At 47.8% G+C, this 1,080,842-nt stretch overlaps 374 protein-coding genes across 374 annotated transcripts; 184 read left to right on the top strand and 190 right to left on the bottom strand.

Moving 5' to 3' along the window:
• Positions 1-24,854: 24,854 nt before the first annotated feature.
• Positions 24,855-26,225, top strand: N7503_006521 (uncharacterized protein; the record flags this gene model as incomplete). The annotated part of the gene is made up of 1 exon (XM_057066068.1): positions 24,855-26,225. One exon carries the CDS (start codon positions 24,855-24,857, stop codon positions 26,223-26,225), a length of 1,371 nt encoding a protein of 456 aa, XP_056921537.1.
• Positions 26,226-26,782: 557 nt separating this feature from the next.
• On the bottom strand, positions 26,783-27,152 carry N7503_006520 (uncharacterized protein; the record flags this gene model as incomplete). Its single annotated transcript, XM_057066067.1, has 2 exons — positions 26,783-26,960; positions 27,016-27,152. 2 exons carry the CDS (start codon positions 27,150-27,152, stop codon positions 26,783-26,785), a joined length of 315 nt encoding a protein of 104 aa, XP_056921536.1.
• Positions 27,153-27,625: 473 nt separating this feature from the next.
• On the top strand, positions 27,626-29,001 carry N7503_006519 (uncharacterized protein; the record flags this gene model as incomplete). Its single annotated transcript, XM_057066066.1, has 4 exons — positions 27,626-27,825; positions 27,885-28,207; positions 28,261-28,601; positions 28,660-29,001. The coding sequence occupies 4 exons, from the start codon at positions 27,626-27,628 to the stop codon at positions 28,999-29,001; spliced, it is 1,206 nt and encodes a 401-aa protein (XP_056921535.1).
• A 29,413-nt stretch (positions 29,002-58,414) lies between these two features.
• On the bottom strand, positions 58,415-58,788 carry N7503_006518 (uncharacterized protein; the record flags this gene model as incomplete). Its single annotated transcript, XM_057066065.1, has 2 exons — positions 58,415-58,700; positions 58,724-58,788. The coding sequence occupies 2 exons, from the start codon at positions 58,786-58,788 to the stop codon at positions 58,415-58,417; spliced, it is 351 nt and encodes a 116-aa protein (XP_056921534.1).
• A 311-nt stretch (positions 58,789-59,099) lies between these two features.
• Positions 59,100-59,563, bottom strand: N7503_006517 (uncharacterized protein; the record flags this gene model as incomplete). Its single annotated transcript, XM_057066064.1, is given in 2 exon segments — positions 59,100-59,208; positions 59,226-59,563. 2 exon segments carry the CDS (start codon positions 59,561-59,563, stop codon positions 59,100-59,102), a joined length of 447 nt encoding a protein of 148 aa, XP_056921533.1.
• A 15-nt stretch (positions 59,564-59,578) lies between these two features.
• Positions 59,579-59,890, bottom strand: N7503_006516 (uncharacterized protein; the record flags this gene model as incomplete). The annotated part of the gene is made up of 2 exons (XM_057066063.1): positions 59,579-59,725; positions 59,753-59,890. 2 exons carry the CDS (start codon positions 59,888-59,890, stop codon positions 59,579-59,581), a joined length of 285 nt encoding a protein of 94 aa, XP_056921532.1.
• A 2,211-nt stretch (positions 59,891-62,101) lies between these two features.
• On the bottom strand, positions 62,102-62,328 carry N7503_006515 (uncharacterized protein; the record flags this gene model as incomplete). The annotated part of the gene is made up of 2 exons (XM_057066062.1): positions 62,102-62,249; positions 62,288-62,328. The coding sequence occupies 2 exons, from the start codon at positions 62,326-62,328 to the stop codon at positions 62,102-62,104; spliced, it is 189 nt and encodes a 62-aa protein (XP_056921531.1).
• Positions 62,329-62,786: 458 nt separating this feature from the next.
• Positions 62,787-63,497, bottom strand: N7503_006514 (uncharacterized protein; the record flags this gene model as incomplete). The annotated part of the gene is made up of 1 exon (XM_057066061.1): positions 62,787-63,497. The coding sequence occupies one exon, from the start codon at positions 63,495-63,497 to the stop codon at positions 62,787-62,789; it is 711 nt and encodes a 236-aa protein (XP_056921530.1).
• Positions 63,498-65,111: 1,614 nt separating this feature from the next.
• On the top strand, positions 65,112-65,630 carry N7503_006513 (uncharacterized protein; the record flags this gene model as incomplete). The annotated part of the gene is made up of 1 exon (XM_057066060.1): positions 65,112-65,630. The coding sequence occupies one exon, from the start codon at positions 65,112-65,114 to the stop codon at positions 65,628-65,630; it is 519 nt and encodes a 172-aa protein (XP_056921529.1).
• A 1,905-nt stretch (positions 65,631-67,535) lies between these two features.
• Positions 67,536-68,958, top strand: N7503_006512 (uncharacterized protein; the record flags this gene model as incomplete). Its single annotated transcript, XM_057066059.1, has 5 exons — positions 67,536-67,745; positions 68,075-68,141; positions 68,192-68,469; positions 68,521-68,763; positions 68,824-68,958. The coding sequence occupies 5 exons, from the start codon at positions 67,536-67,538 to the stop codon at positions 68,956-68,958; spliced, it is 933 nt and encodes a 310-aa protein (XP_056921528.1).
• Positions 68,959-69,542: 584 nt separating this feature from the next.
• N7503_006511 (uncharacterized protein) lies at positions 69,543-70,554 on the top strand (the record flags this gene model as incomplete). Its single annotated transcript, XM_057066058.1, has 3 exons — positions 69,543-69,942; positions 70,306-70,325; positions 70,378-70,554. The coding sequence occupies 3 exons, from the start codon at positions 69,543-69,545 to the stop codon at positions 70,552-70,554; spliced, it is 597 nt and encodes a 198-aa protein (XP_056921527.1).
• Positions 70,555-73,124: 2,570 nt separating this feature from the next.
• Positions 73,125-75,360, top strand: N7503_006510 (uncharacterized protein; the record flags this gene model as incomplete). The annotated part of the gene is made up of 4 exons (XM_057066057.1): positions 73,125-73,160; positions 73,219-73,938; positions 73,988-74,735; positions 74,789-75,360. 4 exons carry the CDS (start codon positions 73,125-73,127, stop codon positions 75,358-75,360), a joined length of 2,076 nt encoding a protein of 691 aa, XP_056921526.1.
• Positions 75,361-77,877: 2,517 nt separating this feature from the next.
• Positions 77,878-78,926, top strand: N7503_006509 (uncharacterized protein; the record flags this gene model as incomplete). The annotated part of the gene is made up of 2 exons (XM_057066056.1): positions 77,878-78,225; positions 78,258-78,926. The coding sequence occupies 2 exons, from the start codon at positions 77,878-77,880 to the stop codon at positions 78,924-78,926; spliced, it is 1,017 nt and encodes a 338-aa protein (XP_056921525.1).
• Positions 78,927-80,114: 1,188 nt separating this feature from the next.
• Positions 80,115-80,531, bottom strand: N7503_006508 (uncharacterized protein; the record flags this gene model as incomplete). The annotated part of the gene is made up of 1 exon (XM_057066055.1): positions 80,115-80,531. One exon carries the CDS (start codon positions 80,529-80,531, stop codon positions 80,115-80,117), a length of 417 nt encoding a protein of 138 aa, XP_056921524.1.
• A 1,347-nt stretch (positions 80,532-81,878) lies between these two features.
• Positions 81,879-82,595, top strand: N7503_006507 (uncharacterized protein; the record flags this gene model as incomplete). The annotated part of the gene is made up of 1 exon (XM_057066054.1): positions 81,879-82,595. One exon carries the CDS (start codon positions 81,879-81,881, stop codon positions 82,593-82,595), a length of 717 nt encoding a protein of 238 aa, XP_056921523.1.
• Positions 82,596-83,077: 482 nt separating this feature from the next.
• N7503_006506 (cytochrome P450) lies at positions 83,078-84,628 on the bottom strand (the record flags this gene model as incomplete). Its single annotated transcript, XM_057066053.1, has 2 exons — positions 83,078-83,499; positions 83,551-84,628. 2 exons carry the CDS (start codon positions 84,626-84,628, stop codon positions 83,078-83,080), a joined length of 1,500 nt encoding a protein of 499 aa, XP_056921522.1.
• A 358-nt stretch (positions 84,629-84,986) lies between these two features.
• N7503_006505 (uncharacterized protein) lies at positions 84,987-85,515 on the bottom strand (the record flags this gene model as incomplete). The annotated part of the gene is made up of 2 exons (XM_057066052.1): positions 84,987-85,179; positions 85,310-85,515. The coding sequence occupies 2 exons, from the start codon at positions 85,513-85,515 to the stop codon at positions 84,987-84,989; spliced, it is 399 nt and encodes a 132-aa protein (XP_056921521.1).
• A 437-nt stretch (positions 85,516-85,952) lies between these two features.
• N7503_006504 (uncharacterized protein) lies at positions 85,953-87,247 on the top strand (the record flags this gene model as incomplete). The annotated part of the gene is made up of 6 exons (XM_057066051.1): positions 85,953-85,986; positions 86,060-86,350; positions 86,410-86,649; positions 86,671-86,729; positions 86,780-86,904; positions 86,962-87,247. 6 exons carry the CDS (start codon positions 85,953-85,955, stop codon positions 87,245-87,247), a joined length of 1,035 nt encoding a protein of 344 aa, XP_056921520.1.
• Positions 87,248-91,032: 3,785 nt separating this feature from the next.
• On the bottom strand, positions 91,033-91,392 carry N7503_006503 (uncharacterized protein; the record flags this gene model as incomplete). Its single annotated transcript, XM_057066050.1, is given in 2 exon segments — positions 91,033-91,288; positions 91,301-91,392. The coding sequence occupies 2 exon segments, from the start codon at positions 91,390-91,392 to the stop codon at positions 91,033-91,035; spliced, it is 348 nt and encodes a 115-aa protein (XP_056921519.1).
• A 99-nt stretch (positions 91,393-91,491) lies between these two features.
• Positions 91,492-91,835, bottom strand: N7503_006502 (uncharacterized protein; the record flags this gene model as incomplete). Its single annotated transcript, XM_057066049.1, has 2 exons — positions 91,492-91,676; positions 91,790-91,835. The coding sequence occupies 2 exons, from the start codon at positions 91,833-91,835 to the stop codon at positions 91,492-91,494; spliced, it is 231 nt and encodes a 76-aa protein (XP_056921518.1).
• A 289-nt stretch (positions 91,836-92,124) lies between these two features.
• On the bottom strand, positions 92,125-92,913 carry N7503_006501 (uncharacterized protein; the record flags this gene model as incomplete). The annotated part of the gene is made up of 4 exons (XM_057066048.1): positions 92,125-92,262; positions 92,329-92,421; positions 92,478-92,809; positions 92,898-92,913. 4 exons carry the CDS (start codon positions 92,911-92,913, stop codon positions 92,125-92,127), a joined length of 579 nt encoding a protein of 192 aa, XP_056921517.1.
• Positions 92,914-98,815: 5,902 nt separating this feature from the next.
• Positions 98,816-99,313, top strand: N7503_006500 (uncharacterized protein; the record flags this gene model as incomplete). Its single annotated transcript, XM_057066047.1, has 2 exons — positions 98,816-98,863; positions 98,924-99,313. The coding sequence occupies 2 exons, from the start codon at positions 98,816-98,818 to the stop codon at positions 99,311-99,313; spliced, it is 438 nt and encodes a 145-aa protein (XP_056921516.1).
• A 4,403-nt stretch (positions 99,314-103,716) lies between these two features.
• N7503_006499 (uncharacterized protein) lies at positions 103,717-104,136 on the bottom strand (the record flags this gene model as incomplete). Its single annotated transcript, XM_057066046.1, has 1 exon — positions 103,717-104,136. One exon carries the CDS (start codon positions 104,134-104,136, stop codon positions 103,717-103,719), a length of 420 nt encoding a protein of 139 aa, XP_056921515.1.
• A 288-nt stretch (positions 104,137-104,424) lies between these two features.
• N7503_006498 (uncharacterized protein) lies at positions 104,425-106,861 on the top strand (the record flags this gene model as incomplete). Its single annotated transcript, XM_057066045.1, has 3 exons — positions 104,425-104,730; positions 104,790-105,469; positions 105,523-106,861. 3 exons carry the CDS (start codon positions 104,425-104,427, stop codon positions 106,859-106,861), a joined length of 2,325 nt encoding a protein of 774 aa, XP_056921514.1.
• An 8,760-nt stretch (positions 106,862-115,621) lies between these two features.
• N7503_006497 (uncharacterized protein) lies at positions 115,622-119,102 on the bottom strand (the record flags this gene model as incomplete). Its single annotated transcript, XM_057066044.1, has 3 exons — positions 115,622-117,342; positions 117,406-118,038; positions 118,118-119,102. The coding sequence occupies 3 exons, from the start codon at positions 119,100-119,102 to the stop codon at positions 115,622-115,624; spliced, it is 3,339 nt and encodes a 1,112-aa protein (XP_056921513.1).
• A 2,018-nt stretch (positions 119,103-121,120) lies between these two features.
• On the bottom strand, positions 121,121-122,275 carry N7503_006496 (uncharacterized protein; the record flags this gene model as incomplete). Its single annotated transcript, XM_057066043.1, has 1 exon — positions 121,121-122,275. The coding sequence occupies one exon, from the start codon at positions 122,273-122,275 to the stop codon at positions 121,121-121,123; it is 1,155 nt and encodes a 384-aa protein (XP_056921512.1).
• A 5,236-nt stretch (positions 122,276-127,511) lies between these two features.
• On the top strand, positions 127,512-127,976 carry N7503_006495 (uncharacterized protein; the record flags this gene model as incomplete). Its single annotated transcript, XM_057066042.1, has 3 exons — positions 127,512-127,577; positions 127,629-127,696; positions 127,748-127,976. The coding sequence occupies 3 exons, from the start codon at positions 127,512-127,514 to the stop codon at positions 127,974-127,976; spliced, it is 363 nt and encodes a 120-aa protein (XP_056921511.1).
• Positions 127,977-137,351: 9,375 nt separating this feature from the next.
• On the bottom strand, positions 137,352-138,430 carry N7503_006494 (uncharacterized protein; the record flags this gene model as incomplete). The annotated part of the gene is made up of 4 exons (XM_057066041.1): positions 137,352-137,372; positions 137,397-137,573; positions 138,015-138,247; positions 138,415-138,430. The coding sequence occupies 4 exons, from the start codon at positions 138,428-138,430 to the stop codon at positions 137,352-137,354; spliced, it is 447 nt and encodes a 148-aa protein (XP_056921510.1).
• A 9,042-nt stretch (positions 138,431-147,472) lies between these two features.
• N7503_006493 (uncharacterized protein) lies at positions 147,473-147,685 on the bottom strand (the record flags this gene model as incomplete). Its single annotated transcript, XM_057066040.1, has 1 exon — positions 147,473-147,685. One exon carries the CDS (start codon positions 147,683-147,685, stop codon positions 147,473-147,475), a length of 213 nt encoding a protein of 70 aa, XP_056921509.1.
• Positions 147,686-150,396: 2,711 nt separating this feature from the next.
• Positions 150,397-151,233, bottom strand: N7503_006492 (uncharacterized protein; the record flags this gene model as incomplete). Its single annotated transcript, XM_057066039.1, has 3 exons — positions 150,397-150,641; positions 150,691-151,149; positions 151,197-151,233. The coding sequence occupies 3 exons, from the start codon at positions 151,231-151,233 to the stop codon at positions 150,397-150,399; spliced, it is 741 nt and encodes a 246-aa protein (XP_056921508.1).
• Positions 151,234-153,730: 2,497 nt separating this feature from the next.
• On the top strand, positions 153,731-154,936 carry N7503_006491 (uncharacterized protein; the record flags this gene model as incomplete). The annotated part of the gene is made up of 1 exon (XM_057066038.1): positions 153,731-154,936. One exon carries the CDS (start codon positions 153,731-153,733, stop codon positions 154,934-154,936), a length of 1,206 nt encoding a protein of 401 aa, XP_056921507.1.
• A 73-nt stretch (positions 154,937-155,009) lies between these two features.
• On the bottom strand, positions 155,010-155,312 carry N7503_006490 (uncharacterized protein; the record flags this gene model as incomplete). Its single annotated transcript, XM_057066037.1, has 2 exons — positions 155,010-155,065; positions 155,120-155,312. 2 exons carry the CDS (start codon positions 155,310-155,312, stop codon positions 155,010-155,012), a joined length of 249 nt encoding a protein of 82 aa, XP_056921506.1.
• A 3,037-nt stretch (positions 155,313-158,349) lies between these two features.
• On the top strand, positions 158,350-159,705 carry N7503_006489 (fungal specific transcription factor domain-containing protein; the record flags this gene model as incomplete). Its single annotated transcript, XM_057066036.1, has 1 exon — positions 158,350-159,705. One exon carries the CDS (start codon positions 158,350-158,352, stop codon positions 159,703-159,705), a length of 1,356 nt encoding a protein of 451 aa, XP_056921505.1.
• A 999-nt stretch (positions 159,706-160,704) lies between these two features.
• On the top strand, positions 160,705-161,090 carry N7503_006488 (uncharacterized protein; the record flags this gene model as incomplete). Its single annotated transcript, XM_057066035.1, has 2 exons — positions 160,705-160,748; positions 160,871-161,090. 2 exons carry the CDS (start codon positions 160,705-160,707, stop codon positions 161,088-161,090), a joined length of 264 nt encoding a protein of 87 aa, XP_056921504.1.
• A 75-nt stretch (positions 161,091-161,165) lies between these two features.
• N7503_006487 (uncharacterized protein) lies at positions 161,166-161,486 on the bottom strand (the record flags this gene model as incomplete). Its single annotated transcript, XM_057066034.1, has 1 exon — positions 161,166-161,486. The coding sequence occupies one exon, from the start codon at positions 161,484-161,486 to the stop codon at positions 161,166-161,168; it is 321 nt and encodes a 106-aa protein (XP_056921503.1).
• A 1,973-nt stretch (positions 161,487-163,459) lies between these two features.
• On the top strand, positions 163,460-164,587 carry N7503_006486 (NAD(P)-binding protein; the record flags this gene model as incomplete). Its single annotated transcript, XM_057066033.1, has 1 exon — positions 163,460-164,587. The coding sequence occupies one exon, from the start codon at positions 163,460-163,462 to the stop codon at positions 164,585-164,587; it is 1,128 nt and encodes a 375-aa protein (XP_056921502.1).
• A 101-nt stretch (positions 164,588-164,688) lies between these two features.
• Positions 164,689-165,660, bottom strand: N7503_006485 (uncharacterized protein; the record flags this gene model as incomplete). Its single annotated transcript, XM_057066032.1, is given in 4 exon segments — positions 164,689-164,941; positions 164,975-165,038; positions 165,056-165,559; positions 165,612-165,660. The coding sequence occupies 4 exon segments, from the start codon at positions 165,658-165,660 to the stop codon at positions 164,689-164,691; spliced, it is 870 nt and encodes a 289-aa protein (XP_056921501.1).
• A 7-nt stretch (positions 165,661-165,667) lies between these two features.
• N7503_006484 (uncharacterized protein) lies at positions 165,668-166,066 on the bottom strand (the record flags this gene model as incomplete). The annotated part of the gene is given in 2 exon segments (XM_057066031.1): positions 165,668-166,002; positions 166,018-166,066. The coding sequence occupies 2 exon segments, from the start codon at positions 166,064-166,066 to the stop codon at positions 165,668-165,670; spliced, it is 384 nt and encodes a 127-aa protein (XP_056921500.1).
• A 64-nt stretch (positions 166,067-166,130) lies between these two features.
• On the bottom strand, positions 166,131-167,229 carry N7503_006483 (uncharacterized protein; the record flags this gene model as incomplete). The annotated part of the gene is made up of 3 exons (XM_057066030.1): positions 166,131-166,412; positions 166,441-167,137; positions 167,186-167,229. 3 exons carry the CDS (start codon positions 167,227-167,229, stop codon positions 166,131-166,133), a joined length of 1,023 nt encoding a protein of 340 aa, XP_056921499.1.
• Positions 167,230-167,703: 474 nt separating this feature from the next.
• On the bottom strand, positions 167,704-167,952 carry N7503_006482 (uncharacterized protein; the record flags this gene model as incomplete). Its single annotated transcript, XM_057066029.1, has 1 exon — positions 167,704-167,952. The coding sequence occupies one exon, from the start codon at positions 167,950-167,952 to the stop codon at positions 167,704-167,706; it is 249 nt and encodes an 82-aa protein (XP_056921498.1).
• A 124-nt stretch (positions 167,953-168,076) lies between these two features.
• N7503_006481 (zinc-binding alcohol dehydrogenase family protein) lies at positions 168,077-169,030 on the bottom strand (the record flags this gene model as incomplete). Its single annotated transcript, XM_057066028.1, has 1 exon — positions 168,077-169,030. One exon carries the CDS (start codon positions 169,028-169,030, stop codon positions 168,077-168,079), a length of 954 nt encoding a protein of 317 aa, XP_056921497.1.
• Positions 169,031-172,665: 3,635 nt separating this feature from the next.
• N7503_006480 (uncharacterized protein) lies at positions 172,666-173,004 on the bottom strand (the record flags this gene model as incomplete). Its single annotated transcript, XM_057066027.1, has 2 exons — positions 172,666-172,821; positions 172,957-173,004. 2 exons carry the CDS (start codon positions 173,002-173,004, stop codon positions 172,666-172,668), a joined length of 204 nt encoding a protein of 67 aa, XP_056921496.1.
• A 3,246-nt stretch (positions 173,005-176,250) lies between these two features.
• On the bottom strand, positions 176,251-177,108 carry N7503_006479 (uncharacterized protein; the record flags this gene model as incomplete). The annotated part of the gene is made up of 2 exons (XM_057066026.1): positions 176,251-176,794; positions 177,089-177,108. 2 exons carry the CDS (start codon positions 177,106-177,108, stop codon positions 176,251-176,253), a joined length of 564 nt encoding a protein of 187 aa, XP_056921495.1.
• A 2,955-nt stretch (positions 177,109-180,063) lies between these two features.
• N7503_006478 (RING finger protein) lies at positions 180,064-180,557 on the bottom strand (the record flags this gene model as incomplete). Its single annotated transcript, XM_057066025.1, has 2 exons — positions 180,064-180,407; positions 180,461-180,557. 2 exons carry the CDS (start codon positions 180,555-180,557, stop codon positions 180,064-180,066), a joined length of 441 nt encoding a protein of 146 aa, XP_056921494.1.
• A 1,056-nt stretch (positions 180,558-181,613) lies between these two features.
• N7503_006477 (chlorogenic acid esterase precursor) lies at positions 181,614-182,150 on the top strand (the record flags this gene model as incomplete). The annotated part of the gene is made up of 2 exons (XM_057066024.1): positions 181,614-181,913; positions 181,974-182,150. 2 exons carry the CDS (start codon positions 181,614-181,616, stop codon positions 182,148-182,150), a joined length of 477 nt encoding a protein of 158 aa, XP_056921493.1.
• A 7,974-nt stretch (positions 182,151-190,124) lies between these two features.
• N7503_006476 (plasma-membrane proton-efflux P-type ATPase) lies at positions 190,125-193,418 on the top strand (the record flags this gene model as incomplete). Its single annotated transcript, XM_057066023.1, has 6 exons — positions 190,125-190,566; positions 190,630-190,853; positions 190,901-191,122; positions 191,186-191,605; positions 191,661-192,261; positions 192,313-193,418. Coding segments are annotated over 6 exons (3,015 nt in total), but the record flags the coding sequence as incomplete, so codon positions are not given.
• Positions 193,419-198,474: 5,056 nt separating this feature from the next.
• N7503_006475 (uncharacterized protein) lies at positions 198,475-199,389 on the top strand (the record flags this gene model as incomplete). Its single annotated transcript, XM_057066022.1, has 1 exon — positions 198,475-199,389. The coding sequence occupies one exon, from the start codon at positions 198,475-198,477 to the stop codon at positions 199,387-199,389; it is 915 nt and encodes a 304-aa protein (XP_056921491.1).
• A 238-nt stretch (positions 199,390-199,627) lies between these two features.
• On the bottom strand, positions 199,628-200,065 carry N7503_006474 (uncharacterized protein; the record flags this gene model as incomplete). Its single annotated transcript, XM_057066021.1, has 1 exon — positions 199,628-200,065. The coding sequence occupies one exon, from the start codon at positions 200,063-200,065 to the stop codon at positions 199,628-199,630; it is 438 nt and encodes a 145-aa protein (XP_056921490.1).
• A 1,781-nt stretch (positions 200,066-201,846) lies between these two features.
• N7503_006473 (Proton-exporting ATPase) lies at positions 201,847-205,004 on the top strand (the record flags this gene model as incomplete). The annotated part of the gene is made up of 4 exons (XM_057066020.1): positions 201,847-202,249; positions 202,305-202,528; positions 202,587-202,814; positions 202,872-205,004. 4 exons carry the CDS (start codon positions 201,847-201,849, stop codon positions 205,002-205,004), a joined length of 2,988 nt encoding a protein of 995 aa, XP_056921489.1.
• A 3,837-nt stretch (positions 205,005-208,841) lies between these two features.
• N7503_006472 (enolase) lies at positions 208,842-210,365 on the bottom strand (the record flags this gene model as incomplete). Its single annotated transcript, XM_057066019.1, has 5 exons — positions 208,842-209,088; positions 209,141-209,591; positions 209,653-209,887; positions 209,934-210,244; positions 210,284-210,365. 5 exons carry the CDS (start codon positions 210,363-210,365, stop codon positions 208,842-208,844), a joined length of 1,326 nt encoding a protein of 441 aa, XP_056921488.1.
• Positions 210,366-211,571: 1,206 nt separating this feature from the next.
• Positions 211,572-212,345, top strand: N7503_006471 (inorganic pyrophosphatase; the record flags this gene model as incomplete). Its single annotated transcript, XM_057066018.1, has 3 exons — positions 211,572-211,754; positions 211,813-211,932; positions 211,998-212,345. The coding sequence occupies 3 exons, from the start codon at positions 211,572-211,574 to the stop codon at positions 212,343-212,345; spliced, it is 651 nt and encodes a 216-aa protein (XP_056921487.1).
• Positions 212,346-212,899: 554 nt separating this feature from the next.
• N7503_006470 (cation diffusion facilitator family transporter) lies at positions 212,900-214,445 on the bottom strand (the record flags this gene model as incomplete). Its single annotated transcript, XM_057066017.1, has 4 exons — positions 212,900-212,982; positions 213,046-213,399; positions 213,461-213,881; positions 213,942-214,445. 4 exons carry the CDS (start codon positions 214,443-214,445, stop codon positions 212,900-212,902), a joined length of 1,362 nt encoding a protein of 453 aa, XP_056921486.1.
• A 4,292-nt stretch (positions 214,446-218,737) lies between these two features.
• On the bottom strand, positions 218,738-219,136 carry N7503_006469 (uncharacterized protein; the record flags this gene model as incomplete). The annotated part of the gene is made up of 1 exon (XM_057066016.1): positions 218,738-219,136. One exon carries the CDS (start codon positions 219,134-219,136, stop codon positions 218,738-218,740), a length of 399 nt encoding a protein of 132 aa, XP_056921485.1.
• A 715-nt stretch (positions 219,137-219,851) lies between these two features.
• N7503_006468 (uncharacterized protein) lies at positions 219,852-220,397 on the top strand (the record flags this gene model as incomplete). Its single annotated transcript, XM_057066015.1, has 1 exon — positions 219,852-220,397. The coding sequence occupies one exon, from the start codon at positions 219,852-219,854 to the stop codon at positions 220,395-220,397; it is 546 nt and encodes a 181-aa protein (XP_056921484.1).
• A 13,139-nt stretch (positions 220,398-233,536) lies between these two features.
• On the bottom strand, positions 233,537-235,006 carry N7503_006467 (FluC/FEX family fluoride channel; the record flags this gene model as incomplete). The annotated part of the gene is made up of 1 exon (XM_057066014.1): positions 233,537-235,006. The coding sequence occupies one exon, from the start codon at positions 235,004-235,006 to the stop codon at positions 233,537-233,539; it is 1,470 nt and encodes a 489-aa protein (XP_056921483.1).
• Positions 235,007-235,550: 544 nt separating this feature from the next.
• On the top strand, positions 235,551-236,275 carry N7503_006466 (fungal specific transcription factor domain-containing protein; the record flags this gene model as incomplete). Its single annotated transcript, XM_057066013.1, has 2 exons — positions 235,551-235,597; positions 235,648-236,275. The coding sequence occupies 2 exons, from the start codon at positions 235,551-235,553 to the stop codon at positions 236,273-236,275; spliced, it is 675 nt and encodes a 224-aa protein (XP_056921482.1).
• Positions 236,276-236,783: 508 nt separating this feature from the next.
• On the top strand, positions 236,784-237,703 carry N7503_006465 (fungal specific transcription factor domain-containing protein; the record flags this gene model as incomplete). The annotated part of the gene is made up of 3 exons (XM_057066012.1): positions 236,784-237,122; positions 237,279-237,645; positions 237,687-237,703. The coding sequence occupies 3 exons, from the start codon at positions 236,784-236,786 to the stop codon at positions 237,701-237,703; spliced, it is 723 nt and encodes a 240-aa protein (XP_056921481.1).
• Positions 237,704-244,516: 6,813 nt separating this feature from the next.
• On the top strand, positions 244,517-244,912 carry N7503_006464 (uncharacterized protein; the record flags this gene model as incomplete). Its single annotated transcript, XM_057066011.1, has 1 exon — positions 244,517-244,912. One exon carries the CDS (start codon positions 244,517-244,519, stop codon positions 244,910-244,912), a length of 396 nt encoding a protein of 131 aa, XP_056921480.1.
• Positions 244,913-246,116: 1,204 nt separating this feature from the next.
• Positions 246,117-246,602, top strand: N7503_006463 (eukaryotic translation initiation factor 3 subunit J; the record flags this gene model as incomplete). The annotated part of the gene is made up of 1 exon (XM_057066010.1): positions 246,117-246,602. The coding sequence occupies one exon, from the start codon at positions 246,117-246,119 to the stop codon at positions 246,600-246,602; it is 486 nt and encodes a 161-aa protein (XP_056921479.1).
• Positions 246,603-247,492: 890 nt separating this feature from the next.
• Positions 247,493-248,561, bottom strand: N7503_006462 (HPP family protein; the record flags this gene model as incomplete). Its single annotated transcript, XM_057066009.1, has 2 exons — positions 247,493-247,856; positions 247,978-248,561. The coding sequence occupies 2 exons, from the start codon at positions 248,559-248,561 to the stop codon at positions 247,493-247,495; spliced, it is 948 nt and encodes a 315-aa protein (XP_056921478.1).
• Positions 248,562-251,672: 3,111 nt separating this feature from the next.
• N7503_006461 (uncharacterized protein) lies at positions 251,673-252,011 on the bottom strand (the record flags this gene model as incomplete). Its single annotated transcript, XM_057066008.1, has 1 exon — positions 251,673-252,011. One exon carries the CDS (start codon positions 252,009-252,011, stop codon positions 251,673-251,675), a length of 339 nt encoding a protein of 112 aa, XP_056921477.1.
• Positions 252,012-252,672: 661 nt separating this feature from the next.
• Positions 252,673-253,392, top strand: N7503_006460 (Plasma membrane ATPase; the record flags this gene model as incomplete). Its single annotated transcript, XM_057066007.1, has 3 exons — positions 252,673-252,771; positions 252,854-252,913; positions 252,970-253,392. The coding sequence occupies 3 exons, from the start codon at positions 252,673-252,675 to the stop codon at positions 253,390-253,392; spliced, it is 582 nt and encodes a 193-aa protein (XP_056921476.1).
• Positions 253,393-254,325: 933 nt separating this feature from the next.
• On the bottom strand, positions 254,326-255,058 carry N7503_006459 (phosphoglycerate mutase family protein; the record flags this gene model as incomplete). The annotated part of the gene is made up of 2 exons (XM_057066006.1): positions 254,326-254,438; positions 254,527-255,058. The coding sequence occupies 2 exons, from the start codon at positions 255,056-255,058 to the stop codon at positions 254,326-254,328; spliced, it is 645 nt and encodes a 214-aa protein (XP_056921475.1).
• A 1,330-nt stretch (positions 255,059-256,388) lies between these two features.
• Positions 256,389-257,313, top strand: N7503_006458 (uncharacterized protein; the record flags this gene model as incomplete). Its single annotated transcript, XM_057066005.1, has 3 exons — positions 256,389-256,548; positions 256,696-257,142; positions 257,177-257,313. 3 exons carry the CDS (start codon positions 256,389-256,391, stop codon positions 257,311-257,313), a joined length of 744 nt encoding a protein of 247 aa, XP_056921474.1.
• A 1,103-nt stretch (positions 257,314-258,416) lies between these two features.
• N7503_006457 (uncharacterized protein) lies at positions 258,417-258,812 on the bottom strand (the record flags this gene model as incomplete). Its single annotated transcript, XM_057066004.1, has 1 exon — positions 258,417-258,812. One exon carries the CDS (start codon positions 258,810-258,812, stop codon positions 258,417-258,419), a length of 396 nt encoding a protein of 131 aa, XP_056921473.1.
• Positions 258,813-259,576: 764 nt separating this feature from the next.
• On the top strand, positions 259,577-260,647 carry N7503_006456 (opsin family protein; the record flags this gene model as incomplete). Its single annotated transcript, XM_057066003.1, has 3 exons — positions 259,577-259,911; positions 259,982-260,127; positions 260,181-260,647. The coding sequence occupies 3 exons, from the start codon at positions 259,577-259,579 to the stop codon at positions 260,645-260,647; spliced, it is 948 nt and encodes a 315-aa protein (XP_056921472.1).
• Positions 260,648-261,359: 712 nt separating this feature from the next.
• Positions 261,360-262,242, bottom strand: N7503_006455 (acetate uptake transporter family protein; the record flags this gene model as incomplete). The annotated part of the gene is made up of 2 exons (XM_057066002.1): positions 261,360-261,915; positions 261,974-262,242. 2 exons carry the CDS (start codon positions 262,240-262,242, stop codon positions 261,360-261,362), a joined length of 825 nt encoding a protein of 274 aa, XP_056921471.1.
• A 1,165-nt stretch (positions 262,243-263,407) lies between these two features.
• N7503_006454 (uncharacterized protein) lies at positions 263,408-263,824 on the top strand (the record flags this gene model as incomplete). The annotated part of the gene is made up of 1 exon (XM_057066001.1): positions 263,408-263,824. One exon carries the CDS (start codon positions 263,408-263,410, stop codon positions 263,822-263,824), a length of 417 nt encoding a protein of 138 aa, XP_056921470.1.
• Positions 263,825-267,163: 3,339 nt separating this feature from the next.
• On the bottom strand, positions 267,164-267,589 carry N7503_006453 (uncharacterized protein; the record flags this gene model as incomplete). The annotated part of the gene is made up of 2 exons (XM_057066000.1): positions 267,164-267,486; positions 267,544-267,589. The coding sequence occupies 2 exons, from the start codon at positions 267,587-267,589 to the stop codon at positions 267,164-267,166; spliced, it is 369 nt and encodes a 122-aa protein (XP_056921469.1).
• A 10,344-nt stretch (positions 267,590-277,933) lies between these two features.
• Positions 277,934-278,211, top strand: N7503_006452 (uncharacterized protein; the record flags this gene model as incomplete). Its single annotated transcript, XM_057065999.1, has 2 exons — positions 277,934-278,105; positions 278,159-278,211. 2 exons carry the CDS (start codon positions 277,934-277,936, stop codon positions 278,209-278,211), a joined length of 225 nt encoding a protein of 74 aa, XP_056921468.1.
• An 805-nt stretch (positions 278,212-279,016) lies between these two features.
• On the bottom strand, positions 279,017-279,436 carry N7503_006451 (uncharacterized protein; the record flags this gene model as incomplete). The annotated part of the gene is made up of 2 exons (XM_057065998.1): positions 279,017-279,157; positions 279,209-279,436. 2 exons carry the CDS (start codon positions 279,434-279,436, stop codon positions 279,017-279,019), a joined length of 369 nt encoding a protein of 122 aa, XP_056921467.1.
• A 2,599-nt stretch (positions 279,437-282,035) lies between these two features.
• N7503_006450 (uncharacterized protein) lies at positions 282,036-283,313 on the bottom strand (the record flags this gene model as incomplete). Its single annotated transcript, XM_057065997.1, has 2 exons — positions 282,036-283,060; positions 283,145-283,313. 2 exons carry the CDS (start codon positions 283,311-283,313, stop codon positions 282,036-282,038), a joined length of 1,194 nt encoding a protein of 397 aa, XP_056921466.1.
• Positions 283,314-285,315: 2,002 nt separating this feature from the next.
• N7503_006449 (uncharacterized protein) lies at positions 285,316-287,055 on the bottom strand (the record flags this gene model as incomplete). The annotated part of the gene is made up of 2 exons (XM_057065996.1): positions 285,316-286,115; positions 286,167-287,055. 2 exons carry the CDS (start codon positions 287,053-287,055, stop codon positions 285,316-285,318), a joined length of 1,689 nt encoding a protein of 562 aa, XP_056921465.1.
• Positions 287,056-288,143: 1,088 nt separating this feature from the next.
• Positions 288,144-288,823, top strand: N7503_006448 (uncharacterized protein; the record flags this gene model as incomplete). Its single annotated transcript, XM_057065995.1, has 3 exons — positions 288,144-288,288; positions 288,355-288,405; positions 288,489-288,823. The coding sequence occupies 3 exons, from the start codon at positions 288,144-288,146 to the stop codon at positions 288,821-288,823; spliced, it is 531 nt and encodes a 176-aa protein (XP_056921464.1).
• A 2,946-nt stretch (positions 288,824-291,769) lies between these two features.
• N7503_006447 (GTP cyclohydrolase II) lies at positions 291,770-293,200 on the top strand. The gene is made up of 2 exons (XM_057065994.1): positions 291,770-292,961; positions 293,020-293,200. Exons 1-2 carry the CDS (start codon positions 291,849-291,851, stop codon positions 293,047-293,049), a joined length of 1,143 nt encoding a protein of 380 aa, XP_056921463.1. The 5' UTR covers positions 291,770-291,848; the 3' UTR covers positions 293,050-293,200.
• Positions 293,201-293,687: 487 nt separating this feature from the next.
• On the top strand, positions 293,688-295,359 carry N7503_006446 (bZIP transcription factor; the record flags this gene model as incomplete). The annotated part of the gene is made up of 2 exons (XM_057065993.1): positions 293,688-294,189; positions 294,239-295,359. 2 exons carry the CDS (start codon positions 293,688-293,690, stop codon positions 295,357-295,359), a joined length of 1,623 nt encoding a protein of 540 aa, XP_056921462.1.
• Positions 295,360-296,075: 716 nt separating this feature from the next.
• On the top strand, positions 296,076-297,466 carry N7503_006445 (uncharacterized protein; the record flags this gene model as incomplete). The annotated part of the gene is made up of 7 exons (XM_057065992.1): positions 296,076-296,100; positions 296,154-296,354; positions 296,412-296,524; positions 296,573-296,689; positions 296,758-296,934; positions 296,993-297,270; positions 297,328-297,466. Coding segments are annotated over 7 exons (1,050 nt in total), but the record flags the coding sequence as incomplete, so codon positions are not given.
• A 107-nt stretch (positions 297,467-297,573) lies between these two features.
• On the bottom strand, positions 297,574-298,743 carry N7503_006444 (NAD(P)-dependent oxidoreductase; the record flags this gene model as incomplete). The annotated part of the gene is made up of 5 exons (XM_057065991.1): positions 297,574-297,832; positions 297,880-298,017; positions 298,071-298,402; positions 298,482-298,670; positions 298,726-298,743. The coding sequence occupies 5 exons, from the start codon at positions 298,741-298,743 to the stop codon at positions 297,574-297,576; spliced, it is 936 nt and encodes a 311-aa protein (XP_056921460.1).
• Positions 298,744-299,903: 1,160 nt separating this feature from the next.
• On the top strand, positions 299,904-301,414 carry N7503_006443 (actin-related protein 2; the record flags this gene model as incomplete). Its single annotated transcript, XM_057065990.1, has 6 exons — positions 299,904-299,922; positions 299,989-300,035; positions 300,094-300,237; positions 300,341-301,132; positions 301,191-301,268; positions 301,328-301,414. The coding sequence occupies 6 exons, from the start codon at positions 299,904-299,906 to the stop codon at positions 301,412-301,414; spliced, it is 1,167 nt and encodes a 388-aa protein (XP_056921459.1).
• A 595-nt stretch (positions 301,415-302,009) lies between these two features.
• Positions 302,010-303,012, bottom strand: N7503_006442 (uncharacterized protein; the record flags this gene model as incomplete). Its single annotated transcript, XM_057065989.1, has 2 exons — positions 302,010-302,449; positions 302,526-303,012. The coding sequence occupies 2 exons, from the start codon at positions 303,010-303,012 to the stop codon at positions 302,010-302,012; spliced, it is 927 nt and encodes a 308-aa protein (XP_056921458.1).
• Positions 303,013-303,504: 492 nt separating this feature from the next.
• N7503_006441 (serine/threonine-protein phosphatase 2A activator) lies at positions 303,505-304,761 on the top strand (the record flags this gene model as incomplete). Its single annotated transcript, XM_057065988.1, has 1 exon — positions 303,505-304,761. The coding sequence occupies one exon, from the start codon at positions 303,505-303,507 to the stop codon at positions 304,759-304,761; it is 1,257 nt and encodes a 418-aa protein (XP_056921457.1).
• Positions 304,762-305,376: 615 nt separating this feature from the next.
• On the top strand, positions 305,377-305,896 carry N7503_006440 (uncharacterized protein; the record flags this gene model as incomplete). The annotated part of the gene is made up of 3 exons (XM_057065987.1): positions 305,377-305,658; positions 305,726-305,823; positions 305,875-305,896. 3 exons carry the CDS (start codon positions 305,377-305,379, stop codon positions 305,894-305,896), a joined length of 402 nt encoding a protein of 133 aa, XP_056921456.1.
• A 593-nt stretch (positions 305,897-306,489) lies between these two features.
• N7503_006439 (AN1-type zinc finger protein TMC1) lies at positions 306,490-306,708 on the bottom strand (the record flags this gene model as incomplete). The annotated part of the gene is made up of 1 exon (XM_057065986.1): positions 306,490-306,708. One exon carries the CDS (start codon positions 306,706-306,708, stop codon positions 306,490-306,492), a length of 219 nt encoding a protein of 72 aa, XP_056921455.1.
• A 1,996-nt stretch (positions 306,709-308,704) lies between these two features.
• N7503_006438 (gamma-tubulin mipA) lies at positions 308,705-310,584 on the bottom strand (the record flags this gene model as incomplete). The annotated part of the gene is made up of 8 exons (XM_057065985.1): positions 308,705-309,382; positions 309,436-309,522; positions 309,574-309,771; positions 309,830-310,012; positions 310,094-310,147; positions 310,230-310,342; positions 310,469-310,509; positions 310,577-310,584. 8 exons carry the CDS (start codon positions 310,582-310,584, stop codon positions 308,705-308,707), a joined length of 1,362 nt encoding a protein of 453 aa, XP_056921454.1.
• Positions 310,585-310,889: 305 nt separating this feature from the next.
• N7503_006437 (aspartate/glutamate racemase family protein) lies at positions 310,890-311,741 on the bottom strand (the record flags this gene model as incomplete). Its single annotated transcript, XM_057065984.1, has 1 exon — positions 310,890-311,741. The coding sequence occupies one exon, from the start codon at positions 311,739-311,741 to the stop codon at positions 310,890-310,892; it is 852 nt and encodes a 283-aa protein (XP_056921453.1).
• A 227-nt stretch (positions 311,742-311,968) lies between these two features.
• N7503_006436 (aldo/keto reductase family protein) lies at positions 311,969-313,071 on the top strand (the record flags this gene model as incomplete). The annotated part of the gene is made up of 2 exons (XM_057065983.1): positions 311,969-312,503; positions 312,560-313,071. 2 exons carry the CDS (start codon positions 311,969-311,971, stop codon positions 313,069-313,071), a joined length of 1,047 nt encoding a protein of 348 aa, XP_056921452.1.
• Positions 313,072-314,030: 959 nt separating this feature from the next.
• N7503_006435 (DMT family transporter) lies at positions 314,031-315,500 on the top strand (the record flags this gene model as incomplete). Its single annotated transcript, XM_057065982.1, has 3 exons — positions 314,031-314,341; positions 314,438-315,189; positions 315,241-315,500. 3 exons carry the CDS (start codon positions 314,031-314,033, stop codon positions 315,498-315,500), a joined length of 1,323 nt encoding a protein of 440 aa, XP_056921451.1.
• A 1,483-nt stretch (positions 315,501-316,983) lies between these two features.
• N7503_006434 (uncharacterized protein) lies at positions 316,984-317,565 on the bottom strand (the record flags this gene model as incomplete). Its single annotated transcript, XM_057065981.1, has 5 exons — positions 316,984-317,116; positions 317,184-317,297; positions 317,369-317,427; positions 317,494-317,502; positions 317,563-317,565. 5 exons carry the CDS (start codon positions 317,563-317,565, stop codon positions 316,984-316,986), a joined length of 318 nt encoding a protein of 105 aa, XP_056921450.1.
• Positions 317,566-319,059: 1,494 nt separating this feature from the next.
• Positions 319,060-320,085, bottom strand: N7503_006433 (zinc-binding alcohol dehydrogenase family protein; the record flags this gene model as incomplete). The annotated part of the gene is made up of 1 exon (XM_057065980.1): positions 319,060-320,085. The coding sequence occupies one exon, from the start codon at positions 320,083-320,085 to the stop codon at positions 319,060-319,062; it is 1,026 nt and encodes a 341-aa protein (XP_056921449.1).
• A 478-nt stretch (positions 320,086-320,563) lies between these two features.
• On the bottom strand, positions 320,564-321,529 carry N7503_006432 (amidohydrolase family protein; the record flags this gene model as incomplete). The annotated part of the gene is made up of 2 exons (XM_057065979.1): positions 320,564-321,057; positions 321,181-321,529. 2 exons carry the CDS (start codon positions 321,527-321,529, stop codon positions 320,564-320,566), a joined length of 843 nt encoding a protein of 280 aa, XP_056921448.1.
• Positions 321,530-325,772: 4,243 nt separating this feature from the next.
• On the top strand, positions 325,773-328,463 carry N7503_006431 (putative cell wall proline rich protein; the record flags this gene model as incomplete). Its single annotated transcript, XM_057065978.1, has 1 exon — positions 325,773-328,463. The coding sequence occupies one exon, from the start codon at positions 325,773-325,775 to the stop codon at positions 328,461-328,463; it is 2,691 nt and encodes an 896-aa protein (XP_056921447.1).
• A 649-nt stretch (positions 328,464-329,112) lies between these two features.
• On the top strand, positions 329,113-330,381 carry N7503_006430 (25S rRNA (uracil2843-N3)-methyltransferase; the record flags this gene model as incomplete). Its single annotated transcript, XM_057065977.1, has 1 exon — positions 329,113-330,381. One exon carries the CDS (start codon positions 329,113-329,115, stop codon positions 330,379-330,381), a length of 1,269 nt encoding a protein of 422 aa, XP_056921446.1.
• A 167-nt stretch (positions 330,382-330,548) lies between these two features.
• On the bottom strand, positions 330,549-331,610 carry phb1 (prohibitin subunit PHB1). The gene is made up of 2 exons (XM_057065976.1): positions 331,258-331,610; positions 330,549-331,190 (listed from the first exon to the last, which is right to left on the bottom strand). Exons 1-2 carry the CDS (start codon positions 331,576-331,578, stop codon positions 330,672-330,674), a joined length of 840 nt encoding a protein of 279 aa, XP_056921445.1. The 5' UTR covers positions 331,579-331,610; the 3' UTR covers positions 330,549-330,671.
• Positions 331,611-331,790: 180 nt separating this feature from the next.
• N7503_006428 (ubiquinol--cytochrome-c reductase subunit 8) lies at positions 331,791-332,466 on the top strand (the record flags this gene model as incomplete). The annotated part of the gene is made up of 4 exons (XM_057065975.1): positions 331,791-331,822; positions 331,976-332,001; positions 332,160-332,337; positions 332,406-332,466. The coding sequence occupies 4 exons, from the start codon at positions 331,791-331,793 to the stop codon at positions 332,464-332,466; spliced, it is 297 nt and encodes a 98-aa protein (XP_056921444.1).
• A 468-nt stretch (positions 332,467-332,934) lies between these two features.
• Positions 332,935-334,429, top strand: N7503_006427 (spermidine synthase). The gene is made up of 3 exons (XM_057065974.1): positions 332,935-333,105; positions 333,213-333,782; positions 334,045-334,429. The coding sequence occupies exons 1-3, from the start codon at positions 332,994-332,996 to the stop codon at positions 334,323-334,325; spliced, it is 963 nt and encodes a 320-aa protein (XP_056921443.1). The 5' UTR covers positions 332,935-332,993; the 3' UTR covers positions 334,326-334,429.
• Positions 334,430-335,092: 663 nt separating this feature from the next.
• N7503_006426 (uncharacterized protein) lies at positions 335,093-336,109 on the top strand (the record flags this gene model as incomplete). The annotated part of the gene is made up of 1 exon (XM_057065973.1): positions 335,093-336,109. The coding sequence occupies one exon, from the start codon at positions 335,093-335,095 to the stop codon at positions 336,107-336,109; it is 1,017 nt and encodes a 338-aa protein (XP_056921442.1).
• A 151-nt stretch (positions 336,110-336,260) lies between these two features.
• Positions 336,261-338,714, bottom strand: tktA (transketolase tktA; the record flags this gene model as incomplete). The annotated part of the gene is made up of 6 exons (XM_057065972.1): positions 336,261-336,374; positions 336,425-337,788; positions 337,843-338,137; positions 338,191-338,275; positions 338,385-338,527; positions 338,661-338,714. The coding sequence occupies 6 exons, from the start codon at positions 338,712-338,714 to the stop codon at positions 336,261-336,263; spliced, it is 2,055 nt and encodes a 684-aa protein (XP_056921441.1).
• A 1,388-nt stretch (positions 338,715-340,102) lies between these two features.
• On the bottom strand, positions 340,103-341,622 carry N7503_006424 (SNG1 family protein; the record flags this gene model as incomplete). Its single annotated transcript, XM_057065971.1, has 2 exons — positions 340,103-341,117; positions 341,144-341,622. The coding sequence occupies 2 exons, from the start codon at positions 341,620-341,622 to the stop codon at positions 340,103-340,105; spliced, it is 1,494 nt and encodes a 497-aa protein (XP_056921440.1).
• Positions 341,623-342,181: 559 nt separating this feature from the next.
• N7503_006423 (Cytochrome P450 61) lies at positions 342,182-343,979 on the bottom strand (the record flags this gene model as incomplete). The annotated part of the gene is made up of 4 exons (XM_057065970.1): positions 342,182-342,217; positions 342,292-343,540; positions 343,612-343,762; positions 343,814-343,979. 4 exons carry the CDS (start codon positions 343,977-343,979, stop codon positions 342,182-342,184), a joined length of 1,602 nt encoding a protein of 533 aa, XP_056921439.1.
• Positions 343,980-344,860: 881 nt separating this feature from the next.
• Positions 344,861-346,465, top strand: N7503_006422 (Zn(II)2Cys6 transcription factor; the record flags this gene model as incomplete). Its single annotated transcript, XM_057065969.1, has 4 exons — positions 344,861-345,146; positions 345,199-345,482; positions 345,547-345,671; positions 345,721-346,465. 4 exons carry the CDS (start codon positions 344,861-344,863, stop codon positions 346,463-346,465), a joined length of 1,440 nt encoding a protein of 479 aa, XP_056921438.1.
• Positions 346,466-346,852: 387 nt separating this feature from the next.
• Positions 346,853-347,827, bottom strand: N7503_006421 (alpha/beta hydrolase; the record flags this gene model as incomplete). Its single annotated transcript, XM_057065968.1, has 1 exon — positions 346,853-347,827. The coding sequence occupies one exon, from the start codon at positions 347,825-347,827 to the stop codon at positions 346,853-346,855; it is 975 nt and encodes a 324-aa protein (XP_056921437.1).
• Positions 347,828-348,226: 399 nt separating this feature from the next.
• On the bottom strand, positions 348,227-349,482 carry N7503_006420 (Gfo/Idh/MocA family protein; the record flags this gene model as incomplete). The annotated part of the gene is made up of 3 exons (XM_057065967.1): positions 348,227-348,615; positions 348,670-348,828; positions 348,882-349,482. The coding sequence occupies 3 exons, from the start codon at positions 349,480-349,482 to the stop codon at positions 348,227-348,229; spliced, it is 1,149 nt and encodes a 382-aa protein (XP_056921436.1).
• A 709-nt stretch (positions 349,483-350,191) lies between these two features.
• On the bottom strand, positions 350,192-351,601 carry N7503_006419 (uncharacterized protein; the record flags this gene model as incomplete). Its single annotated transcript, XM_057065966.1, has 3 exons — positions 350,192-350,938; positions 351,012-351,425; positions 351,482-351,601. The coding sequence occupies 3 exons, from the start codon at positions 351,599-351,601 to the stop codon at positions 350,192-350,194; spliced, it is 1,281 nt and encodes a 426-aa protein (XP_056921435.1).
• A 464-nt stretch (positions 351,602-352,065) lies between these two features.
• Positions 352,066-354,832, top strand: N7503_006418 (uncharacterized protein; the record flags this gene model as incomplete). Its single annotated transcript, XM_057065965.1, has 6 exons — positions 352,066-352,214; positions 352,274-352,442; positions 352,495-353,622; positions 353,690-354,306; positions 354,378-354,427; positions 354,489-354,832. 6 exons carry the CDS (start codon positions 352,066-352,068, stop codon positions 354,830-354,832), a joined length of 2,457 nt encoding a protein of 818 aa, XP_056921434.1.
• A 324-nt stretch (positions 354,833-355,156) lies between these two features.
• Positions 355,157-356,269, bottom strand: N7503_006417 (putative short chain dehydrogenase/reductase; the record flags this gene model as incomplete). Its single annotated transcript, XM_057065964.1, has 5 exons — positions 355,157-355,433; positions 355,485-355,925; positions 355,980-356,045; positions 356,102-356,150; positions 356,218-356,269. The coding sequence occupies 5 exons, from the start codon at positions 356,267-356,269 to the stop codon at positions 355,157-355,159; spliced, it is 885 nt and encodes a 294-aa protein (XP_056921433.1).
• Positions 356,270-356,915: 646 nt separating this feature from the next.
• N7503_006416 (bZIP transcription factor) lies at positions 356,916-358,615 on the bottom strand (the record flags this gene model as incomplete). The annotated part of the gene is made up of 3 exons (XM_057065963.1): positions 356,916-357,307; positions 357,763-358,431; positions 358,486-358,615. 3 exons carry the CDS (start codon positions 358,613-358,615, stop codon positions 356,916-356,918), a joined length of 1,191 nt encoding a protein of 396 aa, XP_056921432.1.
• Positions 358,616-359,257: 642 nt separating this feature from the next.
• On the bottom strand, positions 359,258-360,286 carry N7503_006415 (alpha/beta hydrolase; the record flags this gene model as incomplete). Its single annotated transcript, XM_057065962.1, has 1 exon — positions 359,258-360,286. The coding sequence occupies one exon, from the start codon at positions 360,284-360,286 to the stop codon at positions 359,258-359,260; it is 1,029 nt and encodes a 342-aa protein (XP_056921431.1).
• A 2,744-nt stretch (positions 360,287-363,030) lies between these two features.
• On the top strand, positions 363,031-365,472 carry N7503_006414 (phosphoketolase family protein; the record flags this gene model as incomplete). Its single annotated transcript, XM_057065961.1, has 1 exon — positions 363,031-365,472. The coding sequence occupies one exon, from the start codon at positions 363,031-363,033 to the stop codon at positions 365,470-365,472; it is 2,442 nt and encodes an 813-aa protein (XP_056921430.1).
• A 200-nt stretch (positions 365,473-365,672) lies between these two features.
• N7503_006413 (putative zinc metallopeptidase) lies at positions 365,673-367,058 on the top strand (the record flags this gene model as incomplete). Its single annotated transcript, XM_057065960.1, has 1 exon — positions 365,673-367,058. One exon carries the CDS (start codon positions 365,673-365,675, stop codon positions 367,056-367,058), a length of 1,386 nt encoding a protein of 461 aa, XP_056921429.1.
• A 732-nt stretch (positions 367,059-367,790) lies between these two features.
• kin1 (putative serine/threonine protein kinase Kin1) lies at positions 367,791-371,080 on the top strand (the record flags this gene model as incomplete). The annotated part of the gene is made up of 3 exons (XM_057065959.1): positions 367,791-368,378; positions 368,451-369,078; positions 369,135-371,080. The coding sequence occupies 3 exons, from the start codon at positions 367,791-367,793 to the stop codon at positions 371,078-371,080; spliced, it is 3,162 nt and encodes a 1,053-aa protein (XP_056921428.1).
• Positions 371,081-371,964: 884 nt separating this feature from the next.
• On the bottom strand, positions 371,965-372,414 carry N7503_006411 (uncharacterized protein; the record flags this gene model as incomplete). The annotated part of the gene is made up of 1 exon (XM_057065958.1): positions 371,965-372,414. The coding sequence occupies one exon, from the start codon at positions 372,412-372,414 to the stop codon at positions 371,965-371,967; it is 450 nt and encodes a 149-aa protein (XP_056921427.1).
• Positions 372,415-375,664: 3,250 nt separating this feature from the next.
• Positions 375,665-377,443, top strand: clrD (uncharacterized protein; the record flags this gene model as incomplete). The annotated part of the gene is made up of 2 exons (XM_057065957.1): positions 375,665-376,787; positions 376,842-377,443. 2 exons carry the CDS (start codon positions 375,665-375,667, stop codon positions 377,441-377,443), a joined length of 1,725 nt encoding a protein of 574 aa, XP_056921426.1.
• Positions 377,444-377,809: 366 nt separating this feature from the next.
• On the bottom strand, positions 377,810-378,418 carry N7503_006409 (uncharacterized protein; the record flags this gene model as incomplete). Its single annotated transcript, XM_057065956.1, has 1 exon — positions 377,810-378,418. The coding sequence occupies one exon, from the start codon at positions 378,416-378,418 to the stop codon at positions 377,810-377,812; it is 609 nt and encodes a 202-aa protein (XP_056921425.1).
• An 820-nt stretch (positions 378,419-379,238) lies between these two features.
• cch1 (calcium channel protein CCH1) lies at positions 379,239-385,720 on the bottom strand (the record flags this gene model as incomplete). The annotated part of the gene is made up of 2 exons (XM_057065955.1): positions 379,239-381,064; positions 381,118-385,720. The coding sequence occupies 2 exons, from the start codon at positions 385,718-385,720 to the stop codon at positions 379,239-379,241; spliced, it is 6,429 nt and encodes a 2,142-aa protein (XP_056921424.1).
• A 617-nt stretch (positions 385,721-386,337) lies between these two features.
• On the bottom strand, positions 386,338-387,870 carry N7503_006407 (uncharacterized protein). The gene is made up of 3 exons (XM_057065954.1): positions 387,682-387,870; positions 387,046-387,593; positions 386,338-386,968 (listed from the first exon to the last, which is right to left on the bottom strand). Exons 1-3 carry the CDS (start codon positions 387,730-387,732, stop codon positions 386,425-386,427), a joined length of 1,143 nt encoding a protein of 380 aa, XP_056921423.1. The 5' UTR covers positions 387,733-387,870; the 3' UTR covers positions 386,338-386,424.
• A 452-nt stretch (positions 387,871-388,322) lies between these two features.
• On the top strand, positions 388,323-389,555 carry N7503_006406 (uncharacterized protein; the record flags this gene model as incomplete). Its single annotated transcript, XM_057065953.1, has 1 exon — positions 388,323-389,555. One exon carries the CDS (start codon positions 388,323-388,325, stop codon positions 389,553-389,555), a length of 1,233 nt encoding a protein of 410 aa, XP_056921422.1.
• A 392-nt stretch (positions 389,556-389,947) lies between these two features.
• N7503_006405 (60S ribosomal protein eL6) lies at positions 389,948-390,934 on the top strand (the record flags this gene model as incomplete). Its single annotated transcript, XM_057065952.1, has 3 exons — positions 389,948-390,067; positions 390,379-390,714; positions 390,782-390,934. The coding sequence occupies 3 exons, from the start codon at positions 389,948-389,950 to the stop codon at positions 390,932-390,934; spliced, it is 609 nt and encodes a 202-aa protein (XP_056921421.1).
• An 883-nt stretch (positions 390,935-391,817) lies between these two features.
• Positions 391,818-392,846, bottom strand: N7503_006404 (sterol desaturase family protein; the record flags this gene model as incomplete). The annotated part of the gene is made up of 2 exons (XM_057065951.1): positions 391,818-392,348; positions 392,418-392,846. 2 exons carry the CDS (start codon positions 392,844-392,846, stop codon positions 391,818-391,820), a joined length of 960 nt encoding a protein of 319 aa, XP_056921420.1.
• Positions 392,847-393,338: 492 nt separating this feature from the next.
• On the bottom strand, positions 393,339-394,648 carry ksrA (3-dehydrosphinganine reductase; the record flags this gene model as incomplete). Its single annotated transcript, XM_057065950.1, has 3 exons — positions 393,339-394,255; positions 394,315-394,446; positions 394,502-394,648. The coding sequence occupies 3 exons, from the start codon at positions 394,646-394,648 to the stop codon at positions 393,422-393,424; spliced, it is 1,113 nt and encodes a 370-aa protein (XP_056921419.1). The 3' UTR covers positions 393,339-393,421.
• A 326-nt stretch (positions 394,649-394,974) lies between these two features.
• Positions 394,975-396,931, top strand: N7503_006402 (something about silencing 10 family protein; the record flags this gene model as incomplete). Its single annotated transcript, XM_057065949.1, has 2 exons — positions 394,975-395,152; positions 395,214-396,931. The coding sequence occupies 2 exons, from the start codon at positions 394,975-394,977 to the stop codon at positions 396,929-396,931; spliced, it is 1,896 nt and encodes a 631-aa protein (XP_056921418.1).
• A 497-nt stretch (positions 396,932-397,428) lies between these two features.
• On the top strand, positions 397,429-397,680 carry N7503_006401 (uncharacterized protein; the record flags this gene model as incomplete). The annotated part of the gene is made up of 1 exon (XM_057065948.1): positions 397,429-397,680. The coding sequence occupies one exon, from the start codon at positions 397,429-397,431 to the stop codon at positions 397,678-397,680; it is 252 nt and encodes an 83-aa protein (XP_056921417.1).
• A 786-nt stretch (positions 397,681-398,466) lies between these two features.
• Positions 398,467-402,139, bottom strand: N7503_006400 (MutS family protein MSH5; the record flags this gene model as incomplete). Its single annotated transcript, XM_057065947.1, has 17 exons — positions 398,467-398,595; positions 398,658-398,796; positions 398,864-398,902; positions 398,951-399,152; positions 399,214-399,325; positions 399,379-399,460; positions 399,509-399,543; positions 399,594-399,747; positions 399,801-399,890; positions 399,939-400,035; positions 400,099-400,453; positions 400,500-400,559; positions 400,609-400,686; positions 400,734-401,133; positions 401,192-401,567; positions 401,625-401,720; positions 401,776-402,139. The coding sequence occupies 17 exons, from the start codon at positions 402,137-402,139 to the stop codon at positions 398,467-398,469; spliced, it is 2,808 nt and encodes a 935-aa protein (XP_056921416.1).
• Positions 402,140-402,458: 319 nt separating this feature from the next.
• hsp78 (chaperone ATPase HSP78) lies at positions 402,459-404,828 on the bottom strand (the record flags this gene model as incomplete). Its single annotated transcript, XM_057065946.1, has 1 exon — positions 402,459-404,828. One exon carries the CDS (start codon positions 404,826-404,828, stop codon positions 402,459-402,461), a length of 2,370 nt encoding a protein of 789 aa, XP_056921415.1.
• A 214-nt stretch (positions 404,829-405,042) lies between these two features.
• On the top strand, positions 405,043-406,333 carry N7503_006398 (translation elongation factor 1 subunit beta). Its single transcript, XM_057065945.1, has 4 exons — positions 405,043-405,161; positions 405,223-405,262; positions 405,518-405,891; positions 405,952-406,333. The coding sequence occupies exons 1-4, from the start codon at positions 405,122-405,124 to the stop codon at positions 406,179-406,181; spliced, it is 684 nt and encodes a 227-aa protein (XP_056921414.1). The 5' UTR covers positions 405,043-405,121; the 3' UTR covers positions 406,182-406,333.
• A 794-nt stretch (positions 406,334-407,127) lies between these two features.
• Positions 407,128-407,692, top strand: N7503_006397 (membrane magnesium transporter family protein; the record flags this gene model as incomplete). The annotated part of the gene is made up of 3 exons (XM_057065944.1): positions 407,128-407,183; positions 407,262-407,511; positions 407,636-407,692. The coding sequence occupies 3 exons, from the start codon at positions 407,128-407,130 to the stop codon at positions 407,690-407,692; spliced, it is 363 nt and encodes a 120-aa protein (XP_056921413.1).
• A 2,034-nt stretch (positions 407,693-409,726) lies between these two features.
• N7503_006396 (putative GPI anchored protein) lies at positions 409,727-410,239 on the top strand (the record flags this gene model as incomplete). The annotated part of the gene is made up of 2 exons (XM_057065943.1): positions 409,727-409,810; positions 409,871-410,239. 2 exons carry the CDS (start codon positions 409,727-409,729, stop codon positions 410,237-410,239), a joined length of 453 nt encoding a protein of 150 aa, XP_056921412.1.
• Positions 410,240-411,015: 776 nt separating this feature from the next.
• Positions 411,016-412,555, top strand: N7503_006395 (putative ubiquitin conjugating enzyme E2; the record flags this gene model as incomplete). The annotated part of the gene is made up of 3 exons (XM_057065942.1): positions 411,016-411,018; positions 411,094-411,429; positions 411,494-412,555. The coding sequence occupies 3 exons, from the start codon at positions 411,016-411,018 to the stop codon at positions 412,553-412,555; spliced, it is 1,401 nt and encodes a 466-aa protein (XP_056921411.1).
• A 1,019-nt stretch (positions 412,556-413,574) lies between these two features.
• On the bottom strand, positions 413,575-417,940 carry ssdA (mRNA-binding translational repressor SSD1; the record flags this gene model as incomplete). The annotated part of the gene is made up of 5 exons (XM_057065941.1): positions 413,575-413,614; positions 413,676-414,676; positions 414,740-415,099; positions 415,157-417,771; positions 417,844-417,940. The coding sequence occupies 5 exons, from the start codon at positions 417,938-417,940 to the stop codon at positions 413,575-413,577; spliced, it is 4,113 nt and encodes a 1,370-aa protein (XP_056921410.1).
• A 2,402-nt stretch (positions 417,941-420,342) lies between these two features.
• N7503_006393 (putative RNA export mediator Gle1) lies at positions 420,343-421,985 on the top strand (the record flags this gene model as incomplete). Its single annotated transcript, XM_057065940.1, has 2 exons — positions 420,343-421,152; positions 421,218-421,985. Coding segments are annotated over 2 exons (1,578 nt in total), but the record flags the coding sequence as incomplete, so codon positions are not given.
• Positions 421,986-423,947: 1,962 nt separating this feature from the next.
• Positions 423,948-425,052, top strand: bgt1 (1,3-beta-glucanosyltransferase Bgt1; the record flags this gene model as incomplete). The annotated part of the gene is made up of 3 exons (XM_057065939.1): positions 423,948-424,210; positions 424,293-424,756; positions 424,817-425,052. 3 exons carry the CDS (start codon positions 423,948-423,950, stop codon positions 425,050-425,052), a joined length of 963 nt encoding a protein of 320 aa, XP_056921408.1.
• A 1,411-nt stretch (positions 425,053-426,463) lies between these two features.
• On the top strand, positions 426,464-433,123 carry N7503_006391 (putative myosin class II heavy chain (MHC); the record flags this gene model as incomplete). Its single annotated transcript, XM_057065938.1, has 1 exon — positions 426,464-433,123. The coding sequence occupies one exon, from the start codon at positions 426,464-426,466 to the stop codon at positions 433,121-433,123; it is 6,660 nt and encodes a 2,219-aa protein (XP_056921407.1).
• A 1,293-nt stretch (positions 433,124-434,416) lies between these two features.
• N7503_006390 (uncharacterized protein) lies at positions 434,417-435,953 on the bottom strand (the record flags this gene model as incomplete). Its single annotated transcript, XM_057065937.1, has 2 exons — positions 434,417-434,578; positions 435,858-435,953. 2 exons carry the CDS (start codon positions 435,951-435,953, stop codon positions 434,417-434,419), a joined length of 258 nt encoding a protein of 85 aa, XP_056921406.1.
• Positions 435,954-438,408: 2,455 nt separating this feature from the next.
• On the bottom strand, positions 438,409-440,136 carry N7503_006389 (NAD(P)/FAD-dependent oxidoreductase; the record flags this gene model as incomplete). Its single annotated transcript, XM_057065936.1, has 7 exons — positions 438,409-438,595; positions 438,678-438,986; positions 439,048-439,154; positions 439,243-439,402; positions 439,458-439,567; positions 439,635-439,790; positions 439,855-440,136. 7 exons carry the CDS (start codon positions 440,134-440,136, stop codon positions 438,409-438,411), a joined length of 1,311 nt encoding a protein of 436 aa, XP_056921405.1.
• Positions 440,137-440,945: 809 nt separating this feature from the next.
• N7503_006388 (uncharacterized protein) lies at positions 440,946-442,915 on the top strand (the record flags this gene model as incomplete). Its single annotated transcript, XM_057065935.1, has 10 exons — positions 440,946-441,153; positions 441,219-441,296; positions 441,355-441,479; positions 441,566-441,729; positions 441,786-441,869; positions 441,927-442,103; positions 442,158-442,241; positions 442,296-442,579; positions 442,634-442,733; positions 442,786-442,915. 10 exons carry the CDS (start codon positions 440,946-440,948, stop codon positions 442,913-442,915), a joined length of 1,434 nt encoding a protein of 477 aa, XP_056921404.1.
• A 609-nt stretch (positions 442,916-443,524) lies between these two features.
• N7503_006387 (p24 family protein) lies at positions 443,525-444,471 on the top strand (the record flags this gene model as incomplete). Its single annotated transcript, XM_057065934.1, has 4 exons — positions 443,525-443,722; positions 443,910-444,117; positions 444,203-444,390; positions 444,454-444,471. The coding sequence occupies 4 exons, from the start codon at positions 443,525-443,527 to the stop codon at positions 444,469-444,471; spliced, it is 612 nt and encodes a 203-aa protein (XP_056921403.1).
• A 452-nt stretch (positions 444,472-444,923) lies between these two features.
• Positions 444,924-445,915, top strand: N7503_006386 (uncharacterized protein; the record flags this gene model as incomplete). Its single annotated transcript, XM_057065933.1, has 2 exons — positions 444,924-445,188; positions 445,481-445,915. Exons 1-2 carry the CDS (start codon positions 445,054-445,056, stop codon positions 445,913-445,915), a joined length of 570 nt encoding a protein of 189 aa, XP_056921402.1. The 5' UTR covers positions 444,924-445,053.
• Positions 445,916-446,066: 151 nt separating this feature from the next.
• Positions 446,067-446,931, bottom strand: N7503_006385 (uncharacterized protein; the record flags this gene model as incomplete). Its single annotated transcript, XM_057065932.1, has 3 exons — positions 446,067-446,746; positions 446,808-446,826; positions 446,890-446,931. 3 exons carry the CDS (start codon positions 446,929-446,931, stop codon positions 446,067-446,069), a joined length of 741 nt encoding a protein of 246 aa, XP_056921401.1.
• A 747-nt stretch (positions 446,932-447,678) lies between these two features.
• On the top strand, positions 447,679-455,622 carry N7503_006384 (type I polyketide synthase; the record flags this gene model as incomplete). Its single annotated transcript, XM_057065931.1, has 6 exons — positions 447,679-448,415; positions 448,474-448,999; positions 449,051-449,588; positions 449,642-454,284; positions 454,345-454,665; positions 454,717-455,622. 6 exons carry the CDS (start codon positions 447,679-447,681, stop codon positions 455,620-455,622), a joined length of 7,671 nt encoding a protein of 2,556 aa, XP_056921400.1.
• Positions 455,623-455,776: 154 nt separating this feature from the next.
• N7503_006383 (uncharacterized protein) lies at positions 455,777-456,271 on the bottom strand (the record flags this gene model as incomplete). Its single annotated transcript, XM_057065930.1, has 1 exon — positions 455,777-456,271. One exon carries the CDS (start codon positions 456,269-456,271, stop codon positions 455,777-455,779), a length of 495 nt encoding a protein of 164 aa, XP_056921399.1.
• A 2,358-nt stretch (positions 456,272-458,629) lies between these two features.
• N7503_006382 (uncharacterized protein) lies at positions 458,630-459,757 on the bottom strand (the record flags this gene model as incomplete). The annotated part of the gene is made up of 1 exon (XM_057065929.1): positions 458,630-459,757. One exon carries the CDS (start codon positions 459,755-459,757, stop codon positions 458,630-458,632), a length of 1,128 nt encoding a protein of 375 aa, XP_056921398.1.
• A 1,512-nt stretch (positions 459,758-461,269) lies between these two features.
• On the bottom strand, positions 461,270-462,667 carry N7503_006381 (pyridoxal phosphate-dependent decarboxylase family protein; the record flags this gene model as incomplete). Its single annotated transcript, XM_057065928.1, has 1 exon — positions 461,270-462,667. The coding sequence occupies one exon, from the start codon at positions 462,665-462,667 to the stop codon at positions 461,270-461,272; it is 1,398 nt and encodes a 465-aa protein (XP_056921397.1).
• A 779-nt stretch (positions 462,668-463,446) lies between these two features.
• Positions 463,447-465,179, bottom strand: N7503_006380 (cytochrome P450; the record flags this gene model as incomplete). The annotated part of the gene is made up of 4 exons (XM_057065927.1): positions 463,447-463,621; positions 463,680-463,846; positions 463,903-464,013; positions 464,064-465,179. 4 exons carry the CDS (start codon positions 465,177-465,179, stop codon positions 463,447-463,449), a joined length of 1,569 nt encoding a protein of 522 aa, XP_056921396.1.
• A 634-nt stretch (positions 465,180-465,813) lies between these two features.
• On the top strand, positions 465,814-467,430 carry N7503_006379 (class I SAM-dependent methyltransferase; the record flags this gene model as incomplete). Its single annotated transcript, XM_057065926.1, has 1 exon — positions 465,814-467,430. One exon carries the CDS (start codon positions 465,814-465,816, stop codon positions 467,428-467,430), a length of 1,617 nt encoding a protein of 538 aa, XP_056921395.1.
• An 886-nt stretch (positions 467,431-468,316) lies between these two features.
• N7503_006378 (MFS transporter) lies at positions 468,317-470,044 on the top strand (the record flags this gene model as incomplete). The annotated part of the gene is made up of 5 exons (XM_057065925.1): positions 468,317-468,401; positions 468,489-468,734; positions 468,800-469,606; positions 469,663-469,836; positions 470,010-470,044. 5 exons carry the CDS (start codon positions 468,317-468,319, stop codon positions 470,042-470,044), a joined length of 1,347 nt encoding a protein of 448 aa, XP_056921394.1.
• A 707-nt stretch (positions 470,045-470,751) lies between these two features.
• On the bottom strand, positions 470,752-472,896 carry N7503_006377 (aromatic amino acid ammonia-lyase; the record flags this gene model as incomplete). Its single annotated transcript, XM_057065924.1, has 1 exon — positions 470,752-472,896. One exon carries the CDS (start codon positions 472,894-472,896, stop codon positions 470,752-470,754), a length of 2,145 nt encoding a protein of 714 aa, XP_056921393.1.
• Positions 472,897-474,753: 1,857 nt separating this feature from the next.
• On the top strand, positions 474,754-476,126 carry N7503_006376 (uncharacterized protein; the record flags this gene model as incomplete). Its single annotated transcript, XM_057065923.1, has 4 exons — positions 474,754-475,002; positions 475,106-475,481; positions 475,545-475,662; positions 475,733-476,126. Exons 1-4 carry the CDS (start codon positions 474,832-474,834, stop codon positions 476,124-476,126), a joined length of 1,059 nt encoding a protein of 352 aa, XP_056921392.1. The 5' UTR covers positions 474,754-474,831.
• Positions 476,127-477,325: 1,199 nt separating this feature from the next.
• N7503_006375 (sugar porter family MFS transporter) lies at positions 477,326-478,994 on the top strand (the record flags this gene model as incomplete). Its single annotated transcript, XM_057065922.1, has 3 exons — positions 477,326-477,401; positions 477,455-478,593; positions 478,644-478,994. The coding sequence occupies 3 exons, from the start codon at positions 477,326-477,328 to the stop codon at positions 478,992-478,994; spliced, it is 1,566 nt and encodes a 521-aa protein (XP_056921391.1).
• Positions 478,995-479,246: 252 nt separating this feature from the next.
• Positions 479,247-479,888, bottom strand: N7503_006374 (uncharacterized protein; the record flags this gene model as incomplete). Its single annotated transcript, XM_057065921.1, has 1 exon — positions 479,247-479,888. One exon carries the CDS (start codon positions 479,886-479,888, stop codon positions 479,247-479,249), a length of 642 nt encoding a protein of 213 aa, XP_056921390.1.
• A 394-nt stretch (positions 479,889-480,282) lies between these two features.
• N7503_006373 (RlpA-like double-psi beta-barrel domain-containing protein) lies at positions 480,283-481,015 on the bottom strand (the record flags this gene model as incomplete). The annotated part of the gene is made up of 2 exons (XM_057065920.1): positions 480,283-480,655; positions 480,708-481,015. The coding sequence occupies 2 exons, from the start codon at positions 481,013-481,015 to the stop codon at positions 480,283-480,285; spliced, it is 681 nt and encodes a 226-aa protein (XP_056921389.1).
• Positions 481,016-481,672: 657 nt separating this feature from the next.
• N7503_006372 (uncharacterized protein) lies at positions 481,673-485,082 on the top strand (the record flags this gene model as incomplete). The annotated part of the gene is made up of 5 exons (XM_057065919.1): positions 481,673-481,836; positions 481,889-481,921; positions 481,972-484,446; positions 484,506-484,871; positions 484,929-485,082. 5 exons carry the CDS (start codon positions 481,673-481,675, stop codon positions 485,080-485,082), a joined length of 3,192 nt encoding a protein of 1,063 aa, XP_056921388.1.
• Positions 485,083-486,405: 1,323 nt separating this feature from the next.
• On the bottom strand, positions 486,406-487,467 carry erg27 (the record flags this gene model as incomplete). Its single annotated transcript, XM_057065918.1, has 1 exon — positions 486,406-487,467. The coding sequence occupies one exon, from the start codon at positions 487,465-487,467 to the stop codon at positions 486,406-486,408; it is 1,062 nt and encodes a 353-aa protein (XP_056921387.1).
• A 1,558-nt stretch (positions 487,468-489,025) lies between these two features.
• On the bottom strand, positions 489,026-490,971 carry N7503_006370 (endopolyphosphatase; the record flags this gene model as incomplete). Its single annotated transcript, XM_057065917.1, has 2 exons — positions 490,774-490,971; positions 489,026-490,704 (listed from the first exon to the last, which is right to left on the bottom strand). Exons 1-2 carry the CDS (start codon positions 490,940-490,942, stop codon positions 489,026-489,028), a joined length of 1,848 nt encoding a protein of 615 aa, XP_056921386.1. The 5' UTR covers positions 490,943-490,971.
• An 803-nt stretch (positions 490,972-491,774) lies between these two features.
• On the bottom strand, positions 491,775-494,168 carry N7503_006369 (uncharacterized protein; the record flags this gene model as incomplete). The annotated part of the gene is made up of 10 exons (XM_057065916.1): positions 491,775-491,916; positions 491,985-492,324; positions 492,392-492,566; positions 492,826-492,848; positions 492,950-493,270; positions 493,327-493,568; positions 493,629-493,731; positions 493,809-493,856; positions 493,921-493,990; positions 494,043-494,168. The coding sequence occupies 10 exons, from the start codon at positions 494,166-494,168 to the stop codon at positions 491,775-491,777; spliced, it is 1,590 nt and encodes a 529-aa protein (XP_056921385.1).
• Positions 494,169-496,965: 2,797 nt separating this feature from the next.
• On the top strand, positions 496,966-498,336 carry N7503_006368 (uncharacterized protein; the record flags this gene model as incomplete). Its single annotated transcript, XM_057065915.1, has 1 exon — positions 496,966-498,336. The coding sequence occupies one exon, from the start codon at positions 496,966-496,968 to the stop codon at positions 498,334-498,336; it is 1,371 nt and encodes a 456-aa protein (XP_056921384.1).
• A 3,963-nt stretch (positions 498,337-502,299) lies between these two features.
• Positions 502,300-503,121, bottom strand: N7503_006367 (EGFR-like transmembrane domain-containing protein; the record flags this gene model as incomplete). Its single annotated transcript, XM_057065914.1, has 1 exon — positions 502,300-503,121. The coding sequence occupies one exon, from the start codon at positions 503,119-503,121 to the stop codon at positions 502,300-502,302; it is 822 nt and encodes a 273-aa protein (XP_056921383.1).
• Positions 503,122-504,296: 1,175 nt separating this feature from the next.
• N7503_006366 (uncharacterized protein) lies at positions 504,297-506,542 on the top strand (the record flags this gene model as incomplete). The annotated part of the gene is made up of 3 exons (XM_057065913.1): positions 504,297-504,594; positions 504,641-505,940; positions 506,005-506,542. The coding sequence occupies 3 exons, from the start codon at positions 504,297-504,299 to the stop codon at positions 506,540-506,542; spliced, it is 2,136 nt and encodes a 711-aa protein (XP_056921382.1).
• Positions 506,543-508,675: 2,133 nt separating this feature from the next.
• Positions 508,676-510,518, bottom strand: N7503_006365 (NCS2 family permease; the record flags this gene model as incomplete). Its single annotated transcript, XM_057065912.1, has 3 exons — positions 508,676-509,293; positions 509,349-510,365; positions 510,429-510,518. 3 exons carry the CDS (start codon positions 510,516-510,518, stop codon positions 508,676-508,678), a joined length of 1,725 nt encoding a protein of 574 aa, XP_056921381.1.
• Positions 510,519-513,123: 2,605 nt separating this feature from the next.
• On the bottom strand, positions 513,124-514,956 carry N7503_006364 (MFS transporter; the record flags this gene model as incomplete). The annotated part of the gene is made up of 3 exons (XM_057065911.1): positions 513,124-513,373; positions 513,424-513,830; positions 513,883-514,956. The coding sequence occupies 3 exons, from the start codon at positions 514,954-514,956 to the stop codon at positions 513,124-513,126; spliced, it is 1,731 nt and encodes a 576-aa protein (XP_056921380.1).
• Positions 514,957-516,503: 1,547 nt separating this feature from the next.
• N7503_006363 (uncharacterized protein) lies at positions 516,504-517,940 on the top strand (the record flags this gene model as incomplete). Its single annotated transcript, XM_057065910.1, has 2 exons — positions 516,504-516,686; positions 516,741-517,940. The coding sequence occupies 2 exons, from the start codon at positions 516,504-516,506 to the stop codon at positions 517,938-517,940; spliced, it is 1,383 nt and encodes a 460-aa protein (XP_056921379.1).
• A 294-nt stretch (positions 517,941-518,234) lies between these two features.
• N7503_006362 (histidine phosphatase family protein) lies at positions 518,235-519,893 on the bottom strand (the record flags this gene model as incomplete). Its single annotated transcript, XM_057065909.1, has 1 exon — positions 518,235-519,893. The coding sequence occupies one exon, from the start codon at positions 519,891-519,893 to the stop codon at positions 518,235-518,237; it is 1,659 nt and encodes a 552-aa protein (XP_056921378.1).
• Positions 519,894-520,408: 515 nt separating this feature from the next.
• N7503_006361 (dihydrodipicolinate synthase family protein) lies at positions 520,409-521,797 on the bottom strand (the record flags this gene model as incomplete). The annotated part of the gene is made up of 8 exons (XM_057065908.1): positions 520,409-520,563; positions 520,618-520,931; positions 520,991-521,103; positions 521,164-521,266; positions 521,317-521,465; positions 521,517-521,551; positions 521,610-521,630; positions 521,686-521,797. 8 exons carry the CDS (start codon positions 521,795-521,797, stop codon positions 520,409-520,411), a joined length of 1,002 nt encoding a protein of 333 aa, XP_056921377.1.
• Positions 521,798-525,697: 3,900 nt separating this feature from the next.
• N7503_006360 (DNA excision repair protein (Rad26L)) lies at positions 525,698-526,658 on the bottom strand (the record flags this gene model as incomplete). The annotated part of the gene is made up of 3 exons (XM_057065907.1): positions 525,698-526,373; positions 526,457-526,537; positions 526,642-526,658. The coding sequence occupies 3 exons, from the start codon at positions 526,656-526,658 to the stop codon at positions 525,698-525,700; spliced, it is 774 nt and encodes a 257-aa protein (XP_056921376.1).
• A 692-nt stretch (positions 526,659-527,350) lies between these two features.
• N7503_006359 (uncharacterized protein) lies at positions 527,351-527,767 on the bottom strand (the record flags this gene model as incomplete). The annotated part of the gene is made up of 1 exon (XM_057065906.1): positions 527,351-527,767. The coding sequence occupies one exon, from the start codon at positions 527,765-527,767 to the stop codon at positions 527,351-527,353; it is 417 nt and encodes a 138-aa protein (XP_056921375.1).
• Positions 527,768-527,835: 68 nt separating this feature from the next.
• Positions 527,836-529,641, bottom strand: N7503_006358 (uncharacterized protein; the record flags this gene model as incomplete). The annotated part of the gene is made up of 4 exons (XM_057065905.1): positions 527,836-528,382; positions 528,434-528,498; positions 528,560-528,683; positions 529,154-529,641. 4 exons carry the CDS (start codon positions 529,639-529,641, stop codon positions 527,836-527,838), a joined length of 1,224 nt encoding a protein of 407 aa, XP_056921374.1.
• Positions 529,642-532,370: 2,729 nt separating this feature from the next.
• N7503_006357 (uncharacterized protein) lies at positions 532,371-532,619 on the top strand (the record flags this gene model as incomplete). The annotated part of the gene is made up of 1 exon (XM_057065904.1): positions 532,371-532,619. One exon carries the CDS (start codon positions 532,371-532,373, stop codon positions 532,617-532,619), a length of 249 nt encoding a protein of 82 aa, XP_056921373.1.
• A 269-nt stretch (positions 532,620-532,888) lies between these two features.
• On the bottom strand, positions 532,889-533,239 carry N7503_006356 (uncharacterized protein; the record flags this gene model as incomplete). Its single annotated transcript, XM_057065903.1, has 1 exon — positions 532,889-533,239. One exon carries the CDS (start codon positions 533,237-533,239, stop codon positions 532,889-532,891), a length of 351 nt encoding a protein of 116 aa, XP_056921372.1.
• A 537-nt stretch (positions 533,240-533,776) lies between these two features.
• N7503_006355 (uncharacterized protein) lies at positions 533,777-536,518 on the bottom strand (the record flags this gene model as incomplete). Its single annotated transcript, XM_057065902.1, has 1 exon — positions 533,777-536,518. One exon carries the CDS (start codon positions 536,516-536,518, stop codon positions 533,777-533,779), a length of 2,742 nt encoding a protein of 913 aa, XP_056921371.1.
• A 2,612-nt stretch (positions 536,519-539,130) lies between these two features.
• Positions 539,131-539,601, top strand: N7503_006354 (uncharacterized protein; the record flags this gene model as incomplete). Its single annotated transcript, XM_057065901.1, has 1 exon — positions 539,131-539,601. One exon carries the CDS (start codon positions 539,131-539,133, stop codon positions 539,599-539,601), a length of 471 nt encoding a protein of 156 aa, XP_056921370.1.
• Positions 539,602-540,162: 561 nt separating this feature from the next.
• N7503_006353 (DNA polymerase family B domain-containing protein) lies at positions 540,163-540,429 on the top strand (the record flags this gene model as incomplete). The annotated part of the gene is made up of 1 exon (XM_057065900.1): positions 540,163-540,429. One exon carries the CDS (start codon positions 540,163-540,165, stop codon positions 540,427-540,429), a length of 267 nt encoding a protein of 88 aa, XP_056921369.1.
• A 34-nt stretch (positions 540,430-540,463) lies between these two features.
• On the bottom strand, positions 540,464-542,598 carry N7503_006352 (uncharacterized protein; the record flags this gene model as incomplete). Its single annotated transcript, XM_057065899.1, has 5 exons — positions 540,464-540,751; positions 540,794-540,967; positions 541,020-541,064; positions 541,501-542,036; positions 542,493-542,598. 5 exons carry the CDS (start codon positions 542,596-542,598, stop codon positions 540,464-540,466), a joined length of 1,149 nt encoding a protein of 382 aa, XP_056921368.1.
• Positions 542,599-542,913: 315 nt separating this feature from the next.
• N7503_006351 (uncharacterized protein) lies at positions 542,914-543,210 on the top strand (the record flags this gene model as incomplete). Its single annotated transcript, XM_057065898.1, has 1 exon — positions 542,914-543,210. One exon carries the CDS (start codon positions 542,914-542,916, stop codon positions 543,208-543,210), a length of 297 nt encoding a protein of 98 aa, XP_056921367.1.
• Positions 543,211-543,436: 226 nt separating this feature from the next.
• N7503_006350 (uncharacterized protein) lies at positions 543,437-543,985 on the top strand (the record flags this gene model as incomplete). The annotated part of the gene is made up of 2 exons (XM_057065897.1): positions 543,437-543,709; positions 543,818-543,985. 2 exons carry the CDS (start codon positions 543,437-543,439, stop codon positions 543,983-543,985), a joined length of 441 nt encoding a protein of 146 aa, XP_056921366.1.
• A 7,927-nt stretch (positions 543,986-551,912) lies between these two features.
• Positions 551,913-552,491, top strand: N7503_006349 (uncharacterized protein; the record flags this gene model as incomplete). Its single annotated transcript, XM_057065896.1, has 1 exon — positions 551,913-552,491. The coding sequence occupies one exon, from the start codon at positions 551,913-551,915 to the stop codon at positions 552,489-552,491; it is 579 nt and encodes a 192-aa protein (XP_056921365.1).
• A 4,236-nt stretch (positions 552,492-556,727) lies between these two features.
• N7503_006348 (uncharacterized protein) lies at positions 556,728-558,213 on the top strand (the record flags this gene model as incomplete). The annotated part of the gene is made up of 4 exons (XM_057065895.1): positions 556,728-556,761; positions 556,821-557,236; positions 557,287-557,828; positions 557,901-558,213. 4 exons carry the CDS (start codon positions 556,728-556,730, stop codon positions 558,211-558,213), a joined length of 1,305 nt encoding a protein of 434 aa, XP_056921364.1.
• A 1,565-nt stretch (positions 558,214-559,778) lies between these two features.
• N7503_006347 (uncharacterized protein) lies at positions 559,779-560,111 on the bottom strand (the record flags this gene model as incomplete). Its single annotated transcript, XM_057065894.1, has 1 exon — positions 559,779-560,111. The coding sequence occupies one exon, from the start codon at positions 560,109-560,111 to the stop codon at positions 559,779-559,781; it is 333 nt and encodes a 110-aa protein (XP_056921363.1).
• A 1,239-nt stretch (positions 560,112-561,350) lies between these two features.
• Positions 561,351-562,031, top strand: N7503_006346 (GNAT family N-acetyltransferase; the record flags this gene model as incomplete). Its single annotated transcript, XM_057065893.1, has 1 exon — positions 561,351-562,031. The coding sequence occupies one exon, from the start codon at positions 561,351-561,353 to the stop codon at positions 562,029-562,031; it is 681 nt and encodes a 226-aa protein (XP_056921362.1).
• Positions 562,032-562,737: 706 nt separating this feature from the next.
• On the bottom strand, positions 562,738-564,852 carry N7503_006345 (uncharacterized protein; the record flags this gene model as incomplete). The annotated part of the gene is made up of 5 exons (XM_057065892.1): positions 562,738-563,279; positions 563,328-563,442; positions 563,490-563,617; positions 563,668-563,852; positions 563,900-564,852. The coding sequence occupies 5 exons, from the start codon at positions 564,850-564,852 to the stop codon at positions 562,768-562,770; spliced, it is 1,893 nt and encodes a 630-aa protein (XP_056921361.1). The 3' UTR covers positions 562,738-562,767.
• Positions 564,853-567,986: 3,134 nt separating this feature from the next.
• N7503_006344 (uncharacterized protein) lies at positions 567,987-568,721 on the top strand (the record flags this gene model as incomplete). Its single annotated transcript, XM_057065891.1, has 3 exons — positions 567,987-568,186; positions 568,236-568,663; positions 568,708-568,721. 3 exons carry the CDS (start codon positions 567,987-567,989, stop codon positions 568,719-568,721), a joined length of 642 nt encoding a protein of 213 aa, XP_056921360.1.
• A 352-nt stretch (positions 568,722-569,073) lies between these two features.
• On the top strand, positions 569,074-570,135 carry N7503_006343 (uncharacterized protein; the record flags this gene model as incomplete). The annotated part of the gene is made up of 1 exon (XM_057065890.1): positions 569,074-570,135. One exon carries the CDS (start codon positions 569,074-569,076, stop codon positions 570,133-570,135), a length of 1,062 nt encoding a protein of 353 aa, XP_056921359.1.
• Positions 570,136-570,507: 372 nt separating this feature from the next.
• Positions 570,508-571,601, top strand: N7503_006342 (uncharacterized protein; the record flags this gene model as incomplete). Its single annotated transcript, XM_057065889.1, has 3 exons — positions 570,508-570,510; positions 570,680-571,420; positions 571,473-571,601. 3 exons carry the CDS (start codon positions 570,508-570,510, stop codon positions 571,599-571,601), a joined length of 873 nt encoding a protein of 290 aa, XP_056921358.1.
• A 968-nt stretch (positions 571,602-572,569) lies between these two features.
• N7503_006341 (uncharacterized protein) lies at positions 572,570-573,547 on the bottom strand (the record flags this gene model as incomplete). Its single annotated transcript, XM_057065888.1, has 1 exon — positions 572,570-573,547. The coding sequence occupies one exon, from the start codon at positions 573,545-573,547 to the stop codon at positions 572,570-572,572; it is 978 nt and encodes a 325-aa protein (XP_056921357.1).
• Positions 573,548-574,365: 818 nt separating this feature from the next.
• On the top strand, positions 574,366-575,362 carry N7503_006340 (uncharacterized protein; the record flags this gene model as incomplete). Its single annotated transcript, XM_057065887.1, has 2 exons — positions 574,366-574,978; positions 575,031-575,362. 2 exons carry the CDS (start codon positions 574,366-574,368, stop codon positions 575,360-575,362), a joined length of 945 nt encoding a protein of 314 aa, XP_056921356.1.
• A 1,292-nt stretch (positions 575,363-576,654) lies between these two features.
• On the top strand, positions 576,655-577,872 carry N7503_006339 (uncharacterized protein; the record flags this gene model as incomplete). The annotated part of the gene is made up of 1 exon (XM_057065886.1): positions 576,655-577,872. One exon carries the CDS (start codon positions 576,655-576,657, stop codon positions 577,870-577,872), a length of 1,218 nt encoding a protein of 405 aa, XP_056921355.1.
• Positions 577,873-577,956: 84 nt separating this feature from the next.
• On the bottom strand, positions 577,957-582,844 carry N7503_006338 (uncharacterized protein; the record flags this gene model as incomplete). The annotated part of the gene is made up of 8 exons (XM_057065885.1): positions 577,957-578,180; positions 578,228-579,254; positions 579,304-580,734; positions 580,780-581,113; positions 581,179-581,746; positions 581,797-581,813; positions 581,868-581,919; positions 581,968-582,844. The coding sequence occupies 8 exons, from the start codon at positions 582,842-582,844 to the stop codon at positions 577,957-577,959; spliced, it is 4,530 nt and encodes a 1,509-aa protein (XP_056921354.1).
• A 572-nt stretch (positions 582,845-583,416) lies between these two features.
• Positions 583,417-584,571, top strand: N7503_006337 (ribosomal RNA processing 1 family protein). The gene is made up of 3 exons (XM_057065884.1): positions 583,417-583,482; positions 583,553-583,660; positions 583,732-584,571. The coding sequence occupies exons 1-3, from the start codon at positions 583,434-583,436 to the stop codon at positions 584,505-584,507; spliced, it is 933 nt and encodes a 310-aa protein (XP_056921353.1). The 5' UTR covers positions 583,417-583,433; the 3' UTR covers positions 584,508-584,571.
• A 251-nt stretch (positions 584,572-584,822) lies between these two features.
• Positions 584,823-586,482, bottom strand: N7503_006336 (uncharacterized protein; the record flags this gene model as incomplete). The annotated part of the gene is made up of 3 exons (XM_057065883.1): positions 584,823-586,147; positions 586,245-586,295; positions 586,374-586,482. The coding sequence occupies 3 exons, from the start codon at positions 586,480-586,482 to the stop codon at positions 584,823-584,825; spliced, it is 1,485 nt and encodes a 494-aa protein (XP_056921352.1).
• A 520-nt stretch (positions 586,483-587,002) lies between these two features.
• N7503_006335 (uncharacterized protein) lies at positions 587,003-587,384 on the top strand. Its single transcript, XM_057065882.1, has 2 exons — positions 587,003-587,174; positions 587,226-587,384. The coding sequence occupies exons 1-2, from the start codon at positions 587,081-587,083 to the stop codon at positions 587,327-587,329; spliced, it is 198 nt and encodes a 65-aa protein (XP_056921351.1). The 5' UTR covers positions 587,003-587,080; the 3' UTR covers positions 587,330-587,384.
• Positions 587,385-587,874: 490 nt separating this feature from the next.
• On the bottom strand, positions 587,875-590,957 carry N7503_006334 (coatomer subunit beta; the record flags this gene model as incomplete). Its single annotated transcript, XM_057065881.1, has 5 exons — positions 587,875-588,017; positions 588,070-589,681; positions 589,730-590,119; positions 590,181-590,601; positions 590,653-590,957. The coding sequence occupies 5 exons, from the start codon at positions 590,955-590,957 to the stop codon at positions 587,875-587,877; spliced, it is 2,871 nt and encodes a 956-aa protein (XP_056921350.1).
• A 228-nt stretch (positions 590,958-591,185) lies between these two features.
• On the top strand, positions 591,186-592,090 carry N7503_006333 (mago nashi family protein; the record flags this gene model as incomplete). The annotated part of the gene is made up of 7 exons (XM_057065880.1): positions 591,186-591,349; positions 591,403-591,440; positions 591,497-591,592; positions 591,646-591,709; positions 591,760-591,847; positions 591,898-592,023; positions 592,076-592,090. 7 exons carry the CDS (start codon positions 591,186-591,188, stop codon positions 592,088-592,090), a joined length of 591 nt encoding a protein of 196 aa, XP_056921349.1.
• Positions 592,091-592,537: 447 nt separating this feature from the next.
• N7503_006332 (GID4/VID24 family protein) lies at positions 592,538-593,610 on the top strand (the record flags this gene model as incomplete). The annotated part of the gene is made up of 3 exons (XM_057065879.1): positions 592,538-592,900; positions 592,975-593,483; positions 593,544-593,610. The coding sequence occupies 3 exons, from the start codon at positions 592,538-592,540 to the stop codon at positions 593,608-593,610; spliced, it is 939 nt and encodes a 312-aa protein (XP_056921348.1).
• A 929-nt stretch (positions 593,611-594,539) lies between these two features.
• On the bottom strand, positions 594,540-598,642 carry sskB (uncharacterized protein; the record flags this gene model as incomplete). Its single annotated transcript, XM_057065878.1, has 2 exons — positions 594,540-596,826; positions 596,877-598,642. 2 exons carry the CDS (start codon positions 598,640-598,642, stop codon positions 594,540-594,542), a joined length of 4,053 nt encoding a protein of 1,350 aa, XP_056921347.1.
• A 3,581-nt stretch (positions 598,643-602,223) lies between these two features.
• Positions 602,224-604,034, top strand: N7503_006330 (ammonium permease MEP2). The gene is made up of 4 exons (XM_057065877.1): positions 602,224-602,326; positions 602,376-602,440; positions 602,491-602,745; positions 602,805-604,034. Exons 1-4 carry the CDS (start codon positions 602,243-602,245, stop codon positions 603,829-603,831), a joined length of 1,431 nt encoding a protein of 476 aa, XP_056921346.1. The 5' UTR covers positions 602,224-602,242; the 3' UTR covers positions 603,832-604,034.
• Positions 604,035-604,205: 171 nt separating this feature from the next.
• N7503_006329 (U2 snRNP complex subunit CUS2) lies at positions 604,206-605,760 on the top strand (the record flags this gene model as incomplete). Its single annotated transcript, XM_057065876.1, has 5 exons — positions 604,206-604,454; positions 604,556-604,663; positions 604,758-605,155; positions 605,205-605,313; positions 605,371-605,760. Exons 1-5 carry the CDS (start codon positions 604,281-604,283, stop codon positions 605,758-605,760), a joined length of 1,179 nt encoding a protein of 392 aa, XP_056921345.1. The 5' UTR covers positions 604,206-604,280.
• A 328-nt stretch (positions 605,761-606,088) lies between these two features.
• On the top strand, positions 606,089-607,853 carry N7503_006328 (beta-tubulin; the record flags this gene model as incomplete). The annotated part of the gene is made up of 7 exons (XM_057065875.1): positions 606,089-606,100; positions 606,208-606,231; positions 606,312-606,337; positions 606,403-606,444; positions 606,502-606,556; positions 606,611-607,066; positions 607,122-607,853. The coding sequence occupies 7 exons, from the start codon at positions 606,089-606,091 to the stop codon at positions 607,851-607,853; spliced, it is 1,347 nt and encodes a 448-aa protein (XP_056921344.1).
• A 357-nt stretch (positions 607,854-608,210) lies between these two features.
• N7503_006327 (uncharacterized protein) lies at positions 608,211-609,657 on the bottom strand (the record flags this gene model as incomplete). Its single annotated transcript, XM_057065874.1, has 3 exons — positions 608,211-608,610; positions 608,660-609,246; positions 609,361-609,657. 3 exons carry the CDS (start codon positions 609,655-609,657, stop codon positions 608,211-608,213), a joined length of 1,284 nt encoding a protein of 427 aa, XP_056921343.1.
• A 469-nt stretch (positions 609,658-610,126) lies between these two features.
• Positions 610,127-611,816, bottom strand: N7503_006326 (purine-cytosine permease family protein; the record flags this gene model as incomplete). Its single annotated transcript, XM_057065873.1, has 4 exons — positions 610,127-610,261; positions 610,317-611,079; positions 611,129-611,352; positions 611,403-611,816. 4 exons carry the CDS (start codon positions 611,814-611,816, stop codon positions 610,127-610,129), a joined length of 1,536 nt encoding a protein of 511 aa, XP_056921342.1.
• Positions 611,817-613,657: 1,841 nt separating this feature from the next.
• N7503_006325 (SDR family oxidoreductase) lies at positions 613,658-614,605 on the top strand (the record flags this gene model as incomplete). Its single annotated transcript, XM_057065872.1, has 1 exon — positions 613,658-614,605. The coding sequence occupies one exon, from the start codon at positions 613,658-613,660 to the stop codon at positions 614,603-614,605; it is 948 nt and encodes a 315-aa protein (XP_056921341.1).
• Positions 614,606-615,521: 916 nt separating this feature from the next.
• Positions 615,522-616,604, top strand: N7503_006324 (uncharacterized protein; the record flags this gene model as incomplete). The annotated part of the gene is made up of 1 exon (XM_057065871.1): positions 615,522-616,604. One exon carries the CDS (start codon positions 615,522-615,524, stop codon positions 616,602-616,604), a length of 1,083 nt encoding a protein of 360 aa, XP_056921340.1.
• A 787-nt stretch (positions 616,605-617,391) lies between these two features.
• N7503_006323 (putative phenol 2-monooxygenase) lies at positions 617,392-619,528 on the top strand (the record flags this gene model as incomplete). Its single annotated transcript, XM_057065870.1, has 5 exons — positions 617,392-617,432; positions 617,488-617,701; positions 617,756-618,192; positions 618,243-618,277; positions 618,324-619,528. 5 exons carry the CDS (start codon positions 617,392-617,394, stop codon positions 619,526-619,528), a joined length of 1,932 nt encoding a protein of 643 aa, XP_056921339.1.
• A 219-nt stretch (positions 619,529-619,747) lies between these two features.
• On the bottom strand, positions 619,748-621,542 carry N7503_006322 (sugar porter family MFS transporter; the record flags this gene model as incomplete). The annotated part of the gene is made up of 2 exons (XM_057065869.1): positions 619,748-621,175; positions 621,228-621,542. 2 exons carry the CDS (start codon positions 621,540-621,542, stop codon positions 619,748-619,750), a joined length of 1,743 nt encoding a protein of 580 aa, XP_056921338.1.
• A 909-nt stretch (positions 621,543-622,451) lies between these two features.
• Positions 622,452-625,153, bottom strand: facB (C6 transcription factor FacB/Cat8; the record flags this gene model as incomplete). The annotated part of the gene is made up of 3 exons (XM_057065868.1): positions 622,452-624,239; positions 624,298-624,611; positions 624,667-625,153. 3 exons carry the CDS (start codon positions 625,151-625,153, stop codon positions 622,452-622,454), a joined length of 2,589 nt encoding a protein of 862 aa, XP_056921337.1.
• Positions 625,154-626,999: 1,846 nt separating this feature from the next.
• On the bottom strand, positions 627,000-628,688 carry N7503_006320 (SET domain-containing protein; the record flags this gene model as incomplete). The annotated part of the gene is made up of 4 exons (XM_057065867.1): positions 627,000-627,080; positions 627,156-627,768; positions 627,830-628,347; positions 628,401-628,688. The coding sequence occupies 4 exons, from the start codon at positions 628,686-628,688 to the stop codon at positions 627,000-627,002; spliced, it is 1,500 nt and encodes a 499-aa protein (XP_056921336.1).
• Positions 628,689-629,239: 551 nt separating this feature from the next.
• Positions 629,240-629,678, top strand: N7503_006319 (uncharacterized protein; the record flags this gene model as incomplete). The annotated part of the gene is made up of 2 exons (XM_057065866.1): positions 629,240-629,599; positions 629,667-629,678. The coding sequence occupies 2 exons, from the start codon at positions 629,240-629,242 to the stop codon at positions 629,676-629,678; spliced, it is 372 nt and encodes a 123-aa protein (XP_056921335.1).
• Positions 629,679-629,818: 140 nt separating this feature from the next.
• N7503_006318 (Ygr210 GTPase family protein) lies at positions 629,819-631,595 on the bottom strand (the record flags this gene model as incomplete). The annotated part of the gene is made up of 10 exons (XM_057065865.1): positions 631,524-631,595; positions 631,411-631,468; positions 631,351-631,360; positions 630,927-631,289; positions 630,829-630,860; positions 630,566-630,777; positions 630,311-630,516; positions 630,068-630,247; positions 629,899-630,019; positions 629,819-629,845 (listed from the first exon to the last, which is right to left on the bottom strand). Exons 1-10 carry the CDS (start codon positions 631,557-631,559, stop codon positions 629,819-629,821), a joined length of 1,245 nt encoding a protein of 414 aa, XP_056921334.1. The 5' UTR covers positions 631,560-631,595.
• Positions 631,596-632,585: 990 nt separating this feature from the next.
• On the top strand, positions 632,586-633,081 carry N7503_006317 (uncharacterized protein; the record flags this gene model as incomplete). The annotated part of the gene is made up of 2 exons (XM_057065864.1): positions 632,586-632,709; positions 632,770-633,081. Exons 1-2 carry the CDS (start codon positions 632,596-632,598, stop codon positions 633,079-633,081), a joined length of 426 nt encoding a protein of 141 aa, XP_056921333.1. The 5' UTR covers positions 632,586-632,595.
• A 908-nt stretch (positions 633,082-633,989) lies between these two features.
• N7503_006316 (uncharacterized protein) lies at positions 633,990-634,712 on the top strand (the record flags this gene model as incomplete). Its single annotated transcript, XM_057065863.1, has 1 exon — positions 633,990-634,712. One exon carries the CDS (start codon positions 633,990-633,992, stop codon positions 634,710-634,712), a length of 723 nt encoding a protein of 240 aa, XP_056921332.1.
• A 479-nt stretch (positions 634,713-635,191) lies between these two features.
• On the bottom strand, positions 635,192-635,976 carry N7503_006315 (uncharacterized protein; the record flags this gene model as incomplete). Its single annotated transcript, XM_057065862.1, has 2 exons — positions 635,192-635,698; positions 635,773-635,976. The coding sequence occupies 2 exons, from the start codon at positions 635,974-635,976 to the stop codon at positions 635,192-635,194; spliced, it is 711 nt and encodes a 236-aa protein (XP_056921331.1).
• A 1,081-nt stretch (positions 635,977-637,057) lies between these two features.
• N7503_006314 (40S ribosomal eS12 domain-containing protein) lies at positions 637,058-637,954 on the bottom strand (the record flags this gene model as incomplete). The annotated part of the gene is made up of 2 exons (XM_057065861.1): positions 637,058-637,443; positions 637,645-637,954. 2 exons carry the CDS (start codon positions 637,952-637,954, stop codon positions 637,058-637,060), a joined length of 696 nt encoding a protein of 231 aa, XP_056921330.1.
• Positions 637,955-638,280: 326 nt separating this feature from the next.
• Positions 638,281-640,658, top strand: N7503_006313 (coiled-coil domain-containing protein MAD1; the record flags this gene model as incomplete). Its single annotated transcript, XM_057065860.1, has 3 exons — positions 638,281-638,464; positions 638,523-638,674; positions 638,733-640,658. 3 exons carry the CDS (start codon positions 638,281-638,283, stop codon positions 640,656-640,658), a joined length of 2,262 nt encoding a protein of 753 aa, XP_056921329.1.
• A 604-nt stretch (positions 640,659-641,262) lies between these two features.
• On the bottom strand, positions 641,263-642,572 carry N7503_006312 (carbon-nitrogen hydrolase family protein; the record flags this gene model as incomplete). The annotated part of the gene is made up of 5 exons (XM_057065859.1): positions 641,263-641,439; positions 641,492-641,536; positions 641,592-641,804; positions 641,881-642,371; positions 642,425-642,572. The coding sequence occupies 5 exons, from the start codon at positions 642,570-642,572 to the stop codon at positions 641,263-641,265; spliced, it is 1,074 nt and encodes a 357-aa protein (XP_056921328.1).
• Positions 642,573-644,782: 2,210 nt separating this feature from the next.
• Positions 644,783-646,309, bottom strand: N7503_006311 (ERG4/ERG24 ergosterol biosynthesis protein; the record flags this gene model as incomplete). Its single annotated transcript, XM_057065858.1, has 2 exons — positions 644,783-644,794; positions 644,846-646,309. The coding sequence occupies 2 exons, from the start codon at positions 646,307-646,309 to the stop codon at positions 644,783-644,785; spliced, it is 1,476 nt and encodes a 491-aa protein (XP_056921327.1).
• A 479-nt stretch (positions 646,310-646,788) lies between these two features.
• N7503_006310 (OPT family oligopeptide transporter) lies at positions 646,789-649,206 on the top strand (the record flags this gene model as incomplete). The annotated part of the gene is made up of 2 exons (XM_057065857.1): positions 646,789-647,628; positions 647,683-649,206. The coding sequence occupies 2 exons, from the start codon at positions 646,789-646,791 to the stop codon at positions 649,204-649,206; spliced, it is 2,364 nt and encodes a 787-aa protein (XP_056921326.1).
• Positions 649,207-649,812: 606 nt separating this feature from the next.
• On the bottom strand, positions 649,813-651,986 carry N7503_006309 (SH3 domain protein; the record flags this gene model as incomplete). The annotated part of the gene is made up of 2 exons (XM_057065856.1): positions 649,813-650,496; positions 650,559-651,986. 2 exons carry the CDS (start codon positions 651,984-651,986, stop codon positions 649,813-649,815), a joined length of 2,112 nt encoding a protein of 703 aa, XP_056921325.1.
• Positions 651,987-653,034: 1,048 nt separating this feature from the next.
• Positions 653,035-654,453, bottom strand: N7503_006308 (putative cell division protein kinase (Ctk1); the record flags this gene model as incomplete). The annotated part of the gene is made up of 6 exons (XM_057065855.1): positions 653,035-653,067; positions 653,123-653,278; positions 653,334-653,738; positions 653,888-654,175; positions 654,243-654,345; positions 654,398-654,453. The coding sequence occupies 6 exons, from the start codon at positions 654,451-654,453 to the stop codon at positions 653,035-653,037; spliced, it is 1,041 nt and encodes a 346-aa protein (XP_056921324.1).
• Positions 654,454-655,169: 716 nt separating this feature from the next.
• On the top strand, positions 655,170-658,081 carry N7503_006307 (uncharacterized protein; the record flags this gene model as incomplete). The annotated part of the gene is made up of 5 exons (XM_057065854.1): positions 655,170-655,205; positions 655,286-655,378; positions 655,467-655,552; positions 655,624-656,315; positions 656,370-658,081. The coding sequence occupies 5 exons, from the start codon at positions 655,170-655,172 to the stop codon at positions 658,079-658,081; spliced, it is 2,619 nt and encodes an 872-aa protein (XP_056921323.1).
• Positions 658,082-658,710: 629 nt separating this feature from the next.
• N7503_006306 (alkyl/aryl-sulfatase) lies at positions 658,711-660,552 on the bottom strand (the record flags this gene model as incomplete). Its single annotated transcript, XM_057065853.1, has 1 exon — positions 658,711-660,552. One exon carries the CDS (start codon positions 660,550-660,552, stop codon positions 658,711-658,713), a length of 1,842 nt encoding a protein of 613 aa, XP_056921322.1.
• Positions 660,553-661,850: 1,298 nt separating this feature from the next.
• On the bottom strand, positions 661,851-662,632 carry N7503_006305 (uncharacterized protein; the record flags this gene model as incomplete). The annotated part of the gene is made up of 3 exons (XM_057065852.1): positions 661,851-662,146; positions 662,196-662,456; positions 662,506-662,632. The coding sequence occupies 3 exons, from the start codon at positions 662,630-662,632 to the stop codon at positions 661,851-661,853; spliced, it is 684 nt and encodes a 227-aa protein (XP_056921321.1).
• A 320-nt stretch (positions 662,633-662,952) lies between these two features.
• On the top strand, positions 662,953-664,103 carry N7503_006304 (uncharacterized protein; the record flags this gene model as incomplete). The annotated part of the gene is made up of 4 exons (XM_057065851.1): positions 662,953-663,498; positions 663,560-663,737; positions 663,794-663,910; positions 663,970-664,103. 4 exons carry the CDS (start codon positions 662,953-662,955, stop codon positions 664,101-664,103), a joined length of 975 nt encoding a protein of 324 aa, XP_056921320.1.
• Positions 664,104-666,160: 2,057 nt separating this feature from the next.
• N7503_006303 (uncharacterized protein) lies at positions 666,161-666,852 on the top strand. The gene is made up of 2 exons (XM_057065850.1): positions 666,161-666,262; positions 666,312-666,852. Exons 1-2 carry the CDS (start codon positions 666,248-666,250, stop codon positions 666,777-666,779), a joined length of 483 nt encoding a protein of 160 aa, XP_056921319.1. The 5' UTR covers positions 666,161-666,247; the 3' UTR covers positions 666,780-666,852.
• Positions 666,853-667,080: 228 nt separating this feature from the next.
• On the top strand, positions 667,081-669,162 carry N7503_006302 (lysophospholipid acyltransferase family protein; the record flags this gene model as incomplete). Its single annotated transcript, XM_057065849.1, has 1 exon — positions 667,081-669,162. The coding sequence occupies one exon, from the start codon at positions 667,081-667,083 to the stop codon at positions 669,160-669,162; it is 2,082 nt and encodes a 693-aa protein (XP_056921318.1).
• A 680-nt stretch (positions 669,163-669,842) lies between these two features.
• On the top strand, positions 669,843-670,715 carry N7503_006301 (uncharacterized protein; the record flags this gene model as incomplete). The annotated part of the gene is made up of 1 exon (XM_057065848.1): positions 669,843-670,715. One exon carries the CDS (start codon positions 669,843-669,845, stop codon positions 670,713-670,715), a length of 873 nt encoding a protein of 290 aa, XP_056921317.1.
• A 316-nt stretch (positions 670,716-671,031) lies between these two features.
• Positions 671,032-675,706, bottom strand: N7503_006300 (uncharacterized protein; the record flags this gene model as incomplete). Its single annotated transcript, XM_057065847.1, has 8 exons — positions 675,386-675,706; positions 675,109-675,297; positions 672,729-675,008; positions 672,607-672,681; positions 672,234-672,515; positions 671,934-672,180; positions 671,632-671,882; positions 671,032-671,583 (listed from the first exon to the last, which is right to left on the bottom strand). The coding sequence occupies exons 1-8, from the start codon at positions 675,464-675,466 to the stop codon at positions 671,032-671,034; spliced, it is 3,957 nt and encodes a 1,318-aa protein (XP_056921316.1). The 5' UTR covers positions 675,467-675,706.
• A 496-nt stretch (positions 675,707-676,202) lies between these two features.
• On the bottom strand, positions 676,203-679,546 carry N7503_006299 (Sfi1 family protein; the record flags this gene model as incomplete). Its single annotated transcript, XM_057065846.1, has 2 exons — positions 676,203-679,414; positions 679,483-679,546. 2 exons carry the CDS (start codon positions 679,544-679,546, stop codon positions 676,203-676,205), a joined length of 3,276 nt encoding a protein of 1,091 aa, XP_056921315.1.
• A 352-nt stretch (positions 679,547-679,898) lies between these two features.
• N7503_006298 (uncharacterized protein) lies at positions 679,899-680,187 on the top strand (the record flags this gene model as incomplete). Its single annotated transcript, XM_057065845.1, has 3 exons — positions 679,899-679,961; positions 680,015-680,110; positions 680,167-680,187. 3 exons carry the CDS (start codon positions 679,899-679,901, stop codon positions 680,185-680,187), a joined length of 180 nt encoding a protein of 59 aa, XP_056921314.1.
• A 266-nt stretch (positions 680,188-680,453) lies between these two features.
• N7503_006297 (uncharacterized protein) lies at positions 680,454-681,826 on the bottom strand (the record flags this gene model as incomplete). The annotated part of the gene is made up of 3 exons (XM_057065844.1): positions 680,454-680,542; positions 680,596-681,128; positions 681,183-681,826. 3 exons carry the CDS (start codon positions 681,824-681,826, stop codon positions 680,454-680,456), a joined length of 1,266 nt encoding a protein of 421 aa, XP_056921313.1.
• A 387-nt stretch (positions 681,827-682,213) lies between these two features.
• Positions 682,214-685,580, bottom strand: N7503_006296 (isoleucine--tRNA ligase ILS1; the record flags this gene model as incomplete). Its single annotated transcript, XM_057065843.1, has 3 exons — positions 682,214-683,752; positions 683,811-685,073; positions 685,152-685,580. The coding sequence occupies 3 exons, from the start codon at positions 685,578-685,580 to the stop codon at positions 682,214-682,216; spliced, it is 3,231 nt and encodes a 1,076-aa protein (XP_056921312.1).
• A 281-nt stretch (positions 685,581-685,861) lies between these two features.
• N7503_006295 (uncharacterized protein) lies at positions 685,862-689,406 on the bottom strand (the record flags this gene model as incomplete). Its single annotated transcript, XM_057065842.1, has 5 exons — positions 685,862-685,933; positions 685,993-688,688; positions 688,768-688,963; positions 689,025-689,075; positions 689,131-689,406. The coding sequence occupies 5 exons, from the start codon at positions 689,404-689,406 to the stop codon at positions 685,862-685,864; spliced, it is 3,291 nt and encodes a 1,096-aa protein (XP_056921311.1).
• Positions 689,407-690,057: 651 nt separating this feature from the next.
• rat1 (5'-3' exoribonculease Dhp1) lies at positions 690,058-693,373 on the top strand (the record flags this gene model as incomplete). The annotated part of the gene is made up of 5 exons (XM_057065841.1): positions 690,058-690,364; positions 690,466-690,746; positions 690,805-690,930; positions 690,986-692,751; positions 692,806-693,373. The coding sequence occupies 5 exons, from the start codon at positions 690,058-690,060 to the stop codon at positions 693,371-693,373; spliced, it is 3,048 nt and encodes a 1,015-aa protein (XP_056921310.1).
• A 264-nt stretch (positions 693,374-693,637) lies between these two features.
• N7503_006293 (pentafunctional protein ARO1) lies at positions 693,638-698,969 on the top strand (the record flags this gene model as incomplete). Its single annotated transcript, XM_057065840.1, has 5 exons — positions 693,638-693,662; positions 693,916-693,923; positions 694,073-698,791; positions 698,842-698,886; positions 698,937-698,969. 5 exons carry the CDS (start codon positions 693,638-693,640, stop codon positions 698,967-698,969), a joined length of 4,830 nt encoding a protein of 1,609 aa, XP_056921309.1.
• A 2,850-nt stretch (positions 698,970-701,819) lies between these two features.
• Positions 701,820-702,968, bottom strand: N7503_006292 (Mpv17/PMP22 family protein; the record flags this gene model as incomplete). The annotated part of the gene is made up of 2 exons (XM_057065839.1): positions 701,820-702,237; positions 702,322-702,968. 2 exons carry the CDS (start codon positions 702,966-702,968, stop codon positions 701,820-701,822), a joined length of 1,065 nt encoding a protein of 354 aa, XP_056921308.1.
• Positions 702,969-703,640: 672 nt separating this feature from the next.
• N7503_006291 (MFS transporter) lies at positions 703,641-705,434 on the bottom strand (the record flags this gene model as incomplete). The annotated part of the gene is made up of 1 exon (XM_057065838.1): positions 703,641-705,434. The coding sequence occupies one exon, from the start codon at positions 705,432-705,434 to the stop codon at positions 703,641-703,643; it is 1,794 nt and encodes a 597-aa protein (XP_056921307.1).
• A 2,260-nt stretch (positions 705,435-707,694) lies between these two features.
• N7503_006290 (Disease resistance protein) lies at positions 707,695-709,210 on the top strand (the record flags this gene model as incomplete). Its single annotated transcript, XM_057065837.1, has 2 exons — positions 707,695-708,440; positions 708,637-709,210. The coding sequence occupies 2 exons, from the start codon at positions 707,695-707,697 to the stop codon at positions 709,208-709,210; spliced, it is 1,320 nt and encodes a 439-aa protein (XP_056921306.1).
• Positions 709,211-712,229: 3,019 nt separating this feature from the next.
• On the bottom strand, positions 712,230-713,078 carry hhtA (histone H3). Its single transcript, XM_057065836.1, has 3 exons — positions 712,849-713,078; positions 712,581-712,688; positions 712,230-712,518 (listed from the first exon to the last, which is right to left on the bottom strand). Exons 1-3 carry the CDS (start codon positions 712,871-712,873, stop codon positions 712,241-712,243), a joined length of 411 nt encoding a protein of 136 aa, XP_056921305.1. The 5' UTR covers positions 712,874-713,078; the 3' UTR covers positions 712,230-712,240.
• Positions 713,079-713,607: 529 nt separating this feature from the next.
• N7503_006288 (histone H4) lies at positions 713,608-714,061 on the top strand (the record flags this gene model as incomplete). Its single annotated transcript, XM_057065835.1, has 3 exons — positions 713,608-713,617; positions 713,703-713,978; positions 714,036-714,061. The coding sequence occupies 3 exons, from the start codon at positions 713,608-713,610 to the stop codon at positions 714,059-714,061; spliced, it is 312 nt and encodes a 103-aa protein (XP_056921304.1).
• A 2,131-nt stretch (positions 714,062-716,192) lies between these two features.
• N7503_006287 (uncharacterized protein) lies at positions 716,193-716,587 on the bottom strand (the record flags this gene model as incomplete). The annotated part of the gene is made up of 2 exons (XM_057065834.1): positions 716,193-716,496; positions 716,553-716,587. 2 exons carry the CDS (start codon positions 716,585-716,587, stop codon positions 716,193-716,195), a joined length of 339 nt encoding a protein of 112 aa, XP_056921303.1.
• Positions 716,588-717,088: 501 nt separating this feature from the next.
• N7503_006286 (uncharacterized protein) lies at positions 717,089-717,741 on the bottom strand (the record flags this gene model as incomplete). The annotated part of the gene is made up of 2 exons (XM_057065833.1): positions 717,089-717,510; positions 717,576-717,741. The coding sequence occupies 2 exons, from the start codon at positions 717,739-717,741 to the stop codon at positions 717,089-717,091; spliced, it is 588 nt and encodes a 195-aa protein (XP_056921302.1).
• Positions 717,742-722,098: 4,357 nt separating this feature from the next.
• N7503_006285 (stress-regulated transcription factor RPN4) lies at positions 722,099-724,135 on the top strand (the record flags this gene model as incomplete). The annotated part of the gene is made up of 1 exon (XM_057065832.1): positions 722,099-724,135. The coding sequence occupies one exon, from the start codon at positions 722,099-722,101 to the stop codon at positions 724,133-724,135; it is 2,037 nt and encodes a 678-aa protein (XP_056921301.1).
• Positions 724,136-727,062: 2,927 nt separating this feature from the next.
• On the bottom strand, positions 727,063-728,133 carry N7503_006284 (ankyrin repeat domain-containing protein; the record flags this gene model as incomplete). The annotated part of the gene is made up of 1 exon (XM_057065831.1): positions 727,063-728,133. The coding sequence occupies one exon, from the start codon at positions 728,131-728,133 to the stop codon at positions 727,063-727,065; it is 1,071 nt and encodes a 356-aa protein (XP_056921300.1).
• A 3,445-nt stretch (positions 728,134-731,578) lies between these two features.
• Positions 731,579-733,587, top strand: N7503_006283 (exonuclease V; the record flags this gene model as incomplete). Its single annotated transcript, XM_057065830.1, has 2 exons — positions 731,579-732,020; positions 732,089-733,587. The coding sequence occupies 2 exons, from the start codon at positions 731,579-731,581 to the stop codon at positions 733,585-733,587; spliced, it is 1,941 nt and encodes a 646-aa protein (XP_056921299.1).
• A 128-nt stretch (positions 733,588-733,715) lies between these two features.
• On the bottom strand, positions 733,716-735,203 carry N7503_006282 (heme-dependent oxidative N-demethylase family protein; the record flags this gene model as incomplete). The annotated part of the gene is made up of 5 exons (XM_057065829.1): positions 733,716-734,481; positions 734,538-734,685; positions 734,726-734,778; positions 734,827-734,929; positions 734,984-735,203. The coding sequence occupies 5 exons, from the start codon at positions 735,201-735,203 to the stop codon at positions 733,716-733,718; spliced, it is 1,290 nt and encodes a 429-aa protein (XP_056921298.1).
• Positions 735,204-735,758: 555 nt separating this feature from the next.
• On the bottom strand, positions 735,759-737,706 carry N7503_006281 (dolichyl-P-Man:Man(6)GlcNAc(2)-PP-dolichol alpha-1,2-mannosyltransferase; the record flags this gene model as incomplete). Its single annotated transcript, XM_057065828.1, has 4 exons — positions 735,759-736,013; positions 736,068-736,862; positions 736,923-737,595; positions 737,651-737,706. 4 exons carry the CDS (start codon positions 737,704-737,706, stop codon positions 735,759-735,761), a joined length of 1,779 nt encoding a protein of 592 aa, XP_056921297.1.
• A 181-nt stretch (positions 737,707-737,887) lies between these two features.
• N7503_006280 (RNA-binding snoRNP assembly protein NAF1) lies at positions 737,888-739,885 on the top strand (the record flags this gene model as incomplete). The annotated part of the gene is made up of 1 exon (XM_057065827.1): positions 737,888-739,885. One exon carries the CDS (start codon positions 737,888-737,890, stop codon positions 739,883-739,885), a length of 1,998 nt encoding a protein of 665 aa, XP_056921296.1.
• A 251-nt stretch (positions 739,886-740,136) lies between these two features.
• Positions 740,137-741,861, bottom strand: N7503_006279 (U4/U6-U5 snRNP complex subunit PRP3; the record flags this gene model as incomplete). Its single annotated transcript, XM_057065826.1, has 1 exon — positions 740,137-741,861. The coding sequence occupies one exon, from the start codon at positions 741,859-741,861 to the stop codon at positions 740,137-740,139; it is 1,725 nt and encodes a 574-aa protein (XP_056921295.1).
• Positions 741,862-742,151: 290 nt separating this feature from the next.
• Positions 742,152-747,375, top strand: N7503_006278 (DNA-directed RNA polymerase I core subunit RPA190; the record flags this gene model as incomplete). The annotated part of the gene is made up of 4 exons (XM_057065825.1): positions 742,152-742,336; positions 742,407-742,892; positions 742,952-745,682; positions 745,753-747,375. The coding sequence occupies 4 exons, from the start codon at positions 742,152-742,154 to the stop codon at positions 747,373-747,375; spliced, it is 5,025 nt and encodes a 1,674-aa protein (XP_056921294.1).
• A 463-nt stretch (positions 747,376-747,838) lies between these two features.
• On the bottom strand, positions 747,839-750,398 carry N7503_006277 (TFIIH/NER complex ATP-dependent 5'-3' DNA helicase subunit RAD3; the record flags this gene model as incomplete). Its single annotated transcript, XM_057065824.1, has 4 exons — positions 747,839-749,635; positions 749,691-749,807; positions 749,860-750,316; positions 750,382-750,398. 4 exons carry the CDS (start codon positions 750,396-750,398, stop codon positions 747,839-747,841), a joined length of 2,388 nt encoding a protein of 795 aa, XP_056921293.1.
• A 333-nt stretch (positions 750,399-750,731) lies between these two features.
• Positions 750,732-755,926, top strand: N7503_006276 (ubiquitin-protein ligase RKR1; the record flags this gene model as incomplete). The annotated part of the gene is made up of 7 exons (XM_057065823.1): positions 750,732-751,031; positions 751,086-751,479; positions 751,539-754,109; positions 754,159-754,572; positions 754,627-755,000; positions 755,050-755,349; positions 755,405-755,926. 7 exons carry the CDS (start codon positions 750,732-750,734, stop codon positions 755,924-755,926), a joined length of 4,875 nt encoding a protein of 1,624 aa, XP_056921292.1.
• Positions 755,927-756,779: 853 nt separating this feature from the next.
• Positions 756,780-757,949, top strand: ppm1 (protein C-terminal leucine carboxyl O-methyltransferase ppm1; the record flags this gene model as incomplete). Its single annotated transcript, XM_057065822.1, has 2 exons — positions 756,780-757,029; positions 757,090-757,949. 2 exons carry the CDS (start codon positions 756,780-756,782, stop codon positions 757,947-757,949), a joined length of 1,110 nt encoding a protein of 369 aa, XP_056921291.1.
• Positions 757,950-760,857: 2,908 nt separating this feature from the next.
• Positions 760,858-762,367, top strand: N7503_006274 (SUN domain-containing protein; the record flags this gene model as incomplete). Its single annotated transcript, XM_057065821.1, has 2 exons — positions 760,858-761,190; positions 761,249-762,367. The coding sequence occupies 2 exons, from the start codon at positions 760,858-760,860 to the stop codon at positions 762,365-762,367; spliced, it is 1,452 nt and encodes a 483-aa protein (XP_056921290.1).
• Positions 762,368-762,938: 571 nt separating this feature from the next.
• Positions 762,939-763,238, bottom strand: N7503_006273 (uncharacterized protein; the record flags this gene model as incomplete). The annotated part of the gene is made up of 1 exon (XM_057065820.1): positions 762,939-763,238. One exon carries the CDS (start codon positions 763,236-763,238, stop codon positions 762,939-762,941), a length of 300 nt encoding a protein of 99 aa, XP_056921289.1.
• A 1,045-nt stretch (positions 763,239-764,283) lies between these two features.
• Positions 764,284-765,498, bottom strand: N7503_006272 (putative proline racemase; the record flags this gene model as incomplete). The annotated part of the gene is made up of 1 exon (XM_057065819.1): positions 764,284-765,498. The coding sequence occupies one exon, from the start codon at positions 765,496-765,498 to the stop codon at positions 764,284-764,286; it is 1,215 nt and encodes a 404-aa protein (XP_056921288.1).
• A 1,162-nt stretch (positions 765,499-766,660) lies between these two features.
• Positions 766,661-768,389, top strand: N7503_006271 (Zn(II)2Cys6 transcription factor; the record flags this gene model as incomplete). Its single annotated transcript, XM_057065818.1, has 4 exons — positions 766,661-766,934; positions 767,016-767,111; positions 767,165-767,639; positions 767,684-768,389. The coding sequence occupies 4 exons, from the start codon at positions 766,661-766,663 to the stop codon at positions 768,387-768,389; spliced, it is 1,551 nt and encodes a 516-aa protein (XP_056921287.1).
• A 45-nt stretch (positions 768,390-768,434) lies between these two features.
• On the bottom strand, positions 768,435-769,667 carry N7503_006270 (putative transsulfuration enzyme family protein; the record flags this gene model as incomplete). Its single annotated transcript, XM_057065817.1, has 2 exons — positions 768,435-769,460; positions 769,515-769,667. 2 exons carry the CDS (start codon positions 769,665-769,667, stop codon positions 768,435-768,437), a joined length of 1,179 nt encoding a protein of 392 aa, XP_056921286.1.
• Positions 769,668-771,232: 1,565 nt separating this feature from the next.
• Positions 771,233-772,664, top strand: N7503_006269 (IST1 family protein; the record flags this gene model as incomplete). The annotated part of the gene is given in 3 exon segments (XM_057065816.1): positions 771,233-771,323; positions 771,511-772,158; positions 772,170-772,664. 3 exon segments carry the CDS (start codon positions 771,303-771,305, stop codon positions 772,662-772,664), a joined length of 1,164 nt encoding a protein of 387 aa, XP_056921285.1. The 5' UTR covers positions 771,233-771,302.
• A 684-nt stretch (positions 772,665-773,348) lies between these two features.
• N7503_006268 (uncharacterized protein) lies at positions 773,349-774,053 on the top strand (the record flags this gene model as incomplete). The annotated part of the gene is made up of 2 exons (XM_057065815.1): positions 773,349-773,936; positions 774,012-774,053. The coding sequence occupies 2 exons, from the start codon at positions 773,349-773,351 to the stop codon at positions 774,051-774,053; spliced, it is 630 nt and encodes a 209-aa protein (XP_056921284.1).
• A 444-nt stretch (positions 774,054-774,497) lies between these two features.
• Positions 774,498-775,172, top strand: N7503_006267 (AP-2 complex subunit sigma; the record flags this gene model as incomplete). Its single annotated transcript, XM_057065814.1, has 5 exons — positions 774,498-774,532; positions 774,585-774,624; positions 774,679-774,708; positions 774,774-775,004; positions 775,071-775,172. The coding sequence occupies 5 exons, from the start codon at positions 774,498-774,500 to the stop codon at positions 775,170-775,172; spliced, it is 438 nt and encodes a 145-aa protein (XP_056921283.1).
• Positions 775,173-778,308: 3,136 nt separating this feature from the next.
• On the top strand, positions 778,309-779,289 carry N7503_006266 (sulfotransferase family protein; the record flags this gene model as incomplete). Its single annotated transcript, XM_057065813.1, has 3 exons — positions 778,309-778,453; positions 778,514-778,790; positions 778,854-779,289. The coding sequence occupies 3 exons, from the start codon at positions 778,309-778,311 to the stop codon at positions 779,287-779,289; spliced, it is 858 nt and encodes a 285-aa protein (XP_056921282.1).
• A 2,207-nt stretch (positions 779,290-781,496) lies between these two features.
• Positions 781,497-783,650, top strand: N7503_006265 (arylsulfotransferase family protein; the record flags this gene model as incomplete). Its single annotated transcript, XM_057065812.1, has 3 exons — positions 781,497-781,610; positions 781,686-781,814; positions 781,887-783,650. 3 exons carry the CDS (start codon positions 781,497-781,499, stop codon positions 783,648-783,650), a joined length of 2,007 nt encoding a protein of 668 aa, XP_056921281.1.
• Positions 783,651-785,626: 1,976 nt separating this feature from the next.
• On the top strand, positions 785,627-787,658 carry N7503_006264 (putative MFS transporter; the record flags this gene model as incomplete). Its single annotated transcript, XM_057065811.1, has 2 exons — positions 785,627-786,452; positions 786,505-787,658. The coding sequence occupies 2 exons, from the start codon at positions 785,627-785,629 to the stop codon at positions 787,656-787,658; spliced, it is 1,980 nt and encodes a 659-aa protein (XP_056921280.1).
• A 572-nt stretch (positions 787,659-788,230) lies between these two features.
• On the bottom strand, positions 788,231-789,222 carry dph5 (diphthine synthase; the record flags this gene model as incomplete). The annotated part of the gene is made up of 3 exons (XM_057065810.1): positions 788,231-788,828; positions 788,879-789,003; positions 789,088-789,222. The coding sequence occupies 3 exons, from the start codon at positions 789,220-789,222 to the stop codon at positions 788,231-788,233; spliced, it is 858 nt and encodes a 285-aa protein (XP_056921279.1).
• A 1,097-nt stretch (positions 789,223-790,319) lies between these two features.
• On the top strand, positions 790,320-791,969 carry N7503_006262 (transcriptional regulator SPT3; the record flags this gene model as incomplete). The annotated part of the gene is made up of 3 exons (XM_057065809.1): positions 790,320-791,030; positions 791,083-791,910; positions 791,964-791,969. The coding sequence occupies 3 exons, from the start codon at positions 790,320-790,322 to the stop codon at positions 791,967-791,969; spliced, it is 1,545 nt and encodes a 514-aa protein (XP_056921278.1).
• Positions 791,970-792,619: 650 nt separating this feature from the next.
• N7503_006261 (blue light-inducible protein Bli-3) lies at positions 792,620-793,371 on the bottom strand (the record flags this gene model as incomplete). Its single annotated transcript, XM_057065808.1, has 3 exons — positions 792,620-792,642; positions 792,698-793,106; positions 793,168-793,371. 3 exons carry the CDS (start codon positions 793,369-793,371, stop codon positions 792,620-792,622), a joined length of 636 nt encoding a protein of 211 aa, XP_056921277.1.
• Positions 793,372-794,637: 1,266 nt separating this feature from the next.
• On the bottom strand, positions 794,638-795,114 carry N7503_006260 (uncharacterized protein; the record flags this gene model as incomplete). The annotated part of the gene is made up of 1 exon (XM_057065807.1): positions 794,638-795,114. One exon carries the CDS (start codon positions 795,112-795,114, stop codon positions 794,638-794,640), a length of 477 nt encoding a protein of 158 aa, XP_056921276.1.
• Positions 795,115-795,450: 336 nt separating this feature from the next.
• N7503_006259 (U4/U6-U5 snRNP complex subunit SNU23) lies at positions 795,451-796,231 on the top strand (the record flags this gene model as incomplete). The annotated part of the gene is made up of 2 exons (XM_057065806.1): positions 795,451-795,458; positions 795,535-796,231. 2 exons carry the CDS (start codon positions 795,451-795,453, stop codon positions 796,229-796,231), a joined length of 705 nt encoding a protein of 234 aa, XP_056921275.1.
• Positions 796,232-796,473: 242 nt separating this feature from the next.
• On the bottom strand, positions 796,474-799,300 carry N7503_006258 (baculoviral IAP repeat-containing protein; the record flags this gene model as incomplete). The annotated part of the gene is made up of 5 exons (XM_057065805.1): positions 799,146-799,300; positions 798,792-799,088; positions 798,626-798,735; positions 797,241-798,567; positions 796,474-797,220 (listed from the first exon to the last, which is right to left on the bottom strand). Exons 1-5 carry the CDS (start codon positions 799,281-799,283, stop codon positions 796,474-796,476), a joined length of 2,619 nt encoding a protein of 872 aa, XP_056921274.1. The 5' UTR covers positions 799,284-799,300.
• A 339-nt stretch (positions 799,301-799,639) lies between these two features.
• N7503_006257 (phosphatidate cytidylyltransferase) lies at positions 799,640-801,228 on the top strand (the record flags this gene model as incomplete). The annotated part of the gene is made up of 2 exons (XM_057065804.1): positions 799,640-799,651; positions 799,726-801,228. 2 exons carry the CDS (start codon positions 799,640-799,642, stop codon positions 801,226-801,228), a joined length of 1,515 nt encoding a protein of 504 aa, XP_056921273.1.
• A 1,224-nt stretch (positions 801,229-802,452) lies between these two features.
• On the top strand, positions 802,453-803,055 carry N7503_006256 (uncharacterized protein; the record flags this gene model as incomplete). The annotated part of the gene is made up of 2 exons (XM_057065803.1): positions 802,453-802,461; positions 802,516-803,055. 2 exons carry the CDS (start codon positions 802,453-802,455, stop codon positions 803,053-803,055), a joined length of 549 nt encoding a protein of 182 aa, XP_056921272.1.
• A 2,894-nt stretch (positions 803,056-805,949) lies between these two features.
• Positions 805,950-806,983, top strand: N7503_006255 (S1/P1 nuclease; the record flags this gene model as incomplete). Its single annotated transcript, XM_057065802.1, has 3 exons — positions 805,950-806,199; positions 806,264-806,361; positions 806,414-806,983. The coding sequence occupies 3 exons, from the start codon at positions 805,950-805,952 to the stop codon at positions 806,981-806,983; spliced, it is 918 nt and encodes a 305-aa protein (XP_056921271.1).
• A 1,014-nt stretch (positions 806,984-807,997) lies between these two features.
• N7503_006254 (esterase-like activity of phytase family protein) lies at positions 807,998-809,741 on the top strand (the record flags this gene model as incomplete). Its single annotated transcript, XM_057065801.1, has 3 exons — positions 807,998-808,335; positions 808,395-809,551; positions 809,617-809,741. 3 exons carry the CDS (start codon positions 807,998-808,000, stop codon positions 809,739-809,741), a joined length of 1,620 nt encoding a protein of 539 aa, XP_056921270.1.
• A 366-nt stretch (positions 809,742-810,107) lies between these two features.
• N7503_006253 (uncharacterized protein) lies at positions 810,108-811,199 on the bottom strand (the record flags this gene model as incomplete). Its single annotated transcript, XM_057065800.1, has 1 exon — positions 810,108-811,199. The coding sequence occupies one exon, from the start codon at positions 811,197-811,199 to the stop codon at positions 810,108-810,110; it is 1,092 nt and encodes a 363-aa protein (XP_056921269.1).
• A 4,779-nt stretch (positions 811,200-815,978) lies between these two features.
• On the bottom strand, positions 815,979-816,322 carry N7503_006252 (uncharacterized protein; the record flags this gene model as incomplete). The annotated part of the gene is made up of 2 exons (XM_057065799.1): positions 815,979-816,112; positions 816,172-816,322. The coding sequence occupies 2 exons, from the start codon at positions 816,320-816,322 to the stop codon at positions 815,979-815,981; spliced, it is 285 nt and encodes a 94-aa protein (XP_056921268.1).
• A 2,661-nt stretch (positions 816,323-818,983) lies between these two features.
• N7503_006251 (histidinol-phosphate transaminase) lies at positions 818,984-820,473 on the top strand (the record flags this gene model as incomplete). The annotated part of the gene is made up of 3 exons (XM_057065798.1): positions 818,984-819,164; positions 819,216-819,359; positions 819,423-820,473. Exons 1-3 carry the CDS (start codon positions 818,998-819,000, stop codon positions 820,471-820,473), a joined length of 1,362 nt encoding a protein of 453 aa, XP_056921267.1. The 5' UTR covers positions 818,984-818,997.
• A 1,238-nt stretch (positions 820,474-821,711) lies between these two features.
• N7503_006250 (putative integral membrane protein Pth11-like) lies at positions 821,712-823,391 on the top strand (the record flags this gene model as incomplete). The annotated part of the gene is made up of 2 exons (XM_057065797.1): positions 821,712-822,064; positions 822,128-823,391. The coding sequence occupies 2 exons, from the start codon at positions 821,712-821,714 to the stop codon at positions 823,389-823,391; spliced, it is 1,617 nt and encodes a 538-aa protein (XP_056921266.1).
• A 761-nt stretch (positions 823,392-824,152) lies between these two features.
• Positions 824,153-825,056, bottom strand: N7503_006249 (DNA-directed RNA polymerase core subunit RPB5; the record flags this gene model as incomplete). Its single annotated transcript, XM_057065796.1, has 3 exons — positions 824,153-824,678; positions 824,780-824,862; positions 824,955-825,056. The coding sequence occupies 3 exons, from the start codon at positions 825,054-825,056 to the stop codon at positions 824,153-824,155; spliced, it is 711 nt and encodes a 236-aa protein (XP_056921265.1).
• A 97-nt stretch (positions 825,057-825,153) lies between these two features.
• On the top strand, positions 825,154-827,299 carry bfr1 (putative nuclear segregation protein (Bfr1)). Its single transcript, XM_057065795.1, has 3 exons — positions 825,154-825,468; positions 825,677-826,837; positions 826,893-827,299. Exons 1-3 carry the CDS (start codon positions 825,355-825,357, stop codon positions 827,103-827,105), a joined length of 1,488 nt encoding a protein of 495 aa, XP_056921264.1. The 5' UTR covers positions 825,154-825,354; the 3' UTR covers positions 827,106-827,299.
• Positions 827,300-827,420: 121 nt separating this feature from the next.
• Positions 827,421-828,247, top strand: N7503_006247 (uncharacterized protein). The gene is made up of 2 exons (XM_057065794.1): positions 827,421-827,692; positions 827,773-828,247. The coding sequence occupies exons 1-2, from the start codon at positions 827,675-827,677 to the stop codon at positions 828,124-828,126; spliced, it is 372 nt and encodes a 123-aa protein (XP_056921263.1). The 5' UTR covers positions 827,421-827,674; the 3' UTR covers positions 828,127-828,247.
• A 376-nt stretch (positions 828,248-828,623) lies between these two features.
• On the bottom strand, positions 828,624-829,253 carry N7503_006246 (uncharacterized protein; the record flags this gene model as incomplete). The annotated part of the gene is made up of 1 exon (XM_057065793.1): positions 828,624-829,253. One exon carries the CDS (start codon positions 829,251-829,253, stop codon positions 828,624-828,626), a length of 630 nt encoding a protein of 209 aa, XP_056921262.1.
• Positions 829,254-830,206: 953 nt separating this feature from the next.
• Positions 830,207-831,350, bottom strand: N7503_006245 (Gfo/Idh/MocA family protein; the record flags this gene model as incomplete). The annotated part of the gene is made up of 2 exons (XM_057065792.1): positions 830,207-831,258; positions 831,314-831,350. The coding sequence occupies 2 exons, from the start codon at positions 831,348-831,350 to the stop codon at positions 830,207-830,209; spliced, it is 1,089 nt and encodes a 362-aa protein (XP_056921261.1).
• Positions 831,351-831,957: 607 nt separating this feature from the next.
• Positions 831,958-835,312, bottom strand: N7503_006244 (glycoside hydrolase family 35 protein; the record flags this gene model as incomplete). Its single annotated transcript, XM_057065791.1, has 7 exons — positions 831,958-833,288; positions 833,340-834,012; positions 834,063-834,197; positions 834,248-834,629; positions 834,681-834,983; positions 835,045-835,121; positions 835,178-835,312. The coding sequence occupies 7 exons, from the start codon at positions 835,310-835,312 to the stop codon at positions 831,958-831,960; spliced, it is 3,036 nt and encodes a 1,011-aa protein (XP_056921260.1).
• Positions 835,313-836,326: 1,014 nt separating this feature from the next.
• Positions 836,327-839,272, bottom strand: N7503_006243 (tRNA (cytosine-C5-)-methyltransferase; the record flags this gene model as incomplete). Its single annotated transcript, XM_057065790.1, has 4 exons — positions 839,138-839,272; positions 838,881-839,071; positions 836,709-838,808; positions 836,327-836,657 (listed from the first exon to the last, which is right to left on the bottom strand). Exons 1-4 carry the CDS (start codon positions 839,264-839,266, stop codon positions 836,327-836,329), a joined length of 2,751 nt encoding a protein of 916 aa, XP_056921259.1. The 5' UTR covers positions 839,267-839,272.
• Positions 839,273-839,608: 336 nt separating this feature from the next.
• On the bottom strand, positions 839,609-841,278 carry N7503_006242 (mitochondrial processing peptidase; the record flags this gene model as incomplete). The annotated part of the gene is made up of 5 exons (XM_057065789.1): positions 839,609-839,999; positions 840,067-840,761; positions 840,820-840,897; positions 840,951-841,076; positions 841,129-841,278. The coding sequence occupies 5 exons, from the start codon at positions 841,276-841,278 to the stop codon at positions 839,609-839,611; spliced, it is 1,440 nt and encodes a 479-aa protein (XP_056921258.1).
• Positions 841,279-841,627: 349 nt separating this feature from the next.
• On the bottom strand, positions 841,628-842,596 carry N7503_006241 (SDR family oxidoreductase; the record flags this gene model as incomplete). Its single annotated transcript, XM_057065788.1, has 1 exon — positions 841,628-842,596. The coding sequence occupies one exon, from the start codon at positions 842,594-842,596 to the stop codon at positions 841,628-841,630; it is 969 nt and encodes a 322-aa protein (XP_056921257.1).
• A 599-nt stretch (positions 842,597-843,195) lies between these two features.
• N7503_006240 (rRNA 2'-O-methyltransferase fibrillarin family protein) lies at positions 843,196-844,892 on the bottom strand. The gene is made up of 3 exons (XM_057065787.1): positions 844,537-844,892; positions 844,262-844,401; positions 843,196-844,190 (listed from the first exon to the last, which is right to left on the bottom strand). The coding sequence occupies exons 1-3, from the start codon at positions 844,643-844,645 to the stop codon at positions 843,480-843,482; spliced, it is 960 nt and encodes a 319-aa protein (XP_056921256.1). The 5' UTR covers positions 844,646-844,892; the 3' UTR covers positions 843,196-843,479.
• Positions 844,893-845,236: 344 nt separating this feature from the next.
• On the bottom strand, positions 845,237-846,048 carry N7503_006239 (uncharacterized protein; the record flags this gene model as incomplete). Its single annotated transcript, XM_057065786.1, has 2 exons — positions 845,237-845,728; positions 845,782-846,048. The coding sequence occupies 2 exons, from the start codon at positions 846,046-846,048 to the stop codon at positions 845,237-845,239; spliced, it is 759 nt and encodes a 252-aa protein (XP_056921255.1).
• Positions 846,049-849,884: 3,836 nt separating this feature from the next.
• N7503_006238 (Zn(II)2Cys6 transcription factor domain-containing protein) lies at positions 849,885-851,796 on the bottom strand (the record flags this gene model as incomplete). The annotated part of the gene is made up of 2 exons (XM_057065785.1): positions 849,885-851,125; positions 851,184-851,796. The coding sequence occupies 2 exons, from the start codon at positions 851,794-851,796 to the stop codon at positions 849,885-849,887; spliced, it is 1,854 nt and encodes a 617-aa protein (XP_056921254.1).
• A 949-nt stretch (positions 851,797-852,745) lies between these two features.
• N7503_006237 (U6 snRNA-associated Sm-like protein LSm7) lies at positions 852,746-853,594 on the top strand. Its single transcript, XM_057065784.1, has 3 exons — positions 852,746-852,953; positions 853,036-853,107; positions 853,163-853,594. The coding sequence occupies exons 1-3, from the start codon at positions 852,761-852,763 to the stop codon at positions 853,288-853,290; spliced, it is 393 nt and encodes a 130-aa protein (XP_056921253.1). The 5' UTR covers positions 852,746-852,760; the 3' UTR covers positions 853,291-853,594.
• Positions 853,595-853,722: 128 nt separating this feature from the next.
• On the bottom strand, positions 853,723-857,528 carry N7503_006236 (uncharacterized protein; the record flags this gene model as incomplete). Its single annotated transcript, XM_057065783.1, has 3 exons — positions 853,723-854,637; positions 854,692-857,321; positions 857,378-857,528. 3 exons carry the CDS (start codon positions 857,526-857,528, stop codon positions 853,723-853,725), a joined length of 3,696 nt encoding a protein of 1,231 aa, XP_056921252.1.
• Positions 857,529-857,680: 152 nt separating this feature from the next.
• N7503_006235 (CCAAT displacement transcription factor COY1) lies at positions 857,681-860,226 on the top strand (the record flags this gene model as incomplete). The annotated part of the gene is made up of 2 exons (XM_057065782.1): positions 857,681-858,012; positions 858,071-860,226. Exons 1-2 carry the CDS (start codon positions 857,889-857,891, stop codon positions 860,224-860,226), a joined length of 2,280 nt encoding a protein of 759 aa, XP_056921251.1. The 5' UTR covers positions 857,681-857,888.
• A 973-nt stretch (positions 860,227-861,199) lies between these two features.
• Positions 861,200-862,245, top strand: N7503_006234 (intradiol ring-cleavage dioxygenase; the record flags this gene model as incomplete). Its single annotated transcript, XM_057065781.1, has 2 exons — positions 861,200-861,918; positions 861,975-862,245. 2 exons carry the CDS (start codon positions 861,200-861,202, stop codon positions 862,243-862,245), a joined length of 990 nt encoding a protein of 329 aa, XP_056921250.1.
• A 1,105-nt stretch (positions 862,246-863,350) lies between these two features.
• On the bottom strand, positions 863,351-866,213 carry N7503_006233 (PAN-complex poly(A)-binding subunit PAN3; the record flags this gene model as incomplete). The annotated part of the gene is made up of 8 exons (XM_057065780.1): positions 865,930-866,213; positions 865,751-865,816; positions 865,630-865,684; positions 865,274-865,568; positions 864,843-865,028; positions 864,642-864,786; positions 864,430-864,585; positions 863,351-864,378 (listed from the first exon to the last, which is right to left on the bottom strand). The coding sequence occupies exons 1-8, from the start codon at positions 866,000-866,002 to the stop codon at positions 863,351-863,353; spliced, it is 2,004 nt and encodes a 667-aa protein (XP_056921249.1). The 5' UTR covers positions 866,003-866,213.
• A 760-nt stretch (positions 866,214-866,973) lies between these two features.
• On the top strand, positions 866,974-868,657 carry N7503_006232 (clathrin-mediated endocytosis regulator UBX3; the record flags this gene model as incomplete). Its single annotated transcript, XM_057065779.1, has 2 exons — positions 866,974-867,193; positions 867,251-868,657. The coding sequence occupies exons 1-2, from the start codon at positions 866,978-866,980 to the stop codon at positions 868,655-868,657; spliced, it is 1,623 nt and encodes a 540-aa protein (XP_056921248.1). The 5' UTR covers positions 866,974-866,977.
• A 1,024-nt stretch (positions 868,658-869,681) lies between these two features.
• N7503_006231 (pleiotropic drug resistance family ABC transporter) lies at positions 869,682-874,412 on the top strand (the record flags this gene model as incomplete). Its single annotated transcript, XM_057065778.1, has 2 exons — positions 869,682-871,583; positions 871,638-874,412. The coding sequence occupies exons 1-2, from the start codon at positions 869,904-869,906 to the stop codon at positions 874,410-874,412; spliced, it is 4,455 nt and encodes a 1,484-aa protein (XP_056921247.1). The 5' UTR covers positions 869,682-869,903.
• A 437-nt stretch (positions 874,413-874,849) lies between these two features.
• N7503_006230 (ferric reductase family protein) lies at positions 874,850-876,727 on the bottom strand (the record flags this gene model as incomplete). Its single annotated transcript, XM_057065777.1, has 1 exon — positions 874,850-876,727. The coding sequence occupies one exon, from the start codon at positions 876,725-876,727 to the stop codon at positions 874,850-874,852; it is 1,878 nt and encodes a 625-aa protein (XP_056921246.1).
• A 1,770-nt stretch (positions 876,728-878,497) lies between these two features.
• N7503_006229 (Zn(II)2Cys6 transcription factor) lies at positions 878,498-880,834 on the top strand (the record flags this gene model as incomplete). The annotated part of the gene is made up of 4 exons (XM_057065776.1): positions 878,498-878,598; positions 878,672-879,969; positions 880,020-880,305; positions 880,354-880,834. 4 exons carry the CDS (start codon positions 878,498-878,500, stop codon positions 880,832-880,834), a joined length of 2,166 nt encoding a protein of 721 aa, XP_056921245.1.
• A 210-nt stretch (positions 880,835-881,044) lies between these two features.
• On the top strand, positions 881,045-881,938 carry N7503_006228 (SDR family NAD(P)-dependent oxidoreductase; the record flags this gene model as incomplete). Its single annotated transcript, XM_057065775.1, has 3 exons — positions 881,045-881,103; positions 881,170-881,600; positions 881,667-881,938. The coding sequence occupies 3 exons, from the start codon at positions 881,045-881,047 to the stop codon at positions 881,936-881,938; spliced, it is 762 nt and encodes a 253-aa protein (XP_056921244.1).
• A 550-nt stretch (positions 881,939-882,488) lies between these two features.
• Positions 882,489-883,782, bottom strand: N7503_006227 (NAD(P)-dependent alcohol dehydrogenase; the record flags this gene model as incomplete). The annotated part of the gene is made up of 2 exons (XM_057065774.1): positions 882,489-883,670; positions 883,726-883,782. 2 exons carry the CDS (start codon positions 883,780-883,782, stop codon positions 882,489-882,491), a joined length of 1,239 nt encoding a protein of 412 aa, XP_056921243.1.
• A 623-nt stretch (positions 883,783-884,405) lies between these two features.
• On the top strand, positions 884,406-885,691 carry N7503_006226 (D-mandelate dehydrogenase-like dehydrogenase; the record flags this gene model as incomplete). The annotated part of the gene is made up of 6 exons (XM_057065773.1): positions 884,406-884,492; positions 884,539-884,637; positions 884,694-884,925; positions 884,993-885,075; positions 885,130-885,411; positions 885,482-885,691. 6 exons carry the CDS (start codon positions 884,406-884,408, stop codon positions 885,689-885,691), a joined length of 993 nt encoding a protein of 330 aa, XP_056921242.1.
• Positions 885,692-886,043: 352 nt separating this feature from the next.
• rpl17 (60S ribosomal protein uL22) lies at positions 886,044-887,093 on the top strand (the record flags this gene model as incomplete). Its single annotated transcript, XM_057065772.1, has 4 exons — positions 886,044-886,046; positions 886,225-886,438; positions 886,700-886,887; positions 886,944-887,093. The coding sequence occupies 4 exons, from the start codon at positions 886,044-886,046 to the stop codon at positions 887,091-887,093; spliced, it is 555 nt and encodes a 184-aa protein (XP_056921241.1).
• Positions 887,094-887,536: 443 nt separating this feature from the next.
• On the top strand, positions 887,537-888,253 carry N7503_006224 (putative haloalkanoic acid dehalogenase; the record flags this gene model as incomplete). Its single annotated transcript, XM_057065771.1, has 1 exon — positions 887,537-888,253. One exon carries the CDS (start codon positions 887,537-887,539, stop codon positions 888,251-888,253), a length of 717 nt encoding a protein of 238 aa, XP_056921240.1.
• Positions 888,254-888,895: 642 nt separating this feature from the next.
• N7503_006223 (VHS and GAT domain-containing protein) lies at positions 888,896-890,355 on the top strand (the record flags this gene model as incomplete). The annotated part of the gene is made up of 5 exons (XM_057065770.1): positions 888,896-888,932; positions 888,982-889,058; positions 889,116-889,154; positions 889,213-889,587; positions 889,651-890,355. The coding sequence occupies 5 exons, from the start codon at positions 888,896-888,898 to the stop codon at positions 890,353-890,355; spliced, it is 1,233 nt and encodes a 410-aa protein (XP_056921239.1).
• Positions 890,356-891,612: 1,257 nt separating this feature from the next.
• Positions 891,613-892,626, top strand: N7503_006222 (lytic polysaccharide monooxygenase; the record flags this gene model as incomplete). The annotated part of the gene is made up of 1 exon (XM_057065769.1): positions 891,613-892,626. The coding sequence occupies one exon, from the start codon at positions 891,613-891,615 to the stop codon at positions 892,624-892,626; it is 1,014 nt and encodes a 337-aa protein (XP_056921238.1).
• Positions 892,627-893,860: 1,234 nt separating this feature from the next.
• On the top strand, positions 893,861-895,317 carry N7503_006221 (cation diffusion facilitator family transporter; the record flags this gene model as incomplete). Its single annotated transcript, XM_057065768.1, has 2 exons — positions 893,861-894,986; positions 895,039-895,317. The coding sequence occupies 2 exons, from the start codon at positions 893,861-893,863 to the stop codon at positions 895,278-895,280; spliced, it is 1,368 nt and encodes a 455-aa protein (XP_056921237.1). The 3' UTR covers positions 895,281-895,317.
• A 269-nt stretch (positions 895,318-895,586) lies between these two features.
• N7503_006220 (Zn(II)2Cys6 transcription factor) lies at positions 895,587-897,227 on the top strand (the record flags this gene model as incomplete). Its single annotated transcript, XM_057065767.1, has 2 exons — positions 895,587-895,684; positions 895,735-897,227. Exons 1-2 carry the CDS (start codon positions 895,651-895,653, stop codon positions 897,225-897,227), a joined length of 1,527 nt encoding a protein of 508 aa, XP_056921236.1. The 5' UTR covers positions 895,587-895,650.
• A 683-nt stretch (positions 897,228-897,910) lies between these two features.
• N7503_006219 (glycoside hydrolase family 55 protein) lies at positions 897,911-900,825 on the bottom strand (the record flags this gene model as incomplete). The annotated part of the gene is made up of 2 exons (XM_057065766.1): positions 897,911-900,564; positions 900,621-900,825. The coding sequence occupies 2 exons, from the start codon at positions 900,823-900,825 to the stop codon at positions 897,911-897,913; spliced, it is 2,859 nt and encodes a 952-aa protein (XP_056921235.1).
• Positions 900,826-902,646: 1,821 nt separating this feature from the next.
• On the bottom strand, positions 902,647-904,146 carry N7503_006218 (aminotransferase-like domain-containing protein). Its single transcript, XM_057065765.1, has 3 exons — positions 903,639-904,146; positions 903,183-903,568; positions 902,647-903,101 (listed from the first exon to the last, which is right to left on the bottom strand). Exons 1-3 carry the CDS (start codon positions 904,110-904,112, stop codon positions 902,654-902,656), a joined length of 1,308 nt encoding a protein of 435 aa, XP_056921234.1. The 5' UTR covers positions 904,113-904,146; the 3' UTR covers positions 902,647-902,653.
• Positions 904,147-905,345: 1,199 nt separating this feature from the next.
• On the top strand, positions 905,346-908,085 carry N7503_006217 (uncharacterized protein; the record flags this gene model as incomplete). Its single annotated transcript, XM_057065764.1, has 2 exons — positions 905,346-905,918; positions 905,989-908,085. The coding sequence occupies 2 exons, from the start codon at positions 905,346-905,348 to the stop codon at positions 908,083-908,085; spliced, it is 2,670 nt and encodes an 889-aa protein (XP_056921233.1).
• Positions 908,086-909,091: 1,006 nt separating this feature from the next.
• On the top strand, positions 909,092-912,469 carry N7503_006216 (ankyrin repeat protein; the record flags this gene model as incomplete). Its single annotated transcript, XM_057065763.1, has 1 exon — positions 909,092-912,469. The coding sequence occupies one exon, from the start codon at positions 909,092-909,094 to the stop codon at positions 912,467-912,469; it is 3,378 nt and encodes a 1,125-aa protein (XP_056921232.1).
• Positions 912,470-912,660: 191 nt separating this feature from the next.
• Positions 912,661-913,613, bottom strand: N7503_006215 (RTA1 domain-containing protein; the record flags this gene model as incomplete). Its single annotated transcript, XM_057065762.1, has 3 exons — positions 912,661-913,112; positions 913,167-913,409; positions 913,463-913,613. 3 exons carry the CDS (start codon positions 913,611-913,613, stop codon positions 912,661-912,663), a joined length of 846 nt encoding a protein of 281 aa, XP_056921231.1.
• Positions 913,614-914,031: 418 nt separating this feature from the next.
• Positions 914,032-915,518, top strand: N7503_006214 (Zn(II)2Cys6 transcription factor domain-containing protein; the record flags this gene model as incomplete). The annotated part of the gene is made up of 3 exons (XM_057065761.1): positions 914,032-914,100; positions 914,152-914,981; positions 915,038-915,518. Coding segments are annotated over 3 exons (1,380 nt in total), but the record flags the coding sequence as incomplete, so codon positions are not given.
• A 274-nt stretch (positions 915,519-915,792) lies between these two features.
• On the bottom strand, positions 915,793-917,158 carry N7503_006213 (Hsp20/alpha crystallin family protein; the record flags this gene model as incomplete). Its single annotated transcript, XM_057065760.1, has 2 exons — positions 915,793-916,674; positions 916,784-917,158. 2 exons carry the CDS (start codon positions 917,156-917,158, stop codon positions 915,793-915,795), a joined length of 1,257 nt encoding a protein of 418 aa, XP_056921229.1.
• Positions 917,159-920,238: 3,080 nt separating this feature from the next.
• N7503_006212 (uncharacterized protein) lies at positions 920,239-920,757 on the top strand (the record flags this gene model as incomplete). Its single annotated transcript, XM_057065759.1, has 1 exon — positions 920,239-920,757. One exon carries the CDS (start codon positions 920,239-920,241, stop codon positions 920,755-920,757), a length of 519 nt encoding a protein of 172 aa, XP_056921228.1.
• A 4,278-nt stretch (positions 920,758-925,035) lies between these two features.
• Positions 925,036-925,872, bottom strand: N7503_006211 (uncharacterized protein; the record flags this gene model as incomplete). The annotated part of the gene is made up of 1 exon (XM_057065758.1): positions 925,036-925,872. The coding sequence occupies one exon, from the start codon at positions 925,870-925,872 to the stop codon at positions 925,036-925,038; it is 837 nt and encodes a 278-aa protein (XP_056921227.1).
• A 497-nt stretch (positions 925,873-926,369) lies between these two features.
• Positions 926,370-927,920, bottom strand: N7503_006210 (putative nucleoside transporter; the record flags this gene model as incomplete). Its single annotated transcript, XM_057065757.1, has 1 exon — positions 926,370-927,920. One exon carries the CDS (start codon positions 927,918-927,920, stop codon positions 926,370-926,372), a length of 1,551 nt encoding a protein of 516 aa, XP_056921226.1.
• Positions 927,921-929,458: 1,538 nt separating this feature from the next.
• On the top strand, positions 929,459-931,153 carry N7503_006209 (putative pyridine nucleotide-disulfide oxidoreductase; the record flags this gene model as incomplete). The annotated part of the gene is made up of 1 exon (XM_057065756.1): positions 929,459-931,153. The coding sequence occupies one exon, from the start codon at positions 929,459-929,461 to the stop codon at positions 931,151-931,153; it is 1,695 nt and encodes a 564-aa protein (XP_056921225.1).
• Positions 931,154-931,295: 142 nt separating this feature from the next.
• On the bottom strand, positions 931,296-933,112 carry N7503_006208 (uncharacterized protein; the record flags this gene model as incomplete). Its single annotated transcript, XM_057065755.1, has 7 exons — positions 931,296-931,493; positions 931,549-931,956; positions 932,011-932,380; positions 932,437-932,595; positions 932,657-932,781; positions 932,830-932,923; positions 932,973-933,112. The coding sequence occupies 7 exons, from the start codon at positions 933,110-933,112 to the stop codon at positions 931,296-931,298; spliced, it is 1,494 nt and encodes a 497-aa protein (XP_056921224.1).
• A 946-nt stretch (positions 933,113-934,058) lies between these two features.
• On the top strand, positions 934,059-935,514 carry N7503_006207 (M20 family metallopeptidase; the record flags this gene model as incomplete). The annotated part of the gene is made up of 5 exons (XM_057065754.1): positions 934,059-934,160; positions 934,220-934,602; positions 934,658-935,044; positions 935,097-935,224; positions 935,279-935,514. 5 exons carry the CDS (start codon positions 934,059-934,061, stop codon positions 935,512-935,514), a joined length of 1,236 nt encoding a protein of 411 aa, XP_056921223.1.
• A 225-nt stretch (positions 935,515-935,739) lies between these two features.
• Positions 935,740-937,604, top strand: N7503_006206 (putative general amidase; the record flags this gene model as incomplete). The annotated part of the gene is made up of 3 exons (XM_057065753.1): positions 935,740-936,048; positions 936,111-937,401; positions 937,453-937,604. The coding sequence occupies 3 exons, from the start codon at positions 935,740-935,742 to the stop codon at positions 937,602-937,604; spliced, it is 1,752 nt and encodes a 583-aa protein (XP_056921222.1).
• An 859-nt stretch (positions 937,605-938,463) lies between these two features.
• Positions 938,464-939,447, bottom strand: N7503_006205 (oxidoreductase, short-chain dehydrogenase/reductase family; the record flags this gene model as incomplete). The annotated part of the gene is made up of 3 exons (XM_057065752.1): positions 938,464-938,878; positions 938,932-939,246; positions 939,332-939,447. The coding sequence occupies 3 exons, from the start codon at positions 939,445-939,447 to the stop codon at positions 938,464-938,466; spliced, it is 846 nt and encodes a 281-aa protein (XP_056921221.1).
• A 674-nt stretch (positions 939,448-940,121) lies between these two features.
• Positions 940,122-940,856, top strand: N7503_006204 (superoxide dismutase; the record flags this gene model as incomplete). Its single annotated transcript, XM_057065751.1, has 3 exons — positions 940,122-940,163; positions 940,212-940,691; positions 940,749-940,856. The coding sequence occupies 3 exons, from the start codon at positions 940,122-940,124 to the stop codon at positions 940,854-940,856; spliced, it is 630 nt and encodes a 209-aa protein (XP_056921220.1).
• Positions 940,857-941,039: 183 nt separating this feature from the next.
• N7503_006203 (uncharacterized protein) lies at positions 941,040-941,591 on the bottom strand (the record flags this gene model as incomplete). Its single annotated transcript, XM_057065750.1, has 2 exons — positions 941,040-941,262; positions 941,317-941,591. 2 exons carry the CDS (start codon positions 941,589-941,591, stop codon positions 941,040-941,042), a joined length of 498 nt encoding a protein of 165 aa, XP_056921219.1.
• A 291-nt stretch (positions 941,592-941,882) lies between these two features.
• N7503_006202 (uncharacterized protein) lies at positions 941,883-942,244 on the bottom strand (the record flags this gene model as incomplete). Its single annotated transcript, XM_057065749.1, has 2 exons — positions 941,883-942,102; positions 942,150-942,244. The coding sequence occupies 2 exons, from the start codon at positions 942,242-942,244 to the stop codon at positions 941,883-941,885; spliced, it is 315 nt and encodes a 104-aa protein (XP_056921218.1).
• Positions 942,245-942,617: 373 nt separating this feature from the next.
• Positions 942,618-944,327, top strand: N7503_006201 (TPR domain protein; the record flags this gene model as incomplete). Its single annotated transcript, XM_057065748.1, has 1 exon — positions 942,618-944,327. The coding sequence occupies one exon, from the start codon at positions 942,618-942,620 to the stop codon at positions 944,325-944,327; it is 1,710 nt and encodes a 569-aa protein (XP_056921217.1).
• Positions 944,328-944,630: 303 nt separating this feature from the next.
• Positions 944,631-946,342, bottom strand: N7503_006200 (glycoside hydrolase family 47 protein; the record flags this gene model as incomplete). The annotated part of the gene is made up of 4 exons (XM_057065747.1): positions 944,631-944,720; positions 944,771-944,945; positions 944,998-946,045; positions 946,110-946,342. 4 exons carry the CDS (start codon positions 946,340-946,342, stop codon positions 944,635-944,637), a joined length of 1,542 nt encoding a protein of 513 aa, XP_056921216.1. The 3' UTR covers positions 944,631-944,634.
• A 1,968-nt stretch (positions 946,343-948,310) lies between these two features.
• On the top strand, positions 948,311-951,184 carry N7503_006199 (histidine biosynthesis protein HIS4). Its single transcript, XM_057065746.1, has 3 exons — positions 948,311-949,177; positions 949,243-950,808; positions 950,866-951,184. Exons 1-3 carry the CDS (start codon positions 948,331-948,333, stop codon positions 951,063-951,065), a joined length of 2,613 nt encoding a protein of 870 aa, XP_056921215.1. The 5' UTR covers positions 948,311-948,330; the 3' UTR covers positions 951,066-951,184.
• A 434-nt stretch (positions 951,185-951,618) lies between these two features.
• On the bottom strand, positions 951,619-952,475 carry N7503_006198 (uncharacterized protein; the record flags this gene model as incomplete). Its single annotated transcript, XM_057065745.1, has 2 exons — positions 951,619-951,929; positions 951,995-952,475. 2 exons carry the CDS (start codon positions 952,473-952,475, stop codon positions 951,619-951,621), a joined length of 792 nt encoding a protein of 263 aa, XP_056921214.1.
• A 547-nt stretch (positions 952,476-953,022) lies between these two features.
• On the bottom strand, positions 953,023-954,173 carry N7503_006197 (rRNA-processing protein UTP11). Its single transcript, XM_057065744.1, has 2 exons — positions 954,047-954,173; positions 953,023-953,967 (listed from the first exon to the last, which is right to left on the bottom strand). Exons 1-2 carry the CDS (start codon positions 954,140-954,142, stop codon positions 953,194-953,196), a joined length of 870 nt encoding a protein of 289 aa, XP_056921213.1. The 5' UTR covers positions 954,143-954,173; the 3' UTR covers positions 953,023-953,193.
• Positions 954,174-954,553: 380 nt separating this feature from the next.
• N7503_006196 (uncharacterized protein) lies at positions 954,554-955,127 on the top strand (the record flags this gene model as incomplete). Its single annotated transcript, XM_057065743.1, has 2 exons — positions 954,554-954,710; positions 954,865-955,127. The coding sequence occupies 2 exons, from the start codon at positions 954,554-954,556 to the stop codon at positions 955,125-955,127; spliced, it is 420 nt and encodes a 139-aa protein (XP_056921212.1).
• Positions 955,128-955,884: 757 nt separating this feature from the next.
• N7503_006195 (putative transcription initiation factor TFIID, 31kD subunit) lies at positions 955,885-956,763 on the bottom strand (the record flags this gene model as incomplete). The annotated part of the gene is made up of 1 exon (XM_057065742.1): positions 955,885-956,763. One exon carries the CDS (start codon positions 956,761-956,763, stop codon positions 955,885-955,887), a length of 879 nt encoding a protein of 292 aa, XP_056921211.1.
• Positions 956,764-957,466: 703 nt separating this feature from the next.
• On the bottom strand, positions 957,467-959,844 carry N7503_006194 (putative lipin Smp2; the record flags this gene model as incomplete). The annotated part of the gene is made up of 3 exons (XM_057065741.1): positions 957,467-958,385; positions 958,440-959,673; positions 959,736-959,844. The coding sequence occupies 3 exons, from the start codon at positions 959,842-959,844 to the stop codon at positions 957,467-957,469; spliced, it is 2,262 nt and encodes a 753-aa protein (XP_056921210.1).
• A 543-nt stretch (positions 959,845-960,387) lies between these two features.
• On the top strand, positions 960,388-963,869 carry N7503_006193 (Fibronectin type III domain protein; the record flags this gene model as incomplete). Its single annotated transcript, XM_057065740.1, has 3 exons — positions 960,388-960,626; positions 960,676-960,869; positions 960,934-963,869. Coding segments are annotated over 3 exons (3,369 nt in total), but the record flags the coding sequence as incomplete, so codon positions are not given.
• A 324-nt stretch (positions 963,870-964,193) lies between these two features.
• N7503_006192 (tRNA guanylyltransferase) lies at positions 964,194-965,465 on the top strand (the record flags this gene model as incomplete). The annotated part of the gene is made up of 8 exons (XM_057065739.1): positions 964,194-964,207; positions 964,258-964,347; positions 964,422-964,553; positions 964,608-964,652; positions 964,718-964,893; positions 964,950-965,038; positions 965,095-965,199; positions 965,253-965,465. The coding sequence occupies 8 exons, from the start codon at positions 964,194-964,196 to the stop codon at positions 965,463-965,465; spliced, it is 864 nt and encodes a 287-aa protein (XP_056921208.1).
• A 131-nt stretch (positions 965,466-965,596) lies between these two features.
• On the bottom strand, positions 965,597-966,403 carry N7503_006191 (uncharacterized protein; the record flags this gene model as incomplete). Its single annotated transcript, XM_057065738.1, has 1 exon — positions 965,597-966,403. The coding sequence occupies one exon, from the start codon at positions 966,401-966,403 to the stop codon at positions 965,597-965,599; it is 807 nt and encodes a 268-aa protein (XP_056921207.1).
• Positions 966,404-969,163: 2,760 nt separating this feature from the next.
• Positions 969,164-970,480, top strand: N7503_006190 (class I SAM-dependent methyltransferase; the record flags this gene model as incomplete). Its single annotated transcript, XM_057065737.1, has 2 exons — positions 969,164-969,534; positions 969,589-970,480. The coding sequence occupies 2 exons, from the start codon at positions 969,164-969,166 to the stop codon at positions 970,478-970,480; spliced, it is 1,263 nt and encodes a 420-aa protein (XP_056921206.1).
• Positions 970,481-971,377: 897 nt separating this feature from the next.
• Positions 971,378-973,061, bottom strand: N7503_006189 (Set1-mediated histone H3-K4 methylation subunit Swd1; the record flags this gene model as incomplete). The annotated part of the gene is made up of 5 exons (XM_057065736.1): positions 971,378-972,443; positions 972,517-972,657; positions 972,715-972,803; positions 972,874-972,935; positions 972,992-973,061. 5 exons carry the CDS (start codon positions 973,059-973,061, stop codon positions 971,378-971,380), a joined length of 1,428 nt encoding a protein of 475 aa, XP_056921205.1.
• Positions 973,062-974,382: 1,321 nt separating this feature from the next.
• On the top strand, positions 974,383-979,864 carry N7503_006188 (DNA-directed RNA polymerase II subunit RPB1; the record flags this gene model as incomplete). The annotated part of the gene is made up of 5 exons (XM_057065735.1): positions 974,383-974,511; positions 974,595-974,751; positions 974,825-974,895; positions 974,959-979,790; positions 979,849-979,864. The coding sequence occupies 5 exons, from the start codon at positions 974,383-974,385 to the stop codon at positions 979,862-979,864; spliced, it is 5,205 nt and encodes a 1,734-aa protein (XP_056921204.1).
• A 766-nt stretch (positions 979,865-980,630) lies between these two features.
• Positions 980,631-983,341, top strand: N7503_006187 (ubiquitin ligase complex subunit HRD3; the record flags this gene model as incomplete). The annotated part of the gene is made up of 4 exons (XM_057065734.1): positions 980,631-980,667; positions 980,717-980,851; positions 980,929-982,857; positions 982,908-983,341. 4 exons carry the CDS (start codon positions 980,631-980,633, stop codon positions 983,339-983,341), a joined length of 2,535 nt encoding a protein of 844 aa, XP_056921203.1.
• Positions 983,342-983,422: 81 nt separating this feature from the next.
• Positions 983,423-986,542, top strand: N7503_006186 (putative DNA repair protein Dds20/Mei5; the record flags this gene model as incomplete). Its single annotated transcript, XM_057065733.1, has 4 exons — positions 983,423-984,034; positions 984,092-984,164; positions 984,508-986,096; positions 986,147-986,542. The coding sequence occupies 4 exons, from the start codon at positions 983,423-983,425 to the stop codon at positions 986,540-986,542; spliced, it is 2,670 nt and encodes an 889-aa protein (XP_056921202.1).
• A 70-nt stretch (positions 986,543-986,612) lies between these two features.
• N7503_006185 (amidase family protein) lies at positions 986,613-988,643 on the bottom strand (the record flags this gene model as incomplete). Its single annotated transcript, XM_057065732.1, has 1 exon — positions 986,613-988,643. The coding sequence occupies one exon, from the start codon at positions 988,641-988,643 to the stop codon at positions 986,613-986,615; it is 2,031 nt and encodes a 676-aa protein (XP_056921201.1).
• Positions 988,644-988,941: 298 nt separating this feature from the next.
• N7503_006184 (putative MFS allantoate transporter) lies at positions 988,942-990,643 on the top strand (the record flags this gene model as incomplete). The annotated part of the gene is made up of 4 exons (XM_057065731.1): positions 988,942-989,142; positions 989,190-989,220; positions 989,270-989,554; positions 989,613-990,643. 4 exons carry the CDS (start codon positions 988,942-988,944, stop codon positions 990,641-990,643), a joined length of 1,548 nt encoding a protein of 515 aa, XP_056921200.1.
• Positions 990,644-991,789: 1,146 nt separating this feature from the next.
• Positions 991,790-992,582, top strand: N7503_006183 (uncharacterized protein; the record flags this gene model as incomplete). The annotated part of the gene is made up of 2 exons (XM_057065730.1): positions 991,790-991,868; positions 991,966-992,582. The coding sequence occupies 2 exons, from the start codon at positions 991,790-991,792 to the stop codon at positions 992,580-992,582; spliced, it is 696 nt and encodes a 231-aa protein (XP_056921199.1).
• A 1,315-nt stretch (positions 992,583-993,897) lies between these two features.
• On the bottom strand, positions 993,898-994,368 carry N7503_006182 (uncharacterized protein; the record flags this gene model as incomplete). Its single annotated transcript, XM_057065729.1, has 1 exon — positions 993,898-994,368. One exon carries the CDS (start codon positions 994,366-994,368, stop codon positions 993,898-993,900), a length of 471 nt encoding a protein of 156 aa, XP_056921198.1.
• A 2,641-nt stretch (positions 994,369-997,009) lies between these two features.
• Positions 997,010-997,985, bottom strand: N7503_006181 (uncharacterized protein; the record flags this gene model as incomplete). Its single annotated transcript, XM_057065728.1, has 2 exons — positions 997,010-997,602; positions 997,955-997,985. The coding sequence occupies 2 exons, from the start codon at positions 997,983-997,985 to the stop codon at positions 997,010-997,012; spliced, it is 624 nt and encodes a 207-aa protein (XP_056921197.1).
• A 546-nt stretch (positions 997,986-998,531) lies between these two features.
• N7503_006180 (oxidase ustYa family protein) lies at positions 998,532-999,620 on the top strand (the record flags this gene model as incomplete). Its single annotated transcript, XM_057065727.1, has 5 exons — positions 998,532-998,724; positions 998,789-998,929; positions 998,984-999,159; positions 999,232-999,310; positions 999,391-999,620. 5 exons carry the CDS (start codon positions 998,532-998,534, stop codon positions 999,618-999,620), a joined length of 819 nt encoding a protein of 272 aa, XP_056921196.1.
• Positions 999,621-999,836: 216 nt separating this feature from the next.
• On the top strand, positions 999,837-1,001,015 carry N7503_006179 (fasciclin domain-containing protein; the record flags this gene model as incomplete). Its single annotated transcript, XM_057065726.1, has 1 exon — positions 999,837-1,001,015. The coding sequence occupies one exon, from the start codon at positions 999,837-999,839 to the stop codon at positions 1,001,013-1,001,015; it is 1,179 nt and encodes a 392-aa protein (XP_056921195.1).
• A 329-nt stretch (positions 1,001,016-1,001,344) lies between these two features.
• On the bottom strand, positions 1,001,345-1,003,855 carry N7503_006178 (OPT family oligopeptide transporter; the record flags this gene model as incomplete). Its single annotated transcript, XM_057065725.1, has 4 exons — positions 1,001,345-1,001,788; positions 1,001,837-1,002,070; positions 1,002,126-1,003,540; positions 1,003,603-1,003,855. 4 exons carry the CDS (start codon positions 1,003,853-1,003,855, stop codon positions 1,001,345-1,001,347), a joined length of 2,346 nt encoding a protein of 781 aa, XP_056921194.1.
• A 918-nt stretch (positions 1,003,856-1,004,773) lies between these two features.
• N7503_006177 (uncharacterized protein) lies at positions 1,004,774-1,005,289 on the bottom strand (the record flags this gene model as incomplete). Its single annotated transcript, XM_057065724.1, has 1 exon — positions 1,004,774-1,005,289. The coding sequence occupies one exon, from the start codon at positions 1,005,287-1,005,289 to the stop codon at positions 1,004,774-1,004,776; it is 516 nt and encodes a 171-aa protein (XP_056921193.1).
• A 536-nt stretch (positions 1,005,290-1,005,825) lies between these two features.
• Positions 1,005,826-1,007,127, bottom strand: N7503_006176 (uncharacterized protein; the record flags this gene model as incomplete). The annotated part of the gene is made up of 1 exon (XM_057065723.1): positions 1,005,826-1,007,127. The coding sequence occupies one exon, from the start codon at positions 1,007,125-1,007,127 to the stop codon at positions 1,005,826-1,005,828; it is 1,302 nt and encodes a 433-aa protein (XP_056921192.1).
• Positions 1,007,128-1,008,866: 1,739 nt separating this feature from the next.
• Positions 1,008,867-1,012,041, bottom strand: N7503_006175 (putative serine/threonine protein kinase (Kin4); the record flags this gene model as incomplete). The annotated part of the gene is made up of 2 exons (XM_057065722.1): positions 1,008,867-1,010,732; positions 1,010,788-1,012,041. 2 exons carry the CDS (start codon positions 1,012,039-1,012,041, stop codon positions 1,008,867-1,008,869), a joined length of 3,120 nt encoding a protein of 1,039 aa, XP_056921191.1.
• Positions 1,012,042-1,014,496: 2,455 nt separating this feature from the next.
• Positions 1,014,497-1,016,060, bottom strand: N7503_006174 (senescence-associated domain-containing protein; the record flags this gene model as incomplete). Its single annotated transcript, XM_057065721.1, has 2 exons — positions 1,014,497-1,015,353; positions 1,015,415-1,016,060. 2 exons carry the CDS (start codon positions 1,016,058-1,016,060, stop codon positions 1,014,497-1,014,499), a joined length of 1,503 nt encoding a protein of 500 aa, XP_056921190.1.
• A 371-nt stretch (positions 1,016,061-1,016,431) lies between these two features.
• N7503_006173 (Ser/Thr protein phosphatase superfamily) lies at positions 1,016,432-1,017,265 on the top strand (the record flags this gene model as incomplete). The annotated part of the gene is made up of 1 exon (XM_057065720.1): positions 1,016,432-1,017,265. The coding sequence occupies one exon, from the start codon at positions 1,016,432-1,016,434 to the stop codon at positions 1,017,263-1,017,265; it is 834 nt and encodes a 277-aa protein (XP_056921189.1).
• Positions 1,017,266-1,017,488: 223 nt separating this feature from the next.
• dus3 (tRNA dihydrouridine synthase DUS3) lies at positions 1,017,489-1,019,885 on the top strand (the record flags this gene model as incomplete). The annotated part of the gene is made up of 3 exons (XM_057065719.1): positions 1,017,489-1,017,691; positions 1,017,747-1,019,708; positions 1,019,801-1,019,885. The coding sequence occupies 3 exons, from the start codon at positions 1,017,489-1,017,491 to the stop codon at positions 1,019,883-1,019,885; spliced, it is 2,250 nt and encodes a 749-aa protein (XP_056921188.1).
• A 1,172-nt stretch (positions 1,019,886-1,021,057) lies between these two features.
• On the top strand, positions 1,021,058-1,022,267 carry N7503_006171 (Peptidase S10 serine carboxypeptidase; the record flags this gene model as incomplete). The annotated part of the gene is made up of 3 exons (XM_057065718.1): positions 1,021,058-1,021,226; positions 1,021,369-1,021,581; positions 1,021,777-1,022,267. The coding sequence occupies 3 exons, from the start codon at positions 1,021,058-1,021,060 to the stop codon at positions 1,022,265-1,022,267; spliced, it is 873 nt and encodes a 290-aa protein (XP_056921187.1).
• Positions 1,022,268-1,023,070: 803 nt separating this feature from the next.
• On the bottom strand, positions 1,023,071-1,024,636 carry N7503_006170 (carboxylesterase; the record flags this gene model as incomplete). Its single annotated transcript, XM_057065717.1, has 1 exon — positions 1,023,071-1,024,636. One exon carries the CDS (start codon positions 1,024,634-1,024,636, stop codon positions 1,023,071-1,023,073), a length of 1,566 nt encoding a protein of 521 aa, XP_056921186.1.
• A 1,129-nt stretch (positions 1,024,637-1,025,765) lies between these two features.
• Positions 1,025,766-1,027,463, top strand: N7503_006169 (putative tannase; the record flags this gene model as incomplete). Its single annotated transcript, XM_057065716.1, has 1 exon — positions 1,025,766-1,027,463. The coding sequence occupies one exon, from the start codon at positions 1,025,766-1,025,768 to the stop codon at positions 1,027,461-1,027,463; it is 1,698 nt and encodes a 565-aa protein (XP_056921185.1).
• Positions 1,027,464-1,028,248: 785 nt separating this feature from the next.
• On the bottom strand, positions 1,028,249-1,030,086 carry N7503_006168 (uncharacterized protein; the record flags this gene model as incomplete). Its single annotated transcript, XM_057065715.1, has 5 exons — positions 1,028,249-1,029,230; positions 1,029,294-1,029,353; positions 1,029,402-1,029,780; positions 1,029,854-1,029,915; positions 1,029,962-1,030,086. The coding sequence occupies 5 exons, from the start codon at positions 1,030,084-1,030,086 to the stop codon at positions 1,028,249-1,028,251; spliced, it is 1,608 nt and encodes a 535-aa protein (XP_056921184.1).
• Positions 1,030,087-1,030,476: 390 nt separating this feature from the next.
• Positions 1,030,477-1,033,065, top strand: N7503_006167 (uncharacterized protein; the record flags this gene model as incomplete). Its single annotated transcript, XM_057065714.1, has 7 exons — positions 1,030,477-1,030,562; positions 1,030,595-1,031,402; positions 1,031,452-1,031,652; positions 1,031,701-1,031,790; positions 1,031,843-1,031,893; positions 1,031,940-1,032,064; positions 1,032,117-1,033,065. 7 exons carry the CDS (start codon positions 1,030,477-1,030,479, stop codon positions 1,033,063-1,033,065), a joined length of 2,310 nt encoding a protein of 769 aa, XP_056921183.1.
• Positions 1,033,066-1,033,328: 263 nt separating this feature from the next.
• N7503_006166 (Monooxygenase FAD-binding) lies at positions 1,033,329-1,033,697 on the bottom strand (the record flags this gene model as incomplete). Its single annotated transcript, XM_057065713.1, has 1 exon — positions 1,033,329-1,033,697. One exon carries the CDS (start codon positions 1,033,695-1,033,697, stop codon positions 1,033,329-1,033,331), a length of 369 nt encoding a protein of 122 aa, XP_056921182.1.
• A 1,857-nt stretch (positions 1,033,698-1,035,554) lies between these two features.
• N7503_006165 (trihydroxytoluene oxygenase) lies at positions 1,035,555-1,036,831 on the top strand (the record flags this gene model as incomplete). The annotated part of the gene is made up of 5 exons (XM_057065712.1): positions 1,035,555-1,035,557; positions 1,035,611-1,035,794; positions 1,035,844-1,035,991; positions 1,036,067-1,036,298; positions 1,036,352-1,036,831. The coding sequence occupies 5 exons, from the start codon at positions 1,035,555-1,035,557 to the stop codon at positions 1,036,829-1,036,831; spliced, it is 1,047 nt and encodes a 348-aa protein (XP_056921181.1).
• Positions 1,036,832-1,037,422: 591 nt separating this feature from the next.
• Positions 1,037,423-1,038,408, bottom strand: N7503_006164 (fumarylacetoacetate hydrolase family protein; the record flags this gene model as incomplete). The annotated part of the gene is made up of 3 exons (XM_057065711.1): positions 1,037,423-1,037,727; positions 1,037,784-1,038,153; positions 1,038,220-1,038,408. The coding sequence occupies 3 exons, from the start codon at positions 1,038,406-1,038,408 to the stop codon at positions 1,037,423-1,037,425; spliced, it is 864 nt and encodes a 287-aa protein (XP_056921180.1).
• A 963-nt stretch (positions 1,038,409-1,039,371) lies between these two features.
• Positions 1,039,372-1,039,698, top strand: N7503_006163 (uncharacterized protein; the record flags this gene model as incomplete). The annotated part of the gene is made up of 1 exon (XM_057065710.1): positions 1,039,372-1,039,698. One exon carries the CDS (start codon positions 1,039,372-1,039,374, stop codon positions 1,039,696-1,039,698), a length of 327 nt encoding a protein of 108 aa, XP_056921179.1.
• Positions 1,039,699-1,043,243: 3,545 nt separating this feature from the next.
• Positions 1,043,244-1,045,671, top strand: N7503_006162 (uncharacterized protein; the record flags this gene model as incomplete). The annotated part of the gene is made up of 2 exons (XM_057065709.1): positions 1,043,244-1,044,933; positions 1,045,007-1,045,671. 2 exons carry the CDS (start codon positions 1,043,244-1,043,246, stop codon positions 1,045,669-1,045,671), a joined length of 2,355 nt encoding a protein of 784 aa, XP_056921178.1.
• A 1,349-nt stretch (positions 1,045,672-1,047,020) lies between these two features.
• Positions 1,047,021-1,048,595, bottom strand: N7503_006161 (carboxylesterase/lipase family protein; the record flags this gene model as incomplete). The annotated part of the gene is made up of 1 exon (XM_057065708.1): positions 1,047,021-1,048,595. The coding sequence occupies one exon, from the start codon at positions 1,048,593-1,048,595 to the stop codon at positions 1,047,021-1,047,023; it is 1,575 nt and encodes a 524-aa protein (XP_056921177.1).
• Positions 1,048,596-1,049,244: 649 nt separating this feature from the next.
• On the bottom strand, positions 1,049,245-1,049,996 carry N7503_006160 (uncharacterized protein; the record flags this gene model as incomplete). Its single annotated transcript, XM_057065707.1, has 2 exons — positions 1,049,245-1,049,880; positions 1,049,925-1,049,996. The coding sequence occupies 2 exons, from the start codon at positions 1,049,994-1,049,996 to the stop codon at positions 1,049,245-1,049,247; spliced, it is 708 nt and encodes a 235-aa protein (XP_056921176.1).
• A 145-nt stretch (positions 1,049,997-1,050,141) lies between these two features.
• N7503_006159 (uncharacterized protein) lies at positions 1,050,142-1,050,776 on the top strand (the record flags this gene model as incomplete). Its single annotated transcript, XM_057065706.1, has 3 exons — positions 1,050,142-1,050,228; positions 1,050,280-1,050,393; positions 1,050,474-1,050,776. 3 exons carry the CDS (start codon positions 1,050,142-1,050,144, stop codon positions 1,050,774-1,050,776), a joined length of 504 nt encoding a protein of 167 aa, XP_056921175.1.
• Positions 1,050,777-1,052,129: 1,353 nt separating this feature from the next.
• N7503_006158 (uncharacterized protein) lies at positions 1,052,130-1,053,026 on the bottom strand (the record flags this gene model as incomplete). Its single annotated transcript, XM_057065705.1, has 1 exon — positions 1,052,130-1,053,026. The coding sequence occupies one exon, from the start codon at positions 1,053,024-1,053,026 to the stop codon at positions 1,052,130-1,052,132; it is 897 nt and encodes a 298-aa protein (XP_056921174.1).
• A 2,567-nt stretch (positions 1,053,027-1,055,593) lies between these two features.
• On the top strand, positions 1,055,594-1,056,241 carry N7503_006157 (concanavalin A-like lectin/glucanase; the record flags this gene model as incomplete). The annotated part of the gene is made up of 1 exon (XM_057065704.1): positions 1,055,594-1,056,241. The coding sequence occupies one exon, from the start codon at positions 1,055,594-1,055,596 to the stop codon at positions 1,056,239-1,056,241; it is 648 nt and encodes a 215-aa protein (XP_056921173.1).
• An 846-nt stretch (positions 1,056,242-1,057,087) lies between these two features.
• N7503_006156 (uncharacterized protein) lies at positions 1,057,088-1,057,607 on the bottom strand (the record flags this gene model as incomplete). Its single annotated transcript, XM_057065703.1, has 2 exons — positions 1,057,088-1,057,414; positions 1,057,509-1,057,607. 2 exons carry the CDS (start codon positions 1,057,605-1,057,607, stop codon positions 1,057,088-1,057,090), a joined length of 426 nt encoding a protein of 141 aa, XP_056921172.1.
• Positions 1,057,608-1,058,474: 867 nt separating this feature from the next.
• On the top strand, positions 1,058,475-1,059,988 carry N7503_006155 (MFS transporter; the record flags this gene model as incomplete). The annotated part of the gene is made up of 2 exons (XM_057065702.1): positions 1,058,475-1,059,446; positions 1,059,500-1,059,988. The coding sequence occupies 2 exons, from the start codon at positions 1,058,475-1,058,477 to the stop codon at positions 1,059,986-1,059,988; spliced, it is 1,461 nt and encodes a 486-aa protein (XP_056921171.1).
• Positions 1,059,989-1,061,099: 1,111 nt separating this feature from the next.
• Positions 1,061,100-1,061,594, bottom strand: N7503_006154 (uncharacterized protein; the record flags this gene model as incomplete). The annotated part of the gene is made up of 1 exon (XM_057065701.1): positions 1,061,100-1,061,594. One exon carries the CDS (start codon positions 1,061,592-1,061,594, stop codon positions 1,061,100-1,061,102), a length of 495 nt encoding a protein of 164 aa, XP_056921170.1.
• A 459-nt stretch (positions 1,061,595-1,062,053) lies between these two features.
• On the bottom strand, positions 1,062,054-1,062,839 carry N7503_006153 (uncharacterized protein; the record flags this gene model as incomplete). The annotated part of the gene is made up of 1 exon (XM_057065700.1): positions 1,062,054-1,062,839. The coding sequence occupies one exon, from the start codon at positions 1,062,837-1,062,839 to the stop codon at positions 1,062,054-1,062,056; it is 786 nt and encodes a 261-aa protein (XP_056921169.1).
• Positions 1,062,840-1,064,285: 1,446 nt separating this feature from the next.
• Positions 1,064,286-1,065,041, top strand: N7503_006152 (uncharacterized protein; the record flags this gene model as incomplete). The annotated part of the gene is made up of 1 exon (XM_057065699.1): positions 1,064,286-1,065,041. The coding sequence occupies one exon, from the start codon at positions 1,064,286-1,064,288 to the stop codon at positions 1,065,039-1,065,041; it is 756 nt and encodes a 251-aa protein (XP_056921168.1).
• A 365-nt stretch (positions 1,065,042-1,065,406) lies between these two features.
• Positions 1,065,407-1,066,473, bottom strand: N7503_006151 (glycoside hydrolase family 16 protein; the record flags this gene model as incomplete). Its single annotated transcript, XM_057065698.1, has 2 exons — positions 1,065,407-1,066,042; positions 1,066,102-1,066,473. 2 exons carry the CDS (start codon positions 1,066,471-1,066,473, stop codon positions 1,065,407-1,065,409), a joined length of 1,008 nt encoding a protein of 335 aa, XP_056921167.1.
• Positions 1,066,474-1,069,944: 3,471 nt separating this feature from the next.
• N7503_006150 (uncharacterized protein) lies at positions 1,069,945-1,070,834 on the bottom strand (the record flags this gene model as incomplete). The annotated part of the gene is made up of 3 exons (XM_057065697.1): positions 1,069,945-1,070,239; positions 1,070,305-1,070,693; positions 1,070,754-1,070,834. The coding sequence occupies 3 exons, from the start codon at positions 1,070,832-1,070,834 to the stop codon at positions 1,069,945-1,069,947; spliced, it is 765 nt and encodes a 254-aa protein (XP_056921166.1).
• A 1,152-nt stretch (positions 1,070,835-1,071,986) lies between these two features.
• On the top strand, positions 1,071,987-1,072,511 carry N7503_006149 (uncharacterized protein; the record flags this gene model as incomplete). The annotated part of the gene is made up of 1 exon (XM_057065696.1): positions 1,071,987-1,072,511. The coding sequence occupies one exon, from the start codon at positions 1,071,987-1,071,989 to the stop codon at positions 1,072,509-1,072,511; it is 525 nt and encodes a 174-aa protein (XP_056921165.1).
• A 426-nt stretch (positions 1,072,512-1,072,937) lies between these two features.
• On the bottom strand, positions 1,072,938-1,073,281 carry N7503_006148 (uncharacterized protein; the record flags this gene model as incomplete). The annotated part of the gene is made up of 3 exons (XM_057065695.1): positions 1,072,938-1,073,016; positions 1,073,071-1,073,114; positions 1,073,189-1,073,281. 3 exons carry the CDS (start codon positions 1,073,279-1,073,281, stop codon positions 1,072,938-1,072,940), a joined length of 216 nt encoding a protein of 71 aa, XP_056921164.1.
• Between the last annotated feature and the right edge of the window lie 7,561 nt (positions 1,073,282-1,080,842).

Raw genomic sequence — 1,080,842 nt, 5'->3', positions numbered from 1 at the left:
CAGATTGTATGTGCTGGTGATAGCTCAGTAATGAGGGCGGGGTAGACGCTTGTCCCAGGTATATCCTGGACAACTCCTTAATGTTTGCAGTAGTCACGTGCTAGAAACACGTGTAGGTCACTTTACAACAGAGAAATTTCTATCGTCTTTTTCTAATTGTTCCTTAACCAACACCATCCTAACACTGTCGGATATCACCATTCTTCTGGCAACCTCCCGAGACCCCCTCAAGATTGCTGCTATTCTCCTGAGCTATCTGAAGCTGCCTTATACGGTTGCTTCTTATTCTCGATGCATGGTTACGAAACCCTTGGGTTGAATGCACTCAATTATTCCCTTCTTGACAGTCATAGAATAGCTCGGGATTCCCAGTTATCTGAACCGCTTATTGCATAGCTGGGAAATTTCGGCGCTAGGCCGAATTTGTAACACTCATTGAGTGTTCCTATTTGAGATTAGTGGTTCCGTTCACATCTTGATTTGTGGTGTCAGAATGTGCGAAGAGCTTAGGACGCTCACCAATGCAGGTCTAAAATTAGCTACGGTCAGCTTCCTTTTCTCCATCTTGATGATGTGGAGTAAACGCTAAGAACGCGCTAGTATCCAGCAAGTCTGAAGTATGTAGACTTGGACTTCCAAGGGTTAGAGTGCGACGGTATTTGATTGGGCACCCTTAATAGGGTTGATTCGCCATTCAGTATACGAGCTATTCCTCGTCCGAACCATGGGAAATGTTTAGGAATAAGTTTGGGTAAGGCAAGCAGTCAAACACGATATTTGCTTTTTGCGTTAAGATTAGTATCAATCATTGGACGCTTAGAACGTACCTCATTACCGACTTCGCCACAATGTCGCAGGACTCTAAAGTGGATATACAAAGGCTCCTCATGAAATGCTACTCAACGATCTCGGTCCAATCGCTTTTTCTGGGCTTGGGCTTGGACCATATACCCCTGGATATTTCCCCAATCATGTCAGAAGAATGAGAGAAGGGGAATGAGCCAGAAAGGAGCTCCAAGCGAGTGAATCTTGACGTCACGCCTACTTGACCGTATTGAATTCGTCTGAAATGACACATAAAACATACTCATTTTGTGGCAGTGTCTACCTCTGAAATTCGTCCCAACGAAGTGCTTGTCTTTGCATGGTACGTCCCTTGTTTTATTCGTATACACCAAGTCAGCCTGTTCCTCTCTGGTACAAGACCACGTTCTCCCCAATCTAAACCGAAGGCTCCGCCAAGGGCGAACGAGATATTAAGAACAAGCAAAAGCTTAGAGAGCAGATGCCTAAGATAGACTATATCAATTATACGGCACCGGCTGAAATATTGTAAGCTATTATGGGGTAAATTTCCTGTTGGAATTCTATGAATGCTAACGATATAGAGCGATGGCCCGGATCCAGAGAGCAAAGATATTGAACCTAGAAGTTGTCAGAACAATCGAAAGGTTCGAAAAATAGGAGGGTACCATTTATAGTGTATAATACGTCCATATCTGCTTCTTCGTTAAATACGAGGATGAATCGGAAGGCTATGTCCTTAGCGGTCAATCCATCACCGGAAAAACGTCGGGTGAGGATCAGCTACTAAAGCTCTAGGGCAAGTTATAGGCAGCGAAGGCTCTCCTAGGGAACGAAGAGTGTATGCGTCTAAAATAGAAATACGGCATTGAAAGGGATAAGATCATAGAGCTTAGTCGTCGTATAAATCTCGAAAGGCGATACTGAATATAGGTCTTTCGCTATTTCTTAAATAACGCAATAGATGATGTTCACCATGTTCCTTACCAAATCTTGTTTGTATAGCAACCTCTAATAATGCTGTTTACACTATCATGTTGGTAGAAATTAATGTATTTTTCATGAGGCTATACATAGTACATCATAAAAATACTTAAGGCTATACCATCCTTTCACCATAGCATCGCCTAACTTATCCTTAACTGCCACAAAATATGACTAAGCTAAAATACTGGCTACCCCGGGAGGCTTTTTAAGGTTTCTATTTCCCCTCTCCATCCCCTCGAAATGGAGTTTAAATTTATTGATTAAAGTAAAGTTGGCGTTTTAAGCGTGGTGAAACATGAGAAAGGATGCCTAGTATACCTAGAGGGCAATATCTTTCTTTAATACCAAGATACCTTCAAATCTTCACGCCCTAAGTTCACACCCTAGTAGGTTTTTCTCGTGATTATAAAGGAGGTAAGCGAGAAAGGTGACTTTAATAGAGAGCTTTAGTTCCTTCTAGGCGCCATGCAAACGAGATTGCGTTCCCCTAGTGTATATAACTTAGATAAAGGTAAATTGATTCGGCTTGCCATCGTATTTAACCGAAAGTCCTTAATCTCTCTTAGCGCGGAAGTAAAGTATGGAGGCTATTTAAAGGATTTCTACTATATCGAGCCAGGTATTTGGCAGATGAAGTTTTTCCTATCAGATAGCGGGTTGATTATATTAGAAAAGGGCAGTTTAGTAGAATTAGTGAAGTTGATCTTATAGGTGGATTCTGCCTCTCTACCTAAGCCAAGGCTATTAGAATTTAATGACTAAAAGCTAAATATGATGGCGGGGGCCAAATATATTTTAAAGATAGTAGAAGGCTTTAAAACATTATAGAATAGTACTGAGTTTTTATTATAGGTAAGCCGCCCTATAATTACTAAAATCTCGCCTTCGACTTCGGCAGTAAAGTATAATATATGACTATGAATTCATGACTCGGCCATTAGCATCTATTTTCTATAACCCTCGGGTTCTATATATAGTAGTCATCACTTATGGATCTATCTAGTCTTATCGGTAGCTTCCAGGAACCCTTTTACTAGTCTCGGCGAAGTCAAAAGGAGGATAGGTATCTACTAACAACAATAGGTTATAAAAAGCCCTAACGTCCCTAAAGTAGTCTCAACTTCTTAAAACAATAACTAGCCTTCTATCTATTCTATTCGCTTTATTATTGGCCATTTGAAACCCTCTAATCTTGTCAGAACGATAAGACTACATATTTCTAAAGAGAGGAAATATCATAATTGATGAAAATCACGAGTAAGTGATCTACTTAGGCTAGGCATGATAGTTTCTAATAGCTCGTAGAGAACATAGCCATTAGGCTATATGACAAAATATTTATCGGTATTCCATAATAAATGATTGAAGCTTGGCAAAAGGTATACAGGAATAGTGACGCGGTAATCACACTCGCTCAAATCTAAAATGTCATTCGCGTCACTGAACTCACTAGGGATATTGATCCCATATGGTTTATACCTGAAACTCTTCGCTGGAGTGTTAGCAATGAAAACTTTCTAGTAAGCGAACTTAGGAAATTCATTTAAATTACAATGTTGATAGGTCGCGAGATCAAGCTAAAGTACTTTTTTACTAGAACTAATACCTGGTGAGATGAAGAGTCACTCCTGCTAGTGAAAGGAATCCAGGAATGCTGGTGGAAGGTAGGTGCTTTATAGTTGAATTTGTAGGTTGTCTACCAAAAATATGTGTTCTATGTCATGAAAGAAGTTAGAGACTTAATAGTATTACTGTATGGCTTATCATGATTTGCAACGAGTTAGAAGAATTGATAATCCCTTAATTTGCGCTTTCATTCTAGCTGCTTGCTCTACGCGTAATTTGATATACTTCCATAGCTTTATTGAAACATCCGAATGCCATAGAGGCGCTACTAAGGCCCGATATTAAGGGATTATTGCCTTAAACGAGTTGCATATAGAAAATATAACGAAGAAACCTGGTGATCCTTAGACAATTCTAGTTGGCCGCAGCCTTGCGCATGTATAAAAACCGTAGGGATCTTTACTATTATCCATGTTTAGCTGCGAAGAGATATATAAAGTTGCTAATGCTCTCCAAAAATCCTAACCAGCTCGACAGATCATTAAAAAAGTTTTTTTACTCGGTCTCTATCACACATCAATTCCTTATATCTTGCTCTCTATCTCAATCAATCAAAGTTGTCTTACTCTGTTCCCCTATGTCTGATATTGAGAGGTTTCGATTGCTTAAGATCATAATGGGCAAATCGAAAATTAAGGTTGTTTGCCCTAAATGCCTTTATCTATTTCTAGATATAAAACCACTCTACCAGCATTTCCAAAGTGAAGAGGGGGATGTCTATTAGGGTCTTGCGTAGAGGAGAGTAGACTTTTTGATATTTCGGCTAAGCTATGAAGATGCTATTAGGCATGAAGTGGACCCTGAGTTACTCAGGCCCCATTAGCCAATATTTAAAGTTTTTAATGTGATCGAATAAAAGATTATAAAGATCGGGAATAAAGCATATAAAGAGAGATATGATTTACTGTTGGAAGTTGTGCGACTGTCGAAAGTATAGGTTGTTTGCCCTTAGTGTCTTTGCCCATATCCTCGACTAGACGTTTTGAAGAAAGAACATTTTAGTTAAATGGATGATGATGTTCATAAAGGGCTAGCATTGAGGAAATACGATCCAGTGGCTTTCCGTGTAAGCTACCAAATCGCGGTTGGAAAAACGATCCCTCGTGATCTGCTTTCCTGGAACCAGCTGTTGTTTAGCGTAGAGTTTATGATTGATTGTATAGTGTTAAAGTACGTGGCTAAGGTGAGATCATAGTTTGCGTTTATAAGAAGTCATAGCTGATAAGTGAGGAAATAAACATATACATGGAACCTTGAACCCGAATTGTCTAAGTTGGCATTTAGTAATGATTGAGGATCCGCCTATGAATGTCCTTTTTTGTGGCTTTTATCTTAGCCCCACCCTTCGCCAGTTTCTGGCGTAATGAAATTTCGAGACGGAGCCCCCTATCGCTTTTAGAGTTTAGATCAGATGACATGCTAAATCGGGCTCATTCATTGGTATAAAGTGGAGGTATGACGCGAAATACTAGCTGTTTAAATTAACATCTTCTCAACACCAACCTGTACCTTTAACATGGCTTTGGCCTGGCCTTCATTTGAATTTCGATAAAAATGATGCCCGTAATTTCGAGCACTGAACTAAGGGAGAATGAGTTGCTAAATTGTGCCTTATCAACTCCTGGCTGTTAGAGAACCTATGATATATAAGAGATTCTGGAGGGAGACGATAAGGTGACTAAGCTCTAATTATTGAGGTTTCGTCCGTTTAATAACCGATTTGCCTCACTTATGAAGATAGACCTATCTCCGCCATTAAACACACACTATTGCCTAGGCATTCTAGAGCCAAATCTCATAAATATGCTCCGTTCATAGGCCAACACGATTATGATTGCTAGCGATCTTTCAACAACTAGCCGTCTGAATTTCCTTAACCTTTTCGAAGACTTTGTCCTAGAAGCGCTAGGACTTTCGCCGTAACGTTTGCAGAATTTTCAATAGCAATATAAGAGCTTAAGTAACTTATTATATAACGAGTTACTAAGGAAATCGAGTACTATAGAACAGGTAAAACAATTAATAGTGGTGCGCCTCTTCCCGCTTCTTAACAATTCTGAATCCTCCGTGTAGCCCTAACGCGTAATAGGATTTATAAAATAGCGAGTCAGATCCGTTTATATGCCTCGTAGTCGAGAGCGCATTAAAAAGCTATATAGATGAAAGATGCTCTATATTATAGCTAGATTTCAAGTTTATCATTAAGCCGTTACGGTAAGTATTGTTCGGCGCGGAGCCTATTACTTATATATTGTTGCAATTATAAGTGCTTACTATCCGCTTTAAAAAATACTACTGGGGCGCCTATGTCAATTAGAGTAGCCATTTCGACGTGCAAACGGAATTCCTATAGGAGGTCTATTAGAAGGAACCTTCCTATATCGCCATATCGCTGTCTTAGGACAATCAAAATCTCTTTAGGTAACTTACCGATCAAGCGTTGAAGGATAGCGATAATGATGTTGTGCGCAATCTGTTCGAAAGGTGGGATTTTCTTACTAGCTTGGTGGAGGAATGCATAGCTACTACTGCTGGGATGAGAAATAGGATTAGATAAATTGCTAAGGTAAGTGCTATGCTGGATACTTATATTGCGCCCTCCTAAAAGATTTGCGATAGAGTCTTTACTTATCGAAGAATTACCATTCGTTAGTAGTAGTAGTCCGTGGTATTGAGTTAAGCGGTCACGCTGTTAACAAGCGATACCGATTTATTGCAAACCAGGACGGAAACTATAAAGTGTATAGGCGAATGGTCAAGACTCAAAGATATCAGGTCGCGATTCACTATCTATTTCCCATTATGAGAGAAATCTAGTTAAGGGAAGATCGCAAGCAAAGGACCTAGAAAAGACTCTAAGAAGCCGGGGATCTAGAGCGCTAGTGGAAGCTCTACATGGAGCTAGTTAATCTTGAAGAGGACGATATCGCTAGCTTAGTGGTGCTAGCGTCTAAATCGTACGTCGCGAAATACTAGTCTTTATGGCTACCATCATTCGCTTCCTTTTTACTGGCTTATATGGGATATTGAAAGTGTTTTATAGAAGCTGTGTGGGCACTATAAGATATCTAGCCTCGGAAATGGTAGAATTCCTCAAATTAATTTCAGATTTATTTTTAATTAAGCAATGATTCTCGATTAGTCCAAAACAATAGCACCATAATTCTAAGTGCTTATAGGCCACCTTTCTAAATGCCCGAATGGATTACCTAGGTCAATAGCGTAGGCAGATGTTGATTCTCTTGGTCTCTAATTGCTGAAAATCGGAAACACTACGGTAAAGAAACACTACGGCAAAGAAACACTGCGGCAAAAGCTTCTCATGATATAGATCGATCGTATATCGACCTTAAGGTGGATAAGATAACTAGATCGAAGTTGCTGAAGCGTCCAAGGGTCCTCATAAGATTATGGTCGATATCTTGTATAGGAATCATGGGTTGTGGAGGAGTGAACAGCGGTTAGTAGGGCACGGGCGGCACGGTGCGTGACCAATAGAAAGTCCTAATGCTGGGACGGTTGCCATCTGAAGAAAAACATTAGCACTCAGTATCAACGTAATAAGCTCCCGGCTGACCGTTATATTCAAAGCACTAAGCAAACGCAAGCTTAGAACTCCTGTTCGTAGTGTATGTGGGCCTGAACTTAATAGACTATAAGGAGAGTAGTTCATTAAGTGCGCTAGGACATTCATGAATTCATGTGAGCCCCATAGGTCGCCAGAAATCGGCGACCTGTAATTTTGGTATCAACGCGAAATATTACACACACCTTTACTTCAGTAATTTAGATTTTGGTCAGTTTCTGCAATTTTCAGGGCTTGGTCCCTTAAGTCCTTGAACTAAAACCATTAGTCTCGGTCATTTGGCCCACTAATGTTAGGGCCTGATTTACATAGGCTTCTCCCAAAGCACAATTGGAGGTACCGAGGGAAGTCTTGGCGTAAATGTTTCAGCGGGTTTCTAATCTCGAATGCCGTTAGGTGGAAATCCGTCCTCAGAATTCTGTTGAACATTTGCCTATTTCAGCAGCCTAAGTATAAGTTATATAATAGAAAGGGCGATAACTATGTGAAATATAAGGCATTTCTGTTCAATTCACTTTTCATATATTATATTTTGGATCCCCGTGAGTGGAGACTTCCTAAGTATATATATAGTCCGAAAAGCGGCCCTCTTTACTAAGAATGACGGCGAAAGAAGGATAATGAAAATGAAAACCGTCTGTCTCTTATAGACCCCGATTTAGTTTGATACCCGTATCATAGGACCAGAAATTGCTTAGTGGACCCTCCTAAAGGAATACACCCTGTGATCGGGTAAGCAGACGGAAGAGCTGGCGTTAGAATCTGGAAGAGAACCGGGGCCCTCTTCATATTAATTTCTAGCTTTCTAATCCCAATGAAACTTAGAATATGGCATAAATCTGACCACTGTCCCTGATAGCGCCTATTTTTATGAGATTAAGTCTAAGTCTATCTCTTCTTCATTCTATAGTCACGAATTGATTCTAGGAGATCATTTTTGCATACAGTAAGACCCAAAATTGGATGGATCAGTGACCAGCCTCTAAATTTAGTTAACAAGCAGAAAGACGAAAGTATGTTCAGTTAGCCTCAGCCATCACTGCAGAGCAATAAAGGCTTTGACGCTGCCGTGCGGCCTTGTTAGGAAGTCGATTATCTTCCAAATAGACTCATGTCCCAAGTCTATGTTCCTTCAAGCATCTTACATCAGTAATCGCTATAGGAAGCCGAGAATCATCCTCCTGCTCCTCCTATGGCTTCGTCCTCCTTCCGTCCAATCTTACCGAAGTCAGATCCGCTGCCATCCTCAAGACATCCTACTCAAGACGAACACACCGTACCACAGATTCGCAGGAGCGATTCGAAGTGGGAAGGAGATAAAGCGGGTACTTTATTACAGAGCATTACGGACGGGAGCTACTATACCGCCGAGTATAATCCATGGATCTTTGAACACTTGATCTCGCTATGACTAACTTAAGTGTTACCTAGTGCCGCTAGTTTCGATCCCGCCCTATACCCCCTTGATCAACCTTCGATCTATGCCGCGCAAACTAGACTAATCACTCTACTACCGCAAAACTACCTGGTCATTAATATGCATAAGTCTTCACCGTTAATTTAGGAGAATGTTCCTAGGCTAGCGTTTCCCCTTATGGGTCAAACTGGAAGTATTGTTAGCATGAATCCAACTACGGTCGCGTCTTAGCAGCGATGTATGAAAGCTGTGTCTCTATTGCGCCAGCTACAAAGCATTGCCTTAGAGTTATATGCGCCACAAGAGGAGATTAAGGAAATTGCCTCCTGGGTGTAGGCTTTGCAAATAGAATTTAGGCCCTTTTAAGTCTCACTAGCCATTAGGTTTACATCGGCTAAGCTTTATGGCCTCTAAGATAGGATTACTTAATATAGTGGATCTTCCTTAGAAGCTTCTCGAGACGCTAGAGTGAGAGATCTAGCATTTTGGCTGCTGCCTTCTTTAGAGCATTATCTAGTTATACTTAATGCGTTTCAGGATAGAATAGTGTACTTAGAGCTTAGGAGATTATTAGAAAGACTTAAAAAAGCTATAGGCTTAGTAGAGCATTAGTCCTACGCGCTTATACTAGGTCCGTTATGACATATGGCTAATTCTAAATGCAGAGTTCCTCATGACTAATACGTCTATGAAAAGTGTATGAATATCTCTAAGATAAGATGGCCGTTCCTTTAGATGAATCGGTATATAGTTACCTTTATTAGTGACTACCTATTTATCGCTAAGGTCTCGATTTCAAAGCTTATGATATCGTTCAGCTTCCTAGGCTTATATATTGCTTTATAAAGAATTAAAGTTACTACTTTTTAAAACCAAGTATAACTTAATCAAAGGGCGGCTATATAAATACAAATCATTTTTACGTTCCAACATAAGGCCGTAAGAAAAGAAAGTAGAGTATAGGTTCAATAGTGGTCCCAATAAAGAGCAGGTTCTATATGAAATGACTTTGAGTATGACATAATTATTACTAGTAGCAGTAGTCAGGGTATTAGCATAAATAGACCTTAAGTGGCTGCATCAGCGTCCTTGGCCGCCTGAAAGAGCATATAATATTCATCCGATCTGGGACACCAGGTTTAAAGCTGGAAATATCACACGCTATTTAAGAATAAATCAAAGTTTTATAAATAGTTCAATCTAGGAATAAGATATTCAATCTTCAAATTGCGCTAAAATGTGATGGGAGGAAGACGTGCTCAGATGGACTACACTAGTAGATAGACAGTGCCAGGAATGAAAGCGGATTGATTAAATCCACTCCATTCTCTTATCTTGGCGTAGCTCCTAACAGCCTACGATACGTAATTAACTAACGATCCTGCTATTGTGCTCAGTAATGCAGGTATAGTATTAATATAGGTTTAGATACGCCCCTAATATACTAAACATGGAATCAATCGTACTCCGCTTATAAGTTATCTTTCCGCGAAATTATATAGGCCTAGACTAGTATCCACTATTAAGAAGGCGGAGCTATATAACCAAGTGCGTAAGTGAGGGCTTAGGCCAAAGCGCCAGGCGGCTGCGATAGAGCTAGCCTAGTTAAATAATACAAATGAGAGATTATTATTATCTACTTAACCAGTCAACGTGCAGCAGCTAGAGGGCCAAGGAATAGCTTCCATGCATTTTTGGAAACTCCAGCGAGGATCGACCTCAGCCGACTCGCTCCACTCCACAGGCTAATGAAGCGTCCAAGATGCCTCCAGAAAAGGTTTTCAGGTGTTACCGGACTTAACAGTTCCAAGGCTGGGCGCTCCATTGTCAACTAAACGGAATCCATGTCTCATTTTTCCTTTCATTCCTTAATCACACAGTCCTTTGCCGTTCTAGCATTCCAATACGCTGCTATCAGAGCCTAACGATCAGGTGATGCCCGCCCTATGGATAGAGCATCGCTTCTTCCATTTATTCTTCTCTTGACATTCACGATTTATCTCCTTCTTTCTACATCACTACAACAATCGAATTGTCTTCTCTGTTTATTCTAATCTCTTATAGCAGTGAGCTATTTCAATTTGTGCTTCTATCTCCTTTCCTCTGATCCTCGACCTACCCCGTGCTAACAGCGTTTTCTGAACCTTTCAGTCATAAGTCAGAAGACTTTATACCTATTTATTATCGTCACTTGACCATAGATCACTACAGCCAGCTCTCACTCATACCAATAAATAGCATTGTTGCTACCCATTCAACCGAGCTCAGAAACAACGGCAAAACATCCAGTGCATCTCCATATACCATTACTCATCTACAATCAAGCTTCTATGCTCCGAATAGCCAGCAAAATTCGAGAGGCTCAGCTTTGGGCCACTTTCGTGAATATGGAATTGACTAGAATATAATAAGTAGAGAACCCTAAAATGTTTCCCCTGAGCTTAGGTGCTAATTAGGCCAACGGTCGAATGAACTATAGGCAATTATCCTTACGAAACCTCTCGAACGCAATATCACCGTGTACCGATGTTCAATCCCACTGCCTCACATCCTTCCAACGAGTGCGCACCTGCAGACATGGATTTAGGATCTTCAACACTTAATCAAAGGTAGGCGAAACAGGTCTGTGCTACGCGAGTAGCATCATTGATGAGAATACGAAGGGATTATTTGTGGAGCAAATCAATGGCGACCAAGGAACTTGGCGAGTCGGATCCTGGGCAGGATGCGAATATTGCGGATGGTAAGAAATCACAAGACTTGGAAGAACGTTGCTGACTATCCGTCTCTACCAAAATACTAGACACCGCTAAGAATGTTACTTCATGTCTGAACCGTGCTATTGGCATTCTCTCATCCTGGGTATACCTCAGACCAAATTGCAGCACTTTCAACTTGAGACATCTTTACCAAAACGCATTCCATGCTCTCCATCCACAGACTTGTTTACAAGTCCTTGTCAGTTGGACCGGAGACGGAGAGGGAAACCAGGGACTGAGGCTCCACGGCAAGCATGTTCAATTGCTTATCATTGTTCGTCCACTTACTTTGCACAGATGTCAAAAATCGTCTTTTCTTGTTTTTCTACGAGCCCCACGGGGACCAATACGCCGTTCATTTGGAAAGGCTTCACCGGCCGTTAAAGGGCATGGGAATCAACAACACAGATCTTCAAAGGCTCATGTGGAGTATATTTGTCAGAAAGCTGGAGACTGATCCTTCATGGATACTTGAAGCTTTATCCAAGGGCGAAGAGCACATGTTCCCTGATCTTGAGTTGCATTTATGCTAGCTCAGTCGGTCTGAGGAAACGACTTCAAGCTTCTTTGGTAACTTCAGGTCTTCTGCGCCTCAAATTCACTTCTTTTGTGTTATATCTATAAGTCTTCATCCATAAGAATATACTCAGTGGCTAAATTCAAGAAACAGTCCCAGGGTAGCAAAATAAAATACAGATCATGAAGTGAAAAGTCCAACATATAACCCCTGTCTATGTTACGCTCTCTTCATCAGCATTGCCTCATTTTAGGAGAACCTCCCAGTATCACGCAATTTGTGCTTCAATGTATGTCAAATTGGAGAGCGCAGTCAGACATAAGGTAAGCTCTTCTACTCAAGTCATCCATATCCCCTATGCAATCGCAGGAAATTCCAGGTGCTAGAAATTGTTCGGGAACTTGGGAATATGACAATGATGAAGAGTTACATACACATTCCACCTGCTCATCGGAGGTATTCCAAAACGCACAGTCAGCCAAGAAAGACGTGTCGTGTACTTCAGTTATTGATTTGTCTCAGTGATAATGATTAGGCCATTGAGCAAATCCGTGCAAGCAGGACGTCATTGGAGTGGAAGCAACCTCCATCTGCGGGTGCGACGGTAACAGTGGTATGCAATGTCCCACGCAAAGTCTTTCTCTATCATTCGTTCCATTGGGGGCTACTGGAAGTGGGTCAACATTGGAGTATTTTGGTGACGAGTCTTTCCCCATACTGACCGGTCCAGTTAACTCTCTATCTTACAATATTGTTAGGTATGAAGCATAGCTGGCTTTTGGTGTCCCCGATTCCTGTTTTCTGTTGGCAAAAACGTCTCAATAAGAATTCTAACCAAGTTTTTATTACATAACATTATGTACCTGAGAAGTATCTTCGGACTCCCCCAGTAGCCCTTCTTCATTCATCTTCTTGCAGCCGTTCTCTATTAGAAGAAGAGTATCGAGTGAACTAGGCTTCCCAGATTATACCACATTTAACGCAAAGGATAAGCACCTCTAGTAATTTGAAGCGATATACTTGAGAAGCGTAGGACCTAGCTCTAGGATCGAATTTCGTCTTTAGTCTAGCATTAAATCTCGGAAAGGTACCGAGACTTGCAATGTACCTACCAGTTCCTTCCCCTAATAGATCGGTTATGGTTTCGGTTGTGGAGCACAGGGAGTTCGTTTGTTAAATGCGGCGGCGCAGAGCTCGGTTTCATCCATTTGGTTTAAGGACAATCTGTACGCGCCAGAGAGCCATTAGACAAAGAACGCAGAGCGAAGGAAACATATTTAACTGTACTTTAACCTCTCATAACGAGAAGCCAGGAGCTGCTTTGCTACCACCTAAGCTAGTCGGCTAAGGCGAGAAGCTTTCGAATGGCGAGGTATCGGTGCCAAAAGGCAAGGTGGGTAGGTAGAGAAGGCCTATCTACTTCTGGGCGGCTGAGATTGATGGAAAAAGTAAAGAATCTGAAATGAAAGCGTGGCAATGAGAGAAGTAGAAAAAGGGCTTGGGTAACTAGAAACTAGAGCGAGAATAATCGCTTAGGTGCTCGGGTGAACCTTTCCTCCCGGGACTGCTACTTTGTGGGAGTTACTCCCTCCCCCGATCACCTAAGGTTGCTTCGCCAATGTCTTCACACTCCATAAAGAAAAAAGAAAAAGAAAAGAAAAGATAGGCATTATTTGTACCATTAACTAATATGTTTTCTAAATGATCTTGTATGTCCATTCCAGACACGGCCAGGCTCCGACGCGGCTGTGCTCCTGTTAGCTATAGCCAGGTGGCCCTTCTGGCTTTTTTTCTTGTTTTTCTAATTAACGGCCCAGCTCATCCAATTTCTATCATGCTATAGAAAGCTCCAGTAAGCTTTAAATGAGCTCGAAGGCGAGGGGCTCTAAGCCTGGCAATACGCCAACCCTTATTTCACGACTTCGAGAACTTAGTCCACTTCTGCGGCAATCCCATCTTTAGTGACAATAAGAGGCGGCCTTTTAAATAATATCTCGATAAGAATCATCTAAGCCCTACAGAGTTGAGCTTATATTAGTGGCAACAGGCGCCTTATCATCGATTTCACCCTTGGCTCTGGTACACTTAACCCAACAACGCTCTCTTCGTCCTCCATCTCTACGTTCTCTTCATAAAGCGTAGTTAATCTATAGGCCAAGTATATGGCACATCATCGATCAAATAAGCAAGGGCTGTGCTCTTATCTCAAGGTTGGCGTATCTTATACCATCATTTTAAACATCTCGAGCACTAACTATGTCGTTCTACAAATTAGTGACCCAATATGTTCTCTAATTAAAACCCATTCGAATTCCTCCTTAAAATCCCATACCCACCTTTGGATCATATCACATACCGTGTGAGACGTACTACTTATGTCAGAGACTCAGCTTGTCAATTTGGTCGCTCTGTCAGAACGACTAGTCTATGAGGCTGGCATATTCAGAGGCTTTAGAGAAAGACTTTGCCTCTTCATTTCGCTATAAGAGGGATGTTGAACAATACTTCGACCTTTCCTGCAGTAGGGAGTAGGAGGCTTAAAAAATGGGTGTCTATGATAGAGTTTGAAAGTTCTGATCATCCCATATAGTTTGTTGCGGACATCATTCTTGTGTGGTCTCGGTGCTATCGTTCTCATCTCACTTATACAGATGGCAGGGCGGAAGGGTGGATGTATGCTAGCTAGAAGCACTATTAAGACCGATAGTTTGCCTTTGCCGTAAGACTTATATGCATTTTAGGATAAATACAGCCACTAGCCTATTATCTCTAATACATAGCTTTCTAACTCAAGTCAATCGGTGTCACTAGTGGCAAGTCAAAGACCTCACAAGGCGAAGAGATAAGTCGAAGCAAATTTTCCACTGCTTAATTTTGGATATTTGACGAGGAAAAAGACTCTTCTTATTGCCTACATATACATTCACACTATGTAAATCTCTATTAATAGAATCGATGTAAAAGAAGAGATTAAGCGACAGAAATTATTAAGTATGATTAAGACCTCAATATCAATCCAATCGACTACTATGCCATCACCTCTAGCCAATCATAATATTTCTCTATATTCAGCTATAAGTATGATTCACTAGCGTCATTCTGAGGGGAAGGGAGTGGGGGTGGGCTATTGTCTTTTTTGGATAGTCGCTAGCATCATCAAATCCAAGGCGAGGGCTCTAAGCATATTATAGCGGTACAATTAATATAGGCGTACGTAATTTACGTTCGATATTATTTCGTAGTGCTTTTATACATACATATAGATTCTCCACTTCCAAAAAGGGCCGAACCCATGTCTATACTTAAGAATAAGGCCCGTCCCTATCTCTTAAATTAAGTGTCTCTAGTATTCATCGCTTACACTAACAAATTATTTTTTCCCAAGTAAGTACACTTAACATATATCTATAATACCTGACTTTGCTCTTAATAAGGCCAAGAGCACATTCCTAACTCTCGTGACTTACCCTATATATTCAACGCTTATTCCCCTAACAAAGAAAGGTATAGACGCTAATGCCACAGTTTTACATTAGTAACTAACCTTTTTAGAAGCCCAGCGATCCTACAGCGAGTATAGAAAACGAAAAATCCAATATAGTGCCACTAAGTCAAATCAGTGGCCCTGCTTTCAGTGCGTAATCTATAAACGCGCTTATATTAACCCATATAAAGGATTCCTCGACTCAAAGGAAAATCGGCATAATCAACCCGTAACAAAGGCTTAAGATACGCAGGCTTCAAAATTTAAAGCCGCCCCTATTCCTATCCGAGGGATCTTGATCCAAAGTGATAAGAGCCCAGAAGAGCATATGCGTGACCCGTACACAATTTCGTCCTGCATTAGAAACTTAGGAGACAGCCATAACTCAGCGTTATCTAAAACGGAAGACATATTTGATCGAATTTCACGATCAAAAGAGATTAGGAACCTTTCTATCGAAACAGGTTTTCTTTCGGAAACAAGTCTTCTAAATAGATTAGTAACCTCGGCGCAATCGACTAATTCTTCTAATATCCTATTACATCTACCACAAAAACGTGAAGAGCCACTAAGCGCGTTGCATATTATGCCGCAAGCTAGTTACAGGCAAACAGCTAATCTACTAAACTAACCCGATATAGAAGGCATCTTGGCTCATTTTAATAACTATAATAAACAACACCATACCTATATTTAGTGTCAAACGATTAAAGCCGAATATGATGCAAATACCAATAGCCAGTATCCTTACTTCAATTACTACAATTAGGGTCGAATATATGTTCCCTCTCTATACTTTAGAGCACGAGGAAATATGGTTCCTGAAAACCTTGTAAATTCTGCAAGCTAGCCAATCTGGCAAATTAACTAACAGAACATCTTGGTGCAAGATCTTTCGTGAGACCACTCCACTTAAGATTGGACCTACACATGTTCTTACTAACATTTACTTATATTTCAAGTAATAGGACTTAAGATACACGATCTCTCTTTGCGTAGCATGAAGAGTTATCCACTAACGATGAAAGTTTGGTTCCTTCTAATAAAACTCTGCAGAAAGGTACCTAGGAAAGACATTTCGATGTCGCGGTACCGACTATTGAACCAACTAGACTTCTTTATAGTGAATATCCCAGAAATAGATGGTACCCCGATTCTATCGCGCTTTATGAGTCTAATCAAGTCATACCCACGATACCAACATGACAAGCCCTACTAGCAGAGCTCAGTGCACCTACTTTTATGAATTCCTAACACTTCTATAAATACCATAAAGCTTTGAGTTTCTGTTCGCCGGCTTCTAGGGTCATATCAGTGATATCTATAACACTCTCTATTTCCCCCTAATACCTCTCTAAACTATCTACTTAGCACATAAGTTTAATAACAGAAATGGCTTTTCAATATCTTTACTAGCTTCATACGCACTATAAGAACCTTTCTAGTAGTACTATATGGGGCCTGCTCTATCATCACTTCGTGAATCAATAGATTCTGAATCCACCCTACTTATACCTATAGGTCCAGCATGATCTCTTTTATATATCTCTTTAAGGTGGCCACGAGATAATCTTTAATATACTTAACACATTCCACGAACAACGCGTGAACCCATGCACTCCGCGGGAAACTACGTCATATCTATCGCGATCCTTAAGCGTGCCCAACAGATTCTGTTAAGTCGCCCAGGCCTTTGGTTGAGTACGTGGAAGTGAAGAATTCAGCTTACGAACTTTTAAAACTTTCAGGATACGCCATACGTGGTATTTATAACTAGTCAACAACATCGATAAGGCATAGGCCGTAGTCATCGCATCCATTCTTATCGCATAGTTTCCCGCTCAGTGGCCTACTATTGCTACTTTCTCTAGATTCGCATACTAGTATTTTTCCGGACTTACGCGTAGTGGAAGTCTTCCTTAAGCCAGAATCGAATAATAGTCTTTGCTCGGCCCGGGCGTGGCGAAGGCATAGTGTTTTTTAGAATTTTCTACTTAAGGTAGACTCTAGATAGATCGTCTAGCATTAGTGTGGCGTCTAATGACTTTCGCGTTCTTCGTCGCATTAGCCTATGAGGAAAGTAGGCCACTACAATATACTATATCGAAGTGGGTTTAAGCGACGGGATCGATCTATTTATGTTGTAAGATCAGCTCACGAACCAGTAGAGTTAGAACATCGAGTATGCAGTAATATTGGCGGGGCCTCCTACCCAAGACCAAATACGATGGCATCAAGTCCTTAACTCCCACCATCTATGATGGCAGAATAAGCGAGGCTTTCCCCTCTTCCCTATAATAATGAAGCCTTATACTTTTTACTCCACTAGGTGATCGTGATCTTCTAACCGAGCTCCCAATAGTAGGGTTATCCTGATACTTGAGGTCGCCGCTAGAAAATTGATGGTGAAACATCCTTGGATTACTAAACCTAGTCTCCCACTATATCCTAATAGAAGCTTTTATATTTATCTTAAATACCTGAGGGGATCAAAAAGTTGCGCAGTATAGGTAGCGATCGTGTGTTAAGCGCCAAGTCTAGCCAAGTCAATATATTTACTAAGTGATCCATATCTTTCAAACCGATTATTAATATACATTACGTTTAATATATTTAAAAATAATCAAGCAGCTAGTAATAAGTCTTCTAATGTGGTGTGCCCCGTTAGCTTACTTAGCTAATCAGCAGCGTGGCAACATTATCCTATATAACCACTATAGTTTTCCTCTATATATCGAAGGAGTGGCAGATGTCACCTATCTGGATACCGAGCTAGCACCAAAAAAAAGTTTTTCCCATCCATATCGCCTTACAGTTAATAGTATCGGCAGCTCTCTCAAAGTCTCCACACGGTAGAGAAGCCTCTAGGTCACGCAGATAGAGTATAGTGCTTATTCTAGGAACGAAGGCAGCACGGACTATCGCCCTATAAATATGATCTACTATGATCTTTCGAAGATCAATAACCCAAGCAATACTAAGTATAGGGTCCGCATTAAGGCTAACTCTACCACGTGTCCAACCATCAACTACCTAGCGCATATATACCGATGCGGATATACATATTATCGACCTAACGACAGTCTTGCAACTAAGGCTTACGACGTTAGTATAGATCTAAAGGTTTTCTTTTATCCATAATCAAGCTCTTGACTTAAAGTTTATAATTCCTATTTAACCATCATAGGTCTTTTGTTTACATAACGGGTTTGCTAGAATTCAGCATTTATCCAACTTTTCGCTCCGCGTGAAATTTAGTAAGGCAAGGCATCTCTAGAAGTCCCAGATAATTCATAGGCCGCATCTTTTATATATCGAATCCTAAAAGAGCCTTCTATTAATTAACTAAACCAGTCCAGCAAAAACCCTAGTAATACCCTCAACGTAGCCAGTATCCCAATCTAATACCTTAATAAAGGGGTTCAGTCTTTATAAGGAGATCCTCGTTTGGCACTTCCAAATATATACCCTCGATTAGAAATGCCTTGTTAAAATCACCAGATATTTTCATATCGCGTAATAACGACAAAAATGGGAAATTAATTTACAGATCAAAGCTAATCAAGACTAAGGCTTAATAGGCCGCGGGTAGACTTAGATACTTTATAGAGCAGATAAGAGACCGTTCATCTAAGATAGCACGCATAGTGTCGATATGTGCGCCTAGGCAGAGAAGTCGGCAGATTTCCGCTAGGGCATTATCTAGGGGCCACATATAAACGCCACAGGTGACGAATCGCTTTTCTGAGCCTTCTATGGGGTAGCCATCTTCACTATTTTACGTAGGACGGAAGAGTAGGCCTTCTTTGCCTTCTATACCCTCTTTATCGATAGGATATTTAGGCTTTCGGGAGATAGTCCAAACGCGAAGACAGCCTAGAGATCGGAGGCCGTCTAGTTACAATACTCGGTCATCAATAAGGTCGATAAAGGTAGAGCTTACGAGGTCGTAGGTATAATATCTAGTCGACATATACTTAAACTCTTTTCGATTACCATTAGTTAATGCAAACTCCGCGTGGAATTCATAAGGTAGCCGCGGTTTCGGTTAGTGCTTATTGTCGTTATATTCTGAATCTTGATGCTCACGAAGGCCGTTCCATACTAGGTAGGTCGTGTCTCTTTCGCCGTGTTAGATAAGACATTCCTCTAGTAGTGGGACGGGCTAAACGTAGTAGGTGCGGTGGTTTTCGCTTCCACCACTAGAATACTCCCGGCGGCATTCCAGGATAACTAGCCAACCTATGGTTTCGTCAATTCAGATAGAAAGGTCGGTCCACAAGTCAATAATAGGGCCTTCGTCGTCGTCCTAGCGGCGCCACAGATATCTATCCCAGTAACGACGCTTATCACGCGGGGCACAACAGAAGATATAGTAGAACGAAGTATATAGTATTACATCGCTTAACGTAGTCTAGGTCGATACCGCATAGAGATGCTCGTTATACATCTTAAAACAAATTAATTAACCGAGATCGCTATCCACAGCTTCAACACGAAAGAATTCAACTAAATTTTGCGTCTTAAGATCAACCCCATAAATAGTCCATTCCTCGATATACTCTCTAAATATCCCGTACTAAAGATAGGTACGGCTATGCTAGACAAAGACCTAGGCCCCTAAAGGGATCCGCTTCGTGAAGCTATTTAGAGGGCGAGTTATATTAAATACCGACAATAAATCGGCCTAATCATCGTTGGTCTAATCATAGGCTAAATTACTACCGGCATTAACCCAAAGCACGAGAATATCATCTAAATATTATAGTAACGACACGCGATCCACCATATCCTTGCCGGGCGGTTCCAAAAAAGAAGTTAGAAAGCGGTGAATAAGTTTAAGACACGTTCTTATTTACTACCAGAATGCACGTCCAGCAAACGTATCTCGTGCCTCGCTCGATAATATAGAATCCCTTAATTATAGAGGAAACTATTTACATATACTAAGACTAAAACTAAATATAGCGCGGCTATAGCGACCGCTTAATTAATATCAAAATGACGCCCAATAGCCTTCCAATAGCCACTCTAGGATTTCATGGCTAATAATCCTTCCTTACTAAATTATAGATGGTTCTATGTGTACGATCAGCTTTAAATCCTAGACAAGGGCTACGAAGTTCTTACCTTAACGATTTTATAGGTCACGAAGTCATTATACTTGATCTTATAATAAAGAGCCCGGTTAGTATAACTCAAATTAATCAAGTCACGGTCATCTAACAATATAGAAACACCATAGAAAAGTTCACTGGGAAGAGAGACAAGTGTGCTAGTAGAAGCTTTATTTACGAATGCCATTCTCTTCAAGATAAGAATAGGATAAGAATGGGGTATATTAACAGGAACGAATTCGAAAGCAAAACTAAACCCATAGAAGGTCATATTAGGACTATAGAAGTATTACTAAGGGTGGTGTTGATTAGAAAGTGTTAGCACAAGCCTTACCCAAAACACAACAGACGGAAAGTGAATTACCGAGGGATGCTCACCTAGTTATCGCCTTTTTTTCTATTAAAAATCTTGTGTTTGGGATGCTGAAATAGGCAAAGATCCAACAGATCTACGAGGACCATTTCTCATCTAAAGAAATTCGGAATTAGTAGGTCGATTAACCAAAACCAATAGTATTCACTCAAGAACTTAAGGGGCTAAGCCATGAACATAAGAGACACAGCCCAAAATCTAAATAACCGAAAGTAAAAGTGTCTATAATATTTCGCGTTGATACCGAAATTACAGGTCGCCGATTTCTAGCGACGTGTGGGGCTATCTTAATATATAATATACATGAAGTGTCCTAGCGGACCTAATATAATAATAAAGCCATAGATTCGCTCCTTACAGTCTATGAAGTTCAGACCCATTACAAATAAGAGTCTTATTCCAGAAATTCAGAATAGTGCAGAGAACCTAGCCTCACACTTAGCCGAAGGTTAAAGATAGTGTAAGCCCTAACGTGAAGTGCGTGAACTACGAGCTCTAAAGGACTTCTATATATTTCTACGAAAGACATGATTAATTAGGTGTTCTGATTCTTGAATTTTCGCGGTGCCTCTACAGATCGGATAAACATCGAGTACTTTTGGTGATAGGGGAAGATCAAGCTTTTCCAAGGTGTATTCGGAAACCAGGCGTGGCTACTAAAGCAAGTTAGCTTAATCGCTTTTACATAACTTATTATAAGAACGAAGTATACTATATAGGCGACTAGTCTATACTTCATATTGCAAGTTAAGATTATTCTTTAAACTATCCTACTAGAGACAAACCTAGGTTTTTCAAGCAGCATAAGAAAGGATTCCCTACGTCTTTCCAAACAATATTTATCAGATAAATAATATTACTTAATATACTTTTCTATAGTGCTATAGTGATTTCCGTGCGAAGGGAACAAGCGTATTATGCGATAAGAAGCCCGTCTCATAAATAAGCTGGTTATTTTATTTGATACAGATTTGGCAAGAAATAGAAATAGAATTACCAAAACTCCGCCATAATCGCACGTTTACTACGGCAAGCGAAGGCAACTTACATACAGGGTGGATCCGCATATAGGCGCTTTGCGAAACCCCAAAAAAGTAATGTTTTATCGCCAAGAGCGGGGAAGAGGTTATATTTAGGCCTCATAGTAACAGAGAGTCGTTAAAGGAAGTTTTCTCTATCTTACGGGTCTAATTCATAATAAGCAATCTCAAAACGATGGATTTTATTAGAGTGAAATGATCTATAATAACGGTATATATAAGATAGCCTCCTAAGACTAAATTATGGAGCCCTTAATTCCCAGGACGTGATTAATTATGGTCGGAATATCGAGCCCCGAGATTAGGCATTGTCTAATACGTGCACGGAGGACGTGACCTCTTTTCACGCCTATAAGGCGTACAATTTCGCTCCATTACCAAAATTACAGTACTCCAAAAAATGGCGACGGGTGGGGCCAGCGTGATATAACTACTACATATCACAACATACTTCCCCGTTCATTCCAGCTATATAAAGAACATCACCTAGCCAGAACGTATCATAAATATTATCTTAGTTGCTAGTATTTATTCCATACTAAGATGACGGTTAGTAAACGCCTTCTTTTAATGGTAGAAAATACTAAATAAATCCATATAGATCCCTTTAGTCTTTCTCGATATAGCGGTTATCTCGGCCTTAAAGGCTTTCCGCGCTTCACGCTCTATACCCTAGACATTCCGCCGTGCATAAGAAGCCCCTACCGCCAAAGACCTTATAAGCGTCGAAAAAAATACCGACAAATATCTAGAGAGGATTTTGTGTCGCTTAAGTAACTTCGATAAAATTATCCTATCGCTTCTTAGGTGGGAGTTTAACCAATCCATATCATAGGAGGCTTCTAAAGGATTAGTGCGGGCTTTCATATCGTCTTAGGCGAAGGAGGTCTCCACACGCGAGCAATTCTGGTCAGCGTACTCCAAACAGACTTGTTCGAATCTAACATACAAGGCATTTTTAGAAGAAATCCACTTTCTTTAGGCTTATTTAGGGTCACTATTCATCATATCAGAAAGAGGGGATTAGTGATTCTTACAATAGATAAGCAGGAACGAAACATATTCTCTAAGCCCAATATCCCATATAAGTTAACATCAAAGACGTGAAGAGAGCCAATAATACTAGTCTTACACAATATATTATGGCCATCCCAGCACCACTAGAAAAGCAATATTACCTTCGTTGATTTCTGCTAGATATTCCCCAAACTCGCATTCATGCTCACATCCACCAAGATCATTATCCTGAATTTTTAACTAGGCTGGTCGTGTCGTCGATGCGTGCCGCATATATAGATATGCCTTCGCCATAACATAGCCTAGAGCCTCTATAAGGAACCGACTTAAGTCATAGCTTGGATTTAAGTTTATCTATATAATCGCTCTAATTAAATAATAATTTTAGTTTATTACAGCAGCTTGACTCACAAATATGGAGTGCTGTATAAGTGGTATGTGATTCCTATAATACTTATCAGGGATATAGATAAGGCATACACGCTAAGCCTAGAACGCGGACCCACATAGTGCATCTAGGTTCCCCTAAACGCGAGGAAGCTAATATTCTTTTGCTTCCTCGCGCTATATCTTATATCTAGAGTCGACTATTCCTGTTATTAATATTAAGCCTTTATTAAAAAAGACACGCTCCTCGTAAACAGATACGTGATACCCTCACATTACTATCTATATTTCTCAGGAATATCTTTTACGTATACCTAGTTAACGCGCAATTAAAAAAGAGATTGCTTCTTCCATTTGCATTTTTAGAGTCTTATTAGCTTAAGATATACTATAGGAACCCTCCTAGCTTGTACTCTTTAGGACCTACTCTATCTTTATGGATCCACTAGTTAGGTTTTCTTCTTCCAGCGTACTTACCTCCAAGATTAGACATTACCTCTTTTAGGTATCCCTTTAAGATGGCCTCTAGGTAATCGACAACTTATCCCGCAAATTCCACTAAGCGCCTTAATCTACCCACCTTACGGGGAACTACCTCACACCTATCCCGAGTCTTATATATACTCAGCAAGTTCTATCGAGCCTAGTCCAAGACGTGGTCAAATATATAGAAGTGAGTAATCCACCTTACGAACGATTAAAACTTTCAGGACGCGTCGTTTATAGCATTCACAACCCGTCAACAACGACGATAAGGCATAGGCCGTAGTCGTTACATCCATTACTATCGCACAGTTTCACGCTCAGTGGCCTACAGCTTCCGCTTTCTCCAGGTTGACATTTTCGCAGGTCTCCAGACTTATAGATACTAGAGATTCTCTTAAAGTCGGAAACGAAGCAGGGCCTTGTCTCTCCTATAGCGTGATAGAGGCATGGTTTATTTTAGATTTTTCTACTTAAGGCATACCCTAGGTGCATCGTCTAGCAGTGTTATAGCATCTGATGTTTTTCGCGTCCTTCGAGGCATCAGCCCGCGAGGAAAATAGGACATTACTAGTGTACTATATGCAACTGGATTTGAGTATCGGAAATGGTCTATTTATATTAGATCCAGCTCACTAACTAGCCAAGTTAGGATATCGGGTCTGCAGGGTAACATTAGCCGGGCTTCCTACAAGAAGTTAATTAAAATGGCATCAAGTTCCTGTTTCTCATCACCTTGCAGTATGAACTACAGTAGTTTTCGAAATCAGTTATACCTCAAAACTCTTGCGACTACATTCCCGGAGAATAAATCCGAAATGCGCTAATCCTATTTAGTGCCACCGCTCTAATAGTTAGGCAGAAAAATGAGGGTAATGACTATACCACGTTTTAGCACGTATTGTAATGAATATGTAATGTACATCGAATCCTCTAGAAGCGCTTGATAGATCTAGCGATCTGGCAGGATCGTTTGCTCTCTTTCAGCCCTCCCACCAGTCCCGGATTGCCACTTCCCCTCTGTCTTCCTGCATGCAGCGTAGCCTTTCGTGTATCGCTGTACGCCAGCCAGTCATCACACAGAAGGCTGTGCTTACGCTGTATAGAGCTAATCCTGGTAGGGAAGGATATTTACTTTTTCTCCGTGGATCCTGTCATCTGCGGCGCGTCTCATTCGTGCATTCGTTGCCACTCGAATTTCATGTGGCTCATCCCGAAAGCTAACATGGACGTTCCAAGGATCCTGATTATTTAAGAATGAGCTATCATGTCGATCATGCATCTCAATATATTGAACATGAAACGTGCGAACACAACTCCGATTACGCGCCGACCCCTGGGTATTGTGTCAGCCCCTACGCCACGCTGTCTGCCTCGAGCCCATCCCCGTCCTGTGTACTTGAGAATAGCGTCGACCCCAAGAGTAAACGTGGCCCACGTCCTCTCCGATTCCTTTCATTGCACCAGTGGGAAGAGGGCAGGGCATATGATGAGGACACGCCAACTTTTATCCATTACCGTATAGAGTGGCGAGTGACAATCAACAATCGGGAGGTCTCACAGGACACGGAAGAAGACCTTACCTTAGCCCCTAGCTCCTTCTGGCAATTATCTCTGGAGAAAAAGCTCGAGAAAGTTCTTCGACGGAAGACTGCCCGCCACCGTCGGGTGACAGCTGATGATACTGTCATCACCGTATTGACAAGCGATCGTACCAAACGAAAACTGACGAAACGATTTGATGATACCGACATTATTTGGACCGCGATCGAGAAACAGCTTATGATGTGGTCAGATGTTTTGTGCCGGGGTAAGGAGCTCACGCTGAAGATCAGTTTCAACTACGTAGACGATCATCACTCTTCTCCACCCGCTGGTCGGAAAGGAGAGAAAAGAGCAAAGTCATCTGTTACACAAAGGATGCTAAGCGAACGAGATGCACAACTTGATGCAGAGGAAAATGCTTCTGGTGAAAAGCCAATCTGGCGTAGCGTCTATAATTTGATGCGATGCGACTCGTCGACATGTCAGCATGGCCCTCATTGCTGGGTAGACCCAATAGGGAAAAAACACTATCCAATCAGATCTCATCATATAAAACGTCTTATCACCCACGTTGAGAAGGGAGGGGTTTTGGAGGGTCATACGGACGTGCCCGAAGCCGTACGCGACGAATTATACAGGGAAGAGCAAGAGAGACTCGCCAAAGGCAAGCGCAAAGGAGGTCATGTCGATGGAACTGGAGTGCCATATCCTCCCATCAATATTAATGTCCTGCCCTCACAGTCTACCGTTCATGGGCTAGATGGTTCTACTTCTAAAGCGGCGGTTGACTTGACGCCTCTGAGCCCCCTCGAGATCCCGGGTTCCACGGACAGAGCCGTGGAGGAGTATACTGAATGGTTGGTGTCGACCGTCGATAGGGATACCCTCAAAGCTTCATTCCGACAAACTTGCGAGGTGATGCTCGAGAACGGCCTTGACCTCGAGCAAGTGTACAAGGACCAAGACCCAAATTTTTTCATCGAGAGAGGAATAAAAATAGGCATTGCACGTCGATTTGTAGAGAATATCGCAAAGTGGGTCAAGAAAGTGAAGATAGAGGTGCCTATTCATGAGATTCTTTAAACAGGATAGGTGGTCATTGAAGCATCACGGCGTTTGGGGCTTTGCAACATCGATTGAATTACACAGAATAATTTCGTATTGTTATATAGCCGAATTTACATTGTATCAGTCTACGTATTCATGTACTCGCTGTGGAGCTACGTAAATCTTCCTAGACGCCTGCCTCTTCATGCCCGCAATTCCTGACAACATAAGCTAGGAGTCCCCATATGAGGACCACAATTTGAGTTCTTTGCCGCAAAATTTTTCACCATAGTCAACTGTCCGAGCCAAGAGATATACTCAACGATTTTTGATAAATGATCCTCAAAATGTTAGATGCCTAGTTCACTTGACAATGTCCGTACATCCATCGGTACTGTAGCATAATTTGGGCAAAATTTCTCAAACAAGCTGAAAGCATGACCAAGTGGCAACACCTCTACGCACTAAAAAATTACGACCAAAAAAATATTTGTATTGGCAAATGGACAAGAATCAGCGTCAGCCAATGGAGATCTTCATTGCGTTCTGAACATGATATGGAGAATAATGTTCGAAACCTCATCGTAGTGGCTTTATTCATCCGACGGTTTCATATCTCTTTCAGCATACAGAACATGGCCGGTATAGCGCCCCTCTTCATCATGGTAGATATGAACTGGCTGGACTTTCTTGTTCTTGTATTGTTCCTCGGTTGCTAATAATGCTGTGGCGTGCGCCTTGAGGTCGGTATGACTCGTGTGCGACGGGTTCCTGCAATTGTAAGTCCTTGGAAACAATGTCCTTATGCTATTGACATTTTGCTTACTTAAGGGTGGCGATGGTGAAATGCGCGAGGTCGGGCTTCACCGTAGCGGTTTCGATGAGCGTTAGGGTGCGGTTACGCAGAACAGCGTTGCGGATTCTCTGAGTGAACTTAACAGCATGCCGAGGAATGGGAGACATGGTGATATCTGAGCTTCTAGTGGTTCTGTTGGTATCAATTCAATGAGTGTCAAATTCCGTGTTGTATCTCCCAAGAGCAGAAAGGCACCAATATATATATTCTTCCCTCGGATTGCATAAGCTTGGTTAGCGCCGCCATCTTGCGCCTTTTTGCCTCTGATATGGTGCTCCAATGGCCAAAATAGCTTCTTTTAATTGTGCATAGGCGCCCGTCTCATACTGACACGTTTAACATGATTAGTTATTTTACAGGTTCGCTGATGACCAATCAATTGCCGCTTGAAAGTTTGAGGCCGCTTTTCAGATCATGTGATTGGCTATTGTTGCCACGTCATCTGCCTCACGGCACGTAGGACTCCTGACGATATTAACATAATCCACACCGACGATATCGGTACAGCGTGATGAACATCGTCTGCGTTGCACCGAGACGTATTGTTACCTCTAGAATTTTTTCAACTTTCCTCAAGTCCATGTCTACCTATGCCGACAAGAGTCTGATGGACCAGCCCACGTATATTTGTCCTATTGATGCCGAGCCACTTCACCGCTACCGACAAGGCGGTTACCACCCAGTCACCTTAGGAGAATGCCTTAAAGCTGGAAGGTATAAGGTTTTGCATAAATTAGGATGGGGTGGCTACTCGACAGTTTGGGCCGCGAGAGATCAAAGGTTATACATACCTAATGTAACGCACGGTAGTCTTAGCTAATTGAAATTTGCCCTTGCAGGACAGAGAGCTACGTCGCTGTGAAGATTTCTACTGCAGAAAAGAATGATGACAAGGAGACACGAGAACTCCAAACTCTGAAGGAATTGGCATCTTATCAACCGAGTCTGACGCATGTGGTGCAGTTGCTCGATGATTTCGATCTAATGGGTCCAAATGGATTTCATAAATGCCTCGTTTATGAACTTCTGGGACCAAACATTCCGGACGTAATTGAGGCACACTTCTCCAGTGGGAGACTCCCCGGAAGGCTTGCTAAAACCATTGCCAAGCAAAGTCTTGCCGGGCTTCATGATTTGCACCAACGAAATATTGGACATGGAGGTACTGTATTTCACTCACTTGGGAGAAATCCGGATAAGTCTCACATTAAATAGATTTGCACACTCGCAATTTGGCCTTCAACATGCCTTGCTTCGACAAGATAACCGAGGAGACTTTTTTTGAGATAGTGGGAAAACCTGAAATAGGTCGTGTCCAAAGGCGCGATGGGAAAGACCATGAGCTCGGCGTGCCGGAATATATTGTGAAGCCTACCTCATACCGAACCTGTCTTTGGAACTCGGCTCAGTCAATCAAAATAATTGACTTCGGAGAATCATTTTCATGTCCTACTGTTCCTCACACGCTACACACACCTTTGCCTGTTCGAGCACCCGAAGTTATATTCCAGGATAAAATTGATCATCATGTTGACTTGTGGAGTATGGGCTGCATGGTTCGTGAAATGATACAAGTCTAAACGCTATATACGACTGAGCTGATAACCATGATAGCTCTTCGAACTTTTCACAGGCCAGCCACCTTTTGACACCTTCTTAATAACAACCCCAATTCTCATCAGTCAAATGCACGAGATGGCAAGTGACGATCTACCTAAACGATGGCAAAAGATATGGGATAAGATGGATAAAGAGGACGGCGTGACCGCGGAAAGCCCCGGACCGAATTTGCAAGAATGGCTGGAAGAATTGTATTTTGATGGACGCCAGATCCCTGATCTCCCAAGAGAGGATATAGTGAGGCTTGGAAAAATCATTGGAAGGTTGTTGTGTTTTGAACCGTCGGCAAGGGCATCGGCGAGAGAGATCCTGGATGACCCTTGGTTTAATGAGTAAGCTACGCTGTGAGTGTTCGTGAGGAGCTCGTCTCCAGCTAGGATCTAACAACTTCCTGGGACATGTTCGATCTTCAACCCTGCATGCCGAAAATGGCCTCTGGCGCTCTCTTCTTTTGCACCCACCACGTTAATACACCATTCAAGGAAGGCATCAAATCCTCTCTCGCGGTCTTTTTCGTAGTAGTTCCAGTTACGCCGAATGAAACTTTTAAGTTCAGCAAAAAATTCTTCGATTGGGTTCAGGTCCGGCGAGTACGGTGGCAAATAGATCAGCTTCACACCTGCGTCTTCACACATTTTTACAAGTCGCTCCGACCGATGAAAAGATGCATTGTCCATAACGAGAACAGATTTAGGTTCTGGCCAGTCCGCAATGCTGAAGTAATTGGGCTATAAAGTCTTCAAATACGGTGGCATCCGTAGAACCGCGGAAGACACGTGAGAAAACAATTCCATCCTGCGCATAAGCGGGCAATATCTGGTATCTCTGGTCACGATGGAATTGCGTCACTTGCAAAGGGGCCTTGCCAAGTGGTGCCCAACCTGTCCGTCTGAATCCAACGCGTTTGTCACATCCAGATTCATCAACGTATACGAGGTGGTACGATTTGAAGTCTGACAAATTGTGCAGATAATAATCTCGCAAATCAGCATTTTGCTCTCTAGCACGTTGCCGTGCAGACTTTTTCGACCAACCCTTAGCGACAAGGGCTCTCCTGATGCTAGAAGTTGTAACCATGGACTGAAACTCGTCCCAGAGGAACACAGCCATCTCATCGAGATACAGACCAGGTTTCTCGCATAGATGATCACAGAGGGCTTCAATCATCAGTGGTGTCACAGTTCGTTTGCGACCTACTCGGGTTTGAGGGGCGTAAATGCTTCCAAATTGTCGTAAGTTTCTGCGGATGTTGATGATGGTCAGCTTGTTACATTCAGCCTGTTCCGCCATTTCAGATGTGGTAAAGGACTGGCTCTCTATCATATCACGAATGAGAACAAGCTTTGCAGGAGAGAGTCTTGGAGCCATTTCACTTCGCTTTGGAGTGATTGGGAGCTAGAGTGGGAAGACTGCGATGTTTCGGGAAGTTGTTGAGTGACGGGGGGAAAACGGGCCAGGGAAGTAGCGTGTGTATGAGCAATTTCGTGTAAAATACATCCCTTCTGGTCCGAAGATTGTATTGTAAAATACATAGACTATTATAGAAAGCGGTCTGAAATGAGGGCATAGGAAACCCTATCCAATCATAGCTCACATAGGACGGATTTATTCTCCGGGAATGAAGTCCCAAGAGTTTTGAGGTATAACTGATTTCGAAAACTACTGTAGAAGAGAAGTTCCTTATTTCTTTCTTTTGAAGTTGAAGCCCTTTGGTTGGCGTCAAAAACTGTGGAATAAGAGTCGATGAAGTCTTTAACGGCCCGGTAGTCCGCCATGTTACCGGATCGCCTCACCCCAAAATCATCGGACTATTAGTCAAACAATGTGGCAAGTAGTGTAACCCTAAAGCATTTGAAAGTGGAAAATTGTTAAATCAAAATCACCCTATTACTTCTTTGCCATCCTTTACTATCCTTCACCATTCCTAACCATCTCTTAGTGGAGTCTAAGCCTAACAACGATTTTAACGAGCTCTCTTATCGGATACTTCCAACCATATGCACCAGTGCTAGAATGAACTAATGAGAACGTGACATGGTACTTTAGAATTGCATCTTTATATATTTCCGCAATCGAGAATATGGAGCTCATTGAAGCTGATTCTGTATAGGGATCAATCGGTACGTGAATAAACTTTATAGCGTTAGGAGATTCATCCAATATTCTCCTCGACGTGTTTGGTTGTAGGATATTACTTTCGCCGGGAGCTGGTCGACATCAGCAAGTAGACCAGACCACTAGCGGGGGTATATCATATCATAGATTTCTGGGGCGCAATACTCTCTCTTATCTATTCCATCTATAGAAGCCAATGAACGCTCCCAGCACCTAAATTATCAAGTTCGTTATCTATAGGCGGAAGAAGGCGAAAACAGGAAGTAGAATAGAGGCGCTAGCGCAACCAATAGACCACTTTCATAGAGCTCGTTTAGCACTACTAACTTAGTGCTTCCATGCTTTCTCGCACCACAACAATATTATTGTTCATGATAGGACCCCCGGGCATGCAGGGGCCGCAACATTTAGATCAACACGCCTAGTGATTTATGAGCCAGGTTACTATATACTTAGTATAGATTCGTGTATTAGTCTAGTCACATAATTGATTACGGTGAGGGGCCAGAATCCATGATATCTACCTACCATCCACCAACTATCTTAAAGAATTAATCTCACAGGCACACAAATAAGTCTTAGAAAATACGAACCGCAAATTTGCTTCACCCCCCGTTATTACAGTTCTCATCGAATCAACCAGTTTTCCTAACTAGCCATCTATAACTGGATATTTTCTTTGAATTCAGTCGGCTCTATCTATCCAAGGCTTAAGGTAATATCCTAAATCAGCTTAGTGGCTATTCTCTAAGTTCTAGTAAGAGACATACTATAGGATGGTCTAAGGGAAATATAGATTGGATAAGACGAAGATCTCCTTAACACGATCGACGAATAACAATGACATATACCACCTCCAGACCAAACCATTTTACTACTTTTAAGAATATTCCAGGCATAACCCAACAAGTTACCTACTATGATTTCTAGACGTAATATGGGGAGGCTAGCGGACAATATTTGAAATTTTTTCTAATCCAATCCGTCTCATAGCGTGCAATATAAGATCTTTATGTCTTAGGAATGTCAGGACCGCTTCTATGTCTACTTCTAGCCTCTTAATAAAGGAGCTTTAGCTAAAGAAAAATAATCAACTAGAAATTGGTATCTTATGCGGTGTGCCATCTACAAGGGAGGAAGACGAGACTATTAGCAATCTTAGCATATTGGCGTTTGAACAGACCTTACTTTCCAACGAATGTTTCTGATTTCTCTAGACCCCTACCAGTGCGTGAGAGCAAATCTTTCATTGACCGCCACATACTAAGTTGAGGATCATTCAAGATTGCACATTGAATAGCACTACGTTTGACTCCATGATCACAACCATAGCTTTGGATGTTGGGCAATTTGATTTAATAGTCATAACAGAGCGGTTATGATAGATAGCAATCGACCATAGTAGAGACACCCACTAGAATAAAATTCATTACGATTTACTTAAGGTCGCTAGTGTGGCTAGAGAGCGTTAAGTTTACTTTATTATGGTTAGTGTGTAGAAGACGACTACTATAGCGGACAGCTTCAACGGACTACCTAACCGGCATTTAACTAGATATTCAAGTCAACTATAATATATAACGAACCATACTTTTTCTGGCTAACTCTCAGGTTATACGTGAATTTCTTTCTCTCGCCGGGCTTTTGTGGAGGGGTTACAAGGAATATAAAAGCATCAAGCAGGAACATGGCATCGCTAACTAGAGCAAAATTGCGAAAACTAGTAATGATAAGCGCTCATCATAGGAGTAAGAATATCGAAAAGACCTAGCCACCCATATTCATTAGTCGTTATTCTTCTAGCTATACTCTCGACCTTGACTTTCCCAAACGATTAACTTTCGCTCCCGCCCTAGTCCGCGTCCCCCTAGAAAACAAGCCAGAGCCCTCGAAACCAAGATAATAGCCTATAGCAAACTACCACGATACTCTATACATATTACATATGTATTAGGTATATTTAATAGCTTACATTTTATAGTATATACTTTCGGTCAGTTTATAGCAAGGTCAGATCGGCTTTAAGGTTCCGAACTTAGTACAGTTCTTCTTAAGGTCTATATAGTCATACATACAGAGTATTCATAAGCGAAAGGCTATTAGGAATAAGTATACACGTAGGGCATCGTAGGTAAAAATCATAGATCACGCTATATAAGACCATAAACTATCTAAAGTAGCCATCTTCCAATTGATTAGTACATTCCCTAACACTAGGACGATAAGACATAACCTAGTGATAGCAGTCTTCTACCAAACTTAGGCGCTTAAACATTATAATCAATAATAACAGACAAACGGACAGGTCCAGCGGAAAGGCTACCACCAATACCACCCTTAGTGCTAAGAGTAGTGGTGTAAGCGTTAGTAACGGTACTAGCACTAGTAGTAATAGAGGAGCAAGTGCCATAAGTGTTATAAACATCATAGATCCTCATACCTTAGACAGGCATATTAGCTTCCTAGGCAGTGATGGCCGAAACGTCAAACCCAGACCAGCCAGAGTTAATAGTGGAACCGAAATCGAACTCTCCCCAGGTAGAAGCGTAAGAGCTATATGCGTTAGTAGGGATAGTAGAGCCCTTAGTAGCGGCCCAACCGCCCTACGAATTAGTATCGAAAGCCTAGTACTTGGTCTCACCAGCGGTAAGGGTAAAAGAGTAGTAAGCCTTTCCATACCAACCGTCCATAGTACCGTCAGAGCTATATTTATTCTAGATCACGACTTACTAGTCTTCAGTATTAGAACCATTAAACTAGATAACATACTTATACGAGCTAGCGTTAGAGGGAGAAATAGTGATAATGTTACTACTATAAGGGCTGCCGACGTTACCAATATAGGTATCGCCCGAGCCAGAGGGATTAGTAGAAGCACCAAATCCAGAGGTGGAGTAGACGCCGTTTACGGGTATCTCGGTCTAGCTAGCGCTAGAGGAAGCGATGGCGCTAGAGGAAGCGATAGCGGCGGGAGTAGATAAAGCCCTAGTAGAGGTAGAAACAATAATAGAGGAAGTAGTCTTCGTGGAGGACGTAGTCGATATAGCTAAAGCCGTCGGCTTAGGAGTTAATATCTACTTAGGTGTTAGGGTAGGAGTCACCATAGTAGAAGTAGTCCACATAAGGGTGGAAGTTTTATTATAAAGATAGGTAGTGATATTTATAAGCTTAGTCACGGTCGTAGTTGGAATAGCTTAGCGACGAGCATGACCATATAGGCGAGCAGCGAAAGCGCTGATAGTAAGAGGCGCCAGTAGTAAACACTTAAAGAAGAGCATTTTTAGAGACGGAATATATACCCAGGCTCTCAATAAAGGCGATTCACTATGAATAAATAAATAGTGTTATTCACAAAAAGGAAGGATAGAAGTATAGAAATTCCCCGGAATTTAGAAAAGAGTGTGGTGATATCAGAATAAAAGTATAAGGACGGGAATCAATCTTATTATATAGGCTACATAAGACTAGCTCTTTGCCTCTTAGCTAAAACGCTAAACTTACTAACGCATTTCACTAGCGAGCTGGACATCCCAACTAAAATGCGTCAATACTATATAGGACCAATATAAAGATCAATATATCAGCCATTTTACTAAATCTAGACAATACGTTTAGATAAACGTCGAAAGAGCCCCGATACAGTAAAGGTGCACACTAATAGATTGCTAGTCCTGCTGCCCCTAGCACAAAGCCATCTAGCAATATTTTCGAATGAAATCAAGTGATATTATACTATAATTTCTCGCCCTGCGTGAGAGCCGGAAGGCGCAGGATCGAAGTGTCACTTATAATCAAAGAGTTTTAGGCAAATAGGAGCCTATAAGGAAGAAAGAAGGTAGGGGAGGGAGGGGGGGGGGGGGGGGGGGGGGGGTTTAACGCCAACTTAAACACGGGCTAACTCTCCCCTCTGCCTTAAGGAGGTTATCGTTTCTATGATAAACCAGGTATATCCGTCCTTAGGGGGCTAGAAGCGGATCTAGCCGCGAGCGACGACGAGGCTAAGTCAATCGTCTGGGAATATTAGCCTCGAGCGTAAGCATAGCCAGAGGATTTACGACTCATAAATATAGGCGACCAGAGCTTATCGGCATTTTTCTTCAACAATGCGCGCTTCTTATTGCTATTTTTAGCCATTTTGCTTTTATATCTTTTGTAACCTTCCACCAAAGCCCGGCGAGAAAGCTTAGTTTCTTAAATTGCCTCTAACTTAATAATTGCTTAGATAAAGTACGCTCTGTGGTACGTTACAAATGATTTAACCATCTATCCAAATACTGGTTAAGCAGTCCGTTGAACCCCTCCATTGCTGCCGTCCGTTGAAGTAGCCGTCTTCTACACACTAATGATAGCAAAGTAAACTAAAGGATATTAGCCACACTAATGGCCTTAGGTAAATTGTCATAAAAAGGGTCCTTATAGCTACGTAAACGGTGATCAGCTATCTTATATTCAGGATAAACCAAAGGAGCGTATAGAGCTCGAAATCGTTAGATATACTCTAAGACCTAGCTATCATGATTCCAATTCTAAGAATGACCCTATTCTAATAGATAAATTAGCTTTCATTAGGCAAATGACTAATAGCATTTAGGAAATGCTGATCTTCGTTCCATGAATCATTTTTTGGCCCCCTTATAGCTAGCGAAATTCGACCGCAATTCCATCCAGGACTTTTCGATAGTGCTACAATGTAATACCATATCCATTAATTCCGAAAATAATGCGTTCTATAGCCTTTTCTACGAGGCGATGTGCAATATGACTATTATTTACTTCGATAATTAAGCAGGGAGCTCTCTTTCGCCAGTTTTAAGTCCCACTCTTCATAGGCTATCCCAGTCCCCCTATTATTAGAGACTATACAGCGTATGGCTATGAGCAAAGGTCTCCCCACCCTTACTTCAAAAAAAAAGCCAACTTAGTGTTCTACAGTATACAATAAACTTTAAGGGTCACTATACTTAATGTCGTGCCTTTAAGAAAAAGTCGACTTAATGATTAACCCACAATATACCCAGATTTCAATCCAGAAACTACGCGTATAGGGTTTCCCTTCCTAAGTAGAATCTAACGGGATAAGTCTATTCAATTCCGAACTAAAGGGTTTCTCATTCAGCCCATTCCCTATGGAGTCTCCAGTATACTCCCCCTCCCCCCCCCCATTATTTCCATCGGCTCAGCATACTCCCACTCTTAGTAATCTTTCCTTCTTAAAGAGCAATAATTTGGTCCACTTTATTGGCAGTAGATAGACAATTCGCGGGCATCAATACTATGTAATTCAGGCTCTAAAGCATATCAAAAACCATCGCTTCATTCTCACTACTAAGGTGGCTAGTCGATCAAGGACAAGTATACGTGGCTTCCTAATCAAAGCTCTCGCAATAGCAATACGCTGCTTCTGTCCTATAGATAGACTTCCCAAAGTACTCTCGTATTTCTAGCTATTTAAGCCCATTTTTAATATTAAGGTACTTAGAAGCGTTATAATTGAGCTGATTTTGGCTTTTTTCTAACGCGTCGACGCCTCCAAACGATGTGATTACCTACATTCACCTATTAGTATCAGCAGGGGCTTAGTGGGCTTATTTCGCACATATAGAACTGATTAAGCTATTAGGGCCTATCTTGTCGCTGCTGCTCTCCCACCACATTCCCCCGCCGAGGCCTTTTACCATGATATACTATGCCTTTTTTTGAGCTACTTAGGGTGTATTGAAGCTGACCATCATGCGTTGGATAGGGTCATAACTATAGCTAGAGACTATTTGCTCCATGTAGTTGATGATAGAGCCTTTCAGAGGCAAAGCTTTATAATCCTAAACGCCGCTTTCCCAGCTACTAGTCCCTATCCCATTGTAACTTTTACCTAGCCCGTTAGTGTCTAGAAAAGACCTGCCATATAGTGGCATTCCCAGCACGAGCCTTCTGGCATCTACACCGTTAGTTATATAAAAATTGATGGCCTCGTCCGTATTGAACGGGGTACTAGGAGAATTATGAATAGATATATAAATATTAGCATCATATGCGGAGACGTTATCCCAGCTTCCAGAATAATCGTAGGCCATCAGGTTCCAAAAATCAATATACTAATCCATGTCCGTGACATAGAGCTTCTAGTATTTACTCGGACCTAAAGTCTAGGTCAATATTGGGGAATGGCAACGGATATATAACTAGACTAACCAGCTAGGCATGCCACTATTATCAAAAAATGGTACCCATCCGCATAGGCCATACCGTAACTATCAAGGGCCTAGGGCGAGTGAGTCACAAGGAAGCACACATCAAATCATATAAAGCCTACTATACGCAGTTCTTTAAGCAAAGCCACCATATTTTCTGCCTAGGTGTTACTAGCAGGATACTATGGTTAGTTTAGCCAAATTTCCATTCATTCCAGAATCCACGGTCAACCTACTTCCCAATCAATATCGAGTCCATCAAATCCCAGATTTCTAATAAGATTCACGGCGGAATAGATAAAAGCTACTCTACTAGCATCGGTACCGAGCGAGGCCCCGAGATTTTTGGAATAAGACCAGCCCCCAATAGAAAGCAGCACTTTCAAATTACGATTCCTCTGCTTAAGTAAGAACAGCTACTTTATATATCCATAAGCATTCTTTCCGTTCTTATTCCAAGAATCTCTAGGATAGTGCTTTTCAATATCAGCCCAGGAGTCTAATAGGTATACTTCTCTTGTCTCCACATGCACGTTAGCAAATGCATAGAGAACATATATGAGCTGCTTGGCTAGAAGGTCCTGGGGGTTGAACTTTCGGCCGTAAATAGCCTATTTATTCGATTTCTATCAGCAATAGTATATGTATTTGCCATATAGATAGAGTATGACTTAACCTAATTAACGAAATATACTACTAAGCGATATCTAGTCGTATAACCTCGAGCGGTAGGGGAAGTAGAATTATTTCCTAAAGGGATCTTAGCGATAATAGAAGCAAAGGCCGCACTTCTTAGCCAGAAAAGCATAAGAAGTAGAAAAACATTCCCTCGCATAATAGCTAATAATAAAATATTGGTTGCAAGCTAAAAAGCAGCATAAGGGGAGTAAAGGGCTACTTTTAGTATTTCTTACCGGAATACTACATACCTAGTTTATAAGGATTCGTATCATCGCACTAGAGTTATGTCTTTACATAACCAGTCAATATTTACGGGAGCCTTTCAGAGCTTAAACGGACATCCACTCTTACTATAGGAATACACACTAAGCCTCGCGAGTTTCAGGTCTTCCCAAGTGCAGGAATAGTATCTATGCCGAGGGACCCTAAGTCGCTTAAACGTTTAAGCGTGTTCATTCTCCATTTCCTTCCATACCTTACCAAGTTTAGGCAGATGCCCAAATAGGACGAGAGGTACCTTAAAGGTAGCTAAACTATATACACAATCTCAGCTTTATAGGATTAAGCACCTTAGAAGGTTAAACAGGTATATATGAATCATAGAGTATTCATCAAAAACGGTATAAATAAACGGTTATATGTTAACACATAGCGAAAGATGATTATTCCCTAGAAAAGCTCACATATTCTAAAGCGTACAGTATTGTTTTCCAGGTGCCATTTGTCCTCTCAATAAAGCCCTAGCTTACTTACTCTATAGAATTAAGGGTCAGAACGCCCTTTTGCATTATAGCCTTATTTCCTTACGCTCTCTTATTAGTTTAGCGGGTACGGGCTTTAGAGCAAAAGAGCAACCTTAGCAAAGTGATCGTGGGACAGCCGTGAGGTAGCGTTGATTATAAGTCTCTCTTAAGATCTCCATTTCCAGACAAATACACTCCATAAGCACGGCTAGTACTACATCAATAGTCATCTATACTATAATTTCTCGGTTTATTAAAAGTGCCTTTTCTCTTTAGGTCCTTTAAGGGGGTTTTATTAATCTTGCACAACTCTCGCTTACATATTATTAAGCTATATCTCGTTTCTTTTCTAGGAATCTGCTGGTTACGGGACGTACGCATAGTGGCATATAAGAGTCTATGACTTTCCAATATACACACGCATTAAGGACTTTTCCGCCGAACTCTAGCAGGCCTTCTAGCAAAATTCGAGCCCCTGGGATGGACAATATAGAAAGAAAAAGAAAATGCGTCGTTAAACATTCGGGTCGCGTCCCTAAGATCGCTAGATCAGTCAAATCGGAGATCCCTTCTAACGCCTTTTACTATTTCCGATTTTCAAGCCCTTTGCCTAAAAGTCCTCTGGCTCGAATACATAAGCATTTTCTACGTTCAGGAGTGCTATATTAACGGCAGTTTCATGTTCACCCTGGTCGACGGCCTACCAAGGGCACTTACCAATATAACCTCTTATCCAATCTCTACCCTAGCGAGGTTAAACTAGGCTCGATCCACTATAAGTATGCTGTCTAAGCCTCTTCTTGGCACACTATTTATTAGATTTCCATATTTAAGACGGCGCTTAGTGTTTAAGGAGCTAGACTATTACTCATTAGAGACACGTGGCTGCCACAGTTATCAACCAGCACTATTAGAAGCATCATCTAATAGAGATTGAGTAGTAGACCTCTATTCTACGCTAAATCACTAAAACTAATGATCTATTTTAAAGCGTAGAAGCAGGGATAAGTAGATTTCTAGTGGGTGCTTTAACGGTAGGGGGTTATTATCCACCACCCCTCTTTCCTGAGGTCGGTGAAACCAATTACTCTATATGGGTCTTAGTGGGTCGCCAAGTAGACCTGCCTCTAGCAGGCGACGCAGCCAGCTTAACCGCGTTGCCTTAACGCTAGGGGCGGCCATTAATATCATAACTAAAGGCGTATCATAGTTCCTAGCTCAATTACCTAAAGCAAATTAGCAGGCCACCATAGATTACTAGTTAATCTCTTCTCGCCTTCTATCTTATTATAAGTCTCTATAGAAATTAACTAGGGCTAAAACATGCCACGCCAATTAAGGTAAGGTCCAGTGCCCTTCACAATACCTAAAGTCTTTAGAGCCCCCTTAAGATACATATGCCCCTCACTATATACTTTAATTGATAGCAAAAATTCAATATAGTACGTATCTTTTACTATACATCTATAAGCTACGCCTATCCCCTTATTTAACACCTTAGTTAGCCTTCTAGTCGACCGACGATCTTAACCTTTGCTAGCTTTTTGCTAGCCTTTTTCTATCGCTCTTAGGTGACTTTAGCGCGCTTCTTACTACTCTTGGCCATTTTACTCTAGCTGGCGATGCCATGTTCCTACTAAGTGCTTTTATCTTATTTGTGGAGAGGCCATGAACGAGAACCCGACTATAGAAGGCTGGTTTATGATAATAGCGCCTAGCTTAAAGGTCGGTTAAAAGATCGCATTTAGTGGCAGATACAGATAGAGTAGAGTCGATGGTACGCTAAGGTTAATGGCCAGCCAGATACCATTAAAGTAGTCCGTTATAGTAATGTAGCCATATCTACACTAAATGCCCTAAAGTGGCGATATAAACTAAAGCGCCGAGTTTTAGCTATATCGATGGCTTCTTGGAAGCTACAATATAGGCTTCTAATGCTTCAACGATAGTGGGTTGTTGTCTATATAATCATTCTTATTTAAGGTGGTAAAATCAATATATTCTATATAGGTCCTAGTGGGTCGCTATCAGCGGTGAACATAACTCTAGACCGCGTTGCTTTAACGCTAGAGGCGGCGACTAAGATTAATCTAAGGGCTCATTAATAGACCGCGGTTCAGGAATCTCGATTAAACTCACTAGGAAATAAGTGACATGATCTTAGAGGCATAGAACGTCGCGAGGACATATTAAGTAAGAGAGGTAAAGGGTGGCGGTATAGAGGATCGATCCACGTTAATCGGGGAGAGAGAGCTAGACTTAAACACGCTACTAGTTGGCACCGCGCAAAGGTCACAGTAGGGTAGATAGCGGTAGCCTATAACATTTAAAGCGACGGCCATTAACCAGTTCGCATAGAAGAGTAGAGCACCAGTACCTATGAGCGGGGCCTTATTGCAACTTAGAATCTAATATTAAGTGCTATGACTAACGTATAATCTTTGCCCTATAAGTGCAACTCTATCTATTGCTCTAGGGTAGTCCCACTCATAATTCTGGCGACAAGACCTTAAAGGAGTAGAGACCGCCCTAGATTACTAGAATATCAACCCATTATAGACGGCCCAAACGAACCAGCATCGGCAGGCCCGACGGTAGAGCAAGGAACGCGGACCGCTATACTAAATCCGACCAAGCAACACGCGGCGCATAGTTCTCCCGTTCCCTCGCTAGTAAGTCTATCCCGAAACCATAAAACTTCCGCTAACTCATCTTCATCCCCATAGGCTATTCCGGGCGACACGCAAGCCCTGGCCGCAGACCCTTTCGAACCAGTTCTAGAGACATTATAGCGTTTAGAACGAGAAGACCCCAAGCTTGCTTCCTAGGGCGCGCGTCTTTTAGGCCTTTTTTAACGCGTGTGGGAGTCCTATCTCTCTAAACACGTCAATATCCAGCGCCTTAAGGAAGCGAACCAGATCCTGCGGGCCGGCAATACTCAGCATAGCGGCGAGGCGGACCACCTAAAGCACCAGCAAGACGACCAGCTTACTCAGTTACACGCATTTAAGTCTGCTTTAGAGAGGACTCGACAGAATTTACTAGGCGTGCTTAAAGATTAGAACAGCTATGCAGCAGCGGACTTAGCCGTTATACCAGATGATTTCCCGTGAAGTGGGTGATATTAAAGTATTAGTGATCCATAGGAGAAGGACATAAGAGGACTAGGTAGGAGGGGTATAGCGTAATCTTAAGGCTTTAATTATACACACTTTCCCATAACCAGAGTAACTATCTACTTTACGAAAATTCGCCTTAAATAGCTATAGAACGCTTCGATATGACTTCTATACTAAGGCACTATTATTTACTAAGAGCTAGTCTATCTACCCTTCAGCACGAAAAAGCCAAGCACCATAAAGACGAAAATATACGGTGGGGTTTATTATTGGATGCAGTTTACTAAAGCTAGGTTTTAGTGCTCTTTTCGGCAATTTAGTAAAAACATAGGTTGATTTTATTACTATATATCATATGGTCAACCAGGCAAGCACGGTGTTTTGGTATTAGACATAGTCTTTCTCCTATGCGAGAGTTAGGTAAGGATGCCCTCATAAGATATTATACCTATACCAATAACGGACCGATCGCATTTGGTCAATTTATAAATCAAATTCCCTACTAAGAATAAAGGATAGGAATGAGTCGAAATAATCTATAAACAAGATACCATTCTAGGTAAGAGGCCAATCTCGGAAGCGAAACGTTAAGCTATAAAGTGCCAAAAAGCAAATTATAGACTCCTCGAAGATAGGCATAGATCGCTAGCGATTCCACTCCTAACTCTCCCTAATATCAAAACGAAGCGGGCTCAAAGCTACCCTAAATCAAAGTTCCTCCTCCTATTTATCATGGCTCTTTTCATGCACCATGTCTACTTCTTTTACTTTAAGAGAAATCATTATTTCTCAATACACAACCTAATTAGCTAGAGCAATAGTCTTCTAACGTTCCCTCTCCTTATTAGATAAAGTGTTCCACTTCTCCTCCTTCTCCTTTTTAGCGAGATATATATTCTGGTTAAATTCAACGTGGCTCAAATCAACTGGTTTAATCGGCATTTTTCCAACAGCGCCATTCATACAAGGGGGATTTTTAGCAGCCAGCACAAAGAGCTCGGGATCGTCGATCTCCTCCGTCTTTATATGGACAGTCCCGGCTGATTTAGGACCGTCTATAGCAATTGTTCTTAGGGGTGAAATATTTACCCGTGCTAGAAATTAATTACGAAGTCCAGGCGTTACTAAACGTGAGCTAGCTCTATGCTCTCTTTCTAATTTCTCCTTCTTAAACACATCTAACAAGAAAGGCGTGGGTAAACGGCTATCTCTTTCGGTTTCGCCTTAATAACGACAGTATCTTTCCTCCTATCTATCCTAGGCGGCGCCAATCTTATTTTCTATGGATTTCTTATCGGTTAGTCTAATTAAATCAGACTTAGGAATCCAGGAATAGTTCCTCGATAGCAGCTTTTTATGCTCCTTCTTGATATTGCGCTATTTGATTTTGATCCACGTCTACGGGGCTTTTTTATATTCCCGCAACGACTCCTCCCTTTCCTCGATAGCGACGCCAATAATACCTAAAACGTTTTCCCTTATATATTACTAGTGTTCCTCGCCTTTTTCGTCCTCGTACTTAATCTACGAGATCTAGTATTTATAGATAGAGAGGTTAATAAACCCCTTAGTCGTATACCCATTAGTTCTTTCGAATACAAATCTTGGTGCTCGGCGTGGTCCGACTTAAAAGATAAAAAAACGAGATCTGTCTTTGCCGCTAAAGCCGTCCACCTTTCCAGTCTAACCTCCACCAACCAATAGGGTTTGGAAATCCGCCAGAAGCTCATCCTCGGTTAAATCATTAGTGCCCCCCGTTAAGTACGATTTATACCTACTAGAGGTATCCAATCCATATTAAGAGCTAGAATCCGACATCGGTATATCTTCTAGCTCCACGGGTTCCTTTTAAGTGGAACTTAGTAGAGCTTTTTCTCCTTCCTACCCGTCGTATGGAGGCTTAGACTACGCTTGGACTAGCTGGTCGGCGGCAGGATCTCGATCCTCGCGCGGCTTAGCGGGTGGAATAAAATTCGCTTACGTATTAGCACTTTGGCTCTTTACTTAGGACACTTCGCTATTTTAAGACCCCTCGTAAAGCTTTTCCAGCTTTTAGCCCTTCTTCGATAGAAGAGTTTTGCCGACCTTAGCTAGGGTTAATATAGCGAAGAGGCGCTATTTTCTAATAATAAAAGAAGTAGTTATGAGCCAGGGCTAGAGAAACTAATTTATAATATGTTAAAGCTACCGTAATCGATAGTAGGTGCACCTCATCGTCCATTATTAGTCTTTTTTTGAGGGCTTATAGAAACGTTAAACGATAGTGGTTCTATCTATATTATAATGATTTAAGCACATACAGTACTAGTGCTTTATTTTATTTCGTATATCATAAGCCTACGGTTATCGTGCTAAGAGGATACTAAGCTCCTAAGGTAGTCACTTTATTATAGGCCAGTTAGGCGATCTATTAAATTAATGCTGATTTCGCCCGTTTCGTGTCCTACCGTCAGGCCAGCTCTAGCATGCCATTAAGAACACGTTTAGACTAAGGTATAGGTTAGAGGTGATTCTTAAAAAAGGATTTCAACTAAGGGTTCACTCCCCTAGTTGCCCTCATAATAATATTCGGGCCAAACGAGCCTCTAACGAAGAATCTTAGTACTTAAGCTCGAAAAGTCTACACTTTATGTCTTCACTCCTCGTCTTCTTCATATTTTTCCGGAAGTATAGGAGAAGACGATATATTCTTAATTACCCTTTTAGTTATCGCCTATGCGCGCTCCTCATTTAGTAGTGCCCTTGAAGTCATCGATTATAATAGCTAATACGTGATATGGTCTAATGATAACTATAGCTGCACGGGATATTCTATATCGTTTAGCCTACTCGATGGGGATGATTACTTAAGTAGGCAACTTATTACGCTTTTAAAGAATGGTTGAATTAGAATTGACGAAACCTAGAGTTCAGCGAAGTTATTAATAGTACCCATTAAGATTTCTCTATACTAAGCGTTAACGTATATGGTACCAAAAATGGAGAGCCTATAACTTAGATTCAAGTAAACAAGACTAGCCTTGTCACCTTTTCCAATCAAAATGGAGACGAATCGACTTATACACTCAATAATGGTTTTAAAGTCGGCAGCTAGTGTAGTGCGTCTGGTTCGGGGGTTGTTTCCTCCACGAACTCCGGCTTAGGTACCGCTATACTAATAAGTATAATATCGGTTCCTAATACTTCCTTGACTACCATATCGAGAAGTACAATATCGCTTATTAACACATTCTCGACTAGCACGTCAAAAAGTGCACCATCGGTTCCTACCACATTCTCAACTATTATATCAATAACTATAACTTCCGTTATTAGCTCACCCTTAACTACTACTACACCTACTAGCACTCTTAGCACGCCCGTAAATGGCTATTCCGTGGTCAAATAAAAGTATTAACGATGCCGATAATTAGCATAGGTTCCAGCCAACCAATGAGTATATACGCTATTCCATATCCTATAGCTCCTGACTTTACTCCCTTTCGTTCTTTATTAAACACTATTTATTAGATTTGACTCTCACCTCTATCGGCACTATACCCTAGTAAATAAAGCATAGCTCTATCTACTAAACCACTATATAACTTAGACTGCTCGTCAGATACTTTCTGGCGAAGGTTTCTAGTAATCTTAAGCGGGGATAAATCGCCAGGCTAGCTATTTACTTAATGCAATACTGCAAGACTTTGAAAGACTTCCTTTAAAAGAAAATAGGTCATCTTATAAGTTGGCGATTCCGAAGACATTCCTCAACGCACTAAAACATCGAGTCATTAAAGCGGATTCGAGACGGGACTATGGAAAGGTTCAATTGCTATGGATACATAAATCTATTATAGTAGAGGGTGATATAAAAGGACCGTCACTCATGCTAACATACTCTTCTTACTATCACTTCCACCCAATAGGAATTTCTCGATAGGTACCCATAGTTATATATACATAAACGTCATGATATATGGATCCGAAAAGTGAAGTGTCTGCTTCTAATGGGCGCTATTAACGTTTGGGAGAACATATAGGCAATCATGATTGTCATAGAATCTCTTAATAGATAGAAGGAGATAGCTCGAAGTAGCATTGCTGCAAAAATGGCCACGAGAAATATATAATATAGTTTGCGGAAGTACTAGAAGATAATTAGCTAAAAACTCTAGTTAGGTTGCCTATCACGTACCTTTTCTAATCGTGTAAAATGGGATGACCTTGAGGGCTCATTTCCCGAACCTCCTAGATGGTCGATGAAGAGTCTTGTAATAGAGTCGTGAAAGGTAAGCATGGCAACGTGATAGGCGGTTGCTCCGTTCTTGTTTATTGCAAAGGAATATAGATTATGGTACTAAAAGAGTTGTCAGATAGAGGACTCCTGCCAATATTATGCCGCGTAATATAATGGTGTATTTCCTTCTCGATCGCAACTATTGATGTCCGCACCGAGACCAACTAAGGTACATATTGCGCTTTGCATACCGTGCGCTGCAGCAACACTAAGTGGGCTAGTCTAGTGGTGGTCTCGCTAGCTAATGGCCACTCGGGAATCAGAAACTAGTAGTCGTACCATATCTATATCTCGGGCGGCGATAGCTCTAAAAAGTGGTATACGTCCAACAACGTCCGTGGGATTGGCTAGGATACAGGGATGGCGTAGAAGGCGCTTCGTCAGATCTTTTTGACCATATCCTACGGCCCATATCAGAGCTAAGCTGCCTTGATATAGCGCGTTAAACTCGTACAATGAATACTAAAAGATTTCACATAAGCGCGCATAAGTAAGAACAAGCGAGAGCGTATCATGTGAAGTCTTAATATTTTTCGCAATCAAATATAACATTTCAGTAGGTAGATTAAGAAGAGACATGGTTCTATCGAGCTTTAGGGGAAGTGAAGACAATAGAACGTTCAGAGATTCATTAAAAGAACCAGAATTGATAAGTTGAGGTTTCTTTAATGTTTTATATTACAGGCGTGGAGCTTTGTTCGCTGCCTGGAATGCTGTATCGGCTCCCCAACCCTAATTAGCGGCCCCCGGGAGCCTGTCACGGCATCTCTAGGAATGCATTTATAGGAGCTAGGAACTCTACATCCCCAACTATCATGATCTGGGAATGGCATTGTTTCGTTCTAGGGCCCGCGCCTTCCTTGGCGAAAAGGCCTTCAACAATACTCAGCCACCCGGTCTCGATGCTATCTATATCAATTGTGGCTTCACTAACGATACCGAGCTTGGCGAACCAGTGGTAGATTGGTGTTAAAATGTCTACCTTGAAGAGAGTATGTCTGGGTATCCCATCCCACGTGGTACGATGGAAAAAACAATGAAAGCTATACCATCCTCGAAAGTATCTATAGATTGTGGGAGCCAAAGAATATATGCATCGTTGAGTCTGATGCTACGTTTCGGCCTTTGGCCTGTACCACCTGCATATAATAATATAGGCTGCTGCGAAGTAAAATATTCTAGCATTTCTTACTAAGTCTACTACCTTGCCAATATATAGATATGAACCTCCCTAAAAGAACATTAGATATATAGTCATGGTTTTCAATAATTAAACTATAACTTGCCTTCCACATTCTAAACGTCATTAGACCCCCGATATCATTCAATTTGTCTACGTGTTTTGAATATGGCCTCATTTAATAGCCTATCCTCTTATATCACTCGCTTTAACTTGATCCACTTATAGATCACCAATAAAGTCGAGAACACCACTAAGGTCAAGCCTATAACAATGGTTATTGTTATGGCTATTACGGACCAATGCCCTCCACAGGAGGTATAAATATTGATAAGAGTAGTAAGCAGTCCGGCCGCCGCATTCATGGATACTAGCCTAGATTAATATCAGTATCACGTTTTATGTAGAGCTAGCTGAATGACCTTATAAGAATACCTTATTAATAAGCCATACATAGTTACCTCGTAGCCTTAGTAAATAGAGTAGCTAGGCCAAAGCTCCAATTCCACCAGTAAGGAGCAAACATATAATGATAATCAATGGAGGGTTTTATATAGTATATAATATAGCGCGACCTACACTGTTGGTTTCTAATGCGCTTTGAACTTGAGTCGAATTTTGCAAAGAGGTGAATATTCCCGGGACTACTAGATATCCAGCAAGGAGAATCTAATTTGCTGCACTTACCGTGATATTATATTCCACGTCTATCTATGCCTCTTCCTTAAGCATTTTCATATAGCTCCTCTCCTCCATATGGCTTCTAAGCGTGTCCATGCTAGGGGCGCGAGCTATATATTTGATCGGGCCGTAGTGTATATGCTGACTTGAAGTCCGACCCGGGGCGTTGGGCTCAGACATCCTTGATGGGGTACTGTAATGAATAGAAGATGATTCCAAAGCTCCCCAGAGGGTTTCCGCTAGACTCGCCAACTACTTAGGTCAATCTGCATTACTGGCACGTGTGGCTTTATTTATCAAAAGCGGGCTTAAATTGCCATAATCAATTCCACTCAAGTTAAGCGATAAGAAAATTGAGGCTTTGCCCCACTAACAATACGGCTGACGAAACATTGATCTATCTAAAATAAAGTGTGTATAGCTTCAACGGACTCGAGAAATATAGGATACTTTATTAAGGATCAACCCGGCCGTTTAAAGTGGCCGTAAGATACTATATACTTTCTAAGGGCTCTGAAACTAGGCCATAGATACGAACCATAGCTTTGGTCTGGCTCTAGGTCGAATATATAAATACCTATATAGCTCAAACCTAGCACCTAAATTTCGATGCTTCCATAGCGGCATGGCTCGATCTCGTCGCCGAGGATATAGGCTAGTCTCTCCTAGACACTAGCCAACTAGAAGAGCTTACGCAGGGCATAAGCCACCCTAGAATATAGTATCCATTTCTGATTCACTTTGCCGGCAATTTCAACCGGATCAAAGCTATTTAAGCTTTATTTCCTTGTAATAATATCACACGCAAAGGCCTAGCAGGCCTGGTGCAGCTCCACCTCAGTATAACGACCGCTCATATATCCAGCCCTATCGTATTTAGTGAGAGCGGGATTGCCACCAAGAGCGGTCATAGTGATTTCAAGTAGCCGAAATATTCAGTTAAGAAGCACCGAAAGTACCCTCTTCCTAATAGAAATATATCACCATTGTCTTTGGCGGAGCGCTAGCATAAAGTAATCAGGATAATGGTTTTGCCTTAGACCTAGATCCTCTGTCTATTTATAGACTCCGAACTAGAGAGGGAAGCTATATAGAGACTCCTCCGGGAGCCACGTCCGAAGTTAGCGGTTAGAGAGGATGTCATTCCTAATTCCCTACGCGTTATGATTGTCCAAACTGAATTAACACATAGCGATCAATATAACAAGCCTAAAGGACCATATCACTTCTTAGATATATCCATAGAAACCGAAGTACTCGACCTTCGTGATCGCACTAGTCTCTCTAACGCTATCGCCTTTAAACCGCTACGTCGTCTCCTTTTAGATCAGATTCACGCCATACGCGTCAAATAAAACCCAAGCTATCCGCCATTTTCTGCATACCATCTTAACGCTCTTTAGAAATAGAGTTTGAATCTTTATGGACAGCGCTTAGGGGGCTCCTATTTTGATTGTCTATTAGTGGCACGAAGAAATTTCCCTCAAGATTCATCACTAGGGGACCACCTCCTAGAGTTTGGGCACTAAGCATCAACAGCCAGATCTTTAGAGAGCGACGTATATAGGTTTGTTACGTCGGCGCTTTTAATAGATGCTTATCCCCCTAGGATATATAGTAAGCTCTACTCTCCACGCTTTAGATTAGATATCTCTAACACTAATAATAATAGGGTTTCCGCCCGTAATAGTATTCACGGCGGTATATCAGAAGCACTACCAGAAAGCCTAGGGTGGAATCCCGTCTTTCCTAAACCACTCGGGCATTATAGCCGATTTCGTATAGAAGTTCACTGAAATGAGTTTAAAGCGGCCAGCTACGACGATTCGACGGGACACACTAGTATATTATCACCGCCGGTGGGGTGGCCTGCGCTCACTCACTACCTACTTTATATGCTTATGCCGACCGCCAGAGTATATAATACCATATAAACATACCATCTACGATAACTACGTAATACTGTTCGGGAGCGCGAGTTCCTACGCGGAATATCATACTGACCTCTCTGAATGCCCCATCTATGGCGAGGTTTTCAAAATCATAATTCGTCACTTACCCCTAACGAAACGCCCCATTATATTCAGTATGGATAGCGGGGGGACTCATAGTATCATCTAGCTCGGTCTTCTTAGAGCGTTGGAGAAGCGCCTTCGCACACCAATTACCTAGATTCCAGACCTATATACTAGGACCAGTATTAGTAAGTGTGATTACCAGCGACAATATAGGCGGTCGAATATAGTGAGAATAAAATAAAGCTAATTAAGTCATCTCTCTTAGGTGCTCTTTCAGCTATAGATATTATTTTTAATAAGTCATCGGCGGAGGCAAGCTTTATAAGGTTTCCGGCTCTTACTCAAAAGATCTTTTAATCGCCCCGCGATGATTTCACTCTCCTAATACGTCGCTACATCTAATGGCTTAGGTCAGCGTTCAATCTGACTATGACTAGTTAATATGACTCTAAGAACCTGGCAGAAACTCTCTAAGTAGTAATAGGCCCATCTCGCCGAATATTTAATGTTACTACCACCAGCTCTACCGGTTGCCGGGTTGCAATCATCGCCAGTCACACCTTAGATAGGAAGTCATGCGTACTAGTAAACTACCATAGCGTAGGCTTTCGCAATCCAAATACAGCCTACCAGTTTTTAACCCCCCGAAATTATCGCGAAAACCCGAAAGCATGGGAAGCGTAAGCCATATCTCGAATTGCCCCATAGTATAGATTAAGGCTTCCATAGTAGAAAGAGCTAATACCTGTCTCCGCTAGGGCTTTATACAGTGTTGCCGTACTATTATAGGTTTTTTGAATCATATTCACTCACAAAACTATAACTAATTATTTAGTATAAGAGCGCTAATATTAGCTAAGCTACTTCTAAACGAAAACCCTTCCTAGCTTCGGTCCTCTATAGGATAGTGGGGTGCGCGCTAATAACCCACTTACCATCGCTATAAAGGAATCGGGCATCATCTAGCCTAGGGCTAGGAGACCTAACCTCCTTCTCTTAGTTAGAACAGGGTTCTCGTCATCTCCCCTCAATAGCCCACGGAGCTCGCTAGATGCTATATAAGAGGGGGCTCTCTTTCGGTTATTTCAAGCCACCATATCTTCCCCCTCCATGGACGGCGAGCAGGGGTTCTATGAAGCTCTTAACTACATCCCTAACCACTTAAGACCTGGCGTTTTCCGGCTTAACCACGAAATCGATGGCCCACTTCTATAATTAGATAATATAAAGTAGCTAGGGAAAATATCCACACTGGACTTCACTATTTCGGATACCTTAGTCAGGGCCGTCCTAGCTTCGGCATTTTTTTTTCTTCGAACTAGACGAGACACCAGTACCGAGTCACGGGGTCTTCCATTACCAGGGATCGATACTATGCTCACGACCTAAAGCTAGCGATATTCTGGAACGGGTGCTGGTGGAGTTTCCTAGAGCATGGTTTTAGGCGGCTAGCGGCCTTTATCTAGGCGGTATAAACCATGCTGATTGCTACCAGTCATGCGGGCACTACCGGAAATAAGTTAGGTTTTCTGTCAATAGTCTTGAAGAGATGATTTCGATCGAAATTGCCACTAATGGCCATAGTCAACGGGTCGGCGGCTTCCCAAAGTCAGTATAAGAATTACTCGACGATCAATAGGCGCATGCCCACTTCGGTCGTGCGGACCACCACGCCTGGGGCTGGCCCCCAAATAGATCCTGTTATTGCACTCGTGGGACTAAACGATGGATCGAATTTTTAGAGCCTCCGCTAGAGCAAAAAAGGCCTCGCTTATAAATCGCGATCTAATTTTCGTCGTTTTCTGTAACTGGCGTCTATATTATGTATGAACTTCCAACAGGCTCGTAGCTATCCAACAAACCACTACCACGCACAGTAGTAGCTAGTATAGATGATCCAATGGTCAGAGGATAACGTTCTCCACCATCAATGTCTACTAAGCCCTATAGTTACTATAGGTAGCGCCTTTGGCATTATGTGACATGCGTAGGAAGGTCAGATCCTCGGCAAACGGGTAGAGTATTTACTCTATGCAGCACCCCTGGACTTTAAATACCAAATACAGCTTTATTTCACGAGCCATTTAACAAAATTGCCAGATCTTCATCACAGGGGCTACAAGAGTAATACCGCACTCAAGAGTTGAACAACTGCTGAGTATCCTTGTAAGATTGAACTAGCATAGTCGGAATTTTGTGGTCGGTGAATAACCACGGTAGCTAGCATGCATTGACAAAGCACCTCTAAGCTCAACCACAGCAAACACTGTGGTGATAACTTCTCGTGATAATGGGTGTATTCTACCTGGAAATACGGATTTATATGGTGGCGTATCCAAATACAGCCATCAGCCGAAATTTGCACTAGAGATCAACTACCAGTACAAAATTGAGTCATCTCAACGTTGAATTACCTCTTATATACGACCGCTTTAGATACCGCTTTAGACGTCTTACGTAGATAACCAGCTATTTAAGTACTACTCAGTCCGGCCCAGTATATCATCACGAATCGGTCATATAGATCTTACAGACTTCGATAAGTTCAAAGTATGGATCCCTTTGAAGAACCATTCTCAGGCTATTCCCCAGACGATGCGTCAAGCGTCTATAGTCGATCTCCAGAGTCACCAAAACCCGTTTTACCGTTAACCCTAATGCCCGTCATCCTCCCAATTAGGCACGATCTCCCAGAGATCAACGCACTAGATCACCAAATTACTTTAGCTCGGGGGTCTACAATGGCATTAGAAACTACTCGGTCTCGTCTCTAGGGCACGAAGGCACGACATCGGTTATCACTATCCAAGTTAAAGGAGGAAAAGACCCGTTAACGAGACCAGCAGGAACATAAGAATGACTTCTATTATATATGCTTTAAGAATCTTCATCAGCTTATGACTGTGGTGATCGACTCCATATAAGAATTGGCATTATAGTATCATTTTAAGCCAGAAGCAACACCTAGTGGAAATCCACGCCTGCTCTAGACGATCCAATTATTGCGTTTAGCCGTGGAAAATTCCAGGGCATAGGAAGCCCAAGCTGAATAGGAGTGGACACGACAATAGAATATCTCTCGATTTGGACGGCCTACAACGCGATGGATATAACGACGCATGGTCGACCTACCCACGAATGGGTAGACGTTATGCGGAGCCTATTGGCAAAACTTGCCACCCTATGATTATATAATATATGCTGTAGTGATGGACGCTTAAGGCAAGTGAGGTATCTGCGAAATATGCGAAATAAGGGCCACGATTAGGATCATCCACTAGGGGCAATGGGAAACAAAAGTTTGAAGAAGGAAAGATAATCTGAGTTGCTTATCTCTGCGCGTGAGCGCTTATGTATAATGCATATTGCCCATGAAAACATCCAGTAGAATTCTCTATATCCACTTCCAATCTGCGCACTTGCCATAGCGAACATTATCTTCTTCGACGAAGAGTCATGCCGCATACGTAGCATTATGAATGATATGATGCTTCGTTCAAAAGGCTGTTCAGGGTGTATTTACGGAAACATACCCGGATTCATATGCCAAGGAACGCGTGGATAGCCAAGCAGCTTGTAACCATGGCCACCAGAGCCCTCATAAAGCAGCTGCGGTGTACCCAGTATGAGCCATCATGTTTTGTAGGTAATTATAAAATCTGACATGACCTGTGGACGTATCACGGATCGCGAGCCTCTATAATGCTCTATGCTTACTAAATGTGAATAAAGCCATCAATTACCTATCTTATAAATAGAGAATGTATGCCGTCAAAACTGCGTGGGAATCATTAAATTCATTTTTTTTTCTATTAATACAGCTTGAAACGACTACATCCGCAAAGAGGAAATGCTCGGCCTGAAGGTAGTCATTGGGGTCGTTTTGGTCTTAGTCATTATGGCGGTAAATAAAGCATTTAATTTCAATTTGAAGTCCAAATGGTAATCTATTAGTTCTCCTATCCCCTACCCAAAGAGCGTATCTCAGAGGAAGCTATGGTTAGTGAACCCTTTTAATAAGGTGTGGGGCTACCTCTTGCTGACCGTCCTCAAGATATCTTCCCCAAGGCCAGTCTATGGCTCCACGGCTCGTACCGGCTAGCAAACCAGACACCACGGTACTAAAATAAGAAGTACACCGCGCTTCAAATTTTACTAAGGATCTTAGAAACTAGGCTCGTCGCAGTTTGCCAGTCACCGGTAAGCGCATTCTCATGACCACCATCTTCACCTCGGTCGGTCCTAGAATTCGAGAGTAAGGGTTCTATGCCGTAGAGAATGGCAGTAAGAAGATTTCAAAGCTACTTGGCACCCGAAAATCGCCCTCTTTTCCCCAACGTAGATAGTTTTAGCATGATAATAGTTTAAATATCCTATACTATAGACGGTTCCTGAATCTTTATATTCAAATCATCCAGTCACTATATATCAACTAGTGGGAACCGAGTTGCTCATCCCAGTTCTGCGTTTACTACGGAAGCCTTATATGGCATAGCCTCATTCATTAGACTCTACAATACTAACTCTAGTTACGTGACTTTTGATTTTACCTAAGCGATTGAGTTATTTTTTGATTAACTATGTTATTGCCAAATGCTTATCTGTTTTTTTTTCGCCCTGCATTAATCATAATTCCTGCCCTCTAAATACGATGTTGGCTCCACCATCTATAGCGTGGTCAAAATATTGATCTGTCACGCGGGTATAGGGACTCCTCTATGAAGTTCATCTATTATACCTTTCGAGGTGTTACGATAACTATGTCCATACTACATCTCGACGACTGCCTACGGAAAGGATAGGCAATTTTCTTTTGTCCGCCGGCTGAGTCAACCCCTCACGAATGTAATCGGACAGGGATCTATGCATAGTGCGCTAGGAGCGTTGGGCCTGGAGCTATTAATATCCTAAAGCTTTATAATCAAGAAAAAAACCTTACCATTTCCTCTTTTGTCGGCGCAGCCATGTTAGGGTGTGAATAATATATAAAGATGCGCCCATCTAGTATTTCCATTACCAGCCAACTTTTGATGCTGTATAAACGCCAAAAGTCATTATAGCGGCGGAGGAGATTGTTACGGCGCTTTTGAAGTTGCTCCTGCTTAACACGGCTTATGGTATTAGCCATCGACAACACGTTATGTCGGAGCAGAAGGAATCCGTGGTCTACCACAAAAAGGTTCGGAAACCTAGAGTGTGCTAAGTATTTATTAGCAATTCCAGCCGATATAGGCTAGTAAGAGGCCATGACCTACCACCAAGGGCGACCAACAGTCTAATTATTTCTAACGAGCCGTTGGAATCAGTAGTAGAATAAAATTGATAGTATATTAAAAGCCATAGCGTTAAGAGAACTGCCAGAATTAGAGCCAGGTAGATAAACGCCTAGCTCTCCCGGGGCCATTTTTAGATAGGCTTTGTCGTATACGAGTTAAAAGGGGCCAATTACAATCTATGTGCGTCTATGTAGATATATAATCCTGATCAAGGAACTATGAGACCCTTAGGGGTTGATATCGTACTATACTATATTTCACGGAATATAGTGATCTCTCTAGACTAACATATCCGCAAGTCTTCCCCATAGGGGTCTGTTAATGCGGTTAGTAATCACTCGTCTAATCGATATATCATTTCTAATAGGTTCTTAAATAGGCATCCTACATCGATAACCTTAGTCCCTATGTATCCTTAGCTTAATAGTGCTAAAACGATACCAACGCGCGCCAGGGTAAAACATACCAGTTAGGCAATGCCCGTTATTCTATCGTTATTCCCTCCGATCCGAACAGTAGATAATGAATCACCTATTAATACACCAGTCGTGACATCTCTAGATGGTCACTGGAGTGGTGAGTCGACCACGAGTGCTACTTTTAAATACTCTCTTTCTGGTGGAGGGATATTAGAAAGCTATTCTCTAAGCCACAAGCTTGGTGACCAATAGCCATCGTAAATAGAAGTCTTTAGAAGTGATACTATGAGGCTCGATACAGCGTTCAAAGTCACACTAGTGCTATCTCTGCCTAGCCAAAGCTAGTATGATACCTTAGAGACACTCGACCTATATATTTCGTCGGATCCGTACTAGAGTACCTTAGGTGATTCGTCCTCCAAGGCTACTATAAGTGACGCCGTTTTTATATAGGGAGCTGGAAGTAAACATAGTACCAATAATCTACCTAAGAAGGTGGTTGTAGCATCAATATCAGAAAGTGTTCACTCCCACGATCGTGAAAGCCGTCAATCGATTATATAACAGGAGACAGAGCTCGATACCAGAACCAATCTTGCTTATGCTTCTACACACGCGACTAGCAGATCACCCGTAACCCAAGAAATGAACGAACAGACTTCCTCTTTTTCTGCACCCGCTACTCCAACTTCTCAATAAATACGAGGGAACAGAACAATAGAAAGTTCTCTATCATCGCGGAGACTTTCTAGGCAAAGAGTGGGATTAATATTGGGAACTATTTTTGGCGGCAGTGTAGCCTTTTTCTGTATCATTTTTTTACATCGCTTTTTTTGCCAGTCGGTTCGAAAACCTAGCAAGAACCCGGTAATAAAACCGCGTTAATTGCTAGTAGATGATATCACTGTCGCGAATTCAGGACTACAAGAGGTCTCTCGGTTCTCCATCGATTCCTAGGATAGAATCAAGTATAGTCTAGCTGGATTCTATGGTGTGTATCTAGCTGTTGACCGTCGATCACTGCCATCATAGTCATAATAATGAGGGGAAATGCTGCACCGCGCTAAAAACCCGACACTAGGTTGTAATGCTCATGCTGGAAAAAGATTTATCTCGATCACAGTCTTGACAAGTAATAGAAATTGGGAAATGAGGTAGACAGAGGATGGTTAATGGAGGGTGGTTAATGGAGGGTGGTTAATGGAGGGTGTGTTGGTTTCTTAAGTGATGCTTCAATGGTCGTATTATTTAGGGGAGTTAATTGTGTGTTGTATTGGGTGTATTGTCTAAGATATAAGTGAAATGTTGAGGTAGGTGAATGTATGCACGTGATCCCAGCCTTTTATCATCTCAGCGACCGGGATAATATGGTTAATGGAGGGTGGTTAATGGGTGGTTAAATGGTGGTCAAGTGGGTGGTCAATGGATGTTTAATGGAGGGTGGTCATAAGCGGAAGAAGTCATTATGCCCGTCATTAGAACGAGACGCGACCTTCCAAGCTCTATCCATTCTGCAACATCAATCTTGGTCTAAGGTTTTCGTAGTATATTTCGTAGTTTTACTGAAGGTCCGATACTCAATATTCAGTGGAATCGGGTTAATACTCAGTAACCCATAATTCTTGCCCGAGCTTGATTACCCAAATGGTGAGCCTACCTCGATTGGACAGCAAGTGAGCTTCATTTTGAGGCATGGACTTGATCTGCCCAGCCTCACATTATTGATAATCAAGGAATACCTCATATTTGTGATTCGTTAAAATAGAATATTTTGTTCCTCTAAGTATTGGGGATTACTGATAGCTATTAAAAGACTCGTCGCCATAGGCAAAGAAATTAAACTTAATAGAAGAAAGTGTTACTTAACCTTGCCGAGGGTTTCTTGAAAGATTGAATTAGAGCCATCTAAATCTTCTCTAGCCAGTCCGGGCTTAGTCCCCCGCGAGTCTCTATCTAGAACGGCTGGCTGTTGTGAAGGGCTTATCAATCACTCAATCAAACAGACTCCGTGTGTAAGCCGCGAAAGATCACCACTAACCGATACTGGTATTGCGTTATCCCCAAGATCAAATATGCCTTTCTTATTTCTGAGGACGCCTTTGAACGAGGAACCTAGAATAACTTCCTAAGAACCAATCAAGCCGGGAGGTCTGTCCAGCGAGATTCACTTGGAAAAGGCCTAATATACTTAAGCTTTGTTACCCCCTAAGCACGTCACGACGAACTCGAAAGTAAAGCTGTCAGCTTAAAGTGAACTGAAAGCTACTATGTAGGTGCATATAACAATACCAAAGCGCTAATTTATCTCGCGATGTGTAGGTTTGGTGAAGAAAGTGCAGGTCTTAACCAAAGCATTAAGAAGAAAGGCCTTGGCTGGGGACAAAGTGACGAAGCTAGGCTAAATTATGTATCGCGGCGGAAGAAAAGTCGCCTAAGAGCTTTTAAGAGAGTAATTCGCATCATTAAATAGTGATAGTGATGGTGAGGCAGAAAGATGTCCACTCGATAGTCAGAAAGAGCTCTTTTGTTAGGACCTCGTAAGAAGGTACCCTGAATATAGACGAATCTTCATAGCGATACCCCTTTTGGTTGAATTGTCCCTGGAAACGATCAAACTTTCTAGCGAGCAAGTGGAGCTAGTGAAATTCGTTACCTCGGCGATCAGATACTGGGCTTCTTAGCTGCATGATCGTTAAACACCCCTCTGTATGCCTTATTACAAACAAACAAATAAACAAACAATTCATTAACGCCCGGCGGCTGAGCCGAAAGGGCAACTATTACTGATCTACTATATATGTCCATCTGTGTGTGCTGTGTCTCCTGAAAGCCTATACATAAAACCTGATAACATATAATAGTTCTAGAAAGTAGTGTCGTAGCGAGTTTCTCGTGGGTTAGTAAGTGGGTTAGTAGGCTGGCTTAAAGGTGCTTCTCCAAGTGTTCAACATCCTATCTTCAGTAGTTGAAGCGCGTCTACCATGTGTAGCATGAGGTGGTGGGTAAGTAGGGTTAGAAGAAGGGGGTGGGGGTTATGTTAGTCGATATGTTTAAGTGGCCTCGAGTCGGCCCGTCGCAATGGCGAAACGTATGGAGGCCTGTACTGCCTCTAGGTTTAGCGTCCACTTCTGATCATTAGAAGGCTGTTTTCCGCCCAGGAAGAAGGATATGTTTCCTCGGTGAGTCTGCGTGCATTGTAATATTTCCGTCCAGTGCGCCGTCCACTTCCGATATTGGAAGAGGAAGTGCTCTACGGTCTCTCTTGCTTGTCCGCAATCGCATTCATCCGTCTCTGCTACATTGATTTGATTGAGATACCCATTGAGCCTAGCTATGCTGGTTTGGAGCTGGGCTAGTACGCTCGCTTCTTTCCACGTGAGGCGATCATACAACTACTGGGTGTGTTTGCCTGGTAGTGCGGCATCTACTCGTTTTGCATGTCTTCCTATTTTCTCTGGTAGCTCACTACTGGGGACTGCTTAGGACCGTGCGATGTTTAATGTTGTTGACTTCATCCTCGAGACGTGTTCTTATGGGAGAGTATCTTCTTGTGTTGTAGTTCTGGCCTGTTCTTTAGCCAGCCCTAATAGCTTGTTGTCTTTAGTAGTAGGGATCTAGTGGAATTTAATACGGTTTCCATTCCTCCGTAACCTTCTTATCAACTTGTACATCTAATAAATAAACTCCTAGCTAGACTATCGTCGGGGGTTCCTTAGCGTGAGCACCGCCGCCTTGTTACTTGTGAGCAACATAGTCCTGTAGTCCTTGATTCCTACTATCATTTTCAATATATGTGCCATGGCTGCCAGCTCCGCAGAGAACGGGTTCTACTCTGCCCTCGCGCCTAATGTAATGGAAAACGTTTTAAGCTTCAATTTTCGATTTCGAGGTGGCCATTTCTCGATTGTGACTCTAAATCCCACCAGCTCGTTCTGTGCCGAGCTGCTGATCGCGATCTGCATCAACCCGCCCGCTTTAGTCTGAGGTTCATATTGTCCATTAATGTTAGCCTGTACGCGTTCGTCCCATGGGGCTAACGTGAACGGGTCAATTATTTCTAGTGTCTCCATATCGATGTGCCTAAGCGCATCTGCCACTTGGTATAGCGGCGAGCGATGATATCGTCTGAACTTTCTGATCTGGTCTGTACCTCTATGGAGTGGGTTTGTTTCAGGAAGGGTATGTATGTCCGTCCACATCTTCACGGCCTGTCTCTAGAAGCGGTTCCGCGCGGTGGTAATATGGGCCTCCGCCTCCGCTACACTGGTCGCGACTATAAGGAATATCCCCATAATGGCTTGTGCTCTAACTCTTTGGGCTCGATTGATCGGCCCCATGGCCTTGTCCTTACACGCGTGTATCTAGATATTAGAGGCGTAGTCTATAACTAGCGCCACCGTTGATGTAAATAACTGCCGCGCCGTTGCTAAGGAAAGGCCGCGAAGTCGCCGAAGCTCCATCGCTACCTCCAGGCCCTTGGACGCGGCCCTCGCCATATATTCCTTATATTTCAGTCTCGTGTCCATCAAGACACCCAGGATCTTAACGTGGCTTTTAGGTACAACCGTCTATCCCTTAATAATGAATGACTTATAGTCCGATTTACGCATCTTGGGAGCAAAGTGTATAATAGCTATCTTTTCCGCCTTAAAAGTTGCTCCACTTCTCCTTTCCCAATCGAGCGCCTCATTGATAATTACCTCAATTCCTTGCCGGTTACTCTACGCGGTTGGCCCGGTCACCCATGCGGTAAAATCATCCATAAAAGCGACCGCTCCTCCTTGGCTATCGATCTGTCGTTGCACGAGGTCTACGTTGAAGAAAAGGAATAGGATCGGAGATAGGGGTGAGCCCTGGGGTAGGCTAGCTTAGGGCAATCTTCGGGCCTTAGAAAGCTGCCCGTTGATCTGGATAGTGGCCGTTCGCTCTGAGCAGAATGCCTCGACCCACTAGAGTAAGTCATCTGGTATGCCTCGCGCTTTTATCCTCTAGAGTAGTCGTTCTTTGCACACACCGTTGTAGGCGCCTTTGATATCGAAGCTAATCAAACTTAATACCCGTCGGCCACGCCACGCGGTGTAGATCTACTCTTGTAATAGCATAAGCGCCTACTCCATGGACCGTTGCTTTCGGGCTCCAAAATGGCTGGTCGGGAGTAAGCCGTGTGTCTCTATAGCGTGCGAGATCCTTTCCGTAACCACCGATTCCAGTATCTTACCTAGCGTCGCGAGGAGCGAGATTGGCCTCCATGCCTTTGCAATAGTGTAATTTTCTTTATTCGGCTTCTTGAGCGGTATAATCTTCGCGTGTCTCTATTGTGTCGGTAACGCGCCTTCTCCTAGTGACGCCTGGAATAAATCGAGAACCCTGTGCTTGACAGTCAGCCATGTCATCTTCCAGACTATCGCTGGTAGACCGTCTTCATCTGGTGCCTTCCATGATTTAGCAGCAAAAAGCTATCTTTCGATCTCTTCTATGCTAACTGTAGGCATCCTCACTGGCTCTCTCTGTGGTCTCGTCCCTTCGTCTTCAATCACGTCCGGTAGAGGGGGAAAGAATTTAGATAATAGCTCTTCTGCTTGCTTCTTATGGTTAGCGGTGGTAGTCCCATCTGCTCTAACGAGTTATAGTAGCTTCCCGAATGCCGCGTCTTCTCCCGATTCCAGGTACTTAGCGGCTTTCTAGATATTGTCGTTGTCTGCGAGAAACTCATTCTAGTGCTTCTTCTTTTGCTTGCGGATAGCATTATGGTATTGTTTTGCCGCATCCTGGGCTATCTTTTCGAGCTAAGGTATTTTTCGCCCCGCCCGTCGCTCCAAGTGAGCGCGATTGCGCTAGTGTGTGTATATGTAGCGGAGTTATGTCAGGTCGGTTATCCACCACCACTTCGCGTGTAGCGATGGTTTCGCTCTTGGAGTTAAAGTATGCACTGTATCCAAGACTACGGACATTAGTTGGTCGGTTTTCTGCTGCACTGTGCCTTCCGACGGAGTAGTGGCTAGGGTGCTCGCGATTCTAGCATTAATCTCTTTCCATGGCGCGTTCTTCAGAAGAAGTCGTTCCTGATGTTTCGGGGCTAGCCATAGTGCATTGAACACCGTCTCAATCGTCCAGTGATCCGAACCGTGCTCAGTCCCGTGTATTACGCATTTAGTCATTAGGTCTGTCAAATTGTCGGAGGCCAGGACGAGGTCAATTATGGACTCGTAGTCCCCATACTATCCTTCGCCATACCATGTTTTCATGCCTCGTTTGAGCAAGCTACTTAGAGCAAATTTACTCATGAGGTCAATGATTGGATCCGCTTCACCTTGTCTTCCTAAGGATACCTCGTCTCCGCCCTAGAGTTGATTATGGCGGTTGAAATCTCCCATAATCATGATGTTCACCACCGCGCCCGTATCTCGCCGCACCATCGCAATTGCCCTTCTCAGGTGACCACACGCGTCATCCAGAGCCGAGGAATCTCCCCCTTCGACGTAGACCGATGCTATAAAGATCAGCCGTTTGGGTAGTCGGATGACCGCTACCGTCAGATCCGGGGACTTAATGGCTACTTACTCCGCTTCTATATCTTTGTTGACCCAAAGCATGCTCCGGATCGCCCATCTGCCTTCCCTCCAGGTGGAGGGAACCATCTTCGTCCATTTATGGTGTCCCATCGGGGTGGTTAAGAGTCGTCCCTGAATCCTCCTCGCCTAGGGTTCCTAAATCGCTAACGCCACTACGTCCTTGGTTTATTCGTCGTTTATTAAGCTTTCATGCACGGCACCCTGCTTCCTTATATTCAATTGGATTATTCGAAGTGTCTTATTCATAACGTAGTGGGTAGAGCTTCCAGCAATTCTTGCTAAACGACTTATATGGCCCACCGCATAGGACACACTTTAGAACCTCTTAATCGCAGCGACTATGGTGATGACCCTCCAAGGCGCACTTTACGCACTTCTGGGTCTTCCAGCATTAGAATGCCTTGTGACTAATCTCCTAGTAGTTATAACATTGCATCGGTCGTGGCCGATATTCAAAGACGCTGGTTGTCCTGGATTCCCCTCCAACGTGGAAGTCTCCATCAGCTAGGAGCCTCCGCGCGTCGGAGCCTTTAGTGAGGTACACGACCATCGAGCCATATGGCTTCGCGGCTTCCTTGCTGCTAAGCCACGTTATCTTAGCAACTATACTTTCGTTTTCTTCACTCAGTGCTACGGTTACTCCAGCCAGAATAGCATGGTTGTCATCCAGCACCGCAGCCCTCTTAACGCCATCGACCTTAATCGGGTAGAGCTCGTCCCGGAGCACCCGGGATCCTATTCCAATCTTTTCTTCCACCACTTTCTTGACCAGCTGGTGCTCGGCTTCATCACGACACGTAATCCTAATCCGATTGGGGTCTCTTAGACTCACGGTGACCGCGCGGCAGCGCTAGTGGGTGTGATCATCCATCGTTCGGATCTCTTTCTCGATTGCGGCCCTGATTGAGCCCGCGGATATCTTTTTATTTTCATTTTCGGTCATCTTCGAGGTGTCTATCGTACAGTACAAAGTTTCGGTAAAGGTGGTCGGTGTCGTGCCTAGCGTTGACAGTGTCCGTATGTTACTTGGGTAACTGGTTGGAGGAGTGCGCGCGACATCTACATAGGATGGGGCACTCGTGGGAGCGGGGACGCTGATTTCTTCGCGTAAGGATTGAATCTCGCGGAGAATCGCATCATGGTTGTTCTGAGAGCATGCCTCGGAGTGGCATTGCGGTGTCAAGGGTCCACCAGTCAGGTTCTGTAGCTCGTGTCGGACCTCGGCGAGAGCGGCACCAACCTCTGCTTGGGCTTTTAGTAGTTCTTCCTTATGTATCTCATCGCGGAGTCTGATCTCCCTCCTGAGTTTGGCGATCTCTTGCAGCAGATTGCTGACATCGAGGTCGTCGCTCTCGGTCGCGGAGTCGTCCGAAGTTGCCACGTCAGGCTGGTTTTCGGGTTCGATTCTCTTCTTTGGTAGCGGTCGCGTCTTCCTCTGCTCGTTGTCGATCTCTTGCTCTCGAGCATAGTTTTTCGGTGGTTTGGTGGTGCGCTTCGGTCTCGACAGTCGCGGTGGCGAATCCTCGCGTTCATCGCGGTCGGGCGGATCAGGGGTTCGCATCGCGGCCCGTCCCGTCATTACTCACTCGATACGGGAAATCGGTATTTTCGCCACGTGGCACAAAAAGGCTATCACTTCCGCACGTAATACAGTAGTCGATCTACCACAAATACCTATCTGTCGTGGCCAAGGGCTGTACAGTCCCGTTGTGATAACAATGCCCCAGGTTTTCAGTATTCTACCAGTATAACCGCCGATCTTTTTCAACATTAGCCGTGGCACCTGAATGGCTGCTTACTGTTCATGCCTTATTACAGTATGTCCCGAAACCGGTGCAACTGCCTACACTCTTAGAGTGATTTTCCAGCCCCACCGCCAAGAGACACTAGAGCACATTAGGGATAGACCCGGAATATTAATATTCCTGTACCAGCCTTGATACCGTGATTTACTTCCATTACAATACGACGTCTCGTCTCGTAACTGTATTGGAGATCCAAGGGAACTAGAATTTTCCATAGAAACGCAAACTAGTCAAACACCAGAGCTAGGAGAGCCCCGAGAATCTGGCGACCTTTCACTTCCCTCCCGCTTCTATGTCCAAGGGACTGTGTGACGGGCTTACTCGGCACCAGACCTTGTAGATAGTGACTTACATTACTTGCTTACTGTACCTACAGACTACTCATGAACCTGCTTATCATAATACTTAGCCTATCAGCCACAGTCCTCTCTTCTTTACGCCCTATAAATACTTGGTGGAAGCTAACACACAATCATATTAATAGACTCCTTAGTGGCATCCTCTGCCTTAGGGGGATGACTTACACTCCTTTCAACGATTACAATAATGCTTACTGACCTGGACTACCCAATCAATAGGAACGGACTCCCTCGCATGTCCCCACCCCCGGTTATCTAGATCGCGAATAGACGCCATCAGTAAATTGCCCTTCACCCAATATCGAGGACATAGGTAGTGAATATTCACCTTTCTTGCATTAACATCCGTCCGACCAGCAGAGTTATGATCCTATGGTTGAACGTGCGGCTAGATGCGCATGGGATGAACAATCTCCAGACCGCATTCACTACCAGATCGAGTAGAGGGTTAAATTAAACAATAGAGTTATGGTGAAGGATACAAAGCAAGACCTGACTCAACCGCCTAGTTCCTACTAGGAAGAGATAAAAGAGGACGCTTATAATATTCTACGATGGAAAAAAGCCCGTGGCCAACGGGTGAGACTAGATGATACAGATATGGTCTTATTGGTAAACTCCCAGCGGGACATTGACAAACACTTTGAAGGTACTAGTGTTGACTAGGCAGTGGTAGAGAAACAGCTACTAGCGTGGGCCTATCTATTCCGTCGAGGCAAGAAGATCCGGCTTCAGATATCAATCAACTACATAGAAGACAGTAGTCCACTTTCTTCTAGCTCGGACAAGAGAGGAAAGTCCTTAGTGACTACGCGGATGCTCGCTAACCGAGACGCTCAAATTGACGCCAAGCAGGTCTCCGGCCAACATTCCGTCTGGCGCGATATATATCGTGTCATGCGATATCCCGGGCCTCTATGTCGCCACGAAGGACAATATTACTAGCAAGACCCAGAGGGAAAAAGGCACTATAGATTAAAGACACACCATCTAAAGGCCCTCGTCAAATATATGGAGCAAAGTGGGGTTCTCGAGACCCACGCTGATGTCCCTGACAGTGTTCGCGAGCAGCTCTATGCCGAGGAGAATCAGCGACTAGACAAAAAAAAGAAAGCCGCGGAGAATTCTACAATGGGTTCAATGTGTCCTTCAATCAACATCACTGTCCTCCCGGCAGGATCATCTCAGCATTCGATACATCCTCCTGCTAATAACGCCATGCCCACCGGGCCCGGCTGTACTGAATCAATCGTGGTTGACGGCCTGCTAGATGTCGCTGTGGACGAATATACTGAATGGCAGCAATCGCGGGTGAGCAACGAGACTTTCAGGGAGAACATCAACAAAGCACGCGATGTGACCCTCGAACATTGTCTTGACCTCATGCAGATTTTTGAGGATCAAGACTCAGGTTTCTTTGTTAAGCACGGCGTGAAAGTAGGTGCCGCCCGGCGCTTCGTTTGTGATATCGGCCTTTGGGTCAAACTACGCAAAGAAATGACTTGCAACGAAAATATTCATTTAGTCTAGGTGTATTTGTGTGCCTTATTTAGAGAACAGCCTACACTGGCATGCTGCATTTATCCTTTTGCATAGGTCCGGAATGAAATGTAATTTCTTTCGGCGATCATAATACCATAACGAAAATTGTAAGCTCACTCTAAAGACCTTTCACAACACGCAAGTATAGTAGAATTCGAAAACAATTTACCCCTCAGACACACACACTTCGTTTCTCAGCCCGTACCCGAAACCGCATTAAGCCATATTTGGCTTAGCCACAAATAACTCTTTTTCTCATAACAGGGCTGATCTTTACGATATAGGATTATCTCAGTGTTCTAGCGAAGCATTTTTACGACACACCTTCATACCCTACCATGCCCAACGATCTTGTTCTACGCAAAGAACGTGTAATCCGTATCTAGATGATTGCTCGTGGTACATTTTCATTCATATTCTGCAGATATTGAGCACAACTGCCATCGTGTCAAAAGATTCAAGGAGCTTTAAACGTGCAACAACACTGGACAAGCATCAGTAACCCGTGTAGAGACTATCTGTCGAGGCACTCTGCACAACTCATGTCGCAATTCGAGAGGAGTTATTCCCTTTGAGAACGCCATTCACCTCGAGCTGTATTTCGCTAGTTGATGATCTCGATCGCACTATGTTGATGATGTGATCGACGTCATCATCCTTGGAAACCCGACATCGTTCATATTTTGTAAGATTCCAAGTATTAGCAGTAGAATTGGCACCACGGCGAGCTTCTGGAACCCAAGTAGTGTTGCTTTTTTTTTTGTAAGTCCTTGTCTCCAGTGGTATTCTGTTGTGTTGTCAGAACCAGGGGAGGATCAGCCGTGCTATTAGCCACTAGCTATTGAGACCATTCATTCTTTCCAAATCGGGATGATTCACCCGCATGATCGGACCAATAAAACGTGAGCTTGAAAGTACCAGATCGGGTTCTTTCATCGTACGCCCCACTCGCGGATGTCGGCACACGTCTGGTTTTTCTCCTCATAAGATAGCCTTGCGCTGCGAGCTTAACCTCATTTCTGGTTCCCGCTGAGAAGCAGCGAGAATGCAGATCCATACTCAACACATTGTCACTCGGATACAAATGCCCTCTCTACATGTGTGGATAACGAACATTCGCATCGCACTCTCTTGATCAAGATTTTGCGTTCTCCTACTGTCGCTCTGGAGACATGGCCCTTTCCCCAACAGTTCCCACAGCTGATGGTGTTAGCCGAGAGGACTTACCGATACGACCATTGCCATCTATTCAAGATTTGTTTGGAAACTCTCACTCCGTCCTATCAAAATCCGTCCCAGCAAACGCACTGTTACCGAAGCCAAGTCTTCCTACGCCGCCAGTCTCTTGTGCTTCCGACCAATTCATCGCAAATTCTTGCCCCAGCGAGCAGGTCTTCCAATTTCATGCCTCAAAACTTGAGTCGTGCCAGCAGAACACTTTAGCAGATACTTATGTTAGACATCAAGCAAGGGCGTCAGTTCTCCCACCGGAACTGGCACAGCAGGGATGCTCTCATCTTCCGATTGATTCCACCCAATCATCCACAGAGGTAAATGCATGGAATTTCATAAGCCAGATTCCGCCGGCTCTGCGCAATCCCGGTCGGTCGATGGATCGGGATCCTCGCCTCGTTCATATGCATATGTCTCTCAACGTGGTAAGGGAATCCTTCTTCACCCCGGTCCGCAATCGAATATGGACCCAATGGCTAAAAACCAATATGCCTTTCTATTTCGGTCACGTCTAATTAATGAGAACTCTTCGCACAGGTCGAAACCATGAGCATACGATCCCTATCATTTGCGCAAAATAAATCCGCAATGAATCGACCAAATCAACCCCACATATCTGCCTCGAGGCCATCTGTGTCCGAGATAGACGCTTTGTTGAGCATGGAACAACAGAAACATAATGCATTGAATCACATCCGGGACGAGATCATACGATTGAACAGGGAACAGGCTCTTTTCCAGCAAAATTCCCAGAGAACTGCAAATGTGTCAAAGGGGGCGGATGAGGCCGTCTCTTCGACGGCAATTACACGCACTGAAGAGAACAAGACAGCTTTTGGCGTTTCTGGGAGACGACAAAAGCGGCACAGAGTAAGTCGATTTTCTTCCTCCCATGAGATTTTTAAGCCTATCCCGACATTCAATTTACACCTATCCTGCAGAGCAATCTTAGTTGTCAGATGTGCAATCGCGGGCACACACCAGAATGGCGCCGTGGCCCCCACGGTCCCCGAACTCTATGTAACGCGTGTGGTTTACATTATGCTAAATCATCACGACAAACTGGCCAAGCTACGATGCCGACTACGCATTCTAATACTGAGCTTAGGAAATGAATTTTCATATGGGTGGCGATCTAAAAAGTCCTTGGCATGGATGGAGAATAGGACAATTTGTGCCTAGTCAACTTGATGGTTTAGGTCCTCATGGATATGCGACCCGAAATTGAGCGCTATTCACGCACCATCACAGGGCCTACACTGTCTTGTGCACGCGACGCAGGCAGCCCTTTCTGCCATTCGTGACTCTTACTGCAGCAGCCCTCAACACGCTGGAGGCAACCATGACACGCCGGCACACAGCCTACCCCGGCGCACAACCCTATTCGGAGTCACATGCGCGCTTCTGGCTTGACTATTTTACTCCTGATTCATCTTCATCTCGGCTGAACAAAGCTTCCCGGGCAGCGTGGGGCCCCAATGGCTTTGGGATATTGGTTGCGCAGGGAAAGTGTGATATACATGGGTTGGAAGCAGCGTACCTCGCACAGCAATCGGAGGGGGTGGTTGCCGAGGGAGATGGCGAGTCGGAGCAGGTGATGTGGTGCGGGTTGCCCAATGGAGGGATTGGACAGCAGGCGCGGTAGAGGGGTTGGGAGGCAGAGGTCGGAAGTGAGGAGGAGGTGGAGTTCCTAGCCGCTGTTGCGGTGGAGGAGACATTGGAACTAGGACTGGAAGATATGGAAATGGATGATTTGGACTTGTCCATCCGGTCACATATACCACGAGCGGCCATGCAGGCTGCCGTGAAGGACAGGCTGGAGAGGGAACGTTTCATAGGGGAGCTGAAGAGGCAGATGGCGCAGAAGGGGAGAATTGGCGAGGAGGAGGTATGGAGGTGGGCAAAGGAGGCATTGGGGACCATTGGGCCGTATGTACGCATATAGCAGGGCGTGTGGCCTGGTGCAGAGGAGAGGGGCGAGATGCTGCAGCGGATCTTGGTGGAGAATGCGCAGCTCTTTGCACGCTGGAGGGTGTCACCTCTCTCGAAGCAGTTCGCTTTTGTGCTGGGGCCTAGGGAGTAAGGGATTCAGGCTACCAGTACAACCACTGTACAGCCATTAGACATGTTGGTAGGTATGTATATACATACAGAGCAAAGCATACAAGACCCCCATCCAACCCCATTTGGACTGTAATTTATACTGCGGCTCCTTCTTTACCTGATTGGCTATATATGGGTTAGCGTGGTTTCGGGTACGTATCGAGAAACAAAGCATGCGTGTTTGAATGCTAAACTAATTACAAATCCTACTGTACTGTATAAAATGAATTACACACACACACACATACTGTACAGTAGGGAAGATATTGTCGGATGTTTACTTGACATAATCCATGTCACTATTGTGAGAAGACTTTTACCCGCCATTAAATAATGTCAGTATTGTTTCACTTCAAGTCCTCACTGGATGTGAGACCTGCTAAGTGGGGCCAACGTAGACCTGTTATCGATCCTATTGGTGCACCCGTATGATGCACTTCGCTGCGTCTCCGTTACTGTGGGAGATTTTGTCGGGCCGACGTTAAAGCCGATATGAGTCAGCTCATCACATGCCTCCTCCACCATCTTCCTCGCCCTCACCCCAAGGCTCGCAGGTTCCCAACGATGGCGACTCACCGCCACCAGTCCTCTCTAGAGGGGGTTTTGGACTTTTCAATACCCTTAGCATTAACGCTACCACAGCACGAGTCGGCAAGGAACCTGGTGATAAGGTTTGTACGGCATTATGGCCCCGAGAAGACCGTTCGGAAAGGCTATCGGCCTGCGGCTCTTATCCAGGCTACTCTCGAGCACGTTACATCACCGGATACCTTTATGACTTTCTTCCTCTCATACATCTATGAGGACCTGTGTTCGGATGAAGGACATGCCGTTGATTCTGATATTACTCACGCCTTGGTATTCTTCGAGGGATTTTCCTCATGGGAACCAGAACAAATAAACAAGCTTCACCAAGGCTTAGAAAAGTTTGCTGAATATGTCGTTGATAATTTCCTCCTCCCCCGTTCGTGAATCCCCTATACATACGCTTAGTCTCCGGTTAGTATATACTAATTCGCAATTGCAGTTAGAGCATCATCAGTCAAGACACCACAACCAACGCCCACGTCATTATTATCGCTGTAGAGCTCAACACTGACTGGAACGAGACAGCGTGTATCTGTCTTACGATAGAAATGTCTTTTACGCGACCGCCACCGCTGTGTATTGTCTCGAAAATTCGATAGAGCAGTAGCCAGAAAGCGTTTCGCGGAAAATGCGGAATCTTGTGCAGACGATGACGGGAACCTGTTGAAGGATGAGTCTAGCGATTAATTTTAATACTTGGAGGTTGCCCATATTCTCCCTCATTATCTGACGACAATAGCTTCTGGTGAAACCGATTTGGTATGTCCGTTTATTGTGATTGGTATTTTGAAGATGCTAATGTGCTGCCTAGAGCGATTCAAAGAAAAATGCTCTTTGGATCTTGGACATGTTCGATCCCGGAATAATCTATCTTCTTGATGGACCAAAAATCGACAGTCCCATGAACGCCCTCACTCTTACGCTGGACTACTACTGGTTATTCGGCGAATTTCAGGTCTATTTCGAACGCACTGGCACACGATACTAGTATAAGATTGACTCGATAGAAAGCAGCCCTTTCTTACGTGACCCCTTGTTTCCCGTTACACGATCGCTGACCCTAAGTCCTCAACGCATGGTAGATCCGCCATCGCCCCGGCTTCTTGATGTCCACTGTGCCATTGCTCTCATTATGAAACTTAGCGGCGCTAGAGAATATATTAAGAGGGTCCTTCGTGATATAGAGGAGCTAGATGTCAGAGAAGATGGATCGACACATTTGGGATATCTTGCAGACTTACAACTTGGCGGGTGGTTAGATACCCTATCAGTTCATTAGAAATTAGTACGATGACATTATAATGTCGAAGAAATTATGTATTACGAATCTTGAATGTCGCCGAATTACAAAATATAATGTGGTTCGCAATAATGCCCGAAAATGAATCTGTTCTAGTCAGCCGGTGAGGTTAGTCCCGAACTTTGCTTCTGCAGTAGCGCTATATCTCTACAGCTAGGCCAGCGTGCCGAAAATGTCCCTCCGCGCTTTTCTCCCTCGCACCAACAATATTAACATACCATTCGAGGAAGTTATTGAATCCTTACTCTAGATTTTCTTCGTAGGATTGCTAATTGCGCCTAATAAAGGCCTTCAGCTTAGTAAAATACTCCTCAATAGGATTCAAATCAGGAGAATATGGAGGCAAGTATACTAGCTTTACGCTAGCTTCTGAGCATATCTATTCTATCCTGCCCGAGTAATAAAAGGATGCGTTATCCATCACTAGCACAGACTTCGGCTCGGGCTATTTCCCATAGTGCTAAAGAAGCTGTTTGACGAAACCCTTAAAGACAGAAGCGTCAGTTAAACCCTAGAACACTCGAGACAAAATAATGCCGTCTTACGCATACGCAGGCAGAATGTGATAACGCTGATCACGATGAAATTTCGATACTTAAACTAGTGCGGTACCAAGGGGGGACCAACCCGTTCGCTGGAAGCTAATCCTTTTATCACATCCAGATTTATTAACATAGACAAGGTGGTAGGACTTGAAGTCTAAGATAAAATGATGGTACTCGTCCCGAAGGTTAAGGTTACGTTCTCGTGCCCTGACCCGAGTAGTCTTTTTTGACCAGCCTTTAGATTTAAGGGCGCGACTAACACTCGATTTCGTTGCTTAAAGAGCGAACTCGTCCCACAGAAAAACCAGCATCTCGTCCAGATATAGTATAGGCTTTTTAGTAAGATAGTCGCACAAAGCCTCGAGCATAAATGGTGTGATACTATGGTGTCGCCCGCCTTTGACTAGCGGTGCTTTGACGCTGCCAAACATTCTTATATTAGAAGAGATTCTCGAGATGGTGCTCTTGTTGTAACCAGCGGCCTGTGCCATCTGAGTTATAGATAGTTCGCCACTATGGATCATATCATAGATAAGCTCATGCTTGGATGGAGCTAGGTTTGGAGCCATCTTTGGCTGAACCACTCGTGATTGATTGTCAATTGCGCCTGCCGAGGAAAGCTGTGTCGGGGGAGGGGCATGGAGGTGTCAGATGTATTTAAAATACAAACCAATACATGCCTTAAATTACTACGTGACCCGCGTACGAGAAAATACACATGCAATTACCGAAATATCACCCAATATAGACTAGTGCGACTTGGCGTAAGGGGCAGGAAAGTCAATCGAAGAGTGTAGTGGTTGCATTCTTTGACTGGTTATCTAGGCCCACCGCCAAGAGCCGCTAGACTGTGTTAGGAATAGCGGCGGAATATCTATATTCCTGTATCAGTCTCCATACCGTAGTTTATATTGTTAAAAATACGGTACCTTATCTCATAACTGTATTGGCGGCCCAAGGGAGCTGGAATTTTTCATGGATATGCAAACATGTCAAACACGTGAGCTTGTGAGTGCCTCGTGAACCTGGCGATATATCACTTCCCTCTGTCACTCCTATGTCCAAGTGACGGTCTAGGGGCTTACTCGGCACCAGACCTTGCAAATAGTGACTTATATTACTTGCTTACTGTACCTGCAGACTACTCATGAACCTGTTTATCCTAATACTCAGCCTGTCAGCCATAGTCCTCTCTTCTTGACTCTTGGTACCACGTTTGGTGGAAGCTAACAGACAACCATATTAACAGACTCCTCAGTGGCATCTTCTGCCTTAGGGGGATGACTTACACTCCTTTTAACGATGATGATGATGCATACCGACCTAAGCTGCCTGATCAATGGGAACGGACCCCCTCATATGCCCCCACCCCTGGTTACCTAGACCGTGAATAGACACCATCAGTAATCTGCCCTTCACCCGATCCCGAGGACATAGTTGGTGAATGTTCACCTCCCTTGCATCAACATCTATCCGACCAGCAAAGATTTGATCCTATGGTTGAACGTGCAGATAGAAGTGCATGGGATGAACAATCTCCGGAGCGTATCCACTACCAGATCGAGTGGAGGGTTAAATTGAACAATCGTGTTGTGGTTAAGGATACAAAATAAGACCTGACTCATCCACCTAGATCCTACTGGGAATAGATAAAAGAGGACGCTTGTAATATTCTACGACGGAAGACAGCCCGTGGCCGACGGGTGAGACTAGATGACACTAGGGATCAAGGACTTTATGCAACCACAGGTACGATAGTATGAGATTAACAACTCAAAACACGCACTAACTGCATGACTACATGTAGGGATCGTCCTCTTCGGGTTTGGCAGCAATCTCGCAGGATTCCTGGGAAGCAGCGCAAATTCGCTTTCTCACCGAATCTCAACTGCCATTTCGATTACTGGGCCATCCTGGATTTTGCGAGTTGATTACGATGGCTCAGCGTATGACTTCTAGACTAGAGCTTCTCAGTCCAAAGACTGCACGGCGTCGAATTAGTGCGAGCGTCGCTACTCGTCAGCGTGAAGCTCTGTCTAGGCTGCCAAAAGGGGCCAAGATATCACTTGCTCTAGATTGTTGGACTTCTCCGTTCCAGCAGGCATTTATGGCGGTCACTGGCTACTTTATTGATGACAACTGGGACTATCGGGAGATGCTTCTTGGATTTGAGCCTCTGACCGGGACACATACAGGTATGAACCTTAGTGTTGTTGTCATGGATCTCCTCAAACAGCATAGGATTGCCGATCAAGTGCTGGCAATCACCACGGATAATGCATCCAACAACAATACCTTGATGGAAAGCATCCAAGACGCTATCCAATCGCTCAACCTTGGTGAGGGGATCACAGTCATTCGAGTCCCTTGCCTTGCCCATGTAATTCAGCTTAGTCTAAAGCAGCTTCTTGGGCACATGAAAGCGGACCCAAAAAATGACCTTGCGCAGAAAGACTGGTACGACCCTCAAGAACAGTCTCCCCGCAACAGACCGCAGCAAGCAGCGATCATTGATACCCTGAATAAAGTACGTCAACCCCACGTTACTGGTGCTCAGCTAACTAAACATTTACAAGGTTCGGCGCTTAGCGATCTTTGTCAACGCCAGCCCGCAGCGCCGAGAACAATTTTGCGAGCTCCAGACTGAAGCGCCTAAGCTTGTACCGATCCAAGATGTTCGGATACGTTGGAATTCAACATTTTTAATGCTTCGACGTGCTAAGCGGCTACGTTTCATCTTTGATCAGTACTGCTTAAAGTATGGACAGTCACATTTGATGTTGGATCAGGAGCAATGGCGTCAGATTGACTACCTCCTGTGGATTACTCGGCCATTTTTCAGGTTCACCACCGCACTGTCGAAGACAAAGGATAGGACTCTTCATCTAGTGTTCGGCATCTTCAACATGCTTTTTGACCATCTGGAAAAGTCGATTGGGCAGCTCCAACGAAAGAAGGTGCCGTGGAAGAAGGTCATGCTCGCTGCCCTTTATGCGGCCAAGGATAAGCTTGCATACTACTATAGCAAGACAGACGATATCCACGGTGATCTTTTGGCAATTGGAACGATCCTTGCCCCACAGCACAAGCTCCAGTTCTTCAAGGACTGGGCAGAAGAGGATGTAGACTGGGCTTCGCGGTATCGGGAGAGCTGCGTAGGATACTTTGAGCCTTACAGCCAACGATATCAAAATAGTCGTGGGAAGACCCCGGATCCGGACAGTGAAGATGAGGGAAGCGAGATCAACCTCGACATGATGATTCAGCCAAGCGCGTCAACACAAGCACATCAGCAAGATGAGCTGAGTAAATATCTTGACGCAGGTCGGTACTGTACATTCTAAATACTGATGCATCTTTACTGACCTCCAGTATAGGCACAATTACTCCAAAGTCGATCCGAGCTTGGTGGAAAGAGCATCAGTACGAGTATCCAGCCCTTGCAAGCCTCGCGCGGGATATTCTCTCGATCCCGGCGACTGGTGCTGGCGTTGAACGTCTCTTTAACTCTGCCCGTGATATATGCCACTACCGTCGAGGGTCACTACGCGCAACAACAATCCAGGAACTTATGATGTATAAATTCACAACAAAGTTCGATATAGAATCCGAAGATCTGGCTCTACAGGAGGAATATCTCTCGCATCAAGAGATTGAAGCGATCCAGGAAGAGAAGGATGCAGGTCTCCTTAAGGACACTCTTGACCCTATCAGCGACGATGAAGAAGATGACACAATGGAATCTCAAGGTCAAGCTCTCGCTCAGACTGCCACGCAGTGTGTTGGAGGAAAGCGGCAGCAAAGTAGAGTGTCTGATACCATAGAAGCTCAAGGAAATATGGAGTCTGATGATGAGGCAAATTTTCCCCTTCCAGACACCCAAACGCGAGTTTCAGGGAGGATTCGAAAGCGTCCAAGATGTGATGATGATCAGTTTATAGAATACTAGGCTAATAAGCGATGGAAATGAATTTTGATTCCTCGCAACCTTGCAGCTTTGCCCGTAATTAGAATACTCAAAGATACAGCTTGATATTGCACAAATTATGCACGCCACGAGATCCAGCTTGTTTGCACTGTTTATAAACCCGCGGGTTCGGGTAAAACCCGGACGGGTTGACGCTTAGGACCCGAACCCAACCCGCGGGTTCAAGACGCAGACCCGAACCCGACCCATTACGGGTTTTGGGTAGACCCGTGATGGGTAACCCGCGGGTTGTGTCAAGGTCTAGAAATAACCCCCCACCCCAAATATTAACTGGCCCGCTCTGAGGAATCTGTCGTATTTAAGCAAACCATATCCTTATACCTGCGACATAAAGCTCGATAGGTACTTACTACACTAAGCCATAAATATGTGCCTAAATGTAGAGAGGCCAATGAAGCCCTACCTATCTCCTTCACGATGAGCCTGACCCGACTCTACTCCAAATTCGACAATAGGTCTGAGAGATGATCCATCATGTTCTTGAGTAGTTGCATGAACTAACTATTGAGTCATTCTACCCTATCTAGGTAATTAAAGTGCGCTCAGAATTAGCTGCATATGATGAGCTTTGAGGACGAATAAGTTGTCTATCTTGTGTTGATCTATAGCTACGAGCAAGAACCATGGCATAAACGATTCACAATTGGCATTTGAAGGTGATACGAGAAAGAATTTTTTTCAAGTCGTTTGATCTGGATTCAAATCAAGATCAAAGTTGATTTGTACCGTATACCACCTCTCATTGGACATACAGCCAACTTTCCTTTGTCCTTTCTGCAAAACTGAAAAATTTTGTAATCCCCACTGCCGCCTCTATATTACCTTCGGGATCTTTTACTTGCTCTGGAAAAGCAATTCCATTCCCATAAAGCCCTGGAACTCTTGCGGATTTGTCCGTAAAGTGAAAGCCGGATGTTTGCATGTCGAATTCAAGCTCTTCTTGTCTCTGGCGCCCTTCGACGTAAATTTTCGGCCAAGGCGACGAAATATATCCGATTGCATATACAATGTGTGTGCATTGAGGGAGATATTTCCGAAAGACCGAGTCTTGATCTTTGCCAGAATCGATCTCTTCAAGCATGTCTGGGTCTGGTTCACTTTCCATGACGGTTTTAGCCCATTCTGCCGTTCTTCCCTTGAGACCTGAATTATCAAAAACAATACCGCGTTTAGTATACTTGGCATATCTGATGGGTCGACGCCGAAAATTAAAGACTTTCAGAATTCGTTTATTGCACTGCGAGAATTCATACAAGTTCTGGCAGCACAAAATACCCGAGTGGGAATTTCCTATGACCGCCACAACTGATTTCGAATCCCTGGGAAACATAGTTGGAATGTGAGAACGTCGCATACACTCATCCAGATCGAGCACCTTAAGCTTTGGGTTGAAAGGCAGATGTAAGGTGGCAGGCTTCGGATGAGAGCCGGTACAGAGGAAAACACGTCTGGTCGTGACCCGTCCACAGGATGCTGAGACGGTCCACAAGTCCCCCTTGAGTTGTCGTTAAAATTTCCCATAGTTATTCATAGATGGGGCAATGTGTCAACTACTTACATCAAGAGACATTGTGTCTACCATGCCTTTTATGTGTTCTACCTCGGGACGTCGGAAGAACCCATCCCTCAGCATACAGATCATGTCTCCGGCCAGACTGAGCTGGCACGTTGAGTCTCTATCCATGGTTTCAAGCCTAGTTATCGCATTTGGAGCAGGCGTGGAAGCAATGACCGACCGACAAGCGCCAGAGGAGTAGACTGCATCTAGATAGATGCCGGTTTTCGTGTTACTGGATCGTTCAGTAAGATTTTGCTAAAAGGACCAAGAAAACGTACGATGATATTTCCCGGTATAGCTGATTGAGCCTTCCACCTTCGAAAGTGACATCAACCCATAATATTTTGCTGAGGCCAGCATCAAGCAATGCTGCAAGAGTGGCTAGTCCGCCGGGACCCGCTCCAACAATAACTCCATCGTAAAAAGAATCCCCCATAATAAGAGGCAGGCTGTGAGTGAGAGATATTGTGAAACACAAGTCGGCGTTTGCTCTACTGGGGTCGGTGATTAAAGGAGTACAATATAGCGTTAACTTGGATCTCATGGAATGGAAAACGTCATAAGCAGAATGCTCAGAATACGTAAAACTTACGTCACTAGTTACGTGATCAAACGATCATATCGGACCCTGAACTGGACCGTAATCTAAGCAACCAATAGAATCTCGCAGGCGTAACAGTCTGGTATTTCTCTCTCTGCGCTACGGCAGGCTAAATATGTGGGATTACTATTACAGCTTGCCTCGGGGTACCAATGGTATGGGTCACGTATGTGTACTTGTCTGGTATTCTTTAGTCTCACCACAGCCAGTTCCTGTGGTCCGCTGACTAATATAGCTGATTATAACATGGTTCCCGGTCGCCCGAGCGACAGTCTCAAAAAATCGCTTCTATAACAATCTTTACCTTTAAACATTAACCATGCCACCAATACGCTCTCAAAAATCTCAAAAATTGGTACAGCAAGAGGGGCCCCTCTTATTAGCTATCAAAGCTATAAAGGATGGTCAATATGCGTCTGCCGCTGCTGCTGCACGTGCTTTTAACGTGCCAGTTTCTACCTTGAAGCACAGGATCAAAGGGCGACAATTCTGGAATGAATCTCGCCCCTCCGGCCATAAATTTACAGTGTTGGAGGAAAAGTCCATGGAAAATTGGCTGCTGTCTATGGACTCTCGAGGAGCGGCTCTCACGCATGCTATGTTGAGCGATATGGCCAATTTGTTGCTCCGATCGCGTGAACTGACACCCTCCGATCCCGCTCCAAAAGTTGGCAAAATTGGACCACAGAATTTGTCAAGAGACATGAAACTCTCTCGTCTCGCCTTTCTCGTAAATACAACTATGAGAGAGCCCTTTCTGAGGACCCGCGGGTGATCGGATCCTGGTTTTACCTTGTTGAAACCACAATCCAAAAATATGGTATTACATCTGATGATATCTATAATTTTGATGAGTCTGGCTTTGCAATGGGAATCAATTCGACTCAAAGAGTCATCACCTCAGCTGAATATCATGGTAGAAGAGGCGTTTTACAGCCTGGGAATCGAGAATGGGTCACTGTGATTGAGTGTATAGGTGCTAAAGGTGTTGCGCTTCCGCCATATCTCATCTTCAAAGGAAAGGACTTTTTAGAGCGCTGGCTCTCAAAACCACCGCTTTGGAGTCTGAATAAAAGCGTGAATGGATGGACAAGTGATGAGATTGGTATCGATTGGCTCAAAAAGCACTTTTTATCCTATCTTCCTAAACGGAAAGGGAAGTATGTGTTGTTGATATTGGATGGACATTCATCTCATTTGACACCTACATTCGACAAAATATGTGAAGAGAATGACATTATCTCGCTTTGTATGCCTGCTCATGCCTCTCATCTTCTGCAGCCTGTTGATGTTGGGTGTTTCTCAGTCTTGAAAAGAGTATATAGAGCGCTTGTCATGGAAGAGATGCGTCTAAGACTTTCCTCTTAATAGCATTAGCCATCGCATAGTCTCCGCGTTCAGACGGTGCCTTCGGAGGCCCAAGACATCTCGAGCATTGCTGAACTCGCGTTTAATCCCGACCTCTACCGAAGGGATGGGTAGGTAATCGCGAGCGGCTTTTGCCATGAGTGGAAAATTAAAGGCGTTAGCCTTCCACCACTTTAGGACCTATTCTACGTCCGCATCGCCGATCATGTGGTGGGACTAGTTGACCGGCGGGGAATCCAAGTACTTATCAATATCCGATAAAGAGGCCTCTTTGGATGGCTAGACTTTGCGCAGAGTTCTCTATATTGTTTCCGACATCCCCGCTGGACGTGGATGGTCAACTTCACACGATATAAATAGCTCTAGAGGGTATTCTTTCTTAAGAAATTCCCGCACTTGCGAGACGATAAGCCCCGAATCTTGCTCGCTCATTTAAGACACAATCAGAGACGATTTGATACGCGGATCCAATATGGAAGCCACATAGTAAAGAAGGTTGTCGTCCATTTTTCTAGCAAACTTATTCATCTTCCGAATGCCTCTTTCCACCGCACCGCGTATTTCAATATTCACGTCTTCAAAATCTCCCTCCGCATTTCGAACGTCATTTAATAAATTGTCCAAGCTCTAGTAAATTGGTAGACTTTCCACAATTATTGGGCATGCCTTTAAAACGGAGTTTGTGTGGTCCTAGAACGGCTTAAGGATCTTGGCTACTTACTAAAGTGTCGACCATTCGTCATCGGTAAGCTAGAGGGCCTGGAGTTCTAGATATATCCGCACAAACTGCCCCTTCTCAGTTTGTAGCCGAAGGGTATCTTAAATCATGATATACGTCGAGTTCCATCGGGTGTCAACATCATAACTGACTTGTTTTCCAGGTAATACTTCTTTCCAATCTTGGCGGCGCTATGGGCTACGGGCGATCCATAGCGTCAGAAGTCGTATTTTCATGATTACTCCTTTCGTGCTGTGAATAGAGTTAAATACTAGGCTAGTATAAATGGCTATATCGTCCAGGATCGCCTTTGCTTCTCGAGCCGAACCAGCCCTCAGAGAAGCTAACACATCTTTGCAAATCAGATTAAGGATATAGGCAAGGCAAGGAATAAAGCTCGGTCGTCCGCGGAATCGCATTAGAGGCCTAATGCGAAAGCGGTCATCGTCATTATCATACTTCTTGAGGAGCTAGTCATGCAGGCTATCACAGAGCGTCCCGTTATTGCCCGCATTATCTCCTATAATGGTCAGGAGCTTTGGCGCGATGTCCAGTTCGGCGAGCATCTTCAATACAACTTCCGCTAGATTCTCTCCAGAATACAGCCCATTGATCTCGGTGAACTCGAGAAGTTCATCTCGCTTTTCAAAATCGGGGGTGATCCAATAGCCAAGGATAACCATTATCGCAATCTGATTTTCCGACGTCCAAACGTCAAGAGACAAAGCGAGTATGCGGCTACTCCTAGCAAGCTCCTCTTTCACGTAAGCCCTACTTAAATAGAATTCCTCTTTGATTCGGTTAAAAAGAGTATCAGCAGTCTTAATGGGCAAAGAAGCCCCTGTTACTTCAATAAGGGCCCTAAAAGTCGGATACTCCACCACCATAAAAGGTTATCTTGTTCGAATGACCCATCGGACTAGCATTTCTTCAACGCCAACCTTCTTTCTCGGCGACTCCAAGAACCAGTCAAGGCCTCCTTCGACCGCGGGTAAGAAGATAGAGTCGGCCCCAGACTTAATACGATGCTTAGTCTAGAGATACACCAACAAATTCGAAGTGGAACCATAGCGCGACGAATCTCTAGAGGACCAGCTACAATATTTGCAAATCAGCAGTCGGTCTTTTTTCAGTGGGCCACCCTGCCGACACCAAGTGCTATCCAGATCTATAGTCCAAAAGTGCTCAATGGTCCAACTAGAATACGACTTGGTTTTTCGTCTTTTATACGGGTGCGGACTACTAGTATTGCTCCTGCTTTCCGAAAACGCAGGATCAAGCGGGGAGGGCGAAGAGCTAAGCAAAGAATAAGACTGCTTCGTCCGAGGCGTGTCTTCGGTGTTCCTAGGTGGGGAAGGCTCAGGAGAGTAAGGGCGTCCGGTTTCAAAGGTAGATTCCTCAGACTACTCCGAAGGTGACGAAACCAGGCCATTATATAGAGCATTATAATCTCGACGTGGAAGGCCACGCGTTCTCCGCATGGACGGATTAGGTATAGATACCATGCTACTGTTTCCTGGTATCAGTATATCAAAAGGGTATCGATGGTGATGCAAAACATACCTTGAGCTACCTAGGCTAGGGTTAGAAACTGATAGGGGACTTGAGGATAGGATGATGGTTGACAAGCCCAGTCATGTTCGCGCTTTATATGCCCTTATTGACGTGGAAAGTTGATAGATCTCTTTTCTGTTTTCTGCAACGCGATATTGACGATTCTGAACGTAAACAAATGCAGCCAGGGTCATTGGAGGCTCTGGGTCGTGGAGCAAACGCGTTTTTACGTGCCATTTCTCAAGGCTACTTTGTGCACCAAGTTTGAAATGGATTGGAATAAAATCAGGGAACTAAGAAGATCTATTCGGTTAATTGCCTAAGATGATTTGCAATTAGGTTGACAGATATATATAATTTTAACGGATCTTCGTGGCTGGTGTCAAGTTTCTATGGACAGGCCCACGTAAACGAGTATCATGTCTCAAAAATATCCACTATGGTACATCAAGCTGGTCAACTCTACATAGGCAGGTTATACCTCCCAACGGGGCATTGACAAACACTTTGAAGGCACTAGCGTTGATTGGGCAGCGGTGGAGAAATAGCTACTAGCGTGGGGCCATCTGTTCCATCGAGGCAAGAAGACCCGGCTTCAGATATCGATTAACTACATAGAAGATATTAGGCCTCGTCCTCCTAGAACCGATAAGAGAGGGAAGTCATCGGTTACCACACGGATGCTCACTAACCGAGAAGCTCAGATTGACGCGGAGCAGGTCTCCAGCCAACATTCGGTCTGGCGCGATGTGTACCGTATTATGCGTTGCCCTAGGCCTCCATGTCGCCATAAAGGACAATACTGTTGGCAAGATCCAGAGGGGAAGAGGCACCATAGGTTGAAGACACACCATCTTAAGGCCCTTATTAAATACGTGGAGCAAGGTGGAGTTCTCGAGACGCACGATGACGTTCCTAACAGTGTTCGCGAGCAGCTCTATGCCGAGGAGAACCAGCGAGTGGACAAAAATAAGAAGGCCGCGGATAACTCTGCAATTGCTTCAATGTGCCCTCCCATCAATATCAACAATTTCCTTCCAGCTAGAACATCTCAGCAGTCGACACCTCCTCTTTCAGCAAATGAGGCTACGCCAGCCAAGTCCAGCTATCCTAAACCAATCATAATCCACGGGCCGCTTGATGTCGCTGTGGAAGAATATGCCGAATGGCAGCTATCACGGGCGAGCAACGAGATGTTTCGAGATAGTATCAACAAAGCACGGGATGTGACTCTCGAGAATTGTCTCGATCTCATGCAAGTACACGAGGATCAAGACCCGGATTTCTTCGTCAAGCACGGCGTGAAAGTAGGTGCTGCACGACGGTTTGTCCGTGACATTGGCCTCTGGGTGAAACGACGCAAAGAAGTCACTTTCCATAGCAGCCTCTCGGACTAGGTATAACAATGAATAGAGAAGAACCAACAGCAGTATTCTACATTTATCCCTCCGCAAAATATTCCAGAATGTGTGTCGTACTGTATCTTCCATGAACTTCTGCAATGTGGCGGGGCAAAAGTGAAGACCACCCGTGATGTCCTGCACCATCAATAGTTAGAGTGCAAACATGACAATCTGAGCTGCCTACCAACCCTTTTTAGGTGTAGTACTAGCGGCACACTTTCATTAGGCCCACCGAAATTCTGTTGCACGGAGGCCCGTGCCGAAACGGGAGTTTACTGTAATAGTAACAAGGTGAGAGTAGTAGGTTAAATGGGTAATATATTCTTTGTTCGCCGCACAGGGTAATCTTGCTGCGAAAGAAGCAACGAAAGAGGCTGCGGTTATCAAAGGAAAGTGTGATTGAAAGAGTAAACAGAAACGAAAGAGCGAAATATCAAGGTAGCTTTTATGCAACGAGACAAGGAGAAAAAAATGACTCATAATGGGCAGTCCTCGGGTCCCTCTTTCCGCCGAATCTCCAGTCGAACTTTGGGATCAACACTCGCATAAACCCCAAATTTCACAGGACTCGAACAGTAACCTGGCTCTAACCGAAAATCGTATTTGAACAAGATGTGGACCAAGCACAGTTTCAACTCAGTGTTGGCAAAAAAGCGGCCGGGGCATATGTGCCTACCACCACCAAACACATTATGCTCCCGACTCGATTGAACAAATTGACTTGCTTTGTCTCCCGCATGACGTCGCTTCATGAAACGGTACCCGTCGTATACCTCGGGATTTTCATGAACATTTGGATTCCACATGTCGCTGGAGTCAACCATAATTTGGGTACCCTTAGGTAATTTTGTCCCGTTCGGAAGGGATGTCTCGCGAATAACTTTGCGCTCCAATCCCACTGTAGCCAACATTAGAGTTACCCCTGGACAATATTGTGATGAAAACTTACCCGAGATAGGAATCTGCCTCTGTGATTCTTTCATCACGCTATCGAGTAGTTCCATCTTTGCCAGCGCAGCTAGTCCCAGGCCGTGCTCCGATAACGCATTTTTAATTTCGTGTCGGAGTGGCTCCACAAGTTCTGGATGTCTGGCAATGTCGATGAGGATTTGTCTGAAAATCTCTGTAGTTGTAAAAAGTGCTGCCATAGCCAAGGCGAGCTGGATGTCGCCCGCTTGGTGCTTGTTATTGGGCAGTTGCATGGTCCAGGCAACAACATCATTGTACCGAGGCGCTGCTGGGCCCTGAACCTCTGCAACTTCTGCTTCATGTTTCCTCTTTTGAACCAAATCCTGCATTATTATGCGAGCTCGACGCATAAGGTCTCGGCATGCTGAAGTGTGAGGCAAAACCCATTGCACAATCGGTCGTAGTGGCGCCTTCCAGCCGTGAAGCTCACCCACGGCAGCGAAAAACTCGCGCACATAGCTCTGGACTACCGTTTGCCACTCGGCGTCTGTTGCCTTTTCTGGACCAACGAAAATTGAGGCTGCTACCCGCGAAATAATCCCCGTAGTATCCTTCTCCCAATCTATCGTATGCCAGGCCTTGCTATCGCCCCAGTAATATTGCAGAGCTGGCCCAATATGCTTGTTGACAGTTGGCATTATCTCTTCGTTTTGAGAGAGTTTCGTCCGCAACAAGTCAATCAATATTCTGTCGGTGCTATGGAGTGTATATTGAGCCTCGAATCCCGGGAAGTGAGCAAAGTACTCTTCCCTGACGAGTTCTTGGTGATCGAGGTCTCTGTTCGTCTTGACCCAGTCGCTCAGAGCAGACGGCAGTACAATTTTCATGCCGCCGGGAACAAGTATCGTGATAGGGCCGCGGTATTTGGCGAGACCGTCGACGATTAGCTTTGTAGCATTCTCGTTATATACACGATATGCTTTTCGACGAAAGAAATCCAGAGGGTAATCGTTGACAATGGGAAAAATTGGCCGCGGTTTTTTGATAAAGTGATATAAGACAGCGACGATTGCAACGAGCGTCCAGGCGAGCCCGTTGGAAAAGACCCCGGCCAACATTGCAATGATTTGATTAGAAAGGCCGAAAGTTGGAACTCACAACAGAGACGGTTCGTATGGAACAGCTCGATCTTTAAGTACCAAGATATTATTAATCCGCAATGGCACATCGTGCGTCACAATGAGTCAAGTAACTAAATCCCTAGTGCCCCACTTCCCGTCGCTACACTAGTCCGTTTCCGTCGGGACCCTCACATGATGGGACTTAGCCGCGATCGCTGTTTACCAATATGTATTTTGAAGGGGAAAAGCCAAGACTCGATGCTGCAAAATCCTAACAAGGCCTTTTAGGACAGGAATGAAACTAGGGTAAATGCCGGTGCGGGCTACTCTCTATTCGCTGTATCTATCATATCCGCTACTTATTCATATCATACGAAGCGGCCTCTCCCCGTTGTTTCACCCAAAGACTAATATCACGAACAAATCGCCGGGCCGCACCTAACTTCATGCCATGCTGGACGAAAAAATCAGGGTTCTGATCCTCATAAAGTTGCGAAAGATCAAGGCAATATTCGAGGGTCACCTCGCGTGCTCTTTTGATATTTTCCCTGAAAGACTAATTCTGCACTCGTGACAGCTGCTATTCCGTATATTCATCGACAGCTATATCGAGCAGACCATGTATTACGATTGGCTCGGCACTGCTAGTCCTAACTTGTGTAGCTTCATTTGGCACACGAGAGAGGCATGGGCAGTTGAGATGATCCAGCATAGAGGAAATTATTGATAATTGTCAGTGGGCTCATTGATCCAGTTTTTTTTGAGCTGTCCCGGCCTTCTTTCTGTTTTCCAAGCCGCTGCTTCTCTTCGGCATATAATTGCTCCCGGATGCTATCAGGGACATCATCATGGTCTCGTCTCGTATATATATCTTCTACGTTCATCAGCCACACATCCGCTGCGCCTCAAGAGTAGTGTTGCGTAATCGAGTGTTCTCAGACCCAGTATTCTTTTAGATTTTCACGTTTCACGTCGTTTCAGGGCCATGGGGTGCGATAGCGCGCGTCACTAGTGCTTTAACACTTGGTTTATCCATTTAGGCCAAAAGTAGGAATCCGCACCAAGTCTAGTTAGTGGGTTGTGGTTAGTAATCCAACTTTCACAACGAAAAGTCAGCCAGCCGACCAACCAGCGTGGAGGAACGGGAAGGATAATCATTTATTCCGTTCCAGCTTTATGAAATGCAACAACGTGTGAGAGGAGCTTAGGCACAGGCCTCTGCGGACTATAGTATTCCCGTCCTCCGCTCTGCCTCAGGCTGAGAAAGTCCTGGGTCTTTTGGTGTTCTCACGACTCTCCAGGAATTACGACAATTACGATCATGGCGATGCACCGTCATCAGTCCTCTCTTGAGGGTATTTTCCATTTCTCAATACCCTTATCACTAACCCCACAGCAGCTTGAGTTGGCAAAGAACCTTGTGATCAGGCTTGTGGCATTATGACCCCGAACAGACCGTTCGGAAGGGCTATAAGCCTGCTGCGCTTATACAGGCTACCCTCCAATACGTTGCGTCTCCAGATACTTTCTTGACTTTCTTCCTCTCTTACATCTATGAGGCCCTCTTCTCAAACGAACAATACGCGGTTGATTTCTATATTAATCACACTATATCCTACCTCGATGGGTTTGCCTCTTCGGATTCTGAACGAATACAGAATCTCAACGAAGCTCTAGAAAAGTTCGCTGAATACATTGTTGATAACTTCCTTCTTCCCCGTATGTCAAATCCTCCTCTTCCCATCTACAATCGGCGAATATTCATTTGTGAAATCCAGTCAGAGCCTCTTCTGTCAAGACACCACAACCGACACCCACCTTATTATCATCCCTACAGAGCTCTACCCCGACTGGTACAAGCCAGCGTATATCTGTCCTACGACAGAGCTGTCTCGTGCGTGATCGCCACCGTTGTGTTATTTCTTCGAAATTCGATCGAGCATCGACTAGGAAACGTTTCGCAGAAAATGGGGAATCTTATGAAGACGATGACGGGAAGCTGCTGAAGGATCAGTCCAGTGACTAATTTAAATACTTAGAGGTTGCCCATATTCTGCCCCACTGTCTGACGACAGTAGCTTCAGGAGACACGGATTTGGTATGTCCGATATACGAAGTCCTATTTTGCCCTTCTAACGTCCTGCCTAGAGCGACTTGAAGAAAAATGTTCTTCGGATCTTGGATATGTTCGATCCTGGCATTGGCCATTTAATTAATGGTCTAAAAATTGACAGCCCCTTAAACGCCCTCACATTAACGTTGGATTACCACCGGTTATTCGGCGAATTCTAGATATATTTCCAACACACTGGCATACCATACCAGTATAGGATTGACTTGATAGAGCAGCGCCCTTTTCTACGTGACCCTTTATTCCCCGTCACTCGCTCATTAACCCTTAGCCCTCATCGCACAATAGATCTGCTATCCGCCCGGCTTCTTGATGTCCACCGTGCTATTGCGCATATCATAAATATGAGCGGCGCAGGCGAATATATCGATAAGGTCCTTTGGGATATGGAGGAATTAGATGTCAGAGAAGATGGATTAACGCGTTTGGGATATCTTGCGGGTCTACGACTTAATGGGTGGTTTACAACCCTATCTGTGTATTAATGTCAAAACACTGCATTGATATTATCGATGCGATGATCTTGATGTGCCCCAAAATTTGTGTGTTACACCTCTATTGATACCCTGAAAAATCTGAAATATTGCGCGGTCTGCAATATGGCCCAACAAAAAACCTGGTTGGGCTAACCACGGGTAGTAAGTTCGAGCTTTGCCCGTAGTAGCTGCGCTACAACTCCTCCAATGTCAAACCTGAGTGCTGGAAGTGTCCCTCGGCACTCTTCCCTCTTGCGCTAACCACGTCAACGCACTACTTAAGGAAGTTATCGAAGCCTTGATCGGGATTTTCCTCATAAGACTACCAATTTCTCCAGATGAAGGCTTTGAGCTTAGTAAAGAATTCTTTAATAGGATTTAAGTCTAGTGAATATGGGGGCAAATACACCAGCTTCACACCGGCTTTAGAACATAACTATTCTATTCGCTCAGAGTGGTGGAAGGATGCATTATCCATGACTAGCATAGACTTTGGTTCAGGCCACCTCCCATAATGCTGGAGAAGTTACTTAATAAAATCCTTAAAGACGGACGCATTAGTTAAGCCCCGGAATACTCAAGACAAAACAATGCCGTCTTAGGCATATACAGGAAGTATCTGATATCGCTGATCGCGGTGGAACTTAGATACTTGAACTGGTGTGGTGCCTAGTGGGGACTAACCCGTTCGCCTGAAGCCTATCCTTCTATCACATCCAGATTCATCCATATAGACAAGATGGTACGAACAGAATTCTGACATAAAGTAGAAGTATTCATCACGTAGGTCTAGATTGCGCTCTCTAGCTTTGACCTGGGTAGTCTTTTTGGACCATCCTTTATATGCAAGAGCGCGGCTGATGCTAGATTTTGTTGCATGAATATTGAATTCGTCCCACAGAAAAATCGCCATCTCGTTAAGATACAAGCCAGGCTTTTCGAATAAGTGATCATAAAGAGCCTCTAACATAACAGGAGTGATGCTTCGTGGTCAACCACCTTTATTAGGTGGTGCTTTGACGCTGCCAAACATCTGTATATTGGAAGAGATTCTTAGGATGGTACTCTTGTTATAACCAGCCGCCTCTGCCATCTCCAATATCGATAGTTCTCCACTGCGGATCATATCATGGATAAACTCATGCTTAGAAGGAGCTAGGTTTAGAGCCATTCTCGTAGTAGCCAACCACGGGTGACTGATTTTCAAGATCTTCTATACCAAGGAAGAGGAGAGTTTTCATGGTGGGGTACGGAGGTATGAGGTATAACTGTAATATTACAGGTGAATACGGCCCCGCTATAGTATCAGGTATTTCATATAAAAAATAGTACAATACCCAGAGGCAGGGCTCTACGGAAAAACTCTAAATACGTACTAGCGTAGTATTAGATAGGATTTAGATGGTTATCCTATCAAGCCAGGTAGGATCGGTCATCCAAATGAAATACTGTTCCTAGGTTTTTGCCTATCATTTAGTCTATAGTGATTTAGGACGCTACTTCTACCGAGGGCACTAAAGCTATCTATAAAGCTTCACGGTTGAGGGTTGAACAACCGTCTTTTTGACAGGCGAAATTAGACATTGCGAATGAGGTGTTTCCTAGTTAGTATATGCGGTTATTATCGGAGACCTTTCGGTTGATTAGACGTTAAACAGATATCTATTATGAAACTATGTGTTTAACGCAATCTAACAGACGACAATGTGGGCTCTATAAGTTAGTGTGGTACTCAGCCACTAAATAACTTGCTTGCATTATATACCACGTACTTGGTACTTAAGTGGATGCAACGTTCTAACCCGCTATGGATCTATCTACACTCTGGAAGTGATATTGTAAGTAGTATTTGGGCAATCACTTTATCGCCACTAAGATATAGGACCTATTAACCATCGAAGGTCAGTATCCCTTCGTGTTCCCCTAGTCTCTTAAGATATTGAATGAGACCCCATATGCCACTCCCAACCCTAAGCCCATGCCAATAGCCTCTAACGAAATCATTCAAGAAGCCGGTCAGTGAGTCGGAGATTCGTGGATGGTGTTTTCTCAAGGTCTCAATAAGCAAGATATCACTATGAAGCTTCTCCACGACAGCCGTTACCTACTAAAACAGCTTTATTTGGATAACTGGGTAGAGCAGGCCATAGGAAAGGCTTCTATATCCCTTGCTATTTTCCAGGCCTATTATAAGAAACTTAGCTTTTCTCTTTATAACTTCTTGGCCTATTTCCCCTTTGAAGCTAGAAAATATAGGGCGATCTTAGAGGTACGTCATATCGCAAACAAAAATCGAGAGCCATTTTTAACAGAGAGCAGATCATGAAGAGCAATGACTGCTTCTTGCATCAAGCACTCGCATATACTATCACTCTCTATGAGAGAGGGGGGTAGTTCGAACCACTCCAGATAGATGCAAAGTTCATTATCGATCCACTAGAGAGACTGCTTTCGGCGCCTGACCGTAACATTCTTCTTAAACTCACGGTGCTCAAATCTCGGTACCAACGCTATTAGATAAGCCCTGATATGGTCTAAGGGCGGGTCTTTAGCGTCGAGATAGGCTTTATAGATCTCCTTATTAGCCACTCGGCCATAGTAGTCGCCTTACAACTAAGCAGAAAAGCGCTAGCGCGATTTCATCACATTTATCTCAACAGTATTCGCACCCATGATCAGCATCTTTAACTACTAGGCGCTGAGTGGAATAAGCTATACCATGATGTAGAAGAGGTTACAGCGGTCAGCGACCTAGGCGGGAAATTGGAAGAAGTAGTAAAGGTACGATAAAAAGCTAATTATTCGCCTGTCGTTACTAACGTTAGAATAGGAATTGCTTCACTACCGAAATTTCTATAGCTTATACGCTATTCTTTATAGGATATCGTTAGCGGGTGCCCAGATCCCGATCGTATTTACGGGGTTCGTCGACTATAGTACAAATTATCGGCTATATAGAACAAAACTATATATAGAGCCATCGCTTCCGTTTCTTTATCCTCTTATTACTGATTATAAGAGGGGAAATGACGCGGTGCTCCCAAAGATCTTTAGCTTCCTGACGTACAGTCGATGCCTTAGCCGAGCTTTCAAGACCAAGGCGGTAAGTGGATAACCAGGCCCGCCTTTATGGTTTAGATAAGGTATTAGAAGGGGTAGAAGAGTAAGAATAATCGAGAAAGTAAGAAAAGATAAAATGCATATTTGAATCTAAGGTCTCCACCTAAAGCGGTACTTATATCTTAATATGATTTCAGATCTAATTTTCATGACCCTACCAGACAAGCCGCATGCTATGACATATTTGTTACACTACCGTGTTGATATAGCCCACAGGAAGCTAAGTCGTATTCTAATGTAGTTATGCGAGCTCTCTTTAAAAACAACTATACATGCAAACACAGTCAAATCCTTAGTGGAAACTAGATACTAACCACTCTGATTATTTAGATAGACATTAATTTGCCTCCCAATCCCAGAAGAAAATTGTCATGTTTGGAACAAAAATCTGATTTAGACTTTAAGGAGGCCTTAGTAGCTGGTTCCCAGAGATAATCAGGAACGAAGCGAACATATCCTGTATTGCTTAAGAGTGATGAATGATATTATGCATGTTTACAATCAAGATCAACGTAGCCCTAAACGCATTATTTTCCTATAGCATATGATTAGATAGATCATGCAGGTTTCCATATCAAGTTCCAGCAATCTTAAAAAATATTTATCTCTTAAGGCACATGAAACGAGGATAGTTAAGGGACTTCTTATTCTAGCCACCGCTTAGCTTCACTAAGCTAAGGTGTAAAGTCCATCCGTATTCTCTTTCGGCTTCTTTGTTCTGTAGTGGAAGAATAGTATATAACAAATGAATCTACTACCGTGAATTTAGCGTGCAGCCTGGTAGACGGGTTCCAGATATAGTGCGTGTAGCATATACTTAGCTTAATCGATCGTCCATTTTCTCCGTTTTCCTCTAGGATGTAAATATAAAAATAATGGCTAGATAGTCCCTCGAGAAAGGGATTTAATACCGCTAGGTCATTAGGTAGCCTTAACGTTTACCTATTCCCGGGTAAAGATATATCCATCATGAAATAGGCCGCTTGAAAATCGGCCACAGGAGCCGCACGCAGAATAAGGTCGGGATCAAACATTTAATAGGACGGTGGAGGTAGTGCTACGTCTATAGTGTTCCCTAGCATAACGAAATTTGCTTGCGAAGATGAATTCATGTTCATACCCCTAGTTTCCTCCTAGCCAGAGGCCCCACCGTCTATATCGTCGGTATTGCTAGCATATAGGCGGCCGTCGCCGTTTTCTATGAGATAACGAAAAAAGGCTAGGAAGATAGATCTTCGGATAAACCCCGCTATCACTCGCGGCGTTATCCATTCTTGCTGTAATAACTCTACGGCTAGGGCATATCGATCCGCTTTTACTAAGTCTAAAAATGGCTTTCCGCACCTCTATGTAGTTTGGATCTCCTCTAAACTATCCTCTAGGAAGTCGCATAGAGCTAGTAAAGGGAGATAGTGGGGATCCATTAGTAACTCTCCCTTAAACGGCACTTTGAATCCTCTTGCCCTCGCAATGCCATAGTAATATTACTAAAGAGCGGTCGGATCTAGGGTCGGGGGTCTCTAGGAAAAGGTTAGATAGGACGGCTATTAGGTAGCGGCTTTCATTCGCGGTATATAGCGTCGATGCTTAGTCATCTTAAAGCTATATTAGAAGCTAAACCGCCAAAGTTCCCATAGGTCCGACTTAAGTATTTCCTGCCGATGTGCTATCAATATAGGAACCGCTATATTATATTGCTCGTAGACGCCTTCGTTAATAGTGGTCCTTCGATCTAGATTAGGTGTGAATAGTTGCCGTATTATAGTTTAGCTAACTTCAAGGTATAGTCGGTCCCTAAAGAACGTAGCCAGAGTCGGAATCGGGAAGTCAATTCCCTTCAATTGCTCCCAGATCTTAAGTCGCTGCTTATCTAGAATACCGCAAAAAAGCTTACCGCTTATTATCTACTTCTCTAAAAATTTAAGGTCCCGCTAGGAAACCTTTAGCGCACGGGATTAAAGCAAATATACTGTGCCCCTATTAATCAAAGGCAGAAGCTCGTGCCTTCCTCTAACTAGCCTAAGGAATATACTTAGGATAAACTCCCAGTAGCATCCGATTAGCTAATGGTACGTCTAAGATTAGTGTGTAAAGTCAGTTTTAGAGTGAAAACACTCACCTCATCATAGCGCATAGCAACCACTTTATGTAGTAGCCCGATTCGCATATCCTCCCAAAGACCGGTGATAATAAGCAGCGAGTCTAGTTTTCGAGGGAGTGTGGGGTGCTTCAAAAACAGCCGCAAGTATTTTCGCTTTTTGCTCCTAGGAACCGTCTCCAGCGCGGCCCACCAATCATTAGCGGCTATTCGATTTAAAACCCCGTTAGGAAGCCCCTTATAGTGACGGATGCGTTCGTATATAAGCCCGTTAGGTGGTCGATTGTCATTTAGAAACCGTTCTTTTAGTGCCCGGATAAGCTTTTCCTGCATCGTTCTACCATCGCGACTCTCTTTAATCGAGTTAGATCAGCTGAAATTGGGATTGCTATAGAGGACGATTAGATCATGTGTAAAGACCAAATAAACGCACTACCTTACTTAGTGAGATAGACATCCATAATCCACCACTAACTAGTTGGCCCTAGGATTTTGCGGGCGGTGGCAATCAAATTCTTATGGTCTTAAGCCTATAGACGGTAATCAAAGTCTATATCTAAGCTAGGAATCAAATCGTCTCCTAGCCGTTACCGCACACGGCGCCCCTAGTCAGCCGCAGGAACTAGCACCAGGACGTAGCAGTCCTTCATAAGGCGCTGGCATCCTTATATTTCTATGATGCGTTCTAATCGGCGAATATTCTGACGATCGTTCATTCTTTCTCTAAATCCATCTTCGAAGGTGAGATAGGAAAGATGCACACGTGCGGCTAGTTTAAATTAACATTAACGATACGTAAACAGCTTATCCTTAAGGGCTTCTACTTAGGCCTGGCTAAGGACCATTACAGCGGGTAAAACGAGAAAGGCGATACTAGAGTCAAAGGATAATTGAGTTTACGGACCTCGTGCTTTATACCAAAACTACACCAAGAACTATATTTTACAGCTTTAGCTACCGGATTCTTTCTAGGGCAGCTTTAGTTATCCTTAATGACTAACGATGGAAAAGTGACGTTAAAATTCTGTACCTAAGTCAAAGTCTCTATCATTTTTTTAATGCCTAGAGCGACATATCACTAGACGTTAGATGCATCCCTCTAAAAGATAGCTAATATAGCTTAAACCACGGTATGAGGTCCCAAACTCATAAATAGTAGTACAGCAGACTCGATATTCAATAGCCGCGGTTTTATACCCCTTTAAACCCGTTAACGCACTCACCACTCGGCTCCAGGGATAACATAAGCAACCCTCATAAATAAAATCAAGCTTTTGTGCTATTCCATATCCTAGTAGTTCTCTTCCTAGCCAATCTTATAAGTAGCTTATGCTTTATTTAGAAAATCTACTCCGTGATCGATTATTTCCACCATAGTAAGACATAGTAAGACGTGGTCACATTCTACTATAAAATAAGACCGCATATAGGAAGCAGACTAGACTAGATTATCTTTATTAGGGCCCTAGCACTATCAATCGCTATCTTAATATATCTCGCTATTGTCTTTACCAGATGTACTTCATCCTCTACTCCGGCTGATTTATATTTTATAAAGGTAAGATACGTCCTTTATTTACCTAATCCCACTAATTGAGAAACAAGTGAACTTAACAGACTTTCCCAATTTAGATGATTTATCTATCCGCCGTTCACTCAGCCTTAGCAACCTAGATGGGTCCAGTGTTGCCATAGAAGCGAGTGCTACTATGAATAGCGTGGGGCATAGTGCGGGGACTACTATAGCTAAGGCGTCTATAGCGGCGAGTACTATAGCTAGCCACGTCAGCAGCGAATTAGAAAGCCTAATAGATAAACTAAAGCCGCATTTACCCAAGTATTACTTGGTTAGTCTATGGGGCTACTATAAAGGCTAAAATGGCTTAGTCACGAATTACTCTAATCTAAGCATAAGTTTCTCTTTTGACTTAGTGAATATATTTGATTCGGTGTCTATAGAGATAAATGATTTCATTCCGGGCCTGAATCAGACAGTTTTTACAGGTTATCGGGATGTTTCCCAAGCAATCATCTAGCTATACATTTTGGGCTTCATCTTAATGGTCCTAGTGGTCATCCTTAGCGTGCGAAAGGTGGCTTTTTCCGGGGGGAACAAATTACTAGCGATTTTTGCCATAGTATGTGAACCTAGAAACAACGAATCCAAGAGTCTTACTGACGATTCTAGCTCTCGATACTCTTAGTTACCACTACCATAATTAGAGTGACAATCATTTACGGGCTTTAGACTACTAGAATTAAAAGTGTTTTGTAGTCTTTTGGTGCTTCGGCCAGCCTTAGGGGACACATATTTGCTACAACATGGTTAGCAGTGGCGTTCTCCATCAGTGCGCTTCTTGTATAGCTAATCTAACTCTTTTATTGCTGTATTTAAGGTATCTAAAGAACGAGGTATACCATAAATAGTAACACGATGCATAAAAACAAAGAGCATTTCGCACTAGCTTTCCTTTTAAAGAGAGTCCAGCGAGTGGCAGGCTAGAAGAAGCCATCCAGCGAATCAGACTTCCCCGATGGTATTAGAATACTTACTCGTATCTATATTGTACTTAGGTCCACGTCGACAAAATATATTTACTCGGTTACAGCTTCCATCCAAGGCCTTTTTGTTTCAGACAAATTATATCTTCACACTTTATACATAAACAGAATCCACAGCCTGAACCTTTAGCAGAGGAAGTAAAATAGTACATCCCCTACGTCTTAGCTCAGAGTCAAGCAAATAATTAAGGCTACGAGTCCAGTTTTTCCTTGTTTCAGAGCGATAAATAGTGATCATCTTTTGGCTTACATCTTCCGCACGGGCTCGAAGACATAGTGCGCGGTAAATAATAGATCCACTAGACATAGCTCTTCACAGGCTGACTGGGCATTACAAGCCTAGTCAGTTAAGGCAAAAACAGCGGTCTGGAGCTCGCATAAGGTGTGGTAGACAGGAGCAAATGCCTCATCAGAAGAGCCAACGAATGGTGACTAGTAAAGACGACGAAGATCATCGGACGTTTGCTCAGTCAATTCCTGCAGTCGTTTAAGAATAGCGTAGCAAGCCCGAAAGTACATATTCTCGCCCTACTACTAGCCAATGTCACGGACGATTTACGCAATCTTATCCATATCGTGAATTTGAATCAAATGCAGCCTATGACTATACCAGACTAGGGAGATAGATATATAAGTGCAACAAGGACAACTAGAGCGATTTCTTGTCTTAATCAGAATGGCGCTAGTTATAGTTCAACGACGCAAACATTATTTATGAGGAAGATACTAATTTAAATAAAATACCCTACTTATTGGTTATGACGGTAAGTCCAGCCTAGCTCAAGAAAGTATATCGGCTTAACGACGCCCCTTCAGTTCTTAAGGAAAATCAATTTTTGCGGCTGGAGGGGATGCTTACCTCTCTAGACACGACTTATCCAGCTATAAAAGCCCAACCTAATCCAGACGATAGGCTATACCAAGAAAAGACTAACGACTTCGATATTCTCATAATACTTAGCTTCGATAGTCAGAACCGGCGTGATTATGCCATAGGGGCTATCACCAGCACTTTTAGTCTTTCATACTTCTGCCTCTTTGTGCTACAATTTCTTCTCTTCCATTTCCCCTCATCGCAAGACGCCATCATCGGCGCACTAGCGGTGATCTTTTTTGGTGCAGGTGTCATCCTATAGTGCCTTTCTAGCTTATTCTCTTATATCTTTAGCACATTCCAGAGCGGAAATAGAGCAGAGTGGCAGAGGATAGAATTCGGAGGGGGTCTATTCCTCATCTAGACCGCAACTCTGCCCACGATCGTGTTCCTGTTCCTAAACCAACCCTACCTCCAGCTTAGATATCTATGTGCCTTTATAGTATTTGCGGTCGGGAATATGCTCGACTTCCTGTTTAGTGATCCCTTACTATCCGCGTTGAGCATTAAATTCCCGTATTATTACGCGTCACTAGGCCTACTATCGCTAGTGCCGACCATACATGCGCTGGTAGCGCCAACTCAAAGCGTATTACCCTTAGCGGTGGAGTTTAGTCAAATGGTTATGGCTAACATTCTTAGTGCTACCCTCTACCTCCTTCGGCCGTTAGAGCGGCTAGTAGTGGTTTAAGGCTAGCGGCCCAGCGTCTATATAATGCGCCTTGTCGTTATCTACAGTCTTGTGGCATACTCGAAAGCCATTATGCAGGCCGCACTCAGATATTGAGGTGTGTTCGATTCATCAAATACCGGCATAGATAGGTCGCACTACTTACGCGCCGCGGCAATAGTAGATTAGAATGCTGGTCGATTACGGTCCACATGTGGAATTTTATATACATAGTATTCTATTATGAAAGTGACTTTTCTTCAATATCCACCTAATCATCGGCCTAGGCTTTAGTTAAATCTCATCCATCACTATACGCCTAATCTTCTAGCACCTATATACATTTTAGAGGTGCAATAGCTAATTCTCATAAACCACTATTTGATTTTTGCTCGGCCCGTTACATAGCATAAAGTTTGCCGGTAAGATTAGAGATCCGCATTTTCTTAGCCATTATGGTGCCCAGGGTAGGTCGGCCACGAACGACAATCTAGTGCGGATCGCGGGAAATCACCACTTTTCACCACCCGTGAATTAATGGATATTAACTCCACGCGGTGAACCAACACGGTTAAGGGTCCTCCATAGCCCAGAGCAAAGCTAAGTTATATACCTACGGGTCATCGCATAGAGCCACTCCTCTATTAGTGAAAGGCTTACTACCAAAAATCTCCAAGACAAACATCACCGGCCGCTTACTTAATCCACTTAAGCAAACGGATAGTGATTACAGTACGCGTGACATCTTTCGGATTTCTTACTTACGTCAGTCTAGATTTATATTAAGTCTCTAGTACCAGCACGTATTCATCAGCATACCGTGCTATCATTAAAAGGGTGGAGCTACGTATCCATAGTAGTCCGCATTATGCTTAATAGATTACTATGCGAAATTTTGATCCTAATCGCGCATAAGATAAGTTCTATATTCGTAATAATATATTCATTCAGGGGACTCACTATAACAAGTTACCTACCGCTAGCCGGTGCGCCCTTAGCCAAGCGTCCTTCAGACTACACTCAGTGCTAATCCCACTAATCTATCGGAGTGTGACATTTCGTGCCGCGAGTAAGTAGGCCCTAAATGTTCTCGATATTAAGTCTTTCTTTCTCTACCACAGCCAATCCCCGGCAACTAGCTATCTTTAGCATATATAATATCTAGACATCTAGGCGCCCATATACCTTGCCCGCTTTAACCGATGTGCTTACTACAGTATCTTCCACGCCGCGGGTTTATTAGGCTATTCATTAACGCTAGGGTCCACTAATAACGCGACGGCGCATACGCAGTTCCTAGAAGATATTACGGATCAGTTTCAGCGGGTAATTATGCACCTCAAGCCAGATAGCTTACGAACATTTCAGTTTATATTAGCCCACAATCTCCTATCGACACCAAGACTAACAACCTATAGGTGGCGACTAGGCACCTACGTGCCAGCGGGACTTTTAGATCGAAAAGGTTATCTAACCCAGAACCAAAGGTACTTACGACGTCTTTCACTTATGACCAATAGAACCTATCCCTCCGCCTAAAATGGTCTAGAAGGCCTCTCTAACCTACCCTACTTAACAACGTTAGAGTGGGAGGGACTTCAACATCTAATAGAGGTCCGCTCGTTATAACGGTGTATTAATCGAAATAAGCAACACCTCCGCACACTATCTATTAGGTTTGTCTTTTCGGCCGTGGCGCAATCTCTGCACTAGGAGGCCCTTAGGCTATAGGGAAATGCGGAGGAGGCTTATATAGGGGACGAAAAGGAGTCCTCGAGCGTGGTGGACGCTCCACACCTTAGAACGTTATCGCTTTCCAAAGTCTCTTTACCTACAGGCCTTACCTTAACAGGATCTACGATATTCTGCTCACTACGAGCGCTAACGTTACGAGATTGCCCAAATTAGCTACGCCTCTTACGTTCACTTTCGCGCTCTCTAACTCCAATGCAACTAAAGTTTTTTAAAGTATATTTTGATTGCCTACTTAATGAGCCTAGCGAGGACGGTGGCTTTACTATTATTTCGCAGTTCCTTTGCTCTTTCCGCGGGCTAGAACACCTGCATCTACGACTATCAAATTATTTAGTCACAGATGTGTATATCTAAGATGCCATTCAAGGCCATTCGCCTACTCTAAAAAGCGTTCTCTACCACGAACGATAGCTCCTATCGATCAACGACAATGGTCTATTCGCGAGAGATCGAGATATATTACTAGGCTAGATTGCGAACCTAGTCTCCGTCGTGAATATGCAGCAGTTAACAGCCCTCGCGCTCTATGCGGACCCTTATATAGCAGTAAGTAATCGGATCTAAAGGTTAGACGTATGCTGACCGAAACAGCGATAATACCTATAGCCAATGGCCCGAAGGTCACGGCTGCAGATCCTACATCTACGATTTAGTGGACCTAAGCGGATCTATCGGGACATGCGACAAGAGATCTTAAGTGTGCTACGCAAGAGAAGGGTGCATCTAAGTCCTATGGATATGAGCATCGAGCTTTCTCGCCTCTCTTTAGATACCGGACTAGGCTACTCTCATATCCTTAACGACCAAGATTCCCCACTCTTAGGGTTATATGACGCTCGGGAGGATATCGATCAAGGTGCGGTAACTACCGCAATGGTGACTAAGGCGGAAGATTTTATCTTATTCGCCGAATGGGCCTTTGGCAGCGATGGGCTTCCGGATTTACAAGTCCTTGCGATTAGAGACTTTTCTCATAGGGATCGGTACCACTACTAGTAGTTTTTAGTGCGTCGCGTAAGCACTACCGCAGACTACCAACGACTAGGTCCACGAAATCCGAATTGCCAGGACTCGAGCCACCTTGATTTTTGCCCTAGAGAAATCTCTGATCCTAACATTTAGCGAGGTGTCTTTATAGATAGAGTTGGGTTTCTCTCTTCATATCCAGAGGGTGGCCTAATAGAATCACCATACGAATTTTAGTGTCGTCAGTCGCTACTCCATATGCGAGATTAGTGGTCTAAATAAATTAATTTTGAATTTTCTAGTTCATAGAACTCTCTTTCATGATTCATCTTAGTAAGGCATTTAGTTAAAACTTTTAGGACTACATTTGGGGTCGTCAGAGTAGCAGGGATCAGGTAAACATCGCATGCTTAGTCCCCATACAGTCCACTAAATAGGTATACAGCAGTGCAAAGATGATTCGCTCATAGCCACCAATCCTAGTAACCGTTACAGCATAGGTCTTACTCTAGATTTCTACACCGATTAAAACTACTCAATAGACCAACATAGACAGTCCCCTTAACGTAGTCCTTAAAAGGCTTAGATAGGGAAACCGCAGGAAAGTTTGGTTAAACCATCGGTAGAGAAAATCAGCCCGCCTCACCCAGCTCGACAGGATAAGCTTATCAACGATTTCTCGTAAGGCCTATAAAAAGCGTGTTCACATCCATCTTTAACGACTCTTATAAATCCGCTATCTTACCCTCTGGCTATAGTGCGTGTTGCTTAGTGTGATGGAATCGCCTAGTATTAACTTATTTTCTAGGAGACCTTCGAAGCGAAGACGCTATTCTTTACTTTCCTATGGACACCACTCTTCTATTAGGTCGAAAATGGGCGGCATATCAACTAGGACTATGGATTAGAACAAGTACAAGGTCAGAATTCCAATGCAATGATAGTAAACTAGCTCTCACAAGTTATCTAGCCGACCGCGGTCGCAGCAACTCATTCCCTCACGGAGGAGATGAATCAGATCCTACAAACATCTCCATCACTTACCTCATCGGCTATTAAGCTTCTTAACCTATATATATATCTATAGGAATGCTACGTGATCAACTCGGCGCGGAAGATCCGTTTGGAAGAAGAGCACCATCTACTTCAAGACACAAACAACTGGCTACTTTCAGAAAACGAACAACTTCGCCAGGTTTGCAACGGTCATGAGCTACTATTATAGGATCGCCAGCAGGCTTTTCACGCTTTACGGCAGGGTGTGATCAGGACCCTATAGAGTAGCGAACGACAAGCCTACCAGATTAAGAATTATACAGAGAGGCCGTTTCAAATAATATCTGCGGCAAATTCACTTATATAAGTCTGGCCAGCGTCCTTTTTATAGCTCTCGTTGGGATAAGCCACACTTTGAGGATGATGATATGATCGGCGGGGCAATATGTCGTCATTACGGTTCAGAGTAGGGGAGAATATCATCGGTACTGTGGATCAACTAGGCAAGTTACGTCCTCAGTATACAGATGAGAAGACGAATCTTTTATTTTCCAAGACGAGCTATTTAGAAATCAGCTCCTGCTTCTCTATACTGACTCACAAATGAGGAATGTTTCCCAGCTCCGTAGTCAGTTTCCAAGCGGCGCAAATGGACCGCAACTCACCTTCTCCTTCGGTAGCGAGATTTTATCTTCAAGAACAAGTCAGTAGAAGCGATTAAGCTTTAATAACGTCGGTGGTGGATGCGCTACGGTGTCCAGATACAACACCCAGCTGAGCTTGTTGAAGTAAGGCAGCAGTTTATATTCCATTGGCCTTCTTCCACCACACTGGCACAGGATTCAATGAAATACAGGGTCAATCTGTGGTTTGAATCATTTCGACGCCAAGGTCCAAGCGGTCTTCACCGAGCCCCGCCGATCCGACTCGCAATTTCGAAGGCCAAGAAGGTAAGAAGTAGGATGCGATCTACACAAATTACTCACAACATTTAGATGCATTTAACGGTGAAGCTGCAAAACCCCCCTGTCCAGGTAGCTGCTCCAGGAGCCAGCTAGAGGATCCTGGGAGCAGAGCGCCCATTCTGAGTACTTGCGTATGCATAAATGAAGATTGCTCCGATACTGAAGAACGCTATACTAGACTCCAAATTCAGAACGTAGCACGAGGGACCAAAGAAGGGGCTTCCTCGCATTCAGGGAATCCCAGATGCACCATGTGGGTCCACCCATCGTTTATCCTCCACTAACCCTTTTTGCCTCATGTATATCTGACCCGGTGAAACTTAACCCAGCCTTTTTGTTGGTTATTTCTTTAAATTGAGTGTTCTCGGCCATGTCTTGCGCAGCAAATGACAGCAGCATCGTCGCATCCAGATTCCTTTTGTAGCCGGAAAAAAGAGAATTGGATTAGCTCGTTTCTAGGTAACGTCGAATCTTACAGCATGGAGACCCAGCTCGGATCCAACTAATGCGATTTTGCCATAGACAATGCCTACTGATGACGATGTTGCCTTTGAGCCATGGACAATATTTTCGGCTGCGTCAGTGAAGCAGTGTTGCTTGGCCTTTGCAGAGGTGATCAAGGGACTGCCGCACAATCAAGTGGCAAGGGTCAACTTCGACTTCCGCGGCATTTGCAATTTACATAGCACTCGGGCAGTGAAGGAAGGAGATAAATCTATAAAATGTTCCGTCTTGACTTAGTCCCACTTTGTCTCATGGACTGGATATTCACACTATTCCATATAGCCCTAGTATGCTTATTGGAGGGCCTTAGTTTGAAAACAAAGATTTAGCCACTTTTTTCTATGCGGCCCTGGGTAGCACGATCTACTCGCTGTTTACTTCCACGAAATCGGGTTAACGATACAGTAGAATTCGAAAACAGATTACCCCTCAGACACAGACGCTTTCTTTCCCAACGCCCCACTCAGATCGCGCTAAACCGCATTCGGTCAGGAAAAGTCCCCACCATTTCATTTCGATGTATCTCTGGTAGATCCCCAATGTTACCGTAATTACGGTTTCCGGCATTGGACAGATCATATTTGCCGAAAGACCATTAGCCATAACTTAGTAATCAATGGATGTAACGTAGTTAATTCCCGACCGAGCCGTACACCCCAACCCATTAGAAAATTGAAATCGATATATATCGGCCAACACCCATTAATTTAGCTAAGTAAAGCGATTTTTCCATAAATTGATCTTGTGGCCAATCTCTCTACACCCACTACACCAAGGCAGAGCCCTTTTGGTTGGCTGGCCTGGCTGAATAGGTGCTTCGCCCTGTGTATGCGAACCTACTAGAGTGGCTTCATCTAGCAAATTCAGCTGTGTAGCTAGCTGTAGGCCCTCTTCAACTATTAGGCTACCATCGCAAGGTATCTGCCTAATAGACCGGTTGCTCTTTTGGCGCTTCTTGATATTTGCTATATGTAGATTTGCGTTTACTTGCGCTAGTAGCGCTATATGGTATAGCGATATATAGTGGCCTTTGATGATTTGATCTAGTACAGCTTTCAATAGGCTTGGCGGGCTATTTGACCATTGTTTTAGTAAGTCTTTAAGCATAGAAGCTTGCTTTTGTAGCTGAACGACGGTTCTAGGCGTTTTTGGTATAAATTGGCTAGATCTACTACTTAGCCAGCTTCCTGGGGGTATTGGCGTTCATAGAGAAATATTAAGCTTTGGAAGCACTCTTTCTGGATCAATAGGTACTAGGCCAGTAGCTACGAAGCTATTTTTAACTATAACTGGCTTTTTGAACACTTCTAGCCGTGCGCGTTGTTAGTCATCCAAGAAGTCAAACTTGTCGATATGGTTATAGCCTACACGCGCAAGATCGCTTATAAAGCGACCGTACGCGCGCTTAAGCACTACAAAGCACCCAACATCAAGCGATTGTAGTAGATGCGAAGAATGCGCAGGCATACAAAGAGGTATAATATTGTTTTCTGCGCAGATCCGGTCAAATTATGGTGTAAGGTGGCTACCAAGAATCAATAGCCGAAACTGGCCGTGTGCGCGCGAATTTATAGAGGGGATAAATAGATTTTGTAGCCAACGTAGGCCAATCTTATCAGTAGTCCAGCCATTATTCAAGACCTTAAATCGCTAGTCTTTTGGAAGGTTATCAAACCAACCCACAATAGCAACCTTGCCTTTGAAAATCACGCATGGCGGTAGCGAATAGCCATCTACGCAGATAGTTTCAATAGTAGTGACCCATTCGCGATCTCCTGGCTGTAACATAGATCTCCGACCGTAGTTTCCAGCCCCTGTGACCACTTTCTACGCCGAAATAAGGCCTATTGCAAACCCTGTCTTATTAAAGTTATAGATATCCTTCGTTTGTATACCGTTTTCGTCAACAACGCGCTGTACGGTCGCAAACCACTCTCGTAGCGATTTTAGGTCTTCATTTAATGCGCGCTAATAGTCGTAACGCCTAGAGAAGCGTAATCGAATCTCTTCGCGTCGGTTTATAAAGGCTAATAGCCAATTTTTGCCAACCGTAGGTAGAGGGTGGCTACCGCGCGCAGCCAGTAGAATATTAGCCATCTTTCGTGCAGTAGCCAGCCTAGGTGCTGCTCCACGCGAATCCATAGAGATTATCCATTCAACAAGCGAATCCTCTTCTAATTTTGTCAATTTATAGCCATTTGGGCGTATATTGACGCGTGCTTGTATGCCATTGACGCGATCGGCCAGGGTTATGTGGGGGATTTCGTATAGCTTCGCTGCTGCGCGGAGAGATTTGACACGGCCATTTTTAATATCGTCAAGGGCTAATAAGACCTTTCCCTCTTTATTGGCAGATTCTTGCCGAGATTTAGAGCGGATTGGTGGCATGATAGGTGGCTGAAGTTGGTATGTAGGTAGGAAGACGCGATTTTGGATGGGGTGTACGGCTCGGCCGGGTGTACGACTCGACCAGGAATTACGTTAACTACCCTTGAATACGACTTCGCAGTCCCTTCTGATTCGCGGAACTCTCTCCGGAGAGCCCCGCATGCTTCATGAAGTTTCGTGAGGCTCCTAGTACGTGCAAAACTGAACTCTTTTAGTTACTTCGTGAACGACGCGGTGAAATGTCGACGAGGGCATCGCGAGTCTGGGCTTAGCACGAGCACAGCTCAGATGACAGCCAAGCTTTCTATTCCGCGCCTGCGAAGCGCAAGAAAGGAGAATGCCGGCGGCCGCACCAGCCGGGCTTGTGAAACCTGTCGAGAGCGCAAGCACAAGTGTGATGGGGCCAGACCGACCTGCTCCCAATGCCTTGGTCAAGGCCTTGGAAATTGCTTCTACCCGGAAAGAACAATCGTTCAACAGCAGAAGGCTATCGTTTCGATGCGAGGAGAAATCCAGAATTATCGAGAACTGCTCCAAGAGATTTCTCCGGAACTTAGAGGACCTACTGCTGATCGAGTAGCTAGGGCACTCAAGGTACGTGCAGTCCTATTGAGGAATGTTTTTCATAGGCAACATGTTAAAAAGTCCATCAGAGACCAAACCAGGAGAAAACTACGAATCGTGACTGTGAGATATCCAGCTCCTCATCCTTAGCTTCTTCGGAGCAAATTGATGTCGCAAACGAAGATTTCAATCGAAATCAGGACAGCAGAGCGACTGGATTCATGGGGAATAATTCTGAAATTGCATGGATGCAGCGTCTGGACTTGCAAACCTCAAGGCACGATATAAAAACTAAACTCTGTTTGAAACCAGGTTTCCAGCCTCTAATTGGAAATACAATGGCATCATTGAATTACCACCTAGATCATCAATCTATATCAAACAAGAGTGTGACGAACTCTTTTGCTTTGCCACAAAAGGTACTAGCGGATAGCTTATTCCAGCTTTATATGGAACACATTCAGGAGTTCTTGCCAATCATACGAAAAGACCTTTTTGTGGCCCAGTACCGTCAATGCTTCTCGAGAGAAGGGAATTTTCCTGGTAGGAAATGGTTGGCCGTCTTGAACATGGTCTTGGCGATCGCCTGCGCTTTCAGTCGACTTTCTGGTCGGGAATTATCACCAGAAGCCGATGAGAACGTTTTCTCTGCGAGAGCTAGGTCTCTTAGTATTTCGGATAATGTTATCTACGACCATGGAGATTTGCAACAAGTACAGGCTGAGGCACTCATGGCTTTCCTCTTTTTAATTCAATCGCAGATAAACAGGTGTGTGATTTTGAAATGTTCGTTCAACAATCTGGATTTTGACAAATCATCAGGTCGTGGAAGATGATCGGTATCGCCACACGTTCGGGCATCACTTTAGGGCTCAATTTAGAGAAAAGGATCATTGGGCTTGACGTGAAATCAGGAGAGGCGCGAAAGCAGCTGTGGTGGTCAATTTTTCGCTTGGAAAGCCTTCTCTCAACCATGACTGGGAGAGTATCTTGCCTTGGAAATGCCTCTAAGTCTGCAAGTCCTCCGTTTCTCAACCCAAATTTGGATTTTGCAGTTCCTGACATGAATCAACCTACCAACGAGCTCCAATGGACAATCAACTTGAGTGAGGAAACCGCAAATTCTCAAAGTTCGTTTCTCAAATCTTTGGAGCCCACCAATCTCCTCTACTGTTTCTATATGGCGGATCTAGCTTTGATCACTCATACTATCACCAATGAAGTATATGCTTTAGAGCCCTTTCGGATAGGCTGGAGCCGCATTGAAAGCCGTATAGCTTTCTACCGCAAAAAGTTGGATTTCTGGGCGTCGACCATACACACCTCTTTCGGCTTCCAGAATGGTCAAGTCATCTCAAACCCGAGAGGATCACCATTGCAATTTTCTCTTGCTTTGAATTACTACAGCGCTCATATATTGCTAAATCGGCCGTGTCTGAATGGCCCTGCCTTTGAAAAGAAACATGACTCGCGTGATTCTGGCTTACGATTTGCCAATAAGGTCGCATTCAACTGTCTCCAGGCTTCTTTGGGAGCCATTGCACAATTGCCAGATCAACCAGATTTGCCTTGGTGCTACCAACTCCCACAATGGTGGGATATCCTACACATTCTCACACAGTCAATTGCCATTCTGCTTCTCGATATCTCAATAGGTCCGGCAGCCAGCACCCAAGAAATTCAGCACCCTGCGCAATCGGTTGTTTGGGCTGGTGTGACAAAAGGTCTTTACTGGCTGCATTGCTTGAGGAGAACTTCAGAGTCCGCTAGCCGAGGTTTCGAATTTTTCAATAGTTGCGTTCAGCGCTTGGACCCAGATAAAACCCTTGATTTTGAATGCATATCTTTGGTGTTCGATCCTTCTCGGACTCCTTGCGATCCAAAAGCATCAGGGCTTCAAGATATACTTGAAACAAACACAATTACTCCTCCAGAAGAATATGGGCGTATAGATTATACAGAACATTCAGGGCGGTATTTTTCTGCTACTGCGGATGAAGATGCCGTGCCATTCCAAGACTTGTCGGGAGTACAGCGCCCATCGGCCCCAAGCGCTTTGGCGGTGCTTGATACTGGTGAAAAAGTTCTCGACCTTGTCTCAAACCCTGACATTCCTCTTGAAGATGTTATACTGTCCCTGGTGGATGGGTTTTATTCTTAAATTCACAACTTAATTGAATTGTCGCAGAGAAGCGACCTCTTTTTATGGTCCGTTCCTCATGCACATAAAGGCTTTAAATAAAGTGTGGATAAATTTGAAATGCACATGTTTGTCCTCTAGGAGAGGCATTGAGAACTGGCTAGCGACTGGCTTTGTATCACATCACTGATGAGAAGAACTTTTGGAAGAAAAGTGTATTTACGGCCGATGGGGGTCTCTGCAAGTATGATCTGTTCGATGCTAGACACCGTAATTACGGTAACATTGGGGATCTACCAGAGATACATCGAAATAAAATGGTGGGGACTTTCCTGACCGAATACGGTTTAGCGCGATCTGAGTGGGGCGCTGGGAAAGAAAGCGTCTGTGTCTGAGGGGTAATCTGTTTTCGAATTCTACTGTATCTTGAGAAATAGCTGAATTTTTGACCGTCTGGCAGAGACGACGTAATGTTAATCAAGCTTGAAAAGCTACACTCCATGCCCTTACGCTTATGTTCATCCTTTCTCCTACTCTGCGACATGGTAATAATAGGCGTATCGATAATTGCCCTTGCTTTCATTTGCATACTCGTCATTTGGCAGCGTCCTCAAAGCCATCGTGAAAAAAGATATAGATGCATCAATATCTTGATATGAACTCAAGTACTGTACTGCTCTAAACAAACACGAATAAAAGCAATGGTTCGCTAGCTAACGTTGACTAATCATCCAACGTCGCTGATGTGCAACGCGAAATGAACCCCCTGAATCCACCGCTTCACTCCGTATATTCCCCAGAACGGTTGTGTATCTCTCGCGGAGGTGCTATTTGGTCTGTTGGTGGGGTTTCCACGTTTCGAGACGCCACTTCAACCTCTAAGGTATTAACGCGCTCTTTAAGCCTCTAAGCTCGCTGCTTAGCTGCTTAAAGACAACAAATCAGGTATTGCATATGGGCTTCGAGTTCGGCCTTCTCTTCTTTCTCTTTATAGTTTATGCTAAGTAGCTTTATGCATTCGGTGGAGATTTCATTAATGATTATCTCCGCTCTTATCCTCGCATTTTTCACGCTCTACTATGCGGAATGAGGACTTGTCGCACCCTATAGAAGTCTCGGGGTGTTTTAGATGGATGGAGTTGAGCGATTATATGGTGCGGGAATGATAGCCGAAAAATGCACTCGCTTTGTTCTCTTTGGAGGCATATCGACGTTAGATTTGGAGCGTATGCTCTAAGCTTACGAGTTAGAGGGGTACTAGGATTCACTATATTTATATACCCACTAAAAGAAAGCATGATTATATTAAGGCCTTTCCACCGAATTCTCGCAGACCTTCTAGCAAAATTCGGGCCCCTAGGATGAATAGTGTAGTTCCTAGATCATAGTGGTTAGTTCCTAGGGGATATGAAGCTCCTAGGTCCTATAAGAGCATTCCTGGGGTGTCGTGATAGGTTCCTAGAGGCCGTCACTTAGGTTCTAGGAGCTCAGGATGGTTTCCCAGGGGCCATTATCTTTCGTAAAAGGTCAAAAATTAGCCCGTCATCTGGCTAGCGCGAATTATATCTTCCCGTGATGTATTTAAGTAACCAGTAAGAAGGACTATAAATATCTATTCTACCGTAATGACCGATGACTAGTTCTATACTATTAAGTCCGACACTTGTATTTCTCCTTTCATCCAATTTAAACATACTTTGGCCTTCCCAAAAATGGACCATCCTTCGTGGTTATAGAACCCGCTCTTGATCTATAAGATAGGTAGTGGGCCCTTTAAGCACGGGAATGCCTGCTATGGCATCACGCAAAAAGGCGACCAGTGCAAAAACGCGGTAAGAAAAGAGGTTCTTAAGAGCGGTCGCTAGAAGCTAGACGCCCTCGCCAAGAAACCCTTTAGTATTAACAATCTCTAGCTTAAGTTACGCGACATTGCAGCAGAATTCCTCTACACAAGATAGTACTAGCTGCGCCAGGCCGATCTGATTGGGCAGCGATGGTACGAAGCCGCGATTCGGAATCAGCCCTAGACGCGCTGGTCGCAACCCACGACTCGCCGCCCTCTAAGGCTAGTTAGATCAATAAGACACTCCGCCATCGATCCTAAAAGGCGGACTAAAAGGCGGAGTCAGTCGCGATCCCACATAATGGACGGCGTTGAATTTACTAGCCCATCCATCTTGGTGCCTTCGTAACTCAGTCCATCATCTAGAGACTAACAGGTCACGCCAGCTATGCTTCGGGCGAACCAGGTGACCTAGTCGGTATTAGACGAGGCTCTCGCCGACTTAATGATTGTGAATGATTAGGCGGGACCGTAGACTCTAAAGCTTAAACGTTTCACCTATAGATTACCCCAAAGCTCCAATTCAGGCCGCGAGAAATGCTATATCTACCACGGAGAGTATAAGAACGAGGTAACTCTATATTATGGAGGATATAGGTTTATGGCTCACTTAGACTATATAGAACTATAGCTTGGGATATAGCGGCCTAGATATCATACGTTATGCCTATAATAGTAAGTAATATCTAGCGCGATTAACCAATATAGGCCGAACATCACTAACTAGAGAATAGTATATACGACGGAGCTTTCGTCGCGAAATATTAGCCACGAGGGGCTTATTTACTAAGCGCCGCCAATACCAAACAGACGAACTCATTAGAACACGATACCAGCGCTTCAACTACTATAGCTACGCCGCGGCTAGCGGCGGAAGGGTTACGTCTTCCTAACCGGTCTAACACGCCCGGTCCGCGCCGATCTACCCAATTAGCCGGGCGTTTAGGTCCTTCTACTAAATCCCAGCCATTAGGCCCTTAGCGCTATTCACTACGACTATCGAGTAGCTAATGACTCTCACTCAGGAGACTAATAGACTAAGTAGAAACTGATCGTGGATAAGTCCATAGGCGCTAATGCACAGGGAGGGCGGTTTTAAAGCACTCATAGTAACAGAGATTAATTACGAATATACGACCAATGGATATAGGGAATTCTACTATCATATGGTACTTCTTTTTCTATAGTATTAAATTTGCCAGCGGCGGTGACCATACGGCCAATACTTTCCTAAGCGGGAACCAATAGCAGTACATTAGCAAATAAATCTAGCGATCCAAGCTAGCCGGCTCTCGAGATCAACCTCTATGTCTCCAGACCTAGTTCAAAAGGGTCTATAGCAGGGGTCTCGCGAGCCGTCCAGAGCAGCCCATGGGAGGAAAGAAGGCGATGATAAGTCAGCGGAAGACTTAACGGTCACCGGCGGGACGGGGGAGTTATACACTACGTTCTACTCGGTTTAATTAGGGCGGCTATCTACCATACTGGTTCACTTGCTGTCCATGAAGCATTAATATTCAGGCCATATATATAGGGCGGCTTCTCTACCCTTCAAAATCTAACGTGGTCACCAGAAATATCGGTGGGACTACTCTAGCACAAAGAGATGCCCCTCTCATAGCAAAGGTCATTAAAGTTTGTGTCAACTAACAGCGAGTAAAAGGCTAGCTCTCCCTAAGAAAGTTAAAAAACCCTCTTCACCACCCTCTCTTCACCACCCTCTCTTCACCACCCTCTCTTCACCACCCTCTCTTCACCACCCTCTCTTCACCACCCTCTCTTCACCACCCTCTCTTCACCACCCTCTCTTCACCACCCTCTCTTCACCACCCTCTCTTCACCACCCTCTCTTCACCACCCTCTCTTCACCACCCTCTCTTCACCACCCTCTCTTCACCACCCTCTCTTCACCACCCTCTCTTCACCACCCTCTCTTCACCACCCTCTCTTCACCACCCTCTCTTCACCACCCTCTCTTCACCACCCTCTCTTCACCACCCTCTCTTCACCGCTCGTACTTCACCATATCCTCATATTCTATACCTCTAAACTCATATCAGTTACTTGATAGAGATCTTATTATAGATAATTTAACCATAAATACGCCCTCAAAAATGACAGCGGTGGCTGTTTCCAGCGTTAAAGCAATGCGGTGGAGAGTTAAGTTCGTCATAAGGTAGGTCTAACTAGTGACCCACCAAGACCCGCATAGGACCGACTTTAAGAAAGAGTGATTATGGTAGACAATAAATGACTGCCATTGTAATACCCACTTGAATTCTGTTTATTATAGTTTACTTAAGGCCATCAGTGTGGCCAGAATCTAGCGTTTCAGTTTATATTATCATTACTAGATTTTGAGGTAAAGACCGGCTTCAACGGACAGCTTTAACGGACGACTCAACTATTATTTAAATAGATAGGTAAGCCAACCATAATATACCACGAACCATACTTAATCTAACCGACATTTAAGTTAGAGGCGATTTTAACGGGCTCTCCTCGCCGGGCTTTAGTAGAGGGGCCGCAAATAAAAGCATCAAGCAGGAACATAGCATCGCCAACTAAAGCAAAATAGCTAAAAGTAGCAACGAGAAGCGCGCATTATTAAAATAACAATATCGAGAAGCTCTAGCCGCCCATATTCGTTAGTCACTCATTCGCCGCCATGCTCTCGACGCTAACTTCCCTAGACGATCGACTTAGCCTCGTTATCGCTCCCGCCTAGGTCCGCCTATAGCCGCCTCCTAAGGACGGATATACCTAGTCCGTTATGGAGCCGATGGCCTTTTTATTACAGTCGAACCTAAGTAGCGGAATAGTGGGTCTATTACAGACGATCTATAAAGAGCTCGGTCGCTCGCTCGAGGCTATCTCGCCGTAGGTCCTACAGGGGCCCTAGTCTAGTCCCAAAACCGAAGGAAGAGTTACAGCAAAGGTGAGTTACGTGGCTCTTTTCGAAATCCAACTATTCATCTAACGCTAAAGGTATTCAGAAGCAGCAAACAAACCGTGATGGCGAGTCAGATAGGTCTTTCACCGCCAAGCTACACAGTCTCGAATGCGCCAATCACAGCTTAAGCCTCGAGTTAGATCGCACGCGCACCCACTTAGAGGCATCCAATAGTAAAGGGCGCAGTCTTCGCGCACAAATCTACGCACTTCAGACTAAAATAGAGACTATGGTATCTCAGTCGAACCACCAGGAAAGGGAGCTAGTCCAGGCAAGAACAGGCATTACGGAGGCAATACAACTATTACAGGCATATTTGTTACAGAATCAGGATACCGCATCCAAAGATAACACACCAGAGACCTTAACCAGTCCCGTTGCGATCGAGATCGTGGACACGACTTAAGGAATACCAGAGATCATAGAGCGATAGCCACTCAAATAGGACTCGACCACCCCTGGAGCGTGTAGGGATGCCTATATCACGTGGATACTCGACACTCAAATCAAGTAAGCAGTACGGCGCGAGATGATGACTCCTGCATAGAAGTTTTTGTTATTATAGCTTGGTTAGCTATGGTTATTGACCAGTAAGCGTTCTATGGTCGGGTTCCACCTCCAGTTACACCCCCAAAACAAGAAATCACATAAAGCCTCTCTACCATACCTTTCTATTCTTTAACACGCGTTTTTACGCGTTTCGAAGGATTCTTACTACTCTACCATGCTTTATTGCCTTAGTAGATCAAAAAAAAATAGCGCGTCTATGTTATATTATTACTAGTGAAGGAACCATAGGCGGACGACTTCAAGCAGGCAGTATATTATGTACGTACAGTATATATATATATATATATACTTAGAGAGAAGCACCTCACCACACCGCCAATCAGGAACATCAGGAATAATACAAGTACGAGTACAGTGCACAAAATAGGATTGCCACATCAAACCCTATCAACTTTAGCCAAACAATTTCGCCTTAGAACAATTCCATCTCCAGAGTCAAGATTTAAGTCTAATTATTTAAGCCTCAGGTGGCTAGAGACCGACTAGAGTGACCCGAGGGGTCCATCCCAAATAATAACTAGTAGTAACGTTTCTACCGGCCCCACCCACCCCTTTTCAGGCGTCTAACAGTCCACCATAATCTCGCTAAAATAAATCGAGGATCTGCGCTGCCACAGCGCAAACTGTGGCGTTCTTCACGAACGGTCAGAAAAGGACTTAACTCGGTAATAGGCGGTCTTATTAGCCACGCACATAAGCAACTTCAACTCCCCGTCATGCCGCGATTGCCCCCTAATGATGTTGCTCTATTTAGTCAGTCGCGAACACCAGACATAGAAAGGTAAGACTAACCTACAAGAGCTCCTCTATAGACTTGCTCTTTAATTAATTCGGCAGACTCGTGATCTCGGCACTCTATTAATGGGGCGGTGGATTTTTTTGTATCAGCTTCGTCACAACCTCCACCAGGGCGAATAGCTTAGACATAGCGGCGTCTATCTCCAGAAGACTAATCTTACAACTATACTCGGCCCCCGCTATGCGATAGACCGCCGTTAGCATTATGGCCTATGCCTTCGTCTCTAAGGGTCTTACCGATCCGCACCCCTCCAGAATCCGTAAGCAAAATGGTATCGGCGCTCAGGGTGGCGAGCACTCTCCCCTAGTCGCGTAGATGCCTAATTCCCTTGAGGACCTGCTACACGTTAGTTTAGATCGTCCGGGATAAATAACGATACTATATATAGGCCGAACGATCGCTAGAATCTCACTCTCCGTGACGAGGCACTTAGATGCCAGGACCAGGCTCATAGAGAGTGCCACTAGTTCCCACACTAGGAATGCATGGTTCGCGTGATGATAAGTCTCGAGGAGTGTACAGAAGCTCAGATGCGATAGCTAGCTTATAGTCTCGCGTAAGGCAGCCACCGAAGGGGATTACTCCAGGCGTTGGACGTGGATAAGCTCCGCTTTATTCCTTCGATAGCGGGCAAGAAAAACCCGTTCGGTCTAGAAAATCTTAATGATCGCCTCGTAAGTTTACTAAGGGTCTTCCGCGATATGTCGAATCGCCAAAGCCGAACTCTCGTTCATTAACGGCTGCGCAGAGGGGTCTGAGGCGGGCCTCGCCGCTAATATGACGGGTGCAGGCTCGGAAAATGGCGAAGGGGAAAGAAGCGGCGATTGAATTTTGTTGGGGGCTTCTTTTAGCCATATAGTGGGCGGCCAATGCTTAGGTCGACTAGCGTGTATGGCTAGCAGCCAACGTAGCTCGGTAGTCTATGACAACGGCTACTCTTATAGTCTATAAGCACCAGACTCTATCCTCCAGGCACGTTTATCACTAGTCCTATGATAGGAAGGATGCCGTAGACGATGTCTAGTCTAATGTGGAGGTGTCATTTATTATCGAAAATCGTACCCGTAGACCTAATGGTCTCATTAAACGACGCTTACTATCCGGGTAACGGTGATGTATCTAAGTTGAGGATTGCGCGTACGTTGACCAACGGGACGTAAATCGCCCGTGGGTCCTATGAACGCTTTTACCGTCAACCGCTAGACGCGACGGACAGCGTACACACTCCAAAATCCTAAATAACTCTTATATAACCGATGGCTCGTTCAGTGCTGCTTTCGCCAGCTGGCGTGGGGTCACCCAAGGCACCAGCACTTTAATGCCCGTTTAACTTGCCGTCTGTCTGAGGTTGTCGGACCAACAACCTTATAACTTTCAGATTAATACGCTCTTAGTTAGCGTTGCAGACCTAGTCCTCCTAGGAGTAGGTGATCCTCCTTACGTCTAATAAATCTCTATCTTCACTATAAAGCTATGGGTCATATTATTCCACGGTGAAATCCTCACATAGTATCTTCCCACTCGTCTACGCTCCCATTTTCCAACATGAACATCTTTGATTACCATAGTCTTAGTCGACTACCAAGAGATCCTTACCACCATAAAGGATGTATCTGGAGGGACGATAATGGCAGAGAGTGCCAGAATATCGTGTCTAAAGAATCCCGCGTTAACGCAGCGATCTATCTCATGCTGTTTCAGAGCTATCCAGCCAACACATCTCCCAATCAGCGTTTATTGACCACGGCCCGATACATGCTATATCGTAGATGCCAATTACATCGCGAACGACCAAAACTTTGCGTTTAGCGCTAGACGCAATCGCTAGACACAATCACTAAATGCATAGAGTCAAATCAGTCCAACACAGGATGTCTTGTTACCTAGGCAGCTTCGCGAGCCGCTACCGTCTCATAAGGCCGTGCGACAGGCTTTCAGGATGGGTCCCAGCAGAGCTTAAGGGTAAAGGGCGGAATATATAAAGGATAGAGATAGAGCGTTGCTACTTTCGCCAAGGCCATCAGGACAACGAACACCTTTGCCATTGATGTTTTTTTCGAAGCGTTATCCAAAACATGAACTATACAGTGCCGACCGCTATCGCCTTCCATATTGAACAACACATAGAAGCTCTTTTGAACCCTAATCACATGATACGCTAATCCATATCTGGTTGAATTATATTTCAATATCTGTTTCAAGTGTGAATCGTATGACTCGGAACCAGTAAATTACCAACTTGGATATCTGTACATCTAGGAGTACAGATCTAAAACATACCAGGCCAACCATTAAATAGGTATTATGTACCGCACGGGACTCTGAGTAAATTAATCGTATCTTTCGTGCATCGTCCGTCCACAGGATAGATATATTCAGGCTTCGTTTATACTAAAGATTTCGACGTAGCCTTCTTTACGTTGACGCTATGATATTATGATCCTATTTAAGTCATACAGAAGATAAACTGCAGTGATGTAGCATTTTTCCGAGTTCCATTACAGGCATGTAATTCTTGCAGTCTTATTATTTAAACAATCTAGAGAATTTCTTAATAGCCCGCCGTGCCGTACTAGCATTGAGATGTGCGACCTTCTCATTGTTTGGCAGTTCTCCCTAGTACATCTCCTCTGCGTCTTTCCGCTTGCCTTGATTTTTGTAGAGACTGCCAAGGTTATTGACTGTATCTAGAGTGGATATATGATCTCGGCCGAGGGCCTTGTCATAGCCTGCCAGAGCTCGCTCGTACATCTCCTCGGCCTCCTTTAGCTTTCCTTGGTTAGAGTAGAGAAGACCAAGGTTGTTCACAGTGTCGAGGGTGGATGTATGATCTGGACCAAGGGCCTTCTCCTTACCGGCCAGAGCTCGCTCGTACATCTCCTCGGCCTCCTTCAGCTTTCCTTGGTCAGAGTAGAGATTGCCAAGGTTGTTCACAATTTGGAGGGTGGATGTATGATCTGGACCAAGGGCCTTCTCATAGCCGGCCAGAGCTCGCTCGTACATCTCCTCGGCCTCCTTCAGCTTTCCTTGGTCAGAGTAGAGATTGCCAAGGTTGTTCACAGTTTGGAAGGTGGATGTATGATCTGGACCAAGGGCCTTCTCATAGCCGGCCAGAGCTCGCTCGTACATCTCCTCGGCCTCCTTCAGCTTTCCTTGGTCAGAGTAGAGATTGCCAAGGTTGTTCACAATTTGGAGGGTGGATGTATGATCTGGACCAAGGGCCTTCTCATAGCCGGCCAGAGCTCGCTCATACATCTCCTCGGCCTCCTTCAGCTTTCCTCGATTAGAGTAGAGAAGTCCAAGGTTGTTCACAATATCAAGGGTGGATGTATGATCTGGACCAAGGGCCTTCTCATAGCCGGCCAGAGCTCGCTGGTACATCTCCTCGGCCTCCTTTAGCTTTCCTTGGTCAGAGTAGAGATTGCCAAGGTTGTTCACAGTGTCGAGGGTGGATGTATGATCTGGACCTAGGGCCTTCTCCGTGCCGGTCAGAGCTCGCTGGTACATCTCCTCGGCCTCCTTCAGCTTTCCTTGGTTAGAGTAGAGAAGACCAAGGTTGTTCACAGTGTCGAGGGTGGATGTATGATCTGGACCAAGGGCCTTCTCCTTACCGGCCAGAGCTCGCTCGTACATCTCCTCGGCCTCCTTTAGCTTTCCTTGGTTAGAGTAGAGGTTCCCTAACCGATGAAATGCTCCCCATCCTGCAATATCATTACCAGAGATTTCCCCAAGACGTACATAATTCGCGTGGGGAATAAGCCGCTGCTGAAGCTCTGAATAATTCCGTTCGCTTGCGCTAGGGACAGTCCATCCAACCGATATTAGCGCTAGTTCACAAAGCTGGCCGGGATTCACAAGCCTATTCGTGCGCGCAACATGATGGCACCAGGACTGTACTACTGGGTGCATCGAATAGCTTCCCTCTTGTTGTTTAGTCTCAAGAAGAGAAAATCCGATGAGATGTTTCACCTGAATTCTGAATGAGAATCCACTTGATATGATCCCTTCAAGCCAACTAGGGACATCGCTGCTATGAGAAGCACCTTTTACCAACTCATACCAAATGTCTCGGTTATCAAAGCGAGCAAGCAGCAGGAGCAGCTCGGCTGCGCTCGGGTCCCGCTTTTGTATCTCATGGTATGAGATTAGCCACGTTTGTAATATGTTGCCCTGCTGATATTGCCGTCCAGGAGTAGATTGTGACTGTAAATCAGACCAGGATTCTTGGTAATATTGCAGATATTCGGTGATACTGGTTCCGGTTTGACGCATAAAGGCTGCTGCGATCACAACCGCCAATGGCAGTCCATCGAGGCGATTAATGAGGACAACGGTATCTAGATATCTTAGTATTACGGATACCATAACTCATAAGGTCTGTATCTAGAATATCATCATACCTGGACTGTCCTGAAGGCTCTTAATGGCATTCGCTGGTAGGCCACTATTTTGCAAGAGTAGTTGAGTTGCGTCCGTTGTTTCAAGCCGATGCACAGGAAAGGACTTTCCCAGCTCACTTAAGTCTGGCAACCGAGAGGTAATAAGAATAGACCCGTGATCTGCTGAAGGGAAGAATCTTCCAATGTCATATTCATCACCATTGCCGCTGGTGATGGGAGAGTATTGATCGATATTATCAAAAATCAGTAGCCAGCGTGAGTTGCCATTTTTCGCCAGCCAGTTCAACACATACTTCGCTCGTTGCTCCAGCTCCTCGTCATCGATCGCCCCGATTTCCTGGGAGTGTCCAGGTAAGCGTGGCAAGACAGAACTAAGAGATTGCAAAAGTGTGCTTCGGTCCTTGCCATTCAACCACAATACAGCAGTAAATTCGTGTTTGTGGTCTCGTACAAAACGAATCGCGAGCTGTGTTTTTCCTATGCCCCCAAGCCCATGGAGGATCGCGACTTTGCGTGACTGGGCATTTGTCGGCTGTAAATATTGCCAAAGGCGGTCTAGCTCGGCTTGCCGGCCCACAAAGCTTTCAATCACAGGGACGGCAGTGAGGTCTAATGGGATGATAAAGCGATCCACTAAATACAGAAAGGCCTATTTAGTATAATATTCGGACTACACAAGATAGCCCAGAGATAAAGTATTAGAGCCTCTCACCGGAGTTTGCGAGAGTGTCTTGTGCGGTGGGGGTCTCATCAACCTGATTGACTGGAACCACCAAAAGCAGCTCTTTAGCATAGGCTACTGCGACTGCCGCCGCATATCCTTGCCATTCCTTATTTTTATGAGAGTCAGCATAGTCACAGATGCCTCGAATGACCACACATGGAAAGTCATTCATCAGCCCCGCCGCTTCCATCTCCACACAGTATACCCCCAAGTCCTGCGCTAGTTGGTCTCGCCGTCTGCCATTTTTCACCACCTGGTTTGCGGATGCGATTAGTCCATAGTGAATCACTGGTTCTTCATGATCTCGCGAAGGTCGGTGAGCCAGTTTCGATCGGTCGCAATTCGCACATGTGTCAGCTGCATAATGATCATATTCTGCTTGGTATAGGCAGCCCTCTTGGGCGGGACGAGCGAAGTTGGCAGCTTTACGAGATGTTGTTTTGGTATGGATGTTGGAAAGGAACTCAATCACTTGACTATCTTCCGTAAGATGATGGGCTTGCAGTGTAGCGAGAGCGGTCAGCAGAACCTTCGGGGGCCGGTTCAACATCCCGGTCCGCTGGAATCGACCGTCGTGTAACACTTTCCCTAGATCGTATTGAACCACGCCTCCAGATGTATCTCTTGGCTGGCTCACCACAACATCGCCTAGTCGAATATCTGCGTTGCTGCTCGGTACACCGCCACCGATACCGACCATCAGACCGAAGCGGATAGAGTGGAAGCTCGACAGTAAATGCATCGCCACTGTTGCAGCTGATACGATGCCATATGCGCCGCCTGGCAGACAGGCAATGACGATGTTATGCGCTCTGATATTTCCAAGGATATAGGTATTATGATCGGTTGATGGACTTGGCAGACTGGGATGGATTGTGTCCAACATCAACTTCGCAGCCGCCATCTCTAGCGGCAGGGCGCATATCCACCCGACCGTGTAATCGTCACGAGATAGGGGAGTCCTAGCAGCCATGCTGGATGATATATTGATAAGTTCACTCGAGACTGGAAGACTGTCTTCTCATATGAGTGTTATCGATGTCTACTGTATAATCGCGACACCGCGGAACTCAATCTTGGAATGCAAAGTTCGAGAGTAGCGGGGTTGGAAAGTGAGGCTAAGGCATCATGGTCTCACAGCCAATCATCTTTCGTATAGTGCAGATCGAAGCTTCTGGTCGCCTAGGCCTTGTATCTTCCGTACTAGTGTCATTTATCACATCACTATAAATAGACGGACTATCCCTATCTGGATTAGTGCATCCTATAAGTAGGAATTGGAAGGGCCTCTCCATGTTCTAAACTCAAGTGACATTCGTGAAACCCTTCATCACATGATACACTAAACTCGATCTGATTATAGCTGTATTTAAGGGGCTTGTTCCAGGGCCGAACGGCATGTACTGTAAGAAGCCACGTGAGAAGAAACAAGATGGAAGATCCCCCCCCCGCCCTACGATAATATTCGCAGGTGTTCCAGCTTCAGCCCATCGCCATCCCAGGCTGTTACACAATGGCACGAAACCTCCAGGCCTGGCAGCGGAAAGTCATTGCTCATATGACACTCAGCCAAAAGGAACTTACCATCTCACAGATGGCGAAGGTGGCTAAGTGTAGTGAGCGTTCGGTCACTAACATTCGCAGAAACATGCGGGTCTTTGGCGACTCCAGATCCCCCACCGTCCCTGCCGGTCAGCCGTCAATCGTCACCCCTGTGATGCTAGACGCCCTTTGTGACCACCTCGCCGAAAAGCCCGGCCTATACGTTGAAGAGATGGCCCTCTTTCTTTGGGATGAGTTCAAGGTGTTGCCAGCCATCACCATCAAGCGTCAAACGTGCCCTTGCGCGGGCTGGCTGGACAAAAAGAAAGCCCAGCAGAGAGTAAAGGAACAGAACCCTCAACTACGGGATTTCTACCAGCATAAATTATCGGAATTTAGTTCGTACCACCTGGTCTTTGTTGATGAATCGGGATGTGATAAACGGGCGGGATACCGACGGACTGGTTGGTCACCACTAGGGGTGACGCCAGTGCAAGTATCTAAATTTCACCGGGGTCAACGCTACCAGATCCTACCAGCCTATACACAGGATGGTGTCATCTTGTCTCGTATCTTCAAAGGATCAACTGATGCTAGCTTCTTTGAATCTTTTGTTGAGCAACTTCTGCAGCATTGTGGAAGATGGCCGGAACCAAAGTCCGTGCTTGTTATGGATAATGCCTCTTTTCACCATTCCGACCGAATAAAGCAATTATGCTCTAACGCGGGGGTCAAACTATTATACTTGCCGCCTTATTCGCCTGATTTCAATCCCATCGAAGAATTCTTTGCCGAGTTGAAAGCATACATTAAGCGGGCTTGGTCGACGTATGAACAGAATCCTCACCAGGGCTTTGATGTCTTCCTCCGCCGGTGTGTGCATGACGTTGGTGCAAAACAGCAGAGCGCCGAGGGCCATTTTCGACATGCCGGTATAACCGTCGAAAAGGCATGAGCGGTTACGGTTTCGAACAAGGATGTTCGACGTCAGCGAGACCCGGGCGATCTGGCAATACCCTTGATTGAGTGATTTACCTACTCTTATAGGCCGAATGGTCTCCTTTAGGAGGATGGATTATTGTTTTTTCGATGCGCCATAACATTAGACCAGTATTTGTATTGTGAACAGCATATTTATGATCATTTTATGTTCTAGTTTAAACAGATTCCTAACTATCCAAAAAAAAAAGCCAACGCCAATATTCATTAGACGACTTCGACGCATAGATAATCCATTTCGTTGAACCCTTATGGAGCCAGCCACAGTGGGTAAGACAACATTTCATTCGGCATCGTAACCGCTTCCAACGGTAGTCTGGTCAAGTTTGTTTGATTTCATCACAGTTGCCCATTCGTTTATGTCGCGCAGGAAACGACGGGCTGTTCCAATTTGGATTCCTCGCTGAACAAAGAAGCTAGAGTCCGGGTCCTCAAGAATCAGTTCAAGATCTAGGTGATTTTCCGGAAACCAGCTTTGTACGCCTCGTCGGTGGCGCGTGATTCTAACCATTCGCAGTATTCCCTCACAGCCACTTCACGAGGCCCAGGAATAATGACGTGCTCATCAGATGAAGCCTTGTGTAGAGAGGAACTGACTAGGGGGGTACTGCCGTTTTGTGCCGGTAGAACATTAATGATGGTCGGGGGATATGATGGTCCGTTTGTCACCACGTTAGTCTTGGTTGATTTCCTTCCTTTCTGACTCTCCAGAACGAGGTCCCGACGAATATCATTAGAGACGTCATCATGGGTGTCTAGGCAGCCACCACCGTCAACAAAGTCAATCAGACGTTCTAGATGTGGGGCCCGTAGCTTATAGTGTTTCTTATCCGTAGGGTCCTCCCAGCACCAACCGCACTTGTGTGGGCATGACCGGACATCACACCTCATCAAGTCATAAACAAGATCCCAAGTTGCAGGTCGTTCATTCATATCTTCTTCAATATCAATCCGTCTCTTACGCTCTGCCAACATTCTGCTAGTTGCTGACACACGGCCCCTTTTTTCGACTTTCTGCGGCACTTCATCATCGCCCCTGTAGTGAAACACAATATCAATTGTAAGTTGTTTGCCCATCCGGACTAAATTGCTCCATTTACGTAACTGCTTTTCCACCGACTTCCAGTCAATGGTAGCTGCACAAAATAGTTCCAGATTTTGCTGAGACCGGTCGCCTGCTTTAACAGTGACAGCCGTACCTTCAGATCGAACTCGCTGGCCATTTTTCTTTTTCATTTGCAGCATTTCTTCAACCGCTGGTTTCAAAGCCTTGGCCCAGTAATCCTGAGGAGCTATGACTAACCCTTTTTCGGACACGCTGCCTACCTTCTTACGGTTAAGCATAAGCTTCCAAGCAATCGTGTAGCGGATATATTCTGGAGATGGCTCATCATAGTCGACATCTTCATCCCATTCGTCAAGCGGGAGAAAGCCAAGCTGGTCTGATTGGACCGGATCGGTCGCACGAACCAGGGTAGGGCTAGGAGAGAATACGGATGGCGTACGACCGAAGTAACCAGGAGTGGGGGCATACTGTGAATCTTCGTCCCATGTGCGACCCGTCTGGGGTTGATAAGCATCGTCGCTACAAATGCTATTGGCCATCGTTGAAGTGGGGGAGGGAAGCCTAAGCAGATTGAACCGGAAGCGATTAGCAAACATCTCTGCGTCCAATAAGATCCGAAAGGATGGCATGATGACAGTGGCGGGGATTACAAATAAGCCTTACTGTCGATCGAGCCTCACACAGCAACCTGATCCCGGGCAGACACGCAGAAAAGCACCAGGTGCTTTGCAGTAATGAAACCGCAAGATACAAAGAGGGACTGTTGGCAGATTGCCTATTCAACCACTGCTCTGTTTGCATGGTTTGCATGGAATCTTCCAGCCTGGAAAGTCAGGAGTAAATAACTGTATATTTCATACTTGTATTTTAGTATTAAGGTATATATTACTTGGTCAGCTACAAAACGGGTTAATTACATACTACCTATATCTAGATTAGCGGATCACATGATTAGGGTTTGAACCAGCTTCTCTATGTATTCGATATGGAAGGCGAAAGCGGTCGGCACTGTATTTACACTGCCAGTCCCCCCTAGAATGCAATGTTGCCAATGGGATGTCTTCCAGTCTATTTGTCCTTTCTTACGCTCAGTAACAGAACCTGTCCTAATGGAATCGGCCCCATGCTGTGCATTCCCAGGCGATGGGCTTCACGTTCTGCCCTCCTCGTCAAGGCTCCTGCACCAATGTCAGCTTAGGCATGGGTATTTCGCTTCATGTGGCGCGGATTACCAAATGAGAGACTGCCCTTTACGGCGTGAGCCTTTGATCAAAAGATGCTTCCGGCGAGGGAGCGGCTGACCGTCGCCAGCGGTCATTCTCGGCGGCGTCGGGAATGGACGCACTTTGCGATTTGGTTTTTGAAAAGTTAGGCCGATATGCTTCCAGTGCAGATTCCAGGGCCCGTATAAGTATCCGGGCCCAAGAGTAGTGCTTCTGATAGTTCATTAGGCTTGTCGAGATAAGCGGTACTATTTGGAAGACATTCAATTCCCTATGTATCTTTTAAGACCAGTGTACTACATACTCCTAGCTATATATAGACTATCTCTCTTGTAACGTCGTATTTCCTAGTAGCGTACTGTAGTATACACGGTGAATGGGTATAGTAACGTATTATTTGACTATTCTACCACGAACTTACTTAGTCGGTAGGCTGTGTGGCCTTAGAGCCACCGTTCTCGTTCTCGTTATTATATCTTTTGGTGGCTTTTGAATCGCCTTCTAGCTCCTTTAACACCTCCTTGAGTATCTTCTTGACCGACTCTGGCTTATGGACCGACTCTAGCTCATGATCCCTCTCTCTAATACCCCGCTTCTTTAATAAATGGTCCACCACCAGGCCTATTCTCTGACTGACCTCGTAAAATATCTCTACCAGCTTGCTGACTTAATCTAATTCGGCGGCTATTTGCTTGGCATTCGCTTCAGTAGCACTCAACTCTTGCTCGAGCTTGGCTTGGGCTCGCTCTGCCCGAAGCGCCCGAGCATCGAGCCTTAAAAGAATCCGAAGGAAATTCTAATCCAGGTTAATATATAGCCTATAGGGGAAGAGGGGGTTGTGAATATACCAAATTGTCTATCTCGCTGTTCGTGTTGCATAGAGGTATGGTGTTTGCCATTGGTAGATGTTTTCGTTTGTATTGGTTGTAATAATATCTATGGACTTGTGATAGGTATAATGTGGACAAAGTGGTAGATTTATATTATTTTCCTATAGACTTATGCGCTGAGAATTCACTCTAGAGATCGTGCTCGCTTCTATGGTCTAGTCGAAGTAGAACGATATTCCTAAAGCATATTATAGACACTTTTAAGACCCCAAAGTAAATTTGCGGTAATGTACCGAGTGCTTACAAAGAAACTCATGGCGAGAAATTTGCTAGAGTTGCAATATCACCAGAAGTACGGGTTTCTGTGAGCCTGGTGATCTATAACCTGGTTTTGGGTGTTGGTCGACCGGCCTGACCACATTCAACGGATTGTCTTCGGGCACGGCATGTTACTATGGAGCACCGGTGGAGGCAACAGTTTAACGAGGAAGTCGACTGAAGAATAGCATGGATCCTTAGAGTATCAATGGTTACACATGGGCTTGACTCGCGAATTAACCTGATAGAATCCCTTATCTATGGAGCAGTAAATAATTTCAGTTTACGGCCGTTCAATATACTGGAGGGCGTTGCCCACGCCACCAGTCTGCCTGGCCTACGCTAGTTCCCCTTTAATGGCTGAGAAATTATTTCCCGAGGTAGCTGTGCGGCTTTAAATTATCTTTAGTATACGATGTAGATTGCGGATTTCCATCTATCTATAGAGCTATGTTCATGTTACTTGCTAAGTCACGTTGAGTAATACGCAGGATGAAGCCCAATAAGATTGATATTTGATATAAGAATACGTAGGGCTATGAAGATTTCCGGCCAGGGCTTAGTAGATCTTAAAAGGTCTTAAATAAATTCATGTACACTATGGTATGATAAGGTTAGGTAGGTCTTGGCTTCCTGGCTCTAGTATATAAAGCTTGGGTACTAGTCCCTAGTACCACGTAGAGGTGCCTACCTGTCGCGGAGGTGTCTCTTTTTAGTGAGGTTGACACCCTCAATGTACCCTGAGAATGAACCCAATGACGGTTAAATTTAGATAGTAGTATCACCAGGAGACGAACCCTCGTCTCTAAGAATGGTCTCAGAGGCTGTCAAATTTGGATAGTAGTATCACCAGGAGACGAACCCTCGTCTCTAAGAATGATCTCAGAGGCTATCACATTTAGATAGTAGTATCACTAGGAGACGAACCCTCGTCTCTGAGAATGGTCTTAGAGGCTGTTAAATTTGGATAGTAGTATCACTAGGAGACGAACCCTCGTCTCTAAGAATGATCTTAGAGGCTGTTAAATTTAGATAGTAGTATCACTAGGAGACGAACCCTCGTCTCTAAGAATGGTCTTAGAGGCTGTTAAATTTGGATAGTGGTATTACCGGGAGACGAGTCCTCAATGTCTTTATACTTCATGGGCATTACGTCACGAAGGGGATCCGTGGTTAGTCGATTGAGCAGGCAGGAGGGCTTTGGGCCGACCATTCGAACAAGACTAGAAGCTAGATCTACTTTCTTGAAAGGTAGGAAGGGCCCAAGGCTCTTTTATGATTTTCTAGTACGGGAGACCATAAGAGCCCGCAGTGTCACGCTAAGTCCCCAGCCCCCCACTCATAGTTACCATAGCATACATCCAAGCGTGCCATTATTGTGTAGTCGCTAGTCTTTCCACCGATACCCGTTAAAAGGTCTTCTAGGAAGAGCCCACTTTTAAAGCAGGTGCTTGCGAGTTTTCAATAAGGGATGCAAAATATTTACCTAAACCCTATAAACTTAGACAGACTATGATAGGCTAGTGGGATATTTCCTAAATTAAACTAGGGTCCAAGCATTTTCACCACTAAGCAAGTTTTATAGTACATAACATATATTCAATGGCAGATTCTGCAGAGGATAGCCTTAATCTCGGGGAGAACACATATCGACCGCGTATAGTAAACTAGCGTATTTCACGAGAAGACTATCTCATGCTTTGAATTTTGTTCAGAACGCACCCTATATCCTAGAGTATATCTTAGAATACTATGCATCAAGCTCCACGCGACTTATTGGGTTGGAGCGCATAAGCTATGGAAACCAGCTTGGTATGGATTCCCTACAACGACCCTAGAATGTATTTATCTTTATCTCTGTTTGCCACCAAAATTATTTAATGCTATTGCTGTAGTTCTTGAAGCCTGGCCTCTAGGTCGTCCTTCTCACTCTTTAGTTAACGATTCTCACTACTTAGTTAATAAGTTTGACTACGTAGCTGATGATTTTCCCTCCTTAGTTAATGCTTCCTGTGGCAGAGTCTACGAGCCCTAGCTTCGGTTTTTGGTCGCTCTTATTCCGCCCTTAGAAAGCTCTCCCTCCACTAGATATTGCCCCGTTTGAAAGCCTTACTGCTACTTAAGGCTTGATCTATCTTAGACGTGGGTTCAATGGCGGGGGAGCCTTCTGAGTCTCCATGTTCATATTCAACGTGGGAGTGGCTACGCAGGGAGTTCGATATCTATAAGTGGAACGAGTGAGCTAGAAGGCCTTCCAATTATGTGAGCTCACTCTATGAGGTAGAATCTCATGACTTACTAGTGATTCAGAAATATGCCGAGCGGGGTAATATTGCTCACTCCGTTTGATTTTCGGATCCAGATAGGAAAAGCTCCTAGAGGTATGCGGACTAGAGGTACTTACGCTATTATACTAAGCAGAAAAAGGTTTCAATCTTTCCTTTTTAGCATCAGAAAGGTAAGGAGTAACGGGAGACTGGTGTCTTTTTGGTCATGCCATTTATACAACCGTTGAAGGATATGGCCGAAGAGAGGGTAGAAAAGAAGGGTGGGCTTCTAATCTAGAGCTACCCCAACGCGCGGGGACCTAATAGTATCCTTGACCACCGCGATATCTAAGTGGCATATCCCCACCGTCCCGGTTTTTTGGACGTGAAATATTTCTTAGAGCTGCCGCCACCAAAAAAATACGAAGAGACGGGAATCAAACGAAGGCGAATGCACCAGGGCCAAACTCGCCATAGTTCCCTGCCAAGCCAATTAGATCTCAATAACGTTCCTTGAAATCGTAGTACCCACCGGCCATGTTACGTTGCGATGAAGCGGCTGGGCTTTAGAGTTTAGGCGAAGACCTCAGTTATGAGCAGCAGGAAATTAATATAATAGGCTGTTCATGGATAACACGGAAAGCTCAGTATGGCCGATCAGTGAGGTGAAAAAATGATCTGTTTGGTTGTGCATGTTGGCGCTAAGGCCCTTAATCAAAGAGGTGGCCGTTAAAGCCATCGCCAGTCTTATAGTGGTCGAAAGTCGAAACCTTCCGAGAAGCCCCTGCTTTCCCCCCTAATACGACCCGCTGTGGGTCAGATTGTCTATAGGGGCCGGTGAAAGCTCACGCTGCCCACTAGCCTCATAATTGCGGGGCTGGTGGCAGTGCTATAGCGCGCTTATACTGGACTATAGACTTCAAAGGTTTAAAAGCCCTTAGTATGCTCCAATCCAACTTTGTAGATAAAGTCCGCCTCGCCAGTATATACATTTTCTACATTAAGTGGTTCCTTACCTAGTGATTTAACATACCAAAGGTTTCTACCTTATCCCGCAACTCGAAAGGGAAGACCTCCAGCAAGCCTAGCCAACGAGCTTTAGGCTCTAGTGATTCATCCCATCGAACTCTCCAAGCCATGGCTACGGGGATAGAGGCTAGATCACACCCTACCATCCAGGATAACAGGCTACGAGAGACTCTAGTGAGTGTCTTCAATGTCTAAGCCAATCTATTCCTATCTAACGTTTATTAGGCGTCAAAGTCAAAGACGGCCCAAAATGGTATTGCAGCTGACGATGATTGGGAGGTGGTGCACCGCGAGTGCTTAAGAGTCTAGGATCAGGCTATTGAAGATAAACAAAAGCTTCAAAGTAAGATGAGTCAGGAGAGAAAACGTGCCGCGCAGTCGATACAGCAGCTTCGTGCCGATACTACCAGCACAATGGACAAAATCCGCGAATTAGAAGACGAAAAGGACCAACTAACGCGCAAGAGCCAAGAGCTAGAGAATGAGGCTCGACGGCTAAGACAAGAGATTAAGGCCACAGCCGGGACTCAGGACCAGACGGCATGGAATGATATCCAGCCCGTGCTTCAATAGACGCATGTCAACCTCCTCTCCGCGGCGCATAGGGTCTAGAGCACGATGGAAAGTCTTGAGAATAGACATCTAGCGTCCCTGTTGCCTGGACCCAGGGTGTTCTAAGGGCCTTAGTCAGATCCAACTGCACCGCTAGGGATATTCGGCCCCAGCTCGCTGCCAGGCCAATCTTTACCGCAGCCAGCAGATGTGCCACCAAGTGCTCCACAGCCGGTTCAGTGAGATCAACCTTAGCTACTTACCTATAAAGAGGAAGCCCCATGGCGTGCTGCCGATACATCATGTATAATATGACGATATTCAGCAACTTTTTTAGGATTTAGCTACTCACTTCTATCAAAGATAGCCACCAACCATAGCTACTTTATAGGATTGTAATCGACGTATCTCTAGGGACATAGCCTCTACATAAGCTTTATAGGTTGCTAGTTTCCCACCTAGAACGATTGTGCTATTCTCGTGCTTAGACCTTAGCTAATAAGAGGATGATCGCTACCCCACACTGCGCGTTTTAGTAAATGGTTAATACTTCTTAGTAGAACACGAATAGGATATTTCCTAGTGGCTTATTAATGGATCTTAAGACTAGTCTCGTCGTGGGTTTCCCCACCGTCTCTTACTATATTTTGTTAGGTTCTTTCCATCCCGCGTGTGCGCCAGAGTTTCAGCTCTATTATAGTGTACCAGGCTCGTTAGCGCTACCACGCGAGTCGAAAACCCCGTAATTAAATCTTGGCCTTGCTACGCGTTTAGTGTCGTGTAGCGATCTATAAATTTCCGGTTCCGCCCGATCCGGCCGTATAAGTGGAGCATCTGTAAATCCGATTACCGCTTAACCTTTCTAGATGATCTCTAGCTCTAGGTGAATCGCTTTAGTGCATAAGGGCCTAACTATTCGTACATCGGCCCCCCGGACTAGTATTCCACGATCCACAAATGCTAGAGCAATAGATCCACTTAAAGGGGATGGAACCCGAGCCGCCGAGGATAGAGACAGGAGGATATCTTAGCTATTGGAATAGGGCTGATCCGTCGGCGACGCCTTTATATAGAAATATAGATAGGAGATGGCCTTTAGGCGATTCTCTTAGCGAGGACAGGTATGCCGTCGCGCGCTTCCTACTATGTCTAAACTCGTGCGAACCGTGGTATGTCCTCGGATATGGCCCGTGCCGCCTATGCCACTATGCTCTAGAATGATTGGAGGCCATGATCTACATAGGCGAGTGGTGGGGCTCATTTTAGGAAAGAGAATCCTTATATCATCCCATTCTTGGTAAGGATCTTCGTAGTCCTCTTATCATTAGTGGTACTATCTTATTACCCCTAAGATCAGTTACCCTCTTCTAGCTTCGTGCGTAAGTCGTAGCCTAGCCTAGTATGATTTATAATAAGGACGGTAAAAAACATGTTTTTCTCGTCTAGTGGACAGATTGTGTCTTATCTTTCTGGGAGGCTACCACCAGCCGCAGAGGTTAGGAAGCTGCGGTGGATCCAGCCCCCTTTTATTTTAGTAAGTGCAATTTACTAGAGGGGCAGGCGATGTACTATCATGTGGGTGAAGGTATCGAATATGATCGTCGCGGACTACTCATGCACTAATTATAACTTAAGGCTGCATTTATGGCACCAAACTATCCATCGTATACTATCTAGACAGGACCTAGCGACGGCCGTTGCGCGTCTACTGGTTAGACGGCGCCACTTTCGGATTCTCACTTGCATTACCCTGATTTCGTCCCAGCCAGAGAACCCTTATATTTTCTTCCAAGAGGCTTATCTTTTCTTCTAAGAGGTTTATCTTTTCTTCCAAAGTGGCCACTATCGACTTCAAATCCTGGATAGTCTCTTGCGCGCTCTCTATGTCTTACTATATACCTTTATTCTAGGATTGTTGGTTCTAAAGCGAGCACTTAGTTGACCTATATAATGGGTTAGACGAATTCCCCGTGTATATATCGTCGGGAATAAACTTACTTTACCCGTTTATCTAAACTAGGAGTAGTCAGCATGTGCCACTAAATCAACCTTATAAATGCGGGACTAGGAACATACTCTGCTATATATATCATGACCATACTAAGATCGACGAGCTACTTAGGGGCCGTGGTACCTATATCCTGCGGTTCTCCCGCGTTACTATAGCTATCCATAGAAGCATCCTCTTCCTCGCTTAACTAGCTATCGTCTTGATTAGGGTCATCTTTCACTAAGCTAGTACTAGAGCCCGGTAGGCTCTAGATACTTCTTCGTTTAGACGACGTGATCGTTAGGAGTTGCCGTAATTAATCCCGATAGCTATAGGTTGCCTCGTCGGACTTATTCGTATGGTCTATAGGTTTCTTCATCGAGAGTCTACTAGAATAGGGTAGAAAGTAACCGTGATATAGGTGACTTCTTATAATAGTGGAAAAGAAAACACCTGACAGGAACTCGAGTAGGGCATTAGTGCTACTTTTATATATATAGGGCGAATTTATGGACGGTCTATTCTTACTAAGACAGCTCCCCACCCTCCCCTTGAATTTTCTTTCTGTTTCAATTTCTCTTTTGTTTTTTACTTTTAGAATTTTATAAATGCTTTTCTTTTTTGGCCTTTCCTTTTTTGTTTTTGTTTTTTATTTCTATTATTTTTTTGTTTTTCATTTTGATTTTCAACTTTTTGTTTTATTTTTATTTGTACTCCTTTTTTTTAAATCTTTATTTCTATTTTTCGTTTTTCTATTCTATATCTTTTATTTTCTTTTTATGCTAGCCCTTAGCTTTAGATAAACTCTACCGAACATTCTAGTAAAACTCTTTTTATACCGAGACCTAGACAGAGATAATTAGTATCTAATAGCTAATGACTAAAGCGGTAGACTAAAATCTAAAGACTAGGGAAGGCGAAAAATCGAGACCGTTGAATAACCGATGTTTCCTATAACAGTTATAGGATTATGGAAAATCATTAGCCTAGCCCTCAAAGAATACACAGATCACTGGTCAAAACGTGGTGAGGTGATCCGTTTCCCTAGGTGGGTCTTTAGCTAGTCCATAACCGCCAACCAATCCAAGAACGTTCTAGGGCCAGTAAACGACAGTACTATATCAAAGTGATATCATCATAGAAGAATGGTTACCTACCAAGTAAGGCTCTTTAACCACGAGTTTATTTTTAAACGTGGTGACCTACCTCTAAGGAGCCGTGCATATTAAAGCCTTAGACTTCCCCGTTTAATAACCTAATGGTATATTCTCTACGCCTAGCTCCGTTTACCACCATATAATTTGCCATCCTATCGCCTTTATTCACTTTAAAGCATCATAGCACGAGGCGACGCCATCACGTGGCCCTAATAGGAAGAAAAGAACCTTCCGCATTAGCTATTCTAGCATAGAAGATTATCTTAGAAAGCACGCTCGAAAGCCTATTTCAGATAGTACCGCATTAGGAGGTCTGGTGAATCTCTCCGAGGCAAACAGAATAACCTCCGACGGCGCTCTAGGATACAAAACGAGCCAGTGACTCCGCAGCCTTAGATAACTCCACGCCGGACCTTATTGCCACACCAGCATACCGCGGCATCTCTTCTATCGTCCACACTACATAACTCTAGTCTAAAAGTATATCGGTTGCTAGAAGCGATTCGTGAAGCCAGGGCCATACGGTGGTCCCCTCTCTTAAAAATCTCTCCAAGACGTCGGAAGCAGAGTGAGAGACAGATCTATCATGAGTTCTTTCTAGATCACGAGACTAATGCTTCGCAGGCTTAAAGGTTCATTTTCCACGCCTAACCGCTGTCCCTCCGCCATAAGTCATGTCGTATTATTAGGGATTCGTACATCGCCGTGCTTTAGATATAAGGCCACAAAATCAAACATCCGCGAGTTAAATAAGGTATAATTTATATATGGCTAGATTTTCCCAAAACATTGTCGTAAAAGATATAGGGTGTAATATACTGCTAGTAGTATGTTCTAAATATTAAATACCATAGGAGACAGCATACTTATAGGAATAAATTTAGATACTATCGTGTAGAAATATATAGTTGTTTCCAAAGACCCCTCTCTATCTAATTCCCTCTATCTATCGCTTCTCTATAATCCTAGTAGCTCATAATTGCCGATTTGCTAATAGCTCGTCGGTTATTTAGAAGAGGCCTCCCTAACCTTCTTATTGGAGCGGAACATGCCCATTAGCTCGTCAAAATAGATACTAAGCTCTATAGATACCTATCGAAGGAAACTTTAATTAGCGAAGACTAGAGACGGCATATGGGTCAGGAACCGACCCTTCCAGCCACAGTTTAAGTTCCAGTTCATCCTAAGCCTACTTCGTCGGCGATCGGCATAGGACTAGGCACGATGGGACTAGCGATACCCCTGCATTCTAACTCCATGAATAGAAAGACAACTATGCTAGTTAATCCATTAGAGAGTCAAGTGGGCTCGCGGATATACCATAAGTTCCCCGACTAATCTCAACTATGGATAAGGCTTTAGATCTCACCTAGGAAAGATTAGTCGGTCTACTAACCGCGTTTCAACGCGGCAGCGAAGGATCTACTCTACTTTGCTATAATAGAGGAATATTAACGGTGTCTCGCGATAAATACCTAATCACTTAGCGGGACCATCCCGCCCCAAATAATCTAGGATACTATATCACATACCGTCGGGCTTAGGGCCAAAATATATGAACTAGGATCATCGGAACCGGTTATGAGAGAATTCTTTTTTTTTAAAGCGCTAGACCGAGTTAAGGAATCCTGCTAGTTCAAAGAGGCTAGTTATATAACCCATACAGACGCTTAGAGCCGCGTTATATACAAAAACAGAAGTCTAGGTTCATAGCACGCTAGATCATCAATTTAGGTGGGAGAGAAGGTAACATTCCCCTGCGAAGTGCGACACTAATATATGCATGATCATGAATGGGCTTAACCATACACAAATTGCCACTATCGTAGGACCTTAAGGAGTGAGAGACTCGCAAAGTGAAAATAGGGCACACTGCGGTCAGTGCGCCGTGGCTGGGCTAGCGGATCTGCCTACAAAGGACCGGACCGCGGATTTCTATTATTTCCCCCCGGGGATATCGCGGAAATTAAACCGCAATTGGCGAATAAGAAAACCAAACAAGAACATTTTTTGTTACTTTAAATCAAGTTTCGGTTAAATAATAGTGTCGTCTATTTCCCCGCTAGGCCCACTTAGATAGCGGTCGCAAAGAACCGTTAAGCTCAAGTGGGTAGGTGGGTCGGCGGTTATTAACCAATTTACAAAGTTATTAATCATAAAGCATTACTGGATTACGTTATACTTGGACTCCGCTAGGATTGCGAGATTGATCGACCAAAATATAGATCCAGACTTAGGACTCCACTAGTAGTCGACCTAATCTAGACTAGTTATTAAATCAGTAAGCTGGTGAAACCTCTCTTTTCTTGAGTGACAAAGAAAAAAAAAAAAAAAAAAAAAAAGGGAAAAAAAAAACATAACCAACGGTTTATTAGAATTAGCTCTAGTTCACGGTATAACTCGAAAAGTGAGCTACCTCGCCGTTTATTCTAGGTATTTTAGGATCGGAGTTACCCGCTTTGGCTACAATATATACTATCTTTCCGAGCTTTGTTATTTACAGTAGAATCGGTTCTTGCCCAGTTGCACGAGATACCTACTCCACCCCCCCTCCCTCCTCAAGCGTTGGCTAGAAAGGCTTCCTCTAAGCCTCGTGGGAACATTTTGTAGTCTAGCGGGCCTCCCACTCGCGTGACGAAAGCCCCACGAGGATCCAAATCCCAGCTACGAGTAGAAATCCCACCCTCAAGCAATAGATATCATATTCCGCTGACTACCAGCCAGGATTTATAGTCAACGAAAAGGTTTCAAGAGGAAGTCAACTAGGAGGCTAAGCACCATGACTGCTTAATGTATCTTAAGTAGGCTGATGTAGAGGTCCAGAAGCTCAAGGGGGAGATCAATAGTACACAATCGGAGGATTCGCAGTCAATACAACAACTATAGGGTAAGAACACCCAAGCAACAGCGAATTTACACCAAATCACCTCCGACCATACATAGATGCAGCAAAAGTGCAGCGATCTTACGGAGGAAATCGCCTAGCTAAAGCAACAACTCAAGACGGCGGTTCTCACTTCCCAAAACCAAGTAGCGTGGGGCGACATCCAGCCTATACTCCAGGAGACGCATACCAATCTTCTCTCCACGGCATATAGCATCTAGAGTACAATAGAGTCACTCCAGAATAAACAGCTAGCTACGTTCCTACCAGGGCCCGGTATATATCGAGCGCCCTAGGTGGATGAAATCGCACCGCTCGACGTGCTAGGCTCTAGCGTAGCTCAGCCAGATCAATATCCGTCCCTTGCCTAAGTAGTGGCATGAGACACGATCTACTACGGCTCTTATAAAGAACCAAGTATCGTTATATTAGCGGTGATATCGATCTTTATTGAAATTGTTCGGGAGAATCGGCTTAAAGTATCAAACAAGTGGCATTAAACCCGATTCTCGCGCGGTAGATATCCACGTTAACAAGTGGCTCTATCATCCTGAAATTTTGAAGTATACCCTCTCAATCCTAATGTACTGCTTCTCTTATGCGATTCCTAAATATAATTACACCTAATATATGATGTATTGTACTTTATGGATGATGATTATCCAATCAGATTATTAGATTAAGAATACACTCCTAGATCATCACGCTTTCCTGACGTTGTCCTTGACATAAGAATACCGACCGTTCCTAAAACTTCACGATAAACGTCAGGTGAATCGAAAATAATTAGCAAAAGTCGGTGCCGTACTTCCGACTTCCACATTATTAGGGGTTTTTATGTTAAAGAATTTATCCATATAGGATACAAGCAAGCCACAGTCGACTAGGGGAGACTACGCATCCCGTTATCACTTAATACTAGAATAGAAGGGATTAATCGGATTCCTAAGCCAATGGATGGGTCAGAAGGACCCCTAGCAGACCGACTAGTCGTTCTCACTAGACACTAGATAATCTTATTCATTAATACGCGCGGGAGTCGAAACCGTCCTTAGCGGTTTAAAAGTTGCGTTTAAATGCACCTTATTTATTAATAGCTCCAATAGTCATAGACGGCGGCGAACCCGCGAGGGAATACTAGAGTGTTCACTAGAAGCAAGGGCTCCTTGCGCTCGGGGTGCATAAACCTAGGGGGATATACAGGGCAGTAGATACAATAAGATAGCCCGCTATCATGCAAAAAGCGTGGACGCTGACGTGGCGACTAGCTAGGAAGGTAGACAGAGTGATCTACAAGCCAGACGTGAAGATCAAAGAGGTTGCCATAGACTATAGATAGTGCCCCAAGATCACTATGTGTTCCACGGTCCTAAGCTACATAGATACACCCAAGATAATAGCGCATATTCGGTAACCGGTTTGAGTGATCATATCTCGGCTACATCGATTCACAAGGCATCTACGGCTTTGCCACCAGAGCCATAAGTTGAAATATTTCATAAATACCAATTTATGACTTATCTCTAAGCTTCCGCTTCCGCTATAGCGTAAATACGGCGACTGTTACGCTATACAAAGGAAGGAAACCCTAGGATATATGAATTTTATTTCTATGGCTTTCGGGATATGATTTTAACACCAGACCTTACGCGGAGAATATCCATGTACGTCACGCTAGTATTATTGGCTTTAAAGAATTGCTGTCCTATTAAGTTATTTTGCAAGGTTGGCGTGGCCCGACTTATCAAGGTCCCATATACCAATAATACTTACTAAGGCCGCGGAGGAGCATATCAATATTAACTGGTTTAACGTCCCCCGGAGCTCCCGAGCGATAGGGGTTCTCACGTTTATTATAAGGCACTGATTGAGGTGTGGGATGATCATAAATGATCATGATTTCATTGTGTCCGGTCTTTCGGCTTGTTAACCAGCAATTTAAACAGGGCGACACGAGCACATAGATATAGATTATGAAGTTGGTATGGTAAGGCTATCGCCATAAAAAGTAATCTCGAGATGTTTATATGTTTTGGAGAGGGTTATTTATTTGCTACTCACTTACTTTATTGGTCTTCTAATGCTTACTAAAATGTGTCGAAGATGCGATTGGCAAATCACTATATCCACGAGAAAGAAGACATTTTAACGGATCAGCTTGGGACTAGAGCAGTCTGGCATTAGGTTTTATCATAGGAAGATATACCGAGTAAAGAAGTAATACGCATCGTTTATCATTGGGAAGCCCTAAGGGCGTCAATATCGTATTCAGAGATAGACTAAAGTAGCCTTATTCTTGAGGAGTTCATAGGTCGTAAGACCTACCCGGCGGCCTAGTAATAGTAGATGACTCGATTCGCCAGTTTTAGACCTAGTCTGGCTCTCTAGAAGGAGCTAACGAATCTTTCTCCCACCCTAGGGTTGCGAGGCAAAGTCGACCGGTTTAACCGGCAATATTACAGCGCAACTACGAGATCGAAGGCGCACGTGTCTAGTATCTCTAGGTTGGGATTAACGGGGTAATGGATTATTCGCTCAGCTTGCGGGTTAGAACATATCCCACCCACTTAGTGAGAGGATTCATAAGGCCACTTACGGGTGCCGAGCTTTAGTCCAAGTTTGCAGGCCATTCTTGTGTATTCTATTGTTCGTACAGCCGGGCCCTACGAGATACCATACGGGATATTAAGCAAGTCCTCTAGTGTCCGACAGTAGCTAATACAAGTAGTTACTATCTCGGTTAGAGGAATATAGCATTAAGTAACGATCTTCTTCAAACGGAGCCTTCCAGGAAGCCATTAAGGGGGAAAAATCAAGGCACTCGGCGATTTCGTAGATAGTGCCAGAAGGCCGCACATACCGGCGCGGGTCATGGGCTAGCACGGCAAGACATAAAAAGATAAGGGAATCAATCGCCTAAAACAGTCAAGAGATAAAGATTAGCTATGAAGAGAGACGGAAAACTACGTAATGAGGTTAGTGCAGATCAGGAACAAAGCCGGGGTATCGGAACTGATTCCTTACACACTCTATAAAGAAGTTGGCTGGTTAGAAAACCACTAGGACTACACATTGATTATATAGGCTTTTGGGCCTCAGAAACCAAAAGAACAATAATTCCTAAGCACACAGCCCACCCGTTCAGGGACAACGCAGCGCGTGTCTCAGGCGACCATAAGGGCGGTGAGACACATACCAACCGCGTCCACTAGTAGGACGCAACGTGGACAAAACTCCTAGCGAAAGTGATGGAGCAGGCTAAGCCAGGTTATGGTTTATACATAGGCTTTGGCCGGAAAGCAGGACCGCCCTTACAAGGATAATAAGATTAACAGCTAAGCGGGTTTTGAATCGACGAGAGGTTACTAGTCACGGCTAGCCACATTCTAGAGTCTTATTAGTTTATGCACCTCCTTCAGGGGTGCGATCGACACTACCATCGCGGTAGCGGACAAGAACCGCACTACATCTAAATCGATCGGCCAGCGACAGAGGATAGTGACTCCGGCAACCCCTTCCTCCTTATCATATTTTTGCATAAGCCGCATCGCGATCGACGGCAGGGCGGCGAGGTATACGGTTTCTGCCTAACCTAGTGTACAATCAGTAGTCCCAGCACGCTATCAGATGTCAGCGCTCTCGTTGCATTTTTGATTCATCACTAAACAATCTTGACAATTCCATCCAGGCCAAGCAATATCTCACGACATAAAAATAACTAGTGAGTAAGGCCAGAAGCCGCCAAATACCAGGCGCCGTCCAGAACCTATAAAGCCAATAAATAGCGTGCTAAGCAAAGGACTAAGATGGCATACCTACATCAGGATCGAACCCAATTCGGTCTTAGTGGGGTAGAAATTCGGACAAGAAACGACATAAGCAAGTGTCAATGGTAGGTCATTGACGAGAGCGAACATAGAATTACCATCAATTTAGCATTCACGAACGGAGAGAAGGTTTATATGTTCGAGTCGCCCGAATTTATCAAGCAAACCTTTAGCGTCTTGTCTTTGATACTTTCGGATTACCACCACGCGTAACAGGCGGGTGCGGCGAGCGGCAATAACCACCAGACCTACGATATTATAGGTGATGGCTAGTAGATATATATCCCACGGGGACTCCCTTCTCACGATCAATGCGGCTAAGATATCGTCCAGCTTATACAGGTGGGGAAGATAGAGACTCGGGGGACTAGTGACAATCTTAGATAAGTGGGTTCGTGGCCTCGCTCGTTTCGCGACAGAAGTATAGAGTTTCCCTGGACAATACTATTTTGTGAAGGAATTTGTTGAGCCTTGATAGCATAAAATGGAAATTGAACTGGCTAGACATGGCTAGCGTCAGACACCTAGAGCAGAGGCAACGAGAAGCTATAAATAGGATCGCAGGAGGTATTTAAAGACAGATACCGCATTAATCACATACCATCCTTACTCGGCATCGCTTTTAGGCGGTTCGCCAACTAATAGTGAAGATTAATATATAATCGTAGTAAGTAGAATCATAAGGTTAAAAGGTGTTTGCTCGCCATCGCCCTCTATTCGTGCGGTGACTCGGGCTCCAAATTCTGAATGATGCACGTCGGCCCTTATTAATATTTCATTATTATTCTTGACACCGTCGAAATCCAAGGACCGAAAATCGTTATATAGAAATCTAGGTTATGTCAAATCTACGGCAGCGGGCACCGAATGGCATAGCTTAATAAGGGTATATTCTTCATGATGGTGGCGGACTATTATCTAGTGCGCTCAAAATGATAGTTCTCACTTCACCACTTCACCACTTCACCACGCTTCTTTCAATGCATCTTACGTCTTAAGTAACAACGTCGGTTTAATCTCTAACGTATAAGCAAATAAAGTTTAAAATATCCATGAACGTAGTTCGTTAAACGCGGTCCTCCATAGAGGAATAGGTGTGGTGGTGAAGCAATGATCCTAGTTATAGCGCTAAATAGAGCTTCATTTCCCCGACCAACGGAGAATGAGCTACATATTAGACATGCTGGTTAGAGATTAGACGTGTCAATTAAATAAGACATCTGGACTGGGTCAAAAGTGACTACCTAATCGGAAGAAGAAGATAGCTAGGATGGGACTCGTTCATGATTCTTCCCGATTTTTCTATTCACTGAAGCAATCGTTGATCAACATTCCGCCGGACCTTCTACTACGGAAGAGCTCCACTACCGGAGATTCTAACTTTCTTATCTAAGCATTCAAAGGGGAATACGACGAGGATAAAACCATTAAAACCATCACATACACAGAATTCGGCATATTCAGCCTCATCAAACTAATGCTAACTCGCACCACCCAAAGAGAAGCAAGATAAATAAAGAGAGCGCAATAATGGGTATTTAGAGCTTTTCGAATCAGTGTACGCCGCTATTTAAGTAGGAGTAGCGACTTACCTCTAGCGATAGCAACCAACGTTTTATAATAGAGCCCACGATGGCGATGATTAAGAGAGTTATAGATAGGACGGACAGTTAATATACAAAAAATATTACGTGAAATCGAGTCTGGTATCTAGGTATAGTCCGCCCACGTAGCCACTAGTAGAAAAACGCCATGACCAAATAATCTAGTGAAAGAAGGAAGGTCACCGCAGACCACATTAGCGGATACTAGAAGACTCCATATATGGCAGCAGATATCTTTACCAAGTAGGAGAAATAAACGAAAAGTGGAAAACATATTTTCGGTCAATAAGACACGCCTCCTAAGCCGGCCATATAAACCTTAATACCAAGATACTAACGCATAATCAGCATTTTCCGACGACATAGGAGGATTGCACACTACCCCTAGTAATATTATAAGTACTACGATAACTCCTCTTAGTATTCCTATACTAATATTGGCCTTCTTAATATAGCTTAATCCTAGACTCATAGCTAAGCACATAAAAGTTAAAATCAACACCGTTAGATTGAGCCTATATAACGGGCTATCTAGAAGACTTAAGTGCGATAACGCTAGTTATATACCCCTTATAACTAACTAAAATATAGTCACTACTAAGTATAAAATAGTGGCCAACCTTATTATAAACATAGAATAAGTAAAAAAGAAGAGGTGGGACGAGGCGTGCGCTTAATGTATGCTTTCTAATTATTTATATACATTTTCGCTATAGGCGTCTTTAGGTCTAAAATATAATTAATGAACCTAGGAAGCTACTATGCTACCCTGAATCTTAGCTAACCCCACTTACATATGGGACTGAATCGGCGCCTAGGAATTAGCTCATTCGCCCTAGGAATATAATTTATGTCCCCAGGAATACTACTATATATTCCTAGAAGCAGTCAAGCTCCTAGACCTTAACCTAAAGGCCCTAGGAATACGTATTCCGCTCCTAAAATCATTCAGCTAGCCCCTAGAGCTGCCAACAACAAGCAAGTTATATAGCTTTAGCATTTCTGGTTAAACGGGTCCTTAAGGTATTAGACATAGTGAGTAACCTTGGTAGATCATCATATTTCAACAAATTAGAGGTTAAATTAGCATCTAGGAAGGCAGAAAATCTCTAAACGAACTCAAATAGATACTAGTGAAAAGGGCTATGGAGTATTTACCTTATCATGCACGGGATACACGGGATAAATGTCCACATGGCCGGTTTATAGCCCTGGGATTAGAGGGAAAGCCAAATATTGGCTAATTAACGTCTAGCCAAGCATAATGCTGAAATATAACCTATACTATGTTTATTCTATATATTTTGTGAATTTTGACTTTTCTCCACCAATGTACTTCTCAGCTCACACTATGGCTTAAGTAACGTCGCAGAGGCTTTGGTCAATATCCAGAAAAAAGCCCCTCTTAAGGGCAAAAGTATATATGCGGTATACATGAATTATTCTGAAGTTACTTCAAGATGCCCGGGGCTCCTAGGGTACACAGCTGTGTTCCTGGGGCCTTGACTATATCGCTTTGTGTGTCAGCATACAATTAGCATACAAGGTAAGGCTTAGCTGGCAGCCAAATATCCACCCATCCACCGTTTATAATACTTAAAAGCTTCTCATATCCTCATCATCCCAATTTGTTAGAAAATTCTAATCCTAAATCGCTCAACATTATAGTTACATTAGTTCTATCGCTCTACATTAACTACCTTCGTCACCTTAGAACAAAGCAACATCATTCACGAATAAAATGGACGTTGGCGATACCTTAATTCTTTGTCTTCCTATAGAGGTTCTTTAGATCATAGCCAGTACCTTATCAGGAGGCGACATTTCTGCTTTTACTCGGGCCTACCCAGAACTTTACCCTAAGCTACGCCTAGCCCTGATAAAATACAATATTAAGCACCAAAACAGCTCTACGCTGCATTAGGCCGCTAAAACCAATAATTACGCCTTTATAAAGACTTTACTTGCTTACCGAGCTAACGTGAATGCGCTAATCCATGATTCCTCTCCTCTTATGATAGCCGTAGAATACAGCTTAGAGCTAGTCATCAATCTCTTACTGCGTGAGAAAAAGCTACGCGTGAATTTGAAAAACGCAAGGGGGCAGAGTGCTCTATGGCACGGCATGGCGAAGAAGTCATCTACCATCGTGAATCAGCTCCTTTAACACCCTCGTGTCAAAATCGATCGCCCAAATTACGAAGGTCAAACAGTGCTTTGGCTTGCTATCTTCTAAGGCGACAGACACTCGGCGTGTCTGCTACTCTTAAGAGGCGCCAATCCTGACACTAAGGATCGGGATGGGATTTCGCTATGGATCCAGGCATGCATCAGCAACAGGAGCTCCATTAAGGACCTATTTCTAAATCACTAGAAGGCTACGTCCTCTATAACTAGTTCGAACGGTACCACGATTACTGGAAGTGAAGAAATAGTGTTCTTAGCTACCAACAGCGGAAATATTCCCATATTGCAAATGATACGCCGCTAAGGAGAAAAGTTAGACATAGTGGATCAAGAAGGGAGGATACCTCTCCACATAGCTATAAGGGGTAGGCATCTTATAGCGGTAGATTTTCTGCTACATCATGCAAACACTCTCCTAAACTACAAGGACACTTACGGCCAGACTGCGCTATGGTGGTCTACCTTTGCATTTCATAACAGTGTCACGAAGAGGCTTCTAAAAGAGGAGGGAGTCGAGGTCAATACGCTTAGAAGGAGTGGGAGATACAATGACCCCTCTACTTCGCTTCACCATCTAGCCTTTAGAAGAGATATAATTGCCCTTCGGTGGTTTTTAGGCCTACCAGCCCTTAACCCAAACCTCCGCGGTGGCTCTCAATCCCCTCTTTGCCTAGCTATATAGGAAGGAAACACTATAGTTATAAAACTACTACTCGCTCACAAAAAGACACAAATCAACACTATAACCCCGCACAGTGATTCGCCACTGCTTTTAGCAACCCAGAAGGGCCATATTAACATAATAAAATTGCTGATCTAGCAAGGCGATCGTCTACAAATCAACCAGTTACACAGCCCTAATAAAGAGACGGCGCTATTTATGGCTATTCGTCACAGAAGACTAGATATCCTAGACATCTTACTCGAGCATCCTCACATCGACCTCGATTCGATCAATCATTAGGGCGAGACGGCACTCCTATTAGCCATAAGACAAGAAGACTCTACAATGGTCAGTAGACTACTCCAAGGTCCGAAAGTACCTAACAATTTAGCATTACCAGCCGAGGTTACCAAATCCCGCAAGAATCGTGATTTAGGAAATCTCATCGAAGAGGCAGTAAAGCAAAAGACTCACAGTCAATATATACCAAGGCAGAGGCAACTTCAGATTCAAACAAGCCGTGTGGGGTCTACTATCTAACAAATCTTTGGTCTAGAACATCTTATTTTCACTTTCTATATTACCTTATTAATTCTTAACCAAAAATAAAAGTCATTTCAAAGAGACAAAGCCATTACCCATTTTAACTCAATAGTATTATCTTAATAGGATAAGCCAGGCACACCAATAGTGCGACGTAAGCTATAACTATAATCATTAAGCCACCAGCGACTCATCAAGCCACCAACAGGGAGGCAAGTCGAGTACTAAATCACTCAATCCCAGCAGAACCATATACTATAGTAACGGTGTCCAAACTAAAGGTTTAAAATACATAATAGGGTAAATCCAATATTTCCGATTATCTAGAAACTTTACAAGGCCGTAGGCTCAACAGACGACGGTCAAATAGTAATTACAAGCTTTAAGTCAAGAGCTTAAGTATAGGCAAAAAGAGACCTTCAGATCTATACCGACATCGCAACCCTTAGTTACAAAGTTATCGTCAGGTTCGTAGTAGGTAGAATCGCATCGGTACACATTTACCAGATAGTAGATCGTTACGCAATTAGCAAAGGTCGGCTCAATACAGACCCCATACTCAGTATTACTTAGGTCATTGATCTTCGAAAGATCATAGTAGATCATGTTCATAGGGCGACAGTCCGTGCTACCTTCGTTCCCAAAACAAGCACTATACTCTATCTACGTGACCTAGAGGCTTCTCCACCACGTAGAGACTTTAAGAGAGCTACCGACACCATCAACTATAAGGCGATATAGATAGGAAAGACTATCCTTTGGTGCCAGCTCGGTATCCAGATAGGTGACATCTACCACTCCTTCGATATATAGAGGAAAACTACAGTGGTTATACAGGATAATATTGCCACGCTACTAATTAGCCAAGCAAGCCAACGGGGCACACCACAGAAGACTTATTACCAGCTACTTAATCATTTTCAAATACATCAAACGTAATATATGTTAACAATCGGTTTAAAAGATATAGATCACTTAGTAAATATATTAACTCAGCTAGACTTAGCGCTTAACACACGATCGCTACCCACACTACGCAACTTTTTGATCCCCTCAGGTATTCGAGAAAAATTTAAAAGCTCCCATCAGGATATAGTGGTAGATTAGGTTTAGTAATCCAAGGATATTTCACCATCAACTTTCTAGCGGCGACCTCAAGAATCAGGGCAGCCTTACTATTAGGAGCTCGGTCGGAAGGTCACGATCACCCAGTAGAGCAAATAGTATAAGGCTTCAATATTACAGGGAAGAGGGGAAAGCCTCTTTTCCAGCCCATTCTACCGTCACAGACAGTGGGAATCAAGAACTTAATGCCATCGCATTAGTCTTAGGCAGGAGGCCCCACCAATATCACCGCATACTCAATGTTCCAACTCTACTAGTTCGTGAGCTAATCCTATAACATAAATAGATCGATTCCGTCGCTCAAACCCACTTCGATACAGTACATTACAGTGGCCTACTTTCCTCACGGGCCGATACGACGAAGAACGCGAACGTCATCAGACGCCACACCAATACTAGACAATCCACCTAGAGTCTACCTCAAGCAGAAAATTCCAAAAAGCACCATGCCTCCGCCACGCCCGGGGCGAGCAAAGACCATTATTCGATTCCAGCTCAAGGAAGACTTCCACTATGCGCAAGTCTAGAAAAATACCAAAATGCCAATCCAGAGAAAGCAGCAACTACAGGCCACTAAGCGTGAAGCTATGCGACAAGAATAGATGCAACGACTACGGCCCATGCCTCATCGATATTATTGACCAGTCATGAATATCACGCATGGCGCATCCTGACAGTTTCAAAAGGTCGCAAGCTAAATTATTCACTTCCACGTATTCGATCAAAGGCCTAGGCGACTTAACAGAATCTGTTAGGCATGCTCAAGGATCGGGATAGATGTGACGCAATTTCCCGCAGAGTGCATGGATTGATGCATCATTCAGTGAATATACTAAACTGGCTGCAGGCTATCCAGTGGCCACCTTGAAGGGGCACATAAAAGAGGTTATGCTGAATTTATAGGTACAAGCAGGGTGGATTCAGAATTCACAGCCAATTGATTCACGAAGTAATAACAGAGCAGGCCCCATAGAGTACCACCAGGGAGGCTCCCATAGCGCGTCTAAAGCCAGTAAAGTCTCCTGGAAAAATATTAAAAAGGCATTTCTGCTGATGAACTTATGCGCTAAGTAGGTAGTTCAGAGAGGTATCAGGTAAGAATAGAGAGTGTCACAGATATCAATGATATGATCTCTTAAATCAGGCCAAGGGTAGATATAGGCAAGCGTGGAATAGTTCTATCTACCCTTTCCGCATAACACGGTACATATCCTACCTACTATCATTAAAGAACCGCTCGCTGATATCGTCACGCATAAGGTCTACAGATAGCCAGAAGGCAGAGTTACCGCAGCGGTCCGGATAATTCACGTCAATCCGTCCGCTAGATAGAAGCAGATTGACTACTCCTAGCTAGCCATCACTAGTAGCAATATGCAACGCCGTGTATCCATACCCATTTTTCGCGCAAAGATCGACATTTTCTTGCCCGAAATGCACTGCCTGCATCAAGAGCATTTCGCAGCCTGAGTTATGGGCGTTGACATCCGACCTAACTTCAGGGGGAACCTCAAAGCGTTGATTGTCCTGGCTTAGTCTAGAAACAAATTGATCCACGCTCTGGCCGCCCTAGAGGATCTCGGATATCGACATTGTCGACCGGGAACGCAGCAAAATTCTCGCTATGATTTCGTCGACGAATTCGCCCTACATCAAAGCGACATAAAGAGGTATCACGCCCTCAGAGCCTGCAACACCAGAGTCTGCGCCACATTCAATTAAAATCTTCACTCTTATATGGTCACGCGTCTTGACAGCGTACCATAGCATTGTTCGCCCTAGAGTATCCAGTAAATCTATTTAGGGATAGATCGCCGTACCCACCCATCAACATCAATGTTTACTCGCCACATCCCACTAAACGGGCCAATAGCTCGCGTGATGCCTCCGCGGGGCTAAGAGATATGGGTCCATTGAAGATTCCGGGTTCAAAGACGTAGCTATCAAAGAATACAGTGAGTGGCTTGCATCGAATATAACCGATGATACCCTCAAAGCTAGACTTCGACAAGCGTGACACATAACGCTGTCCGATAGGGTTCCGAAAGGAATATGATTATTCATGAATATTCACAAATTTTTGTGAATATGAATAATATGAATTGAATAATATGAATATGAATAAAGAGCTTATTCATATTCGCAATATTCATGAATATATGAATAATTCATATTTATTCATATAATAAAATACCTTACCTGACCTTTCGTTTCATTACGTTCGAGTACATCATCAACGCGTATACTCTATTCCATAGTGAAATACAGGTTAATTTTCTTTCCGAAGCATCGAAAATGACATGCATACATAACAAAGATGAGATTTGATTTTAAGACTTTTCTCTCAACCACATCAACCATCGCATAGTCTCCGCGTTCAGGCGATGTCTTCGGAGGCCCAAGATATTTCGAGCATTGCTAAACTCGCGTTCCACCCCAACCTCTGCCGAAGGGATAGATAGATAATCGCGAGCGGCTTTTGCCATAAGTGGAAAATTAAACGCGTTCGCCTTCCACCACTTTAGGACCCATTCTGCGTCCACATCACCAATCATATAGTGGGACCAGTTGACCGGCGGAGAATCCAAATACTTATCAACATCCAACAAAGACGCCTCTTTGGATGGCTGAACTTTGCACAGGGTTCTCCACATAGTTTCCGACATCCCCGGTGGGCGTGTATAATTAGCTTCACGGGAGACGAATAGCTCTAGAGGGTATTCTTTCTTTAAAAATTCCCGCACTTACGAAACGATAAGGGCCGAATCTTACTCGCTCATTTAAGACACAATCAAAGATGACTTAATGCGTGGATCTAATACAGAAGCCACATAGTAAAGAAGGTTATCGTCCATCTTTCTAGCGAACTTATTCATCTTCTAAATACCTCTCTCCACCGCATTACGAATTTTAAGGCTTACGTCTTCAAAATCCCCCTCCGCGTTTTAAACATCATTCAACAGATCGTCCAAACTCCAGTAAATCGGAAGACTTTCCACAATCATCAGGCATGTCTTTGAAACAGAGTTTATATAGTCCCAGAACGGCTTAAGAATCTTCGCTACTTACTAAAGTGTCGACCAGTCACTATCGGTAAGCTAGAGAGCCTGAACCTCTAGATATATTCGCACGAATTGCCCCAGCTCAGTCTACAGCCATAGGGCATCTTGAATCATAATATACGTTGAGTTCCATCGGGTGTCCACATCATAACCGACTTATTTGCTCGGGGATATTTCTTTCCAATTTTGGCGGCGTTATAGGCTTCGAGCAATCCATAGTGTCAGAAGCCTGATTTTCATAATTGCTCCTTTCGTGCTATGAAGGGAGTTGAACGCTAGACTAACATAGATGGCCATATCGTCTAGTATCGCCTTTGCTTCCCGAGCCGAGCCAGCCTTTAAAGAGGCTAACACATTTTTGCAAATCAGGTTAAGGATATAGGCAAGGCATAGAATAAAGCTCTACCGTCCACGGAACCGCATAAGAGGTCTAATGCGAAAGCGGTCATCATCATTATCATACTTCTTAAGGAGCTAGTGATGTAGGCTATCACAGAGTGTTCCATTATTGCCTACATTATCCCCGGTGATAGTCAGGAGTTTGGGCGCGATGTCTAGTTCGTCGAGCATCTTTAGCACAACCTCCGCTAGGTTCTCTCCAGAATACGGTCCGTTAATTTCGGTGAACTCAAGGAGTTCGTCTCGCTTTTCAAACTCGGGAGATATCCAGTGACCGATGATACCCATGATTAGAATTTGATTTTCCGACGTCCACACGTCAAGAGACAATGCAAGTGTCCAGCTGCTCCTTTTAAGTTCGTCTTTCACGTAAGCCCTATGTGAGTGGAATTCCTCCTTAATTCGGTTGCTCAGAGTATCAGCGGTCTTAATGGGCAAAGAAGCCCCTGTTGCTTCAATAAGTGCCTTGAAAGCCGGGTGCTCCACTATTGTAAAGGGCTATCTTGTTTGAATAACCCATCGAATTAGCATCTCTTCAACGCCAGCCTTCCTTCTTGGCGTCTCCAAGAATCGGTCGATGTTTCCTTCGGCCGCGGGTAAGAAAATGGAGCCGGTCTCAGACTTAATATGATGCTTGGTTTGGAGGTGCACCAGCAAGTTTGAAGTGGAACCATAGCGCGCCGAATCCCTAGAGGACCAGTTGCAGTGCTTGCACACCAGCAGTCGATCTTTCTTTGGCGGGCCATCCCGCCGACACCAAGTGCTATCGAGATCTGTGGTCCAAAAGTGCTCGACGGTCCAACTAGAATACGACTTGGTCTTTCGTCTTTTTGATGGGAGCGGACTCGCCGTATCTCCGCTACTCTCCAAAAATGCGGAATCAAGTGGGGAGGGTGAAGAGCTCACTAAAGAGTAACACCGTTTTGACTGAAGTGTTTCGTCGGTGTGCACAGGTAGGGAGGGCTCGGGAGAGAAAGGGCTTTCTACTTCACCGATCGATTCCTCGGATTGCTCCGAAGATGAGGGAACGAGGCCATTATGTAGGGCATTATAGTCCCGACGAGGAAGACCGCGAGTCCTCCGCAAGATCGGATGAGATTCAGACGCCATGCAACTGTTTCTTGGGGTCAGTATCTCAGAGAGGTATCAGCAGTAAGGTATAACATATCTTGGGCTGCCTGAATTGGCTCTCCTCCGGTAGAACAACAAGGAGCCGGCTGGCAAGGGACTTGAGAATGATTCCGGGCGAACTCAATCATGCTCGCGCTTTTTATTCCCTTCTTGATGTGGAAAATTGATAGGTCTCTTCCCAGCTTCCAGCGACGCGATCTTGATGGGGTTGAATGTAAACAAAATGTAGTTAGGGCTACTGAGAGCTCGGCGTCGTGCGGCAAACGCGTTTTTACGTGTCATTTATCGAGTTGCTTATATAGACAGAGTTTACAGTGAACTGAAGGTATATAGCGGGGCTGAGCAGGTCTATTCGATAATTTGACCCAAGATAGTATGAAACTGGGCATGTAGATACATATTATTCCGAGGATCTCTGTGGCCGGTGTGAAGGTTTCCAATGTGAGCACCCGCAAATGGGGAAAACAGCTTGCGTTACTTGCTTACGGAATAACAGGCTTCTAAGAAGCCAATAAAAGCGATTTTAACATCTCAGCATATGCCTGCAAGTGATATTACACCGTCCAGCATCGCCGATGAAGTGATGGCAATATGAAACAGACCTCTAAGGGTATTTCAGTAATGCGATAACCGCCGTATCGGACAAAGTATTATTCCGGATAAAATACACAATATGAATAATATGAATGCGAATATGAATAATGCGTTTATTCGCGTGAATAAAAAATTCATATATTCATATTCGCGGAGTGCGAATATGAATAAGGCGTTTATTCGCATTCCTTTATTCCTTTCGGAACCCTACTGTCCGACGGCTTTGAACTTGAACACATTTACAAGGATCAAAATCCAGAATTCTTCGTCGGCAAAGGGATCAAGCCCGGAATTGCCCGGATCTTGTGGAGAATATTCGTGACTGGGTTGAAAACGCGTGAATAAAGGGACACCTGTTACAGTAGAATTCGAAAACAGATTACCCCCGAAGACACACACGCTTTCTTTCCCAGTGCCCCACTTGTCGTGCGCTAAGCCGACTATGGCTAGATGAGTCTCTTTCCCGCGGTCATAAACTTGTTTCATTGGCTAAAAGGAAGTCTAGAACGGGGGCCATGCGGACTAAACACTAAAGTGGGTCTCTGGGACAGTAAACTTGCATGTCTCGGGGGGTAATCTGTTTTCGAATTTTACTGTATTGAAATGGTATAGACAAAAGTGTTGGCGTTAGGTATTAGCGTTTCTTTGTGCTGGGTGATTTGCGGTATTGGATGACGCGGCTCTTCAAGTTAGACGACCCGATAATCCAAACTGTCCGTGGAAATCATCAACGTTCTGAGTTCTGGCCACATTGATGACCCCAAGCAAGTTGGAACAAGCAAAATCATAGAGGGTGCTTCTACGGTGGTCGGTCATTGTCCACCATAACCGCTCTTTTCTGAGGCCGCTTAAATCGATAAATTCATGCGGACCTTGGTGGATCACCAGTTGGACCCACAAAACGACGAGACTGAGATCACGTGCATACATATCCACATGATTATCACATCTTCAGTGTTGGATAGGTTCTTTTTGGGTTCCGTTCGTTCATTACTCTGGTGCGAATTTTGATTTTGGTGCCTCGCTCCTCATTTACTTTCTGCTGGGAAATCGCCAGATAGGCTGCCGTGTAATCGGTCCAAATATTACCGTCTTCCTTTTCTCACTTCCGTACGGTGGTAGCGGAAAAGCATAGGCATGAAATGTACGAAGGAAATGCGGATTTCGCCGCTTTGAATTTGTGTCGAGGATATTATTGAGGCTTGGTATTTGATAATTTAGCGTGTATATACTATATCTCTACAGTATCCGTTGATCACAACGATGGTGATCCACTAGGTTCTAGCTTTTTCTTCCAACCTCTTTGATCGCCTGAGCTTGGAATGGCCACCCTCCTGTAGAGAATTGCGCTTCAACGAAGACACACTACTGGAAGCACATGCGTCGGTGGATGAACGAGCCTTGAGCTTTTCCCCTGCAGCTGTAGCGTCACTGAAGGGTTTTTCGACAAGACAGTCAATAATCTTTCGCTTTTTGGAGGAATGAACGTCTTCAACTGGGCTTTTATCGCCTTCGGATTCTGCATCTCGTCATTATACTAGTTCAATAGGCTTGTCTGACCAACATACCCATTTGATTACCTCCTACGTCCTTGTCCCCTCCAGCGACATTGTGAGACAAGATTTGGCGCTTGTCTGGAGGCATCCTCACAACGTCGAAATCATTCAGACTCGAGTACGGATTATTTGATGATGACTGCCCAGGATGGTAGTTCCCTTGGCCCTCGGAGACTACTGATCCAATGAGCGCGTACACAGAATTCGAAGAGAAAGCCTCACTCTCGTCTGGCGGGGGTGGTCGGCTTTCTTCCAAAGCGTCCCAGAACTCTGGAGTTGTCATGGCCTCGGTGCTAACATCACTTGTCTCATCAGAGCAAACATCACGAATCTTGACAAGACTCGGAGCGGAGCCAGATGGCGCGATAGCGTGTTCGAAATCTAGTACATTCGGGTGTGTTCTTGACTCGGGCTTAATCGAGTGGCGCAGATTCTGATCAGCCCGGTTTTCAAGCGTTACCCCAACCTCTTCTTTTCTCAATTAGCAGTTGAAGCAAAACGCGAACAAGTGTCTTTACCATAGAACTGACGCCTGTCAACAGTGAAAGTATCCATACTGACGTGACATAAGTAATATACTGAAGGAAAAGGCTGAGGACAGCAAGCAAGCAGGATTCACGGAAACCAGACTGGGTCTGGCTTCTGGCCACATTTAGGGAAGCGGAAGGGCTCTCTCGCTTTATACTTCTCATCACAAGTACGATCATTAGTAAACTGAACTTGACGCTAGTGAACTATCGGCTGAATCTCTGTCCTGTGCGCATAATAATTTTGCTCGTTAAAATTCGCGTCTTCTGGGAATTTGCACGGTTCCAGGATCAAGCCACCGTTTTTGGGTGTAGTGTAATCGTAAGTTTCTCTACCTTGGGTCTGATTGGTAACAAACCTATGGTTCGATTTTCAGAGCCACCATGTTGCCATTCGGCCATTTAGTCATTCAACAGCCAAATAAGATACAAAGACAATCTAGCCATTCTAGCCATTCTCTTGGATTACGGTAATTCTTTTTTCGGGCCTTACTGAGCAGCTGTTGGAAATAGCAGCGGTTCCAGCACTAACCGGACGCTGGTTATGACGTATCCACCAATTCACCGAATGAACGGTGCTAGGAATCCATTGCCGGGCACATTTGCAAACTGAGCAGTAGTAGGGGTATTTGGAAGCCTGGGACCTTCTTGTCCGACTCCTAGGATCTGGGATTGAGAACCAGGAAGCAATGCGCTATTCTCGCCACCATATTCTAAAACTTGTGTGATAAGTCTAGTGAGCCTACGAAACTAGAGTACAGCTCAGACTCGTCAAGTTTCAAAATTATGATAGAAGATCCACGCACAATGACATGGTGCGACTGGAACCTAGATCGCTGCGATATTTCTGCTCCCGGGAACGACTGCCAAGCCTGGTTTCTATCCAGACATCAGCCAATCTGATCCGTGAATCAAATTCCGATGATTTCTCAGAGGCTACAATGAGTGTGGCTCTATGCAATTCCATAAGTATATGTGGGAAGATAAAGGTGTACAGTAAGCTGCTATACGAAGCCGCCATCTCTCTTTCTATGATAATATGATTTAGTGAGAAATATCACAATGAACAGCCCGTGGTGGCGCTGACGGATCTGTCTAGTTTCTACAACTCAATGGACCGTTTGTCCGCTCGAGAATGGCTTTTCGACAATTAAGATATTCTCCAGATACGACTCAGAGAGACATCTTTCAATCTAGGCTCTATGAATTGGCTTATGATTGACGTGGGTGGACAACGCTCCGAGAGAAGGAAGTGGATTCAGTGCTTTGAGGATGTCACTTGTTTGATCTTTGTAGCCGCGCTATCCGGCTATGATCAGCGTTTAGTTGAAGACCATGATTCTGTACGCCTTCTTCTTCGCATGATGAAGGCTCCTATTGTGGGTTGCTAACATATTCTAGAAACAACTACAAGAATCAATGAGGATTCTCGACTCCTTGGTCAATAGCAAATGGTTCAACCGCAAGCCTATCATTCGCTTCCTGAACAAATTTGATCTATTTGAGCAAAGACTTTCCATTTCACCTTTCAGTCAGGCTCCGACAAAGACTTGTATGCTGCTGCCAAATATGTGAACGACCGTTTCCTAGACATGGATCGAGTTCAGGGTCGTGAAATATATACTCATCACACTACCGCCACGAACACTAATCTGCTAAAGGAAACCATGAAATCGGTGGGAAGTGCCATAGTGTTGCAAAATCTGAGATCTTTCGGCATTGAAGCGGGGTGCTTTAGTGGGGGAGGGGGGGTTCTGCTATCTGTCACAATCTCGTCTCATATAGAAGGACAAGTTCTGACAAGAGTGTCACATTGCTGTATTGAACGCTCATTCTTATGGCCTAGATATGGGAACCAGGAAGGGGGCTAGCCCACTAGGCTCAGCTTCCAATCCTATTATGATCCATAACAATAAAGATTGTAGTACGAATCAGGATACTTCCGAAGCAGGTATGTACTCAGATCACGCCGACTAACTCAGCCTCCTTTACCGTTCCGAACTTATCTTTCCTGGTAGCGTGGTATGCAGCACATCATTTTGCAATCACAACCATGCATGTGAACATGTGAGCGTGGGGGCTTAGGACTAAAAGGGCCGGCGGTTACTGTACATACTTATTGCTATTGGATATAGAGAACGGTCAGGCCCCTAGCGACGATACACAAGGGGCTCCACAGGCAAAGCGGGCAATATGGCTTGACAGCCACGTAAAATGCTACTTGCAGATTAAAGCGATGCGTGCTTTCAAAAGGCTCAGCTGAGAATGTCTGTTTGCTGACGTTGCACCAAGCGGTGGATCCTCACGCGGCATATGCTGACCAATAAGAGCGAAAGTCAAAAATAACGCTCAGCGGGTGGTAAAGGGCCGCAGCCCAACATTCAACAATTGCCATTGCGTTATCACGTGATAAAGGGGATGAGACTTTCACCTGGTCTAAAAGAAACCCCCGTCTTCACCTATGAGCAACTCCGCGATCCGAAAAGACGAAGCTATTACTCGCCCATCGAATACTATATAAGAGAATGCCAACCACAACAGATCCACATGTGCTTCCTGGGCTAGAATTCAAGGCCTACTGTGAAGACAGGGACTTCAGGGCTCAAGGGAAGCCTGAGCCTAACAGTCGCTCCCAGACAGTCATCTACCGTTTACACGACAAAAAGTGGTGGATCAAAATCACATTAGAAGGCGCAATCCCATGCTCTTCCTGTGATGTCAGGCCAGGGCAAATTAAGTCAAAACGCGAACGACGTAATGAATTGCAAGAATTTGTCACAAAGATTGACTTCCAATCGCTGGCCCTGCTGAATGATACTGTAACTGAAATTGTTTTGAAGGGGGAAACGAAAAATCTTGACAGCGCCAACCTGTGTCTCGAGCCGGAACTTATCGATCAGCCTACTTGGCTCATCGGCAATATGCGATACCATATTCGCGAGGATCCTTTGAGAGTGAAATACCCGTCATCCGTTCAATTTCCGTCATTCCGAGCCGTCGAAATCTCAGAATTGATACAAGAGGCTGAAATAACCAATGGAGTGTTTCGCGTTTTCCACAAAGGTGACAGGACACCGTATATTCTCAAGGTAGTCAACCGCCCTTTTTACCACCCACGAGATACGGACGTTTTACAACAAGAACTGGAAAACCTCGAACTGTTCAGGGGGGCGAGCGGTATAGTCCAGGCCGCTGGCATTGCAGTGTTCACCAATCCCTATGCCACCTGCCAGGAAGGCAGTCAACAGATGGTCATCAATGGTATTTTGTTAGACTTCTATTGTGGTGGCTCTTTACAACAAGTCCTGAAAGAACAATGTTTCAATGATATCAGCTCTGAGAGCTGGGCTATTCAAATTGGGAATGCGTTGGATACTATTCACCGCGTGAAGAAAACCCACATGGACTTGAAGCCATCAAATATTGTTTTGGACAAAGATGGCAATGCCATTATCATTGACATCAGCGGTATTGGTGGAGTAACGCATGAATGGCAAGCTCCAGAGATACGGGATGAAATATCACCCTTTGATCTCCCGTTTCAGACGCGTCAGTTGAATGATATTTGGGCTTACGGAAAGGTTCTGCAAGAAATCGCATCAAAAGTCAAAGATTGTTCTTTTAGGAAGACTCTGAGCATGGTTGCAGATCATTTAACTGAAGATGTTACTACTCGGTGGACTTTATCTGAAGCAATTTCTCAGTTGAGAATTCGTCATCATAGTGATTGATTCTAATAAACAAGTCTGTTTGAAATCATGTTGGAGCATGGCTTTGGCGATTTCCTAATCCTCGATGGCATTTTTAAACATAATCCCATTCCACATCATCCTCGTCAAAATCACCATTCGTCCTGGAACCTGTAAACTTTGTGAGCTACTTGTTTCAGTGGAGGATAAAAAACTTCTCCCTACCTGGCCCATCTCGCCGTAAGCCAGCCTTCTTATCGCACCCATGGATTCCACACCAAGCTAAACCGCTGGTTGAAGCATCTTCGAGATTTCCGGGTGTACACACCTTCTTTGCTTTCTTTGCAGGTTTGCATGCGGTCTTCAGTGTCTTGTCGTAGTGACCACAGTTATGGACTCTGACTCGGTATTGGCACATTGTGAAAAGGCAACTTTGTAGAGCGGATAGCTGATGGTAGTGTTGCACTCGAAGGAGAATCTTTGGATAATGTTGGTTTGGATGAAGCAAATACTATTAAATATGAGAGGATTCAAAACTTCCTCTACCGCGAATGATTGAAGCGATCGAACCGCAACTAGATTGGCTGATAACCCGGCTTTTCCCCTCGTTTTGGCGCCTTTCTATGCAGACTTATCACGCGCTAAACCAGTGTTCCGCAAAAAATGCTGCTGGCAGGGCCCGTACAAGCTTGGGGGCCAATGAGTGATGTGCACGGTCGACAAATTTCAGCCAGTCCGGTTTGGCTTCACATTTTATCCCTCGGAGCTGTCAAGCTGTTCGCATATCAATAAGAAGAAGGCTCTAAAAATAGATGGCCGGCCGTCCTAGACCCATGCCCGACCAAAATAACCATTATTTGCATGGCTGTTATGATTCGTGGCTAGAGACAGCGGAAGGGGCTTGTTCCGACAGCAATATTACTATAGTCGGCCATCGATTATCAGTACATACTTAGTCATGGTTCATGATGTGAATATGTATGGCTGAAGCTATCAGCGTTCAATAGATCTGTCAAGCATAGGTCGATACCATGCGGAGACACCAAAGAGCATCTGCATTATGATCATCGCTTGATAGATTCTGCGTATAACTTATAGTCTATCACTTGTATTAATTGGCATAAGTACCGCGTCAACACATTGTTTGGGGATAAAATGCATTTATTGTAGCTTTATTAGTGATTAAAAATCGAAGGGTCCTCAAGATATGGGGGTCGCTTGCGCGACCGTGGATTCCTCTCCTCCTAGCTGAATCATCATAGCCGATCCATTGGATCTTGGCAATATATCACGTGACACGATTTTTCTTTTGCGACAGCGCTCTCACCTATACAGTACGTTGCGAAACTGGCGCAACGAAAACTCTGTTTGACACTCTTTCTGGCCCTACCGCCAAGACGTTAGCGTGGAAATTATACCAATTAACATTTGCTGTATCAGCGAAATATTACAGTGGTGTTCCACCAGTCTCCGACAACCCTGATGATGACAGAGTATTCTGCCTAGCAAAATCTTTCTCTATTTCCAGTACCACGCTGTTATGTTTCGTTTCTTGAGCTTGCGAATACAGAACTACCTATATTTCATTCAAGGTGGATTTAGAAGATCATTAAAGGGAGTGGTTTTATTGAGGTTGCCTCACCATGTCTGTAGCCTCACGTGATATCTACACCGACATTTCCGAGGGCCTCTTCCTCCTACAACTGCCTCACGAGAGTCAGTTGATGGCCTCTGCGGGTAGCTCGTCATCTCTCACGCAGTCAAGTGTCAATTTTGTCCCTCCCACCTTCCCTCTGTATATAGAATCCACTACAATACAGACACATTGCCTCCCTTCAAGGGAGCGCGGACGGGGCCTATCTGACGCCACGGTCTACGACCGCAGCGACAGGTAACCCGTTGCGGCCAAACTAAACTCCTCTTGCTCCTCTTGACTGCGTGAGGTCACCAATAAAATTCTATTTTGTGGCCCTGGGGCACTGTCAGCAGAAACCTCAGATAATATGTCATATAAAACTTTCTCCGTACAGTAGTTTTCGAACAAGCTATACCGTCGCCATACTCTTTTCTTCTCTCTCTCACAATGCCCTACCTAAACTGCGTTATACCCAATCCGAGCAGATTAGGACCCGCCCACTTAAGGCCGATGTACAGTGGCGTCTCACCAGTACATCCGCCCCTGACCGCTCTTTCTATACCGCCTGCCTGTTACCACTATGACCGCTGGTGAGCGCTGCGCGCAGCGCACAGTAGCATGAAAATTATCAAGTTTACCACCTTTTCCAACCTCATCATGCGGAGGAGTCATTCTATATGAAGGATGGCACACTATTTATTAGATGGTTTTGTATGAAAACGCAAATTTTGAAGATCTCCCGGCAGAAAAACAGTGGGCCCCCGGCTCGTCCGAAGTACTGGCCCAGAAACGGCTATATCGGGCGTATCGGGATATTCTGCCTTAGGCCCGAATCGACCGACAGGCCTTTCACTCTATTTTGACCACTTTCCGCCACTCCGCGTGGTACCAACTCCTCCGCATGTACTGATCATACGTGGTCATACGTGCAAATACATCTTCCAATTTTGTTGCCTATTCATCTCGGTCGTATCGGAGCAACCGCAGCTATCGGTTACATCCCGTCCCGGTAATTGCTTCGTCAGTCAATCCCTTACGTGTGATACCAGGCACCGGGGAGCAGCAGAAAGTCGGAATGGATTCCAATTCTCCTTCTGGTGTCCGAAAGCGCCGTCGTCCCGCCTATTCTTGCATTGAATGCCGGCGGCGCAAAGTCCGTTGTGACCGGGCAAACCCCTGTGGGCAGTGCACAGCTCACAACTCACCTTCGTGTACATATGCGGAGCGTCATCCACGTGCTTCACACCATGCAGAATCACTCCCAGTAGAGACTGAGCGAAGGTACAGAACCCCAGAACGAGCACTTCGGCCAGATTATGTCCGGCCTTCTACTTCCGCCGCCCCGACTCGGATTCGTGGCGCCTTAAATAAAACTCGGGTTTTTGGCTACGGGCATTGGATGAACTCGATATCTAAGGTTTGTCCAATATACAGGTATAATTGAATAGGTTTGTCATGCTAACAGTTCAAACAGTTAGATGGGCTGCCTACACTAGAGTCTCTCTTGAAGTGCTATCAATCGATCTTTCACGAGGATAGCCACCGCGCACAAGATTCTGCAACGAAGGTCGTGGCTGAATGCAAGCAATTGGCACGAGAAGCAAAAAAGCAGCGCCCTAGTCGAGAATGTCTTCCTCCTGACCTATACAGTTCGTTCCCTGACGGGCCGGTGATGGATGATCTGGTACGGCTATACTTTGCGACTTTTGAATCCTGCTATCGCATTTTATACTATCCCTCCTTCATCGAAGAATATACGAGATATAGGAATAACCCAGAAAACACAAGGAGTTCGTTCTTCATTGAATTGATTTTGATCATGTCTGTGATGGGTATATTGCACGCTAATACTACCACCCGTGACGAATTTGCCGCCAAATCGCGGGACTGGATTCATATTGCACAAACATGGCTCTCTGCTCCTTTGGAAAAAGATCGTCTCACTTGCAATGGAATCCAGATTCACTGTTTGCTACTTCTTGCGCGGCAAGTCACTCGGCTGGGGGCGGATCTGGTTTGGATCTCAGCGGGATCTTTGATGCGCATGGCGATGCAGATGGGCTTACATCAAGATCCGAACTGTATGGAGGAGATGAGCCTACATGAAAAGGAAATTCGAAGACGGTTGTGGTATACTATCCTCGAGATGAACGTCCAGGCGGCGCTGGACTCCGGGATGTCACCCATGATCTCAGCAGGAGACTTCAATACTTTGCCACCATCCAGAATGAGCGACGAAGAGCTTGAGTTGGGAGGAACACAGGTGGAAAATCAGAGCGGAACGCACGGCCCATCATTCCAGAAGCATCTGCTCCCTTTACTAGCAGACTCTCTTCCTCTCAGACTAAATATAACCAAGATTATCAACAGCCTACAGGAGGAACCGTCATACGAAGAAGTCCTCCGTTTAGAAAAGGACTTAGCAATAGCCTGTTGCACTGCAACGAGTGCCCTTGACAGCACTACGCCGCTTAATCCTATGTCGGACCCCTCCCGATTTGCACTCAGTCACTTCACCCATCTTCTCCGTCGCTTCACACTTTGCTTTCACTTCCCCTATGCCGTCCAAGCCAAGAAGAATCCACTCTACACCTATTCGCAAAAGAATTGCCTCGACGCTACCCAAGATATAGTTTCTATTCTCGATGACGAACTGTACGCCCGCCTCCTCCTCACCGGAGGCGGTATGTTCCGCGACCTGATTACCCGTGGCTCTTTCATCCTCTACCTAGAATTAACATCCGACATCAACGCAGACACGTCTCTGGTCTCACGGGGCCGAAGCCGCTCCAGACACGAGCCGATCCTTCGTGACGCTCGTCGTGTAGCGCAATATGCGAAGGAGAGGATGTTCCATGGTGAGACCAATGTGAAAGGGTACGTGTATATTAGCATGGCAACGGCGCAGATCGAGGCCTTGTTTGATGGGTCGTTTCCGGAGGAGGCAGCGATGGATGCTGCGAGGGATAGTTTGGAAACGTGCCGTAGGATTTTGGAAGTGATGGCTGCGAAAGGGTCGGCTTCGGTTGTTGAAGCTCAGTCTGATGTTACGGATGGGGTTACGTCTCCGTTGGGGGATCCAGAAGGACAGTTTGACTTTCTGGATGATGGAAGTTGGGACTTTGATTTTGGGCAGTGGATTTTCTCTCATCACGGTGGAGATGTTTCGTTGTAGTAATACTTCCCTTCAATTGGAAGGGTACCCCATCTACTTGGTTATAGGGCTTCGTAACTGTTAAGAGTTGATATATTCTGATATTACAGATCCTATATTACGAGCTCAGAATATTTCCTCAAGCGACGCAGACTTGATGGTCATTATGCACCAATTCTTCAAAGGGGATAATTATTTATTTGATCTACATTTACCAGCGGGCTAACGAAAGGCAATCACAACCAATGTAGCCACAAACCCGGGCAACGAACTCAAACTCATGGTCGTTTCCACACGTTGGAAGGTACGACCACCTTTTTTCCAACGTGAGTTGACACTCTCCAATACCTGCTTTCTCATCCCATTCCTTAGCAGTATCGAATATATACCGAAGCGCTGCCCGGCATTCCACCTGCGTTCCAGCACGTCGCAGATAGTTCTTGGACTCAGGTGGCCACTCGCTCCGATGGTTACAACACCGTTTAAGATTTTGTGTACTTGGAACCATTTTTCTCCTCAAGACACTCCACGGCAATCCGACAAATATTCACAAAGCCTCTTCGTATTGAGTCATTACTTTTGAGGTTCTGTCGTCCATCGGAATCGAGGTGCACGATGATGTAGTCGTTGTCTTCTGTCCAAAATCTGCCATCCTCAATTTCAAGCCCCAAAATATCCCATCTAAACATTAGTGAAAGACATGACACTGCAGCTTCGGGGTTTCCTTCAAAGCGATCCGATATGTTGAGTATCCTGAAAAAGCCATACATATTGATTTTTGTGTCCTCATTTTCTCTAACTTCTCCTGTAATGTTTCGAGCGAGGTGTACCCGTCAATGTCATGAGCAGCCTTCCAGGGGTCGGCGTGGGGGATATTGCCATCTCCAGGTGGACGTGCGCTAGCTATTTTTGAGCGAAGTGGAAGAGTGGGCAAAGATTGCTCTGCCTTCTCTGCAAACAAGACTGTAGCTGGTGTGTGGCTCTCATACAATCCCTTTGGGCAGGACTTTACCTACAACAATGTGTCACAAACGAGCAGCTTCACGCAATCTAGATATGGACCAGTCAGCTGCGACTCAGTTCACTCGTCTCAGTCACAGATGACTCGTCGCACTTTGCCTTTGTGGGTACCAGCGTCACAATCAAAGCACCCGTGAAGAACCACAAGTCTAACCCCCAGTTCCAGAGACACTCGCATCGGCTCCTACCAACCAGTCAAGCTCACTAAAACCTTCAGTGAGGAGCTCAATACCAGCCGTGGTATGGTGGCGCTCAGCCAGGATGAACCTCCTCGAAACATCTACGGCCCTGGCGGCGCGCAGAAATCGGCCGATCTCTACGGCAGCATCGAATCATCCATGAAAGGCTTTAATTCCACAGAGTCCGAGTTCTATGATTCTCCCTAGCCTAATAACCCTTTGCCCCTTTCTGGTAAAGGGTCGTCGGTACTGTACCCCAGTACATGATGAACCAGTTTAGATTCAAGTAACGGGGTCATCTATGACGTTTATCGGTATATAATCCGGGTACTTTTGTCCAAAAGTAATTGGTGTGGGTGTGGCAGGAGTACCTAAAGGTGTCTGGTCTCGGATAGACGCATTGTATTCCTTTCGTTCATCCTTAGTTTTTCGATCATTTGCAAAACGAACAGCATCTTTGGTAGTCAGAGCACCAAATTTGCCTAATTGCTGTTGGGATTTGCGTGCAATTGTAGGTTTCTTAGGCAGTTGGTTCTCTAATGTGTCGTATAAGAGATCAATATCCTCAATTAACCGAGCCTGCGTTCTTGCCACACGTTGCATTTGGCGACGTATATCGGCTGGAATATCATTACGGTTAAGTAAACCCCTTACTTTATCGCATGTTCGATGTACATCAGCTGATAAATTAGGTGCTGAGCTTGGAATACTAGATACAACCTATAGTTGTGGTGTTTCGTTGCTATTGAATATCTGAAGCTCTGGCTCAGGGGTTTGCGAATCCACTAAAGGCTTGATGACTAGGTCTAGATTATAGGATAATATACCACATGAAGCAAATGCGTTGCGAATAGTACATGGTTGTAATGTATGTTCACGAATTTGTGTAATTTCCTCAAAAAAAAACACCAATATCGCGTGTATCTCCACCCCATTGAGTAATCTGGTTATTCTTAGTTCGATATGCCTGTTTCAATGCGCAGAATAGAGACCCATCAAGTGGTTGAAAAAGATGGGTTGTATAAGCTGGGCAACAATATAGAATGATATTATAGGCGTCACAGCGATCCAAAAACTCGTAGGTTAGATGGCTACGGTGTCCACCCATAATCAGAAGCCTGGGCTCTATTCTCTTTTTTGGGAGGCGTTCCCTAGTATTAATGTGGAAAAAGTCCAGCCAATCGAGCGCCAATATATCATTTGAATACCCAGTTTCCGAAACTGCGATCCTGGTAGCTTCTGAAAGTTTACCACCTTCGTACCATCGCATCAAATGAACTAACCCTGGAGCCACAAAATAGGGCTCCATCTTCCATCCATCGGCCGCAATACATTCAATTCCAGTTAATAACTGGCCTCGTTCAAATAAATGGGTTCGGGTTCGCTTTGGATTAGCTGAAATAACGTTTTGTGGCCGGCCTTGGCCTAGGGTAAAGCCAGTTTCATCAAAATTATACACATGCTTTGGTGGAAGACGCTTTATAAGAGGATCTAGGCGTTCATACCATGCAGTCAAAGCCCCTACATCCTCTCCAGTAACTCGGTTTTGATCTGCGAACTTTTGATGAACCCAATTGAGGTCATTTGGCAAGCGGTTGTTGACGAATTCATATACTCAGTCTTTGCCAAGCGGACGAACGGTAGGATTATCCCTGCGTAGTAACGCATTTGCGCTCACAACCACCATTCCAGCCGTAGGTGGAATATGTAGGCTATCGCATTATATTGACTAGGCATTGTGGTGGTGGTGTTGGTAGTCGAAATAGTAATAGTGTGATTGTTGAGAGCAGAATTTTGTTGACCCCCGGCTGACCTACACGCGGCGCGTGTGGGTCAGCCTTAGGCTTCAGGCATCCCAGTATGCCACCCGAGATGACTGTTAGTGTAAATCAGGAGCAAAGCCGCACGATTAAAAGATAATTCTCGAGGTGTCTATACGAAGAGACAAGCTGATTGAAAGCCGGCTTGTTCTTCTCGTAGTACGCAAAAAGCCTCTCTGGGCCTCTCTGAAATAACAATCAATCTTCGTTTAAATTATAACAGGGAATATTACTAAATTTGCCGAAGCTCATTCGTATCGCTTCACTCAACCTGACCAAGCCGACAGGCCCGACAACCCCGACAACCCCGATAATGCACACCAGCTAATCTCGTAGCACTGTAGAGTTATAAGATCAAGTGACCGATTTCTGGAATTTGCCTTTAATGCCAGCGACTCAATAAAAGATTCCGACTTGCTAAACGGACCTTAAGGGCAGTAAAAGTCAGCACGTCGGTGATCCTAAGGAAGGCGGAGATGATGTATAATAGACTTATTTGTCTACATTAGAATTTTACCTAGTCATGTAACTAGCACTTCAAGTTCTTTTTTACGTCACGACAGAAGCAGGTCTTAAGACCGAAAGCTTCGGCCAGCGGGTTCGGACATACGCTTACCTTCCTCTAATCTCCGGAGGGAGAGTTCATATAAATAACTCTATCTGCCTCGCACCAGTGCACCAAGCGTTGTTCGAGCCACCAAATATTCACTTTCTAACGCCTATATTCTATTTGTCTCCTGCACCTAGATATAAAAAATGGCCAGTGACATTCCGTCTCGACACCGTGGCCTTGTCTTTGAATCAGTTTCAAAGGATCTGAGTGGCCTCCAAATTCAATCACTACCGACCCCAAAAGTTGAGGCGGGCAGCGCCATTGTTCACGTCCTTGGTGCCAGCGTGCTGTCCTATCAACGCGATATTTACAATGGGGAGCGCGAATACTATCTTCCTAAGCCGCTGATTGGCGGATTTAGCGCCATTGGGCGCGTTGTGGCCGTTGGATCTGATGCGGTGGCCTTGCAGCCAGGAAAGTTGGTGTACATCGACTCTGTTATCCGTGGACGTGACGATTTCAATGCTGTGATTCTATCTGGAGTTTCGGACGGATTCAATGAAGGCAGTGAAAAGCTGATGAAAGACGTCTGGCGCAACGGAACATTTGCCGAATTCACCAAGTTCCCTCTGGAAAATTGTATCCCTCTCAATGAATCCAAACTACATCAGGGCCTGGGTTACGAAATCCTTGACCTGGCGTATATCAGCTATCTCCTCGTGCCTTATGGCGGTCTACGGGATATCAGAGTTGAACCTGGCGAGACTGTCATTGTTTCCCCTGCAACTGGCGGATTCGGAGGTGCTGGCGTTCAAGTTGCCATTGCTATGGGTGCCAACGTCATTGCAATGGGCCGGGATGAGCAGGAACTGGCGAGACTAAAAGTCATTGTTATGGAGGGCAACCCCGGTGCCAATATCAAGACAGTCAAGATTACAGGGGATGAGGAGAAGGATATGAAAGCACTTCAAGCCCTTGGAACTATTGATGCTGTGTTGGATCTTTCGCCACCTGCTGCCAGCAAGTCGCCGCACTTAAACAGTGCTATTAGGGCAATTCGACGCAAGGGCCGCGTCAGCCTGATGGGAGGCTTCATGGAGGGCCCTATACCGAGTTTCGAGCTCATTGCGAAGGAAATTACTGTGAAAGGTAAGTTCATGTATGAGAGAGAGGACATACAACAGTTCGTGAAAATGCTGGAAACTGGCCGATTTCCACGTGGCAAAAACTTTGTCAATATGAAGAGCTTTCCTCTAGATGAGTGGAGGACCGCACTTGACGTGGCAGCTGAGTATACTGGGATTGGAAGATCTGTGGTTATTGTCCCATAGCTGCGATCCAAAAAGGCAAAGCTTGATTCAGCGGCCTTGCGGATACGTTATACCAAGAAGCAAACTCTTACCATCATTCACTGCCTATTACAGGTTATGGTTCAGCCAATTTGCTCTCCTGCTGAAGTTGTACATGCTGCATTTCCACCGATATTAAATTCAACATTGTCTTGTAGACGTTTGATTGAAGAAGCTTGCTTAGCAAGCTGCTTAGCTGTATGCGGTGTTTTTGGTGTAAAAATGCTAGATCTGCTGCTAGGCCTGCTTGCTGGTGGTGTTGGTTCGCAAAGCGATATATTGAGTTTGGACAGGACTCGCTCGGCGTTGATTGGAACTAGGCCTGCGGCAGCGAAGCTTGATTGAATCGTAGCTGGTTTGAATGCTTACTGGCGAGCCTGAGGATAGGATTCTAGGAAATCACGTTTGTTGATATGATTGTATCCTAGACGCGCTGGGATTCAATCGAACGATAATATGATCGTTTCAACATAGCAAAACAACCAATATCAAGCGGCTGTAGAAGATGAGACGATTGTGCTGGCATGCAAATTGGGATAATATTGTTCTCTTTGCAATTTTGATCGAACCGTGGTGTTAGATGACTACCATGCCCATCTAATATCAGCAATCGATATCTTCCGCGCGTACGTGTAGTAGTTGCTGGAATAAAGAGTTTTTCTAGCCATCGAAGACTGATCTTATCAGTAGTCCAGCCATTTTTGGATACTTCAAATCGCCAGTCGTCAGGAAGACCAGTAGCCCACTGTATATCATATATTGAACCTTGAAAAATATTACATGACGGAGGCGAGAAACCGGTTGCCGAGATGGATTCGATTGCTGTAACCCACTCACGATTTCCAGGCTGTAAAAAAGGTTTCCGACCGTAGAAATCTCTTCGTACAACGATTCTAGCAGTAGATATCAAGCCCATCGCGAAGCCAGTCTCGTCAAAATTGTAGATATCGTCATCTAGGATCCCGTTTTCGTCGATTCGTCGATAACAGATTGAACCAATCTAAACCATTCGCGTAGGCTCTTTGGGTCTTCATTTTGAGCACGCTGATAGTCATAATGCTTTTAATATCGTGTATGAAGCTCAGATCGCCGCTGAATATATCGTGTGGCCCAATTAACGCCGACAGTCAGTGGAGGCATATCCTCACGCGCTGCTAGTAGAAGATTCACCATATCGACGATCGCAGAAGGCCTAGGAGACGCTCCTCTCTTATCAAGAGATAGTATCCACTGGCAAAGCGAATCCTCTTCTTGTGTTAATTTAAGACGTGTTGGTCGTGTCTCCTGGCGATTACGGACTCCATTGATTTGGTGACGAAGCGTAGAACGTGGCACGTTATAAATCGCCGCTGCTTGACGTATAGATAGCTTTGATTGATCTTGAATAACTTTGGTAGCTAGTAGAATTCAACCCTCCCTATCCGGCGATTTTGAACATTTTTCAGAGCGTATTGGAGGCATGTTGGACAGTTGAAAGTGGTAGGTGACGCGTGGGAACGCGTTCTTTGACGGGGTGGGCCACTCACTAGTGAGATACGTTATCGATAGTATAAAGTGGCTGGTTGTCATCTCCAGTGACCCAGTCAAACTCTGCATCTCTTCTCTGGTTCTCCTGGTCCCTAGTTTCGGCACGGCGTAGCATTTCAGCTCCCAACTCTTTAGCTTCACGTTCATACTTCCGCCTTTGTTGCTCAGCCTCCACGATATCCCGGTTCCAGATGAGGGTATTCGAGTCCCTGACTTGTAGAGCACCCCCTTTAGATGACTGACGCTTAGGGCTTTTGGCATTTGGCTTGCACCCGGTTCTCTTGGTAGTGAATGAGGTCGGCAGATACCTGGGCCGCTGGTTGGGCCTGTAGAAGACTTCCCTGACAAATCCGCTCAGCCCGACGCTTCAATTTATTAGATTCGGGACTGTCATTGTTTGGAAAGCTTTCTCTTGCCGTTGTGATGTTTTTTTTGGCAATTTTGCGACTGTCGTTGGTGGTGAATTGAGTGATCGTAGAACTTGAAGCGGGAGGCGGTGTTTCTCGATCCTCTTCCCCCCTTTCTTCCACTGGGACTGGGCGGCTATGGTGGAAATTCCACTCTGGAAGCTCGTATTCTTTGCCTCTATCATAGACGACTAGGTCTGGCCCGTCATATGGTTGAAGATCTTGGCAAATCACTTCAGGATTAAAGGGCCAAAGCCCACAGTGTTTGAAGGCATGTCGAACGGTTGAAGTTGAAAGTCTGCATTCGAACCGTATTCTTCTTATCTGTAACTGATCCACCCCATCGTCTAGTCCAATTGTTCTCCCTCCGATAGTAGTGCTAATATGCTTGGAAGGGCTTAGAATCGGAGGGTTAAGACGGTGAGTAAGTTTAGAAGGGAAACAGTACATAAGAATCCGATTCTGTTGGCAATAGCTGATAAAATCGTACTTCATATGGGGCTCATGGCCATCAAGAAACAGAAGTCGATAACCATTCGCCCTTGAACGTGGTCTTTTGTATGCTCGTCTAAGTATTGTAACATTGATATGCGCGGACCTAAATAATTAATTAATTAATCAATGAATCAAATGCATAAGCGTTTACCTCATTATTCCAGCCCATTGGCGATGTCGCAATGACATAGTCATCTGGTAAATCTATCTGGTCTCGATACCAATTCTCAAGGTGAACAGTCGAGCTGTGCCAGCAAATAAAATCATTGGGGGCATCATCCAACCGTCCGTTGCGATACTTTCGATTACTGTCACCGTCTCCGCTATACCACCAGTTGGGACATGCTTTATCCTATCTAGAAACTCAGTCACAACTTTCTGGGATTGTCCTTGACCGCGTTGGAAGCCTGTTTCGTCGACGTGGTAGATATTGCTCGGTCCGACTTTAAGGGCTTCTATCTCACCACCCAATTTGTGAAACCACTCAATTGTTGTCGGTAATTTCTCAGCGTCTACCCTCTTCGCTTCTATAGGTTTTTGGGTCTGAAATTTGACGGTTTCGGGGAGGCGTTTCATAAAACGATGTACCCAACTTTTGCTAGCGCGTCGGTCGGAACAACTTCGTGACAAAATGTCATTTGCAGCGCCTTCAATCTCGTAGGGAAGAGGTTAGAGATTGGCACGGTCAAGGACACGCATCCAGGCTTTAATTGAAGCCTCCTCTTGGCCCTTATCAAGTGCTTCATTTGACGGAATTTTCGCTGAACGACTTGGACGGCCCAGAACACGCGCCCTCAACCGCTGGTATGAAACGTCGAATGTCCGGGCCAGGGGCGCGATTTTTGGCTCACCACGATCATAGTACGCGTGTAAGGCATCAGAAATCCGTTTCTCGATGTCAGTATTCGATTTAGACATCGTGGTGGTTGGTAAATAGCTTCGACTTATCGATGGGTGGGAGCAAAATTATCGTTACGCTAAATTATCGTTGTGGTGTGGTAGGCCTCACCAGCGAGTAGATCTAGATAAAGTACTGTACATACTATCGTCGTATGCCAGGAGTATCCTGTATCCTCACCACAAATTTGGCGTTGCTGTCACGCTTGCCATTCCTTAACTGCATCAGAGCGTCTAAGACACCATCCAGACCACAATCAACTCTTTGGTACGGATGTCCGCGCAACGATCCATCAGCCAGCTTTTCCTCGAATACATGACGCATAATAGCTCCAAACAAGCGACCACCTGATTTAGCCTTAAAGCGTGACTGGCCCATTAACGACTGGCCGTGTACGTCCCCGACAAAAGTAACCTCGTACCACGCCTGCACACCTTGTAAAGCCTTCTCCATTCTATCATCAACTCCTAAAGCGGGGTCTGCGTAAAGTTTGGATGTGCAGGTGTATTGAGAATATGGTTCCATAACGGACGTCAAACATTGTATGGATTTGAGCGAGTTCGTCGCGTCGAATACATGTATGGGACGGGCCTGTCCTAAAGCGCTCCGAAGAGCTTCAACGACGGTGGGTGAACGATAGTCGACAATTGCATCCGGACCGAGCGAGCGTACAAAGTCGGCGGATGAACCAGCTGTTGTAATGATCGGTCCGATGAGTGGGTTCATTTTGGCCAATTTGACAGCAAACCCCCCAACAGCGGATCCGGCACCGTTAATTATCAGCGGTACTCTGTTTCGTGGGCCGTGATCGTCACTTCTATCCCAAGGTGTGGGAAGTTGTAAGTTCCGATACAAGCCGACCGCTGCTGTAAACGCGGCGAGAGGAATAGTCGCCGCTTCTTCGTAGGACATGCTTTTCGGGACTCTTATTACCGTACTCTCCGGACAGATCGTAAATTCAGCGTACGTCCCATGAGGGGTGTCCATCATGTGGAAACCGGCGACCTTCTCTCCGATTTGAAAAGACTTGACCGCGCTTCCAATTGCTGCGACAGTGCCAGAGCAGTCATCACCTTGATTGATAGAATTGTTGTACATATTCGGCAGCGGATGTTGTAGTCTTTTACGTTGACACCCGCAACCTCAACCTTGATGAGGATCTCCGACGGTCCAGGAACGGGGACTGGTAGGTACTCCAACTTTGTCTGGAGGATGTCATTTTCGTAATAAACGATAAGATTCTTCATAGCGAAGAAACAGTGTGGACTTTTTTGCTTTCGAGTATAAAGAGCTCGCGTTTCTGGGTAAATTAAATTAGAGGCATTTTGTTTTTGTACACGGAATGTACCTTTTATTATTATTATTATTATTATTTATTCCTCAGGCTTTTCCCGACCTTGGGTCGTATGTAGCCCCCTAGCTAGTGTGCGCTGCACCATTGACTATGTACATTTGATAGTAAACCCTATACTCATTCTAGTTCCTGTTTTTACCCTTCTGGGGCCAATCGGCCGGTTTTCAATGCAAACGCGATGACAGCTCGGACAACCTTGACGTCTGGTTTCCATGCCTTTTCTTTCAGCTCACCTAATTCTCCTGTAGACTCAGGCTTACCTCCTAGCATCTTTGACAAACTACTGAGACTCGGTCCCGCGGCCTCAGCCAGTACGCAACGTTGTTCGTTCCACCGTGTACATCGAAGCAGGAAGTGTGAAACGGTTTCGCGCTCGACGCCACACTCGCACAAATCACTGTCAGCCTTGCCGATTCGGTGGAGATATCCATTCAGTCTGGCATGGCCCGTGCGGAGTTGAGCTAGAATTGACGCTTTCTCCCGATCCAAGCTATCGTAGAGCAACCTGGTGTGGAGTCCCGGCAGAGCGGAATCCAGCTGGCGTGTAAACCGACCAGTGGTTGACTGCCGGAAGTGGTTCTTCCGGTGCTGTTTTGTATTCACACGAGCCCATCGCAACGCATACATATACTGTACGTACATAATATACTGCCTGCTTGAAGTCGTCCGCTTATGGTTCCTTCACCAGTAACAATATAACATAGACGCGCTATCCTTTCGATCTACCAAGCCAACAAAGCATGATAGAGCATCAAGAATATTCGAAACGCGTAAAGACGCGTGTCAAAGAACAGAAAGGCATGGTAGAGAGGCTTCATGTGATTTCTATTTTGAGGGTGCAACTGGAGGTGGAACCCGACCATAGAACTCTTACTGGTCAATAACCACAGCCAACCAAGCTACAATAGCAAAAACTTCCATGCAGGAATCATCATCTCGCGCTATACTGCTTACCTGATTCGAGTGTTGAGTATTAACGTGATATAGGCATCCCTACACGCTCCGGGAGTGGTCTAGTCCTATTTGAGTGGCCATCGCTCTATAATCTCTGGTATTCCTTAAGTTGTGTCCGCGATCTCGATTGTAATGGGACCGGTTAAGGTCTCTGGTGTGTCATCTTTGGATGCGGTATCCTGATTCTGTAATAAATGTGCCTACAACAGTTACATTGCCTCCGCAATGCCTGTTCTTGCCCGGACCAGCTCCCTTTCCTGGTGGTTTGACTGAGATACGACAGTCTCCATTTCAGTCTCAAGTGCGCAGATTTGGGCGCGAAGACTGCGCCCTTCACTATTGGATTCCTCTAAATGGGTGCGTGTGCGATCTAACTCGAGGCTCAAGCTATAATTAGCGCATTCGAGACTATACAGCTTAGCGATGAAGGACCAATCTAACTCGCCATCACGGTTTGTCCGCTACTTCTGAATACCTTCAGCGTCAAATGAATAGATTTGAATTTCGAAAAGAGCCACGTAACTTACCTTTGCTACAACTCTTCCTTCGGTTTTAGGACTAGACTAGGGCCCCTACAGGACCTATGGCGAGACTACCTCGATCGAGCGACTAAGCTCTTTGCAGATCGTCTGTAACAGACCTACCGTTCCGCTACTTAGGTTCGACTACAACAAGAAGGCCATCGGCTCCATAACGGACTAGGCATATCCATCCTCAGGAGGCGGCTATAGGCGGACCTAGGCGGGAGCGATAACGAGGCCAAGTCGATCGTCTAGGGAAGTTAGCGTTAAGAGCATAGCGGCGAATAAGCGACTAATAAATATAGGCGGCCAGAGCTTCTCGACATTATTGTTTCAACAATGCGCGCTTCTCGTTGCTACTTTTAGCCATTTTACTTTAGTTAGCGATGCCATATTCCTACTTAATGCTTTATTTACAGCCCCTCCACCAAAGCCCGGCGAGGAGAGCCCGTCAAAATCGCCTCCATCAATTAGATTAAGCATAATTCATAGTACATTATGGTTGGCTTACCCATCTATTCAAATAATGGTCGAGTCGTCCGTTGAAGCTGTCTATTGAAGCTATCCGTTGAAGCTGTCCGTTGAAGCTGTCCGTTGAAGCTGTCCGTTAAAGCTGTCCGTTGAAGCTGTCCGTTGAAGCTGTCCGTTGAAGCCGTCCGTTGAAGCCGGTCTTCACCTCAAAAATCCAGCAATGACAATGTTAACTGAAACGCCAGATTCTGGCCACACTGATAGCCTCAAATAAACTATAATCAACAGAATTCAGGTAGGTACTTCAATAGCGGTCATTTATTATCCACCACAATCACTCTTTCTTAAAGTCAGTCTAAATTAACCCATGCGGGTCTTAGTGGGTCACCAGTTAGACCCACCTTGCGACGAACTAAACTCTCCACCGCATTGCTTCAACGCTGGAAACGGCCACCACTGTCATTTTTGAGGGCGCATTTATGGGTAAATTATCTAGATTAAGATCTCTATCAAGTAACTGAATTGAGTTTAGAGGTACAAAATGTGAGGGGATGGTGAAGCACGAGCGGTGAAGAGAGGGTGGTAAAGAGAGGGTAGTGAAGAGGGTTCTTCAACTTTCGAGAGCTAGCCTGTTACTCGCTGTTAGTTAACACAAACTTCAACGGTCAATGCGATAGCCACTTCTCAGCCCAGACAAAAGGGTAGAGAACTAGTGCCCGTGAGTGAGGATCATATACAAAATCAAGTTCAAGTTTATAACCGAACCGGTAACCTTTACTATAAGAGGGGCATCTCTTTCTATTATGCCACTCCCACCAATATTTCTGGTAACCAAATCAGACTTTAAAGCGGTAGAGAAGCCGCCCTACATACATAGCCTGAATATTAATGCTTCATAGACAGCAAGCGAACCAGCATAGCAGATAGCCGCCCCAATTAAACCAAGCAGAACGCAGTGTACAACTCCCCCGTCCCACCGGTGACTATCAAGTCTTTTGCTAACTCATCATCGCCTTCTTTCCTCCCATAGGCTACTCTAGATAGCTCGCGAGACCCCTACCACGGACCCTTTTAAACCAGGTCTAGAGACATAGAGGTTAATCTCGAGAGCCGGCTAGCTTAGATCGCCAGATTTATTTACTAATATACTACTATTAGTTCCCGCTTAGGAAAGCATTAGCCGCATAGTCACCACCGCTAGCAAATTTAATACTACAGAAAAAGAAGTACCATATAACAGTAGAATTCCCTATATCCATTAGTCGTACATTCGTAATTAATCTCTATTACTATAAGTGCTTCAAAACCGCCCTCCCCATACACTAGCGCCTACAGACTTATCCACGATCAGTTTCTACTCAGTCCATCAGTCTCCCGAGTAAGAGTCATTGGCTACTCAACAGTCATAGTAAACGGCGCTAAGGGCCCAATGGCTAGGATTCAGTAGAAGGACCCAAACGCCCAGCCAATCGGGCAGATCGGCGCGGACCGGGCGTATCAGACCGGTCAGGAAGACGCAACCCTTCCGCCGCTAGCCGCGGCGCAGCTACAGCAGTTAAAGCGCTAGTATCGTGTTCTAACGAGTTCGTCTATTCGGCATTAGCGGCGCTTAGTAAATAAGCCCCTCGTGGCTAATATTTCGCGACGAAAGCTCCATCGTATATACTATTCTCTAGTCAGTAATATTCGGCCTACATCAGTTAATCGCGCTAGATATTACTTACCATTATAGGCATAACGTATAATATCCAGGCCGCCATATCCCAAGCCATAGTTCCATACAGTCCAAATAAGCCACAAACCTACATCCTCCACAATACAGAGTCACCTCGTTCTCATACTCTCCGTGGCAGATATAGCATTTCTCGCGGCCTGAATTAGAGCTTTAGGGTGATCTACAGATAAAACGTTTAAGCTTCAGAGCCTGCGGCCCCGCCTTATCATTCACAATCATCAAGTGGGTAGGAGCCTCGTCTAATACCGACCAGGTCACCTAGTTCTCCCGAAGCATAGCTAGCGTGACCTATCGGTCTCTAGATAACGGACCGAGTTGCGAAGGCACCGAGATGGATAGGCCAGTAAATTCAACGCCATCCATTGCGCGGGAGCGCGACTAACTCCGCCTTTCAGTCCGCCTTTCAGGATCAATAGCGGAGTATCTTATTAATCTAACTAGCCTCAGAGGGCGGCGAGTCGCGGGTTGCGACCAGCGCGTCTAGGGCTGATTCCAAATCGCGGCTTCGTACCATCGCTACCCAACCAGATCGGCCTAGCGTAGCTAGTGCCATCTCGTGCAGAGGAATTCTACGGCAATATCGCGCAATTTAAGCTAGAGATTATAGACTATAAAGGGTCTCTCGGCGAGGGCGTCTAGCTTCTAGCGACCGCTCTTAAGAACCTCTTTTCTCACTACGTTTTTACACTAGTCGCCTTTTTACGTGATACCACAGCAGGCATTCCCATACTCAAAGGGCCCACTACCCATCTCACAGATCAAGAGCGGGTTCCACAACCAAGAAGGATAGTCCATTTTCGGGAAGGCCAAAGTGTGTTCAAATTAGATAAAAGGAGAAATACAAGTATCGGACTCAATAGTGTAGAACTAGTCATCGGTCATTACGGTGGAACAGACATTTATAGTCCTTCTCACCAGTTACTTAAATACATCACGGGAAGGTGTAATAGGCTAGTGACGGTAGCCGGATGACAGGCCAATTATTTACCTTTTACGGAAGATAATAGCCCCTGGGAAACCATCCTAAGCTCCCAGAACCTGAGTGACGGCCTCTAGGTACCTATCACGATACCCCAGGAGCTTCATGTCCCCTAGGAACCAACCACCATGATCCAGGAACTGCACTATTCATCCCAGGGCCCGCATTTAGCTAGAAGGTCTACTAGAATTCGGCGGAAAGGCCTCAATACAATCATGCTTTCTTTTAGTGGGTATATAAATATAGTGAATCCCAGTACCCCTCCAACTCGCAAGCTCAGAGCATACGCTCCAAATCCAATATCGATATACCTCCAAAGAGAACAAAGCGAGTGCATTTTTCGGCTATCATTCCCACACCATACAATTATTCAACTCCATCCATCCAAAACACCCCGAGACTTCCATAGAGTGCGACAAGTCCTCATTCCGCACAGCAGAGCGTGAAAAATGCGAGAACAAGAGCGGAGATAATCATCACTGAAATCTCCGCCGAATGCACAAAGCTACTTAGCATAAACTACAAAGAGAAAGAAGAGAAGGCCGAACTCGAAGCCCATATGCAACACCTGATTTGTTGTCTTCAAGCAGCTAAGCAGCGAGCTTAGAGGCTTAAAGAGCGCGTCAACACCTTGGAGGTTGAAGTGGTGTCTCGAATATACAACCTTTCTGGGGAATATACGGAGTTATGAGTTCATATCAATATATTAATGCATCTATATATTATTTTCACAATGGCTTTGAGGACGCTGCCAAATGACGAGTATGCAAATGACAAAGAGGGCAATCATCGATACGCCGATTCTTACCATGTCGTAGAGTAAAAGAAAGGATGAAGATAAGCGTAAGGGCATGCAGTGCAGCTTTTCAAGCTTGAATAGTATTACCCCGTCTCTGCAAGGAGTCAATACTTCGGCTATTTCTCAAAATATCGTTGACCCGATTTCGTGGGGGTAAATAGCGAGTAAAACGTGCTACCCAGGGCCGCATAGCCTCTACCTTTAAATCCGCAAACGCCGCCACTTCACCCGTGACACCTACCCCACGCTTTCCTCCCCCGAGAAAAACACTTCACCGCGACCCCCTTTTATACCATCGAAGCACGAGCTCGGTCATTCGAGGGGCAAATGCTCAATGGCGTCACTCCGCTCCAACTGGCGCGAAACGGTTTCCTACTATGAACCGAACGGACCTTTCAGTGACTTGCGTGCTGCTTTGCTTGTCAGGCATTCTTGCGCCTGGGGAGCTTCCAGCGCCAAACTCTCCAAGGAAGACAGAAACTACATGCCAATGACTGCGTGTGGGAGGTCATCTACGACGAACTGGAACGAACTCTCGAATTTACCGATATACTCCGTCCTCCAACCAACGCATTCCCTTCCCCTCCACCTATCCAGCCAATTTCCAGCCACCATCCTTCTATAGAAATGAATCATCCAACAAGACAACACACAGACACTAGCTCAATCAACTACAGTACACAAATCTTCGAGCACCAATGCTGAACCCCGCACTCAAGCTACACCCGCCACGATCGACCCAGAGCCTCAACAACCTCCAACAGCCCACTCTCCCCAGCCTCATAAAACGATAACGTCCATCACTTCGTCGCCGCAAAACCAACAAACAAACTATGCTTCTGTCCTCCAGCGGCCTATCACATCCATACCGCAACCGACTCCTCCAGTGCAAGAACCTTTTCTTCCCGCCAAACCAATACTCACAATTGAAGATCTTCATCTCCGTTGGTCACAATAAACCGTCAACGTTCCAGCTCGAGAATACAGTAAGACAAGTTAACGCCCACTCAAACGAACTCAGAACAAAACTGCATCTGTCACACAGTCACTGTCCAGGTTCTTAGCTTCTACTTTGCCGCGTTCTCACGGTTCCTAACAGAGATGCAGCCAAACTCGGATACTTCATATCCATCTCATCCTCAATTCCACTATAGCCGCGCCATGAGGGCAGCCTAATAATGGAAACGGCAATTGGCCACGATAGGCCGGGACGAGGCTCTAAATTCATGTCAGAAAGTAGATCAATCTATATGTACATACTCGGATATGTAGTCGTCGTATACTGCATATCGCTTTGCGAGGGGTCAGTGTAAATGAAATCTACTACTGTATTTTCAGCGTCTAGAATGGAACTTCAGCTAGATTTATGTCGATACATCACTCGTGAAATTCAGCCGCGTTGTAAAAATGTCATCGAAACGTAGTGCGGAATCAAGTGCTATTTAGTTTTGAGCGAGCACAGTAGTCTCAATAATCAAGACTGCTTCTCATTTCATGTTTTCCCATTATAGAGATGAACAGCTAGTGGTCATGGTAGATGATGGATACACTATAACATGACAAAGAACAGTGTTAAGTTCATTTTGGGTAGTGGCAGTAGATGGAGTGGCAGTAGATGGAGTGGCAGTAGATGGAGTGGCAGTAGATGGAGTGGCAGTAGATGGAGTGGCAGTAGATGGAGTGGCAGTAGATGGAGTGGCAGTAGATGGAGTGGCAGTAGATGGAGTGGCAATAGATGGAGTGGCAGTAGATGGAGTGGCAGTAGATGGAGTGGCAGTAGATGGAGTGGCAGTGGCGGACAGTGACGTATTGGTGATAGAATCTGCAGTCGACAATGCGGAAGATGAGAAGAACTTCGTTGTGAATACTTCTGATTCATTTGCAGTACACCAGCTACCAGCCTTAAGTCCCTGGTTGAGTACGCAGGTCGAGCTGTTTCCGTTCTTATTGAAAAAAGTAACCTCCCCGGTGTGGTTTACCCGTATCCAAGCAGCCGGCGAACCATCCTCTGTGCCGCATACGTCAACACTGAGGGCAGAATATTGCTCACTGAGCTCTATCAAGCTGTTAGCAACAACATTATATTTGCCACAGGCAATTGATAAGTACTTGAACAATCATCTCCATCTAGTATCGCAAAGGGTGCAGAGTAACCTGTGCAACCATAGTTGCCATTGGACCATATCAAACACCGGCGATCGTAATCTATGACCTCAAATATTCCGGCTCTAGACGAGCAGGCGTGGATGATGACTAGAATTGCGACTGATAGAGGATGCATGTCTGAAATATCTGGAAAAGAGATCCAAACGCGACGAGCTTGTGATTAGTGATCAAACGTACTTAAGATGCCGAAAGACCATGAGGAAAGGAAAGAATGATCCTGGAGGACGGAGGATATGCTTACTTTATAAGAAGCTCCAGCTGCTGGACGTGACCGTAACAACAAACGAATCTCTCTTCTGTCTGGTCCACGTACCTCAAATCATTGAGTGGTTGCTATATTGTTATCCGGTGATAATCTTCCTGTATACTCCCCTATGCCGTACATTAATTGCGATCACACCCTGCCGTTCCCGACCAAAAAGTCGCTAAGCACCGTATTGAACCTGCCACACTTTTCATGTCAAGATGAAAAGTAAATTGATAGGCCGCCATAAATTACTGGCCAGTCCCGCCTTTCATTCTTATTGTAAGTCTCTACAGAAACTGGCCGAGGCTTAAACATGTCACGCCGATTGACGGCCAGCCAGATACCGTTGAAGCAGTCCGTTGTAGTAATGCAGCCATATCTACACCAAATGCCCCGAAGTGGCGATGTAAACTAAAGCGCCGAGTTTTGGCTACATCGATGGCTTCTTGGAAGCTACAACATAAACTTCTAATGCTTAACGATAGTTGGTTGTTGTCCACACAACCGCTCTTTCTTTGAGGTCGGTGTGGGTCCCGGTGGGTCGCCATCGGCGGTGAACACTACTCTGGACCGCGTTGCTTCAACGCTGGAGGCGGCGACCAAGATCAATCTGAGGGCTTATTGATAGACCGCGGTTCAGTAATCTCGATTGAACCGGAAAATGAGTGACATGATCTCAGAGGCATAGAAGGTCGCGAGGACACATCAAGTAAGAGAGGTGAAGGGTGGCGGTGCAGAGGATCGATCCACGTTGATCGGGGAGAGAGAGCCAGATTTAGCGCGCTGTCAGTTGGCACCGCGCAAAGGTTACGGTAGGCAGACGCGGCGATAGCCTTCAACGTTTAATGCGATGGCCGCTCACCAGTCCGGAAAGGAGAGTGAAGCACCGTTGCCTGTGAGCGAAGGCCTGGTGCAATGAACTTGGAATCTAACGTCAGGTGCTGTGATCGACGTAAAATCTTTGCCCTGAAAGTGCAATTCCGTCTATTGCTCTAGGGTAGTTCCACTCATAATTCTGGCGACCAAACGAGTCCTTAAAAGAGTAGAGACCACCCTAGATTGCCAGAATACCAATCCATTATGGACGGCCCAAACGAACCAGCATCGGCAGGCCCGACGGCAGAGCAAGGAACGCGGACCGCTGTGCAGAGATCCGACCGAGCAACACGCGGCGCATAGTTCTCCCGTTCCCTCGCTGGTAAGTCTGTCCCGAAACCATGAAACTTCCGCTGACTCATCTTCATCCCCATAGGCTGTTCCGGGCGACACGCAAGCCCTGGCCGCAGACCCTTTCGAACCAGTTCTGGAGACATTACAGCGCTTAGAACAAGAAGACCCCAAGCTTGCTTCCCAGGGCGCGCGTCTTTTGGGCCTTTTTCGACGCGTGTGGGAGTCCTGTCTCATCAAATGCGTCGACATCCAGCGCCTTGAGGAAGCGAACCAGATCCTGCGGGCCGGCAATGCTCAGCACAGCGGCGAGGCGGACCACCTGAAGCACCGGCAAGACGACCAGCTTGCTCGGTTGCACGCATTTGAGTCTGCTTTGGAGAGGACTCGACAGAATTTGCTAGGCGTGCTTGAAGATTAGAACAGCTGTGCAGCAGCGGACTTGGCCGTTGCGTCGGATGATTTCCCGTGAAGTGGGTGACATCGAAGTGTTGGTGATCCATAGGAGAAGGACATGGAAGAGGACTAGGTGCGAGGGGTGCAGCGTAATCTTGAGGCTTTGATTATACACACTTTCACATGAATAGATCAACTGTCTACTCTAATTGAAAATACGCCTTTAATGGCTGTAGAACGCTCCCGATGTGACCGTTGCAAATTCACTTCCATGCCGAGGCACTGCTATTTGCTAAGAGTCGGTCTGTCTGCCCTTCAGCACGAAAAAGCCGAGCACCACAAAGACGAGAATACGCGATGGGGTTTATTATTGGATGCAGTCTACTAAAGCCAGGTTTTAGTGCTCTTTTGGCAATTCAGTAAAAACATGGGTTGGTTTTCTTCCTGTATGTCATGGGGTTAACTAGGCAAACAAGGTACTTTGGTATTAGACATAGGAGAAAGACTATGTGAGAGCCAGGTAAGGATTTCCTCATTGAATATTCTAATTGAAACGATAACGGACGGATCACGTTTGGTTTAACTGTAAATCAAACTACCTGCTGAGAATAAAGGACAGGAACGAATCAAAACAACATATAAACAAGATATCATTCTGGGCAAGAGGCCAACTTTTGGAAATGAAATGTCAGGCTATGAAGTGCCAAAAAACAAACTATGGACTCCTCGAAGATAGGCATGGGTCGCCAGCGATTCCACTCCTACTTCTCCCCGTTGCCAAAACAAAGCAGGCTCAAAGCTGCCCCAGATCAAAGTTCCTCCTCCTGTTCATCATGGCTCTTTTCATGCACTTTGCGGTCCAATAAGACTTCCGATCATTTTACCCGCCATTAGATGGACGTGCGCCGCGTTCTGCTTGATCGGTCGGACGGATTGGAGAAAGTCCAGATGCCTTGATGTCTGGTCCGCTGATTCGCGCGAGCTACCCATTTGGGATTGAGATCTAGGCTACGTCAAGCGGCTTTACTGCCACGCCTCTTCCGGTGGGGCAATAGCTCGTATCTTGAAAGATAAAAGTTTTCCAATTCGCCAGGCAATTGATTGGCACTGCGAAAACTCACGAAAACTCTAGCGTTTAGTTGGGTTTGCGATGTTCAGCTGAGCATATATTCAAAGATATATCTTATGTAGTCTACCGAGACCTAGGAGCTCGCTATATATGAGCAGCTAGCGATATGCAAGTACTTTTGTCATGATTTCGTCAATTTAGTTCATAAAGTCGTTACTACCATACAATCATATCTCTCAACAACAAATGCACATCGTGAGCCCAATTATATGGTTATACGGGGTTCACAGTCGTTGTCACACCATGTCCACGAAGCTTCTTCTTGCACCAAATTTTTATAGAAATGATTCTTTCAAAACTGACATCATTGTCGCGGCGATTGCGGGATATCTCCTCGCGACTCAATGACTTTCTTGGCGTATTTCCTTTGTTTCGAAGATGTCTTAAGTGATAAAATGTTTCGCGGCAAATAGGGCACTTTGTGTCTCGGTTGCAGATCCAGTCATCGATGCAAGGCTGATGGAAAAGGTGTTTGCATGGGAGTTGCCGGTACATAGACGTCTGTCCCAGTACCTCCAAGCAGATGACACAAGTTTCCGGCACAGGAGGGACTTGCTCTGTGGATATATCAGTCTAACGAGGCCTTCAGTAATTCTAGTTGTCCACTCACCTGGTAGGAATTCTGGTGGCCCTTCATAGACAAGCATCTGCGTCAAGTCTACCTCGTATCGTGAAGAATAGGAAGTCTGCATGGGGACGGTAGCCATCAGGTGTAAGAAGTTTTTATGTCAAGTAGTTGATGAAAATCACAATAACAAGGTACCCCTTCGCTATCAAAGAACTGGCTTTATACAGCGGACTTCCCTGATATGAAGTCAGTTTACGTAGGGATCAGCGACCATCAGATTCCCGGTGAACTGATGACAAGGAATGACCGGTGATCTAGCACGGCACGAAGTGGGGCTATTAATTACCTTATTTGCCAGGCAATCACTGGAGGCCAGCACTGGCTACCACGCTATTGGTGATTAGAACGGGTCCCGACTGCCGTCCTGATCCGGATAACACGGAAATGGCGGAAGCATGCAGTCTTACGTCACTGAATGTAGAAAATCTGGAGTAGGAGAATATGGTACGAGTGAGGAGCAAGTTTTTGCTACTGGGGCACTCGTCCGAGAAGTTAAGAGTCACAAAGGGCAGTGCCGTGAGTGGGTGACGACAGATCATAACCGCAGCGACACGTCTATCCAATCGATCTGCGGGATCGCTTATCTCAGGTACCGATACCCTTCCAAAAAGGCAAACTTCGTTGCAATGACATCTATTTCAAAAATCGCGCCGAGGGGTTGCCATGAAGGTCATATTTTGCAACCTCGTGTGATTATTATGGGCCGACTTTTGGCTGAAGAGATTTCATGAAATTGAATTTGTTGTAACGAAGCCAAAAGGCCAGGATGAGGATGTCACCGCTTGGAAGAGAAGAAACAGGATCGTTGCGCAGAAACAGGGGTTCGCTTGACCATTGGTGGTAGTCATCGTAATTTTTGAGAGCTCATTAATGGTGGATAGTTTCATAACGATGAACTTGTAGAATTGGACGCCGGGTCGAATCGAAATCAATTTAGAAAAGTCAGTACGGGGGGTAAAAGATGTAAAAAAACCCCACACGCTCTGCCGGAACTTTTCGATACTAAGCGATACCACAGTGTCGAATGGGTTCACGCCAACGTCGGAAACTTTGGTGGTGATCCGGAGGTAACCATCCCTTGGGGCCAATTGGCTGGAGAAATTTAGCGTCAGCACCTACCCATACGGATATCCCGATGATCCTATCGTTGCCGGTCTTATCGCGAACTCTGGCGGGCCCGACCATCATCACGAACAACGACACAGCGCATACCAATTTTACCTTCATCGCTGGATTGGTACGCTGCGGTAATCTCAGTGTCGACAAGGAGCTCAGATGTGTGCGAACGGTTTTCGCCCAAACTCTGGAGAACGCTTTATCGTATTACAATAGCAACAGCACCAAGCCATCTAGCTCTTTTACACCCATCCTGGACAACATGACTGTCTTCGAAAATTACAAACAACGTAATTTGGATGGCAAGACTGCAAAGACGGTTAGTACCTATCGCAAATCTCAATATTTCAAGCCACATACTAACCCTCTCTCTCTCCAGCCCATGATTATCAGTAGCAACACAAATGAACAAGCAGGCTTTGTTTCGTTCATCCCCAATGGCCCTAGAGCTGCCGCACTAGCATCCGAAACAAAGAGCATTTCATATCCCATCGCGATAGAAGTAAAGAATCACAATCTGGGAGGCTTGCCAATATATCGCTACCAGTACGCCTGAAACTTCTCCAATATCTCCCCTCTGCCTTGGTTTGGAGCCTACCAAAACTCAGAGCTGCCACTGCTTTTTGGTACACACGACGAATACTGGATCGCTCTACCAAACTTGAGTAGGAGGTCAGCTATGTGATGGAGGCACTGTGGTTATCGTTTGCGGAAGACCCTCTCCAGGGACGTGGCCGTATTGCTGTTAGAGATGCTCCAGCTAATCCCAATAAAGAGAGGTACTTTGCTTGGCCAGAGTTCAAGCATGGCGGTGAGGATACGTTGCTTATTGCGAATGATAGTGAGCTTATGCAGCTTGTTTCTTCGGATATTATTGATGAAACCCGTGGAAATAAGTCTAAAAGAAATATGGGATTAATTCCATAAATGGGACAAAGCAAGATGGAGACAGAGGGAGAGACGATTCTGTAGTGGTTTGTCCGTAGCTAACGAATTTTATGATTCTATATCTAACGCCTTTTTAGCGAACACCCTGCTAGTTCATATAGGCGTTGTGGCTTTGATGACAGCGTTGATACTGCGACCAGTGTGATCGATGTTAAATTTGTTGAGCCCACTAAAGGCAAGAGGTGTCAGCTCGGCGCATGTTCCCAAAATTATCTCATTCAACATACGCAATAGATATCCTCCCGGAGTCCTGAAGATAAACATGGTGCTCCTTTTGGAGGAGAGTGACTTGTTTCACAGAGAGTCCATCATATCTAAGAAAGGTCAGTAAGACAAACTTCGGTGATTTCAAGCTTGATGACTCTCAAGAGAACATCCCGTTCTGATCCGTGATATGCCGCCAGTCTCCTGGTGTGTTCAATTCCTCCAGCCTCTCCCGAAGCGTAGTTCGACGATGCTTAAGCTGGTTGGCTATATCGCACACTTCTTGCCGCCATTAGCGCTCCAAGGCCTCATCTGACAGAACAGTCTCAATAATCTTGGACCCAAAGTCGGGCGGGGTGCCAGATTCCGCCCGTGCTAGGATGCTCTTAAAGAAGCAACGAGAAGAGCGCTTGTGAAAAGATCTGTCTCAAACTCTCAGGCCAGTTGATCATCGATCAGGCCAAATGCAGAGACGAGAAAACATGGCTGATATTTACGGACAAGTTTGTGAATAGCTTCATATTAGGATTCTTCGCACCCAATCAGCGATGATACTATGTATAGAAAACCTGTGTGACTCGGTAGACACCTGATAAACCAACTCGAATGCTCTTTTTCCTCGCCCATCCAAAAATCATACTCTATATACGTCATCAATGGTTGGTGCTAGAATATAGATATGTACATCATTTATGGTTTTCCGATTTTAAACATATGCAGAGTCAAACACTGCAATATTTTTCATCCGCCGAGTGACCAGAGCGAGTCCAAAGTCAGCCTGCCACTGAGACTCGAAAGCAACTTGCCATCGTTCCACTTCGCAATAATCTCTTTTTGAGATTTACGTGCTGTGGTGTAAAGCCAATTCGTTTGCTCTTGGATTGAAAGACCCACTGGTGGTGATGGCGCACTGATGGGTAGTTACGATCAATTATTTTTGATGTTCCGTGTGACGCGGCGCACGGGCAAATGAGGGAATGGGTTAGCGTTGCGCGACCGGGGTGGGCATCATGGACAGCTAGTAGGCAATGACGCACAGGTAAGCTAGAAGCGAAGAGCTTCCTCGAACCTGGTGTCCCAGGGCAATTTACAGCGGTGCAAAATCTTAGAACCAAGCAACGATGGGATAGATCTCAGAGGCGAGAAGCATCTTCCTGTCCAATTCCGCGCTGATAATGCCATCTTATCTCCAGAGCCAAAACCGAATAAATAAGAATCTCGAGACATTTGGATATTGAGGTCTCACAACTCTCTTTGGAGTGTTCTTAAACTATAAAAATATAGGAGAACATTCAACACAGTTGCCTATTTGATAGAGATTAAAATCGACACCTCGGAAGCATAAAGCCGTTGCGTACACTCCTAGCATGTAAGCATCTGTGTTGATATGTAGGATTGGCGTCCGAGTAAATTTGAGTGGAGTACAGATCTTTGTCCCCTTCAAAATAGTTTGCAAGTTCTGCCAGCTCGTACTTCAGGCTTTGACGCCTAAAGCACCAATTCTGCGTTTTTTATTGAAACAGGGTGCCATAAATGCCAAATAGTGATTTTTGTATCCAGGGCCAATTGGAATGTAGGGGATCAAAGGGACAACCTTCTTCTGTATTCGCCCAGAAATCCACTCAAAAATGGAGCTATTTGTGTAGAAGTTATTACACGCATTATATGGCATTTATGATATATGGGAGTGGTTACAAAATCTCGCCAAGGGAGTATTGTGATTTCGCCATTATAATCTAGATTCTAGAGGCCCATATGCTGTCCAAGCCTCGAGCCCCGCGCAATACATACGGCACACCTTCAGCCTATCAATGTGCAAAGACCTACCTAAGGAAAGTGATCGACGATTTGCTAAAACCTTCCCATTCGCTATAATGCATCGATGCCCACTGATCAACTTGGTCAAGGTCGTAGCCACCATCGCTATCCTGCTCCAACATGCCATGAAAACTTGAACGTACTTGACCATTAACAATAAGCCTAACCCGCTTTTGACTTGTGTTCCCGAGATAAGATTCCATGCCGACATGACCGAGATATGGCGCGAGAATCGAAGTTTTCCATGCTCGACTTGCATCGATATCGTCAATATTGGGTTGCCAACCCTTTTCATAATTTACACCAAGCAGACAGCAAAGGTAAAGAACTTCTTCGCGATGTGTGAACGCCACCCGCAAGGGCAACTTAGAATTAGAGGCGCCGGATCCCTCAAAGTCGTCAAACAAGCTTTTAACCACGGAATGGCATAGAACCCTGGATAGGCCCTGCCGTAGCCTTCACTGAAGTGATATTTGGTGTCTCTGAGGTACTCAAAGCCTTCCCAATCGGCCGAGGTAAAGCATGTTTCGAATGGGGATGGTCTTTCAGACACAAGATCATAGTAATGGAGCAATTGCATGGCGTAAATGTCAGTGGGTTGAAGTGCGTCTGGTGCATTCCAGTCCCATTTTAGCCTTTCTAGGGCTGCTTGAGTTGTGATTTCCATCAATTGTGCAAATTGATCAGACCCCACCCTTTTGGTCGACAGAAAAAGCTGTATGCCAGGACAAACTATCACACGACCGAGATCCCCTTTCAGAATGTAGCACTCGAACCGGACCTTGAGCTTGATGAATTCGTTCATTGTTCATCATTGAATCTGCATAACTGTGTCAGATTTGCAATCAGACGGTGGTAAACAGGGTGAAATATACCTCTAATACCCGCGAATGCATTAGCAAAGGCCATTGCGGAAATGCGGCAACGCGTTGCCTGGTCGGTCCAGACATGTAAAATAGGCTTTTGATGAGGTGCCTTTGTGGAATGCTGAGAATACCTGTGATGGAACTCCTTGCCCAGCTTTACAGATTCTCTGAAACCCTGGTCGGAAAGCATGCCAACGTGGGCATCAGTGATCCAACTTTGGTACGATGATAGAAATGACAGGCCCCCGGAAGCGATTGGGTGGCTTCTCATCTGCAAAAAATGCAGCTTACGCAGAAATGGGGCTATCCAGCTCGTGTAGTCGTGATAAGACACTTCAAGTATTACATGTCTACACAAGTAGACAGCACTGCTGACCTGTCCGAACCGGGGAGGATAAGGATGTCGAAAAACGTCGCTGTATGGTGAAATCGCAGCTAAATGGCGTCGAAGCAAGGATTGATGCCTAACAGAAAACATTTGAGTTTCGAGACATGTCTTTAGCACCGAATGCTTTTGATTTCCTTGAAAGAGGATGCCGTATATGAGCTTCCACTTTCCGAGCTGTTGCAAGATTGCTTCACAAGTCTGGATAAATTGCGGTTACGCAGGCTCAAATCCAGGTTAAGCCATAAGATTATGTAACGTAATCAGTAAGCGATGTAAGCCAGCCAGCTGCGCAGCTGGAACACCATAGTATAACTGGGTTCCCAGGATCAGGTGATGAAAAAATTACGCAAGCGGATAAAACGGAAAAAAAAAAAAAAAACTGAAAGTTGGGTTGGAAATACAGGTATTTCCCTCGTGGGAGTTTAGTAGAAAAGTAAAATGTGCCTTTTGGTAGGCATTTAAGGTGTCTCGGAAAGGACGGCAAGCCCGGAGATTCCGAATGACACACAATTTTTGGGTTACTGCAGCTTAGAAAAGTTTCACTGGTGAGATCTCACGTCATTGTACCTGCGCATGAGGATACATTTTAAAGCCCACGGAAATCGGTTGACCGCATAGCCCACGCCTAACATGCAGTCTCATCCCATTACTTTTCTTGATACAATTAATGACCCTTTTTCTTCCAGCAAACCAATTGAGATGGCGGGATCAATCAATATAAATAACGCGGATTTTTGCCGAGACCATCATAAAGAACTGGTATGGTGGGTGCTGTGTGTTAAGAATGAGCAAACACTAACGGCCTTTCTTACAGTGCAACGATTGTGATCTAGAATTCCGTCAGAAAAATGACAAAGTATATCATGTGTGTCGCCCTTTTGCCACCTCCGTTTATTTCTTATCGTTGACTTTTATACCAGTTTGAACCGGCGGCCCGCGAGGGTTTGGCAGCATCTGCAGTTTTGAAAAGGAATGATCGATATGCTTGTGAAAAACACAAAATCTCTAGTTCGTTGCTCTATCCAGCTTATTCTCTATCTTTGCGTAGGACTGACTCACTTTCCAGCATTCGACCAATGCTTTGGATGGACGAAGCAGATAAGACAACCTAGAGCCACGGCCAACACCTCAAATGATTAGGGGGAAATGTGGAGTTTATCAATAAATTCTATGGCTTATCAAAAATCTTTTGAAAAAAAAAACATGTCGCATTGGTAGGGAGGGTGGATGACAAAGCCATATTGTATGTATGTTCTAGGTTTTAAAGACGGTTCAAAGTCAATGAAGTGTCAAAAGTAGGTGTCAATTCCTCTGTCTGGATATTGGATAACTCCAGAGTGCCCATAATGTAGAGTGGACTTATGGTCAAAACCCCTCACACCGCCAGTTGGTGCCATTGAATGTCCAGGTCAAGTTGGAGCCTTCTACAGCTGAGACTACTAAAGAAAAATTTTAGTCACAGGCTTAGACAGCTCTTTTTTCGCGCCCCACAGGCTGGGGGACTATTGGGAACGACCCTTCGCTCTTTACCCAATTGATGACTAGACCCTAAAAATACTCTTCGGCACCTTACGTCATTTTCTGCATAGCAGCATAGTTCTTGTTAGCAAGGAGGTTAATACCATGTCTGGTGTTCCCATTGCACTGCGCTCTGACCCGACCCAACCGCCACAGAACTTATCAAAGCTGAACCAAACCCTGTCTCTCTGGACGATTTTGAAATATCCCCGTTTGTTTTGAGAATCACGTCAATTTCCCCTCTCATTTTTTCCTCTTCCACATAAAACGAGCATCGTAAACATGTTTGTAAAGATTGTTGCAATGAAGAACACGGAGATAAGCATCATATCGTAGCGTGAATGCTTGGTAACAAGTGCATGATAGATAGGAAGCGCAATATACAGGAGACATAAATAATAAAGCAGCTGTTCAACTAGTGGGAGGTAAATGGTGAGAAATCTTCGAAAGGCGGTTTTTCAACGAAGGGTGGCGTGTCATCTCCTCTTCTGTGAGCCTCTCCACAGGCTCAGGGGCCGCTACTTCGCTGAAATTCCCGTAAAGTCACCCATGGAGTTCGCATATCCTTGTTCTAGAGAAGGACATCATGCCAGTTCTACCGCTGTAGACCTTTTCGACCTTTCGACTGGTTTAGGGGCGGCAATCTCACTGAGTGCTGCATATGGATCAACATTTGAGTCTTCTTGCTCTTGTTGGATAGATGAACCTGTATTAGGGTGAACAGGTTCGTATTTATCTCCGGCACTATGAAGTGGTTTTATCTACTCACATTGTGATCGTTGGTGTGTAAGAATGGCAAAGCATGATCGGAGTTTCTGTAAGAAAGCTATTTTGTCACTGGTAAGAAGCTAGAAGTGAGATGTATGCAACTAACCAGTGCTTTTTCGCCATGGTCTTACTCCATGCTCAGTCGATCATCGATACACGGGAAAAGTTGGTTTGCCTTCGACGATCAACAGTAAGAACAAGGAAAATATATCGAAAAGATAATGGATTGGAACTGGCATATTTTAGCGACTACATCCACGAGATACCAAGCAACCATCACTATAGTCTGCTTCAGCAGTCCCCAACCACCATATCTAACGCGTATTCATCCAAATACGAGGTGGATACGACGCAAGCGCCCCGTGTCGAAACATTCCCCCCCCATCATTTTCAGGTGAGTGAGAAACCAAAAGCAGAAAGAATTGAAAAATGACTCACATACCTAAAGGCCATTATCCAGTGCCAGATGTGTGCATAATATGCCTAAAGGATTTGCCAACGGCTTGCTCTCTACAAAGACTGCCATACGATCATCTCTTTCACCGACCTTGTATAGACACCTAGGTCTGTGATAGAGACACGCGATGCCCTCTCTGTAACGAGACATTTTACTATCTTCGTCACCTTCGAGAAAATACTGCAGCCTCTACTAATCAGCCCAATCTCGTGAGGACACGCGATCGACGTTGGAGTGAAGCTATGCGAGGAAAATTTGAATTATTGACAATTTGGTGTGTAAAAAAATTCACCGCCAAACCATGAACGCTTCCAGCTACTCCCGATCGCAGTCGCAAGTAGTGGAGGCCTTGGGTCGCGTCTCAGCTAATTCATATTATTCACGAAGCGAATGAGCGCTCTTTGATTTACGTGACATAGTCAGCTTATCAAATAAGTCTATACCAGCTTTTTCATCAATCAATAATTTCACCGACGTGTAAATCTCAAGGAACTCGAAAATAACATCATGACAGACATTGCGTTATATCATTACCCCAAACTTGAAGTGTCAGTTCGCGCGGGCCGGCTACTGAGGTCCTAGATAATCGAAATAAGTTTTAACAAGCTGGCTCCCATAAAATGACTATAGGTATGGCTTCATACATCTACTATCTTGATCGAGATTGAAGACCGATTTCCTTAGAGTTTAGTTGCGACAGTGAAATTTGGCCGAGCCTACTCCAATGCATGACAGGTCTCCCTTGATTCGCCCTTGGCCTTCTGGTGAACCTATATTACTAGCGGATTACTTTTCTTGGCTGCCTCGATCAGATCAGAACTGCCTGAAAATGCTATTTGATTTAAAAACAAATGGAGTTTCACATTTTCATAACTAGATGAGAGTGATTCCGCTCCCATTCTAGCATGATTCTGCCTAATTGGTTCCGAGGGTTACATTGGTTTCGCACGAAAACGACAGAGTTAGATAAAAGTGCAGATTCATCATCAGGTCACGATTCTTCTTGGAATCCACTATACATCTTGTTATGCGAGGTGAAACCCCCAAGACGGATATAATGGAACATCTTGGCACTGGAAGCTAAACGGGGGGCTGGGGTACAGGTCGACAGTTCTAGTTTGAATGAAAATATGATCAACCGGAGTATTTCAGCATTGTCTCGTCGGCAGCTGCCATTTAGTGACCTATTCTATATGAAAGCGCTATGGTCTGGTCAGTGCAGATACTGAAATTCTCAGCTACATCCCAACTCTGCCGCACCAGGCAACATCGGCGAGCAATGATGAAACAAGGCGCAGATCTGGCGTGCACCCATGCGTTTACAATAGACGATGTCATCTCAACGCCAGAGCCTCCCCGCACCGGGCCGCCCGTGCCGACTCTGACTACAATTTCCGACTTAATTGAATGGACCAAGGTTCAGCAGACCGCCGCCCTTAGTTGCAAAGTAGGAAGTGAACAATATTTAAAGGAAAATGAAGGCCCGTATTTCGCTGTGGTCACAAGCTGCTTCTTTTCTCTACTGCTTATTTAAACTGCCTCTTGGACAATCCGACGCTCGCCATGTCAGAACGAACATCTGCCCATGCTGATGACATTGAAAGCGGCACTTTGGAAGGAAACGGCCAAAACCCGAGCGATACGTCAAATATCGACGAATACATAGGTCTAGACCGTTACATCTCATCCCTTCGTGATTCACGTCGCCTTTCTGCGCCCAGCGGAAGCAATGGTGAAGCTGCTGAGGAGAATCATGTTCCATGGTGGGCACCCTGGCGACGCTTTCGAAGGACTTCGAGCAAAAAAAATGATAGCACTGAGAGCACAAACGGAGAAGAGTCATTCACCATTCCAGATGAATGGCTAGACACCAACTTGCACAATGGCCTTAGTGAAAATGACATTGAGTTTCGCCGAAAGAAAGTTGGGTGGAATGAGTTGACTGCGGAGAAAGAAAATATGTTTCTCAAATTTTTGAGTTACTTTCAGGGCCCCATTTTATATGGTACGTTTTCAATCAATCTACCAACGGCAATGTTGTATTCACTGACAAATCTTCACCTCACAGTCATGGAAATGGCCGCTGTGCTTGCTGCCGGTCTGCGTGATTGGATAGATTTTGGCGTCATCATTGGTATTCTTATGCTGAATGCCACGGTGGGCTGGTACCAAGAGAAGCAGGCCGCAGATGTTGTGGCAAGTCTGAAGGGTGATATTGCGATGAAAGCCTTCGTGGTACGTGATGGACAAGAGAAAGAGATACGAGCACGGGAGATTGTCCCAGGTGATATTGTACGTCTAAACGGACATTAAATTTCCCCCTCACTCACCGATGGCAGATCATTCTAGAAGAGGGCTGCACCGTTCCCGGAGAAGCTCGTCTGATATGTGCCTACGCCGACCCAGAGGGTTTTGAGAGATATAAAGAGCAGCAAAGCTCTTTAAACGACGACATATCGACGGAGAAAAGTGAGGAAGATTCGACCCATCGAAAGGAAGAAGCCTGGGGGTCCTCCATCGTGGCGATTGACCAATCTGCAATGACAGGAGAATCTTTGGCGGTATGTTATCTCGAATCTGCTCAATTTTAGATTGCATGCATAAACTAACAATATTCTTAACAGGTTGATAAGTACATGGGCGAGGTGTGCTATTACACGACGGGCTGCAAACGAGGAAAAGCATATGCAATCGTGGTTACCAGCGCAAAGAATTCCTTTGTCGGCAAAACAGCCACGCTGGTTCAGGGCGCTCAGGACCAGGGTCATTTTAAAGCCATCATGAATCAAATCGGGACAACCCTATTGGTCTTGGTTATTTTTTGGATACTGTGCGTGTGGATTGGAGGATTCTTCCACCATTTAAAACTCGCGACACCTGAAGACAGCTCTCAAAATCTGCTGCATTATGCTCTGATCCTCTTCATTATTGGAGTGCCCGTTGGTTTGCCCGTTGTGACCACCACAACTCTAGCAGTCGGAGCAGCATACTTGGCAAAGGAAAAGGCCATAGTACAGAAGCTGACAGCGATTGAAAGTTTGGCGGTACGTACAATCATACACTGAGAAGGTTGTGATGAATCTGACGTGGGCCATGTAGGGTGTTGATGTACTGTGTTCCGACAAAACAGGTACATTAACAGCCAACCAGCTCAGTATCCGCGAACCGTTTGTCATTGAAGGTGTTGATGTTAACTGGATGATGGCGGTAGCGGCATTAGCTTCGTCACATAACGTCAGGAACCTCGACCCCATTGACAAAGTGACAATCTCGACGCTCCAGCGCTACCCAAAAGCCAGGGAGATTCTTCGGCAAGGTTGGAAAACAGAGAAGTATTCCCCTTTCGATCCGGTATCTAAACGCATCACCACGGTGGCGACGTTAAATGGCGTCCGCTACACTGCGGCAAAGGGTGCGCCGAAGGCAATCATTAAACTCACCAACCCATTAGAAGAAGTGACCAGGCTGTACCAGGAAAAGTCCACCGAGTTTGCCCGGAGGGGATTCCGCTCGCTTGGTGTCGCAGTCCAAAAGGAAGGACAGGACTGGGAGCTTCTTGGCATGTATCCTATGTTTGATCCGCCCCGGGAGGACACAGCCCGTACAATTACCGATGCACAAAATTTGGGGCTCAGTGTGAAGATGCTCACCGGCGACGCTATTGCTATCGCCAAAGAGACATGCAAGATGCTTGCTCTAGGTAAGGTATCTTAACACCAAGCTCGACTGAACTCTAATAAAACCTATCTAGGTACCAGAGTTTACAATTCCGAGAGATTGATTCATGGAGGCCTGACTGGGTCAGCACAGCACGACATGGTGGAAAAGGCAGATGGGTTTGCAGAAGTCTTCCCTGAGCATAAATATCAAGTGGTTGAAATGCTTCAGCAACGGGGACATCTTACAGCGATGACTGGCGATGGTGTCAACGATGCTCCTTCTCTCAAAAAGGCTGATTGCGGTATCGCTGTTGAAGGGGCAACCGAGGCTGCGCAATCTGCAGCTGACATCGTGTTCTTGGCCCCCGGATTGAGTACTATTATCAAGTCTATCAAGGTTTCCCGGCAGATCTTCCAGCGCATGAAGGCTTACATACAATATCGAATTGCCTTATGCCTCCATCTCGAGATTTACCTCAGTACCTCCATGATTATCATCAACGAAACTGTGCGGTCCGAGCTCATCGTTTTCCTTGCCCTCTTTGCGGATTTAGCCACCATCGCCGTTGCCTACGACCGTGCTCATATCGAGCTTCGTCCAGTTGAATGGCAATTACCGAAAATTTGGGTTGTCAGTGTTCTTCTGGGTGTTTTGTTAGCCCTGGGAACCTGGGTGATCCGCGGAACTCTTTACCTTCCAAACGGCGGTATTATTCAAAACTTTGGCTCCGTTCAAGAGATCTTATTTTTGGAGATCTCTTTGACGGAAAATTGGCTCATCTTTGTCACGAGGGGAGGTAAAACGTGGCCATCATGGCAATTAGTCGGTGCGATCTTTGGCGTTGACGTTATTGCAACATTGTTTTGTCTTTTTGGCTGGATTTCTGGGCCTGGAGAGACCAGCGATCCGGCAGATCATGCTAAATTCAGATCTGATGGATGGGTAGACGTGGTCACTGTGGTCGTGATCTGGGCTTACTCAATCGGTGTTACCATTGTCATCGCGCTGGTATATTATGTATTGACAAATGTATCCTGGCTGGATAACTTGGGTCGGAAGTCCAGGAGCAAGGCAGACACCAAGATTGAAAATATCCTTGGGCATCTATCAAAATTGGCTTTGGAACATGAAACAGAGCCCAGTGGCAATGATGTTTATCGCCTTACCACAAAGACAGCAGTGTCCGAGGAAGAAGAAGTATGACAGCGCAATCAATTTCTTCACTTCATTCAAAGGAGCTTCTGTCTTTCTGATTCAAACAAATGCAATGAGCCCAGCTGTGTCGTAGGCAATATAATATCGTCCTCAAGAGGTACGTGGATCGAGTCGCTTTGGCCAGGTAGCATTGTACTAGATATTAAACGACGGCCCCATCCAGTGCTGTCATTTAGCAAAGGTTGCGTCTATTTAACATTGACCTACTCGAGAAACTAAATCCATCTGTCATGTGTGTCACTTCACCGTCATCAGGAATGGACGTTCAAGCATGAGTCATACACAGAAGAGTCGTGAAGAATTCCGGGTGAGTTAGAAATAGCGAATGCAATTACTGGCCTGGTTTTCGGCGCACCCTCCGAGCTTGTTCTAGGGTCAATCACGAATCCAGTCTCAATCAAATTATAGATCTCTTCTGCATGGAAGCAATTTCTCTTAAGATCTTGGTTTCCTCATGTGCACGTTGATGATTATACAAGTATTGTCGGAGTTGGACTCGACAATTTTTCGTTTGGGAACTGGAATTAACCCATTTTCAATGTTCCACTCACACCTGCCTCATAATGAGAGGGTTCAACTCGTGCGAATTGATATTTTCAATACTCGCGTCGTAACAAGCCATATAGTGAGCCAAAGATACGCCAGGAAGAGAGAAATGGCGCTTAGGGAGAATGTTTCGAAGGCCAAGTTCAACGTTGCAGTCATTGGTCCCCGTTATTCAGATGAGAGGTTCTGGGGCAAATAAAGACCATATATTAATTGGACCGAATGCATGGACCGAATGCATGGACCGAATGCATAGACCGAATGCATGGACCGAATGCATAGACCTCAACAATTCTATTGCGATCGCATAAGGAACGAGTGCCCGAGGGTAAAGATTCGATGGAGATCATTGAGCAAGGAGGTATGGTCACCGTTCAAGTCATGGCAAGTCTACTTAGGCACATGATCGAGAATAACCTGGACTGCGCCAACGGGTAAGGTGCCATTTCATTATCACAGACGCTGTAGGCTAATGATATCTACTGCGAATAGCTTTATGTGAGATGGAATACCTCGAAGTCTGTCCGAGGCTGAAGATGTTGATCGAATGCTATAGGCACGCCAGGAAAGATTGGATGTAGTAATTGAGCTATCAGCTAATGAGGCGTTGCTAAAATCCCGGGAATCGGGATGCCTCATTCATTTATTATCTGGACGACACTACCATGAGAATTTTAATCCCTCCCCCAAAAATACATGAAAGATGATATCATTTGAGAGCATTTCCCGAGGTATGAAGAAAACAAGCCTGAAACTCTGGAAAAGCAGCTACACGTTTTTCAAATCTCAAGGTCACAGGTGATTGACTATTACAAAGGTTCGGGAATATGAAAGAACATTAAAAGAATTCAAGAAACCCCCGGGGTTTGGCGAAAGTTGGCAGCTTCGCTAAATGAGCTTGTTGATCGGAAGAAAATCCAAAACAGCAACTTATAAAACCGGTTTTGGGATGTTTCTGTTCTTTCCAGTGGTTCTATTATGAGCTATCAAACGCTGTATATATGAACCATGAACCAGTGTGGCTGTAGGCTCTCACCCGGCTTCGATCCAGAGATGGTTGGAAATAGCCCGTCTCCAGCTTACTGCTAGGCCGATCAATATAGCATGACATGGGCTTTCGGAACTTCGTATCAGCAGTTAGTTCTTCCTTTTGTTCATTCCGTCAGACTTCAAATGCAAAATGCGGAATAAGAATGAATTCGAAGTAGTCGTTTTATCTCATGTTCCTTTATACTTGACATTTGTTAATACCTTAAGAACAATACGATTTCTACTGTGTCTCCCCTGCAAAAATATTCCAACGCCCCTTCCTTAAATAAAAATTGAGCCGTTGTAGCGGCCTCGCATCTTGGTCTGGGCCAACCGCCTCTCGTGGAGAGGCACGTGAGTGAGGTTCCTGACAAAGGAGCAACACCCCGGTTCTGGTTTCATTTCCAGTCGAATAAATAGAAAATACGCGGTACTTATCCTTTAATATAGTTAAACTTTGCCCTGCCGACAGATTCCATTGCTTTCTGTCAATTGTCTGCAAGTTAGATTGGATATGTAATCAACAATAAATATATCCTATCTTCCAACGTTTAGGGAAGCAGGTTCAAGTAACCATTTTGCTCCACAACGCATCATCTACTTATTGTGTATGGAAAAGAAGCGTAGTTTATCTCTAATAATACATAATAACAGGTCATCGAATCTGAAAAATTAAATCTCTGTCACCCGGACCCGTTGCAGTTATCCTAATCACGCCAGCCCCAGCGCTTCATCCAATCCTCGCTCCCAATTTCTGACAGTCGAGATGACGCACGCATATATGCCAGACGTTCTTCTTCTCCACTGAACCTTGGTGTTGAGTTTAGCTCTGCACGAGAAAGCCCGAAGAATAATCTGCTTGGTGGGACTGCTGTGGTGAGAACTAAAATGGCCTAAATAAATCAACTTATTGTGAGTTTCAACAAATACGTCCGCGGTGTAATTGCTTACCTTTTTATCATAAACTGCATCAATAAAAGTGATAAACCTTTTTGCCTGATCCTGACTGCTCCATCTGAACTGCGGGACATCAGTGACTATTAAATATTTATAGTCCTGCACGAGCTCCATGTACTCCGCCGCTCCAAAAGAACTGTCTACCAATTCTTTGAAGCTGTGATGAACAGCTTTGCCGCTAGCCAGAGGCACTTGAAACCTGCGACCCCAAATTCTTTTGGTAGTATGATGTGGAGGATCATTTTTCTCCCCCAGATAAGAGAACCATTTCTGCGCATGTTCCTGCGCTTCGGTGCCTAGCGGATAGTGATAAGTACCCGATGGCGAGCGAGCAACTTGGCGATAATCGTTACCAGAACCCAGCTCGACCACTTTGGGGGAAGCTTTCAGAAGTTCAATACATGGAATAAATGACTCACGTGGAATACCGTTCATATACAAATTATCAGGATGCGTGTTTGAAGTCACAACGAGCACGACTCCATAGGATATGAGGAGCTCCAAAAAGCCTTGGGGTGATTTGATTAGATCTAAATATGCAGGACCAGAAAAAGTGAAACTTGCCTTCTCAGAATCATCGCATCAGCAACGTCTGTGCACTGGAACTCATCGAAACACAAGACAATTGACTGCTCGGCGATGTCAGCAGCCACCAAGGATAGAGTATCACAGTCAGTACTGTTCTCCATTTTTATCTTGTGGAGACGTTTATGTACTCCCTGCATGAAGTCGTGAAAGTGAGTTCTTGACTTGGAGATGTTCGCCGGCAATGTCTCATAGAACATATCCATGAGCATTGTGTTCCCACATCCGACCCCCCCAAACATGAAGAAGCCCTCTGGAATATCTTTTTTGTTGGCTTTGCGTTGAGATTTAGTGTCGTAGCCGAACAAAGCCCCCAAGACCGATCCTAAGTGACTGTGGCCCAAATCTTGGAACGTCGGATCGACCACTTGAGGTGGGTCATAGGCATGCAGGTCTTCGTGGAGACTTTGGAGTTGATGAACAATCCCTGTATTTATGTACGAGCGAGGTCATTTTTTAGGTTCTCAGGGTTGCCCGCTAACTTGAGAATCATACCGCGCTGGTAATGATCTTCCTGCAGCCTGCCCTGCCGGACTCTGGCGCCGTATTCTATCAAGGGGCCACCCACGCTATCGCTACTGTTGCGTTGCGTCCTCTTGCCACTCGCTGGAAAGCCCGAAAATGTCCTCTGAGATTGGAATTTTGTTTGCTGGCCAGGATAGCATCTATGTGAAATCCTTTGGCATTTTATTTGCCAAAGGTCGCCCCCGGGCGGGTTTCTGGCACTTTGCGTAATTTTGATGGAAATTGAATATAAGTTCAGTCGGTTTAAAGCACTTGATAGGTGCTTCGAAGAATGCCAGATTTGTAGCATCGCGTTCTGACTGAGATTTTTTCCGTCTGTTTGTAATGTAACAATCTGCAGCGTTACGGAATTTTGGAACAGCGGAGATTTGCGAAGAGACTCCTTTCTGACTAAAACTTGTGCTATGTGGCTGGCGCCTTGCTCGTGCACCTTGAACGTCATTCCATATGCTCTGCCGCTACAGCCGGTATATCCAGCATACATAGCTACTACGTCATTAAACAGTAATTACACGTTCTGTACTTTAGAGAGATGCATGGATATGGTAGTCGAAACCCTCATGGGGATTCCAACGCCTTCCCACCTTTTTGAATTATTGTAAGCCTTATACTTCAAAGACCTATCTTCATGCTGTACATGACGAATAGGGCTGCATGGACTCTCAGCTCGGCCGAACACGTATATTTGTGGTCTTGGTCTTGATTAACCATGTATTTGCGGTTCTTGACGTAGTCTCACGCTGAGTAATAATAGCCTGTGACGTACCTATATTAGATTAAATTAGGACCTTCACCGTCATCGATCTATAGTAATCTCGTTAAGCTGTACGCTCCGATACCCACGGTTGTAGAGTTTGACTATTGTCTTCAATTCCTCTTATCGGCATAATTTGAATCCTTGATTGGTGATGACCTCAACTATAATGAAATATTGATGAGGGCCGATGTGGACTATTTCAAACTTGATGTCTGGGTCGCTGGAGAAATCTAGGGCCATGGCGAACAAGTAATGTTCGACCTAATAATTCTGCCTACTGCTAAGCTACGAGAATAATTGTACCCAAGAAATAAGCGTTTTCGGAATTTTGACGTCATTTGAAAATTGTGTATGTGCCACTAGATATATATTATCGCACATCTCATTAAACCTGTTTTTTTATATATAGTATATAAAGAAGAGTTTCCCCATTCAGGAACATATGGTTCTTTGTGAAGAGGCCTGGAGGTTACCGATTGCAATCGGTATATAGAGATCAACCCACCGTGCATCGCATCTATCAATTATTTTGATAGATTTGTATCCTTGCAGCCATTGTAACCTCGTGACCTATATCCGGATTGTCCAGCTTCTTATCCTATTTTCACCAATTCATTATCGGAGCACATTCCTTCCACCATGTCATCTGAAAAAAAGACTACAACTTCCCAGGTATCGCCTGCCATCGCCTTTATATCAGGTGCCATGGCCGGAGGAGCCGAGTCTATCATCACTTATCCATTTGAGTTCGCAAAAACAAGGGTACAACTACGTCGCGACTTGCGAAATCCCCAAGTCATGAAGTATCCTGTGAGGATCATTCACCATGTATTCCAACAAGAAGGCACTCGTGCCGTGTACAAGGGATGCTCGGCAATGATCGCCGGCTCTGTTGCGAAGGACGGCGTACGCTTTCTTTTCTTCGACGAAGTCAAAAATAAATTCAAAGATCCAGAGACTGGGACTATGACACCAGTCCAAAATATCATGGCGGGCATGTGTGCGGGTATGGTGTCAAGTACCTTAGCAAGCACTCCGGCTGAGCGAATGAAAATTGCTATGATTGATGACGCAAGAAGCAAACGGCGCTTCTCTTCACCATTGCACGCGCTACGTACTATCTTTCGAGAAAGCGGATTTGCTGGCTTATACCGCGGGTATATGGGAACCACCTTGCGACAATCGTCTGCCACGGCGCTTCGAATGGGAACATACAATATCCTGAAAGATTATGAAACCCAGAGTCATATTTCGCAAGGCACGATGGTAAACTTCGGCAACGGCGCCATTGCTGGCTTTATTGCGACTATTGGCACACAGCCAGTTGATGTGATTAAAACCCGTTGTCAGAGTGTACAAGGATCTGGCCTATCAGATGCGTTCGTCTCTATATTGAAGGAAGATGGATTTAAAGGATTTTGGTACGGGACATCAATGAGGCTGTCAAGAACGGTTTGCAGCGGCGGTATCTTATTCATGGTCAACGAACAGGTTACAAAGGTCTTACAATTTCTTTGTCGAGGTTCCATCCAAGCTGACACATTAGAAAGATGAATATAAAACAAAACTATTGTATAATTCGATATCCCTTTCATCCTAATTCAAGTTTGCGCAGGTTACATAAACCAGGGGCGGCTAAGACGGGTAGGAAATTTACCCCTCAACTGAGGCATGAGAATTTTGGTAGGATAAATGAGGTGATTGACTTTGAGTAGTGTAATTTCCAATGATTCTCATGAGATGGAAGTACTGATAGGGAGATAAGGTGCTTGATGTTGAATTAAGAAGGATATCACTGTCTGGCAGCTTTCGTATTCATGTTTTCATACGCAGGATGTGAGAGAATGGCCGGTTGGAAAGCAGCGGCCAAATTCTCTGCTGTCATTCGAGTGTAGTCGGATTTAGAACAAAATTTGGCCAGGAGGTCCAGAATGTAAATGAACAAATCTTGGTTGATAGAAGGCAGTGCCCGGATAAGCTCCCAGTACGTGCTGACAAACTGTTTTGTCGTATCGCCAATATCTGCTTGCTTAGGAGACTTTTTCTCATCATTGAATTTGATCATTGGTCCCTTAAACCTCTCATACATGCTTAGAGGAACGACAGGCTCTGATAATTGGTTCAAGTATCGACGAAGAATACCCGCAGCATCATGGACGGTGAAACCAGCCCAATCCAATCCTTCGCCGTATTCACTGGAATCTTCAAATATTGCTTGTAGATGCTTCATTCTTTTGAAGGACCCATTTAACCGAAATATTCCTTCAACTTCAGTTGCTCCATAATTGTAAGCATGGGGCCCGGTAGATAAGATTGGAGTATTACCGTTTTTTCTTAAGAAATCTCCGCATTCAGCAACAACCACAGGCACTCTTCCGCATGGTGACAGCTGTCCGTCAGCGCCAATCTTGTAAAATGCAGTTCCCGCATGCTCCACGGCAACTTGTAGAGGAGAGCCAAATATGAGCGATGACCTGTCTGTCAAAGAAAAGTCAATGCGCTGCCTTACACTAACGCACATCCAAGGTATGGAATGTACGCAAAGTAGGCATCATCGGTGCTGTCAACCAACAAGTTTTGAACCAGAAAACCGACTTCATCCCCATATTGGAGGGCCGACCTACTTTCATTTTCTCTCTTTCTATGATTTAAAGCATTCAACAAGCATGGAGGAGCGCAGATCGCATGGGCTTCTTCATCCTGGCAAGGCATTTCAAAAAATATATGTATCATTCAAGAATTTCGTGCAGTGAAAAATGTTTATAGGAATGAATCTTCCGACAATGTGTGAAGGTTCACAATCGTCTATAGAGTGATTCTTGGCATCAACCAGTTACTTAGTCCGTCATGCTGATGTAATGACGCCGATCTTTAGTTGAGTGTTTGGAAGAGGCAAATGGAAGTTTTGGTTTCAGATTAAGGAAACGTCGATGCCGGACCGCCCGTTCCGTCAAAGCACAAAATTGTGTAAAAAATGGAACCAACAACGGTGACGATTACGCGGGACAGTTCCTCCTATTGGCATGATCGTATCCTCTGCACGGCAGCAGTTAATTGGCGTAGGGTTTTGATCACTTCCATCAACAACCACAGTCCCAGGTAGATGAAAACTGAGACATGGAAAGGAGTATAGATGGTGGAATTCTCAATCCATTTCGATTGGGGCTACCATTCCCCTTTCTGGTGTCAAGTCGAGGCCAGATCGATTTGTAAAGCCTCGGCGCGTTTTGGGCGCAGCCTGCCGAAACAGAGCGGATTACTTTTTCTGGAAGCCCCATGAGGGCCTCTTGAAACATAGTGCAAAGTTCACGTCGATCATCTATGACCTCAGCATGGCCTGGTAGCTAATACAACCAAACGATTGTCATGATGCTTTTAGATTCCCTTGAGATTTACACGTCGGTGAAATTATTTAAGTGATGAAAAAGCTGGCATAGACTCATTTGATAAGCTGACTTTTGTCACGTAGTTCAAAGAGCGCTCATTCGCTTAGTGAATAATATGAATCAGTTGAGACGCGACCCAAGGACTCCACTACTTGCGACTGCGCTAAAAAGTTGTTGCTCAGATATGAAATTTTGACCTCTCGCATTTGTTATGGTGTTTCTGGCCAGTTCGCTTGGGTGCACCCTTTCAAGGACCCCAATTGACTTTCCATGGCGTTGTGGTTGGGCCGCATACTTTCGAATTAGTGAATGACATCAATGGGTCTGTGCCGTCTGGAAAGCCAGGAACGGCGATGCCAAGAGGCCAGTAGAATCCGCTTAGGACGGGTAAGCCGGAAGCCCTGGATCACATTTCAGCACATCAGCACTCAGACAATCAGTTTGCTAAGCTGATTGAAAACAAGCCCATGACTTGATAAACAAGGATTCCAATGCCAAGAAATGACGACAATGAAGAAGATGGTATTCTTAAGCCGTTCATCCACTTTCAGGCTACGAAACAAAATTCCTGGCTGTCTTCACAGTACAGCTTTTCAACTTGTTTCCTTGGGACATACGCTAAACTATGTCTGAACAGAACCCTACCCGGTCGGTTTCCTTTCACCAAGAGGAAGACAATTCAAGGCCCAGGGAAGGAATGGAGGCAAGCGAGTACGTGGCTTTGAATCGCTATATATCTTCTGCTAGTGAGAAACCCAGCGGTGCAGTCTCGGAGACCGAAGATGCAGATGCGGATGATAAGAGGCCATGGTGGAAATTCTGGCACCGCTCTAGGGGCAAATCAGACACAACCTCCGACGGCCAAGTTAGCATTCCTCATGATTGGGCGGAAACGGATTTACACTCGGGTCTTTCAACCAACGAGGTTGAGATTCGTCGACGGAAATGCGGCTGGAATGAGCTGGGAAGCAAACGTCAAAATATGTTTCTGCAATTCCTCAGTTACTTCCAAGGTCCAATTCTATATGGTGAGCAGCGAACCTTCTCTATGCAGAAAAATGTGGCCCACTAACGATCTGACAGTGATGGAGATGGCTGCTCTCCTCGCCGCTGGACTACGCGATTGGATTGACTTGGGTGTCATCATTGGGATTCTGATGCTTAATGCGATCGTTGGCTGGTATCAGGAGAAACAGGCCGCAGATGTAGTGGCCAGTCTCAAAGGTGACATTGCCATGAAAGCCTGGGTGGTTCGGGATGGCCAGGAGCAGGAGATCTTGGCGCGTGATCTCGTCGTTGGAGACATTGTAGGGGTCGTCCATGGAAAAGAACATTGCTCAGTTGCTAATTCTCCCTCTCCGCTAGGTCATTCTCGAGGAAGGAAGCGTGATACCCGCAGATGCACGTTTGATATGCGATTACAACCAACCGGAACTGTTTGAAGTATACAAAGAGCAACGTGCCCAAGATACCGATGATGCTTTACAAGAGAAAGACGACGAAGATGACAGTGACAACGAACGTGATAAACACGATCATGAAAATAGTATCGTTGCGGCCGACCAGTCAGCCATAACGGGCGAATCACTTGCAGTAAGTGATTGTGCCGCTTTTGAACAAGTTAGAGGGTGATGTCTAACCTTCTTCTAGGTGGACAAGCATATGGGCGATATCTGTTATTACACTACCGGATGCAAGCGAGGCAAGGGATACGCTATCGTTGTGGCATCTGCACAGCAGTCCTTCGTCGGAAAGACCGCTCTTTTGGTACAGGGTGCGAAGGATCAAGGGCATTTCAAAGCCATCATGGACTCCATCGGCACTACTCTCTTGGTTCTGGTGATGTTTTGGATCCTCGCAGCGTGGATTGGTGGTTTCTTCCGTCACCTGCAAATCGCGACTCCGGAGAACGGCGACGATAATTTACTACATTGGACTCTTATCCTGCTGATTGTTGGAGTTCCAGTGGGTTTGCCTGTTGTTACTACTACCACTTTAGCTGTGGGTGCCGCGTATTTGGCGGAGGAGAAAGCTATTGTGCAAAAGCTCACAGCGATTGAATCGCTCGCGGGTGTTGATGTCCTGTGCTCCGACAAAACGGGGACGCTTACTGCAAACAAACTCTCTGTTCGGGAACCCTTTGTATGCGCTGGTGTTGACGTAAATTGGATGTTTGCGGTGGCCGCCATCGCATCATCTCACAACGTGAAAAATCTCGATCCGATCGACAAAATCACAATCCGCACTCTCCGGAAGTACCCCAAAGCACGCGAGATTCTTTCAAAGGACTGGATAACTCAGAAATATACTCCGTTTGATCCTGTTTCCAAGCGGATCACCACCGTTTGTACCTGCGAGGGAGTTCGCTACACGTGTGCCAAGGGCGCTCCCAAAGCGGTGCTGAAGCTTGCAGAGTGCTCTGTGGAGGAGGCAGAACTTTTCAGAAACAAAGCCAATGAATTTGCTCTTCGTGGCTTTCGATCCCTGGGAGTGGCAGTGCAAAGGGAAAATGAACCATGGCAAATCCTTGGCATATATCCAATGTTTGATCCCCCCCGCGAGGATACGGCTCAGACCATCAAGGAAGCTCAGAGTCTCGGTCTTTCAGTGAAGATGCTAACGGGAGATGCCATTGCAATTGCCAAAGAGACGTGCAAGATGCTCGCCCTTGGCACCAGAGTCTATAACTCTGAGCGGCTAATCCATGGCGGACTTACGGGAAGTCGTCAATACGACTTAGTGGAGAAAGCAGACGGATTCGCTGAGGTTTTCCCTGAGCATAAATACCAAGTTGTGGAAATGCTACAGAGCCGGGGACATCTGACAGCTATGACTGGTGATGGCGTGAATGACGCACCGTCCTTGAAAAAATCAGACTGTGGCATTGCTGTAGAAGGAGCTACAGAAGCGGCACAAGCGGCGGCTGACATCGTTTTCTTGGCACCTGGCTTAAGTACGATTGTTGAAGCCATAAGGGTTGCACGGCAGATCTTCCAGCGTATGAAAGCATATATCCAATATCGGATTGCACTATGTCTACATCTGGAGATATATCTTGTGACCTCTATGCTCATCATCAACGAGACTATTCGGTCGGAGTTGATTGTGTTTATTGCGCTCTTTGCAGACCTGGCCACGATCGCTGTCGCATATGATAATGCTCACTACGAACAGCGCCCGGTGGAATGGCAGCTTCCAAAGATCTGGATCATCTCGGTAGTCCTGGGTGTACTGTTGGCGGTGGCTACATGGATAATGCGAGGCACAATGTTTCTTGAAAATGGAGGCATCATCGAGAACTGGGGTTCTCCGCAACCAATTCTCTTCTTGGAAGTGTCTCTGACAGAAAATTGGCTTATATTCGTGACGCGTGGCGGAAAAACCTGGCCTTCATGGCAGTTAGTGGGGGCTATCCTGGGGGTTGACATCATAGCCACCTTGTTTTGCGTTTTTGGATGGTTATCTGGAGGGTCGTTTGAACAAACGAGCCCTCCCGATTCCGCAAAATTTTCCGACGGTACGACAAGCATCGTGACAGTTGTGGTGATCTGGGGTTACTCTCTGGGGGTAACAATCGTGATAGCGACCGTGTACTACCTCATGACGAAAATTACGTGGCTCGATAACCTGGGCCGCGCCTCTCGCACCAAGGCCGAAGAGCACATGGATAGCTTCCTTGGGCAGCTGTCAAAGCTGGCAATCGAAAAGGAGCCGGGTAACGACTCTGGAACCACCCGGTTCGTACTTTCCACTCGCACTGTCGATATCGAAGCAGATGACTAGTTCAGTACATCTTTGATAACAAATCGAAGCTCTGGTGTGCTTCTGTTCTACCTGGTTTAGTGGATTCCGGTTCTGAACCTGCCAGATGAAGAACTTGGATTCGTGTACTGTTTTGATCGAAAGTCGACCGAAGCACTGAGATAATCAATTTGAGATATTTGTTGACTATAGATGGATAGATAGAACAAACATCCAATTGGAGGTAATAGAAAAAGATCACCGTGCGATTGGCCTGTCATAGTCTATTTGCTTTGCCTGCTAGGTGTTTAAAATGTCGATTCTAGTTAAACGCATCTTCTATAGGTTTCCATGAACAAGTCCTATTGTTAGCCATTCCAACGCGAGAGCCTTCAGCTTGATTGCCATTTGAGCGTAATTCGCCTACCCGCCATGGTTTTGTGTCTGTCAAATCTGTTATCATTGAGAAATTTGAGTGCATGCTGAGAGATGGTTTCAAAGATTTAAACTTCCTGTGGTTTTCACCAATCATTGACAGGTGGGGACAGCTGGCAGCCTGGAGTCGCAACCAACGACAGGAACATATGGCCACGTGCTGCTGGATTATGCGAAGCAGATGATTCTGAAATATCCAGATATATTTTGAGGCGCCTGGTCATTCTTTCGCCTCATATTGAGTCTTGTCGGCTGCCTGACGCATTTTTCAGTATCAGTTAGACCACCAAATATCTTACTTCCCACTGGGCACGTTCGTGGTTCGTAATGCATGCAGACGAAAGCCCTTGGCATGGTGGTCTCCCTTCAGCATGCCAGGGAATTGAGTCCTCGATTGTTTCGGAACGGTATATCAAAGCGACAAAAACGGAAATCCGGTAAAGACGGCAAGCACGGAGATCCAGTCAGGTACCAAGGCAGGCGGCAATGATGTCACGACGGCCATCGAAAGTCATCTTTGGTTTCGACTTGTTTGACCGCTAACTAGCCTTATACATCTTTTGCTGCAAAAGTATTATCTCGCCATTACATTTTAGTCAAATTCTTTCTGTTTGGGATTAGGTTACAATTAGATTAGCTTGAGCAATCCACTTCAAAAATTTCCCATCGAGAAGTTCATTGTTCATTTATAAGAATTTTCAATTTCGAGCCCGTACGACATAATTCAGTCGTAGTTACCAGGATTAGAAGCGAAGTGATTTTTTTGACGGGGTACGATCGGCCGCGCAGTCATCCGCATCACCACCAGTCGCACCAATAACACAATTCAACATAGATAAGCAGGGGCTTCCCACTGGAAACTAAGCCGTAGTGTTCAGGGGTTTCAGCAGTGTCCGTTTCAATTCTCGCATCATTCCAGCAATGCCCAGCGAGTGATTTCCACCCACGCAGCGAACATTAATTGGAAGCCAAGTTGGGGCGGCGGGTCGCCCGGTCCGCCCGGTCCGTTAAGCCAGATTCACGTTCTCTCCGCATCATCGAAACAGGACACGTTCCAACGAGCATGATTCCAACGTTTCAATGAGCGGATTCCTCAAGTCTTGTCACTAATTACTGCCTCTTCTCTCTTTTCTTTTTTTATTCTTACAGAAAATTCGCTTGTGCTGGATTACAGCTGTATCCCAGTCCTTCATATCCGAATGCTCTGCGGGTGATCTGAAGCAGGGAGTGCCAAATGTTGCTTACGCAATGACGGCTTCTGCAGTACGAGGAAGTCCGGATTTCCAGGGTCCGGTACGCAGGGATACAAAATGTTACAGCGATGCTTGCTCTCTTGCAGCAAGATCAGATAGAAGGCCACCTTCACCTTATGAGCTTTCGGTCAGCTCGCCAGCACCTTCGACCGTCACACACAAATCAGTCTTCCGATGCAAACCAAATCAACCACAGAACAGACCCAAGCAGGATGGCGTGGTTACTAAGAAGATGCATTTTGATGACCTGTCACAGAAAACCCACCTCTTCTTCCCGGCAGATGCTCCGTTATCTTTGACTTCAGAGTCACTCTCATCCGCCGAAAGAGTGAGTGAAGCTGGCAAACCGGCACGTGGTTCTCACTTTCAACTTCGTCGCGGAGGGGGTTTTTGTACGGTGAATTCTACCTTCAGCCCGCCATCGACATGGCAGCCAACTCGACTAGAGAGTCTGTGGCTTTCACCATCAGGTCGCAGCATTAGAGGGACGGTAGCCGTCCTCGATATTGATTTTCAAAAAGAGGTATCTGGTCGTTTCACCTTTTACGATTGGAAAACTGTCTCAGATGTTGCTGCGGAGCATTGCCATTCTGTCTACTTGAAAAATTCAATCGTATCTGACCTTTTCAATTTCATTATCGACAAAGAAAGTCTACCTTTGGAGACTGGGGGGCACTTGCAAATCTGCGCTTGTTACACAGTGATTGATTCTGAATTCTCGGATAATAACGGCGGGGAGGACTATCGAGTTGCCGGGGGGATATAAGGTTGCATTGTCAAAAGTCACATGTATCTGTCAGCTGAAATCAATATCTTGAGAGTGGAATACCGGCGAAAGCAACTAGCAACCACAAGGACCAAAAGCGCCGGGAGGCCCCAGCTCACTCACAACATTGGGACTGCCTTACTACTTATTAGGCTCATATAAAGCCAACAAAGGATTCATTAGTTCGGCTGGAACATGCCCAGTGCGTGTTTTTGGCCTATATCTTCATATTTCTGGAATTTGCCATAAATTTAGTCCAAACCCGGCAAGATCGACAAACGTTTGGGAGAGTTGCTGAACCCCAGGACGTTGAATGGAGTGATGGGAAATGTGACCAAGTTGTACGCAAACTGCGCAATAACTCTCCCTATAAACCTTTTCCTCTTCTAAAAAGTCCAGAATTTCAATGCAATTATTTTACAACATGAAGGCGCTAAGGTTTCCCCGAGATAAAGCGCCAGAGCTCGGCCTATGGAGGACCTCGCTCAGGGTCGGGAGGTTGTGTGGTACGTGATCGTTCATCTGTGGTCGCCGACTTGTCCCGATAATCTTTCTATCCACCACACCACCCATCGCATACGGCCCGCTCACTCCGAGTGGGCCCGCCCATCACCCACCACTATATTTTTCTTACGCGTTGCTATCTGGTCACAGTGAGTGAGTACGCGAAGGTCGTACTGTACAAACCGACTCATTTTTTTCTGGGAATATGAGGACCTGTAAAATTGACGCCGAAAATGACCGCTTCATCGCTTCTGAGGCCAGAAACGGCGGCCTTTCCACCCGCACTTCACCGCCACTTGGCCTGCGTTGCACCACTATTCTGCAGCGATGCGTATTATCGTCGAGACTGTTGTGACTCATGGTATTCAGGGCATTGGGCCTGCACGAGTATAATTCAATTATAGGCAGACCAAAAAATCGGGACTGGCGCATCCCATATGTCAAGAGGTGCTTCCATCCTTTTAGTCCTTCCTCTTTTTCTCCATTTTTGCTTTGGACCACCTCTGTGTCTTTCGAGGCTGTTAGTAATACAAGTAAAGAGCTCGGATGATGGCCATAATCGCTGGCTATCTCTCGATCGACCTGTGAGGCCCCTTATCCTTCGTGCTACACTCAGCGAGTTTACGAGTATGGGCCTGCAGGACAGGGGACCGCGATTCGCAGTACCATCGAAGAAGGTCGTGACAATTATACTGCTTTTTTGTGAATGCGCATTATCTTTTTCCATACTACCGTGTGTTGCCTGCCACAAGCGAAACGCATCCATGATCTGTGCATTGTTCTCTTCTATCTGATAGTGCAGTTCATGATCGACATGCCCTTCTCGCGTTTCAATAATAAATGGATATATATTACTGACAAACACACTGTTAGTGGGACCCCATAGAGCCTACTAGAGCACCGATAGGCATCCTGCGTGGCCTAGATTTGGTAGGCGGAGCGGAACATTTCACCGGCATACACAAACTTCTCTCCTTTGGCCAGAAGCGTGTCTTCAATTTCCATCAGGCGATTATATTTAGCAACTCTCTCCCCGCGACAAGGTGCCCCGGACTTGATATGACCAGTCCGCAATCCAACAACCACGTCCGCGATAAAGTCGTCAGTGGTTTCGCCGGACCGATGAGACACGAAGACGCTCCAACCATAGCTAAATGCCAGGTTAGCCCTGTTAAATGTTAGTAATGTCAGATTATGTTTCAAATGCGAGTGGATCTCACGATTCAATAGATTCAGAGATCGTGCCTATCTGGTTGATCTTGAGCAACATGGAATTGCACGCGTTTTTCTCGTGGGCTTCTTGGACGTAGGTTTTGTTTGTCACAAGCAGGTCATCGCCAACTAGTTCAACTGGGCAATCTTTGCAGAATTCCGTCCAGCTGGACCAATCATTCTCCGCGAATGGATCTTCCAGTAACACAATTGGATACTTTTTGAGGAGTGAATGGTATAAATCCTTGAGTTGCTTTGGGCTTTGAGGATTTGGCTTGCCATCTTTGAAACCGACGTCGTATTTTCCATCCTCGAAAAACTCGCTCGAGGCAGGATCAATGGCGAATTTGACTTTTCCTTCGTGTCCAGCATCCGAAACTGCCTGAACCAACAAGTCGAGAGCCTCATGAGGTTGTGAAATAGGTGGGGCAAAGCCACCTTCATCGCCGATGCCGATGGCTGAATTGAAACTGTCAGTGCCGTTTTTTGTGGATGCTTAGAATTCTGTTTCCAAACTGACCCGAGGCTCCAAACTTCTTCGTGATGACCTTCTTCAGATGTTGGTAAACTTCACTGCCGATTCGCACGGCTTCAGCGATAGAAGTGGCCCCGACTGGAGCAATCATAGTCTCTTGGAATGCCATTTTGTTTCCGGAATGCACACCTCCATTAAGGACGTTGAAGAACGGAACAGGCAATACATAGGGCGTTTTCGCACCGGATTCACGCCGCAGATATTCGTATAGTTGCAACCCCTGCATCCATTAGTTCCGCAAATTGTATCTCTCTGGTCTTACTAACCGAAGCAGCTGCACCAGCTCGTGCACAAGCCATACTGACTCCTAGAATAGCGTTGGCACCAAGTTTGGCTTTGTTTTTCGTGCCATCCAAGGAGTTGAGAAGTCCATCGATCTTTTTCTGGTCCGTATCCACTCGGAGGCCGCTCTTGATTAGAGCGGGGGCAATGATGTTCTCGACATTCGATACGGCCTTCTCCACACTTTTGCCGCCATATTTGGATGAGTCGCCATCCCGGAGCTCAACGGCTTCATTGGCACCTGTCGAGGCACCAGAGGGGACGATGGCGTGGAAATTGCCAAAGTCAGAATTAGCTTTATCCAGTCATTGATGTATCTGTTTTCGTGGCTTACCTTGGTCGGTGGTCAAGTCGACTTGGATTGTGGGATTGCCTCTTGAATCCAAGCGTTGAGCTGCCTTGATTGATTTAATCATTGTGGTAGGATAGCGAAGTACTTAGAGCGACTGCGTGAGAAAAGAGAAGTCGAGAAACAGCAGCACTGAATTAAATATTGAAATTTAGCCCGGAAGTATGTCCTAATGATCGTTGATCATGATGATATCATTCCCGCAGGTAGTTCCGCTATAGCCGGCACTCATGCTATCGGGAGTCTAGACCTTCCAGGTTACTTGGATTGCATTCAGCTAGATAATTCACAGCTTATAAAAGTATTAACCAATATTGAAATGCGCTCGATACAGTGAAGCCGTATCGCTTCTGCACAGAGAAGCAATGATCCGCAGTCGGTAGTAACTTCACCGGAAGAATTTCTTCATTGCACGCAACTACTTCACAAAAGAGACTAGACCGAGATATCAATTTGGGCCTCGCCGTTCCTTGGAGAGCGATTGTTCGAGACAAGATTGATTCGCCATTTGCGTCTCCGTCCGTCGTTCCACCGGCTGTGGTCCCGCGACCTCACTCAAAACACCTTGTTGGCCTTCACCATCCTCAGCACTGTTTGAAGCACTTGATAGCTGTTGCTCGAGGGACTTGTGGCGTGAGAGTTCTTGATGAGAAGATCGTTCTACTGGTTCGGGGGCTGCAACTTCGGTGAGCCCGGAATACGGTTCATGGCCTGAATGTGCCGGATGTGATTGATTTGCGTGGCGGCTGTCTTGGCTTCCTTTTTATTTTCTGTCGCAGGCTTGTCATTCTGGAGGAGCCCCATCTCAAATGACAACGTGTTCGGGACGTTCAAAGGATAGTCGACGTAGATATAAAATATTAACTCGCAAGAGTATATTGCAGGGATTCAGGGAAGCAATGCAACGGAAATCTCAAACTTATCCTTCTGTCTGAAAAAGGACTGGGTTGTTTGATTGTCCACCTTTTATCCGCCTTTACCGGTCTTGCCGGTCTTGCCCGACGCAGGTCTGAATGACACAATCAATGTCGCATCGCCTAGTTAGGAATAAACATCTGCCTCGGCCAATAATACCTGTTCTCCGTACCAGTTGAACTTGCTTTTCCCCCGCCTTTATCCGCCCACCAAGCCATCTTGACAGATGGCTGATTTCATTTGTGACGTCACGTTTTAGTCTTCCCCTGACTCTCAAGTTCACCAGCTGAGCTCCCTTCAGCTATCTTCTTAACTCCGCACATCTCTGACCAATTTGGTTATACTATTAGCCTTGCATATGACTTCCAACATCACTATTGAGGAGACTTCGATCTCTCAACCAGGAGAGACACGCCTGTATTTTCAGCAAAATGGTCAAATGATCTCTCCTTGGCACGACATCCCCTTGTTCGCGGATCGAGAGTATGGAATTCTAAATATGGTTGTGGAGATTCCGCGAGAGACGAACGCAAAGATGGAGGTAAGTATTTGAGTATTCATTCTAGGATATCGAACTCTGCTAAGTCGCCGGTGGCCAGATCACGAAGGAAATTAGCCTCAACCCGATCAAGCAGGACATTATAAAAGGAAAGCCGCGAGAGCTCGCCGATGTACCTCCGTTCCGTGGCTATCCTTGCAACTACGGTGCCATTCCACAGGTGAATAAATTAGTTCCCGTTCCGTTGATTGCGTCATTCGAATCCTCTTTCTTATCAAGAAATAGACCTGGGAAGACCCCAATGCTATTGACTCTCACACCGGCGTCGCAGGAGACGATGACCCACTGGACGTTTGCGAAATTGGCAATCACGTTGCCAAATGTGGTGACATTAAGAAGGTGAACCCGCTAGGGGCTTTTGCTGTACTAGACGAAGGGGAAACAGATTGGAAAATCGTCGCCATCGATGTCAGCAATCCTCTTTCTGAGAAGATGACAGATATTGGAGACGTGGAAAAACACCTGCCTGGATATTTGGAGTCCCTGAAAACTTGGTATTGCAACTACAAGGTGTCGGATGGAAAGGAACCAAATACCATTGCGCTTGATGGGAAGCTTATGGATCGGCAGTAGGTAATACCCAGTGGCCTTGGGTGAATAAACTAACACGCAGTATAGATTTGCACTGAGTCTTATAGACGATTGCCATAAAGCATGGGGACCAAGGAGGGGCTTTCCCGATCAATGATCAAACAAGGTAATCGATCAGTCGTAACATTCTCAAATATATAAAAAATCCAAAACATAACAATATTTCCCTTTGCTCTCAATAAAACACCGCCGCAAGTTAATATACTTAAGAACTGAATAGCATTCTGGAAGCCAATTAAGCTGTGACATCACTCGTACGCTTATCCAATCTGTTCAATCTAGTGAATCAGTTCCAGTATTGATGCTACGTCTTAAAATATTCTCACATGGTACAGTAAATAATTTTATTTGATTACGCAAAGAGTTCTCGTATCATGCCATAATGTCGGCAGACCCAAGTGGGAATTTTAGGGTAAGAAATGTAGAATGAATCTCTAGACTCGCATGATTTTTTTTCGAAAGCATCGACCCAGCTCGGTATAATTAGAAGGTTATCCAATAATATACAACGATGGAGCCCATGTTTTCTGCACGGTTCATCCCGAGCGTGCGGCATGACCTCGGAGGCCAAGAGGACTGTAGTCGACTGTCACAAAGCTTCGATCTATTTCGGCCAGTCCTGTTGGATGTTTAGCGTGGAATTCTCTGATATATATATAGAATGAAAACTTGAGTTGATTACCTTCGAAGCAATATTGCATGGTTTGCGAAATATCATGTGCTTTAGCAAGCGAAGTGCTCTCATCCAGCGCAATTTCAACTTCGACCACAATACCATCGCCAACATGATAGGCCGTCATTGACTTGTATGCATCAACTACTGGAGAAAACCGCCACGCCAGATACATCAACTTTTTGTCCATTTGCGGTGAAACTGCTGCGCCGGTAAGCCTGACGATAGTTGAGAATGCTGTATTCGCCCAGTCGTATACGACGTAAAGCGACAGCAATGCTGCCCCTAAAGGATCCAAATACCAGATGCCACATTTAGATCCGATAAGAGGGAAAATGAGAGACGCCGTGTTGAAATACACATCTGTTTTGCAATCTTGATAACAGTCAACAAACAACCCTGCGGACTCTGAGACTCCATTTACCTTGAACTAATGTCTGCACCTGCGAGGACTTTACTTGCGAGTAGAAGATGCCGACCATGCCCTTGATGATGGCATTTCCTGCCATTGACCAGATTGCAACCAACGGCAATGGGAGAGTAACACGGCCCCCTGGCGAAAAAAGCCTCTTGACTGACTCCTGTAGGATTTGCAGAAATGAAATTATCATCAGGATGGAGAATACAAGGATTCCAAGAGGTTCCAGCCGACGTCGACCAACAGGAAACGCCGAATTCAAGGAACTCATTTTTTGCTTGGCGAGGCGGCTCGTTACCCAGATAATCATGGTGCACAAAAAGTCCAAAATTGAATCCGTCAGAGACGCGATCAATGAGAGCGAGCGCGTGGATGTCACTGCGACCACCTTTGCTATTAGAAGCAAGATGTTGGCGGACACATTCACCTGAGTCAAGTTTTTGAAATGTTAGCGCAGCAAATGGAAAACAAGGCACAAAGTGTTTACATTGAGAGCCCTTTGTGAAACACGACTGTTGTGATGTCGCTTGGACCGCTCTTCACTGGGAAGGAATGCTTCCAGATCATGGTCCACGGAATAGAGCGGTGCATTGCTATCGATGATTCCATCATGATCTGCGTCCGGATTTGTGCTATCAATTATGTCGTCTGCTAGTGACCACACCAAGCTATCAACTTCTGCCCAGTCGTTCAATTTTTGATTTTGAGCTTCGTAGTATGCCCGAACCTGAGTATTGCGAATTGACTTGAGCTCGTCGTCACTTTTGCGATATTGTTCGACGTTGAAATCCTTAACCCCAGCCAAAATTTTGCCCTTCAGCTCGTTGCGTCGTTGCTCTGCTTTGATGGCAGAGTCATTGTCCTTGAATCCATATCTTCCGGGGAACCATGTCTTGTTGAGACGTGTGGCATTGCTGTTTCCTCTTTTGCTCAATCCAGTGTTTAGCGGACTGCTGGGGTCTTGTACACTCCATTGACGGTGTCTGGTCATGGCGTGAGATCAGATTGAAAATGAAGGATTGGTGGGTGGTCATTGCTTCTAAAGATAAATTACCTGTCCGTAATGACAAGGCGGGCCTAGCGACGTCATCACCACTCGCATGTGAGCGCGCTTATTCATCTGACATCATACGGGTGAAAACATGGCCCCTACTTAGGGCGAAAAAGGATAATTCATTATCACGGTCAATCCCCAACCTAAACGTATGGTGCTATCGTTAACAACACCCATCCCTGCAAATTCCCGTTGGGATTCAAGGAGGAGAACCTGTTTCCCCCTTCAAAAAAAAAAAAAAAAAAACTTGAATCCATCATTTCTTTCTCGGAAGAACCGGAACTCCCGGAAATAACGGGAGACGCCTGACATTCGCATTCCAGAGTCCGGCCACTCCAACCGGACATTCTCTCCCAAGCTTTTCCAGGTAAGCACGTGACTTACCAAGCCCCGAGGCTCACTAAAGTGACTGGCGTTCCAGAGACACATCTTTTCCCTTTAGTGGATGTCGGCCTTCCGCCTTATCCGTCCTCTCCGGGCCGGTTTCGATTGTCCGTGGCGGTCTTACTGATGAGCTTAACTTCGAAGAAGCTCGAGCTCGGATAGTATAGAGTCATGGTTATATCATTCCTCGAGCAAGACTTTCAGCTCCAAAACAACATATATGCCCAAACGGATCAGCCACAATCCGTCGTATCTACAACTGCCGTGATCGAGCATATTTACTTCTCCTCTCTTATTATTTTGAAAAGAGTCCAGTAACCATGCCTCCCACTCATGCCCATATTAAGAAAAACCAAGGCCGACAAGGCCCAGTGGTAGCACGGTCTGAACCCCAGACGAAGAATGTCAGTCATGGCCAAGAGTACCTCACAATTTTGCACAAGCTGATAATCCTATGAAGGGGAATTCTGTATCTAAGGCCAAGCTTGCTGAGCATGTACGCGCGGAAAACTCTGGGCCGGAAAGCCGTCGATATGAAGACAATATAAACAGGACTGAACAGGTTCCCGATGGAGGCGCCCACGCAAGGGAGCATACTGGGGATAGATAGTTCCTGTTGGCAGGGCAAAGTTCAAACTATATCAAAGGATATATGCAGGGTATTTTCCATTCATTCGACTGGAAATGAAACCTGAACTGACGCGTTGTTCCCTTAACAGAACCTCATTCAAATGTGCCTCTGGGAGAGGCGGTTGGCCCAGACCAAGAGAGGGCCGCTCCAACGTATGAATTTCGTTTATGAAGGCACTGGATTATTTCTGCCGGGGAGATACAATAAAAAATTGTATTGTTCTCGAGGTATCAACAAAATTCATTTGTATGAAACATGAGGTAAAATGACCCCTTTGTATTTCATTCTGATCCTGCATTTTGGATATTAAGTCTGGCGGAATGAATATATGCGAAGCTTCGAAAGTCCATGCCATGCTACCTTAGTCTAACAGTAAGCTGGAGACGGGCCATTCCCAACCATCTCTGGATTGAAGCCGAATGAGAGCCGACAATCACACTGTTTCATCCTTCATATATGTAGCATTTGAAGAAACATCCCAAGCCCAATTTCAGAAGCTGCTGTTCTGGTTCTTCTTCCGATCAACAAGTTCGTTTAGCAAAATCGCCAATTTTCGCCAAACCTCGGGAGGTTCTTGACTGCCGTCAATATTCTTCCAGATTCCCGAGCTTCTGTAATAGTCAATCACCGGTGACCTTTGGGATTGGAAAATGTGCAGATGCTTTTCCAGAGTTTCAGGCTTGTTTTCTTTGCACCCCACAAGATGCTCTCCAGTGATATCATCTTTCATGTATTTTTTGGGGAGTTTAAACTTTTCATGGTAGGATCGTCCAGATAATAAATGAATGAGGCATCCCGATTCCCGGGATTTTAGCAACGCCTCATCAGCTGATAGCTCAATGACTACGTCCAATTTTTGTTGGCGTGCCTTGAGCATTCGATCAACATCTTCAGCCTCGGACAGACTTCGAGGTATTCCATCTCACATAAAGCTATTTGCAGTAGGTATCATTAGCCTACAGCGTCTGTGATAATAAAATGGCACCTTACCCGTTGGCGCAGTCCGGGTTATTCTCGATCGTGTGTCCAAGTAGACTGGCCATGACTTGAGCGGTGACCATACCTCCTTGCTCAATGATCTTTATCGAATCTTTACTTTCAGGTACTCGTTCCTTACCCGATCGCAATAAAATGCTTGAGGTCTATACGCTCGGCCTAATTAATGTACGGTCTTTATATGCCCTAAAACCACCCACCAGATGACAGAGACAAAATCGCTCACTGATTTTAGCCGCCTGGCTTGTTTTCCCTATAAAGATGACGGATTAATTGCTGTTTATATAGACTCGCTGAACCGGCGCTCATAATTGAGTTCTCTCACCTGAATAAGGGGGACCAATAATTGCAACGTTGAACTTGGCGTTCGAAACGTTCTTGCTAGGCGCCATTTCTCAATGCCTGACGTATGTCTGTTGATAACAAGAATTCAATAGAGTAGGGGGAAGCGAAATTATGGTTATTTCTATCTTCAAATAGATGTGTAAGTGTTGAAGAGGAACGTAGAGAGCATGTCCTCGTTGTTTTTAAACTCTTTATCCAGCCAAGAGACCGGGCCCCAATTTCAAATTTGATGACTTCATTTCTAAACAAGAAAAGCCTGATTCATGGCCAATACCCACCATTTCCGAAAAAGGCCAGGCAGCGATAATGCGGCCAATCTGGCTGTCATACATTTTACAATGATAGATAATTTTGCCAGCGTATTGGTTAATATTTGACTTTTTTTTCCTACATTCTCTCAATTTATCCTCAAGCTCAAAGTCTCCTTAAGAGACTCCTTAAGCCGCTATAAAAGCATCAGGTCTACTAAATTCCACGGAAAAAGAGCTTTTTCAATCCGACTTTCCGTTCTTTCCGGTTGATCCGCTCGCGTGTATATCTTTTTCACTTGATCCGGTTCCAAAGTCTTGTCTCTTAAGTAGTGAAGCTAGAACTGTAGGTTCTTAGCCTTTCTCCCTTAGCAGAACACTTATGAAGCACGAATCTTGTCGCCTTTTTACTGCAAGGGTCTTTTGGATTTACCGCAAGAAACTCTACTCCAAATATGCGACCAATTGGTTATACAAGGTGACATATATTCCTTAATAAGAACCTGCGTGAAGTTCCATCGAGTATTTCTTACACGTCTTTATAAGCACAATGTTGATCACTTCCATGGATCTGCTTTGCCATGGTGCGTTTCCGAAGAAAACTTCGTGGGTGTGAGAATATCTCTGGAGCAAGGCGCGAGAGTCAAATATTGTACGGCGGCTCTACCCACTCATTGGGATTTCGACGAGGATAACGGAGGAGTTTTACATATGGCGAGAAGCCTGAAAATGGCAAAGGTTTTTCTTGATCAAGGGGCTGATGTGAATGAGATGTCATATATTGGGAAAACTCCTTTGCATGTTGCTGTTGAAAAAGGTGATCTGGCAATGGCGACATTTTTGCTTAGCCGCGGAGCAGATGTTAATGCTCATGGTCACGAAAATCGTGGGCCATCATACTTCCATTCTACCCCACTCCAGTGTGCCTTGGAGCATGAGAACCATGAATTTCGGCCTGCTATGATAAAGCTCCTCATCGACCACGGGGCCCGCTTGGCGATAATTGACTACTATACGTCTTACTTTCCCTTGTCGCCGGGACCCGACGAAGGTATTGCAATATCCATATGTCGTGACGTCATACGTTGTTTGATAAAAATCACCTGACAATAATCTAACACACTCTGGACTCATCTGGATTCCACTTAGGACCAACACCGCTAACACGATATCGGCTGGCAACGAGACTATAGACAGGCTGAAGAAGAATTTAGGATAACTAAAAGCCAATGATGAACTGTCGTGCGGAGGCCCCAAGCCTGACTTCCACTAGGTTCTTCCCAATTCCCTGACAAATCGCGTAAGTGTACTACCTTGCAATACCATACATAGATCATGTTACAACGGGCCTCAAATCACAGCGGCCCGCCAAATTTATGATCTGCGCTAGGGTCTTGGCGGTGGGGCTAGAAGAGAAAGATTGAGTGTGTATCGGTCAAGGCGATTTCGAGAATGACTATGAGTTGAAGTACTGTTCTAAACGTATACGAATAAAACCAATGGTTCGCTGAACGTTGATTAATCATCCAACGTAGTTGACATGTAACGCGAAATGACCCCCCTGAATCCCACCGCTTCACAAAAACCATATAAACTCACAACTCCGTATATTCCCCAGAAAGGTTTTATATCTCTCGCGGAGGTGCTGTTTGGTCTGTTGGTGGGGTTTCCACGTTTCGAGACGCCACTTCAACCTCCAAGGTGTTGACGCGCTCTTCAAGCCTCCAAGCTCGCTGCTCAGCTGCTTGAAGACAACAAATCAGGTATTGCATATGGGCTTCAAGTTCGGCCTTCTCTTCTTTTTCTTTGTAGTTCATGCCAAGCAGCTTTGTGCATTCGGTGGAGATTTCATTGATGATTATCTCCGCTCTTGTTCTCGCATTTTTCACGCTCTGCTGTGCGGAATAAGGGCTTGTCGCACCCCATAGAAGTCTCGGGGTGTTTTGGATGGATGGCGCTGAACGATTATATGGTGAGGGGACGGCAGCCGAAAAGTGCACTGAATTTGTTCTCTTTGGAGGCATATTGATATTGGATTTAGAGCGTATGCTCTAAGCTTGCGAGTTGGAGGGGATACCGGGATTCACCACATTTATATACCCACAAAAAAAATGCATGATTGTATTGAGGCTTTTTTCGCCGAATTCTAGCAGATCATCTAGCAAAATGCTGGCCCCTGGGATGAACAGTGCAGTTCCCGGATCACGGTGGTTGGTTCCCAGAGAACATAAGGTCCCTGGGTCCTACAAGGGAATTCCTGGAGTATCGTGACAGATTTCCAGAGGCCGTCACTCAGGTTATGTCAGGGATATACATGAATCATACAGGACGAATGGAGATATGATCTGCGGGACCCCCACATGGTGTATATGGGTTCCCCTAAACGCGAGGAAGCTACCTTTCTTTTGCTTCCTCGCGCTACGTCTTGTATCTAGAATAGACAATAGCTTCCTCAATATTGATCATTCAACTACGCATACGTGAGATCCTCACAGGTTGTGAGAGCTCAGGATGGTTTCCCAGGGGATATTATTCTCCGTAAAAGGCCAGAAATTAGCCGCCATCCGGCTGCCGTCACCAGCCCATTGCACCTTCCCGTGATGCATTCAAGCAACCGGTGAGAAGGATTATAAATGCTTGTTCCATCGCAATGACCGATTACCTGTTCTTCACTATTGAGTTCGACACTTGCATTTCTCCTTTCATACAGTTTGAACACACACTTTCGACTTCCCGAAAATGGATCATCCTTCTTGGTTGTGGAACCCGCTGTTAATCCTTGAGATGGGCAGTGGGCCCTTCGAGCACGGGAATGCCTACTGTGGCATCACGCAAAAAGGCGACCAGCGCAAAAACGCTGTGAGAAAACAGGGTCTCAAAAGCGGTCGCCAGAAGCTAGACGCCCTCGCCGAGAGACCCTTCACAGTCTGCAATCTCCAGCTCAAATTGCGCGACATTACCGCAGAATTCCTCTACACGAGATGGCACCAGCTGCGCCAGGCCGATCTGGTCGGGCAGCGATGGTACGAAGCCGCGATTCGAAATCAGCCCCAGATGCGCCGGTCTCAACCCGCGAGTCGCCGCCCTCTAAGGCCAGTCAGATCAACAAGACACTCCGCCATCGATCCTGGAAGGCGGACTGAAAGGCGGAGTCAGTCGCGATCCTGCGCAATGGACGGCGTTGAATTCACTGGCCCATCCGTCTCGGTGCCTTCACAACTCGGTCCGTCATCCAGAGACCGACAGGTCACGCCAGCTATGCTTCGGGAGAACCAGGTGACCTAGTCGGTATCAGACGAGGCTCCCGCCGACTTAATGATTGCAAATAATCAGACGGGACCGCAGACTCTAAAGCTCAACCGTTTCACCTGCAGATCACCCCAAAGCTCCGATTCACGCCGCGAGCAATGCTACATCTGTCACGGAGAGGATGAGAACGAGCCGGTGACTCTGCATTTCGGAGGATGCAGGTTTGTGGCTCATTTGGACTATATAGAACTATGGCTTAGGACATGGCGGCCTGGAAATCATACTTATGCCCACAATGGTAAGCAACATCTAGCGCGATCAACCGATGCAGGCCGAACATCACTGACTGGAAAATAGTATATCCGATGGAGCTTTCGTTACGAAATATCAGCCACGAGGGGCTCATACACCAAGCGCCGCCAATACCGAACAGACGAACGCAGAAGAACACGATACTAGCGCTGTAACTACTGCAGCTGCGCCGCGTCCAGCGGCAGAAGGGGTGCGTCTTCCTAACCAATCTAACACGCCCGGTCCACGCCGGTCTACCCAATTAGCTAGGCGCTTAGGTCCTTCCGCTGAATCCTCAACGCCGTTCATTACAACTATCGAGTAGCCAATGACTCACTCGGGAGACTAATGGACTAAGTAGAAACGGACCGCGGATAAGACCGCCAGCGCCAGTGCACGGGGAGGGCGGGTCTAAAGCATTCACTATCTAATAGATTGGTTACGAATGTACAACCAATGAATGCGGAGACTTCTACTGTCATATAGTTTTTCTTCTTCTATAGTATTAAATTTGCCAACGGCGGTGACCATACGACCAATACTTTTCTAAGCGGGAACTAATAGCCGTACATTGGCAATTACATCTAGCGATCCAAGCTAACTGCTAGCCTGCTCTCGAGATCAACCTCTATGTCTCCAGAGCTGGTTCGAAATGATCCGTGGCCGGGGCTCGTGTGTCGCTCAGAGCAGCCTATGGGAGAGAGGACGATAATTAGTCAGCGGAAGATTCCGCGGTCACGGGATAGACTTACCGGCGGGGAGGGGGGAACTGTAGGCCGCGTTCTGCTCGGTCGGATTGGGGCGGCAGTCTGCCATGCTGGTTCGCTTGCTGTCCGTGAAGCATTAATATTCAGGCCATATATGTAGGGCGCCTTCTCTACCCCTTCAAAATCTGATGTGGTCACCGAAAATATCGGTGGGACTGCTCTGGCACAAAGAAATGCCCATTTTATAGCAAAGGCCACCGGTCGGTCATAGATCTTGGCTCACGGGCACTAGTTCTTCGCCCTTTTGTCTGGGCTAGGAAGCGGCCATCGCATTAACCGTTGAAGCCTGCGTGAACTAATAGCGAGTAAAAGGCTAGCTCTCTATAAGAAAGTTGAAGAACCCTCTTCACCACCCTCTCTTCACCACCCTCTCTTCACCACCCTCTCTTCACGGCTCGTACCTCACCACTCCTCACATTCTATTCCTCTAAATTCATTTCAGTTACTTGACGGAGGTCTTATTGTAGATAATCTAACCATAAATGCGCCCTCAAAAATGACAGCGGTGGCCGCTTCCAGCGTTGAAGCAACGCGGTGGAGAGTTTAGTTCGTCGCCTTGTGGGTCTAACTGGTGACCCACCGAGACCCGCATGGGTTTATCGACCAAAGCCGACATTAGGAAAATGCGGTTGTGGTGAACAATAAGTGACCGCCGTTGAAGTACCCACTAGAATTCTTATTATTATAAATTTATTTGAGGCCATCAGTGTGGCCAGAATCCAGCGCTTCAATTTACATTGTCATTGCTGGGGGTTTGGTGCGTGCGTAGAAGACGACGGCTTCAACGGACGGCTTTTAACGGCTTAACTGGTGTCTGGCTGAATGGTTAAGCCAACCATAGCGTACCACGGACCCCACTTTATCTATATCTGCCACCGCATATGCGGTATTATAACATAATGTTATGAGCTGGGACGCCCATGACGGCCGCTCAAACGGGACTAGACTATTTCCGAAGCGTGTAGGAATGCCTAAATTACGTGAATACTCGACACTCGGATCAAGTCCACAGTACAGCACGTGATGATAGCTGCTGCATTGAGTCTTTTTCTGTCGTAGCTTGGTCAGCTATGGGTGCTGACCAATGAAAAATCTGCGGGTCGGGATCCACCCTCCCCCCGCCCCCCAGGTTCAACCTTCAAAATAGGAATTCATTTAAAGCGGCCTTCTACCATGCCATTCCGTTCTTTAGCACGCGTTGTCACGCGTTTCTATGGGTTCTTCATGCTCTGACATGTTGCATTGGCTTGATGGATCACAAAAAACGATATGGCGTCAAAGTTAATTGTTGCTGTTGTGATATGAGGCTGGTGCAGATCAGGAACCAAGCAGAACCATCGAAATTAATCCCGAAGTATGTATACGAAGAACCAAGTTGATTGGAAATCAACTTGATCTTCTCGTTGTATATATAGCCTCATGTTTCCCTCTGAATAAATAATCAATCTTCCTTTGAACTACAACAGTTGCTGCAATGAGGAATCGTGGATGGGCGGCAACAGGTGAGCGGTATGTATATATATTGTGTGTATTTACAGTGAAGCATCTCTACAAAACCCTAATCAGGAACATCAGGAATGCAAGTGCGATTACACAGTGCACAAAATAGGATTGCCATATCGGGCCCTATCAAACTTAGCCCAATAAGTTCGCCATAGAAGAATCGAATCTCCAGAGTCAAAAATCAAGTATGGTTGTCTGAGCTTCGGGTGGCTGGAGAGCTCGACCACTGTAAGCCGATAAGGGGTTATTGGTGCAGCGGCCCAACTGATAACTGGTAACAACGTTTCTGCCGGCCCAATCCGGCCCTTTTTCAGGCGCCTGACAGCCCACCATGATCTCGCTGAGATAATTTGAGCGTCTGCTGTGTCACGATAGGCTATGTAGAACAATCTCTCGATCACCGCAGACCTTGAGAACAATACAATTCCTACTGTGTCTTCCCGGCCAAAGTATTCCGATGCCTTCATTAAACGAGTTTTGATCCGCTGGAGCGGCCCTAGCATTTTGGTCTAAGCCAACCGCCTCTCGCGGATAGGCACATTGAGTGAGGTTTCTGACGAGGCAATAACGCTTCAGTTCTGTTTAATTTTCTAGTCGAATGAAAAATGCTCGGTATGTCCTTGAACTATGCCCTGCCTACAGGAATATCTATCTCTACTATGCTCCCTTGCGCGGGCGTCTCCATCGAGATCTTGTTCAATCCTGTTTGTATTGTCTTCAAATCCACGGCTCTCCGGGCCAGGGTTTTCTGCTCGTGCATGCTCAGCAAGCTTGGCCTTAGATACAGAAAGTTCCTTCATAGAGTTATCAGTTTGTGCAAAACTGTGAGGCACTCTTAACATTGACTAACATTCTTCGTCTGCGGTTCAGACCGTGCTACGACTGGACCCTGTCGACCTTGGTTTTCTTTAATACGCGCATATGTAGGAGGCATGGTTGTTGGACTGTTTTTCAAATTGGCTGGGTGAGGATTTGTAAATATGCTCGATCACGGCAGTTGTAGACACATCGGATTGTGACTGATCAATTTGGGCATATATGTTGTTTTAGAGCTGAAAACCTTGCTCGAAGAATAATATCACCAAGACTACTCTCTATACTACACAAGCTTCTTCGAAGTGAAGATCATGCATTACATCACCAAACCGCAGTCCCGAGTAAGACCGTCATGGAAAATCAAAACCGGCCCTGACAGGACGGATAAGACGGACAAGACGGAAGGAAGACCTTTGTATACACTTCAGCCCTATTGCGGTGGGTTATCGTGGAACATGACGACTACCCTGACTATCCTTGCCAATTGAGGCCTTGGATACTTACCGCTTTAACGTACATGACACGGAGAGCGAAGACCATCTCCATCGACTGAAGCCCAAAATCTGTCAGCCCATCAAGGGAAAATGATTTGCTAAAGGCCTATTGAGTTGGCGGCCTGGGCGATGACGCAGTTCAACTATAGGGCCGTCGATGCTTGTACCATGTGTCTGTCTGACCAAGGAACAGTGTGAAATCAATTTACTATCTATCACCAGTGCAGATTGGTGAGATTGCGAAAAAAAGCAAGTTTCATCTCATTCCCGATGGACTACCACTTCTACACCAGGGATCGTGTTCAAATTTTCAAGCTCAGATTCACTTAAATCCCGTCCCCTGTTTTAGGTTGAGTCAGTAATTGGAACTGAAATGATTAAACGGCAAGGTAGCGCGCACGAGATGAATGTCGGAGGAGACGATGGAAAGGGAATTGGCGGTGTTGTATTTTCACCGCTCAGAATTCTTCGCTATGTTAGTATTCGTACTAACATTGCTTGGATAATACTCACTCCTGTACCAATTCTATAGCATCTTCGTATGCAGATTGATCATTGAAGTACACGGTGACTTTCTGTTGTATTCAATAGTCATTACTCGCAGATAAAGCACTATAAGGCACTTACCGGCATTATGAAGATCGTAGTTAGGGACCAGTTAAATAAATGCTGTGGAGGAGAGAAAAATGTTCAGGCAAAACTTGAGCTCTTATATGGGAACCGAATGACATCAGAGGTTTGGCTCGACTACCTAGAAATGTCGATTCCGTGTCAACACCTGAGGACCTACGGGGGCCAGCTAATTGAGATCGACGTCTTGATACGTTGCACGTGCGCGTGATTTCAGCGCAGAAGCAAAGATGTTTGAATAACGTGGATTGTCAGCCCCACCCAGCACCGTCACTCCCGTTGGCAGCACAGTGGCAAAACGCTTGATAGTGATCCATTCCACTGGCAAACGGATATTATGGACATTCGACTTTGCTCGTTTGCCCGCAAATATGTTCTCTGAGCGCTAACGTTGATTACCAGGACTTCCATTTCTCGGCAGTTTCGGAATGGTCAAAGGCAGCGAGCCCGGCACGGGCGGGCCGGTGTGGAGAGACTCTGACATTGAGATGACATCGTCCATTGTAACTCATGGGTGCAGGCCAGATCTGCGCCTTGTTTCATCATTGCTCACCGATTTTGACTGGAGCGGCAAAGTTGGGATGTAGCTGAGAATTTCAGTATCTGCACTGACCAGACCATACTGTAGCGCTTTCATATAGAATGGGTCGCTAAATGCCAGCTGTCGACAAGACTGCTGAAATCCTCCAGTTGAACTTGAACCCCAATCGTTTATTCCTAACAATGTGCACATTCGCTTCAAGATCTAGTTCACGTGCGCTCGGTGAATCCATTTCAAGACTTTGTAAGATTCAGCAGCTCTATTTTCATCCAAACTAGAACTGTCGACCTGTACCCCAGCCCCCCGTTTAGTTTCCAGTGTCAAGATGTTCCATTATATCCATCTTGGGGTTTTCACCTCGCATAACAAGATGTATAGTGGATTCCAATAAGAATCGTGCCCTGATGATAAATCTGCACTTTTATCTAGCGCTGTCGTTTTCGTGCGAAACCAATCAGGCAGAATCATGCAGGAATGGGAGCGGAATCACACTCATCTAGTTATGGAAATGTGAAACTCCATTTGTTCTTAAATTAAATAGCGTTTTCAAGCAGTTCTGATCTGATCGAGGCAGCTAAGAAAGGTAATCCGCTAGTAATATAGGTCCACCAGAAGGCCAAGGGCGAATCAAGGGTCCAAGGGAGGCATGTCATGCATTGAGTAGGCTCGGCCAAATTCCACTGTCGCAACTACCGCTGAGGAAATCGGTCTTTAACCTCAATCAGATACTAGATGTATGAAGCCATCCCTACAGTCACTTTATGGCAGCCAGCTTGTTGAACTTATTTGTGAATTTGCTTCGTCAAAGAAACCTTCGTATTCGCTTTCCGAATATTGATTGATTCCGGAACGCTCGGTCCGGCGGTGGGAAGGAATTATCATTTGTCCACATCATAGAAGAAAGAAGGGTAGTCGACGAGCATCCAATTATGGCCATCGCTACTCATGTATATTTCTAAATTTTCCAACAGCCCCTCCAAAAAAAAGCCAGATATCCATTCTCTTTTTCGCATCTCAACTCGCCGATTCTGCATATGCGGCGGGTGCTCGGGATCATTACTCTGCATGACAAATGGCAGCCACTGCATCATTCAGAAGCCCGGACCTGAGTGGTTTTATTGGTTGCAAAGCCGAATTTTCCAACAACATACTATCTCATCTTGATGACGAGTCACCTGCTAGAAAACCACCCCTTGACCCTTCGCCTACCTCGGCGAGGGTTTGGACCACTCCACGCCGCAAATCTGCACTAAAAATTAAACCGAGTCAGTCGCAACGCACTATGAAACAAGACATTGAAGGACCAAAGAAGGTGCATTTCGATTGTCGATCTCAGCAAATGTGCTTTTTTTCACCCGTTGATGCACCGGCATCTTTGGAATCGAAATTGCGTTCAGATGTCAGTATCGCGGCGAATGCTGGGTTCGCAAGCTTTCGCAATTTCCAGCTTAGTTGGGAATACCCTTATTGTACCCTGAACTCGATATTGAGTCCACCGTCTTCATGGCAGCCCATTCAAATTCAGAATTTGCAGCTGCTGTCCACTGGTTGCAAGATTAGGGGAACAATCGCGGTTCTAAATCTTGCTTTTCAGAAATGTGTCAGCGTCCGCTTCACCTTTGATGATTGGAAAACGGTATCAGATGTTGCTGCGCGATATTATCAGTCACTATATTTGAAGGATCAAATTGTATCTGATATCTTCGGTTTCATAATTGACGAGGAAAGTCTACCATTGGAAACTGATGGTAGATTACAAATTTGCGCATCCTACCGGGTGCTTGAGGAAGAATTTTGGGATAATAATGCCGGGGGGAACTACGTGATTTTTTTGAACAGTTAGGCTGAGGATCAAAAGGTCGTGGCATTAACCACTTCAAAGAATATCATTACGAGGGTAATAATATCATGTCAGTTCACACAACAACTTGACCGCCAAGATATTCGGATTTTCACCCCGATCGCCGCTTCATTTTGCACGAAGTGAGACTATCGTAGCTTCAAGAAAATATTTGCAGTTATATTCCCCTCCCCAATGGCAAGATTCCATGGTCCATGACTGATCATCACCAAGAGTCAACACCTGGTAGCATGATACTATTGCGTTAGTAAATATCTCTTGTACGGGAAAGCTTCAGGTTCATACGCTAACAGAATTAAAATAATGAATTCTTCTGACCCTCAGTCACATAGCAGTGGTAGACGAGGCCCACTGCAGTGAATCAGACCCGGTCAACATGAATGTGCAATATGACATTTCCATCCTATCATTCATTCTAATCAGATCAGTTTAAATGATATGGAGGAACCAGAATATTGGAGTCATTCAAATGGCAAGATCTCAATAAAAATGGGACTTCATCGACCAAGGTCCTATGATACCTGCGGCCGCATTCAGAGCATAGAGTGCATTTAATCCTGAACTGATTTACTTTAGCCCGGGAAATGACATGCGGAAAGGATCTGAAAAAAACTTACCTCCATTCGATGTTTTATCTCCAAATCTTCGTTGCGTACATCGAAGTGCATGGGCGCATTGTGATGACTGTGATTATGGACTCCACATGACGGCATGCGAATAGAAAACTCTAGTACTTTATACCATTCATGTGGATTGTCGATGAGTCGATCGAAAGGGCTCGCGTTCCTCTGAAATTCCATTCCTCTCCCAGTCTCATTCGCTGCCCTCAGGGAATGTTGCAGTAAGTCCTCAGTCGGACGGTCAACTTTGCCGGTTGTTATGGGAAATTTGGAAGGTGGCCCCGTCCGGTCAAAAAGCAATTGCCTGCTCTCATCCGCAATGGAAGTTGATCCGGCATTCTTTAGAAGGTAAATAATTTCAACCAGACTCACTTTTACTTCAAGGAGTTCCATTTCGACCGTTGAAGTGATGTCTAGATTGAGGGCCACATATCCGTCCAGTGGCGCTGACCTCGAACCTATGAAGACTTGGAGGCAAATTTCACTCGCATTCCGCCCCGTAACACGTGTTGGATCCATGCTACCTAGTAACCAAGGATTCGGAGAGTTGACTATTGTGATCCCTCTGCTCTTCTCGACGCTGCATCCGGTACCCTTGCGTGGCTCAATCAAAGCCTTCAAGAAATAAGACGTTTGTTTGCGTGCAATGTGAAGGGTCTCAGGAAGAGACCTCCCCAAGAAAAGCTCGAAATCAAGCAGATACAAACCGAGGGAAATGAGGGAAGGTTCCGTCTTCAACCCTAGTCCCTCTAGTAAAAGCCGTTCATTTGGCGAATGCCGTTTGATAAGAGCGGCCTTTTCTTTATTCACACACTGACTGTGAGTGAAACAGCCTGGGAAACTCATTTCCCATGTTTCATCAACAATGACCTTTTTTTGAGAATGCCCTATGGCAATCAGTCAAATGATCAACACCAAGCCATCTCAAAACTCCCGTCTCCTGTTCACTCACACTTACGATGTTGCTTCTGCAATATGCCTCTTAGACTTATCGAAAAACGAGAAATATAAAATAATGTGGGTACATCAAGTTGAAGCTGGCCTCGAAGTACGATAGGGGGTTTGGTGTCTTTGTTCTGGAAAATAACCGAGTCCAACCAGCTGAAAGAAACGGAGATAGGTTGAAGCATAGATGGGGCTTCTTTCATGCGAATGATTCGATTTAATTGCTATGGCTTCCTCATATTTTGGTCTCGGCTGTCTGTAGCCGACTTGGACATCGAGCCAGGGCTTTCGAATGCATAGGGGGGTTGAGGTTTTCTTGGTAACATAATGACTTGTATGGGAAGAAGAGACAGACCGCAAACGTGAAATCCCTTGCTCCTTAGAACTTATCGGCAATTCCCGCGCCGGCAGGGGCGATAGTGCAGGATTTAGTTGAAAAATGGAAATTTTTGCTATCACGTGTCCAGGGATACCCGGTCGGTAGGCGTCCGTTTTGATGGAAACTTTCGTCAAGAGTGGAAGCACAAGGATTAGCCTTTTTTTTTTCTCCAAATCAGCATAAAACGGACCAAACAATATAGCTGTGGGGCTGCTGACTTTCATTAATTTGGCGCTCTGGTGGCACCGTGGCAGTAACCCTCTTATAGAACCTGGGCCGTCATTTCCAGCGAGACTTCCCTTTTTTCGGGGCAATATAGTAGGCCTCAACGGCTAGACCGAAAATGCGTCACCAGATTCAACCGCTTACGGTATTTCTCTTTCCGGGGTTTCCGTGTGTTCCGAGTAAAGCTTACTTTTGAAAGTTGCGGTTTTTGTTTGAGTAAGCTTTCCATCAGAACTGGAACGCCAGTTTGGTTATATGGTCGCTGACGTCTTTGCCGTTTAGCGGGCGCGGCCTAGAAGTTACCGCCCAAAAGTTCAGGCAATGTCACTGCTTTCTGAGCATCAAACCATCACCAATCATTTTACCCCAGGACTAGATTTACCGTTGTGAGGGCTTTGAACCAACGCCTTGATGTTCTTCATGTGCTGAGATCAATGCACGTTCTGGCGCTTTTAACTGTTCAAAGCAAGCTCACTGGAATGATATCTTTCACCCTCCTGAACGTACCTACCTACCTGATGTACGGGGTAAGAGGCATGAGTCCGTATGACAGCACATGAGCACGTGACAATAACAATCACTCGAAAACCGACATAACTCCCAATCAATTTTGAGAGTACATGAACATTTCACGAGAAGACTTTTTTTTCATTCGCTAAAACCCTGGGGGATCTCGCAAAAAAAATACATCAATCTTCCATGAGAGCCTTCGAGTAGCTGAGCTGCTTTGATATTAACCTATTCTTGACTATTTCACTCTCCTTCTTGTGTGGCTTAATCTTCGTCAGAGCTGATTGACCTGCCATTGTAGATACCGGATTTTGCCACGTTTGAGTGAAGAGAACATTTGAACGTGCACGACGCACTCTGAATTATATTCCCATGCGATCCGACGAAATTGTGCGGCGAAATGCTCCCATGCAATAGAACCAAAATTTTCGAAGATGGAGAAGCGAAGAAATACCTGAAACTCCGCTTGCCGGTCTTGCCGTTCCCGCCAACCATTCTCAGTTCGGGCTTATAAGCTCAACCACGGATATGTGCAAGAATCTAGTCCACGCATGATCGAAACAAGGTGCAACGTTCTACCCAAACTTAGACCCCATCCAATACTCTTACTGAGCTTCTGGTTTATAGGAGCCGCATATGGCTGAAAGAACCTGCGTAGAAGGTATTTCACAGGGAAAGAAACTATAAATCTGATTTCCCTTGGGTATCCGATAAACAAATCGCAAAAGAGGGCAACATCAACACGTCATTTATTATGCTTGTGGCATTGAAAAGCATTCATTTTCTGTTTCTTGGCGAAGCAGACATAAAAGCTCAAGCATGGTCGGAAACAGTCTGCTTTATTTAACGTTTCAAGTTGTCGTCTTTCCATCACGAAACTTCAGGTGATTCAAAATGTCCGATCATGAGCTGCCGGATTTCCCGACCTTGAGCGACGTCCTCCACAGATCAGTCCCTGGTTCATATTCTCTTGAAAATCTTCGCACATTCATGCAACAGAATCGTTGCGTAGAGATTTTGGACTTCTTACAAGAGGCTGAGGGCTATAAAGAAAGCTATTACGCAGTTTTCATTCAACTTGGTCCTATCACTCGTCACTCCGTACAGCGCCCTGAGGTTCAAGAGTTACGGATCCTTTGGCGACATTTAGCCTTGACATACCTTTCCCTAGGCTCTTCACGGGAAGTTATTGTCACAGATGGTGAATGGGATCAATTCTCAACTATGAGCTGGATCCTTCCCCCTCCTCCATGTATAATGAACTCAACAGTGGAGAGATCTCGCCACATACTCGCACATACTATATTTCCTGCATTTTTGAACTATCGATGGCAGGAAATCGAAGGTAGATGAGGGAAAGAGTCCTAAAGATAACAAGAAAGTTACATTAATTGTCATGGTATCTAAATTTGGTCCGAGTATAGTAACAAGTGGAGAGGAACGCCTGTTTCTTTCAAATGTTAGCTGTAGCGTGGTGACAGGGTTCAATGCTAACCCCAAATTTAGGCCTTAACTATGCCACAATTCATCTTCGGAAAGTTTCATTCTTTTTATAGACCTATTTAAAATAAATTTATACTTAGATTGGTGGCTGAATTAATGTTAACGACGATCCTCTGAGACCAAGTCTAGTTTACAAACTTAGCGGCTTGTGACTGACTAAGCTGGTCGTTTGCAAAGTAGGTTTTATATGATTATGACAAGAGGAGAGTGCAGCGTCTGTCTTTTCCAAATAGTACTTAAAGCCATAGCACTGACTAAATCAGCTGGATCGTCGACCTCCTTGCCTATCTTTTTCTTTACAATACATGAAAACATATGATAAACATTGTAATCGAGCATCCTGGATAGAATCCCCTCTTTCCAGGGATATAATGGAAACAAGTGAAGGGAGAGGAGCGATGATTCGGTAGAATACAGGTGACACAGAAAATCAACAGTTCCATGTTCAGTAGTACCCGGGTCAGAGAAGGGATGTTGCAAAAAAAGACGGGGAAAGACCCGAAGAATTTATCTATGTCGCAGAATGTAGCGGAATCTGATTGGATAGAGAAAATTCAAATTTGACCATACCTCAATATGAATTAGAAAGCTATAGCATAAGAGCCATTGCACTTCGGTGGTGCGATCAGCTCGTTGGGGGGTGTCATACCATCCCAAAATTTTGAGAAATCATGTATCCGTCCGCATTGATCTGCTCACCGATTAAGAATTTCCAAGCTCCTCGTCGCCAATGATACAGATGTGACGTCTCTTAAACAAGTAGTTCTCTTGTAGATCATCTCCACATTCTCGTGTTCCCTTATATCCCTTCTCACAGGTTTCAAATGTAAAATTCACTACTACGGCATCTTACCCTTGCTGCAAAGTGGTACCAAGAAGACAATTTTGAGAAGGCTTTGATCTCCTCTTAGCAACCTCTTGTATAACCTACTCACGCCAGGTCGAATAAGGGACATAAGAGAGCAGGGCTGGTCGAGTATCAATGGAAGGTCAATATGCAGTCCGAGAAATGTGAGCCTTGTCGACGGCATTCGACAAGGCTCACCTCCATGTTTCCCAGTGTCGTTTTTGTCCACCCCGACAATCCACAACCCGTAAAATACGTACCTGGGGATCCTACTCTCAACTAACAGGACATGACAGCTGCAACAGCTTGAATAGACGCGTGATGTGGCCGTTGACAGAGCACACTGACCATTTTGAAACCGATTTTGAGCCGACTGGGGGACCCAGTGATGATCAAGAAATGCTCTTTATTTGGTATCACCGAATAAAACTTGGCCACCCATGGTGTTGTATTTGTGAGAGCTTCCATTGCCAGTTTCCCAAGTACGAGGAGTGCAAAATCCGAGGGCTCCAATATAAACTATACACGATTCCTGAGATGGCATAATTGCCCGAGCATACGCGAGCAGCGCCGGATGATTGATAAAAATACCGCTTTTGCAAAGTCTGGTCCATCCCTTCGAATGATTGAATGGACTGGATCATTTTATTCTTGGAATAGGAGTCGAATCAGAAACCTCATCGATCAACTGCGCCCTAGTAAATGCATTGGTATTCCTCCTTTGATTGCATTTAAATGAGAAAGGTCCTGCCAGCAAACCAAGACGCATACACCGAGTTGAGGTGGAAAAGGTGCCAAATGGAACGATTTCCTGTAAACTCGTAGCCTTGGCTATTCTTAAAAAAGCGGGTGGAGGGGGAAGTAATCCAACTAATGTTATCTCCTGAGTCTGGCTTCATGAGTTTTAGTTTACCACAAGGAATGCGGTCGATGATGCGTTACTTTTCATGCCAATAAATCGATATGCTCATTTAATGCAAACGTTTACCAACCAATGTCCCTCGGATCGGCATCCGGCTGAAGATGCAAGTCTCGCATGAAACAATGATTTCGGACTATAAAGCTAGCCTATGCGTAATAGACAACAAACGAAAAATAATCAGCTAAGGTAGCGACCATGGGTGTCAATCCACCATCTCTCACAGTGTAACCCAAAAGATCATCTAGCACTGGCTTGGCGTTGGCCCCTCATTGAGAACGCCGCACTTCTGTCACTTCCAGTCCCATATTGCCAGCGAGGAATTCAACGGAAGCACGATGGAGTTACCAGACCGCGAGTCCACTGTAAGCTCCCGATTTCGACCACTAGCGCACAAAGGGCGATCATAACACTTATACCGCCGTACAAATACGCGTGACGTCTGCGGAGATCCGAAAGTTCTAGCACCCACGTGCTGACAGTTGTGAGACATCCGCAGAATCCGTCCATGATCCCTTGTAAGACCTGGCAACCAATGACGCTGCCACCGCCAAGACTAGATCCTCCGATCGGGGCATGCTGAATTGAGTATGCCATTCCCAGTAACATTGTGCCACACACATTCACTGTAAAGGTTCCAAGAGGAAAAGACCGGATTCGGCTGTTGAGTTTGAGGGAAATGAAAAATCGGGCTAGGCACCCGACCGGAGCGAAGACTAGAGCAAATAAGACCGGCCCTCTCCATAACTCTGCGCTCCATAGAGTGCTCTGTTGTGAATTTTCCGGCAATAAAATCACCAAGAGAATCACTGCAACCCATGAAAGGCATGCGAAGATAACTGCGGCGGGATCTAGTACTTTGCGCAGCCAGTGCTGGGGAAGGCTTGGTGTCCAAGGAGATACGCCAATCGCGAGGTGTGCCCCGAGAAAAAGGCCTGCCAGAGACAGACCAATTTCTGTAAACAGCACAGCAACTAGAGCCATAAAACTAAAACCACCATTCGGAGTTCTGGCCACAGCCGGAGCCGAAGCAAACAAGGAGATATCTGCATAATGGCCGATCGGCACGGGAAGTCGGTCGGCTAATGCCAGATATACATCTCGAATGAAGGTGGAGAAGGATGTTAGACTCCCGCAAAAACCCGTCGTTAACCCGATGTAGAGCGGTATCGTTTTCTTGTGTGCCTTCAAATGTGCAGCCCTCCGCGTGCCGTCTTGCCTCTCCTCTTCCGGGATTTTAGCCACAACCTCTTCAAATCTAAATATCTCCTGATCTTCGCTCAAAAACCCCATGATAAAGCTGCCTCCGACATTGGCCCAGAGAACGCTTGTGTTCACCGGCGACCCAGGGTAAAATGTCAGGCATTCTATGGCGATTCGGAGAAGCGTGCCAATAAATGAGAACAGAATCAGGTACCCCACAATGCATGTAGTCCTGGCTACCTTAGATAGCCAATGACCAGCTGGACTCTCGGTTTTAGTTCCCAAGCTGGCACCAGAAGCCTGGACGCCGTTGTTATCAACCTGAGCCGGCTCTGTCTTCAGTTCCTGGACGGTTGACTCTGAGTCTTCTGTACTGCGGTTTTCTAGGTATTCTTTGCGTTGGACTGGTTTTTCAGACGGGTCATAGACGGGACGCGGGGCGGCGACTTCATTCAAGTTAGTCTCAGATGCCGAAGACTGCGCTGTCGGTGATGGTGCCGCGTCATCGTGGCGAGGCGAAATAGTGGAGCTAGAATCGTCGCCCTGCGATCGGGCGCGGCTGTGATTGCAAGAATTTGTCGAAGGTGACATTTGGTGCAAAGAACGGCATAGGTGAACGATTAAGAAAACCAGCAATATTCGAAATGCAGGAATGTGACCCGAAGAGGATCGATTAGAAATGAAATGAAATTTTTATCCACCGGCTCGGGCGGCCCGTTCGTACGTATTGTCAACATTCATGGATGCCTATTCACTGTCCAGTTCAAAGAATCGATAGTCAATTCACTGACCTGTTCACTCGCAATGCTATGCCGCAGCATTACAGTTATCAACATAATTGCTTTCATGTCGGTTTCATTCCCCATGGGTGGCTGACCATGGGTGGCTGAAATGCCGGGCCAAAGTCAAGCTCGTCACGATGACATAATCCGATCAGCCGACGGACGAGCCATTCCATTTAATTACCGGCTATCCGTTCCGGGTCCCACTGAACTCCTCCTACCCCGGAACTCATGGATCCGTCCTTCTAAAACGACCATAACAATGAAACGCCAACGAGTCGGAATTGCCTGCGATAAATGCCGCGAGTTGAAGGCCAAGGTATGATTGTTACAGTTCTTTCTCTTTCTATTCGATGGCCGAACCAACTTTGGACTGCCACAGTGTGACGGACGACAACCGGTATGTTCCAGGTGCGAGGGCTATAGTTTCAACTGTTGCTGGTCCGGAAGGAAGCGTCCAGCACCCCGGACTCGCGCAACAGCCACAAATTCCGTCTTTGCCAATGGCCGGCAGTGCCAGTCGCAACTTTTAGTCTTGCAAGATCATCTGCCAGCGTACTCAAGAGCGGTCAAATCGTACGAAGCACTGATCGAAGAGATCCGCGCCAGATTGGATAGCTCCCAACAGGCCGGTCTGGATCTTAGCCTCCAGGATATTCGAAGTCTCGTGCCACAGGAACCGAGAGAGGTTGAGCAGGTGCCTAGCAGTGCAAATATCAGCGCACAAGTTGGAACCCCAGCGGCTTCTCCAACGACGTATGTAGGCAAGGCAAGCGACATCCATTTCATTCAGAGCGTACACCATTGTGTTCATGGGCATGAGTCTGGTAAGGATGTGTCTGCTCAGAATTACAGCCAAACCTACGTTTCACAGAGTTTGACGGCTCTGACGCACCCATTGCTATTTCCGTCACAGGCAGAGTCGGATCAATTTCTAGATGTCTATTTGTCGACAATCCACATTGCGTATCCTTTTTTCTCCAGATCAATTCTGCTTGACGCATTCGAGCGCTTTCGGAATGGGGAAGTTCAAGAGCCAGAATTTCGCCCTTGGCTCGCAATTCTCAGTAAAGCCTAGGCCCCTCTCCTTTATTCCTATTATCCTCTCTGCCAAAAGATGGCTCGTGTCACTCGCTGACCTGATTTAGATTTCATATTCGCTATCGGATCGTATTATACTTCTTTTCCACACGGGAAGCACTCTTGCGAGCGACATCACTTGCGATATTATGACCAGGGTCTCTACTTTTCACGAGAGCTGAGTGCAGACTGTTCCTTGCTCAGCGTCTGGATTTTACTAGTGCAGTGCTTTTTTCTTTTGGCCGTTTGCCATACGGACCGGTAAGGATAACGGGCCAAGGCCTCTCTGTTTGTAAACATTCGGGAGCGCTGAGACTTCCTCATTTAGGTGCTGGAACACGTTGGGTTTCGCGATTCGAATGGGGCAAAGTATCGGACTCCATGTCGGGTCTCCTTTAACCCCTAGCTCTGATCAGTCCTGGATGGTGAATGGCGATCACAGACGACGGACTTGGTATTCCATGTATGTCTTAGATCGACTACTCGCTCTTCAATTAGGCAGGCCCATGGCTATTCATGAAGCCGAATTTCAGGTGGAGCTGCCCTCGTTGAAGGACGAGTCGCCGTTTATCTCCTCTCATGACGAAGATTGCCGCTCAAGTGGTCCTTCAGGGCACGGATGCCTGATGGCGTATTTCCTTGAAGTGATTCAATTCTCGCACATTGTCGGCTTGGTCATCCACGGTCTATACCGGCCATCTCAGGTTGACCTGTCTCCAGACCAGATGCTTGAAAGTGCCTCAACACTTGACCAACATCTATTGAAGTGGAAGACGAGGCTGCCACGGCAGCTGCGCTTTGACCTGGGCCACACTTTCGAAAAGTCTTTGTCGTTCAAACGCCAGGTATGTCTTTTTTTGGCTCCTGATTTATCAATCCCTCATTGCATCGCATTTGCTGAAAACCATTAGCGTAATATGCTTGCTGTGAAGTACCATCATCTGCGTGCACTCATACACCGGCCTTTCTTGTGTCTTCCACTTCTACAAATGAATAATCAGTCCTTCATGAACCTGCTTTTGCGTCATAAAGAACGAATTGCTGAAGCGGAGTGGAATTGCGTGTATGAAGCTCAGCAGACTGCGCATTTGCTGCACAACATAGTAGACGAACAAAGTTTGGTTCATGATTTTCCTTGGTGGCAAATGATATCCTGCTTGATCTGCGCGAGCTCCATTTTGTTTGTTGCGGAAAGTTATTACCACGATAACAATTCCACGGATGGCAAAGCCTCGACTCAAAGTCTTCGAGAAGATGCAGAGACCTGTCTCAAGGTTTTTGAAGCTCTCAGTGTCAACTCGGCTGCGGCACAGAAAGCAGCGGACATTTTGGGATCACTTTCGAGGATGCATCGATCAGTGGAAGATGGTAGGTTCTACTTTGTTGTCGACCGTGTATTATATTATCAGCTGTCAACTTGCATTGACCAACCTCTAACACAATCAGATAATGTCACCTCTAATTTGCTGCCTACCGATTATTCTCCACTCGAAACTATACAATCCCGTCCTTACCATGCGCCAGTTCTTCCTCCATTTTCCCCGTCGCCACAGTTGCCAGTGGACATATCAGCTTTATGTGAATGGCCGAGTGAAATTTCCAATGCAATGGAATGGTCGGTCAGGTTCTTAGATTATCCTCACTTCCATCCACCATCCACCTGAGCTCCCTCTGTTGGCCTCGCATTAGCCAGGCTGTCTGGTGTGACTTCCGGCTCTCTCCCTGATTCTTGAATTTCTTGCTTGGAATAAAGTTGATGTTCCCAATCTCCGTTCCTTCACTATGTAACATTTTCCGTCAGTTTTAGCCATCTAATTTTCTTGGATGAGCTACCAAATCATTCGCAGCTCTTGATCTACAATCGTCTCTCGGGCACTCTTGCGTGCTAGGTCTTTCTTATCTCTGAGCTTGGTGCAGTTGGACAGCTCGTTTGCGGATCTGAGGACGGTGTTTGGTTTACAAGTTGATCATTCCTCTGATTAGTTCGTAGCGCCTTTCACATGGCATACTTGCTATACACATTCGGTCCCATTATTTCGGCGATCCAAAGGCCGATGGCAGAGAGGACATGTAAAAGGAAAGTCAAATGCCACCTTTCCAAACAAAATTTGTGAAAAACATGCAAGCATTCCAGATCGTAGACTATATCATTGGGCTGCACATCCTTTAGGCTTACAGAACTGTAGATACTTGTTAATACCTCGGTTGGATGGTGGGTCCATACTTACCAGTGATCAAGTTTCGTCTTGCCATTAAGCAGGTGTTCTTGCCGACACTGCTGTAGCTCCGTCAAGGTCCGCAAAGGTAGAGTGTTGAATCCCAGGTATGTCGGAAGATGATAAAGAAAAGATGGGTCACTTGACCGGTCCGAATGTGCCCTCGTGGGTTGACTGGATCGCACAGACACAGCAAATTTGCGAATCATTGCCCTACGTGCTGACTGATAAGCCCATTTTCGGGCAATCCCATCTTAATAGGGTTTGGCTTACATGACGACAAGGGTGGAGATGACGTACGTCACGATCGGCAAGACAAGAGCCAGGACTAGCTGCGACGTTGACATATGCCGGATGTTGTTTCGAGCCTTGAATGTAGTTTTCCTAGGTTTGCGACACCGCTAAAGGGCTAGTTCCTTCTAACATGAGAAAAAGAGAACTGCAGCTCTCATATTGCGCTGGTGGCAGCTATAAGTCCCTCGCCTTCCCCGCCCTACCCGGCCGACTATCCGGGGCATAATGGTTGCGCCTGCGTAGCCTCCTTTTGGCATGAAAATCAAGCCCATACCCGCGAGAATCAATGAGACAAGGAACTTGAGATCGTTTGTGGTTAAACAGTGATTACGAAATGACGTGTTGAGCAACATGTGCAAAAGCGGATCCACCGGTCGCAACTCATTGTTACGATTCCCCAGGGCTGAAGCATCATATGTAGCAAAGATGGATACCAAGCTCATTATTGAATTATCAATTAAATCGTCACCATTTAAATTCAAGTTAGGTAGGTGTGCACAAAGGTGCCGGGTTGATCACTATTCCCTGAACCACGAGTTCTGATGTCGGTCGACCTCATCAGAACAAAACGGTGACGATTGCGCGGGACAGTTCCTCCTCTTGGCATGACCTCTGCAAGGCGGAAGTTAATTGGCGTAGGGTTTTGATCACTTCCATTTCGTATTTGCGATCGGATCGTATTACACCTCTTTCCCGCATGGAAAAAACACTGGTACTCGCCATCACTATCGATACTATAACCAGGGCCTCTACTACTCACGAGAACTTAGCGCGGGTTGCTCCCTGATGAGTATCTGGGCTCTGCTAGCGCAGTGTTTTTTTACTCGCAGTTTGTCACACCGACCGGTGTGCATGCTTGCCCCCTCCTGTGCGCTACCCAAAAAATGTTTCTGGTACTAATATTTTCCGTAGATGCTGGAATACTTTATGGTTCGCTATTCGAATAGGACAGAGTATCGGTCTTCACGTGGAATCTTCTCCCGGCTGCAAATCCGAGAAGGATGTCGCCGACTGGCGACGAACGTGGTATTTTTTGTATGTCTTGGACCAGTTGCTTGCCCTTCAGCTAGGACGATCGATGGCGATTCACGAGGGCGATTTTCACGTGGAACTACCCTCTGCGGTCGATCAAGCCCCTTAGAGTTCTGATGATAAGGGGTCTGTCGCAAGCACGCTCCCAGAGCAAGGATGCATGATGGAATAATTTTTTGGAAGTGATCCGATTCTCGCACATTGTCGGTTCTGTCATACGAGGTTTATATCAGCCTTCCCAAGTTGAATTATCTCCGGATACAATGCTGCAAAGTGCCTCCGATCATCGTCAGCGGTTAGATGAATGGAAGGCTAGTTTGCCACGTAACTTACGGTTTGATCTGGGACACACCTTTGAGAAGTCTATATCGTTCAAACGCCAGGTTGGTCTCCTTGCCAGCAAGAACATTGCCGTTCTTCAGAAACTTCCATATTTGCTGAAAAACAAATCAAATAGCGCAATATGCTTGCGGTGAAGTTTCATCATCTGGATGCACTCATTCACCGGCCTTTCCTGAGTCTTCTCGTCTTGCAGATGAACAACAAGCCATTCATGAACCTGCTTACACGGGACAAGGAGCCAATTTGAGAAGGGGAATCCAATTATATCCATGAAGCCCAGCAGACAGCCCGCCTACTCCCCCATGGTGGTAGATGATCTCATGCTTGATCCGCGCCAGCTCTATATTGTTTGTCGCTGAAAGTTTTCACAATAATAGCAATATTCTTGGTGACAGAAGCTCGGCTCAGACGTTGCGAGAAGACGTGGAGACGTGCCTCAAAGTCTTCGAAGCTCTCAGTACCAACTCTGCTGCAGCGCAGAAGGCAGCCAATATGTTAGAGAGTCTTACGCGAATTTGTCAGACAACCGAAGAAGGTGGGATTTTCTTGGCTTTCTTTCTCCCTGTGCTTTTGAAATGAGGGACTTGCGAATTTTCGTCAAATTTACAGTGGGCTCGTTCAATACCCCATAGTTGATGTCGTCCGCCTTGTGTTTGCCTGGTATCGATCTACCACATCCCCACTTCCAGCATGGCGGTGATTCAGCTCCGTTTCTCCCGTCATCGCAAATACCTGCCGACATACTGTCTTCATTGTAGTGGCCAAGTAAAATATCAAGCGCCATGGAGTGGTCAGTTCGATTTTTGGATTATCCTCACTTTCAGGAACCTGGGGCCCCCACCTCGACGAATTCTTTTCATTAACAAGCTTATTACGCTTTGTTGCCGAACGCGTAAGTCTGTCTTCTTTAAATGGAGATATATACACTGGCTTCTGGATCGATTGCTATTTACAATATCTTGACCGGAAAAGGCGGGACCAGGTCGCAATGGCGAATATATTTACCGCTTCGACTTTTGTCAGTATGCACGCTGGCCGAATCGAGGTCAGAGAGGAAACAAACAGAAGAAATTAAAGATGCGGAAGTTGATACAGCTTGCCACCACAAGAAAGAACGAACACAAAGATCAATATGGTAATTTTAGTGTGATATGGAGAGAAGCAGAAGAGAACAAGAGAAAGAAGCGCTGGTCTATACTACGGGACCTGGTGGTCACCTGATCTCCAGGCTCTCACAGCCTTCTACAGACAAAAAATACACCAGCCGGCCCCTATTTCAAGGATGAACTCTCTCAAATTGGTTTTCCTGAGACCTGGGGAAGCAATCACAAATATAGACACATCAGTTCTCTTGGGCTCAAGGCTAAGCAATGACTGGAAGAAAACTTTCCCCAGAGAATCCATGTCTTCGCATGAGCGCCGCCCTGATTGAAAGTTTATATCACACCCGCTCGGAGCCAGGCCTGTTTGATGTCAAGGGACGGTGGCAAAGGGGGCAAGTGAAATGGAAAGTTGAATGCCACCGTTCCGAGCATCTTTTGTGGAACACATGTGAACAGCACAAGTCATATACAAAATCACCATATTTTACTTTTTCCAAACAGATGCAGCTACAACATTTGAAAATGATCGTCAATATGATGCGAGGTATCCTAGAAAGAGTAGAGAGACAAATGCTTACCAAGAATCCATGTCGGATAGACCACCAGGAAAAGGTTCTTCGCGGGACTGACACAATTCCGCCAGCGTCCGGAACGGTAGAGATCGAACATTTGCAACCCTCCCCGACATGCAAAATGAATCATCGGATTGGCGCGTATTCGCCCTCACAATTCGATTAGACCGGATTGAAATAGACAGTCTGCGAATCATCGTTCTGGATTGAGAATGATAGCATAAGCAGGTTTCCAGAGTAGCCAGTGCCATGAGGCAAACTTACATGACAATAACTATGAGGACAAAGAAAGCCACAATGGGAAGAACTAGGGCCAAAACTAGCTGCACACCCTTATTGGAGCTTGGAGAGGGTCTGGAAGCATCCCTGATCGCAGACATGGACCTGGGGGACATTGCTGCGTTATCTTTGGCCTCCGTACATCTAGACTGAGAGGGCAGCGAGGCTTCTCATACATGTAGGTTTGCAATGGATGCCTTTAAATTTCCGTCATAGCCGGGCGGGTATCAGTGACTCAAGCACTACCGTTCGCAGGTAGGCAATAGCAGGATCATGTCACGAAGATAATTAACTAATTAAGTAGAGGTTTCATAGTATTAGAATATCGTACCCTGGCACGCAAAACAGGCAAAGCCCGTCACCAGATGTTGCCGCCAAAATTCGTCTATGCTTCGGCGTCTAGACCGGAGAAATTGAATCTGAGGTGAAAAAAAGTGTTCGATTTTCATAGAACGAGAATATTAGGGTGTACAGACTCAGTAAAAGTCGGCAAAAAGAGTGCACTGAAACAAAAACCAATACCAAAAAATCATCATGCGTGTGAGAAATGTCCAAAATCATGAGTTACGATCAAGATGTCATAAGAGCATCCTGCCGAACACAAGAGATTGCTCCTCCCCGTGGTTTGACAACATCTTCTGCAAGGTGAGGAGTGATTGTTGCAGAATGCAGAGAATTTCGATTAACATAAACAATGCTAAGTAGGCGAAAAAGGACACCCGAATGGAGATAAGAATCGGCTGTGGAATATTCAAATCCCAGTAGCTGTTCAAAGCTCGTATAGCTTGGTGAAATCGTCTAGAGTACCGGCGCAGCTTGGTGGAGAGAAAAGGCTTCCTTTGAGAGTCACTGACTAAGGAGCGAGTTTTCGGACTCGATTTCTCGACCATTCTTGCTCTTGAAAAATAAAAGAGCAAATTTGATCTTTCGTTTGCCGAGTATAGATGAAAGAGATACTGTGAGATCTGACTTGAAGATAAGGCACTAGGACATGTCATGGTAATGCCAATTTTTACATACTCTGGTCAGTTAGCCTCGCTCATTTTAGTAGACTTGACAACACGACATAATCTAACCTGAATCCTATCGTTCCCGCCTACTTGACTGATGTGATGTCATTAAGAAATTGGGCCCGCGCGTGCCGGAACTCCAGTAGATTCACTAAATTGCAACCCTGACATTTTAAACTAAGGTTTTGAGCCCGGTGAAGCGTGGTGACGGCTCTTTGATAAGTATTCTCATAGAAAAAATGCCCTGAAAGCTATAATTTTGTATCAGATTGTTGATAGATATCCGAGAATTAACTTGCTTTGTACGGCGGTTTTCCCGGTATGGAGTTATTTTATGTAATTAATTGACCGCTCACAATCAGCTGACAGCAAACAATGACTATCTATGCAGCACGGAAAGTTATGTACTTACTCAGCGGGTAAACGTCGTTAGTGTACCGCATCTATAATGGAGGCCACCATTGGCATAGCACCTACCACGCAATAACCATGGTTCGATTTCGAATAAACGCGAAATTAACTTCTCAGGATAGATCGACTAGTTTCCTAGACCGGGTAACACGGAAAATGCGGAGAAGGCTGATCACGTCATCCAACTGAACTTCGGGGGGGGGGATAGAATCTACGATCAGACACAGATTACAAACTATTTAAATAGGATTTTGGCTGATTCGAAAGGGATTCGGAAGGGATGGTTTGCATATTACAGTTATCATGGCTGGCTATTACATCTATACACCATCCCTTACGGAACGTGGAGGGCTGACTGCCAAGGAGCTTTTGTATGCTCAAATGCCATGTTATTTCGGATGATGTCTTGTTTCAGAAATGTGAGGATGTGGCTAGCCAGAAAGCTATTTACAGAATAGTATTTTGCTGTAATACTAGTTTTACTTTGCATGCAGTAGTACTACATCGAACCACTATTTGCAAACAAGACTCCAGTCGATGGTGAATTTTAAAACTCATGAAATTTTTCATTAGTTAGTATAAGACTCAGCAGATCCGGTGCGACGTAGGAGTACGAAGCCAAGAATCAAGGGTGGGTGGGATGAGGAGACGGGAGAGGCATGGAATACCGATCCGCGCTTCCTCGATTAGAGAGTCCGTTCGCATCTCCAAGTATTCTATTTTACATGATCTTTGAGCATCAAGTGGTTTGACGATGCCGGTGGACCCAACAGTTCACCATTTACGCAACTTCTTTATTTGAAGTTACATCATTGAAATGCATAGGTACTTTCTGTTAATCGATTCAAGCTTTCCACCGGTCCGTGATTTCCGGGTCTTATGAGGGCCGCATTTGGAAGCATTTTCAAAACGGGGAGAATACATATAAGAAAGAAAGAGCCCCACTTGAGTGTTCAGCTCCGCATACGGCTGAACTTACCATGTTTCACTTTCAGAAATTTCGAGAAGTTTTCGCTACCCTTACCCACCGAAAGGCCGATGCCGAGCCCACAGAACAGAAACCGAAGAACGCAGATAATCGCTATAGCGAAGGGGTCTCTCCGGGTACAAAAAAACCACATTTACCCCACAAACATGAAAACTCCGACAACGACTACTACGGGGCCCTCTCCGAGGTAGCAGCCCCCGCGCCTGTTGAGAGACTGTCAGAAGCGGAACTGGCGCGCCATCCTTCCTTGGAGACAGGCTACGAAAATCCCAGGGACGATCCATATGGCTCATTGAGCGAAGTTGCAGCGCCCCAACCTGTTGAGAGGTTCTCAGAAGCGGAGAGGGCACGCCATCCGTCCTTGGAGCAGAGCCTTTCAGGGCATTGATGTGGATCTTACTTCACTTGCATTTCTTTTTCTTCTTCTTTTCTTTTGTCCTTTTTCGGTTCTTTATTTTTTGTCTACTTTTTCATGCTTTCATCGCTTTATTCTTTGACCTTTGATCAACACTTTTGACGTGTAATTTAGGTTCTTGCCGCTGTAAATTATTTCCCACCGTAAATAGTTTCTACGAGCTTTTACGAGAATGATGAATTAAAGATTAGTAGAATGCAAAGTTCCTACAACAAGGCCTTTCCATACATGTTCCCTTGCCTTTTGCCGACATAAAATCTGGTATACTTATCAGATTTCTTTTATCATGATAAGAGGCAAAATAGTTGCTCTTTGGCAGAGACGGCAAAGACGGCATTTTCAGTGCCTTCGAGTGTTGGCGGTCTCTCTACAGTATGGCGTGAAAGGTTCTGGCCGTTTTGATGAGCTAATAAGCATTATTGATGACTTCATTTCCAACCAGTCTTTACTTGCGGTTACCACTAATATGTATTCCCTTTCCGCAAAACCACCCGTACTCCCGACGATACGATCCCAACACCACTGTCATAAACAGAGCTCGAAGTCAGTGGCCTGCTAATATCCAGTAGTTGAGTTGATCTGTCTTAATATCATGCTCCTAAATATCTGGTCGAGAACTATTTTCATAGCATATCTTCCTTTCCGCAAATATTAGTCAGGGCCGTCAAGGTCGCACCGCCTCGAAAGCTCACGGCCAATCTAGCCGACAATTTAATGTGACGTAGGTGGCTATTTGTTATCACATAGTTCGGGCCAAGGAAAATATGATTGGTGGATGGTGTCTGCCGAGCGTTCCGACCGGGCTTGGTGGACGAAAGCGAAAGGCGCATGGCTTTCTAATTTGAAACGTCAAACATCATCTTTCTTTGAGTCCAACATTAGCAAGCTCTTCACGAACTAACCTCGGAAAAGTATCCAAACGATCGGTATATCATCGAATGTGATAAACTTTCCATGGCGTACTACGCAATCAATAGGAAATGGATCCACCCACACCGTTAGCTTGACTTTTTCAACACAAACAAGCACTCGCTGGGTTTCCAAGTATGATAAATTCCGAGTTCAAACGACTTTTGTAAGCTGATAATCTTCTCACAGTTTAACTATATCGGATTTTCTACCGTCCAAAACATATCTTGCAAAAACGCTGTCTCAAGGCGATAATAATTTTCATATCATGATTTCAAACGCCCAGGCGCATGCGAAATGCCACAAGGCCCAAAAAGCACTCCAAGAGCTAAGCGACGAACAAATGAAAATTCGGAGTACAGAGAGCCCTCTAGGTCTTCGTCCAGCAAATCTGCAGCAACTTGAAGAGAAAGCCGATTTGAAACTAGCACAGGACCTGCTTGGCTTCGATCATAGCCCGATAACATCATCAGATACCGAATCTCATCCATCGCCTCTCGTTGGCCTTTGTTCCAACCCAGTATTTACTCCAAAGACAATGCAGGACTTTGATCTTCTTCGTGAAATACTTGTGCCTATCATCAGCCAGAATTGTCAGAGAGACGACTATCCTGCGTTCATTCGGGATCTTACCAACCAGTTAGTAGCAGATCTTCCTATCAAGGAAATCAGAAGGATTGGGAGCTCATTGGTCAGTCTTTCTGATGAAAAGCCCAAGTCTTTTGGTGGAAGCGAGCGAAGGCCCCAGTTCTGACTCTGTGTTTGGACCTTCAATTTTCTTCACATGCCACACTTTTGAGATTTCCGGACAACTTTGCTCAACAAAAAGCAATTCCTTCAGATTGACAACCACCACATATGACTTGACTCCCATAAGGTACTCATTTGTCAAGGAGATAATTTGTAATTACCAAAATAAGCATAGAGCTAGTATCACGCTTCAATCGGGACTAGTGATATCTGCATCGTGATATTCTGGGGTCTAAATCGCTTTGGGTGATATTCCTATAATATACAAACGATGAATTTGTCTAGATGCTGTAGCTTATCTTACGTACACTAGAATCCCTACATGTCAGCGGCGTTGAACAACTGATTTGCGGATGTACAGATGCCCATATGGCTACAACTTGTTCAGCGGCCATTCAATGCTCCTCTATCTTGAAATAAGATGAGTGAATGGAGTTGATCAAGCTCAAGTTCGCGTTACCAACCGATGGCACTTGAAAGTCCAAGTTGAAGCATTGTTGATAGTCCTTGTGAGACGCACGAAAGAGGCCTAATACCCAAACAAAAGACGATCGTTGTAGCTATATTATACATTGATACTTGTTCAAGTCAGCATTGGAAACTGAAATATAAGTACACGTGCGAATTTGATCATATATCCATAAAAGTGGTTGATTATTCAAGACAGATGAAAGCGTGCGGTAGACCTCGGGAGACAGACGAGAACCGGTCATTTTATTTTCCACAATGAGCAGCCTCGGCCGTAGGTATGTCTGCAAGCCCATAACACCATGTTTTCATAGCTTTATCGAAGGAGTGATTTTCCAATAAAAAATTATTCTTGAGAGACTTCAGGTCGCATGTACGGCGGCTAAACCTGCCGAAGCCTCGGAAACTGATCGAATTGTTGCCAGGCTATCCGTCGTGAGGCCGCTCACGTGCATCATCTGCATTAGAATCTGTATGAGAGATAGGTTGCTCTAGCTCAGGGACCGATTCGTCACTTTCAACTGCGAGATCACCCTCTTCAGATTCCTCCCTTTCGACTTCAGCTTCCTCGACCTCACGAAGAGACTCATCGTGCTCCTCCACAGGGTCACAAACAAAGGTAGGTCCCGGGGCCCACCAGTGGAGTGGGTAGCGACGACGTCCCAAGTTGTTAATGATCAGAGCCCACCCGAGCATGATCAAAGATGACGCGATGACAGTTGGGAGATACCGCCATGAGAGGTAAACCACGTCCGCCAGAACAGCCGCATTTAATCCTGTTGCTCCAGCCCTGGAAAACGAATATTAGCCTTTAAATATCGGAGGGATATTCACTGAAGAAAGGGCTGCCAATATCGCATCATATCCGTCTCTGCTTTGGAAACAATAATGAAAAATGAATATACACCTACGGTGGATGAGCGGTTCCTGTTATGAGCATCACAAGCAGCGATGTCGCCATTGACAAACCTCCATTAATGAACGTAGAAGGATGGAAATGCGTGTTATCCAAATATCCTCTATACTGTCCATTCAGGACAAACAAGCGCGTGATGCATGTTCCTACCAGAGCGGAGAGGAAATGGCCAAGAACAAAGTTACGCGGTTGTGCGACTGGAGACTCGATCACCCCATAAAGAAGGACCGCGGAAGCACCGAAGGACGTGATGATGATCGGCGCACTGTAGACATCCCGAAACGCGGTACTAGTGGACATGATCGCTTCGATCAACAAAATTCCCCCAAAAGCTCCAATCCAGGCGAACAGCCATGTTTCATATTTCAACGGAATTTTGCTGAGCCACGAAAAGGGTGGAAACGGCAGAGGAGAATATGGTGGACTGGCGTCGGGGGCTCGATAACCAGTGAACCGCGAGATGATCTCGGGCAGCTGGCTTCGGTAGTCACGACGGAACTTGAACTGCTGCGACCAAGATCTTCGTCTACCCTGAAAGCCGCCATTCTGGTGACCTGCTTTTTCCCGGAAGGGACTCATTCTGTGTTCTCGATTATTACAGTCAAGATGTCTAGACAAAGAAAGCGAAAGTTGTGAACAGAACCATGAATATTGAGTCTACTTGACTTTTTATTTATAATAATAGCTCTCCTCTCAGCTGAAACGGGATAGATGAAGGGTATGAAGTCATCAGTCACGCCCACCGAGCCAGTGAAGGGGCCATTTCATCGGAACGGACGATCCGGAAGCAGGCTGGTCTTTAAGCTCAATGAGCGGTGTCATAGACACTTGCCGGCATGCAATACGTCAAACTTGGTTGTCGTGACAAGGCACACGGCTGAATCCTTTCTCTCCTCACAAGGAGGGGTTTGAGTTTATAGAAGCTGTTGATCATAGGTAGACCTTCCGGCTCGGAAATAATGTTGCCTCCCTTTCTTGTTTTTGACGGTCGAGAAATGCAGCTCCGACCACTCTGTACTAGACTGGGGTGTGGAGATGAGGGTAAAGCAGTAAAACGCGAGTTTGCCATTGGTGCTATCTGAGTCCACAAGGCTGCTCTAATAAATTATCACCTATATCTGCCTGTTGATTGGGCTCGCCAGTCTATGGAACAGCAAAGCCTCTTTCGTACACCGTTGTCAAAAGCGATGGACGTGATTAGTGATGAAAAAGCGAAGGATTCACAAGGCGACGCGATCAACGGAGAGAACGAGTGGCGAGCACCTCATGTTGGCCTTACAAAAACTGTGGGGGTGTTGCCCCCCGCGCGGTCATCATGAGGACGATAATAAAAGACCAACCAAAATTTAAATGCTTCTTATTCCTTTGATTATCGTAGCAAATCATGACATGGATTTATCTTAATACGCAAATCATTACACGGAATTATCTTGAATAAACGATGATCAGGTCTATCAACGCTGCTCAGAGATTGGATTCGCGGGGAAATCCAACTGTTCAACAGAACTAGCCGCGACGTTGACGCATGCCGGATGTTGTTTGCAGACATGAATGTAGTTTCCTAGTCTTGCGACAGCGCTAAAGGGCCAGTTCCTTCTAAAATGAGAAAAGGAGAATTGCAGCTTTCATATTGCGCTGGTGGCAGTTCTTACTTCGACCCACCCTAGTCCAGTCCCTCGCATTTTCCCGCCATAACCGGCCGGCTGTCCGGAGCATAATGATTGCGCCTGCTTAGCCTCCCTTTGTGTGAACCTCATGCCCATACCCGCCAGAATCAATAAGACAGCGAACTCGAGATTGTGCGTGGTTAAACAGTGATTACGAAATGACGTGTTGAGCAACATGTGCAAAAGCGGATTCACCGGTTGCAACTCATTGTTACGATTCCCCAGGGCTGAAGCATCTTATGTAGCTTAGATGGATACCAAGCTCATTATTGAATTATCAATTAAACCGTTATCATTTAAATTCAAGTTGGATAGGTGTGCACAAAGGCGCCGGGTTGATCGCTATTCCCTGAACCACGAGTTCTGATGTCGGTCGACCCCATCAGAACAAAACGGTGACGATTACGCAGGACAGCTCCTCTTGGCATGAACTCTGCAAGGCGGAAATCAATTGGCGTAGGGTTTTGATCACTTCCATCAACACGAACAGTCCCAGGTAGAGGAAAATTGACACATGGATGGAAAGGAGTATAGACGGTGAATTTCTCAATCCCTTTCGATTGGGGCTATCATGCCTCTTCCTGGTGTCAAGTCGAGGCCAGACCAACTTGGAAAGCCTCGGGGTATTTTGCCGTAGCCTGCCGAAATAGAGCGGGTTACTTTTTCTGGAAACCCCCACGAGGATCTCAAGGCCTCTTGAAACAATGATTGGAGCCGAGCTTCCACAGAAGGTGCTAAAGCTGGCGGTTCCAAAGTTTTGATGAGGTTACAATGGTATATGTTTTCAAGGTGCTGAGACAATTTACATATGCGAACTTTTAGCGAATCCCTGGAAGACCCAGGAATCTACATTGAATATATAATGTTCAACCTAGTGCTAAGTTCTCATCGATCATCAATGACCTCAGCATGGCCTGGTAGCCGACCCGCGCGAACCGACACTTCAAGTTTGGGGTAATGATACAACGCAACGATTATCATAATGCTATTTTAAGTGTTCCTTGATATTTACATGTCGATGACAATTACTTAATTAATGAGAAAGCTAGCATAGACTTATTTGATAAGCTGACTTTATTAATCGCTTAGTAAATAATACCCAAGGACTCCACTACTTATGACTGCGTTCGGCAGTAGCTAGAAGCGTTCATGTTTAGCCGTGGATTTTACTTACACACCAAATTTTCAATACCTCAAATTTCCCTCGCATAATTTCATTCCCACGTCGATCGCGTGTTCTCACACGATCGGGCTGATCAACAGAGGCTGCAGTCTTTCCCCGAAGGTGACGAAGATAGTAAAATGTCTCGTTACAGAGAGGGCATCGCGTGTCTCTATCACAAACCCAGGCGTCTATACAAGGTCGGTGAAAGAGATGATCGCATGGCAGTCTTCGTAGAGAGCAAGCCGTTGGCAAATCCTCTAGGCATATTATGCACACATCTGGCACTGGATATCGGCCTTGAGGTATGTGAGTCGTTTTTCAATTCTTTCTGCTTTTGGTTTCTCACTCACCTGAAAATGATGGGGGGGAATGTTTCGACACGGGGCGCTTGCGTCGTATCCACCTCGTATTTGGATGAATACGCGTTAGACATGGTGGTTGGGGACTGCTGAAGCAGACTATAGTGATGATTGTTTGGTATCTCGTGGATGTATAAAAGATGGTGGTAGGTGGCTGACGTGAAATTTGGGGTTGGTAAATTTGAACGCTTTTGCGGAATTGATGTCATAGCTCAGCCACTTTCCCGCACGGCCTTAGATCAGCCAACGGAAGGGAGATCAATCGGCACAAAATGCGTAACGTAGAAGGAATATTGATGCTAATTGATAAACCACCCTGATCATCTGACGGCGAAATGGCTTTTCGTGTTCGCGAGTGGCGCTTGACAATCCGGGAAGAACGGGAAGTACGGAAGAGAAAGATGATTTAAAAGCTAGCGGAAGATCGGAGTCTCCCATCCAGTCTAGGAAACGCTTGTACCTCTAGTTTTCAACCAGCTAGTTTGCTTAGGTTCATTTTCTATGGCCGACTATTACGTACATGCGCCATCCCCGACTGAGCCGGGGGGCTTGACGGCGAAAGAGCTCTTGTACGCTCAAATGCCATGCTATTTTGGTATCCAGGACTGTACAACTGGTAGGCATCCTCAAGGATAATAACTGCAAAATCGGCTCTCTTATTTTTTCTAATATCGGGCAGACCCGGGTACTCTTCCAGATAGCTGTGCGTTATGCTGGGACACTCTTGGTATCGAGTCTTCCTACCGCTGCCTTCCATGCGGTCACATTTTTCATTTGCCTTGTATCGACCTTTGGCTTCGGTTTCAAGACGCCAGCTGTCCGTATTGTCGACGCACATTTTATCATTTGAGGCGACCACGGGTGGTCTATACCTTTGAAACAAGTTGGTTTCACGATCAAGAAGTCTCTGTGCGTTGGAGGCGTTTCAAGTCATGGATATCCAGGAAATTACTTGCGGACTGATCCAATTCTCTTATAACAACCTACACATCTCAGGAGATATTCTATTGGGTAGGACAAGGATATCATTTATTTGTAACGGGCATCAGCTCTTTAACATGAATAACGCTTCTTAGGAGACAGGTGATGCTCTGATTTGTCGAGTCTCTTTAAATTCAGGAAAGTTGGATACCAGCCTCGCTGGTAGTGTTCGACTAAGGCGCTAAGCCAATTATCATTAGAAATTATTCATGATGAATGAATTGTCGCCTTCAGTAGCAATCTAACTTGATTCAAATTTTTCGAGATAGTTGGTCTTGTTGCTCGTTGTTTCCGCTTCTCAACAATTGCGGTAGCTGATGGAGAATTTGGGGGAATAAATAGTTCACGCTGGGGCAAAGATTGACAAAGATTTGTCAAAATCATTCCAACCCTGAGATAATTGTCAGCCAAAATCGTTCCTTTTTTTTCCTTTCTCTTTTTCGGCGACTAAGCCGATTTCTGGGATGGGCTACACGAAACGGGATGTGATAGAAATACTCTTTGGCTTTTTATCTCACATGCATCTACTCAACCCCATCCTAGCGCTCATTTTCGCTCTTTATTTCGGTTATGGAGCCCTCGGTATAATCAGTAATATCCTGCCGTTGAACGTCTTAGTCGGTCGGTACTAGGAGAAGCAGGCTGCTGACGTCCTTGCTTGATTTTGCGTTGCGTGCTATGGTTGTTCGTAATGATTAGGACGAGATCTTGGCCCGTAAGCTGGCTGCCAGTGATGCCGTGGTCACTGAGGAAGGCTCAGTTAGTCCAGCTGACGTCCGTTTGATCGTGGCTACTCCAAGCCCGCAAACTTCAAGATCTACAAGGAGTCTCTGAAAAAACCAAGCAACGATACTTTTGAGGAGAAGAATGATGCCCATGAGGCTCATTCCGGTGTATGTCTCCTTGTTTGTGATCAGTCTACCGTCTCTAGTAGATCTTTCGCTATTGACAAGCATATGACCGATGTCTGCTACTCTACCACCGGTTGCAAGCGTGGCAAGGCCTACGATATTGTCACTACTACCGCCCGCCAATCCTTTGTTGGTAAAATGGCTATTATTGTTCAAGGCGCCAATAGCCAAGGTTATTTTGCAGCTATCATGGATAACATCGGCGCCACACTGCTTGTTGTCGTTATATTTGGATCCTCGCTGGTGGGCCGGTGGTTTCTACCGTCACCTGGAGGTCGCTACGCCCGAAGATTCCAACAAACGTACCAAAGCCGTCGAGGACGATGAGTAAGGTACTTCTTATACACTTTTCCATGCTCTGAACCGGATACTACCCGAAGCTAGTTGGTTCACTTTTCTTATGTATCCCTTCATATATAATACAACGCACAGTAAATGTGCGTGACTGACAACCAGTCGATCATCTGAATAATCATTCATCCTGAGATACTAATACCGTGGTGGGAAACCCCCCTCTCCCCCAGGACCTTTTTATTCAGACCTTTTCACCGCATAATGTAATTTTACGCGTGACAGTGATGACCTTTCCACGTTGTCTATTTCCTCGGCGAATAAGTGATTTGAGTTTATTTGCATTAAGTCGTATCCTACAGTGGTTTTACAACTCATGCGCCTCTGTAGCATCGTATCCCTACCACCGACCTAACCGCAAGTAATATCCTCTGCCTTTCAAAACTCTGCCTGGTTCCCAGCCATGACTTCTAAATAAAAGCTGCTTTCTGTCATGAATTTTGTTATCATCTGTGCCAATCTCGGGGGACACGAGCTCTATGAAATGGGCTTCTTGACAAGGGAGAATCTTCTAAAGTTGACATCGAAATGAAACGGTGGTTGAAAGGCTCCACTCTTTGAAGGATTGGTGCAGGAAGAAACTTCATAGTCAGAGCGAGGCAATGGGTTGCTCGCGCTCTCATAACGAATAACAGCTATGGGGAAAATTGATATTCCCTAATGGACGATTGTCTGAGGTTGTTAACCGCGTAGCAACGTAGATAAAGTGCGGATAGATATTTGAGCCTCTCCAATCTGGTGTGGACAGCAGCGTCATCGGGTTGAATCCAGTCCGCCAAGCTGCATTCCTAGTATACTGAGAACAACACAGTAGAAATTGTTTACCACATCAAACTCATATCGAAAAATATGTCAACCTCTCCGCCTTTGCCTTCGAATGAGATGGAAATGTGGGTCTGCAAGTAACTTTCAATTGTCGGTATGTCTGTTTATGGACTCATCTGTTTCGAGCAGTTTTGCATCCCCATCGTCACCAGAACTGAAACTGTAAGTTCGCCACATGACGTTGCGCCAATATTCGCCTATTCGAATCAGAAAGCGTCAGAATAATTGGACTATGAAGAACCTCAACAGAGAATAATCAACGTATAAGAACGAGATTTTTTTTACCGGTTTGGTGTCCCTGTGGATCCACATGCTCTGTAATGTAATGCGCAAAAGTACCGTGTGAGACAAGCACAATATTCTTCTCGGGTCTTTCTCGCAGTAGCCTCCTCAATCGGATTGCACGTGCCCGGAGCGCCTCTACGCTGGTATTGTTTAAACTTTTCTTCTCATACCACCTCTCGCGAAGGAGAGAAACATCCAATGTAGTTCCAAACTCTGAGACCAGCTTGAATACATCGCTCCCTGTGTCGCACGGTGCGTCGGACGACTCTTGGGCGTCTGCAAGAGCGAGAATTTTCAATCCTTTCCGAATCTCAGGTTCAAATGCGAGGTTTGTGGTTTGAATCGTCCGACGAAGTGGAGATGCGCAGAGCAAGTCGGTACAGGCGTGATAGGAAAAGCGCTGGTTGAATTGCCGGCTTTGTACAATGCCTTTAGGTGTCAAAGACGGGTCCCGAACTAAGGCATTCGGATGATCACGGGGGAGCTGGTGAAAGCCTTCTGCATGGCGGATGATATGGATAATCTTCGCCATCGTGATTTCTGTGATAAAGAATAAGCAGTAAAAGAGTGTATAATTGGAGGTGCTGCAAACTTTTCGGTAATATTTGTGCATCTATTTGTCGTTCGTAGAAAAGGCAATCCATGTTTATTTGGATAACGTTTGTCCATTGATATGATATATTCACACCAAGTAACGTCATTGCTCAAATTGAACTACCGACGTGGTCTCTGAAATTGGAGAGTTACCCCTTCCCGAGCAAGCAGGCCCACGAAGAAGTTCTCGTTCGACCCAGTTTCCCCGCCAAGAGACCGGTTAGGACGGGAAAACCGGAATAGACAGGAATGTCCGAGCAACTGTTAATTCCCCGCTGAATGCCTCCTCTAGTCCGCCTGAAGGAATTGCACATTACGTCATAAACCAAGATAGCTTGCCAAATTGTCTAAAAACAGATCCATGATGACCTGGCAGAAGAGCAAAGTTAGATACTGATGGATGAAGATAAGAGCAAGCGCTTAGTTACATTGGCAGTGCATGAATTTGGAGCTACAGTACCATGCGTTTCAACTATCCCCTGATGGGTCATATTATTAGTTCTTTTGAAACCACTTGCTCACACAAATACGGTCTAGTGGTGGCACTGGACAGTGCCAAAATCAGTGTCCAAATACACCCAGACCGACTGCTTACTCGACTGGCGAGGATTTTATGTACCATGACAAATATGCTACGTATCATTGATAAATTTCCAAGACGTGCTCTCAATAGCAACTAATGCTTATTGATAGCTCTGGCTCTGCACGTTTTCTAACAATTCGTCCTCACAATTCCCGTTCATGTAAGCTTGGATTGTAAGTGACCCATGGGGATTTCCGTGTTTTCCGGGCCCAAACCGCTTTTCTCAGCACCCAGGGTTTGCCGACCTGAGCCGACCCGTGGGGCAGGTTCTTTTGTGGGTGGGTCGAGCATTGGGCGGGCTGGCGAAGTCAAGCCACGAACGCAGCACTTGGCGTGACGTCAATGATGTCAAGATCAACAGTTCCACGTTGTTGCCCTCATTGTGCATTACCGTCTATTCAGCTCCTACGATTCCAATACAAGCGTGATTTCATGTGTACCCTTGAGATTACTCTGACGTAGTTGATGGCTCAGGGAGCCATCGGCTCGGAGCTTTCCTATAAGTAACTATCATTGCTTCTTTCACCCGTTCAGTACGACATTATCTTGACCGGATCCTCCTACCTGCCCTCTGATCTTGTAGTTATCGATTCGCTCTCCCCTGCCCTGCTCTTTAGCTTGTTCATCATAGCATACCTTACCCTTTACCAGTACATACCGTCGACGACCTGGTACTCCAGAAAACATGGAAGCAGTCAACAAGGTGATCAACATGGCCTCGCACTCCATTCGGGATGACACTGATGTCCAACCACAGAATGCCGAACAATCACAGGACGAACGTATCTCCGGCGTGCAGAGTCAAGGCGCCGCAAATGACTCGTACGACGCCGGCAACCGAGACGGTAAGTGCATCTTGGATTCATGTTCCGTGGAGAGCCTACTATCTCAGATGGCCTGCAATACATGGAAAAGCACCCGGTTTCTAGGCCCCAGGCTTTCATTCAGCCCACACCATGACCGCAGTAAGCTGACTATCTTCGAAAACCCAGAACAACCCGACGCCTCTACCTCGAATGCCAACACCGCACCACAGGAACCTAAGCCGGACGGCCAGTCCTTGACGAGTGTTCCTCAACAAGCCGCTAGCTCTACTTCCGATAGGCCCTCTGCTACCCCCACTACGGATATGGGTTCCACTACCGCCACGGGCTCGCCGAACACCGCTGCCGCCGGCTTATCCAATTCTACCGTAGATACTAATACCGGCACCAAGGCTGACGATGGTAAGAAGCAACGCGATACTGATAACACCCACGTCGATGAGAATGCCCAAAAACAGGTACACCAGGGCCGTCGCGGGACAGCTGCGATCATGGAAGATCACGGCGTTAGCAGAGAGACGCTGAAGGGGCCTCAAGGTCCGGCGCCGCACCCAGCCGCCGATTTTGAGAAGGAAGGCCGGAAGGAAACAAAGGATGAACAGCCTGCTGGGTCGAGTAGGTCACTGGCTTTCTTGGTATGAAATTATAGGCAGCGCTGATGATAACGTAGAAAGCGAGGATTCAAAGAATGGCGGGGGATTTTCTGGAAGCAATGAAAAGCAGGGCGTAATGTCGAAGATGAAGGAAGGTTTGACGAAGGTTGCTCATCCGCATCATGGTAAATAGCCTAGGCAGTAAGGATATCCCTGGATATTGCATGGCTGCATTGTTTCGTATCAAGATGGCTTCTGTGATTTAATTGATGATTGATGTTCAGTACTTCCTCGGCTTAAACCGCAATGTATTGCTTGGCTCCCAACTAACTGGTGGGAGTTCATACTTTGTGTACTGTATCGTCAGTGCTAGAGATAAGAAGCGAGCTAGAGACAAGAAGGCGAAATTTATGTCAACCCGTCCTGTAGTGGAAATACTCTTGGAGCCGGGTTCTAGAAATGAGGCCTGGATTGCCCGGGCGAGATGAAGGTATGGTATCTTTTGTGATGAATTTCCGCTCGAGGCAGACTATAGGTGGACTATCTAGCAAACATCGTGGCGTCTGACGTTTTTCCACGTTTTCCGAGGCACTCGCTGGCGATAAAAATAAGGCATTGCTAGTGCACTGTCTGTGCTGAGAGTACATCGTTTCAAGCGTGCCGATGCTCACCAGTTTTCAGAACGTGTTCGACTCAAGATCAAAACAAAAGAAACACAAGCAAACCCTTCTTCATTCCCTGTTCAACTCTTTTCTCATGTCGCGCGGTTCATACACCAAGCGACCTTTGCCTTTCGAGGTTTCAATTACAGGCTTAGATAGCTGTTTTTCAATACCACAAGCTGGGGGACTATTGGGAACGACCCTCCCGCTCTTTACCCAATTGATGACTAGACCCTGAAATCACTCTTCGAAACTCTACGTCATTTTCTGTATAGCAGCATAGTCCTTGCTAGCAAGGAGATCAAAATTCATGACTGGTGTTCCATTGCGCTGCGCTCTAACCCGACCCGACCGCCACAGACCTTATAAAACCTGAACCAAACCCTGACTCTCTGCACGATTTTGAAATGTTCCCATTTGTTTCGAGAACCGCGTCAAATTTCCCTCTCATTTCTTCCTCTTCCGTATAAAAGGAGTGGTAACCATGTTTGTAAAGACCGTTGCACTGAAGAACACGAAGACGAACATAAGCATCGTATCGCAGCGTGAATGCTTGGTAACAAATGCATGATAGATGAGAAGCGCACTATACAGGAGACATAAACAACAAAGCAGTTGCTCAACCGGTGGGAAATCAATGTTGGGAAATCCCCGAGAGGCGGTCTTCCAACGAAGGGTGGCGTGCCATTTCTTCTTCTGTGAGCCTCTCCACAGGCTCAGGGGCAGCTATTTCACTGAGGTTCCCGTAAACGTCACCCCTGGGGTTTGCATATCCTTGTTCCAGAGAAGGACGACGTGCCAATTCTGCCGCCGTAAGCCTTTCGACGGGTTCAGGGGCGGCAATCTCACTAAGTGCTGCGTATGGATCAACGTCCGAATCCTCTTGGTTTTGTTGGATGGTTGAATCTGTATTAGGGTGGACAGGTTTGTCTTTATCTCGGGCGCTGCGAAGTGGTTTTACCTGCTCGCATTGTGATCGTCGGTGCGTAAGAAGGGCAAAGCATGATCGGAGCTTCTGCAAGAAGGCCATTTTGTCACTGATAAAAGGTAAGAAGTGAGATGTGTGCAATTAACCAGTGCTATTTCGCGCCTTTCACGCTTTCCACGCCCTGCCTGTCTAGTGAATTAGGCCGGTTAATTTCACACCTTCCGGGTTTGCCGATTATTCATGTCAGAAAGTCATGCTTTCACCAAAAGCTTGTTACTGGCTGTTGAAAAGTAAGGGACGTCTAAAATTCCCATGAACAGTTGAAAAGTACAATATGGTTATTTGAGCCTCCCGTCTTAGCCGCTTTGCTCGGACCACATGCTCCGCCTGCGCCGGCGTCATTCTGATTCGATTTGGCCGTCTGTCAAAGCTAATCGTGCCGTTGCTTGGGATTCAATTCCCGTGTCCCCGTATTCGTACCCGGGAAAGGGGAAAGGTTGATTTGTCTTTGACGATCAACAGTGTGAATGATACAAATAGGCCGAAAGAAACCGACAAATTTCTCGATATTTCTAATCTCCCATTCATGTTCATACAAATTTCCTCGTTCGCTACAACAATGAAATTAACTTCAACAAGTTTATTGTGCCCTTCAACTCTCGGGTACGCGATTCTTGGTTGTGTAAACTTGGATTGTACATATGTAACCAACGGGGATTTCCGTGTTTTCCGGCCCTAAACCGCTTTCATCGGCTTCTAAATAATATTGTGCCTACCCGAAGGTGAGATCGCACAGTGTTCATGCAAACACCTGTAACCCATCCCCTGGGAACTACATTGAGAACATCCATCAGCACATACGAAATATGGGGGGCAACCAAGCTACTCAAGTAGATCGATTCATCGTGAGTGACCGACATGTCGACATCCACATTACTGCGAGGGTATCCGATTGGTACTGGGCAGTCATGTCGATTATGGGTTTCACAACGTTAGCGATCCTGGCGCTGGGCTTCTTGAGGCCCGCAAACAGTCGAGTGTTTTTCTATATTCTTTCTGCTATGGCCTTCATGGCGACCATTGAATACTACAGCATGGCATCCAATCTTGGCTGGGTTCCCATTGATGTACAGTGGCAGCGCAGCAGCGGATTAGTCTCTGGCGCAAATCGTCAAATCTGGTGGGTCCGCTATTGTGGCTGGTCAGTATTCCTTATCCGCAACGGTTCTGGCTATATTTCCCTTACGAATATATAAATTAAACCAAAATAGGTTCTTAATCTGGCCATTACTATCATTGGCCTTACTCTTGACGTGTGCTGCTCCAACTGTTCATATCCTTTGGGCATGCTTTCTGAGTTGCGTGATGGCGGCCATGGCTCTCATTGGAGCCGTAGTGCGCAGCATTTACAAATGGGGTGAGTGATCGTATGCTGATCAAGTGCGCACTGCTGACCATCTCCATCGTTAGGTTACTTCGGCTTCTGGGTTTTTTCATGGTTGATGCTAGGTTATTGTCTTGTGTGGGGACCTCGCCCTTACGCACGAGCCCTAGGCCGAAAGGTCTGGCGAGTCCACACGATTTGTAGCATCTGGATCTGGTTTCTGTGGATGTTTTATCCTGTATGCTGGGGTCTCAGTGAAGGTGGCAATGTGATTACGCCGGACTCCGAGTTTATCTTCTATGGCATTCTGGACTGCTGCTTGATACCATTAACATGTGGAATTTTTCTTGGTCTCCACTGGAAAATCGATCCACTCAACCTTGGACTCTATATACGCGGTTTTTATGACCCGATTGGCGGTTATGAACCGGTCACTGGAAGCGGGGCCCTCCAGGAGAAAGCGGACGAGTCAGCCAACCGACGAAGCATTCGGAATAAATATCACGGAAGCAAATCAGGAGGCAATTGGAACGTGCCCTCAGATGCACGTTGAATGGTATTTGAGCGGACTGGTAGTATCGGAAATATAGTCGTGCTAGGGTCAGAGAAAAACCAGTGGCATCAAACACTCAGTATTTTTTATCCCCCAGGCGATTGGGGAGTATAATATGAACCGAGACATTCGGATGATCACGGGGAAGCTGAAGCACTGGATGTAATATTACGAAGGGAACTGCAGTATATTTTGATGTGACTCGTGGTAGAAACTCCATGAGTAGTAGCGCGAATTTTCGTATCGAAGCCGCTATGAAGGCTGGAGCGGAAATAAGTCTTGGGCTAGGACAAACTAGATGATATCATGTGATTAATTTCATGGGTGCCATTGATGGCTTTCAGTTCGTGCCGTATTGAGGAATGGTACCTGCCATTTTGAACATAAACGCGATCCGAGGCCCGGTGACAACGTTCGACGAGGGTTTATGAGAGCAATTTTATAATTTTCGTCGAAGAGAGAACAATGATAACTACTCAAATCACTGGTACTTCCAAAAAGTGCACAACACTACTCTTATTTTCTCCATTCAAGACCACAAGTCTCCGCTGTTAATAAGTAAAGTTGGTGAGATAACTAATTCATCAAAAATTGGTTTAGAACTTCCGTCATATGATCCCCTTTAGTGGTCGGGTACAAAACCCCTCAAATGGAATGCCTAAATCCGTACTGAAGATTCATGCATTCCAGGCTGGCCTCATCGATGTAATTCTCAAGCTATGGTTTCCGGAATGGGGATTTCACCGAGTGGGAAGCGTACCCAAGTTGTTTGAGGCATCATGAGGCCAGACGCTCCAGCGTAGAAGGCACAAAATGCGCAAATAACAGCAAATGCTCCACCTGCCTTGTTCGCCCGAACGCTGGGAACAGGATGCTCAGTAGAGATGAAGTTTGCGATGCTGAGGAATAGATACGCAAGAACAAGAAAGAAAAACACCAGCAGGATTGCTATGTTCGTACGAAGCGCTGCAATCAGAAATATCAGGGTCAGAAAACCCCACAGGATTAGATAGATTCCGACAGCAAAGGTGTATGAACGCGTCGTCTCGCCACCATAGGCCGATTGAATGCCCAGGTATGGAAGCAAATACATTGCGTAGCTAAGCCAGAATGCCCCATATGAACAGTGCACCGTTGTGCCAAATGTATTGCCGACTCGAAACTCCATGATTCCAGCGATGAACTGAGCAGTGCCCCCCATGAAAGTGATGAGACCGAATGCAGCCTGGTTCGGGCCAGTTTTTCCTTCGGGATTCTCGTTTGGTAGCCTGCCAAATGTCTCGGTCAGAAGTTGTACGAAATATGTGAACAGGAAATCAAACTTACCCGGCCCCGCATTCATATAAACCGACGACAAAGGTTGTGATGGCAAAAGCAAGCAAGCCCAGTGGACCAGGATTTGCTAGCTTCGTGTACTGAGGCTGAAGGACTTGCGATACCATTGCGCCCTGCCGAGTCGCAGCAGCTGGATGAACATTTTTCACTGCTCCATTCACCGGTGGATTGTCCAAGTCCGCGGTATGGCCGGACATGCTGTATATCCTATCTTCATGAGGGTGGTGGTTTTCTGACGAGCTACCTTGATTTTCGACCATAGTGGTAATATAGATTCGCTGCTCTTTGTCCTCTCCGCACTTGCGATGAATAAAATTTGATGCGACGCTTGCCTTGGACCAAGTAACATGGATGTATTATACTCCGTCCGGATTGACCATGATGTCATTCATTGTGCTCCGAATCAACCTCCTCCCATTTATCCATCATTGACTTTACACTAAAGCCCGCAACGAAACTTCAAATCGAGTTTTGACTTCGAGAACCCCGCAGATGGGCCATGGAAGATATATGCATTGGAGCAGCAGGTAGAGCGAAGCCTCTTTGGCGGGTTCCCACAAAGTATTCACTTCGATTGTTAACTTAATTAGCTAGGTTCATGAGCGCGTTTCAATTGTGCTTGCCAACCGGAATTTACTCGCATTTTCCATTACGGGGTATATTATTTAACTTTTCAAGGAGAAAGTAATGCTTGTATCACAACGTACTAATAATGATCGTAGGATAGGTTTGAGTAGAAAAAGACCAAGAGCTGCGTTTGGTTGCCGAATTGTTTCCGGGAAAATCATTCCGTGTTTGCCGTGAGTGCCGGGATGGGGAAAAGCGATGAATATTCAGGATGACATAGTTGCCAGATCGAGTCACTCTTTCGGGGATTGTATGTCTCTTCCATAATTATTACCTCTAGAAGTTTTTATACTGTGTTGTTCTTAGCATACTAGGAATGCAGCTTGGCGGACTGGATTCAGTCCGCTGACGCTGCTGTCCACGCCATATTGGAGAGGCTCAAATATCTATCCGCACTTTATCTACATTGCTACGCCCCTAACGAGCTCAGACAATAGTCCATTTGGGAATATCAATTTTTCTCATAACTGTTATTGGTTATACGAGCGCGAGCAACCCATTCCATCGCTCTGACTATTTTCCTGCACCAGCCCTTCAAAGATTTAGCCTTTCAACCACCGTAGGATACGACTTAATGCAAATAAACTCAAATCACTTTTTCGCCGAGGAAATAGACAACGTGGAGAGGTCATCACTGCCACGCGTAAAATTACATTATGCGGTGAAAATACCCAAGTGGCTTCGAACGGACCATCAAATTCTGGGAAGTCCCGGATATAGCGGTAACGCGAAATTAAATCGTGATTAGAAGATAAAAGCATTTTTTAAAATCTCCACACTTTCCAGTCGGTCGAAAAAATGGGACTGCTGAAGCAACTCCACACTACCTTCAATTCTTGCTTCGGTCGGAAGAAACATCCCAACTCGCCAGAACCACCTCCCTATTCGAGCGGTCATTCCTCTGACAATAACTTTCGGTCGAATACGAATGCGAATCAAGATACCGAACAATCTGGCGGTGACAACTTCGGAGCTCTCACTGAGGTTGCAGCCCCAGCGCCAGTTGAGCTCGTTCCAGAGGCAGAATTCGAGCAACGTCCTTCATTGGAACAACGATTATCCGATTCCGCGAAGCGGCTTCATGACGATGACCAAGGTGAATACGGTTCTTTAAGTGAGGTAGCAGCCCCGGAGGTTGTGGGCAGGCGATCAGATAAGGGGACCGCCCGGCACAGGTTCCTTGAGCAATCGCTGTATCAAGGTGCAAGTGGATAAGGCCTGCTCTCATACAAGCAGTGTTTGGTCGTCTGTGTGTTTGCAGCATGTCGATATTGATGGTTTCTCTCAAGTCAGAGCTCTTTGTTGACATTTGCAATTTGGGTGGGTAGAACATGTCGCTTGGAATGTTGTAAGGATTTGTTGATTTCAGATACCCTCCTAGGTAGAAATCACTAGTACCACGTTCAACAAACTCATGGGACAAACTTGGAAACAAATAGCAAAACGAATGGAGCAAAATTGAAACAGGTGTAATCCAGAAAGACGTATGTGAGGCTTGTATGGGGGCATAAGACGAATGGAAAAACTGCATACCTCATGAGGCTCTTCCAAGCTTGAAGGTAAGCAACATGGCGTAGCCGATGCGACATCAACTTCTCAATCTTGGACGTGCGGGTACCTCCAAGCCTCTACGCGCGACACTTGTAACACATACGAGCACGGTATCGCACCGCATCCTTGTTGGTTCGGGGATACTAAAATCTCTCAGGTTCTCCGACCAAATTGACTGTGTTGCCTCCATGGCCCACTGCGCTCGACCTGCCCGAACAACATGCTACCCCCTTCCTCGCTCCGAGCCAACAACGACGCTCACAAAGTCCACTTGCCACGTACTGAAAAGATCGAGCAAAATGGTGCTTGCTGCGGTAACTTATACTCCCTCACCGTTACCCACAGTGGATTTTTGAGTGATCCCCTGCACCCGGCGCTCAATCTCTGCATAGCCCACCGCTCACGCTACAACTAATTTTCATACAAGGCGTACGCTTAGAGATGAGGGCGAACGCTCATAAATGTCACTACTGCAGCCATGTGGCGCTCACACTCAACAAGTTGTCCCAGACCCATGAAGACCTATCCCATTGACCGCAAGGCCGGTTTTAGGATCATTTTGACCGGTCCGGGAGCTGAAGTGCTCCTAGAATTCTTATTCAAGATCCCAGGATTAAATTTGTACTTTCGGGGATCCATTTGCGGTATCCTTGGATCAGGTACTTTGGTTTCGCGTGCAGGCTTCTGGACCGAGCGGGTTACGAGACGACAGATCCTGGGACCTCAACCAGTGATTGCTTGATTGATTGATTGATTGATTCATAGGCTGTCCCAGCCGCCCTAAGGCAGCTATGCAGCGTCCATCTATAAGTACAGGTGTCGCCGCCCTTGCTTTCCGACAAGAAGCCGTCCCTCCCAGAACCGCTTCCTTCATCCGCTACGGCTGCTCGCCCATCACTCATAATCTAATGGTTATTCTGTGTCTGTGTACTTGTCAGGCCTTTCCTGGCCCTCCTCTTCTTCTATATACCAAAAATCACACGTCTTCGCTATGTCTATTTTAGTACCGTGGATGGCACTGCTCGAAATTGTCCCAGCAGTCCAGTCCTCAAGACCATCTTTGCTGCTTGTACTGCCATTTACGGGCTACACAGCATGCGTTTGATGTCGATGCATGGAGCCCTGCCTGCCCACATTTGATGCCGTTCGTCTGCCCAGTCCCGGCACTCAAGCAGGACGTGCCGTACGGTTAGCGGCCCGTGGCCGCGTTCGCATTGGTCGGAGTCGGCCTTGTTGATGGCGTGGAGGTATGCACGTAGGCCAATCTTGCACGTGCGCGTCTGTGTGATGGCGGAGCTGATCGCTCTGTGTGTGCCAATGTGCGTGTCGAGTATCGCCTTCCCTGGCCTCACCCCGAGCCTAAAGAGCTCTCTCCCGTGCTTGGCATTCTCCCAGGCCGTATCCCACTCATCCGTGCTCGCTCCAGCGCTTGGATTGGATCCGGTGGCCGACCTCAACCAGTGATCCCGCGAATGCCTGAACCGAATTTGGGAATGCAACCACTGGCCCCGGGGCCTTGTTTGCTCCTGGGGCTCTTAAGCCGAATTCTGAAATCGTTATCTCGACCCGGGGCCATCTTCTCGATAGTCTGCTGGCTACTCAGCTAGGACGCTATAAGAATGCATTTTCCCACTGGCTTCACAATTGGCTTATGAACCAAGGGGCATCGCCGCTTCATTCTACAGCTTTCATCATTTTCTGCTTCCGCGAAGACAGACCCAACCATGGATACATTCATGGCTCATCTACCGTCAGGGGTAGGAGCAGCCCTCAAGGAAAGCTTCTCAACCGTCGTAACCGTGCCCATGTTCTAAATCGGCGCATACAGTGCTTTGGAAACGGTGTTCATCACGTTCGACGTTATCAAAGACCACCGCGCACTATATTTCTGGAGCATCTATATTTCTGGAGCATGCACGTCGCATCGTCGGGCACTCTTGTGCATGCCCTTTCTGCTATCGTTTGCTCTGTATCTCAAGCGTCCACACAGCCAATCTCAATTCCTTTCATGATTGGATGGTATTGCTTCTCCTTACGGAGTATAAGCTGCATTTCATTCAAGTCAGTTCTAGAGCCGTGATTTACAGCATCAAGTTGAAACTGGAATTCACGCTGCTCTATCATCTTCGCTCACCGCCACAGAGCGATTCGGTCCTCCATATCATCCGTGCGTGGGCTGGTGTTCCAACCCATACAAAGCTTGGTCGACAAATCAACCTGCGTATTGACGAGCATGCCTTCAAAGTCCGCTCCGAATGCTCGGTATTGGATCTGTTGAGATCTGGGAATCGGTTCTCACCTCGTCCAGATCATGTTGAACGGTATATGTGACAGACAGCTGGGTAGATGCGACCTGTGTCGACGGCTCTCGATCACCAGAGAGACCTCAGAGCATCGCTAGGTCGCTTAATATGTGCTGTTCTCACATTTTTTAAAACCCTTGTTGGATTTCCATCGATTCTTTTCCCTTTATATCGCCGAAACCTATCGAGCGGTCATCATTTATCCCCACCTCGCACCATGACTTTTCTTGCCTACACCTATATCTTATTAGCTACTCTACCGCTTGAGACATCCTTTGCCCACATCGTGTGAAGCTATGACTTTGTCAAAGGTACAGTAAGGAACAATAGTCTTTTCAGTTATTTCTTGGTGACCACAGCTTGGGTCACAAGAGAGTTGCTTAGATACATGAGACCACACTTTCTCCTTCAGTCATTGTAATCAAAAGCCCACAATAAGAGATATGATGAGCACTTCAATCGTATAGACGGTCATCCTCTTCCGCTGCGCATTTTCCATGCTTTGTGTCATGCTGCAGCTGCGCGGAAGTACCATGTATCACATCATCGGGGTCTTCTGCGCTGGCCGCTGCCGCAATCTCTTCGTATCTATGCTGTAGCAGCTGTGTCCCCAATTGCAATGCTGTCCCACCCCCCGTAGAAAATATATTTGATCTAGTGAGATCTGTGACCGTCTGTAGATATTGGACCGTGTCATGGATCAGTCCGGTACTGATAGTCGACGTGCTTGAAGATTTTTTGGAAGTATCTCTTGTGTTGCCGCTTGAAGATCATCAGAGCCTTGGGAGATGGGGTCCGAGTTGCATTTTCGCTTTTCCACGCCACCTAAATCTTTGGCAGGCCTTCTCCCCGGACTGGCATCCACTTCTGCGAAACCCTTTGAGACAACTCTGAGGCCAGCCGCAGAAGTAGCCTGAGAGGTTGCTCCCGAGTGACTATCGAGAGGGCGTGAGAGATGGGTGGTGGATCCTGACCTTCCACGAACCGCCGAGCCAGTGAACTCATCATGGTCGGGTCGGAAATCTTCGGATAAATCAAAGGGTTAGCGGAGGATCCTGCAAATAAACAGATGTAAATTACCGGCCCATCTTGTATGACCCTGTTGATCATCCTGCTGGTTCTCCATAATTTATCGCAGCAACACTCGACGCTGTCTGTTCTTCCGAGCCAATGGGGAGTTTGTGTTCTCGTTGACTTTGTGCTCATCACCGGACAAACTTTATGGGTGCTGCATGCGGGGCACACGTGTCTCCATTCTGGGTAAATATCTTCGATCGCCTGCGTAGTCGCCCTTATCAGGCCATTATGAGATGCCTTTGTTCCCCGTAGACCGCTGACCGTGCTGCAGTGAGACAAGCGCCGGTATATCATGTCGTTGGAAGTCAATAAGTCAGTAATTAAGTTAGCCTCATCCGTGCGTTGGGCACGCGTAAGTGGAAGCTCACAGCAAGGGCATCAATCACATACTGATTTTCAGTGCCAAGTTTTATTCATCTAAGACTAATGCCGCATGTTTGGATTCAACATGGACTTATACATGGGAAGAGTGGAGTTGCTGGATGTTCAATTGGTCCTTTGATTTTACATAGTATGTGGCCTTGATTGACCTTGGAATCATTTAAACCAGGATCTATCTCACAATGCTATATCAGTCATACTTCAGAGAAATGTATCCTCTGCACTCATCGTAAAACTGGGTAGCCACTAGAGAAATTGATGCCAAGGGTACGCCGTATATTACAATTTATGAGCTCCAGAGCCATTTCCCAACGAAGAATCTTTGATTGCAAAATGCCAAAGGAGCCCCGATGGTCAAACGAGGAGGTGATAATCGCGGCCTATTTTTCTTCCCGGCAAATCTGTTCCAGAGCGATACACTGTTTGCTTTTTCGTCGCGGCTTCCGCCGTACCCATCGCGCCATTGAACGGAAAATCTACTCCATAGTCAAGGGGAATACACATTTGAGGCTCCCAAAAGGCTACTGGCATTTGGACATCGTGGACAGATGGATAGATGGTTTATTACAAGACCAAAAAGCAGTTAATGAGTGGATTGATTTTTCGGCGGATGATGCAGATGATGTTATTCAAGTAAGTTGCCCTGCCAAATCGAAATCAGTGAATCTTACCGTGTTTCGTATAGAACCAACCGATTCATGAAATTATGACAGTACTTAACCTATTCCGCTTTCCGGGGTCGAGCCTAGGGAACTCTTAATATGCGCCCTTTCATGAAACAAGACAGTAAGGTCGGTGAATATTACGGTAAACAACCATGATCGGGTTACGTTAGTTAATGGACCTTATGCACAATATATCACTTCAAAACCACTCGCGTGTTCATGCACTATATATCTATTTATAGGCTAAAAGGCTTATCATACCATCCAGCCACACTAAGTGCGCTTACCACGTCTATCATTTAGAAGCTTATTTATAGCGACAAAGCATAGCTAGCGTAGAATGCAAGGAAAGTCATCATATATAAATCTACTTGAGTCGTGATCAAGTCTATTCTTTCCGACGTGATTCTAGACTAAATGCCATAATCTAAGTGCGGTCATGTGATCTATAAGATTGTTATTTTCTCAACAACCATCAGGCTACGCAAAATCTAGAGCGTCTACTTTAGGATAGGGACTCACCTACTAGAAGTAGGAGGATTTAAAGTATTTAGCGCGCAACGAATAATTAACGCTTCGACGTCTGGTTCGATAGCGCGCATTAACCCGCAAAAAAATGGAAGACACGTGGCCTCTCTTTTCTAGGCTTTTCAAAGTTTTTCGGTACCCTTACAGTGCGGCAACTTAAAATTTCAGACACTCCTACTCAACGGGCGTTGACTTAAAATAAGCGAAACTTACGCAATATGCTACATTCTACCACCTTGTCTATCAACTTCAACTATAAAAGGCAGCCATTTTTCCGATAGATCTAAGCTCTCTATAGTCATGGATAAGTCTAATATGGTGGAGTTACCAGCATAGACATAAGTGCCCAGCAGGACGTCTAACACGCCGCTAGCTACGCCATGTCCGGCTGAGAGTGGAATGCCACTACGGGAATACTTACTAGTAGAATAAACCGGTAATCATAAATTTACTTTCTGACTTAATCTTCTAGATTACTCGAGACGAGACAGGCATCGTGCCTCGGGCTACGAAGCTATTTCGGACCAGTTATTGAAACCCTACAGCGGTTAGAAAAAGAAGACCTAAAGCTTGCTTCCTAGGGCGCACGCCTACTTAGGATTTTTCGACGTATGTGGGAATCATATAGCACCCCTAGCTATCCTAGCCAATACGATTTCATATAGCAGGTGATTAACGAGCTCGATTAGAAATGCGAAACGAAGTAGGCCGTCTAAGATTTTATCCCTTATAAAGTGGTAGTCAGAGGTTGCGAATGCGGCATAGGCTCGGTAAGGATAAAATTTGTCTAATTAGTGGCAGCTAATACTTCAACTCAAACCTAAGTATTAGATTACTAAGTCATGCTTCATATTGCCTGGTTAGGAAATAGAATGGCTATCTATATAAATAGCATGCCTAGTATGGTCAATCTATCTAGGTATTAGGGGCTTCTTCGGAGGGCCATAAAACTTTTGGTATATTAGATTGGGATCATGTCTATCACTTATACCTAGATATTAAACATCATTTCTAAATAATAGGAGAAGGCAGTTAAGGAATACTTTGAAGCATTACAGCGGTGTTGACCGAAAGTCGTAAGCAAAGACCTGCTTTACTCCAGCTCGACCTCAACAGTGCGTAGTTGGAAAACTACGAATATAGACCGTATACTGTAGCATTCCAGGAGTAACAGCAAGGTTTTTAATGATGAATGTAATATGTACACATACCATACATAGTTAAAGGAAGATACTATACTAATTAGCCTTATATTAAAGGGCTTAAAGCCACCAATTCCTAGGGACCGACTACAATATAAAGTTCGTACCAGTCAATAAGGCTATATGATATAGCTATATAAACAACCAGCTAAACTATTTTGCTCTAATGACAGCCTCTATTCTTATCATATAAAAGGTGCCTATATCTCTTTGGTTCCGCGCCTAGAGATATTTCCTTCAGCTTTTCGGAAGCATTCAGAATAAAAGTTTAAACACCATCTACCGCTCCAAAATCTCACCCGACCGCTTCAGGTCGATGTCATCCAGCAGGATAACCATTTTGATCTTAACGAGGCAGTTTCAAGGACTTCAGCAAGTAACAAAATACTTAGGCCCGCCTTTATATATAAGAGCAGGGCACAGTGCATACCACAGCAGACAGACATGGTTTCTAGTAGGCTAATAACACATGCACGGAATTACCGGTGGTATTCGGTATTCGACCAAAAAAAAAAATCTTTTAAGTCTGTAATTATACTGTTTGTGATATAGCATTAAAATACAAGATTGGAATAGCGAACATCTTAGGTAGAGCTGAAACGCTAGTAATGACTAGAAAGTGATTAGCGGTGGTTATCGTGCTGTTTTATGGCAATAGAACGACCTTTAAGAATAAAAAGACACCCGGTTTAGGGCAAATCAACGACTTGCATCTATGAGTCGCACTTTATCTTGAGTATTTTTTATATAGTATATCATCATAAGTGCCCGAGAAAGACTAAAAGAAATTCGCACTTATAGTAGAAGGGACCTTTACTCTTGCTCTAACCGTAACACAAAGCAACATAGATTCAGGAGCAAGCATTTGGTCGCTAGGAGAGTTCTAAAATTGGTCTAACGTTCTTCTTATAATGGGAGACTTATACGAAGAGTCATCTTTTATATAGTCATAGGCCCTAGTAATGGGTGTGCGAGTAAGCAAGGTGTCCAAAAGTTCCCAAAATTGTGAGGGCTGGTAGTGAAATTTCCCTAACCTAGGATAAGCCTTAATAGTACTCAGGAACGTATTACTATTAGATAAAATTAGTTAGAGTTTGGGAATCAGGCCGTTAGCTTATAATCGTGTGCCTGCTAACTTCTATCTTCAAAGAGGCTTTAAAAAATGTCCTTAAATCGACGACTTTCGAAATTCTGGCTTAAACCCCCGAGTTATGTCCTTATGATTGTGATTTGATTGGCTCGTAGCTCGCTTATGCTTAGAAATCATTGTTGAGAATGACTAACAACTAACACTAGGTCTAGCCACAAGAGGATGACCGTTATAGAGTCTCGGCTACTTAACATTAAAAAGTTACGACTATGACTCGATACATCCATCACTTTAATGAGGAAATAACCCGGTCTCAAACATTCGGAGCGGAATATGCACTTTAAACCCTCAAAAATATTCATCTACCGCACCAGTCTTTCCAAAAATTCAATCATCTAACCGATATAAGGACCTTAAATAGATTACTAGGTAGCACTTCATGTCATTTAGTACAATATTTCGGCTCACCCGCCGTTGCTAGATACCATGTTGCAAAATCTATTAAGGCTTTCATAGCAACTCTCTAGACTTTCCATACCTAAGCTATATGGCCTTATTACTACTTTTTTGGTTGTAATCTAGTTGCTCTATACGTTTGGAAGATATGCCTAGCTCTAGGCCTAGAAGAGACGATACTCAATCTCCTTGTATTCCATTAGCTTAACCTTACCAAAGGCTTAGAGATCTTTTTTATATATCCACCTGCCTAGAGTACTTCGATATCTCAATATAGCGGACTTTCACTAGACCTCTATTATAGCCATCCTATTCATAGCGAACATGGTTATTTTAACGTATGAAGTAGAATCCTAGATGATAGTATAGAGAAGAGCCGGATCTCTGGCCGTTATCCACGTCATCCCCTTATGCCTTAGAATCAACTTTGGCTTCCTAGCTAATTTGCTCCACCTTGATCGATAGACAATGGCGTGGTTTTATCGGTGGATTAGACGCATTTACGTTCTCCACTCGCTCTTTTATGGGTCGCTTATAGTGTCTATTTCTAGAACTTCGACCCTCATAATTCTAATCTATATTATCCCGATAATAGTACGTAAACGCATAAATAGAGTAATGCATTCCCCTAATCTAGATATCGCCGCTGATCTTTCTAGGGTGAAAGCGCACTTATCCTAGTTATGCTAGTGACCTACGTGGTAATGCGGCGACGTTATAGGTAATTCGCCTTAAAGTATTATTATGTCCTACTTATCATTGCTATCGCTAGTATTGCGTACTACCTTATGCAGCGGCACTTATTGTACCGCTAGGTACTTCTGGGAGCCACTAGCCTCTAGTTAATCTATAGTGTGGTAGTCTGCACAAGAACCGTATTTGCCCAGAAACAGTCTTAGGTAGTCATTTCATTATGGAATAGAAATCTTTAGCTTAATATTACGCTACCTATTAATTAGACTATTCGACCTAGTCAGTATATGCAACTATAGATGCTAAGCGCCGGCTTTCGGGCTTTTATACAGTTACCCCTATTTTACGTGGTTATATGTGAATTTGACGAATCATCTAGTGACCTAAAAGTGCGTATGATAGCACGACCATAACGGGGCATTATATGCGATCTCTACCACATTACCAAGGGCTCATAAAATTCCTAGTCGGTCAAGTTACTCGGGCCGTATAGACGACCCCTTAATCTCTCGCGTTTTAGGACTATTGTCTTTATTTTAGAGGACATTAGGATTTTCCGCGCTCTTACTTATATCAAGATATTAGTAGAGGCCAGTCACAAGCGAGAGGTTATAGTGCGGAGACTTAATATATTATGGCAACGTGACGAGATATTTAGTGGGTATAGTGCCTCGTAAAACTAAAATCATTATAGGGGTAATTAGCTAACTTAAAAGTTCAGAAGATCCGCCATGGTTCGAGATATAGAGATAGCAGCTCCTTAACCATAACTTTCAAGGGTTCGACGTAAGTATATGCAAATTAGCTATAAGGACCGTGTTGACTGTGTGATAGATTCTACTATTTAGGATCTATACCTCTCGTGCTAAAGCAGGCCATATACCACTTCCCCCTAACAAGCGAGGCAAGCGCCTCTAGTACTATAATAGAGCCGTCAATTTTAAGGAGGAGGTCACGTAATACTTAGGTAACCAGCATAGGGAAATAGCCGTCGCAGGTGTGTTATATTCATCCTTAATTTCCATCTTGATTTTGCAGTTTCAAAACCTATGGCACTATTACTGAATTCTAACCGCACGAAAAGTTTGCGTAGGCCCACTTATATAGGAAACCGTGAGAAAGACAGTTCAGGCTCATTCTTATAAAAGTCTAAAACTATTTAACTTAGACCTTAGACCATATTACACATAGGATGATCAGATGTTGCCCAAGAGGCCCATATCATAAGATCAAGATTTAACCAACTCCCATAGGGCTTGCTTTTTCACTCTTACGATCCTTCCTAAATCTCCAAGGAGTCAATAGCGGCAGTTTCAAAAATTCCGTTACAGGATACAGTGGTATGACTGGACAAACAAAAGGACTATAAAGGGAGTTATTTAATTAATAAGCAGCAGTGCCTCCCAGGCCATTAGTAATATATAAAAGTCAGACCTAACGTCCAGCCACCAAAACACCAAAATAGCCCTCATGCCTTATAAAGCCTCCCTCTTCACTCCATCCTATCCCATAGACCTATACTTTCGTAGGGCGGTAGTAGCCTATAAATCCCATTATAAGTCGACAGATGACCTCGCAAAGCCAGAACTTAACAGTAAACGCACCCTCTATCTACTATTATATCAGCCGCTAATTCGTGAATTACTAGCAAAGTATTACAAGAAGTGCGTGATCTATCTTTACTCGCAGCGCAGAGAGTTCGACGTCGTAAGCAGATACCAATTACTAGAAATTCGGCCGGATTCTCCAAATACTAGCGGTAGTAAAAGGGCGATCGGCGGCCACAGCAGCGTGCACATATAAGCCTATCCACCTACGACCTAGAATATTATGATTGATTAGGGGGTTGGGCTATCATAGTAGACATACATAGGACGACATCACGCTTTCTATCATTATCCCAACCAGGCTAGAATAAGTTCAGAGATTCCTTTACTCTATCAAACCCTTCGTATAAGTCACGCTAGAAAATTTCGTAAAAGGTGACTATTCTACTCTTACCGGGCATTAACCCAAATTCTGGTACCAAGAAACTAATGCATTTTCAGAGAGGGCGGTGACTCGAGAGTATAAATCTTAGAGACCTTCTATAGCGAAATCAAATACCCAATTTTGAATAATAAAATCGAACTAATAAAGATTCCTTACTAGTGAAATACAGCAAATAACGATAAAATATGCTTTACCCAATAACCTATAGACTCTCCCTCAACACCAGCTCACATTACGTTACTACAAATAACAACTACGAAGCATAACTTCACTATCTTCACCAGATTTCACCAAACTAGGTATTCAGGCACGTAGATATATTAAAAAGGGGAAGAGTTAAAATACCGACTAAACTAGATAGTTACGGATCGAGAGCTCAGTGAAGACCCTCTAATACCTAGGATTAAAATCGTTTAACCTTAACATTTCTTTCAAACTTGCGTTTAAAGGAGGCCACTAGACGGAAAAAGCCAGTTGCTTAAGAATATCGATGATTACCTTCAACGAACTCAGTCGGGCATCTTAGGTCCTACAGTGCTGGTCATCTCGTTTCTGGCATCGCAGCGAACGCTCATTCTTAACGCCTAGGCAGCAGCCCACATTGCCAACATTAGACTTTTTATTGCTTCTAGTGATCGGCGGTTAATTATTTTGCCCCGTTACTTCAAGGAAAAAGTGACGTAGCATACAGTTCGCGGCCTAGAAGCTTTCACCATAAAGGTCAACATTAAATCCCCAAAAATTATAAGGTATATTAGAGCGCTATTTCTAGGTACATTAGTGGATTGCAGTAGCTTATTCACCGCAACCGCTCTTTCCAGAGGTTAGTGAAGTCGATAAATCGACAAATTCATGTGGGTCTCAGTAGATCTCCAATTAGACCCACCAGACGATAAACCCAAATCTCAATAACTACTTCAACATTAGAAGCGGTAACCAACATCATCTCTAAGGGCGCATATATAGGACACGATTCAAATATCAGGGGTAGTCTCATAATCAACTTACTAATAGGATTCAAAGGCTATAGAGGGTTACGAGAGGCGAAGAGGGTGGTGAAGAGGGATTTCTAAACTACACTATAGACAACCAGGCTTTTACTCGCTGCCAATTATTACAGCACCGTATCTATGGCCAAATTCAAATTAGACCAAGGAGGCCACTCTATAGAGGCGTAGTAGCTCATTAAACAGGCCTTCGGTCTCACACAAGATCACCAGCAAGATCACCAGCAAGATCACCAGCAAGATCACTAGAATAATCGATATGAACTTAGAGTTTCTGCCTTAGATACACCAATAGATTCATAAAGGTTATGGATACTAGAATGCTATAGTAGGTATTACTTCAGTGATAATTAGTTCTTATTCACCACAACCGTTCTATTACATATCCAGTCACTAAGATGCTCATCAGGACTAGGTTCACATATATACATATAATGGTTTACTAGCCAGCCTATATCTAGCAACACACAATTCATTCCCATCAACAGTACGAATACCGAAGCGTCACTTCTTAACACGCTCTTTCACAATATTAGTGACCTGGTCGACCGACGAAAAGTGGGTCAGTACGGGTCGTCTAAGTCTATAGCCGCTTTTCCTTAATAAAGGCCTCGCGATAAACGATGGTTATAGCATTTCCATAGCTAATGTTCAATAATCGAGTATAGGATTATTTTTGCCTATCTACGATCTATCCAAATAGAACTTCTATTATAGTAGCATTAAAAGGTGGTAAAGGGTGAGTATAATATTCCAAACCCCAATATTCGTACATATATTAAAAGGATGACTTTACTTTATTAAGGGTTTAGCATCCTTTGCGATGGGATGATGAACGGCTACTAGTAAATCGCTAGTCTTATGGAGCGGTCCGTTAAAACTCATTTACTATATCCAAAGCCAACCCTCCTTATATAGCGTGTTACTGCAATTCTTATCGATTTACTCTCTTTCAGTACAGACTAAGTCGTTTAATATTATCTTTATTCATGCATTGATTAGGAACAATAAGAGCCTAAGTATAGTATCGTTTCCACGCTCTTTCGTAGGGGGTGTTGACTATATCCTAATATTATTATAACAACGGCTAATGATAAATATTCTTTTAAGCTTTCGGAGAAATTAGGTTACATTTTCTAATAATACTTTTAAATAGTACGTGAGACAGCAGCTAGTTTATTAAGAGTCACAAGATAGAATAGGAAGTATTAAGGCCATTTCACCATATCAGTGCTCTACCATCGAGACTCCAGTATTAGTTTTATGACTTCCATGAGGAAGCATACCACGCTATGAAACAATAACTATTATCCTATTAACATTTAGCTTCGAGTAAGATCTACTAGATAGTGAATACATACGCCCTCTAAGATTCCACCAAACCTTTAATTGAATTTTCTTTAAGCTTACACTTTTGCCACAGAAGGAAAGCGATTTTATTCTAGTCATATTCAAAAGGGGATCCAAGCATGCCTAGAATACGCAAGGTAATATCGTTCAAATTTATCGGTTTTTACTCCAGAGCTCTTTAAAGTACTTACGTGAGCTTTTAGGCTAGTGTAGGTGGCTAAATTTTCATTTTGCAAAGAGGAATAAAGGACACCTAAATAGCATCACATAGGAAGTCTACCAAGGAGCAAGATAATCAATAACTTTTATAGAATTTCGGGATAACGTATGTCGCGATACCATACGTGCGGTTTTGTGGTATTAAATCAAGAAGTAGCGGCTACCAGGGTATTTCTATCACCATTATAAAAGCTCAACGTAGTGAATAAACTCTAGCGCAGTATAACTGGTGGAGAAGTTAAGTTCTCTCCGCGGTTCCACTTAAAAAATCTAAAGGATTAAATACTTTCGCCGCTATTAGCATCACCACCCTATTAGCCAGCCTTCGAGACTCGGTGGAACTCAGGCAGCAGAGTGGTGAGAGCAGTTACCGTTACATAGCAAGAACAACATGCAATTCCAAGACCTTAACATTTTTCGGAGCTCGCCGGAGCAGATGGCAATCCCTTGGCAGACATAATATAAATAAGAGCTCACTCAAACGGCGCCGCCTCTAATTCAGCCTTCTCGGTTACCAAAGCTATTCTATCCTTCCTACCTAATTAATCTCACTAAAGATTAGAACGCTGATCCAGAGACAAAAAGAAATAAAGAAACAAAGCTCATATTGAGAAATAAGCGTGAGCGACCAAAATGGTACACATCTACCACCTGGTTATAGACACGGTAGGTACACTGATACACTAACTAAGAATTTCAGAATTGCCGAGCTAATGAGTGGTAGATTGGAAGAGCGCTAAGAGTTTTTGGGACTCTAAGTCGAGAAGATCTCTCCCGGAAAGACTCAGGGATACCTACCACCATATGATAATGCACTTCAAATCGCGTCGCGATCCACGTGGCGACGGTGTTGTCGCTGCAGTGAAAGCATTCCGTCGAGATGTCAGGAAAGACGTGTTTAGCCCACAGGAACAGGATATGAAAGCAAGAATTGCCTATGGTCGCTATGCCATAGCTATGAATGAAATCGAGCGCCTGACAGGTAAGTACTGTATGCAGTAATTCCAAAGTATAATGTTTGCTAATATATCTAAGATTATCGATTTCCAATTCCTACAACAACGGTCATGAGTAATTTGTCTACTTGATGAGGTAGATAGCCTACGATTAGAGTCACACTAGATATAATTACTTTAACCGATAATATCTGGTACAGTATCTCAAGCCTTTGACCATAACACTATCATCTATAGGGACATAGCAACAAAAGGACCGCAGAAAGAAGTAGTCTATTGCCTTTCCTCTTGTTGTAGTGGCACCAATTTGTGGCGAGACACTATTAAAACCGAGGATAAACTTCTCCGCGTGCTGCACAGTAATGAATCATCGCAGTGCATGTATATGACGACGATAATTTCCCATAAAACAGTACCTTTCAAGTTAAAAAACACAATCATCATAAAACAATATCGATAATTTTATGATGAAGGTGCGCTTCTGTATACCTAGCTTTGATTCAACAGCGCCAGTCTGTACTCTTGTTCAGTTCATAGACCATTGAAGAAGGGAAGTAGGATTCAGCATACAGACGATGGCTTGCAGTTCAGCTTGCAGTTTAGGGAGATGAAAAGACAGTCGGATGCTATCTTATAGACGGAAAAATATCTGAATTGAATTTCCGCAGAAGGGATAGCAAATGACAGGACCAGGCATAATGCTATGAACGAGCTCAAAGTCGACATTTGTGAGGGTATCACGTATCTGTTGATGAGGAGCGTGTCTTTTCAATGAAGGATCAATATTCACAAAAGGTATAGTCGACTCTAGATACAAGACGTAGCGCGAGGAAGCAAAAGAGAGTTAGCTTCCTCGCGTTCAGGGGAACCCAGATGCACCATGTGGGTCCACGTTTTTGGCTTAGCGTGTATGCCTCATCTATATCCCTGACAACATTCACGAATTCTCCAAGCCTTCATATTGGAAAGGATCGTTGGTTTCCCAGGAGTACCATAAGACAAGATATTGAACAACGCGACGCCCATTCCGGTCCACTGATCGTCGAGTGATAGTCTTAATTGGTTTTTTCAGTCCCTTCTATATATCGCTCAGTCAAAGGTCCAAGAGGAAAGGTATTGACCAACTCACTTCCTTGAGAGACGCATTGGATAGATTGGAGGAACTAGGGGAAGCATATGACAGTTGATCGGTATCGGATATGACAAAGTCGCGGTCTTCACTTGTCTCCGACTGGATCGTCTCTGAAGCTGTTTCAGACGGATTGGAATATGTATCGTCGGACTCCCATGGCAGCAACTGGTTGTCCTCGTGGATGGATGACTCCTGACCAGAGGATTGATCAAATAAAAATTCCATTATTGTAACCCCTGAAATCTCGTGAACTTTGGTATATGAGAGGGAGCTTCCGAACAAAGCCAAAGAAATATATTAGGAAAGGATAATAGAATATAGAAGGTAGACTTCCAAATGGACATAAAGGCACGGCATATTTAAATATTGACATGGAACAGTTTCTACGACTTACGTTGACTAGGCGGAGCTGAAATCCTGTGGTAGCGCCCACAAGAATCCTTCAAGAATATTAGCGTTGCGTTGATGCAACGAATTGAGAAATGTTGCTAATTCATCAAAAATGGCCACCGTGACTCAACGTCTTTGAAGATCAAACACAAACTTGACCCGCCCTTGATACTCATTTTTGTCTGCGTTATTCAAATATTGGGCATTCTGGGCCATTTGATCACAAGAACCTAGTCAGCCCCGATCTACTGACACCTGTTTGCAATCAATTATTGAGCACAACAGCATGGCCTGCGGTAATACAAGAATTTCCAAGCACGACAAAGACCTGAATCAAGTTCGCCGGTGGATAGAAAGCTTATCGTTGGACTAATGTAACTAAGCACCTTTAGGCTCTATGCTATTAATCATACTCTTTGCACTTGTTCTCGTTCTGCTAATTTTATTATGTTCAATATACTCAAAGCAGTCTGGGGCGTTCGAAATTCACCGAAACCTGGCTTTGGAAAGAAATCGTTATCAGAGACCATGAGTATCATACATATCAATTCTACACTGTCTCTTCGCCGAATTTACTTGCCCGAATACCGTAACACGATAAAAGATGCTTTCTTATCTAGAGTACAGCGGAAATTCACAAGGTCATAAGTCTTATTCAGGCCTCCGAGATACAGTACATTATGCAGAGGATGTTCGTCTTTCTTTTCATAATACCCTAACACCATAATGGCAACATGCGCGGCAACTTTTTCTGCATCTCAAGCTGTTATCATCCGTTATTTTCCTTCAATTTCTTGACTTCATCAACTTTTTCCTTAGCACATTTGGCCGACATATCGTTGATAGTCTTTCGAATCGGCAATGGGTGGTTTGACTCCTTAATTTGTCAGCCTGTCTGATGTTCTTGAGACAGGAAACAAACATCCACCTACCAGCTGCTCTTCTGAGAGGGGCCAATGATTAGAGTCAGATGTCAGGACAAAAATTTGACCCGTCTTTCTCATTCGGATAACAATTTGTATATCGGCGTTGCATTCTGTACAATATTCAAAAGCCTTTTTCAGAAGTGTTTCTCTTCTCTTCTGTGCTTTCTGGTTGCCTCTTCTTCCAGTGCTATTTCCTAGGGGGTGATCTGGTCTGGAGGTTGGCGTCATTTCTTTGAATCCTGTAGAGGCTCTCATTATCGTAGTGCGCGGGGCTGAGATAAGTCAAATATATTCTCAATCAATGACACCGATTTATTGAGGGTCACATTAGAGCGTCTCTTGACATTCTTTCCCTACTATAATATAAGGCGATGCAGTTCGGTTTGACGTTTCGAAATTGGTGAGCGTTGAACGTGGTTTTCACATGCGCTTTCGTTCTTCGAAATGCCTCGCCTCAACGTTCTTTGACGTGTATATTTAAGACTAGACCGAAAAGAATAGACCAATTGGCTGAAATCATCGTTTGCTGGTGGGCAACCGACACCTTCAGACTAAAGCTGAACGGTGCCCTGATGTCTATGAACAGATGAAAAGAGGCCAAAAAGCACACTTGTGGGCTTCACATAATCACGAGATTAAGAGACTAAAAGTAAAGTAAATAAAATACCCGAACGAGCTTACCCACTCGTTAAGTAAAACGTAACCGACTCAATGTATTGATATGACGTACCAGTCTGTTTTCATTTGTATCGAAACGTAAGGAGCCGTCAAATACGGGCTACATAGCCACAGAGTCTCTGGCACAGCCACACTGTATTTATCAATCACGCATCATTACATGAAAATACCAAGAAAATATTTCAACTCCGTACCTCGACATTTAAACTTTGCATGTACAAGAGCCAGGCCATACAAGATAGTCTGTTGGGTTCTCTTTAGGGTCTTGACGTCGACTGTGAGGGTATGGTATTCATCAAACCAATCAATTTTGATCTATTCTACAATCGGTCATTGTTGTCTGGTCGGGGTGGACCGAGATTTCTAGAAATAGCAGTTCCTGGGGCCGTGCGGTTAGCTTTGAGGATCAGAGAATCTATCCCCAGGAGCTTTCGGGATCCTGGGAAGGCGAAGTAGATTCCCAGATCTGCATATTTCTGAGATTGAGGAACATGACTGCTTCGTATCGTTGGAAGGCGGAGTCTATGATTAAATATCGAGCAAATATGAGCCTTGAAGCAATCAGACCAACGTCGCACTCAGTCTCCAAAGTCATTCTATTTGCCTTTTCTTTTATAGAATTTCTGGAGGCTTGCGGGGCTACTATAGGAGTACCTCCGAGTAATGGAAGGGGTAGCAAAAACCACATATGTTATTCTAGTTGAACAGGATCGAGTCCATTTGGACGCAACAAGATTGATGTTTCATCATCTGTGTACACTACTTGAGCCAGGGATAGAGCACAAAGAGATACACTCGGTTTTCCGCCATATGATCTCGAAAGAATTGAGCTATAAATTGCCGTATGACCGAAGTCGTGGATCAATAGCTTCCTGGTTTGATACAGTCGATTTTTTGGAGCACCGCACATCATGTGAATGAGATTTTCGACCACGTCCCGTGTTACTTACTGCAATCGAGGCATTACTGGCTCGATTTAGCCTCGGACTTCTTCGCATAGTTGGTGTACGATTCCTCTGCTGGCTGTGAACGGAGTGATTTTCCTTGCTGGAAGAAGAATCAGACTGCCTAGCAGACTTCAAAAAGTATCGGGTTTTGACTGCACCCATAGTTCTTTCAGGAAACGATTTATGAATTTGCCGCCACGATAACTTTTGAGCATCTCTCAACTTCAATAATCGGCGTTCGTCGTTCATGGTCCATTTGTGGCGCGTTACAGTCGACCTCGGTTGCACAGTCACCTCCTCTCGCACTGGAACATCAATTGCTGTGGTACTTGTAGCGATGATGCCGTATGCATGCTGTAGAGTCTTTGTTGCAACTTGAAGCACTGCGAGATTCTCTTTAGCAATTTCATTCATGTTCGGAAAGTCGTTCGAAAACCTAGCCTCAGCACTCGTCACATTTGAAGCGCGCTTGAGGTAGGTGATCGTTTTTCTTAGCAGGAGAAGGTTGCCGGCTGAGAGGGCCTCGGGGGTATAATTTGAAGAGTCTTCAGCTGACAAGTGACTCACTCGTCCTGCAAGTGACTTATTCGCGTTCGCGACTCTGGGCGTTTGATAGTGGCGTCTTCTGAATGTGGGAACGCACGGATCTTCCGGAGTTTGCTTGCTTCTATTCGAGGAAGAGTTTCGGTGAAGGTGTTCACTTGGCCTATCACTCTCATCTTCAAAGACATCGAAAATCCTTGTCGTCCCAGGGCCCTCTAAACCGGTAACGGAGGGAGTATCACTACCCCGAGAGGAAGGATAAAGAGCTACTTCTTCCGGGTATTCAGGATATGTTCCAGTAGCTGGTGTGTCATTGAGATACAATTCAGGGGAAACTGCCCGAGAAGGATCGCGGGACTCGGAAACTGAGAGAAATCACATTAATATAAAAAGATTGAAAGATAACGATTTTGGCTTCGCCATACCGAGGCGTCCTGTCCCGCACTTACCTTCTGGTACATGAGTATCCAAAGTGTAGCTTTCTGCTTCGCATCTCTCATCCAGAGTTGCCAGCCGGGTCAGTGCCTCAGCAGTTCTTTTCTCTGTGTTTGTGGAAGGGGACACTGCCGAAATCGAAGGCGCTGGCTGCCAAAAATTTTGGTGGTTCAGCGTGACCATGTTGAAATTCGATTGTATGAAAAGAAAGACAATGGAGATTAGAAGTAGAAGGTTCCTAATAAGGTTGACTGATGCTTCGCGAAAGCTGCAAATGGGCGACAGTTGAGTCTTTAAATGCCACCCTTCCTTCAGTTATTTGACGATCCCGTCGGGCCTGAGATCACAGTTGACGTAGCATCGGCATGAATTCTGAGTCCATAAACAAGGGAAATGCGGCAATGAATATTTTTACCGATCTTGCATCTTGTCCGTTCTTTGCTTCGGCCAATCGCTGTGTCGTGTGCGCTCGTGGAGGACCGGCCGTGGAGTGAGTTCCCGGGAGCTTTCTTGTCGAATAGCTGACGTCGTCGCCCTTCGCAATACGGCATGGCAATGCGTGAGGATCGCGATCCTGGCGTGGCTGGTTGCTCCCAGGATCAAACGTCACTGATCAAGCACGACGGCATGAAAACATATTGTATTATCTTGGCCTATTAATGTTGGCCGACAGAGTTGTAAGAAAGAAAGCTAGCCTTTCATCCATTGGCGAGAAGCGAAAAGGACTGAATGTAGTGGCCAGTATGTGTTCCAAGTTGCGACAAGGTGGATCGAGGCGACGGGAACGCAGAACGGGTAGAACACTGTAGCGACACGAATATACGTCATCTTACCGAGCTCCCAGGAATACCAAGTGTAGCCCGGTTAGCATCGGAGCAGGCAAGGATCTAGAAGCAGGATGACAGACCGAAAGGGCTGGCTCGGGATAGACACTCAAGGTGTGCTCAGGGTGTGCTCAGGGAGTACTCAGGTTCGCTCCGGGTGTGTGCTCAGGGTCGCTCAGGATCGCTCAGGGCGTGCTCAGGGTCTGCTCAGGGAGTGCTCAGGGTCGCTCAGGGTCGCTCAGGGCGTGCTCAGGGAGTGCTCCGGATAGCTCAGGGCGTACTCAGGGAGCGCTCAGGGCGGCACCCGGACTAACTCAGGCTGTGCTCCTGGAGCCGATCTCTACCCGAACCGGAAGCCTTACCGTCAACAATATTACGGACCCAAATTTTATGTACCTTGTTCAAAAAACTACGGGCCAATCATTTCCTAGGCGATTAATCATGGGATCAGGAGCATGTGCGATGAGGATAGAACCAGTCGCCTAGGCGTATAGGACGAAACACACCAAATCTAAAGCAATCATGAAACACATGAGCAGTCGCTGATGCTCACTAGCCAGGCACTAAGTGCTTAGATAGTAAGTTGGCTCAATGGGAACTTTGGGAGGAAATCTAGTATGTAAATTGGTAAATCTACATGATAAGACACAGCCCGAAATAAGAAGCAGGATGCAGTAGAAATAATATCATTGTTGAAAAGGGTAGGCAATGCATCAGCTTGATACTTTTTTGATCATTGGAAACTGACAAAGCCCATAATTCCATGATGAGACGGGCATCGACGAGGGAAATGCTATATTGCTCAAGCAGGTATATTTTGACGGTCCTGTTATCAGCATTCAATCAAGACAGGAGATTAAGGATCAAATTCCATATTCTGATTTCCTGAATGATTCTAATTTCCCGCTTTCGCGCGTAGATTCCTGACATAGCCTCGGTTAAATCAAATTAAGTTACTATGCAAGATAACGCTTAAATTGAACCTTTACTCCAGGCCAATAGCGTTCTAGGTTGACTCCTCACGCCCAGCAATTGCTTTGAATTGCGAAGGAAACCGGGCAGCATGTCATTTAAACTGCCATTACGCTTCTAGGCTTCATATAGTCTCAGGAAAGTGTCGCAATAATATGCCGTGATGTGGCTTTAATGGATCTCTTGAAGAATCGCGAAGAGTGTATACAATTTCTGGATGTAAAGTAAGATATTGTCAATTAATTTTGCGCGAAAAGTAACAAGGTCATGCATAACATTAATTAATATGTCCACCAAGTCGTCATGTCATTAGCTTCAAAAAAGATAAGAAAACAAGATGCCCAATCATGCAAGTGCTCAGATGCTCTGAAGGTATTCACACATTAAAATTAAATTCCAGAGTCCTCCTGCTCAACACCAAAAGCTTTGTCATATTTGTTCCAAGCTTGACAGTTTTGCTGGAGCGACGAGTAATCAATGAGATTAGGAATTTTGTCATACTGCTCAACAAACTGCAATGCAAATCCCTCCGATGTATGCCAACCAATATGGCAATGCATAAGCCAAGCGCCGGGGTTATCAGTCTCAAAAGCAAGGAGCAGATACCCAGAACTCTCCAACATAGCCGTGTCACGTCGCGGTGGATTACTTGTAAGTGTAGTTCCATCCCAAGGATTGGTTCCCTGTGCAAGAATGAAGAAGTCATGTCCGTGGAGATGAATAGGGTGTGCAATTGGCATAGTAGTGTTGATCATTAGGTAAACCCATTCACCCGCATTCGGCACCTCAATAACACCGCTCGAGTTTGAGAAGTGGGTTACGCGGTTGTGGACCTGTAGCAGGGTGGGATTATTCCACTCAATCTCCATCGTGGTGCTGTTGAGGTACCAACGAAAGAGGTTGTCCGAGTTAAAAGCAACAACCACGTCTTCCAAGCCCTCCCAATTTGCGGGTGAAACGGACTTTTGGACGATTGGGACGAGATTGCTCATGTCTTCGTCGACACAGCCGTCGACGAAGCTATAGGCGCTGGTTTTTGGGGTTCCAGCTTTCTTGTTGTAGTGAAAAATGCCTTTGATATTGTCGACGTTGTCGTTCTCGGAGCATGAGGTCTGAGGAATTGCTCGGATCCAGAAGTCGCTGGCAATCTTCGCCTGGTTGGCTGTTACGATCACGTCGTAGCGTTGACCTGTTGAAGAAATTAGCTTGGTCAATTTCCAAGTGAGCGGTTCCGACTAACCCATTCCAAGGTTGATAAAGTTTGTGGTATAAGGCTTGATGGGCACAAGATCCATGGAAATGACGGTCAACGTATGGTTATCGATCATGAATTTAAAGTGAGTGTCAATTGCAGCATTCACAATTCTGAGCCGGTATGACTCGCCCTTGTTGACTTGCATTTTATAGCGAGAACCAAGGTCACCATATACATTTGTTCCGTTGATTAAGCCATTATCAAGAGTTGGTGGGCCTACTACTTGAGCTGAGTGGTAAAGCTCATCTGCGGTCTGATGACACCAATCAGAAAGTATCATTGTGCCTGTGTCGTGATCATAGTTGGCACTAGCCGGCCCGTTAATGACGATTCCACCATGAACACCCTCCCATGCCTGTAGCCCAATGTGGGAATGGTACCATGAAGAACCGTACTGGGTGGCACGCCATCTGTAGGTCATGGATGATCCGGGTGCCGTAGGACACTGAGTGATTGAGACAACACCATCGTTCTGATTCGTGTTCAACTGACGCATGCCATGCCAATGGATACTAGTCCCATTCTCGGAAGTGGTCATATGGTTGTTTACATGGATAACAACCTCATCACCCCAGTCTGCATAGACAGTAGGGCCGGGAATCTGGCCATTGATAGCCATAGCAGGACGAGAGAATCCATCTGGAGCAACAGTGACATCGTCAATGTTGAACGTATATTCCCGCGTGACGCCAGTGTAGGGCACAACGGAATCATAGTCGGTATGGATGTCGTAGTCGCACCATTTTGATCTGGTCTTGGCGGTGTTTCCAGAGCATCCTTTGGACTTGCTCGAAGGCTGACGCTCGACTAAAGGGATGTGAAGCGCAGCCGCGCCTAAGGCATAGGCCAAGCAAAGTAACGATTGAAACTTCATGGTAGATTATTCACTCAGATTACAACAAGACTTGATCTGAGGGTCTCTCTCCCATAAAGATAGGACTTCAGACAGAAATAGCGAGTGAGAATGGGGCATATAACTCCAAGTCCGTCTCTTGGACTATATATACATCCTACAACAAGCTTTACGGAAATTCGAGGTGTCTCGCACCCCCGAAGTCCGCCTCTTCTATCATTAGGCCCGCATAAACCCCGTATTCATGTCAGATGGACCCGAAGGATACAAGCCAGCCAAAGCGACAAATGCATGCCTTAGTGGGGGTCTGGACGCCCCAGAGTCGGTTTTAACCGATCTTGGAGCAATCGCGATTGAAGGATTGGTCGATTCGCTTCCGTCGCAGGGTCCTAGCATATACAAACCCGAAGAGCCGTACAGACCCCATATCTCACCGCTAGCCCTACCTCCACCAAAGCATCGTGGGGCATCTTGGCATGACTGCAATATCTGCATGTCTCACCTCGGCCTGGAGTAAAACCTGCTTTTGTCCAAAAGAGGAAACACATTGCTTCAGCTGCAGTTAAACATGTGTGAGTTTTCACTCTTCTTCGGATATTTTCCGACAGATACAAGGTCAGTAGCAGCGCCACGCGACAACATGCAATCCAAGCTGATGCTTTAGCGGCTCTTGGATGAGCCATAGCTTGAGTGGCGCCGGCATTCTACGACATTTTTGCCTCTCTAACCCTGCTCCGACTGGTAAGAGATGGACCGTGAATTCGGAATACCAAATGTCTCATGCAGAACGTTCAACGAGGGGAATTGAAGCGCGGGTCATTTGGACTTTCCGGAGTTTGAAAATTTGAATTAACTTTCGTATCTATACGCGAATCCGTCCAGGGCAGCTGCCTGGGCAGGGGAAAGCGTACGTACATCTCCTGCGAGGTACAATGTTTACGAAAACCTTGGAAGTTATTCCCAGGATATAACCTCAGCTCAGCACCGCTGTCCAGCTTATAGACATACAGATTTCCCTATACACAGACAACAGCCTTTCCGCTTGAACATCTTCATTGACTTTTTCCATTTGAATTCACTCCCAACTCCAACATCTCTGGTCCCGAACAATGCGGTGGTTTTCTTCCATACTACCTTTAGCCTTTGCGGCATTTGGTCTTGTCTCAGCTCACCCATTAGAGCAACGAGGCATTGAATACAAAATTTACGCCTATGGAGCCAACATCGGCGGCCTTGAAGTTTACTACTCAGATGGTAAGGGATACTTGATTTTTGACCCCATTTGTTTTTGATTCAGAACTAAAACGGGCATTCCTACAGGTGTCGCCATGATCAGTGAATCGACTGAGTCGGATGAGACCTTTATCTACCGTAAGCAAAATTTCCCAACTTCAAAATTTTCACAGTCGCGAAGAGCTACCCGCATCCAGACTAACACAATCGCACCATCCTAGTGACGACTTCTGACTCAGATGTCGATACTTGGGTCGCGCATCCAGATTCCAGTGCCGCTTGGACCACCAAGCTATTGTACATGGCTAACAGCGGCACGAATGAAGTTGGCTTCACGTCATCTGACAGTACCTCTGGGAAGCTCACTGATGTGTGGTGGACCTATGGAAACTATGTCATGGTTAATGTAGAAAACGCCATCTTCTACGCTGAGCCAGTTTCGGGAAGCAGTGGGGTATATACCCTGAGCTGGAGCAATGTCGATCAATCGGGGACTGAAAAGGTGCTTGTGACCCTGAGGACGATTGCGCCGTCCACTGACAGTGTTTTGAGCTAGCCAATTGGGGGCGGAGCTGTAATGAGGTGCTTGAGACTGGAAGATTGGACTGAACGAGAAGTGTTCGTGCCCAGACTCACTATCTGGCTATATTTGTTTGCTGCGCGTAATCAGCTCCTGGCATGTGCTTGTCTTTTCCTGGTACTTGGTTGACTATCAATAATAATATTCTTGCTTTCGTGATGCTTGTTGCACTTTTCAGAGAAGCTCTTATCAACGTACTGTATTTACACAACTCGGTATCAGAACATTTGGCTGATCAGAAGGCCAAGGAAGTACCGGTGTACACGTCATTGTGAACTGCACGCCAAGGCGGCAAACAAGGGACGTGCCCTAAGAACTTGAGCAACGCCCGACATAATACAGCCTTGCTCGAGCTCATAAGCAGGTGGCTTTTATGATCCCATATGCATAGTGTACATAGTGGGTACCGGTCGATCGATCAGATCCAGTGCCACGTCAATCACCCCACCCATCCTCGCCCGCATTAATCCATCATGTCTGGCCGAACCTAGCGAGCTCTCCATTGCCCTTCGGCATTTGTAACCCCATTATCCACGTATCCGCATTCTTTCTACCATCATCGGAGATAGATCGCTGACGGCCTTATCGATTAGCTCGGTTATAATGCCCGAAGAGAGAGCTTAAATGACTCTATTTCAAAACAAAAAGTGGTCTGTGTGCTCGGACATTCGGGTTATAGGTTTTTTTTAACCCCAGTATCTCCAGATCGTACAGGGGCTTTTACGGCCTCGTATTTCGGACCCTGTCATGACGGCCCCATGAACAGGATTCGCATTACCCACAACAGGACGCCCTAAATTGATGCACTACAGTGTTTACAGTAAGACAGACATGTGTTATATTTTTAGTGTACAACAAATAATGAATCCTCCTATTGGTGGCTTTGTGGTGCTCAGTTGGTTCTGAACTAAATGGCCGGGCTTATTTCTACCTCATAAGTAGAAACCCGATTCTTGGCAGGTTCTTTCCTACCCGAGAGCCAGCGGAAATTCCGACTGGTTATGAACGACTCATGCCCAATACATGAACATGCTTAATACATGAACTTGCTTAGTGAGGCTCGGGGAATCCGAATACGGACGCTGGTCAAATCTATAATAATTTTTCTTTGAGTGTACTAATCCATCTTATCCTTACCCTTCTCCACATGATCAATCGCTTTCTTTTCAAAGACAGGCCAGTATGATCAAGAATGTCGGTTGTAATCTGCGACAGCTTGCCATCCCGAGGGAAATGGACTGGCGATATATTTTTTTTTTTTTACCTGGAATGAGTTGAAGCCAGAAATCGGGGCAGTAGCAAAAGCTCCCAGGTTCAATGCTATTCGAGCTATTACTCCTTACTATAGGCCGCTGGAGCATCGATTTTCGTCCATAAGCCGCCAACAAGCTCCACATTTGAAATGTGATAGAAAGACCTTGGAAACTGGCGCGTTCTTAAGCGAGATGAATAAAAGTGTGACCTCGGGATACTACAATAGTATATATAGTGCGATTTCTCAATTTCACCCGTTTCCAGAAATACATTATGTCCGCATCCAAACACGAACTTTAGATAGATACCTATAATCCTTTGAATGGCATGACATCGGGAATAAGATGCCGGAAACTTTACTTGTAATTATAGATATGTAGATGCTAAACGGCTAAAGATCAACAGTCTTTCCAAAGCGTATTATGAATCCCAGCTTCATCGAATGTACAGCAATATATGTACAACATAAGCACTACTGCCCGTTCTATGCCAACAAATTCAAGTGCTTATTTGCTCTGGACCTAGCTACCTTGTCAGCCTGTTTTTCAAATAACAATGCGGACTTCATATTTATGTTTATTCAGAAGGCCCCCCTTGTCTCTAAGACTGTCCCAATAAACGCATTCCGAGGTCACATATGACGTCTATAGCACGGAAAGACCGGCTGCACTGCAACACAGAACCCACCAACATCTCTCTACATCGCAAGATACTCCCGCGGCTGAAAACAGATAGGTGATTCCGAAAACCCAGGTCTTCAATATTTTGACTACGTCCTCTCCAAGTGACCCTGGAAACAAAGATTGATACCTCCATTATGGGCTAGGTATCGATGGTCTTGATACTTTCATGCTGGGTTTTGGACAGCTTCCACCCGTGGACCTCCAAGGTGTCACATGACATCAAAGGCGGAGCCGTAAGTGACTTGGGAGTTTTACATACTTATCAATTGCGATCATCACAAACATCGACGTGAGTAATCTTGATGAGAACCCCTCTAAGCGAACGAAGGCGCATGGCGATAGGCCTGCCCCACTCTGTGATGAACAAGGCGAGGATCACCGCACCAATTCTCGAGAGATTCTGCTTCTGCTTGCACGATAAGCAGAGATTTGCGAGGATAGCTTGAAGCCCTTTGTGAAGTATATCTCTGGCCCCATCGGACTGGGAAGTCTTTTTCAACCAACGCGCTATGATGTTCCATTGCAGGCATTAAACCCTAGTAACATTCCGGTTAAGAAAGTCTGGGGTGCGGATGATGCCTGGTAAGTGATGGATTGGGCTTATCGACTTCATCAGGCCATCCCGGGGTCACAATCGGAGATCAGCGACAATTTTGGCCGTTTTCCATCAGAAGATCAGCTTGAATGCTTAGCGCAGTATCGTTTTCCTTCGTCAACATGAAGAAGCGGATGTATAGAAATTTGAAGATATAACCGAACCAACCGATGAGCCCATACTATATGAAAATGATCTCAAACATGGGACTAGATGAAAAATGTGGAGAAAGTCGAGATGGAAGCTGCTAGAGTAAGCACTGACAGAGATGAGTCAGCCCCCCTCATGCCGAGGGCCCCGGTCTGATAATCGACGCCATTATCCGCCGCTTTTGATTCCGTCAAGAGGAAAAAAAAAAAAAGGAGGAAGAAACCAATTGTATAGGTGCTTTTTTGTGTTCTGTTTCTTTTGAACCCTGCAAAAGCAGATTCGCCAAGCTCCTTTCCCTTTATTCCTCCCCACCGTCGCAATGGCAAATCTACCGGCCCACGCCTCACCCAAACTCGCCCCGCATCCGACCCCTCCAACCAGCCGACCAGAGGGACTCTTCGCCGACGATGCCAGTCAATCAAGCAGCACAGCGGCCGGTGAACAGACACCAGCGCTACCAGAATCGCTTTTATCACCCGCATTCACCCCGCCCGCAACCCCCGGTGGCACATTAAACTTGGACCTGAACCCTACACAAATACTTCATCACAACCAAGCCGCGAACCTCCAACACCCAGGTGAACATGCGAAAGCGCCGAAGCTTCTTCAACAACTCCCGAAGGTAGAATGCATTGTCCGGGCACGAATCCCGACAACCAACGGCGCAGAGATGTTCTTGCACCTCTACCTTAATGACATGGATAATAAAGAGCACTTGGCCATTGTGTTTGGAAACAATATTCGCAGCCGCAGCCTAGATCGCGTTCGACCAGGAGAGACTGAGATGGATCGCATGATTCGCGGCGCATACGTGGGCAAACTGCACCCGGGTCGCGTGAGCAGTTGGGTTGACGATGCAAAGCCCGAGTCCCAATCAACGAGTCAGAATGTTGAGCCCCCACTGGTGCGCATCCACTCGGAATGCTATACAGGAGAGACTGCGTGGTCGGCTCGCTGCGATTGCGGCGAACAGCTGGACGAAGCCGCACGACTTATGTCTTTCCCTGTGGAAGACCTAGCGTCTGACGCGCCACCGGAGGCACAATCGCTGAGGTCGCAATCTGCTGGAGGTGTCATTATCTACCTACGACAGGAGGGTCGAGGAATTGGCCTCGGCGAGAAGTTGAAGGCTTATAATTTGCAAGATCTGGGATCCGACACTGTCGAGGCCAATCTCCTCCTGAGACACCCGGCGGATGCTCGGAGCTATGGCTTGGCGACAGCCATGCTGATGGATCTTGGCTGTGGCGCGGATGTGAACCCGGAGGGTGTTCGGTTGCTCACCAACAACCCCGATAAAGTGCGTGCCATTGAAGGACCTAACCGTGAAGTCCTGGTTAAAGAGAGAGTACCAATGGTTCCCCTGGCTTGGCGGACTGGCGGAGAACGGGGAATCAAGAGTTCAGAGATTGAGGGCTATTTGAGGACTAAGGTTCGTTCATGCATAAACGTTGCAGCCATGTTCCGCGCTAACAAAGCCATGATGATAGATCTCAAAAATGGGTCATATGATCCAATAATCGTTCGACTTTAACGCTCAGCCCTCCTTTGTTTCTTTGTTATTTTTACTCGATTATTTTCTTCGTCCTGCTGGACAAGAGGGTGGCTCGGTTATCTAGAACTAATGCACCCTTGTACATGATCGACACGACCTATTCTTTCAGAGTTTTTTTCCTTTTTCTTACATATTCCCTACTTGACCTTGGACATGATTTTCTTCAATACTGTGCGCTGGGATCGATGTCTCGGTATCTTTATGATCAGAAAATGCTGCATGACTATGTACAGTCTATCTATTTTGGGATTAATGGAGTTTGGATTTGTTTTAGAATGGAGTGGAGCATTTGTCGCGCCTTTTATACTCGTAAATCCGAATGCCTTGACTTTACTTGTGATCCACCCGCATGAACCAGGCTTGAAAAGGACCTTTATGGGTTTAAGCCATAAAATAAGAACACTATTTCAATCAATTCAATAGTTGGGAAATGTTTGACGGGCCTCCCCGCTCTTCCCGAACCCAAAGAATGCTCGCGGCCGTGATGGGATTCTCTCCTTGACCCACTCATTCCCCAATGCCGGCTGACCAGATCCCGATCTTAGCCCCCAAATTTCTCTCCTCCTGAATGGCTTTCATTGTTGTATAGCGTGAATGTGAGGCATGTCCGGCCGCGCTCCGCCTGGGTTGAGCGACTATGCCGCGCCTTCGCCACCAATTGAAATGGGCATAGAGGGTCGCTCACATCCCACCCTCATCGCAAAGTCAGAAGACTCACCAGTTCCATCCCGCCCGGCTTCGCTTGGCCCGGACTCCTTGTTAATGGAAGAACATGATAACAATGGCCCTCCGACGACTGCTGGGCGAAAACGCAAGCTGAACAGCGCTTCCGCACGCGGTGTCGCCAATCTTACCCCAGATCAATTGGCCAAGAAGCGGGCGAATGATCGCCAGGCTCAGCGGGCGATCCGCGAGCGCACAAAAACAACCATCGAAGCATTGGAGCAGCAGGTTCGGGACCTCTCATCGCAGAAGCCCTTCCTCGACCTCCAGGCCGCCTTGCAACACAATGAGCGAATCAAGGTGGAGAACAGGGAGCTTCGTCAGGGACTCAAAGCAGCAATGGAGATCATCCAGCCTCTGCTTGCAAGGCCAGAGATACCGGGTATGTTTCAATCAATCTTTAAGTAGTGGATTTGAGTTGACATATACAGATTTACCCGCTTGCCTGGCTCAACCGCGATCCGTCCCTCTATCTCATACACCTCCCATCCTCGAGCCAGACAACCTGACCCCAACTCCCCACGCTGGGGTCCCCTCCGAAAAGCCATATGCGGAATCACTGGCCAGCCTCGATACACCCTCTCCTACCCATTCTGCGCCAATTCTGGGGAGCCGTCGTAACAGTAACAATGGAATCCACCAGCCTGCGTCATACCGAGCGGCACTCTCCCAGAGTATTGCCCATGGACTAGATTTTGGCATGGAAGAACGACTCGGCTTCAATTTCCTTTTGGATCCTACACACAATGTTCCTAAGGTCGACCGTCTCCGGCGCAGCAGCTCAGAGAACCTGCGAACCTCGCATCCCATTGCTCCACCATTCTACTTACAGCCATTGAATTACCCTCCCGAGCAAACATCGATCGCATTCTCCACACCCATCAAGAATACGGCACCGACTTGCACCCTGGACAGCATTTTAATGGACTTCCTTGACAACCGACAACGCGAGGCCGCACAAGGAATCCCCCGACAGAAACTTGCCGGACCGCCATACCCAAGTGTCTCCTCCCTACTAAACCCGGAAAAGAGTGCCAATTCGCATCCCGTCTCAAAGGTCTTCACGGACATCCTCCGCACATTCCCAGACATCTCCTCCTTGCCAGAGCAGGTGGCCGTTCTATTCACCATGTTCCTCCTCATGCGCTGGCAAATTTACCCTACGCAGGAGAACTACGACCGGCTTCCCGAATGGCTCACTCCACGACCAACTCAATTATTTACACCACATCCTGTATGGATAGACTATATTCCTTGGCCACGTATGCGCGACCGCCTTGCTACCTCTCATCGAGACTACCCGTTTGAAAATTGGTTCATCCCTTTCACCCGAGGCATGTCCCTGAACTGGCCATACGAAGCCACGGACTGTCTTTTATCGGCTGGTGATTCGGACGAGCTGCTCATAAACCCGGTGTTTGAGCGACATATGCGCAATCTCAACAACTGGACACTCGGCACATTGTTCGCGGAGACATATCCTGGTCTGGTCGACACTACAAGTATCAAACCAGAGTTAAAAAAGGCCGGCTCTCCTTCTCAGTCAATATAGGCGCAAGCCTCTCGGTGGTGCCTCACCAAGCTGGACTTGGTTAAGTCCCAGCAATTTTGTTTTCATGCTCGTAATTTAAGCGTGGGCGGTGGGTGGTGGTGTTTGATTTCGTCAATTCTTGACATGTTTGGTTTTTTCTTTGCTCTTTAGAACTCATATATTGGTGAACATCTATCTACATTTAGGTCCTGATGCATACAACTACTTCGCGTTGCTTTTTTGACTGCCCTTACACTTGGCCTCAGCTTGGACAAAAGAGAACGTTTTTTTAGAGATATATGTTCTTGCTTGCAATGGTCATCTCTATTCAAAACGAGTCCCTGATCATATTTAAAAGCGGTTAGACAATTTAATTGTATGCGTTACTTGACTTATGATGTTGGGGTACAGTAGAAAGCAGACCCCACTTTATAGCCTGATGGCGTCGTTACATTTGGGGCCAAATCATTTTTTTTAGCGATTTCAGCCAAAGCAAGCTGGTGACGTTAGACCTTTTTTCCCAAGCAGTTAATTCAACTCAATATTGATTGCAAGTGCTGTTCAGAGGTCTACTTAACGTGTAGGTATTGGGTATCCGGAGCTGAGCCTTAATCCCCGTTAACACCGACCGATCAGAACTCAACAACGTCACCTACAGTGTAGTCTACTGGTGATGAAGCCTACTAACTTATCTTTTTTATCTTGACCTATTAAAGCCCAGGCTCTGTCATATCACAATGCCACCAAATATCCTTATCACCGGTGCCGGGGGCTACATGTTCGTTGATCGACATTTGACTCGAGTCGGTTCAAAGCACGACTAACATTATTTAGAGGGGGATCCATCGTCACAGAATTCCTGTGTCAGAAACAAGGCTTACTTGGGTCCGCAAGAATCCATGCAGCCGTGCGTTCGAAAGATCAGGCTTTGAGCCTGGCTGATCACAATGTCGCCGTGATACAGATGGATCTCCAGGATGAGAAAGCCGTGGCAAGCTATATCATTTCAAAGGAGAGTGAGTTCTGTCTTCTCAATTATTTGGACTGAGATACAGAGTTCTAATTATTCATAGTCGACATTATCATCAACACCGCAACTTCTATTGACAAATATGCCGTGCTGAGCCTTATAACGGGACTTTCGAAACGTCGTCTAGTCACCGGGAAGGAGACATACCTTATCCATGTAAAGCTTTCTCCCTGACAAAACCTGATTCTAGACTAACTCCAGTAGACGTCAGGCTTATCTGCACTCGATGAGATTACAGGCTGGCCGTTTGGTGCTATCAAAGATACTGACTCGGTCTACGATATGGAGAAACAGACTGCAAACTCATATATTGTCAGACATGTAAGGAATATTGTTCCAGAGGTCCAGAATATGAGTGGGTATCATCCCGGGATACTAATTGTTAATAGGTTGATACCTTCATCATCGATGAATTGGAGAAAGCCGGTATTAACGGGTTCATCGTCATGCCACCAACTATCCACGGTCGTGGGGGCGGTACATGGAACCAACTTTCGCCTCAACTGCCCGCTCTAATCAGAGCCATCATCGAGCGCAAGAAAGTGTACAAGTTCGCCGAAAACAGGGTGAGTCTATTACCAGTGAGTAATTCCTTGCGCCCACCATTACTAAAACATACGCTAGGATCTCCCCGTCACGCACATATCAGATCTAATAACGTTCTACACAAAGTTGGTCGAAGCAATTCTGCAAGGAAAGAAGCTACCAACAGATAAAGACGCTTATTTCTTTGTTGTCTCCCAAGCGCTTCCCTGGTGGGATATCCTCAGTCGACTAGCAGAAAGACTATATGCTCGTGGTCTTGTAACCACGGCAGAGACGGAGGTCTGGCCTAGTGATGAGGTTCTTTCTGAAGCAGTGGGAGTCCCAGCGAAATGGGCTTATAGTATGTGGAATGCCGGGTAAGTTAATGCGGGTGATAGGAGGCACGAGGGATGATGCTAATGGCGAAATCAAAGGACCGATGTGATTTGCGTAAACAAAGACATTGTAGGATGGCAGCCAGTCTGGTATAAAGAGAAGTTTTTGGCGAGTCTAGATGATGAGATTGATGATTTCTTGGAGTTGGGTTTGCCAAAGAGCAGTCTTCTGTCTAGCGTAAGACCAGGGGCCGGGAAATGAGTGAACGTATTGAGCATTTATATGTTGATCTGAACAAGGTTTCTATGGATATAGTAGCGTACAGTCTTCTATGAGTCATTAGTCTATTGCTTTCGGCTCTTCTCATTCCAGAATGTAAGGCCGGCCTTTTGTCGCAGTACTCCATACATAGAACTGCTATCGAGGCATTCACCACCATAGTTTCTAGCAGCCTCCATGTTGGCACGAGCCAGCTCGAGACCAGGAAGTTTGACACCTTCTGCCTGTGCCATGGAAATAGCATGATTCGCATCTTTGATGGCCAAGGATACGCCGAATCCAGGGCGCGAGTCCAGGGGCGGTGCGTAGGCTCCAGTAGTCAATCTAAAAGAGTTAGAAATGGCACTACGATACGGAGGAAAGAATCATACCTCTTAGAGTAGCCGCCGGCCACAGGACCAAAAGCTTCACCGATCAACTCTTCCATAGGACCCGTACCAAGTCCAGTCTTCTCAGCAAAGACCTGTGCCTCACCAACAGCCTCCATCATATTAACAGTCACGATGTTACTAGCACCAAAGTCAGCAATCAAGCTGCGAATCATTACCACGAAAGCACATACCCAGCAATCTTCAACAAAGAAGACTTGGTAGCATCCTCACCACATTCAATGACCTTACGACCCATGACATCTTGAATAAGCGGCTTCACGGCATCGGTCGCGCTCTTAGGGCCACCAATTGCGAATACAAGCTTGCCATCAACGGCAATAGGATTCCCGCCGAAAACAGGCGCAGAAACAAACGAAGCACCGGGTACTTTCAGCTGCGCAATAGCTGAACTCACCATATCGGGGTGAACGGTCGAACAATCAACAAAGATCTTATCCTTGAGTGAATCGCCCGATTGGACAGCTGAAGAGATGAGGCCCTGTAGAACAGAGTCATTTGCGACCTGACCGACATCGTTAGCTTATGTCCGCGCCAGTACATGGTGGGTTTGCATGGTTCTGGTGGCAGGCTAGTCTACATACCATAGTGAAAATGATTCCACAGCGCGATACCAGCTTCTCAAAGCTGGGTTCGGCGACGGCGCCAAGGGCCTGCAGTGGTGTACCACGCGACATTGTGCGGTTGGTGTAGAGCAGGTTTAGGGACTTTTTGGTGACGAGGTGTCGCTGCAGGTTGCTCGCCATGGCGAGACCCATGGATCCAAGGCCATACTGGTTTATCGGTTAATTTTGACCTGCTCTGGATTTGACTGGAGAAACCACTTACCCAGCCGATTTGAGTCATTGTGTTTGTTGGTGTGTCGGAGTTGACCGTGATTGGCCTTGTTGCTGTCAATCTCTGCAGACACCACTGACAATCAAACTGGGGGGCTGTGTAAGAGCTTGATGCTTGGGTTCGAGACTTGAAGATGTGTGGGGAGCAAGTACGCTATGATATATCGGTTGAAGAGGCCTATCTGGTGGAGCGCGTTCGGGTGGTTTCCCGAGGGAATCGGAATCGGCCGATAGGGGATGAATTTGACTATGAAAGAGGTTAAATGTTGCTAATAAAGAACTCGGCCCGACTATATCTTCCAATTTTGTCGGGAGGGAGATCCGACATTTATTACACTTTGAATAAGAGTCATAATGGGGATCAATGGCTCCAATGGTCTACGGCCAAAGTTGTGTTCTGCCTAGATGGTGATGAAACTAACACCTCTGGAAACTACTATCCACCGGTCGGAATTACTTGATTGTTGGTCTAAGTATGTTCAATTTCTATAAAGGGAAAAGTAGTGAAGATAGCGGTGACTAGGTGATGTTTAATATACTCTTGGTAAGTCACAAATTGAGACCGAGATGCTCAGGATGGAACTACACAAATACCCTTCTTTTAACTGACTTCTCGCAGAATTATAGTTCGTGGTATTGTAGTTTACCTTTTCTACGAAACGACCGTGATATCAAGATAACTAACACTATACATATAGTCATATTCATTACATCCTCACAATATGATTCTTGGTGTATGAAGCCAGCAACCAGTTGACCCTTGAATCTATGACTTTTCGACCCAATCGCTTAGCCAGTGTCCATTTCTCTGCCTCTTCAAGATCGTGAGTCTTTCGTAACTTAATTATGTTTTAATTCGAATTAATTTCGCCCAAGTCTCATTTCATGGCATAGCTACTTACTCAGATTGAATACATAGTGGCTGATGCAATTACGGAGTGGTAATGGGGAGCGGCTGGTGCCCGCAATTTATAGTGTTTTGCGGGGAGTACTGACGTATTGTAATGTCACGTAAATAACGATGATGATGATGGCGCAGCAGCCAACTTCAATGTGTACCTCGACTCCCCATCATCTCACCCTCCCCACCTCCACACCTCCAATTCCCCTCTCCCGGGAGCTCCGCGCATAGAACTCACCCGGAATCTGATATCTCCATCTGCCTCCATAATGGCGGATACGCCCATTGGTATGTGCGCCCTCTCCTTAGGCGACCGTGTTGTCCCCCCAGCTCCACCTAGCTAACATCCCGCAGTCCTCGATGGAGGAACGGGTTTCCTCAAGGTCGGCTATGCCGGTCAGGTATGTCACAAGACACTATCTAACAATTGGACCACCCACTGACTCGTCCGTGTGCCAGAATTTCCCAGAGCACCAGTTCCCATCGATAGTGGGGCGGCCCATCCTGCGAACGGAGGAGCAGGCTGGCGACATTGTTGTGAAGGATATCATGTGCGGAGAGGAAGCTGCCGCTGCTCGATCAATGCTCCAGATCAGCTACCCGGTACGTCGCAGTTGCATGAGGCTCCGGCCCTCACCGTTCCTTACCCCGCCCCTCTCTCCGCAGAAGGCAGCAAAGGCATGCATTTGTTAATCGGTACCTACAGATGGAAAATGGTATCGTCAAGAAGTGGGATGATATGCAACATCTCTGGAACTACACCTTTTACGACAAGTTGAAGATCGACCCTACAGGCCGCAAGATCCTCCTCACCGAGCCGCCGATGAACCCGCTCAAGAACCGCGAACAGATGGCCGAGGTTATGCTGGAGGGATACAACTTTGGAGGTGTCTATGTGGCGATCCAGGCGGTGCTGGCACTGTATGCCCAGGGTCTAAGCAGCGGTGTGGTCGTGGACTCCGGTGACGGTGTGACCCACATCATCCCCGTCTACGAGTCGACCGTGCTGAACCACCACATCAAGCGGTTGGACGTTGCTGGTCGTGATGTCACCCGCAACCTAATTGCTCTTCTCCTGCGCCGTGGATACGCGCTAAACCGTACCGCCGATTTCGAGACCGTTCGCCAGATTAAGGAGAAGCTGTGCTACGTTTCGTACGACCTTGAGCTTGACAAACAGCTGTCGGAGGATACCACCGTTTTGGTCGAGTCTTACACCCTTCCTGATGGCCGTGTGATCCGCGTTGGTAGCGAACGATTCGAGGCCGCCGAGTGTCTCTTCCAGCCTCACTTGGTCGACGTGGACCAGCCCGGTATGGCCGAGCTGCTCTTCAACACAATTCAAGGCACCGATGTCGACATCCGATCCAGCTTATACAAGGCCGTCGTGCTCAGCGGTGGTAGCAGCATGTACCCCGGCTTGCCTTCTCGATTGGAGAAGGAGCTGAAGCAGCTCTGGCTGACCCGTGTTCTGGGCGGAGACCCAGAGCGTCTGAACGTACGTCCAAGAAAAAGCTACTGCAACCCCAGAAATTTGAGACTAACAGAGCCTACAGAAATTTAAGGTCCGCATCGAGGATCCCCCACGACGGAGACACATGGTCTTCCTGGGTGGTGCTGTGCTAGCCAACCTGGTAAGTCGTCTGCATTCCCTTCTCATCTCGTTTCACATCAAACTAACATCAAATTTCAGATCGCCGACAAGGACGACATGTGGGTCTCCAAGCAGGAGTGGGAGGAGCAGGGAGCGCGTGCCCTGGCAAAACTTGGCCCACGATAAGCGTTTTATTTAGGCGGTTGTTTACCTTGGTCTTTATTTCCCCGTTTCTTTTGCTTCGCACTCCGCATGATCTGCAAGCCGTGCCTTGTCTCCTTTTCTTTCCTCCGGCTATCTATCCTGTTGATATCCTTCCCATCAATCTTGTTTCCCTCACTGCCTCTTCTATATTGTGCCTAGACTGGTCTGGTGCGGGTGGATCTGGGGCTGTTGACCGAAAAGAAAGAAACATTCTATCGATATTTTTCTTAAGTAGTTGGTCTATACATGGCGATAATACCAATGCCGTAGCGTATGCTTTGCAATGATCTATTATTTCGGGGTCGAAATAGGAAGAAGATCGAAGCCCATGGGACCAGACTATATTCACCAACTCAAACCCCGCTGTTAGAAGACTATAAGAAGGCAACAACATCATTGGAATATTTCTAATATTTCTGTAACATCGACCAGTCTAGTATTTTTTTTTCCCTACTTCCAAAGCTTAATGGTATCAAGTCAAAATAAAAATCCCGAAAACTATGCATAAGACCCATAGCTGAAAAGAAAAGAAGTACAAGGAAAAACCCTAGAAACGCTATAACCCATGCAAGAAGACTTAAGACTCATATGCATTCGGCGACACAGCCAATATCACCGCAAATGCCGCAATAATCAATGCAATTGCCACGAAAGCCGTAAGTGCCACACTGCCCCTGCTGGCAGGGAACTTTCCACGGACAATCCAGTACTGGCTCTCAAAGTAACGGTGGAATCCGATGATTAGAATTAAGATAGCAACGCCAATAAAAGTCGAGCCGAGGGGTTTTCCTACACTGCGTAGTCTGGATGTATCCTGGGACGAAGGGGTCATTGCGAAGGTGTCGAGAATGGACGCAGGACCGGAAGGGGGTTGAATTCCGGGATGATTGTTGTACGAGCCATGATAGTTGGCATTTGAAGACGCAGTGGCGCTGTTTAATCGGAATAGTTGGGTAACGGCGATGCCGATGGAGGCAAATGCCAGAGAGGTGCGCATCCATGCTAGGAATGTTCGTTCTGGTAGGCGCGGTTAGCGAGGATATTCCCAAATAATAATTTTTTTATTTTAAGAAAAAAGACGAGGTATTCCTACCCAAGGCCAAGTGATCTCGTGCCACACTACCCTTGTTCTCCAGTTCTAGGGCACCGAACCGGTCCACAAGCCGGCCTAACCAGGATCGGTGGAGTTCCTCGTCCTCTGGCTCGGGCTGATTAGTCTGGGGCTTTTGGTTGGAGGAACCGGCAGCATTGCTAGATTCAGGGGCAATGATTTGATCATTCCTATTCGGATCATAATTCCCGCGAGTCGGGTTTGGCGGCTCAGTGGCCTGATAGCCACGCGATGAGCTAGCGCCGTTAATGGGGGTGCTCTCAGTGAGACGCTTTTGCGATTGCGGGGACTGATGAGCGCCGGAATGTTTTCGGGACGTAACGCTTGAGCGGGATCGACTACTGCTTATCGACGAGGATAGATCCGACTCGACGTGAGTGGGTGAGCGGGACGAAGATGAGTCTATATCTCTGGCTTTGCTGGTGTGGGCACCTGTCGGAAACGACGCCGATGGCTCAGTTGCATTCATGATGGCGCGCTCAGGCCGTGACTGTTGATTAGGGGGTTTGTCCAATCAGGAAGGGCTATAAAGCAGGTGGTATGCAGCCAGAGAGGCGCCAGGCACTGTCGACGGGCTACCGGGGGCCCGTGGTGAGGTGAAACGGGCGTTGCGTATAAGGTCGAGGATAGTTGATATTTTTGATCTGGAATGCTTTGCAACTGGTATGTCCCGGGGGTGTAATACTAGGATGGCTTATTACTCCATTGAAGTACCCATCATGTGGCCTCCTTCCAGTGTGACTGCACTGCACATGAGAATAAGATCGGTCGATCACTGTTTTCCGGGGAAGATCACATGCTCCACTGCGCTAACTTGATATGGCGTCATCTCTAGTATACTTCTAGTAGGCGGTATATATATTCTGCCACTGATCCCGCTAGATAATTATGATTGTGTTATCGTTTCCCAGGGTCCCTCAGCTCACTATTCTTCATTCCTCAGCTCAGCTCCTCAGACAACATGGCGCAGACACTGCCACCCCGAGCTGGTAAGGTGGACCTCTCCAAGAAACTTTCAGAGTTGCGGTCAGGCAACGCCCGATCCCGGACCGCCTCATCGCGTGATTCAACTCCAACCACCCCTCCTTTGCCTTCGCCGCCAGACCTCTCCGCCCAACAATACACCCGACCCGTCCGCCGCATTCTTTCCCCAAAGGACCATGACATTTTCCTTTCTTCCCCCACCTATAAGCTGGTCCTAGCGTTTGTGCTCGGTCTTTCTGATTCTGTCAGAGGCCGCCCAATCCCAGAACAGAGCAACCCAGATTCCGATGCCATCTCCAAGATCCTCCGTGTTGTTGGACAACTCCGATCCCTTGTAGAGAAACATCCTGCTTTGGACCAGGGTGGATCGCGATTTGGCAATCCTGCATTCCGCACCCTCTTCGACGATGTCGCCACTCAGAGCCCAACATGGCACGCCGATATCCTCGGGATGGCAGACACTACCGCGATCGACGAAGCATCCACATACCTGGTCCACTCTTTAGGCTCCCGAGATCGGATTGACTACGGATCAGGTCATGAACTGAATTTCATGATGTGGCTGCTCAGCCTTTACCAGCTTGGCCTGCTACCCAAAACCGATTTCCCCGCCGTGGTCTTCAAAGTCTACCTCGAGTATGTGCATCTCATGCGGGATATTCAATCTACATACTACTTGGAACCGGCTGGGTCACATGGTGTTTGGGGTCTTGATGATTACCACTTCCTGCCGTTCTTGTTCGGTGCTAGCCAGCTAGTGGATCACCCTTATATCACACCATTGGGCATCCACAATAACGCATTACTGGATGAGGAAGGGGACAAGTACCTGTATCTGGATCAGGTGCGGTGGGTGGATAGTGTTAAGACGGTGAAGGGTTTACGCTGGCACAGTCCTATGCTAGATGATATTTCGGGTGCGAAGAATTGGTTCAAGGTGGAGAGTGGTATGAAGAAAATGTTTGTCAAGGAGGTTCTGGGAAAGCTGCCCATCATGCAGCACTTCCTGTTTGGAAGCCTTCTCCCTGCTGCAGAAGGTATGGGTGAGCTCTCTCAGGATGGGGCCGATGAACACGATCATGATCATGCTGGGCATGACCACCCTCCTGGACAGGAGCATTCAGACTGGTTCGGTGACTGTTGTGGTATCAAGGTCCCTAGTACAATCGCTGCAGGCGCGGAGATGCGCAAGCGGATGGGCGGGTCTGGGTTGCGCCCGATTCCTTTTGATTAAACATGACATTCATGGTTAAAAACTTTCCAGTTTGAAAATAATGAGAAAATAATGACCTCTACAAAGAATCCGTTGATTATAGATGCCATTACGGCGTATATTGAAAGTGACCACCAGTTGCAGTATGCATTCTTCATCGACTAGCTACTTCTTCCGTATAACCAAGTACCACGTGATGAAGATTTGAGATAATAATGAAACGAAATAATCAGCTGAGTAACATATCTGTTTTAAAGCACTATCAAGATCAACAATCCATTTACCTTTGACGGCAAAAAAGCCAAGGGACCTCAAATCCTTATCGCGAACCAACGATCATCCCCACCCGGCGCACCTAATTGGTCCACCGCCCAAACCCAACTTCACATCTCCAACGCAATCACCTCTTCCATTAGTGGCTTCAGTGGCACACCCAAACCGAGGGAATAAGAAAACAAGGACAATCAAGGCCACCCAAAAATAAGAAAGAGGTGGCAAAGTACCCGAACACCAGGTACTACATTAAAATTCTTTCTTGAAAGTCGCGCCGAAAAGCTGGTTTCCCAACCCAACCTTGGGAGGTAAACCCACTCCGCACGCAATCTTGAATCCCCTCCTTTCCGCATAAGGCCCACTATGGCGCCAGACGAGTACGCCACTGGCGGGGGCGGGAAGCTCAAGTTGAAGGGGAGCAAAGTGAGTGATGGGCGGGTGGAGAAGAAGAAGAAGAAGAAGGGGAGCAAGAAGAAGGATGATGTGAAGCCTACAGAGGGAGAGGAATCGGGGTCCGGGGTTCCAGATGATCGGAGTGAGGACCGAGCCAAGAGCGAAGATAAGGATTCTTTGAGTGATGCGAGGTCCGGGTCTGTGGGCAAGACGGAGACGGAGAGGAAGCACGAGGAGCTGCGCAAGAAGAGGGTATGTACATTCTTTCTTTCATTTCTTTGCCTACTTGGTTTGGACTGGGAAGGCTAATGGGTTCTAGATGCATGAGCGACTCCAGCGAGAGGGTGTTAAGACACATAAAGAGCGTGTGGAGGAGCTCAATAAGTATCTCAGCCGACTGAGTGAGCATCACGATATGTATGTCTTTCTTTTCTTTGTCGGACTGAGCCGAAGCTAACTATCAAATAGGCCAAAGATTGGACCAGGCTAGACCGTTTCACAAGGATGTTTGCTACGTTATATCCCTACATGTATTATAAGACCGAATCAAAACTGGAAGGTTGAAATGTGGTATATTCACGTAAATCCAAAAAGGACGGCTAAACAGATGATAGTTAATGCCCATGCGAGTCCCTTAGGATCTCAATGTAGCGGCCCCGAAAAATCAAGGCAGATTAAAACCATCATGCCAGGCGAATGCAAATCCCCAGTAGAGAGGAAAATATAGATCAGAAAAGAACGCCATGTAGATGAAGCCCACCCCCCAGAAACGAAGACAAAAGAAAAACCAAAGAATCAGTCCGGCCGTAGCCACAACAAAGTCATTTACAAACACCCCCAACAAGAAGCGAAAAGAAGTAGCAGGAAACGGAGTGCAGGGTCGAAAGAAATATGACAAGGAAACAAATTAACACCGCGCTAAAGATTAAACCGGCTGAATTGATCACCGGAAACCCTTTCTCCTCTCTTTGGTAGAAACGAATCGAACCAGATTCCTAGATGCCGTTTGTGCTTGCACATCTAGGATCGAATCCCGGAAAGAAATTAGGTGTGAGTGATAGTGTCAGCCTGTAGGCTGCACTCTCATACACCCTTAACAACGACCGTTCGCTCACTATTCAGCTTATCGGCGTTCCGCGCATGTGACTCCTTCTTGCAGTCCTCCAGCCCGGAGCAGGAGTGTGCCTCGAGCATGCGGTGCTTTGAGCAGAAGTGTCCGTGGCAAAAGCTACAATCACCCACGATACGCTGGGCGGCCTCCTTGCACTCCTTGAAGTTGCACCTGGGCTTGCGGGGGGCCATTATGGATGGTTGTGGTTGTGGTGTGGTTGGTGAGGAGAAGGTTTGTTGGGGCGGAGGCGCGAGCAGGGAGGGTGGGTTCAGCTGAGGTGACGGCAGCTGACTAGGTTCGAGATAAGCGCCGGGTTCGAGTTGAGAAATGGGCGGTTATGAGCGAGAGCTGCTAGACAATGCTAACGCTGAGGACGCTGGATGGAGAGTAGGAGACGATTCCGAGATGATTCCCTGGTAAAGTTGAGGGAAACTGGGGGAATGCGTCAGTTGGAGATGAGGAGAGAGTGGTGTTGGAGACGGGGATGTTGAGTTGCACGGGAGGTGGAAAAGTGATACAAGAAAGGGGGAAAGAAGAATACCTGGGCGGCCACGTATTATATATTCGGAACAGACGGGAGAAGAAGAGAGAAAGTCAGTTCTTTATGGCTGAGTCAGTCTGAGGCGTGGAGAGTGACGGAATCAGTCTGGAGGCGAGCGGGTCCCGAGAAGGTTCGATAGGCTCCATTCCCTTTATGTAGTATGGGACTAATACTTTAACCCCCATTAATTAATCACTTCAACCCCCTTTTACCGGCACCGAATCTCGGCGTGGCGTGGTGTCCACCCCCTAACTTAGGTAGGTAATAGTATCCCCTTAGGTATGGCCTATCTCCATTGCACCCCTTTTTGCGCTTCCTGCGCCTTTCCAGTCCGCACGCGACCCGAATAGTTGCCCTTCAAGGCTGAGGTCCAATGATCGGAATGAGTCCGTGCGAATTCGGAGCGGCTAACACATATTCACGTACTCCGTCTCCTCCGTCATCTAGCATTGACCCTGTGAACCAGGAGATGTATGTAGACCCGTTTCTGCACATACAAATCGACAACTCAAGCAGCTAAACTGGTTTGAGTCTAGTATGTAATTCCAAGAATCAGGCTATTGCCCAGGTGTGCGCCGTATAGTAAGTACTACGTAAGGTCTAGCTCAATAGCCGGTGTTCACCTGACTTAAGTCACGACTCAACATCACGTGGATTCATGTCCAGCTGCGGCAACGCTGGGAACTCGATTCGAAACACAGGGAAACCCGAGAACCAGGAATGCGAACTTGGAACGATCGGGAATTATTAATCGAGATCGACTGGGTAGAATACCCGATTCCTTATCCAACTGCCAATTTCTGCCCTGTCACCCGAGGAAATGCCCCCAAGGTTTTTAGTTCCACCACGGGCACACCGCGCCACCCACGGGCCCAGTAATGAGTGGCGAAAGGAATGGAGTTCGTTAAAAAACCTTGTAGTGGTTAAATCATGGCCTTGGAGCCCGACGGTAAATGAACGGTAAGTGATGCAACTTGGCCCACAGGCCTCTTAGAGACATGCAAGAGCTATGGCCCGCCATGAGGTGTCCATGTCGAAATTGGATCAGTCTCCTTGGTCAATGCGCTTCTAAATGAGGCACGATGATCTGCGGGGAGCTAATAAATGGAACTAGAGACGACCACGTACTTGAAATGTGAAATCGATATGGTCGATCAATTCTCCTCCCCAACAGCATTGACTTTTTCTTTTGTTTTCAATTCAATTAGATTTTTTTTCTTTTTTTCTTGACTCATACCCAACTAACACTACGGAGTACTGCTCGTATACTTCTCCCTTCTCCACTAATTGCCCACTTAATCCATTCACAACCCAACCAACTTAAATACTCTTTCTCTTTTTTGGGACCGGCCTGCAGATTGCATACCTCCACCGCTGCAGCATCCGGCCCGTTGCAACTGTGCGGATCATCCGGAATCCACACCGGTTTCGTCTACGTGTCTACGGCGTATTTCAAATGTGTTGGCATGGCCGAGGTGTAGGCTTTCATGAAAGTATCGGTGTATGGACTAAGACGAAGAAAAAGAAAAAATAAGAGACAAGAAAGGGAAGAAACGCCCGCCCTGCGCCCGAATATGCGCCCAAAACCCCCTGCCCGTGCCAAAGCAATGAATCATGTAGTAAACGGCAATCCTCTACCCCGGTTTTCATGCTCCGGGATGGGTCTCTTTGCCTGCAACTGGGTCTAGATAGTCCTCGCGTTCGGCGGCCTCGTACTCGTGGATGAGATCCATTACCACCGCTCGGGCTTCGTCGAACTCGCCCAGTCCGTCGGCGAAGGGCGCAGATTTCTCATACTGTTGAATGAATGCATTGCGTTTGCGCAGGGGGTCGTATTGCTGAATGATTCGCTTGAACAGAGTTGCCACAGAGGTGTGGTTAGCTAACATCAGACCGCTGACTCGGTTCGTGTGTTGTAAATATGGCGATTTCTTGGTGAGCGCGACTTGGATGCTAGCAGGACCCCAGGGAATAAATGATGCCAGGCGACGTTCACGAATACGCAAGAGGGACTTGTGCACGTCTGTGGGATCGGCCTCACCCTGGATGATGTTGAGAATACTCATATAGCAGCTGGTTTTGCTTGGGTTGATGGAGACCATGCGATTTTTTGGTTGGAGCAAACGGCGCATCACATCTAGAACGGTGGTCTTGCGGACAGTCTTGGCCTGTTCGATGTTGTCACCTGTAAACGGTGTGTATGAGGTGACCAGGAAGTGGGTGCGCGGTGTCGGGATTAGCGAGGCGATGATTCCTGCGAGGTCATTGTGCATGTAGCCTGGGTACCGTAGAGGAGTTGTAGATGCCGACATGACCGTTGACACCTGCGAATGTTAGCTCAACCCTAACCTTGATCTTGATGTTGATTGAAACTTACAAGCTGATTAGTTTGATCGAAATTGGGTTTTTGCACATGCAACCGGTCGGCAACAATGCTCGCCAATGCGAGATTATCCAGGACAACCTACTAGCGATTTAGTGATTTGAGCAGATGCATTCCAGCAGGCATACATACCACAGAGTCAGCATCTTGAGTCAATCGGCGCAGAGTGAGCAGACTGTTGTAGGGATTGACAACCACATCATTGGAATCCGAGAAGACGGAGTATGTCTGAATCAGCTTTTTGGGGAAGCGATCATTCATGCGCTCCAGGAGGAAACTTCCTAGACCGGAGCCTGTACCTCCTGCAATCGAGTGTAACATCATGAAGCCCTGGCGGTGACGAGTCAGCTTACTATACTTGCATCTGAAGTATGGTTATAAGACGAACCTCTAGAGAGTCACTTCCATCTGCCTCTCGATCAATCATGTCGAAGATTTCCTCCTGCACACCCTCGCCTGCGGCGTAACCAGCACCCCAATTATTACCAGCTCCAACTCCATTTTCTCCCATAAAGAAATTCTCGGGATTGTAGATGTTCTTGTAGGGGCCCGATTGGATGCTGTGCAGAACCTATTGCCGCATCAGTCGTAATCCTATTGCGTATAGTCGACACGGATTTGATTCCATGTCAATATGAAGCAAGTATCATACCCGAGGCTCTAAATCGAGAAGGATCGCGCGGGGAATGTATCTGGTGTCGTCACTCTGTGGAGCCCGGTTAGCCTCGATGATGGAACAAAGCAGCGAAAACTAAACAAGAAAAACAATGAATATCTCCATAACGCACCTGGTAGAAAAACACGTCCTTGCGGTCTCCGCCTTCAGTCGCAAACTCCTCCAAATTACCATCCTGGCTAATTCCGTGCTCCAGGCACAGTTGCTGCCAGAACTGGCTACCGACTATGAAGGTGATCAGCTATTGTGGTCATAAAACAGTATCGTTTATCTGCTTTCTTCTCGTGATATTTAAGCGGTGAGGGGGCCGTAGCGCTGGGAATCGGTCGAGGGTTGCGGAGAGGCACGTACCGTTGTTGCCGCACTGGCCGGCTTGGATCGTGATAATTTCCCTATTTCACACAGTCAAGTCAGTTTAAATGCTCTGCAGGAGCTTCGTGCCATCTTTCAAGTTCTCACCTAGGCATCGTGGTCCAATAGTGCCGTCGGGAGAAAGATGGTTCACGCGTAAACGCGTTGTTGCGGGGAACTTTTTGGCTGAGATCATAATCTGTAGCCTCAGGCACCAAGCGAATTGGACATCAACATCAACATCAACATCACCACCCAACGAGTCAATATGAACCTTAGAATAACTTTTGTAGGTAATTTATTTTGTTCGATGATTGGATATGATAGATGTAGTAAGTAGTGCTATACAATGCAATCTTTATACATCAAATATTGAAACTCGCTGTGCTTTGAGAGATCACCTTGTTTCGTCTGCAGAATATCAGAATCCTGCTTTGCACGAGTTCACCAGTGTTCCCGCTCCTGCAACCACCCCATCGACAATTCTGACTTGGTGCCCCTTAATATCACCATAGACACGTACGCATCCCTCTCGCACGGCCTCTTCCATTCCTGCCATGCCTGCACATCCCATGCAAATAGCACCAACGGGAACTGCTGACTCCCGAAGGAGCTTCTGAGTAGCATCAATGATTCTCTGCTTCACTGCCTCAGGTGGTGTTGTGTGGAGCTGGCCGGCCGTCAATCCAGTGGTCTCAACACCCGCGAAACGAGAAGAGCCGTGGCCGGTGCCGAGCGTCTGCGTAACCGCCTTGGTAAGCTCCGCCTTCCAGGCACTGCCAGTGGTCACGATTCCGAATGATTCTTCAACTTCTTTCTTATCCAGCTCTCCCATAGTCACAAAGTCGAAGGCGCTGATCAATGATAGCGAGGCAGTGACACTCGCCTCGAAAATGCCGGTCACATACTTCTTGCGACTTGAGGGGTGGGTATTCTCAAAGTCCCGAATATGCTTTCGCAATACACCAACTAATGGGTGAGCCGAGTAGCATGCCACAAGGAATGCATCATATTGCGAGATTCGGTCCAAGACTGACCAGCAGTTGAGGGCCGATTGGGCCGATTCTTCCCCGGAGTTGATGCTGGAGATGGGTTCGTAGGTGCGTCCGTCAACCGTAACCGGTTCATTCGGCGCCGTGAAGTATTCGAATTGTACATCGGAGTAGTTGAGGCGCTCCAATATTGGCTTGAGGCCATCTGTCATATGGGTGGAGGTATTGGGGTTGATAACCAAAATCCGGACAGCGCGCTCGGCGTTGGTTGACATGGTCATTGTAGCTTCGCTAGCAGGAAGATTTGGAGACGATTTCTCCAGATAATACAGCATCGCCGGTCTTCAATAAAGGAGTGCACTTTGAAGCTGCGGTGGGTTCCGAAGTGAGAAGCATTGCGCAATGGGTCCCGCCGTTATCGACAATCGGCTCACTCCGCAACCCCTCCCCCGCTCCGAGTCATCGTTCTCCAACGCACCAAAGAAGAAAACATCCCTGTCAAGCCACCATGCCTCTCATTGCACAAAACCCATTGCCCCGGGTGATCCTCGGGCTTATGACCTTTGGTCCTAACCCGGATAAAGGTGCTCGTATCACCTCTCTGGACGAATTCAAGAAATCCTTGGACTACTTCCAGCAACAAGGATTCACTGAGATCGACACTGCCCGCATCTATGTCGGCGGAGAACAAGAAGCTTTCACAGCTCAGGCTGGCTGGAAAGAGCGTGGCCTGACCATTGCGACGAAATGGTATCCCAATTCCCCCGGCTTCCACAAGCCTGCCGTCCTGCGTGAGAACTTCGAGAAGTCCCTGAAGGAGTTGAACACCGATCAGGTTGACATCTTTTACTTGCATGCGCCGGATCGTTCGGTTCCTTTCACGGAGACTCTGGAGGAGGTCAACAAGCTGCACAAGGAGGGCAAGTTCGTCAACTTGGGTCTGAGCAACTTCACAGCTTTTGAGGTAGCCGAGATTGTTACTACCTGTGCCGCGAGAGGCTGGGTTCGCCCAACCATTTTCCAAGCCATGTACAATGCCATCAGTATGTGATGAAACTTCAGTCAAAAACATAGAGATAGACTGACACTCTCCCCCTAGCTCGCAACATCGAGGTCGAATTGGTCCATGCTTGCCGTCGCTACGGCCTCGATATTGTTATATATAACCCACTTGCTGGTGGCCTTCTCTCTGGAAAGTACAAGACTATCGATGTCCCCGCAGAAGGACGCTTCGGAGAAAACACCTCCACGGGAGCCAACTACCGCAAACGCTACTTTAAGGACTCGAACTTCGAGGCCCTCAGCATCATCGAGCCCGTTGTTGAGAAGCACGGATTGACACTAATTGAGACTGCCCTTCGATGGGTGCACCACCACTCGGCTCTGAAAATGGGCAACGGTGGCCGCGACGGCATTCTCATTGGCGTGAGCAGTTTTTCTCAGCTGGAGACTAATCTTGCGGATGTTCAGAAGGGGCCTCTCCCGCAGGAGGTTGTTGATGCTCTTGATAAGGCCTGGCTCGTTGCGAAGCCATACTCCCCACCGTACTGGCATCTGGACCTGAAGTACACATATAACACCCAAGAGGCCCTATTTAAGCCCAAGCCTTAAAAGAGTGCTCCGTATATGGTAGGAAAAGTACATGGACTCAAATTGAGGGCCTAATTGAATCAAATGTAAGCCTAAAGCTTTCATACACTCTGCACCCAAAGTCCTCTTGTTGTACCTTCGCTCCCTGTCCTGGACAAACAGGGCAGTAAGGTATACGTTGAGTCAGGTGAATATATATTTCAGTCATTCATCATATAATGAGGCTTGTTTTTGGACTAAGCCAAAGTGCATGCCCATATCCCCAGAATGCCAGGTATATGCTAGTCAGGCGATGCTATTTTGGTCACTTGCAATGGACGCCTGAGACTTATAAACAGCGCTAGACTCCATATGGACTAGTGTCTGCGTTCAGGGCGAGCGTCACATGATCCACTTATTACCCAAAGCGGTCTAGAGCCAAGATGACGAAGGCGTCCAATTCCACGGGGCATCATATTTCCCCAGTTTATAATTCGTAAAATTCCCCATTTTTGTCTTTTCTGGAGGTGTCGGACAACCTTGGAAGTTCAATCTAACCTTGAAGACCCTTCGAACCCATTTTATCCGGATACCCTTCAACGTGGTCGCAACCCCTGTACCCTACTCCATCTACGTGGCTACAACGTACAGCTGCATCCTGACATCTCCTCGATCGCATGCAGCCTCAGCCCCGACTTGTGATCGATCGTTTTCACAAGCAGCAAGTTTGTTTGACTTTGCAGTCTCATTTAGCAGCAGTCAGCTCTCCCTGAATGGGTTGAACATCGCTACTAAATCCTTATCTGTTATCTTTGCGCCGAAAGGGTGACAGGTGGACCCAGTGACCTTGTCTTGACTCTTCAGTCACTCACTCAGTATTGGGATAACCCCCAGCCAGAACACAGGCCAACGCAATTGTGGCTTCTAATAATATCGAGCTCGGAGAGTCTCGGGTAAACCCAATTCCACCCCCGGGCCGTGATTCCCAGGATTCAGACGACATGAATCGCCCCCCAATGCACCCACCAATGGATGGCCGTTCGGAACAACCATTACTCAAGGACGATGAACCCCGTCTTTCGAGATCCAGCTTCGACAATGGTGATGCAGAAGGCCGGCCTATGTTACACCACACCCGTCGGCCTACCATTCGGAGTAATAACTCGGAGCATGATGCCGCTCAAGCCACCCGCAAAAAGTATATGATTGCTCTTGGCTTTTTGCTGCTGAGCTTGGCTAGTTTTGTGGTCCAAACCGAAACTGCCGTGTATATTCAACATGAATTGCATTGGGATAAACCGTATTGCATGCTGTAAGTTCTGAGGCGACCTTCCTACACACGTAGAGTTCTTCTATATCTGTCTTTCCGGTCTCGTAATGGCTTACAATTTTCGTTTCCCAAACGCAGTTATATTACCCACGGCTCCTGGATCTTGCTCTGGCCCTTCCAGCTGCTTATTCTTCGAATTCAAAAACGAAAACTATCATGGGAAGCATTCTGGCGCCGCCACGTCTCCCTCCTCCGAAGTACCGCCCAAATGGTAGAAACCCAAGAAGTCCACCTCTCTTCTCGTCACACCAGCCGGTCCCCGATCCCATATATGTTGAAGACGACTGCCTTCGTCACCAGTGCCCTCACTATTGCTGGCGGCTCTTGGTACGTAGCAGTCAATATGACCACAGCCAGTGACTTGACCGCAATCTATAACTGCTCAGCTTTCTTCGCATACGCCTTCTCGATCCCTCTTCTGAAAGAGAAACTGCGTTTAGACAAGGTCCTCGCAGTGGGCGTTGCTATCATCGGCGTGCTTGTCGTGGCATATGGAGACCGACCGGACAAGAAAGTCTCCAAGGGTGGAGCGACCAAAGAAGACGGTGAAGCGCAAAGCCGTCTGTTGGGTAACATCGTTATTGGCGTCGGTAGTATTCTCTATGGTCTCTACGAAGTCTTGTATAAACGATTTGCCTGTCCTCCAGAAGGCACTAGCCCCGGCCGCGGCACCATTTTCGCCAACACATTTGGCAGTATGATTGGTGCGTTCACACTTGCCGTCTTATGGATTCCACTGCCAATCCTTCACTACCTTGGCTGGGAGACATTCCGGTTCCCTACCGGTGAGGCAGGCCGTATGCTCCTCATCTCTATCTGTGCCAATGCCAGTAAGTTCACCCCAACTGTACACATAAAGTCTGATACTTACCTTAATTCAGCATTCTCTGGATCCTTCCTTGTCCTCATCTCTCTCACATCGCCCGTCCTCTCCTCGGTTGCTGCGCTCCTGACGATCTTCCTTGTCGCAATTGTCGACTGGTTCCGCACAGGGCAACCCCTCTCTTTTGCAGCCATCATTGGTGGTATTTTCATAATGTTCGCTTTCTTCCTCTTGAGTTGGAGCACCTATCGCGAACTCAGCGAGGAACGGAGGAAACGTCTTGAGAACGACGAAGTTGAGTCAGAAAGTGACGAATAGACCACAATGTCTGGTGACACAACACCTTATATTGTTACGCTTTGAGATTGCGCATTCCTTTTGATCCTGTCTTGTACAGCTCTAGCATTCATCTAGGAACCTTTCAACATTTTATTGGAGTTTAGACATTTTAGACGCGCGAGTCCTTTCCGCCATCCTTGTCGCCGCTGGACGGCGTCCTTACGCTTTACCATTGGAAAAGGCAGAGCATGCCTTGCAGCTTTGGCAACAGCTCAGAAGCATACAAAATCAAGCACGGCACAGCCTTTTATTTGTCATATCATATGGGGTTTTCTAGCAAAGAAGTACCTAGTCACCACCGCTGTCATCGTGGATGATTTATCTTCAACATGCATGCAGGCTCATTCGATTAGAATCAGAGGCATATCCTATGTAACAGAGCATGACAAACATGGGAAGTCAAAATAGATTCTTTGATCTAAGCCCGAGCAGAGCCGGTTCACCACTTTGATGTCTGGGCTCGGGTCATGATCGGTCATAACTACTAGTGTGCTGTGAACGCCGACTCAAAATCTGGAATCAACCAATGGGGAGTAGATCAATCAAGCTAGGTCCTATAAAGGTACCTGTTATGGTAGTATTGGTCTAGCTTGCATTTGGATTTATTTTTGTTCTGCTGGATTGGAGCTTGAATTGGCAGTCTTTGGATCTGAGTTCTTATTACTTCATGACTTGTTATAAACATCCAGTTCATTCATCAGAACATGTATATTGCCTTCCAGATTGGATAGTTAAATGAAATTCAAAGTCATGGGAGACTGTGTGTTTCGAGATTTGAATTGATTAGGAAGATCCCAGAGAAATAAAATAAGTCATTGAAGAATAACCGTACAGATTCTCTCTTACATTGGGAGCATGTTCTCTGTAAGTTCGCCAGCACGGAGAATTCTAATCTAAGTATGCTTGGATCTGCTATTGGCGTTTCAGTGCGCTAGTAGACAATACGAGTCACATCTATTGTTGCTACGGCTAAATTAGCGTATGCTACCAGCACAGCAGCCAACCACTACCTTTTCTCAGGTCCGCAGCTTTAAGATATGGCATTAGACCTCCAGGAACTGCAAAGTTCGCGGAGTGACATACAGACTCTTATATCTGGCACACCCCAGATTTCTCACCGAAAACCATGTCACCTACTCAATGAGCAGAGGGGTGAGAAGATGGTATCGCTCGTCCCATCCCCTCTCAGCGGTCTCCCATCACTCCTTGCCAGTACTATCATACACCAACGTCCCTTGTTTTCGCAGCTTGGTTGCAGAACTAAGTCTCTCGAAGCTCGAAAAAATACGACATGGAATAGTAAACATCATATTTACCCCACACTCCAAGATCTTGTTCCACTTAGGGCGCAAAACTTCAAAACACATCAGGATTGGGCACAATTGGCGATCACCATGCTTTTCTAATAGTCAAACACAACTATATATTTATTGTCCTTGCTGGACGCTTCACTCTGAACATTCTAGGCCGCCCAAACTCTAACTTCCTCCGCTTGAGGAAATGGCTTCTTTTCGTCCTCTGTCTTCGAGGCGTTCCAAACTGCCTCAAGTTTCTCTTTGAAGTCTTTTTCGTCAAGAGGCCCAGTCGTTGTTACCCTAAGTAGTAGACCGAGAGTATTAGCCAGGTCTATATCAAACACAAGCAAATACCGGGTTAACATACTGATAGTAGTAGGGTGTTGGATAAATCCTTGGGGTTGGGGAATTTGAAACTTTGGTAGCAACGGCACCAAGTTGTGATACAGTGTCTTTCACTGCTCTCACTCCATCACCTTCCCTGAGTCACGACGATGATCAGCCCTAATCCTTGACCGAAAAAAATTCGAGGACATCGATAGAGAAACTCACTCTGTGTTGTAATTTCCGCCAACATCTGGTCCCGACCCTTTGGGCATAATGTGAACGATCTTTGGGTGGTTAGTTAGCTTTGAGATGTTTCCGTCAATCGGGTTTTCAAGATACTTCAAACATACGTATGTAGTCTGGTTAAGAATGAATTAGTCATGCCGAAGCGGTACAATATCTTGAAAATCTTGACTCACCATGATGTCTTAAGAAGAGCTGAGTGTTTGGTATGGCTGTCAAGGTGGTCCAATGGTCTCAACCAAGCAGAAAGTCGGGAATCTGCCAGATTTATATAGCAGGCCTTGACAACAGTGCCTCAAGGAATCACCCCTGTTTTCTATTCGTCATAGCAAATCCCGCTCCTTCTCCTGAGGTTTAGGAAGGCTGATGTCACGGTGCATATCTCATGTATGAGATTTCTTCACTGGTGGGTCGAGTTTAGCCGCATATGTATGCGCAGCCAACGCAGCACCTCAATTCAGTCAACATAGCGCGGATTGTCGTCATCGTTTGTGAGAAATCAAGTACCTAGGTATAATGCAGAAATCACTTATATCAGATCGCTCGATACAGTGTTTGACACCTCTTCTGAAAGGGAATACATACAAAGGATTGTTCCAACCGGCTAACTCATCTGATCGTACAATATATCAGTACACAAATAGGATCATAGTAGAATGACTTAAGATGATACTTGTGGTGGTGTAGAGATTATATATAAGAGGCTGTTATGAGCCCCATGAAAGCCGAGCCGATAATTTCTAATGTTCAAATCACCGTGTTACACCCGGGGCCTCATCTAAGGACACTGTGGAGCCGTGGAAGATACGCGCGAAATCGAAACCATCCTGTGCATATGCAGTGCTCGCACCTCATTTTTGACCGCTGTTTGCCCAAATTCTCCTCCTGAGCATTATTGGTGGACCCAAGAACAGCATAGACCCCACATGCCGATTGATATGCCATTGTGGCTAGCTAAAGTGGCAAGATCGGAGGACCGATCGACAAGGTCCATTCATTTACCCTACTCCTTATGCAGGCATGTGGTACAATTTGCATGGTGTACATTGGCGCTTCAAAAGGGCACTGATATCTTTAGACCGCTATTTGCCCTTGTGCATGAAAAGATCCACTGAAGAAGAGATATCAGATAGTGTTGTGATCAGAAAAGAAACTTGCAGGAGGTCGTGAAGGATCTAGAGGATTTGCAACGACGCTTTGATCCCTCGTAGTTCTTATCATTCGGATCGCCGAACCTTAAGATGGATCGCGAATCAGAGAGCTAGACAAATGCAAATAACCAAGATTCCTCCGCTTCGAGACTAGCAGGAATCAGAACTACCGTAGGGTAATCCTTGTCACAATAAAGTGAAACCGCAGGCTCCATTTCCATCAGCCCCGATACGATAGAGGTAAACACCGAGAGAATCCCTGTGACAAATACTTATCTATCGTGGTACAGAATCAACAGTCGGCGAATTCTGTTAGACAGCACAAATTTTGAATTGACGACATGTCATACGATAGTGTTTAGGAAATCGGTTCCTACTCACTTGGATACATATATTCATATATTGGAGAATATGGCAAGCCCTAGTTAAGGGGAGCTTAGAGAAGTTGTTGTCAAAAGATCAGAACTTGATTGTAAATTCCTTTTAGTCAAAGATTGCAGCCTATGCATAGTGATTCATGCATCACTCCCGTGGGTCTACAGCCAATTTCACCCCACTGACACCTTTCTGAAGCCTGTCAAGAGCAGTTTCAACTCCACTCAATCCACCAGGGATTTTCTCGATAGGCAGCGGGATGATTTTACCCAGGGCGACCCCTTCCGGAAGATAGGTGTCTATGGCCCAACGCAGCAACTGAGCATTCTTTTCGTCGGAAAGGACTGCACCCCAGGATGAAAATTCGCGATTAACCCCACTCGGGAGATTTTCTGGGCCCAACGGGGGAAGCACAGTATATAGCTTTCCACCGCCTTGTCTGGAAAGAACTTGTGCGTTGACGGCAATAGTGTTCGGCAGTGAGATGCAGTCGACAGCAAGGTCGTACGGTCCGGCGGCAGAGATTTCATCGATAAGGTTGCTTGAATCCTGTCGGTGGTTGATGACTTGCGTCGCGCCTAGCTTCGAGACAAAAGCATCGTGCTGCGGTGACGATGTTGTGATTACTTGATACCCCGCTTGCGCGACGTATTGAACAGAAAGGCTGCCGAGGCTTGAAGACCCTCCATAAATCAAGACTTTCTTCTTCTGAGATGGAGGAGCTGTATCCAAAGTAGGCTTGTCCAATCCAGCAATTCCACTGAAAAGGCCGACAACGGTTTTTAGGTTTCCAACCAAGCTTGCAGGAATAGTGACGTCTATACCCGGCGATATTTTGCTGGCTGCATCCTCTGGGGTGACAACATATTGCTGGTAAGCACCGTATTTGTTGTCAGCTGCGCCCATAGCTTTGGCTACAGCGACTTTGTCGCCGACCTTGAAGCCTGTAACATCTGCACCGACTGCTTGAACTGTCCCACCGTATGATACGCCAAGGATGGAGGGGTACTGGATCGGAAACAACCCGAGTTTGGCAATCTTGTATTCTATCGGGTTGAACGCAATGACTTCATTCTTCACTAGAAGCTCTCGTCTATCGGGTTGGTAAAAGTCGACTGAATGAATCTCCAAGGGGGCTTTGGCCGCTGGGATGATGGCGGCTTTGTTGGCCATGGTGGTGCAAGTAATGTGTTAAATGGACGTGACAACGGTGTCGGTTTACAAGATTCGTGCGGCAAGTGTATTATTAAATAATCCCACATACAAACAAAATCAATTATGGGCATCGATCACTAATTTAAACCTACTCAGAGTATGCTTTACAGCGCGATCTCGGGTTTGAACAACGGAGATAGCGGCTGTGGACTCGTTGTAGAGCATCTAGACCCACAGGACGGAGCTTTCTCCTACCGACCTCCGATGGTGACCCCGCGGTGACATATCATCATACGTGAGGTCCTTCGGTTCCGGTCGATTCAAGTTCCGCGGAAGCTTAGTCGGCATCCTTACTTACCTCATAGTCTAACTGAAATTGCAGGTGACGCTATTGTATCACTCTCAGGTCTCATCGGAACTGAAAAGACGGAACACAATCATTCAAGCTTAACTTGTCGTACCTTTCCGTCCCCAACTGCAAAATCCTTGAAGTATTTTACAAAACTTTATCCGCCTTGACACCGAGCAATCCTTCGGCATTGCGGTATGCAAACTTCTCCAAGTCGTCATCCGAAAGCAAGCCGCTGCTCCGAACTTTCTCAAAGAATTCGAGACCTTTCTCGTTCGATGAGAAAGGATAGTCCACGCTATATAGTACGTGACTGATATCGGTAGTCTGCAACAAACACGCCAATGGAGCAATAGCAAACATGCCGCTTGTCGAAACCCAGATGTTTTGCGTCCACACCTCTCTGAATCCTCCCTTTAAACCCCAAGTCTCGGATATAGTGATGACCCTCTCGAGCTGGAATGGGATCATTTCTCCCATATGTCCGACCACTATTTTGGATTTGGGGAAGTGGTCGAAGAAGCCACTGGCGAATAATTTCAAAAGGCTCAAGGCAGTCTCCGAGTGCCATCCCCAACCACCTCCACCAAGGACAAATCCAATTCTGTCATCGTAGTTTCCCTTATAATGCTTCGATAGATCTGGTTCAGGGAAAGCGGGATGAATATACATCACCACACCTAGTTCCTCTGCCTTTTGGAAGACCGGCCAAAATCATTCATTGTCGTAGAAGTCTCTGTTGACATGGTTGTCGACTAGCGCACCCACAAATCGTAGGTCCTTGACACAACGCTCAAGCTCCTTGACAGCAGCAGTAGGGTTATCCATTGGAAGCATAGCAAACCCCATCATTCGGGCGGGCTTTTCAGAAGATATAGCCGCGGCAAGCTCATCATTTGCTGCGCAACAGACAGCTGGATCTCTAATGCCAGGGCAGTGAGAAATGATATGAAGCGATATTTTCCCGTTGTCTAGGTCTTGCACTCGGCCATCACCAAGAGTCTTCAATTTAGTCTGCATGTGAGGAGGAAAATTGGCATAACGGTCAACTTTTTGGGATTGGAGAACTGCCGACGAGAGATAATGCTCCTCGAGAGCGATGAGCGGTATCATGACGACAAATATGCACAAAGTAACCGAAAAGAGTAGCAGGGGGATGATAAGTTCAAATTGAATTGATCGGGTCTATAAAAATAGAAATTGACGTTCGATGATCGTAAAGTCCAAATTGATCAACATCTGTTTGTGATCGGTGGTCAGGAGTACCGACATGCCGACAGGTTGATCCATCTCAGTAATGATCGAGACTTTCAAACCGGTTGTACTTTAGAATGGCACAATAATCCTCCGCAAAAAAGGCCAGACTTGGCTTGTGGGGAAATGCGCTCATGGCATGTAGTAATCTGCAGAGTGTTATCTAGTATCCCCGCAAATGCACACGACCAGAGGTACTCCAAGAAGTGAAGAGCAAGGGCCTACGTTTTATTGTTGGAGATGCAGCTTATAGACAGGACGACCCTATCCATTGATGCCTGCCATCGTTGAGGTCGACCCGGCAACGAAATCTATAGCAACTGGTCCACAAGGAGGTGTCAAAGGCAGCGGTTGGGGCAGGCAGAATGCTATTTGGGGATTGGAGGAATTTCTGGAGAAAGAATCTATTACCTGGCAGGGGGAAGTAATCTGGTCCAGAAGCTATTAGGACTAGCAATGACAAAGCCATACCTCAACACACAATAGCCTACGAGGAAGTAAGAGGTCACCCGTTAGGATCATATGAGAGAAATGGAGAGTTTGCATTCTAAGTATACTCTTGTCTAGTATGTATATATGGTGTATCGGCAAGTGAAACGCGATCCGGTATATACATGTAAGGCGTAAGCATTGAGTATGTTTTCTCCCCCTGAGATCTTATAGTAGTGCGAAGGGAACGCTAGAAAGACACATAGACCAAGATACCCAGTTGCAGCTCGTTTCCAAGAGACCCAAGAGTCTGGATGCACCAAAGACGCTACCAACCTTTTTAGTAGAGAAGCTAGACTGTTCACTAAGCAATCACGTTCAACTTTCCAAGCAATTTGCTCGATTAGTGATGTTCGCCCGAACAAGCGGGATCTGGCACGTTCACAAAGAGTTTCGACCCAAGGCTGTCGTCATCTCCTTGCAGGAAAATCAGGACATGAGCCCATCGTTTCTCATTAGAATTGAACAGATCCGATGCGCAGAAGCTCAAACTAGTTCCGGGCGATTTGAAATGGGAAAGGAACTTCTATCGTCATCCCGTTCGACAGGGATTGTGATATAAAGAGGCAATCACGATGTAACGTAATATATATATGTTCTTGGCGTGTGTTTCTTCGGTATTGCAGTTTGGAGCTCTTTTGTGTTTCTGGGGAGTGATTTCATCACACTTGGTCGGAGCTAAATATAGTAGGTTCGGCTATTTTGATAAGGTTGCCAAGAGAGGGGCATTCGCTATTGAGAGGCGGCTTACTGCGTTCGCGAAAGCACGATTACCTATTATGGTTGAAGATGGATATACTAGTTTGGTTCCTGTCTGTTTATGCTGCCTCGATAGCGGTAGTGATAATATTATCAACATGCAAGGTGTTGATATCAAAGATGAGCATGGTATTGTAATAGGTGTTCGATATATTTAGAAGTTGAGCACGATTAAGGGGGGGGGGCTTGGCGAGGTTTACTTGTGACTTTTTATAGATACTCCTGAAGATCAGGAAGTGCTCGTTAGAATGCGTCACCACAGCTCTAACTACGTATGCGCAGAGGTGGTTGATTTAATTATTTGATTAATAAATTGAGAAATTAGCGCTAGTCAATAAGAAGGGAAAGGAGGTCAACAATTGATCTACGCTGTCACCGAGTATCAATAGAACACATGGACACCTGAGCATGAGTGGATTTATAAGTTGTACCAAGGACGGAGATCCGCGGAAGTCGGAATTCCCCTACGGATTTAGGCTACAACATTTCACAGAAATACAACCACGTGGTTAAAGATATATGAGATGGACATATCAATTGATTCAAGGTATGGGAATTTTGAAGTTCAATGGTTCGTGCGACCTAGGGTACATGTGTAGGGCAACCTCTTAACTTTCAAAGTCTATTTGGCAATGGCTGAAATCCGATATTAATTGAAAGGTAACCAAGGAACCACTGGCGAAATTATCCGACGTATGGCCGATCAGCTGCGTTCCTAGGTACTGTAGAAGCCTTCGGGCAGCCCGAGAGTCTAACAAAGAAATGACACCCAAGATTTGGCATAATTACCCGATTGGGGATGGCAGCATCCGATCTGATATCATGGCCTCAATCTTGGTTAGCGGTTGCGACCGGTAAATCCAAGACAGGGTCACTCTCCACACCCCCAGATGAGCCAAACATACCGCATTTAGGGTCGGCATCTAACAAAAGCCGGGCACGGAAGAAGTCGCATCCGTATAGGCACAAATACTGTAAAATCTCCATAGTAGGAATTACTGCTTCATTTTACGGGCTAGACCTGTCTACGCCTATGTATGACGAGGCCTATGGTTGATGGGAAGTGGCGATTGCATTATTGTCCGCGAATCAGATCCACTGAACTCATACAGTACGCGTACGATGTGACAGTTTCAGGCTACTGCTTGTCTTATCTTGATTTGAGATTAAACAGTTTACCCATACATTTTCCAAGGTCAAGATGCGGAGTACTGTATATATCATTTTGGCACCGGTCAACAAACCTTGGAACCTTGGAAGCCTTACCCTGTAACTTGAAAACAGGCAGGTTAATGAATTCCCCCGTTGCCGCCCCAATTGGCTGCCGATCACAGCCCCACGCGTGCACTTCGGACAAACCCACTCGCAATTTTGCATGAAAAGCGGGTCGTTGATTGGTGCTCGATATGACCTCGACGCTAGGGGGGAGCAACATGAGGAGGTGTTTCAATTTCTCATGTCAGGAGCCTTGAACTAGTGCTTTCGGTCCGTTCAGCTGGGGCTTCCGGTTAAGGCCCCTGGTCAACTGGTCCAATAGGCGCTTCGGCCTCGCGCTACACTATTTATATCCGATCTCACTTGCCAAGACCCACGGATGGACCAGCCAATCTCCCGGGCAATGGTGTCCTCCACATGGGCTCCATGGTATTTCTGTCATTCAGTAGCTATTTGAGATAAATCAATAGCTGGTAGATGGTGTGACCAGGAATGAAGAAACGGAAGAAGGGTTCCTTATCAGGGACAGGGGGAGGTATCACTGCAGAACCATAGATTTAGTTCACCGATGCATTGTCCCTTTTCACCCCTTTGACTTGCATCCCCAGCGTGGCGTCGGTGGACCCACTCTGTCAAGCGAGATTTGCCCACCCAGTGATTGGCCCTGGCTTTAGACTCATTGGTGCCTGCAACCCACTTTTTCTCCGGATGCGTGCGCGCAGTCATTGGTGCACGCGGCCTAGGACCCCAGGATCCTTTCGATGTGATGCCCGTAACAGGCAGCGTTCCGGCCCCATCAGGGAATTGGACGAACTACTCGTAACCTGGTGGCAACCAGAGTCATGACGTCCTCTATTCCTTGAAGAGGCTAAGCCACTGACCTCGTATTGGGGCATCGTTTGGAATGATGATCAAACAGTTTGAGATCTTCCTGTGAACCTTGAAAGGATGTGATTTCATGCACAATGCCTTTTTATCGATGTAAACTCAAAACGATATCTAAAATCTAAAATCCTTTCCTTTTCAGCCGAGTCAAGGGCGCAGGGATCTTTGCCTTGTTTAGTATACAGCAAACCTTGACTTCACATTCATAAATCAAATCATACCTGTACTCCGTAGCCATGCGACTAGTAAAGCAATTAAAGCAGTAAAGTAGAATTAGACAAGAAAAAAAAACCACTGTATGCAAATTCACAGCTAAAATTACAAGCTAATCTCTTTTTTCCCCATCGTTTTTCCCTAAAACCATTGGCTCGCGGGTCGGATGCAACGGGTAATACGGTTGTATGGATACGCCCGTAAACCTCCCCTCTCCTGTGTTGTTCTCCTCTTCATCTCCCTCAACGACAATCTTCCCTTTGGCCCCCCCCCTCCTTTGGCCTTCGTCGTGGCCGTCCGTTCCTTTTACACTCAATCTGTCGTCACTTTATTATTTCCCACTTCTCTGCCTGGTGCGGAAGATTCAAATGACCTTTGTTCGAGGTTGTTAGACTGACCTCCAGATTCCTTTGCGACTTTCTCTTATCGCCAGGGAAGTCGAATGGTCTGGAGGTCTCTTTGTCCATCTGGATCTGTTCGACCATTGTTTTTCTTGTACTGCGTTTCTTGTTGAATCTATTTCAGTTCTTGCACAGCATTGATGGCTTCAATTTCTCTGCCCCCGCAGTCTCGATCGGCCTTCTCTCAGCACTTCGATTCACCTCCCTCCAACACCGAGTCCAGTCGTCGCCTCACAATGCCTCCAATGCCTAATCCACCGTTCGTCTTTCCGGCTCAGGCCTCGGACGCTCCGGTCTCTTCGCAGGACTCCGAGCGCCAAACGCCGCCGGCTCTGCCAGCGTTCTCATTCAACCCCGGATCGGAGTCTACTTTACAGCCAGCACATGTACCATACCGGCCGAATGGGCACCGACGACGACCAAGTGAGTTTGTTGGGGATAATCAGTTGGTTACACCGGGTTTAGTGGATGCCGACAAACGGGAAGAGCCGTCCGCGCAAACACAGCCGAGCCTTCCAGCACCCGGTCCGCCACGAGGCCCAGGACGACGCGGCCATGCCCATCGCCGCTCTCAAGCGGTGTCAGGAGTCGACCTGATGGCCATTCAAAAAGCACTTGCAACCCCAGGCGGTAGCGCACCAAATACCCCTGGCGATCCGTTAGATAAGGGACATGAAGATATTTCCAGGCCGCTTTCATATTCAGCTGGAAGTCTTGGACGCCCGACACCTCCTGCGTCGCCTCAGTTTCCGCCTTCTGATATCCCGCCAATCCCACCCATCCCGGCCGCCATTCGGATCGAACCGGCCCCGAGTCACGAAGATTTGACTGTCGCACGCCCTGTCTCTGCAGTCTTCCACCAAACCCCGGAGATTCCTGCGACGATTAAGCATACACCGCCGGAGATCCCAACACCTCCAGCAGAAAGGCGGACACCGAATCGCAACTCGAAGCCACGGCCGAAAACTGCCGATGCGTCTTTAGCCTTTGATTTCATGCAAGCCCAAAATGTGCCGGATGTGCCTAGCGTGAAACGCTCTAAATCGACTGGGCATCCTCGTAAAGACAAGAGCCGGTCAACACATCTCAATGCAACTGTTCCGAATCACGCCAGTGATGACGCTCATTCGACTGACACATCCCGACCTTCATACTCTGACGATGGATCCGAATCTTCCAGCGACAACGACAACCACGATGACTCCTCTCCCAAGAAATCGAAATCTAAGAAAAAGCAGAAGGGTGTTCGCTCATGGGCTGGCGCCATTTTGGGCAAAGGCAAGCGACATGGGAAGCATGAGACTGAAATCGAGGCCTCGCCTGAGAAGGAGAAAGAGAAAGCCAAGGGCAAACAAAAGAAACCGCCTGCCTTGACGCCTCCTACCCTTACCCGCACTAATTCTGCGGCCGGCTCCGTCATGGAAGTCGATTTCGATAACGATGATGTTTTGATCATTCGGACTCCTACCAATCCCGAAGGCCCTGTTCCACAGACCGAGCGGTCTCTGGATGAGCGCCCTGCGCCTTCCCTAGAGACAGCGTGGAAGCCGAGAAGCTTCTACGAACAAACGGCACAGGATGAAATGATCAGCAGCCCAATTATTGATCTTGATGCTGCCCTAGGTCCATTCAATACTCCTGACATGCGGCAAACTCAGAGAAACCTGAGCCAGTTTTCTGTGGCAACACAGCGCATGTACAGCGGTGGCCGACGAGGCGAATTTGTTGGTCCTGAGATGCGATATCATCGTCGTACTGAAAGTGCTCCGGTGATGCAGCCCTTTGACCGCAGCGCGCTAGGTCCTATCCGCTTGGGTGGAAAAGGCGCCGAAACTCCAGATGTTTTCTATGAAGAGGAAGAAGATGCATTCCTGGCTGAGAACCAGTCGCCTAGGAATGGACGAGAGCGCTCTATTCCAGTTCCTGTTGCCGTGCCTCCAAAATCTGCCGAAGATGATAAGAAGCCTGCCGAGTCTGTTAAGAGCACCGACAGCGCTGATACCTTGACTCGGGCACCTGTATCTAGCTCTCCTCAGCCCGAGCCTCAGTCCGAGCCTCAGACTGAGGGCCTTGGTATTCAGGCTACTGAAGAACCTGTTAGCCCTAAGAAGGTTCTTGCTCCCGTTCAGCAAGATACTCCTGAATCTTTTGACAATGCTGGCAGCCCATTTGCCCGACAGGCCCGCACTCCCGTTGAGTCTCTTAGGTCAGAAGAGATTGACCCGAAACAAATAGCGCCTCCTAGTCCTGATGTCTCTCCTGGCTTCCTGGCTGTTGACAAGCGACCAGCTACGTCTCCTAACCAGCTGCCACTCAACATCCCGCCCTTCTCCTTGTCTGCTGGAGTCTCGCCTTCCGACTCGTCTTTCCCGTCTCCCGATGTGCTACGCTTTACTGATCGCAACTTTTCGAGCCATTCCTACCACCACCTTCCGTCAGAGTACCCATATCCATATGGTTCCGCTGAGGATGTCCCATCCCTGACGAGTAGTGCATCCACCACTACCAACACTCGGAACCGCTTCTCTGCCACATTCTTCCCTCGCGGTCGTCTTTCGACGGATCGCGCTGCATCCTTCTCGGCCGCTGTTCACCGACGCAGCAGCCAAGCTAATTCGTCCAAGAGGTCTAGTCTGGCCAGTTTGTCCAAGCTGGTCGGTGCTCCGCAATCGGAACGAAGCAAACTCTACTACGAAGAAAAGCCTCCTGGCGATGCAGCCGATAAATCCAAGAAGAAGAACCATCGGATCAGTCGACTGATGCATTTCTGGAAAGTGAAAGACAAAGAGAAGTCCGCACCTGAACCAACCATTCCGGAGCGGCCGGTATGAAATCCGACTCTTTGATCTGGATGCATTTTATTTTGATTTCATGGCGCAACAAATCTCGGCATAGCGATATCCTCAGTCATCTGTTTTCCGCATATCTTCTTCTCGCCCCTGCTGGCATCTCCTTGATCGGACTGTACATATTTGACTCCGGTTTCATCATCCTTTTTCCTTGTGGATTCTTCTTCTGCTCCTCTTCGGCGGTTATTTTACCTTTTTTCGTCTGACTTCAGACTTCCCTTACGAATTTCTTTACTCCCAGACTACGGTTAGTCCGTGTTTGAGTACGATACACTCTCGTTCTTCTTGTCCATCGTTTATGTACCGGTGACGCCGGATTGATTGACTTTCTCCACGATCGTTGTCCTATGATGGACCTTAACCTTTGTTATCTTCTTCTATCTTCTTTTCCTGTGGCGTATAGCCCAGAATTCTATTCATACTCTTCCATCTTGGACAGAGTTTTTTTTCCTTAAAGTCATCCAGTTATTATATTTGGCGTGGGCGTGTATTTATTTAGTGGTAGTGGCAATTTAACTCGATAAGCTAAGATAAGCCAAAAAAAAAGTCATCCATCCCAACTTCCCCGAGCACTTCGCAAAATTAGACACCAACATCTTGAGTAATTCAATTACTCATACATATATAAAGAATGCCAGGTCCTCGACAAGGAAACCGCAGGGCAGACCGCGACACCTTACAAGCAAAACCCAAACCCAAACCCAAGCAAAAGCCCCAACAACGACCCCGCCAAACCAAACCCGAGCGCAAAGAGCCCGAAGAAGAAGCAAATCTCAGCGATGAAGATCCCAGCGCAATCAACCTCTCGACACCAATCCCACTCTCCCTCCAACAACTCCTACTAGACGTCTTCAAAACCGCTCTCCTCAATTCATCACCCGGAGCTGACGGATCTGAGCGCGAATTCGAGTCCCTGGATATTAAATCTCTGATCCAAACTATCAAGTCCCACCTTTATCAGCGTGATTTCGATTCCGCATTCACAGAGGCTGGCGAGGATCATTTGCGCGCTTATGCTTTGCGCTGGAGTGCGTCTAGAGCTTTGGGATATGCAGGTTTATTCAAGGGCGTGTTGAGTTGGATGCGACGCGATGCCGAGGGATCCGACTCGAACGGCACCCGCGTTGTCTGTCTTGGAGGTGGTGCCGGTGCGGAAATTGTTGCGCTTGCTGCTGCCTGGCGGGATCTTGATAACGGGGTGGACTCGTTAAGTGGACAAGCGGAGGGATTATCTCTGGAAGACAAGGAAGGAGAGGCGGAAGCAGAGAAGTCTTCTGCTCCGTCTTCGAACCGGAATCTCGCCATTGCTGCTGCTGATATTGCGGATTGGTCTAGCGTTGTGGAGCGGTTAGCTGCGACGCTTACATCTCCTGATGTACCTGCTCCTTCGACATCGAAGCATAAGGCTCCGCTTGTGCCTGCGGGTGATAATGTGGATGTCACTTTCCACCGGGCTGATTTGCTGGGTCTTCCGGAAAAAGAGTTGAAAGATTTCGTTTTGGGTGGGGAGACGTCTCATTCCTCGCTTCTTGTTACTTTGATGTTCACGCTGAATGAGCTTTTCACTACGTCTATGCCTAAGACTACGGCTTTTATGCTTCGGTTGACGGAGATCCTTAAGCCTGGTGCTATCCTTTTGGTTGTTGATAGTCCTGGTAGCTATTCGACGCTGAAAATGGGTAAGCCTGGTCCGGACGGTGAACAGCAGGAGAGGAACTATCCTATGAAGTTCCTTTTGGATCACACGCTCATTTCCGTGGCGAAGGGTCAATGGGAGCAGGTGTATTCTCAGGATTCGAGGTGGTGGAGACGTGAGGCGGCGCGGTTGAGGTATGAAGTTGGCGAGGGTGCTGGATTGGAGGATATGCGTTTCCAGGTGCATATTTATCGGCGGATATAAAACGGATCCCGGGTCTAGGGGATTATATATACCATTAAAATGTTCGCGGTTATTTTATAGATATCAATCAAGCACATGAAAGCAAGATCAATTTGGGAGCAAGGATTCTGATAAGAGTAGAGGTATTGGTATTGCTACAGGTCAGAAAAAAGAACCGAATGGCGCGCTTTCGCCAATCCAGTTCGCGCGCACAGGATCAAGCACGGCCGAGCAGGCGCATCAAACACGGCGTGCAATTAAATGATACAAAATGAGATCAAATCCAGACTCTCATGACTTTAAACCCCCTTTTAAGACCGCAGTCCAAGCAAGAGGCTAGTGCCCTTACCACCATCCTTACCCTCACCACCAGGCAGGTATGTGACATTGGGGTTATTGGCGAGGATCTGAGCAATCTCACGGGAAGCCTCGATACGGCGAATATCAATCAATCCACTACCGGCCTTGGCAACAGCCTTGGAAATGATATCGGCAGACTCGGCTTCTCCCTCAGCGCGGATAACGTTAGCCTGGCGCTCCTGCTCGGCGCGCTCGACGATGAATCGTGCCCGCTCGGCATCCTGCTGGGCGATCTGCTTCTGCTCGACGGCTTTGGTGAACTCCTTTCCGAAGGTCATGTGGGTGATGGAAACGTCCTCCAGGGCGATGTTGAACTGGGAAGCACGCTTGAGGAGATCTGTACGGATGCGGTTGGAGACGGCTTCACGCTGGGTGATGAGCTCGGCGGCGTCGAATTGGGCGACGATAGCCTTCAGGACTTCGTTTCCGATGGAGGGGAGGACGCGCTCGTCGTAATCGGTACCGTACGACTAATTAAAACGTGGGTTGTTAGCATAGAGTTACTTGGGTCTATAGTCGTTGCTGGTAGCTTCTCACCTGGTAAATCTGCGGCAGTTTCGGCACATCCGGACGGTGCATCACTCGGAGCGTCAAGCTGACCATTTGCAGATCCTTACTTCCAGTCGTAGTGGAGATGTTGCGCGGCTTTGTTCGCACATCGTAGACGATTGCCCGCTGCAACCAGGGGATGAGGAAGTGTGTGCCTTCGTTGACGACCTGCTCCTGCACACCGGACATACGGTCGAAGATGACAGCTCGTGATCCACCCTTGACATCGTAGATGGACGCGTTGAACAGCAGCACACCAGCTGCGGCGGGGCCTGCCAGCCGGTAGAGATTATAGAGGGCGTTGGCCATGGTTGTGGGTGAGAGGATGAAATGACCAGAAGTAGATGTGAGGTTCGTTCTTAGTTGATGGATGATGTCGGGGTTTTCCCGCCCAATCGGGTTTAGCGTGGTTCGAGCCAACTTCGTTCCCGAACTTGAACGTCTTTTCCTCCTCGCCCTGTAATCCGTCTCCAGTTTCTCCTCTCTTCCTCCACTCTTTCTACCGTCTTTCTTCCTTCACAATGGGTGGACACGCTGACGCTAAGACTGGCCAGTGAGTACTTCCTTTTGGTGCCCCTGTAGCTGGGGTGGGAGTCCGGTCGCACCCGCTCGATCGATTACCCGAGGAGTGCATGCAATGGACTCCATCCAGCTTCAATTGGGATGATACGTTGATTGGGATTGTTTACTGACTATGTGATCGCAGCTACATCGGCACCTGGGGTAAATTCGGTACGTGAACGATATGCCTTGACCTTCCGAACGCGCAAGCCACAAGCCGGAGACACCACGATCGCTAGATTCGACATCCCTCGACCCGACTAGCGACTGTGGACAACGACAGACAAAATCGCAATTGGAACAGTACACTAATACGCACACCTTTACAGGCTGCCCTACCCCCCAGCGCATTGCCACCTACGCCCTCTCGCCTAACCGCCAGCGCCCCTTCGCCGGTGCCTTCAACGCCGCTATCTTCAACAGCTTCCGTCGTTTCCGCAACCAGGTCCTCTACGTTGTTCCTCCCTTCGTCATTGCCTACGCTGCCATGAACTGGGCCGTTGAGCGGTAAGATCAACCACACCCCTTGGGAGACCATCAGCCAATGGAGCCCCATGCTGACAATATCTGTATAGCAACGACTACCTCAACTCCAAGCCCGGCCGCCTGCTTGAGGGTGGTGGTGATGAGGAGTAAATGGAGTTCCATTGAGTGGAAATGATGCCAATTTTTAATCTTTTGAGTTTGAGTTATACCGGAGTGCACACGCGAAAGTGCTGCGCGGCTGTATCAATTGTACAGTAAACTAGAAAGCAATCCACCGTTTGAGGTTTTCCTATGTCTGGCATGTTATTTTTAAGTGATCTGCCACGTTTGTTTAGCTTGTCAAAGAGCATATGGTGTAGATGTAGTGTTTTGTGAGGTGTATACTAGGGTCATCGTGATTTGGGCCGTCATCATTGGCTCAGCAGAGCTCAAGACCCTGACCGCCCCTCTCTTGACTTGTTTCCCCTCCAAAGTCCATCCGAACACCACCCAACTCCGATAAAGTCAATTGGACAATTTCTGTTACATGATAAGATATGATGTAGAATCTTGGCTTGCGTGAAATTTCCCTAAATAAGTGCCAACTTGCATGCCCGTAACTTTCGTCCCCACTGTAACCGGCAAAGTAAAAAATTCGCCCAAAACGACCAAACTTCCGCCGGTTTCTTTTTATTCGCATGCTTCGCTCCCTCCGTCTTCCTTTTCGCTCACTCAACCCTTTATATTTTTCAAGCCGTCGCTTTTCTTCTACCTTCATAATGAGCGAGATCACTCACCCCACCATTCAGGGTATGTTATTCCTTCTGCTAGTCTACCCCGCCATTCTAGTACCACCATCCCACCTTGCCCCTCAATTGCCCGCTGTCGCGCTCATAGCTAACCCCACCAATCTCCAGATGGATGGTTCTCCGAGCAGTCCGGCATGTGGCCCGGTCAGGCCATGAACCTCAAGGTTAAGGAGGTCCTGCACCACGAGAAGTCCAAGTACCAGGATGTCCTCGTCTTCGAGTCCACCGACTACGGCCGCGTCCTTGTCCTGGACAACGTTATCCAGTGCACCGAGCGTGATGAGTTCTCCTACCAGGAGATGATCACCCACCTGGCCATGAACGCCCACCCCAACCCCAAGAAGGTCCTCGTCATCGGTGGTGGTGACGGTGGTGTCCTCCGTGAGGTCGTCAAGCACGAGTCTGTTGAGGAGGCCATCCTGTGTGACATCGATGAGGCTGTCATCCGTGTCTCCAAGAAGTACCTCCCCGGCATGAGCATTGGCTTCCAGCACCCCAACGCTAAGACTCACGTCGGTGACGGCTTCGAGTTCCTCAAGGCCCGCAAGAACGAGTTCGATGTTATCATCACTGACAGCTCCGACCCCGAGGGTCCCGCTGAGAGCCTCTTCCAGAAGCCTTACTTCGAGCTCCTGAACGACGCCCTCCGTGAAGGCGGTGTTATCACTACCCAAGGTTGTTGTTCCCGTTCCTTTGTCTCTGTTGTCTTGCCTCACCTCCCACCATATTTACCCCATCGTGTCTCGATTTCAATTTTTTTCTTCTTATGTTATATTTATTTACGTGGCATTTCTTTCCAATTGGGACACTGGATCCATATCTTTATGGATATCTTAATGGACAAAAGCCCAAGAGAACATAGGCTAACATTTCCTGCACTATCCCGCACCTAACCCACTTTATGGGTTCGGTTCGATGGACTGTGCTTTTCTGATCATAGCCGAGAACCAATGGTTGCACCTTCCCCTGATCGCCGACCTGAAGAAGTCTTGCGGTGAGGTCTTCCCCGTCGCCGAGTACGCCTACACCACCATCCCCACCTACCCCTCCGGCCAGATCGGTTTCATGGTCTGCTGCAAGGACGCCAACCGCAACGTCAAGGAGCCCCTCCGCTCCTGGTCCCGCGAGGAGGAGGAGCGTCTCTGCCGCTACTACAACGCGGACATCCACCGTGCTGCTTTCGTGCTGCCCAACTTTGCTCGCAAGGCCCTTAACCAGTAAATCATTTCGTCTGATTTGAATTTCTTGGGCTGGCATTAGCAATATAGGATGATAAAAGTATGGAGAGGTTATGATACCTCATGATGAATGAAATAATTTCGGGATTAATATGTCTTCAGCTATTGTAGTCAAGTTCAATGCTTGAAATGTATTTTTCGTAAAAATGTCTAGGGCGCGGGCAGGTCAAGAGAGAGCCACTTAAGTACAACTTTGGCTGTATATCAGACGAACAACTAATTGACCGACTATCTACAGACTGTATTCTGAACGTCGACCAGATATAATGATGAATGCACTGAAATCTATATTGTACAGAAGTACATCCCATGTCATAATGTATGTGGGCCCGTTAACGTCGATGTATCCTGTTTACGCTAATCCTTTTTAAGGTAATATTTGCGTCAAACCAGTTCAGCCATCTCTCTAGCTCCCGCTTATAGCTCATTTATTCGTGCTATCAGATCAATCGGAAGATCCATACTGATATCGGATAGAAAGCCGATGCTGGCAGAGAACCCCCAAACATGGCTCAAGTGACGATGCAATTATGAAGTCCAGAGCCCCATAGCAAGTAATGATCATTTGTCAAGCAGATCCTAAGAGCGCTATAGTATGATTAGCAAAGTGGGACTCAAGGGCCTACGCAGTTAATGTAGTACTGTGCCTCGGTCTGTAGAAAACCACCCCGCAATAACAGAACCACTTCTCCCCACAATCATAACCTCCTTCAACCACAACCCAAAGTGCACAGAATCCAAACCCCAAACATGCCATACAAACACCACATCGCCATCTTAGGCGGCGGCACAATCGGCCTCTCAATGACAGCCCTCCACCTCCGCCGCCCAGACACAACTGTAACAATCTACGATCCACGCCCAGACTTCGAAGCCCAACTCCGAAGCACTCTACCGACCTTCCTAGATCCTCCTACCCAAAACCAAACCAAAGAAGAAATACTATCCGACCTTCTCTCAACTCGTCTGACCCTCGCAAAAACAATCCAAGAAGCTGTCCAAAACGCAACAATCATCCAAGAACAATCACCAGAACAAACAGCCTCGAAACAGGCTCTCTGGCAAGAAGTTACGCGGTATACGCAACCAGACGCACATCTATGGAGTAGTTCATCTGGGATCGCAGCCTCAGCCCAAAGCGCGCTTTGTACACCTGATGTCGTGGAACGGCTACTTGTTGCGCACCCGTTCAACCCGCCACATATAATGCCGCTTGTGGAGATTGTTCCTGGGCCTGGGACTAAAAGTGAGAGGGTCGAATATGCTAAGAGGTATTTTGAGCAGGTTCCGGGGCCGGGTTCATCTGGGTCTGAATTGCAGGAGCAGTACTACAGACCCATTGTGCTTCATAAAGAGATAGTCGGGTTCGTGGGGAATAGACTTGCGTTTGCGTTGTTGCGAGAAGCTTGTTATCTTGTTGGGGAGGGGGTTGTTTCAGTGAAGGATTTGGATGCGCTTGTTATGGCTAGTTTGGGACCTAGGTGGGCGGGGAGTGGAGTTTTTGAAAGCTACCATGCTGGTGGTGGGGAGGGTGGAATTGGGGCGTTTTTGGAGAAGTTGGCGCCGACTTTGAAGGATGTTTGGGGGCGGTTGGGGGATGTTGATATTGATGGGGAGCAGGGGGATGAAGCTGGAGCTGGGTTGTGGAGGGAGGCTGTTGTGAGACAGGCTGAGGAGGCCTATGGACCTTCTACTACGGCGGAGGAGCGTCGAAAGAAGGAGGTTATGACGAAGGGTATAGTTGAGATGCAAAACAAACTTCTTTGAGAGCTACTAGTTAGGTATACTTATAGGCCTACAAGGTTCTGAAGCTGTGGTTGGCAGACATCGCTCTATTTCATTCTTAAATATTGTGTATAAGGGCTGTCGCCTCTTAACTAAAAAACAATCATAACATTTTGACTCGTTTCGTCGTTCCTTACAGGATCTGCTGGAAGGCACGGTTGATGGGGGAGCGGACGTTGTGGCCCTTGTAGAAGTCGATGGTGGCAATAGCGCGCTTGCTGATGCCCTCGGGGGTGAACTCGAATTTCTGCAAAATGTAAGTAAAGAGCGGGAAAAGAGAGGATCAGAGAAACTTACGGCGTACACCTCCTTGTAGGGACCAGAAGCACCGAAGCGGTTAAGACCGAACTGCTCGTGAGCGTAACGCTCCCAACCCATGGTGGAGCAAGCCTCAACGGACAGAACGGGGATACCGTCGGGCAGGACAGACAGGCGGTACTCCTTGTCCTGAGCATCGAAGACCTCGAAGCAAGGAACGGAGACAACGCGGGCAGCGACACCGTGCTTCTCCTGGAGGTAGGTGGCAGCATCGATACAGATGCCGACCTCGGAACCGGTGGAGATAATGGTGACGGCAGCGTTGGGGGTATCAACAGCAACGTAGGCACCCTTGAGGGCACGCTCGATGGTGGAGTTCTCGAGCTGGGGCAGGTTCTGGCGGGTCAGGGCCAGGATGGAGGGAGTGTGCTTGGCAGTCAGAGCCGAGTAGTAGGCAGCGCTGGTCTCGTTGCCGTCAGCGGGACGCCAGACCATGCAGTTGGGCATGGCACGGAAGTGAGCCAGAGTCTCAATGGGCTGGTGAGTAGGACCGTCCTCACCCAGACCGATGGAGTCGTGGGTAGCGACGTGGATGACACGGACGCGGGACAGGGCCGACAGACGGAGGGCACCGGCAGCGTAGGAGACGAAGTTCAGGAAGGTACCACCGGCGGGGATGACGGTACCGTAGGCAGCCAGACCGTTCATGACGGCAGCCATGGCGTGCTCACGGACACCGTAGCGGAGGTAGCGGCCAGACCACTCACCAATGCCAAGCTGAGGGGGCTGGAAGTCGACGGCGTTCTTCCAGCGGGTGTTGTTAGAGCCAGTCAGATCAGCAGATCCGGAGAGCAGCTCGGGGACAACACTGTGAATCTTCTCAAGGACAGCCTCGGACAGCTTGCGGGAGGCGACAGCAGGGTCAGTGGACTTGTAGGTGGGGAGGCTCTTCTCCCAGCCCTCGGGCAGCTTGCCAGAAAGACGGCGCTTGAGGTCAGCGGCCTCGGTAGGGAAAGACTGCTCGTACTTCTGGAAGAGCTGGTTCCACTCCTGCTCCTTAGCGGCACCCTCAGCAGAGTGCTTGTGGTACAGGTCGTAGACCTCCTGGGGAACGACGAAGCTCTGCTCGGGGTCGAAGCCGAAGGAACGCTTGACCTGCTGGGCATCGTCAGCCTTGAGAGGGTTGCCGTGGACACCGCCGGTACCAGCCAGCTTGGAGCCGTAGCCAATGGTGGTGGTCAGCTTGATGACGGAGGGCTTGTCAGTGACCTGCTGACACTTGCGGATAGCGTCCTCAATTCCCTGGAGGTCGTTGTCACCGTCCTTGACCCACTCGGTGTGCCAGCCGTAGGCCTCGAAGCGCTGCATAACGTCCTCGGTGAAGGCGCACTTGGTGTCACCGTCTGGAAAGCGTTAGTCTGGATAGAGCTGCATTCAGGTGAAATTTGGTCACTCACCAATGGAAATGTGGTTGTCGTCGTAGATGGCAATCAGGTTGCCGAGCTTCAAGTGACCGGCCATGGAGGCGGCCTCACTGGCAATTCCCTCCATAGCACAACCATCACCGAAGAAGCAGTAGGTGTAGTTGTTGAAGAGCTCGAATTCGGGCTTGTTGAAGACACCACCGGAGTGAGCCTGGGCAATGGCCAGACCAACAGCGTTGGCGAAACCCTGACCGAGGGGACCGGTGGTCACCTCAATACCGGGAGTGTCGTGGGCCTCGGGGTGGCCGGGGGTGATGCTGTCGAGTTGCTAAAGGAAATCAGCACAAGCTTCTTCTGGGTATGGAATTCTTGAAAACTTACACGGAAAGCCTTCAGGTCATCCAGAGTGAGCTGGTAACCGAAGAGGTGGAGCAAAGAGTACTGCAACAAGCAGCCGTGGCCGTTACTGTTCGATCGTCGTGGTTAGAGGGGCTGGTCTTAATTGAGGGGTATTCTGCCGCGCGGGCAAGGAAAATGTGCTTCCGGGGAAGACGGAGGTGGCGGGTAGCACATACGACAGAACGAAACGATCACGGTTGGCCCAGTCAGGGTTCTTAGGGTTGAAGTTCATGAACTTGTTCCACAGGACGTGAGCCACGGGGGCCATGCCCATAGGGGCACCGGGGTGACCCGAGTTAGCCTTAGCAGCGGCATCAACCTAGAAGCGCAATCAGTATGGCTAATATAGGGAAATTATCGCGATGCAGTCAATTGTCTATGGGCGAAGCTCAATCGGAGCTTCGCTTTCCCATTGAGACCCTTGATTATGCTAGCGCCAGGTAGTAACGTACCGCGAGAAGGCGGATGGTGTTGACAGCCAACACGTCCAGATCAGAATAACCCATGATGGCAGATTCTGGTAGAATTGTCAGTAATTGGAAAGTGTAGGGAGGATCACAGCAACATACTCTTTCAAAATGGCTTAAGAAAGGATGAGGAAGGGAAAGGGAAGAAGGGGAGAGGAGGGGACGTATTTGTTGGTGGGGTATGATGTCTGTGGTGGGGCAACCGCCGCTGCAGTCCGGGCTTGGGATCTCACGGCGGTGCGAGCTACAATAACCCCCGGGACAATCTCCCTGCGGCCAATGGAGAAACTATCGATACGGTATAAAACCTCCCATTCTAGTCTAGAGCTACGCCATGCATCAACTAGCCTTACTTTCCACTATCTTCCGGGATTCTTTCCAGTATAAAGGGAGCTTTGGACACCTTCTACGGCTGAGTCAGCCAATGGCCAACGCGATCATGCAGCCAAGGTCGGCTCGAATGGTATTAAGATATTACATAGCAAAACAATACATGAAACGCAGGCAAATCATAAGCAAAAGAAAATTCCCACCGGACTACTCCCAACCGTTGGCCCTGTGATGTCCACCTCTACACCGGGAACCGCTCGGAGGACCCTGCTCCGGTCTCAGCAGAAATTAGCCGGGCCATATTCATTTCCCCTTCTCGACGGGTATAGACCAGGAGCTTAGGAGTTATGGATCTCGGCCTGGATGCAATAGATTATCAACCCAACATCAAAGGTCATGAGGTACAATCCTGCAGGTCGGCTTTCCCCAATCAGGTCAACCCGATTCGGTACGCAATCTTTACCAGAAAAACTGAAAACAGTGGAGGTTCCACCTCCACGTACGACTCGGTGTGCCAGATGGGAGGACTATTGCTGAGTCAGTCAATAGTACTCCGCTTTGCGGGCGATAGTATTCCGGTAGATTCTTATCGACATACATGCTACTCCAGGGCTAAGTAGATTTTGCTATTCTCTAAGCGGTGACCGCTGAACTCGATATGCCACCGTCCCATCAGCTTGACTCAGCGGTGCTATGCCGGCTGTTTAAGCGACATAGATGCTTATTATGCATATTATGGTGGGGTGTTCATGGACATGACTGCAGGGGTCTAAAGACAAACGGAGGCCGATGTCCTTATTGGCAATCTCACTACTATAACCCCCATATCCCCCCACACCAATGAAGCATATATTTTAAGCCCGTGCTCGAATTATAGTTGTTCGGGCTTTGAATATGCCAAATTTGGCAAGTCCCCGTAAGTGGATCTTTCGCGGAGTATTTCTTCCGTGAGCCCTATATGAGCTAGACCTATCCATACTTGTCCATACTCCGCGGGTAAATTGCTCTGAAAAATTATGGATATATTCGATTAATACCGAGATATGCTTTTTACAACCAAATTTCGACAAACAGTAGATCCCACATGGTTCAAAACATCACTGCTTGAATGGCAGGTAAAAGGAGGGACCAGTATTCTCGCGACTAGTTTCCGCCCTCTCAGCAGGACGCGACAATTCTCGTCGGATGATATCAACCAATTCCTCCTTCTCTTCCATGGTACTCGCAGTTCCACGTCGTTGCATAGCAGCACCTTCCTCCGGCTCATTGAGAGGCGTTTCGCCCTCCAGGGCATCCGGTCTAGTTTCTTGCGCCTGTTTCTCAGCAACAGCCGCCTCAATACGCTGCTGTAATGAGATCTCCTCCGCCTCCTGTTTGATAGTGCTATAATGAGCCCGTCGATAAACGCCTATCGAGCTGAGAGCGATGCTAACGATCTCATAAGCGAACATCACAGGAAGCGCATAATTGAGTTGGGGGTTGCAGCCACCAGACCAGATATCGATTAGAACCTGGAATACGCTATGCGCTGGGAGCGCGTATCCGACTTTGTAGAATCCCGGCGAAAGTTCAAATGGGAGGAGGATGGATGTGACGTTCAGTACAACCCAGGATATGAGTGCCATAGGGACGAGTGGAGGCGGGAGCCAGATAGTAAAGACGTCGAGCACGAGAAAATTCAAGTGAGCGAAGAGCCAGAGTGCCATCCAGGTAAGCACGAATTGGTTGCCGTTTACATGCCAGCCATGTCGGAAAGCCCAGATAGCGCCTGCTGTAGATAGAGACCCGGCGAACGTGTAGAGACCAGAGATAATTTGACGCACTATCACAATCCGGTGGGGTGAGACCGCGGTGTAAAGTTTGAATTGCTGGTAGAGACCGTTGATGAATCCCAGGTAGAAGAATTCTTGGATCAGTATCAGAATTATGACAAGAGTGTTGTAGATCAGCCGCGATCCTTGCTCGGTTGTCTGGATATCTATCGAGGCTAAAGTCCACGGATTGACATAAACAGCGATTGCTGCGGGATCCGAGCTGTTTACGGTCTGGAGCAATTGTTTCCCGCCTTCTTCGAAGTAAACCACCCGTGCAGCTTGTGATAATGTTTTCAGGCTTTGAGAGACAGAAGAATCAACTACAGTCGGGTAGCGCGCTTCATTCCACACCATTGTAAGGACATTGCTTGAGTTGTATGAGGAGGCGGCTGAGCCTCCCCTAGCGCGGCGAGTAAGTGGTCCGTTGCATTGGCTGTGGTGTAAAGTGCTGCCCAGTATTTGATATTGCAGATAGCCTCGATGGTGAGATCAGGCTGGGGGAATGCAAGAGTGGATTGCTCAATCAGTGTTGGAAACCCCGGGCCTTTGAGTTTCTGATAGGCATCACGAACAGCTGTGCCAATTGCGGCACCATCATAATCGACGAAAAGGATGTTGATGTTATCAACATGTGTCGTCTGTTGAAATAGCGATCCGAAAATATAGCAAAAGAGCCCCAGGAACAGAAGCTGCAAGATCAGGAGGTTGATGCTTGCACCTTTTAGTACGGCCAGTCGAATAGGCCGAACCGACGGGTGGTTGATCCCGAGTCGCGGCTGCCGAGCTTTCGGATAAAATCCCATGGGGCTAGTGATCCGATCGGAAATGATTTGCAAATATCTGCAGAAGCTTCTTTAAGCGCCAACAGCTTGATTAAATACTCTTAGTGAGGTGAGGTTATAAACTATAAGTGAGGCATCAATGTTTTCAGACCCCGAGTCAAGGCGTTTGAAGAAGTGAGATCTGGCGGGGTCGGTCGGCGCTATATATCCTATTTCAAGGTTTGTGGCGGAAGCATAGCTCGTGTCAGATTTGAATAAAGCACGGCCAGGATCACCTTCGAGTTTCGAGAATGCACCAAGTCTCCTATGTACTTTGGCCTCCTGGCATCATCGATGAACAGTATCGTGGCATCAAATAAGAAAGCAGTATCTAGTCTCATTGATTATGAAGATCGCGAAAATTTAAACGCGCTGAAGTGAATAATAAAGTTGGGCGCGACCCTACATTCCAAGCCCCGGACCCAGAAAAAGGGGGCATTATTACGCATCCCGTTCGTGTGCATGCTTCCCTTCCCCCCAAATCGAACGCCGAATAATCAAACACCGAAAATCGAGACCATTGCACGCTATCAATACTCTTTTACGGGCGCTTCGTGAAAACTAACTGAGCTCCATCCTAGACCATGAATTAGCACAACCTTTCGAGGGCCACGAGACCAAACATTGATAGAATGTGCGAACAGAACATACCATTGGGAACAGGGTCGCAAACACTCTGATTTCTTCGGATTTATCCGTAGCATGGTGCGTCCAGTCAAGTTCCATCGATGCTTTACCAATCATCGCCGCCATGGATAGGGGTACATATCTCCTCGCAAGGCAATCGTGTGCCCCCGCTCCGAAGACAAGCCAATTTTTCGTTTTGGACTCGGCATCCCCTGTGATCCAGCGCTCAGGATCAAAAACTTCCGGCTCTGGATATGCCTCCGGATCATGCAGAGCCGGGTAGCAAGATGGAATGACCATGGATCCCTTCGGAACGGTATAGTCTGGCGTAATGGGGAAGTTCTTCTTGGCCAGATAAGGAACGAAGATAACCGGTGGTCGGTGACGGAGGAGTTCCTTGATGACAGCGCTGGTATAGGTAAGAGATTCTAACATAGCGAGATCACATGGCTTTGTTTTGTCACCATTGCGTGCAGCAAGGTTCTCCTCGCGAAGTCGATTGAGTACATCGGGTCGCTGAGCGAGGATCTGGAAAAGCCAAGTTGTGGCACTGCTCGAGGCATCTTGTGAGGCGAAGAGGAAGCTGAACAAGGTCTCACTGATCTCTTCGTTTGTGAACTCACGGACCAAATTTGTGGGCTTCGCAGCGTCTTTTTCACCAGCGGCAATCTTCTCATAATATTTCTTCGACTCCATCATATGCAATACCCAATGATCCACGATACAGGTTGGAGTCGCTCCGGCTGCCATGTTTTCCTTGCATTTTGCCGCGCACTTGGCGAACTCGACACGAACTGCATCGGAAATTCGTTTTCCTTTCCATGGCTTTGTGAAGGGAATGTAAATCGACAGAGGGACGTTTACCAACTCAAGGGCAGCGGTGGCGTGGTAAAAGTCATCGGCAATCTTTTTGACCGCGTCTTGGGATATATAATCTCCGAAGAAAGTACGACATGAGATCGCGCAGTTGATCTCACGAAACATTGTCATGAAAGCCATTGGCTTGTTGTCATTTTCCTTGCTAGCGGTGATGAACTTGTCAAAGTAGTGGGTGAATACTCTCTCTTGAATAGGAAAGTAGGTTGCCAGGGCCCTGTTGGTGAACAGAGGTGTCAAACCCCTGCGATACTCGGTGTGGGCCTTACCTTGAAGAAAGACCCAATTTGTGCGTCCCAGGATGTCTTTAGCAAGAGGCACGATACAGGGCTCGGCGTATGAAGGGGACTTGAACACCTTGTGTGCGATGTCTCGGTCGGAGGCAAGGACAACAAATCTGCGGATATGTGAGTAAGAGCTCTGGTGAGACGTAATCAGGTCGAAGACGGTTGGTGCGAAGATACATACTTGTGAAATACCGAAACGCAGCTGAGGGGCCCACTCGCCCATTGTGCAAGGTACTCTTCAAACTTTGGGTCGAGAGCCTGAAGAAATGGGCCAATAAGAGGAATTTTGAATGAGGGCCCAGCAATTGAGCCTTTGCGCTTGATATACATGACTTTGGTATTATTAGCCACAGGAATATTGGCCGGTATCCGGAATTGCATACCTTGGTCATAGATTACTACTCCCAGCAGAAAAGTCACAATATATTGCCAAGTGGACCAACCGACAAGAGCATTAGGTAAAAGGCTTCCAGTAGTGGAGGGCCCAGCAAGCCATGTTGGTGGGAGCTCATGTTGAGCGCTGGAGTTGCTGATGAACTCAACAGACATGGCGGTAATTTGATGGCTAGTAGCCTTGCAACGTCTAACACGTTTAGAAGGGATACTCCAGCGCCTTCTTATAAGGAGAGCCTTTTATGTGGGTCACGTTAGAAAGACAAATATTAGATTTAAGGTAGACAGGAGTCGTCGGCACTCTGCATACTAGCACGAATTAGATGGACGGACTTCGGGGCAAGTCGACCCCTGGCGGGTCCGTGAATTTACAAGTTATGAATTTTTGCGGGAACTGAATCATGATTGCCCAATTAACAATCAAATTATACCGTACGATCTCCAGGCTATCCAATTGAGCCATTTTGATACTATCAAGATCCTTGATGCCGTAAGCATAGTTCAACGGCATCGGCATAGATTGACCACGGGGTCTAGTCCTGTTCGGGTTAGCGCTGAAAATGGCATCCGGGGTCTAGTCCTGATGAGGAAATCCACATTCAATTGTAAGCGGGGGATCTACTCATCTAAGAGCATTGTATGATCGATCGGAATTGCCGGGCTTGAGAAAATTAGTAGCCCCTTAACGCCGGATGAGCCCATATTAATAGGCCATATCGCCACCCGGAATGGTGGAATTCACTTTCCTACATAGTGCAACCTTTCCTCTTTATGCGACGTGGTGAAGAAGTAAGGGATTCTTCCAGAGATCAGGATCAACCTCATATTTCCCCTAAGTTCATTCTGCATGCATATATGCGACATCACCCGACAATAATGGCAATACTGTAGTTAGATAGGGCTATTTGTAGTCTATAAGCCCCCAAGGCGGTGTGGGGCATGGGTAACAAAGACTAGACTGTCTCCACCAACCCTCTTCCTCCTGGAATTAATTATTCAACTTTCACAAACGCGCCGGGCCTTGTTCCCTCCCCAAAATGCGCCAAACGCTACGTCGGTCCTGCGCTGCCTGTTTTAAGTCTAAAATTAGCTGTGATCTTCGTACGCCCCGCTGCTCTCGTTGCAACAAGCGTCAAATACAATGCGTCTATGCCAATGAACCCTGGGCGGCGCCGGCTGCCCCCGGCAGAGAAGAGAGCGCTCTAACAAAACGGGACGTGTCCGTTTCATTGACCGACTGCACATTTGGATCGCTCGATCCATTCGATTCTTATCCTCAGACACGATTTCCGCGGGAACAAGTCCAACGTCTCATATATGGCTGTACGTATGCGCTGCGTCGAGGAATTGAGCGAAGCCTTGCTTACATGTTTAGTCCTTCATAAAATCGCTTTTCAATATTACCCTCTTGATATGAGCACCACATCAAATCCATTCCTTATCTCTTGGTGGCCGCTTGCTCTCGGCGATCCGGCTTTATTCCATGTTTCCTTACAAACGGCATGCCTTGATGAAGAGTTGTTGGCGCAAAAAGGGTTCCAATCCTCAGAACTTCTTATGGCGGATTCTGTCGCTTTATTAAGGCGCAAAGTTGAGAATATGTCACTGGCTGTACAAGACGGTACTATGAACTCCGTTATCACCTTGGCAGCCATCGAGGTAAGACACTCAACATTTACTACTCTTGCATCCAGGCCAATCACTGACAATGCAATTCATGAAGTTTGGCAAAGGGAATATCGAAGTCAGCCAAATGCACGTTGATGGAGTGAAGAAATTGGTCAACATGAGAGGTGGCATCAATTCAGTGAGACAGACCAGTCCGCTTACTGCGCGAATGGTCAGCTGGTGAGTAACCCATGGAAATATGAGGAAGTTAGAGGCTGATTTATTAAAGGGTGTCAATGCTCATCATGGGCCATCCTCAGTTCGACACTCAAGACGACGTCGGTCTTGGAGATGGTATACCTTGCATCCCGGAATGGCAGCTGGACCCAACCGCCCTTAATGAATTGTCCGGATTCAATAATATCGACGTCGACTATGATGTTTGGAATGTTTTCATACGTCTCCGCAGCGTGCTAGAACGATCACAGCGAATGCCTTTCTCACCAACACAACTTCACGACCTCACCTGCTTTGTCGTACATCGACTTCTTCTTTCTACCCCGAACACGGAAAACCCCCAGCCGTCACCAATCACTGAGTCTCTTCGCTACGCAATTATAATATATATGCTCATCATCCAGGGGCCAACGTACTACTCACATGCAGTCATTATGAATTCAATGGTCACCCGGTTTGTGGAATGTTTCAAACAACTCGAATCAGCACCTCGCGTGTATGATCCACTTGATGTTTGGTTTATTTCAATTGGACTGTTGACTTCCACGGGCACACCCAACTACGAATGGTTTATTGAGAAAGCACAGGTTGTCTCAGCATCTTTGCAGTTGAATGATTTCGAAGATGCCCTCGTCCAAATTAAGAGCGTCCTGTGGTTGGAAACACCACAGGGTGACGAAAACTTTCGATCACATTGGGATCATGTTCTCAATGTTGAGAATACACCGCAGTCTCTGCAATCTTTGCAACTCACTTTCAGTGTCTCCCCGAGAAGCAACAGTCCAGGAATTCTATAACAATTTCATCTACCGAATTAATATATCACAGAGCAGAACTACCCGGGGAATGATGAGGCTGGTCCTCTTGGATACCGTAAGGGTATCAAACCTAAATGAACAAACTATTTTTAGGGAATCGCTTTTCATTAGAATTATACTTCAATGATACCATTTCTATAATAATTTCCCGATCAGAATTTGCGATCTTTGCTCTAACAAGCCTAGTTTACTCCGGATTTAGTGAATGACTGGTACTGCGCATGATTTTAGAGTATTAAACAAAATTGAAATTCTATGACTTTGTACAAGCGAAGCTTCTTTGCAACCTCTTAGGTTGCTTCTGAAATTCATGAATCCGTCGCACTCAGGCTATGCAAACAAAAAAAAATCAACAAAAGACACCAACTACAGCTGAAGCATCTCAACAGCCAAATCATAAGCCACAGTCTTCAACTCCCACTCACGCGTACCCGGAACAGCCTTCTTATCGAAATTATGATTGCACCTCGGCATCCTCTGATAAACAACATTCCTCTCCGGATCCTTCTTCAACTGCGTCGCCAACCTTTCACCCTCATCAGCAAGAAGATCATAACCAGCCGTTATAACAAGAACATTTTTCGGAAACCGCGCCGGATCAGCAAACGCAGGCAGAAGCCTAGGATCCCGTCTATCAACCTCAGCCTGAACATAACACCTCGCAAAAAGCCTCATAGTGGATACAGGAATCGTACGTCCACCCGCCTCCGGCGCAACCAACGTAGCCGGATCATTGTGCCCCTCTGTACTGGGGTAGAAAGTGATAACAGAATGGAAAGTATCTTTCGGGAATAAAGTTGATGCGGCGACCAGTGCGAGATTGCCTCCGGCACTAAAGCCTGACACTGCTACGCGTGTGAGATCATAGGTTGCGGGTTGCTGCAGGACCCATTTGATGACATCTTCGACATCGTGCACTGCAGCTGGAAAGGGATTCTCGGGTGAGAGTCTGTATTGAACATCTAGGACTGTGTAATCTGTGCGTTGGCTGATTTCTCGACAGAATGCATCGTCGCTACCGTGCGCTGGGATGACAAAACCGCTTCCGTGGAAGTTGATCAAGACAGGGCCTGGACCTGGGTCCTTTTTTTGTAAGGGTTTGTAGATATGGACTTTGATATTGCGTCGTGGATCCCGAGATGGGAGGTTATGGATTGCATCTGGGTTAAAAGTGAAGGTTCCCTCAACTAGTCTGACTAGGATTCTCAGGATTAGGGCCATAATTTTAAGCCTTAGATAGGCTAGATAAGTTATGAGCCACATCTTGAAGTCAGTGGGAATGAATTGATCGTCGGAATTGTGGGAATCTGGGCGTTTGGCCACTTTTATAGGCTCCACCATCGTGAACTTTGGTCGCGTGCAAAATTTCCTCGTCAGAATTTTTTTTCTTTGGTCTGTGCGACTTATGCGAGGTCCGCCTATTATGCACAGAATTTGGGGGCGCAAGCAGGTTTTTAAGGATCGGGTGATGCGGCAGGAACCTGGTTTAAACTTTTCCGTCATCGAATGTGCATCAGATTACGTAGTGTGGTCTGGTACCTTACTGCCAACTGGTCACTATTATGAAGAGATTTCCAATTAGGAAAAGTGGGTCCAGGTACTAGATCTCCTCTACAGACGACGAAATGACATCATAGCACAGTTGGGTTCCACGCTACCTTAATTTACACAAGTCTCTCATTCTTGGTTTCAGTAAATGTTAATAGCAGTAGTTATCGCTCCATCAATTTACGTAATATCTCACCAGTCCTTTAACCAACCCTCAATCTGCTCGGCTCTCCTCGCTGCGTCCTCCAGAGATACATACCCCGACTCATCCTTATTGCCAAAACTAATTAAGGAATGCAGTACTGATCGCGCTGGAACAGGCACTTGCACCTGCCTTTCTGACCAATCCCACGAGACCTGATCCAACTTGTCCGTGTCAAACTGGTGCACTGCGATAGTCACCGGCTCGGCGTATGCGTCGGCTTGCAGCGAGATACCAGCAGGCGCGGTCAATCGAATCGTGCCCGTTTCTCCGGTCAAGGTCCACGACAATGACGGATCACCAGGGTAAGGCTGACCACGATGGAAATACGCGATCAGACTAGCGTTAGCACGTACATGAGAGGATTCAGGTAGGGATCCTGTTTTGTAATTAGCGCTGTGGTACAAGTTATCATCCTCTCGTTCCGACTTACCATGCAGACTCAGTAAGTCAGGGACGTCGGAGCGAATCGAGTCAATAATTGCGTTCGTTTGGGGATCTCGAACGCGGATGTCTGGACGCTGGATCTGGAGGTGCACATGGTCCGTTCCGGGGATGATATCACCCACGACGGATTGGACATAGTCGATGACTGAGTATGATTAGAACCAACCTCACGGAGCATTGCAGGAAAACTGTTCTCACCATGTCCGAATCCAATCGTAATGGGATTCCCGCCGATATTCCTCTCGGCAAAATACTTTAATCCCACCGGCAAGATTTCTCGATCTCTTGTGCCTCCAAAAATTCTTACTTCACTACTAAGAAGCTTGCCAATTCTTCCCGATGCGAGTATCTCTTTGACTCGTACTACCGGCGGCGCAAATCGTCCTTGTAATCCTACTGCCACGCGGGCCCCACCTTGTGTGGCGGCAGCAATCAACTCATCTATCTCACTTTTGTTCGATGCGATTGGCCACTCGATGTATACATCTTTTCCAGCCAGGAGGCTAGGTAGGACTGTTTCGTGGTGCTTATCGACCCGGGTGTTGCAAAGGACGAGGTCAATGGCAGGGTCCGCTGCGAGGGAGGCAGGATCGCCGTATGGTTTTACGGTTGAGAAATCAAGATTGTAAGTTTCGATGGCATTGGATGCTGCGGTGGCGCTGCTGTTACATAAAGCGTTGATGGTGAAGACAGCCTTACCGCTTGGGGAGAGGAGGGAAGGGAGGTGGGCGGCTGCGGCCCAGTTGGTTGTTGCTCCTGAGGAGAGGCCAATTATGGCAGTGCGGAGGGGAGGGGACATTTCACTTTCCAGATAGAGGATTATCAATCGAAGCAAGGTTTAATAAGTGACTTGAAATGTGCTTTACGGGTTTCTCAGAGGTGAAGATTGAGGGCTTTTATATGGTCATCTCTCTTTGCAGGATTCAAACTAAAATAGCGACTTCTTTACTCTGATGGTACTATCCTCGTATCAGTTGCTTTACCCCTCCTTTCTCCTTCTATTACCAATCCTGAACTGACTGAATTTAGTGCTGAGTCTCTGACTAATTGTCTATCTACAGGTCAATCCCGAATCACATACAAGGTGTGGGGCCGTGACGTTCTATGGATTACAAATAGGATATGTGGACCTGTGAAATCGACGCCGAAAATGACCGCTTTCGACGCCAGAAACGGCCGCCTTTCCACCCGTAATTTTTGGAGCGGAGTTGGCGCTTCACCACCGCCCAGCACCTCACTATTTTGCACCTAGCTAGCGCCGTTAGTCATCATCAACTGGCTCTGATCAGTGAAGCCAGAAGACCATTTTGCAAACGCTAGTCCCATTCCCAAAACAAGAACTTCATTTTCCACGTATAGAGGCCAAGGGGCTTGGCCTCTTCTTTTAAAAAGTGATGAACAGTCATACTCTCAACATCGACGTAGACTGGCGTCTGTCCTTGCAGCCGAGCCTGTATTTCGACCAAAGCTTGAAAGTCTAGCAGGCTGTAGATTAGTCTTACAGTCTTTTAAGGGCAAGGCGCAAGGGGATACGTACTTTGGAGATCTCTAAGACTTTCTCCATTGAAGACCTGTGTAGGCTTTAAATCGATTCCTGGCGTGTCCGGATCGACCAAGCTGCCCCGCAGGAGACCCAGTTCCCCTGCCTGCTTCTGTAGATAGTCCACGATGCTATCGATCTCTGGTGGATAGTTGACTACTGGGAACTGGCCAGTCTCAATTGTCTTCAGCAGAAGTAATTTGTCTCCCAGCACGGAGAGCCAAGTTCGCAATGACTCTGTCCCAGGCTGGTCCTCCAGATTTATAAAGCGCGACAACCAGTGTTCACGGAAGGACACAGAGCGTAGTTCTTTCTCAATATAGTCGAATGTAGCCCTAGGGTTTTCCAATGCCGGGCGCCAGGTTGACTCGGGACGGAGACATACATACGCGATGGAGTAGCACCGGCGCAAGCAATCTCGATACCGGCGACCCTGATCAGTGTCTGCTGTCGTCAACCCCTGAAAAAAGGATTCAACGCGGTCCTGGCACTGGCTCGAAAATTCTTGGTCGAGCCACTTGGCGTTGCGTAGTGATCGGCAAAGCAGATGCATACCTGCCTGATAGAACATCTCCTGGTTGTCTCGCTTAACGGACGCCATCTTCATGTACTCGAACCGGTCGGCTAAAGACATTGATCCTAGATGAGATCCTGGTGTCTCACGGCCTTGGAAGAAATAGTTCTTCCCTCTTTCGGACTGACAGTCGATGACCAACTAGGAATAGTGAGTATGAACCGGCGACGTGGAAGGATAATATGGTGTCACCATATTCGAGATTGGAACATACTTGTTGGAAGAGTCTCGATGCTGCCGCCGACACCTCATCTTCATGGGACTGATTGAAGGGGGTCAGGTGGACCAGCTCCGCTATCTCAGGCTTGATGGCACGGGGACCATCTCGGATAATCTCCATGTCTGTAGGACGGAAGCAAATAAATAAACCTTTCCACTGCCTTCTTACAGCCTGGCTTTCGGGTTGCACGGAGTGATCTGTAATATATCCAGTGAAAGACGCGGCTCCCTCATTGATACCATCAGACAGACCGTTGATGGTGATTTCAAACTCAATAGATGGCCCCTCGTTCTTCGCAGAACTGCTCCGACGCAGCAGATACGTATTGTGGCCTTCTTTTTCCTGAACTTCAATCTGGACAGATTCACTAATTTCGAACACACCGCCAGATCGATCGCGATAAACAATCTGTACACAATGAAAAACCGCGATTGTGAATATATGCAACCTTGGGAAATGCTTACCACCTTACTCAAAGTGCCATTTGCCGTCGAAATGCCAACATGCAGAGCACCACCTGCCATCCATTTGTTCTCACTAACCTCAACATCCGTTTGGAAAACGGCAAGGGATACTGTGACCATCGTTATTTCCAGAGCAATGAGTATATGGGATCGAATAGAAAAGCAGTAACAAAGAAGTGAGTAGATCCAAAAATTATACTTATGTTATTATTCTTGCGAGGAAGCTGACAATATCTTCTGATCGCTTATAGTTTCCAGGACTATGCTAAGCGGGTTGGTGTTCAGCTGCGCGGTCTGGGCCCAGCTAGCGCCACTGGAAGAAGTGGAATTTTGAGCGAGAAAGACCACAATAACCTGAAATAATCAGTGATAGGAAATATGATTACTAAACCTCTTCTTCAGCTCGTCTTTTATTACCGACATACTGGGACAGTTTGTCGGCCTCGCCACTCAAGGTTAGTGCAGCCGATCGATTTGACTTCCTGAAGCAGATAAATAATCCAAGCCATTGCCAATCTTTCTTTTCTCAGTTCCACACTATTTGTATAAGTCGCCTGAGTAAAATATTGATAAAGAATCCTGTCATGGCGACCACCACAGCAGCCACTGGCACCACCGCCAGCGCCAACTTAAAACATCTAGAGGCCTGGATGCAGTCAGACATTGGGGATTATGAGCCTGAAGCCTCACCTGAATACTCCAAAGAGCCCCGTCAGGGAGAAACAACTGTTAAGTACGCATTCAACCGGACCTACTATGATCTTGAATTCATCACTTATTCTCACGTATTAGAGTACCCACCGAGCTTGAAAGCAACCATGAAACGGTTGAGGAGAAGACAATCGAGGTTGTCTACTACATGGTCAACAGTCGAGCAGCGGGGAAGACCGATGACAAATGGACAAGTTGTGGCAGCCTTCAGATCGGCCGAGTGAAGCACTTTGGACAGATGGAGAATGCGGTCAGTGCGACCGCACAGATGGTCATCCATATCCTAATACTAACGAAACTAGGTGTGGTACAAACCCTCCGGCTCTGATGCTATAGAATCTGACATCTCAAGCGATGTGATCGTGGTGCACGATACGGACCCTAGCGATGAGACGATCCATTACCTCAAGAAACCCAATGCTAAAACCGCTAACTGGGGCTTTGACATTCGTGTCAAGCTGCCAGGTACGGACAGTAGTTCTTTTACTGGTACAATCAGTGCCGGTAATCTGACTGAGGATGTTGAAGGCAGTGCTGTGTGCGTCAAACCCAAGAAGGCCAAGTCGCACGACTTTGCCGAACCAGTTCCAGCGGACTCAAAGGGGACGCCCACTGGCTTGCGCGGTCTCTCTCCATACTCGACCATACAGACCGAGGCTGTCAAGTTTCGCCAGGATTTGGCGCAAGTTTACGGGCAGAAGCTCATGCAACGACTCATGTTCTATGCCATGAACGAGAAGACCCGTAAAACCCTCTTGCCCAGCATGGCCGAATTGTCTGCGGAGGAACGCCGCGTTTTGGATGATCATCGGGACTTCTTCCACCGCATGGGAACACACAACCTGGCGGACCATATCAAGGAGATGCCTGAGATAGATAGCAAAATTCGGGATGGAATCAAGCCGCAGTTCACGAACTTTCTCGATATGTTGTCGGCCTCGGATCCCAGTGAGAACCAGGGGGGCAAGGAAGATGTCAAGAGCGATGCGAAAGGAGATCCAGTGGCTGCGTACGGCTGGAATTGGAAGGACGATGGTGAGAAAATTAGAAGCCTGCGAAATCATTTCACAAGTGCGTCGATGAGATCTTACGAGCTTGGCTACATCCAAGCCTGCCCAGCCTGGAAGGATTACACATCTCACGCTGCATACTGGTTCCGCTATCTCTCTAGTTACCTCCTGTCAGAGCCTTTCTTGGCCAAATGGCGTTTAAACTCCACTGATCGAGTTGATGTCCCAGGCGCGATGTCGGTCACTGAGGAAGTCAACTTCTGGACCAATAAGCTGTCACTGCTCAAACATGCGGCTTCAGATAAAGAGGCCCTGGAATTAGATCTCACTAAGGTCACCACTCGTTTGGAGGCAGAGGCCAATGAAGCGGCAGCATTTACCCGCAAGTTAAACAGTCAGTTGGCTAAAGAGTTGTCAACAGTAAGTCAACCAGGAGCTGATGACAGGTTCACTTGGGAACCACAGAAAACTGACAGCAAGATGATAGATTTATTCCGAGATGGAACTCGAGTCAAAGACTCAGGAGACCAAGAAGCGTTTTCACCATATTTCCGAAGAGGCAAAAGAAATCCATATGATCAATGTGACAGAGGCTCAGCAGATGATCCATCACCTAACCGATCCTCACTCCTATCTCAGTACCAAAATGAACGACTATATCAATCGCCGCATTCCAGATATTGCAATTCGTGTTAATGAGCCGAACGTGGGTCAGGCCGCACACGCTCTAGGAGATGGAGTACTACTAGATGCCCTGGAAGAGGCAGAAGAGTTACCCTTGTTCCAGAGATTGAAGAACAAGATGAAAAATGTGATGCAGGGAATTTCGTGGAAAAATGCCATGGTGGGACTGGTGAAAGGAGTTTTGAGAGCCGCAGGTATCATGGCCTTGATCAACTCTTTGTCGGCCGTGTACACAGGGCAGAAGATGCCCAAACTGCAGCTGTATATGATTATCAGCATGACAACAGCAGAGTCGATTCGATTCTTCAGCTGGGGGTTCTCGAAGCTGCTAAATCGGCCGTTCGTACAAAACCAGATCCGCCAGAGACTCAACGGGTGGATCTCGTTGGCAGTAAGGAAAGTAAAAGACTGGGCCATAATGTGAGCAAGCCTCTACTTGTATACCCTGTGATACAACCCTGTGTGGAATAACTAACCAGTCTGGGATTCAGCGCGGGCAACTGGTTCGTCAAGCATGCGGAAAAGATGATTCGTATTGTCGGTAGGTCCTCCAGATCCTGATCTCCTTGGAAGAACTCAAATTTTGACCTGCGAATTTATAGGAATCATTGGTTGTTTTCTCAATGTCGCCGGGAGCTACGACGAGCTCTTTAATAACTCAGAGGAAGTTGACCCAATGTCTCAAACCGCTTTCCGGTGGTATCATGGAATTCAGCTCACTCTCGGAATTGTTGAATGTATTCTTCTTTCCGTAGATCTGGTGGCTTTCCTGGGGTCTATGGAAACTTTAGCGGCTTTTGCTGGGCCAGCAGCGTTCTTCGTTGGGTTGGCTAGCTTAGCAGTGACATTGGTTTACATGCGATGGTTTGCCCCTGATCCTCATGGTGATGTCAAAGAATTCCTCCGAGGAGAAGGCAGGGAAATGAAGAGCTACAATGGTGAGTAGCATCGAGCAGGATCTCGCAACAAAGGAAGTTCAAAAACATTTGAATGTTTTCACAGCTACTAGTAGTCCATGCTCCGGCATAATATATTTATTCAACTTGAAGTTCAAGTATAGTCTAGTCTTCTCGCTCATTGGGTTTTATATCAGGATGACATTAAAGACAAAAACCTTCGAAGAACAGAAGAAACTATTGGTAGATGTAGTTGAAGCCACCCGGTTAACGATCACTCCCCACAGGTATTTGGGCACTAAACTTAAAGAGGCAATATTAACCAGATATGGTAATTCACAGATCCGCCGTTTCGAATACTAGAGGCTGTGAAGCTAGACAAAGAGGCCCATCTCAACGGGGGCTGACTTGACTTGGTCCTCCTGTATACTTTCAAGCAAAGAGTTCCCTTGATAGTCCTCAAGACCAAGATCCATATATCCCGTCGGAGACCACTTCTTGCCAGAAACAAAGTAGGAACGTCCGTTAATGGCGCTATCATTAAGGATGTGCAGAAGACATTGGCTCGCATCGGAAGTTTCGGCGAATTGAACACCTACACTAGTGACATGCGCAAAATCCTCATCCGAGAGGATGTTTGTCTTCACATACCTGAGTTTGTTAGTATCAGATTCGTGATTGACAAGAGCGGAAATCACTTACCATGGTGAGATAATGTTCACGCGACTCCCATAAAAAAAGGCGGTCCTTCGCAGTGAATGCATTATACCTCGCATAGCCCATTTTGTGGCACAGTATTGAGGAGCGCGGGGGCAATCCAGGAATGCTGCTCCTGACCCGATCAAAACCAGGCAGGTGTCTTCCTGTGAATCGGACGGCTGTTGTCCATTCTGCTTGATGAAGTAATGCGATGCAAGCTTCGAGGTATAGAGTGTCCCGATGAGATTGACATCGATAGTGGCAAGGTCCGGCTTTTCGGGTGCTTTGCCATCGCCGGCATATGCAAAGACTTCATCCTTGCGGTGAATGCCCGCATTCGCAATGACAAAGGTTACTTTGCCATTGGGAGAAAAAGAGGCTGCCGCTTCAAACAGTCGGACTTGGTCATCCCAGTTGGTAGTATCACACTCGATGAATTTAGCGCTTTGAAGTGGTTAGTGAAGGCTACGGTGCTGACTTCGTCTTGGGAACACATACCCTGTAAGCTCTTTTTCAAGTTCCTGTCCCTTGGGAACATCACGGTCCGCGATTACCACCAACGCTCTGTATGAGTGTAAGCTACTATAAGCCACAACGGGATATCTTGTTTGCTGTCTTACCCTGCTGCGACAAGAGCACGAACGTATGCCTCTCCTAGGCCGTTCGCGCCTATTTGGTTTGTTCTGGCTCAGCTCGGCCTTTGGAGTACACAGAGGGGCTTCCAGAGAACACTCACCACCCGTGACAATAGTGGTCTTGTTTTTCAGAATTTGGGTTTCCATGTCCATGTTGTTCTTGGCGGTAGAAGCGTAGTCTCCCGGAAACAGTGTAAGATTGAACAGAGTTAAGTCAAGAAAAAGGTCAGATATCTTCAGGAAGGGGGCAACTTTATGGTGATCTCGGCTATCTGTACATGATCGTAATGTGGAGACGCTTCAGAAAATACGCTAATGCAAGTTGCTTACGCTAAGATTTGGGTCTCCCTTGGAATAAGGGACTAGACCCACTGACAGAACCTATTCCTATCTACGTCACATCTCACGCAATCGTCTACAATACGAATAAGGTGACTGTGCTAGTCGTGGGCACTCCAGATGAGAATATTCTCTTATATCGCCTTTCCTAGTGGAATTTCGCGCAGAAGTGATAGACTGCATTCTATTACGGTAGCTCGCCAATAACCTTCTACAGATTGCGCTTAGTGAGCGAACCATAACCTTCAGGGTTCAGTAACCGAATTACTGCAGGTCCGCTCAGGGAGCAAAAGCGGCGGAAGGAGCGCTAATATGGAAAGAAAAGACAGGAACCGTCAATCGAACGTAGGTAGAGACCCAGATACTTGAGAATTGACTTCCCCATCAAGCAAGGCTTTATAATCATCTTTTTCTGTGACATGAAGGCATAATGAGATCAAATAATTGACCCCTACAGAAGTCATTCCGCTTTTTCGATCGCCGCCCGACAACCAGACGTAAAGCCGGCCTCGCAAAACGCAACAAGTTTCTCATAGTCATCAGCCCCGCGAAATGTGCGATCTGAGTCCATCTGGTCGTGCATAATCTTCATATCGGAGTGCAGGTATTTGTTCATTGAAGGAACATCGAGAGGTTCGATTGGGTTCGAGTGCGAGAGTGAGTTTCCAGTGGTGGGCAGAATCTCGGGCGGATTGGAGGTCGGAATAGCGATTGCCCCAGCACTGAGCAATGAAATAAAGAGAATGAAACTCATGATCTTGAGGGGAATGCAGGAATGGCGGGTGTTCTTGAGGTCGCCCTCTCGGGTGGAGAACTTGGGTTCGAAGCAATTGTGTAGGGCGGAAAGTAGAACTGGCTCTCGAATAAGTATACACTGAATATAATTATATGGGCTGATCTACAATTATCTCTGTCGGAGTTAAGGCACGGCGATCAATTAAGGCTGACGGAATAGTTCCATGGTCTTGATGTAATCAAGTGCTTGGCGATTTCTTGGCCTTGCTGCGCCGCCCTGAGGAAAATTGCCTAACGCATCTCGAGGGCTTTTGTTTGTAAGCAACTGAGACCCCTGGTTCAAGCTTCAACTGTATGCTGCCTATCCTGGTGGGCCTTGCAATAGAGTCTTGGGATTCACCTCGCATACGTGCATTCGACTGGCCAGACGGCAGTAAACCCTATTTGAATACACAATCGTTACGCAACTAAAAAGAGACTCTTGAATCTAATTTTTGGAATTCGTCACTTTTATGCTTCTGACAAGATGTTTTTCCAGACGAGGGGCTTTTCCCCTCTTATTCTCCTCCAACGATTTGTTGAAGCTAGTAGCTCCGGGGATCCACGGAGCAACCATTTCCATTTATGTAAAAATCCCTCTGTAACTTCCCAATTCGCTGCTTCCCAAGAGTCTCCCCACACAAGTAAAGTGGCAGCGGTATTCCTCGTGTCCCAGAATGCCATGAGATCATGACACAAGTCATCGTCGTTAAAGGAGTCCCCAGCAAGAATCATGCAGTCACGCATGTTCGGAAACGGGAAAAAGTCTAACCAAGGATGATGAGGAATATGCAACTGAATGGAGGTTGGACGCAAGCATAATGGTATCTTCTCGACCGAAAAGCTAGGCTGTTTCAGGTTGAATATTGATATCGAATCATCGCTTTGCATCCATGTGGTCGTCATTCCAATTGAAGTAATGTTCTCGTTGATGGCTCGATGGACATTGAGTCGACTTAGACCAATCAGATGATCTCTGTTTGGTGAGCCATTGATATAGCTTTGGTACGCTTTCCTTTCAAACCAGTCACGGAATTCCAAGGCATGTGGTGGTGCATGCGCGCATTCCAAAATGTCGCGTCGATCCACCTGAGATTCAAGGGGAGGCATGCTAGAGTCCCCTGCTGGGCCGGGAAGGGCCGATGAGGCTCTAGCTTCGATGATAGCCTGTGACCCTGCTTGATTGTCTTGTCTTCTCGACCCTGGACCATCATAAGCCACCATTATTGCCATGATTTAGGTTCAATAAGACTTACGGTAGCGCCGCTGATTAAGTCGGTTCTGTAGTTTCCTTCGTTCTTTTCGATTTATGATTCCGGTCCAATCCTCTTGGGCTTTCTGAACGCCGACTTGTTGGGGCATCTTTGCCAGCGGAATGATCGGCATTTCTGGCGCGATATCTGCCATTGGTATCTAATGCAATGTGATGACAAGCTAGAAATGCAGTAGATGTCTAACAAATAATAGGTGGGGTTGGCAACGCATGTCGCTGACCAGCGCCTCCACTAAAAACTTATACTTAAATCGAGATTTCCATCTGACTAATGGATGGGCACTTGGCAAGTCTCGGATGGTTGCTCCAATTGGTCGATCAGTGGGTTCAGGTAGCAGATCCATGTACGGGGTGTGGATCCATGGCTGGACCCATGTAAGCAAAAGTCCCCGGTTTGATTGGCCCATCACTTAGTTCTGGATTCCTACTGTATAATGCCCCATAACAGGGTTAGGCAGAAGCACCTGCCGAGCTTGCAAGAAAGATGGAGATCAGAGATTCAGGTTTTGTTACTAAGTTCAGTCGACAGACCCACAGGTAAATTGTCTCATCGATTCACTCAAGGTAGCATACTACCAAATATCTGATATTGAAACACAAGTTACACATAGATCTCGATTTCCTTGCTGAACCAGCCAGATGCACCTCTCTACCTCTCGGGATTCCAGCGCGAAGACCCTTTAATTTCCGGAATGGGGCCGAGATTGTAATCAGTCGGATGTGGACCCGCTGATTCGTGCCGATAATTGCTCCCTTCACACTAGACTTGTACGAAAGAAGTCGGTGAGTCTTTGGAATGGGATAAGCTCGGTGCGATCGTAAAGGTCGACGTGGCCAGCACCCGGCACCCAGAAAAGCTCCTTTGGCTCCCCAGCACGCGAAAAGGCATCTTCACTAAACTCGCGGGAGTGTGCCTGGTCACCCGAGATGAACAACATCGGTCGTGGTGAGATCGTCTCGATGCCGCTAAACGGGTAGAAGTTCACAAACTTGGTGAATGTGGAGAGCGTGGGGTGGGTAGTGAGCTCTGGTGTAGAGCCAACAGGCGTGAATTCGCCGCGCTTGGTGCGGTAGTAATCATAGAACTCTCGCTGGATCGCAGTAGAATTGGCCGTGAGGTGGTTCTGGGTGCCACTGGTGTACTGGACCTCGCCGCCGTCGACTTTCGTCCAGCGCTGCTGAGCCGCCTCGGCAATTATTGCCTTGAGCTGGTCGACACTTTGCGAATGTTGTAGCCCATTGCGGGACAGTGCTCCCATGTTGTACATGCTCGACGTGGCGATGGCTTTTAGGCGCGGGTCGAGCTTCGCCGCGCTGATTACGAAGGAACCACTGCCACAGATACCGAGGCCGCCGATCCGCTCGCGATCGACGAAGTTTTGAGTACCGAGAAAATTGACAGCAGCGCTAAATGCCTCTGCGTAGAGGTCGGGAGACACCCCATTGCGCGGCTCACCTTCGCTGGCGCCCCAGAATGGAATGTCGATTGAGACTGTGACGAAACCCTGCTCGGCCAACTTTGTGGCGTAGAGATTTGCGCTCTGTTCTTTCACGGCACCCATGGGGTGGCCGATGACAATAGCTGGACAATCTGAACTACAATTGAGGTCTTTGAGAAAGAAAAGGTTGCCCGCGACAGTCGTCTGATATTGGCTCGGGAAGCTAATTGGCTGAATAGTCACGTTGTTGCTGCGGTAGAAATTGTCGGCCCCGAACGACATATTCTGCGCCGTAGCGGAAGTTGCCATGAAGAGTGCGACGATACTGCGTGCCATTGTCTTCATGGTGAGGCTGTAGATTGTTGCTCACAACTGCACAAGGAGATCAGAATAAAGGATTGAAGATGATGCTGCTCTTCCTCGGGCATCATGTCAGTTCTTATAGCTGACGATGGGAGCAACAAGACTCACAATGCTGTCATCTTGCCAAGATCCAATGTCGTTACCAAAACACTCCTGAGTTCCATTGGTCCCGAGAATACAGGATGGGCCAAGGGCGTCAAATCCGCCTTGAGCCTGAGAGAGAAGTCGTCACTTGCGCTGCTGCCGAGGATCAACCGAGCGTTTACTACGAAAATATTTCCCGATGATTCCAGGAGCTTTCTGTGCCAAGATCTCGGCCCGGCACTAATGCATGTTGATTACTTTCTTAAAGTTTGAGACCAACCAGTGGGTTCCACTCAGGACGATCATTCCTTAGCGTCAGGGCGCATCTCTACCCCCGGAATTCTCGAATCAACATGCGGCTATGCCGTTCAGAAATCCTGTTTTTATCAAAATTTTCAGTGACTGTTGGCACAGGCACCAACATTCCAAGATAGCATATCTTTGGCAAATTATCATCGCACAAGAACTTTGGCTGGGGTTCAGTGAGCGGGAACGGGATGTTTGGAGAAAATGACCGACAAATATTTGGTCTTACTCTTTGTTAGACTAGCATTAAACATTATCTTATGTCTTGGCTTAGTGAGCCTAAGTTCAGACTGAAAGATATTCAGGCCATGCAGGGCTTAACTATGAACTTAATATAAGAAATCATAAGTAAAGCATACAAACAGCGACTCCATATCCATAGGGCATAACTCGCACCATGAAACCTAAAGTTTCTCCGCTAGCAAGAAGCTTCAGGTGATTCAACATCTTATCCTGGTTTAGAATGAAAATTACACGACTTGTCATCTTGTTTTCTGTTTATGAGATAGACGTAGAGAGGTTCACCCTCGCCCTCAGTATCTTCCCCGATTTCCGCCATGAAATTCACATAGGATGCAAGCTCATCATAGGTAGCTTGGGCAATATTCACTATCTCCTAAAGTGTGCATGAGGCTAAATTGAGCCACAATCGGCATTGGGCCCTGCATACTAACTGCAAAAACCTTGCACAGTCACTGGAACAGCTTTGCCTCCGAACATCCCTGAGTAGGAATCACAGGCTGAGCAAGCCACTGTGGCAATCTGTCAGAGGCTTACACCAAGTCCCAGAAAGGTCTTTCGCATCAATTTGTGCCCCTCGATCCAGGTTACGAGCCCATCCAGGCCCTGTACGACCGCAGTGCAACTTCAATCTTCTCACAGTGGCAAGAAAATACCAAGCAAAGGCTCTTGATCCAGCCTCTTAGTGTTATAGAGTATCTATAGGCCCGATGTTTTCTAGCTTCGATCGCTGATACGCATTTCATTTAGGCCCAGTGGCGCTTCTGTTCGCCCGAATACTAGATCCCAGCAGTAGCTCGTAAGCACTTTTAAAGGGTTTCCTGTTCATTCATATGTATTTCTGTGAGTTTGTTTCCCGAGGCCTTTCAATGTTGGGGTTCATTTATTGACTCAAATATTGTGTAGCAAATATTCTTGCCAGCTCATCTCATTCTGATCTACGAATTTAAGGATTATTACTCTTTACAAGCCCGAAAATAGATGACAGTACAAAGTACGTATTTCGTCCTTTTGTTGAAGTAAAGCACCGACTGACAATAGTTGAAGAGCTGGATACAAAGACTAACGCCCTTATGGGCAGCATGGGGCAACGTTTCACTAAGAATGAATAATTTTGGTGGCAACTGAGACCCGTTGAATGGGGAGATACACCCTATCACGGTTTATGCGCTGTCTTATAGGATTGATTAAGCGACGTGGTATGAAAGGATTGCCAATGAATCACTCCAGGTTGTGGGAGTCGTACAACCTAGCTTATCTAGCATGCTTAGGCTCGGGAATTGATGTGGCTTGGGGTGGCGTTCTAGCCGAATGGGCCCAGGAGTATGGCCTAGAGCTAGCCGTATGAGACAACACGGTACATGATCGCACGATTGCAGATGCATGTGGTGCCTCGTGGCAATATCAGATTCATTATCTGATATTGTGTACCCATAACCTTAGCAAGGGGTATTGCCGACAGTCTTTTGGTACCCCGCACCCCTCGTTCCTATCACTCAACTACGATCACAGTCTCACAAATGAATTTCCTATCGAACTACGAATAGTTGATAACTTGCTCAATCATAAGCTGGCTGACTCTATCTGTTTGAATGTGGTGTCTTCTAAAGCTTTCCCCGCAATTGGAATTCGGATGTCGGCGGAGGTGGTTCAGGCCCCAGGGTAGTCGGTGACCAAGAGGAACTTAGCCCAATTTATTGACCAACAGAAGATCGACTACTTTAAGCGACCCGTCGAAGGATTCAAATCTCATATCAGTTCTTAGCATATGGGGACGCATGCATGAATCAAGAAATCATAGTGGTGCGTTCATCAACGGCCTACACGTCATTGACTGCTCTTCCCGGCCGGGCCATGACAAAGTACAATGCAGGAATCAGGCCACTCATCAATCGACTACTAATTCAATTTTAATTGTAAAACAAGATTTTGATGAGATTACCCATAAAAAGGGTTCTTTATATCAATCTTGCATTCCCCTCTCCCCACTTTGAATCGTCCTCGCTATTGCCTCTCTACCTCCTTCACCAACCCTGTACTTCCATTTTCCCATCAATTCCATCTTTACATCGGTTGAACTTACACAATCAATCATCATGGCCTCTCATTCCAATGATGCCCAATCCAAAAGCATCTCAGCTTACGGAGATGCACGCTCAACGGTATCCGGGAAATGCCTAGACCCCGAAGAGGTCCGCAAGATGAACAAGTATTTCCACGCCAGCTTGTACCTCTGTCTCGGCATGCTCTACCTCCGTGAGAATCCTCTTCTCAAAGAGCCCTTGAAAGTGGAGCATCTCAAAGCTCGACTTCTGGGACACTGGGGATCCGATGCAGGCCAGTCTTTTACGTGGATCCACATGAACCGCCTGATCAAGAAATATGACCTGGATGTGCTTTTCGTTTCTGGCCCTGGTCATGGCGCCCCTGGAATCATCTCTCAGTCTTATCTTGAAGGTGTCTACACCGAGGTGTTTCCTGACAAGACTGAGGATGTAGAGGGCATGCAGAAGTTTTTCAAGCAGTTCTCGTTCCCAGGTGGTATTGGAAGTCATGCGACACCTGAGACCCCCGGTAGTATCCATGAAGGTGGTGAACTTGGATACTCTATTTCACATGCCTTTGGGACTGTCTTTGATCATCCGGACCTCATCACTTTGACCATGGTTGGTGACGGAGAGTCCGAGACCGGTCCTCTTGCGACGAGTTGGCACAGCACCAAATTTCTCAACCCGATCACTGATGGAGCGGTCCTCCCTGTTCTTCATCTAAACGGATACAAGATCAACAACCCGACGGTCCTTGCACGTATCAGTCACGAGGAATTGACTGCATTGATGGTCGGTTATGGCTGGAAGCCCTATTTCGTGGAGGGAAGCGATCTGGATAGCATGCACCAGGCCATGGCTGTCACTCTTGAGCAGTGTGTGAAAGAGATCAGAGAGTATCAGCAACAAGCCCGATCATCGAACAAGCCATTCCGTCCCCGTTGGCCCATGATTGTGCTTCGCACGCCAAAGGGCTGGACTGCCCCGCGGGAAATCGATGGAAAACTACTCGAAGGTTTCTGGCGCGCACACCAAATTCCCATCACCGACGTCCTTACCAACCCTGCCCATCTCAAGGTCCTTGAAGATTGGATGAAGGGATATAAGCCCGAGACGCTCTTCGATGAGAGTGGCAAGCTTCTTCCAGAACTCAGGGAGCTTGCGCCTGCTGGTAATTCTCGTATGAGTGCCAATCCGGTCGGCAATGGTGGCCTTCTGCGCAAACCATTGAGGTTGAATGACTTCCGTGATTATGCGATTCAAGACATTGTCCCCGGTAAATCCAGCGCAGGGGGTATGGCCAACATGGCTAAATTCCTTCGTGATGTAGTCGCGAAGAACATGACTAATTTCCGCCTCTTCGGCCCTGATGAAACCGAGTCGAACAAGTTGGCCGAGGTCTACAAGGCAGGCAAGAAAGTTTGGATGGCAGATTACTTCGAAGAGGACAGCGATGGAGGCAATTTGTCTCCGAATGGCCGTGTTATGGAAATCCTTAGTGAACACACTTGCGAAGGCTGGCTCGAAGGCTATATCCTGTCTGGACGTCATGGTCTCATCAACAGCTACGAGCCTTTTGTGCACGTCATCGACTCGATGGTCAATCAGCACTGCAAGTGGATTGAAAAGTGTCTTGAGGTCGAATGGCGCGCCAAGGTCGCCTCTCTCAACATCTTGATCACAGCCACTGTCTGGCGACAAGATCACAATGGTTTCACTCATCAAGACCCCGGATTCCTCGATGTGGTGGCCAATAAGAGCCCCGAGGTGGTCCGTATCTACCTCCCGCCCGACGGGAACACCCTACTGTCCGTTATGGACCACTGCCTCCGCAGTGTGAACTACGTGAATGTCATCGTGGCAGATAAGCAGGAGCATATCCAGTTCCTGAATATGGAAGATGCCATCGCACACTGTACAAAGGGTCTCGGAATCTGGGACTGGGCCAGTAACGACCAGGGCGAAGAGCCAGATATTGTGATGGCATCTTGCGGCGATGTCTCGACACACGAAGCTTTAGCTGCGACTGCACTTCTGCGCGAGCATGTTCCCACTCTCAAAATTCGCTTCGTGAATGTCGTGGACCTCTTCCGACTTATCTCGGGGATCCATCACCCGCATGGCATGCCTGATCGCCAGTGGAAGGCTATATTCACCGACGACAAGCCAATCATCTTTAACTTCCACTCTTACCCTTGGCTTATCCACCGATTGACCTACAAGCGGCCTGGTCAGCACAACCTGCATGTTCGGGGATACCGCGAGAAGGGTAACATCGATACTCCGTTCGAGCTGGCGATGCGCAATGGAACCGATCGATTCAGTTTGGCCATTGATGCAATTGACTTGATCCCATCTCTCGGTAACACTGGGGCGAGCGCCAGGGAGAAGCTGGCTAATGCACGTCTCGCTGGTAAAGCGGAGGCTTTCGAAAATGGTCTGGATCCTGAGTATATTCGCAACTGGACCTGGCCATACGCGAAGCAATGATTGGGTTATTGGGCGCGGCTCGAACAGGAAACATGTAATTGATTTAAAGTTCTATTATTAATAGTTTATGTATCTAATGCATGAATAATTGAGAATGAGACGGCGTTCTGCGGCTCAATAGCGGATTTCCCCGGGAGTGGAGCATCATAAAGACAGGGCTCTAGGCGCTGGTACAACATCTTTCTCACCCCAAGTACACCATGCCGCCACCTAAATTAAGTAAGAATATTAAATCAATCCAGGGAGTCAGACTCGTCGGTTCATCATCCACTTGGGATATCAAACTCGAGTACCCCTCAGACTCTCACGGCACAATCACATCAATCACCCCGCACGAGTCTTCCGGAGATGACATCCCACCTCCCTTCGCTTTACCGGCCCTGACTCACCCACATATTCATTTGGACAAAGCGTTTATTCATAATGCACGTGAATATTCCCATCTTCTACCTTGCACGGGCACTTTCCAAGAAGCCTTGTCTTTTACCACCAAGGCCAAAGAGAGCTTTACCGAAGCCGACCTTCTGAAAAGAGGGGAGTGGTTATTAGCCGAGTCTGTTTCCTCGGGAGTCACGGCGATGAGAGCTTTTGTGGAGGTCGATCATACGGTCCAGTTGACCTGCTTAAGTGCAGCAATTACGCTTAAGAGCCAATGGAGCGAGGCCTGTCACATTCAAATTGCTTGCTTCGCCCAAGACCCCATTTTCTCCAGCGAATACGGAGAAGAAAACCGCACCCTGATCGAAAAGGCTCTGGAAACCTATCTGGAGATCGACGTCCTGGGAACCACGCCCTACGTGGAATCCAGCGTGGAGGCTTCAAAGAAGAATATCGAATGGGCGATCGATCGCGCTTTACTCCTCGACAAACATGTCGATTTCCATCTGGACTATAATCTGGATCCCGGCAAGGAGGCACTCATCTGGCATGTGTTGCAGACACTGCAACAACGAGGCTGGACTGGTCGAACCACGCGGAGACGCGTGATGCTAGGACATTGTACGCGCTTAACCCTTTTGGCCGACGAAGAATGGAACAAAATATCTCGCGTCATCCATGAGAACAATCTCCCGGTGAGCTTCGTCGGCTTACCCACTAGCGATCTATATATGGCCGCGCCGCCGGGCCAAGGAGGTCCCCACCAACGGCCCAGGGGTACCCTTAGAGTTCCCGAACTGATCCGCAAACACAATCTGGATGCAGTGATCGGTGTCAACAATGTCGGCAATGCGTTTACGCCATGGGGCTCTGCCGATCCCTTATTATTGGCCTGTGTTGGGGTGGGGGTTTATCAGGCAGGGGCACAGGATGATGCCAGACTTTTATATGAATGCGTGTCCACTCGTGCCCGGGCTGCGATTGGTCTTTCGGCTGAAACTAGTCTTATTTTGCAACCGGGTATTTGCCCGGATCTTGTCCTCTTCCATGATCGAGACGACACCGGGTGTGGAATATCCCGCCCACGTACGAGCGTGGCTGAAGTGGTTTGGGATCCACCGGTGCGAACTAGCAGAAGTTTTATTACCAGCGGAAGACTGCAGGTTAGGCTTTCGGGTTTTGATGATGTGAAGTTTGAATATACATGATATAGGAGGGACCTCGGAAGGTTTGTAGAGTTTCAATCTAAATTTGGGATACTTATAGTGTGGGTCATGTGATTACGTATGCATTTACTGGAAGACTGCAATTTCGCATGTGATTCGTCTCATAGATTTGATTAAATCTTAGTCAATAAATGATAAAAGTACGTACGTCTCTACTGGGTCGAGCTCTCAAGGGATCAAGTACGTACTTATTGACATGTGGATGAAAACCCTGATCTGGTATATACCTCAGGTCTAGATCTCCACTAAACTCAGTGCCTGAATGATGGAACCGGGAACGCGGACAACGTCATGGGGCGTAGAAGTGTACCCAAGGGGCCCAAAAGGATTAAATGAACTCAGGGGAATAGACCTGGTGCAACAATCGAATCCCACTGGGTCACACCCAGCTCGAATCCAAATAAGAAATTAGATGAGTTCTAGCGACACGAGTACAGGGCTTTGGGCTTTGGGCGTGAGAGTCTGAGAGACCCCTGTCAAACCTACACCTCTTTCCTTCTCCCCCTCTCCCCTCCATCGCTTCTATCATCATCCTCCCCCCTTGGTTATAGGGATCCTCAAGTCATCTCACTTTCTCCCCTGTTTCCTTCTTCATCCAACGGGTGGATGCACCAGCCCGTGGGGCTCGTGTCTACCGTTCGTCAGCCTCTCCCCGCTCGCGCCCTTTGACCGCTCCAACTTCATCTATTACAACCCAGACTTGTCCTAGTCGTTATGTCGGCACCGGCGCCTGCCTCGAAGTCGCCTACGGTGGTTCGCAGTCAATCCACATCCTCTCGCCCCGCCCATTGGGCCCCCTCGTCTGATTTGCCCCATCGGACTCGAAGCGTGGCGGTCCGATCGTCAAACACGTCCCAGCCCCCTCCACAGGCACAATACTCACACTCCAAAACCCCCTCCTATGACCGTCGTCCGCCGACAAACCACGCTGCGCTAGAGAGCGTCGCCCGCCGGGATTTCGAGGCATCCAATGTCCAAAAGATGCCGTCTCGCCGTGAACCTTCCTCTGAGCGCTCGCAAGAGCGCCCGGCCACGGCAACTCGTACCGAGTCCACCCGACGACACCATCGCACTTCCTCCACGCAGACTCATCAACGAGATAGCGTCGACATGACAGGCAGCGCTACTGCAGACCGCGCAACTGATTCCTCTCAAAATGCGACCGCCCCAACCGCCCCCGCACAGCCGCGGCGTCGGACGACGATCACTACACCAACGGGCCAATGGGCCCTGGGGAAGACCATTGGTGCGGGCAGCATGGGTAAAGTAAAGCTTGCAAAGAATATGGAAACTGGTGAACAGGTACATTTTCCCCTTCATTCCTAGTCGAGATCTGCCATTTCACAAGCTCGATCTAACAATGCCACGTTCCAGGTCGCTGTCAAGATCGTCCCCAGACTTTCAACCGAGGAGCATCGCAACGGTCGAGAAACGGAGAGAGCAGATCGGTCTAAAGAAATTCGAACGGCTCGAGAGGCTGCTATTGTGAGTCTTGTCAGCCATCCATACATCTGCGGAATGCGAGATGTGGTGCGCACAACATATCACTGGTATATGCTCTTCGAGTATGTCAACGGCGGTCAAATGTTAGATTATATCATCTCTCACGGAAAGTTGAAGGAGAAGCAAGCCCGCAAATTCGCTCGCCAGATCGCCAGTGCTTTGGATTACTGTCATCGCAACAGCATCGTCCACCGTGATTTGAAGATCGAGAACATCCTGATCAGCAAGACAGGTGATATTAAAATCATCGACTTTGGTCTGAGCAACCTCTTCTCTCCCAGAAGTCTTTTGAAGACCTTCTGTGGCAGTCTTTATTTTGCTGCTCCGGAGCTGCTCCAAGCAAGACAATACACTGGGCCGGAAGTCGATGTCTGGAGTTTTGGCATTGTTCTTTACGTTTTGGTATGCGGCAAGGTACCTTTTGATGACCAGAGCATGCCTCAGCTCCATGCAAAGATTAAGAAGGGTGTCGTGGAATACCCACCTGGTCTAACAACTGGCATGTCTTTTCTTACACCAGCTTTCCGGTACTTTTTTACTAACCTCATCTCACAGAGTGCCGACACATTATCTCTCGTATGCTTGTCACCGATCCGAAGCAGCGTGCGAGCTTGGCCGAGATTATGAACCACCCATGGATGAATAAAGGCTTTAATGCACCTCCCGAAAACTACCTCCCCCAGCGAGAGCCCATCCAGCTTCCATTGGACCAGGAGGTCATCGAGAAAATGACAGGCTTTGATTTCGGCTCACCAGATTATATCACATCTCAGTTAACAAAGGTGTTGGAATCAGATGAATACCAACACGCTGTACGACTCAATTACCGGGAACACCCAGTGAATAGCCAAGCGGAGCGAAAGCGCGGCGTCTTCGACTTTTATAAGCGACGCAACTCTGCTGCTAGCCGTGATACTCTATCAGCACCTTCAGCTGAGGCAATTCAATTAGGCAATGATCCTCTGAACGCTTACAGCCCGCTGGTGTCTGTTTACCATCTTGTCAAGGAGAAACTCGACCGAGAAAGAATAGAGAGTCGCCCTGGTGCTCTAAGCATTCGTCCGACCCCGGTCGATACGGGTATGCCCGAGTTAGCCCCTCCGGAGGCCGCCCACACCAATCAATATTCGGTCCCAGGCGAAAAGGACGCCGGCAGACGGTCTCGCCCTCGAGCCAGGACCCATGGCGAGGAGGAAGTTGTGGAGGGCATGAAGAATCTCCATACTTCCTCGCCGTCTGGACACGCAACCCCCGACACACCTGCCAAGAAAGAGAGCGCCGCTGCTGGTATTTTGCGACGTTTCAGCACCCGCAAAACTAAGGAGCGCAGCCGCGATGTCGAACGGGAGCGTATCAGCACCCCCAATACCCCGACACTGAACGTTCAACCCCCTGTCGATTCCGCGTCCCCATTGCACCGTGGATTCAGTGTGCGAAGAACTCGACGCCCTGAGCAAGAGCCCCCTCTTCCCTCTGCAGGAAGCCAGCCTCAACATCGAGACTTGCTCGCAGCACCAGGCTCGGCCTCGGGCGACCAAAGTTCGCAGACTAACAAGTTTTTGGGACGGTCTACCAGCGTCAACTCCGCCGATTACCGACCTCGAAGAGCCGCTCGGAGGGGTGAAGCTGAGACTTTGGATGTTGAACGCCAGCCTCCCTCAACGAGTGGCTCGGATCAAGTTGGTCCCGCCGGTCCCAATAACCAGAAGGATCAGGCCGCCGTGAAAACCGGCAGAGGCACACATACTACACGTACCATGTCTCTGGGCCATGCCCGCCGTGAAAGCATCCAAGCCCGACGTGCTCGGCGGGAGGCTGCCCTCGAGGCCAATGTGCCCGAAGAGACTGATGAAGACATCACCGGTGCAGGCACCGCATTGGAGAGTGCCAATGAAGGCGAAGATCTGTCTAAGCCAGTCTTCCTTAAGGGTCTCTTCAGCGTGTCAACTACGAGCAGCAAGCCCTTGCCCGTCATCCGGGCTGATATCATCCGCGTATTGAAACAGCTGGCTGTGGACTACGTTGAGATCAAGGGTGGCTTCCGCTGTCGACACGCCCCTAGCATCGACCTTGAAAAGGTGGTCGACGTCAGCCCTCCTAGTCCGGACCGCCAGGGCCAAGTCTCACACCGCCGCCGTATCAGCTTTGGCGGTCTTCTTAGCCACGACGACAGCCGCGATGACAGCCGTTCAGGTTCTAACAAGGCACACCGTCGGCCCCAGACGCAACCAGACCGTAGTTTCGTCTCGAACTCGGACGCTTCTGATGAATACGCTGAACGCGATACCCAGCAGAGCGGTACCGTGGGCGAACGTGTGGTCGGAGAGACCACCACCCGCGTCCAAAGCGACACTGGCGAGAATTTGGTGCTTCGCTTTGAGATTCTCATCGTGAAGGTGCCTCTGTTCTCTCTACATGGTATCCAGTTCAAGAAGGTCTCGGGTGGTATGTGGCAATACAGAGAGATGGCGAAGAAGATTCTTGATGCTTTGCGACTTTGATTCAGCCCGATGGGCTAGATATCTATCAAACACCATGCATAATCGCTTGGGTGGGAAACATAGAAGCCTGGCCTAGATGGCACATATTTGTTATTATCTTTCATCTCACGTTCCCCACTAGGAACCAGTACAGGTACATTGATCAACGACATCGCATGAGAGCGTTTCCTATATCAGTGTTTTATCCTTGCATTCCAGGGCCCAGTTGTCTTTTTCCTCCCCCGCCCTATTCAGCTCGCTTTTAGCCTATCATTCCGGTTTGCATCTACCTATACGGGCTTGTCCTGTCTGTTTCCCACACTGTCGTTCTAGAAAAGTGTGTCAGTCTTCTTGTACATTAAAGCAGAAGACAGTCCTGGCTTCTACTGATTTGTCATCTGCATCCCTGAAGTTCTCTTTTAGCGTGGGGAGGCAGTGAATTGGCGCTGTATAGCCTTTGATGGGTCTCTGTGCACGAGTCTCTTACGTCTATAAAACTGCTATCTGTTTATTATCGTATTTGGTTTTCATGCTACGTAGAGCTAAGGTGCACACTTGGATTTAGTGATGGTAGGGAAATTAGGAACACCTCCTAAGCGTATAGTCAAGCATGGGTAGAGAAAGACCCATGGAAATAATTGGCCGGCGGCGATGATAAGACTAGTAGCTCTTTAATCAACTTTATTCTTTGTCTACCTGCCAATGTGGAGTGGACGGACATGCAGGGGAAAGATGGCCCAAAAAAAGGTTTTTTTTAAAAACTGAAGCAAAGCAAGCCAGGGTCATGTTAGCATCAATTGCGATATCCTGATCCGAAAATTCAAGTCTTTATGAATTTAAAGGAAGATCATTTAGGTGCGGCTAAATATGCCAAAGAGTCATTCATGCCCATAATCTGGGTTTATTCACCCGGACCTCAAGTCTCTGAGCAAATAAGTGTAGATGCTCTGCTGCGCCAATATTCGGGGATCTGATCCTGGATGTTGGACATAGTCCTTCCGGACCAAAAGCCGTGGTCGATTCCCAATCACGCCCTGTGGGCTGGAGAAGTCGTAGCCGTTGATTTTGGGGGGTTTTAGAGACCAGAATGGCCCTTCGCCCTGTAGCATTTGAACAAGCCATCGAAAAGATGCGGAGTATGGGGTTCCACCGATCTCATCGGTGAGGACGTAGGAGGGTTCGCAGGTGAGCTCACATAGCTCGAGGGCGCCTTCAACCCAAAACGTACTTGAAATCGGTGTAACGAGGTTAGTGTTTATCTCAGTCATGGGTTTTGGGTGCTCCGCGGCCGATTGGTCCACCAAGGCGACGCGCTCTGTTGATTGCCATTTGCCAGTAAAGAAGGTCGACGACATGACGTGCGTGTCATGTTGGGCTGGGTCAGGACTTTCGAAATGATGCCTAGTGCCGAGTGAATGCACTGGATTAGGCGGAGTGAGGGTTATGTGCGTGAATTGGAAATGATAGGCCGTAGGAGCATCTTGTGGATATGCAGATTGCAGCTTGAAAATGAGGATTTTGCAGCAAAATGTTCACCTGTCTGGTGGTGAAGCTTTAGTGAGATATCATATATGCCCCGAAACGTTGGATGTCACAGTTTTTCCAAGCCAAGCGAAGATAGCGATGCAGGATAGGGCCATAGAATTGTAAGATTTGGGTGAGGTATCAAGTTAGATGATAGGGCTGAGTCGAGGATGTGCAGCAAATGAACATTTTGGCAGATGTGAATTTGTGTGTGCTGGTCAGAAAGATTGTGACACGAAATTGCCGATAATAATGAGTTGGAGGCCATGATAAGAGATCAACATGAAAAAGAAAGGCAGGAGATTTTCGTAAAAATGTTCGCAGAGAACAATTGGCCTTCAGTTCAGCTCTGTGAACAACTTCATTCTTTGCCCATTTGTGCACAGACCGACGCGTATTCCATTATGGAAAGTATTATGGGGATGTCTGGCTCCTTTGATTTATATCACTCTCGCAGTAATCCTTTATGGTAATACCAGGCGGTGATGCCTCGCGGTAGTCGTTGACTCGTGTAGTGTTGTGGTGATTCGTCGCGCCCGGGTCGCGCGGTTCGCATCTTCCAAGGTTGGAGAAAATCGAGCTGGAACTTCGCGATTCCCAAGGTCATGCGGAATTAATTATATTGATAAGCCTTCCATTTCCCCACGTACCTATATAAAGGTTAGAGAGCAGAGCGTCTTTAAGGGAATCTGGATGCAGGCCCCAAAAATGGGTATGCTCGGTCAGCCCATATATATATCAGCACATTATGATCCATTCGACCTGACACAAAACCTTGGAGATGACTGCTGGTGGACCGTACGTGGCCTTCCAATCATGTATGTATGAGGTCTCCCCTAGGTTAAGAAAGTCTATAATATTGCAAGTAATGCACATTGATCAAGGATTCCACGTACCGCGCACCGTACGAGCGATCATCGATGTAGCGTATGTAAATAGTAAGTACTAAAGAAGTTGAAGGAACCTAAAAATATTCATAGATTGCAATGCTAAATTTAAGATTCCAGCTTCAAAAAAAATGCTGGAAGAGCAGACCCATGAATGTTGATTTAATGTAAGGGCGCATTACGAGCATCAAGATTCAAGACCTCCGCAGGGACTACCGCTGGGCCTGATAACTACCGCCGTGGAGCACCGCGGAGGAACACCGTAAAGGATTACCGCGAGTGTCAGGAAATTCCAAGATTCATGCGCATGCGACCACTCAGAATTTATATGTCAACCGAGAAAAGACTTAATGGGAATTCGGGAGATCTCGAATCCTGCCCAGGTGATAAGGACCCCGCGGCAGCGTTCCAGTTATAGATGTATCCTGTGCGGGCATTTGTGGGTGCGACCAACCCGCAACTCTAGGGGCGGACCCGGTCAGTCGCGCCCGCGGTCGGGGGCCGACCCCCTACGATTCTTGTTCTACACTTCGCAAGACTGCTTATCATCGCTCTCCTGTCATCACGTGACACAGCAGAATACTTAAATTATCATATATTTCATGAGAGAAGCTTGTTTAAACGGATATAATAAACGATTTCCATATGATCTAGCGAGTTTAAAATAAAAATCAACTATAAACGATGAAGTAATTGCAGGCCAATTTTCGAACAGCGACTTTATTTAGGGATTTATCGTTATCTCTCGACGCTTATCAGTGATTAGCTAAAACAGGACAAACTACTTCGATATTTAAAACTTTCTATTGACTCTCCTACTTTAAATCCCCCTAAAATCTAGATTATGGATATATTAATATAATAACAGGCCCTTTCTATTTATCACAAAGTGATTAATAGATAAATATATCTAGAAGGATCAGAAGTTGCTTAGTCATAAAGATCATCCTTAGCCAATCAGAGATCATCAATCTCAGGACTATGGCGCAAAGCGGCAAACGGCAAGCTATAATCCGCTGTCACCCTCGCTAATGGCATTTCTTTCAGTGAAATCTGGTTATCTCATATGAGTAAATGTAGCCCGAATTTATATATGCTAGCTATTGATTTCCACGAAGGATAGGGGAAAGCGTAAACTGCACTTAAGCAAAGCCAAGGCGGGCGACAGTCCAAGGCTTTCACTTTCAGCGCGCGCTTTTAATAGGCCCTAATCCTTGTCTGAACCTTGCTGATTTCTACCCGTTTATCACACCGCTATTTTCAGCCATTGATATATGCGGACCGGAATACCTTTCTTTGAGCCCGAGACACTACTGCGAGATCCCGTCACATATTGACCCACTCAGTGCCCGAGTTCTTTGTTTGCTTGATGAGTGCCAGGGATCTCTCGAACGCCTCAAACTACAAAATAGATAGTTTACAAGGATAAAATCAGCTATTCATTAAGCGAGATATATAAATATGCTGACTAAGGTAGAGAAGCTCGGGCCACCCATGGGGCCCCTTTGATGCCGAATGTCTTCCATCTTCCTTAAGGCTCTCCGGGCTGCCTCTCCCTGCGCAACTCCGTTGACTTATTTCCCACATTTTCCCGCGCCTTGATCCACTCCCGCTACCTCATTCAGCTTCTTTGATGTTATTCCCACCACCCATATCAACTGGCAACCTCTCTTCGGATTTCTCTAAAATCTTTTCGCCTTTCAACTCCAGATTCATTTGTTGTTTATCTTAGTCTATCGCTTGGTTTTCCACCTCGATGTGTCTCTAAGAGACGCGCTCCTCGTCCTAAACGCCACTACCATCGCTTGCCCTCGTGTGTAGCCGATGGTAGTGATGCCGTTTGCCGCGACCGCCGAGAATGTCTTAAAGAAGGTGATGCATGGAGTCATTGACCTAACTGGCGATAGTGACGAGGATGATTCCGAGGTGAGTTTTCAGATGTTGACGCGTTATGGCGGTTATTCCTACGATATATAAATCACTCTTCATCTTCTTTCCCAAAGAGGTTAGCGCGCTATACATATGTATGACATATATAGCACCTTCCTCACATTCCTCTCTTGCAAATCGCATTCTTGGGGCTGATTTTGCCCCAAATTCCCCCTTGGCTTGCGTCTATTTGGAGACTCATTGGATATGTCCATTTCCGATACACGTCCTCGATCTTGCATCGGGGTGGCCTGACCTGCATATCATGCACCACTATAACATACCAATCAACACCGGGGTTGCGACCAAAAACACTAACTTCGGGTATTTACTACTCCAGACCAACTTTACAAACGGGAACAACGTAGCAATTGTGACTACGTTGACTCACAATCAACTGGGATCCTCTTCGTCCGGTCCTAACAAACGCAAGGCTCAGAACTCTGATATTCCGACCACGTCAATTGAAATTGATTTCGGTACAAATGGTGCAGCTTCAACGGCGGTGCAGCCAAAGGTGGAGCCCAGCCGGTCGCTCTCGAGAAAGTCAAGCCTGAGGCCGTCTCGGTCAAAGGAGCCAAGGGAACCAAATGGGAATGTGAGCGCGTCGCCTTCCTCGAGCCGGTCAAGCTTAAGACTGTCCAGGACAAAGGACACAACCACAAAGACTGATCGGCTATCCACTCCGAGCGCAGCAATTAGAGCAACGCCTCAGATTGTTATCCCGTCGTCCGCGAAACGGACAAAGCAACTGCTGGAGCTTCCCATCTCTGGTGAAGAACCCAAATTAAAGGGAGTGTCAGAGGAATACTTTCCTATTAGCCGAGTGGAGAAACAGAAGGCTTTGAAAAGAGCTTATCCCAAGCGTGACAAGGTCGACCGGAGCATAATTCCATTCTGCACCTCATCTGAGTCCGCTCCGTCAATCCCTCAGCCTGACCCGATAGCCTTCTTGCGGGCTAACCTCGATGAAAGGCTACGGCAAATTGACGGGCCAGCGGTCACATTTGACATCGACGATGAGAGACTTGCGATGCTTTCTACCACTTTTGGCTTTGTGAATGACTACCTTCTTCTTGACGGTGTGACGCGTGTCCCGGAAGGCTTCCATTATGGTTGTAATTGCTCCGGCTCTGGCCCCTGCGACCTCACAACCTGTGACTGTCTTTTTGAAGAGGAGGAATCGAATCAGAAGATTTCCACATATCACCCACTGGAGAACGGACAATTTGTGCTTAACCCCAGCTTTTTGGAGCGTCGTTCGAAAATCGCCGAGTGCTGTTCACTGTGCAGTTGTAAGGGCCTCGAAAGCGGCTGTTGGAATACGGTTGTTCAGCGTGGTCGTCAGGTCCGATTCGAAATCTTTGATACGGGACCTCGTGGTAATGGTACGTAGCCACTCTCTTGGTATGAAGAAGATCCCTCTGATTGTTTCGCTTCAGGTCTTCGCTCCCCAGACCCTATCATAGCCGGTCAATTCATCGACCGGTACCTCGGTGAAGTTCTCACGCAAGAAGCCGCGGATGCCCGCGAAGCCACTAATAACATGGGCCAATCTTACCTCTTTGTCCTCGACTGGAAGCAGGAAGATCAGGACGAGGATGACGACGAGGGTGACGAACATAAGCCCGATCAAAAATTTTACGTTGTTGATGGTCAAAAGTTCGGCTCACCCACCCGCTTCATTAATCACTCCTGCAACCCTAATTGCAAAATCATCCCCGTGTCCACTACAGAGCCGGGTGATGATAGCCTTTACCACCTCGCCTTTTTCGCCCTGTGCGATATTCCCCCGGGCACCGAGTTGACCTTTGACTACAATCCCTTCTGGGTTGATACAGATACAGATACAGATGAGGAGAAGGATAAGGATAAGGAAAAGGAAAAGGTCGACCCGAACGCCGTTACTTGCCTTTGTGGCGAGGACAACTGTCGTGGCCAGCTATGGCCTAACGCGCGTAAGCAAGGCCCGGGCGTTAAGTCTAGCCCTAATGCTAAGGCTAAGACGGCCAAAAAAAGCCACGGCAAGAATTCAAAGAAATAAGGGTGGCTAGCAGGCCTGCTTTTGCCCTAGAGATTCTTCGCCTTGTTGTTCTGGCTTATTCACATAGCGTTCATTTCTTGCATCTTGCATCTACAGGCGCAATTGATTTGCCAGCGAACCTTTATGATACCCCTGTCACAGTTTTAATGTTATCTATGGAGCATGGAAGTAATGAAAAACATTTTAGAATAACCCCTAGATTAGACATAAGTGGCTATACTTCTGTTTGATAACCACTAAAAACCAATACCTAGAGCAGAAAGAAGATAAAAAGGTCAAAATGGGTATTTCCTAACGCCGGCAACTATACATCCAAGTCACTTGCACGAAGATGAACAAAAAAAAAAAACAAAAACCAAAACAAAATCAAGCCCGGCCCTCCATAACCTCAAAAATGCCCCCCATAACAAAACGTGGCGAATGCTGCGGTCGCAAGATACTTCCACGCTTCTCCTCATTCGAAGAAGTCGAAGCACCACTTCCATTAGATGCCGCACGCGCGCCCATATTCACACCCATACCCGCATTCATATTCATAGCCATCATAGTCTCCCTCTCCATCTCAACAGGTCTAGGCTCCATAAGATCCAATCCCGCCCTTTCAATGGCATCCCCGTCGCATCTCGAGCGCTCCTCGCTAAGCGCCATATCAACGGCAGAAGGTCTCCGTCTCACAACCATAAGTGATGAGCGGCCGCGAAGGACGGCACAAGGTAGAATGCTAACCACGTGGTGCTCACATGTAGATGAATTCGAGTGGTGGTCCTGACTTTGCGAGGAGTGGTGTGGTTGGAATGAGAGGTTGAAGAGGTGGTGCGGTGATGTTAAGCTTCTGCTTGTTGTTCGGGACCGGTGGCGGAATGTTGAGGTTGGTGAGGAGGGTGGAGAAGTTGTTCGGGAGCTGGGTGGGCTTGAAGATTCGCTTGTTGGGCGGATTGTTTGAATTGGAGAGATTGGAGTTGGAAATTGGTTCATCTTGACTGATTTCCGTTTTTTATGTGGTTTGGTGGTTTTTGTTGTTCGTGTTTTAGGTTGGTGATGATGTATGTGGAATGCGAGGTGTATAAATCAATGTGGGTGAGTGGACATGTTATGGTGTTGTGGTGGGGGATGAGGGGTGTTAAAAATGAATTGAAGAGAAGAATTCGAGGATGAGGTTTGGTTTATGATCAAATATCAAGCTCATACTGCAAGGATGTCGCTGCAGGGAGTTTGAGACAAATGGATATCGGATGCGGTGGCCGCATCCGGATGAATGGGATTGTGCCTGGATTTACTGTTTTCATCAATCCTTATTGTGTCGATCTTCCGAGAACATCTATTTACTTAGTACATCGTCATGATTGTAAATCTTTATTTTCATTTTATCTCAATGTTCCAGCCTCATCCTAATTCCGGCTATACGTCGATCCAATAGTTCGTACTTTGGACCCACTTCAGCCACCCCATATTGAAAACGTTTATATCAATTAGATGTACACGCCACATTCTATTGAAGGGGAATAGGATAGGATCAATAAAGGAGAAAAAGACCCATAATATAAGGAAATGGCAGAATCTCACGCCGCTGCTATGCAAGATGCTTCCAAGAATGCCAGGACTGAGGGTATTGTACAGCAAAAATGGATGCAAAGTCAAAACAGGAAACTCCTCCGGTAATCACTCAAAAACCCAAAGAGAAAAAAGGAAAGAGAAGGTGGAAAGTAGAAGAATGTTCAGGTAATGAAACGAAGCAGATAGGCTCTACCATCTGTCGTTCGTACATCCGTACTCGTCTCTCGTGGAGACATCAACATCATGCATTAGGAGAGGGTGAACCCCTTTCGGTAGATTGGGTTGACCGATTGGAGCGCTCGCCTGGCCGGTCCTCACCAGATCGTCGTTGTGTAAAACTTCGCCGAATACTTTCGCCCCAGGCGGAGTTATCTAACGAGTTCATCACGTCCTGCACGCTCATGGCGCTATTTTGTCGGGAATGATCAGCGCCCGAAGCCGAGTCGCGGCGTTCACCAGAATCGAATGACGCCCGGTCGCCATACATATGGCGCGGCGTGCGTGACGGACTGATACTGGCCCAGTCCGTCGGGGTACTGGCACCCGATGATCGACCGGCCATAGTAGTGTCCAGCCGAGGGAGGTCATGCCGGTGGGCCGTGGGGCTGGATTCGGCGCGGCGATGCAAGGTAGAGGAAGGTGAGAGCATAGGCGCAAAGGCTCCTTCGAGGTCAGGCTGATGTTGCGGCGTCATCGTGCCGGGGGCTGGTTCATCGTGCTCTTCGGAATCGTCCACGGGGTCATCGACATAGATCTCGGGTACCGTAAATTGAGGTACGGCAGTCATGCGCGCGTTTTTCTTGCGGTCAATAGCCTTGCGGAATTGGCGGGACCAGTACAGAGTGTCAAAGAAACCAATCACTGTGTTGCGACGAACGGCTTCCTCCACGCGCTGGAGGCGTGCGCGGCGACGAAGGAATTCCTCTAGACGTAGACTCTTGCTATCGCTGATAACATTGTAATGGGCGAGAATCATCAGGCATTGGTGGAATGAGATACCACGATCCGGGTCTGCCGACACAAGAACTTCTTCGTAAAAGATATTGAGCCGCTGCCGCCGCTCTTGAATCGTATTGACCGGGATGCGGTTGAGAATGCGATTAAGCTCTGTCAGGTTCACCTCGTCCACAATATCTTCCGCACGGGGATGCATCATGGGATTCAAGGACTCTTGCGAGCGCGTATGCAGGGACGAATGGAAAGAGACAACAGAGTCCCGCGCGTTGGTTCGACATTGATCTAGAATGGCACCGACAGTAAATTCCCCGTCATAGATCCGCATGCTGAAAATTCCGGAAAGTTCCCCAAGTAACCGGGGGAACTGCTCTTTAGTGATGAAACCGGTTCCATCTGGATCGTAAGTCGCCCAGGCATGTTTGAAGCGGCGGATCTCTTCACGGCTCACCGCATATAGCCCGCTGCTGCGTTGGTAGACGTAAGAGAAACTTTCGAAGATAAGCGAGACAAACAGCGAGACAAAGATGTACATGCTGATAATGTTCCACGCAATGAACAGGGTTCGGGCCCAGCCGGGACTGCCGCAGTCATCATCAAGGAAGTCGGAATTATATGTACAGAAAGGGGGTTCCATGGTGGCAAAGTCTTCCATGACTTCATTCCATCCCTCTCCACAACTGGAGCGAAATAGCAGGATGAGGGACTTTGGAACGTCGCGGAAGTTGAGATTATGGGTCCCTTGGCTCCCAAATTTCGTGAGACCGAAGGCTTGGTTCATGGCGATACCGAATACTAGAAACAACACGAACCAGGTGGCAAGAAGATTGCCGATGACTGGAAGACTAGCTGCCGCAGTCTTGAACAGCTGATCCAGCTGGTTATTCCGCGGAATAAGAAGTAAAGCAATCGCGACAAGAAACAGCTTGTTCAACTCGAGAACCACTTGTGTCGAGTACGCGATATGCAAGATAGTCGTGATCCATGCTCCAGGTACAACTAGGAGGGCGTACAAGTCCCATGAACTTCGACTGAAGCGGTGCCACCCAAGGCCGATAAATCGGATTGCAACATTGGCCACGTAGACAAACATGAAAATGAAGAACAGGATGGCTAGATGAAATTAGCCAAGGCTTCATATCGGACGGACGTAGGGTTAGACTTACATCGAGCTAGTTCCCACATCTCGGGCTCCGGATAGAACTCCAGTACCAAAAGAACCAAGTGTATACAGAGCGTGAAAGTGACGAAATGTGCCCATCGACCGTGTTTCTTGACTGCAATTCGATAACACCATTGCTGCCACTGTGCACTCTTTTCATTAAGAGACCGTTTGGATGGCGAAATTTGCCGAAGAAGTTTTCGCAATTCCAACCAGGATCGTTGTTCAGCAGTTAAGAAGGCAACCCCAGTCTGTTCCGTGTAGTTGCGCATGAAGACAGACACAAACAGCGTCAAGACAAACACGGCTCCAAGCAAGTTGAAGACGACGAAGAAGAAGCCGTTGGCGGGAGCAACATTATCCTGTGGCTGTATACCAGGCCCGACAATGCTCATCACGCTCTCCTGGACATCGATCCAGCCTTCCTGTGAGACAATTTGAAAGAGGATGAAAAGGGAGTCCCCGAAGTTGTCAAAGTCGTAGTAGGTGTTGGTCACGGTTCGGGGACCAACAACATCCCAATTGTAGGGCGAGCTATAGTACTCATTGACACAGGAGGTCAGGTTGCCCGAGAAGTTGCCATCGTTGCAGGACATCAATTGTCCGTTGAACAAATTGACGGCATAAATGGCGAAGGGAATCAGGAAACTCAACGACACCGCCGCCGCGGCAATGATCTTCATGCCTCCTAGGATAATGACAGAGTGGAAAGTGTCCTTCGCGCTGTCGCTGACATTCAACAGACGCAGAGCTCTCAGTGCTTTGAAAGCACCAATAGGTCTGGAGATACTGAAATCTTGGTAAAGAGAGCTGCCGACGTTGACCCAAAGAGTGACCAGCACAATTCCATCGATGAAACCCCAAGAGCTGCGGAAGTATGCATTGGGTGTCCAGAAGAAGCCGTCAGCAATCACCTTGATGGTTGCCTCGATGGTGAAGATGACTGCGAATCCCATGTCGGTGTACACGAACCAGTTGCGGTCGGTACGGAAATATTGTCTTTGGTACAATGGAGTCGTGATGCAGGCAAGAACGACCATGGCCACGATAGCAGCATAGATGATAGCTGAGAACGTAAACCACACTGGCTTATATGGATCTACGCCTTCAACTCGTTGGTTACCGCGCCCAGGCCCAACGATCCGCTGACACAGCTTTCGGATTGGGTGGTGTGGTCCAAACATGTAAAGCGATTTGTTATACTTTGGATGTTTGATAAGATACTCTCGCTGTGCCCGTTTCCTCGCCTCGGCCGCCGACACCACTTCTCTGGCCATGGTCCTAGGGTCCAACTCTTCGTAAGCCCGTGAAAATTTGAGCTTGGAGTAGAATGGGTTTGGTTCTCGGCCCATGACGAGAGCGTTTGCCTTGGCCAAGGCCTGTGAAATGAAACCGGGATCAGTAGTCTCAGCAGCCGCACTGTCCGGAATCGCCTCCTCTCGGCGCCGGTTCTCTGCCTCCAGCTCCTCCTCTCCTTCTTCATCGAGGAATTCGCGGACAACGGCATCCTTCAACAGCATCTCCAAAGCAGCGGGTCCATGATCAAGCGGGTCCTTGTAGCGACCCGAATCACGGCCCAGGCGAAGGATCTTTGAAAGCGCAAGATTTCCTTGAGTAGCTTGCCCGATGTGCTTCTGTTCCAAAAACGCGCGAACCTGTTGAAGACGCTTTTCATCCTCTGACACATCAAAGCTCTCTTGAATGACCGCAATAAACATGTTCAGAATGATGAAGTTGGCCACAATGAACCACAAGATAATGAATGAGGCAGAAATCCAGGCGGTATTGAAGTGGGTTGTATATGTGGTGACATTATACAAGATGGTTGTCCAGTTTTCGCTTGACAATATCTGGTACATACCCAGAAATGAGTTGTAGATATCGGCAAACGTGATGCCGATGGAATTTCCCGCTGGGTCTTCGGAAGGGATCTGGCTGCGAAAGAGTTGGACTGCAAATATAGAAGCGAGGAAAGTCATCAAGAAAAGGAAAAATATCAGGTTGAGCAGACCAACAGTGTTTCGGAAGACAACCATGATAAGCTTCCTGGTGACGGGGATTGCCAACACAACTCGGTAGACCCGAAGGATTTGAAAGAGAGTGAGGACGGTATAAGGACGTCCCGAATTCTTGATGGGAGGTATCTGAATGACGCAAGTGACGATGACAAGGAGGAGGTCGAACCAATTTCGGCGTCTCCGATGGAATATACGCCAATCCGACGCGAACCGCGCGACAATTTCAAGGAGGAAGATGAGCGTGACTACCAACTCTGTATTCGAAATGAAGCGAGCTCGTTCATCTCCCATAGTCGAACTTGTCAATGCTTGAATGATAAGATCGTAGATTATGATGACCACCCAAAAGTATTCAGTTTTATCGTAAAATCGTTTAAGTGTGCTTACTTTTTGAGTCGTGGTATCATCGTTTTCAACGTTGTCGAGTTTTTGGACAGCAAAAGCACTGCGTTTGCTTTCCTCCCGAATGACTTGGAAAGAGTGGGTGATGACTGCAACGAGCAAGTTCACCAACCACAGACTCAGGATGACAAGACCGAAGGCAAAGAACAGCGCTGCTGCAAGATAATCGCTGTCGGTGGTGTAGTAAAGCAAATCGGTGAACGTGTTGGAGCTCATGATCACAAAAACCGCCTCTAATGACTGAAAGATGTTGTCGAAACTCAACGTTCCATTGTAAGGATTCGTGCCTTCAACGCAGAGGGAACCCATGGGACACATATAGCCCTTGGCGGTAGAACTGGCCAACCGATTCCCAGAGGCCTCAAGCCAAGGCATACGCTCCCCTGTTGTGCTATTGAGATACCCGCCACAAAATTGGATTGTGCCGTATGGATCATTCGAGGTGAAATTTGCTATGCCCTCGGGATCAACCCAGACACACGTTCTCCGAAGACTGGACTTGAAACTCTGTATGCCGACAATGGCGAACAAAAGCCAAAAGAATCCAATGAGGAATGCAACATGCACAAGCAGAGGCGCAGCCCGTTTAAGACTTCGAAGAATTACAGAAGTACCATTGGTGAGGAGAAGGAGACGCAGAATCCGAAGACAACTCAGCATGCGAAAGATATAAAGCTGGTGGGCTGCTTCTAGGCCCTGTAGTGAAAGGAAAAAGGAGATCCAGTAAGAGACGACTGCCACAAAGTCCAGTCGATTGAAAGAGTGACGAAGGAACGCCCGGTGGGCGAGTAGAATGCGGCGTTTTTGAAGAGGATCATCATAGGTTTCAGCATCCAGTGCATTCATCCCAGTGAACGTCCGCAAAATTGAGGCTTGAGGTTCGGGTTGTAAGAATGAGACTTTTTTCTTGGTCATCTGCCGATGGGGAGTAATCAGATTCTTGCCCTTCTCTGCTATCGCTTTCCTAATTCCGAGGTTTCGATTTAGCGTGCTATACTCCCTCGGGTTGAATATGAAACCAGAGACCAGTATCTTCGCGCCAATCTCAAGGGTATAGATGATGAAAATGACAAAGAAGACATAATCTAACGGGGTGTTGCCCCATCGCACCGCTACAGGTCGGTTGAACACCGATCGTGAGGACTCCACGATCAGCAAGATAGTCTGAACCAGAATGAATACCAGAATGAAAGGTTCCATGTATGAATGAACAAGGATATCGCAAAGCCAGAGTCGAAGGGGGTTGTTTGGTCCGAAGATGCCCAGTGACCTGCCTCGAAAAGGATTATTTCGGTGTTTCCACATCGTGCTTGTAACCCGGCTCTCCCTCGGCGGTAGTCCAGGGGTGGTATCATGGGCGAAATCCGGCATCGCAGGTAAGACTGGAGGCCCTTCCAGCCGTGAGTTTTTATTGGACTCTTCTCGTTCGATTGACTGTTGCACGACTTCCGGCTCATTGCTCAAGTTGACCACTCGTTGTGACATCGATTTCACCATTGAACTGGCACGCTGCAGCGCCCCGCCGGAAGCTGATGGGGATAGAGAACGAGACCGGGCACTACTGCCTCGACGTCGGCCCAATCCGTCCTCCACGTGGGGGAGGTCATCGCCCAAACGCGACCCATCACCGGAGTACATGGAGTGGCCGCCAGCATCGCTGCTTAACCGACCTTCTGATGCAGGGGCGCCACTAATCGGCTGGAGAAATCGGGGATCGGTCAAGCGTGCAGTGTCATCTTCGGCATCGTCTCGGGGCGCGTAATCGTCGGGCTCGTGGGAATGATAATTGTCCAAGGGCACGTTATCAAGATCGGAGGCATCATCGTTAAATCCATGCCTAGCTGAAGGGTCTGATAATGATAGTCGCGGCGCGTCAAATGTAATGCCGAACGACATGGCCTGTGCGAGGGCACCTAGATCGTTCTCCTCGTCCGCGTGCGATTCTTCGAATGGATCCTTGCTTGCATTTCCCAGGTCGACCGGCGACTCCTCTGCAACACTCTGGTATTGCTTGCGCGACCCTCTTCCCATTAATGATCGTCGTGAAAAGACACCACCCCCCACACTATTGGTGCGGCCTCTGCTATGGCCCTCTGCGGGGACATTGATCTCAGATCGGGACAGATCCTGAAGCGGGATCTGGTTGGAGCTATCATTCTCGCCAGGGCTTCGACTATTCGACGCCATCGTCAGGCAAGGGTATGTATTAACGAACTGTAGACATCGCAGGCTGTACGTGGCCAAACCGCGATAGGTTGGGAGGGGAAGTCGTCAGGGGACTCGAGGGTTACGCGTAGTGGGTAAGAAGGAAAGTATCAATAGACAAGAGTTCTGCTCATACCAGCTGCTCGGCTCGGAACATTGCAAGAGCCAAGAGTTGAAATGGGGCCAAGCCGGTGGTTTAGCAGCTGAACAAGTGTTTAGACCAAAAAAGTTGCCGGTCGCAAACCCACTAAACGGGAACAGCGCCAAAACACTTTATGGTGATTGGCTGATTTGCAGATTACAACGTTTCCGTGGCTGAGGAATCGGCGTGCACCGCCCGATTTGTCTCATAGTTCACGTTACAGATGTTGACTAGTTTAGCCTGGACAAAGTCAATGAATTTATATCACATAGCTTAAATAGATAGCTAGACGACCTACATAACCACACATCAAACCAAAGACCTGCATTTCAGGAGTTTCTTCATAATTAACATGACGTCTCCGGAGTCCTCCGGGAAATTACGCCTTTCCCCCTTACGGCTCGCGCTATCTTAGTTGATTACGAGGCCTTAGTCAAGAATTAGAGAGAAAAACGTTGCCTGGTGGGGTTACCCTGCTACCAAAAATAGTATATGGTTTCGAACATTTTCCTGCATAAATGAGATGTGTAAGAGCATATTCATATCAATCCGTCTCCATCTGCGATTCATCCTTCTTGACATGTTGCCGAACGCCATCTAGAAACGCCTCCACTGCATCACCCCCACCCAGAGGTACACCGCCTCGACGCATGAACCCTCCATTGGCCACTGGAATCTGCAGGGCTTCGCTGATACTAGGCAGTCCACCATCGCGAAGAGCCACAGTAAGACTAGCTAAGCTTTGCGTAAACTGGGGGGATCGGAGCACCTTGCGGAGGATGTCTTTTTTCTGAGTGAGGTCGAGAGAAAGAAGAGCCGCCTGGGCCAACTCGGGGTCCGTGTCCGCTTCCGAGGCCTCCGCATTGCCCTGGGCCAGCAGAAGCAGTGCGGGCGGCAAGAAGCTTAGAAGGTGATCGGCAGTAGATTCATCCGCGGTCTCAATGTATGGCAGGGTGGTGGGAGGTGGCAATAGGTCCTGGAGAGTTGTAGAAGGTCGTTCGGGGTCCTGGGATTGAGACTGACGTTGACCACCCAGAGATCGCAAGAAGTCCTGGACAACCAAAGATGGATCGGACTCATCATTTGCTCTAAAAAAAAAGAAGAAAAACATAACATGTCAGACTTTCATAAGCTCTAATTGTGACGGGCAGAGATATGTACCTACGCTCGTCCACCATCGGCACCACCCTCACGCGACTCCTGGCCCTCCTCGCGGATATCCCCTCCAGTCGCATCTGCACCAGCTCCACCACTGCCTGCACCGTGGTGGGTCGCATCATGGTCTGTTCCCTCCACATCTTCCATGGTCTCATCATCATCCCCGCCAGATGGCCGTTGGGGTAGATTGGCAATCTCATGTTCCACGTCCACGTCTTCACCCTGCAAAAGAACATCGACAATCTCTCCAAGCTTCAGATCGCGGGGACTGAACCAGCTCGCGTCACCACTCTCGTGCTGGGACTGAGACTGCAGCCAGAATAGATACCGCTGGGAGCTGGACGAGAACTTCAAGACAAACACCCGGCCGTTTGTAACATCCTTTCTGTATGGGGTAAAGCTTCCATCTGTAGGGATCATCACTAGGTCCACATCAGGCTCGTCAATGGGCGAGCTACGGGGCCGCCAGCAGAAGTGCACCAGGTCATCTTCGGAGTAGAGGTAGATATAGCCCGGGGTGGGCTTGGGTTTCACAGTAGCAGGGGTTGTGGAGCTCTAAGGTTCATTTGTTAGCTTTAATCTAGCAGAGTTAAGCACTTGACCCATAGCTGAAGGTCTAATTGATGAAGGCTGGAGCACGTACATCCAAGTCGCAGATACCTGCTTTGAAGGTGATGATGGGAGCTATCGACATAATGGAAGAGTGTCGCTATGCAAACCAGCAATTGTGAAAGATCGGTCTGTTAGATGAACTCCACGCCAGGTGGATGAAAGGTGGTCTTTGGAAGGAAGAGTGAAGGTCTAGGGAAGCTTCAGGATACGTCAGTTCGTGTTTGTGGTTGAGCAGCTGACTTGCACCGAGTGGGCGTCCGGGCTGCCGTTGTGACCGCCTTGGTGATGAGGCAATAAGGCACTACTTGTTATCGGCCCTTATCAACCCGATCAGGAAATCGCATCATGATCTCCGTGGTGATGCTCTATAGTCCTGAAGATCAATCGATCCGAGTGATCTCATAGGCATGAAAGGATATAGCACTCTAAGGCCTTTTTATTTTAATTCTTCATAGGTGCATCATTGCCGGCTGCCAGCTTAGAATGTACAGTGCACCTGCTTACCATCTTTCGAGGTTCGGGGTTTAGCAAAATACCGTAAATGCCCGAAGAGACCCCGTTTCCTCGCAAAGTGTACATATATGACGCACCAGTCTGCCATAATCATATGCAATTACTGAGAATATTCACAACGATTTTCATTTCCTATAGCACTATACTACGCCACCATCCATGGCTCTCAAAATCCTAATTTGCGGTGGAGGCTGTGCTGGTCCAGCACTAGCCTTCTGGCTCGCCCGCAGTGGTCACCAAGTGGTTGTGGTGGAGCGCTATCCTGTCTTAAGAGCTACAGGTGCTCAAATCGATCTACGAGGGCAAGGCATTGAAGTCGCCAAACGAATGGGTCTCATAGACGCCATACGCAGCAAGCTTGTCGATGAAGATGGGGTGGCCTTTGTAGATTCTGATGGGAAGATCCACGCAACCATTATGGCCAACAAGACCGGAAAAGGCGCACAGTCTCTGACATCAGAGTATGAGATCATGCGCGGCGACCTCGTCCGCATCTTACACGATGCTACAAAAGACAACGTGAAATACATTTTCGGCCAAATGGTTGAACATTTCGAACAAGATGAGAAAGAAGTGATCGCCCATTTCTCCGACGGGTCATCTGATACATTTGATATCCTTGTCGGTGCGGATGGACAAGGATCTCGCATTCGCAAAGCGATCCTGTCTCCGGATTCAGATCCTTACCTCAGATTGGGTGTTCACATGGCCTACTGGTTCATTCCACGTGCTGAGGGAGACAACAATATCCGCAAGACCTATAGCTGCTCGGGTGGTCGAATGATCATGCGCCGAACGCATAATCCGACAGAGAGCCAAGTCTACTTTACACTCCGAGACTCTACTCCAAATATCTCGAGTATTCACAGAGCTTCGATAGAACGCCAGAAAGAGTTTTGGACTCAGCGATATCACGGTTCTGGATGGCAAACTGATCGATTTCTGGAAGGCATGAAGACTACCCAAAACTGGTATTGTCAGGAGGTCGTTCAAATTCGAACCAACACATGGTCCAAGGGCCGTGTGGTGCTGCTTGGGGATGCCGCTCACTGCCCTTCGCCGTTTAGTGGCATGGGAACCAGTGTATCTCTCGTCGGTGCTTACATTTTGGCGGGCGAGATCTGTCGGAGCCCGAAGAATCTTTCGCAGGCATTCTCTGAGTATGACAAGACTTTGCGGCCATTCGTGGACGAGATCCAGAAGATGAACCCTCGTCTTCTGAGATATGCTTTGCCTGAATCGGATTATGGAGTTGCAATTATACGTTGGATTGTGTGGTTGATCTGTTTACTTCATATCCCCCAGCTGGTTGCAAGGTATTCCAGTGAGAACCGGGGTGGATGGCTTGTTCCAAATTATCCAGAGCTTCAGCGAAACGAAGCAATGAGATAGGTCAATTTTGTGATTAAGATGTGTACAATAGTATGACCGGTGTTAAAGAAGTAGATTGACATTGAAATGGGCATGTTTGATAATCAACCCTTCACAATTTCCTTATGGCATAGCAACAATAAGTAGTGGATCTCTCATATCGTTGAATGAGATGTTAGGGCAGTGTTGGCCCCACTTAAACCTTGGAAGCCGAGACCCGCTCCAATGAGTCACGTGTACCTGAAGGATGACTCATCGTGTTCCCCCATGCTACTCGGCTAACCCTGCATCACGTGAGGTAGGGCTTGCGCTTCCCACAAACCCTCATACCAGACTCCACTTGCAAGTCCGCACATCAACCTCCAACACCAACCACCAACCCGACAACCACCTACACCGTCCCAGCAGCCACGATGTCGGACGCTACTGTTGGCCAGACGAAGCAGTTTGGAAAGGGTCAGCGGACTGTGCCGCACCCGGCCCTCCAGGCTCAGAAGTGGTACCCCGTGGACGATGAGTCGAAGCCCAAGAAGGTCCGTATACCACAAATCAACCGAAGCAATCGAAAGCAACAACGCGGAGGACATGAGCAAGGGATTGGTTGCTGGGATGAATGCGATAAAGGCGCCCGAGACGTTCGAATCGTCTACACGACAAACCGACACATTTGTTGATGCAACCGGGTAGAATCCCGCCACAAGTGTGAAGTCTCTTTGAGACTTCCTTCCCAGGCGTATCGCATATCGCATTCATTCCGGCACACCAACTCGAACCATCCAGGCGCAATTCATTCGATTGCACGACATTTTTCAAGGTTCAATATTCTGACATGTTATGCACATAGGTTCGCAAGACTCTGCGTCCCGCCAAGGTCCGCGAGTCCCTCCAGCCCGGTACCGTCCTGATTCTCCTCGCTGGTCGCTTCCGCGGCAAGCGTGTCATCCTGCTCAAGCACCTCGAGCAGGGTGTTCTCCTCGTCACCGGCCCCTTCAAGATCAACGGTGTTCCCCTCCGCCGTGTCAACGCCCGCTACGTTATCGCCACCTCCAAGCGCGTTGACGTCTCCGCTGTTGACCAGAAGATCATCGAGAAGGTCTCCGCTTCCGGCTACTTCACCAAGGAGAAGGCTGCTGAGAAGAAGACCGAGGAGGCTTTCTTCAAGCAGGGCGAGAAGGCCCAGGTGCGTACCCATTATTATGATCCAGACCTGAGATTGATCATAGACTAACGTGAATTCCGCTCTACAGAAGAAGGTTGTCGCCAGTGCCCGTGCCACCGACCAGAAGGCTATCGACCAGTCCATCCTTGCCGGTATCAAGAAGGAGGACTTCCTCGGCAGCTACCTTGCCACCACCTTCAGCCTGCGCAACGGTGACAAGCCCCACGAGATGAAGTGGTAAAAAAGTGCGATGCGGCGGCCGCGGGTTCGGTAGATAGTTGAGGAGGACTCATCTTTCAACGAGGGGCGGCTCGATTGCAAATCGGCGCCCTTTTGCGTCACGGAGGGAGCGGTTATGATTCATGTAACTCCAAGTGGAATCCGTTTTATACATGCTTTCGCTGGTTTCTAGGATTCTGCGTTTAATTCGGATATCCGGCTGTTGTTTGCCTCGTTTCAACCATTTTCCCCCTCTCGGCGCGGCCGATTCAGCATGACCTCCTTTCTCTTCTCTCTTCGGGGAATGGAGGGAAAGAGCCGTGGTGTGAAGAAAGACTTCAAACAAAAAAAGATTAAAAAATACCTCGCTCCAGCAGCCCCGCTGGATTCTCTTTCATGTTCAGTATGACATACATCTCCAATTCCCAGGTACAGACGGCAATCCAAAAATTGGGTCATTTTATTTTTATTGGATACATGTAAACATGGGCACTGTAAACACTATCTTGACGTAGATTAAATCAGCCACAGAGCAGATCGATATTGAAAGTGGACATTGAGGCTCTATTGTGCGATGACGACGTAATTGATCAATATCCGGGGGTGACCAAAATATATATCTCCGCAAACTGCAACTAACCGAACTATACGAACTATATACCGAGACAATCCCAACATATGCACTAAACACTCACCTGAGTATGACATATATCCATATACAAATCAGTCCACAGGTCACCGGGCATCAGACTCCTGGGCATTGAATATTTCAATCGTTTTGAGACAACTTAGATAGATCCAACCAATCCTTTCGGGTTTCAAATTCTCTGTGGCACTGGAACTGATAACCTTTCCATATCCAAAGTCGAACCCAAAAAAGGCCCAAATGCTTTAGTCTAGTTCATCTAGCTCCGAGGCCGTGTATGCCTCCTCAATGTGCCTTCCCTAATCTTCCTCTTAGAAGCTTCCATGGCTTTTCGAACCTGTTTCTCAACCTCGAGCTCATCCAATTCTGCCATGGCATCATCCTCAATAGAGTCTCCAATGCTTGTTCCAAAGACCCAATCCAAAATACCCCAAGGACCAAAATTGCCCTCGCCATCCTCAAGCAGATGCTCATCAGTCCGACGTGCCATACCCCCCAAGAAAAAGCTTGTTGGCATAACAGTGTATCCAGAATACGCAAACGTCTCCTCAAGAGACACAGTGGACAGGAAGAGCACGTAGGTGAGCATATGGAGACGAAGAAGCAAGGCTGGCAAATACGTAGGAAGGAAGCGAACAAGGAGGTAAACCAGCGGGTGGTCGTAGTGCGCAGTGAGTGGGAACGGTGTCCTCAGACTGTGGTACCATGACTGATGGGCCCGAGTCATGTATCTCGTGAAGACTGATTTCGAATTGTGCAAGACATAACGGTGAACATAGTAAGTCAAAACCTGATGAGCCCGAAAAATTGTCAGTAAGTTGTTTTGTCGTAGAAGAATTTCGCAAAAAAGAATGCTTACCTCGCGAATCAGTAAGCCAAGTATGAGGCCCTTGCCCATCTCCCACGGCATGGGGAGCCTCATAGACACCTTCACCGCACTGCGGATGGCAAGACCCTGGACCAGCAAGGTCTCGACCGCAGCTTGGAGGACGGTCCCAAGAAGCACATTGAAAAGCGACCAGGCTGCAACCTTGAATTCTCGCGTGCGAACCTTGCCCTTCTTCCTGCCGCTGGGTAGACCGGCCTCACCCTGCGCCTTCACGAGCACGGCTGCAGACGGGGTGAGGATGTCGAACAAGAAAAAAAGAATGGAAGGTAGCACGAAGAATAGTACGCGCACTGCTGCTGAGCTGACCAGCTCGACACGCAGTGGAGAGTGCGACAGCACTAGGGTCGACCATGTCATATAGAAGAAAATGAAGTTGAGACTGGTCGCGTAGGAGGTCATGGTGGGGACGAGGAGGAGGGATATAACGGGAAGTGAGAATAAGGCGCCCATTGTGTTTATATTATGGCAGCAATAGCTCTTAGATGTCCGGGCAAAATTTGTGGTTGTAGCTGATTTGGGTGCCAATCGAATCTCACGAAGCGGAGGGGGATTGCTGCAACCCTCAAGAGACTGACGGATTTAAGACATAAACTAGACTGAAAGGATATTTCAGAAACACATTTCGAGTCAAAGACCTTTATAAAGTCGAGATTCTTTGTAGCTCGTTGGTGGGGAAGTTGTTAGAAAGAAAGAAACTGGGGTGGCAGGGGACTGAGATCTGCACTACGTCACCGCCGCCCGCATACCACGTGTGGCCCTACAATTTGAGATCTACTACACACCGATTTCTTGAGAAGAAAAAAATCAAAGCAAAGATTACATCGTTGAGCCCATCAATAAGAATGTAGAGTCCCTAGGTAAATCAGGATACAAACGGTTGGACGCCGATCAGGCCAAACGAGCGCACAGCCAGAAGGGCAATGCAAAAAGGGTATAATACAGTCGCCAAATCATAAACCATGAGACCGATCTCATTACTCAACACAACCCTGTTGAGGGAGACCATTGGTCTTTCCCCAGTTGAATGCCTTGTTGCGAAGATCGGGAATGACCTGAAGGAAAATCAAGTTGCTCAGCCAGCCGAGGAAGGTATCACCGACAATGTTGTTGCGAGGGCTGGGTCCAAGTGCTGTTCCCTTCATGACATTTCCGACAAACATGGTTGTAATGAGGTACTCGCCACGTTCCAGAGCTTGGATGGCGATCTGTCCAACCTCTTCAGGAGTCTGGGGCTTGTCGGATTCCTCGAGCTTTTTGGTCAGCTCGGGCTTGATCTTCTGCTCGTTGTCAAATCCTGGGCTCAGAATGCCCATGGGGAAAACAGTGTGGATTTTGACATCAGCAGCTGGGGCTGTGTTGCGGTGTCGTTGAGAGTAAGCGCCATTGTACATCTCAATCTCTTGGCTGAGAGTGTCAGACAAGGAGCGAATGGCAGCCTTGGCAGGAGAGTAGGGTCCGTAGCCAGCAATGGGAACAAATGCGAGAGTAGAACAAGTGAAGATGAGGTGACGACGCGGGTTCCGCATCTGGCCACTTGGAGGAACAGGAGCCAACCAGTTTCGGAGAGTGGCATGAGCCATGTTTGCAGCAGTCCAGTAGACTGTGTCCATCTGTTGACGCTGAAGCTCGATCGGAATATCAATGAAGAAACCAGGGTGGCAGAAGCCAGCACAGCACCAAACAACATCAGGAGCAGAGCCGTCATTCCAGGCTGTGACCTCAGCAATCACTCGATCGCACTCGGAGGCAACAGTGAGGTCGGCACAGATGTAGGTGAATCGCTGCTTGAGCGAGTTCAAGGCCTTGGACTGGAAGAATTGGTAAGATAAATGACAGAAGCAAACTGAAGGGGTCAGAGATATCAAACCTTGAGTTCTTCCACGGTCTGCTCAAGCTTGGAGGCAGTACGAGCAACGACGACGACATGTGCACCCTTTCCAGCAAGTTGGCCTGCAACAGCTCGGCCCATGCCATCAGATCCACCAGTGATGATCACAGTCTGGATGAAAGAGTCAGTGCATAGGTTGAGGAAAAAAGGAGGGAATTGTACTTACTCGACCCTCAACCGGGAACTCGTTCTTGCGGTTGAATCCGAACATCTTTGCAATCGTATAGGCAATGACAGAGCAGACAAGTACAGATATACCAAGGGCTGGCGTGGAAATATTAAATGAATGGATAAAGGATGGTAGCTGAGGCATAAGGAAGAGACAGAGAACAAAAGGGAAGGAGTGAGAGGTTGACTGCGTGTGACTGCCTATTTCAAATGTTTTGCTGATATGGATATCGAGGCAGGAGCGATGCAGAGGTCGCCCGGATACAACCAGGAACATCAATACAATACACAATGTGGGGCTTTGTGTAAGTAAATTCGTATTGATATTTCGATTTGTGCAAACCACACAAAATATCCATTTTGGGCGTAGTGTATCACAGGCGGTGAAAGCAGCCCCAAAAAATTATTTTGTCCGCGCAGTCGAGACCACCGGTTAATCAGATCAACGAACAAATCCACAAGCATTTAATCATGGGCAAGAAAAGAAAGGCCGGCGGTCGCCCCTCAAAGGCTGAAGCTCCCGTGCGCACAAAGTTTGATATTGAAGAACGCTTTGACGACTCTGAGGACGAGTTCCAGGCGGGCCGCGACCAAATCCTGCTGGATGAAGCCCCCGAGGCCAAGCGCCGGCGGAGAGTTGCTCAAGATGGTATGTCAATTGTTAAAAACCCGAACTGAAGTATACGAGTTGATCTGACTTATTGTTACAGAGGAGGCGATTCAAGACTCCGAAGAGGAGGTTCTAGGCTACGATGAACTCGACGAGGACGAAGACGATCTTGAAGACGAAGTTTCCGAGGATGAATACGATGATATGGGCGAGCCTAAGAATGCACAGGAAGACGATGAAGACGAGGAAGGAATTGCGGCATGGGGTACATCGAAGAAGGACCTTTACAATGCAGACCAGATCGAGACCGAAGTCGATGCCCTAGAGGAAGAGCAGGAAGCAAAGCGACTGCAACAGAAGCAATTAGAGGCTATGAATGAGGCAGACTTTGGCTTTGACGAGTCCGAATGGGCGGAAGCTGGCAAGGATGCGGAGGACGAGGCAGAGAACGCTGGAATTGTTACCGAAGTGCTCCCGCAGCTGGAAATTACCGAGGACATGAGCAGCGACGAGAAGCTCAAGATTCTGAAATCGAGGTATCCTGAGTTCGAGCCTCTGGCCAAGGATTATGTCGACCTTCAATCAACCTACCAGACTTTGCAAGAGCAGGCGGCAAAGGCTTCAAAACCTACAGATGAGACCGCAGATGAACCCCAGCCTGCACCCGTGGCCGTTGTGAAATTGCGTGCTTTATCAACATATCTGGGTACAATCAACATGTATTTCCTGCTCCTTGCATCTTCTTCCGACGGCACCAAGAGTCACTCTCCGATGTCCCCTGCCGAGCTCCGCCAACATCCTGTCATGCGCTCTCTGGTCAAATTCCGCAAAATCTGGGAGAAGGTTAAGGACCTCGAAGTCTCGGAGATCACCGAGGTTGTCAAGAAGTCTCCATCCACGACCGAGTCAATCAAGGTCGAGACAACCAAATCTAAGGAGACCAAGAGGGCCAAGGCAACAAAGAATCTTAGCAAGGCCGAGCGTAAAGCCTTGGCAGCACAGGCTGAGGCCGACGCCCTTCGGGCAGACCGACTCCGTGAGACAGAGGCCGGTCTGGCCGATCTGGATGATTTGGTTACAGAGCCTACTCAGAAGCGCAAGACTAAGAAGACCAAGACCCTCGCCAAGGATGATGATTCCGACTTCGGTGACGAGGATGCTCTCACAGCTCGCGAAGCCGAGGAGAAACTTAAGCAGAAGCGCTCTCTCCGCTTCTACACTTCTCAACTGGCTCAGAAGGCTAATAAGCGTCACGCTGCTGGCCGTGATGCCGGTGGTGATGCCGATATCCCTCACCGCGAGCGTCTGAAGGACCGACAGGCTCGCCTGAACGCTGAAGCCGAGAAGCGCGGTCGCCAAAACCCTGATATCGGCCAAGAGCTTGGCGGAGACAGTGACGAGGAAGACAACCGGGTCCGAAAGGAACTCCGCGGTGAGGGCAAGGGCTCCGGCGCAGACGATGACGATTACTACGACATGCTTGCGGCACGGGGCAAGCAACGCAAGGACGATAAGCAGGCCCGTGCTGATGCACACGCGGAAGCAGCTCGCCAAGGCGGTCATGTTGCGGTACAGGAGACCATCGGGCCGGATGGCAAGCGTGCTATCACCTACCAGATTGAGAAGAACAAGGGTCTTATGGCGAAGCGGAACAAGGATGCGCGCAACCCGCGTGTCAAGAAGCGCAAGAAGTATGAGGAGAAGAAGAAGAAGCTCGGTAGTGTTCGGCAGATCTACAAGGGTGGTGAGGGCCGTGGTGGCTACGGTGGTGAGCTTACAGGTATCAAAAAGAACCTGGTCAAGAGTGTCAAACTCTGAGATAAGAGCGAGGTTTAAAATCATGGATATGTGTTTTGTCTTTTCGCAAGGCGTCTACTGTGGTTCATGGCAGATACAGGATTTGTTTGATGTGTATATACAAATTCAATTTCATATTCTCACGTTCAACGTCTCGGCTTACAGTAATGTAATTGTAAGATACCCAGGTAACTACTTGGTGTCGTACAATAACTTCCAGATTTCTATGCCTTCTTAGAGCGCATAGGAAACAAAGGTAAACTCTCCGCAAATTGTGGACGACCAGGAATCTCCACGATCTGGATATTAACCAGGCGTGTTCTAAAGCTTCTTTAGCAGTGAGGTGATCGGATGGTGCAGGCGCAAGCATATTTCTCAAGAAGTAGGATGCTTCGACAATGTCTAATGGTTTGGATGGTAGGTCCAATTCCCTTTTGTAGTATGAAAGGAGCTCGCGTTGTGCTGAAAATGGGAGTTTTCCGGGTAGAAGATAGTAGGAAATCACCCCCATTGACCAGATGTCGGCCTCTGGACTGAAATTCGAGCTGGTAGTCCGCCTGTCTGCGACTGGCTCCCACATTGTCGTATACACCTCTGGCGCAGTACATGCTGGTGCGCCATTGAATGTCTGTACACCCGCCAAGCCCTCCATCACTCGCTTGCTGATTCCCAAGTCGCCAATTTTGACCCACCACTCTGGACCTGTCGATAAATATTCTTTGGGTAATCAGAAAGGAAACGCAACAATGTCGGTGGAGAAGATACCTTAGGCTTCAAGTTGCGATGAGCAAACCCGTTGCTATGCGTGAAATCCAGACCCTCGAGTAGCTGGAGGGTAATGAGTTGAGCTTCGCCATCTGGAAAGGGCTGGGTGATATTTTTTGGAAGATCTCCAAGAGGAAAGTATTCCATGCATATGATAACCGACTCATCGTTCTCGAACCAAACTGTACCTAATATTCCGATACCAAATTGTCGCACTCCCATCTATTCTTCCTCTCGCTGTCGGCGTCTGGGGTGCCTACCTGCTACTAAAAATGATTCGAGGAAGGTATGTGTGGTACACTCCAAACCAAGCCTGGTGGACAGCTTGGCGTCTTGAACGAGATCGGAGACATGCGACATGTGGAGTAGGAGAAGGCCAAGAGGGAACGTTCATTTGTTCGTACTAGAAGCTTACTTAGAGGAGCTGTAGAAAAGGGAATAAAAAGTTTGAAGATATTCGACTTCGGTCAGAATTATCATAGCACTGGAAGAGTTGCATCAAGAGTCAATGAAAGCCAGCAAGAAGCCGCAGCCGCATCCCGCCCGGGGTGGCGCATCGTATTTGAGTCCATCATTTTGTCCAACCGGGGTAAGGCTGGGGTAAACTCGTCCATGCGGGGCCCGGGGGCGCGAGTATGGGGGCTCTGAGTGGACGAAACTCGGGAAGCCATATAATCTTTGTTGTTAATAGTATGGATCGACGTTTTGTAATGGGGCATAATAAACCAAATAAGACTAGGCGAAACGAGCAAACAAAGACTAGGACTGAGTAAGGCGTACTATCCGGCTGGTTAGGCTGATAATCCTTTGTTCTCTTGATCTGTAGTGTCAAATAGGCCTTCTAGAATTGCTTTCGCGTCCTGTTGCGACTCGCTTTCATCCGTGAGGTCTATCGCGAGAAATTTTCTTGCTAGAGAGTCCTGGAAATTGGGTCAGTGACTGGGCACCATTGAATTCATGCCCCTGCATCGTGCATATATACCGCAATCTGAAGTGCTTGCATCTCTTCTGCGGATATGGCGGCACATGCGGCGATTAGATTCTCGCCTCGGGCAGCAAGAGAGCCGATCTCATTGGCGCGGGAGATAATAGATGCATCGATACCATTGATTGCTGCACAACTATAAGTTGAAGTTAATCATCGTGATATGTCCAGCGCGACGGCATTTGGGCCGAAGGATTACGCACATGGTACCGAAACTTTTGTTGCTTCGTCCCTCGCGAAAGCTTTCGAATGTCAGCATATTGTGCCGAAAATAAACGAGAGAAACAAACTTGTAAAGGTACGTGACTTGGTCTTCCACCTGTTGAGACTCTTCACAGACTTTGACTTCCATGTGTCCTAGTTGTAGTTTTGGCCGCAAAGCAAGGAAGTCATTCTCGAAAATCTCATGATAGTGGGTGGCAGCAAGGACCTTCGGAGAATCCTCAAGGCCCAGCAAATGCTCAAATACCCCACATGCCAGGCCGATGCCGTCTATATTGATCAGCTTAGTACTCAAAAGCTTCCACGTAAGCGTGGCAAGTCTAAGACGGACCACTTTCATTGGTCCCTTTACCGAACTCGTCGATAAGTACCAGACTCCTGCTAGTAGCTTGCCTCAGACAAAGAGAAATTTGCTGTAGGTCGCTCATAAAGGTGCTCTGAATCTGATTATCGGGTCAGAATCTTCATAAAAAAACCAGGGTTACTGTTGCCATGCCTTTGAAACGCTTTCTTGGGTATTGATTTTCGTCAGGATTTTGTCCGTTATCCCCAACTCTGCACTGTCTGCAGGGACAAAGCTAGAAGACTTAGACATTGGCTCTCGCTTTGCATCAAAGGTAACTTACCTTCCTATCTGGGCGAGATACACGATAAGAGCGACCTATACCTTTTAAGTAAAGAATAGGTTGATGCTTTATAAGAGCGGCTCACCTGCTTCATGTAGACGCTCTTCCCCGAGTAATTTGGCCCAGTCAGCAACAACATACTAGGAACGTCATTATCCTCTCCCTGTTGTTGCATTCCTCCTGCGAGGAGTGTATCGTTTGGAACGTAAGAAGAAACAGTCATCTCTTGCAACATATGTCTGGTTCTCGTTAGAGGGAAGCTACAAATATGGCAGCCAGGTGTATCTTCTACCGGCCGCCTTTGATTTTGATAACATTTTCCGATACCATTCTCGGTCGAGTCAATCTGTAAAAGCTGGCTGCCTGGGTGAGAGCTAGCTCGCTAATAAACTGTTATTTTTACCTCTGTATACCGATCTAAGGTACGAACCAGTCGATTTCTCCACAAATATCTGACGCCTCCACCAGCACATTTTCGTATTGAAGTACTTTTTGAGCCAGATCATAGACGATCTCAATTTCTTTCTCTGCAGAATATTAACTCAATCAGAAGTAGATCGCATTTTTGTGAAGGAAAGAAAAAGACGTACCACAGATGAGTCCGTAAATATCTCCCAGTTTTTCATCCAATTCTCTCATGCGAAAGTCTTTGAAGTAGGCCCGGGTTTCTGTGATGAAAACCAGTTCCCAATCTCCATGGGGTCCGCAATATGCAGACTCGCTATTGTCATTAAGTGGGATAGCGATGTTGAACCCAAGTTGAGGAAAGTAAATTACGTTCACATCAACCCCCATATCTTCTGGAATCGTCGTTGCAATATCGATAGCCACATGCTTAAGGAGACTGTCCAGCCCATCATATCGGTCTTTCATTCGATCAAGCTCCCGGTCGAGACCCTGCTTGACCACAGTTCTTCCTTGCTCGTCAGAATTGTCAATGTCAACCTGGATAAGTTAGCTCCTAATCCAACCTTTCTCAGTACAGACTGACTATCTCTTGGATCATCCGCCCCACCCTGTGAAGCTGTGCTGCTTCGAATACTCGAAATGCCTGCTACCTATTAGCATCAGGTCTCATAATTCATGTTCGAAACTTCAACCTTTGTTCTGAGAAGCAGCGTATCAGCTCCTGAGGTCTCCTGCAGAGCGACATGAATGTCAATTGCGTAAAAAGCAAACTATGAAAAACATGAGCCTGATTCAGCTACACAGTCAAAATACATACAGCCAGTAAGCTCTCCCACACTGTTGCCTTGAATCCAGTGGTTTTCCCACTTCCCGTACTGATCCCTTTGTGAAGATTAATCATTGCGGGCCGGAGATTCTTAATATGCTTCAGTGCCTTTGTCATCTTCTCCAAAGCAGCCATGTTATCCGGTCGTGAAAGCACGCCGATAAAGTCCTGTCTTTCCCTGATGACACTAAGGCTCAAGGTTGGGCGAAAGAAAAGCTGCTTGAGCCTAGCTTTGCCTTGAGGTGTGTAAGCAAAGCGCCGAAATATCCCATAAACTGAAAGGCCTTCTTTTCCGGATGTCGACTTGTTTCCTGGACCTTGATTGAACATGTTGGGATGTGACTCAGATTGTAAGACTTGAAGAGATAGTAAAGCGTTGCTTCCAATCCACCTATCGTATCTCTGTCATGTTCCATTCGGCATGTATGACTAGATTCCGTGAGACTTACATTGTATCCTTTAAACTGAACATCTCCAAGAATCGCACTCGGAATGCACAGCTATTGATGATTTCCATGCCAGTGCTTGCGGCTTTGCGTTTCTGTAGGTATGTGAGGAGTGCTCCAGCACATCCAATTGTTACGGGGTTCTCCATGTCGATGGTGCTGGATATGTGAAGGAGTCGTCCTTCATGGAGGGTGAATCCCAAGTCCTCGGGGCTCATTTCGTCAGGCCCAGTAAGGCCACTGTGGGGCACAAAGAAACGGAGTCGATCCTCGTGGGATGATGATGCTTCTAGGGCGACCAGTCTGTTTTTTGCGTTGGAGTAACTAAAGTCTTGTGTGGGACGAACGTCCACCTGGTAGGGTAAATAGGATGATGAATCTAGATTTGAATGGTTGAGTGAACATTGACTTTGAATAGAAAGGCTATAGTACGTACCATTCTCGTGTGCCAGACTCTGACTTTGACCCTGGATGGTTGATAGGTCAACTCGAGGGGGTATCAATATCACAGTGGGCTTTATCTGGGCGATCACTTTCCACGAGTCAGTGCCCTTGAATGTCATATGAATTAATGGGTCTCAACAGACAAGTATCGATTGTTTCCATTCCACCCGATCGACTGTCGCCAAGCAGATACATCTTCTCACATTCCGCGGAGTAATAAGCACAGCCTACCGTCCCATAGTCCTTGATGTCGATGGCGACGATGACATGACCAAGATCATCGTCAATGGAACTTTCCGAATAATTTGCTTCATATTGTGTCTCAGTGCGGAACGGAGTTCGCAGTTGTTTTGCTGCTGAAGATGATGGATAAACTGGACTTCGCTGGAAGGGGGATGGTGCACTTGTCGTCCGAGGTTCGAAAGCAGGTCTCGATTTTGTAGTGCGGGGTGTGATGAGAGGTGGGCGCAAGGCCGCCGGCGAGCGTTTTCTTTTTGTAGAGGACATTTTTAGGGTTCAAATGAATGCGCAGTTGGTTGATTGAGTATCAGCTGGAAGGGAATAATGAAAGAACCAAAGGTGTATGTAGGTCACGTTGCTTGACTTCCACTTCGGTTTGACCTTGAAATCACTTACGCAATGGTATAGTTTTCCTATGGAACTACGGGGCCAAGTGTTTGAGAAATGCATTACAATAATGTACATTAAATATGCTGAACTAATATACAAGTCATGAGTGAGGATACATCCTTAATGCCAATGGTGATGTACAATCTCAATCTAGAAGAACCGTCATAAATGCCGCGTAAAACGTAATGATTTTTTTTTACGCTTTTTCTTCCATCTCCTTGGGAGTGACCACCAAAGCAGTCTTGTCATCCGTGAGAGAAACCTGAGCAGTTTGGCCAGAGACAATCTCGCCACGAATGATCTTGTCGGCCAGCCGGTTTCCAATTTCTTTCGCGATGAGGCGATTCAAGGGACGAGCACCGAACTTAGGGTCATAGCCTCGCTCGCACAACCAATCCTTGATCTCACCGTCCACCTGGAGAGTCATCCGGCGGCTATCAAGCCGGCCCTGCAGTTCCTTGATTCTGATATCGACGATATCCCGCAAGGCTTCCCGTGAGAGGCGCTTGAAGATGATGAACTCGTCGACCCGGTTCAAGAACTCTGGCGGGTATGCATGCTGGACAACATCCATGACAGCCTTCTTTATGTCTGCGGGCACCTCGGATTCACCACTATCCTTGTAGGCATGCAGGGGATCGCCTCCAACTAGGATTTCAGCACCAAGGTTAGAAGTCAAGACAATCAGTGTGTTTCGGAAGTCAACCTTGTGGCCCTGAGCATCTGTGAGGAAGCCCTCATCCAGAACCTGCAGAAGCAAAGCTGAGATATCCCGATGAGCTTTTTCAAACTCGTCAAACAGAAGCACAGCATATGGCTTTCGTCGGACAGCCTCAGTAAGTTGACCGGCATCATCGTAGCCAATGTATCCAGCTGGAGAGCCAATCAAGCGACTGATGGTGTGCTTCTCCTGGAATTCACTCATATCGAATCGCACAACAGCACTTTCGGTGGAGAAAAGGAATTCAGCCATCTTCTTGCAGAGCTCTGTCTTACCCACACCAGTCGGGCCAAGGAACATGAATGATGCCAGCGGGCGGTTTTCACCACTCAAGCCCGCTCTTTGCATTCGAACGGCATTGGCAACTGCAGATAAAGCTTCATCCTGTCCACGAACCGACTTGCGAAGCGTATCTTCCATATGAATCAACTTCTCGACATCTCCTGCCATAAGTTTGTTGACAGGGATGCCCGTGGTCCGGGAAACCACATTTCCGATATCATCAGCTGTGACAGAGTCATGAATGAGGGCCTCGCCCGCATCCTTCTCCGCACCCTCCTTAGGCAGCTTGCTTTCTAAGGCAGGGATTGTTGAGTAGCGGAGTTCTCCGGCCTTGGCGAAGTCGCCTTCACGTTGTGCTTGTTCCAATTGGAATCGCGCTTGTTCCAAATCTTCTTTCGTGCGCTTGATGCCATCGATCTCGAGTTTCTCTTTTTCCCAGACCTCGGTCAATTTACCAGCTTCCTCTTGCTTAATCTTGAGCTCTTCCTGCAGCTTGTCTCTCCGCTCACGGCTGCTAACATCCGTTTCTTTACGCAAAGACTCGAGCTCAATTTGAATGGTGGTAATATCACGCTCCAGCTCTCGAATTGAGTCAGGTTTGGATTCTTGCTGCAAGCGAAGTGCCGAAGCTGCTTCATCTACTAGGTCAATCGCCTTGTCGGGAAGAAAGCGATCGGTAATATAGCGGTTGCTGTAGGTGGCGGCAGCTACGAGAGCACCATCCGTGATTCGGACGCCGTGGTGAACCTCGTATTTATTCTTGATACCACGCAGGATGGATATTGTGGAGGCGACGGAGGGCTCGTCAACTAGGATGGGTTGGAAACGTCGCGCCAGCGCAACATCCTTTTCGATCAGACGGTATTCATTTAAGGTAGTAGCACCACAGCATTGAAGATCGCCGCGGGACAAAGCTGGCTTCAGCAGATTACTCGCATCGATGCTACCCTCGGCCTTGCCCAGACCGAGCAATGTATGGAGTTCGTCAATAAATAGGATGACCCCACCTTGGGCGTCTTCGACTTCCTTGAGCACAGACTTCAGACGCTCCTCGAAGTCACCGCGAAACTTGGCACCCGCAATGAGTGAGCCCAAGTCCAGTGAGATCACGCGCTTGTTCTTGATACTCTCGGGCACGTCGCCTTGGACAATGCGCTGCGCAAGGCCTTCTAACACTGCGGTTTTACCAGTACCCGCTGCACCAATCAACACAGGATTATTCTTGGTGCGACGAGATAGCACCTGGATCGTTCGGTGAATCTCTGCATCTCTTCCGATAACCGGATCCAGCTTTCCTGCCTTTGCCTTTGCTGTCAAATCAACACCGAACTGTTCCAGAGCAGCCTTTTCTGGCTCTCCGCTCATATTCATGCGGTGAGTACCACCGGGCGGATGGGGGCGGCCATTGGCATAATGACGGATCGACGAAATCGAGGTAGGTCTAGCATATGGCGCAAGTAGCGACGCGGTCCTCGGAAGAAGTGGGGTTGCACGCGAGATAGTCGAGAGTAAAGGTGCTCGTAGTAAGCGACTACGGGTGTTGAGAGACAGTCTCGCCGCCATGATGGATACTATGTAATTTGGGGAGGGGGATATCGCGGTCAGTTATAGCTTAAATAGCTCAACGGCAAGCATTGTCGCGATTCTTCTGGAAAGCTCCACCGTCGCGAGTGGCGGAAGCTCCACTATCAATTGGACCAAGCTCCGTCACCACTCGAGTCACGTGGGAGCCAATTTAAACGGGAGAAAAAAAAACCTTTTACCCCTCGGTCTCCCACTTTGTTTTCTTCTCCCCTCCCATTTTACTCTCTCCCCCTTTTTTAATACCACCTTTAAAAGTCTCCCTACATTTCACAATGGGTTTCACCGACTTCGTCTCTGAGGCTGGCCTGACCTGTAGGCAATCCCTTGGTTTTATGTGATTGTCTGAACTATTTGGACTGACTGTGTCCCTCAGTGGCCAACAACTACCTGGCCACCCGCAGCTACATCGTTGGGTAAGTGACTTCTACTTTTCACATCTGCTCGCTCTACCAGTCTATCTGCTGTGGCCTTCTTTTGGTTTAAACCATCCTGCTTTTTTATGATGAGAAACATTGGTCCGTGTTGATGAGGCGGCTTAAGACCCCGCTGCTTGACTAAAACCCATTTGCGAGCAATCGCGTCTCTGATCTTTTTGACTTTTCAATTGCATATCTTGCTGCTTGAATGTATGTCTTTGTCGAACACTCAATACTGACTGTTCTCAATAGCAACGAGCCCAGCCAGGCCGATGCTGTGACCTTCAAGGCCTTCAGCGCCGCCCCTGACGCTGCCAAGTACCCCCACGCTGCTCGCTGGTACAAGCACATTGCCTCCTACGAGGCTGAGTTCTCCACTCTCCCTGGTGATGCCTCCAAGGGTTACACTGCCTACGGCCCCGAGTCTGTCGAGCTCCCCGTCAACCCCAAGGACAAGCCTGAGGATGATGAGGATGAGGACCTCTTCGGTTCCGACTCTGAGGAGGAGGATGCCGCCGTTGTCGAGGAGCGCAACAAGCGTCTCGAGGAGTACAAGGCCAAGAAGGCCGCTAAGGGCCCCAAGCCCGCCGCCAAGTCTCTGGTCACCCTGGAGGTGAAGCCCTGGGGTATGTGTCTTCTATGTTCAATATTGTTATGAATCTCTGATTACTAACTCCCTGCTACAGACGATGAGACCGACCTTGCTGAGATGGAGGCCAACGTCCGCGCCATTGAGATGGACGGTCTCGTCTGGGGTGCCTCCAAGCTTGTTGCTGTTGGTTTCGGTATTAAGAAGCTCCAGATCAACCTGGTTGTCGAGGACGAGAAGGTCTCCACCGACGAGCTCCAGGCCCAGATCGAGGAGGACGAGGACCACGTCCAGTCTACCGACATTGCTGCCATGCAGAAGCTGTAAATGATGCCTTTTTATGAAGAAGAAATGGCGTGATGATGGAATATTTGATGTCTAAGGAACCCCAATAGTAACGAATTTAGATTCCGAGTCCATAAGTGGGCCGGTACGATGAAAAAATTAAAATTTTCACGACCATTTTTTTTTTTTACAAATGATCCCCAGTGCAGTTGTAAAGTCTTAGATGCAATTTTATTCCTCGATAATTACCCGGGTAATCGCTAGCCACTTAGCTTTTTCAAGGTGCTTCTCCAGGCTGATTGTGTTTGTTTGGCCTGCTTCCATCCTTTGCGGCTGCCCAGGTGATTCCAAGGTTGGTTGCTCTTCTCGCAATCCCAATTTCTCTTCGGCTTCCATAGAATGTAGCATTCGAAATGAAAACTTCCAATTTAACCTTCTAATGAACACTTCAATTTTAACGAACCTAGCCTTTCAATGCCAGGTGTAAGGTACCGGGCCCTGGTTCCAAGTTGGTTGTGACCCAATGCATATATATATTCTAGACCTTGGAACCAGTCTTCCCCACAACCATCAAATGCCCTTCTTATATTGTTTGACATCGAGCACCTGGACAGTCAAAAAGAGGACCTTGGATGAACTTCAATGTCTATATTGAATATTCAGACCCAAACATGTAAATTTGAAGCAAATAAGACTACGAAGTACATTGAGAGCGCTAGAGAGCAACAAAAAACCGGGGTTTCTTGCCCGCCAACCGCCGCTTAGCTAATACAAACTGCGGGAACTGTGGCCGCAGATCGAAGTCAAGTTCCCCCATGAGGATACGATCCAACGTCTGTCCCCGGATCCTGGTCTCTCAGCATCTAGCGAACACAATAAGATATTCTCCTTCTGATTTATCTGCAACAGCTCCAATCGCCACCAAGCTCACCCGGGTTCACCAGCAATCACCACTCCCCCATACCCCCAATTGAACATCTCATCCACCATGAGCTTCCTTTCGCGTGTGGTCACATTATTTGGCCTTGCTCTACTAGTTCACGCGTATGTCCAGGCCTCCAACAAATCCTGGAATCCAGCGAAATCGGGTAATTTCGGACTAGCTAACGATTTCAACTACAGAGGCTACTCCGCCCACGAACACACCGTCCTTTTTAGCAACACCAACATCGCCGCCATCGCGACGCTACCGAGTGACATCGTCGTCGAGACTCTGGCCGCGGTCCTAGCCGTCTCAATTGGGCTGGTGCTGGGCGCAGAGAAACTGAAGCCCATTAGCTGGCGCGACTGGGCGGGCGAGATCGAGCGGGACGGTGGTGCGCGGAACCCGTACATGGGATTGGAGGAGCGGTTTGGATTCTGGGATATTCGGGTGAGTAATTCAAATTACTATCCAACATGGGTGTCAGAGTTCAGAGGCCTAGGTCTTATTCTCATGTGTCCACTGGATGGCTGTCGTCAGTCGAAGTGATTATGTGAGCTAACTTTTGATATAGGCCAAGCGGAAGGAGTTTGCAGACTGGGTCCGGGGTCCGGATGTGCTAAAGGAGTAATTTGATATCCTTTCCTGGAATCTCTGAAAAAGAACTCATTTCCCAGTCCAGTGCTGCAGTGATTTGTTTTTGTGTATAATGCACCGCGAGGGAGTTTTGCAATCAAAATCAATATACCTAATTTGATCGTGTGGTTGATGATCATTCTGGTCTTTTTTCCTCACGTCCTGCCCCTTTTATTTGCTTCTCATCTAGATTAAGCCTCCAGTGCCAAGCCAGCCCTGCATGTAATGGGCATGCATTGGGACTTTTTACAAACCAAAAGCAGAGGCCAGCCCTCTCCCTTGGACCTGGATTGGTGTGCCTGGACTCGACTGTTTGCCGCAGAGATCAACAGCGCGCCACGGCACGTCCAGAGAAGGATATTGTCCGGTCGATCGCGGGCTCGACCAACCCAAGAAAAAAGAAAAATTAATATACGGCACGCCTCTTAATTGAAGGAGCAAGGATGCCATGCCACGTACAGGACCCGAGCTCCAGGGCTATGTACCTTGTTTTGAATCGTTCGATGTGTTTGATTTGTTTACTGTCAACATTGATATGAGATAACCCCTACTCACCACTACGTACACGCATGTACGTTGTATACACGGTCTCCACATTGAACAAGTAGTCCACTGATACCATCGTGGTCATGATAGCATCCTCTCCAGGCGTGCTCAGCGTACGTGTCGCCCGTGGTACAGGAGTCAGACTGGGCTGGAACACCGTTACCCGCCATGCATCCAACTTAAAATGATCAGTCTGGATGGGCATTCCCTGCAGGGTCTTGCTCAGATGTCAATATTCGGGAGGGATACATAACATGAGATGTCATATCCAGGGGGCTGAGACCCTGTGCTTTCGTGGCTGTGAAACCTGCCATTGTCATTTATGGTGGCAAAACTATCCTGAATACGGGCCTCGAGAAAAGGGAGGGGCTTGCGATATCCTATCGACATATCATACTATGAAATTGAGGTGAAAGAAGTAAATGAGCTGAGACGTGGTTACCGATTTACGAGGACCCACTCTCCAGTCCTTGAAGCGCAGTCTAATGTGATTGTCCCGTTCCCATTAATGGATTTCACTTCTGTCTCGGAGAAGTTGTCCATTGAGTAATGCTTTACCCCAAAAACAAAACAAATAAGCGAGTTGGAGCTCCATAAAAAAACTATAGTTGGCTCTTATTACTGCAAGTACCGGCGCCTGATCAAGTGATGTCTCACCTTTTCCAAGGTGATCTATGGTATTTCTGGGTTTAGTTCCGCGCCGCTTGTCTCACCCGAGGACGCCACATCCACCAACCCCCTCTGAGGGTCTTTCACAACAGAACATTACCAACAGCATGACTTCAAATACGATCCCAATGGATCGACAAAGAGGGATGACAGGATGGCAATGAAGGGGATTCGTAGGCTTCCACGCGGTCTGCCAAGACCGGTCTCAGGTAAGCATTTGGGACTTCTGGCCCGAAATTGGGTCTTATTGCCACCAGCCAGTGCCTGAACAAAAGGACCAAATTGGCGTGATTGGACACGGTTTGCCACTAGTCGATCTCCTAGCGGGGGGTTATGGTAGCATTTCGCCTGCATGGGGTCATGTTTACATGTACAAGTAGGTGCGTCGCAATACCATGTGGGCCCTGCTACTAATCTAGGAAACTCTAGGTGTTTCTCGCAGCATCTGGGCACTGCTCTAAGCTTACGAAGTGGTGCTGCACAGGCAGGCAGCCGGTACGACAAGCCGCGAACCAAAATAGATTCGACCTTGCAGATCGAGAGGCGCGCTAGTGTTTCCCCGTGTATGACTGGACCACGGGTCCCGTAGTTGCTTTCACGGTGTTCGTTGCGAGTTTATAAAACAAGCCGAGCAGCCTCCCCGTTTGCCATTAGTACAAAAACAAAAAAAAGGTCAATCCTGGTTTAGGCAGTAATAAATACTCTCCCACCCCCCGACTTTCGCTACTTCGCTTTCTCATCTCCACACTACTCTTCTATTCTCCACATACCAGCCCTATCGACTATAATCCACTCCCCCACACTATCGTTCAATATGCGTACCTCCATTCTTTTCGCTACCCTCTCGGCTTTTGCCCTGACCTCCGGTGTCGTCGCCGAGACCTCTTCTGAGTCCACTGTAAGCTAGAACACCCATTGATGGCCAAGAAGAACAGCCAGCTAACACTGATGTTAACAGGTCAACTACCTCACGGAGACCAACTCCCTCGGTGTTGTTACTGGCCAGCCCTCGGTCGTCACCAGCCAGCCCTCTGCTGCCACTTCTCAGGAGGCTGCTGCCTCAATCCCTGCTGGCTTGACTGCACCAGTGGTCACTGCTGCGACTGGCAGCTTCACCAGCTCCGTCCGTAGCAGCACTCCTCTCACCTCTACCAGCTCTGGCTCCACCGCCACTGGCACTTCCACCAAGTCCTCTACCTCCAGTGACTCCAGCGACTCCAGCTCGTCCGCCACTGGCTCCTCCACCTCCACCTCCACTGGCGGCGCTGCTTTCGCCACCGCCGGCATGGGTCTCGCTGCTGGTGCTGCTATCCTTGCTTTCCTGTAAAGCAGTTCATACAACACTAGCTCCATGGCATTGTGGATTTGCCATTGAGCCTACCATTTCTACTGCAAATATCTTGATGGAAACTCAGGACATCATAGTGGTCATTGGATGTGGACCTGGATGACTCTTGGGAGTATCTAGGCCCACAGGATGAGGGACGTGAAAATGCTATCAAAGGTCACTATTTCCTTTCTTGACTTTCCTTTTTAATTGAACATTTTAATATTGGGGGGCTTGTAATTCTTGCAGCCTGGCTTTGTTTGCTTGTTTTTGTGTGTATTGAACAGCATATTCATGGCGCAGACCCCGTTTTTCATACCTAATATTTTCCCAGTTGATACAGTATTGATTATTAGCATAATACTATTTGGTAAATACATGAGGAATCTTTAATTCATTACTATTGTTCCAAACTTCTAGATGGTTCCAACTTTACTGTATACCCAAGTTGAACATTATAATTTTGCTGGAGTTGAAATTCATTGGGATTAGATCCATTGAGACTCAAATTCCATTTTTTGATCCATTAGTATAACGGCTCAGACAATGCAGTGGTGGTTCTGCAGGAACAGTGTGATGTGTAGTATGGAACCCACGCTATACCCAAATAGGAAACGTAATAGGCAGCGCGTCATGTGCCGCACATCACGAAAACGCGCACACGTCACCCTTATATGGTCTAGCGTCCCCAAACACTTCAAACTGTCTACACCACCCCGTTGTTGAAGTAACCGATTGTTTTGATTGCTGCTCTGACAACCCACATCCCCACCACCATGGTAAGTGCCATTTAGGTCAAAAATCGAAAAAGAGGCTAGAACTACTTTCCAGAGCTAAGCGCTAATGCCATCTAGGTTTTAAATCTACGCCGGCTGGCGGCAGACCATGCCGCTCTGCACTCTAAGCTCCCGCCGTACTACCTCATGCAGCCGGAGGATGGCCACTTCGCCGCAGCAGATGACCTGTCGCAGGTGACCATTCTGCTTACCGGCCCACCAGGGACTCCCTACTCTGAAGGCCTGTGGCGACTGCAGTTGAAGATACCGGAGGACTATCCCAATAGTCCGCCCAAGGCGACATTTCGGACCCGGATATGGCATCCCAATGTCGAGGAGATGACAGGCGCGGTCTGTGTGGATACACTTAAGAGAGACTGGCAGTCCAGGTTGACCCTCCGAGATGTTCTTATTGTAAGTAAAGACAAGAATCTTCCGGCATTGCTACCAGGCGACCGAGCTAACTTGATATCTGTAGACAATCTCCTGTCTTCTCATCAACCCCAACCCGGACTCGGCTCTCAATTCTTCCGCAGGAAACCTGCTCCGCGAAGACTACGATGTTTTCGCGCACCAGGCTAAACTGATGACCTCCATCCACGCTCCCATCCAGTCCGCCCTCCAAGGCGCCGTCCAAGAAGCAAAACACCGTGGCGAAGATCCCGGCTCTGTGCACCGGGAAACAGATACCCACCACCAGCGCCCACGAAAACAACAGCGCATACAGACAGGCACAACCATGAAAAGCAATCGCCCACCATCCGAATACATTCCACACCCACCCCGCGATATCACTATCCACCCACAGCCAGTTCCCGAAGATGACCCCATGCAAATGAGTGACGTCGACGACGAAAACGACGACCCCGCAAGCGCAAGCAAAGAAAACAATCCCTCTCTCTCCCCAACTCCCGTTCGCCTTGCACCACCCTCAAGCCCTCGCAAGAATGCCTTCGGCAAACGCCCACTCTCCGTCCTCTCACTGGCATACCCCGAAGACCCAGACACAGAGATGATGCTAGTGGACTCGGATTCCGAATCCGAAAATGACACCGATACACCCCAAACAAGCCTGAGCTTCAGCTCCTCCGACAAGAACATCGCCGCAAACACCTCATCTTCCTCCACATTCTCTCGCTACGCACGTCACTCCCCCTCCATGTCCCCACAGCGCAAAACCCCCAAACTCGCCCTGAGCAGAAGGGGCAACACACCCACCCGTCTTCGCGAAGATGTCCAGATCTACGAGGACGTCCCAGATCGCACATTAACCGATATCTCGCGCCGATTCGGCGGCGACGGGAAGGAGAACCGCGATTCCGTATCTGTGCCTCGTGCCTTGAAAGATATCCGTGGTGTACATGCTGAGAAGGTGGCACACCCTGCGAACACACAGGCAATGCAATCAGGCCACCCGCCGAACGCTACTGCATCTTTGGTATCGAAGCAATCCCCTTCGAAGCTCTCGAAAAAAGTCCCCGGTCTACGGAAGGGAGCTATGGCGAAGGTCAAGCCCCGGATTGGTCTGCGACGACTTTGAACTGCGATTTCGTCCGCGGATTCTCTAAAATTTGGTTTACTGCATGGTATTGGATTGTTCATCGAGGGCACGATACCCCATTTCGCTCTTTACATTTGTTTACTCCCGGTAATATGCCGGGCTTATCTGCATGGGGATGGTGAAAATATATGCATTGATTATGCGTTAAGGTTGCATAAGATGGATGACGGCGTTTTTCTTGCTTTTGTCTTGTGGTCCTATTTGCATCATTTAGATTCAATCTACACAGTAATTTATTGTGCGATTTAATCAATGAAGCTGTGTTGAACCTACTTCTTTTCTCTATCTCAATGATATCATATCAGGCTATACCAGTTGAAGTACGATCATGTCCACGGGTATCTGGCATTTAATGTGGACATCATTACTGATGTACTTAAATGATGTCCTCCGATAGGCCCGCTTTGCCAGTAATCGTCAATGAAAAGGTTATTTGGTCTCTGTACAAGTAGTCTAAGACTTTCATGCTACACGAATTCAGACTACTAGAAAAAGATGACTATGTAAATACCTGAATTAATGGAAATACTCTCCGGAACTATCGAGCTGTAATCAATATTCCCCTCCAATCTCCAATCATGGCGAAATATCTCCAATCTCAGGTACCACAAGGACGGGAGACCGGTCAAGAAAGGGACCGAGAAAAGGTTCTGAGCACAGAAAAAACTCTCTCCGGAAGAGGACTCAAAATCCTCCAAACTCAAAAAACAATCGCTGCGACTAATAACAACAAAGGGTTAAAGTATGATAGCCTCAAAGAACTGCGGGAAGATATTGATCGAATGAAGGCGGACTTGGAAAGCCACCAAAGAAGGAGGAAAGAGGATATCAGGTTCAACCCGATAACAATATGCTCGATCCGCATGTTGAGGAAAGATTATGTCCGTAGGAGCGTGGAAACAGGATCATAGGCCATGCTCCCCAACGCCCAAGAATCTGCAGGATAGACATGCAATAATATATCCCAAGGAAGGAGAAAAGTAGTACCGTGGAGCTCCTTACAGAGCGTAAGGGTTCACGGACCGAACGGTGAGACATCTAGAAAGAATAAAGTGGTTAATTCAGGTCATCTACTTCCAGAAAAGCATTTTGTACTTACGGTGGGCTCTTGCTCAGGTCGGTCTTGAGAATGATGGGAACACGGGACATCTCGGTGACATCCTGGATGAAGTCGCCGTCTTCCTCTCTCAGCTTGAAAAGCTTCAAATACTTCTCCTTGTTGGTCATCTTGCTCTCTGGTGCATCGCTGGTGCTCGAAGCAATCTTCGGGTCGGAGCGAGTACGGTGGGGGGCCTGCGGGAGGTGACCGTTGCGAGTCGGCGAAGGGGGCATGCTCTGAGTCGACCGGTCAGCCGAGTTCAGAGACACGCCTGCAGCTAATTCAGTCACCTCGTCCACATCATCGTCATCGTCGAAGAGCGCATCGACGTCATCCGCTGACATAGTACCGGTCTCTGTTTGCTTCCGCATCGCCTCGTCACGCTCACGAGCACGCTCTCTGGCAGCCTCAGCCTCACGGGCAGCAGCGGCCGCCTGGGCAGCACGAGAGTTGCCAGGCTTGGGACGCTCATCTTCGGGGACGTAGGCGGAAGAAGGAACACCCTTTTCCCAGTAGAGCTCAAGCACGCGGCTATCTTTGCGGTACTCAGCCTTCTTGAGAGGCAACTGGTCACAGTGAACACGCTTCTCGAAGCCGTATTCGGGAATGAGGACATCGAAGGCAGACTCGTAGACACAAAGCACAATGCCCTCACTGATGAGATCGCCGCCAATCTCGTGCACCTTGCGATCCATGTTGCGGCAGGCTTCGATGTGAACACTCTGTTCCTGCGCATTGTGAGCCGAATCCTTCTTGTTGTTGGCAAGATCGGCAGTCTTGGTCAAGGATTCAATATCATCAGTGAATTCGATAGCACCGTCCGAGAGGATCGATTCAAGCTGACGGTGCACGATGATATCGGTGTAGCGCCGCGATGGGTTGGTGAAGTGAGTGTAAACGGGCACGTTGAAAGTGTAGTGAAGACGCTGCTCATCAGCCACACTGGACCCAACAAAGTACTTCGCGCGCTGCATGGCCTTCGCAAGCAAAGTTTCCATTCCCTGTGGTCAATCAAGAATTAGCAAATGTAAGATTACTTGAAAATTGGATACAACCCCACTTACCTTGCGGAGGTCAACGTCTTCCACCTTGCAGAGTGTGCTCTGCAAAGTACCACTGCTAGAAGCATCTATACCGAAACCAAGACGGTTCATTCTTTCCACAAACAGCGTCAGGCGACGAGGGTTGGGGGAAGGCTGGCGACGCAGGAATGCCTTCTCAGGCATAGCACTGGAGATTTTACGGGCAACGAAGAAGTTAGCCTGGCGGCTCAGCTCTTCCACGAGCTCGTGAGCTGGAGTAGAGTCGAAAATGTTGTACTCCACGGGCACATTCTCGTCATCAAGCTGCTGCAGGATACGCAGAGGAGGAACATTGGTCGCCCGGTTACCGAATCTAGCGTCACGGAACTTGTGTGCAATGGTCTTGGGGAAAATTAGTCAACATAACTTAGAGGAGTTAAAAGGAATGGAAAGACTCACGTTCATCAGTTGGATGTTGTCCGAGGTGATGCCAGCAGTGGTCTTATCAGACTTGCCGTTAATCACTGCGTTAACCTCTTCATAGCTGAGACGGCCGGCGCTCTTGACGACACCCTTTCCGATCCAAACGTCATCGTCAATGGCTCCAGTCTCAAGGCTTGCCTTGAACACAACGCTGACAGTCAGGCGGTCCTCGCCGGGAACAAGGGAGCAAAGCTCGTTAGAGACTCGAGAAGGCAGCATGTTCATGACTCGATCGACCAGGTACACTGCAGTACCGCGTTTCTTGGCCTCGCGATCAACGAGGGAGTTGCCCTTGACGAAGTGAGCGATGTCAGCCACGTGCACACCAATCTCGATCTTTCCATCGGTCAGCGTCTTGACATGGAAAGCATCTTCCAATGCCTTGGTGTTCTCCGGGTCAATCGTGAAGATGGTCTCTTCACGGAAGTCGCGGCGCGAGGCCAGGGCATCACCCTCATTAGCAACGGACCAATCCTCGTAGCCGATGCTCTTGGTGACAGCGTCAGAGAACTCATCAGATCCAAAGTTGTTGTCACGAAGCAAAGCATCTGTCTCAACCCGCAAGTCACCCATCTCACCGAGCTGTTCAACCAAGGTACCGAAGGGGTGTAGAGAGGTGATGGGCCATCGCTTGATGGATGCAACGAAGATACGGTTGGCATAATCTTGGTGTTTCTCAACGAAGTCTCGCGGGGCCTGCTCAGTTGGAATAGCGATCAAAGGAACACGCTTATCCGTGGGCTTAAACCAAACAATCTTAGGCTTGTCCTGGTGACGGTCTTGGTGACGTCCATGGGCACCATCTCTGGCCTGGCGCTCAGCCTCCTGCTTCTCCTTTGTTGCCTGGCTACTAGGGCGAAGAAGACCCAGAGTTCCAGAGAACATCTGACCAGCAATGCGTTCAATGACTGCAACCACGTGTCCAGCGTAGAGGGGCTTCTGCTCATCGCTAATCTCATCCTCCTCAACCAGCAGTAGGCTCTGGCCTTCAACTTCGACGTCATCGTTCTTCTTTTGCGTGGGTCGCTGGCGAAGACTGCCACGGCGACGGATGCTTCCGTCCGGACCAATCTCTTGTCTGTCGCCGTTGGAGTCAGACCGACCCAACTTGTCATTGCCAGCGTTGCTGCCAGAACGGGCATCGGTGATATCCTTGCGCTTCTTCTTTTCCTCCTTCTCCTTCTTCTGGGTCCAAACCTCGTCAACGTCCAGGAGCTCGATGGCAACGAAGTCACCCTCCAGAGCACGGTTCCGGTCCTTGCTACCACAGATGAAGATATCTGCATCAAGATCGGTGGAGGTCACATAGGCATCAGAGCGGTTCTTCTTGTTAACACGGAGAACACCAGCCACCAATTGACCATTGCTGATAAGGGCAGGCAGGTTGGCCTGGGGCAAGTAAGGGGTGAAAAGAGTCTTGCGTTGCTGCTGCTGCTGCTGCTGCTGCTGAACAGACAGCTGCGGCGGAGCGTGTTGGCTCGCACCAAGGCCACCCATGCCTTGGCCATTCTGCTGCTGCTGGAGCGCTTGCAGTTGAGCAAGCTGAAGGGGGTTCAGCTGTTGGCCGCCAAACATCTGAGGCGGCGCCATCATGACCTGTCCCTGGGGCAACTGGATCAATTGAGGTTGACCAGGGTACTGGAATTGGCCAATGGCGCCCATCGACTGGTTCATAGAAGGCCGCGAACGGTGTCCAGGTTGGAATCCGCTACCTTGCTGCTGGTTGAATGGTTTTTGTTGATCCTGGTTCTGGTTCTGGTTATTGGGCTGACGCCAGTTGCCGTCAAAGTTCCGGGATCCTGTGCGGGCATGGCCAGGCTGACTGCCTCGGCGTTGATTGTCCGGTTGACCAGCATCGCTGGTCGCAGGGAACTGGAAGCCACCGGCACCACGGCCAGAGATAGATCCTCGACTACCGCCAATGGCCATCGATTGGCTTCGGCCATGGCCGCCACCGGAACGGATGTTACCGGCCCGTTGGAGACCAAGTCCCTGAGGCGCAGGAGATGTGCTGGGCTGAGGCTTGTCATCAGATCCCGACTGGTTCTCCGATCCACTGGCACCTGGGGCAGGAGCCGGGAACTGGAAGCCCGAAGCCGTTCTCTTCTGTTGCGCAAGCTCAGCAGCCTTTTTCGCTTCAGGTAGTGCCAGAGAGTGGCGACGCTGGTGACCACCACCTGGCGGGCCTCCGCGACCGCGACCGTGGTTGGCGTTCTCGTTCTTCTGATTATTTTGGCCTTGCTGGTTATAATCGGCGTATCCAGAAGCACCCGACGACGGAGCAGGGGGTGGGCCCATTGCGAGGCCGGGTAGGGCAGATTGGTTGCGACGGTGGGAGTGTTGGTTTGGTGCGTTCATGGGGACTCCAAGCTGCTGCTGCCCTTGCTGCGGGTTCTGCTGCTGAGGAAATTGGAAGGCGTTGACCTGAGGCGAGACACCACCCATGGAACCACCGGGAGAGAATGCGTTGACCTGGCCCAATTGTTGAGGTTGGAGCAGGCCCATGTTCACGTACTGTTGGTGTGTAGCAGCGATTTGCTGTTGCTGCTGCTGAAGCAGCTCGATCTGTTGCTGAATGGCAAGTTGTTCCACTGTGTCACCTGCATTAGTTCCAACTTATTTTGACGGGCAGAAAGCTCAAGGGGATGAAAATCAAGACATACTCATCAGAGGGGTCAGCTCAGATGGACTTCTCCGATGGGCGATATGGAGCTTGCGACCAGCGGGGCCAGGGACCCCGGATTGGTTTTGTTGATCCATGATATCTGAGGAAGATGAATATCACTGTAGAGTGTAAAATGCGGGATGACGGAGGGGATCCGACGACAAGAGAGACTGGTTTTGCCTCCAAAGACAATCGAACCTAGTTATGCAGATCACCGACCGACCGCGAATGTGGTGGTAATATGTGCGGACGATAGTCTTTAACAGGACAGGTTGGGAACTATACTGCAAGAGAAAGAAAGTGATGATCAGTATAAGGTGAATGGAGGGTCGAGTACAGGAAAGCAAAGTAAAAGCCAAGGGAATAAGGGAGATCAAAAACGTGAAGGAACGACGATGGGGAAGGAGGGGACAGCATGCAGTTGACGTGTAAATGGAAGTTGCGATGGTTCGCTTGGACCCATGGGCGGCAGAAAGCCCCAGGAGACTCGGAGTATCTCCAGGATAGGGAGGAGATGCAGCCAAAGCTTCTCCGGACCATAGGCAAACAAATCATGGTGACCACACGCACGCCTGTCAGAAGGAAACCAAATATTTTGACACCCTTACCTGCAGGAGAGACTAATGACAAGCTCCGAGCCCTAGCATTCCAAAATGACGTCTATGCTGTCAACGTGGGATGAGATTTGCTAGAAGCCAACAAAGCAATAGCGGTCTGTACACGATCAGATCGCAGGAACCGAGAGGAGTGGCGAGTCAAGTCAATTGCACGCTCAATGCACTTGGTATCGAGAACGGCAAGGACCGACTGAAAGGGACGACGCTCGCTCGATTCGAAAGTAGGGAGTTGGAAGGACCGATTTGGCGGTAGAAAGCTTGGTGAATTGCACCGTAGCCAACTACGACAGCCGGAAAGAGTTGTTGGATAGAGGAATCAAAGAAGATCCTCGGTCGAGAGACGGTGAAATCAGACTCGATGTCCGGGAAGAACGGTGGCTAAGAAAAGCTGCTTCTGTATGCCAACGAATTTCGAGCCAGAAAATAGGCGGAGTGGGTTGCACGTCCTCGAAGAGAATGACAACAAGTAAATTATGGGGTAGGATGAAATCGAGACGATGTAGACATCGACCGATTCAATCAGAAGGAGCGATGGGGGAAGAGAGAGAAAAGGGGAGAGATTGGGGGAAGAAGAAGAGTAGAAGGTGAGGAGGGGGAAAGGAGAAGAAAGAAGGTGATGATGATGGATCCATACACGGCGGGTGTGGGGAGAAGGGCCATGTAATTAACGTTTGTTCTGGTATTTACACCATTACCAGCATCCATTCCCACTGATTACACATACTGAATGCATTCGTTCGATGTCACGCACTCGTATTGTAAGGGTTTATACAGAAATCTTTCCCCAGCTGATTCCGTGGATGATCTCCATTGCTCCCGACAACCTCATCACTATGCTCAAGGCCTTCTCACAAGCCACTAAAATCCACAACCTGGATCATATACATTCTGGGTAGGACAAGCTGCATCAGGTGTGGGGGAGCCGAGTCCGGTCGGTCTGGGAGACCGGGATCGACGCCCCCCTCCGATAAATACTATAATACTGACTAGTAGCTTTCTGGAGGGTGAAAAGTGAACTAACTTAATCAATTGGCTCTGACATTGATATGCCTGTCCACATAGGGCGCATCTCACTCCAGAGTTTAATGGCGCTTTATATCCATAGATTTTTTCGTTTAAGTCACTTGAAGAGACTCTACTTGGGTCGATGGTGCTTATATATCATCAGCATACCTGAAGCATTAAATGAGTGATGCTCATGATGATGCAAATGAACCACACTTTGGTCCGATACGAGTCTGCATGACTAAGCGTAATTTTCGTATCTTATTTTCTACCTATTCCTCCCTTGGACGTCGAATCACGATAAACATTGCTGCATTGGTTGGCTGCACTGGGACCAATTACCAATAATCAGGAGGTAAGATCCAATTCGTCAGATATTAGCATTGCTGCCCAGCCATGCAAGAAGTGGGCGCCAATGAAGCCTTTCTGCAGTGAGACCAATTGAGAGAAGTGTTGACCTGGGTCTACTTTATTCAACAGGTTCAGATCGAACACCACCGACTTTCTAGCTCTCAAATCCTCGCATTCTCTTCCACGATCGTTCGAACCACCAATACTGTCACTTCGGAAACCTCAGGGCCAGCCCCAAATCAAATCCCAACTTCCTTCCCCACCGCGACTCTCCTGTCGGGCCAATTTGACAAGAGCGGCTTTTTGTGATAGAACCTCGTGATCTCAGCGCTACTACACTCTTTTCTCTGTTGATAAGCTGTGAGAGGATGGCTCTCGATCATATCGCCAATTTCTCGTGACTCAATAATCTTTCCCTCGTGCTTTGAACGTCTTGTTTGCGTTCAACACTCCTTGCGACGTTTGTCCACTCGCCCTTCATCGCCGCACTCACCTTCGGTCCCTACATTTCCGGCAATCTAGAATTCTACGCCATGGTTAAAATTCATGTTCCCCCGCTGGACAGCCCGTCCAAGCAACTCATGCTCGACCTTACGCGGGACTTGGAACAAGTCAAACTCTTCGACATAGAACTCAAGAAGGTCCATGCCTACGAGCGGAAAGTCTTCTACGAAAACCTCGACCGCATTGACCGTGAGCGAGAAGCAGTACACACCGCAGCCCTCGACGAGGCCGCGGCCTTCCATGACCAAGTTCGCGAGGAAGCGGAGGAGATTTTAAGAGAACATAACCGTGCTGAGGAGGAAGAGCGCCGTCGCAAGGAGGAAGAAGCTCGCAAAGAGCGAGAGCGCATTGAACGTGAGAAAGCAGAGAGACTCAGACGCGAACAGGAGGAAGCGGCGCGTCTTGAGGCTGCGCGCGAGGCCGAGCGTAAGGCCAAGGAGGAGCAAAGAAGAAAGGCTGAGGAGGATGCCGAGCGAGCGCGGCGGGCCGCGCAAGAGCAGAAGCAGCGGGAGGAGCGCGAACAACGGGAGAAATTAGAGGCCGAGAAACGCGCAAAAGAAGAAGAGGCCAAGAAAACCCAGGAAGCAGAAGAGGAGAAGGCCCGCAGCCAACGACAACAAAAGGCCGGTGGCAGCGGTCTTACTCCCGAAGAGATCAACATCCAGGAGCGGTATGTTGCGCTACACAAAACCTTGAAAGATATGCGTACGTGGTTGAAGGATTTTGGCAAGAAAGAGCCTGCCATCAAGCAAGCAATGGGTGATATGCGACGCTCAATCAAGAAGTCGGTAGGCCAGCTGCGAGATGGAAAGGGCACCAATAAACAGCAGGTAAGGCTGAAAAGTACCTCAGCTATCATTTTGATCCAATGCTAACACATTTGCTCCCAATATAGACACAACAAATCCGTGCTGAGCTAGAAAAGGCTCTGAAGATTGCAGAGCCCTCTGTGGATATTCGCCAGTTCCTGGCGTTCCCTCCAGATGAAATCGCCAACTCAGAGAACAAGGTCCCTGCCCTGCTCATCTATGGTCTTAATATTTTCGCCAAGTGTTTGGTCTCCGCTCTTGTTACTGAAGCCTCTATCCAACCCGCGCATGCTGAACCCGTGGGCATTCTTGCCGCTCAGATCTTCTCAACCGAAACATTCATGTATAAGGGTGTCCACATGTCAGACATCCTGTGGGCCAAGTACCGTGTGGTCTGTCCGGCTCTCTGGGGCTTTACTGGCCGCGAAGATACAGAGTCTGGCCGACGTGCCATTGGCTGGTGGCGAACTGAATCTGCAGGTCCATTTGTCACTGAGCAAACACACTTGGATCGGATGACAGCCCTCGGTGCCGGGTTTGCAGCATTGACCCTGCGAAATTTCGGCAAGACTACACGGCGGAATCCCTTCCCCAACACCATCTTCTGGCACTCTCTACAGAAAATCCTTTCGCTCCCCCCATCCGAAATATTGGATACCCAGATCACCCTCTTACAATCTATGCTTCGAAACTCTGGGGACCGAATTCTGGGCTTTTTCGGGCAAATTGGCCTTGTCCTCGTCCACAAGGCTGTTGTTACATTGCCCCCAACTCTGAACCGCACCACAATGCCTGTGAATCAACTGAAATTGGTGAAAGAGCTCTATTATAGGGAACATAACATCCTTCTGTGAAATGTCGTTTTTGCGGGCAAACGGAGTCTACGGGGCTCTTCTGGAATTTTTGGCATCTACCATCAGCGAGTGTATTGGAAATAGATGCAGATATCGAACATCTCAATGTGACCATGAAATATAAAACTTTCGTTTCACCTAAAATTCTGAAAGGTATGAAAGTCAAAACAATACCATATCCATAGGTACGTGAGTGAATACCCAGACGGCTTTACCGAATGCACAAGTAGGTCCATGGGCATTGTACCGGCGAAGCCACGTTCAATTTGCCTACTTCATTCCGATCCAACCAGCAGATTCAGACACACATGCAGCTGATTGCGTAGAACCTCCAATTTAATACAAATAATCACGATGCTCTGCATCTACATGTGATTGATCTGATAGAAATTCAGGCAGCCATGAGTTGCCTTATCTGGTTTCTCATTATTTTCCTCAGATCTCACCCCAACTAGTTGACCATTAAGCGCTTTGGGTAGTGGAAAGCCACAAGACAAACCATCAACCACTCTCCTTGGCCTAAAACTCCCCACTTGAGTCCAGATCCAATCTCCACCCATCCGCACCGCGGTTCTGCATCCCTTTGCGCGACCCAAGTTAAGCTACTCGCCACTTTGATGTCAGCCAGTCTCCACAATAACTACATGGCTCAGTGGGGGTGGATCATTACGCCTAAGAATCTGGGAATTAGCAATGATTCCCAGCGCCTCCGGTATTCCGGATTGAGTGAAATATGAAGCCATGTCGGTTTCCTAGGTATAATCTACGTGTTCCTTGCAAACATATACTGTATACCTATCTCATCATTGTCACTGAGGCTGACTACCTTTACAAATCTCAGGCTTCTTTATTGGAAAGTATTTTGAAAATTGAAGCAGGACCTCGGAGCTTACTCGCCCCAAGGTCGAACTATAATTGTGTAGGTAGGTAGTATGAACACGTCCTCTCTGCTCGGCTCCGAGGCCTATACCCAGATGCTTATTTGTCCCGGTCAATTGATGATTCCCGAACAATGAACGACCTCGGGAATCCTCCTTTCCGTTCTGTGCATATCAACACCCGAACTTCCTATACAAGTAAGAACACCCAGTGGTGAGATAATCAAGGTCAACCCTCAAATCTCAAGAAGGCCTAGATCAGGCAGACATGCCAAAGTGCCGACTTGGGCAGGTGGGACTCATCCGGAGTCTCCGCCTTGATTGAGAGGCAAATGCCCTTCACCGAGAACAATGCCTTGGCCAGCCTTGACTCGGGTGAACCAGGACACTCAGTCCCCGGGAACTACGCCCGGTGGCTCCTTTGTCCGCATACCACCATGAACACAATTGGTCAACTGAGTCGGAATCGCCGGCCCACGAGCTTTTGTTGCCATCCGAGCGATCCCCCGGTATGACTCCACTGCTACTCCATTATCCAGGGTTGGTTGGGATCTGGACAATGGATAATGGTGGAGTGACATCATGACTCAATTGGGGCTTGGCCGGTTCTTGGCATTGGTCAAAATCGGATTGGCGATGTCGAGGAGGACAAACGGATCAGAAGAAAGACGAAGATTTATAGTTAAAGAGAATGTATATAGAGAATAGAGTAAAAGCTTCATAGGTATGTTCTGGAAAAGGCGAAAGCCACTAAAAGTGGACCCAGAGACCCTGAGGAATGTTTCACCCACGCTGGTCCCAGAATAGTAGGCTGCAGTGTCTGATGATTGGCCAACCCCTTGATCAGGGACCCGGCCCACCCAGGACCCTGCGCAATGGTACCAATGTTCGTTTTCCCCCGGTCCAAGTTCTCCTCCACCTTACTGACGTTTTCTCTTTATAAAAGAGTCCATTCATTTCCACCCACTGGGTAATCCATTCCTTTTTCCAAAACACTCCTTCGATCTTTCTCTAGTTCGTTTTTGCATCTTTTATCCCGGTCGTCTCTCGCTCTTACGACCAATTCCACACCCCCGTTTTTACAATGCGTGTTTCTGGCCTCGCCTCCCTCGCCTTGGCCGTCGCCCCGGCCCTGGCCACCTCTACACGCGGTACCCTGGGTTTCTCGCTCGGTGACAAGAATGCCGATGGCACCTGCAAGTCTACTAGTGACTATGAGGCCGATTTCGACAACTTGAAGGACTTGACAACTCTCGTCCGCACCTATTCTGGAACCGAGTGTGACACCCCTCAAAACATTCTTCCCGCCGCGAAGAGCAAGGGTTTCAAGGTTGTTCTTGGTATCTGGTAAGAAACCCAATTACTCCAGCTACATATGCTTTTTTAGCACCATTGCTCTGTGGGTGTCTGACATATTTCTATTTACCAGGGTTGGCGCACAGGATAGTGGTGATTTGAGCACTAACGATGCCTCCTTCACCAAGGACTTCGCCGCCTTGAAGGAGGCTGTCCCTGGATACGAGGACTACGTCGAGGCCATCACCGTCGGCTCGGAGACTCTCTACCGTGGCGACCAGACCGGCCCCTCGCTGCACAACTACATTGGTCTGGTTGCCAACCAGTTCAAGTCCATCTCTGTCGGTACTGCCGATAGCTGGAACAAGTTCGCTGATGGAACTGCGGATGACCTGTTCACTCGCGATACCACCGATGCCCCGCTTGTCACCTATGTGCTTGCCAATGCCTTTGCTTACTGGCAGGGAACTGCTGCCGATCAGGCCTACAAGACCTACTTCGATGATATGTCTGGTGCCATGGAGCACATCCAGAAGGTTGCTGGTAGCAATGCTGATAAGATTCACATTCTTAATGGCGAGACTGGCTGGCCCACCGGTAAGATCCAATCTTGAATAAACCCGCGCATGGGATATCAAAGCTAACGAACTCCCTTAGACGGCGGCTCTGATTATGAGGCTGCCAAGGCTGGTACCGCTAATGCCGAGACCTTCTGGCAGACCGGTGTGTGTGGCATGCTCGCCTGGGGTGTTGACCTGTTCTACTTCGAGGCCTTTGATGAGTCCTGGAAGCCCGACAGCGTTGGTGACAACGGCCAGGCCATGGACGAGAAGCACTGGGGCCTCCGCACTGCTTCCCGCCAGGACAAGTTCAACACCACTTGTTCCAACTGAGCGACTTCACTCTTTTCTTGAAATATTTTTTCGATTTTTAGAACTGGTTAAATGAGAGGACCGAGTAGATACTTTTTCTTCGGGGTGTATTTCTTATTATTGATCTATTTGTCTCCCTTTTGAATGGAAATACGGAATTAATTGTTTGCTTGTTTGCTTGCTTGCCTGGACTGGGACCACGTAGAGATGCAGTAGTATGTCGTGGTGTGACATGCACGGCCTTGTTTCTTTAGACCCACGGTCTTCAAGCCGATGGCTCCTCGGAAATTCATTGACGAAAGCGTGGTGGGATTTTATCTTAGGTCTACCCAACTTCAGGATGCTCGATATGTACAACGTAGCATATATATGCAGGACGAAGTTTGTGTGTCTCTGATCTCCCGAACAGCACACACTTCCTGTGACACTATGATTTGATTGGTAGATGGTAAACTCATTATGTCATCGCGCTGCAGCTCGAACTTACGGTACGATTACAGGAGAAACCATGGTTCATTTACCCCTGAATCCATCTCCACGAACCAATGTTTGTTTACATAGAATCGCGAAGTAGATAAATCTGCATGTAAACCAGTATATTACACGTAGGTCTTCCAGTAAGGGGAGGCAAGACTGCAGATGTACACCGTACTCCGTATACCCGACCTCGGTCCCCAGTTGGTCTTAGTGGCGGTCAGGGCCAATCCTTTCCTAGAATTGATCTCCGGGGTACCTGCGCGACCGCAAGGGTATAGTGGTCCTGCTCCATTAGCCAACCACTAAAAGTGCATGTGCCGGAAATTGGTTCAAAAACGGTTGAATTAGTTGTCAATGGTCCAATGAATTAAACTAGTTCCCTCTGGTACTAGGTACACCGCCGGTGCCCCCATTCATAATAGTCTAGCCAAGTAGCAGGTACCTGCGTGACGTGACATAAGCTCATTATTTTAATTTTCGTTCCCCTTTCTGTCTCTTTAAGCTCCTTGCAGTTCTTTGGTTCGCGGTCTCGCTTTCTTCTACTTTTTGGTTTTCGAATCTTTGATCCTTGGCGGAGGAAACACTAGCGCGTTCGAATCGATTCCCTAACAAAAAAAAAGGGGAAAGCAGAGACATCCAGCACACGTACTTTTTCGCCAATCAACGGTTTGTTCTGCCAGGTGGTTAACAATTTCGGTTGGATTTCCATGCGTCAACATTCTGGACGATAAGCGGAGCGGCAAGCAAGTGCTTGCTGCAGGAGTCGACACGGAAGGTGTGTGATTTGATTTCTATATTTCCATTGGCTTTATTATAATTGTTCGGTGGCTTTTGGGTTCTTGTTGCATTCATCGTTGGGCCTCCCTACAAACCCGCGTCAACCACGCGGTTTCTCTCCCCTTCCGAGATTGTTCTTCCCCAGACCACCCCTCCCGAAAAATATGCTTACCATTCCATGGTTGATGGATCCCCAGATCTAGATTTCCCCGTATCTTCCGCCATTTCGGCCTCTCCTTCATTGTCCCCGACAAACACGCGCAACCTGCGTGCCAAATCGCGTCTGGCCCCGGCGGTGTTCTTATCCTCTCCTTCAGGAGACTCGAGCTCCAGCTCTTCCGCTGGTTCTCCCTCCCAGAGCGTGACACTCGAACCCCCGCCGCTTCCATTCTTGTCGGCCAACCTTCGACCAGGCGACTCCCTGACCTCGTCGCCGGACAATCGCAGAGCGGAAAGCAGTGTCTACTATACCACTGCCTGGGGATCTCCGTATGCAGCACCCAGCACCCGGAGATTATCGCTGACTCTGAGCCAATACGCCGGCATCGACAACGGAGCATCGAGAGATAGCTCACCCACCCCGTCTATAGTCAATCCCCCCGAGTTTCGGAGAGCTAGTGTCGCCGTCAATTCCGAGGATCTTCTTGGCCATCGCGAAGGAAAATCAATTCGGGATTTTACTCAGGATTGGATCAATCAATATTTGTCAGGCCAGCCTAGGACCGAACGCAGTAATTGGCTGAGCGACGATTCGGGAAGTGAGGCACCCTCGTTTTTCACGGCCAAGAATCACCTTGCCGACGATCTTTCGGACGACTGGCTTGGTCTGGAGGACGATACCCGGGAAAGTGAGCTTCTGAAGACACCGACACTTTCCGATTTTGTTGGAAAGAGGGCTGCAAGCCGCGCAAAAGGAAAGAAGAACGCTCACAAGCGTACGGAGACGTTGCGCCAGGAGGATTTTTGGGGTTTCGCATACGACAAGGAATCCCCGAACAATAACATGTCAGATTCTAAGGAGCTGCAGGGCATAACTATGGAGGTAACTTCGCCAGTGGAGAAGCCATTGCCAGCACCCCCAACAAATACAAACGATGAGCCTGAGACACAAGAAAGCGCAGAGGGGTCCGCAATGCCCGATATTTCAAAGAGGCAGGCGGCCGACGTCAACAGTACACCCAAGCAAATCCCACAGAGACGGAAGAAGAAGATTATATGGAAAGGCAAGGCATGCTTTATTGATCTGCCGGTTGATGACGCTCGCGGGTCCGAAGCGTCTGGTCACCATATTTTGAAACCCGCAGAGGTCCAGGCCCGGTTGAAAAAATGGGAGGATGAGGGTTATGACGTTAAAGGATTCACTGTTGGCGATATGCACGACTCTGCCGAGCCAACCGAGCTTGGTGGCTTGACTCGTCCTTTATACCCCGATCCAGCTGAGATGCACGACGAGGGCAAGGCTCAACCCACCTCCATTCGTTTCCCGGACAAGGCCGTATGGGATTCCTATGTGGCCCACTTGCAAGAGGAGAAGCTGCGGGCTCTCGGTGTGTCCTTCGGCGACGATGAACCGGGTCCCTCAATTTCTCCCGCTTCTGGCTCGATTAACCCGTCGCAAACGCCATTCCCCGGGATGGGACTATCACCACCAATCCCAAGTGCATCCGCTGCTAGCAATCCACTGGGCGGGATCCATCCTTTCTCCCCGCAGTTCGGGCAATCAGCCGGGGCTGCAAGTGGAGGTATTGGATCCTTGGCCTCACCAGCTTCACAATTCAGCGTGCAAACTCCGTTCCTGGGCATGAATGGTATGGAGCAGAACATGATTTCTGGATTCCCATTCCAATTCCAACCTACACCACCTGCACAGGGAGCTATGACCCCGCAGAGTCTGATCAACCTACGACAAGGCAACGGCTCTGTTGGTCCAGCTGCACTTCACAACTTCAGCTCCATGCTGTCGCCCGTATCCCCATTGCATGACCAAGGTCCCTTCCACCATGGATTCAACGATGGCTTCCAAGAGAAGGAGGTATATGATGACCGCTTTGGAAACCCTGGTTATGAGGACGGGCCTCCGTTTCCCACTCCCCAGACTCCCGTCAACGATCCGAGTCAGTTCCATGCTTCGAATGTGGAAATTGCCCACCCGACACCTCGTGGCCATGGTCACAACTTGAGCGAGACTCTCCAGAGAGGTCTTGACAATATGGCACACCCCGAATACCACTTGACTCACGCTGCCGACCACCACATGGAAACAGATGAGCATGACGCGAATCACCATGAAAACATTCTCAAGCCTCACTGGGCCTTGCCAGAGAATGATCCTCATCACCAGATTCAAAATGTTCCCCCACAACCATCGCATTTCGCCCATCACCCCAACCAGTTCTACAATGAGCAGTATGCGCATGAAAATGCGCATGAAGGTTCTGACTTTGATACCAACCCAAGCATCACTGGAACTCCTCAGACTCGGGGTGCGCAGCCAAACCAAGGGTCATGGCACGAGGCAAAGCCAAGTGCTGGCTCTTTCCGCGGTCACCATAGCAGGCTATCTACTTCATCTTTCAACGTTGAAGCCAAGGAGTTCGACCCAACGGCTTCTTTCGGATCTCAGCAAGCACCCTTTGTCAACAATGGATTCCAATTTGGGGGAGTCGATCAGCCTGGTTATGGATTTGCCCCGGCAGCTCCTTTTGCTGCAGGCATGATGCAGGCCCCCATTGATTCCAACCCTCAGCCCAAGCCCAAGTCCAGCAGTTTCAAGTTTTCGGCTGCTTCCTTCAACGTGGATGCGCCTGTCTTCAACCCGTCTGCCAGCATCACCTCTAACCATACTGCCCAACAGCCATCTGAGAGTGGATCAAAGATTTTCGGGGATATTGATCTCTCTGAGATCTCGAAGCCAGCCAAGAAGTCAAAGGCTGTTCCAATTGTGCGACCAGATGACGAAGTTGAACCCCAAGAGGATGAACAAGAGACTCATGACGACCATGAGGGACGGCCAGTGCCCACTGATCGTCACAAGCGGGCTCGCCGAGGCGTCGGCCATGCTGAAGGCGAGGCTCGCTACAGCATCTCGACCCATCCGTTGGGCGAGTCTGGCAACGCTCAAGCACCTAACCCGCTCCAAAGTGTTGCTGAGGGCAAGGAGAATGCCTCCCCTAATGAGAACGACAAAAAGCGAGTCGAGCGCCAGGACACCCCTCACAGTGAGGCAGAAACATGGACTTTGTTCGATGCCCAACGTGATGCTGATGCACGATCTCACATTGAATCATCTGTTCATGAAGATCAGACCAGAGATCTGGACGAACCTGCTGAGGAGACTCAGCTGGAACAGTCCACTCAGAACAACGGTCCTGAATGTGATGTCAAGCCCGCAGGCCATTCCTCCCAAGAATCCAAGGACCAGAACACAATGCTCTCTGCCACAGCTAAGCCTTTCGAGTTCAAGCCTGCTGTTTCCTCCTTCGCGCCTACTTCCGTTGAGCCGTCCAACTTTGGGGAGCAAAGCCCTTCATTGCGGAAGTCAGAAGCTCAGCAAACCGAGAAGAAAACCGTCGACAAGAAACAGGGTGGTCTTATGGCTTCTCGCTTCGCGACTAACAGCCCACCGAAGTCGCATGTCCCACCTCTCTCACATACCATTGCGCCATTCCAGGAGCCGGAGACGCTTACTGCTCAACAGAAGCTTGAGTATTACCGCGAATCCGCTGAAGAGTCGCCTGATGACGATGAACTTAACGCGATCATGGATCAGCTTAACGAGGACTCGGATGTTGGCATCGAGCGCCACACTACACCTCTTCCTCGCCAGTTCATCTCAGAGTCTGTTGGTGGGCCAACTAAAGAACGACCCTTTGGTTCTGCAGAGGGCCGAAGCGAGGCACCGAGCCCCAGCCCTGGTGGCGGCCACAAGACCTACAAGCTCGATATTCCCAAGCTCGGCTCCGACATTGATGCTCAGAGCAATGCTACCTTCTCTCCTGTCAAGAGTCTCATCTCTCGTATCCAGTCTCCTGTGCGCCAGCTTATCACCGAGAACGACCATGTCAGCGATTGGGATGACATGATCTCCTCTGGAGAGGACGAGAAGTTCTTCAACCGCAACCGCTTCTTCGATCGCCGCATTAATGATATCGTTGGTGCTGCCATCGATGATCGTTTAAGCCCCATGGAGCGTGCTCTGGCTGTTATTCAGCAGTCTGTTGCTTCTATCGCTACTGGGGCTGCCACTCGGAGGGTGCTGCGCAGCACATCCGCTGAACTTGAGGACAGCGATGCAGATGATGAGGATGATGGTGAGGAAGCGCACGAGAGTTCGTCTAGAGATCGCTCGCCTCATCACATGCGTGACCGTAAGGTGGAGATGCTGAAGAGCATCGTCATGGAGGCTCTTGTTACTCATGACATGCCACACCGCTCGGCTCCTCACTCTAGCCATAGCGAAATGGCTCTGCTCAAAGAGAGCATTGCTGAGCTTCAGGCTATGACCATTAAGAAGCTTGCACAGGATCCTGTTGGTGACATGCGCGAGATTCTTGAGGAGACTCTTGCTAGGCAATTGGCCCAGCAAACTCCGCGGTTGTCGGAAGCCGAAGAGATTGGTGCGGATAGCCTCATGCTCCAGATCGACGGTCTCAAGAGCATGTTGCGACTCGCCGATGAGCGTTCTGAGCAAGAATACAAGGCACGCCGGGAGGCACAGGAGTCGATCGGCGAACTCCAGACTCTTCTGAAGCTTGCTGAAGATGACGCCGCGCGCCACAGTGCTGCTGCCGAAGATGCGGAGGCTCGCTTCCTTCACTTTAAGGAGGAGAAAATTCCTCACCTGGAGAAGATGCAGTTCCGATCCGAGTCTCTCGCGGAGGAGAACGAGACCCTCAAGGTCACTCTTGCCGAGCTTTCTTCAAAGAACATCGCTCTCGAAGGTACTCTAGACGAGTACCGCGTTTCCAGCGACCACTTCCGTCGTCAACTGGAGACCGCTAAGGGCGAGAACAAGTCCCTTCATGAGACCGTTGATCATCTACGTACTCGTATCGAGGACAGCATGTTCGCTCGCCAGAACCTCACCGAGAAGTTTGACCGTCTGCAAGCTGACATGGTTACTGTCACTTCCGAGATCACCCAGGACCAAGCTGCTGCCCGCCGCAGGGAAGAGCAACAGACAGCCAAGCACAACGAGCTTCTCGCATCGCATGCTCGTGAAAGCAAGCTCCGTGAGCAACTCGAGCAGGATGTGCGCGAGTTCGAGGTCCGCGAGCGTGAAGCTGCCAAGATCAAGTTCGTCCACGAGCAATCGGTACAGGAGAACGCTCGCTTGGAAGAAACTATTGCCACACTGCGTGCCGAGAACCATGACTTGCAGCTGAAGTCGGCTCGCTTCGAGCGTGAGTTCAACGACGCCCGTGAGAGCAGCCGCATCGAGGTCCAGCGTACCCGTACTTCTATGGAGGCAGACCTTGAGGCAGCCAATAGCCAAGTCAACATTGTGCGCGCGGAGCTTGAGGCCCAGATTATCCGTCTCCAGAGCCAAATCGATCATGTTCGCATGGATGCTGATACGTCTCGGGAGCGCTATGAGATGCTCCTCGAGGACGCTAATGACTCAAAGGTCGCTGCCCTCACCATCGCTAAAGAGTCCCGGGAGACTGCCCTTGAGGACCAGCGCAAAACACACGAGCGGGTTCTCAATGACCTCCGCGAGCGTCACGCCCGTGCCCTGCACAACTCTTCTGAGGATCGCCAACGTGGTGAAGCTCATACAGAGGAGCGCCTGGCTCTCGCAGCTGAGAAGGTCAGCCACCTTCAGGAACGTGTGCAACACCTTGAGGAGAAGCTTGAGATTGCCCAGTCTGCTGCCCGTGCCGCTGCTGAGGCGGCCCAAAAGGCTGGCTCCGGCCCCATTCCTGCCCCTGTTCCTGCCCCTGGCCATTCGTCGTCGCCTTCCATGTCTTTCACCAAGGGATCAAACGAGCCTGATAAGATCTCCCCGCAGGCTCTTCGTGAGTCTATCTTCGTGTTGCAAGACCAACTTCAGCAGCGTGAGACCCGTATTGAGGAGCTTGAGCAAGAGATTGCTTCGGTAGACAAGGATGCCCCTAACAAGATCAAGGAGCGAGACAGCGAGATCACCTGGCTTCGCGAGGTGCTCGGTGTTCGCATCGATGATCTGCAAGACATAATCAAGACTCTCTCGCAGCCTTCCTTCAACCAGCATGCCGTCCGTGATGCAGCTATCCGCCTGAAGGCGAACTTGCAAATGCAACAGCAGGAACGAGAGCGCGCTATGTCCGGAGCAACTCTGCCGTCGCTTCAGTCCATTGCAGCGTCTCCCCGGTCTCTTCCTCTTGCTGCCGCTGCAGCCTGGGGGAATTGGCGCAAGGGTAGAGAAAACGGCAATGTCAGCGGGAGCCCGTCTGAACAGACACCGTCCAAGTCTAGTAATGCTAGTGCCTTCCTGTCTGGACTCTTGACTCCTCCAAGCTCGCACGCCCGTCAGAATGCCCCCCACTATTCTGCCCCGGGACGCTCCTATGCCGAAAGCAGGCCTCTTAGAGGATTCAACTCTCCCCGCCGTGGCTCAGTTCGCTCTGAAGCACCTATCCCGGAGCCACCCAAGACCCCTCCACTTCTCCGTCGCTCCAGCTATGATCACGATGCGGAGCCAGCAAACTATGAGCAAGACAACTTTGCTCCCGACGATATCGAGAGCACCGTTGGCGGTATGGTCTCGGCGTCTCCAAAGGAGACTGGCGAAGAAGGCCCCTTCGGACCGCAGATCTCATCTGATACCGAAGATACTCCCGAAGAGACTGAAGAGTGATTGAAGTCTTTTCCATCCCTGTTTTCTGTTTATCAGCTTTGATTCCATCTTTCCCTAGATTGCCTTGAAAAATCATGCCCTGTTCCCGTTCCTGCTCTGAAAATTTCCATCAATGTCTGCTGATATTTTGGATCTGTTTCTCTTGCTGTTTATGTCCCTAGCGTTCTTCCCTTCTCCCTCTACCTAACTTCACCATACTCACTCCCTGCCACTCGTTGAACCGCCTCATACATATTCTCTTCGACTCAGATCTGTGATTTTTTTACGTCCTTTCGGATTTGATACCACCCTGTGTTTTACTTTACATTTTCCTTTTCCTCTTTCTTTTGATCGCCCTGCTCGCAGTGGCACTTTGGTATCCCTGTACATTGGTTCGCATCTTAAATAACCGTTCGCTTACCCTTACGCTACGCTACACTACTCTTCATGTCTCATCGTTACCTACATAATAATAGCTAAACACACTCTCTTTCACAATGTTCTATATTATACACTTTTTGTTTTTTTTTTTTACTTATCCTCGATCAAATCTTATACACAGGGTGGCTAGTCCACCTTCATTCCATGGAGGTTATTTTCATGATAAAGGTTTAGCTTAGAATATCAAGACTTGCGAAATTAACTCCAAAAAAGAACGCCTTAGAGCCGAGAAGGGCCGCTTTTCCACCTACCGCAAGATAGACTACGGTTTCCCCTCTCTCTCTAGCTACATTTTGCAGGTGAATGCACTCGGTAGTGACAGCCGGATCTTTTCCGGTTCTCTCTAAGTCATGGTGTATGATCAAACTTAGTGTTGAGTACGCGAAGCTTAACACGTCAGTTTCTTTTACTAGCCGCTGACCACGTCTCAGATGGCTACAGAAGCTAAATGCAGCGTATAGACGATCAAAACTTCACTTGGAAAACGCTACAATCTCCGAGATCGAAAAGATAAGGAGATGGGCCACGGCACCATCGATGTTAGAGGACTTTGCAATCACTTACAAGGAAAAACCCTCTATTTAGATGAGATGGCCTTATCTCTGGAATCAATTTCAGGTGCTATTAATAACAATGGATAGTATTGGAGGAGCTAAATCCCTAGGAATTAAGAAGGGCATCCAGACAGAAAGCCGGAGGGTGAAACGCTTACTCGGATTTCTTGGCGACAAACAATAACACCATCAATGCCATGAGCGATCATTAAAACACATACTCTACGGTATCATTTTGGTTATATCGGCGAAATTTGAAGTGGTAGTCCCCATTGATGCTAACTAGAGCCTTTGCATTCGCATAAAGATGTAGGAAAACCTAAGATTTATAGGGAAAAACCAACACCAAGGCCGAGCGGAGGAGGATCCACACCGGGGTCATGGCCGGTGAGAGTTGGATGTTTTGAACCGCAGGGTTCGAACCTCTAACTTTCCATGTCCCAGAAGAAGCCTCCACAGGCGATTGGCGTTTACTAGTGGACTGTTAGACCTAGGCTTTCAAGGTTTCGGTGGTTGTCCTTTCAGATTGCTTACAGACTGTCCATCGACACCCATTAGCTCTGGCAATATAACCAATGTTCTTCCTGAGGGGACATTCACTTACATTCTATCCATTATATTAGCCTTGTCATACAGTCAAAATCCTTCCAGAGAAATCATCACTTACTTGCTATCCATCATCATCCATTAGCTCTAGCCATATACTTAATATTCTTCCCGAGAGACCGTCACTTACATCCTATCCATCATCATCTATTAGCCCTATCCAACATAAATGAAGCTCAGCGAGAGATGCTCACTTACAATCTATCTGTCATATCAGCCATATATGTTCGGTTAATATCTTCCGGCGAGGGGGTCATCATTCACATGCTATTGATCAAAGGTTACTCATTAGCATGCCCATATACGAATATTCTTCAACAACGAACAATCACTTACTTCCTTTTTACAATATTAACCCTACCCATATAGTCAATATGTCTCAGCGACGGGGCCATCACTCACATACTATTCATCGTTACTCATTAGCCATAACCATACAATATCAATCTTCGGTGAGGGATGATCACTTACAGGCTATCCATGATATCAGCCCTATCCATTAGGTCAACACGCGTTTAGCGAGGGATGATCACTTACATCCTACGCATCGTGGTTCATTAGCCATGCCCATATATGATTATTCTTTAGAATCTTCTTTAGTAATGAACAATCACTTACAGACTTTTCACAATATTAGCCCTACCCATATAGTCAATATGTCTCAGCGACGGGGTCATCACTCACATACTATCCATCGTTACTCATTAGCCATACCTATAGATTAATATCTTTCGGCGAGGGCGTCATCACTCACATGCTATTGATCATCACTCGTTAGCCATGCCCGTATGCGAATATTCTTTAGCAACGAACAACCTTGGAATGACTTACATCCTTTTCACAGTATTAGCCCTACCGATATATTCAATATGTCTCAGCGATGGGGTCATCACTCACATGCTATTGATCGTTACTCATTAGCCATGCCCATATACGAATGTTAGCAACGAACAATCACTTACTTCCTTTTTACAATATTAGCCCTACCCATATAGTCAATATGTCTCAAGCAAGGGATGATAACTTACATCCTACGCATCGCTATTCATTAGCCATACCCATATAAAAACATTACTCGGCGAGGAATGATCACTTACCTCCTACGCATCGTTACTCGTTAGCTCCTAATCCTCTGGATGAGAGTATACTCTTACCTGACGCTTGGTTAGCTTTTCGGATGGCTGTCCAATGATTGGCGCCGCCATCACAGTAGCGGCAAGGAAAGCGAATAGAATATAAAAGGAGCGCATCTTGACGATGAGGTAAGAATAGGTTGACTGAGTTGTGTTCAAAGGTATGTAAATATGATTACGGGCAACCTGGGTGCAGACTTCACTCATTTATAGAGTGTGACTATCAGTCCATCGGGGTTAACAGGATTTTCTCCCAACCAGATCACTGCATCTTTGATGATATGATCTCTAACCAAGCCTATCCATGACGCACTATATGATCCCACTTTGTGACAGGTCTGCCCGATAATTCGTTAGCTGGACCGCAGGGATGTCCCAAGCGGGACTGTATACTGCCATTCAAGCAATGTTGATCAATGTACATGTAGTGGGTCTTCCCAAGCAAGGCTCTAGGCACTGCTCACCATTTACTGCAGGTCAGCTTTGTCTTCAGTTCTGAATGGATCATATCCCACCCTGCAGGTTCCTAAGCCTGGAAGATCGACGACCAATATATCATTGTTTTCTTATCTGACGCAATTTTGGAAGCAGTCGGACATTGTAATTTGAGAATCTGTAGATATTCACCCCCCCCACCCCTCCTTCTTTATCTTGTATTAAGCTGAATCCCTATTTCAAGATGGCAGGAAGTTGGCAAGATGGAAAACTTTCAAATGTAAATGGCAAAGGAGAGGGATAGCTATTGGCCACAGCATGCAGGAGATCATTCTTCATGCAAAAGCAAACAAAAAGGGTGGTAACACCAAATCCACAGTTCTCGATATTTAACGTTGGGATATTCAATATACAGGCGGAGGAGGCAACCCATTTTGTATCACGAATATGGCTATCGATGATCATCCCCACTTGAAGCAGCCTTATACAGAGGTGCGTAAATTTTGCATCAGCAATGCAACCCATTTGGAGTGGTAAAATATCCTAAATTTTGGTGCGCTCCACCCGGATTCATGCCCACCTGGCTTGGTGTTCCTTTTAAGTAAATAGTACCCAGGTGTAATCATTGCATCAGCAACCAATTCAGAGTGGTAAAATTGTATAGTTTGTTCATCTAGAAAATAGATAATTTCGGCCTAACTTATCTTCTACAATGACATAATTCACGTCAAATCTGGCCTATTAACGGCCACTGCTTCCGACATTATGACTGGTATGTACCACGGTACTGATGCAGTATGTGCACTATCAAGCAAGGTAGAAAGATCTACATGGGATTTTACCAAACCAAGACCCTATTTGAAAGGATTTTTGCTATTCACATTAACAAATCATATGTGGATTGAACCCCTCGCCTGACAATCCCTAGCTGCAAATGCGCTCAACAGTCACTGTACAGTATATAACACAACAGACCCCTGCGTCGGTCACCACTGAAACAATAAAGCCACGTAACAGCAAACCACAAAAAATGATCAAAGTTAAAATCACTTTGTCGAACACAACACACACACACACAATTTAATTATAAATTCAAATCTTAGAAGGGAAATTGATGGAGATACAGTTGTGAAGGCAGTTGGGTTTGATTGAAGGAGCGATATCAAGAGGAGAAGGAGCGATATCAAGATGAGAAATCACTGGAAGTCCTCATGCAGCGGCCGCTGACCACATTCGCAACTGGCAACTGATAGGTAGCGATTTTGAAAACCAGTTGTAATCAATACTGGCGTCATTCAAAGTATAAATACAAAGAGCACATGATTGGACTTCGGGATCTTTTTCAATAGGCAGAGTGGTTCATTAGGTACTTCAGTACGAAACGCAAGGCTGATCGAAGATGAATGTAGAACTTTGAGTTTAGACATTCCTTGCATTATTGTTGCATAAACCGCTGATGTCGCAATTCGGTACCGCCTGACGTTATCATAATGGACAATAATGTCTCGATCTACCGAGTACATTTTCTTGCCCTTGATACCTGGTTATGTCATGCCAAGATATACGTCTTTCGTATGATGGGCGCGGGTCCTGGCTCATCAATTGGGGCACTGCCTATCCTGCCCACTGCAATAACTCGCTGACATTCCATCGTGTACGCGTCCACTCATCAAGAATTTCGCGGGATCAGCCCCAGCGTCATTGAAAAAGCACCCGGTACCCCGCAACGCCGCGAGTGCGACCAGTCAACTGGCCCATTTTGCTCGTTTCACTTGAAATGCTCTTTAAGGTTGCACTATTGCGCACATGATCCCCTAGCCAAACATGTCCCCATAGCCCTAGGGAGGCCTCGGGGATGGGGTAGAGTCCTGTTCTCTTGGACGTAAATCATTAGACAAAAGGCACCGTAGGGAAGGAGATTTGACTTTCTTCCGCCTAGATACTATATTCCTTGTTCTGCCAGCCATGTTCTCGACCAATTCCTGCTCTTGATACTTCTACATTTGAGTTGCTTTGTCTCTAGGGTGCATGAGCGAGTTGGACAGTCTAATCTTGCAGTCGCACACACATGATCCACATGGTGAAGTGCTGATCTGTCCATTTATTTTTCTTATAGTAAACCGTCCTGAGATCAAGCTCATAACTGCGCATCGTGTCTCCACCCCGGCATATCAGCAAGGTCTTTCGCCGGCGCACCCCGTCTAGATTTCAACGCATCACCTCCAGGTCTCCATCGCCACTCATAAGCTAGCTCATCTGACAAAGATCCTTCAATGAGCTCTACCACATGGTTCCCAATATTCGGCAGAAGCTTGAAGCTGTGACTATTACACCCGAAACAAATTAGCAAGTCAAGCTCATTCACAACGTTCTCTTTCAAGGGTTATATCAGTCGGATTTACTTACCCGCTATCCCCTGTGGCCAAAATAAAGTTCTTCCACTGTGGATGCTCACAGATCAACAGATTAGCGTCTGCTGTATCAGTACACCAGCACATAGCCCGATTGAACAGCTCCTTATCCTTAAACTGCGGTATGAACCTCGCGATCGCTTTCCGGATCGTCACCTCCGAAGCATCGGGATACGTGTCTGTCGGATGTTTGGCGTGCGATCGAGGGACAGAGATAAGTTTTGGAGACGACGCGCCATATGGTTGGTGTTGCTTGAAGCGAGAGAAACCCGGAAATTCATCACAGACTTTGATTACGCCATATCTGTTGAATTTTAGCATTCTAAGTTCTTTAGCTTGTTTCAGGGTGGAGGATTGCTGCGCACTCATTCGGCTCGAAAAAGAACCCGTATTCGCCGTCGTAAATGACTGGGATATTTTTGTACTCGGATACCTCTTCTGGTGTAAGTTGGATGTGAGCATAGACCCAGGCCTGGATTCGGTTAGTGTTGGTGGCAGGACAAGTGGGTGATAGAAAGAAAAAAAAAAATTGGGAAGCTGGCCATTCGCTTGTCACTTACTTTCGAAACGCACTGGTCATCTAGATCTACCAGTGTTGAGCTCCAGGCACCTGCAGCTAGAACAATTTTGTCGCCGTGATACTTTGTTCCGTCTACCGTTTCTACTCCAGTGCATGTTGTTCCATCGGCGGCGAACAAGGGTCGTTTGAATGTTCCGGCTCTGGCTTTCCTGTTAGCAGAAGAAAGAACAGAAAACCCTTGATTCTAGGTCCTACCTTCCGAACCCGAAATTGACTCCCTGGCTTTTCAGAAATTCTCCGATCGCATTAATGGCTTTGGCAGCCGCAAGCCAGCCACCTTCACCACAGAATAGGCCTTTCCATCCCTGTTGTTTACTTGGGTAAGCAAGGATGTCTAGAAATAGAATGAAATATAGACCAAGTTCTACTTACCTTGGTTTGTTCTTCTGTGAATGGTGGCACTCGCGCTGCAATCTCCGCCCCATCCAGCAAGAAATTCGTCTTTTCAAGCCCGATACCCGTATCAATGAGTGCTTGATACTTCCGCTTAAGACTTTGAATACCTTCCTCCGAGGAAGAGCAGTCAATCTAGTAATGTTTTAGCATAAAGGTCTAAACTCAGACATATCCACCATGCGATACGCCTACTTACCATGCCGACCTGATGGAAAAAAGGCTTGAACAATGGGTCATTCCTCCACATATCAAGTGCTTCCAGGGAAAGCTGTAAGTCAGGTGCATTTCGAAGAGCGATACCCATGATCTTATTCAGATCGTGTCCTGCAGATTGAGCCGAGGGAATTGGATATACGTCAAGCACGGTAATGTTCGATGGTGTGTATCCTGAGCGAAGGAGGTGTAGAGCTGTTGACGATCCCATTGTGCCCCCTCCGCCGATAATAATGATCTTGGTGTTTTCGCGTGAAAGGACCATTTTGGATGACTGTTTTGAAGGTTGGTTGGTCGAAGGTATAGTACGTGATAAGTTGGATCGGTATCCGAGTACGATGGTAACATCAATTAATGGCCAGAAAAGCAATGGTGACAATGTTGTGCGATAGTCTTTACCCAGTCATGTAAGCTTACAGCTTCGATTGAACAGACGAAAGCTTTGTCAATCGCATCAATGCATGGCGCCATGTTGATAAAGCTTGGGAGATTAAGACCCTAGATACGGATGAGTCAAGCGAATGGCCGCTATTGGTGGGAATTTGCTAGCGTATCGGCATAGATTCGGAGGTGAGGGCAGTGAGGGGACACTAGCGCAATCCATTTCGCGTGGACCTTCTATGGCCTAGAGGAGAACCTTGGCAGGAGCCTTGGAGAGAATCACAGGCTGTTGATCGCGACACGCTAAGCTTATCTCTTTATCTGTGTTGGAGTCCAAGTGAGTGGGGTATTTTCCCCAGCTTTTGCCTCCAATTATGAGACACATCTCTCTGTTGATAAAGATGGCACTGATACCAGTGGTTTGCTTGGCCAATCAATGCCAATGTCGTCCGTCCATATCGTCGCATTTGTTTAGTATAGGCTATTCAACGTATCTCCTTCGCCTGGACCTTCAACTGGTTCGGAAGAAGCCCGTGCACCTCTATGGCGGAACAGCCTAGTTCTCCGACTGGAGGAGCGGTCCAACCTTGTTTGATTTTAGCGTGGGGTCTCCGAGAAGAACAAGTATAAGTAACGACGCATGCGACTCAATAATTCATGTTGCTGTACTCGTTCAAGTCATACATCTTCATCATGGCCGACTCTAAGACTGCGGTTGCTACCCCCAGTCCATACGATGAGACTACTCCCGACTTTATTCAAAATGGCACTCATATCGACATGGAGCGATACAGAGCGACCGTCCCACTCTGGAAGCGAGTTTGGCAGCACAGTTTAACACAAATGATGCTTCTGAGTGTGCAGGCCTTCTGTGGGCCGGCTATGTCTGACGCGATTACCGGTATGTACACCATAACATTCATGCGTGACCCAGTCTTCACTCTGAATGCAACTAATATTTCCAAGGACTCGGTGGTGGTGGTCTCGCAACTCCTCAAGTGTCGAATATCTGCACCGCCATCACATACGCCCTTCTTGCCGTTGGTATGTGTCTGGCAGCCCCCGACAGCATGGTATATTCAATAAGCTAATGAAGATTCAGTTTGCTTCATGGGCGGTCCTATCGTGAATAAGATCGGTGTTAAGTGGGCTCTGGTGATCGGTGCGATGTCCTTTCCCATTCAAGGGTCTGCATATTACTGCAACAGCAAGTTCGGGAACCAATGGGTATGTTTAATTCTCCAGCAACAGCATCGCCTCGGCAAATTATGACCCTGGAGTATGCGATTTCTGACAAAAATCTCGTCATACAGTATCTCATTCTCAGTGGTGCTATAAGTGGCATAGGAACCGCTTGCTGGTATGTTGCTGAAGCCGGAGCCATCATGACCCTCGCTCCTTCTGGTGCGCGCGGCAAATACCTAGCTTTGTGGATTGTGTCACGAAACCTGGGACAACTGGTTGGAGGTGCGATCAAGTAAGTCTACAAAAATCTAACTGATGAGCATCAGCTAACGGCCCTGGTCCGTGAAGCTTGTCCAAAAATCACAATGAAGGGGATAGCGGCGGTATCACCCCCAATACTTACTTGGCTTTCGTTATCATTGAGTCTCTTGCGTGAGTGCAGTTTCACACTGAAGCTACTAAAAATCTTTGTATTCTGACAACATTCAGACTACCATTTGCGTTGTTAATTATGCCTTTTCAACACGTCGTCCGATCTGATGGTACGAAAATCATTACTGCGGAGACTCTGTCCACCAAGCAGGAGTTCAAGCGCATTTGGAAGACTATTACCTCAAAGCTTATTGTGCTATCTGCACTCTGGGCACTATGGTCATTTTTCTACAGGTAAGATGGAAGTTGAAGACATCATTGGGAAGGGAAAGTATTAACAAATTCCAGCGGTACCTGGTCCACCTACTTAGGAACTTATTTCTCCGTCCGCGCTCGCGCTCTTTCATCTCTCATCTCGCCTTTCTTCTGCATGTAAGTCTACGTTATTTCTTGATGAAATTATATGCACTAACGTGATCATCTCAGTGTCGGCTGCTTCGGCCTTGGATTCATCCTCGATATGAAGAGCGTTAGCCAACGTCGACGCGCTCAGATCGGACTTTATACCGTTGTAGTTCTCAACGTTGGTGTCTATATCTGGTCTATCATCATGCAAAGGAAGTTCGACCGCAATAATCCTGGTGATATCGATTGGAGCGACAGTCTATACCCTTCAGCCTTCCTGCCATACTTCTTTGTGCAGACTACCGGTCCTTTGTCGCAATCCTACATGTATTGGCTTATTTCATCTTTTGCGACCGACGCGCAAGGTGAGTCTACTAGTCTTATCTGCTGTCGTAAGTGCTTGCTAATTGGAATGATAGAAAATGTTCGCAATGGCGCTGCATTTAGATGCATCGAAGCTGTCGGTCAAGCTATTGCCTACAGTATGAACACTGAAACGAGTAATATTCTCGTTGGATTGTGAGTTTGACTGTTCAGCTTCTATACTTGCTTTGACTGACTAAGATAATAGCTCCGTGACTTTTGGCTTACTTGGGGCTGCTTTGTTACCCATGCATATGCTCGTGAACACTACACCCGACCGCATCCCTGCCGATGTGGTTGCCGAGCAGCAGGCGGCTCATGAGAAGATCGAGGTCTGATTATTTCAGGCCTGATGATAAACTGTTACATGATCATTTCGAAGCATTGACACCTGCCTGACCCCGATAACTCATTGGATCTACTATAGACGAACAATATATGAACGAAGTCAACCAATCGACTACAATTAAAGAAGTGTGTCCTGGGAGTTGTAATAGAATGCACACATGCTCAGTAGAATGCTTCTAGTGTTCGGGATTTGATCAAGCCCAAAGAGTTGGGGTCAATGGCCCTGGTGCGCAGCGAGCATATAATGGTGATCGCGAGGGTGCACTAGGGTACCAAAATATATGACTAGGCTGGAGAAGACATCAGTATCACCTGCACATTGCGCCTTTTCTGAGATGATGAAACATTCATCGAGATTCAATTAAATCAAAACACCCTGTTAGACTTAAATTCCCTTCCAAATTGATGATGATACTCTGGACATTAGATGTGACGACCATATGTGGTTGCTCCACTCCAAGTGTTTACCAAAGTGGTCCGAGCGTCTCGAATTGACACCTTTCGCGTTGGCCGAGACCGACTCCCTCCAACCTCCGATTCCCCCTCAGCCCACCAATTCGAACGAAGTTTTCTAGCAGGTGAACGGAACAGACAACAAGATGCGATTCTCAGCAGCAAGCGTCCTGGCCACCGCGCTGGGGTTGTTCTCCGTCGCGACCGCACACACCATCCAGCTCAAGGCTCACTCCCGGGAATGCTTCCACGAGGTCCTACACAAGGATGATTTGATGACCGTTACTTTCCAAGTTGGCGACCGGGAATTTGGCGGAAGCGGTAATCTTGAGATTGATTTCTGGGTACGTCTGTCCGGCACCTACACCGATCCCTGGTCTTGTGGTTTGAGATGGATTAGGAGAGCAGACTGCTGTTCAGAGGGGAAGAGAGCGAGCCACAAGACGACAGGAAGCGGAGCTACAATCCAAACCAGAACATATCGGTCATCACTTTGAGCAAACTTGGATACTGATGTACTGTGAATTTTAGGTCGAGGACCCCCTGAGGAACCGCCTGTACTACAAGCAAGCCATCTCGAATGAAGACTACTCATTCACCGCGCAAGCCGACGGCAAATACAACTACTGCTTCAGCAACGAGGGCTGGACTTCGAACTCGAAGGAGGTCTCATTCAACGTCCACGGTATCGTCTATGTGCCGGAATCGGAGATGGCGCAGGACCCCTTGGAGGCCGAAGGTAAGACCAAGACACCCATGCCCCTATACACAGGGTCAGACAATTGCGGGAAAAAGGGCGCGTGAGCTGATCATTTGGAATTTAGTCCGTCGATTGTCCGAGGCTGTTTCACAAGTTAGAGATGAGCAGGGATACATTGTCGTCCGTGAGCGCGTGCACCGGAACACAGCAGAGAGCACCAACGGCCGAGTCAAGTGGTGGAGTACCTTCCAGTTGGCTGTAGTTATTGGAGAGGGTGTGTTCCAGGTGTGGTGGCTGAAGAGATTCTTTGAGGTAAGTTGCTTTTCCGCATGAGAATGGAAGACTGAATACTAATACGTTTTCATTTATTTACAGGTCAAGCGCGTTGTCTAAACCTTCCCCATTTCTTTCCATCTTGAACTCGAAAAAAAGAATATGATATGAAATACGGTGTGGACGGCGATTACGGTTTCCATGTAGATGTTGGAATAGCTGCATTTTTGGCGATCGATTTTTTCTTCATATTCTCCTACATCACGGTGTCATGCAAACTTGCTTTTGATAGTTTAATATATCTGTACTACCAGAAACGCTTCGGGTCGCTACCATGGGATTTATGCTTATGTTCTGCATGGAAGACGTATGCATTGCAGCATTACCTAACGCATCGGAAAGCAACGACACGTCGGTTTCTCTGAACCGTTGAACCCATTTCAAACTGGCCTAGTAAGACCGTCAATAATTGGGTCCAGATTGAGGAGGATGGTCTGATCTGGATGTTCCATTGACGCCCCATAATCGTCGTAAGTGCCCAAGGTTGCTGCTATATGACCCCGCAATCCCAACCACATCTCTGCCATTTTGCTTTTTCTTGGTACTTTTGATACTCTGTAAGGGGCACTAAACCTCCCTTTAAGTGCGATGTTCCTTCTCGATCACTCTGAAGTGTACCTTACATGAAGAGAACAGAGGATCATGGCCTTTGAACAACCCAACAACATCAGCCTAACGGAATCCGATGGCAGCGATCCCCTTTTCCACCTCTGCTGGAGACTACAATCCTGCTCGCAATGTCTGACAGAAGGCGTGAGCTGCAGTTGGTGCGCAATAGTATGTGACACCTACCACATGCGTTGAACAAGAATGATGCCTCTCTATTTTACTTTGTGCTTTTGCTTTGCTTCTTGTCTTGAGGCCATTTTTTCTCATTGTTCAAGCCTTTCGGTTCTCCTTTCCTTCCAGCAAGTCGACTTGATCTGATTTCCATTGCGCCACTGCATTCCTTTGTTCTGTAACCCCTCTTTCCCCTTGCATTCCAATCGCGGAATGGTGTTTCACGACCCCTAGAGGACCTTGTTGGACACATCAGATCGCAATCGTACCATAACTGACCTGCGAATAGTCATCTACCTGTGTTCCAAATCCAGGACGATTCCCAATACTGGCTCCTATCGGGTCCGATCAGATCTGCCCGCTTGGATCGAAAGAACGATGGGAGCTGCGTGCGCGTCCGCTGGGATGTAACGCGAGCACTTTGAATGTTCTTTCGGTTATTATATCTATATCGGGGACTTTGGCTTTGTTTGCTATTGTTGTACTGATTGTCTGGTTGGTGAAGCGGCTTCGGCGGCGATTGAAACAGACGGAGTATGAGCGCTTGGGCGATGGCCCTTCGGATTCCTCTTGGCTTGGTTGGCTCGATATGGCATCTTTACTTTCATTGGTTGGTCTTTCTAGCCAGGGGGAATCGCAAACTGGGACGCAGGGGCAAGGGGCAAATCAAGCTTTGGCGGAGGAAGGGCAGGAGGATCCCGAGACGCGGCCGTTGCTCGCATAGGCAATTGGTGGTGTATGGGATTATGGAATTCTTTAAAAATAGATAGACAAAAGTGAATTTTAGTTTTATAAACAAAGCCAGAAATTGAAATGCGATCAAAGACACAAACTAGACATACAATAGAAAGAAATAAGGAGGCCGGGACGCGGATCTATGCCACGGAGACAATCATATCTCGGATGACCCCACTGAGATCCGTCAGAGTCTCCTTAGTCCGAGGAATAACGTGGCCACCACCATGATCAAACAGATCAGCGGTATCCGGATCACAGATATTGTAGAGCGCCATCGATCCATCAAGGAACGGATCCGCTGCACCCACAACATGACATGTAGGAATCTTAATCACTTCGCCATCATTTTCATCCGCCAAAACAATACAGCCAGTGACCGGATCCTTAGGAGGCCAGCCGCAGATAAAAACCGCGCATTTGAGTCGAGGAATGCGCCCAAATTCCTGGCTCAACCGCTCCTCCTCCAGGATGAGCGACGCCGCAATTTCAGCACCCTCAGAGTAGCCAATGACCCCTTCAATCTCATCATCGTTGTCCACCATGTCGATTAGGCGACTCATAGCAGCCCGGATCATAGAGAAGCTTGGATTACCGGCCTTTTCGACTGCATATTTCATTGTTGCTTCGGGCGTTTCGCGCCTTGGGAAATCGCGCATATTGAACTTCACCAGCTCTGGGAAGTCGACGGTCGTAAACGTAAAATTCGGTGGTGGTCCGAAAAAGCCTTGAAATTCAGGAGGAGGATTGACTGGAGTTGTCCCCTGAGTAAAAAAGAAGTTGGCGTCTCCATTTGATTTGAGAGCATCACAAAACGGGCCTAAAGCATCCCGAGTTACTATGACGGGTACCACGAGTTGTTGATGGATTGAGCAGCTTACCCAGCTGTGTCGCTAGCGCCTAGAATTGCAATTCTATCGTTAGCCTAACGCGATCGTCAGATTGTATGATGTCAGAATATACCTTCGAGTTGGAGTAGCCTCCGGGCAAACATAGGAATTTCATGTTGGCGATATTGGGGACAAGATCATGGAGTGGTCACACGAGTTGAAGCAAGAAATTTAAAATCGCCGGGCCTTTTATTGAAAGATTTGCACATGAAAGCTTATACAATACAATTAATCCCTTGCCAGAGTCCCGATGCGCCCCTTCGTGTTGGAATGCTTCATCCACCCTCACGTTAGCAAGGGCTGCGGACCTCGACGACGGCTGTTATGCGGGAGGAACGCCCCCCCCAGCAAAATAAAAGTGCGATCAAGGTGATCAGATCTTGTGAGTCAGATCGGCAAGTATTAGTGGCGATCCACTAAATGAATCAGGATCTGGGAGGAGGTATTTGAGGTCCTGCAGGGTGAACCCCGTGGAAGCTGGGTGGTACTGTACGTATATTTACTGTTATTGGATTCGTCATCTAAGAAGGCACAAACTATATCATCCCTGCGAATTGATGGAAAGCCCCCGGTATGGAAGTGACTATTGAAAGACGGGATCGACAGTCACAGACCTGGAAAGCAAGGGCGTCCTTCAACCCCATATCCTTTCTTTAATCTCCCAAAACGTGTGAAAAAAAACTTCTAATCTTTCTCACAGCTCATTCGTGAACATACCTTGGGATTCCTTCTTTTCTTCGGAATCAATCTCGGACATTTCCTGTCATTCCTTTTGTTTGAACATTTCTCGAATTCTACGGTCATTTCAGAGAGAGGTATAGTATTGGGTTCTTGCACAGTCAGACGTGATCGTACTCTAAATATGCATCTTCAACCACCTTTTGGGTCTGGCACTCCAGTACCCGACAACAAACCGATGGAGGAAACCGAAGCGAGCGTGGGCGATGTTCCGGAGCGCATGGCCATCATCGGCATGTCCTGTCGTCTTCCGGGACAAGTAACCACGGCCGATGAACTTTGGGGATTGTGCTCGAGAGCCAAAAGCACCTGGTCAGAGGTGCCAAAGGCCCGATTCAATGCAGAATCATTCCAACATCCGAACCCAGACCGACCCGGCTCATACAACGCTGAAGGCGCACATTTCTTAAAGGAAGATGTTGGATTATTCGACGCGCCATTTTTCAACATCACCCTTCAAGAAGCACTTGCGCTCGATCCACAACAGCGCATTCTCCTTGAATGCACATACGAAGCGCTCGAGAACGCAGGTATATCGGCAACCTCAATCGCCGGCACGAATGTGGGTGTGTTTACAGGCGCATCTTACCCGGATTATGAATCCAACAACTCTATGGACATCGACTCGATCCCGATGTATTCAGGAACTGGATGTGCCTGTGCTTTGCAGTCAAACCGCATTTCATACTACTTTGATCTCCATGGCCCCAGCTTGACCATCGACACTGCTTGCTCATCGAGCTTGGTTGCCTTGCATATGGCCAGTCAAAGTATTCGGAATGGAGAATGTACCATGGCAATTGTCACAGGTTGTCATTTGAATTTATTCCCGCAGGCATTTGTCACCATGAGCCGTCAGAGGTGAGACACTTTTTCAGGAAAAATGGTAGTCAAATAACTAACGAGGATCTCTTGACAGATTGCTCGGCGAATCTGGAAAGTCATATGCGTTTGATCAGAGAGCGACTGGATTTGGACGGGGAGAAGGTGCAGGTTGTATTATATTGAAATCTTTGGAGGATGCTGAAGCTGCCGGTGACGCCATTCGTTCGGTCATTGTAAACAGTGGTACCAACCAAGATGGTCGCACCAGGGGAATTACCATGCCAAACAGTGAGGCACAAGAGAAATTGATGCGTGAAGTCTACAAAGCAGCACGGATCGATCCATCTTCGACCGGATATGTGGAAGCACACGGAACCGGCACCAAAGTTGGAGACCCCCTCGAAGCCAAGGCATTGAATGCAGTGTTTGGCAAAGGGCGGACACCAAAACAGCCGTTGTTTGTTGGCTCTCTCAAGTCTAACGTGGGGCACCTGGAAGGCGCCAGCGGTATCGTGTCCGTGATTAAGACCACATTGATGCTGGAACGTGGCTTTGTGCTTCCTAATGCCAATTTCGAGAAGCCAAACGAAGAGATCCCCATGGATAAGTGGAACATGAAGGTAAGGGGTGTGACCCACTCCAAAGGGAATTAAATTAATTAAAGTTTATAGGTTCCCAAGAAGCTCGTTCCGTGGCCTAGAGGCAAGACATACGCTAGCGTGAACAACTTTGGCTTTGGCGGGTCCAATGCCCATGTTATTCTTGAGCGCGGCCCAGTGCATGGAGGTGAAGGATCTACTAATGAAGATCCCCTGACTCGGAGGGTGTATGTAGTGTCTGGTTATGACAAACAAGCGGCCGCAAAGCTGGGTGATGAAATTATCTCATACTTGCACCGCCACCCTCCGGTTTTCACAGACAGCTTGATGGACAACATGGCCTATACATTAGGCCAGCGTCGAACTCATTTGAATTGGCGCATTGCCATCTCTGCCTCCGTGCATACAGAGTTGATTGAGGGCCTGGCAAGCACCAAGGAACCAACTCGGTCCACTGGGGAGCCTACAGTTGGGTTTGTGTTTACTGGCCAAGGTGCCCAGTGGCATGGCATGGGTAAAGAACTTCTCCAACGTTACCCGGTCTTCCAAAAAACCATGAACGATTTCGATGCTTGCTTGAAAGCCCTTGGTGCCACATTTTCTATAATTGGTATGTTCACAAGCTTATAATATTCGCTAGATAATGCTAACATTAATCCTAAGACGAACTCCAGTTGGAGGACGCAAATGCAAGCTCGATTTCCGCAGCATATATGAGTCAGCCAGCCTGCACTGCGGTTCAACTGGGTCTTGTCGATTTGTTATCATCCTGGGGCATTCATCCGAAGGCCGTCGTTGGTCACTCCAGTGGTGAAATCGCCGCCGCATATGCCGCGCAGATTTTGACATTGGAAGAGTGTGTACGGATTGCATACAGTCGAGGTGTTGCGGCAGATATAGTCGCAAAGGATAAGACTATTCAGGGTGCCATGTTAGCAGTCGGAGCGAATGCAGGGGAGATCCAGCAGATTTTAGATGCAATGCGAGGGCAGCGGGCTGTCATCGCCTGTGTCAACAGCGACTCGAGTGTTACTTTGTCCGGGGACAGAGATGTCATTACTGATTTGCAGACTGCCCTCGATAAGGAAGGCATTTTCACCCGCAAGTTGCATGTCGATGTGGCCTACCATTCTCACCATATGCAGAGGGTTTCGCAGCAGTATCGCTCGCTGCTTGGAAAGATTGCACCTCGCCTATCCAGTATTCCTTTCCACTCAACTGTTCATGGCAAACTAGTCCCAGGAAGCACACTTGATGCTTCCTACTGGGTTGACAACTTGGTTTCCCGAGTTGACTTTGTGAAGGGAGTGCAGAGCCTTCTGACAACAACTGACTTGAACGGGAAAATCGATACCCTCATAGAAGTCGGCCCGCACCCTGCTCTTCAGAACCCTGTGAAGGACATCGTCAAATCATATGATGCGAAGCGCACAATGCACTTTGCCCATACCCTTCAGCGGAAGATGGATGGTATCCAAGCGGTTCAGCAGCTTGCAGTCACAATGTTCAACCGAGGCATGAACCTGAACTTCGAGGCGATCAACTTTCCCAATTCATCAACAAGACAGCGCCAAGTTCTTACGAACCTTCCAACATACCCCTGGAATCATAGCGAGAGGTACTGGTTTACCTCTCGAGTGGCGAAGAATATCCTTCATAACCCGTTTCCACGACACGATATTCTTGGCACGATCACTCGGGACAACATCGAGCTTGAGCCGCGATGGAGGAACATCATTCGCGCAGACGATCATCCGTGGGTCAAGCAACACCGAGTTCAGGATAATAATGTTTACCCCATGACTGGGTTTTTGGCAATGGCAATGGAGGCTATGTCGCAACAGGCACAAGTACATCACTTGGTGCCCGGAAAAATCGAACTTCGGGACGTCTCCATCACTAGCATGCTTGTCATTCCTGACAATGCATCTGTGGAGACCATGTTCACTCTGCGACCATCCCGGGTGGATTCCGGAAGATCAATCCTCGGCTGGCATGAGTTCAAAGTCTTTTCCTGGGCCGAGAGCCGGGGCTGGGACCAGCATTGTAGCGGTCTGATCATGGTTCACGAAAAGAAGGAAGCAAACCCAGTCAACGGTTCTCATCAAAATAGTCTCACGGAACGCGGCATGATTCAAATGCTAGCAGAGCTACAGGCCATCTGCACCAAGCCAATTGATTCAAAGGCCCTCTATGAGGATATCAGCAGCGGCCACGTCCACTATGGCCCGCTGTTCCAAGGGTTGTCCAACGTTTTCGTCGGCCCTAAGCACCAAGCAATGGCCAGCTTACACGTCCCAGACACAAAGTCCTACATGCCTAACGAACGTGAGACCGACTGCATTGCCCATCCAGCTACTATTGATCTCTGCTGTCAGTTGATGTGGGCGATGACAGGTTATGGTCAACCAGGCCAAAAGCAGACTTACGTTCCCTCTCATCTTGATAGTCTCACGCTATCGTTGGATCATAGGCTTAGCGCTGGTACTCCCTTGCAACTTTTTGGATCTCGTTCCGGAATGGACATGGTTAGCATGCCCGAGAATAACCGCATTATTGCTACCAGTGCGAACAGCAATGATGTTATTTTGGACCTAAATGGAATGACCCTTGTACCCATCTCCAACGACAATCGAGGAAACAAGGACAATGCTCCAGAATCTATGTGCTACAAGATACACTGGGAACCGTGCTTTGAGTTCCTATCGGCTGAGGGTTACCAACGGCTGCCTCGTGGCCAGGTAGATGACGGGAAGGGAGGACAGAGAGCGCAGAGCTTGCAAACAGCATCAGTTCATTGGCTTCGGGAGGTACTTAAAGCCGTCCCCGAAGAAGAATTCTCAACACTTCAAAGTCACCACCAGAAGTTTTATCGCTGGGCGCAGAAGACATGCCAAGAGGCTCCTATGTGTGAGATGTCACCTGAGGCAATTGAGGAGGTACGAAATTGTAATGGTGCTGGGAGGCTGACATGCTATGTTGGCGAGCGGCTTCCCGATATCCTTCGTGGAAAGCTCGACGCGCTCACGCTCATGCTTGAGGATGACCTGCTCGAAGAGAACTACAAAGACCTGGACAATCTTCGCGAGTCTTATGTTCATGCATCTGTCTGCGTTGACAAAATGGCCCATCAGAACCCAAATCTAAATATCCTTGAAATCGGTGCTGGAACTGGAGGTGCTACTCTACCTATCTTGGAAAGCCTGGGTGGCCGCGAGCCAGGATCTACGCCAAGATTCAGCAACTACACCTATACCGACATTTCACCCGGTTTTTTTGAGAAGGCCAAGAGCAAGTTCGAAGCCTGGAGCCATCTCATGACCTACCAAACTCTCGATGTATCGACCGACCCTATGGCTCAGGGATGCAAGCCTGGTACTTACGACCTGGTTGTAGCCTGCAATGTTCTACATGCGACTTCTAACATCAATCAAACTATGGCGAACATCCGCTCTGTCATGAAGCCTGGCGGCAAGATCCTACTGATTGAAGAGACTAAGTCCTCAGCCGTGCACTTCCCATTCGCTCTTCTAACCGGATGGTGGCTTGCGAATGACAAGATCCGGCCGGATGGACCACTTCTTACGGAGGAGGGATGGTCTGATGTCATGAAAGCAAATGACTTTACTGGCGTCGAGCTTTCTATCCAAGCATACCCAGGCGCTTCCTACCAGACTGGGTCCGTCATGCTGTCGACAGCTAATGTCACGCAAACAGGCCCCACAAACCCCGGAGACATTGTCATCATAGGCAGTGATTCTCTCGGCAGTCTGTCATCTTTGAGTCTTGAAGCTGGCCTCGAAGAGATTACGAATGTGGTGCCAACTAGTGCCCCAGATTTGAGCACAGCCGATGTAACAGATAAATGGTGCATCTTCTTGGGTGGCATGGACAGGAGCATTCTCTCTCATCTTTCCCCAGAGAGCTTTCAGGAATTCCAGCGCCTTACAAGTCGCGCAAGAGGTATACTCTGGGTCGTTCGTCACACAAAATCAGACCCCCAATCTCTTGGTTCCAACATGGCTATTGGATTGGCGCGAACTGTTCGCTCTGAGACCGGCCTCCAGTTTGCGACTCTGGACTTGGGAGAGAGGGAGAGTATCCCCGATGCAGAGGCTGTGAACCACATGCTCAAGGTGTTCGACAGTATCTTCTGTCATAAATCGAAGCTCAACCAAGGCGATATGGAATTTGTCATTCGCGACGGGCATGTTTGCCTGCCACGACTCCTTGACAACCATGTTCTCAACTCGAGCGTCCAACTCGAGACGGCCGATGCTCCTCCACAGATGCAGCTATTTAAGCAAGATAGAGCACTCCGACTTACTGCTGGACAGGGTCGAGTGCTGGATGAGCTGCATTTCACTGATGACGCCTCGCGAGATACGCCGCTCCCTGAGGACTATATCGAAATTCGAATCCATGCTACTGGACTCAACTTCCGAGATGTCTTGATGGCTATGGGCCAGCTGCGCGGCGATAAGCTTGGCCAAGAGTGCAGTGGAATTGTGTCCAAGGTCGGAGCTGCTGTAAGAGACTTCAGCGTTGGAGACCGCGTGAGTGCCATGGCTCCAGGATCACTCTCGACGTTCACACGCTGTCATTCCTCATCGGCGTGGGTCATCCCGTACGATATGTCCTGGCAGGTTGCAGCATCTATTCCTGCTGTATTCACAACGGCGTTCTATTCTCTCATTGAACTGGGTCGATTGGCCGAAAATGAGAGTGTTCTTATTCATGCGGCCGCTGGTGGAGTCGGACAAGCATCCATCATCATCGCCCAGAAGATTGGTGCCAAGATCTTCGCAACTGTTGGCAGTGTTGAGAAGAAGAACTTCCTGATGAAGACCTATGGTCTGAAGGAGGAGCAAATATTCTATAGTCGTGACACTTCTTTCTCTCGAGGTATCCTGAATGCTACTGGTGGAGAGGGCGTTGATGTTGCCTTAAACTCGCTCAGTGGAGATGCTTTGCAAGCCACGTTTGAATGTGTCGCTCCATTTGGACGATTCATTGAACTGGGCAAGCGAGATATTAGCCAAAACTCGCGACTGGAAATGGCTCACTTCAACCAAAATCTAACCTTTTCCTCAGTGGATTTGGGTGTTGTGAGGGAGAAGAACCACAGACTGACAAGGAAATTGATGCGCGAGGCGTTTTACACATTTGCCAGTACGAATGCTCAGTCGCGCTGGCCTATCACCGTCATGCCAATCTCTGAGGTTGAGAGTGGATTACGAGCTTTGCAGGGTGGCCAAGTCATTGGAAAGTTGGTTGTGGAAATGACCAACGATGCCAAGGTCAAGGTACGAGATAATTTTGCTTTTTGCTTGCAATATGAGAGAGTAATACTAATTATGTTTTAGGTCCACCCGGCAAGGAAGGAAGAGAAGCTACTTCGCCCTGACGGTACCTATATTGTTGTGGGAGGTACTAGCGGAATTGGACTCGATCTCGCCAGTTGGATGCCCCAAAAAGGAGCAAAACACATTGTCCTTGCCTCCAGGAGTGGTGCTTCCACTGAGGCCGCTCAGCAAGCTATTCATGATCTCACCCGTCAGGGCGTTATCGTGGAAGTTTGCCGATGTGACATTTCTAACCCGCAAAGTGTCGAACAAAACATGGTTCCACTACTAAGCCGACTGCCACCCGTTCGTGGTGTTGTCTACGGTGCGATGGTTCTTAGAGTAAGCATTCATTCTTAATATCTGACGCACATCAACTAATCATTCAAATAGGACACACTATTCGAAAAGCTCACGCACGAGGACTACGAGGCTGTCATGAAGCCAAGAATCCACGGAATTTGGAACTTGCAAAACATCTTGCAGAGCGCCAGCGTGAAATCGAGCTTAGATTTCTTTATCACATTGTCGTCTGCTGCCAGTTTTGTTGGTAATCTCGGTCAGTCACCGTACGCCGCCAGTGGAACCTACATGGCTGCGTTAGCCGCCTACCCCCAGGTCGCAGGCATCCCATGCACAACAATCGACCTCCCAGTCGTGCGTGGTGTCGGGTATCTGTCAGATGATGCCAAGCGCGAGCTTATCACCGCTTCACTGGGAACAGAATCCATAGACGCAACCAACATCCGTGGCCTCGTCGCTGCAGCAATGCGAAACGAGATGCTGGAGACCTGCGAAGGTCACTGCGTCGTTGGCTTCGACGGCGTCAAGAGGACACCAGTCTCCGAACAGCCATTCTGGATCCACGATACCAAGCTTTCCCAACTCCTCCGTTTATCCACATTGGCAGGATCTGGTGGCCCAGCTGACGCAGGTGCATCCAACGACCAGACATCACCAGCAATGGCCATCCGCCAATGTCAAAGCCGTGAAGCTGCCGAGGCTATTGTGGTCACTGCATTAGCAGAGAAGATCTCCAGTATTCTCATGCGGCCCCTGGAGGAATTGGACCCCGCAGCTCCGGTTACGGTTTACGGTTTGGACTCGCTTGTGGCGATTGAGATCAGAAACTGGATTACGCGAGAGTTCGAGTCGAGTATGCAGGTACTTGAGATTCTTGCTGGTGACTCCCTGCCTGCTCTTGCCGAGCATATTCTGAGGAAGTCGGGAACAATCACTCCCAAGGTGAAGACGGAGTGGGGGCTTGATGTTCCAGAATCACGGGCCATTAAAGTTTGAAGGGCTTGATGTGGGCTACTGAAGAGGTTCTACTGTGAGCCTAATTCCGCTCTTTGACATTTTCATTTGTAATTGATTATTTGTAGCACAAAGATTGAATTTCACAGTATAGATTTTGAATTTTCCCGCTGTAGCTGTTCTAACCTTATCCACCTTAAGACAAGATAGAAGGTGAAGTCCGTTGAGTGCAATCAAACGGCTCATCGATAAACCAAGTATCATGCTGCTTATCATAAACAATCGGATACTTCTGATTCGGGTCACAGAGCTGATCAATCTGGGACTGGTTTCCAGAGCTAATAGTGAACCAGTACATATTGGTATCATGACTGATTTTCTCGCACTTGTAGAAGAACCCAATAACACCAGGTCCGAAAACGTCACTGCGGAAGTTGGTAGCCAACTTCCGATTCAAATTGATATTTTCGCAGTCTTCAAACAGACCCTGCACGTCTGCGACATCGGCTTTTTCGGTGGTGTATCCCTTTGCGTTGTGGGTGCCGTTGGCAGACCAAGTGTATATTGGCAGTGCGAGTGATTGGGCAACGCTGTTCAGGAGTAGACTTTCGGGGACTTGCATTGCAGAGCATGTGCTGCCCATGAACATGAGGCTGAGGGCCCCTAGGGCGATTGAACGTGGAGAGAACATGGTATTTGAATGGAGGTGTGGATGGTTGAGCAGGGAATTTTAGAGGATGCGACTGGGGTGCTTTATAGACTCCCAGATTCCCCAGAATCCTTTCTCCACTCCATTTCGTATCGCAATCTTACCAAAAGCGATCTAGAATGAGGGCTTTAAGGTGATGTAACGGCCGCTTCTGATTCTGGAAATGGATGCCATAGGCGCGGCTATGAGCCCTGGAAACGGATGATCGGCATTTTTGCCAAGAGGGGAGACCTGCTTCCCCAGATTTTGAATAAGTGAGGCATTGGAAGATCAAGTGAGACTACATTGCAGCGAATCTTGTTTTGAGTCTGAATAGAGCTGTTTCGGTCGTTATCGCGTGATTTGTTTACTGACTGATATTATCTATGTGTGCCTTAAGGCACCAATATTTTCCACCAAGCTTTGCTGACAAAGCAGAAAACGAACAGCAACTGGCAAACGGTCTAACAAATATCAAGGCATATCATGTCTATCATCCTAAATGTAGAATAGCACTATAAGTAACTGATCAATACGCCCAATTTGTGTACTCAGAAGTCTTGTTCCGTAAGCGGCGTTGGCAAAAGTGTCTCTCGTGAGATGTCAGCTATATGTTTCAGCAAGGATAGTTGCGCAGGCTTCGGCTTCAATGAAATCTAATAAAGTGAACCCTTGGGCAAAAAGTAAGATCCTTCGTGTCACTGAAGCTGAAATGCAAAAGTGGAACCGAGAGAGAGGCGAGACGATCGGTAATCATATACCCCTCATTTCTTTGTATCCGCCCGATTCTAAATTTGGGGGCTATCAAGAAGTCACGGATGTGAAGGAGACCTCGGGATACTTTGACCGGCTGGGCTGATGACTTTTACCCAAGCTGAGAGATTAATTATGCATAATGGTCAATAAATAATCCCTGAGCGTTACTTCGCTTATGTACAAGGTACTATTGACATGGGATCTTATGCCCAGCTAAGATACCGCATGTGCCAAGTGGCCGATCGGGGCAGTTATCTTCCCCACATTCCCCATCTCCTCTGCATTCTAGCCACAGTTTGTTCCAGTTCCCGAGCATCTGAAGCGAGATTCCCAGTTATCAATTTAGGACTCGCAAAGCCTCATAAGCCGAAAACAAACAATGGGATTGCCAATTTATGGTGCAGAGATAGAGAATGATCCAAAGCCATCCGAGGGTGAGAGTGGTATCTTTACCTAGCTTGGATACGACGCTAATGAACCTTGGAAATCAGAACCAAATCCCACGCCTATTTTAAACCACAGACCAAGAGATAATCCAGGTGGCTTCACTCAATTCTTGTTGATGGTGATGGGCTATGAGGTGCTGCTTCAACATCGCACTATGGGTGAGATGGGGACGAAGGGAAATAGTTATTAAGGAATTCTTTTGCATGACGAATTAAATGTGCCGATGGCTTTTGGATTACGAGCGATGAATTGACTTCGATACTTTTGAGTTATGCGGTAGCTCACTTGATAGGCTATCATAGAATGATGAACCCTGATTTTCCGATATACAATTGTCAATATTCTATAGCTTCGAAACAATTTGAGAGGCTATGTTTACCCATATAGGCTGTAAAACTTGAAGATTGGAAGGCAATTTCCTGACTATCATGCTTCCTTGAAACGTTAGACAACCAAGTTCAATCAACCAGTACGTTCATTTAGTCTATTGCGAATACTTGAGCTAACGCCTTTAGGTACCTCTAATACCAGGGCTCCTCGGACTCTTCGGTTATGCTCATGTATAATACTAGTGTAGTAGGGTCAACTATCATCTAGTGAAAGGCTAAGCTAGAACCAAGGTACAGCGGCAAGGGACGTTCATAGTGCACGTCTGATACAGCCAATGGCCCAATGAGAAGCATATATGTGGGTTGGCTATAGAGAGTATATGTACAGTTTTATAGCCTTTCATTGACATGTATTCAAATGAGATCAGAATCTACCTAGTTAACTTGCGAGTGTGTTCGGGGACTACGGAATGGCCCGTGTACACAGGAACGTCCTAAATTTGTAGCAGTAGATACATATCCTCATATACATATCTCTGTTCCTTGTTCCTCGGATCCAATGCCAAAAGGCATTCTAGAAAATGCACCCAGCAAGACTGTACAGTTTAAGCATTTGGTTCACGAGAACCAGGCCAGGGATACACAAATGACGAATGATAGTACACAGACATATAGGGACCTTTCGCCTCCGAGTAAGCGAATGAGATCGAGGAAATCAACCGGTCTGAAATTTCCATATCGATGTGGGAGCTGATGCTACGATTAGCCTTCAATGTGCTAGCAAAATTACTGTCCATCTGCATAGATGACCAGAAAAAAAGGGTACAACTCACAAAGCCGAAGAAATCTTGGTCTCATAAGAGCCAGCAAGGTCGGACCAGCCTAGATCGTTGAAGTATGTTGACAGGCCCCGGGCAAGCTCGCCATCATTCTCTCCCATGCAGGGAACATACAATTTCGGATCTGGCTCAGACGAGCCTGCTTTGAACTCCCAGTTGAAGGTCAATCCGCTCCTTCCATCGCTTTGCTCGGGTTGGCCAAGTTCATAGGTTGAACGTGATCCCTCGGGAATGTTGAGGCGGCTCCAGAATCGTTTCAAATGCGCCAGGCCTTGCTGATTGCACTTACTAGAGCTCAGTCGACCGCCCAATGTCCACATGTCGACGATACGCTCGAGGGTCACCTCAGGGTCGGCGATGTAGAGTTTGAGACGGGAAGATGCCACATCGTCGCAGTCCCAGCTGAGGATACAAACATTTTCCATCAGGCTCCGCTCCGTCAGATATTCCTCAAGCATTGAAAACGCAGGCGAGTCCTTTATCTGAGGACTACCAGTTGCCACTGCATCCATGACGAGTCGACCCGCAGGGACACCGGTAGCGCATGCTTTGAGCATGGGAAATAAATACATTTTCAGCATGTTATTGGACGCCTGCTTAAGATCCCACGCAACCATATATTGGGTGGTGGCGTGTCCAGTCTTCAGGTCTTTTAGGGCAGCCTTATCCCGACTCGTGAGACCCAACGTATTGATGAAATGATGATACCAAAACAAATCGATAGTAGCGCCTCCCAACTCCAGCTTTGACATCAATTCAGCGGTCATTAGCTGGTTGTAGGGATCGCGAGAAGTGCCTGCCAGTGAGCTGCTGGGCTCAAAGTCATATCGCAGTGTTGATTTTCCATTTTGATAGTTGACACTCAGTTCAAATGAGCGACCACCGGGGACTGCAGTAGTGATTTGGCTTAGTCCCGGGCGAGGGTATAGGCCCAGGGCGGGGAGGACAAATCGGTATATATAACAAAGATGTTCGTACTGATCGTGCGTAGAGTACCCCACCAAGTCGAGCAAACGGTTGGTTAGAGGGGCTATATCATGCCACCATAATTGTTGGTCCTCGGTCCTAAAGTCTAGGGACCTAGAGAGAACCTTTTCAGGCATAAAAATTGACTCCATGGCTTGTATTAGTGTCGAAGTCGACAGAATCGCTTTGTCAACCAAGGGTACGGTATTTATGCCCAGATCATATACTTTTCGGATCCATTTTTCCCTTTAAAGTAAAACATTCAGAGTCCACAGCAATTTTACCGCAGAGGTTTACGCGATACACGGATCTGTACAGAGCACGGCGCACCAAAAGCTCATGTATTGCACTAGTACTTACGAAGTGGGCCTTTTGCTTAGCGCAATCCAGAGCTAGATGGAGCTACTCCGAGACCTTGAGGCTTCTGGAAACTGAGTGCCGATCACTATCCCGATTCATTTGTTTTTCCCTTGCCCTTTTTCTTCTTCACGACACCACACCCACTCAATCATCACTTTTCACGCCACAATGAATAGCTAAGTGTACGACAGTGCCACAGTAACCGGATCGCAGTGGGGCGAGTCGCTCCACCAGCTGAAATTTCCCGCCTTTGTGGAGGCGTTCGTTTTAAGAAGAGCTACAGTACAGTACACACCCTGTTCGCCAATTTGCAGTGGGGCAGATCGTTCTCCTACATATGCATAGAAACAGGATTTTAGACTCACAGATACCTTTGATTCAAGGCGATACACTCCATTCCTTACACATCTTGTCATGTCAGTAACATTTTGTACATCTTGAAATTGTGGAAAAGGGGTGTCATTATGAGAAAGGGGTGGGATTTACAGCAAATCCTCCCAATCGTGAATCGCCAAGATAGGGTCCTTCGATCCCGCATGCATATGCACGCTAGTTAATTAAAACCACGGTCAGCACATGGATGACAGATCTACACTGCCCATAATGGACGGAAACCACGTGAGGCAATTCCGTCCTTGGTGTCTGCGCTGCGGGGCCGAAGCTAAGGTTGCCAATTTGGTTTGTCTTTTCCGTAACTTGGATCCACTCAACCCATCGCTTGGCTACTGCAGGCTCGTCTTGATTCGATGCAAGCTACACTAGCGAGACTGAATAAAAAACGATAGACAGAGATGCTATAAACCCTTGCCGGACTAGTATAAAATCACGCTTGTATGGAACTAAACTCATATGTTAATAAAGCCTCCAGACTCTCCTTTCCTGAACCGAAATCTCCACTGTGGCTGTCTGTCTCAGGTTTACACATAGACCGCTTTTCTGCAGATCCCAAAAAATGGCGTAGACTAGGTCTAATTGGTGACCCCATTCCGAGTCACCATCGAGATCGTTTTCCCGATCGGTCGGAAATGCGGCAGCTAAGTACTTCAGCCCCATAGAGACTTCAAAATTGGATGCTTTGCGTTGCACCGAGCTCCGATTCCGTATATCGGCGTAAAATATCGAAGTTGTATTATCGCTGCTCTGCAGGACACCGCTGGCGTAACATTATATGTTGACCCTTATGATCCGTCGACTGTAACTATATAGCGATAGAAACTATAAGTATAACTTTCGGGCTAATCACACCAAAACAAACAAAGGTCCATAAACTCCGCCATGTAAATATTATGGTTACACTTTTCAAATCAATTCATTCCAATTTGAGTGAGGATCTCCCTGGCAGTACCGTCGAGTGCACTGATGACGTCCGCAATATCATCTCGAGTCGTTTCGGGGTTGATGGTGCACATGCGCAAAGACACCATCCCTTTGAGCTTTGTTGTGAAAATAGCGGCCACATTACGGGCCATTATTTTCGAGGATATTTCACTGTTGATAGTATCCAATGTTGGCTCTTTTAAGCCCTTAGGTGCGAACCGGAAATTGATGATGGCCAAGGAGCTTGGAGATAGAATCTCCCAGCCACTGCGTTTTCTAATCTCCTCTTCCGTGTATTCGGAGATTTCGAATCCATGCGAGATCATGCAGTCGATCTGTTCCATGCCCATCACCTGTAAGGAGAACCATAGTCGCATATGCCGCGCCGGTCGAGTCAATTCAATTCCATAGTTCCACGGATTTTGATCTGCGCACTCGTCAACATCTTGCACGTAGGTAGCCGTCGTGGCGAAGCTCTTCAGTGCCTTGGACTTTTGTCGGAAAATGACTGCACCACAGCCGTGTGTTTGGAAAAGCCATTTATGAGCATCCCATGCAATACTGTCCGCCAGACCAATTTCTGACAGCACACTTCGTCGGGAATATGAAAAGACCACAGAGCCACCGTAGGCAGCATCGACATGCAACCACATGCCATGTTTCTTGGTGATGGCCGAAATCTTGGTCAATGGATCGATACTCCCCGTATTGGTGGTTCCACAGGTTCCAATAACGACGAATGGCTTGAGACCAGCTTGAAGATCACTCTGAATTGCTTCTTCGAGGTGTTGGACATTCATGCGAAAGTCGTCGTCGACTTCAATGGTCCTGACCTGTTCATCTGAGAATCCCAGTATATTAAGCGCCTTTTTGATGCAAAAGTGAGTCTGGCTCGATATGTAGGCAACGCCCCTGAGTCGCGCCTGGCCATCCTCTAGAAGCTGGTCTCGAGCGACTGCCAAAGCAGTCATATTCGCTATTGAGCCCCCCGATACAAATTGACCTCCTGCCGTGGAGGGCAATCCAAACTTCTCTGCAATCCAGGCCATGAGTGTTTCTTCCACCTGGCAAACACCTGATGCAGCCTCGAAACATCCACCAAATGGATTGTATGCGGAAGTCAAACTGTCTCCCACCCAGGACCATGGTGAAGCCGGAGATGGAACAAAGGAGAAGAATCTAGGGTTGCCAACTCTAAAGCCAAGTGAAAAGATTTCCTGTGCATCTTTGAGAACGTCTTCAAGTGGCCTAGGGGCACCCGGGGTGGATATTTTGCGTATTTGGGCCAATTTGTCGTCTCCGGCTGGATTGATGATTTTGTGGCTTTCAAGGAGCATCTGCTCCTTGTTTAAGAAACCTTGAAGGTCAGGCCAGCTCGAATTCATGTTTTTTGATAGCGCCGAGTGGTTCGTCCGGAAGTAAAGAGTTCTGTGCCAGAGCTCGACTTCTGGGTCAATCCAGCCGCTTAAACTCAATTCAAGTGCTGATCGGACCTGCAAGGTACGAGAATAATGGACACAACGGAAATCCCCGGTCCGAGACCCACCTGCGCCGTAAATAACGAAGTAGGCCCAAAATGATCGATCCACACCTGTGAGAAAAATCACGTGCGATTCCTAGTACCCTAGCACCACCCAGACAGTAAGGGAAAGAGAAACAGAGAGCTCGCTTTTTTGACAGGAGAGGTATCCACTTTGAAGAGTCTGACTAGCTCGGCATTATCTGATGTGCCCGTGTGCACATCTATATGTAGATCACACCTTTGAAGGTGGCGCGTTCTATCAATATACAGGAAAAAATTCAGATGGTCATAAATACATGAAAGAGATCAATGACTGAACACCTCAATTAGCCCACATCAGGGATAGCGCAGTATTGGTAACTCAGAGTAGTGATCCTATCGAGTACATACCAGGAACGTGAAGGTTTTTAGGAGTGAAGTCTTCATAGGCGGCACCTTCTCTTAGCTATACCGTCGCCTGGATAAATTGTCTTATGCGATTTTGATTGAAAGAGCATCGCGACTGATTTGAAACATCCATGGAGACTTAACAAAGAAGTTCATGGAGACGAAGCAGCATTCGAGATGGCTGAGAGACATCGACGTACATACCATCATACTCTATGTAAGCCATGCTTCTAATTCAGCATGAGCCCACCCCCTTCACTCTTGCACCACATCTGAGAACTTCACCTTTATATTACCTACGCCATCAGTCGGGAATGGCGAAACGTAGTCACGCCCAACCATGGTATCAAAAACTGTAGTTTCATAAAGCTCCATATCAAATTGGCGTGCAATTGCCGCGATAGTCAGGTACATTTGGCAGTAGGCGAGACTATGCAGAAGTTAGTTGACACATACCTAAGGTTTATGCTTGTCTAGACATTACGTACTTCATGCCAACACACTGCCGACTACCAGCAGAAAATGACACCAGGTATCGATGTAGCTTCTCCCCACGCTCGATGGCTCGTAACCACCGCTCAGGCTCGAAGCTTTCTGGCTCAGGGAAGATATTGGGGTTCATGTGAATGAAGTATGCTGAACAGCTCATAGGAGTCTGTATTGTTGTGTTAGTGGCAGAAATACTCATCATGATTCAAGTCTAACCCATACATTCGGAGGTATGCTATGTTGCTTATAATGGAGTGTTTCATCCGGGGCAACTCGTGCAAGTCGACCAACTGCTCCAAACGATAGTCGAAGAGATTCCTTTACCACCGCGGACTAGGAGCATAATTAGTAAAGCACAGTGAGAGGGTGAGCAGATTACTTACTAGATACGGGAGGCGTTCTAGCTGTGCCCAGCTCGGATGGGAATCCGGTGAAGGCATCACATCCTTCAGCTCTGATCGTAATGTTTGCATAAGTGTCTTGTTTGCCGCTAAATGGAACGCACAAACGGCTAACGCTCTAGCTGTGGTCTCGGTTCCAGCCGCAAGAAGAATGAGGCCTTCATCTTGCAGCCTAGACAAGGTACGTTCGCGAGGTGGAACAGACGGATGACTAAGAGAGTCGAAGATATTGCCTCGCAATTCACTACCTGAAGAAGGGTTTGATGCCTTTTGCAGCGTTGCCACGGACTGATCATGTATGGTCTTTTGTACCAGTAGGAGGCTATTGGCACTGGGTTGTAAATACCGAACAACGCTATCGGGGAGGAGTTGGGATAGTTTGAGAAGCCAGGGGAAGAACTTGAAAATATGACAGAGCATGTCTGCTTCGAGAGATGCCTCTTGGAAGTCATTTTTGAACTCAGGCTCGTCGAGAAAGTCGAGGTCAATGCCCAGCGCATATACAGCAATGACATCAGCTGTAAGAGCAGAAAATGCATCGCTCGTATTTACCGCGGCAAAACTCTTATATGCGCAGTGGAACAGCTGGATCATTTTGTCCAATTTTGCCTGGACTATAGGTTCGATGTTGGCAATAGCTTTGCGAGAAAAGTGTCCGCGGACAAGGCCTCGACGCATTTTGTGCTGTTCATGGCCTACAGTAGCGATCATTGAGCCCGGTGCTCCAAACAACGACACTTGTCGGGGATCCTTTTCACGCCGGCGTGAGCCCGAGGCGCAGATTTCGTCATAAAAGTCCGGATCAATGACGTGCACTTCATAGGGATTGATGCGCACAATAGGGCCATGCTGACGATGCATTTTTTCCACCTCCCAAATATACATACCTCCCTTGACCATGTCATAGTAAAATTCATAGAAAGAACTGATGGCTGCGAGTTTGGGCCCGGGAATTTTGCTCAGTGGATGGAAGTAGAGGCGATATATCGTTCTCACAATGATACATCCTGCCACCAATAAGACCAGCCGCCAATGGAGTTCTACTTCAAGGCATGACGGAGGTTTCCATTGGTGCTCTAACCACCTCATGGCTGACATTGTGAGTTTCGGAATTCAAGCCAAATAACGATGTCTTTAGGAACTCGAATGTTTTTTTTCTTTTTTACAGATTAATCCGTATTTGGATTTCAAATCCCGGCATGGATCGGCACATCGGGGATCTAAAAAAGCCATGCGCTCACCGATCCGCAGTGGAGCGCTCCTGTTCAGCTGAACACGCGCCAAGACCTTCACTTCAAGGAAACCTGCCGCGCACCCCAGCGACCTTCATTACAGAGCGATTTGCCCCACTGTGGATCAGGACTTTCCAGTATGAGAAAACATGCCAAAATACCGATACCACTCTTAGACGATGATTGGAGGGTCAAGACGCCATTAAGCTGTCCCGATCAAACTCATCAACACGAGCTTTTAGTACGCGAACTACTCCGTAAGTGATCAAATTCTAAACTATGGAGCTTTGCCTTCGGTATCGTCCCAAAGCGTCCCGCTCGATAGGAAAACAATTCAGCCGTGCAGAAGCCACCTCCACTTCTTTAGCGTTTTTATTAAAAGAGAAAGTCCTTCGCTGGATGGGTTTGGGAAAACTCCGATTAAAAGAAGTACTCAGAAGGTATTTGCAATCCAGCTATTGCACCAATCCCTTGACTTCAACTTGCATCAAATACTGAAAATGAGAATCTGTGTTTTGCACTCCGCGGAGGAAGGCCTGGACAGTGTAGAGGACTCACAAGATCTGTGGCCCGATGTCGGTGTCTACGCGCCTCGACACATTGTGGAAAACAAATATATCAAAAAGACAACTGCCAAGGAGCAGATCAACGAAGCCGTGGCCGAGGGGTACGATATCTATTTCCAATTCCTGTGGGGAACACACGATGATACTGTCAGTGGTGTGGATGCTATTAAATATTTTGAATCTTTGAACCTCCCATCAGCGGGCATTCGCGGGTGGGAACGAGAGCGATCCAAGCTCGCTTTCTACGCTGAGGCTAGAAAGCAAGGCTTCCCGCCCGTACCAGGCGTGGACAAATTTCCCCTGTTTGTCAAGCCTGCCTTTAGCTACGCCAGCCTTCTCATCGATGAACACTCTCTATGCCAGAATGAGACAGAGCTGGAGCAGACCATCAGGCATTTGAACAAGGGTATGCGAGAGGCACGGCTTCGAAGGGCTGTCGGGTCATGTCACGCCAACCCGGAAGAGTTTGTACAGGCCTGTGAAGCAGCTGGACGGGACAGCGATGACGTCGTTGTCCAGGAGTACATCGATGGGGATGAATATTCAGTCGTGGTCCTCGCAATGGGCGAAATCCCTGTCCCGATGGCTCCCCAGAAGGCCAGGCTACCGGAAAAGCAGAAATTCCTCACATTCGACGCCAAGTTTGACGGCGAGTCGGGCTACGAGTTGCTGGATGAAGCAGCGAATCCCGCGTTATATCGTCATCTCCAGGAAACGGCCGTGAAAGGGTTCAAAGCTGGCAAAATGGCAACCAACAACATGGGATGCGATGTAGATATGCGCATAGGACCTGACGGAAAGGCCGTGGTCATTGAGGTTGACCCTATGCCTGTATGGTTTCTGGCTCCCGGGAATAAATTTGAAGATACAGATGTGAAGCAAGGTCTTGCTGGTCATCAGAGGGCAGCTGTCGATATTTTCATAACCAACCATTTCCTCAGATATCCCGATCAAAAAAGAACGAGGGAGCTCAGCGCATTGGAGACGTTCTACGATAAATGCAGTTCGCATTATGATCAGACGAAGTCGTACGCCAATGCAGCGCAAGCGGCAGCTACCATTGTGGAAAAATTCTCCTTTGATGGCACCATCTTGGAACTCGGGTGCAAGACTGGTTTACTTGGTCAGAAGCTCCGTGAACAGCAAAATAATATGTCATCGCCAAAGAGCAGTATCCAGCGACTGGTCGGAGTTGACATGTCGAACAAGATGCTGGATATTTGCCGACAGTCCGAATACTACGATGAGCTCTTCCATCGCCCGATGTTGCAATTCTTGGCCGAGTACAACGAGCCTGTTGATCACGTTATCACTCTGTCTGCTCTCCAACATCTAGCCGTGCCAGAGCTGAGTTTTGTCCTGGCACGATGCTTCCAGATTGCCCGGCAATCCGTCACTATCTCCGTTGCTAAAGAAGACGAAGCAGGCGATGCATCGCTGTTCTTCTTAGATCATACCGAAGACGTGAAATCACTGGGACTGCCGTTTGGCTGGAAATTAAGCTCGCAAATCGAAAATGGATGCACTCTACTGCATTTTGAAAAGTGCTAGACTAGCGGAAACCTGTCCAGTATGAAAGTGAATATAGCAAGGCATATGCTATCTATACCAATTGATACTGTTCTTCATTTGCATACAAATGCCCAGTGTTTACAACCTCACTCATGTCCATACCTGACTTCTCTTCCCCTGAACGACAATGTCACTCCTCTGAGCGGCTTTGGGGCCTATCTTGGTCAGTATGAACGATTCTTAACGTAACTGATTGATCTGTTTCATTTTGAAGGTCACGCGACACATCTATAGGTTTATCTACCCCACGATGTAAGGAGCTGTGGCCTTATTTCGTGGCAGAATGACAAATAACTCAATATGTTTTCATCACTAAATGTGAAGTAATGTGCAATGATCTGGTCTCATGACGTTACACCTCTCCGATCTCATGCACCACTCTGGAAAATATTCCGGTTTTTGGAATCCTTCTAAGATACACGGAAAGTTTATAGGAACGGAGCATTCACTGCTTACAAGACCAATCATAGCGCTCTTGGGTCCGTCATCTACCAATCGGGGGTAAATGTGATCGGCTGAACAGCTCAGTGACCCACATCCCCTGGAACAACAAGGGACTATTGAGTGAGCTACTGTAGGTTTAGACCTGGACCCACTTACGTCCGCCTAAAGAATCATTCACGCCTGGTAAGTGACCCACTATTACAAATCTCTGCCGGTATTTTATCCGTTCTACAGCCAATAGTAAGGGCCGACTTTTTCCAAATGACCTCAGGTTTATATTCTGGGCGGTAGCAGTAGGCGGTGTCAAGAGTGGGAATTAGTCTTAGGCACGAGTGCCTACCCCATACTTTTAAGGTGTCCTGTCTTAGTTCTGAATCCTTTCTTTTCATCGGTTTGATTCCCGTTGACGTTAATATCAATCATGGAGAACACCAAGGTTTGGGGCCACAGATGGCGAGCCTCGCTCCCTTTTCTCATGGTGTGTGTATCTATCGCGGGGTTTACTGGTAAGTTTTAGGACTATGCTAACATGAAGCCTTGGAAGACGAGCCTTTAGTACAGGACTTTGGATCTAACTTGTTATTCTCTTAAAGAAACATTTAGCTATGGCTTCATCGTTCCTATCCTCCCATATATGGTTGAGGACCGCAATCACATTGACCCTTCAAAGACACAACAAGTGACTTATCTTTTGCTCATGTGCTACGGCATTGTGTCCACCATTGTGTCTATCTTCATCGGTTCATTATTGGATCGCTTCCACTCGCGGAAATCTCCTTTGATACTTTCGCTGGTATTGACCATTATCGGAACTGTCCTCTTGGCCGTCTCTCGAAATTGTGAATTTCATTCTCCACCCAGATGAATATCTCAAACGCACCCGCTAACGCTATTGACGTATTAGTGGCCGGAATGTTCATCGGTAGAGTACTCCAGGCAATTGGTGGAACCGCAGCATGGATCGTTGGATTCGCTACCCTGAAAGATGCGATCGACATCAAAAACATTGGAAAAGTTTTCGGTGTCGTACGGAGCTGTGTGAGCCTGGGCGCTCTTGCTGGCCCAGCGGTCGCAGGTGTTTTACTTGAACTCAACGGTTATTGGGTTACCTGGGGCAGTGTTCTGCTTATCCTTGCAGTCGATGTTGCGATGCGACTTCTGATGGTGGAGCAACGAAAACAGAAACCAAACTCGGATGGACAAACCAGTCACGATTCGGAGTCTACGGATGAGACTTCTACTCTGATCTCCGACGATTTTGAACAACTCTCTGGCAAGGACACAAACGGGCCTACTGAATCATTCTTCAAGGTAATTTGTTTGCAGCCGAGAGTTATCACTGCTATGCTATGCTCGACTGTCTACACTGCGATCCTCGCCAGTTACAGCACGACAATCCCAGTTCATGTGAAGGATGCCTTTGGTTGGGGAAGCTTGCCCACTGGACTTTTGTTCATGGGATTAGAAGGCCCCATCATATTAGCTAGTCCTCTCTATGGCTGGCTTCGTGACAGGATTGGCACACGAATTCCTGCTACAATTGGATTTGCGCTCCTGGCCCCATTGCTCTGGCTAGTGGGCGCTGCAGACCAGAAGGAGTTTCCTTGGTCAAGTCCTCAGAGCTCAGCGGAGGCAACATATATTTCCGCAATCGTTGCTATTGGATTTGTCACCAATCTGATGAGCAGTGTTTCAGCAATTGAAATAACTTGTGAGTACCTACACCCACATGTGATACTGTATAAAGCTTATTGGAAATGAACACAGGTGCTGTTGACGAGGAAGAGGAAAAGCGTCCGGGACTCTTTGGCCCTAACGGAGGTTACAATCGGACTTATTCTATGTCTGCGCTGACCGCCTCTGCGGGAATGCTGGTCGGGTCCTTCCTTTCTGGATCCTTATCAGATGCCATCGGATACTACTATATGAATTCTGTTCTAGGTAAGTTTACCACGAATCCCAATCGGTAGATGTGCTGACATTGTCCAAGCTGGTATCTCTGTGTTAATGGCAGTCCTGTCATTCTCCTGTTTGTCAGGACATAAATGAAATAATTACAGCAACTAAGGGATTGAAAACCGAAATTTTTGTATGAATGCAATTGATTCGTACAGCAACGACATTCATTCAACAACCAAATTTCGAATGATACTTATTCCAGGCCCTCAACCTCTCTGGGAGGAAGGAGGAAGTATGCAGATTGACCTAATAATAATTGAACAAGATGATCTGACTTTGAGACTACTTTGCTATATGCTACACAATTGACGTTGAAATGCTATCTCAATAATTGAATGTAACTCGACATGAATCTCCGTCAGCTGGATGGGTTTTCTCAGTCTGATATGCCCTCTCCCATGTGCCGTCTTGGGAACATCTATAGTAATACTGACCCAGCCACTACATTAAGCGATAGAGCTTTGATTCTACAAATTCGGCATCCCACTCATGGGTTGGTGAGATATCAAATTCACCAGCAGTAATTACCAAAACGTCATGTACTCGATAAGGTTACTACTCTGAATCAGAATTGACGCGCTTTCCCAGATGTGGGCTAGTAAGGTGTCCTAAAAACCTTGGGGAGCTCAAGCATCGATCTCCTTGTAATAAGAGAAGCTAATCTAGTTTGGGTCAGCTTGTCACCTAATAGCAGTGAGCTTAGTACAAGCTTCCGTCTTCCCGAGGTCTAATATGAAGGGCTCGATCGAGGTAACAGTTAGAATGTCGCTCGCTCGTAGACTCTATGTCATGTCCCTAGTGTTGCTTTCAATAGGAAATCTTGTAACGAGAAAGGCTCATCCGATGAATCGAAGCATAGTGATAGGTCTATAGCTCTGTCAAAGTATACTGAGAGATCTACTTCGGTGCCAGGCATGAGAAACAGACATCAGGAAAGCTCCGACCAGTGTCTAGCCCATCCAGGACCATATCCATCATTTCACCACTCATCAAGCTCTCGTAGACTGCGCTCACTCTGCTGCCTATGGTTTTCTTGTCGTCTGTAGGCAGACCTTGTCGCGCGTTGTAAAAAGGATCATCTTTCAGACCGCAGTGCAGGGGAATATTGAGCTTCGAACGGACCCAGGTGTACAGTTGGGCGGATCCATCACCCAGCTGGGCAGCTACCTCTGCAGGAGTGATGGTCGGACTGGGATAAAACAAAGCGTCGGCTGTGTCTTGAACAACTGTTCTGAAATGCCTCTTAAAAGCAGCAAGCATTGATACCGAACAATCATGTCCAATTGTAGCCAGGAAGTCAGTGACAGGTGACATCACGGCGTCGACAACATATGGTATTCTTTCTTTCCATGTATTGGAATTCCAGTGGTACCATGTTGACTCGATGAGAGGCTGTAGGGTTTTGGCGAGCGCCTCAATTTGTGATGTGTCCAATCCCAGATCACCCATTGCGCCGTCGGATGTACTGCTCTTCAGCTTTCCGTTGAGTGCAGAAAGGAATCGAATGTGATTTGCGCGCATTTCGACGGCTTGGCATGACACGTAGATATGGCAGGCACTCATATGGGCGACCAAGTCTGCGGCTTCTAGCGTACGCCGGGCAGAGATTAGAGCCAGTGAGTTGATACCCTGGTTATGCATCTCGGCAGACATGACATGGGCAGAAACGGGATGCGCCAAAGCTGCAAGCTCAGACATGTACGCTGAAATGTTGACATCGATTCCCTTCATGGTATAATTCTCATGATCGCTTGGGTTGAGATTCGCTTCAAGTCCATTATTCGTGTGAGGACCGATAATCTCAGTAACCTGGGACCATAGCATGCGGCCAATCATTTGAAGAGCCAGGCGTGTCTTGTCCATGGCAGATGTGACCACAACAGCCTGGAAGTTTCCGCCCGAGTATACTTCTCCACCGCCGTGTTCTGCAGCGTTGACGATGGGATTATCGGATGTAGAATTGAGTTCGACCTCCAGTTGATGTTGCGCGAGAAGAAGGTCCTCCAGGTACGGTCCAATCCACTGCGGGGCGGTCCTTGTCGAATACCGATCTTGCCAAAGTCCCTCGCCAGTTCTCTTTCTCGACTCCAGACCATCGACAAATTTGGAGCCGTTCAGAAAGCGTCGGATGTTGCTAGCTGCCTCAACTTGACCAGTGTGGGGTCGTATGGCATGAATAAAAGGCTGGGCCCATTCAACATTCCCACCCATGCACTCTGAAGCGAATGCCGTGAGCATCTGGGCGAGCAGCGCAAGCTTCTGCGCATCATAGAGTACTAAGCTTGCCACCGCTACAGAAGGTGCAGTGCCATTGATAAGCCCGAGCGCTTCTTTCGGTCCCAGTCCAGATGGCGATAGACCACTCTCTTTGAGAGCTTCTGACGCGGGTATGACTCTAGCTTCTTTTCCTTTGCCCACCTGCACAAAGACATCCGGGTTGCCGGCAATGGCTCCTGCAATGTAAGACATGGGCATGAGATCTCCGGAGGCAGATATCGTTCCTCTGAGAGGAATCATAGGGGTTATGTCATGGTGTAACAAATCCAGCAAGCTTTGAAGCACACAAAATCGTATAGCACTATGCCCCCGAAGGTTCTGATTGGCTCGGACGACAATCGCGCCGCGAACCCAGGCGGGAGGCATGACGTGGGAGGGTTCTCGCTCCGAATTGCTGGCGGGGTCCTTATCCGCAGCTGTGATGATCGCGCTCTGGGTATGCTGCAACAAATGGATCTGCAGATCGAGGATATCGCTTGTTCTCGTGTCGGCGCTCCCTCCAAACCCGGTATTCACCCCATAGACCACGTATTGATTTGCCAGATAGTCTGCAAGAGTGTTGACGCTGAGTTCGAGTCGCTTCGCGAGGTGTTCGTCCGTGCTTATCTTAGGCTTGATTCCATGGCGGGCAACTGCAATGATGGAGGCAATATCGAGATTGTTTCCATCGAGGACAATTGGGTTAGTTTGGTTCTTCAATTCTTGCAACTGTTTCCATATGCGCAGCGTCGCTCCTATGTGAGGGGTCATGTTGGTTCCAGTCATCGTGCGGTAAGAGTTGGGTAAGGGGAAGTGTGGGATTGAGTCTGTTTGTGCGTTTCAATTTCTTCGGGCAAGACAAACTTTATATCTGTACCTGGCTCCCGGTGATGGTTGAGCGATCGAGGTTCTAATGAGAGTTCAAATCAGACTCCCTGCCTCAAACTCGTGTTTCATCTCGTATGATCCGCAGATGAAAGTGTGAATAAGCCTACGATGCCAGGAATAAGGAAAGAGAATGCAACATGTCAGCTTTCCCCGTATCTAGCCGTGCTGAATCTCTATAAACTTTGCGGGCCCGAATGGATCTTTTGACCCACACTTAAGCCGCTTTTTCCCTAGTGTCCCGCCGCTTAGATTAATTGACATTCAAGGTTGCAAGATGTGTTAGCAATTAAAGCTCTATTCCCAAGATTTCTTGAGTGGCAATGATCCACTACCTTTGCGGATAAAATTTTCAACATGCGTGAAAATCGTGTTCACCGCTATTTCCTCCAATCCGAGGTCCAAGCGAGAATTGACATGTGCATATGCACCCTGTCGCCTGTCACCATTGCCCCAGAATCTTGGCCAATTCGAGAGGTAGATTTCGACGTGACCTCTTGCAGCTTGCAGAGCTACTGACCGCGCATGCTAGTCATCATCTGGGGAAGATCAAGATCCTGCAACCACGCATCCCTCTAGTCTAAAACAACATAAACTACGCTAATCCTGGTCAAAACTTGTTTTTCTGATGATTTGTGCTTTGGTATTTCTGGAGAACCTCAAGTCGCAAAGTAAGTCACCTAAGTGACGTTCAGTTTTCCTCTAGTCCTAATTTGAAAAACATGACCATGGTTTGCCCAGTACTGCATGGAAATGAATGGTTGAGATAGTTGAACACCAATTTAGGTCGCGATATAGGTAAGAAAAAGGTACTGTCTCTGTAGACATCTCTCCTTATCACCTTCACGTTCCTGGGTAGCCAGCCTATGGCGAGTAAATGGGTATCTGGAAATGTAATTGATAGATATACTGCTCTGAATTGAAATTGCCGCGCTATCTCATATGTGGGTTAGTGAGTATCCAGCTGATTTTGTAACGTTCAATCCACTGATCTCCAACTTCTCAGCGGTCCTCTGTCTTGTATATGCCCTGTGTCCCATGAGCCTGAAACCGCTTTACAACTACTTTTCTATAGGTAATTCGAATCAAGCATTGCCTTCCCATGAAATATTGGAGGAGAGCACCACACAGTGTCATTTGGACAAAAGTTGTAAGCGAATGAGATGTAGTAGGTTTGCATTGATAAGATTGATGGCATATGTTCGCGTCATATCGCCGTCTCAAATGATTGGAATACTCTAAACTGTAGGCAGATTGTACCTTTCTTTTCTCCCTGAATTTAATCTCATAGACATGTTCTCATTGGACGACGAAATTGATATTTAAATCCACGATAGGATTACTGTATCTACCAATAGAACCTGATCTTGATATAAATCTCTATTATCAGTTCAGCTCGAGATCTAATAGAAGCTTTTTGCGATACACAATTGGTTAAGTATATACGCCCGTCTGACTCGTCGAAGATATTCGGTGATCAAATTGATCGCGGGGGCCAATCACCATGACTGACATTATCATCGCCCCTATCCACCCGCATAAATCCGCATTAAGGTTTCGCGAAATCGCAGCCCCCAATATCATTATCGCGTGCCCCAAGACCCGCCACGGTGACCTCCGACAACCTTATTCAAGCAGTCTTGGCTCGTTGGATGACTGTCTGAATTCAACCATGGAGATCTCCGATGGTAATTCCCCCCCTTTTCTCATCTTGATAACCATTTGATAGGGCACGCGTCATATAATCACCAGCGACAAGCACTGTTCGCTATATGACCTGATGACTGCCTTTTCATTATCATGAGTTAATGCCCGGTAACCTACCATCGCTACACCATGTCTATTGTGAACCGAGGGTCGGAATCAGTCTATGATTCCGGACCTCAGCTTCTCAGGGATGTTTGGGCTCTTACGGCTGTTGCCATATTAGTCGTCATCTTGCGATTCATTGCGAAATGGAAAGTGCACAAATTAGGGCTGGATGATATACTCATGGGATTTGCACTGGTTAGCATACCTTCTCCTACCAGCTAGATATTTGCAGAGTGCAGAATAATCAAATATCTGTTTGTATCGTTTGTTCTAATTCAAATTCTCTGTTCCTTCGCAGTGCTTATCCACGGTCGGATCTGTTATGATTACCCTTGGCATCCAGCATGGGTTCGGTCAAAAGGTTGGAGACATTGATGCCGATGACGTTTCCAAAGTCATCATGTTCGATTACCTCACACAGACATTTGCGCTGGCAGGTGGGGCGTTAGGGCGGATTTCGTTCATTGTTTTTGTCACCGGACTACTTGTCTCCAAGCAATGGCATCGCGCCGTCTTTTGGGGACTGGTAGCGATGCAGGTCCTCGTCAACTCGATGTTTATTATCATCTTATTTGTCCAATGCCCGGGGCACGCTTCAGCTATCTGGGAGCATTCCGACAAATCGAAATGTTGGAATACCAAAGTGCAAGCGTACTATGGATATTTCCAAGGAGGTAAGAAATACCTTTCATTGACTACTCACTTTCATGATTGAATATTGACATTGCGCGTCCTAGCCTTCAATTCAGCAACTGACTTGTACCTTGCTGTCTTCTCAACCTGCATATTCTGGACATTGAACTTGAAGTTAAGGGTGAAGCTGGGATTGGTTACTTTGCTTGGACTAGGAATTTTGTGAGTACCCACCGTTGAAACTGCACCGAGGAACCGACCGATTGAAGCTAACCCGGGCTGATCTATGCAGTGCAATGGTCGCCGCTATCATACGAACCGTCCAGACACGCGTGCTCGCATCCTACGATATGGATCCGACGATTGCGACAGTAGACTACGATCGATGGCTGTACATTGAGACGTATTTGGTGATCATCACGGCCTCCGTACCGTTCCTCCGATCCCTAGTACGCTCAATAAAGAGCCAATCAACAAGCCGGAATACACACGAGCTAAGCTCTCCTTATGTAGCTAGCTCCAGTACACACACGGCCCGGACTAGAAAGCGTGACTCCTCGATGGATGGGAAACGGATGATTAATGTCTCTGAAGGCAATGCAAGCAATGATGCTTTTCACAGCGATGGACACGATGATATACACGACTCACGGTATTCAAGGGAATCTGTTATAATTTGTGTTTAAATTTTAATTTAATTAGCGGGCGGTTTGACGAGGCGAATTTAGATCGGAAGTCGTTTAAAGAGCCTCGGGAGCTGGTAATTGTCTTCTCGTGAGTATTCAGTCAGCTTTCGGATTCGATAGCTTATAGTTCCGAGCTGATAAGATAATTTTCCTAGTGATGCCGACCTTCACTGCCGGATCCTGTAGCGTCTCATTTCACGTCGGCTCTGGTATCCATGCCTGTCCGATTTGACTTCGTATACTGACATCAATGCGCCGATCTAGTTTGCCGAGATGATATACCCCTCGGATAATCCGTGATACCCGACTGCCAATACGCGAGAAAGTATAATCTTAGTCATTTCGTGGCTGTTACGTTGCAGAATCAAGAGTCCAGAAGCGTCGGTGACAGTCGGCATTTGATTCCTGCCGCTGACGGCATTTGCGAAATTGAGAGACTGGAAAGTAATATTGACGATATCGAAATGGACGTCTCAACACTCTGAGGTTTCGAGCATCCTTCCCAGATGACCTAGATGACGTGAGAGATTCTTGACGCGCAACCCCGTGGGGACAAGCTGACAGAAGATAATGCGAGCTCTCTCCAGATATATGGTCCTCACAGCAGCAGATAGGGACCACAAAGTGGATCAGCGGACGGACAAATTCCAAATATTCCACCAACCGCAGAGCTTCATACTAAGCTTCTTGGCACCCAACGGAATGTACCATTCACCCGATCCAAGCCAATCAAGATTGCTGGTCAAGCGGCCTCATGCCATACGCTAACAAGCCGTGAGACCCTGAGATTGACGGAAAAAATTGTCGATAGGCTAAGACTGTTTCTCCACCACTCAACCCCGCGGCCGCCCCCGCCATGTTTTCCCCAATATGGCCCCATCCGACTTTTAACCCTGGTTCCCTCGCGCCATAAGCACCTTTATATGGGTCTCACTAGTTGAGCATGCGCTGTATTCAAACAATGATGATGCTAATCAATAGCCGAACATGTCGATCAGCTTTTCGGCCCACTGGTAGCGTTGCAGAGACTAGATTGCTAGATCCATTATAAAATGCCACCATCCGGGGCCCCTTCTTTTTTTCTCCAGTTTCTGGGGAACTCGTATACGGCCGGCCGTTTATCAACTTTTTTTTCCCTTCTTGGTTTTTCTATTTTTCTCCAGATTTCCCACTGAGGCTTCCTCACTACCACCGACACAATGGCACCTCGTCTATTGAAGAATTACCGTGTCTATGTCCTCACAGCAGTCGCCTACCTAGGCTCCCTGCTTTTCGGTTCGTTACAGCATCGTGTCTACGCGTACATGTGCACTAATATGAGTATATAGGATATGACACGGGTGTTATGAGCTCCGTCCTAGCTATGGACAGCTTCAAGAAAGACTTTGGCCTCCCACTTTCATCATCCGGATTCGCCTCAGACAAAAACGCACAAATCTCATCAAATGTTGTCAGTCTCTTGACAGCAGGATGTTTTTTCGGCTCGATCTTCGCAGCCTATATCAATGACCGCATTGGTCGTCGCTATTCGCTCATGATCTTCTGCTCCATCTTCCTGGTCGGTGCCGCAATCCAGGTCGGCGCTCACCACCAGATCGGTATGATCTACGGTGGTCGTGTCATTGCCGGTCTCGGTATCGGTGGCATGTCGAGTATCACTCCCGTCTTCGTCAGTGAGAACTGCCCACCCGAATACAGAGGTCGGATTGCCGGTATGTTCCAGGAGTTCCTGGTCATCGGTAGTACGTTCGCCTACTGGCTGGATTATGGTGTCAAGCTGCACATCCCGGAGAGTACCCGCCAGTGGCGGATTCCCGTGGCCATTCAGCTTGTCCCTGGTGGACTGATGCTTGTTGGACTTTTCTTCCTCAAAGAGTCCCCTCGCTGGCTGATGAAGCAGGGTCGCCAGGATGAGGCACTTACCTCGCTGGCTTACATTCGAAATGAGCCTCAGGATAGCGAAGAAGTGCAGAGGGAGATTGCGGAAATTTATACTGCCGTTGAAGAGGAGACACTTGCTACTGAGGGTGTCACCTGGAAGGAGTGCTTGGAGAAGAGTAACCGTTACCGGTTCTTCTTGGCCTTCGTGATCATGTTCTGGCAGCAATTCTCTGGAACGAACAGTATTGGATACTATGCGCCCCAAATCTTCGAGTCCATTGGTGTCAGCTCGACCAACTCATCGCTATTTGCTACTGGTATCTATGGTACTGTCAAAGTTGTCGCTACGGCCATCTTCCTGTTCATTGGAATTGACCGATGGGGCCGTAAGAACAGTATGATCGGTGGTGGTGCCTGGATGGCTGCTATGATGTTCATCATTGGAGCTGTCTTAGCAACAAACCCTCCCAACGCTGATGCTACCAGCGTTTCCCCGGCGTCTACTGCCATGGTTGCCATGATTTACCTTTACGTTATTGGTTACTCTTTCTCATGGGGCCCAACCCCTTGGGTCTACCTAGGCGAGGTAAGATCTCAGACAATATCGATTCTTGAGATTTCAACTAATCTTGTTAGATCTTCCCCACTCGGCTTCGTTCATACGGTGTCGGCCTTGGTGCTGCCACTCAGTGGCTTTTCAACTTTGTTATCACTGAGGTTACCCCTCGTGCTATCAATAAGATTGGCTGGAGAACCTTTCTCATGTTCGGTATCTTCTGTACCGCTATGTCGATCTTTGTTGCTATCTTTCTCAAGGAGACTAAGGGCCGGACTCTGGAGGAGATGGACCTTGTCTTTGGTACTGTTGACGAGATGCAGCGCCGCGCAGATATTGAGCAGACACTCCAGAAAAGCGACTTTTCTCACGCAGAGCACGTCGAGGAACAGACAGACGAGCAAGTCAAGGACCAAGCGGCAGCGAAATAAGGACTCTCATGGGCCTTTCACCATGACAAGCTGCCTCCGTCTCTATAAGAGTGTTGAGATAATATGAATAGATGTTAAATTATCACGAACGCTTCACTGAATAAATTGCCCGAACATATATCAACTTTCTTATGATACCATCTTGGGATTAAGACGTTTCGCCCGCTCTTGAGTCTCAAAAATGGAAGGAGGCGTAGACCTGAAGTGCTCATCACAAAGGATGACCGCACAAAGTGATGCCTATAATACCTCTTAGTCGACAAAACCCACAAATGGAATGGCGGGACTCACGAGAGAAAAGTCGAACCCATCAGCAACAAGAACCTCCATAATTGCCCTGGGTGGATTGTAAGATGGTCCTCCCAACATACTCCGAATAGTCCTATTCCTCTCCATACTCTGCCGCACATCAGCGACCTTCCGCCCACCTACCCAGATACCAAATCCGCAAAATGGTGAAGCATATCTAACTTCCAAAGTGACCATCTTTTCATCATCGTTCTTCACATCAGGGGCAAGCGCGTTCCGAAATGTCAAGTCAAATTCTGACCGCCATCCAACCGGCTTTACGTAGGCGAGATTTCCAGTTTCATTCCCCGGTAGACGGATTCGCCAGGCTGGGGTCAGCCAGTGCCACCCTCCGCGCCGTACTTCGAACATGGGAAGTCCAGAGGCGTCACGGAATTCGCGGACGGGCCTGTTTCTGTAGTAACATTTGCCTGTCACGGTTATGAGGGTGGAGTCATCGCTGTCAAATTTGATTATGTATTCGTTCGCGGATGCTGGATCGTACTTTGGTTCTATCCAGAGGAGTCTTTCAAATTCGGCGATGTGGTCACTGCGAAGGCCTATTGGATAGAGGGGACTTTGGACGCTTCTTGATCGTAGAGTCATGATCTCTGATTGCTGACTGGCGTGTTTGGGATGGGTGGATGGGATAGTAAGGAACGTGCGGGGATGTACTATGTCATTTGGGATTGATCCATGGTTGAGGTGGCGAGGTCATTTGCGGCCACAGCAACGAGCCCAATCGATCCGTTAAACTGAACGTCAGTGTTGCCTGGATAATCATCTAGAACATTCTCGGTGAGTAAAGCGTCTTGTGATGTTGATGGGAAGATGAAAATGATTTGGACTATGCCTCATAGAGATGACGCTCGTTGAATATCTTAATTCCCCAACATACCACAGCAAAACTTGAGTACTATATTCTCTATTTGAATACTCATGCTAGTAGCAAAGGGACATACTTTCTACTTACGTAGAATGTTCAAAGAGTGACACAACGTTAAGCATCCACAGGTGATTTCTCTAGCCATGCCCATTCCATAGTCACCCTTCCTTGAGGAATACTAGCAACCTTTTCAAATGCCGCTTCAGTAACATCAAGATCAGTCTCGGCACACCCAACACATCGATCCACAACTTTGACATCTACACTATGCCCATCACGACGAATTCTAATCTTCAAGCCACATAAAGGATTGTCGTTGGGATTTGAGCTCGTCGACGCCGCATCGAAGACGATATGGGAGACCGCACAAATCATTTCGGACTCTGTACTGGTATCGCCGCATGCACCGAGGCCGGGGTCGTAGTATGTCAGGTCACCAGAGTACGGACCCCCGTTGGAAGTCGGCAAGGGAAGGTTGGATGTTTTGCTTTGTTTGTCAGCACGTCTCTATCTCTGGGCCATAGGCTCAAGCAACTTACTTCTTGCCAACTGTGAGTCCGACAGCTAGGCCGATAATTAGCGCGATTAGAAGGACGGCGACAAGAGCGCCGATGACGAGAAGTTTTCGTGATCGCTTCTGGGATGTCCACCAGATGGCTATCGGTCCGACAAGAGGTATATGATGTTTTTGGTCGCCAGCAACGCCCGTTGTTTCGGTGGGTTGAGATTTCGCTGCCTCGGCATCAGGGACGGGCGCAGCTGTGGCAGGGACTGGGACTGGTTTGCGTTTAAGCATTGAAGTCTGTCTATTGGGCGCATCTTGTGCGGTGGTTGTATCCTCCGTCATTATGAGTTATGGCAGTAGAGTCAGTGAAAGAGGTCTTTTTCTTCTCTGCCGATGTTCGTTTCTTGAGACTGATTCATAATGGTCATGACTGGGGGTTGGACATTTTAGACAATGCACTTGTAGACGTGTGCAGAAAAGGATGACACAGGGTCATGGAAAATAAATGTGGAGAGGGGAAGAAGCTTGTTTATCAAAGGGTTTTCAGGGGCTCATTTTAGCGCCGGTTCATTTAGAAACCGATGAGACATTAGCAATTGCGATAAGAACCTCTATGTAAGGACGTGCCTATTGGCCTGGTTTCACAATTCTCTTTCATATTTGTCTCGATCAAATAGAAAGAACATTCCAATACTCACATTAGTCAAAATTTCCCTTATGAACATGAATAAAGAAATGCACAACTTTGATCATGCATTGCAGCTCAACTCCCCCGCAACGAGATGGCCGGGGGCCCCACCCGAAAACGTGGTTCACGACGGAATTCCTTCACCCCCTCAAACCTCCTCTTCCGCACTCCTTGGCCCTGCAGCGACCGCGCCCTGACGCTCTAACGACAAACAAGAACCAGCGCTGAACGCGATATGCATGCATTGGACGGCCCGCGTTGGATTGGACATTTGACGGTGTAATCGACGCGGTCGCATCGCGCTAGCCAACATGGCGTCTCGCACTAATACCAGACAATCTGCAGAGATGAGTCAGACATTATCACGACACGATACCCAGGCCACCAAAAAAGAGAAAGTCACACTTGGAGGTAGAGTGAAGAAACTATGGCAGAAATCTGGGTTGGATCAGCAAACCATTATCTTGATGATGAAGTACGCTATGAATTTCTGGCTTGCGAAGGAGCGATCGCTAATTTCAAATCAGGGGTGGATTGGCTCCCACGATTGCGGTAGCCATGTAAGTGGATCCACTTGATTGATTTGTTCGCCATCTGACTCTTGAATCAGATACCAAGCCACAGATGTGGCAGATGAGTACACCACGCTCGGCTACCTTATAGCCATTGTGTCAATCTTGGGATTTGCCATCATGCCTCGTGCCAAATTCATTCAGATGATGATCTTCGACGTCTTCGCGATCTGCATAGCAGCCTGCTTGGCCTTGTTGACCATGTATTCCAGTGTCAAGGCACGGCAGCACACCGAAACAGGAACAACTTCCTCGTACAATTCATCGGCATCAGCAGTCAGTGGGGTTTGGCTATTTTTCCAGATTTGGCTTGTCCATACGTTCCGGGCCAAGTACCCACAGTTCCAATTCCCTGTCGTCCTCTACTCAATCTTCGCCAACATCTCGTCTATCTATGCCCCACAGGAAACTAGCATGACTTCTGCGATCGCCTTTGTAGTGAAACTGCTGAAGACCTGTCTCAGCGGACTGGCCTTGTCTAGTGGAGTATCGCTTTTCGTCTTTCCTATGACTTCGCGCAAAGCGGTCTTCAAACAAATGGGCGGCTATATCAAAAGCCTCCGAGGAGCATTGACCGCTCACGCGGTATACTTCGAAAGTCTGGAAAGGGACGATATGTTTGGCCGGGCAGAGACGTACGATTCTTCTCAAGAGAAATGGGGAAAGAAAGGCAAAGTCTACAGCCCCGAGGCGGAAGCCATTCGTGGCGCGGTCCGCGGAATCACCGATCTTCATGCCAAACTTCACGGTGACTTGACCTTTGCCAAAAGAGAATTCGCACTCGGCAAACTTGGACCAGACGATATCCAGTCCATTTTTCGCCATCTGCGCCAGATAATGGTTCCTGTGGTTGGACTGAGTTTCGTTGTCGACATCTTCCAAAGACTGTCGGATTATAATCGGTGGAATGAGCCGATTGATCCAAACGCCGAGCCTATTCCAAATCATGTTCGTGAACAGGTGGTTCATGATTGGAATGATATCATGAGGGCGGTGCACGACCCCTTTGCAAGAATGATTCAGACAATCGACGAGGGATTGCTGCATACTTCATATGTTCTTCATTTGGAAAAGCGCCCAAAGAAAGCGGCTGTGGCAACTAATGGAAATGACGACGCAGAGGGAGATGAAAAGGACGTGGAAGCCTCTGCTGGTAAAGCGGCACCCGGCTACAAGGGATTTGCGGAAGACTACAAGCAAAGGTTGAGCTTGTTTCGAAACGCGAAGAAGGTTGCCTTGCAAACATGGGCCGAAGAAAAGGGGGTTTCATTGCCACCCGACTTTTTCGATCATCCACCGGTGGACAGCTTAAAGGGCAATTTCTTTGATGCCTCCGCTTCGTATCAAGATCGGAGTCGCCGTCAGTTATACCTTTTCCTCTACATGGAACAACTACTGTATTCGACCGGTCAGACTGTCCTTGGATTTGTGCAGTATGCCGATGGTGTTGCTGCAAAAGGAAAGCTGTCCCGAACTCGGCTTATTATTCCTGGTGCAAAGCGTCTTCTGAAGTGGGGAAAGACATTTCTGATTGCTCCAGAGAACCACGAAGACGATCATTTGGGAGATATCCATACCCAAAACACTTCTCTGGAACTTGGAGAGGCCTACCGGCATCGCAAAGATCCTGAACATCTGCCCCCGTCAAATCTGTTTCAAAAAGTAGGAGATAAGATTCGGGTAATCCCACGCTTTCTTCGCTCCTTTGAATCCTCGTACGGATTCCGCGTTGCTTGCGCTACAATGACTATTGCAGTCATTGCTTTCTTACATCCCACGCAAGACTTCTTTACCAAGCAGCGGTTGGTGTGGGCCATGATCATGGTCAATCTGAGCATGTCACCCACATCAGGTCAAAGTATCTTCAGCTTCGTACTTCGAATTATCGGCACCACCATTGCGATGGTAGTAAGTCTGTTGATTTGGTATATTCCTGACCAAAAGACACCCGGTATTATCGTCTTCCTCTTCATCTTCGTTTCAATTGGCTTCTATGTGCCAATCAAGTTATTCCGGTTCCGTGTCGTTGGCCTGATCAGCGTCGTCACAACAACCATGATCATTGGATACGAGCTCTCTGTCCGAAAGGTCGGGAAGGAAGTCGCAACCTCGAATGGGCAAGCTTATTATCCCATCTACGAGCTCGCGCCATATCGCCTGGCTGCGGTGAGTGGAGGTATCTTTGTGGCATTCATCTGGACATTCTTCCCATACCCCATTTCGGAACACTCAGTGCTCCGGCAGAGTCTAGGAGCATCTCTGTATCTGCTGGCCAATTATTACTCCATTATCCACGAAACGCTATCTGCTCGTATCCGCGGTGATGAAGGTGACACATCGTTGAAAACCTCCGCAGGCCGCAAATTGGAGAAGGCCCGGCATAAAGTCTTTTCGAAGCAGATGCTCATGTTGGCCGGTCTGCGGACTTACTCCGGGTTTTTGACATGGGAGGTTCCCATCGGTGGAAGATTTCCCAAAGAGCAATACGACTCGATTATTGTCTGCGTTGAAAAGTTGGTTTCTTCCCTGTTCCCTATCCCCAGTCCTTTCGCTAACAAGTCCCCTTTTATAGCATTGTGAGCTACCTCAGTCTGCTCGGATACGCATCTGATACTCTGATGCGCGTTAACGATGATGATGACGGATCGGGATCGGGATCGGCCTGGATGCATGATTTCCGACGTCTCGTCGCTACCGCCAAGGTCACAACTCACGAAGTGACATCCCTGTTGTGTCTTCTGTCGGCCAGTATTACCAATCGCCAGCCATTGCCCCCGTACCTCAAAACTCCACGGCCGTACAGCTTTTCCAAGCGACTGGAGGCGCTGGATAAGGATATCTTGAGTATCAAGCACATTGCCGAACCGGGCTTTGCAGCGTTCGCCGTCTTGCAAATTTCCACTCGCTGTATAGTCGGAGACGTGGAAAGACTCATGTGGTATGTTCGAACCATTTTTCTTTGTAGACGAAATGCTAATTTCTATAATTTATTCAGGCATGTGAAAGGCCTTGTTGGAGAGCTGGATTTCTCTTTCCATGCCGTCAGCACGACAGATGCGAGAATATCGCATTCTAGAATGACGTCACGAGCACCATCAAGAGTCTCTGTTAATGAAACCCAGGCAGCCGATCGCGACAAGACGGATTGAAGTATTTGTCAATGATTAGAAGTTTATAGCTCTCGTTCTTACGCATGCACATAGCATAGAGCCAATTGATTCTTGAATCTTTTCACATTTTTCCTGCCTAGCGACAGTAGTTCCCCGAAAGGTACATCAGACACATGTGAAGCTGAATAGTAGATAGGCGCTACTACCAGAGACGAATAGGGTTTGATCTTCAAATGGGGGAAGATGTGCGTGTCGGATCTGAGTCTAAGCGGGAGACTGATGCTCGGAATGATGAGTAGAGGATGGAGGGTACGGAGGAACTGAATCATTCCCAACAGACTCGAAACCCATCATGTGATATGTGATTCAATAAACTTGAAAACAAGCGTGTGATATCTTTCGCATGAAGGATGATCGGCAAGGCGTCCAATGGCGCCACATGGCTTCCGCCCGGCGCTGTACACGAACTCTCCCGAGAAACGCGCGGCCACAATATCCGCATTGGCTGGTGATCTTTCATCTTTCATACATTTAGTGAATGTACTGGGATAGGGCTAGTCTTGTCCCTGGTGTTGTGTGACCAGGTACCGTGGAGAAGCTGATATTCCAGGCGCTCTATTCTTGGATGATGACGTGAGGTCGTTACCTGATAGATATGACAGTCATTGGTCTAATCGATTTTCCTTGTAAGGACTAGGCCTTGAGGCTCCACCACATCGAGACTGGAGAAGGGTCTGTATCGGGCGTTTCGTTTATATGACCTGGTTCGGCCTCGCGCCGATCCACCCGAGACCCGTGGACAGCTGTGGGTCGGTAGATAACGTTATAAGAATGAAGATTTGCGGCGCACAGCCTGAGCGAGCCAGTGGGCGGTGGTCTGCCCAAAAATTTAAACAAGATTTCTTTTTAGATTGGTACGGATTAGAAGAATTCCCGATGCTGGCGCTTCTCGAGGTGCCTGCATAGACCATTGTCACACCACCAGCCCTTTTTCTCCAACCTTCACCCCTACTGAGGATCTCCCATGCAAGTGCTATACTGGAGTCAAGCTCGTTAATTCGTATTGACATAATTTATTTGTGTAAACCCCGTTGGGTAAAAATATTAACATGGTTAAATATGTAACACAATACACAGATTGTGGTTTTCATGCCATCGTGGCAGGTGAAGGATTATTGATAAATCCATTATATACACAACGTAATTCGGATCATCGAACAGGAAAACGAGAGCCCCGTATAGGAGAAAGAATTGGTATGAGAAACGATAAAAACAAAAGCAAGGCTCTCATCGGCTTTTCTATCGTAACTCCATAAAATGAGCATGAAAAACGTAAGCATAAGCATAAAATCGACATAAACATCAAATCGGATTCATCATAGTCACATTCGGCACGGCAGGCTCCAGAACTGTCGTAGAAGGATTAGGTGTAGTCTTCGTAACCGGAACAGGAGAAACAGTAGTCGGAATACTCGCATCCAAATGCGAGAGACTGCGACTACTTCGACTCCGCGACATGTCGCCACGCGAAACACTGCTAGCAGCCGTACTGCTACCAGCTTTACCTCCACGCTTCACCATCTTGCCGAGCACACCGACAATCTCAGCGGCATCTTCGAAGCTCTCGTCATCCATGCCTTCTTGCGCGTTATACACGTCTGCGATTGCGCGTTTGGCGAGCCGGCGACAGGCGATTGGATCTTGGAGACAGTCGTATAAGTATGCGGCGTATTCCAGCTTGACGGATAGACGGAGAGGATGTGAGCCTGGGAGGAGTTTATCGGCTAGTAGTGCGGCGTGGGTGAAGCATGCTGTCGCGGTGGCGGTGTAGTCCAGTGGAGGCAGGAGGAATGAAGAGACGGGTTGGACTGGTTGGACTGGTTGGACTGGTTGAACTGGTTCCAGGCCTGGTGGGTGTCGTGTTTTGTTTTGGGACTCGTAAGCGCGGAGAGCTGTTAAGGCGTCTGGCCCATATATAGAGTCATGTTTAAGGTTGGGCGGGGGTTGGGAATCTGGTGGTTGGATCACAGGTCTGTTGTGGAATAGGACGACAATGTGATAGAATGAGGCGCGCAATTTGTAGGATAGCACTTTTAGTTCAACATATGGCGATACCATTGGGAGGATGTACCCTTCTAGTATGAACAAACCCTCGCGGGATAACCAGATGATATGGTGGTAAAGCTGGAGAGATTTCGTTTCACGGGTCGTATCTAGTCGGCGTAGTCGTCTAGCGCGAAGGAGCTTCTTTGAGAGCATGACTGATGTCCCGAGAATCTTGTATAGCATTGCGGACAGCAGTGGGTTTTCGAGCGCCATTGCGGCCGCAAAATTGCCCAGGGCTTTCTGATCCACTTCTGAGGAGGCCATCCATAAAGCCAATGAGGCGGAGGCGACAACCTCCTGATCGATATAGTCAGCCATTTGTGCAGGCATGCTTTGAATTGGATGCATAGCTCGAAGTCAAGGGTTTGACGGAGATCGTCAATTGGGAAAGAGCCCGAAGGACGAAAAGAAACAAGCTTACCTACTTCGCTACTGCGCAAACGAAGCTTCAAACGAACCTCAAACGCAGCGCGCACAGCATGCTCCAGCCACGCGCGTATAGCGAAGACGCTAGCCAATTGCGCCGAACGGAGCTCGGCAAACCCGATAGACCTGTGTGATGCGCCCAACCAATTCCACCACTTAAGTATACTCCGAACGAAGCCGGTCGATCTGTAAGGTTCAGATCCACGGATCCAAAAACCTAGAGTAACACAATCGAACCACCAATGGATCCTCCCAGCTCCAAGACAACCGCAAATCTCCCAGTGTAACAATGCCCAATATTATCAAATGCAGTCTGTGTCGTCTCACAGCGCCGATCGGCTTCTCTTCTCGGGTAAGGGACGGGTTCGAAAGTAGTGCAGGACCGCTAGCAACGCAAGGAACAGTTGAAGAAAAAGGAAAATTGATATAGAGAGAAAGTCTGACGCATCGTGTGGCAAGGGGGATTGAGTTGTTGAAATTGGCGATTCTTGACAGCGCACAACCTCCGTGCGGGGAAAGTTGGAGCGCGGAAGTGGAATTGGTCTTCAACGGGAAGGGAGGAAAAGATTTGAAGCAAGGGCCGAGCCTCTTGATATGACGCACGGGAAATGATAAAAAGACAGTAATGGGGCGAGTAATGATGTACGGAGCACATCATTCGTATTGATTACTAGTTCTGTTTTGCCAGGGAAATCATCTCAAATCATATTTGGCTTCATGGACCCAATCGCTATACGGCTTCTGTTATGAGCCATTGGGCCGAGTACTTGATACGAACTGTGAAGCGATCTACCGGAGGCAAATGCCCAATTGGCAATGCAAGTGGCGAGAATCCCAGCCTCCGCAGACTAATTTCTTAGGATGCGCTGTCTTGCATGCACGGACTAGGTGGAAAGCAAGTCCGCCCCGGGAGGAAATTGAGGCGCGCTACGTGGCAGCGGCTAGGGTTGTGCAGCCTCCGTCCAATTGGACCGTTCGCTTTGGATTAAATTAATCCCAAAGTCCGCCTGCGTCGGGTTTTCAGGTACAAGTAACTTTTTGCCAACGTGGCATGATTTGGCAGTACCCGTGGTGGGGGTATTCAGTACTTGTACCCGCCCTACGCAGATTGACGTGGTCGAGATCACAATCACCGCTCTGTGATGGGAGGATTGTGACAGGTCAAAGAGATTGACTGGTCGATTTATGCAGGCTATTCGTTGGACAGGGTTCAAGGGATGTAATACAATCGAGATGTCTAGGTTTGGGTTTTTGGGCGCAGGATAACGCGGGTACCGATACTTGGTGGAGAGGTACACCGCTAGAATGATGTCGGGCTGTAAATTGAATAATACATGTAATGCCTATTCTACACTGTATTCTAAAAATAAGAAAAATAAGAACACCGTGAATGCATGGATCTCCAATCCACTATGCAATCAATGCAAGACCCTAGGGGGCGCCATAATAATCATGATTCCAGCTGATCATTCAAATCATCCACATCAAAAAACCCGGTAAATGCACGCGTGAGGAACGCGCCCCAGGCCTTGTTCACCTTTTTGGTGATGCCAACCTCATTTGTCGCCTCGCCTTGCTCTGCGATGCGTACTGCCAGCTGGAGAAAGCTCCGCACCGTCAAGTCTTTCATCTGGTAGACATCATCTCTAGTATTGTACTCAACTTCATAGTCGAGGTGGGCGTCTTTGTCGCCGGATGCATACTGTGCATTAGAATGAGTGATGTTGGCAAAGTATTGAGTGTAACTCAACCAAGTAAGGGGCTGATTAGAGTAGGCAGGTCCCGGTGGGCTAGTGCGAGATGGTGCATCAGGGACCTTGAAGTCCGGCTTCTTCTTCTTCTTGTGTTTCTTCTTTTTGAGGAGCTCTGGTGTATCTTCCTCGGTATTAGAACCTGCCAATGCTGCGGAGTCGATGAAATCGCGCTCAAATGTATTATCCAGGCCGGTGATGTTGTACTCGATCACACGAAGCGTAGGGAAGTAATTTGGCACCACACTGGGCGAAACTAGTGACACACTGTATCGCTCAGCCCACGGGCCTTCAATCTTCTTGAAGAATTTTTGTCGCTTTTTCTCCTTCTTCTTGTCTTTCTTCTCCTTCTCGTCCTTGTTTTTCTTGTTCTTTTTCCCTTTTTTCTGGGTATCAACGGATGACGAATCGTAATCGTCAAATACTCCGGGTGGAGGGGATGGTAAATCCGCCCAGTCCGTTCGTAGTGAGCTGAGGTAGTCTGTCTTAGACTGAATTCCTACCCGTTCGCTGGTAGTCTTATGCGTCAAGAAGTCGAAGTCAATATCATGGCTATCCTGTAGCATGAAATGGTCGACATTCATATGTCCATAAGCGGTTCCCACAATAACGTCACGGAAGCGGTTCACCCAAAGGGTATACTTCTGCCAGCAAGTCTCGTCCCAGCTAGTCTTCTGACTCGAGTGCGCGGGGGCGACATGGCCCATTAGAATAGCTTTCATGTTGCGGGAGCGCAAGAGTTCTAACTGGACCCGCAACCACTCCATATGTTCATATCCAGGCTCTGACTTGTCGGCGCATCCATCCACCGCACTGTTTGAGTCGAAGAAGTACATGGTATTCAAACTGATCACGGACAATTTGCCAGGGATGACCTCGGATGTGAACCATCCACCCTCGACAAAGCTATGGCGCTGATCCTCCGGGATGAAGTGGCGCCAGAGCTCTGCATACCGCCTGGTCCATTTGTTCGGTCCATCCATGAAGATGTTGTGCGGCGCGATGTCGTTGTTGCCGAAAGTGGGCACAACAGGGACATTCACGGCTGGGACGCCGCTCATGCCGACATCATTCTTCCGGACGCCAAAAAGGTCCACCCATTTTTCGGCCATGAAGTTATTGAATTCCAAAATCTCCTTTTCGGTTCGAGGGATGCGCTCGTCATTGTCGTGACGAGCCGAGTCGCCCGTCCAAATCACAAAATCGATATCATCCTTCAGGTTCTGTTCGATCCAGCGGAAGGTTTCATCCACCAGCGACAAAGGCGAGTCACAATCTAAGCCCTCGGCTCCAAAGTATCCTGCATCACCCTTGCCGTGGTGACAGCTCCCGTCATCGCTCGCGCTGCGGTATCGGTAGTATCGGTCGGGGTGGAAGTCTAGTAGTTTTCGCAATCAGTATTGTAATAATGGGCTTCCAAGCAGTAGTCCTAAGGTCATTCACGTACCAGTGATGTGTAAGAAGCGGCCGTGCAAGCCAGGCGCGGATGCGCCCGTCAGTGGCAACTGCGTCGCATCAAGGAATTCTTCAGCATGAGAATCGCCAAGCGGCTGCTGGTCTAACGGGACAGCCCCGATGACGCCTGCGAACAGACTCAGCAGGACGAATGACCGCATGTTGATGCAGACCGTTCCACTTGCATCGATTGCAGGATAATTTTCTTGCGTGAGATCTTTTCCGAGATCTTATCGCTATCGCGGCAAAACACGTCACTCCGGAACTAGCCTAGTCCGTTCAGCCCTGTCAACTGACCGCAGAGAACAGGGATTTTGGAAGGAGAAAGTTGGCTCTTTTGAAGATAATTCAAAGCAGAGGCATATGGTTCAGATTTTCAAGCCCAATTCACTAAGTATACTTACCTTGGGTTGCCCTTGGGTTGGTTGTTATGTGGGGGGATCGACGTCCCTCACGTCCTCCAATTATCACTCTGACTGACGGCACGTGTTGAGGACCTTGTAGAACTAGTGACAATGAAGTTAGATGAGAAAATTGCTCTCGTGCTCAATAACTGATATTGGCCTAGTCTATTTCTATTTCTCTGGAAGCCCTACTTAGCTCCAGCTCAGGAGTAAACGATTGTGCGGTGACTCTTTTTGTGTTACACGAAAATAAGGTTAAGCCCTTGCACGCATGCAACTCGGGCAGAAAAGTTTAAGGTTGCGGTATAAAAACATGGTCTCGATTTGCAAATCTTGGATCAGCGTCGAGGGGCAAAAAGTATTTAGTTTCAGTTGATGCGGTTTGTCATTCAAATGGTAGTAGATTGGGACAATTGTAAATTTATTAAAAACATTTCAATGATATATATCCTCCACACCTACGAAATACACCCACACGTGCATATCCGAGGTGTCACAAGTACCAACAGCTGCTCCCGTTCAACGCCAACCTTGGAAGGTTTGTGCGACTGTTGGGCTACACACATGGCATATGCCAGTGATCTCAAACTTAAGCATCAGTTTCAATCTTCTCAGTAACGGTGCCATCTTGCTGCACAACAACCTTATCCAGGCTCTGTGAAGCCTTGACCGGATTAGGCTGCTGGTAGACCCACTCAAGCTCCTCGAGAGTACGGCCTTGCGATTCGACGCTATTTTCCAATTGTCAGCAAGAAGACTTTCGAGTCTGCAACCAGATAAGAATTATAGGTTCCCATACCAGAAGAAATACCAACACACAACCTCAATCAGGTCCCATCCGACGAAAATCCAGAAATAGTTCGTGGAGATATTACCCAGTCCGATAGGTGAAGCAAATTGACTGATGAAACTGATTGAGCTGACCATGAAGCCAGACAGAGCCAGACCTTTGGCACGAGTAGTGGTCTCTAGTGCCTCGGCTGGGACCACTCCCTGCAGTGGGGTGTAGGTAAAAGAGAAGACAACGTTGAACAAATAATAGAATGCCAAAGCAGCTTGGCCTTTGGTATGGCTAATACTTCCCGTGCTTGCGATGGGCAGAGAGATGGCAGCGTTAATCGCCATAGTAATAGCACAAGCTAGATATTAGTCAGTAAATGTTGGGTCTCAAGATATGAATCTTGGTTCTATACTTGCCTAAAGTACCCCAGATGAGGACTGGGCGACGCGGCATGCGATCAGTCAGGCAGACTGCAGTTCCAGCAGCAACAGCAGAGATAATTTGATTGATTAGATTGAGGAGCAGCTGCATTGAGCTCGACGTATATCCCAAAACGTTGAAGATGGTTGAGTTGAAATAGCCTAGACCGTTGCCCGACCACTGTGAGGGATATAATTAGCATTTTGAGCTATAATTAACCTCTCTGGGAGCTAGTCACCTGACCAAACACTGAGATCATCATGACTAAGCAATTTATCAATTAATTATCATTTTCCAGCTTGTTTTGAATGAATTTCGATGGTGTGGAGTGGAGGAGGAGAGGGGCGAGAATGGAGGCAGAATGAGTGAAGAAAAGCGGAGTTGTGCGGTGAAGGGTAGTTTAATGCTTTAAAGGAATCATTCCCCATTGATTACGTACCTTGAATAAATCTCCAGCGTCCGCTGTGAGTTGTCATAAACGGGCGATCTATAAAACGTGAAGCATATTGTTAGTACGTGGCTTTTTCTGCAAAAGGACGACCAGTAAGAAACACGACACTTACAATCCCACCATCTCTTGTCGATACCATCAATTCTGATACCTTCCTTCATCTCCTCAATCTCCAGACGAACAAGGCGCGCGTTAGGATCTCCATTGCCGTGGTATTTAGTAAGAAAGGCGGCGGCCTCTTCCTCCCTCCCTTGGGCGATGAGCCATCGGGGCGACTCGGGGATGAACCACACGCAAAAGATAACGCAGACACACGCAAAGCACTGGCAGATGAAAGGAATGCGCCACTGGTAGTTGGAGTTGATTTGGTTCGTGCCATAGGTGATAGCCGCAGCGGGAATGGATCCACCAAACCACCCACAGTTGTAAAATCCTATTCCCTTTAGATGAAGGCCACAGGAATGGTGGACTTGATGGGGAGAAGCTTACCGACAGCACGACCACGCCAATGCGGTGGCGCAATCTCAACGGCGTATGCAGGGGCAGACACCACCATGATCTGAATACCAACTCCAAGGATGAAACGACCAACCACAAATTGAGCCAAGGTCATGCCGGATGCGATGATAACTGAGCCGATGATAATCACCCAAGCCCCGACGAACATGCACTTGCGACGACCAAGTTTGTCAGAGATCACCGCACTGATCGGGGTGGCGACCATAGATCCACTACGATTTATACTATAAGCTGGAATTGCCATATCTGGGCACCGGAATTCGAAGACTCACACTGTGTATAGCGAGGTGACCACAGAGACCTTTTCACCAGTCAATCCGGTTTTGAACACCTCCTGGTAGTGGCTCATAGCTAGGACCGATCCCATCAAGGATCCTATCAGATAGTTCTGTCAACATCGCTCTGGGTTGATTTCGAATCGACTTCGAGTGCTGAGATCGTCAATTACATACCGTCATATCCGTTGGCGCAGGCACAGAGGAAGGCTACAAAGATACAGACTATGATATCTGTTAGAAGACGAAAAAGGGCAACGAGAGACTGTCAAAGGTCGGCCAGACTTACAGTACAAATGGATGGACGTTTTACTCCATCGCTCAATTTTAGTCTCATTGATAGCAGCAAAAAGCTCGGCCTGTGACAAAATCAGCCAAGTCAATCAAGTAGGATCCCATCTCAATACTTACGTTGCGGACCTCGGTGGTCTTAGCACCACTACGCTTGGCAGTCTCGCCATATCCTGCAATAACATGCGGAGTATCTTCGACCACACTGGAGATACCGTGTACCTCTTCCTGCTTGGAGTCCGACATATCGAGAAAGCCTATAAACGAGCCTGAGAATTGAGACTGTCCAGCTGGACCGAAGAATCTCAGATTTTTGCGTGGCACAAGGATACCTCAAGGTGGGACAGCTTGAGATTCTTATAACACGCGACCTGGGGCGTCAGCTCGAACCGCCCTCGAATTTAATTTCATGTGCAGCGCTAACCGCATCTGCAATTCCCCAGAGGCTGATTACCGTGTGACCCCAGACTCGTGGACCCTAGGAGCAAATGCAGGACGCCAACCGGTGGCGTGCACGAACAGCTCCGTATCCCGATAGGAATCGGCGGATTCCCCAGTGAGCCCATACTCATTAGAGCTAAACGATGTGTTTGCCGGGATCCGAAAAGATTCAGGACTTGGTATCTGGAACATCGGCCCTGCATCCCGCTGCTATTAGGACCAGAAACTGGTGCTATATTTGCAGTCCGGACCTGATTCATCTCCGGGTTCTCCGGATGCTTATTGGATAATACTGTTTGAAGTGTGTCATTGGCTAATCTAATTTTCGGGATGATCACTTATAACTTAGAGATTAATGCACTAATGCGGGTTAGGTCCTGCAATAAATGAGTTCTGCATCATCAACATGCAAGGCCTTTTCACGGCCTGCTTCAATCACTTCAGGTCTTCTGTATTTTCCATTGAGTATTTTAAGGATCCTACTGTAGATCTTGATCGACTTGATCAATCTGTAAATTTAGCTCCGTCAATTCGGAGTCCCTTGCGCTGAGGAAAACGCCAATAAATTTGGCCCTTTGTTAGCGCGGAGCATTCCTCCGTGTTGAATCCTCCACGGGCGATTTCCCCACAATGTGCTAGCCTTCTCCAGACTTTCGACTGAGCTTAAAGCATAATCTGTAGCAGTTTACTTCTTTTGATATCGGCCCGACCTCACAGGATTCGAGACACTGCCCTCGGGTTTGCCACATGGCTCTTCCGACCGAGCGTTTGCACTGCCCAGTGGATGATTATGTTGCCACAATTCGATGGCCGAAGTTTCATTACGGGTTCAAAGATGGATTAGCACGAGATGTGATAGGATCCGGAATATCGACTGCTGCAGGGGGCTGCAAATTTGGCTGGATGGCTTCTCCGAGGAATGCCAAAATACAACCCCGACCGATGCCCATTCTTGTAAGCGAGTGGTGCTCTTGGCAGATTCTTTCATTCCTATCAATGGGTAGGAATAGCGCCACTGCCAAGATACCTCGGCATAGGTGCTTCGAGTCACTGGATTGGCCCTTTCCTTGGGCTGCTCTCGCTTTTGGTGAGCTGCAGCTTGGGCTGATTGCTCACCGAGTTTTCGCTTACTGTATTTGCTCTCTTTATAGAATCATCTTACACCTAGGACTTGTTTTATGGCCCCCGAATAATGATCGTGGTCGATCAATGAATATTTCGGTTGCGTTACAGATCTATGGTAGTTGGGTTTCGAAGTGTTTATCTAAATTTGGATTAGTTCAGAGGATTTATCCAACTGCCAATCAGCCAAGTTCAAAGTCCCTTATGACCGAAGCTAGTCACCATCTAACATGATATGTGCATTTCCTGTGGCCAGGGGCTGGAAGCAGTGAATATCGTGTTATATACTCGTGCTGTTCGCATGCGATCTTCAGTCTCCTGTCCTGATCAACCTCCTTGAGCACCTGGTCTAGGAGCAATATTAATATACATGGTCCTTAATCGAATCTAGCTATTACTTCAATTTTCATAGAATTTAATCTACTCTCAATATTCAAATTGCTTTTGCTTACATATCTCGTTTCCTTGTCTGCGTATTCTTCTCCTCATTATGACTTTGAAAGCATGCTCACGATGGAATACAAATCTGTCACAGGACTGCTGAGTGGGCAGGTGTCATATAGGATTTGCATCCCGAAACCCCTCCACCCTCGGAACAGAGATCAATCATAAGGATGAATGAGTCAAACCTATCAGGGATTTTGAGATCCTCGTTTTTCGGCCCCACCCTACTCCTTAGACTCAACGTAAATAGCAGCAGACTGAAAACTCAATAACGGAGGTTTGCGACAGTTTCTAGGCCCATGATCTGCGATATGAAGGCATTGTGAGTACGGGGACTTCAAATATATTATTATCGCAAAGCGTGCCTCTAATCTCGAGTCAAGTCTGAAGCACATCAATGCTCAAAAAAACAAACCAGAATGATATGTATGGAGCTGATATAGATATCATGCTATCTGTAAAGCGTCCTATGTGTAAGCTATAAGCCTGAAGTAAAGACAAGGCAGAAACGGCTCTAGTATATCCAGAATAGAGCCGAGGGTCTTCCCCCACATTTTCCCCTTCATTACCCCGCAAGACACGCAATCTGCGCACGGGACTAGCCGAGTCTTATTTAGCGTTATATAAATCGGGCCGTTTTATTAGAGCAAAAAACCGGTATATTTACCCCTGAAGCGCTTTTGACTTAGCGCCTTCCACTTCAAAGATCCCCACCGGCTCCACATAGCAATCACTGACTGTTGCTTGATGAGGGGGCAGTTACACGTCAACGGCTTGAGTAGCTTGATGAATCAAACGTGGGGGAATGGTGTTTTCTCGCCAATCAGGTAGCTGCTGTAAATTACTATTCAGAACTCCCGAGGCGGCTCCTGCCCAGGTGAAAATCAATGTGGACAGTTCGGATGCCGCTCGAGGTTTCAAACTATTTGAATAAGACGCTCCTTCGTGGATTTTTCACTTTAGACCTATCACCCGGAAAGCTGCGATTCTAGATATTGAAGCCAGTTCCCAGTTCGCCAATATATATATGGCCAGCATGTTGAAGCTTATCTTCTTCGCAGCGTTGAGCGCAGCCACCATAACAATTGTCGATCCTAGTGACTACGCAGATCTTTCAGCAGATGCGGCAGACAACGCCCTTACGGCAAATTGGGACTATCAACCACTGTCATACCAGGCCTATGCGATCACCGGGCCCAGTTCCTACAGTGGCGAAGAAAAGGATATTTCTCACAAGACACTCTCCGTTTCAACCAATGACACTAGCGTGGTGGTCATTACTGAAGATTCACAAGTGAACATTTCGGACTCCACTATTATCAAGCACGGTTATTCGACCGATTTGTACCAGTCCAGTTTCTACGGGCTAAATGCGGCAATTAATGTGGCCAATGCCTCGGTCGCCTATCTAGACAACATCAATGTTACTGTTCATAATGGAGCGGCCAATGTATACGTCTATGGCAACAATTCATACGCCTATGTTTCGGACACCACTTTGTACAGCTCGGGTCCTGTCTCTCATGGGCTCTATGCCGCTGGCTATGGAACGGTTATTGGCAAAAATCTTCAGCATTACTCGGGAGCATACCGATCGTCATCTTTTGCAGGTGACAGTCCTAAAGGATATGTCTATGTCTATGACTCTGTCGCCCATACTGCCGGAATCGGTAGTGCTATTTTTTACGGGCAAGGGACGGTTTATGCCGAGAATATCATTGGGCATGCCCAAAAAGCTCCCATTGCATTTTTGGATGGCGCCCAAATAGACATTCACGATTCAGACTTGACTGCCGGTTTGCTTGCAGGTGCCGTTATATTTTCTTCGGGAGACCGTGAGTCAGGGTCTAGCATCGCCTTCACGGGGTCCCGGCTTACTGTTCTGCCGGAGAATGGAGCCGGGTTGTGGTTTGGAAATGTTATTGCCAGCGCGAGCCTCGTGCGTTCCCACATCAACACCACGTCCGGGATTCTGGTTGCTGCCAACTACTCGCAAGTGACACAAGACTTCACATACTTTGCGGACTCCACTGCCCCTGCTGAGGCCACTGTTAGTGTCTCGGAATGCGATCTGACGGGAGATCTTGTCGCCTATAATGGAAGTTCAATTAGTTGGACCCTGGGCAATTACTCCTCATGGACGGGCTCGGCATACTCTGGATATGAGAAAGCGTACTTTTCTGTATCCCTTGATGCTACCTCTACTTGGACTCTAACTCGGGACACCGTGTTGACAAATTTCACCGATACTGATACGACTTTCTCCAACATCCATAGCAAAGGCTTCAACCTTTATTATGATTCAAGTGCTAAAGGAAGTCAGTGGTTGAAGGGATCCACTAAGAAGATGAATGGTGGAGGCTTCCTTAAGCCAGCGACCAAAAAGCAATTGCAGCACCCCTCTTAATTACTCCCTGGGTCGATGATGAATCTCAATTAGATTATCAGTACAATTCATTCGATTTCATTAGGAGAAGTGGAAATTCATTCCAGTGCTGAAGACCATGTTTATTCAACAATTCGGCCAACTCATTATGAAACCTTAAATTCACCCTCTTTGTTCTAATATGAATCAGTGATTGTATTGAATTATATGCAATGCTCACAACAAACATGCAAATTGGCAACACGGTAATTTGGGGAGCTGAGAATTATACCTGTGTCATAACAATTGTACCCTGATTTTAATAATTGTACCCCATTTTTAATAATTGTACCCCATTTTTAATAATTGCACCCTTCAATATGCTCCCAATATATGGCCAACCATATTTGGGTTTTGGCTCTCCGACAGACGTCTACTAATGATACACTCCTACATTCTCTTATGTCTCTACCTTTTTACTAATTTATCTATTTTAACACCTATCTTTATACCCATCTTTATACCCATCTTTATACCTATCTTTATACCCATCTTTATATCTACCTTTATACCCATCATTATACCTACCTTTAATACTATCCTTATGCGTAATATAGTAGGGGGGGGGAGGGGGAATTCTGGTGTATGGTTACTAAGCAGAAAGTAGAGTATATAAGCCCATACGCGTAGAGATAAGTAACTTTGACCATTTTTCCTTCTATAAGACACCTCTAGGTCTCATTTCGTATGTCTAACTACCCCTTGAGGACGAACTAAGATCGTGGCGCCTACTTTATCTATAGGTGCCCATGCTAATAAGCGTTGACCTCTTCACTATATACACCAATTTTAATATATTTCAAAGGGCATAGTTTATCTATAAGTACATACTCTCTATAACACCCTTTAGGTAGGCGGAAAGCGTATAGTATTAGACAGCGTCCCCATTACTGAATTTACCTTTCTCTAGTAAGCCATTTAATCCACATTTAACGTTCAAAGCCCCCCTATAGTACACTATACCTAAGGAAGGCTAGCCAAAGGTTCGTAGTAGGCATATAGAATATCATAAGATGCTTTATAGGTAGAATTTAAAGGAGAAAATAGGTTAATCACTAATAAAAGCTTTAGATTACCATATCAGAGAGAGTATCTCAAAATAGCGTCAAAATCAGAGTCAAGAATAGTATTAAAATAGAATAAATTAGTAAAAAGGTAGAGACGTAAGAGAATGTAGGAGTGTATCATTAGTAGACGTCTGTCGGAGAGCCAAAACCCAAATATGGTTGGCCATATATTGGGAGCATATTGGGAGGGTGCAATTATTAAAAATGGGGTACAATTATTAAAATCAGGGTACAATTATCACTCTCAGAACTTTAAATCTGAGAGAGCTTGTCAGATGCAAGTACTACATCCCGAAATATTGATGAGAAAGCAGCACGGCAAGCCGTGTGGTGGCGTGCCAGGCGTACCGCGTTCGGCAAAAGTCGATGATTCATATCTTTTAACTTCCCGGAATTCTGAACGCTTGTTAGCTCTTTATTTTGACGACCTTGAGCAACTTATTTTCGCTAAAGGTACCCCACCTTGGAACTACTATAAGTATTTTCATTGGATGTGCCTCAAAGATGACGGGGGTCACTGGAGAATTGTCTTCGACGGAGATGATTGAGGCAGCGAGTTCCGGAAGTCCAACCCAGTGGTTACGAACTACAAATCGGATATTGGTGGCGGTCGGATTAGCATTAAGCACCAGTTCCCTCATGATGCGGATTTATACCAAAATTCGAATCATGAACAGTTTCTGGTGAGACGACAGTGAGTAATCTCTTTTTCCCAAGGCACATCTGCCTTACTAGATCGCGGACTAATTTTTGGGGCAATAGCATTCATAATAATGGCCTGGGTAAGCTTGATTGTGGGAGCAGCAATGAACAAAACCGACATGTCTGTTTGGATAATATAGATGATTTCCGTTGGAACTCAAGCAACGATTCTATGTACGTGTCGCCTCCCTTATTTTGAGATGTCGGGAACAAAGAGCCAGGCTGATTGACATCCTTTTTTAAGATGGATATTCACGAGCCGGATTTGGTCTTCACATCGAGGAATTGGCTCCCTCAACTATAGTTATATGTGAAAAGGTAGGGATTTTGTATATTTCTCATAGCCTCTCAGAAACTAAAAGCTAATAATTGGAGTTGATGACCCACATAGGTCGTCTTTGCTGCAGCCACCATATATATCAGCTGTCTTGCATTTGCCAAGCTTGCCTTGCTCATGCTATACTACAGGTTACTAGGCGCCTTTCAATCCTGGCAATACACTATCTATCTTATTGCCTTCATCATCGCTGGCTATAGCGCAGCACTGACCTTGGCACTTATCTTTGCTTGCAACCCCGTCCAGAAAGGCTGGGACGCTTCAATTACACAAGGCTCCTGCATCAACAGACCAGCCGTCTATCTTGCAACAGCTATCACGAACACAGTCAGCGACTTAATATTAATATTGATTCCCGTCCGGGTGGTATGGAGACTGCATCTGCCCATAATTCCGAAGCTTGGTGTGATTGTTATATTCGGCATTGGATGTTTGTGAGAAACCCTCATCTCTCTGTCTCAGCACGCTACGAAGCTCATGTTCACAGTCTAAACACCTGACTGTCAATCATGATTGCTAATAACCATCATACAGGACCACCATAACCAGCATAGTCCGTCTGGCAACCTTATGGCCTCTTGTGACATCAATGGATGTGTCGTATAAGATTTCTCTCGCCAGCGTGTTCATGTAATCCCTGATTCCTACCTTCTTGCTTTTATGATATCAGAAAACTGACGAGAGATAAATGTTCGCAGCGTTATCGAGGCAAATTTCATTATATTATGTGGGTCTCTTCCCTATCTCCGTCAATTCATTCGCCATTACGCTCCTACATGGTTCGCTCGCCGGGCAGATACTGGGCACTTTAGTTCCTCCTCCCATTCTACGCCATCGAGGAAAGTACGACAACCCCGAATTAATCGGCTTCAAGAAGACCTTGAGATGTCTGAAGCTCAAAGCGTGCATGCACAAGACAATACATAACGCTCGTTGAGACATATAAAAGTCGACAGGCATCATAAATCATATACATAGAAGCTTTCTATTGATTACCACTAAATAAGTTGAACATCATCACCAGCCGCACTTACGGTAGCGCAGTATTCAGGATTCATAGGCTAATATTATTGCGTACATACCCATGTACCTACTTGCTCATGTTGCCCTGTAGACTACGGTTATTAAGCCACTCATTGACCTACTTTTTCTTACTTACATAATGGCTATGATAAAACATTATCTCATATCATTGTGTATTAAGAGGGATGTTTTGTCGAAGTGAACGCCCGGTACCTTTATACTCGGGCTCACGTACCCCTGCTGGAGTGTGTCCGCTTCTACACTTTCGATCCGGCTACGGCAAAGTAGAACACTCTTTCATTGCCGCAAATGTCGACCTTTAGACGCCATAGAAGCACGTGCGGCGCCCCTTAAATCGATGCGACGTGCTTTGAATCGAGTCGCCGAGAAGTGAGTCTCAAGTAAAACTTGGACTGAAGAAGCTGCATCCCGGAAATGATTTTGCAGCAGTCTTTTTAGTTCATCACTACATTAAAACAACTCAGAAATAGCGAACTACTCTTGAAGTACCCGTCTATGAGGCTTAGGAGTGCAAGTTAAAGGAACAGCAAAATTGCGGAGGCACATATAGGACGACATGCTTGACATCTGACTTATCGACAGAGAAACATAAAACATCATGAAGCTTTCAGATATTCATTATGATAAAAAGATTCCCTGGCCTCAAGCTAGATCCGTTGTTGAGCCTTTCTAGTTTGAGCAGTATCAGAAAACATGGCAAGGAAGACAATTAGGTCTCAGTTATAGAGGATTGACCAAACACGAACAATCCCCAACTTTTGCAATGTCTTGCATCATCGTCATCACATTTTCGCTCTATTTCGGAGGGAAATAGGTCTTATCTCCTGGTTGGCCTTCCATCTCATTAATAGGAGTGCTAACCAACTCCACAGGTGGATTATGCGAGGGCATTTCAAAGACTCGGAGTGCGGAATCTGCCGACTTCTCAGCAGGGTGAGCAGTGGATGTGGACGAAGGCCCGAATGTCGTTATCGTTTCTGGAACAGAGGCCTGGCGCCCATAGGGGCCTTGGAGCGAAGGATCGGATTGTGAATTGGCGGCGGCGGCAAGTTTGCGATTGCGTCGTCGGAGGATAAAGAAAATGGCAGCGATGACCAGGATGCCGACGAGGACCCCGATGACGATACCTGCGATTGCACCACCAGATATTGTTGAGCTCGAAGAGGTGCTATCCGTAGTGGCTGCGCTACTCGTTGTTGTGGGTGAAGCCGAGAAAGTTGATGATGTTGAGGCTGCTGACGAAGTCCCGGTCGTTGAAGTCACAGAGGAGGCAGAGGTTGACGTGGCCGTCTCAGTTGTGGTGATGACCGAAACACTTGCCGCTTTATTGCTAGTAGAGACATCGATGCTCCCAAAATCGTGACTGGCGCTTTTCTTCCAAAAAGCACATGAATACCCTCCACTGGTTTCACAGTTTTCATCGTAGTATATCGAAACACACTCGTTACTACCCTCAGGGTCCCAGCTGAAGAGCTTGTTCTTCGCTAACTGGATTTTGGTGCAGTTCCTTGACCCGGTTTCTTCGAGGATGGTTGTGTCGCTTGTGGAGTTGGTGTAACGAAAGGTCCAACCGTGCGCAAGGGGGGCAAGGAACAGCGTATATAATAGTGATTTCATTGTAAAAGCTCGTATAAATCGATACTTTTTTCAATCTGTGGTGACCTGGACTAAACAGAAAAGTAGGTAGATCTAGGTTATTTAGACTTGGAAAGGGAAAATCCCTTCAATATATCCCCCACTTCTACAGAGTAGGATTGCAAAACCAAATTTTAAACTCGTATCCGGCCGACGCTCGCATCTCCTCTAGGCCAATATGGGCATGAGCCAAGATGACTATGGTGCTTTCGAGTATGGCCGAATGTAGATCACTACTATAGCAGGCAGGGATTGACTGGCTCGGGGATCATGCGGGACAGATTCATGGAGCACTCTATACTGTATCTCATAGAAAGAGGGCAATACCTTGGCTGTTTTATGGCTATGCTTTCGCTACTACTTAAAATTTAGAGAAACATTAGCAGTTTGCCTGCAAAATGTGAAAAGAAAAGTGGCAAGGAGAATAAAATCATATCGTGACTTCTCTTGGCATTCATTGAACATCCAGGACACTCAAGGCTCGGCAGGGTCCAAGATCAATTTTTACGAAGTTTAATTGGTACACATTGCCCGAACACGAGGACCTAATTCCCAAAGCGACAAGCGAGCATTTTTCTTCTTGGCGCAATACCTGTCAAAATCCGTGAAGCTTTCCTCCGGGGCTGTAAATGAAGGTTTTGTTTTGTCAACACCTGAAAAATCTGGCAGCTGTTGTGTGGCATACACTGCATGAAGCCGAATGCGGTTAGCGGGTGTCGAATTATCAGTCTCTACAACACAACCCCTGACTTGTTGCAAAGTAGCGTGAAATCTAGATCCCTGGCAGTGTGAAATTATTGCACATATGATGCACATAACATGTCATTTTGAATTTGAAGATCAAGTGAACACTAGACACACTGGGCAATGTGGATAAAGATATCCAATCTCTGATTGAATCGCTGTCTGGTCGATAACATATTAGACATGTGGATCTTGGATTTATCGCAGCCTGAACGATTGCCAGAGGTTCGATAGAACGGCTAGCTTTGATTGGCTAGCGCCAATCCCAGTTTTCTGTTTCTGTTAAGGCTGATTAAAAAAGGGGTCCAGGAGTCAATTGCTACTGCTTTCCCAAACTGTCAAGCTCGCGAGCTTATCTGCTGAGATCGCCATCCGCTTAGTGAAGCCTGCTGATCACAACCATTTAACGCAGTATGGCCGCCAGAGTTTCTCGAAGCCTGTCACAGGTCAATCGCCGTGTTTTTGCTGCGCTGTCATTCCGCGCGATACCTCGCATTGCGAATGCCACTGCTCGCGCTGGCTTATTGGCACATCGCAATACCAGGAGCCTGGCCCCTTGGACCTGCCGCGTAACACAGGCCAATGTCGCGCGATATTCCCATACAGATTCTGCCTCATCAAGCCACCCATACGCTTCCATTCCGGACGCGACCGCTTACAAGGGGTCGAGTATCACGGAGAAACATTGGATGAGCAAGGACATGGCAGTTGGTACGGTCTTACTTGTTATTGCCTCTCACTTCGCTAATGAAATCAGTGGACGCTTTAATTGAACCGAAAGCTATCTTGCAATTCTTCCAATTCACGACATCTGGTGTTCTACCTAACGGGAAGAAGACCGATTTAGCTTTACTCACTGAAGATGAAGTCCCTCTGCTCGTGGCCCCGAGTTCAGAGTGGGCGCCTGCGCCGTTCAACAAGGACAGCCTTTCAACTATGCAGAAAGCAATAGAGCGGATCACGAATCAAGAGAACTTGAGTGGGGTGTGCAAGATTGGGCACAATATTCACTTCCTCAAAAGTCGCCTCTGGGGAGGCCTTCCCCCTGTGCCCGCCTCGCGCTGGCGAGAAAAGGATCTCAACAACCCGGACCATTTCGCCATCGCCCATGAATACCTGACCTCCGTCATTGCCGTCTTTGAGTACTTGAATATCCCCCAGATCCGAACTAACATGTGCGATACCTTCAACAAAATATCTGGTGATTTCGGAGAATTACAGGACGCCTTGAATGCACGGCGCAAGGTCCAAGGCAGCCTAGCTAAAGAGAAGATTGACCTTACGGCTCTCTGGGAACAATTCATTCGCGCACAGTATGAAGTCATGACCAGCACCGCACACTCCTGGGTCCTGGCCCGTGTTGCCGAATTACGTGAACAGACAATGGGCAGTTTCAATGCGATCTGGGCTGACAATCCAGAAGGCCCAGAAATGCAAATTTTCTCGAAGCGATGGTTCGACCTCATTAGTGTCACCTCGATGGCAGACTTTAACATATGGATACATATGGACGGTTACAGGGGCTACCATCCGCCCTCTGAGATTGTCGCTGGGCTTCACAATCCCGACCTAAAAGACCAAGACAAGAACTACGGGTTCTCCAAGCTTCTATCTGAGCGACTCGAACAATGTATCATTGCTCAGAACGAGGCTGCGAAGGTTCAGGGTCCAAGCGCGACGCAGAGTGACGCAGCCCGCCTCGAGCGTCTTTCTCTTAGTACAGTAGTGCAGGATGAACTGCGTGAAAAGATACGCGGCCGAGTACCATCGCCAAAGCCAGCTGTACAGCCCTGGATCCAGCAACTCCTTCGGGTGCAGGAGATGATGCAGCAGGGGCAGGAGAGTGACTATGGCTTCGGATTAGCGATCTACCGCGCAGCGCACAAATTATCCGATGAACAGTGGGAAAGCGTACAGCGGGAGGTGGAAGCTCACTTAATGTCATGGAGTGATGACATCCAGCGTGCTGACGAGCTCAGACCACTATTTAAACTGCATTGGTTCGACTGCAAGGAACTAGGCTTTGACGCAACCAAGCCTGTATCAGCAGCAAGAAGGTTCGACGATCCTGCCCTTTCCATCCCGAGAATCGCATGAGCAAGGTACTAATGCTGTTCATAGTCATTTCCAACAGATCCGGTCCTCGGACGAGTGGAGCCATAAAATAGCACCATCTCTTTTCCTTCTCATCGATCACTTCAATGTAGCCTCATATGTCGACCATGAATATCGCGCCTCTTTCACGAAAGACAAAGGCTTCCTCAAAGGTGACTTTCAAGGTCATGTACTTGCTGTCGACGCCGACTTCGATGACAGTGCCACTAAAAATGAGAGCGCAGACGGCATGGCCAATGAAGGCCCCCAGGAAGATGGCCCTGAGTACCCGGGTCAGATGCGCATCCTGGGGAACCTAGTCTGGAGCGAGCTCTATCCTATGATGATGCTGCAGTCTGTGAGACTTCTGAATTTCTGGCTGCAGGCACGGGAGCATCCGTGGAAGGCATATACGGGGCCCACAGTGCCGAGTCAAATTGAGCAATGGGAGGAGCGGAATGCCATCAAGGCATATATGATGGATGGCTTTATGGAGTTTTTAAAGCAGAAAGACCCCACCTTAGCAGAAAAGGTAAAGGAGTATAGGAAGGATGGGGTCCTTTAGTTTATGAAAACCGTTTTCATTGTGTATGATAGATCAATCGCCCCTGCTGCCCCCAATCAGAGGTGTCGTGGAAGATTTACAATGGTGGGAAGCAACTGCGATATGCGGAAGAAAAAAGCTTAGTCTACCAATTCCTCCGTCACCTTGGCCTGTTTCTTGCGTTTGCGTGGGCCTTTCTTGGAATTGTAGGCACCTAGCACTGTCATACAATCTATGTAAAAGTGCTGATATCATTACAAGTACGTGTGGTATCTAATCTTCATATATGATGTGATCAGGGCTTGAACGTGCCTCTCTTAACTTCAGAAATGACAGGCGATAGCGGTCGGCACTGTATCTCGCATTTGGACAGCTCAATCAACCCTTGTGTTCCACCTGTGGACGCTTCATGCGCTGTCGTTGTCAGCCTGACAGAAGAGCTGCTAAAGAATAACTGCTGAATAAAAGTGCCATTCAGCTGTTTGAATTTATAATTCACTTAACGGCTATCGGTCTCACTTTCAACTGCGGCAGAATATAGCAACCTCCAATTGATTGAACTCGTACATGTACCGCTTTATCTAACCTGCTGATCAGTCATAGCTTCCATGGCAAATTCGCTATTCTATGAAAGAGGCAGAGCGTTCCCTTCTTCAATGTTATTGAAGTATATTTATTTTACTTTTTTGTTGATCTTTGTTCATTTAGACGTAGTCTACAAGCATGTTACCTGACCGGGGACCGGGGAGAATAGTTTCTTTCGGCTGAAGACAAAAGCTACATGTGGTGACCCTGGGAAAGACAAATAATGACGTCAAACTTGAAAAGGGGGTCAGGCGGCGCTTATTGAGACCCATCTCGGGTAGTACGGAGCTCGAACAATGAATGATCTTCAAGGTTGATACAAGGTTTCGAGCCACCGGCCCGTCGACATTCTTTGTTGAGACGACATTCAAGGAAGTCCGGGTCATTCCAACCAATGGGAAGGGGCACTATTATGCAGATCGAAATTTCTTTGGGGATTCTCAGAGCTGTGACTGTGGAACCCGAAGCCGGAAACGTGGCTCAATAAGTAATCTTTCTCCGCTCAATGAGAAACACCTTGGCGTTCCATCGAGTCAGATCGCTGGGTTTGTCCCTATTTAGAGTATAAATAATGAGGTGGTCTCTTTCCGTTGTGATAAGTTAACGCCACGTCAAAGCAATTGAAGTCCTCTATCTTCCACGATGAAGTCTTTCCAGCTCGTTCTTCTTCTTGCTTTTTCTGCTGTGACATTGGCTGCACCTTCAGCAGCTCCTAGCAACTGCGCCTGGAACAAGGAACCGATTGTCCCCGGCTCTGAATGCAGTGATTGGTGGGACCAGAAGTAGTCTATCTATGCACGTTGACTTTGAATGTTCTTCGCAAATTGACTATGCAAGTACTTAAGTCCTTCTATCCAAGGTCATGCGAAAGTCTAACACGCAATAGTTCTCTTTTGACGATCATTCTACAGTTCTTGCCTTTGTTTCGTGACTTTTTGCGGATATTTATCTCAGGACCTTTTGTCATTTAAGTGACCCCGGTAGTACATTCTACAGCTATGGAATCACATGATCTATGTCTCTGTTTTGAGGTTTTACGTTTATCCATGAGTTGGAGCTCCAATCATATATGAATATTCGATATATCTTCCAATTCTTGCTATGTAGCGGATAATGTGAGCGATCAAGGCTTAGGTAACAAAGCGAGTCTTTGAGGTATTCAGATGCCACCTCATAACACTGTGAGGTCTGTGGGCTTACAGGTCTTCAACAAGCTATCCAAGTCCTCTTGCAGACGCTGCACATACTTTTCAAGCGCTTTGGTGGGCTTTGAGGATCTATGTGAGGTCTTTTTGCTACCCAATCTTCCACTCATTTGACACATTTCCTTTCTAGATGCCAGAAGTACGTGGGTAAAGGGGTCCCGAAGTCAATCTATAATCAGAGACTGAACAGGTCTTACGGTCATGCGGTTTGGACCTTCAAGTCCTCCCACGGCTCGATTTGTCGTAGTTGGATGCCGGTTTGATCCTCAAAGTCATATATATTCAATGTATTCAACTACCTGCGATTATGTGCATTTGTCACGATATAATGACCATGTATGTCAGGTTTATTTCCCAGTTATCACTACGGGTTTCCAGACTTATGACCCTTCTCGATAGCCACACGCTCCTGCTGTGACGAATTGAAAGAGCCAGATTCCTCAAGCTGGAGCTCCGGAGACTCTTCATCCCGTCGCCAAAAGTCCTTTTGGCCCCGAGCAGCACGCTTAACCCAGGGCGGCAAGATACCACCGGGCAGTTTCCAAGACCAGGGGTCCGACTCATCCTTATTCGGAGGAACGATTCGACCTCCGCTGACCTTTTCGAGAGACCATGCAATACCGTTGAGAAGAATGTAGCTGAGAATGCCCGCAATGAGTCCGTACGCGATGCTGTAAGTAAAAGGCATGATTGCGATCGTCAAAAAGGCCGGGATCGCGTCGCCGTAGTATCGCCAGTTGATATCGGCGGCAGATTTGGCCATGAGCGCACCCACAATCACGAGTGTGCAGCCGGTCGCCCATGCAGGTATGGAAGCGAAGATTGGAGCGAAGAAGACAGAGATGAAGAATGCAAAGCCCGTCATGCAGGACGTTAGGCCAGTTTTTCCGCCTTCCGAAATTCCAGCGCCGGATTCAACAAACGCTGTTACTGGGGGACTACCCAGGAGAGATCCGATTGAGATGGAGATTGCGTCGACCATCTGGATAATTTGTTAGTTTCTTGTGAGATTCAATCAAAGCTCGAGTGAAACTTACGTAGGCGACCGCACTGCCTTCGAAGTCCTGGGTTTGTTCATCGATGGCACCTGCGAACCGAGCCATAGAGTACATGGTTCCAGTCGTGTCCAGAATATCAACATATAAGAATGTGATAAACGCAAGACCAAATTGTGACCCGTGGCCAGAGATATTCCACTCCTGGGCAGCCAGAGTATGCTTGATAGGGTGGAACGTCACGACTTGCTTAAAGAAATCGAACATGCTCGTTCCCAAGTCAGTGTACGGAAAGTATGTGACAGGAGTCGTTCGGGGCCATGAAATGATCGAGACCAACAGAATACCGATGATAACAGCACCCTTGACTCGGTACATCATCAAAAGCGCTGTCAGAAATCCACCACAGAAGATACCAACCCACATCGTTGGACTTCGCATTTTTGCACTGCTTAAGCACAATCCGTTGTCATCAAGATATTGCGGCGCATTCGTGCAGCCGGCCAGTTCGATGGGGGTATCAACTCCGCCTTGCACTAAGCCAATACCGGCACTGTATGTCAGACCAATGAGAGCAAGATATAATCCGATGCCCACGCCCGTGGCAAGCTTGATCGAAGCAGGAAGCGCCCGAGCCAACCACTGTCGCATACCGATCAGCGTTAAGCCGAGGAAGACCCAGCCCTCGACGAACACAGCTGTCAAAGCCACGCTGTACGGAATCAACCCGGATCCGTATGGGCCGACAACAGTGTATGCGAAATAAGCATTCAGGCCCATTCCCGGTGCCAGTGCGATTGGAAGGTTCGCAAAGAGACCCATAGAGAAAGTGGAGAGAGCCGCAATTGCCGCTGTCGCCGTAACCATGTCACGCTTCACTTCTTGGACGCAGAGAAGATATTCGGAATTTGTGGAGCAGTCCTCTGCGGAGCAAACACATGTTCCACCGGTGCTGGATGTGATATTGGCGTTGACAGAGATGATATACGCCATCGCGAAGAAAGTTGCTAGGCCCGCGCGCATTTCCGTGAAGAAGAAGCTACCCTTTCGTTCCCTGGGCTATGAATGATGCACGTTAGGATCATAACGGAGTCCTTTATGTTCCCCGTGTCTGTTACTCACATGCCCGGAGTTTTCCAGTCGAAACCATCTCCCCACGGGGCTGCGCGCAACCCGTAGGTTGGTGTCGTGGATCCAGCTGCTGTAACCCATGTTGAGAAGCTGAAAGCTGCCTCTATAGGGAACACGGAGTATAGAACCCGGCACGGTCTTTTAGACACGCTTTTTGATGGGTTCTTTGATATATGAAACTGGAAGAGTCAGTCCGCCGAAAGAAATAAAAAGTATTCAATCCTTCCGCCAACCAAACTCCTCTGATAAGACTTGACAGAAAAAAACTTCATTGGCAAACCATGGCGACTATCTCCGCCTCCAAGACCCTTGGCGGGCTTGGCGGGTTGTGTGTGCAACCGGGAAGATAATACTTCTTTGCCGACTGCCATGGTCTCTTGCTTGGCAAGGCAAGTATGCTGTGGGTCCAGCATTGAATTTTTTGACAGCTTAAGCTCTAGCACTGAAAGTTCATTCTCGCTCAATCCTCAATGCCAAATGAAATTTAATGACAAATGAATGAGTCTTGACAAATTGATAACGCACTCGAATTTCTCGGCGGTGCTGACTCGCCAAGATCATGAGTCGTCTTGGCTCATCTCGTGATTATGATTTTACAGGGTCCAACTGATATGGCCGGGGTTCGGAAGAAGCCGACTGGACCAGACTTGATTGGCCGCTTTGGACCTTCCGATCTTGGCTGTGCCGATTGTTGTGCTTTGTAACCGGTCATGTGATTCGATATGTTAATAACGTAATTCCCTAGCGAGCGGGACACCCGGGCGAGCGGGACACCCCAACCAAAACGCGTTAATTAATTAGTCCGTTCTTCTTCAACCAGCCACCATGCCACCAATTCGCTCTCAAAATCGTCAAAATTTGACAGAACAAGAAGGACGTATCTTGCTTGCTATACAAGCTATCAAAAAGCAAGGAAAATTGTCAATTCGCAAGGCAGCAGATATATACAATATACCACGTTCAACGCTCCATGCGCGTCTCCATGGACGTGAAAATCGCGTCGATTTACGCGCAAATTGCTTCAAATTGACCACAATCGAGGAGGATTCGTTAGTGAAATGGATAATCTCTATAGATATACGTGGAGCGGCGCCTCGACCTAAGCATATGCGTGAAATGGCCAATCTTTTACTCGCAATACGTGGAACGACCCCGATTCAGACCGTTGGTAAAAACTGGGTTCCACGACTCGTGGAACGACACCTAGGAATTAATTCACGATTCTCGAGACGTTATAATTACGAACGCGCTAAGTGCGAGGATCCAAAAATCATTTAAGAATGGTTTAATCTAGTTTAGAAGACAATATCCAAGAACGGGATCCACGAAGATGATATATACAACTTTAATAAGATAGGCTTCGCGATAGGCTTAACTACGACTATAAAGGTTATAACGAGAGCGGATATAGGTGGTCGGCGCTACCTACTTTTGCAACCTAGAAATCGTGAGTAGGTTACCGCGATCAAGTCCACTAGCGCGTCTAGATTTAGTCTTCCTCTAATAGTGATCTTTAAGGGCAAAGTCTTCGTCATAAGCTAGGCTAATCTAATTCTAGATACTTAGTTTCTTTAAAAAAGTAAGAATAGATGGACCTTAGACGAAATTGGCATTAAATAGCTTTAAAAAGTCTTTCTTCTATTAACTTTCTTAAGAATAAAAGGGAAATTTCGACTTCTCGTCCTTAACGGTTATAGAAGCCATTTAACTCTAAAATTTAACGAAATTTGCTTATAAAACGACGTAATTCTAATTTATATACCGCCACACTCTTTATATCTTTTATAACCTCTTAATATAGGTTATTTTACCATATTAAAACGCGCGTATAGGGAAAAGGTTAAAGATCTAATACGAGCTCGACAAAATCATATTAATAAGCTTAACTTTCTTAATATCTTTCTAAGCGCTTAAATCGAAGCTTTTAAACCAGAGACGATCAGAAATAGCTTCGCGGTAACTAGATTAGTTCTATATAATCTAAATTATATGATTTCGAAGCTAAATATTCGACTTTCTACACCTACACCCCCCCCTTTAAGAGGCAGTCAAAGTAGCGCGTGGGAGCCAAAGACACCATCAAATTACGCGCAGCTTCAAAAGTAAGCTTCTTCTATCAAAAAGCTCTTAAAACAACGCTCTAGAAGTCCACTAAGCCTAGTGAATTCTACAATAGATCAGGTACTTAAAGCGTGTTAAATTACTATGCAAAATACCGCTTTTCTTACACGAGAAAATGAGGTTTTACGTGCTGCGAATACAAGAATCAAGCAGAAACAAGCAAGATCCAAGCGTCAGATAGCTCGTACAGAGGCTATATCTGCGTTAGAGCTTCGAGAGCTAGCTCGGCGTGCTTCAGAAGCTCCAGAAGCACTAATTCAACCTCCATCAACCGGTCAATCTCAAGCACAAGAACCACGCCAGCGAGCTCCACCAAAGTGTTCGAATTGTGGAATTCGGGGGCATAAGATCACACATTGTTCAAATTTAGTTAAATAGCTTGTATATGAAATATTACGTTGTTCTGGTTAATATACGTGGATTTGAATTACCATAATTTGATGGGGTGTCCCGCTCGCCCGGGTGTCCCGCTCGCTAGGGAATTACGTTATGCATTAGATTCAAGCTTACATAACTCGTGCCACGGAAACACTCAAACGAGTGTAACCCAATACAGCTAAGAGCTTTATACACTGCCACGTTCATCTTTTTCATCATTCACCACAGGAGTCGGCGCAAATTTTGACTTCTTTCGCAATGCAGGCCCCCACTTCATGAACAACAAAGGGATGGGAACCATGATGAGAGCAAGGCATCCAAGGAGAGTACCGGCCCACTGCACGCCCAAATTTACAAAAGTCTGCTTGGAAAAAAGAGGAAAGGCCGCGCCCACTGAGGACCTGATGATTGTGTTTGCAGCAAACACGGATGCTGCGCTATTTGAATAGTCAGTATCGAAATGCGACCCATTCTCAGACTGACTTACAAATTTAAATATGAGTCAATCAAGTAGTTGAAACACTGCAGGAATATCACATAGATTCCGAAGCCAGTGACCACGCCACTTGCTGTTGGAGCCATCCAATGGATAGACTGCGTCCACCCAGTCCATCCAAACCAGAAGAGACCCACTGTGAAGCAAATTCCTCCGAGGATAGATGGTGGAAGACGCCATTCGGGAATGGGGACATTGTTATTCGCGGCCAGCTTCTTGGCGTATGACTTTTGATCATACAAGATATATGCTCCAGCAAGGAACTCCCCGATGATCAGGCCGATGAAGGGAAGGCTGCCAACGCCAAGGTTCATCCCGTGTATTTCTTGAAAGACGACAGGGTAGGCACCAAGAAGAGCGTACATCAAGCCGTAGACAAAGCTCATCCAAAGGGATATCTAACATGTGTCAGCTAGATCGCTCTCGGTTGCTTCGGATACTTTGACTCACCAAAAATACAATCGGTTCGGTAAATAGCATTCGAAAGGGTCGACTGAAGTTGACCCGAATAAGTTCGTCAAAGTTCAATTCAACTTGCTCCTGACGTGCTCTGATGCCCCAGTTATGCGTCTGTCTGCGAAGCGTAACGGCTTTCTCCACGAGAACAGCAGGTGCATAGGTTTCCTTCATAAAGAGCAGACATAGGCCAGTGGCCAGGAACCCCATGATGCTGGCAATATACATCGTCCATCGCCAGCCAAGGTATGACATGGTTATAAAACCTCCAATAAAAGGAGATGCAAATGGACCCACAAAGACAGCCATGGCAAATATGCTGATGGCTACTCCTCGCATCTGGTTGTTGTACATGTCAGCATAAGCTGCAGGCACAATGGCGATTGGGCTTGCGCTGAAGAAACCCGCAAAGAATCGAGTCAACATAAGAGTCTGCACGTCCTTGCTTGTTGCAGTTCCAATCGTGAATATCGAAAATCCAAAAATGCCCACAGTGATGGGCCATCTTCTTCCAATCAATTCACTAGCCGGGGCCCAAACCGTAGGCCCACTAGCGAAGCCGAGTACATATAGCGTGACTCCGAGCACCGCAACCTCAGTGCTAATGTGGAACCTCGGTCCAACTTCACTGACGGCAGATGAATAGATAGCACTAGAGAATGAGGAGACGAATGTTGTGTATGCAAGAACCGCCGAAATTAGGACCTTCTTCCCCATTGTCCAATTCTGCGGGTGAAGAGGATCGTCGATGCCTGTAAATTCCACGACGAATTGCTCTGGGTCCGGTAGCTCAGGGGGGAAGGGCTTTCCAGCTCCCATTGGAAGCCATTGCTCGCGAGGAACTATGCCGACTCCAGACCCAACGGTTGACTTTTGCTGAAGCCGATAGGTATTGATACGCTCGAGCTCGACATCGTGGAGAGTGGTCGGCCTTCGAGTGATGGTTTCTGTCTCCAAATCATCTTCGTCATCTGCATAGTGATCTTGTCCTGTGACAAAGGCAGTCAGGTCATCATATCCACTGGTGTCAGAGGTATGTGACTCGCGAAGAGAGGAGGGATGCTCCATAAATATGTACAAAGAGGTAAGTGGGTTCGTGCACAGGGAGAAGGCGTAGTGTAAATAAAAATCGGTGGATCGCACTGGACAGCTTCCTAAATATACCTAGAAGATTGAATACGCTAGAAGGTCTGTTGATAGTAGCTGGGGTTATAATTTTCAACTACGTTATCAAGGGCGTCATCGCGGGATGACTTTACCGACCGACCCGGGCCACAGTAATCGCCAAGAAACCCTCCATCGCGCTTAACTTGGGCCAGAATTATAGAATATGGAATTAAACTATGAGAAGAAAGTTCCCTTTCGGTATAGCTTGAAATGTTCAAGACCAAGTGGTGTGGTAACACACTCCGGACTCCCCACTTTATCGCTAAGGACGGATGTTCGCGGGTAAACGGCACTACCCTTGAAATGGAATGGGGTATCGGCAGTTTCAAATTTCCAATGTAGGCAAGAAAGTTCTTCGCAACTCTCCTCTGGATAACCGAGATGCCGGATTGTGGAAAGATCCACCCTCTGCCCCAATTCAGTATACCTTTATCCTTTGATATTTAATATTATACGAGTTGAAATCAATCATAATTTCCCACTTGCTAGACCATTTACTCTATTCCTGGATCAAATAAGCCAGTGGTTCAATACTGAGAATCGTACACCGGATTTTAAGCCGCACTACACGGCTTCTATTTTCGGGAGTTACTAGATTCCCCCGGTTTTAATAAGTTCACCCTCTCAGTGTATGGGCAACCTTATTTGGAGCAAGAACCATCCTTCCATGTTTTTGGGCTTTCATCATTTGCAACTTTCGTCTTTTTTGACATCTTTTTATACGTGTCAATCCTTTTCCACCCACGTACACCATTCTTGACGCTGGTATCAGATTCAAGATGCCTAAAGAGAAAAAGTAGATGATGATGGAGTATAAGGTTGGATTCTCCACCCTTGGGTCCTGGCCCATAGCTGATGTAGCCGCGTACTTGATGCCTATCTAGTAGATTATGGGGTATGATGATGCTTCTCAGAGAACCTGTGTGTGGGGATGATGAGTCAGGAAATAAGGTGGAGAGGAAAATGTTGGAAGATACAAGAAGTGATGTAAGAACAAGGTTCCCTCTAAATAAGGGTACAATATCGATGTCAGTACACGTCTGAGCCTACTGACCTGGACGTTGAGTATATGGTATGGAGCTATTCGCCTGCAGTAGCCGCCGGCGGACCGCGTCCGCCCCAAGCTTGAGTTATCCGCGCTTTGCTATTTCGCCCTTTCTCATGCGCTTTATACTATTTGATGACATGAACCTTGTGACAACGTCAATGCCTCCAATAATAAAGCAGCCGAATAGTTGCAGATCACCACACGAGCTACCTAGCAGGATAACAAGTATCAGAACCCTATCAGTTGCCGAAAGGGCCAATCTTTGCGTCGGCAAACTTCGCCCCACATACCCCATCGAGTGAGCGGGGAGTCACCCCGCGGAGGATAATAAAGGCTGCAATTCGCCGTTTCTCACTCCCTCATAACAAATAATAAAGCCCGTACATCTTCAATCGCCGCTATGGCTACCACTTATCCCACAAAAGAGGACTTGGTAAAGTTCTACGTTGGCAAAGACTTGGCCGATACAGCAAGACCATGCGCTGTGCTAGATGTAGCCATCATTCGCAGACACTGTGAGCGAATGAAGAACACAGTGAAGGAGCTAGGCGTTGCATTCCGAGCCCATGTCAAAACGCACAAGGTAGTTATGAATGACCCGAACAAATGTATACCGGAACATTGCTGACCGAAACAGACAATCGAACTCTCCGAAATGCAAGTGGATAAGACACAGCCTTCTGCGAAGTTCATTGTATCAACACTCCTCGAGCTTGAAACGTTGTTTCCCCTCCTTCAGGAATTGAAGAAATCTCAGCAGATCAACGTACTTTACGGGATCCCGCTGGTCCCATCAAGTGTCAGCCGTCTCGCAGAGCTAGCCTCACAGCTAGGCGAAGGCAGTATCTCCGTGATGATTGACCACCCAGACCAAATTTCCTTCCTGAAAAAGTTCTTTGAGGTCACAGGCTTCCCCGTTTGTGTCTTCGTAAAGGTCGATACGGGTTATCATCGTGCTGGCATCCCTCCCTCTTGGCTCAACAGGAACGGGTTATTGGAGAAACTCGCCGATGCAGAGAAGGTGGGGTACGTCTTTCTTTTGGGCCTTTACTCGCACAGCAGCTTGAGTTATGGCGCGAAAACAGCGGCAGAGGCCATGGGGTACTTGAGTACTGAAATCCGGGGATGTAAGGATGCGTTGGACCAGTGGAGAGATCTCCTTCCTCAGGGTAGAGAATTGGTGATTAGTGTCGGGGCTACGCCCCAAGTTGTCTCTTCACACAACCTTGTTCCTGGAGCTGGGGCTTTATCTTCTTCCTCTGCTGAGGCGGAGGAGTTGAAGGCTTTGCTGCACCCGTCGGATGCGAATGTGACAATTGAGCTGCATGCTGGAGTATATCCTCTATTGGACCTTCAACAGATAACTACGCATGCACGAGACGGGGCGGGGAAACTTGAAGACGAGATTGCACTTTCGATTGTTGCGGAGGTGTGTAGTGTTTATAATGATGGAGAGAGAGAGAAGCCCGAGGCGCTTCTTGCGGCTGGCACTTTAGCATTGGCCAGGGAGCCTTGTGCTAGTTACTCTGGATGGGGCGTGCTGTCCTCTTGGGGACTTGATCAGGAGGTCGAGGGTTCGAGACTGATTATTGATCGGATCAGTCAGGAGCATGGAGTTGTTGGTTGGGAGTCCGGGAGTCAGAAAAGTGTACCTTTGAAGGTAGGGGATATCGTCAAGATATTTACCAACCATGCGTGTGTCGCTGGTGCTTTTTACGGGTTCTACTTTGTTGTGGATTCTGATCGTGATCCAGGGGCTTCTAAAATTGTTGACGTTTGGCTTAGGGGTCGCGGCTCGGCTGTTACTGATCCGCTACTAGCAACAAGATACCAGTAGTCTCAGCTACATTGATATACCGACCTTGTGATAGCGTACGTATCTATAGACTAGCGAATCCGCGCTTCCGATATCGTCTGCCATACCGCAGCTACATCTCTTTGATCTTTGCTATTGCTCAGTAGTATTACGTGGAGTCAAGCCCAATTATACATAGTAATTTGTTGAATTTGTGTGTGGATACATGGAAATTGTTGCACATAATGAGACGAAATCCTAAATTTGCTGATCCCGAAAACCCCGAAATAGCCGAAACGCAACCAGCTTATGCAACTTTTCTGAATGTGACGACGCCTAATAGGTGGGGGCATCAATACGGGCGTCAGTGTGGTTGAGATAGTACCCATAGCAGGCCTCCCGATAATTCGCCCTGTTGACAAGCTCAGGGATGCCGGACAAGAACTTATCAAGTGCGCAGAAGCCATTTGTGGAATCTTCGCACCCCAGTACACCAGAAAGGGGCAATGGTGAGTTATTGAGCATGAAACGAATATACTTGGTGGTGCCCTCTGTCGTTTCGGAAATAGGGTTTGAGTAGAGGACAGGATCCAATGAGTCGAAGGTAACATCACCCGGGCAGGTCCAGACTTCGGTAGTGAAGTGAGCACCAAAAGGCGTGGCATCACTGATTCTGAATGTTCGGTCTGGAGCGTGATCAACATCATTAGGCAATCCTGTCAAGCTCGGATACTTGAAATAGTCAAGGTTCAAAGCGGTCATCACTGATATAATAATAGAGTCGTGAGACATGTCCACATAGAAGGGTTGCCCCAGGGGGAATGTGTCGGTGTTATTATCGTAAGTGGAGTTGATGCTGGTATCACTGGAAGGAATAAGCTTCCCCTGTAGGCGAGCGGCAAGTTCCAGGACGTAACCAATGCCGCGGGCACGGCCTACGGGTGAAGCAATGCCCCAATTTCCATAAAATTGGAGGTCTAGATTGTAGGCAAAGTCTTTCCACTCCTGTTCAGTGAAAAGGGAGCAGAAGTTCGAGCCAGCCAGACTTGCTGACTCGTAAGCACAAAGCGTTTGCATAGCGAGTACGTCGGAAGCAGTAAGGTTAAAATCTGGAGGCAAGTAAGACGCCAGACGAGAGCGAGCGTCCTTGGTATACCGCTCAATGAAGGGCTTGGCAATTTCGTCTCCAGGCCATTGAGAGTCTGGTGAGCCTGGACATGAGTAGTAGGACGCGAGTGTGTTATTGAACAAAAGCTTCTCAGGAATGACAAGCAGGTCATATTGGTCATAGGAACCATGACCGCCTCTATCGCCAAAGAATCCACTGAGCCACCAACGCGCACTCTCTAAAATGCGTGACTGGTCGGTTGTCCGGAACAAGGGCTGCGGACGGACCGTACCATTGGGGTAGACATTCAAAGATCGATTCCATGCAACCAGGTCTTCAGGAGTAGCACGGTACAAAAGTCTCCCATACTGAAGCCAAAAGCGGGATCCCGCGGTAGCTTCCGTGGAAGCGCCTGACGCTGTCAATTCTTCTGCGCCTGAACCAAGGATATACTGCCATCCGTTGAGAAACTCCAGTGGGCCAGTGGCACTGATGGTCCCATTGAGCTTGGCAGAAAACGATTGAATGTTTTGACCATCCATGGGCATGTTAACTGGATTTCGTTGAGCATGGCGATGCAAAACATGGACCTGAGATAGCTCGCTCCGTCCTCCTTTAGGAACACCATTAGGAACGCCCCAGTCGGCATCTTTGTAAGGAGACAGTTGTCCCCAGCTCTTCATCATGTCAAAACCAGATTCGAACTTGGCTCCAGTTGGTGCAGGTTTGAGAACCGAAGAGCAGTCCTTTCCTGGTGGGAAGAGCCTCCCGATGTGCCATGTGGAGGAATAATTGATGAAGAGGATGAAACAAAAGACAGAAGAGATGCAAGCGGAGGAAATCCAGCGCCTCTTTGGGCTTCCCGCAATCTGTAGTTGCTCTTTCATTTTGTCGTGGTAAGAAGAGAGAACTGATGATGAGATTGCGCTTTCGCATGTTGTGACTCCTCCGCCCCCAACTGGTACGGCGTGCCATAGCGATCAAAAGCTTCAAAAACCTTGATTGGTTAATCTGACCCGATTCTGCCCCACTTCACTGATCCCGCCTTCACCACCATCGTCTTCCTTCCGCCCGCATTAATGCCTTGGTGTAGCACTTATTAACAAGGAAAATATGATTTGAACCCCATTATTGGAAGCATCCGGGCTCAATAATTGTGATGTTGCTATCTCTCTCTATATATATATCCCCGAGAGCACATTCCGCCGAGACCATGGCCAAACAAATTGTCCCTGAAGTCTTATTCCAGTGGCAAGTGACTGCAACTATCAAAATGGAACAATAAATTGCTATGTGTCTTCCAAGGTTTGAAGGTAAATATCTTAGTCCTAATTTCAATCACACAAGGCTTATCGCTATTGCCTGCCTTGGGGTCTGCCCTCAATCCCAGCAAAACGTAAGCTCACTTATTCTCGGTCGTTTCCTGCTGAATATAGCTCTCTAGTTGAATCATCTCATCAAGGGCTGCCATAAATGCTTCCCCATCAGGTTCCTTCAATGGAAGAAGAGGCTTTCGTGGAGCCACTCCATAGCCATGTATTTTATTCAAAGCGTATTCTACTCATGATTAGCAAATCTTGTTCTTTTGTTTTAATTCAATAAGAGACTCACTCATCGCACGAATACCACCCGGGACAGCGGCTGCATCAGCCCTAGATAGAATAGCTTGAATTCTTGCAGCTTCCTTTACCTCATCGTTCGACGGCGATGATATGTTCAGCAAATGCCAGAGCTTCATAGAAGCATGTGGCGCAAAATTCGGTATACCGCTCACAGTTCCATGACCACCACATTTCATCCACGGGGTAAGATCAGCGATCAGACCGTCGAGTAGAAGAAAGGGGAATTTTCTACTGCCGTTGATGGTTGAATCTTCAGATACTGCAGCATTGAGACGGATAAGCTTGCCAATGCTACCGCCGCACCTAGTTGGAAATCAATTCAGCGTTTCAGATCTGCACTGTTCAGCCTGTGGAGCACTCACGTCAATTTTACACCGCAGAGATTATTTGCTTTCCTTATCACTGAGTTGATTATATCCGAGGACATATCCTGACCGCCTGCATTTGCGGGAAAGTTGTACAGAAGTAAGGGAATCTTTATCAAGATTAGCATCTTTGAACGCCAGCTGATAGCCATATTGACCTCGAGACTCACCGGCGATGCAGCACAAATATCGACGTAGTATTGGATGACTTGTTCCGGGTCTGTGTTCAGACTCGCAGCATAATAGGCAGGAAGAATCACCATGCCAGCATCCCTTGTGATTATTAGCATAACCACCAGACAAAGAATACACTTCTCACTTACGCGCCCGCTTCTGCCGCTGATTTTGCAAGGAGGATAGTTTCCCGTGTGCTGAGTCCTCCCACTCCAGCCACAATGGGAGTTGATTGAAGACCTGCTTTGTCCAATGTTGCTCTGATGAACCGAATGAGATCGGTCCTTTCCTCGAAGCTCTATACAATATCAATTATGTGCAACATACTTTGGACAATTTTTTGTCTTACCAAATGAACTGCCTCGCCTAGGGAACCAGCACATACTGGGACTGGATAAATCATATGAGCTACCAGCCTTTTCAACATCATGAAGTAACTTACCCATTCCCTTAGTGGTCATATCTGTGGAAGTAAGCATCAATTTATTAAACAAACCTTGATTAGAACTGAGACATACTGAGTAAATGCTTGGCGTAAGTCTCATAGTCAAGATCTTGGGAATCATCGAAGAACGTGGGCAATGGCACATAGACCCCGGGTCGGAGAGGTCTGCGATAAGAGGTTGCCATATTGAGCTGTGAGTCAGTAACACCCTTGGAAAGATACGAAGGTGGAATAAAAGTTTTCCTTTTGTCTTTTTCAAAGCCAGAATCATTCGTTTTACTTTTCGATAGGATCGGATCGATGCCCGCTCGAGCCGACAGATAAGAACGCGGGATCTCGCCGACTCTTATCCTTATCTTGATAATTGGCGGAAGGCTTAGATATGCCGTAAGTCTTATAGTCTTCTATGTTCCTCTCCAAAAAACCAACTTTGTCAACCACGCAATTAAGCAATGTCGGAAGAAAAAAAAAGACCTGGCTTATGATGCTAATGAAGTACCCATTGCAGTGGGAGCTATTGAAAACACTAGCAGCAACCATGGGCTTCAGCGAAAACTGAAGGTACGTCTCAACTTTACCCTTGAAGCTGACTTTCTTCGTCGCTAATGCTTCCCAGCCACGCCACCTGTGAGATCCTCGATTTGAAAAACTTAATCTACTGCAGACTGCTCACTGTTATACAGCCAGATGATTGCTATAGGTGGTGTAATCGGAACTGGTTTGTTCGTTTTTTTCTTTGTGTGTTTGCGTGTGTGTGTGTGTGTGTGTGTGTGTGTGTGTGTGTGTGTGTGTAAATCATTATACTCTATTTCTATTGCTCAATCAAAACCTTAGGATCAAGGTTGAGGATAGATTTACGGTACAAAGACGCTTAGCAGATCCTCTAGTGCCTAGTTTATATAGGGTGTCTATATTATCAAGGTCTGCTTGATGATCGAGAGAAGATGCTACTCTGGGTACGTTACGAGTGGAGCCGTGATAACGTTCAGAATCATCTTGTCTCTGATCACGCTACTTGAACAAGGACATTTATTGCCTAGAGATACGGAACAAGCGTCTCACCAGGGCTGTTTTGAAATACCGCATCATAGGTGAGGATTGATGAATCGTATAAGGTAGGCGAGTGAAGCGCAGAACGTTTAGATAGTTGTAAAGGGCGGGCCCGATGAGCAATGAGTGATAGCCGGCGGAGATACGTAATTGATTCCTATTCTCTTTATAATGAAATCACTTCACTCAAGCGCATGTTCCAGTTGACCACTTTTACTCTTGGCTACACGTAGTGATCAATAAGAATCTCACGAGTGAGGAAGTCGGACGTGCTAAGGAAGGCGAGTTGTTGATGTCCCCTTTGGGACTAGTGCCTTCTATCCCACCACTTAGGCTTCACCTCTCGTAGATCTTCTTCTTCTCCTCGTCGCTACCTAATATTACACTACGTACCATATTATATTGCTTCCACTTTCTCTCGCATACGAGTGTTAAGCTGTTACTGCAACTTAAAACGTAGTCGATAACCGTGGCTAATCGCTTTGTGTGAGAATATTTTAATCCTCCTGGTGGAATCGATTTTCCTATCATCTCTTTTTATTTACCCCATTCTGGTGTGCGGAATGAGCAACTAATACGATAGAAGGGTGGTCTTTGGTTAATACAGCGATATTAAATTGTCCACGATAGCCTCGAGCCTTGACCAATAATTAGCAAGTTTAGTGAAGTAGCCTGTTATGGATGCACTGAGGTTCGAGGCTGGAAGAGTACTTAGCAATTTCTTCTCCTTCACGTTGATGCAAGAAATTTCCATGCAGGAGTTGGACTGGGTTACTTGCCTTATTATACGTCACCTTTGACTTCTAGTCCATATACGATTTAGAGACGTTGTGCCAAGTCAGCTTTGCGTAGGCAGGGGCACCTATGATTTTGTATCTGCTTATATCGTGAATTTCGATGAGGCAACCAACCTACTACAGGAATTGGAAAGAGGGGCCTTAGCCATGTGATGTTGTCTGCAACGAACGGCAAAGCGTTCAAAAACTCTACACTAAAGCTCAAAATCATGGCATACTTAGAGATGTACTAGTATTTTCGGTGGCTGTACACGCCTCCCTGCGACTCATCTTACACGCAAAAGCTTTCCCAGTATCCATGGATGGACCGCGACATATCCTGGCTCATGTCTGGCACCTTCTCAAACCATCAATTCAGTACGCTGTAGCCCTGGCAAATGTGGGCAGGATTTGGTTTTTTGCCATTTGAATAGGCTCGTCGCGAGTATCGATTTGAAGAAACTATATCAAATATCCGATGTCACTGGTCACTAAAAAATGGAATGTTGAGTTTTTTCCATGATGACGAAGGCAGGTTTCGGGAAAAATGATCATCTATATGGTATCATGTTCGTAACTCTAATGCAATACGAACGTAGCACATACGTAGAATGATATAAGCTCTTCATAATCTTTTTGGTGTGCATTCTTTACACTAGGAGCAAGCCAACATCTGTAAAATGCCTTTTCGAAGCTATTCAAGTTGACTACGATACAACCTGGCTCATAGCCTGGGCCGGGTATGCTTTCAACCAGTGATAGAAGTCAGCAACTCGGCGAACGTAGGTAACATTCTGTTCTCTTTGAAACTGGATCACACGGTCTGGATTCACACTGCTTCTCGGAATTAGACAAACGCTCTCGGTCCAAGCCCAGTTAGGTTCTGGTGAAAAGATCATACTAGAATTGGGACTCTGGTTGATATGGAAATACCCGCGTTTGGCGATAGTCCTCTTGCGACTCCTGTGTGACGGTGGTAGATCGCTGCGAAGCGGGCTTTCCATGAACTTCAACAGTTATGGCGCGGCATCAAAGTTATGACTGGTTCTATATAGATAGGAGGTGCCAATGCCTTCACAAGAAGTGCTTCGCATTCAGGAAAATCTTCTAAGCTTCTCCTAAGCAGGTAAACAGACTTGGCTCGGAAACCTCGGGAGGCATCTCTCTTGCCGCTGTTTCACCCACCGATTTAGACTTCTGGTTTGACGAGGGTTAAACAAAGGGTTAAGTAGAGGGTGGTGACGAATGAGCATATCTTGAAGATTGTGAGTGGTAGGGTGATGTTGACAATGAAGAGTATCCTGGATAAGAGCTAAGCAACGAGGTCGAACCCAGGAATTCGTTCGCGACTTTCTTGACTCGATCAAATACAATACCTCGTTCATATAAAGGTCGCCGTCTCACCCGCATGGAAATTACCTCCCCTGTCTAGTTGCCATGGGGACTCAACTTTGAACCACAAGGTCTACAGAGTTGTAGAGAGTGAGCTTATAATGGTAGCCTGGATGGATGATCTATATCCCTCCATGTTTTTATTTCTCTCTTGGTTCTGCGTTATCGTCGGCTTTATAGTCACAAGCAATAGTTGAATAATCCCTTTACATTGGCTTGCAAGGGCCACCAGAAGATTGATAACCCAATCGGAAAGACAGACCGCCAACCCCCCCCCCCTAATGGATGCGGTTAGAAAGGTCCCTCCTTATAAGATCGAGAGGTCATTCATGAGCACGGGCTCTATTCTTGGTATTTCTTCTCATCTGGCTGACCCCTCAGCCTTTACCAGTGCCACAAAGAAGAAAGCTTCTTTTAGCTACGACAAAAATAAAACATCAAAATTCCCAGGCCCTACACTGCCAAGCGTATCCTAGAGGAGGATTTCGGCTTAGCTCGGAGGCCTCTTCTAAAGTAATCAGGGCAACTCTATCTTAGCTGTTCCACTGACTTTTAGTCTTGAATTCCCTATCGAAACCGACCTACATGACGTCAAAAATTGACTTACGATGGTGGTAATGCTCGCAGAATTTGCCAGAGCAAAAATTCATTCCCAAAATTAAATCTAGAAGCTTGTTCGGGCATTCCTGAACTTCAAGAGGATGAAGGATGTCATTGATATGGAAACCCGCCGCTTGCATAGCAAAAAGGACTGTATTTCCTCGCTCTTCGCTATGGAGACCCAATGCCGGCGTTACCAGGCCTGACAAAGTCGTATTGTACTGCAATGAAAATCAGCCAAGGATCACGCAGCAAGAAGCAAATTTTCTATGAGCTTGACTCATGATCGTGGATTTCATCTTTGATCTCGCTCTTAATCCGTTCGACTTTGATGTTTTCATCCTTGACCATTTCGTCCTTGATATCCTCACCTTTGATCTGTTCATTTTTAATGTGTTCATCCTTAATCTTCTCGGTCTTGGTCTTCTCATCCTTGGACAGTAGAACATCCCGTCGTTCCGAGTACCACCGATCAAGACACGCTCTTCGTTCAGCTGGTGTCATGCTTTCAACAACAAGCGCAAACTCAGTCGCATCAGCAAATCCCAACCGTTGTGCCATACTGCAGAATTGACAACGCTTGACACCTTCAGGTGGATGATATTTGAACCGAAACGGCGAATGATCCGGCTGGCGGGGACGGGGTGTTCGTGTTTGGTCGTCATCTGGTTGCATTTGTGATGATCCCTCGAAGACTTGGAAATCAGCACCCGGGTCATTGTTGACCTGCTCAGCCTGACGACTAAGCTTCGCATCGCCGCGGGAGGAACCAATCACTTCATTGTTGAGGTGAGTATATTCCCCTTCAGCACTGGAGAGAATTGCTTGGACTGGATCGTGTTTGTGGGAGGTATTGGGAGTATGAGGTTTAGGACGGCCATCTACCCTTTGACCGGTCGAACAGCGAATATGTGTATCAATGAGGTGCTTGCTTTGATTGAGTCTGGGATCGAGGGTCGAAGTTTGAACTTTCTTGAATCTCAGGACTTAGCTTTCCACTCAGTGAACTCCATTGTGTACGCATACACGTCTACTCCTTCATCATCGTCGATATCGATGTCGGAATCTGGGGCTGTGCCGGGTGGAACGGCGGAGAAACGAGGCCTCCTGGAGGTTGCTGGAATAAAGGGATGTCAAACCTCAACCCATCCAAGGTGACAGGCAATTACATCACATGAAGCATGAATAGAAAACTGTTTCTCAAAACTCACTTTATTTTGATTTCCATTTTTCGCTCCTTTGCTCCTTCCACAGTAAGACGCCCAGTACCTTGTAAGGTGTGTGTTTTGGTGAATTTTCATGCTCCTCAGATTGTAAGCACCTGCCCAAGAACATCAATAATCGCACTCATATTTCTAATTGTAAGCTCACGAGGACTCTAAATGATGAAATTGGCATCACAAATCAAAGGCAACTAGACAAGGTATTATGTTTATGCGTGGTGTAAAGTCAATGCAATGGGTACCACTGTCGTAGATCTGGAATTGACAGTATCTCAATTCTGAGGATAGGCAGTCAATTAGCCTCGCCATCTAGTCTTCTGTGCTTGAATTTCACTACTGTCAAAAGAACCTGGCTATCGTACGTGTTCTGAAGTGGCTGGAATATCAGTCTTGAATGGAGCACACTCATTTTTCACTGTATACACCAATAGCCTCGGCAGTCTCGCTATCCATATCCCACTTGATCTATCTATAGGTCTCAGAAACCGGCAATTCGGATCAGCCATTTCCTGTAAGCGCGCCTGTTACTAGCCAAGTGACCTGATTTGCTCACAATATCTCTCGCATTGACGCATTCATAAAGTGCAAACCAATCCACCCTTGGGCTCACCACAATCCACAGCAGTGACATTTGTCTTGGGCTTGTCGCTAGTAGTCCCCATGATCTCAATCTTGCGAACGATGCTCTTGCCGTTGATCACCTCGCCTTTCTTCCCGGAGCCACTCCTTCAGCTCCCGAGGTTTGATCCCCATGCTGGACCTTCTTTTGGGCTCTCGAGGAACAAAATTCGAGTTTTCGGGTCGCCTGCGTGTCCTTCAGGGCACAGTGTCCAAGCTTGCTTCCTTGGATGGCGTATACAAGGCGCTTTTTAGTCAGGGTCTTCAGGCCCCAGGTTCTTGGGACGGACTTTCCGACAGGGTGGTCTGGACACACCGCGTCGCAGGTAGGAAGTGACAAGTCGACGATGCATAGGCAAATGAAGCGTAGAATATTGAAATCGTTGTAGAGGGTGTGCCGGATGAGCATGGTATCAGAGTCGGCGAAGCTGCAGAACCAACCTCTAGCCTCTCTTTCCCGCCGAAGTCCTTTGCCCGTGCGTATGGCCTCAGTCATTGCTTGACGAGTCACACCGCTGAATCAAGGTATTCCAAGCAATCACTTCTCCTCACTCCGCTTCCTCGCTACACGTGGTGATCGATGAGTGGCTCACCAGACAGGAAGTCGAGAGCTGTCAGAAAGGCGAGTTCCAGGCGGCCTCCGGAAACCAATACCATCTCGCAGTCCATGATGGCCTTTTGCTTTGGTTCCGCTTGAGTTGTAGTGGGGAAGGCGTTTAGCTCTTCTGGTGGTATCAATTTCTCTGTTGTGTTCTTCCTTTCTGACGTGCTGTTGCATAAGATTGCAATCCGATGCGGGAGAAGCACACTTGCTGGATGGTATTTCGGCATTGAATTGTTTAAGGGGAATTGATCTCTTGATGAAAGCGAGGCAGGCTTGATGATGAAATCTGTGGGGTAGCCACGATGGTCACGAATAAATGGCTGCCATTCCTCCCATAGCTCCATATTTGCAATGATGCATATCTTGCGGGCCTGGAGGACGTCATCGTTGTATGCCGGACACGCGTCATGGAAAAGTAAGAATGTGAGGAAATTCCGAATGGTATCCGTGGCGGGTTCGATATCCTCAACAGCTTCTGGATTGAAGTATCTTAGGTAATAAGTGCTGCTGTAGATGATTACTTAGTTTAGTACGTGGATATCAAGCTTTGCGACTCACAAGAAGCTCCGAATCACTTTGTCGAAACTAATATCCAGGCTTCCTCGCTCCTTCTCAATCAGGGTCTGGGTTCCGAGCATGCATAATCTCCATCCCAGCCATCATCTTCATGTCCTGGGGACCGACGCCACCCCCGAAGCTGGGGCCGACACTAATACCTCCATACTGCAGGTACTTGTGTAAGATATTGCCTCGCCCAGGCTCAATTCGGCGCTTCCTTTCGAATCGCATAAAGGCTCCCTCAAGCCGACTGTAGAATTGTTAGCTCTGACACCATGAACAAGACATTATTCCTTACTCCACGAAAGATCGACGACTGGAAGAAGTAGACGATTAGCATGACACTTCTGGAGCCAGGCCGAAGTCAGCCATGGAGAGCAGTGGCGTGTCTGGTAGAGGATTAGGTTTTGTGTATTGATGTGCAATCGATTCGGGAGGCCGGGGCCTGGCTGTCGCTAGTAGTTAACGATGAAAGCTGCCTGTATTGCTAGTAGATGGATGTCGAAATTGTAGCGAGTGAAGGAGTCGAAATGGACGACGAAATGAAAAGGTGATGCGGATGAGTTGCTCGAAGCCAACATCGACGAGATGCATCTTAAAGTGAAAAGGTGATGAGATGAGAGGGTGAATATAATGGATAGACTGGAGCTATTCTGAGGAAAAGCTCGGAGACTTTGGTCATGCGGTGACGGTAAAGGTAGTGGAGAATGTATAACAGACAGCATGGGAAAGACAAGAGAGGAATTGGTGGCAATCTGGCAGATATTAGCAAAGATTTTAGTAACTGGGGAGCCGTTAGCGACAAGAGACAGACAGGAAAGCAAGTAATTAGAGAAGATGAAGATATTTCGAAACGGCCAGGTGTTGAAGGTTCGATGCGGTGGAGGGAGACGGAGAGGTGGAAGGAGACGGAGAAGGGAGAAGATGAGTAAAGGAATCGCTTGGAGATTGTCGAGTGTTGAAGTTGGTTGAGTGTAGTGGATGGAGACGAAAAAGGGCGAAGTAGAAAAATGGAAACACTTGGAGACTGTCGGGTGTCGAATTCGGTTCGACGTGCTGTAGGGAGACGGAGAAGGGAGACGGAGAAGGGAGACGGAGAAGGGAGACGGAGAAGGGAGACGGAGAAGGGAGACGGAGAAGGGAGACGGAGAAGGGGCGAAGTATAAAAAGAATGGCTTGGAGGTTGTCGAGTGTTGAAGCCGGCTCATTGTGGCGAAGGGAGACAGAGGAAGGAGAAGAGGAAAAAAGGAATCGCTTGGAGATTGTTGAGTGTTGAAGTTGGTTGAGTGTTGAAGTTGGCTGAGTGTAGTAGATGGAGACGAAAAAGGGCGAAGTAGAAAAATGGAAACACTTGGAGATTGTCGGGTGTTGACGTGCTGCAGGGAGACGGAGAAGGGGAGAAAAGGGAGATCTTGTAGGTTGTAGGGTGTTGAAGTAGGTTCAATGTGGCGGAGACAGACGGAGAAGGGGGAGGGGGAAAAATGGAGAGATTGGGAAAACAAAGAGAGTCAGGGCAAAGTGTTGAATGGTTCAGGTGGACGTGAGTAGGAGCGGTCAGAGGTAGAGTAAGGTACAGAAAAGATAACAAGAAGGAGAAGAACAGGGGCAAGGAGGTAGGAAGAAAGCCATATAAGTGATATTGGTACGGCTTGAAGATCATGTGGAAGCAGATGGAACAGCCTTTGGTTGAAGCTGCATATGGCGGAGGCATATGCTGATCAAGGAGGAACAACGTTGTAGACCAAAGCAAAGAGGTTAAGCCGCGGCTGAAAACCAACTTGTGACTTGTTTTCAGTTTGTCTGATGTACATCAAGAGGTGTTGAAAATAAAGTCGGCAGGCAGCCCCAATTCTTTGAAGGGCTGGCAAATGAATTGATATGCTTGGATAGATGCCAGTTGGGGACAATTTAAAAACAGCGAGCCACTCGCAGTGACAACAGTCAACTGCAAACAGCCTCACTGCTCTTGTCAAAGAGAGAACGCCCTCTCAATGATAAGAGCCAATAGCCATGTGGTACAGCTTCTCACAAGAACCTTGAGTGACGACTGCCGGCGGAAAGGCGGGCAGCGGCCTCGTAGCGATGATAGTCTCGAGGTTTTGGGGAAGAGTGCCCTCCGAGATAACAACCTCATAATGATAATGGACAACTGCCTTGAAGTGACAGCGGTCTTCATTTGGCAGAGGCCAATAGCCCCGCAGCATTTCCAAGGGAGAAGCACTATTCCGGGAAAATGAGAATCGTGGAATAATAGCCAGCAGCCTCGGCCCCATAGTGGAAATGGCTTTGAAGTGACAACAGCCTCGCCGCAACAGCCTAAAGCCTCGCGGTAGCAACAGCTTCAAATTGAAGAGAGAACAGGCTCCCAGCGTTGTCAGCCTTGTACCGATTGAAGCAGCAGCATTGATTTGACAACGCCCTCAAATTGACAATAGCCGTGAGAAGAGGCTGGTAATGACAGTGGCCTCGCAGCTATGTTATCAATGGGAGAACGCCCTCCCGCAGATAAAAGAGTCTCGTGAGATAGCTGTCATTGGCCTGGCAGCAACAGGCTCGCGATGAACAGACTAATAGTGACAGTGGCCAACGGTTTCGCAGCGATGATAATCTCGAAGTTGTGAAGGAGAGAACGCCCTCCTCGATCATAGCCTTGTAGCGATAACTGCGTCGAATTGATCGGGACTTGAAGTGACGACGGCCTTGAAGTGATAGTGACAGCATCCATCAACCTGACAAGACACTCATATGAATGCCCTCCCATTGATGATAGCCACCAACCTTGTAGTCACAACAGCTTCAACAGCTTCCACAATAGCCTGTGAGTTGCAACGGGCAGCGAAACGGGGGCCCCAGCCAATGGCTTCACCAATGATAGCCTCGAAAGTTATTAAGGGGAGAAAGGCCTCCTAGGAATAATATCGTAGCGAGAATCAGTAACGACATCGAAGCAATTAATATCGCACCTGAGTGGGATATTAATGAGCCGTTGGTGAAGATGGAGAAGATGGAGGCTGTGCAACTGGATCATCAAGAAGGGTATATCCGTAATGGAAAGCCCAATATGACCTCAAATGATATCATTCTGAGCGCCTCTCAAGCCTAGCGTATGAATAGGCGATAGCGCGATCTCAATAGTCAGCAGAGGCTGAATGTGGAGATTGTTGGAAGTGCACTGGAAACGACAGTGATTCCTTTGCATTTGAGGTTGCTGCACTGGACCATCCCAACAGCCCCCCAACGGCTGCTGTGGGATTGGAAAGGTGAAACCTGTGCAGGTATTCCAAACGATAGACTCGCTGGGGGTTCGAATGCTGAAACTCGTCTCATCGCCCCAGATCGAAGGCGCCGTGCATCGCGAGACTTCACGCGAGCTTCGAATGTACAGTTAGCTGCCTCGCCCTCAATCCTGCGGAATATTGCACACTCACTTGATATGTTCAACAGACGTAGGTCAAATTGTGCAACTGGAAGCGACGCAGAAGAGATGCTCCCAGATTTGTGGTGTAATTGACAACCGGGATTACCCACGTCATCAACCTTGGATACGATCAGAGGATGCTGCTGACTCCTGGATGGTCAGATTTGAGATTAGTCATCTGTGCCCTAGGAGATCGGCCCATAATCTGCTCACCTGCACTCTTGCCTGGTCGCTGTCGCCCTTGATTCTACGCAGCTTGTATGTAGTCGCATGCGGGATTTTGTATGTTGGTCAGGCGTCGATGTACTGCACATTTGGACGAGATCATGGAAAGTATCTCGCCAAATTCATAGCGCAATTTTAAGATAGAATCCAGGCTGTCAAGCTTGGAGATGATTGGAGTTTGTTGTTGAAAATTTTGACTCCTGTCGAGTTTGAAATCAGTCACTTGTACTTGAAGAAATCTACAGATATCGTCGGACTCACGTGTCATCCTCGCTTGACCGCTTTCGTTTTGTGATGCCATTCACACCCTACTCTCCTTGCTCAACTCTGGGACTCTTCCCCAACCTTCTTCACTGCCCTTCTTCCCTAGCCGCTGGCCTTCTTGCCCTTCATGAAAGCGGTGGTGCGATGAGTGTGACTCGTGGGCCGGTTGTCAGGGAGGGCGTTCTCCGATTGACAACAGCAGTGACAAGCGGCGCCACGCGTAAGCCTATTCTCACGGAAGGCGTTTCTCCCATCGATGATATTGGCGGTAGTGCATGATTAGGCGCGCCGTGAAATAGCATTGTCGCTGTAAGGGCATATTCGAGAGCGTTCACCGACCTGACCTTCTTCCTAGCCTTTGGCCTTCTTCCCTTGCTTTAGCCCCAATGAAACAGCGGCGGTGACTCGTGAGTAGGCGCGGCTGTGAGGGCACTGCCGTCGGAGCGCCCAGGGTGAAGGCAATGTCACTGGAGCGCTGGCGAAGGCATTGTCGCTGGAGCACCCAGGGCGAAGGCATTGTCGCTGGAGCGCCCAGGGTGAAGGCAATGTCACTGGAGCGCCAGGGAGGCATTGTCGCTGGGGCGCCCAGGGTGAAGGCGTTGTCGCTGGAGCGCCAGGGAGGCATTGTTGCTGGGGCGCCCAGGGTGAAGGCACTGTCGCTGGAGCACCCAGGGTGAAGGCGTTGTCGCTGGAGCGCCAGGGAGGCATTGTTGCTGGGGAGCCCAGGGTGAAGGCGTTGTCGCTGGAGCACCCAGGGTGAAGGCGTTGTCGCTGGAGCGCCAGGGAGGCGTTGTCGCTGGAGCACCCAGGGTGAAGGCGTTGTCGCTGGAGCGCCAGGGAGGCTTTGTTGCTGGAGCACCCAGGGTGAAGGCGTTGTCGCTGGAGCGCCAGGGAGGCATTGTCGCTTGGTTCACCTACCTGATATTTTCCTTGGCCTTTTGACCTTTCCCTGGTCCCTCTTGGCCTTTCCCTGGCCCTCTCTTCCTTTGCAAACGTTCACCTACATGACCTTTTCCTGGCCTCTTGACCTTTCCCTGGCCCCTCTTGGCCTTTCCCTGGCCCTCTCTTCCTTTGCAAACGTTCACCTACCTGACCTTTTCCTGGCCTCTTGACCTTTCCCTGGCCCCTCTTGGCCTTTCCCTGGCCCCTCTTGGCCTTTCCCTGGCCCTCTCTTCCTTTGCAAACGTTCACCTACCTGACCTTTTCCTGGCCTCTTGACCTTTCCCTGGCCCTCTCTTCCTTTGCAAACGTTCACCTACCTGACCTTTCCCTGGCCTCTTGACCTTTCCCTGGCCCCTCTTGGCCTTTCCCTGGCCCTCTCTTCCTTTGCAAACGTTCACCTACCTGACCTTTCCCTGGCCTCTTGACCTTTCCCTGGCCCCTCTTGGCCTTTCCCTGGCCCTCTCTTCCTTTGCAAACGCTCACCTACCTGCAAATCAACGTTTGCGAACACGGGGTTTGCGAGCACGGACTCGGTAAAAACGGCGCTCAAAATCAACCACTTTCCCATCACTCTTATCCACATGGCGGAAACAAGTGAGACAGAGAAACATGCTCCCAAAGTTCTCTCTCCACTCGGCTGGAATCTTTTGCCAACACGAAATCTTCTCGGCACCAGCTCCGCAATTGGCGCATTTGCGCGTTTTCACTGGCTCATTCTCCTCCCTCGTTGTGAGCCTGGCTTTTGGATCTGTTGGGGCGGGATTCCTTTTTCCATTGTAGCGCTCTGACCAGTTAAAACAAGTTTCACATATCCATTTGCCTTTAAAGTTCACTCTCCACGCAAGTGGGACCTTGCGCCAACGTTTGCCCACCTCTTCATGAGATCCGCCGCAAGAACTGCATTCGCGATCTTTCGGTGGCACATCATCTCCATCCTCCTCCTCATCCTTCTTCACGATCTTGGTCCTTGGATATCTTGGACGGGGGTGTTTTTGTCCGGGGTGTCTCTCTGCCCAATGGAAACACCTTTGACACATCCAGGTGCCTTTAAATATATCTTTCCACTTTGGTGGGATTCTGCGCCAACGTTTGCCCACCTCTTCATGAGATCCGCCGCAAGAACTGCATTTGCGATCTTTCGTTGGCACATCATCTTCATCCTCCTCGCGAGCCTTCTTTTTCGCGAGCCTGGCTTTTGGATCAGTTGGGGCGGGATTTCTTTTTCCGTTGCGGTCCGTTGACCAAGCAAAGCAATTGCTACACAAGTATTTGCCTTTAAAATTCTCCCTCCACTCAACCGGGATCTTGCACCATTTGTTCCCCACTTCGAGATACGTTCCACCGCAAGCATCGCATTCGCGATCTTTCACTGGCACAAAGTCAGGATCTGGGAGCTTTCTTGCGCTCATTTTATGACGCTTCGTCACCCATCGATAGCAGTTCACACAGATGAAATCCCCTGGATAGAATTCTCTCCATTCTGGCCTCACAAATGATTTTGCTTCTCCCGTACAACCCGGGTTGGCGCACTTATCCCTTTCAGTGACCGGACGCCTTCGGTGGCCCTGCAGAAGCTGGAATGCTTTGTTCAGGCCTTGCCATTGTAGCTGTGCAAGACCTGCTTTCTCGCGAATCTTCTTCGCCATATCCCAAGCTTCCCTTGAATTGTATTGCTCATTTCTTCTGCACTCCAGAAGAGTATTCAGCAGAATAGTGGCAATGCCCTCCAGCAAAACGAGGTGACCCATGGGAAGATGTGCCTCGAAAGCAGCGAAGACAAAGTGGTGAGACTTGACGTCATTCTCTTGTGTCTTCTGATAATACACCTTGGTTTGAGCCCATTGTGATATCCCGCGCTTCATTCGGTCGACAGTATCCAAATGAAACTTGATCCGCTTTCGCATGATGATAGCTGACCCGACATAGCCAGCTTTCAATTCTTTCCCATTTTCACTTGTGACAACGTCGAAATATACCCCTTGTCTTTTATCGTCACCTGCACAGCGGAGGTTTGCATTTAGGAAATCCTCGGCAGTCAGATTATCCTTCTGCCATAAAGCAAACACCGAAGCATCAATCCCCCGCATATAATCATCAAAGAACTGCTCAACTTTCCCATTCCGCAGGCGATCTCTGAACGGGTTGATCATGTGAGTCTCTTGAGTCGCACGATTGGCTTCTTCGTTCATAGTTTCGAGAGCTATTCGCAGTGCGACCGCCAGGCGCGATTTAGACACCGATTCAATATTGATATGTCTGGTCCTTTGTCGGTATTCCGACAGAAGCTTAAGATCACGCTCTTCGAATTCATCAAGAACTTTCTGTCCATCACGATCTTGATCATTTTCTTCTTCTTCTTCTTCTTCTCCTTCAAACTCTCCTTCAAACTCTCCTTCAAACTCTCCTTCATCGTCTTCTTCGTCGTCATCTTCATCGTCTATCTCATCGTCTTCTTCATCATTCTTTTCTTCTGCTTCTTCTTCTTCTTCTGCTCCTCCAAACTCTTCATCGTTGTCTTCTTCTTCTCCTTCAAAATCTTCATCAGATTCTTCTTTCGCTCCTCCAAGATTGTCTTCTTCTTCTTTAGACTCTTCTTCATCGCCTTCTTCTTCCTGTTCTTCTTCTTGTTCTTCTTTCTGTTCCTCTTTCTTCTTCACAAGTTTCTTCAACGCCTTCCTCATCACCTTTTTCAATGTCTTCTTTATCGAAGTTTTCGTCATTTTCTTCTTCTTCTTCTTTGTCCCTTCTCCTTCATCATCATCTTCTTCTTCACCAGGGACATTGAAGTCACCTTCTTCACCAGGGACATTGAAGTCACTTTCTTCACCAGGGACATTGAAGTCACCTTCTTCACCAGGGACATTGAAGTCACCTTCTTCACCAGGGACATTGAAGTCACCTTCTTCACCAGGGACATTGAAGTCACCTTCTCGTTCTTCACAGTCCTTAACCATCAGGGCAATCAGACCATCATCTTCTGTGTCAGGCCCCTCGTAATCTGTTGAGCTGCTGAGTACCATTGTGGCCCCAGATGCCGTTGGCTCCAGCTTTCCATCATCATTCAGTCGTCTTCTCTTCGACGCTGATTGATTCGCGATGGGCTCGCGAGAGGGATTCGTGGTCTGGATGATTCCATCATTAGCCTTGCTTGTCACACTCGTCCCAACCTTTTTTGTAAAATATCTATCAATAGAGTTCTTCCCCCGCTGAACCTTTCCCATGCTTGGCTTCGCCATGGCTTTGGAATTCAGTGTCAAATTCAAATTGTATATGAGTGTGTCAAAGGTGGGTGTTTCGAGCGTTGATGTATAGACAATGTGAAGTGAGGCATCGATATAGATCCCGCTTTCTTTACAATCCCGTGTTTGTCCTGTTTTGATCCCGTTTTCCAGTATTATTATTGAAAAGTGATTTTCATTATTCTTTTCACTGTCATTAATTTACTTTAGCATAATGGCCGTTGAATTGATGGGGTCGGCTCTGCAATATCCATTGCATGCGAGAGAAGCAGAACAATATCACAGCTCCAACGAGTGCGAGTTCAGGTCCAAATGCTATACCTCTTTCCACCTATAGCCAAGGAACGGTACAGCCACCTAAGGATTCTTTGATGGGAATCAGGATCGGAGCAAATCTCATCCAAATGGCCTAGCCCTTGGGCATACTACACCTTATAACCGCACGCGACCAGCAGCCTGTTCGAAAGTCATGAGTTTTGAACATTCAAGGGATTATAGCGACCTGAACTCCAAGGCCAGATAACACTCTCCTGTATTTGATATCGCTTATCACCTCTGAAAAGCACAAGGTATCAACAGCACTACAGGTTTACGAACATGACATTGGCCATCGGCGAGAAGTGAGTCAAGTCACGATAATGATGAGCTGGTAAAGGTTCACACTGAAATCAAGAAAGCCTGTAGAGGAGCCACTATGGACAACCTTGTGCAGCTGCAGTTCCTCTAGGACTCGGGGACGTACTCGAACATGCCTTGATATACGATGGTCAGCTCCATGAGAAGTTCAAGGGGTCGGAGAAAAGAGCCGTGGCTTGAATAAAGAAATTGGCGAACACAATGTGCCTCGCGATGGAAACCTTTCTATGGTTCCTCTAAGAGTAGCTGAAGCAACGCGTGAACACATCCAGTTGCGCGTGGTTGAAGAAGCTCGGCGGGCTGAAGCCGCCCTCGGCGAATTAGTGGAGTGGAGAAACTTGTTATCGACGACGATAGTGTCGTTCTTATCAACAAGTTTTTTAAGCTTTAGCTTACCGATTTAATCTCTCTTATCAGAGAACGAGGAACACAAAAGCTTAAGAGCTAAGCTAGGAATTCCCTCTCTTTTAGCAGATTATGCAAGGCATCCATCCACATTTCGCTCACTGCTGACACTGATTCCGGTATAAACGTCAAAATTGACAATGAGAAGGATGAAGATGGAAAGCAGGATGATAAGCATTACGATGACAAGTATATGTCGGGTCCTATTAATGAAAACCTAATCTCGTGACCGAGCCCGTAAGCTCGTCCTTGCATTTCTTCACTTTAGCAAAATCAAGCATACGATAGACACCAAAACCCGCGCTTTAGATAGTGCAATTCGTAGATCTCAAATCTGTCCTAAGAGATAATCAGCGACAAAACTAAACAAACACTGAAATCCGAATCTGATTAGCACTGAAACACCATATACGCCACGAAACGAAGACAGTAACCAACCTTTCACGGCTCTGGAATGACCTTTTCAAAAGGCACAAGGTCTCGAATCAGTGGCACTGACCACCATTGCCGTCATTCGTCACGCTAAACTCCTCCTTGATGGTCTTTTCCCGGTTCCTGGTATCGGAGCGAAACTTAAACACACGGAGACTCCTGTATTTTCTGGAAGAAGGAATTTTCTCAAATAGCCGCGCACTTAACTTTATCCGTCGATGACCATAGTGGAGCTAAGTATACCGGTCTACGAGACTTCTTCTGGTTTTTGGGAGTTATTGTAGAGAGAGAGAGAGAGAGAGAGAGAGAAGATAGGAAAAAAGATGAGGGTGTAAAGAGGATGAGCCCTAGAGCGACCATGAGTGATGCCGCACTTGCTGAGAAGCATATCACCGCGCACTTAACTTTATTCGTTGATGACCGTGGTGGAGCCAAGTATACCTAACTGGTCCGCGAGACTTATTCTGGCCCTTGGGAGTCATTATAGAGAGAGAAGATAGAGAAAGGTTAAGGTTGTAAAGAGCATAATTGATAAGGAGTGATGGCCGCGCTTACTGAGAGATATATCACCATGCACGTGTTATGGCATGATATGGGTATTATATTTCTTGGCCAATATACTAAGTCCGTTATTCATGGTGGGTTGTCGATGTGCGGATGTAACGTCCTCAGTGTGGGAAGTTTTCCCCTATTTATTGCGCACATAAAAGAAGGCTTTTGCGTTAAGGGTTTGTGCGCTGGCGAAGTTTGGACATAAATAGACCGCGAATCGTGAAAACACGATCGCACAGATGGTAGAATACTTCACCTTATTCCATGCATCGTGCGTCAGGCATCGTAGAAGGTCGTAGAAGCCTATTACATGGATAGCAGAATGCTTCACCACCTGATAGTATGTATCTTGCGTCGGAAATCATAGAAGATAGTGAAAAGCCAATTTCACAGACGGCAGAATACTTCACCGTGTTGCATCGCTGTTATTTCCCACCGCCATTCAAGATCGTATTCCGCAGCATAACTCGATTCCTCTCAAATTACATGCATGATTCAATGGAGGCACCGCTCTGCCCGCCGCACCACCAACCGCCAAGTCTGATTCCGAAATTGATAGTGACGATGAAGATGACGAGTACAACATGTATTCTGCAGAGTGGAAAGACAAGTCGCGGGACCGAACCCGCAAGTTCGTCCTCGAATTTCTTGACACCACCAAAAGCAAGCATCTTGTTGACATGAAAACCCGCAAGTTCGTCCTCGAATTTCTTGACACCACCAAAAGCAAGCATCTTGTTGACATGAAAACCCGCCCTCTCGTTGGCAAGAAGGATTACACATCCTGGCTGTTCGCAATGGAGACCAACCTTCGCATGCATCAGGTCTGGGAAGTCGTGGAAGGCGATCTTACCATGCTGGTCTCAACTGACGATCTGTACCCAGATCTCATGAGAATGAATGACATTGGGTGCGCGGTCATTTATGCCAATATCTCCCAGCAAGTACGGGTTTGCCCATGCGTGTTCGGTTCGCTCCGGTACAGGGACCCGGGTATTCTGATGAACGCCATCAACGAGCACTTCGGCCCCGACAGCGAGGATATTGGGGCCTGAAGACTCTGACTAAGAGCTCCTCGGATACGCCATCTAAGGAAGCAAGCCTGGACACTATGCCCTGGAGGACACGCGAGCGACCCGCGAGCTCGTGCCGTTGTGCCTCGACGACCCGAAAAAAGTCCAGCATTAGGGGATCAAGACCCGGGAGTTGGAGGAGTGGCTCCGGGAAGAAATAGAGAGTAAGCAGGAGAAGAAAAAGAAGGCGTGAGAAGAAGAGGCGGCGAAGTTGAGGGTGAAGACGGAGGCAAAAGAGAGGAGAGAGCGGGAGTGACCTCCAATGTGATCAATGTGTATAGGGTGGGCCAGAGCTGATTGGATAGATGTTGGGGGGTGTCCACTATATAGCGGGTATGACCCATGGTTGAAGCAAGTAAACAAAATCCTCGTTTCCCTTACGTGGATTCTTCGTGTCGCCTACCTACATATGCCTGTCCGTGCGGGCAAGGTAATTCTCTCGGACCTGATCGAGGAGGTGGTCACCTACGTCGACTGCGTCTCATCTGCCGGTTGCTATGGCCCTTCTGGAGACTTCCAAGTGGCGCCATTTGCATCGACTCGATGTACTACGTGGACAAGGTTCTGCGCAAGAACTGGGATTCACTCTCACTTGCGTACATGGCGGACTGGCTGGACTTGACCCCGAAGCTAGACTCCGGCACGATGATGATCAAGCCCACGTACGACTTCGACTTCACGCAGATGGTTGTCATACAGCTTCAGGGACTCGGACTTGCATGCGCTAGTGCCCAGAAATGCGGAGACAAAGATGCTCGAGTTCATTTCTTTTCTCGCAGGTACGTCCAGAGGCACAATCTTGGACTGTAACGCGGACAGCACCGAATGCATGTACTTCTGTCTCTTACAGTCCGAGGTCATAGTCATGGGTGTGTGCTTGGACCTGAGCAGAACCTTGGGCATGGACAAGAATCAGTTCGAGGGTGGCTTCGTACTCAAGCCCGGACCCGGATGCTACAAGGGAGTCATCCAGATCGACGGCGATTCCCTCTGCGGCTCGCTCATGTGAATCACAAGCTCGCTCGACGGCCTCCTTCACAATCCTCACATCATATTTCGGCTCTGGCACCCCGTAATCCAAATCCAACCGCACATCCAGATTCCGGAATGCAGCCCCGATATTGGAGTTCATCTAGATGCAACGAACAAGAGCGTAGATTGTTTCCTTACTGACCCATATGCGCCTCGCGAAGAGTCGGGGTAAAAGCAGAGCGTACCATTGTCGGCACACACACATCATGCTGAACTTATCTGGTTGGTAGCAGAGGTGATCTTCAATAAGAAGCACAACGTCATTATTGAGAATGGGCATGGTGGATCTCAATAACGTTGCCTCAACACTAGGAGACTGTGATAAATTTCAGTTATGAGCGCGCACCCATGAATCACGATACACTTACCAGAACTGCGTTGATCACTGGGATATCAGATCGAACCAAGTCAAGCTGCAAGAAGTGAAGAGCTGAGGTCACAAGAAGAAAGGACAAGGGTGGTGATGAGGAGAAGCGACGAAAAAGTGGTGACGATGCGGAAGAGGATAAGTAGCGAAGGTGTGATGCTGAAGACAAGAGGAGAAAGAGAGGAGAAAGAGAGGAGAAAGAGAGGAGAAAGAGAGGAGAAAGAGAGGAGAAAGAGAGTAGAGTGGAAGAGGACAAGTGAAAACGGAAGTGAAGGGCGATCGAGAGAGCGTTCCTTCAGATCAATTCATGTGGAAAGACTTTCGAACATGATGAATTAGTGGAACAGAGTGGCAGGTCACAAAGAGGAAGTTGATGGGAGATTCAAGTCCTTTTCTTGAACAATCATTTGAAGATTAACGGTCAGAGTCTTAGAGATAGAATGGCAGAGAGTCTCTCAGTCTTGACTGCCCGATTCACTTACCAGAACTGCGTTGATTACTGGGATAACAGATCGAATCGAGTCAAGCTGCAGGAAGGGAAGAGCTGAGGTCATGACTGACGGAATGCCCCAGTTTGCCGACATCCAGTAAGCCAGCGCGAGTTTAGCCCACTGTTGGCCGGTCCAATCTGTCTGGCCAGGTAACGCTGCTGATAGCTTGGTGAACTTACATACCATAACCAATGCGCAGTCATATCCCTCGGCTGTGGTTGGTAGGCCGACCACCCAATCCAACGTGAGTGTATGGAAAGGAACTGGGGGGGATAGGATTGGCTGAGGGGAGCCATAAGGCTTATGGCGGCGAGTCTTGTTCTCGAGGCACACAGGGCAGTGGGTGATGTACTGCTTAAGTAGCTTAGCTCCTTTGTAGAAGGTGATACCGTTGAGCTTCTGCCAACAGGCATCGAAACCCTGGTGGGCTTGGTCATCATGGACAAGCCGAAAAATCTCGCCAGTCATTGACCGCGAGGAGGTCCCAGGGTTGGCGTAGCTTCGTGCCGTAGAGCAGCTGGTGGGGGCTATAACCCGTGCTCGCCTTGACTGAAGAATTCATAGCCATCTGAATCGCCGGCAAGGCGAAATTCCAGTCACCGATGTGTAGTGGATGGACTGCAACCCAGTGTCGTAGAGCCATCTCAAAGCTTTGGATAGCCCTCTCCGATTGGCCGTCGGTCGGAGAGTCACAAGAAGATGTGACAAGGGTGGTGATGAGGAGAAGCGACGAATACGTGGTGACGATATGGAAGAAGGTAAGTAGCGAAGGGGTGGTGTTGAAGACAAGAGAAGAGAGAGTGGAGAAGGAGAGTAGAGTGGAAGAGGACAAGTGAAAACGGAAGCGAAGGGCGATCAAGAGAGCGTTCCTTCAGATCAATTCCATACCAGTCTTCCGCCTGACACGCTCCGTCGTCGTCGAACTCGCGCACCTGTTGATAAAATCCCGATCTTGATGTACTTCTTCTGACTCCTGCACTTACACAAGACCAGCTCTGGGGGCTCGTCGAGGCCTATGCGCACGTGCTCGAACCTGGCTCCCTCCACAGTCCTGATCTCGCCGCATGTCGCGCAGATATCGGACTTCATGGTGTTGCAAGATTATGAACATGTATGCGTTAGCCACGACGTTGAGCAGGCATCACGGAGCACGATCAAGTACGCCTTCGTGAACAAGAACACCAATATATGCGTGCACGGGAAGGGGATCTGCACCACGGCCGGGAACAACATAATGATGTCGAATCCGCTCATCTCCGCGTTTACGAAGACACTGCCATACAACTATGAGACCATCGACAAAATAATGTCCTTGTACAGGCATGAGTTACCGATCGTGGAGAGGGACAGCTCCCTGTGCAAGACTGGCTGGACTTGGAAGAGACCCAGGAGGGCAAAGGCATCATGGCCGTGATCAGGATCATTCTCATGGCCGCGAAGGCCGCCCCGGAGGCGGTGGTACATCCCATCTCGCAGCTGGTCCGGTACGTGCACGCACCCGGTCGTGAACGGCCCTCGGGCCCGGTTTCCGCCATAGACTCCAGCGTGAATGCGAGCCCGGCTCCGATCCTGGTGCCTGGTTTTGAAGACGGGGGCTCTCGTGACGTACGTCTGATACAGGTTGTCGGACATGACCCCGGCCGAGACCAGCACCAGGATGTCGTCCGAGATGAAGGCTGGAGAGTTGGTCGAGAAGAATAACTAGAATTCAACCCGGCCGCGACTATTGCGAGAACAAGCTCGCCCTCGTGATCTCGCTTAGACCCGACCTCGTGATGTTGACCACATCTAACTTCTTAAGCATCCGCATGCTCATCTGAAAGTTGTAAAACGAGTCGAACCCCCCTTCGTAGGGTCGAACTTGAAAGCCCCCGGCCTCATCTCCATGAGCTTGATCTGCTCCACGCTCATCTGCTCACTCTGATACATGTGCGAGTCCATGGGTCACCTCATACCCGTGCTCGGCCAGAAGGCGGCCATCCAGATGGTCATGAACACAATGGTGATGATGTTTCCGAAGACGATCAGAAGGGCGGACGTACACCTGGATCTCCAGCTTCGTGGAGGCACACAAGGACTCGATGTCGTTCGGGGAGCCGCAGATCTGCATCGTTCCGTTGCCGGACAAGGTCAGCGCCGAAGCTCTGGACGTGCTCACGGGCACCTGGACCTTAATAGCCCCGCCACACGCCGCTGGATGGTAAGTTGCACCTTGATACACGTAATCGAGGTAGCAGGTCCACATATCGAATCAACCAATTCAGACTTAAGACTTCTCCAAGGTACATCATCCCAAATAAATCCCCAGAACAACAACACCGAGCCCAGTACCCCATATACCCCCGATCTAAACACCTATATCTCATTCGACCTAGGCTGCTCTCGCATCGTTGTCCACGGCGCCACAACCGGAATCATCCCACAAAGCCCCAATCGAACAGACCTCCTCCATATATTTCCCCTCCAAAGACCTTAGCACAACAAAACCTTGCCGACCTCGAAATAGCCCTATCTTCTGTCCTAGACCTAGTCTACACAGAACCATCCCTTTTTCTAGTCCAATGCATTTGAATGCTCTGCATATACCATCCGATTTCGATTCCGATTTAGATAATAATGAGGGTGAAGATGAGGAGGCGTCCATTATGGAGTCTGTCGAGTGGAAAGCTAAGTCCCGAGACTCAGGCTGAAGGTTCGTTCTTCGATCCCTGATCCCTAACCCAATCAACGTAAGCACTTCATTAATAAGAGGATTCGCTGTTCGGTTGAGATTGGGTATTGCCTGCACGAAGTGGGCTTGTTGAAGGGTGGTAAGGAGGAGCAATGTTATGAAGGTGGTGAAGACCAGAATCAGAATAATACTCAACTTGACTATCAAGACTATCAAGAAATGGGGCCTGCGAAGAGGAGAGCCAAATTCCGAGACCACACCTACAAGTTCGTTATCGACGTCCTCGAATTCACCAAGAATAAGCCACTCCTTAATGTAAAGACTCGATGTTTAGCAAGTAAAGGAAAATCCATTCCCCAAATTTTTGCCATAGGAACGCGACATTCACTTCACCAGGTTTTAGGTATTGTCGGGGTGTGGGGAGTGACTCGTCATCTGGTTGCATTTGCGATGATCCCTCGAAGACCTGGAAATCGGCACCCGGGTCATTGTTGACCTGCTCAGCCTGACGACTAAGCTTCTCCTCGACGCGAGAGGAACCAATCACTTCATTGTTGAGGTGAGTATATTCCACTCCAGCACTGGAGAGAATCGCTTAGACTAGATCGTGTTTACGTGGGGTATTGGAAGTACGAGGTTTAGGACGGTCATCTTCTCCATCACCATGGATTATAGCGGCATATTAGCTTATTATTTCGTCCTCCGACTTAATAGCTCTCTCGCTAGTGGCATCCTCGTCCTCCTCGAAATAGAAATCTATGACTTAAACACTAGCTCGACTTTTAGCGATATTGGTCTTATTCACGATATCACGTAAGACGACATTATTAAATTAATATAAGAATAAGTTCTATATGCCGAAAATCTCGCCCTTCTAATCTTTCTAGTCTTAGACTCCCTTGGAATATCGCCTCTTAGAGCTTACATTATACCTAATTTCCGCCTATTACTATTTAAATATTTACCTAGCGTAGACGATCTCCTCGATGGTGCCAGCGGAAACAAGATGAAAGACCTTAACATCACGGATTTATTTAATGCGGTAGGCCCGGTCTTAGACTTAAAGATAGTATGATGGATTCCAGTTAGGGTCCCCGACGACTACCTTGTTGGTAGATGTGATGTTCAGGCCGATACCACTAGCTTTGGTGGAGATCAGGAAGACGAATTACTTAGGATTGGAATTAAACTCGTCCACCGCTAGAGTCCGGTCTTCATACTTCATGGAGCCATCCAGGATGGGCACGATAATAAGTTGTAGATATTTTCATTCTAACGAAGAGCCAAAACTTGCCATTCATTATCTTAATCATCTATACTGCCCCCGTCGCCTCTTCCCGTCTCGTGATCTGTTTGGTACCAGTAAAATTGCTGCCGGTTGCGCCCCGCATGCCACTATGCCGCCTGCTCCTGTGCCCGCTACTATTCTCCCGGTAGCTACTCCGCTGCTGCCTAATGTCCTCCCCTCATACCCTCTGGAATACGATCCTGAGCTGCAGTGGGAAAGAACAGTGATGGAACACGATGGAGTAGTCTACAACTTGTGCAGTCAGCTTTTCACGATCCGCTGTCGTACACAATACATACTGCATGGCTGATATTCTCTGGAGTACGATGCTGAATGGCCGTGGGAAATATTAGCGATGGAACACTGGAGCTTTTAGAAATCTATGCATTCGGCTTTTTACGGTCCGCCGTGGTACCAGGTGTCTGCAGTGCATTAGACTCTTCGGCCACGCGTGCAATTTGCTTTCCACGATTCGCGGCCTCTTCATGTCCGAACCTCGCCAGCGCACAAAACCTCGATCCAAAAGCCGTCTTTCGTGTGCGCGATATGCGTAGGGATATATTACACAAGGGCGATATTGAATGCGCACATCGACAACCCAACATGAAATTCTGTAGGTCTCGAACTACTCTCTCCGGCCACGGAGACCTGACACCCACTGGGGCAGGCGCTAGCATCCTTACAGACACACGTATGTACATAACGAGCGGCACCCGCTCTCGACTACTCCGAGGAACCATCCTACAAGGTGAGGAAGGCCACCGTCGACTGGAGAGTCCACTAAACTTTTGCTTTAATTTTTTTCACAGGTCAGCACAATATGCACTTTAAAAACCCTAGCTTAGCACGTCCCCCATGTCGTACTCGACGTTATAATGATAACAACAACAATAAAAACCATGAAATCCGGTCTTGCATCAAATTTGGGAGGAAGCCCGCAAGGTGGGATCCGGTGATGTCCACGGGTGACGAGCAGAGTCAATTCCGCCTGTAATTTACGAGCAGTAGGGTGAACAACGGTAGTGAATACTCGGGGTTGAAAAGCGGCGGTCTTGTTATCAGAGCCCTTTCCCTGTTCCTGGGCGTTGGAAACTTCACCTTTTAGCTTTTTGTCTGGCTATTATGGTTCAGCAATGGCGTTTTGGTCGCTTTTGAACTTTGGACATCGCCAATCTGGTTCTGTTTCGGATACGCAGCCCGATGGTGATACGCCCGTCACTGTAGGAGCACCATTTCCAAACACATCGTGCGCTATAGGAAGGTCCTCATGATCACGTAAGACTTCATGTGCAGCTATAGGCTCAGACTATGCGTCAAGCGCTCGCAGACCATGAGGAATAAAAGTGCCATTCGAACCTACGAGTATGCCGAGAGGAACTACAATGGTATCGAGAGCACGAACTAGAACGTTGGAATCAGATGTTTGAAACGGTGGGTATACCGGCCGCAAGAGACATGCCTCCCGATATTTCCGAGCTAAGCCCGCTTTCCTGCTCGGGCGAAGCCTGCTTCTTTAGTGTGCAAGTAAAGATTGAGGTTTCAGCAAGGCAACAAGGAATTTTCGTAGTTGGTCCATCCATTCAGCCGCATGAAAATTCTTATCAGGAAATTCGATGATGAACTTACGGGTGTGGTCTCGAGACTTAGCTTTCCACTCGGTAGCTCCCACGTTGTACTCGACATCGTCCCCATCGTCAGTTATCTCGTTCTTGTGTCCCTCAACCCCTTTGATATCACACTTTGACTTGTCATCAATATGGGAATCCGAGCTGGCGGTAGGTGAAATGGCCGAGGATAGAGATACCCTGGTGGATGAGATCGATTCCGAGCTCAAACCCTCGACCTTCTCTGTGGTAGATTGAGCTCGGGAGCCGGCAAAAACTTTGATGATAGGGAATGCCCCTACCGTATCTGAATCGATAGAAGACTTCTGCTTGGATGATGGGACGGTAAAGACTGAGGGTTGGTGAGACGAGAAGGAAGGCCATGAATAGAGCCCATGTCCGCCACTGACCTTTTCTTCTCAGGAGGCGAGTCCTTCAATGAGGAATTTGTCTCTCAGACCGGGGTTTCCAGTCTTCTTGTAGTCCTTAAGACCGACTGTGGAGGGAATGGTAGGAAACGTTCTTCGTGTTATAGGAGATGAGGAGGCAAGAGGAGCAGTAATGAGAACCGAGAGAATGTCAACGTTGCCTTTTATAGCTCAGTTGAAGCAAACGACCCATTCAATGACTTGTTTTGTATCATTGACTCCCTTTGCCACATAAAATGTGTCGGAATTAGCTTGTATCTCTATTTTCCGCAATCTTCGATCCACCTAGATAATTTCCAGTGCGAAACACTATCAAGCAACCCCCTGGACTCCTACAGCAGACTTCCCACATAAAGCGAGAGAACGGGAAACAAAGCCAGTAAGAGCTTAGAGAGCATAGAAATGGAATACTCTGATGCACGCAACGTAAATGCAATCTTGATGTGGACACGCAGCCATCTCACACATCCCAGAAGATACACGGGCCCCTGCCTGAAGTGTTCTTCATGCCAATCCACCACCCCAGCATAAACCCCCCCTTCCTTCTGGAATTGGAATAGCCTCTTATTCTTGGACCCAGCGAGATGACGCCGATGGCCAACTCGATTGCTCGACGCCTTCGGTCTTTTCACAGATCGCGAAGCAAATGCGAGACCAACCAGGAAGATCACCATTTCCTCGTTCCATTGGCCCAGAAAAAGCCAGATCTGGGATTGGTGGCATCACGGCTTGCACCAAGCATATTCTGGTAGCCATCCCGAAGAAAGATATTGCCATTGAGATGACCTTGGAGTGAAATCACATTGAGACAGTTTCGCACGAAGAAACGTCAACCATGAAGGAAATATCGGACGCGAAACTCGTTGCAGTCACTAACCAAAACTGCAAATAGACTTCGTGCTAATTGCAAACATCAGCCTGACGTACATCACCTCTCGGGAACCACACCGGAAATGAAGTTGGAAGTAATGCTGAACACCATCAAGCAGAAGACCCTTCCTCCAAGCAGTTGGGGCAAGCTCCCGGAAGGCTCTTGAGGCTTGATGCATTCATCCTCAGAGTGACTATCACAGTCACACGTGTGTGTACTGGCGCAATAGCCAGAGCTTGGACTGTTCTACTGAACCTTTCTGGCGACAGTTAGAGTCAATCGTCGAGACTCCCCTAGCATCCAAATTTTATCACCCAATAACCCGGCAGTCTGTTGTGTGAGGGGCTTGATTGGCAGGCATTGGCATGAACCAGCGTAGGACTCGTACCATATTTGGGATCGGGGATTCCAGATGAAGGTCAGATATACCCATTGCCCGGCCTGGGATAAGGCTGACCAGCTCATCCACGAAATGGCATATGATCGAGACATTGAGGCTGCTTTGCTGAAGGATAGGGGCTGCTGCTGAGTGCCATGAGGGTGTCGAAAGTCCCTGGGGTCATGCGGGATGGGTTTTGTAGTTTTCGTATGTAATCCTCATCAAAGTATTCCATCTGTTTGGTTTCAACTCCGCCAGTACCTTTGTCCACGTAGGTGGGCATATTCGCTGTCAAATCGCTCACAGACTGTAATTGACGCCCTACATAGTGACAAGCTTGCTCCCGATATCCGATTGTGCTGCAATGACCTGATGGGAACTCAGCCACATACCATGCAGTCCCACCATTTCGCGGCCCTTCCTGATCACCCGCTGCCACAAGGCCAACAGTCACGGTGGGCGTAGATGCCTGGCATGGCGCTACGCCGGCAGCATACCCAGGAGCAAGCAGGTGCTTGTGACTTATGAGGCCCACACTTGACGGCTAGCACCATGAAAAACTCAGCGCCGTGGCACAGATTTAGGACTCAGTTGTGCGGATCGGAATGAAATCCTACAGGGGGACTATTGTAAGAGCCCGTGGCACTCCATCAATTGAACCCTACTTACACGGCCACGAAGCCCATCGCCCCTGTTGCGTCCTCGCCATTCCGACTCGGCCCCAGCGCCTTCGCTAACGTTCCTGGGGCGCCCTTCCACCGGTAAAGCCTGTCACCACGCTTGGGCCTGCGCCATACCAACCGCACCGTTGTGCTCCAGCTAATACCTCTCAAGTGGTCACCCCAACAAAGAGAAGGAGCCCATTTCTAAGGTTAAATCCCTAGCAGATAGACGGGAGGATCATACCGAGCATACCTGGTCTCTAAACATCTAGGCTGTCTCGGCCGAGCACCTGGAACCGAGCTCCTTTACGGACGCCCTGAGGATGGGGATCACATCTTCGCTGTTGCTATACTGGTCCGCAAGGCTCATGGTATAGGTGCCCGGGAATACACCGCGACTGTTGGCACTTAAGGTTGCATGGCAAGGGTTCATGCAGATAGTGGGTCCATGCAGACAGTGGGCCCATGCACATCTGCGAGCCCCTGGACGACGACGAGTGCAAGAGTATCTACACGCTGGCAGTTTTCGAGTCGGTCATGAGCTCGGAGATTATTCTTGAACATGATGAGAAACGAATACAAGCTCAAACACAACTGGCTGTGATGGTTCAAACCTATGCCTCATCTATTTCGGTAATGTGTTTGAGCTCCTCCACGTCTACGAGTCGTACGCTTGGATCGTGCATGAAGAGGCCTAATTTTTAAAGTGGCTTGCCATAGGACCATGACAGGCTTCACGCAAAACCAAAATTCAGACTACACTTCCCGTGAAAATGCCATGCTCTCCCACTATCACATATATACCATCTCTCACCATCCTCACCATCCCACAGTGGAAGGGAGCCGACATGACCCAAGAAGAACAGGAACGCGATTCCTTTGAGGACCAACATCACCATCCTCACCATCCTCTTCAATCTTAATGTCTTGAAATTCGACTAAGGTGCCTTTCGATTCGGTTGGCGAGCTTTCACAATTGACGAGCGAATGTTGCTGTTGGGAAACGTGGTTGTGAGATGAGACGTGAAATCGAGGAGGGTGAGATGACCACGCCGTAGATAGTATTTTTGGTTTAGCTAGAAGGCAGCCAAGCTTGGATGAAGTGGATGGAGCACGATCATGCACCTGGTGGGAGTTTTGATCTTTGTAGCGGATTGTCAATGTAGAGCCCACAAAAAGAAGCGGCAAAAATAAATTCGCTCATACATGCGGTTACATTCATCATAACGCAGAGACTCGACCTCACTGTCGGCCAGACAACCAACTCGGTTATCAACCAGAACAGGCAACAGAGAGCCCACAAGATTCACTTATTCAAAATCAAGTCTGACGAATGTCGAAGAAAACTCCGAGCAAAAGAGCCACGCCTTGTTTATTGTAAGGCTCAGTGCGGGAACAACTTCCATGAATCGTGTCTGCAAGAATGGTTGAAGCACTCCACTCGACCAACATGCCCCATATGCCGGTGTGCTTCGAAGGATTATTACTTTGACGTTTATATATACCAATGAGAGATGTTTCTTGAGGACAAAAAGACATTGATTCAAATTTAATGAGACCACTACCTAAGAACACCACCCAGCAGCGATTTCCTCTTGGCTGGATGCACCGTAAGGTAAGGGGCCGTCATCGAGAATGGTAAATCTACGGACAGCTCTAGCCGCCATTGTCTCAGTATATGTATTGGCGCGATGCATAGACTGTCTGTCCAGATGTTGTACTTTAGTGTCTTGTTTGTCTATATCGGGGCCTCGAACTTACCGGTTATCCTACCATACCATATCCCCACCTTGCTCCCATTCCATGGAAAACAAGTTAGGTCAGTATAAATGGCAATTTCATACTGAAAAGGGGAATTAATAAAAAACTTCGGCTGGGTACAGTGGTCAATCAATTCCAAGTCAACTACTGGCTGTCTTTGAAGTTTCTCCCAAGGTCCATCTTTGCATGTGCAGCAAGGTATAATTTATTGCGTGGCCACTTGGAGCATTCTATCCTGTTTGTATCGATTGCAAATTTCTAGGGCATGCCCACTGACAACGAAGTCACATGGTGCACAGTGGAAGTCATTCACTACGTAGTCACATGGCACAACGCACAGTATAAATCTACTTCTCTCACTTTTCGTAACTTAACTTCTGTTTCATTTTTCTAAGTCCATCCACCACTACTCCCCCTCCTTCTTTTCCTTTGATTAAAAGAAGAATTCAATTAATTTGATTGGCTCTTTGAGTCTCTTTCGCAGCAATGCGATTCCCCTGGCGCGTAAGCATCAATCCATATCTCGAACTTGGATGAAATCTGATATAAGCAGCGATGCCTTTTTTGTGGGCAGCGGGGCCACTACCTCCAGGATTGCTGGAGAAGACCTGCCGGTGCTCCCCCCCCCCCTCCCCCCTCCCCCTCCTCCCCTTACTCCGGAGGAGGAAGACGTCCTTTCCCGGGCGAGGCTGGTGGCCCGAGCCGAGTCCATCCAGGTAAGCTTCTAACTATTATTGTTATGACTGTGCTTGAACTGACACTGGCTTATAGTACGCCCAACGCCAGCCAACCATGGCGGCGAGGGCTGGTGTGGCGGCTGCTAGAGCCCCTACTGGTCCTCGCCGTCGTGGCGATTTCCGTGGCCGTGGCCGTGGCGGTCCCCGTGGCCGTGGCGGTCGCGGCTACCCTGGCGTCCCGCCCGCCCGCCCGCCGCCCGTCGCTCCCCTCGCTGGCCGTGTTGCTCCCCCCGCTGGCCGTGTTGCTCCCCCCGCCGGCCCTGTTGCTCCCCCCCGCTGGCCCTGTTGCTCCCCCCGCTGGCCCTGTTGGTCCCCCCGCTGGCCCTGTTGGTCCCCCCGCTGGCCGTGTTGGTCCCCCCGTCGGCCGTGCTCCCCTCGCCGTCCCCCCGGCCGCGCCCGCACTGGCCGGGGTGGAGCCTATGTCGGACCTCGCTATCGACCCCCCCCGCGCCGCAGCCCTCGCCGGCTGTGCTTCCTCTCGCCGGTCACGGCAACCCGCCAACGGTCCCCCCGGCCGCTTTCGCACTGGCCGGGCCTGTGGATCTCCCCGTTTCAGATTCTGCGCCGCCCTCGGGCGATGACCTGGTGATGAGTCGCTCCCCTTCGCCAGTCAATTTTTAATTTCTGTCTTAATTTTTAATTTTTGTCTTAATTTTTAATTTTTATTCAACATCATGTTTATAGTCAATATCATCATGATTATCATTGAACCCCTCCAAATCATTATGATTTAATTCTGTTTTAGCCTTACTACTATTGCGAAACTGGCTTACACCAAACGTCCATTTTTGGCCTCCTCTCCTTTGGGTGTCTCTTCAGACCACCGCTTGAACACCCGACAAAGGAGTGAGCCACCCTGGCGAATACCACGAACCAGAGACGTGGCCCACGTGGGGTTGTAGTGCTTTACACGGAACATGTAACATCAGAACTGTACCAAAGATATTAAACCCGATGAACAAGGATGGAAATGCAACGCACCAGGTTATGATTATCTTTGCGTCTCGACAAAACGAATGGAAACTCACTGGCCCTCGAAGCACGGCTGCAAAGGAAATCCAAACCAGGACTGGTCTTCGGCTCCTCTACAAACATTCTTTCGAGGAAATATGCTCCGCTACTTTACCAGCAATAGAGATAAGTGGCCAGACCGATCTCAGATGAGGATATCCAAAGCTCTTGTGTGGAGACTTGCCGCTAGTTCATCAGGCGTTCAGTGCGGTTATATCAAATGCCACACCTACACCGGAAAGGGCCTACCGTGCACAAAGAGAGATCAACGCCGACATAAAGGAGCGAGCCACAACCAGGCAGCCCAGCAGCCCAGCAACGAGCCTTATCTTGAAAGCTCAAATATTATTTAATGACCTCGATGAGTTACCAGAGCCTCCAAAGAATAGCCGTCTTTTATGTGCGCGATATGCAGGAGGCTCTCTATATGGGAGATAGAATTAAAAGCGCACATCGAAACCCCCCTAAGGAAATGGATACCACGCACAGAAGATGGCAGCAAGCCCTTAATGGATATGATGGCCATTCTTGTAAGTGGATAAGATTGAAATCAATGATGATGTCCCCCAGATTCTCAGGACTCGTCTTTCCGACAGTGTGGTCTGGAAACACCGCGTCACAGGTGAGAATTGACGAGTCAATAATGCGTAGGTGAATGAAGCGCAGAAAGTTAATATCATTATAGAGGGCGTGCCCGATGAGCACGGCAATAGGGTCGGCGAAGCTACCATGATATCGATTGAGGGTGTTTCTGCACTTAGTATGCTTTTTTGTAGAATCTGATGCGCTGCATTTTCGACGCGGACCTTTGTGGGGGTTCTATCGCGTTGTGAGAATAAGTACTCAAATGCTGCGACGCTATATAAGACGGCAGATGATAGTTTCGAATAACCACTTTGTGGTAGACGAAAGAACGATCGCATCGATAACGTCTGAATGTCGAAACACCAATATAGTAGGCAATAGCATTCTATCCCAAATAGAACTTCATTTAATCTTATCAAAAGCTTCAAACTACTAGCTCCCGAACTTCCAAGTTCGACGACATTCACACCTTCCGTCGGTTTCACGTCTCATCTCACAACCACGTTTCCCAACAGCAACCTTTATTACCGGGGCTGTCAATTGTGAAAGCTCGCCAACCGAACCGAAAGGCATCCTAGTCGAATTTCAAGGCGCCTTAATTGAAGTGCCCCAATCGAGTCTAAGGACTCACCAATATCTAGATATCAAAGCCCAATCGCAAAAAAATATGATTAATCAAAACACGCGAAGTTCTAGCGGTAAGTCTCTATAGAAGAGCTTTCAATATCCTGAGTCTTCTTCCGCCTCAATCCTAGCTTTCTTGAGGATGACATGCCCTGACTTTAAATGCCCTCTTTCGTCGTCGACGTGGATACTTTATGGGGCTTTCGCCTCTGGTAAAGATTGCCACATTATATATCAAAGCACCAAATAGTGCCCTAGTAATATCTACGCACCAGGGACCCTGAATCCACCACGCGTGGGTTTCGCTAAAGAGTTTCAAGCCCCATCCAGCCATCACAGTAACTATTCATAGACCAAAGTCTCTAGCATAGTTAAAGTAATTATAGATTATAGCGAGTGAAGGAGTCGAAATGGACGACGAGATGAAAAGGTGATGCGGATGATTTGCTTGGAGCCATTTCAAACGAAAGTTCGGCGAGATGCATCGTAAGATGAAAAAGCGATGAGATTAGAGGATCGAAGATAATGAATAGACTGGAGCTATTAGTATTTCTGCGGTCACGTGACCTGTTCCATCCACTACACAACTCACTGGTTTACCTTTCATTAGCTAAATTTGACTGAACTGAACTCAAGTTTACATTATCAATTTATAGGGCTTAGTATGAGAACCGAAATAAGATCATGTGTGTCTGTATGTGTTTGTGTGTAAATTCTTTGTTCTAATGATATAGTCTACCTAGTCATGTGACTATGAACATACTCGATCGAAATACAGATACCATGTTTTCCCACCAATATGGAAAGTGTTATGTCCAACTAGAAAATTGCTATGTCCGAATAGTGACGCTCGGAATTTACATGCTTGGATAGATGCCTAGTCGGGCGTAGTGAAAACACAACGAGGCACTCGCAGGTAAATTACGTGGGAATAAAGCTTACAAGCTCACATTAAGAGTCTACTTTAAGGAATTTGAGTATTACTTAGGGTAGACACTATTTCTAGCATTGTCTGTTCTCCGTCGGTTCCCCATAGATCGTGAAACCCCGATTGCATGGATAGTAGAATACTGCACCACCTAGTAGTATGTGACTTGCATCTTGCATCATAGTAGATTGTGAGAAGCCGATTGCACGGGTAGCAGAAGAGTCCACTACCTCCAGCAGCTCGTGTCTGCACCTTCCGTCGTACATTTCTTCTGTGGCCTCGTCTAGCAGGCTCATGGCACATCTGCGACCGTGTGCATTATTACAATTATTCCGGGAATCAACTTCATCATTTACACTGTTTGATTCATTGCCAAGCGTCATTTTTCTTTCTATTTCCCCTGAAATTGGGGAGATCATTATAGCGTTTCCAAATGGGCTAGAAGTATAAGTTCATGTGGGTTATCTGAGAGGCCGTTTACCGCTGCGATTCGGTCATTCTTGAGAAGCCCACTTTATCAACGCTAAGTAGTCTGTTCTTCGACGCTGATATACCCGCGATGGACTCGGAGGAGGAAGATTGGGTAGCCAAGTTCGCAGAATTGATAGTAACAAAGAGCCACGCGAGCATCAGGTCGATCATAAACTCAATCATGCCGCTTACAGTCTGTGCCAGATTTAAAGCGAGCCCGGCTTCAGCCTTTCGCCGCGACTCTCGGTATACCCTCTACTCAGAACGCTAGCGTGCTGTTGGATCCGAGCTCGAGCGGTGACGACAATATTTCTATATGTGGAGGGCGTCCGTTTACGGCTGCGCAGACTAAATTTTGGATGAGCTTACGGAGGGAGGTGGCGATCGCGGCGATCACGGCGATCACGGCGATCTCCGTGTAGCTACGCAGGCGAGCTGGTCTGGACTTACGTTCAAAGGCATGTGCGCGGAGTGATTACTACATTGTGACCACCACGAAGGAGCCCATGAACGTACTCGATTAAATCGCCCTGGCGGTGGCCGAATACATGTCCACCAAATTCTACGGGCCGACAAGCCGAAAGATGGCATCATGAACAACTTATTCGACGTCCCGAGCGAGGATAGTGGGGGCCCGCAGGTTTTATCAAGCCGATCCCGAATCAAGAGCATGACTTCGGCTTCGGGGATGATCGAGGCCTTGCAGCAAGGATTTGAGACCAGTTTCCCACCAATCAGAAGTTTCAGATGCCCGCAATGTTTCCTTCGAATTTTTCCTACACATTCCAAAAGTCTTGCAGCGCCTTGGTCTTGGACGGGAAGGAGGCCGGATTGACTTAGGTGCCGCTCTGGGAACCATGGGCGATCGGAAATGGCGAGTGATCAAGAATCATGAAAGAAGTTTCTGCAAAATTATTTATCTCGCAAGATAGATATTCGGTCATTTTCCTGTCAATTATTCAAGGAATTGATTAAAGGTTGATTTACATTCGTGGGAACATGGCCGCCTCAAGTGATTGGGGATCCACAGTCGTGACGTAAAGTCAAAGGGTCTTCTCAAATGCTAAGTGGGTCGCCGGTCGCCAACCTTGGAAGAATAGAAGGCTCCACATTTAAGCTCATAGTACATCATCAAGATTTTTTTCTTTAAAACGTCCTTTCTTCTCTTATCTGGTTCAACAACAATTATACAAACACGATGTCTAGAGATCCAGAAAATGGTGCAGTCCATGGTAAGCTCCGTTTGCCCTAAATCACGTGAGCATCACTCACTAACTTCCGTATGACACAGATATGGACCAACACGAGCACGAGGCACCTGAAGGTACCCAAGAAGAAGGCGACAAGGGCGAAGATGCCGGCGACAACCCGACATTCAGCTTAGCTGGTCCCGGCGCGTCGAACCCAGCAAGCAACGCTTACGTTGGAGATTTATATCGACAGTATAATCCTCAGTATGGAAAGGAAGTTGATTCTCCGACATGGAGTCTGGCTCAACCGCTGCCTCACATCGTTCGCCCCGGAATGCAACATGGCGCACTTCCAGAAGATCGGAAAGAGGACAAGCAAGCAGGACAAAATGGACATGGGCCAGGGCCGGACAAAACGCGCTCTAAGGATGATTCCCAAGGCTCGGAAGACGGCTTCTTCAACACCTGGTCTAAATTTCGCCACAAGATCAGGGAGCCACTTGCTGAATGGCTTGGAGTAAGTGATATCCGGAATTATATCTTATCCCTTGCTAAAATTGGTCGCAGATAACCATCGCAATGACAATTGGGCTTTGTGCCACGTTATCGCATTACACCTCCTCCGGCGAAGCTGGAAGCTACACATCTCAAAGCCTTGCGTGGGGCTTTGGTTTTATGGCAGCGATCTACGTATCTGGAGGAGTGTCTGGCGGACATCTTAATCCAGCGTTCTCTATTGCATTATCCGTGTTTAGAGGGTTCCCCGCTCGCAAATGTGTGATATACATTGCTGCCCAGCTTCTTGGGGCTATCACCGCCGGCGGAATAGCTTATGCAATCTACCATGACGCAATCCTTGAAGCTGATGCCAAAACTAAGACAGCACAAAATGCTGGTCTCGCTGTTGAGGCTTTGATTACCGCCCCGAAGTCTTTTGTTCATCCAGCTACTGCGTTTTTCACGGAGTTTCTCGGCAGTGCCATCCTATTCGGTGCGATTGTCGCTCTTGGAGATGATACGAATGCCCCACCTGGAGCTGGAATGCAGGCTTTCATACTTGGAATCCTGATCTCGGTTGTGGTCCTTGCATTGGGCTATAATACTGGAGGGTATGAAATCACCTACCCCCCTACCCCCCATCTTCTCTTTTGGAAAATTCATTTATTAATACGATCCTATAGATGCTTCAATTGCGCCCGGGACTTTGGGCCACGGCTAGTTGCTCTTATGGCTGGGTGGGGAGGTAATCTTTTCCGCGAAAGCCATGCTTGGTGGATTTGGGGTCCCTGGTGTGCAGATATCAGTGGAGCGCTATTTGGTGCTTTGATATACGACATGGCAATCTTCACTGGAGGCGAAAGTCCCATAAACTATCCGCGTCGGCGACGAAAGAGAGCAGTTCAAGTCAGAGCAGTTAATTTGCGAAAAAAGCTGGGTATGAAGCGGAAAAAGGATGAGGATATCGAAAGCGCTTCTGCGGAGACATGCCGCTAGTTTGTCAGGCATTCAGCGCAAAATATTTTTCAAGACTGAGCTTCCACATCTATCGATAACTGCTTTGAAACATGTGGTTTGATAGCTTGAAGTTCTTTGTATTTCATCCTTCAGATCATGTCGTTCCCCCAAAACTTTGGGTTTTATGGAGCGGTCTACTGATGTATACTAAAATTTGGATTCTTTCATTTGGATATAGTTTCTTTGGCAAAAAGCATTGGAGTTTTTGATGGAGCAAACAGCGATTCGCATTATTTATGAAGCAATTTGGTCAAAACATCGAGCGCAATTATTCTCTCTGGCTTAAATTATGTATTCATGAGCGATATCCTATTGCAGAACAGCGTGCAAAAAGAAATGACTAAGAATAGAAAACAGCAACACGAGACAGGTACCTGACTGAAAGTCTGCATAGTATCACAAGGATTGAATATTCGAGTTCAGTATTGTAATATTAAAGAATTGTGTGAAATGGCACGAGGAACAGGCGGAGGTGTGGCATGCACAAGATTGCATCAAGCCCACGTATTATTAACTAATTCAGTCAAATCATTATCAATATGCAGTCATATATCCGGCTGTGAGTAATAGAATAGCATGTGTCGAAGCCAATCACCTGAAAAGCGAGCGCTGTGTAGTCGTCGCACCACCGAGGCGCACAGCGACCCTAATAAGCACCCAGCATGGAAGCAAATCCCCCTTTCCTTTCACTGCTATATTGGCTTATAAAATCACAAGTGTATAACTTCGAGGCCCCATGGCTGTGATGACAGTTTCAGTTCCACGACAGGGAATGCGCTGGCCACTAAGTGTGAGGATATTTCTGGTATCGTTGTCGGGTAGTAACATTGTTATTGCTCCAAAATCGTCGATGATTTGAGTGATATTTCTGAAAATCCCGGCTGCGATACATGCGGGTGGGGATTTGAATTTTGATAAACAGCCATGATGTTTCATCGTCTTAGACCTATCATCAAACTGAATGAATGGGTCTTGGATTACCTTATGCCGTAAATTGTCTTCTGCCGAGTCGTGTATAGTGATGAAAAAGAACAGAGGTTGGCTCAAAGTCTCCCGCCTGCATCTGTTAGCTAAGTCCAACTATTTCAAAGTCCAATGATAAACTCACTCTGTCCGTACGGAATCCCTTGGTCCGAATTTGCACTTAGAGCAATACACTCATTTGCATCCCATCTCTTTGAACCGATAAGTAGTTTTCCATGTGCCCAGTAAGATACTTCTTCGAGTTCTCCCTCCCCAAATTTTCCGCCCTGTATGCAGCAACAATAACCCCCAAGCTTGCAAGCTCTTCGTTTTTATCCCCAGAATTCTTCAGATCCTTTACAAGCCTTTTCAATGACTGTAAGCGCTGAACGACCGGCCAGCTTAGCGTCGGAGCCTCGGATATTTTGAGATCGCTATGCTGAATAGCTTTGAACAAGTCTAGATAGGATGCTTTACTCTTCCTCTTTCTTCAATCTCAGATATTTTTTTAGACGCATCTCGAAGAGCCCCGGAAGAAAACTTTCGTTTCAATCCGCTCTTGACATCTAACAATCTGGGCATCAAGATGACTGCCACAAACTTGCTATCAGCAGAGCGACATTCAGGGCATGACAGAGGTAGTCTGTCGCTGATAATTCATAAAATTCTGGCTCGTTCCAGCCTTTGGGGGAAGCGACGTTTTTTTTGGTGGTGGTCTTTGTATTTTTCGAAGTTGAAGGTTTCTTGGGCTTTAATTTTCCTTTCTCGTCTTTCTTGGCCTCGGTCGCCTTTGCCGTGTTTTTTGTATCATTTTTTGAAGCAACCTTTTTAGTAGCTTGTCTGATTTTCTTCGCAGGTCGAGCTGGTGTAGGATCCGAGGCTGGCCTCTTTGCGTTCTTGCGTGTAGCAGGCATTGTAAAGTAATTGTAAGTAGTCAAATTGGATATTTCGAAGTAGATCAAGCAGTGAGATAGATATCTTGAAGTCAACTCAATATGAAGGTCGTGATTGATCTGCATTGGAATCAGGCCATATTAATAGATAAATGTTTCTAATCCCGCAAAATATGTGACAAAGAAACATCTGAACGAAGATCAAGGGAAGGTGCAACAAAAGGAAAATTTTATCCAGAAATAGTTGTAAGGACAAAGATATAATATTAGGTCTTGTTTTCTCTTTCAACACGCGTAAAGTCTGTTCAATGTTCGCAACCTTGGCCTCGGGTTTCTTTTTCTGAATTGCCAATGTGGCACCAATTTGAATGGTTTTTAGCAGAATTTCATAATGCTCAGGCCAGAGAAATCCTCGAAATTGACAATATATATGACAATGAGAGGCTAATTTGAAAGAACTGTAGCGGAGCGGGCTCTTTGTTTTGGCGTCCGATGTCATGTGCACGTGCTCCTACCACAACCGCTGCCTAATAGAGATAGAACCTCCGGTTATCCACTTTATGGAATTTTTATTCACATCAGAGAGCGACATCATATCTACTAGCAGGATTGATGATAAGCGTAATCTGTTTGACCGGAGACCCACTTCCAAATCCCTTCAGATCCCGAGGGCCAGTCAAGGCCCCACGATTGAGTTGCTGGAAAACTGTCTAACCCAGACTAGGATATTTTAGCTCCCCCTTGTGCGGGAGCTGTGTTTTCAATGCCGGCTACTGACCTGGCTTGCAAACCCTGAGTCACATTCACAGTAGTCAACTATACCGGGGTAAAGAGCAGCACAATAAATTGAGGAACTTGATTTGTGTTGTAGAAATAAGATGCAGTGATTTAATATTCTAATGTTTTAATTTTTTCTGGTTTTGGTTGTCTTTTCTTTTTTTTTTTTTTTTTTTTTTTTTCGCGCGGCTGTTGCTTTCCTCTACTGCTCGCTTAAATTATCCATGCCTTAAGCGGAATCTAGCCTCGAAAGACAAATCTTAAATTCCAGCCCTATGGACGTAATCATGCTCCGCCCTAGGGCGTGCTTTATGAAACTTGGCAACATGAAAGTGGATCAACTCGAGAACATGAGGCCCACCAACTTCCGCTCACAACAGCTTGCCATTTCTGAGTCATAGAAAGTTGCAAATATAAATACTCAGTGACAGTCATGCCAATTGAATACACAAATACATCCTTGTCTTCAGATTAAAACCTCCAATGGCTTCCAAATACACATATTCATTCTTCCGCATCTCAAAGACGGACGGAATTAGCGCCTCCGCTCAAAAATACCGAGAACTGCGTCTGCAGGCATTGAAAACCTCACCTGGCTCTTTCTCCTCGACATATGAGATCGAATCAGCTTTCATTGACACTGATTGGATTGATCGCCTCACGGTCCCCGACCGCGAAGTCTTTATTTGCGCCGCTACGCCAATCGACCAGGATCCGTCATGCCCCAGTGACATCCAATGGGTCGGCCAGGTCACTCTCCGAGGACCTGCATCCAGTGCTGATTTCGAGCTACCCCCGGAGGCTGGTCAGCCTCCCCAGCGGTCCGATGAAGAGGAAGAGCGATGGCAGATGCTGAGCTTGTTTACACTTCCTGAACACCGCGGTCGTGGATTGGGTGGCAAATTATGCCAAGCGTCAATTGATTATCTCCGATCATATAGATCATCTCCAAAAGATGTTCAAGTCCGGCTTATTGTTAAGGCGGGCAATGATGTTACTGTGGAATTGTATCGGCGTCTTGGGTTTATTCACGCTGGAAAGGCGACTCTTGTTGAGGCTCTTATCGCGAATGGGGATGAGCACCTTATTCCGAAGGATGGGAATGAGGCGATGTTCTCGGTACGGCAGGGGCTTATCATGATATCGCGGATATCACGCTCTTAGTTTCTTAGTTTCTTTCCAGCAATACATAGAGAATATAACTCCCGCCCTATTCACGTCAGGTTTCTGCAAATTCCAATTATCTCAAGCTTTCAGTGGTCATTTCTTTAGCCATGTAAGACTTGTCTAACTCACTCTCCGTTGTATCATCAGTGTGGAGCCGTAAGGCTTTCTGCCCTCGTCGGTCTTGGAAGCTTTTGCAACTAAATCCGAGTTACCTTTAGATGAAACCTTATTTCTGCCTCAGAATGATACCTTGATGTTGCATGTTCTTAGTTCCAATTGGACAGCACAAGTCCTATTTTTAGCAGCGTATATTAGTGTCCGGCTGTGAGTAGCTCCTCAACGAAGAACACTGTGATCGAGACACGCCATATTATGCACCATGAAAGTCAAATTGAATTAAGGCTTCAGCGCCTAGTCGGTGCTACCAGAATGAGTAGAGTGTGGGTCAGGAGCCTATGGCTGTCGACGGTCTTCGATTTGGGAATAATGACGTTTTCTATAAATTACCGACGACCCTCGATTACCATTCCAATCTCTATCTTTAAATTGATCGTCTTTGATGCATAAGTATCATAATACTAAGTCACATTAATAAACCCCTACTTGTACAACTCTGGATCCATTCTTAAATAAACATCCAAGTATGATTACATCTTGGAAGACCTTTGTTGGATGGTCCGCAGATATATACCGAAATCCCTGGTTTCCTTCAAGACCAGCACTCAGCCGCAGCTTAAGAAGAGAAGGGGTTCGTGCAAGTCCAAGAAGTCGTAAGGGAGCCACCTGGGCCATACGCCGACTCGAGGGCCAGAACAGCAGCCCAGGTACCCATTCCAGAAGCGGCGAAACCAGCACCAGTGAAGATTGTGACTGGGATAGTAATGTACCAGTTCTTCATGAAGCCACGGGTCCATCTGGAGATGCCAGTATCATGGCGAATTGTCTGACCAGTGTAGGGATCGAATCCTTCGCCGGGGAGTCTGGAACCTTCCTGGATTGCGTAACCCAGATACATGACGCCGGAGAAGGAGTATGTGAAGTTTAGACTGAAAAGTCCTCCGACAAAGTTGGTGAAGGCGCTGAATTCGGGGACGGACATGGCGACGATGAAGGCGATGATCCAGTACACTGGGCCCAAGCCCCACCACAACCATTTGCCCTTTCTTGTTGTGATTGGGGGGGCGTTGAAGATTTCCTGGCCAACTTCGATATATACGGTCTTCATGCCGACGTTGAAGTAGAGGACTGGACTATGTTAGAGATGGACAATGTTCTAGAGGTGATAACACTCACAGACAGCGAGCCAGCCGGTAATCAGGGATAGTACGTTACTCAGCACTTGGAGACTAAGTGGCTTGACAGTCTGTGTGATAGTAGAGTAGCTGTACTGGCCGTAGTAGGAGTAGGCCTAAACTTGTTAGTGCCGGTATAGGGACTGGGGGGAATACGTCTTACAAAGGCACCGAAGAAGACATAAACAACGGTAATGAAAGCCTGTGCGAGGAACACGGCCTTCCAGAAATCCAATGGCTGGCGCATCTCGGACAAGAAGGCGACGAACAGCAAAGCTCCGGAGTAAGCGTCTAACAATACGGTAAGCTTTTATCCGGCATAGCGGCAGAGGGATACTTACAAACCATGCTGTTGATTCCGTTGAATTTGGCAGCAAACAGGTTGGCATCGGTTTGCTGGTACTCTGCAGGTGGGGTACCAGCGAAGGTCTTGACCGGAACCGGGTTTGTTGCCCAAGACTTTGGCAGAATACCGTTGTTCACAGCAGCAGTAGGATCAGGGCCATATTTGGCAGCAGCAACGCAGCTATACAAATCAGTATAGTAACACACCAGGATAGGCTAAGTACTCACATGATGATGAAAGAAACAATGTTGATCCACACAGATAGGTTGCAGAACCAACCAAGGTGCTTGAGAGACCGCATATAGCCACTGGCAATACTTACGATCACAGCAATGACTCCACACACGATGTAGCAGAGATCGACACTTTCACCGAGCTGAGCAATAAGCTGAGTCTGACCAAGAAGCACGACAGCAACAGTGAGGAACATCTGGAGGGCCTGAGTAAAGTTGATGAAGTGACGGGCACCAGGTCCAAACAGACGGAAGAACGGGTCACCGAAACTCAAGACGGGGAATCGAGACGAGTCAAGACCCAAGAAAGTCCTCCAAATCATCCATCCAGACAGGGCAGCCGCGATACCCATGAGAATGAAGATACCCACACCAAGGCCATAACCAGTGTTGGCGAAGACATAGGGTGTCTGTCCCCAACCCAAGATATCGGTCGTAATCAAGTAAAAAATACCACCCCAGCTGGCAGTACGCAGGGCTCTCGAGGCCTGTCGCCATTCAGCATCGATATCGTGAGTGCCGCTGGGCGCAATCGGGCTCGTCCCATCATCATCCTTGATAACGGGTGTTTTCTCATCCTTAGACCACTGTGTCACCTCCTCGTGGGTCTGCAAGGCACGAGAAGTATCATTCTTGGTCTTATCATCCTCATACGCGTTCATGTTGAAGTAGCCCTTGATAGTACCCATAACTCCTTGGCCAGAGGTAAGAGCCTTCATGCGACGACCCTCTTCGAGTTCCATCTCACGCTCAACCTTGGCCCAGTAGGTGAACTCCTCGTAGGAGACAGTTGGGTCCAGACGGGCTTGAGCTCCCCACAGACGTTGGCGAACACCCGGGTGAGTAGCGCTCATGGACATCTTGCGAATATCATCCTCTTCAAGGCCTTTCTCACGCATCTGCTCCGTAGGAGCCGTGATGGCCATTGGGCCGGGAAGCATAGACATGGTGATGGAGGGGGCGAGTCAATTCTGAATCGAAAGAGAATTGAATGGAAAGCCGATCAGAAGAGAAGAAGTGAGGGCACACTTATAAGACGGGGTGAGGGTACTCTGGGACACTAGGACGCTAGGACTAGCGTAGATAACCCCAGTAAATGGCGGGATTTAATTCAAGCTGGTTATCTCCACCGTGACTAACCGGTACAAATGCAATAAGCAATGCCAAGATAAAGCCAGCTTTCCAGAAGCAGTCGAAGTATATGAGGCCGGAGGTCTTATCGGCGCCCGGATAAGGTAGCACTCAGCTCCTCAGCTCTCCACTTGATAGTGATTCACCTGGTCTTATTGGCCAATTAATTTACGCATTTAAATTTCATTTTCCTCGCTGAATATTGAGATAAAGACAAGCATGAAAGAACAGCAGGAATTGATTTTTGCCTCCATCGGCAATAAAATCAAGTCCTTGCTGGCGAGAGTAACTGGTTCACGAGCCAATTGCCGCGATCCACCTACCCTTCTCACGCGATCATATCATAACCGGTCATGCGGTATCCCCGATTGGCTTTTTTACATCCCTGTCATTGGAAGGCGATACAGGTCGCACCCCCGGGGTAATCCAGGTAAGGTTAGACGATATATTCGGGACACGAAGTATCGTTGAATATAATAGAAAGGGGGGGGGGCGAATGAGTGGCCAAGAGAAGCAGGGTGGCGTCCAAGGTAGTATTCGAGGCTTAGTTCAAATAAGCTTCGGACAAGACAATTGGCAAAGCCATTAGCACAGACCCTGTCCGGGCTCTAGTGTCTTGCACCTTGCCATTCACCATTCATCACAAATATTGCCATTGCCTCGAAGCTAGCTAAAGGAGCTGATTGATCGGAGATATTTCTCCATTGGAATCGCTAGAAATTCAACCAGGATTGGGTTCCAATCACAATTTCAGGGGCTGGAACATTGTAGCACAGACCCACCCAACCGAGGTAACCTGGGGTTCTAATCCGGTTCTAGAATAGTGGCACTTCCCGCGGCGGGGCACCGGCGCAGACCCGACGGGGCAAATTAGATTTCTTCAATGCCCACGGTTCTTTGTTTCTCACGATAAGTAACTATCCACTTCCGAGACTACTTTCAGGGTACTGGGGATTTGCTCAACTTTTGATGCGGGATACCCACGGATAATTAGTTTGAAGGTTGGAACAGTTAATTTCGAGTTCGACTTGCCACATTAGCTCCGAGCACGGTTCTCTCCACTATCTACACGTGGAATGGTGGGTGTTTGAACTGGGTATCTCCGAGATTCGGCGGTCTGTGCCACGCGTTGTCCCTGGGGGTGGCGATACTGCCACATGGAGTGTTTTCCATGGTTTGGTGTTCAAATACTTTGAGACTACTTGGCCAAAGCTTGGTTGCGCCAGATTTGAATAGGGCATTGGCACTGGGGGAAACTTGACAGGTCACGCTACATGGTCATATAATCTAGGCCAGCCTGTTATACCTTTGGAAATAGATAACGCTTCATTGGATGCTAAAATTGGTTCGTATCTATATACTATATCCAGTAATTTTGCAATCATTGGTTTGATACTGTCGTGTTCATGTCTCAACGGTTCGATATCCGGTGGAATCATAGTAGCGCACGCCCCAGAACGCCACATCATACGAAGAACTGAGAGAAATCAAATACTTCTACGCCTATCTCTCAGGATTCGGGCCGACCATAACCACACATGGTATAAGGAGAGAAGTACAAGAATTAATTAACCGCTTTGACCAATCAACCCATAAATCATAAGCAGACATGTGTCAGTGTAACCACCGTAAACATCGAGTCTCTATTTGTAGCCTCGAACTGTACAGCTCGAGGAACTGGGAACTTGGCATCAAAAGTTCAAGCCCGATCCCATCGCCGCTATATCCAATATGGTTACGATCATCAACGAGGCCCTCTTTCCAGAAGAAGAAAGATAGAATCCATAAACTCTCGTCACATAATACCAATTTTGCCCATTCGCAGCTCTGTGTTGCGGTTGTTTCAGCCTTTAGATCGTGCTGCGGAAGGAACGAGTTAGAGCTACGGGAACTCCCTGACTCTCCGGCTGCCGGTACGGAAAGGTTCAATCCAATGTAAGTCATGATTGAACATAAATAATCATGGGAGTTTGATACTGTCTCAAGATTCATTTCGGCGGCATTCGCCAAGCGACCAAACCGTTGAAGGTGCAATCGATTTCAGCTGGCTTCCAATTAAACTCTGCCAGAGAAGCGAATCGCTTTTGTCATTCCATGGGTAGTTGTGTTGGACATTGTAGAGGGGATTTGGGCTCTTCATAAAATACATATTGGGAACAAAATGTCGTTGTTCACGCTCGCCTTGCACTCTGTGATAGTAGAATTAATTTACTAGTGATGATCTTGCTACATGTATTAACTCCAGAACCGTGCTTGTCTCCCAGGCTGCTCTCCAATAAGAAGGTCCGAGGAAGCAGTAAACTTCCAAGGTTGGAGATAAATCTGCCCAATGGTGTTTTATACAGTTTCCAGCTTCATCGGCGTTAACGCTGTGATCTCGGGCCGGTAGAATCCAGGAACGCGAGGAGTCTTTTCGTTGATGCTAGGCGTAAGAATAATGAAGCTGAAGCAGATAAACTATACCACCAGGAAGAAGTAAGATCACTTATGCCACGCAAGGCTTTTAATGAAATTGGGTGTCACCAGGGTTCTGTTCGGTCTGCGGATATCAAAGAAGGATGCTTAAGAGAAACAAGCTCCCAATGGGAACATGGGGCATGATCTCACGATCAATGATTAACATCTGGTCAAAAGTCCATTGATTCCAGGTCAAACATAAACTAGATGATGAAAGCGAGAGGAAAGAGGCGCTGAGGGAATTAAGCAGTCAGAACATGAGTTGGCTGCACTTCAAAGGTATATTCCATCTTCTACCTAATCGTTATTTCAAAAAGAAGTTTTGCCAATAAAAAACCCATCAAGCATATGGAGATTAGAAATTGGAATAATAGAGTCACCTTAGTATATAGCTGAAGATGATCATTTAAGTTCCTGACTCAGCATGCCGTGATTGGTCCTGTCTAAGCTAAGGTCCCGCTGCGAATCATGAACCTTCCCACCTACCTCGAGCATGGCCTCAAAGCGCCCTCGCGCAGCCTTCGAGGCCGATCATTCTCATTCGCCCTATGCCGTCTATGGAACTCCATTACCGCCGTTAGAAGAGGGGGCGCGAGACGACGGCTCCTACTTACCTGTCTGGAAACAAGAGGTGACCGACGAGAGAGGCAGGAAGCGACTACACGGCGCCTTTACTGGCGGCTTTAGTGCTGGGTAGGTTCATATTCAAGGCGATGCGCAGACTATTGCTAAACCTTTGCAGATATTTCAATAGCGTCGGCTCGAAAGAAGGATGGACGCCCGCGACCTTCGTCTCGTCCCGGCAGAATCGCGCCCGGGATGCGAAACCGGCTGCGCAGCGACCGGAAGATTTCATGGATGAGGAGGATCTACGAGAGCAGGAGGAATCACGGAATCTCAATACAACGGAGGGCTTTGCTGGGTTCGGCTCTACTGAGGCGGATGCCACTCGCCGGGCGGGGCTTATGGACTTGCTGAAAACCGGTGGGGAAACAATGGGAGTGAAGCTGCTCAAGAAGATGGGCTGGAGGGAAGGACAGGGAATCGGTCCAAAGGTTCGCCGCAAAGCCAACCTGGACGAGAATGCGGCGGGTGCCTCGGATGAAACATATCTCTTTGCGCCGGAGAACCCGCCCATGGTCGCTTTCGTTCGCAAGACAGATCACAAGGGTCTCGGATTTTCGGGGGAGACGCACCTAGAAAAGCCCGGCCAGCCCACTCAAGATGAAGACGAAGACGAAGACGAAGACTCATTCTTTGGAGATCGCTTGGCTTCCAAGAAGAAAGCGACCAAGAAATCGCAACGGGGAGGCTTCGGTGTCGGCATTCTCAATGATACCGGGTCCGACGATGAGGACCCGTACTCTCTGGGCCCCCAGATCTCATACAACAAAACTATTGGCGGCAAGAAGAAGAAAGCGAAAGAAACAAAACCGGCTATCGCATCGTCAAATCCCTTGCTCAGTGCTAAGCCTGTTTTTATTTCTAAAAAGATTGCTGCTGCTCGGAGTACGGGTGGCTTCAGAAAATGCCGCGACGGACGATTACCGCTGGACGGATTCGTTCTCGCAGACAATCTCATGGGGTTATCGATCTCCGAGAAGAAATACGACCCTCCTCAGGTTCCAGAGGGATGGAAATCTGCCAGAAGATCTGCAGCAGAGCGCACATCGGACTATGTTTCTACAGCGGATGCGGCCAAAGCATCTTCCCTCGACCCGACCTCTAGAGCTGCGGCCCTGGGTGAAGCCCAACTACCGGGTAAATCTATTTTCGATTGGATGACACCAGAGGCCCGCGAACGGATTGCAAAGCTTACTGGAAAGACCAATCTCCCACCCGCCATGAGTGAAAAGGCACCCACGGGATACGAGCTGTCAGAATCCGATCGACGAAGGGATCTTTGGGATCTTGTCCCGAAGTTGGACAAGCAAACCGCGGTCCAAGCCTTAACTCGAGGTGTCAGCGGGTGGATGCCCTATGCAGAAGATGAAGCCAAGCGCGCCCGTTATCGCTCCTTTATCGAGATCCGAGCCGGTCTTCGCGACACTCTACCCGACCGAGTTCCGGGATCTAGCACCGACGAGTGGGTCACTGAGATGCAGGAGTTTGCCCGGGCTGCCGAGGTGTTCAAGCCCATGTCCGGGGTTATGGCATCTCGTTTCACGTCAGCTTCGTCAGGACCCAAGGTTGTCTCCGATGCGCTAGACTCTGACACCCCGCTCAGTCGGCCTGCTGAGAAACCCGAGGACCCAGCCGTGAGCGCTGCCAAGATTGGAATGTTCGGTCAAATGACTCGAAGTACACATAGCTTCTTTCCGACCCGTCTTCTCTGTAAGCGGTTCAACATTAAGCCCCCTGACCATGTACAGCTTGATCCTGGCCGATCGGGTGACTCTGGTCCTGGCACTCGTTTCCAGTCAGGTGGCTATCAGACCGACTCCAAACCCCGGGATTTGATTTCGAAGGAGGTGATGGACATGATTATGATTGAGTCAGGTCGCCAGCCGGTTCCTGCTCCTGAAGCTGCGCAAGCAGCACCTGTCGTGGAGCCCGAGCACAATGAAGCCCTCGAGGCTGAGCGGCCAGGCGATGCGATCTTCAAAGCAATTTTCGGCAGCGACGACGAGGACGAGGAATGAAGCGAGCAACCTCGGAAAATATGGTATATGTTTATTAGATAAGGGTAAATCAACCAGTGTAACTATAGCCAATCCAGCTACAGCTGAGACAATAAATGGGCGAATCGGCCCTTCATAAATGTTTGATCCAAAGCTTGGAGTCGAGGAATGTCGTTCACATTGTTCTTGACTATTTGACATATTTCATCTCCGAGTCAGGTTCCAGGTTCCAGGTTCAGGGCTCAGAGTTCCATGGTTATAATCCAGCTGTCTTTGTTGCAGCTAAGGGATATTTTTGGTTCCCGGAGCTTGGATCCTCATCGATCCACCATTCGGCCCCTCTCTCCGTCCCCTCTTCTCCTCAGCATATGGAATGTCTATGTCGCATGCAAGATGGTAAGTCGTTTGTTTCTAATATTTCCTCGATCTACTCTTCCAAAGAGTCGATTAACCCCGTCATCACGGATCGAATCACCGGTCACACGACTTCCCACCTCCGCATTTACCATCTCCAACCCAACAAACCCCTCACAGTCCATGTCTTAAATAATCTAACACATTCCAGGGCTGCTGTGCCTCTACCCCATCGCGTGACGATGATGACGACCCCCAAAATAACCAAGACCGAGCCGAAGGTCACACCACACAAACAACCCTCGATGCCGACTCAACGGCACCACAGACAACACGCCACCGGCGCACCCAGCGATCTCCCAACCTCCCACTAGATCAGCACTACAACGAGCCCGTCCGTCCGCACATATGGAAAAGCAAGCGGCGGATATGGACGCGCACCGATCTCGACCGCGAACGCCGCGAGTTCTTCGAAACCCGTGTCACGGGCCGCATGGAGATCTGGGCTGCGCTCTCAAGCGCAATATCTCTCATCCAGAGCGGTGACCTCGTCACGGCGCAGGGTATTATCGATGCAGCGGGCGTTACCGTTCCGACAGGCGATCTCTGTGAAGGGTGCTACGATGAACAAGGAGTGCTGTATAGGTTACCGCAGTGTATCGTTAGTGATCCGGAGAACATTGCCCGTGGTGAGGCGAATTCGCCTGCGTCTGGATCTGTTAGGGAAGAGGACTCGGATGGGAAGTTGGCGACGGATGATGCTTCCGGTGACGAGTTGATTGCTGCGCAGGATCTGGAGCGACGGCGCGATGAGAAGGGAAAGACTAGTGAGCGGGATTTAATTCGGGTTCTTGCCCGGTTAAGTGATCGTGATGGGCCCGATTTAATGATGCTTGTTGGTAAGAGTCAGAGTGTAGGCTTTCTGGCTAGGAAGGTACATCAGGAAGCAGGGGTATTTGTTCCTTCTCTATCAATTGGGTGTGTTTGGTGCTGACGGTTGGTAGCTTTCGAATAACCAACGTGTACGAGTCGCTTATCTCGGCCATATGTTGAGGGAGAATGAGCCGCTGGTTGGCCAGGGCTGGAAGAGTGGCCATGTCATTAATGCCTTGGTTGTTTCTAGGCCGTCATGATGCGGTCCTTGGTGGCTCCTTTGCGTTTTCCATCGCCACTATTGCGAATAGGCCCGAGAGTCTTGCTTGGTGCTTATCTCTCGCTCTCTCTTCTTTACGACATTTCCCTTTCAGCGTTCTGGCGTTCGTCATCTTATGCACAATACCCCGATTTTCTTTTATACTCGAGTAAGGCTACGACAATGGATGAATCTGCAATCTGACCATAGGGTTAGCATGTTGACATTGACATCTATTGTACTTGGTCAAGCCAGGCTTGTCTGGATTCAACAGTTACCTACGCATGTCTCTCTACTCATGTAGGAATGATTGATTTTAATGCTTCGGAGTATGTGCTAGTGCAAAAATTCAACTCAAATTAAACTTCAGGACTCATAGAGAAGATCGAGTACATAGATCAATGATGTGGGTCTAAAGCAAAAAGACAAAAAAGAAATGCATCATCCGTGAATCGAACACGGGCCTCGTCGATGGCAACGACGAATTCTACCACTAGACCAATGATGCTAGTTGATGTAATAAGCTCAATATTTGTGCTTCATAGACCAAAATCATGCAATGCGCAAATCGAGTTTTGCTAGTCGCATTCTCAGCATCACATAAATGAGATTGTGTTCAACGTCCCAATTTTCAATGTTCCTCAATCTCCGATCGTCCAAGAGATAATTATTAATATCTGTATCAAATCACGTCATTAAATCTTACTTTCATAGGCAAAGAAATTGTGGAAGCCTGTCATCGTGGCTATATATTTCTCCCCACTGGTGTACTACAAAGCCAAACGGCCCTTGCGGGCACCAGAGTAGAATTTCGCAAGTCATTGGAATTTTTTGTTAATTTGACACCTTGAAACAAGATTTTCTTTACGTTCAAGTAGCTGAAGTATAATTACCTTCTGCAGAATTGATCAAATTGTCCTGAAAAGTACATCAAAAAGCTCAGAGCCAGGTAAATATGACAAACAGACATCAAAGCAAATCCTTCAACGCAAACGCTGCCTTTTCTTCATCGCGAGCCACCGCATCAATCGTCCACTTCCACAGGTCCTCTTGCTTAGCTTCATCAAGACTATCCTTACTAGAAGGAATCTCCCTCCGTCCCTCAAAATACCGACCACTCACCCCCTCAACGTCCTCCCCAACAGCCAACCGCGCCAACGCCCTCCCAGACTCCCGAGCCGTATGAATATTGGGCGAGATAAGGATACGCAAAAGCGGGATCATGTGTGGCAAAACCTTATGCCAGAGAAACCTCTCAACGCCGTTCGCTTCCCGTGCAAGTCCAGTCCCAGGCATCAAGCCAGGATCCATGGTCGTCACAGTCCAATGCCTCCCGGTCTTCTCGTTGATTGCCGTAAAGCGACGATGAAGAGAATACATGTACAGAACACTTGCTAGCTTGGTATTCGTGTAATGTTGTCGACCATTGCCCTGCGTGTACTTGGCAAGCGGGTGCGCCATTTCCTCCGCCGTGTTGTAAAATGCGTCAGGCATGCCGGATTTCTGGGCTGGGTCGTGCGTTCCACTTCCCGTTATCACGATCCGAGCGGTATTGGCCAGATGAACCCGGAGTAGGGAGAAGAGTAGTGCGTGTCCGACATGGTTGATGCCGAAGGTCTTTTCAAATCCATCTTCTGTGTATTCGGCCGCCCCGGGGAATTGCAGGGCGGCGTTGCAGACTAGGGAGTAGAGAGGAGGGAGATCAGACTTGTCCCAGGTTTCGGCGAAGGAGCGGATGTTGGCGAGGCTCGCGAGGTCTAGCTTCATGAAGCGGACGTTGTTTTGGCCGAGAAGCGTGTTGATTGTTTCGGCGGCGCCATTGTCAGTGCGCGAGGCGATGATGACCTCGTAAGTTGGGCATTCGCGAGCTATGGCCAAGGTACATTGGTATCCAAGACCGATGGTGCCACCGGTAACGAGGACGGAGCGTTGGGACCTGGAAGACATTGTGAGACACTTGAACTTGAGCTTGCAGACTCGAGAAAGGTAAATGCTGGAGATCCCGGTCAGGGAACAGCAGCGTGAGGAGTACTTATACTTTTGAAAATTCTGGATCTGTCACTCATAATCGGTTGGACTGTTCCACCGAAGACGCGAGAAGAATAGAAATACCGACCGAGCGTAGATAGATACTGGACTAACTGGAACGGGACCAGCGAGATCGTCAGTCTTGGTTGGCTCAAACGGAGCGGGTCGACCCGCCGACAGACGCTAAGACGTATGAGTTTATTGAGCTATACTTTTATCTGTGCTGTGAACCCAAGGCAGACGAGTACGGGAAATCTGGTTTCAGGGAGCGGCTCAACCCGCCGACAGACGCTAAGATGTATGTATCTATTTAGCTATACTTTAATCTGTGCTGTGAATCCAAGGCAGATGAGTACGGGTTTGCTAATTTACGAAAGCGGCTCAACCCGCCGACAGGAGCTAAGATGTATGTTTTTATTGAGCCATATCTTTGTCTAGCTGTGATAAGTATGCATGGCAAATAAGTTGCTACGGGCTCTCGGGTTATTGACTGCTGTGATACAGGACAATACTGTAGGTTCGTTTATACCTAAATATGATACTTGCCCGAACCTAGACGCCGCGGAAACCATATTCTTGCGTAACGAAGCTAGTCAGTACCACCCACAAATTCCTTCCTTCTATCTATCTTTGTCTTCCTTTTGCGTATCTTCTGTTTTTCCCACGACAACGCTACCACAGCAGATTCCTGATTACCCCTTCATCCATTCTTTTCAAAAGACATCATCTTCATAGCCATGGATCATATCATTCATCCCGGTGGGGAAGTGATCTTAAATCTGCGCAATCCAAACGCTTCTGTTGCCCAAGGAACGCCCAACGCTGCTCAAAACCCTCAAGAACATGGCAATGATCCGAGTCCCGACAGTAAGATGTCACCCGAGGACGAAGTCCTTTACATGTTCCGAGTCCAAGTCTCTGCCCAGCATTTGGTGTCTGCATCTCCAGTTTTCAAGGATTTACTTCCTGCCGACTGGGAGGAAAGATTTTTGCAGAACGGCCCAGTTGAAATTACCGCCGAGGGTTGGGACCTTCACGCGTTCTTATGTTTCCTTTTTGCTATCCATAACAAGAGCTACCGCACGCCACGAAACCTGGAGACACTCGCCAAGGTTGCTGTCATTGCGCATTACTATGAATGCAGGGGTGCCCTTCAAAACATGCTCGGAGCATGGCTGCCACGTCTGCAGGCAATGACTATAAGATGTTCCCGGGATATGATTCTGTGGGTGTGGATCTCCTGGTTCTTCCATTTGCCCGTCCATTTCAATCACTCCACATCGGCAGTCATGACATTTTATGAAAATGAAATCAAGGACTTGGGGTTTCCAATTCCCCCTCGACTCATTAGTAAGTAAAAGAGAATTCGCAGCCTTTTGGTCTCGTTCTAATAATTTTACAGGAGCACTGAACAAAGGTAGAAGAAAGGCTATCGAGTTCTTGCTCACGTCCCTTTCTGAAACACTCGAGGACTTCGAATGGGGCGATATGGGCTGTGGGCATGAGTGCAGGCGTATCGTGTGTCAACATCTCACCAGGTGGATGAAGCGATATGATCTCGACCCGGCACCCGAGGCCCCTTTCCCAAATTTGAGCTACAACGCTATCATGGAGCACTTGGAGGCATTCCAGATCGGCGTTTGTGGCTGTGATGAGTCAAAGTTCACAATCTTTCCCCCCTATTCGGATTTGGAAGAGGACATCGGAGGACTGCATCTACCCCTTTATGATTAGCTGTGGCAAGACTGAACCCTTCTTCCTGTGGCGGATTTGAATGACTTTGTCAGAGGATGGCTTGTACCCTTGTCCCCATGTGCGGATTTAGATGATCCGTCGGGAGGTTGTACTTACACCAACTTTAATATTTCTTACAATACAAGGGTGACTTTAACTTACCAATCCAAGGGTTTTGGACTGTGAAAACCCAGGTAAAACGTAATGTTATATTTTGTATACACAGGGAGATGGATAAATTTGCACAAGGGCGAAAAGAGCAGTAGCCAGCCTACCACGTCTGTTTGTCATCGCCTTGTGATAATAGGATGGAGCTGCTGACACCACTGTAGTGAAGGGACTAGTCCCTGAGCAGCCAACTATATCGCGCCCGGACTCATCCAATCCAGAATAACATCGAACAATGCACAATGCGTGTTGTCTACGAATGTACCTTAGAATTTATCAGTCAATGTAGGGGATTTTCAAAGGTAGAAAGGTGTCAACGTGACGTATGGAGACAATGGGCCGCTGAGATTTACCAATAATTTCATGGATTAGCGAATTTTCTTATTCTTCTTTTTCTGTTAATAATGGACGGAACGAATATTAGAGTCTGAATGAAGAACAGAGACATTATAATGAGAAACATTGCCCCAGAGTTGGGCATTTGTTCGGAGCCATTGGTGGTCTATTATTCAAGTCTGCTCCTTCTCATATGAAATCCGGTGGGTTTTAGGGATTCGAACTGGCCCTCGGGTTTGTCGCGGGACCTTAAGTGGAGCGTGATCGAGGCCACTATACCTATACTGTATTAGCGCAGAACGGCGCCGTCGAATATGGCAGATTTAATTGGTTGCCACTTGTCACACATTTGCGAAGATCCCGCCCCATTCTGACCAGACTTATCTCCTTTACATCCATCTTCCTAAACGTCTCTTTTTTCCGTGACTTTCCTTCCAGGGGGGTTAACTGAGATCAAATTTCGGGAAATTACCTGAATGCCCAGCGTCTGGCCTGGACTTGTAACTATGCCTGCCATAGAGAGCCGGGGCTTGCCCACAGCCCCACAGGCGCAAAATGTCCACAGAGCCCTTCCTTCACCTCCACAGCTACTCAAATACTTACCTGCATATGAGGTCCTCATATGTACGAGCTGTCGTCATGCAATCAAACCGGGAGGAGTTACCCGGCATTTGAAAGACATCCACCATCTCCACAACGAAGAAAGACGCCCATATACTTTATATACGAGCAGTTTCAAATTAAGAAAGCCAGAAGAAGTGGCAGTCCCACCGGAACAAGATTTCCCAATGCCATATCTGCCACTCGAACAAGGATGGAAATGCAACGCACCAGGATGTGATTATCTTTGCGTCTCGACAAAACGAATGGAAACTCACTGGCCCTCGAAGCACGGCTGCAAAGGAAATCCAAACCAGGACTGGTCTTCGGCTCCTCTACAAACATTCTTTCGAGGAAATATGCTCCGCTACTTTACCAGCAATAGAGATAAGTGGCCAGACCGATCTCCGCAAAAATCACCGAAATTATCCTACATTCGTCGAATGCAAGACAAGCACGAACTAGACCCGATCGACTCACTAGCACTGGAGCACTACTTTTATTCATCTTGGCAAAGTTTCTCCAAAGATGCGCAGACTGAGGGCATCTGGATCAATGTCATTGCAGATCTTGCATATAACCATCGATTCCTTTTACATGGTATTCTGGCTTGCACAGCATTACACATGGCTCATATATACCCAGCACAGCGGGAGACCTATGTAATCCGTGCATACGCGCATCAAGACACCGCACTACCACTATTCAGGTACGAAATCGAGAACCCAACGACAAGCAACTGTGATGCGATTATGGCATTCGCATACCTCCTAGTCGTCTTCTCTTTCGCAACGGAACTGGATAATGGACAAAACTCGCTCCTTCTCGTCTGCAATACGGGTACAGGTGTTCAAGAGAAACAGTTGATACTGCCCCAGTGGTTACATTTTATCCGTTGCGGATGTGATATGCTAAGTGAGGTCTGGGACCGGATTGAGAATGGCCCCGTCAGCGCTCTAAGTGAAGCATGGGAGACCGAGCTTGATGTTGGCGATAGCAAACTTCCTTACTTGGAGCGTTTCATGTCTTTTGTCCCGCAGGATGGGTCTTGGCCTGAACATGTTGTATCGGTTTATCGGGATGGAGCGAGTGTGTTGGCCGATGCATTTGCGTATATGGATCGTGAAACGACGAAGATTGATGTCAGTACGTGGAATATTCTGGGATTGTGGTGTGTGCGGCTTGAAGATGAGTTCTATGATCTTATATTTGAGAGGCATCCTGGTGCTTTGATCTTACTGGCGTATTATTGTGTGATTATGAAGCGGATGGAGAGTTGCTGGTACTTTGGTGGGAGGCCGGCTAGGCTTATTGCTGCTATTTCAAATGTCCTTGATGAACGGTGGCATCCTTACATCCAGGAGGCGGCAGATCAAGTCATCGGACTCGAAATAGATGGAAATTGAAGTAGACATATGTTCTTCAAATAGAAACATTCATGAATGAAATATGCATCGCAAGTCTCAGACAGACACTCAAGTGAAACTGGCTTATACCAAACGCCCATTTTTGTCCTCTTTTCCTTTGGGTGTCTCTCCAGACCGCCGCTTGAAAACCCGACAAAGAAGCGAGCCACCCTGGCGAATACCACGAACCAGAGACGTGGGGTTGTAGTGCTTGACACGGAACATGTAGTACATCAGCACTGTACCAAAGATATTGAACCCGATGTAAGCCCACCCAATGCCAAAATTGCGCCATCGTTGACTGTAGTCTATATTGAGTTAGTAAGTAAGCCAAACAAGGATGCAGAGAACTTACAAATGTTACTCGCAGCCAAGTACTGATCAGAGACAGATAGCTGACAGTACTGACAATCACTCGTGGCCGAAGGATTATAAAGCTGCCCTCCAGCCGCACTAACGTAAGGATTCAAGTAGTCACCACAAGTCATTCCACTCGGGGGATTGAAAACGCTCAACTCGGCCGCCGCACATTGGATAGCCCGCCCGTGTAGCCCGTTCGCAGTTATTCCGGCAATCAAATACGTCAGTGGAGAGACCCGGTACATAAAGATCCAGAATCCGGGCAAGGCACTCGGGGCTTGCATGACACCGTTGAAGACAAGTGTCATGATGAACAACAGTGTCGCGATAGTACCACCCGTCTCGGCATCCGGCAACGCCGCTATGATAAACGCGGCAAAGGTGGAGGTGAAAATGTAAAATTGGACCAGGAACAGAAGCATCAAGCCTTGGCGGTTGGCTGCTTGATTCGCCCCATAAATGGGAAAGTAGTAGCATGCCCAAGCGATAACCGCAGCAAATACCTGATATGGAATCTCGACAATGACATTCGCAATGAGAAAAGCTACCCATGAATAGGCTTTGGAGGGTCGCTCGCGAACTTCATAGAGAGATCGTTGGACCACGAATTTGGGCATGATAGACTGGACAAGCGTGGAGAAGATGGAGCACACCATGAAAGCCGAGAAGATCGCATCTTGAAAGCCTTGTAGAGAGCTATCTGACTTGAAGAAGGTAAAGCCGATGAACAAGGATGACAAGGTTGCTAGCAGGATCTTCGCCCACACGTAGGATGGCTCGCGCCAAAATGATTGGAAAGAGCGGTGGGTCACGTAGAGGAGCTGCTTACTTAGAGGCATAGCATACTCGCCTTGGTGGGTTTCTCCATCGTTGCTGGTTGCCGAAGCTCGCTCTTCGTGGATTCGATTCAGTTCGGATTGCACGTTCTTGGCTTCTTGGCTTTCGTTCCACACGACTCCCCAGTCCTGTGTGGCTTTTCCAGAGGCTCCAGCACCAATGATTTCGAGCATATACTCTGCAGGCTAATGATTTGTTAGTTTGTTGAGTTGAAGGAATATCTAATAGACTTACATTCTCGGCAGAGCCACAAATCCGAGCTCCGTGGCTTTCAAAATAATCCAACAGAGTTCGTGACTGGTCACCGATATCGCCAAAGTAAACTGTTCTACCTCCCTTAGCAAGGAATAGAAGACGGTCGAATTCCTGGAAGAGCAACGCGCTCGGCTGGTGAATGGTACTAAGGACAGCTTGACCATGCTCGGCCAACTTTCTCAAAAAGGAGCAGATAGCCCACGAACTCTGCGAGTCCAATCCACTTGTTGGCTCATCCAGGAAGATAAGAAGCGCGGGCTTGGCAGCCAATTCGACGCCGATTGTTAACAGCTTTCTTTGTTCCACGTTTAGGCCTTCACCCGGAGCGCCCACAACGGCATCCGAAAAGTCTCCCATGCCAAGCATCTCTATCACATCCTCAACATACTCGTATTTTTCTTTCTTGGACACAGTACTAGGCTGACGCAGCATTGCACTGAACCGTAAAGCTTCTCGGACAGTAGTGGTAGGAAGATGTAGATCCTGCTGCTGAACATAACCTGTCTTTCTTTGGAAACTGTTATCCAGTGGTTTGCCATTCACTAGCATATCACCAGTTACGACACCTATAGAGACGCGCTTTGCTAGAACGTCCAGTAAAGTTGTCTTACCAGCTCCAGAAACACCCATCAAAGCTGTAAGGGTGCCTGGCTTGACCCATCCAGATACATTATCCAGAAGACGCCGTTGGCCGCCCTTGACGGGGATGTCATAGCAGACATTCCGCCAGGTAAAGACGTCATGCTGAGTCGGGATGACAGAAGTTTCGTCCTCTTTATGCTCCTTGGAGTCTTTAGAGATTGGTGTCACTTCAGCGGTGCTACCACCTCCTTTTTCCAGATGACGCAGATGAGCGGGAACATGACCTCTCCGGAAGACAAGGTACTCAGCCGTAGAAGATGTAGAAGAATTCAACTCCGATGCAATGAGATAAAGAGAGGTGAAGAATATCCAGAACCCAATTAGAATCCCGAGGTTTCTCCACTCGTGCGCGTAAGAGTAGTTGTATTGGGTTTCGATGTAGGAATCTCCAGATACGGTTCTTTCTCCTGCAACGGCACCTCTGACAGAGCAAATGAAAGAGTCGCCTGACAAAGTCGGATATGCGGGCACAAAGGAAGAACATTCGAATTCACGGCCGTGGAATTCATTGGCAACTATTGCTTCGAATGTGTAGAAGATTGGGTTAATCCAGCGAATCCAGCTGAACCATGGAATCTTAGCCATCTGGGGTGCTGTGATTACGAAACCCGTGTAGATGACGATTGCAAGTACGATAACGCCTGCCATCGACATGGCCTGTGCAAGAGTCTTCGTAGATGCAGCCAGTGTCCTGAAGACCCCTGACATGGTGAGGGTGCTGAGGAAGGTGAAGAGGAAGAATATGAAAAATTGAGAGGGCTCATAACGCTGCAATTTGTTAGCATTTGCCTAAAACCAACGCAAGTAACTTACCAGACTAGCCAAGAAATAGAAGATGACGTTAAATATCGTCGCTGATACAAATTTGACTGGTACGTCGGCGACAATGCTTCCTAGTGCCTCAGCAAACGGATGAACGAAGGCGTAGGAGGCTTGTTTCTCAATAACAGGTCGTTGGTCGTAAAGTGAGTTGATCTCCGTGATGCTGATAAGAGCATTCAGCAAGACAGAGAAGAACATCGCTGCACCTTTGCTCTGGAACCCAGCAGATGCATTCGGGGTCCCGAAATAGATTGAACCGATGATCAGTGACATGACGATTCGGCCGATGACAGTTGTCAGTGTAGATGGCTTGTCGTTCCAGATACTGCATTAGAGTGTTAGAAAATAGCAACGAGATATATGGACAATGGATTCAAAAGAGCGACAGACCGTTGATAAGCGCGTTTCACACAAAGGCGAACCTGCATCGGAATAGTGATGATATAAGGACTCTTTGGGCGCACATGCTTGGCCTGCCGTTGCCGTTTCGTCTCATCAAAGTCTTTTCCAGCTTCTCCCCCTAATGGATAATGCTCACGATACTGGGAGATCTCTTTCTGGAGCGCCGTATAATGAAAGCTGTTCTTCCAGTACTTCTCGAAGTCATCCGGTGTCCGAGGAACATTCTGTACTCCTTCCCGAACCTTTCTTTCGGATGGGTTAGTAATCGAAGTGAGGAAGTCACCAGTCGTTTGGCGAGGTGGGCATTCCCAACCCATATCGATGAAGTACTGTCTGGCTTCGCTGCAGCGCCCAAAGAAGATCTGTCGTCCTTCATACAAGACGATCACCTTGTTGAAGACGTCATAAATGGCTTGGGATGCCTGATAGATAGCAACAGAGTGACAGCTACCGGTGAGATTGGCAGAGACTCGTAGAGCTTTGACAAATTCCAGGGCACTTGCAGAGTCCAGACCTCGGGTACTGTTGTCCCATGCCCCCACAGGAGCTCCAGATACTATGAATAGTTAATATATTTGACTTTAACCGATCAATTAATTGACATACAAGCCATCTCAGCGATACTATCTTTTAATTAGTTCCAATAACTTATAAAATTCCAGGACAGGGATAGATACCTAACTCGCTTTCGTTCACCACCCGAAACACCTCGGATGTAGTCATCGCCGACTATAGATGTAAGTCACCATTCAATGCCTCAATGAAAATATCGCATACCTTTAGTGTTGTATGTATGGCTCAACCCAAGCACAGTCATGGCAACTTGCGTAATCTTCTTGGCATACTCCGTCCGAGATATCCCACAAAGCCGGTTCTCTGGAGTCCGAGCTGCGGCAGCAAATTCAAGTGTCTCTCCAACAGTAAGATGGGGGAAATGCTTGTCAACCTCCTGGTTATACAAGACTTCACCCTTGAACTCCTTGTACATTCTCTCCATAGCAATCCCGTTGAACTGGACATCGGAGCCCTTCTCAACTTTCAGTCCATGGAGTTCTCCAGTGATTGACTTGAGAAAGGTCGAACAGCCACTCCCGGGACGCCCCAGGACAATAAGCAATTCACCACTTTTGAGCACACCATCAAAGTTCCGCAGAATCTGCTTTTGTGGTGTCTTGTTTATGCAGGAAAGGTATTCCTGTGGACGAAACGGGGCCAAGGGAACCGATCCCACGTTATTCTGGTACTGAAGCGCAGATCCAGATCCAGAGATATTGAGGTTCTCAAACACCACGCCAGTCGATTTGCGTAGAGGCACTCCCTCTCTATCCATCATCTTCAGCATCATACGAGCCCATTTGTAATGATCGAACTGGCCGCTGGTCGGATCGAGGACAGGGTCGCCCAGCTCCAAGCCCTCTAGTGTATCCTTCCGTTCCACATCGGTCATTCCACTCAGATCGGACTCGGTGGCTCGATGACGGGGAAAGTTGGAGGCGATCCGACTCAGTTCCTCACGCTCTTCGCGGCTCATGTGCGCGAAGATAGCTCGGTCATCTTCAGCTAGTGCTTCGGAGCTGCCGCAAGAGATGCGTTGCTCGTGCTCGTGAGGTGAGCTCGCTTCGGAAATCTCATTCTCTTTGTCTTGTTCAGCCATTTTGAGAGGGAGCACGATGACTGGGAGAATTGCTGACGAGCTTGAGGCAAGCTACTCAAAATTTACACAGTAGACAAGAACGGTAACGCAGGGAAGGTGGCTGATTAACAGGGTACCACAAAAATATGACAATGTTGCAATCGAACTGGGGTCTAAATTAGGAGCAGCTACTCGTCCTGAGCCATACTTTTTGGAGAGAGGAACCAGGGCTGCTGTAATTCTATTTGGCGAGCCTAAAGTCATGATGTCAAGAAAGCGGAATCTCATGCTACACTAGATCGGGCTGTGGGGACGGAATGTGGTCATTGATTAGTTTGTCATTTTGCATCCCAAGTTCAATGCAAGAGATTTCCACAGGGTAGAGATGCATAGCTCCTAGACTAGAATATGAAACCTCTTAATACATTATCATCCATACCAAGAATCTAATCTTCGAGATCTACAACAATGATCGACGCCTAAGGCATCAACCAATCAGAGTGGACGATGCAGCTGAAATGCAAACCATGCAAACCCAATCGCCGTATCAAAAATTATTTTTTATCGCAAATCCGCAGCTTCATCGAACCGATCCGCAATTGACAACGCCATGGTGGAAATACAGAAGACCCCCTTTGTAAGGGACCTCGCATCGAGCGGTAAGAAACTCCCAAGCGACCAAGCGCGCAACCCAGTGAAGAAGCGCCCGAAAACTAATTATCTCTGCAGACAAGAAAGTCCGCGACAAAGCCGTTGAATCACTCACATTATTCCTGAGCTCAAAGACCGACCTGAGCCTCGTCGATCTTCTCAAGCTCTGGAAGGGTCTATTTTTCTGTATGTGTCACCCAAAAGACTTGTCTGAAAAGATATACACATAGCGAAATCATTTACTCATACCGCTACAGGCTTCTTCCACTCTGACCGACCACTCACTCAACAAGCTCTCGCCCGCGCTATCTCCTACCACATCGTTCCCTCCCTCCCTCATGCTACCCTCCACCGCTTCCTGCGCGCATTCTGGATTACCATCGGCCGAGACTACCACTCCATCGACCGTCTGCGTCTGGATAAGTACCTTTTCCTGATCCGTTGCTACGTCGGCGTGGCATTCGAGGTTTTCGTAAAGGGCGCCAAGAACACAAAAGCCGACGGCAAGAAGCGCAAGCGCGAGGATGCCGGAAAGAAGGGCAACGGAAAGAAGCAGAAGAAGGCTGAGGCCGAGGCCGAGGCCGCTGCGGTAGCCGAAGATAAGGACGGCGAGTTGGATGGGAAATGGGCCGATCTCGCCGCTTACATTGATATCATTGAGGAGGGACCTCTGTGTCCCTTGAACTACGATGCTGATCAACCTGAAGAGGATATCGAGGCGGACTTCGTTCCAATGCCGCATGGACCGGATGGACTGCGGTATCATGTTTCTGATATTTGGATTGATGAGTTGGAGAAGGTTCTTGAGTTTGAAGGGGAGGAAGGCGAGCGCAAGATTAAGGGTGATATCCCCATGGAACTGATTTTGCGGCCGCTGGAGAAGCTGCGCTCTGAGAGTGCTTATAGGCCTGTGCGGACAAGAGTTGCTGAGGCTCTGGATGATGATCGGTTGATTGAGTGGGGTTTGCGAGTTCGGGAAAACCCCGATGATGAGGTAGACAGTGATGGAGAATGGGGTGGTTTTGATGATTAAATGGCATGCATGCTAGACCATGTCATTTGATGAGATTTTATATTGTACAGCATTTCCTAGCGAGACTATGAATACACCTAAAAGTTGATTGTCATGATATCCATGGATATTTAAAGAGAAGGGGCAATAAAAGATGAAACAAAGTAAATATATTAATCTTCTATACTGGTATACGAGAGCTATACAACCCGTCCCAGAATCTAGCACGCACAGCTAAAGTCTCAAAACGATCACAGTGTCAAGTCTTTGCGAGAGGGTATCATGAAATATGGCAAGACCGACAATGTAAGGATATACAGACTTTTCATAAAATCATCACATGGGTCCATCGACCTCGTATCGGTTACCTGACTTGGAGAGAACCGTGCCCAAGCCGGGGTGAATCTCAACCTGGAAAGCTTCGAAGGGGATCGACTCGCCATCGATGCTGATATAACCTTCTTTCTGATGGGGCACCAAGCGGAAGGCAGTCGCCTTGCGAAGCGACACTTCAGGTCGATGGAAAAAGGCACCAGTGGCGACCTCGGAAATCATACCAAGTGAGGTAAGACGACTAATCGTACCGTCAACCGTGATGATATCCATAAAACCATCGTTCGGCAGGGAGGCAGGGAAAAAGTTGGCGTCCTTGGTCACGATTGCCATGTTACCAGCATAGAAGTTGCCCATCTTCTCACCGGGAACAACTTGCCAATCTTGAGGCAGCTCATCAGACACGGTTCCGTACTTTAACTCAGGTAACGCAGGTGACTTCTCCGCAGCCTCAATACGGTGAAGATCAGCCATTGGATCCGGTTCGCGATTAGTATATTCAGCATAGTGCTGCTTGATCGCTTCCTTGTCATCGATATCGACCTTAATCGCCAGATCACAGGGCCAAACTCGGTTAGACATCACGCGAGCAAGGTATCCATAGGTAAATCGCTGAGCACCCATCCACCGAATGTTATCCGTGCCCAGGTCGGACTCAGCGATAATTCCGAAAGACGACGAAAGGAAGGAAAGAGTGCGAGTACCCTTCTGTGAAATGGACATCAGATCCAGCGGTGTCCGCAGACCCTTTACAACAGCCAGTGCTGCGACCGAGACACTTCCAGTGCCAAAACAGCTCCAGGTCATCGCATTTCCAGAGCCGCAAGGGAGTAGCGCAACGGGTAGCTTGGCCAAAGCCTCACGGGCGTTGGGTCGCTTGCCCAATCCGTTGAACACCTCGTAAGGGAGACCGTCACCCGAGCAACAGACGATCGCGTCATAAGCATTGACATCGAGCTGCTCCGCAATTTCGATCGCGTGACCTTGGTGTTGAGTAGTCTGCACATCCAATTTGCATCCCGCGGCAGCGAAGATGGGAGCGGCCTGTTTCTGGTACAGAGCCTGGGCTTTTCCTTGTCCACCGAATGGGTTGATCAGGATCTTCAACCGCCTTGTGCGCGGCACATCTCCGTAGGAAGCACTGAGTAGCTTGTTTGCCCAACCCTCGACCGTTGGGCTTTCCTTATCGCTGACGGAGTAGTGAAGGGTCTTGACAGCGACATCCTCTTTGGATGACGACTCGGCGTAGGTGATGGTGAGGTTTGAAGGCTCGGCTTGAACATCTAAAATGTTATAGAGGGAGATCGCACGAGGCAACTTTGTTTGTTCTAAGAGGGAGATGCGATTAGATTCATTGAACGTGATGCGCGTGCGATATGGCCATTGACGCGGATCGCCAGAGCCTCGGGTCCTAGCTCAACTTACCTGACTTCCGCAATCCGCAGCAGCCACGAGCCGATTTGCGAGGACGGTCGTCTTATCAAGTTAGCATGACGGGAGCACTCTTTCTCACAGCGTCAACTGGTTGCAGCTGAAGACAAACGGGAGTCTTACCGACGATCAAGAGCGAATCGCTGCCAATGGTCAAAGAGACGGATTTATCGACGCGAAGAGTGGAGTCATGCTCCAGCTGCGGCTGTGCCGGAGACGAGTCGGACGACATTTTGAAGATTGAGGATATAGGGAAACAATCAGCGCATGACAAGGAGAAGTAGGATGGCCAAGCTAAAGATATGGGGACAAGTCGAAGATCAATGACCCGCGTCGTTCCGGTTCCTGGGGGCCAAGCACAGCTTCTTTGTTTGAAGTTCTAGGCGGTAAAGTCTGACCCCCAACCTTCGCTTACACACTAAGAATAGACCTGGTACTTAGTCCGTTTGATTAAAATGGCCCCTTAATTACTCGTATTCCTACATTATGTCCTAGATTACTGGGGCTGGTCTGACAGGCCCATCGGGCAACGAAGAGTATTCCTAAATGGGAAAGTTGAGGGCATCTACCGCCTACTGCAAATGGTGCGAGTATAGAGCCAAGATGCTTGGAAGCTCAGTATACTCCTAATGTGTATAACATCGTAGAATCGAGTAGATGGGATCTATGGAGATGACTGAGGATGACCATTATCGAGTCTTCTATAATGGCTTGGCTATGGGATAAATAGCTCGAGATTTCCTCGACAATTGAACATCATCAATCAACGCAATCCAAACAATCCAATCTACAATCAACCGATCTCCCGATCAACCAAATCATCCATCAAAATGCAGTTCATCACCGTTATCATTGCTACCCTGGCCGCCGTTGCCACTGCTACTCCTTCCCCCGATGCCTTTGAGAAGCGCACCTGTGTTGGCCGTGAGTTTGTATAACAACAATTACGCGTCCAGTAAGCTGACTATGTTTAAGACTACAAGAATGCCTGCCACAGCACTGGCCCCGCTTGCTGCGACGGCTGGCAGTGTGTTGGCGCCACTGAGTGGAACGCCGGTGTTTGCATTCCTCGCTACTAGAGGTCGAACTGTGATGGGCGAGAATAGACTTCAAGTTTAATAATCTGTTTCCGGAGATTTTAAGCTTTCTCGTGCAGTGGTTTCTTATCTTGTTCTTTGTTTCTGTTATAGAGTTTTTTTTTCGCGGTTTGAAGCGTTTTCTGTCTTTGTCTTTGTTGGGCTACGAGGATCATAGGATTGCTAGGGAGGACTGCTGGCAGAACTTCCTAGCTAGTTCTGCGTGAATTAGAAGAATTGCATCTATACATCTTGCTTTGATCTGCTTCTTGCATGATTCTTATTCCAACCGTATCAAAGACTATCTCGTATGGAAATGATCTGAACAGTACCACTAGAGCTCCAGGACTACTGGCTACTGATACTAATACTCAGGTTATATGCACAGCCAATCATTATCTATTTTTCGACTCCCTGATATGACCCCCACAATTGTCTCGGAGAAGGGAGAGAGGAAATCAAAAATAAAGAAAAAAGGAAACAAGTTAAAATAGGAGACATATACTGCAACCCGCTGGAAACAATGAAAAACGAATATCAAAATCTACTCATGCCGCCGCGGCCTTGAGGCCCTTCAAGGAACCCAGGCTCAGGGCCAGGCCCTGCGAGCGACTTCTGATCCGAACGAATCCAGTAATAGGTCCATCGTCAGCTTCCTTTTCAATGCTCAAGTTCGCCAAAGCATCCTCGCCTAGTACAGTTAGTCATGGGTTTATATTAAAGGAAAAGGAAAAAAAAAATACCGAATACGCTCCTGGCGTAGAGGTTGGCAGACAAGAACCGGCAATCACCCTTCAGAGAAGCATCGGGGGTCAGGCAGGCCATGTTGGTGCTCTCCATCAGTTGCTTCAGGAATTCCCGCAGGGTCTTAGCCTTGGAGTTGATATTAACCTTGTTCTCCCACTCAAATTCAGTCCACATGGTGCGGAATTGGGTCTCGGTGCAGTGGGCGGGCTGGATGTAGTCCATGATGTCGGCATGGATGTCGTTGAGAATGACCACATGGGTCTCGGTGGAGCTGGCACCGTCGTAGATGATGTTACCGAAGATCACACCAGTATCAGTGGAAGACACCTTCACTGTAGCCTGGACGTTCAAAAAGTCGCGAGGACCCAGGTTGTGTGTGGATGGCCGCTCAACAACCTTGAGATCGCCCAGAGTGGCGAACTCCACAGACAGGTTCTGCAAAGTCTCGTTGGTCTGGTTGACCAGCAGAACATCCAAAACGATATCGAATTGGTGGACGGTCACGTAAGCCTCAGCATAGACCGAGTCAGAGAAACCAGTCAGCTGCACCACCCGGCTCAACTTGGAGGCGACGTTCTCAACAACAGAGTCGCCACCGGTGGCCTTGACGAGATCCATCTCGATCTCCTCAGCTCCCTCGACAGTGTTCTTCTTGGTGAATTGCCGGATGGGGATGGAATCATCGACCTGAACGGCAGTCTTAGCCTTCTCCACGGCCTCCTTCGCGGCACGCTTCTTATCCTCCACCTGGACCATGGCACGGAATGCCTTGCGGGTATCCTCCAGGAAAGTAGCCTCGAGGTCCTTCTTCTCGGAGAATTCAGCCAGAGAGCGGACACAAGTCATGACACGGTCAACAGAGTCCTCATCGATCGGAGCCTTAACGAAATGGGATTGTCCAACGCGCAAAATGGAAATCATAATCAACATAGCCTCAGCACGGAGGGCGTTAGTGCGAGCGATGTCCTGCGAGACCTCCGAATGGCGCATGACCAGCTTGGTCAGTGTGGATGAAAGGACGGTGGACAGGTAGTAGTCACCATCCAAGATGAGTTGACGAAGAGGTGGCTTCTGTGCGGCCTTAACGGCCTCGAGGCGAGCAGCCGCAGCAGACTGGCTGGTAAGGGCACTCTCGGTAGCGTATGTGCCATCTGCCAACACCTTGCGGGAGCCAGTGGGGGCAGTCTTAGCATGGCCGTTGGTCTGTTCCTGGAGGAGCAGCGTAGTGTCCTCAGGGACCTCATCGAGCAGGCGCTGCTCGGAAGCCAAGATCGGGATCTCACCAAGACTGGCGCGAATCTTCTTCCAGGCCCCACGGATATCCTTCTCTTCCAACGAGTATTCTCCGACGACCCAAAGAACACCGCGGTAGACTTTGCCGGCCCGGACTTCACTCAAAGTCGACACCAGGCGATCAACAATAGCTCCACGCAGGTCGGGGAACTTCTCAACAACCTCTTTAACAAATGAGATGACATCCACGGCGGAGTTGTTGTTGAAGTCAGCAATGAAGTCCATCAGGAGATCAACCACGCTAGCGGCGATTTCAGAAAACTTGATTGCGCAAGTGTGTATTGATTGAACGAGGAGTTGACGGTATTCGCTGTTCTGTGTATTGTTAGTCAACCCTTTTTTTTTTCGACCATGCAAACATACCTGTTCATATTGTTCATCCACGGTCTTAGCGAGCTCTTTCTTAAGCAGCATAACGATCTCCTCAACATTCTTGCTCGAAACCATCTCCAATGCAATGCCCAGGGCCTTTCTCCGGACATCAATATCGGGGCTGGAGAGAACGCGCAGGATCTCCATGGTCAAATCTTCCAACACACCCTCATTGCGAATGCGCAGCTGATCCACGCGATCCAGAACAATAAGCTTAACATTGTTATCGGCCTCCCGAATGGCGAGCTCGATCAACTTGGCGGCAGAGGCCTTCACGGCGACGGGGTTGCTGGTCAGGGCAGTAAGAGAGGTAGCGGCTTCGTAGACCACAGTGCTTGTCGGGGCGTCGAGTAGCTCAAGCATGAGTTTGAGATAACGTGACTAGGCTTCGTTAGTATCTTGAATTTGGTACCAGAATTGGTCCCTTTGTTAATGGACCCACCTTGTTCTGAGGGTTCTGGACCGCATCTTTGCGCAGGAATTCCAGCTCCGCCAGCTGGAGCAGCTCATCAGTGTTGGGAATGGTATCGAAAGTCGTGCCGAGGTACTCAAGGGCCTTCTGGTGGCTGATAGAGGCGAGGGCTGCAAAGGCATTACGCTTGCAGGTGCTGTCGGTCTCCGATTCAAGGAAAGTCTGGAGGAGTTCGGGGGCGTCGGGGATGAGGGGCTCGGAGTGCTGGAAAATCGAGGCGACTGCCCAGGCGGCATTCTTTCGTACGTAGGCGTGGCGGTGTTCCAGACACGAGCGTGCCGAGGACAGGAGGGGCTCAATGAGTTCCGGTTCGCGGAGTTTGCAGAGGAAACGAAGAGTGTTTCCCCGAATATATTCGTTGGGGTGCTGCAGGTCATTACGGATGCCATTGCTGCAAATATGTCAGTTTAGGGAGAGCATGTTGACTATGAGGCCTCCTTACCAAACCAGGATCATCTCCTGCTTCAGCTTGCCAGAGGAGTCGTGCTTGGGGCAGATCTCATAGTAGAAATATAGCAGCTTCTTCAATTGCTTGCTCTTAGAAGGCATAACAAAGCGAATGATGTGCATCAGAATATCCGGCATGGGGTTTCCGTTGAGCAAGATCGTGATGATTGTCCGCATGGTATCCAACTTAGTCTCATCATTGCCCTTTTCCAACTGCAGTCGCAGCTCTTGCAAGGTGGGCTGATCGGCTGTGTTGTCCATGTGGACCAGACTGTAGGCATTTTCGAGGTAGGACGCCATCGTGGGCAGCGGATTGAGGAACGGGAGGAAGGAGAGCTGACAAGTTGTCAGTTCGGGGGGAATGTTTTGGGTATGGACACCTAGCAGTTTACTGCGTAGGTGCGGGATAACATACAATAAGGAGAGACTCCCAGAGAGAGAAGATCAGGCCAATGTCAGAGACGCGCAATTAGAGTAAATCCAACACCCGTCGCCAACCTGGAAATCATCAAATCATTGAGATGCGCGATGGGGGGGAAGCATCAACCTGTCCCTTTTGCCCCGTCTGTGTGGATGACTAAGCCCGACCACGTTCTTCCGCCTTTGACTGCTCTAATTGCTGCTACATCTTCTTCAGTCGACAGGTCTACCAGCAAGATGTCGACAAACGAGACTTTCTACCTGCGCTACTAGTAAGAAATAAAACATGAGCCCAGGTTACCCTGCGTTGCTGACAGCTCCGCAGCTCAGGTCACTCTGGGCGGTTCGGGCATGAGTTTCTAGGTGGGTTCCCTCTCCGCAGCTTGGTATCAAGTGTCCATGTGCTAATTTGATTTCAGAATTCGATTTCCGTACCCTTGCCGATGGCAGCAGCGCTGCTGTCCGATACGCGAACAACTCCAACTACCGCAATGACTCCCTCATCCGCAAAGAGAGTAAGTTGCGGCGAACCCGGACATTTGCCGATAATCTGACGGGTGGAATACAGTGTGCGTGAGCTCTGCGATGATCCAGGAGATCCGGCGCATCATTAAGGAAAGCGAGATCATGAAGTATGTGCCAATATGAGCAAATCAATTCGTGCAATGCTGACTCTATCTAGGGAGGATGACTCCAAGTGGCCGCAGAAGAACAAGGATGGACGCCAGGAGTTGGAGATTCGGCTGGGCAGTGAGCACATCTCATTTGAGGTAAGAGTGGCAATGGCCTTACAGATTTCTATATCGCTGACTTGTGATAGACCGCGAAAATTGGCTCACTGGTTGATGTGACTGAGTCGGCTGATCCTGAAGGACTGCGGGTGTTCTACTACCTTGTCCAGGACCTGAAGGCGCTGATCTTTTCGCTTATTTCGCTCCACTTCAAGGTATGTGTTGTTGTTTGTGGCTCCTCTCGAACCGTGCTGACTCATTTTATAGATTAAGCCCATCTAAGCTAGCATTGTTGGTGGGGACAAGTGGGAATATCGGGTCTCTTTCTTGATTTATGATACCGGGCGTTAATGAGGATTTCCCAGGGTTCCACCGATAGAGTGCAGCTGCCAAAAATAATGTAAATTGACATTCACTTCTCACGATACAATATACTAGAATATATCTCCATAGATATAAAGTATAACCTTAGTAATAATCAGGCATGATGTTGGGTTGTGTACCTGACGTAAATTCGATGCCTCAGGCCTTAAAAACGCCTCCCCCGCGCTATGCGCTCGCATGACCCCATCTGAGATGGTCCGCCCCCGGGTAAGAGCCTTTAAAGATCACCATTCTTCCCCTTCTTTTCTTCTTCCTAATCCACTCAACTCTCTTTTTGTTTGGCCTTTGGTTTAAGCGCGCCTACGATCCGATGTCTACCCCCCGTTCCTGATCACCACACCCCCAATGCCAACCCCGAGTGACAACCACCCGACTTCGATCGCCGAGGTGATCTCCACCCGCACCTGTCCCCCGGAAGCCGATCGAATCTCGGCCTGGGAAGACGCGTCGGTGGAACTAGACACAAGAGATGTCCTGGAGGATGTGCTTTCGCCTGCCAGTGCCACTGCACCGTCCGTGCAGAGTCGCTCCGACGATGGCACGGCTCTCTTGGCGACCGACCCGCTGAGAGTGGAGAGAAAGATGGCTCCGGAGGAAGATACTAGACCCCCAAGATCTACCTCGCCGATGGAGTCGTGCTCTCGTAGCCAGTCCCCTGTTACACCGCCTAACTCTTCGCTGCTGCGTTATGAATTTTCCAACGTTAGGGTATGTTCCGACTCCCTATATCGTACTTATCTATTCCTCGACCCCAATTGGTTAACATTTATATTTACTTGCAGCTGTTACCAAACCATTCCTCGTCCTTTCTCCGTTCCGGAAGTAGATTCGTCGGCACACAGCAGTCGGACCGTCAGGTGTATAATGTTGACGTGGAGATTAAGCACGTGGACATGGCTGAATCCTACCTGTGCGGCTACCTGCGCATCCAAGGCCTCACCGAGGATCACCCGACCCTGACCACTTTCTTTGAAGGTGAAATAATTGGAACCAAGCACACTTTCCAGACTCGTAATGAAGAATGGGGTGCGAACGAAAAGACAGACATACACCACTGGTCCCGATTTCCGGCTTGGAAACCGCTTGCGAAACAGGCCAAGCGGACCGATTTCACATACCGCAACTTTGCACAGCGCGAACATGTTTTTATGAGGTGGAAAGAGTATTTCCTTGTGCCTGATCACCGGGTTCGAACGATCTCCGGTGCCAGCTTCGAAGGGTTCTACTATATTTGCTTCAATCAGATTGAGGGAAGCGTCAGCGGTGTCTACTTCCATGCGAAGAGCGAACGGTATGGCCAGACTATATTCACCCACGATAGTTCTTGCGAGACTTATTCTGACTTGTCCAGATTTCAACAACTTGAGCTCAAGCATGTCGAGGATCATGGATGCACACCCGCAATCGAGTTCCGTTAGACGCTTGACTGCACTGGCTACATTCTGCCCTTCTCTCTTCTTTTGGCCTACCACGGCTAAGCAGCGCTTCCTGGTACCATATGACTCGTATCCTACGAATGGCTTTGCATCTTTCGTTTCTCTCGACCATCCTCCATCTCCTCTGGATCCATACTTCGCCAACCAACCCCGTTCTATGGACGTTCGACAATATCGACACACTTATACCCCGTGGTCAACAGTCCAATACTCGCCACCGCCAAATTGTATCTCATCTCATGCCTTACGACTATGAATGGCGTTCTTCTCCTTCTCATCCACTCGGCGAAATAGGTCTTTCTTTCCCGGACTGTCTCTTCCTTATACTTTTTAACATCTCGCAATTTCTTTCCGGTCTTATCGTTTGGAATATGTATTTCTTGTGCAGTCATGCTGCAATATTTTTGACAAAACCCAATTCTCAATACCGAGAGTTTTCTCTCCAGTCCATCTGAGCAATCATCTGGTTTCAGTATAAATATATATATTGGGAAAAGATGTAAATCTACGTAAAATCTTCGACGTATAAACGATGAAAATCAAATTGCATATATGCACGCTGTGACATAATTCCAACATGTCGTCCGTGTTCGTACACCTAGTCTCATGCATAAACCAAAAACCGATGCCAACACCAAGCGAATAAATCAGAATGAGAATAGATCAGACATGATACAAGCAAGCCGAAACACATAATCGAAGCAGTTGAAGAGGTAGATGAGAAACGAAGAGTCATGAGAAAACAATAAGATATGGGGGTATCACATGCGATGTCGTTTGAGGATTTATAAGTCAAGTCGAGATCGAGGATGTTCTAGGGAACTGTTCAACAAGATGATCGGAAAATCTCCCGGCCAAAGGTAAACCGATCATGATGAATGTAAGTATTGGCAAATTGAGAAACGAAATCATTAGAATCCACCGTATGCCGAATTCTGCCGACTGTTGGAACTGGAGCTACTGTAGCCTCCATTCTCACTGCTTGGGGTGGAAGGCTCGAGGACCACCTGTTGGCGGATGGAGACGATCCATTCATGCTGGAGGAGCTCAGCAGCCGTGATTCGGCGAAGAGGATCGCATTCGAAGCAGCGTCGCAGGAAATCAAGACCCAAATCACTGAGCTGATCACGGCTTGGGAGGGCGGGCTGGTTGCCTTGGGCAATGTTGTACATGATTGCCCACTCGTTGTCAAGGGTAGACCATGGTCGGCGGCCGGTGGCCATTTCAAGGATCACACAACCCAAAGACCAGATGTCCACGGCGCTTTGGCGGTTCTCAGAGTCACCACGGATCACCTCCGGCGACATGTACATAGGGGTACCGGTGGTGGTATTTTGGTTCTTGCGCTGGTTCATGATCTGGGGATCCTTCCCAATAGCGTCCTTGTTAAAGTTTGGACCATCCGCTGGAGCAACTGTGCGGCCTGACCGAGCAATGATCTTTGCTGCACCGAAATCCACGTATTTGATGATACCATTGTGGTCCAGTAGAATATTCTCTGGCTTGATATCCCGATGAACAATCCCGGCTTGATGCAAATAGGCCAGACCCTCCAATAGTTGGAGAGCATAAACCATGATCACTGTCTCATCCTCCACCCGACCATGCTCTAACAAGCTGGCAAGTGAGCCACCCGAGCAATACTCCATGAAGATATAGACCTTGTCGCGATGCACTTCGATACCATGGTAGGAAACGATGTTTGGGTGATCCAACACTTCAAGAACACCCATCTCATCGCGAATTTGTTGCGCGATCTTGGGGATCAACTGGGGATCCTGCAAGCGAATCTCCTTCACAGCCATCAAATAATTGCTGTCCAGATTGATCGCAACATAGACGGAGCCGAAGGTACCGCCACCGATAAACTGGCCTTGTTGCCAACGTAGAGAGACATTTGTGGCGGATGATGATAACACGGTGAGAGACCGGTCTGCCTCGTTGGACCCTTCCAGAACTCTTCCTAAGGCCTGGCGCTTGGCACACTCCTCGACTCTTCGGTCCTCGATCTCGGTCAGACGGGCATACCATTGCTCACGGATATGCTTGGCAGCTTCTTGATCGCTCAAAATGCGACCAGCGCCAGTCTTTCGAGCACCAGCCCGCTCCTCCATCCGCTGCTTTTCTGCCTGGGCCGCGAGGGATGAACGGGCACCCATGATATCGAAATGAGATATGAGAAGAGACATACAACCTGCCACCTTCAACCTGAGACGGGCAAATTGTTCCTCGTCCAAAGAAAGAAGATGGCGGCTAGATGTTATGGCCATAGCAAATTCAAGTGCAGCAACCGCCCATTTGAAGGTTTTCCGGTCGGCAGCATCACAGTCATCACAGATGAACGAGACCCAATCAAGAGACAGCTCCACCAATCGAGCACTGTTCATAGCGCGTCTGTTGGCATCGACATAGTTGGAAGAACGCTTTCCGAACTCGGTAGCGAATGCATAACAAGCCTGAATCAGGTCATTGTTCTCCCACGTTTTCTCCCGCAGCTGATTTTTAATTACCGCCACGCTGTCCATGATAGCCATAGACAGCTTGAAGGAGATCTTCTTGATCTTGTTTAATTCCACGTTGACGCGTCCAAGGTTTGCGCGCTGCTCAATTGCCATATCCAATTGAATGCCGGTGAGATGCGTCAACTCCATTCTCGCATTCTGCAGTCGCTCTTGCAGACCCTCGACAACAAGCCGAAGCTTACCGAGACGGACATCTGTGGGTTGCTCCAAGATATCAATCTGCATCTCTTTTCCAGCCCAGGCTAGTGGCTTTTCTGGGCGAATAGCCAATACATATGGGATGTCAGGGACGTCTTTGGTGACATCATCCTCTCGGAAGGATGTAGCCAGAATGCCCTGGATGTCGGCCGGACGATTCCACAATGAATGATGCGCAATCAAATAGACACCTTTCTGACCAACCGAGTTAGGTGAGGTAACCAGGAAATGATCAGAAATAAGTAACGCTTCGAAGAACTCGTATGCGATATCAGCAGAGATGTTATACTCGGTGGCATTTTCAAACAACTGGCATAGAAACCTGGAGAATCGGTAAAGCTTTCGTTGACGGATACGCGTAGAATCCAAGATGCTCTTATAGCGCTTGTCCATGTCGGCGACAGTCTCATTATGCCGCGGTACGAGCTCCCGCTCAAAGTGTATCATAAGTCGTTGAAGCGACTTGGCAGTCAAAGCACTATCCTTTCATTAGCAAACATCCCTGCACCGGGATCACGTTGGACATACCTGAATTGCTCAGCCACCTCAACATCGCCGCTTCCAAGCTGTCGACCGATATCATAAGAGTATTCCCACTCCTGCTCCAGAATTTCGGCTTCTTTGAATGTGTTCTTATTGGCGTTGAGTTTCCAGTTCAACAAGCGGAAATAGTACTTCATAGCATCGAGTACCACCGAGTCAAAGTTTTCGTCGACGCAAGGTGGTAGATCCCAACCAGGCTGAGGCATTGAGATGGCAAGATAGCGTTGCTTAATATCAACGGCGACTCTCATCAAAATCTGGAACTGCGAAATCATTTGGTCCACCAGAATTGGTGACTGTTGAGCTGGGTCTTTCATGGTCTTCGCGTATGACAGGCGAACGCGAATGATTTCCTGGATCAACCGCGAGGGGAAGTTGATTAATGTGAGAAGCTCTTCAATATAAGGCGGTAAATGTCGTGTCGCGAAAGCTTCGGAGTTCTCGATCAGTGTACTTTTGGCTTTCTGAATAACCTCGCCGAGGCCCTGGAGCATGCTGTGATCACCCTGGAGAGTCTTCAAACCGTCCTCCTTCATAATACGATCCAGGAAAGAAGTGTCATCCGATAAATCGCTACCTTCAGTTTTGGATTTGGGCTGGCTGAAGTCGAGGGCCTCGTTGCCGACCCAACTTTGCAACACGGCTAGTTCTGTATTGATAAGAGCGGTGATGTTGTGCCAGGCAAAGATCGCATCGCGGCTCGACGAGAACTCTTCCGAGGCTGTGCGGGGATTGGCAATTTCCATCTCTTTACGAGTAGAATATAACTCCTCACAACGCTCGACTTTCTCCACAACATCTTCCACTTGTTGCCTCGGTGCTTTTCCAATTTCAGTTTCACCTTTGATTTGAAAATTGATAATGTCCTCAATGACGGGCCCTAGCTGGCGACGGGCATCTTCGATGAGCTTTTGCTGGAGAGCGATGCTCCGCCCACACGTCCGCGCTCTAACACCGATCCAAAGAGCCTGGCTTACCGCGGCCGATCGGTTGGATTCTGTGGATCCCAGTAATCGCTGCTTCTCTTGCTTGACTACATCGCCCTTCAAGACTGATGCTAACATGGAATGCCATTCGAGGCGCTCTTGGTTCTTGGGGTTGCGTAATTCCTCCGTGGTGGGCATATTATCATGGGGAAGAAAAAGTTGGGTATCGGGGTCGTAGGGATCGTCTTCAAAAGGTGCCTCAGATGAGGGGGAGGGGTCCTCCAGGTCTGCATCTCCGAGCATCATATTGTTGGCCTGTGCGTCGTTGAAGTGATGGTACCAGGCCTGCGGATTAGCGCGTATCCGCTGTACATAGGCCTTTTCTTGGGCCCGATATTGGGCGTTCGGGTCGCGTCGGGTACCTTGTTTCGCCGATGATGAGCGTGCCCGGTCGTTTTGCTGAAGACTGATGTATTGCGGTGGCCGTCGTTGAGGAGCATAGGTGTTGGACGGGGTCCTCGCGGGGGCGGATGGACGCTGCGGTCGCAGATCGGTAGACATCGCCATGCCATCAGGTTTCTCGAGGGCTGCAGAGGCTCCAACACTAGCCCCACGTGGACGAGCTGTCGGTGTGCTGGACCATGAAGTTAAACTTGGAGAATGAGCTGATGGAGGAGACGAGGTGATGGTGGTGGCAGGCGTCTGGACTAGCGGATCAAAGGCTTCCACAAAGGCTGAGTTAGCCCTCAAAGGGTATTGAGAGGGAAACTCATCCGAGGAGCCCGAGCCATCCGAGTCCTGGCTGGCAATGTCGGGGTGCTCCATGGTGGAGTTAGGGACCGTGTGATGCAAGAATGGTCTCGCGATGGGGATGAAGCTTGAAAGGTGATAGGGGCGTGTGGCGGTGCGTGGCGGGGCCGAGCCAATGGGGCCGCCTTCCGGGCCAGCTTCCCGTTTTTTTTTATACCTGGTTTTTCACCCTCGGCTGTAAAGGAGCAGATCGCCCCTGCTTTTGCCACTTCCAGCTGCGTACAAGTGAGCTGTACTTACGAAGTGGGCAATGAGCGTCGGGGTTGATATTAAATAGATTAAATGCGCGTCCCTGATCCCGGTCATGGGTGCTGATCATGCTGCCTAGAATCGCGAACACGCTACTTGCAAGGTTATTGCGAAGGTTTACAAAGACATACTGTAGTCAAATGAAAGCTGTGAGATTAGGCATCTAAATTTGAAGTACCAACCGAGATAACAACACATCGTGTTCTACAAAATTCCTCGAGCTTCATAGGCGAGTGGAGGAGATATTCGCTTAGGCAAGATGCATACATGAGGTCATGGATGTACTCTTGGCACCACAAAAATTTACAACTCGAAGACCCCTGGGTAGGCCGATGACATTTGGGTATAATATTCGCTTCAGTTGACCCTTATAATGATGAAGGCGATTGACGGAAAATAGTTGCCATAACGAGACAATGCCACTCGGCAGAGAGCATCAGGTCGATAATTTGGTGGCGTTCTCATCACCATATGAATATGTGGAGTTCATCAAAAGGAAATTCACAAGAACAGACTGAGAAATGAAATTTGGACGCTTAATATAAGACGGCCAAAAAAGGGGAAATGATTAGTTCAATAATCTCGTATACCAAAAGTGACATCCCAATAGGGCCACTTCTGGTGCTTACTTGAGACTAACGCGTTTCAGTATACGCGATCTGTCCTCTATGACGAAAACCCCTTGATAAATCGACTACGCGTCTCCAAAGACACACCGAATATATCAAGCAGAGTACTTCAAGTGCCTGATACCCATACAATCGTGACGAGAACACAACACTATTGTTACTGATCTCAACCGAGCAATCAGAATGCTTGGACGTCCTTGGTTAACAACTTATTAATTTTGTTACGTTCCTCATATTGCATATATTCAAAGAGGATCTCTGAATTGAAAGATCTGCCACGCGTCGACGAACAGGAAGATATATGACTTGCTATTATATCTTGCGTGGAACAACCATTGGAAATCGATATCCCTTTGATTAGGCCATTAGGACGGAACTGGCCGACTGCCCGTGGTGTTTTCAAGCTAGGAAGACTTCGTCTTGGCTGAGACATTAATGATAAGATGTATATCATAGCTAGTCAGAAGGCATCTCAATAGCCCAGTCCTGTAGGAAATGTTTACTTTTTAGTGCACTTTTGATAGTTCTACTTCATCTGCAGTAGTGTAAAGTCTAGAGAAAGAAAATTTTGGATGATCAGCAAAGATTCAATCATTGAATTTAAGCTCTAGGCTGTCTATATTTGGAAAAAAAACAACAACTTACCAAACTATCCCACCCCCTGGGGACTACGTAATACATGCATATGCAAATCTATTCGTTGCCTCAGATAAACAAAACTGTAGCAACCCTCTATTTTCAAGGCCATAGCACAGGTCAATGGAGCCTTTTCAGAGACTATTTCTTATGCTTGCTTTGGATGAATCTATTATGCATGAGAGCTCTCTGATCTACGTGCAGATCATCGTGGCCTCCAGGTGCGTCGATCAATGGATCCACAGAATGGATCCTATTCTCAATGATCTCTGCGGAGGGTACTGCGGCTCAACCTTTTTGAAAGCAAACGGACTGGAGGGTCTAAAAACATTGTCCTTGGATATAGACGTTGGAGACCGAGTCACATAATCTGCTCAAATCTTGAGTAGACGCCCCGTGGCCCCCCTATGCTTACCATAGCCAGTCCTCGTGTGAGTCAGGCGAGGAGATTCGATAGTTTCACAATAAATGGCTGCACCTTAAGGTAACACCTGACACTAGGACCCAGGATATTTCTCCGCGTGGGCTTGCCAAGCGCCAACCCGGGATGCCGAAGCGAGAAAACCCCGGCCAATGATCAACAGGAGGCTTATCTAGTCTTGGCACTCCCCAGACCGCGTGGCATAGAGCATTTCCCGCCCCATGCGTTCTCCTAGGGTGTACCTGCTTGGGTGGGCCCGGGGTTTCCGGATTGGACAATACACGCCTACTTTGTAGAGCTCGCAAAATCCATGCGAGGGGTCAGGATGATCATTGCTCCCCAAATGTTCTGGCATTCCTAGAGCTTCGGAGCTGATCTTCCTGTCAGCATAGCTCGGAGGAAATGGCCGAGTCTTTAGTTAGGGGAAGGGAGTACTCGGAATTGTTCCCTTGGCACTTTTTAATGGTGTCGTAAGAGGCGCCGGTCGTAGCATCAGAATGCAGTGATGACCGAGACAGACTAGAGAGTCTGGAAAAGAAAACCCGAAACAGTCTGGCCCCTAGCTTAGTTGCGAGCGGTTGAGCGTGGACGCGATAAGGCAAAATGATTTACTTAGATTAAACGAATGCTGATTGGTTGATCAATATCAGCCTGATAAGAGCCGCGAAGGCAGCATCAACCATGCGTTTTGGTTTCCAGCAACATTATAGTTGCTTGAAGGCAAAAAATATCATTGATGGAAAGATGAATGATTGAAAGATCTGACATTATCTATGATTATTATCAAATAACAAAGATTGTTGCGCCATAAGCGCAGAAGCATCGCATGGCTGACAAGATGCGGAGGGAAGGGCGCAGATAAGCAATGGACGCTGATTGGTTGCGAAGTCAACCTCATATCTACAGCCAGTCGTAGACGTCGATCTGACTCTGCGGACCTGGATTGTGGATGAATTCTCATTATTCGCCTCTTTCTGTCACTGTGTTCTAATCATTCTATCAATCAGTGCCTTGGAACCCCCTGCTTATCTGTTCATGCAAGTTGACGGAAACTGAATCAGACATTGCCCGGCGTCCGCGGGGAAAAGAAGTCCAGCTGAGAATTCGAGAAGCTGTCAGGAGAACCCTGTCCATGTTGTGCAGGTTATTCGGTGTCATTTGAATTGCAATGCTGAGTCTATCTTCTATCTAGACCCTGTTGATAGGGTTGATGGGTCAAACGAAGTATGTAGTTTCCTGGGACCCGTATTCCCCCGGTTGGGTCCATGGAAAGCTGCCCATTTAGATCCCGACATGGCGAAATGGGGCTGTCTTGGCCTGTACCATCGCTTAGATTGGATGATTCATAGCAATCACCATGACCACACTTTGGTTCCCACTATCAGAACTAAGATCGAGGTTCTTGGCCTTCTAGCGTCCGATGGTGGAGACCCCCCGTTTGGTGATGTCCGGGACACTGCGTCTCGCTATTTAAATTATTACCCATGTCCCTGCATGATCTGTCATTTCTCACTCCTTTTTTCAGATCTCTCAGCTTTTAAAAAACATTCCTCTTGGACCTGTCTTCATCTCTTTCCTTGATAGACTTTGGACCTCTCCCTATCTGGGTTCCTTTCGGTTATAACCTCCCTTTCTACTGTGGGCTTTGTGAAACCTATTGGCATTTCAAAGGGTTTCACCATGTCGGCCTACCCGGTTACCTACAACGGTACCATCGCCTCTGGTGGTGACTCGTTGACCGAGGACCTGAACATTTACTACGATGTATGCTTGGAGTGACACACCTTAGTCTACAATGGCTAACAGATAACAGGCTGGTGATATTGCGTGGATCATCACCTCGTCCGCATTGGTGTTGCTCATGATCCCGGGTGTTGGGTAAGGATGCATTGATACCTGATAGACCAACAAAGGCTAATACTGTCTAGATTCTTCTACTCCGGTCTCGCACGACGAAAGTCGGCACTCTCTCTGATATGGCTGTCTGTTATGTCGGTCGGCGTGGTGTCGTTCCAATGGTTCTTCTGGGGTTACTCGCTATCCTTCTCCCACACGGCCGGAACATTCATTGGTGACCTGGAGAACATTGGATTGAGAAACGTCTTGGCTGCACCCTCGGTGGGAGGCACTCATGTTCCTGATATCTTGTTCTGTATTTTCCAGGGCATGTTCGCTGCTATTACGTGAGTACCCTTGAAATCCCTGTGCACTCACGAGACTCAAGACTGACCCTTTATGATAGTGTTGCCCTCGCTGCCGGCGCCATTGCTGAGCGCGGTCGCATGCTCCCCTGTATCATCTTCATGTTCGTCTGGACAACCATCATTTACGACCCAATTGCCTGCTGGACATGGAACTCTTCGGGTTGGGTTTACAAGATGGGTGGATTGGACTTCGCTGGTGGTACTCCTGTCCACATTTCCTCGGGCTGTGCTGCCCTCGCTTACTCCCTGATGCTGGGCAAGCGTCGTGGTCACGGTACTCACGAACTCAACTACCGCCCTCACAACGTCACCCACGTTGTCATTGGCACTGTCTTCCTGTGGGTTGGTTGGTTCGGCTTCAATGCCGGTTCCGCCCTCGCTGCTAACTTGCGTGCGGTCATGGCTGCTGTCGTCACCAACCTGGCTGCCTCCGTTGGTGGTGTGACCTGGTGTCTCCTGGATTACCGTCTCGAGCGCAAGTGGTCCACGGTCGGCTTCTGCTCCGGTGTCATCGCCGGTCTGGTCGCTATCACTCCCGGCTCTGGCTTCGTTACCCCCTGGGCCGCTTTCATTTTCGGTGTTGTCGGTGCCGTCGCTTGCAACTATGCCACCAAGCTGAAGTTCCTGCTGGGCGTTGATGATGCTCTGGACATCTTCGCCGTCCACGGTATTGGTGGTCTCGTCGGAAACCTGCTGACCGGTCTCTTCGCTGCTGACTACATTGCTCACCTCGATGGAAGCACTGAGATCCCCGGTGGCTGGATCAACAAGAACTACATTCAGCTTGGTTACCAGCTCGCGGACTCCATGTCTGGCGCTGCCTACTCTTTCTTCGGAACCTGCATTATCCTCTTCGTCCTCAACCTCATCCCCGGCTGCAGCCTTCGTGCTGCCGAGGAGGATGAGATCATGGGTATTGATGATGCCGAGATTGGCGAGTTCGCTTACGACTATGTCGAGGTCACTCGTGATATTGTCAATGGTGTTGAGGCCGTCGAGACTGGCTCCAAGCGGACCATGACACCAACCGGCGAGCACGCCACTACCATTGACACCAAGGCCTAATTTCCTTGTGAAATAGACATTCTTTATTATTTAATTTCTTACTTTGGCGGGGGTTTAGCATAGGAGGCACTTTGTCGCTTCTTTTCTTCTTTTTGCATGGTCCTATACGGCATTCTTCAGGATAACATCCTTCTATTTTTTCTCTTCTTGTGACAGATACCCTTTTTTATATGAACAAAATGAAAAAATTCCCAACATTCACCAAATATCGCGTAGAAGTAGAAGTAGTATTTAAGTGGAAGTAAAACGGACCAATGACGCTCTTCGATGATCCGCACCCTCGCGCCCATGTGATGCGGGTACTGGATGGGAAGCTCCGCAAATCATCGCAAAAAGCTCGAGCTTCCTGCAAAATCCACCTCAACCTGTACTGACTTTTGATCACGAACCTCCTCATTTAATTTACATCCAATCTTTTACGATCCATTGCGCATTATTCCGAGCTCCAAATGGCCTCGCCAACCCCTGATAACGGGACTGGGCACCAGTTTCCCCTCGACCCCTCAGACTTCGATAGCGACCCCCGGGTTTCGTTCTCGAAGCTCGATGATAAGTTCATCCTGGAGACAGATGATGGACAAGAGTTTGTTTTTGACACAGCTCTCAAACGCTGGGTTCAGACGGTATGTTCAGCTTGGTCCTACCTTGCGCGCAGCGCACCCTGTCTTCGCTGGCGCAAACCAAAGACATGTCCTTGAACATGACACTAAATCTATCATTTTAGGTCGATGAGGAGCTACTTCGCCAACAGCAGGAGGCATACAAGGTCGATGGGATAGAGGATGAAGAGATTCACCCTCGCGATAGGAAGAAGCGGAAGCAGCAAGATGACGTGAGTAGTTCCCGATACAGAGTGCTATAGCTACCATCACGACCCTCCAGGCGACTGTGTCGATAGATACTGACTCTGCCTATGGAAATTATAGGACAGCACGCAAAAACCGAAGAAACAGCGGGTAAACACCGCGTTATTCATTTCGTCTATTCCTCTCGACGCCGAACTCGATGAGATCAGAGACGTCTTCTCCAAGTGCGGTGTCATTGCCGAGGAAATCGATAGCGGTCGCCCACGAATCAAAATGTACATGGATGAAGAAGGGAACTTCAAGGGCGAAGCGCTGGTCGTGTACTTCCGTCCCGAGTCGGTCAATTTGGCGATTCAGATGCTGGATGAGACGGAGTTCCGACTGGGCGTGCCCGGACCCCACGGTCCCATGAAGATTCAGGCTGCGGACTTCTCTTATAAAGCCCAGCAGGATGCGCCGCCGAAGACAAATATGCGGGATAAAAAGAAGATCATTGCTCGGACAGCAAGACTGAACAGGTGCGTGATGGTCTGTGACAGGTTGTTGGTGACATACTAACGGGAGTAGTAAACTGGCGGACTGGGACGATGATGAACCCTCAACTCTGCCAGAGACAAAGTCCAAGCAAGACAAGATCGTGATTTTGAAACACATGTTTACATTGCAAGAATTGCAGGTACGTCATTTACTTTACTTTATCTACTATTCACGATCTATTCTAAATAATACATAGGAGGATGTCGCCGCAATTCTGGATATCAAGGAAGATATTCGTGATGAGTGTGCGAAAGTCGGCGAAGTCACCAATGTTGTTCTCTACGACAAGGAGCCTGAGGGTGTGGTCAGTGTTCGGTTCGCCGATCCCGAATCCGCCCGACAATGTGTTAAGGTCATGGACGGTCGGTTCTTTGGTGGCACCCGCGTCGAAGCCTATGTGTCAGAGGGACGAGAGAAATTTAAGAAGACCAATGAGAGACGCGAGGCACTCGAGCAGATGGCCGAGCGTGGTACAATTCATGATGAAGAGGAAGATGAGGAAGAGGAGCAGCGCCTGAACGAGTTCGGAAACTGGTTGGAGGAGCAGAAGGGAAAGTCCAGTGAGAATACTGAGACAGAAAACTAGGAACTTAGCACATGAATGTATAATAGTGAAATAGCAAGTATAGTACTTCGTAGTAAGTACTGTATTCTATCGGCCCAACGATGTTTACTAAAAACGATGAATTGTGGTTCGCACCTCGCGGTTCGCCCGCTGACTGGTCCCGTGATACCCACTAGGCCTGATCGGGCGATCCCCCCCCTGAGAGCAAAAGAAGTTGTTGTTGATCCCCACGCACACACACCGCTCACCTACTTTCTCCTTTCCCATCTCCTGGACCCTCGGTCATTCCTCATCTTCTCTTTCCATACCCTCAATTGTCGAAGTTTAATTATCTTCACCCAAGTTCATCATGCGTGAGATTGTACATCTGCCCCCAGAAAACGCGTCTTTGTTGACTTCCGAGCCCCCTGAACGATGACCCCCCACCTGTTCAAAGTCCGTGCTAACCTCAACTTTTCAACTTTATAGGTCCACCTCCAGACCGGCCAATGTGTAAGTGCGGAACCGAGAAAGACGTGTCGAGATAATGGTATATCATGGATGTGAAAACTAAACGGTACATGGGTGAATAGGGTAACCAAATTGGTGCCGCTTTCTGGTACGTGTTGCAACCACGATCACCAATTGATAGCCTGTTGGACTGAATCACTGACTGAAATCTAGGCAAACCATTGCTGGCGAGCACGGACTTGATGGTGATGGACAGTGAGTTTCAATATCGATGAGAATGCGAGGTGGAAATGGCGGTCTGATAATTTTTAGCGTCAACGAGGCTTCCGACCTCCAGTTGGAGCGCATGAACGTCTACTTCAACGAGGTATGTTTAGAGAAGCTATAAGTATAAAGGCTTCTCTAATGTTGATCTTGATAGGCCAGCAGCAACCGTTACGTTCCCCGTGCCGTCCTTGTCGACTTGGAGCCCGGTACCATGGACGCTGTCCGTGCCGGTCCCTTCGGTGGTCTCTTCCGCCCCGACAACTTCGTTTTCGGTCAGTCCGGTGCTGGTAACAACTGGGCTAAGGGTCACTACACTGAGGGTGCCGAGCTCGTTGACCAGGTTATTGATGTTGTCCGTCGTGAGGCCGAGGGCTGTGACTGCCTCCAGGGTTTCCAGATCACCCACTCCCTGGGTGGTGGTACCGGTGCCGGTATGGGTACGCTCCTCATCTCCAAGATCCGTGAGGAGTTCCCCGACCGTATGATGGCCACTTTCTCCGTTGTCCCCTCGCCCAAGGTGTCCGACACCGTTGTTGAGCCTTACAACGCTACCCTCTCCGTTCACCAGCTTGTTGAGCACTCCGACGAGACCTTCTGTATCGATAACGAGGTATGCTTTATAATGCGTGATATTGATATGCAGCATATTAACCTATGATTGCCAGGCTCTGTACGATATCTGCATGCGTACCCTCAAGCTCTCTTCCCCCTCTTACGGTGACCTGAACCACCTGGTCTCCGCCGTCATGTCCGGTGTCACCACCTCCCTTCGTTTCCCCGGTCAGCTCAACTCCGATCTCCGCAAGCTGGCTGTCAACATGGTTCCCTTCCCTCGTCTGCACTTCTTCATGGTCGGCTTCGCTCCCCTGACCAGCCGTGGTACCCACCAGTACCGCAACCTGAGCGTTCCCGAGCTCACCCAGCAGATGTTCGACCCCAAGAACATGATGGCTGCCTCTGACTTCCGCAATGGCCGTTACCTCACCTGCTCCGCTCTCTTCCGCGGTAAGGTCTCCATGAAGGAGGTCGAGGACCAGATGCGCAACATCCAGAACAAGAACCAGAGCTACTTCGTTGAGTGGATCCCCAACAACGTCCAGACCGCTCTGTGCTCCGTTCCCCCCAAGGGTCTTAAGATGGCCTCCACCTTCGTCGGTAACTCGACCTCCATCCAGGAGCTATTCAAGCGTATCGGCGACCAGTTCAGTGCCATGTTCCGTCGCAAGGCTTTCTTGCACTGGTACACTGGTGAGGGTATGGACGAGATGGAGTTCACTGAGGCTGAGAGCAACATGAACGACTTGGTTTCCGAGTACCAGCAGTACCAGGATGCCTCCGTCTCCGAGGGCGAGGAGGAGTACTACGCCGAGGAGGGTCTTGTCGAGGAGGAGCAGTAAATGTCTTCCAACTTTGAGATTTGCTCGCAGTAATACCCTTGATAAGCTTACATTCTCTACTTTTCGGATGCTGGCTCGATGGGCCCTGCGACCCAGTATTTTGTTTGAGCGCTCCTAATTTTCACCTTATCCTGTCTCTATTTTCCTGCCTCTGGATCTTGGGTTTAGCTTTCCGATCACGAGGCCAGAATAGCACATACTGGAAAAAACAATTGAGGAAATGATTTTTAATTGTCACCGGCATAGTGGTATTCACCTAGTGATCCGAAACCTTACTTAACAAAGCTAGTTACCTCCAGGGCCAATTACCTAAATACCGAGGGTTATGTATACACCCATCTCAATGGCATGCAACATTTAATGAAATGGACACTTTCCAGTGCGGAACACCTTCAACTCCTCCATCGTCTCCTCAATAGCCTTCTGCCCCTTGCCTTCAAAGTATTTCGGCCCAATATCATTAATATGATAGCCAGAAGGACGATACTTATCTCCCTCATCACCAGGAACAGGACGACCCAGCGCCCAAGTCAACCACGCCATAGGACCCCATCGGTTCCAGAGAGTCGGCTTGACATAGTAAGGCGCCGCCTCCCAATTCGTCATGAAGAATCGGTCCTTCTCATCAGGCTGGGATGAAACATTCGTAACTCTCAGGAAAGATGGCCGGGGAAGCATAAAGTAGCGCAAGACAAGCTGACGCGTAGTAAGAAGACCCGTGATCAGAGTTGACATGAACGGGGTAGGCGCATCATAGCTATAAGCGTTAGCAAACGATCTCAGAGTTCGAGAAGGGTTGTACATACAGCATGGCCTTCCTCAGCCGATCATCCATCATATACGAAACGAACTGCAATCCAACAGGATGTAATGCCTTAGGTAGCATATAAACCAAAATAGCCGTAGTCTGATCAGCAGTCTCCCGATTCTTGACATCAGGAACCATATACTTCTTCTCATACTCCACGCTCCAGGCCGAGATCTCTTCGAGCCACTGTAAACCATCCGAGAACCCACTCTTACCGGACGGCAACTCGTCGAACGGGATGCCCAATGCATCACCTGCACTCTTCCAGAACGTGCCGATAGCACATCGCTCCAGATCGCTGAGCTCACGCCACTCGAACTGCTTAATGAACTTGATTGGCTCGAGCGCGAAAAGCGCGAGCGTGTAGAGCATGTCTGAGTCAAGGATCTTGCCTGAGGCACGGTAGCCACTGTGAAGGAAGCGGGTACGGGCCAGAGAGGTGAAAGCGCGGAGAGAGGTTGGGCTGTTTGCTACCATCTCCTGGACAAGAGCGCTTGTGTCTGTGTAACGCTTCAAGGAAGTTTCCGGGTTGGAAAACTGGCTTGTCTTTGTAAGGAGGTGAGAGATTGAGGGAATGCCATATGTCTAGGTTCTGGATTAGTTTATTTCTTAATAGTTCCAAATATATAACACTATAGGCCCTGAGGCGGTTCCACCTATGTCGTGTAAAGGCACTCAAGGGTAGGTAGGAGCTCATACCCGGAATAGAGCGAATTGTAAGGCTTTCACATAGATGAACGGAAACTCGAGCTGCCCAACTTCTAGCTGAATCTCAAAGGCCTCTTCATCGGTCATTTTGGCCATGGATTCACGTGTCGGAAAGTTGTATTTCTTGTGGAGCTGCTTCAATCGTCTGTAGCGCAGCGATCTGGCTAAAAGGGGCCACCCAATTAACAGGACCACGGAATAAGGAAGCCATTTCTGTAGCGGGGCACTAATGATAGCTCCAACAGCTTCGGAAAGGGGTTGGCTGCCAGCCCAGGTGAGGTTCTCCATTATGGCAACGTGGCAGAAGTTGCAAAGGGGGGGGGGGGGGGGGAAGGTGAAGGTTATCAAGGACAGATGGACATGAGATCCGGGAGAGCCGGATGAAAGTTGAATATGAACTATTCTATGCAGCCACACATTTAGAAGGCGCCACGCGGGTTATAAGTGCGCTATGGCCCTTTGAAGCTTGCAAGTGCCATTGTTAAGCGGGGATTTGAGTGGAGCTCGGCTCGTCCCAAGCCCGTGTAAGTACAATAGCGTATTATTTAACCATGGTTTGATTCGTTGAGATAGTGGATCATGTGCATTGGTTTTGACTTTTTAAACACGTAGATCTGGACCTCCTAATCATAAAATACACTCCTCCTATCTTTCTGTCATAGCTTTATGTACGCGCATGTACGAAGCGGGGGATCTGTATCGTAGATCTGAGCCGCGGACCGTGGCTAAACCAAGATCGGCAGCCCTAATCGGGATCTTAGCGCCCGATGTACCATTTCTCGAATACCCTCAATGGTGGGAATACCACAGCTGTAAACCCGGCTCCTACCCACAAACCAAGATCCGAGCCACTGGTCACTTGCGCAAGGACACCAGAGTAATATGTTTGATCCTGTGTAATGGATTAATAGGTCGTACACGAAAAATGTGATATGTTGGGTACTTACCATGCCGACGATCGCACCACCCCACCCAATCAAAAAGGCAACTCCTGCTGCAATTCCCATGGGCAGCTTCTGCGGCTTGTCCCACGCTGCCCAGTCGTACCCCTTTGCTCTGCGGAAGAAGAAGTCCTCCTCGAGAACGATCACAATCCAGATGATGACCCAGTATCCGATCAACGGCAGGAAGCTCTTAAAAATCTGATATAGGGAGTTGCGTCCGCCCATCGCACAGGCTGTATAAATCACCGTAGTGAGAGTCGTGAAAATAGGCTGTGGGATTCGCTGGAACCAGGACCCTAGCATCTGGAAGTTCATTCCCATGGAGTAGGCGCCCGGGGTGTTGTTCGCAACGAGTGCGAGGACGTTAATCACGGCGCAGAATTTCCCGAACCCTCCGAGGGAATCATACGCTGTCATCAGCAAGCCGCCGGGGGTGTTGCCGTATTTCACAAGATAGGAAGGCGAGCTAGCGAGAACGGTTCCGATTCCGTTGCCGATCAGAAGCGTGATTACCATAGCTTTGCCGCATCCGAGAAAGGTCACTGCGAATGTCTTCCAGCGCTTGACGTGCGGCGGATAATAGACGTAGTAGTCGGCGGCGAGCGGAGCCCATGCGAGGGCGATCGATACACATAATGAGAAATAGGTGACGCGCTTGGCATTTAGATGCTCCTGCGAGTACTTGGTGTGGACGTTGAAGTCGAAATGGGGACCGGCTGAGCCCAGCATCACACATAGGACCATCAGCTGAGGGAGCCATGCAAATCTGAAATAGATTAGATAAGTTGACAGATATTTCCTTGATCACGGCTTACCGTTCATAGATTTGGAATATGCGCATGCCAAACATGGCCATGACCCAGCTGGTGAAAGCAACAACCACGATACCCACCAGCACGGAAATCTGGCCTCCAGAAACCATTGACAAGACCTGACCTCCGACAACACTGTTGATCATGCTGTATCCAATATTGGTGAAGATGTTCAGCGCACAGCAGATTTTGCTGGGATAGTAGCCCATAAAGTATCGACTGACAATCTGCATCACTTAGAACATGCATAAAGATACCGACAAGCTCAACAACTTACCAAAGTTCGATTTCCACTCTGTGGGCCCCAGGTACTCATATATCCGACGATCACCACACCCAACAAATTTCCAAACACTGCACATAATGCTGCATCCTTGAAGCTGAGACCCATCAAGAATGTCCCCAATGACCCGACGATTATATTGTTGGTAGCCAATGCCATGCTAAACCACATGAGAAACATATGCAACGAACTTGATGCTGTCAATGACTCTCGCTCGTTGACAGGAACCCTCTCAACCCCATGTACTTCCACATTGAAGCGGCTCAACCAGCGCTCCAGCTTCGACTGGGACTTTAATTCGAGAACGGCGTCATGACTAGAGTCGGTATTTGTGCTTTCGAGTTCGAACGGGTTAAAGCTATGCATAGAAGGTGATCCATGAGCTTTCTCGATATCGGCCGGATGCATACTTGGGCCGCGTCACCGTGTCAAGCAAGTCAACTTGAATTGACTTAATGATCCTCGAGTGATATCGTATATCTTGGAGTGAACTGAGTCCACGAACTGTCGATCAAGGCACACACGCACCTACTGTTTTTTCGAAGAATCCCCTGCCCTTATAACACGAAGCAAAGGGAGAGCAGGGCAACAAAAATTTATTCTCAGCAAAAGAGGGGTGTCACCGGTATGATAGATATACTTAAAAAGGAAAAACAAGGCTGGGGTACATTACCTACCCGTAATGCTGTGAAACGGACCTGACATCACCATGCCTTACAGCGTGAGAAGTTTAGGTTGTAGCGCTTGGATACAGGCGACGGGCATTCCTGAAGAATCAAGGACTCCCCCAAACCAGCAAGACAATCCCCCGAACCAATGACTTTCTGAGGAGCATACCAAGACGTGTACCGGGAGACCCTTCCGCGGATCCAAAGTGGAGTCCACAGTGGTCATCGACGCGATCCCCATCATGGGGAAATGGTAGCAACTGCTAATATAGCGCGCCTCTGATGTCTTAGCTTGAGATCGAGTTTGCCCTTTAATTGGAGGTGGGGATTAACCATCTACCACATGATCCCATTAGTCTAGGGATGAAGCTCGCCTGACAGGAAAGTGAGGATATTCCTTTTGCACGCGAACCCTTTCTCTCCGAAGATCATCCCGCCCCGCTACCGTATGTGGTCAGTCACATACTCCCAAGCTCCGAAAATGCTCTTGGAATGTTAACGCAAGGGAGATCTCACTCTATGGAGCTTGTGGGGAAATTGATCAGCTTGGTCAGCTTTGCTTTATTTAACCGTTTCATGAGAAATGCGGAGTTTTTACTTTTCCTTCTTCGTGATGATTCGCTCGAGCTTTGGAAAAGTATGAAATAAGGGGCAATCTTACTCCTGATTTAAAAAGCCGACTCGTGATTTACAAAGCTATATTGAAGGTTTTGAGGCGCGGTTTCCATCGGCTTTGTACATGTCATGGTCAAGTGCATACTATGTGAGATCGGTCAGCATAAACTCCGTTGAGCCCCTAGTTTGGGTATAAAAAGTATAATCTCATTACTTCTATTCCTAGTAGCCTCCTTTATCACAAATCCAGTTTCACGAGACCTTGAATAACGCGAATTACGTATCTATGCGCTCAGCTTAACTCAATTATGCAAAAAAGCCAAGCTTTATGAACTCCTTTCGACCCACAACATTGCAAACTCTGTATATCCGTTATGAATGTCTATAGCCCTCCTGCATGCCCGTGACACACGGCTAATTAACAATCAGGATTTGTTAGATACCGACTTGATCTACCGGGTGATCGGCTGTTAATCATAGTTAGACTTTTCCCAACTTTTCCACTTTTTTTGATGAAATTCTATTGAGCTCACTAGACACACACAAGTGTCCTGCTAGTCTTTATGATCGGAAAGATCCAACTTGTCCGTTGTGAATGACGTAGATAAACTCACCAGGCTCCTACGCATCACGGGTTTCGGACAATATATCTCCGTATCCGTCGGCCTCACTTACATCCTACTCCGTTCCATCGATCCACGGACAGAAAGAGGGGAGATAACCCCGCATTTTGCTTGATGTAGTAGGTCATTTCAAATATATCCCGAATTCGAAGGCCCCCAGGTCGTGTTATTGGATAATCGGCACTCATGAAACGGGGTTAAACATGTCTCGGACGTACTTTCGACCTTTGCCGACAAACAAGTCAGGCCACACAAAATGATTTAAGAGTGCCACCATGCCCATTAGAAAGGGTTGAATGCATTCACAGTTTACCAATTCCTTGATTTCAAGATCACTTCCCCAATGTCGCGAACTTTCTTAGTTACAGCAGCCTCCGGGCGCATAGGACAAGAACTCCTTCCTCTCCTCCAACCACTGGAAGCAACACGAGTGATTCTTCCCACTTCGAACGCTGCACGCCTGAGCGCATCCCTCCCTGCACCAACAGAATGCAACGCAGCCAGTTTCATAGTAGAGGAAGGGTCCGTTAAAGACCCCGCATGGTTCCAAGGACTGCTCACCAAATACGATGTCGACACAGTCTTCCTATGCTTGACTGGCGAAGACGAGCTCTTCACAACAATGAACTGTTTTGATTGTCTATCCAGAACAAAATCAGTGAAGCACCTGATCTACCTCTCAGCCTGTGCAGATTTCGCGTCCCCTGAAGTTGCGCAGTCGATTCTTCAATTTTGTTCGGCGGGGCATGTTCTAGTGAAGATCCTGACGGAACAGAAGTTGGTGTATGGCAATTTACCATTCACGTGGACTGTGCTCCGTCCCGCTCTTTTCTTTATCAATGACTTGAGGGCGAAAAAGTCCTTGCTTGAGAGGGGTGTGTATGATGAGCCTTTAGGTGAGAAGGGTGTTAGTCGTGTGGCGCCGTCGGATATTGCTCTTGCCGTGAAGAATGTCTTTGTTGATAGAAGCGGGAAATGGGCTGGGAAGCATGTTCCTATTGGGTCGCGGAGAGCTTATAAAGGCTCTGACATTGCGAAGATATGGTCGGATGCTCTGCGGAAGGATGTTGATATTTACCCTGCTAATGAGGACGGGTTCGAGCGATTTGAGCAGGAGTTGGGTGCCCGGAAAAACGCGGCTTGGGGAAGGGATATGAGGTTAATGGTGGAGACTATTGCAGAGCGAGGATTTGGCATGGCGGAAGAGGGGTATCAGTTGCAGGTTGAACTTTTGGGGAAGGTTCCTGAGGACTATGAAGCATGGGTTAAAGAGACTGCTTGTACCTGGTGAATTTCTATAACAAGAGCATAACAGATATCACCGAAATAAGAGCCCCAACGTTGATGTAAAAGGGTCTTCAAAGCGTTTACGTGAGTGAAACTGCTACCATATTACGACGGCCCTAAACGCCGCAGGGCTTTTCATACATGATGCCCACTATATTTGCTTGGATATCCTACCACGATATCAAAGTGAACATCTCTGTTGAAGTCACCGACAGCAATAGTGGCGTGGACCCCCCGGGATTGTGGTCTGCGCCTGCAAATACGGTGCATGATTACGTAGAAAGGAAAGATCAACAGAACATTCCGTGGTGTTGGCCTGGAATGGAGAGAAATGGAAAGGAACAAGAGGAAGAAGCGCTAGTATACTTGCAAAGCCTCTGCCATGTGATTCCGATATCAATCATATAGGCACAGTCAGTCTCGACATCGGCTTGACTATTCTGCTATCCCGATGCTTGGCGTTTGACTGAGACAATTGCCAAGATACACTTGCGTGTCGACGGATTCTCGGACGGAGATGCGAGCGGAAGAAAGATAATCTAGACTCAGAGCATAGTACGCGTGGACGGAAATTAGCTTTAGGGTTTGAAGTTCCTGCGTTTGGATCTGCAGATCAGTTGCGGAGACTAAACCCTATTCATACATGGCGCCATTGAGATCTTGGGATCACGTCTGGATGCTCCACGCTAACCACCAGATATTCTTACAAAGCCTGGCTGGCTGCGTCAGCTTGAGTGAAGAACATCAATTCTACCTTGGCATATATCTTGGCATCCCATATCGGAGCGATGATCTATCCATCGACATCAAGAGTAGGTCTACATTTTTCCAATATTTAAAGACTATATAGTCATGTCTAGGAATCTCCACTCAAAAAAATCCAATTCAAACATATTCGTACTCTCAATTTTCTCTTCATAATGAGAGGCGGTCTATTCATTGGCCTTCTGGGCCTCGTACCCTCCGTCACCGCATATGCAGCAGGGTTCGAGCTGGTGTACTCATTGGACCTAGCAACACAAGGCATCAGCATCAGCAAAAACGGACGCAATTTCCTGTCCCAGCGCTATTCCACCACTCTCCCACCTCAAATCGTTGAGCTTCTAAGCGATAACACTACCACTCTGTACCCGGACGCCGCATGGAACTCCTACAACTCTAGCGATCCGACCTCAAACCCCCGCAAGACCTTCGTCAGCGTTGATGGAGCTCGCATCGGTCCCGACGGTCGCTACTGGGTAGTCGACGGTGGCTCAACAGGTGTCAATGGATCCACCAAGATAGTAGGCGTGAACCTGACAATAAACGCCGTCGACAAAATCTACTATCTGGACAACGTCAAAGCAAGCGACAGCGGCGTGGATGACGTCCGATTCAGCGCATCCGGAAAAATTGGATACCTGAGCGACACAGCAGGCGCACTGATTGTCCTCAACCTCACATCAGGACACGCAGTTCGTGTCCTCGCTAGCTCGGACACTGCCACGGCCTGGTTCCCTATGATGTACAACGGCACCCTGGTACCTGGCTACGGTGGCGCTGACAGTACACTTGCGGTTGGGCTCGACCAAATTGAAGTCTCGCCTGATGGTACCTACTTGTATTACCAGCCCTGCAATGGTGGAATGTACCGCATCAAGACTGCCTATGTTGACGCGACATTGACAAACGCTACTATGGCGGAGGTGCTTGGCGACTATGCTGAGCCGTTTTCTTTGACGCCTAGTACTGGTGGAACGACTATTGACGGCGATGGGAATATTTATGTTAGTGACACCAACCTTCTGGCCATTTGGAAGTTTACTCCCGAGGGTCGTGCTACCATTCTTGTTCAGGATGATGCTCTACTCTGGACGGACCTTATGTGGGTGTCGGCAGATAAGAAGCTCTGGCTTCCGGCTTCTCAGATGCGTCCTGGTAGTGACGGGCTTATGGCTGATGGTCCTAACTACATCTTTACTTATCCTGCTGATGCAGGTCCTTCTCCCATTGACCATGCCTAAGTGAACCCATGTCCATGTTCATAAATCTTTGTGAAGCTATGCGTTGGCTGAGCTGGAAATTCCCAGATATGTAGATTAGTGCTACTTTGAAACTCGACGTTGAACATTGAATGGTACGACACTAATAGCTGTGTCACTGAACAGCTTTGACTCAGCATGCCTGCATTCCAACTCATGATGTAGTACAGCCCTCGATCTTACACACTCGGTTTCTCATTGGGGTTCCCTGGGATAGCTACAGAAATTCATATCTAGATGCTGGTGAATACACATGCCTGTATATGAGAATAGAAAATTTTCCATGCTTCCATTTGTCTAAAAAAACAATTTTGGCATCAAAGAGTTCCTTGCGCTTGATGCTGTGCCCGAATATGAAAGTACAATCTCGTGCTACCATTTGTAGTGCGCCACATGTGCAAGGCGCCGCAGTCATTGACCTACCAGGTTCATAGTCATCATTTGGCTGTATATCCCAGGATTTTAAAGAAGCTCAGTCAGCACTTGCGTCAGCGGGGATATGAGTTGGTCCCGCATGGGTTCTCCAATCTTGATTAAGAACAGCGCCCGCAAAATGAATGGACCCAAAGGGGGGAAGCCTGCACTAACCTGCCCAGGTGGGAGGGGAGCCCTGCGATACTCGCATTAGCTGATAAAACATTACTAAAAGTCTGATATAATTGGATAGATTATAACACCACTAGCCGCCTTATAAATAGTACTCTCCAAGCTCTGATTTAATCTTCCAAGGCCAGTGGTTTCACGTTTCAGTATACAGTGAATAGCTACCATGTCTAAAAGCGAATGTGTCTCTGAGTCTGAAACCGATGTGTATGATCCCAATGATCCCATATCTTTGTCTTCGAATCTGACGCCGGATATTCAGACTCATTCTCGGCGCCGGACCCTCTGGTCTAATGACCGCCTACTGGATGGCACGTTACGGCATCCGAACTCGAATCGTCGACAAACGTCCCACGAAGGTGTTTACCGGTCACGCTGATGGAATCCGTATGCGGACGTTGGAAATCTTCGATAGTATGGGGATCTACCACAGGGTTGAACATGAGGCACATCCAGCTGTTGAGCCTGGGTTCTGGGTTAGTAAAATACTCCATTCTATAAGATTCAAATAGTAAATCTTCGATGCCCAGGTGCCCGGACCGGAGGGCAAATTGATCCGCCAAGGGCCTATTACCCCATCCCAAGTCTTTGAATCGCCGTATCACCATATGCTTTTGAGTCAAGGCCGCATTGAGCGGTTTGTGCTGGATAGCATCCGAGAGCACTCGGACATCGAAGTTGAGCGTGGTATTCTTGCCGAGTCATTGGATTATAATGAGACACTCGGAAGCAAGAATGAGTATCCCATTACCGTTACCCTGAGACATTCTGGCTCCAACAATAATATCACGATCCCCGGTGACTTGGAGGATGGCGAATGGGATGATTTGACTCGGCAGCGGAAAAGAGCACCTGGGAAGAAGGAGATTATAAAAGCGAAGTATATCATCGGCTGTGATGGAGCGCATAGTTGGACGAGAAAGCAGCTGGATATTCCGTTTGAAGGGGCGAGTACAGAGCATATCTGGTTAGTTCCCTCGATACATGGTTGACCAGCTGCTAACAAAAAACATGAAGGGGCGTGATTGATGTCGTGCCAATAAGCGATTTTCGTGAGTAGCATGACAGAATGTCTCCGATACAAACTAATGACAATAGCCGATATTCGTCGACTGGGCACGGTGACCAGTCCAGCAGGCACGATCCTAGTAATCCCTCGCGAAAGGAAACTAGTCCGCTTCTATGTCCCCGTCCATGTCGCCAACGACGAGACCCCAAACGGCCGCTTCGACCGCTCAACAATCACACCCGAAAAGATCAAAGCGCGCGTCCAGGCTATTTTGTCTCCATTTACCTTCGACTTTCAGATTCTCGATTGGTGGACGGCATACCAGATTGGCCAGCGCATTGCCCCGACATTCGCAAAAGGAGACCATGCATTCCTAGCCGGTGATGCGGTACACACGCACTCACCGAAGGTAGGCTTAGGCATGAACGTCAGTATGCAAGATGGATTCAACATCGGCTGGAAAGTTGCTCTGGTGGTTGCGGGTGTTGCCGACCCAGCCATCTTGAACACGTACAACGAAGAAAGACACCGGATTGCGGAATTATTGCTCGAGTTCGATAAGCTTTGGTCGTCTTACTTCACTGCTGAGACCAAACCACCCGGGGATGGGGCACCAGGTAAGACGGAGAATATGATTAAAGTTGTGGAGGAGTTTCAGAGCTTTGCAGATGGTGTAAAAGCGTTTTATGGTGATAGTCCGTTGGTTTGCAAAGGGATAAAAGAACATGAAGGGCCTGTGTTTGCAGTTCATCTCGTCCCAGGGGAACGGGTTCCCCCAGCCAAACTTCGTCAGCCGGCTGATGCGACGATAAGATGGTCTATGGGGATTATGGAGAGTGATGGGCCGTTCAGACTTGTTGTTTTAGCTGGGGATATTAGTGATCAAGAGCAGAAGGCGCGTGTTGATGCTCTTGGTCTTTGGCTGGTGGGTCTGGATGAGTCGAAGCCATCTGTTCTGACGCGTTATGCTTCGATCCCAGGACGCTTTGATAGCCTTGTTGATACGTTGACAATTCATAGTGCTCCGTGGACGGAGGTGGAGTTCTTTGATTTTCCGGAGAGCTTGCGCCCGTTTGATCCTGTTATGGGCTGGGGCTATGAGAAGATTTGGTGCGATGATCCCTGTGTCTGGGATAAGGACTGTGATGGGAAGGCGTATGAGAGGTGGGGCGTTGATCGAGTTCATGGTGCAATGTTCGTTCTTCGACCGGATCAGTATATTGGATGGGTGGGTGAGCTAGAAGACGTGGAGGGCTTGACTCGCTACTTGGATGGTTTTTTGATCCAAAAATGAAACCAATTGCATAGTCATTGAACGTATGTGAAAAGATATCGGAATTGGAATTTTATTTTAATTTTCAATAGCAAGTGTCAAATACTCAAATACCAGTCCCATGAGAAACCAAATCCAGTATATGCCAATCCGTAAATATATGGGTTTAGCGTGAAGATGTCACATAAGCAACGAAACAATCAATATCCATCATAAAGCTGGAAACTAATCCTGAAACCACTATAGATCCGTTCGTGTTCCCTGTGACTCGGGTACCCTACCAGACTGGGTCTGTGGCACAGCATGCCCATCCTCCTGCAACTCAGTAGTAGCATCGGGAATATGAGCTGAAGCACCAGCAGTCCCATCTCCCTTATCAAACGACCCTCGAATAACCGCCGGATCGGCCGGGAACTGAAACTTTGAACTGTTCCACGGCTTCACGTGCATGAGATACATCGTATCAATCTCCTCCAGAGTACGACCCTGTCCCTCAATGACAGCAAAGTAGACAAGCCCTGCAGCCAGGAAGAGACATCCGGCAAAGACGTAACCGTACCGGAAGTCGATCGCACTGGTAATGAAAGGCGTGAAGAAAGCCAACAAGAAATTCCAGAGCCAATTCGACGCGGTGGCTAGAGACATTCCTCGCGCACGGTATTGTGAAGGGTATAATTCTGCAACGATGGTCCATACCATTGGGCCCCATGTACTGGCAAAGCCCAGGATGAAGAGGCAGGCGAAGACCACCATTGCCACGCCAGCGGAATGAGTGTTCTCAGGATTTTGGCGATCAAGAGAAAAGTGGCCTACTGAGGCGAAGACCATGAAGCAGACGAACATCCATAGAGCCCCAACGATGAGGGAGCGACGACGACCGTAATGCTCAATAAGATAGAGACCGAGGAAGGTGCTGCCGAAGTTTACTCCACCAAGGATCATTTGCGTTACGTAGCTGTTTTGAATGCCGGCACCTTGGAAGACCGTGGTACCATAGTAGAAGAAGTAATTGGCGCCGGTAAGCTGCTGAAGTGCTTGGAGTGCAACTCCTACCGCAACACGGTAAGACATGGTCGGAGCTTTGAAGAGCATCTTCCAAGTAACTACTCCATTGCGAACCTCTTCCTCGTATTTTTGTTTGATCTCTTCAAATTCGATATGCAGCGCGCGATGATTTTTGGGAACGCCGTAGATTTTGGAGAGGTTCTCGATGGCAGTTTCCACCTTGTTATGACGGTAGTCGTAGCGAGGACTTTCGGGGAAGAAGAGCATCCCGATGCCGAGAACTAAAGCCCAGAAATAGGTGATGCCCAATGGGATACGCCACGATGAGGTATCGGGACGCGTCTCAGTACCAAAGTTGATGCAATTGGCAACGAAGATGCCCAGTGTGATGAACAACTGGTAGGTACTGATCAGCGATCCTCGGATATGTCTTGGTCCTGACTCGGCTTGGTACATCGGCACAAGTAGAGATAGTGCCCCGACTCCCAGTCCGGTTACCCAACGGCCCATGGCGAACTGGTACCATTTGCCTGACGGGGATGATATCTGGACAGTAACTCCGATCATGAGTATGGAACACCATCCACTGATAGACCATTTACGTCCAATACGATCAGCAATCGGCGCTGCAACGAGAGCTCCAATCAAGGTACCGATGGATAACTATGCAATGTAAGCTTCGCTTTTTACGTAGACATGGGTTTTGATGCCTTACCAGGGCAACGATCAGACCGGAGCGAACATTGGTGAAATGATAGGTTCCATCTCCACTTGGCTCACCATAGCGCCTTAGGAAATTCTTCATCTCAAGGAAACCTGAGATTTGACCGGTGTCGTAACCGAACAAAAACCCTCCCATAGACACAAAAATGCCCATAATAAAGGAGCGCACTGTGAAGAGCGGGATAGGAGTATCTACCATATCGCTAGGGCCCTTCTCGTGCTCAGCAGTAGAGGTCGACTCCCTAGCAGTAGCCTCGCTATTCGCATAGAGGTCCTGCGGTCGTTTTTTGAGAAGTTTATCAAACATGATGGCGAAACACAATGTAGCGCATCAATACGGGCTTTTTCTTTGTCTGCCTTTCGTACCAAAACCCAAAAGTTTAGAAAACCCGACTTGGGGCCTTCTTATAACTCACCCACTCAGGCGGAAGCCAAGACCGGGAACTCGACAGCATAGCTCTGGGTAACTTGGAAGATCGGATAAATCGACAGATTGAGAAAATGATGACTCGTTCATTCACATGTACGAAACCCCTCTTTGAGGCCGTCGGAGTTATCCGTTGAAAAACGTGAGAGTCCGGGGAAGTGGAGACTGCTTTTGGCATGGCCATTGGCGTATCCGCGGGTTCCGGGGAAGTGGCAACCAGACTTTCGAGAACCTAGACCGCTTGGCCACGAATGAGATTCAGTGGCAAGCCAACTTCATGACTTCTGACCTTGTGACTGGGTTCCTGGTGGCGAATTTTGGGCTAGAAACCTCCCCCAAAGTAGGCAGGTCGACTTTGTGATGGAGTGATGAGATAGGTGGCAGTTGCAGAGAAAGCTTGGATCCTCAGAGCTCAACTCCGGTTAGAGCAGGTCGGCCGCATCTGGGCAATGCTTTCACAGACTCGGGGTCATGCATTCATGATCCCCGAGCCTGCCGGGCCCGATTATCTACAAACCCGAGCATAATTATGCTCGGCTCATGGCACGGAAGATTCGAAATAATCGCAATTGCATAATCATATACATTGAGCTTGCATTCGTATGAAAATCATAGAATATACTAAGTGAAAGGCTGCATATCCAAATAAAAATGTGCAAATGTCCTGAAATATCCAGATATTCAAATCAAAGTTGAACGCCGACGAAGGATGATAACCAAAAAGAGCGCCCCTCCGAGGTATCATGATCACAAACACCTAGCATCAAGAATAAATAATAATAGTAATACTCAAACGACCAGTCGACGATCCCAACCATTGACTAGAGCCAACTCATCAATGTCTTCCTTGGGCGGCATTGAAAGACCGTGAAATGGGTCAAACAGACTCATATCCTCCGGGTGGCCCGAAGCATCACCGAGCGCCTGTAAATTATCCTCACTGCTCATGCTTTCACCTGAGTAACTCAAAACACTCTGTGCAGTATGCTCCTGTTGAGGTGCAAAGTCGCCACTACTGGCGGACCACGACTCGGGCGATAGCTTGACCATATCGGACGGCGAAGGGATGGCGAGCGTGCCGTCGTTCGGCTTCCGGCTGTACTCGGCAGTGATAGATGCGAACGGCCCAGGGTCTTCTCCACACTCTTTGCCACCATAGATACCAGTAAAAATGTTTGAGTATCCGCGATCCATATCACTTAAAACATACTCCCAATCTGCCATTGTAATGGCACCATTGGCATCGGTAGGAGTTGAGCTGGACATGTGTCGAGTGTAGTCGTATCCCGCGGATGACAACATCTGGGGATCCGAGGAAAGATCCAAGGAATGCCTGCCATTCTGGTAGTGGGGGTTCGCAAGATCATCTGGCTGTGAAGGAGGTAGGCTGTTCCAGCTGGGGGAGCGAAGAGACTGGGCAGCGGCTGGAACAGTGGCACCGGAGACGGTGTTCCGGCGAGAAGGCGAGGCTTGCTTGGAGGCTTGGTCACGACCCATGCTTGATGAGATACGGGACTTCAGCGACTGCAGCTGCTTCTTCGGGGACCTGGATGGCTTGTTTGGGGCCGCCATCTCGTTTGTTTGCTTGTCGACAGGCATCAGAGTGTTGACGAGCTGAGCAAACTCGGCAGCCGCGGCAGCCGACTCTGTTCCCAGTTGTTGTGTCGCTGTAGCGAGAAGTTTTTGGCTCTCCTTCGCCAGCTTGCTGTCGCGTTTCAGGCCAATGGTCTGCCACAAGAGTCCAAGACCAGCAAAATACACTAATTCCTTGCGATTAAGACTGAATGAAAGACAAAGTCGACGTTCATCAAGAAGTTGCAGAATCTGAATAAGATGTTTCGAAGAGTCGGACATTGCTAGAACTGAGCGAGAACGCAGATTTTCGTCGGCGAAACACACAGCAGGGCGATGGATCAGAGAACGAATGAAGAAGTACACAAGGGACAAAAGAGGCGAACGACTACTTGTCACGTTTGTGCTGGGCTTGTCTTGGGAAAACTCGAGGCGAAGGTGAGGAGGCAGCTTCGAGAGCCATTCATCCAACTGCTCTGTGACCACACGCATCTTGGACACATGAATTTTGTACCCAGCCTTGGAAGGGTACAGGTCTTCCAACACCTTGTTCAAAATCCGGGAAACGCCAAAGAGCGCGAGGGCGCTGGATAAACGGGTGGACTCGCCAGGAAGAGTCGGCAAGAAGCCGGTCTCGGTGACGTACTCATCGTCCACATCAACGGGATACTCGACCTGGATATCAGACTCGCGCAGAAGAACGGGCATTCCAGTCAGAGCAGACGAAAATCGATCCATCACATACTGACACCAGAAGACTTTCTTGCAAGTCTCCCCTTCCAGCGGGTTAGACGGCGTAATATCCTGGTTCAGTCTGAGCTGGTGACAAACATCCACAGCCAGAGCGCGGTAGCGCAACAAACTGCGATAGTCGGCTTTGGTCATGCAGTAAACTTGAGCGAGAACGAAGCACTGTAAACTTTTCATTGACGTTTCACTGGAGAATGAATCTAGTGGGCTTGACCAGTTCTCCTCAAAGAATGCAGGGTCTTGGTTAGTCCGTGACTGTGGGAAATTAGCAAATATTCACATTGAGGTCTGCTATATGGAGTTGTCAACTCACACTCGACGAAAGAGCCGCAATTCCGAAGATCAAATTCAACTGCGCCATCATGTGCATGTCGTTCTTCAATGAGTCAGAACCATTTAGATATTGTTCATATGCCTTCAAGATGGTTGGGCGATGCACCACAGGGTACAAAGGCGCCCATTCTTGGAAGAAGATATTAATGAGTTGGTCTGACACCAGACGAGGTGGTGTCTTGATAGGTTGATTAAGCATGCCACGAGACACAGGTGGCGATAATTTTGTCAGTGCATCAGTTGGGAGTTTCGTAGTTGATTTTCCTTGACTGATAATATTATCGGTGAGAACTCCTATCAAAGGTTAGATTGGCTGGATATAATCGCCCAAAGCACAGTCAGACAATACCGGAAAATCCATTAGTGCTGGACAGAGCAGTATAAGGGTTATCAGAAGACTGCAAAGGAGATTGACGAGACAGTCCTTCAACATGAATAACGCCCTCCGATTCATCCGGGTTCGACTTCGTGGTTGCGGATGAGGAGGGAGACCGAATGGGGGCCGCGCGTTGCGAAGGCGAAAAAGAGTGTATCCGCGACAAAACATCGATTTTCTCGTCCTTCTCGTCCAGCAGATTCTTCAACTCTTTCACTTCTGATTCAAGAGCCCGTACTCTCTCCTCGAGAGACTCTGTATATCCTCGGGGAAAGGCGCGGCGACTCAACTTGTCACTCGTTTTACATTCGAATCCGACATGGGCGCATTGTGTACAGCATGGTCGGACGCCGTCGCACCGTATTTTTTTGCTTCGGCACCGGTCACACGCCTGAGCGATCCTGCTTTGTACGCCGGTGCCTCCGACCTTGATCACTTTCATGGGTAAAATTCCAGGCATTTTCGGTTGACTGGCGGGCACACCGGCCGCCTCGGTCACTGGAGAGTTCGTAAAAAGGGGTGTCGTATGTTTTTCTGGAGGTGAGTAACTGGGTGTGTTGTTTCTTCTGGTGAAAAGGCGTGAAGTTGTGAAGGCGAGATTTCATGTACAGAGGAAAGTTTAGGACTAAGAATATGGGGGATTGGGGGAGGGGAAAGGAAGCCGATGCTGAGTCAGGGCGTGGGGAATTGCTGACCTCCATAATCCTCCAATCACGTTTCATTGGTTTGCAGGTACCGTCATGTATCGCATCGCATGCAAAGGTTAATCTTTCCCTCCTTTTGAGGTTTCTGCATTTTCTCCACTTTCGTTCAAGGCTTCCAAGGTTCATTCTCGACCTCTAACCTGCACACACCCAACCATCAAGTTTGCTGCTTACTTCAAACACACCGTTGGATCCTCCCGAGGCTCCCCCGGACTCCACATTTCTGTACCAGCATTACAGAACGATGGGGAATAATACTTCGAGGCAATTTGACTAATGAAACGCGCCAGTTCATCCCGTTGAAACTCTATTTCTACCGTGATTTCCCTTCATGATCATTACTCAAGGTTTCCGGATCGCAATTTACAGCACTTTCCGGCTTCCGAATCCCTTATCCGATAGTCTTTTTGCCCTTTTACATTTGGTTGGGTCCCGATTTCCACCCCGCGACTTCATGCAACAATTGACATTCACCGTCGATCTCTCTTGGTTAGCCCCATATGCGAGATAAGTACTAATTTTTCAAAAAAAGGGGGGAATGATACAGTAGTCGGACTCCGTGTCTCAAGCAGATCAACCTGCATTAGCATGTACGCGCATGTATCGATCCCGTCTCCGAAGTTCGGCGGGACTCCCCTGTCCTTTTTTCTATAAAACATGTGTGATGTGTAAGGTTTGCCCAGTCATCCCGAAAGTGGCGAGATCGCCATCATGATGTTCATGCTCATGCATGGATGATCTACCAGATCCGAGTGTAACCATGAAACTGAAAAGACCTGGTTATTGGAATGTCGTGTGCCATGGTTTGTGGGTTTCTGAATTATTCTGACACATATCCATGGTTACTGTACTCCGTACTTAGCCTTGCATCGAGTTAACTGCGAGTTTTCGCCGAGAGAAAGGCGAAAATTCTGAACCGCGGTTTTGCAGCCCCACTCGAACCATGGTATACTGGGCGATCGCTTGCTGCGGGGAATCAATGTGAAAATTCAGGGTCTTGGTCTCATTCTTACAGTAGTTCATCTTGTCAGCGCTTTTCAATTTTCGCGCGGGTATCACTGACATGGAGCGCTGATCCACGGGAAAAATCGGACCCAAAGGACGACCTTGGAAGAATGCGGGGAATCGAAGGTCCGTTCTCTTGGATCCCAAGACCTGAAGGATTCTCGTCTACCTAGGCCTCATATACTATGCGGTTTCGGACCAGCCAATCGGATCGTAGCGACTAGGTAGGCTTTCTCGATGAAAGCCAAGAAAGCCAAACCATCAGTTTTAAATCCTGTACTAAAATCTCGAAGGTCGCCTCCTCCAGGGCTGAGAGCTGGGAAATGATTTGACAAACGTCATAGCTGGGGCCTCTGTAACAGTGTGTCCCCGGTTCAATTTAGCGTTTAGCTTTACCTGGGGTGTATTGACGGCCTTGTTCTCCGCATTAACTAGTCCCCGGACTATGTGTTCTTGGAGTGGATATGTGGCTTCGGTTTGGGTAAGATCTTGCGGGGTCCGTTCGCCTGGCTTGCTTTGGTGAAGTCATGGTTACAAGGTCCTGGATTCCCCTATCGAAGATTGACTGTAAGAATGAACTTATGACCATGGCTAAATCTATGAAAAATCCTCAACCTCCTCTGCTTGGACCTGCTCGAGGTACTTCGCAACTGTCTCGGACTTGAGTAACTCGTTTTTCTTAGTTCGATCGTTAGCGCAGATCATCATAGTGGAGCCTCGGCTTTTTAGGACATTGTTTCGGGGATTGCTTACCTGCTGTATCAGCTCCTCAACTGCCTTTTGTAGTAGTGTTCCCTCAAGCTGCCGCAGTCGAGTAACCATTTCAAAAATCTCAGGTCTAAACATGCCACTCAAAGCAGTCGGGTTCTCGCGAAGATGGTCCAATACCTGGTTTGTTTCGTTTAGAAGCGATACCTGTGCTTCCACTCGTTCCAGCACCAAGACAACAGCCCGGAGTTGGAAAATATCCACCAAAGGATCAATTGTAATGAACTGATGAAGCTGATCGGACGATTGAATCTTCTCGCCCTTCCAGTGTGCCTCCAGCTCTCTTCCCCCGTCTGTGGTTTGTGCGATGCCGATTTTAAGCCCATCTTCTTCGTTCACGCTAGACCACCAGATCAGTGGGCTGTCCCAGACGATCTTTCCGGATGCATTTGACGATGTCAGATCGGTTGTAGCTGGGATCTGAGAGGTCGAGACACGTATTCCAGGAGTATCTTTGCAGATCATTTTCTTGGCCATGCCAAGAGGATCAGCCTGGGGGGAATTCATATGCAACATGACTTGAGTTGTTTGCGTCATATCACTATCTAGAAATCCGTAGGAGAAGATCATCTCCGATGCAGACTTCTCATCTCCATATCTGAAGTAGGTGTCAATTTACACTAGCAGTTAAGGTAAGTTTGCAGAGGAGTGAAACTCACGAGATAGTCACCTCTTCGCCTTGCTGCAAAGTTTTGCTATCGCGCAACTTCAGAATTGCATTTCCTTCGACGTCCGCGTCATATAGCGCTGTCACTGCTGCACCAGTCATGTGGTTAACCATGTCAACGCACGGCACCATCGAATGCCCACTTCCTGGCAGATCCAACATGCGAGATCGATAAGCCGCGTCGACATATCTCCAATCCTCAAAGGTCAATTCGTCCAGACTTTCAGCCCACCAGCACTGCTGACACCAGGCTATATCTTCAGTAGCTTGATGAATGAATTCGAACTCCTTCTGGAGTGAACTCCACTTAGCATCCACTGCAGCCTCGAGGGACGTTCCTTTCAGCAATTCTCGTTCTTCTTCCGACCAAAAAGTGGGCAAAGAGAATGAAGACGGGAGAAACTTGATGTACTCGGTCCAGGGACTAGACACTCCTACACGTCGCGGCTTTTGCGAGCTGTTGTGTGTGATCTGAACGAGCAGAAAAATCATGATAGCGCCTCTCGCTGTCTGGTAACTGTCAGTTCACTACTGTCTAATACGGTAAATTTTGTAATGCTTACCCTGCCAAAATCTCCCACGGCCTCTAGCACCTCGCGAAGGTCTCGATCGGATTTGGAATAGTCGTGCACCGATTCTAACGATAATACCAAGTCCCGTGGGATCTGGAGGAGGGTCTGTTGGTCATCAGGATCCTTGTTGGAGTTGTCGGCCGTTGCTAGGATTGCATTCCCTTTGTCTGTCTCTGACTCAGATGAGCCTACCCTTTGGACGGCAACGCCATTTGTGACGATGCCATTCAGCCTCAGCCAGGCTAGTAAGGCACCCAGCGGAAGGTATTCCCGCTTCATTATGTTAGTCCGGTGACTTGTTTGGTGGGTGTATATTTTTTTCCAGGACTGGTTATAGGTGAGGAACAAATGCTATTAAGTTCGAGATTTCATGGACTCGTATTTTGTGACTGGACTAGTGCTCAGTTCAATTGTTTCATGAAGGTATTGATGAAGCTGCTGAAGCCCAATGGACCGCGGGGCCAACGGTGTGCTTAGTAAGCCTCATTGTCGTCAAGTTCAGATATATATCCATGCCACAGAAAAGGTAAGGGGCTCAGAAAGACCCGGGAATGTAAGATGATGAAAGAGAACGAATGAGGAATTTTGAATTCCTCGCGCATTTGCAAGGCAAACGTGTCGTCGTATGTTTACATTGAAAAGGCGACAAGTTATCTCTTATCGATAAGGATAAGGACAGGTCATGACAACGTCATCAATTTAGCCTTTAAAGGTGATGCAGGATTTCGCCTGCCCACCTATAAAAACATGGCAAAAATTAATCCGGGGATTTGATCCTCTTTAAAACAACTTTACAATTTTCAAAGCCTTCGAAATCACACACATCAACCATGAGACTGCATAGTGTTATCGTCCATTCTCGGCCTTCTATTCTACTGAAGAAGACGATTGCCCAGCCAGCTTTCTTTGCCCTCGGTGGCGTCCGACATAACTCCATCACGAAGCAGTGGAAAGGAGCCTCTTCAGATGACCACACCACCCAAAGGTCTAAGAAAGGAGATAATTACGACATTCATTCCGACGCATCCGCTTCTGGCATGGAAGAAAGACGACAGAATGAGGGGATTGCAGACAAGACCAAATCCCAGGGCATGACACGGAGAGGTGGGACTGAGAGCGGTAAAAAGGCCAAGTCAGAGCATCCCGCAGCTCCAGAGCCCGTCCTCGGGATGAACGATGAGCGAGCGCAGGTGAGAATAGATCGACTCGAACCCTTGGTTTTGATTTCATGAATGCTGATTTGATTGCATCACGCAGAAGGGCCACTGATGGTATCAACCTGTCATTAGTCGATACTGTCAAATATTCTGGGAATGGCGCTAGTTCTACTTTGTCTTAAAACTGGGTGTTCCGGAAGGTATCCATTGCTAACGTGACTCCACGAGACTGTACATAGGAGTAGCTATGTTTTACCTGCCGACTTTGAATGTCAAGATCTGATTTCGTCTGTTAGTTTTGTTGTTTGAGTAGTGAGGTCTTCAAATCTTACATCATTTTTGCCAACTGCAACCATATCATCCTCTGACACTCGAGTACCTCCAATTCCCTCAATGTAGGAAATTGGTACATCGCCCATGACTTTTCGGGCTACGTCGCCCACTGTGCTGTTTCTGTGGTATGTTAGAAGCTGGTTGAATTTATTTGTGGAAGTCACTTACTTCTTGACCAACACACAATCGCGGAAAACAGCGCTTCCATTCCCTGAGCCAAAAGTTGCGACATTTCGTACTGGGAAAATGGGCACCAGACCCAGCAACGATGCCGCTCGAGAAAGGCATTGAACCACACCTGTTGATCCAAACCGATACAGCACCATGTCTTTCAAGTTTTCCACGCGGCTATATTTGTATCATATTTAGCAGGAGCCCGAAGAAATGATCTCCCTCAGCGAGCTAACTTACCTCTTCAACTTCTCGTCCATTTCTTTAAGTCCTCCTCCGTCTGGATCACCCATCTCAATCAGATCTTCCCGTGTATCCACAAACTCGCTTCCTTCAATATACTTGATGTACTCCTGTTTGGCAAGTCGTCGGAGAAAGACCTCTGATATGGCGGAGCAAAGTACAATGCTCTCTGGATCCTGCATTTTGGCAATCTTGCTAATATTCTATTTCGAGTCAGTATGGTCGCATGTCTTATAACTTGTTATAACTCACTTTATCCGCGTCGGGATGATCTATCTTGTTCAAGGCGAACACCGTGGGGAACTTTTCATCAATGAAAGCCTCAACCACAACCTGGACGGTCTCATCTGACCACTGCTCCAAAGGCTCCTTCAAATTAAGCTTGTCAAGGCACCGTGCCACGATCGATGAGGTACTACCGTATCCTGAGAACTGGCCTTGTAATGTGTCGACGGGGTTGCCCTCTGTAGTATAAGTTAGTAGAGTATACCCACCATCATTAAGACTGTACGAACTGATTGCGACGTGTCTCCGTCTGATCGAGCCCCTATAGTTCAAAGTCCAATTGTCAACACCATGCACATATTACATTCCCAGGTTTGGATTGACTTACCATTTCTCCATCAAGTTGCCCAGCACCCATCTTACGATCTCTCCTCGAAGCCACTCAATGTCCACTGAGGGATCGTATCCGCGCGTTGCTTTCCCCTCTGCATCGGTAGTACCACTCACATCCACCACGTGAATCAAGGCATCCGCATGCCGCAGATCGTCCAAGAACTTATTTCCCAATCCTCGACCCTGGTGTGCGCCTGGGACAAGTCCAGCTACGTCCAGCAACTCAATGGGAACGGAGCGCCGACCCTCGTGGCAGCCACCGTAGTTCGGCGCGCACCTATCTGAGACACCATGTCGCAGGCAAGCGCAGTCGATCTGGAGGTATCCGATAGCTCGCTGGGGATCAATGGTGGTAAAGCTGGCGGGGTCAGCCATTAGCGCGCGTAGATAAGCGGTGGTTCATTGCACAATGGACGTACGGGAAGTTGCCTGTTACAGTCAGCGATATGCAATGAGACAATCAGAAGCGATACACCTACCAACTTTGGATGTCGCATCGGTCAAACTGTTCAAGGTCGTAGATTTACCACTTGATGGCTGCCCCTCACATGGTTAGCGGGGTCTCGTGAAGGGGGAGATTGAGGTCGCGGACCTTGCCCACCAGTCCAATCAATGGATCCCGAGGCATTCTGGCAGTTACTAAGTCTCTATGGATTAAAGACAAATCCTCCACGCTCTCTCTACAGGCACAATCGGTCTTGCGCTTGCGATAAGCAACATTTTCTGCCAGCTTAGCATGGAAGGCGGTGACTTTTTGGTCAACTGGTATATTATTACCTAAGCATATGTGGAAGATTGAGCCTTCAATTCGATTCTAGGTACAAGCTAAGCTCAAAGGGATGTAAAGTTGGAGACTTCCTCGGCGAGTATACTATGTATGACATAAATCCAAATGGTAATTCAACAACCTCGATCTTCCTGATAGCTCAGGCCGATGATACAGTAGGCTTCAAGGTGGCAAAAGGGATGATGCCAGTCCCTGGACTGCAGGAATCAATTTCCAGGGCAATCACGACATTTCCTATGTGAGCCTGAGCAGAATGATTGACCGAGATCAGCTATCAAGCCTGCTTTGATCGCGACCTTGATCAGCTTGATGAAATCGAATCGAGCATTGGCTCCATAAATTGTGCTTCAGCATAGCGGGGCCATGACATGGCAACGCCGTCAAAAGCTATTCCATTAAGTTCTATACGGAGCACATATATGAAGTAAAACTTCAATTCTTGTCATATCCAGCGATAAATGCAGGGTATACCGCCGATCAGGGAAATTCGACATGCGATCCAGGATCCACTGAATGTTCTCGCCACCAGTAGCTCTGTCCCATGACGCTAGTCGAAGGTCGATGGGCGCGGTCAACTTGCGTGCCATGCCCCTTGGGAACCAGAAATGACAGTTTCAGCAAGTTCCTAGGGTACGATTTGTTAATCTATGCTGGTTTCAGTGGAGACTATTGGCATCCATGGTGGAGAGTGCCATTATGTCGTCATTACAGGATAAACGTCACAGACCTAGATTCCGCCTATAAGAATCGCTGTCAGAACCGCCCATACGACTTGGATATCTCAAATCACTACAACTTTCTTCGACCAATATTAAATACCTCCTCCTCACTTCACGAAGCTATTCACCAACTACAACAAAACACCTTCACAACCAAAATGTCTGACGCTACCTTCCACACAACTCGCGAGGATCTCCGCAAGGGAGAATCCAAGGTCGCCCAGAGCCACGGTGGCAAGGTCCCTGCTGACTCCGATATCTCCCTGATGAAGGTAAGAAATATCTCTATCCTCAGTTCTAGGACACCTGACTAATCATTATCTCAACTGCAGTCTGTCATCGACCAAAACACCGACAAGTCCAAGCAGATCGACGAGGCCCAGTCCAACTTGCCTCTACCCGAACAGCCCCCCGTCGCTAGCGACTGGCAATCGGCCGATCAGCGTACTGTGAACGTTGGATCTGGTGGTGTTTCGGGTTCTATCTCAAAAGACCCTAACAGTGGTTTGGAGGGCTCCACCACCGCTCAGAGCAGTGCCCGTGTTGACGGCAGTGAATTGCACAAGAACACTGCTCCTGGCAACGCCGGTCGTCAGGCTGTTGAGGGTCTTGACCACTTGCCTTCTGATGCTACTTCCCGCTAAATATTTTGACATGGACTTCGCCATCCATTTTGTATGATAGCCATTTTACGAGCCATGGTTAAATGAACTCCATAGCGATTATGTTGTCCAATTTTTCATAGTAGATAATTTCGTAAGGTCGTAAGACTTCAAAAATTTCAAAATGCACGTAGACAGTGTTGGTCATAACGCTGCCTCGACAATATTTCTTTGATGTGTATATTTGTATATTTAAGGTTGCGGCTTCGCCGCCGGGAGGCGTATATCAGGCCGATCTGGCATCACGCGACTGAGTGATTAATTCGACAAATCAATAATGACGCCCTCTTCAGAAAGAAAAACACAGTGAAACCATGTCCCTCACATTCTATTGAAACGTAAGCACGGAATTCCCAATAAGGCAAAAACACTGTTTGCAAAGTTTGTTTCAGATTGGTCTGGCCTTGACGTCAACCTCCAACGTGATATCATACCTGCCCAGTTTTGTCCATATCGCACCGAGGAACCCGATGAACTCACGACTCCACGATGAAATAAGCGTGTGGATACCAGACCCTCTGCGAAAACACTGATAACAAGCTTGACAACCAGAAGCAGGACAGAGTGACATGCAGAGCTCCACTGTCTCTTGTCTCGATGCTCTAATCCGCCACATCGTCTCAACCAAAGAATAGCTGACGTTACTTACCCTGAGCAGGACAGTGCAGGCTATCCCTTCTTGCTATCGTAAGTGTGACATCACCTCGTCTGGATTTTATGATATCGCCCGTGCAATCAGTAGTCCTAGGGCTGGAGGCAAATGCTATATAGCTTGGGCTGTCGCATCATCGAACAATAGTTTTTTGAATCATTCAACCACTTCTCATACTATCTTATCCAAGTCAAGTTACACTTTTATAAATCTTTTCCATCCCAAAACTACAATCAAAATGGATCTCCAAGGCACTCCCATTGCTCCCGGCCCCCGCAGCACCAAGGTCACCACCGATCCCCTTGCCACTCAACAGCCCATCGAAGAGCCCTCAGGCCCTGTCCCTACCGGCTCTCTCGCAGCCGAGTCAGTTCGCCAGGGCGGTGCATTCAGTGAAAACCGTGGCGCTCAGCCAGAGGATATCTCTGCCTCTCAACTTAAGAACACCAACTCCGCCTCCTCAACCCTCCCCTCCGCGCCTGTCGGTGGTCTCCGTGAGAACCGCCAGGCTCAGGAGAAATACCCCGAAGCTCTGGGCGGCCAAGGAAACTTCTCAGGCGCTCACTCTAACAACGGCTATGCCGGCGGTCCCACTGGTACCAAGCAGGAGATGGGCATGAACTCTGGTAACCAGGCTCATGCTAGCGGTAACCAGGCTCGTGCTAGCGGTAGCAGCCAGCACTATGGTGGTCAGGCCCCCTCCTACGTCGCCGACGTGACGGACGGATACCAGCACTCCAAGCCTGACGGCCGGAACATCCACGAGGGTGGATTCTCGTCTGATGATAAGAATGCTAGCTTTGATTCTGAGATTGGCTCGGATCAGGACCCTGCTCGTGCTGCTATTAATAAGTTCCAGCGTACCAACGCTAAGAGCGCACCCGATGCTGGTGTTCCTCGTCAGAAGGGCGTGAACACTGATACTCCATACGATGTTTTGGAGACTGATCAGCGTGCTTAAAAATCTCAAGTTTCTTTTTCCCTAAAGACTTGACGCTTTGATTATATGATTCGAATTTTCAAATATGTTCGAGCGAGCAAGCGATTATGTTACTTTGAACTCTAGCCTGTGGCTGAGTTATGATGAATCGTGGATGGTTAGGTTATCATGTATATTAGATTCTCACGAAATTTCAAAAGCCATTACGACTAAAATCTATTGCACTGAGTATCTCGTAATTTAAAATGTACAAGCGGTGTAGGTCCTCGCTTTTGTTTTGTATTTCAGGTCTGCTGTGCAACGAGTGTCAAGGCAAGCGATAGTTCGTCTCAGACTCGGATTCCGAGTCTGACCCAGAACTACTCGAAAGCAACTCATCATCCTCATTCTCCAGCCTGGCAGTTTCGCGCCTGGGAATTCTCGGAATAACAAGAATCTGAAAAGGTTCTTTCACCAATTCCACAGACCTGCCTGCGGAGTCGTCACCACTTTCCACCTCATCATTTTCGCCCGCAAGCGGGGAAGCTTGCCCCCCGACTCCATAGATAATTGCCCACCTCCACTAGCCCAATGGTCAAAATGGCAATCCAAACCAAGGCGAGTAAAACCATGATGGTAGTGAACAATCCCGGAAGAGGGAACGGGGCGAAAGATACCGGCGCGAATTTTAAGAACGGGAAGGAAATTCGATATGAAAAGAATGAAATATAGTCTCCGGATGGGAGCCCTAATGAGGACGATGAAGACTCAGGTTCCTGTCCGTGGGATCCAGTAGCGCCGGTCTTCGCTTTGTTGTGTCCCAGTACTTCTCCATAATGTTTTGTTGTGTGCATAGCAGGTTTCCACGGGTACTCATAATGTTCCGCTTGTGGGTGTTTCCAGTGTCGGTATAATCGTTCTGAGATGGGTGGACGAGGCGTCAATACCGAGACAATTGATTTGTCTGAGGTCTCCTCCCGTTTGTAGAGAAGGCCCTGCCCGCGCTCGAGATTTGGGTCGTATCTTATCTTTGAAGGGGATTCGGGCTATATATACTTGTCAACTCTGCGTGACTTGACTTGTGAAAACGAGAAAAACTCACCTGTGTGTGTTTAGCTTGAGGTAATTCGGGTAAAGGATGTTTCCCATGCTTTTCAATGACTTTCCAGATACCGCGATTGTTCAAATCTTCAAATTGGCTTGTTTTAATCCATTTGGACGTTCGGATAGGATGGGATGCTGCCGGCTGAACGATCGCTAAAACCACCGCAATGAGGAACCAGTAGAATGGGTGGAAAGTGAGCATTGTATTAGATATTGAGTGAAAGTGTGATATTCGTGAGGGGGTGGATTGAAGGTGTTGAGATCGTATTATAGAACATGCATAGTAACGTACTGAGGCACGCGACCATGGAAGAAAAAGACAAAGACATGCGACACCGGGAACCAACTTCCTTTTTAAAAACACATCTAACCCGAGGTAAGCCAAAGGGTTAAAGAAGCAAAGAAAATGAACCGCAAGGGCCCTCAAACCTGTCATAGGCTCCGTGTACGACCAGAGACCCCTCTCGAGATTCCACGCCAGGGACGCAGGTCAGCGAATCCGAGGCCCTGAAGGAACCTTATCTCCCGAGAAGATTAAGTGGTGGTTGGCTACGTTTGTTTCTGCAGGAGGTATGTGGTTTGAACCCCCTTGTTGGATCTGAAGTGGAGATTATGAGGGGAGAAGGGATTGATCAGATTGATCGTCATGGAATGACAAACGCCACTTCTTGATAGTTCGGGTGTGATGCAAGGCCAATCGTCTATATTTGCAATAGTAATGGGACCACTGGATATGCATTGTCCCTTGGTGGTTTGGGTCGATGTTTCTCTGGTGCCACTGCATTGTCGCCAATAGGCAAGTTAAATTGAGTGTAACTTTTGATATCTTCCGAAAGAAGTTTCCTGTCTTAGGTTTTCTTATCAGTCCATATTTAATTGTACGACACAAACTCGCCTTGATGCATTTGTCTTATCGCCCACCCAAGGCAAAGGAAGGGCTATGGTCAGGGTCGAGGCCTAGATTCAGGCCAGGCACGAGCATAGCAGAAACACATGGAGACCCATATTGGCCGCATTCAAGGCCCACTTGTTAATTCATACTGAATTACTAGAAATGGATTTATGGGGTGATTTCTCATTGAAATTCTTTTCCTGCCTTTTCATACACCGTTGAAGAAACGCCGAGCTGCATAGAGCAAAAAGATGGAATAAAAAAGAAACCCAAGGCCGGACCCCCGAAGACATGCACGGTCCTTCAAAGAACATAAACCTGTACAATAAGAGAACCCCACCAGCAGCTAACAGTGGGAAGACGCGAGAAAACAGACATCCAAGCGATCCTTTTAAACAACCACCTTCTTGAGCTCCTTCTCGGCCAGCTTGGCGAGCTCCTCAAACACCTTTCCGAAGTCCTCACCGTCGGTATCGGCCTCAAGGTCCTTCTTGCTCTTCTTGGCGGTCTTGGGGGTGACCATGACCACACTGGTAGGACGCTTGGTGGCGGCGGAGGCACCGAGCTCGGCGCGGGAGGTTACGAAGACGTAGGGGATACCGTGGTCCTCGCACAGGACGGGAATGTGAGAGATGACATCCATGGGGGAGATATCGGCAGCGAGAATGACGACACCGCTGGGGATCTCGATCTTAGCGTTGGCGGCGGGAATGGGAGATTTGCGGAGAGCCTTGACGACTTCCTTAACACCGCGCTTGAGAGACTTGTTGACAGCGGCTAAATTGTAGACAAAATGATTAGCGACAACTCAATTCAAAGTCGGTTTAAAAAGTCTGCACGGTAAGCGCATGTAATTTGCGCTTGCGTCGTTCGGAGTCGCTTCAGGGCCATCCAAGACGAAAAACTCTTTCGTGGGAGGATAAAGTCCATCGCAGACAGACAATTGACATGTTCAATTAAGAAATTTGAGAGTCTTACCCTTCTTAACGCTCTTGAGCACCTTCTTGGCGTTCTTGTCCTCAACCAGAGGGTTGGCGAAAGGCACATGAGCGCCGGTGGGACGGTCAATGGCCATCTCGTCACCCTCAACCTCCTCGGTGGGAGTAGCAACCTGCTCAACACCCTCCATCTCCTGAGAGGAAAGCTCCTTCTCTACTGCATCGACGAGAACGGTCTTATCCTTCTTTTCCTTCTTTTCCTTCTTGACCTTGGCGACACCGTCCTTGTCGGCACGCTTCTCCTTCTTCTCGGAGCGCTTCTCCTTCTTTTCGACACGGTCCTTGCCCATTTTGTCGGATGTGTGTAAGTGTCGGGGGTTTGGTGGAGAAGATTGGCTTGGGCTTGGTGTGTGCTTGAGAAGAAATCCGACTCGAAATAATTTCTTTAAAATTTTGGCACTAAACCCAGTGCGGTAGCTCCCCGCTGACTAAGTCCCAAACAACTGCCCGCGCAACTCTCACTTGAACCACCGAGAGTTCGTCCCTCGTGAGACGACTATAAATTCACTTTGGATCGAATTGGGTTGGTGTTCCGAGCCTCTATGCTGGCTAATTAGGTGAGTTTATTCGTGCCTGTTCGAAAGCTGGACTAACAATCCTTACCCATCAGCGCATCATGGAGCCCGGCGAAAACACGCGCCCGGTATCGCAGCTCATTGCTGGCTTTGCCTCTCCTTCAACCCCAACAGGCCCGTCAGGCTCAAGAAGAAGTGCTTACGGACAAAGCACTATAGGGCAAAGCTATATGGGCCAATCCGTTCGCTCTGTTCATCCTCCACCTCCACCTCCACCAGCACATGGTAAGAGAACACTTCCTCGGGAGGAGAAGATGAAAGAGAAACTAATATTGAATTACAGATGTGGAAAAAGATGAATTGCGCGTGCAAGTGAGCACTCTTCGATATGAGTTGGAAAATATCAAACAGGAGCGAGATCTACAAACCCTTCGATTCGAGAAGGAGACTCGGGACCTGCAGTTAAAGGCAGATGCTGATTTTAAGAGGGCACAGGTAAGCAGTCTCCATCTCGACTGGCGCCTCTACCCCTAGCTAACAGCAGGTTCCGTAGGCTGCTGAGACCGCAAGCAATCGTGCTACCCATAAAACCGAGGCCTTGGCGAAAGAACTGAAGGACACCCAAGAACAGGCCCTGAACGAGAAAGCCAGCTTGGAGCGGAAGGCTAGAAATCTTCAAGATGAAAATCAAATGATCCAGGAAGAACTCGCCGAAACCCAAGCCCAAGCTTCCGATCACGAACGTCAGTTCAAATACCAGATCAGCGAGTTAGAAACGGTCCGCGTTTCCCTTCAGAAAACAATTGAGGAACTCCAAAATGATCTCGTTGAGGCCCGCGCTGCCCAGCAAGCAACCCAGGAGAAATTATCCCAACGAGAAGCCGAAGTCGCCGATCTCGAGTCCGACAATATCCGTTTGAAGGCAGAAGGGAGCGACGGGGAGGAACTTCTTGTTCTCAAGCGAGAGCTTACTGAACAAGTCACCCACCTGCGCGAATTGGAGACGACAAACCGGGACCAAGTGGCAGAGCTACAACACCTACGAAAAGTTCAAAAGAATGTGCAGGTCGTTGAAGAGCAGAAAAGATCACTCGAAAATCAGCTGCAGCTCATGAAGGGCGTCGAGGCGGAGTTTGAAACCCTGCAGATTCAAAAGCAGATCTTAGAGGATGAACGTCAGTCATGGGCCAGTCTTCTTGAGGAAAATGACCAGCCTGCAGAGTTCGACTCCCCAGAGGCGATTGTCAAAGCCCTGGTTCAGGAGCGAATTGAAAAAGCGAGCTTTATTGACCGCCTTGGTGCTGTTGACGCTCAGTTCCTGGAGAAAGATGAAGCGATCAAGACCTTGGAGGATGAGAAACTGAAACTCAAGCAAGAGCTGGAGACAGCTCGCGCGACCGCAAGCACCTCTGTAGGTGCACCCGCGGCAGCAGATGCTCGGGCTCGTGCTCGCTTAGAGCGACAGCGCGTTCTCGCAGTGAAGGAGGTTGAGTATCTACGTGCACAGCTCAAGACCTTCGACGAAGAAGAAACGACCATGAATGCCGAGCAGAGCCAGTTCGATGAACAGAAGGCTGCTCAAATCGCCCAATTACAGCAATTGGTTGACGAATACCGGAGTGAGCTCCATAAGGTCCACGAAGAGCTTTCTCAGCGAGAAGCGCCACCTCGGGAAGAGCCACAATCCCGGGGTACCAAGCGTCCACTATCACCAGCGGATAGTACCGCTGAAAGTGAGCGCCTTTCTGTGCTTACACGGAAGAATCGCAAACTGCAAGAAGCGCTTTCCAAATCCGAGCAGGCCACGACTCTTGCCAAGAAAGAGTTGGATGCTGCCAAATCCCAGTTAAGATCACTCAAAGCCAAGTCTCGCACTCGGGTTCTGGAACTACGAGACAATCCCACTGCGGAAGCAGAGAAGATAAAAATGACGACTCTGAAGACTCTTCAAGCAGAGAATCGGGATCTTCTTGCCCAGCTACGCGGTAATCATGCCGGGGTCAAGGTTGCTCCCGTTAGCACACTTGAGGCTCTGAAGCTTGAAATCCAGGAAATGGAGCGCGTTGTTGCAGACAAGGAGAAACGCAATCGTCGCTTAAGGGAGATTTACTCTGCCAAGGCCACTGAGTTCAGAGAAGCCGTTGCATCTCTCCTAGGCTATAAGCTTGATATTCTGCCCAATGGTCGAGTGCGTGTTACATCCATGTTCCACCTTTCTCCGGAATACCGACATGGTGACCCCAATGCGTCCTCCGACTCTAGTGGGCCAGGAAGTATGGGCAACGGCGAAGAGAACTCTATTCTATTTGATGGTGAGAATGGTTCAATGAAGCTATCGGGTGGAAACAATAGTCTCTTCGCAATGGAGATCAAACCTTTGTTGAAGTTTTGGGTGCAAGAGAGAAAAGATATCCCTTGTTTCCTTGCGGCTATGACTCTGGATTTCTACGATAAGACTACCCGTGCTACGAGGGTTTGATTGAGGCTTTGGTCCGATGCCTGTACACTCCAGTGCATGGATCCAGAACAGTTCATATGTGCCGACGATTCTCCCACATTTCCTTATTCTCAGTGTATGATTCCCCAGCACAGAAGCTCCGTGCTATGTTTTATTATTATTGCCCCTTGGCTGGCTGTCCGTCTATCAAATAATGCAATCTCAATTTAGGCCCGTATGCCCGTCAATTGATACGGGTAAAAGGACACCTTGTCAATCGATCCAAGTAGAACGTGACAACTAAATTTTGCAAATTGGCCTTCAAAATGATTCCTAAAGCTCTACCTCAGCGATCACTTCGGCGTGTTCACTTGGAAGTCATTTAACACAGCTGGCCAACAGTAAAGGCTTGAAAACCCACGCCTAAGAATAAATATCGGCCAATTTGGTATCTGGCCACAAAGCCCAGAAGTTAGATCAACGTATATCCCGTGTGTTACAAATCTGCGGTGAATAAGTTTCCAATGGACAGAATACAGAGTGGAGTGCATTAACAACTATGAAGAGACAGTATTCTTGAAAGCGGAACTATAGAGCAGCAGCTAAGTGAAACTGCAGGCGTGTGTTCCTGCTATAGGTCACTCATCTATTTCTCCTGCTCAGATTCAGCAGCAGGAGTATCCAAGGGCTTGGAGAGTCCAACTCGATCCACAGTGCGGGTGTAAGCCACACCTCCGTTGACTCGGTCTTCATGGACAACCAAGTCCTTGCGATTGGTATCAACAAGCAGGCGAATAAGATCTGGGCGCATGTAGTGACCACCCTATGTACAAATTAGTCTCAAACATGTATTAAATAGTTTGAGTTTGACTTACAAAGTCGGCCAGAGCCTTTGTTAGGTGGGCCTCGTCGAGATCGATCTGTTATGGCAGAGATTAGACATGCACTAAGCGATAGAATAGTGAAGTAGCTTACATCGACGTATAGAAGACCTTGGAAGTCCTTTGCCGGGTGGGGAACGAGATTCTGTCCGTCAGGTCCGAAGATCCGCCCATTTCCGTTGTAGATGTTGGGATCCTCGAGCTCTTTTCCGGGTGGCGTGTTGAGCTTAATACCCTCAGCAGTGATAGTCTGCCACGGTGCAAGAGTGAAAGTGCCAGTCTCAATGGCGTAAGCCGGAGTGACAAGCTGAGCCATCTTGTCAGTCATCAGATCCATTTTCCATTCCACGTTCAAATTCGCAAGGGGAAGAAGCAAAACTTACATCTGCGTTGGCCTCAGCGATATTGGTGTAAGGATCTGGGTACTTGAGAGTCTCCTTTCCAGGGTAGAGAGGCCAGGCAGCAACGTGCACCTGCTCTCCAAGCGAGGCTGCATAGGCCTTCATGAAGGGGTTCATGTTCTCCCAGCAGTTTAGGTGCCCGATGCGACCAATCTCCGTGTCCATGACGGACTCGGTAGTGTCACCGGTTCCATCACCGAAGACCAGGCGCTCAACGTGGGTAGCTCTAATCTTACGACGGTGATTGATGATTTCTCCAGCAGGGTTGATCATTACCTGAGTCGTATACAGACTTGCAAGATCGAGTTCGGAGTATCCGAGAGACACCCAGATCTTGTTGCTTCGGGCGGCTTGACGGATGCGTCGCATCTCGTCCGAGTCCGACGGCAGACTGTTCTCGCGATACTTCTTGAGCAACGGAAGGCTTTCCTGGTAGTTCACCTTCCAGGCCCAGTAAGGGTAGCCGGGGATCCCTGTTGGTTTCTGTGAGCGCAATAATCTGGATGTCATCGAGAAAGAGACTCACAAAGCTCGGGAAAGGCAATGAACTTGCAGCCTGCCTCTCCTGCTTCATCAATCCAGTGAATGGTTCGTCGGACTGATTCCTCGAGATTGAACCAGCCTGGTTCAGCATTGACTGCTGCGGCCTTGTACTTCTTGAGAACGGGAGCCATGTTGAAGATTTGTTGTTGTCTTGGAGATCAGAAAGATTATGTTTGAGTTGAAGGATATTCATCTTTGGCAAAGGCATTTGAACGAATTTATAGACTTCTTGTCACCTTCGAAGCATGTGGTATTATGAATCACATCATGCTTCTCAAATCCCGATATAAGAAGCAACCGGCATCGTAGCACTCGGACTCGGGTTTGCCCGGGTCGGTGATTGCTCTTCATCTTTGTTTTATCACAGTCTTCAAGGCGCCCATTTGAGCTTACCAGATGTTTTGCGTTGATTAGTTCGGGATCTGGCTTGCAGTGAAATCATGCCATGAGTGCGGGCTTTGGGTGCGGGCTCTGGGTAGCACATTGTATCAATCCCGCAGACACCGGATGAAACCAAATCCCGCCCGGGAGAAAAGCTGATGGAGGCGCTTTGGAAGTCTCATAGCACGTAAAGATATATTTCATGTGTCATAACGTGGATTGACGCAATTAATGTTTACGAGCTAGTGATCGTGCTTCTCTCCAACATCATCTTTCAGATACTTTATTCGATGGGTATATCATACTCTGGTGGTAGATGGTCTATTCGCTATCAGTACTTAGCAGTAACTCAGGATGAACTTCCTCGTCGTAAATCTCACTGGTTCCCCTTTGTACAGCTGGTCTTGACCAAACTCGGTCTATCCACTCCTTCAGGTGTGGATAGCTAGTCATCTCCTCTTCGGAGATTTTGCTACGTTTCCAAGCCCGGACCCACGGATATGCATTAATATCAGCAATACTGAACTTTCCAAGGCCATTTCCAGCAAGATGTTCTCGGGGCTCGCCGGTCAGGCGCCCGGAAAGGTGGAGCTCAAGTACGTTGTAAACTCGGAGTGTCTCGGCCTTGAATTTCTCAATCGCATCTGCAGATATAATTGAATCAATAAAGCTGTTTGCTCGAGATTGCCTGTACCAAGCAATACTGGAGAGGCTTGCTTACAAGGAATCTGTTCAGGAGCAAATCTTCCAAAGTGATTCAGTTGGCCTTGGTTAGGCTGACCCGAAGCATGAGCCACTGCATCACCTGAGACTGTTCTTTGCCATCAGAAAAGCTGAAGTGATTGTCTTTGTCCATCATATCCACGAGATAAAGCATCTCCGCTGATGGCTCCATGACCGGGAAAGGTTGTGCTCCGGTGTTGTTAATGAGAACGGGGATTCTCCCTAGAGAATGAAGTAAGTATACGAGAGCATTGGATCCCACACTCCAAGCTAGAATTCGTACCGGATTGAGTTTCAGAAACTACGGTTTCTTTTGCTCATCAGTGTCAATATCTATGAAGGAAGTTGTCCATTCTAGTCCATAAACGTCCTTTAACTCCTCAAGAAGGATCTGAACTTTTTTCCGTTAGGAGTGGAGCAGGTGATAAGATGCAATCCCTGATACTAGCATCAGCTTCCAATTAAAGTGATGTGATTGATTCTGAGGTACAATACCTTTGCATTCGTGACCGCTTCTGGGGTTATGTCTGTATATAAGCTAGCCATTCTGTGGTGGACTGGTGATAAAGTGAATCTTTTCAGAATCTCAATAGGAGAAGCTGGCGTGAAACACTGCGTTTTACGTGGCAGGGACAAAGCAATACAAACAGCCTCCCGAGAGAAAGAAAGGACAGGGAAAAGGAGGAGCAAAGATATTGTCTTAACGGAACAGTACTAGTTACCTCAGGAATCAACTTCCTGACCTACGTTTTAATTGATAGTTGCCTTTTTTTCGAACTACGTGGCGTGTTACTATCATTGGGCGATAGGCCTACAATGCAACGCTATCAAATTTATGAGCAACCTTGGCGTTGGATGAGCCAATCAGGGGGGACCAGGCACCAATAAAAACGACGATATAATCCTACTAGATGATTATATGCATATTGAATCAATGAAAAACCTTGCCGTCGAACCGGCTAAGGCGGACACCGTTAGCCTAATCCAGCATTTTTCAGGACGAGCTCTAGCAGCAATAACACATTCTACCTGCATACCTATGTCTAGTGTATGATTGCGATTCAAAAAGGCATATAACAGCCTGAAGTTGATTTTTCCGAACTGTAGTAGTACTTGTGTTCACACCAGTCCATTTGGAGCATAACAGATTATTAACGTCTCGGCAGCTTTGATTAATCTAACAATAAAATTACACTTCTATGATCCTCTGCCCAGCTTCCTTCTCTGTAGATATTATTCAAATGACATACTATTCAATGATTAGCATACGTCTTCCACATGAGCGGCAGGGGAGACAAACCGGGATAAAAAGATAAGGGACCTGCTTCTCGTACTCCGTCCACGAAGCACCATACTTATGTCTGCACTTGTTGATATCCCGGATGGTACGGTGTATAATCATGATGCAGAAGAAGACAGGATAAAACCAGGGGAACGGGCTGTTAAAGCCGGTGATCAGGGCCCAAGAGATGGCGAAGAACATATCACAGCTGTAGTGAACCTTGCGAGCCAGACCATACCACCCATCCACAAGGATAGTGTCTCCCTTCTCGGTCACAATAGTCTTGGGGCTGTGGACCTCTTGCCATGGGAGCTGTGGGAAGGTCTTACGCTTCACCCAAGTTCCTCGCTCCATCATACGGAAGGAGTTCTTTTGACCATTGGCGGTATCCCAGACCCAGTACACGAACAGGTAGGAGATGAAGAATGCAGCCAAGGCGGGTTTGCTCCACGCATAAGTGGACGGCTCGTGATTTGCGAGATACAATGTGCAATGACAGTATGACAAGGGAACACCAGCGAGATTCCAGAAAGTCAACATGAATCCGAGCTTTTCTTGATACATATCCCAAGTGGTGGTGATAAGATGCTCTCCTTTGGAGCACGCGTTGGCGTAGGAATAGTGGGCCATAACCAGGAACAGGACCTCACCAGAGACGTAACCGTATCTCTCGTACTGACGGGTAGCAGCCGCACAGCTGAGGCCGAAAAGAATGAACCACGGAATGCGAACCTCGTAGAGCATCTTGAAGTCCAAGATCCCGAAGAGTCGAGGATTGAGCTCAGCACCCATGAAGAAATCGTAAATCGGGTAGCCAGTAATGCGGTGCTGCGTTCCACGAACAAAGGCCTGAATATAGGTGATGAGACTGTTGATGTACCCAGTAAGAATGGCGACAGACATGAGCGGGCCAAACTCATCTAGGAAGGTATAGATGGGAAACAGGCCAGTTCCGTGCAAGACAGCCATGACGAAGATAGTAAAGTAGAAGCTGGTATAGGCAGAGCAGTGGTACTTCAATTGCTTCCCACCGAGGTGGGCAAGAGGCTTGCCGTAGCAGGTGAAGCCGGGCATGAAGACATAACAGGCAGCCTCGAAAATGATGTATGTCCAGTAGATACGCCACGCACGAAAGTGAGGGAAGGCGCCGGTGTAGACAAGATGACCAAGATGCTTCACAAATTCCACAAATGACTGATCTGCTTCTGGGAGAGGGAATTTTCCATCGTAATATGTAGTACCGATCCACATATAATACATCAACAGTGGGAAACCGATCATCAGACCAAGACAACCCAGTGAGCCGCCGAATTCGAAATGACCGGAATAGTCGACCTTGGGGTCCATGCCTGGCTGCCAGCCTCCGATAAGATGTTCCAATGCGAAATCATTTGACTTTGATTCAGAAGCATTTGTAGCAGTGACGGAGTCTTGCTCATTTTGGTGCCGCTTTCGGGGTTTACCCTCAGTAGTTGCAGCCATACTGCGGATTGGCACAGACCAAAGAGGGCTAGGAAAAGATATAAGAGAATAAAAGAAACAAATTTGGAAATTTAAAAGAAGGACAGAGAACCCAAGGAGAAAATGGATTTCAACGAGGCTTCAAGGGCTTAAATATTCCTCGAAATCGACTTGGCTATAGGAGCCGTCCCAATTGGGTTTAGACCCCGATTTCTGAATCCCGGGGACTAACCTCATGCTGGCAGTGGGGCTCAATGGAATGGATCCATCAAAATAGGCGAGACTCGGTTCAGCATAATTGATCCTGGATTTTTATGCAATTCAGCTCATACAATTATCCTTCAGATAAAAGGGATGTGAAAAATGAGAGGTGACCTTTAGTGTTGTATAGTTTAGAACCGACCAATCATGATGTGACGTCATGTGATCTTATCATTAATCATCCGCTGCTTATCAACCCCAATTTGTCTCGTCCCTTCCACCATGACTCTGCTGGGCCAATGAATTACCAGACCCTTAGTATGGCAGGCAATGCCTCCGAGTCACAGCATCAGGGGATAGATGATCAAATCTCCCCTGGCCAGCACCCAGGCGAGCCAGACAGTGTCGCACCGACTCCGCACGCGACAACTACCTCCGCACAGAGCTTCACACCCCGCTCGCTCATTGTCGGCCTCATCATTGGAGCCCTAATCACCTTTTCAAACACATATTTTGGCCTTCAGACAGGATGGATCAGTACGATGGCCATGCCTTCAGCCTTGATCGGCTTCTCGGTCTTCAAGGTGTTGTCTAAGCAGCTATCTTTCCCGTTTACGCCAATCGAGAACGTCCTGATCCAAACCGTCGCCGGGGCCGTGGGAACTATGCCACTCGGATGTGGATTTGTCGGGGTAATTCCTGCCTTGGAGTTCCTATTGAAAGACGGTGAAGATGGGCCGACGGGTGATGGTGGAGATGGCGAGGGCGGGCCCCTCAAGCTCGGGTTCTGGAAACTGGTGGTTTGGAGTCTTGGGGTTTGCTTGTTCGGTGTAGTGTTTGCTGTACCACTACGTAAGGAGGTTATAGTTCGTGAGAAGTTGCGGTTCCCAAGTGGCACTGCGTCTGCGTTGATGCTTCGGGTTCTCCATGGCGCCGGGAAAGATGAAAAAGTTCCAGTGGAAGCCCAAGACCGCCCTATTGAGCTGGCTCAGGAGCGTGCGGTGCCTGTGCCGTCCGCGGAAGCAGAGGGACATCGCCTATTGAAGGACGGAGAGGCTGAAGATCAGGCAACTGATCAAAAGGATTGGCGGTCGAAGATGCGGCTGCTCATCGGTGCATTTGTAGTCTCCGGAATTTATGTGAGGCATCGCACCCATTTGGGCGTTTCCCCAAAGCTCAACTAACTTCTATAGACTTTTTTCTCTTACTTCGTTCCACTTGTCCGTGACATTCCATTATTTGGACTGGGCCTTGCCCATAATTGGCTCTGGACTCTCAACCCATCTCCGGCGTACATTGGCCAAGGAATCATCATGGGCCCCTCAACATGCATGCATATGCTTTTTGGAGCAATTTTGGGGTGGGGTATCCTCTCTCCTCTTGCCAAGGCCCGTGGATGGGCTCCTGGGCCCGTGGACAGCTGGGACGATGGAAGCAAAGCGTGGATCGTTTGGATATCACTGGCGATTATGCTTGCTGATTCCCTCGTCAGCCTCGGCTGGCTAGTCGTCAGACCCTTGGTAAACCATGCTCCCGGATGGATAGCTTGGTTCCGCTCCACTCGACTAGGCAGGTGGATCGCCTTTCGGCTGCAATCACAATCTCACGACCGCTCCTATGTAAATTATTCCGCTCTCAACCCTGGTCAGGATCACGAGAACGAGAACCATGACCCCCACTCCGTCTCAATCGCGGCGGAGCCGGAGGAAGAAGATGCCCCGGCATCTCAGCTCATTTCGACGCGCACTGTGGTCATCTTGCTACCTCTTACCCTGATACTGAACGTCGTTTGCATGCATTTTGTTTTCGGCGACATCATCTCCCCACTACTATCAAGTTTCGCCACACTCCTGGCAGTTCTCCTCTCAATCATGGGTGTCCGGGCCCTTGGCGAAACGGATCTGAACCCAGTATCTGGGATCAGCAAGCTGACACAGCTTCTCTTCTCGCTTGTAACCCCAGCATCCCATTTCTCTCGACGCACAGCTTTGGTGACGAACCTCCTAGCAGGTGCAGTCTCCGAGTCTGGCGCACTACAAGCCGGTGACATGATGCAGGATCTGAAAACAGGCCATCTTCTCGGCGCGAGCCCCAAGGCCCAATTCTACGGCCAGATGATCGGCAGTCTTTTCGGTGCAATCCTCTCTACTGCGGTGTACAAGATGTATGTCAATGTATACGAGATCCCGGGTGAAATGTTCCAAACCCCGACGGCATATGTCTGGATTTTCACTGCCCGACTCGTGACTGGTCAGGGATTACCGGATATGGCATGGCAGGCCTCGGCTATCGCTGGTGTTATCTGGATGGGCCTCACAGCGGTCCGAATCGCCGCTGCGTCTCCTTCATTTGCAGTTGGCGGGAAGCCACCTGCATGGAGAGATTGGATCCCTGGTGGAATTGCCGTCGCCGTTGGTATCTTCAATGTCCCCTCTTTTACACTCGCGAGAGTTATTGGTGGAATCATTGCTTGGTGGTGGGCTCGCAAGCACGCCTCGCCTGCTGATGCAGATCATAATGAGGGCCCCTCTGCACGACCAGAATCTGTTGGTTCTACATCTGGGCAAGAGGGATCCGCTTTGGCTAAACAGGCAGCTGACAAGGCAGACGCAGCGTCTTCGACTGTCGTTGTCTTGGCCTCTGGTCTTATCCTTGGCGAAGGCATTGTGAGCATTGTGAACCTCATTCTTGCAAGTGCAAAGGTTCCTCATCTTTAAACCCCGTTTGTAAATAGAAAAAGGGGCGAAGGGTATACAATTGTATATTCGAATTTCGGTTAAATTTTCACATAATAGAGCAATCAAGCGCTAGCGGGGTTTTTATTCCAATTGTTCTTGGCTAAAATAAGATTGAAAAATAACATTCTATCAAGTATGAACTGGTACATGTCTCAGAACTTTCAAATGGTACAGAGTTCTGGGTATTCCGATTCATTCATTCGCTGTCAAAAATCGTGTATCCATAAAAATAAGGAAGGAGTTGGATGCAACCTCGATTCCTTGGAGAAGAGAACGAACAGGGGGGAAAGGAAGGGAAATGGAAGGGTGATGATGTTTGTAGGGCAAACAAGGGATTCACCGGTAGAAAGCCACCATCCAAACAATCACGACGAAGTGGTGTAAAGAAAAGGAAATTCCATACAAAGACAGTATACAAAGAGATACAAAAGCTCGTTCGTCACAGACGCAGAGAGTGAGTCGTACAGCATAGTGGCAGGCTCATTTCGTCCAACGGGACACAAGACGAGACATACATCTCGAATCTCTAATCTGCAAGGGAGCAGAGCTCAGCTCATAGGGGTATCTCGGGTCATTAACAGCAGATTAGAAGTCCGCATGAACAGGTTTCCTGCTGATTTGGGATTCAGGAGAGCTCGGAGCAGAGCTGGGGATAGCGGGAAGATCGCCTGTAGGAGCGGGCGCTGGAGGCTGTGCTACAGCCAGTGGACTCGATCGAGGCGGGGCTGCGGCGCCAACATTTGGTGGGGAGATGTTGCCTGCGCTGTTACTTCGTTGACGCTGGTTGGCGGGAATTACTGGTCGCTGCATTCCCGGGCCGTAGGGTCCTGGGCTCATGGAACGGGGACCATTATAGCCAGGGCCTGGTGACATTGCCCGTGGACCGGGTCGCATGCCGGGTCCTGGAGACATAGAGCGGGGGCCTGGGGACATAGACCGGGGACCGGGGCTCATAGATCTAGGGACGGGGAATTGCCCGACGGGCGACATTGAACGGCCGGGTCCACCGGCGTATGGGCGAGGTGGGCCACCGTATCCAGGGCCGGCTGGCGATCTTGGCCGGGCGTCTGTGGGATAAAATCGTCCCGAGGGTGGACCGCGACCTCTTGGTGGCATTGGGTGGCCGTTAGGGCCCATGATCGGCGGGCCACGGGGGCCAGGGCCAGGGGCACCAGGTGGCGGACGCGGGCGAGGCTTGACAGGGCGAGAAGACAGGCACGATCTAGGAGCAACTCCTTGCTGAGATCGATCAAGGCGGACGCACAGGGCCTGGGAAGGGATGTTAGTAAAGCTCTCTCCTAGATAAAGTATTTTTTTCACGAAACACTCACCCATCCATCGTCATACTCGTGAAGCATCCGGACGAGGGTGCCGGATAGGAGTTCAAGTTCATCTTCTTGTGACGGGCTGAAGTCCAGTTGTACACGGTACACGTTCAACGGCCCAGGACCAGCACCTCCGCCAACACCTGCGGCAGCAGCACCGCCAGCGATCATTGCTGCTGACGAAACGGAGTCGCCATCAACACTAACGGGGCTAGGCGAGTTTGGTGGACGAACATCCGATTCCATTGATGCAGGTCGATTGGGCTGTGCCGTATCAAATTCGTGGGAGGCTACAGCGGCGGCACCAGCTCCCAAGGCTGCAGCTCCAGCAGCTGTTGATGCGATAGCTGGACCCGAGGGGCCTGAAACTGATGTCGGACTCTGAGAATGCACCGAGGTTGCCGTGCTGGCAGTATTGAAGGGGTTGACCGGGTCCGTGAAAGGATTTTGAGAGCTGGCAGCCGACTTCGGTGGAGTTGGAGGTGGCACATCACCCGTCAGATTGCGCGAGACGACCGCAGCCCCTGCACCAACGCCTGCATCGGCAGCGAAAGTGTTAGCGGTGTTGAAGGAAGCACTGTTGCTCAGATCAGGTGCAAATTGGGTGATCGGGCGAACGTTGAGCTTCGGAGCTTGAGATGGAGTCATTGGCTTAGGAGATGAGAAAGGGGGTAGGTTCTGGGCGCTAAACATCTTCTCATCCATTGGAGGAGGGTCATCTGCCTGGTTGCGCTTCTTCTTTCGGACAATGAAGAAAATCAGAGCCGCAAGCAGACCCACACCTAGAACGACACCAATAGCCACACCAGCTGTTGCGCCCGAGGACAGGCCCGTTGACCCAGAGCTGATCGCTGTGGAGGAGGCTGAAGCAGCGGATTTGGTGGAAGATGCGCTGGCAGTCGCAGCATGTTCGAGGCCATTCACATCCTGGGTAGTAGAGTCGGCTGAGGTTGACGAGGTGGAGGTCACAAAGGATGTTTGAGTCGCAGTCGCACCTGTTTGCGCCTTATCCGTCGTAGTGGTGATAGCTTCAGTGTGCTCGGTTGTGGTGGCCTCTGCTGTTGTCTTTGATTTTTCGGTCTCAGAGGTAGTGGTTTCCTTCTCCGTGGTACTCTCTTTTTCAGACTCCTTGGTAGTTGTTTTGTCCTCCTTGGTAGTAGTTTTGGCCTCTTCGGTAGTCTTTGTTGCCTCTTCTGTGGTCTTGCTCTCTTCCGAGGTCGTCTTCGTAGCAGAGACTCCGACAGCTGGGCCCACACCAACATCCGTGGCCTTTGTCTTCTCCGCCGCAGTCTTGGTATCGGCGCTATCGTTATCATCGCCACCGACTATGGTTGTATAGACGATGATGGTATCATCGTTGTCGTTATGGCCCCGCTCCTCTAGACGCACCTCAAGGGGGTGGTCGTGGGTGTGATGTGCATGCCCGTGCACCATGATGACCGTGAGACTCTTATGAGTATTGAAAAACAAGGTCGATGGGTTGAGATAAATTGGTGTTCACTCCAGAGTGAAAAGCTTCCTAGATCAAGATTTTGCTAAATTCCAACGCGAGTCAGGAACTCTGGAATCGCGCTGTTGAGATAGTCCACACCCGCGTTATGTGGAATGTGGTGTAAATCAAAAGAATGGACGACTAGGACTGATCGAGCACGGCCCGACAGCAGTCTACGAAAAGAATGAGAGGATAACGACGACCAGGTCGTAATGGAATTGTAGAGGAAAAGAGAAGTCGATCAGCGCACTCGATCCCCTCAAATGCGATTCACGAGGGACCGAAATGAGTGCATGTACAACAATGGAGACCCTGACCCGGTATTGGGCTGTTACAGGGACTAACCGGATCTGGGGGTGATCTGTATCCACTTCCAGTGCGATTGGCCTAGTCAATACGGTTCCTGGTATTTTAAAAACAGCCCCATCCATCTTGCATCCGAGAGATTCGAGATTTTTGATCTCAATTTTAAGAGATACAAGCAGTTTCATGATTCATGTGGACCTAGCTCATACAATCTCAGATCCTCGTTCCAGGGTTCTCTGATGCTATGCGAGTTTAATGAGTCTCCTGTTTTCAAGTGAAAAACCTGTGTGATGGCCCCCAAGGGCCCAAGTGCCGTGCAAACGCGGGGCACGGACTCCATTGGCTGTTTCACCTTCGGTTCATCACCGCTTCCCATTGAATAGTGGGTTTACTAATTTCCGGTCTTGCCGGAGACGCTTCGAACGGGGTAAAGTGCCAAATTTAAAAAATTAAAGGGATTTCTTTCGCCCCAGATCGGCACTCTAGCCCACTGTTGATTGTTCTTCTAGCGTAATTAAAACGAGGCTGTGGGAATTGGGATCAGGATTCGTATCCGAGAATGAGTCGATCTCATATAGCATGATTGCCGGAGGCGTTTATAGCCTGCCTCCCGGAAGATCGGAGGAGGCACAGCTGTCAAATTTGTGGCTGAGGGGCATTCCTGTGGCGGTCTCGTCATCGAGATTAAGGTGCGGAGAAATACGAATGCTGGAGAGCCTAAGGGTAATATTGATAAGCGACCGTTGAGATTCGGATATTGCGACCCGCTTACCTCGTCGGCGGAGAGTCGTTGGCTGCTCTCGTAACAGACCAACTGGCGGACTAAGTCTCGGCCCTTGGAGGATGCACCAGGCAAAATATCATCCCAGGACTGCGCTGCGAAGGGGTGGAATTCTACCTTGCCCCAATCTGGCAGCACATGGACTCCCTACTTGCTAGTTATTTCTGGATCAAGCTCCCACGTGGAAAACAGAAGAACTTACTGGCCAGCTAATTTCATCCGGTGTCCCTAGCGTCTGAAAAATGGAGTGGATCAGGGACAGATCACTGCCCAGAGGCCCGGAGTCGAAAAGAGACCGATGGCCTACAACGGTGGATTCCGCTACCACGCATCCTGCCGCCCAGAGATCCAGAGCCGTGCCGTATCCCCGATACCCAAATAGGATCTCCGGAGGGCGGTAGCAAGTCGTGCCCACATCGGTGATTTTTGAATCCGAGGGCTCGGACCCAGCGTCTCCCTCTTTCCAAGAAATCCCAAAATCGGCCAGGTATGCGGGCCCATTGGGAGAGTCCATCAGTATATTTGAGGGCTTAATATCACGATGGATGATCCCCAGCTTGTGAATATGGGCAATGCCAGAGAACATATCCCGTAGGATGGAACGAGTCTGTGAGGCAGTGACCATGTCCCGCCGCAGCAGATGGTCAAAGTCGAACCGCAAAAAGGGAAAACCATGACCAATCGACCTTCATCTAGATTAAATGTCTCAATCAAGGGAATAACGTATTGGTTGGATCCCTCTCGAAGCAGCCGGACCTCACGATGGGCATCGTGGGGAGCTGTCATGAGATGCGGGATAGTGATCTTGATGGCCCGCACCGATCCATCCTGTGCTTTGGTCCGGTAAATTGTTGAGTGAAGCCCATCAAAATGATGAAAGCATGATTTATACTGGCCAAATGTCTCTCCCAGGGTTGATTCGTCTGAGGTAGTAGAATCTGGAAAAACATCCTGGCTTGGGTGTGAGCTGTCATTGGGCACTGCTACAGAGCTGGTAGCCTCCGCTGCGTCAATTGCATTTTGGCAAATCTGATCATATTGCTCCTGCAATAATTGTGGCGTCAAACAGCTGGTCAAAGTACGAGGTTCCTCAAATTTTCAAGAGACGGACCTTGGAAGTAGCGTGGTCATAGGCCTCGTTCTCACATTGCCTGGCTTGCGCTTGGGCCTCAGCAAAGGCATCCGATGAAGATGCCTGCTGATAGGCTAAAGTGCTGGGATGAAGTGTAAGTAAATATCATTTATTCCTGAAAGACTCTGACTGACAGTGACTGGATGGCTCTTAATCGATCTGTGAAACCCAGATTCTTATGCCAATCCATAGCTGTATAAACGGAATTAACCTCGGCGAGCGATTGTGGAACCGCACAATGGCTTCAGGTGACAAGCATTGTGGGCCTGACAATGATGTCATGTGATCCAATAGCGGAGAAAGGCGTCATGCTTGATCTTGTCTGATTGGTGGTGAAATACTGTGCAAGGGCAAAATTATTGCACTGCTACTGCATCTTGCAATGAGTACGAACTAGCAAAATATATTGCCAGCTACAAGCAAGGACATTCAAATAGTGTACATACATCATGCGATCAGCAGGAAAGGGTATAGATCGACGGATGCCCGTTTCCTGTGCCTGAGGCGTCACTTTGACTTTACTGCCGCCACTGGAAACGCTTCAATTACTGTTCAATTACGAGTGAATATCTCGGTAAATTAGCACCTACTATCTCAGTCCATAGCTTCTAAGCCAGTCCCCTCATCCGGTATCGAATTGATTTTCGTGTGTTGTCTAAACTGCAGTGTCGCGCGGCTCTGGGTCATATGTAGTTCTCTCCCCACCGCCTTCCGCCTTCACCCGCCCCCATCCGTCATCCCCAGCGACCAGCCATTTCCCCGTCTTCGGCGGCGATCGAATGCCACTCACCTTCAATCTCAATCCCGCATCATTGGTCTTGGCCACCCCGACAATTCTAACCCCACCGTCACCGATTCCCCTGGTTATGCGCTTCATGCGCTCTACTGACCTTCAACCTTGAAACCATGGAGCTATCCCGGCAGGAATACCCAGCGCTGCTGGTCAGTTCACTTCTCCAAGCTGCCGAGTCCCTGTGCTCAAGCTACAATGTTCTGACGATCGGTGATACCACCATTTCTAGGCCACCTTGCACCCTAGCCAAGCTAACAATGTCCTCACCGATCGCATTCGTGTAATAAATAAGATCCACTCAGATATCGCAGACTTTCTCCAGGTATGATGGAGCAGTGCTTAAATCCCCGCTATATCCCTCAAGTCACATTCTTGAACATTGCGGGGCCCCAGTGCTGACATGGTATAAGGAACGGCGTCGCGTGGAGGAGGCATACACCCAAGGCTTGCGAAAGCTGGCCAATCGCCCTAGCCTGGACAATGGTGCCGCACTTGGGTAAGTACATTGTGCCCTTAGAGGGCTAGCCCGTTGGTACGGATTGTTATGCGATTCTAACTAGCGTCCAGCGTTTTCCAAATCCCTTGGCAGCGCATCATTCACGCGACCGAGGCACTCGCTACATCGCACGAGACCCTTGCGACGAAGATCGAGGAAGATGTCGAACGCCCTCTTAGGGAATACAGCACTAAGAACCGCGACATGCAGTCAATGCCCGGAATCCAAAGCAATCTTGCGGGTTTGGCCAAAAGCATCGAGGCGGCTCAGGATAAAGTAGAAAAGGCCAAGAAGAAGAGCACCAAGAACCCAAAACAGCTGGCAACTGCAGTTGCCGCCGCAGAAGAGGTCAGCCAGCAGTGGGATTCGCGTGCGCCTTTTGTATTTGAGCAGCTTCAAGCTGCAGATGAAGGTCGACTCAACCACCTGCGAGACGTGCTCACGCAGCTAGAAACCCATGAGGTGGATCAAATCGAGCGCGGTCGGCAGGCTGCTGAGAGTTGTCTGAATGTTCTTCTGAACGTGCAGACTGCAGATGAGATCCAAACATTTGCTGCTAAAATGAAGGGATCGCGCATCCCAGCCTCGTCAGCCGTGCCTCGAGGAGAACCTCCCCTCCCCGAAACGCCTCCAGCGCCTACTCAGTCAGCTTTTGAGACTCCAACCACTACGCCGCTGGCACCTCCGTCGCATATTCACGACGATGCGGATAGCCAGCGTTCAGAAAGATCAGAGAGACAGACGCCTACTCCTACACCCCCTGGTTAGTTTACAACTCCAGTCATGAAGTTTTCACTTGTCTCTAACATTGAAACAGCTCCAGAACCACAGCCACGAAATATCGCATTGGGTGGGCTAAGGCGACTCGGTACTGTCATGGGCAGACGGAAGAGCATGGTCATACCGTCAGGTTCGTCCTTCGACAGGAAGGCAGAGAAGAAGCGCAGTCCATTTGCACCTTTCAAGAGATCCGATTCATCGAGAGATATGCAAATCCCCGAATCACCTCCATCCACTGCAGACCGTCCCGGCACATCGATGACCGAGGAAGAATATACACGAACCCCTAGCGTGTCGCATGATCAAACCGCAGGGGAGGCTTTTGCTCCCGCTCCGATTGCACAGCCATTCCCAACTACAACCAACGGCGCCTCGCCAGAAGCCCACTCCGGATTGATTAGGAATGGCACCGATCCTTCGCACGTTGATTCAGAAGGGTTCACTGAGCGCCCCTCGACAGTAGATGAAGTTACTCGTGCCCAGAGGGAAGCCGCCGGACTGGATGAGTCTGGTATGAATTTGACAATCCGTGATCAACCTATTTTCGAAGACGAAAGCCAGGCCAAGCAAGCCATGGATGAGATGGCAAATACTCTTCGCTTGCGAGCTCCGCAGTCTGTTATGAGACGGAATGCGGGTACTATCCGCGGTCGCCGTGACGTTCGCAATACAGTTTTTATTGCAAACCCGGGTAACGAGTTGGCTCCTAATCCACTTGCATCTGATGCGTACTCTCCATCCTCTCCGATCAGACACGCTCCTTCTATGAGCACTGCCACGGACGACCATGCCGTTTCGGACACCACCTCGGTCCGCTCGGGGCACACTACGCACGGCCAGACCTTCAGCATGCATCCTGAGCTATATGAGCCCGGTCTGAATGCATCAATAATCGAGACCGTCAACGCATGGTTTTCGGAGGGCCAGGTGACCAAGTCCTCTGTGATGGGTGAGCTTGCTCTAGCCCACAACGTTGCGCCAGGCTTTGCAGCAGACTCCTTGCGCATTCGTCTGGATAATTTCCCTCTGCTGGAGAAGGTCGCTGCAAACCCTCACTTCGTTCATGAAACTAAAGACGCTGGCGATGAGAAGCGGGGCGAGTATGAACTGCAGCTGGGCAGCATTTCTCGGCCCATGCCAACAGTGGCCTTCAAGTACCAATTGCATCTCGACCCTAGCAGCGCATCCTCTTACTGCCCTGTTGTCTTTAAACCAGCTTGGAACCTGCAGGAATCCCAAGCCAGTGCTATCATTTTCTACTCATTGAATTCAGCCTTTGTATCGCAACCTATGGAATCCATCACTTTAAAGAACGTGATCTTGACTGTGGGCTTGGACATCGCCGCTGAAGACGAAATAACCAAGCAACCCCGCGAGAGTGTTGCGCATGCAACCAGCGCCGTCATGCACCCGAACGCTGGCGCTACTTTCCGCCGCAAGAATTCTACTGTCACTTGGAGAATACCTGAGCTTGAAGTCAAGGCCCCTGGCTCCGGTGACGACGGCAAGTTCCTTGTTCGCTTTTCCACATCCACCCCTGGCCCTCGCAGGGGCAATGTCGAAGCAAAGTTCGAGCTCCACACTACCGAGTCCGCCTCTCGACTTGGCGTCAGTCGTGCTGTTTCGGAGTCCCCTCAGCAAGAAAGTGATCCTTTCGCTGATAGTGGGAAACAATCCCCGGCCCCAGTCAACTGGCAAGAGGTCCCAACCAGCCGCAAGCTGGTTGGCGGAAAATATGTCTCCGCTTAGGAGACTATATGACAGAAATGCTTGCTTTCGTGTTCGTATATACCTTGATTGCATTCGTTGTCTTTTCTCTCTTTTACATCTCTTTCCTTCTTCTCTTATATATGCGTATCTTGGCCGACATTCACGTTATGGAATGGAGGAAAAGTCGGGCTCGACGCTGTTGCTTTCTTTTCTATTCCCCCAGTTTCTTGCAAATAGCGCTTTCTACTTTGTGTCTGCGGGTATGTAGTTATGCATTCAAATCTCCGTGCTCTATATCTTCTACGTCTCTCAATCTCAGATGAGGTTATGAAACATTCCTAGATTCCAGCTCTATATCCTTCATTTCCTAAAGGTTACTGGTGTGTATAAGGCTTATAATTCTTATAATGTGCTTGATAGCTGCCGGTTGACGCTCAGTATCTAGTCAAGAAATCACACATTGTTGCAGGTTTTCTAAGAAAGGTACTCAGCTTTCATATCAAATAGGCTTTCAGCTCTAGAGTGGCCTAGCGACGCGAGTACTTGATTGATTAATGTTATAAATGCCCCTTATTACGAAATAGAACTGTCTCTCAAAATGAGTTGCTCGATAAATACAGTTGCGTTGTCAGCGTGTGTCATCCTCTAAGTCCTATCATTCACTCAAGTCACGGTGTCACAATGTTGAATGCTCCGTTTGGCGTCACAATAAGCGACAGCAACTTGCTTATGAAGGAACTATCGCCGACCTCATTCTTTACTGACTCTTGCGTTTCCCCAGTGGTCAAAAGTTGCAATAGCTGTGAGAATGTCAGCTCACACGAGTAGTCCGCCACATCTAACCTTGATGTGCGGGTTTTTCCAGTCCGATGGATTAAGGCTCCATTGCTGACAATCAATCGACAATGCTCATCCCGGTCCGTCACATACAAGTCGATAGTAAAATCCTGGGCCTGTGCCAGAGGACCATTCAACTTGACAGCCAAGGATGAGAATAGATGACGAAGAGACAGAGATTTAGCCATAGCAGCCTGGTCAGTCAGGATATTGTCCTTCATTTTCTCGCCTTTCAGCTCCATCGCTCCGGACATGTAAAAGTTGCGCCAAGGTCCGTTCTCGCATCCATATCCCAAAGATTCATATGTTGATGCCAGTAAACTCTTGGCACGTTTGTTTTCGGGTTCGGCAAACACTGCATGATTGAGAAGTGTAGCTGCGAACCGCAAATCTCCCTGTTCTGAGAATGTTTTCGCTTTTTGAATAACCTCATCAATACCTCCCATGCAGGAGACGTAGCGCTTGGCGCTTTCAACCGGGGGATGCTCCCAAAGGTGGGCTGGGTTACCATCGAACCATGTCATATAGCGCTGATATATCGCTTTGACATTATGACTAACGGATCCATAGAAGCCCTGCGTATGCCAAGCAGTACTCAACTTGGGTGGAAGCTGGAATGACTCTGCAATCTCAATGCCTGTGAGGCCTTCGTTCATAAGACGCAGTGTCTGGTCATGGAGGAAAGCATAGAGATCTCGTTGCTCGGTGACGTATGTTATGACAGCGTCCTTTTCCCATGTTGGCCAATGATGGGATGCAAACACAACGTCGGACTTTTCGGCAAAGAGAACAATTGTTTCATCCAAGTATGAAGACCACGCAAGCGCATCCCGGATAGCCGCACCCCGAAGGGTTCCAATGTTGTGAAGACATTGCGTAGCATTCTCGGCTACGCATAGAGTACGGCACTGGGGGAGATAGAAGTTCATCTCCGAAGGTGCCTCAGTCCCTGGTGTGACCTGGAAAAGAAATTCAATGCCATCAATCACTTCGACCTGGCCAGTATGGGTCACGTCGACAGTCGGGGGAATCAGTGTCACTGTTCCTGAAGACAAAGTTGCTCCTAAGCCGGCGCTGATTTGACCCTCAGGGCCCTTACCTAATTGATCCCCATACATATATGAGGCTCTGCGAGCCATGGCATTGCCTGCGTAGATATTCTCGCTGACGGCGTGCTCGAGGAATCCAAATGGAGCCAAAATCGGAATTTTCGTAGCTTCACTCCTGGAAACAATTCCCTCTGCACCACCAAAATGATCAGCGTGCGAATGCGTGTAGATCATGCCCAGCACTGGCTTTTTGCCGCGATTTTTGCGATACAGCTCGAGAGCAGCCTTGGCGCATTCCGCCGACGTGAGTGGATCTACCACAACGATTCCTTGCTTGCCTTCGATAACGGTCATATTTGACAAATCAAACGCTCGGATCTGATATATGCCTTCTACAACCTTGAAGAGACCCTGTTTGCTGACGAGTTGAGCCTGGCGCCATAACTTGGGATTTGCGGTCTGCGGGCAAGGCGTGTCGGATAAAAAGTTGTATGCTTCATTGTCCCAGACAACATTTCCACGATTGTCTTTGATGATACAAGGGTTCAATTTGTCGACGAATCCTCGATCTGCATCACGGAACGAGACCAAGTCATCAAAGGATGGTTCCCGAGATGCGGTCATAGTGAAGAGCGGAAGGATGCCCGGTTGATGGCGGTCACTTGTCAAATGTACAAAGAATGGAACTTGGCTTTGAAGTCTGATTTGAGGCAAGGACTCGAAGTCCTATAGCAGACGATGCAACATTGACAGTCTATGACGCGACGCTCAAGAAGGTTACATGCCTGGCGGTTCAGGCACCACAATCCGACCTTCCCATCCTTGAACCCTTAGATGCATTGATTATAGAGCGAGAAAATCATGTACTTAAACCTCAACAAATACGTCCAATCATATTTCAGTAGCAGGTGAGCAGTCGATCACCGCTAATGAGCATCCACTGAGCCGCATTATTATATCGAGCTCTCACAAAATCGGTGGTAATGAGAAGATAGGCAAGAGAAAAGATATATTTGTCGAGGAACAATATTGATCAACTAGAGCTGGAGAGAAATATACTGCAAGTGGCTTGAAATGTGTCAGTCTTCAAGGCAGAATCCCATAAAAATATCCTCAGCACAGATTCTGCTTCCTCAATGGTAAACACATTCAATGCCAAAGCGGCTTCGGAAACAACACAAAGAGAATTTTTCCTTGTCTTCTCTGAGATCGTGCAAGATGCAACAATAACAGAAACCCAAAGCTTAAACTCCGGTAGAATCAAGTGAGTAGCGGAGGCGTCATAGATGTCCCATATTCTAGCGATTAGCATTTCATATTTGTGAAAAAGTAAAGAGCTTTGATTGACCAGCATTTCCGAAAGTAAAAGAAGAGAGAGCCGGCAGATTTCATGCATTGGATCCGAGTATTTCACCGACAGAAGAGTGTATTGTAGAGCCGTGGAACAATAACGGATCCTGGCTGCCTCGGTGTGGGGGCTTTTTGTGCTCAGTTTCTTCAAGGAGGACATAGTATCTGCGGCATTCTGGATACAGGATATCAAAGTATCATCCAATGGGTTTATGGAGTTGAGTATTTGAAACCCAGAGTTGAGAAATTGCGGATCTGATTTCATGGGAGTTGAAAGTCCTCGGCTTGAAAAGTAGGGCTCCTGAGCAGCATCTATAGAGCCAGCTAGATCCGCTCTTTGAAATACAAAGAAATGTCTCAGCAATTATACAAGGCAATCTATGAAGGAGGTTTGACATGTCATACCGGTATAATCTCCCCATTGCAAGAGGCTGTGATTCCAACGATTCAAGTCCGCCGCGAAGAGCGACTAACTTTTGAAGGCCCTTCATATGAATATTCCAATTTTCATGAGATCCTCGGTGCTTCTATCGTAGGCTTAGTTAGATTCATCTGACCCATCTGTCGATTAGTTAAGTACTGACCTCCATAAGAGCCATTGTGGCAACAATGACCAGAGTTGCATCAGTGGGAATCTCATTATTCACAATGCGCTTATTCACAATTGAAATTGCAGCATTCAAATGCTTTATGGTTGTAAGAGAAGCTTGAGGCGCTTTGCCCGGAGAAAAGTGCAGATCTGCACACCCGATAATCGTGTGCAGAAATGCATCATCAGTCATAACTAGAGAGATCCAATACTCCGTAATTGGGTTGAAGGAAGTATGTTTCTCAATGTAGTAGTATTTCTGCCATCCGGTGGTGATGTCTACAGTTATTAGTAAGTTTCTTCAAGTTACATATCACGACAAACCCACAGTATTTTAGAAGATCATGTGCATATGGCTCGAACCGAATTGGTAATGTGTTGAAAGGGTCAACACCGGCAACCTGTGGAGATAGCCCAGGACTCAAAGCGTGCCCCTCATCTTTTTTCTTACATTGAATATGATTGATCATCACTCGTCTCCGAATCATCTTACGTGAGTCGGCACCTGGGATGCCGGAATGACCGTCAATATGAATGAACTCGAAAGCAGGTATTTTCGATTTCCGCTGAGAGACTTGGCGCTTGTTTTCTGCATACATCAGCTTCCTGCTTGTCAAGCCCGGGATCTAATCACTTACCTCCTTTCGGTCTTCCCCTGTTCTTGGTCGCCTTTAAAGCAGTAGGGCCGACGTCATATCGGAAGATGCAGGGCTTATCGTCACCGGAAGACCCCACCGGGAATATCACCTCTGCTGATGAATTCATAATTTTTAGCTAGTTTAGGAAGTTGATGTATATGAAAAGAAGAGAAAAAGGAAAAAGAGGAGTTATGAGTGTCGAAGTAGTGACAAGTTAGAGGCTTTAAGTGCTTATCTCCGACATTATACGCTAATCCCGATATGTATGCTGGTCAGTGTAAATTGACCGAATCGGGAAACGATCAGCTGTACTGTTCGCCCAGTCCACAATATCCAAGTGGAAGTGAAAGCTATAAGTTCTCTGATTTCCTCAATGCCCAAACTTCATCCAGCAGTAAAGGCCTTAAGCTTTTTCTTTTCCAATCTATACAAAGTTAACACCCCATCATGTCTTCCTTCGGTTTTGAAACAACCGGCGATGAGATCGCCGCCATCTGCTCCAACACAATTCGAGGCAAGGTTGTCCTCATAACCGGCCCGTCTCCTGGGAGCCTTGGTGCTGCATTCGCCACAACTATTGCTCCACATGGGCCAGCTTTAATTATACTTGCCTCTCGTGACAATGCGAAGCTTGTCCCAGTCGCCGATTCAATCAAAGCCATTGCACCCACCGTGGCCACTCGTATCCTTAAGCTCGACCTAGCCTCCCAAACAAAGGTCCGTGAGGCCGCCGCCGAAGTCAATAGCTATGATGATGTTCCACACATAGATGTGCTCGTAAATAGCTCGGGCATCATGGCAGTACCCTACAGTCAGACGACCGATGGTATCGAGCTTCATTTTGGAGTCAACCACATTGGACACTTCCTCTTCACGAATCTGATTATCAAAAAGTTGGTCTCGACCGATGGAATTCAGACTAGCCGCGTGGTGAACGTTTCTAGCAACGGCCACGAATTGTCTCGTGTGAGATTTGAGGATTGGAACTTCGAGGTATGCTAGAGGATACCATGGATATTGTGACTGATTGTGATACTAACCAAGCTTGCATTAGCATGGCCCATACAATCGGTGGTATGCCTATGGCCAGTCCAAGTCGGCGAACATGTTATTCTCGGTCTCGCTTGCTGCGCGATTTGCGGACAAGGGACTTATATCAGTGAGCCTTCATCCGGGAGTAATCTACACTAACCTCAGTTCTCACCTTGAAAATACTGCTTGGCCTGAACTTGGTATGTGCTATCCAAATGTCGGTCTGAAAGTATTATATCGCTAATACGCTTCAAAGCCGAGATTGGGCGGAATCTTGCCTTGCCTCGGTTCGGTGGCTTCAATGCCAAAAGTCAACAGCAAGGTGTCGCAACCTACGTCTTCGCAGCATTCCATGAGTCCTTATCAATACAGAGTAAGTGGCTAAGAGCCATACTTCTCTTGAAAGATGACCTAAATGACTAAATATTACAGCCAACGGAAGATACCTTGAAGATAGTCAAGTCTCGGCTCTGGAAGACTACAAGTGTTGGGGCCGAGACCCTACAGACGCAGAAAGATTGTGGAAGCTAAGTGAGACACTTGTTAAGCAGAAATTTGAGTACTAGATACAGGACAATGTCCCACAGGGGAGATCTCTTTCGAGGATATCTGCTATGTTACTAGAACAATCCAAGTCACTCGTTCAATATTCAAGCAACAATGTCAAACACACCAAGCTGTCACGATCTAAGGTCCTTAACTTAGGTTGTATGCATGATAGATCTACTAAGCCTTGTGCCTTCTATAACTATATAAATGGTGTGGTTTTTAGCTATACATAACATTGAGTATTTCCTTCTTAGTAAAAGAAGTTTCTTAGTAAGAGAAGTATGATTAAGGAAATCTTAGCACAGAGGATAATAATATATCTAATATCGGGAATCATTATATATTTCATTAGGAATGGCCCTGCCTGACAAGAAAAGAACACTATATATAATGGTTATAAATATTGATAGCCCTATAACAAGGGCTTTGACCTAGGTACCTAGTAGAAGCTCACCATTTCTCGCCATAGGGTGGGCCCAACGCATGGCCCCATTGATAAGATTGCCCTACACCCCCATGTACCCAGCAAGGCCAGTCGTTGATCTCGGCGTTACTCAGTAGAGTCATGTTCACTGCCTCCCATAGTGCCAGACGAGTCGAGCGGATCGTTCTTCCGCACTCATCATACCATACGAGCAGGAGTTTCACTGCGTCGCTCGGATGTAGATGCAAAGGTAGTCGCATCAGCCACGTACATACGACCCATGATTAGCTCGAAAGAGATCTCCCACGGGTTAGCATCTTCACCTTCAATCCTTTTGGTCCTCAATCCCTTCCGGGAGGGTCCTTTGTATCTCTTCTTCGTACTCGACCACACTCTTTGCAGTTATTAGTAGTTGTGGCATGCGAAGAAAAACTCTTTCATACTCAGCACCAAATTTACATAAGGTTGAGTCACTAAATAGTGAAGGATAGCCCCACTTCACCTCCCCCGAGGGATACTGTTGTCGTGATTGGGTTTCAACCAAGCATGCTCGGATGATGGCTCATAGCAGGTCCGGAGCCATAGAGGAGGCTCGCCACCCTCTTCGCGTTCTGCGCTTGGTGGATGTATACGATTCAAAACCTCTAGTCCGGAGGTTAAGAGGTTCTGCACGGACCTAATCCGACGCTCTTTTTTTTTAATTGGCGTAAGGCTATTACAAAATATGAACGCTTGATTAATAGGATTGTTAGAGGACCTGGATGATATACCTCACGGTCACGAACTCCGAGGTTGATGAATTCAGAAAAAAAATGTTCGCGTTCGGCCTCCGTAGATGGGGGCGAGTCTTCTTGCCATCGCTACTAAGATGTTATTAATATCGTGCGGGCAATTAAAGACTTAGAGCCATACCAAGAGGTAGAGGTCCGCTTCCCGGACTATTAGATCAGTCATTTGGGGGCCAGAATGGTGCCCACGAGGGCCAGGAGGCGTTTGTTGGGTAGGAATTCTAGGATGCGGTCCAACTTTGTTGTTCAAGACCGGAGACCGGAGTGGAACGATGAAACTATTGGTCGGTAACGGGATCAAATTAATACATAATTTTTACTTTTTGTTGAGTTCAATTTACAAGGTTTGTTCACTAGTAGGTACCTCCGTGAAGTCGAAGATGTGAGGCAATAGCCCCTGCGGAGAGGTCTATAGCTGACCTTGCGGCCGTACATGATTCGCATATGTAAGCAAATGCAATAAACTACTACACTACTTATTCCACAGTCCATGGTAACCTTGATTGAAGTTGTTTGTATCCTACTAGAAAGGGAGATTGATCGCTACAGAGTATGCTAGGTACGACGTTGCCCTTTCAAGGACGTGTCCCTGCATAAGGGATCTGCTCAGGCCCTTGATTAAGGTCGAATTTCCTCCCATTCTCCGTAAAGATCAACAGGGTCTCTCTTGCTTTCTCCAATCTCGCGGCATTCCAAACCATCTGGGCATTTGGCAGTGCCAACCTGCATTCCACCCACTTCCAGACTGGGCTCTCATTGGGTGACGACAATGTTTACTCGGAAGGCACGCAATTCGCGTGCCATTGCGCCCTGGAGCTCTACTTAAATGCCATGAGACGCAATGGCGTTTGAAGACTTTCTCTCCGACAATATACGACCAATCGACAACGACAAATCGGCCTTTTGATAACGATCGCGATCGCAGCAAGTCAATTATCTCCTTAACAAGATGCGTTTCTCTACAGTAAGAAATATGCAACCATACCTTCTTTCGCCTCTAACAAGCAATTCAGACTCTCGTCTCCGCGGCCCTTCTCGCCGTGGCTCAGGCCGGTGTTCCCGCCGTGAGCCTTGAGTTCCAATCTTGGGAGTCCTGCGATATCGGTGCTCCAGCCCGTGGTGAACCCAAGTCCAAGGCCAGTCTCGTCGCTACTTCTGTGACTTGTGAAAAGACCACCGTCAACCGTGACTGGAGCATCGATCACTATTCGTTCAAGGCCTACCTTGCCACCAAGGAGTCAGTCTTCTGCAGCGGTGTTCACGTCTGGAACAACGCCGACTGCTCCGGCGATGACGACTACTTCATGCCCCTGACCGGCGAGCCCGTTGTTCAGGGCGTCTGTCTCCCTGAATTCTTGGATCCTGGCTTCGTTTCCTTCAAACTTGAGTGCGGTTACCCCAGTATCCACGGCGCCGAGCTTGGCGCCGGTGGTGAGGGTGGTGAAGGGGGTGATGCTGATGACAACGACTCTGGCTTTTAAGTAAAATCAGGACGAGCGCGAATTATCGTGATGGCATAATTCTTCTTCTATCCTGTTTTATTCTATAATTAGTCAGTTTTAATCCAAGAAGATCCAGGGGAATACCTTGGTGTCAAGAATGACTCGGATTTCGTCGTAAGATTTACCCGTAAAAAGTGATTAAATCATTCCCGCCCCTCAGACTTAGCCCACTTTTTTCTCCAACGTGCAACGTCGCTGCATTGTCCCCACCTCCCCAGGTTCAACGTTCGGTCTTAATAAACGCGGTTTTTGTTCAGTCCCAGAACTGCACGCGCCGATCATGGCGGGCCGATCAGACGCGTCCCGCCGGATGATCCCGTGGCTGTATGATTTGGTCCTGTGGCTCTTCACCTGCGCGCTGGACCTCTTCTTTCGCGAGATCTACCCTCGAGGAGCATGGCGAATCCCTGAAAGAGGACCGGTGCTGATTGTCGCCGCCCCTCATGCCAATCAATTTGTTGATTCGGCGATTTTGATGCACCTGCTCAAGTCGCAGGCGAAGCGACGTGTCTCTTTCCTGATTGCTCAGAAATCCATGAATGAACCCTACATTGGCACCCTGGCATCATGTATGGGTGCACTCCCAGTCGTCCGGTCTATGGACTTGACCAAGCCTGGAAAAGGCAGAGTCTATCTACCCGACCTTGAGAATGATCCAACTCTAGTTAACGGTATCGATACCGATTTCACTCAGTCGGAATATATGACGGGCGGATCGCTCACTGTCAAGGGTCCTGGTGGACCGCAGACTGCTTCTATCGAAGAAATCCTTAGTGCTACCTCTTTGCGTCTCAAGAAGCCATTCGACGCTCCGCTTTCCGAGGACGGTCGCAAAGGAGCAACTTTCAAGATCGCTCCCCACGTCGACCAAAGCCGTATGTTCTCAGCTGTTTACAAAGAGCTCTCTAATGGAGGCTGTATTGGCATCTTCCCCGAGGGAGGTAGCCACGATCGCTCTAATTTGTTGCCGCTGAAAGCCGGCGCCGCTTTGATGTCCCTTGGAGCCCTGGCTCAGGATCCAACTTGCGGGTTATCCATCGTTCCATGTGGCATGAACTATTTCCATGCGCACAAGTTCCGCTCCCGTGGTGTGATTGAGTTCGGTCGACCCATTCATGTGCATCCTGATCAGGTTGAAGCCTTCAAGGCCGGCGGGACCAGCAAGCGTAATGCTGTGGGCTCTCTTCTCGAAACTATTTACGAGGGTCTAGAGTCTGTCACCCAAATCAGCCCCGATCATGAAACTTTGATTCTGGTTCAGTCCACCCGGAAGCTTTATAATCCCATCAGCAAGAAAATCCCTCTTCCTCTGGTGATCGAGTTCAACCGCCGCCTATTGAAGGGATACACTCGACATCGAGATGATCCTCAGATCAAGAGTCTCCGGAAAGCTGTCACAGAATACAACAGGCGCTTGGAGTCACTCGGAATCAAGGACCACCAGGTAGAGTGGGGAAATCTCGAGGAGAAGCCATGGTGGCTCACGCTGATCACCTTGTTCTATCGCCTTTGCAAGCTAATGGTTTTGAGTATTGGCACTTTGCCAGGTGTTCTGCTTTTCTGGCCTGTCTTTGTCACAACAAAGGTGATCTCGGAAAAGAAAAGACGACGGGCACTTGCTGCTTCGGTGGTCAAACTCCAAGGACACGATGTCGTCAGCACTTGGAAAATTTTGGTCGCTATGGGACTTGCACCCACCCTTTACGCTTACTATACCATCATTGTGACTGCGTGGCTCCGCTACAATCGCTACGACGGTTACTACACCCATTCAGTTCCCTGGTGGATGGCGGCAAACACATATGTCCCTAACTTCGTTCCTCTTTGGGCATTTGCCATGAGCTTTTTCGTTTTCATGATATTTGTCAGTTTCGCAGCTCTGCGATTCGGCGAAGTTGGCATGGACATCATCAAATCCCTCCCGCCGCTTCTTGTGGCACTCAACCCACTTTCATCCTCCTCTTTAGTCAAGTTGCAAGCCCATCGTGAAAAGCTTTCTGAACGCGTCACTAAGACCATCGACGATCTCGGATTTGGTATCATGCCGGACATTGATGCTGAAATCCCGTCTGATTCATACAACCTTGATGCTTATCAATCTCTGTTGAAGAGCATGCCGCCAAGCGAACCTGAGAGTCGGGAGAGCAGTCGCAGCAGATCCAGGGGGCCCGCAAATGTCCCCCGCATGAAGGCATTGAGCACGGTCACTTCGGAAGGAGACTTGGAGGAAGTGGACCGGAAGATCCAGACAATCAAGAAGGGCAGAGGAAGACGTTCAAATACGATCACTGGGTACGAGACTGGCGAATCGATTTTGAAATATCAACCACCGGTCACAGAAGAGGATAAGAAGAGGAGGTGATCGGTTCTACTTCTTTCAGCTTGGAAATCTGCGACTTCAGCGAGGTGACTCCTGATTACTGTGTACATGACAACCTCATATCTTACTCGTTGCTCCCTTAAAAGAAGCAACCGAATTCACTAGATCGGGAAGCCGATCATTGTCTTGACATCAATGAATATCCCTCCAATAATTGGACCAATGATACTTTTGACCCGTCAATTGCTTCAGATAGCACCGCCCACTTCCAAGCCTTCTGAAAAGACGCCTGCCATGCTCTGGAATGTGGAAAGTGCGCTGGCATACCATATCAATTCCCACACGGTCCTGGATCGACATCCCTCTGCCCAATTTGGAACTGGAATGCTATACCTGCCTTCTGACTGGCGCCCACGAAAATTTTGACACTCCCCCGCCACCGAGTATGACGCAGAAATTCATTCATAGCCCATTTAGACTTGATCAGGATATCGAGGAGAGTGCTAGCCGCGTTTCAGTCCAACACCATCGCCATTCCAGCCGTTCTCCCGCCATCTCATTATGCGTAATTCCCACGCAAAGGAATGATCAAACCGTACTTATAAAGACCAGCCTTGCACTGCCAGTAGTATCTTAGCCATCAATCACATTCTATCACATCACAAAACCATCGACTCAAGTTCCCAGATCTAATCTCGATCTCGATCTCGAGCTTGGCAATCATGCATTCCACACTCACAACCCTCATCCTTCTCTCCACGCCCATTCACGCCGCAACCACAGCGCGCATCTGGACACACTTTTACCCATCCTGCCCAGGCGAGCCCTTCGCAGACCTCAGCACATATGAAAACTACGAAGAAACCGTCCCCACTACAAAAATCTCAGCAGGCATCTGCACACAAGTCGGCGTTCCATCTTACGAGCACAACCTCGTCAGCGCCATCTCAATAGATGCCGAGCTCCTCTCCAGCGTAAAAGGCCACAATTTCCCACCAGAGGACGGCCCAAGCTGCAACATCACCATCCACGAAGTCCCAGAGTGCATTGACGAGCCCCTCCTCAACAAGGAACTGCACAACGGAGTCGAAGTGAGCGAGTGTCATGAGCGCAATTTTGCTGCTTACAGCGATGTTTGGGTTCAACTTGTTTGCGAAGGCGAACAAAACGAAAATGATCACCACATGATACAAGAACAGCAAGAGCAAACTGCTTCTGAGTCTTTGGCGGATCAGCAGCAAGATATCCCCCGCATCGGACAGACGACTTCTATCCAGCAGTCAGGCGATGTCCAGACGCCCGGCTCGAACGCCAACTCGTGGCACCTTGCGCAGACGGAGAGCTCTGAACGCGAGCCTGAGCAGGAGAGTCGTGTGAACAATGTTGGTCATGAGGAGAGTGATGCGATTGTGCACCGTATCATGGAGGAGTTGAAGAGTAAGGCGCAAGGAATGAATTTGGTTTCTGGCAAGACAAATGCTACCCGGCATTTGAATGGAACCCTTCTTTCCAATGGAACTGCGCCTGCCAACGGGACTATTGTTTCGAGGCGGAAGTTGTCTATTTTGCGGAATCGGGCTACGCGTTTGTATTAGGGGGTTTACTGTACACGGGAAATTAGTAGGTTGTTTTATATGCTTGGGTCTTTAGAAAATAGCTTTGTCGATAGTTAGAAAATTCAAGAGGAATATAGCATTTGATCTATGTCATGAAATCACAAATTTGTAGTGAAAGGCAGCAGTGGTATAATTTTAGGCTAAAACCGCAAGAGATAGAGAAGGGCTTTCACACTACGTATCTTGTATTGTATTACTACCAGAGAAATGTAGGATTGAATGTGCTCGAACGCTTTATAGATGCATATGTAATCCAGAATGTGACGATGACGCGGGCCAATTTTCTTGCCTCAGTCTAGAATCCAAAGCTATCCAACAAGGAGTTAGCATCAGGCTCATGGAACATGGTTGGAGGTGGTTTCGGCTTCGGTTTAGCTGCAGGCTTCTGCTGGCTTTCATCAGCAACGGCGCTATTATTCGCTTCGGCAGATACAGATGCAGAACTAGTTAGTCGAACTGGCAAATCAGCGACGACAAGACTGCTTCGGCGGCGAAGTAACTTCCGGTAATCGATACCGTTCTGGTCAAGCTCGAGCGCAGGCTGATTTTGTAGCGTCTTTGAGGTTGGTGGTATGCCCAAGAACTCCCAGTGGCGGACCAGGTCTAGAGCGAGGAAATCACAGCCCATGCGGTCGTAGAGTCGGGCGTTTCGGAGAACAAATTCCCACTCTTCGACCGGGCGAACTTGAGAGGCGCCTTTGAGTGTTTGTAGCGTCTTTTCGCGGAGCTGTTGGTAGAGCACAACTAGGGCGGGGTCATTGGAGAGGTAGGATTTGGACTGGAGAGTAACTCTTCCTGGGCTTCCTGGTGAAGCTGGAGTTGGTAGAAGGAGAGTCTCGATCGGGGACTAGGCTGAATTAGTTTACCGATTTGTTACGGTGCCGGAATAACTTACAATGAGTGATCGTACGGCCATGTCTCGCCGTCCAAGCATCCAGAATGCCCAAGATGCTTGCCATCGGTTGCCCTCGGCAGCGGCTTCTGGCAAAACTCTCTCCTCTAGGAGTTCTCGAAGGACGGGACCATGGTCCCCTTCGTACGCTCGTGTGATTGCAATTGCGAGCTGGATGTCACCCATCTGGTTAGCGACCACGTTGGCGGCATCACGCAGGTGGTCAGCCAGAAGGAAAAAGGAGGCGGCGTATTCTTGAAACAGGTCAGTCGAAGTCTAAAACGGTCTTTTATTGGGAAGCTCACCAAATCGCCGTTTTCCAAGCAATGCATACGCATTCTTTAGGGCAGACGTCTTCCATCGCGCCTCCTTAAAATCATTGGCAAGCAAGCGCTGGGTAGGACCTTGCTCCCGATTCCAATGTGCAATTCGCCAAAGACCTTGGAGAATGTTCTTCTTTCTGAGGGCAAGGTAGTATAGAGAACAATCGATGGGATTCCTCTCCTCTGTCTTGGTGTACTCATTTTTAGCCACGGACTCGAGTTGTGCTTTCTGGAAAGGGGTCAGTTGATATTTACAAGTGACTCAAGATAGAACATGCGTACCAAAGATGTCAAGTCCGATAACCACATGAACAAACCGCTCTCGCGAGCAGCCTTCCATGTGAGCTTTCCGTTGAATTGACGCGAGACAAGATCTGTGAGGATATCCTGGCTGCCACTATGGAAAGCCCAAACAATTTCTCGCCATGATACACGGTCTTTATTTGCCACTCCTTGGCTCTTTCGCAGCATGTGCTGCCGGAAGAAAAAGAAGAAAGCGCGCCGCATTGTCATCCATTGATCGTCGATGCTTTTCGACGGTCGCAACGCACTCGATCGTATCCACTAGTCGGAATTGCTCATGGCTAGACAGCTGTGGCAATGCAATACGGGCGAGATTCTCGTTAAGGATTGCGGCTGTTTTTTCGTCGATGACTGAGGATTCCTCCTCCTCGGCGGAAGCGTCGGCAAAAGAAGAGCGCATCTCTTTTGAGGCTACGGTCTGTGATACCTGGGGTTGTCAGATCAGAATTATGCATATGTGATGCTAAGACGTACCTCTTGTTCATCATAGAAGTTCTCTAGTGGCATATCTAGGAAACCATCCAATTCGTCTCCCTCCGAGTAGAATTTCAACTTTTTGTGGAGACTCATCAGAATCGAATGGACCAAAGCAGACTTGCCCGCCAGGATACACTGTGCTAAGAACTGAGGGTGGAAGACAGGCAGTGGGCCATTTAAGCGACTGACAACATCGAAAAGGTCAACGGTTGGCTGCCCACGGGACGGAATGCGCAGTCCAGAAACAAGATGATCTGCAACATCGATATCCTTGTCGTAAACAAATAGTTGGTTTCCAGCACCGATGACTAGGTGGCCGTGAGTGAGCCAGCATGAGTCACCGATGGGGTGAGGTGTGAGGTCTCGAATCCAGATCTCCCGGATTTGGGTCCATGAAGGATTGGAATCCAAATAGTCATAGCGTAGCTGAGAAAGCAAAATGACCTTATGAGGGAAGCCAACGGCTAATATAGACTGCTTGTCTGGAGTGGAGGTCCAATCGAGGTCTCTGATAATATCATGCTGGGCAAAATGCTCTTCAAACTCCAGCTGGGAATTGTTGGTGTCCCAGATAGTCAAGTGTGTCCGATCTTTATCCACGAGTGCGGCTTTGCGAATGGTACTTCCACTGGCTAGCGAGGGGTTCTCGATGCCAGTGTCAACCGTCGACTTCAGCAACCACTCCACTTTGGACTTTTCACGATCAACCTTGGCTGTCCAGGTGCGTACGACACCACTATGGGTGTAGGAGAGAGCAATATCAGGAGCAAACGTATCAAAGGAACCCGAGGTTTCGGTTTTGGGCCCCGCTGGGTCTACAGGTAAAATATAGGCCAAATCTTCCTGCAATCCCATTTCAAACGTGCAGAACTTGCGTAGCTGGCAACTCTGCTCTGCTTTTGCCAAGCCATGTTGCTTAGGTTGAGGATCCCATTGAAGTTCCCATGCTATACCGTGCATATCAGCACCAATAGTTGCCACATAAGCCAAGCCTGGGCTCGCCTCTGGTGTGGGAAGTGGAAGCACGCACAATGGCTTGCTTGACAAATTAAAGGGCAAATGTGCCAACCTCTTGGCGTGATAGGAGCTGTAGTCATACAGCGAGATTCCGTTATGGTGAAGATTGACGAGGAAATTGCCATTCTCAATCATGCAAGTCCGGTGAATATGTTCTTCAGATAATAGCATGCTCTGGTGGATAAGCATCGATCCACCGTCACGTCTCTTTTGCTTCCAAATCATGGCCTTGTTCTCGTCCGTTCTGGAAATGAGCGTGTCGCCGGTTGCGTTCCGCACAATCTTTTTCACTGGAGCAGTATGCCCGGACCAAGATGCCTTGGGCATAATCCGATGCTTTCGAGGGGCGGGATCGAAGAAAACATCCACCTTCGAGTCATACCACTCAATTCGACCGTCAAAGTGGTGTACAATAATGCTAAGTCTGTCGTCCGATGTATTGCTCTGAAAAGCACGTATTTGGGCATAATCCTCTTGAGCTCCCAGACTTGACATGAATCCAAATTCCAGACCTTCGACGTGCAGGATGTTGAAGACACTCAATTTTGTCTTCGCTTTCGAGCCAATGTCTTCCAACGCCCATGCAGATATATGGCCTTGGCCATCAATCACCATACATATTTCTGGACTTTTGTTCGCAACTTCGATGAGATGTTCCAATGCGTGATTTTCCTTGTTACCAGCGTTTTGTTGAACGGCGCGCTCTGTCGCGACGCAGAAATCCCGGCTATCCAGGATGAATCCATATCGTCTCTGTAGTCCCTCGTCTTTTTCCGATGCATCTCGAGGTTGGACAGATGTTTCCATGTCAATATCCGCCCAAAGCTGCAACGGTGAAAGGGCATGGTGATCCGTCACGGCCCACACCCGGATCTTATTGTCGGCGCATAGGGTGTAAAGAACGTTTTCGACTGATTGCTCTCGGTGATAAGGTAGACGCCAGTGTATTCCCGTTATCACATTTGGATGAGCAAGATACGAGACTTCAAACCGCACTTCATTCGCTCCAAACGCTAGCCGTCTCCATACCTTGGCCATGCGATCATATTGTCCTACCGTCACCACCAAGGCCGCGTCCGGGGAGAATTGTGCAAATTTCAAGGGACCTGCAAGCCTCCGTTGCCATACCAAGCGCGGGGTATCATCGAGAATCCAAAGGGCGAGGCGGGAACTACCAACTAGCAGCTCATTCGGGGAACCCCACGATATGGTACGAGTCGGCTCGTCATCGTCGGCACGGAAAGTGTGAGCGAGAGACCACTAGATAGTATTACAACGTCAGCCATTTGTTTGAATATTCCATGCGACATTGTTATATATCATAGAAAGCTCCAACGAGTCGAATTCTTGGTGTGCGCACCTTGGGTGTCTCGCCCTGGATACCCCACGGTTGGTACACGAAGACATCCGAGCCACCACACACTGCAATCTTCCCTGTTGCCTCATTAATAGTGACCGCTTCGAGCTTTTCGGTGTCGTCGACGTAGATGGTTTGAAGAATTGTCTGCGGACCGCCGAGGATGACCAGCGCGTGGCCAGATATGTACGCCTAAGTTTGACACGGGTCAAGGTCAGCGAACAGGACAAGTTGGGGGGGCGGGCAAGCTGTAGAGGAGATCCAATATCAAGAGCCTTACAATCACACGAAGTCCATCCCACAGTGCAGTGCTGAACGACTGGAGCTTCGCTGGGGGTCTCCCCGGCAGTACCGCTCGCATAGAGGCGGGTGGGTTAAAAGGTTGACGCTCGTTGCGCTGGTGGCCACGTTACACCATTGCCGGATCCCAGAAAATCCTGGGAGATGAGATGTTGAAGGATATAGAACAAATAGTCAATACAAGCTGTGGATTTCGGGGTTGAGTGGTCTTGAATCATGCGCAGGGGATCAAAGCGGGAGGTTGATTACGCTTTCTGCTCCACTCAGTGTGACCACTGGAGATGATCGCCATGGATTCAAAAGTTCTGGTCTGCACCAATGACTGGTCTTTTCAAGCTCCTTGCTTCTGCTATCTCATTCTTAATACTCATGATATATATGACTTTAATTGTGAAGATTAATGCCTAGAGTAGAACTCCTAAGGTATAGCTATGAAACTATAGCTGTTATCCTGATAAGGATTGCTCGCGATCCACATAGTATACTTTTACTCATTTCCAACAGCAATTGACTGCATTCTATGGCCCTAAAGAGGCCTCCGCCGCTGGTCAGAAGATCCACATGCTGGTTGTCACATTCATTCATGTCCAGAAAATACATAGTATACCCAAAGACCCAAACAGAGTCCAAAAATCCACCAACCCCTTATATGCTGCGCCGGCTGATATGCATGCTGGGACAAAACAAAAATAAGGATCACAAAAGACATGAGGAGAAAGTATAGTCATCACGGATGTACAGGGACCTCTAGGGTCATCGCAGTTACAGAAAGGAGGTCATATATGGGAGGAAAAGGGTCAAGGTCGTCGATTCGCAGATTTGCGACCGTCAGTTGGGGACTCGGGAAGATCGTCATCCACGAACCGAACGCTTGTTGCGATAGAATTTCCACGGCCAGTACGGGGTCTTATGGAAGAAGCGGAACGACCAGTGGAATCAGCACGAAGCAGTCGGCTGGCAAAAGGAGTATGTAAGGGCGTGGCGGGAGTAGTGGACATCTGCGCCAGTGCCCTCGCGCGGGCAGCTCGCTTGGATGGCGATGTCAGGTAGCTTGGGGTGGCTAAAGGGCTTGCGGATATCGGCTCCTGTGAATTTGTTGTAATGTCGGCCAGCTTGAAAGGGGTCTCAGCTGGATTCCGATACCACGGGTCGAACAAAGCTCCTGAACCGTTCACGTCTGGAACATTAGAGAATCGGGCAGGCGTCATGGATGGTCCTAAGGATGGGCCGGGTGAATCTCTTGCTTCAAGTTTCAGTCGAGCATTCTCCAACCAGTGGCGGAAGAGATTTCTCGAATGTTTTCGTAACGTTCGTTCACGCATTGCTTCAGATGTCTCAACTGTGTTTCTCATTTGGAAGATACGCAGGCTGAGCTTGCGAAGTGCTCCTCCAGCCTGGTGGAGGACGTGGGTGCGGTAGAAGTTGTCTGCTTCATCCTCCATCTCGCGGCGAATGACAAAAGTCTCTGACATTTGGATGAGTTGATGAAAAGCGACTTGATGCAAATAATGATAATCAGCATCCTGGTAGTCCTGCACTCTCTTGAGCGCTATTCCATGCCATCGAGAGAAACACTCGAATGAATCGTCAAGCACTTTTCCACGATCGACATCTTCCGCCTGCTGCTGCATATCCATGATTGCATGGGTCTTAGACCTCCAGGTGGCGAGTGCGTTAGCTGCCAAATTCATCTTGATTTTTCGTCGCACCTTGGCGTAAGCGTCTTTCCGCCGCTGCTTGGCAGAGGCTAGGGTAGCCTGACGCCAATCCTTCAAGGATCGCTTCATCAGAAAGTAGAAGCGTGCATCGTTAGCCCAGGCTTCCATTTTCTGGTTTTGCTCGTGCTTCGCTCTCCAAGCCGTAAGAGACTCTTGTGCCAGCCGAGGAGCATAAAACTCAAAGGCAGTGTATTCACGTTCTCGTTGAATGACCAGTCTTTCTCGCCAGATGGCTAATTTGGAGCGTGCCAAATCTTCTGTCCGGTGCTCCTCGTGGGCTTCGGCATTGAATAGCAATCGTGTATAAGTATCTCGAGTGTTTGTAACAAATCGAGTAAACACCTCCCGCTTAATGCGCTGCTCATGGATTCTGCGCATTAGCTGGTATCTTTCCATAAGAATCCACCTGTACATAATTTCCATTTTCAGCCGCTCATCAATTCGTGCACGGAGAGCCAGGCAGCGCAGTGTATCATTCCAGGATGTCCACGCATTCCGCTGGACTCTCCGCTGATCCATCTCTTGCGCTTGGTCCATCATTCGAGCCTTTGAAATCCATTTTGACAGCGCACTTCGAAGCACCCTGGTATCAACCCTATCTGTGATTCGAGAAGCCGCGGGTGCCAACCGGGATTGAATCTTCCATTCACCAAAAGCTTCTGTCAAGACTAAGTGACGCTGGGTATTTGCAGCTAGCTGCTGTGCAGATCCAATGGTTTTCATCTTCTGAGACCACGCTTGAAGCACAGCTCCCAGGGCGGATCGCCTATTATGCACAGCTATCTCGTGATCACGCTCTCGATTGGTGCGAAAGTTTTGTAACCAGTAAAGAAGCGAACGCCTCTTAAGCCGATAGTCATACCATTCAGGCGCACGACGCTCACAAAATCCCCAGAACCATTGCCAATATGAGGCATGTTGTAGACTTTTCTGGTGAACAATGACTGCTTGGCTCTCCGCCTGCTTAATATCCACCAGTTTCTTGCGCCACTTATTGAACGGTCTCTGCAAGGCGAAACGTTGGGCTTTCAGCTCATTCACTGCAGTTATCTCGCGCCAGGCATTGAAGTACTTGATACTTAAGACATGTCGCCGGGCTGCCGATGTACGAGCAACTTCTTCAGATGTGAGTTGGGCCCAGTGGGTAAAGGCTTTGGTCATCAAATACAAATCCCGAGCGCGGTTGGCACGTTCATCCAGGTGTTTGAAGAAGCGCTCTGTTCTAGCCGCATGGCGCTTCTGTTTGATTATTGCCTGCCACGGTTCGAATGCTTGTCGAAGCAAGGTACCCCGGTCACGGTTCACAGCAATTGTTTCCCTCCTTTCTCGTGTTTGTCGCGCCTGAAAAGCACGTTTCAACCACTGGGTCAATAGTTTGCGGCACATTGCCCGCTGTCGATACATATTGAACGTAGATGCATCCCGGAGTAAATCCGAGAGCTGGGGTCGGTATATGTTTTCTGGTGGTGGTTCTTCTTTGTCAAACGAGTCCTTTTCTAGGGCCTGTAACACACTAGATTGCGTTTCTTCGGAGTCCCCACTATCTGAAGAGGCAACCGAAGGTGTATGGCGGGATTTTGATGCGGCCACTATTCTCTGGGAACGATCACGATCGACAGCCGCCCGTGCCACCACTCCGTTAGTCAACGGTGCCACCTCACTGTCCACTTGTTTATTTTGAGCGTTGTCAAATCTGCTTATCAATCGGCGACCAACATCCAAGAATTGGGCGATCAATTGTGTGCGATCTGGCGATTTAGGTGTGTGGTGTGCGTTGGGTTTCGGGGATAATCTATGCTTCGCGAAATCGGGTTTTCCAGTTTGAAGTCGTGACATAGACGACCGGGAGCTTGGTCTTTCAATAAAACTCCTCTGGGTGGCATCTTCGCCAATATCAAGCGTGGTATTAAAGGACGCACGTCTCCTGGGTGTGACCGGAATTCCATTCGTAATCGGGTGATGTTGGTGCCCAGTTTGACTATGAGTGCCGTCATCTGAATAATGTCCATTCTCCACTGTATCATTAAATCCTGTGGAGCCCTCGTCACCCAGCTCAATTACAATTCCCATATGTTGTAGCGTATTCTCGAATCTGTCGAAGAGGGTCGGTCCTTGAACGTCTTTGCTTCCCATCTTGAACAAGAAGCGCAAACACGCCTGGCGAGGATCAGGGTTGACGCCATGTTCACGGACTACCTCGTCATAGGCTGTAAAAAGCGCTCGGAATGGGGTTCGCTGAACCTTAGGATTCCCTTCGGCGCGGGTGACGACTTGGTAGAGGAAACCGACATCTAGCGATTGGAATCACAGGTAAGATTGCGGCTTCTAGAGAACAGTTTGGTAGAAAGAACAGCCCTACCATCATCTGAGAGAGAAGAGATCTCTTCTGGGGAGGCGCGCCGCTGGGAGGATATCGGAGGCATCGAAATTTCGCGACTTAAGGCGCGCTTGTCGCATCTGGGTCATAGAGCCGACGGACCAAATAAATCATCGCGAAAGCGGGACAGGCCCGATCGGAAAGGAAAAGCGCAGATACCTGCCTGCGATTCAGAAAGCAAAAACAAGAAAATCCAAGGTCAAACCAGCGCCATGGCCAGTGGCTCGGGTTGTTTTGGTGGTCGCGACAGAAACAGCTCCACCATCACGTGGAGGTATGCTTAGATAATGACAGTATGTTCATGCCTCAGGCCATATATGCTTGATTCAATTCCAACGTCTAGCTTCCAGATCTGCTTGTTTTGAGATAGCTCATCACATTATCTACATTCTCTCAAAATGCCTACAAAAACTCGCCCAGTTGAGAAGATAGCTAAAGCCGCTGCGCAGTGCTCTGTGGAGGTATGTTCAGGCGAAAGTACCAACGTAATCCAAGCTAATTGCCGTTCCCCCAGGCTGCGGCGTATGGCAAATGCGTGGTCTCGGACTACAACTCCGTTCACAAGGATATGTGCGCTAAGGAGTTCATGAGGCTGAAGGATTGCTTCCTTGTAAGAGCATTGAATTAAGCCTTTTGATCATTCACATAGTTAACAACCCCACGCAGGCTGCCTCTAAAAAGGGTTGAACGGAAGCACGGATTCTACCCAAATGACTATCTACGCCATAATTTGGTCACAGGTAGTGTGGTTTGTTTCTGGCGTAATTTGAGCGAATCTACTTGGCTTTTTCCCAAGATTGGCTGTATGGATCTCTGTATATATATGCTGCTCGGCCTGCGCGCCGAATTGTAACAACATTTAAATGTTAAAGATTATGACGATCACCGATCTCAGAATCTGTACTTCGTTACTCCCCACTAGGTAGTCACTCGCCGATCACTTGAAGTACCAACTAATGCAGCAAATCCCATATAGCTAGAGCATGGACCTTGGTGACATGAAGGAATTCATCCACCGAGGCGGACTCATTCATCGCTGCCACTATGGTAGTATCAGCATCAACCAATGAAATGTTATGGGAATATTACACTCACTACTGTGTGGGCTACAGCCATAAACATAAGCGGGTATGCCAATATACCGGTAATGCTTGCAATCTGTAGCACCCATAGAGGGAATTAGCCTCGGATGAAACCCGCCGACAGTATTGGCGTTCTCTTTAAGATGTCCAATGATAGGATGGTCGATGGATGAAAAGCTACTCGGATTGCTAGCAGCTTCTTGTCGCTTGAGCTCTATCGTAGCATCGGGGTATCGAGGAACCACAGCTTCGATGACAGCCATCACTTCATCCGCCACCAGTCCTACTGGCAATCGTATATCAAGCTCAAAATTGCAGCTTTCGGGTATCATGTTGACTTTGACACCACCTGAAATGGTTCCAATATTTACAGTTGGTAGAGCAATGATGGCAGATGTACCCGGGCCCATTGCCTCATCCACAGCTTTCAGGGTGTCCGGATCCTTCAGATGCGAACCAATCTCAGGCGGTGGGTTCGGAGTGATAGATTCAACCGCCTTCACGACATCGGCGAGAAAGACAGTAGCAGTTCGTACAGCACCCTTGCTAAAACCTGGTCAACTTTTTTCTCGAAATGTCTCGCAACGATTTACTCCTTACCTCAGGTTCAAGTACGCCCCAAGTGCTCCTTTGGTAGCTACAGATCCAGAAAGCCTCAACGTGCCTTTTTCAGTAAATCGAATGGTTTGACCAGATGGTTCTGCACTCAACATGACATCTCCACCCCAGCGCCCTCGGTCTTCTTTGATGAGGAACCCCGTGCCCCAACGGCCGCCGGTCTCTTCGTCAGACACTGCACAAAGAGCAACACTTCCGCGAAGGAACTCTCTTTGAGTGAATAGACAGGCATAAGCAATCACCAATGATGCTGTGCCAGACTTCATATCAACAACCCCTCTCCCATGAATACGTCCGTCCTCAACATCACCAGACCAAGGATCATGAATCCAGCCGCTTGTGTCATCTGCCACGGGGAAGACATCAATATGACCATTCAAAACAACGCGAGGGCCCGGACCTTTCCCGCCTTGAAACTCGCTGACAACATTAGGCTGTCCCTGCTGTGGCTCGAGGATTTTGTAAGGTACGCCTAAATTAGATAAGTACTGAGTGAGGACTTTGGCAGCTGCCGTAGTATTCCCGGGTGGATTTGGGGATGCAGCTCGGACAAATGCCTGAAGTAGTTGAACCTGACTATCTTTGTCGGCCTCCAGGCCTCCTAAAAGAACTGATTTAACACTCATGGTTTGTTCAATACAGCAAGCGCTTAAATTCAGTCGAGCTATGTATTCTTTGAGGGGCTGAAGTTAACTCATCTAGGCATTGGACTCCAGACATATCCCTAGGGGCTCGGGGAACCGAAGCGGAATAGTGCGAAAGCTGCCCGCACCTTCGGTGTAGATCGCATAAACCAATCACAGATGTTTCAACAAGGAAATGGAATTTGTGTAGCCGGATGAACAGCACGACCCCGGGAGATAAGATAAATGTGTAGGTATACAGGGGTAATATTAGGATAAAGTGTACGTGAAATCAGTATGTATGTCATTTATGAAAGCATATAATGGGAATCTGTAGAAGCTAGCTATAGCTTTTTTTTTCATATTTGAGAATGTGGCTCAAGCCACACTCTACAGCTTGACCAGACGTAGCAGGAATGTCGCATTTTGAACCTCCTGCTCCTCCTGCTCGATGGTTCCCTCCTCAGAGACCGGAGCCTTTCCATCAACCAGCGCACGCTCATCCAGAGGGCGACGAACGGCTTTCTCGATGGCCTGAGATTGAGACTTGAAGGCCTCGCTGAGGCCGATGTTCTCCGGGTCTGAGAGTACGGTGTACTCCATTTTCACATCATCAGTGGGGACAAGGCCAGCCTTCTTACGGAGACGCTGAAGGCGGTTAATGATCTCACGACCAATACCCTGGTGCGCAAGCTCTGGGTACAGGTTGGCGTCAAGGATAGTCATGACATCCGCATCGGTGTTGGTCTCCATGCCGGAGGAGCCAGAGTCCTCCTTGATGCCTCGTTTCACAACAAGATCACCCTCAACCAATTCAATGCCGTCGACCAAGATTTTCTTCTCGGAGACGTACTTCTTGACTTCCTCGCTAGAGAGCGAGGGCAGAGCCTTCTTAACCTTCTGCACATCCTTCTTCAGCTTCTTGCCAAGAGTGGGCCAGTCAGCGTTGACACTGTACTGAACGTTGTACTTGTCCTCATCAGCAGAGAGGACAAGGTCAAGAACGTTAAGCTCCTCCAGGATGTAACTCTCCAGAGACTTCACATCATCAAGGTACTCTTGGTCCTGGTGAATCACGACAAGTGACTTCAGCGGGGTCTTCAGACCGATCGAACGGCGCTCACGGGAAAGACGACCAAGGTCGATCACCTTCTGCATGCGGGCGACTCTGCGCTCCACAACCTCGTCGAACAGCTCCTGGCGAACTTCAGGGAAGGGAAGGAAGTGAACGCTGCGGCTGTCCTCGGCGCGAAGAGACTCTGGAATGTGGGGAAGAAGACGCTGGTAGATGCTGTCGGTAATAAAGGGAGTGAAGGGGGCCAGGCCTCTGACAAGGGTGTAAAGCACCTCGAAGAGAGTGTTTAGGGCGTGCAGAGTATCATCGACTCCATTCTCACCCTTCAGGCGCTTGCGGTTGAATCGAATGTACCAGTTAGTGGTGTTCTCAATCAATCCCAGCAAACGAGGCACAACGGTGTACAAACGGTACCCGGCCATCTCCTCGTTGACGAACTTGAGAAGACTCTGGCAACTTGCCAGAATCCAACGGTCCATGACATTAGTGTTTGTGGCCTCAGCTTTAGGGTCAAAGACGAATTCAATATCAGAAGCCTTCTTCAGAAGAGCCACCTGGCCCTCAAAGAACTTATAACTGTTCCACAGAGGAAGGAGGACCTTTGCAACAATCTCCTTCACACCTGATTCCTTGAATCGAAGGGGCTCTGCACGAACGACAGGTGAGTTGATGAGGTAAAGACGCAGGGCATCCGAGCCATAACGATCAATGACCAGATTAGGATCCGGGTAGTTCTTCAGTCTCTTTGACATCTTCTTGCCGTCTTCAGCGAGGACAATTCCGTTCACAACACAATTCTTGAACGGGATCTTTCCTGTTAGGTGTGTACCAATAACACACATCACGTAGAACCACTAAAACCATGTGAGTATATATGCGACTAGATAGATGGATGGTGGAATGGCTGCTTACTCCTCGAGTCTGGTCTAGTCCCTCGGCAATGAAGTCACCAGGGAAGCTCTTCTCGAACTGGTCTTTGTTCTCAAAGGGATAGTGTTGAGAGGCATATGGCATGCTACCCGACTCAAACCAGCAGTCAAAGACCTCTTCCACACGACGAAGGACGCCCTTGCCCTGTTTGCTAGGGATGGTGATATGATCTACCTTATCACGGTGAAGGTCAGTAAGTTCGCCCTCGTAACCGCTGAGCCTCTTGAGCTCCTCCACACTTCCCACGGCGACAATTTCCTTGTAGTCATCGCTAACCCACAGCGGGAGAGGAGTTCCCCAGAAACGATTCCGGGAAATGTTCCAGTCGCGAGCATTTTTAATCCAGCTACTGAATCTCTTTTCCTTAACCACAGAAGGAACCCAATGGGACTTCTCAATGTTGTCAAGCATCTGAGGAATAATGGGTGTGACCTTCACGAACCAAGCGGGCACAGCCCGGTAAATCAGAGGGGTATCAGATCTCCAGCAGAAGGGATAACTGTGAGTAATCTGGCTATCAACGAGGATACGGCCAGTTCCCTTAAGGTGCTTAATAATGGCCTTGTCAGCAGCCTTGACGTGCTGTCCGGCGAAGTCCCGGACCTCCTCAGTGAAGCAACCGTTCGGGTCGACTGGGTTAGGAGGAGGACGAGAGGGATCGATCACTCCGTGATCAACCGCAACCTTGTAATCGTCCTCACCGAATGCAGGGGCTTGGTGGACAATACCAACACCATCCTCAGCAGTGACGTATCCATCATTCAGGACACGGAAACCGTGGTCCTTGAACTCCTCGTAAAAGTAGTCGAAGAGAGGCTCGTATTTCCATCCCAGCATATCGGATCCCTTGAGGCGATCGACGATCTTGAACTTAGCCTTCTTTGGGTCCTTGTAGATAGTGCGGAGCAGAGACTCGAGGAGGATGTAGTTCTTCTTGGTGGCTTCATCATGAATCTTGACGTACTCGAAGGTAGGGTTGGCGCACAGACCAGTGTGGGAGGGGAGAGTCCACGGGGTAGTTGTCCAAGCCAGCAGACAGGTTTCCGGGTCATCCAAGAGAGGGAAAGTCACAACGACTGCGGGATCTTGCACATCTTTGTAGTTCTGTTGGGCCTCAAAATTGCTGAGCGGGGTGTTGAGAGCAGTCGAGAAAGGCATAACCCGGTGGCCACGGTAGACCATGCCCTTGTCGAAGAGTTCCTTCAGAACCCACCAGACAGACTCCATAAAGCTTGGGTTCATAGTCTATTTAGCAATTTGGAGTCAGTAAATTGGAAGATAACCCATGAGCCTATATGTTCACGACTCGTGATGCGAGCGTACCTTATAGTCATTGTCAAAGTCAATCCAGCGACCCAGACGCTCAATAGTCTCACGCCATTCTCCAGCATAACGCATGACAATGGCCCGGCACTCCTCGTTGTACTTCTCAATGCCGAACTTCTCGACCGCCTGGAGACCAGACATGCCAAGCTTTTTGTCGATCTCGTATTCAATAGGCAAACCATGGGTATCCCATCCAAAGCGACGTTCAACATAGTGGCCCTTCATCGACCAATATCTGGGAATAATGTCTTTGATGGTGGATGCCAAAAGATGGCCATAGTGCGGAAGGCCGGTTGCGAAGGGCGGACCGTCGTAAAAAGTGTAAGGTTCACGGCCTCGGGAGAGCTCAACCTGGCGGTTGAAGGCATCAATCTCCCTCCACCGCTTGAGGATAACCTCCTCCTCGGCGGGAAAATCGATCGACATTGCGTTGGTGGATTGAGGATTACCAACGGAGGGGGACGAGGGGCAGATAAAAAGAAGAGTGAGTCACCCCACTAAAAAAAGCCCGCACTTTTTGCCAATAAACCCCGCTTACCGCCTTCGATGAATTATATAGATTGTCGATTGATGAAAGCTGCAAACTAGAGATAGAAATGAAAAAGATGATGTGCTGCATACGAATCATAAACCTTTGATTCGCACACTTAGATATAACAAGCTGTATCATGAGGGCTGCAGTATGTACAGACAGAATCACACCTTCTCTACTCGTCTTCGTTCTCGTCATCTTCATCCTCATCCTCTGAGATTTCTTGGCCCAGATCTTTAAGTCGTTGCTAAAGTGAGAATTTAGTAAGGTTTGCAGGGCGCAATCAGCATTGTAAAGCCAACATACCTTGTCCTCATTTCTCTTGGCCTCTAAGTCGCCAAAGACAATAAGTAGGTCCTCCAATTCTGACTGGCTGGCCTGGCGAGCCTCGTCTTTCTCTTTGGCCTCTGACTGGGCCTTTTCAAGCTGAGCCTGAACCTCTTTTAAGGCCTGGGCAGCACTTTGAGCTTGCGACTCAGCCTCCTTCGCTTTACGTTCAGCTTCAGCGGCGCGTGTCTCTAGCGCAGACAGTTGGGATGACACCCCCTCGCTGGCTGCCTCGGCATCCCTGGTGGACTTCTTCTTCGCTTGATCAAGATCCGACCGGAGTGTATCGATGGTCTTCTTAAGATCGGCGTTCTCGCTTTCGTGTTTCCCTTCAGCGGTGACTAAATTCGACTCCAGAGTTGTAATCTGATCCTTGAAGCCAGTGACCTCTGTCTCATGGTCGCTCTTACTGGAAGAGAGAAGAGATTCAAGGCTTTCGAGTTTCTTTTGTAGATCTGTGACCTTGCCAGCATGAGCATCTTTGGAGTGACTGGCAGTTGCTTCCAACTCCTGGATGGTCTTCTTGAGGCCGGCAATCTCCTGGGCGTGCTTCTCCTTGGACTGGCCAACGGTGGACTCCGAGTCCTCAATTTCCTTCTGAAGGCTAGCGATCTCTTTGGCATGGTTTGTTTTCGATTGAGCAATAGTCGAGTTCAGTTCCTGAATTGTCTTTTGCAAGCGAGAAATCTCGCCAGAGTGGCTTTCAGTGGACTGTTTGATGGCCTGCTGCATATCCTGAATGGTCTTTTCCAAGCCATTGATTTCGGCAGTGTGCTGTTCCCGAGTCTTGGACAGCTCGGACTCCAGTCCACGAATGGTCTTTTGGAATCCAGCAGTCTCCTGCTCGTGATGCTCTCGCAGCTTGGCACTTTTTCTTTCGTACTCAGTCGAGGCCTGCTTCAATTGGTTGTCAATGGCATGAAGTTGCTCCCCATGTTGCTTCAGCAAGGCGTTCTTTGACTGCTTGTGCTGCTCTTCCAACCTCGCCAGATCCTGGTCACGGGTGTATTGCAAATGTTGCTGGGTCTGTTGAGCTTTGGAAATCTCCCAAGAGCTTGATTCCTTCGTCTTTCGGTGATCAGACAATTCCTGGTCAAGTTTTCGCTGAACGTCGACAAGATCCGTTTCCAATTTTTGGATTGATCGACTCCGGTCTTCCAGTTCCGCGCGCAGCGAGTCCACGAGTTCCCGCGAGACACCCTTTTCAACACCATTGGCAACAATTGAAATCTCGAAGCCAGGCTCGCGATCGATAGATCGAATCAGCCGACTAAAGTTATCCTTAAGGAACTCCACAAAAGACTGATCGAAGAAGACTTCAGGAAGTCCACCTTCAAGTTGGCCAGCAGCTGTTTGAGGTAGAACTTCAAAGTCACGTACCATTGGGCATTCCCTTAGCTTCGTGATCTTGTCAATATACTGCTCCCTGCCAAGTTGCTCGATAAGCAGCTTGTGCAAGGTGACTCGGGGAATGGGCGAATCCTTGGTAGAGAACTCGTAGATGATACCCATTAAAGCTGTACAAAGTCCGGGGATTAACTTGCTAGGCGTTCTTGGGTGCTTGATTTCCTGTAGCAGTGTTTGGATGCTGCTGCCCTCTCCGAGGAGATCATTTACAACATCCAGGTCCTCGTAGAGCCAACCACAGAGCAGCATTAAATAACCAACTGTGATTCTTTCATCATCTCCACGTTGCAACCCAGTTATCAAGTTACCGACCACCAACTGGACACTAGTGACGACTTCTTCGCCACTCTCGGCATCACCTTCAGTGACTCCCATTGCCGTTGCTTTCGCTTCTGTATCATCAAGGATGAGGTGGAACATAAGAACAGACGCCATCCAGACTTGATACGGGTCGGCATTGCCCCGGGATTCAGGTGCAATCAACAAAACGGATAGAATATTGGGGATCCGGTCTTGCCCACTAGTGTGCCCTTCAATGGCACGCCGAAGCACATGCATGCGAATGCCAGAATGATGGGCGAAGAATGCTTTCATACATTCACAGGCCGCGAGACGCGCATCCAACATATGGTTGGGAGCGGGCTCGAGACTTAACTTCAAGAAAGCCTCAATGACATTGATCCGCTCTGGCTCCGCGCCACCATTAACAGCCTTGGCTTGTGAGCCCCAAGAAACTTCAATGTCTCCAAAGCGTTCTTGCAAGGGTGGATTCCCACGGATCAGGTCAGCACATGTTGCTAGAGCTTTAGATGTGACATTCACATTGAACTTTTGGCCAAAAGCTATGCTGAGTACCTGCTCCGTCACACCATGTTGCCAAAAAGCAGTCTGATTGCTGGGAGTGCCCTTGCCTCCCCGAATCAAGAATAATTGAACGATGGCCAAGAGACCCCAAACATTCTTGTCGCGCTGCACCAAAGCCCACTGCGGAGGAGCCTCGCCATCCTCTTGATACTGCTGGCACTCGACGAGAAGCTTCGTAACTTTCTGTATACAGCCAGTCTCTCGGAAGTATGATTGGTTGGATATGTTATACCGCAGCAGGTGGGCGAGTAAGGACAGACAGTCTTCCACCACCTCGGTGCCATTGGTGAGATAGCCTTCTGATTCGATCAAGGAGAACAAAATCTCGAATGTATTTTCGAATGCAACAAGTTTCTGCAGCTCTTCGGAAGCCGGGGTCAAGACAATGAGAAGGAGGAGGGCCTCTATGAGGTCGAGATTCTTTAGTTTCAATCTCCCAGGTAAGACTCAGAAGTCCAAAGTAAGGGAAAAGTACAAGCATACCGTTTCGAACTGGCTCTCTAGCATCTGTCAACACGCTCACTAGCCGGGAAATACCCAATGGTGCTGTGAAAATGCATTCTTGTGTTCGTTCGGGTCTCGCGCCAGAAATGTGGGACATCAATTGCAGGGAATACAAGCGAGAATAAAAGTCTTTGCTTTCGAGAAGATCTAGTAGAATCGTAATATTGTCTTGCCGCTGTTCCAACGTTAATTCCAGTGTTAGATCAACCCCTCAGATTGTGGTCATATTGTCGTACCTGAGTAAACTCGTCTGCCAACCATAAAGCTATCTCATCCGACGCTTCAGGCTGGTTAATGTCAGCAGGAGGTAATGAATTGTCTGTGGTTGAATAATTCACTGACACTATTCTCATCCGGGGTAAATAGCATCAACAGGGTCTCAAGGACCACCTTGATGGTATCAGGATCTTCGCTGTCATTGTGCAAGCTGCTAATCAGGGATCGCAGACCCCCCGAAGCAACCGACGCAGGATAAAGTTTTGCGAAGCTTCTAAGGCCCTGAATCGCAGCTCGTCGATCTTCCAGTAAAGTTGCACTCTGTAGCCTGTTGCTCAGAACGTCGATTGTGTCCGTTGCCGTTTGTTTGGCCGGAGCTTGCGACTCAAGGATTCGGAACATCGTAATTGCAGTTCAATAGCATGGTCAACGCCGACCATATGCGCAGGAACAGGCAGGCATCGAAGGGAGGGTGAAGGTCAACAAACGGAGTTCGGGGGTTTCGAGGATGAGTCCGATTGCAGTAAAGCTGGCCTCGCCGACCGCCCACATTCAAGCTCGTACCGCCTTCTGCATTCAGTAGCTTTCTACGCAGTGAAATATCCTCTGTCGCATAGTATCGTAATCAAACTCTATTATGCAAATAGATTGAAATTGGTGTTGTCTCTCAAAGCCTAATGGGCTCTATGCACAGCTGTGTAAGATCATAATTGATATGTTGCAGCTACAATGGATAGATGTATGTACCTACTCCAAGCTATAATCCTGGGACGGTTACCGTGCATGACTAAGGTCAGCGCCGGAAATAAACTCGCCGCAGAGACTTCCAATTTCTCTCAACACCTTTAATCTGCGCCGTGATTTATAACTCGGTCGCATCTATTTCACTTTTGTCATATCTTGGTGTTCTAAGCGACAACAATTCGAGGCTCAAGTCTCGATTTTCGTACACCTCCGAGTACCGCGACATCGCCAACCCTAGCGGCAGTCGCATTCCCGCGCCGCGCCGAACTCACGAGATTTCTGAGGTGAACCAGTCGTCGCATCTCCAAGATGGGTGTCCCCGCGCTGTTCCGATGGCTATCCAACAAGTATCCGAAGATCATCTCCTCGGTGATCGAAGAGTTGCCGCAACAAGTGGATGGTGAAGAAATCCCGGTCGACACCACGCGCCCGAACCCCAATGGAGAAGAAATGGACAACTTGTACCTGGATATGAACGGTATCGTTCATCCGTGTACTCATCCTGAAGGCCGACCCCCGCCAGCGAACGAGCAGGAGATGATGTTGGAGATCTTCAAGTACACCGATCGCGTCGTCAACATGGTCCGTCCCAGGAAGCTCCTCATGATTGCTATCGGTACGTGAACGCCTAATGAGAAACCCAATCATCTCCAAAAACATGGTTTTGATTGTTTTGCCTCTCTTGGGGGAAATTGAGACTAACATGAGAGTTTACAGATGGCGTTGCACCCAGAGCGAAGATGAACCAGCAGCGTTCGCGTCGATTCCGATCTGCACAAGAAGCCCAGGAAAACGATGAGAAGAAGGAAGAGCTCCAAAAACTGCTTGCCAAACAGCGCGCCGCAAGAGGAGAGGATGCTGTCATGCAGGAACAGGTCGTTCATAAGACCTGGGATAGCAACGTCATCACACCCGGTACTCCCTTCATGGATATTCTTGCTGCCTCTTTGCGTTATTGGATTGCCTACAAGCTCAACACTGACCCTGCTTGGGAGAAGGTAAGAAATATGCTGTTGGTATCTTGAGACGTTCACCTGTACTAATTTTCGCTATCAGATGAAAATCATCATCTCGGATGCTACGGTGCCAGGAGAGGGTGAACACAAGATTATGGAATTCGTACGATCTCAAAGAGCATCACCAGAGCATGATCCCAATACTCGCCACGTTATTTACGGTCTTGTAAGTTTCTTACGTACACTGCTTGCAGGTCTTAAACGCTAACGCCATGTGCTAGGATGCCGACCTTATCATGCTTGGTCTTGGCACTCACGAACCCCATTTCCGTGTCCTACGTGAGGATGTTTTCTTCCAAGAGTCGAGGCCTAGGGGCTGTAAATTGTGCGGCCAGGCTGGTCACAAGGCTGAGGAATGTACTGGCCGTGCGAAGGAGAAGAGCGGAGAATTTGATGAAAAGCAGAACGCAGTTCCACTCAAGCCATTTATCTGGCTGCACGTCTCAGTTCTGAGAGAGTATTTGGCTGCTGAACTGCAAGTCCCTCAGCAACCTTTCCCCTTCGATCTGGAACGAGCTTTGGATGATTGGGTCTTCATGTGTTTCTTCGTCGGAAACGATTTCTTACCGCATCTTCCAGCGTTGGATGTCCGTGAAAACGGTATTGACACCCTTATCGCCATCTGGCGTGACAACATTCCCGCTATGGGCGGTTATTTGACAGAGGATGGACAAGTTAATTTCGCCAGAGCTCAGCTCATCTTGCAAGGTGTCGCCAAGCAGGAAGATGCAATTTTCCGACGCCGCAGACAGGGTGAGGAGAGAAAGGCAGCGAACCAGAGGAGACGTGAGGAACAAGAGAGAGCTCGGAATAATGAACATGCCAGCAAGCGAAGACGGAGTTCACCGAACTACAATGGCCCGCCACGCAATCAGGGTGGTGGTGACAACGCTCCCCCTCCTGGATTGGAGCTTATTACTCCGGGTCGTGGCCATTTGGACAAAGAGACCAGAGAACTCACTCACAGCATGGTCGTGAACCGTGGCGCTGTGTATCGTGCCAACATGGAGAATAAGAGTGCCGCCGCTGTGCTCAAAAGCAAACTCATGAGGGGCTCGCAGGCTGAACCAGCCGCCGAGGAACCAGCCCCGGCAGAAAGCGACGCTACCGAGGAGCAAGCTGTTCTTGGGAAGAGAAAGGCCGATGATGAAGCCGCGGAGAAGCAAGAAGAAGAAGCAGGAACTCCTGGAAGAGACTCGCCTCCCGCTCCGCCTGCCAAACCCAAGGAGAACGAGGAACCCCAGGACACTGTTCGACTCTGGGAACCTGGATATGCCGATCGCTACTACGAGCAGAAATTTGGCGTTGATCCTGAGGATCATGAGTTCCGCCACAAGGTCGCCCGTGCTTATGCTGAGGGTCTCGCCTGGGTGCTTCTCTATTATTTCCAGGGTTGTCCTTCTTGGACCTGGTATTACCCATACCACTACGCTCCATTTGCCGCTGACTTCGTGGACATTGCTGATATTGTCCTCGACTTCAGCAAGGGCCAAGCCTTTAAGCCATTCGAGCAGCTGATGGGCGTCTTGCCGGCAGCCTCTAACCACGCACTGCCTGAGGTGTTCCACGACCTCATGAGCAATCCAGAGAGTGAAATCATTGACTTCTACCCTGAGGATTTCCCCGTGGATCTGAACGGCAAGAAATTCGCGTGGCAAGGCGTGGTCTTGCTTCCCTTCATTGACGAGAAGCGTCTCTTGGCCGCTATGGAGAAGAAATACCCCCTTCTTACTGAAGAAGAACGACTTCGCAACACCCACGGCCGAGAAGTTCTATTGTTGTCGGATCAGCACCCTCTTTACCAAGACCTTGCCGCCAACTTCTATTCTAAGAAGCCCGGCCCAGCCCAGTACAAATTAAACATGCGTGTAAGCGATGGCCTAGCTGGTATCGCTGAACGTAGCGACACATACATCCCCCATGGGTCCCTGGTCTCCAATCTGGAAGACTACGGTATGCCCAGCCTCGATGATGACCGCACCCTCACGTAAGTTTCAGCCCCCATTCCAAGTATATCGCAAACATGCTGACTTCACTTAAGGGTTAATTATTCGATCCCCAAGTCAGAGCACTTGCACAAGTCTATGCTGCTCCGAGGCGTGAAGTTCTCAACACCCATGCTGAACGATGCCGATGTTCGCGCTGTCAAGGGCCGTGCTCAGCATTCGGGCCGCCAGTTCGGAGGTGCCCCATTGAACGGTCGAGGACGTGGTGGCCGTATGGACTACGGAGGAGGCCGTCCTAACCCGTTCGCGGCGCATCTTGATCCCCGTTTCATGAATATGCCACAGGGCGGCCAGGGTGGCCCACAAGGTGGTCATTCTGGCCAGCATGGTGGAATGCCGATGATGCCTCCCGGATGGGTGCCCCCTCAACAGGGTGCTGGTGACTACTCCCGAGGCCCACCCCCACCCCCACGTGGTGGGATGTCCCATCAGTATCCCCCTAGAGACTATAATAGTCAACAGGGCCAGTATGGTGGACACCAGAACTATGGCTCCCAAGACAACTACGGCAGAGGTGGCTACCGTGGAGGTAGAGGACGAGGCCATTACCAAGGTGGAAACCGTGGAAATCGTGGAGGCGGTGGAGGCTACGGACGTTACTAGTGGAGTGAACTCTCCACTTCGAATGCTGCCCATTCATGAGCATATGGGGAATTGATCATGGGGGCTTATGATAGAAAAGGCGTTTGGTGTTACTTCAAAAATGTACAAAGCAAATGACATCTACCTTATTTGTGTTTTTGCGTCACGCAAGACAATTGGATGTGAAGAAGATCTACTTCTTTGTAGTACTTTGTATGTGACTAGTAGGTGAGATGTGCAACCCTGAGAGCCATTCATTAGGGCTCAGCCAACCACACCAATGCAATGAGCAACCTGGTAATGAAGGATTGTATTTATAAAGTATGCGAGGGGGCAAATCAATTATTCTCCCCAGATAAGAGACCAGTCACATTCTCGACGATCACCTATGAATTATCGTGGAGTAAATAATCACCGCACTAGTAGCCGGCCGCACTGAGTCATCGGGCGGTAAAGGACCGAACTGCCGCGAAGTCGGAGTGCAATTAATTGTGTCAATTGACTGTTAATTCTAACATCCCGGTCACAATTCTTGAAAATTCATAAGCTGACACTTTGTACAGCAGTCCAGGTAAGCAATCGTCTTCTCCGCTCCTTTCCCATAGGCGTTAGCCTCGATTTCTTCCAAAATTGTGCGCACCTTGCGTCGCTAGCTCCGTCGGTGGGGGAAATCCCGCCAATTCAGTCACCGAAAAGAGGGTTATACTAAAACAATTATAGAATGAATTGAGAGTCGAATTCAATCCTCCAGACATCATCACGACACCCTCTGTGCCCTCCACAATGACTGAGCCCACCAAGATCAGCATCTTAGGTCGGGAGAGCATTGTCGCTGATTTTGGTCTGTGGCGCAACTACGTCGCAGCAGACCTGGTCAACGGCTTGCCCTCGACCACCTACGTTCTCATCACCGATACCAACCTCGGTTCCATCTATACTCCTAGTTTCCAAAAAGCCTTCGAAGCCGCGGCCGCCTCCGTCTCCCCCGCTCCCCGTCTTTTGGTCTACAATGCTGCTCCCGGTGAAAGCTCAAAATCCCGCCAGACCAAGGCCGACATTGAAGATTGGATGCTGAGCCAGAGCCCGCCATGTGGCCGTGATACAGTTGTTATTGCGCTGGGTGGTGGTGTTATTGGTGACCTGACTGGATTCATCGCCGCAACCTACATGCGCGGTGTTCGCATTGTTCAGGTCCCCACTACTCTGCTCGCCATGGTAGACTCCTCTATTGGAGGCAAGACTGCCATTGACACACCTCTGGGAAAGAACTTGATAGGCGCCATCTGGCAGCCGTCAAGGATCTACATCGATCTTGAGTTCTTGGAGACTCTCCCTGTGCGCGAGTTCATCAACGGTATGGCAGAGGTTATTAAGACTGCCGCAATTTCGAGTGAAGAAGAATTCACTGCGCTGGAGGACAACGCGGATCTCATTTTGAATGCTGTCCGTAGCGAGGCTAAGCCTGGCCACGGCCGTTTCGACGGTATCCGTGACATTCTAAAGGCTAGAATTCTGGCCTCGGCTCGCCACAAGGCCTTCGTTGTGTCTGAAGATGAACGTGAGGGTGGCCTCCGAAACCTTTTGAACTGGGGTCACTCCATTGGTCACGCCATTGAGGCCATTTTGACCCCCCAGATCCTACACGGAGAGTGTGTTGCCATTGGTATGGTCAAAGAGGCTGAGCTGGCCCGGCACCTGGGAATTCTTAAGGGTGTTGCGGTGGCCCGTATCGTTAAGTGTATTTCAGCCTATGGTCTCCCCACTTCGATGAAGGACTCCCGTGTGCGCAAGTTGACTGCGGGTAAGCACTGCTCTGTCGACCAGCTGATCTTCAACATGGCCCTTGACAAGAAGAACGACGGACCTAAGAAGAAGGTTGTCCTGCTGTCTGCCATTGGACGCACTCACGAGCCCAAGGCTAGTGTCGTCTCGAACCAAGATATTGCTATTATTCTAGCTCCTAGCGTTGAGGTTCACCCTGGTGTGCCCAAGACTCTCAACGTGACTTGCACACCCCCAGGATCAAAGTCTATCTCTAACCGTGCATTGGTGCTTGCTGCCCTCGGTTCAGGGACTTGCCGTGTCAAGAACCTCTTACACTCCGATGATACTGAGGTCATGCTGAACGCTCTGGAGCGTCTTGGAGCTGCAACCTTCTCCTGGGAAGAAGAGGGTGAGGTCCTCGTTGTAAATGGAAAGGGTGGAAACATTGTTGCCAGCCCATCATCTCTGTACCTGGGTAATGCCGGAACTGCTTCCCGATTCTTGACCACTGTGGCCACTCTCGCTACACCGAGCACTGTTGACTCAAGCATTTTGACCGGTAACAACCGAATGAAGCAAAGACCCATTGGCGATCTTGTAGATGCTCTGACTGTCAACGGCGCTGGCGTTGAGTACATGGAACGCAAGGGCAGTCTGCCTCTCAAGATTGCCGCTTCTGGTGGCTTTGCTGGAGGCAACATCAACTTGGCTGCTAAGGTCTCTTCTCAGTATGTGTCATCGCTGCTCATGTGTGCTCCCTACGCCAAGGAGCCTGTGACCTTGAGACTGGTTGGAGGCAAGCCCATCTCTCAGCCATACATTGACATGACCACCGCCATGATGCGATCTTTCGGTATCGATGTGGTCAAGTCCACCACCGAGGAGCACACCTACCACATTCCCCAGGGCCACTACGTGAACCCTGCTGAGTACGTCGTTGAGAGCGATGCTAGCTCCGCCACCTACCCTCTCGCAATTGCGGCCATCACCGGCACAAAGTGTACCGTTCCCAACATTGGCTCTAAGTCGCTCCAGGGTGATGCTCGTTTCGCTGTTGATGTTCTCCGGCCTATGGGCTGCATTGTTGAGCAAAGCGACAGCTCCACCACTGTCACCGGACCCAGCAGTGGCATTCTCCGTCCCCTGCCCAACGTGGACATGGAGCCTATGACTGATGCTTTCCTCACTGCCTCTGTTCTTGCAGCTGTCGCCCGAGGTGAGGGCTCCAATCACACAACTCGCATCTACGGAATTGCAAACCAGCGTGTCAAGGAATGCAACCGTATTAAGGCCATGAAGGATGAATTGGCTAAGTTTGGTGTTGTCTGCCGTGAACATGATGACGGTCTTGAAATCGATGGTATTGATCGCTCCACTCTTCGTTTGCCCTCCGGCGGCATCTACTGCTACGATGATCACCGTGTCGCTTTCAGTTTCAGCGTTTTGTCCCTTGTTGCTCCTCAATCCACTCTCATCCTCGAGAAGGAATGTGTCGGTAAAACTTGGCCGGCATGGTGGGACGCTTTGAAGCAGATCTGGGGTGTGAGCCTTGACGGAAAGGAGTTGAAAGAAGAAGAGTCGGCTGTTACAACTCAAGAAGAAAAAGCCAGTGCATCTATCTTCATCATCGGCATGCGTGGCGCTGGAAAGACTACCACCGGCAGCTGGGTTGCCAAGAGTTTGGATCGGCCCTTCATCGATCTTGATAACGACCTTGAGGCGACTGAGGGTATGACTATCCCTGAGATGATTAAGCAGCGCGGCTGGGAAGGATTCCGTGATGCAGAGCTCGCTACTCTTAAGCGTTGTATGCAAGATCGACCAAACGGACATGTTTTCGCTTGCGGTGGTGGTGTGGTTGAGATGCCTGAGGCGCGAAAACTTCTTACTGAATGGCACCAGAGCAAGGGCAATGTTCTTTTGGTCATGCGCGATATCCAGCTTGTCATGGATTTCTTGAACATCGACAAGACCCGTCCCGCCTACGTGGAGGACATGATGGGCGTGTGGCTGCGCCGCAAGCCTTGGTTCCAGCAATGCAGCAACATCCAGTACTACAGCCAGCATTCTGACTCATCCGAACTTGCTCTGGCATCGGAAGACTTCAACCGCTTCATGAAGGTGGTTACCGGTCAAGTCGATCCACTTGAGGCCATCAAGAAGAAGGAGCACAGTTTCTTCGTCTCCTTGACACTACCCGATCTGCGTGAGTGCAGTGAGATTCTGACTCAAGCTTGCATTGGATCTGATGCTGTGGAGCTGCGGGTTGACCTGCTGAAGGATCCCAAGGCGGATGGTGACATTCCTTCTGTGGACTATGTCAACGAGCAAATGTCCTTCCTCCGGAAGCGCGTTTCTCTTCCCCTTATCTTCACTATCCGCACCAAGAGCCAAGGCGGTCGCTTCCCCGATGATGCTCATGATGCTGCTATGCAACTGTACCGGTTAGCCTTCCGCGCCGGTGCTGAGTTTGTGGATCTTGAGATTGCCTTCCCTGAGGAGATGCTCCGCGCTGTCACCGAGATGAAGGGTCACTCTAAGATCATCGCATCTCACCACGACCCACTTGGAAAGCTGTCATGGAGCAACATGTCTTGGATCCCATCCTATAATCGCGCTCTCGAGTACGGTGATGTGATCAAGCTCGTCGGCGTTGCCAACAGCCTCGATGATAATACTGCTCTGCGCAAGTTCAAGAACTGGGCAGCGCAGGCACACGACATTCCCTTGATTGCTATCAACATGGGTGACAACGGTCAGCTTAGCCGTATTTTGAATGCCTTCATGACCCCTGTGTCTCACCCGAGCCTGCCCTTCAAGGCGGCACCCGGTCAGCTGTCCGCAACTGAGATCCGAAGAGGCCTCTCGCTTATGGGTGAGCTCAAGACCCAGAAGTACGCTATCTTTGGCTCTCCTGTGACCCAGTCCCGATCGCCCGCTCTCCACAACACCCTTTTCGCCGAGATGGGACTGCCTCATGAGTATGGACGTATCGAGACCACCAATGTGGAAGATGTCAAGGACTTCATTCACGCCCCCGACTTTGGCGGCGCCTCCGTGACCATCCCTCTCAAGCTCGACATCATGCCTCTTCTGGATGAGGTCGCCCAGGAGGCCGAGATTATCGGTGCCGTCAACACCATTGTTCCCGTGGACAACGCCGGCCAGCGCAAGCTCGTCGGTTACAACACCGACTGGCAGGGCATGATTCAATCCCTGCGCAATGAGGGTATCTACGGTTCAACAGGCAGTGACAGCGCCATGGTCATTGGCGGCGGTGGTACTGCCCGCGCTGCCATCTTTGCCCTTCACCACATGGGTTACTCCCCGATCTACGTTGTCGGACGCACTGCCAGCAAGCTTGAGGGTATGGTTTCGACTTTCCCTACCAGCTACAACATTCGCGTTGTGGACAACCACGCTCAGCTGGATACCGTTCCCCGGGTCGCTGTCGGCACTATCCCTGCTGACCGTCCCATTGATCCCGCCATGGCTGAGACCCTCACCCACATGTTCGAGCGTGCCAAGACTGAAGGTAAATCCGAGGGGTCTCCTCGCGTACTCCTCGAGATGGCCTACAAGCCTTCCGTGACAGCGTTGATGGACCTGGCTGCCGCTGCGGGCTGGAAGACCATTCCCGGTCTGGAGGTCCTTGTTGGTCAAGGCGTGCATCAGGTATGTTTCACTGCACTTGATTATGATTTCAATGCTAATAATTTTGGTAGTTTGAGCACTGGACTGGTATCACACCCCTGTACAACGTCGCTAGAGTAAGCACTCACCCCTTGACTCACCTGAACTGGACACTAACGACTTCTAGGATGCGGTCATGGGTGTCAAATCGATTGAATAAGCATTTTAGCAATCCTTTAAATTTCGGAATTCCAGCGCTGTTCCTCAGGAACAAGTCGAAAGAGACCGAACTAAAAAGTTGTTTCGGCTTTCCTTATTGTTGATGAAATATTACGTTACATATTAAAAATTTAGCCTATCTTGTTTTTGTACTGGTTCCTGTATAGTTACCGGGGTTCTGCTGCGGAGGTTAAATCACTAAGACCTGCCGATCTATGCCAATCCGTCCCGCATACATCACTCTGTTTAAATTATTAGAAGCCCGTCACGTTGCACAGTTCGAAAGCTTCCATCTGTACTAAGTCACCGAATGCGTTGCGAACAGTTCTTCCCCCCATCTACCCTCGTGGTACGCGTTAGAGCTATAGCGCGAGATTCCGGTGTATCAGGGCTTCTTTTGGGAGCTTGTACATGAATTAGTACAACGATGAATGACCAGCGGGTATATGCAGGTAGATTATCGTTTCCAATGGCTTGACTTAATCAAGTCACTTGCATAAGATTCATTTATCTAAATAAAAGAAGAGCAAGACTGGTAGAGATACGCAGAAATCATGAGCGTGCATGAGCGTGTTATCGCGGTCCACCATGGCCACCCAGGTCGACCTCATCAATGATGCCTCGTAGGTATTCTTTTCCTCGGCCAAAAAAATATAAATATAAAAAAAAAACAACAGGCAAGCTTGGATAGCAGGCGATCGCGGTAACCACTGCGCCATTGCGACAATCGTCGCAACCAGGATTCGAACCTGGGCACCCGAAGGAAATCGCTGTACTTAAACCCTTACGTTAGACTGCTGTTAAGGTTTTTCGCCACAAATAAGGTATATAGTGGAGCGCTTGTTTTCCTAACTTGCATCTTATATTTTTCTTTGTATTCCTGTTAACTTTACATACTTTAACTTCTATGGTTTCTATAATAGGCTTAATTAAAAACAGCCCCTATTTTAACCCTCTTTATTATGGCTAATGATGCATAAGGATGTCCATCTTCTTCAAGTCTCTTTGCTCTATAGGGCCCTTGCTTATTTTACTTTGTCCTTTTATCTTTAACTTCGTCCTCGCTGTTCATTGCCCTAGCTAAGGCGCTGCTAAGGGAATGGAGGCCATTCTAGCCAGTGGAGTAAGCACGGTGCATCAGAATGCTCTAAAGTCAGTGGATATATAAGCATAACAGTGAGTGCTTAGTGAAGCGGTTAGAGTAAGTGGTAGGGCAAGTAATATGATGTTACCATAAGTGCACCCGCACTTAGATCTCATTACCAGCTTAGTTTACCGTTTAGTCGGGGACCTTCGCTTTAGCTACGATTTAAGTTAGGACGGGTGTCCTGGGCATTGGGTTGGATAAGAGTGATAACATGAGCAGCGTATGAGTACGCGAATTGTTTTGATGAAACTGATGATATATAATCACTGGGGGACTCCGGGGGTTTCCTCCTATGATCCTACTTCTATTGTGCGGCTTATCTAATCAGCTACACAAGCAAACTTAGGTCACCTTTCTCCAGCCCGTCCCACTGTAGGTAGGAACTGTAACATGTAGAAGTGTTCTTAGGCGCTCGTTCGCCTATTCTCAGGCTCTTCTACGGGCCTTCTATAGACGTGCTGTAACAATCTATGTGGGATTAGTAGTCTCCATGATTTTTAATCTTAAGTAACATACCTACATGCTAGAAAAGAAAATATTTTCATTTAGTCTAAGTTTATACTTAATTACTCTAGTGATACTACAATAAAGACTCTAAGTAGATCATAGAAGACAGATCAGGACTAGGCCTTGAAGCAATATATATTAGTGTAGGATTGATTATCCCTAACAGCAGTCTAACGTAAGGGTTTAAGCATAGCGATTTCCTTCGGGTGCCCAGGTTCGAATCCTGGTTGCGACGATTGTCGCAATGGCGCAGTGGTTACCGCGATCGCCTGCTATCCAAGCTCGGCTGTTGTTTTTTTTATATCTTTTTTCTCCCTTTTTAAGCTTTGTTTTCTTCCTAGTGGTTTACTGAGGTAGTAGTCCATTGTTTCGTCGTTCCTAACCTTTGGAACACTCGACTGCGGCTTAGCCGCTGCCTAGCTGAGAGCGCGTGAGCAGCACATTTCATACAGCAACACAAAAAAGAAAAAGAAAAAAGAAAGGCTACCGCAAGCTATACAAGAGACCCAGAGCAGTCACCCGTAGGAGCTATATAAGGGATGTATAGAAGCGTGATATTTCGAGGTGCTAGCCATGCTACCCGCGCCTAGGATACCCTCGGGCTCAAGAACAATATCACAATGCTGCTCAAGAAGATGGAAAAACAGAAAAGTAGAACAGTGGTTAGTGGAGAAAAGAAAGCACAACAAAGCACACGTCATAAGAGAGCGTATGTTTAAAAGGAGAAACGCATTAAGACAGAGGTCAAAAAAGCACACACCAGCAAGTTAAGAGAGCATAAGAATTCAGTCACAGAAAAGAGCGATACAGTAGCAGAATTCATAGACTCCATAGAATCACATCGAGATAACGCAAGAAAAGCAGAAAGTAAAAGCCTTCATTTTCCAACTCAACATATTTCAATATATCCCCTCAGACAAGCCATGCTCTTCAAGGAGGCACCAAGAAAGTGGGAGGAACCTGTTTTTTTTTTTGGTCTCTCGAAGGTAGAAAATTGAGTTATGACCAAAGAAAATTGACATCAAATCTAAGTAAAACGGGTTCAAATCGAAGGGAAACAATAAGAAAGGCTTGATCTATTGCGGAATCTATGGTCTAACTTGGTATCTGCGAAATGCAACTTTTCAAAAGACAAGCCCCACGCCAGTCGGGACATCAAATCTATACATGCAGAGTCAAAATTCAAACAACGCTATTTTATGCGGCCTGCCCGGCAGGAATCAAATTCTCAGCCCTCGCAGATGATGTGGCGGCTTCAATCGCAGCTTCAGCTTCCTGCACTTCACGCGCAGCCTTTTGGTTCAGCCAACTCAAGTACGTTTGCCACCCAACGGCAATGACTCCGGAGAAGACATTGCGGTACTCTGGCGGCACGTACATGAAGCTGAATGCCGTAACAGCCGGCCAAAGTTTGACGCTGTTGGAAATACTTACAGGAAGGGCCTTCTTCAAGCGCTCCCAGGTTTCTTCAAAGGTGGCGCCTGCGAGGAGGGAGTGCACACTGAAGAAGTAGGTATTGAAAACGGGAGTGAAGACTATCTGTTGCACGGAAACCTTAGTCAAGATTGAGAGCAACTTGGACGAGAAGTTGAAGTTATTGTGGAGGAACCAGAACCTGGTCGAGAGTTAGTTTATCTGGATCAAGCTACTCATGCCGAGCTTATAGACCTCTATACTATATCTCGAGGCTTGCACTTACCAGTTATATGACGGAATACTGGAACCTGCGCCCACGATCAGGTGCCGGACTGTTCTCCACGGATCATAACTACTCCCAAAGCCCGGCTTATTGTCATCCCCGTCCTTCAACTCCGCAGGTGTCTTGGACTCATCCCGATTGTCATTTGCCGGCGCAGGTTGATCTGGAGGGAAAAACAGCTGCGCGCTCAAGTCACCGCACAGATAGATAACAATTGAACTCCACAACTGCGTCCGATATGGCCGTTCCTTCTGCGCACGAGCGTACCGCCTTCCAAGCCTCCCAACCGGTCCAGCCTTTATTATTTCACCCATGCGCCGGGATCTTGTCAAAGTCACTGTAGGACTCGGCGCGGCCGCTACACCTGCGGCGGCAGCAGCGGTATTCGGCTGGGGGGAAGACGGTGAGGGAGCGGATGACGGCGACGACGATGGGTTGGAAGCCGGGTTTCCATGTGTATTCAGAGGTGTCGCGTCCTCCACAGCTTTCCTTTGGGGAATCTCAGGCTTCGAGGCCTGAGCAGAATTGTGTCGTCGTGGCTGGCGCACCCGGCGCAGCGGCAATCGCACCGGGGTAATAGGCCGTGGGCGCGGAGCGATCGCAAAAGTCGACGCGTGCGCGGCGAGTCCCTTCTGGAAGGGAATCATCTCCAATACACCGAGCACGCTCATCTATTGCTAGAGCAACAGTAGAAGAAGGATAATCCCAAGGCAAAAGGGCCTAGCCTATCGGGCTGGATGTCCGATTGTGGCGATAAGGGACGAACTGCAAATACCGAGGACCGATGACCGGAGGACTTAACCGGGCGATTTAGATTCGAACAGAGACTGTCAACGAATAAATCTCCTCTATGAGACGAAGGAATGGCAAAAAAAAAAAAGAACGAAAAGAAAAGAAAATAAGCAAAAAGGGAATGATAATGCAATGAAGATTTAAAATCAGGTCAAAATGACTACGACTCGGCACTCGGACTGGGCCTCTGCCGTGATTCCCCGATTGAGCCCGAAAGTTTAAGTCCGATCTATGTATGTTGTTTACGCACTTACGATACCGTGTCAATGCATTGTTCTTCCAGTTCAATAAGTCATTATATTCCAGCCTCTAATAGCAACGCCGTTTTTTAAGATGCGTAAATACATGAGCTCATCCCCAAGTGAGATTAACATCAGGGTATAAAGTAGACAAAAAGACAACAAGATTCCGCGATCAAATGCAATGACAACACGAATACTCCGAGATAAAAGGGGTGAAGACTAAGATTATGTGGCAAGAGCACCTTTCATGGCCCTGCAAGCGCACGTGTAAGTGATAGGGGATGATTAATTTTTGAAGGACTCCCTGGTGTTGACACGGTCCATATCAAATGGATTGCCCTCATAAGTTGCCACACGGTGCAATGTAGAAGTAGTGGAGTGAGCACGGCTGCGGGTGCGCTGCACAACAGCTTCGTCATCGGAGTCGCTGGATACAGAGTCGTCGACTGGGGCAGGAGCCTCGGTGCGGTCGTATGTGATCTTCTCATCTTCCTCGGGAACAGTCTTGGCCTGTTCCTGGATCTTGCGCATGAAAGCATCAGACTGAGCGGCAAATTTGCAACGCTGGCGAATCGCAGCACCATACTTATAGAACAAGAATGGGAATGGGACACAGGCGAGAGCGAGGAACGCAGGGATGCAGGATGCCCAGTGGATACCTAGGTTGTTGTACATGTAGGTGGTGAAAAGAGGGAAGGCAGCACCGAAGCACGAACGCAGAACGGAGTTAGCGGCCAAGACGGAGGCGGCGAAGATGGTGTATGCGTCGATCAGGTAGTTCATAATACCGAGGAAGACTAGCACCATTCCGAAGCCGAAGGGTGCACCAGCGATAATACTGACTGACCAGTGAATTGAGGGAGCATTGGTCCAGGCGAACCAGAAGAGGCCAATTGGGATCGCAATAGAAGCAAGCATGACCGGTGGCAGACGGGCCTCAGGGGGTGCGAAGCCGTCGTGCTGGTCCTGGGTCTTGATGTATCGCTTGTTGTCCCAAAGACTGTAGAGCACTGCGAGAAGCATACCAACCATGATACCAAGGAAGGCCAATCCACTCACACCCTGGTTCCAGCCACGGTACTCCTCGTAGACGATAGGGAATGCCGCAAACAACATATACAAGGTACCATAGATGATAGCCATATATAGAGACAGCAGGAAGACGATGGGCTCCCGGAACAAGAGAATCCATGGGCGGGACAAAGCAACTTTGAAAGTCTCACCAAAAGTGACCGGACCCTGATCAATATCAACCTTACTCCGGTAAACCTTACCCGAGAGCTTTGAGAGTCTCTCCGCACGGCGCCGAAGGAGCACGGGTGCATAAGTCTCAGGCAGAAATACAGAGCCGATGATCCAGACTAATCCAGAGAAGGCCGCTAGAAAGCCCATAACCCATCTCCAACCAGCGTTCATTCCCAAGAAACCTCCAATAATAGGGCCCAGGACAGGACCAAGGAAAGGAGCGGCGGCAAAGACACTCATAGCGACACCTCTCTGTCTAGCGGGGAACATATCGGCAATGACACCACCGGCATTTGTAAGAGGCGAGGATCCAAAGGCACCGGCGAAGAAACGAAGGATAATAAGCGAGTAAATATTTTGCGCACCGGCAGTACCAGCATTAAAGGCTGTGAGAGCGGCGTATGTGGTAATGAAGAGAATCTGGCGACCAAACAGCTCACTCATAGGAGCCCAAACCACGGGTCCAACGGCAAAACCTAGGACGAAAAGCGAGACACCAAGCGTGGCAACTTCGTCTCCAATACCGAATTGCTCTTCAATCTGCAAAACACCACCAGTGTACGCAGAAGAGACCAAAGCGACGGCTAGAGTCGCAAATGCCACCACCATAGTATAGGACCATTTCTTCGTCTCGCTGAAAAGCATAGGATTGCGGGGATCATTGTCGATCCATGTCACGGCATACGGATCGTCTTCGGTTCCTGAACCAGGATACGGGTAGTCGATAATTTCCTGGGTGACGACACCTTGATCTGTGACCAATCGCCAATATGGGATCTTGGTAAGAGCTGCAGGCATATTGGCGACATCGTGGTTCTTTTCGTCACCTGCCATGATGGGCAGTATTAAACAGTATAGCTCGACAAGTCGTGTGATTGATGGGACCGATGTCGAGAGGCAGTTGTGGATTTAGTTAATTCACTGATAAATCTGGGGTGTTTGTTTCGTGATTCCCAGTTTTTTCTAGTATGGGCCGTTTGCGGGGAGGAGAAGGGCCGAGGTATGTGAAGTATGTCGCCACCTTTTATTATGGAAAGATTAAGATAAGTTTAGTCGAAAGAGAAAGGATATCAGAAATATGGGGCATCGGCCCCTATTTAATAACGGTAACTGAACTACGAGTCAGGTCTCGTGGCGTAAATTTTTTTTTCTATTTTCCTTGCCATCCAAGGTTAAAGTCCGGACCTATGCCCACTTGAGGAATTTATACATGCTACTTCATTAATATGCATCGCTTACGAAGAAGAAAGCGCTTGGCAACGACACGGATACCCCTTGCTCCCGTCCTTGGATTGGGAAAAATGGAAAAACATAAAACTTTAGGACCCACTAGCCACCACAGAGCTTGCCATGTCCATTCGAAGACCCTGGAACCTCTGATGTATATAACCATGGGCTGCTTTGACATGACTTTAAACAACCCGGAAATCGAAATCGCCGGAATTTGACTGATTCAAATCTGATTTCTATATGAAAACATTCGTCAAATAAACAAAGAGGATTGTCTTCAGGCAACATTCATTCGGATGAAAATCCTGCAATGCTTGATGCCAAGAGATGAAAACGTCCGTGCCACGTGATTTGTGCGAAGAAGTCTAGCCACGTTGATTTATGCACCGGGTAGTCGGCACGCCCGTGATTGGTCGGGAGCTGAAACATTGTCAAGATTCATCCGAAGACGACGTGCTGGGTCTGCTGCTACAGTAGAAGGCGTGATCAATCGACACGATGCGGTGACGCTATAGGTTTTTGTCAAAGATCTTCGAATCATCGTCATATGTATGTTAGATTTGCTGTCTAAACAGTGACGACAAAATCGCTTGGAGCTCGGGTATAGCATCGGTGTGATGACACTCGCACCTGAACGGATCTGAGCTTAGAGCTCCCGATGCAAGGGCCACATCCGTCACCATCGTCATCAGATAGTCGGCTTAATCCCGATCCGCCGTCTCGGGGTTTACTATTGACTCCAGAAGGTTAGAGAACCTTCTTACAAATCACCTTGAGGCGCAAAGAAACAAGGGCTCCGCTGAGGTGCGTTGAAGTGTACACAGGGAGTGGATCCTCCACATGTTACATTAATTAATCTCTGGATTTATAATCACAGCTTGTGTTTATGTACCGAAAGTTATAATTTATGACACATGTGCACAATATGCATACAACAAATCCAAAAGCCTGTGCTAGCCTTGTAGTATAAGGTTCACATCAACTGAAGTCACGTTTCCCATACGTACACTTAAGCTTGGTGGAGCTTCCACTCTGCCCGTGGAGAACTACCTAATGCCTAATACGTAAATTGTGGCGTCATAGGAATCGAAGGTAGCGTGGCTCCAGAGATGTAGTACTTTTTTCCAATACGGTCCCGCTCGGCACGATTTTGGCTACTTGGAATACACCTGGCAGCACTTCAAACACACAAAAAGCCCGCTCCGAATAGTACAATCATATTATTTAGATGCAATTCCAAGATGCATTGAGCCCACTTCCCTTCTCTCCACAAACGGGTCGATGCCCTCCCTCCGGGCTATCCGGCTCCCCACTCAACACCTAGTATACCAGGCATCGACACAAGCTATAAACCAACTACAAGTGAAAGTGGCTGATCAAGGTGCATAAAATCTGCAAGCCAGCTCACAAATCTACCATGTGCACCGTTATACGAGAAATAGACTGTCACGTGATGGATGGCTTGCTTACTTTGATGTATCAAGTTGCTAGAATGCCTCAGGCCCTAAGCCCCTCATATTCGGACTGTAGCTAGGAACAGTGAAAGAATAATGCAGTATGGCCTCTCTAAGTAGCAGTCTACTCATGCTATCACGGCCCGCGAGGGGGCGTAGCTGTCCGGCCTCGCAGAGCTGGTTCTTAAGCGCCGCTCCACTACGGCCCCGATGCAGAAAGCTGCTTGTGAGGCATCTTTGTAATCCGCATTGCTTCTCTCAGAGAAAATATAGTTCATCTCTACCCGTCACAGTTGCATCTGAAATCGGTACGAGGACCCCTCCACTCGAAGGTACCGCCAAGAAAGTTGAGCCATGATGCCTACAGAGTAGGGTGGATCTTTCCGTTGGAGGTGGAAGTAATCGCAGCTATGGAGATGCTAGATGAGGAGCACCAACCTTTGCCGCAATCAAGTGGGGACACGAACATCTACAATATCGGCAGCATTAATGGTCATAACGTCGTCATCGCCGGTCTAACTAGAGCAGGAAACAACCCCGCAGCCACTGTCGTTACTCAAAAAATGAGGATGACATTCCCAAACCCCAAATATGGCCTGTTGGTAGGGATTGGGGGCGGTGTTCCAATAGAAAAAAAATCTGGAATGATTCATTTGGGACATGTGGTAGTTAGTGAACCGACAGGTATACACTCCGGAGCCGTGCAGTACGACCATGGAAAGGCAATATCGGGCCACTTTCAACGAAAAGGCTTTCTCGCTCCTCCGCCAATAGCCCTCCTTAACGCTACGCGAGAAATGGCCGTGCGACGTCAACGGATGGATCATGATCCGATTCGGGAGAACCTACAAAGGATCCAAATAAACAATCGAATGCTTCATAGCTTCAAGTTCCCTGGCGCCGCAAATGATCATCTCTACCCATCAAACTATGAGCATCAGCAGGCAAGGGCGCTATGCGAAGGTGGATGTGATCCAAAGCGGCGTAACAAGCGATCGGTGGATGAGGATGATTCGTTCATTGTCGTACATAGAGGTACAATAGCCTCCGGAGGATTGGTCATGAAAGATGCTCAGAAGAGGAATGAATTGGCCCAGCAGTACGGTGTGCCCTGCTTCGAGACGGAGGCAGCAGGAGCCCTTGCGGATTTATCCATGTATGGTTATTCGAGGCATCTCCGATTATTGAGATTCGCATAAGAATGACGAGTGGCACGGGTACGGTGGCTGCCGCTTTTCAAGGCAGTTTGTTTTTCATATGTCCATTGAAGAGGCGCTGAAGTATTCCTTCAATTTTTCAGAGGAATTGGACGGTTCTATCTCACTTTCATAGCTAATTTATGGATTAACAAGTTTCAACTCACGTCTAACATTTTTGGGCTTCCTTTCAATATTCCTGACTTCTCCGAAATACCCGTCTGTGGCGAGACAAGATGAGCTCTGCCAATTGCATGTTATACTCGAGGAAACAGTCGGACCTCGTACTGCCATCGTGCACGGCTTGGGTGGCATTGGTATGACACAACTAGCGCTTGCATATGTTAAGCAAAATCGAGGTAAATACTCGGCGATTATTTGGCTTGATTCCAGAGATGAAACAGCATTAAGGCAAAGCTTTGCTCGTTCAGCTGAGTGGATTCTGCACCATCACCCGCCCAATGCATACATTGCAAGTGCTTTGGATAGTCGGGACTTAGAAGAGACTGTCAGAGCTGTTAAAGGCTGGCTTGAGGAGACAACAAATGACCGATTGTTGATCGTCTATGACAAGTACGACAGTCCTCTATTGGAAAATTCCAAAGCTAAAGATGCAGAGCATGCCTCTAGCCCCAATACAGAGTTGTATAGCAATGAGGCCGATGACCTTTTAAGGCGTTTGGTCTTCGCCAATATCTGCCAAAGACCGACCACGGGGCTGTTGGTGTGACTACGCGATCGTCTTGGTAAATCTAGGTCAACCTATCTTCTTGGGCAAACTGCCCAATATAAATGATTCTCTGGAGATCCTAGCGTCCCGACCTCGTCGTAAGGGCTTGAGGCAAGGTGATTATTTCTCATTATTAAACTTTACCAGCCGCTAGCGCAGAGCAGACCCAGCAACTTTTGATATTGCACGGCGGCTTGACGGGCTTCCACTAGCCTTAGCAACCGCTGGGGCGTACTTGAAGGAGTTATCAATATCCTGCACAGAATACCTTCAATTTTACGATGAACCCTGGCAGCAATTACACGAACAAATACCGCTGTTAGCTGCATACAACCAAACATTATTCTCAACGTGGAATCTTTCGTATAGGTACATTAAGCGATAGAGCCCAATTGCGGCTATGCTTCTACGGCAATGGGTTTATTTCGACAACAAAGACTTATGGTATGAACTATTAGAAAAAAGCAGTGTGAATATGCCAAACTGGCTGCAAGATCTCACGAAAAATAAACTCGCAATCCATAAAGTCTTCGGACTCTTGTGCAGCCATGGGCTTGTTGCAGCCGATTCGCCTACCGCATCACGCCAGGTAGAGTCGCAAACATATAGTGTGCATGAATGGGTTCATTCGTGGATCATTCATGGGCTAAATCCCGAATTTGATATAGAAATGGCCTGGACTGCGATGAAATACGTGGCGCTGCAAGTGCCTGACTGAAATCAGCGCGAATTTCGGATCACACAACGGCGGCTCATTACACATGCCAATATTTTACTAACAGAAAAGGAGATTCTAGAACCCATGGACAAAGCCGTGGATGCTCTACTTCCCCTGGGAAGCCTGTATCGGAATCAACGCCGGCTTTTGGAGGCCAATATGCTATTTATGCGAGCGTTCGAGGCTACGAGAGGAAATTAGGACTGGAGCATCCGATAACGCTGCAGGTAGCTGATAGCTTAGCAAATGTCTTTGTGGATGAAGGTGGAGGCAATGTACTCGCGAGCGATGGAAGGCCAAGAAAAGGCATGGGGATCGGAGCATATATTAGCGCTTATCAGTGTCAACAACCTAGGCAACCTTTATAGGCGTCAAGGCCAACTTACGGGGGCCCAGGTGATGTACGAGCGAGCATTTTAAGGATACGAGAAGGCATTAGAACTAATGCATAGATCAACACTCGGAATAGTCAAAAATCTTGGCGCTCTCTACGTTTTGCAGAGGCACAAGCGATGAGCAAGCGAGCACTGCAAAGCCATGAAAAAGCTTAATACAAACGATACTTCAATTATACTGGGGGAAACCTCGAATGTTCTTTTTTCATGATCATACGTCCACTCATGACTTACACAAGTAGGTTTTTATACTGAAGCATTTTCAAACGACTCAGGCTTGCTGTAGAACGGGCCAGTCATTTCGTCGCAAAGTAAAACGGCAAAATCTTTAGAACGCACTTTCAAAACAAATGTGGATAGAATTAATTGCGGGAAAATAAAATGTACAAATGGAGGGTTGAAGCCTTGCCTTCCACAGTCATGTGAGCCAACTAACTATACAACTCTTTCCCCCAGTTTCTAGTCTATTGTCGACTCCATCATGCAACTCCCGTCAGCTGATCTGTGAAAAAGAAATAAAAAGCATACAACACCTCGATCCACGTCTCAAATCAGGGCAGATCATGAACCCGAAGGTACGGCGACGCCACCCCGAGAATCATCAGTGGCAAATGAACCATCAAAAACAAGTGAATCACAAGTTGTGAGTCACTGCTGCCTATATGATGTGGTCTTGTGATCATGGGTAAACTAGTTCCTGCCTAAGGCCTGAACTCCTGGCCTAGCGCGACGTTAGCGTTCTAGGATCCATTTCGTCTGCCCCACTCTAGGATGGGTCCTGCAACAAGATCAGGACGTATATCTATGATCCTGAAGTCATAACTCGTGATCTTATCAAAATACGAGCATCAGTGGAATCCTCAAAGCTCCTAGAATAGCACTCTTTAACTACTTTGTAGATAAATTCTTTGTTCAGAGAAAAATCAAGAAACAAAATAGGATCAGAGTATACAAGACCCACATCTAATGATGACGTGTTGGCCAGTGCGTCCCAGACATCGCAGCCTGACCTGCAGAGGCAGGAAAGGGGTGAAGGGAAACGGCCAGTCGGTAGAGGAGTCTTTGCTTGATTTCCGGATCTGCTTTGTCAATTGGAAAGAAATTCCGGACGGTATACCTTGTCCGGACCGTTGATGACGCGTGCCTTGTTGCCCGGGTCGGATGCATTCATGAGGGGTACCCGTAGCAGCAGGGGTAGAATTAAAGACCCCTTGTCTAGTCAAAGAAACTAAGTAGAACACGGCTGTCGAATGCTACTTGTGTTGTAGAGCCTTGGATAGATGGAATGCTTTTTCATTGACGGTAAAGGGAGCCTGGTCATCGGGACTCGACTACGTGTAGGCCTTTCTACATGGGCAGCGATATGTACGTAAGACAATGGTTGTAGACTTGGGACTTTGTGTCAAAGAAACCATTGGGATGGCGATGCTACGCGTGATGATGTGACTCATCCTTGACCAGATCGATGGCTATGACAGTGAACGAGGACGTGATGCGTTTCATACAGATACAGGGCGAGGGGTACTCTGCACGGTGGGAGGGGGCATCGACGCGTCGGTGGATCACAACAAGACCAACGCGTCATTTTACAGGTTATACAGACTAGAAGCTTGGAAAGAAGGAATGGTTTAAGTCTTAGATCGCATTTGAGCGTCTGTCATAAAACGGTGCACGCTAAGGCATCCGCAGAGGAAATTGTTCCTTTGATGTACATAAACCACCACTAAGCCTTCCCGTATTGAGGGTGAGGCAGTGGAATATCGCAGAGTAAAAAGCAAAATTCAGGAACCAACCCGGTCCCGAAACCCATTCATTCGAAAGCAAAACCCATAGTGTATCGCCATATTCATAAAAAGAAAAACCCCGTATCGCCTTCCCGGAAGAGTCAACAAGAAAAATCAGCCATGTTCAGCGCATTTAAGAGCGCTCGCCACGCAGGCGACGGGCCAGCTGGATGTCCTTGGACTGGATGGTGACACGCTTGGCGTGGATGGCACACAGGTTGGTGTCCTCGAAGAGGGAGACGAGGTAGGCCTCGACGGACTCCTGGAGAGCACCGATGGCGGAGGACTGGAAGCGGAGGTCGGACTTGAAGTCCTGGGCGATCTCACGGACCAGACGCTGGAAGGGGAGCTTGCGGATCAGAAGCTCAGTGGACTTCTGGTAGCGACGGATCTCACGCAGAGCGACGGTACCTGATGATGAAAAAATTAGTAACTGAAAGTGCTGATGGTAATTTAAAGTTGGATGAACATACCGGGCTTGTAACGGTGGGGCTTCTTGACACCTCCGGTGGAGGGGGCGGCCTTGCGAGCGGCCTTGGAGGCGAGCTGCTTACGGGGAGCCTTGCCACCAGTGGACTTACCTGTGAAGGAAAGACATGTCAGTAAAATGTTATTGTGAAACAAGACGCGTTCTCGTGTCTAGCCTTGTCCCAAAATGGAAAGTTGCCCTCAAGACATGGGCAACGATCGCAAGCGGGGGGCAAGGCCAGCGAGAGAAACGATAGTGAGAGTTCAACTTACGGGCAGTCTGCTTAGTGCGAGCCATTTTTCCAAAGTTGATTTGATGGAAAAAGTGGATTTATTGATGGAAGTTGGTTGTGGTTGTCGAGAGTGGATGGAGAAAGAGAAGTTGGAAGTGGGTGGGGGAAGAGTATTTGTAGGAAGAAGGAAAGGGTGTGATCTGGGTGATGGGAAAACAAGCCAATCAGAATGCGTGATTCAGATCAACCAAGTATGGGCGGGAAACCTAGTGATGGAATTCTGGGTTTGATCCGTTTGTATTGCTGGTCCCCGTCACCTAATCCCGTCTAAGCGAGCGTTCCGTGATATCAGCCAATCAGCGTGCAGGATCACGGATCTTGAATACTTCCGGTCCATTCTCTTTGATCCCGGCCACCTAGGAGATTGATTCCCTGATCTACACGTTTCCTAGCATTCCTCATCCTGTCTAAATGTTTACTGATTTTTTTCGGTTTTTGATCTACATGTTTGAAGGTGTACCGAACGAGGGATCAGAATTAAGCGGCGGCATCCAGACTGTACTCGGGTGAGAGGGGCCCGGTAGATCACGCCTGCCGGATCGGATCCTCAACGCTGATTGGCTGATCCGCCCACTAGCGCGTGATTTCCCTGTCCCCGCGTCCTCACAGCTTCCTGATACAAATATCTCCTGCCCCAGAACCCTCCATCCGCTTTCTTCCTTCTATCCATTCTCGACAACTCCAACAACTTCGGTTTTTCTTCTTCCAACAAAAACCCCACTTTTTTAATACATTCATCATGTCTGGCCGTAAGTCTTCACAACCTTAACCTTCTTTCCCTTCCGGGGAAACAGCATCATCCATCAAGACGCGTTTTGCTAACGCGTTCAACAGGTGGAAAGGGTGGCAAGGGTCTCGGCAAGGGTGGCGCCAAGCGTCACCGCAAGATTTTGCGCGACAACATCCAGGGTATCACTAAGCCCGCTATCCGCCGTCTCGCTCGCCGTGGTGGTGTCAAGCGTATTTCCGCCATGATCTACGAGGAGACCCGTGGTGTCCTCAAGACCTTCCTCGAGGGTGTCATCCGTGACGCCGTCACCTACACTGAGCACGCCAAGCGCAAGACCGTCACTTCTCTCGACGTTGTCTACGCTCTCAAGCGCCAGGGCCGTAAGTTTCAACGCGTCCTTTCTGTTTTGCAACGCGTTCCTAACATCTCTTTCTTAGGTACCCTCTACGGTTTCGGTGGCTAAGCGTGTCATGTCTTTTCTCTTTTTCCGGGTTGTTACAAATGGTATGATGGGACGTTGGGGTGTTCTCTGATTTTTCTTATCGACATGGGTCTCTGGGTTTGATTTTTTTTACAACGACTACCACTTTTCGCGTCCACTATGGGTCTGCTAGTGTTCGCTTCTGAGCTTTCCTGTATCATAGCGGCCTCATCATATGGCTGGCACCACTCGAATGGTGGGATCTAAACTCCATAGTGAGCTGATCCGATACGAATACAATTAACTTGAAACTCAATTATTTCTTCGTAAATCATTTAATCTGTATTGACAAGAGCGCGCTCGTGGTTCTGCGTGTCGGTGGTGGGACTCGCGTTCCAGGACTGTTTACCTACGCGTCTACGGTGGGGCTTGTCGCGCTCTCGATTCGCTGCACTTGCAGTATTCATCCGTTCTGATCTTCACCCCACCTGGTCCTTTCAAGGCTCGTTGGGAACGTAATCTCTTGATCTTTTTAGTGTGGTTCATGTCGTATGTAGCTGGTATACTTAGAGCATACTTAATCTAATTGTCTTATCTCTATCTCATACTTTTTCTCCATATCGAGTTGTCTTTGGCCCATGTGTTCTCCAGGCCGTCTGTTGACCATACTCCACGTCTGCCTTTTAGAGGCTTCTGTACATTTAAACCGAGTAATTTTGGTTTTTCCATATGTATATGTTGCCTTTTGCTCATGTCTTGTGACTTTGGCATTATAGTTTTTGTATATGAAAATATATTTTCGTGATGTGAATCATGTTGATGTAGATGTTGTAGGTATGGGTAGTAAATATATATCGGATAACGATCGAAGTAACAACCTGATACCGAAAAATGACAATTGGAATCCAAAATGTACAAAACTAATATCAAGCCAGTCGGCACTACTCAAGGACTCTTAAAATCAAGCTCATCTCCAATAAAAATACAAATTTGCGACTGTAGGAAATCAAGATATCACCACGGTTGGCGAAGTTCAAATGGGTTGGGAACCCACAGTCGAACCCCCATTTCCGGAAGTTGAACCCCCAAATCAGGAAATTTGATCAGACCGACCAATCAGAACCATCAGAGCCTGCCCAACCAGAACATCTCTCCAGCGCCGCAATATACAAAGCAGAGTCACAAAACGATACGCTCGAGTGGAATGATAATTATTTTTGTGAACAAGGGGTAGCTGAGGAGTCACAAGGCTGTGCACTGATGTCTGTTGCTATTTTGGCCACGCACAAAGCGACCGATGCCGGATTCGCTTTACCGGAATGGCCATATAAAATAGAGTCGTGTCTTTCACCAACCCCCTTAGTATGGCTTAAGTTCCCAGAAAGGTAGAGCAATAGTAGAGAATAGTCCTCGCTGACGGTGACATATAGGTAGTTGTCTCGGCTACTCTCGACAGAGAAGCTTGAGATTTGATGAAGGCATATCCACTTACCTCCAAGCAGTATAGAATGGCAGTATGTACCCATGATAGCAGTAGGGACTCAGTATAGTAGCATGTACAAATGACGGTAGTTCAAATCCATGAGTTATAAGTACGATGGTACATGACCTCACTATGTGGGAATTGAATGCATTACATAGACGGGTCAAATTGACTCATAACACCGAGACTAAAAGTTCCCTCCGAAGCACTTTCCAAGTGAATACAAGTGTGAAGCATCGTAATCCTATTAACTCAATATCTCAACCATACCAATTCCGCAAGCTCGGCAGATAGGAAGACGCCAATAAAGGTGACGAAGCCCCTGTAAGCAGTATCTGGACCAGCAGAGCCCACAATCAGTTGATCTGCAGTTATAGGAGCAAGGATGAGCCTCGAGATATAGTCAAGAATGTGAATTACCCAAGAAAGAGAACAGGTCTCTTTGTCAACAGGGCTGTACCAAGTATTCTCCATATGAGAAGTCACTGACACAGGGGCGAGAGTCTGGGATCCCTTTCGATCACGGATTGTCGCCAAGTGCTCCCCAGTGACATCACCCTCGCCATCGCCTGCCTAGATACTGAGCTTGAACCCGCCGGGCAGGTGCAGATGATGCCAGGTCCAGCTGGTGTAAGGACAATCACCACCCCACCGTCGACCGTATCAGGTCAAGGAATGTTGAGTGTCAATTTAAATCGTCTGGTCTTTGACAGTTACTGTGCCATAAGTGCTGCAGGCGGGAAGACCCCAACTATAGGCTTTGCCATGATCGTGAGAGGTGATATCGGGACCACCCTTGACCAGCGGCAGGGTAGTACGGTAGTAGGTGAGATCGAAGGTCATGCCCTCATGTGTACCGTGAGTGCGCATGGGGACGAGATTGTCATCGGGGATGCCCTCGAAGCTGTCTCCGCCAACGCCGACGAGAAGGCGAGATGGGTCAGAGGAAGGGTACGATCCGTCGCCGAGTTGCACGATGAGATGAAGCTCCAGGCTGTCCAGGTCCAACACGGATGCACGTTAAAAGTCCTGCGTCCCGTATGAGCTCACATACTGAGAGGTGCGAAGAATTGATGATGGTTCATTTCGGTGATGAGAGAACCTGTCCACCAGGAACCGTGGTTGCTGGTCAACTGGGAGGCTACGAAGTTTTGGACAGAGGGAAGTCGGTCGGACGACTGATCTTTGTATCAGAGGCTTGTTCTTTGAGTCTTTATCCATGGATGTACCAAAGAACGTACTTGTATATTAGTTGAGTTTTCGGGTTCGAACATAAACACAGCGAAGGTATCTGCTACCAGTGCTAGGGCACACAAAGCTGAAAGTATGGTAGATCGCATAATGCCCGAGAGCTTCAATAGAGTCGAGGGCAAAGCGAGGCAGAGAATATCAAACCTCAACTGCGCCCGCAAATGAAAGGACAGATAGGGGAGTAAACACAAGTGAGAATTGAAATATAAATCAGAGACAACTGCACGGATATCAGCAGGTATTGGGAAAATTGGTCTAAGATCTGAAGTCAATTGTGATATGTACGCTGGTAACACAACCTCAGGGTATAAAGTGAGCCGAGCAAGGAAGTTAATTTAATCCTGGCGCGACCTTCGCAGAACATCAATGGCCTCTGCAGTATCAACCACCTGATCAACCGTGGCCGCAGGACCTCCCCATCGCACGTAGCCCCTCTCGTCAACTGCAAAATACCCACTAGACTGCCATCTGCTGCCACTTTCCGTTGGTCGATTCCAGATACCCTTGTCCTTCCCCATCTTGAAGACTGCTAGCATTCCCGATGGACTGAGAACATGACTCCAGGAGACAACACCCAACCCCCACTTTGCATAGATCTCACGGTCGGCATCAACAATAACAGTGACAGAGCCGGCACCACCAACAGCACTCAGCCACTTCTCAGTTGACTGCTGATCACTGTGAGATACAGCGACAAAGTTGATATCTGGGTGCTGAGCGGCCGCAGTACGCGTTTCAAGGAACGCTACTTCAGCGACTTCAGATAGAGGACTGGGTCAGTTTTGACCTCTTTATAAAAAACAACGCCGGCAAATCACCGACCTGGACACCCGCAGTGCCGAAGGAATGATAATATGGTTGGATATCCATTATCAGCTGGAAACATCAAATGCCGGGAATTTGGTGCTTTATCACCAATTTGCGGTGGTTGCGAGGTTTGAATATGCGAGGGAGAATTCCACGACGCAACTTCCTGAGACACAGTCATGTTGTGCGAGTTTGGCAGACCTGACGCTCATTCAAGGTTGATAGCTACGTTGACTGTTGGACTTGGTAGCATAAGCTTGATGGCCAGTGCACTCTACAAACCACGTGATCGAATGCGCTGTACAGCCACAGTTTATTGTGATGCCTTGAAGTTTGCATTCTTTCAGCTTCTAAAGCCACTGCAGCAAGCACGCGACAAGAAAGGCTGAGATGTGGAAAAAGGCAGAAGAATTATTATCGATCTGCAGATCTATCGTTGATCACTTGGTGGCCTTGGTGTTTCGGCAGATCCCCTGTGGCTTCCAGGTGGATATCCTCGGTGCCACCCTCCCCGCGATAATTTAATCTTGAAAGATCCATGGATGCTTATCTTGAGCGATACGTCCAATACCGGAAATCAGCTGTTGTGACAGATGATATGCATATGTATCATTCCATGTTTTGAAAATTCTGATTTACATGTGAAAATGTGATTCATCCACTGTCTATGGCGGACATGAACAAAATGACAGGCATGACAGCGATACCAGGCAGTACAAACCCGATAGAACTCCGCTGGTAATCAGTATGAACCCCTGAAACTCTGTTACTGTAACTGTCAGATTGAATGAGTGGAGGGCACGGTTACGAATTTCACCACGACGTGTCTCAGATCGAAGTGGGTTGTGGGATCCCACAGCGCCACCACGAGGGAAACAAAGCCTACTATCCTATCAGAGACAAGCGATCGTCTCGCGCAACCCAGCACTTCCAGATAATGGGCTTGATTGGACTGAACAGGGTTTAGGCTCAGCTTTGGTATGTTATGAAAATTTTGAGGACACGCAGACTCGGCTCTAGACTCCATCGAATCAAGCCAAGTTGGTTTCCAAGCTATGTAGCAGGAATGAAAGTCGAGGTCCAGGCCCCTTAGGCGAGGACAGGGGCCTTCCTAGTTTGTCAAACAGATCGAATTTCTAACATACGAGACATCGATCTAGGCTATGCAGAGACATAGTCTACAAAATACCCCGTAGGCAGCCGCTCGAAGCATTCGGGATCCCTTGCGTGTCTTACAGATGTCATGTTGATTACTCGCAGAACCTTCTGGTTCACCGAGAGGTTGGTAATCTAAAAATACCAGGGATGATGTGTACACTGTTTATGTATCTGAGTCAAAACTCGAAGTATAGATCAAGACGCCCATATCGGGATAAGTCGGGAATGTGCAGGGTCTGTTAACCCGCCAAGGCACAGGATACAAGGGAAATGTTAGATGCTGACACTAGCATCTAAACTACAACGCTGGGAAGAATCCTCAAAGATGATCAAATAATCAAGATGCAACCCTCAAAAAAATTTCATCCGCGGAGTTGTGAATGCAACGCGGAGAATCCCGGTGCCGAGTTGCCGGAGGCCGCTAGAAGGATTCCAGAAGCTCGTGGCTTCGAGATTTTCCCTGCAGACCCGATACACAATACCACTAGCGCCTTTACACGGTGTTTCGCACATACCGTTCGTTGTGGCTGTGTCCTGCAGCACCAAACCCACCAATCAAGTTCATTGAAAAATTTCTTCTGCATTAGCCTGTTACTATTTTGCGCTGCAATCGCCAAACCCTCGCAGGGCTGGACTCGGTGCCGTTCTCCGTTTCGATTAAGGTGCTGACAAGTTAAAAATTTTTTCCCTTGTCGTTCGTGGCAGGAAGAAAATTTCTGCACCTGCAGGGACCCATATTCCAGCTTGACAGACACGAGATGATGACAGGGTGCCCATACTCGGTATACGTGGTGCCTTGCGTGTTGGCAATGGAATTTTGTTTCGTATAGTACATACTTTAAACCCATAGGGCAACTGCCGCTGGTGGGCCAGCGGTCCAGATCTCGCCACATTTCCCCAGACAAGGGCCACGTTTTCTGTCTCGGATCCAAGAATAAAACATTCATCCGGCTGCCGAAAATGCCAAGAACGAGGAATGTAGTCGTGATCGCTATATCTGAAATTCTGGACTCTCGCTCGTCTGGTCCAGACTGTTCGGTAGACACGGCACCCCGGACCCGCGTCTCGGTGCCCCGGCCGAGTCAGCACTAAACTACTAACGCCGACCGAAAAATTTTCACTGAAGAATCTAGTCAGAAAGCGAAACGGAAACGAATCGGGCACAGGATAATTACTAGCTGCATGAAAAATTCATCCTGAGTCACCTGGCGTAATTAGGCCGTTAGACATTTCGCGCTTGGGGAGATATCTCCGGTCGGGACGCGGCACCAACGACACTCGGGCCTTCCCCGGAGGTCGCCCGTCCGATCTGATATTGCTTGGAATTGGATATGGCTGCATGCCACACGCTAAGTCAAACAGCCGGTTTTACCTCTCGGTACTACCGTACCACGCTATTATAATCGGTATTCTAGGCATATGGGTCCGCATGATTTACAATCGTTCGGGAGTCACCCGAGCAGGGATCAGAGGGAGAATTTTCCCTTCAAAAGAGCTATTCTCTGAGTCAGTGTATTAAATAATGGAGTCATCAATGAATAATACATGCTTTGTGCCCGGTTTTGAATTGTAAATTATTACTTCCGATGGCATTCATGGTCATGTGAACTCAAAAACTGGAGACTCGACTCGACGCACTATCAGGCCACGGGCCATGTGACCCCTAACCATGGTTCTTTGGAAGTGTAGCCGAAGCGATAGTCTCACCTTTCACGGCGCCGGACGAGGCTCCTACGACCGAGTTCCTCTGTCTCGGTCAGCTGACCCTCTTAACACCAGCTGACACCGTACCTCGCATCTGAATTCCTGAATGGGGCTATTCGGGCTTGGTCGAAACCGACTATTATTGACAGTATACACCAGCCTATACGGGAAAGACAAAGGTATCAAGTTCGAATGACCTTCCTAGATAGGTCTAGCCCACGTAAGCGTAACAATGTACATGTTTCTCAAGATATTATAATCAATTTACCCCAGAAATGAAGACGCCCAACTGAGGGGGGAACCGCGTGTGTGGCGCAGCCCTTGTGGCTTACATGCTCGACCTCGGCTTTATTCATCAAAGCAATGTACGGGTAGTACGGCACTAAACTCGATCAGGTCACGCGGAAAAAAATTTCTCGAGGTGTGGCTCAGCCCTGTCGAATAGGGTCCTAAAATTGGAGCTTCTCATCGCCTATTCGGTACTAGTTTGTCGATTGGCTCGGTCTGCAGCAATCCTTTTCCATTTCTAAGCGAAGCTGCATGCATGGGCTTAAGGAATTGGTAGATTCTGGGAAATTCTCGAATCTCGTAGTTTGAATTATGACTCTTTTCGGAGATACCGGGATCGTGCAGGCAGAATTATTCTAGTAATAATTATTTAATTTCTTTTTTTGGGCTTTGTACTGTAGGTTATGATTTCAATTCAATCAAAGAATGATGTGATGCCTGATTACTTCTTCAGGTAAGATTTTCTAGGTCGATTAACGTAGGTGGAGTTTTGTGGCTGATTTCAGAGAACCCACCCAAACCACAGAGAAACTGTAAGGGGGGGGGGGAAGAAAGAAAATCGCACACCGAAAGGGTAAAGAAAAGCCAGAAAAAATCTAGAAATACAAATATGGAAAAATGATTTTGAAATTCCAAAATAGGAAATCGTCTGAAATAAATCCCATTATCATGCACAGACAGTCTCCGGCAGATCAGTGGGTCCGACACACCCCGGTAGGACAAGTCCGCAGTACATTCTGGGTATTCAGTATGCTGGGTAATCCTTTCGTACGATATAGAACCGCTATCGCCCGAACTGGATAAATTACCGCCGATCGAGCCGTCACGGTACCGAAATATTTCGGGGTCACCGATAACGCAAGTGTGGTGGTCTCCACTAAGCCAACCCATTGGGTCTCCCTAGCGGCCCCGATTTGGGTTAACGTCATGGTACTTGTATGTGGACGATGCGGTCCTTTACCTTCTTAAGACCCAGCTCTTTCCCTTCCTCCATCTTCGATCTTTCCCCATTACTCATACACCCATTGATTATATATTCGATATTACTACTCGCTTATAATATCAAAGGTTAGTTGACTCATCTTCCTTCCGAGTCATCCCAGTTCCAGACTTTCTGACCTTCCCAATACCAGGCTTCGCCATATTAAGGTTCAACCGGTTCCATCTACATACGATCACGAGCCGCTCTCGACGTTTCCAGACTCTTCGCATTATTCTCTCTTCCCAAAGAACTTTGGTCCCAGAACCAAAGCCAATCGATCGGTCTTTCCCAAGGATCTCTCGGACCTTAAGCCGTCGGAATTCCAACATATAAAAGCTCGCCATCCCCGGTGGCGAACACCTCCCACCCCATCTCCACTCTCTGACGTCCTATACGTGATAACATAATGTTTATGTATCCACGTAAGGGTCTCATCACCGATCCATACAACCAAGAGGACATCATCATACAAGACGATCAGTTCCCACCTGAGTTCGCTGAGAACTCCCAGCAGTACCAACAATCCTACTTGCAACCACCTTTTCAGTACCAACCGAACCAATTCGCCTCTCCGCCGTCTTCCGCTCCCTCCTCACCTACTTTCTCCTCCCCGACCTTCTCCATTACTCACCCTCCCCAGGCGGTCGACTGCCAGTCTTACGGGGCTCCTTCGATGACCCCGGCTTCTTCCTATAACCCGTCCTTGGACATTCAGAGCTCCGCCTCGCCATCATCACAGCAATATTTGTCACAATACCCTCAATACTATTCGCCTATGTTGGCCCAACCGCCTATCGCTCCCAGCAACCAAGCTTGGGATGGCAACTTGCAGCTGTTGAGCCCCGCTCGCATTCCTTCTTACCCCCAGAAGGCCTCTCCCAGCTCCTCATCACGATCTGCGCCAAACTCTCAACATCGTCGTTCGGACAGCTCTAACAAGCCTCTCCCCACACCGGTGCAGACTCCCCTCCAGAACTCCTTCTTAGCACCAGCATTCCAAAACTACGACCCATTGATCAATGATGGTAGCAGTGTGGAGGCCGAGTCTGCTATGAGAAGGGCGATTATCGATCAACAATATAAGCACCAACAATCACCTCCTCAGCACCAGCAGGGCGAGTACTCGCATTCTCTGGCTCCTTCGGTTTCCACAGTGAGCCAGAATTCGCCAGTTACCCCGCAGACTACGCTTGACGAGCTTGAAGACGCATCCAAGTCGATGACCAATGGTGAGACCCGATTTCCTGGATTTGACCGGTGGATGGACCAGTACTTACATGACGACGTATTTCCAGAATACGCCAACGGTAACTCTGGCATGCCAATTGGTGTTACCAAGCTCAATCGCACTATTTCCGATATTTACCAAGACGAGCTTTATAACCCAGCCATGATGGCCGCTCCTCAGATGTCTAAGCCGATGGGCCAGAATGTCATGACTCCTCGCAATGTCATCGCCGACCGACTACAGGCTGCTAACCAGGGTCATATGTCTGCTCGCTCTCAATCACCAGTTTCTGGCATGATCAAGCGCGAACGATCACCTTTCCGCCAAAACTCTCCGTTCACATCCGATATGAACGCATCTGGTCTGCAATCCCAAATGGCTACAAGTGTCCCTATGTCTCAGAATGGCATGTCCATGGCTTCTACGATGAGTCAGAGCGATCTCAAGACTATGTCCCCTAAAGATGCGGTCCTGGATTTCAACGAGGGCGAAGATGCCGCTATGGCTCCTTTATTCCCTCCCCAGCAGGCTGATTTCAACCTTGGCGATGCTCTTGGATTGCGCCGTGAGAGTTCCGGATCATCGCTCCAGCCCGCTTTGACTATGGATGCATTCCCTTCGCAATACGCCCCGGTCTCGCAAGCACCCTTTGCTTTCACCCCGCAAAGCCACCACCCGCAGACCTACATGCAGCAGCCGAAGCTCATTTCCACCCTCCCTCAGGTGGATTCTAACGGCAGCGATCTACACTCTTCTGCGGAGATGACCCCGCAAGCTCACGCCAAGCCAATCTCCCGGCCCACCAACACGAACTCAGACGCGGGCACCTACACCTGTACCTACCATGGCTGTACCCTTCGGTTCGAGTCGCCTGCTAAGCTCCAGCGACACAAGCGGGAGGCGCATCGGCAGACATCTCCTGGAGGTCATCTCATTACTCGGGATACCTCGCTACGCAATTCTCAGGCTGGCCCCCACAAGTGCGAGCGTCTCAACCCATCTACCGGAAAACCTTGCAACTCTGTATTCTCCCGACCTTACGATCTGACTCGTCATGAGGATACGATCCACAACGCGCGCAAGCTAAAGGTGCGGTGCCACTTGTGCACCGAAGAGAAGACTTTTAGTCGCAACGATGCTCTCACCCGACACATGCGGGTTGTGCACCCTGAAGTTGATTGGCCTGGCAAGCAGCGTCGTCGCGGAAGAGACTGAATCATCCGAAGGGGGATATGATTATCATCATGATGACGAAAAAAAACCCTTGGGATCCTTATTTCTCTGTCTCTCCTACCATTGACGCATGACGTCACCTGCGTCCCGATCCAGAACTTGGACCCACATCTTGTCCCAGATCGTCGGTGCCTTCTTCCAGTTCGGGACTGCGGACTGCGGGTTATTGAGGCCTTGTGGCCTGAAACCCTACGGCCACTGACGTCATTCTCCAGCTGTGTCCTCCACCGTTCGGGCTGACGTCGACTATACGTCGATGATCGAATCACCACAACACAGAATGACGCACCCCACTCTCCTGTGGATGGCTTCTTCCCCATACCCCCCTGCCTCGCCTGACGTGTGCGGGTATCTTGGCACCTCACCGATCCATGTTCGCACATTCTCCAAAAAAAAAGAAATTCCAACATGTATCACTGTGTATAGGCCTGTTTTGTGGGTTTTCTTCGCTTGCAGCTTTTTCATGTCTGTTACGACTCTGTATTATTATCATTCCTCATTGTTTATGATCTCACGCGATGATGTCTCTTGCATGCACTTATCCTTCGCATTGGCTGGTGCTCTTGTTATTTGAAAAGGGCGGTGTTGTATACTAAAAAAGGTCCGTACAAGCTTGGCTTCTTTTATTTTTCTTACTGGTTTGTACCATATGAAAAAAAATGTGTACATTATTGGAAAGCGATTGGGATTGTATAGTTTTTGATAGATATGAACATTGACTTAAACAAACCGAATCATTCTTTCCAATGTATCCAGATCAACTATCTTACCTTCTTTTAAACCTGTCTAATGTGTACTAAGTTGAGAACATATCCCATCTATAACCTAAGCTAGGCAAGGTACTTTGGAACACTTAAGCCAAAAACCCACTAGCCCCACCTTAGCTGCTTCAATCCACAAAAGGACTTGAAACATCGGCAGTCTGCACAGATCACCATCCCAGCTAGGTACAGTAGCCGCCCGCGGCCTGCGGAACAAAAACGCAAAATAAGCCCTGTCTCCAATAGCACTGCCGATCGGATACCCCCCTTAGGTACGTTGTAATAATGCAGGGTAAGCTTCCACCCCTGTAGAAGAAACAGGGAAAAAGAAAATGCAATGGAACTCCCTAAATTGAGGTTTCCAGTAACTCCGTACTCCGTAGGCGTTAGTAAATGGCCCCCGCAACTGTAACCAGTAGTAGTATCTTTTGTTTTTTCTGGCCCCCATTTACCAATCTTTATCTCTTATCTTAAGTACCGTAGTTGCAGTAATTGCTCTTTTGTGGGGGTTATCTCTCTGCAGATGGGAATAAGATCGTTTTTCGTAGCCGGAGTTTGAGAGATGGCCCCTTTACTTTATTGCGAATTACGACTAAGTCTGTTATGCATGACTCGGTTTCAACTTTATCTGTCTTTGTCCTTTGTCTGTGGATACATCCTAATCTGGAGATGCAAGAAATATCTATTTGGGTGGTATTTTTGTAAAATCAAGATAACGGCCTAGGATGAGCCCACGAGTATCGAGCATGTTCCCAGTACATACGAGACTGACGCGATCCCTTGATCAACATGACGCGAATTCAGGCATGAATGATTCATATCAGAAACCTAAGGTTAATCAAACAGAAATTAAATAATTAATCTATCCAAGAGCCTGCTAATATGTAAGGACGTACAAATCCAAGCTACTGTACTGTAAGCCCCGTCTATGCCATCCGATTGGCACTCAATTCACAATTGAATTTGCAAACGAACATCCCGTCCAAGCGAAGTGAAGAACGATAGGCCCAATGTCGCATATCGCAATTCAACCCAACCGAAAAGAGCAAAAAGTCCAAAGTACACCTATCTGTACATAGAAAGTGGAGAAAGAGTAATCAAAACACAAAATAGGGTCACACGAATCCACCGGCTCTTTTCTCCATGTTTATCAGGGCAATGGGAAATGATGAAAAGAACTGGGTTACCAGTTAGTTGGTTGTCAGCTTTCCCCAGTTGGTATCCACAGGTGGAACCGGTGGAGTATGTGGCTTTCAGATTATGCGATTATGTGAATATCATTTCTAAGCCGGGTCAGCAATGAATGTACATTATTGCCCGTAGTAGCTATGTAACTTCCACATGTTGGGACCCACCCGGACCAGAGTGCGTGTATTCCGCGTGTATGGAACTTTGTTATCGATAACGGAAATATGGGGCCAGCATTGTATTTGGCGGTATGTGGCGGTGCGGGTTACAGTCTTGATGACTAAGTTGACTGACACGTATTGTGCTAAGCTGTTTTCGGTGAGTGGGGCTTCACTACAAGTGGGATGTTTGTGTATGTGGCTGCAAGGTGGCTTTTTGGGTGGTGGACGAGAGGGAATTGTATTTCGTGCGTTTCGTGTAAAATGTGCTATTTTTAGAGTGGGGTTGAAGTTGGATAGTGGCATGTTATGACTGTGAGTGATCGTCCCTGGTGATTTGGGTTTGTATAGTACGTACCTAGGTTTACAGAGAATCTTGGAAGCTGTACGTACACTGCATGGTTTGTGGTGGCTTTGCTGGGTCACTTGAAAACAGGGAGTACTGGGTTTCTTGCAAGTTTCATGGATGATTCAGTGTTAGCTCAAGGTGAGGTAACAGTATCAAGTGATGTCCTCGATCTTGGAAGTTGGACAGACATCACATGATGAACACGAGACAATGGCCATGCAGCAGATCTGCAGGTATAATGCTTGTCTAGGTCAGCACACGAGGGCTAAGCCCTCATCACCCTGCTCATACTGTATAATCGAATGTATCAGTCAAGACTCGACTTGGAAGAGGATGGAATGAAAAGTATGTTCATTAAATCGAATAGCTAGCAATGCAAATTGGCTGTACCTCTAAATAAGGAAAGAAAAAACCCCCGAGTATCGTATATGTTATCTTTATACTGTAACCTCATCATCGAACCTTGAACCGCATCGCAAGATTCCCAAATAGCCCCCCATTCGCCTTCGACCTCTCAATCATACTTTGCCTTAACACACTCTTCATCTCGTCAGTTCCAACCATCTCAACGTACTCCGCCGCACTCCCCCAAGCCCCTCTCGCCTCAGGATCAGCCCCCTGCTCAAGAAGCCACCTAACCCGCTCTACCGCACCAGCCATAACAGCATACATAATAGGATGATGCACAACCACCCTCGACTCACCCATCTGATTCACATCCGCACCCCGCTCAACAAGTAATTCCATGATCGGAATGCGACTGGCATCAAATTCCTTGCTAATAACACTCCTGGGCATGATCCCAGGCGAACAAGCCCCCGCCGCAAAATGTAACGGAGTCCCATAATGAATCGACGCCCCCGCATTTAAAAGTAACCGCACCGCATCGACAGAGCCCCGCGCCGAGGCCGCTTCCAGCGCGGCACAAGATTGCGGATTCGGTTGACCGCTGACATCACTGCTATCATGATGTGCGCCTAAATTTGGATCTGCGCCATGCGCAAGAAACCAGCACAACACTGGGAGATGTGTTACTACCTTTGGCAAAAGGACAGTTCCATAATCGCCGGGGATATTCGGGCCCCAACCTGACTGTGCGAGGAGTTCAAAGAGCGCAATTTGTTGCTCTGGTGGTGCGGAGAGGATGTGTACAGGTGTATTGGGGGTGATAGGGGCGCCGCTTGAGAGGAGATAGCGGGCGATATCGACATGGCCGGATTCGAGAGAGAGTATTAGGCCGTGGTGGAGGAATGCGCTTGAGCGCGTTTGTGGGGAGATGACTGCGTGAACAGTGTGGAGGTCGCCTGATCGACAGGCGGTTTCAAAGGAGGCGAAGTGAGAGGCTATATCGTTGAGGAAGTTGTGTTGCTCTGGTCCCATGGATTGCGGTATTTGTGTTGGCGAGAACTTTGGCGCTATAAAAGAAAGGCGGTTATTCACATGGCCCATTCCTAGTTCTCGCTCCTCGTCGGCTCGCCTTGATGGCTCTTGTTGCATCATGATGCCTACTTCGCTGAACGACATGCCCGAAATTGGTAGTTGGAGAAGTTGAAACAACCCGGCAATCTTGTGGGGAGAGCCTCATGCCTTTTAAGGATTAGTTCGTGGATGAGTCAGCATGAGACTGGTCGCAAAGATGACCTGTTCCATCTCATGTGTAGAAGAGTTTCCATGGGAAAATGTGATTGAGGGGTTCTATGCATTAGATTTGATGGATCTGACTCCGATAGCCCGTTTTCGCATAATCGATCCATGGATTGTTCATAGATACCCGTATACAGACCCACAGAAAAACCAAGTTCCGCCCACCCTCATGCGCTACAAATGGACCGATGAAACTCTACATTATCTACTATCTCCTGCTTATCGAATATATCAAGTTCTTTCACTTCTAAGAGAGTAATGAAAAGGAAGAGAAAAGAACACAAAAGCCTACGCCCTCTTCTTCCCCGCGCCAGCAGCGGAAAAAAGAACTCATGAGTGAATTATTTCTACCAACACTCTTGTGGCTAAATGCTATGGCGGTGGTCGCACCCAGATTCCACTGGCAGTTCTTCTAATTGTTTAAATAATTTGTTATATGCCATGCTTTAGACAGACGACGCTTTGAATAACGCGGCTCCTGTCCCACTCGATTCTAAAGTCCTCTAGAATTGCATTATAGTATATCTAGCAGTTCACGCAGCTAAATCATACGACCCATCACCCATCGCCTGGGACAAACTAGCCAAGGAATGAGCTACCCGATGGACTCTGAACTTCTTACAGAGTATCCGCATAAAGAACCTAAGGAACGAAAACTTAATTGAGACGCAGCAATCCAGACGCAGAGGCATTAGTGGAGTCGCATAAGAATTAATCTCAGATATCAAGCACTGAGATAATGCAAGTCTTACGCAGACTTTTGCCGAGTATCTCCGTACAAGTAAAGGGCGAGGCTATAGTTGAGGCTATAGTCGATTTAAGAAATGTCTTGTGATCGATGACCAGTCACTGAACCTGATCATTGCTACTCTACTTAGGCCTGAGCTGGGCTGATCTTGATAAGAAGTTTCCTAGAGTGTCAACCAGGCTTTGGGCTTTTTAAATATTTGATAAGTGGCATACCGAGGGATGGTAAGGCTCGCGATATATTGGCTTTATGCGTGTGGAGATTAGATTGGATGCGAAGCAAAAAGCAAGATATCCACAGAAAGTGGGTTATAATCCTACAACATTCCCAAGCCCTTGAATCTTTAGTCCCGTCCCTTTCTAGCTTCATAATTTAAAAGAGAGAGAAGTGAGGAAATGCCCTCATATAAACCGAGTGGTTGTTAGTTTCACATCAGTTGACCTGAGCACCAGTGCGTGGCCGTGGAGCTACTCTTGGGGCCTGATAACTGCAACTATTCGGGAATTCGTTTTGCTGACGTGCTTTTTCCCCCATACCATACCTTTTGACACTACTCAACTTCCCTTTCCATACATTCCTCTTGCCTTTCAATCTCGAGCCTGCCAAGCTCACCACATTATTGAAATCGCGAGCTTTTGAAGGTCTACACCCCTGCTGAACGCGGCTTATGGAGTTGACTTAGGGCTGGACTCATTCCCCCATAAAGCTCATGTTGCCCAATGCCATAACATCCCCGCGATTTCCCTCTCCACCCATTCCCCCGAAGGACCGTCTCGTATTCTTTCTTGGCCGACTGACTCAACAACAACTTCGACTTTCACGTGTTTTTTTTCTTTTCCACTCCAGGATGAATATATATTCAAGTTCTATGACTGTATTTGTATAGCATGGGGCGGTTCCATCTGTAGTTTGCTCAACTGAAAATTTAGGCAAGGTTAATTGTCTCTTCGGCTAATAAGATTTAGCTTTCAGATTCCTCCCCAGCCACCACCGACTTGAGTGAAGATGCATGTCAATATAGAGACAGACCCAAGAAACGAACTATTATTAGATTATGATAAAAAAAAAATATAAAAAAACAACAGTCGAGCTTGGATAGCAGGCGATCGCGGTAACCACTGCGCCATTGCGACAACCGTCGCAACCAGGATTCGAACCTGGGCACCCGAAGGAAATCGCTGTACTTAAACCCTTACGTCAGACTGCTGATGGAAATGTTTGCCAGATTATGATATATAAGGGACGCATGCTGAAACTTTTTTTGTATACAGCCAAATCATCACATAACCTCTATCAGATGGCCAACTGCGCGCCTGACATGGTGTCGCTATGCAAGAGATACTAAGGCTCGGCCAAACCAGCGATATTACATATAATGGATTTCCTCGAATATACGTTTCTCAGAGAACGTCCTCTTAGGCGTTTCCCCCTTTTTCATAGACCTTCTCATGACAATACTTCGACTATCTACTGACAGTGATCTGTCTTCGCAAGAATCAGGTGAGTAAGCAGACTCTGATCCTTCAAGCAGGCTATTCTCAGCGGAGATGAAAACACAAAGGATGATCGAATAAAGCACCAAAGGAGCACCAAAAGCCAAACTATTGCAGTACCAGTGGTCTAGAACGGTCACCATGGTGGATGATTTCTCCTTTAAGGGTAAGCGTATATCTGGTGTCGGAGAAGGGCACAGTTGAGCATCACTCGCTACTCGAAGAGTGGGTGCGCCCGGCTTGATTTCAACATACTACAGCCGAATCATGCCTCTTAGGCATAGCAAGGGTGTGTGGTGAAGACCTAAGCTCATGGCTCAGTATGCCCGAAATCGACGCTGATAGCAGTCGGAGGATGTGGTTCTCTGGTAATGACAGTGGCCTTCTTCGTTTCTCTTACTGCGTAGCTACTGTGTGCTATCTATCGAAAGACTGAGTTGATGTGGGAAAAACATTTCTTTGACAAAAAGAAAAAAAAAAAAAACAACAGTCGAGCTTGGATAGCAGGCGATCGCGGTAACCACTGCGCCATTGCGACAATCGTCGCAACCAGGATTCGAACCTGGGCACCCGAAGGAAATCGCTGTACTTAAACCCTTACGTCAGACTGCTGTTGACAAATTTTTTTCAATATTGATATATAACGCAGACATGAGTCTCAGGCACCTTTCTTCGCATGTAGTTTTAAAGATGTGCGTTTGTGCGTACACAGCTATGAGAGGATAAGCAGCCACATCAGGCCTCCGCAGATGTACTTTGTTTACACCATTATGACACTCTGAGAATTTTTAAGTGACTTGGAACATCAAGCCTCTATATCCGTCACCCAGGTTGAGACTTTTGCACTGCAAACATTTTTTGAAGCCACATAGTAACCATATACATTAATTGTGTGTTAACCGATGTTTACTTGCCGAGTCAGCGTGCTACATATTGGTAGGCGGTAATTCTATATAGTAAGCGGTCTGAAAGGCTGGTTTCAAACTCATGGAACACCACTGTAACCCCGGCGCGCAATGACGCACTCCGCATCTCCAACTCTCGCATGCCACTTAGGACATGACGCCTCTTGACAGTAGCAGGCATGTCCTGCCCACCGCAAAAACTGCGGCCTGAGGACTCCGACAGTGACTACGGATCCGACTTTACGCCCGACGAAGAGGTCTTTCTAAATCAGTTGCTCATCAGAGCTGTTTCGGAGCACGCGCCCGCCGAATCTGGCGCCACACCAACTTCACCATCCACTACGCCCAGGCACACACCCGGCCCCACGATTGCGACAATTGCGAACGATTATATCGAACCAGCTGATCTGAGATACCTGAAATCCCCGGTAATTGCGACGCTGGTCACGGATATTGAAGATGGCATTGCAAAGTTCCCGGTTGCCCGGGCTAAGGTGCTGGGCAGGAAGAAGCCTCAGTCACTTTGGACGCCGAGTAAGCGGCCTTGGGAGGATACAGGTACAGGGGATAGGATGGAGGCTAGATCAAGTCCGGGCGCAGACAACGGGGCCAATACGCTTGGTATGTGTATCTGCTGACTGGCATGAAAATCTTGGATTGGACTAACGCGTTGATATCGAAGCGTTTAGTGGAGCACTCTGATTCAACCGAAGGCAGACAACGAGAGCGAGAACGTGTGTCTGCGCGCGAACAAGAATGGATACAGAATGAGCAGCTAGCGCCGACACTCGATCCTCGGTCTCCCGTAGAGCGGTTTCGAAGACCTCCTAACAAGGCTTTCTCGGTTACCGATTTGGTTTCGCCGGCATGGTGTGAGCTGCAGTACTGGTACACCTTGACGAAACATGGGAGGAAGAAGAGGACCGCCGCTATGAAGAAGGGGAGTGTGGTTCATAAGACGCTCGAAGATGAGGTTTATACTACTGTCCCTGTGGACATCACTACCAAAGAGGATGCATGGGCTCTTCGCATATGGAATGTGATACAGGGATTGCGCATGCTGCGCCAGTATGGTATCACGCGTGAGCTTGAGATCTGGGGTCTTGTCGATGGGGAGCTGGTTAACGGTGTTATTGATCAGCTGTCCTACGAATGCCCAGATTCTGAGCTTGAAGCTACGGCTGCTAGCTTCTATGAAGATGTGGAGGCGTCAAAAGCTGCCTTACCTGAGCATCACATGTCCTTGTCAGATTTTTTATTGTCTTCCTCCCAGGGTGGACGAAGACTCGAGGATCTAGGCCAGGCAGAACATATAGATACCGAACAAGCGCCTCCCAGTCAAGCAGTCTCGCCAGCTGTTTATGCTCTTCCTCGGATATATATGACGGACGTCAAGACGAGAGCGAGTCGCTCTATTCCCACAGTCAAGAGCACATCCTTCCGACCTACTTCTCTCCAACTGCAGCTTTACTATCACATGCTTAATCGCATGCTAACAAGTGATGATGTGACGATGGAGTACCTTGCGGCGCGGTATAGCCTGGACCCCGAACGTCCGTTTACGGAAGCCTTTGTCTCTGAAGTTGGAGGCTTGGACGATCAATTCTTCGATAAACCCTCTTCTCAAGAGTTTGACCTTGACGATCCTCCCACGCCGGAAGATGTACGAAGAATCCCCCTTAGCTCTGGCTCAAGGAAGTCATCCAGCCCGGCACCGGCTAGTCAGGACTCAACGAGCATCCTTTTGACCCACGGCAATCTCTTCAAATTATGGAACTACATGAAAGAGCAGCTCCGTTTCACCTTTATCCCATCCATCTCGGACATGGAGTCTATTGCACCATCTATCCCGGCTCACACCCAACCGGCTACCCTCGAGGAGTATCCAACCCTTCTATCCCCCGTGCTCACGGCACGATTCTTATCCTCGGCTCCTACGGATGATCTCGAGCGCAAACATCTGGGAAGCCGGTCCTTCCTTTTCGATCCTCATAATATGTCATCTTATATCACAAGCCAGATGGAGTGGTGGCGAGGACAGCGCGATCCCATTGGAGTGAACATCTCGGATGCCTGGAAATGTCGGATTTGTGATTTCCGCGACGAGTGCACTTGGCGCCAGGAACAGGAATGGGCTCTAGCCAGACGAAACCAAGGCCGAAGAACCGGTTACTCGGCGGGAATGTAGGATCTCAATCGCCCAAGTATAACCATCGACAAGTTCTCAAGGTTATATAGATGTATTATATTGAACCAAACAAAATATACGTTGAATTTAATCACACTCAAGGCAATCAAAACTCTTCTAACTCTGCATCAATATGGATAACTCCGCACATCACCCTCCTGATCAACCTTTAATCCCGCAGCGACCTGCTCATCATGTTTCCGATCCAAGTACTCCAACAAAACATCCTGATACTTCTCCTTCCCCTTATATCTCGAAACATCATCCCCCCAACTCCGAACAGCAGAGGCCAACCGCCCAGGTACATAATCCTGCTTAACAATCTCCGTAATAGGCTCAAAATACGTCCGAATAGTAAAAACCACAGCCCCAGACCTTGGCAACCGCCTCAACGACTGTCGTTCCGACCGAAAGAAATGATGCTCAATGGCTCGATTCTTCTCCGCCGTATTCCACGATACTTCTTCCGCATCTTCAGACCCGATACTGGGTGACCAGGCTAACTGGTCATCTACCTGAATGAAGTAGTTATTCCGTACCACGGGCTCTTCGGGTTTGAGACGACGGAAGAAATTCTTCATTCCTTTTTCGAGTTTTTCTTTGTATTGGGGTACGTCGCCTGATGTGTGGATTTCTGATAAAGGCATTCCGAATTTGTCGCGTAGACGCCAGAATCCGGCGAGGAGGATTGCGCCCGCTAGGAGGTAGTATTCTCCATCTGGTTTTTCGATCATTATGGCTAGGTCGTCTTGGATAAGGCGGGCGGCTGTTGCCATTGGGTCTTCGGGGAGGGGACGTTGGGTTATATTGAAGGTTTCTTGGGTTATCTTGTTTGTTATTCCTGTTGTGGTCTTCTGGAACATTGTTGGATATCTTTCTGGGAGATAGTCGCATCTTTGGGAAGTTAGTTTGAGTGCTATAGGATATATGGGATGGATAAGGGGGCTTACAGCTCTTCCAATAGTTCGATCGCGCCGTCCATGGCTTCGGGTGCTGTTCCGTAGCATTTATCGCCGCGCTCTGTGAGGCGCTTGGCTTTGTCGGCGTGGTATTTGAGATAGTGGTTGTCGAGTTCTGGGTTCAGGGTGACAATGTTAGCTGTCATGTTATAGTTGGTTGACATCGGTATCACTCTTACCAATCCATTCATCAAATTTCATACTTCGCAGTCCCATCGTGACAAAGTATTTTCTGGTTTTCGTTAGAGGAATCAAGAAAGGATTGAGATCAAAGGCTTACGAGCCATATCGAAATGGTCGATAGGGAATTGGCTTGGACGTGTGAACGTCCCAGTCCGAATATGGCTGTGCCATTGGTCGTTTGAAACTAGAGGGTGTCCATTCTGATAGATTGTCAGATATGCATCAATGAACCATTCTCAGTGGCAAATACGTACCTCCAAACGTTCTGGTGACTTTTTCTCTACCTGATCTTGAAGCCGGCTTCTCTAGATCGGGAGTAGCAGATCTTGATGGTTTGCTAGAAGCGTTCCATTTCTGTGCGATTAAGATGATGATACAGGCACAGATATTGAGAGCTAGAAATGCACCGATGAGATCTTTGCTTGGGACGATAGACTGAGCTATTCCCCGGAAAGATTCTATCGCTAGAACCATGTTGCGACAAGATAAATTGGCTTCAATTCCTTAAACACAAATGCGGTTTAAGGGTGCGTTATGTATTCATTATGGACTGGGGTGTTCTGACAGAGAATACGTGTATAGTATCACCTGAGCAGCCTGAAACCTGTCAAGCAGGGGTATAAAAGCGATAACGGCATTGTTCTCCTGTGAGCTGCCTTTCTCGTTAATCGGATGCGAGTAATTCGTTATCTGTATAAAATCTGCCGGGGAAGGCGAACATGCGATCGCGGGGATAAATGAGGGGGAGAGTAACCGTCCATTTCCGGCCGCTGGATCCGATGCTACATATAACGAGCCTATGGGCGCGGAAGGCAATGACATAGTTTATCTGTGGTGAGGCGCTTATCATCTACGTGAACTTAGCGGGAATTCTTCTCCTCATTGGGTAAAGTGAGTCTGGTGACAATCTTGTACCCCGTACTATCGCAGCGGGAAGTGATATTCCTTGGCAATGATTCTAAGACTCTGGGATAAAGTGGGGAGTATGTTCGATTGGTTGGATTATTTACTATGCTTTCGAGATGAAAATTAAACACTAGCAGTGTCGGCCTTGCGCTGGAGAAGGCAATACTGGCCCCATTTGCGCTGGAATTGGGGTGGAACAAAGGGGAGATCTGGTACCCAGATTAACCGCCCAAGAAGCCCTGTTCGAGCTGTATCTAGGAAGCGCGAACAAGTGAGGGTTTCCCAGTTGGAATCGAGAACATAGTGAGGTTCCAGTTCAGTTGGCTCGCGACCCGGAAAGAAGGAGTCGACCAAGAAAGAACATTCAGAGACATCAATCTATAAATACAGTTAGGATTTCGAGGTTCGATCTGAAGGGCTTTCTTAACTCACGTATTTCTCCGGGTCTTCCAGGTTAAGATCATTCATGCCAGATGGGATCTGTGAGGCACCTTCTAACCGGCCGAAGGGACTAGGTGATTCCGGGAACTCGCCTGGGAGCAGACCGTTGAACTCGCTCCGAATGAATTTGGCACGCATGTCGTTTTGAAGAAAGTATGAAGACGGGAAGCGGTACCACTCCTTACCCAGGCACACTGAGCTTCCTGTCTGCGTTACATTTACCTGCTGCAACGGTTCCAGAACCTTCAGAGGGGCATTGTACGCGGTGACCATTCCTAGAATGCGCAACATTCCGACGTTAATGGCCAAAATAATGACATACAGGGCTCCAACCAGCTTCAGCTTGACTGGAACACGGCTAATGATTGCCTTGGGGTCGCTGGACCCAAGGTAGGTGAGGATAAGGTGGAAGGAGAGAGCCGCGTTAAGGGCAAGGAAAGGATATGCTGGGTACATGAACCGCTCTTCCTTGTGAGGCTGGGCCGTGAAGATACCAAACCACATGTAAAATGGTGCAGCCAATGTCATCGAGCGCCTGAATTTCTGGAAAGACGAGGGCTGAGAGCTGAAGATGACCTGGAGGACCATAAGTGGAGCCGCGACCATGGCAAGAACAAACCAAACATTGAAGTTCAGCAGCAAGTTCCGTATATAGAATGTCCAAGGCTCGACGCCAAAGATCTCAGGTCCTTTGCCCTGGCCTCCAAAAACGTTATACGCCACGATGTTCCAAGGAACAAGGACAAGCTTGCGGAAAAAGGCATAATCGACTCCGACCTCGAGAGCCTGGAGATATTGTCAGAACTCGGACCTCAATTCTATATGGGCAATATATCTATGACTTACCGCGATGCTAAGGCACCTAACCGCACCATCAAGAACAGCCAAGACAAATGAGCCTATAGACCCAGATAGTACCGAAATAATGGCTTCCTCAGCCAGAAGAGGCAAAATAAGAGCACCTGCGAATGGCCAGCCGACAATTGCACCAAGAGCAAACCACATAATACCCTGTGCGATTTTGGGTCCGCCTTTTAAGTCTAGGAAGGCAGCCAAGCCAAGCATAGATGTGTACATGGTGAAAGTGGATGGCAGGAAAGCCGTGGACGCGTGGAACATTCCGGGGCTGAAGATGACGATTGTGAGGAACAAGAGGCCGATGCGAGGATTGAGAGTTCGGCAGATAGACGAGTATAGCCTAGTCTGGCAAGCAGCACAGAAGAGAGCCATGAAAGCACGGATCATATAGAATTCAGTGGTCTTGGAATGGACAAATAACGAGCCCAGCTTGCCCACCGCGGCGTGAAGCGACACATAGAGCCAGCTTCGGATGGAGTGAACTGGGGAATATTCCCATGTCTGAAGTCCATATCCATGTTGCAGGTAATGGGCCGGTTCCCAAAAGTTGAAAACCTCATCACAGTCTTGGATTGGGGAGAAAAATGCCGCAAGGCCGTTGGCAAAGATGCATACGTAGAGGGTGATATTTAGCGGCAGGTAGAACGGAGGGGGCGGGGGACTATATTCGAGATGGTCAGCTACTATTAGATTTCATGCAAGCTTAAACCACCTACCGTGCTTTCTTAGGCGCACTATGAGCAGGCCCAGAGCCTGAATGCTTCCCAGCCATATTGCGTAGTTGTTGAAGATGTGTTTAACTCCGGCGATTCTGCGCTAAGATAGCGATAAGCGGAGCTTGTTCGGCGACCGCTTTGGCAGATCCGCAAAAAAAGTTTCCCGCAACTTTTTTTTCATAGTTCTCTCAGTCGCAACTATTTTTAAGACCTTGTTTTTGGTCTTATCCATTCATTATGAGCGATCACCAGAATATTCCCGTTGAGGCTGCAGGTGCCAGTGACAGTCACGCACCGAATCAACCCTACACGACCGACACGCCGCCGCCTGTCGCAAGCACTGGCATGGATGCTGCAACGTTAAGAGCATATTCAGCTCTTGAGACTCCATCCCAGTCCTCGACTTCTACACCCTCGACTCCTATGATTCCAGGCCTCGGTTATGTTAACGGTCACAATGATCAGTCCACTGAGCAACCAGCACAGCCCACTATGTCGATCACCGCCGAGCAAGAGTCAGACGCCTCTGCCTTTAAGGAGGCGACAGCCGAACCCTTGGTGACAATGGAGGAAACCACCGATGCTATAGATAATGGTGCTAGCGAGACTCTTGCCCAGCCGCAGCAACAGGAGGGAGCCCATGACGAGGCGATGGAGGTTGATCAGATCCCCGAGCTCAGCGGCACAGAGAATGCAAACGGAACCTCAGAAGGTCAGATGGAAGATGCGCCAGCAGAGGGAGAGGAAGAGCACCCTGAATGGGAGGTTGACTCTTCCCCCTATGAGTCGTCTTCAGACAGCTCTTCCGATTCCGATGACAGCGACGACGAAGATTACCCGATCCTCACCCCCGAAGAACAGGCCCGGATTCTGATGATGGCTGAAGGTGGCTCTGACGATGAAGGCGATGGAAAGGGCAAATCCGGTGGCTATATTCGTTCCACCAACGAGGTTGCGGAGGACGTCTTGCCTGTCCCGGATGTCACGATCACCCCCGAGATGAACATCGTCTACCTGGGCAAAGTACAAGCAGCTATTGACAATGCCGTTCTTGTCGAGGCCAATACCTCTGGAGAATACCAAGTCCTTGAATCGGGCTCCCTTCTGTGTTCAGAGGATCGCAAGATCATGGGTGTTGTGTCGGAAACTCTGGGCCGAGTTGAGCACCCGCTGTACACCGTGATGTTCTCAACTGCCGCAGAAGTCCAAGAAAAAGGCTTGGTGAGGGATATGCCCATCTACTACGTCGAGGGACACTCTACCTTCGTCTTTACCCAACCGCTTAAGGGTTTGAAGGGTAGTGATGCGTCGAACTTCCACGACGAGGAGGTCGCCGAGGATGAGATGGAGTTCTCGGATGATGAGGCCGAGGCCGATTACAAGCGGCAGCTGAAGCAAAAGCGCCAGGAGAGAAAGGAAGCCAGGGATGGTGGAAAGCCTAAGAGAGGACCCCCCGGACCCTCGAAGTTGGGCCAGTCAGAACTTAACTACGATGAGGGAGGTGAAGAAGGATACACACCTCTTGCTCGCCCGAAGAACCTCCACGAGATGATGGGTACCCAAGAAGCACCAGTTGAGGGCAGTGGGTCTGGTTTCCGTGGAGGCAGAGGCCGTGGCAGAGGCACTGACCGCGGCGGCCGGGGAGGTCGTGGTAGAGGTGGTGCTGGAAGAGGCGGATCTCGGGAGCAAGACCAGGACCGTCGGCCTCAACAACAGAGCGGAGGCTCCTCTTACGGTCAGCCCGCACAAGCTCCTCAGCACCAACAGGCCCCCTACAGCCAACCGGCGTACCCTCAACAGCAACAGTACCCCCAGCAGCAACAGCCTGCTTATGGCATGCCCCAGCCTTTCGCTGGGTATCAGCAATTTGCTCAGCAATACGCACAGCAGTACGCGGCCCAGCAGCAAGCACAAGCCCCTCAAGGCGCACCGCCTACACAATTCCCCTTCCAATTCCCCTTCGCACAAGCTTTCCCTCAGCCGAATCCTTTCCAGCCTGGAATTCCTGCGCAGGCACACATCAACCCTCTCTTCTTGGCTGCTTTGCAACAGCAGCAGCAGCAGCAACAACAATACCAGCAGCAGCAGCAGCAACCGCAACAATACCAGCAGCCCCAGCAAGCTCCTGCACAGGGTCAACAGCAAAACCCAGCTATGAACTTTGACCAGGTCAAGGCTCAGTTGGATATTTTGCGTAACTTGAACAACGGTCACCAGGGGCCTCCCCCTTCTTGATCTTGCTATCTGCTGTTATTTACTAGCATCTTATGTTCACCTTGATCTCGGTGACATGATCTTGATATATTTTGCATTAGGAGCGGGTTTCGTATTTTTGATTGGGTGCATTAAAAGTTTTTGATAGTCCTGTGAAAATTTGAGGCATGGCTCATTGTATCGAGGATAAAGTACATATATTCATAAAATAAAATTGATGATTCACACATGTTTGAAAATAATATAAAAAGTTATTGCCCCCTAGCTATGCTTTAGAACTCCGCTGGCTTGAAACTCTTTGCCAACGTCCAGAAGTTCTCGGTATTGGTACGGGACAAAGCAGCCTTGACCTCCGATTCTGTCTCACAAACTCTGGCTCCCACCCATCTCTTGAATAATCGAGACTTGGATTGACCTTCCCAGATCAAATTACATGTGTTCTGGCTGAAGTCTCGTGCTTCACCCTTATCATCCTCCGTAGACAACCACAACGGCTCGCTTTCGCGGTTGCGGTCAGATGTAGTTGGGCCAGGATTCTCAGTCCAGTCAACTCGGTTCAGCATCAGTTTTCGGTAATTGTTCACGGAGTGCTTGCCGCCTTCAACAATGACGAGGTTCAACCTTGGATGCACGATGCAAATTCCCGTCAATTTATTTTGTTCCGCATTCTTGCCAATCTTGAAGCGGTTTCGCCCACTGGCAAGACTATCGATCCGATAGACAGACATGAAGATACCCAAAGCTGCATCCTTTTCTTGCTGGGATTCTAGCTTCTCGCGTCGTTGATCTTTAGTCAACTTGCGCTCTTCATTCATGAGAAGGTGCTGCTCTTTACGCTCCGCAATCTCTCTGTTCACCTGGGCCTCCACGGCAGTCGGATCCTTGACTGCCTGTTCTCCCAAAACTCGCATCAGATTGGATTTCTTGACCTTGGGCGGAGGTGCGGGCTCAAGACCCAATCGAATCTTGGCTTGTTGCTCCTTCAAGTCTGCCATGCGGCGTTGCCGACGAATCTTCGCTTGTTCCTTCGGTGTGAGGAACATGGGCTTCTGAGTAGGCATGTGCTTCTCTTGTGGTGGTTCGAGTTGGATGGGATGTTGAACATAGTGGGTAATGATGTCCATTTTCAATTTTGATGGGTCTTCAATGGCATTATAGTCGCTGCCGTCGATAAATCTCTCGTCCCACCATTCCACTGCTGGAGGAGCAGGGACAGAATATGACTTTTCCACATCCATATCCTCATCAATGCCAGCTAGACGAGCTCGCTCCGCGATTCGCTTCTTCATAGCTTCCAACTGTTCCGCCCGACGTAGGTTTATCGCCTGTTGAACATATTTGCCTTTCTGATTGAAACTGAGCTCTCGCGATTGGCGAGGCTTGGCGATGGTCGCCTTCGGCCCAAGGCTAGGATCGAAATAAGGATTGTTTCTGATCTCCTCAATGGATGGCCCCGATAGATCGAGTTGCTTGCCACGGTTTCCTGCTTTGTCCCCCTTCTGCTGTCGACCTTTGCTACCCGAATAGACTGGGGTAGCGTCCGAAAGTAGGGCTGGATGAAGGCCGACATCGAGACCGCCACGAGCTTTTGAAAAACTATCGTCGTCGAATGCTTGAGGTTGTTGGTATGATGGCGCGGGTGCCTCGGGTCGCTGCGCAGGTGCGTTTGCCTTCGCCGTAGCCGCTGCTACTCTGGCCTTCATTTGTTCCAATCTTGACATGGCAGGTGTCGATGCTGGCGGTGCGGGACTGGGACTCGACTCGGTCGGGGGCACGGGGGGTGTCGCACCGCCGCGCGCAGCTTGCAGCCGAGCGCGTACAGCTTCTGCCTTTGCCCGGGCTTCAGCCATCATCTTTTCGATATCGACTTTACCGGCAGCAGCGCCAGCTGAGCCCGGTACTGGGGACCCATGGTTCGAACGGGGTCTTTTCTGAGAGTCGTTTCCATTATCCTCAGGGTGAGGACGCTTGAGCGTGTTTCCCGATGCGTCCGCCATAGCTAAATACGAGCGGGCAAACTCGCGTAGCCTGAAAGCGGGTGCACCAAAGGAAGGAAAGGAAAAAGCGAAAGGAAGGCGCGAGGTGACCGTCGAGCTAAGATCAAATCAGGCAAGCACGAATCACTGGTCGCAGTTGCCCGAAGCGGGAGTGAGCGGTGTGCCGGGGCAGAAAAAAAAGTTGCCTCAAAGATTCAATCTTGCGCAGTAGATGTACTTGGAGAACTTCTCTTTCGAGACGACTTCGCACCGTCTGCGTTTTCTGTTGCTCCACTGAGCTACAGGACACAATGACGACCTTTTCGCGCCCGGTCGCCTCGAGCATTTCCGGGGTTGCCTTTACCGTCTATTCCGATGAAGAGATTAAAAAGCTGTCGGTGAAAAGAATTCACAATACTCCGACCTTGGATTCCTTTAACAACCCAGTTCCCGGTGGTCTTTATGACCCTGCTATGGGTGCATGGGGTGACCATGTGTAAGTTTTCGACTTCTGCTTTCTCATTGTACAATTCCATATCTAATTGAGAGAATTCTGGTTCTATCAGGTGTACTACATGTCGTCAAAATTCTTGGTCCTGCACTGGTCATGCTGGTCACATTGAACTTCCTATTCCCGTCTACAATGTTACCTTCTTCGATCATATCTATCGCCTTTTACGGGCCCAATGCGTGTACTGCCATCGCCTGCAAATGTCTCGCGCTCAGGTCAACATGTACACCTGCAAGCTGCGCCTCTTGCAGTTCGGCCTCGTTGACGAAGTCGCCGTTGTCGAATCGATGGGAACTGTCAAGGGAGCTACATCCAAGCCTGGCAAGGGTGACGATTCAGAGGACGAGGAAGATGACGAATCCATGATGGAGAAGCGGCTAGCCTACGTCGATCGGTCCATTAATGAGGCCAAGAAAGATGGAAGGCTCATTGGCCTGATGACCGGCGCAAAGAACCCCATTGCTGCAGAGCAGAGACGGGACCTGGTCAAGAACTTCCTTAAGGACATCAACAGCTACCGGAAATGCTCCAATTGCAGCGGGTATGTCAAGAACCACCCCCGGTCTTTATTTTTGCGCATTGGCTAACATTGCGGTCAAGTATCTCTCCTTCGTACCGAAAGGACCGTTACAACAAAATCTTCAAGAAGGCGCTTCCCGAAAAGTCGAAATTGGCCATGCTGCACGGCGGATTCCAGGCCCCTAACCCCCTGGTCCTCCTCGACTCCGAAAAAAAGGCTGCTAAAGTTAATGGCACCCGCTCCGAGAGTGTGGCGTCAGAAGTACATGGCGCCGAGGAAGAAATCATGCGTGGGGCTGCTGTCACAAACCAGACCTCTTTTGGACAGGAGTTTATGACTTCCTCCGAGGTCTACAGTTGTATGAAGCTGCTTTTTGCCAAAGACGGTGATGTCCTGCAGCTTGTCTACAATGGTCAACCTGTTGCAAAAGGCGCAAAGGTTGTCAGTGCTGATATGTTCTTCATCAAAAGCCTTATTGTTCCTCCCAACAAATTCCGCCCTGCTGCTGCTCAAGGCCCCGGTGAGATTATGGAAGCACAGCAGAACACTGCTTTCAATTCGATTATCAAGCAGTGTGATCTGATCAACCAGATCAGCAAGGAAATCCAGAACAAGGACGAGGAAGTTATCCGAGTGCGGAACTACGGCGACCTCCTCCAGGCAATTGTTGCACTCCAGGACCATGTCAACGGATTGATTGATAAGGAGCGAACTGCTGTTACCGGCTCCGCAGTCGCAGCGTTGCCTAACGGTATCAAGCAGCTTCTGGAGAAGAAGGAAGGATTGTTCCGAAAGAACATGATGGGTAAGCGTGTCAACTTTGCTGCCCGTAGTGTCATTTCGCCCGACCCCAACCTGGAGACCAATGAAATTGGTGTCCCACTTGTGTTCGCAAAGAAGCTTACTTTCCCTGAACCTGTCACAAATCACAACTTCTGGGAGTTGAAGGAGGCTGTGATCAACGGCCCTGACAAGTACCCCGGTGCCGCTGCGATTGAGAATGAGAATGGTCAAGTCATCAACTTGAAATTCAAGAGTCTCGATGAGCGTACAGCGCTTGCCAATCAGCTGCTGGCCCCGTCAAACTGGCGCCAGAAGGGCTCGCGGAATAAGAAGGTCTATCGCCACCTTACCACTGGTGATTACGTCCTCATGAACCGACAGCCGACACTCCACAAGCCGTCTATCATGGGTCACAAGGCTCGTGTGCTTCCTAATGAGCGGACCATTCGTATGCACTATGCCAACTGTAACACTTACAACGCTGATTTCGATGGTGACGAAATGAACATGCATTTCCCTCAAAACGAGCTCGCTCAAGCAGAGGCGCGGATGCTGGCTGATGCAGACCACCAGTACCTGGTCGCCACATCTGGTAAACCCTTGAGAGGTCTGATCCAAGATCATATTTCCATGGGAACTTGGTTCACTTGCCGTGATAGCTTCTTCGATGAGGAGGACTACCACCAACTATTGTACAACTGTTTGAGACCCGAGAATTCGCACATTGTCAGTGATCGCATCCAGTTAGTTCCACCAGCTTTTGTCAAGCCCAAGTACTTGTGGACTGGAAAGCAGGTTATTACCACTATCCTCAAAAACATTCAGCCTCCGCAGCGTGCTGGTCTCACCCTCAAGAGCAAATCCTCAACCCCTGCTAACCGCTGGGGCGAGGGCAGCGAAGAGGGTGATGTTATCTTCAAGGACGGAGAGTTCTTGTGCGGTATCCTCGATAAGAAGCAGCTTGGACCGACTGCTGGTGGTCTTGTTGATGCCATTCATGAAATTTATGGCCACACAGTTGCTGGAAAATTGATGAGTATCCTCGGTCGCCTGCTCACCAGATTCTTGAACATGCGCGCGTTTACTTGCGGTATTGACGATCTTCGACTGACAAAGGAGGGTGATCGCATGCGCAAGGAGAAGTTGAGTACCGCGGCCCAAATGGGTCGTGAGGTTGCTTTGAAGTATGTGACGCTTGACAAGTCCTCTGTGGCCGACCAAGATGCCGAGTTGGAACGCCGACTCGAAGAAGTGCTTCGTGACGATGATAAGCAAAGTGGACTGGATAGTGTTTCGAACTCCCGGTCTGCCCAGCTCTCTTCGGAGATTACCAAGGCTTGTCTTCCTGCAGGTCTTGCGAAGCCTTTCCCCTGGAACCAGATGCAGTCGATGACAATTTCTGGTGCCAAGGGTTCCGGTGTCAATGCCAATCTGATTTCCTGCAACCTTGGACAGCAGGTTTTGGAGGGTCGTCGTGTGCCGGTCATGATCAGTGGTAAAACATTGCCATCGTTCCGAGCCTATGAAACACACCCCATTGCCGGTGGTTATGTCTCTGGTCGTTTCTTGACTGGTATCAAGCCCCAAGAGTATTACTTCCACGCCATGGCTGGTCGTGAAGGTCTGATCGATACCGCTGTCAAGACATCCCGTTCCGGTTACCTGCAACGTTGTTTGATTAAGGGTATGGAGGGCTTGAGTGCGCAGTACGACTCCTCCGTCCGTGAAGCATCAGATGGATCTATCGTCCAGTTCTTGTATGGTGAGGACGGTCTTGACATCACAAAACAGGTTCATCTCAATGATTTCGGATTCCTTGCTGAAAATCACGAGTCCATTATGGAGCAAGTCCAAGCTCACCATCACAACAACTTGGCGAAGGATGAGGTTTCTACATGGCACAAGGATGCAATGAAGAAGGTTCGGAAGACCGGAAAGGTCGACGCTATGGATCCTGTCCTGTCTCAGTATCACCCTGGAGGTTACCTGGGCAGTACATCCGAGGCATTTGCCCAGGCACTCAAGAAGGTATGGATGATCCCTATTGCAATCTTCTTTCCACTATTGCACTATTGATACTAACATGTTCTATTTACAGTACACTGACGCGAATCCGGACAATCTGTTCAAGGATAAGAAGAAGGATCTTGAGGGAGTCGCCAAGTTCGTGGGCGATTTCCAGAAGAAGCTCCCCAAGAAGGCATTCGATGCTTTGATGAACATGAAGTACATGAAGTCTATTATTGATCCTGGTGAGGCAGTCGGTATCATGGCCGGTCAGTCCGTTGGTGAGCCGTCTACACAGATGACTCTGAACACCTTCCACTTGGCTGGTCACTCCGCAAAGAACGTCACCCTGGGTATTCCCCGTCTTCGTGAAATCGTTATGACCGCAAGTGCTTCGATCATGACACCCACAATGACTCTTCTTCTCAACGACGAAATCCCTCAGGAACACGCAGAGAAGTTCGCCAAGGCTATCAGCAAGCTCAGCATTGCTGAAGTTGTTGACAAGGTCCAAGTGAAGGAGCGAATTGGGGCAGGTGTTGGCTACTCGAGGGCCAAGATCTACGACATTGATATCACCTTCTTCCCTGCTAAGGAGTACACCAAGGAGTATGCCATCGAGATCAAGGATGTGCAGAACGCTTTGCAGAGCAAGTTCATTCCTCGCCTAGTGAAGCTCACCAAGGCTGAGCTGAAGAAGCGAAACGAGGATAAGACTGGAACAAAGTCCTCGACTGCCCAGCCTGAAATCGGCGTCTCGGTCGGCAGGATTCAGGAGGCCCCAAGTGGTCCTGACCGTGAGGCCGAGCCTGCCGATGATGATAATGAGGACGACGAAGATGATGCCAAGCGCTCCCGCGGAAACAACAACCGCAGCAACCAGGTTTCATATGAAGGACCGGATGATGACGAGCGAGAGATCATCAGGCGGCAGGACAGCTCGGAGGACGAGGACGATGATGAGAAGGAGACCTCTAAACCAAGCCGTGATGTCAAAATGGGCGACTCTGATGATTCCGATGACGAGTCGGATGACGAAGATAGCAACACCCGCGAGGATGATGTCAAGGGCAAGTTTGAGGAGATCACGAAGTTCAAGTTCGACCCCAAGAACGGCACATCGTGCACCATCCAGTTGCAGTACGACATTGAGACGCCCAAGCTTCTACTTCTTCCCTTGGTCGAGGCTGCTGCTCATCACGCCGTGATCCAGTCCATTCCAAGCCTCGGAAACTGCGTCTATGTTGAAGGTGACGAGATCAAGGGAGAGCCCGCAACCGTTCTCACTGATGGCGTCAACCTGCTCGCCATGCGCGATTACCAGGATATCATCAAGCCGCACTCCATCTACTGTAACTCCATTCATGACATGCTCCATTACTACGGTGTTGAGGCGGCCCGTGCCACCATTGTTCGTGAAATGGACGCCGTTTTCAAGGGTCACAGTATCTCTGTTGACAATCGTCACTTGAACTTGATTGGTGATGTGATGACCCAGTCTGGTGGCTTCAAAGCCTTCAGCCGTAACGGCCTGGTCAAGGATTCTACTTCGGCCTTTGCTCGCATGTCTTTCGAGACAACAGTGGGTGCTCTTAAGGACGCTGTTCTTGAGAGAGATGTTGAGAACCTGAAGGGTCCTAGTGCCCGGATTGTTGTTGGACGCGCAGGCACCGTCGGAACGGGTGCCTTTGACGTCCTTGCTCCTGTTGCATAGATGATAAGACATTGGAGCGTGCTTCACCGTGTTTCATTATCTGTATATTCTTCTCGCAAAATCTTGTATCCTGCGCCTTTGTTTTTGTCATTTTGTGCCATCTTGACGTGTTGATGATCCGGAGTTCTGTTCAGCGGAAACACAAAAGTGCCTGTCCCTGTTCATATAGCATATTTTCTAGTTAAATAGAGTTTTGAACCTTTCACCTAGTTATTCTATTCTATTGGGTTATCTGTGTAAAGAATGCGAGAATTGGAAGGTATTATAGATTTTTTAGATTATCCTTCTGATCTCAAGACGTTCAAGCCAGCAGCCAGAGATATCAATTTTGTCCAGACCAAACACCATCCATGCTATGACTTTTTGTCCTATTCACAAACGCCTCAATGTCCATGCCGAACCCAGGACACCATGATTATGTACCAGAAGAGAAAAAAATGATACAAAAGAAAAGAACCGCTTACTATGGATCGAGCATCATGAGATCTTCATCAATGTCGTCGTCAAACTCGTCCACGACTACCTCCATCGCAGTGGATTTCACAACACCATCCATGTTATGGCCGTTCGCAAACTGCTGCTGCATGATACGCTCTTCCTCAGTTTTGCGCTTGGCTTCATGGCGCTCAATATCAGCCAAGCTCCAGGTAGAAATACCTTCCTGATCCCTGGCCTTGAAAGGCTGTGCCATAGTGCGTAGGAAGTTTTTCGCATTCGAGACAGCCATGTCCGTACTGAGGTTTGTTTCACTGTCCAGCATCGCCTGGTTGATCCACTTTGGAAGTTGAGGGCGTTTACGCTCGAAACGGCGGTCTGCTAGGACCATGACTCCATAGTCATCCTTACCACGAAGAACACGGCCTAAACACTGGGCGGCGTGTCGCATGGCATCGAAAGATAGAAAGTCATTCTCTCTAATGCGATAATTCTCTCGCAGGAACTCCAGACGCGCCTTCAAGATGCGGGATTCTGTGTACTGGAAGGGCACACCAATGCACAACACAGCACGACCATAGTGATGGTCGAAATCAATTCCCTCGGACACCTTTCCTCGAGCGACACAGAGCAAGATGGCACCGCGTCCATTGCAGCAGGCTGTGCGGTAGGTTTCAAGGGCAAGAGAGGACTCTTGCGCGTCGGGCGTTTCAACAAGAATCAATTTATAATTCCAGATTTGGTCCAGGATACCCATACCTTGCCACATGCTGATAATGGATTCCATGTAAAGGTAAGAGGGGAAGAAAACCACAATGCCGTCCGGCGTGATGCGTGCAAACTCCGTGAGAAGAGTGCCGTAGTTCCGTACTACACCTGGGTCATTGCGAATACCAAAGGACGACGAGACTTGTGCCTGATCAGATCCTCTGGTGACAATCATAGGCAAGAAAGAGCGGCGAGCTAGGGTCATGCTGTATGACTCTTGCATGACGGCATTGAAGCCTAGCATCTTCGGGTACATCTCCAGCGGTGACAAAGTTCCGGACGTGATGACCACGGAATAGAATCGGTCCAAAACTGGTTTTATAGCAATGGCGGCATCCAAGCAAGTAAAGTGGAGGATGGGATTTGGTACCGTAGCTGCTTCGGATTCAAATGGTTCAAGAATAAGAACAAATCCTTTGTCATAGGTTGCGACAAGAGTTGCAAAAGTTGCGACTTCTTGAAGAGGCTGGTAGTCTTCAATGTTCATAAGCTCCAAAGTCCGCACAAGCGATGTCAATCGCTCTGCACAAAATCTCAAAGGCTTGCGTTCAATATATGTGAGGTCTTTCAAGTGTGTTAGGAAGGAAGGTGGCGTTTCCGAGATAGTATGGGTAACTTTCATTCGGGTCTTGAGGTATTCGATGAATCTCTTCAAGAACGAGATAAAGTGCTCAGCACGGCGGATATTACCAGGCACTGCTTCTTTTAATAGGTCATCCGGCAAAACTGGATTCGAGATGAACTGATCTTCCTCTCGAGCTTGTTCCGCTTGCTGCAAACCCTCCACTAGTTTCGAATATTCGTTCTGGAGCTTTTCCGCATCCGTGCTCTTCATTTCTTCGATCTTGCGTTCCAGGTTGCTTGCACCTCTCGTAGCTTTGCGGAGAGAATCTTCGCTGATATCGATACTGAGGGACTCGATACAGACGTTATCAATGTTGTGGGCTTCGTCAAAAACTACGATACAGTCTTTTGATAGCTCTCGAGACACTCGTTCAGCGATTTTCGGATCGAGGAGGTAGTGGTAGGAGTAGATAATGACGTTGCACCAAGGCATCTGTCGTGGCGTTAGAAATACAGCATGGCGTTGCGTAGGACTTGACGTATCATACCATTCGGCGAGCAGAAAAATAGGGGCACTGCTTATGCTCCTCTCCATATCGAAGGAGACCGTCAAGGGTGAAGACTCCCGGGGGAACAAGATTATGCGGCTCGAGAAGATCGAGATTCTAAACCAAGTCAGACGACGGCATAGAAGTGTCCATGGACAGCGAAACAAACCTCGTGGTATACGCACAGATCCACTTCTTCACCACGTTCTTTCTTTTCTTTGACAAAGCCTGCTGTCAAGCTCCGACACCTCGCGTCGACCACAGTACCACTTTTCTCTCGTTTAACCGATGGATGAAGACAGAGGTTCTTTCGACTGGTGAGTCCCAGCGCGCGAAACTCCTCTTCAAATCCAAGCTCCTGTGTGCGATGTTTCATCAATGCCTTGAGCTCCGCCAATGCCTTCTCGATCTCGGACATGGTTCGCGAGCAATAGATGAGCTTTCTGTGTTCGGGGTAATGTTGCTGGTAGGCAACAATCAAGGAAAGCAGGGACACCGTTTTGCCTGTGCCTGAGGGCATCTCCAGCACACAGTGACCCCCGACATCGAGGGTCTTCTTGAGATCACACATGTAGGCATATTGCTCCGGGTAAATGCGCGGATACGGGAACAGCACCGGAAGATCACTATTTTGGTGCCAGAGTCAGTAAAAGAACACGGATAAGAACACAGAATTCGTAGGGTCTCTGACTCTATGAAAAACTTCATGGTGGCTGATCTCCCTGACGCGCACAGGCAGTACAAGAAGAAAGAGAAAGAAGCTCAAGTCAGCCTGGATCTTTTCCCCTTTGGGACAGCAATGACACAAGCCCACGTGACTTCCCTATCGGGTGGCCGCGGTGGATTTGATTATCAAATTAATCGTTGCGCTTTCCTACCAAACGTCCATTGTGACTAAAGAACGAAAAGTTTCTGAAGGAAAGCTGTTCCAGATAAACCAGACTTGGACCAGGCCTCATATTATCTCTCCGGAGACGTGCCGGCCCATTTCATTCACCACCGAATCACTCCCCCACTATTCCCGCTGACCTCATACCCCACATGAGTAAAAAGTTCAAATCGCAGGCTTCCAGCAGTCGTGCGGCTGCTGGGGCCTTTGGTTCGTTTGGGGGGTTCTCAGGTACTTTTGGTAATGATGGGCGTGAACCGTCTTCACTTACTTACATTTCTGAGCCACCGGATCTTTCTCTCATCTCAGAGCAGCAACTGGTGATTGCCTTTAAGAATTTACAGAAGAAAGATGATATCACACGAACAAAGGCCTTGGAGGAGCTGAAAGAATACATCTCAGCTATAGAAGGTAAAAGAGGAACATTGGATGATGGGTTCCTACAAGCATGGGTATTTTATACAATTGGCCTCATTGCAAATACTATGACTAACACATCTCTTCAGGTCAAAATATATCCCCGAGCTTCAATTGATCTCTCGAGGCGGGTCAGGCAGCTGGCTCATACTTTGCAAGGCTCAATATCTGCATTGGTTGGCAAGAGAATTGCACCTCATCTATCAAGGGTTATAGGCGCATGGCTTGCTGGTATCTATGACAATGACCGGCCAGTTCAACGCTCCGCATTGGAGTCTTTCACCAGCGTATTTTCAACGGAGGAGAAGAGGAACAATGTCTGGAAGATCTACCAAAGTTCCACGTTGGAGTATATCGACGATGTCCTTCTCCACCAGACACCCTTGACCTTGAGTGATGAGCGAACAGTCAAGCGGGATGACGCCGAGGCAAAGTATGCTCGCGTTGTGGGAGCCGCATTGATGCTTTTCAACCGCATTTTAGGTACATCGGGCTTCTATGAAACATTTGTTATGGAACGATTCTGACCTAGCCGATTATAGGAAACTCGCCAGATGATGACCTGCAAAGAAACCTGGGCGAGATTGAGAACCTTCTAGGCAGCAAGTCTCTATGGGGGTTTTGCAGTCATGAGGATCCATTTGTCCGCCGGTCTATATACATTGTTCTACGATCTGCCATCTCTCGAGAGCCTGCCTGGATTGACTGGAAACTCCTCAGTTCAGCAATTGTAGGGAAATCATTGTCAATCCCCCAAATCGGCTCTGCTTCCGAGCTTTCTGAATCTCTCTTTCTCTTGACCTCATCACGACCGCAGGTATGGACAGATGACTATACCGGAAAGACCTCTGCATCAAAAAAGCTGCGCCAGTACATTCAACAAGGCTCACAGGGTGGCCTCGCAGTTTTCTGGACAAACCTGGATAAATTACTCCGCATCATTCCACGAGAGGTACTTGCGGGAACCGATAAAACATCTACAGACGATACAATCAATATTTCCAGCGCATCAGCTTTAACGGAAGCCTTCCAAGGCGGATTGATTTCAAGAGAAGAGCCCCGCCAAAATCTCACTACCGGGTGGAAGTCCTATATTCGTGTTGGAGCTTGGCTTGGGCTTCTCATATGCCAGGATCAGCGGCCCGAGTTCGTTGAAACGAGACTCTCACCCTTGGTTGTACAGTATGTGCACCCGAGTTCCGAAATGTCTCAGTGGTCACTTCCTTCACCGACCGCTCAAGAAATTTGTACCGATTACCTCCTTGTGCTCATTGGCCACGGTCAAAGCCACCAACTCGAGCCGCTGTGGATGAAGCTATCGAATGAATTATTGGAAGCAGTGAAGCTGTCATCTCCGGAAAAGTCGAATGACTTCCGCGCCTCTCAAGATGCTGTGTGCGCTGAAGCACGACGTTTCTTTGCACTGGAGCCCGCAGTTCTTTCAAGAGCTTCGGATTCGGAAAGCGAACAAAGCGCTCGAAGGATCTTCGAGAAGTCGAACTTGTTCCTTCTTGAAAACTGCCTGGAAGTTCTTCGTTCCCGCAATGGCAAACCTTACGGAGCAGCTGGGGTTGTAGAAGAGTGTGTACGAAGTATGTCTGACGTTGCGAAGGGATCCCAAGACCTCATCAACTTTGTTCAGACAGATGCACCCGAGCTTTTGTTCTCACCCTCTGGTGACAAGCTCATTTCAATCATTTTGGCATGCCGTGAGTGGGATGGATTTGCTTCCAGCTTCGAAAAAGTGGTTGAACGAACCATGGAGTTGGACCCCGAGCATTCCAATGCACATATCTTGCAGACTCTTCTCTCCAGCCTTGACTTTAATGAAGTGGGTGATAAAATTAAGCTCTCCTCGCTTGTCATGCGAGCTCTGGATCAGGCTTGCAGAGGAAGCTCTTCTCACTGGCCTATCATCAGTTCTGTGCTTCAAAACCAGACCTCTCGTAGTGGCCTAATGGACCAGATATTCTTGTCGATTATCGATGCATTATCTGAGGAGGATAAAGCTTTGGACGTGTTGCATGGTCTTTCTCATCTCGGGAAGACCGCGCCTTCTGCTATCAAAGACTTCCAGAATGGACCTCATGGCTCGAAGCTAACAGGAAAACTGTTATATCTCACAGAGTCACCCTCAGAGGAAGTTCATAATCTGACAGAATCTTTGATCAACACTTTCAAAGAGACCATTGTTGGCGATTTGAGCACTGCTTCGAAAATAGAGATTCTACGTCAAGGGCTTAGCCATGCAAGCGAGGAGTCTTTGTCTATTGAATCTCTCTTTGCTATTGCAGAGGAGCTGATGCACGCAATCGATACAGACGACGCTTACACTGCGAAAGATATTTTACCTTCTCACAGTGCTTGGGAGGATGCGATGACTCCTTTCCTTCAGCTCCCACCTCGGTCATCAACAGCCGTTACTAGTCCGCTGCTGGGTGCTGTCAACCTAGTCCAGCGTGATATTTCAGAGTCATTAAAGACGCTGCGGCTTGGAATTTCCCGAGATTCAGATCGCTGCACTGCTGCATTCCGTATGACAATTTTCACCATCAAGGCATTATCGGCCTTCGATATTGCTACGAAGCTGGAAAACACGGATCTAGAGACACTCTTTTACTTCCTTCCATTGGCCATCCAACTAATCGACGATGATCTGAGCATTGAAAACTGCAATGGCATTTCAGGTCTCGAGCTGGCGGATCAACGTGAAGAATATTTGGAGCTCGTGTTCCAGGGACGAAAGGTAGTCAGGGATTGGGCTCATGCAAAGGCATCCCTGAAGTCTTCGCCAGATACTACCATTTCCTCGGTTCTGATCTCTTTCTGGGAAAACAAGCTGGTGGGGCTCAATGGAAATTCTCCCATGGACTATCGCGTGGGACAGGCCTTCGTCAAATTGATGACTTCGGTGGATGGTTTTGAAACATACAAATCGTCGGATGATGTTGCCAAGATTTGCAGAGAAGCACGTACTGCCAATGAAATACGCTCGGCATCGTGGTTTGCTGCTTTGCGAAGCTCCATTCTATTAAACCCAATTGGAAACCGAATTTGCAATGAACTCGTCGCCGACTCTACGGGTCTCAAGCCCGATGATTTATCCCTACAGGGTAAGTTTCCTGCATGGACGGTTGTCTGCCTGTCGCTAATTTAATGTAGGGTTGCGAAAGCTGGCATTCCTTAATATTTTGCTGTCGGGAGAAGAGGATGTTGTCTCAACTATTCCCACTCAGCGATTGGTTTTCCTTACCAAGAATCTCATTGAATGTCTTCAATCGGAGATGACATCAATTGGGTTGAGAGCTGAGATCTTGCAGACTTTGGCATTCATCCTCCCTGGTCTTACTGATATCTACGGTTCACACTGGGAGGACATCATGGAGAATTTGAGCCTCGTTTTCAAAAACAGCAACGGAGGGGAAGACGGTATCCCCTTGCTAGTGTCCTCTTTCCGACTCTTTGCGCGTTTGAAGGCCATGGCCGAGGGTGAGAGCAATGATGACCTTCAAGATGCCTGGTTAGAGCGGAAGACTGGCCTCTCCAATGAATTGGTCTCGACTATCGGACAGTTCGGTACGTTATACCATGCCCGTGTATATGATAAATTCGGCCGCTTACATGTAGTAGACGCATCAACCACATTCCACCAACCCCGAGACGTCGCAGTTGAACTGTTGCGCCGCTTGATCAATGGGGTTGCCGTTGATAAGCTCGAAGACGTTAGTGAAGTCTTCCATCTTCTGACTGCTCACAGTCGCGCCATTCAACGAACTGCATACACAATTCTTCATCGTTATATTCCCCAAGCTCAAGAACAGGTGTCCTTTGACGTAGCCCTATCAAAAACTGCAGTCAGCCTGCCTGACGAGTTGATCTCCCTTCTGCTTGAGACACCAACTATGGATATGGTTTCCAAGTCATACGGTGATGACAAGATGTGGACCAGCATAAGATCATACCTTCTAAGCTGGAAGGTGGTCTTCGATCACTTTACCAACGCGGTATGTACCCCTACGGAGCTTCTCAATATCTATCTAACATTACGAACAGTCAATTCCCGTGCAAGAATACTACGCAGAAAATATCAAGGAAAACAATATCCTGATTCCCCTGCTGGAGTTCATGTTCAAATTCCTCCAAAAATCACAGAACAAGATCGTTGATGCATCCAAGGTCGAAGTCCGGTCCTTCGAGCCCGATAACTCGGACAGCGCCGAAAAAGAAATCCAGTGGCTTTTAGTGCATCTGTACTATCTGTGCTTGAAACATTTGGCGAATATGACCAAGAATTGGTGGATTGATACTCAAAAACGGATCAAGGGACCGGTGGAATCGTGGTCAGAGAAATACGTGAGTCGGACAGAGATACATTGCTAGCGCACAAGGGAAGCTAATGATTTACAAGATCTCACCATTGGTGATCGATGATGCTCTAAAAGCTGTCACGGACTGGGTGGCCACTCAGGATCCAAACGAGGAACGGGCCCTCTCTGTCAAAATGTCTCCACGCACGGCGGAGATCATTGCCAGCATTTTAGTGGATGAGGAATCCCCTCCTGTGTCCATTTCGATTTCCCTCCCCCCTGCATACCCCCTTCATCCTGCTACTGTGGTCGGCCGCAGCCGTGTACTGGTGGACGAGAAGAAGTGGAAGAGCTGGCTGCTTACGATCCAGGGTGTGATCATGTTCGCCAATGGCAACCTTGTCGATGGATTGTTGGCATTCCGGCGCAACGTCCAAGGGGCTCTGAAGGGACACAGCGAGTGTGCCATTTGTTACTCGGTGATCTCCACTGACATGCAAACGCCTAACAAGCGGTGCGCCACCTGCAAAAACACTTTCCACTCTGTTTGTCTGTTCCGATGGTTCAAGAGCAGTAACCAGAGTACTTGCCCGTTGTGCCGGAACAACTTTGTGTATGTTTAGTGCGAAACATAGATTATAGACGTGGGATGAAGAATGATGATATACCATGCTAGATAACTGGTTTATATATTTAGCATCGTATACTCATAGTGAACTAGAAAATAGACACTTCTAAGGATTGTTATTTTTGACCTTCAGAAAGTATACTACATCCGAATATCAAATGTTCAAATTCGAAATGTTCAAAATAACAATAAACCTTGGAAGCTTCATAAAAATAAACGAGCCAAAAGTCGAGAGTATGTAGAGTAGAGAGGAGCAGTCCGAAAAGTTAGCGTGTGTTCCCTTATACCCTGATGGAAGGAAGAAATGATGTAAACATGAGCCCTGCTAGCCGAGTGGTTTGAGTCCCTGCTAGCGGTACATGACCTGGTTCGCTTTGGACATATGCGTTGGCTAGTGATGATTTCCGGTCCTAGTCGAACGGCTCATGTTACTGGGGGGTGGGTGGGAATCTGGCCCATAGGGCTGGGGCAAAAGGCCAGAAGTGGTCTTCTTTTTATAGTCTTCTTTAATACAATACCTTTTATAAAGCTTTGCTAATTTTATGAAGCTGTGATGTGGTTGTAGAGTACTAGGTGTGGAGGAGTTGGGATATAATGCGGCTGCGAATGATGTTATTTCGAAACTTGCTCAGGTACCTTGAAAACTGCAAGATTGCGGGTTCAAGACCTGACTGTGATCTTTGTTTTTCTTTTTCTTTTTCTGAATGGTTTGATGCTTCTTAATTCCTACATTCAATGTTCCAAGATTTTATCTCCACCGGTTCGGGCAACGCTATTCGCGTGGGCCCCACGCGAACCCCACCGTCCAAGCTTCTCGAGCTTCCTCCACGTCCCTTCGGTACGCCCACATGGCAGCACCGCGAATCCCCAACTTAAACACACTCCGACGAGGCCGAGGCCGAGGTCGTGGAGGTCTTCGTGGAGTCGACGATAAAGACACGCGCACAACTGGCAAAGACCGCGTCGTGCAGGGCACTGACAATGACGCCAGTGTCTCTCGTCTCAGCGCCGTCGAGCTGGGATACCTCGACGATCCATATGCGACAGCCTTGACAGCTCCAGGCAATGCTACAAGGAGATTACCGATCATCAATCGAGGTGAGTGGGCTTTCCCAAGCTATATCGGCATCACCAGGGACTGACGCGACTATTCACTAGGAACCTACGTTCGCACCACTGCCATCGATCAACTAGTCGCCCAATTCCTAGGTCCATATTCTCCTGATGCCGCACACAAGAAACAGATTATTTCCCTTGGGGCGGGGTCAGACACGCGAGTTTTTCGTCTCCTTGCCTCCCGCCAGCCGTCCGATCTTGTCTATCACGAACTCGATTTCGCTGTTAACACCACGGCGAAGATCCACGCAATCCGATCTACACCCCGGCTACAGAAAGCATTGGGAATTGACTCTTCAAGTCAGGATGTGACTGTGTCAGAGGCGGGCGATTTCCTCCACTCATCCTCCTACCATATCCACCCTCTCGATCTACGCTCCCTCTCAAGCAGCACTTCACCAGAGATCCTTCCTGGTGTCGACACAACACTACCGACGCTGTTGATCTCTGAATGCTGTCTTATATACCTCTTGCCCACCGAGGCCGTAGAGGTAGTCTCATTCTTCACAGAGCGACTGTTCCCACCAACCACTCCCCTCGGGTTGATTTTATATGAGCCCATTCGTCCAGATGATGCTTTTGGTCGGACAATGGTATCGAACTTGGCGACACGGGGAATCCAGCTTCAAACTTTGCACAAATATGCCACGCTGAAGGCCCAGCGGACTCGGCTACACGAGCAGGGATTCGTTAGCGGTCAAGCTGTTGCTGATATCGAATTTCTTTGGGAGCGGTGGGTGGGTGAGCAAGAGAAAGAAAGGGTCTCTCGTCTTGAAATGCTGGATGAAATGGAGGAGTGGCAGCTTCTTGCGAGACATTATTGTATTGCGTGGGGATGGAGAGATGATGCTGCGGCTTTCCAGGGATGGACCATGCTGCAGGCTCAGCCTGGTGATGTGTGATTTATACAGGAATTTAATGATAACAAATATACAAATCATGGTTACTGTACATTTCAATTATTTCCTCGTGATTCGTCTCCAGTTCAGGGGTCTCAACAGTAAGAGTTTTTCCTGTTGATCTCACTGTGACGTCCACGGACTGGTGGATGTTTTGACGAGTTGATCGAAATTCAACAGAAGAAAAGGAATGGGGGAGGGGTTGTAGGCCATGGTACATCGAAGGGAAATGATGATGTGGAGTCTACACCGAGTAAATGTTTTGGGATGTGATGGTACTTTAAGGTCGGATTGGGGATACAATATGGGAATGAGGTCAATGGTGGCAAAGTCATATAGAAGGTACAGCATCATGATGCTCTTCTCGGTTGAGTGGGAATGGGGAATCTGGGAATAGCTTCATGGGTTATCAAGCAGTCCAAGGGAAAGATGGTAACGATGATGGCCTGGCTGTCTAGCGCTAATGCGCAATACTTGTGCTTTGGGGATTCCCAAGGTAGGTCGCAACCTGAGCCGCTCACCGGGGTCGGTTGTCCGCTGTTGCATTTCCGGGAGGTCTGCACACGGAAGAGCTTGCCATTCCTCGTTGGGGAAGTGAGTAGAGACCCGGTGCTGATGGTGAGCCCTCGACGCCAATTTGGTGGCCTGAAGAGGGGGAAACAGTGTCAATGTGTGGGTGCTTTGCGGAGTTGAAAATGAAGATATTCACAGCTGTTACGGCTTTGGCGAGGACAAGCCTGGGAATCACCTATTTCACAACATTCCATGTTCGAAACTAACCTGCCTTAAACTCGTTTCAACAGCTAAAAGGCCCATGAACCTGAAACAGCATCATAATGCACCACTTGTTCAGTAGAGACCTCCGCAGCATTCATCGATAGTATGTAAGGGAAAGCGGGGTATATTGTACAATGCAATCCTAACTGGAAACAATAGTGATTTATCTTGCATCGGTCACTGACTAAAAGCATATTCACGAAGTTAGATACTAACAGCCTATGCCATATCTCGTCATTTCCCCATGGCGGTGCAGCTATATTGTAGAGCAAATTGTTACTTCATCTTTTGTTATGTTTCGTATCGATCAAGTCGTGAACTCGATTATGAAGCAGTTGAAGGAACTGCGTATAGCGGTGTGGTTTCGTGTGATCATGAGACCTATCAACTATCGTTAGCTCGATGATCCCCACATGGGAGTAATAGTAGTGGGTCAGCTGCATACCGCGCAAGTATACAGATAACCCTTGCAGCACGTCAAAGAGACTTCTCCACCGATGATCATCATACTGGAACGGCTTTTTGACTTCTATACCTCGCAACCATTGCAATGATAGGACTTTACAAGCTACAGAAGCAAGGGCAGCTAAAGACTAAAATGGCCTCTCTCTCATCAAAGTTAGCCGCTGGATACTTGAAGTATGACGACAAAAGAGAAATAGAATGCTAAAACTATACTATATGTTTCGCACGCTCAGCCTTTCCTAAGCTACAGCTTGGGTGAATACAAGCTTTCAAACTCTGGACTCGAAAGCCTCACTATCGCTGTGAGTATTAGAAGATCATGCAATCGGATCTAAAACGACACATCGGACTTTGAACGTGTACAGTTCTGACACGTCGGTTGCTATACTTTTACGCAATGAAGCACCTTGCTGATTTGCTCTTTAGGGCTCAAATATTAGATATATTTCCATTGAAACGCTGAAACACATGCACACTTATTCCGAGCAAGGCAATGTCACTTTCATGCGATTTCTCACTGCTTTTGGCCGATAAGGCTGCTCAGGTGGCAGCAAGTCCCACCGAGCCGTCTATCTTCTCCAAAAAGGGAAAGATGCTAGATCTTGAACTCCACCTTCTCGCTGAGTGGAATCTCCTGAAGAATCACTGACTCGTGAGCTGTGCTTTCAGGGGCAAGTTGAATAGCTTATGATTTGCATTATTGTTCCAAGGGTGGTCTCATCAGTAGATTTGAAATATAAGACCAAGCTTTGGACAAGACGGCTGTCTCCATAGTCAACGTCTTGGCTGGCATTGATTGAGTAGACTATGCTCCGGATGATGTACCTTTCCGCGAATAATACGTGCTTCTACTGTCTGTAGGGCCATGAGAACCACACCGCTTCGGCCGAAAATGGGGACTCATTGGCCCGAGCACTTCCGTCTATAGAGATCGTCTATCATGATCAGCGGGCCTAGATCACAAGACCAAGGGTAGTAATGGCAGGTTTAATTGTGATTGACCTTGTCCCGACGGTGCTATTGCCGAATGCATGTGCGGAGTTTTCGGCAGCAAGATTCATGATGTTTTGGTTTCGTTTTTGCAGATGTAGATGTCAATATGGTGATAAAGGATAAAGTTGCTGACTGATTTGATCTCAAGGGCAATTTAGTCAGACTTTGTTTTTCCTAAGCGCCTTCACAAGCCATTCACGAGCTTTTTGCAAAACGAACGGGCTCTTTACTCCACACCAAACGCATTGATTGCGGCTTATTGGTCTTTCTCCACTTGCCAAGCAGGAACCATCGGGGAAGCGCCAACATCATTGGCTCAATATCATGCTGCCCCTGACGCTAGCGCACGCTAAAATGACTAGTGCAGGTTGCATCAGGGGCAGTGTTAGCCTTGGACCCCAAAGAACCGGTCGCTGATGCCGCCTGATTGGGGTTAGATCGTCCAAGGTTTAGCTCAGGGGCCATTCAGGGTCCCTGTGTGGATCCCATCTTACCCTGATCTGGTTCAGTACGAACCGGGCGTCGTGCCCTTTTGTGTCTCGCTTTCCCCTTCTTTTCTGTTCTGTAGACCTACTCTGCGAGATTTGTGTCCCACCAATTCCGGCCTTCGTTGCCCAGTCATTCGTTTTTGATTCCATTCTATACATTCGCTCTTTACCTTTCTTTTCCGGCAAATATGAAGTTCGACATTTCTCCCGCCCGAGCCGCTGCGCTCGTCGCTCTCATTGCGAGCGTGGAGGCCGCTCACCACGGTCATTTCCATGCCCGCCACCACGAAGCCCGCACCGTCCCGGAGAGCACCACTCTCCAGAAGAAGAGTGGACAGTGTCAGTTCCCTACCGATGCCGGTCTGGTCGCCGTCACTCCCAGTGAGGAGAACGCTGGATGGGCCATGAGCCCCAATCAGCCCTGTAAGCCTGGCAACTACTGCCCCTACGCCTGCCCGGCTGGTCAAGTGTCCATGCAGTGGGACCCCGAGGCTACCTCCTACTCCTACCCCATGTCCATGGTAAGTTTGCGCTAGTGAATGTGTCATATGCAAGGGGGATCGCGCTGACAGCTGATAGAACGGTGGTTTGTACTGTGACGAAAACGGTGACATCCAAAAGCCCTTCCCCAGCAAGCCCTACTGTGAGGATGGAACTGGTGTTGTCTCTGCCCACAACAAGGCCGGCCAGGCCGTGTCCTTCTGCCAGACTGTGCTTCCTGGAAACGAGGCCATGCTGATCCCGACTCTGGTTGAGGAGCTGGAAACTCTGGCTGTTCCTGGCATGTCTTACTGGTGCTCCACCGCTGCCCAGTACTACATCAATGCCCCCGGTGTCTCCGTTGAGGAGGGCTGCGTTTGGGGTACCAACGCCAACCCCGTTGGTAACTGGTCTCCATACACCGCTGGTGCCAACACCGATGGTGAGGGCAACACTTACGTGAAGATCGGCTGGAACCCCATCTACTTGGAGCCCACCACTCCGTTCCGTGACGTCAAGCCTGAGTTCGGTATTGAGATTGAGTGCGATGGCGACGACTGCAACGGATTGCCTTGCCGTATCGACCCCTCCACCATGGGTGTGAACGAGATGAGCGCTCCCGATGTCTTCACTGGTGCTGGTGGTGCTACTGGCTGTGTTGTCACTGCTTCCAATGGCTCCAAGGCCAGAATTGTTGTCTTTGATATTGAAGGCAGTGGTTCCAGCTCCAGCGAGACTGTGTCCGTTCCCACTAGCACTGTTGCTCCTTCAAGCACTAGCTCCAGCATCTCTAGCTCCACTTCCACTCCCACTCCTACCCCGACTACTACCAGTACCACCGAGACTCCTACCTCGAGTAGCACTTCGATTTCGACTTCTACTCCCTCGTCTACCTCGACCACCTCGACCTCGACCTCGACCTCGACCTCGACTTCCACTTCTATTCACACTTCCATCCCCACATCTACTCTCACCCGCCCCACTCACCATAGCTCTAGCACTAGACTGCCTAAGTCTAGCCCCAGCATGAGCTACACCTACCGCCCGCAAGTGTTCAATCCCACCGGTGCCGCGGAGATCTCCTCCGCCGGATCTAGCACTACAGGCGCCGCCGCTGCTGCCTCCACCTCAGCCGGTTCCAATGGTGCCTCCAGCGCTGCCGTCTCCATGATCAGCCTGGTCTTTGGTGCCGTTGCCGCTCTGGCCATCAACTTCTAAATCTGTCTTGGATAGTCAGATATCCTTTCTACGAAAACTGCAATCACCTCATCCGCGGATCTTCCACGCCAGACACGCACCTCTTCGATTCTTTGCATCCTTTTTGCACCATTTTTAACTTATATTTCTTTTCTACATACCCCCCTTCTACATTCTTCCCATCCTTGGATGCTTTTATGCCGACCTCCGACGTTGCCATTTCTTTCAGCTTTTTACGATTTATATACCTTGGCTCACTTGTTTTTATGCTTCTTGAATATCCCTTCCTCTTGGTGTGTACGGTTTTTGGTTGGACATAGGAAAATCGGTTTCAATTTACATCTACATTACTTTTTATCTTTGCATGTACTGTACTGTGATTGAGATCCCGGAAGAGGACGTAGATAAGGTCCTCTAATTCTTCGGGTTCATGTTCCCAATAATATCCTTAATCTCGGAGATATTGATATTTCTAGACTTCCAACTCAACATGATATGCATCCATTTCAAATTTCAACAAAAGTCCACCCGTAAACGCCAAATGCCCAATGTCCCCCATATACTCCAGTATCCATGCATTTATACTTTCAAATCAAAGGTTCAATTCCTCGACGGGAACAATCAAGTCAGGGCGTTTTGCCGCAACAGCCATGCCGTTCACGTTCCGCTGGTGAACTTCTCGCATGTATTTCCTCTGATCGTAGCCAATTTCATATGCGGGTTGCTCAAGCTTCAACCCGCTGTACATGCCGTAGAGAGAAAATCCGATAAGACAGAATACAATACAGCCAGCCATGATAGCGAGGACATAGAGAGAGTAGTGATTGGAAGTGTCTCGCTTGGCGAAGGTTGAGAGGGTGTGGAGGGCTTGTGTATGCATGACGGGAGCCATTATGTCGTGTATGAGAGACGTAAAAGAGTGGGATGGAAGAGTGAGAGGTAGAGAATGACCTAAGCGAAGAAAAGAGATTAGTCAAAATACCAATACCGATTGAGCTGGGAATTGAACTAAACATACTGTAGATGTTCGAGAAGACTTAGAGTAGTCGATATAGAACGATAGAACGAGTGTGGGAATAATGAATGAAGATATCTTTCACACAACCAGGGCGAGCGTACGCCCTAGATATAGCCATTCCCTCCGGCCAATTTCCTACATTCTACCATCCCAGTTCCAAAGATAGCGCAAGAGCTGAAACATTTTTTTCTTCCATCCAAAATACTGTAGAACTAGACATCTAAACTATCCCAAAAGGGTATCGCGCCGCTTGGATGCAGTGCCCATGACGTCAGAAACCGAGCCGGCCAACCAGCGTCGTCGAACCCCTGTGGATCACATCTCTAACGACCCAATCACGGCCCACAGTCGCATTTACTCTCCAAACGCCTGCGTTGCCTGTCTACTTGGTGGAGTCCAATTCGTATACCCTATTATAGCTCATTCTGTGTTGTATGCTGATTGTTCCCCCCTGATTACCATGTATCCTGCTCTTTTGATTGGCGGGGTAAACCTCCCCGATGTCGGCTTGTAAACGGAGTAGGATCGCTGGCTTTTGAGGGACTCGTAATTGAACACCACACTAACGGTATCAGGTAAGGCGCATAAATTAGACTAGAGACAACGATGACCTAAGCTTGAGGTCGTTTCAATGTAGTCCCACCAAGGGAGAATTTCAACAGATTCAGTCATAGGGAAGTAAATGCGCCTACCTCGGAGTAGGCAGTTACCTTTATACATTAAGTATTCGACAATACATTGTGCCCCCAATTGGAAATTAATGCACCTTGGGTCGCCCGGACCGCATGTAGCCCCGTGCTCTATTTAGATTTAGCGTCTCCTGAACCGTGCGGTTCTATAAATCGGCCTGTATCACCGCTTCAATTTCGATCATGAGTCCCTGTGACATTGAAAATTGCAGTATATGGATGTGAATATATCAATTTGTTAATGGGCCATTCTGGGCGCAATCGTCCATCGTGAACCCGCTCTCAGTGGTCACATCCCCCTCTTCAATGATGAATGTCATTGCCCCGGTATAATAGGCCTTGCCCTCGACCTGAACTACGACACACTGTCTGGAGACGCCGTGATCACCCTCCAGCAAGATGTCGTCATCCACGATAGACGCAATGAAAGCACCTGTATCAAAGCGATTCGATACCAGAGAGTTGTAGGCCCACTTCTGTCCACGTGTTCTCGCATTTTTCGCATTTGCCAGTGCCATACGAGCGGTCACACAAGAACCCGTGGGCGATCGATCAATCTGGTTCTCGGCGAAGAAACAAAGCCCAGTCTCCGCTCCATCGACACCATCCGGTCTAGAACCGATGTCACGATCCACGAGCATGATGGAGTAAAGGAAAGATAATCTCTCGTCCTCGGGATGACGCAGCGCAGTAACGACGTCGGGGTGAGTTATGAGATGAGCCTTAAGCTTCTTCACAGCACTCGCAACAGATGCAAGATCAATCTTACTCAGCCCCTCCGTGAAACCCAGTTCCCGGGCATCAACCAGCGCGTAGAAAGTACCGCCGTATGAGATATCAAGCTTGATAGATTCCCGGCTGCCCAGCTCCGGCCACGCAACATCCTTAGGAATGGGAATCGTAAGATCAATCGCAGCAGCATACGCTGGCGTAGAAAGGAAACTGACCGGGCGCGATGGATCCGATTTCTGTCCATCGGCCGTAGTGGGTACGGTAACACGGACTAAGCCACACGGCGCATGGATGTTAACCGCAACCTCGTTGGTCGCGGTGTTGACCTTCAGCGTATTCCGCTTCGGGAACACAGTTAAGTCATGGGTATCCACTAAGAAACGACCCAGTGCGATCGTGGCATGTCCGCACATGGTGGAGAATCCGCCATTGTGTGTGAAGAGTGTGCCGATGTGTGCCTCCCCACTTTGGACGAGCTCTGTATCGGGAATGATGATCGCGCCGTACATATCATAGTGGCCGCGAGGCTCAAGCATGATGCGTTTGCGAATGTTGTCATAGTGTGTTTTGGCTTGGTCGCGCTGTTCCAGAAGTGTTCCTTGAAGCCGGGGGAAGCCCGAATAGATGATTCGTGTTGGTTCGCCAGTGGTGTGTGTGTCGATGCACTTAATCACCTCGCCTGGACTGTTTTCGAAGATCTGAGCCAAATCCATTGTGATGTTGAGAAAGAGAAAAAGGTGGTTCCTGGTCGATAGATAATGTGGGGCGAGATGTAATTCGAAGGGCGTGGGGTAAGAACCAGTCCCAAGACTTGACTCGTTGCTATCTCCGAATTTGCCGACGGTGTAGATGTCTGTTATCGAGCTAATAAAGATGTTCGAGGAACTTAATATATATCTATACTCATTGTCAAAAGAAAGAGGAAATAAAAGTATTATTTCAATGGCCTGTTCAAGCTTATGTCCAAACTCTACATGTATATATTAAGTAGATCAGTGGATGTGAATTGCTTCAACTTCACCACTTGGCATCAACGAATTTAGAAGAAAAACCTAGTTTGACGAAATCAATGAGATGAGTCCGACAAAAATCAGTATGACAAAGAAAGAAAGAGAAAAACTTTATCCCATAGAACTTGATTCACATGTTGACTTGGCTGCAAGAAACCCCCTGTACTCCGTCGCCGCTTGACGAGATCAGTTCCAGGCCCTTTGAATTGGACGAAGAAGCTTAGATTAGACACGCTACAGACCGAAATGATGCACTCTCATCAAAGGTGGCCCTTCGTTGGCAATCAAACCCAATTGAAGACTTTATGCGGTGCCCGGGTGCCCGGGTGCTCGTGCTAGGCCAGGATGGTTCAATTTTAATATCTGACCCCTAATATGTCCTTATATGCTCGGTCTGGTAACGTTTTATTGAGGTGCTCTTTCTTTTACATGATGCTATTCACATACATCTTTCCCCCTATACGTTTACCATATGACCCCCTTCTCATGACGCTATTCTCGTACCCCTTTCTACTTTCTTTTTCACCAGCCATTCTTAGTCTCTTTCTTCCGTCTTTTATTTTACCATATCATTCCAGTTCCCTTAATAAAACTTACTATCTACCTTCCCCACACGAGGCCTGCTTACTTCCTTTAGTCCATGTCCTCTCCCTCTTTCCTTTCTCTTAACTCTCACAGAATATGCTGTTGCTCTTTCAAGTGTAAACATACAATTCTTTCCAGCAGAATTTCACATTTTCAGTAACGCAGGCCACCATGTGCATCTATATGAACGACAAACGCGGGGAGCGCGGGTCCAGCTTAGTCAGCAACTAAGACTTGCACTGAGCGTTGATAAGAAGAGACTTGCCACTCCCAACCCACTATGGACCAGAAAATTGAACCATGCTACACTTGTCGCACTCGGCGCATTCAATGCGACCGGTCTGGTGTGCCTTGTGCAAAATGCCAAAAAGCTGGCTTGGAGTGTTTTGACAAAAGACCGATCCGGTGGGTCAAGGGTGTTGCTATTCGCGGGAAGATGCAGGGCCGGTCATTTCCGAGCAAAGAATCTGATAAAAATAAGAAATCTGCTTTGATCAATTCAAGGCGGTCAATGCCTAAATGTGTACCGAGCCCTGGGAGTTTGGATTTCAATAGTAAGTATGATCCTGACGAGACGCTGATGGAATTGGAATCGTTTTCGTTATGAGCAATATTCATTGCTGATCTTGGCACAGATATCTCTTTCAAATCCATACCAGATATTTCATTCAATCTCCAGGACCCATCGGTTCTACATTTAGATCCAATATCCCGATACTACATCGATTACTGTGAGGGTCCTTGCTTCCTGATAAGCTCCACGAGGTGTTAACGTCTATCACAGATAATGAGCGCATTTGCAAACTATTCATTGTATATGATAGTGACAAGAACCCATTAAGAAGCCTGATTGCGCTCGGTCTGAAAGACCCGGTCCTTCTGAAGGCTCTTCTCGCACTTGCAGCACGGCATCATTTCAACACAGGTCAATCCTTTGATCAAGCCGAAACACCAACAGAACCGAGACTCGTCAATGCGAATCGGGATGCATTATTTTTCAAGCATCAGGCCATAGAGGCCTTATCGCATTCCTTGAGCGATAACCAAAATTACATGCAAGACACCACAATGGCCAGCATCTTCCTTTTGATTTTCCTCGATTTGATAGAGTCCGGCAGCGATGGTTGGAATATTCATCTCGAGGGGGTCAAAAAACTAATTGCTTCATATCTACCATCTGAAAGCCAAGCTGGTGTCAACCAAGGACCGGGAGAGACTGTACAAGAAATCCGGGGATTTATTGCCAAGCAAATCCATCTGTAAGTAATTTGGGCTAGTATTTGACAAAGCTAATCATCGATAGAATTGAAACACTCGGGAACACTTTTACACGCCCTAAGTTATTGTCACAGTTCAGCTCGCTCAGCCTGCAAGATCCACAAGAACAAGAGGAAGAAACCATTGAAAAGTCTTTTCTCGGGTGCCCGGATTACCTATTGACAGCCATCCAATATTTTTCTGCGCAACGAGATAGCATGTCAGGGTCTACGCCACTCGATCCTGCCACGATCACCTCGAACCAGAGGGATACAGCTTCATTACTGAAGCTCATTCAAACCTTCGATTGTTATACTTGGGCCTCGAGTCTACAACGGTCTCGGGAGTCCTCGCCCCAAGATATCGCAAATCTCTGTATGTTGTCACAGGCATATAGGATCGGTTCTCTCTTATACGGTGGAAGGGTTCTTGATGCCTTAACCGGGGAAGAGACTTCACAAGACGAGCTGGTCTCAGAGTTGTTGGGTGTTGTCAATTCTTTGAAGGATGATCCGGCCTTGTTCAAGTGCATTCTCTGGCCGGTCTTTGTGGCTGGGTTGGAATGCCAGTGGCAAGCTCAAAGGGACTTTCTTTTGGCCTGCATTGAGAAGTTCTGGTCTCTCACCAGGTGTTTGAACGCTGTCAATGCAGCCAAAACCCTACAAGAATATTGGCAGCAAGATTCTTCAACGGTTCGATCCCAGTGGATCTTTAATATCGGCGACGTAGAGCGAGACTGGCTTTGGATTTGATTTCTAGGCTCTATACCCAATGATAACGTTTCAATTAGCCATAGTCTATTTACACAATGACTTGAACGCCTGGAATAAATCATCTTTCAGATCTTCCCAGCTTTCCAGACCTACACTGATTCGCAGCAGCTTCCGATCCACTCGAGGATCAGACAGCGCCCGCCACTCAATCAAAGATTCCACACCACCGAGACTTGTTGCATGCTGGAAGTAGTGCAGCTTGCTCGGCAGGTTTTTGGCTTGTTCTTCCTCATGCAAAACAATCGCGAAAACAGGCCCAAAGCCATTGGGCATTTGTTTCTCCAGCCAAGGCTCCTTTTGAAGACTGGCGTGATACATCTTCTGCAACACCGCCTGCACGATCGCCTCTTCCGATCCCGGCGCGGGAGATGGAACGTTCAAAGCAGCATCAAGCCACGAAATAAGCTTTGCGGAGTTCTGGCTTGCGCGCTGAACCCGAACCTCGAGAGTCCGCAGACTCCGAAGTCCAAGCCAGCTCTCCATGTTTCCGAGGACATTTCCCAAAGCGAGTCGGTCCTCGAAGAGCTGTTTTGTCCAATCCGCACGTTTGGTGACCAGCACACCACAGAGAAGGTCGCTATGACCACCAAAGTATTTTGATCCAGAGTGCATGACTACATCCGCACCCCACAGGAAGGGATCCTGGAGACCTGGCGGGGCGAATGTACTATCAACAATCAAGTACGCACCACGCGAGTGTGCCTTTTTGGCATATTCCTCGATGCTGAAGGCCGTTCCAAGGGGGTTAATGGGTGTTTCGAGTAGAATCACATCTCCCTCATTCAGATCCTCGGCTGGGCAATCAAGACCAAGCTTCTGGAGACCGGATAATCGAGAAACGACTGAAATAACCTCATGACTGCCGTGGTAACCCTCACCGACTGAAATTCGGCGCGGGTTGAGTAGTGTCAATGCAGCGTGCAATGACGCTAAGCCTGTTGCATATGTGACAGCATTACCCTTCGTAAGTGAAGAAAGGACCGCCTCGAAGCGAGTCTGATTTCGTGCGAATTCACGGGCGTAGACGTAGTTCTTTCCGTCGAACTCCGCCTGTTCATGATATCAGTATGATAAATCAGATTATTTGGGATGAGGACCACGTACCACAGGATCTTCGGAGATGGTCAGCTCGTTGGGATCATCTGGGTATCTGAAAGTTGTAGATAGATGAATGGGCGGGGCAACGTCGGTGACCAAGTTCAAGCGATCATCAGCATGAAGCGCTTGTGTAGCGGGATGGATGTTCTGCTGGGCCATTATGTGCAAGTCTCCTTAGACAATATTTCAATAGAGTGAAGGGTTTTCGTTGGATTTATATGTAGTCGTTAAGCTGTTCGCCATCGCGGACCCACTCCCGTCAAGTTCCTAAACCGATCTAGATCCACCTTTTCCGAGCCAATCATCTTGATTCTGTGTATACTGTAGACCCACTCCCACCAAGTTCCTAAATCGATCTATATCCATCTTGTTTTGAATCAATCATGTTGACTCCGTATCCAACCGATCCCACGTCCTTAGCTTGCTGTCATATCTTACATTGGATTCATCTATCCATTTAGAAACATGCCAATAGTATCAACTGAGCTTCCAGATGTCTACAGAGACTAGTCCAACTCTTTCGTGCAAGCTCTCCTGTCAAGCTCTTCGCAGTCCTTGGTCAAGCTAGGCTGTCTAAGTAACCGCATATCCTCTAGATATCTTGATAGTAGCTTTGTATCTATGAAACGGATCTATTCGATTATGATTCTCGCGGCCCTTTTTGATCCAATCAAAGGCACATCTTTCACAACAAGCTAGCCGGTCCAGGATTCAAGCGATTGCATGTATGTACCCTTCGACCTTGATTTTGGAGACCGAAACTAAATCGATGGATCATGGGTTGTCATTCGGTGCTGAGAGATAGATGGTGTCTGTGCCAAAATGATTGTTAGACGACCCAATGTCGTCGGCACTTTGCCTGGTCCCAGAACTCCGTGGACTAGCAGAAAAGTCAAATCGCCGATTTAGTCTGACGAGGCCTTGGTTCACTATGTGTTTGTACCCATACCCATTTGTCAGATTTCTGAGCGGCAAACCTTGGATGGTACACGTGAAACTTTTGGTATTGAGTTCAGCGACCTCGATCGTGATATTGAAGCAGCTGGTATGAAATCTGCATCAGTGTAGGAGTCCAGATAGTTATTCAGGAGTACTGGTGCACATCAAACGTCTGCCTTTCTATGTGAGAATAGACAGGTACATTACTGAGGACATGACAACCTCATCCCGAACATAGATCTGTCGTAAAAGAAGTAGGGGCTCATGACAATACGGCTTGCAGGGATGAGCAAGACTGACCTCGGGAGGAATAGAAGAGGAAGACTAAGACCTAATAAAGAGGTGCGCTTATAGTTGGCTGCGTCGCACCTGTTTGATTTGAAATAACCGTGCCTTCCTACAACACAATGCTTGAATCACGCCTTCCTGATGTGGGACTTGAAGTTGCGTCGCCATGCGGGACAAACCCAGTAATTGATGGATTGACTGGAGTATCGAAGTGATTTATAACCCCGATCTTCCCGTAAGCTGCCTTTTCTAGCTCTTTTTTGAACCATCCACTTCTGATGTTGATGTATTGGGACGAGGCTTGGGAACCTTGGGAGAAGATGTTATCAATCACGTTACACATAATGCATATGATATGTCAACCAAGCAAACCAGAGATATTAAGAATCAAGGTGCTGACTGCATTTAAAATAACTATCGACAAGAGAGTTATTGTCGATACCTGGTTTTGGCAGTAAACTGAGGAGATGTGGAGATGAGTCGGAGTAAATGCGGAAGTGGAGCGGCTCGCCCCAACTCCAAGCACCTCACGACATCCCCCTCCATTAACTCCTCAACATCGTCAAAATGCCTCCTTCAGCACAAACGGTGAGTCTCTCGGGTGCTTCAATCCTTGAAATGTCTATCCATGCCTTTTCAATACTGCACCATCTTCAAGTCAAGCCTGGCTGCCTAGAGCTACCCCGCACTGTTATCATCTCCCACCTCCACGGCTGCAGCCCGAAGATCCCTGCGATCGGATACGAATTAAATGGAGTCAAACAAAGCTAACAAGACGGGATCAAAGACTAGGCTGGTATCTACCCTGCGCCTGCTCATCCCCCGCCTTCGTCTTCTCCAGAAGAAAGACACCGCCTCTTCCGTTGTCCAGCGTCGCGAACTCTCCCAGCTTCTCAGTGAAGGACGTGAACCATCAGCGCGTATCCGAGTCGAAAATGTAATCTCGACCGACATTGCTGTGGAAGTGATGGAGATGGTAGAACTCTACTGCGAGTTGCTACTGGCGCGCGCCAATGTGCTGGACCAGCTCGCGTTCGGAGAGCAGGGCACTCGCGCCAGGTTGCGCGCCAAGGAGCTCTACAGGAAAAAGAACCAAGCGCAAACGGGAACTTCAGCTGGAGGAGCGAATACCGAAAGCTCCGGATCTCGGTTTGGATTTGGCTGGTTTTCAGGATCGCAAAAGAAGGAGGCTGTTACCCCTGCGATCACGTCTGGCGCAAATAATTCCGATGATGCCTTGACCGACGAAGACAATGCTTATATGGACACTGCACTGGACGAGGCGGCTGTGGTTATTTTCTATGCGTGGCATCGCTTTCCCCATGAGTTGCGCGAGTTGACCATGCTTCGGACTATGCTTGGGGAACGATATGGCAAAGAATTCATGGCACTGGCACAAGACAACAAAATTGATTCAGCTAAAGTGCCCGATAGACTTTTGAAAGGGTTGCGAGTGCGCCCCCTGGACCGGAGCTTGTGGAGAGCTACCTGCGAGAGATTGCGAAAGCATACGGAATCTCATGGCCAGATGAGGAGGAGCTCGGTGACGCCCCGCCAGAATATGTGGATGACCAAGATGATGATAATGATGATGATGATGACAATGGCGACCTGCCACAGACTCCAATAAAGCAACAGGGCGATCAATCGCACCCCAGCTTTTCTGAAGCTAGACGAGCCTCCGAGACCAGTGAATTGAACAAAGCCACGCCTCCACGAGGCATGGCGACGGGCCGCAGCCCTGTCAGCGTGGCCCCTCCTGCTCCCAGGACGGACAATCCAAACCCACGAGTCAAGGTTCCTGGAGCAGAGAAAGAGGGTGGAAAAGCCGCCAAGCAGGAATCAGCACAGAGCAAAAGCAATAACAGCGGGATTCCCGAGCTGGACGAGCTCACACGACGGTTTGCGGACCTCAAGAGAAAACCCTGAGCTACCGAGACAATTAGTTTCAATTGGATTTCAGCATTGCATGCTCCCAATCACCCAATATCTCTAATCTGTGTTTTGTACAACCTTATGTATTGAACTGGGACAATTTCCAATCGGACTCTGTTTGTTTGGACCCCAGACAAGTCCCTTGTAGATGGTGATTTGACGGCTAGTCGACTTGTATTATAGCACATAGCTGATGTACATGATCTTGCGAAATGGATCCATTCCCACCTGTCTGCAGAGCTCTGAAGAAACCTAATTTGTGTAAATCGGGGCTATCAACAGTCCATATACTTTTAGCTGTAGGACCCACCGACTAGCAGCAGGCCTGCATATTTCCCCCTCCCAATTTGATTCCAACCATAGAAAATTAGGCCCAAATGTAACATGTGAACCCAACGGCTGCAAGTCAGGGCGAGATGTCAAGACTCGCGCGGGCCGTTGAACTAAAAAAGGCGGGACCATTCCCACTTGGGTAAAGGTCCACCCTCGATCTCGATTCGATGCATCACAGATACCAACACGAGCTTTCACCCGTCGCACACCTGCCATGAAATACCCAACCTTTCGATCCTGACCTGAACAATTCTATCGGCCTCTGGTTAGGCATCCTCATTCCACCTCCACCGCTATTCTGCGAACTCCGACAATCTCTCCGATCCTTTCCCGTCAGCTCCAGCCATGCCCGTCTACATGATCCATGGGTTCCGCTGGCCCCGCGCCGGCTTCACAGGGATCCGGGTCTATATCGTGCTTCACAACCTAGAAGAAGCCGCCGCTGAGTATATCCAGCAACCACTCACGACAGAACTACTCTCCGAGTCATTCCAAAAGACGCAACCCGATCTGGTCGCGCGCCTGCCCGAACTGCGCTTCATCGAACAATACGATCCATACGACGAAACAAGCAATACCGTTAGCCAGGACTATGCCTATGTCGCAACGAAGGTCCTGACCATTCCTGATGGCGGTTCCGAAGTCCCTGATAGTGCGGGCCCCGGGTTGAATATTGCGGACTGCGTGGAGCAGGGATCGGGCTTATCGCAGGATGAGTCGGAGGCGCTGGAGGAACTGCGCAATCGATTGGCGCCGGAGGAGAAAATCGGATGGTTTATGGTTTACAATGGCGATCCCGATCGATATTATCCGCCGTCTGAGGACGAGGAAGATAGTGAGGAAGAGTATTATGACGATGATAGCTATGTCGATGAAAAGTCGGTGGCACCATCGGAGGCTGTGACTGAGCCGAGTACCCCAGTCAGTTATACGGTATGTGTGCTCGGAGAGCTCTTTTCTAAATTCTGTTACTTGGAATGTTGAGTTTGCTGACGGTCGACCTTGCAGTCTCGACTGACAAGACTCTGGAATCGGATGAGCTCATCATAAGGATCAACTCTGGATTCTTTGCTTGCAGCAAAACCGACCACCTGGGCATTCTGCCTACGATTAATGATCTTCTGAATACTGTTTTCGTTCATGCGGTACATTGTGCCTTGAGCTATGCGGAGTTTGACGAGTTTTACGCCTTACGCTTGTTGATAGCCTCAGATCGTGCAAATATTTCCTTCTCGACCTATATGCCTTTGTGATTGCTGGCGACCGATTTAAAACTGTTGATTGTATGAATTAGCTACTTGAATCACGACATTCTCATTTGTATAACTTGGTCTTTCAATTCCGATCTGTACTCTGATAGCAATATAAGCGGTGGGATATGGCAGTATATCGGAGGGGAGCTCCACGATAACGGAAATCGCGGAGATCCTCTTCAAGTCGTGCACCCTCTAAGTCAACAAAACTCGATGCTCACCAGGTGATCGGGTACTCACAATGGTGCTTTCGTTTATCCTCGTTCAGAATCGCCAGTCTGTATGCCCTGAGAAGAAATGTGATGGTTCAAACTGACAACTGATATAGGGGCAAAACGCGCCTGGCGAAGTGGTATGCTCCGTACAGTGTGAGTATCGCAATCCTTCCGATGGATACCGCCGAAGCTAATGAAGAATTGCAGGATGAAGAAAAAGTGAAACTCAAGGGCGAGGTCCGTCGCAACCATAACACCTGCCACTCCCGCGCTCGATCCATGACCAACTAACACCCGCACAGGTCCACCGTCTTGTCGCACCTCGAGATCAGAAATACCAGTCAAACTTTGTGGAATTCCGTCGCAGTACAAAGGTCGTCTACCGACGATACGCGGGTCTCTTCTTCTGCGTCTGTGTGGACGCCAACGACAACGAACTGGCATACCTAGAGGCTATCCACTTTTTCGTCGAGGTGTTGGACCAATTCTTCGGGAATGTGTGTGAATTGGATCTAGTGTTCAATTTTTACAAGGTGCGTGGCGGATGTGGTAACGAAGGTTGATAAATTCATGGATGGGTATACTAATTGCGGGTATAGGTCTACGCTATCCTCGACGAAGTCTTTCTCGCCGGCGAGATTGAAGAGACGAGTAAACAGGTTGTGCTCACACGACTTGAGCACTTGGATAAATTGGAATAAGGCGAGGCCTTGAGCGGTGGTTGATTATATGGTATTGGGATGCATCAGCGCATACATATGGGACGCGGAGTTTGGAGTTTTATTCCTCTGGTGGAGTTTGTGAATACATATTTTATGCTTAAAATCGAAGCTAATTCCCAGCCTGATATCCGAGGTGTCTCTAGTGCTAGTTAATAGACTAACATGGGCCTAGCTCCTTGCTCGTGTAATTTGTCTCTCTCTCCTACATACCACCGTAGTGACAATTTTTTTCACCTGGACGTTCTTTGCGCTCATAGTTGCAAGACGAAGAGTTCTTTGGATTCATACCATCCAATGAACTAAGCCTTAATGTCTACCAGGCTGAAGAGCTGTCCAGCTCAAGAGGCTTCTTGACGAGGATGGAATCAAAACCCGGGGCTTCGTGATCTATCAGTGCATGACCACCAAAAATATCTTCATGAAGAACAGGAGCCAGAGTTTCCAGATTACGAGCTACCGGAAGGGTGTACATACCTCGGATAATGAATAATATTTGATGTGGATTGGATGAAAGAGACACCCGGTGATGTAGAGGTGCCAGGGTTCATTGATATCTGTGACTACAGGTATTTTTCTCTTCCCCCGAGATCCAGAGCATAATTGGAGGTTCCGATTCGAATGTAAGGGGCCATAGATTTTTAGGCTGTTCTGTACCCTCTGCATCTCTTATATTGAAACCTCCAGTACGATTGATTTCCCTGAGTTGTATACATTCTCGATATTGGTTTGAATGCAGATCTAAAGAACTCAAGGATTCAAACTATGGCTGAGATCTACAATCCCATAAGACCAAAAGATCAACAGTACCCGAGCCGCAAGACGATCAACGTGCGGACGGTACATCTATATACCTTATAGTATGTGTTTCCGGACCGGGTGATAAGATACAGCAGAAAGCAACCCAGTCTGATGCGCTTACTGATCAATTGCTGTCCTGCATTGATGCCTGTTTAGATAATCCTAGACGTACATCTATCGTTCCAGGATTATCAAGCTGATTTGTATGTCTTAAGACAAGTCTATTGCTCAGCTTAAAGTATTCAGCAATTTCCACCAGATCCCTACACTTCAGGGGAAATGTCGAAATCAGCGACCAATACGAAAGCCAATGCCAAGACCTGGACATCGTATTCACTTCCTCACCTGGACCAACTCTGAGACCTGGACCCTGAATTGGACCCTGAAAATGGCATCACCTGAATGTTGCCGCCTGCTTCCAACCAACTGCCGAAATCTTTGCCGGTGCATATCAGGCGGGGAATGAGGGTTCCCATTGACTCAGAGCACCCAACTAAGCTTTGATTAGGTTGGAAATGCTAAAATCAACCTCTTCGGCTTCCCTAACCGACTTGGACCCGCGTGAGGTGATCGTGCTCATCGATGGCGAACATGGTGGCCTGGTCTTGGCATCCCCCATATAATCAGCCTTCCTCCCTGCAGGACCCTGACTGACCCTGGAGACCCTGAGTCTCCTTTTTCTACCCCTCAAGCATTCAAATGTTTACTTTCCACATTGAAGTGAACTACAGAACTACAAAATACAAACTCACAGAACTACAGAATTCTTTGGTCTCAATATGATGGGATCGGAGGATAGGAAATTTGTGATGGCCAGGACCAACCAAGCATTACTCACCAAGTCGTTTACTTATTAGGTACCCTTCTTGACAGATCTCAAACGCTACAGCTCCCACCAGAATTTTACACACCGCAAATGCTCCTGATCATCACCTTCCGCTTATCGACGACCCTGAACCGATCGCTGCTCCAAAACCGGGACGATCACGCGGGTCAAACTGCTCCGTACGAGCAGTTTGGAGCAGCTTGGAACGGAAGTAACCTTTGCAGGTCGGGAACTGGGTCCCCTTCCCCTTGCACCGCCCCGACTGTTCAAATGAAGCCCCGCACCTAATCACCGTCGAAACCCTGTTGAGGCCAATGTTGATCACCGACGGGAATGTGATTAATTCCCTCTTTTTTCTTGGCGAAGTGGGAACGTTTTGTGCCCGTTGGTCTCGACCACGAGGAGTCGAACCGCAATCAATCCGCGGAGCTAGTGGTGCGCCACTGAGTTATTGTACGGAACCCGACATTGGATCCAATTGTCTCGTGCCCCTGGACCCAGAGCAGGATCGGCTCAGTACAGAGTTCAGATTTCAGCAGCCACGGAAAACCTGAAACTTGAACTTTATTGTCTTATCTCAAATAACCTACGACGTTGGCCCTGGTGCTGGTTCTGATCCTGGCCTTGGATACAGTATATGGATCCCATGGAATTACAACATTTCTAGAACAAAGCGGAGAAGACAGACTGGAATGCAAATTTCCATACTCTAACGCAGTTCCCGTTTCAGGCGCATTCCCCACTCTCCAGGGACGCGTTGCCTCCCCCGCTTCCCAACCAATCAGCATTGACAGCCGCACGGATCGTCTCCAACACCCGGGAAAATTGTGGTTGATCGCTATGCAACGTACTGTTACTTACCGAGTGTACGTGGATGGCGGTCTTGGCGGGCGTGTACGGAGATTTCGCCGTGTGACAAGCCCATTACAGTCCCCACCCCCTGACAATCCCTAACATCCCTGCGTCAGCCTGTGACGTCGTGTCCGCGCCTCATATACACGTTTTTCATGGACGGCGAAAAAATACCAACGTCGACTGTCTACGCGGACTGATTCAGAAATGCAAGGCCAAAAATAACCAAATCGATCAGAAACCAGGGTGCGATGGCCACAGCCCACCCAGATTCAGGAAGGGATTGACAGCAGGGAGAGTGGAAACATCGCCACTCGCGGGGGTCGATGGCCCTTGGAACTGTGAAAGAGTGGTTCGCTGCATTTGATTGGCGTTGCATTACTTGACAGATGCCCACTCTCAGCAACTTATCGATCTTGCGATCATCGTATTTTATTCCTTCTTGGTCTCTTATTTTTTCCTTTCCCCTTATCACCATATCAACCTTACTCCATCCCCCATTCTAGACTTTTTCCAATTGTCGGTCCCCTCTTTATTTATTTCTTATTTATCCACTTCGATCTCCCCCTTTCCTTTTCACATCTTCATTCTTTCCAGAGCTTTTTACAGGTTGTATATTCAACTTCATACTCCATCACCATGTCTTTGATGCTCTCGGACAACCTGGCTCCTCAGCCCTTGACTGATATCTTCACCGATGACACCAACATTGATCGCCGCAAGTGCCACCGCACTGTGCCTATGAAGGTTCTGGCCCTCGGTGTTGGCCGTACTGGTACTGCCTGTGAGTTTAGATTTCAACGGTGTTGCTCAATGGCACCAAACTGACCTGGTGTTCAACTAGCTATGCGCAAGGCCCTGGAGCGTCTGGGTTACGGAAAGTGCTACCACATGATGTGCGCTTCAGTTGAGAACCCGCCTGATTGCCTGATGTGGCACGATGCCCTGAACGCCAAGTACCACGGTATTGGCGAGTTCGGTCGCAAGGAGTGGGATCAGCTTTTGGGTGACTGCCAGGCCGTTTGTGACTGGCCCGCCTGTGCTTTCGCCAAGGAGCTCATTGAGGCCTACCCCAATGCTAAGGTTATCCTGACCACCCGTGATGTTGACCCGTGGCACGCGTATGTTTAATCCATCCAATCCGCATTATAAACAGTTTAGCTAATAGGAATCCCGGGAAACAGTTCCGTTATGAAGACCGTCTTCTGGCGTGTCAGCGACCCCGAGCACAAGTTCGTTTCGAACTTCAGCTGGGCCGCCGGCATGTACTACCCCATGCTGAACAAGTTCTTCGAGACCTTCTTCCGTGGTGACTTCCCCGGTCAGGGCAAGCAGGTCTACAACGACCACGTTGCTGAGGTTCGCGCTATGGTTCCTGCCGATCGTCTCCTTGAGTACAACATCAACGACGGCTGGGGTCCTCTCGCCGAGTTCCTCGGAGAGGAGGTTCCTGACACTCCCTTCCCCCGCGGAAACGACATGGCCGACTTCTACAAGCGTTGCAGCACCCGCAACCGTCACCAAATGATGAACGCCGCTCTTCAGGCTGTCACTGTTGGTGGTACCCTCATCGCCACTGGTCTGGCCGCTACTATGGCCTGGAAGCGCTTCGTTCGGTAAATAACCATAACGAGTGCCCTTCCATGAGAGGGCAACATTCTTTTGTGCTCCCTACAGTATGCGCAGGCGCATATTGAAGCGGGGTACGCCTCGTGGTCTATATTTTATTCTGTTTCAGGGCCACGGTTCCATTTGTTTATCGGCTATAATATTCCCCTTTTCTGTCACGGTTGCATGTGGTTGCAATCAGTTGGTAATTTCTTTAGGTACATACTCATATTTGGGAACCCTTGTTGTTTTCATTCCTAGCACCCTGGGTGCTTGTTATTTTGCATCGGTTGAGCCATACTGGAGAATCCTCGGCTGAGGAACGGATTACAAAAATGACATCTACGTTATTGTGCATTCACGCAAGGGGCGACCTTGGATTTTTTGCAGTAGACTTTTAGAATGTAACTAAACCAGTACTTTGCATTCGCCGCAATGGTCTACAGTACGTATACAATTTCAAAGAAAATATGACATGTACGATCATATATGAATCATGAATCATGGATCTCACCCATCTGCTAGCCCCCACCAAAATCATGGAAACCGCAAAGCTTAACCCCAACCCACAACTCACTCCCTGGAATCCCTTAAATCTCGTCAGGGTCATCGAGTCCCCATTTCCATTTTCCTATTCTTGACCGGAGTGTAAATCAGGGGCTCAAACAACAACGTAATCGTCAACGTACTCAAGAGGAACGAGGAGACCCACAGAGAACCACTCGTACTCGTACTGTAACACCGAATGCCAGGGAGATTTGCTTGGCCGACTAGCGGCTTGGCACTTCTCAAAGGGGGTAATTACTCTTCTGGAAAGGGTATTCCATTTCGTCGGCGTTTACCTTCTTTCTATTCTGCAGAGTGGGTTTGATTGGTCGCAAAGGGCAACGTCATTCAGCTTGCGAAAATTGAAACATGGCGCGTAGGGCAGTTTGATGTGTACGGATTTTAAGGGTTTCTTTTTGGCGAACCACTGGGCAATTTACTTTTTTGAGTCGTACTACTAAACGTATACGTAAACTTATAATAGTACGTTTAATAGGGTCATCAATTTATTGACTATGGATATCAGTCCAGATTTACTTGGGATAGTTCTTAGTTCTGTGTACTTTGTATCTTCCTTTTGTGCCACATCGTCATATATTCAGTATATTTAGACTTGCTACTGGTATTAATTATGATCTACTTGGGCAATCCCGGGGTTGCAGACAATTATAGTACTACAACGGGTTGGACCCTGTTCCGTTTGCATCCACAATCTAATGATCCGGTTATACAGATCCGGTTAAAATAGAGCGTGCAATTCATAACTCATGTGATACAGTCAACTCCGAGGTTTGTACCGAATAGACCGCATGCATCTGCGTATGCAATCTGGAACAGACCGCGCGTACGAATAAGCTGGATGCGGCGTGTGGCGTACGCCTCGGAGCTAAAGACGAAAAAACCGAAAAAACAGAAAAACTGGGTCAAAGACGGAAGATCAGCCACATACACGTGGAAATCTTCAACTGTGGCGCATGTTCGATTCAATCCTTTGTCAAGGTTCTACTATTATTATCGGACTAAATATGTGGCATATAGCTTGCGCTATTGTTTGTTCAGGGGGTAAATTATCATACCTTACAGATACATAGTGGTACAAAGGATATAAGCGCTGGGATCTAGTTTGCTGCATGACGTGGCCTGGGGGGCTATTGGAATTACCGTACCATACGGTAACAACTCTCCAAGGGCCAGGACCCTCTAGTTCCGATTCTGGAACACGTTAAGGGGGACAACCAGGACATTATAATCGACGCTGGAGAATGCGATCGTCTAGATGACTTCAGTGATCTGAGTAATGCTGCCTCTTCCATAGAAAATATACGAGAATCGTTTACCCCCCCGCACTCGTCACTAGCTCATGTACTACCAAACTTGGCTCTCTTGGCAAATCGCCTTTAGCAGATAAGCACTCTCTGCGGCTTTATCGGTGCCGAAATCACTGTGGTTCGTCCAATCGTCACCTGTCGTCGTCACTCCACCGTTTCCTACTCCGCTGGTGACAGATGGTGGACCGTCCTCGTACCCTTTTTTCCTCCCCTCTCCGTCGATCCTTCTCCTGATGGAATCTTCCGTAAATGCTTCATATATCCCCTTGCATGATCTTTTGAATCACAAATCCTTGTGGACATCTTTATCTTATTTGTCGAGTGGAGTGATGTGAAGGAGGATCCATGGTCGCCACCATTCATTCCTCCGTGAGGACGCCCTCCTTCGCGGTTCTTCTCGGCTTGCTGCTATATGTCCTCGGCGCCGTCGCAGAGAATCCTGTGTCTTTCTATAAATCGGTGAGTAGACCTTGAACATGCCGATCACGCCATTCCACCCTTGGGTGAACCATTTTTAACCTTACCTGGACGCAGAGGCCCGATATCTACCCTCCCATCTTCAAAGTCGAGCACAGCGACCAGTCCAAGCTCGCCCCCGGTTACATCTTCATCACGCCTTACGAGGCCCAGAATCCGGGCCCCTATATCTTTGACAACAAAGGAGTATGATTGGAACCCACCCGCGACCACAGATAAACCGGAAGCGCTGACTTGGATTTTTTTGCGACTGATTAGGAGCTAGTATGGAGCGGCTGGGGTGTATCAGGACCGGGCAATGCCCACGGATTCCACGTATGCAAATATAAGGATACCGATCATCTGTGCTTTTTCCAGGGAAATCAGCAGAAAGGCTACTGTCGCGGACATGGCATTATTATGGACAACACCTACCGCATCGCGCGATCCGTCCAACCTGGCGGCGGAATGGCATCGAGCGACATGCACGAATTCATGCCTATTAACAACGGAAAAAGCGCCCTGATGACTGTCTACCAGCAGCGCCAGTTCGACATGACCCCGTGGAATATTAAGACTGGCGTGGGTTGGCTGATGGAGAGCGTGTTTCAGGAGGTGGACGTGGAAACGAGCAAAGTGCTGTTTGAATGGCGGTCTCTCGATCACGTCGATCCATCCATGAGTTACACATATCCCGCCCACACGGATACCTCCGGAACGGGATTGAACGTGCACGAGCCCTGGGATTACTTCCATATCAACTCGATCGACAAGAATACCGACGGCGACTACCTGATCTCTTCGCGACACACCTGCGCCATCTACAAGATTTCCGGCAAGGATGGATCGGTGATTTGGAGATTGCACGGCGCAAAGCCTACGTTCCGCAATATTAACTTCAGTTTCTCCCAGCAGCACGATGCGCGCTGGCTTTTCGAGAACGCCACCCACTCGGTGGTTTCACTGTATAACAACGGATTTAACGGATACAACCGGACACACGCCTACTCTGGTGGCATGATCATTCTTATCGACCATGTCGACAACACAGCCCTCCAGATTCGCGACTATCGTCCTTTGATTCACGATCTGATTAGCTCCAGCCAGGGTAACCTCCAGCGACTGCCGAACAAGAACGTGATGATGGGATGGGGAAATAACCGCTACATCTCGGAGCATGACGAAGAAGGGAACATTGTATTCTGGGCTACTATTGCTGCCGACCCGGTCATGAACTACCGGGCGATGAAATTCGAGTGGGAAGGTAACCCCACTGATTCGCCTGCTCTTTGGGCATACTCCCGGACTGCGGATCCGTTTTCGCCGACAACATTTTATGTCAGTTGGAATGGCGCCACGCGCGTCCAGGACTGGCGATTCTTTGGAGCCTCCAACATGACTGGACCCTGGACCCATTTGGATAACATCGAGAAGACCGGATTTGAGACCGAGTACACCAACACTAGCTTCTACCCGTGGACCCGCGCGGAGGCTATTGACAAGGACGGTGTCGTCCTTGGTCGATCCGAGATCAAGTATACCTTTGTCCCATCGCCGGAGCTGCGCGAGTTTTGCCAAGACGAGACTTGTCTGGACGCGCCCGGATACGGGTTCCCTGGTGAAGAACATGCTGGCCCGTTCATCCCGCCTGTGGGTGTTAATACCGTGCCGTGGGTGGATCCGGAGCATGACGGGGCGATCTGGCAATATCCGTCAGGCTTCCCGCATGTCTCAAGCCCTGTTTACCACAAGAGCTGGACCTCCAATCCTATCTACCTCTGGATTGGCGTGGTGATATTAGTACTTCCCATCATCGGCGGAGCCTACTACGGCTTCCGCTACTATCAATCACAACAGCGGCTGGATCCGCTAGATGATGAATCAGCCGAACCGTTGAACGGCATGGCTGAACGAAAAGCCCATCCCCGTCACACCAGCGATCTCCCCTGGTGGAATTGGAAACGGTGGACCGGAGGGGATGAAGGTCACTACTTGCCACTCGCGGATCGCAGTCCAAACCACAGACGACAGCGGACGGAGTAGACTCTCTTTTCATTTTTCTTTTCTTTCTCTGATACACCTTGTACACCTGCATTGCATTGCTTGGGCCTGTCATTTGTTTTAAACTCTCTTTCTCATGTTGGGACTTTTAACTCTCCCGCGTATATACATCCCGACGATCTCTGAGGTCTGTGGACAAAATGGCATTGATCAACTGTAAAAATTACAGAAATACAAATACCAAATTACACTATCCCGAGTCCTTATGTAATCCTATCAAAGCCGAGCCGGCAGTTAATGCTTTTTTGAATTTACTTTTTCTGTACAATACGTGACCATACGTAGGTCCCTGGCGTACGCGTCCTTTGCGGCGCTTCCGGACTTTTCCCTCGCCTCTTTGCCCCCTACAATAGAAAATGGGGTCAACCCAAAAGCAAGAGAGATCATAATCCCACTCCGCCGAAAAGGGCGAACTCGTAATCCCCACCCCGAAAACGGACTTTCGTCGCTAAAGAACACTTCAAGGAACGAAAAAGAGGGGCCCCCTGTACGTGGACCGGGGCGAGAGCATTGATTGATTGTAGAACCCTGTTTTTTTATTATTTAGGAGCGCCTATCAATAGAATTGGAAAAGAGTTTTAAAGTATTCTGTACTCTTTTTTGTGGCAGGGTCTCGGGCAAATTCAATTCGTGCGGGATCAATCAGCCGGTTCATTTGTTTCATTGTAACAGTATCATCCAAAGACTTGATTGCTCCGTTACTGTAGATAGATTGTATAGCTGATACTGCTGTCACGGAGCTGAAACGTGGAGCGTCGTGCCGGTGCAATCGAGCAACTCGGGACGAAAGTCGATCATTTACCCCGTTGAGATTTAGACACCTGTCTTCTCCATGGCTAGAGTATCGGCTATCCCTATTTAATTCAGGTTTTTTTGGTTTCTTCTGTTTTCTCGTCCTTTGTTTTCATTATTATCCACCTATTATATTCATAGAACCTCAGAGGCGGTTGGACCCGTTTGGTGGCGGCGATAAGATCCAGTACGAAAAGGGAATAAATTACTACAGAATCGAAAGAAGCCGCGTAAAGCCCCAGTTCCAAGCCCCAAAGCTTCTAGAGGCGCGCTAAACCTTCGCGAACTTTGTCCAAGTAAGAGAATTACGTAGGGCCCCGTTGCGGACACTATACCCGATTCTTCTTAAAGACTTGTTTTTTGAATTAATTTGCAGTAAATTATACGAGACGCTAAAATTGAAGGGCCTGTCCGCCTCCTCCACTATGGTTCGTTTTGAGGGCTTGCCAAGACCTGTCCGGAGACGCACGGCCTGGACTGACGAGTCACGATCCAGTGTAAGGGAGGAAATGGTGGACTCGGGAATATAAGTGGATCGGTCGTCGCAAGCCCCGTCTGGACGATCAGAACTCCGTATTACTGTATGAAGTATGAAATACGAGATTTCTATTACAGATCTGACGATAAGGCAGAGCTACCCAGTGCGAAATGGATTGCTACATGGATAGACAATGTAGTACAATATCAAAGAGAATAGATGCATCCAGGGCCCTGTCTACGGGTACATTGAATATACGTATAGATGACATCCATGGATATTCTTTTCACCCCCTTGGTCCACCCGTGGAATAAACTGTATGGAGTAAACTCAGAGGTTCGATCATCTCCTTTCTCATTTAGATTTTATTCTTTTTTCCTTTAATTTCCTTTTGTACTGGGTACAACGGGTCAGAAAAGGGGATCCAGTAACCAACTGCATACGAAACGGCAACAAAAGACGATCTTTTCTTCTTCATCCCATTTCTACAACTGAGAAAGAGAATCCTCTCACCCAACTCCTCTCTATCATTGATTTTCTCCTCACTTGTGGTGGACCAATTACAAGTCGTCCCAAACCCTTTCAAAACCAAAATTACACGAAACCGAAGGGGTGTCGCAACCTGACGTCGTTCGGTCTCCATCGGCGCTCCTCTCTTAGTTCCGGCTTACATATACATTCTTGGGTCATGCCTGCGAGGTCCCAGAGCCATAAAACGAGTAATGCCCGCCACGCGCGTACGACTTCGTGGTCGAGCGGTTACCATCATTTAACCCAGGGCATCGGCAACGGCGAACCTTCCGAAGCTCCTCCTCCCCGACGTCGCCGCGAATCCCAGCTCTCCCTCGCCAGCGTTGACGAGAGCCCCTCCTCCCCCGACGCTCCCAGTCTCGATGACCCCGACATGATCCGCAATACCTCAATGGATTTGGACGGTCAGAAGAACCAACATGTGCGCAGCCGCTCACAGAGCCAGGGTCAGCTCCTGGCCATGCAGCAGTCGATGCTGCCCGAGCAACCACCTCGTCCGGCCCCAGTCACCTGGATGTCGCTGCCCCGGAAAGGCCAATTGGCGCTACTAGGTCTCTGCCGTGTCTTCGACTTTTTGCAGATCGCCTCGCTGCAGGCATACATGTTCTACCAGCTCAAGTCTTTCGATGAGAACCTCTCCGACTCCGACGTGGCCACCCAGGCCGGTATCCTCCAGGGCGCTTTCACTGCGGCCCAGTTTGCGACGGCCATCCCATGGGGTCGTGTGGCGGATGCTGAGTGGGGTGGTCGGAGATTCGTGCTGCTAGTAGGCCTGGTTGGTACAGCTGTCTCGTGTCTCGGTGTGGCCTTCTCGACGTCCTTTGCGCAGGCCGTGTTCTGGCGTTCGTTTGGCGGCGCTATTAACGGCACCGTCGGAATTATCCGAACTATGATTGCGGAGAACGTGAAGGAGAAGAGATTCCATTCGCGCGCTTTCTTGATCTTGCCTATTGGATTTAACATTGCTTCCCTATTTGGTCCTGGTAAGTTCTTCTACACAGTGGAAATTAGAAATTATACTGATGTCTTTTATAGTTATGGGTGGTATGTTGGCCGACCCTGTGAAGAGCTACCCCCGCCTCTTCGGGCCGAACTCGTCCTTCGGGGGTGAGACTGGTGTTAAGTGGCTAGAGCGTTACCCGTACTCTCTACCCATGTTTGCCAACTTCATCTTCTTGTCAGTCTGTGCATGCTTGGTGGCCTATGGATTGGAAGAGACCCTGCTATCTTGCAAGGGCAAGCCGGGCCTGGGATCTTTCGCTATGAAGATCTTCGCTCGCATTGTCGGACGTGTCGCAGGTACTTCCTCGCCTCTATACACCCGACTACCTTTCCGGGACTACGAGGAGAATGGTCCCCTGCTTGCCGGAGCTTTGGATCGCTCCGAGAGCTACGAGCTTGAGGAGAAGGCATCCAAGCCTATCCGTGTCAAGCGTGCTCTGCCATTCCGCCGCATCTGGACCAAGAACGTTCTGTGCACCCTCGGCGCTCAGGCTTTCTTCGATTTCCAGATGGGTGCTTTCAACAACCTCTGGTTGCTGTTCCTGTCTACTCCCCGCTACGACTCGGCTGATCCGGCAAGCCCCGCCCAGAGCCTACCGTTCATGTTCACGGGCGGCTTGGGTATGCTTCCCCAGAGCGTTGGTTTCGCGACCGCTATCCTCGGTGTTATCGGCATGTTCCTCCAATTTACCATCTATCCCTCCATCAACGGCCGATTGGGTACGGCCAAGAGCTACCAATACTTCCTCTCCCTGTTCCCACTGGCCTACGCGCTGGCACCTTATATCGCTCTGGCTCCTTCTTCCACCCCACCCCCCGGCCAGGCCAACGGCCCCTGGGTATGGATTTGGATCATCATTGTGCTCTTCTGCCAAGTCACTGCCCGAACCTTCACCCTCCCAACCTCCATCATCCTTCTGAACAATTGCTCCCCACACCCATCGGTCCTCGGAACGATTCACGGTATCGGCCAGTCCGTGTCCTCGGCCTTCCGAACCATCGGACCCATCTTCTCAGGTGCGTGGTACGGGTACGGCCTGGATATTGGCATGGTTGGATTCGCCTGGTGGTTAATTGCCTTGGTGTCCGTCTTCGGTTGCGTTGCTGCCATCTTCGTGTACGAAGGCTCTGGCCATGAGATCATGCTCCCCGGTGAGGAAGACGAGGTCCTTGAACATGGACATTAGTGATGTGATACGTTTATTTTTTGTTCTCCGCTTGAGCTGTACATTGCTTCACACTTTGCATGTCATCCGGTGTCGGTGCGGTGGGTTTTTGTTTTTTTCTTGCTTTCTAGAATATAGCCGTGGGCTTCCGGGTGAGATCGCAGTGTTTGCCATGGCAGAGCCACTTGATATCCCCACGAAGCCCAAGGCGTTCTGCATGTGTCTTTTTGCCATTTTCTGCCTCGTCTGGATACCATTTCCCTTTTTGCATTGCCAATTTCTTCCGGCATTTATGTTTCATTTTGCCTAATGTCTACGCGGCGTCCTTGCTTTCATGTTTCATATATTTACCTGCCATCTCTCTTATCTTCGGTTTGAAGCGAGCGGTGACGGATGAATGACACCATGTGGTCATTAGAATATAGAGTCCGGATCTCCGTCTGGTATCTGATCCAGAGGGACTCAAACTCCTGTGCTGCTATATACCTCAAAATCATAATAGAACATCTTCAAACATTCAAATCCCAAAGCTCAACCTTAAATATGCATTCGAAAATATTTCATCTAAATCATGTCTTGGGTCCACGGGTATATCATGAACTCTTTCCATAGTACTTGGCATAACTGGCATCGAAAGTAGCCTGATCAACGGCAAACTGCCGAATGTAATCTCTCTCGAGGTCGTGTGTCCTCCGTCCGAGGAGCACAACACTGTGCAACGGAGCTCCCATCTCCACCTCGGCCAGTTCAGTCAAAGTACCGACGACAAGCTTCTGATCCGGCGCTCCGACCCGCGCAGCTCCCATAGCAAGACGATCAGGGGCACAGATGCCCTCCTTGCGGTCCTCCTCGACCTCCAACATTTGCTGCGCACACTGCGCAACAGTCATATAACGTGGAGGCTCATAAATCCGACGACCACGGGCCAGGTTCTCCATAGACTGCTCCTTCACCTTAATGTCGAGCAGCACGAGAGTGTGCAGACCGATCTGAGCGTTCTCAGCCACACGGTCGTAGAATGAGGCCGGGCGCCAGTTATCGAGGAAGAAGACCATGCTGACTGTCTGGCCGAAGTTGTAAAGCTGGAGACCAGTGCAGCCGATTCCGGACATAATGGAGGCATTGGGAACGACGTTGGTTTGGATGTTGAGTTCGCGGGCGCGGAGGACGAGATCAGTGTGAGTTGTTGCGCTGGCGGTTGTCAGATGTATGTATATATGCAGATTGACTTGGTGACCTACCCGAATGGATCGCCAACAACAAGGAAAGCGATGTCGACTTTGTCTGCATCAGCTAAGATCTCATCGCTGCCACTCTCTACTAGTTCGCGATCTGCCTCGATGACTGGTCGGCCGTAGAATGCCTCCTATGAAAATCAATAGATTTTGAATTAGATATCATGCCAGAAATCCACGAATTGAGCCCCTAGGGACCCCGAGCAGACACTTACAAGCTTCGACTTGTCCACAAGAAGAATGGCAGTGTATGCCTCCAAGTAAACCCGCTCGGCACGCTTGACGATCTCCAGCCCACGGACGGTGATATCCGTCTCATCAGCGAGACCGAGTCCTACTAGATGCAACATGGTGTAGGATGGGAATCAAAATAGATCAATTGAGTGTTTTAATCAATCTGGCTCCCCTCGTTTTCATGAGAAATAATTCACTGCCCCGCGGCAGATTGAATCACCGCCTAGAGGTTCGGCGGAAAAGAACCTCCGAGATCCGGCTATCGCGTATCGTTATCGAGATGGACCCCAACTTAACCTTCCTTTCGTCCCTTATTAGATCACCTCTTCCACCTCCAAGTCGTTCGGTCCCACAGTCTCCTGCTTTCACTCGCAGGGGGTTTTCCTTCGTCTCCCATCGCGTTCCAGCCGCAGAGCTTCAATTGTCAAAGCTCCCTGTATAATTGTGATCTTGAGGTCCTTGGGGTATCAGTTCCGTCGCAAGGACATTTACCGCGGTAGCGAGAAGCCGTCGCCATGAGTTCCGATCGTCAACCCAAGTATAGGCAGGAGATTCAACAGGTTAGTTATTCCCCTTCATAACGATTGTTTCTAGTCGGCGACTTTTTCGGCTTTCGGTTTCTTGGTTTTCTTCCCAACATTCGAGTTTGGGGGTGGTCCTCTGGTCTGACGTCTTTGGCGCATTGCGCGCATGTCTCGACTGCGGCATTAAGGGTGCTATTTGCAGGATATTAATGCGTTGAAAGTCATGTGGCGCATTGTGTGCCAATGCGTATCGCATTTATGCTTGATGCACGTTGGGTTGAAAGATTGTCCCTTCATCGTCGTGAGCTGCGAGATCTGGAGATTGCGGTATGGGTTAAGTGATGCGTCGAGCGAGTGACGGAACGAATGGCCTCATAACGCACACCCTGCCTTATCGATAAGTGAGGTTGTTTACACCTGCGCAGGCTTTCTCGCCTTCATCACCTGTCACTTACCATCTACCACCTCCTCCATCTATCCACTTTTTTCATGCTCAGAACCTCATTCTTGTCCACGGAGCTGCAATAGCTACGCCCCCCCTCGAACTCGTTGCCTCCTTTCTGCTTTCGAGCTGATTGCGGGGCTCGGGCTCGGGGCTCATCTTACTTGCTCTCCGTCGTGAGACTTCATCACTACGACACCACCCCTCTGCATCTTTCTCTATCATACCTCCTTCCCATTCATTCAGAATGGCTGATAAGGGACTCAACCCTCGCCTTGTTCACATCTCGCCTGAGGACATCGAGGCTGCACGTTTCGAGCTGCCCAAACATGGCCCCTTCTCAGTGTCCGAGGATGGACATTTGAGGATTGCCCGGCAGCCAGAATGGCCTTCACATGAACAGCTTCTGCATGATCTCGATGACCTTGACCTCGATGAACTTGAACTTGATGAGCTTGATCTCAACGAGATTCAGAACCCTGATGCATTCTACATGGAGCGTATGCCATGCGAAGTAGACATGGAAGCAGACACGTACGATGCAGACCTTGAGTCCGGCGCTGAAGCAAAGCGCAAGCACCACACTCGACGAAAGCGTATCACCAAACGCCAGGCCCGGATTTTCCAGAAATCAAAGGCCCTTGCTGCTGCATCAAGCGGAGATAACGACTCATTTGAAATCTCCGCTGAGCTGAGACTCAAGAGTTCTGGAGCAAGTGATGCGGATGAAGACCAGGACACGAATAGTAGTCCAGGGACTATTGGCCTCTCGTCTTCGTCTGCCAAAGAAAACCAAGAAGCCGACGCCGATTCTTCGCATTCCGATTCGTCGATATTTGATGAGATTGTTGACACGATTCGCCGCCAGATGATGTTCGTATCCGGAGAGACTGCCGAGCCCTCCATCGAATCGACTACTCTTATCGAGGACATCACCCGTCAGCAAGTCCTTGAGATCGTCAGTTTTATCTACCCAATATATCATTGTCGTCTAGCTAATTATGACACAGCTGAGCCGCAGCACCCAACTGGCCACTCGTCGAGGATCTCGCTCCATTTCAACTGATGATCTTATTTTCCTGATTCGACACGACAAAGCGAAAGTCTCTCGTCTGCGCACTTTTCTGTCCTGGAAGGATGTCCGCAAGAACGTCAAGGATTCTGATGACAAGGGTGGCGCCGATGCGGCAGACTTTGCCGCTGCTGACGATGCGGCAGGTGTTGTTGCTGGCCCGCAGGATGTAGCTGCAAAGCCCAAGAACAAGCGTGCCAAGGTCGGACTGGCGTGGGATGTGCACAGTTATTTCTCAGTGCAGATTCCCGAGCGCGATGATGAAGAGGACGAAGAAGAGGAAGAACAGAACTACGCGACCCTCCAGCGTCTGGCTGCTGCTGATGAGCGTACCAAGCACATGACCAGAGAGGAGTATGTCTTTTGGTCAGAATGCCGCCAAGCGTCGTTTACATACCGCAAGAGCAAGCGCTTCCGTGAGTGGGCTGGATTCGGAATTGTCACCGAATCGAAGCCCAACGACGACATTGTTGATATTCTTGGTTTCCTCACTTTTGAGATCGTCCAGACCCTGACCGAGGAGGCGCTTAAGGTCAAGGAGCGCGAGGACCACGAGAAGAACCGCGGTGGCGCCGAGACCTCCGGCGAGAGCGCTAAGAAGCGCAAGCGCGAGACCGGCCTGTTCGACCCTCCCGAGGAAGGCCGCACGCCAATCGAGCCCCGGCACATCCGGGAGGCCTACCGGAAGCTGCAGGCCACGCCGCAGAAGACCATCGCTATGCTCTTGCACAATGGCCGCGTGCCCTCCCGTTTGCCTCTTCGCTTGGTTAGTATCCCTTTGGCTCAATCTTGCTGACTTCTTGCTGACTTAATTTTTAGATTTGATTGAGTTGGGGAGTGTAATTCATGTGTTTTTGTGGACGGCGTTTTTCCTGGCATGATACCCCTGTTGTTTTATTTCCGTGGTGTTTGCTATTTTCTCCATATTCAGGTCCTACTAGAGGTGCCTTGCTGCTTACAATCGAATTGAATTGTAAGCCATTCCGTTTCTCTTCAGTACGAGGTATAATATTGCTGTAGTGATGATCATTTCGGGTTCCCGATCTCTCAGATAAATGTTTGTGCCGTAGACTATTCTGGTTTCTATGTCTACGTGATGAGACAATATAAGTACTGTAACTTGTCTTGACGTTGTACCAGACTAACAGTCTGGTATCTTCTCATCAACATGGATTTATCTAGCTAAACGGAACTACGGGGAGAAGGGACAATTTCTGGTGGGTTTGACGAGAGCTTTCAGGAGCAAAGGTGGGTAAATGAACCCAGCACTATTCTATCAAAAACCAACCCATGTTGATTCCGTGTCTAGGCAGAAATCAAACGCGATATTGATGAAAGCTATACCGGAGGGTAGATAAAAATTTAATATTGTAATTTGTGAACCCATTCCTATCCTATAGATTTTCGGTTAGGTGTCACTTTCATTTAGATTAAGCCCTTTATACAGAGTTAATGACCTCCACAAAATGTCCAACTTATGTTTGATGAGTACGGCGCCCTGTATCATGATTAGCCTCAAATCCTCAAATTCAAATCCTCAAGGGAAAACATACATTCAGCCAACTCCTCAGCACTCAATTCTCGGATCGAATTAACGGGAGGAACACTGCCCTGCACAGCTCCCTTGACGGTATCAACCGCTCTCCCAATAATTCCCTTTCGTGCAACAACATGCGTCGCCAGCTTGGCTTCCAGCTTAATCACGCCAATGCGCGGATCAGTGGGACCACCATCATGCACGCCATCACCCATGTCACCCAGCCAGGCTTTGAGTGCGGGTGAGTAGTATTTCTGTACTGTGTCTGCGTCTGCGACGACACTCGCTGTTCCCGAGATGGAGGCCCAGGCGCCGCTAATTGGGTCAAGGAAGGACATGTTTGTTTCTTGGGGGTGGACAGCAAGGTCCATTGCTTTGCCGGAGAAGAGGTTTGTGTGGAAAATTAGGTCAATGCCACCATGTTCCTGCAAGGTGGTGGTCAGTATAATTGTTTGAAGATACGATGGGGTGGAGGTATAGGAATACCTGTGCAGCTAAAGCCATGCATCGCGAAGCTAAGTATTCACCATCCGATTGCTTTGTTGTAAGCATACCAAACTTGACCTCAGCAACAAAAGCAGCGAGGTCTTCGATCTTCTGAGGCAGAGGTGGGTCCTCGAAGTTCTGTGTCTTGTAGGGATCCACGGGATGTTGGCCCGTGCTAGTGTTGATAGAGCCGGCGGTAGACATGATTGATGTATTGATGTATTGATGAATTGATGAAAATAAGATAAGATATTGGAGATAAATGAGATTAGCTCGAATGAAAGGTTATATAGCTTTCCTGTCTGCATGCGATCTTGGAAAATACACAGACACGTCGTTGTGACGTCAGTGACTCCAATCCGGATTGGGAACTCTAACATGTAGGATCACGCAACGGAAAAGCGATTTCCTTTCCGATGAGAAACTCTTAGTCACAGCTTCGTACATCATGATCAATACAGGATTTGGATCTATTCAATGTAAAGCGGAAGATAAGGTTGATCTAGGTTCCACGCTAAGCTTGAAAGTTCATTTAAACTCGATGGCGAGGGTTCCCGGTTCGAACTCGAAAAGAGGAAAAGAGATGTTAATGATAAACTACGACTCTTAATAATTCTAGATTCTGGAGCGGCCCTCCCGATTGCCTTTTGTGGTCGTTACAGTCTCATGCATTTTAGATACATCTATTCCTTTCAGTTCAAAACTTGAAAAAAGAGTCGCTACTCTTTCATCCCTGATTGGATAGAGCAACCAGTCCTAGTAGTACATCCGCTTATCTCCATCACTACGTTGACATGAATGCGTCGTTCGCCTTGGAAATCTACCTAGTAGTAGGCACGATGAGTACGGGATATTGTGGCATGCTTTATTTCTCTGACGCTTTCATAGACAATAATCATTAGACATTATATCATGTTAATCGGCAAGAATAGAATAATCAGAACGATATAGAGTGGGTTCTTCAAAAACTAGTCCCTTGACTCCATAGTGATGTGAGCCCGCTGTAGGTTTGGGGCTTGCATGTATGCATGCAAATGGTGATTTCTCAAGTCAACACCATCTCTACCTCTGCTTTTATCATTATGCTCCTGGTGACATCTCAAGAGTCAAGAAAGCCCCATGTCACTTTCCAACGATTAAATAATGTCTGGTCGGGAGAATGTGACGTGTTGAAGCTAATAGCTGGCAGATCCTTGGACCCGATCAACTTTGGAATATTGCCCATTGAGGAATTGTCTCCACCACCAATACATGCATGGATTGCAACAATTCCATGCCAGAGCTCTCAGCCAATGACTCAAGGATAAGGCCAACGGTGAGCCATGGTAAAGCCCTTTTTTTCCCGAAATTAGCAATCGTGCCGCTTCAAAGCCAAGCCGAACTCACCATGTGAAAAGAATACAGAATATCTTGATCAGAGTTGCGATTATAGCGACAATGACAGCTGCATTCCGAATACCAAGTCAGCGATCAATCAAACTCCAACGCAGCAAGACTCATGTACGAACCTTCTCGCACCCATACTCCAGCATGCTCAATCCGCTCCTGTACCCGATTTCTCTTAAACCAAGATGGTATCAGATCCCTCCGACAAGTTTGGCCTTCAATCACCCAGCAACCACCCGGTACACGCCGGCACTCAAGATGCCACCGGCGGCGTTCCATGATGCGACGAACCCGATCATTGCAGAAGACCTCATCGGTGCGTAATGAGCATTTCTCCATCGGACATTCAAGTTTGCGTTCGAAACGCTCAACGAGCCAGTTCACTTTGAGATGCACGCCTGTATACACCATGTTGTAGAAATGGCGGCTGGTGTGTTTTAGAGCGAGCGCATCTGGGTAAGAGAGGAAAGAGGCGATTTGCATATGAATTTCCGGAGGGAGATCTAGGAATAGAACTCCCGGTGTCATTGCAGACCGTGGTAAGGATGTTGGAGGTTGCATATTTGTAGTTGTTTGGGAAGATGAGATGAGGCTAAGGTGGAAAGAGGGATCCCCGGTCTAGACTTGCTTATGAAGGTCCACAACACTGCTGCCTGTGTTTCGGTCACATTGACTTGCTTACCGCTGTGAGTTAGTCGAAGTTCGCTATTGCTTCGGTTAGGAGATGTATACATGTTAGGGTTATTTTTGGAGGTTGCCTACGATCGGGGTAACTCAAAGGCAGCAACGAAGTGACTGAATAAGTCCACAGTTCCAGTCAGCCATAGTTCTCCTTGAATAAGTGCGTAGATGCTACAAGTACAATAAGTAGCAAATATATTCACGTACAGTTAACATATGCCTTTGTAAACACAGAAAACCCTCCCAAGGTTGAACCAGACCGCTTACCTAATGCCGCCACTGCGGACCTTGAATACCAAGCTTTTACCTCCAACTTTCACCATTCGAGCTTCCTCTTACACAAAACCACAACAATGTCCAAACAAAGCGCCGCCGGCGCCCCTCAGATACCGCTTTCCGCAAAACTTGGGATCGCGAAGAATACACCAAAAAGGCCGCCGACGAAGAAGCCAAACGCAAAGCCGAAGGCAAAGCCCGCTACGAAGCCAAACTACTCGGCAAAAAATACCATGCCCCGGTCGACTACAGCTCCCTCGAGGCTACGACTGCCCGTAGCTCACGGCTAGATGTGGCGTCGATGGTGGGAAAGACAACCATCGTGCCGGCCGGATCAGCACTCGGCAAGCGTGGACGTGGAGCGGGATTCTACTGCGCGGACTGTGACCTTACGTTCAAGGATAATATCCAGCTTGTGGAGCACTACAATAGCAAGCAGCATTTGATCGCGACTGGACAAAGTGGTGATGTGATGCGAGCTTCGGTTGGAGAGGTGCGGGAGCGGTTGAGGATGTTGATGCATCGAAAGAGAGTTCGGGAGGAAGAGGAGAGGAAGGCTTGGCAGTTGGATCTTGGAGAGCGCTTGCGGGAGCGGGAGGAGATTGATGCTAAGGAGAGAGAGGAACGGAGGCGCAAGCGCAATGAGAAGCGTCGGAAGGGTGGTGATGGTGTCAAGAAGGAAGATGATGGTTGGGAAGGCCGGCTGGGGATCATCGCCTGAGGATGACTGGATTCCGGGGATACGGCCTCTTTTATGATACCCATGGCGTTTTAGGCTCATATTTTACCTTTCTTTTCTCTCTACAACACATGAGTGTGAACCAAATAGTATTGTCATTGGATAATTGAAGCTGAAGAAATGTGACCATATTCAATCATAATAAACCACCCCCAAGACGCCAGAAGACACCATACCCATATCCAAGCAAATGACCAAAACACCAAGGAAACACGTATGCTCGTTTAATCAATACACTCGATGGCCTCGAGTCGCTGCATGCCTCGACTACCCTCTTTCTCAAACTGACCGACGAGCCGCTCGCATTCACGCTTGAGCCGCTCCTCGCCGTTCTTTGCATTCCACATGATCCATTCTTCCACGGACATTTTCTTCTCTGGACTAGTCAGTCCTCGCTTCATGCCACTGAAAAGTCCAGAAAGATCGGCATTCTCCTTGTCACTAGCCTCTCCAAATAGGGCTTCATCAATGTCCACCGGGGTCCAAGGATGACCCGAAGCCGCGAAACCACCGTTGAAATTGCGCTTAGATGGTGATGGGGTGGCTGCTGCCCGCGGAGTCCGATCCTGCGGTTCCACTGCTGGGACAGCTGGGCGGGATGTCGAGGGTCGAGATGATGGGGGCCGGTTCTCGGCATCAGAGGATTGTGGGGACATTGATGGTGTGTGCTGGCGGGCTGGTGGGAGGGGTGAAACAGATCGCTTAGATCCTCGAGATGCCCTCTGCATACTGCCTCGGGACACTTGTGGTTTCGTAATAGACTCGGTAAGATGCTCCTCCTGGGGAATATCGCTGAACCGTTTGACCGTCTTGGGAGGTACAGGCGTCCGCTGTTTTATCTGCGGCTCTGGGGAAGGTTCTGGGGAAAGTTCTTCGGGTGCAACCATCTCAACTTGATCTGGTAAATCATCCGGTGTTCCCCATTCTTCATCTGCAGATGGAGACACAGGTTCAGGCTCGGCAACGGGCTCCTCAAAGTCTCCTCCATCACCGGCTCAGGGGATGGAGATGGCTCTTTCTTCTTAGTCTTTTTGGATTTCTTTGCCTTGTCTTCCTTCTTCGATGATTTTTTTGTCACAGGCTTCTCAGGAGTCTTCACTTCTGGGTCCTGTTGTGGCTTCGATTCGGGCTCAGCCTGAAATTCAGGCTGATACTCCGACTCCGGCTCAGGCTGTTGATTGACGATTTCGACCGATACGAATGATTCATGATGCTCATCCACAGGTTGGTCATCAGGTATGGGTTTGTTTTGAGAAGACTCTCGCGATGCCGAGGCCTTTGACTTGCTGTCTTCTTTCTTACTCTTCTTAGTTCCCTTCTTCTTAGAACCCTTGGCGGCCTTGGCCTTGGGAGCCGCTTCAACTTGCACCTCGGTCATCTCCATCGCATCCACATCGGGTTCGTCAATGGCCTCTGGTTCTTTCGCAGGCTGCTCCTCGTAGTTCATGGGATCTTCCAACTCCTGTGCTTGTTGCTCAGCCGCCTTGGCGGCCTTGGTTTTCTTGCTCGTTTTGGCTTTCTTCGAAGCACGAGGGGCGGGCTCGACTTCGGGCTCCGGCTCGGGTTCTGGCTCCACCGGGGGTTCAGACTCGACCTGCTCCGGTGCATCCGTCTCAAGACCTGCCTCGATAGCAGCATCTAGCTCTGAGTCACGGGGTAGACGGGATTTGGAAGTAGACTTCGACGCGGCTGAGGCATCAGAAGCCTTGCGGCTCTTGCTAGTGCCCTTCTTCGATCCCTTGCGGCCCTTCTTGTGCTCTTCTTCGGGTACTTCATCTGCAGGCGCCGCATCTGGCATCTCGTAATCGTGTTCGTGGTGGTAGGTTTGAGATACGCTACTGCTGCTTCGGGTCCTTGTGTTGCGGCGCTTGGACGGTGGCTCGATCGACGACTGCCCAGGCTCAGCCGATTCAGATTCATCCCGTACCATTTCTTCGCTGATCCTCTTCTTTCCTCGGCCTGCACGTTTGGTCTTGGGGGCTTCTGGCTCCGGCTGCACTTGTTCAATACTATCCAGCTCCATTTGGCTCTCGGCTTCAACTTCCTCTTTCTTGGTCTTGGTGGATTTGCCCTTGCCCTTCGCTCCCTTCTTTGTGGCTTTCGGCTTCACACTGGCCTGTGACATGATGCTCTGGTCCATTGATTCATCAAGGTCCTCTGGGGCTTCGGATGTGGTGGTGCCGACTGATTGGGTCGAGAGGCGAGAAGATGTCTTGGAAACGCGTGGCTTTTTTGATTTAGATCCTTTGCCTTTCTTTCCGGAGGGTTGCGCAAATACGAAGAAGGAGCATTCTGGTGCGCGACGATAGTGTTCCTCGCTGGGAAAGGTTTAGTGTCTGTTGCACTTTGTAATAGGCAAGAGCCATCGGCACTCACAATGGATCATCTTTGGGTTCCCAACCATCCAGGGAGAGCTTGCAGTAGGCACAAGTAGCCAAATCATTACTCTCTTCCGTCGGGCAGAAATACCATCCACCTTCGACCATCTGTCGGATTCATCAGAGTGTGATACAAATGAAGACGAGACCAAAAACCGAATTACCTTTTCCGATTGGCAGACCCAGCCCCGTTTCTCATCATGGGGCCACGCCGAGCCAAATGTCGCCAACCGTGCCTGGGTGATACGCTCGCTGGTCGGATCCTCAATAGCTGAGGGATTGGAGCTGTTCTGTTGAATATCCATAGTAATCGCCCATCCACAGTCCGGAGAGTGCTTGAGGTGCTCCGTTATCGGGTTATCTTCCTCCTCCCATCCATCCAATGCGCGACCGCACTCGAAACATGTTGTGTTATCGGGGTTGCTTTCGTAGGGTTTATAGAAGAAGCCTGCTTGCGCCAACTAGAATTAATTTGCGTTAGAGATGAAAGATCAACATTCTACTTCATTAAATTGTACCTCTGCAGGGGAAGGCTTTGAATGAGGCCATGCGATGAATCTGGGGCCTTTGACGCCCGAAGATCTTCGCTTCTCGGGCTTGAGTACAACATCGAAGCTGGCCAGGCGGGCCGCGAATGTGTCCATTTCCGAGCCCATGATGTAATCTAATCGAAAATAGGACAGTCGGTCCTCAGTCCCAGGTCGGGAGTCGAAAGCCGGTGCTGGTTTTCGAGGGCGCGGGGTTGGTGGTCGATGTTGATGCGGTCTGTTTACACTGTTGATAGCGTTGTTATGCGAAACGCGAATACACGTGATAATATTATGTCATCGATTCCGACGTCAGACTCACGGGATTTGGGAATTGTTGTTGAGCCAGCGTGGGACTAATTCAACCCATCTGCTCTTGCCATTGACTTTTCTCATTTACGCTCCATGATCTGGGACTGTGATATTCTTTGATCTTTCTGATCTATCCTGAGCCGTGCGCTCCGCTCCTTATCCGAACCGCGCCTATGCGATCAGCTGTACGAACCTGAACCCTAATTGATGAAAATCGAGACCAGGGAAAGAACGACTTGCTAATTCCCTTTGTTCTTAGATGATTTCCCGGGGTAGCATTCCCAGCTCTCTCTGTAGGGCTCATCTTCGTTACTCGGCTCTCCCGAGGTTGCCCGCTTCAGTTCGTTGTTTCGCAATCGATTCCCGCTCGACTCTAGACTCTCCTTTGATCCGATCTGCGAATGCCAGTCCTTCCAATTCATCATTATTATACAATGTTCCTTCTCAATTATCCTCCTCTGCCTCATTCTCCACCTCTTCCTCGTTGTCCGAGACGGATTGGGACCATAACCCGAATCTCCAAATTTCCAACTTCTCCGAGCTTCCATCCAAGGACTTCGGAGTCAACCAGCACATGATAATCAACCAGGAATTCAAGGAAGCTTTGCGACAAATTCTGTGGCAATTCCGGGCACCTATCCGCTATGCATTCGCCTATGGTTCGGGAGTCTTCGCGCAGAATGGCAGTGCAGTTTCCTCCACCCCAACCCATCCATCAGCGCCGGCTGCCATTCAGAAGATGCAACAGGGGCCCGGGAAGATGATTGATTTTATTTTTGGAGTGTCATACTCTCAACACTGGCACGCACTGAATTTGAATCAACATCGCGATCACTACTCCGGACTGGGTTCCCTTGGTTCATATGCGGTTTCCCAAGTCCAGGACCGATTTGGAGCCGGTGTATACTTCAACACCCATGTTACAGTAAGCGGAACGCTTATCAAATATGGCGTTGTGAATTTGGACACGTTGTGTCAGGACCTTACCCGATGGGACACCTTATACCTTGCCGGGCGCTTGCAAAAGCCCGTCAAGATCCTTCGCGACCACCCCAAGGTCCGATTGGCCAATCAGATGAACCTTTTGTCTGCTCTCCGGGTGGCTTTGCTGCTACTTCCAGAGCGGTTTAGCGAGTTTGAACTCTATAGCACCATCGCAGGCATCAGTTACATGGGCGACCTGCGAATGGTGCTATCGGCAGAGGATCCCGGCAAGGTACGCAATATTGTTTCCGGACAGATGGCACACTTCCGACGTCTATATGCCCCTCTCATCAACACCCTACCCAATGTTTCTTTCCAAGATCCGCGCTGCAGCCAAGATGACTGGATTGATGACCCAGATGCCATCATGGGGATGGCACAGGACATGGACCCGGTCCGGCGCGGAAACATGGTCCGCCGTCTTCCTGAATCATTCCGCGATAAGCTGTTCTTCCAATACCAAGGCCGCTATGCGATTCCCCGCGCCGAATTCAATAAGATGATGGCGGAGAACAACAACACACAAGATATCGTTCGGCGGCCCCAGGGAGGTCCTTTTGAGCGCCGGATTGCTAGTGATGAGAAGCTACAAGGGGAGGTGTCTACGGCAATTAAGAAGACGATCCGATGGCCCAGCACGATCCAGACTATCAAGGGGACCTTGACAGCAGGTCTTGGCAAGAGTTGGTACTATATCAAGGAGAAGCGGGAAAAGCACAGAAAGTCTCAGCTAGTTGCCAAGGCGGCGACTACAAATGCTGACAAAAAGAAGGAGTAAAGATAAATTGTGGCATATTGAACGAATCATCGGAGTAGACAGGCATTCATGGGCGTTGTGTGGCCCTTGTGTGGCCCTTGTGTTCCAATCATTGTATTCAACATCTATGCATCTGCAAAAATAAAATGCACCTACAGTTCCTGACAATAAAATATACAAAGCCATTCCAAAGGTTGTGACTATCACGAATCCGACATTCTCCACACCTAAGCAGTACATCAACCAATCAAGTTACCTAGCAAGAACGGCGAAACTATGTTCCATTGAACATACTATCGCTCCCGAACACTGTCACTCTTATTTCTCCATTTTGCTGAACGAATGCATCGTTCAATCCAGGGCTTGAACCTGAGTCGTCTAGGACTTTGGAATAATAGCCATTTTTCTGTTGCTACTAGGGTAAGGTCGGATGGTGCTCTACAGTGTCACCACCCTCCAAGGGTTTAAGAATCCCTAGAAACAATGATAACATCTGAGCCTTGGAAGGGGGACAAACAATTCACTTGTTCTGCGCTTGAGGATGGATGCTAGGCATGCCGCTCTACTTTGCTCCCCTCTAGATGATAATCGGCCACGCAACGAAAAATTTGCAATAGACCTTTGAGCCTGTAGAGTGAAGGATTTGTTTCTCTATTCAATCTCCCAGTTACATCTGATTGCAGTCATTTGCCTACTTATAATTTTGTGAGTCATGAGGACCTTAATGGGGATAGATTGCTCCGCTTCACTCCTCATATTCAAGCTATATATCTTGACTTGAAATAATCCACTACCATGCAATTCACTACTTGCATCAAAGTTGATAACATCTACGCGAAAAACAAAACCACAAAACAGGTCATTCACATATAGTCGCTGTAAATAAGTGGGGTAATTTTCAAGAGGGGTACGAGAGGCCTGGCAGTGAGGCATATGTAGCTAGCCTGTTGAATGCTTGTTGCGAGATGATATGTTCCAGAAAGCAAGAAGTTCTGGTGAATAGCGCCACTTTGATTCTAAGCCTTTCTCAATCCCTGGAGTTGTTAAGTGAATCAATCCGTAGTAATACCTCTTCAATATTTTTATTCACTAGTCAGTGGTGTCAACGCACCAAATAAGAGACATCATGTATTCACTTTCGATAAGAAAAAGTGAATAGTCGAGCTACGTAGATATATAAAGCTCAAAGATTGCAACAGGTCGAGCTTGAGGATCACGTTCTTTCCAACCATTTTTTTCTTCATCATGGCCAATGTAAGTCGAAAGTTGTCCACGGAAGGTTTTCGCATTACTGATATATATGTTTAGTACTACAATATGCAAGCTGTTCGTGAAGAGATCGACCGTGTTCCTCGTGCCGGGCATGAGAGCATTGTCTATGGGGTATGGAATGCCATCTTGAGTTCCATCTTTACCCCCCAAAATGGCTACATTGTTCGGCCTCAAGATGTACATACCTCGCAGTCTGGAGCCCGAGGATATTCCGATTTGCACGTGTTTCACTACCTCCCTGGTGCCAGACGTGCGACAAAGTTCCTGATTGTCCAATGCAAGCGTGCTGGCGGCGAAACCCAACCCTCCGTGTGGCGCGAAGGTGTTGCTCAGCTACACCAATACACTGCAGCTACCCATGGAATTCGAGCCGTTCCGGACAGAAGACCGGTATATGGAATCGTCGCGATAGGAAACTGCCTGCGATTCTACTATTACCATGAGGCTTCATCAACAATTCGAGATTTTTGGCGCAGCTCAGTGCATCCTAACCCACGACTAGGTGGCATTTGTGATCACAAGACTCACCACGATTTTATCCGGGAAATGCTGATTCATATTCGAACCAACCACTAGGCTTTAGCTTTGACAATTTGTGCATGCATCATGCGTTGTTATCCACGTTTGAGTCAATCTTTTGAAGTTCACCTACCCATTTTCTATTTTCATGATATCTGAAATTTTTTCAATCTTCTCATTCTTGGATGGTAGGATGCTATGTGGTGCATAATGATTGTAAAGGGCATCGTGTTAAAGTAAAAATAAATGAAGAGTCGCACTGTTACGTAATTGGGTTTTTCCTAACTAACAACAGTCATGGGTTTCGAGCAAGCTAAGGGCTCTAGATGACAAGGCATCCGTTAAAGGCCAAAAAGCATACATTAATTGTTGGGCCTGGCCATGCATCTTTAAGCCGCCAGAATGGTTGGAATACCGGAATACCCCATACGACAAGAGAAGTAAATCAGAATCACTATATACTGGCACTTCTGTTCCAATCATTGTCCAATATATATGCACTTACACCTGGGCAGTCCCTGACAACTAAACATACAAATTATTCGCAATTATCACGCATTCGACACCCTCCATATCAGCCACCAAAGTGAATACTGATGGCTAACTCTCAGATTAATTGTTACAGTGACCCCTTTTTCTCCACGACTGTTGAAAGCGTCATTTCAATATATAGATGCATTACCATGCACGTGACTGGGGTTCTATCCTCTCTTTCCTTCTCTTCATTACCATCGTGTATAAGATTCCATGCATCGGCTTTGATCACACCGTGCTCTGAAAACGAGGCGATCAATTATGACACATACTGCAAAAGTCAAGCTTTGTACGATGACGCTTTCTTTACGTTTACTACTAGATCTGGACCTCGAATCGACCTTGTTCTTTCTCGTTGTACTGCTAATTACCACGTCACTACAAAATACTAATATTGTCTTTTCGTTTTCCTTTCTTCATTTCACCTGCTTCTCACAATACTGTCTGATTCTTCATTCCCGGCATAATCCCGGCATAGATCAATAATTTTCCGCTTGTTTGGTTCGATCTCTCGAACTGCAATATGCCAGACAGACACATCTTAGAGCTACACGAGGATTGCTGTGCCTCGTCAGCATCTTGTGTACTTTGTGGCGTACGAATTCTGAGTATAGGCGACGCAACATGGTCTGAAAGAACCATGGATGTTCTCCAAGAGGATGAATTTGAATCTCATCGCAAAACCGGGCCGACTCGCCAGCATGTTTTAGCGCCATCGGCTAAAGTCGCGAATGCGAATTTCTCAAAATTTCCTTGGTTAGCATCCTGCTATTACCGAGCAGGTAAGTCATGATTGGCCGAATCTCGTATCTCATATTAAGTGATCCTCTAGTGGTGTGGTCGCCCTCTTCCTCGAAGTGGCATCTCACAGGAATTGATTCACCTCCAGCATACAGGTTTGTGCCTTTTTTTGTTCCCAGGAATAAAAATACTGCACGAATTTGTGGTAGAGATGGTAGAAATCAGGTAGCGCATTACAATAATGCGCTATTTATGCGATATTATCAAGGAGATGTCCATTTACGAACACAACCCAGACGCTACAGAGACAAAAACATCGGTTACCTGTTCCATCCTCACTGTTGGGAGATATTGGGTCATCTTTTAGGGCATGAAGTGATTGAGAAGAAACTTGGTAAAGTTATTCGGTCCGTGAGAAAGTATTGGCTCAAGCGTACCTTGAGGTACATGGATTTTTCTCTTGATGAAATGCTTGGTACCTGGGACATGGATACCTTTTTCCGCGCAAATTACCATGATGAGGTTGCGTACGCCAAGTACCAAGAGTACTCCTATGGTTGCGACATCCACATTAGCTCTTGGGTTGTGCCTGAAGTTCAGAATACAATCAAGTTAGCTCGAGCTCAAAGAACAGAAAGGAAGAGCTCTTACCTCAGCAAACTGCCACTCGAAATATGTCTCATCGTATTAGAGGTCATTTGCCCTCTGGATTTCACTCAATGTGATGTGCAATGTACACGCAACATGTTATCGGTGTTTGTATTGGATGTACCAGAATTCTTTTGGAGAAGCCGGTTACAGACCAATCGCGATTTGTTCTTTGAGGTAGACTGTATAACAGACCATGATTCTCTGGACTGGCAATACTTGTGGCTTGGCTTGATGGATCTCCTTGCCGATCATACTTGGTTTATCTCCAGCGGCTTAGCAACTCGCAAACGAGCACTTCGGTCGATCAAACCAATTGTGTCCCATTTTAAAAGCCTCCGTTGAGGGATATGATTTGCTGAGGATTGGAAGGCGCATACGACGTGGTCGTTGGGCTTCCAAGGTTTTGCTTATGGGAATGTCTGTTCCAAAGAATACTTCATGCGGTTGCCAAGCAGATCATACGAGGGCTACCACCACCAGAACCGTGGCAACTTCTCTTTGCTATTTTAGCCCAGCTGACTTGCAATTTTTCCGTTTCCGCTTTCAGGACATATGAGGAGGAATTGGTTGGATGTAACTTGGGCCGTTTTGAAGATTGGTCGGATTAACCTCCCGCTCTTTGAAACTCGGGCCGCACCAGTTCATATGGGCTCGGAACTTAACGCTGCGCCTTACCTGGCCAAGCAGTCTAGACCAAAGCAATTGATTTCATAAGATAAACATACCTACCAAAATTCCCACTTGATTGTTCAACGGGTGCTAGAGCTCTCAATAGATCCCAATAAGGTCTAGATCACTCTATAATGAGGCTTCGAAATGTAAATCACACACCTGGATAGGAGATCATCATGACCTCAAGGATTTATTGTAGAAGCATCGGTATTTAATTCGCTCCATTATACTTGTCATACATTGGCGATCACTGTACCGCATGGTATCACATATCACCTTCTCCACCAGATAATATTTCAACTCCCACGACCGCGTTACTGCAGCATAACGTATTGCAATTCATCAGATCCAAAATGAGGTGTGACTTCTTGCTATTATCATTATTCGTCTGGTCCCTTCTCTGTGTGCCAACTCTTGGATGGGGAGATGTCGGCCACCGCACTGTTGCCTATCTCGCCGAGCAGCATCTCACCGAGCAGGGCAAAGACTTTCTCAATGACCTCTTGCCTCGTACCCGGGATTTTGATATCTCAGACGCTGCCACCTGGGCTGACACAATCAAGCATCGTGGACGCCCTGAGACTGGAGTTTGGCACTATGTTGGTATGTTGCAATTCTCTCTTTGATGATCTAACAATTAAATTGATTGATACCCTTGCGAATATAGATGTGAAGGATGATCCTTTGGGGAACCACTGCAAGATATCACCTCTCCCCCCGGTTTGCAAAAACAAAGGCTGCATCATCTCAGCAATAAAGGAAATGGTAAGGCTTTCCCTTTGATTGCAGTGACTAAAGCAAACCTAAGTGGCCATAGACCAAGCAAGTGAACGATGAAAACTTCAATCAAACAGAAGCTGTTATGTTCTTGTTTCACTTCATTGGGGACATCCATATGCCCCTCCATGTGGAAGAGTACCAAAAAGGAGGTAACCTGATAAAAGTCTCTTTCGACGGTCGTCAAGGGAACCTTCACGGTATTTGGGACACAGATATGCCACACAAGATTAACGGCATCAGGCACAATATCAAGCATAACAATGAAAAGCCGGCATCCCTAAAGTGGGCCAAGCATCTCCTCCAAAAGAACCAACACAGGCCGACAACCGCTGTGGAATGTGCGGATGTGACCAACCCTGACGTCTGTGTCAAGAAGTGGGCAAAGGAGGCCAATCATCTTAATTGTGCTGTTGTTTTCAAGAGAGGACTTCCGTATATTGAGGGCACAGATCTTGCGGATGAGTACTATGATGATGCTGCGCCGATCATTGCAGAACAGATCTATAAAGCGGGCGTGCGCCTGGCAGCCTGGATCAATGCCCTTGCAGAGCAGCGACACGAGAAAGAGGCCTTTGTCGTCCAAGGAGATCGGATGAGGGATCTATGAAGTTCTTTAGGTGAATGATCCTTTGGTGATTTTGAACGGTTCCCGTCAGAGAGTAATATTGATTAAAAGTGCTATTTCATGTTTTCTATAATATGGATTCTAGAAATGCTGCAATCCCCAAGTTTCACTAAATTGAATAGCATTTATTCCTTACGAACCCCTTTGATTTAACCCATACACGCAGCATTTACTACTGGTTGCTACTTATCTTTTGAAATGATGGATTAAGGAATGAACACATAAGACTAGTCAAAGTTCTACGAGCTCAAGGGAGTCTCGAGCAGCAAAATAATTGAATTGAATAATGGTTTCAGCAATTTCATCCTGAGCAGGATCTCGCAGACGTCCATATTAGACACCTGGGCTGAAGTTCAAAGATTCATTCAAACCATCTTGGAACCATGGCTACTTATCCCTTCAGCCTTGGCGAATCGTATGAATTTTCATCTTGTAAATGCGAACCTTGGGGAATCTGAGAATGTTCCAACATCTGATAGATTGGAACAAGAAAGGCTTGCAGTGATTTCCAATGTAGATAGCGATTGATGTGCTTGGCGGGGGCGATTACTTCCTTTTGAGGTCAAAAGAACCCTGGAAGGTAGAACGCCCTTCGGGTAACGTATTGAAAGTTATTTTCTTGGGTCATCTGGAGTTCATGTCACTGATAAAGTTTCACAACCTTACTCCGCGGACCAAACTATCTGTATCCCCACGGATAATGCACTTCTAGACCTCACCAAGCCCAATCCGAGACACCTCTTCCAGCTCCCGAAGTCAACATACCGTATGGGCTGACCTGGGCGGTTTTAGTTGGGCTTTGACGAGGTTCTAGTTTTTGCAAATGATGGTCCTTGTTCATAATTACGTCAGTCTAACCTGGTGAGCTCGACATATCCAGTGACTCTGTCCGTCTCTGTGTATATACGTATGTCTAAAGTATTGAACAAGCGTTGCTTAGTTAGTCAATTATTTGCCCTCTTCACCCATTGAAGCAGCAGACAAAACGCTTTGATCATGGATCAAAAATCTCAAACTGGGAGCCCCCAGCTCTCCCGTCATTTGGTTTCGTACTTGCTATTCTTCTCTGTAATTTCCTTGACATGGGCAGTCCTTGCCAATGGACAAGGCCGTTCAGTTGCAAGGGAACCTATTTCTGAAACCACCTGCTCTGGCCAACGCTACAGTTACTATGGCCTAGCTGCCTACGGATCAGTTTCATCTAGTGCGACCGATCGGTATGGAGATACCCTAGGTGGGTTTGGAAGTGCGATTAGCTTCGACCAGTCGTCATGGAGTAAAGCTCAAGATGGTTCCTACAATGGTATGATCTGGGCAATGCCAGATCGTGGTTGGTATGTCTCTTAACCTACGAATTGGGAGTAGAAACGTGTGGCTGATTAACTACGGGTAGGAATACGAACGGCACTTTGAATTATCAGTCACGCATTCACAAGTTCTCCATTCACTTGGATGGCATAACTCCAAATGCCTCCGGTAGTGACAAAAGCCCGCCGAATATGCACTTGACTTATGTTGACTCAGTCCTGCTGACTGGACCGGACGATGTTCCTATCACTAGCTTGGATGCAGATGCGACCGGGTTTATATCTCACGATGGATTTCCTCCCCTCCCACGAGCAACCTATGACGGGGATGGTTTCGGTGCACCTGGTCTGACCAACCGCCGAATCGCGCTGGATTGCGAGGGTTTGGCGATAGATCCCGGGGGAGACTTTTGGGTCTCAGATGAATACGGCCCATATATCTACAGATTCTCGAAGCATGGCAAGATGCTCTTTGCCATTCAGCCCCCACCGGCATTTCTCCCTCTTCGGAATGGTACAGTCAGCTTTAGCGCAGGAGAGCCGCCAATGTTTGATCCGAATCGAGTTCCCAGTCCTCCTGATCCCACCGCTGGTCGAGCTAATAACCAAGGTCTGGAGGGGCTGACTATCTCGCCCGATGGAAAGTTTCTATACGCCATGATGCAGTCAGCCATGACCCAAGAAGGAGGACTAAAGAGAAAGCATCGACGACATGCGCGGCTCCTGGTGTATGATATCTCTGATAAGCTATCTCCGCATCTGGTGCACGAGTACGTGGTTACTCTACCTCCTTACGATACTGGCAGAGGTTCAGAGCCTGCATTGCAGTCGGAAATCCTTCGGCTTTCCAATGAACAGTTCTTGATTCTTGCCCGAGATTCAGGCTTCGGACGAGGAGCGGACAACAGCGAGTCCAGGTATCGCCACGTTGATGTTATTTCTACCGTTGGATCCAAAGACATTGCCCATAGTAAATGGGACTCGGTCAACGGTTCTATCGCCAGCGCCAAGGGGGTGCTTGATCCGGATATCCTGACGGCGACTTACTGCCCATTTTTGGATTTCAACGTGAATTCGGAGCTAGGTAAATTCGGGCTCCACAACGGTGGTAGCCAGGATAAGTTTCTTTTGAATGAGAAATGGGAGAGCCTTGCCCTGGTGCCTCTTGGTCAGGCGGATTCGAATGAAACCACAGAGTACCTCTTGTTTAGCTTTAGTGACAATGACTTTAAGACGCAAGAAGGTGAGATTCGATATCTTTACCACATTTCCCTTTGACCTCGTGCAATCTAATTTCGGCGACTACAGGCTACCAAAACTTTGGACGGTTTCGCTTTTCCGACGGATCTGGCGACAACATTGATACACAGATTTTGGCTTTCCGTATGAGTTACGAGCAAAGTTCCGCGGTCAGCCACAAGAATGAGCTGTAATCTACTGTCATACTACGTGAACGTTCGTACCCTTAAATTGATAGCTAATGTTTATTGTGGTGCTTATAACTGAGAAATTATCTCACAGTAACATTCATCAGTGCCTAGAAAGTGTAATTCAAGGCCTAGCATCCTCATTGCCTTCAGATACATAGAACTCTGGATGGTTGAAATTACTCTCCTCGCCAATTACATCAATAGCTGTGGTAAACTGGCCAGGGAAACTTATAAATAGGATATCAATTTAGGTGGATCCAGCGAACAAAATACATTGGTGTCTGCCAATTCAATTTTCTGTTCTGTTAGGCAGAGTGGATAAATTCACTTTTGATGGAGCCAAAGTCACAATGTCCCCTCCAATCAATCCTAATGAGCAAAAACAACCGGTCGCCCTTCAATTCCTTTCTTCTGAGAGCAATAGCTCACCCCGTCGACTTTGAGTCCCTGATCATTCACCAGCGTAATAGTATCACCGCGGCTAGCAAGAGGGCAGTTAGGAAGGGAAAAGGCACCGGTTGACATAGCACCCAGAGCTGCATCCTTTGGGAGTGCTTGGGATTGACCGGCTGAATTGTGAATCTTCCAGCGAGAGAGGGGCATGGTGTGGTCAGTCGGATTTGTGAGAGTGACAGATCTGCGTTGGAGACCATCGGGCCCAAGAGGCGCTACCAAGGCCTCCTTGATTCTCACGGAATTCTCCGTTAGGTCAGCTGGCTGTCTTTCCGAGTCTAGATAGTGTTCCCAAGTCTCGGATGTTATAGCATGACCTGTCTTGTCATCGGTGTGTACAGCTTGTGATGCGAAGCCGAGAAATACCCCCACCCATTCACCGGAGTCCGGATAGTTGATCAAAATGCCACCATCTTGGAAGACGCCATCATCTTTTTTAAATTTCCGAGTATTGCCCTGGTTCATATGAATGTTGTGAATACCATCTTGAGTATTGAACCGTGAGCCAAACAGGTAAATCTCGGCCTTCTTATCGATTGCCTGTTTTACCTCAGGCTCGAGGACATCGATCATATCATTGTTCGGACCTTCTATGTCATGGGGCAAGATTCGACCATCATTGATACAGAACAAATTGTCCCGGATGAAATCCAGATTTAGACCGGTACTGGATGTTCCTGACTCCCTGTCTCCGAGGGGATGAAAGCCCAGAGGTAGATCAGTGAGATCATTCACTTTGGGGTGCTGATTGAAGTTGTGATTCACCCAATAGGCAAGTCGAGATTCTTTCCTATCTCCAGACTTAATATTGATTGCCGCTCGGAAAAGTCCAGGAATCTCTCGCGCACTGGACCGACTTCGGTGAACATTGCGACTAGCATGGCGAGTTGGCTCTCCGCTGTCATCGAAGTATAGCGACAAGTGCGGGGATATCGAATCGTCCTCATTGTGTTCAACTGTGTACTGCACAGGAGTTGCCTTCCACACACCGTAATCTCTGATTGGCATGCTGATTGAGATGAAATGATTATATAACCGTTGGAAGTTTGTTTGTTTCTTGAACGATAATTTCTGATGATTGAATAACGCGAAGTATAGGGTGTTTTTATAGACGAATATACGAGAAGATCAGCTTGGGGGTCGGGTGACCCAGGTGAGACAGTATTATGTTCCAAGGTAATTGTTAATATGGGTGGTGGCTTGACACTGTAGAGAAGGTGCATTTGATGATGGGAGTCCGTATCAAATGCAATGCTCAAGACCAATCTAGACTCTTGGATCTGCCCATGTCTGTACTTCTTGGCACCGTCCCTTTGCATACAGAAAGAATAGTCATGGCGTTCTGGTTACCTTGATGGATACAATCTGCCCGCGTCTGGACCTCATTTTCAATAGCTACCTATTTGTACAGCCATATGGCTTTGAGTTATCCGGGTACAGTATGCGGATCTCGAGGACCCACAGTCTTCCCATATTGACGGATTGAACCTAACTCCAAACTCTACGTGATATAAAAGATTTATTCAGAAGACCATTACCCTAGTCTTTGGAGGACCATGTTCAAAACTCTGGCTGAGATATCCTAATGTCCTTTGAGCGTGACGAGCAAATGGATCATGAACCATGTCTAATTCTCTGCAAGCTGCCTTATTCGTCGGCCAGGGAATGCGAATATTCCTACGAGACTGACCAATCATCAATCTATTAAATGTATTACCCTCCAATTAGCGGCTGAACAAAAAACACGAGACTAATATCAATATTCACCAAGCATACGGGCATTTTCCAGGGATCGTCAGTCTTGGCCAGAAACACATATTCGGTAAGCATCATTTCAACAGATCGCCGTTTCCAGCACACGGTATTCCACTTTCCATCTGTATTTAATTTAGAGTTAAGCTGATCCACCTTTCACAACGTGAGATCCGGCGGCCACTAATATAACTTAATACATGCTCCGAGGCTTGTGTTAGAGCGACCTAGAATATTCAATGAATTCCTTGGCGAATTTAGACAACTTTTTCAAAGTTCACCCTGCTTCACGCTCTTGGCATTGAGTCGTATAATCCTTGCAGTCGATTTTAAGTACTGATGGTGTGATATATTTCCGGAATTATGACATCATTCTGACCAGTGGACAAGGTGCTCGTATAATGTATCCTTGGCGACGAGCTTTTTATTCTATAAGATCACTGTCTAGTTTAAATAGCCCATTGAGTGATGATTGGATGAGAGATACCACTATGGTGATGATGTGTCCGTTGACAGCTTTCCAGATTGACGACTTCGGGAAGTATATACTCCATTTGTTTGTTTGGCTTGCCACTTTGCGTGGATTAGGGAAGGGGGAATATTTGGCCTTGTGATCATGACGCATTTATTTGATGGATGGAGTGATCCAGAAATCTAGAGGACAAAGAAATGTTTTCAACGAAATAGTAAACAGTCATAGTAAATGTTCTGGGGGTTAGTTTGTTAGGCATATCGTTAGTCATGTCACATGTGACTGGATTGAGATCTGGTGTACAAATCACATGATTCACGATTAAATATCCTCTCTCTAGGCACCCGCCAGACTCCGTAAGCGCTTAAAAATAACAAAATCAAGAATCATCTAGTCAATATATCTGCCAGGAAGAACCCCACGAGTACACTACCTAAAGTCTCTCAGATACTAAAGCAGATCACATGTTCATATAAATCGATATAATCACCATCTCCTACAGGCTACAACTGATAACTCATTTGTCTTACATTTTCATTATAAGACATCGACGGAGAGCGCTTCTTTAGCCATGAAAGTTACCATGACACTCAAGCGAGTCCCTTCTCTTGAGGACATCTCTTTTATCAAAAGCTCACTCAGAGAGATCCATCCCGACACCACCGAAACATCACGCGAAAGCCTCTGTCTCAGCTTTACGGCCCCTACAAGCGACGTTGACTCTTTCAGTGATCTGTTCAAATCTTGGCTCGGCTCACCGGACTCAATAATGGAGGGTTATCACATGGTGGACGATATCTGATCCATTTTCCTTCTCGCTTCCATCACTCTGTGGCACCGCCCACACGTTCATATAGTGAGACCAGTCAAGCAATACCAGCCCCACCTTTAACATTGTAATTCTGGGTCTACGTGGCTGTAAGCTACGGAAGCACACTGGCGCATTGATTGTCGCCGTCATTTGCAATGGGTACACCGTACACATTTAATGGTGGAGAAGAGTTCAAGGTGTGTCTATACGAAGGAAAATACTGTGATGGGATGTCGAGAAAGATAATGGGGGAAGTGTGCGCTGCCTTGGCTTGAATAGCCCTCTGTTTCCAGCCAGATTATAGCAAGTCAGAAGCAATGGCATTCATTGGCAGATGATTCGCGCTGATTCGAATAGAAGAATGAGTCATGCAATGGGTAGCAAGAAGGGAACGAGGAAAACAAAGAGTGATGAGCTGAATATCTATAAAAGAGAATAGGAAGAAACAGATAGAAGAGAAAACCCAAAGTGCCATCAACATTCCCAACCCTCAACACCTTTAATTTTCAAATAGCGCATAACTACTCGTCCCAGAGTGCTTTGAACATACTAGGACCAGCAAACAAGTATGTCGGGGCTCTCTCCTTGACAAATCCATCCTCCTTCATGATCAGAATTATGTCATAATCCCGAATGCAGTGCAATTCATGAGTCACTGCAACCACTGTGGCGTCTTTGGAGTGTTTCAGAATTAATTGAAATATTGATTGAAGCATTTTCATATCTACGCTGCCACTGATCTCATCTTGAACAAGAATTTTCGTACTAGCCTTGTGGAGAAGCGCTCTCTTGCCAAGCTCACCAATTGCCACTGGCCGAGTGTGAAAGCTGCCTCACTTAATGTTAGAGTCCTGATGAAGACTACTTGCCATCCTGTCACTACTTAGGCTCTATCTTCAAAGATCCTCTTCTCCTCCTTGTCGCTACCCAGTATTACACTAAGTACCATATTATATTGCTTCCATTCAGTTCGCATACTTAGCAGCAGGTCCGAGGAATGATGGAATTTTCTTCATGGATCCTTTCACCGTCCCACCGTGTTCAACGAAGAAACGATTGCGCTGTCGGTGGCCAGCCTCTTAGGATTTAGGCTGAAGCGAAGTGAACCAGGCAATATGAGAGGAGATCTCGTGGGATGATAGTAAGAAAATCTTGGATAAGTGAATTGTATCTGCCCAAGATGCTATATTCAGGAGAAATGGTATGAAGAAGAATCTGCGCTTCCATTTGCAAGAAGCGTAGTTACCGTGAGGTGCGTAATTAAAATGCCTGTAATCCGGAGAGCATCATCACCATGAATGGTAGGGTTATTGTAATGTACTTGTTGCCAGCAGCAATAAGCATAACTCGGCGATCGCAATACGGACACCAGCAATAGTCAAAGTAAGCGCAGCCGATAGTTGACTGTCACTCTGAAAGAGACCTTGGCTGACTCTATCTTGTTAAGGCATCCAATTTTGCTGATCCATGGGCCTAGAGTTTAAGCTTAGGAGTGAGACGTCATTTCCCGCTGTATGACCATCATGTCACCATATTGAATAAAAGTCTATGATGAAGCTTTCGCCGACCGGGGGGAAATCATAATAGAGAGAAAGAAATCCTGGAACGAGTAGGCAGAAAATCAGATTTGATACTTCGACTTAAATGGGTTGCTTTAATTGTCTCCCGAGTGTCTATTCGACATCCTGGCCCGTTTACCCGTATGTTGGGGAAAGTGATCGGCGCATAGAAGCTCGGCAGGCTTCATGGACCATAGCTACGTCGCAGTACTAGGTCCAAAATCCGTGAGCAGGAAAAAATTAAATCGATCAATATTGGTATGGTTGTACAGGTAGCCCCGGCAGTAATTAGTGGACTAACAGCTTGGACCGATCGAAGTACCTAAAAGCGAGGATAGATTCGATGTCTAGATCTTCCTTACCTACAACACGTATTTAAAACAGTTATTTCCCGATAGCCTACGCAGATTGCAGATGTTCATAGTTCAATTGGACATCATAACAGTTGAGCAAACAGAGGGTAGTGCACGCAGTTAAAAGGCACACACGCGCCCAATCCGTTCGATGTGGATTAGGATCACCACAGGTTGATTTTCTGATTGTGATTTATCCCCCGTCTATCATCGTGACGGGCAGGTTGCCAGCGGAGGCATCAGATAGCATCTTGTTATATTGACGTCATTGGCAGAGTTTCCTGGGTTCAAGGAGTTATCTCACGTAGGATACTTGTCCTATTTGGGTGAATCGGGTGAATCGAGATCTCACCGCTACGTGACGTCTATGATCAAATCGTATGAAGTATGAAGGAATAGTGACACTAAAGACGCGGGGGTGCATTTGGGAAGCTGTTCCATGGTACAAGCAACTCTAAGTGTTTAAAATCAAGGATAACCGGGATCGATCGGCGGCAATCGATCGATCTTGAGTCTAAATCAAGAAGCTAAAAAGATTTACTGCGAAAAGTGGGTGGCATTTCCCAAGCACTGAGTCCTATGTCACTGCATTTTTGCGATTTTTCACTAAATTCACGACTTGATTTTCTTCACGTAAAATTCCACAAGCCCTTGCCAAAACTAGAAGCTGTTATTCATACGACTATTGTCCTCCGCGGTGAATCAAAATGTGGAAGAGTTACAATTGGAGCACAGATGTTTAGAAATCAGATATGATTTATTCAAGTTTATCTAGTGAGAAGCAAAGTAGAACCCGATATAAGTGTCATGTAAAGACCGATAGATAAGGACATTTGCGAATCAATAAGCTCCGGCTGGCAAATCATCCTCGTCTGGTCCTTCGTTATACTTGTTCGAAGTCTGAGGTTTGGCATGGCGAAGGCGATCTCCCTTCAAAATGTTGGACTTGTCTACCGCCTCATTCTCGTCCGCCGCTATTTTCGTTAATGGCTTGATCGCTTGCATGTTGATTAAGAAGGATTGTTAAACTTACCGAGCTGCTGATCAGAGTTGGAGTATGAAGAATCAATGGGGTCTTCAATTTCCTCATTGTCTCCTTGGACAGGAACTTGATCTTTCAAGCTTGAGTTGGTCTCTCCTGCATAGGAGTTGTCTTCCTCATAATCCTCGACGTGATCCGACATTTTGATGTATCAGGTAGAATTCAGTAATGTGATATAAAGTTGTTTGACTAGAAGAATCTCTTTAGACGAAGAAGAAAATAACGTTTTATATACCGCTCTATGGGATTCAAGACCTGTTTTTGACACCAGACATTACGTAGTCTAAGCTTGCCCGCAGCAATTGTTGTATAACCTTCCTGACGCATGAGATACGTAATTCAAAGCTGGTGGCAACCACATATCAAGATAAAATATTGGTCTAGAGTAAAGTTCGCCATACGAAGTTATAAGCCAAGATATCGGTGAGTGCAACAAGCATGGAATCTCAGTATCATCATGCTAGGGCCCTGTTTGAAGCCATCCAAAAACCTACCTCTGGCATTGAGACCTTCTCAGCTTGGAGTCCTGTATTCAGAAATCAAGAGTGAGGGTCTTTCGTGACTTGGCATTTCGCCCTCCTTTAAATTGATCGAGTGGGAGAACTTCACCATGAGGCTTTACCCTTGATCCTTATTGTTTAGGTACTAGCAGTAGGGCAAGACCGACAATTACTGCATGCTAGACTGGATGCGATGTCATGAGCCTGGTATAGAATCGCGGGGCCCAACATGCAGTTGAAGACAGTTTTGGCAGTGATGATTTCTAATGCACCAAGTGTCTCGTCTAGTACAAAGAGCTTCCTGCGCGAGTATAGGCTGTGTCGGCATGATGCACGGTGCTGTACCACTCATCGTCAAAAATGAAGAAGACCCAATCACTGGTCCTCAAACAGTAACGTTTGCGAACCAGGGCTCTTTGTGCGTAGTAAGCAATCCTCATAATGAATTGCAAAAAAAAAAAAAAAAAAAAAAACCAGCAACAAGGCTATGCCCCTATGATACCCTTGAGTAAGGAAAACTTCCCAGAACCGACAGAATCTGTGACGATCATCAGGGTGGAGTCGACCTCAATTTTCACATCAGTCAAGACTGGTGTCGGAGCTCCGGAGTACTTGAAGCTTAAATTGAGCAATGATAGATATCCCGGGTATTTCTCTGGTCAATAATCGAGCGTACTTATTCTATGGCTAGAGGTTTCTTTTATCTACAACGAAGACCTGACCGCTGCTACTATATTTGTCGCTTTAAGCCCCCATCATAAAGGGTAATCTTAGTTTCACTGTAACTAACCGACAGCGGCGCCAAACTGGGTGATTTCGCGAACAGAATGCTGGATCATTAGAGTTGAGAGACTAACTAGGACGAGAATACCAAAGAATAGTGTTAAGGTGATCGCATTACGCCCCCTTGTGAGTGCGAAAATGGCAAATCTGGAGTAAGAATTTGCCCAGCAATCTCTCGCCTATTTTCTATCGCTTTGAATAAGCAGTTAGATATACCTTACTGACCTCTCATTTTACCAGAATATATACCAATAATTTTCCTCCTTATATGAGACTCCCCAGAGCGCTCGAGCTCTATGACACGGAGATTGATTATACGTTCCCGAATAAAGCGAGAGACGCCGAGTAACTTGACGCTTCGAGAATAATTCGTAACAGAAAAGTGGCTATAACACGCTCTTACCTTGTATTGCTTGGTTACTTTTTTTTTTTTTTTTGGTGTGATGGTGAATGGAAAGTGCGCCTTTTCAAATAGGGCAACCACTATTATGCTTTGGTCATCGATATTGTGCTATAACGTTTTTATGACCTGATCAAACCCCCCTTACTAATATAGTCTGTTTCATGGTTGCTTAGTCGTCTAGCACATACAGCAATACCAAGATAAGTAAGCACCGTAGCTCTAATAAGCGCCCTGCTGAGATCCCCGTTTATAGAGCTAGTGGAAGCCCTAGAGGTAATCTATCATGCGATAAATCAGTGACAGCTGGACGAAGTGAGATTCAACTGAATATGAATGAAGTTCCCTTAGTAAAATTCGTCGAATAACACTATTGCAAAAACATGGCGATTTTATATGGAGTTTTTGGATGCCACATGGATGTGACAGGTTAGCGGTTGAAACCTTAAATGAATTATGAAAAGTGTACGCCTAGAAATGGTACGGGACAATAAAGTTCCAGCAATAACAGGGACGCTCCCAAATGTGTGAGGTTATTCTCTAATGAATCATATGCTGAAGAAAAGATAAATGCAGGTCATATATGAGGGACACAGACTTTCTATGCTCGATCCACGATAGAACAAGACTACCAAGCGAACATCTCATTGTAGGGAAACCGACAAAAGGTTGCCTTCGTTGCGATGCCGTGGAACTATCGCCCATAGCACAAGTACAGCTAGTTAATTAAATATACAATAATATCTTAGCAAGGATCGATAAGTTGGCTTGCTTTTTGGTTGTGTCACTTTCGTCAACTGCCGCAGAAGTCGTTCCTCTCAGGAATCAAAGACTTCAAGACGTGCAATGTCACATTACATATGTGGACATGCTCCAACTCTACTAGGTCAGTATTGATCATGAAAGCGGAAATACTCAGCTGATAGCTGATTGATACATTCTGGATGCTTTTCAAAGCTGTCGTGCTTTTGTGAATGCTGAGCCTAATAAGAACCTAGACGGCAAATGAAAGCAGATTAGAATCATAAGCCCTATGACTCACTTGTTGAGCAGTTATTAACGAGCAGATTTGGTAGATATGATGATACATTCAAGTTGATACGTTGAGAGTCATACTGTACTTCCGTCTGAGTCATGGTTCCGCTCGGCGATAACACAAATCCCCGCCACCCCACCAACTTTGCTCCTTCACATCATCCTATATCCTCACCCACCATGGCGTCCAGAGTCTCACCATTCGATTTGTCGAAATGCGCTCGACCTAATATTCTGCAATTGCAGCCTTACCGCTGCGCCAGAGAGTAAGTCGGCTCCGAAATGCCTCCGATCTCGCTCGCGCGCTAATGAACCAGTGACTACAAAGATGATGGCACGAACGTCCTTCTGGACGCAAACGAGAATGCCTACGGCCCCAGCCTGGCAATGAGCAAGGAGGATGCCTTGCAGTGCCCCCAGCCCGATATTGACTTTCTGGGCCTGAACCGATACCCCGATCCGTAAGACCTCATCCCTCCTGTCTCTTTTTACGGGTGTGTCTAACTTTCAATTGAACCCTACAGCCACCAAATTGAACTCAAGCAGCTTTTCTGCGACCTCCGCAATACCCACCACCACACAGAAAAGACCCTAAAGCCCGAGAGCTTGTTCGTGGGTGTCGGATCCGATGAGGCTATCGATGCGATGCTCCGTTGCTTCTGCGCACCGGGCAAGGACAAGATTCTCACCTGCCCACCGACCTACGGAATGTACAGTGTTAGCGCCCAGATCAACGATGTTGAAATCGTCAAGGTGCCGCTAGATGTGGAAAACGGCTTCCAGCTGCAGGTCGACAAGATCAACGAGACATTATCCGCCGATCCATCCATCAAACTCGTGTATATCTGCTCACCCGGTAACCCGACAGCCAACCTGATCCGCAAGGACGACATCCGCAAGGTGCTGGAGCACCCCACATGGAACGGCGTGGTGATCGTGGACGAGGCATACATCGATTTCGCCGAGGAGGGCGCCAGTCTGGCTGAGTGGGTCACCGAGTGGCCTAACCTAGCAGTCATGCAAACTCTCAGCAAGGCATTTGGCCTTGCAGGTATTCGTCTCGGCGTTGCCTATACCAGCCCCGAGATCGCACGGTTATTGAACAGCCTGAAGGCCCCCTACAACATCTCCAGCCCGACTAGTGCACTCGCAACCGCCGCCTTGACTGAGCCCAATCTGGCAGTGATGCGTGAATCCCGTGAAAAGATCGTCGCGCAGCGCGACCGTCTAATCCGCGAGTTGCCGCAGATCTCCGGTGTTGGCCGGTTCCTAGGCGGCACTGACTCGAACTTTTTGTTGGTGGAGATTCTAGACGCTGCCGGGAAACCGAGTAACGTGACTGCTCTGGCCGCGTACGAGGCGTTGGCGGAGAAGCGTGGGGTTGTGGTGCGGTTCCGTGGTAAAGAGTATGGATGTGAGGGCTGTATTCGCATCACCGTTGGCACTGAGAGAGAGGTGACTAAGTTCCTGCAAGAGTTGCAGGTTGTCTTGGCTGGATTGCTTGCGGGATCCGGTGTCGAGTCGCTTCGGGACGAGGCGAAGCGGGAGGATACGGCGGCTGCGGTGGTTGCGTAACCTTGGAAAAGCCCCCTTTCATGCGCGATTAAATAGAGTTCAGGAGATTATCTCTATATTCCGTGGACATATACCCCGGTCACTGAGATAACACAATGATATTAGCATCTAGATCCAAAGAAATCCAGGCTATTTTAGTCAGTTATAGTAGGTTTATTTAGACCCAAGCTGATTGGGTCCGCTTTAGACTGGGGAGGCTCCACCGTGAGATTGGAGGCTGTAAGGCAGACAGATTGCGCCTCGTGTTGTCGCGTGCCTCTGGCGTCAATTGGTTTCTGCGGCTTGTTCACTGGTGCTCTCTTTTCGAATAACTGCAATTCAACAGATTCTCTGTTGGGTCACCGAACGAGTCCGATACAAGGTTTTTATTGTTATCCACCTGATGCTTGATACCGAGTTCAAGAGCGCCCGGTCCAGGCCTTGGAAGACTCGTATCGCATAAGCGCAGGGCAATGTCTAGCGAACCGTAGAACGAAGGCCAGATTAAGGAACCTCCCACGTGAACAATAACGGTTGTTGGACCTCGGAATTTATTTGTCTAGTATAGCATCCTTAGGTTTCTTAAGTGTCGCAGGTTAGGTCAAAGCTCCCGGACTCCGGACCAGTGAACGGCGTTACAAAGTACCCAGATCTTAGCCAATGATGACACGATTGACTCCTCAAATCATGTCCCGGTTTATGGCGTCAGCTTAGCTGTAATGGAGATGGAGATAGCTCGCTCTCCCCAGTGGTTTGCGCGAATCAGGTTCGCTGATTTGCTTTGGTTAGTTCTGCGATGGGTCTCCCCCGATAGTGTTTATAGGTTAGAATGAGATTAGTACAAAGCATATCACTGGCTCGTTTGTTATCATCGTGTTGTCGCTTTTTTCGCCCTCAAAATCCTTGACCTCATATCATGTTTCTCCGGGACTCACCGATACTCCGGTTTCCCCTCTTCTTTTCTTATTTGGCCCTGGGGCTTTATGTGGCATATCGTTTCACCTTTCACGAATTCCGCCACGGAGTGGACTTGTTTTGTGCTCTTAACTGGAGCACAATCCCCCCCAAAGATAGCCTAAGTGGGCTTTGCTGATCGCCCCCAGACTAGTGCCATTCCACTTTCCCCACCGAGTCTACCCCGATGCCTCTCACGTGCGACATGTAAAAGGTCGCCATTTTCCTGGGTGAGAAGTCTGAGGTAACTGAGAGATTGAAACAACAGACACTGCAGAAGCCCCTCTTCGGAGGCGGCGGGGATTATGGACTCGACTTTGGCCGTACGCGGACTCCGCGTCCAGCTTCCTCCCGCCTATGAAACCCGCGAGCAGGTCAATCCATCACTCTTGATGAGCTGGTGGGCCACGGCCTTTTCAATAGTCATTATTATCGTCCGTCTATGTGGTCGCTATGTGCGCATGGAGCGCTTCTTCCCGGAGGACAAAGTGATGACCCTCAGCATGATTCCTCTCGTCGGCCGCATGGTCTTGGTACATTACGTCTTGGTCTATGGCACAAACAACGTTCAGACGGCCGGATTGACGGCGGAGGAAGTCTCGGAAAGAGAGCTTGGGAGTAAGCTCGTACTGGTAGCAAGGATATTTTATGCGATCTTGTGAGACATGCCCCTCATTCTGTTCACTGTGTCATACAAGTATACTGATTAGAATGATCTTAGTATCTGGACGGCCAAGCTCACTGTCTGCGAATTCCTGAAACGAGTTACAGGCATGGTCTCACGTCGATCCACCGCCATCTTCCTGCGCTTTGTTCACTTCTTCTTGGCCTCGACTCTGATGGCGGTCGTGATTGCAACGCTAGCTGAATGTCAGCCATTCAACCACTACTGGCAGGTCATTCCAAATCCCGGTCCACCATGTCGTTGCGGTTATGCGCAGCTCATCACAATGGGTACCTGCGACGTCATTACCGATCTTCTCCTAATCGCCTTCCCCGTCCCAATCGTCATCATGTCCAGGATGCCCGTCAAACGCAAAATAGGCCTTGTCATCCTCTTTTGTCTCTCCCTCCTGCTAGTGGGAATCACCTGCTACCGAGTACCTTCCGTCATCGAACGCCGAGGCAATCAACCCTACCGCTCACTCATGGCCTCACTCGAGATCCTCGCTGCAACAGCCGTCTCCAATGCCCTCGTCATCGGCTCCTTCGTTCGCGATCGCGGTGTTAAGAAACTTAAATACAAGCGCGAGGTGGCCTCTGCATCTGTTAGCGAAAGTCTTGATAACAGCTATGTCCGTCGCAATACAGTCATGCAGCATCAATGGGGCAGTGACTCGGATCTCGCCGGTGGGTTGGGTATAAGACTCGATCCTAAGCTGCATCCGAGTGCATCGTCATCAGAGCAATCACACACTATGCCTATGCCCGTACCACCCCTACCCTTGCATGTTGCACGCACCGGCTCTATCGATCCATCATGGTCTTTCAGCCAACCTCGTCCCTCAGATGATGACCATATCTCGGCTACTGACAGCCTCGATATGGATATCAGTCCGCGAGAATACATCAAGACTAACCAGTCTCCGCGAGAGAAACCCGCTCTCTCGCATTCTAACATCTCCTCGCCACGGGTGTCGTTTTTTGATGTCGGCGGTCTACTAGATCAGGACAAAGAGAGTCAACACTCCCGTGCGGGCTTGCGCCCTACCCGAAATGCAGAAGATTTATCTGCATCCACGAATCAATCGGTCCGTCCATCTCGGGGAGGAAGAGCCTTCCTAGAAGATCTGGGCGTTTTACCCTCGCGATCAGCTGGCCGGACAGCTACCCCACGCTTTTTGACACCCCTTCCGACTGCGAATAACCGACCCCTACATACCCTCCCGCCTTACCGAGCTGGGCCTGATGTCTCACTGGATGTCAACGTCGAGCTGCAGGATGTTGGTGGACTCTTATCTAGGCATTCCCCGCCTAATCATTGATTTTTTTTCTTTCTTTTTCGATATTCGGTTCTGATAAATTCATGATACGATGATCTTTTGATGGAGCAATGGGATTGGAACACGGAGCTCTTTGGAGTTTGAATCTGTTCCGGCTGGAATAAATTGGATGGGATTGGATTATCATCTTGGGTCGTGGTCCACTTTATATACCCGTTATGTTCGGGGATTGTATCACTGTTTTTTTTTTTTTGGGTTGGTTGAGCATTGGCGTTGGAGGTGCCTCTTTCATGTTTGGAATCATATTGGATTCTGTCTGTACATCACTTGAAACGAGGCCATGAACATAACACTTTTTTACTTCGACTCATGAAAAATAGATGTATAGACATTGAGTGTATTCTTCTAGCTCGACAGCAAACACAGCAGAGCATTACTATGTAAAATCAAAGGTTGGAAACCCCCTCCCTCCTCGCGGAAAGAATTCGCCAGTACGCCATGCTGCCCATAATACAACTTTTTTTGGTTCGTTTGTGTGGTGCAGTCAACAAAAAATAAACAAACTCCGTGCCCGATTCTCCCTAGCATCTGACACAGCCGCTGATCTTGGGATATATGTGGCAGCTGGTTCATGTCTTCTCAGAGAGGTCGAGACTGATGCGCATGTGGTGGGTTCCCAGATTTCCCTCGATCTCGATCAGCAAGAATCGAGGGTTTTCTTTCGGTGCAAACCAAAAAGCCCAATTGTTTCGCACGGAGACACAATTGATCCTTCTAGAAACTTTGGTTCTCTCTTTTCTCCCTTAGATAACCCATCGGTAACTGGCATAACGACCAGCCGTCTCCGACTTCCGGATAATCTTCACAACCTGGCCCCGACGCAATCCCAGGTACCGTGCCACAGGATCCGAAACCTGCATACGGGGCAGCTGGCTCTCCTTCAAACGGTATCGTTCAAGCAGACGGGCCTTCTCCTCGGGGCTAAGGAGAACGTGCTTGGGGACGAGCTCGTGACGGGTAATGTTGACCAGCAGATCCTGCTCCTGGAAGTGCTCGCAGATACGACCGGGGATACCGCTCAACAGGCGCACGGCGGAGGGCGAGATGGGGGTCTGGGTGATGAAGACACCGGTGTGGAAGTTGCTCTCATCAACAATGTGGTTAAAGGCGCGAACTTGCTTTGTACCGACACCAGAGGAGTCGGGGCAGAAGTCGACGTAGATAGTACCGCAGTCGGGCTGGGGGTTGGGGTTCGATTTGCTGGGGAGAGCTGTGTATTTCATTTTCATCTCCTCGGTGGGGCGGGCTTGGATTTTCATCTTGGTGCGGCTGGTTCAGGATATGCGCGTTAGTCAAGCTACTTTTTACCCCGCGGTCGAGTATTTCAAGTCGAAAACTGGATTGAGATGAGGACTTGAGGAATTGCATACTCTGGATAACCCATGGGGTCGGCATATTTGTGCTTGAAGTCGATCAGCGAGAGTTGCAGCTCGTCGTCGGAGACCTCATAGCCCTGTTGTCGCGTCGCGTAAATGATCAGTCTTTGCTCTGTTGCAGTATTTGCAGCCCGTTCAAGCTTTAGGGGCCTCTAGGAATAAAACTCACTCGGTCCGAAAGCATCTCATAGACGGTCCGCCATGTGCGCCAGAGGCGGGTCATCTCCTTGTCAGCCTCATCACCGCTGCGCTGCGCGATTTCCCCGTCCATTATGGAATTGAGCGAGCTCCAGATAAGGAGTCAAGTGAAAAGCAGTGAAAGTCTGCAAACACAGAAGATCCAACGGTGCCAACGCGGAAAGCAAGAGGTGTGATAAGAAACAGAAAAATCGGCGGGAACTTTCTGCCAGGTGAACGACTTAGTCAAAGCGGAGAAACCGACCGAACCGTTTTAATTATTCTCCTTTCCCCTCGTGGGCTACTCTCTCTTTGGTCTCTTTTCTTTCTCTTCCCTACTCCTCAGAGGCAATTCTTTCCTTTTTTTCTTCTTCGCTTCTCATTTATCCACAATGGCCGATACTGCACCTGCGGAGCGGGTTAAGCCCACCAAGCCCGATGAGGAGGCCTACAAGGCCAGCTTGGCTCAGGCTGAGAAGGAACACACTGCTGCTCAGGAGAAATTGGTATGATACATGCTTTCGTTCTGCATTTATTGGTTGCATGCGGTTATCATCTTGTCTTGAAATCGTGCGCAATGGCCAGTTACATTCGAGGCCATGGTGGCATCACGTCCTCGTGCCCCCCACTGTTTATTTGAATGTTTTTTTTTTGGTCTTTAGAGTCAAGTTCCGCATTTTTGGAGAATTGTTCAATAACTAACTTGCGCAAAAGAACCAAATCAAGGCCAAGTTGGACGGCGCCAAGCCCAACAACCAGGACTCGCCCGTCGTCAAAAAGCAGCAGGAACTCCGCGCCGAACTCTCCTCCATCCGCCAGAAGCAGGCCGGCTTCAAGACCTCTCGGTCCAGCATCCAGGAGAAGATCAATGGTCTTGAGTCGACCCTGAAGGCCCGCATTGCTGAGCAGAACAACTCACGTGGCAAGATGTCATTCAAGAACGTCGAGGAGATCGACCGGGAGATCGCCCGTCTCGAGAAGCAGGTCGACTCTGGTACCCTGAAGTTGGTGGATGAGCGCAAGGCCCTTTCCGATATCTCCCAGTTGCGCAAACAGCGCAAGGGCTTTGCCGGTCTCGAGGACGCTCAGAAGGGAATCAACGAGTTGAAGGCGCAGATCCAGGAGCTCCGCAAGAGCATGGACAACCCCGAGGCTAAGGCCCTGGGTGACAAGTACGGTGAGATCCAAAAGGAGCTGGATGCCATCAAGGCCGAGCAGGACGGTGTCTACAAGAACCTGAACGCTCTCCGCGACGAGCGCACCAAGCTGCGTAACGACCAGCAGAAGAAGTACACCGCTATCCGTGAGATTAAGGACAACTACTTCAAGGCTCGTCGTGCCTACAAGGAGTACGAGGATGAGGCATGGCGTGTGCGCCGTGAGCGTCAGAAGGCCGAGCGTGACGCCTTTGAGCGTGAGAAGCGCAAGAAGGTCGCCGACAAGAAGCTCGAGGAGGCTTCCAACCTCGCCTACGTCGATGAGATCCTGACCGCTCAGGGTCTCATCCGTCACTTCGACCCCGCTTACAACTTCGCCGCGCTTGGCCTGGATAACAAGAAGGATGAGGGTAGCAACTTCCGTGCCGGTGTTGGCCGCACTGTTGACGACTCCGCCATCAAGGGTATGAAGGTCGTGCGCAAGGACGATGAGGAGGACTACTTTGTTGGCAGTGGTGGCAAGAAGGGCAAGAAGGGTGGCAAGAAGGGTGCCGCTCCCGAGGCCTCCAAGTTCAACATGAACGTTGGTATCATTGAGGAGTTCAGCAAGGTCAAGATCGACCCTCCCATGAACCAGTCCGACGTTCCCGCTGCTATCGAGAAGCTGGCCGCCAAGATCACCGAGTGGAAGAGCACCCAGGCCAGCAAGACCGAGGAGGTGAGTACTCTCTGTGTGGATTGTATTAAGCAACAGTCGCTAACAAGTATCACAGAACATTAAGAAGGCCAAGGAGGAGATCGCTCGCCTTGAGGAGGAGGAGACCAAGTCCGAGGAGAAGGCCAACGGCCGCAGCACTGACGCCGCCAAGAAGGTCGCAAAGGCTAACGGTGCCCCCACTGCCGAGGCCGAGCTGACCCAGGAGCAGGATGCCGTTGCCGATGCATCGGAGGAGCTTCAGAAGGCCTCCATCGAGGACCAAGCATAGTCCTCTGTGAATTTCATTGCTTATATTTTGTTTATCGGGCTTATTTGCCCCTCGCATATTGCAGTCTAGCATTGTGCCTAGCATTTTCCCATTTTCTCTTTGGCTCATGTGCATTTAATTCCGCGTTGGTACATTGGACAGCGTCCATTCCGTTTCCCAAAAGCCAGAATTGATATCTCCTTTCTCCCGGTTGATCCTGGTCCTGCTATATAAGGCTTTGCTATATACTATTTTCAGCGCTTTCCCAAATCTTGCTACCTAACTATTATGAAACCCGAAGTCGAAGCGCCCGGATGACTCAGCGACCCCGGAACTGCGCCACAACTCCACTTTCTGCCGATCCGCGCGTTCTTCTACATAATCCCTACTTCCTGCACTTCCGTGGTTGCGAATTCGTTTTTCTGTCGGCGCATCCGGATCATCCAAGTGATTTTTGGGGACCACCCTTTCACTATCTATATTATCTTGGACCCTGAAAACCCACATATTTCCACATCGGCTGCCCACTCATCTGCAGATCGGCAATCTTTTTTGACAGCGGCTCCACTTCAAACTTCCCATTCGTAAAGATGTCCTACAACAAGCCTGTGCGTCGCAAAGCCCACTAATGGCTAAAAATACCGCCATATACCCAATTTATACGTCCTCGGCTAACGATGAGCTCCAGACAAGCCCACCCCCTTCCTACCCTCAGCCGGCCTACAACAATACCCCGGGCTACCAGTCCCCGCCGCCCCAAGGCGGAGGGGCTGCATCAGACTACTACGGCCAGCAGGGCCAGCAGGGCTACTATGGCCAGCAACAAGGCTATCCCCAACAACAGCAGGGATACTATAACCAACCGCAAGGCCAGATGTACTACCCACCGCAACAGCAGTACCCACAGCAGCAACAGGGTTATTATGCGGGTGGCAATCGCTTCGGCGGTAACAGTGGTGGCGGAGGATCTGGCGCAGGTGGAATCTGTGCTGGTGTGATGGCTGCGCTGGCTTGTTGCTGCTGCTTGGATATCTTGTTCTAAGGTGGTGCGGTTTTCGCCGGATGCGGTTACCATACGAGTGCTTTTATACGAACCCAACCCGTGGATCCGTTGAGATTATGCTTCATGAGGATAGATGCTGGGATTGATACATGGCTTGGGGGGTTCTTGTCTGTTTTTGGGTTCCGGACTTTTCATTGTGGTTTGCTTTGGAATTCTGTGATGTCTTCAGGATGGCGTCTCGCGCAGGTTGACTTTCATTGGTTTTCGCCGGCGCAAATGGGATCCAGTGTTGCGTCTTGGTTGACGTTTTACTTGTATACAATTTGTTCTCTATTTCCAAATTTGTCCTGGGTATTTTTATTGATCAGGATCAGTACGAATATTCCATTTTGATCACATATTCGGACGTAAATCATGGTTCATATTAAACTTTGAACATCATATAAGCATAAAACATCAGAAGTAGTATAAGAAAGGAATAGGGTATATGCAAACAAATCCCAAGGAATGATAAATGCAAAATATGCTTAATTCAATCACCGATACCGACTACCACCATACTCGCTCTCACCACCCCCATAGTCCAACGGATCAATCGTCCTAACTCCCGACCGATGACTTCTCGCTCTCCTCGGCGGCCGAGTCGAAACGGATGAAACAGCCGAAGATTCCTCTTCAAACACCTCCACAACATCTCTCCCATCTGATGTGGCAGTACCAGTCACCGACTCTTCAACAATAATGCGACCATCATCCCGATCGCGGGGACTCGGTCGGCGCCGATAGCTGTCCCTCCGATCACGCTCTTCAACTACTTCAATCGTATCACCATGCCGGCGTAGCGAAGGTCCCCGTCGACTGCTTACCACTACCTCTTCATCGACCGAGGAGCTCACTCCGCGCGCGAGACCACCAGGGTTTAGAGAGAGGAAGGTAAGGTAGAGAATCAGGACGACGCCGCCCACGCTGCCCAGCACGATTCCAGCGACTGTTCCTGAGGATGGACCGCTGTCTAGGCCGCCGTAGGTTGAGGGAATGGACACGGTTGTATAGCGTTTTTGAAGGTGGGAGGAGAGGATCTGGTGGGTTTTATCATTTATGGAGGGTGCAGGTTCGAGCATTGTTGTGTCGAGGCTCAAGTCCTCTGAGAATGGAATTGATTCCATGGTTTTGTTTCGTGGTAATGCTGAGGCTTTGGGTGATCGGTGGGATCTGATAAGCTCGGATTTGTGTTTCACAGCTAGCGCATGCGACCGAGGGAGATGAAGCTCGGGTGGGTGATTTGTGATTTGTGTTGATGGGTAGCTGGAATGTAGGAATCAATTCCGGTATGAATTAAAGGAGAAGAGAAGAAATCGAGGGGAAGAGGTGAGATCTATGAGGTGGCTGGGGATCGGCACTGTGGGGCTGTTTACCTGGACTCGATCCGCCTCAACTGGTTCGAGTATTAAAATCGATTAATTGATTCTTACTTCACCCAGGCAAGTGGGAAAATTTATACCAACGTGTACAAATTGCATTGCTGTGTCTTAGTTGTCTTTGAAAGAAATCTTGGATAAAAAACCAAGACAGCTTCGAGATTGATAATGGCTTTAATGGTCACTGCGCAGTATCCAGCCACATTTTCGAGCCTAATTCCGCCAGTCCATGGAAGAGATACTGCTCCCACTTACCATAATGGAGCCTCTGGTGGTATATAACTTTTTTGGCGACATGGCAAATGCTGAGCAGCATCCCTAAAGAATACACCCAAGGGATCCGCAGAACAACAGCAAGCTAGTACAAACGTATGACAGACTGGCGAGATTGATATACAGGGTGGATGGAAGTTAATACGTCGTGTTACTTCCAAGGCTTGCCTCTATTTATCATCTTTTCCATTCGAATAATATTTCCCTGAGTCACTATAGCTACCTGTTCACGCTTGGTTCTGCTGCCTGCGTATTTGTAGATGAAACGTTCCAATATAGCAGAATCCATACATGGCGAGGAATTCCTCGGCTGCAGGACTCAATCTAAAGCCATATGATTATGTTCCATCTATAAGTTTTCCACCTTTTTCATAAATTGCCGAAGAAAACGCTAAAAGTCGGTAACCCGTAGACAGGACAAGGTATTCTTACTCCTCTGGATAAACGGTGCCTCCCTGGCGTCTGATCTCATCCATAATTTCCATCATATGCACAGTCATTGCCCATGGCACGATACCACTCTCCTTCCGTCCTTCCAAAACATCCAACGCAGTGTTATCAGCTTCCCATACAAACCCACGCCCAACCCTCGGGAACTCATATGTCTTGCTCTCATATTGTTCTTTGTCAAATAAGGCCTTTTCCGCACTTCCAGGGTCTGCCTGCCTTGCCCATACAGTGAAAGATTCAGGGATAGAAGGGGTATCCCCCGACACCTCGATGTGACCCTTTGTCCCATGGATCACGGCAAATATTCTACCAGGGGAGCCCTTGGTTTTAGTCGTGGAGCTCGCGATACCCATGCGACCGCTGGAGTATTGAAGAATAGCACTCGTGGTGACCTCAATGCCTTCTTCATGCGTCTGCGACGCCACAATACGGGGCATCTCCATGTCCTTCTCGTTTGCCACGGCAAGCCACGTAAGAGGGTACACACCGATATCGAGCAGGGATCCAGCTCCAAGCGCTAGATCTCGATATCGAGATGTCGGTGGGAGAGAGGAGATATCGATCTCTGATGCGAAATCGGCGAAGACGCGAGTCACGTCCCCGATGACCTTGTCTTGATGCAGCAGTTCTTGCAATTTGCGGTATAACGGCCGGTGACGAAGCCACATTGCTTCAGCCACGTAGACGTTCTTCTTCTTAGCTGCCTCAAATACCTCCCTGGCTTGTTTGGCGTTCATTGCAAATGCCTTCTCGCAGAGTACATTTTTGCCTGCTGCGATGGCTTGCATACTATCGCGGTGGTGGTAGGCGTGGGGTGTACCGATGTAAACGATGTCCACCTCTGCGTCATTGTAGACCTGATCGTAAGAGTTGTAGATCTGTGGGGTCTGGTTTGGACAATGTTGTTCTACAAACTGTCGGCCTTTTTCAAGGTTTGATGTGCCGATGGATTGGATTATATGCTTGACTTTGGCATCGGGTCGGTCGAGCACCAGATCGTCAACAAACCATGACGATATTAAGCCAGTGGCTGTGTGTACGTTAGTCAATACTCGCAGATTTCCTTTGAGTGATAGATTTCATACTGATGATGCCCCAGCGAATAGTTGGCAAGTTCGTCATATTTGATTGAAAAGTGTTGAACACAAATTGAGTCTGATATGAGTAGCTGAACAGATGGATTATAAAGCTTCAGCTCGAGGGACCGGACTTTTTTCCGTACTAGAACCCGATGACGGAAAATCAATTCCGTGGGATCAACTGATGCGGGGAGACAATGCCGGAAGTTGACGATATGTGCAAATCAAGGAATTCTTTCCGATTCAAATCCCAGGTACTTCGAGTCCCTTTCCTCCATTCTCCAAATGTCTAAGAGGGATATGATACTATGACGCAGGCTTTTAGGGCCTGGGGGAAAGATCACTGTTAATGCTGTCGCGAGAAAGAATCGGGTCGAGAATATTTCCCATACTATGAAGATTATCAGAGTTTACTGCTGCAACCCTTGACACGGAGTTGCCTATGAAGCTAGACTCGGCTTTGACTTCGTTGAATAATGCAACTGCGCTACAGGAGAGCTTCGTTTCTGGATATCCGCTTCGGTCTGCTCAGAGACGGAATCGGATACAAGCTGCGAATGCCTCTCTTTAATATTAGGAAAAGATAATGCTCGATAAATTGATGTTTGAATTGAGTACTGCCTTAATACTTTGAAAGATTGGCTTCCATATCAATATGCGCCAGCTCTCTTCTGCCACTTAGGCTGGTCAACCGACTCAACTTCACTCATGGAAGTGAGTACAGGATGGGTAGAAACCAACTCAAGCCCGTCCAAGCTAGCACCATCATCATTCAGTCCCCAGAGTGTCAGGCCAAGCCAGTTGGTACCACGATAGTTGAGAATGCCCTCGGGCACAGGGTAACTGGTCTGCGGGCCAATATTGTTGACATACTTAGCATACTGGTAGCCATTGACATACAGCTGAGCACGGTAAGAAGGCGGCGGCAATGTCGAATTTTGGAAGTTAAAGTACAGCGGGATATCATAACCTTGTGGGAGATCAAGATCAAAGCTTGTACTGTAGAATCGAATGCCGGGCTTCGAGAAACCTGTGTATGGGCTGCTGGTTTCCCATTTCTGGCTTGGAGGATCGGGCTGGTGGTAGCCTTGACGCTCGGCGTAGAGTCCACCTTCGTTGAGGGGACCACGCACGAGATCTTGGTAATCTTCGCCGCCCAGATTACCAGTCAGCTTCCAGGTGATGGCGTCGTCAGACCGACCAGTGAGGGTGTAGTCAAGGATACCGCGAGGGTCCTTCATCTCCTCACTGCCTACGGTCCAATCCTCATCCAGACCCATGTTGTCAATCACGATGGTGAGGACATATTCCTTGCCAGCTTTCAATGTGGGAAGGGTGAAAGTGGTATTGTAAACCGCCGTGATGCTGTTTCCGTCCCATGAGTCTACAAAGGTCTCGTTGATCCATACCGAGCCACCAAATGCGGTACCACCTTGCAAGTGCACCAAGAACGATGATTCTTCACCGGTAGCGACGAAGTGGCCACGGTAGAGGAGATATCCTGTGTGGAAACCATAGTCGGACGAGTACAAAGAAGTTGGTGTTGTGATTGGAAACTCGCTGTTATTGGTGTAGGGATGGTCAGCGTCGACCCAGGCAGAGTCGTCGTAGGAGTTCTGAATTTCAGGAAGAGTGTCGATAGACTTCCACTTCAAGCTCTTCAGTGTCGGGAGATTGACTTTTGGTGCGGTGTAGCTGACACTGGTCGACCAGATGCCATTCTTGTCCACCGTGGTCTTGACTTTCTGGCCGTTGATATAAAGGCTCTTGGCCTTGGATGGAGCACCAATCACCTCAACAGTAGTGGTAGCGTTGAAGTCAGCAGCGAGGTGAAGCTCGCTTCCTGACAGATATGCAGTTCGCACGAGATAACCCGCATTGACAATTATTGACGACGCAATGGTCTCCTGAGTGCTGTACCCAGGGTTCTGGCCCGAGGAGGAAACCTGTGGGACCCAGTAGTTGTAGGCATCGTATCGGTCTATGTATTGTTAGTCGCCTTTCGTCGCCATCATGAACTGTGATTACTTACCCAGGAGCAGGACCTTCAGGTCACCAATCTTAACTATGCGACGAGTCTCAGATACATCCCAGCCAATGACAACTGCCTTTCCAACTTTCTTGGAAGTAATTCCTGACGATGACCCCTCCACAACGGTAGCACTTGATGCGCCAGAGACTGCAAGCTCATGGTGCTCACCAACGTCACCGTAGAGAACGATAATCTTCCCATTCGGAACTTTCTTCCAGCTGAACACCTCAGCAGTCGAGTAGAGAATGTTGGTTCCCGCTACATCGTAGTCTACAACATGGATCTTTGAGTCGCGGTTGCCAAGAGTCAGGCTTCCACTAAGCTGGGGAATTGTCAGATTACCAGCACTGGTAGGGACCTTTAGCTTGTAGTCAACGGATGACTGGCTAGAATAATCGGAGTGTCGAACGACAAAGTAAGAGGTAGCAGAGCCATTGCTTCCAATAAGAGGTGTGACTGCAATATCGGAATTGGTCGAGTAGGCCGTAGTGCTCAGGTTACCAGGCTCTGTCAACAGGTACGATGGAGAGACCTTCTGGAAGTTGCCGATCAGTTTGAGTTCGCTATACTTCTGGCGAGTGATGTTGCGGGACTCAGTGATGGCAGATCCATAGTCGTAAGATGTATAGCCACCAGGGTGACCCAGATTGCCCCAGTTAGTGCCACCGAAGATCTATAGCTCATTAGTCTCGGTTTGTCGTGTCAAGGTAGGGGGGAATTTACCATGTAAAGATTCATGAAGGCAACACGGAAGCTGAAGTTGTTCTTGAAAAACACCCTTTCGAACTGGTAGTTCAGGAGCTCAGAGCAAGCCAGGAATCCGTTACCTCCCCAGGGATCAAACGCTCCACCTTGGAACTGTGAATTGTTAGATCATTGCTCTGTTTTCCGCCTATCTTGCAGCATACCTCAACAATAGAGTACGGGGTACTGGGACTTTGTTCCATGTGCAATTCATAGAAGTCGGTTGGGAGGTCACCACTGGGCCACGTGTAAGGGCTGGCACAGTCGAATCCCAGAGGGTAGCTATCATGGCCATAGATATCGACTTCTCCTACGCCGGTTCCCGGGGCATCGTGCCCCTCGGCTCCTGCATCATTGCTGATAAATGGGACGACGACGCCGGCATTGCGAGCTTGATCCTCAACATATTGCATGTAGTTCCCATCAGGGAAATCAGTGTCTCCGCAGCAAGCTCCGGAATACTCATTCTCGGGCTGATACAGAATGATAGGTCCACCATTGGTAATTTGGCCCTTGGCAATCGTCGCAGCAGCGTTGGCAACGTAACTATCAGCTCTTGTTAGTATCGTTGAAGATTGAGCCGGTCAGGTGTCATACTTGTCGGTAGCGTGCAGGTACGCAGGAGAACTTGTTCGTAGGGTTCCATTGACACGCTGCAGCCAGCCAGGGAAACCACCTCCAGAGGCCTCAGCATTGATGTAAGGACCCGGTCGAGCCAAGAGATAAATTCCAGCTTCTGAGGCAGCATCGAAGAATTTCTCGAGGTCGAAAATGCCATCGGCGCGGTAATGGCCAGGCTTACCCTCTAGCAGAGCCCAATCGATATAGAATGAGACGCAGTTGAATCCGAGGGCCTTGACCTTCTGGAAGACATCGATCCACAGACTTGGTACAGGCAGACTATATTGTTTGGATTAGCTTTTCAGCAATTAAAATTCCAATTGAATCTGACACAATTTACCGGAAGGGATGAAATTCTCCACTGAAGAGCATCAGTCGCTCGCCATTGATAAAAAGGGAATTCTCATCCCAGGTGACCTAGACCATCTGTCAGTACGGAGAGGCAAGCCCCTTGTAAATATTTGACGACCCACATATTTTTGCAACAGAGCCCGTTTCACAGGATCTGGATGCTCCGTGATGGTCAAGCCGTTCAGCTTATGGCTAATAGCAGCACCAGCAGCCTGAGCCGCCAGCGCTGCTAAAGCCCAAACAGACAAGAGCTTCATCGTGCCGAAGGTCTAGAGAGCCTTTGCAAACGACGAGCTAAAAGTATGTAGAGAAGAAGCTTTTTGTTTCTCTTTCCCCGCGGCTTTCAGGCAAGGGATCATCGCTCATTCTTATAGCACATCTGCACCTTGTTTGTCCTCGCAACCACGCCACGATCGACAGACGAATAAAACAAGACCCGGGTGAATACTCGGAGTATCCAATGCCGACACCGCACGCCATTATACAAGTAGCTCCACAGGTTTTCCCTGAATTTCGTCATTTTCCTCAATCGACAGGGGAGCAAGGCGGGGGTGGCCAGTCATTGCTTGCCGGTGGTCCGTTCGTGCATGCACGTTGGAGCATTGGAAGGCACCGTCGTAGAGAAGTGGAGTACATGCGCGACGTGCAGGGTAACCGGAATGAAGATCCCCCAGCTCTCATCTGTGTTGCGGGGGTGCACCACCGCAATTTTTCCGCTTATCGTATAGTCTCGCTTTGGGTTTGGACTTGTCAGGCCTTTACATGGGTATTGAGTTCCTTGCAGGAAGTGATGATCGCTCCTCAGATCTTGTTTGTGAGCATAGATGTGGTTGTCAAATGTCCGATTTTGAACCTCCTATCCTGACCGAGCTAGGTCTCGCTTGAACAAGAGTTGAACTTCTCTTTGTGAACATACTAACTGCTAAATCACAAATTATTAGAGCTCCGAGACCTCCGCATCGAGTACGGAAATAAGACGTGGACCATGCACCAAGTTAAATTAAAGGGTAAGCCATCATCTGCGGGGAAAGGGACCGTTGACTTGAATTTAACCGCTGCCGATGATTTTCCGAGTATCTTACGATGAAGGGCTCGGGTAAGTCTAAGGCGAATTTCGAGCTAATTGACCTAAGCCAAGCAAAGCTAAATGTCGACGCGAAATGTAAATCTTCATGGAATTGCTTTTTAGTACATTCGGGTAGGGCAGTTCCAGAGTATATGAAAATCATGTTAAGCACCCAATAGCCCGTATTTTTCTAACATAATCACACTTAAACAGTAGTGTTAAAACGATCCTCCTCGTCGTCAACCTTGGTGTATGTCTCACGGCTGTCAACGTATTCTTGCTCATCCTGGCCAATCTGGAGGTTCTCGTTCTTCATAGCAGAGTCCTCAGCGGCAGCAGTGGACTGAACCGGAGTCTCCACCGCGGGAGTTTCTGGGGCCGAGCTGTCAGTGTTTGCAGACTTGAAGTTCTTCTGCGGGTTGACCAGCGGGGTATCATCATTGAAAATACGTAGCAGCATGGCACGACGTTCTTCCTTGGGAAGCATGAGGTTCAAGGAATAGAGAGAGCGCCATAGAGGCAGCACCATTGGCTCACTGTATATAGATTAGAATGTTTCATCAATTTGAAGACAAATTAGAACTTACGTAAGGCCATCCTCCTGGCCGTTAGGCTCAACGCGCAGGATACTGCAGCCCATCGGGAGGTCACGGACCGCCTCACCGATTTCACCCAGATCTTTCCAGCCATTGTCGGTGACCTTGGGGAACATCTGCACAAGAAGCTTACGCAGAGTCTCCTTCTTGGTCAGAGCAAGGGATCGAGAGGGTCCCAACCAGGGCTCGATGATCTTCAGACCATCTGTCTGGATACGCCAGCGGCACACGTTCTCGCGCTGAGCATCCTGCTTCACGAACATCTTCACACCACAGTGAACAAACTTCATACCAGAGCCCTCGTTCTGGGTAAGAATATCACGGGCCAGTGCGCTAGTGTAGTAAACGGTTCTTGACGGGGTAGCATCGGCATTACGAACCATGAACCGGTCCCGTGGGAACCGCTCAGACAGCTCGTAGAACTTGTAAATAGGCTCGAGCTCCTCGTGGTGGGGATCCAGGTACTTATACGGGTCCTCCTGCGGCGCCTTCTTCTTCAAGGGCTTATCAGACAAGGCCGCGGCGGGAGTGCTCTCACCAGACTGCTCAACCGCAGCAGGGGCAGGCTTGTGGATGGGGCGGTCGCCAATGAGCGCTTCGCTGCCATCATCAAGCTTGGTCTTCTTAGCCGGAAGAGCATCCTCCAGGTCTTCCGCACCACGCTTCTCGGGAAGAGTAGTAGCGGCATCAAGAGTTGCGGAGTACGGGAGCTGGTTTGTTGCCTCAGCTACAGACTCGTTCTTCGCAAGGTCTTCCTTGGTCTCCTCGTCGAGGACAGCGACACCATCGAGAGAGTCCAGCTTCTGGTAGGGCTCGGCATCGCTGTTCTTGCGGGAATCAAGCTCCGTAAGAAGATCAGCGATCGGTGCCTTGGGTGCCGGCGCCTTGGTGATGATAGCAGAGTGATCCACTGCCTTGGCCTTAATCTCGGCCGTTTTCTCAAGGACGGTGATGAAGAAACCACCGGTATCCTGGTGGTGGGGGTATACACGCATGCAGCGCTCAAGCGGCAGATCAGCGTTCTCTCCGGTGGGAGGGAACAAGCTCTCGGAGAATCTAGCCAGTCCCTCAATACCCTCCTGGTCCTTGTGCTCCTCGACATCCTTCCAGCTGGACCAGATGCGGCCTTCACGATCCATGACCTTCCAGGTCTTCAGACCGGCAGCGCGCTTCAGACCGGGAAGTTCCTTGCTGCAGTCAATGATCTTGACGTTGGCCGCACCACCACAACGCTCAATAGCACAGGCAACAACAGCCTCGTTCTCGACGGGGTTCATACTACAGGTAGAGTAGACAACACGTCCACCCACCTTCAGCATCTGCAAGGCACGGATCAAAATCTTGACCTGGGTGAGGTGGAGTCCAAGACCGTTGGCGGGGTTCCAATCCTTCCAGACGTTATAGTTCTTGCGGGCAGTACCGTCACCGGAGCAGGGCACATCGGCAAGAATGCGGTCGAACTTCAAGTAGCGACCCTTCTGAGGCTTGCCATCGGTAGAAGGAAGAGGGGGAAGCTTGATGGACGGGTACATTGTAGCATCGTGATTCGTGACAATCAGATTGGGCGAGCTCAGGCGCTTCATCTGGTGAATAAGCATGTGCGCACGCTTGTAGTCACTGTCGTTGGCGATCAACAGACCGGAAGTACGGCCATCGTCGTTCAGTCCCTCGGGGCCGAGAGGCTCAGGACCAGCAGTGCCGTCCTTGAGCTTCTGGGTAACCTCCGCCATGGATTCCTCCTCACCGGCGTGTATAAGCTCCATCAGCTGGCAAGACTTGCTTCCAGGTGCAGCGCACATGTCCAAGCAGGTCATACCGGGCCGGAGATCCATAAGAAGAGGAGGAATCATACTGACAACTTCTTGGCGACTGATGTTTCCAACCTCGGTCTCGGCGACGAGGAACTTCTGGAATGAGGAGAAGGGCGCAAATCGGCGAATGACTTGCTTGGGGGTTGTCATCCACCAGGCAAGCTGGTCGGGGTACCACGAGACTGGGCGCGGCGGGTCGACAAATTCGTCCTCATATTTGATAGAGGTAATCTCGGGGATGTAAAAGTCCCGGAGACGTTGCTGAACAGCAAGCGCGTGGCTATAGAAGTGGAGGCGAAGGTCAGAATCATTCAAAATTGCCGGGACAGTAAATGCGCAGGTGCAAACTTACCCACGAGAGCCGGTAAAACGGAAACTGTTGGGCAGATCACGCTGGAGATGGGTCCAGAAAGCCTCCCTCTCCTCATCGGCAAGGAACTCGGGCTCATTGTAGTAGCGCTCAAGCTTCTCGTTGTTTCTAGTGATCGTCTGCCAGTTATCGTTGCGACGGCCGCCGCCGCCACGACCACCACCACGGTTGAACTGGTGGGCAAACAGGGATTAGCACAACTTCTTCCTAGAATTGAGAGGATCATATGATGTACACACCTTCTTACCACCTCGTTTTCCCATTGTGATTGTAGGTACGCTGGGAGATGCAATCGAAACCGACGTCGAAAAAAAAGCCAAAGGTGCATGCGCGTGATTAGGTAATCGCGGGCGCGCCGCGGGCAGCATTTTTCGTCCAATGTGAAGGACGAGTACTTATCATTCCAAGGTTACAGGAGGTACAATAGTCAGAAAGGATATCGGGAGGCTTAGATAATCTTTTAAGCATATATACGAAGTAAATTTTGATTGACGCAGTTCACAACAAAAGAAACAGAGATAGTTCGGCCCGTCACGCGACAGACTTTATAGTCTACTAAGGCAAAGCATTAATTGCTATTTCACACACAAATCAGGGTCTAACAACAACCCAAGGCAATGATTGATAGTACATTCAAACCAAACCCACCAACACCCAAGCCCGAGCGTCAGAGAGCCGTCTTTCTCTCGCAGTCGAAAACAGCGGGTAAATTAAGACAGGTTGCGGGACATGTCAGAGCGGATGCGCTGGTAGTCGAAGATACCCTCAATGGAGCCGACGGCGCTCATGGCGAGGTCCTGATCCCACAGCTTGCGGGTAGCGAAGTCCATAATGTCCTTCTCGGTGATCTGACCAACGGCACGCTCAACATCCTCGGGGCTGAGGCGACGGCCAGTGGTGATGATCTGGCGACCAATGTCCTCGGCAACGGCGGTGGTGCCGTCGAGGGAGAGGAGAATGGAGGCCTTGAGCTGGGCCTTGGCGCGCTCAACCTCGGCGGGGGTGACCTGGCTGCACAGACGGGACCACTCACGCAGGGTGAAGTGGATCAGGTCATCAAGGTTGGTCAGGTTCTCGGAAACGAGGTAGATACCCCAGAGACTATATTTCAAGAATTATTAGCTTTGCTTTTTTTTTTTTCTAGGTGTGAGGCTCTAAAGGATCTTACCCAGTGTCGCTGTAGCTGGTGGAGAAGCTCATGAAGCTGTTAGCAAGACCGTGCTTGCTGACGACGGAGCTGAGCTTGCTGCCAAGGTAGGGAGACTGGCCCATGGCACGGTCCCAGTTACCAATGATGGCCTGAGCGACCAGGGCAGTGAAGTAGTCGTCATCCTTCCAGCTAACACCCTCAACGGCGAGAGCGATGTGAGCGGAGGGGATGGTGTCGTCACGGAGACGGACCTCAGAGCCAATGAACTCGGGGGTGCGCTTCATCTCGGCAGTGAGAGCCTGGGCAGCGGAGTTGGGGGCCTTGCTGGGGAGGCTACCGAAGTGCTCCTCAGCGAGGCGGACAAGCTGCTCGTGGGGGATACCACCAGCACCGACCAGGACCATGCGGTCAGCAGTGTAGTTGGTCTTGATGTAGTCGGTCAGGTTGTCACGGGAGATGGTCTCGATGTTCTCCTTGGGGCCGAGGATGGTGCGGCCAAGGGGCTGGCCCTGGTAAGCGGTCGCGTGCAGGTGGTCGAAGACAACCTCCTCGAGCTGCTTGTCAACCTCCTCCTGCTCGCGCAGGATGACACCGCGCTCGCGCTCGATGGCACCGGTCTCAAGCTTAGAGTTCTGGAGGATATCGGAAAGGATGTCGACGGCCTTGGGGACATCGGCGTTGAAGGACTTGGCGTAGTAAACGGTGTTCTCGCGCTGTTGATATGGTTAGCGATGATTCGATGGGTGCATGCAATGGTTTTTCCGGTCGTACCGAGGTGTAGGCGTTGAGGTGAGCGCCCATGTTCTCAATCTCGAGCTCCAATTGGTGCTGCGAGCGCTTGTTGGTGCCCTGGAAATACTGTCAGAAGTGTTTTATGGTGGTCGGGATCGGTTGAATCAAACCTTGAAGGCAAGGTGCTCAAGGAAGTGGGCAGTTCCGTTGGTCTTGTCAGTCTCTGACCGGGAACCGGCATCGATCCACACGCCGACGGTGGAGGTCTGGGCCCATGGCGAGTGCTCAGTGGCGATCTATTAGGCGTTAGTAACGCAGCGAAGAATGGATTGGGTTTTCCGCATGTACCGTGAATCCGTTGGAGAGGGTGGTGGACTGGGTGGTGGACGGCAATGTGACGGGCGAAGCAAAGCCTCGCTTCACGGGCTGAATGGACTTCAGAGCCGCACGGCTCTTCAAAGCCTGGTTAAGGTTGAAAGCTAGGCGCCGAGAAGCCATTGCGGGTGTATAGGGTGTGTGGAGGGGGAAGGGGGATGGAGAGAAGAGCTGGACTCGCCCTGAGGTTGAAGTTCGGAAGTCAAATTGTTCGCCCGGCGCGCCAGCCAATCACATGACCCGCTTTTCCAACTCTTCCCGATTACTTCCTTTCCCTTAGTTCAAGGTGCGTTTTTGCTTGAAATGTTAAAATTTTAAGGTTGAACAGATATTTATTAGGTAAATGACTGTGGATCTGTCGTCTCTTGATATTTCACCTTTGCATATACGTACAATCGGGGTTCTACTCTGGCTGCCACGTTTCATCCCAAATCCGGCTCAATTCATTGGCTCTCCGGGCTCGCTTCTCAGGCTATACAAAGGCACTAGCAAAGTGCTTAACATTCTCCTCCATAGAAATATCCGGCGAAAATCCAAGCTTGAAGGCTCTCTCATTGGAGAATTGAGGAGTCCATGTCTGCACAATCTTGTCCACGGCAGCATCATACTTCTCCTCCACCAATGCGAGTCGCTCCTTACCACCAACAGCCTCCAGAGCATCCAACATTTCTTGCACGCTCACCTTGAGTCCAGGAAGATTGACTGATCGCGAAGTGCCGAAAGCCCCAGCAGGGACGTCACGCGCATGCATCAAATTCTTGACAATAGTGTGCGGCGAGCAGATCCACATCTCAACATCTCTGCCTACAGGCAGAATGGCCTTTTTGCCATGGAATGGCTCACGAATAATATCACTAGCAAAACTGCTTGCAGCCTGTGTAGGTGCGCCTGCGCGAACAGTCACGGTTGGGAGTCTCACGGATCGACCATCCAAGAACCCACGGCGGGAGTAGTCAGTTACCAAATGCTCGATGATGAGCTTCTGTGTTCCGTAGGAGGTTGAGGGCACAGGAGGAAAGTTGAACTCGTCTGGGAGAAGGCCCGGTGGTGCGAGGCCGTAGACTGCTAATGAGGAGGTGAAGACCACCTTTATACCAGGCATGGTAACGCGTAATCGGTCAAGAATGTATCTTGTTGCATCGAGATTGACTCGAGTCCCCAGCTCAAAATTCGCCTCGGCCCCACTGGACATGATTCCATGAAGGAGGTAAACGGTCTCGAATGGACGGGAGGCACTGATCAATTCGTCTACCTCTTTGGGTGAGGTAAGGTCTGCGCGGACGCAGGAAAGACGACTGCCATATTCGGTGGCTGACTTGGGCACTGCTGGTTCAACGACATCGGTGATTGTAACAGTGGTGGTAGCGGGTGTGCTGGCGAGGAAGGCAGCGGCCAGCTCTTGGCCAACGTAACCACCAGCGCCAGTGATCAATATAGACATTCTGGGGGAGATAGCAGAAGCAGTTCAGAGCTAAATTGAGGGTATCAATGGAGTGAATCAGAATAGCCGCCGAAGAGCAGCTTTCCTTGTCGTTAGTTATATACTATAATAACCCCGCGGGGGCTGCACAGAATCCTCCCCTCCCCCACGCTTGCAAGATTGACCATCCATTCTCAACCAATTACAAACTGCTAAGTAAAAAATACCAAGCGCTGACATTCTACCTCGCGCATCAATTCCGAGTTAATGCTACCAGGACGGATGGCCGACCTTAATCTCGGTGAGAAATCCGAGTGCCGAACCATCGGCAGTTTCGCGGGGCAAGTCCGAGGCAATCAAACATGGCGAGCTACGTTAAATACGGATTGATTGAGATGACCCGTAGAATTAGTGCCTACAGTTAATCAGATGACTTATCATAGGTGGGTTCTCGTTTATCCGTCTTAATCTACGATTAGCTGACGATCTTCGCGGTGATATCAGACGTTACACCGCTCTAGTCTAGTAGTTCAGCGAAACATATATTAATGTGAAAAAGATGCCTACGTACATGGATACTTTATGCAAATATACTACGCAGTAAAGGACTTTCCTTCTGTGGAGATAGTAATTGAACTTTTGAAGCTATCAAGACTAGGCTGGGACAACACAAAGACCCTCGGTCAATGCATCCCAAGGTATACGGCACCAAGATATTTTCCATAGTGTGCATTTTCCAAGACGTGAAACCTAGATTTTGTGACGCAAGCAAAAGTACATGGGCAGAGACAACCAGTCACAAGAAGATAGCATTGGATACATAGCATAACACAGGACGCCTGAGGAAAAATTGAAAGAGAACAGATAGGAGAAAGACATGACCACCAATTAAACAACCTCCTCTTTATGAAGAACGAGTGTAGATACCACCAACAATACAGTGGTCACGCTCGAAGGGCTCCAGAGTCAGCTGCTCCTTGGGCTTGATCTTCTCCTCACGCATCTTCTGGACCTCACGGGAGAACACAACGTCGGCAGCGGCAGTAGAGTCGATACAGCTGGCCTTGATGGAGATGAGGACACCACCCTGGTCCTTCAGGAACATGTGAGCGTTCAGGCCGACAATACGGGCCTGGTCGGGCTGGGCAACATCGGCAAAGATGACATCGACCATGGGGACGAGCATGCGGTAACGCAGGGGGTGACGGGCATCCTCAACGATGGGGATGACGTTGGTACGGTGAGTAGCCATGCCAATCAAGTCACGGCCAGAGCGGTGGGAGAACTCAACAGCGTAAACGTTACCGGTAGGGCCAACGATATCAGCAACGTGGGAGACGGAGGTACCGCTGGCACCACCAATGTAGAGGACCTTGGAGCCGGGCTTCATGTGGACGTTGTCCAGACCACCGAGGATACCGGCAGCCAGCTTGGAACGGAAGGGGTTCCACACACGGTACTCGGTCTTGGTGACAGCACCATCCTCACCAGCGGGACCCTCGACGGAAATACGCTTCTCACCGTAGACGGCCTCACCAGGAGTCAAGTTCTTAGTGACAAGCAGATCCTCCTTACCACCGCGGGCAACGAAGACACCGGCGTGACGGTGGGGCTCCTGTGTAGAGAAAAATTCCTGATCAGCACCCGGATCTTCGCAAGATCAAATTTGGCTCCGAGAAAACTTACGATAATAACCTTAGCACCACCACGGGCACCAGCGGCACCACCACGGCCTCCACGGGGAGCACCGCGACCACCACGGGGGCCACCACGGCCACGAGGAGCACCGCGACCACCACCACCACCACCGCGGCCACCGAAACCACCTTCATAAAGAACCTCAGTCAGCAAAATTGTACATTTGGATGTGGTAATAGGCAACCCTAGCAGTAGCCAAGCCAAAATAGACTGATAGACGATGCATAGAAACTGCCTGGGAGATCAAAAATCGGAGCACAAACCTCTGCCACCACCACGGCCGCCACGGTCACCACCGAAGCCACCACGACCACCACCACGGCCACCACGGTCACCGAAGCCACCGCGACCACGAGGAGCGCCGAAACCCATTGTGAAGATAATGTGTAGTTGTTAAACTCGGGGAGTCGAAGGAGTTGAGGATTGAGCTAACTGAATGCTCAAACCGGAAAAAAAAAGTTGGGAGAGGGTCTCGAAAAGAGAGTCGACTCGAATTGGAAGAAATTGACGAATTAATCGTAATGATCGAGTTCAGCAGCTGTAGTTTAATCGACCGATTATGCTCTGTCGAGTGCGGGTCAAGGCCGTTGCTGCTCGTTGATGCGGTCGAGATTTTTTTGCGCTCTTTGGATCTTTCAGAAAATCAGAACGGCGCTAGGCTGGTCTGGGCCTAGTGTGCTTTGCGAGGCGTGGGTTCGTCACATGACCTGCTTGCTTGTATAGCGAGGTCACGTGGTGTATGGGAACCCTGCATTTACACCTACTTCAGGTAGAAAGTACCACTCCAAAAGGCAGGTAAACATTGATTATCTTGATTTACAGAGGATGTATACCGTATGAAAGTAGGGGATGATATGTTAAAACTAGAATAATCGATCGTGAGGTCATATCCACCCGTAAAACAAGATTACCTCTCTATGTACAGAACAAAAAGAAAGAAAAAAAAACCTCCTTCAACCCATCCTAGCCATAGAAGTAATAGAGTGCGGCATACTGAATTTCAAACGAAGACTCCATCCCCTTACAGGTGGTTGGGGGGGAACCCGAGGCAGTATCGACTCGGTAGACGGCCTTATAATTGCCGACAGTGCCAGATACAGCCTTGAGGTAGAGCCAGGCAACAGCACCGTATTGGCCCTCGGTAGCGCTCGAAGGGGCATCAATTGTATCAATCTTGTTGGTCATCGCAATACCATATTGCTTCTCCGTGGTGGTATCCAAGTTGAATTCAGGCGTGGTAGAATTATAGAAAAAGTGGTGGCCCATCAATTCAAGGTTGGCGGGTGGGAACGTCGCATACTCGCTTGTAGGAATAGCAATCTTGTATGCAATGGTAGGGAGCATCTGCAGAACCTCTGGGTAGTTTGCAGCAAGGCAAGTGGTATTATAGAGGTTCGCGACCGCGCCAATGGCTGTAGGTGTGGAGCCTGAGGTGGAATCGGCACAGGTATAGTTCTAGAAGGCAATTAGCCACTGGTCTGAGGGATAGTACTGGGAAATATGCATACCTGAGTACCTCTTCCAAGACCCACATACAAGGGTGACAGACCAGTCGGACTTGGCAGACTGGATGCATAAGATGGAAGCGAGATTTTGGATGTATCGCATTGCACAGCTGATGCCTCGGATGTCTGCCCAATTTGGTTGATTTTTTGGCTCACTTTGCTGTAGTATCCAAGAAGCTCTTCGGAGAAGTCATAGGCATCGTCGAAGAAGTTTGTTGGAGCAGCACTCGACACTGCCACCAAGGAAAGGACCCAGGGTAGAATGTACATGATGTGTGGTAGAGGTATGAAGAATAGGGAGTAGCGGTGAGTATGACAAGATGATATGGAATATTTTGTCGGACTAGAGAGTTTAAAGGAACCCCTTTACAGCACCAGGCTGGTAGTCGGGTAAAGAAAAAATAGAGAATTAAAGGAAAGGAATGACTTGTTGAGGGGATTGTTGATGAAATCCGTCGGGCTGGGGAAGCCGACTACATATAGATTCGGCGCTGATTGCAATCCATATTCGCAAAGAGCTCAAGAATAGAAACATTCGTCTTACTCGAAACAATCTGTCTACAAAAATAAATAATAAAAAGGATCGATGCACGCTGCAGGTACTAGCAGGGATAGGTGGTTAACCGAGGGCTGTCATTGGACCGGGGACGCGCCGAAGTTAGTCGGACCAGCCTTTCAACGATACCATTCGCCCTTTGCCCCTAAACAACTTTGACTAAATCCAGATAGCAACGCGCTAAGCAAAACACTGAAGACCCGAGGGTCAGGGCCCAATGCAGGACCTCCAGGAATTCTCCGGGCTATTAATAAAATGCACTCGGATCCTCTCGCCGTGATGAGCGGTTAGAGATGTGCATGAAGACTTCCCGTGACGGTTAGTGTGCAGAGATGCAACCAGGGGAGGTCACCATAAATCCCTAATTAAACCGGGGCGCCAACACAGGTGGTCATGTTGTGAATCATTAAATCATTGGGTAGCCCTGTTGCAGGACTCGTAACAAATATAGTTTCCTCTTTTTTTGTGTGTATGCCACCAAGTGTAGCACCAGCATTCGAAGGTTTGCGGGGTGGTTGGCGGGGGCTGGAAGCTTACGGTGTGGCTGCCACTTTCCACAGTCTACACGCCATGTACAGGGTGAATGCCAGAACAGGTCAGAGGACCGTCTTACTTCCAGGATTATTGCGATGGGTAGGAAGGCAGCCACAGTACCTATCGTTGAACCTTGGAGCTTGATGGTATATTTACCCGACCGGTGCAGATTCGTCGTACCCACTTTCCAGAAAGGCCGATACATCTATGGGGAGTGGAACTCTAATTGCACACTAATCTTGTTTCTGCGCGAGAAGAGTTGAGTCAAGATTACCCCCTCTTTTCTCCAAGGATCGGGGTCAAACGGCCGAATCAAGTGCACACGGACCGTCTAGAGTCGCTCTAACATGACGCATTAATAACTTGAACTCTAAATAGCCCTTCGGGTCGGATATTCCCCGTAATCTTGCTTTAGCCACGAAGCCCATGCATCGTAGATTAAAGCGAGCTATTCGTCAGCATTTCACCATCACTAACAGGCCGGGATCATCTTACAGCCATCTAATCTAAGATACACATCAATACAATCTTTAATTCTACGCTGACCAATATAGTTCTTTAGCTCTTGGGTTATAACACTAGATGAGATTCCATGGTTGTTTGCAGTCAATGTGGAGTATGAAAATTATATCATGTGGCACATACGAATGACTGGGGTGGAGACTAGTAGAGGTGAAGCTCGAGTCGAGGGTCAATGTACCCGATGTGTCTTACCAAGGCTAGACTACAAAGGAAGGAGACTCTGGGCAGAAAGACGGATCTCGGACACCGGTACGCTACTACGAGCTATTAACCAAACCTGGATGCATATCCGAGTGTAGGTTCAAGGTGGAGAGGTTCTTGCGTCGAACAGCAAGGCGATTGAAAATAGCACAAGGCTAGCGCATTCCAAGTAGGTAAAGAAGATATTCTGGAAGACTTCGCCTCTTTTCTGCAGCCGAGAGGCAAGCCAGGTCCAATGAATAGGCATCGGAGCCTGTACTGTAGACAGCCTAAAGAGAGTTGATTCCATTGAGCATTCCCATTAGGTATTCCGGTGTAGGGAGGTGCAGGGATACGATGTTCTTAATTGTTGGCATATATGAGAGACACAGGAATTGCTATTGTGGTTAAGCTTGGTAGGTCATGGTAATCTATAGAGGCATATGCTCGGGTCTTCGAATGCAGAGACTAAGGATAAGGATATAATTTGAATGAATAATCTATTGGGGGATTCAGTGCTATCGAGAGACTGCCAGGGCCCTCGATATGACGTTTTTAGGAGCTCTTTGTTTGCTGAAGGAGTTTTAATATAGTGATTGCTATCATTGTCTAGCAAGTATGTCTACCCGGGGAGGCGAGTATCAGGGGCCATCATTACTTGCTTTAAAAAATAATACTTTGGATTTTATTCTATTAAAAGGGGATAGACATTACTTCAAATTCCCTGACCTCGTGCATGAAACCCCAGAAGTCGGAAACGGAAAACAAATATCAATCACATTCATGAATACATAGAGGCCAAAAATAAATGTGGGTGACAAAAATAGAGAGACTCGAAAGAATTGACAAAAAGATAACAGGCCCGAGCCGTGGATCGAACACGGGACCTCGCGCAGGAGTGCTTAGAGTTGCTGCCCTAAGCGCGAATCATACCACTAGACCACCCGGGCTGTTGTTCATATCAGCTGATCAAGCTTATGCAACATATACCTGGCCTTCACCCATGTGCTTATAGTCTGGCTCACTAGCTTCAGGCTTCAAGTCTGCCACCAATCTTCGACTCGAGTTATTAATATTAATGAAATGGGCATATCCCTGGTTTTCAAGAGCTCTTGCTTCACGCTTGCTGGCAGGTTGGCCAATCTCAAGGTTGAATTGAAGATATATCTCTCATCACTCAGGGCTGAAATGGACATCGTCTCACCTTTGGGATGATTATATTTCCACGATTTTACCAACAATAATCCACACTTTGCCCAGCCTCCGCTTCTTGGAAATCACAATTGAGATGCGTGTGACCGAAACATCAGAGCTTAATAGCAAACATCGCGAGACAAGCCAGTCATCAAAATAGAGGAGATCTTGCCGTGTCTCCGTTTGGGATCGACAGCATCCCGGATTCCATGTGAAATCGAATTGATTTTCCATTCAGCCACGCAAAGTCGTTCAGGTGCGCATCTTGATGTGCTTCAACTGGCCAATCAAGAATTTGACAAAAGTCGTTTCGGCCGAAACTGACGTGTTCCTTCTGTAGTTCAGTGAGCTGCGAGAATAAGGTGCAGCCGGGAATGGCAAGATTCGGTAAAAGGTCGTGAAGATGAATGGGCCGGAGTGTTGTCGCGCTTAAAAGTATTGCTGAGCTCGGTATTGAAACCTTTGATGCGGGGTTTTGCCTCAGACCAACTACTGTGGCATGGTACGTAATTGCCCAAGACCAGGAAGCGATGTGCAAGGCTATCAGCTGAATGCGGAGAAAGCTGAAGAAGCCTTCGTCTTTGACGTAGCCAATATCACCGACCAAGGCTAGACATGGTACTACGGGGTCAATGTGGAAGCTGTCTTATGCAGCTGGAGATTCCAGATGGAGATCCGATATGAGTTGTAACTGTGTCTCAGCCATCAGCGGCTACCTGGGGCACTGATTGTTTCAAATGACAGAAAGACTGGAAGCTGCGGGGTCCTCTGACCGGTTTTCTTTGATTGAAAGGGAGTACTAAATATGATACGTCGAGGGGTCATGTCGTCTACTGTATTACCTGGGGGCATTGTGTTGTCCCATGAAAAATGCCGTTACACTGATCTTACTTGCCTGGGCTAATCTTTCCCAGAAGAGCCTGAATACACTCCTTAACAACACATTATGTTCAGTATGTAGAAAGTTGCACAGGATATAAGATAAGAATAACATAGACTTCCATGGATATGATACATATGCTTAACGTAAATAACACCCCAACCAACCCAACCTAGATTCGCCGACGCTCACCATAAAATTACAAGATAATAAAAATGTACATCTGAACCTGTGCACATGTTAAATTTGCAGAATCCGCCTTTCTCGGTCTCGGTCATGATCCCGATCCCGATCTCCGCGCTCTCGGTCCATACTCTGGTCATAAGGACCGTCTCCACGATCCGGATGTCGGTCTACACCCCGTTCTTTCTCCTCCACAGCAGCCGCAACACGCGCATGGTGATCGACGGTATCCATGATAGCCTGCATCAGCCGCTGTTGCGCATCTGGGTCCTCTTCATTCGCATGCCGAGGCGGCGGTCCATGATGCGTCCGGCCGCTACTTTCTGTCTCGCTCACGGCCCTGCGAGGAGAGTTTTCCGAAGAGGGTAGTTTTATTGGACCTGCCGAGGCTGGGGCATTTTGAGGAACGCTCGGCGCAGATTCGCGGCGGTTATGGTGAGCATACGCGGTATCATAAGGACCCGTGGGACGCTCGGCAGACGCCCGAGGAACCGGGGATGGACGCTGGGGAGGTAGATTGTAGGTACGGTGGGGGTCATCCATCATTCGATCTCGTGGGCCGGTGGATGGTGCCCAGGCTGTGCGTATTTCCTCCTCCTTCACGTCTCGCCAGGAGCACTTAGCATGCTTTTTTGTGCAGCCTACGCAGGCGGTCAGGTTCTTCAGGCAGTCCATGTGGAGGCGACGGCATCGATCGCAGGGTGGCGTTATTCGCTCGCCGCGGCCCATCTCTTCCATGCGGGCTACCATCTCCAGCTTGTACGGACCGCCGTCGTCTTTGTCCTGAGGAGTGGTTTTAGGTGGCGGTAGCAGAGAGGATGGGGTACTGGGAATAGGTACCGCTGGGCTCGAGGCATTGGTATAGACATTACTGAACTCTGTGGGGGCTTCCGACGTTTGAGGTCGAGGTCGAGGCAGAGGATTGACGGGCGCTGAAGCGTCATCGTAACCACGCGCTTGGCGATCGGCTGTAGTAAAGAATTTCTTCATCAGCTCGGCGCGGGTTGTGGGGGATGCGCCTTTGATGGAGGTTCCATTGATGATGGTGACATTATCAGTGTTGGAGTGTGAGAAGGGGAATTGTGCTGACAGCGTATTGTCTTCGGCGGCCTCGGCCTCAGCTCGAGCTGTGTTGACAGCAACAAAGCCCGATGGCGAAACTTGGGATGAATGGCCATTATGTTCGCGCCATGGCTCTCCAGTACGCGACTGCAAAGTCGCGTCGTTCTGTCGACGACTAACGATCGCGGTGCGGCGGTTCTTCAGGCGATAACTGAGCTGGCGAGCTCGGGCAGCGGCTATGACAAAAGTTAGGAACTACGAAAATGTTGCGACGGAAGGGGGTTTCTGGCCTACCTTGATCGGCCATCTGGGTAATCTGCTGGAGATTTTTCTCCAGTATTTCAAGTGCGCCCAACTCCTTCTCCTCATCCTCAATGATTGGCTGTGGGGGGATCATCTTTTGAGGCATGCCCGATGCGATCAGCACAAAGTCCTCCTCACTGATCTCCACTCGGCACTGTTTGGTGTAGAACTGGCAGATGCGTCCACCGTTACGCGACTTCTCCAGGACGAACTGATCCGGCTTATCTTTGGCGAATTCGACAACATCCAACCAAGTCACTGTCGGTCCATCCTTACCATGCTGCTTGACCACCTGCGGGGGCGCATCGAACAGTCGCTCAAAGCGCTTGATCAGGATAGGACCCAGCGGACATGCGCCCAGGTTGCCGGCGATACTCTCATGGCGTTGGAGGACTCCGTCATATTCTCCGATCAAATGGATGATCGAGGGCATACTATCATCGGCGGAGACGAGGGGGAGGTTTTCGGGGCATTGGCGCGCGAGGTAGTTGATTTGTAGGTGGTTGGGTTGTGTCTTAGGTACTTTGGATTGCGGTTGCTGGTCGGTTGTAGGCGATCGAGGCCGTTTGTTAGACGGCTCCGTGGTCGCGGGGCGGGAATCCATGGTGGAATTGACAAGAACGCATTCAGGAGCGGTTTAATTGCTGTGATTCCTCGCGGAGTATCGACCCCGAGGACCTAGCAGTCCGGACACGTTGAGGAGGTAAAATAGGAAATGAGAAAGAGTGAGACCTAGGGGCGGTAACGGAAATGAGTTTAAGGCTACAGTATTCGACCCGGCGGAGTTTCAGGGCGGAACGCTGTTAATGGGCGGGCAGGACAAGGAGGCAAAGCGTAAAGTTAAAGAGTCCGCGATGAGGGAATGAGGGAAATCATGCAGAGGTCTTAGTTCTCTAGAGGAAATTCAAAAATACAGAGCAGAACCAGAAGATAGCCCCCAGGACGAAAACCAACCAGTTGTACGTAGCGGAGTCCCGCCGGGGCTTTCCGCTGAGGCATGGGCAGCCATGTTCGGGTCCCGTGCACCAGTATGCGTGTACAACCCAATAAACGAATGATACTGGAACCCATCTCATCATGATTATCGAATGAAATTTTCTTACTCTGTCAATCCCCGGTAAACAAGCCTTTTGGCCTCCACATTAATGACGAGTTGCGATTAGGTTGATACGTTCAGAGCTTGGTATTATGGATGCCTAGAGCAGCACAATGTGTACCTGGGTATGAGCCATACCATTGTCCCCCACTGAGATTGGCTCCGCTCGCAGCATGCGGGATCCGCGGGGGCGGTAAGAATGGTAATAATACAGTAACAGCGGAACTTCCATTGAGCGGGAACTTAACTAGCGCACTTATCGCCCTTATCACTGTAAGGCAGGAACACCACTCGCGCTAAAAATCCCTCATACACTTGACCCCTTCACTGAACGGGACCTGATTGACCTCACTGTATCCCCTTGAGCTGCTTCCCCGGTCTACTTCTCCTATCTGGGTATAGTGACTTTCCATTGAGGAATTTTTCTTTTTATTTTTCTCTTTTCTTTCCCTTAATTCCCGCTCAGACCATAATGTCCGAACGTGGTTCGTTCCGAGGTCGCGGTGGTGGTGGTGGTGGTGGTCGCGGCGGCGGTGGTCGTCAGTCACAGCAGAAAAGTGGCGGTGGTGGCGGTGCACAGGAGAAGCCCAAGAAGGAGAACATCCTCGATCTCAATAAGTATATGGACAAGGAGGTCCAGGTCAAGTTCAATGGTGGCCGTGAAGGTGTGTCTTTTTCTGTTCGCTCTTAATCTTCCTAAGGTTTATTCTTAATTTAACCCAAGATCAATTGCTGATTCGCTACTAGTCACTGGAACCCTCAAGGGTTATGACCAGCTCATGAACCTCGTCCTCGACGACGTCAAGGAGTCTATGCGTGGTATGTTCTGATCACCAAGAGATGGAATCTGAACTTCAATACTGATGATCATAAGATGATGAGGGAAACCAGACTACCCGCTCGCTGGGTCTGATCGTCGCTCGTGGCACACTCATTGTGCTTATCTCGCCGGCGGATGGAAGTGAGGAAATCCCCAACCCGTTCGTGCAGCCCGAGGAGTAAGAGATTTTCTTTCTCAATTTAACTCAATCAATGACTGCAACATGACCGGCTGCTTTAGAGCGGCCGTGGAAGTCCTTGACGGATTCCTCGTCGCCTAACAATGAAAAATCAATGGACCCTGACTTTAGCGAAGTGCACGCTCATCAGGAGCTACGAAGGGAACGAATGCACCATGAACCTTTTTTTTATCTGTTCATCTGAGAATTAATGTATGATAAAGACATTGCTGCATACCTGATTCCGGCACGAGTCCCTTGTCCTAGGAAGCCTAGGAACGAAATTCATGATTATTACAATGCACAAGAATATCCAAAGTGCAGATACCGAACAAAACATGCGGTCTAATGTTTTTGTTCATGGTAATTTAGTGTCAAATAAACGAAATAAAATTGTTAGGTATCCTAGAGTCAAGGCTGGCCATACAATGGTCATCTAGTCATCCCGGGCGTCAGGCGACACCACTTCCCCAAATTCTCCATCATCTTCATTAGCACCATCAGCCGGAGCAGGGAGTGACTGAACCCCACCCGCCAAGCGCCGAAGACCCTCTCCATCCTCTACCCAGGGTCCGGCTTTCTCCATGCTATCATTGTAATCAACGCCGATGCGCAAGTTGAGACCTGCACTGAGGGCACGTTCTATGCGGGCCTCGCGTGTTTGAGAGACGAGGGTTCGGAATACGTGCACCAAGAAACCACCCAAAATATCGATGCTCCAGTCTTCGGGAACGATGTCCAAAACTTCGCGCACATCGAACCAGGCTGCGAAACGGGCGAGGAGGTCACTGGTTCTCTCAATCCGATCGCTCAAATCTTGGATCTCAAGAAATTCGTCCAGCAGATGGCGGAAAAGTTCGGACTGCAAGGCGTGGCCGGCAAGTTCGGGGCTGGTGGACGAACTTGAGCTTTGTGGTCCACCGAAGAGACAGTACCGAATGGCTGAGTCGTAATCCCCCAGACCATGGGTGAGAAGCCGGAGGGCAGCACGGTGATGACCTTGGAGACCATCCAGGATAATGCTCTCGGAAACAAGCTCGTTTTGGAAGGGCTCAATACGTGCCAGCACGTTGGGAATGGAGTAGGTGATACCTGAGGGAAGAGGGGTGGATGAGAATTGTGTGCCTGAGGTGCCGCTCAGCAGCTGTAGTAGACGAAGACGTGACTGCCACCAAGGTTCCTTAGGAGTGTTCTCTGTGATGAAATTTAGGTAAGTAGGCTTGGGAGGACGCAGGGCCCGGTATGTTGAATATGAATCTGAGAGGGAATCCCTTGCGGCAGATGAAGACTCAAGCACAGAAAGTACTTCGTTCAGGTAATAGGAGATGAGATCGTCGGCATATTGAGTGTACTATGACTAGTTAGAAAATGATGGGTTGAATGAATTCAATGGTGGACGACTCACGTTTTTAGCAAAAACCAAATGCTCCAGGTAGACCTGCACAGCATTGGGGGCTTTCTCTTTGAGCAAAATGACAACATCTGTAGGTTCTAGTCGTACACGGCTAGCATTGTCCGCAAATACCTGCACTCCCAAATTAGGGTTTCGCCCAGCGAGCCAAGATCCATACTCCTCCACCAACTGGACGTTCTTGATATTGACCAAATACTTGCGCATCTGGGCCTCGACACCGGGCGCAGTGAGCTCGCCACCAGCATCAGGTTCTCCGTCAACGATTCTCCGCCAGGTGTTGAGCACATTGCGAGACATCTTCTGGCTCTGGTAAAGACGACTCAAGATGTATAGCCTCTGATACTTTTCTAAAAGAGCCACAGCCCGGTCAAAATTTCCCTTCCAATTATCGACCAGTCGATTCAATTCGGTGCGAGTCGATAATTTTGTCCGCTTGTCCGCACCTGCATTGGCCTCCTGTTCCAGAACTAGATGTAGAAGAGCGGCGTCGGTGCTATCCAAGACATAAGTTTCGTCCGTGATGCTACCATACCCTCTCTTCTGCTGCCAAGAGAAAAGAAACCGCTTTACCATGTTCAACACTGGGCCGTTGATGGCAACTGGGCCAGAAGGCTCGCTGTTTACTTTTTCCACTTGTTGGATATACTTTCCTGTCAGGGCTGCCAACCCGGAGTGTACCCAAATCCCCTGAGGGCCCTGTAGAACTTCGCACCGAAGAAGCGGAATGAATAACAAGGCTAGGCGGGGGTCCAGGTTACCGGCCAAAAGAGCTTGTTCGGTGGGCTCGATCACAGACTCGCCTCGGTGATCGAAAGGCATGGACAGAAGGTCCCCGTATAGTAAAAGACTAGCTTTCTGCTTTACGTAGCCGAGACCGATGAATTCGGACTCATTTTGAGGCTCAATATCCCGGATTGACATCATCAACGCCATGACCGAATCTCGCTGCAGAATAATGTGCCCACCATCATTGGTATACTGTGCCTGTTGCAAAGAGTTCTCAAGTTGAACCACCAAGGGATTCTTGACTATGCGCCATATCTGGGATCCTGACCAGAGTATGAGGCTGCTTTGGAGTTTACCCAATCCATGGGCAAATTTCGCCTCTTCAACATTACGTTGAGCCTCCCAGCCTCGGCCTGTAGCTGCTCCGCCTTTCTTGACGCCCTCTGAATCGGTCAATTCCTGAGACTCGAAGAGTTCTTCTTCCTTCTGAAGATGCTCAATAGATGCTTGTGTTCGAGGATCTGCTGACGGTACATGTGGTAAAAGTAAAGGGGTTTTGAGACGGGCCATTCGCAAAAGCTGCCCGATATCCTCAAGCTCAATATGACTGGGACTAATGGTATGCCGTAGACCAACTCGAGCCGGTTTTGCTCCAGGTGAGGGTATGTCCATCCATCGCTTTTGGCGTTCAATTTCCGCGGGATCGTCATCCCATCGTTGAATTTCGAGCCGATTTCTATCGTCTCCTTCGTCAATGATGGCAAGCACAAATTCATCCTTGGTATCATCGTTGGGCTGGAGGAATTGATCGTCTTCCCCAGCATCAATGATTACGGACTTCGGGTATCGATGGAAATTAATAGTTCCCCGCACAACCTCTCCATCCAAGTCTACAAACATACCCACACCAGGCTCGTTTTCTTCAGTTCCGGTTACCAGAAGAAATTCAGAGGGGGTTGGAGACACCACATGGGGCTGTAGTTGCTTCGAGACTTGTGTCGGAGGCAAGGGAGGAAGGGGCTTAGCACTCTCAGAAGCTGCCGGCAGAGAATCAATTTGAGGGCTGTCTGTGGGTTTCTTCTGAGCACTCTCATCTTCTCTCTCTTCCGAGCTTGATCGGCGAGGTGTCCCAGTAGCTGTGAAGGGATCTGGGGTTCCGGAAGGCGAAGGCGACCGAGCTTGTTGAGGTGTCTGGACATGGGGTTGTAACATGCCTGCAAAAGCGTTTAGACTGCTGCTTCTGCCATGCGCATGTGGATCGGTTGGAGGAGAGCTTGGGTAAGATGACGAAGGAGATCGTTTAAGAGGGGTTTGAGGTCCCGCCACAATGTCTTCAACTTGTCCAGACTCGAAGACTTCATTTGAGGATGAGATAGGAAACAATGGAATCTTCTGCTGATGTTCGACTTCGAGCAGCGAGTATGAATGGGAGTCAGCCGCGCATGCGATTGTGCCCCTGCGAGCTGCGACCAAGCACCCGGGAAATCCAATCTTCTTGATGCGGCGTGCCTCATCACCAATCTGAACTAGCATGATATTGTTTTGTGCAGCAATCATCACCACGGGGTCTTCCCTGGACTCGCCATTCTGATCAAGGTCTAAGCCGCCGATCCACCGACAGTGGTTGACCTTGGTATTACCGAACGCCGGGCTGAGTTCTGGGAGCATGTAGAAAGTAACGGTGCCATTGCAAAGTACGCAAGCTTTATTCACGGAGGCGAGTATGACAATTTGCTGAACACCGAGCTGGTCACTGTTCGAGGGCGTACTTTGGAATGGGATAGGCAAACGCGACGCCAGTATAAATGTGGGCTCATTCGAATCGTCGGAAGCGGGTGGAAGGCAAACAAAGTGCAATATCTCTGCGGCCGAGGTTCCAATATACAGATTTTCATCTAGAATTGTAGGTGGTTAGTGGACAGCGATCCAGATCCACGTCATGATAGCTTACCCCAATACTCGACACAGGTGATGTAGACGTCACGGTTGTCCTCGGTCTCCACGGGTACATTCTCGAAGAGCGATCTTAGAACGTAGGGATCTGACCCTGGAGGAGCAATTCTACGCCTCTTACGGGGACCTAGTCCATCATCTGAAGCCATGATGGCTAGCTTGCAGGAGCCTTGTCCCCGCGCAGCATTGAAGGTGAGCTGGAAGGCGGTCAGACTGGGGCCAAAGCTAAGGTTCAGGGGCCACTCTCATACTGTAAATCAGGAACAGAAAGCGGGTGCCAACGGCTATCAAGGCAACCACTTGGGAAGTTCCAGACAAATAAAAAAGATATCCTAGATCGCCTAACACTACTTCAAACTATCTACGAAATCCCCCGATCGCTGTTCAAATCGGAAGAACTTCGGCCCGTGCGCCGCGTGTCCTGTTGCATCTCCGCGCGGTTTCCCCATCCTTGGAATCTGTGTTTCGGTGTGGGGTGAATTTGCGCTCTTGAGGGTTGACCGCTGCTCATGGATTCCTTTGCTATTACAGAGGGCCTTGCTGCCCAGGAGCAACATGATGCACTGCCCGAAATGTCCGCTAAACTTTCCGAGGAGACGAACAAGTTCCAGCGTGCTATAGCCGCTTGGCGTGGTGAGTGGCCTAAACAATCACAAAGAAGCCATCTGGCCACTTGACTAACACATCTCAGGAATTGACCTCGCTAGCACCATCGCCAAACTTGACACGACCGCCTCCGATATCGTTGAATACCAGCGGGAATCCCTCGTTCAAAGAAAGGAACTGGCGCAAAAGACCAAGGACTTCAAGAAATTGGAAGACAAGGACAAGCTCACAGAGCACAAGGGACTACTGAAGGCGTACCAATCATTCATCGATGTCTTGACAAACCAAGGAAAGGCGTCCTCGTCCTCCTTCCTCCAACTATACTCGTCCCTATCCGAAGCTCCCGATCCCTACCCACTTCTCGAGGCCTCGGTTGATTCCTTGGTTCTTTCTGAAGAGACCGTTCCAAAACTGACATCTGAGCGAGACCAATTGCAACAGTCGGTCGACCGGCTTACCAGACAACAAGAGGAAACGGAGAAGCGTCTCCAGGAGGAGCGTGCTGCGCGGAAGAAGTTGGAAGATAACCAAGAAGCCAGGGCTAAAGAGATTGAAGCATCTTGGGAGGCCGTTTTGACAGAAAAGACTAGCAACTGGGCCGCGAAGGAGAAGAGCTTAGAAGAGAAGGTCGAGAACCAGGAACGCTTGATCAAGGAACTCAAAGCCAGCTATGAGGTTTCGCAACGCATGGGCGAAGATGATGACACCGATGGCGCTCGGAATGGTGCGACCGCTGCTGAACTGGAGCTTGTTTCTGCCGATTTGGAAAAAACCAGTTTGAGGTTAGCAGACGTGGAAGCGCGGAATGAGCAACTACGACTAGAACTAGCCCAGGCCGTTTCTCACTCGAACCCCGATCGACCGACTTCTGTGGAGGATGACCCAGCATACCAACGCCTTCAGTCGGAGAACTCTTCTCTGCTACGCAAGCTTGATGCTGCTCGCTTTGACAAGGACTCGACTCGGCACACTTGGGAGGGCAAGCTCCACCAGGCGGAGAGGAACGCATCAAAGGCTACCGTGGAGAGAGACGAACTGCGCGCTCGCCTAAGCAAGGTTGCGGACTACGATGAAATCCGCCGAGAGCTAGAGATGATCAAATCGATCGAATTTACAGCCGGTGATGATGACGAGGGTGATGATATGGCAGAGGATGATACAGCAAACACCAATGGTGACGCCACGAAGGCCAATGGGCAGAACTCATTAGAGAAATTATTGTTGGCTCGGAACAAGAAATTGACCGATGATCTCACTGTCTTGCGGGTGTCGTCGCGCGACATTCAAGGGCAACTTGAAGTCATGCGCGGCGAGCTTTCAGCGACAAAGGAAGAACTCGAGAAATCTCGAAGCTTATCGTCCACCCTGGAGAACGATCTGCTGCGAGTTCAACAAGAGGCTGCCAACGCATTCCCTTCATCAGCGATGTCCGTCGCGGGTACTTACTCTTCTCGATACCCCCATTCATCTCGCCGAGGTGCGACATCCCCCACGTCGTCAATAATCTCTGGCTTTGATCAAAGCGCCGTATCCGCCAATACCATGGATGCTATCCGCGCTGGTGAGGCTGTTGGAGGCGGCTCCGGTCTATTGCCAATGATCCAGGCGCAACGCGATCGCTTTAAGAAGAAGAACGCCGAGCTTGAAGAGGAGCTCTCTAAGCTGTACGGCACTGTCAAGTCATTGAGGCAAGAGGTCGCATCGCTCCAGAAGGACAACTTAAGTCTTTATGAGAAGACTCGATATGTTTCCACCTACAGCCGCGGCCAGGGTGCATCCACATCAGCTTCCTCGTACGCGAACGCACCCAATTCCACATCCGTATATAATTCCTCGGACACGCCTTCCGGGTTGTCCATGGATCGATACCAGTCCCAATACGAGGCACGGATCTCTCCATTTGCTGCCTTCCGAGGTCGTGAGTCGGCCCGTGCATACAAACGCATGAGTCTCCCAGAGCGGATCGTGTTCTCCCTCACCCGCATTATTATGGCCAACAGGACCAGTCGGAATCTGTTTGCAGGCTACTGCTTCGCTCTTCATATCCTTCTCTTTGTGGTGCTGTACATGATGAGCACAACGGAAATTGAGAAGCACAGTGCTATGAGTGCTGTAGGTAGTGCCGCGGCTGCCGCATATGCCAACCATGGCGGCATGGGCAGTAGTAGTGGCAGTGGCAGTAGCAGTGGTCAGCTACAAGCGGATGACTGGCAGCAAGAGGGATTCAACCAAGCAAGCTGAACACTTTCCAGTCATCAAATTTTAATAAGACTTGCAATACATGTCATTGACTTCTCGATTGAGCGCAAGGCCCTGTGATCTTTGAACAGCGAGGGCTCGGAGTTGTTTTTTCTTTTTTATCTATTCTTTCTTTGTGGTCTTTCTACCATGGCTGACCATAAAAATTCGGCGTTTTAGGAATGAAGCCTCTGGCTCTGAATGAGCGAATGTTTGTGTTTATGAATCTGGTCAGCCAGTGTACAGTGAATAAATCTTAGCCTATGATGTGTTACAAAATGCTCCTATTACTGTTTACCCCGGATGACCCCACACGGATTTACCTGAAATTAGAATCCATAGAAACCAACCTTCAAGGTTTGAAGTGTTGCAGATTGGATATACATCAACCGCCCCACAGCTTAGAACATGCTGACCAAGACCAGGAATTCCTTCCGCGTACGTGGGGAAATCCCGGCTATATTCTCATCCATATATGATCGCTTTGATCTAGGGAGAGTCTATGATACTATCACAAAGAATGTGCAATAACGTCGACATGGGAATTAACAAACATTCCTGTAGCTTGAGTTCCATGCTTCGGCATACACCAACAAATCCATTGCCGGTGGTTGTACCAGCACAGTAATTCCGCTGCGCTGACTGGGTGGGGCAACTCTTGCGGGGTGGAAAAGACCCATCCAGCTATAGAAAGCCCATAAATTTGAACGAACCAAGTGGGCAATGCACTTTCGAATACCATTCATGTCCACTCGTTCCAGATGTTGATTACCCAGTAAAAACACACCTCAAATCACCCCACCAACATTTGAAATCCCGCCGGAACTGCCGTAAGTCCGGGTTCGGAAGGCAGTGACGATATAATAGTCAACGGTCCCCGGATTCTGTTTTGCTATAATTCTCAATTCTTTTTTTTCCCTACCTTGTCCTCCCATATACCCAATCTTTGTTACCTATCGCAGCCACTCAAACCACCATGGATCCCTCCAAGGTCAAGATCCCCCCAATGAAAGACCTAACGGTCGACAACATCACCGAGAATGTTCACACAATCAACTCCCTCTGCGAAGACGAGCGCATGAAGTACATCCTTGAGCGCCTTGTAACACACCTCCATGATTTCGCCCGCGAAACCCGCCTCAGTACCGACGAATGGATGACCGGTCTCCGCTTCCTGACGGAAGTTGGCCAGATCTGTACTGAAGTCCGTCAAGAGTTCATTCTGCTCTCCGATGTCCTCGGTCTTTCCATCCTCGTCGACTCAATCGATCACCCCAAGCCTCCCGGTTCCACCGAGGGTACCGTCCTGGGTCCCTTCCACACCCACGATGCGGAGGAGATGCCAGCCGGTGAATCCATGTCGCATGATCCCAAGGGCGAACCCTTGCTCGTGGTTTGCACATTGAAGGACATGGAGGGTCGACCAATTGATGATGTGAAGATTGATATCTGGGAGACGGATAGTACTGGCCATTATGATGTGCAGTATGCGGGTCGGGACGAGCCTGATGGTCGTTGTATTATGCGATCTGATAAGAGCGGTGTATTTTGGTTCAAGGCCATCACGCCTGTACCATACCCCATTCCCCATGATGGTCCCGTTGGGCGATTGTTGACCAAGTTGCACCGTCACCCGTACCGTCCTTCGCATATGCATTTCATGTTCCAGAAGGAGGGATATGATCACTTGGTCACGTAAGTTCTTAATGCAGCAACTGTTTGATTTTGGGTGTATGCTAATTATTCCACAGCGCGCTATACCTCCGCAATGACCCCTATGAGACCTCGGATGCAGTCTTTGGTGTCAAGGATTCTCTGACGGTTGACATTGGCAAGGCTGGTCCTGAGATTGCGAAGAAATATAACGTTCCTGAGGGTCATGCCCTGCTCACCTACGATTTTGTTCTAGTGTCTGACGCGGAGACATTTGAGCTACGTGCTAAGAACTCCAAGACTGCGCTAGACAAGCTTGGCCGTAAGGTGAAGATGGTGAATGGGTTGCCCGTGCCAGATTTGGATTAAATAATTACAGTACCAAAGTGTATATAATTTGTTTGAAACAATGAAAAATGCTATAACGTCACTATTTGATTAGATGGATTACCGTTAACGGCATGTGAGTGCTACAGATTGGCCGAAAATATAGCAATAACAAAAGTAGTTCTCGGCGTCCTTCGAGAGGAGTTCAACATCTTTGCCCTCGCACTCTCTCATACAGGCCTGGGCAGCCATCTAGATGCTACAATATGGACGACCGGCATGACACTTGCACCGATGAATGACGCATTTCGTGCACTAGGAACACATCTGAACGAGTTTTATTTTCTCGCCTCAGGGCGAAGAGTTCTTGCATTCATTGCTGAAGTATCATCCCATTCTTGATAAGACCGTTTATTCGGACATGATTTGTGGGGAGAGAAGGGAATTGATGACTTGAAACCTAGGGTGGTGGAACGGGGGAGGGTCCGTTTCCATCACAAGGAGGGTCGGAATGGAAGGGTCGTGGGAGATCAGAGCTATAAGAGCGATCCGGCTGTGCATGTGGTTTCTCCAGTATTGCTGGATGGCTGTGATGTTACGGTGGATATTTGTTTAAAAGACTCCGGTTTGGACTGTAGGGTTAATGGGGTTTGCGAGCCGACGGTGGATGTGTTAGCTAAAGGTAGGTTGCCACATATTTTGGATCGCATACTGATTCCACCGAAAAATGTGAGTGAGAAGGTCAAAAGGACGGGAGAAAAGGACGAGGCGACTGTCAGAATGAGGGAGCGGCTGGACATGGAGGCCGGAATAGAGCTGTAAGCGAAGGAAAGCCAGCCCTAGGTGAAGAGATGATCTACATTTACCAGAGTACGCAGTAGTATTGATTTTCTTCATTCTTTATCAGTGTGTATTTCCCATGAAATGTGCAAGCCGCATGGCTGGAAGCATTGTGTGTGTGAAGCAAAACAAAGTGTAACAAGACGATGAGTAGACCAGAGGGCTGCATGATATACCCAGTACCAGTTAGGGTATGACCCAGGTTGCGGGGTGGCCGCGGAGTAAATAAAAGAAGAGGGGACAAAGACAACCAAAAACCTTATAACAAGTCACACCCAAGTTCGACAAGCACAAGAAGCCGGGCTGCTCAGTGCATCCTTCTTGTCGGCTTCATCAGTGCCTGGAAAGACGATTCAAGTGCCTTCTTGACCTCCTTGTAGCTGACAATAAAACAGCTTTGTTCATCCCGGCTCACCAGTGTAACCTTCTCGTCGCTGCCTGCATCAAGTTTGTTCAGGCAAGTCAATACATGGCCGAGATCGACCACTGGATCACCTTGAGCATCCACTTGGTGGAAGACGTAGTCTCGGAATATCTTCAAGAAATAGCGCTCTCCACTCTCGGACCACTGTCGATCATGATCATATTCAGGACGTTCGTTGACAAGGTTCAATTTAGTCATCAGACGCACAAGGCGTCCATTCTCAAGCTCGCGGCTGAGATCGGATGTAAGTTGATCATCCAGATGCAACGCCGAATCAAAAGTCGACATCAGCTGAGACGAAATTCCGGTGATAAAAATGTCAATAGTGCGTTCCTGGTCTTTCTGAAGCCCGCCCAATAGCCAAAAGACCGAGTTTTTCATCTGCTGACTGTATGCACGTGTGAAATGATCCATGGACTTGGTTGCGTTGTGCATCACATTTGGCGAGTTGGCACCCAAAGTGACAATCAACTGCCCGAAGTTGACTAGATCCTGTCGCTGCAGGTCCGCGAGGGACCGTTGAGTATCAAATTGGACCACATCGAGGATGGAACAGGCGTTCAGACGGATTCGATTTTTGCCTGTCAGGAGAACCTTACTCGGCTCCAACACCCGGGCTGCAAGACCATTAGTGTGAATCGCCTTCAATGCATTTGCAATCTGTGTCATATAGCCCCAGAGAACCTGCTCAGGAATGTGGGTGTTATGACGACCCTGAAAGCGGTTCCCAGTTCCCAGATGTTGCTCGGAGAGTGTTTTAGAAAGCGGGTGATAATCGGTGACGAAGATAAGCGAGCTATCTTGGAAGCTTCGGCTGGTGAATGCATCATGGACTGTGACCACACTGCCGCTGCAAACACGCTTCCAGGCCTGGACGGATCGGATGGCCTTCTCATTGGTCAGGCGGAATCCTGGATTGGTTAGTTGATCATACTCAAGAATAGTCAAGTGGTACTGCCTACCTTCAAGCCGACGAAGCACATAGAAATTTCCATCCTTGCTCGACTGCGCTTTATACACCCAGCTAGGGTAACCGAACGTCGTTGCGTTCTTCTGATGACTCAAATCCAATGGCACAAGAGAGTGGAAATAATCGACCTGCGCAGGGAGTTGTGTATCTGACAAACTATTAGCTTTTGACTCTAATATAAAAGCTGGGACCATATCAACCCACTGGGTAATGTTTGTAAAGTAGCCGCAGCTTTCTTCTGCAGTTCTTCACGGAAATCGTTGGGGAGGAAGAGGTCGTGAACATTGCGTTGGTAACCAAGGGTGTTCTGATTGTGAGGGCCGATGGGAGCATAAAGATGATATTGGACCTGCAATGGGATTGAATTAGACCAATGGAAACGGTACTAGGCTGGTTGACGCGTACGGGTTGCTGGAAGCCGGTTTGACTTGCAAAGAAAGTAGCTCCACCTAGGGCGGCGGGATCATGTGCATATGGATTGGTAGAAACGGGCCCAACGCCCCCCGTGGCAGAAAGAGGTGAAGCTGTCACGAAGGGGTCAAAGGCACCAGCGGCAGCGATGGCTCCGTTCCCATTGCCTTGAAGAGGTGACTGTAAAGAAATGTCAGTCGGATAAACCTTCATACTAGAGCTGCAATATTTTTGTCTGCTCCATTCCGAGACAGGGACTGGATCCCAGTCGTCGGACAAAGCATTCAAGCTTCGGCTGGAGCGGTTGTAGTGGGATCCAAGCATGCTTGCAGTGCTATGTTTCCAAGAAAATTCTCACCCCCCAAAAAGAGTTGGGACTGAAGATTCTTCAAGCCCACGAGAGAGGAAGGAGCGATGCGACCTACCACATGAGTGGCATCGAAGCCCTGCGGAACGAACTCCTGTACCTCCCCCACTGTCGTCCAATCGGGAGCTCCTGCTTCTTGTCTCGGGGTACTGGTGTTGGAGCCTTTGCCAGTCAGTGGAGATGAAAATGGATCCGGATCGGAGGCCATACGGGATGCGGCAACTCTGGGTTGGAATGGGGCCGCGCTGGCAGCTTTTGGGGAGATGGTGGATTTCTTGGGCGCAGAGGCGCCATTGCCCGACAAAAGGGAGGGAGTAAAGCTCGGCGAGTCCACGTTGAAGCGTTTCTTATTGCTGACAAGGAGAAGGAAGCCATCAGCCTGCTGTCCAAAAACCAGGTCCCTGGTTGATTTACCTGTCCGACTGGTGTGCCGCGTTGACTTTCTGAGGGTCGTGATTAAAAGCACAGCCTGATTGCAGATTCATCGAATTAGATTTATCCCTACAGAGATCCGATCAAAATATTGGAGATGTACCTTTATCTTCATAGCGACACCGGCCGTAGATGGTTACATTGCGGCATAAAGTATCTTTCGCGTTCTCTGTTCCCAGTCCTCGGTGAGCAACAATCCGAAGTATGGACCCGGTCCTTAACTCCGTCCCATCTTTCTATGCTTGGATATCTGCGGATTCGGGTGAATTGCGACACACTCACCTCGGGTCTTCATTTTCGGCGATCCCGTCGTGCGACGGGAATCGTCAAGAGCAGGCTTGCCGGAGGAGGCCATTATTGGGGCGGCGGAGACCGACAAGACAGGACGAATCAGCGCACTCGGATCTCCATTGAAACGGGGCCAGGGACGAAAGGATTGAGTCGACCGAGAGGTAGCCACATTCCTTGTGATGTGACACCTATCCTACGGCGGTTTGGCAGATTGGCGCGTTGTGATCGTCGCAAGCGGATCGGGGGAACAACAAGAAACGGGGATATATATAATGTCGAGCACCACGCCTATAAAGATATGGGTCCCAATGCGGCTCCTCCACCGTAATTCAGAACAGGACGTCGATAGAAATGATAGAGGAAGACGCGGGGCGATGAATGAACTCGAGCGAAGGGGGAGTGTGCACGGACCAGGCGGTCAGGCCCACGATCGAATCTATACTGTCAGGTACTTAACAACAAGTCTGCTAATGGATATAGAGAACTTTCTTTAGATCTATATGCTTCCAATATCAAATTATTTCTATCTTATATAGCCTCTTTTGGAGCTTGGGATTTTCCTCCGATCTCTACCATATATTTTCAGAAGTAGCCACCACCTGACTTGGAAAACTGCATATGTATACCTAGGTAGCACCGCGTTATAGGTATTGGCCGATACTTAGCAATTACCTTGAAATCGAGATAGAAGTTTGAAATTTGAAGATGTTGAGAATAATGCCACGTGTAAATGGAGGGGAGTGGATAATACATTGTATACTCATGGGTGTGGATTTGAGCTGATATATATATATCTGGAATTGGACAGATACCAACACCCCAGATTGTCTTATCTATGGATGATGTAATCCACCTGTACACATGCACACAATAAAATGAAGTACCACAGCCCAGCTAGCTGTAAAATACAATTGCTGGTAGGATCAAAACACAGCAAATATCATCGTAATCAGCCAACCACATCTGTTCAATATTTACTAACGGGCTGAGTCCATATCGAGGTTCAAGGCTCAAAGTCTATCTAGCTGCCCAAGGCGGTATGATAGGGCGGTGTCCTTATTTGCCAGTCCAACATGTCCTCTCGGCTTGGACAGCTCACGCCTGCCACCTATCAGCCACCATGTCCACGTCGGACCTCGACCTCGACCAGCTCTCACCTAGTGAGAGAACTGCTCTTGAGACATATACCTCTGTCACGGGTCAGGAATTAACAGAAGCTATTCCTCTATTACGCCGGTCACAATGGAATGTTCAGGTGGGTGCTACTCTACTCCCCACAGCTCCCCAGCTCACTTATCCACCCCCGCAATAGATTGCCATTGCCAAATTCTTTGATGGCGAGGGTCCGGATCCGCTTGAAGAAGCCCGTGCAGCACTTCCTCAGTCTCCACCTCCCCAGGTGAACCGGCAAACACGGAACTTGATGACCGAGGATATCACCGAGCAACTGTCACTAGCTGCACGGACCACAGATCCAGCTCCCCGAGTCGATACTCAATCCGAAGACCAACCCACCTATCGCCCACCATTTATTATTGCTCTGCTATTTACGCCTTTTAATCTGGTCTATAGGCTCCTATTTAGTTCTTTCCGCCTCTTTGGGACATTGTTTCCTTTCCTACCTCGACTGTTCAATGCCACCGCAAACCCGGCCCTCCAGGGGGCTCGGCGAAATACCACTGGACGGCGGTCCCTTGGGCCTAAAGATACGGCAGCCCGGTTCATTCGAGAGTTTGAGGAAGAGCATGGATCGCACCCGATCCCATTTTTGGAGAACGGATATAATATGGCGATGGAGAAGGCCCACCGCGATCTGAAATTCTTAATGGTGGTCTTGATATCGCCCGAGCATGACGATACAAATGGTTGGGTACGTGATACTTTGCTGGCGCCAGAAGTTGTGGAATTCATCAACGACCCACGCAACAATATTTTGGTATGGGGTGGAAATGTCCGGGATTCCGAGGCCTATCAGGTAGCCAACTCATTGCGCATCACCAAGTTCCCATTTGTAGCGGTGATTGTGCACACTCCGAACGTGTCCTCGACCGCGATGTCGGTGGTTGGCCGCATTGCCGGACTCACCGCACCAGCCGAGTTCGTGAACCGGCTTCGCACTGCCATTTCTTCGAACCAGGAGCCTCTGGAGCGTATCCGGTCGACCCGTGCCGAGCAGCAGGCATCTCGCAGCCTGCGAGAACAGCAGGATTCGGCCTATGAGCGATCCCTGGCGATTGACCGGGAACGGGCTCGCCAGCGCCGAGAAGCAGAGGCGGCTCAACAACGGGAGGCACAGGAGGCGGCGGACCGCCAAGCCGCAGAGGAGAAGCGACAGCGTGACTTGATCCAGTGGAAACAATGGCGGGTCCAGTCCTTGCGGCAGGAGCCGGGTACCGACGCTAAGGATGCGGTGCGCATTAGCGTGCGACTACCATCTGGAGAGCGGATCATGCGGCGATTTGCACCTGACGCTGAAATCGAGGAGCTCTACGCGGTGGTGGAATGCTACGAAGAATTGCAAGCAGGGGAGACCTCGGCCGTGTCTGCACCCATAGGATTCGATCACCAATATGAGTTTCGCTTGGTTTCACCTATGCCTCGGGCGGTGTATGCAGTGGAAGACGGCGGGACGATCCGTGATAAGATCGGCCGGGGTGGCAATTTGTTGGTGGAGCCAATCGTGGAGGATGACGAAGAAGAAGAGGAAGGGACTTCATGATGATGTACGCATACATAGAGTTTTGCTTGTGACTTGATCTGTAACTGAAACGGAAACCCAAAATTATGACCTCTTTCTACACTGGCCATCCGAACCCTGATTTTGAAACGACTTTATGACACATCAATGATAATTCATGTATATCATGTGTACATATCGTAAAGAAGGACTTCGCTGTTTATTGTACGTAGGGTATGCTTAACCTAATTTGTATACGTATAGATCGGGTCAGCACATCAAATGATATCTTCACAGTATTTGCTCGATGCCGCAAACAAGGTTACGAGGTTGCGGCATCGAGCGATTGAACATAGAGGAATGCACTATCGAATGCAATTCCATGACCTTCTACGGTATACAAACATTCGTCCGTTTTCGTCCATTTCACGGACGAAAAAGGGGCTGAGTCATCCCGGATAGACGGGTATTCTTGCTTCCGAGCCAGTGGATGGAGCAAGATGAATCTCAATGTGGGTCGAACCGGTCGGATGGGAGCCCCTCCGGCCCACTATTTCCCTGTTATCGATAATGAAGTCTTTTGCATTATGTATCTTGTTGAGCTTCTAGAATCAACGTGGGGCACGTGTCAGAGCTCGCGTGTAGGTTTCATCTCCCATTATGCACACAATAACGCCATTGCTTACTAGTTTTTATGCTGGACATTGTATTATTAGCCTTCCGTATCAGGGGTACCTCCCGCATACTATTCACTATGGGCTATCAAGTACCATGGATAATCATTAGGGGAACACAATTTCTTTGATTCAAAATTAAGACTAGCTGAATCATGGTACTGGATCATTCTGCACGAGTCAATTGAATCAACTAATTAGAGGATTAGGCACCCAATGTAAAAGACTCCAAGTTTTATGACACGGACCCCGGCTTTTGCTTATCACCGGGGAAGCCCGTGTACCGGAGGGCAAAGCCTGGATTCTCCCGGTCCCGGTTTTTCATGAATAACCTATTTTTTCTCGATCCCTATTTATTATTTGGGATCCGCTCTGACCTTTTTTTCAACGTCCCTTTTTCTTTCCTTCTTTTCCCTTGCATACTTCATACTTCTTAATCTCCTAATCCGTCCTTTAATTTCAAACTCTAATCCGCTCTCTTACCGAAAACAACTATATTTTCCTATTTACCCGCCGCACCACGCGCCACTTGATGGTGATTTCCTAATCTTACAATTCGCGACTGAGCCATTGGGATCAAACTCAACATCCCGACGTGACACAGCAAGCTCACAATGTCACTCCTGGGGACGATTAACCCCAACCTCCCCGAGGCCGACCAGTCGGCCTCGCGCGAGGTTCGCCGCCATGACCCTGCAGCCAGTGTCAGTACAGACGAAACCATGATGGGGGAGGAGGAGAAGGTCGAGGTCGCCAATGAGGAACAAATCGAGGAGGAGGTGACCCGCCTCGCTCGCAAACTCACCCGTGAGTCGACTCACATCACGGAGGGTGAGAACACATTCCTGGAGACCAAGGAGGACTCGACTCTCAACCCTGCCAGCCCTAACTTCCGCGCTCGCAACTGGATGAAGAATTTGTTGGCCCTCACCTCGCGGGACCCTGAACGCTACCCGGCCCGTCAGGCAGGTGTCTCTTTCCGTAACCTGAGTGTGCATGGTTTCGGTAGTCCCACAGATTACCAGAAGGATGTGTTCAACTCTGTCTTCCAGATTGGAGCTCTTGCCCGTATGGCTACTGGTACTGGCAAGCAAAAGATCCAAATTCTCCGCGATTTCGACGGTCTGGTCAAGAGTGGCGAGATGCTCGTCGTGCTGGGCCGTCCTGGTAGCGGTTGCTCGACCTTTCTCAAGACTCTGGCTGGAGAGATGAATGGTATCTACAAGGACAAGGAATCTCACATGAACTACCAGGGTATTTCCGACAAGCAGATGAAGAAACAGTTCCGCGGTGAGGCCATCTACACCGCCGAAACCGATGTTCACTTCCCCCAGCTTTGCGTTGGTGACACCTTGAAATTCGCCGCGCTTGCTCGTGCCCCTAGCAACCGTCTGCCGGGTGTTACCCGCGACCAGTATGCGGAGCACATGCGTGATGTCGTCATGGCCATGCTTGGTCTGTCCCACACCATCAACACTAAGGTTGGTAACGATTTCATCCGTGGTGTTTCTGGTGGTGAGCGCAAGCGTGTCAGCATCGCCGAGGCTACCCTTTGTGGTAGCCCGCTCCAATGCTGGGATAACAGTACCCGTGGTCTTGACAGTGCCAACGCCCTGGAGTTCTGTAAGACTCTGAACTTGATGACCAAGTACTCGGGCACTACCTGTGCTGTTGCCATTTACCAAGCCTCCCAAAGTGCCTACGATGTGTTCGACAAGGTCACCGTCCTATACGAGGGCCGACAGATCTACTTCGGTCGCACCAACGAGGCAAAGGATTTCTTTGTCAACATGGGTTACGAGTGTCCTGAGCGTCAGACTGACGCCGACTTCTTGACTTCGCTCACGAGCCCCCACGAACGTATTGTGCGCCCTGGCTTCGAAAACGCTGTCCCCCGCACTCCCGATGAGTTCGCTGCCGCCTGGAAGAACAGCAAGGAGTACCGCAGCTTGATTAAGGAGATTGAAGAGTACGACCAGAGCTATCCTCTTGGTGGAGAGGCCCTGCAGAAGTTCATTGCTGGTCGCAAGGCCATGCAGGATAAGAACCAGCATGTCAAGTCCCCTTACACCATGTCCGTTGTTCAGCAGGTCAACCTTTGCATGGTTCGTGGTTTCCAACGTCTAAAGGGTGATGCCAGTTTGACTCTGTCTCAACTCATTGGTAACTTTATCATGGCTTTGATTATCGGTTCCGTCTTCTTCAACCTCCAGGACACTACCGCTAGCTTTTACTCTCGCGGTGCTCTCCTTTTCTTCGCTGTTCTCCTTAATGCTTTCTCTAGTGCCCTAGAAGTAAGCGAAGCCCTATTGCTCGAAGAAACGTTATTTCTAACCAAAATCAACTAGATCTTGACTCTTTACGCTCAACGTCCCATTGTCGAGAAACAAGCTCGTTATGCCATGTACCACCCCTTTGCGGAGGCCATTGCTTCTATGTTGTGTGATATGCCGTACAAGCTTCTGAACGCCATCACCTTCAACGTGACCCTTTACTTCATGACGAACCTCCGCCGCGAGCCTGGTGCTTTCTTCTTTTTCCTCTTGTTCTCCTTCGTGACTACTCTGACCATGTCTATGATCTTCCGTACCATTGCTGCAAGCTCCCGAACCCTATCTCAGGCTCTCGTCCCTGCCGCCATCCTGATTCTGGGTCTGGTCATCTACACTGGTTTCACAATCCCCACCCGCGATATGCTTGGATGGTCCCGATGGATGAATTACCTTGATCCCATTGCATACGGATTCGAGTCCTTGATGGTCAACGAGTTCCACGGTCGCACCTTCCTGTGTGAGGAATCTTCTATGGTCCCGCAAGGTGGCAAGTACGACGCCATGTCACTTGCCTACAAGGTTTGCTCCACTACCGGTGCTACGGCTGGATCTCAGTACGTTCAAGGTACTGAATACCTCGCCACAAGCTTCCAGTACTATGACAGCCACAAATGGAGAAATCTTGGTATCATGTTCGCCTTCATGATCTTCTTCCTCGCTACTTACCTCATTGGCACCGAATATATCTCCGAGTCCAAGTCTAAGGGCGAGGTTTTGCTTTTCCGTCGTGGACAGACCCCCAAGCACACTGAAACCGGAGATATTGAAAACACCGAGATTGTTGGTCCGGCCGAGAAGACCGAAGCGGGCAATCAGGAAGTCAGTGCTGGTATCCAGCGCCAGACAGCCATTTTCCAATGGCAGGACGTGTGCTACGACATCAAGATCAAGAGCGAGGAACGCCGCATTCTGGACCACGTTGATGGTTGGGTCAAGCCCGGTACTTGCACGGCTCTGATGGGTGTGTCTGGTGCTGGTAAGACCACGCTGTTGGATGTACTTGCTACTCGTGTGACTATGGGTGTTGTTACTGGTGAGATGTTGGTCGATGGTCGCCAGCGTGATCAGTCTTTCCAGCGGAAGACTGGCTACGTTCAGCAGCAAGACTTGCACTTATACACTACCACCGTTCGTGAGGCTCTCCGATTCAGCGCCATCTTGCGTCAACCCGCCGAGGTCTCCCGACAGGAGAAGCTGGAATACGTTGAGGAGGTTATCAAGCTCTTGGGAATGGAAACTTATGCCGATGCCATCGTCGGTGTCCCTGGTGAAGGTCTTAACGTCGAACAGCGTAAGCGTCTCACTATTGGTGTCGAACTCGCTGCCAAACCACAATTGCTTCTCTTCTTGGACGAGCCCACCTCTGGTCTTGACAGTCAGACTTCTTGGTCTATTCTCGATCTCATTGACACCCTGACCCAGCACGGACAAGCTATTCTCTGCACCATCCACCAGCCCTCAGCTATGCTCTTCCAACGTTTTGACCGCTTGCTCTTCCTTGCTCGCGGTGGTAGAACCGTCTACTTTGGTGACATCGGCGAGAAGTCCTCTACACTGTCTAACTACTTCGAGAAGAATGGTGCCCCCCCACTTCCTAGTGATGCCAACCCCGCCGAATGGATGCTTGAAGTCATTGGTGCCGCACCAGGATCCCACTCTGATATTGACTGGCCTGCCGTATGGAAGGAGTCTCCCGAGCGCCAGGCTGTGCACGATCATCTGGCTGAACTAAAGAGCACCCTCTCCGCGAAGGCCGCTTCTGAACCCGCCAACGATGCCGTTAGCTTCAAGGAATTCGCCGCTCCCTTTAGTGTTCAACTTTATGAGTGTCTTGTCCGTGTGTTCAGTCAGTACTGGCGCACCCCGGTTTATATTTACTCCAAGTGTGCTCTATCGGTTCTCACCTCGCTCTACATTGGTTTCTCCTTCTTCCACGCTCAGAACAGTCTCCAAGGTCTCCAGAATCAGATGTTCAGTATTTTCATGCTGATGACTATTTTCGGTAACCTGGTTCAACAAATCATGCCTCACTTCTGCACCCAGCGCTCCCTCTACGAGGTGCGCGAGCGGCCCTCGAAGACATACTCTTGGCAGGCATTCATGGCCTCCAACATCCTCGTCGAGCTCCCCTGGAACACCCTCGCTGCTTTGCTCATCTTCGTCTGCTGGTACTACCCCATTGGTCTCTACCAGAACGCCGAACCCACGGGTGCCGTCCACGAGCGTGGAGCCCTCATGTTCCTTCTGATCTGGACTTTCCTTCTCTTCACCTCTACTTTTGCACACATGATTATTGCCGGTATCGAGCTCGCCGAGACCGGTGGTAACCTCGCCAACTTGTTCTTCTCTCTCTGCCTCGTCTTCTGTGGTGTCCTCGCCACTCCTTCCGAAATGCCGGGCTTCTGGATCTTCATGTACCGTGTCTCGCCCTTCACATACCTCGTCTCTGCAATGCTGTCCACTGGTGTCTCGGGCACGGACGTTGTTTGTGGCTCCGTCGAATTCCTCAATTTCAACCCTCCTTCGGGTGATACCTGTTACCAGTACATGTCCGACTACATGTCCTCCTACGGTGGGTATCTCCAGAACCCCAATGCCACCACCGACTGCTCGTTCTGCTCCATGGACTCGACCGATACCTTCCTCGCGTCGGTCGGCAGCTACTACTCGGACGCGTGGCGCAACTTTGGCTTTATGTGGATCTACATTATCTTCAACATTTGCATGGCCGTCTTTATTTACTGGCTTGCGCGCGTTCCCAAGGGCAGCCGTAACAAGAGCTCTGCTTGATTGATATTGACTCTTTCCTCTCTTTTCGATACAACGAAATCTTTCCTTGTTTATTCCTTATGGACTTTCTGCGAGACTCGCTAAATTTTGACTCAATATTGATTGTTCACTATACATAGTTATTTATTACCTCTCCGACTCATGTTTGCATTGAAGCATATGTTTTGCATTGGAAGGCTTTCTGAAGAGTTCTAGAATAGATTAGAACCATTTACACACATCTACCAACTTCATAATACTTTCATAGTACTTTCATACTGGTAACCTCAACGTAATTACTATAGAGATTTTGTTTGAAGTTTATCAAATCTCGGAAATGTAAAAAAAGATGATATGCGATGACAGTCCATGCATCGTTAAAGGTATAAACATAATCTAAAAACAGAGAAGAGAAAATGAGAGACAGAAAGATGAGAGAACGATCTAATCTAGGGAATTTACCACGTAAAAGCCTCTTCCACGAAATCAACCACAGCCCCGTTCCCAATCCTCTCTCTAGCCGCCATTCTCACTTCATCTGCAAAAGCCCCGGGCCCACAAACCGAAACCAGCGTGGCACCCACTCTTCTCGGCATGATCTCATCCATCACAACGTCAGGTCTACACCGACCGGAAAACATCTGCACCGTTTTAGACGGCGAGACGATATCTGCCGCGCGCCGTGGCTTCGAAACAAAAAGTTTGATGACGAGGATATCGCGGCGCATGGGAAGTTTCAGGATCTGGTCCATCCATTTACTCACCCAGGCCAAATGGTCTGTGGAGCGGACGGACCAGATAAGGTAGATGCGGCGGGTTGCTGCTGTTTCAGAGGCGGACCGCATAAGCAGATCGCGGGTGTAGAGGAGATGATGGGTTATTCCTGCGCCAGCTGAGAAGAGGACTGCGGTACCGTAGCTTGAAGCGTTGGCGGGATGAGAGCCGTAAGGGCCTTCGATAAAGCCGGAGCTGTGAAGGGTTTGATTTGGTTTTGAGCGGGCGAGGTTGTAGAGTGCGCGGGTCATGCCTTGCCGAGCACTGACTATGAGAGATACCTCTGTAGGCTGGGGACGGTGGTCCTGGGGTTCGAAATTGAGGTCGAAGCCCTGCTTTTCGATGGAGCAGGGTGTCAGAGGTGGATTGTTGCTGAATGGGTTGTCGTCCAGGTATGGGCTCTCGTTAGGCGTGCTGCGGGGTTCAGTCCATGCGATGGAAAAGGGATGAGACATCCACCAGGATACGCAAGGAATGTAGGCGTAGACATGGCAGCCGGGTTGAATGTCCACGCGCTTCGGGAGGTGGAAGGTAACTCGACAAGCTTCGCCTGGGAGGGCCACGACGGTCATGCGAGTGCTGCCGTGTTTGGGAGACAAGTTGAGATAAGCAAGACGGAGAAGTCTTATGCTGCGCTCGGTGATCCAGATCACGGCGACGGCATCAATCCAGGGCTTCTGTGGGAGAGAGTCTAGTTTCAAGTGGAGATATACGCCGATGAAAGCCAGTAGCGCAAAGAGCTGATGCAGATGCAGGAAGATCTCGTAGAAAGCATGCCGAATGGGAGAAGGGGAGTGCAGAGCAAGGCAACCCATGGCGCATGTTCCTAGTAATCCCCAGCTGAAGAAGGGAGTGTCCCTCAACCGCGCGAGCATGTCAGTGAAATCCTGCTCAGCGCAGGCGTTGACTGCCCATGCGGTAGTGTGGGTGATGGCCTCGAGGGCCACAATGCGACCGAGCCATCGGTGAAGAAGGTTATATGTGTCGAAGCTGATATGCAGAATGGATATCAACGGATTATTGCGAGATGCCAGGAGAAAAAGGGGCACCATGTTGAAGACAGCCAGCGTACCAGAACGTCCACGAAGCTCTGCTACCAGCGCTTGCTTTTCATTTGCCCCATAATCGAGGAACAAACAATACACAACCTGACTCGCGAGGTACATGGAGATCAATATGGTCTGAAATCGGGACGGCAAGGTGCCCATGCCGATAGCGGATGAAAGTTGAACTTCTCGGTTGTGTCTCTTTCTCCCAAGGGGAGCATATATGAGCTGCTTCTTCATCCATGGCCACCATCTTGACTGTTCCCGACTCCAGTATGTTTGTTGTCGTTGGTTAGACGAAGAAGCGGTGGTCAATCGAAGGTAGGCGTGGCTTATTTGCGCGATTCGGCTGCAGAAAATGACGACAGCCAATATAGTGATCGAGGAGTAGATGACACGGGCGATAAGCACATCTAGGGGAACATTCACACCACTCAGGCCTCTCGAGTATTCAAAGACATATGTAATATTTGGTCCATAGCCCCGTGCGGCAACATGCGGAAAAGGCACAGCCATCGAAGTGCCCCAGACTCGCTGAAGGGCTGTATGAAGACTAGGTCAGTTGAAAAGACAAGCTTGAAGATGAGATGAATTGTAGATAAAAGGACAAGTGCAGATCACAGATCTGGTTGGTGGGTTGCAGAAAACAGTCCTTCAGCTTTGGACTGGCAAAGGCATGTAGATGACGCTGGTTGGAGGAAGACGACAAGAATGCAAGTGAAGCGGCACGGAGGAGGTGTGTAATAAGAGCCGATCAGGATTGGACGTTATTGAAGCTGTAAATGTGTAGTAAAGCAGCCCAAAGTTTCATTGTCGGGAGTGAATGACGCCTAGGAAAGATGCAGCCGGTCAACAAACGCTGAAATGACGACAACTAAACATTTAATCTCTGGAATTCAACATGATTCAATGAATGGACCGGGCAAATAACCCTGGTACAGATCTGCAGTTGCCCACTGGGCGCTAAAGGCATCGTCCAGGGCCCTGGAATGCAGCAAGGGAGACAGAGGGGAGAACACACCTCTTTGCCAAGACAAAATGGGAGAGTAAAGGTAGTGATAGAAGTATATAAACGTAGTCCGAAATGAACAAGTCTAAGCGATCAACGCTGGGCAGAAATGATCTATAGAAGCAGAACCGAGGAACCAGCCGATCGGCAACGAACGAGGAAATGATACGAAGACGAACCAGGACCAAGCTTTCCAGGGGCAAAGGGTCAGTATTAAAAGAACCGAAATAATGCATCATCAATGACCATGTCCGAGAGTGCTCTATCCTTCAGCCACTGTTTGGACCAGAGGTCATATCTTCATGGCGCCAGCAAGCTTGTCATGACCAATCGGAGCTGCTCCCCTGATGACTAGGGGTACATCTGCGTTTCTCAGGGACGCAGGCACTCTAAAAGCCTGCACTCTCATTTGTCCATCGGGGCTGCGGACGGAGCTGGAGGAAAACCTTGCAGAACCCCCGACCGGCGTAACGCCCTTGAGGGTCCAGGACCCAGCCGATGGGGCCTGTCATTTCGTACTGCCGACAAGCTCCGTTCAAATGGAGCTAACAGGAGCTAAAAGCTTGGCCAAAGCGCTATCATAGACCCTTTAAAACATTGGCTTTGTTCGAATGTTTCAGAGCTGTCAATTGGAAACCACGGACCATGAAGTTGATACTGGTGGCGGAATAAGCCCACTAAGTAATCTCCGAATCATCATATGATTCACGATTCCTTGACAGCTGCGACAAGCCAAGGGGTTCAATATGATTGATAAGGAAGAAAGGTTGGGACTTGAAACAAAATCCCACTCGGGGCCAGTTTTTCAAGGCACCAAGGCATAAAGGCACCAAGACAGTACAATCTATTAGTCATCCTTACTGCAAGAAGCAACGTGACCTACAATACTGTGATGCTCGATGTAGCAGCTCCCGTTGCCGAGTCAATCACCGACGGCAACTGACTGGGCTAAAGTTATGTCCATTTGGTAGGCATTTACATGATAAACAAGGAAGAAAACGAGAGTAAGAGGCTTGGAACAGACTATACTATCAACTCTACACAGTCCATATCATAAAAGAAGAAAAAGTAGAAGCGCTGTCTAAAGTAACCTAAATACCTGTAGGCGTTGTATGGTTTGGATTTCCCCGCAAAAAAAAAACCCCGTCAACCACGCGGAGAGATGAGTAATGACCCCGAGCTCTGCCTGTGGGTCTACAGAGGAAGTCGGCTTTTGTCCCTTCGCAATTCCCTATCATGTCACATTAATTGATCCTAAGCTCTAGCGGCCGAACGACATGGAGTCCCCGCAGGTCGCGTCTCAGCCGCCCGACCACACCGTCAAGCGCGTATCCCGAGCTTGTCTACATTGCCGCCAGCGCAAGTCGCGATGTGACCTGTAAGTCTTCCACCTAACTATACCCCTGGCCTCGGGGATCTGCATGCTCTGTGTTCCCACTAATCCCGCATAGTGACAGCAACGGCAATCCCGGGAAGCCGCCATGTCAGCGCTGTGTCCGGGAACATCGTGAATGTGTGCTCGGCGGCTCAAATCGCGGGGGACGACGTATCCGCAAGAACAAGATTAAAAACTTTACCCCTGCGACCAATCAATCGCCCAGTAAAGATTCGGAAGAAACTCTGAGCCCTTCGAGCTCTGAAGCTCGCCGTGCGCCATCTGCATCGTATTCTCAACCGGTGGTATTTCTCCCACCAAACCCACCCGCAGGAGCTACTTCGGTCGCCGTCGAAGATGATGGCTCGCTTGATTCAGTCCCTCGCAACCCTTCAGATGCCTGGCAGTGTTTGACAGGTATTGCTACCCAAAGCGCAGGCGTGCCTCCAGAGCGACGCGGCGATCATGCCAGGTCAAAGTCCGGCAGCTTTTCAGCGCACAATGGCCTGCGCAATAGTATCGTGTCGGATTTTAACGCTCCTAGTACCGGGATTAGAGCTTACCGGCTCGTTCAGTCTCGGGCTTTAGACCCCACAACGGTGTGGCAACTGGTTACTCGTTACGCAGACAACTTCCATCCATATCTCCCACTAGTCCCCAGAAAATACTTCCAACGTTCCGCGCTGGATGAATTTGCCTCTAATGAGAAATATCTTCTGACAGCTATTGTCACCATCGCTTCGAAAGATCTGCTCGACCGACCCGAAATCCACGAGTGCTGCTCAAAATATATGCTCGAACTGATATCGGGCATTTCTGCTGGTGCTGACTGCGATGTGGATGCCATTGAAGCTCTACTCTTGCTCGCGGAGTGGGAGCCTCACGGCCTTCGATCCCGCATTGAGCGTGTGGGTCGTGGAGAGGAGGATCGTGCTGCATGGATGCATGTTGGCTTGGCTCTGCGCTCGGGCTACTTTATTGGGCTGGATCGCACCTCTTTTCGAGGAGATCCATACGGTGATCAGGCGACCGAGGCTCGTCGTCGATTAGCATGGGCCAGTTGCTATGTCTCGGATCGTTTGATATCGGTGCGCATTGGAAGAGCATTTTGGTCGCGAGGTCCGGGCCCAATGACGGGCCTCGTAAGCCAAGATTTTCCGTCGCTGCAACCGGCCAGCGAGGGAGAGGAAGATTATTCGAAAATCTTCCAGGCGATACTGGATCTCACGCAGCTCTATGGTAATGTTCACGAGGTCTTATATTCTGGAATGCGCACGAGCAATCAAATGATGTTGATGGGAGATTACGTCAAATATGTCGATGACTTCCGTCTTGCTATTTTGAGGTGGAAATCACTCTGGGGACCTTTGGATTGTAAGTTCACCTTCTTATCATGTCAATCTTTTGATTCTTACCTCCACAAGGTTCACCGGCCATGCGGGCCACACTGCAACTATCATATGAATACCTACGACTTTATACGACTGCCTTTGCATTCCAAGCTGCGATCTCGCAGTCCTTGGCCTCAAAAAAGACTGATGGAGCTTCCCATCGGGATCAGCTCAGATCTACCTTCAAAAATGTTGCCTCGATGCAGGACTCTCGTTTTATCTACGAGTCTGTCGATGCGGCCAAAGCCTACTTGACAATTCTTGTGGATTCGGTGGAGCCAGAAAGACACTTACACTTTATGCCCCTTCGCTTCTATCTGTGAGCTGACAAATTCCGTTGAAATAGACGCTTGCTGACGACATTTAGGTATGGAATCTATTCTGCAGTTTTCCTCTACAAGGCTCGCTCATTCGGAATGATGCTTCCCTCCGAAGAAGCCAAAGTCCAGGGCTTAGTTGCAAGGACCACCGAAGTCCTCAAGCAAGCGAGCGCTGGCCCTGATGATATTGGCTCGCGCTACTCCCGTCTCCTCGAACTTCTCTGGAAAGCCAAGCCAGCAACTATAGCAGCATCCGCCGAAACACCACAAAGCGCCGAGTTTGCAATGCAAGCACTGTCGAATCCAGTCGCAGACCATTCCTACATGGATTTCAGTCCTGCGAACGATTTCTCCTGGCTCGATCTCGAGGCTGTCGGCGACTATGTCTCGGGAGATCAAATATCCGGTGGCCTATTGGGACTGGATGCTTTCCAGAACCCTGATCCGTACCAGTCTGGACAAGACCGATCACAGACGTGGCAGCCGTCAACTTGGCTTGGAGATATGAGCAGTAATCTTCTGTTTTAGTTTATTTGCTGTGGCGTTTCGGTCAAACGCCGCTCGCGATACGGCAATTGATGCGGGGCTGCGGAGCTCCTCTCGGAGATTCCCCCGACTCCGCCGAGGGGTAACCGGGGCCGGTCTTTACTCCTTAGCCCGGACTATTGTCTTATCACACGGTCAGACAGCGATTCCTTTCTATTCCAACCAGCTGTATATTCTCGTTTCACACACATAATGTCTTCGCTCAACGATATTCGAGGCCGATTGGCGCTAATCACTGGTGCTTCGGGAGGGTAAGTCTAGTTCGGTGGTAAAACCATACATCTACAGTGGTAAATACTAACAAGAATCAATTTCAGTATTGGAGCAGCGTGCGCAGAACAACTTGCAGGACGTGGAGTCCACCTCGCACTTACCTATGCGACTAATCTAGACGCGATGAACGGGATCGTCGCAGATCTACAGTCCAAACATGCAGAGAATAAACTGCGCATTTCGATCCACCAGGTCGATGTTGGATCTGCAGACCAGATGGAGGCGATGTTTCAACAGATTGATGCTGAGCATGGTCAACGGCCAGATATCCTAATCTCAAATGCGGGGTATGGCAAGCGGTTCCCCAACGTGTGGGATATTACGCTGGAAGAGTTTGATTACACGTTAAACATCAATCTGCGTGCGTCTTTCATTCTTGTAAAGGGTGTTGTTGAGCATATGAAGAGTCAGCGGTGGGGACGGATCGTGTTTATGTCCTCAATTGCTGCGTCTGGTGGCGGTATTAATGGATGTCGTGAGTCTTTCCAAGGATCCTGCGAGCCAGTACCCAGCCTTTGTTCTAATGTTTATTCCTTTTCAGATTATGCTGCATCCAAGGGCGGTCTCACTGGTATGATGAAGAACCTCTCTACTCGTCTCGCCGAACACAACATCAGTGTCAACGATGTCGCTCCCGCTATGATTGGCGAGACGGGAATGATCCCTAATGCCGCAGCGATCCCAGAGGTGGCTGCTGGAATCCCAATAGGCCGTCTGGGTACTGTGGAAGAGACGGCTAATGTCGTTACGATGCTCGTGACTACAGGGTACATGACAGGACAGAGTCTCTTGCTGGCCGGAGGATTGAAATAAGCATCGTTTCAATACCTACCGATAAAAATTCCACCCAAGTTAAATAAGCAATATCATAATCTCCAAGACTCAAAGGCCCTTATACTTAGTCAAATTCATATGTCAGAATCAATATCATGTATTCTCTATTAGAACCTTCAATACTCAAAGCATGAGGTTTTATGAACATTTGCCAAAAGCCTTGGGCAGGTCTAGAGTATGCAAGTTATCGGTTATAGTGTTGGGCTGGGGAGGGGAAATCCGGCCTATACTGCTGGGCAAAAGGCCGAAGGTGGTCTTTTCTACTTCTTTCAATAATGCTTTCTGTAATAATCTATGACTCTTTGAAATTCTTGAAGATCTCCCAATCCTGCAAGATTGCGGGCTCAAGACCTCGTTGTGGTGTTTCATTTTCTTTTATTCCAAATCACTTTATTTGCGCGACTTCATTCCACAATCTAGTCTCAGTTTTGAATTACAATCCCTCATCTACTTTCTCAAAGGGGTATTTTCAGTCATCAACATCATCATCTCATCACAAACCGCCTATAAAAAAAGGTGAAGAAGCAAATTACAAGCTAGCCTTAGTAGCCTCACCCGGTCCCTCGATAATAACCTTGACAACCGGGTTTCCAGCTTCATCAACTCCCTTGCCGGCAAGTGTAAATGCCCTCGCACCATCCTCAAGCTTGACCCGGTGCGTAACAACCTTCTCCTCGGTCGACTGCATCTTCCCGCTTGCCAAGAGCGCAATAGCAGCTGGGTAGGCGTGTCCGTCGTATCGGAATGTACCGATGATATCGACCTCGCGCAGCGCAGCTGCGCCAACGGGGAGTGTTTGAATAGGGTTGCCCATGCCAATCTGAACGAGAACACCACCGGGCTGGGATGCGTAGATACCTGCCTGCACGCAAGAGGGCACACCGGTACAATCGTAGACACGGTTGAATCCGGGCACAGTGAGACCTCCCTCAGTACCGGCCGCGGCAGTGAGGGTAGCAGCGACGTTTTGCGCGTTCGCGAGTGCCCAGGCTGTTTGCTCGGCATGCGGGGCATCCTTAGCGGGAGGCGGGTTGGCAGGATCACCGCGGGGGATAAGAGATGTCTTCAAGCCCAGTCCGAGGGACGCGGCGATCTCGAGACGCGAGGCATCGATATCAGCCACAACGATAGAGGTGAAGTTCTCGCTTGCGGCGAGGGCAGAGGCGAGGAGGAGACCAATTGCACCTGCACCGAAAACGAGAGCTGCGGTAGCCTCACCTGTTGAGCGGGCGATCTCGACTTGCTCCTTTGTTGGGGGACGTGAGCGGCGGATAGCATGTAAGCAGACAGCGAGGGGTTCCACGAGGGCACCACCTGCATCTGTGACGTTTGCAGGGAGAGCATGGCACATCTCAGCTGGGTGGTTTGTGCGCTCCATCAGTGTGCCGTCGAGGTGGGGGAAGACCTTTGCACTGCTGCGGAACTGCATTGAGGGACAAATGTTGTAGCGGCCTTGTTGGCAGAGGGCGCATTTACGGCAGGGGAGGCCGACTTCCATGGCGACGCGGTCGCCGACTTGGTGGGTGGTTACATTTGGTCCGATGGCTGTGATTGTGCCGGCGGATTCGTGACCAAGACACATTGGCTCGCGGACGACGAAGTCACCATTGCGGCCGTGGGAGTAATAGTGTAGATCTGAGCCACAGAGACCGGTTGCTTGAACGGCGATTTGGATATCGCTGCCGGATGGAGCTGGAACATTGCGTTTCTCCTGGACTATGTATTAGTTGGGACTACGTATCTGAGCTTGAGCTGATGGAGCCTACCACACGGAGGTCCTTTGCGCCGTGGAGGACGAGTACAGTCGCGGATGTTTCTGCCATGGTGTATGTATGCAATGGGTGTGTGAAAGAGTAGAATCAAAGAGCAAGAAAACAAACTGAATGGAGGAGCTCATAAGCGGCGACTGAAAAGTAGTCCCCTCATTTTCCCCCCACGACATCAGTGGGGAAGATGTGACGCGGTTGGTTCGACATCCACGGATTTACTCCGGTCGGTTATTGCGCCGAAATCGGCAATTCCCAATAGCCGATGGCCTGACGTGGGGGTTATGCGAGATTCCGCATTTTCCGATAATATCAATATTTATCAAAGAAAGAGAAGAAATCTAAAGGGGATAGGAAGTAATAAAGTCATAGAGGCATAAAGGTATAGTCAATGGTAGCGAAATGTATTGTGACTGATCACCAAGTTGTATATGTACTATAGTTCATTTGCCGGAATACAACTTCCACATTTCTCCACTTAAGCTCGCGGGAATCGCGGGGTTTGGGTTGGCGAATACGTAGTTTTGTCCGAGGTCTTTCTTTTTCTTTCCTTTCCAGATCTCTCTGTCTAATTGTCTATCCTAGAAATCATCAATACCGGGCCCCTTATACATCCAAAGTAAGTGTGTGACGCGCTGCGAGCGACATGCATGAGCTCATTGCGCATAGTAGTTTCCAACATGCCTTCCCAAGCTGCTCTCCTCATTGGGGCTATTACGCACGCGCGCAAAGAATGGGAGAGTCTCTCCTCGATCCTGTCCCTCAAGGTTAGTTACATGGCGCATTGCACGGAGAACCTGCTAACTCGCGCAGGAATTCCCCAGCGGCACTCGAGAGGAGTTCATTAAGAACTGCAAGGCGGGACACTACGATGATGTGACTGCAATTTACCGATCCAATACCTCTAATAAGGTGCGCATGTAACTATGACAGGTGTTATCACCGGACCGAAGCTAAATACTTGATAGTACACCGGAAACTTCGATGCCGAGCTGCTCGCCGTGCTACCCCAGTCGGTCAAGTATATCTGCCATAATGGCGCCGGATATGACAATCTCGATGTGGCAACTTGCTCGCAGAAGAATATTTCCGTCTCGAGCACTCCCGTCGCGGTGAATAATGCCACTGCTGATGTGGGCATTTTTCTTATGATTGGTGCACTCCGCCAGGCTTATGTGCCCCAGGCTGCTCTTCGGGCTGGTGAGTGATAATTTCTACGATCGAGACCGAGACGCGGAAATAGAGTCTAACTAGATATCAATAATAGGCACTTGGCAAGGACAGTCGACTCTGGGCAATGACCCCCAGGGCAAAGTTTTGGGAATTTTGGGCATGGGCGGAATTGGTCGCGTGGGTATACCAGGTCCTGTTATTGCTACCTTGGCTAATTGAATTGATCAACAGGAAATGGCCGCACGGGCCAAGGCTTTTGGCATGAAGATCCAATACCACAATCGCTCCCAGCTGCCGGCGGAACTGGAGGGTGGAGCGACATATGTTTCGTTCGATCAGCTTCTGGCTAATGCCGACGTCCTCAGCTTGAACTTGGCCCTGAACGCATCGACACGGCATATTATTAGCGCGAAGGAGTTTGGGAAAATGAAGGATGGCGTAGTGATTGTCAACACTGCGCGTGGAGCTTTGATCGACGAGAAGGCGCTGGTCGCTGCGATCGAATCTGGCAAGGTATTATCTCTGCATTCAACATTTAAATTGACCTCTGTGAAGGATTTCACTAACGAGTTCCGCTGAATAGGTTCGGTCTGCTGGCCTGGATGTATACGAAAATGAGCCAGCAATTGAGCCCGGTCTGGTGAACAACCCGCGGGTCATGCTGCTCCCTCATATTGGTACAATGACCTATGAGACACAAAAGGAGATGGAGATCCTGGTGCTCGACAATCTGCGGTCTGCGGTGGAGAAGGGAAAGTTGATTACACAAGTACCAGAACAAAAGCGGGCATAGATAAGGAGCAAGTTAGATTCAACATTGAAGATAGAGATAATTGTATTTGATGCTTGCAATAACAAGACTTGACTGCCTCAGGTTTGAGCTTCACAACTCCCAGTAAAAACACAGTATACGCTGTTTGCCTGAGGCTGAAGAAGGGACAATGATGACTCAGCACCCGACGGGTGATGCTTACCTAATTAATTACCGAAAGAAGCTAGTGTTAGGGCTCGCTTAGGGCCCGCGCGCCAAGAGCGAAAAAAACCGCACCAAACTTGGAGTTCTAGCGTTAGCGGTCGAAGACGAAAAGCGACAACATCATCCCGACACCGAGGACCATCGACTTCCCCTCGCCAACTCCTTCAAGATGGTGAGTTTTGCACCCCCCAGCCTTCGATATACCCCAAACGACTTCCTAGAGGCCATTCACGACCCTTATATCTCGAATACAAGGACGAATGCACCTAGTCCATTTGGATATCGAAAAAAACCATTACCACAAACTCAACCACCACCATGATTACTGACGACTTCTGTTCGTTTTACAGGTCCGTTACGCCGCCCAGGAGATCCAGAACGCTAAGAGCGCCCGCGCTCGCGGCTCTTACCTCCGTGTTTCCTTCAAGAACACCCGTGAGACTGCTCAGGCCATCAACGGCATGAAGCTGCAGAAGGCTCTCACCTACCTCGACAACGTCACCAAGAAGTCGATGGCTGTCCCCATGCGCCGCTACGCTGGTTCCACCGGTCGCACCGCTCAGGGTGAGTTTCGATCGAAATTTTCTTATTATGTTGGATGAACTTTCGGAGGCAACGGTGTCAAGGGGTGTTACGATTGGGGCAAATGGAAGTGTGGAATATTCGAAATCCTTACGACAATGTGCGATTGTGCAAGCAGACGGATTATTTGCTATGAGAGGAAGATTTTGTGCGATTTCTGGGACACCGTTGCCGCTCGAAAAAGAAAATTCAATGTGTGGGATCTGGGCTATCGAACAACCAGCTGACAGTTTTCGTCTCCAGGCAAGCAGTTCGGTGTCTCCAAGGCCCGCTGGCCCGTCAAGTCCGCCGAGTTCCTGATCGACCTCCTCAAGAACGCTGAGGCCAACGCCGATACCAAGGGTCTCGACACTGGCAACCTTGTTGTCCAGCGCATCCAGGTTAACCAGGCTCCCAAGGGCCGCCGCCGCACTTACCGTGCTCACGGTCGTGTACGTTTTATCTTTCCTTGCACCAATCTTTGACCTCTCGCTAACATATCACATAGATCAACCCCTACATGACCAACCCCTGCCACATCGAGTTGATCCTCACTGAGGCCAACGAGGAGGTCAAGAAGGCCGCCAAGGAGGACAAGGTTCGCCTGTCTTCCCGCCAGCGTGGCGCTCAGATCCGCCAGGCTCTCATTGAGGCATAAACGGATCGCCGGGGAAGGGATGTTGAACGGTGATTGAAAGAAAATGGATCGCCGTGGACGGGCCGGAGTTCTTGCGCATCTGTATGTTGGAACGGAATGATACCGGATCATACAAGATTTTTCAGGTCATGGTACCAACACGGAGGAGAACCAAATAAAAAGTTTAAAGCGCGGCTCCGACATAGTATTCTGTACTGCCTGATCTGATCATGATACAAACGTGGTTTCTCTTCTGTGCAATGTTATAGATCTTGTACTTTCTCCTTCAGGTGATCAAGAATGATGGACATTCTGAAATAATATCACTATGTTTTATGATCAATCTGGAACAACCTACGTGAGCCGCTAGATAATAAATCGGCGGGGACATGTGCGGGGCTCGAGTTCATGTAGATCTATATCGTACCACGACTTGTACTCCTGGCACTCACAGTCTTCAAATCATGTCCCGTTTATCAGATTATCGTCTTCTCTGCTTCGATGTCTACGGCACACTCATCGACTGGGAAAGTGGAATCATCACCGCACTCCAGCCGATCCTCCAACACAGCCAGACCGAGTTCACTCGGAAGCATCTACTGACCATCTATCATGAGCTCGAAAGCGAACAGCAGCGCCTTACCCCAGACAAACCATACTCCCAGCTTCTCTCTACTATACACCCCCTCCTGGCCCATAGACTAGAACTACCTACTCCTAGTGAAGAGGAAAGCACCCAGTTCGGCGAGTCAGTGGGCTCTTGGCCGGCCTTCCCCGATACTGTGGAGGCCCTGCACCGCCTACAGAAGCACTACAAGCTCGTGGTCCTCTCCAATGTCGACCGGGCTTCCTTCGCCCAGTCCAACGCTGGCAGTCTACAGGGGTTTCCCTTTGATCTGATTATTACCGCTGAACACGTGGGCTCTTACAAGCCCGACGCGCGGAACTTTGCGTATATGAAGAAAGCTGTACATGCAGACTTGGGCGTTGAGCCGGCACAGATCTTGCAGACGGCACAAAGTCAGTTCCATGATCATCAGCCCGCATCTCGGGCGGGAATTCGGTCAGTGTGGATCGAGAGACCTGGTGCCACGATGGGGACTGGAGAGGAAGCTCCCATTTTTGATTGGCGCTTTGACACGCTGGGTGAAATGGCAGATGCCTTGCAGAATGAGGATTGAGCAATTTCTGTCAAGGGGAGGTTGCTGCCTGGGCATTTTTAAGTTGGGGCCGTCCTTGATGCAGTGTATGGCGCATCTAGCCATAGGAAGATGCATCCACTTTACCGTGGTGGGAGTCCGAGCAGGCTTGGCGGTGCCAATTTTGCTCCGCCACACTTGGGTACATCATCAGGCATTTGAAGAAAGTATGAAGGAATTCAAAGGATATCCTGGGATCATGGCGAGGGTAGAATCAATATAATCTCTTCTTGATGCGATGGCCACCACGTCACTGTAGCCGAAATCAAGCCGGCTAAGGTCACATCCGGGTAATCGTAGATGCGATCAGAGCCTCAAAGCCGAGGAAAAGGGTAAAAAAGTTGAAAACTCATGGGACGGAAATACTAACTTCCTGAGGTAAAGAATTGACGCGGATTCCACGTAGTCAATGAAGATCATTTGCCACATGGATTCCCAGAATGAACGCCTCTATAGTTAAGCGCGGATGACAGTGTGACCAAGCATGGACCCTGCCTACGCGAGGCTACTAGTTCATATCATCCCCCGGTTCTCCTCCACATCTTCACTAGCTTCTTTTTCCTTTTTTCCTCTTTCTTCCTCTTTCTTCCTCTTCCCTATCCCTTACAAATTTACTCTCCTACAATGAATCGCTTTCTAGACAAATTGAGTCGCCGAGATAGTGCGTCTGCACCCCACATTCCCCCGCAACCCTCACTAATTACCCATAGGCTCTCCAGCTTCTCCGAGCGACAATGAGACCACCCATGACGATGACTCACCGGAAGCTGCTCTTCTTCATGAATTGGTTTGTATCTCTCGATTCTTGGTTTGATATTATCTTAACTGACGTTGCGCTTCTCAGAAAACCTTCTGCGAATCCAACAGCAACCCGCAGGACTCGGTATGTAGCGCCGCCGACCCTTCCACCTATAAACAAATCGCTTACCATTCTTACCCAGCACGGAAATGAATTTGTTCACCTCCCTCGCATTGTTGAGCTCGCTGAGTCTAGTCCCGCCGCCGCTAAGGAAGCGGCCTACCGCATTCGCAAATACTTGAAGACTCCGACCAGAGTCTCGAACCACGTCCAGTACAATGCGATTATGGTTATGCGCATTTTGGCCGACAACCCGGGGCACACCTTTACGCGCAACTTCGACACAAAATTTGTCACCACAATCAAGGAGCTGCTGCGCTACGGCCGAGACTGGCATGTACAGCACTACCTGCGTCAATACTTGAACACCCTCGAGGGTACTCGACTCGGCGATGAAGATCTCCAGGAGCTCCTTCAGATGTGGGCCAAGGAGAAAACCAAGGGCGAGCGGTCCTTTGTAAGTATGTTTATTTTTCCTACTGCCCTCACCAACATGCATGCTCACCACGGTTTCCCACAGGCGGATCGGTTCCCCCAAGCGAATCCGGCGAATCCGGGGTATAATGCCCAGATGGCCCCAATCCCGCCGCCGCACCCGAGTGCTCATATGCAAGCACCCTCAACTGCCGTGTACCCCGAGCCAGGCGAACTGGCGGCGCGCGTGGAGGAGGCGCGGAATTCCGCCAAGCTTCTCACGCAATTTGTACAGACGACACCCGCTGCAGAGATTGACCAGAACGAACTCATCAAGGAGTTTATTGATCGCTGCCGAACATCTTCGCGACTCATTCAATCTTATATCCACGCGAACAACCCCCCTCCTGATGAGGACACTCTTCTTACCCTGATCGAGTGCAATGATGAGATCTCCGTCGCGCTGTCGCATCAGCAACGTGCCATGCTGAAGGCCCGTAAGGCCCGAGGCTCGATGAGTCCTCTTTCCAGCCCGAATGCCCCTAGCTCCGTTTCACCGATCATGGCATCTGGTGCGCGTCAAGATCCTGCATCGCCCTTGATTGACTTGGATAATACGACCACCATCGAAGGCCGCATCGGCACCGTCAGAGACACTCATGAGCCGTACGAGTACCAGGCATCGGACTTTGAGGTGGAGAATCCGTTCGCCGATAACAATGCCACACAATACCCTGATGCGGAGCGGAACCGACCCAATGCCGGCCAGGGTGAGCGTGCGGTGCATTTTCAATCCTCGGAGCATGCTTGATTGATTGTGCGATCTACGATGATTCGTACTTGATGATTGATACCCTTTACCCGAGCGTTACATTGGTCTTGATCTTGCTATTTTTGAATGCGTTTGTTGGTTTTTCCCGTGCGCAGACACCTTTCGTTCTTTGCTATCTGCATTTTTCACGATACCTCGAGCTATTTATGGGGATGTGAAAGACCTCTTGTCCGCGTCCTTTAGTTGAACACAGATATGATTGTCGTAACCAAATTCCGATGGGAATGTCGAGTCCATTATACCTTTCGTAGTTAGTGAGGGATTACTGTTTTTCGGAAGGTCTTGGATACTTGCATTTAACAAATTTCAAGGTTGGCTATGGAATCTTATCTCAGGACTGTCATTTGTTTTTGTCCAGCAAGACTGACCTCGGGAGTCTTGAACCAGAATGTCACATCTCTTGAGCTCCCTTGGCCTTCGTCACCGGAGAGTGGTGTTGGAAGACCCATCACTTGCAACGTTTCAGCCAGACTCCACAATCAAGGCCCTGGATCAACCTTAATCAAACTTGATGGAGACAGGGACCGAGGCTGAAAAAAGGGAAGCGCCCAACCCATCATCCACGTCTACCCGAGTTTTTTCTGGCATGACCAAATTGACCCAAATTTTTGTCAGGATCAGCGTTATCAGAATGATCAATATTCCCATCAATCACAAAATGGCATTTCGTAGACTCGTGTTTCGGTGCAGTGCGGTGCTCTTCAACCTGAAACTCGTCCGGCGCGTGGAATCGGCCTTGGCAAGCCCTAACAGGGACGTCGGCCTTGTCCCGAATGCAGGTACTAACTCATGCGATAGAGCAGGCTGGACTGTCTGAAAATGCCCCGAGATCCTGGGATTAAGCAATATCGCCGGTCTCACCACGCGCCCCCCGGTGGAGGAGTATGATCCCTTGGAGGACGTCAGGGGGTTTAAGTGTTTCATATTGTCTTTTAGGTCTGGTTGATTGACAGCTTTTCACGGAAGATCTTTCCTTGGTACTTTCAAGGTGTTTGCAGTTGATTAAGCTTCTAATCTGACAGACTCGAGATATGGGATCGTGGGAAATGAAGCGAATTTATATAAATCATAGCATGGCCCCAATATGGCGCCCGTCAAGCTGGTCTATTCTTTGACTTTTACTTCTTCCATTCTTTCTCTCCGGTCTGTGACCGTGCAGTCTGTTTTTTACCCTTTCATTCACTATATACTTGAACGGTACCGGTTTACCGATCAATCTCATTCTTTCCAATCAAAATGAAGCAATTCACATCCCTAGCTGCCGTCGCCGGACTTGTTTCTCTAGTCCACGGCCATGGCTTCATTAGCAGCCCAACACCTCGTTACCCTGGCTCAGCGTTTGAAGCTGCCTGTGGCCAACAAGCCTACGATACCGAAACAGCTGATATCTACGGAAACGTCCAGGGCATGCTCCAAGTTGCCGAGAGTCAAAGTGACTACAATGCTGCCGAGTGCAATGCTTGGCTGTGCAAGGGCTTCAAGTATGCCGACAACAATGTCACTTACTCGTACACGGCGGGTGAGACGGTGGACTTCGAGGTCACAATCCAGGCTCCGCATACCGGTGTCGCCAACGTCTCGGTGGTCGATACTTCTACCAACACTGTCATCGGTAGCCCGCTGATCTCATGGTCTGTCTATGCTTCCGTCTCGACCGGTGTGGCAGCGAACAACACTGCGTTCAGTGTTACTATTCCTGATGACCTGGGTGATCAGTGCACCACTGGTGGTGACTGTGTGCTGCAGTGGTACTGGTATGCCGAGTCCATTGATCAGACCTACGAGTCCTGTGTCGACTTTACTGTCGATGGATCGGGCTCTAGTTCCAGCTCGGGCTCTACTGGCTCTACCTCCAGCGCTTCTACGGAGGCTACTTCCTCGACTGCTACACCTACTTCCACATCTTCCGCCTCTACTTCGTCCTCGGCTACTCCCACCGAGACACCTACTCCCGCTGAGACATCCACTTCCGCTGAGACATCCACTCCCGTCGTGACTCCCACTGAGACTCCCGCGGCGGCTGAGACCACTACTCCAGCCGTAGTTGCTACTTCCGCCCCCGCTGAGACCCCCACTGCCTCTGCGGACGTGATCCCCAGCACTACTTTTGCTACTCAACTTCGTGCGTCTGGCTCCCTGGCTTCGTCAACTGGTGTTGCTACTTCCGTGTCAATCCCCACCAATGCCTCCGCCGAAGAGAAGTTGAACTGGGTGGAGAGTGTATTTAAGTACCTTGTGGGCAACAACTAAGGGCTCAGTTGGTGCAGTAGAAGTCCTGGGGATTTGGTTTGACTATATACTTGGCCCATCCTTCAGAGGGATCGAGGTGTATCTCTATATAGAAGCATCAGAATATACAAACCGCTTGCCGCTTATGTTTAAGGACATTTTTAAATCCCTATATAAAACTGAGATTAGTTGGAGTTGATACAATAATTTCTGACCGATTTCCATCTCTTCCATTACATATCTAGGTGGATGCATAAGATTTCAAGTATTAATCGGTATACCAGTATTCTAAAAGGCGTTATGAAGTCATTCTAGTTGTATGCAGTCTTTGGGATATGGGCAGCCATGTAGCTAAAATCCTTGGTTGTTTGATATCCAAGGTGTCAAGAAGATAGAGTACCTACCAATCCACAGTCCAACACGCTCCAGTATGAAACACCTCCATTACCCATCCCCAAAACAGCGAAGCTCGCCAGACCTTAATACAAACTATCTCGGAAAGTGTGACATACCACCTAGGCACTTCGAAACACCGGAATAAGTGCAAGGTAATTGATCTGTCGATCGTAAGTGGGGCTTTGCGGCGCCAACCGAAAGACCTAAAATGTGAATCAATCTTCTGCTTTATAGCACCATTGCGAATAATGTTTAACCAGCCAACGTAGTGTGCTAGTCAAGTAGGTCAAGCCTAGGTTGCCCGAACCAAGTACGAACCCTAGAAGGTCCGCCCATACTTATCCTTGAATCCATTCTTTTAGTGTTACGCACTATGGGTCGAAAGTTGGGGGCTTGACATTCGGAGGTTCAATTCCTTCCATGGATATTCCTTTTTTGCTTTTCTTTTATTATCACTTGTTCTTACTCTTCTTTCTTCGACATCTTTTTCTATTTTCTTTTGTTTCTCTTTATGCTGTGCCCAGTCTGAGATGCAGCCCACATCTACGCAATCCCGTCAGTCCAATCTATATCATACTGTGATTGTCACACCCTAAGCCTTGCACTTACTCTTTAATGTCAAATGCTTGTAGTATTGTCATATTAGACTCAATGGCACTATATGAACAGGAATACATATATTCTTGATGCCAATTGGACAATAATGCAAATCAATCTATTTACTCCTGCCAAGATGCCAAGCTGATAAGATAAGCACTGCCACTTTTCGTCCCTTTTTCCCTTTACCCCATTGTAAGCCGGAGAATAATTGCTTCTTCCCCTTACTCCCTTCATTCCTCACGTTCCACATACCGTCACCATGGAGGAACACATCCGTCAGAGTATCTCCAACCATCCACATGCTTTGCAACATTTGCATAGCAGCAGCCCACACTCATCGCACCGCGCTATGACTCCCCGATCCTACAATGAGGGCACCTCAAGCGCCCTCGAGCATGAGGCAGTCCTCCAGAACCGCCCTGGTAGCCCCGATGAAGAGGGTCAGCTTCCACCTCGATACACCGCAGAGAGCGATCCATTCCAGCTGGCCTCTAAGATCAAGACGGAGGATGAGATCCGACAGATGAAGGCCAATACTTCACGGAAGCGTGATCCCAACACCGATAGCACTAGGGCCATGGAGATGGTACAAAAGACGGGCGCGATCGGCAAGCAGGCGATTGTCGCGCGCAAGCTCCAGGGCTTTTACGAGAACCAGAATGAGAACATCGAGCGCATGCTGAAACCGGTTGAAGAGCATGTGCGGGCCGCCCGCGAGTTGAACAGCGAAAACAGTCTCAAGTACAAGATCGCCGTGTACGCCAGTTTTGCTGCAAACCTTATTCTTTGTGGTGTGCAAATCTACGGTGCTGTGTCCTCTGGATCGTTGTCGTTATTCACCACCATGGCGGATGCCATCTTCGACCCCATGTCCAACTTGACCCTGCTGCTGTGCAATAAAGCCGTCAATCGAGTCGACCCTCGCCAATTTCCTGCTGGAAAGGCTCGTATTGAGACCGCTGGCAACATCTGCTTCTGTTGCCTCATGACTGCTGTTTCGCTCATCATCATTGCCTTCTCCATTCGCGAGATTGTTGAGGGCTCCGACACCCTCCGAGCTCCCTTCCACCTGCCCTCCGTCATCGCTGTTGCCATCGCCTTCTTCACCAAGCTCGCGCTTTTCCTGTACTGCTTTGCCTTGCGCAACCAGGTCTCCCAGATTCGTATTCTGTGGGAGGATCACCGGAACGACCTGCTCATCAACGGAATCGGTGTTATGACCTCTATTTTAGGTAGTAAAGTCCGCTGGTGGATTGATCCTATGGGTGCTATTATCCTGTCATTGATTGTCAGCGGGCTGTGGTTGCACTCCGCCTACGGCGAATTCCAGCTACTGATTGGTGTCACCGCGGATACCAAGATGCAGCAGCTGATCACCTATATTTGTAAGTCCTCGCGATGTGTTGCAAGTAGTAGATACGATACTGACTACCACAGCTATGACCCACTCCCCTATGATCACAGCAATCGACACCGTTCGTGCGTACACGTCCGGCCCTCGCCTTCTTGTCGAGGTCGATATTGTCATGGATGCTGGTGCAACTCTCCGCGCAACCCATGATGTCGCCGAGGAGCTACAGATCAAGCTCGAATCCCTGCCTGATGTTGAGCGTGCCTACGTGCACGTCGACTATGAGACCACCCATAAGCCGGAGCATTTCCTCAAGAAGGAGCTATAAAGGCGTATTGACCACAAAGTGCATTTGTTTTGTAGCCATTTCACATTTCTACTGGCTTGTCTAGTGGAGCAAAAGCGTTTTCATTTTTGTACATAATAATATATAACTCAACCTCATAATTACTGGAATGAATCCACAACGAAGATTCTATGAAGATTCCAAAGAGTCCATCAAGTCCATCCAATCACGTTGCGCTCCGCTTGACACCATGTCCTAATCGAGTCTAGACCGCTGACTAACATCATGGAATTTCATCGAGCTTCAACCTCGGGAGAATCGTAAATGACATCAAATTTCCCAAATATCAAACGCCGTAATTCAATAGGTCCAGTCGTATCGTGACTGGGTTCTTTTGATCCCCATTGGGGACATGTCAGAGCGGTCTACGCAACCCCCCGCAAAAGGTACTATCGGTACACCCTATCTTAGCGCACAGCGGCTAATTTCGGAATAGACTGTCCAACCTGCCAAAGGCGGCGTATCAAATGCGATCGCAGCTTGCCTGGTTGTACAAAATGTGGGAAGCGGAATCTTGAATGTCCGGGCTACGGCCTGCAGCTGAAATGGGGCCAGGGAGTCGCGAGTCGTGGTAGGTTGCAGGGACAGATGATCCCAGTGCGCGAGGGCGCCGATGCATCCAATCAGTTCTTGGTTGTAGGTGCCACAGGTGGTAGTGGTACGCCGTTTGAGCTTGTTGGATCAGGGCAGGTCGATTTCTTGAGGACTCAGCCTCTGTCCCCGGTAAGTCTGATGGGTTCGCCTTCAATCGATCTGAGTCTGTCGGGGCCTCGGTCCCCCCATGCTTCACGATTGCTTGCTTGGTTCAAAGAGCGGGTTGCGCATCGACTGGCTTGGATCGATGGACCGGAGAATCCTTGGAGACAGATTATCTTACCTCTGGCCGAGAACTCGGAGACTGTGCTTTCGTCTGTCCTTGCTCTCGCTGCGCATGATTTGGCGTCCCAATATCCTGTTAAAGATCCCTGGTTCGTCAGGTTTCAGGATATCTCTGATGCGTACCAGAATAAAGCCCTAGCGCTCCTGGCGAAGGAACTGAGCGACCTGACGGCCTCGCCTTCGCTGCAAACCAGCCCGGACGCGTCCATGACACTAGCTTCGGTGCTCATCTTATGCAACAATCAACTTCTCTCGGCTCAATCATCAGGATGGAAGATCCATCTACTTGCCGCACGCGAATTGATCCTTGTCGGAGAAAGTCAATCTTACCTCCACCAGCAACTCCTTCGCATTCAAGAATTTCTCCTCCAGGAATTCTACTCCACCTCCGTCTGGACCCATCTAACCGCTTTCGACGACATGAACGTAATCAGTAACCTTAGCACTGCGCCCACAAGCACCGAAGACGCCGCTGTCGCAGACTTCATTCGCATAATCCACCAAATCACTCAACTGGAGCGACAGCAAAGCCGCTCCCAGTCCCCGCTCCCTTACTCCCTAATCGAAGATATTCACGCGCAAATCGAATCCGCACGCGTCAAAAGCTTCCGCCTAAGTCAAAAAGTCAACTTCTGGTCCGAATCCGATCGCACAGACTTTGAGTTCGTCGTCTGGATGTTCTACCACGCAAATTTGATCTACAGCGCTCAAGCATTTCCACAGCTCCGCGGGACGGTGATCGACGTCACCCATTCTCGAGATCAGATCCTAAGCCATGTGCGGCGTCTTTCGGAGACGAGGAACGGAATGTGGGCGCAGGATCTGGTTTGGCCGCTTTTCATTGCGGGAACGGAGTTGAGGGATGACCGGCCAAGTCAAAAGTTTGTGGAGAATGCTTTCAAAGATGTTATGCGGCTTAGTCGGACGCTAGATCGGGCGAGGGTTCTGGAGTTTTTGGAAACTTGGTGGAATATATCAGATCAGCGACTTGCTTCTTGGATTGATTTGGCGAGGGACCGGCCTGATGATTTCAATTTTCTGCTTTTGTGATGTGACTCATGAGCATTGAATATATCAATATAATGACTTGAAGATTTTTAGACGATTTATTGATGCAATCAACTATAGTCAAGTAAGAAATGGCCATGAAGACACGGCCACCATGTCCACCATGTCCACCATGTCCACACGGTCAATGTCGGTCCCTTCTTCTACTGGAAATAGTGCCTGATATTGGATACACCAGGTACATTCGACTATGTGCTCTGTTGAACCTTGGAATGTTCTAAACGGCATTTTATTCATTATTTTCAGCCACTGGTCTCTTGCAAATACAGTATCTGCCTATGGGCTCAATCAGGGCGCACGCACAAGTCAATACTGAAGAATTACAAGATTTACCAATTATTCTATACAAGTGAAATCTCGAAATTCTGTGGCATGATATATCTTTGTTGGATCACATATCTATTATTGATCTCGTCATACAAATAAAACCGGGTGGTATAAAAAAATGCCTCCAACGCGGTACCGTATTTTGAACAAGCACCAAATCCAATGTTCCACCATAATCTAAAACAGGGAAAAGAGAAAGAAGAAAGGGGCGGATTCCACACATGAAGATCAGACATGGTGGGAAAGATGCAAACAGGAACAGGAAAGGGAATAACAATCAACTAGAACGAAGATACCAAATAAACATCCACATCCTAAGGTGAGCCGTTACCGGGTATCTAGACGGACTGTTCGAACAATGCAATGGTTGAGCCATAGGTACTCTTGTTCGGGAGTTCGGGAACCATGCTCTTCCCGCTAGAGGACGTGACCATGTTGACGGACGCCTTGGTGGTGAGACCGTAGATGTGGACATCGGAGCAGTCGACTTCAACGATGTTTTCTTGACAATCCTCGGAGTTGAGACAGGTCTGTGCGTAGTTCTCGAAGAAGCTGTACAGACCGGCACCATAGATGTAGGTGTCCGAGGAGTTGAGCACACGCAGACCCCAGGACTTACGACACGAGGCGGTGGTGCAGGTGGAGAAGTCGGGATCGTTCCATTTCTCAGGTTGGGGAGTGAAGGGAGTGAGAGCGCTGGGGTTGGACTGATAGTAGGGAGTCTCTGTCTGGATCAGTCCCATGAAGACGTTCTCAGCATTGGAGACCTGGTAGTTGTAGAGCTGGTGGTGCTCGGAGGCGGTACCCCACAGCCAGACCGGGCCCTTGGATTCGATGAGGATACCACGTCCAGTGTAAACGTTGATCTGGTCGTGGCCAGCAAGATCAAGCTCGTGATCGGCTGTCCACATCCAGGTGTTCTCGAGGTAAGCGCTGGCCTTCTCGGTGACGTGGAGAAGCATGAACGCAGCCATGCACTCAGACTTGGGGGTAGTCGTGACGTGGGGAGTCTTAGGGCAGGTGTTGCTCTGCATACCAGATCCAGCAGCACCACCAATACGGAAGTGAACATCCCACATACCGGCGGAACCCTGAGTGGTAGCGGCAACGTTCCACTCCATGAGAATGGCACCAGGGGCAGCACCCTTGGTCATGATAACAAGGTCACTAATCTCGACGGAGCCGGTCTCACCCTTCTGGCCGACTTGAATGGCGGGAATAGGGTTCTCCTCATCCGCAAATTTGCTGCCATGGGCCATGATCATGGGCCAGATTTCACCAGTAATCTTGATATCCTTGGGTATCTTGATGGTGTCGGTGATGACGTAGGCACCGTGGTCAAAGTAGACGACCTGGTCAGAGGTGGCGCTATCCAGGACCTTCTGAATGATTTTGGTATCGTCGGTAGAACCGTCACCCTTGGCACCAGCAGACTTGACACTGATGAAGGACGAGGCAGGAAGACTCTCATACAGGGGCTTGGACTTTTCGAAGACAGCACCATCGACCAGGAGATCAGCTGGCTTGGAGGCAGTCTTCAGGGTAGCCTGGGTACGGGCGGACTCGACGGCTTGGTTAGCACCACAGGAACCGGTGCTGCCACTTGATCCGGAGCCAGAGCTGGCGGCATAAGAGCTCTGGGCAGCGGTGGTGCTAGCAGCGACGGTGTTCTCAGCAGTGGGGGTAACGGCCGCGGTGTTCTTACCAGCGCCGGTAGCGACTACAGTACTCTCGGCAGTAGGAATGGTGATGGTGTTCTCGGCAGTTCCAGTAGCAACAACGGTGTTCTCTCCGGAGGGGACTACAGTAAGCTCCTCGGTGACAGTGGGCTCAAGGCTAGCCTGAACGGTAGGAGTACTCTTAGCGACACCGGTGGCCGATAGGGCGACGGTGCGCATTCCATCTTCAGAGCCAGTGACGGAAGCAGGAATGGCCTGGCTGGTGGACTCGGCGACGCCACCACCAGCGTTGTTGCTGGCGAGGGTAGCAGAAGTATAAGACGCGGGACAAGCCTCAACAGTCTGCATGACGGTCTGGGTCACAGTAACAACTTCAGCGTCCTCATCAGCCTGGACAGCACGCTTGCTGACTCCGGAGCTTGGGGTATAGGTGTTACCCTGGACCCAATTGGCGACAACGGAACCGCCAGTCAGAATGGTGTTACCGTCAATACCAGCAACAGCAACGTCGGAGCCAGAGAAGTCGACGTTGTCCAAGACCAAAGTGCCACCACCGATAGGGATACTCTTCTTGGTCCAGGCAGTAACGATACCGGTAGGGGTGTTGGTAAGCTTGCTGTCGAGCATCATAACAGAACCAACGGTCTGGTTAGACGGCGATGTGGACATGTTCAAACCGACCTCGCAGTTGTTGATGCTGACCGACTTGAAGGTCCATGCCCAGTTCCAGTTCATGAAGATAGCGGTGTTGCAATCATTGAAAGTAAGGTTGCGAGTGGTGAATTGCTGGTTACCCAGGAACATGCCGTAGTTACCACCGTTGAAAGTCAAGTCGGACATGAAGCCACCAGAGCCATTATCCATGAAGATACCCTCCTGCTTGTTAGCGGATCCACCGCCCTTAACCATCTCGAATCGGATATTCTGCAAGCTGGTTGCCTGGCCCACCTGCCAGTGAATACCAGCACCGGAGCCCTTGGGCATGGCAGTCAAATCGATGACAAGGTTACGGACACCACGGAAGAAGTTGTTCTGGTTGGTGTACCAATTGGACCCATCATCCTCATAGGGATCAGCGTCGATTACAGCCATTCCAGTGAAGGCAGCAGCAGCCTTGATGATGGGCAGATCGGTGGCATCGCCAACGATCTGGGTGTAGTAATACTGGACGATAGGCTTGGACACCACATAGGTACCAGGCGGGAAGTAAACAAGCGCCGGGGTAGTGGTTGATGAGTCGCAGCCCTTACCACAACGGTCACCGGAGGAGATAGCCTTGTTGATGGCAGCGGTATCATCGGTGGAGCCATCACCTAGATCATAGTTAGTCTCAAGGAATCATGATATGGGATATCGTGCAGCCTCATACCCTTAGCACCGAAGTCTTTAACATTGCGGAAAACCTCGTAGTCGGCATTGCTATTGAAAGGCGCCACACCTTGGCGCTTGATGTTGGCCATCCAGTAGCTCGAGCTAGCCCGTTTGGAAACCTCCAGGCTATTAGGCATTGGGACCGCGCCCACCAGGGCCGTCGGTAGACCCAACAGTAGGATGAAATGGGCTAGGAATAGCATGATCGAGGATTGAAAATTGGCCATCTTCAAGATGACTGTTGCTGAACCTGCAGCGAAGCGTTTGTAAATGGAAACACTGGACCCTTATAGATGAAACCGTTCAGTAACCAGTACTGTACAGAGTTGGGGTGAAAAGCAGATCCGTTTTGATGAAAGAAAAGAAAAAAAAAAGAATGGAAAGGAGGATAAAGGGGAAATGCGTTCACAGAACGATTGAATGTGAGGCAGCACCAGGCTTGAGTATAGATAGCAGTCGCGATCTATACTTCCTCCAGAAGAAATGAGTGAATGAGGAAACAACAAATTCCCAACCACAAGACCGAAAATGAATAGAAGTTGCAAGAAGTGAAGAAAACAAGCAGTTAAGAAGAATCAATTATGGAGACTCACACTTCCCAATGGTCCCTGCACGGATTGTCCCTGAATCACGGGCTCCGCCTATCGCATGCGCCGGCGCTGCTCTGTAGTCCACACCCACCAATCACACGGCCCCACCGACGGTCTGGCGCTGCCCTTGAAACGTGATAGTCAGGAACTGAAACACTGAAGCAACTAATCACTGGCCAGATGTAGCAGGTAGACTCGGGATTTCTGGAATTCACTCCTTTTCTTGTGACCAGACGGCCTGGATCGAAAAAGCCAAGCTTGTGGGGGGGTTTCTAAGGTTGAGATTTCAACCGCCAACACCCAACTCGACTGCTTTTTGATGTATAAATAGCTCAACGTAGAAAGCCAAAAGGAAGAGAAAGGAATTCCGGGAATACTGGGGGAAAAGGGTCTACGTTGCTAATATACCCTGCGAGATCCTGCGCAGGGTACGCATTCTTGGGAGGTTTCTCGTCGCATGGGAGGTGTTGCTCAATGCCTGGCCCAGGGGCTGACTTTTCCTTTTTTTGCATGGGCTGTTATTTCCTGGACCATTCCATCAATTGATGGGTAAGATGAGGGTCCCTGCTTGTTTTTACTCCCTGGTATGGCCGATCAAGCGCGTTGCCCTGTGGAGCCCCCCTTCGCGACGGGTCACATATCAGGGGGCCTCCGCGCCTAGAACTCTTGCCATTCTCGGCAAGTCAATCGGAACGTCCGGCATGGTTTCGTGAGCAAGAGCACCAGTCATGAGAGGCACGTGTACTAGGCCAAGATTTCCAAAATTGGGTGGTGTTGTTTTGGTTGTCAGGGGCGGATGCTATGGATGAACATTCCTAGACGCGGGGAAGGGGAACCGAAGATTCTTGATGATGGCATCAACGACATCACAGATCCAAGGCGACCATGTCTAGAAAGCATGGAATTGTACTCGCTTTAGTCGAGCAAGTAAACTGTTAGCCAAGCTTTGCCCCTGGATAATGTGGCGGCATTTGGGTTAGCGCACTGCAGTGGACGGAGACATGCATGTATTATAGATGTACGAATACGATGATCTCATTACAGGGTTCCTCTATGACAGCTCGCTTCTGACCTGCCAGTTTTGATGCAGATCATAGATCATTTCAGATAACAGTACTGTCTGTACGTTAAGTTGGCTAGCGTATATTTTGGTGATTTATGCAGCGGCTAATCCTCGGGTGAAATAACCTTCTCTGGAATGGATGATTCTTTCTTACGAATTGCCCACGTCCTCTTGTTTTGTACAAAGTGTATGGATTATTTTACTGTATCCACGGTAATTTGTTTGTGTATCCATCTGAGGCCCTAATACTATTTAGGGCACTAGGCCTCCTCCCTATATGAATTAATGCTTGGGGCCGCGCGTCCAATTAACCGGAACGGCCAGTCAAGCTCCGTTTCCAAGTGGCAACATAGAGGACCTCTAGGCAGTGACCATTTTCTAAACCAACTGTTCTATGACGCGTGCAAGTCTACGCACTCCCTTGATCAGATCACGCGGCTCTGCCCACGCGAAGCACAAACGAAGGTGGTTGGTGAAGCGATCTTCGGCTGCCTGGGGGTCCCCAGCCACTTGGAACACATCACCAGGCGCTAAGCGCAGGTTCTCCTGGCGATCAGCCCGCTGTACTACATCTGCCGCCAGCAGTGGAGCAGGCAGGGTAATCCAAATGAAATACCCGCCCGCCACACCGTTGGTGGGTGCCGCAAGGGTGACACCCAGTGGCACCAGGTGTTCCTGAATGGCGGATGTTAGATCATGATACCGCTGTGCATATGCAGGTCGTAACGTATCACGAATGTGTTGATTGAGAAATCCAGATCGCAGGAGCTGGTCGATGAAGGTCGAGGTCATTTGGGAGGGTGCTCCACCAGACCGAGACGAGCCTCTGTACGGAGTAGTCACGTCAGCCTATCGACGTCCCCGGCGACTTTCGAACGGTAACACAAATTACGAAAATCGAACTTACACTTGTGAGATTCCGTAGGCCACCTTTTCAGATGCTTCTGCCCACCCCGTGCGGGCCCCGGGTCCGATTAGTTTACTGAAACTCCCATTGCTTATTGCGTGGCCCCATTCATCCACAGGGCCACCGTCTAAGTAGCGATCCACATCCACTAGGCGTGGGACAAATGCACGGTCGGGCGATGCCAGCTCACCACCCACAGTGGAAGACCACTGTAAGAGATCGTATACATCGTCCGTCACTACAAGAGCATCATACTTTCGTGCCAATCGCATGAGTTGCTCCCGATGATGCAGCGACATAGTCTTAGTGGAGGGGTTCGCAAATGTGGGGACGGCATAGATAACGTGCTTGTAGATCTTGCGCCATGCCCGAGGCGGTTTAATTTTCTAGCGAATAGCGTCAGTCGAAGTCTATGGAAGCAGCACTTTGCGATCTGTTCTCATTTGGCCCAATTACCGGTGTGTCGTTCCCTTCCGCGGTAGCCTTTCGCTCAGCCTCACGTAGGCCGCGTTCCAAGAAATCTAGATCGATCCCTTCGTCATCCTCGGGTACCGCCCGCACTCGCCCAGCAAAGCCGGCGTCGTCGAACATCCGGCCAGCCAGAAAATATGTGGGATCAACCTGCCAGACATTCCGCGTGTAAATGGGGTCAGTGAACACGGCCAACACACAGGCGAGGTTCTGGCTGGCCCCACCGGTGATGCAAATACGTTGGGAAGAAATCGGGTGGCGAGGTTGGTAAAAGGATTCCAGCCACGCAGCGATGTGGACACGGAGAGGCTCATGGCCTTCATCGGGGCCATACCCCAATGCTGGGTGCGCAATGGAGGGGTCCGTCAGCACCGTTGAGGCGGAGCGGAGCAGCTCGGGGGCGGGGAGGAGCGTGGGGTTAGGCCACCCAGCCGACAGATCAATCCGTTCCGAATGCATTTTGACAGGAAATAATGTACAAGCATCAAGGTACCTCGGGATAGCTATGGAGAACTACGTCTCCATGGGCGAACCGAGATTAGACATTGTGCGGAAGCGAGTGTGGAACCCAAACCCAAAACCGTGAGGGGAAACCGATACACGAACAGGCACAAGGAACAGGAACAGGCAACTTCCGGTACTACAATGTGGTACAGATCTGTATCTCATCTGAGTGGATACTAATATGCTGGGATTTATACCTCTCATACAAGCTTCCAGTGTGGCCAAGGTCTCAGTCTGACTTAGTTGACCAGTCAATGGCTCGCAAGGTGCTCCATGTAATTAACGACTAGTGCCCCATCTATGTATCCATAGGGAACCTTGGAACCCCCGGTCGGATCGATGTATCATCGTGGGATCTGAGTCCTATCCAATTGGATGACTATGAAGGATTGACATAGTTCTCACATTACAGTACAGAGTTGCATGGATTCTCGCTCTATATATATATGTATGCAATGTAAAGAGCTATCTGTCATAGGTGGACCTTAAATCCGTCTATTTCTTACATACCAAGCTCTTGGCCCTGACAACAACCCTGGAGGGGGCTATTCATAGCCTCCAGTCTAACTTTGGCCCCAAATATATGTGCAAGGATAAAAGTATATACGGACGAAGGCTATGCACATTGAATCAATCATCAATGTTTACTGCCAGCTCATGTAAAATTCAATATACGGGTATCAAGTATTAACAGGTTTTCCGGGGGATCCACCTAGTCATGCACAGCCAAGGACCCATTATCGAGCTATTATTGGCATGGGAAGGAACCGGATCGAAGCTCGTACGGTTTTTTACTTTTTCTATGGGTTTTGGGGCGTTTGGGTAAGGCTTCATGTAAGATAAAAAAAAAAAAAATTCAACTATATACCATTCACTCTCTCCTGAAACACCCCTGATCCGCTTCTTCTTTTCCTTCCAAAGGCGGACTGGTTTTTCCTTTTTCTTTTTTTTTTCTCATAACAGTCACGGTACTTGCGGCTTCATTCCCACTTACCGTTTCTCCCTGCCATTCTTGTGCAATCCCTCCTGCCGATCCATTCCCCGAACTCCCCTGTTCCCCCTCCCCTAACTACTACACTCATTCCTGTGTTCTATGTGGGCTTGACCTCACCTTTCTCTTTGACCAGCGCCTTGGTCGCCTCTAAACCTTCTCCCTATCCTCAATCCCTCCTATAACCCGGTGACAAGATGTTGTCGGCTCCCGTTAAATCGGCGAAGCGCATCTCGTCTCTCTTCTCCCTGGGGAGTCATAAAGACCATAATGCGTCTGGGTCCTCAGCGAGTTCGCCCGGTTTCAAACCTTCCGACTCAAAAGACCGTCAACGAAGCAACTCTCGACCAACTCGCCATGTCTCCACACCAAATGCTGTCTTCTCCTCCTCAGAGCCCCGGACCGTTCCCGATCCCGCACCTTTGGACTTCGATTTGGAGAGCCTTCAGCCCCCACCTTCGTTACTCGCGGTGAATCATGATCTGGCCAGCAGTGCTCCTAGCTCCCCAACATCCGGCCGACCCCAGAGCAGGGGGCGCGAGATGAGTCGCCCCTCCAGTATGGCTGGTTTGGCCATTCCGGGATCTACACCAGACTCCCGCCCGAGCACACCATCAAAACGGAGAAGTTGGATGCCCGGAATGGGTGCTCGGTCGCGAGCCAGTTCCGTGGACAAGCGGCCCGCAGCGGCCACCGCCCCGAGTGCCTGGATTGCCGGGTTGGACCAGAAAGTCGTGTACGATCTAGGACCGTTGTTACGAGGAGAGCAGGTACGTGGCATCCTGCGCAGAATCACAACTCGGAGGATCTCCTTTGCTGACTAGTGGATTGTGAAAATAGATCTCGGAGCTATGGAATGAACAAGGTGATACTTTTGTCTACCTGTTCCCTCAAAACACCGGCCGCTCGCCATCCTTCAAGGTCGACTCTACGATCTTTGCCGAATCCCCCTCCCTTACCTACCTTGCACGCGGCACCGATGCTAAAGTCAGCGGCTTGGAGCAGCCCACCCGCACCCTCTCTCTCGTCTCCCCTCCTACCACCCCGCTCGACCATTTAGTAGACAATGACAACGATAGCCAAGGCAGCCAACGGATGGCCTTTGATGACGGTGCCGATGACGTCCAGGAATTGCATCTGTATCTGCCAATTCCTCTCAACAGTGACGTATCCAACCCGCTTTGTCGCTTGTCGCAGGAGGATACGGACAATCTGCTCTTATTCCGCAATCTCTTCGCTTTCCTCCTGGGCCAGTCCCTGATTTCCAGCCCGAAATCCGCATCACTATTCAGCATCTTCATGGACGTCGCAGTTCTGTTGGCCCGATTTGAATTCACCAATCTGGACGGTTCCAACTTTGGTGAAACCGCTACTTCTAGCTTCAGCAACTACTGTGATGAACTGCGCTTGGCCGATGTGCGCAAGAGTCGCGAGAAGACAATTGAGGCCATTGTGCTCGGTGAACGTCTACGATACTTCCCTCTTTACCTGGAGGGATTCGTTCACGGTGTCGGAAAGTTGGATGAAATCAAGCAACTGCGAAGCCCGAAATACACCTTTATCCACCCCATCACCCAGAAGCGTCTTGAGCGTGGTTTCATTGACCTGGATACTCGCTTGCGTGGTCTTTACTCAAAGCTGGAAGATTTCGACTTCCCTTCGGTTTTCTCCGGTAGCGCGAATTCGGCCACTTCGATGGAAAGCAAAATTATTCGTTTCAGGAACTGGAAGTCCAGTTTCATGGAATTCCGTCGTTTCACAATGCAATTTTACCGACAAAAGTATGGCAGCTGGCCGCCCAAGGCTCGATCAAAGAAGAACGAATTTGAAGAGAGTGGATTGAATCGTCAGCTCCTCCTGGACTTGTATCATGATTTCACTGATCTCTACGATCTTTTGGTTGACCGCACTTCGCTCACCACTCGTACCATCGACGCTTCCGGCTCTGGTGGCGACAATTCCTCTACGGATGTCAAGGATGTCACTCTCCGTGCTCTCCGGCAAGTTCTCAGCGAATACGATCGTAGTACTCCACCCGTCCTTCCCCCGATTCCGTTCGATGTTCCTCAGATCCCTTCGCTGCAAGTGCTGCACCGGAAGCCTCTGGAGCCCAAGAAGGCGGGTAAATTGCGAACCAAGAAACTCAAGAACGCCGATATCAATGCCGTCTTGATGGACTCATATACTCGGGAGAGCATGCGCCCCACAACCTTCATTGAAAGCTTTATGCAATTTGAGCGGCGGTCTGCTGCCGGCAAGACATTGGAGGACATCACGGAACTGCGCTGTGGTCAATGGATTTTCCTCTACGCTGTCATCCAGTCTCTTCCCATGCTGGTTGTCGACGTTCCCGAGGTCCGATTCACAGAAGGTGTAGAATATTTCCTCTCCATTGCCCCCCGTGGTGGAGCACCTTGGATTCAGAACGATACCAAGACTGCTCGCAGCTGGTTCGGTGTTGCTGGTGGAGCGGGTGTTGTCAGTCTGCCTTCCGATGTGGTCATCAACGGCGTCGAAGGTGTTTACCGCCGCAGCCATTGCTGGCAGGTAGCTGAACAATGGGCGGAGGCCGGTCAGCTGATTGAACCTCCGTCTGTAGAGGACTGGGAAGAGGACGAGTCTTCAATCTCATCGCCTTATCCGGCTCAGCAGTCATCGGCTGGCTCCTCTTCTGAGCAGCAGTCTCAAATGATGAACATCCCCCACGGTGGCCTCACGCCACCTCCACCTGCTATTCCCCGGCAACGGTCTCCTGCGGCTGGAGCCCGGGCTGAGCATCGTCACTCCATCTACCCTGGGTTGGAGGCCCTGCCATTACCTGCTGGTATTGCTCCCCTTGAGCCTCCTTCACGTCCCATCAGTCGCTTTAACCCCAACATGAGTTTCGACGACATCTTAAAGGAAGTGCCAAAAAAGGAGAAGGGCAAGAAGCACTAGATGCCCCTTCTTTTCCATGTCTTTCTTATATTCTTGATTCTTCATTCGCCCCTGGCAGCATTGCGGTGTTTCACCATCCACTTTTGGTCACATATGGCCCCTTGTCTTTTTCTTTTTCTTTTTATGTTTTCCCCCCCCCCCCTATTGAATGTTTGTGAATAGGCGCATATTTGTGAGATGAACCACTGGGTTGGAACGGCGCGATTCACAGGAAAGTGAGGAGAGAACAAAAGCAAACCATTTAATGTATTGAAGAAGCATGGAAGATGGCACACTATCATAATTATCAGCATATCAGCATCAGCATCCGTGGAAGACCTGTGGTTTTTTCTTTTCTTCCTGGTCTTTTTTTTTTTGTTGGATTCCCCCTACTTCTTTTAATTTGGTCTTCCTGTATTTTGGAGATTGCCTGATAGCAAATAGAGATTTAACTATCTGCAATACATTTGGTTGAGATTGCTGTATATGCTATTACTGTATTAGTTCGTCTGTGTTTGAATTCTGGAACCATGGAACACGACCGCGAACCTTGGATACAACTTTGTATTTACCTTCTTCTACGATGCTACTTTTATTTTCCATAACATCCAGAGCTCTCCCGGGTCTGAAGTTCCTTGCACTGCAGTGAAGTCTAGTCTGTCGCTAATCTCCCTGACCCACAAAAAGGCAATCTTGAAATACGAGGCTGTGCTCCAACACCCGCTCATCGCTCCCAATGGAGCCTTTTCACCATCTCATGCAGGGAATTGATCATTCTGCTGATCCCTGCTCTTACCTAATGGGATCCTGACCTGATGGTTGGTTTAGCCATACCCTGACGAGTTTTAGCTTACCCTTTCCTTCTCTCAGTGTCCAAACATTCTCCAGTAGCTCGCCTGGGTGGAAAGGAAGAATACTCGGGTGACACCACACCAGTCATGGCCTAATCCCTTTCTGGAATATACGGGCACAAAGCTAGAAGCCAAAAAAGAAGACTGCCCCCTATATACCCTGCCAGCCGATCATTATGCCCCGATCTCGCTCCAGCATGACAAGCGAGGGCCACGAGCGCCTCGAGCCACGACTCCTCCGCGCTGCCGAAAACGACGATGTTGAAGCCCTCCACAACACCATCACCCTTGCGCGCGAATATGGTCAACTCACCGACAACTTTCTCCGTATCGCTCTCATGCGCAGCGCTGAGCGCAATCGCATTGCGACAACTGAGCACCTCCTGAAACTCGGCGCCAAAACTGATGTCGCGAGCAATAGACTCTCACCGCTCCTACGTGCCGTCGAGCGAGATCACTATCAGATTGTGCGACTACTTCTTGACGCTGGCGCATCGCCCGATAGTACAGATAAAGAGGGCCGGACTGCGCTGATGACAGCGGCGTGGAAGAACCATGCGGATGTCCTACAGCTATTGATTATGCGGGGCGCAGATGTGAATGCGCGCGATTTAAGGAAAAGGAACGTGATGCATAATCTTGCTGCAGATAAGGAGTGCTCATGGGGTTGGGGTGATGAGATTGTGAGATTGTTGATGAGGACGGACTGCAAGATTGATGGGGTTGATGGACAGGATGAGCTTGGTCGCTCCCCATTGCATTGGGCTTGCGCGACGGGAAATTCGCGCCTCGCTGAGCTACTACTTACTCGGCCAGATGGGGGACCGAAGGCAGAGATCGATGCTATGGAGTTGCGGGGGAAGACGGCTTTACACATTGCGACAGCACACGACCGAGCAGACATTGTCCAATTGCTTCTGACGCACGATGCCGCGGTCAATGCTTGCAGTGATGGTGGTTGGACGCCGCTGCATAATGCATGTGACAAGGGATGCGAGGAGATTGTTCGGATTTTGTTGCGCGCGGGCGCGCATATCAATAGCCAGCTCTTGAATGGTGTGACGCCGTTGCATCTCGCAGCGCAGGGGGGCCATAGGGAGGTTGTGGAATGCCTTTTGGAAAGACCAGATCTCAGGCGGCGGGTGCGAGATAATTTTGGTAGCACTCCTTTTTTACGTGCAGCGCAGTTCAAGAGAAAGGATGTGGTGCTGTTGTTGGCTCCGTTCAACAATGTCGAATCTCTATCGGAAGATGTCAAGCAAGCCTCTGCAGCCTTCGATAGTACAATTGTGGATTTTGGAAATTTCCACAATGAGAACCGTGTGCAGCGAATGTCGGTCTACAATCTGCTTTATGGTCGAGACCCTGAGAATCCGCGCAAGCAGGCTATGACCACGGTCCCCGCTGATAGCCGCGCAACGGAATTTCGTTGGATTCATCTACCGGCCAATAATATGGCTTGGGTTGAGGCTCTTCTGACCAAGTCCTTCATTGAAGAAGGCGCCCATGACGTGGATGGTTTCAAGGGCCTTGAGAAGTCTTTTAATTATCAACATCGTGGCCAGAAGATTCACTCACACTTCATGCGACCCTTATGCCAAAATACGCCTCGTACGCCGAGACGGCGAGAAGATGAAAAGACAGAAGAACCACCGGCAGATAGCCAATCGATAATCACAGATAACAGTTCTGTGGTTCGCAAGCAGAAAGGACTAACAGGAAAGGTGGATCGAGGAGGTTCCCTTGACGAAGGTAATGAAGGTCTCCCCGGGAAGAAGAACAAGAACAACCAAAAGCGTGGCAAATCAGGAAGCAATCCTGGGACCCCGAAAACCGAAAACAAAGCCAAAGCTCCTTGGGGCTCAAATGATAAAGGACGGCTTTCGCTTCATTCTTCCTCTTTCTGCAAAGAACCCTCTAGCCTCACTTCCGCATGTAATATCTGCGTTTTCATGCCATATTTGCACTTCGAGACTGCAGAGCGCCGACAGAAAATGCAAGATGCGATCCAACGGGCTGAGAAATTAAGGTTCGATCCTCAGCATTTGAAGAGAAGTCGTACGCGGGATGAGATGCTGATTGATGCGCATCTTTCATCTTCCACTACCTCTCTCCATGTTCGCCGAACCTTGGACCAATTCTTTTACCCCAATATTGATACACAGAGTCGGGACCAGGACCAGGTTGTTTATCGATACCAAACCAAGGGCCCTGGGTGCGAGGGGCCAGGCAATGACCCGAAGATTTTCATGGTTGATCAGCTTTGGATGTGGGTTTTGGGCACAAACCTCATTGTGACCAGTTTTCCTCAGCGTTGGGATCAACCCAAAAACGATCCACTAAATGTGCTGGACGGGATCATCGAGGACATCAATTCCAAGACCCGTGATCCTGTCAAGTCGGTATATGACCTAGCGATCATCATTACCAACCGATGCTCCGGCGTCTTCGATCGACACCGACTGGGAGATGACGAGTACCAGTTCCTGGACATGTTTGAATCTTCCATTGGTATAGCGACTGATCGGGAGACACTTCTATTTAATCGGTTCAATCATGCGTCTGCACAGGCATCGAGCTGGCTTAAGAGCCATCGCAAGCTGAATAAATTCGCCCGTAGCAGGACCCGTTCAGCATCTAGCCGAGACATGCCAGAGGAAGAAAACCCGGATAGCGATGATGATTCTTGTCATGGCGATGGCTCACCCCTTTTCGTCGATGATCTCCTCGATATTGGAGAGGAAACCGATCTTCTTGCCGAGATTAAAGATATCCGTGATGAATTGAACATGATTCGTACCGTGCTAGAGCACCAGAAGCACGTCCTTGCAGACTTCCAAGAAGTGATCTGCGAAACTTATCAAGGGCAGCATCGGTCCCAATACGAGGTCAAAAAGCGGTTCAAAGACCAACAGCGGATGATTGACATGCACCTGAAAGACATTGACCGCATGGATAAACAAGCTGAGCGGATCTACCACTCCATCACTGACCTACTCGATCTCAAACAAAAACATGCCAACGCCTTCGAGGCCCGTTTTGCCCGTGATCAGGCAGCTGGAACCACTCGTCAAAGTAAGACAATCATGGTCTTCACCATTGTTACCATTGTCTTCCTGCCGCTATCATTCATTACCTCCATCTTCACGATCAACCTGAAAGAATTCAATAACTTGAAGCTCGAATATGTAGCAAAGTATACATTTGGTGTTGGCTTTGCCATTTCCATTCCCCTTATTCTCGTTGCGCTTTCACTGGATGATATTGGTGATTTCTTCCGCCACGGTAGACGCTGGCTGCCCTTCTCCCACCGGGATACAGCCCCCGCTGAGCGAACGGAGGGCAATATTCAGCCACTGGAGATTGAGAAGATAATCAGTTTGGCTCGATCACGCAGAAGTGCTGATTTGGATTATGGGCCCAGCCTACTGCCTGTTTCTACTCGTGGCACTGGCACGTCGAGAAGGCCGGAAGGTCTGTATGCCAATGAATTGAATGGGACACTGAGAAAGACTTACGAGATACGACGCAGCGTGGAGTACAGGCCTGCATAATGATTTTACGAGATATGATTGCTTGATTATTTCTTTTTTCATTTGGATGCCAGGTGGTCGATCCTCTATTATGTCTATTGTGTCCGAAAAATTGGGTATCTGACTATAACGTCCCATCAACACTTAAGTGTTGATATGAATTGGATCCCCAAACGCCAAGATCGCAAGATCTATAATCAAGTCCTCATAATCTAAAGGGGCATCTCATACGAATCCGGGATTCGTCCATTCTTTCCATCACCCAGAATAACCGCCGGGTGGTAAAGATTCATAATTACCATGGCGATGAACATAATCAGCGCATCGAAAATATAGGAAAATGCTTCATGCGTCATGATATACCCATCAAAGCCATACTTGTACTCAATGAGACGGAAGATCGACCTGACCAGAATAAGTATGCTGACCGCGTACAGCGCCATAAGCACAGTGGCCCAATTTCGCTGCTTCCAGCCCAGGTTTCGCGTCATCTGGCGCTCTGACGAAGATTTGGTGGTCGGGTACTTGTTGATGCGGACGTGGAAAACGGCCGCGACAATGACAAAGAAGCCGAAAAAGAGGAGTTGCACGACTAGACCACCGATGACCACGTTGGAGCCAGTATTGCGGGTGCTGGTTTTCTTGCTAGCCATGAGGCCACCACCTAAAAGTCCATGTTAATGTCAATGCCGTAGATGAGTTTGAGAGTATCGCTTACCGGCTGATTGCATCATAAACGAAAAGACATCACCCGCAACAAAGATCTTGGTCATCCACTTGACGGGGACGAGACTCAAATTTTCAGCATTGAGATAGCCCACCAGGCGGCCAAGGACCATATAAATGGAAGCAGCATATAGTGTTGGTGCGAGAAGAGTCATGACGGATTGCAAAGCATAGATGGTGACGGAGCCCAGGTCATTATGGGCGATAATCCGGCAAATGTAACCAATGATTTGAACTGCTACCGGTTAGCACTCTGTGAGGCCAGAGCAACTTGAAACATGCACATACATATTCCACCAATCACAAAGGGAATGAAGTACCAGCATCGGGCCCTGGTCAATTGCCAGACGTGGTAACCCGTCGTGGCGACGAAGAGTATAACGAAGATGGCGGCGGCCGCTATGGATGGGTCATATCCGTAGAGATTACTATGATTCATGTTGTGTGAAGTTATGTATGAGTCTTCATGTTTAATCAAGAATACGGGACTCCAGTCCTTTTATATGGATTTCCAATTCAAGGCCCCCCCCCACCATCCATTTCTACCTTCGCTACAGTTCATATTGCCCCGAACAGGTTAAAGGTCCGGTTTTTTATAGTCAGTTGGTCCAATCGCGTCGTATTCGGTACGTGTAGAGCCAAGAAATTCGAAGATTAAAAATAAAGCCTGGACATAATGGGATCTGAGTTGTAGACAAAAGAAAATTCTCAGTGGAGATAACGTCGTGTTCCATAGTGGGTCTCGACTAAGTGGAGTCTGGAGTCGAGTCCGTATCCGTATTCGCGAGTGCCGTAACCGTATTCGAATACTTCTTCGCATGTCTGCCCCTTCTTCTTTACACACCCCAATCGTTATAATGGGACCTCGCAGGACGCACCGTAAAAGCCGCAATGGGTGTCCACAATGCAAAGCGCGCAGATTGAAGGTTTTTCGCCCTGATTATCTAAGTCCCCGATCGACCTACTCATGCTACTAGTGTGACGAACGTCATCCATGCACCAATTGCGTGAAACATGGCATTTACTGCGAGTTTGTCGCTCCAACTGAGCCACAGGATTCCACACAGGCCACTCCGGTGTCTACTGTATCCCCAGTGGCTCAGTCCCAGCCGCAGGCCCAGTCCCAGACCCTGACCCAGCCACATCTATACCCGCCCCTGCAGAACCCCATCAGCAATGTGGGGGCTCCTGTCAATCATCACCCCAATGAGACGCAAACAGGGCAAAAGTTTGATCTGCTCGGCATTCTATCCGAATCTCCCCCGGACCCTTCTTTGCGGGCACCGGAGGACTGGGCTCTAGATCTTGAATTAATGCACCACTACTGCACTATGACGTGCAACACACTGACAGTCCGTGAAGATGCACGCTATGTTTGGCGTGTTATCATGCCTATTGAGGGCTACGCTAATCCCTATGTGATGAACGGTCTCTTGGCTATCGCTGCTTTACATCGCGCATTCCTTGCACATACGCCTCATCAGAAAGAGCGATATGTCAATGCGGCGGCGTACCATATCACTACGGGGTTGAAAGCATTTCGAGAACTGATCGCCTTGCCTCTTGATCCCAAGAACTGGCAACCGGTTTTTTGCTTTGCCGGCATGATCAACGTTCATCTGATGGGTACCCCAACTAGACTTGGTGTTACTCGGTGGCCTGCACCGATTTCGAATGTGTTAGATTTGTTTGGAAGTGTCAAGGGGCTTCAGGCACTTATGGAGCCGTTTTTGCATTCTATTCGAAAGACCCAGTTGGCACCCCTGGTGAACTCTATCTATCTTATAGATCCGGAGCTTATTCCAAGGTAGGGTTTCATTGGCTGGACTGGAGTACTAATCACTAACTTGTATTCTGTATTAGCCAGGCTCAAATTGCCCAATCTTTACTTCCTCCAAACTTCTGGATGCAGGCATCCCAATTACGTGCATTCATTCATAATTACCCGTTCGCACCGGCAGCTCAACCTGGCCAGACGAGCGGTGATCCTGAAACTGCGAGCGATCCAACAGATCGTCGAAAAGAGTATATCAATGCCCTTGACGCATTCGAAAGAGCGTCACGATGCATTGAGCTCGCAGGAACGAAGGTCGAATGGGGCATGGTCCTAATATTTGCGCAAACTCTGAGTAAAACGTTCTACGATGAAGTTGAAGCGCATGAACCTGCTGCCTTGGTTATCATGGCATACTACTGTGTTCTGGTTCATCTTGTGGACGATATTTGGTTTACGAATGGGCTTGGATGGCAGTTAATGGAGGATATTGAGAGCAAGATCCGCCCTGAATACCAGGAGTGGTTGACTTGGCCGAAACATTGGGTTTTTGAGCGACGAGGATACCCTTTGTACGTGAGTAAAGAGTGAAACCCTTGAACACTAAATATAGTGAGTACTTCATCTACTTCCAAAGGACTTGGTTGTTGGCTTTTGGCTTACAATGTCTACAGTGGAATAAGAGAGTTGGAGAAAGGGCACAAAGTTCATGCATAACACTCGTGTTAGAAACGAGTGTAATTTGTTATTCAATCTGCAAAAGCTCACGCAAAGAATCATTATTAACAGAAGATTTCAAATCAAACCCAACGCCATATCATCATTTTCAAATTGTCATGGCCCTTTACTGCACCGCAATCTTGACGTACTCGCGTGCCTCTTCCTCGGACTCGCTTTCCTCCGACTCGCCAGGAGTGATAGTCCGACTCACATGCTCATCCATCACCATAGCATCTTTCTCCAGAACATCGCCATCTTCAATAAGAACCTTCTTTGACTCAAGTTCTTCAATCTTGGGGATAGTCACGGTCAGAACACCATCCTCGAGCTTGGCGACAATACCGTCAACAATAACGCGAGCCGGAGCGTGGCGCGTACCAAGACGAATCTCGCGCTCGAAAACACCCACCTCGCGGGCTCGCTCTTCCATCACCAGAGCCTGGTGCAGGTTCTCGTCCATACCAGGTCGGTGGATAACACCGGTCAGACGAATAACGGACTCTTCGGCATCATAGTCGATGTTCAGGTCGCCCTTCTTCGCACCGGGTAGGGAGACGTGCAGAATGTAGTTGACTGGGGTATCGAAGACATCAACCGATGGCTGGAAATCAACATCGTTCTGGCCGAGGGGAAATCCAAAAAATGCGCTCAGTTGGCGCATGAAGTGCTTATCGGGACCACCGCCGCGCATCCCACGGCCACGACGTCCTCCCTTGGGACCCTTGGGACCCTTGTGGCCCTTGTGGCCCTTTCCGCCCATCGGACCGCCGAAGCCGAACATGGGGTGTGCATGGTGATGAGGGGGGGCCGTAAGGACCATGTCCTCCAAAGTGACCAGGACCTCCAAACCCGTCAGGTCCTCCGTATGGGCCAAATGGGCCGGGACCTCCATAAGGACCGTGATGATGGTGATGTCCACGACCACCGAAAGCTCCGAATCCAGGACCACCCTTGTGGCCAGGCCCGTGTCCGTGACGGGCCTTGCCGCCTTTTCCCCCGCGTCCACCTTTACCGAATCCGCGAATGTGATCAGGGCCGTGATGACCCTTGTCGCCCTTGTGCTTGTGTTTACGGCAGCGGGGCTCGTCGGATTCAGACTCGGAAGAGGAGTTTACCTCTTTGTCGTGGGTCTCGGGGATCTTCTCTGTGGACCCAGATGCCTCGGCGTTCTCCTCTGCAGGTGCCTCGACCTCTTCATTGTTCTCGGGGTGCTCCCACTCGCCGCGGTGGTGGTGACGACGGCCGCGAGGGCCATGCTCGCCGGGACCTCCCCAGCCCCAGAATTGGGGAGGACCGTGGTGGCCATGGTGGCCGTGGTGAGGGCCTCCATAGCCCCAGAAGTGAGGAGGAGGTCCAGGGGGACCAGGGGGTCCATGGTGAGCGTGTGGGCCATGATGATGACCTCCACGCGCGAAGAAAGGGTGATCCTCAAGACCGGTGGCCGAGGGATCCCATGAATGGGGATGATTGAGTTGGTAGATGGAAGCCATCTTGGATAATCAAAAGGTCGAATGTATATGTGAGAGGTATATGTAAAGTTGAAGAGTTGAAGAAGGTTGAAAGGTTGGAAGAAATAACAAGACACAAGTGAAGACTGTAGTGTGAATGATGAAGTTCTCATGAGAGGATTAAGCTCTTTATATACTTGTGGAGCAAGGCAGCCACAGTTAGTCGAGATCCTTGTCAGCCACGCAAGCTCGTTCCACAATCATGCTGCCTTGTTTGATCCCCCGCCTTACTGGCCCTACGGCGCCTCCGAACCTTGATAAGTCCGAGAAGTGAATACATTGGGAATTACCCGCATCCAAAAGATGCATATCCGAAGGCCGTAAAGTCTTCACAGCTCGGGGAGGCGAAGTGACCGAACGAATCTACGATGGAATTACCGAATTGGGAACTCAAGACCGAAATCGTGGCATAAATCCGAGATTCTGAGTCATCGGAGTAGCGCCACAGCCACTGCGCCACAGTGGCGCGTCACCAATAAACTTGCATGAAGCGAGGCTCAAACTTGCACAGACTCGGTCTAATATAGAATAATATCTTTAATTGATTACCTCACCCATTTTGTTCCTCGGCCCGTACCCGGAACTACACTAATTCAGCTAAGTAAAGAAGCGTTTCCTAAAATAAGAGAAAACAATAGGCGGGTACACAGCTGATGACTAATGTTGTGGCCTAAGGCAAGTCACTAAATATCGTGAGTAAAAGCAGAAAACAGGTCGGGTCACCCACCACTTTACCTCCGATCACCCACCACGTGACCTTTTGAGAAATGGAAAAAAAGAGGTAGGGGAAGGTGATGGGAGCCTGAGGCCGTTGTTTTGAGATTTCAGGCACCGTTAATACCTATGTAAAAAAACGCGCGCTCCATATATAAATTTCTACTTTATAGCTATAACGAACGTAACTTCTATAACTATCTATTAACTAACTATAATATAACTAGTTTTCTATACTTATGGAACTTATTTAAGATGAAATCCCTTAAATCTAGTGTGAGTGAAACCCCCTTAAAATTAGGATTTATTTACTCTAAAAATAGGTATTAAAGGGAAGTAAGAGATAAGTGAGGCTAATATTAGATTTAATTAGTTAGTTTACTAGTGGTACTTATTAAAAGATAAAGAAGAGATACGACTCTCGCTATTTAAAGAGGAAGTAAGTAAAATCTAACTAGTTAGGAACTAGTTATTATAGCTAACTAAGAGAAGTGACTTAATACTATTATAGTATACACTAGTAAAGTGTTCTACTATATAGATAGATATAGATTAGTGGTATATACTTTATTCTATATATTATTTAATAACTAATTACTAACTAATTATAGACCTATTATTTAAGTACTAATAATTTACGCTACTACCTATAAATTAAATATAGTAAGCTTATAGTAACTATATAATCTAGCGTAGTTAGTAATAAGGATCTAGCTAAAGTATAGGGTAAGTAAAATAAATACCTTTCTTAACTAATTACTAACTAGTTATAGTGTTCTATATTAGATTAAAGGAATAGTTTAACTATAATTTCTAGCTACTAGTCCCGCGAAAGTATAATAATATAGTAAGTAAAAAGTAAAAGACTTTCTTAACTTATTACTAACTAGTTATTAACTAGATTAATATTATAGAGATATAAAGGATTATTAAGAAGAAGGGTAGAAAGGTTCCTTATAATATATATAAGATTACTAAGATATAGCTAAGTATATATAGGATTTAAAGTCTATTCCTTAACTAGTTACTAACTAGTTACTAGAATATAGTCTCTTTAATAAAAATAATAATTATAACTACTAGTTACTATTTTTCTTTAAGGATAAGAATAAAGATAAGGTAAAAGGCGAGGAGGAGGTAGATAAGGTTTAGTTAGTAACTAATTTAATAAAAATCAAAAAAAACTTTATTATTATACTTTTATTTTAAAGTATTAATATATAAAGATATACTATTATATAACTAGTTTAGGACTGATTTATAACTAGTTCCTAGCTCTAAAAATATATTCTTTAACTCTATATTAAGTTTTAAGCTCTACTTTAACGCCTCTTTAAAATTTAAAGGATAGTAGTATTAAGTTTAATAAAGGTTTAATTATATCTATACCTTTCTCTTTAATATTAGATTTTAAGATTTAGGGGTCTAAGATATTAAATTACTATAGATAGACCTAACTAAAGTTAAGATTATAGAGGTTAAAGATATATATATCTATATCTATTACTAACTTTTCTTAAGGCTCTATTAGAATATTAATATCTACCCTCTATCTATAGTATATAATTAAAATACTAATAAATATCTCTTAATATCCTAATTATTAATAGTATTTAACCTATACTAAGGCGGAGATTAAATCCCTAGACTTAGTAGTTAATAGTATAAGTAATAAATACCTAACTAGTTACGAACTACCTACTAACTAGTTCTAGCTTAGAAGATAGGTTATCTTCTATAGTAAGCGCTATTATTAATTTCTAGGCTATATTAATTTAACTCTATATAGCTTAATAAATAATCTTCGCTATTATTATAATTAAGAATATCTATAAATTACTATCTATTTACCTTAAGGGCGCCTAACCCTTCTAGATAAAATAGCTACGATAGGTAAGATATAAAAACTACCTTAAGACTAGTTACTAACTAGTTATAGGCTTCTTTATAGCTCTTAAAGCTATATTTAATACTCGCGCTATACCTATCCTCCCTATTATATCTAGAAAGCGTGATAGTATTATAAGTAGTATTTCTACTTCCTTTATTACGCTATTATATCTAATACTTCTAGATTTATATTTTAAAAATACGGAAAATGGTAGTAGACCTTAGCTATACTATTCTATATATAGGGTGTCTAGCTTTACTAGGTAAGTTATATCTAGCTAGTTTATAACTGATTACTAACTAGCTTATAGCTAGCTATTGTCGGGCCCTTAGTTTAGCTATTTGTGAATACTTTGAGCTTTTTTAAGCGCTAGATGGTAATAGTGGTGGTAATGGTGGTGGTGATAGTGGTAGTAGTAGTAGTGGTGGTGGTAGTGGTAGTGGACCTGGACCTAGAGATGGTGGTGGTGGTGGTGGTGGTGGTGCTGGACCTAGAGCTATACCTGGACCTAGAGCTATACCTGGAGCTAGAGCTGGAGCTGCATCTAGAGCTGTACCTAGAGCTGGAGCTGGTGGTGGTGGTGGTGGTGGTGGTGGTGGTGGACCTGGACCTGGAGATGGTGGTGGAGATGGTGGTGGAGATGGTGGTGGTGGTGGTGGTGGTGCTGGACCTGGAGCTGTACCTAGACCTGGAGCTGTACCTGGAGCTGGAGCTGTACCTGGAGCTGGAGCTGTACCTGGAGCTGTACCTGGACCTGGAGCTGTACCTGGAGCTGGAGCTGGAGCTGGAGCTGCACCTGGAGCTGTACCTGGAGCTGGAGATGGTGGTGGTGGTGGTGGTGGTGCTGGACCTGGAGCTGCACCTGGACCTGGAGCTGCACCTGGAGCTGGAGCTGGAGCTGGAGCTGGAGCTGCACCCGGAGCTACACCTAGAGCTGGAGCTGGAGCTGGAGCTGGAGATGAACTATCAGAGATAGGTAAAGACGAACTAGAAGCACTTTAACTAGATATAGAAGAAGATATAGAAGAAGATATAGAAGAAGATATAGAAGAAGATATAGAAGAAGATATAGAAGAAGATATAGAAGAAGATATAGAAGAAGATATAGAAGAAGATATAGAAGAAGATACAGAAGAAGATATAGAAGAAGATATAGAAGAAGATATAGAAGAAGATATAGAAGAAGATATAGAGGAAGATATAGAAGAAGATATAGAGGAAGATATAGAAGAAGATATAGAAGAAGAGATAGTAGAAGAGATAGTAGAAGGGATAGTGGAAGAGATGGTGGAAGAAATAGAGTAATAGCCTAGTTAAAAGGTAGTAACTTGATTTATAACTAGTCCTTAACTAGTTCCTAATTCTAAAGTATATTCTAAAGTAATATTGTTACCTAACTTAGCTATTGTGATATACTTACAAATTAGGCTTTATAAGCGAGATGCCCCTAGTTTATAGTTACTATATAAAGAAGAGATCTAGAGCTTAGAGATAGACTAGATTAACTAGTTAGTGACTACTTCTTAACTAGTCTTATAGTAACTTACCTTACTTTAGGTCTCCTTCGCGTTATCTACGCTATTATAGCTTACTTCTAAGGTTTTCTCTACTTTAGCGCTAAAATAGAATATCTAGAAGAACTAAATTCATAAAGAATTTGATCTTCGATGTTCTATTCTTGATTACCTATCTCAAGTTATTATCTTTTTTATTACTTATGCTCTAGTAACTAGTTACTAACTAATTAAAGAAGGATTTATTAATATAACTTATTAAGTTATTAGTCTAAATTACGTATTTATATTTAAATATTAGTTAAGCGATAGGAATAATATAATCTATATATCTTATATTAGTGGTACTAATTAATATCTAGTTAATTACGATCTTAGGACCTAGGGCTAGTTAATAATTAGTCCTTAAGTAGTTATAACTTAGGTAAAATATACTTCTTAATAGTACTAACTAATAAGTTATAGGTTCTAAGAAAATATGACTTATAGTGGCTTTACTTAATAGTATTTATATAGAGCCTAATTTCATTAAAGAATTTAGGCCTTATAAGAGAATATACTTTATATAGACTAGCTATAATTATAATATATCTCTTATATTATACCTATTACTATAAATAAGGATACTAATCTAATAAATTATATTAATAAAGATAGCTAGATTAGCTAAGAACTAGTTAATATCTAGTTATTTAGTTACTTACTTACTAACTAGTAAATTAAGAAGCTTATAATAGTCTAATTCTAATTAATATTCTATTAAAGTATAGAACTATATATATTCTAATAGATAGGTACTATCTAATTACTTTAGAAATATCTTATAGATTATATATATAAAATAAACTCTATAGAATATAAGAATATTCTATAATTACTAACGCTAATCACGCTTTTAGGGGTCTAGTGTCTATAAGAAAAGTCCTAGACCTAAACTAGTTATTAATAGATCTATAACTAGTTCTAGACTTATACCTATTATCTATTTTAGATATATATTAACTATAATACCCTTAAATCTACTACTATAGAGATAATAAAAGAGCTATATCCTCTTTATGATTTTTATAATCTAGTATAGTATATGGGTAAATATAAATTAGTAACTAATAGTTATTTCTTAGTCTATAAAGACGCGAAAAAGGGTAAAGACTTTAAAGAACTAGTTAGTAACTAGTATAGAACCACCCTAGTAATACTTAATACTTACTTTTCCTATATATAGGGATAAAGGTTATAAAGATAACCTTATTTATAGACCCTCTTAGGCGCTTATAAGATATATTAACCTTAAATAATAGGAGAGATACTATAAGTTTAATCTAGGCGTTAAAAGTATAAAAGATAAAAGTACTACTATTAAATAATTTAATATCTTAAATATAATCCTAAAGAACTAGTTATTATCTAGTTATAGACTAGTCTAGGTTTTATAGGAGGGACTTAGACTTACCTTTAACTTTACGTTCTACTAGAGCTTATAGTAAAGACCACTAAGATCCCTATCTATAGGGTAGCGAAAGGTATATTACTTAGCTATTATTATAGTAATTCGATCTTACTTAATAAAGCTTATATAGATCTAACTAAATATTATATAATTATACCTCTTATAAAGCTCTTATAATCTAGGACTAGTAAGAAAGGTACCTAGAAATAGTTAATAGATAAGTATTAACTAGTTCTTAAAGACTTACTTAGAGTTAGATCTAGTATTTATATCCTAATAATAAGGCTTAGAACTTTATTAAGGATCTTTTATAGTGCCTTCTTAGATAGTAGAGGTAGATATATATAATATCTATAGGAGTAGAATAAAGTATAAGGGTATACTTAAATATCTAATAGAATAAATAAATAGTACTATATACTATAATATATATACTATATTTATTCTTTACCCTAAGGATAATTAAAACCTAGGTAGAATAGTTAGTAGCTTATTATAAACTAGTTATAAGATAGTTCCCTTAAACTTACTATAGTCTACTAGTTAACTTATTACTCTAGATACTTTCCTATATATCTCTATATATAAAGGCTAATCTATATTAACTAGATAATATAATAGATCTATATTATAGCTTTTAATAAAGCTTTTAAGAGGAAGCTAGTAGTATATATATAGATTAGACTATATTATATTTATATAAGTTAAGTATTTTATATAAATTCCTAAGATAGACTTTAGAGCTAGTTAATAACTAGTTTATAATTAGCTCTATTAATAAAATACTTACTAGTAGAAAAGTCCTATAAGTTAAATAATATATATTAAGATAATCCTAGTAAGTATTATCTATAAGAAACTATCTTATAATTTTGTAATATCGCCTATTAAATTATATTACTTAGTAACTAGTTAATAGGTAGTTATTAACTACTTAGACTTATAAATAGGTAACTTAGTATTTCTTAGTGATTATAGATTCTTAGCGTAATTATATATAAATACTAGAGATCTAAGTCTAAAGCTTACTACTTATAAAAGAATAATACTCCTTTTTAATCTTATTATTAAGATACTTATAAACCCTTACGCTACTATACTAGTAAAGGCGCTTTTTAATATAATAACCTAGAAAGGAGTAAAATATTATTTTAGTAAGTCCTACTTAGTGTTTTAAGTATTAGACCTAGAACTAGTTAGTAAGTAATTAAAACCTAGTTCTTTATTACTTACTCCACTTAAGGTATCTAGTACCTACTTCTATTCTTAAAGCCCTTTAAGACTAATAATATATATATAGCCTCTAATATATATTTATAGATATTTAGGAAGGTAGGTAGTATATTTAATTAGAGCTATACTAATTAGGGCACGTTTATATTATATTAGTAGTCTTAGGGGATCTAGGACCTATAATAAGGTAATAACTAGTTAGTAACTAGCTATATAAATATTCTCTATATCTTCTTATATATTCTAGATCCTCTATTACTTAGTATACTTTATATAATAGATCCCTTCCTAGGGCTTCCATCACTATAGTATCCTCTATTAGAGAAGATATAAAGCCTACTAGATTATTAATCGTAGTATCCCTCAAACCATCCTAGAGAGATAAGTAGGCCATTATAAGTCGCTTAGTAGAGATAAAAGAGATAAGAACTAGTTATTAACCCTTTCTTAAATAGTCTCCTAGATAAGCTACCTTTCTTAAGCGAGAAACTCGTTTCTAACTAGTGCTTAACTAGCTTCAAAATTGTTATGTATTATATAAATATAAACTTATAGTATTATATTAGCGACCAGGCGAAAGCGGATATAATACGTGACATGTGGGGCGTAAGGACCTCCTATTACCTACCCCGACCTTTTTTTTCTATTTTTCTAAAAAGTCACGTGGTGGGTGATCGGAGGTAAAGTGGTGGGTGACCCGACCTGTAGTCACGAGCAAAAGTTATAATCCGAGTCAATAATATTTTCTTATAATTTTAGATTCCAAAATTGAGCAGAACATCGAGTGGTCCCAACGAATCAGATATCGAATACCACTCATGATTCATCCCCCCTGTGCATCGTTTGTATTTGGTTTGATATCGCTGGATGCACTTCAGCCTTTTGCTTTGAACTGTTGACTGCAATGGTCGTAAGTCGTGAGAGCTAATCCGGACCCCTTTGGTCCGGTTATCGTTATTCTGGTCCCGACTTTTCACTCGGCCTCCAGTTATGCACCCGTAGCTTCACGTTGAAAGCGTGGCGTCATTATATTCCATTCAGTGTCCGACACATTCTTTTAACGCGACAACTTCATGTGGCGGTTCACATCCTTGTACAGCAGGTAGCGGAAAGGGCCAGGGCCACCAGCGTAACAAGCCTGCGGGCAGAAAGCGCGCAACCACATAAAGTCACCCGCCTCAACCTCGACCCAGTCCTGGTTGAGTCGGTACACAGCCTTTCCTTCCAAAACATACAATCCGTGCTCCATAACATGAGTCTCGGCGAAAGGAATGACACCACCCGGCTGGAAAGTCACGATAGTCACATGCATATCGTGACGAAGATCCGTCGGGTTCACAAAGCGAGTAGTGGCCCATGAACCATCGGTATCCGGCATCACTGTGGGGGCGATTTCCTTTTCGTTCAGGAAAAGCGGGTCGGGGAAGTCAAGTCCCTCCACGGCTTCATAGGTCTTTCGGATCCAGTGGAATCGGGCGGTAGCGGAACCCGTGTTGCGGAGGGTCCAGCCGCTTTTCGGAGGGAGATAAGCGTAACCGCCTTCGGTGAGGGTGTGGGCTTCCCCGGCCAGAGTCACGGTGACTTCGCCCTCAACTACGAACAGGACTCCTTGGGCGCCGTCGTCTAGCTCGGCCCGGTCACTTCCACCACCGGGCTGCACTTCCATAATGTATTGCGAAAAGGTCTCGGCGAAGCCGGAGAGTGGGCGAGCGATCACCCATAACCGGGTCTGGTCCCAGAAGGGAAGGAAACTGGTCACGATGTCGCTGAAGGTGCCCTTGGGGATGACGGCGTAGGCTTCGGTGAACATGGCGCGATCGGTGAGAATCTGAGTCTGCGGTGGCAATCCACCGGTGGGTGCATAGTAGGCACCGATCTTCTTATCGTTGACCATAGTGGGGGGTAATGTGAGTGTGCTGCGTAGGTGTGGGTGTTAAGGTGAGTTTCACTGGGAATTCGCGACAAAGGGGGCCCAATTGGTATTTAGCTATCTCAGATCAGCAAGCCCCGCAGATTAAAAGTAATTCTCCTTGGTTCTTTGGTCCACTTTAGAGACCGGCGTTGACCGAGTGCGCGGGGCAGACCGACGGTCCTAGCCGTGGGACAGACATCGGGTAAACTCCGAGGAAAACTCCGGATCCACTCCAGACATGCTTTATACTACTTTGTATTAAGCGCGGTCGACACGCGGGGTAATTGAATTATTTAGATCACCCTAAACAGACCTCGGGAGGCGTTCCCAAGCAAGGGTTAAAACATAGTTAAAATGGACCAGCCATACAGCTACGATTACCAGGGTCTCTACGTTGCTCTTGGTACCAAAACTTGAACCTGGTTCAATGTGAATATACAGACAGAATGCTCACTATTATATATAACTAATTCAACAGTTTACCGGCCAAAATACTTCAGCTCCAGGTATCGTGCTGGGATATAGGTCAAGGCCGTCACCACGAAAGTAAATTCGTTGGCAACATCACCACCGTATTCACCAATCGTTTTAGCAAGAGGCCCAACGAACCACGTCTCACTCATGCCCATACACCACGCCACAACCCCGAGGATAAATGCAACTCCCGCACCGATACCTAGCGGCAGCCTGGCCGGATCGTTCCACCCTTCCAAATCGTAATTGTCGAAGCTGCCCTTGCGGAAAATATAGTGTTCCTCGAACAGAATCACAGCGTAACTCGTGCACCAGTATCCCAGCAGACTCAGGAAATCTTGGAGGTAGGTGTTGAGCTTTTCTCGGCCACCAATCGACAGGGCAAGGATGCAGACGAAGCAGAAGAGGGTCCACAGGAGACGAGGAACACGGGCGAAGGGTCGGGACAATTGCTGGAAGGAAATGGCAGAACTGTAAATGCTGATCACGTTGACATTGATACCGGACAAGACGAGGAGGGTAAGGAGAAACTTCGCAAATCCACGAGGATGGAGCATCTCTTGGATCAGGTAGCCAATTCCCTGGTCATATGCGTCAGACCATTCAGGCTTGGTGTTTAGCGCGGAGGCGGCGATACAACCGGCGACCAAACCAATGGAGGTCGGAATTGCAATACCGAAGGTGGTCATGAGGAAAACCTTCACACGGCTGACATCGGCAGGGTAGTGGACGTAGTAATCGCTAGCCATTGTGCACCATGATGCGCTGGATCCGTAGACCACGGCAATCAAACTGAGCACTTCACCCGAGAAGGTGACTCCTGTCACGGAGGCGGGTGCCGTATTATCTGCATACTGGCCGGTCTCACCATAGATGATCAAAAAGATAATAAAGAAGATCATCCAGGCCCACCGCTCGTAGATCAGAATGGCTTTCAGTCCGACGAAAGAGATGAGCAGGGCCACGACCGCCAGAATGACGATTCCCAGAATCAAAGAGACTTTGCCGTCGGAAACGGCAGTCAACGCAAGGCCTCCGGTGATACATGCGACGGCTGCCCAGCCCAGTTGCTGAATACCGTTGAGCAGAGCGACCAGTTTGTTCGGCCACCAACCGAAGCTGTACCGACTGACACTGATCTGGCGCAACCCGGTCACCGCGCCAAAGGTCGCACAAAATCCACTGAGCGATGCAGCCAGGATAGATACGAAGATGGAAATGAGGATTGATTGTTTCAGGGTCAGGCCGAATTCCCACCCGAGAAAGCCAGTCGCAAAGCAGGAGGTGTTCATGGTGCCACTCGCCCACAGCAACGCCATCGACAATTCTTCCACCCAATGCACGGGTTTCTTGTCCTCGGCACGTTTTCGGGTGATAGCCTCCGACTCTAGACCCAAAGCCTTGTCCATTCTGGCTTCCAAAGCCCGAATCTTGGCCAGAAAGCCGGTCTCGTGCGACGGGGCGACATTGTTCTCGGCAGGGGCCACATCGAGAGAACTCTGGTCGACAGTAGAGAAATTGACCTTGTCGAGGCCTTTTTCTGGATCAAAAGCCATGGCCGCGAGTGGAGGGAGAGGGAGCACGAGATCGTTGAAAGGGAAGAAAAAAAAAAACAAAGCCGAATTTAAAGACTGGCACGTGGACAGAGGCTGCGGGGGATAGATAACACCATAAATCTTATTGCCTGATAGGTTGACTTGTACATTAGCGTTGCGGAGTCCGGTCGACTAAAATTGCCGGCCCCAGTTAGCCTTTGCCTCTCGACTAAATGTTACACGCCACGCGCGATGCTCATTGGTTGGCGCTCGGGCTATCTAGATTATTTCCCTAACAAGATCAGGTCAAAGGGTCAGCGTGGTATGTGGCAAAGTCATACTGCGCCCGATACATATTCCCATGCCGATGCCACATGTTTAAGATGCGGCAACATTATATTCACGCTGTAGTCCTGATTCCTCGTTCAAAAACTCAGGAACATGGAATCTGGAAACTGACAAGCCTTTCAAGAGGACGGGAAACCTTATCTAACCGAGTTTCCAAGCTTTATTGTGGAGATAACTTATCTTGACACGGCTAAGACATTGATCATCCTTATCGGTGAAGCTGAAGTTATATTCTTTAGAAATTGCCTTATTTCATTGGAAGGACCAACTGAGCACGCGCCTTTTCCCAGCATCGAAACGTTCATGCATGCGCGGCCCAGTTAAACGAGTGGACCGCTCCGCTGAGTGGGCCAAGACTCCGCATATCATCCCCATGCTCGAGATGAACTCAATAGGGTTGCGCCTTCGGGGTGAAAGTGTCTCTTTGCGAAGTCTCCGTATATATATCTTGAATTAATTAAGAGTAGTCTCTACCTAGGTTTACATGTGTAAGCCAGACGTAGCCCTGTGCCTTCATTACCGCACGTGAGAATAGAGATGTAACAGTGCTCTTATACCTTGATTCCATAGGGCTTTCTGGCAGTTTAACGTAGTCATACCCACGGGGACAAGATACAAATTAGGTTCCTACTTTTCTTCAATATCGATCACCCCAATCTTATCCATGGATGTTTGATATAGATCCAGACCTGTGGCATGATTGTGGGGCATAAGGCTAACGCCGCACTCACGTGACCACATGGGCAACGGTGTTCGGATCCTCTGTGTCTTTCCTCTTCCTTCCCCTCTTTCTTGTCCAAATACATGCAGAATCACATTCATATGGCCATAAGAAGCACATGAAGCTGAAGTATTCCAGCCTGATTCTTCCGACCCAGTGGCACGTGCGACTCTTCACCGATGGCCCCGAACGGTTCCGGCTTTCCCCTTGAGGATAGTCCTTCACCAACAGACTAACATGTTCGCGGGAGCACGAGAACCCGATACCGGGTGGATATTCCAGTGGACCTGATCAGAGAAATGTCCCTGAGATCCCGATCCGAGTCTACCCTTTAGGACGCTTGTTGCATATTCCGAGCATGAAGTCATCAATATGTCAGCGGAAGTCTATGACAAGCTCCACCTCAAAAGCACCCATGATTCCACTAATCATTACAATGATCGTACAGTTCTCCATTGACTAAAAAGAGCACTTTCCAAATTCTGAGATTATGCCACTCCGGCCTCTGGGTGCTCTGCGCCCTGGTTGTTCCCCTTTCGCTGCCCCTCTCGACCATATTGCCCGCAAACCATTGATCCCGACATCTTCAACATGTTTCAAGTATAGAAGCCTTGCCACGCAGATCGACCATACCACAGCTGCCCACCAATCCGATGCACAAAAGGAACGTGTAGTCATTCTCGGATCGGGTTGGGGCGGATATACCGTGTCGCGCCGGCTTTCTCCGCAGTCCTTCTCGCCCATCGTCATCTCACCGCGTTCCTACTTCGTCTTCACACCTCTACTGACCGATGCGGCAAGTGGGTCTCTCGATTTCTCTAATATTGTCGAGCCCGTGCGTGACTCGCATGCCAAAGTCGACTTCATTCAAGCTGCGGCGAGGTCGATAGACCTAAAGAGAAAGACTATTTTATGCGAGGCCACAGTGGTTAAGAGTGGTGTCACTGAGACACCGCGGACATCTGAAAATGAAAGACAAGTCGACGAAAGCCCCGAGAGCAAAACAAAGAATCCGAAGCAAGGATACCGCTGGTGGGAACAAGGCGAGATGTTTGAGGTCCCCTATGATAAGCTTGTCATCGCAGTAGGCGCGGTGAGCCGCACCTTTGGTACTCCTGGAGTTAGAGAGAACGCTTTTTTCTTCAAGGACATTGGTGATGCCAAGCGCGTGAAGCGACGTGTACGTGAATGCTTTGAACTGGCCGTGCTTCCTACCACATCCCCCGAAATGCAGAAATGGCTGCTCCATTTTGCGATTGTCGGAGCGGGCCCTACTGGTTCGGAGCTGGCGGCGTCGCTTCGTGATTTCATCTACAAGGATATGATGAGATTGTACCCGGCTCTCGATGGCATCCCTAGGATCAGTCTCTACGATGTCGCCCCTAAAGTTTTGTCAACATTTGACGAATCACTTTCTCGATACGCCATGGAGACAATGAAGAGCGAAGGCATCGATATCAAGACTTCTCACCATGTGGAGAATCTCCGGTGGGGAGCACCAGGCGACCGACCACCTCACGAGATGGATCCGAAGCGTTCTCTCACCCTCAAAACGAAGGAAGAAGGTGAGGTAGGAGTTGGCATGTGTGTTTGGGTGACTGGCAATGCTATGAACAAGTTTGTCAGCCAGGCCCTTGACAAAGTCGAAGAATTTCCCGTCGACTCTGTCAACAGTAGCTTGCAATCATTCAAGGATGACCAGTCTTCCTGGGAGTTCAAGAAATTTTCCAAGAAAGGTGCTCTACTTGTTGACGGACACCTTCGAGTACAGCTACAAGACGATAAGGGCCGCACGGCTGTTCTTCAAGATGTTTTCGCGCTAGGTGACAATGCTATGATAGAGACTGGAGCGCCCCCTGCCACAGCACAGGCTACCTTCCAAGAAGCCAAATGGTTAGCAAAGCACCTGAATAACAAGGACTTGGACCAGAGCCCACCTTTCTCGTTCCGCAATATGGGCACGATGGCGTACATTGGGAGTGAGCGGGCCCTGATGCAAATCCCCCACGATGATCGAAATGGCAACCGCAGCAAATACCTTCCTGAAGGAATCACGGGAAGAATGGCCTCATTGGTTTGGAACGCAGCATATATCACCATGAGCATCAGCTGGCGCAACAAGCTACGGGTTGCTTTCCGGTGGACTCTCAATCGGCTGTTCGGAAGGGACATCTCGCGTTTCTAGTCGTCAAGTAGTCCTTTACGAATCCTATTCATTCAACCCTGAATATTATCAAATGCCCCGAGGGCTACAATAACTCCCATTCGATGAAAGGCGGCATGCATTTCGGTGGAGAATATATAGTAAACGTGAAATAGAAACATAATCATAGGGAATATCTGAACCCGGGTATCTGCTTGTCGGTCTTGTTGTTCTGCGATTCAACGATATCGCGGAGATCACCCTCGGATACTCCTGCATCTTGCGAGTTCCGTCTTCTATTCTCCCAAGTGTAGTAAACAAATAGCAAGCCTAGGAAGAAGATGCCAAGCACCAATCCACACAATGAAGCCTCAATACCGCTCTGTGGGAATCAAATTAGTAAAAGAGGTACTGAAGATATAAGAGAAATAACATACCTGGTATTTTGGCTCTTGCGACGCGAAGAAGAATTGAGGACCGACAATGTTGCCCACGCAGTAGGCGGCAAAGATAGCAACACTGATGGTACTCCGCTTTGTCGCACCGGCGACATTGGAGGTGACAATACTCAAACTGAGTGGAATGTTGACCGCGAAAGCAGCAACAAAGGCTAGACCAACCAGTTTGGCGATCTTGTGGGTGTCATTGAGTGTGTAGATCAGAACTATACCAATGACAGCGACAATGACATTGAAAATCATGGCCATGATACGCGATGATTTGACGTATGTGGCGATTCCTGCGGTGATGATCAGGAACACTAGTTGCGAGGCACCCATGGGCATCTGCAGCAAGAGGGACTTGAAGCTGGAGTACCCGAAGCCTTCAATGATGATGGCGGAGAACTGGATTCATGTTAGCAACTCATTTACAGGTGCGAACCGGCGTAATCCACTTACACTGGTGAGTCCACCATTGCAGAGGTTGACACAGAAGGTGTAAAGTACCAGGAACCATGCCTGCGGGTCTTGCACAGCCTCCCAGACCTGGTTCCATTGGAACACCTCGGTCGCCTCAGCAGTGCCAGTCTTGTTCTTCAGTGTTCGTTGCACAGCGATCACGCGTTCGGTCTCGGTGAGGAAGGATGCTTTCGCGGGCGAGTCGGGAAGGACGAAAAAGAGAACGATGGCGTAGCCAGAGGTGATTCCACCAAGCACGAGGAACAAAAGACGCCAGCTTTGGAGATCTGAAGCGGTGTTTCCAATGCCATATGCAACCACACCGCCGATGATGTTAGCAATGCAGTTACCAACGAACCATGCTCCCTGGCTAAAGGATGGGTCAGTTAATGATCGTTCCCCCTTTAGTTAAACGCTCACACTTACCGAGCGGGTTGCTCTTCTCTCTTGTAGAACATTCCTGTGATGAGACCAAAGCCTGGTGCGACAGCAGCTTCACCAACGCCAAGGAAGAATCGAGCGGTGATCAAGCCTGCAAAGTTCTGGCAGGCTGCATGACACATGAGTATTCCACCCCAGAGGAATCTAGGTCGATGTCAGACAAATTTGCCGGGTGATTGTTTGAATATTGGACAGGAGAGCATACACTGATACAGCGAGGTACTTTCCCAGAGGAAGGCGCACGATCAAGTAGGACGTTGGCCAACTCCAGGCCAAGTAGCCGAAATAGAAAATCGCAGAGCACCATGTATATTGTTGGCCAACAAGGCCCTGACTCTGTTAGTGGTGAAGGGATGTATTCAGGGAGGGAGAACTTACAAGGTCTGATCGGAGGTTGAGAAGGGTTGCTTGACTAAGCGCCAGTTTATCCATGTACTGAAGCATGTAACAGATTCCCATTGTTGGAATCATGCTAAGATGGTATTAGAGCAGGGTCGCACCCCAATGGCTGTAAGGCTTACAAAAGATCCAATTTCCATAACAGTCGACGCTCCTCTTCAGGAGATGCATGATATTCAACAACTTCACCGACACTGGCATCTTGCCCTATTTCATGGTCGACATAGCTTGCCTTCTCGTCGTAGGCCTGTGACTTACTCATGATGTGAGTAGTAGATGGTTTTGGTAAATAAACAGATCATGGAATTGATATTGTGCGGAGAAAATGCTCTATATAACCTAGCCTATATAGATGGTAAGGTTTGACGTAAAGTACCGGAACCGATCTAGGTCGCTTATCACAGATAAGATGGCGTGGTATGATCTCGCTGGGCGCAAAGTTTGATATCATTGTCGTGAGTACATCAGGATCTTACAACAGATAGTCCAGACATGATTGATCAGTCGATAAGATGATTACTCGACAATGACTAGACAATTCATACACAAATACTTTCCTATCATTGACTCGCGATTTTCCCGCGGAAAGAGATACACATAACAGAACACGTCGTCTAAGCCACGAAGGGTTCAGGTCGGCAAATCGAAGGATATCAATTGGGTAGCGGAAGGAAGGAACGAAGGATAAACAAGGATGATATCAGGTCGGCAATTGAGGTTCGCTGATTGGTCGGTTTAAGCCCAAAGCCACGAGTTCGGCAATGAGGAAGTCTAATTCGTGTCCCCGCATTGGTGGATGTTATCTTTTGCCGGTTATAACGATAAGACTGGTGAAACTGATTACCCGATCTCGCCTATATTGACTTTTGAACGCCCTGATCGCTAAGATTCCGGGGTAGATATTGTTGTCTTAGAAGTTACTGTTACCTCATGCTCAATCATGTTCAAGTTCCACGGAGCCATAGTGGGCTCGGATATCGAGTTATGAGCGCTCAGATATCCATTTATGCAATGTTTCATACCATACGGGTTTGGAGTGCCGCATGTTCCACTCGGGTGGAGTAGAGCACCGGAAATCTAGTGACATAAAAGGAACGAGTTCGCGTTCCGTAGGGCATTCTAAGATCAGTTATATCATTATTCCCGACACATCCGAGCCTTACGGAAACCACTTCAGCGTCCTACTTTTAAAACACATCTAGAACGATATGGCAGTTATCCCTGTCTCTGTCTCGGCCAAAGAGGCCCAAATTGCGATCGACGAGGCTCTTGAGAAAGTCGCCAAGCAGCTTCGTGAATTGAATCAGTTTGTATGTCCTGACTCCTAGAGTTCCTTGTCAAAACTGTGGATTATGGCTAATAGGTTTAGATCTGGTCCAACCCCGAACTGGCGTATGAAGAGCACAAGGCACATGACGCAATTTGCGATTTCCTAGAGAGCCAGGGTTTCACAGTTACCCGACATGCCTACGGCGTCGATACATCCTTCGAATGTATCAGTGGAACGGAGGGCCGAACGATCAACTTCAATGCTGAATATGATGCGCTTCCCGGTATTGGACATGCTTGCGGACACAATCTCATTGCCACTAGCAGTGTTGCGGCCTTTCTCGCACTGAGCCACCTGCAAAAGAAGTTTGGCACTGGTGGTAGAATTCAGCTTCTCGGTACTCCCGCCGAGGAGAACGGTGGTGGTAAGGAGAAGCTGCTGAACGCAGGCGCTTATAAGGGTGTTGATATTTCCTTGATGTCGTGAGTGCTACCGCGTCTTTGATCCGTAAATGTCCATTTCACTGATAATTGCTAGTCACGGTGGACCCAAAAACCTGACCGGAAAGCCCAGTGATGGAGTTGCTGGTGTCTTGATGAACGCCCGCAAGGAGCTGCATGTGGAATACTTTGGCAAGAATGCCCATGCGGGTGGTAACCCATGGGATGGTGTGAATGCTTTGGATGCATTGGTGCAGGCTTACAACGGAATCTCCACATTGAGACAACAGATTCTGCCCGACGAGCGCATTCACGGTGCTTTCCTTGATGTGCCAAAGGTTGCCAACGTCATTCCTGCCTACACCAAGTCTTACTGGCAGATTCGAAGCCCGACTTTGACCGGATTAACCAGCCTTATCGCCCGAGTCCGGAGTTGTATCGAAGGAGCGGCGAGTATGACGGGCTGCACGGTCAAGATTGTGGAGTGAGTCATGCCTATGATCCTATCTTGACAATTGCTAATAACTATGAATTAGAGAGGGACTTTACACTGATATTGTTTTAAATGAGACCCTGTGTGAGCGATTCACCGGTCACATGGGCAGCTATGGAAGGGAGATTATTCAGAAACACGACAAGGTCTTGACCGGGTCTTCTGATGTCGGTAAGTGAAAATGTGATCTTGAGCCTTAACAGAATCATTGCTGATGACCTGCAGGCAATGTAAGCTACGCCACACCAACACTGCACTCCATGTTTGCAATTCCAGCTCCAGAAGGTTCCTTCCCCCACCACCCGACTTTCACTGCTTGTGCTGGAACCGATGAGGCACATGTGGAGGCCATTCTTACTGGTAAAGGACTGGCTCTTACTGGATGGGATATGTTGACTGATGATACACTCTTTGGGTCGGCCAAGTCCCAGTGGGAAGGACAGGTGCCTGCCAGCTCTTGAAAGGATTAAACCTTATTTTAAAAGAACATCTTCAGTGTACTTTAAATCTCATGATAGAAAGATAAACCGATGATCTGATGACTTGAATACGAATGCAAAATAACCCCGTTCCGTGCGTATATGCAAGGTTAGTTCTGAGCCGAGGCTTCTCCGCATCCCCGCATCCGCATGCAACACAAACCCTGAATCCACCTTGGGACCACGCAGTTGATTCTGTCAACCATCATGGCCTCCACCGAGCCTGCATATGTGGCGATTGCCCAGCGCAAGCAAGCCAAATTGGCTGCTGCTATTCCAACGCAATGGAAACTTCCTGCACAGTTCATTCCTGCGGGGATGCTCACGCCAGCCGAGTCCATCACCGAGGGCCCGAAGCAGTATGGCAGAGTCAATGTGATGGAGATTCCGCGCACTTGTGGACTTCTGACATTCAAGGAGCTGGAAATTACAGAGAAATATGACATCCGAGCCCTCGTATTGGCGATGACTGAGGGTACACTCAAGGCCGAGGATGTGGTACAGGGATTCTGCAAAGTAAGAAGCCCTATCTCCTCCGCTTCTCTTCTAGATTAGACTAGCTAACCCCGAATGTTTAGAGAGCAGCAATTGCCCACCAACTTACGCGCTGTCTGACCGAGCCTCTGTTTGATCGCGCATTACACCGGGCGCGGGAACTGGACAACCACCTCCAACGCACAGGTCGCCCCGTCGGTCCCTTGCATGGCCTCCCCGTCTCTGTGAAGGATACTTTCAATATCAAGGGTGTGGATTCAAGCATCGGTCTCTCCGCACTGGCTTTTAAACCTGCATCTGCAAACTCTCCACTGGTCGATCTCCTCGAGAGTCTCGGCGCCATCGTCATCGCCAAGTCAAACGTTCCTCAAACGCTCGCGACGCTAGACAGCTGCAACCACCTCTTCGGACGGACACTCAATCCACTAAATCGTCAATGGACGGCAGGTGGAAGTACAGGCGGCGAGGGCGTCCTCGTTGCAATGCGCGGGACAATGGTCGGGTTTGGCACGGATATCGGCGGTAGTATCCGCGTGCCGGCCATGTGCCAGGGTATTTATGGATTCAAGCCGAGTAATGGACGCGTTCCGTATGGTGGACAGCAAAGTGGACAGCTTTCTGGGAAAGGCCGGATGGCTTTGCAGGCTGTAGCTGGCCCACTTGCACGCTCGGTGGCAGATTTGGGCGCTGTCATGGCTGAAATCTTGCCTCGCGCTGAGCTTTTTGACGAAGATTGTATTCCCGGGTATTGGCCTACGCCTGCGTCTTCGGTGCCGGCCATGCTGGCACTGCCACGTAACTTTACTATTGGTATCCTTAAGACCGATGGTCTTGTTACCCCCTTGCCACCTGTGGCTCGTGTCATCGATGAAGTCGCCCAGCTCTTGCGCCAGACTCCCGGTGTCGAGGTTGTTGATATTACCACCCCTCCTGCAATGAGCAAGTGCCAAGGAGTTGCTGGTCGACTTATGGGTGTTGACGACGGGTCAAGTATGATGGATCTCGTTGAGAGTATGGGCGAGTCTTTGATTCCCTGGCTGCAGGGTCGCTACGGACGTGGCAAGGCATTGAATGTCAACCAGCTAGCAGCTCTGCATACTCAGCGCTCTCAATTAGAGAAGGAGATGTTAAAGATGTGGACACTCGGTGTGTCGCGCGAAAGACGCGTGGATGCTATTGTTTGCCCCGTGGCACCCCATCCGGTTCCCCAGATGGACCGCTATAATGCTGTCGGGTATACCTCATCTTTTGTACTGCTTGATTATCCTGCTGGCACAGTACCGGTGCGTCGATTTGTCGAGTCCGATCTGGATATTGGACAGGAGATGAACTCTCCAGAGCTGGGTAGCTGGGACAAGGCGAATCGTAAATTATGTAAGTGCTGTGAAACCGGACAAACAAGCGACTATTGCTAATTATTGACAGGGAATGAGAAAACGACCGATCGCCGGGTTTATCTGGACTCGCCATTGAGTGTGCAGGTCGTGACTCCAAAGCAACGTGACCATGAGCTTTTCCAAGCGATGGAAATCATCGACAGAGCAGTGCAGGGGCGCGCGGCCACTGCAAAGCTATGAGACAAGTCTCGTATATAGCTGAGATAACAATCTCTAGCGACTAGTTTTACTCATTAAGAAAGTCTTTCCAATGTTTATTGGCCTTCCACATCCGAAGCCGGGTAGGGTCATAGATTACACAAACCGGTCCAGAATATTTTCGCATCTTCGTGCGCTTCACCATACTCGCCTAAGCACTTTCTAAAAGCCTCTTTCATCCGACTACCAACCCCTCTGTAAAGCCAAAGGGTGCTTAGGTAGAGAAGGCCAAGCCCCGTCGAGTGTTTGGTCCTCTGTTCATTCGCTCATAACGAAGTATCGGCCGTTGCGATCGACCCAGTTGCGTATAAAAATTGGTGTGAGTTGCTAGGTATATTAGTGATTTATGTTTGATAAATGGTTTTGAATCTCCATCTGGTCGATGTTTCAGGATCACGTCGGAATCAATAGACCAGACGCCTCGTTCCGATGCGCTGTGGAACAGTGTCGGAATGCTGAAATTATGGCGTTAACTTGCTTTTCAAGAGCCCAGCTGCACTGGGTACAATCCTCAAGTGGTTCAGACATTAAGCGCTGGAGTTTATTAAAAATTGAGATAGCGCGTAGTTGGCCAAGGTGCATTCACCGCTACGCTCATGTTCAAGTAGTGAACGTGGTATGACCAACAAAGACAAGCTTTCATTGAATGCGATCGAAGGATCAAAAAAAAAATTGAATTTACTTTGCTAGGCATCATCAAGTAGACTTATCTATCCATAGACGATACTGTGACTCAATGTTAAATCAGGGTTTTGGTGGTGGTGGATGGGTGGGAAGTATATGGGAAGAACCACTGGACGGGTGGGCCTAACAATAATCTGACATGAATCAACGTGATCATTTAAAGACGCCCCTTCAGCACCGCGCCGCCGTCGGTCGCAATAACCGCCCCGTTCAAATGGCTCGCAGCCCGAGATGACAAGAACACCACCAGGCCGGCAATATCCTCTGGCCGACCCAAACGGCCATTGGGTGAGTACTCTTCCAACTCCTTCGTTCCGCCCTTCAGCTCAATCAGGCCACTAGCCATCTTAGATGGATAAAAGCCGGGTGCGATGGCATTGATCAGAATATGCCGCGGCCCGAGCTCAACGGCCAGGTTCTTGGCCAAATGGATTGCTGCTGCCTTGGAAATGGAGTAACTTGGTGTGGCATTCTCACCGATACTTCCAATGCCGATACCTGCCACGGAGGCAGTGATGATTACCCGGGATGGGTTTTCGAGGGTGGCCTTGGCCGTTAAGAGAGGAGTGAGTCTGATTGATTGTTAATGCATTGCCTTCAAGTGTGAGTAGAAAGCTAGACATACTTCTGGATTGTATAGAAAATACTCTTCACGTTCAGATCCATCACTTTGGAGAACATCTTCTCTGGGTGCGTATCGAACTTCTCGCCCCAGGTCGCACCCGCATTGGCGAACAGGAGATCAACATGGTCGGTCGTTTTGCCAATTTCAGCAACCAATCTGTCCAACTCGGCCATATTAGAGCTGTCAGCCGGTACAGAAATTGCCTGGGCACCGGGTCGCTTGTTGGGCAGGGCATTCAGTGCTGCGACGGCTTCATCGCAGGCCTGCTTCTTGCGAGAGGTGATGTACACCTTTGAGCATCCGGCTTGTAGAAGTCTTGTTTTGTGAGTTAGCTAGGAGAATTGTAGTAGATTCAAGGATAGTGGCTTTGAAACCCCCCCCCTTAAACGGTGGTACGAACCCTGAGGCGGCGTGTAGACCCAAGCCGCGCGATCCACCTGTCACGACAGCGACTTTGCCGTCGAGAGAGAAGATGCTCCCAAAATTGGATAGCTGCACCTGGTCTGTAGCTGACATGATTGCTGGACAGAATAATGAATGAAATGCGGGTTTCTGGGGATAGAACTCGGCTGGGGTCCACCTGTATATAGTCATGTAGGCCGAGGCTTATTGACAACCGAAACCCCGCAGATCTGGAAATTAGTCATCCGGCATTCATCCAGTAATGAAATAAGTCACGACCAAAATATGAGGTCGTTTGAATTGATACATTAATTCATTCTGTATCATTGGGTTCAGTCATCAAGTCAGTATAGTCAACTGGCTCATTTTATGATTAGGCAGGGATCATGTCAGCAGGTAAAGCTGTAAGTAATTCCACGTAAAAACCAGGAAAATTTGCCTCCAAATGTAGATGACATATGACCAAGTCGCTATGTTCCATCTTCCTAAGCTCTATACTTCACGGATAAACTATTGATCAAATTAGTTGCTTACACCATGTCTACCGTCATACAAGACTCATCTTCACAATAAAGTGGATCAATCAGGGACGAATGGCATCATCGGAATGGAAGTAAAGGGTGGACCCTAGAAATGTGCTCAATCTCACGCAATAACAATTGACGTGGTACCTTGGTGGTGGGTTCTTTAAGAGGGGCACTTTATCAGGGGGACCTTGGTGACACTTTCTCTTTATACAATCACTTGCTTCCTACTTCTCTACCACATCAAACAACCTTGAACTCACAATGGCATCCCACACTCTCCCTCCCCTTCCATATGGCTACGATGTAAGTCTCACAACACGGATACATCAAAGCATAACTCACATATCCCAGGCCCTTGAGCCCGTGATCTCAAAGCAAATCATGGAGCTCCACCATCAGAAGCATCACCAAACCTACGTCAATAACCTCAACGCCGCCCTTACAGCTCACGCTACCGCAACACAGACAAATGATGTCTCGGCTTTGATCTCTCTGCAGCAGAAGATCCGCTTTAACGGTGGTGGTCACATTAACCACTCCCTTTTCTGGAAAAACCTCACTCCACCTGGCACGCCCGGAAACGATCTTGCCAGTGCGGCGCCGGCTCTACGGGAAGCTATTAATGCCCGTTGGGGATCGGAGAAGGGATTCACTGATGCGTTTGGAGCCGCTCTGCTTGGAATTCAAGGAAGTGGATGGGGATGGCTGGTCAGTTCTGGAGGTCCGAAAGGACGGTTGGAGATTACTACGACCAAGGATCAGGACCCGGTGACGGGAGGCGATGTTCCGGTTTTTGGTGTTGATATGTGGGAGCATGCTTATTACCTTCAGGTGAGTTGTGTTGTCTTGTCTCAGATCAATTATGCGCTGACTTTGGTTCGACTGTAGTATCTTAACAACAAGGCTGGATACATTGAGGGTATCTGGAAGATCATCAACTGGGCTGAGGCCGAGAAGCGATACACTGCTGGCGTGGAGAATCCCGTTAAACTGTGAGCGAAGAGATTTAGAATCAGAAAAGACCCCCATTCACAACATTTGCTTGTGGACCTACTCGGATGTGAATGTTTAGTTAGGAAAATCCTCAAATGGGCAAGATAAATTCAATAACGCTATGAATATCCTAATCGCCAGAGGCCTACCGGGTATGAATATAAAAATAATGTAAACCATGAATAATCAATTGTATCCCACGATGCCGATCCCCAGAATAGTCCCGTCCGTTTCGCTCATTGTGAGTTGGCGACCGACAACTCCCTTCTCTGAGACACCCAGGTCCAGCCTTTCGGGCAACTCAAACTCCACATTGGTCTGGAAACTTCGTGCATTCTTTGTAAAGTCCAACTGGAATTGATGCAAGGGAGCGGAAGATGCTCCGTTGGAAGAGAGGTCTCCGTATTTCCTACAAAAGGCATATTAGTGTATGGTTTGGGTTGAAAAGACCGAGATACCTTACTCAATGCGCATATTCACCTGTTGACATTCACGCAGTGCATGGTAAGTCTGGGCATCGTCGATTTGAAAAATGGCTTTGGTTTTGCGACTGTCTACCTCAGGGTCCCGGAAAAAGAGCGAATATGAAGACATGGAAGAGGTTGAAGCGGATGAAGTAACGGAATCCGGTGAAGAGGACAGTGAAGTCTCCGAGTTGTTTGACGACAACTTGTTCTGTCTAGGGAAAAGCACGGCAATGGTGCCCCCGAAGGTCGGACGGTTACTGTTGCCGCACATGGTTGATGGCGTGGATAAAAGAAAATAAAAATTAGATAAAAATAAAAAATAAAAAGAGCCTTGAGTGTCGGGACTGTGCAGAGTTATGCAGAGCTAACGCGACGAGCCAAATATGAATATTCACTCAACACCAACAAGCAACGAGTACGGAATATATAAGTCCGCAAGGTTGACCCCCAAGGTGAGCGGGATCGAGCAGATAAAGCGGATCCGCTCAAATGCCCTCAACTGTGGATCCCGGAGTGGATCAACAATCCGGCTGTACATCCCTTTTTCAAATCACCAAATTGATCATGCGTCCCCCAGTTGCTTCGACTTGCAGGAACCTTTCCCCAGGTGCTGAGTGTTCTGTGCCGTGGTTGGCGTTGCGGTCGCGGGGGGCTGAGTTGGGGCTTGCACAGGACCCAGATTCCGGTGTGCTTCAATCCACCGATGCAGAAGGGCCGCTTGGGTTTCGCCGGGTCCAAGAATCTGGGCCCATCCGGGGAAGGTGGCCATGGCGGTTCCCTTGCTACAATATATTAGTCGATAGCCTGAAACATCATTACGGCAACGTACTTGAGGATATTGATATGGATGCCAAAGATCTTCTCGATCAGGATGATGCATGTGAGCGACAAAAAGATGCCGAAGGCCACTTTCCAGCTGGGCATATTGATGGGAGGGGAGGACATGTTGAATAGCGAATGGCTAGAGATTTGATGAAGGGTTTCACCGGGGTTCACGATAATGATGTCTTGAGGTTCAATGAAGGGACTTGGAGAAGATAGAACGTCACGTTGCTGAGTGTCGAAATCGGGCTTGGTCTTCCCGAACGGGAGATTGCGAACTTGAGGAAGCAACGACGCTTCCCAATCATCAAAACCACCTTTCAAGGCAAGTACTCGAGTACTCGATTCCCCGGATTCATGTCAGTATATTTGCACTAGTTCTAGCGTCCATTCGGGATTGGTTCCCACTGCCCCACATCCCCCACCCTGAACCCAATCCTTGCTTCGCGAGTTCGTGAAATGATCAACTGCGACAATGAGCAATCTGGACTCTGCTGCCAAAATTTGGCATCAAACTGTAATTCCGAAAAATCTGTCATCAGCTACAGAGTACTATGACCTAGGTACCTTTCATCGGCCTGTCACAACCGCCAGCCAAGATGCCCAGTCGTGGTTCAATCGTGGCCTTATCTGGGCCTACGCCTTCAACCACCAGGAGTCGGCCCGTTGTTTTGAACAGTGCATCTTGGCAGATCCAACCTGCGCAATGGGATACTGGGGTTTAGCATTTGCCCTAGGTCCAAACTACAATAAGCCTTGGCAGCTCTTTGACGGAGAGGATCTTTCAACCACCACAACACGGGCGCATGCTGCGGTCACGGAGGCCATGAAGCACGCATCTACCATGTCACCCGTGGAGAAGGCCCTCATCGAGGCTTTACAGCACCGGTATCCCCAGGCAGAACCTGTAAAGGACTGCACAGATTGGAACTGCCAGTATGCGAAGGCCATGGAAGCTGTATACCAGGCTTTTCCGGAGGATCTGGATGTTATCGCCCTTTATTGTGATGCACTAATGAACCTCACTCCCTGGGGTCTATGGGACCTGAAGTCTGGCGAACCCACCCATGATGCTCGGACTCTTGAAGTAAAACAGGCACTAGATCACGCATTGGCGCGCGAAGATGCCCTGCAACATCCTGGCCTCTTGCACTTGTATATCCATCTGATGGAAATGTCTCCAACCCCGGAGCGTGCACTTCCAATAGCGGACAATCTACGAGGCCTTGTTCCCGATGCCGGTCACTTGGAACATATGCCGACTCATTTGGATATTCTCTGCGGCGACTACCGTCGAGCTATAGCATCGAATTCTTCTGCAATTCGTGCCGATGAGAAATTCTTGGCCAATCAGAGCCTGGGCCATTTTTACCATCTGTATCGTGCGCATGATTACCACTTTCGTATGTATGCAGCTATGCTGGGTGGTCAGTCTAAGATCGCTCTGAGCACTGCCACGGAGCTGGCAAATTCTATGACCGAGGATCTCCTGCAGGTCGAGTCGCCTCCCCTTGCTGATTGGCTTGAAGGTTTTGTAGCCATGCGAGTGCATCCTCTTATTCGATTTGGTCGCTGGGATGATATTATTGCCCTCCCACTTCCCATGAATCAAAGACTCTACTGCGTGACCACAGCTATGATACACTATGCAAAAGGGGTGGCCTTTGCAGCTACGAGCCGGATTAAGGAGGCAAGGAAAGAACAAGAGCAGTTTATATCCGCAACCAACCGGGTTCCTTCTTCTCGGACCATCTTCAATAATACAGGCGTAGACATTCTTGGTGTTGCTGCTCCCATGCTGGAAGGCGAGATTCTTTATCGTTGTGGAGGATATGACGCAGCATTTGCTAGTCTCCGAACCGCTATTGACCGGGACGATAACCTTCCTTATGATGAGCCCTGGGGCTGGATGCAGCCAACTCGACATGCTCTTGGGGCCTTACTTCTTGAACAGGGTCGAGTCGAGGAAGCAGCTGACATATACGCCGCCGATCTTGGAATCGATCAGTCATTGCCTCGTGCCTTGAGACACCCGAATAACGTTTGGGCTCTCCATGGTTACCATGAGTGCCTCACAAAGCTGGGGAGGACGGCGGAAGCGCGCATTCTGGAGCCGCAATTACGGCTTGCTTTGGCCATGGCTGACCTGCCTATTCGAGCATCATGTTTCTGTCGACAGGGATAGCCATCATGTTGCATCGGGTATACGAGATATACGCGGGGCGATGGTCGACTAGTATGAGTTCATCATCCATGGATGGCAACTGAGGCAGTTTTCATCTCTCATTTCTAACATGATGTTTGAGAATGCACAAATAATAATAGAAAATAATAATAGATCGTGAAGAAGCTGCAAACCAGCAATTTCCTTGACAAATAGATGAGCTTTACAATCATATACTTAGTCACGAGGAAAGAACAAAGCATGGAATGTACTCGTTCGGACTTCATACGAAATGCCTATGTGCTAGAGATAATTGACGACAAAAACACTAGGTATGCTTCACACGCATGGGGTGAGCCTCGGTGTTGAACACAAAGGTGTTCTTATCACCCTCCTGGATCTGCCATTCGGCATCTATAATCTCAGTCAGCATAAAGTCTGCCTTTGGTGGCACTTAAGCTTACCTTCAGCATGGGCCAGGTACGAGTACTTCAGGACCTCGGCAAACAGAAAGCTCTCCTGATTGTCATCCTTCGAGCCGCCGTTGGCAGCGTTCACATTGGTAACAGCTGCAAAGCCCGAATCGGTACGGCAAGTAGCATTGATGGCCACAAATGCGTTCCACACCCAGTCACGGTACTATTATATGGTCAGGAAATGCTTTGGTCATTCAGACTGGGGTGAAACTTACAACGCTGTTTCCGGTTATGCGGTACGCATAGTAGAAGCTCTCAATCACCTCCGGTCGCAAGACATAGTAACCACTGTTGATGTAGAACCCGGCTTTTTCGTAAAAGGCTTTCTGGTTGCTTGGAACCCGCTTAGGGTCCCACCCCCAGGAGTCAGGACCTACATGTGTCAAAGTCGAGTTGTAAGTAGCCTCGCAGCCATGCACAAGCTCGAGACCAAAGTCAATAAAGTCTTGACGACCCAACACGCTTCCACCCAGTAAAAAGCTTCCGCCATCGAAACAGGTCAAATGCTGCGAGCTGAGATCATAGTTGCCGTTGTTGTACGAAGACAGGAACGTCAATTCTGGACGGGGCTGCGGGTGCGACACCAGATGTTTCATGGTCGACTCTGCGGCAAGCACCCAGCGGTCCTTATATGTCTTGAACCGCGTAGGGTCGTACACGTACATTTTGATTAAATACTCATAGAAGGAGTCGTCGCCACCATTCCAGCTGACGGAACCATCGGTGACTTCTCCAGTTTCGATGCTAATGTGACTTCCCACAAGGCCGGGGAATGGCTCCGTGGTGGCTGGCTGAGGGTTCAACAGGTACGACTCGGCCTTTTGGCTGAGATTGGCATACTCGTCGTCACCCAGCAGGTCAGACAGTCGCGTCCATTCTAGTACCAGAGTGCCGGTCACGGCGAGGCCATTCGTTGTGGCCTGGTCATTGCCTTGCGAGGTAATATTAATACCGTTGTATGGCACACCCGACGGTGTGTCAAAGGCAAATTTGAGCACGTCGGCCAAATTCTTAGACTGCGTGAGCAAGCTATCAACACTGTCTGAATCGGTGACCAGATTCGCAGCTGGGCCGGTCAACAGATCATAGCCGGACAGCATGCCAGCCAGGTAACGAATGGTCGTCTCAAACAAGCTGACCTGATCCGAGGTCTTGCTATAATCAATTGATTTGATATGATCCAGGATAGTATTGACCGCATCCTGGTTACCCATAATAATGGCAGTTGAGAGCGCATCGACAGCGGAGGCACCCCATCCGTTCCTAAAGATATGCGGTTCATTTCGGCCCTTGAATTTTGAATTTGTCCGGTGTGAATCAAGCTTACCTGGAGTCTCCGTACCCGTTGCTCACCGGGTGCAACTCATCGTGTGGGGAAGCATATTTCATGTATCCATTCCAAGCATGTTGAAAGGCCTCCTTGACCGCATCGGCCTTCTGCTGGTTCGTCGACACGGATGATGCGCTCAAGACAGTCTCGGCGTCTTGCCAAAAGGGATGAGCAGTGGTGGATCTCACCAAGCCCAAGGCCACTAATAATAATGACGATGTAACGCGCATGGTTTCGTTGGGTCTCAACCCAAAAGAGTGTATGCCGTGTAGGTTTATGTAGTGAAGGTAGCTTTAAGAATAAAGCTGTAAAGAAAATGAGCAGGGGACAACGCGACTATTAAAGCATGTAATGGAATGAGGTATGAAGAGTGGGGAAGTGTGAAGCGTGGGGTTGCAAATCGGGAAATCACACGCCCTGTTTACTTCCCTGCACGCTTCCATCATCCGTATGATCGTAATCCCCGATCCTGGATTCCAATCTCCGAGGTCCACTTCCCTTCCAGGGGGCTTCCAACTTCTGCAAGGGCTGACTTTCCCCCCTGTTGTTTCGGAATGCTGAACCACTTTTGAGACGATCCCCCATAAATTCATCGCGAATTCCGATCCTCGTCTACTTTTGCCAACATGGCTACACTATATCTGGCGCGACTGATCAGCCCAGGTGATACTGACTTGAATTTTCAGGGTCTTTGGCGGCCTCGATGAGGCTGCATGAAAAGACAACCTACACTCTAAAAGAAAAGACTTCAAAGAGCCAAGACAGAGAAAGCCAAACTCCTCTCCTCTCTCTCTTCAGTCAAAGCTTCAGAAACATGCATTTGCATGTTGGAAATAAGCTCCCTCGTTCCCATGATTTCCATGTTCCGAGCCCGAGGGGATCCTCCAACCACATTAGAGGATTCTCTCCCCGCAGAATGGGTTGCATTTGCATTTCTTGGCTGTTTATACTTCACAGGGATATGATTCCCAACGTGGTCTGAGTTTACCGAGGGTGCATGCAAATTGCGAGGCCTTGAGGCAAGAACCTTACAGGTAACATTCTATGCTCAGAAGTGGTAGTCATAGCCGTCTCGGGTACAGTAGCGCAAAGACAGTCTGGAACTGCATGAAGGGATATAAGACTGAGTAATTGTGAGAAACTTCCTATGCATGGCTGTGCAGGACACGCGACAATGACATAATCCCAAGTTTACCTACCAGCAGTGTTCCCAGACGATGAGAAGCTGTTCAATACACCTTATTATTCTCACGTTCCAGATTACTGTGCTCCCTGACACATATTTCTTGACAATAACTTCCAAGACTATCACTCCAGTCAATTTCCGAACGTTAGCGCATGACTTAGACGACTTGCCAAGCCCCTAAGTGGCTCGGGATCCCATGGTAAGTCAGCTCAAATCATTCGAGCTTGATGGTTCTGATGCTGTACCTAGTATACCTTGGCAGGCAGCGCTGCTCTGGGACAGCAGATATACCACCAACAAGCAAAACATCTGTTATAAGTATCCCAAGTGGCCGAGGACATTATGGGTTATTTTCCTGGCCTCCTAAGTAGTCACAGAAAGTGAATCCGGAACAGGTTGCTCGCAATACTTATGTCACTGATATCTTGGTGTAGACGGCATTCTTGCAAGTACACTGCTTTGCTCATGTCTATTGACGGGTCATCTGGTTTACCCAATTCTTGGATCGGCCCGGCTAAATGCTTATTAGCGTTGATGGTGACGCTCCTGTCAGGGCACTATTCGAACAATTATCATTTTGGCTGGAGCAAGATGTTATCAGGCCCAAGAAAGCCAATGCTTTTTATTGGATGGCTTACCTCCGTCCCTCAAGGCTTTCAAGGGTATTTGCTCGGCCTATAAGATCGTCTATGACTCATAAGAGCCAATCAGGAAGCCAGAAAACGACATGGACGCTTCTGCTGTATATTTTGGAGCTAGGGAGACTGTATATTCGTAAAGAACTGTTTAAACTGTTTAAAACCAATCATTCATTCAACAATTGCATGTTCACAAATGGTGTAGAAGATAAGAGTCATAGTACTGTTACTTAGCGGCATCGGGAGATGAATCAGCGGTTGCGGGGGGTTAACCAGTCACGGTTGGAAAAAAACCAAGTGCCACAAGAGTCATCCATTTACCCACTCCATTGGGGATCTCACTTTGAGAAGTCCCTCTTTTTCCTCTTTAATCTCCTCTTCCACATTAACCGCCATGGCTACACCATTCCTTATCTCCTACCCCTCCACCCCCACCTCGGGCCTTTCGCTCAAGCAGATCGCCTACTTCGGGCGGGTGCTGGTGAAGGTTACTGGTCTTGTTGAAGCAGAGAAGTTCCTGCGTGAGCACTTCCGTAACCTGGATGTTTACGTGGACGCTACTGCCGTCTCTTCCGCCGGTGATCTTGTCGATATTCTCAACGCCGGTGCCGCAAAGATCTTCATCACCCTCGACCAATTGACAGCACTTTCCCAGGAACAATCGGTTCCTTCATCACGATTGGTGGTCTACACCTCGTCGAACGAGCAGCTAGATACTTTCCAACAGTGGATTTCTGCCAATGCCTCCGAGCGCAACGATGCCAGCGTCTGCACCGAGCCTGCCGCCGCTACCACCGCCGCCTCCAAATTGAACATCAGCTCCGATTCCCCACGCCTTTACGTCTCTTACAATGATCAGGTGGTCGCTGAAGATGCCGTGCAGCAGGTCACTCAGCAGGGTGCTATTGCCATTATCCCCTCCCAGACGTTGACCGTCGAGCGGGATGCGGCGGGTCAGCTTTCTGCCGCCAAGCTTCTGGCTTCGCGCGCAGTCACTGACCAGTCCAATGGCCTGTATGCGACATCGGTTACCGACGAGCGGGGTGCTTGCCTTGGATTTGTCTGGAGCAGCGACGAGAGCATTGCCGAGGCCCTGCGTACCGGTACCGGTGTCTACCAAAGCCGCAAGCGCGGATTGTGGTACAAGGGCCAATCGAGCGGCGACGTGCAAGAATTGATCCGCATTGGCTTTGACTGCGATGCCGACTGCCTAGTCTTTGTTGTAAAGCAGATCGGACGCGGTATGACGTGCTTTCCTATAATCTCATCATGGAAATCGATTGCTAACTACGGTGACTCATTCCAGGCTTCTGCCACCTCGGCACCGAAACTTGCTTTGGCGCCTCCACCGGTCTGTCGCGTCTGCAGAAGACCCTCCTGGAGCGTAAGGCCGATGCCCCCGTCGGTTCATACACCGCTCGCTTGTTCAATGAGCCCAAGCTCGCCGAGGCCAAGATTATGGAGGAGGCAGAGGAGCTGTGCAGTGCGAAAACCAAGGAGGAGATTGCCTTTGAGGCTGCCGATCTGTTCTACTTTGCCCTGACTAAGTGTACTGCCGCCGGTGTGACTCTTGAGGACATTGAGCGTAACTTGGACCTCAAGAGCTTGAAGGTCAAGCGGAGAAAGGGCGACGCCAAGGGACCCTGGGCTGAGAAGGCTGGTCTGGCTGCTCCCCAGGCTAAGCCTGCTCCGGCCCCTACTCCGGCTCCGGCTCCGGCTCCCGTTGAGGACCGCTCGCGGATCGAAATGAAGCGCATCGTCACTACTGAGGTCTCTGCCGCTGAGGTCAAGGAATTCCTTAACCGTCCTTCCCAGAAGTCCAATGACGCCATTGTTGGTCTAGTGAAGCCCATCATCCAGGATGTTCGCGAGCATGGTGACGCTGGCGTGCTCAAGTACACCCACAAGTTTGAGAAGGCGACCTCATTGACCTCCCCCGTTATCCACGCCCCATTCGCACCCGAACTGATGAAGCTCACCCCCGATGTTCAGGAGGCTCTTGACGTTTCCATTGGCAACATTGAACGCTTCCACTCTGCGCAGAAGGGCAGCAATGATGCCCTCACTATGGAGACCATGCCCGGTGTGGTCTGCTCTCGCTTCTCTCGCCCCATTGAGCGTGTTGGTCTGTACATTCCCGGTGGTACCGCCGTTCTGCCCTCCACCGCTATGATGTTGGGTGTGCCCGCGATGGTGGCCGGTTGCCAGAAGATCGTCCTGGCCTCCCCTCCCCGTGCCGATGGCAGCATCTCCCCCGAGATTGTCTACGTCGCACACAAGGTCGGTGCTGAGAGCATCGTCCTGGCTGGTGGTGCCCAGGCCGTGGCCGCCATGGCCTACGGTACTGAGAGCATCACCAAGGTTGACAAGATCTTGGGTCCCGGTAACCAGTTCGTGACTGCCGCCAAGATGCTTGTCTCCAACGACACTTCCGCGGGTGTTAGCATTGATATGCCCGCCGGTCCCAGTGAGGTTCTTGTCATTGCTGACAAGACTGCCAATCCGGCCTTTGTTGCCTCTGACCTGTTGAGCCAGGCTGAGCACGGTGTCGATTCGCAGGTCATTCTTATTGCCGTTGACCTGAATGAGGAGCAGCTGCGTGCTATTGAGGACGAGGTTGACGCACAGGCCCGTGCTCTGCCCCGTATGGACATCGTTCGCGGCTCTTTGGAGCACTCCGTCACCTTCGTGGTGAAGGATATCAACGAGGCGATGGCTCTGAGCAACGATTACGCCCCTGAGCATTTGATCCTGCAGGTTGATGGTGCCGAGGCTATCGTCGAGCAGGTCCAGAACGCTGGCAGTGTCTTCATTGGCCCCTGGACCCCCGAAAGTGTTGGGGACTACTCCGCTGGTGTCAACCACTCCCTGCGTAAGTCACATTCTCGTTCCCCGCTTAGATTACATCAACTAACATACCAAATCACAGCTACCTACGGATATGCCAAGCAGTACTCCGGTGTTAACCTTGGCTCCTTCTTGAAGCACATCACCAGCTCTAACTTGACTGCCGACGGTTTGCTGGCGCTGGCCAAGACTGTCGAGACTCTAGCCGCCGTCGAGGGACTGGATGCCCACAAGCGAGCAGTCAGCATCCGTGTTGCGCAGATGAAGAAGGACCGCTCTTGATCGGTTTATCATTTTCTCCATAAAATATAGTTTTACCAGCCATGAGGAATGTGCGATGATTTCAAAATAGCGAAATAAAAGGCCCTGTTGCAGAGGCAATCTGTGTTTATGATTATGAAGCCTTTACTCTAAGTATACTTACTTCGAAAGTCTTATCTTTTTATCTGTTTTCCTCTGCTCCGAAAATGATTAATTTGCGCAATGCCATCAATCGTATTGTCATTCGCATTGTAGAGATTGTGAGAGGACGGAGCCACGAGACTAGTGACTAGCGGGTTAAGCGGTGATGTCAGGATCCACATAGTTTATCTTAGAGATCGAGGGGTAGAACGAGATTGGAAAATTAACCAAACACCTTTTGAGTTGATTATTGCTAGAGACTAGCACGGTATCATATGTAGGGAATAACCCAATGCAAGATAATCGGGGCTATGTAGTTTGGGCACCAAGCGCAAAAAAGAAAAAAAAAAATATCCAAGCCCAGCCCCGACATCGGAATCCGTAAACCCACCATGCCTACCTACTAAACAAAAAAATGATGAAACTAGTACATTCACAACTGAGCGACGTCATTCAAGATCTGCACTTCCTGACCGGGCTTGAATGCAGGTAGGCCCAGGTATGGACAGCCCGCGCATCGGAATGCATCACCAAGGGCGCAGCTCCCACAGGACCCAGTTTGTTTGCCCTCCACGGTGAAGTCCAGCTCAGCCAGATCATCTGTATTCAATTTCATGACGTTCAAACTCTTATCAGCGTTCTCGCGACGCTCCTTATCCTCTGCCTCGAGTCGGTCGGCCAAACCGCAAGAACAGTCCTTGCAGGCCTTCCTCCTTCTCCCAGTCTTGGGCTGGCACTCTGGGGCTAAAAAATTATGTCAGTACGTGAATAGAATAGCAATGGATGTCATAAGAAAAGCGCAAACTTACGCGGCATAATGGGTCTCGTTAAATCCTCTTCGTTAAGAAGAGAGTCCTCATTAATCAACTCATCATTGTCGTCCCTGTCGTGATTGGAGCCATTCATGCCATCCAATGCAAATCCACTTCCAAACTGTATTCCCATAGGTGGGGCTTGAACGGGAGCCGCAGCGGGGGTCTTCTTTTTCTTGAGGCCGAATTTCAGCGGGACGGCGGACGCTTGTTCGTAATTTGGCTTCTCAAAGCCGGTCGCATTCTGCACCAAGCCTGCCAAGACCGCCTCCATTGCCTCAGAGGCATTAAGAGCATTATCTTCTGTCTGCAATTTTGCGCCAGACTTCATGGCCGGTACGAGGGCGGTGTATACATCACGAGTGAGGAGCTGGAGAGCCTCGGCGCGTCGTGAACCATCGGAATCGGTGAGGATGAGGACCAGATCGTAAGTGTTTGAAGGTAGTGTGACGATACCAGCGGAGAGGCGATCGAGCATTTGGAGGTCTGTGGTTGTGCGGGGGTGGGAGGAGAACACGGCTCGTAATTTGTCCTCCTGGGTGGCGATGGAGGGGGAGCGAGGAGAAGGGTTCGCGGGGCGTCGACTGGCTTTAATGGCGGGGCCATAAATACGTCGGAGTCGTTTGTATCAATGGACACAAATGAGGGAGCCATTGTGAGTGGTTTGGTGGGGACAGACAGGAGTGGGAGAGAAGAAGAAAATGTAGTGTAAGTGAGGGGTGGCGACATTCTCGAGTCACCGATAAAGATAACTTAGTCAGCCTTTCATTTATAATCCGAGCGGACCCTCGTCTTCAAGCATCCTATCAGATTGCGGGGATTACTGGGAATGTGGATCAACGTAGACTAAAAACTAGATGGGATATGCTGCCCGAAATGGGAAAGCAAGCACGCAAGACATGACACCACTGGACGATGCCGATTATCAATCCTGTGGCTGTGAATGGTGATTGCAATGCGGATCCCGAATGGCTCGAGGAACACATAGAAAACTACGTCAAATCAAAATGGATTTCAAGTGATTGGCAGAATGATCCCGCTTGGCTCTTTTTAGATTCTGATATGGAATCTCTTTATACATGACAACGCCTGAAACTCCCCTTCTATGCTGGTATCGATACAGATAGAGTAAACCCATTAAAAAACCAAATGTGAAATGGCCGCGGGTCATCAACTCATAAGGAAAATGCCTTCACTTAGCGCTTGCGCTCTCGGATTTTCCACTTGATCCCATTCTTGTTGGTTCCGCCCACGGAGTTGGTCATCTTGCCTCGCTGCCATTCAACCTCCCGCTCGGCGGCTTGGATGCCCTCGTATTGCTTCTGCAGCGCAGCAAGCTTGTTCTGTCGAGCTTCGGCGGCCCGCTTTCGGAGTTTGCGAGCCCGGCGAGCCTCAACAAGTGCTTGTCGCTTGGCAGCAATCTCCTTGGGGGTTGTTCGGGTCTGACGAGGCTCCTCTTCATCACTTTCCTCTCTGTCCTCGGCCTGTTTACTCCCCTTCTTCATGACTCTTTGTTCACCCCGGTCATCAGCGAAGACCACCTTGCGTGGCTTCGGCTTGGCGGGTTTACTGGAAGCGAAATCGTCCAGGTCGTCGAATCCATCGAAATCGTCATCGCCATCATCCTCTGACTCTTCCTTCTTCTCTTGGGTCTTCACGCCCAAAGCCACGTTCATGCCATCCTGCAGCTGAATGTCGCGCTGCAAAGTCTCAATCTGTCGACGTATCCGTTCTCCGGCGGTTCGGAGATATCCTTGATCCTGAGTCTTGAGCAACTTGACCGCATCGTGGCTCAGTCCGGCAGCGGAAGCTCGCCCCACGCCACCTCGGCCATGTTTGCCTTGTGCCTGATTCTGACCACCCATCATACCAAAGTGAAACTCATCGGGATTGCGGTCGCGCGCCTTCTCTTCGAGACGCTTGATTTTTGCCTTCTTGGCATTGTAGTCTTTGGCACGGAGCGAGTAATCCTGTTGCAGTAGTCAGCCTTTACGATCCGAAAAACCTGCTGCAACCAATAGCCGTATTGAGTTCCCAGTAATGACAAACCTTGTGCTTTTCAAGAATACCCCACTTCTCGCGGCCCTGGAGCTGGGCACGCTCCTTGTGGTTTCGCCGTTGAACGGCATTGCGCATGGAGGACATGCTGGGTGGTTGTGAGGTGTGGGCTGAATAAAACCAAACTCAACAGGGTATTATGTGTCAAAAATGACAATGTTCAAATTCGAAATGTACAACGAGGAGCTGACAAGTCTAGCTAGTCGTGGTTGTGAGAGCATAAGAAAGTACGGAAGTTTTTTTTTTCTGCCCTCTCCGCCCGACTCGGCTCCTCACGCTCCGCATCAACACACCCTGCACCTCATCTTGATCAGATATCTCCTTCAATCCCAATTGCTGTACACAGACTTTCCGGGCTATTCAAGAGTCACATTCAGTGGTTTAGCAGCTATTTATCGGCCCATTGAGTTTGCCACTCAATCCTCCACCCCGACCGACATCTCTAACTTGATCGACATCCATCATTCTCGATCTCCGTGATCGAACCACTCCGTCCCAATGGCTACACCCTCCACTTCCGGCACGCCAGCGGCTACTCCTGCGCCCCGCAAATACAACCTCCGCAATCCGCTTCCACTCTCTGCCTCCCAAGAACAAGAAGTCAAGCTCCTCTATTACAAGCGCGTACGAAGCCACTGTGCCCCCGAGATTAAGGGTATGTACCAGCCTCACCCTTCTATACGCTGCCCTTCTTGGGTCAAAAATCCCCCATAGTCCCTGAAAGCTTGGTTCATGTTTCATCTCAAACTCGGCCGAGAAGCAGCTACACATATATCCAAGACAGATATTGAACTAACGTCAAACTACAGCATTCGCCGAATGCGCCGTCAACCGAACCGTCACCGCAACATGGATCTGTCGCACGCAGCGTCTGGCCATGAACTCTTGCATGGTCGCCCATGCTAATCCAGAAGAGGAAGATCGCGCACGTGAGGACTGGTTCGCAACACATGAGGAGCGACGTCGTCAAAAGGAAGAGGAGCTCGCACGTGTGGAGAAGCGGCGCGCAGAGGTCATCAGTATGATGCGTGAAGACGAAGCGCGAACCCGAGAGAAGACTCAAGGGAGGTGATTGGCTGAATGTCATTTCATTTACTGACACGAACAAGCGTATGTTATATCCCCTGGGATCCTCTCGGGTTTTCATTTTCTTCCTTCGATCACCGGCTTTCTGTGGTGAGTTGTATATTGTTGTATATGGGTTTCGGCGTCGGGGGATTGGATCAATTCACCAAACTTTCTTCTCCCGCAAATGAGCGCGTCCGTTTGAGCGAGTTCCAGGAACGAATCGCTTGGTTTGCCCGCTTGTTGACGGTTTCCATGCATCGTTCCAAGACTATCCTGCTTTGGTTCCACTTCCTCTGGATGGACAGGTTTCATCCAGTAGATTTCCCCTGATGCCGAATACCGGGAACCTCCGACTCAGGGCGCAGTTCGTATGCCTTCTCTCCTCGCGGCGCAATGGGAATCAATCAGGCGTTACTGTTTTGCTGGGCATCTGTCTTTTTTTGCATGGTCATCCCGACCTGGAGTGACCTGGATGACATTCGATTTCATGTACAGTATACACATGCATTTGGCGGTCTTGATTATAGACTGCAAAGTCATCTTCTTGCCTTTTCTTCCTTGTGTAATGGTGTACTTTCTACCCGTCCTATGGTGAAAATTGTTGTGCAAACCCAGGAGATGTTTTGGCTATCAAGGTACCATCAACTTTTTCCCAGTCTAAGTAGCTCGCAAATGTATTATGATCAGGACTCCAGACACCCGCAAACGCCAGCCAACCCTCCCAAGGCATAAAGCAGAAAAATGGAGATGCGTAAACATGACTAAACATCATTCATCTTATGATCCTCATCGTCATCACCCGCTTCGCCCATGGCAGTGTCTTCACCGAAGATATCCTCCATCTTCCCATCATTCTCCTCTTCCTCGCCATCCTCTTTCTCACCCTGTGGCGGTGCATCGGGTATATCCTCCTCTTCCTCGCCCTCACTGTCCCATTCATCTTTCATGTTCCATCCCATTCCTGTAAGACAGAATCGCTCCGGCGGCAATCGCATACCAGCCATCATGACGCTCTGATTAGCCGCGGCCGCAGGTGCTCCATTGGGTCCACCCGGAGCGGCAGCGTCGAACCCTCTCGACACACCAGGTAGCGCAATCCGATTCCTTTCAGATGCAACATCCATCAGAAATTCCTTCGGCAGGCCAGTCTGAAATTGATAATGTAGTCGCGATGCAATGCTCAACCGCAGCGCTGGCAGCGAAACACCATTTACTTCCGCCGAGTTAGCGTTCTTGCCGGTATTCCCCGCGGCATCACCCACTGCGCCTGCATAACCTTCTGTAGCAAGGTGCACAGCATCTTGGAGTACGTTGGAGGTGTAGCGATAGGCGAAGTCAAGGAGTTGGAGGGGCACGCGGTCTTGGTAAGCTGTTACGCCTAGCGACGCGAGGAGCATGTGAACCAAGCGTACGTCGCGTGGCCGGCGCGTTTTACCGCTATCTTGTAGGGAGGTTCCGGGGATTTGTGGTGGATGGCCTGTTGATGTGGTTGGTGCTGTCGCGGGGGGAGCAGTGGGTGGTTGCGAAGCGGTTGCTGCTGCGGCCGGGGCAGAGGCGCCGTTGGCCCCTGAAGACTCTGCGGGTGGTGTGAGAGGCTGAGTCGCTGGCACGGAGCCCTGAGTCTGGCTTGGGGAAGCCATTTTTGTGGAAGCTGCGAAATCAGATGTGGAGGAGTGGTGGATGGGAGGGTTGAGAAATGGACCGGTCGGGGAGCTGGCGGAGGGACAGTTCCAAGAGGTCGGCTAGACGATGACCCGTGGGCAGTCTACTATCATTGGCGAGTCAGCAGTCTTTGGGACACGCTGGTGAGCTGAAGTGATTGCAGGGTTGACAGAGCTGAAATGGAAAAGAAGCGTTGACAGGAGGAACCTGGTGAAGCCGAAAAGAGCTCCGATATGACGCTAACCGCTTTAGGCAATGCGAACTTCAAACTACAGTATATCAACCTTGAAAAGCTGTTAAATCCACTTTGCTATTCCTATAGATTTTGTACTTAGGAGTCGTGTCCATTTTCAGATGAAAAGGCAGCACAAGACGCTATGAGTATACCGCGTTGCAATAAAGAAAACATTTCAAACGCCATGGATGCAAATAATGGGTAGCAATGATAGGTTGTATATAAAAATGCAGGTCCAACACTGGATATCTGCATGTAAAATGAAAAGTTTGAACAGGGTATCTCTTTGCCAAAACAAGAAAAACAAAGTACTCTCAATGCGTAACCACGTTCTAGTTGAAAGAACTCGCAATGCTGTATGTTGTATGTTGTATGTTGTATGTGGACGTCCGGGCATAGTGAACGTCATGGCGATTATTTGGCCCAAGTTCTCAATGAGACAACATTCAGGCATCTTGTGAAGGCTTGGGACGAAGCGGCAGGGATTTGATGCCTGCGGATTTGATTATTTCTGGCAGGCCTTCGTCTTCCTCGACTTCTGACTCAAGGTCCAGAGGATTCAGATCTCCCTCTACAGACTCCAGAATTGATCCCGCCGGATTAGACAAGACCGAGCCTTGCGAAAGGTAGCTGGCACCAAGATCAGTGCCTTCTTCATCATCAGGATATTCGTCGCCGTCGCTGAGCTCATCATCGTAGTCTTCTTCGTCCGCATCTTCGTCTTCGTCTGCTGCTTCGTCATCCTCGTCTTCATCTTCGCTGTCGGTGGGTGAAAAATCCTCCAAATTCTGTGGCGTGTCCCGCCAGTAGGTGAAATCCGTATATTCTTCACCACCGGAGTGTACCAGAAGACTGGTAGGAGGGAAGAAATGATCGAGCAATTCCCGCATGCTGACATAGCTGCTCTTATACTTGTTAAGACTAAGCAGGTCCAGGGAAACCTCAGCGTTGGAGTTGATGGTAAAAATTCGTGTGGACGGGATGTTGACAGTTCGATAGCTCAAGGCGTCCGTCAATCGATTGCCAAACCCAGCGTAGAATGGGTTCTCCTTCCCACAAAATAGGTTAAGAATGTCCCGAAGACATGCCATTTTGAAGACTTCAGGCTTCCGGAGGTAAATTTCTCGCCTGAGTGCAGCCATCGTACGATCTGGACTGCAAATCACAGGGCCCCTGGGAAGCCGGTATCCATCCTGGCAGACACCATAGAGGTATGCCCGTGTAGTATCGGCTTGACCAACGGATCGACTAGTGAGGTACATTATATTATAGCCGTTGTTCACAATATCGGTGTATAATTTGGCGACTCCAGTATGGGTCCAGTCCCGTCCAATCATATTCAGAACGTGGCCCAACGCATCCGACCTGAGTTTATTGTCAGCTTTGGAACTCAAATATCAGTTCTAAGATTTGACTCACTTTGTGATCGTTCCATCAATGTCTGAAATCACAATCGGAGTGTTGCCGTTCCACAAATACATTGACGCGGTGCATGTAGCTTTGTTCACGCTGAAGGACATGGTGTTGGCTCCTGGTTTCAATTGAAGAGCCTTGAGTTGATCACTGGTCAATCGCAATGTCTTCGCATAATTGCGGGTTTCGACGGCAAACGAATCATGCATTGGAGTTTGAGGGGGTGTAGGAAAGCCAGGCTGGACATCGGACTTGGTTCGGTGGTGGCGGGCCCCAATCGGTAGCCCAGGGGTAATATGATGATCACCCTCGCTGTGATACCCTGGGTCCGAGATTGCATCATCGCTCAGGACTGTGCTGGGCCGCATCGAATTGATGGCCGCTCTCCGATCAGCCGCTTCTTTTGCCTCTTCGCTACTATAGATCCAGAGGTTCCCATGTTCGTCGGCTCCAATGAGTGCACCAATATCGTAGCTCCCTTCTAGTTCCTCCGCGAGAATCTTGCGAGCGAGAACCTCGGCCCGAAGGGCATCTTCCTCGTTGCTTTTGTAACCAGTCATGTCCAGCATCAGATCGCCTGTTTCCGTGACATGTGATTGAATGTTGGAACCTGTAAGTTTCTTGGACAGAGACATAGCACGGGACATCGCTTCTTCTACAGATACCGGAGGTGGACTACGAGAACGAGCTTGTGCTGCGTCCTCGTCCTGAGTTGAGCCGGTGGGCGAAGAGGATAGCTGCTCGGTCGCAGCCCGAGGGAGGCTAGTCGAAAGTAAATCCTCAGATACCGAATGGTCGAGAGATGGTTTGCTTCGATGGTTATTGAAAGAGTCGTGATGCAGGTCTGAGCCGTCGGGAGACCGTGACAGAGGCGTTATTGTACCTAGATCAGTTGCAGCTCGCGATTGTCGTGATATCGGTATATTAGGTGGAGTCTTCGCCCCCTCAGAGACAACATCCCCATTCTTCTCCAAGTCCAAATACTCTGGTTCCTGAAGCGACCCAAACTCTTCGGTGGGCACCTTTGGGCTGCTAGCGGGCGAGACTAGCGGGGAAGTCTGTAGTGACGCGGGGATCTCGTCGGTAGTTTCGAACACGAAAAATGCCTCACCCGCTTCTCCAAGCTTCATTGCATACTGTTGTTTGACTCCATTGACCTTGAACTCCACCTTTTTCTCAAATGGGCGCAAAAGCGAGAACTTTCCGAAGCGGACATGGAAGGGCGAGCAGGCAAGGGTTCCTTGCGACACAAACACGTCAGGTTGGAGATCATTCTAAAAGGATCTGTGACACTAAACTTACCATCCTCTTGCTCTATGACAATCACATCAATAGCTCCGCTTAACGTGGCGGGATTGATAGAGTTCCATGTCTTGGACACGGAGCCGCTGAGGCTTCTGACGTACTGCATCTTTGCCGGATTGGGTCATACACCCTCGGCCAGGTACAATAAACAAGCAAAATCAAGCCCCGGGAATCAAAGGGACCGAAATCACGGCAAAGGACAAAAGTGGGGGAGTTTTTAGATCAGTCGGAGGGAAAAAGAAGGATGAGGAGTAAGGACCAAGAAATTGGAGGAATCGCCGCCAAACGGCCCCATGTGACATTCAGCTGACAATGCAAGGAACAGCTGAACTGGCCACTGATAAGTGGAAATGGTCTCCCTGAAATGATAAAAAAAAGATACAATATGAGGAGAACTAGAAAGAAAGGCTGAAACAACGCCGAGACCCTAGTTCACCCCAATAGTCGAACTAGCCGGTCATCCCCGGATCTGTTGGTTCATCAACATTCAACGCCCAACCGATTCTTAAGTAAGCGGCCAACAATCATGCCGAGGCTGCAACTCGTCACTTTTTGCAGGTTTGAGACACTAGTCCCCATCAGGGCTAGTGGCCGATCGTTCTGCCTCTGATCGCGCTAGACCTATTTTGGCAGACCCTGACTAACAGGTCACGTGCGGTCTTGTCCCACTCCACTGGAGAAAGCCGATCAAGAACATCCTCAAGAACGTCCTAATTCACCTTCCGATTCCTCCACCCCCGCCGGCCCGCGTCCATGGGTACTCGACGCTGGGATGTATGAGCCACTTTACTACGCCTTTGACGCTTACCCGACTATCATTCCCCGAGTCAGGGTGCGAGGCGTGATGGCTCTCTTCCTGGCCGTCTCCATTCTATGGGCCCTGATCTGGTGAGTTCAAATGCATTCTCAGCAGTCACAGTTTTAATAACGGACACAGGCTTCTGTATCGTGCCTGGCAGGTATGTCAGACCCCCAATGAGCTTCTTGTGGAGAAGCTGGGTCTAGATATCCCACCGCCGCCAGAAGTCACCCTGGAAGAGATCACGGCCCGTGAGATCCGCCTAGCCTGGAAGCAACCCGATTTTCATAACTCCATACATAAGCATATCATTCAGGTGAATAATGTTAAAGGTATGGATGCCCTCGCTATCCCAATGTTCGGACCATTGCGGAGCAGGCACTAATGGAGCAATAGTGGGCGAGTCGAAACGCGCGGAGACCGCGGTGGAAATATTGAATCTCATACCGGGAAGCATCTATCACATCTGTGTTCTATCAGTCAGCGCAGCAAATTTCCAGACCCCAAGTGCGATTCTCCATGTCCGAACGAAATCTCTTCCGTTATCCCGGTCCCAGCAGGATACCCCCACTGGTGGTCCAACAATTCGAGCATCGATCCCACGGTCTACGGCCGGCTTACCGACTCCCTCTGCCCCAGTGATGGCCCGTGAACATAGCGCCGGACAATTGCCCGGAAAACGGCCATCTGCCGGCCGCAAATTGTCCCCCGCGGCAGGAGCGGCAGATTTTGCACATGGACACGACGAACTACATAAAGGCGTGTTCAAGAATGATCGCGATGGAAGTCTGGAACAACTCGCCGATCGATTGAAAGCGTTACAACAAGAAAATGAAAATATGGAAAAACAAGTGACTGAGGAGGAAGACGAGCATATTGTGATGTTAAAGGAACTGGAGAAGCATCGTGACGAGCTGAAGAAGCGAGTCAAGGAGAAGGACGAAGTCAGTGGAGATCTGAAGAAGCACGTCTCGAAACTGGAGAGCATCAATCGCTCGGTCCAGGGCGAGAAGTCCAAACGAATGAGGCTTCTTCAGCAGAAGGAAGCAGAGCGCAAAAAACGCAAGAACGATATTGTCCGATGGCAAGAACGGATTGCACGCATGGTTGCCGATGCTGCGCAAGCCAAGGAGGACAAGACTCGGTTGGAGGAAGATGGTGAGGCTCGAGGGGAAGAAGTGCGCAAAAAGATTGCGAAAGAGCAGGCGGAGATGAAGATCATCGACGAAGAAATTCAAGACAAGGGCGGCCGAATCAAGAAGCTCGAGGACGAACGACAAGGTCTTCAGGGTGGTGACAACGAAGACGGGAAGGAGCTTGACCGGATTGATAATGAGCGGGCTCGTCAATGGGAGCTGAAGCTGGGCGAACTCCATGCTCGATACGCCACCCTTGTCAACCTCCATGCCCAGGCTCAGCAACAGTATCAAGAAGCCCAAGAGCGGCTGAAGTGGCTTACCACGCAACGTCCTAGCAGCTCAGGACCATTTTCCTTGCCGCCTTTGGAACTGGATATGTCGAATACAGCGACAATTCGGCCCCGTCGCCACCGCAGCTCCATGGTGAGCAATTTCTCCTCGTCTTTGAATTACCCCGGTATTGAATCGACTTTTCCCGGAATCAATTGCAATCCGCCCTCGTCCAACTCCCCCACGTTCGCTCCGACCTCTACGTTTTTCAATATTAATAATGGTATGACTCTCCCGGGTCTTTCTGATCCGCCAGAGATCATGCGCTCTGACGCCGAGGCTGCCTTTAACAATCCGCAAATGAGTCCCCGAGCCGATGCCCTGCTGCCATCAGACCTGCTTGGAGATGAGGAATCGCCCGAATTTCCCCGACCTGTTGGTCGCGCACGATTTTCTACGATGGATTCGTCTAACATGCCGTTAGATGGGTTTGGTCATGGCCCTGTCTCGCCTGTTTCTTCTGGGAGTAGGCCAGGCAGTATATTTGCTAGCCCGTTAGAGACCCGTAATCGACAGGACTCTGGTTCCCAACCGGGGCAGTTGTCCGCTGCCGAGGAAGCGCCGAAAAGCGCTTCTCGACGACTGTCTGGGATTTTTGGGTTCCACCGCCCCCGTGGGAAGACCTTGGCTGATGGACCACCTATGTTGGGTACTTTGAAACCTGGGCAAAGTCAATCTTTCCCCCGAAATGTTGATGAGTTAGACCCAATCGGATCGCGACGTCGGAGATTGAGTTATACGGGCAATTGGGCAAACGCAATGTCCTTATTCCCTCGAAGTAACACCACTGGTGTGACTGCAGACAGTTCCTCCGATCATGCGCCTTCCAGGAGGGCTGCCTTCTCGAACATCTTCTCATCTAGCAAGTTCGGGTTTGGCGGTGCTGGTAGCCGTGGAAACTCCGACCTGAGCACCGGATACAATCAATTCAGTCCCCGCCATGACCCTATTGATCCGTCGTCTCTTCTCGGTGGTGTTCGACGTGGTTCCCTATCTCCAAGGCCGTCATCTACGTTTTCATTTGAGAATCAGAATCAGCTTCCCCATCCTTCTACGGACAATCGCCACTTTGGGTGGCCATCGACGGATCAAATGGGACATCGAAATAGCCCGCTGGGATTAGATTGGACATCTCCATCAACCTGGTCACGAGCGCCTTCTCGTCGGCCCTCAATCCAATATGGGTCGTCTGGCCATCTTCCCTTAGGATTGACTGGCGAGCCCGATTTCGTCGAGGACACATACGATCGCCATCATCGGCCGCTACAAGCGCCGATTGGAACTCGTCCATCCTCGTCCCATCGGCCTATCACCCCCAAGCTAAACCCGGCTGCGCCGTCTTTTCGAGGAATGTTTTCTAGCAGGAGATCTGACAAGGATAGAGAGAAAGATAGAGACGAGTCTGACGCCCCCTTTGATCTTCACGTCGACGATGGGTCTCCTTCTGAGCCTCGCACCTCTCGCTCCTTTTCCCACTTCACGGGTGAGTCCTACGAGTCCTTGGAACGCATGCCGTCCGGTACTTCGGTAGACAATGCATCCAAGGAATCATTCATTCGCAAGATTACCCGCAAAGGCAGCTCGAGCAAATTCAGCTCCTGGAAAGACCGTTCTGGATTATTTTCGAAAAAGGGCGAGTCTTCACAGACCGACATCGATGAAGACGCAGCCAGTGAAGCTCAGCTAGCGAAGAGCATCGATAGCACACTCTCTAGCGTGCCCTCGGCAGACCGATCTACTCGCAGTAGTCTTGGTTTCTTCTCTCGCAAATCACGAAAATCGGACAAGGCTAGCGAGACGAGCGAGCGAGCCAGTGAGACTGGCGACGAGGAAATCCCCGAAATTCCGGAGATTCTTTCATGATCTCCCGTCCCTTCACTGTTTCTTTTTTCTTAGATTCTGCAGTTACTACATACACCACAACGGCGACTCAACCGAAGTACATTGGTCAATAGCGACCGTTTCTTTACAAACCTTCATACGTATTCTTGCAATTTTGTTCCATCTTCGTAATTTCCCATGGCCATTTTAACGCTTGTGAGCGTGTAGTATTAGGCTGAATAGATAACCTTATATTAGTGGGGGAGCGGGGCTCGTCAACTGGTGACTCTTATCGCGCGCACAAAATGACTCGTCGGTGGGATAAATCTACTCACTCGACACCGCTGCTTCTTTCCACCCACAGATATGGCTAATTCGAAGTACATGATTCAATTTCTCAACTCATTTGCCGAGGTGCTAATTCCGACAGATTTGAGTATGTCAAGGACTTCGAGCAATCCGATCCGTTGCTTCCTAGTACCTGGATTGTGGTTCGCATTGACGGAAGAGGATTTCACAAGTAAGTTTCCCTAGACAACTACAGATTCAATACCTCTGTCTTGTGTAGCGTTCACTTTCATCTAACGACTTTAGGCTGTCGGATCACTATGCGTTCCAAAAACCCAATGACCGCCGCGCGCTTGATCTCATGAATGCGGCTGCGGTCGAGGTCATGAAAGATCTTCCAGATCTATGCATTGCCTATGGTGTCAGCGATGAGTACAGGTATATTCCACTCAACTATTGCAATTACTATGGTTACTCATCGATACGCTCCAGCTTCGTCTTTCCACCTACTTGTCAGCTCTTCGAGCGGCGAAACGCGTAAGTAGTGATTGATACTCTCAATTATGATCGCGGACATTTCATTGACGAGACATTGTATCCAGCAAACTGGTTACAACCATTGTCTCGACATTCACAGCGTACTATATCTATCTGTGGCCCACATATTTCCCTTCTACCCCACTAGCACCGCCATACCTCCCATCTTTTGATGGACGAGCGGTCATTTACCCCAACACACGTATTCTACGAGATTACATGAGCTGGAGGCAGGTTGATTGTAAGTTTTTCTCTATTCGTCTTCGTGCATTGGATTGGCTGACCAAGGGCATGCAGGTCATATCAATAATCTCTACAATACCACTTTCTGGACTATGGTTCTGCAAGGTGGTATGACCAACACAGATGCGGAACAAGAGCTGAAGGTAAGTCTATTCCGCGAAGTTAGGCTGTCCTGCGGTATGTATTGACTTGGTATCAGGGTACTGTGTCTTCAGACAAAAATGAGATCCTTTTCAAGCGGTTTGGCATCAATTACAATAACGAAGGAGATATATACAAAAAAGGAAGCGTGCTCTATCGCCAGGTAAAACATCTCAGCCCTTACTCTTGGTGCCGACTCTAACAGGTGACTTTCAGTTTGAGCTCGTCGAGCCCAAAGCTACTCCCTCGACAGAAGATGAGGCTTCAGTTCCAGAGGCTAAGCAATCAAGGTCGCAACAGGATAAGTTGAAGAAACTGCGTCGCAAGGCACAGGTAGTTGTTGATCATGTTGATATCATTAAGGATGATTTCTGGGCAAGGCGGCCTTGGATTTTGTCAGGCACACCGGGCAAGTTGCCGCAGAACTGATATGAAGAGGAGATCAAAAATGACGCCGAAATATTCAGGTTTCTATTCACTGTATCATCGAACAAATGGGTATCTTGATCGCGAGTAAACGCGTATGCAAAGTGTAGACAACTCATGTCCAATAAACGAGTTCAGGTGCTCTTGGACTTCTTTTCTTTCTTTTCCTTCTTTTCCTTCTTAGATTTCTTTCCGTCTATTTCTTGGTTACCGTCGCTGCTCTTAATCTTTTTGCTGCTCTTCTTCTCCTTATCCTTGTTCTTCTTGTCCGTTGTTTGGACTGCTGATTCGGCGACATCTAGGTCCTGCTCTTGTTCCGTCGACATAGGTGTGGGATAGTCTTCCTCGGCAGGCCGTTTCAGCTTCTTCTCTTTCTTCTCCTTGCGTCTTGCCCGGCGCTCCTCACTGCTCTCCTTCTCCTTCCGCTTATCTTCCTCGGAAGAATCACTGAAAGCAGAACCGGTCTCAGTCTCCTCCTTCATCTTTCGCCGCTTGCGCTTCTCCTCTTTCTTTTCCTTCCGAGCAGCCTTCTCTTCCTTTCTGGCCTTGCGGTCGTCCTCATCATCGTCATCGCGTTTCCTTTTCGGCTTTGAGGACTTCGGCTTTGATGGTTTTGCGTCATTGAGTGTCCCGGCCAGACCCTCTCCTCGCACAAAGAATCGGTATAGTTCACTGGTAAGCGCATTCGCTGTTGATACTGCCGTAGCAGGCTTCTCTTCGCCTACGCCCTTCAACGCATCTTCAAATCCCCGCAGCCACCATTGATTTGTCGCAGAGTCTTTGGTCACTTTCTTTCCGACGCCGTGGTTGTTCTGCTTGCGCGCAACAAGAATAGGGCGTGTTAGACCCAGACCACCGTGCGGTCCTGGGCGGGAGTTTTTGTTCAGTGGGTTGCCGGGGCCAGACCAGCCGTGGCGTTTGAGGTAGGCCTCAGCGTCCATGAGGGAAGGGATTCGTGGATATGGTGGGTTTGGAAATGATTGGTCTCGGGCGAAAATCAAGAGACAGATATGTTTTGATGTAGATGTTCACTTCTCGGGGGAACTGTTGAGGGGATTTGGGACCCTTGGCAAGAGAGAAAAAGTCGACGGATAAGAGTTGAGACCGATAAAAAAAAAATAGGTTCCTGGGCGATAAGGCGTCGATAAGTGGTCACCTGATCTCACTGGTCCATGGAAGACGGACTTATAATTGAAGTTAAAACTGATATTGACCAGGAAACAATACGGTTTGATCGTTCGACAAAAAGACTTCTCTTCCTAATATCTAAAAATTTAGAAAGACTAGGCGAATACTCGGCAGTTGATTTTTAAATTACAAAAGCCTCGTTCACGGGTGTCTATGTTGAACATACTCTTATTAACTCCGCTGGTGTCGAATTATGCCTTGCGCCACGAGGACGCTACAACAGCGGAGTTCGAAGGGAACCTTATAGGTATATATATTCAATTACAATGGGAGAGCGAGTGCATGTTTTCGAGGTACAGCCCTGGAGGACAGTATTTGCACCAGGGTTGGGGATTCCTTGTGATCGATTACGGGATCGCAAGCGCTCTGCGTGCCTTGTCCACCCACATTGTTTGGGATACTCCATGTCGTATGCCGGATAGTAACCTAACGCAAGAACCCGTTTGGGGCTGAGATACTGATAGCCAACGTGGCATAGAGTGAAGAGAATACATTCCCAGAATTCAACACGGAGCGACGACCATATAGTCCACTAAGGGGGCTAAGACGAGGGGACCGATCTAATTCATGTCAGAGATCCGAAGTCAGAAGTCACGCTATAGATTGAAGCTGGGGAACGGTTGTCTGTGATGAGCTGTCGTAGCATTTAGGTACTAACGTAAGCACAATGATTCCACTGAAGATCGAAGTAGTCAAATTTCTTACAGCGGAGTCTCGTAATCGTCAGTTGTGTTCATAGTTTCAATGCGACAGGCATAATGCGCTGTATCAATATCTATCGTTATCAGTGATTAGCTCCTGCTACACCACAGCCGCCTGAGCCTGGGTTGCGTTTGGCCGCAAAGTCTACAGACTAGGTACGATCCGAACCGATGTCCTTGCATGAGAGTGCAGAAATTCTCCGATACCCGCCCAGCTGATCCCTGGAGTCAAGTAGTTACGGGTAAGAGTAGGAAGGAAAAGGTACCAGTTGAGACAGAGCCCCCAAAGAGCGGGAATGGCGCAATTGATTTAAGAACTATATCTTTGACTAGCTTTCTACCTGGCTGAGATCCGGTAGCTTTCTAAATTGACGTCTCATCGATCGTACGGGAGATGAGCGCGGGGCGATCACAATTTGCGTAAGGGATGATCCTAGCGCGGTGAAAAGACCAGATAATTGTCCGTCGTGACAAGACAACTATAGCAATATTGTGGCTAACAAAGGGAAATGGATGAAACTCCTTGCTCAGATTTGCTGATAAAGTCAAACAATTCCACCTGAGCTCTTCAATAGGGTAGTCGGTCAGTGGCTGGGGAAGCGCGGTGTGATGAGCGACCAGCCTTTTAGGGGAGATTCGGCTGATAGGTCCCAGGCAGTGCAGATCTTTACAGGAAGAATTTCTTTGAGATAGATCAAGTCTGACGTAAGCGGGGATTAGATCTCCAAATACGTAGATGAACCAATCCCTGGAGCGCGTTCCAGGGAACTTAAGGACATTAGTGCACGATCGACAGAGCAAATCCCGAGGGTCATGCAAGCGAAGTGGGGAGTGTTCGCAGTGCTGGGCCATAAGCCTGCAAGGGAGCTGAAGAGCAAGCGCGTACCGTGGAACAGGAAACGTACCACAAAGGAGGGGGTTTGTCAGATGAGCTCAATCGTTGAGTTTGCCCTTTTTGATTGGGAGAAGTGGATCTGTTCTTGGATTTGGCCCCCAAACCGTATCTCGGTACCATCGAATTTGAAGGCCCAGATGGAGAAAGGAAGCGGGTTATAGGGGGGATTTCCGTCAGCAATCCCGGTGGATGATGGAGTTAAGGCCCAAGCCGGGGGCCAACTCGAGTCAGTCAAGGAAAGGACCCAGTACTCTGGCCTTGGGAGTCACAGGGATTGCACGGGACTCGTCGTGGCTTAGCGTCATTGCGCACCACTCCCTTGGGTTTTCTGTAGACTTGCCTTCAAGGCAGAATGTGTAGGCTCCAGACGGTCCGCGTTCCCGCCCGTGACAGTGGGTCAAGTCGATCAAGCGAGGATTACAGTACGGAGTAAATACAGAGGCATGAAAACCCGAGAGCTTATACAAGGTTCTTTTTTCAAGCGCGTAATGTAACAAAGAACACACTTTAGCCCAAACCTTGTATTGGGATTCATTTTGCCCCTAAGATCCTGTTCCTTTCCTTTCATTTTCTTTCCTCTTTCCTCCCCCATCTTTGGTTCCGGCTGCTTTATCCGCCCCCGCTACCCGTGGATCCCAATCCCAATCCCAATCCCAGAGAGCTTCAACCTTAGTCTTGGGAAACTCCCTGGGATGCTGGACGGGAAGTGAAGAGGGTCCCAAGCCCCTACGTCCAATATTCATTCGTTTCTTTGCGATCTCGATCGTTCCCCTGCAAATCGCGCTCCTAGTTGCTTTGGTGGCTGGGTCCATTGACTGTTTCGTTGTCGTGACTCTGTTCGGTCGTCATCCTACCCGCTTGTGCGACCCCCTCCTGAACTGCTTGGAACCGCCTGAATCTCAAAAGCCCTACCCGTCATGCCTCTCGACGACCGCATACGGCATTTGCCGATCGACGATAATCGTCTACGACACTTGCCCCCAATGGCTTCTTCACCACCCCCTCCGAAGAGATACAAGTCAGAGTCTACGCCCGCCAGTGATGCCGGTCGCTCAAGGTACTATCACTCCCAGTCCGTTTCCACGAGTGAGCGGGCCTCCTCGCGACAAACCTCCACCGCCATGGACATTTATGTCATTACCGATCGAGATCCATCGGAGAGGGACCGCGATCGCGACAAGGATCTTCGTGTTGGTCGTTTCACCAGTAATGGCTCGGTCGCGTCTCATTCATCCCTCATCTCACACGCCTCGCGCCCATCACCACCGGTCATCATCAACAATCGCAAGTATGTTTGTAAGGGATAGTGTGGGACTTCAAATCACTGACGATGTGTCTCCAGAATACCCGAGAAATACCCCCCGGTAGAAGAGAATGGACGCCTCTACCATGGTTATCACAAGGGCATGTACTTCCTCCCTTGTGATGAAACGGAACAGGACCGACTGGATATCTTCCACAAAGTCCTGACCGTCGCTCGCGCATCGGATGGGTTGATTTATGCGCCGCATCCCAATAATTCGCGTATTCTGGATCTAGGTTGTGGGACGGGCCTCTGGTGTATCGAGGTCGCCAATAAATACCCTGATTCCTTTGTGGTCGGCACCGATTTATCACCCATTCAACCGACCAATCGGCCCAAAAATTGCGACTTCCATGCCCCATTCGACTTTGAGGGGCCCTGGGCGATGGGTGAGGATTCCTGGGATCTGATCCACCTGCAGATGGGATCCGGGAGCGTGCAAAGCTGGCCATCCCTGTACCGACGCATCTTTGACCATCTTCGTCCGGGGGCCTGGTTTGAACAAGTGGAAATCGACTTTGAGCCTCGCTGCGACGACCGTTCGATGGATGGACTCGCCTTGCGTCACTGGTACAACGCCCTGAAACATGCCAGCGAAGAACGGAATCGACCGATCGCACACAGCTCCCGCGAGGCCATTCGCAACTTGCAAGATGCGGGCTTTACGGAAATTGACCACCAGATAGTCGGGTTGCCGCTGAACCCCTGGCACAAGGATGAGCACGAGCGCAAGGTGGCTCGGTGGTACAACCTGGCCATGTCCGAGAGTATTGAGGCTCTCAGCTTGGCCACCTTCTCCCGGACCTATCAATGGCCAGTCGATAAAATTCAGCGTATCGCGACCGATGTCAAGTCAGAAGCGTTCAACAAGGACATTCACTGTTATAACGTCCTCAATATCTACCAGGCGCGCAAGCCGCTTGCCAATTAGCTTTGTGATCGGTGCCCTGGAGGTGCCTTGAAGCTTTTTTTCCCCCCCCCTCGACGGGATCACCCAAGACTCCATTTTATAACGATTAAATTCCCCTCCTGATACGCCCAACATCTGCTTTGATTCAAAAACTTTCAAAGGCGGATGACTATGATCAACCCTCTCTTCTTTTCGACCTCCAAGCAACGAAAAATCAGCCACAATGGTGGTAATCAAGTTCTGTGGAGATTATGACAATACGATTCTCTGCTCTCGTTCCACATACCTTGATGGAGTCGAACAGGAAAAAGGATTGAAGAGATCATATCATGATTTGCTTTCTACATGCTGCCTTTAGCATCTTCGTGGCGTTTGGAATTTTCTTTGCTCCGGCTTGTGGTATATACCCAGGTGTCTCACCTTAACTTCTGTGGTTGAGTTTGCTAGCCAGACAACTGGTCTTGATTTTTTGAGAAACTTCATTTGGGACTTTGTTTTGATACCTTCTTGTAGCTCTTATATTCAGTGCATGGCATATAAAATATCTATGAACATGAATCTCTGACTTCCAAATCATCTTCAATTTACTACATTGTATGGATGCTACTCGAGCCCCGCGGCGAGTTGCACATGCGCATTGATATTTCCGTACAATCATTTGCCTTAGCAGCACAAAGGTATATGGTGTATTTTGGTCATTCAAAATGGGTATTGATATCATAGATTCATACAGTATGCTTTGAAGCCACCGAGACGTAAGGTCATGATGCTTCTTTTCGGAGATGGTTGTTGTATCAGAGTGCATCACCTGATGCTACGACAGTACAAAAATTCGGCTCCACAAACACCAAGATCATGAATAACCTTTCAGAACGCCTGGTATGCAAATGAGAAATTCATTGAACAAAGGAGCCACTTTTAGCGCCGGCGCTTTCGAGCTGCTCCTCGAGAAGTACCATTAGCAGAAGTGTCCTTCTCCACGTCCGGATCAGTTGCTTCCCGGCTTGCACCAGGGGTTCGTCGGCGCATGGTTCCAGGGCCAACGGCGATGATGTCTTCCCCGCTCTCGCTGTCCGAGACGTCCAGGAGGACAGGAACACGAAAGGCACTCGCTAGATCTGCATCGGTCATATCCTTGGCCGAATCTACGGTGACAGTATCGGGCTCTTCATCCTCCAGGTCCAGACGGCGTTGATGAACCTGTTCAGCCGGGTGGATGTCGAATTCATCCTCGCGCTCGACGTACTCGACGTTCTCCTCGACTTCACCGAAATCAGGCGCCAGGGCGGACCATTTTTGTGGACTGATGATCGACCACGTGTATATGCATCCAGTCTCCAAGCTGCAGCCTACAATCATCGGCCGTGTAGGGTGCCACTCCACCACGCCGAGTTCCTGGGGACTTTCGAGGATCTTGTCGAGGGATCCGTGACGGCGTTCCCAAATGTAGATGTCTGAGTTCATGTAGGTTGACGCGCAGACAAATTCACCGGTAGAGGAAAACGTCACATGGTTCCAGCTCAGACGATTGACGACATCCTGAAATTTGTGTTCGACATTGAGTTTGATGTTGGATTCTTCGAGGTCGGTCCCGAGTTGGGAAAGGTCGGGCATGAGAACTGTGCGGATAATACGGTCCGAGCTGTTGAGCAGTAGGTCTCGTCCGTTACGGGCAAGACGGAGGAGAATCACGACTCCATTGCAGGGGCGCATGGAGTGAATTGTCCTGCACGTTTCGGTTGTGATGATGTTGATCCACCCTTTTGATGTACCGGAGATGATGTGGTTTCCGAATGCTGAGAAGATGGTGACACAGGTTGATTGTTTGGCATCTTGTGCAGCTCGCTTAGCTGCTGCCGCTGGGTCTATTTCTTCGCTATCGGGTCGGAAGGGGGCGGTGGGTAGGATACGCTTGACTGGTGTTCTTTTAGAAATATCGACCAGGACGGGTTGATCTTCAAAGAGTGAAGCCACAAAGAGGAGACTGAGAGATATTGAAAGTATGGTTAGTCATCTGCAGATGGAGAATGGCACGAAGGGGGAAAGGTGTGCTATACTGGTTAAATGGGTGCAGCTCCGCAATATACACTGGTGCCTCAAATCGGACGGTGTGTATGCGTGAGCCATCCTCTAGGTCCCATAAAATACACTTCCAATCCTGGGATGAGGTTAGGAGGTAGCGACCACATCGCGACCAGCTAGTCAAACCATCAGTAACCTGGACCTATGATGTGGGGGGGAGGGGGAATAATAACCTAAGAGACTGGATCTGGCGAGTATGGCCTTGGAGCTTTCGCGCGACACCGTTGGTCTCAATGTCAAAAATAACCACAGTACCATCAACCTAGATAATATTACCGTCAGCTGTCACCGATTTCATGTGCGACTTATGATTCCGTTCAAGGTGTACGTACTCGACCGGATGCTAGATAGTCGCCAGTGTGGTTGAAACGAAGGCAGGTTGCATGACCGCTGCCTGGATATACTTAGTATGTAACATTAGGAAAGGAGTGGTTTATAGGTATTGCGTACTTAGTTTCTCAGTCAGAGTATCGGGATATTCCTGGGCCAGGACAAATGGATCAACGAGCGAGAGGTTCATTACGGCGGGGGGCCCGGAGGACGCGCTGTTCTCAGAGGTAATTCCCAGCCTGGAAGAACGGCCAGGATATTAGAGAACAAGCATGTGGCACCGAGATTGGGCAATGAGATCTCGTGACTTTCACAACAATGCAATGAGCGGAAACAATGACAGTGCGATAAGGTTGTTATATTTGATCTGCCCGGAGGATTTCCAGAAGGCGGTGAGCATCATCATTATAGATCATCTACCTTGGAGAGCCTCTAACTGTTGAAGGATATTCGAGAAATTGTTGTTTACCTATCTAGGTCTGAAAGGCTTATTGGTTTTTGTCTTAGGGTCACTATCCCAACACAGTCTTGTTAAATGAAAGTCTAAACGATCAAGGGACAACAACAGTCCGTCAGATATATATCCCAGGATGATCGTAAGGCCTAGAACCTCACTGTGATGTATAGGTGAATGTTCAAGTATATTCAAGCACTGCCACTTTAACAAAGCAGAAAGCGGGTAGCTTCCAGTTGCTAGATTACGTGGTGACTAGTGTCCGCAACTTCAATGGCTACCCGTGGACAGCAATATTAAAAGTAGAAGCACCTAGACCAAACTCTACGCGGCCCACACCCAAGTAGAGTAAGGGCCAATTCTTGGAGCATACTAGATTCTAAGTTCAATGATGTGCCTGTTGAAATATCTTATATGTTATCTTCATGTGGGTGAAGCTGGAGAAGGAAACCATCTCGGTGTACCAGTAGACCCAGTGAATTAGTGTATTTAAGGTACAAGAAAGATGGAATCGTGATTGGAAACAAAGTGAATCTAAGTGATTCTGCCCCGTTCTGTGTGAATTCACCGCCTTCCACATATAGTACCCGTCGACCAGCGCCGGTCGCGCTAGTGAGTCCAGGGAAAACTCGAGCCCCATCAGCGGGTGAGGCAACCTTCACCATCTCCCTTTCAACCTCCCCCGACACGCCCGCCATCACCTCCCCATCCAAGAATATCGCGTTCCCCATCGCGATATCTCTTCAAGAGTCTACCATTTCGCGACCACTAGCGGCATCTCTCCTCTTTCCCTCCTTTTTCGGGCTTCGTGACTCCGGGGACTCCAGGTCGCCGGCGCCCTCGTGGCAAGGGCTGCCAAAGGCCTCAGCCGGCCAGCTACTTTCAACCCCACCTTCATTTCATCGTCGCTTCGTGTGATTTTGACTCTCGGCCATCGGTCCAGTCGGTCTCTTCAGCTTTTGCGCGTTAACGATCCCCAGATCCTTCGTTATCTCACTTCCGCGCTCGACTCGTCGATCCCGATTACCTTCACTTTTTACATCCTATCACCGCAACTATGTCCAACGTCTTCTTTCCCTTCTCCAAGGCGCCTTTGCGCACGGTGAAGGAGATTCAGTTTGGCCTCTTTTCGCCCGAGGATATTAAGCGGATGAGTGTCGTGCACGTTGAATATCCAGAGACAATGGTATGGCAACCCACCATCTCTCAAATCGACCCCAAAAGCTCGATTGTGGATTGAAGCAAGTAATTAACACCCGAAACAAACAGGATGAACAACGGCAGCGCCCTCGGACCAAAGGTGTGAATGACCCGCGCCTGGGTACGATTGATCGCCAGTACAACTGCGAGACTTGCGAAGAGGGCCCGAAAGAGTGTCCCGGACACTTCGGTCACATCGAGCTCGCATCTCCTGTGTTTCACATCGGTGGGTTTCGTAAATATTGAGTCGGAGAGAGCACGCGTATGCTGACATCTTGTTCTTCTTCTCTTCCGCTCAGGTTTCTTGACCAAAATTAAGAAGCTTTTGGAGACTGTCTGCCACAACTGTGGAAAGATTAAAGCTAATACGGTTAGTCATCCCTTTGGGGATGGCAAATCTTACATGGCATGTTTTTACTGACAATGAGACCAGTCCGATTCTAAATTTTTGGAAGCTCTTCGCATGCGAGACCCGAAACGACGCTTCGATCATATCTGGCGACTTTCAAAGGACGTTTTGATCTGTGAGGCTGATCCATCAGCAGACGATGATGAATACCAAAAGGAGGGCCAGAAGAAACACTTGCACGGTGGATGTGGTAACGCCCAACCTACCGTTCGAAAGGAGGGAATCACTCTCGTCGGCACATGGAAGCCCAGCAAGAGCATGATGGAGGATGATATGGCACAGCCGGAGAAGAAGGTGATCACCCCGGGTATGGCTCTGAACATCTTCCGGAACATTTCCCACGAAGAAGTGCGCATTATGGGTCTCAGCAACGACTACGCCCGCCCCGAATGGATGATTCTTACCGTTCTTCCCGTCCCACCCCCCACAGTCCGTCCCAGTGTCATGATGGGAGCTACTAGTGGCTCTCGCGGTGAGGATGATTTGACCTACAAGCTGGCTGAAATTGTGCGCGCGAATCAGAATGTCCAGCGCTGTGAACAAGAGGGTGCGCCGGAACACGTTATTCGTGAATTCGAGTCCCTATTGCAATACCACATCGCTACATACATGGATAACGACATTGCTGGTCAACCGAAAGCTATGCAAAAGGGAAACCGACCTGTCAAGGCTTTGCGCAGTCGTCTTAAGGGTAAGGAAGGTCGTCTGCGTCAGAACTTGATGGGCAAACGTGTCGACTTCTCGGCTCGTACTGTCATTACTGGCGATCCGAACTTGTCTCTCGAGGAAGTCGGTGTGCCAATTTCCACCGCGAAAATCTTGACCTATCCGGAGGTGGTGACTCCCTACAACATCGAGAAGTTGCAGGCGTTGGTCTCAAACGGACCCAACATTCACCCTGGTGCACGGTACATTGTTCGAGACAATGGTGAGCGTATTGATCTTCGTCACGCCAAGCGTGCTGGTGCCCAGCAATTGCTTTACGGCTGGAAGGTCGAGCGCCACCTTGACAACGGCGATGTTATTTTGTTCAACCGTCAGCCCTCGCTGCACAAGGAATCTATGATGGGTCACCGTGTTCGTGTTATGCCATTCTCCACCTTCCGAATGAACCTGTCTGTCACATCTCCCTACAACGCCGATTTCGATGGTGACGAGATGAATTTGCACGTTCCTCAAAGTGAGGAGGCCCGCGCCGAGCTTTCAGAACTGGCTCTCGTTCCGAAGAACATTGTGTCCCCCCAGCGCAATGGTCCTCTCATGGGTATTGTCCAGGACAGTCTTTGCGGTATCTACAAGCTTTGCCGTCGTGACATCTTCCTTTCCAAGGATCAGGTTATGAACGTCATGCTCTGGGTCCCTGAATGGGATGGTGTCATTCCTCCTCCCGCAATCCTGAAGCCTCGTCCGCGTTGGACCGGAAAGCAGATCATCAGTATGGCATTCCCCTCTGGTCTTAACCTTCTTCGTATCGACAAGGACAGTCAGCCACTCTCCGAGAAATTTAGTCCTCTTAATGATGGTGGTCTGCTGATCCATGGCGGACAGCTGCTGTATGGTATGCTCTCGAAAAAGACCGTTGGCGCAAGTGGCGGTGGTGTTATCCATACCATTTTCAATGAGTACGGACCTGACCAGGCTGTTCACTTCTTCAACGGTGCCCAGAGAATTGTCAACTATTGGCTTCTCCACCATGGTTTCAGTATCGGTATCGGTGACACGATTCCCGATCGTCGCACCATTGAGAAGATTGAGGCGGCCGTCCGTGAGCGGAAGAATGAAGTCGAGCAGATTACTGCTAGTGCTACAGAGAACACTCTCGAGGCATTGCCTGGTATGAATGTTCGTGAGACATTTGAGAGTAAAGTTTCTCGTGCTCTCAACAACGCCCGTGATGAAGCTGGTGCTGCTACCGAGCAGAGTCTGAAGGATTTGAACAACGCTATTCAGATGGCTCGCTCCGGTTCCAAGGGTTCCACCATCAACATTTCCCAGATGACGGCTGTTGTGGGACAGCAGTCCGTGGAAGGCAAACGTATTCCTTTTGGTTTCAAGTACCGCACCTTGCCCCACTTCACCAAGGATGACTATTCCCCTGAATCCCGTGGTTTTGTCGAGAACTCATACCTGCGTGGTCTGACCCCCACTGAGTTCTTCTTCCACGCCATGGCGGGTCGTGAAGGTTTGATTGATACTGCGGTCAAGACCGCTGAAACTGGTTACATTCAACGTAAGCTAGTCAAGGCTCTGGAAGAGGTCATGGTCAAGTATGACGGCACTGTCCGCAACTCCCTCGGCGATATCATTCAATTTATCTACGGAGAGGACGGACTGGATGGCGCGCACATTGAGAACCAGCGAGTTGATACGATCAGATGCTCTGATGAGAAGCTGCTGGATCGCTTCCGTGTTGATGTCATGGACCCTGAGCGCAGTCTTAGCCCTGACGTGCTGGAACAAGCCAATGAAATTGCGGGTGATATGGAGGTTCAGAAGTACTTCGACGAAGAATGGGAGGCAATCCTGAAGGACCGCGCTTTCCTTCGTACTGTCTGCAAGGAAGACGAAGAAATGATGCAACTTCCTATCAATATTCAAAGAATTCTCGAGATGGCGAGAACTACTTTCCGTATCCGTGAGGGTACCATTAGCGATCTGCACCCTGCTGAGGTTATTCCTCAAGTTCAGGCTCTTCTGGACCGACTTTTGATTGTCCGTGGTGATGATCCTATCTCGCGTGAGGCTCAGGACAACGCGACTCTGCTTTTCAAAGCTCAGCTGCGCAGCCGTCTCGCTTTCCGACGACTTGTCACCGATTACTCTCTCAACAAGCTGGCCTTCCAGCACGTTATTGGAGCTATCGAGAGTCGCTTCGCCCGCGCGGTGGCCAACCCCGGCGAAATGGTTGGTGTCCTTGCAGCCCAGTCGATTGGTGAGCCCGCCACTCAGATGACACTGAATACCTTCCACTTTGCTGGTGTTTCATCCAAGAACGTCACTCTGGGTGTGCCTCGTCTCAAGGAAATCTTGAACGTGGCTACCAACATCAAGACACCGTCTATGACTGTCTACCAAGAACCTCACCAGACCTTCAACAAGGAGGGTGCTAAGCAGTTGCGAAGTGTTGTCGAGCACACCAGCTTACGATCCGTCACCGAGGCAACTGAGATCTACTATGATCCCGAGATCCAGTCTACTGTCATCGAGAACGATCGGGACATGGTGGAATCTTATTTCATCATCCCCGAGGACGTTGGTGAGGACCCGGCTCACCAGTCCAAGTGGCTTCTCCGTATCATCCTCAGTCGGCCCAAGCTTCTCGATAAAGGCCTCACAGTGCAGGAAGTCGCCTCCAAGATTAAGCAGGCATACCCTCGGGATATCGCTGTCATCTTCAGTGATAACAACGCCGATGAGCAAGTTATTCGTATCCGTCAAATCCAAGATCATAAGGACGACGAAGATGATGACGTTGAGTACGATGTAACCTTGAAGAAGCTCGAGCAGCATCTTCTTGACACGTTGACTCTTCGTGGTGTCCCTGGCGTGGAACGTGCATTCATCAACGAGAAGGGCATTGTTCGCGTCCTCGAGGATGGCACTCTGTTCACAAGCAAGTCTGATCCCCTTTGCAAGGAATGGGTTCTCGAGACCAGTGGTTCCGCTCTTGCTCCGGTTCTTGCCATTCCTGGCGTGGACGCTACGCGTACATACTCTAACCAGTTCATCGAGATTTTCGAAGTCTTTGGTATCGAGGCTGCGCGTACTGCGGTGCTCCGTGAGTTGACCCAGGTGTTGGCCTTCGACGGTTCCTATGTCAACCACCGTCACTTGGCTCTTCTGGTTGATGTCATGACCGTACGAGGTTACCTGACCCCCGTTACTCGTCACGGTATCAACCGTGCGGACAACGGTGCGTTGATGCGCTGTTCGTTCGAAGAGACCGTCGAGATTCTTCTCGAGGCTGCCGCTTTCGGAGAGCTTGATGACTGCCGTGGTGTGTCAGAGAACCTGATTCTTGGACAGATGGCCCCCGCTGGAACGGGCGAGTTTGACGTTTACCTCGATCAGAACCTGCTGAACACGGTTGTGTCAAATAACCGCCATGGTATTATGGAACCTCTTGGCTCCAAGAACGCCATTATTAATGACGGTGCTTCCACCCAGTACGACACTGGATCCCCCATGGCTAGCTCTCCATACTTCGCCGATGGCGACCCAGATTCAGCCTTCTCGCCTATCCGCCAGGCTGGCGCCGAAACTCCTGGTGGGCTTACTCAATACAAGTCTGATTATGGCCTTGGTGGCAGCTTCAGTCCTGGCGCTCGCAGCCCTGGTGCCTACTCCCCCAGCAGCCCCTTCAACACCAGTCCTACTTCCCCTGGATACTCTCCGACCTCGAGTTATTCTCCCACCTCGCCTGGTATGAGTATTTCGATGACTTCTCCTGGTTTCTCGCCCGCCACGAGCCCATCGTTCGCTCCGACTTCTCCGGCTTACTCGCCGACGTCGCCAGCGTATGGCCAAGCGTCCCCTACGTCGCCTTCATACTCGCCGACTTCGCCTGGGTTCTCGCCTACGTCTCCCAACTACAGCCCGACGTCTCCCAGCTTCAGTCCGGCCTCGCCAGCCTTTAGCCCGACGTCTCCTAGCTACAGCCCCACCAGCCCTGCGCTCGGTGGCGGTCGGCACCTATCCCCCACCTCTCCCACTTCTCCGAAGTACACACCTACGTCCCCTGGATGGTCTCCTACGAGCCCCCAGTCATATTCGCCGACTTCTCCTAATTTTGCTGGATCATCGACGTCGCCTACTTCCCCTGGCTACAGCCCCACCTCCCCGGCCTACAGCCCAACGTAAGTTCTACTCTTAAGCATTGGCTACAACGAATTTTGTAGCTAACAATTCGAACAGGTCTCCACGCCAGTGAAGTTTGGACAGATACGGCTTGCTCAATCGGGGCTCGTGCTGTACCATTGTACCAACAAACAGTTCAGATAAATCACAAAAAGAACCATCTCGCATATGACATTGCGGGAAAGAATAGTCATTTTTCATTTTTCACGATCTGGGGGCTTCCTACCCTTTCACCTGTATCTGTTTTCTTAGCAACGTTCGAAGCCATTAGGCTGTTCATCATTTCTTCTTTTTTCTACCTCTCTTTGCCCCTTCAAGATGCCCTAGTTCAGCAGTTTGTTTTTTCATCGAGATTGTGAATGGCTTCTGCTCCCCTTTCCACCTTGGTGGATGGCCCTGAATGAATCCTCATGAATGCTCGGGTCGTTCTTTGGGATACTTCCCTACCGGATGTATCCTCAGTGGCGACTTGGAGCTTTCGTCTGGTGAATCGGGGCTACATAAACGTTTATTCTTCTCTCTTTTACTTGCATGAAGAGCGTACTCGGGCTTTGTATTTGATTTGATCTTTTCCCCTGCTGTACACAGAACCTCAGGGAGTTGAATAAAATAAAAGAATTTAATGAGTGTTCTTCATATATGTTGCCTCGAAGTGCAGTCTAGTTCAATCGCAGTATCCAGAAAAGTTGATAGCTAGTTAAGATAAGCGCTGATTCGCCCTCGGTAAAACCAAGCTCCGTCAAGCCAAGTGGCCCGTTGGATCTACATCACCTCCCCTGTGCTACGTGAAGAGTCGCAATGCGACTCTTTTTCCTGATATCTCAGACATCTCTAGCATCATGAGGACTTCATTTGCTAGTGTATTACCGACCCTGCGTAAGCTCTCTTTCCAAATAGTCCTTTTGGCGTGCTGACCTCTTCCTAGTGCTATTACACGCGTACACAGCAGGGTCAACCCAAGCGCCTCTAGCAGATGCTCCATCGAATTATGTTGCTGGCGACAACGATCACCAAGAGTACCTATTTGCGCCCGGAGAGACAGACCCTCGGGCTATTAGCCGTGAGTGACCCCGGACTTTATCGCGTGAGGAGATTCAACCTATCTAACGTACTAATCTGGCTTCCTCCTATCTACAGCAAGAGTCCAGAATGCCTGGGATACTCTTCGAACCATAAAGCCCGCTACTTCTCCGACCGATAAACCTAGCGGCTTACTCGGATACACCTTACACTACGGCCGCGAAGCCTTCCGGATACTGTTCATGAATGGACCCGCCACGGGCAAAACCGATCGGAAGACCAGCTCGACCGTCGCACGAGCTGTAGAGGAACTGAAGGCGGCAGCGGATGAAGATGAGGACCCAGACGCGATCTTTCTCCTCGCGGAAATGAACTTCTATGGCAACTTCACCCATCCCCGCAACTTCAGCGAGGCCTTCATGTGGTATAGTGATTTGGCATGGCTTGACGGCAACAGTACGGCCCAGTCAATGGTTGGATTTATGTATGCGACCGGGATTGGGAATGCGGTTGAGCGTGACCAAGCGAAGGCTTTGATGTACCACGAATTCGCTGCGGAGGGAGGAAACACACAGTCGGAGATGACGCTAGCGTATCGCTATCACACCGGCATTGGAACACCCAAAGACTGCGAGCATGCTGTCGCTTATTATAAGAGGGTGGCCGATAAGGCGATGGACTATTATCGGTCTGGCCCACCGGGCGGCCACGCCATGGTTAGGGAGTCTTATCGTTGGGCAGATGAGGAGGGAGGCGTCTACGGAGAGGGGGCTAGTGTGTCGAGCTCCGGCCCCAACGCCAAGGACCATAACAAAGCCACTCAAGAGTCCAGCGTGGAGGATGTCCTGGAGTTTTTGGATCTCATGTCCCGCAAGGGCCAGCTGTCGGCTACTTTCTCCCTAGGAAAGATGAATTATGAGGGTGCTCGTGGCCTGCCTCGCAATTTCTACAAGGCCATGAAGTATTTCAGACTCATTGCCGCAAAATACTGGAAAAAGGATGGTACCATTACGCAGAACCCCCCTGCTGGACTCGACAAGGTTGCCGCGAAAGCAGCAGGACATATTGGTCTGATGTTCCTTCGTGGGGAGGGCGTGAAGCAAGATTTCTCTCATGCACTGCTCTGGTTTAAGCGAGGCCTGGAAAATGGCGATGATCTTTGCCAGCATCACGTGGGCTTGATGTATCTCCATGGGTACGGCGTTCCTCAAGACGCCTGGAAAGCCTCCAATTACTTCAAATCAGCAGCCGAGCAGGACTATCCGGCCGCCGAAACACGACTAGGTGCGTTGTTCTTAGATCAAGGCGACGTGGCTACTGCGGCTCGCTACTTTGACATTGCCGCTCGACACGGGTGGATGGAGGCCTACTACTACCTCGCTGAGATGGCCAATTTTGGCGTTGGCAGACAGAGACACTGTGGTGTAGCCGCGGCGTATTACAAGATGGTTTCTGAAAAGGCAGAGGAGTTGCACTCAGCAATTGCCGAGTCTAACATGGCCTACGAGGCTGGTGACAAGGAGGGCGCTCTCATCCCGACTATGATGGCCGCAGAGCAGGGGTACGAGAATGCCCAGGCTAATGTAGCTTACCTTCTTGACGAGCAGCGGTCCTTGCTTTCTCTCGATGGCATTCTACCCTGGCTTCACCAAGCCCGGTCCTCTTTATTGCGCAATACCGCACTGGCATTGATCTATTGGACTCGATCCGCCAAGCAAGCGAATATCGATTCTTTGATAAAAATGGGAGATTACTACCTTACTGGCACCGGTGCTGTCTCGGATGCTGAGAAGGCGTCCACCTGCTATCATAATGCTGCAGAGGCCCACCACAGCGCACAGGCTTACTGGAATCTGGGATGGATGCATGAGAACGGCGTGGCCGTGGCACAAGATTTCCACATGGCCAAACGGTACTATGATCTGGCTCTAGAGACTAATAAAGAAGCCTACCTTCCTGTCAAGCTTAGCCTGTTGAAGCTGCGAGCTCGAGGATACTGGAACCGCATAACCAACGGCGACATCAATCCCATCCGCGATGATGAAGGTGAGTACGACGCAATTGATTCATTGGATGTATTTTAACATTCTTTCTAGAAGCCAAACCCCGTCGCACGTTTACAGAATGGCTCTCTGCTTTTATTGAAAATGACGAGGCTGCCTATTACCAAGAGCTTTACGAGGCCCATGCCGAGGATGAAGACTTTATGCGAACTCGTGGTCTGGAATCCGACCATGAGGACGGCTACTACGACGACCTCGAGTTTGACATTGATGAAGGCATGCTTGAGGGTCTGCTCATTGTTGGATTGGCAGCAACGCTTCTCGTATTGGTCTATATTCGACAGCAGCAACAAAGGAACCGGCAGAATCAGAATGCTGCGAACCAGGCGAATGTGAATGGAAATGCCAATGCCAATGCTAATGCCAACGTGAATGTGAATGCTAATGCAGGCAATGATCGAGGCCTTTTCCCGCAACCTGGTGACCCTGAATTTGGCCAGTGGGTGGCTGGTGGCGTGGGCCATTGATGTATACAAAATCTCTAGATAGTCCTTATCGATAAGCATCTTATCACTTGTACTTTCTTCCTGTAATCATCATCCATCACCATGGATGATCACAACCCCCGTAAGCGTCGCCGCCTTGACGCTGCTGCTACACTCTCGAAGCCATTCAAGTCACCACTACGCAGATCCATCTCCACACAAGCTAGTCTGCCAACTTTGACGTCAGACCCGGCCACCCAGAACGCAACCCAACCAGCCTCTCCAGTCCAGACCAATCACATTCAAGAGAAAGCTGCAACTACGCCGAAATTCTCACCAGTTGTTCGTCGCCAAATCCCAGGATCCATTGGCCTGACAACACCAACGCGATCTTCCGCCGACCCAGAGCTGTTAGACTTACAGAAGCAACAACTCTCTCTCCAATCACGAATCACCGCTCTACGCACTGACCGAGACACGATCCACCAAGCACTTCGAATTGAATCGTCCAACAAAGATTTAGAGCTCGAAGCCTTGATCATCAAATGGCGCCGTGCTGGCCAAGACGCTGCTGAGGAAGTTTTCTCCAATGCTCAAGAGCGCGTGACCAGGATGGGTGGAATAGCGGCTTGGATGGAGCGCAGCAAACGCGATGCTATGCGATGGGACGATGAGGAGCCGCAGGCTCATAATCAGAAGAGTGATTCAAGTCGTCAAGAAGACACGTCAGACGAGGTTAGTAGGGTCGGAGGTTGTTTTCTCGCCTGTGCTGTGAGCTAACCAGGTCAGCAGGAATTCACGATGGGATTTATGCTCAAGACTCTCAACATCGAGCCCAAGACGATCGGGTACGATCCCATGATGGGTAAATGGATCCCGGATATATGAACTAGGCACTGGACACCGAACAGTAGTTCTGGCGCAGCCATCTTTCACAGCCTCGGCAGCAATTTCAATCACCCGAGCTGACGCTGATGCTCGACTGATGATATTGATGTTAGCTGTACACTTCATGCTTATCTGAAATGGTATTATCTTCGCATTTATGTCTTATTCCTCTACAATCTTACCTTCTTAACAAGACACCGTTCCAATGTTATCAGTAGTATTCCTGACTAACCAATAGATAACTTGCCGTGATGAGCCTATCATGTTTAACGGTGTCATACAGTATGAGTGGAGCCCCAAACCTTCTTATCAATATCCAGACTTCTCCCCCGCACTCGCCTTCTCCAACTCCCGCATGTCGCGCCCTTTGAAACAAAGAGAAATCGCTTGCGCTCGCTGTTTCCGTTTAAAGCGGAAATGCGACCATGCCAAACCTACCTGTGGTGAATGCCGCCGTAAAGGCGCGGAATGTTTACCGGCCCGGTCTCGGCGGTCCGGGGATAACATTACAGTTCCACTGGCCTACTTGAAGGAACTGGAGAGAACAGTGGCCGAGCTCGAGGGTCATTCTCGAACGGCTGGCACGACGATTGAATTGCGAGATGTCGGTGTCCAGACAGACCCAGTTGCAGTGGATACATCTGCCACTCCGTGCCGACCATGGGCAAGCCGAGAGAAATCACTAATCTGGAAACCGGACTTGATGCCGGATGACAGCACACTGGTATTATTTGCTACACAGTCTCAAGACCGAATATCCAGACCTCCTTCACAGCTTTCATTTACGGACACGTTCTCCTTGAACGAAGAAACCCTGGATTTCCTCCGCCTTGATAAGAGCCCAGTTTATCCATTGATCGGTGACGACTCCCCGTGGCTGACCGAGCTCTATACGAACATTTATTTCTCAATATCTCATCGCGAGTGGCCCTTTTTGAATGAAAACACCTGGAGATCCTGGCAGAAGGACGATTATTCAGGCGGACGAGAAGAATGGCGGACTTTCTTCCTGCGCATGGTCTATGCCATTGGCGCGTCATTGTGTAGCATCATGCGGCGAGACCCTGCACATTCGATTCGATCCAAAGAGCTCTACGCATCGGCCATGAATTACTACCCACATGTCGTGGGACATCCATCGATGGTTCTGCATGTTCAAGCCTCACTGCTTCTGATCGTCTACGCATTGCACTCTCCATCCTCAAATGAGATCGCTACAAGTGTAGCTTCCATTGTGCCATTCTGTACAGCAGCAATGACGGAGATTCGGAAGTACGCACGAGCCAACCCCAATGGAGAGGTGACTGCCGCCTCGGGGGAGGTCTTGACAGAGAACATGTTCATTGCTTGCTATATGTTGAATGTCATCATTGCGTCCGGGTGGGATAGGCCTGTTTCTGATGCATACAAAGCGGTGGAAGATGATGTGAGTACTCCTGGGCATTCTTCTTCTCCCACCTTTCCACCAACATTTCTGGGACTTGAATTGACGCGCATTAGATGTGTACCCTGGGAGACATCATTCAACCCCCCTGTCAATACAAACCCTGCACTAAGCCATCTTTTCCGGTTGCGAAAGATACAAGCGAATATAAGAAGGTCGCTAGAAAGGTCTCGGTGGCAAATTACTGAAGAGCAAGACGCTTTCAGCTCTTCTCTCAAGTCGGCTCTTGATGTATGGAGACAAGACATTCCTCGGTATGGAATGACAGATGTTTCATGCGGCTACTACCATCCTAATTGGATGGCAAAATTATATGACTACAGTATCTTGATCCTGCTGGAAGATAAACACAACTTCCTGGATCATGAAGGAACAGAAGAGATTTTTGCCGCCGTAGTGGAGGTGTGTGTTAAGTACCGTCGTTTGCAGGAGGAAGGACATGTCTTATGTTTTACGTGGTCAGCTGTGAGTATTGCACATCCTGAGTATCCAACAGACTTGCTGACATTATATAGCTCGTGTATCAATTTCGTGCCGGCATCATGCTTCTTTATCTGATATGGGCGACAAGACCAATAGCAGACAATTCATACCTGCAACAAAACCAATCCTATAACTCTCCCGAGGCCATTGAAGCCTGTACAAAAAGCCTAGCTTGCTTTACTGACGAATGGAGTGATGCCCTTCCATATTTGAAGGTATTCGAATTCTTACAACACAGAATTCTATGGGATTCAGATGCAATTGCCCCAGGGGCAGGCACCCTAAGCCTGGAGGAGGCTGAAGTCTACCTCGAGCGACTCAAGCGAACCTATCTTCATAGAGCCATCCTGGGCATGATTGAGGATATGATGTATGGTGGAGCTGTGCGATATGAGACGCTAGCTGATGACCTAATGACGGGAATATAGTGAAACGACTAAGGCTTGATGACAATGATTTACATGACAATAAAGGAATAGAACCTTTTAGTGTACAACTTCACAGGATAATTAGCTTCCCAGCTGTAGGGCTAGCATCGTCGTGCGCTAAAATAAGGACAAGAGTCTGCTTCAGTGCGGGGGAGGACCATTTTTCCCAGTTGTTATCTCTCTCGGAGACAGGGTACGTTGTTCTCAGGGACCATCTCTCGCCATTCACAGTGGTATTGCATGGTTGGCCATTGACATAACACAGTAAGTGTGTAAATGTGGCACCAATCACAGATCCTTCAATGTGAACAACGACCTCTGAATCTCGAACTTCCTTTGTCTGTGTCTCAACAACAATCTCCAGAATCTGTGAGGCATTTTTGGGAGCAGAACCACTGGCCAGAATGTGATCGGAATCAAGAGCGGGCACAAGAGGTGGTTGAACGCGGGATTTCGTCGCCAATTCAAACGCAAATCCATATTGTAAGAGACTGATATCCTCATATGCCTTCCCAGCAAATGTGAGACTGACGGGCATATGTGTATCTTCCATCACACCCATAGGAATAGAGATAGTCGGCACGCCAAGATGACGTACAGGCCGGTTTCCATTCGAATACTTGACGCCATTGCTCCAAGCATATCGAGAAGCTTCCTCGTCCACATCTGCATTTGCAGCACCGACATCTGCGATAGCTGGGAAGACAACTGCATCAAGACCCAGGTTGTCCATCCACGCCTCGAATGTCTCCTTGCGAGCGGTTTCGAGTGCCTGGATCGCTTGAAGCATCCCGGGAACTTCGAATATAGAAGGTGGTTTATTATGCGGATACTCGACGATCTCGCCCCAGCGTGGTTTGTTGGCGGCCTCGGGTGTACCGAGTACAGAACCTGGTGCGAGAGGAAAGATCGTAGTAGGATCCACACGAGTCAAGGACTCAAGACCCTTTTGACCGTTTGCCACTAGAAAATCGTCCCACGCGTGCGATACAACTTCACATCGTTCCTTGGCTGCCCATCCCTCCGGAAGGTTTGCGACGGTCACAAGTTGGCCTGAGGATGCGTTTTTCTCATAAGTTGTTACGAGAGGAAAATCTGTTTCGATAACTTCGGCACCACTTGCCTCGAGAGCACGCCGGGCTTCTTGCCATAGTCTGATGATTGAGGCCCGGGTGTGCACTTTACTGACGGGTAAAATAGAAGAGTCGTCACCTCCGATATACATCGATGGGATACCGATCCGCTTTCCTTGCAATGATGATTTGTCCTGTAGACTGGAGAAGGACTCGGGTCGAATTGTTGTCACTGCAGGCAGAGGGACAACCTTCTGCTCATTGTAAAAGTCCCCTTTTGGGTTAGGATCAGAGATTGCCAAAACATCAAGGACATGGAAAAGATCAGCCACCGTCTTCGTGTGCGGTACTAGGACGTCACAGGTTGGATAGAGAGGAAAGACACCACGGAGTGGGAGGAGCCCCTTGGAAGGCGTATAAGCGACAACGGCATTATTGGACGCAGGTGAGCGACCCGACGAGACAGTCTCCGTCCCAAGAGAAAAAGCACAGAAATTTGAGCTTGTAGCGACCGCCGATCCATTCGACGAACCGGAAGCATATGCTGCTGCCAAGTATTCACTATTATAAGGACTCTCGGCGCGACCCCAGATTCCGCGCTGCATTCCACCGTATGCCATGGCAGGCATGTTAGTTCTGCCTAGTAGAACTGCACCGGCCTCGCGGAGGAGCTGTACACAAGCGGCATCTTCGTTTGCGATAAGATGTTCGAACGCTGGGGAGCCATTGGCGACTACCATGCCTTTCACTTTGATATTGTCTTTGACTAAGAATGGGATTCCCTCTAGTGGTCGAGGAGGAAGTCCTGATGCCCGGTGGGCATCTGAAGCGGCGGACTCTTCGAAAACAAATGGGTTGAGAATCGGAATAGCGCTGAGTTTAGGTCCATTGGCATCATAGACGCTAATGCGACGCAGATAGCGGCAGACCAAGTCCACGCTGGTGAGTGATCCTGACGAGAGGGCATGTTGAAGCTCGGCGATGCTTGCATCAAGCAGAGAGAAGCCTTGAGAACTTGTTCCAGTCATCTTGCAATATGAAAACCTCTTGACTGCGATGTTCAATTATAGAGACTGAGCCATTGAGGTTATATGTTGCCCGATGCGGACTCTTGTCCGCTCAAGTCCCGCGGATCATAAGTGGGGAATCATTCCAAGCGGAGAGTGTCCGCATATCTCTCTCAACAATGATTACCTTGCGTGTTATCATCTTGGCGATGATAACCCCCTCTTTTCAGGGATGATCTCGAGGTTATAAATTGAATGTGTTTGAAACTGTGAAAGATATGGCAGAATTCTCACTTGAATCAATCTGCAGTCTCGCGTCATGATGAACCCTCAAGATCTTAAGCACCAAGTGGGGAAGGTGGATCCGACAGAGGAAGCTAAAGACAAAGACGTTGCACTCGGTGAGGTTCGCGACATCGGCGCCGGATTGTATGTGGAGGCCGAGCAATTGACGGCCGAAGAAGTGGAGTCCGAAGGGGGAAAGGTTCTGAGGATTCTAGATTGGAGATTGATGCCAATTGTACGTATGTTCTGCGGCTTGCAGTCATGTCACTAACCAGCTTCCAGCTTTATGTTACCTATGTGATTCAATTTCTTGGTATGGACTATCTTTCCAAATTGCTCAATACGAGACTAATTCCTTTTAGATAAGTTGTCTTTAAACTATGCCTCGGCATATACTTTCAAGGCGGATCTCGGGCTCGAGGGTCAGCGATACTCGTGGGTTGCTGCTATCTTCAATTTCGGATATCTATTCTGGGCTATTCCATCAAACCTCTTGCTCCAGAAACTTCCCGTTGCTAAGTATATGGGCTGCATGCTCTTATTGTGGAGTGTCATTGTCATAGCGCACATCGGAGCCACCAATTATGCCGGAATCCTGGTGCTCAGGTTTCTGCTGGGAATGGCAGAAGCAGGAGTCAGTCCATGTAGTGAGTGGGGACACACCTTGATCAAGACCTTTTTCAGCGTACTGATACATCAATCTAGTGATGGTCTTGACCTCGATGTTCTACAAACGGTCTGAGCAGCCTCTCCGTATGGCCATCTGGCTGAGCGCCAATGGTATGGCAACGATAGTTGGGGCACTGTTAGGGTTTGGTCTCGGCCATACACACGATGGCGCTCTCCAGAGCTGGAAGCTCATTTTCCTGACGATTGGGCTTCTGAACTTTGTGAGCGGTGTCGTATTCCTATGGTTGATGCCCGACTCGCCCAGCTCGGCGCGATTCTTGACTCATCGCCAGCGTCTTGTGGCAGTCCGACGGGTAGCGGAGAACATGATTGGAGTGAAGACACGGGAAATCAAACCAAGGCAAGCGCTGGAATGCTTGTACGACGTCAAGGTACTCTGCTGTGCAGGTATCGGCATTGCCTGTGGTGTCATCAACGGCGGCGTGTCCAATTTTGCGTCCTCTCTCATTGAAGGCTTCGGGTTCAGCGGCATCTATGCGACAATTCTCCAGCTACCGCTTGGTGCCATTGAAGCAGTTATCGTGCCGATCTGCGGGTTGGTTGCGACGTTTGTGCCCAATTCACGCTGCATTGTACTCGCCGTCGTGTGCCTGATCCCATTTGGTGGGCTGTTGGGGATTCGTTTCACAAGCCTGGACCACCGCTGGACTCTCGTCGGTTGTGCTTGGTTGCAGTATGTTGTTGGAGCTCCGGTTATTGTATGCTGGAATCTTCTGTCCACAAATGTCGCTGGCCACACCAAGCGAGCTTTCGCTAGCGGTATATGGTTCACGGTTTACGCTGGTGGAAATGTGGCTGGAGCAAATATCTTCTTTGCTCGTGAGGCCCCGCGTTACAAATCTGCCCTGACAGGACTCTTGGTCTGTTATGCGGGAATATTCGTGCTTTCTGCCCTTGCATATGTAGGAATGCGATGGGTTAATTCCCAGAGGAACGCCGCTTTGGCTATCAGTGAAGAACCGGATGACCACAACTTTCAGGCAATTTTGGATGGATTCAAGGATATGACGGATATGGAGTCTAAGAACTTCCGATACGCACTATGACAGAGGCCAGGAACGAGGGTCAAACAACTATCTCATCGATGCCAATACTTTAGAAAGGGTCAATTCATTCACGCTCGCTCATACCCTTTTCGTTGCTGGTGTATTGGATACTACATAGCCTAGGTAGACGTCCATCACCGGTATTCAATCCAATTGACGTTGATCAGCCTCTTTGGCCATGGGCCTGGGGAAGCCATCCGTTCCTCTCTTAAAACCTTTGCCTTGAAATATCAGTATTCGGCCATATAAGCTACGAATACAACAACCGCCTGCATAGCTAGTCAGGCCGTTTTGGAATATTTCAATACCCTATGGCCAACTACAATACTTATTTAATGTTACACCGCTAAAGACAATTTATTTTACATTTACTATGGTGGTCAGTTTTAGCGTGTGATGAAAAATTTGTAGCTTACAGTATTTGGCCAGATACTGTATATCCTTGCTCGCAAACATGAAGATCGTCGGTGAGATAGACCGGGCGAAGAGTCTTTGGTATCAATGGTACGCTTAGCGCTTACATCGTAAATTATTATGCCCCACTCAGTCTCGCTTTACTCGTCGGACCCCTTTCGGGCATTATAACGCAAATAGTCTTCTTCTTCTTGATTAGTTGATGCACTGGAAGTGGGTCCAGGTTGTTTGGCTTTGGTTTTTGTTCGAAGCCCCGAGAACCACCAAAATTTCTTACATTTCTTGGCCTTTTCAGCCAAGTGCACCAGCGTTTCCGTATCAAAATTGCCTTTTCGTCTATTCTGTATTTTTTTTTCTAACAGGCAGAGAAGATCTCATCAGGATATGCTAGGCTCAATCATAGTGATCGGGTTCTGGGCAGGGACGCGCGGCGCGCAAAGGTGGTACACAGAAACGAAAAGCCCCAGAGGCTACTGATGCAAGCTAGCACTCCTGGAGTATTTTTTCCCGAGTCCCTACATGGCCATTTGCGATGTTTGGTCACATAATTCATGAAAATATTGCTATCTTGCATGGCTAGTACTAAGTCCATCACAAAAGAACCAAGTAGCTCCCTGTACATCACCTTTAGTGGGAGGGAATTACTAAAATGGCTACTATAAAGAAGGGTCCTCTACCCGACTACCCCTCAGATCTACAACCCGGCGACTAGCATGCGTGCATCCTGCGGCTATGGAAGACGATTTGCACAGTATTGTCAATATCAAAGATCGACGGCGAATCCAAAACCGAATATCGCAACGTAAACGACGTAAGTATATTCAGTGCACTTTCTGTTTATCTTTTATTATCTTTTCTGCGGACCCATTTACTGTATATGTCACACCACTGACTTGAACCCCTACTAGGAGAACGCCTCAAGCAAATGAAGGAAATCCTGACAGATTATGGTGAGCAGGGCTCATCGGAAGGCCGCTCCTGCTCTCCAGTTCTAAATTCTCGTGCCGCCAGTGAGCTTTGCCAGCTTTTGGCTGAGGGTACTGAAAATGCCATTGACTATCCGGCAATGTTTCCAGATCTTCTTGACACATGTACACTATTGGATACCGACCAATATCTGGAGCCGGTAATAAATCTCAACGCAGATGAGACCCTTATCGAAATCACCAATACGAACCCTTCAGGTCATGACCAGCTTAGGGGGCGTGATGTGTTAGGCGCAAACAGCAGCTGCAGGCCGAAGGTTTCAGTATCCGATGCCTCTGCCCTGAAAAAAGAAAACAGACCTACCCGAAGTGCAGACGGTCATACAGAAAGCCATGCAGACCCTTGCGAACGGCCCCTCGTCAATTTGAAACAGAAAGCCGATCAAATGATTGACCAACTGCTCTCCATGTATCGATTCGGTGTACAACTACAGATTATTGCGGAAGACCGGTGCATTGTCGATTTTGCAGAGCGGATCCGGGCACGATTTCTTGAGTTGCGCCGATTTTCCCCCGCAATTGAGGAAAGCCTAGGCTAGGACTCGGCGAGACCTTCCCGCGCAGAAATGAAGTAATCTAGTGTCCCCCCACTTCCGATCTGCCATGGCTGTCAGCAGATCATCTATAGTATGGGGCTGCTGCAATAGATTTAGCGATTAAGCCAACTCCTCGCAATGGGAGACGAGATTGGGCTAAGCTTACTGTGCTTCTAAGCCCTTCGAATGATTATACAAAAATCCAGATGTTTAAAATTCGCCATTGGCCTTTTTTTTTAGTCCGTCATTTAGGAAGTGGTGAGAAGTTGAAATGGGACTAGCGTGAGCCAAGGCTTCTCTCAATTGCTTGTTCTTATCTTTATTCAATGATTTGAGATCTACTCCGTACCCAGACATGCATCGAGGAGGGCGATATGGACGTCCGGCGGGGCTGCGGGAGATGCGCCCCGCAGTGGTGAGACAAGTCATAACACCGTGGGTTTCTCCTGGGGTCTTTGTACTTTTGGCCTGCTAAGTAGGGTCTCCGCCGAACAATATTTATCATAGGCCTCCCCGGTTCTTGTATTGAAAGATGTTTATGAGATATTGGAATGTCTAGATATCTTTCATATGACTTCCAAGGTTGCAAACGACTGCAGTGGTGAGGCTCCTGCTTATTACGCCCAAAACACAAGGAAGCATGTAACTTTCCTCGGCAACAACTGATTGACCTAAAACCGAGTAGGCTTGTTCTAGTAAACCGACACTCTGCCCCATTTAACTCTATGTAATTTTCATCGGTCTGAAGCCATCGGGAATATACAAGGCCGCCATAAGCAGTAGGTAGCAGGGTTGCTTTGATGCGCAACTACTCCAATTCTGTGGAGCTTGCTCCGAACGCCTCCCCTCCGCCCTCCCTTATGATGGTTTCTGTCAGCGTCACACGCTGGTCAAGGATCAGAGGAGAAAGAAAGAAAGCACAAAATGATACAGCTTGCCGTTACGGGAAGAAACGAACAGACAGAGAATATGGTATTTGGTTGTATGGAGGAGAGAAGGAGGAAGATGAGGAACCAGCGCCATCTATCTACAGAGGCTCCAGGTCACCTGCCTGCAGACAGACTCTGACAGTTTCATCAAGATTACCCCTCAAGTTCTGATCATGGGTTGGGCTACCCAATTAATCTAACGCTGTGTGACCACTAATTCATATGTCCAGCTAAGGCGACCAACAAAATGAGAATGGCGTTCCAATATGCTCCGATCGTTCTTCATTCTCGTCTTTGAAGCCCCCTCAGTATCTCTGGAGAAATGGGGGCGGCATTCAAAAGATAGTAGAGTAAGGCGGCACATGAATGAATATAAGGTGCAACGTTGACTATCCTAATCTGCATCCACCGAATCCAACCTGAAATACTGTATGTGGCCGTTCTGCATCCACTGGATTTGGCCCCTGCAAAATATCCAGTAGGCCCTCAGTACAATGGTGAATATGACCAATCCCGATATCCAGCTCCACCTTCATAACAGCAATGCGTGCCAATCGACGCCACAGGAAAATACAATGAGCCAGATGTTCTTCTTGAGGCGCGCGAGTGTCCACATGCACCCGCTCTGACAAGGCTTGCTCGTCGGCGATGCGTTCTTGTCCTTCGCGATCGGAAAAAAACGGCCAGCGCCCAAATTGGCGCTCTGGGCTATTTAGCCAGATGCGGAATTCATTCACGGTTTCTTGCTCTATACAGGGCTCTGGCAGCCAGACATAATTCAAGAGATCGAATTGACATCCGCGGGACTTTGCAATATCGGTGCTGTTGCCACAATGTTGATAATCAAGGTGGGGCGACATTGTGGGGTGTGCCCCTGGAGTGCTTGCTCGTAGGAATGAGAAAAGCAGCAGTAAAGACGCAGTCAGAAGCGCGGTGAATAATAGACTCCAAGTTTTTTGCCATCGAGGTACTGATGCATGCTTTGAAAGCTCAGCAGCATTTTCCTCGTCTATGGGTAAGCGGTGGTATTGAGATTCGTCAATCATCTCTTGGTTATTATGACTGAGGATGGAATTATAATATCAAGTACCTCAAACGCAAAGGTTCCCCTGCCAAAAAACGTTTGCACTGGGGTCGGCAAGAATATGACCATCTCTGACCTCTGACGTCTCTGACCTCTGACGTCTCTGACCTCTGACATCTCTGACCTCTGACGTCTCTGACCTCTGACGTCTCTGACCTCTGACATCTCTGACCTCTGACATTTGACATCTGAGCTCTTGAGTCCGATAACTGAGACCGACAGCTGGCCTTGCTACCTGATACGTCTGACATGCGGTATCTAGAGCCAAGCAATCTGAACAAAATTTCTTCCTAAGAATACTTTACGTCCTAAACAAACGAGAGAAACCCTTCAGTTAAAGCATTCACAAATGGAGTGGCAACTCACCAAGCTTGAAAGCCAAGAAGATTGTCCTGCTGAGCCTCTACTCCCTGAGAATGGGTATGTAGAGCCCTCATCTAGCCCACCTGGCCCAAGAATATCGGCCTACATAGCTCTACAGGCTGTGATAGGCATTTTGCTCTTCGGTATTGGGTACTGGGTCCATGCGACCTTGTACTGGAATGCTCTGAGCACGTGTCAATTTCGACGTCCTTCTGATACTGAATGGTGTATGTGTTTGTGATTCAACAAGCTATTGTCTTCATCTTTAACATATATCAGTATTCGAAACGCCTGCAGATATTAATTGGTCACCAATACGACTGAATGGAACATTGTACTCACTGAACAAGTTTCGAGGACCACCCAGTGCCCAGATAGATAGCGAATGGAATCGATTTACCACAAACCGTGAGATCATTCTCAAGTGGAACCTGAGGCATATGATATGCATACTGACAATATTATAAATACAGCTTGGATGGTTGAGACTGCTGCTGTATTGAGGACCACGATTGACCAGATTCAGCGGTCGTCAAACGATGGCTCTGTGGATACACTGGTTCATTTAGATCAAGAAAATGGAGGAGGATATATGGGCTCGCTGGAGATGTTCCATCAGCTACATTGTCTGGTGAGTGAAACTACCTATCAATCAAACCTCGAGTTAACAACTCCAAGAACATTCTCCGAAAATGGACCTACTTGGAATACTACGAACATAATGATTCCTTTTTCATGCATTCTTCACATCACAGACGTGAGCACACAGGTATGCTAGCTCTCTCGGCTTGCTACCTGATCCTTCTCTAATCCTGTGATAGACCACTGCATCGATATAATTCGGCAGGTTCTAATGTGCAATGGTGACATGGGCTTGGTAATGTTCCACTGGGTTCAGGGAATGGATGTTCCAACTCCGGACTTCAACACTATGGTAAGCACTCTCTCCTCTTCCTCTTCCTCTTCTTCTTTTTTTGGTCCCTCTTTTTTTTATATGCATTTTATATGCAGATTCTGATGTTTCAGCATTCGTGTCGCGATCCCGAGGCCATCTTACAGTGGGCTATTAGCCGAAAAGCTCCCATAAGTCACTCAATTGAGCGGGTTCCAGGACAAAAGAATTTGAGTCATGCCACTTGAATTCTACATATTAAAATTTAATATAAGGGTTGGCTTCAATCACTGTATTAGAAGTAGGCTCCAGAATTTAGCGAGGGGCTATATAAATGTACCTACGAAGTCCAGTGGGACGGATTCACAATTCAACCAAATCTATGATCTAGAATACTTTATCAGATCAAATATATCTTTATCAAAATAGCGAGTATGAATGAAAGCATACTTTATAAGGTCCGAAGGTGGAGGATAGAAGGTTAATCATGCTAATATATCTAGCTAGGATAGAGAAAGAAGAAGAAACCATCTATAAAAAGATCCACATGACCTGCCAGCTGGGTGCGCAGACCTGACATACCTAAGTACTTGGACATCAGACCTTTAGTTCTACAAAGATCTCAGTGACTATGCAGGAAAAATTGAGAAAGCTCTCCATCAATATGACCACCATGACTCAAGTTGCTCAGCTAAATCGGATCCGAATTGATGTACCCAGCAAGGCCATACATAACCCCTGTCATGTCACGCCGCTCTTTATTTACATAAGGACAATATACGGACATAACGGTCATACTGCTGACATTGTCACATAATCTACATTGTCACATAATCTACATTGTCACATAATCTACATTGCCACATAATCTTACATGGTCATGGTCATGCTCAACATATGATCATATGCTCTACGGCTTCAGTATCTCCAAGTCTTGTCGGAGGGCAAAGGTACATAAGTTGGGACCTCCTGCACTTGGCCAAACCTCAAAACACACCATCACTCAGCGATCAATAAGTCACCAATCCAATCAAAGTCTACAAACTCGCGAAGTTCGACAAAATGAAGACTGGACCCATTGCTGTTGCGCTGGTGACAGTTGCAATGCAGATTGCATCTGCCCTCCCAGCCCCTGCGCCGGAGAACAAGGTATATACGATTCCTACCAACACTTATCCCCTAAGCCCCCTGACAAGACGGATGTCCTAAGTGCCTTAAATAGGATTCTAACGAGGTAACAAAGGGTGGCCCTGATGTGAAGCTGCAGTACTGGGACAAGCGCGACGATACCGCCAAGGACGGTACCGATGTGAAGCTGCAGTACTGGGACAAGCGCGATGATACCGCCAAGGATGGCACCGATGTGAAGCTGCAGTACTGGGACAAGCGCGATGATACCGCCAAGGATGGCACCGATGTGAAGCTGCAGTACTGGGACAAGCGCGACGATACCGCCAAGGACGGTACCGATGTGAAGCTGCAGTACTGGGACAAGCGCGATGATACCGCCAAGGATGGCACCGATGTGAAGCTGCAGTACTGGGACAAGCGCGATGATACCGCCAAGGATGGCACCGATGTGAAGCTGCAGTACTGGGACAAGCGCGACGATACCGCCAAGGACGGTACCGATGTGAAGCTGCAGTACTGGGACAAGCGCGACGATACCGCCAAGGACGGTACCGATGTGAAGCTGCAGTACTGGGACAAGCGTGATGATACCGCCAAGGACGGCACCGATGTCAAGCTGCAGTACTGGGACAAGCGTGATAATGCAAAGCACTAAGCTAGTGTATATAGGAAAGGAACTTGTAGGGCTATCTAGTTGCTCGCGTCATTTCCAGGGTTGGAGCAACTGTAGCCTTGGAAGCAATACAGATCCATATGTTGCTTCCAAAGTCGTTCTTAGTTTATTAAGCTAATACTTCATCCTGCTTCATTGAATGATATATGCCCGCAACAGTCCATCTGTGTCTGTACTATCCCTCTCACCAATGCTCAACTTCTGGACCTCATTTCTTGAAAATCCTTACGATCGCATACCATTGAAGTGCCACGACACGCCATGTCGTCCTCCCTGACGAAGTCTTAATTGAAAATTACTCACTCATCCGGAGACTGCTGCTGGGCACGTACATTATCAGGTTTATATTAGCCAAAGGCTTCCTAGGATTGCATTTCTGTCATACCTAGTACCGCTACAATTTAATCACTCTCACTCTAATTTCTAATCTCCATCATGCCACGCCCAGAAATTGATGTCTCAATTTAAATATGCAGGTAGTACTTTCTTGAGGGTATGATATATTCCAATATATTAGTATATCTATGCATTGAAATGGACGAAGGGGGCTGCAAGTAGGGGGCAATCTCATCCATGTCGTCCTCAAGGGCGGAAACCCCCATGGAAAAGAAAAAGAAACGGCTTATCCCATGCCTTATTTGTAAGCTCCAAGCACTTTTTGGCAAGCCAGAGTATTGAGGAGTATGAACCAGATGGTATTGTTCATTGATGAATATTTGGGCCAGAAGTGACAAGGGAATCAGATCAAAGGTCTGACAGATGATGTCTGACAGGCTGACAGGCTGACACGCGTCGACAGTGTCAGATGTAGCTTGGGGGAATGATAACAAAGCAATGGAATTTGTATAGCAATGCTGCCAACACCGAACCAAAATTTGCTATGTCACAAAGCCGCGGGGCTTATAGCCAGCTTCGTAACGAGTCGCTCAAACCATCGGAAGATGTCCACCCACGACTGTTGTCAACACAAGCATGGCTGATGCATGGAACGCTTCTCACCTTCGCCATAATCCTCTTGGTATCTAGTCTCGTCATTGTCTCCTCTTCAAAATCATGTGCCGAGATGGCTTGGTGTACGTAAACCTGGAACCAAGCAATTGAAGGGGCATCAATATCCACGATACTGATACTCTATAGCGCCGGTGATTGACGCAGTGGAGGTCACATCAACCCGATACAATGTCACATTCCGCGTTCCGAGCAAATACCCATCGCGGTTCATCGGGTCTCCAGGAGTGGACGCAGTGGATGCCGAATGGGAGCAGTTTACCAAAAATCGTGAGCCAGCGAGTCAACGAAGAACCTGGACCTGAGATTGGACCTAACACATAGCGAGTCAAGCCTTTCTCGATGGCCGTCTAGGAACGCTCGCCGTCAACCGCGCTACAGTCGCAAATTTACCTCTAGCATCCGATCCCGAATGGATTAACTCAATTGTTCGAATCTCACATGGAGACGAGACAAGATATATGGCTACTTTGGAGATGTTTCACCACATCCACTGTTTGGTAATACGCCACTTAATATTTTTAAGTTCTCTACTTACCTTGAATTTCCGCTTACAAGCATGTTTACGATAGAACATGTTACGAAAAGCTTCGTATCCGGACTACTTCGGGGAAGACAAGATGGAAGCTCAGATGATGCGAGGACATTTAGGTAAGTGGTGCATGATCCGGCAATTTTTCCCTTTCCCAGTTTAGATCGTTGATCAGTATCTAATTCATATCGGACCACAGATCACTGCGCAGAAACATTACGAGAAGTTCTCATGTGCAATTCGGGAGTCGGCTTGATCATGTTTCACTGGGTGGAGGGCCTTGACGAGCCTTATCCCGACTACAACACATTTCATCAGTGCCGGGACTACGATGCTGTCCTGAACTGGGCACTCGATAATTCTGTGCCGATAGAGTTTCCCTTAACGAGGAAATCGGAGGACTATGCCATGAAGAAGCCACCCTTCTAAGAGATTCTAGCCCATAATGTAGTCATTGAGATACATGTTTTTCTCCACATATTCATTCATGTCAGACAATCTTTTTGTATTGATACCTAGTCTATAATCTGACAGTGCGTCCGGGAAGAATCGGAATAAATATGACAAGAAGAATTGGTTCAAATGTCCACGTCAAATAGAGGTCTCACCCAACTGATTCTTTGTTTTCTCAGCAAATTATTCACCATGACCACTGACCAAAACCACTGGCTGGTTGCAACAGCCTCAACAGAACATGACCTCGATCACCTTCAATATCAGTATATCGGATATTGTCATGCACTCGTGCCATTCCTCGCCGATGCGAGAAAAAGCCCAGTAACAATCTATGGATTCCTCTCAACGAGACCGAACACCTCCAAGTTCATCCAACTCGTTGATCAATGTCCCCAAATCAAGGAACTATTGCAGAACTCAATCTTCTCATCTACTGTGTGGGCCCCGAGCGATACTGCCCTCCAAGATTTGGGAGACAAACTGCCAGAGGGAGATGTTCTCACTTTTCTTCAGGCACATATTTCGCCGACGTTCCTACCTATCTACTTCCTCCTGACAGCTCCAACGGTGGACCTCTTACTTCTCCCTGGCCAATTAAATGGCGCCCAAAGAGTCACAGTTCGCCCCTCACTAACCGGGCTTAGAGTCAACTATGAGGCGACCGTGATTGAGCCCGAAAATCTCACGACAAACGGTCTGGTCCATATAATTGATCAGGTTCTTCTTCCTCGGCCGGCAATATACTCTCTTATCGCTACTTTGCCATCGCATGACTTTGATATATTCCAAACAGCAGTGCAAAAGTCTCAATCAGTGCAGGCTATTCTCCATGACCAGTCACATCGCGGTGGAGTCCTTTTCATTCCCACAAACCGAGCTTTCCACAGACTACCAGAAGAGGTCCAGAAGTTTCTCTTCAGTGATGAAGGATTTAATTCGCTTCAGGCCCTCTTACTCTATCATATCGTTATCAATCGGACTTTGTACTCGAATCGGTTCTACGACATAGGTTCTCCACCAGAGCAATTTGTGCAGACACCAGAAGCCACGCCCGATCATACAATCCCAACTGCAGTGACACAGGCAGAATCTCTGTGGCGGGTTCTCAAGGGCGTTCGTCGCTTTTCTCTCCCTACTTGCCTAGAAGATCGGCCGTTGTTGATTACTGTGACGCGACATGGGGGGTTAATCTCGATGCGGGTGAACAAGATTGCAAATATAACAGCTCAGGATGGGTTGTGCGGCGATGGAGTGTGCCATATTGTGGATTCGGTATTGTTTCCACCCCCACAGAATGAGAGAGTTACGGATGATGAAAGGAGATTGTCTGTTGGGGAAGTTATTTCGAGGCTTTCTCAACTCGTGTAAATGAGCTGGTTCTCCAACAGAAGAGCTTGCCGCCCTGCATATCTAGAGAGCCTGCGGTGGATAATACATCCAGCATATGAGCAGATTGTATCACATATTTCACATTTATTTGAGTGCAGGTATATTCCGGTTTGATCTATAGGTCATTTCCAGGACTTCCAAGGTCGGAAAACATGGAATACTTGACGATTGGTAAAGCCAGCCAATCCATGGATATGATCCGGGCTGGTCTTGAAGAAAACCGCTGTCGTGTAGATTTGGTACTTCATGGCTATAACAATGATAATGAATGAGTCAGTCAATTTCCTCATCAAATTACCCCCTTTTCCCTAATCAGTATACAGGCATAGATCATAGTTCCCGTTTTCATTATTTCCCCAGTACGTTGGGAAGGAAACCGACTTTCCGGCAGCTCCAAAAATCGCAAATGACAAGATGAAGATAATGATTGAAGTGCCACCGTCCAACGCGGCCGAGACCAGATAATTGTACTTGATGAAGATGTTGGGATGGTAGCGTCTCAAGTACCACTGGGATGCAAATCCAATGATGAAGAATGACATGATGGACGAGTTGATTCCCACACAAAGGTAGGAGATATAATAGATCATAACCGATGTGTTGACGTTGTTTAGACCAAGGGACGGGAAGCGCTTGTGGAGGAAGTAAAAAGGAAGTGGCGTAATGAAGCCAACAAGGATGATGATGCTGCACCACTGGTAGCGTGAGCCGACTGAGAACAACTCGTGGGCTAGACCTCCCCATGCGACGGACTGAGGCGGTGGTTAGTTAGAATATGAAAGAACTGGCTGATCACATACCAAGGTGTTGTACTGTTGGGGCTGTTGACCAGACCAAATGTTGGTACCTTCCACCGACAGAAGGATCTCCCGTTGGTTGGTAACGATGCTGTTCATCATGATATAGTTGAAAATGGCACCAATGAAAGTTCCGATCATTTGCATAGTAAAGGTGACGCGAGGGGCCAGGTGACCATATTGAGCGAGCTTAAGGTCTTGACATAAAAGAGAACCTTGAATCACGGAGTTGTAACCCTAGGATTTGATGGTCAGTTTGCAGGTATACCAGGATTCTGAGTGGAGTACCAACATAAAGCGTGAAATACATATTGGCAACAGGATTGCCGGGTTGGATATATCCTCCGATCAATTGGACAATAGGCTGGATAATGAAGGGAATACCGGTTGTCGCTTGCATGGATCCGAAAATTAGCAGGAACAGCCATGCGACTAAGCATGACACCAAAAACCCCCACCATGGCAAGGTTGAATCTCCCTTGTAGAGACAAATCAGTGCCACAACGACCGAAAGCGCCAGCACGCAAAGGTACCACCAATCCGGAACCGCCTTGTAGGCCATCATCAGCTTGTAGTGTGGGTCATAGTTCTCCTGTTCGGGGTCAGGCTTTGCTTGGTCCCGCCAGAACGTTAGGTTCCAATTCTTGGGGTTCAACTTTTGTGCGAGGGCTTTCCAGTGGAAGATTCTCAGCACCGTCTTCATTTCTGGCCAGTGCCAGAGAAGCATATGGGTGATACCAGCGGAGACGCACATATTGGACGTCAGAATATTGATCACGTAGGTGGCCGCAAACCACGGTAATCCTACCGTGGCCAACGCTTCTTGACTAATGCGATTGTCGGAGCCAATCACCAGAGTTTGGTTCCATTGGAGTTGGTTTTCCATGGTCGCGTTCTCACTGAACAGGACCTGTGAAAGGAAAGGAAAGTTCTGTGCGTTCCAGGTGTTGGTGTAGTAAACACCAGAAAACACCACAATGCATAGAATAACGCCGACTCCTTGGCTGATCAAACTATCGACCGGATAGTAGAGCGGAGAGTAACCTCCCGAGATGTAATCCCAATCCAAGCACAGGGAGAACAGGCCCATGCCTTCGTTTCCACTGGCACCGCCAAAGACGTTGGTAAAGACAGAGCTATTCTGGTTGGCCAGACAAAAGATGCTCACACCCGTGAGGATAGGCATGATCCACTCTGGAATGATCTCCCAGCAAAAGATGAGAGAAAATACAATTCCGAATACCTTGAGAGGTTTCCGAGTCAGTGAGCGAGGGCGATACAACGTTTCCAGCATGTTGTTCACTGGAAGGTTCTGAGGCCACATCATGGTCTTTGGGTAGACGAGCGTTTTGCGCATCAATCCACCAAATCCATAGCCCAGCATCTGGGATGAGAATAAAAGGAAGATAGATAGTGCACCATTGAGCTTTGCGTCGTAATAGAGTCGCTCAACCGCCAGAAGTTCGATACCAAGGGCGGCGGTACTGGCTGAATTTGCCATGACAATGATAGCCAGATGCTCTTTCACGTTGAAAGGATGAGGATTGAACCATTTTCCAATCCATCCTTTTCTGGGAATGATCATGGACAGACCCTCGCCAAGGAGGTATGCGAGGACGGCAACGAAAACGGTAGATACCACAACGGTTTGCGGCTTGAAGTAGTAGATGGATGAGATGGTGCCGCCAAATACTGCCAGACCAACACCTAGAATTAATAGGTCAGCAAGATTCCGGGGAATTTTCAGCGCAGGCGGTTAGGTGAATTACCTAAAAACCAGGTACGGAATGTAAAACAGTTCAATGTAGGGTCATCTTGAACATGGAGAGTCTGTGTCAAAATATCATCCTGGTTGGCTGGATGATGAATGTCCACCTCCTCATCCTCGTCCACCACGTCCACTGAAGGGTCGGTGCTGACGTCCACGGGGACCTTTTTCTCGTCAATAGTGTGAGGGACAGAAGGATCCTCTTGAGAGGAGACCTCGTCTTGGGGACGAGCGCCAACTTTCAAATCTGCCATGGCGACGGTATGCCAAAAACAAAAGTAGTTTGCCCGAGGGCGCAAGCGACATGATATTAGTAGTAAATCATCGCCGCTCAAACGACCCTAAGAAAGCCCACACGCCACCATTGATCAAGTGCATGGATAGCAATTCTTATCAGCGACTAATGGCAAATTCCTTGCTGTCACGCAATCTTGCCCGATAATGCAGGTGGAAGCGGACTTTACCGGGTAAATGCTGATGGCTACCCTACATGACCCACTAAAGCTTGTCTGTCAAAGTGCCCCGGGATTGTACAGGGGTATTTGGACATAAGCATTGTTGGTGATAGGGCATGATTGGCCAAGCTGGTCCAATCAAAAGGTGGGACTTATCTCTGGAGCACGGATGGCCGACGCGTCTCCGGGGCTAGTTAGTTAGCGTCTACCGCTAAGGCCAATCCGGTCTCTAGGCTGCACATGGCTTTTTGTTGGAAGGGTCGGCAATTGCAATAGAACCAATCACTTCAGATCTTTGCCACCGGAGTGGTTTTAGTTCGGTTTTATATTAAGCGAGGGATCTGTGGGCTGAACTCCTGGAGTTGGGGACACTACTTCGGTAGATTTCCATGTTCATTTCTCCGTTTGCTAACAATCCAACAGACACATGATCATGCAAATTGATGCCATCTTTCTGAGATGACGGAATGCAGAGATGACAGGAAAACAACAGAAAGACTGTCGGAAAGAAACCAGGGACTGCAAGTGGCTAATGGGGGTATCAATACGGAGAAGTGACCACCGCAACACCAAAGAAAGGGAAAACGAGAAGAACGAGACAGACGAGAAAGCAAAGAAAACGAAAGCCATGGGGCACAGATAATGGGGTCATTGGGGATTCAGAAGAATTAAATGTCACAATGAAACCCATCTTGAAGTTCCAAAATGGCAAATTCTTCACTGCTTCATGTGGCCCCCAGGACAAATCTCAAAGTGTAGATGCTGCAAAAGACCTTTCTGCGGGCTATCCGGGAGCTGATCGAGATCATGTTTGATGAGTGGAGCAAAGTAAAGAAAAGCGCACATGTCCAAAAGGCCTCGGATACGGGTGTCCGATTCCACGGTCAGATTCTCATCCATCGAAAGGATGCGAAGAGCGGCAGCTCTTTCCAGGAGATGGTCTGGACAGTGACGCTCCAGCTGGGCGTCAATCACATAGCAAGCTCGGCCTGCGGCATGGAGCCCATACAGTCGATTGATTGTCCGAAGCAAATGTCTCTGGCTATCGTCGAATTCAATGGCGTTGATCTCGCCGATCAGACTAGCATAGGCGTCACTCGGTTGAAAATGCAGCAGGCCATCGGTGTCGGTTGGCCGAGGCACGTAGGTGAAGCCACTCACGTCAAAGGGAGAAGTCGAGCGAGGGATTTGAGGCATCTCGTCAACATCGGGGGTCTGCGGTGGAGAAGGCATCTTGGCTGAGAGAATTGTGTCAGTCTGATTTTGGCGTCAGTGAGCCTTGCCGAGAGAGTTGATACCGCAGTCGAGACAAAGTCTGCTCCGTTCAAGAGGAAGGAGGAGATACGGTTTGGGTCTGAGGAGAGTTGCATAAAAGGGATGAGAAGGTAGGAGGGGAGGGGAGGGGAGGGGAGGTAACGGATGAGAGGTGAGGAGCGAAAAACAGATGCCATGGCCTTTGAAAGTCTTAAATGTCTCTTTGTCAGTCATATCTGGAATCAACGTTACGATAGTCTTGGTGAAAGGGTCTATATTCAGGCATCCTCGTCCAATGGCCCCTTTGTCCCCACCATATATAGCCAACACTGAACACTAAAAATTAGCCGCATCTGCACTGGTATTGCCATTGCCTCACTAGTAAATCAACTAAACAGCTGCCCAGGTGAATTTATATCGCAGAGACACAGTCGTAGGGTGTAGTCGGATGTGTCAGCCCCTCATCTTCAAGGCTTCTCGGACCCCATCAAACTTCACATCCCGATATGAGGTTTCTATCTGAATGTCTTCGTGATTTTGATATGTCCGTTTTGCAGTGGTTTTCCGTTCATAAAGTCCGTCCACATGTCTTTGAGGTCCGATCCCAAGCGAGCTATATCTGCTTGGGTGTTTTGCCCAGTCAGCATGGGGGCAATCTTCCAAGCATTCCATCCCCCGAGCACAAAGGGTATGTCGATACAGTGACACGCGCCCAAGGCATTGCCATCGGCAGCCCATCCAAACGAGTAGCTGGTTGATATACCGCCTGCTCGCAAAATCTGTTCATGAAACCGGAGTGATGGCCACTTGAAGTAGCTTTGGGTAATATACCAAGTTCCAAGGGCCTCCACATACGATCCAATCACTGGCAGTTGAAGAAGACTGCGCGGGCCCATCATGCTAGAAAACGGGCGACCATCATGAGCGGTCCATCCAATTAGAATTGGAATGTTCCGAACTACCTCGTCAATTCTCCGGTCGAAGTCCTGTTCCTTTGGTAAAGGATCAAATCCAAGATTCGGTGCAAATAGCATGACCTGCTTCTTTACAGGATCCATCAACAGTTTTCTTTGAACTCCAAGTAACTCGTCCACCGACATCACTCTGGGGTCTTTTGTAAATAGGCTTTCTGCCATTTTTGTAACCAGTGGCCCGGTAGCGGTCCGATCCTTCAGTTCTCGCAGTGGCGGACTGAGTAGTATAGCACGATGGAACAGACCAGCTGTATTCTCCGCAGCCATCAAACAGATAATCGAATCCGCACCGGCAGACTGCCCCACCAGGGTGATGTTCTTTGGGTCTCCGCCAAAAGCCGCAATATTCACTTGGATCCACTGCAACGCCGCGCTTTGATCCAATAATCCCAGGTTAGCGGGTGCAATGCCTTCCAAAGAAAGATACCCGAAAACTCCCAGACGATACGTGATGTTCACGCAGACAATCCCGCGTTTTGCAAGGTCAATTCCCTGGTAGCAGTCCAGATCCCCAGACCCAGATATATAGGCGCCACCATGTAACCAGACCATGACTGGAGCCTGAGTCGCATTTTGCGGTGCCGTGATAGATAAGTGTAAGCAGTCTTCATCCATGCCGTGGCCTTTTGTCAGTGGGCCCATCACGGCCTCCAATCGGGATGGTAGTTGAGGGCATATTGGCGCACGTCTTGTACAATCGAGGACATCAGACCAGGTGGTAGATTGTGGAACTTGAAACCGCGAGGCTTTGGCGTAGGGAATACCCCGCGCATGTATAAGGGTATTTTCGAGGGCTAATGCTTTGATAGGCCCTGTTAGAAGCTGTACGGTCTTGGTGTCCATGTTTCATATGATATATCTGAGGTGCATCGAAGTTCCAAGGTTGGTGCAATAACGAAAGCATCAATATGAGGATTGATAGCTTCGCCGGATCCATCCGTAAGGCTCGTGCGGGGAAACTGTGATCTTAGCGACCCAAGCAAAAGGAGTTGAAGCAGCCTCGGAACTTTGGAATAGCTTGAGTTGAGAAGAACAAGAACTTGTCGAGAACAAGCAATAGTATCTGATACCAAACTTTAATTCAGTTGAACAAGAAAAGGCAAAACATGGCAAAAAGAAATGGAGCAATGGCGGATCGAACGCCAGACCTTTCGCATGCAAAGCGAATGTGATACCACTACACCATAACCCCACTCGGCTGGGGGATCCACTTTGTTTGGTAACATGAAGATCAAGAAGGAATACATTCATCCACCGCTATCACTTCATGGAATCCCTACAACTCTGCTATGATCGGTTTGTTGATCAGTTTATTCAAATAAATATGGTCCCTTTTCAAATCCTGTCCCACGCAGTAATAGTTTAAGAGTGTAATTTAGGAAATTCAATGATTTTGAAATAAACATCAAACCTCCCCAAGGCTCAACTTGGATCATCTCCAGCAGGTACAGGAAGTCTCAACATAGATAAAACCCGTCCATATATATCAAAAGAAAGGCCAAGTTGTCATGAGATGGGGTTGTGGTTTAGTGGTATAATGTTCGCTTTGCATGCGAAAGGTCCGGCGTTCGATTCGCCGCTGCTCCATATCTTTTTTTGTTTTTCTCCAAGCTGTACTTTGTCACAGTCTCTGCCTGGGACAGGCCAGATATCAAGATTCAAACACATCCTTATTGTCCATGTTTCTCAAATTGATTTGCTTTTCCAATCTGAAGGTTATAACGGAACGTTTATCAATGGAATTATCTGATGTTCAAGGGTGTTCTAAGATAAACATCATGAGACCCTCTCCGTAGACTTCATACATTTAGATCAACCTTCAACCTTGGCAGGCTGGAACGCAATATCCACTTGAACGCCAAGATGGAGGTTGCTTATTGTATTCAAATAGTTCGAGTCCCATATCATTTGATTGAAAACTAATACCAGAGCTTGGGATCTCTCCGTACCATAACAAAGGTAATCTACAGTCCGGAACCCTAAACCACCAAATAATCACCAGAAGCCATCCCATGATAGCATCATACCCACAGAGGATGTTATACCAGATCGTAAGGAGAGACAAAGGAAACTTTAGAAGGAGAAAGTAGAAGGACTGTTATCACAATTCAATTACCATCCAAGACGACCTCCCATGTAAAACAGAAGATTAGAATAGAAGACAGGAAAAGACACGAAGAGGTATCTGATCGGATCAGGGATGCCTTGGAAGCTAAGGACCAGAAAACAGAGTACTCTGAACAAAAATATTGGTAAGGTCCACTTTACAGCCAGAGATAATAATGACAGGAGAAGGAAAGGTGATTCACACGAAAAAAAAAAGGGACAAGGGCAAAAGACATTAAGGGGGAAGATGGAAAAAAGAAAAGGAAAATGTATTCTGACAAAGGGAAAGAACATGCTAGATAATTAATCAAACACCCGGTGGATGAAGATGAATTTCGCTCCATGCACATACAATAAAGGGAAATAAAAGCAGGGTATCACATGGTTTCCCAAACAACCTCACTGCTCTTTTTGGAGAGAAAGGGAAAAGAAGACACTTGGAGAACAGGAAGCCAAACAAAAACACAGGGCCACGATTATTGACCCTCACCAGCACGGGACTTGGCTCGACGGCGGAAAAAGTCCATGACCTTCCGAGCCGCACCAGAGCTGCCTGAATGGTGGGAAAGATCCCGCTCATACTCATAGGCATCAGCAAACTTGCGGTTGTTCTTCTGAAGAACACCTGGGCCCCGCCCAGACCGACCAGCCTGCATTGACTGCCGCGGCAAGCTATCATATGTGCTGTTGTAATCATCATAGTAGTTGGGCTTGGAAGACCCGTACGTGTAGTTGGTTCCAGAATACTGCTCATCTGGGTTTTCATACACGTGCTCCGAAGAGACGTTGCCGAAGGAGTCCTGGGTCTGGTCAAATCGGTTCCCCAGCTCAGCAAATTGCTGGTCAATCTGAGCCTCGTAGCTGAGAGGCTCTGGCTCGCTTGGTTTTGACTCGTCATGAACCTCGTCACTAGGGCCCTCGCTCACCATACCCATCGCCTCTTGGGTTCCATAACTGGTCGCACGAGGGCGATTAGGTAAAGGTCCGGTGGCTGGACGCTGTTGACTGCGAGGATCCACGGGGTATGGGCCCTGGGATGTGTCCTCAGGGGTCTGGGCTCGAGCAGATGAGAAGGTTCGGAAGGAGAAAGAAGCTGGCAAGAGGGAAAAGCGACGAGGGCGGCCCTCTCCCGCTTCGCTCGCCTTGCGAGTATGCGGGTTCTGCATGGAACGGCGCGAGTCCATTGAACCACGAGAATCATCGCGAGGAACCGCTTCCTTCATGCTGGTAGGAGGGTACCGTTTGCTGGGTCGTGTCCGGGAAGCTGTGGTTTGAGAGTTGCGATTACCGCCCATGAGAGAAGCTGAGCGTCCAAACAACCTTTCACCGATGCTTGACACAGTGTTGGATCGCTTGTGACCCTTGGCCGGTGGGTCCTGTCGCGGGGTTGGATTGAATGCAGATGGTAATTGTTGGGTGCTGGGACGACCAATTGATGTACTGGATGACTGCGCGGGATTCTGGGGGAATGCAAATTGCCTGCTCTTGGGCTGTGCCAGACGGCCTTCGGTATTAGTCGCGGTAACCATAGGCGCCACCGGTTGTCCGCGAGAAGGTAGTCGACCCGTGTTGAAGGATGCCATGGAGCCTCCTGTTTGGGGGCGTGCAGATGACGGTGCCGGAGCCGGGACCGGAGCTGTGGTGTGTGTTGCAGTGGCCACAGGGTAATCCGATGCCGACCGAGGGAAGTGGGTGGGCAATGGCTTGTCATAGTTGATCGGTGGTTTCCCGACGGGCTTAGGAGCTGGCTTAACAAGGTCCTCGGCAGCTGGAGCCTCGGATTGAGCAGGCCCTCCGCTGCGTGATCCAGAGGCCTCGGGCTGATATTCACCTCTCGCTGTCTGAGACTGGGGAGCCACATATTCAACCTGCACCGTCCTCCGCTTCGCATCTCGGGAGGTCTTGGATTTGTCACTTGGAGTTTCTTGGGAGACATCACCAGCATGGTGATTCAGACCACCGACGGCCGGAACATTGCCCTGGCTGGTCTTAGGAGGTTCACGGACAGAGGCACTACGGGCAAGAGGCGGAGGTTCATTTGGCGATTCAGCTGGGACGGTGGTATTGGCAATGTCCGCCACATTGGTGGTGCTGCTAGTGATATGCGAGACAATGTGGGCGTATTCGCTGAGCCAGCTGTGACGAGCGACTTCGAACAAATCTGCCCGCTTGCGGGGGTCAGGGACCAGGATCCGCCGCAAAAGATCGCGAGCGTGGGGGGTCACATATTCAGGGAAGGTGAGAGGCGTGGTGACGATGTACTTGTAGAGGAGGTTGATGTTATCACCGTCGGGGTTCGCTGGGTCGTCATCAAATGGAAGGTAACCGGCCAACATGGCATACTGAGAAGACACAGGTTAGATCAGACCAAGCGGGGCATGATCATGCTAAACATACCAGAATCACACCACAACTCCACACATCGACCTTTCGTCCGGTGTACAATGAATCGCTCACCACCAGTTCCGGAGCGGCATAACAGGGGCTTCCACAGCTGGTCTGCATAAGGTCCCCGCGGCGCAAACCATCCGGTCCCAGTCTGTCGAGGCGCTTCCGCTTCACGTATTCCTTGTTGGTCAGGTTGTATTCAATCTCCTCCTCCAATTGATCAATAGGGTTGAAGGTGTTAGCAAAACCGAAATCCGTGATGATGATGTTACGATTCCGATCTAGTAGCAGATTCTCCAACTTGAGATCACGGTGCACAATGCCCTTCTTGTGTAAATAACCAACACCTGATACCAGCTGGGCGAACAATCGGCGGGCAGAGTTGTCCTTTAGGTAACGATGATTTAGAATGTAGTCAAACAATTCTCCCCCAGACGCGTACTCCATAATGATTCCGATGTGTCGGTCTGTTTCCACCATTTCGTGGAGACGGACAATGTTGGGATGGGCGAGATCGCGCAAGATCGAGATTTCCCGGTAGATTTTCGGCAAGCGCGTGGGATTGGTACCCAGTGTGTCCCTGCGAATAAGTTTGATCGCAACTTGGATGCTGCCATCTCGCTTCCAGCCCAACTTGACTTTGCCAAACTCTCCCTCGCCGAGGGTTTGACCCAGGATGTATGAGCCAAAGGTGGTTTCCTTTCGCTTGATAGTGTTCCCGTTATCGTAGTCATGGCGACTCCGAGGCCCACGGCCTCCATCCTCAGAGCCTTCGTGCCCGATGGGTAAGTCCGTGTCCGCAGGAGTAGCCGGTGATGCGCCCGCTTGGCGCACCTGCTCTCGTTCACGGTCCACGGCGGGATCGCTCACCATGACCGCGTTGATCACGGTACTAGGCTCTTTCACCAGGCTTGAACCCTCTTCCAAGCTCAACTCTGCGGGTGGCGCGACGGGAGCTCCTCTGGATCGTCCCGAATCTCGTGTCGGCTCAGTAGGATCACGTCGAGATCGACTCTTCCCATTGCGGTCGCGGTCGCGATCGCGGTTTTCCTTACGATCGGCGCGGGTTTTCCCCCGTGAGCTATCCTTCTCTCTTGATCCATTGGGGCTGTGACGGTTGGAGGAGGTCCTCGGCGGAGGAACTGGAGGATTGCCTAGCATGTCCGGGTACTGGCGCGCATTCTTCTGGATGGGAGACGGTGCGTGGCTTGCAGCTGGCACATGGGCGGAAATTGGCAGGGCCGGCTGATGGGAGGTGCTCATAGCCGATGAAGGGTGATCCGGACCAGCCTGAATAATGGCTGTGAAACGCGATCAGCAAATTGGAAGCTGTGAGAATTTCTACGGGTGATAGGGAGACGTGTTAGCACCGGTGCATCCGACGTACCTTCTGGTCAGAAAGCGCCAAAGGTCGCGACTTTCTGCTTTATGACCTAGACAGCCCTTGGGGCTGATTGTCTAGGCGACCGAAGTCAATGGTGTACAATGAATGCGCCCGAAGCACCACACCCTCCCGAGGGTGATTGGTGAGGATATTGATTGGGGCGATCGGTCGCACTCGCTGAGTGTCGACCTTCAGCCTTACAAGCTGTAAAGGTGGGACATGCGCGTCAGTAAGTCAATCCCCACACGCAATTCCGATCGGCAATCAAGAAGAATGTACAACTTTATCCGGGATAGGGCTTTTTGACGGAAGATTCGATGGGAGGAATGGGGGGGCAAAGGAAGGAATGCCACGCCCGGGTCGCGCCCGAGGAACAGGAAGAAGCAATGATGATACAAGGAGATGGTAGCGACACGATGCGATCGAGTCCAGATGCAAAAATGACGCGTGAAACTCGACAGAACAGAAGAAAAGAAAGGTCGATACCTGCACAGCAGTCTGGAGTCCCCTCTTTCCGATCCCACTGGGGAAGTCGCACGTTGTCTAAAAAAGCCGGGGGACAGAAACAAGTCAAATGTCTCAGACGCGATTGAATTTCCCAAGACCTCAGAAGTTCAACGTTGGAAGCTGAACATGGTCGAATCCAGGGCAGACAGGGGGCGCGAGGGGAGGTTGGGGGGGGGGGGGGTTTAGCGGGAAACACCGGTTTCCTGTCGAGGGAGAAAAAGGGGGTGCAGTTTTGTGAAAGAAGATAACAAAATCAACCCCCGGTAAAAGAAAAAAGAAGTAACAAAAGAAACAGAAAACGACTACTCAGAGGAGGAGGTTAAAGGGAGAGAAGTGAGATTTGGTTAGGGAAAGCAAAAAGCGGGTCATGGCGACACGTCTTTTTGGATGACGATGTTTCTACCTTTCACCGTATACAGCTTCGAAGCTTAGATGCCATGATCTTCTAGGTAATATACTCAAATCGTTGCATCCAATCCATATTTATTACCGATAATTCAACTCGTCTGCGAGGCACAGAATGATCAGTCATGCCCTGATAGATGTAGCATCCTATAGTAGGGAATACGTCCCCCTTACCTAAATTTCCCTATGTATTGATCATTCTATGATTAGAACTGAGGACTGGGGCCGACAACAAATAGCAAAAAAAACAAAAAAAACAAAGTCAACAACAAACCCTGGAATCACAAGGAAAAGGGTCATAGCTTTCGAAAATTCCCGTTTCATCTATGGGAAAAACAAGGGGCGATAACCGGTTGTTTCGAGTTGCTGAAAAGTGGGTTCGCTCGCTAGCTGGCGACGATCGTCATTACGCCCCCAGAACCCAACTTTGCTCCGATGCATTGATTCGATCTTATAAAAACTAAAGCATGATCGACAAATGCTGTGCAGGACCTTCCCAGGCTAATTGTCTCTAAAGTCCATGTTGATCGTGGAATGATGTTTACATAACTAGGCCTCGAGTATACTAGGTCTATATACAATGAACTTGGCAAAACCTTGTACAAAATCCATCCAATTCTGGTTGAATCCTTTGTCATTCTCACAATTCCCTTTGCTTGATTCGTCCAATTGATCAAATAATCAACCATGGTTCATTCCCCCAGTTTGACCCAGGGGTTGGGACCAGATCGAGTAGATCACCGAACCGTGGGAACTTCCAAGCGACATATTCAACGCGTATGAGGGATACATACACTGTACGGCGTTACGAGTTGACTTGTGCCTGGATTTCGGGAGGTCCGCGCGCTAGTTCTAAATTACACACTCCACTGCATCCACACGGCACCGTAGCGCCATATCGTATCCGACCTCTCCACACAGGAGAGGGGTACTGGGGGAGAACTGGAATCAAAAATTCAAATCGTGGTACATTGGATGTCTACACAAGGAGTATCATACCAAACCCACCGTTGACCCCCAAACAATCCTCATTGGGTCTGTGGGGCCAACTGTCAAGCGGGTGATGCGTTGGCAATTGGGCTGATCCGCGCCTCTTATCCAATCGACCCCCCTCTTTCCCCCAGCCCCAAAGCGAAGAAATACAAGCCTGATAGGGATCATCGACTGAACGCACGGCCACCGGAATGATACGTTCGGTGTTGAAATGAAGGACAAAATCGCCGACCATATCCCGGCCGAAACCTTGGGCCTTTCCGCGGGGCCGACATTTGAAAATGGGTATGAAAATTCATGATTAAACGCTATTAGACTATCTACAGTATCGGAACTTGGCCATCCCCGGAAAAAGATCAACGTACAATACCAGATCAATTTCCCGCCCAAAATACCACGCGAAGCGCCTCAATAAATCATAGGCTCATTTTACCGCTTACCCCCGGACATGCTCATGGGCGTGCCGCCGAGCGACGTAGTCCCCGACGCGCCATACGCTGGCGGCGGGGTGGGGTTAGTTGATGGCCCAGCCTCGGCAGCATGAGCATCGCGAGGAAGCTCGCCACCATCACCACCACCCACCACCACCTGCTTTCCGTCGCGCATTCGTCCTACGACCATACCTTTGGCAACGGATTTCAGGAGAGCCCGTCGACTCACTCCGGTGGCATCGATATACACCAGGCCCACATTCTTCACTCCACCGGTCAGATTATTTGCCACGTCGCCGGCCTCCGCGCCATACTTGTGACCAATCATTGTACCAGTCGCGGAGGAGCCGGTGAGGAGGATGTTTCGTGCGCCCTCCTGGATCCCGTCGGCCAGCGTGTTGAAGGCAATCAAGGACTTGTTGAGCACACCGGGCTTGTAGTCCGGTGGGGGCCGGGTCTTGTCAAAGCTTCTGGGCTTGTTGTCTTTGCGTGATAGTGATGCGCCGACATTTTGGGCTACCCGCTCGACTTGGCCTAATGTGCGAGCGGAAAGGTCGGCGGCGCCAGTGGACAAGCTGCCAACCTTACGAATGCGCGCATGCGTGGCATCGGAGAAGGTTAAGGGCTTTTGATTCGGCTTGGTCTTCTTCGTAAAGCTTTCAGCACCGCTGGTGATCGCATTGGCGAGAGACGTAGTAGTCGCGACAATCAGACGAGATGCTGTAGCCGATGTCTGCACGATGGTCGAGTTTTTGTATGCGGGGTGTCGAGACATGGCCAAGTATTCTTCGGAGACATTGCTAATACTGACCCGATTGCCTTCACCTTCACTGGGGAGCTCGATATTGACCGGTCCTATGAGAGAGAAAGAACCATGTCAGTTAATTTCTATGGAGGGGGGCTCGGCTTCACTCACTCTTGGACCCTGGCTTAACATCTGGGTCTTCAACCACATCGTACGCGTCGCCCAATTCTCCGACCACGCTACCATCTTCCTCATCCACAAGCACGATCTTGCCATGTGTATCCTGGGGACCGTCAGAGGAGATATATCCCTCACCAGGCGCGTAGTCAGCCGGATTGTACGCGGTAAGGCCATGAGTCTTCCCACTTGACTTCTGGGAAGGAGCAGGCGCTCGTTCCAGAAACGCGGTGCACTGGGCGAGGATGGTTTCGAAGGTATCGATGTCGTCCTGAGTCACTTTGTCCGGACCGGACCCAATCCCTGGGAACTGAATCCGAATAAAGGCGCCCGGGGCCAGGTCCCAGCGGGGAATCAAATAGCTATCGGGTAATTGGTGGTAGATCTGAGTGGTCGCAGGTAAGGCAAGATCCAATTCTGGGGGAAGGCAGAGGTGGAGATAGAAGTCCTCCTCAGGAGTTTCGGTGCCCGCACCGGTTGCGTATGGTGGCATAGATGGTGAAGGAGTAGTGGGGACCATGATGAGTGAGAGCGTTTGCGGCCCAGATGGGGTCAACTCCTGCTCCTCCCCATCTTGGATATGAAAGGCGCGTATGTTTGTGATGCTATACAGCAATCGAGGATCATGAATGCCGGCCATGATGGCGGTTGGACTGGTCACGACCTTGTAGAGATACTTCGGGGGCCCGCAATCCAGGGCGCGATAACGCGGATAAGTAGATGACGTCGTAACACCGTTCCTGAACGGACTGTCGGTGAAGACGATAATAAGTTAGGACTTTGAAAATAAAATCAAATTATTAGAGCACGATCAATCTAAAGAGAAGAAGATCCTAGGCGCCAGCCAAGCCCAGGGAGGGGCCCTCTTATGAATCCCCCAGTCTGGGCGCTTAGATAACAGGATGAGGGTGCATGCACCGCCACTGTATGACATAGTGCACCGCCTCAACGCCACAATCCACTCAATCCGATCTTGGCAGTTCCCGGACTTCTCTGCATCCCTCCCTTCCAATGGCCGGTTTGCAGATTGTATCGGATCTACATCTGGAGAAACCTGTTGCATACGATGCATTTCAGATTCCACCCAAAGCTCCCTTCCTGGCGCTTCTCGGGGATATAGGCGTTGTCAACGATGATGGCTTCTTTTCGTTCATTCAGCGTCAGCTGCAGAATTTCCAAATTGTGTTTCTACTCTTGGGGAATCATGAACCCTATCATCTGACTTGGAGTCAAACAAAAGAGAAAGTCCATGAATTCTCTGTCTCTCTCAACCAGCGGCGTTTCCAAGATGATCCTCTCGGCGACTTTTTTTTCTTAGATCAAACCCGATTTGACCTTGACGATAATGTGACAATTCTGGGATGCACGTTGTTCTCCAAGGTCTCTGAAAAACATCGCGAAAGCGTCAGTTTTGGATTAAATGACTTTTATTATATCAATGACTGGACTGTCGAAGATCACACTATGGCTCATGAGGCCGACCTTAAGTGGCTGAATGACCAGGTTGCACTCATCGCAAGCCAGGAACCCGATCGCCAGATTGTTATTTTCACGCACCACAGTCCTGTCGGTGGTGACCCACGGGCTACTGATCCACGACATATCCATAGTCCGTTGTCGTCAGGATTTGCGACGGATCTGTCCATGGAGGAGTGCTGGAGGAATACTCAAGTGCGCTTATGGGCATTCGGCCACACCCATTACAATATTGATTTCACCGACAAGATGAGTCAGAAGTCAGTTGTAAGTAATCAGCGAGGATACTATTCCTCTCAAGCCCAGAGCTTCGATGTGGAAAAGGTCGTTCCTGTAGACACCCAACTTAAGTTGACCAGCACAATTTAGATACCCGAGATATCAGGCATAGATGTACCTAATGTGGAGACGACTCTGACCAATCATATTGAGCTGAAACAACGGGCAAACAGTGCAAATCCCGCCACTCCGCGGCTTGGAATTTTTGATAGATCGGAGTACTCCGCTGAACTTTTTTTTCTTGCCGAAAATCAAGACTTGGGTTAGATTCACATGAACAAATTGTCCGCCTGAAACCCATTAGCTGCTCATAATGTCCAGCTTGGATTTGACGGCCCAGAAGCCCTCAGAGGCTAACAATGCCGCGCCAGAGGCGGACATTCCCGCACGGGACCGCGACGTTGGCTCCGGCAGTGATGAGCCTCCCGCGAAAAAAGCGCGACTGGAGGGGACCTCGGACTCTGAAAATATTGTTCGCGATGCACGTGACAGAGGAATTGCCCCGATCAAAGCAGAGTATGCCACTTTCGATCACACTCAAGTGACAGCAGGCTAACGAGTTCATGCAAAGATACCGGATTCAAACCCAGCCGAAGCCCAAGCCTACTGAACCCGAGATCAGCCCCGATGATGCTGCCGAAGCTGCCTCTCACGTTGAACGCGAGGGTGACAGCAGAGACAACAAAAAGAATAAGAAGAAGAAGAAGAATACTGGCCAAAACACCAACCGAAGCTTCGGTAGCTCAAAAGATGCCAAAGGCCTTTGCGGTTCGAGAATGTTTAGTCCCGAGTTCTCACCGGGGCAGTGCCAATTCAACGAAAAATGCCGCTTCGAGCACGACTTGCGTCTCTACCTGAAAGAACACAAGCGCGAGGATCTTACAACCTTGAATGGGATGTGCCCTGTGTACGAGGCACTGGGCAAATGTTACTCTGGATGGAAGTGCCGTCTTGTTGGATCGCACTCGCAGGAGAGAGAGACGGCAGATGGACAGAAGGAGCTTATTCTACTAGAAGACGAGGAACGCATGGCCAAAGCCAAACCTCGCGTCCCATTTGCGACGGACGATGGACTTGTCAATATCATTGCCGCCGAGGATAAAATCGCTTTGGCGCGGAAGAAGGAGGTCACCATTCGTGCCAATGCCGTCAATGATTGGCTCCACAAGTCTGGCCAGGAACTAGAACAATATCTGCACAGTGGAAAGAAGAAGACAGAAGAGGATGCTGGAAAGACCGCGGGTGAAGATGCCGAAAAGGCAAACGGCGAAGCTGAAAAGATTGATGTGGACATGGCCAAAGAACAGAAAGAAGAGCAGCGGGCGCAGTTTACTGAACCGCCGTTCTTACCCTCCGAGAAGCGTCGCATCTACTTCGGACCTGAGACTCCTACACTGGCACCTTTGACGACACAGGGAAATATGCCTTTCCGACGACTTTGCACAGATTTGGGAGCTCAATTCACCTATTCTGAGATGGCGATGAGCATGCCGCTCATCCAAGGCGCAAAGTCTGAGTGGACTTTGATGAAGGCGCATGAATCGGAAATGCTCCCACCGTCTATTACCAAAGGAGACAACGTGGTCCAGGGCTACGACAACTCCAAAGATTTCAAATTCGGGGCGCAGATTGCTGCCAATAAGCCCTGGCAAGCCGTGAAGGCCACCGAGGTTCTTTCAAAGTTCACTCCCCACTTGCGTGTGATCGATTTGAACTGTGGTTGTCCCATTGACCTTGTCTTTCGGGATGGAGCTGGTTCTGCTCTCCTAGACCACCACTCCAAATTGGAGAAGATCATTCGCGGTATGAATATGGTCTCCGAGCAGATCCCCATCACCGTGAAGATTCGCATGGGGGTCAGAGATAACTACCCCACTGCGCTGAAGCTTACTGAGCGACTAATTCTGGGTGGTTACGAGTCTAGTCTCCTTGGTGTGGGCCCTCCAGGTGTCGCGGCTGTTACTCTCCATGGACGGAGCAGACAGCAACGTTACACCAAAGAAGCAGATTGGAGCTACATTGCGGATTGTGCAGCCTTAATCAAGCGGATGAATGAAAAGACAGACATTGTCACCGACACTATTCGGGAGCCTGATGCTCGCTTCCAGCCGAATGGTGGGAAGACCTACTTCCTCGGCAACGGTGACTGCTACTCGCACACTGACTACGATAACCACGTCAATAATGCTGGAGTGGATTCGGTCATGGTGGGCCGCGGTGCGCTGATCAAGCCATGGCTGTTCGAGGAAATCCAGACGGGCCAATACCTTGACAAATCCGCATCAGAGCGTCTTGTCTATATCGAGAAGTTTGCCAAGTACGGACTGGAGGCTTGGGGATCTGACGAGCATGGTGTCGGTACAACCCGACGATTCATGCTGGAGTGGCTGAGCTTTGCACATCGCTATGTTCCCATCGGACTGCTGGAGTACCTTCCTCCCCATATTAATGATAGACCTCCTGCCTGGCGTGGCCGAAATGAAATGGAGACTCTCATGGGCAGTGATAACTACAAGGACTGGATCAAGATCAGGTTAGTTTGTCTCGCTTTCTCTCTCTCTCTCTCTCTCTCTTTCAAATTTTATTTTTCGCGTCGCGGATCTGATCTAACCTATTACATGACAGCGAGATGTTCCTTGGTCCTGCACACAAAGACTTCAAGTTTGAGCCCAAGCATAAGTCTAACTCTTATGATCAAGCCGAGGGTTAAGGAAAAGGGTTGAAAATAAGTCATGTCAAACAGCAGCCAGCATACAATGAGGTTATCATGCCATTTTGCATAGATATTGCTCTTCGTGCCAGCGTCAAGCAATCCATGTTCTTCTCTTCGGCTTCAAATACGGCCAGTGTCTCAATTTCATCTGAACCACAGTACCCCATATAAGCAAACCACAAGGCCAATGTCTCCACGACTAGTTCTGAGCCTAGTGCCCAGGAGCAGTTGGGTCTGAATATCCATTTTGTCGTCATCGAATTCCGAGTCTCCGATGAGTTGTTCGCAGAGCTCCCCTATATCGTCGATACTCTTGCCGAGGAGCAACGTTGCCTTCGCGGCTTGGGAACGTGCGAGTCATCCAAGGCCGAGCTAGCAATAACCCTGGCACCAAAGCAGAGGAATGATTGTAGATTAGTGATAGCATTGCACAAGTGTAGAACCTAGCCTCCACTTGTTCACCAGTTCCACTGTGTCTTTGACTGAACTTGTGAGCTCGTCTTCGGAGCCGTGAAAAAAAGAGTCGGTACTTCGGTCCGTTCGCGAATCTTTTTTTTCTTTCCTTCATTCGGATTCCCTCCAAGAGGTCTTCGAAATTATACAGAAAGAAGTCTCTGTTCTCGAAGAATGAGGCGACGTCCTCATTAGTCAACAGAGTTGGAGGTGCCTTGCCCATATTGGCACTATTTAGGAGAACGAGAACCGACTCTTTGGTGATCATCGTCTTTAAGATTTGCACGCATTCATTTGTCGAATTCCAGATAGACATTCATTATCCCCAGCAAAGCCGTAGTGTTTAACTCGGATGCAGAATATCTATTGACATTCTAGTATGTGCTGGTGATATTCGGGAAAAGGCCATCCATCGTCTAGGACTTTCAAAAAAATGTCTCGCGGCAGTTCTGGCGATCATATTGCTGATCAATGACAGGGAAGCAAGCTGACTGGGTCGAGGAGTATGAATCGAGGTCCTTCCCATCGTCGTACTCCAGTGTTAGAGCATCTCAACACATCTGGCTACCAATTTTTGACTAATAAGACCAAGTGTATGCGTTTTTTCATCAATAGTATTGTTTCATACTATGTATTTTCACTGACAACACGCTATTCTTGGCCATACAGCCCACCTGGTGGAGAGCCTTCCAAACGTGCATTTTATTATAGGGGAAATGTACTCAGGTTTCACCCCCATCCGTGGAAATGATTCTCTCTTTTACATCTTCCAGCCAAAAGTCGGAGAGGCATCCGATGACCTCACAACCTGGCTGAGTGGGGGACCAGGATGTAGTCCAATGCAGGGATTCCTGCAGGGAAATGGACGCTTTACCTGGCTGTCCGGTACGTACGAGCCCGTGATCAATCAGTATTCATGGGTCAGTTTGACCAATATGTTATGGTATGTAATTCAAGGCGCCTGTGCTTCCCCGGGTTGAAGCATCATCCCCTGACTGTGGAGGGCTGGTTAGGGTTGATCAACCAGTCGGAACCGGGTTCTCGACTGGCACACCTACTGCCACTACGGAAGAAGAGACCGCTGCTCCTTTCGTTGACATCCTCCAAAGCTTTGAGGACTTGTACGAGATCAAAAACTTCCGATTTTTCATGAGTGGTGAGAGTTATGCGGGTCGATATGTGCCGTATATTTCTGCTGCCATGCTTGATCACAATGATACAGAGTATTATGATCTTAGTGGTATGTCTCAGATTTCCTTCCCTGAGAAAAAAAGCCTTTGGTCGGTTCCCAGTTCTCATTCACAGTGTAGGAGTTTTGATGTATGATGTGTGTATCGGCCAGTGGGATTACATCCAAGCCGAACTCCCAGCATACCCGTTTTTGCAGCACCATGCTGAACTATTTAATTTCAATCAAACTTCATGAATGATGTAGAAGATACTTATGAGAAGTGTGGTTACAAACAGTATCTTGACGAATATCTGACCTATCCAGCCTCTGGGGTTCAGCCTCCCAAATACATGAACTATTCTGATTGCGACATTTATAACATGATCTATGACGAGGCCCATAACCCGAACCCATGCTGGAGCCCCTACCGGATCAATCAAATGTGCCCGCTATTATGGGATGTCCTCGGGTTCCCCATGGATCTTGCCTATGAGCCCACTCACAACTCCTATTTCAACCATACGGATGTCAAGCGGGCCCTTCATGTGCCCGAGGACATCCAGTGGGAGCTCTGCAGTGCAGAGAGTGTTTTTGTGGGCACTAGCCCCGGCCCCAAGCAACAATACAACGAGTCTCCAAATCCGACCGAGCATGTCTTGCCTCAGCTCATTGAGGCGACCAACCGAGTTCTGATTTCGAACGGTGATAGGGACTATTTGATCATCACGGAACGCTGCTGGCCATTCAAAATATGACCTGGAATGGGGAAAAATATGACCTGGAATGGGGAGCTGGAATTTCAGACTCGCCCCACCGCTCCAATTCATCTTGACATCCCCGACTTGCAATGGTCCGCGATTTTTGATGCTCGGGGGTATGGTGATTTGGATGGTCCCCAGGGGCTAATGGGGATTCAACTTTATGAACGTGGCTTGATGTTTGCAGAAACCTTTCAGGCAGGTCATCGGCAGTCCCAGGATTAAGACCGGGTGACCTACCGTCACGTCAAGTGGTTGTTAGGCAAGGATGATCAGCTTAAATATTGCTCTTTGTTTCGACAAGGTTTTATGAAGAGCAGAAAAAAATTTCAGAAATAGTCAGTGAGAGACTCGTTCGTATTGAAGAAGCTAGCTACATCTGACAGAATGAGCATTGCTGCCTGATAAGCTTGGCAGAAACACCAGGAAAGCTGCATAACGTTCCGAGTTTACCAGGAGGCCAAACAAACATTGCACTCCTGAAAGGACGAGTATGAACAAGTGTTTGGAGCTGGGTCGTGAGATACTCTGGGATGACCATTGTTGGCAAAAATTGACACGAAATTGATTTTGTATGCCTCTCGTTGAGGCCATGCGCGTCTTCAGAACGAGACATGCACCATGTACAAGGTTTCCCATCGGAACGATGCATTAGAACATCTAGCAAAAATATATCAAAATGCATCATGTATGTCTAATAATGACTAGTAGTAAAAGAGAAATTCGAATTGAATTCCTCCTACCACTAGCCGACCGATATCACCAGCCAGCCAGAGAAACAATATGTTTTGTCCCATGTATCAAGGGGAAGGGTTATAAGTGATATTCAAACCCAGACATTCGCCATCAACGATATCACCAGAGACAAACTGAACAGGCTTTCCATCTGCCGCGAAGCGCAGCATTAGTCCTCCATGTTGCGCGGCGGGGTCGAAAGCAGGCCACCCAGCTTTTTTAGGCCCGTGTACTGGATCTTTGATAAATTCAAGAAAATAGTTCTGCATCGTTTCACTAACGAGGGCCTCAAAAGTCGAACCCTCACCCCGGGCAATACCGTATGTGCCAAAGACCATCGGCATGTCTGATCCATGGAATGCACCCATCCAGTGTAATGGCGAGATATTGGAGAAATTACCGGCGTATTGATAGCGATAGGTAGGCACGCCGGCCTCAAACCGATAGTAAGATGAATTAGCTGCTGGACATAGCTTCCCAGAGAGCGTTTGCTCCGTCATTGATGTCTGGCTAGGTCCTGCCAAGACATGACCAACAGGGTAATCAACCAGACCTGCGCCTTCATTGGCACAATTTCCGATAATAGCAGGTATAGGAGAGACTTTCCTCTGCATATAAAGCTCCGTATAGTCGCTGAAAAGAGTAACATTATCGATGCTCGTCTCAAAATTCAAACCTGGGGCGTTACTGCCGTCCACTGTTTGCCCGACAAGATTCTGGATTGTTTCAATCGGAACGCGGCGCATGCATGTAATCTCTTCCGCTGGATCGGTGGGATGGTCGCACCCAAGCTCTTGAGCGACCCAGGAAAAACTCGATGAGTTGAGCGCAGCAGGGGGATATTCGAGTGCTGTGCCAGACATCATGATGAGACCCTTCACCAAAGGCCGTTCCCAGTAGGCGAAATTCTGCAAGTCAACGTCACTCGACCCAGCAGACTGGCCCCAGATGACGATTCTCTCAGGATCTCCGCCAAATGCAGCGATATTCTCGGATAGCCACTCTACTGCAGCACGCGTATCAAGTAGACCAAGGTTCTGTGAAGAGAGGCCAGCGGCATTGGGAAAGCCCATAATATTGACACGATAGTTGATCGTCACCACGATGTGTTCTTGCGAGCGATGAACCCATTGGCCGGGCAGCTGATATGGTACCGTCACACCCTCGGTTGTGAACTCTCCACCTGGTATGAACATGACCACAGGTAATCGAGAAGTGGTCGTGGCCTTTGCTGGAGTCCAAATTGCGAGATTCAAGCAGTCCTCACCCGAGGTCGGTGCCATTATAGCGGCAGTTTCGTTTTCAGGACCATAGGTGGGGAGAAATTGAGGCACCCAGTTACTCCAAATGGTGGGATCTCCACTAATGAACTGTGGACAGACCAGACCAAACGCTGTAGAGTCGTATTTTGAATTTGATTTGGCCAGTCGAGCTGGAGGCAACCAGCGACGATCCTTAACAGGTGGATGTGCATAGGGAATATTTAAGAACTGACGCACATCATGGAACAGAGGATGCTGCAGGCCAGTGAAGGTACCGGTAGGGGCCTCCACTGTGAGGCGATCATTGTGCGGCATGCCGTATACACCGAGGAACAGGGCAGCACGGCAAATGGAAGTGAGGAATCGCATTTTCGAAGAACTTCAACTTGTGATGCATGCGAATTAGCCAACGGTCATTGTTCCTTTTATGTATTGTGGCTAACATCGCAAATTGGAAGCACCGTGTGGTCCGACCATTTGGGACTAAGCCAAGCGTGCCATAGTTGGCACCAGGAAGAGTGATTTCGCATAGGATAAATCAAAATCAGTGATTGAATCAAGATAGTCCAAGGAGCACGTTCGATTAGTGGAGAGTATTCGGAAGATACTTATCTCCCGAGAGTCCGCGATCAAGCTTGGACCGCAGGAGCTTAATATTTCCCCAGGAAAATGTGGGGGGAAAAAGGTGGGACATGGGGTAAACTGGATTTAACGCGTGTGGAGAAGACAGGCCCAAAAATGCAATGTGATAGGTATGGAATGCAAGAAAAGAAAAGAGACCATTTTGAATGAATCTTCATGTCGGAATGTATCACCCACAGAAGCCGTATCTATATAAAGTAGGGGTCGTTCCAACACGGGCTTTAACATGAGCAAGGCACCAAACAAGTACTCAAAAAGCGCTATAAATCACTCCCCTTGCAGTGATAAATCCTAAACAAGTATTCTACTGAGTATTGAAATACGCTCATCCGAATCAATAGCTGAACCGTATTAATACATAGAGCGGGGTTAGTGAGCTAGGACTCGTTGGCTTCCAAGGAAATTGCAGTAATATACCATGCACATAGAAAGCAATCCAGAGCACGGGGACTTAATTGTGGAGCGATGTTCTTGACATGAAAGTCAAATGACGTCCAAAGTTGTTTGTCAAAGCCAGATCCATTGTCAGAGATATCTTGTTCTCCACTAGTATCACGAAGAAATTTCCGAAGGGTTATATATTCATCCGGGAAGGTCTAAGTGACCATGAGTTGTGGGGATTCAATCAATGGAACCAGGGATTTGGGGAGAAGTGCTTGTGGAAAATAACCGGCACCAAAATGATCAATGTAAACATACCAGATAGCCATAGCATACCAAGCCTAATGCACTGGGTATAAAGAGGGCAGATGTGCACTCCCTGATTCAATATCTACCACTTAGCACGAAATCTCCCTTACCAAGAAGTTTTGTCTACACCTTGGCTGTTGCACACATTCCAGCTGCTATGAAGTTAATGAGTAGTCTGAGTATGGCCATGGGCATCGCCACAGTAGCCCATGCGGCCACCATATATGATATCTGTGACAAAAATTACTTAAAGAAAGCCCTTGCGGCCATTTCCACCCCACCGGGAATCACCATATCCCCGGATCTGGTGACGGCAAATGTGGTTTTTAACGAGACCATTGACTCTTACTTTTTCCCCGACTCGGTGGTGGAATTCTGCAACACAACTGTTGCATATTCACATGCTGGGCGAGATGATCAAGTGTTACTACAAATCTTGTTGCCAGCGCCCAATGAGTTCCAGGGCCGCTGGCTCTCCACCGGTGGCGGTGGGTATTCTATTTACTCAGGCATGTGGACCCTACCCGGAGGCATTGTATATGGTGCTGCCAGTGGGTCGACTGATGGTGGATTCGGCAGTTTCGACACCAATGCTGACACGGCGATGTTGCTTGGTAATGGAAGCGTTGACTACGAGACCCTGTATATGTTTGCCTACAAGGCACAGTGGGAGATGTCACAAATTGGGAAGCCTTTCACCAAAAACGTGTATAACATGACCGACGACGACCGTCTATATAGTTATTACGCATCCTGTTCGGAAGGTGGACGTGAAGGTTGGAGCCAGTTACAACGTTTCGGCGACGAGTGGGACGGGGCGGCGGTTGGAGCCCCAGCTTTCCGATGGTCATTCCAGCAGACACAGCATTTGTTTTCCAATATTGTCGAGAAAACACTGGATTATTACCCCCCTCCGTGTGAGCTGGACAAAATCGTCAATCTCACGATAACTGCCTGTGACCCCCTAGACGGTAAAGTCGACGGCGTCATTGCGCGGTCTGATCTTTGTCTTCTACAGTTTGACATACAAAGCACGGTGGGCCAGTCATACTACTGTGCTGCGGAGGGATCGAGCACTCCAGCACAAAATGGTACAGTCTCTGCCGAAGGCGCAGAACTTGTGCAGCAAATCATAGCCGGCCTCAAAGACTCGGATGGCCACCAAGTCTACCTATCGTACCAACCTGGCGCAGCATTGGATGATGCGGAGACAGCATGGAATGAGGATGCAGGGAAATGGGAGCTTTCCATTGATGAGCTCGGTGGGGAGTACATTTCGCTGTTGGTGTACAAGAACTCCACCACGCTCGAAAGCCTTGATGGTGTCACGTACGATACGTTGCGCGACTGGATGATCTCGGGCTTGCATGAATATGACAGCACGCTGCAGACGACATGGCCCGATTTATCCCCCTTTCGAAAAGCTGGCGGTAAGATCATTCACTACCATGGCGAGGCGGACTACAGCGTGCCCACGGCCTCGTCGGTCCGCTACTGGGAATCTGTGCGGAGCATCATGTATCCGCGCCAGGACTACAATTCCAGTGCCGAAGCTCTGAATGAATGGTACCGCCTCTTTTTAATTCCTGGAGCTGGTCACTGCGCGCCTAATGATGCCATGCCAAATGGACCGTTCCCAGACACCAGTCTGGGCTCTCTGATCGAATGGGTCGAGAATGACGTCTTCCCCACCACATTAAATGCCACTGTATTGCAGGGAGAGCATGAGGGGGAGAATCAGCAGCTATGTGCCTGGCCACTTCGGCCTCTCTGGGTCAATGATGTAATGGAGTGTGTTTATGACCAGGCATCTATCGATACCTGGCATTATGACTTTGATGCTATCCCAGTGCCAGTATATTAGACAGATAGCGGAAAGGGAATTCAGAAGCAGTAGTTTTTGTTGTCCCTCAAACCTCGAGTTCCCCTTGGTAGGTGCTTGGAGCTGCTAGTATCTCAATAGCATCGGGAAGTATCAATGTATATTCTTAATTGCTTTATCTTGCATGAGCCTTGAATCAAGTAACCAACCACCAAGTTTTTCTTAACTTTAATCGTGTTTATCTACCCATTCTACGACGCTCGACACAGTATGGTATTCAATATGATCAACCTCCGCGTTTTCCACCCTTTCCCAAACCTCGCTCGAGGAAAGCATGATGTCTCTCGCCATCGAAAACAGAAGACCTATTATCCAGTGAGTCTCCGCGAGTTTCTCGATGCACAATGTAAACAAAAAAAAAATTAGAAAGTCAGAACAAGTAGAAAGATATAGACAAAGCAGTACTTCATTCAACGCTAGATCTTGGTATGATGAGTTGCTCAATAATTAATATCAAGCCCAATAACGCGTCTTTGTATCGGTTAGCATGTCGCGTCTCGTTACGTGCCGATCGCTTCGAGTTTCGAGTTCGAGCTCTCGAGGTGAATCACGTTTGGAATTTCCTGCATATAAAGCAGGTCTGGTGTATATGAAAACTCAGTTAGTATCTCTTCATTGAGGTATGAAAAGAGTAGCGGGTATCGGAGTATACGAGAGGGTGATGTTTAGAAGTGTTATGAATCAAGAATATTTCCACAGAAAGATGCGAACCAAACAAGCTACTTGACAAAGTCCCTTGTAGAGTCTTTGATGAACACCTTAGATAATCAACCGGCATATGAGTGTACAGAAGAATGCATCGTCAGCCTACGTAGATGCTTTCCAAAGAAGTATATCGGTAGTCCCAGCATCATCGGTCCAATCGTCAACGCAAACTCTACCATGGCAGGCTCTAGAAAGCCTCTTCGGCCTGCCATTGGCATGACCCAGTAACTCATGGCAAATCCACATGTATTCTTGATTACAGTGGCAACAACCATAATCTCGCCTGAAAGGGGCTTGTAGCAGTCGACAGCATAGGCAATGGCAATAGTGGGAACAGTCGTCACGCAAAGGCCACTGAACCCATAGCCTACGACCAGGACCACAGGCCAATGCCAAAGCCGATCGTAGCCCATGCCCCCAATCACAATCCCGACAATCGTAAAGAGAAAATACGGTACCAAAGCAGGCAGACGCATTTCAGCTTCACGAATGCCATTATTGCGCTCTGTAGCCCGCACAGCAATCCAGTCTGAAAGTGGGCCTGCAGTAGCAAGACCAAGCAGCCCTCCAACAACGAAAGCAAAGTTTGCATATCCCACGCTAGATGGCGAGAAATTGTATGGAGGTACACTGAGAACAGAGGACTCAGTGAGGTTCCAGAAGAGGAGAATGTTTGCCGGACCAGCGACATTTAACGCTGCCCAAAGAATAATCGGAAAAAGAAAAAGTCGAAAAGGGGAGAGAATATCCCTTAGAAGGTAGGCTTTCCATTCGGTCTCTGGGGCCTTCCAGAGTTTGAACTGAGATTTTGAGGGCCGACCAGTACCGACAGTGGTGACCGGTTCGATGTTCTCAAGTTGTTCTGACCCAACCTCTGGATTACTTTCTTTCTTAGAATCTGAACCGTATGAATTTGTACAACGCCCCGAGCGTTTTGACGCTACGTCTCTGTGAAACCGCGTTTCGGGGAAGCAAGTGAGGAGAGTCAAGAAGTTGAAGCAGGTGAGCGCCAGAGAAAGCCAGAAGAAGCTACGCCAGCCATATCTGTGATATCAAGGTTAGTCTAATACTCGTAGAGGTGACAAGATTCGGCGGGGAGTGGTATACCGTTCTGCGATATTCCCCGAGACAATTGGCCCGATAAACAGCCCGAGAAAATAGCCCATACTGATAGAATGTTAGCCCGCGTCGTCGCAGAGACGAGAGAAGACTTGCAAATAGACGCCCGTCCAAAGGCCCTTTTCATGAAGAAAAAGCATGTCCCCAACGACCTGAACCAATAGTGTCTCACTGGTGGCCGTCGCAACTCCATTGACAACGCGTGCAGCAAGTAAGCTGCTATATGAGGTAGCCAGAGCTTGCCAAATGCAAGAAGCGATCCCCAACAAACAAAACACCAGACTTGTCAGACGGCGACCGAATATATTTGAGCAGGGAACAATTAGGAAGTTCGAAAAGCCCAGAGCCAATACACACGCACCAGTTAACAAACTCAACTTCGTGTCGTCGAGGTGAAATTCAGCAGCGAAGAGTGGGAACATCGGTCCCATAGAGAGAGCCGACTCCACCGAGACGAATAAGAAAAGGAATTGAACTGTAATCACTAGGTCTGAGGGGTTGAGTTTGATGATTAGTTAACTCCTGAAATTTTGTGAATGGGCACTCACACTTCCACGGCCTAGACCAGTTTAAGGGATCGTTTGGGTCGTCTGAAGGGCGGGGAATGAGTCTGCCATGGTAAGTACGTGGAAACCAAGTAATTTGCTATGGCTCACTGAGTTTGATGATTCGGTGCGTTTGTCAGATGAACTCCTTCCCCCTCTCTCATGAGATCAGTGCCAGGGACAAGATCCATATCGATGACTATAGTATTCCCAACGGTAGGCTGGTTAGGTGTCATCTTGATAGATTGAAAATCGAACCAATGGCGTCAGTACTTGAATGGGCATCGTGGAGCCTTTCTATGCCAGCGACCAGGTCAGCTTGAACATCAACCCCGTCAGCACGATTCCCCAGTTTCCCCGGACCCCAGACCCCAGACCCCAGAATATGTTGGGGTCCCACTGATCGCGCTTGGAAACCACTCAGACCACTCCAGTGGTCTGGAATCTGATTGGATGAAGGTGTGGCCCCACGTAAACGTGGGACCAAATTGTGCGGGACTCGGCGGAACAGGGTCTCGGAAAGAGGTGAGAACATCATCCAGGCAGAGCCAGTCGTGCTGACCACACAGCGTCACCATCTTCTTATCTACAATGACTGGAGGGCTCCGTAGTCGACGTCAACGCATATGCTCGTGGTGCTCCAAGTCGTTTACAAAGGACGAGCACCTGGCCCGACATGTGAGAACTCATACCAGAGAGAAACCCTTTCTCTGTACATTCTGTAGCAAAGCTTTTAGTCGCCAGTATGTGGTGTAACTTGCAAAAGAGGATGTACGCTAACGGAACCTCCAGTGACTCTCTTCTACGACATTCAAGATCTCACCAATCACCTCGACGTGACACTGGTGTACCTCACAATGAGAGTGGTGCCAGGGCTCCACCACTCCATTGTGAGAATGAGCAAATCTCTCTATCCAACCACAACTACTCAATAGACCGTCATGAGACCCCTACGTCTCCACAACAATTGTCTTCAATGGAACTGGAATGTCCCCAGGCGACTGACCTCCGGTCAACATCATACTCGTTTTCCAATCCGGCTGAACAACAGAACACCCTCGTTTCAAATGTTGAAGAACTGGCCCAGACACATACAAACGGAGTGCCTGGGTTCCCAACGCCAGGGTCCCAGTCTAATCTGACAGAACCAGACGCAAGTCTGGATATGCCCAGTCAAGATGGGCCATGGAACTTCGGGAATACGAATACTGAAATGCCAGCGTGGTTTGCAGACGACGATTTTGATATTTCTGCTCTCAATTCAGAGATCATGATGTCAACTGCCCAATGGCTCCCCCTTGGAAATGCAAGCCAGTGGCATCATGCACCTTTCGTCAACACCCCCGGACAGCCTACAGAAAACATGACCTCATGTTGCGAGGATGTGGTACAAAGGTATTGGTACACATTCATGGGGACCTCACGAACAGGGCAAATCACACCAGACACGGGTACAGAGCGGACACAGGTGGATGAGGCATACCGAGCTAGCCTGGCCGTGAAGCTGCAGCCAGACATACCCTTTCTCCCCCTTCCATCGACGGACTTTTTGGTACGTTCCTCACCTTCCAAAATTTTGTGTTCGCGGCTTAACGCATTAGAATCTTTGTGTCCAAATGTACTTCACCAAATTCCATCGCGTGTTTCCTATTGTGCATGCTCCGACTTTCAGACCATCCTCTAAAAGCTCACTCCTCTTGCTATCTCTTTGTTCCTTGGGAAGTCTATTTGTGGGATCCTCCCATGCTGCATCTCAGGGGCTCAAAGTCTTTGAGACCCTCAACAAGGCCATTTTATCATCGGTCCGTCAACTTTCCAACCTTTTTTGAGCCACGACTAACTTCATACAGTGGGAGAGACATTTCTCGAGGCAAGGGCCTGAGACCATTGCCATGGTTCAGGCGGCTCTCATAGGGCAGACGTTTGGACTACTGTCGGGGGTAAGTAAGCTCGAGGGTTGTATATTGAGAACTTCAAAGCTGACAGGTCCAGAGGCAGAAAGACTTACTGATTGCGGAGACTTTTCACGGTACTTTGGTTGTTGTAGGTAATCCGGTACTGCACACATGACCTGTTCTAATCAACTCAGCAGTGGGCCAGGAGAGCAACCGCATCGAAGCCCAAAAAAGCATTGGACTATATAAGCTTGAGTGAAATATTGGATACCCCAGAAAAGGCTTGGAAGAAGTGGATCCAGGCAGAAGAACAGAATAGGTGAGCAAAAGAGACGACTAAGGGAATTTCAGCCACTAATGTCGCGGTAAAGACTACTTGCAGGAGTTCACGTCCATGATGTTGAGATTTCAGAATTGTTCCTCACGGATCCTTACCTGCGACATTCACCGAAAAGGCTACCACCGCTATCCGATGATGACCTCTGGGCTGCAACAACCGTGGAAGACTGGAGCCAAAAGATGATGAGCCGATTATCCAGCTCGAAGAATCATATCTATGGAACTCACCTGCACCCGCCGGAAACAATAGTCAATGAGGCTACCCTGTCTTCTTCTGCTCCTCCGAAAAGTGACTTCCACAACTATCTCGAACTCGAAGGGCTTGCCGCGTCGGCCATCGAAGCGAAGAATACCAGTGATCCGACTGAGCGAAGATCTTTCGAGAATATACTGATCAACTTTCACAAATTGCACATCAGCCCCAACAGAGGTCACAAAGTGGACTCGTATTGTCTATCCACCTTATGGCACTCGATATTCTTCTCTTTGTACGCTGACATAAATCGACTTGAACTTGCAATCGGCAAAGAAGGGTTCGCCGAGGCAGAAAACCACGTAGAGCACGTCCGTTCATGGGCATCATCCCAAGATGGCCAATGCTGTGCTCTACATGCCGCACTTATACTCCGCGAGCTAGAGAAGGAGAACATCGGAACTGAGCCACCCATGCACATTCCACGAATCATATTTCGCGCAGCATTGGTCTGGTTCTGCTATACTCGCTTCGGAACGGATACAACAGACTCGCGGCTGACCATGCAATCTTCTGCATTGCAGAGGATTGGTGTCAACTGCCAAAGACTGCTGTTTGAAGCGAATGGATTCAAGGTGTTACGCCCAACAGCTTCCGAGTCGAGAACGTTCTCAGGGCTGGTGGATATCTTATCGAGGGCTGGACACTGGGGGATCTCGCAGTTGATGTGGTCGATCTTGAATTTATTGCTTCCTGATGTTAAGGATGAGGAGAGATATGTACGGTGATGGAATTGGAGAAGTTTGCCTGCTATATCTTGCAATACTTTAGAACTTCAAGTACAAAGTGAATATCACGTCTGTGAATTGCTGAATTCTGAAAAAGGAAATCGATTCTACAAAATGATTCTGATGCATAAGTTTCTATTCTGGGCCCAGACTTTTTTCTCGGAGGCACGTCCAAGTTCACAAACATAAGTCAACAGGAACCGGATCAATAGCGCCAAGGATGGACTGTAACTGCACTTCATGTTAATTCCAAAGCGACTAACTTATTCGTGCAGGTATGCTACAGCCGGGTTGACCAATTTCTGAAGCTGAGCGACATGGATCGTTACAAGCGGCATAGATGAAACCTTGCGATGAGGCCGAATCAGTACAAACATATTTTCTTTCAGTTCCCGCCAAAGGTATAGCAGATCATAGTACCCCGGCTCTGGCCGCCCAAGACACAAAGATGATCCAGCAAACTCCTCACCAGTAGCCAGACAACAAACCGAAGTAGCCTCCGACTTGACCACAGTCTGTGAGATGATTGAAATGGACTGGATGAGAAAAGTAATCTCAGAAGCATGAACTTCTCCCTTCGACGTCTCCTCAACACGAGATATTGCCTCGCGAGCAGCAGTCAGTTCATCCATGCTCTTTAGAGAAACAAACAGCTGGAACAGACCTTTCTTCTGTTGACCAAAGATAATATCATCCGAGAATAATATGTCACTTGCTCAGTCCGCAGCCTTGAGATATACCTGTGTGAGGCAGGTGCCCCCGTTATGACTGGGATCAAAGGGCAGTCCAGGTGAATGTTGATACTGCACCAGCCCTTCCTTCCTACGGCCCAGTCTGAGATTGCGCCTCCGGCTGGGAACAAAATGCATGAAAAAGAGAGACCAATCACGAAGAAAAATATTGACAGGGTTACCTTCCGTCACGAACTTGCCATTCTCGATCGTCGAGGCAAGAGAACGCTCTAGTTGCTGCTTTCGTTCGATGTACCAGCCTGTCAAATCTCTTCATGTCTGCTCGGCTTGGCTGAGATACTTTGTCGACATAGGATAACGAGACGCCAGGCTAGCGAGGTAGCATCCCGAAAGCTCGAGGCATTTACTTAACCACAACTACACGGGATTGTGAATGTGCGTACAGATGTTAGGGGTTGAAAGGGGAGGAAAGAAACTGACATGGCGGAAAGACATGTGCTGCATCTCCACACAGCGCTACGCGACCGTGCGACCATTTGTTGCAACTCCGGGCGGCAAAGCAGAAAGGTCTGGATCGAAGGACGCGGATGCAGTCTTCAGGAAATACAACGTCTTGGGTCAATCTGCAGAGAGATCAGGACCAATGCTCTCTGCAAACTCCAGGCTTTTCCGACTCACCCATTTCGAGGCCCCTTGTGGGTGATATAAGGAGAAACGACTTGTTGGATATCCTCCGATGTGGAAGTTTGATATCCATCTTCACCAGCACGAACCACAAATCCAAAGCGCCAAAGCCTATCAGATGGTGTTCCGTGCTGACCACAGACAGCAGGGCATTTTGGACTGCAGACCAACCTGAAGGCCTCTGGAAAGAAGAGGTCGTAGAGTTTGCACAAAGGAAATTTGGGATGCGTCTTTTCAGGGGGAAGTGAGATTTCCCAATTTAGTGCTAACCAAGTTTCATCATAAAAGGACCTACCCAAAGGTTAAAATGCATATGAGATCGTTGTGATTTCAAAATGGTATTACAGCTTACTGATGTGCCTATTCCATGCGCATACACAAAGACCCAAGGAAGTTCTTTCGGGTAAATTCCGTCTTCCCATCGGCACCAACTTCACATGGTGTATGTTCCCTTAAGCATCGAGATAATGGCAATATATATGATCACCTTCCAAAAAAAGAAAAAGGTTGCTCATAAAGTTCCGTCATGGTAGAGCTGGCTTTGAGCTGACAGAAGCTCGATGAAGTTATCGCGATCTTTAGATGTTTCTCAAGGACTGGTTGCTTTGTGGCATATGAACCCTACATGGCCTGTGCGGCCTTCGGTCTGCGTCAAGGTATATGAGCCGGGAAGACCTGTGAAGAAGAGAACCCAGGGTGCGTACCGTTCCATAATGCATCTCTAGAAACGCTTGTCTCATATTCGCTCTCAGCCATAACGCTCTTGACCGTCATTGGAAATCTGGAAGTGTTGATACAGACATAAAGGCAGCGAAAGTAGTGTAACGGATCAATGCCGCATCAAAAGACCTGGACCACGAATTCACCATCGACGTATCATACCTGTGGAAATGTCGTGGGACGACTTATGTGCCACACGAGCAGCATACGAATATTCCCCATATCTCCGCATTTCCGCATCTCATCAAGTCGGATGTAGTGAGGTCCCGCAAAGGAGAATGCGGAGAATGTGGGGCTGCAGCGGGACCTTGCGGTGACGTGGTCCATCTGTATAAGTGTGGAAAATCAACTTGGAACCCATTAACTGCAACACCAGATCTTGAGATACTCGAAATGGTCGGTCGTGAATTCCTTCTGCTTTATAACTGTTCACTTATTCATGACTCTAGACAATCCAAGCAAATCACGGGGCCTCTATCCAGGACATCATCGCGATCGGACCCGAGTCCGAAAGTGTGCAACAATGGCGGGAGCGATGCGGAATTGAAACTGACGCCCAGATCCGCTTGGTGAGACTGGCGCACATGCGATACCAGCACCCTGATCTAGAAGAGATTACTGTTTTCCTGGAAGGTATGCTATCATCGTTTTAAGATAAGTTCCCCCACTAATATTGATACAGACTTTGGTATGACCATTGCCAAGAAGAATGATGATGAAATTTGGTACCGGGGGTATGGGGTAGACCCTTATGTCTACTATGCGAAGAAGGGACCCAAGAAATTCCTGGGTGGTGCTTTTCAAGTCGAGTCGTACCAGGATCTGGAGAGGTGAGTGGCGAAAAGCAATATTCGAGGAAGATCAAAGACGAATTATTGAGGAAGTCCAACACTGACTTTCCCCAGAGCAACAAAGCTCCCAACGGCGGGCGAGATCCAAGAGATGACCGATGCTCCGGGTGGAGGCCACATGGTGACTCTGACTGATCCTGATGGATTTGCAATGAATCTGTTCCATGGGCAAACGCCCGCTGTTCCTGGCAAATATCCAGCAAAGCTCGAAATTAATTTCGAGACCGACAAGCCCCGAGTTCGTAGATTCCAGCGATTTCAGCCAGGTCCTGCGGCAGTCCACAAGGTCAGCTTTCCCCCTCTATATCCGTTATCTCAGATACTGACTGATCCCTCCAGCTTGGTCACTATGGAGTCTGTACCACAAAGTTTGAAGCCTTGGTGGAATTCTACACCAAGAACTTCAATATCGTCCCAACGGATTTCCTTTATGTTGAGGTAGAGGGAGGCAAAAAGAACGTCGCCCTGTTTGCCCACGTTGACCGTGGCGATGAGCACGTCGACCACCACTCGTTCTTCATGAGCTCGAATCCAACAACTCACGTGCATCACTGCTCATTCGAGGTTCACGACTTTGACACACAGAAGCTAGGCCACCAATGGCTCGCTCAGAAAAGCTACAAGTCTGTCTGGGGTGTTGGTCGCCATATTCTTGGTAGTCAAATCTTTGATTATTGGTGGGATACTACAGGGAACATGATTGAGCATTACGCCGACGGAGATTTGGTTAATGATCAGACCCCAATAGGTTATGGGCCTGCGGGTGATGAGTCGTTGGCGGTTTGGGGTCCCGAAGTGCCTTCCTGGTTTTTGAAGTAATGAGTTCTTATCTCAGGCCTCGACTGAGTAACCTATATAGCGCCATGTAAATTAGGTTTTGCTTCAATGAGAACAATTTCAGGTTGCAAAATTCTCTCCAGGAACCTCGATATGCTACTTGCAGCGTCTTGTCGATTTTCCCGTCGGTATCTCCAAATTGACCCGGACGACAATAGCTCTTCTACGCTTCAATTCATGTATATAATAACATCCTTCCTATTGATCCGAACAACTTACAGGTGAGCACATCTTATAAAAATTATTCATGTCTCATATAATTATACCTAGTCATCAAGAGCTCGACGCAACGGATATCACGCAGCATATGGGAGTGGAAGCTTTCACTGTGAAGGGGTGTCCTGCCCGGACCAAGGAACCAAGAGCGGCACCATGAGATGCACAAGCAACTGCACTTGCCCGTTCAAGAGAGAGTAGTAGCTATGAGAGATGTATACCTTCAGCAACTGAGACTCATACCTACATCTTGAGTTTCAACTTAAAGAATCTTGTATCTCGTACCAGTGTACATACCAAAGTCATGTATGAATATAAATATATTTGGTAATGTCTATTGAAATTCCTCTATAAGTCTCAACGAGCTTCATAACGGACCTTGTTAATAAGAGTGCCGATTTGATCAATCTTTACAGAGATCTCGTCGCCATCCTTGAGAACCACTCGTGGCTCTCGGAAATACCCGATACCAGCAGGGGTTCCAGTCAAAAAGAGTGTTCCGGCCTCGAGTGTGGTGCCCTGGGAGAGATATGAGATCTGCTTCTTAATATTGAAGATCATATCTTTAGTATGTCCATCCTGAACGGTAGCACCATTATGAATGGCCTGAATCGACAGGCTTTGAGGGTCTTTGATCGCGGAGGGTGCCACGAGGACAGGGCCTATTATGGTGGTTTATATGAGCAACTGAGTACATCGAGAACCATTCAATGCTTACCAATAGGACAACTTCCATCAAGACCCTTCGAAAAAGACCATTGTGCCGTAATCATCTGCATGGTACGAGCGGAGACATCATTGGATGCAGTGTAGCCTAGAACGTAGTCTAGAGCTTCCTCCTCGGGAATATCCCTGCCAGACTTTCCAATGACCAGACACAACTCGGCTTCGTAGTCACTGCTACCATCCTGTGCACACTTCGGGATGTTGATGGTGGCAGGGTAGGGGCCAGCGAGGGCAGTGCGAGGCTTGGTGAAAAGAACTGGTGCTTTGGGGAGAGAAAGGTTTGCTTCCTTGGCGTGGTCCACGTAGTTGAGACCCAGGCAGCGGATGTAGCTACATTGCTCCGGTGTAACGGGCGCAAGAAGCTGGAATTGTTCCATGTCAGCGGAAGACCCAGACTTGAATCGAAGATACTATTCAGGAGCGCGCACCTGCTTCACATGCAAAACTTCCTTTGTAACGCGACCGTCAAAGATAGTACCCTCAATGACCTTAACGGCAATTTTGACCCCGTCAGCACTATCGCGTCCAACATCCCGAGTTGTATCGACTAGTTGGCCGAGGTGAACTTGGCTGTCCTCGACGGCGACAAAACGAACAAGGTGCGTCCAGGAAGACATTTTGGAATGAAGTGGAAGCTGAATTGAAAAAAAAAAAATCTTGAAGCCGAGAAGAAAGGAATCGGTGCTTCAAATAGCTCCGAAAGGCGTGGGCATCGGATATAGCGTGCCACTGGGAACTCCGGGGTACGTGGGGCTTGTGGATGCGGGGATGCGGGACATGATGCTCCTTGTGGGACGGGTCGACATTCAAGAGGACCTCGGGATTGAGGTTAGAATCGATAGGTCTATGGAAGAAGGAAGCCGGGAATGAGCAGTCAAGAACGGATATATAGAGTCTGGTCGAGTACCTTGAAGTGTGTCGGAAAAATGTTCAAAACAAGGGGAAGGGCGAGTAGGCGGTACCCCACGTCCGGGTTACCTATCACCATTTGTGGGACTTTCAATACCGTGCATGATACTAAGATTCGCATCTATGGAACTTCGGAAATCCGGAAAACCTGTTGGAGAGTGGACTATTCTGCCTGTTCTGAAGGGCAACACAATGGCTAAAAAGTGGATTAATTGTGCATCTCGGCGCGTAAACATGCCATTATCCAAACCACCAATTTCAATAAGCAAACCAGAGTATTAGTCATCGGTCGTAGGATTTTGAATGTCATTTCAATCATCAGTTTCATTTGACAAATATTGGACGAGACAGATCCAGCTCGATACATTACTGCGACACTGAATAATGCAATACATGAATATGGTGATTCGAGATGGAGGACGGAATAACTACGGTACCACTGCCAAAATCAACGATTCTCCATGACATTTCAGTCGCCACTGTTGAATACTATAGGACTTCAGAAAGTACTACAGTTGATAATAAGACTTTGAGCACGACTGCTAATGACACATCCGTTATCCTCATCACCGCCGGTGCAGACGTCAATCTTATAGATGACAAATTTGTGAAACACGGGTACTTCACCAATTTGTGGGAAGCTAGCTTCTGGGGATTGAACGTAGCAGTTAATGTCCAAAGTTTTAGTGTCTTACATCACCGATAATATCAATGTAACGACTCACAACGGTGCTGCCAACATTTACGCTTGTGGATCTGACACTGTTGTTCACGTTGATGGAGCTCGGCTTTACAGCTCTGGCCCTGCTGCCCATGGACTGTATGCCTCCGGCAATGGTATAATCATTGCAACTGATGTCCGGCATCATTCCGGAGGCAAGCGCTGTTCTTTACCTGCTGGTGATAGCCCTGCTGGTTATGTGACAATCGAAAACACTGTTACAAATACAGCTCGTATCGGCAGTGGTACAGTATCCTCTACGCTCTTGGAAAGATAAAACAAAAAATTTATATTACATATATAACTTTAAATAGGAGTCTTTTAGCTGGTTTTGTTGTATTTCTTCACCCGGAAGATTTTTCGGTGCGACTTTGGCTATTGACCCATCTTTTGTGGAGTTGCTCGCGATGATATACCTGCCCTGTGATTTGGAAATGTGATTGCATATGTCGCTTTGGAAGCCACCTATTACGACAGAGTCCGGCATTGTAGTTGTTGCCGACTACTCCCAAGTGACTCAAGAATTTGACTACCATGCTGTTTATGCCGATTATAGTGCACTCTCTTCCGCTTAAGGCATTCATCGCTGTGATTGAAAGTAGCCTTACCCTTACGGGTGACTTGGTTACGTAGAACGAATCGGTGATCAGCTGGTCTCCCTGACTGAATCTTCTACTTGGATCGGAGCAGCGTACTCTGGATATGGAACGTACTATATCGGAGTCAGTCTGGATTCCACTTCCACATGGACACTGATGGCCGACACCTGTGTGTACAATTATCCCTCGCTGAAGTATGTATTTACAAAGGTCAATTACCACTGTTATTTTCCGTCTCCTTCCCCTCTCCTCCTCTTTGAAGAGATCACGTAAATCGGCAATGATCGCATTATAGATAGAGTTAGCAATGTGTTATGCTCATGTGACACTTGAGCACACCCGCCATGATGGAAGGAGTCTGATCAGAGGTATGTGGTTTGGAAATAATCCCTATCTGGGGGTTAAAGAAGATCAGGTCCCGTGCAAGCTCTTCACCCGTGGCATTCTGTTTCTAAGTATGGCGGTTGTGCACTAGATGAAACAAGAAGTCGTAATGCGGTACTGCATATATATGCATCCCAGATCAAAAGTGCTATAAATGCTACTACTTTTAAGACTAGGAAATACCGCTAGGGGCCACCTGGGGCAGCAGTTCCCATAATCTGCAATTGGATTATCCTCGGTAATTCAATTTCAAATCTCCTAGAGCGCTCCAATCGGGTACCAAAGCGGGGCTATGTATTTCCCCGGATTTCCCAGTCTACTCGTTGGAGAGTTCAGTTCTCGGGTACGTCTTGGCTAATCAGGATTACCCGGAATAGACTTTCTCCTTGCGAGGCGCGACCGTCGACCGCCGGGATCCCGCACGGACTCCGCATGCGTAACCAAAGCAATCCTATGAACCAACGGAATGAGATCGAGAGACATAGAGCCTGCCAAAAAAAAGGGTATGATCCTAATTTTAGAACCCCTCGTCCCGTATTAATCAATCATGGGCGATCAGCTGGGCAGTGATGTTATTCTAGACATCCTAACCGCCACTATTCACAATGAAATCGCATACTCGGCTCCCGTGCCTCGAGAATACTACTAGTGAGCTGTTAGACTTCATTCAACCCCACAGTTTCCAAGCCAAGGAACCCCATTGACCAAACCTCGGGGAGGAGACTTTCTGCAATTTTTGCTTGGCTTGCAGATGTTGCGGCGGTGAGAGTGCGGGCAAGAAATGAGAACTTCTCCACCCTGTTATACCGAGTTTCCCCCGAATTTACACTGCAATCTGCTGCTTTCCGCTCCAGGAAGTGCTCTGCAGATCCTTTGTATTTCCATGATGCCAGTGTGCTTTCATATTGTGTATTGTTGTGGGTGACTTGTTTTGCTTCTTCGCACCGTGACCAAAAAAAAAAGATCTGCTTGTCAGATGTCACCTCTACCTGGAAAAATGTCTGTTGGGGAAAAACTGCACGTGGAGAGTCCGAATACAACGTAAATCCTTGCGGAAGCAAGGAAGGTTTGCGACCGAACAAGTGGCTCGAGAGGAGTTGCTTTCCCCAAGATAGCCACGACAGAATTTCGTTTTGCACGCCCCTTGGTCACCCCTGTTCATCTTGGCATTCCTCGTTTGATTGTAACATTAATTTCTGAACGGTCTCCTAGATTCTGTACACACTCAGTGAGGAGAGGAGAAACGAAAGAAGTCGGGAAGACACTCCTCGTCGAACTATCTAGCACATAGAGATCTAATAGCACTTGGGGCTATGAGGCCTTGTTGTCAACGTATAGTCATATTCGTTGCCTCCTTCCTCTCTTGCTCTCAGCTCCGTCGACGTGTAGCTGTTTCTCTTCTTTAGGTCAGGGACCATGTCCAATTAAAGGACTAACACTCCAAATCTTCCTTTGCCACGACCACTCATGTAACCTCGGCTTTCTTTTCTGGCGCCCATGTTCAATCTTACTCTCCCGCCAATCACCGAAAGGAAATGCTCGACTTATCAGTGGGGTATTCATTCCAAGCGCTTCGGCATGCAGTAGCCGGGCCCATGATTAGCAAGAGATAACGAGGCGCGTCGCGGCTTGCGAAGTGGCAACCCTTTTTTTTTTCTTATTTTTTTTCTTTTGTCTCTTTTTAATATTTTCTTGGGAAATCAATTCGAACAGTTCCGGCCTTATTAGCGGCCGGAACGTTCAGCTGATAGTATTAGCTCCTGGCTGGGTCAATGTCGCATCAATCAGTACTAAATTCCGGTGACAAGTGACAAAACAGGCTAGATAGGGTCAAGTGATAGATAGCTATGCGCCCAAGACATCTCGGTGGCGGCGCTTGGCACGTAGGGAAACGGTACTTGGGGAGGGTCGTTCACGGCGGACGATGCAAGCCAAGCAATTAGGTTCTCACATCTAGACTTCGATCTAGCTCAGTCAAGTATAGCGCAATCAACAGATGTTGTGTGGAAGTGTCCATTGGGTAGGGCCAATCGACGGAGTGGGGCTGGCGGGTCGTGCTTCTGTAGTGTTTCTTATCTATGCTAAACCTGGCGTTGACCGAAACAAATTCGTAATGCGCCCCTAAGTGCCATGGACCAAAAGTTCTGCTCGGCAATTTCCATCAAAATTTGGAGATAAATCAAAAAAATCAATGTCCCGGTCGGAATGCGGTTTAGGATTTAAGCCAACGGTTCCATCGGCTGGCAGAAGCCAAACCCGGGTTTTCAACTCTAATGCAAGCTAGACAAACCAAGCTAGCACATAGCGATGGTAAGATTACGCGAATCAATCTTACCTATCAAAGTTCTCGAGCGAGATATCTGAGCACTATCACCCAGCGCTAGCTAATCAACCACGGTTGATATCAGCCGAAATAAAGTTTACTATATCATTTATACATTGCACACTGACATTGAAATGTATTGACTTAAAATGATTTACCCTATGATAAGGTGTCGAGGTCGAGAACAATCCCTACCTACAGGATACGAAGTACTACTTCGGTCGGTATTGCGGGTCGCACTGGGTGGGGCAGATGTCTCCCCATGGGGGCAATAACGGTCCATAATAAGCGATTTTGGTACCCTATGTGGCTAGTCCTAGCGTTAGTTGCAGATGTAATCTGAGCATTCGCCGCCGGACCGACACGGAGCTCCGGTTTTGCACCAGGTCAATGCGACTAGAGGCGATAACACCATTCGTTCAGCTGCGATAATCCAAATGTTATATAGACCGATGGCATAACTTCGTACTTCGATAGACTGATTCTGTTTCCCACAGTTGATTGTGACTTTTAATCATGTCAGGCAAGTCCACCGGCATTTCGGTGGCCGAAATGCCTCCTGCAACCATCGAGGATCTGCAGGAGCTCAAAGAGGCACACAAATTCGACCCGAATCTCCCTACTGAGATCGAGAAGGAACTGGACGAAGCCTTAGCGGCTGGAGACCTTGAGATCAAGTCCCAAGTTGTTGGGGACCTACTTGAAAACTCTCCTTACCCCGAGGTCTGTGCCGCTGTCCCTAATTATGATGAAGGAGGCACGGGCAACACCATTCGCGCCTGGGTCTTAGGTCTCATTTTTGCAACTCTCGGTTCTGGTCTCAACGCTCTCTTCTCTCTACACAGCCCTACCATTTCTATCACTTCGTATATCGCCGAAGTTGTTGCTTTTCCCTTCGGTGTGGCCTGGGCTCGCTTCCTTCCCAACCTCACCTTCACTCTATTTGGCAACAAGCTTGAGCTAAACCCTGGCCCCTTCACTAAAAAAGAGCATGCCGTTATCACTATTATGGCCAACGCAACCTTCGCTGGTGGGTTTGCGTATACACTCGATATTATTACCGCACAGCGAGGCTTCTACGGACAACGCTACGGATGGCCATTCGAAATCTTCACAACAATTTCGACTCAAACGTTGGGATTCGGCTTGGGTGGAGTGCTGCATCGCTTCCTGGTAGAGCCTCCTGCCATGATCTGGCCCTCTAACCTGGTCAACACCACACTATTTACCGCCATGCACGAACGTGGACTAAATCCACCAGACCCCGCTAAGACAGCTGGCTGGACCATCAACCGGTATCGCCTATTCATGTACATCATGGTCGGCGCCTTCTGCTGGTATTGGTTCCCGGGTCTGATCGCCCCCTTCCTGAGTGTGTTTGCCTTTGTCACTTGGATCAAGCCAAACAACGTTATCGTCAACCAGCTATTTGGTGGAGCCACTGGTATCTCTCTGATCCCCATCTCTTTCGACTGGTCTATCATTTCTGGTTATGTCACCAGTCCTATGACCTCCCCATGGTTTGCTATTGCCAACACTTTAATTGGCATGGTCGCCTGGTTTTGGATTCTGACCCCGGCACTCCACTATTCCAATATCTACTATGGAAAGTTCCTGCCTATGTCAGACTCGGATAGCTACGACAACACTGGCGCGGTTTACAATGTCACTCGTATTTTGACATCCGAATACACCTTTGACCTGGCCAAGTATCAGAGCTATTCGCCGCTTTTCCTCTCCACCACTTTCGCTCTATGCTATGGTTTATCCTTTGCTGGCCTGGCCGCCGTTATCGTCCATGTCAGCCTATTCCATGGGAAGGAGATCTGGAACCGCATGCGGGCGGTCGGAAAGAAGGACGAGGATATTCACGCTCGTCTTATGGCGAAGTATGAAACAGTACCTATCTGGTGGTATATGGCCGTCCTTGTTATTATGACAGCTATTGGTTTGGCAGTCGTTCTCTCCTACCCCACTCATATGTCTTGGTGGGCGTTTTTCGTCTCCATCATTATTGCCTTAGTCTGGACCCTACCCATCGGCATGATCCAGGCTACCACGAATATTCAACTCGGCCTGAATGTTGTCACTGAGTTCATTGTTGGTTACATCCAGCCTGGCAAGCCAATGGCAATGATGCTTTTCAAGACATACGGATATATTTCCATGTCTCAGGCATTATATTTTTGTCAAGATATGAAGCTCGGTAAGGCCCTTCAAGTCCCACAAGCTTTGCGCTCATGTGGAAATTTATGTTTCACGATTCTGACAATCCATAGGTCATTATATGAAGGTTCCCCCGCGTGTTACCTTCTGGGCACAAATGGCCTCCTGCATTTGGTCTTCAGTGGTTCAAGTGGCAGTGCTTAATTGGGCATTTGGCAGCATCACCGATATTTGTTCTGAGACACAGGCAAACAAGTACACGTGTCCGAACGGACGTGTCTTCTTCAATGCCTCTGTCATCTGGGGTGTAATCGGCCCTAGGCGCATGTTCTCTATCGGCCAGATGTACGCCACGCTCCAGTGGTTCTGGCTTGCCGGTATCGCCCTTCCTATCATTATCTGGCTCGTCGCTCGCAAATGGCCCCAGAGCCGGGCCAAGTTCCTAAATGCTCCCGTCATCTTCAGTGGTACAGGAATGATTCCCCCCGCTACCCCGCTAACCTATCTTATGTGGGGAACCGTTGGGTTCGTCTTCAACAAGTATATCCGTAATCGCTGGCGTGGTTGGTGGATGGAGTACAACTATGTTGTATCCGCTGGGCTGGATGTTGGTACTGCCTTGTGCCTGATTGTTATGCTCTTCGCTATTAGTTTGAGCAAATCATCTTTCCCGAGTTGGTGGGGTAACGATAAGGCCCTCTCGACTATGGACTATACCGATACCGCTATTCAGGTTGTCCTGCCTGATGGTCAAACATTTGGGCCGAAGGTATGGTGATGATGATGATGACATGCCCATGAGTCACCCCTATTAATGTTTCCACCGTTGATGTTTTATTGTCAAGATGAAACCGTTCCTCATATTGTCGTATGACAGATATTTAAAGTTATACCCCGAGAACGAACTTCACTCAATCTTCAAACTTCCAAATATTCCTCCTCTCTCTTATTTCAGACTGGTAGACTAGAAAAGGCAATTGCGAGAGGTTGGATGTAGGTGGTGTCATGTAACGATCATTCATTGACATTAAGCAAATCCCGGAGCGTGTAGAGCGACATAGCACCCTTGCGACTAGATAATGCAAGGCGTAAGCCAATTCCACAAAATCACAACTCAATCCCAAGAAGCTATGATAAAATTCACACCAAGTACATATTACGCACCGCCCTTGAAACTGTTCTGAAGGCTCTTACCAGGGTGTGATGACGTTTGACTGGTGTCATATGACTGTTACCTCCTAGATATCAGCGCTGCTTCCCTCTTCTTCCTTTCTTCATTTTACAACCCTCCATAGTACATATTACGCTGCCTGTGTTGTTCCATTCCTTCTTCATACTCGTACATCACGCTGCTATGCTCCTGTTGTCCTGTCTCCTATGACCTTCGATCTGATTCGATCAGCGACTTGATTCTACATCAGCGCATGACTCAACATAGTCTTTAAAGACAGGGCTTGCGATGACCTTTTGCCCAATTCACTCTCGATCGTCAAAAAATCGAGCGCGATCCAGCGTGTTGCCCACTGAGAGTTACTCTTTCTGGCAGCTCTATCTTTGGGATTGCTTCAACCGTTGCGAAGGCGGGACGTGCTCGTAAAGCTTTGATCACATCTTGACGCTTGACTCGTAGGGATAAAATACCCGTGAACCCGCCTTGTGTGCCAAAGACTGCTGTCCTGGGAACATCATCACCACATCGACCACGATGATTATCGGAGTTGGCGGAGATGCTTAGCTTCCAGCCTCTACATACAGCATCACGCAAGAGCCACTCAAACTGACCCCATGCACTGCCGATTTTGACGGGGCGCTCAAGCCCAGGATGATGCCAGGCAAGATCACAGCGACCTCCATGATCCTTGGCTGAGACTAAGGCTCATGACTTTACTGCCATTAAATCAATAAACTAAGACGAGGGAAAGGTAAGCGTAGGAGGAACATAATACGGGGTTTCTTTATATAGAATTTTTCTTTATCTCTCTAGATTCCGCGAGTCTTCTATTGACTCGTTCTACTCTCCAATCACACTTTAACGACATCAAATTAGGCCAACATAAAGCTAATATCTACATAGCAGAAAAAGAAACGTAGGGCTTCCGAGATACCAAGCGGTCACAGCATTCAAACTTAGTACTTCTTCAACGTAGCGAACCATGATTTGAATAGACCAACTTTCCTGCTCCAAGCAACCGGAATCTGCCCCCACCCATCACCGACGTGTTGAACAAGCTCACTTGAGTTGACGGCAGGCCAAGAAACCAGTCCCCTGCCATTAGGGTTGCCGGTCTTGATAAAATTAGCCCAATAAGCGTTCATATCCTTGGCAATCGCATAATCCTCGGGTGTCCAGGGCTTATCAGTGGCGTACAGGTTATTCAACACATAGTTAATCTCTGACTCATGATAAGCACCCTGGTCCTGGCCTGGAGGGGCATGGTCCCAGAAATAGTTGTAAACAGGGCTATCGTAGTGTTCATTCCACATCTGAGACCATAGCCATGTGCCGATCTTAGAACGGTCGGTATACTGAGAATTCTCAGCTCCAGACGCAGTAATGGAATCATTAGCCGGGTAGAAATCAAGGAAGCGATCAACCCAGACGCCATCATAGGTCTCATTGACATCGTTGTAGTATGTTTCCAGTGTGATATTTAGTCCATATGAAGCACCACTCTCATCTTTAGTATTACCAGTGATTACTGGCACATCGCTAGCCAGTTTCTTGACCAGAGTGTTGTAATAGGTATCGGGCATAGCGTAGTAATCAAGCGTGGCGGAAAAGGTAAAGTCCGAGGTAAGGAAGTTCGTGACTAGGTCCTCCATGGGTAACTGGCGTGCCTTGGCAATAGTAGACACGTTCAAACTAGCCATATACGACTTCGCCGTCGCATATGAGACATCAAGTGTTCGGTAGGCCTCAGCAAGACTCACCGCTTCGGGATCTTGCGGATCTCGAACACCACTCTCGATAATAGCACCCTTGATCAATCCTTTCGTCAATGGGCTATTGAGAATATGCTGGGTCGCAGCAGATCCCGCAGATTGACCCATCACAGTAACATGGTTAGGGTTGCCACCGAAATCAGCAATGTTGGCCTTAATCCACTTTAGGGCAGCGAATTGATCTAACATGCCCCAATTGCCAGAGCTATTATGTCCGGTGACCATTTGAAATTCTTCACTGAGCTCTGGAGAAGCCATCCAGCCGAAAGATCCAGTACGGTAGTTGTAGTTGACAAAGACGATGCCCTGGTCAGCCATGCCACCACCGTCAAATAAACTGTCTGCGGCAGTTGAGTCAGCTGGATAACTCCACATCACGACAGGAAGCCTGGCGTCGGTCGTATTGGCGGGACTCCAGATGTTCAGGTTTAGGCAATCCTCATCGATGGTGTACTCATTGTCGCCTGTGGTGGCTGATGGGCAGACATTACCCCAATTCTTAGCATCCAAGGTACCATTCCACGCACTCGCTGGCTGGGGGGCCTTCCACCGGTTCTGTCCTCCGGTGGTAGCCGCAAAAGGGATGCCTTTCCACACAGCAATATCCTTCCAGTGCGTCAGATTCCCAGTACTGGTGCTGTTGAAGGCTGGATAACCCTGGACACTACCATATTTGGTTTCGATAACCGTGTCATAAAGCGCACCGGAGACGAAGGGTGCTAGGCTGCAGAGAGCCGCGAGTGTAGACTTTTGAGGCATAAATAGTAATGTCGACAAAGAGATGAGAATTGAATGAAGCGATAGAAAAGCTTCTGGAGATGAGTAGAAATCTGGCTGGGAAAAGGCCTGGACGTGATATGGACGGGAGCTTTATAACAATTATGATTTCTTTTTGGGAGTGCACCTTGTAATTTTCGCTAGCTTTTGATGGGACGACTCGGTAAAATGTGGCTGTGGACAAACAGAGTGACGATGACATATCCCGCAAGGTACGGAGACTGTAGATCAAACGGTAAGATCATCTCCGAATGGACGATCATCCCAGTTTCAGTAATCACCACCGAGATTGACCGGTTTAAAAATTCGGGGGTCGGTGCCCAATCAAGATCTCCCGAGCCGTGCAGGTTTTACGATAAAGAAAACTGGGTCCCTAGTTTTCACACGCTGTATGACAAGAAATCAAAGATATGTACTATCGCTAGGGCTGGTACGTAGTTTAAAGTACGGAGTCAATTAAGATGACCAGAGCGCCTGTAAACCTTACAATGAGGGAGAAGACCAAGCCGTGCAGCCCTAATAGCCCGAGTCCAGAAGTTTGTTACTCTTTTTACAAGCTTCCCGACCGATCGGCGAAGGAATTTGAGAGCCGCCTTTTGACCCACGATCTCTACAACGAATAGGTAGGTGATCAGAGACTGACCTTGAACCAAGCCGAAGGATATTCCCTGATGACAACATTTGCCACCTTGCAGTGACCATGAAATGGCGTCAAAACTACCTGAAAACCCTTTTGTACGGCTAAGTCTGATCGAGCTTTGTATGGGGTACTCTTACCAATACCACTAGTGCTGTGATGATTCAGTGCACCAGTAACGGCAGCATTTCCGCCTAATCCGGAAGCGAAAGATGAGAAAAACAATGGCGATAGAAGAACCTGGACAGGATAAGTTGAAGCTGGTACAGGTAAGGTATAAGTAATTTTGCCGACGAGGAATGTTTCTGTCGTAACCTTAAGAGTAGCCTCGGACGCGGGACAATCCGACACGCCAGAGGGACAAGAGGTCAAAGTGGAAGCATGGGTGCTAAAAATCGGTGACACAAAGACCATCGCTGTAACTACTGGAAGGGAAATGACACCCGATCTGGACGTGGCGGTTGCGAGACCAGCGCCGGTGATGAGACAAACGATAGTTGAGATAAAGAGAGTTTCAGTCATAAGCAAAGTGGTTTCGGCAGAGGTTGGGCAGCTTGTGATGATCGATGGGCAGGTAGTAATGGTAGCGACGCGAGTTGAGAGAACGGTGGTAGTAGTATAACTCTCGGGCTGTGGATGTCCTAATAAGAGGGCTGCCCAAAAGAGCCACTAACTACTGCTGTCGCCAAGGCATAATACTGCGCCACGAAATCCTTTCCAGCTACTGGACAAATTGTAGTGGCCATAATGATTGTTTCGGTAGTAAAATAGGTTGTACGTGACCGAGCTGGACAATCTGCCACTGTCGAAGGGTAAGCATTAATGGTGAAAATGCGGGTGCTGTATATAGTAGAAGTCGTCATGGTAACATCCTCGCTAGATGCCACTATAATGGACGTGGTGATAGAGTCATTAGGAGCCGAAAATGATGAAGCTGCAAGAGATGAAGAACCGATTGGTTCCACAATTAAAGATGAAGTACTCTGAATAAATTTCACGCTTGACTCTGTTGCTGGAACGGCCGTCAAGGAAGAGGGTGCCGTAGCAACAGCAGAGGAAGAGGAAGGAACGACCCGCCCACTCGGTGATCTGGGAATCACTGCTACGGTCGTTGGGCTCGACACTGGCACAGTGGACATGAAAGTGATAACCGTCAAAGATGAGGACACCGGGACGACCACTGAAGAAGAGGAAACGATAAGAGGCGTGCTAGATGAGACTAGAATGTCTGCTGGCTTGAAGGTGACAGTGCAGCCCCACTCGACGCCATAGGCGTAGAGGAAGCATTGGGGATAGTAGTAGTGGCCGAAGCAGATGGCGACTACATAGGGGTTGATTATGGTTTAACAGAGAGGGAGCCGACAGCAGAGGAGCTGGGAATGGCGGGCCAACTTGGAAGAGACGATGTGGCCACACTCGACAACACAGGCAAGGATGAGGCATTGGGAGTCGTATTTCTTGCCGAGACTGACGAGAACGGCGTGGGGATTGAGGATGGGTTCACAGAGGGTGAGCTAGCGGTGTAGTTAAAGTTGAGTTCGAGGTCACCGTGGTGCACACCTGAGTGGTCGTGATGGTGAGCAACTTGGCATTATCCGAATACACGTTGAAGATGGCGTTAATATGATATGGCGAGCAGGTCATATAGAGCCCAAATAGATCGCTTTCATTTGCTGGTCTAAATGAGCCGCTTGATTTGATCCACTAATTAGTGTTCTTGAAAAGGGTTGCCCAGTATTATATGAAATGAGGTTCGTCGTCGTGAGAGAGGTGTGTTAAAGGTACATATTGCATGTCTCGGAAACCCGTAGGCGGCGTTGACATAGGGCAGAACGTCAATAGACGCTTGGTAAGTGCCACCTGGCACGAAACTTTGCACATTCTGGTAGACACACCAATACACATATTGACCGGGGAGATAGCTGAGGCTTGGTTAGTGACTGAGAAATTCTAAAGCCTTTTTCTGTCTCAGGGGGACGTACAGAGAAGCTGAACCATCAGAGGCATAAACATGTGTGGTTTGTGCGGCGAAGCTATACGTCCACGACCCCGTGCCGTCTTCCCAAGAGGGTTTCCTAAGAGATTCGTCGCGACCTCTGTATCCGTGCAGGTAACTTTAGATGAACTCGTGCCTGAGCCTCCCGAGACGGCTAGACCGAGCTGTGCATAGAGGGCCATGACGAGCCATCTAGTATACGGGACCATGATGCTCAGGCTGAGAGAGAAATAAACCTAGAAGCAAGATGAACGAGTGACTGTCGGAACGGACGACTACTTGATATGAAATCTCAAGGAGTATAAAACAAACGGCTCGGCTTCGTTGACCTTGGTTTCCATGATGCCGTCGGGAAATTTACCATGTTGACCTTAGGGTTCGCATAGCGTTCAAATGGTTCCATCGACTGGCCTGGAAATAGCTGCGCCGGACAATTCAAACAGCGCTAACGTAAGGGGGACGGGTCCCTCACGTGTTCCCACGTGCGTGCCTGGGCTGCGCCTTTGCCGGCGTGTCTGCCTTTAAACAGGCACCGTTCCGCAAGTTAAGCTGAAATTCCAGGGGTCCCAGCCAACCTTGAAGAATCATAACGGATCGTAGGGTTTCCACACATGCTATAGGGGTACCTCCACTCTAAGTAGTGGGAGATGCAGAGGTGCGGAGATGCGGCGAAACCACGGAGGTGTTGTGGGGCGGAAAAATGAAGTTTGTGGGCGCGGCAGACGAAAGATCTCGTGGGGAGTTTGGCAGACACAGCAGGCCCTCCCAGTCAAGCCAATCAGAATCAGGTTATATTCCTCAGAATCGGCTATTCTTTCTAAGCCCATGTAGATGTACGCAATTCTCATATGTGAGTTATATGGCAAGTAAAGTACATATAATACTAAGGGCAGTAGTTCAAATCCCCAGTCGATCCATTCCACTCATAATGGATTACATCAACGATCATCCGGAAATGGCGAGGATTCAGTAGAATGCGTGTCGAATCAGCAAGCCAAGCGATATGGGTCTTGGGATCCTCCCTGTATAGACAATAAAGTTTGTCAAGATCTGCACGTGGCATGTCAAGTCGAGGACACTGGTCCCGCAAACTGCCATATGGAGCAAGAGCTACAAGAAGTTGATCATACAGTTCCAGCCCATCGTATTCACAAGGTGGGGCTGATTTGTTGACTTTGAACCCTCGAAGCAGCTCGAAAACTTTATGATGCGATCCCAAAATACACCAATTGCAGAAGGCCATGACAATCAACGCGGAAAGATTCTGCTTCGTCACGTTGATCAACACTTTCTGATAGCATTTGCGGATTTGGTCATTCAGGATTTGGCACACTGAATTGCGGATACTTCTCAGGACAATGTTCTCGCGTTGTCTCGTAGTCGTGTCGCTCCGGAAATCAACAAGATCATTGAGCAAGGCACAGGCTTCAACAATATCGAAATACGTATACTTATCGAGTTTTTCTCCCGTTCCAAGTGAAGAACAGACAATGCCTACCATAAATCCAAGATCTATATGACGTTGGACAGTATTTCCTGTCTGTCTAGATCCAAAAAGGCCTTGTGGTAATCGAGGCTGCGCATGGTCCCGACAGTAGCCCAGGATGCGGAACTGCAGCACACTGGCAGCCACAACATCAAACTGCCAGTCTGCTATGACACCAGCCATATTACATAGTCGGAGAAAGGAAACCGCCGCGGCGCCAGTCTTCTGGAGAAGGTTCATTGTCTCTTCGTCCGCAGCCTCGCAGTAGTCGGCGATCAGGATATCATTCCCCATATTAGCCAGCGCTCGAGAAATGCCCTCATCGCAAAGACTACCCCCGCAGGCAATTGAATAATAATATTTAGCGTCCGCGCAGAGCTTGATATGTTCAAAGGTTAGATACATGGCGTGATGCACGTTCGCCGGGGTGTCGCAATGCGGATTTGGTCGGCGATCGGGGGCCGAAACGTTTGGCAAGGATGTACAGGGGCCGGAATTATTGGATATAGGCTCCTGCCATTCTGTGTTTGACAGCGATAATTCCACGACGGCTCTTTCCAGTCCTTGTTGGGTAAGAATTCCATGGCCATTCCATTGGTCTGGTCTATCACGCAGCATACAGGCTAGTTCCAACATCTTCAGGATCGCATTGCATCGGCAATTTTGATGAAGTGTTTCAATATCGGTATGGAAAGAGGCAGAAGTGGGGCCAATGCCACTGCACCCACAATCTGTCCTAGAATCGTAATCTTCAGACAAAAGATTTATTTGATTGTTTGAGGGTGGTCGACTGCCGCCAAGAGTGATCTTGCCTTTTTCAAACTCTTCTCGAAATAGAACAGTGGCATTTTGAATGATGTCCTGGGAAGGGAGTCTCTTGTCCCTCTCTCGGAAAATTTGACAGACATCAGGAAGCGTCAAAGTATTTAACACTCGATCAGTGGGTTGGGATTCTCGGGTAGAGCACCATGCCTCCACCCAGGCCAGATACAGCGCGAGGGTCCCCTTTGCGTGAACGGGTAGACGAACCTCAAACCCGGGCCCCATTTCACGGTGCGATTTAATTATGACCGATATATAATTGATATAAAGTCTGGTGATATCACGTCAATAAAGGCCTGCATAATGCAAATGTAAGTCAGAGTGAAGTGCAAAACGGCTTAATAGCGGTTTGAGTGCAAAAGTCGGTGTGCATTATGGTGGGGCCAGGGGGGACGGTAATTATGCTATGAAGCCCCTTTCACCTTCGCACATTATTAGGGTTTTTATGGAGCTCATCCATATCACTCAAGCTCAAGGGGATAATATCTCATTGCAACATGCCACTATCTTTCAAAGCGAATCATCTGACTCGGGCTAGTGTTGCGCTTCCCACACTAGTAGCAGTTTGTATCAAACGCGGAATAATTATAGATGGATCGATGGGTGGTGCATGATGTTGTCTGGAAAGTTAAATTTGAGCCGGTATGTGACTTGTGTCTGCACTCTCGTCGAGGCTGGTCGGAATAAGATACAGGAATATAAGGAAACGAGCTGCAGACATCGTCTTCAATTTATAGGGAAGCAATAGACGGACAGAACATGCTGTAGTCTGGGGATACTTCGAAGTAAAGAAGAGGATGAGGGGGGGAAGCACTTGTCTATAACGAGATCTCCGGGTCACGCACGTGACCATGGCAACTGGCATATGCCCAGGTGAATGCCACCGAATACATGCGAGGGGGACGAACGAGGGAAACTGTGGTTTCAAAGCACTAAGATTTTTCTCATACTCGCGAATGAAATTCAACCCTATTGGTAAGGTCCCAGAGATAGAGACCAGTATGGCCATTTGCTATAATCTGATGTAGACCGTAAGAATCACGCCAAAGTTTTCATCTTAAACCTACATTAAGGGATCTTCCTATTATGAATGTCTCCGTTGTTGTAGCATTAGCCGTCCTGGCCTTCGTGGCCGTTACCTACCCTGGCCCTCATGCTGCACCATCAAATGCCGGATTTGCGCGAAAGGCAAAACTATCTGGCCGTTGCGCGAAGCATGCTGCCCAGTTCAGCGCAAAGTGCTGGAAATGACCTGATCAGATCCAAACGCAGGCCCCCCTTAGACGAGAATTTGCAAAATGACATTTGTGTTCTCACCTCTGAGGTTACATCGGGATTATGCATACAAATTAGAATAGTCCACTTTTTTATGCACATAAGAGCCGATCAGGGCCGATGAGTGCCGATCAGGGCCGATTAGGGCGGCCCTATAAGGGGGGGAGAGCGGGAGACACCGACAGTCGCCAACGAGAGAAGGGGTTCCTAGATAACATGCCCATATCAACAGGTTTTCACGTTGAAAGAGCACTCCATATTCACATGACCTTTGGGTCCAGTTAGAGAAGCCCGGCCCGGACCCAGCCCGGGTTGGGCTTTGAGTCGAAAGCTTAAGGCCAAGTCGGGTTTCCCGGAAGTCTATCTCTGCCTCTTGATAGGTGCCTCGATTTTCCTGGTTTTAAAGGGATTGTTCGTGGTAGATCAACTCAAAAATTGGACCGGTATGCTACCCGGCCCTGCATGTGTAGATAAGATCGCATACAGAAGATTAAATCACATAGTTCTAGATGGAAGATCGACATCTCCCTAGATACACAGAAGCGACTATAAATAAGAGTCCTGAAATCGAGATATGGTCTTCATTCGACTCTCAAATCAGTACAAATCCATCCTTGATCTAATACGCACTACTTCGTCATGAGGACTTTCCCCTTCTTCCATTGTCTCTATATGTGCACCTTCGCCTTCGCATACCCTCATGTCGAGAAAGATACCTGTGGGTAATTCATATGATTGTTGATAAATGCGATTGCTGATCCAAAATGAGGCGGTTAGTGAGCCGCCGAGATTTGAGCTCAGTGAGATGGAGCGGCGCGATCGTCACCGCGCCGGAAGGGGCTTCTTTCAATGGAGTTACATCTACTATCAAGGTGCCTTCGGTCACTGGCCCTATTGATGCGGCATATTCAGCCTATGCATGGATCGGTATCGATGGCTGGGGTGGTCTTAACAATCTTTTCCAGGCTGGATTAGATGTTCGTGGCATTGAAGCAATTGATGGCACTTATGTGCCCCAATTTCGGGGATACTTTGAATGGTATCCGGAAGGGGCAAACTTTTCCACGACAGACGAACTTCCATTATCGAGTGGCGATACTATGCTCGTTCGCATTGTTGCCTCTTCAAGTACCCAAGGGACTGTCTATCTTGAGAATGAAAGAACTGGGGAATCAAAGAAGTATAATTTCGACGAACCATCTTATGCCTTAACAGGAAGATATGCAGAATGGATCGTGGAGGAGTTCAGCAGCAACGCGGTCCCCTCAAACTGCATCTTCGAATTTCAATCCGCAGAGGCTCAAATGCAAGATGGACAGACACTCGATGCCTCTTCGGGCTCTCTTGTTCAGGTTCAGGATGGAAGGTTGGTTGCAAGCTTTGATCATTCAAATGTCAAAGTCATTTCTTGAAGTAGGATGCAGATGCGGGTTGAGAAGTTGCGAGCCCTCATTTTCCTTATTTGTCAAAATAGGCCAACGGCGATGTTGATGAGCCTTTGCCTAGTCCATGAGTGTTTCACAGAAGACTTGAAAGTTTCCATCTTCCAATCATTAGGTGAAAACAAATATAATAGGAAGGCGGTCTAGATTTACTACTCCATATCTTATTAGCAAAACCTAGATATACTAATTCTGATAAGAATTTTCAAGAGCTTAAAAAAAGCTGCTTGAATTGAAAAAGTAGCTTGACGTCATCTAAAGCGCAAGGTTTCCGTCTGCACCAAACTCAGGGCGGTAGATATGAATTTATATGATCTCTTAAGCTTGGCGAGAGGCTAGCATACAGACGAATGGTCCTTCCAGTGGATCCTGCTCTCTATCATATGTTCAGCCGACTATTTACATCATGATTTGGTAATGATCTCACGAGTCGAACCATGTATACAATTCTCCTATCAAGTCTAAGGACACGCAACTGAGACGATCCAGATACGTCGGGGCAACATGATGTTTGGCATTTTATTGATGGGGCTATATGGTCTCTTTGCCTTGCCCCTGAGAGTTTTGAATCACGGCATAAATATCGAGCGAAAACCAGAGCTAGAAATTCGCAATATTGGCATGAGTCCTCATTTCTAAGTGTATGAGCTCATTCGCAAATTGAATCATGTAAAGTAATCATTCAACCTCTGTTCAGTGTAGATCTCACGTCTCATATCTTTCTAAAGCTTTTGTCAAGCTTCGCCCTTGCTGCAACTAACGCAGTCAAAGCGCCCGCAGTTGCTGCCAAAATACCGCCATAGACAATTATGACCTTCAACGGTAGACCTTTACGGTAGTGGAGACGGGTTCCTTCTCAGGAACAGTCGGCATTTCGCCGGGCAGGCCGCCAAATACAATTTCTGCCTTGATGGACCATGTGGACGGGATGCTAAATGCGGATCTGATACCGTCCTCTACTCCTGGCACAAAGTGTGAGTGCTGCAGCCTGGCACCAAGGCCTTCGAGCTCAAGGGCAGTCCAAATCGTAATTTGATGCATGGCATTGGAGTGTTCGGCGAAACCCTCAAAGACGGTCAAAGGGAATTTGGAGAATCTCCCATGTAGTTTCTCGATAGCTGTATGGTCCTCAAAGATAGAGATCTATAAAATATAATCAGGCTTGCATGGGAAGAGAGAAGCAGCAACAAGGCATATCCTACGTTGTCGCTCTCGATACAGATGGGAAAAGACGTACTGTACCGTACGCCGCCTGGAATGACTGGAAACGATCATCGTTTCGCTTCCAGTCCTCGTCGGCGTGCTGTTTGAGGACGAGTGGCTTTGCAGCAGCCATAATGGCGTCCTATAGTTTCTTGTGCACCTTGCCAAGGATGACAAGGATGCGGGTACTCTGCATGTTCCATGACGAAGGCAAGGTTCAGATGGTTCCATTCACAATCTCAATAATGCGGTCATCAGAGACTGAAATCTTGTCGGTAACGCCATGCACGGTACGACGGTGCTTGACCGCCTGGAGATAGATTGAACTCTTAATTGGACTGTACGGTACTGTCATTGTATAGATATTGAAAAAAGCACTGGCTTGGAAACCCTGCAAATACCAGTACCTGTGTAGCGAATAAGAGAGAAGACGAGTTGAGTGAGATATTGAGATCCTTCAAAAATTGAACCAATGGTGACAAACATATACTGGACGAAAAAGAGCTGGCGGAGTAATCCTCCTTATTTATATGAGCCCGGCGCAGCACCAACTAAACCCATGCATAATGAATGTATCTTCGCCATTAAGGCGGCATTTATCAGCAGGAGAATCCGGATGATTGATAAGTCCACGGGTGAATTGAGTCTATCCCATCATGTTGCCCGGAACAATTCCAAGAAATTCCCTTATTTAGAGACTCAACTTGGGGCTGGTACCGAGCTGACAAAATACCCTATAATCACCATGTTAGGTAAGTTGGCTCTCGGAATACCCAAAGCGGAAGCTTGACTATTCATGCCATTTGAAATTAGTCGAAGAGTCGGTTTCACGCCCACTGGTCATGTAATTGCACGGCCGATGAGATGTCGTCATACAGATGATGTATCAAAGGGCATAGGTCTGAAATCGTGCCACTTGTAAGTCCTTTACCAACATTCTGTGCTCAAAACAATTCGAGAGTCGGGCAGGCTCCAGCGGTTTCGACGACAAACACGAGCAATGAACTTCCTGAGGCGTAAGTCTCAAGCGCCGACCTCGGCAACTGTCGGAGAGCCAGGTGAGCAGCTTTTCTTCGGCAACGCCGGCCATCTCGAATTTGAGCCAGAGGACCCCGAAAGCCCAAAGAACTACTCGTTTGGACGCAAATGTTATATCACCGCTATCGCCATTTCTCTGGTAATGAACGCAACCTTTTCTTCCTCTGCACCATCTGGATCCTTCGGAGGCGTCAGTGAAGACCTCCATGTCTCTGCCGAAGCTGCTGGCCTCGTTACCACTCTCTTCCTCCTAGGCTACTGCGTCGGTCCACTATTCTGGGCCCCGTTATCCGAAGTCTACGGCCGCCGCTGGATTTTCCATATATCCTTCGCTTTATATCTTGAATCTGGCTTCCTCTTCGCTTTTGCACCCAATTTTGCTGGGCTTTTAGTCGGCCGTTTCATAACTGGCACGGCAGCCAGTGCTGCCTTGACAAATGCCCCTGGCACCCTGGCAGACATCTGGGGCCCCACTCAGCGTGGAAATGCCATGATGCTGTTTTCCACAATAACTTTCGTGGGGCCTGCCCTAGCACCAGTTGTCAGCGGATTCCTTCAATTGAAGGAGACATGGCGGTGGACATATTACGTCCTCCTCTGGATAGCGGGCGCCACCGAGATCATGCTCATCAACCTTCCTGAGACCCTTCCTATGATTGTTTTGCGCAACAAGGCTTGCCGTATTCGCAGAATTACCGGTGATGGGGCTATTCTATCTCCGGTCGAGGCGTCAGATCGTTCCCTGGGAGGCATGTTCCAGGTCGCCCCAACGAGGCCTTGGAGACTTCTTAATGACCCAATCAGCGCCTTTGTCGCAATTTACTATGCAGTCGCCTACACACTAATCTACATGCTGTTCAGTATTTACCCCATCGTTTTCCAGCAGAAGCGCGGCTGGAATGCTGGCGTCGGCGAGCTCCCATTGATTGGCACAGTCATCGGTGCCTTTATGGGGGACTGATACTGCCAATAAATGAGCAAATTCAGCTCAGAAAACCCCTAACCCGCAAGCCGGTCCCAGAAGATCGCCCTCCTGGCGCGATGGTGGGCGGAGTCATGTTCGCGTTGACGAAGTTCTGGTTCGCATGGACAGCGGAATACAATGCAGTCCACTGGGCCGTCCCAACAGTCGCAGGTACCTTCCTTGCAATGTCAATATTGCTCATCTTTGTCTGTTATATCAAATATATCATGGACCTGTACCTGACATACGCCGCATCCGCTATGGCGGCAAACACCGTTCTGCGATTTGCCTGTGCCGCAGCTTCGCCACTCTTCACTCAGTACATGTTCAATGCACCCGGTGTGGGTGGGGCTGGGTCGCTTACAGGAGGCATAGCTGTGCTGCTTATGCCTATTCCATTTGTATTCTATAAGTATGGTGGCGCAATTCGGGCGCGGTCTCACTTTGCGCCAACAGACGAAATACCGCTTGCCCCTACTGATGAGGAGAAGGCGGTACGATCTCCCGGCTAGTATTATAGTATTGAAAGAGGAGAAACAGACCAAGGACCCGACAGGAGGCCCGAGTACGTAAAGTAGTTTATGGTGATACATTATGCATAAGTATCCAAATTTCCCAATGTCAGTTCTATAATGTCAAAAAATAGTGTCAATATGAAATTTCGGATTCCAGCTATGCTTACAATGATAAAACTATAGACCATACATAATAGTTTATAGAAAGAATAAGATTTATCACTACAATTCAGAAGCGCAGTATAAAAAGTATTAAACTTAGAAGAGAAATACACATAATCTCTGAATTTTCCTGCTCAGTATTCTCAGTCTTTCCCCGCTGTGAACTGTGCTGTTGTTATCAATTAAGAGTTTCTATCTGGGCTGCGACAAGGTCGTTGTATGGATCGTATGGATCCTGGTGTATTGGCATGAGTATTTGACCCACGTTGATCTGACTATCTCATTGATTTCAATTATTCATTGACTTGAATTTGGTGGAAGCTTTAATTTTTGTGTCCGGCAGACTGAGCGATATGTAAGGACAAAGGCCTATTCTGCCGGCCAGACATACATCGTTCGGTGTAGTCTGTCGCTGTGGACTTGGCAGTTTACTTTTAACCGTGTTCTCGACTACAAGGCCGTCGCCTAAGCTACCAAATGCCGCTGTGCCGGCCGTGTCGCTGTTAAAATTGCTTCAGGGCTGCTGCGTCAGAATGCTTGGTAGGCGCCGCTATCATGGGAGTGTTCGCCCTCGTGTCACCAGGAGGTTCTGGATTCTCTAGGCGATGGGCATCGTCCTGCTTTTTGCCTTTTCTGCTCGGGTAATTCCTTATTACCACGGGCTCGTGAAAGCTGAACGGAAAGACACTCTTAGCAATGGTATACCTCCTCGAGCATGAAAGCGGAGAATTGCTAGTCGAACAAATCATCGTTGGGAACTGCACTCGATTCTTAAGCTGTCTTGATCTTCAGACTGCTGGCAAGCGATTGAATGATGCCCTTTGTAGAGTGAGCGCTCATAAAGGGGAGGAGGAAAACTCGAAAACAGCCAGGGCTTGCATAAGAGAATCAAGCACGTGTGACACCACGGAGCTTAGTGAGTTTGAGTTGACATATGACATCATTGTCAGTGTTGCGTTCCAGAGAGGCTGCAAGGCCTCTGACCCCCCTCCAGGGTTTCAGACGCAGAGCACACGGCGAATAGCATCTTAATGACCATGGCTGCATAGTAGAGAGCACTGGTAATGTGCAATTCCGTCTGCCGGGAGTCAGGGGAGCTGGTCATACCGCTAGGAATATCGCTGGAGTGATTGTAGGGAATATGGATAAAAAGACGCTGGATGAGGATATACGCGTTGTGATAGTGTAGCTCCAAGAGCACCCTTTGCCTCCGAAGCCAGATAGGTAGGGACAGCTCGCGGTCAAAGTCAAGCATCTCAGCATTACCAGAGCCGTTCCCTCCTTGATTCAGTCGCAACAATGAGGGTAGCTGATCGTGCCAGATCTCGAGATTTTGGAGGGTGGACGAAAGTTTGACGGCGTATTGTTCGACTGTGGCCGGGCTGTTGCTGTCATCGTCATCCAAGTCCGCGGTCGAGAAGCACGCAGCAATGTCGGACATGGTGAAGGCGAGGTTGATCAAACCAGTGGTATACATATATAGAATCACGCGATCCTCACAATGACCATGGGAAGAGAAATAACGGGCGAGGCCATCCTCAGTGGGTAATGGGCATTTCACTAAACTCTTCTGGCAGGCAGCGGGCATTTCGAACTGCAATGAGCACTGAAGATCTAGTGTAAATAAAATTCACCACAGTTGCATGTGAGAAGTCTTTCCAGACTCGGGCAAATGGCTTGGGGACAGTCGATGAAGTCTGACAACGTAGGCTTTGCGGATAGTAATGCCCAGTAGGTTGTAGGCATCCCCAAACGCGTTGCCCTTCATGAGGTATACGACCATCAAAGCATGGCATCGTAGGACCTCCAGGGTTACTTTTGTGTTTGTCTCATGCCCGCAAGACAAAGATTGAAATATTCGAAGCCAGGCCAGCTGGCTCCAGGTGGCACTGCTACGTGGTTATACAGCCGAGAATGCGACTGCCTGGAGTCCTAATATGTGCCCGGAAAGGCCAGTGATATGGCTGTGCTGTATACCCAGGGAGAGAATACAGTCTACCAGGGCATTCGTTGCTGAATATTCATGTAATATAGCTGGTGGCGGCAAGGGATCGAGCTCTGCAAATTCCAGCTCGCCCATTATCTGCAGAAGCGGGTGGCAGGCGTCCCAGAAGAGCCGGAGATAGTAACTGTGCTGGATCTTTGGTAAAGTTTCTAACGGAAGGAGGCGCTCCCCCAAGGGGACGGCGGGATATGGGAGCTGAGGGAAGGGGCAGCCAGTGGAGGCTGAGGAACGTGAGGAAGCCTGCTGCTCACTAGCAAAAAAGCCATGGACGTGAGGAAGATTGAAAACCTCGTTTGGGACTGTGTCTGGAAGACTACTACTCGCCAATAAGTTTTGCTGACTCAATAATCGCCAGAAAGCGGGGCAGATGGGCTGGTTGGCTGGTGTTGGCGGTAGAACTGCTAGTGCTGGTATTGTGACAGCGGCGGGTTGTGTGACTGAACGAGGGCGATGGAGAGGTCGAGCGGGGTATAGACGCCAACCCCAAACTTGTAAGACCAATATTGGTGCTTTTTCCCTGGGAGCAGTGGGGAGGGGCGTAGGAGAGAGTGCACTTTGCATTGGCTGACACGCACCCTGTGCAGGGTATCTGCTGGTCACACCTGGTCCGGTGTAGACGGCAGCGATCAAAGGCTCTGGCAGCCTTTTACCGCTTGACGAAGCGGAAACCAAGGTGCTCATGGCTAGGAATATGATGCGAGTGGCGAGCCTTGTTCTTATTAATAGGCTGAGCCGATCCGGAACCTCTGCTTTGACCACATGCTTTTGCGGGATTTGCGGAAAATCGGTGAAACATCGAGGCTCTATATGCGAGATTTGCAATGCATAGCAGTCAGCATGATCACAATACGTAGAGAAAGGGAGCCCCTTGATCTGTTATGCATCTAAGAATAGGGGCGAGGAACTTCGCTGGTTAGATAAGTCATAACATGGTCAGTAAGCGAACTACGCATGATGTTGATATCCTCTTAACCTAAAACCACCTAGCTAGTCATTCCCGTGGTATAATAGGCACTTCTTCCAAGAAGCAAGAACATGTCTATACTCATTAATCCAGTTTTCAAGCCATAGCGCCAAGACCGGCTAGATCATTTAGAGTTCTCTGATTAATTGTCAGTCAGACGCATATTACTGGTACGGGAACATTGGTATTCTGAGCTCATCCTGGATATTGACTAGCTTGTCGTAGTGCTACGCCTAGAATAAAGTATTATTAAAAAGTTCAGAGGACTCATACCTGATTTAACCGTTCAATCTCATATAAAGCACTGAAATACTTCGGAGGTAAGTGATAAATGCAAATAAATCATAAATGAAACACGAACCAATCTTTGCGACATCCCATCATTAATGAGGAAAACGTGGAATGGTTTAATTGCAATATCACGTTGTGGCGCTATGATCTCTCCGTTCCTTTGTTGCTTAAGACCCCGAGGTGCAGTAACCCTTTGGTTCCGCGTTGCGCGTTTCAAAGGTCAAGGCCCAAGCATAATATGCTAAGCGAACCACCTGACTATAAGGCTCTTCTAGGCTAAATTGTAAAAACAGGAATGCAAACAATTATAGAGTGTATCGGGGTATTAGTCTACACGTAAGCGAAGATACGCATGATTATACGGCTCGGGAACTAGGTTTTCAGGGCTGCCCCCTTGGGAGTCCAGTTTGACGCACTGATCCACACCGGCGGCACAAATCCCACATCTATGGTAAATTAGATATTGCCATTTTTCAAGCCGCCGAACGCTGAGCGAAACCAACATGGGAAACTTTAGTGAGGAATTCGTCATACAAACCAGTTGCTCCCTCATGCCTTACTAGCTAAGGCCTCATTTCCGCCTCGACCCGCCTCAACATATTTACCCAGTAAATTCGATTGATTAGCAGAAGCCTGCTGCACGGACACATCGAATACGAGGTTTTCCCCGCTCCGCGAGTATACGAATAGCGCGCTTGGAAGCCTCACTTCTGATGGATTCAAGGACTATGCAATTGTATAAGACTAAACTGGGTGTACAAAAGAAGTGCCTTATGCGCTTTTCTGAACCAAACTCCGCGTTCCTACAGGACCCTCATATCTGAACTATACCTACTTGGAATCACTATACTTTACAGTTGTCCATTCTTACAATGTTGACTCAAACCACCAGCCTATTCTCCCTCCTCTTTCTTACGCTATCTGTCCTTTCGCCCACTAAGGCCGAATTCCTCGCCGCTCACGCCCAAATCACTGCAGCACCTATCTACCACGTCCTCCACCCCCGCCAAGACGTCTCTCACATCTGTGACTCAGGCTATACTTCCTGCGTAGGCTGGGAAGGCTGTTGTCCCTCTGGAGCGGCATGTACCGTCATTGACGGGCAGCGCGGCTGCGATGTGGCCTGCTACGGCGACGTGGTATGCGGCCATCTATGCTGTAACAATGGGTATGCGTGTTCGGCAAATAGTTTTTGCGTTAGTTCAGAGTATATGGTGACCTACGCGAATGTTTCGGAGGTGGTCACTACTTCTACTTCGTCAGAGTCTCGAATTGAGACAACGGGTACCTCGTCGTTGGAGTCTTCGTCTTCGTCAATCTCGTCTATGGAGCAAATCTCGGCTTCATCCACAGCGTCAGCTTCTAGTAGCGTGGTGTTCAGTAAGCCGGTGTCTACTTCGTCGAGTACTGGCGCTATGGGCTCGAGCTTTTCTGTTGTGGGTGACGATGGAACTGCTTCTGGTAGTAGCTTTGGGGTTCCTTCGTCTTCTGGTGTTGCTAGTCCTACTTCCTCTGTATTATCGTCGGCACAGTCTACTCAGACTACATTGTTTTCTGAGGCGTCTGCTGTGGATAGGAACTCAGGAGTCGCCTGCATGGTTGCGCTGGTCTTGGGAATTGCTCTTTAAGGCGAAGGTTGTTTAGTTAAGGTGATATAGCTGATGATCGTCAATAATTGTTTTGTTTTGCTAGGATTGAATTGCTCAGTTTGAGGGAACAATACTCTATACTATGTTTGCCTTGATTAGAGCAACCTTCCTTTTCATAGTGACCTCATATATAATGCTTAATTCTATCTTTATACTGTAGTGGATGACTCTATTCGACTCTAACATATTTCTCTGTATATTAATTGGCCTGTGGTGTACATCTATACTTTAATTAATATATTTACCGAAGATTGAGATTAGCGTGAAATTTTGTTCAGTTTATAATCTAGATTATTCTAAAAGCGACACGCTAAAACCGGACTTTCATCATTTAATGCGCCTCCTTAAAGACATATCATCACCATTAAAATAGAGATGAAAATAGACAAGTGGCCAATGCCAATAGTAGAGAACATGGGACGGCTGGTAGTCTGTGACGAGCCCGAAGGGTGAGAACGCCATAAACCACCAGTAGCAGCCACTGAAGCTGGAACCGCTGCCGTCCCGGTTGAGGAGTCTGTGGTTCCTGTGCTCGAGGTGCCTCCAACAATCTCAATACTATCCATTGAGCCAGATTTGTCCGTCCATTTATACGATTCCGCTGGGTTATAGTTCACAATAGAGACAGACTTGACATACATGGTGAATGGGCCATCAGAGTAATCGGTCACACCCCCAGCCCACTCAACGGTACCCTCGCTGCTGCTGGAGCCGCCTGCCCAAATTCCAATGCGAACGCTCATGGGCGTTTGGGGGTATCGAGAGGCACCGTCATGTACAGCATTAGCATATTTCAGGGTCCGCACAACGGTGCCGTCGATAGACCAAGTCAATTCCGTCTTAGTCCACACCCATTTATAAGTATGGAAGGTGGACAGAGGGTTCGAGGCTTCTACCCAAGTCCAGCGGTCGTAGGAACCACTATCTCCTTTGCCATAATAGTCAGTTTGAAGCTTGGAGCTATAGCTTCCTAAAATCTCCTACAGGGGCCGGGTCATTAGCATCAAGAAGCGAAAATGAACGTTCCGGAGTTGCTAACCCAGTCAATCTCGTCGAGGTCATCCGACTCTAAAATAGCAGAGCTGACAATTCCAGTCCCCGAAGCACCTTTCATGGTAATGCTAACTTCCCCGAAGAAAATATAATATTCGGTTTCAATGGTCGGGGCGTCTCCCTCTTGACTGATGGTGAACTTTGCTCCCTCGTCACTGGCCGTTACTGTCCCAGCAGTGGTGTTCCATTTTGCAAGATCCGAGCTTTTGGTGAAGTCGTAAGATATTTCGGTACTCGTTATTCCCGGGTCGGCAGGGCAGGATTTTTCCATAGGATCACAACTTGTATAAGATTGGGCAGTTGCGAGGGAAAGAAATGCGGCCCAAATGGCGGCAGATAATGAGAAATTCGTATGCATGTTAATTTTAATCGCGGCGATCCTAGCGTAAATATGTTGGCGGCAGACTCGAAAAGATCGGGGTCAGGCTGAATAAATATTTGGAAATTTCAGCAGACGATAGATGAATTCATATGCCCAGCCTCTTCAAAAGATCGATACTTAGAAACGGAGGTGGCTAACAGGTCCACTCCTGGATAGAAGGACCCACTATAGCGATGATAACTTGGCAACAGAGAGAGCGATGTGGATCCTAGTGGCGTAGCCGCGTAAGTAGCTCCATATTGGCACCAGCGACCAGGCGACTTGGTCATCCTTTCATAGTTCAACCTGGAAATTCAACCATAAACACGTAACACTACATGTCTAAGCTATTTGACTAAATATGGTCAATCACCAGGCTCTCTACAGGCAGGAAAGCCATCGAACGCAATATATAACGTGTTTCATAAGCGAGTGGGCTGCGGGCCACACGGTCGGCCGGGCCACCCCATCAAATATTTATAATAATCCACTATATATTGACCAAAACAACATAATATTCAATGTATAAGCTATTTGAATGGATTGGACAGCGCGTTCTTGTATGCCCCTGAATATTACACCTAGAGCACGTGAGTGAAGCTCGACATAGCGGCTCTCATGCTTGTAATTTAAGGGATTTGACTAGGATAAGAAAGTGCTTCAGGACAAACTAGCGACTCTTAATCGTATTGTTTATCAAATTTCAGAGCAGGCTACTAAGATCCACTACTCACGAGAATTACTTAATAAGCTCCACTAAGAGGTTCATTCGCTACGGACTGGTCGGGGTATCGAAATCAAAGATAATAGTTAACTTCAAGTGGGGATCATAGATTCCCGTCATCGTAATAATCCCGCCCAAAGCTTTCACGATATCTATGTGAGTAATAACTCGTAGGCTGCTATTGGCACGTTTGAAGATTTAGACGTGAACTGTTTCTTTAGGCCGTAAATTTTCGGATGATTATTGATTACTTTATACACCAGCGTGTTGGATATTTACTTAAGGAAATATATTTGCCTTTATGTACCTGATAGAAGAAGATGCGCTTACATAGTAATTTATCAACCACCTCAAAGGCGTTATATTGGAAGGCCAATAAGTACTTTGAATCTAGGCATAGCGCCTCTGATTTGTAGCCCTGTTATCCTTAACTACGTGTGACAAAAATCTTATTTAGTATTCTAGGATTTCCGTTAGCGAATACACTCACAAACTAGTGCTAGACCCGTCAAGACCTATCCCATCTACAGTAAGATCGGTGCTAGTATCCCCTAGCCTGGCCCTGGGATCTATAATACTCCTAGAAATGTCACTCAAGATCGGTGGGCGACGAGCTCCCACCTCCACGTGGTGCCCGCTATGAACTCTCAGAGAAATAGTTTGGCTCTCTGAGTGCCAGGAGGAGCTCAACAACACAATCTTCCCCCCTTATCACGACGCGCTGAAGCGCCGAAAGCCAAGTCTCCGAACCTCACGAAACACCCAACATCATAGAACAGTACCACAGAGGAAGTCGTGCCCCCTCACACGTCCACCCCCACGACGGAGAACGGAACTCGTCACTCCGTTCGTCCTGCCCGACAATGGTTTACGGCTTGGAGATTGATGATGATTCGCTAGGCTCGGGGTAGAGACGTTGGTATGGTTCATGGGCTCAACAGATGGATATCGCAATATTAACGACACCAACACTACCACCAAAAACACCACCTACGGCTCAAAACGTCATTTTGAGTTCTACAATATTTTGCAACTTTACAGTTGACTTACGTTCCAACAGTCGTTCATGCAAAGCCACACATCTCAGACGTGTGCTTTTGCCACGAGCCATCTACGTAGCGACAAGTCAACATAGACCTGGAACCCATCAACGAGCAAGCCACAACAATTCCACTGCCACACAGATACAGTAACATCGGCACTCAAAGTAGCGTACCCCCAACATACAGATCAAACCACCGCAGTCTCTACAGGAGGGGCCCTACCAGGAACCCTTCCACGGTGCATAATTTACCGCAGACGAGTGATTTTTGTCAAACAGAAGCAGAGGAAGGCCAGGAAAGGCCTAACAAGTCAAAGATATAGAACGATTATTATAACTATGAGTATGATGTGACTACTAGGAGCGCGAGAAAGAGGTCATTCTGGTCTGGTCAGAGCGAACTCATTTTCAAATGCAGGAAGAGCAGGGAGAGATGTATTGATAATTGAACACGCTGCATAGCTGCCTTAGGGCGGCTGGGACAGTCTATGAATAAATAAATAAATCAATCAATTAGATGCAAAGCTCCTGGGATTCTCTAGCAGGGATCGGCCCAAGTCACTTTGACCCCAATGGACCAACAGATATCCCTGAGGCTATTTAGCGCACTTGAATGATTTGCACACTCACGTTCCACTTCACGCCCCTTTGGACTCGTCAAAAGTCAAAGAAATGCAAGCCCACTCAAATATGTGACGTTTTCACAGAGAAGGACCTCAAGATCTCTCCGCTAGGGAGACTGACTGTAAATCATCCATCGAATACCATTCCAATACCAAACTCCATGTTTCAATATAACAGTATGTGCCAGAAATATTATATTGAACAGACAAGCTAGGTCTGGGTCTCAATTACAGACATGAACAGCAGAGTGAAAGTGGTTGCAGAGTGCATGCCTGGCTGACGGTGGATTGAGGCTTTGTTATTGAAATTCCAAGTGCATTCAGATTTAGAAAGAACATCGATGAAAAGTTTGCACTTGACCTATAATCCCAAGCTTTTACCAAGCGCAGCTGAAATACAAGGCTAATTTGCGAACAAGACATGGCGCCCTATAGTACCCTTTTCTTCTATCTTTTTCAATGAAGTCGCCCACGTCAACGGACATTGAAGGACATTTCCAGAGCTAGATATGAGAAATTTGTGATTGCACTTAAAACAGCGATCGGGAATAACCCATGTATGCAGGATATTCGTTGTGTTGACCTAACAAAGTGCTTGGGCAGTCGTAGACAACTGGTTTGAGCTCCTTTCAGGTCACCGCCTAAATTCTGCCAGTGGAAATTGAACATGTCGTTACATAGTAAAAAAGGGATAATTTTGTCTGTTCAGCATGAAAATAGATTCGTTAGATGCGCAATCACACCAAAAGTCCTTGCTGTGCTGGCATACTTAGTCACCTTCTTTCAATACTACAGGAGAGCTAAAAATGATTCCATATTCGTGTTTCTTAGAGATTTAGAAGATTGAGGTTTCTGGATCACGTGGGGCTAAACTTGATTGGGACACCGCCTACCGGCCCCCCATATTGCCTGGGGCTCTTGGTATTGAGGATCCAGCAGCATCGACCACACTCACAATCTCTGTCAATCAATGTATGCAAAATTATTGGATAAAAAGCTGGACTTAGTGAGCCAACAGCTGCTGCCAGGAGCTGTACAATTTTTTTTTCAGGAGCCACAACGCTCCCATCGCTCTTTTATTAAAACGCGGATTCCCATATTGTGTTGTCCGAAGGCCAAAGCTCCGGAGGTGTCATTGCTGTGAGCAAAGGGTAGAGCTCCGTGATTACAGAGTCGACGGCAACTCGGAAGTAGCCTGGATAGGCTCCATCTGCGAGTGGACTCTTACTGGCATGATCGAATGACAAGTCCAATGCATATACCCACGGCTTGTCGGATGTTATAGAGTCCATAGCAGCTGAGTCGACAACCAGGCACATACCAGTATCAAGTCCCTCAGGGATACTTTCAGTCTCTTGGTACTCAGAGTATTCTCTATAAGGATTATTAGTACATCGGTCAACATTGCAAACACTCGCAGAATAGAGATAGGGTCTTACTGTAAAATCTGCCCATAAGTAGCACCAGCAATATCCTCGTCTTCATAGTTTAGTAAGAGGCATTTGTCTTCAATTTTCTTTCCCCCACTAGCACTCGCCATCGAGGCGTCAATAATGCGATGGAACTCTTTCTGCCACTGCTCCCAGCGTCCTTCGTCTGAGTAATCGGTCCGAAAAACGATAAATCCAAAATCGTCAAATCCTCCTCTTTCTACTACCTCCACCACTGGATCGTCGTTCTTTTCAAAAAGCGGTACCCCGGGAGCAGGCGGCAGGCCGCGATCTGCGCGAACTCTTCGTCGGTGTTCGTTATGGATTGCACGGCCAATGACTTGTCGGACTGGAACATTTTCGAAGGGAATTAAACTTTCGTCAATCTCATGGAGTCTCTATATGATCGAGATAATTAGGGATCTAGATCAGTTACTTTATATAGAATAATTACTTACTTCCTCTGGTATTTGGCGTAGATCATCGACTGTTGCTGTTTGAAGTCGCTCCAGGGTCCATCCTGGCGGTAGGTAAGACATTTGAAGTGCCTTTGTGCTGGAAAATGGAGACCTTGAAATCGCAAAGGAGATGTTCTGAGTGTAGAAACGCCGTCTTAAGGAGGGTGGGGTATGAGAAAGGGTTGTCAAAGCGTAAAAAAAGTAACTCAAAAGGCCCCATGTATGTATTCAATGTTGACTGATAAGTGGCCACCAGTTGACGGGTTTGAAACGGACACCTGGGCACGCACGTGTAAGAGGCGAAGGAGGTCGAAGAAAAGAAGAGAGAGAAAGGAAATGGTTGGAAACCTGATGGGGAGCATCCCCGTGGTAGGCCGTAGCATGTACGGAGTACCCGTAGACGACTGTAACAGCGAAACGTCAAGCGTATAACACAGTGGCGTTCAATGAATGGATCCATCCATCTGACACAGCCATTTTTACCGCGTTTTATTCTGCGTGTTTTCCGCCGGAAGAAAATGACAGGATTAGGAATTGATGTACTGGCTAGTAATGAACATGTCCAATACAATCAGATGATTGATTGAAGGTATGTTGATCGGTTGAGCGATCGCTATAGACTGTTGTCCGTGCTCTAGCGTGTTGTTACGCTGTATTCTATTTCATTACGAATACAAAACTAGTGGAAATTGAGAAAACGGTGAACGAGCCTATCCCTAAAAGGTTCTAGCGGTAAGTAACCAATCTCCTAGTTTATCAGAAAACAATAAATAGTATACTAGTCCTTATTTTCTAGCCACCATTTTAAGTCCTATTATATAGGGGTGTGTATTAGATTATATATTATGATAATAATTAGGCTTTGGCAAATGGGTTGGGCCCGATGGGCTGGGTTAGGTTGGGCCCAAAAATGGGGGCCCATTTACCTTTGAAATGGGCCCCCATTTGAGCCCATTTTTTATGGGTCCAAAATTATGTATAATTTTCATAAAGTATGTAGAAATATTGGGTTTAGAGGGGTAAAATACCACTTTAAGTACCTTATATTTTATATATAGATAACATAAATTTTCTGTGCCCTGTATTTAACTCCGATCGATCCCCCCTAGTGCCGACGCTTTATCGTTATCATTTCTAAGTTACTTTCTGGGCTTCTAAGCATCTCAAAGCTTCCACGAAGACTACTGCAATCACTACGACTTAAGAATCAAAACACTCATTGGAACATTTATCATGTCGCAACAAGAAGCCCCGGCCCAACACTCAAAAGCAATGTACTCCGAATCCGCTCAAACCCATGGAGACGACGGATCTCGTCACGACTCGGACGACGAGCCCATGGTCTACAGGATTCCAGTAGACTACGCTACTATAGCGCGTCGGGAGCGCCAACGCCTCCTCGCTAAAGGTGCTAATCCTGACTCAGTCATCCTACAGAGCGAATTACACAATCATGTCCCTCGAAGGGAAAACGACTCTGTTGACCAATATACGAAGCGTTACGCCGCTACTATGATGGACATGACTCGTCGCGGCGTTCGGATTCTAAACGATGTGCTTACTGGCGATGCGATGCCCGCCACGTTCGTAACCGCGTCTGGCAAAATCTTTGATTTAGGCCCTGAATCGGGCTCGACAAAAGGGGAGTATCGAGAATTTAGGCGGTGGTTCATGGGGATTCAGGAAGCAGAACAAATTGAGGTGCCGGAGAAGTGGTTGAAGTTTGAGAAGCCAGGCGAAGGGAAAGATGAACAGTAATAGCTGAGACAGGCTAGAATCATGCATTCCAGACTTACGAAACTGTGAATTATTGCTAATTTCTTTGCTTTTTATCGGCCTAAATTCGCATTCATGAATATAATCTAATATATCATTACTGGTCTATGCGGGAAGTATATTGATTATAGATATTAAGCCGGATAATATCCCACTGGGCAGTTGTTGCAGTCGAAATTTCTGTGGATATTTTAGTAGACACATACGACGGAGACTACTGCAATTATAGAGACTTCAATGTTGGAAACGACATGAATTAAGCGAGCACCCCGTCCAAAATAGTACATACAATACCAGTGGTAGTTACAAGTATGCCACGACCAACTTGCGACTCCCCAATTTCAATGTATAACACCCTTGCAAGACTCGTTGATGAATTGGCCTATTCAGATTTCTAATATTCTTCCACTAGGATATAACAGGCCCTAGCACCTTCACCCTTATCATGACCTCACCATGGTAAGGTCTCGAACCACCCTTGATCTGACTATTCTTCGGCTAGCAGCTCAGCAACCATGGCATGGGATGATCCCAAGCATACCAAGTTGCACCGATCGATTTAAGGTTCTCGCGGTGGACATCAAGCTGAAAAGAATCAGCAAGTCAAAGAGCGGAAGTCCGGGTTTAAGGTGAATCTCAGCCGCAAAAATATCACTTACGTCTGTAGTAACTGGCAACTCATTGTACCGGTCCCAAGCTTCGCCATCTAGGTGGTCCAAAACCCACGCCCCCTCTCCTTCCCAGGCAAGCATCGTAGGGATAACTGTACTGTTGCAAGTCCCGATAGCAAGGTCCTCCGATAAGTCCCGTTTCGCTACAAGGTATTCTGTCAGCCGAGCTCATGCGGTTTCCATTACGGGTGATGATATGCGAATAGGTTCACTTACCTGGAACACAATTTATGCAGTCGATCCAAGCAGCTCCCCCGCCAAAGTAATTTGAGATCTGGCCTCCGCTAAGGCACGCTCCCGCTATATGTCCTGCCTCTGAATCTCTAATAGGACCATTGCAAAACTGGTCCGGCAAAGACTGGAAGAAAACACCGATGCAGCCGGCATAAATAAGGGTAAAATAGGCCGAATCCACCTGTAGACCGCCTCGAGGGAATGGGCAACAAGTTAACTAGAATTCTTGTCAGCGATAGGTGCCTCAAGCATGTATACATGAAGTAGTGTAAGGGGGGAGGGGTTATCCATGCAGATGTATGTCTCTCTCTCTCTCGGCATCTTACATCAGCTATGCCAGGGCACACCGTGACAGTAGAACCACCGCATTTCTGTGAGGAAAATCCCGAGATAGTGACGGCATTGGCAGTGGATACCGCTGCAGCGACAATGTACAGCCCTTGTCTGAGCATCATGTTGCAGTATGTATGGAACTATTTCAGCGGTACGAAATTGTACGAATGTGATATCGGTCAAGGTTAACCTGGACTTACTCGAACACTGGACGTCTGGAGAACCTATATACCTCTCCATGGCTGTTCAATAGTTATCAAGCTAGATCTGATGTACGACTCGCACTCGGGCAAAGTATGCGCTACTGAAGGATCATTTTGAAGGATCATTCTGAACGGGAATTTTATTAGTCTCGGGCACTTATCCAATCAAAAATTCCAATCATCAACCAACTTGGGGACAGGGCATACTGTACCCACATAGTTTGTGATGCAACCATGTAATGCGACCATGTAATGCAATCATATGATGTAAATATCTAACTACATACTGAAGTTAGAAAAACGTGCTAGGGCATCTGAGGCTAGATATACTAAGACTAGAAACATGGGTGTTTGCCCAAGTGGGTATTAAAGTTTGCGTTGGAAGGCTACCTACCGAAACAAGCATAATGCACGAGGGTGTCTCTGGCCCCAACACTTGGAGTTTGTACATACGATCATCTAAACAAGTATCGAACACTTCTACGGATGTATTTAAAGCGTACAGACATCACGTTTGCCACGACACTGATTTCGACTCATCTATTTCACCACTTCCTTGCCGTATCCAACAACATAGTACCCTTCAAACATCCTGAAAAGGTTCACAGTAAAAATGAAATACATCTTACTTTACTCCACTATCTTTGCGCTTGCTTCTTTTGCATTGGCCTCCGGCACGCCGCCATGCTACAACGAAGCTGATCCGGACAAGTAAGGCTCTACCCACTTTATGGCCTGTTTAATAAGCTGATGACCGCCAGTGGCATTCCCAACTACTGCTCTTGCAGTGATGGGACCTGCTGGGTAATCTCAGGCAATAATTGCAACCCACCCTCTGACACACAACTCAACCCCTGCCCATTTGGAGATGAGTGATGACCAGTAGTAGAGTATGGGCTCTTTGAAGAAATTTGTCTCCAGCCTAAGCCTTGGAAGGTCACTCGGGATTAACGAGGACTATAAGATGTTTATATCGAATACGAACATGATCCGTGCATCATGAGCGTCAACTTGAAGTGGTCTACAAAAATTTTAAGTCGATCGAGCCTTAGGTCTACCCACTATTTTATTTTCAATATTATTGTTGTTGTGAGATTCTTTTGCCCGATGCAGCTCGCTGGTCCCATTGGATGTACAAATAAAATAAGACACAGGAAAGCAGACTGCAAGTGTTCAACCACTTACTGCTTGCATTGCATTAAAACGAACGTTCCTGGTCCTCGCCTTCACTGGGACCCTACTCCACTTTCCCTCAAACCTTCGCGACTGTCTGCAGCCGCTTCCCCGCTCTCAAGGACGGTAATTATCGTTTACATACAGCGCAACGATGAACCTAAGATTGGTCGCTCCAAATTGGTAAGCTAATCAAAACTCACCAGAGTCTTCGCGGGAGATCTTTTATCACGATGGATGATGGGGCGCTAATTTCTGAGCAATGAGGCTGGTTAGATAAAATTCGTTCAACTCAACATCTAGGACGGTCCCATTTTGTTGGCTTTAGTGGTTTCTGGTTCCTTCGATATTGGGGGCTGACGTCAAGAACCTTGAATTTGATGCATTACCGCCTGTTATTTCTTTTCTATCGTAGATTAATTGAGTTACTTTGCGACTATCAACATCAAAAATACCCCTGGATACGGTCCAAAAACCAGGTCTGACAATATTAACAAAATAAAGAAATGAAAATTTGGTGAACATTGGTATAATAGGTGAAGACCGTTCAACAAACCTACCTTTCTCTACTTAGCTTCCCGCGCACGTGTACTTGACAATACTCTCGTCCCCCTAGGTCGAGCCTAGAAATGTCTTTCACTTACTTGTGATGTATACTCGCATGCCGCGACCATGAAACAAAGAGGTGCGACGGCGTTTTTGGGTATAGTACGTCCCAGAACTAGTGCATCCTTCTCTGCTCTTAGAGAAATTCTCTAGCCTTATCCTAGATAGAGACTAGTCTATATTGGATACAGCTGGTGATGGGGTCATTGTGAGACTCGAATAGATCAGGAATTCCACCTCCAACTAGATAGACAACTGAACAGAATTCAATACAGTCACTTTGATTTCAACACAACAAAACCGCCCTTAAGAAAGATTGGTTGTGGTGGACAATGACCAACCACCATAGAAGCACCTACTAGAACTCTATCTATTATATCTATTTATTATAGTCTGCTCCAAATATTCAATTTGGCCAGAATGCAGCGCTTCAATTTACATTCACATTGCTGGATGGTTTGGTATATAGATGGCGGCTGCTTCAACGGACGGCTTCAACGGACGGCTTCAACGGACGGCTTCAACGGACGGCTTCAACGGATGGATAGCTTAGGACTTCTTAGTCAGTGTCTGGCGGGATGATCAAGCCAAGCATGGCGTACTACGGACCCCATTTTATCATCTGCCACCGCATATGCGGTCTTGTAAGATAATAAGCTCGGCCGCCCACACAGATCAAGCCAGATAATTCGACCATAGTGGAATCTCATTGCATATCTCCAGCGCTAAAATAAAGTAATAATGATTGTTGCATGAAGCCTCGGGTGGCTGGAGAGCTCGACCTCTGTAACCTGACAAGGTAACCCGATAAGGGAGTGCTGCGACCCCTAATGACAACGTTTCTGCCGGGCCCACCAGCCCCTTTTTCAGGCGTCTGACAGTTGACCAACAAGGGTCTGCGGTGTCACGGCCTAAGGCTGTGGCATTCTTCGCGAACTGTCAGATCAAAAAGAGAACCCAAATCGGTGATAGGCGGTCTGGTTGGCCACGCACGCAAGCAACTCCAATTCCCCGTCATGTCGCGATTGCCCCCAAACGATGTTGCTCTGTTGATCAGTCGCGAACAACAAAACATTCATTCCTTCTCTGTACAGGGCCGCTCGAAATCAGTTTCACTTGGGTTTTCCATTTCAAAAAGTTCTCGAACATTATCTTGCATAACATTACACCTATTGTAGTTAGACTACTGTATTCACTATCATCCGATATCGAGAACTTTTCCTATCCATGTTACGTTAATAGAGAGATAACGAGCACCACCTTCACTTCTTTCTTCTTGCCTACCAGGTAATACCTGGTACCTCTTTTTATAAGTTATGACTTTATCTAGAATATTCCTTATAACATGATATGCTATGGAACCCACTATACTAAACGAGCTGAACTAAATTATTTGAGCCTCTAACCCATAAGGGTAATTATAATACACTGCATTATATTTAGGGTAGATTTCTTAAGTATGGGGAAAAAGAAGTAGGTTAGGGTGCATTATATTAAACACACTCTTTTATATATTATATTAATATTCTAGGCTCTAATAAGGCTAAAATTTATATATATTCTTAATTAATAGTCTAATCACCCTCTATTTAATTTTTAGGGTATTTAGCGTAGTAAAAAGTGTAGTTACTAGGGTATAAAGTTAGTATATTTTTTTAATAGGGTAACTCTCTTCCTATATTATCCCTAACTAAAATATAGCTTATCTACCTACCCTAAGAAAACTAATAGTTAGATATATTAGTAAATCAAGGATTTTATTTATTAAAAGTTAATAAATAGGGTAATTATAGTTAGTAGAATCTCTATATCTTTTTTTAGAGTGATTTAACTATATTTAATTTATCTAGTAGTTTTTAATAGCTAGAAGTGCTAGACTATATTAAATATATATTTCTATATTTACTATTAAGTTTACTTCTACTCTAATTTTATCTAACTCTATTTTTTATTTTAATTCTAATTAATTTAATATATTTTACCTTAATTTACTTTGATTTAATTTAAACTAATTTTATCTAATTTTATTTAATTTACTAGAGTATACTTATTTACTATAATATTTACTATAATATTTACTATAATATTTACTATAATATTCACTATAATATTTACTATAAGAGATAGATATATAAATTATCTCTTCCTCTCTCTCTCTCCTTTCTTTATTATCTTTACTAATCTATAGCTTCTTATCTTTACCTAGCTTAGCCTACTCTACTTTTTACTAAAAGCTCCTTTATAGTATTCTCTATCTTTTAGTTCTATTAAAGTAATCTTTAGTCTCCTAGGAAGAACTTTCTCTAATCTATTATCTACTACTCTAGTAGCTCTTACTCCTAATCTATATTAAGGTAGGTCCCTCTTATATATCTCCTCTATTTATAACTAACTATATCCTAGATATCTACCCCCTAGACTACTAATAGTCCTAGATTATATAGTGATCTTAATAATCTCTAGATTAATTATTCTAATACCTATACTATAGCGATTAGGGCTAAATAGGACCTATAGACTAATTAGTAGTATATATCCCTTATTAAAGACCTTCGCCTTATCACGAGATCTCTTCTTACTAATATCTTTATTAGGGATAATATCTTCTTTACTAATATCTAAACCCTAGTAAATTAGATAAGGGGCCCCTCTAAGACCTTAATAGAGACTATCTATAGCCTCGCTAATCTATCTTATACTAGGGACTTCCCTAAACTCCCCTACTTTCTATACTTAGTAGCACTTTTCTATACGCTATAGATTCCTTAGTATACTCTTAATTAATACTAGTATATAAATAATTCTTTATATTATTATATATATTATAAGTATAAGGGCTATATACTCTATTATTAGCTAACTAGTTTAGTATCTATCTCTATTATAGTAGCCTTAACTACTATATTTCGCTCTAAGCTTAGAAGGAACTATCTACTCTTAGTAGTATTCTATATCTAGTATTATACTAGTAATAATACTTATTAACTAATTATCTTCTTTATATACCTAGAATATTAATATATAGCCTAGGTAGAGTACCTCTACTATACCTCTAGTACTTATACTAAGCTAGTGCCTATTCTAGGCTCTAATATTTACGCGCTAGTTCTAGAGTAAGAATATCTAAATTAGCGATTAGAGATAGAGATAGTTAATAATAGTACTAATAATAAAGACTATATCTAATTAGTTTCTCTTAGGCTTACTTTTTTCTTAATCTTTTTACTAAGATATTACTTAAATATAGTTCTTTATAGGATTATCTTCTAAGATATTACTCTAATATAGTTCTTTATAGGATTCTTTCTAGAAATATTTTATTAATATAGCTATCTATTAAAATTTTTACTAGATATATTTACTCTTATTAGATTTTTTAATTATAGCACTTATTAGATTTTTTAATTATAACTTATATTAGATTTCTTAGATTTAGTATTTATTAACCCTTTTTAATATAGTATACTTTAACCTTTTTATAATTAGAATTAGGGCTTATAAGTCTAACTAATTTATACTCTACCCTATTAAGGGACATTAGAATTATTTATAAATTTAATAACTACCCTCTATTAGGGTTAGTATATATTATAAGATATTAGGGCTACTAGAAAAGATAGTTACTAGATTTAAAGTTAGTAGGTTTTTAATAGGGTAATATATAGACCCGCCTATAATATATTATAATATAATAATTACTATTATAGACCTAATAGGGTATAGGTAATTATAAGGATTATTCTAGCTTAAAATTTAAGGGTTAATTTTATTTATTTCCTAATAGTTCTATTTTATATAGCCTATTAACTATATTTTCGCGATCTAATATTCTAATTATATAGGTTACTAATTAATATACTTAGATATATATTTCTAATTATAATATATTAAGTACTACCTATAGTAACCCTACTACTAGTGAAGTATTTTTTACTAATTCTAAGTTCTAGGTAGTGATTTACTAGAAATATAAGTATACTATATAAAGGGATAATATTACTAACTATTTAATTAGTACTAACTACTAGTTACCCTATTTAATAGCATAGGATATTAAGTAGTATATCTAGTAATAGGACTATATTAAAGACTAGCCTAATATTACTAGTTAGCTAACCTAGATTAACTAGCTAATCCTAGGATTACTAGTTTACTATAATAGTTTATTATATTTATAATATAAGAAATATATTTACTATACTATCTAGTTATTATAAGTCTATTAGTAGTAGGCCTATATATAGTCCCTTAGTAATTATCGTGGTTAACCTAAGCTATTAGAAATTCGCTATATTTAGGAGGAATTTAATAATAATTCCTAGTCTATATTATATTAGCGTATTTTTAAGACTAAATCTAGATCCTATTTTATCTAAATCCACTAGTCCCCTACTATCTATACTACCCTATTAGCCACTAACCCTAATACTATTTAGTAGTTAGTCTAACGCGTGCGCGAGTTCTAGGCGTAGTAGACCTATAGCTAATAGGTTAATATCTAGGCTAGTGAATTAGATAAAGCCACGCTATGGTTAAATCGCACTAGATAGGTTCTATATTTATAAGGCATCCTGGCCGATTTATTAGTATAATCTATAGAGTAGCCCTAGGAGGATAGTGAGGGCCCTAAGGGTACTATATCTACTATTTAGTAGGCGATAGAGCGATTAGCTATTATAAGCTAGTAGATTACCTAGGCTAGTAGGTATTTAGTATATATTAAGACCACCTATATCTAGAAGGCTAATTCCCTATATAAGCTATTATTAGCGTATATAAAAGAAGCGGAAATTATAGACTATATTAAGCTATAGTAGTAGATTTTAATATTTTTTACCTATATCTAGTAGTTATATAATTAGTAGAGTCCTATATACTAGTTTATATTATAGTAGTAGTATATATAGGACTAGGTATAGTACTATATATAGGCCTGCCCTAATAGCCCTAATCCTATAGATATAGAGGAGGAGCTATATAAATTATAACTATTAGAGTATATAATTATAGATTTTTATATTAAATTATTATATTAGAAGGGTGTTAGGGTGGGTAGGGTGGGTAGGGTGGGTAGGGTGGTAGGGTGGTTAGGG

Source organism: Penicillium pulvis, assembly GCF_028828015.1.
Source record: "Penicillium pulvis strain IBT 33274 chromosome Unknown contig_3_segment0_segment0, whole genome shotgun sequence".
NCBI lineage: Eukaryota > Fungi > Ascomycota > Eurotiomycetes > Eurotiales > Aspergillaceae > Penicillium > Penicillium pulvis.
Note: the sequence above shows the minus strand (reverse complement) of the source record. Positions and strands in the feature narration are given on the sequence as shown.

Excerpts from the sequence above, each read along its gene's own strand:
- N7503_006447 (XM_057065994.1), top strand. The coding sequence starts at position 291,849 with ATGGCAAATCTACCGGCCCACGCCTCACCCAAACTCGCCCCGCATCCG. Across the intron at positions 292,962-293,019 it reads AGGGCTATTTGAGGACTAAG|ATCTCAAAAATGGGTCATAT; the intron begins GTTCGTTCATGC and ends CCATGATGATAG.
- N7503_006330 (XM_057065877.1), top strand. The coding sequence starts at position 602,243 with ATGTCGGCCTACCCGGTTACCTACAACGGTACCATCGCCTCTGGTGGT. Across the intron at positions 602,441-602,490 it reads CTCATGATCCCGGGTGTTGG|ATTCTTCTACTCCGGTCTCG; the intron begins GTAAGGATGCAT and ends AATACTGTCTAG. Across the intron at positions 602,746-602,804 it reads GGCATGTTCGCTGCTATTAC|TGTTGCCCTCGCTGCCGGCG; the intron begins GTGAGTACCCTT and ends CCTTTATGATAG.
- N7503_006335 (XM_057065882.1), top strand. The coding sequence starts at position 587,081 with ATGCAGTTCATCACCGTTATCATTGCTACCCTGGCCGCCGTTGCCACT. Across the intron at positions 587,175-587,225 it reads GAAGCGCACCTGTGTTGGCC|ACTACAAGAATGCCTGCCAC; the intron begins GTGAGTTTGTAT and ends ACTATGTTTAAG.
- N7503_006427 (XM_057065974.1), top strand. The coding sequence starts at position 332,994 with ATGCTTCGCTCCCTCCGTCTTCCTTTTCGCTCACTCAACCCTTTATAT. Across the intron at positions 333,106-333,212 it reads CACTCACCCCACCATTCAGG|ATGGATGGTTCTCCGAGCAG; the intron begins GTATGTTATTCC and ends ACCAATCTCCAG. Across the intron at positions 333,783-334,044 it reads TGTTATCACTACCCAAGGTT|CCGAGAACCAATGGTTGCAC; the intron begins GTTGTTCCCGTT and ends TTCTGATCATAG.
- N7503_006240 (XM_057065787.1), bottom strand. The coding sequence starts at position 844,645 with ATGGGTTTCGGCGCTCCTCGTGGTCGCGGTGGCTTCGGTGACCGTGGT. Across the intron at positions 844,402-844,536 it reads CGGCCGTGGTGGTGGCAGAG|GTGGTTTCGGTGGCCGCGGT; the intron begins GTTTGTGCTCCG and ends TTCTTTATGAAG. Across the intron at positions 844,191-844,261 it reads GTGGTGCTAAGGTTATTATC|GAGCCCCACCGTCACGCCGG; the intron begins GTAAGTTTTCTC and ends TTCTCTACACAG.
- hhtA (XM_057065836.1), bottom strand. The coding sequence starts at position 712,873 with ATGGCTCGCACTAAGCAGACTGCCC. Across the intron at positions 712,689-712,848 it reads TCGCACTAAGCAGACTGCCC|GTAAGTCCACTGGTGGCAAG; the intron begins GTAAGTTGAACT and ends TTTCCTTCACAG. Across the intron at positions 712,519-712,580 it reads GCCCCACCGTTACAAGCCCG|GTACCGTCGCTCTGCGTGAG; the intron begins GTATGTTCATCC and ends TTTCATCATCAG.
- phb1 (XM_057065976.1), bottom strand. The coding sequence starts at position 331,578 with ATGGCCAACGCCCTCTATAATCTCTACCGGCTGGCAGGCCCCGCCGCA. Across the intron at positions 331,191-331,257 it reads AACTGCCGCAGATTTACCAG|TCGTACGGTACCGATTACGA; the intron begins GTGAGAAGCTAC and ends CGTTTTAATTAG.
- N7503_006337 (XM_057065884.1), top strand. The coding sequence starts at position 583,434 with ATGGTGGAAATACAGAAGACCCCCTTTGTAAGGGACCTCGCATCGAGC. Across the intron at positions 583,483-583,552 it reads AAGGGACCTCGCATCGAGCG|ACAAGAAAGTCCGCGACAAA; the intron begins GTAAGAAACTCC and ends TTATCTCTGCAG. Across the intron at positions 583,661-583,731 it reads CTGGAAGGGTCTATTTTTCT|GCTTCTTCCACTCTGACCGA; the intron begins GTATGTGTCACC and ends ATACCGCTACAG.
- N7503_006199 (XM_057065746.1), top strand. The coding sequence starts at position 948,331 with ATGGCTACACCATTCCTTATCTCCTACCCCTCCACCCCCACCTCGGGC. Across the intron at positions 949,178-949,242 it reads TGTAAAGCAGATCGGACGCG|GCTTCTGCCACCTCGGCACC; the intron begins GTATGACGTGCT and ends GACTCATTCCAG. Across the intron at positions 950,809-950,865 it reads TGGTGTCAACCACTCCCTGC|CTACCTACGGATATGCCAAG; the intron begins GTAAGTCACATT and ends ACCAAATCACAG.
- N7503_006398 (XM_057065945.1), top strand. The coding sequence starts at position 405,122 with ATGGGTTTCACCGACTTCGTCTCTGAGGCTGGCCTGACCT. Across the intron at positions 405,263-405,517 it reads ACCCGCAGCTACATCGTTGG|CAACGAGCCCAGCCAGGCCG; the intron begins GTAAGTGACTTC and ends TGTTCTCAATAG. Across the intron at positions 405,892-405,951 it reads CCTGGAGGTGAAGCCCTGGG|ACGATGAGACCGACCTTGCT; the intron begins GTATGTGTCTTC and ends TCCCTGCTACAG.
- N7503_006237 (XM_057065784.1), top strand. The coding sequence starts at position 852,761 with ATGTCCGAACGTGGTTCGTTCCGAGGTCGCGGTGGTGGTGGTGGTGGT. Across the intron at positions 852,954-853,035 it reads GTTCAATGGTGGCCGTGAAG|TCACTGGAACCCTCAAGGGT; the intron begins GTGTGTCTTTTT and ends ATTCGCTACTAG. Across the intron at positions 853,108-853,162 it reads CGTCAAGGAGTCTATGCGTG|ATGATGAGGGAAACCAGACT; the intron begins GTATGTTCTGAT and ends GATGATCATAAG.
- N7503_006407 (XM_057065954.1), bottom strand. The coding sequence starts at position 387,732 with ATGTCGATAGCTCCCATCATCACCTTCAAAGCAGGTATCTGCGACTTG. Across the intron at positions 387,594-387,681 it reads CAGGTATCTGCGACTTGGAT|AGCTCCACAACCCCTGCTAC; the intron begins GTACGTGCTCCA and ends AATGAACCTTAG. Across the intron at positions 386,969-387,045 it reads GGTGCCGATGGTGGACGAGC|AGCAAATGATGAGTCCGATC; the intron begins GTAGGTACATAT and ends CTTTTTTTTTAG.
- bfr1 (XM_057065795.1), top strand. The coding sequence starts at position 825,355 with ATGGCCGATACTGCACCTGCGGAGCGGGTTAAGCCCACCAAGCCCGAT. Across the intron at positions 825,469-825,676 it reads CTGCTGCTCAGGAGAAATTG|AACCAAATCAAGGCCAAGTT; the intron begins GTATGATACATG and ends CTTGCGCAAAAG. Across the intron at positions 826,838-826,892 it reads AGGCCAGCAAGACCGAGGAG|AACATTAAGAAGGCCAAGGA; the intron begins GTGAGTACTCTC and ends CAAGTATCACAG.
- N7503_006218 (XM_057065765.1), bottom strand. The coding sequence starts at position 904,112 with ATGCATTCGGAACGGATTGATCTGTCGGCTGGGTGGCCTAACCCCACG. Across the intron at positions 903,569-903,638 it reads CGGAAGGGAACGACACACCG|AAAATTAAACCGCCTCGGGC; the intron begins GTAATTGGGCCA and ends GCTATTCGCTAG. Across the intron at positions 903,102-903,182 it reads GCCTACGGAATCTCACAAGT|AGGCTCGTCTCGGTCTGGTG; the intron begins GTAAGTTCGATT and ends TACTCCGTACAG.
- N7503_006197 (XM_057065744.1), bottom strand. The coding sequence starts at position 954,142 with ATGTCCTCCATGCGCAATGCCGTTCAACGGCGAAACCACAAGGAGCGT. Across the intron at positions 953,968-954,046 it reads GTATTCTTGAAAAGCACAAG|GATTACTCGCTCCGTGCCAA; the intron begins GTTTGTCATTAC and ends CTACTGCAACAG.